General features: G+C 38.4%; 7 protein-coding genes, 1 long non-coding RNA gene and 1 pseudogene across 24 annotated transcripts; 3 read left to right on the forward strand and 6 right to left on the reverse strand.

Annotated features, from left to right (window-relative positions):
* The first annotated feature begins 5,126 nt into the window (after window positions 1-5,126).
* FZD8 (frizzled class receptor 8) lies at window positions 5,127-8,415 on the forward strand. The gene has a single exon (XM_088150227.1). It carries the CDS (start codon window positions 5,712-5,714, stop codon window positions 7,764-7,766), a length of 2,055 nt encoding a protein of 684 aa, XP_088006353.1. The 5' UTR covers window positions 5,127-5,711; the 3' UTR covers window positions 7,767-8,415.
* Window positions 8,416-13,453: 5,038 nt separating this feature from the next.
* On the reverse strand, window positions 13,454-22,934 carry LOC103059236 (gap junction delta-4 protein-like). 2 transcript variants are annotated; one of them, XM_007444613.4, is made up of 3 exons: window positions 22,404-22,934; window positions 21,916-22,035; window positions 13,454-17,801 (listed from the first exon to the last, which is right to left on the reverse strand). In XM_007444613.4, the coding sequence occupies exons 2-3, from the start codon at window positions 21,989-21,991 to the stop codon at window positions 16,978-16,980; spliced, it is 900 nt and encodes a 299-aa protein (XP_007444675.2). In that variant the 5' UTR covers window positions 21,992-22,035; window positions 22,404-22,934; the 3' UTR covers window positions 13,454-16,977. The 2 variants fall into 2 exon arrangements, with proteins under 2 accessions (XP_007444675.2, XP_088006354.1); XM_088150228.1 differs by having other exon boundaries at window positions 22,306-22,934.
* Window positions 22,935-36,926: 13,992 nt separating this feature from the next.
* On the reverse strand, window positions 36,927-42,470 carry LOC103057853 (gap junction delta-4 protein-like). Its single transcript, XM_025174391.2, has 2 exons — window positions 40,783-42,470; window positions 36,927-39,854 (listed from the first exon to the last, which is right to left on the reverse strand). Exons 1-2 carry the CDS (start codon window positions 40,844-40,846, stop codon window positions 38,728-38,730), a joined length of 1,191 nt encoding a protein of 396 aa, XP_025030159.1. The 5' UTR covers window positions 40,847-42,470; the 3' UTR covers window positions 36,927-38,727.
* A 3,032-nt stretch (window positions 42,471-45,502) lies between these two features.
* Window positions 45,503-152,968, reverse strand: CCNY (cyclin Y). Of its 4 annotated transcripts, none has more exons than XM_088150819.1 (10): window positions 152,686-152,968; window positions 79,645-79,719; window positions 70,720-70,754; window positions 65,140-65,240; window positions 61,467-61,502; window positions 58,756-58,813; window positions 58,494-58,613; window positions 50,628-50,794; window positions 49,426-49,588; window positions 45,503-48,251 (listed from the first exon to the last, which is right to left on the reverse strand). In XM_088150819.1, the coding sequence occupies exons 1-10, from the start codon at window positions 152,837-152,839 to the stop codon at window positions 48,135-48,137; spliced, it is 1,026 nt and encodes a 341-aa protein (XP_088006945.1). In that variant the 5' UTR covers window positions 152,840-152,968; the 3' UTR covers window positions 45,503-48,134. The 4 variants fall into 4 exon arrangements, with proteins under 4 accessions (XP_088006945.1, XP_088006948.1, XP_007440280.1 ...); XM_088150822.1 differs by lacking the exon at window positions 152,686-152,968 and adding an exon at window positions 130,398-130,541; XM_007440218.4 differs by lacking the exon at window positions 152,686-152,968 and adding an exon at window positions 105,138-105,320.
* A 16,580-nt stretch (window positions 152,969-169,548) lies between these two features.
* Window positions 169,549-205,765, reverse strand: CREM (cAMP responsive element modulator). 9 transcript variants are annotated; one of them, XM_088150817.1, is made up of 9 exons: window positions 205,387-205,585; window positions 201,457-201,563; window positions 199,741-199,861; window positions 197,086-197,232; window positions 193,969-194,066; window positions 193,708-193,850; window positions 191,885-192,073; window positions 182,890-183,046; window positions 169,549-179,796 (listed from the first exon to the last, which is right to left on the reverse strand). In XM_088150817.1, exons 2-9 carry the CDS (start codon window positions 201,483-201,485, stop codon window positions 179,652-179,654), a joined length of 1,029 nt encoding a protein of 342 aa, XP_088006943.1. In that variant the 5' UTR covers window positions 201,486-201,563; window positions 205,387-205,585; the 3' UTR covers window positions 169,549-179,651. The 9 variants fall into 9 exon arrangements, with proteins under 9 accessions (XP_088006943.1, XP_088006941.1, XP_088006942.1 ...); XM_088150815.1 differs by having other exon boundaries at window positions 201,457-202,363; XM_088150816.1 differs by having other exon boundaries at window positions 205,047-205,585.
* Window positions 205,766-213,910: 8,145 nt separating this feature from the next.
* CUL2 (cullin 2) lies at window positions 213,911-258,039 on the forward strand. 2 transcript variants are annotated; one of them, XM_007428020.4, is made up of 22 exons: window positions 213,911-214,139; window positions 217,233-217,371; window positions 220,535-220,637; window positions 220,929-221,023; window positions 222,492-222,597; window positions 226,165-226,247; window positions 226,749-226,802; window positions 230,745-230,841; window positions 230,937-231,047; window positions 233,591-233,753; window positions 234,570-234,694; window positions 235,851-235,958; window positions 239,113-239,172; window positions 239,588-239,716; window positions 239,821-239,907; window positions 241,046-241,198; window positions 241,957-242,034; window positions 248,545-248,611; window positions 250,518-250,720; window positions 252,840-252,941; window positions 256,725-256,841; window positions 257,428-258,039. In XM_007428020.4, exons 2-22 carry the CDS (start codon window positions 217,253-217,255, stop codon window positions 257,557-257,559), a joined length of 2,292 nt encoding a protein of 763 aa, XP_007428082.1. In that variant the 5' UTR covers window positions 213,911-214,139; window positions 217,233-217,252; the 3' UTR covers window positions 257,560-258,039. The 2 variants fall into 2 exon arrangements, with proteins under 2 accessions (XP_007428082.1, XP_007428083.1); XM_007428021.4 differs by lacking the exon at window positions 226,749-226,802.
* Window positions 258,040-295,110: 37,071 nt separating this feature from the next.
* PARD3 (par-3 family cell polarity regulator) lies at window positions 295,111-869,902 on the forward strand. 4 transcript variants are annotated; one of them, XM_088149995.1, is made up of 25 exons: window positions 295,116-295,779; window positions 368,489-368,590; window positions 489,453-489,633; window positions 521,826-522,004; window positions 543,159-543,293; window positions 583,595-583,683; window positions 590,496-590,579; window positions 606,186-606,311; window positions 607,815-608,191; window positions 616,335-616,474; window positions 620,769-620,897; window positions 629,670-629,708; window positions 645,146-645,334; window positions 648,586-648,756; window positions 659,917-660,067; window positions 667,743-667,932; window positions 670,968-671,116; window positions 673,063-673,107; window positions 688,931-689,158; window positions 696,005-696,221; window positions 731,451-731,552; window positions 740,716-740,964; window positions 843,256-843,370; window positions 860,998-861,125; window positions 867,860-869,902. In XM_088149995.1, exons 1-25 carry the CDS (start codon window positions 295,660-295,662, stop codon window positions 868,284-868,286), a joined length of 4,062 nt encoding a protein of 1,353 aa, XP_088006121.1. In that variant the 5' UTR covers window positions 295,116-295,659; the 3' UTR covers window positions 868,287-869,902. The 4 variants fall into 4 exon arrangements, with proteins under 4 accessions (XP_088006122.1, XP_088006121.1, XP_088006123.1 ...); XM_088149996.1 differs by lacking the exon at window positions 629,670-629,708 and having other exon boundaries at window positions 295,111-295,779; XM_088149997.1 differs by lacking the exon at window positions 673,063-673,107 and having other exon boundaries at window positions 295,246-295,779.
* LOC112542507 (U6 spliceosomal RNA) lies at window positions 822,929-823,023 on the reverse strand (annotated as a pseudogene).
* Window positions 869,903-1,072,320: 202,418 nt separating the features above from the next.
* On the reverse strand, window positions 1,072,321-1,130,499 carry LOC148214567 (uncharacterized). Its single transcript, XR_015797725.1, has 3 exons — window positions 1,130,202-1,130,499; window positions 1,128,539-1,128,626; window positions 1,072,321-1,072,339 (listed from the first exon to the last, which is right to left on the reverse strand). It is a non-coding gene; the product is annotated as an uncharacterized LOC148214567 (long non-coding RNA).
* Between the last annotated feature and the right edge of the window lie 22,934 nt (window positions 1,130,500-1,153,433).

Here is a 1,153,433-nt window from a genome sequence, read left to right on the forward strand (position 1 = left end):
GAGGAACCCTGCTCTAAGCCATTTATAAAGATGTTGAGTAGCACTGAAACAAGGGCAGAAACCTGGAAATCTCTCTTGATATTTCCCTCCAAGACAATGCAGAACCATTTACAAACATCCTTTCAGTGCAGCTGTTTAACCAGATGCAATTCCAGTGGACCACAGTTCCATCTTGTTCTCCAGAGACCTTGCCAGAAGTTTTACCAAATACCAATGTGCCCTACATACACAGCATTCCCTGTGTCTATCAAAGTAGAGAGCCAGCATTGTATAGTGGTTAAAATATTGGATTAAGACCAGAGGAACCCAGATCAAAGAGCATCTTCTGCCATGAAAAGCTACCTAGGTGAATTTGGGCCTCAAAAGATGGTTGCTGTGGGAAAACTAGAGGAGGGAGTGCCATAACCTCAAAAAAAGGCAGGAGATAAATCTAGCAAATAAATGAACAGATTGGTCCCTCTATCATAAAAATAAATAAAATTGGGCTGATGGAACCTGCTTTTGACAAACTGGCTCCTAGTATTAGAAGCATTTTCTTCAGGGTGCCTGCAGACCTGCTCCTTGACATTCTGTCACCTTGCTCAGTAAAACAGTTAAATTAACTTGTCTGTAGTTCCCCAAATCTTCCCCCCCTCTTCCATTTTTTAATTTGGGACTGTGTTTACTTTTCTCCCATCCACGGGCAAGGTACCAGTGCTCTGGGCATTTCCCAAAGATTGCAGTCAAAGATTCCATGATCACTTCAGCCAGCTCCTTCAAAACCCTTCAACATAATTTGTCCAGCTCCGGAAACTTGAATTTTTCTAAGGTAGCAAAGGTGGATTCTTCCTATACCCTTATTAATCCTGAACTACATTTCCCACTTTTCCTCAATCATATTAAGAAAGGCTCTGTCCTTTTTCTCATGTGTTTGCTTTGTCCAATAGCATATGCAATAGCCTTTTAGCCCTGTAATGTTGAATATACACGTGAACCATATGAATAGCACATACCTCTCAGATTTCATCCCCCCACCCCACCATCTGCCCCCACCACCAAAAACAAACAATCTTCCAGACTGGCTAAACTCTCTAATCCACAGTCAGGCTCAAAAGTTGATGTGATCAGTTTTCTTCCTGTGTTGATGAGAAATAGCAACTTTCCTCCTCTGCTGCTGAGCTTAGCATCTTTAACAAATGCATAAGAGGCCGAACTAAAACAAGCAGTGTTTTGTCTGGCACAGATGAGAATGGAGATGTGTTAGCTGTTGAATTTCTTCCTCATATGCAGTTGTTAAAAGGACAATGTTAACTGCCCAGATTCTATCCAAGGTGCCTAGTAGTGAAGTTTATGCTTTCCAAGCGTAAGATGGATGGTTTTACCTCCAGCTGATGTAACAGGAATGGGGCGGGGGGCGGGGGAGAGGCTCCAGAGCTCCACTGATTTGAGAAGGGAACACTGGATCTTGCAAAGAAAAAAATAAATGAAAAGCTTAACTCCCAGGCAGGTAGTGAAGCTCATAGTTCACAAGCAGAAGCAGATCTTTCCTTACCGTGCAGCCCCATTCTTCCATTTCTGCTACTGTGATTAAAATCCTGTTGGAATTAAATGCCATTCATCTCATGAGCAGTTGACTTTGCACAACATCGTGAGTCAAAATGTGGCTTGCTTTTCTGCAGCTTGGTGAGCATGTTGCATGGACACAGCTATTCTGGTGTGTAAACCGGGATATAGTGTGCTGTATAAATAAAGCCAATGTATGCATTGGATAGGACCAGTAGACAGCCATTCTTTTTCATCATTGCATGGAGATGTTATAATTTTTAAGGGTCATTACATTTAGAATTGCATATTTCTTATAAGTAAACATTGTAAAAAGACTTGATCTAAGCTCTTAGTAAGCCCATTAGTTCCAAACACAGTAATCATGTGCTTAACTTTGGTTGGCTACTTTAACCAAACTTGCAGAAAAATGGATGTATTTATTAATAATGCAGTCTTATACACGTAAGTCCCAATGAGTTCACCTGGGTTTATTAAGTGATATAGGACTGCAACAGGAATTTAAAAAAAATATGGCTATAGCCCCCCCCCCCCTTTTTTACCACATAGGCTATTTTCATCCTTGGTCATCTCCTCTCCTCAAAACACACACACACACACACACACACACACTTAAATCAAATTTAATTAGCCACTGATAAATTCAATGTGCATATTTAAGTTTTCATCACCCTTCTTCCTATTAACACTCCATCCAATCTTTGTTTATTTTAGAATCTCAGTATGTGTCTCTGTCACCAAAAGGAGTGAGATTAATATGTTGAATCCAATCATACTCTGAGAATATTTACACATTTCTAAATATCATCAAATCTGAATCCAGCTCTGGATTTCAATTGAAGATTTGTTAATCATTTTTGCTTTTTAACTTTTTTTTTCCCCGATGAAATTTCCCCGTCACAAATCAAACCAGAAACATTGACTCTGGGGTATCAAATGTGGTTGGTAAAGTTATATTTTATAGGCTTTGTGGTGTACATAAAATACATTGAGGATATTTATTGGCTACACAGGAGAGGAATTTATATATACCTCCCACACCCACAAGTTTTCTGACAGGGTGCAACATCCTGATGTGTGCAAATGGAAGAAAACAGCACAACTAAACAAATTGTTCATTGTACAATGCACGCTTAGCACTTTTAAGGTACTGATGTTTGAGCTCTTCTTTCGTTAGAAGACAGTTTGCCTGAGATTTTGGAGAGGTAGGTGGATTAACAGTCTGACCTGTCCTTTAGCCATAGTTGAATTAGCAATTTCAAAATTATTAAAATTGTGGCATCTTCCACAGTGGACAAAAATCTGTGTTTTATCTTTTTGCTTGACTGAACTGAGCCACTTTGAATACTTATATAAGCAGAAAGGTGGCATATAAATTTAATAAAGAGTAAATATAATGAAAATATATTTTCATTATATTTCTATATCCTAGAAAGCAGGAGACTGTGAGTTCTTAGGCATGAAAGCCAGCCGGATGACTCTGGGCCTGTCACTCTCAGCCCAACTCACCTCACAGGGTTGGTGTTATGGGGAAAACAGGAGGAGGAAGGAGTATTAGGCATGTTCGCCGCCTTGAGTTATTTATAAAAATAATAAAGGTGGGATAAAAAAAACTTTAAACAAAATCTGCTACCATAGAGAAGAAGGGGCAGAGAAAGTTGGAATGAATTTCCCAACTTAATGACTTTCAGATGGGAGGAATATTAACCCCTTTTGACCAGGCTGGAGTTAAATGCATTGGGAGGGCACCAAGCTGAAGAACATTACTGAATTGCCCCTGTTCTTTTCCCCTATCTGGGGCTAGGAGCAAAACCTTCGGGGGCAACAGCTGGAGAAAGGAACACCACAGGTCCTGGCCCTGGAGTCAGTGCCAGAGCAGACAGGCAGATCCAGTTACATTCTGACTGGATGAAGCAGCTGTCAGATGCAAAGTTAACTGGGGAGCCAGACTGGAAGCAAGAATATGGAGCTACAGAACTTTCATTTCTCATTACAACTGTTTTGATAAGCCCTTTTCTCAACCGACAAATTCTTGCAAGGAGCAATAAGAGCCACATAGACATCTTTGCATGCTCAAACCCAGCCCAACAGATGGATGGAGAATTGGCAAGCAGACAAATGCAATTTAGACAGGCCTCCTCAGGAGTAGAAGGGGACTTCTAGCTGGATGCATATGGACGTGCTGGACCTCAGCTTCTGTAATCCTCACCAGCATGACCACGGGGGGTGTTGGGACTCAAACCTCATATAGATTTCATGAGTTTGAGGAAGGCTGCTGTATAAATTGTAGTCTTACACCAACTGGAGATAAGTGTCATCAAAATAAATGGGATTTCCTTCTTCTTAATGAGATTATCATGATAGAAATTGAGACTTTTGGTATCATCCTATGACAAGGACATTAAGTCCTGTTTATTCTGATGGAGACTTCCACCAGAGACAACGGGATAGATGAGGATGTAAGCATACTTAGAGTACACTCAACAAAGTCAACAAGATCTGTCATAACTACCTCGAATCCCACTGATTTCAATGACTATATTTCAGATTTGAAGAAGTCTGCTACAAATCCATTGTCTTTCAGTTAAGTTAAATGTCTATCAAAAGAAATGGGACAGACAGACAGACAGATATATATATATATATATAAATAAGTGAAACTATTTAGGACTATGAAGATGGAGAAGCAGCCTTCACTTGCATTCTGAATTCCAATTCTGGATATGGGGAATCCCCATTTGCACTAAAATCATGTTTTGTTTCCAACTTGCTACCTTCCAGATGTTTGGGATTTCCAAAATCACGGACAGGAGTGTGGTGGACTGAAATCCAGGGGAACTCCTGTTAAGAAAGGCTGTTCCCAGAAAATGTTCCCAGAAAAGGTGATCCTGAGCAAATCGAAAGGAAAAGAGGAAATGGCATCATTAAAATAATATGCCAGATCCTGAACATCTTACATCCAAACATAATTGTTTGTTTTGTCAAGGGGTGTGTGTTTATATTTGAACAGTACTTTTACATTCATTCATATCGTAAGGCACTCGGAGTCTTCTTGGAGTCAGGCGGCCTTAAAACTACATTTAATAAATTAATAAAAACAGCTTTCTTAGGTATGTTGATCCAGCCTATCAGAAATCCAAAATATCCAGGAATAAAAAGGGGGGGGAAGGCACTTGGTTTCATGGTACGCCTAGAAATTAAGCTTTACGAAAAGGTCTTCCCACTCAGGAGAGAAAATGGAGAATTAACTGAAGAAGCCTTGGGAGCCATGGCGTCATCTGTTTGTATTTATTAATTTATTTGAGAACTTACCTGCCTAAGTGTTAAGTGAGCCATTTATACCTTGGGAGGGAAAGAAAACACGCGCGCACACGCAGACCACGCCGTGAATCTTAAAGGGCCAGGAGCGCTCGGCTCGTTCTGCTCCTGGGGCCAAGCCCGATCCACCTTAAGCGAGAGGGCTCAGTCGGGGACCCCGATCTCCGCCCGGAGTCCTCGTGATAGGTAGCTGGGACAGGCGAGGCGGGGCCTGGCATCCTCCGATATAAATAGCCCTGAGAGCGCGGCCACCGGGTTGGCGCTGCTGGAGCTGGAGAAAATCAGAAGTTGGGCAAGCGGGAACGGCGGCGGCGCTGCTGCTGCTCCTGCTGCTGCTGCTGACGACGGAGCCTCTCAGGTGGCACCGCTTCTCCGGCGCGCCGCAAGCTGGTCTTCCGCGCCCGTCTCGCAGGGCAGCCGAGCTTCCTCGGGGCGCTTTCGCCGAGCCAGCCTGCTGGAGCGACCGAGTGGCTGCGTCTCCAGAGCGCCCAGCCATCTTGACACGGCGCGGCTGAGGGAAAGTTGAGAAGAGCAAGACGGCGCCCAAGCCGCCGCAGCGCCGAGTCCCGCACCCCAGCCCGGCGGCCAGGAACGCGGCGTGGGAGATGAGCGCGAGAGAGCCGCGAGCGTAGCCGCCCAGCGCGATCGCAGCCGAGGAGCCGCCGCTTCGCTCCGTCTCCCTCCCGGACTGACTTCGGGGGAGGGAGGCCGCGCTCTGGAGCCTGCCGAGAGGCGAGCCGGGGCGGCGAGGGCGCGGAGACCCTGTGGGCCGGGCTGGTGGGCAACGACAAAGGGCGAGCGGGACGGAGGAGCCCGCCGGGACGTGCCGCCGCCGCTGCTCCTCGCCGAGCATGGAGCCTCGGTCTTACCTGTTGACCATCGCTTTCCTGCCGCTCTTCCTGCCCGCCTGGTCGCCGCTGCAGCCGCATCCTAGCTGCGCCGCCGCCGCCTCCGCAGCCGCCGCCGCCGCCTCGTCGTCCTCGTCCGCCAAGGAGCTGTCCTGCCAGGAGATCACGGTGCCGCTGTGCAAAGGCATCGGCTACAATTACACGTACATGCCCAACCAGTTCAACCACGACACGCAGGACGAGGCGGGGCTGGAGGTCCACCAGTTCTGGCCCCTGGTGGAGATCCAGTGCTCGGCGGACCTGCGCTTTTTCCTGTGCAGCATGTACACGCCCATCTGCCTGGAGAACTACAAGAAGCCGCTGCCGCCCTGCCGCAGCGTGTGCGAGCGGGCCAAGGCCGGCTGCGCGCCCCTCATGCGCCAGTACGGCTTCGCCTGGCCGGACCGCATGCGCTGCGACCGCCTGCCCGAGCAAGGCAACCCGGACATGCTGTGCATGGACTACAACCACACGGACCTCGCCACCGCCGCGCCGCCGCCGCCGCAGCCCAAGCCGCCGCACCGCAAGCCCGCGGGAGGCGGGACGGCCAGGGGCTCCGGGGCCGCCGGGCCGCCCCCGCCCGCCGCTGAGCCCCCCCTGCGCAAAGGCCGCCCGCCGGCCCCCTGCGAGCCGGGCTGCCAGTGCCGGGCGCCGATGGTGTCGGTCTCAAGCGAACGCCACCCGCTCTACAACCGCGTCAAGACGGGGCAGATCGCCAACTGCGCCCTGCCGTGCCACAACCCCTACTTCAGCCCGGACGAGCGCGCGTTCACCGCCTTCTGGATCGGCCTGTGGTCCATCCTGTGCTTCCTCTCCACCTTCGCCACCGTCTCCACCTTCCTCATCGACATGGAGCGCTTCAAGTACCCCGAGCGGCCCATCATCTTCCTGGCCGCCTGCTACCTCTTCGTCTCGCTGGGCTACCTGGTGCGCCTGGTCGCCGGCCACGAGAAAGTGGCTTGCAGCGGCGGAGCGGCGGCCGCGGGAGCAGGACCGGCGGGCCCCGCTGGAGGCGCTGCGGGGGCGGCCGCGGCCGCTGTGGGCGGGCGCGGCGCGGCGGGGGGAGCGGCGGAGCTGCAGCCGGACCTGGCCGTGGCCGAGCACGTGCGGTACGAGAGCACGGGCCCGGCCCTGTGCACCATCGTCTTCCTCTTGGTCTACTTCTTCGGCATGGCCAGCTCCATCTGGTGGGTTATCCTGTCCCTCACCTGGTTCCTGGCCGCTGGCATGAAGTGGGGCAATGAGGCCATTGCAGGCTATGCCCAGTACTTCCACCTTGCTGCTTGGTTGCTGCCCAGCATCAAATCCATTGCGGTGTTAGCGCTCAGCTCTGTGGATGGGGACCCCGTGGCTGGCATCTGCTACGTGGGCAACCAGAGCCTTGAGAATCTGCGGGGTTTTGTGCTGGCCCCCTTGCTCATCTACCTGGCCATTGGCTCCATGTTCCTGCTGGCTGGTTTCGTCTCGCTCTTTCGCATCCGGAGTGTCATCAAGCAGCAAGGGGGGCCCACCAAGACACACAAGCTGGAGAAGCTCATGATCCGCCTGGGCCTCTTCACCGTGCTCTACACGGTGCCTGCTGCCAGCGTGGTGGCTTGCCTCTTCTACGAGCAGCACAATCGCCCCCACTGGGAAGCCACTCACAACTGTCCCTGTCTGCGGGACCAGCAGCCCGACCAGGCCCGCCGCCCAGACTATGCAGTCTTTATGCTCAAGTACTTCATGTGCCTGGTGGTGGGCATCACCTCGGGAGTGTGGGTCTGGTCTGGAAAGACTCTGGAGTCCTGGAAAGCACTCTGCACCCGCTGCTGCTGGGCCAGCAAAGGGACTGCAGTTGCAGTGGCTGGGAGCATCGGAGCCAGTGGGGGAGGCGGGGGCATAGGGTCTGCTGCCACTGTGGGAGGACTGGGGGGGGGAGGCGGGTCCATGTACAGTGATGTCAGCACCGGTTTGACCTGGAGGTCTGGCACTGCCAGTTCAGTTTCATACCCCAAACAGATGCCCTTGTCTCAGGTGTAAGAGCCGGAGTTGGGGGAGGAAGGGGTGCAGCCCATCTCTCCTTGAGAAGGAACTTCAGGCCTCCCTAGGACAGGGCTACTGCTAGAGGCTTCCAAGTGCCAGCCCATCGTCCTCAGCCTCTTCCTCTAACTCCTTCTCAGTCAGTCCTTCCCTTATCAAGAAGCTGCATGTTTCTGTGTTGTTGGTACAGGAAGTTTCTCAAGACAAGAATTGCCTTACATGTCTTCAACCAGCACGAGACCTTTTGCCCAGTAGGGCCTCTCTGCTCTTTCTCCGTCCATCAAATCTTGATACAACATCAAGGAACGTCTCTCTAATTGAACTGCAGGGGTGGAGGAGGCTCTAAAGAATTTCCTTTTTTAACCATGCCAACAACAACAAAAACTGGCAGATGCCTTAAAATCATGTGCTCAAATCATGTCTTAATTGTACACCCCAAGTAAATACGGGTTTCTTATGTTAAAGGATGTATTTATATAATTATTTGGTACCTTGTACAAAATGTGTAAAATATGTATATATTCCAAATGCTATACAGTCTGTAAATTTCTTTTGTTTAAAGAAAAAGTTTAGAGGCTTACCACCACTGCTCCCACCTAAGAGCAAAAATTTGAGTATTCTATTTTGTCAATAAAATAATGTTAAATGATTTGTTTGGGAGGGGGATGCCCCCTCTTTGCTGTCCTAGTTATTCCTGCTTCTTGACTTCTGAGGAATACTGAGGCTTGAATGTTCCCTCAGAGCACTGTTCAAATAAAAACAGTGACAGATTTCAGTACAGTCAATAGAGAGGCACTTTCAGAAGTTGATCGTCAGAGTCTCTGAGATTCATGAGCCGGATGACTCCAGCTATCAACATTCTTGGCTTGTTGTCATGTTGGCTTCAAAAGATGGTTGTTGGAAACTAAAAATACAGTGTCAAGAATTCTTGGTCCCCTTCAAATTAACTGGACAGAGTCCAAAAGAAGTTAATAATGCAGTGGCTATTGATCAGATCATGGAGCACAGGTAGGATGTCAAAAAAGCACAGGGCTATATCTCTCAAGGTGTTAATTCTGATTATGTACTACCATATCAGCGTCCACTCCTACTGACCACATAGCAGATTTTCTCCATGATGATCTGTCCCTAACCTGGATGAAATGACCTGTAAGTCTTTCATAGCCTAGGGTGCTCCATATATTTTGGAGATATGCTAGAGTTCCCAGTTAAGCATGTTGGCTGGGAAAGAAGCTTATTCAGAATGAAGGGTTTGAATCACGGCCGCCTTTTTCAGGAACTCTTGCTTTATCATGCAATAATCAAAGCAAAAGCATTTACCTACCACAGGTTTGTTCTGACTTCTGCCAAATGACTGTTAAGCTGGGAATGCAGGAAAAATGGTGTGCAAACCTTTCTGGTTGCCATTGTTTGTTTGAGGGAGTGCTTGCCTCTTCAGTAGGCCAAAGCTGAAATGTTAAAACTGTTTTATGATGGAAAAGTAAGCTGAGAACTGTGGAGGGTTTTATTTATGGGTTCTGCAAATGCACTTAGGGGTGGCATGGTCTTCCATGCAGATGGGCATCTTTGATGAAGATGGTCTTCCCATCAAGGCGAAAATGAATTGATGGAAGTGGGAGGCTGTGGAATTAGCAGAATGCTTTAGAAAAACAGTTGAACTTTTTACCTGTCTACCCCAATGGCTCAAAGCATCTCTGCTTTTAAAGAGAACTAAATGAATAAGGTTAATCTATAGGGATCTTAGCTCCTTTAGAGACGGGCAAACCCCCCCCCCTCACAAAACTTTGATCTCTTCTCTCTAAATGTCTTGTATAGAGGGTTTGGGGTTCTTTTTCTTTAGAAAATTCTTCCCGCTGCCCAGTTTCTCTTGTTGTAGACCAATTTGCCACCATGGAGCCTCAAAAGTTCTTCAATTAAAAGAATGTAAGGCTTTTTTTTTTTTTTTAAGGGAGACTTGTAACAGTTAGTGAATACCAGAGGAAAAGAACAGCCTTTTAACCAGCTTTTCCTAGCTTTGTTAGTCAGACTGCAGGCATGTAGGGCCAAGGTTAGAGTATTATGGGGAGGGGTGGGATGAGAGAGAAATTTCTAAATACTCTACAGGTGGTCTGTGGTCTACTTAGAATTGCTCCTGTTTAAAGCATTTTTGCAGACCAATTATATTCCAAAATTCTTCACTCACTCTAGCTGCTGCTTGAACGACAAAGCTGCTATGAACGAGACCTTTTTTTGTTTTGCTTTGCTTTGCTTAAATAAGCTTTAAGGTTCTGAGATCTTACCGTTCTTCTCTCTTGCTCTCTGTATACATATGCTTTAAATCCCAGTTCTGAAGTGCAGAACGCTTGCATTTTGCATTGTTTTGAATGCCTGGTGGTTGTATTGCAAGTTGCTGTGATAGAAAAAGCAGTTAGGTCAGCAGCTGACAGATAGACAGACCCTTGGTCGCCTGTCAGGAGCTAGGCTGCCCGTTTGCTCAATGGTACAGTTGCAAATTCTGCAAGGGAAATATGGAGTGGTAGAGAACACAGTACTGCCCTGGAGAAGGGAAGAAAAGGGAGCCCGTTGACCTCCAGATGTTGCTGAATTACAGAAGTTCAGAAAGATCTGAACTGTTTGCCAAGAAATGGTTCACTTTCCCCAGAAGTCTTAGCCAGTATGTCCAATGGTGAGGGGTGTTGGCAGTTAAATCTGTAATGTCTGGAAACCCTGATTTCACCATCGTTACTCTAAAATAGGAAATCAGTGAAGGGGGAAGTCTAGCTCTCTTAGAACGTGAACAAAATAGAATACTTTTCCTTTTCCACCTGAGAAAAGGATTTCTTGTCACGAAAACCCCCCTGCAGTACTGAAGGAGAACTCAAATTGGGAAGTAAACTTCCTCCTGTTCTTTCCAAGATGACTTTTTGTGTTTATTTCCTTTTATCTCTTTTGTGATTTCAGCTGTTGGAGCAGGACAAAACCTGCTACAGTAAAATCCATAGAATCAGCAAAAGGCAAGTCAGATGGGGGTGAGGCTGTTTTGACTTGTCAAGACAATACTTAGCCTAGGGGTTGTTTTATAGCAAATTCAAACTACTTTGCCAAAAAATTATTTCCAATATTTCTAGTGCACAGTACAGAATTATGTAAGAGGCCCAGTGGCTGCATAAAGATATTGGAAAATAACATTTTTAGACAAATCCTGAAATGTCCATAAATGTAGTTCCTGGAGTGGCCATTGTGTTTGTGTGTGTGAATTTATCCCCACCCCCACCCCGGGTAGAGAAAGAAGCAATACAAGTGAAACCCTAGGAAGAGTTGTTACGGAGTACCATAAATTCCTGACAGTAACAGAATAGATAAAATTAAGCTCTACACAAAAATGATGTTACTCAAAAGTAATTGGTCTGGATCATTGGGTATGAAAAGTTCAAATAGCATTACAAGAAGCAAATAGCTACTTAAAAATCCAGTGTTTGGAAGTACAACTGTACATAGTAGGAAAAGCACACTTTGAAAAGTTAGGGATGACTGCCACCTATTGGCCAAAGAGTAAATTAACAATTCTAAGCAATCTAGAATTTACTCCCACCCTCCCTTTAATAGTTTAATTGTACTAATTAAAACTATACACACTTTTCTTTGATGGGAACATTGGAGATGTTTGGCTTAGAGTCATTTAGAAATTTGGTGACTGTTGTACTTAGCATCTTGGTATGAAGACAAACATCTGGGCTTTACTTTTGTGCAAAAGAAATTTCCTACATTTATGCCATTTTAGTGTAGGAGACTGTTGGCAGTAGTACGTAATCTCTTCTGATTATTCTGCCTTGGTGTATTTTACAATGCACAGGTGCTAGACCCCGCTATGGAGTCACAAAGTCTGCATTTGCCAACTGTATTGGTGTAAATTTTATAACACAATCTCTGGGGAGGATTTTGCATACCACCATGAAGCAGTTCTGTACTTTATGCATGCGATAGGGTTTATATGTAGGTAACTGCGTAAAGGGTTGTATCTAGAACAATCTTCCCCAGACTTCTTTTGAGTTCAACTCCCATAATGTCAGGCAATATAGGCCAAGGATGTTCTATCAGAAAAGTGTACAAACTGTGGCCCAATACATATAGAGGACAAGAGTTTGGGGAAGGCTGTCTTTAGGAGAGAAGTGAGGATTTCTTGGTGCTCCAGATATTGCAACACTCACAATGTCCCTCACCACTGGCCATGTGGCTAGATCTCCTAAAAGCTGAAGTTCAACATCTGGAGGACTACAGTTTCCGTACTCTTGATTTAAGACTGCAATGTAAACAAAACCAGTTCTACAGTCGTTATAGGAGAATTTTGGCATTGTACTAATTGATAGAGAGCCAACTTGGTGTAATGCTTAAGGTACCAGGCTAGAAACTGGGAGACCATGAGTTCTAGTCCCACCTTAGAACTCCCTCTCTCTCGGCCCTAGGAAGCAAGCAATGGCAAATCACTTCTGGAAAACTTTGAAAACTGCAAGGACTTGTCCAGGTAGTCATAGGAGTTGAAACGCTGACTCAAAGGCACACACACACACACACACACACACACACAAAGTAGCAAATATTGAATAGTTTATCAAACTTTTCAGCTTGCTGGTTTTGTATCTATGCACTTTCTCTAGAGATTAAAGTAGAGCGCCTACCATATTTTCATCTTCAAACTTCAAGGAACACTTCTTGACAAAAGTGTGCTAGAGACAGACAAAATCTGCAGATGTTCTTCCCAGAAGAGCTGCCCCTTACGTTGAATGAAGAATTTGCTTATTGAAATTTTGGCTCAGTTGCCAACATTCACTGGCCTTGGCTATATTCCTTAAATTCCAGTGGGCCTGGGATTTATGAAGAGCCTACTTTTAAGTAGGGACAACTGCAAATAGTAAAGCAATCTATAGACTTGGTGCAACCATGTGTTTTTTTGAACATGGGAAAATTCTTCATATTTATGGATCAAAAATATGCAGTCTCTGCCTTGAACCCATTTGCGGAACATGGCATCTCACGTGCGGATATTCTACTGAATGTTTAAACATTGGGAGGTTGCAATTTAAAATTTAAGAACTCATACCATGTCCATTTAGTAAAGTTTACAGATAGCAGCTTTATGAAGTAACACCTTGATGACCTTTCTTTTTACCCTTCCAACCAATAGCATCCTGATTTCCAGGATGCATGACATTACCTCACTTTCAAACAGTTTGTAATCCAGAAAGTTCTTAATTCTTTGTCAAAGTGTGTGTGTGTGTGTTGGGGCTCAGAATAATGGGACTCGTGGCTTTATGTTTGGAGGGTATCAGGTTGGAGGAGGCTAATCTGCATGAATAGCAAACTTGTCTTTGGTACACCCTCTGCGCATAAGAAGGAAGCATCAACTCTGGATCTGTCCATTTTGCTGCTAACTCTTGCAGGGGTGTGTGTCTCTTTTCACCTTGCTAAATAATCCCCGTTCCCCCCCGCCCCCGCCCAAGAGTTACCAAAGAAAAAGATGGAACTAGAGGTGATGATGGAATAAAAAATTGCTTCCATCTGAGCTGGAGGGCTCCCTTTTCCAACACTGAGGTTCCAAATTAAAAAGGAACGCTGTAGCTCCTCAGAGTCCCAGACATGGCAGTCTGTTTTGCAGCTGATAAGGGACAAAAAATTGTTTGTGGTGCCCTCTGCTGGCAGAAGAAATAAAATGGACTTTTTAGATATTTTGACCATATTTCTTTTTAATATTTATTAAGAGCTTTTTCATGGAATGAAAGACAAATCAAAAGAAAAAAATAGAGAGAAATACAAAAAATGAAAAAGAAAATAAACTAAAGTTAAGGAATATATGAATGACTTCCAACCTTTTCAACAGATAATTACAATCTTATTATCCCTCCTCTCTCTTAGATATTATTCAAGTCCCTTCAGCCCCTCATTTAATCCACATCTTTATTAATATTTTGACCATCTTTCAACCATATTCCAAAGCCATTTAACTTAACATTTTCCTAAATTATTAATTTATCTTCCTGCATATTTTCAAAATAAGGCACAATGGATTAAAAAGATATATAGAACTATTAGAACTAGTAGCAATAATATTGAAAAAAAATGCCTACAGAGCTTAGCATTTGGTGAAGCATATTTATCTTTGCTGTCTTTGCTTTGAAGGCCACAATTACTCCCAAGGATGTTTAAACATGAAACCATGACTTTTTTTGCTAACTCAGATTCAGTCAGCCCACTGTGAAAAGATTACATTGCTAGGTGTGGTCTCAGCTCTTCATCTTGGAATCATTCAAATATTTAATAAAAGTTCACTTAAAGCACACAGGATTACTGCAAGCTTGCGCCAACCCCCATCCCACATAGCAAGTATTCCAAATAAAAAAGTCTTGTCCCAAAAGCTGAAGTTAAGAACAAAGCACAGCACGTCAATGAATGCAGATGGAGTCCCAGAACCAGCATTTTTCCTCATAATACACAGAAATATTTTAACTATATCACTCGGTATGTCTTTCAGTTTCCAGCCCCACCATCGTCAGCCATCGATATGCCAATGGAAGTAGGGCTGGCATAAGTGATGCATTAAATTTGGGTCAGCTTGTAGTAGGTAAAGCACCTGATACAATGAATGTAGTAAGTCCGGTTTTACACTGATGAGTTCACTTAAGCTGAATTGGCAGTGTTTACAGCAGGGGTATGGTCAAAAAAGTCAAGATGGCAGCTACAGTAGTGTGACCAAAACTCCACCCACTTTTTATGTGTATGATGTGGACACCCCAGGGTTTCAGCATGAAAAGTTTCTTTAATTGAATGGGACTGTCCATTTCAATTTCCCACAATGTTCCAAACAACTCAATGAAATATTACTCTGGAACAATACAGGACATTAAAATCAAGAGTTTCACACAGAATATCTGATGGATGGAAGGAAGGAAGGAAGGAAGGAAGGAAGGAAGGAAGGAAGGAAGGAAGGAAGGAAGGAAGGAAGGAAGGAAGGAAGGAAGGAAGGAAGGATTTTGATACCACAGTAGTTGTAAGGGAGACCTACAAGGATTCAACATGGGGATGTCATTCTAGAATATAATGTGCTCTTCCACTTTAACTTTTCCATGCTGTGTTTTTGCTGCTGTTCAGGAGATTTTAATAGATAGGAAAATGCAAACGCAACTTAAGGGCCATGCTTATAAAATATTGTGGTTATTTAATATCCTGCAGCAGATCTGTTGGCAGAGGGTGGTGGTCAAAAGAGTCAAGACGACAGCTGTGACCGCGTAACCAAAGCCCAAATGTACATTGCACATCAAAAAGGACAGAGCTGCCATCACACAAACACCGTCTTGATTTTTTTTATTGTTCCCCACCTCGCAGATGCCTCTGTCCTGAGTATGTCTGTCAATATCTAGTGATATCCAGGGCTTAGTTACAGCTTCCATAGCAATTAAAAGGACAGAAAGCTGAAAACTGAGCCACTATGAAGGTTCTACCCCATATTAAGAAAGCAACCAAGGATGCACTCTATGTTTTAGTTATTGAGAAGATCCTTGCTTTCAGGCTGAGAAATCCTCTGAAACATTGAGAAGGCTGTGGGTTGTTGTGCTGTTGCTTCGGTACATGTCATTATGCAAGCTCATTAGCAAAAAAATTCTGAATTTTAGTCCATTCTGAATTATTTCTCACATTGCAGCCTTACTTGTGTTGTTTTCAACCTGCAAGCTCTTCCAAGTCCTCTAGAGAGCAGTATTTCCTTTTATGGGGTGAGTAACACCATTGTTTCAGTAGCCACACGAAATGGAATTGGAGGATTCGGATTCACTGAATTGAAGCAAAAGTGTCTGAACACTCCCTGGGGAGAAGGAGATTAGAAGGAAAATCGTGCATGGTCTTGACTCTAGTGAGAGAGGAAATTAATGATACCAAGCTGCCAGAAGACAAAGATTTCCAGTCATACTCTGTTTAGAAAGCCATACTAAATAGTATGAAGAGGATTGAACATGGCTGTGTAAATCACTAAGGCATTCACTACTTAAAATTCCAGCCAGAACTGCCCACTTCCAACCACAGTTTTCACAACTTTTATGGACTCCAGCTGAATCTCACATTTATTACCATAGTCTTCCTTAGAGGTACACAGATAGGTCTACCTTCTACAGATTTAAAGTGGAAAAAAGAGGTCATTTTTTTTTTCAGTGTTAAGATATATTTGAAATGAATATTTATATTCCACATTTCATGTGCACATGTTTTAATGATTTAGTGAATGAGGATGAAGGGATATCATATTTCCTTTTTCTAAAAAAGCTATTGACAAGTATAGTTTTACACTGGGAAATCTCTCACTCAAAGCTTACCCATTTATGCACTTACAATTAATTCTTGATAATTAACCTCAACAATATTATGATCACTTTTCAACCAGTGTTGGTAAATCATGATGCCTAGAAACCGTTTTTTACTAACCCAGATATGCGCAAAGCTAGCTTTTCCGAGAATGTTCAGTTCTCCCAAGAAATAGATGTCTGCAATGTCAAAAGGCATAAGTTATCTGTTGTGTCCTTGTTATACTCCCCCTTAATTGCTGACTTCTTTGCAGATAGAATTGGCTGAAGATATCTACACGAAGGCTTTCTGTCTGATTTAGAGGTCTAATCATTTGGAGTCCTAAATCACAGGCTAAGTATGATACTTTCAAACTTGGTTCCCCTCTTCAACCTATCCTTTTCATCACATAACGGAAGACCAGACTTTTGTTATTCACCTTTCCACACTTGTCAGCTTTTCCAAAAACCAGATGCCTCTACTGGATAAGTGAATTTTCTTAAACAAAGCATCTGAAGGGGAAGGATAATGACATGTGTATCCATAAAGATGGCTCCCCTGATCAGTCCTCCCTCTCCAATCATCTAAGACAGTGTTTCTCAACCGTAGCAACTTAAAGATGTGTGGACTTCAACTCCCAGAATTCTCCAGCCAGCATGCTGGCTGGGGAATTCTGGGAATGAAGTCCACACATCTTCAAGTTGCCAAGGTTGAGAAACACTAATCTAAGAGAAGAAAGATCTATGGTCCTCCAGCTCCCCCTCCTTTTTTTCCCCTGTAGAATGAGCCTTTCCAAATATTATATGCAAGTGTTAACTAGTACAAAAAATAATCTATGTGGTTTCATAAGTGGAAGTATAATACATTTATGGTTCTATCCCAGCTAAATACAGATTTAGGGCTGCTTTTACAGGGTGTTATCTTTTGCAGGGTGGCATTCCTTTTGATAGCTTTCCATGGGAACATTGCCACAATCCTCAGAGACATCAGCATTCCCAAGGTTGGACAAAACTCTGCTTGGTTCCCCTTGTTGGTGCATGCTGGTTCTGCATTTTTCCTCCATGCTAATTTCCCCCAGCTTATTTCTATGACTTCTAGCAACCAAAAACAGGTCAACAAAGCCAAGAAGTAAGGAGAAACCACTGACAATCCATAATACGATAATCATGGCAGATTTTTCAGTCGATCTGGGGACAAAGCACTCTACCCGATTCGGACAAGGGTCCACATTACACTTATATAACTTCTCAACAAAGAAGCCAAAGGAATTATATTTCAAATTGCCAATTCGAAAACCACTTTCTATTATCATTCTCAGGAGGAGCTGAACTGTGTATGTCTGTGAAAAATCAGGAATTGCCAATTCATGGGCCCCACAAGTGATTCTGGTCCTTGTTGTGTCATCGGAAGCTATTTCTGTAACTGTGAAGCCAGCAGATACTTTGGCCTGTTTGCAATAAGAACAAGGCAAAGAATAGACCTCCACAACTTGCTTGACCACACTGTGCAAGATGTAGATAGCAAACACAGCAAAAGGGAGGAGCATCAATATCAACTCAAGCAACCAGAACCGAACTTGAGATACTCCAGCAAAAGCATCATAGCACATGCTTGTGCATCCTCGCTGTTGAGTATTACACTCAAAAGCTCCCAATTCATCTTCATAGAGAGGATACGGCCCAAGCAATATCACGGTCAGTCTCATCAGGATCAAGATTAACCAAATCTTTCCTGGAAAAGAAGAAGGGTCGAGACGAGATCAATAAAAAGATCCATCAATCACTAAAACTCCTGGATACTGACTAGCCTGGTTGAGAATCATTTCTAACAATAGCCATACTTTAATCCTATGATTGATGACATTATATATACTTGTCTGTTGCACTGGGAGCTAGAGAGCTGTCAGGTTCAGCCCAAAGAACTCCACGAGACAGTACAGATACAATTCTGTTGCATTTATCAGCTTCCACCTCAAAGACAGAATCTCCCCAGACTGAATCTAAACTTCCCAAGACAGCAGGCCAAAACACCGTGAATTCCTTAGGGTGGTGCCAGTCTCATCTTCTTAACCTTCCCACGCTCCTGCTGGGGGCTAAGGAAATACTTATCTCCCCGAGCCCAGCCTTCATCCAACCATCCAACCACAAGAACAGAATAAATAGTCTCTTCTGGAGAACAGAATAAATGTTCTGGAGAATAGAATAAAAGTAAGCAGAGGGTGCTCATAAAAACGAGTTGCTTTTTCACACTGAATAGCACCACAGTAGAACGTTCACTAGGGTTTTGGCCCACATGGGGGAAAAACATGGCTATAAAATGGAGGCTCCACTCATCGTCACAATAAGTAGCTTGATCTTCAGTGCATATGCCTAAACTCTTTTTCAAACCTTCTGAGCTAAATGACTACCACTCTGAACAGGTTGTAGGGCTCCTCACATGTTAGCTGCTGGATCTAATATGAGAAATGCCTGCCCAGCTGCTTCAAATACCACCAAGAAAATAGACCTCACCCTTCTGAGGCTATTGAATTAACAGCTCATATTGTTAGGGAACTTCTTTTAATGTTTAGCTGAACTCAGATTCATTGCAATTTCCACTCAGTGGTTCTAATCCTGTTCTCCAGAGGAACAGGACACACATTTCTTCCATCCTGCCTGTTAGGTCTTCAGATCTTCAAAGATTGCTATATTATATGTCCACTTACTATTCTGTTCTCTAATTGAACACATGCAATTAGCTTGTGTTCAGCTACTAACTTACAGGATTTGGTTTTCAAACCTTTTATAAACCTGGTTCTCACCTCCTCCATTTATATCTCATACACCAGCATCCTTCTTTACATGTACCACCCAGATTTTGGATACATATTGTACTAGTCAGTTCCATCAGTTTATGCATTGTATGAACAAGCACTCCCTATTCGTCTTTTCTGAATCTTTCATGAATTAACTTCATTGCATGCCCCTGGATTCAAATATTGTATCAAAGGGGGGCAAAAATTATATACTTGGATGACAGTGCCTGACTGATCTTCTGGGCCCAGAAGCTAAGCAGGGTTAGACCGGGTTTGTACTTGGATGAGAGACAACAAGGAAATTCCAAGGTTATAGACTAGACAAATAAATACCAGAAGAAAGCCATAATGAATTGCTTCTGTTTTCCATGAAAAAACCCTCATGGATGTGTCTATAAAGTTGTCAGGAATCGAGCCCAATTCAAAAGAGGTTGCACACTCAGTGTTTACCATGCTCATTTTGCATGTTTCCATATTGCCCCATAGTTTAGGAGGAACATAAAATCCAAGTTTCTCCCTCTTCTTCTTCAACTATCAAATGATATATAGTAAGGACCTTGGGACAGATCTCTCTTTCAGACAGTTACCAATAACTGAACAGGCAAAGGAGGACACGGACAGTTGGAAAGGAGGCCAAATGGGAAAAAAGGAGGATACACTGTTTAACTTTTGTGGCATCCGTGACAAAAATCGCAGAGAAAAATTGCAAAATAAATGTACTTAGGCCTACATGTAAATGAAATTACTTTTTCCAACATCAGAAAGACTGGTTTGACTGGTCAATCCCAATATTTTTCCAACAAATCTTTATTTTCAAGAATAAATGCTAGCAATAATATAGAATCGACATCAACATGCTTTTCAAATTTCACCATAGAAACATAGGACTACTCATGTGATCTACAGACTACAGTGATCATAGATTTTAAGGGGCTGGATTGAAGCCAATTGCTTGAATCAGGAAATAAATTAAATAATGTAAATTTAGGCTGTTGAGTCCGCCAATGGGCAAGGGAAAGAAAAAAGCAGACAATTTACAAGTCACAATACATGAAAGTTTCAGTGACTGCTATTATGAAAGAGTCCAATTTAAAAAAAAAGACACTCAAAAAGCTGAACAATATTTGATTTTAAGGCTATGTCTGCCAGACAGAGGACAAAAAGGGGGATGTGTCCTCCTTTGCCTGATATCTGGTAATCCTACTCTTCCATTGCTCTTGCCAAACACTAAATCTATTAATTAAATATTATAACAGGAAAAAGTTGTTGATCATCAAGTTATCTCAGGAAGCGTCCTGATCATATTCATTTGTAACTAGTTGTGTTCCAATTATTACTTAACACAGTGCTTCCCAAACTTGTGAAAATTACCCAAAATTGGGTAAAAGTGGTTTTTCTTTGGATAACAACATGCAGACCCATTCACAACAGCGATATTTAAATCGACTTAAAGATTGCCACGTGTACTAAAATATATTTGAAAATTTTCCAAAGTATTCCTATTAAGACAAAAATCAATGAAATTATCAATGGTAATTTGTTGAAATGACATAAAGATCATTCAATGACATTGCTTTTATAATACAGGGGGTCCTCAAGTTACGACCATTTGTTCAGCGACCGTTCAAAGTTACGACAGTGCTGAAGGAAGGGATTTATGACCAATCCTCAAAGTTCTGGCCGTTGCAGCGCCCCTGCAGTCACTGAACAAAAGTCAGGCACTTGGCAACCAGCTTGCACTTACAACCAGTTGCAGCGTCCTGTGGTCATATGATCACCATTTGAAACCTTCCCTGGAGGCTTCCCACAAGCAAAGTCAATGGGGAAGCTGGCAGGGGAGATTGTAAGTCACTCAGGTAAGTCTCCCCCATCCACCCCAGCCTTGCACTCACACACACCATGCCCTCCTTCCCCCCTTTGCTTGCATGCATGCACACACCACACCCTCACTTGCACACACCCACCAACACCCCCCTTCCCCCCTTCAATTTTGGGTAATGAAGGAAAAAGTTTGGGAAGCACTGACTTAACAGAATAATATTAGTCTGTCGTATAATGCCGTCATGTATGTACATGTGCTATCGTCCTTGTATGCATTATATAAAAGGCCTGCTCAAAAAGGCAAACACACTTTGCAGCTTCACTTCAACACCAATCATTTATGAGTCCATTTACGAGAAAATGTCTATAAATTCTGACTGGTTTTGTTCCTGGAAATTTCATTTGAGGGAGGTGGGGTATCTGGTTCTTAAGCCAACACCCTCCCCACAACATATTTATTTATTTATTTATTCGGCTTGTATGCCGCCCATCTCCCCCACGGGTGACTCTGGGCGGCTCACAATAAAAAAGAAAAAACACAATTGTCTCCAAGATGGCTAAAAACTATAAATAATTAAAAAACATATTAAAAATGCCCTAAAAAACCTCCTCTAATTTTGGCCCTATAAAAAACCTGTAAGATGCTGGGGGGGGGACAAACCCCTCACCCCCCCAGCCATCTCCATAGGTGCGGGCCCCCCTCCGGCCCCCAGGCCCTCTGGCAAAGCCAGGATTTAACCCCTTTCCTGAAGGCCATGAGGGAGGGGGCACACCGGACCTCGGGAGGCAAGATGTTCCATAGGGCGGGAGCCACAGCAGAAAAGGCCCTCTGCCTAGACCCCACCAATCGAAATTCCCTGACCGGTGGGGTCTGCAACCTGCCCCTTCTGCTGGACCGAGTGGGACGGGCTGAAGTGACCAGGGCGAGGCGGTTCCTCAGATAACCTGGTCCCGTGCCATGAAGGGCTTTAAAGGTGATGACCAACACCTTGAATTGGACCCGGAAACAAACCGGTAACCAATGCAGCTTGTGCAACAGCGGTGTTACATGTGCCCTCCTAGGGGCATTAAGAACTGTCTGTGCCGCTGCATTCTGTACCAGCTGTAGCTTCCGGATACTCTTCAAGGGTAGCCCCATGTAGAGCGCATTACAGTAGTCCATAGAACGCAGTTTCCTGGAACGAAAACAATTAGAACTCAAATCTAAGATGCACATTTCTCAATACTTACCCATAATTGTCACATTATAATTCAGAAGAAGGAACGAGAAGGTAAACAAGTTCCAGTGTTTCATGTCTGAACTCATTCCTTGGAGTTCTTGCTTCTATGAGAAGAATAAAATGCGGCAATCTAAGTGAAAAGAGGGGGAAGAAACATGAAAAAGAAAAGGTTAAAGCTGGCTTTAAAGAGGAATAATGACATAAGGTAAGGAAAATTGACAGAGAAATGAGCCTTCTTTGGGAAATATAATTCTGCCTTACAGGGAGCAGAATTTATTAAAATTAGCGAACAGCGTTGATTTCAAGCACGTTCTTAGAGAAACTTCTGCCAAAAAAAAAAAAAATAGATAAGATTGAAGAACAGAACAAAAGCTAGACATTTAGCAGACATATTACTTACTATGAGAAATTTCTCCACCTAAATGAAGCAAATACAAATATGTAATTGTATAGCCAGTCAACTGGAGTTTTATGTTTGTCTGTCCGCTCAGGTCTTACATTTTAGGATGAGCCTCTTTCTGGTAACTGGAAAGGTCTCTTTCTCTCTCTCTCTCTCTCTCTCTGAGGAAAATACAGCTCAGCAACAAATTGTCCAGGCTAAAAAACAGGGAAAGCAAATTGTTCCTCCCACTGTGGAAAGAAATAGATGACATAGTTAGCTGTTGCACCAGACAGGAAAGAAACACATTCTAATAAACTACAGAGAGTCATTATTTGGGGATGATCCCATTTGAAATAGGGGAGGCACCCTGCCAAGAAAAAGGAATTATTTATTTCTTTGCTGCAAGCCATTTTTTCTGCTCAAGCTTTTTCCAGGAGCTCCATCAAAAGTACCGGCCTTTCCCTATAGCTCAGTAAAAAAACTTTAAGACTGTGCCTTGGCCAAGGGCTTTCCCGTGAACACCATAAGAGCAGCAGGAAGAACAATATAAAATAAATCATCATCATCATATTTATTTCAGTCATTGACCAATAAAAATAAATACAATAAAACAAACAACAATATTACCCCTTTCATCAATAACTATTAGCAACCATTTGCGGGTGAACCTTACACATTATATAGCAAAATTTTGCAACTTTTAAAGAAATAAATTTATCTTGATTATTTAACAAATAATGCAAGTAAAAATTATCGGAATGCCCGCGGAGTTTAATTAAAAGAGGGGTAATCAGCTGAAAGCGAATGTCCCTATAATACTGACAATACAATAGAACATGGACTGTGATTTCAATGGCACCTGTACCACAGGGGCAGTATCGAATATCATAAGGGATTTTCCTGTATCTTCCTTCTAGAACAGCTATGGGAAAGTGTTAAATCGAGCTCAGGATAAAGCTCTCCTGAATTTTGGAACTGTAATGTGGTACAGGTATGAGACTGGTTTGTTCACTAGAATTTGGTTATTTGCAATTATATTATGGGTAAAAACAGCAGTTTCTACTTGGCCTTCTATACCTAAAATCCTTTGCCTTAATAGTGACCTAGCTTGATCAAACTCTAAAGTCAAAATGGCATCGTTGGAAAACCCATAGAGACTCAGTTTCTTTTGGATAGCTGTTTTCCAGGTCACCTCAAAGTTATCTGCCAGTATTAGATGGGTCAGTCCACTGGGGTTATGGTGTAATTTTAGCCAGTAGGTAAATATGTTAATCCATAGATTGGTTTCAAGTGTACTGACTCCTGCTTCCCGTCGGAGTACTGCATTTGGAACACAGCTGGGTACCTGGAAGATGTTTCTTAGAAATTTTGTTCAAACTCTTTCCAAGGTAATCATGTTGTTGTATGGTCCTAATTGGGCCCCATATACAGTGGGGCAAAAAAGTATTTAGTCAGCCACCAATTGTGCAAGTTCTCCCACTTAAAAAGATGAGAGAGGCCTGTAATTTTCATCATAGGTATACCTCAACTATGAGAGACAAAATGGGGAAAAAAATCCAGAAAATCACATTGTCTGATTTTTAAAGAATTTATTTGCAAATCATGGTGGAAAATAAGTATTTGGTCAATATCAAAAGTTCATCTCAATACTTTGTTATATATCCTTTGTTGGCAATGACAGAGGTCAAACGTTTTCTGTAAGTCCTCACAAGGTTTTCACACACTGTTGCTGGTATTTTGGCCCATTCCTCCATGCAGATCTCCTCTAGAGCAGTGATGCTTTGGGGCTGTCGCTGGGGAACACGGACTTTCAACTCCCTCCAAAGGTTTTCCATGGGGTTGAGATCTGGAGACTGGCTAGGCCACTCCAGGACCTTGAAATGCTTCTTACGAAGCCACTCCTTCGTTGCCCAGGCGGTGTGTTTGGGATCATTGTCATGCTGAAAGACCCAGCCACGTTTCATCTTCAATGCCCTTGCTGATGGAAGGAGGTGTTCACTCAAAATCTCACGATACATGGCCCCATTCATTCTTTCCTTTACACGGATCAGTCGTCCTGGTCCCTTTGCAGAAAAACAGCCCCAAAGCATGATGTTTCCACCCCCATGCTTCACAGTAGGTATGGTGTTCTTTGGATGCAACTCAGCATTCTCTTTCCTCCAAACACGATGAGTTGAGTTTAGACCAAAACATTCTACTTTGGTTTCATCTGACCATATGACATTCTCCCAATCCTCTTCTGGATCATCCAAATGCTCTCTAGCAAACTTCAGATGGGCCCGGACATGTACTGGCTTAAGCAGGGGGACACATCTGGCACTGCAGGATTTGAGTCCCTGGCAGCGTAGTGTGTTACTGATGGTAGCCTTTGTTACTTTGGTCCCAGCTCTCTGCAGGTCATTCACTAGGTCCCCCGTGTGGTTCTGGGATTTTTGCTCACTGTTCTTGTGATCATTTTGACCCCACAGGGTGAGATCTTGTGTGGAGCCCCAGATTGAGGGAGATTATCAGTGGTCTTGTATGTCTTCCATTTTCTAATTATTGCTCCCACAGTTGATTTCTTCACACCAAGCTTCTTGCCTATTGCAGATTCAGTCTTCCCAGCCTGGTGCAGGTCTACAATTTTGTTTCTGGTGTCCTTCAACAGCTCTTTGGTCTTGGCCATAGTAGAGTTTGGAGTGTGACTGTTTGAGGTTGTGGACAGGTGCCTTTTATACTGATAACAAGGTCAAACAGGTGCCATTACTACAGGTAACGAGTGGAGGACAGAGGAGCCTCTTAAAGAAGTAGTTACAGGTCTGTGAGAGCCAGACATCTTGCTTGTTTGTAGGTGACCAAATACTTATTTTCCACCATGATTTGCAAATAAATTCTTTAAAAATCAGACAATGTGATTTTCAGAATTTTTTTCCCCATTTTATCTCTCATAGTTGAGGTATACCTATGATGAAAATTACAGGCCTCTCTCATCTTTTTAAGTGGGAGAACTTGCACAATTGGTGGCTGACTAAATACTTTTTTGCCCCACTGTAACAGTTGTGCTAGAGCTTTGGCTGCAAACAACTTAATTGCAGCGGGAATAAACTGCGCTCCTCTGGAAAAGTAATAGGTTTGGATGGCTAAGGCAGACCTCTGTGCGTTACGGGTTACATAGTCCAGATGGGCATTTCTATTTCCTGAGGCTTGAAAAACTATCCCTAGATATTTAAAGATTTTAACCTGCTCAATGGACTGTCCACCTAAATTCCAACTTCTTTGTTTAGGGCGTTTAGAAAAAGTAAGGATCTTAGTCTTGGTGTAATTTATTATTAATTCCTCCTCGATACAGTAATCTATAAGTGAGTTCAAAGCTCTCTTAAGGCCAATAGAGGTTAATGATAGAATTACTGGATCATCAGCATACAATAATAAGTTAATATGTCTTTGGGCTAATTTAAGGGGGTGAAACGTAGAATTACTTAAATAAGACACTAATGAGTTTATGTAATAATTAAATAAAACTGGGGCCAGTACACATCCCTGTCTAACTCCCCTCTTTACAGGTATTTCTTTTGTGCCATGGCCTTGAGTGCTGCACCTAACCTTCAATCTAGTGTTCTTGTGGATTTTAATAAGCAGCAGTAATAGGCGTTTATCTATTGTGGAATTTTTTAATTTAAGCCACAGTTTAGTTCTAGAAACAGTATCAAAAGCTGACCTAAAATCAATAAAAGCTGCGTAAAGAGATTGTCGCGATTTATGAGTGTACTTCTCAACTAAATGTTGCAGGACCAAGGCATGGTCTAATGTTGATCGTCCTGTTCTAAACCCAGCCTGTTCATCCTTTATAATATTTTCAGATTCAAGCCAATCTAGTAATTTCTCCTGTAAATGTTTGGCATACATTTTACTAATCTGGCTTAACAAACTGATTGGGCGATAGTTGGCTGGATCATCCCTTTTGCCCTTCTTATATATTGGTATTATAACGGCCAGACCCCAGTCCTCTGGTATCACAGCCAGATGATCTATTGCTGTGAAAAGTGAAGCTAACACAGGGATCCACCAATCCAGGTTATTTTGTATTACTTCAGTTGTAATGAAATCTACTCCTGGGGCTTTCCCTGGTTTAAACTGTTTGATTATATTTCTGATCTCCGAGTGTGAGACCGGGGGCCAACAGGTGAGAGAAGTCACATCCAACTCTAAATCTGCCAAGGAACTTTCTGCTTGACTATATAGGGTAACACAATATTGTTCCCATATATTGCGGCAAGGAACTATAAGTATTATCAGAAAAAGATGGAGCTACCATTCTCCAAAAGATGGCTGGATTTTTTGCACTGGCAGCCTCTATCAGGCGTTGCCAGGATGTCCATATGGCTTCCATTTTTTTTTTTTTTTTGACAGATTAACTGTTTGTACTGTTTTTTCAGTTTCACTAGCTCAGAGACTGTACGGGAGCCAGAAATCTCTTTATATAGCTTGAAATGATGATTTAAAGAATCCCAGGCTTCACAGCATTCATGGTCAAACCAAGCATGCCATGACCTTAGGTCATGCTTTATTGCAACTGGTTGTGGGGCAGTTAGCAGAGACAAGAGTGATCTAGCTCGACTGTTAAAGTTGGCCAGTAAGGTATTATCTATCTTGCCATCCACTATTGCTGAGTAAAGTGAATTTCCTGGTTCCCCTCTGATGAAGTTAGTGATTTTTACTGCTTGTTGAGAAGTCCATTTAGCACAAATGGGGCAAAGATAATCAGCCACTGCTGTAATGTGACAAGTAGGTAAAAACAACCTATCAAAGACTTTTAAACACAATGTGACAGGAAAATGGTCACTTTCTGGTCGACTAACAATTGCAAACTTAGATATATAGGGAATCAAGCTCTGTGAGATCCCTGCATAATCTAGCAGGGATGGCTTAGTATCTGCCCAGTGGGTATACTCAGCTGGGTAATCATCAGCAGTAGACCCATTTAAAATGACCAAATTCAGTTCCGTAAAGGTTTGTACAAGACAGAGCCCTCTATAGTCACTAAGGGCATCCTTAGACTGGCGACATAGGATGGGGGGAGTTATTACAGCAGGTAAAGGCTGGCAGTGAAATTTAGCAAAAAGTGATTTGTCATTTGCTCCAATCCTGGCATTAAAATCGCCAGCCAATATCAAATGAGCTGTGGGAAATACAGTCCTTAGATCTTCAACATAAATATCTATTTTGTCCCAAACATATTTAATCTCTGATCGTATATGCAGGGGTGGAATATAAACATTAACCCAAAGAAGTTGGCTCCTACTAAATTGAAGCAAAACAGCCATTGCATACCAATCTAATGGTTGTAAGTTAGTTACTTGGGCCTGCAATGAAGTAGATGTTAGAATACCTAATCCCCCACAAAGCCTCCCATCCCTGCACCAGGCACAGCTTCCAGTGCAGATGTCTCAAACCCGTCTACTAGTAAATCACCCACATGCCATGTTTCCTGGAAAAAAACTATGTCATTGCTAGAAATATATGCAATAAATGAAGGATCTCTATTCCTGGATTTCCACCCTGCAATATTCCAGGAAATAACAAACAAGGGAGTAGAATTATTTGAATGTCATTTGGCTTGATCAGACAAGGATGTTGCTGTGAGTTCTACCTGGAACACACTGGGTGGAGTACATCTCACTTCTGCACTGCCAGGTGTTGCACAAGAACAGTCAGATATTTGCATGTCCATTGATGTGGCTGTGATAAAATCCTGTGGGTGGTGAGCTGCAGAATCTGTAGTCTTCGGGGCTAGATTTACCTCTCCTGGTGGTATAATCAAATCTTCTGTGACACAGACTGATTGTTTGTACAATTGACTGTCACCGGGACATGTTGAAGGCAAGCTCTCATTTATACTGCTTTTGCATCCTTCTGCAGGGGACACAGAGATCAAATCAATTAGAGGGGCCGCAGTATCATACACTGTAGTTAAGGTTTGCTTAAAGTTCTCTAATTTCTTCAATAAGTCCTCCTGTTCACTTCCTGGCATGGCTCCAAAGATGTCAATTATTTCTGCCTCTAAAGGATCCGTTGTAATCTGCCCTCTTTCTGCATGTGGTGGCTTATCTGTGTTAGCTTCTCCCAAGGCCAAGGCTGATTTGCTAACTATACAGCTGGCTGCAGTAGCGTCCATTCCTTCTTTCTCGTTTAAAGTGCTAACAGCACCTTGATGTAATGACTCAATAAGTGGGGAAATCTGTGTTTCACGGAATACACGTCTTGGGAATATTAGAAAGGAGGACAGCATGAGTTTCATCTTAAAAAGCATGCTTGGGATTACAAATTGCTTAAATGTCAGCAAGATTCTCTTAAAGCCCATTTTACTAGGAAGCCACTCCACTGAATGTAAGTCAATTGCATAATGATGGCATCGTAATAGCTGACTTTAGGAGTAACATATGGCTTTCTTTGTACCCCACTGTCCGCTATTAAGTCTATTAAGGGCAATTTGCAGGTAAATCTGATTTGTTTGCAGCATCCGTTTGTTATGATTTTGACTTTCGACTCTTCCATGACTCAGCCATTGAGAGGCAGATTTTTGTAGGGTTTGATCTCTTTCCTCAATCAGATCATCTGTGGGGTCTTTATTTTGGGCTACAAAAGATTGAGCCTTTCTGAGTCCAAAACTTTCTGCATCAGTAAACTGAGTTAATTTGTTCTGAAAAGCCCAGGTAAATACATCAAAGGACTCTTTCAAAGAGTCCACTTTCACTTTTACTTCTGCTAGAGAGTCAAAGATTAGAAATACAGTACGCACTATCAGTGAGCTTTGCCTGGACACAAATTCTGTGGTCTCATTTCCATTTTTAGAACCCTCTTCCTGACAGTTTTTTGTTGTAACATTTGTAGTATGTGCTGCAACTGAACATACAGCTGCTTTAGAGGACGAGGCTGTTATGTCTAAGTTTCCCACAGAGTTCAATTCTCCACTAGTGGGGTAGTCCAAATCACTTTCATCTTTTGAATCCCAGTTCAGCACATCGTATCTATTTGTAATACGCCCAGGGTTTGGCTTATCTGCAACACTAATGCTAGTGTTGTCATTACTTACATTCTCATCTTCGGCCACTCTCCTTTTAAGTTCTATAAGACAGTCTATTTTTTGTTGCTTGGATGGTTTTGTCAGTGACTGCGTGCCGGAATTTATTCTTTGTCGTTTCTTCCTCTTCCCCGTGCTATTATCTGCTCTTGGCAGTAAATGATAGACAATTCTCACCCAGTTATGTTTAAAGGGTAGTCGTACACAGCTGTGTGCAAGGTGAGGTACTTAAAAAAGAATTTAGTCAGATAGTATAAAATAAAAATAAAATTTGCCAGAGCACTCCAATAGTTAGCAGCTTTTCACTTCGCCATTTTGCCACGCCCCCTAAAATAAATCAATGGCAATGAAATAAATTACCCTACAGTTATTGCAGATATTTGCAGGAAGACTTAAGTTTTTTTCAATGCACATAGTTTTGGTCCTTCCCCGTCCAAGCCCCATCGCATTCAAATGCTCATCTACACAACTGACATAATATAAAACATGGATTTCCATTCTGTGCTTCTGGCTTTTTACACTCGAGTGAAGTGTACAGTGTTATTCGTGCTCCTAACAGCCCAGTCCCAAAAGGAAAGGCCTTAAGTACAAAGGGCATCCCATGCTTTGTGAGCAGATGTCCATTTTTGCAATGGGCCCCCCAACTAATCACAGATATTTGCTGGAAGACTTTATTTGCAATGTAGATATTTGGGTCCCTCCTCCTCCAAGCTCCAGTTTACATATAGGTCTTATCCAGGGGACCACTACCATGGAGCCTGAGGGGGAAGGTACTGCTACATTCCAGAGGGTATTTCTCTCCCTCTCCATCCATCCCAAAATGTGCCTGTGCCTGTACCTGTACAGAAATTCTTTTATCTTCTTCTGAGTTTGACTGACCCACAGGCTTACTCATACAGCAGCATGCTACAGGCAAAGAAAAGGTCCTGAATAACATCAGACAGATTTGATAGGGCTCATTCCTTGGTCAAGTTGGCATTGCCTATGTTTAGGAAGTGAATAAGGGTTCATCAACAGGGCCTCATCAATGTGCTTTCCTCCCATTGCAGTGGGTCCTAGGCAAGCAAATATTCTTGCCATGCCCAGTGCTAGTCACACCAAATTCTGTTTCTTTAGGATTTGGGCACAGATGGGAATAACAACCTTATGGAAGATCTGCAGCTGATCTTCCATGAGGTTGATACTCCCTTGACTAGAGCACACACATACAACAAACAAGTAACTAGCTGTAGAGGCATGGTGCATAGCAATCAGATGGGAGAAGGCAATCCTGCAGCAAGTCAGTTAGAATCCAGCACGTTGCTAACCCTCTGAAGACTTTTCCTCCAAGTTATATGGAATGGCAGTTTCCTTCTGCTCTTCTGTGAAAAACACAAGCTTTTTCCTGGTTCACCATGATCCAGCTTCTGCCTGTCTCATCAGTAGGCTGGCAAAGTGAAGGAGGCCCCATTATGAAGACATGATCTCAAGAACAAGTCAGGAGGCAGTCTCAGAGCTGGGGCAAGAAGGCTGTGTGGATGAAGCCTAAGAGGACTAAGAAGAGACAGATGCTTAGAAGAGCTGAGCTGCTTTTCACAGTGAACAAGATGCTAACATCCTTGTGTTTTGTTCATTTTTCACCTGAGTGAAATTAGGTGAACTGCATTATGTAGAATTCTTAACATTTGAGCTTATTCTGTAATCAGAATTAGAAGCCTTTGGAGGCAGCTCACTCTATTTATTCAAAGTCTTAACACACTTTAAATGCCCCTGGCTTTTTCCTTCTTCTTCCCCCCCCCCCCACTTCAGACCACAGTATCAAATCCACCTTGTTTAATTCTCTTAGGTTCCCACGTCCTGTTCTGGATTGCATTTAAAATGCATGAACCATCAATGGAAGTTTCAGATCTGCTGATTCCAAAGGAAAAATGAAATGTTAAAAGTAACCATTTCATTTTGCACATAACTAGTCATGATAAATAAAGAGATCTTCAAATGGAACTGAAGACATTATAAAGATGGCACTAGGTAAGCATAGCTCAGAAGACTGCTCCACAGTTGAGATATACTCCTGCAAATTGATTTAAAACATATTTAAATATGAGCAATAACTACAGTTTTCTTGAGAACCTTGGCAATAGTTTCCCTTCAATTTCTTACTCAGTCACTTGCACAATTGAACAGGAAGCCAGAAATTTAGAAAGGACATTCTTTTCACCAACCAAAGGGGTTTTTGAAAGATTCCTAAAATTAACCAAAGATGATCAACATTAGTAATGCATTTAGACCAGTATAAATGTAAGGGTAAATGTAGCTAAACAAGAATAAGCATATAGTAATATTTACCCCAAATGAAAGAAAGGGGTGATCTGTCAAAACTATTTTAACAACAGAGAAATCAAAAATGATCATGATCCTGGATAAACATTTTTTTAAAGAACTAATGATTTGTACTGGCAAATACTTAGCAAGTGGCTTCATAAAATGACCTTTATATATTCATCTGTTCCTTACATTGTTTAAATTATGACTTTAATATAAGTGTTACTCAAGTGGCATAAGGCGTTCACAGCCTTTCATTTTCTATCAGCTTCGTAAGCAGTACATTATTGTGGGAAAAGATAAAAATTCTGTTCCTTCAAATAAACAATAACCATCCTTCAGTATTAATCATATGTTCTTTTATCAGGAAGTGTCACTAAATGAGTGGCGTTATGGAGTCCAACAAAATTCTAGGAAGCTATTCCTAGGATTAAACAAACCTCAACCAAAACCCATCCCAACTTAATTTTCAGAAACCAAGAATAAGAATATATTAAAAAGCAAATGAAAAAGAACATGTGCAAATCCTGACCAGGTAAAGAATATAAAATTAGAGAATCTATAGAAGTAAACCTGTCTTAGGAAATATAAACCTGACTTAGAAGAACTGGGATAGACCTGGAAATTAAACAAACATTTGGGAAGATACTGTTTGCAGGAACTTCCATAAAGTGGAATAAATCTGAATGATATGACCCAGTAACTCAGCACGATATGAAAGAGGTCCCCTTAGTTTTGGAGGTGTTGCACATATCAACTTTCTCCATTAAATTGAACAAATATGACTATTCTGGGGTGGCATCTATAATATGAGGACTGAAAAGTTACGGTGTTCTTCTGTCCAATCAACTTCTACATTCAGAGACAAGCTCAGTCTTTCGTAGCGGTGGTCCAACTGTCTGAATGACAGCAAATCAATCCAGGCTACAGAATAGTAAAGGGAAATTATTTTTTCAGTTAATAGAAATAAATAAATGTCAGATGTATTTGGTGACACAGTCAGAGGAGAACCAAATGTAAGACATAAAGTCATTACAAAAACCATACGGCTGCTTTCGTTTAGTGACAACTGTTTTGAAAGAGGGTGGTGCCAAGCTGAGAGCCACAGTGTAAGAGAAAATACCATAGCTATTTAACACTTTCACCATAAACCACTTTTCCTGCTCATTCTCTCTTCATCCACAGTGATTATATTCTTCTGAAAAGTAGACTTCACCATGGAGAAGAACAAGGGGACTAGTGGCATTTCAAGTCCTTCTCCATTGGAGTGATGCTAGTTAAGCCTAGCTTTCTGGCCTTAGGGTCAGCTCCACTGGCTGGATTTGACAGTAAGCTGAATCCTTTTCCTCACTTCTAGTCTACATGATTGTCCATGTCAAAACAATGACTACCTTTTCTGGATCTATTTCCACTCCTTTAGTGAAACAATGTGTTCCAAATATTGAATTTGCTCACCAAATAATGTCTATTTTGGTGGCTTGACTTTTGAATTAGCCTCCCTCAGGTACTCCAGAGCCACATACAATTTCTAGAATTTTAATGAAACATCAGTCCAATAATGACCATGTGATCTAAATGCCATGTAATTAGAGAAAAGAACATTTCATTCTTAACTCTGAAATTTAGTAGAAGCATTCTAAAAGTCAAAAAGCATGAGACTGAACTCATCTAAGGCTTGCCTGGCAGAAAATGATGTTTTTTCTTATTCTTCAGCATGGATCTCTACCTATCAATACCCACCAGCCATCTCTAATACAAACAACTATGGAACACAGATCAATTATATTGTCAGTAATGGATATACACCTTTGATGGCCATATCATTCAGCTGCTGGGAAGTCACAAGAGAGAGAGGAAGGGGGGAGAGACTGACATTTTTTTTTCTTAAACTACAGACCCTTGGGATGATGTGAAAGTTAAATCAGACATCTGGAAAGCAGCATGAATTCACTCCAACAAAGCAATTCATGCCATAGAGGTAACATGGTTTGCCAAAACAAGGAGGCAACTTGATTCATCTCAACAAAACAATTCAGATGACCTCTAGCCACTGTGGCCACTGCTGCCGGGAAGGCTCATCTCAGCCAAAAATTTAATCTTCTCTTTTGTGTTTATTAATAACTAATCTAGCTTTAGTGATTCAGTTTCTCTGCAATGTACAAGTACAATGTTGTTAACCTGGGGCAGAAACGTATAAATATGTGCATCACAGGAACATGCAGAGGATTTCTAGGAAAAACCTGGTGAATCCTTTATTTAAAACAGGAGAAATAATACCCATCTCTGATACTTCTCGAACAATATGAAGCAGAAAATTAAGTACAACTCTTGTACAGATCATTCTTGCTAGAACACTAATTTATAATTATTAATTTTTTTGTGTGTGTTGTAAGAAATCTGCTTCTGGGAATAGGAGGGGGGAAAAGCATTGACAAGTATAATACTTCCCTGTGATAAAATGTGTTCAATAAAGTTGATTCCTATCGTATTTCAAGGAGGAGGACTCTAGTCTAATCCTGAGGTAGGTATGTATAGGATTTCAGTCAAGGTTTCTGAAATTCAGTGATGAGATGTGGGGAGGAAGCTTCAAGGTCTTCTTCTAAGGTTCTTACACATGTATGCAAGAAATAGCATTGAGGAACCAGAAGCCTATTACTTCTGACTACTAGCTGACAACTGGTGTCAAGGAAATAAATGGACCACTGATCAATTATTAATCATTAATAATTGGAAAGTGAATGTCTGAAAAACTGTACCATATGGCTAAATGTGTGAGAGAAGTGTGTGATCTTTTAAACTGTTGAATTGGATTCAAAAAGAGACAAAATTCTTCCCTTTCCCATAAGAAAGCTGCTATTAATTAGTTAGGCTCTGTGTGAACCAGAGAAAATCCTTCCATCCAGGCATTTTCATCTGCTGTTTTTTATTTAGCTTCGTTTCATTGGTTGCAATTAGGATGACAAAAAGCAAGGAAAGTGGGGTGAGAAATCCTATAAACTAGGCAGTTCATTTGCAGTTTTGCAAGAGGATCATAGTGTAATTCCCTTACCAAACTTTCTTCTAAAGCAGGGTTCCTCAACCTTGGCCACTTGAAGATGTGTGGACTTCAACTTCAACAGCATGGCTAGCTGGGGAATTCTGGGAGTTGAAGTCCACACATCTTCAAGTGGCCAAGGTTGAGGAACCCTGTTCTAAGGGGTCTAGGCCTATGCTAACTTCTCTTCTTCTCCTGGTTTACGATGGGGGCTCATATAGTCCTCCTATGGACCACTAGGCTCCTCTGACCTGGCTAAATGCCCATGGGCGCTGTCAGGTCTACTGTGGGTTTATTTCCACCAGGGCTGCTGCCTTATACCACTCTCTTCCTAAAAGATTCCTCAACCAGTCTTGGCTTTTTTAGCATCTAGCAGCTGCTGTTCATGCTGAAGCTCCTGCTGGACCTCCTGGTAACTCACACACCCTCCACAATAGTGCAGGGTCTTTTTGGTGGTCTTACCTATTGCTCTACTTACAGCTACAGGATTTCTTTCTAGGCTTCACCCACTGAATGCTTCTGGTCTTCCAACGCCAAGTCTCTCACCCCTTCAAGGTAGTCCAGACCAGGAAACCAAAGTTATAAATGCTAATACTGCTTTTCTTATAAGGTTACAGTAACAGAATCTTGCAAGTCTGAAGGCATCTTTCCTCTCCCTGCCTTTATGTTCAGGAGAACTAAGGATGGTCAAGGCTGAGACGCCTTCTCAAATTGCATTCCTGCTTTGGACTCATATTTCTCTTATCTGACCATTGTCTTGATTGCAGCTCTTCTTCCTCAAGGTTATTCTCACAGCTCATTACAAAGTCTGTTGACTAGTCTGTTCAGATGTGCTTTCTGTGCTGGCATTCTTGGCTGCCAGGGTGTAAATTAGGAGCTATAAATCTCCCATTGGCCAGAGATGAGCAAGCTCAGGCTCTATCACAGCCACCTAAGTAAAGCAATCTTTGAAAAAGTCATTTCACAATATAGTAGTTCTCACTTAACAACCACAAGTGGGACCAGCAACTCTGTCACTAAGTGACACAGTTGTTAAGCAAGACATCATGTGACCATGACAGACTTACGCTTTCCCCTGTTCATTAAGTGAATCACCATGGTCATTAAGTGAGACATCACATGACCACAACTTGCAATTTCACTGCTGGCTTCTCCGTCGACTCTGCTTGGCATCAGAAGTGGATCTACAGGCTAAGCAAATGATATGGAAAAGGCTGTCTCACTGGACATACAAAAGAAGCTGGTTGATGTTTTAAAAATCAAAAGGGAAATATAAATAATAAACGAAGAGAGTGACCTGGATAATTTTTTATATTGGATTTACAAAAGAGGCTTGTTAAAGCTTTGAAGAATTTTGCGAGAAGGGACAAAGAAGAAATGAAAAGAAATCAAATTCTATAACATTATTTGAATGGATTAAAGCTTAAGACTATTAGAAGTAAAAGGAAGGAATATAAAGTTGGTGTATTTGATCAAGGTTCAAATAAGTTTACATTTTTATTTCTGGTAACCCTTAATGGACTTTCTGCTGACACTACTGAAAAGATGATGCTTTATGGAAGAAATCATTGGTTGTAAACTAAGAGGTGAAGAGTTATAAAAATTGAAAGCCTTCGACAATACAGTTACAAAAATTGTTTATACTTGTGATGAAGGTTGGAAGTCACTTCTTTATATATTTCTTTTTTTTTTTTTACTATATTCTTACTTTTTTTTCCCTATTTTTTTTCTTCACCTTTGCACCTTCCTTCCTTCCTTTGTAATTAAAATCCTTAATAAAATTATAGATAGATAATAGATGATAGATGATAGATAATAGATAGATAGATAGATAGATAGATAGATAGATAGATAGATAGATAGATAATAGATCTCAGAATAAGTACATTAAAACATAACACTATTATAATTTAGAAATGTCTTTTGGTGTAAAATGGTCCACTGCAAGCCGAATTCCTAGGAACTGTTTTTTTCTGCAAGCTGAGAAAACTGCAAAATCTATGAGATTATTCTGCAAGTATTTTCTTCCTTAGAGTTGATTCCTGACTCACCATCTCAGATGAACTAGAATTGCTGTCAAGATATATTTCAATAAACAAACTATTTCTTGCTATGTATATGGCACTCAGACTTTAATGATTAATGAAAGATGATAAACAGATGTAAGCATAAGCTAAACAGTTCTAAAAAATAAAGATCCCACCATTTATGCAATTTTTCATTCTGTAAATAAAATACCACTGCTAAAGAAATCATCCAAACCGGCATGCTTGCAATGGCTTCTCAACCATTAAGCAAAATCTCACATCGAAAGACTTGCACATTCCATAGGAGGAACCAAGATACATTGGGGATACATTTTCCCAATCTTTCTGTAAACGTGACCAGAGTGGTTTTAAAATCCTGCTTTTGAATAAGGGAATCAAGTCAAGTGGTTAAAAAAAGTAACTCCTTGTCATGACACTAAGCACACTTTGGCTTTACATTGTGTGTTCTGGAAAAGTAGAATTGAATAATACTTTCAATTTTGGAAGTAGGCCATCAGGATTAGGTATTAAATGACACTGTCAAAAAGGTGCAAGTTCTTTTTCTGGTGTATCATCTATCACTTTGTACACTTGTACAAGGGATTCTCATACAGTTATCTAGGAGAATAGCCAAATCAGCTCTGCTTTTGGACGCTATTTTCGTCTCTTACAGATATACCTGGATTGACTTTTTTTTGTATATGGAGGAGGGCATTTCAGGCTTCTTTCTTGGGGATCATAAAATCTATGTGTACTCCAATCCAGATCCTAAGGTAAACGCAAGCACTATGCACATACAAGAGCTTAATAATAAAGGAGGCCTTCCGTTCTCCAAGGGTTGGCTGATGACCATGCTTCTTTCACTGAAACAAATGAGGAAGCCCTATATATGCCACTGGGTAAGCACGAGAACAAATGCTTCATTGCCAGATTGGGTTATGGTACTGCCCAAAGCTCTGTCTCACGAACTGAAAAGGCACCAAGAAAAAATTAGATTGTGTTTTCAATACATTTTACCACATAACTAAGTTTGCACTTATCTGCTTATTTTGCAATCCTTCAAGTCATTTCTGTTATTCCAAGGCCAGAGAGAGGCGATACGGTAAAGCACTGAAGACCTTAAGATGTCTTGCTCAACTTCCTTTGGGATTCCGGTATTTCAGCAGAATAAATTCTGCTGACTTAGTCTGGACTAAGATTTCATGAAAAACATAACATAAACTTCTTAGAATGGTGAATTTGCATCTGAAATCAACACCTGCCAGATGTTTTCTTCTTTTTTAGGTACCAAATGGCTTGAACCAGAAATCTGTTCAGATTCTTGCACCTCACTTAATTATGCAAGATGAAGAACAGCATTCTCTCCAGATTTTCACCCTACTATAAACATAGAGGTTTTCTGGATTCAGAATTGAGACTTTGTATGGAATAAGGCATATTATCCCAATGATTGGCAGCCCCCACACAGCAACTGTAACCATGTGAGAACACACAGAAGAGGACTTTCAATGGGGAATCTTTTGTTTACCAATGGTTGCAGCTTGGCCCTTTTCTTCAGGCAAAAGGCCACAATGAGCAGGGTGGTAACATCATATTGGGTGGGGCCATGATTGCAGTGGGTCGTACCACGATACAAAAGAAATGTCAACATTTTCCCCTTCCATTTAAAAATATTTTTTCTATTATTTCCCATTGTTCTCCTTTAAAACAATGACTTTAAGCAGTTTCTCATTCTAACAGTGAGAAGGAAATGTACTGCTTAAATTCTGTAGCATATGATAAATACATAGCAAACAACAGAATAGCAACCCTGGTGCCACAGAGAATCTCCGAGTGTCTCTGAGTAGTTGTTTTACCCCATTCCAAAAACTCATCTAATATTGAAGTACAGTTACAGTATATTCAGGAAACACACTCTTCCAAGGCTCTCCTTTCAACTAAAGAATTTAATGGTAATGACAGCATGTTTAATTTTGTGATCCTGAGATTTTTTAGCTACTATATTGCTTCCTGGCTTTCTACACCCATTCAGATTTTTTGGATTTCGAATACTCAGAACTACTGCAGACAGATTCCATATCAGACGTCTTTCTCTCCAGGGTAGAATAATGAACTGAGGGTTTGTCGTAACTTGCAGATGAATGAGACCTATGATGGCACATCTCCTGGGATTTAAAAGCCAAGGGTTCTTTGATAAAGCAAGACTGCTGCCCGTGTCTTGATTGCTCATATGGATTCTCCTGCTGTTTGGTTTCATTAAAAAGCAGACCTTGATTGGCAGATTCATTACATAGCTTATTACGGTTACTGTTGAGATGAGAGCCAATTGTCTGCGGAAGGGTCATTGCAGCTGGAAAAGGAGAGTCTTCTGTATCCTCACAAGCAAGCAAGCATTTTCCACCACCATCAGGGATGGCCATGCTTCCATGATGAAGTAAATCTTTGCCTGGACTATCTTCTTTGAACTTCTGCAACAGAAGCTTATTTCTCTGATTTCTTACAGCACTGGTTCGCAAAGCAAAGACTAGGTCAACAAGGCTAAGGAGAAAGGAGAAGCTACTGAGTCCCCAGATGAAAAGCATCATTATGGACTTCTCAGTCGGTCTGGAGATGTAGCAATCAACAAAACTTGTGCAAGGGAAGTGGTCACAAGAAAAATGCTTCGGAACAAAAAATCCAAAGAGATAATAATGACCAGTTCCAAAGCCAGCCTCTATCAATATTCTCAGAATGAGATGAACAACGTAAGCCCTGGAAAAATTCAGGGCAGCCATTTCATTTGTCCTACCACTTTTTCTCTTTCTTGCTGCACTTTTGAAGGACTTCTTTGTAATTTTGTAGCCAGATAAAGTCTTGATTTCTTTGTACTGAGAGTAAGGGGAGGAAGAGGGCTTTACAACCTGCCTGACCACACTGTGCGATACACAGACACCAAAAACAACATAAGGAAGGAGGACAGACACACTCTGAATCAGCCAGAACCGAAAATGCGATACTGGAGCAAAGAGGTCATAACACACATTGGAGCATCCTGGTTGCAATGTGTTGCAGATGAAGCGTTCCTGCTCATCTTGGTAGAGAGGGTAGGCTGCTAAGAATATCACCGTAAGTCTCAGGAGGATCACAAGTGTTAACCAAATCTTTCCTAGAAAGGAAGAACAAGAATGGAAGGATTGTCAATTAAAGGGCAGCAGTTGTACAACAAATAGTTGTAAGAGTTTGGTACAAAAATACTAGCTAAAAATGAACATCCTCAGGAGAAAGTTTGAGGCAGCTCTACAGTTGATAGTTATCAAGCCCAAGGAAGGAGTATTAGAGAGATATTTAAGACATTTTGGTACATGCTCATATCTTAGTCCTCCTTAGTGTCTAATCTGGGAAATTCAATTGTTGGATGGAAGGAGCGGATGAAAATATTTATTGTGAACAAATTTTTAAAAAGTGAACAAAACATGAAGTTTATACATTTGGGAACATTTATCATTCCCACTCAATGGTAAAACAAGTCTGTGATGACCTTAGAAATGTCTTCTTTAAAACACTTCTATATCCCAAACTGAAACATCAATAAGAATGCTCATGGATTCACCATTACTAGTTCCAAAAAGGTGCATTTTCCAGAAGAGGATTAACAACAGTCAAACATTTGGCCTGGCACAAATTCTAATTGAAAAGGAAAAGCATACATTAGCTATCTGTCCCCAAAACAAAACTGGACCTGTTCAGAATGTTTATTGTAAACAGGTTATTTGATTTTTAAGTGCATTTGTTTAAAAAAAAAGATAAGGCATTTTTTAACTGGTAGATCACCAAACCTATAAAGGAACTAATAACTATGGTGGAAAAATACCCACTCATTCATTCAGATAACTCATTATTACAATCTCTACTTTGCACTGTTCATATTATGTTAACACAGGTTTAAACAAGTTATTGTGCATGACTTAATAAGACCCTGTCCTTCAATCAACCTCACCATATCAAGTTAAAGTAATGGCTGAAAAATTAACTAATCCTTCAAATAGCTAAATACACATACTCACCCCACAAATAATCTAGTCTTACGTACTCACCTATAATCGTCACATTGTAGCTTAGAGCAATGATGAGAAAGCTGAATGCGTCCGAGTACTCCATGCTGAAGACTGGCTGCAAGACTCCCCAATGACTGAATCTATAACAGGAATCCCTGCATTTTCAAAAATGACAGAACTCTACATGGAGAGAGCAAAAATGATAAGGAAAAGTACTGAAAAGATGGCCAGAGAGAGGAATGAAACAGAGCTTCACAATTCTGCAGAGAGGAGCCAGCCTGCCTTCCTGTCAAAGCATAGCTTAGGACATTTGTTGCTCTCACCTCTGCCCCAACAACTGCACAAAGACAAAAGGCAACAGGAATTATCTTTGCCATTGTCAGCTTTCCTTACCCTCTTGGGGGCATTCCAGGTTCCTAAAATTGCTGGGATACTTTGGTGATCAAAGAGAAATTGAGAGGAGAAGAAATAATAGAACTAGCTTTGTTCGCCTGGGCGATAGAAGTGAGTATCACAAGGAAAGAGGATATAGGAACACCAGCTGCCAGCGCTCCTGATATTTTCTTTGTATCGGTCAAAGTCCTTGAAACAGATATGAAAGACAATTCCCCAAAGCCAGTTGGATTAAGTGTTGAGACACAGAATTCATGGATGTCTCTGCATGTTTCTTTTTCCATACATAAGAAATGGCTTCTTCTCCTCCCAAAGAAAAGCTCTAAGCTAGATGATACATAACCTGCCCGTCATTAGGAATGTGCAAAACATTCTGGATTTGAAACATTTTGAGCCTGAAACACTCTGCTCCAAATTTGAAACAGCTGTTCTGACTATCCCAGAAGTATTTCAAGCTTGAAAAATCTGTTTTAAATTCAAAACAGATTTTGCGTTGTTTGAAACACAGAACATCTCCAGAATGACCAGAACAGCTTATCTGAATTCAGAACAGAATATTTTAAAATAAAAAAAATGACATCACCTGACCCAACATTTCCAATATTAGATAACCCACATTTTAAGAACAAGGAGGAAGGGTTTTGTCTACATTCTGAGTATTGATGTTTTTTAACTTTGGTGTTGGAGAAGATTCCTGATAATACCATGGACAGCCAAGAAAACAAACAAATGGATCATTGAACAAATCAACCCAGAGTTCTCACTTGAGGCATAAATGGCCAGGCTTAAATTAACTTACTTTGGACACATTATGCAAGACCTAGCTCTAATGCTGAGAAAGGTGGAAGGAAAGAGAAGAAGAGGATGACCAGCAGCAAGACGGATGGATTCACTTACAGTGGCAATGGGTGCACCATTGGAAGATCTGAAAGACCAGGTTAGGGACAGATCATCATGGAGAAACGTTATCTATGCGGTTGCTAAAAGTCGACAGTAATTTGACGGCATATAATCATACAATCAATTCTGAGTGCATTCATTACTTCATCCAGAGTCCTAGTAATAGCCAAGTCTTTTCTCCAGACATCTTTTTTAGTCACACTGACTGGTATATTATTACAACTTGTAATTTGGAACTGGAGCAAAATTAGTTGGTCTGTACCTGCTGGGGTGCTTAGTTGATGGGAAAGGTAATACCTAGGACTGAACAGAAACTGGCAGGCTGAAGCAAGGGGTATTTCTCCTAGGGAAAAATACAGGCATTATATTAAATATGGATTGCATTTAAACATATGGTGTGCTCAATGTTTATTAAAGCAAACCAAAAGATGAAAGTTATTTTATTAGTTCCTTCTATACATCCATAGCAGGCATACAAACTCTTCTGAGGCAATTTAAAGTATTTAAAATACTTTTATCAAAATAAAATAATAACAGATAAGAGGTAGAGGTGATAGATAAAACTACTCTTCGATAAAACCAAAGACTTAATAATACAGATTTTTGGTTTCATACCCAATATTGCTTCGAGTCTCTGTTTTACAGAAGTAAAAGTAGAGTTACTCATCACATTTGTGGAATATCACAAGTCATATACAACTAAAAGCACTGTTTCCGTCTCTTCCAGTTTACCCCACTAAGGACAAAGGTGATTTGCAGTATTTTAGATCTGGGTTTCTGTTACTAATGTTCACAATGAGACATAATTCATTTTTCCATTACAGAGTCACATCTGACATCATGCACATTTGTTTTAGGAAAAGAACCTGTAATTGAGGCAAAATGATCAAACTTTGCTTTTTATTAATGTTAGCAACAAGTCTTAGTGTAGCACATCCTTCTAACTTGTACACAAGTGACTGATTTTCACTTGCTGGAGGACAGAGTTGATCTTAAATAGTAATGCACACTATTTTGTGTGTGAAAATAGGAGCTAATTCATTAATGAGAGAACTTAATATACATCAGCCCTACTTTCTCATTCAATCTCAAAGACTTCAGTCATATAGAAATGAACTAGGAAAGACCATACACTGGCTGAGTTGCTGCTGCACTCACAATCCAGAGAAAACATGGAAGCATGATGTGTTAACCCAATATTTCTAGAAGTACTTCAAGGATGAAGTCAGAGTCTTCTCCAGTGTAGTGTCCTTCAGATGTAGGGGGTCTATAATTCACAGAACATGCAACCAACATGGCCAACCCAACAAAGAATTACATCAGTAAAGATTCTAGTCTAAGAGCACAATCATATTTAGAAGTTAAGTCCTACTGTGTTCAATGGTTATACACAGCAAAAATTTTGGAAATTCAGAAAGAAAAAATGAATGGTGGTAACATAAAAATCTTCAGTCCAGTGCATTTAACAATGAATATACATATCATGATAAACGTGATCACAAGAACACATAAATGAACAACAAAAAACCCCTCACCCTTACAAACATGCACAATTTCCAGTGCGATAAACCATAGAGCTTCTACTGTACTTCAGCTTCATTTTTAATTATTTTTCATGATTCACTAGTCTGTAGGTAGATGAGGCCTCCCAAACATATTGCTGCGCTTGAACATTTACAAATCATCCATTCTTTTGGCAAGGGCTATTTGTTGATACACACATCGAAAGGCAGAACTACAATAAGAATGTTTTATACATTTGGAACCTTCTCCATTGGAATCTGTTAAAAAGACAGAAGTTCAATGCAAACAGTAGTTACTTCGTGAGGAAACTGTTTGGTGTGTTTTTCATCTCCTGTGGTCAAGAGATAGAAGCACTGAATGCTGGCAGTGATAGACACAGGCTCAATTATTGCCAAGAAGCCAAACCCCAAAAGATGAAGGTCAACAAACAGGATGCCCCAAAACAGGTTTGCTTGCCATAAAATTCTATTTTTCCCCAATTGGTCTTTTCTATAGACGGGAACTGTGCCTGTGGATCTTAGCAAAGAAACTCTGCTACTTGCTCAAAGAATTCAAAACAGGGTCCATTACTGCTTTGACTTTTGTTAAAGATTGAAAGATGGAGAATGCAATGTAAGAAGATAAATTTGTTCCAGATGTAAAATCATTGTCTTCCACATTTGCTGGGAGCAAACCTGACTATTTAACCCCTAGTAAATTTGTGTCTTGTAATGATTAGCAAGAATGAAACCTGGCTAGCATTTGTCCTTTCCCAGAAAACAGGTTGCACCTTTTTTCTGAAAATATACAAGGCAGTAGAATTCTACCTTTTTTAAAAGTTTAACAAGCCTTTAAAACAAATATATGAGTGTGTATATGTGTGTGCGCGTGTGTATTTGTGCATTTTCCTCCTCTGTTTCCTGCCCTCATTATTTCTATCACTTTAGTTATTTTCCTTAGGTCTTATTTTCCTTTTTGATGAGGGTATTTTCATTTCTTTAATGAAATAGATACACTCTTAAAATAAGAGGCATGACTGAAGCAGCACTCGGCTCTTCACAAATTAAAGACTTACTGCATAATTTTTTAGAATGGAAAAATTATCTCACAAAGGAAGTACAATTCCTATATATCCTTTGAATCTTATCTTAACTTTTCCTAAGAATTCTCAATTTTAAAATCCACAGAGAAGCTGCCTGGAAGTCTATATACCCTTCTTCCCCCCTCCCGCAGTCTTTCATCCACTCGTGTCTATTCCAGCTTTACTGCTGAGGTAGAAATATCTACGACAGAAACGAAATGGGGAGAATCCTGTGTTTGTCTTGAGCCTCAGATTACACTGTCAATTGTTTTCCCAAACATATTCTAATTTTGCTTGCCATGGAGGTGGCCTCAGAGCCCAACCTGGAATGAACCTGCTTTTTCAACCCTTGGGAATTTTATTCTGCTGTCCAATGATTTCTGACATTTCACCAGAGTGTCCGTGTACATTTTCATGATGTTTTTACAGCCATCAAAGTTATTACTGAGCAATACCTTGTGGCATGATTTTTTTACAAGATCTCTCAATATGCAGAAAGCTCAGCCCAGAGAAGAATTGATCACTGCATTAATATCTGTCCTGCAAAGACCATTTGCAGCAACTTTTTCGAAAAATAGACGGGGGTTCCAGCAATATTTAATTAGGCATATTTACAAATCGAATTCATTAATCACTTAATTGAACATATGAGCTAAGAATGGTTTGATTTGGGAATGAGAGAAATACAATTTTGTACTTACAATATACTAAGCCTTTTCGGAAACCCATGGGAAGAGCAAAAACATGGTCTTTTTCTGCAATTTTTGGCAATGCCAAAAAATAAATGATTTACAGAACTATTCTCATAATAATTCTATTTTTAAAGAATTGTTAAAAGTAATGTAGCTTGCAAGAACGTAATATTAATAAGAAAACCCCACATTTAACAGATTTCCTTTTTTTTTAATTTTTAGTGCAAGAAACATAACCAAGTTAAATCACAGAATCAGTACTAATTGAAGAATGTGGAAAATTCTCCTATACAGAGGTAGAACCCAGTGCACAAAGCTAAAACGAGATCCAACAGTCTAAACAAGACTGAGCAAGGTTTTATGGAATCCACTTGAAATCTTAAGTATCAGACTGTATGTACATACATACAATAAACAGACTATACAATCTTTAAAGTTGTTTAATAAACTTCACAAAATTAGAGTAAATGCATTGAAAACTTTACACAACGCAAACTTTTCTCTCTTTCGATCTTCCCCTTCCTTAAGTCAACCTGCCTAATGATTTTTTGCTGGAAAAAAACTATTCTGCAAAGTATTGATAAAGGGATTTTTTAAAACAATCATAGATCTCGTCTACTTCAATTTAAAAGTGGCAGTTCTTTCTCTGTTTGCTGCTTTCCTGAAATTCAAAGACACTTAAAAAAAAAACCATTAAAGAAAAGGGCAAAGGAGTCCTTTACCTTTAATCTCCTTTGTTGATCCCAGGCCTTTGAGGGCAGGAACATGTTCCTTCTCCCAAAATTGAGCCACGTGAATGTGTTCTTTCATGAACATAGGGGAGTCTTGTCATCTATATGTAAACTATCCATAATCATGGTTTTAAGGCTTAATGGGAACTGAAAAAAGAATCAATATGTTTGTCTCCCTAGAGCTACCACTGAAACTTATGGGAATAATGCTGGAGTTGACTGATAGATGTTTCTCCTGTACAAGCCCCCTATGAAATGTCTGGAAGGTATGAAGCACAAGGGGATCCTGGAACAGCAAGGAGATGCAGGAGAAATTCCTGGTGAAATATGCTTTCTCTGTTTTGCTGAAGCAATACACAAAAAGCAAGATCAACCTCATTGAAAGATCCTTTTTTGCAGTGTGTGTGTGTGTGTGTGTTCGTTGCACAGAGGAACATGATGAGTGAATTCCACAGTCATGAAACTGAAGCTGATTTTGGCTGGTTGGTTGGTTTTATTTATGCTAACATGGCACCTTTCTCCAATGTGCAAATTCAATTATTTGTATAGAGCACAAGTACTTTTATATTTACGGTATTCGACTTGCTTATCCCATTAAAAGATAGGAAGGGTGGGAACCAGTAGTAAAAAAAAAAAAAGTACAAAATAATCAACAAAGCAACCAAATTTTCTTCACAGTTTGCATTTTGTTTAAATTCCTATAAGCACCTACACTGAAAAACTCATTTTAAACAGTTTTTATTCCAAAACCTAACCTGTGACAAAACACTTTGTTTTTATTACACGCACACACACGCCCATACATGTGTGTGTATATGTGTGTGTGTATTATACACACACACATATAATTCTTCCTCTTTTCTTCTTCTTCCATGGACCCTTTTTCCACGAGAACAAAAACTTTTTTTTTTACATTTTTTTTTCTCTTTTATATAAACAGATTGGTTTCCATTTAAAGTAAACATATAAAAAACTTGAGGCTATTGCTTGCAACATTGAATCAGGAAGTGAAGAAAATCAACTATTTGGGCCGTACAAAAGAAGATTCTCACTCTCACTCTTTCTTTACATCTCTCTCCCTTGACTCTACCTAATCTCTAAACGCTAAGAAAATCTTGTAAAAGGACTACTGTATCTAATGCAGATGTCTCCAAGTTGGCCCAACCTTCACTGTCACCTGAATCCTTCCAACAACCATAACTTTTACAGTAAGGAAAAATAAACCCATCTCAAAAAAGGTAGAAAGGCACCTGCAACCAAATACACTACAAAGCACCAGTACTGACAATGCACCTCGTGGGCAGCATCATGGAACCGGTCGCTATAAATTAAAAAAAAAAAAGGGGTGGGGGGTGGGTGGGAATGAATTATGATCAATCACCTGATCTTGTATACTTTGGGTTCAGCACTGTAAATCAATCCGTTTCCCCAAAAATACAGTAAAAGCACACAAGAAACGACGATATGCATAAGAATTAAGGGAAGAAAGCTAATAAAACAGCTTATGAACAAAAGCACATCAAGGTGTGGGACAGAAGAAACAGACTCTCTAATCAGAGGCTCATGTTGTGCTACCACAGGTACGGCCTTCTCCATGGTTGCTACAGAAGAGAAAACAACCTCAATCAAAGAGCAAAAAAGTATGCGAAACCGGGGAAAACCAAGAAGATATTGAAGAGGATGTCAAACACATTCAACTTCTTTCTTGTAACACTTCTTCCGACCTTCTTTCATGATTTTGGTTTTCATGCCACTGAAGGACCTTTTCTTCTTCTTCCTCCTCTTTAATGATGCTCGTATTGGTTTCTGATGTCTCCTTCTCTAAGCACATGTATGTATTTGCCTTCTCCCCACCAAAAAGGAGAGGAGCTGTAATAAACAACAAAACAAATCTTCTTCCAAAGTTCCTTCTCACCAATCCCTATATTTATTCTTGTGTGCTACACAAAAGGGGAGGCACTGTAAAGGCAGATCTAAAAATAAGGAAAAAGAAAAAGAAAAAAAGAAAAAAAAATCACCCAAACCAACCCTCCCACCCAAAGTTGATGATAGAAACAGTACTTCTAGAGTTTTCTATTTCAGACTTCACTGTTAGGAGATAATAGCAGGAGACCACCTAATTACGGTCAGATTGTCCGAACTGACTGACCGTTTCTTTGCAGATTTCCTGAAGTCCTTATACTTGTCTTCACACAAGCGAGAAATGGCCTGTAGGAGAATGGAGAGTGAAGAAGGTCAAACATATGATTTAGTGATAATGATTGCTAGATATTATGCCTGAAACCTCCACATCCAAAGTAGGTACTCTACCATTAGGGCACATCCACTGTATGTCAAGACTGTGGTACCTGAAGCAAAACATACTGTTATAACACAAATTCATGAGAACCAGTGCTGGACTAGGGTTAAGGTATTGGACTATGGTTAAGGTATTGAACTAGGACCTGAGACACCCAGATTCAAATCCATCCCTCAGTCATGACAGCTGATTGGATGACTTTGGGCCACTCAAACTCTTTCAGCCCAACTTATCCCACAGGAAGAAGCAGAGGATGGAATGCTATGGATGCTTCCTTGAGCTCCCATAGGAATGGTGGGATACAAATCTATCAAAGAAATCCATGTTCCCTTTCTCAAGGTCATGAGAAAAAAGCTGAGGATCCCCAACCTCTTTGCAGTCCTGCATTAATGCATCATGGTTACTTGGTTTAAACTCTGTAAAAGTACTTTTAGACAGTCTACTTAATAATCCTGGATATAAATGAATCAGTAAACTGTTGCCAGAAATATTAAGAGAAAGGATGAAAATATGACATGCTTTTTCTCATGTTAAACTTGATTTATATATAGCTACGTTCTTACTTTTTTTTTATTCTGTTCTCCTCAGACACCCTGTCTAACCCAAGTATAACCATGTTATAGCTAAGCAAGTCATTCAAACTTGCCATTTCTGATAACCTGGAGGGTGCAACATGGAATCAGTGAGAAACTCGGCCCTACTTACTGTGCATTCCTGAGAACTTCAGGATGCAGCACAGGGATTTCATCAACTTTTCTGATAGTCAAACATTTTGGAATGTTATATAAATGGCTGATGGGATAAACAGGGCCGAGTAAACATCTGATTATGTTCAGCCAGGTCTTGACTCTTTCTACACAATCCCAGGAGTGCCAAAATCTCTACACAATTTGGGAAATGGGATTGGAGTAGAGAATAATGGATAGTATCTTTGAAAAAACTGCCAAGGTAGCAAATTAGCAAAGATCAACACTTCCTGGTGGTAACAAATGAAATTGTAATTCACTGGATACATTTGGGAATTGTAAAATAAAAGGAGGTCTCATTGTAATGTTCAAAAGGTGAGATGATCAAGAGCCTTACCTCAAGTTTGCATGCCCTTTCTCTGCTGAGGGGCTCTAGAGGAAAGCTCAGATTGTTTGCTTCTGCCAAGGAGCGCAAATCAAAATAATACTTAGCATAAACACTCGAGGGAACATTGATGTTGAACTGCAGCAACTCAAGGAACTGGCGTTCCAACTCATTCCTGAGAAATAAAGAACAGAACAAATACAAAATTATTAATGACCTCGACTCGAAAGAGGCTGAGCTGAGTGAAGGAATAAAATGTAGTAGGCTTGTCATAGCCATCTCTTAGAAACTTGGGACTTTCTTTGTTTTGTGTATCTTCCTTATATGTTTAGATCAGTGTTTCTCAACCTTGGCAGCTTGAAGATGTGTAGACTCTCAGATGTGTAGACTCAACTCTCAGAAGATGTGTGGACTTCTACCCCCAGAATTCCCCAGCCAGCCATACCGGCTGGGGAATTCTGGGAGTTGAAGTTCACACATCTTCAAGTTGCCAAGGTTGAGAAACACTGATCTAAACATATAAGGAAGATACACAAAGCAAAGCAAGTTTGATGGAAAAGATGTCTTTCTTTATCACTAATCATATAATGTTATGGAATATTGCACTCTTTACTAGAGTCATACCTATCCTTTTCTTACTTATGGTTTACTGGAATTGACAAGTTTTTGTTTGTTTACTTATGGAAAGGTTAGACATAGATTAAGTTAGTTAAATTCATCTCATTATGACCTAAATCATAATTCATTTATCCCACAGAATCGAAATTCAGCTTAATTTGTTTGGATCTAACACGGTTTCTATCTTGAATTTTTATTTATAAGCCACTCTTCCAGGAAATTCCTCCAAAAGTAAGGCAACATGCCTAAAATGCCTATCAAAACAATGATCAATCCAATTTGTAGCTCATGATAGCAATAGCAATAGAAAGATTTTGGACTTACAGAATCTATATGATGAGATGCATGTCAAGTCTGGGATAGGAATCTCCAGCCCTCTTTTATTAATTAGTCCATGCAGGGGGAGTCTCCCTGAAAGTTTGAATCTCTTCTTCCCTGGCTATCCTTCTTCCCAGACTAAGCTGCCATTTATTAGATAAGCCACTGCTGTGTATGTCTAGAGATTCTCTTCTTTCTCAGCTTCCTCAGAAACTTTCCCATTGCATCAGTTAACAAACAAGGAAACAAGCAAATAGGGGACTGAACAATAAACTCACATGTCTTCAACTGTGATATCTTTCAGAATCTGACAGTAGTCCACATTCCACACAGCCTGGTCATCCCAAACTTTGGATGCAAGTAGGATTGCACCAAGCACAATTCTTTTCCAGTTTGCTGGACAAATATCTATCTCTGCATATGTTAGCAGTCTTTCAAGATATACCTGAAATGACACATCAAGGTAAGAGTTCATTGCACTTCTCTAGCTGAACAGAAATAAGAGGAGGAGGAAGCTCAATTACACCCTCCTGCCTGAGTGATCTTTAAATGGAAAAAGGGTTGAAAACATTGTTTCTGGTTGTACCACCAGATAAATGATATGTCACAGTTCATTAACAACAGCCACTTATGTTCAACTGTAATCTCTAGCTTTTATTGCAAATTTTTGTTAATATTGCTGACTTGGTGTAATAAACCACTTTTAAAAATAATCAGCATAATGACTATTTTAAAGGCTTTACTCTAGCATGAGTTTATCACAGACCAGGTTCTGAAGTGGATTTGACCACTAGCTGATCTGTTAAACTCCTATATTGAAAATACCTGAAAATCAGCGAAGATGTTAATATAATCAACATTTAGGTGATTAAAGAGTGGTAGGCAGTATTGGGGCGGGGGGTGGGGAAATCTAACAATGCAATTAAGAAAAGCAGCTGAGAAAGTGAATTGCTTGATTTCATCAAAACAATGACAGCAGTGTTGTCATGTACAAAACGGGCAAGGCTTGCGTCATGATGCTGCAGTACTGCTTTCATCATTCTTCTCCCCCTTACCTCTCCATGGGCACCACTGTTTTGCCCATTGGCATTCCCCACAGCTGCATGCTTTCATTCCACCATGCACAAGAAGTAACTATATTGCAAAGCGAACTATAAGGCTACATGCTTAAATAAAAAAATTGTACTGACATTGGATCAGCGCCAACAAAAATGAATGTTGACCTCTGGCCACATGTTGGATCAATACTGCTGTCATCCAGGAAAGAGTATTAAGACTATACACATAGCCTCTATTCCTCATTAGGTTTGGTCAGCCTATCCTAACATTGTGTCATCAGATGATTTAGGTGTACTGCTCCCAGAGTGTCCAGTAAACTTGCCTAAGAATCATGCTAACTTGAATTCACTAGTTGAAAAGATCTGGATAGCATGAAATCTGAAGGAGGCCGGGTCAAGGTTTAGTGAAGGATACAAGAATGATGGGAGGTTCTAAATAAAGAACAGACCAATTTTTGGTAGTGTCTAGAGTTGGGAAAAAATGAATATGGAAGAAAAGAAAATCAGCAAAAAGAATGTGAGTGAAAGTAGAATGACTACCAGAAGAGAATGTACAAGCCCTGTATGGAAAGTATAACAGGAGACAGATTCATCTCCCAATGTAATGAACAGAGAGTGAATATAAGGAAAGAACAATGGCTGGTTTTGTATTTCCAGGACTCTATAAGGAGACAATTTTATTGTACAATAATACAGCTTCAGAAACCACAGGTAAAAGCACAAAACTAATATCTTCATTTTGTTCCACTCCTGATTTTCTTGCAGCACTTGTCTGAAGAAGTGTTCTGGAGACCTCAGATGCTTGCAGATACTTTTGTATTGATTTGATTTGTCCTAATAGTTTTTTATTTTAAATTTATTATCTATGAATTTGACAAAGTTGACTCTTTAGGCCAAGTGGCATGATACCCCAAAGCTGAGAGAGCCTTTTAAATGAAAAGTCTAGTTGTGCAAAATATTTCGAATGTCAATCATTTCAGTCCAAAACTATTGTTTTGCACTTGGAAAGGACTGTTTCGGAAATGTTTCAATCTCAAAACAGTTGTTTTGGATTCAAATCATCCTGTTTCAACCTCGAAACATTTTCAAAATGATCGAAACAGTCTGTTACAAACCCAGAACTTTTTCAAACTTGGAAAGGGCCATTTTGAAACATTTTGCACACTTTTACCAGAACTCCATGGGGCAATTGAAGCAGATGATAGAAGCACATGCGGTCTGGATCCATACCTAAAAATCTTTATACTAGTAACTAAATAGGACATGAGATATTTTGAGGCTCTATACTTGTAGATATTTTCAAATAGCAATTAGGTGCTCACTAGAATAAGACTGAAAGTGATTATTACTCAAACTGAGGCTTATAGCCTGATCTCTGTAAAACATCTGATACAAAATTCTTGTTTTTAAAGGGCGATATGCAGAAAAAGTCTAAGCAATCCATTATTAAATTGAAAGGACTTTGAGTAAACATCAATAGTGCTACACTGTAAAAAAGCATATTCCTGGGCATTCAAGAAATATATCCCAGTTCAATGCTGCTTTTTCACAAGCATGTGTGCGCAGAACTGCAACCTCTCAATTCTTTCGCCAACCTAGACAAATTCAATTTAAACAAGCATTAATAAACAAAAGCCTTAGCTGATCATAAAAGATATATAAGACAATATTGCAATCATTTTTAAAAAATAAGATTCATGATTCAATTATGTTCATTTTAATGCATATGGGACCATAATTTAATCATCTTCCATTCTGATTTTAATTTTAATCTCTTGGCAGCTTTGGATAGCTATAAGAAATTTCCATAGATTGTGTTTAATTATGATTGGCTTTTTTTTTTTTTAGTAGCATTAAAACCAAGTTTTAATTGGAAGAACTTAATGAAAAGCATGGAGGGTAACTCATCACTCCCCTGTACTTTCTCTGAATCTTTCTTTGCTATTATTCCTGAAAAAAATAAATTCACTGACCATTACAGCTGTAACAAATTCTACTGGACTTAACAGAGGCTGCACGGAGACAGTTCTTAATTGCAGAAAGTCCTTCTGAATGCCACTTTAACTTCCTTAGCCAGAGTGGGGTCAACATCTAATTACTTTTTAATAATTAAAATTATAAGCTTCCATCAGTTTCTACTACTTACCATGAACCTAAAGCAAGTCAGAACAATCCACACCAATTGGAATAAACAAGGAAAAATACATGAAGAAATCTGGTGCCCCAGTGTAGAAAACCACCTTATGAAAATACTCTGATTTAATACTGACTTTATAGTAAATAGGGCACTATTTATGTGCACGCTAAACTGTTCTAACTAGCTTACAAACACAGAAACAGATAGCAGGGCTGCATTTAAATATCCAATAGTGGGAGTTTATTCTGAACTGAGAGGGACTAAACCATCTCTAACTGCATGGATTACCTACATACAATCTGATACACCAGTTCCTTTTTCTCCCCAGTTGGGAGAGATAGGATGGAAGGGAACAGCCTGAAGAGGGAATGGAGAACAGCCTTACTTCTGCAAATTCAGTTCTTTCATAAACATTATCACCACAGAGAGCACAAGGAAATGATTCCTCTTCTGTAATGCTCCAAAACTACTTTGCCACCCGTGGAGTATGAGTGAAAGCGGATTGATTGTGAAGAAGAGGATTTAATGTGATTAGGGCAGACCTTGGTATAAATAAACAGTTCTGCCACCATCACATTTATTTTAACTTATATAAATATAAATATGATAAATAAATGAATGAATAAAATAAAAAAAAACTTAAAGGAATAACAAGGAAACAATTTCATGAAAAAGAAGTTTTTTTTAAAAAAAATGTATTGCCTTAATCTTGCTTCTTTTTGCAAAGACTGGAGTCTTTGCAATGTACAATAACACAGTAAGAAAAAGAAGCTGAGAAAGACAGACACCTTGATATAGATGGTATCCAACATTACCAATGTTAAACTTTTTGCTGTGAAAAAAAAGACAGGAAAATACAGCAGGGAAATAATGAGCGACTTCGTTGACTGCATCTGACCTCCTTCCCCCTCCATACATTTATGTGACTAGAACAGTTGCAGGATGAACACTTGGTCTGGAAGCACTATCAAATCACCCAATAAGTTAAGAGAGGTTTGTCTTAGTTCTGTACTTCTGTCACTATATCACCCTTATTAATATTATCCCCTCCTGTTTTGTGTGCTTCTCAAATTATGGATTTATTCTTTTTAATTGTTGTACGCTGCCCAGAGTCACTCTGATGTGAGATGGGCAGCTATACAAGTATGATTGATTGATTGATAGATAGATAGATAGATAGATAGATAGATAGATAGATAGATAGATAGATAATCATGCTAATAGGAAACTGCAAGAAAAGGTAAAGCTCTAATCATCTGTAGTGATTTAATCTAGCCTATTCTCACATACCTGAAGTCAAAGTAGGATAAAAAATTCTGGTTTCAATATAATGGACCTCATCCCAAAATTTCCCATCCATAAAAAAGGGGGAGGAGTATATTCACATTGTTTTTGACATAAATGTAATGAAAGCTGTTTATTCACATAGGATGCAGCCTATGTACTGAGATAAAAATGTGTCAAGGCACATGGCTCATTACTACACATATGCTATCTGGGATGTGGAGCATGGGCTTCTTTCACATCTAATTAGCCATCCTTAGAAACACAGACATAGAGACCATTCTACTAAGAACAAATGGAACCTTAACTGGGTTTCCTAGTCATTGGATTTATCAAGCCACAACCTATAAACATGCAACCTATAAAAACACAGTATCTGACTTAATTCTGTACTTCTGTCACTACATCATACTAGTAGGCATAGTGAATTGTAAGAAAAGGTGAAATTTTAATAATCTGACCACCCTGAATTAGATGGGTTGCAGGAATGGTTAGTCAGTTGACCTTATCAATACAGCAAAATTATATATATTATACACACACACACACACACAGCATAATCAATAAAGGTTGCAGGAATGATATTTCTTAAAAACTTGCACAAAAAGGGGAGAACCTCAACAAAGTCTCTATCCTGGATTCATTTTTTTAAAGCATCATTTCACATCAGACTCCTACATGGGCCAGTTACTCCAGTAGTCCTTCAAGTAAACATCAGTTACTGTTAATGCCCTTGACAGTTGTCCAAGACAGTTTGCTTGAAGCAACACTGATGTATAATCAAGTTCGCAAACGTGAAAACATTTCAGCCTATAACATCCTCCGGACGCCTGCATGCTGACACCCCCATCTGTGTGTAATATTAATCAAACAGCAGGGCAGCCAGTAACAATATCTCTTTGCAAAACCAAGTGATAATCTAAGCTAGGGTATCTTTAAATAGACTGCCTTACTGTCTACAACAATGGTTACAATCTCCGTTTTTTTACAGGCTCTGCTGCACAGGGAGTTCTTAACATTTTAAGGAAAATGTTTCACCACTGAATCATGGTCCTCAGGAAAAATCAAAGTTGGAGGGACAAGAGTAAAGTAAAATGTACGTTGTTTTAATAGTAACATCAGTTGTGTACGAAAGCAGTTCCCTAACACACTAGAAAATAAGTCAATGTTCTTTCTGCCTTTCTCCGCTATGATTCATCCTTGTTTGTTTTATTAAATGTTTATCTTGATGTATGGCCAAGAAGTACAAGATGGCAAAAACAGTACTGTTCCCCCCATTCCCAATGTTATTCTTCAAATAACCTTGTAAGAAGATTAGGGTTAGAATTTTATTTATTTAAGTAATTTCTATATGACACAGTTTGCAGCATGTCCAGCTTAAGCAGGTTACAATATTCGGTACATCACAGTCAATAACATGAATATCATAAAACAATTAAAAACTTCATAAAGCAAGATGAAAATCAAAGTCAACGTCAAACATTATATAAAACATGGCATCAACATAAAATTTAGATAGCTATCTAAAGTAGCTTTTATGGGGAGAAGACTAAGGTTTAAGAACACATAAGTCTAAACATGTACTAAAGAGCACATGGACTACTGTGGTCAGATTAGACTTCCCCAAGAAGGGGCATCATTGACAAATCACAGGGAATATGCTTTGAAAGTCACTCCTCACCACTGCACTGATCTCAGCACTCAGAGACAATGTAGAGTCAGAAAGCACCCACAGAGTATGCACTTGTTCCTTCATGGGAAGAAATGCCCCACTCTGGAGGCAGAATAGCCCCTACTGGTTGACAAAAATCTTCCCAGACCATCAAACCCTCTGACTTCTCAGGATTAAGTTTCACTTGGTCTGCAATTATAATGCTATGTGGGAAAGACCTTGGGAGACTGGGCCAAGAGATACTGCCTACAGAATGGTCAGATAAGAGACAGCATAGCCCACAGCTGGATAGGGGGCAGGACAAGAGGTTCAGAAGAGACCATCCCTAGTTTCTCAGGTTGTATAGGAGACGGGGGGTGGGGAGAATTGTACTTTCAGACTTGCCAGATTCTGTTAATATAGTTTTACAATAAAATAGAATTAGCTCATCTGGTCATGTTTCCTGTCTGGTCTATCTGGTAAGGCTGATATCAACCTTGCAAGTTTCTTCTGAGCCTCTTGCCCTGCCCACTATCCACTATCCAGTTGCAGGCAATGCTGTCTTCTGACCATTCCCTAAGCAGCATCTCTTGGCCCAGTCTCCCAAGGTCTTTCCCACATACTACTACAGCAATCTAGACCAAGCAAGAACCAATTACAAAGCCTGGCACCTTTGATGAAGGTGGAAAAGTGAACAGAGGTGACATCCAGCTCCACACTTTCCAACATTCCTAGTGGCTTCATAAAGATGAATAACATGGGGGACCAAATGGAACTCTTAATGTAGGAGCAGAATTACAGCAAGATAGTGCCCCCAACTTTAATTCTCTAAAGTGGTCCAGGTTGATGTTATCAAAAGTTCCTGGGATATCACCAAGCAGGAACAAGCACATATTGCCCCTATTCAGCCTTCTCAAGAGACTGTCTATCAGAACAACCAATGTGGTCTCCATGGTATGACCCAGCCCCAAACTGGATCGAAACAGATCTAGAAAATCAAGTGCTTGGATTTGTTATTTTAATTAATGGGGGCTCTCTGTAGTTAGCTAATGTTAGCAAATGACCAAAAGAGACATCATGCTTGTCACACAGTTTGAAAGCACAGCTGTTTTTCTTTTTTTAACGAAACAGAAGACATGAAGGTAGAGGCTGTAGGCTAGATTGGAGCCATTGATTTAACCTTTTGTGAACCCAATTATCTCAACAGGAATTGAAGCCCCATCATAAATAGTAACTGCAAGTGTGGGATGGGGATGGAGCAGATCCAGTTTCAGTGATCTAAAGTCCCTTTTTCTCACATGCCATAGTTACAGTCTGCTCCCTTTCTCCTAGCTGTGTTATTTAAAGAAGTGCTATAAGGGTGAAATCTATCTCAAAATGAAAAGCTTACCTATTACTGAGCTTCCCTGTTAGGAAAATATCATTTTGGAAATAACTTGTATAAATCAGGTAACATGCTTACCAAACTTCCTTAAAGATGAAGTTATTATTTAACGTGAGAACCTTCAGAACCAATTACTTTTCCAGATAGCACCATTACCAATTATTCAGGGGAAAGGGAAAGGGAAAGGATCATATAAATGCTACATCTTATGAGGGGGAAAATATGAATTTTGAAAATTGTACTATAATACTATATTGCAAAATATGAAAGGCTGAAAAGATTTTGGAGCGTGAGTCACAAGAAAAAAGATGGCTGAAGACATTTAGTCTAAAGTAGATAGGTGCATATTTAGGAAAAGAAAGAACTGTGGAATCTACCCACCAAATACAAGAGAAAGGGTAAGCAGATGTTAAGTATATTTAAAGTATATGAAAGCTGAATGTGTCTGTAAGCATTTGTGTAATGTGTGTCCGTGTGTATTATTTCACCTGCAACAATTATTCACATATGAAGTCATGGATAGGTGAATCTGATGTGTGAACTTAACTCCAGATGAAAATCTTAAACTGATGATGTAAAACTAGTTGTAGTTTAACTCAGGAGTTCAACCATGATCTTTTGTATACTCACCAGGGTGACAATAGCACATTCGGCAGTTAGTTGAGCAGCACTGAACAATGTTCGCACAAAGCGATAAATCTGTTTCTGTTCTGGATCATGTTTGTCATAATCTGGTGGCACTTCGGATTTCTGGGGAAATAATATTATTAGAAATGAGAATGCATTACACATAATTTGGGGAAAAGCAGCACAAGTAAAGGGTAGAGAAGTGGCAGAATCCACATCATAAACTCCAAATTTTCATTATCATCCTTATGTAAGTGAGCTTTACCGAAAGGGGGTGGAGGTTTTCATCAAAAATATCTAGGAGCATTCTTCCATCTGTGTCCCTAAAAAGAGGGAAAGAAAAGAAGAGAATCAGAACCAATGTTACTGAACAAACAGAAATGGAGAGAAACACTTATAAAAGGCCTACAAAAATAGCTGATCTGGGACATAATCCCATCCTGTAGTGTATAAAAAAGAGCCACATACAATCAATCATCTTGGTAGGGGAGCAATAACTACATGGAAAAGGAACACCTCACTAGACTTTTCAAGTGGTTTCTTCCTACATTTGTCCATGGAAAACTACTGGGGGATACCATCCTGGAAAAGGATGAATCAGTCCCTACTCATTTGCAAAGCTATTTTAGCCTTGGAGGACATTTGCCCCCCCACCAAAAAAAAAGTAGATAAAGCTAAAATCCCCACATGTAACAGCCAGTCAAGCAAAGAAGCACTGTATTTAGTTTAGCTCACTCTACAACAGAATACAAGAAAGAGGGAAATCCTTTTTATTCGAGAAAAATGAAAGTTATTTTGAAATTTGAATATAAAGTTAACAACAGCAATCCTTGATGGAATGAAAGAGAGAGTCTCAAGACCATCTTAATGACTGGCCAGGTATAGGACAGTATAGCTTCTCTTTTCATTCAACTCAATGGTGTTGTTTATAGATACTAGGGGGGAGGCAGACTGATATACACCCTTTTTGGAATCCAAAGCCATTTCCAACCATCCCTAGGATCCTAAACAAGCTTGGATCTAATTACTGAATGCATCATTTTACTTCCCCTGGCAGAATCCAACCTCCATGCAACAGTGGGGGGCAGGAATAGGAATGCACTTTAAAGAGTGATTTATCAAAAGCACAGGAGCTTTTAATCTTTGGGCCATCCATTGTTTCCATTAGATACCAATGTGAATAGTATCCCTAAAATATAATTATGGGGTCAGTTGCCACACAGCAGCAGCGCTCTGTTTCATCACACAAAATATTTGCTTAGCACCAGCGGCTGCCTTCATAGCCTGCTGGTGAGCTTTCAATCGGCACGTAGCTGATTATTCCAGAGAGAAAGAATGTTGGATAAATTAGAGTTTTGGCTTGAACTAGATGGACCTATCTTACATTGTTCCGACCATCTCGGGAATGTTACAGTACTTCTAGGATAACAGCAGAGGGCACATGCACATTGTGCCGGGGCACTGATGATCAGATTCAGAAAGTTTCTGATGGATTTTTTAAAACAAATAGGGAGCAAAAGCTCTTCTTTCCTGACTACTCATATCCAGATTTTCTCCTGGGTCCTCAAAATTAGTGTCACAGCACCCATCCTTTGGGTCTTATTGTGTGTCCTTCATGACAACATAATAAATGGGACAGAAGAACCTTGAAAGGACAAGAAGAGAACAGGAAGCATAATTGTATCCTCTGTCCACACTCCATGAATGCTAGTTCAGTAACATTATGTTTGCAAAGGTGCAAATCTTTGACAAGACTTCCAGTTAGAAAATGGGCTTCAAGTGAACCTAAAAAGGCACTCCTTTGAAATGAGCTCAGTTCCTGGTGACCACCTGGCCAAGTCCATATAATTTAATGGCAGAAGGACAGAAGCAGTTTGTGGAACTAAAGGATTTTAGAGTTCCATTTTTTCCCATGACTGCCACAGTTAAATCTGCAGTGACTATGAGCATCAATGTGTCCACTGTACTGCCCATCAGGCTCCATATCCCTCTTGATTTTTTTAACAAATTAATCCTGCCATGAGGTAAAGCAAATCATCAGCCTCCAACATCATATTTATTTCCATCACATTATGACCTCCAAATAGACTCAAAAAGCAATCTTAGGGGGAAAAAATGAATAGCTGTAATCTAAGGCTTTGATTGAAAATGTGGTCATCTTACCAAGACAAACAACAAAGGAAACTTGATCTGGCAGGAAACATCCCAGTGGACCAGAGGGGATAATCTCAAGCAGTTTGTTTTTCACTCAGTGGCTGCTTCGTGACTGATTCTGCCCACCAAATGTGCATGTTTCTCAATATTCCAGATCTGATCACCAGCATCCAAAGATTAGAGACATCTATGCAGCATAGGCTTACTGTCTGAATGGCAATGTATGAATAACAATGTTGGTTTTCAGTTATATCTATGTAATTTACTGCTTAGGGTTCTGTCTACATCTCCTTTGCACCTCTGTATTCTATCTGCTGATCTTGTCAAGATGCTTTAAAATAAAGTAAAAGCTGCAATCAGAACTATGCAAAGGAAGTACAAAGATCTTTCCTAAGGTTCGTTTTAAAAAAGATTACATTTTTATACCAACTTTGAGTCTTAATATAGTTCAGCTATATTTTAAGGTCTTCATCCATGGTTACCATGGTGCCATTAGAACGGGTTCTCTACAGTTTCTTTCATGTTTGGGATTATGGAACCATATGGGCATTGTCAATTATGCTGGTCCTTCCTCGTCTATCACTGGTCTCCCAGGAGACCACTGTGTGGGAAGGACATGTACCGTTTGAGTTGTGATTACAACATATTCAAGGCAGCATATGAAGTAGCACTGAACATTCATCAGGTATCACTGCTGAAGCACAGTGAGCACAAGCTCGCCGCCTTGCAAGCTTCGCGAGCTATCGTATAAGCTATTGAAATGAAAAAAAAATAGGAAAGAACAATTCATTAGTACTTGAACTATTTCAAATTCAAACATACCTGTTTTTGATATGGTAGTATATTGCAAGAGCTACACTATAAAAGAAAATGTAGAGTTAGTGTCTTAATACATAATTGAACATTTTGTATCTTAGTATTAAGCTCTAGAAGTAAGTTAACCTTCTTGGAGGCTCATTCAACCAACTGCAGGTCAATTTCTTACCAAAGGAGAGAATGAGGATCAATAAAAGCAACATAAAAAGATCATCTATAACAGATTGTACTGAATATATTATCTGTACAGGACTGAGTCAAGACATTTTACTGCCTGAAGACAAGAATAAGAGGATGTTTTCTTCCCTCATTCCATGGATAGAAGATGATTGGACTAATAGTTGCGTCTTATTTCAGTGTTGATTTTAGGGAGCAAAGAACTTAAGTAGCTAACTTTAATCAGCTGTTGTGCTGATAGGACAAACAGGAGGCTGACACTGCTGACCACTAGTATTCATTCCTTAGATAATAATCCCCCTTTGCGGCTGGTCCTGCCCCTACATAATACCATATAAATAGCCTTTTCAGATTATTGTATCTATAAAAGAAGTACAGTTTTACAGAAAGAATTCAAAGGAGAAAAGGACATTGAGACCATCAAAGACGTAAGAGTTTTCAACTTTTTTAGGAGAATCTTTGGCAAAAGAGTTGCCACAATTATCTATAGCTCTGCAACTCAAATGCAGTTGGATAGATTACAAAAATGAACTGAGTAGGTTCAGGGGATGCAAAAAAGACCCAAAGGTGGAAAGAGCAAAGGAAATGAAGTGGACCAATAGCAGACTAAGTTGTAGAAAGCTAAACAATTACAGAAGAGGAACACAGGGAAGTGGGAATGACAAAATGGCGAGTTCTGAAAGTAAGGAAGATGTAGAAAATAAAGGAAACAACAGATGTGACAACAAGAAAAACAAATTCTGAACTGAATGAAAGAGATAAGACAACAAGGATATGAAATAAGGACCTTTTTTTGGATAAAAGTTCATTGCCAGTGAGAACAGGGAATGGCAAGACCTGGAAGAGTCACAGAGATACCAGGCAAGATATTAGTATTTTGAGACAAACTACAGGTTGACATAAATAGCGTGATGGAGATTGACAACTTTAATAAGCAAAGGGATTTTACTGTCTCTATTTGCTGACAACATGTTATCAATTATTCAATGTCCAGGAGCTTTGTTTGGATTTTAACTTCCCACTAATAAATAACCATGAAAGAAGAAGTATCATGAGCCATGGCTGTAGAATTTTCCCTCAGAAAAGCTTTACAAAATAATCATCCATTCTATGATATATAAGTTAAGACAAGACTGACAGCATGTTCCAATAATACTATAATTTGTCTTTCGTGGGATTTCAAAAGCTGTTTGCAGAAAATATTTGTGGCCCTTCTGAAAGTTCAGAAAGCAAAATGCTAAAATTTGTATGCTAGGAGAGCTGTGAGACACAACTGTGCAAAATAAAAACTACAGAGAATATCAATCTGATTTGGAGGTTCTTGGCCTGGAATGTGCTTGTATCCACATAAAGACTGAAACTCTAAGCCAATTATGAAAACATTGACTGCTGTTGGTGGTATCTATGGCACACACAAGCACAACTAAATATGATGGAAACTACTCCTTGGTTGTATAGCTGTATCTATCCAGGCAGACATAGTAACGACCCTCAGAACTGCAGTTAAAAAAAGAAATGATTATCCAAACAACTGGGCAGTTCCAAAAGTATCTCAGTGTTTGAGATTTATTGTGGGTCATTCAAAAACAGAAAAGTCCAAAAATGCATCAGGACAAACTCAGAAACAGAATTTTAGATTTGTCCAGGCACACAAAAGTGTGTTCGTAGAAGCGTATCCACATTTTGCAATTGCTAACTAGAAATGAAAACATTTGCTGCTGTAGTTTTAACAAACAGGAAGGAAGGAAAGAAGAAAACATGTTCTTCCTCGTTTAACAGTCATCCAAATACAGTCTTCCTGAGAGAACTGCCAATTTTAAGTTCACCCTTCAGTTACACATTTTAAAACTTCAACTGCAACCTTGCCCCAACCCCAAGAAGGGGTATATGCATTCCCTAATGAAACTATAAGGATGTGCGCTACAACATATTTAGGGCCCTCTATATCCTTGCTTATGTTTGAAGCTGAAGGAGTAGCGAGGAAGAATGTATTTTATTACTTTTTCTCCCAAATATCAGTCATAATCATCCCATTCATTCTAGTACATGTAATCTGTAGATAGACCCCAGAGAATTTCTGCAACTTTTTACAGGTAGTCCTTGGCTAACAACAGTAATTGGGACCAGAATTTCCTGTCAGGATTTTCTTTCTCATGGGAAAGGATTCATCCCGTTATCTTTACAACAATAACAAATAATATTTTGGCTACAGAGATCATGTGAAAAACACCTGTTATTGTATGTTGTGTATTGTGCTATTTACTGCCACCTATTGGCGTGTGTATGCTAATTACCCAGTGGGGGTGGCATAGACCTATAATACAAGGGGAGGAAAATGTTCAGTCTCTCTGAGTAGTTGTTAATTGTTTTAGTGTTAGCCACTATGTAAGTTTTATGGGCTACGTAGTTGTAACAAAGTACCAAGTAGTGTACCTCTTCTCTAAGAGTTTGTAGCTAGAGATTTTGTTAAGCTTGTGTTGCTAATAAGTCTTGGATGCTACATTAAATGAGAAGATGTGTTTTTCTTTATGATATTTGCATTTTATGGAATTTTGCATTTTTATCAATAAACACCAGTTAGTATATATTTTCTGACTGGATTTCTTTGGGAAACAAGAAATGGACATTGCAATGTATTTGCTTTCATGGCTAATATTTTCCTGGAGTTTTTGCTGCGCTCTGCACAAACAGAAGTGTTTGTGATTATCACTCTGCCCGACATTTCCATCGCTAAGCGATGTGGCCATAAAGCATGATGTCATGTGACTGCATTGTTTAGTGATGGCAATCCCAGCAGTCCCCATTGCCATCATTAATCAAAACCCACCCAAACGTTAGGTGAGGATCCACCCCGATCCAAGCCATTCCTGGCTCTGTCCCTCCCAGCCCCGAACCTCAGTAAGGTAAGAGAATGCCTCCTCTTCAGCTCCCCCCATCCACCTATCTTCCCCCCATCTCTGCCCTTTTGGCCACCCTGCACTTTGTCGGTCCTGCTGCCCTGCATTCTGCTAGCCCTGCTGACCTGTGCTCCACTTGCCCTGTTAGCCCTGCCATGCCTAGCTAACCTTCACCATCATCTTCCTCCTGCTACTGACGAGGTGCCCCAGACCTTCTTCCCGAGGCTGCGTGCACCCTTGTCCAAGGGCAACAGAAAGGTGACGGAGTGTAGGGTGACCAAAATAGCAGCGATGAGGAGGGAGATAGGCAGGTGGAGGGAGTTGAAGCACCCCTGAAGTCATAAGTGTGGGCAGGCTGCCAAGCACCCAAATTTTGATCACATGGCCACAGAGGCCTGTAACGGCCGTAACTTCGGGGACCAGGCATAAGTACCATTCATTCAGCACTGCTATAATTTTAAACAGTCGCTGAACGAATGGTTGTTAAGCAAGGACTACCTGTATTAGGTCCCCCCTCTTCTAGAGTGCTGCTGCTGGAAACAAATATTCAGAAACAATGCAAAGTGCTTTTATTTTTTTGAGCAAAGGAATGCTGTCATACCCACCACTTAATTGTGTACTTGAGGTTGGGCTGACTGACTGTGCTGTCATCCAGGAAAATCGTGGAACAGGAACTATATTTCCTTCTCAACTGACCAGGAGGATGCTAGAAAACAAGCATACAAAAAGAACAGTGGCAGTCACGTAATGCCAACGTCATTTCTTCCTAAGAAAATAGTAATTCAATAAACAGCTTCTCTCTGTCTCTGGCACACGCATGGATACATCCAAGACAACATAATCTGGGCAAAAATCAGAGAGCTTGGGCATTCTGTGAATCACACAGAAGTTACTCTTTCTTTGCTCGCTGCTCAAATGAAAAGATTATTCCCAATATATCAGTTTGTTCTTCAAAGTGCAGTAGCTGGATAGAGCCCCTTGAGAGAGGCAAAATGTACATTCTTACATCTTGGAGGGTTCATAATGGATGATAAATAGAAAATACACCATATACTAGAATTTCATTTTGATGAGGACCTGAAATTAATGTTTTTTAGGTTTAACAGCACAACACATGGCTTCTGCTATCAGATAAAAGAAAGGGAGATATGAAGCCAACATCATTTTTCCCACCAACGTGATGCTAGCTTAACAGTGTTCATCTTTGTATATCCTGTATCCAAAAAGCAAAAAAGACGTCACTGGATAAAAATATTTTGAACAAGATTTTAATCTGGTTTTCTTCTTTGGCCCTCTCACTTAAGCTATAGTGACAAAAGAGAGAAAAAGAAAGGACATTGTGACTAAGTTCACACAACACTAGTGCAATTTGAGGCTTGGCATGTTGTGTGTGAACCTAATCATTGTGGTCCATAAACCATGGCTTAATGTCTTATTATGTTGTGCAATTTGAACCAATTATAGCTTACCCAACAAGACATGATTAAGCCAACTTTACTGTGATATATGACCTTAGCCACTGTATGAACCATGTCCAACTTGGGCCCATTAAATCTGTTAGGGCACAACACTTTATTTTGCTACTCACAGAGTCACAGGTTTGGAAGGTCTTCTACTTCGACCCTGCTTAGGGCAGGAATTCTCAGATCATACCAAACGGTTGTGCAACATTTGCTTGAAAACCTCCAGAGATGGAGCCCCCATGACTCCGGGAGGTAGGGTTAATAGCTGTCACGACCAGGAAATTCCTCCCTATTTCACGTCTGGAACTTTCTCTTTTGGCAACTGCAGCACACTGCTGCCTCATGCTTCATTTGCACAATATAACTGGGGGCCACCAGATTTGAAAAAGATGGCATATATTTGCTCCTCAATTGAATCCATGAGACACGATGACAATGGCATTAACATTCAGCTTGCTTTTTTTTCCTTTTTAATGAATTGCTAAGAGATTAAGAAGTTTGTAGTATTGCTACTTCATCCTCATTACATTTATTCTGGGATTCAAAATATGCCAGGCAAATACACTCCAACAGGATAAAAGATTGGAAAATGAATCATAAGGATATACCTTAACAAAATTACCAATTTAATCCACACTGTGGCAATATTATCCACATTAGCTCAGCCAATAAATATGTAAGTGGTAAACCAGGCCTAAGTGTGGAACACTGTACAATCATAGAATGGTGTGAAAATATTGCAAAGATATCTATTTTCTAATACTAAAGATGGAAACGACTTCTGTTTCTCCATATGTTACTTATGAACATAACTCAGAGCAAAGATAGTCCTCCCCAAAAGAATCTGACCTCAAATTTCATCAAAATAATGGTAACTAATAAAACATATACAAATTGAGATCATACGCAACTGACTTGTATACTTAGTTGAGCCAAACATCTAATCAGATATTCATTGCTCTGAAATTGTAAAGTGCTTTTCTCTTAACTTTGAGACAAGTTAAAACTTGCCTGAAAAATATAGTGCCTACTATGGTATAGAGTACTCAGCACAGTTTAGTTGGACAAGGATTGGAGAAATCCAGATTCTTGTTCATTCTCTTCCATGGAAATTCACTAGGGAGATTTGGGCCAATCATTCTCTTTTGCCCAACCTATCTCACAGAGTTTTGTGGGGATAAATAAAAGGAGATTCTTTAAGCTCCTGGAGAAAAGGTGGGCTACAAATTGAATAAATAATAATAACAATAGCGTAATAGTAATATTGGTCTCCTCTCCTAATACAGCAAGCACTTGAAAGCGTCTGATATGTAAGCAATAACACCCAGTCAATCAATGTCCTTTTAAACCATGGTGTGAACTATAGTGTATTTCTATGAGTTTAACAGAATATTCTTCCTGATAGCTAGGTATAAGATTCCAGGCTAACTCAATCACAGTTCTTGCTACAAATTATGACTAACTTGACAGGGATTTAGTATGGAAATACTAATCCAACAGAAGAGAATATATGTAGCTCAGGGTTGAACTGTGGAATCCTTGGTGTTCTCTGAGCTTGGTTGGAGAACAGCAGCAAGTTGACGCTGACTTGGTGGAACATAATCCATCCACCAATCAGTAAGTAAACACCTAGTTGCAAGCTCTTCTATCAACAGTCAAGAGTCAAAGACCTGACTCTTATTGGATTGCAGAAAGTCTCTTAGAACAGTGTTGTCCAAACTTGGCCACTTTAAAATGAGTGGACTTCAACTCCCAGAATTCCCCAGCCAGCCATCCTGGGTGGGGAATTCTGGGAGTTGAAGTCCACTCATCTTAAAGTGGCCAAGTTTGGACAACACTGTCTTAGAAGAAACAAAAAAAGTCTCTGAAGTAATGAATTAGGGGATAAATTGATTCTAAATGGGAAATAGTTCCGCTGTTAAAATGCTGGTAACCCCTTCCCTTTCATCTCAATAAATCTTGCTAAAGACTCTGTGAGAATATTACTTAAAAAGAGTATGGTGAAGGCAGCTGCCAAACAATGAATCAAAAGTTCCTTGAAGAACGGGAACCAACTCATTGTGGTCTTCAGAGGAAATATTCTATCCCCCTTAGAATAGTATTTTTTCCTCCCAAACTTCATGTCTTCACACAGTTGAAGAAATACTGGTTTAAGGTAACATTAAGACCTGTATAAAAATTTTAAAAAATTAATGACATATCATCTTAACACTTTTTCCCCCTAATACATCCATATGGTGTCAAAATTTGAACACCTGTTATGTTTTTCACATTTTCTTTTAAAAGTGCAAGTTGCATTTGAAAGAACAAGGAAAAGCAGTATAGGAATCATAATAGCAGACCCAAATTGCTTTGTCTGCAATGAGCTGCTGAAAGTAAGGATGCCTCACCTGGAGTTCTTGAGCCACATGTAGCCCTTGACCAAGCAATTACCAAAAATGAGCAGATGCTTTCTTGCTACTTTCAGCTGAAACTATAGAGCTCCATGGTAAACCTTAACACAGGCTTAACATTTTAAAAAAAACAACCCTAAAATCCACATACCTGTGACCCTGTCCCATATACTTTGCATCACTGTCCTGCCTACTGCAGCCCTCCTTGTCCCGGAAGATGGTACTTGGGATTCCTAGCCACTCAAAGGCTGCCAACCTTGACCTCAACTTCGATGAGAAACTATGGATACTAAACCAACTGCAATTGATTTGATTTTTATCCTGCTTTTCTTCTAGCAGGCTAAAGTGTCATACTCAGCACTCCCTCTTCCAGTTTTCCTCAGAACAACAAACCTGTGAAGTAGATTGACTGAAAGAGAGCCACTGACCCCAAATCACCCAGGAAGTTTCCAGGGCTGAAGCTGGACTTGAACCTGGCTCTCCCAATCTTGATCCAAGAACTTAAACACCTCAGATTATTCCTGTTGTCTTTTCTTCTACTTCACTTGTGGCAGCAGCCAAAGACTTAGAGTCATAGGCTGGGAAGAGATCAGATGGAGCAAATGAATCAGTGGCTCTTTCAGAGGATCAAGTGGCATAAACCAGAAACTGAAAAAAAGACTTTGCTTGGCAAACAGGCTAATTCCTTTCCTCCCTTCAAATCACAAAGACACTGCCAGGAACCAAGCCTTTTACATTTATGCCTGAGGCATTCTGTTGCTTTCCTTCACCAGAACATATTTGAAGTTCTGAAGATATACAGATCTTTTGGCTCACAGTCTCACCCCTGCATCTTTTCTGAACTTTCAGACCCCTGTTATCTTGCTCCCCGCTTGCTGTTGTTGTTCTATTTGCTGTCCCTGTTATTCTGGAGTGAGAGGGATGTTTGAACAGCTCTAATATTCAACAAAGGGCTCCGTATCAAAAGCAGAAGAGCCTGGAGCTGAAAATCAGGGAGAAAAGATGAAAAAAAGTACAAGTTCAGAAGCCTTGTAGCAAGTTTAACTTTTTATAAATTCCTCCATGCCTGGGATGTTTTTCCCAGCACTAGCAAAGCTGGAGAAAAGGTGGCCGGGGGGGGGGGGGGGGCGGTTGATTTCTAAGATACTGAAAGGTTAGTAGCAACAGATCTTAATGTCCAAACCCAGCAAGGCTGAGAAAGGATAGGGAAATAATTTAAAGAAGTGAATTGAGCAAGACGTGTTTAAAATGAAATTATTTCACACTCCAAACCTCAGGATTTCATTACCTTGATCAGATGGCACGACCAACTTTGGCCAGCTATTGTGTGCTACTGAAGTTCAGTGGTGTGGGCAGAACGAATTTCCCCATCTGAGCTTCCTGGAATTGTTTTGGGGATAATGCTAGCATCCCGCAAGCTGGTTATTTTGGAAGAGTTCAACATGTAGTTTCCATATTAGGAGAGGATGAGAAATGGCTAGCTGCCATGGCAATGAAGGACTTACCCAGAATCAACTCAAGAAGATCTAGAGACTGTAGAAGGGGGAAGAGCCACCATTTGAGGTGGAAAGATCTTGGGGATTCCTTTGTGACATAATCTGGTTCCCAGGTTGGAATTTTAGTTGACACTTGGAATGTGGAAATGGTCTGGGCCGTGGACACCATAGATCTTGAATATTCTCACACTGGATATGGACCTAAGTTTGTTCATTTGTGGTCTGACAAACCAACAGGCAAAAACAAAACACAAAAATCCCCACCAGCAATAGTGACAGAATACTTATTCAGGTGATAATGAACTCCATCAAATGTACACTGACTTAAATACAGAAATAGAACCAGGACCAAGAAATTTGTGAAAGTACCTAAAACATGATCTGAAATGTATAGACCATTATAACAAAATTATATATATTAGCCCCAAAACGTTGACTATCCTTGGAATACATTAAAGTCTCTTTTTCAGGCTCTAAATCCCAATAAAATTCCATTAGGCTACATTCTTGGCTGATATTCTGGCAAGAGAGGCTTTTAGTTGTAAATCCAAATTTACATAACTGGGCTAATCTATGTAATTGCTCTATATGACATTTGAATAATTATATAAATGATTTATATAACATAAATGATGTAAAAAGCCGATTACATACTGACAGAAATAACATCAAATCTTCAAATCACTTGGGAAGGGACAGATTTTGTCCACTCTTTGGGTGTGAAGTCTTAAGTATAATTTAGCCCATTCATCCAAAGTCTGCTTAATGTAGGTCTGGAGATCAATATGTATATTTTAAACATGCTACTTAGCTAAAACATTTTTTTCACTTACATGGTTTATGTAGAGACTCTTCCGTTTTTCTCTCACTGTGAAAACACAAAATGTATGAAAGTTATCTAATCTGAAGTCCATTAACTTTTGTAGCCTCTATCGTTAAAGAACTGATGATCTTTGTAAAAATGTATAACCAAAAAAGGTTACAAAAGCAATTTCTAAGTTTATATTTATGTTCACCATTACAGAAGTAATACATAAATGGGATGGTTACACTGTGTAAAGCAAGATAGATTAAAATACTGCTTTATAAAGGAAATTTGCCTAATTTTATGATTCATTTATTTGGTTTGATAGAGACATTCAATAACAAGAACATTTTTGATACACTTGAATAGCACTTATTATTGAATCATGTTTCCCATCAGGCTTAACTTAAAATGCTCACAGTATACAGAACTTGATTTTGATTTTAAATAATATTGTCTTATTTCAGGTATAAAATTTCAGTATCAAAACTTTTTAGATGAAAAGCTTTTGATATCAAAATCAGAGCACAAACTCCATCCAGAATTTTAGGCTACTAGCTACAATAATAGTTCACTCCATCATCCTCTTTGCCTTTCAACTGACTCATATAGTTCTGGAATGCTGTCAGGGCATTCAATGGCTCATAGAAGAGGTATCACATTACCCATTTTCTGAGTTTTCCCATATACGTGAGTTTTCTTTGCCCAAAAGTCCTCAGACAAATCTCACTTCTCATTGCTCACACAGTACACACTGACTTTAGAAAACTGACAAACCAACTGTCCTTTCCTGCAAGATATTAGATATCCCTAGAGGTTCTACATGTATCCAGACTATAATGGACTGGATACAGAAGAAGCTTCTGAAGGTGAATTCAAACAAGATGGAGTTAGTTCTGGGAGCTAGACTTCAAGATTTTAAGGTTAGGAAATACTTCTATTCTGAATGTAGTTATACTCCCCCAAAAGTCAGTTTGCAGCTAGAGACCCTCCTATATTTGGCACTGACACTGGATAGCCGTGTAGTATCTGTAGCAATGTTTCAGTATCAGATAAACCAGATGCATTCCTACATAAAGAGAGAGACCTGGTTTCAATGTGTCATAAACTAGTAACCTCAAGGGCAATTCAACTTGCTGTTCATAATGCAGTTCTTGAAGATGATCTGAAAATTTGGCTCACAATGTTGCAGCAAAGATGGTAGAATGCTATCTCCTGGAGATTCTACATTACCCTTGTGTTGAAACATCTTTATTATTTGCTAGTTACTTTCCAAGTCCAATTCAAGTTGCTAACTATGGAGCATAAAACTCTCTGCTCACCTACTAAAGGGGTTTGCAGGAACCATGTCTAGTTGTGTAATATGCATGTTGGTGGGCCTCCAACTAAACAATTCTTAACTTGATTGTTCCAAATGGGTTGTGCACATGTAAATTCATAGATTACATTCAAAGTACTACTGTTCCAGGTAAGTACAGGTAGTCCTCATTTAGTGACCAAAATTGGGACCAGCAGCTCTGTCATTAAGCAAAGTGGTCACTAAGTGGGAAATCACGTGACCACAACTGTGCTTTCCTTTTCCCCACCCTCTGGAATGCTCACCCTGGCACTGGGATAGCCAGGTCAAAGCTGACAACACTAATCAGTTTCACACTTTCAGTTTGTTTCCCTCCTAACCACTCTTGGAATGCTCACCCTGGCAATGGGATAATCAGCAAAAGGGAAATTAATGTTTGTATTTACATTCATTGGAGAGGAAGGGATTACAAGAGAGTAAGTGGCATGCAATGGGGAATATACATAAAAAGGAATGTGGTGGTGCTGACAGCCCCCAGCATGCTTGGAGCTAGGAGCTGTGAGCTCATTACACAAATAGCACACAATAACCATTGTGTGCCTGCTTACTCTCTTGTAATCATTTCCTCTCCAATCTCTCCACTCTGCAAGAGGTGGGGGGAATGGGCCAGCACAGAAGAGATTGCCTATAGAAATTGCTTGTGTTTTTTTTTCTTTCTCCCCGCCCTCCCTTGCTTGTTTAAGCAATCTCTCTGCTCGGGGCTGCCGGCACCACCGCATTCCTTTTTATGTATATTCCCCATTGCGTGCCACTTACTCTCTTGTAATTCCTTCCTCTCCACTCTACAAAGGTGGTGTGGGGGGGGAAGGAAAACAACAGGTCAGACACAGGACAACATGTACTGACTGTAATGGCAATCATGGGACTGAGGAATGCTGTAAAGGTCATAAATGTGGGCACTGGTCATAAAGTTATTTTTTCAATATTGTTGTAATATCGAATGGTTGCTGAACAAGGCAGTCACTAAGCAAGGACTACCTGTAACAAATTATTTCATTCAGATGCTACCACATTTTCTTACTCTCCTTTCCATGTCTTTTAGTGTCAGTGGACTTATTCACATCTCTTTCATTTAGATGATATCTCTTTTCCAGTAGTTCTCCAAGGTATCGAACAAAACTTTTTTTCAGCAATTGTCCCTTAATTCTTCAAATATAAAAATATTGATATGCAATTTACTATATGCAGAGCACATGCTACTTCCCTGTGCGAAGAACTGTAATGAAGATTTTATTTTTAATGTCTTTTAATGTCCTTCATTCCACAACAAACTCTGAAACCAGTCTGCCATATTCCAGTGAAAAGACACAGTTCTTTTTCTATAGGGGACACTGAATGTCTATATCTTCTCCTTAAGGATGATGCTTACTACAGTATACCCAGAATCACAAGTTTCAGGCCAACACTCTAATTCCTGGTTACAGCCCAGTTCCACTTTGCCATAGAAAGCTTTAAAATTATTCTTGGAGCAATGTAGCCTTCTTCTTCTGATCAGCTTCTTCTTTTCTAGGCATAGTTCTTAATTTATAGACCAGATCTATCATTAACACTTTGAACATATTTGCCATTTGCTCTCCACTGGCTTCTACAATGCAAGCAGTCTTCTTTTGGCAACAGAATTTCACAACTTAACAGGCAGGCCCTAAATTTAGACATCTTAAATAGCATTTTATGAGCAAGGAGCTTCATGACAATTAAAATGTTCCAGTTTATGAAGTAATATAGGACACACAATCAAAGAGTTCCATGTACCATAGTCTCCTAATACTCAAAAAATGCTTCAGCAAATATTAGAATACAAGAACAGCACAATAAAGCAAACTGTTAACTGTTAATTACAACATGACATAAAAGAATATGAGACAATAAATTAATATATAATTTTAATAAAGTATCAATTAATTGAGAGCCAGTTTGGTGTGGTGGTTAAGGCATCAGGCTAGAAACCTGGAGACTGTGAGTTCTAGTCTCGCCTTAGGCACAGGAGCTAGCCAAGTAACTTTCTCACTCAGCCAGTTGATCTTTCTCAGCCCAATGAAGAAGGCAATGGCAAGCCACTTCTGAAAAACCTTGCCAAGAAAACTGCAGGGACTAATCCAGGCAGTCATCAGGAATAAGAACTGACTTGAAGACACAGACACACATCAGTGAATTAGCATCATTAATAGAATTCTAGTAGCCATAATAAAAATCAGTACTATTGTTCATTCAAAACCAAACTATCTACCATTCTGTTTGTTTCTGGCCCTGTTTCAACTTCCCAACTCTGCAGCTCTTCCAATATAGGGTATATCAACATATGCTTGCTTGCAGATGTCCAAAGAACTAACAAGAACTAACTCCTTGCGTGTTACCTTAAAGAAAAGTAGAGCATTACTCAAATTAGATGACACTCTCTCTTCTTCTAGTTGATGAAGTATTAAAGTAATGCTTAAATTTCCAAAAACAAAACCCCAAAAATGGAGGAAAAGGCTCTGAATTCTCTCCATAGTAGTGTGCAGTGATTCAATAGAAACCTAAGAGTTAATTTACTACCTAACAATTCACTGTGCATGTTCAACACGGCTATGCTAGAGCGCAATAAGAGTTGAGTTACACAATTCAAAAGTTTTTCAAGTGGTTTCTGTCCAATAGCATAGGAATTTAGTGGACTGCAAGAAACAAGGATCAGGATTGTGATCCACAGTATGATCCATTTCAGTAATAACTGAGAAATTACTTCCCTTAATGACACTGGAAGAAAACATTGGTGAACTAAGGGACTGCTCAAAATGTTTATTTCTAAAGATTTCTTCCAAATCTATTTCTGTTACTGCTACTATTACTATTTCATTCTTCGATCAAACTAAGCTATGAGTTTTTATTCCTTCTCACTACTGTTGATAGCTATAACCTTCTGGTGTTTCATGAACGAGTTAAATATTTTCCTACTTTACAAACTGATCCTGGCTAATCAGGAATCATGCAGAGAACGTAACAATATTATGACACTATAATAATGAGGAGGGCAAGCACAGTCAATGCAATAATTTTTAAACAGGCACTGGAATACTCGGCTACCATAATTTATAAGCTACGCTAATTTATTTGCCTTGGCTGATATCAGTTTTCTTTTGCTCTTCATCTAGAGTTAGGACAGTTTTATAGCCACGGAGCCATATCTGGCCGCATAATGCTAAACAAAGTGGTGATGCTGTATTCCTTTTCTTCAAATACAAATTTATTGACCCAGAATGGAGCAGCTAACTATATAGAACACACCAAAGAAATTCACAATGCACTAATGACCATTCGTGCATCAACACCTGAAATGTTGAGGCAAATACTGGGCCTGTGGATCCCAGCAGACCCACTGGGACAGAGGGTATTATTTTGTATTTGGCCACAGGAGCTGCAGTCACCACTGCCAACTTTAGTTATTGACTGACTTATTGGGCTTCTGCTGCCCAAATCATAAAGACACTGAGCAGCTTATACAGCCAATACAATATTCAGAGTAAAACAACAGACATTTCATATACATTTCAAACATTTCTGTCCCAATGTATGCGGAGGTTCCAAGAGACTTTGGGATGAGAAAGGTGACATAGCTAGCTCAGCAGCTCTGACCCTTTTCTGCTTTGGGCTGAGCATCACTGCTAATCCTCACCATCATCTATCTCCGTATGGAGGGGTTAACGATGATGGGCAGCCCCAGAGATTTGCAGCTTCCTGGAAAAGTCCCAAGAAAAGTATTTGCAGCCAATGCTTCTGTTCTTTTGATTTCCTATGGAGTCCACCTCAATGGTGCTTTTCGATACGGACTTAAGAGAGCAGCTTGCTCTTCGCTTCATAAACAGATATTTAGGAAAGGGAAGAACTACCTTTTTCTGGCCAGAAGATGAACATAATAATTTTCCTGAGAGCCCAGGACACAGCAGGCAATCAGTGCAAAGTAGGCAAGACCAAGATTTTCTCCTTTTCCCTCAAAGATTTTGTTTCAAGGGCGGTGGTTTTGAACATCTATTTCTTATTTAGCTGAGTTAAGTCTGTTTGGGCCTTAATTTTGGAGAGCTTCCTACCTCAGAATGGCACGAAGCCATGCCACCAATTTTCAGCCACTGTCATTGGAATGGAGACTATGGTTGCAAGAAAACAAAGCTTAGCGCCCACATGCTAAACCTCAAGGTACTCACTCCTCTGTTAGAGCATGATAGTCTGGAAGAGATAAAGGCAATTTAACACTAAGACTATCAACATTTCTTACGCATTTTTCAGAGAAAACATGACTGCCATTTGTTATACACAACAGCTTGCAGGAGGAAAAAAGGCTGCCATCTTTGAATAAGCTAACAGTAAATGAATCTCCTTCTCCTGATTACATCAAGTTGCACTCTAAAGCAAACACTATTAATTTCCTGGGAAGGCAAAAGCACAGGCTAATAAATGATTGTGTTCAACTCCACTGATCAATGAACTTGAGAGGATGTCTGTGTTTTTCTTTTAAAGAGCGCAATGCTCAAGAGAAATGATAGCAATCATCGACCTCAGCCTAAATATATTTGGCCAGACTCTCAACAAACCAAATGCAAGGATTAAACTTTCTTGCTGCAACAGTGTTCCAAAATACTTCTGAGTAATTCTTGCCTGTTCTTAGAGTAAACTAGTTGCAACAGGGAAAACCAGACTCTGGTTTTACTTCCTTACTCTCCTGGGGGAATAGGAAGGAGTTTAAACAAAATAGGTACAGTATATTGAATTTAGGAAAAGTTTAACATACCTATCTTTCCTGCTCTTTGTCAAAACAGTAACAAGAAGAACAGCAACCTGAATGTTGTGCTACTGAATTTCGTTGGAACGCTCTTACAGGACTTGGAAGTTAAATGAAGAGAGAGGATGGGAGCGCATGCAACTCATAGACATGAGTTGCCCATTATTAATTCACAACAGTTAACTCAAGGCACAAATGACCAGGCTCAAATGATCCTACTTTGGACACATTGCTCTCTGGAGAAGACTGTAATGCTGGGAAAGGTAGAAGGAAAGAGAAGAGGACAACCAGCCTCAACGTGGATGGACTCAGTTACAATGGTGATGGGTGCACAATTGGAAGACCTAAAAGACCAGGCTAGGGACAGATCAGCATGGAGAAAATCTATCTGTGTGGTCGCTAAGAGTCGACAATGACTTGATGGCGCATAATCGTCATCAGTCCAGAGGAAGGACTGTGCTGCACCTAGTTTTTTTTTTAAGATCCTTGCTTAGTCTTTGTTCTCGTTGTTGTTGCTGCTGCTTTTTGAGCAAAGAACTGTCTTTCAGTCTATGGATGAGAACCTACATTACTGACTTGTAATGAGACAGCTTGAGGGACGAACTATTTATTAAATGAAATGTATGGCTACATTCAACGTTTCTGGATTTTGTTGTTATTGTTTTTAAGTAATAGCTGTGTGGGTCCAAGGTTGAAGCACACCCAAGGGTTTCATTTTTCACAGCATGGTTTTGAAAAAGTTCTGCCTCCTCCATATAGTTGCTGCTTGATGTGGGAGAGAAGCTGATATTGTCATCAACAGCAGCTTTCCTTCCACACCAAAAAGCAATGGGGAAATGGGGAGAAGACTCTACTTGCTGATACTGTTAGGATCACAGCAGGAAAAGATTTCAAAAATAGTCCACCCAGTCCTCTTCCTGGCTTTGTACCCCTTCAGGCATTTAACAAATAAATAAACAAGTTTTTTTTTTAAAAGAAAGATATATAGTTAACACAATGCATAATACAGTTTTGAAAAGTATGTACAAAACATTTTTAAAAAAATAAGTAATAACTTACAGACCAGATACTATTAAGCCAGTGTTGTCCAAACTTGGCCACTTTAAGATGAGTGGACTTCAACTCCCAGAATTCCCCAGCCAGCATGGCTGGCTGGGGAATTCTGGGAGTTGAAGTCCACTCATCTTAAAGTGGCCAAGTTTGGACAACACTGTATTAAGCTCTTAACTGTATACATAGCTTATATGCAATGATTTGTAATTCACTTAGTACAGCAGGCTATCATACTTTTGGTTTTGGTTCTTATAAAATTTACAGACTTGTATTAAGCATGTAACAACACAATATTTTAAGAAATATAATGAGCTCTTATCTCACAGTAGATGGTGATTCTATGTTAATCAGTTTTTGTTCTGTTTTGTTTTTGTGCCTTCGAGTCATTGTGACTCCTGGAGACTGCCTGGCTAACCCCTGCAGTTTTCTTGGCAAGGTTTCGGAAGTGGTTTGCCATTGCCTTCTTCCTGGGGCTGAGAGAGAGGGACTGGCCCAAGGTCACCCAGCTGGCTTTGTGCCTAAGACGGGAGTAGAACACACAGTCTCCTGGTTTCTAGCCAGGTGCCTTAACCCCTGCACCAAACTGGCTCTCCATGTTAATCAGTTACAAAACAGCAATAGGTAAACTGGAAACTTTGCCTATTTAATTACATCAAGCATACTAATTAATAGCCCTTTTTTCCATTCTGATATTGCACTTAAAAATTATGATCAACAGCACACACACACACACACACACAATATTCACTTTCCAATTCTTCTAACAATGAAATGAAAATAATTCATGCAGTCTCCCACCATAATGATGTGTAGGATGTCCAAAATAGTAGACATATTCATCTCTCACAATAAAAATCAAAAAGATGTTGAGTTAATTTAAGGGCTTCTAAATGTTTCACGCCATGAGCTTTTGAGGATTTAGCCCCTACTTCAGCAGATGCATGAAACATTACCTTGAGTTGGAAGCATTCCTACCATCTCAGTCAACAATAAAATTAGAGGGAAATGAAATACTGTTTACAAAACACAGACAGCAATAGCTGTCCTATTGATGAAACACTGATTTGGATAATACCACTGGGAAGCTAACTGAATCAATGTAGTATGACCCTTTCTTTTCTCCAGAGAATTTTATAGCTCAGCTATTTCATAGGGAATATGGGGAAAATTACCTCATTTTTTAAGGGCAACAATGATGTTGAAGTATTTCCCCACTAGGGTTTGAATATTATAATTTCTAATATCTGAATTATGTTGTTTTAGATCTTGTACAATGTCATTGTTGATGCTGGAAACACAACAATATGAGCCAATGGTACCTTGATTTTTAAAAAATTATCATCATCATCATTCATGAGACTTACATGACCAGTAAACTGGAAAAACTAAAAGATCTCAAGTTAGCTTATATTAAAAACTCAATAAAAACAAGCCATCCAAAAGCAAAACGTCCCAAAATTAAATGGCACTGGAATTACCTATAACAGTTTCACCCACCCCTCATCAGTCATCGTGCAGTGGGATTCACAAAACACGTATTCCAAAACCCAGATTTTCAGTGCTTTTCTGAAACAGAACAGGGATGAAACAGAGCAGGAGTTTCAAGTGTTTTCACTAAATAACTGCCCCCCAAAAATACAGAGATGAAATTATTTTTTGTCAAAGAATAGCGGGTATGCTTGTCTCCTAATTTCTACATAATCTTAAAATGGCTCAGAGGAGCAACAACTTTGTAGTTTAATTGTTTCAGTACCAGTCTTTCTTCCAACCATAGTTTAAAGCTGGTTACTTACCATCAGTTTGAGATTTGCTGAGGAATATTGTGCTGGCTCGTGGATGGTCTGAGGGGTTAAATTCCATGTTTAGATCTTGAAAAAAAAGTGGGGAAAGAGAATATTAGGAGTGCCTTGTCAGGAGTAAATTTTGTGTTGCATTGTCCAACTCACACTAATCCATTGTAAAGAGACAAATGCATGCTTCCTAGACCTCAAATTATAGCTTTATAGCCTCAATTCTCACAGTGTACTCCCTTTAAAGCAGGGGTTGTAAACCAACTTGTGCCACGGATCCCTTTCAGAGTCTGGTGAAAACTACGGGCCCCTTCTCAGAAAAAAATGTGTTTAAATGCATAAAATAAAATACATATAGTTTGTATTACAAATGAAACCAATTATAGTATGCTTAAATACAGTTATCAAAATATTAAAAAATAACAACTATGCAATATGGTAATATATGTGGTTCTTTATTAATCCATTAAATGAATAACAAAAAAATTAAATTAAACTGTAAATTTCAGTTGGAGAGTAGGGAAAATCAAATGTATTTTTTTCCCATCCAAGTTCACAGACCTCCTGAAATCCATCTCTGGACCCCCAATGGATCCATGACCCCTAGCTAAGAACCTCTGCTTTACAACAAGACTCTATTTCAGATGTCATTGTTCATTTAAATAATAATCACTGTGCTTTTGCTTATACAGAATTAATCTAATGTGCAAACTACTGATACAAGAACATCACCTCTGCCAGATTATACAGATTTAATTTTAGGAGATGAAACTGATGGTTGGCAAGGTCTGGTACAGGGAGTCAACATAACACAATTAAGAACGCTGGATGAGGGAGCCCTGAATTCAAAACACAAATGAATTACATGGCCCGTTGGGTAACCTTAAAGTTTTTAAAAAAGGGAGGGAGGGAGGGAGGGAGGGATATCCATTATACCAAACCTCTTGAAGAAAAGACAAATATACCATAATAAACTTGCAAATAAGTCTTTCCCTACTTGCTTCTAGTGCATAACAATTGTCTCTAGCAAACAAGTCAAAAACTCTCCAGGAAAGCTTCTTTAAGCCATATATGATAAATGCAGTGAGATTATTATATGCTCAAAAGTGGAAAGGTTCCGTACTACCCACAATGGAGGAATGGTTGAAGATGATGGAATTTGCAGAGATGGCTAAATTGACTTCTTTGATTAGAGAAAATACAACATCTACATTTCTTGTTGATTGGAAACCCCTTATAGACTTTTTGCATGAAACAGAAAAAAATAAACTTTTGATTTGTGGTTTTGATGACTAGAAAATATTAGATAAAAGAAAAAAAGAGAGTTTTTTTGTAACCATGGAGTAAGAGATAATTTTGTAATCATACTTATATTTGCTACAAAAGAAATTGAAAGCTTCATCTATTTCTTTTCATCTTTTCTTTTTGCACCTTTGTCCTTTCCTTTCTTTCTCTTTTTTCCTTTCTTTTCTTCCTTTAACTTGTACAGGTAGTCCTCACTTAAGAACCATTTGTTTAGTGACCGTTCAAAGTTACAATGGTGCTGAACAAAGGGACTTACAACTGATCCTCGCACTTACAACTGTCGCAGCACTCCCATGGTCACATGATCATGATCCGGGTGCTTGACAACCAGCTCGCACTTACGACGGTTGCAACATCCCTTCCCAGATGGCTTTCGGTAAGCAAAATCAATGGGGAACCGTGTGATTCGCTTAACAACTGCATGATTCACTTAACAGCCATGGTGGTTCACTTAATGATTGCTGCAAAAAAGGTCATAAAATTGGGTGTGACTCAATTAACCGCCCCATTTAACAAAAATTTTTCCAGTCCCTATTGTGTTCATTAAGTGAGAACTACCTGTATTAGCTTTTGTTAGTTTTTATCCTCTTTTTAAAAGCTGTAATAACATTTATTAAAAAAAAAGAAAAGCTTCTTTAAGCCATAAATGACTAGTTTTAAAAAATCAAATAAATGGGTACCCAAGTTAGCAAATTTGTGGACTTTATGCAAAACAATTCTATTGCTACTACTAATAAAAGAAGGTCAGGAGAAAAACTGATTCTCCCTCATTTTGCTCTCCCTTTCCATCCTTCACACTCCTATTCCCACCCCCTCCCAAATTCTAGAATTCCAGAAGCTCTTTTGTTTCAGTCAGGAATCAACCTGTGCAATGGGAAGATCTGCCTCAAGGGCGCCACACTCATTTCAGTGGGACTTTGTCTGAAGACAAAGGCTGTGGATATCCTTCTGGATGGAGCCAAGAAGCTGTGATAGTCATCCTTAGAGCTGGCCCATCCTAAGGTTGGATGCGAACAGGAGGTAGAAAATAAGGGGAAAACAAAACAGAGCAAAAAAAATCTTCTATTCTTCTTGTTATCATTTCAGTTTAAAAGGTTCCTTGAGAAAGAGAATTCTGACCCAAAGGTGTCTCTCTCCAATCTAAGTTTTGCTGCCAACTGGCAGAAAGTACATGATGGCATTGCTTACCCCTCTTAATCCCAGCCCTGACTTTCCGAGAAACTGCCTGGGATAACACACTCTGCTGCACAGCTTTCAGTCCCCTTATTTGGGTACAAGGCAGAGGTCTGCTTTCTAGCATAGAAAATTTCCTTAGATGCTGTAGGCATTCACACAGACTTAACCCGTGCATGTGCGCGCGCACACACACACACACACACAGAGCTATACAGAATGCCCAACACAGTCACACATGACAACATAAGAGAGGAGGGGGAGATGATGATGGTGATGATGATGATGATGATTTTCATTGTTACAACAATGCAGTTTATCTTTATTACATTGAAACTGCATTTCTTTGATATTATAATCGCCACTCCTCTTGCTTTGGAGGTCCCATATGCCTTTTCATAAACTGCCGACCATCTTAAGTTCATTTACATCCTCTTTCACCTGATGTGTCTCTTGTAAAAATATTACATCTGCTCTATCTCTGTGCAGTTTATTTATTTATTTAAGTTCTTTATACAGCTGCCCATCCTGCAGCAGTAACTTTGAAAGGCGTTCAGTGTAAACAAGTGTAAGCTGAAGCATATTGGCACCCAACAGGCAGGCAAGCAGGCAGGCAGGCAGGCAGGCAGGCAGGCAGGCAGGCAGGCAGGCAGGCAGACAGACAGAAAAAAATCTAAATTTATGAGCCAGCAGTGACCTGGGAGTCAAAATAGACTGAAAATGTCAACCCAGTATGTGGCTGCTATAAAAAAACAACATAAGGAATCAAGATCATCTAGGGAAACAGAAGGAAATCCTTCTTTATACAATGCATAGTGGAATTTGCGACCAATAATTTGGCAATGGCAGCCCACCTGGATGGTTTTAGACTAATTCTAGACTACTGGCTCCTAATAGTGATGGCTATTCATTACCTCCCAAATCATTGGCAGCATGCCTTAAGTTCTGGTGATGGGAAGTGACAATGGAAGGAGGATGTCCCACTTGTTGGACTGTGAGCACAAATGCATTCAGTAGCCATTGTGTGACACCCAATGCTGAACAAGATAGACCTAGGGCTCTTCTTAGATAGGGCTCTTCTCCATTTTTTGCATAACAAATTCCACAAATGATTTTTTTTTTCCTGGGCAGGCAAAGGTACAAAAAGAATTTTATTTCTGTTACCTGCCTAAAACTAATGGTCAAACACTTTCTAGCTGGAGAGACTTCTCTGGGCGAGAAGAGAATGATGCTCTTGTTAGAACCTGCATCCTGTACTCAGACTTTGGAATTGCACATTATTATTTGCTTTCCACCTGGGTAATGCTGCTAAGGGCAGGAACAACCCCCCCCCCCCCATGCTCAGCACTCAGCAAGAGTTAAAGCACTGTAACTAATTACCAGCTCTGGTGGCGATTAACTGGATGGTTATTATTCAATCAAGTGGCCACAGATGGTGACTCCTTTGGAGTTTAAAGACAAATGAACTTAATATCTCTGGGCAAGAGACCTTTTTCTGATTCAGATCTCAGGAAAGGAAAACAGAGCAGAATATTTCCACTCATATTAACTTTATTTATATGAGGAAGGACAAAGATGTATGTATGTGTATGTATGCTCACACAGAAAGAAGCAATATTATCTGTAATGGCAGTTTTCCAATTAATCAATTAACAGGCAGTCTATGAGGCCTTCAGGCAACTCTGCCTTGTGTGGCCAATTGAAATTGCTTGGAGAAGTCAATGCCTCCTACTGAAAACAACCAAGGAGATATTCTTTGTCTAATTCCTTATACTGTTTCTTCAAGCTGGGGACATTTCTGCAAATGCCTCATGTTCCCTTTCCCTAGGAAATATTAAGTTAAACCTTCCAATTTCCTTTTATTAAGGCATACCATCACCCTGGGAAGCTACCCCGCTGGAGTTAAATTTGCTTCAACAAGGACTAAATGCTACCAACTCTAGTTTTATGGAAACAGAAACCAGCTGTTAGCAAGGCCAACCCAAGACGGCTTGTTGCCCAAAACAAAGGTTCTCTCCTCCCACTTCTCATATAGTTAGTTAGTTCCTGACACTAATGGGGACAGATTGGCTCTTGAAAGTTCCATCTCCACCTCCTAATAGTAGGTTAGTATCTTCCACCAATCCAAGGACAATAGGGTAGCTTAGGCATTGTAGGGCAGGCTGAATGTGCAGAGGATAGAGGGAACGGCCTTGAAGGAGAGGAGGAAGAGCTGCTATAATAGCAGATAAGAGGCAGCTGGGCCTGGGCCAAGAAAGTATCATGGGAAAACGTATCAGACAAGCCCCTCCCTAGTTCACATGAAGACGAAGGAAGGGAGGGAGAAGCATATTCAGATTTGCAAGATTCTGTTACTATAGCTATACTATAGTCCAGAAAGAAAGCCTTCTCTGCCGTGGCCCCTGCCCTATGGAATACTCTCCCCCCAGAGGTGAGGCAGGCCCCAACTCTCTTGTCCTTCCAGAAAGCAGTCAAGATCTGGCTCTGCCAACTGGCATGGGGCGCAAAAAAGGGCAACCAGTCCTGGGGGTGGCTAGCACCTTGAAGATGCTTCCATATGTTAACATCTTACTGACCATCAACATCTTGGAAGATATTATATGTGTATGTGTTTTGTTTTTATTCTATTTTATATTGTTTTATTGTATTTTAATATTTATTGCTGTTTTATTGTGAACCGCCCAGAGTCACTTTTTATGAGATGGGCGGTATCTAAATTTGAAATATAAATAAATAAATAAATAAATATTACAATAAGGTACAGGTAGTCCTCGACCTACGACCGTTCAGTCAGCAACCATTCCAAGTTACAATGGAGCTGAACAAATGGTGATTACAACTGGTCCTCGGAGTTCCAGCCATCCCAGCACCCCTATGGTCATGTGACTGTGATCTGGTTGTTGGCAACCTATTCGCACTTACAACTGGTTGCCAAGGGCCCCATGATCATGTGATCAACATTTGCAATCTTCCCTGCCAGCTTCCCCAGAAAGTCAATGGGGAAGCCGGCAGGGAAGGTTGCAAGTTGCTGGGCTAAGTCTCCCCCATCTGCACACCCTCCCCTAGCCCCTCTGCACTCGTGCTGTGCTGGCCACTCACACTCCCCCACATACCTTCCCCGACACCCACGCACCCTCTCACACCCTCTTGCACCCTCTCCAACCCACGTGGCATCTCTCATGCACCCTCCCTGACCCACACAGTGCCTCTCGTGCACCCCCCTCACCCTTGCACACCCCTTCTCTCCCACCCCCACCCAGCAGCAGCCACTTACCTGCCTGCGGTCCTGGGACTTGCAGCTTCCTGCCAGCTTCCCCACTGAGTTTGGTTGTGGGAAGCTGGCAGGAAGTTGCCTTGCCTAACAACCATGGGATTCAGTTAACGATGGCAACTGGGACTGCAGGGATTGCTATTGCTAAGCAATGTGGTCATACTTTATGACCGCATCGCTTAGTGATGGAAATTCCAGTCCCAATTGCCGTCATAAGTTGAGGACTACCTGTAGTCCTGACCTATATGGCATTTGTTTCTTAGTCTGATCTACCTTTTTGGGCTGACAGAATGGCATGTATAACTTTGTCTCCTGACTTTTATAATCCTGTCCCTCAATAGCTATTACCTTAGCAGCTAGTTCACTCTTTCTACTGTACCTTGAATCCAGCTGGACACAGAACAAGTGACTATTGCTGCATTAAACATTACTCAATAAAATATGCAGAAATAGGACCCTGTACAGTTCTTTTTGACCTGTGACATTTCAGCTGGGGAGAGGATTCTGCATGTCTGAATGCCTTTTTATATAAACAGTTCTGTGTATGGGACGGCAATCTATTATGAAAACAGTTTTTAACTTCATTTTCTAATCAGTATGCTCATCGGGGGAAATTTACTTGTGGTGTTTTATAGCACTTTTAATATTTTTTTACAAAGGTTTATTGTTGATCTCCATGTGTCTTTATTCTGGTTTATATTTCTGATTTGTAAAGCACTGTTTAAAAGATTCCATAGAAGAATGACTGCACTTAAATATAAACAGATAAATGGGAGATGAACGAAAGTGTAATTTCCAGCTTAGTAATTTACTTATAGAAACTCTAAATAGTTAGAGCTCTCCATGCAGCTACAATTTATGGGAGGTCTAAAAATGTAAATGTGGGAATTTGGTGTGTTTTAAATGCAAATATTTACCCTCATTGGAGATAGAATTGGCTGCTATTTCCTAATATCCAACCATTTGATTTACAGAAATCAGCCTTATTATGATGTGAGCAATGGAAAAGTAGTTTCTGATAGCAACCTAGCATACTAAGTAAATCACCAGGTGTTTTCGTAAGTTCATGCCTAGGGTAGAACAAATATATTCCTCTTGCTTAGACAAAGGTGGCATAGATGGCCATTTTATAAATGCACTGCTTTAGCAGCAAGCAGAGCCAGACAACCAAAGCACACAATTGTCAAGCCACAGTCATGCCTAGTACTCCAGGCATATTTATAGCAAAAATATGGTCTCTTTGGTGGCACCCTAATATTTTACATCTATTAGCTGTAGTGATTAGATTGACACTCAGGCTTTGTCGTTCATTGAGCGACTTTGGGCCAGTCACTAACTCTTAGCTCATCCTACCTCACAGATTTGCTGTGGGAATAAAATTAGAGGATGATATGCTAAGTATACTAACTTAAGCTCCTGGAGACAAAACCAATATACAAACCAACACTTCTCTTCCAAAGCATACCTGCAGGATTGGAGGAAACTATTGTGTACCACCTGCTCAAAAGGCCTTCCTTAAATTTAGCTGTTCTTGACAATTGTCACCTAGTCTCCAACCTTCCTTTTTGGGAAGAAGGTTGTTGAGTGAGTGGTAGGAATTCAGCTGCAGAATATCCTATTGCAGTATTTCTCAACTTCCTCCACTTTTAGATATGTGGACATCAATTCCCAGAATTCCCCCAGCCAGCATACTGTCTGAAAGGAAGTAGATTATAAGACCTCTTTCAGTCCCAGTTCTGACCTGGAAATGGGCTGGTGACTCTGGCTGATTACCTTTGTTGGGACCATGGTGGGAGTAGTCCCTCTCTCTTAGCTTCTATTACACCTCTGGGTGGCCTTCAGTGCCATCATCCACAGTATCCATTTGGACTGTTTGCAGGTGTTGGGAATTGGCGGCACTTTTTACAGTGGTTCTAATCCACCTTTAGCAGATGGTTCCTGTCAGAAGGATGGAGACCATGATTCAGTCCTCTCCCCTTTCTCTTTATTATCTACATGAAGGTGTCATGTAGTCAGGTCATATGTCAGTTTGGGGTGAAGTATCATCAATATGCAGATGATGCTGTATTGCTTCCCTGGGCCTGACTAGAAATGCCGTTGAAGTCTTGTCTAAGTGCTCCAAGACTGTTGGGGTTTGAATAGGATGATATAGGATAAAGCTATAGCAGAGCAGGACAGGGTTACATTTTGTTCATCACAGTTCTCTGCCAGCTTCAGTCTTGTTTTTTGAGGGGAAAACACTACCTCTGAGCAAGCGACTTGGAAATCCTCTTGGACTCACGGCTACTGGGGTCTGTGCAAGTGGAGGCTGTGGGCAAAATGGTTTTTGCCAAGCTGTGGCTAGTGGCTAGTTGTGGTCCTACTGAAGTAAGAGGGCCTTGCTAATGTGACTCATGCCCTCATCACCACTCAGTTGGACTCAAGCTAGGGAAGACAGGGAAGGTCCTGCTAACTAATCTACTAGATCTTTGAGGGTCCTCTTGTGGATAAGCAACTGGCTACAAAATAGAAAACAAAGAGTAGGAATAAATGGAGGGATGTAACTAGTGGGGTTCCCAAGAATACTGTCCTAGGACCAGTGCTTTTTAACATATTTATAAATTATCTGGAATCGGGCATGACTATTAGAATAGCTAAATTTGCTGATGACACTAAACCGTTTCCCCCTCAAAAAACGATTTATTTTGTGCCTTCGAGTCAGCATTGACTCCTAGTGACTGCCTGGACAAGTCCCTGCAGTTTTCTTGGCAAGATTTCAGAAGCGGTTTGCCATTGTCTGCTTCCTAGGGCTGAGAGAGTGACTGGCCCAAGGTCAACCAGCTGGCTTTCTGCCTAAGGCAGAACTAGAACTAACAGTCTCCCAGTTTCTAGCCTGATGCCTTAACAACTACACCAAAGGGGCTCTGTTACTAAACCGTTTAGAGTGGTAAAGACAGTACAGGCAGTCCCTGGGTTAAGAATGTCTGAGTTACAGACAACTCATACTTATAAACAGGCTGCCTGTTACTAAAAATGGTGGACAGCTTTCTCCTTCCTGGAGTTGATGAACTACTGAAACTGCACAATGTTTTCATGAACCGCTGAAGCTGCGCATTTTTAATATACAGCCTGTTTTTAGCAGTTTTCAGAGGTTCGTGAAAACATCACACTGCTTCAGCGGTTCGTCAGCTCCAGGAAGTAGAATGCCGTCTGCCATTTTCAGTATCGGGCAGCCCATTTGTAAGTATGAGTTCCGACTTAACATGTAAATTTGAGTTAAAGAGAGGCTTAGGAATGGAACTCATTCTTAAACCAGGGACTGCCTGTAAGGGACTGCAAAGAGCTTCAAAGGGTTCTCTACACATTAGGGGAATGAGCATCAAAGTGGCAGATGTCATTCATTGTGAGCAAGTGTAAAGTAATGCATGTTGGTGCCAAAAATCCTAACTGTTCATACAAACTAATGGTATCAGAGCTAGCAGTGACTGATGAAGAAAGAGATCTTGGAGTAATGGTAACAATGAAGGAGTTGACACTATGTTTATCTGTCATAAAAAAGGCCAACAGCATGGTAGTGATAATAAGAAACAGTACTGAAAATATCATAAGAACTTTATATAAGTCAATGCTACGACTGCATCTGGAATATTGTGTGCAGTTCTGGACAATGCATCTCAAAAAGGATATAGTGGAGCTAGAGAAGGTCCAGAGGAGGGCAAGTAAGATGACCAAGGGGCTGGAGCACTTCCCTATGATGAAAGGTTGAGACATTTGCAACTTTTTAATCTAGAAATGAGGCAAATGAAAAGGAACATGATTCAAGGGTACAAAATTATGCATGCTGTAGACAAAGTGGGCAAGGAGAAGCTATTTTCACCTTCCCAAAATATTAGAACCAGAGGTCACCCAAAGAAATTGAATCCTGGAAGAATCAGGACACACAAAAGGAATTTTTTTTACACAATGCATAATTAAACTTGGAATTCACTGCCACTAGATATGGTGTTGGCTACCCGTGTGGCTGGTTTCAAAAAAAGGCTGGGCCAATTCATGGAAGTTATGGGACTCAATGGCCATTAGCCTTGATGGCAGTATGACTGCCTCTGAAGGCCATCTGCTGGGAGACTAGTATGCAGTTTGTTGGCCCCTGTGAGAACAGAGTGCTGGACTAGACAGGCCAAGGGTCTAATCCAGCAGGGCACTGCTTATGATCTTATGTACTGCAATGCATTCTTCATGGGGCTGCACAGGAAAACTGCAATGCATCACCCAACTGTTTGGCCAACACTCGGCTTCAAGAGCATGATACATCTACTTTGCACGCCTTGCACTGGCTGCAAATAGGTTTACAGGAGCACTTCAACGTGCTAGTTTTATCCTCTGGTGCTAGGGACCTATAGGACTGCCTTCTCCAGTAGAATCAACCTGTCTGAGATGTTCCTCCTAGGAGAAACTGTGATGCCCGATTTTCACGAGATTACAATGTACGGGAAACATTTGGGAATGGCAGAGTTTGCCTCCTGAAGCCAGCGTTTGTTGTTGTCTTCTGGAAGTTAGTTTAAAAGAAAGCTGTTCCTGAGGGCATTTGAGGGTTCTTCCAGGCATAGGGGTCAGGTGGTTAGTTGATGTATTGTTAATTTATTGTTGATGGATTTATCCAGTTGCCATTCTCTGTTTCTCTGTTCTTGCTATGTATGTACAGTATATCTATTTTTTATTTATTGTTATATTGAGCCTTTAACTGTGTTCACCACCCAGAGTCGACTTGGGAACATGGGTGGCAATATAAATTGATAAATAAATAGAATCAACCAATCAAATGGCTTGTCTGCTGTTATGTTGTTTTAATTGTTGCTCTGTGTTTTATGTTTCTACTAGTGGTGTTTTAACGTTTGTACTATATGGTTTTATTGTTGTAAATCACTGGGAGTCTTGGAGGATTTGGCTGCATACAAATGGAACAAATAAATAAAAAACTAAATAAATAAGAAATTCCTTTAGCTCATTAACACACAGGGAAACTCACAAAAACAATGAAGGTCAGGTATCCTAGCAACTAGCTGCTTCTGAGGAATTCTCCAGGCTTTCCTAGCTGTGCAATATGAAGCTAATTATTAGTTTCGTTAAAAAAAAAAACCATGCAAAAATATATGGAAAAAGCTTTGAAAAGTGACAAGAATACATATATTCATTTCTATAGGGGAAAACTTGCATTTGGCTCCTGTAACCAACGCTGCCTTCTAAAAGTGGGGGATAGGAATATGCTTGGTCAAAGGGAAGTTTTTAGTTTGGCTCTTGGGTATAGCTAAACATCAGTTACAAAAACATTCTATATTTTAAGAACATATATTTACACATTTTAAAACATATATTTATTTACATTTTTGAAGTGTGGGGTAATTTTCCTCTGTCTGACCTGAGATCTCGTTTAAACACAATCTTGCTACATCTATCATATTCTGCAGCTCTCGTGCCCTGATTCAACTTCTTTTGTGGCTTCTACACCCTTGATATTATCCATGTCAGCAACTCTGGATTTATGTAGTTGCCCTAACTGGCAATAAGAAAGGGATCTAGCCAGTGTACCACTATGTAATCCTGGGCAAAAGGAGGTATCTGTAAGAAGACAAGAACCTTTTTTGCTGGGAGATTTACAGACCAAAAGTGCAGGTCCGATAATATTCCTGCCAGCTATAAATGTTATATGTCTAGCTTGATGGTTCATCTTATCAATGAAGCAACTGTGTGGCCCTACCCTCAACTCAATATGCATTGCATGAAAAAACAGTACCTGTTATGCTTTACACTAGAAATAATCTATATACCTTTTTTTGGAAGCAATTTTTAAAATTCATTTCAGTACTTTTGTCCAGGCACAATACAGTATCCTGGATTTCTACAGCCTAACCAGAATTAGCTATAAATACATAATCTGCTACTCATCCCCCTTTGTGGCAATCAACAATCTATTCTTAAGCCATATTCCCCAGGAGGAGTAAACAAAGTGCTTCAACAGTCGTAGCCATTAAACCTTCATTATGCATCTTGCTACGGAACATTCCTGGACTAAATAAAGCTGTCTCAGTTCCACTTGGGAGCTCTTTATAAAATGTTCCTTCCCTGAGTTGTCCTTCCTTAATGTCATTGTCACAATAACACATTTGTCTGTCTCTCTGCACCAACACCCATTCCACATGTCTTTGCCCAGAAGGAGAAGACAAGACAAACACTCTTGTTCCCATCACACATTTGAGAAGGGCACATAAACAAGCAGTAACAGTAATTAAGAATGACCAGCTCTGTGACCCTCATGAATACATGAGTCTTGGCAGAAGCAAGATAGTTGTACCCACTCAGAATTTTATAGTCTTTAATATTATAATTCTGATATAAATAGGGGCTTCCTATTAGACCTGATAGAAATTCAGTAGAATAGACTGCCCCATGAAATGTTAAGTTCTGTTTTGCTGAAGGTCTTCAAACAGGCTGGATGGTCTTCTGACAGTCATGATCAGAGTGGATTCTGCGCTCTGCAGGAGTTTGGACTAGATGACTTAGAAGGTCACTTCCAACTCTATGAGTCTAAGTATACAGGAAATGACATCCCAAAAATCCATCCACAGTGGAATTCTGATGGAAGATTTTGAAACGACATCACATAATCCTAAATAGGCCACACATACATGGAACGCTCAAAGAAGTTATGTAAGCATCATGTTCTAATGTCTTTGTGGGAACAGAAAGAGAATAGTGGCTATAAAGACTTCATGAAGTCAATAAACAGCGCTAGGTCTGCGAAATGTTCAAAGGCTCTAAGAACTACTCTATAACACTCAATTGTGTTTAGATTTTCTCCTGCAAAAAAAGAATATAGTAAAATGCAAACAAAGAGGGTGCCATATGCAACATAAGATCCACTTCAGTAAAGATGCACATCTTTAATTATTTTGTTTCTTTCCACAGTTGTTTTGTTAACCTGTGCCTCCCAAACTGCCTTTCTTTCTGAGAGAAGAAGAAGGGAGGGGAAAAATAAAAGTACCACAAGGGGCTTATCAATAGACAAAAGTATAAGAGAATCTAGTTGCTTTCACCAAGCTCCAGAAAAATAATTTCATTGTGCTGCATCTTCATGGAGCAGAACCAGCTTTCCTCCATCCCTTTTGATGGCCTTCCTCCTGGCCTGGACAAGTGCACTGCCTAATCTTGAACTGGCCACTGAATAATTTAATTGGGTAATTACTTAGCTGCTGGCCATCTCTACAGACCATGCTTTCTTGTCCTCTTTTTAATACCTCCCATTAAAGTGTCTACTGTCAGCAAGAAGCAGTTGGTTAGCATCATTCTCCATACCAGAATGACAAGGGCATGTAGACATTTAACAAAGGAAACAATTTGGGTGCTGGTTTTCTTGAAAAATAGGGAAAAGATCCATTAAAAAAAAACACACACATACACTCTTACATACCCTTGGTTGATTGCTTTTCTAACCTTGTGTGCCAACATTTTATTTCTTCCCCAAAGATTTCCTAAAGTTCATCTACAGAACAGACCAAAGTATATTTTGAATAGCATCCTGTTTCCCAGAAGTGTTAACCAGATGCCTCTGGGGGCATTACCAAACATAAGAGAAAGACAATAGATCTTTCTTCTATTATTTCCCAGCAATTCACAGGTATTCTCCCTCTGATCCCTTAGTATGATTCATTTTTATCATTCATTTAAAAATATTATTCCCTGCTATGAACTTTGGAATAAACCACATTTCTTACAAATATACAAAATGTATGGATCTGATGGAAGTGGCCATTGTGGGGCCAACTTTATTTAATTATTTATGCATACATGCATGCATAGATAGATAGATCATTTAAATTATTTACAACAAAAACAATGAAGAAAACAGAGAAAGAAAAACTTCATTTCTAATTTCAGAAATTCTACTGTGAAACTTAGATTTGGCTACTCTTGAACACAACTTTTGATTCCAACAGAAATGCTTAAAATAATTTCTTGGTAAAAGTGATATTCAGTAAAAATAAAAGGTCATGAAAACCATGTGTCATCTCATACTTTTGCTCTAACAGAAGGAGGACAGTTAATTTTCCCAGGGAACTGAGAACATCATAGCCATCTTAAGCCAACATGAAATACCCACTTCTCAAGAATACACTCTACTCCTTAAAACATTCATGTCAAAGAAAAAAAAAACATGAACTATTTCCATGGTAAAATACTAAGCTGGGATTTTACAGCCCCCAATATCCATCCCATAACAAAAAGCTGTGTATTAGGTGACTTTTCAAGATAGGAAAGAACTGGCTTTATGGGTGGTGAACACGCAACAGTCCAAAAATGACAAAATAAAGTGAAAATCGCATCATGTCACTCCTGAAGAACACACAGACTTAATTCGATGACATTGAATTCCTGGGTATAAATCTTGCTGCCCTCAATTATTATCGCCTTCATCATTTCTTCATTTTTTAAGTTAGTGAAAATTAAACAGGCAGACCTATAAAGGAATGCACTAAAAAAAGGAAAAGTCAAGGTTTTTTTTTTTGCTTGAAATAGCAATCAGTATTACACAGTGTCTATGTTTACAATATAAATAAGGAGCTGAAGCTATTGATCCTCCCCACCCACCCCCAAATCCACTAAAATAAGAAACATTTGTGTGTATGATGTTCTGATGCCACAGAACAGCAGAATGTGTTATTTGGAGGAAGAATCCTGCATCAGCTAATCGTTTTAGCTTTAAAAAAGTCAGTCCTAGCTCTGAAAATAGCTAAATTTCTCCCTTCTAATGACAAGCAGAAGCAGGACAAAGAGGCTTTATGAAACATATTGAGAAGTAGCCAGTGTGTCACATGGCCATTTCATTGATTATAAACCAATTAGCCTGGTTCTGTCACAGAGTATACAGTTCACAAAAAGGTGAAGCCAGCCCTAGATTTCTATTATGTAGTCACTCCAGTCTCAAACATTACTTTTCTTAAGCTACAGAAACTTTTATCACTGAAAGTTTAACTCTACTTTTTCTGTAGATTTTTGGGAGAACCAGGCAAGGGAATCTGATCCATGTACTAGCCGCAGTTAAGAATACAAATAAAAAGTGGGCCTTATTCAGATCGTATTGAATCCTTCAAACAGAAAATAATTAGACTTACTCTGAGATTTCAAGTATAAATGTAACTGCTTTGTTAATATGCGGCATAATATTTTACAGTTCTTTCTGGGGAATACAAAACAAGGTGCTTAGTAAATGACTCTTGATAAAGAATAATTCACTCTTATTCCAAAATATTTATTTTGATTTATTTTATTTACTTATTCAATTTATATAGCCGCCTATCTCAGACCAGTGAACATATTCTCATGGCAACAAACAGAACCTTATTAGGCTACCGTATGATTAAAAAGACTTTCCCCAAAACATTACTATCTACTTTCTAGAGCAGCTGAACAATAGCACAGAATTTCTACTTAAGGGAACCCTTCTCTTGATAAACATACCTAAATAATTTATTACATGCATTTTTATGTAAAGTAGATAATACAATAATCTCTAGTAAGAAAGAAGAGAGAGCAAAAGCTTCTTGCTATTCTCCCTGTACACATTTTTAGACAAGATATGTAAGAATTATTCAACAGATTTGGCATGCACATAATCCATTCATACACTCGCTGAAGGCCTTTTCTCACATTTCTTTTGAAGTATACTTCCAAATATGACAAATGTATCTTTATGAGCACTCGGTGCCAATGGGAACATTTATCAAAGAGCCAAAAAGGGCCCTATTTGGATTTTCTATTTGGATAGGTCATGGGACCACTAGCTCACCTTGTCCATTGTACACCTTGTCTCTTGCTTCATTCCCTTCCCAGTACTGGGAAGATGAACATCTGTAGCACAGAAGCTTGTCCACTCATAGACTTCACACAAATATAGAATCCTGCAAGATCAGGAATCTAAACCGTGCAGACTGTAAAGCACTGGTCAAGTTATAGGCTTTCTGAAGGACTGACTCAGTCTCCCAACACGTGAAGGGCATGTGATAAAGAAGTGACACCAGGAGATGGAGCAGGCATGCTCATCTCTATTGTCCCATCTTTCTTTGGGCACGTTAATGTGTAAAGAGAGCTTGTCTTTCATAGACACTAGGACAGTATTTTTCAAACTTGACAAATTGAAGATGTGTGGGCTTTAACTCCCAGAATTCGGAGTTGAAGTCCACACATCTTAAAGTTGCCAAGATTGAAAAACACTGCACTAGGGTTTGCTGTTGTATAATCAACAAGGAACAAATCGTACTCTCCCGCATGTTATTAAATGTTAAAACTGCACACAGGAAGCAAAAGCCAATGTACATATTGCACTAGAATTACAGACCTAGGAAATGCAAAACTAACACAAATCTCACACATGAAGATGAGCTAAAATAAGATCTTAAAACAATAGGCATACTATTCTAAAATAGTGGCTCAGCTAAAATATTTAACTACAGGTAGTCCTCGACTTACGACCATTCATTCAGCAACCATTCGAAGTTATGACAGCACTGAACAAAGGGACTTACTACCCATGCCTGAAGTTATGGCTGTTGCAGCGCCCCTGCAGTCACGTGATCCAAATTCATGGCGCTTGGTAGCCCACCCACACTTACAACCCGCAGGGGCACTTCAACTCTCCCCACCTGCCTATCTACCCCCATCTATGTCTTTTTGCCCCCCTGCGTCCCAGCTGACCCCTGCTGTCTTCTTGTTCCTGCTGCCGATGAGGCACGCCTGGCCCGGCTGCCGGGCTGGGCCAGGGTTGGACTTTGAGCTGTGGAAATTAAAAAAAAGCCAAAAGCCACCCCTTTGCAAAGAGCTCCTGGGCAGGGTGGGGCTTCACGTTCCCCAGCCCTCAAAAAAAGCCAAAAGCATCAAAAGCAAAGGGGCTTTTTGGCATGCCGCGGCTCTGGGACTGCTTTTGCCTTTTTTTTTTATGCAGCGCAAAGCTCAGCCCCAGCCCAGCCCGGCAGCCAGGCCAGGCATGACAGCAGAGGTCAGCTGGGGCAGTGGAGCACAGGGTGGCAGGGGTCTCAGAGTGCGGGGTGGCAAAGGCAAAATGTCTTTCAGCAGCACTGAAAGGCCACACGAATACCATCTCCATAACCTTTGCATGGAGTATCTGCAGAGAATCAGAGATCCCATAAAACAGCACAAGACTGTAGAGTTCTGGTGTTAAGTACTCAGCCCTCTTCCCTGACAGATCGTTAACAGTCTAACACTATCACACACGATCATCCACCCTCCTGCAATTGCTTTTCACTACAGGGCTCATCATCCTGTTTGTCATGGAGCATCAAAGGAGCCAGCCGCTATAGCCACACACTTTGTTTTTCCTTTCTTCTTACTAGCGTATTTATGAGATGAAGAGTTGACAGCATTTTTTTTCTGTGAAGTATCAGGTATATTGACAGCTAAATGTAATGAAAATCACTCATGCTGGGCCAATGGTGATAAGACAAGAAAATAACAAAGAGATAAAGCGGGTAATGTATTCAAAAGAGATCCCTAATATAAGAAAAGTTGCATTCATCCGTGCCCATTTCTATCACTTGGCCTGAATTACTTTTTCCTCAAAAAGATCTGACAACTCAACACTCCTTTCAAAAAGGCAGGAAAAAAACCTACCGTACAAGCACTGGACTGTGATGGTAATGGCAGATTTAGGTCATGTACTTTCTCTCCTGGCATTTAATATCACTTATCCCAAATCTTAATGTTATGCCACACACTTCCACTGTACTTTTTTCAAATAAACCAACTGTCACTGGAAACAGAAAGGTAAAAAGGTGTAACTTAGTAGCATTTTTCAGATTAGTCTCCTGGGATTTTTTATTATTATTATTGCTTCCAAAGTTTAGCTGGTGCTGAATACAATAATCAAATGTCAGCAATCTCACCAGCAATATAATAATCCATTCTTTCTTATTTGTTTCCAGGCACAATTTACAGATTTTTAGTACTTTAAATTAGTACAACAGTTAGAGGGTTTTCAAAGGACTAGCTCTTTCTGTGTGAACTTGCCTGAAATTTACAGTCCATAAATATTCCTTTAAATTTTGGTGTTGGAGAATGCTATGGATAACCAAGAAAACAAAGATCACAGAACAAACCAATCCAGAATTCTCAATCCAGGCATAACTGACCAGGTTCACATTGTTATATTTTGGATGCATTATACAAAGACCTTGCTCTCTGGAAAATTTTATAATGCTGGGAAAGGTGAAAGGAAAGAGAAAAACAGGATAATAGCAGCAAAGTGGATGGCAATGGGTGCACTGCTGGAAGACCTGAAGGGACTGATGGGGGAAAGATCATCCTGGAGAAGGTGTTTCTGTATGGTTGATAAGAGTCGACACCAACTTGAGGGCACATAATTAATCCAGCATTTGGAGATGGAGAAAGCAAAAGAATGGAGTAAAAAGTAAAGCCACTGGAGTCAGCACCTGGTAATTTAAGGGACCCACATGTCCCTGTGTTTTCTTGGTGAAAAGCAAGTGGTTTGCCACTGCCATCTTCCAGGAAATTACTGATTTTCCAGTCTAGTCTACGGCCTTGGTATTCAATAGACACCCAACCTCGGTTTTCTTGCAAGCCCAGACAGGCTCAGCCAGATGCTGCTATTTGCTGAGACAAGGTAGGGGAGTTGTTGTTTTTTTCCAATTGAGACACCACACTATTTCATTATAACAACAACAACTCTTACTACACACCTTTACCAAGGCCTGGGGCAAAACAAACAAAGCCCTGTAAGAATTAAAAATCAATCCAATAAAATTATCCCAAAACCTAGCAAACAAATATTAATACTAAAACAACCAACACAACGATACACTTAAAACAATGCTTTCCCAGTACCTGGCATCATGATTATTAAATGGTAAGATCTGGTTAACACATTATTTGCATAAGCATTTTACAGTGATTTTCATCAACTGTTTTATCCAGGGATTTTCCACTCACTGATTTATTCTGTTTTGGTAGCATGGATGGGGAATCCATAGCCCTCCAAATACTCCTGAAACAGAACTTCCAAATTTCTCAGCTTTACCCTGGCTGGGAGATGTACATACTTAGTTTTCCCACCTCATGGTATTGTGGGTTTTGGAATGGTTTCTGTTTAAAAAGTTGTTACAGAAATTAGAAAACAAAGAATAAATGTTTATATTTGATAGGCTTCCCCAACCAAGGTCTTCCTGGTGTGTGTGTGGTCAGTCCTGGCACACCTGAAAAGAAACTGTTTGGGATAGGATTTATGTATTTATTTGTAAAAATGTATATGGCCATCCATCTCTTCACAGTGATTTTGAACAGCTAACAACAATTAAAATCCTATATACTACATACTATACACATACTATATACTACATACTATACAACACAGCAAAAAATGCATAATCAATGGCTGAGATAAAACCACAAACACCAGATATCCCTGGATAAACATAACCATCTCACAGATCATTCATGTTCCAACCCCCATACTGGTAACATGGCCTTATGAAAGGCCAACAAGATCAAGGCCAATCTGATCTCTGTGGGGAAGGTGCTCCAAAGGTCAGGCGCCAGGGCAGAAAAGGCTCTGTTCCTGGGTCCCACCAGATGGTACTCTCTAATAGACAGGACCCATAGCATGCCCCTCCTGCCAGTTCTGGTGGACAGGAAAATACAATTGGGAAGAGCTGGTCTCGCAAATAACCTGGCCCCAACCCTGCCAGGTTGATGTATAAGGTTTGATGCAAAATGAATCAAGGAACTGTTGCTTTAATGATGCTGTCTTGTAACACAGAACACTGCCTTGAGCTGCTGAAATAAAGTGTGGGGGGGGGAATCATCATAAGAACTCATTTTAGTCCCTGGTTTTTCCTCTGTTATATAACAAATTCACTCCAGCCCTTCTGTCTATACTCTATGTAGACAGAATAGAATTGCTAAATAAAGAACATTAAAAAAATTGCTGCTTCTAAACTACAGCTCAGATGATATATTAGTATTAATATAACCACTGTTTAAAAAATAACATTACCCCCCCAAAAATAAATAAAGGCCACTCAATGAAGGTGTTAGATTATCAAAGCTCCTAATAATTTTGTCACTTCAAACCTGAATTATTCTTTCAGGAAATAAATCCATAAATTATATTCTAGAAACAGGCTGAGATGCTGCAGATCCAAGAATCAGCATGTATTTTTTACATCCAGGCATGAATTATTAATGGTCCACAGAACTGGTGAAATCAGACCTTGAGAGTAGCAATTAACAAGAGCTGCTGCGCTGCTAAGAAATTGTTTGTACCTCTGTTGTAGAACTTTTTTTTAACATTTAAAATTTCCCATCCAAATACGAATAATTGGGTCCAACTCTGCTAACTTTTTCAAATTCAACTGGGGTTAGCTATATCAGCATAAATGCAAATTATGTCATTCTCTCAGCACCGTTACCTATCATCTGCATAAAATGATACATTAATTAACACAACTTCAACCACAAATACATTTTTCTAACCACTATTTAATTATGAATCTCTGTGCAATCTAATAGAACAATTCTGAGAAAGTGAGATCTTCCTATCTTATACCCCCCTGTGAATAGGAATTGCTATTTCCAGAAGTGACTGATTCATACATTTATATCTTGCAGATTAAATGGATTCCACCTGAAGAATCTCATTAATTTACATGGTATTTGGGGGTGACTGAGCAGTCTGAGGCTGTTATGAAATGTATTATTACATTCATTTTCAAGGATCATTACAAAAAGAATGCAAAAATGAAACCACTAATATATAACTTCTTAAAGTAACTGTATAGTACAATTAAACCTAGAATACTATAAATAGTAATAAATACCATACCTAATTAAGGACACTTTGAAATTGAAATAGGTATAAAAAAGCAAGATCCAAGTGATCAAGGGCTGAAGCAAGCCACTTCTGAAGTAAGGTCACAACATTTGGAATTCCTTAGCTTAGAAAAAGGCAGGTAACACATGATACAGCAGATAATTATAAAACAAGCACTGTTTGAGAAAAGTAGCTAGGAAGGTGATTTTTCTCTCTGTCTCAAAATACTAAAATCTGGAATCAAGCAATGAACCTAAATGATGGAGATTCGGGAGAATTAAAATCTTGCAACCCTTTTAGTAATACTTAATGGAATCATGATTTTGTTTGGCATTAATTAAGAAAAGATAAGGTTCTCAGTGGATACTAGCCATGGTAGCTATTTGCATCTCCAATATCAGAAGCAGTATATTTCTCTTAATTCTGGGAAGGTGCTATTATGTTTTTATGTTGTATATGGACTTTCCAGTGGTGTGCTTCTGGCCACTTGGGAACAAAATTCTGGGCTAGACAGACCTTTGGTTCAATTTATTTTGGCTCTTCAATGAGATTATCAGCTCTGTTTATACATTTGGTGGTGACTGATATCATCAACTATGGTATCCTGCTGGACCAACGGTTGGGAGTTAGGAGCACCATTTATATAGTTCCATTCCTATCTAAGTTGATAGTTTCAATTGATAGTCATGGGGGAGCAACACTCAAGTCCTTGGTTGATCCAATGTGAGCTGCTACAGGGTTTGGTGCTCTCTCTTATGTTATTTAACATCTATATGAGGCCACTGAGAGAGGTCATCCATCAGTTCAGGATGAAGTGTCCAATTAAATCCTACAAAGACCAAACTGCTTTTCAACAATAAATACTGTGACAAACTGATAACTCTGATCTGGGGTCCGCCTAGACTCACAGCTCCTGTCTAAACAGCATGATAAAGCAGTAGCCAGGGTGGGTATTGCTCAACTCTAGCCAGTTACTACCCTAACTGGACTAGGGGTTGCTGTGGAGATGACTTATGTCTGGATCATCACACAGTTGAACTACTGCAATGTTCTTTAGGTGGGACAGCTATTGGAGACGACCTTGAAGCTGTGACTGATCCAGAATGCAGCGCCCAGACTGATGGTGGGGCAACCCTGCCATGGCAAGGTAGCACCAATTTTGAGGTTGCTGCACTAATTTCTAAGAGGCTTCTGGGCCCTATTCAGACTGCTGGTTATCACTTGCAAAGTCCTATATAGTGTAGCACTAGCTTACATCAGGCACTGCCTTGTCAAAATTAATTCTAGCCATTCAGCTTGAAAATCTCAGGAAGGAAGGCCTGCTGAGAGTTTCTCCCCACACAAGTGGGAACTGTACTAGACTTGGGTCAGATGGATGCCTTCTCTGTAGTAGTCCCATGCACCGGCATATGCTTTCCCTGGAATATGCACAGGAATACATAAGGTATCCTTTCTCCTTGCATTTTGCAAAACTATGAAAATATCCTTATTTCCCCATGCCTTTGGCCCTGACTGACTATGAGCATTCCATCTTTGTATGTCTATTATTTTTTTATTTCTGTTCTTTTATGCTTTTCTGGCTCTGATGTACATTGCTCAGAGTTTACAGGCAGTCTACAAATGTTGTAAATAAGTAAATATTGAATATGCAGGGCTGTGGTGAATGGGGTCAGTTTACAGAAAGACGCCACATTCACATAGACACACACTATCTAATTAGCTAACACAATTTTTCAAAGGAACTCCTTGCAGACTGGTAATCAGCTGACTGTGGACTAATGTAGTTTGGGTTTTTCAGGCCATCTTAAGAGCCACCAAGGTTCCCATGCAGCCCATGTGTTGTTCTACCATTTTCCTATTATATTTAGGTTGTTAAAACTTACCTGGATACAGTACTAAAGACCAAATCCAAGTTGCTAGCTTAAATCCTATGAAACTGGCCCAAATGTTATATAAGTGCTCTCTCTGATAACCTAATTATGGGAAGATCATAAAAGACATAGGAATTAAATGACTGCAAAGTAGTAATAAATCTCTCCTCAATTCAGAGGTACTCAAGAGACCTGAATTCCTGCTCATGCCAGTCATCCCTTCTGAGTTTTCAGGAGATTTTGTAGTAAACAGTCATTTTAAATCCAGGAACTGCTCCAGGAGAGATATTGGCAAATAATAGTTTAGAACAAAAGAAAAGTAGGCACCAAAACCACAGTCACACTGTTACAATATTTCTAAGGAACAACTATGGCAAAAAAAAAAAAAAAAGAAGTCTACCAATCTACATGATGACACAGATCTTATTAAAGATTAAAAAACAATTTCCCCCAACTCATTTTAATGCATCTCTATTTGCAGCTCTAACTGCCCTATGTACCAACTGCTTCAAGGCCAACTGTGAGTAACTCACACGCAGAAACATATATGCAGTATTATTCACATGCCACATAAGTAATAATTGATTGAAAACGCCAAAAGGCAGGTCAATCTCCAGTTATGGGTGCTGATAATCCAAACAACTTTAGAAATTACACAAGGTATTAGGGCAACAGCCATCTTCTGTTGTTAGACTCCCTAATCTGAAATTCAGGTTAATATTCTACCTCCAAAGATAGATGCATACAGAATGCAAGGAAGCAGCACCCTATATTTAATCACTAAGTAGGGTAGATTTTAGCACAGAACTGGAGACAAGTGTTCCTTTTACCAAGCCAGATTTAATTAGGTCTGGTTGTCATTCTATAAATAAGCAGTAATCTCTATGGCTAGGAGACGTCAGCAAAGCCAATCTTTTCAAATACAAATCAGGCATTAAAATGGAAAAATAAGTGGAAAAAGAAACCCAGAATTCAAACAGGCTTTGACCTGCAAATGACTGTAAAAGTGATCACTACAAGGTTTAATTTCTAAATGCCCCATCTGTCTGATATTTCACCACAGGGCTGATTCAAGGGAGTTGTAGAAAATGCAGCTGCAATGGGCCCCAGAAAAGTGGAAAGGCTTTAAACAGGAATCTTCCCCACACATCCTCTCTCCCTGTGTTTTGCTCATTCCCCCCTGTGCTGCTGCCAATCTCCACTCACTTCAACATCTGTGTGTGCTCCTGCCTCTGTTCTATGCACAATCTAAATGCATAAGCACGGCGGGGAACAAAGGAAGAATGACCACATAGATAGATTTTTTCCATGACGATCTGTCCCTAACCCAGTCCTTCAGCTCTTCCAACAGTGGACACATTGCCACTGCAACTGAGTCCATCCACCTTGCTGCTGGTTGTCCTCTTCCCTTTCCTTCCACTTTTCAGCATCAGAGCTTTCTCCAGAGAGCTAGGTCTTCACATAATGTGTCTGAAGTAGAATAATTTGAGCCTAGTCATTTGCGCCTTGAGTAAGAACTCTGTGTGGATTTGTTTGAGCTGCATTTGTCTTCTTGACTGCCCACAGTATTCTCAGGAGTTTTCTCCAACACCAAACTTCAAAAGCATCAATACTCTTCTTATCTTGCTTCTTCAAAGCCCAACTTTTGCTTCCATGGAGTGTCACAGGGAATATCATTCTTGCACAGTTCTGATCTTTACAGGTTTAGACATGGCATCTGAGTACCTTTTCCGAGACCTTCATGGCTGCTCTGCCACTGCCCTAATTATTCATGTAGTCTGATCCAGGTTCTTGCACACAATTAGACTGTCATTATTATTCCTGGAACATGTTATCTGGAAGCTTAGAAACATCCCTTTGATTATATCAAAAGGGACACAGCAAGATTCATACCGCTTGCCAATTTGTCCTTTTCAGAAAGATATTTAGGCTACTTCATCTACCAGAGAAGGATGGGGCCCATCTGTCCAGTTAGAAAAAAACACAACATACTGTTTACATAATCCAGAGTCATGTGAAAGCTCTGTGGTAAGTAGTCCTTTGTATGTTTTCATGGTAACTCTGCTCTCTCACGATCACATGGAAACAAGAGAATCAATAACTGACTCTGATGAGGCCATAGTCAATCTTCACGGGTGTCTCTGCTGAAAAGCATGCCTCAGTGCCAGATAAGGCACTGCATTTATTTTTCTCCATGGTACTACTGAGCATAAATAAGGGAGACTGGATTATGCTTCTGTCACGCCTAATAAAATAACTCTTTTAGGAAGGAACCTGCTCTCATGTTCTATAGCAACCCTTTTATCTAGTAAAATCAGAAAATCATTGAAGAGCACTTTCTCTTTAATTGCCTTCTTGTAATGCTTTGAACTGTTCTGTTTTCAAGGTTAGGAAACACAAGATTTTAGGCTTAAACTTCAGCATCCTCCCACCCCAGATAGTTTTCAGGAGAATAGCAGGACTGTAACTCAAGTAGAGTTAATAACTCTCCTTGCCTTCAAAGTTTTTTTGCTTTTCTTTTTCTGCTTTAAATAAAAGTTAGCGTTCTCATGATGTTAAATGTACTTGCTGCATGCTGTGTTACAAGACAGAATTCATACAGTTCATCAAGAAAACCTCTCTCCTTCCTCTTGGGAAGGGCAGAAATCTAGCTCGCTGATACTCAGCAGACTGCAGTGCCAGATTCTAGCATAAATTTGGCAGTTTGGGCAAACACAGACAGCGTTCTGCCAAGGCATACTTAATACAGCCTTCAGAAAGACCTTTAAGTGTTCAAGAGCACCACAGATTAAGATACCACTGAGCAAATATAGCAGGGCTGTAAGTATTGATATAACGAGAGCTGTTCCGTTGTTGATAGGCTACAGAACTAAGAATGGCAATCTGCCACTAAGCTAGGGTTTCCAAGAGATCTGTGAAGAAAGGCTCAGAACTGGGGGTTAAAATAAAATTTTAAAAATGCCTTTAGAAAGGGAGGGAGGAAGAAAAGCAAGTATCTACTTACCTAGGGAAAAGACTTTGGTTCAGCCCCTATCTTTCAAACCCAACTTAAGGATAATATGAAGATCTTATATGTGCCTCTTTGTGCACCAGGAGAGAGGACAAGTGGTCCTTGAAACCTTTTTCTTTCTTTTTTCTTTCTTTTTTCTTTTTTTTCAGTCTCAGAGGCATACCATTGAATTTCAGCAAGGCTGTTACCAAAAAATCAGCAGCATGGCTTCCTGTTATTTTTAGCTGAAAAAATGCAGTAAAACTGTTCTGTGAACCCTGTAACAGATTTAACCCGCCCACATCATTTTCCTGCCTGCTGTGTCAGACCTCACACAGGTATGGCTTGATTCATAACTCTTCAGATACTCAATCCCTCACACTCAGTAATTAGCTCACAGTATAACTTTCCAAGACTCACCAGAGTTAGATAAAATGTTTATTGCACACCAGAAGACATATATCAACAGCTACCTAAGCCAGTCACGTATGCATACATACACACAAATACATGTATGTGCCTATATGTGAAGACCCAGGTTTTGTATCCTAGTTCTCTTTCTCCTACTTTTTGCACCTTTTGCTGTTCTTTTCCCAGGCCGGAATGTGAAAGGTACCTATATCATATTTACATAATGATCCTGTCTGCTCTGAAGGTCTTCACTTCCTGCCTTGCTAGCTTCAACCCTTCACAACATAGTCCTCTGCCCTCTCCCCAGAATGAAATGTGCCTTCTAGCCACCAAAAGGATATGTGAACCTATCCTCAAGAGAAGACAGGACCTACTGCGATAAATCAATATTAGTACTTTAAGCAAAGTACTAAAATAGGTAGTTTTTAAGTTCTTTTTTTTTTAAAACACCTTTTTGTAGCTCCATAACTAAATGGTGCACAAAATTTTTTTGCAGGGAACAGATTAAGTGGTCTTCATTACTATTATATACTTTAGTAAATACTATAAAATGGAATTCGCTGAGATGGCTAAATTGACTTCTTTGATCAGAGAAAAGACAGTATCTATATTTATTGGCGACTGGAAACCCTTTATAGATTTTTTGTGTGAAACAGAAAAAAAGGAACATGATTTATGGTTTTGATGATTAGACCGAATAGATTGTAGAATGTGCTTATAACTGTTGTAAAGAAGACTGGAAGCTACTTCTATGTATCTTTTTTCTTTCTTTTCTATTTTTCTTTTTCTTTTTTCTCTTGCATTTCTCTTGCATTTTTAGCTTTCTCTCTGATTTCTTTCTTCTTCTTTCCTTTTTCTCACTTTATATTAGTTTGTATTTGTTTTTAATCTTCTGTTTTAAAAAAAAGTTAATAAAACTATACCAAAAAAAAGAAGTAAATACTATAAAATATTCTTAACAGTTTTCCAGGGCTATTGGCAGGATGCCTTCCATGAGTTACAAGGGTTTGTTTTACAGTCTGACTTTTAATTGATTAATTAATTTTAATTATTTATGTGGTATTACTTTTAATCGTTCGTGGGTTCTTAGTTTTTAATTGTGAGCTGCCCAGAGTCACCCATTGGGGGAGATGGGCGGCATATAAATTTAACAAACAAACAAACAAACAAACGTTATACAAATTAAATAAATAAATAAATAAATACTATTCCCCTTGCCGCTGGTTTTTTTGCCCTCTCCTTCTGGGCTCAATCCATTTTACTGCCCCCACCCCAAAGAAGAGTTTGACACTAGTGCAGAATGCTGCCCCCCTCATCTAATTTTTGTCAGAACATTTGTGCTTAGAAAGGGCAGGTTAATGAAAGCAACCAGGGATGAGGAGTAGTTGGACATCTGTCCCGGACACTTGGCCCAGCTCTTCCTGTAGTTCCTGTCAACTTGTCAAAACCCATGCACCTGGGCAAGGTCAAGGAAGCAAGAACAACACAGATTTCAGCAAGGCATCTTTAACCCTAGTCTGGGGACCAATATGGAATCTTGAAAATTGTAAATGAGATTTCCCAGGTTAATTTATAAAGAGTTAATTAAGGTGGGGTCCTTTTGAAAGATTTGAAACGCTTCTCCCCGGGTTTCTTGCCACTTGGGCTGAGTTGCCATTTTAGAGATAGGCTGTCCAATGACTAATTTGCTATCTCTTGATTGTTTGTCTGTTTCTCAGCCTTCCCACAACCTCTCACACAACTATATGGAAGTAGAAGGCAGTAGAACGGAGTTTCTCAACCATGGCAACTTTTACGATGTGTGGACTTCAACTCCCAGAATTCCCTGGCCAGCATGCTGGCCAGGGAATTCTGGGAGTTGAAGTCCACACATCTTAAAGTTGTCAAGGTTGAAGAATATTGCAGTAGAATACCGATCTCATGACCAAAGCAAAGAACAAGAGTGCAGACTGAAAGGTGAGCGCTACCAATCATGAAGCTTCATCGCCATTCCCTGAGGTGAGTCTGAAAGTAACAGGACAGCTTCAAAATGTGTGATGCGCCTGCTAATGAAAGCCTGCTTCTTTTTAGGCTTCGTTCTGTGGCAATTCCTAATATATCTCTCGTGCCCAGAAAAGCATCGCATTATTGAAAATATCATGTACATCATTTCCATGGGCTCAGAAAACAGAATCTGGCATCTGCTGCAAGTCCTGCTTGTTACCCTCCCACATTTTAAGACTAAAATCAGGTTGCTACATCTATTTAGAAAGGCGTTTTTGTTGTAGGATAATTAAAAAAAACACACACACACAGTTAGGGCACTGCCCTTGCAAGAAGATCACAGTATTGGGCCACTCTGCACAAAAATGGGACCATGAAAAGCTTCCAATGTGTGGAAGCTTTGAGAAATTTCTTGGACCAGGAAGGCAAGATTTATGTTAGTTTCTTCTAGCAATTCAAACAAAAATTATTGTATTAGATGAAATGAATTATTTTATATGGTTAAGAAAAGCAACATCTACATATTTCCTGTGAATAATTTATGGGGGTTTTTTGTGTATGACTTTGGTTGTTGTTTCAGTAACACAAAAAAAGAATTACACAGACCCTTCCATGTCCATCACATACTGTTGGCATGGCTGAATCAGACAGGCCAATGGTCTAACTCTGTATTCAGCAGTTTCCCGTGTCCCCCTCCTTCAAAACAATTACTATTTTTATAAAAACAGCAGAAGAAGTAAGGGTCCAGAATATGGCCTAGGCAGACAGAAAACATCGTGTGTTTCATTAAGAGAAACAGCAAAGAGCACCTGAAAGATGAAGACATTTATTGTCATAGAAGGGATAATGTATTATTGCAAAGCAGCCGACTTCATCAGAAGTATGGGAAGGGATCATTTGATTAGGAAAAATTCCCCCTCCTCTTTCCATGGAGCAAACTGGAAGGAACCCACACACTCAAGCTGCCTCGGTTCAGCAGCCAAGTGAGTGGAAACAGTCGCCAAAGGGAGTCGAAATAGCGTCTTGCCCTATTCTCAACATGAATGTACATGAGTTCCCATACACAAAACTTCACAAAGCCATACGACGTGTTTTTTTCTGTCCTTGATCACCTGATCTGGCTAAAATTCAATTCCATTTATTCTAACAATTAGCCCTGTATTCCCCCTATGCTGCCACTCCTTTTAATTCTTGCTAAGAACTAAATATTCAAGATGTGGCAGAAGAGAACAAACAATGAATGCGCTGTGTCCTAAATGTGAAACATTTTTCACCTGAAATTATTTCTATTCATACGGATGTGCTGTAATTGAATCTCATCCATTGTTCTTCTACTTGATGTAATGCTTTTCATCTTTTCCCCATAAGAGGCACCTAGAGCCTGACTCAACAGACAAAATTATCAAGCAATCCAAAGATGCCATTCCTTAACCTCAGGCGCCTCATCTTTTGGCTAAACTTGAAGAAAAAATATGTATTTCTAAGGTTTAAGCAGGGCTTCACTTAAATCAAATCAGAAATATCAGGGCTCCCCATTATCTAACAAGTGAACACCACCTGTGCCTCCAAAAGGAAATTTCATAAATGTATTCCATAGCTTTATGAGGTAAAAATATAAAAGCAGGCCCACTGCCCTATGTGGACCCACATACCTAAGGCACAACAGAAGGGCAAAATGAATTGATCAGGGTTTTCCATGTGTATAAACATTTATTATTTTAAAAGCCTTTTGATAACATAGTCTGTGGAATATTTTCACAGAATGCTTTTACTAAGACTGTTGTGAAGTGCCTTGGATTTTACATTTTAAGCAAAAATAACAGTATGTCTACACAGCAATTGTTAAGCTTATTTAATGGCCAGCACAAGTTATATCTCCTCTGGAAGTCAACCAGAGTGTTGCTTGTCTAGCCGTTAAATATTTCTATCCAACTCGTACTTCAGTTTGAGTGTAGGCATATGAGGAGAAATTCCTACAGACTGTTGCAATTACATTCTCAATACGTAATGATCCAGAATGAAAAATATACACAGAAGAAATCAATAAATATGGTAATAAGAGAAAAAATTCCTTTGCTGGCAATTTTTGTCAGATGCAAATGCAAAATGAGAAATATTTTCTACAGGGAGTATTTGGGGCAGCTTATTCCACCATCCCCACAATTATTTTACACAAAAATGAAAGGGTATTTCTCAGAGGACAGACTGTTACCGGTAAGTAGAAAGAGAAAGCAAAAAAAATTTAAGTGATCATGGAATTCTGTATACTATACTATTACAGAAAAAAGTAATCAGAAACTGTAATGACCGTATTTATTTATTTATGTGTTTATGTATTTAATAAACCCTGAAGCTCAACACGGCCCCACAGATACCAGCCATGAAAGCCTACACTAGTATACTGTATTTCTGCTTTCTTTTAAAATGGTAGATACTTAAAAGGACATATCTACAGAAAAGTCTGAAAGCAGTATCTAGATTAGAGCACACAAAGCCTGGCCTTATATATTATGGTTTCTTAACTATGGTTTGCTCAATAAAACACAATGGCTAGGTTTACTAATTAAAGCAGCTTTTGCCTTATTACATTTGATGAACTCAATCAGACACTCCCACCAATTTAACCATGGTTAAACAATTTCAAATTAGCTACTGAGCCTCGGGTCTTCTGTTTTGTATCTCAACTATGTCCTATTTCCTTTATGATCCTTCACCGCAGTTTTAAATATTACAATAGCAACATTAACCAAAATCTCAGACCTCTAATAACAGTGCCAATATAACTTAAACTGATGAAAAAAATGGGGAAGGGGAGAGATTTTATCTAATATACAATATAACTCCATGGCTTAACCATAAAGAAGCATTACATGTTCTTCAGCTCATTAATAACTTTAGCAGTTCTTAGATTATCAGCTCTTAATTCCCTTATTATTAAAAGCATATAACTGTAATTCAGAGTGTCAAAATTGCATTTATTATCTTTGTCCTGCTCCCATCCCCTAGAATTGTTCATTATTTTCTTCTAAAGATAATTTTAAAAATCATTTAATGTTTCACAAGCATATATATAAAGCTATGGTATTTTCATTAGCCAAAATCTGCTTTTTTGATCCAATTTTGGGATTGAAACAACTTCAAGAAGATGAAAAGGGAAAGTACAGACTACCCTGTTGGTTCTCTGGGACTCTACCACTAACCAAGTCAGTGGAGAAGCTGGCAGGAAGTTGCAAGTCTCAGGGGGCTTGCAAGCAGGCAGGCAGGTGGCTGCTGCTGGGTGGGCGAGGATGCAAGGGGATGTGTGAGGGTGTGGGGGGAGGATGCGGCACACAGGGCCTGGGAGAGGGTACACAGGTGGGAGAAACATACCCTAACAACTTGCAACCTTCCCTATGAGTTTCCCCATTGACTTTCTGGGGAAGATGGCAGGGGAGGTCACAAATGGCGATCACATAATCGTGGGGCACTGCAATGAGCCGTAAGTGCAAGCTGGTTCTCAAACGTTAGATCACAGGGGGGTGCTGGCATGGCTGGAACTCCAAAGACCGGTCGTAACCATCATTTGTTCAGTGTTGTTGTAACTTCAAACGGTTGCTGAATGAATGGTCATAAGTCAAGGACTACTGTATGCTAAACTGAATGTTCAAAAGTATGGGTAGACATGCAATATGAAACATTTGGTAAATGAACAAAATTAAATATTATTTTGGCACTTATTTTTATAAATTTAAGTTTAAATTAGGTAAACAAAAAACAAATCTCTGTGACTAATGGACACCTTCGCATCTTTTTAGGAAAGAGCTGATGGGTTCAGCTAACTCTTGGAGATCTGGTACTCAAACTGCAACATGTTTCATACAATGTTGTCATGTGCTATTGTGATTTCTTCTGGTCAGAAGTAATTTCATATATTAATCTTGCTCTGGTTTTTATAGATGGTTATGTTTTTTTTAACTATATACACAGTTTGGAAACTAACAGAAGAACAAGTAGAATATTTATCATATGCTTTTATGCCTGTACAAATATTAATATGACAAGGTTGGAAGCAGATTCTTTATCCATTAATTGTACAACGGTCTAAAGAAATCCCTTACTTCTTAAATTTAAAGAACATTTTACTGCTGAGAGTCTTACTTGAAGGACTAGTTAGAAACATGGATTGGATATATTACACTTAATTTCCCATTTTCTATTGTTAAGTAAAATGACTTAACTGTTAATATTTTAACTGTTAATCTAAATATAGATGCAAGATTAGTTTTTATTAATACCTAAGAGTTGTATGCTTTTATGGGTCCTCCCTTTTTTCCTTTGTGCATATAATACTTTAGAAAGGTTAAAAGTAGCTTCAGAAAGAGCAACTGCAGAAGTCTTGGTTTTCAACCAACTGCATGCAACATAATTTTCACTTCTAGAACTTTACGACTGCATCTCTTGCATAGCTCCTGACTTTCTCTAGCATTCTCTACTACCTCATCCGGGGAATTCCTGCAACTTCTGCACGAGGCAAGCAAATCACCAGGAAATCTACGTACTGGTTAGAAGCACATTGTTCTGTGTTTCTAATACCTGGTGCAAGAAGACATGCACAATGACTTCTCTGAAAGCTTCAATCTTCAACCTCTCTGGCTTCAAGACACCTTGGCTTCAAGGAAGCCAACTATTCTAGGTGTAAGAAATGCTAAAACTAAACTCCTAAATGCCTACCTGTCTGTCTGTCTCATACCAAATTGGACGTCACCCTGTAGACAAGGTTTGTTTCCTAACACAGTGCTTCTACGGGTTGTTGTTGAGACATGACATTCTCCCTAGGGCTGCTGCAACTGAGCATCCGAGAATGCATCTAATGGCAGCCTATTTTCTTCTGAGCATGCTGCTTATCAGCAGGTGGCAAGGAGGAAACGTAAGTGGAGAAAATGTCCCTTTTAAAATCCTTTCATGCTGTTGCTGTTTGTCCGCTCCAACAGCCAGTTTGAAAGGAAGGGAAGAAAAACTCTCTTCCAACCTTAACCCAACAATCATTTCACTTGGACAAAATAATAAAGTTTCCAGTTTTAGATAAGAACTATCAGAACTGAATGAACAGGAGGAGAGTTTGAGGGAAATCACCTAACCTTAATTTGATTACAGGGCCAATAAAGCTTCAAATTTTGAGGTGGGGAGGAGGACAAAGAAATAGCTATGGTTTCCTTTAAGGGGGAAAGAGTCAGGTTCAGCCCAAGAATCACACGAGACAGTCCATAAATCAGCTTAACTTCTTTATTAGCTAACACCTAGGAGACAGAATCTCACCAGACTAACCCCAATTCCCCAACGAGAGCAGCTATAACTATTAAGCCCTTAGGGAGGGACCAGTCTCTTCCTTTCACACAGTCCAGTTGGGGGCCGAGGAGATGCTTGGAATGTCACTTCCTCCTCCGTGTAACCTTGAAGGTCCATTCCAGAATCCTCCCCGCTCACGCCTTCCATCACAGAAAGTCACACAACAAATTTCTCAATCAAAAATACATTCCACATGTTTACAGTATTATCAATGGCAGATATATCAGCTCCCAGTGTGCATCTTATAATGACAAAACTGTACACTGGCCAGTTATTAAGGTGCAAAAGTAGTACCTCTTCCTTTGGGTGCATCTTAACTCCTTAACCTGTGATATTCTTTATTCTCCTCCCACAAGGAATTCCAATGTGCAAAAACCATGCAGCTGTCTAATAACTTTCTGAAACTTTTTCTCCTACCTTATAATTTGTATCACACACATATTTTGAACACAATGCTTTCAATAATTTCAAAAGTCCATTTGAAGATGAATTTGCTTTTTTCCCTATCCAACAACCTGAGCTAGTTTCTAGGGACTGATTAGTACTAAAAGTACAACTGTTCTGTCACTGGATGATTTTTGGAAGCCATCTGCTATTCACCCATCGAAAGAAGCAGATCCATGATCAAGCTGAAGTAGCAAGTGATGGAGAGATGAAGCAGGATCCCTGCTAGGAAGGCAATCTGGCACCAAGCCTTCCAGACACAATTATCCTACACAGTCCCCAGGAACTCAATTTTATTGTCTTTCAGTCTCAATCATCTTTCTTCATCTATGCTGAAAGGTCCAGATTCTCTCTTACTTTAAGAAACAAACTTTCCAGATTCAAGAAACACCCCATACACTTTTCCAACAGCAAAAAATCAGTTTTTGCTTCTATCACCACGTTCTCCCTCTTCAATTGCTTACTTATCTGCTGTTTATGTACTCCCTTAAAAGACTGTTCAGGGTTTTATTTTCTTTTTTCCTTTCTAGCCTCCTCAACCTGCATCACCCAACAGATTCTTACAGGCTCCTATGCAGGGGCACCAGGGCAATGCCAACATAGTTAAACATAATTATTGTTAGGTTCTATGCCTATATTCTAAGAATTGCTAGTGCGACACTAAGATCATCACCAAGGAGTCTCCTTCAAATATTAAAATAAATACATAATTCAGTGCCAAAAGAGATAAACACCTCCAGAATGAGATTGCAAAGTATCTCGGTGCACATGGTACTGTTTCTGAGATTCGGTTTTCAAAATATACAACTTGGAATCACTGGACTGCTGTATAGTGGACAAGTGGGGATAGGTGTGACAGCACAGAGGAAGAATAAAAATGAAGTTCCATGTGGTATATTAGCAGGAAAGAAAGAGGATGGACGCTCTGAAATTAGACCAATGACTGAACCTTCTTACCCAAAGTTAGGTAATCCCTTCTTCTCCAATCTCTCCACTCTGCGAGGGGGTTGAGGGGGAGAAAAACAAAAATCTCTTTAGACAATTTCTCCTGTGCCTGACCCATTTCCGACCCCCCTTGCAGAATGGAGAGATTGGAGAGGAAGGGATTACAAGAGAGTAAGCAGGCACACAATGGGGAATACATCGGGTTGTTTGTGTAATGTACTTGCGGCTGCCAGCATATTGCTTTCGATGTGTACTCCCCATTGTGTGCCTGCTTACTCTCCAGTAACCCCTTCCTCTCCAATCTCTCCACTCCGTGGGGGAGAGAGAAAAAAACAAGCAATTTCTGTAGCACTCTCTCCTGTGCCTGACTCATTTCCCCTCTCCCTCTCACAGAGCAGAGAGATTGGAGTGGGAGGGATTACAAGAGAGTAAGCAGGCACACAATGGAGAATACACAGGCTGTTTGTGTAGTGTGCTCATGACTGCCAGCACCAGTGCATTCATTAGATGTGCCTGCTTACTCTCTTGTAATCCCTTACTCTCCAATGAATGTAAATACAAACATTAATTCCCTTCTTGCTAATTAGCCCATGTAGGGGTGAGCATATTCCAAAGGGCAGGGGAGTGGTTAGGGGGCAAGGAAAAGCGGAAGGTGTGAAACTGATTACTGTTGTCAGTTTTGAGCCAGCTATCCCAGTACTGCAGGGTGACCATTCCAAAGGGCAGGGGAGTGGAGGAAAGGAAAGTACAATTGCAGTCATATGATTTCCCACTTAGCGACCGCTTCACTTAGTGATGGAGTTGCCAGTCTCAACTGTGGTCATTAAATGAGGACCACCTGTACACTGCTTGTAATTTGCATTTACCTGTATTATTTTTCCTATCACCTACTTTTGCTCAGGCTCCAATCACCTCTGATACAGTTAGCCACAAGAAAATGCAGCTGTGCCCCCAGCGGCCTCTTGGATTTTTTAGTTGTTTATTTTTCTAATGTTTGGTTTTATAACTCTTAATGGTATTTATGTTTTTTAGTGTGTTGTAAGCCGCCCAGAGTCCCCCATTGTGGGGAGATGGGCGGGGGAAAATTAAATAAATAAATAAAATCTATTATCTTACCTTTACAAATAAACTCTGTAAGATGATCACCATTATTAACCTTGCAATCTAGATAAGTTTGTCATAGAATTTTGCCTCCTACCAAGTTCATCACGGAAGTCAAGCATTAAATAAACTGGCTCTTCCTGCTTCATGGCTCAGAATTAACCACTGAACTACTTAGTACTGAGTATATCTTTGACGCCCACTGAAAACCTCTTAAACTCAAACTATATTATGCAATAGAGTCTCTTGTAAGAAAAGATGACCACAGATAAACATATGTATCAGTTTCAGATTCCCCAATAAAGTTCTCCATTTGTATTCTAAGTAAAAAGCTAATAACATCTCAAACAAATCAGGATCACAGATTTAATAATTAACAGTATACGGAAAATTATTGAATCGTTCTAGGTTATTGTTATAATAGAGTCTCAGAAACTTTATGGGAAATATCTAAAAGAAGCACGCAACTTTTCTAAGCTGCACCTAGCCTTTGAATGGCATGTGAGTTATGTTCTAGAAAATAATAAGTAGGGTGAGAATGAGTACAATTTACTTTCAATTTGTTCACATTTAAATTTAATTAAAATTAAATACAGTTGAAAAAAGACAATGTATGGAAAGCTGCATGGTAGAGGTGTGGAAAAGATGTAATGGGAAATAACAGAAAAAGCATAGCGTTAATCGGCCCATGGTTGTTTTGGAGTTAGCATACAAATATGGTAAAATGAATAAATAAATTCCACTGAATTCTAACTACTGAAGCATCCAATATTTCATCATTCAGCATAAACAAGATACGATCAAGTTCATTTCCATTGTTGCTTCAGCCTTTGTTCATTTTTGTAATAAAGGTTTGGGAGGATAGATGTCTATACAAACAATTTAAAAAATCAGTTCTCAAGATTTAATTATTTCCATCAGTCATATGTCAATAAATTCAATAACCAGCCTTAGAACTGACAGTTAAGATACTGAAGTGGTGGATAGGTTCTGCCTTTTAGGATCAACATCAACAGTAAAGAAACAAGCAGTCAAGAAATATACCATAGACTAGCACTTGATAGAGCAGCCATAAAAGCCTTGGAAAAGATATTTAGATGCCATGATGTGTTGACACCTACAAAGATCAGAACAGTGCAAGCAATGGTATTCCCTGTGACACTATGGAAGTAAAAGTTGGACTCTGAATAAACAGGATAGAAAGAATATTGATGCTTTCAAAGTTTGGTGTTGGAAAAGACTCCTGAGAATACTGTGCACAGCAATGGATCATTGATCAATTCAATCCAAAGTTCCCACTCGAGGCACAAATGACCAGGCCCAAATTATCCTACTTTGGACACATTATGTGAAGACCTTTCCCTTCTGATCCTGGGAAAGGTGGAAGGAGAGAGAAGATCAGAAGCAAAGTGGATGGACTCAATCACAGTTGCAACGGACACACTATTGGAAGAGCTGAAGGACCAGGTTAGGGACAAATCATCATGGAGAAAATCTATCTGTGTGGTCACTGAGAGTCAACATTGACTCAATAGCACACAATCAATCAATCGATTAATCAATCAAAATCAGTCATATGTATAAAACTCATGCTTTATATCATGCAGCTTTGTCTTTTCCCTCCCCCTCCCTTTAATGTATGTCTTTTCTTTGACACAGCTTTAACACTGAAAGGTTTACACATGCTTCAGATCAAACATTTTTAATTTTTTCCCACAGAAGTGGCAAGCTTAATTTTAGCAAGGGAAACATTTCCATGGGTAATTCCTGGGTTACTGGTCCATACAAGGTACTATGAGTTTGAGAGACTGTAGCCTAAGCAAAGGAGAATTTTACATTTAAAACAGTCCTGGTAGCAAGGCTGTAGTGTATGAAGAACGACTGCAAGAAAATGTCAGATCCATGGGAAATCAGTTCATTCCACAAATCTCCATATAAGAATTGCAGATAATCCCACCTAAAATTGCTCCTAAAATACCAGTATAGTTAGTGTTCATTTTTATCTTCTTGTTTAAAAGTTTTAATAAAAAATATATACAAAAATAAAATAAAATAAAACCTAAAGTACTAGTATAGTGTGGGATTGGAGGTTAGGTGAGCCCATCACTGTGAATTTGTCTTTCTTATAGTGTGAGTTGGATTTGTCTTCAACTACCATAACATTTCTTTCTTTTTAATGTTCTGTTTTGTTTGGTTGCAACCCTATGTGAGCCATCCAGAGTTGTAATTGTGAGATGGATGGCTACATAAATTGATATAATAATAATAACAACAACAACAAACAACATCTGCCTATCCCAGATCCTTGGAAAGGACTCAATAGGTGGATAAAAATGCCAAATTCAGTCTAAACTTCTGGCTGACTGTGCAACTAACCATGATGATGATGATGATGATGATGATGATGATGATGATGATGATGATGATAATGATTTTGCAGCAAAATTTCACAAACTGACTACAAGCAGTGTCATGACCGAGTTGCCAAAATTATTCATTGGAAACTTTGCCAGAGGTTTAGATTTGAATGTAGTAAAAACTGCTGGGACCATCAAGTTTAGAAAGTTTTGGAAAATGAGTGAGTTAAGATCTTATGGGACTTGTGAAGATCCAAAACAGACAGGCATCTTGTTCATAACATGCCTGAGATTACAGTTATTGAAAAGAATAAAATCTGCTTCATTGATGTTGCTATACCGGGTGATACTAGGATTGAGGAAAAACAACTGGAAAAAAATATGAAATACTGGGACTTGCAGATCAAAGTTGAACACCTATGGAAAAAGAAATCTGTTGTTATACAAATCATGATTGGAGCACTCAGAGCAACGCCTAAAGGACTCCCTCAATATCTGGAAATATTGAATTTATCGGACCTGAATTCCCTAAGTTTACAAAAAACCACCCTGCTTGGAACTGCCTACATTCTTTGAAGCTACCTTATTAATTCCTAGGTCCTTGGTTAGGACTTGAATTATTAAGTTACCACCAGTCTTAGACTGTGAATTTAACCATAGATTACACAACAACACCAACAGCAACAATAACAACAATATCTTAGGTCCTAGGATTTTATCCTAGGTATGGATAAAAATGCCAAATCCAGTCTAAACATCTGGCTGACTGTGTGACCAACCATAACAACGACGAAATAATGAGAAGAGGATACCTGAAAAGAATGCACCACTTCTGGAAAGAACAACATCCAGAATCAGAAATAACAGAACAGAGGCTAGCAGATGAATGTTGATTTAAAACATGAAATAAAGTATTCACAGAACTAGAATTGGAAGTACTGCAAAGGTCTACCCAGGACAAAGAAATTGAAGCCTTGCCAGAAGTAGCTCAGACAGTAGTGACAATTCAGGGGGAGTCGATAATAGAGGAAGCCAGCTTCGCTATTAAATCATTCTCATTCCCAAACCAGGCACCGTCTCCTCTGCCTTTTCCTCAGAAAGAACAAAGCCCTCTAACTAAAAAACAAGAAGACTTGAAACAAAGAATAACTGAGCACCTAGAACAGCACAAAGACAACAGAATAAGATTGCCTGCACTGAAGCTTGTTACAAAGAAACAGCTAGCACAAGTATTAAAAGATGCCAACACAGTAATATAAAATATAAGCACCAGCTCACTGCAAGAAACAAACCAAGTGATGTACAACACAGCTGCAGTTATAACTGAATACCTTGGATGCAAAATCAACAAACAAGAAAAAAAGCCAAACAGTGCACCACCAAAATGGAAGATCAGGTTAGAAAATAAGATCAGCATGCTAAGGTCAGATGAAAGCAAACTAGAACAAATAAAAGAAAAGAAGCTGAAGAACAAGAAGATCAAAGAATACCTGATCATTTCTTGATATTTCTTATCACCTAGAAGCAAGGAAGATCAAGGAAGCACTGGAAATAATAAAGCAACAAATAATAGCCATAGCCAAGAAGATAAACAGATACAAAACCTGAATTGCACACTACATGCAGAATCTCCAATTTCAGCCAAATCAGAAACTTTTCTACCAATCCATCAATGGAGATACTGTAATGAACCAATCAACCCCTGAGAAAGAAGAAACAGTGCAGTTCTGGGCGCAGCTATGAGACAACTGAAAGAAATACAAGAATGCAGCTTGGATAAAGGAGGTAGATAAGAATAAAAAAGAAGCTGAAATGAAAGAACTTGTAATGACAGCAGAAATGGTGGAAAAAAGGGCAAGGAAGATCAAGAATTGGTCAGCACCAGGTGAAGATGAACTGCATGGTTTTTGGTTGAAACATTTGACTGGTCTGTACCCACTCATTGCCAAGCAGTTTAACAACATACTACAAGGAGGTAAAATTGAAGATTGGTTAACATCTGATAATGAAAGATCCAGCAAAAGAGGCAGCATCAGGCAACTGCCAGGCAATTACCTGCTTGCCAACAACTTTCAAATTGCTAACTGGTATGGTAGCTGATGCAGTCCAACAGCATCTAGTTGACAACAAGCTCTTTCCATCTGAGCAGAAAGGAAACTGCCCAAACAGCAGAGGGGGAAAAGATCAGCTCCTGATTGACAAGATTATTTTGGAAAACTGTAAGAGAAAGAAGACCAACTTGAATGTAGCTTGGATTGATTACAAGAAGGCATTTGACTCCCTGCCACATGACTGGATAATCAAGTGCCTAGAAATAACAGGAGTCAGTAGAAACATCAGAAGCTTTGTGCAAAGATCAATGGCACAGTAGAAGACACGGATGCTGGTCAATGGTGATAGACTGGGAGAAGTTAATATCAAGAGAGGAATCTTTCAAGGAGACTCACTATCACCACTACTGTTTGTCATTGCATTGATTCCTCTGTCAACAATACTGAACTAGTCAGGCCATGGCTATCACATATCAAAAACATCTGCCAGGTTATTCCACCTCCTTTATATGGATGATCTGAAGCTGTATGGAAAAACACCATCTGAAATGGAATTGCTGCTCAACACTGTCCAAATATACAGCCAAGATACTGCAATGGAGTTTGGATTGGACAAATGTGCCACCCTTACCATCAACAGGGGAAAAATCCTGAAAAGTGAAGGAATCAAGATGCCTCATGGAAAAAACACCAAGAGTCTGAGTGAAGAAGATCACTACAAATACCTGGGCATCCTTCAGGCCGACAACATCAAGCACACTGAAGTCAAGAAGAAGGTTAGTAGCGAATACATCAGAGGAGTGAAGAAGATCTTAAAGTCCAAACTCAGTGGCGTAAATACCATCAAGGCAATTAACACCTGGGCAATTCCAATCATTAGATATACAGCTGGAATAGTGGACTGGACTCAAGGTGAACTAAAAGCCCTGAACAGGAAGACCAGAAAAATAATGACAATGAACCATGCCCTTCATCCATGCGGTGACGTTGACAGACTCTACTTACCAAGGATCATAGGTGGGCATGGAATGTTACAAGTACACCAAACAGTTGAAGAAGAAAAAAGGACATTGGAAGAATATCTGAAGGACAGTGAAGAAGATGCACTGCAGCTAGTACACAATGAAGGCTTACCGAATACCAAAGTATTCCAAACTGAATACCAAACTGGCCTATAAGAAAGACCAAATGAAGAATAGAAAAGAGACATGGCAAGGCAAAGGATTAAATGGCCAGTACACAAAAAAACTAGCAGGCAAAGCAGATAACACAAGACCCGGCAATGGCTAAGAACAGGAAAGTTGAAGAAAGAGACAGAGGGGCTAATTCTGGTGGCACAGGACCAAGCCTTAACAACAAATGCATACAAAGCCAGAATTGAGAAGACTGCAACAGACGGCAAATGCTGCCTCTGCAACGAAGTTGAAGAAACAATGGACCACCTAGTCAGCTGCTGCAAGAAGATCACACAGACTAACTACAAACAACAGCATGACAAAGTAGCAACAATGGTGCGTTGAAATATCTGCAAGAGGTACCATTTGCCTGCAAGTGGTGGGACCAGAAACAGACAAATAATAGAAAATGAAGAAGCTAAAGTACTCTGGGACTTTAGAATTCAAACAGACAAGCACCTGCCATACAACACCCCAGACTTAATAACTGTTGATAAGAAAGACAAAGAAGTCTGGATAGTGGACACTGCAATACCTGGAGACAGCAGAATAAAAGAAGAACTGGAGAAAATCACAAAATATAAAGACCTGCAAATAGAAGTAGAATGACTATGGCAAAAGAAAGCAAAGGTAGTACCGATAGTAATAGGCGCCTTAGGTGCAATCTCAAAACAGTTGCAGCACCACTTGAAGACCATCAGCATTGACAAAATCACCATTAGTCAATTGCAAATGGCAGCTTTACTTGGAACAGCTTATATCCTGCAACAATACCTTTAACACCATCAAACAACAACATCTGCCTATCCCAGGTCCTCGGGAAGGACTCAATAGGTGGATAAAATTGCCAAATCCAGTCTGAACTGGCTGACTGTGCGACCAACCATAACAACAACAACAACTTTTAGTCTTCTTCTAATAAAGAAATGATTACTAAAGCATTTATGCTGAATTAAAGGGCCAATCCACACATCCTACCTGTTGTGCATTAACACGTCCTCCTAACTGCATGTAGATCCTCATGATGCCACCTCCAACTCAACTCAAGCCTACTGCTAAGGCAGCCTGAGATCAGCTTTAGGTAAATGATAATAACTTATTAAATTTATATGCCACCCAACTCCCAGAAACTCTGGGAAGTTTACAAATTGTTAAAAATATGTAAAACAATTTAAGTGTGATGGGCATCATCAGTGATATGCTTGGTTCCATTTGGCTCAGCAAGCTTTCTGTGGGACAGCCCTCCCATCTGGTCACTGGGCACTGTGAATCCACAGCCATTTTGGCAATGGCTACAAGAGACAGGATACCTAGTATGCACAGCTTATTTCTTCTTCAGGGTGTGAGGAGCAGGCTGGAATGTTGATCCCATGGAGAAATGCCTGCAAGGTTTCCAGAAGTTTGATATTCCTGCTGATAAACAAAAGAAATCTAAAAAAAACTGTAAAAGAAGAAGGTCCAGATCTGTTTTCTCTCTTACAATTACAATAACTAATCTCTCTTGCCTACAGCTTCTCTATATAACTTCAGAAGGATCTAAACTAAATTTCAAAATATAAATTCCAGAAGGGTCCCTTACCCAATTGTGGAAAGAAGTTCATTTTTATAATTTTCTGATTTGCAGTTCCCTACTAAATTCTATCCTTTTCAGGTACTAAGTACTCACAGTTTTCAAAAACCCCTTTACGAACCCTCTTAAAACATTATTCCTCCACCTAACTCAACTTTTTTTTTACAAAAAAAATCTGAACTCCAGGAAAACAGATTGGCTAACATTACCCTTCACCTTCAACATGGGCATTCTTACAGTATAATTTTCAAGAACGATGGCCATCTACCACAGTCTATCAGGCTGGTGGCATTCTTCAAATATCCTTTCCAGGTTTCGCTTTTGTGTATAAGAAAAACATCCTGTCTCCCCCTAGTATGCCCACATTTTTTCCAAACCATATCCAACACAGTGCTTCCTTTTAGGTTAGGCAACATTTTCAAATGGCAACATACTTCATCATTCTTGGAGTAGAGGAGTGCAATCTATAACCAGAGGTAGAAGAATTCCAACACTGATATGAAATTACAATTTTCAACATTAGAGAAAGGGAAACTATATGATTGGAGAGTAATCATATTAACTGCATTCAGCATTAACATATATTAAAGCAATGCAAAGCAAAATGTCATTTTTGTCATGGGCCCACCCATTACTTTTTGAAGGCAAAATATGGGCTTTGGGCCATAAAAGGCTTCTATCTGCTTGAAAACTTGGCCACTTATATAACTGAATACAAGTAGTCCTCATTTAATGATTGCCTCAGACAGCAACCTTTCGCAGTTACAACGGTTGAAAAAGTAACTTTGCGACCAATGCCTGCATTTACGACCTTCACAGTGTCTCTCTCTCTCTCTCTCTCTCTGTCATATGTTCGCCATTACAGTCAGTTAGTATGCATTGTCCTGTGCCTGACCGGTTCCCCCCACCACAGAGCAGAGAGATTGCCTAAACAAGCTATCTCTTCCTGAGCTGCTTTTCTCCATAGCCTAGCATCCCCCTAACCACAAGCTAACAATCTCAGCTCTGTGACCTTAATTAGTAGACTACAACCCTGGTAGCTACTGCCTGTAACTGACAAGACCCTAATCAGTTTCACACTAAAGGCTTTTGTTTGCCTCCTAATTAGGTAGTGGTTCACAGCGGTGAGCATGCTAGGCAAACAGCTGACATTAGCACATTCCTTTCGATGTATATTCCCCACTGTGTGCTTGTTTGCTTTTTGTAATTCCTTCTTCTCCAATGAATGTATACAAACATCAATTCTGTTCTTGCTAATTATCCCAGCATCAGGATGAGCATTCCAAAAGGTGAGGAGTGGGGGAAAAGAGTCGAGTTTTGGAAAGCTTCCCTGCCATTTGGGCTCACCTGGCTGTTTGGGGTTGTATCCTTCTGATGCTATAAAGGAAAGGAAAGCTGAACTTAAATCATTAGCACAGTTGTGGTCACGTAATTTTTCACTTAGTGACTGTTTTGCTTAACGACCAAGTTGCCAGTCCCAATTGCAGTTTGCTAAACAAAGGACTACCTGTACATCATTGCTGGACTGCTAGTCAGATAATATCAAGATGGATAAAAGTTGAGAGGAAACCATTCAGAAAGGACTATTCTGTAAGTCCAAAAGTATAAATGCTCATACAAATCCATCCTTCTCCAGCCTGGCAAGCAATTCTGGGGGTTACAGCCCCCAAACATCTAGAGATACCAAGACAAGGAAGACCCTGGGATAAGGCAGTATGCAAATTACAGTACCCGTGCTATCTTATAAATAATAATTCAATCAAAGATCTGAATTCTGAAACCCAATATGCCATACTTACTCAATTGAAAAAATATAGAACCAACTGGTGATTTCCTGAACCTTGCCCTAGTGAGTTACTTCATGTTTTGTTATCACTTTTGCAAAGTGGAAGGAAAAACACTCTTCCTGTTATTGATGAAAGACCATTCTCTAGGAGCCAGAGGTTAAGAAATAAAAGGATTTTTTTTTTTAACTGAAAGGAAAAAGAGCACAGAAGACATTAGCTCTGCTGCCGTAATTTTAAAAAGAAGTATTTGTTCTCACTCCCTTGTTTCCTATCGCATAATACATTCCGTACCCATTCAAGATTTCCCACAGAGAGTTCGAAATACTTCATTGTTTTCAGTAGGTTTATAACCCAAAGGTTGGATTGACAGTTATGCCTTCTACAGCAGCCATAACTGCAAAGCAACTAGTGTAAAAGCAACAGGTCTGACTTTTTACCTTAAGATCCATTTTTTACCTATGTTTTTGTAGTAATATGTCTAACTGCTTGATCAGGTTATATTCTCAGAGCTGAACGAAAATCCTTTTTCAGGATTCTAGTACTGTATTTCACGTTTCCGAAAGAAGTTATGAATCTGAATGCTCTCCCAAATAGGCGGGGGGGGGTCACTACTCCATATAGGAAATTAGCAGGACAAGGAAGAGGCAAGCACACTTTTATCCTTGCCAAGGCATTTTTCTAGGATGAGAGAACCTGTTTACAGGGTCGCATTCAAATACAAGCTTTTTTAATCTGCTGCCTGAATTCAAAGAATTCAGGAAAAGCTTCCCTAAATGATCCTGTAAGCTACGCTGTCAGCTCAAAAATGGATGCATTTTGAACAACATACAAAAGCCAGCTCTGAAATTTGTCCTTGGTACTGGAATAAATTCTTTGCAAGTAAAAAGAACAGGTCAGATTTTCTGTCTCTTTAAGAGACAGGAAAGAAGACTAAGATATAGATCGCCACCATTGGAGAACCAACACTATTTTGGGAAAACCATGAGCGGTTCCAATATTTCCTACTAAGAGTTACAAACAAAAAAACAAAACCCCTTTCCATTAAGCTGTCACTACTACTAATGACTTTCATACTGAGTGTTATTAATGTGTAAAGCACTATCATTCTTCAAGGTTACATCTCATTGAAGATTTCATAGATTCTAGAGGTCTCACCCCACTTTCTGCGAAAGGTGTAAAAACCTGTTGATGAGACACTTGTAACATCTGACTATAATTATCTCAACGCATGTGAAGGACTAAAATGCAACAAATAAATAGAAGTACAACATGCTGCCATTAAGTAATTTTATAAATACAGAGGTACCTCGGGTCACGAACCCTTCTGTTCACGACCAATTCGGGTCACGAACAGCACCATTCGCAAAATTTTGCTTCCGTTCGCGAACGCCGGATCGGGTGACGAACAGGATCCACGGCCATTTTCCCTCCCGTGACACGTGGTCATGGCTTCCTGTAGGGAGGGGGACTCTCCCTCCAAGCAATAACCGCCTCCCCACCCGCCTTCCTGTCTTCCACACCAGAAGTCACGTCGAGCAAGGTTAGCTGTCTCTCTCTTCGTGCTGTACTTTGTGTCATATTTTTGCGGTTTAAAAAAAAAATACATATGGTTCAGAACGGATTAACCGTAATTACATTGAACCTTATGGGGAAATTTGATTCGGGTCGCGACCAATTCAGGTCACGACCAGAGTTGCGGAACGAATTAAGTTCGTGAACCGAGGTACCACTGTACAGTTACCATGTCTCTACTTCCAATTTCTCTCAAGTGACGAATTAAAGGCAAGAATGTTACCTGTTTTATTAAACTGAAATTAACTATGTTTGAAAACAGAATTTAATGGCAAACTTTCACGTACAGTATGCAATAAAGCAGTGCAAACTAAGGAAGGGGGACAATGCAACCCCCTTCAGTAGCTAAACAGTCCATCAAAGTGGGCCACCTTCAAGGCTGAACCTAAAGAAGTCAAGTCAGACAGGTCAGCAAGAGATTTCACTAGCTTGCTACAGGAGTAAGAGTTAAAATTAATTTCTGAACACCTAGAGTCCAGTAGCCCTCTTCAGAAATGCTGACACGCCCTGTCAGACGTTGCAGATTTCCCTCTTTTCAAAAGGGCATCAGACTGGTATACTTCCTAAGTGACTTTTACACGCCAGCAATCACATACAAAATTTCCAGTGACGAAAGAAAAACACAAACAGCGCTTGAAGAGATAAAAGAACCTTTGTTATCTTGATTTCCATCTTAAATATTTAAAAATAAACATTCATACATTCTAAGACAGAGGAAAGTGGTTTGGAATTTCAAAAAAGTATGATCTTAGATGATGTAGTATACTTATACCCCATTTTTGCCTAAATTAAAGCAGTACGCATGGTTTTATTTCAATTTACTGTCTCCGTACAATTTGTTATGCTCAAAGTTATGGTCACTCCAAGACAACTAGTGTGACACAAAGCTGAGCAATCCTTTCTTCTAGTCCAACTCCCAGAGTTGATTCATTGTATCTTACTCTTTTTTACCATTTTAGATATTAAATGTTGTTTGCCACAACAGGTGATGACAACAAACCAACTTTGATCTCAGAATGCTAAGAGGGTCAGACCTGGTTAGTACTGAGTAAGATGCTACAAGGAAATCTCAGGATGCAAACTAGGTGAGGAAGTGAAAAAAGAAAAAATGGAAACAAGAAAATTAAGACCCAAATCTAGATTTGTTTTTACTCAATAAAGAAACAGATTAATTTTACAGTAACTATGGTTTGGGATCACCTCCAAATCAGAGCAATGCCTTCTATCATCTTTTAATAAAAATGAATTCTTGATTTCCTGCCCACTTCGAGAGAAAGATGCAATAAAAGATGCTGTTTATACTCATGGATAAGCTGAGAATTTTAGGTGACAAAATACACCCCAAAAATCAGGTTCAGCTTATCTGCAGGTGGGGTTATCTGCTACTCTGTGTGTGTGTGTGTGTGTGTGTGTGTGTGTGTGTGTGTATCTATGTAATACTTTTTTAAAGTACCCATATTTCCAGTATATACTCACGTATAAGCCCATCCGCAGAGCAGCAGACCCTCAAATTTTTAACCAAAATACCATGAAAAATGTGGGTCAGCTTATCCATGGGTGGCACATTTTTCATGGTATTTTGGTTAAAAAATTATATATGGTAATCTTTAAAAAAAAAATTAAAGAATTAGATGGATATGGGCTACATTCTCCTACATTGGTATTTCAATACTTGCATTTGCTGAATAAATTTAAAATGCCCAAAGAACGTATCAAGAAGAAAACTACGTTACATTTCCATGTAGTCACCAGGACTTCAGATTGACTCAAGGGAGTCTTTACTTTTGCTATTACGTATTCAAACAGTAATAAGCTTCTCCCAAGGAACAACAACCTACTACAATGGCTTTACTAAGCCACCAAATATGCTATTCATATTTGATATTTCACTGTAATATTGTCTGCCAATAATAATGTATGTTCCTGCTCCATTTCATCATGTACCATTACATGCCTGAAACACTTAGATGTCTTTACAGATATATTCCTATGAAGCCTTAGGTCTAATCCTATAAATGTGATAAACATCAGTGCAAATACTATATATTTACAGACTTACATTAACTCTAGTTTCAACCCAGGTCTCCCACTCAGCTAACAGAATATTTTAAGCAATAAAAAGAATAATCCTTTTTATTACTTTAGAAACAGAGTACACTCTACAACTAATTCCACTGTTTCTTTAGAGAAGGTAGAGATGATGAAAGGGTGCAACAGGAACAGTTAAAAAAGAAATACACTTACTATACCAAACTTTCAATACAGATTTGAGTTGACTTGTGCTGCTCAGTCATAATGTGTTCTAATTAATTTTAACTCAGTGTGCTGGACAAACCTAGTTACTGTGGTTTGTAAATCATGGCTGTTTGCCATGCTTTAGTGCACTGAATGAACCAGACTACTATCCAAGTACAATTACAATTTTATGTAACAGTTTTATCTGTGATAAACTTCTTTAACCATCTTGCTCACAGCCATTTTTTTCATCTGCACCGCTTAATATATTTCACCCAACCTTTAAATGATGGCTTATATTGTGTTGCTCACAGTCAACCAGTCACCAGAAACAAAATGACATAATTTCCTTCCCTCTTTTTCAGGCAAAATTTTATTCTTCAGTGGTGGAACAGTTGAACCAACATTCATAATATATTCATTTATACACAATTGAAAGTATGCAAGTGAGAATAAGGTTCCTGTTTTAGATCTGTATCAGACCTGAAAATTGTGCATTCCCTCTGATAGGAAATACCTTCAAACTCTACAAATTCTCAGCACAGATGCCAGGAAGTCCCTAAAAGGTGTTCCTCTTTAGTAAAGAGAAGTTTTTAAAATAAGAATAACATCGACAGTAACAAATTGCTACTTGAACACCAAGAGATTCTATAAAGACCACCCCATATGCAGAGTTCAGGATGAAAGAGTAAAGCAGTTCCATCCTGCAGAAGGATAAACTGTTATCTATTTTTATCAATAACATCATCAGTAGATGATGATGAAGATGAATAAATGGGTGGGAAAAAAGGCTTAATATAAACTCAGGGATTAAACACAATAGAGCCTTTTAGAAAGTTGTACGCCTCTACCCACATGAAACAAGTCACACCATTTGTTGCAATTGTCCATAAAAAATAGAAAGTTCGAAATTCTGAAAACAGGAATATAATAGATATATTAGGTTAAACAGCTTTATTATGCAAATACTTATATTAAACTAAACATGGTAACAGATCCAGATAAGCAAACTCTGATCCAGAAAGCTTTGTTCATACTACTAACAATTTTAGATTATGCACCCTCCTGAAACTGAGCAAAGAGAATAAAATTCTAAATACTTTGCAGGTTTGTAAATATTCAACTGACAGTCTTTCTAAACTGAAATCAACGAAACTGAAAAACCTTTAAAATGATACGTGATTAGCAGACAAGTGATCACCTAGCTTCAGTTTACTGAAGAAAGGCAAGAAGACATTAAAACAATTTTAAGCCTAAGTAAGCATGGAAGTTCTGAAAATAATTTATTTTTTGTGAAGTTGTGGTATAGTAAGGAGCTCATCTTTACATCTGTGGGCAGAAGGGCAAATAATTTTTGTAATTATATAATCAAGGCTCATTTTAATAGCATCAAACAAGCTGAAAAATGTTAAAGACAATACTGTGGGGAAAGAATTCTTGCAATGTTCTAGGTTCCTATGTATTTATCTAATTTCTAATTTACAGCCCAGATTCATACATTACCCTAAGCCCCAATTTGTTTTAGCCATGATTTATAGAACAAGACATAATTATCTGATTTACAGCTGAAAACCAAATACGGGATCATAAGGCTTAGCACAGGCATGGGCAAACTTTTGACGGTTGGGGCCACATTTTACTTTCTGAAGGAGAAGAAGAGCCATGTGACCAGCTGACAATTTTGTGATTTAAAAAAAAAAATTTAGAGAGACTAGACCTTCTCCTTTTTTAAAAAAAATATGTTAAGCCTCTTTTAGAGCAGTTCGAGTCCAGCAGCATCCACAGTCAACCACCATGACACCTCTAAATGACACACTTGCCATGACATCATCATGCAGATACATGAAGTCTGACCCAAGTACGTAAGTCACAGCATTTGTATAATGCCATCACCATGCCTGTGTCATAATTTGCTCCCCCTTATTTCCACTGTGGATGCCCAAGCTCTGATCAGAGGAAGCTTGGGGGGTAGTGCAGCCCTGCGGGGGCCTCATGTTGTTTATACTTGGCTTAGTATTATGAATGAAACCAGCCACTGTCTTCCCATTCTTCCACAGCTTGGCATACTTACAATCCAATCTTCTGCATATTTATTCAGACTCGGGTCCAACTAATTTAACCTTATTTTAGATTAAATGTACACAGATGAATAGACGTCGTCAACTAATATATTTTAAACGACCTGCAGGGTAGATATAGGCTGCAAATATAAATATATATATATATATATATATATATATCTCCAGCTGCAAATTATCAAACTTTCCCAGCATTTATCATTTGCCCCCTCTTGCCCCTGCAGATGCCCATGATACTTACATAGCCCCGAAGGATGAGGATAAATCTTCCCAATCAGTAAGTGCAACTCCCATAATTCCCTAGCTAGCATGGTCACTGCTAAGCATTCTGCGAGTTGAAGAATCTGCAAGGCGCTCAGATTGGAGCATGTTAGCCATACTTACGATGCCTCTGACAGCTATCAAAGGAATGGCAAACTCCAATCCATGGCATTCACCTTTGCAAAAGAGTAAGTTATGCAATCTACTTCGCAAGAGCAGCTCAGATTTAAAAAAAAAAATAGATCCAAACGCTCTCCCACAAGGCAGAGAAAAATACTCTCTCTTTAGATAAGGAGGGTATAACTTTACACAAATTACTGAAGAAAGAGACCCAACCCGACCTTTCATGCCAAATGTGCTACGCTTCCAAGAATCTCCTACAGTAGATGAGAAACTGCAATCTAACTTCCCTTTTATTTTCAATCTAAATATTATTTACTCTTTTGCTTTGCCTTCCTCCAACTATCAGTCAAACTCTGGCACATTTATCTTTATCAGTGACCTTAATGCTCATGATATTTTTTTTAATGTACGCTTTCATCCACTGACAGATTTATATGCCAAAGGAGGTGATTCATAATGACATTCACTGAACATTTTCATCCACAAGAAGTTCCCAGCCTTGAAAAGGTCTTGCAGGCCAATATCCTCTATGTTAGATTTATACTGTGTCCTTCATTCAGGAACTCAAGGTGGTGGAATATATGAACCTGCAACATTTGTCAGGTTTTTTGCACAGAAATATTGTAAACCACTTCCTTAGGAACACAGTCCTGGTCTCAGGGGGAGGGGTGTGTGTAAAAGAAATCTAAATTGTGACTGCAACCATGTAAAGTCCTGCCCTGTTTTTATGTGTGTAGTTGTTATGGGGCAAAATTCAGTGAGGTAGTGGTAGATACACCATCCTGAGCTCCTAGAACAGTGTTTCTCAACCGTGGCCACTTGAAGATGTGTGGACTTCAACTCCCAGAATTGCCCTGCAGCATGGCTGGCTGGGGAATTCTGGGAGTTGAAGCCCACACATCTTCAAGTGGCCAAGGCTGAGGAACACTGTCTTAGAGGAAAAGCAGGGTGTTAAATCTAAACCAACAGTGGCTCTTCATAATGGCCTCATTTTCTTCTAAGGGCTTGCAGACATGCTCCTTGATGATTGTTTTAGTACCTTGCCCAGCACCGAATTTAACTAACAAATAGATAAAATACTCTTAAATAGTGCTGTTTTCTGTGGGATGGAATAGCGATTACAGGCAAAAGAGATCAATAACTACAGTAATGAAATCACACTCTCTCACAGGCCAGATCTGTAAAGGTTTTCTCAAATTAAATATTATTTTGTTCAAGGCAATCTACACACTTCAAAGTGTGTACAGAACAGATTGCAAACTGAACGACTTTATGTCCTTCCGATTTATCTTCCTCAGCTGCTTTGCTTAGGTAAAAGCATTGCAAATTCTGCTTCTAGAATGCACATGACACAAAGTTGGCTCGCACTTTCTTTCCTTTTTTTATTCAATGTGATTTTATTTGCAGCAGGCCCATTTTTCCTCATTCTTTGCAAGCAAAAGCAAGTTATTCAGCTAGCTATCCCATAATATCTTTTAACAGGTATTCCAACCTAATAAATACACTAAGTTCCAATGGAGGCAAGATTAGCCCAGCATGATATAGACAGGCCAAAGTGTTGGTCAGAATCACTGCTAGCAAAAAACATTCCTAACAGTGGGCCCTGGAAGCTACAAAGTTAATTTGGGTAATTTTCCGGAAGAGTCTTATTTTGACAATCCCATGGAATTTCCTATCTTTGATATGAGGTGGGGGGAAAAAAGTAAGAGGAATGGAGAGACAAAACACCTGTCATTCTCTCCCTGCTACACAACATTTCTTTCTCTTCAGCTAAAATATGCCTAAATCTCAAAAGCATTTGAACCATCAGCAGCAAACCATGGCACGGAAAACTGCCTTCTGTTTACCATTAGATGTCCAGAATATTTGGTTATCCTTAGTAGCTAAATCAACATTCTCCTGTCTCTCTATCTTTTGCTTGATGTGGGGGCTTTGGCAGAAGAGCAAAACAGCAGTCAAATTCCTCCCAACCTTGAAGCTGGAACAGGGCAGGAATCATGATACGTAGTTAGGAAGGGCAGTAGAACCTGACATACCTATCAGGGTGTAGTGACACATTTACTGTACCAGACTAAAATGTAAAAGCTTATCATGGCTGATGCTACAGAGAAACACTAGGTTCTACAGCAGGCATTCTCCTGATCAGGAAGTATGACGCTGCATCTTCAGAGCTGCTAACCAAACAACAGTACAGTTTCCACGGTTTCCACCACAGCCCAGAGATCATCTGGGGAGCATAATCAGTGACACTGACAAGCTGATCCTGTGCCACTGAATGCTATAGAGTTCACATATTTGCAGCGATCCCTCAATCTGGGCAATGAGCTCTTCCTTCCCTTTTTTAGTGAATTCTTGTTTTTTACCTATCCAAATGTACATATCTGTATGTTCTTGGTGTCAGGACTCAGTGGCTGGAAGATTCTAGCTTAATATGGTGGACTTACCTGATGGCAGATAGCAGGAATGCAGAGTATGTAAACAGGCATCCATCATCAATGGACAGTGGAGATAAGAAGAAATTCAAGTTTCCTGATCTGAGAAGGTGATCATGCAGGAGATTGTGAAGGGTTTGAGATCTAACCTGGTATAAATTAACTTAGAAACTGTCAAATATCTGTTATGGCTACTGTTTTCTGGAATACAATGAAGATAGAACTTCCAGCCATGTTCATTCTTGTCTCTGTGGGAATCTGACACTTGGGGTGGAACATGTGAAAACTACACATTTGCTTGTCAAAAGGCAGGCCCTCTTTATCAATGTGGGAAATGTATGAAATAATTATGAAATATAGCTCAACGCAGACCTATCCCCATGTGACATAACTCTGTCAATTTCAACTGTGTTTGCAAAGGAAATGACCTTGTGGATTCCACTACAATTATATTCAAATATCTTGAATGCAAAATCAAAGCAACTACAAAGATAAAATGTGTACCTAATTAAATCTCATTATCACAATTTAAAATCTAAGAGTAGCACATTGCCTATAGATGTAAACTTTGTATAGACAAGTATAATGAAACATGGGACTCATTTATACAAAATACAGTAGGTTAAAAAAAGATCATTACATAAATGTATTGGAAATATATATCCATCTGAATAATATTTGCATTAGATAAATATAGCCCCCTTCATGGATCACTGCCTTGTCGTGGCGAAGGGGCTTGCGTAACTCAGTGAAGCCATGAGCTATACCGTGCAGGGCCACCCAAGACGGACAGGTCATGACAGAGAGTTCTGACAAAATGTGGTCCACTGGAGAAGGAAATGGCAACCCACTCCAGTATCCTTGCCAAGAAAACCCCATGGACAATGTTGAAAGGCTAAAAGATATGATGCTGGAAGATGAGCCCCTCAGGTCGGAAGGTGTCTAATATGCTACTGGGGAAGAGCGGAGGGCAATTCCAAGTAGCTCCAGAAAGAGTGAAGCGGCTGGGCCAAAGCCAAAAGGACGTTCAGCTGTGGATGTATCTGGAAGCAAAAAGAAGGTCCGATGCTGTAAAGAACAATATTGTATAGGTACCTGGAATGTAAGATCTATGAACCAAGGCAAGCTGGATGTGGTCAAACATGAGATGACAAGATTGAACATCGACATCTTGGGAATCAGCGAACTGAAATGGACGGGAATGGGTGAATTTAATTCGGGTGACCATTATATCTACTACTGTGGGCAAGAAACCCTTAGAAGAAATGGAGTTGCACTCATAGTCAATAAGAGAGTGGGAAAGGCAGTAATGGGGTACAACCTCAAAAACGACAGAATGATCTCAGTGCGTATCCAAGGCAAACCATTCAATATCACAGTCATCCAAGTCTATGCCCCAACCACTGATGCTGAAGAAGCTGAAGTTGACCGCTTCTATGAAGACCTACAACACCTTCTAGAACTAGCACCAAAAAAAGATGTCCTTTTCATCATAGGGGATTGGAATGCTAAAGTAGGAAGTCAAGGAGTAATCGGAATAACAGGCAAGTTTGGCCTTGGAGTACAAAATGAAGCAGGGCAAAGGCTAATAGAGTTCTGTCAAGAGAACAAGCTAGTCATAGCAAACACTCTTTTCCAACAACACAAGAGACGACTCTACACATGGACATCACCAGATGGTCAATACCGAAACCAGATTGATTATATACTTTGCAGCCAAAGATGGAGAAGCTCTATACAGACAGCAAAAACAAGACCAGGAGCTGACTGTGGCTCAGATCATGAGCTTCTTACTGCAAAATTTAAGCTTAAATTGAAGAATGTAGGGAAAACCACTAGACCACTCAGGTATGACTTAGATCATATTCCTTGTGAGTACACAGTGAAGGTGATGAATAGATTTAGAGGATTAGATTTGGTAGACAGAGTGCCTGAAGAACTATGGACGGAGGTCCGTAACATTGTACAGGAGGCAGCAACTAAAACCATCCCAAAGAAAAAGAAATGCAAGAAAGCAAAATGGCTGTCTGATGAGGCTTTACAAATAGCTGTGGAAAGAAGGAATGCGAAAAGCAAGGGTGAAAGGGAAAGATATAAGCAACTGAATGCAGATTTCCAGAGAATAGCAAGGAGAGATAAGAAGGCCTTCTTAAATGAACAATGCAAAGAAATTGAGGAAAACAATAGAATGGGGAAGACTAGAGATCTCTACAAGAAAATTGGAAATATGAAAGGAACGTTTAGTGCAAAGATGGGCATGATAAAGGACAAAAAAGGCAGGGACCTAACAGAAGCAGAAGAGATTAAGAAGAGGTGGCAAGAATACACAGAAGAACTATACAAGAAAGATCTTAATGTCCCTGATGTCCACGCTGGTGTGATCGCTGACCTTGAGCCAGACATCCTAGAGAGTGAAGTCAAGTGGGCCTTAGGAAGCATTGCTAACAACAAAGCTAGTGGAGATGACAGTATTCCAGCTGAGTTATTTAAAATACTAAAAGATGATGGTGTTAAAGTGCTGCACTCAATATGCCAGCAAGTTTGGAAAACGCAACAGTGGCCACGGGATTGGAAAAGGTCAGTTTATGTTCCAATTCCAAAGAAGGGCAACGCCAAAGAATGCTCAAACTATCGCACAATTGCACTCATTTCACATGCTAGCAAGGTTATGCTCAAAATCCTACAAGCTAGGCTTCAGCAATACATGAACCGAGAACTACCGGATGTACAAGCTGGGTTTCGAAGAGGCAGAGGAACTAGAGATCAAATCACCAACATTCGCTGGATCATGGAGAAAGCACGAGAGTTCCAGAAAAATATCTACTTCTGCTTCATTGACTATGCAAAAGCCTTTGATTGTGTGGATCACAACAAACTGTAGCAAATTCTTAAAGAGATGGGAGTACCAGACCACCTTACCTGTCTCCTGAGAAATCTGTATGCGGGCCAAGAAGCAACAGTTAGAACCGGTCACGGAACAACCGATTGGTTCAAAATAGGGAAAGGTGCACGACAAGGCTGTATACTGTCACCCTGCTTATTTAACCTATATGCAGAGTACATCATGAGAAATGCCAGGCTGGAAGAATCACAAGCCGGAATTAAGATTGCAGGGAGAATCATCAACAACCTCAGATATGCGGACGATACCACCCTAATGGCAGAAAGTGAAGAAGAACTAAAGAGCCTCTTGATGAGGGTGAAAGAGGAGAGTGCAAAAGCTGGCTTGAAACTCAACATTAAAAAAACTAAGATCATGGCATCTGGACCCATCAATTCCTGGCAAATAGAAGGGGTAGAAATGGAAGCAGTAACAGACTTCATTTATTTGGGCTCCAAGATCACCGCAGACGGAGACTGCAGCCATGAAATTAAAAGACGCTTGCTCCTTGGGAGGAAAGCTATGGCAAGCCTAGATAGCACATTAAAAAGCAGAGACGTCACCTTGCCGACAAAGATCCGCATAGTCAAAGCTATGGTTTTTCCAGTAGTAATGTATGGCTGTGAGAGCTGGACCATAAAAAGGCCGAGCGCCGAAGAATTGATGCCTTTGAACTGTGGTGCTGGAGAAGACTCTTGAGAGTCCCCTGGACTGCTAGGAGGTCAAACCAGTCAATCTTAAAGGAAATCAACCCTGATTGCTCATTGGAAGGATCGATAATGAAGCTCAAGCTCAGATACTTTGGTCACCTAATGCGAAGAGAGATCTCTTTGGAGAAGACCCTGATGCTGGGAAAGATTGAAGGCAAAAGGAGAAGAGGACGGCAGAGGATGAGATGGTTAGATAGCATCACTGAAGCAATGAGCATGAAACTGAGCAAACTCAGGGAGGCTAGTGAAGGACAGGAAGGCTTGGCGCAATATGGTTCATGGGGTCACGAAGAGTTGGACACGACTTAACGACTAAACAACAACAACAAATATAGCCAGATTTGTAACTATTTACTGTTATAATGGTATACTATGCTAAGTTTTTATTTCTTTTGTTGCATTTTTGTCACGTTTTTGTAATAGCACTTTTTAATGTTTTTTCTTCTTCTTGATAGTGTATTATTTTCGTTTTGTTTTTCTTTTTTCTTTTTTGTTATTAATTAAAAAGCAATAAACATTTATAAAAAAATTAAAATCTAAGAGAAAAGGAGGTTGATGTTTTTTACTCTCAAGATAGCACACTTGACTATTAAACCAATGTCCTTACTATCAGTTACTTTCTGTTTAGTAAAAATCACATACTCAAAACCCCAGTCAAATATGTTTAATAAAAGCCTTACCACTACAGTTCAAATAGTTCTAACAAAAAATTAAAGACTTGATTCATTAATTGTAGATGAGAGAGAAGGTCAACAATCACCTGCTGCTAGGTTTAGAAGTTGTGCTGCCGTACTGAAATTAAAGATACAACTCCTCACACAAGTTTAATTGAAATGAATGTGCATTTGAAACTAATGGATTGTTCATACGCAATTCTCATTTGTTATGATGCGAGTATCAAACCATTTTCAAAATGCACAGCCAAACAACACCCAATCCTGCGCAAGGCAGCTTGGCTTCTAAAAAGCACTAGTTATCTTTCCAAGTGCTCTACTGTGTGTTATTACAAAACTAAGGAGATGAAATAACGAGAATGAAAAACCCTGGGTTGTTCTCTCTTGAACAGAAGAGAAAAATAAAAATCAATGGATATGAATGTCTGGGAAATCTAAAATACCCAGTTCCTTGAATGGAGCCAGAGACAGTGAACCTATTCTTTCTTTCTTTCTTTCTTTCTTTCTTTCTTTCTTTCTTTCTTTCTTTCTTTCTTTCTTTCTTTCTTTCTTTCTTTCTTTCTTTCTTTCTTTCTTTCTTTCTTTCTTTCTTTCTTTCTTTCTTTCTTTCTTTCTTTCTTTCTTTCATATATATATATATATATATATATATATATATATATATATATAAATAAATAAATAAATTACTAGAAAGGAGGTGGGCACTGAAGCTGTAGTAGAATAGAATGGGGATCTATGTATAGTAAATAGCAGCTATGGAGAGTGAGACTGAATGGAATCAGGGATTTAGTAGACCCACTCAATATTTTGATTCAGGTTCAGTGCTAAACATATGGTAGAATAAAGCAAATGTATTTATTCCTCATTCTCTGTCTCACCAAAATCCAAATCTCATTTTCTTAACATGCTAAAAATGTGTCTGTTCTTTGACCAAGTATTCATAAAATCTCAAGTTCACTGCCCCATTGGTTGAAGTTAGGAAATTCCAGGTCTGAGGTCCAGACCAAAAGGGACACAATTCCAGGTTTAGGGTATGGCATGGTAGAGGTAGGAAAAAGTGAAAGCAACCAAAAGGAGCATGATGAAAGCATGGCATGCATTTAATCAAAACTAATTGATTAACTAGAACTAATAAAAAGTGGCTCTTATATTGCCTTCATACTGAGAATGTGCAACGCCTTCACTGTTTAGCCCAGAGTTTCTCAACCTTAGCAACTTTAAGATATGTGGACTTCAACTCCCAGAATTCCCCAGCTAGCTTGAAGTCCACATATCTTAAAGTTGTTAAGGTTGAGAAACAGTTGTTTAGCCTTTGGAAAGATCAGCAAAATATAGCAAGCAAAAGCTGGAAAGCCAAGTTCCAGTATTCGCCAGCTAATTCGTCGTCTTTATTGTGTAATCCTGGGAAGATGAAAGAACAATTTCTTGGGCTGGTGCCACCATACCATATTCATCACCCACTTTTAACCCCAGCAGGAGTTGTTCACATTCACAAACTGAAAGGGCATTCTAAAAATCAGTATAAACTACAGATATCCTTTGTGACATGGTATACATATCTTACTGTGAATGTATTTATTTATAATTTTTATATTGCTTCTCTCTGCATGGTAGTTTACTAATCCAATCACAATTAGAAAAAAATAACACTAAGTTATAACCAAAATCTTTAGCCCACTTTTTCATACTTTCTTTCACTTGTTCTTCTGTTTCAAATTTCAATAAAAGTTTATATATTTTAGCAATCACACGTTCATTTGTACCCAATTCTATTTCAAAATCAGGCTTAACGTTGTTCAATACCATAAGCTCTTTTGCCTACTTTAAATCTTTCTGATAATTATAAATAAGAAAACTAGTGGCAACTATATCATTTTGCCACCAATTGTTCTCTTGTATTTTGTATTCCCCTTGGCAAAATTCTAGTATCTCACGATAAGTTAGCCATTTGTGTCTGCCTGTTATTTCTCATCTATGAAATGCTTCTTGTGCTTACAGCCACAAAGGTGTTTTCGGACACAACCTGGATTTGTATCTATTCCATGTTCTCAATAAGGCACGTCTAACATAATGATTTTTAAAATCTACATTTACCTTGACTTTATTGTACCACAAATATACATGCCACCCAAATCTCAGGTCATGTCCTTCTAACTCCAAAAACCATCTATTTCTCAGCAGCACCCACTCTTTCATCCAAACCAAACAGCAAGCTGCAAAATACAGTTTCAAATCAGGTAAATCCAATCTTCCTCTTTCCTTTGCATCTTGTAACACCTTATATTTAACTCATTTTTTTCCCTTGTCACACAAATTTAGATTTATCTTTTTGCCACTGTTTGCCAATGATACATCAGTTGTCAAACCAAGTATTGTCTGAAACAAAAAATCATTCTAGGCAAGACATTTATTACTATCACAGAAATTCTCCCCAGCAATGACAGTTGTAGTTTCTCCCATCTTAACATATCTTTTTTAACTTCATTCCATGTCTTAACATAATTATTTTGAAATAACATACAATTCATCTTTGTCATAGTGATACCCAGATATTTTACTCTCTTCTCAATTTTAAAACCTGTTTTATTCATCAATTCTGTTTGATCCTCTGTTTTCATGTTTTTTGTTAACATCTTCATCTTCTGTTTGCTAATCTTAAAACCTGCTGGTGTCCCAAATTCATTTAGTTTCCCATCAATATTTCAATTCCCTTTAAAGGATCTTCCAAAATCAACACCAAGTCATCTGACAAAGTCCTTAGCTTATAAGTTTCTTTTTTAGTTTTTACTCCCACAATCCTCTCATCTTATCTTATATCTCTATTCAATATTTCAAGGAGAACAGCGGAGAAAGTGGCATTCCTGTTTTGTTCCTTTTTATATTTCACAAGACTTTGTTAGATCTCCATTAACTACTATTTGTGCTTTCTGTGAAGTATAAATCTATCTTAATAATTTTATAAAGTTCTCTCCAAAGTTCATATTTTCCAAAACTTTGAACACTTTCTGTATCTAAGAAAATCAATGCAGCTTGTTTTTCATTATGTTGCTCCACATATTCCAAAATATCCAATACATTTCTAATATTGTCCTTTAACTGTCTTTTAGGTAAAAACCCACATTGATTCTCATGAATAAATTCTTGCAAAATTATTTTCAACCTATCAGCCACAATCATTGTAAACAACTTGTAGTCATTATTCAATAATGGTATCAGCCTACAGTTTCTTGTTAAAGTCAAATCTTGTCCCTCTTTAGATATTAATGCTACACTGGCCTCTTTCCAACTCTCTGGCATCTTTCCTCCCTGTAAAATAGAATTCCTCGTATTTTGTAAAGGTTGTAAAAGTTCATCCTCAAAACATGTATAATAAGAACCTGGTAATCCATCTGGTCCAGGCACCTTTCCTGTTTTAATCTTTTATAGTTTCACAAACTTCTCTTATTGTTATAGGTCCATTCATAATCCTCCACTAAATTTTGTTTCTTTAAGTATTCATTTATTTTCTCCAGAGAGATGTCACTTGCTTTATACAAGTTAGAATAATATTGATGAAATGCTTTTTTTGCATGGCCACGCTATTTATTAATACAGTATCTTCCTCTTGTAGTTTCAAAACCATTTTTTTTCTTTTTCTTTTCGTAATTTATATGCCAACCATTTCCCTGGTTTGTTTGCAAACTCAAAGTTTTTTTGCTTTACATAGTTCATTTTTATTTCCATTTCTCTTACTAGATAGCTGTTAGATAGCTGTTGTTGTAAAAGCTTAATTTGTTGAGAAATACTTATCTTCTCTGGAAATTTCTTTAATTCTTTTCTTTTTATCTCATCCAAAATAGCTTGTGTTTTCTCTTGCCTCTTCTTTTTGAGTTCACTATTGTGTTATATGAAATAACCTCTGATAAAAGCTTTGCTTGAGTCCCAAATCATTCTTAAATCAGTTCCTTTATCTAAATTATTTTCAAAGAATTCTTTTAATTTCTTTTTACAATCCTCCACTATTGCTTCTTTCTGTAGCAACATTTCATTTAGTCTCCATCTAAAAGAACTAGATTTCCTTTTATAAACCAAACTCACAGGATTATTTTCCAAAAATATTACCTTTGTTTATATCTCTACTTTATAAACCTTGGTAGCAAAATTCTTCAAAATCCAAATCATTTCTATTCTTGAAAGGATCTGTGCCTTTCAGAAAAATATGTATACTCTCTTGAATTGCCATATATCAACAAGCCCTAAATTTTCCATCAACTCAAAAAAAAGACAAAAACCTTTGGTAATTTGTCTTGTGTAATTTTAATGTTTTTCTCAGAACTTCTGTCTAGTTGTGGGGAGATCATTCCATTCCAATCCCCATTGAACACCAATTTTCATAACAAAAGCCCATTAGTTTCTCCCTAAGTCCTTTGCTTTGTCCACAGGAAAGGTGCCATTGAGGAGAAAGTTCTCCTGCATGTCGTCACCAAGTGAGAGATTGTGTTGAAGTTGAGAAGGAAGGAGAATCTCTAGAAACCAACAATCACCAGATGAGAGAGGTCATTACAGTCTTACCAAAGAAATAGATTCTTAGCCCATCAGCCTGGGAAAAATAAATTCAAAGCCTGCTTTATTGAATTCACTAATAAAAAAGGGCTGGAGAATTCCTCTCTCAATTTCCAAGATTCTGTATCCTAACCCTAGTTCTTGGCATTAGTTCATACATCACACTGAGCTGTATTCTAGTTGCCTTGATTCTGCTTAGCACACTGGGTGATGATGAACAAACCCAGTCAACGGTGGCTAATTCAACCAGCTATAATTAAAGAACCATGGCTCAGTATATGAACCAGCCTAAGTACAGATAGCACTGACCTCAAGGAGCAACACGTTTCACTCAGTACAAAGGAGTCTCATATATTAGAGGTGCCAAGAAAACACAGACTTCCATGGATTCTGGCCATCCAAATCACAAGGACCGTAGAAGTAACAATGACGCAGCTCCCTTGTGGCTGATACCAGACTGCTGTTCTGCTCTGTTCAGTCATGTTCTACATAAAATATACCATCCATGAATTGTTCTGTACCGCCCAGCAAAGAATAAAATGCTGAATCAACCTAATAAAAAGCTCTGTATAGAAGATGAAAGCAGAGACTGTCTCATATCAGCCTTAGCAATTGAATTAAGCATAATACTTTTTCTCTAAATGCAACTTTAACTGGATCTGAAAAGACATCCTAATAATAGACCTATTTAATGAAATCAATACAATTTTAACCAATTCATTTAGGGAGCTTAATTTAGCAGGAAACTTTTACAGAACTTGGACATATTTAGCAGGGAAATGACAGGCAAGCAAAAAAAAAAAATTAGACTTTTTGGATGTCATAAATTCACAGAAGCTAAACAGACAGGAGCTGGGGAGAATGGGGAAAGACAGGAAATGGATAGGAAGTAAATTTCAGCATTAGAACTATCAAGATAAAATCCAGTAGATAATCTTGCAATTTGCCAACAGAAGAGGGAAGAGAATAAAGATAATAACTGGAGTTCCCAATATCATTCCTACCTTTAAAAAGAAATTCTTACCACATGATGGAAAAAAGAAATGATGTATTAACTTATTTTCAACATTTACACTCTACTAATTTTACCCAAAGCAAAAGCAAAGTCCATACAGGTGCCTGCCAATTCCCACACTAACATATTTTACCAACACTACTGAGAAATAGTTGGAAATATTAATGGAAAAATTAAAAGAATGTGGGACATTCGCAGGTTGCAAGATTAACAAACAGAAGACAAAGATGCTAACAAAGATATGAAAATACAAGAGCAAACTGAATTGATGAATAAAACAGGTTTAAAGATTGAGAAGAAGGTAAAATACTTGGGCATCACTATGACAAATATGAATTGTATGTTATTTCAAAACAATTATGTTAAGACATGGAATGAAGTTTAAAAATATATATTAAAGTGGGAGAAAATGCAACTGTCGTTGTTGGAGAGAATTTCTGTGATTAAGATGAATGTTTTGCCTAGAATGTTATTTTTGCTTCAGACAATACCTGTTTTGACAACTGATATACCAATTAAACAATGACAGAAAGATATATCTAAATTTGTGCGGTAAGAGAAAAAACCACAAGTTAAACATAAGGCGCTACAAGATGTAAAAAGAAAGAGAAGGATTGTGTTTACGTGATTTAAAATTACTGTATACTTTGCAGCTTATTGTTCAGTTTGGATGAAAGAGTAGATACTGCTGAGAAATAGGCTTTTGGAATTAAAAGGACATGACTTGAGATTTGGGTGGCATAGATATTTATGGTATGAAAAAGCTAAGGTTAATGTAGTTTTTAAAAATCATTATGTTAGACGTGCCATATTGAGAACATGGAATAGATACAAATCCAGGTTGTGTCCGAAAACACCTTTGTGGCTGTAAGCATAAGAAGCATTTTATAGATGAGAAATAACAGGCAGACACAAATGGCTAACTCATTGTGAGATACTAGAATTTTGCCAAGGGGGATTCATCATTTTGTTAGAGGTGCCATACTGAGAATATGGAATAGATACAAACCCAGGTTGTAACCAAAAATACCTTTGTGGCTCTCACACAAGAAGCATACTATAGAAAAGAAATGATAAGTAAACATAAATGGCTAACTTATCATGACATATTAGAATTTTATCAAGGAGAATGTAAAATAAAATCAAAAGAAGATCTGGTGGCAGAAGGATACACTTGTCAACGGTTCTCTTCTGTACAATTATTAGAAAGATTTAAAGTAGACAAAAGAACTTTTGATTTTGAGCAGTGTAAGACGGAGTTTGAAACAGAACTGTGTAGAAATGATGAGTGTGTTATTGCTAAAATGGAGAAACTTCTAATTAAATTTGAAATGGAAGAACAACAAGTGAAAGAATGTATGATAAAGTGTGCTAAGAATTTTGGTTATAATATACAAATGGAACAGTGGGAAAACATGTGGTTGAAAGGACTGAAATTTACATTATGTTTTAAACTCAAAGAGAATTTTTATAAAATGATATATCATTAGTATACTGTATGTCACTGGAGAAACTATCTAGATTATATAAAGATACTTCAAATTTAAGTTGGAAATGTGAACAAGAGAGGACATTTTATTACACATGGTGGATGTGCAAAAAAGCTAGGAAATTTTGAACGAAATACATATACTAATTTAGAAGATTTTAAAGACTAACATACAATTGAAACCAGAGGCTTTTCTTTTGGGACTGATTGACAAACAGTTGGAAAAAAGTCATGGAACTTTGTTTTTATAGATGATAACTGCAGTGAGATTATTATATGCACAAAAGTGGAAAGATTCAACATTACCCACAATGGAGGAATGGATGGTGAAGATGATGGAACTTGCTGAGATAGCCAAACTGACATCTTTGGTCAGAGAAAAGATTTTATCTGAGTTTATTGCTGACTGGAAACCCCTTATGGACCTTTTTCATGAAACAGAAAAAAATGAACTGATAATATATGGTTTTGATGATTAGAAAAAAAATAGATTACAGAAAAAAAATGAAAGTCATGCTGTAACCATAGAGTAAGAGGTAAATACCTATAACTGCTGTAAAGAAAATCGGCAGCTACTTCTTTATATTTTCTTTCTAACTTTTTTCCTGCACTTTTGGCTTTTTTTTCTTTTTTTCTTTCTTTTCTTTATTCTAAATATTAGTTTGTTAGTTTTTATCTTTATTAAAATCTTAATAAAATTATATTTTAAAAAAGAGAAATAAGTTGCAAATGTCAGTGCTTGATCATTTACTATAAAATAAATGTAGCAAGAAATGGAATTGCAGATAGATTCCAAATTTAATTTGGCTTTTCAGACCGCCAAACCCATTATTTCAGATTAGCAACAAAGTTTAACACAAAACAGGAGAATTGTGTCTACATCTATGTTTGCAATAAACTTTTCCAAGGCTCACCCAAAAGGGACAAAGGGAGACAAGGCACATTCTTGTACTGATTATCTGGAAATTGTGGAGAGGTCTCATGAATGCAAGAAGAATGTCATAACAGACAAGAGGCCCATAAACTGTTGAATCAGTCATGCACATGGGAAACTCCACAGGAGAAGTAAACAAACGTTGGCCTGGTAATGATTTGCTACCCCATTCTCCCTGCAACTTCCCTGTTCTCTTCATACGGACACACCAAAACCTGACAGATATAACTATGCAGCATCATATATCACATTTTTATGCCAGCTACTTCACAGAAAACAAAACCACACTACCATGTGCTAAATAATCATTTTGCTATAGCTGCCCATTTCTTTGGATACACGGTACACAGATTCATGCACGGTACACAGCTTCTGTCACGGTTTGCTTTGTTGCTGCTCCCTATATAAATGACAGTTGATATTTAAGTTACGGAAGCAACTCAACTCTTAGAACAATTGTGTGACAACTGGTCTTTGTATGTATATGTGCAAATTCTGTTGGAAATTGCAGTGGCTGACATTTCAATGGCAATGCATGCTAATAATGTTTCAAATTATAAACATTTTCTTTCTGCACAGCAATATGTCACATCTATTGAACAAACAGCATGCATAATTAAATTGTAATAGGAATATTAGTATTTCCTACAGTTTATCAGGAAATAAGACCACTGCGAAATTCTGTGCCTTGTTGTCTAAACCAACAACAAATTCTGTACACAAGAACTCCAATACCTTTATTCCTTGTTTGCGTATAGCTGGCTCAGAATTCTGAGTAAAATTATGTTCAAATTTATTTATTATTCTGATTGGAATTCATTCATTCGTTAACATTGAGAAAAGGCTCACATTTTAATGAGGAAGTCATATGTATAACCACTCTGGCATTTTTTCCCACTCTGTATAAGCTAAAATTATAAAGGCTATAAAATGATTTAGTAACTGAAAATATATTCTCTCCCAACTTATACATTTAATATTTCACTCAATTTACACACCGAATGGGTCCCAACACACTTTAACTGAATGACTGCATTAGTAATATATTTTTAAGCAAGCCATACAGTATTTTAAACAAACCACTAAAAAACAGTATTTTTAAAATGAATGTTTTATGGCTATTTTGAGATATTCAGTCTTTTGCATGTTGTTGGCATACCTAAAAGTTCTTGAGCAATTCTGTCCTGGATCGAAGCAGTTCACACATTCAAGGTTAAAGAAAATAAACTTCCCTGTCTGGCAAATAAATCACTTTGAAAACAATCCCTTGAAAAGAGTTTATCAACCATGTAGAACAATACATACCATAAACATACCATAAAAAGGAAGGTTGAATGGGTTTTATTAGGGGCAGACTTACACAGGATTCCATTTTCTGATCTGGATTTGACAGTGAAAAATGTGAATTGAACAGCAGAATTGCTTTATTACAAGAATGAAAGAAACCAGAGCTACGAATGATTTCCATAAAGCCCATAAGTGCAACAATTCCCTTGATTGGCTTGTGACATTAAGGCAACCCTACATATGGAATAAGAGTAGCAGTGAAATTATTGCCTCTGATCTTAACATGGCAATTTCTCAATGCTGTTGTTAAGGAATGAAGCTGGCAAAGATCCTTCTTTCCACACAGAGCAAGTTTGAGCAGTTCTCCAACGTCTTCATGACTACAGCTTCTACACTAAGGTAGAGAAATGCTCATTTGATCTACTTGTATTAAACTATTTGTTTCCTTAAAAGGAATTCAGATGGTTTCAACTAAGGTGAAATCCACTCTGTCTCCAGAGCCCACTTTGCCAATTTTTACCATAAATGCCTTAATTTCCTATACTGATCACTCATGACTCATCTTACCAAGAAAGGAGTTGTCTTTAAATGAAATTTCAACTTTCAGCAGGCCCTTTTTCAGCTCAGTCGTTCCTTTCTCAGGCCATCATCCATCATGCAGATTCCAGCTGCGCCTACATTGTACATGCCTATGCTTATAATTTCATCTTGGGAGCCACACTTTTACAATTCTTTCTCGAGTTCCAGGTCAAGCTCCTCCCCTGCGCTTTCCTTTCCAAGTAACTCCTTCCAGCCAAAAGGAACTATTGTTTTTGATCACTAAGGAAGCTTTTCAGCTTTCGATTCATCTTCTCAAAGGTATGGAAGATCCAACTGAAGCTCACGTTCAAAACTGATGTCACCCCAAGCCAGGCAATAGACTCCACAAGAAATATGGGATTTCAATTTCACTGCTATAGGCTATAGTAACAGAATTCAAAATTTAATTCAATTCAATTTAATTTAATTTAAAAGCCTGCTAGTGGTTCCCTTCCCTCCCTCTTATACCAAGGAGAGTCAGGGCGTGGCAACTTTACATTTCTCTCACATGCTGACTTGTTTTCCTGGACAGAGCTCATGTTTTGCTAATGGTCTCTGCATATGTTCTCCAAAATCATCTCTGTGTACCTCTACAGATGCCATTCTAGCGGTAGATTATCTCTTTTTTAAGATTGCTCAAATCACTCTGTTGTATGCTGTGATCTCCCCTCAGCCCTTAAGATGATTAATCTGTTCAATTAACATGTTTTCCAGGACTAATGTTTCCCTGATTGTCTTATTTTTGACAAAGTTCTCCAATTCACGGTACTTTCCCCCAAAAAAGCTCTATTTCAACCATTGGATAGAAAACTTTATATGTTCTCTGCCCATCATCCAGAGTTGGATGGGAAATGAAAAGAATGAAAGGTACCTTAGAACAACACCTTCATTGCCATGTAAACTACCATTAATAAAACTGGCCTGGTCTTTACTTGCAACTGAGTTTGCTTAGTTCATGCCTCCACTAAGATGTCACTATTTCAGGTCACATATGGTTCCACTCACACCTGCTGCAAACACTTCCTGGTCTTCTCCTGTTCCAAAGGAACTTCAAACCACTTGCTCCTCTATAAACCAACCATCACAGGAGAAGGCTCCTCCATCACAATCGGAGATTATACTTGGCTTTCTGCTAAGTATCTCCCCTCTATGCAACCAAGAGCCTAATCTTGCTGATTTGTATCTATGAGCCTTCTGTTGAGTAAGCTATTTCTTGAATGTGAGGTTAAATGTCTGGATAGCCAATATTTAGAGCTACGCTTATGGAAAACCCTCCAGCTGTAACCAACTAAACGTATATATTTATCCATCATGCTGTTCTCTTTCAGGATAAGCAACATTATGCAAAGTGCAGGAAAGAAACAGGAAGATAAAGAAATTAAAAGGCATGAGATTTTAAAAAAGGAAAAATAGCTAAATCTAGTTTATACAACAGCGTTCACTATACCTTTTATGCCTTTCTATCCTTCCAAACTATCCTTGTTTTCTACTACATTCATACACTGCTTCATGTGTTGCCTTTTGTTCTTTAAACTTCTTGCTTCTTTCTAGCCAGGAGTTTCTCGGTCTTCTTCTTCTCAGCCCATTCAGTCTTCCTTCATGTTTGCTTTGCTGTTTGACCCTAATTCATTATGTATGTATGATCAACCACCTCAGCGTACTTCTTTTATACTGTACACACGTCTGCATTCAATCCAAATTCATTCATTATCTATTCCATCTCTTATTTTACCATTCACACTTCTTAAGCCCTCCAACTCTACTGCCTTCAACTTAGCTTTACATTTCTCTTGACATACCCAAATCTCACTTCCTTGTAGCAAAGTGGGCAGAAACATGTTTTTATAGAAAGACATTTTTGCTTCTTTTGACAAACATTAATCTCCTACAACAATCCATATCAGAGGTGTCCACAGCTAGCCATAAAGATTCCCAAATGACAAAATGGGCATCGTGACACCAGCATGAAACAGGGGGAGACAGAATTTATGTCTCAACATCCTGACACACATTTCATCACCTGCCCCCCTATCCACCTTGAGGATGCTCATGGACAAGAAAACCTCTCTACCAGCATTTACACATCTTAAAATTTCTAAATCCACTTTCCTGTCTTTACTAAACTTTCTATCAGGTAACACAAATTAAGAAGCAGAAGACATTTCTTAGCAACATTAAACCTTAATTAATGGAGTTCATACAATAGTTGCAGTTTGCAAAAACCTGAGATTCAGTTAGCATAACTAGTTAGTACAGTCACCATAACAGTTCTTAATGTTGGGAAACATCACACATATATAGGAAAAAAATGCCATAAATTAGCCATGGATTTCCATGTCAATTGTTCCTAGGAATTATCCTATTAAATGTTGTACCAAGGCTTTAATCTCTGACTAAGAGATCTTTACTGCTCTGACTACTATACACCACTGTGCCCCTCTGAGAAACAAAAGTGCCCTTTAGTTAATTTGGTAAACACCAAACCCCAAATTTCCATCAAAAATAAGCCTATCAGGATCAGCAACAGACAGAAAATGCATTCAGGGTCAGTGACATCTTAAAAAGTCTTCTTACATATCGCAGGACATTTTTTAATATTACTGTGCTATTTCAAGTGAAATAATAGTAATAATAATACTAATCCTTCCCATCTACTTAGATGCCTTTTCTTTCTTTTTTTAAAGCAACACTTGTCTACTAATAATTTTACATATAAACCAACTCCAAGAGTTCTTGAGCTGGATAGAAAGGCCAGGCCAGACCATACATCTCCTCCTGATGTAGCTTCTACCAAGATGACAAACCCATAAAAACTTGGAATATTTTGCACACAGACACACAAACATTTTCATAATAGTCACTTTACTTCAAAAAGGTACAAAATACTATACAGCGCTGAGCATATTTTAAGAAAGGCAGCAATCCCTTTTTCTATATTAATAATCATGGCAAAGTTAAGAATCTGAGATTAATCACTGAGATTAATTCACGGCATCTTCAGGTTACAATCTTAAACACACACATATAGGAATAAACACTACTAAATACTGTGGGACACTGGAGGAGACATGGGTAAGACTGTACTTGAATCAATTTCCACACATTATTTAAGGGAAAATGTATGCCATTATTTCCAATTGATGCCTTTGAACTGTGGTGCTGGAGAAGACTCTTGAGAGTCCCCTGGACTGCTAGGAGGTCAAACCAGTCAGTCTTAAAGGAAATCAACCCTGATTGCTCATTGGAAGGATCGATAATGAAGCTCAAGCTCAGATACTTTGGTCACCTAATGCGAAGAGAGATCTCTTTGGAGAAGACCCTGATGCTGGGAAAGATTGAAGGCAAAAGGAGAAGAGGACGGCAGAGGATGAGGTGGTTAGATAGCATCACTGAAGCAATGAGCATGAAACTGAGCAAACTCAGGGAGGCTAGTGAAGGACAGGAAGGCCTGGCGCAATATGGTTCATGGGGTCACGAAGAGTCGGACACGACTTAACAACTAAACAACAACAAATGCCATTATTTCCAATTAAGCTATACTCTATTAAAAATCTGATTATGATATGGTACAGCAAGCAATGTTTATATAAATGCAGACATAAAAAACAGGTTGAGAAGAATTAACTGGATTTCAGTTAACCAACGCCATATATTTGACATGACAGGTAAATTAGATTTCTCTTAGTTTTCAAATAACATGCAAGGATAAGGGTTCTTGCTCTATATATCGATACCATATTAACTAGTACCGAAAGTGGCATCAGGTAGACCCCAATTTGTCTCTAAAATCAATGAGCAGATTCTTAAAACTACAAATTAAACAGGATGAGGAGAAGCATCAGCATGGGCGGAAGGGGACAAATAAGTCAAGATGGCCATCAGAACTAAAACCATGCCCCTTTTGACACGCATCTCACGTGACATGTGTACAAAGGGATACATTTGCAGCCACCATCTTGACTTTTTTTACCCTCCCTCCCTTGCAGGCACCCCCGTACAGAAGAAAGCCCTATTATAAGTACACAGTGCCAAAGGGTGGCATTCTTATGTGTTACAAGACCAAATGCCCAGACAGTAAAAGGGAAAGAGAAGAAATCACTTTTTCTTCTGTTGAAGATCACCTGGGAAGATGCTACTTTATATTGATCTTTGATTGGCTGGTTTCTAAGGCTGGAAAGCAATAGCAAAGGCCTTTTCTCTCTCTCTCTCACAACCCCAAATTGTCATCTCCAGAAAGCAAATTGCCCTATGGTGCTCCACAGAGAAGTGGAGTATCTCTGGTGGGAGATACTTTTCACATGCAGAAGAAATATAGTTTGATGGGGACGAAGAGGGATGTTATGCTCCAAATCCTTTGCTCCCTATTAACACAGTGAAGAACCACTTCTGGCTGTGATGTAACTACAGCAACCCTCTTCCCACATGCCTCTAGCAGAAGAGAAATTGAGATGCAACTAAAGGAACATGTGTCCACATGTATGGATTATTTAGTGTACACTGTAAGATTATTGTCAGGGCCTCCCTTTTAAAGGCTGAGAGGCCCAGGGGCAGAAACTTCATTTCAGCCCCCCACCCTACCCCCATATCCTTCTCAGGGCATCTTTCCATCCAACTCTTCTCTAAAGTTTCCTGTCCACTGATGTCAATGGCTCAGTAAAAAGAGTTGGGGTAGGGACCCAAATACTAAATAACCCTTGGGATTCAACTGCTTTGAACGACAAGTACCGCTCAGATCATTTCAAATCCTCAGCCTTCCTACAGATGGGTCCCTCCCTATCTAAATGTGGGGCCCTGAACCAATGCCACTCTTTGCTCCTACCCCACCAATGCCCCACAGTCATTTGTGGACTGAGAGGGGAGGGGAAAAATGATGTGTCTGCTTCCTCCCTATGCTTTTTCCAACTTTCTTTGGGCCGGACTAACAGACATAATCATAAATCTGAATGTCCACCAAGCTGTGTGCCTTGCTGGATGGAAATTGCTTCAAAAAATCTTGGGGCACATCCAACGGCCCCATGGTTCCAGATTTTTTTGTGAAGAAAAGGCTCTTCTGTGAATAGATGGTGGACTTCTATGGACCATCCAGGAGAAAGGAGGAGGCCTTCATTGGTAAGCTATGGCTGAGGCAACCAGAAATATGGGAAAGGCCTTCAACTCCAGCTATGGGATTAGGCTTTGGGAAGATCCCATGTTCCTTCAAACCAAGTTTGCCCACCCATGCATCCACCTTTGAGGTGCCTGAGACTGGGGCCGGAAGGGGACCCCACTACTGTCCAAATGCAGACCATTCATGCCACTCATTATCTGCTGCCCAGGAGTGCAATCCCCAGACCTGGCTCTCTGAGACCAGCCTTCCCACACTGCAAGTGCAGACTGCACATGCCCAGAGGTACCGTCTCCCTGCTACCACCCCAAGAATCCCAAAGCTGATGTTTAGTTTTCAGTGGTGGGGGGGAGGAAGCATCACCAGCACGGGAGGGTCAAATCGGGGCTCCTGCACCCTTTCACCCTGTTCCTTTATTTCTAGGCTTGCGTAAGGAGACCGGTAGTCCTCTCCCACCCGCGCCGGCGTGTTCCTACGTTCTCCTGACTCGCCTCTTACCGTCGATGTTCTCCCGGTCGCTGATGTGCTGCAGGTTGCAACCCGTGTCGTCCCGGCTCAGCTCGGTGTCGGGCCGGTAAGACTCCAGCCGCGAATGGGCATTCCTCCGCAGTTTGGGGCTGGACGACACGCAGCAGGAGGTCGCGTTCCCCATCTTCCCTGCCGCCGGGACCGGCCGGCCAGCCGAGGGAGGCTGGAGCCAGGCGGGGAAGAGGAGCGGGAGCAGGGGCGGAGGAGGCGGGGCGGGGAGGGGAGATCCAGAAGGGAAGGAAGGCGGCGGCGGCGAGAGTCACCAGCGGCGGCGGGAAGCCATACGCGGCGTGGAAAGCCGCCGCCTCCGCTGGGGGACGAGGAGGGGGCGGCGGCGGCGGGGACGGCGGCTCTGGCTCCGGCTCCGACTCCGACCCGCCGCGCTGCCCGGCTGCTGCTCTGCCCAGAGGCTCATGCAACCCGCTTGCGCCGGCAGTGGCATGCAGTGCTGCAAAGCCGGGCTACGCCGGCCGTCGCGCAAGCTGCTGCGGAGGCGGAGGAGGAGGAGGAGGAGGCGGGTGCAGCCTCAGCGCCATGGCCGGCCGGCCGCCTGCCTTGCCCTGCTCGGCTGGCCGGGGCCGGCGGCTCCCCTCGGCTCCCAGCCAGCGGCCTGCAGGATCGGGGGAAGAGGAGGAGCAGCGCCGGAGAGCCTCTTCCTCCGGCAGCAGCCGCAGCAGCAAACCCCCAGGCTGCCTTCTGCAAGAACGGTTCCGGTTCAAGGGGGTGGGAAGGTCGGTCCCTCGCTCGCTCGCTCGCTGGCTGCCAGGCAGGCCGGGCGAGGCCGGGCGAGGCGAGCCCAGGCGGGGAAGCCCGGCTGCCCAGGGCCGCGGGGGTGGAGGGCGCTGGGAACCCCCGCGAGGCGTCCCCGGCAGGGCAGGGCAGGGCGAGCGCGGCGCCCCCGCCTGCGCCTCTGCTGCGCTCCGAAGGGAAGCCGGGCGGCCGCCGCGGGGAAAGAGCAGGACCGCCCGGCCCGGCCCGGCCGCCTCTCTCCGTCCCCCGCTCCTTCCTCTTCGGCGGCTCGGGCGCGCCGGCTTTGCCGAGGCCGCCTCATGGGTGCCCTGGGGGTCGTTGCTCCGGGGCACAATTAAAGATGGATGGATGGATGGATGGATGGATGGATGGATGGATGGATGGATGGTTTGCAGGTACGGGATGAGCGTGTTGCGTCCGGATTCGGAGGAAGCTCCCGAGAACTGAACTGGGTGACCCTTTGGCCCCCTCCCACCACTGAACTCTTTGGGCTGGATTAGGGGTTGGGTGCGTTTTGTTTCAGCGGTGGTGGGAGACCCAGCCATTCCCTTGGCACGCTCGGCGGTCCAAACCAGTGTTTCTCAACCTTGGCAACTTTCAAGATGTGTGGACTTCAACTCCCAGAATCCCCCAGCCAGCTGTGCTGGCTGGGGGATTCTGGGAGTTGAAGTCCACACATCTTGAAAGTTGCCATGGTTGAGAAACACTGATCCAAGCCATCTCATGTCAAAATATAGTTTACCGGTTGGAACATAGCATGTTCCTGAGCGCAGCAACTGGCTTTTGTTAACCCTAGTCAGGAGTTTCCCATGTTGTGTAAACCCATCCTTTAAGAGTGGTGGGAGTAATTGATTGGGATGAAATCGTTCTTATTAAATTGGTATCGCCTTTCGTTCTCCATGAGCTTGTCAGCATACCAAGCACGGCTGTTTCCAGCTTTTCCCAAAATAAAATCCCTGTGCGATAGATTGGGCTGAGAGCGACTGGCCCTGAACCATTCAGCATATTTCCATGATCAAAACTGGACTCAAATATACATTTTTTTGGTCCTCGCGACTGTCTCAGGTAACCAGCCCCCCACAATTGTTCCTTTATTTTTGCAAACAAGAAAACAAAATGTAGAAAAATCCCCATAATGGATGCAGCCCCGACTTGACCAAAAATGAAACTAAGAGGGTTTTCAAAGAAAAAAAAAAGATGGCTGGATATCTATGAATAAATATGTAATCTTTGAGAAGAGATACACATATTTTAAATACCCGTATTAAATATTTTGGTCCATAAATGAAGGCAAACTATTAGATAAAATGCAGTTAACATAACTAATAAATAGCAGCCCAGTTAGACTGAATTTGTTCTTCATCGTAGAATTAATTCCTTGGTCAAAGTAATTTCCTCCACTTTTAAACTGATCCCATGAAAGAGGTACTTTCTTTCAGTGGTTAAATATTAGCATTTAATCTCATGGAATTCACTCACAAAAGTGTATTTTAAATAGGACTACAGGTAGTCTTTGGTTAATGATAACTGGGACCAGAATTTTCATCACTAAGTGATGCGGTCGTAAAGCATGACATCACGCGGCCGCATCACTTAGCAACAGCAACCCCGGCACTCCCCGTTGCCGTCATTAAGCGAGCATTGTGGGTCGTTAAGTGAGTCCCAGGCAGCTCGCAAGCAGGCCAGCAGGCAGGTAAGGCATGGTGTGAGCGCAGCAGGGCTGGGGATGTCTGATGCCAGGCAGGGGAGGGTGCGAGCGATTTACTGGAGCAACTTGCAACCTTTCCTGCTGGCTTCTCCATTGACTTTGCTTGTGGGAAGCTGGCAGAGAAGGTCACAAATGGCGATCACGTGACCATGGGGGTGCTGGGAAGGCCAGAGCTTCGAGGACCAGTCGTAAGTACCACTCATTCAGCTCCATCTGATTTTGAGGACTACCTGTAGTGATATTCATCGAGGTGAGATCTATGAAAAGGTTTTAATTGATTTTAAAAAGTAGTAGATCTCTGAACAAGTTATGTGGTGACAAGTCGGTATCCTCATGCTCTGCTAATTGTCTTCCCCTAAGCACCTCCTGCCTGAACATTTTTGCATTTATCCTCCTCCTCTCAAAATACTTTTTCTCCAAACATTTTACTTACCCAATAATCCTGTATTGTCTACCTTTCCCTTGGGGTTTTCTGTTCATACTCATACATGTGTATAAACAGTTCTCTCTCATAAAGACATAAATGTACAGAGTGCCTGTGTCTGTAACTATTGTATAGAATAGGGAGTACTTGCAATGCAGATTTCCTCATAGCTTCCCTAGTGAGAACTATCTGTAGTCCATGCTCATGAATTTTCAGCATTCACTTCTACCAAAATACAAGAGGTTGGTGATAACCTGCTTCCTTGGATCCAATTCCTGAAAAAATGCATCATTTCTTACTAATCTGCTGACTGAAGTTTCTTTTCCTCCAGGGAGGTTTTACCCAAGTGTTCATTTTTGTTTAAAAGTTATGTTAGCTGGGGGTTTGTTTGTTTGCCTTGGTGTGTTATTAATTGAATATATAATGTTTATAAGGTGCTCTGGTTTTGAAATTGTTGTGAGCACTTCTGAATGGCTCTTCTGTGATATAAGAGTGGAATTGGGTTATTTATTTTTAAATAAGGTCAAATGTTTCCTGTTACTAATCAAACTGGTTGCAATACATGCCAATCCTTGATCTGATTGAATTTGAATCCAGAAGATACTATAGTGAAGGCGATCTTCCAGAATGGCCCAGTCAGGGAAGCTGGAAGGTATAATTTACCAACATCTGCCGGACTATAGACATCTTGTCCTCATGTTGTTACCCATATACTCTCCTGCTGTTATTCTCTGGGAAGTGGGATATAACCATAAAGACTGGTAGATAATATTGTTTTTCTTTGCGTATGTGTCAGAACCCTTTGAAGGCACCATCATGTTTTGTGAAAAATAATACTATAATTTAACTATCCCGCTGGCTGAGGATAGTAGCCCAATACATCTAGAGGACCAATATGTCCTGGTCAGGGGGTGGCTATAATGGTGTGTTGGAATGATCTTGGGAGACAGGAGGAAGAGCCACAGACTAGACAACTGTCATGCAAAAAAAAAACAGAGGGGATGTGGGAAGCATTTCAGAAGGGACCCTCCCTAGTTTTCTGGACATTAAAAGGAGAGGAGGGGAGAAATACTTTCAGACTTGCAAGATTCTGTTAATGTAACCTTACAGTAAAGATAGAGTTAGCATTTATAGTTTGTGCTTCTTGTCTGGGCTACCTCAAAGGGCTAACAGTGGCCTAGATTATCTCCAAAGACCAATACTTCCTTACATTCTTTAATTCTGGGATGGTGACACCAGATCTAGGTACATAGGCAAAGATCTTTTACATCATCTGGTACCTGACTGATGGTATTGGATAGAGCAGAAATTAATCCTGAGAATTTATGTGTGTGTGCTCTTTTTCCAGTATTTTGAGCTACAGTAAAAATTATACATACATCCCAATAATAAGAAGTCCTACGTCCCCATAATAAAAAGGTGCTTTCTGGAGCATACAAGGGACCCAGAGACATGTAAAGATGTGATTTCATGACAATTAGAAATTTAATTTCTCTCTGTCTGTCTGCTTTACAAAGTGCTTTGCTCAGCTGGGACCTGGCATGTTTCATTTGTACTTAATCATGTCCCATTGCAAAGAGTTAAGTAACTGATATGAACATCTTTGAAGAGGTGAACCCCACTGAGGTTTGTAGGATTATCTGTCAGATAGTTCCAAGGAGACATTTCTAGTTATCACTTTACAGCTAAATACACACACAGGGAAATACAAACATCAGAGAGTTGTATTTAAAGGCTATTGTCATATGAGTGATATGTGAAAATATATGTGACAACCTACATTTAAAAGCTTGAAATATGTGAAACAATAATATGAGTTCAGTCTACAGTGATAAATTAAAAGCTTGGGGAAGATCTGCTACTAAATCAATGGAATTATTCATTTCCCTCTCTAGGCTTAAAACAGAGGCCATTGTACAGATCTATGACAATGGTTTAATAGGAGACAGTCTGGTGATTTAGCAAGGCCATGACATGGACAGAGCAGCTAAGCTAGCTGATGAGATTAATCCATCAAGGCGGTGGTGGTGAGCAGGGATGGGAGCAGTTTCCAAATACACAATCCAGTCACCCACCTCCAGAAAATTGAGTTAAATTCCTGTCCTATACCCATCCTGCTGAATTATGTAGACTGGTACATTGTAGTGACGTGATACAGCTTGATTTTATACAAAGGACACAGCTTGATTAAGACTGAAATAAATACATAAATGAATCGTGTCTCTTTTTCTCAATCACTTTAGTGCAAATGTTCTAACACAGGATTGTGGGAAAATAGGAGGCGGGAACATAATGTACACCATTATAAGTTTCTCTAAATAAATCAATAAATAATGATTATCATGGTAGTGGATTTGAAGCAAAATGTTTAATGGGACATTAAGGACAAAAAGCTTTACCGTGATAGAAATTTCTATGGCGGCTTTTCACGATCTGATGCCTTTCATGTATGTTGCTCTTCAGTTCCCAGATAGCATGACCATATTTCACACACTTCTGGAGGAAACCAGGTAGCTTTGGACTAGTGACCGTGTGACACACCCCAAGTTTTGATATGGCATTGCAGTGCCCCTCAAAACACTTGATACTGTAGACTAAAATCATGCTGAGACACCTGGATAGATTAAATTCAACTTGTTCCCCCCCCCCAAAAGCTGCTTCCATATACAGTAATCCTGTTTGTATAGAGACAAAACTGATGGAAAGTTTTTGTAGTTACACTTTCATAATTTAATCAAGAGTCTTTAAGAAGGGGGGGTTTGGCTCTTAGATAATTTCTGATTTGCTGGTGAGATCCAAGACTTCATAGAGCTTTGGCCTTGACTGTGAAAAGCAGCAGTCTCCCCAAAGAGGTTGACTTATGCTTACCCCACTTGTTTGTAAAACTGAGGATAAATGCACGGGACAGAGGAAAAGAGAAGGAAAAGAAAAGAAACCAGATGGACATGCCTACAAACATCCAAGTGGGAGGCCAAGATGATCTTTCTCCACCAATCCAAGAGTTTATTCCAGGAGGTAAGCAACTAGTTTAGCCAGGCAGACGATACTCAGTCTTGCATGCATGACTGTTGCCTTCCTTATCTTTCCCTTTTCCCAATAATTCCTCTGTATAGTGGTTTTTCCATCAGCTGGCAAGGTGGTTGTCTCTCCCATTACCTTGAGTTTTTATCTTTCTTATTTTTCTGTTTTACTTAGTGCTTTATGATGTGTATTGTACGCCACCCAGAGTCATGCTTTGTGAGATGGGCGGCTATATACATTTGTTAAATAAATTTCATTAATTTTTCTAGAAAGGATTCTCTCATAACTATCCCCGTGTGCAAGACTGCACAGTTACATAGGTACTGCTTGTATTTCAGGATTGGCACAAGATTTGTTCCCTATTTTGGGGTTTGAACAGGAAGATCCATAGCAGTTCCTATTTTACCTAGGGCTGGGCTGAAAAGCCCTGGGTCAAAAGTCCAAGCTGGATGGATTAGGGGATGTTAGGAGGTCCTAACAGGCGTATGATAGACGCCTATCATAATTATCTTGCTGGGGAACCCTTGGAAGGAGGGATCTGTCAGGAAGATTCTGTTATCCCCCTCCTGGGTTGTAACAGTCCAGCCATCAGATGCAAAGTAGACTCATGGAACTTGATGGGATGAAGAAACTTGCACATATATGCTCATAGACACACCACCTAAAACAGCATCTGACAAGCAACAATAGATCAATAGAAGAATACAAATTCAAAGACCAGGTTCTGGCCACCACCGTCCCTTATGTGTCTGCTATGACAGTCCCAACCTGGATGCACTCCAGACGTTAGACTTCAAGAATTCTCAGCAAAGGCAATGCTGGATGGAGAATTCTGGAAGTTGAAGTCTACATGCCTGGAGGGCACACTGGTGGTTGGAAGGCTATGCTGATATTCACATATCAAGGCTTTGTTTACCTAGCCATTTTCCAGTGTAATACACATCATTGTTAGCAACATTTTATGCAGGAGAGCCTCTGACTAAACATTTAGAACTGAAAATAGCACATTCAGAATGCAATGGGGATTCTGTCACTGGCTGTAGCATTGTTATTCTTATGCACAGAAACTGCAGAGGGAGATCAGGATGAGAAACTGCTGAGTAACAATTTGTCAAGACTTTTTTTTCCCCCATGATCTTTTTAAATGACACCGCATGCATGTTTAAGTGGCTTGGATGTTTTGGTTAATTATGACAATTATGCTTTTATAAAGGGCCAGTCTGAATAACACTACCTGTATTTCATTTTCTTTCTCAGAGGAAAATATGTACATAATTTCCCCAAATAGGTACATAATGCATTGTGTGCATGTGTGCATGTTTCACACTGTAATGCAAGATAATACATTACATATCTGATGATTTGGAATGTAGTTCATGAAGTCTTGCATAGTGGACTGTGGACACAACTGTTTAATCATGAGGACTCAGGTATGACTCGATGGAGTCTTTCCTTTTCTAATGTGTCACAAAACTGTACTTCAACAGGAAACAACACTTTAAAAGTATTACAGGGTAGTGAGAATTGTTGTTATATCAGACATTTCTTCAGTTAGGTCCCTGAATTTAAATTCCAATCATTAACACTCCTAAAGTTTATTGCATATTTTTATAAAATGCCTTCAAATATCCTTCCCGTGCTGCTTTTCTTTTTTAATAACAATAAATCCACAAAAAATTCATGATGGACAGAATAAGGGGCTTTAAAGTATTTCTACGTTGCCTTTCAGAATAGTTTACAATAACTCATGAAACTATAAGTAAGCTTTTCAAGCAACATAATATTAATGTGATGATAACTTTTGAAACATCTGGTGGTGGTGGCCACTAACTTGGAGAGCTTTGAGGAATGATTAAAGGTGGTTATGGATTTGTCAGCAGTTATTAGGCACTGCAGATAAATGGATTTCCCCTCGTTCAGAAGAATGTAACTGAGCACCAGATTCTGAGAATAAAAGAAGCAAAGGAAGGCCATTAATGTGCTCAACTTTTAAAGCTTTCCAAAGATACTTGGACAGAATTGAGAAGGTTTTGAATCCTGAAGGATTCCTTATGTCATTACAGTTCATTCCTTGGGCTTTCTCAGTGCTATTTCTTCTCCCATGCTAGGATCCTTAAGATTAAACAATGGAAGAATCTTTTGCTACAGTGGAGGTTTTGATCCTGATCCTGATTAGCCAACATGACCCATCCAGAGGGAGCTGAGGTTGTAGAATCAGTTCACATATATACTGTAAATTCATACTGGGAGAGGTGGTGGTGCACCCCTCTTCAAGAAGCCATTGCTGGACCCAACAGTTCTGGACAATTTTCATCCAGTCCTATACCCTTCCCTTTTTAGGGCAGATTGTTGAAAAGTAGTCTGATTATAACTCTATAGAATCCTGGAGGAAATGGATTATGTGGACCCATCGCAGTTGGATTTCCAGCCAGGGCACAATATGGAGATAGCACTGATCAAGTTTATATACATATACATAAAATCCCCTCTCACTCCTATGGGTGGTATGCGTCTTCCTCACTCTTGGGACCTCTACCAGAGGCCTGGGAGTTTGAGGGTTCTGCGCAGTGTCTTAGCTGTTCCTAGCACTGCACTCTTCTGGACAGAGAGCTCGGATGTTGTTCCTGGGATCAGTTGGAACCACTCTCCCAGCATAGGAGTCACAGCCCCACGTGCTCCTACCACCACAGGGACCACCTTGCCCTTCACTTTCCATAGTAAAATGGATAGATAGTGTAGGGGTTAGAGTGCCACCCTTTGACACAGGAGACTGAGCTCAAATCCTGGCTGGTACCTACTTTACCAGTAGAGGTCCTTGGGCAAAGACCCCCCAATGCTTCACCTGCCTACCTCAAATATGAGGACAACACAAAGTAAGAGAGTCATGGCAGCTCAGACACTGTCTAGATGAACAAGGTCCAAACCAGATGTTGGGGAACCAGGACAATCTGGGCGATAAGTGGGCTACTGGAACAAACCATACATGGACAAGACAAGGGATGTACATACTTTTATTAAAGAAGTTTTTCCACAGTAAAAACAATACAAATTTAGGTTAAAGAGAAATAGAGAAAAAGAGAAAAGAAGGAAAAAGGGGGGGGAAAGGAGAAAGTATAATAAGTGGCTTCCGATCTTAACAGCAGTTATAAGTACATTTATATTTTACCCTCTCTCTCTAAGTTACATCAAAGTTTTCTTATTTCTACCCTTTCTAATCATCAAATCCATAAATCAGCGGTTCATTTTTTTTTCTTTTTTCAGCAAAAAATCCATAAGGGGTTTCCAGTCACTAATAAATGTAGTAATTGATTTTTCTCTAAGCAAAGAAGTTAATTTTGCCATCTCTGCTAGTTCCATCATCTTCACCAAGCATTCCTAGCACTGAGTGAGGTCATCTGGTGACATGGAGTGTCTGATGATAATCAGCTTTACATCTTAACTCTTGGTCAACCTAATGATGCTGTCAAGGTCCTATTTCAGAGTTTAGGGGCTGTTTGGATCTGGATGGGAAGGAACAGGCTCAAACTTGACCCTGACAGGGATAATTGGCTATGGATACATAGTTCTTCTGGTCCTGGTGATTTTCCAATCTTGATTCTGAAAAGGATTGCCCTTTCTCATTCAGAATTGATGTGCAATTTGAGGGTTCTCCTGGTCTCACAGTTCCGGCTGGAAGAGCAGATAGCAGATGTGGCTGGGAAAGCCTTAGCACAGATTCATCTGGTATACCTTTCCTGAACTAGGAGTATGCCCTCATGGTACTATGCCTTGGTGACTTTGTATGTAGATTGCAGCAACTTACTCTACATATGGCTGCCTGGGAAGACCACTCAGACCACAAGTAATCCAGAACACACTTCTTGGTATGCCCATATAAGAGCTCCTCTATGTGAACTGTACGAGTTATCAGTGAGCTTCCAGGTGCAATTCAAGGTTCTGGTTGCCACTATGAAGCTCTTCATGGCATAAGGCCTAACGATCTCTCTCCCATTATTTTTGCCTACTCCATAAGATCTGACAGAGTTGATATGCTTCATGCCCCATCTGTTAAATGTGTCATCTGATGGGATGTGGTGGCAGTACACCACCACATCCCATCAGAGTAGTATTGTCCCAGAGATTTGGACCACCCTGACCTACAAGCCTTTAGACATTTTTTTAAAGCGTGGCTTTCCCCCCAAACTCTGTAATAGGTTGGTGGTGTGCCCATTTGATGTGCTTGGTTGGTTTGGGTTGTGATATGTATTTCCCCCTACTTACACGATGTTCTTTTGTTTTGCTTTTCTTTTTAGGTATTACACTGATTTGGATTCTAAAGTATGCAAGGGTGAACGTATCTCTGTATGTACAGTATGTGTAAGTCTTTTTTTTTTGTTGACATCAATATTGTCCTTTTTACTCCATCCCAATGACTTGAGTAATTCCAGGTTTTAGTGTTATTGCTTTTTAATGGTGGGAACTACTTTCCCCTTTTACCCTGCATAAAAACCCTAAAAACACATCGAAAGGGGAAAATACAACAGGCCAAAGGAAAGAAATGAGCTATGTTCTCATTAAACTGTTCCCCATCTGCTGAAGCTGCACTTCCAAATTCTGTGCCGAATGAAGTACATGATGCTGAGATGCTGAAGTTATGTGCAAAATGCTGCCTTATTGTGCTGATGTACTGGGAATAGATGACATACACCAAAGGTAGCCAAAACCCATAATAGCAATCCCTTACAGAGGAGTTCACAATACTTTCTATGACATCTACTTTATTTAATTATTGTGTTTATACTCTACCCGTTCTCCAGATGTTGAAGACAGTAGTAAATCCCTTCCCACCTCCAGCTTTCAAATGTGTCATCTGGTGGACCCTTGGAAGCATGCCTTCTCTGTTATAGCACCTGCCCAAATAGCCTTCCTACCTGAAACATGGACAGTACCAACTCTACTGGCCTTTCACAAGGCCATGGACACCTAGCTTTTCACCGAAGCATTAAGGTCTAGGTGTTAGCATGGGAGCTCTGTCAATGGTTGTGTGCGTCTACTGCCATGGTTCCCAAGCTGGGCACCACAGCAAGCTCACAAAGGCACCATGGAATGCAGTTTTGGTTGTTGTTGTTATTGTTTTTGTCGTTTTTGCTTGAATGAAATTCTGTTTTTATTTTGTTCTCCACCCAGAGTTTCTTGGATAGTTGGGCAGCCATATAAATTGGATGGATGGATGGACAGACAGACAGACAGAAAGCTCTCTAGACTGGCCAGTCATTACTTCACATCCTAATCTATTTCATATTGTGGACAGAAAAAGGAAAAAAACAAGGTTGTGTATGCTGCCTTGAGCTAATCAATATCAGCAATTCTTTGAATCATAGTAATGTATGCATACACATCAGATGAGAGAACAGCGCATATTTGTGTGTGGTCCCCAAGTCAACCTGCTGTTGAAAGTTAAAAGCATATTATTGAGGAATAAAAATCAGGAGGATTTATTCCCATATCTATGAAGTGTGTACAGGATGGCAGCCTTAGATCGTTTACTCCTTTATATAATATCCTTCCTCATTCAAATATGCAGCACTTTACTGTTATCCTACAGTGGGACAATCCCAAGCAGGTTACAGTGCACACTTCTTCTGAAAGCATAGATTAGGTGTAGCTTTTCTTTCTCTCTGATATATAGAATGTTTTAATGAAAAGACATATACAAGGATCCCAAGATCACCTTAATTCAGGAACTTCATCATCTAAGTATGCGAGAAGAATCAGTCAAGAGGAAACAGATATCCCAAGGTGAGCAAAACCATCGGGCCATTGTTTAAAGACATGAGACAAGACTTGCCATCTTTTTGCTATAAATAGACCTGGGATAAATCACCAAGTTTATAAATGGGGGGTTGAGAAGAATTAGTCACTGACCTAAAAACGCTTCTTACTAGATCTTAATGGCTACTTCCCTTAGAGTGTTTAAAAAAAAGCCCACACCATAATAAAAAGAACAAAAGTAGATCATATCAGAAGTAGATATCATAAAATTGAAAAACAAAATTAAACACCAGACTGTGGCAGCAGAAACAGAAGTAAAATTGTAGGAAATGTAACTCTGGCACATAAAGTTATCATATATGTTTCAGAAATTACTTTGAGAAAGATCAGTGAAATTGGTAACTATGATCCCCATGAAGCAAGCTGAATCTTTAACAGAAGGAAAAAGTAAAACAGTACTTAATTTAGCAAGGTATAAATAGATAAAAATTCTAAGTAACTCACATAAAAATCAATAATTGTCAAGACCTGCAGCTTCACAGAAGGGTCAGCAACATGGTGCACGATAACCCTCACTTTCTCAAATATGCCCATTAGATTATTTTTAAAAAATGCTTTAAAATGAACCAAATCTGAAGAATCTGCCAAGTCACACAAGATCTTTTGTGATGACACCAGAATCCTACATAAGGTCTCTCAAGGGTTTGCCATTCTTGCATGAGATCTCATGAGATTTTGTGGTGAGATCATGGAAATCTTGCAAGATTTGGCTATTTCAATGGATTCCAGATGATTTGGGGAGATAGGCATTCAGGCTGTCACATGAAACCACACAGGGTCTGAAGGCCCCGATTCCTGGGCTAAAGTAGTAATGCACTGAAAGAATAGAATGCAGGCCATTTCTGTGATTTCTACCATACCCTGGGACATGCTTCCCTAGATACGCTCAGCCACTTTGCATTTGGTGTTCAGGCACTGAAAACCTTTCTTTTTCTACAAGCACTCTTTTTTTCAAGCACTCAACACCTACCTAGTTGGTGATTCTTGAGCAACTATTTCTAGCTTTTTTTTGATATGCTTTAATCCTGCCTTTATGGGTGAGGTAGTTCATTGTAGGATGCCTCTTTTACGTTTAAGCTTTATTGTGTACCACATAGAATTTGTTGAGTGGGGGGTATTAAAAAGTGTAAATAAATAATAATGCTGAGGAACATCAAGTAATTCCACATGCCAGATTTGAAGAACTGCACCTGTCTTTTGTTCTCCTCTAGCACATCACTGCCTCCTTTGGTTCTTAATTTTCTCTTCGTGTATTATAATTTTAGATTTGTATAAAATTTGGGGCAACGATGGCAATAAACGTGAACTGAATTTCAACAGAGGCACATTTAAAATTTTGAGAGGAACTCAGAGAACACCGGGTTCCAAAACGCTTTGGAAAGATTAGATGATTCAGAATTTTGATGGACTTTCTAACTGTGCATATCTCAAACATGGTTTCAGCTTTCCTTTCATATATGGACAAAGCTGAGAGGAGTTGTGAAATGGGCACTTTGATATTCACATGAACCAATTCATTTTTTCCCTTCCTGAAACCATACCAATCTTAGCATTTGTAGGAATTCTGCTCTGATGTTTGTAGGATTGGTTTAAGCATGTTCACTTGAGGAGAAACCTAAATATATTAATTGTGTGAGCGGGTCTGAGATATAGCTTCCTTTTAGCTTGCTGCATACAAAGGAGACTGTTTCTTTATATAATGGAGTATTTTTATGTTGCAGTAGATCACTGTCTCTATTGGTTGGACCATTTGGAGGCGGCTGTGCCGTCCTTTCCTTTACAACAGCTATAGGGAAATATTTCACCAACCTATTGTAGTGAAATGCTTGAAGCTATCTGGCTGAAACTTCTTAAGACTAATGTCCTCTAAAGAGTCTACATTCCTGCTGTTTTCATCCCTTTCTGCCAAACAGTGAAGCAAATACAGGCATTTTGAAGCTTCCCCATCATAAACTAGATTGAATCTTTTATAATCTCAAATCAATTTGAATTTAATCTTGTCACCTTTAAATCTCAGATATCCAGTTTGAATCAGATACAGGGTAATTTAGATACTCTCTAAAGGGGACTCTAATATGAGGAAGGGCTTGCCTTTAAAAAAAATGGCTACTAAGACAGACACAATTAGTCCCAAATCATCCATTTATCACAAGGCCACTGGCCTTTGCTATCACACCCATCAAATGATTCCCCCCACCCCAATTTATATTTGGCCTTTTTTTTCCTGGCAAATGGGCATGTTCCCAAAAGCAGCTCTGACTTTATAGACACTTTCCATTTTTAATTATCTAAAAATGCCTACGCCACCAGTGTAGGGCCCAATATATTCTTTGAAATAAAGACATTAGAGGCTGGGATTTTCCTACAAAACATGGCACCCTCTCATTCCATGTATTTTAATTTAAAAAATCCAAATATTTTTAAACAAAAGTCAGATAGAACAGGGAGTTTGGTGAGCATCTAGAGAGATATTCAAAGAAAGATTGGCACCAACCAGTTCCACACTGGGAACTCTACAGTTAAAACAATAATTTTGTTAACGTCAATGACTGATTGACATTAAAGTACTTTTTACATGTCTAATATTAAAGCTAAAACTGCCTTTTGATTTCCTACATTCAAGTTCTGATATTTTTCAAAACTTTGGTATTATACTGTCATACCTGACCAAGGATCATACCCAGAAAAGTGTGGAATGTCTTATAAAAGGGTAAAGTAGCTTGAGAGAGCCAGTTTGGTGCAGTGGTCAAGGTGCTGGGCTAGAAACTGGGAGCTATGAGTTCTAGTCCTGCCTTGGGCATGAAGCCAAGCACACCCCCTTAGCTCTAGGAAGGAAGCAATGGCAAACTACTTCTGAAATCTTACCAAGAAAACTGCAGGGACTAGTCCAGGCAGTTGCCAGGACTCAGCAATGACTTGAAGGCACAACACAAAACAAAAAAAAGCTTGACCATAGGATTCAGTAATTTGAAGCAATGGTGGCTATTATTATTACAGTGGAACCTCGGTTTACGAACTTAATTCATTCCGTGACTCTGGTCGCTACCCGAATTGGTCACAACCCGAAGCAAATTTTCCCATAAGGTTCAATGTAATTACCGTTAATCGTTCTGGCGTGGAGGACAGGGAGGCGGCTATTGCTTGGAGGGATAGTCCCCCTCCCTACGACCACGTCAGGGGTGGAAAATGGCCGCGGACCACGTGTCAGGGGCGGAAAAATGGCCGCGGACCACGTGTCAGGGGCGGAAAAATGGCCGCCGACCACGTGTCAGGGGTGGAAAAATGGCCGCGGACGTGTCAGAGGCGGAAAATGGCCGCGGACCATGTCTCAGGGGCGGAAAATGGCCGCGGACCGTGTCACGGGAGGGAAAATGGCCGCGTATCCTGTTCATACGCCGAGGCGGAGTTCGCAAATCGAAACAAAATTTTGCGGCCAGAGCTGGTCGTAACCCGAAAAGTTCGTTAACAGAAGCGTTCGTAACCCAAGGTTCCACTGTATTCTTATTTCTGAGTCTGTAATAATAATGAGAATACTTTATTAGATATTATGCCTTCTTTTGGAAATACAGGAGCAGAGTAAGAAATCATATTGACTGTTGTGGCTGTTAGTGTATGAGCATGTAGAGTAGATGAGGGTGGGACCACAGTCTCGGAGAAATAGCCTGAATAAACACTCAGCACTCAAGTTAAGGATGCTGATAGCCAAGGTGATGTGGGCACTGGATGGGGGAAGGCATGTGCAGAATTCAAGTCTTCTTCTGAAAAAGGCCAAGGAAATGGCAGAGGATGCCTGGGAAGAAGACTTAAGACAGGGCCTGCTGAACAGTAGAAATGGATGAGACTGGGAGACCAATGCCCAGAAAACCAGTTTGGCATCATGGAAAGTTCCCAGAAGCTTACTCAAGCTTCCAGAGGATTACACAGATGTGCAGTTCTGGAAAATATCTAAGTTATCAAGGTTGTAAACAATTCTGAGAAATCCCTGAAAGATTCATGTGTGCTGGCTGTGTGAGCTTGGGCTAATGGGTCACCTGAAGAAGACACTGTGAACAATATAAAAAGGAACTGATGCCTATGTTTGGGAGGAAACCTTACTTAGAAGATTGATTGGGGCTAGCATGCACGCCCAGTTTCCTGCCCACTGTCAGCCAGACCTGCACAAACATCACTGCCTGTTCAAGCCTGAGCAGCTTGAAAGATCAGCCAGGTATGCAGTATGTCTAAATCTAAACTGTTGTTGGCATAATAGATGTTAGTTTAAAGAACTTGGATATGGGCACGGTGGTGTTTTCTTCTATTCTTGTTCATTCTGTACTGGCTTATCAGAGCAGCTGTTATTTGGATTTCAACCTGAAACTAATCCAAGCATGTACTAGTGTATATATATGCTTCCTCTGCTTGTGTGATAAAATGTGTTGAGCTTCAACATCAACCCTGTCTTAAGAGTCCAGAGATCTGGATTCAGTATTGAACCACAGAAAAGCACTTCCTGGCTTTGTCTAGACCCCCACGGCAACCTTCTGCTAGTTAGGGGATGATGTTTTTAGTCTCCTATTAATCAGCTGGACACTGAGCAGATTGTCGCAAGGGGTTCCTCTTATGTTTTTCTGCATCTGAGCCTGCCAGAAGTGAAGATGACTATGGATTAGTTTCAAACTACTTCAAGTCGGATTGTGCGGTAGAAATGCTGGTGGTGTTATTCTGTGTGTGACTAAGGCTCACAACAACCTCTTGTCATGTACTGGAGAACTGAATTGTATAGGAGCATGTTGCTACAAGCTAACGATGTAGTACATCCAGTAACTCTACTAAACACAAAAGACAGAACGATGAAAGGACCAGAAATGTTTGTGGTATGAATCAAGTATTTTATTGCCACACAATAAATCAAAATAATTGAACAAAATAATCACATCTTTTCAGGTCAAAGTTGCTAAAATGTGTATTTTTGAAGAAAAAATAATCATAAATAAAAGGGGACAAATATGGAAGACCTTGAAGCAGCATTTATGATGATTTTACTGGCTTTACTTGAATACTTCACAAATAATCCCTTGAAAATTATATAGAACATATACATTCTAAATGAGCTGGAAGATACTATGAAGTTATTTCCTAATTAAATCTTTAGCTCTTCTGACCTTAATTCACATTTGAAATAGGTTTTATATTTAGGTAAGTTGCTTTCAAAATGACAGGTAGGAAACCATTTGTCTAAAAACAATCTGTCAGAAAGTAGATACGTTTACCAACAGGGACACCCTTCTCATCATTTAATCATTAGGGAATTTCATCTTCTGTTATGAGCTATCTACATTTCTTAAAGTTTTAGTTAAATATTGATATGCCCTTCATCACTTCAGAGTAGAGCCATTTCCCAGATTTTTTAAAAAATGGTTCCCTCTGGTGGCTTGGGCCTGAAATATCTTTTTAGGTTAAATTTCCAACCACAAAGCCATGTGTATATTTTGCTTTTCCTTTTCAGTAAGCTGTAAGGATTTTGCACATATGTAAAATTCATGGGTTTTTTTGCTTAAACCAATATTCTAACTGCAGTGCTTTGTAAATTTGTCTGCAGTTACCCCCAGCAAATGTAACAAGCCATAAGCAAAGTTGCCTTTGCAGACAGTTCAGAATCATCAGAGCAAAATGCAGCTTGCCTGAAAGAAGACAGGGACCACGAGCTCCTAACAGACATCTAGCCATTTTGCATCAATGGCACAAGTTTCCACCTCCAAGCCAGTGAATTTTAAGGTGGAAAACATGTGGCACTGCTGATGCTCTGAACTATCATGCTAACAATAATAATATTCCTATCTCTATTGCAACACATTCACATCACTTAATATTGCAGTTATGACTTTCATAGTTTTATTTTAGATATCACTTAAAGGGACATATGAGAATTATAAAATTATACTCTGAAGCTTAGACTTTTTTTACTTCCTAATCTTAACTCATTAATACTCAGAGTTACCAATATTTTGATTTTCTATGTCCACAAGATGGCATTGCTCAACTATTACAGAAAAGATCCTGTCAGGCTCCTAGGACCAGGGCTTGATAATAAATCTTGGTCTCCTGACTTTACATAGCTGAACTTGGCTACTGGTCTTAAACTTAACTGAAGTCTTTTTGAGATACAATATGGCACGGCTAGGCAAGAATCTTCATTGTAGACTAGACTGTAGGCACATTAAACAGTTGATTGCCCTCTGTCAGTATGAGAGTACAATTTCACTCATACCCATAGAAGTGTGAGCTAAGTAACTGTTGGCTGCTGACATAACTGACATTTCTGCCCTGAGAAAGACTGGCTGTCGGCTTATCTCTCACCTTTCTCAAGTTATGAGAGAACTGTGATTACACAAGAGAAATCAAATTATTTTCCACCAAACCATTTATGAAGAGATAAAAGATGCATCAGAGCAGCACCTTAAAAACTTGACCTCAGCTTAATGCAATCTTTAAGCATAAATATGCCCTTAAGATGGCAACAATTGTATTCTAAAAGCTTGACGGTTTGAGTGAATCACACCTCTTTGCAAATGATGTTGGCTCACACATCAACATGTTTAACCTCTGTATTGTTTGAATGTACACTTCCGTTGTGGTTACTCCATTGTTCTTTGTTATTCTTTTTCCACATGGAGAAATTGTAGCACTTGTGTATCTCCCTGCACAGAGGGTTAAATGAAAATATGGTTTTTGAAAAAAAGACACTTTACTGTTTCCGAAAGGAAAATATATATAGTCAACTTCTATTCCAGAGCTAGCAGTACTTTGCCTGGGAATACCCTTCTAGAGGAAAGAACTGAAGTAACAACTGCTAGAATTTCAGTCAGCAGTTAAACCAAAACCAAAAACCAGCAGAATCCAATTATATGATTCCATCACAGAAACAATTTCCAGTGATGGAACAAAAGACCATTAGATCCCCTTCTCATGCATATGATCCCAAAATCTGATCCCAAAAAACTAGAAGAGATGCTCAGGTCATTCAAGGCCTATAAGGGGGAGGAGAAGAGAAGAGAAACATATGTTCTGCAAATAGACTTTTGTTTGTACATTAGATTCCAATGCAGTTTACTAAATTTTCAGGAGGGGAACCCCAACATTTAGAGATCCAGTTTTTTGTAATATATGATTGGGGATTGGGGAGAAAGTTGCTTACTTCACAAACTTAACTCATTTTACAATTTTGAATCAATATCTGAAGCTTGTCATTTGAAATGTTTATTTATTTAAATTTTGCAATGTGTCACCAAATTTTTTAAAGCATACTAGAGAAAATCTGTACAAAAATGACATTTTATGAAAATAATGTGCAAAAGGTATATTAGGAAATACTCTTTAATGTTTCCAAAAAGTGCTTATTAGGCAACACTGAAAAAAATCTGTAAGCTTGGAGAAATGTGCACAAAATTATATCAACATTTTAGGCATGCTTTTTAAAAGTCAAGTTTGACAAACTGCACTTGACAAACTTTCAAAACAAGAAAAAAAACTTGATAGACTCACAAAATTGAGAAAATGAAATTTCCATACTCACCCACCCCATATATTTGTTGGAATACCTTTATTGCAAAGCTTTTTAAATGTAGAAGAAAATTGTCTGAAAAAAACTTGAGAGGTTCACAAAAAGTGTGTATCCAAATGATCATTAGATAGCAACAAAGAGTTAAGTGGTTTTTATATCTCTTTACTGCCATCAATTGACTCCCTTGATTTTTGCATCCTAGATCTAGTAGTTCTACTAAACAGATCAACTGGAAAAAATTTAGTATAGGGTTAAAAGTGACCTGAAAAAATACTTGCTAAGAACAGAAAAGGAAGCAATAGTTGTATTTTGCTGCCTTCAAAGGCATGTATCTGAGAACTGTGGACAAGGCTCCTTACTAGACTGACTTTAATCTGGTAGAGGCTTTACTGTGCTCCTATGTACAGGTGAAACTCAAAAAATTAGAATATCGTGCAAATGTTCATTTATGTCAGTATGGCAACTCAAAAGGTGAAACCAATATACGAGATAGACGCATTACATGCAAAGCGAGATATGTCAAGCCTTACTTTGGTATAATTGTGATGATTATGGCGTACAGCTTATGAAAACCCCAAATTCACAATCTCAGAAAATTAGAATAGTGTGAAAAGGTTCAATATTCTAGGCTCAAAGTGTCCCACTTTAATCAGCTAATGAATCCATAACACCTGCAAAGGGTTCCTGAGCCTTTAAATGGTCTCTCAGGCTGGTTCAGTAGGAATCACAAGCATGGGAAAGACTGCTGACCTGACAGTTGTACAGAAAACCATCATTGACACCCTCCATAAGGAGGGAAAGCCCCAAAAGGTAATTGCAAAAGAAGTTGGATGTTCCCAAAGTGCTGTATCAAAGCACATCAATAGAAGGTTATGTGGAAGGTAAAAGTGTGGTAGAAAAAGGTGCACAAGCAGCAGGGATGACCGTAGCCTGGAGAGGATTGTCAGGAAAAGGCCATTCAAAAGTGTTGGGGACTTTCACAAGGAGTGGACTGAGGCTGGAGTTAGTGCATCAAGACCCACCACACACAGACGGATCCTGGACATGGGTTTCAAATGTCATATTCCTCTTGTCAAGCCGCTCCTGAACAACAAACAACGTCAGAAGCGTCTTACCTGGGCTACAGAAAAAAAGAACTGGTCTGTTGCCCAGTGGTCCAAAGTCCTCTTTTCTGAGGAGAGCAACTTTTGCATCTCATTTGGGAACCAAGAACCCAGAGTCTGGAGGAAGAATGGAGAGGCACACAATGCACGATGCTTGAAGTCCAGTGTGAAGTTTCCACAGTCTGTGTTGATTTGGGGAGCCATGTCATCTGCTGGTGTTGGTCCACTGTGCTTCATTAAGTCCAGGGTCAACGCAGCCATCTACCAGGATGTTTTGGAGCACTTCATGCTTCCTTCCGCAGACAAGCTTTATGGGGATGCTGACTTCATTTTCCAGCAGAACTTGGCACCTGCCCACACTGCCAAAAGTACCAAAACCTGATTCAATGACCATGGGATTACTGTGCTTGATTGGCTAGCAAACTCACCTGACCTGAACTCCATAGAGAATCTATGGGACATTGCCAAGAGAAAGATGAGGGACATGCGACCGAACAATGCAGCGGAGCTGAAGGCCGCTATTGAAGCATCCTGGTCTTCCATAACACCTCAGCAGTGCCACAGGCTGATAGCATCCATGCCATGCCGCATTGTGGCAGTCATTGCTGCAAAAGGGGCCCAAACCAAGTACTGAGTACATATGCATGCTTATACTTTGCAGAGGTCCGATATTGTTCTATTTCCAATCCTTGTGTTATTGATGTCATGTAATATTCTACTTTTCTGACATTGTGAATTTGGGGTTTTCATAAGCTGTACGCCATAATCATCACAATTATACCAAAGTAAGGCTTGACATATCTCGCTTTGCATGTAATGCGTCTATCTCATATATTGGTTTCACCTTTTGAGTTGCCATACTGACATAAATGAACATTTGCACAATATTCTAATTTTTCGAGTTTCACCTGTATATCATATTGATCAGCAGCCACTATGCAAACTGGTCCTTCTGTAATAATCAAAAACATACTGCCTTGTTTTATTTTACTGGGATCATTTTATCCCAGGCATATATTTTCCTTGCAGCATAACAAAGCTGTCTTGCTGTAAGACTCCATTGTATTTTATGGATTCAGTTTCATTTTGGTTCTAAAAAGTTACAAGGATAAAGGTTGTGAGGTATTCTGAAGGAGCATTGACTCAAAATAATAGTACTGATTTCTTAAATGAATAGAATCTCCCTCCCATTTTGCACATAGTTCATCCTTCAGAAGGTTATCAGAACAAACAGAAATATATTCAGACAAGCTTTTTTCTCTGGCATGAGCCTAATGCTACAAAGCCAGACCTCACAAAACATGCCACCACAGCTCTTTAGAGTCTAAAGAGTTTAGACCTTTTTTTTTTTTGTATCATAGAGGAACTGCCCTCGAAACTCAATAAACCACACAGTGAACAACAATTTGGTTGAAAACAAGAGGCAGAAGTGACATCAGTATCCTAACCTTTTTTTTCAGGTTAACCACATCAAACATCGTTAGCAGAGTCATTACAAGGGCAGGAAAAACCCCAGCAGGTAACACCACTTCCTTTCTTGCATTTTGCTATTTCATTTTAAAGAGACTTCAACAGGCAGTTCAGCATGATTTAATTCCCCCTCCTTCCCACCTCATTAATCTGCATGATTCATCCTTCCTGATGACAGCATGTGAGTGAATCGTTTGTGACCTGAAAAGTATGATGAGCAATGGTGAATACATGTTGACAGCCAGGTTCAAAGGGCTATTCACCAGAATGGTCTTCCCCAACTTGGTACCTCCTCCCCACCATTACAGTCCACTGAGTTGGTTGGCTATAATACATTTAAATAATAAATAAATAAATGCACGTTGAGAATTTTGGAAGAACTGGTTGGTTAGTTTGGGCAAGACTGTACCAGAAGCAACATTAGTGCTGATGAAGACAAATGCCAAGCAACTACAGAATCAGGTGGCATCCAACACTGTAAAGATAAGACAGTCTAAGGACATCTAATCCCTTTCATTAAAGAAATCAGATGAAATGCAATACGGTATTTAGAAAGCTGGGACAGGGGGCTTTATATCGGTTACTGTCTTCCAACTTGGGGGACACTTCTTGGGAAATCCAACAACAACAAATAGCAAGCCTCAGAGGAAGACTGCAGGGGTTACAAATACAGCATCTGGATATAAGCAATTCTATAACAACTTAATGGAAATGCGGTTTCATAATTCTTTTACTAAAATGTGAAAAATGCAGAGTTTGGTGACTTCTTGGCATGTTCTTTGTAAAAGTACAAATAAAGGTTAGCAACAACATGAACACAAACCCAATATGTTATTACTGGTTATAAATATTTGAGCCACTGATGTAAGCTTGTGAAATCTATAGTTCTTTACTAGAGAATTTCTTTTAAGCAAGTTTGGTTTTTTCCTATAACAGTAGAATATTGTTAATGCATTGTAGCTTAATTACCATTTTCCTGCCTGTTAATTTGTCTAGCTATATACCTGAAATTTTAGTTTTCTTTCTAAGTAGCCAGGTATGGGGGATGCGGTGGCGCAGCGGCTTAATGACGCTGAAAGTTGCTGGCCAGAAATGGTCTACGCTTCAGCGGTTCGAGTCCAGCCTTTGCATTAGCAGGGTGAGCTCCTGTTTCCTCCCCAGTTCCTGTCAACCCAACAGTTCAAAAACTCACATGAGTAGATAAATGGGTACTCTCACTCCAGTGGGAGGAAAAATGCTGGCGGCGCCTTGCAAAAAGGAGTCGGGAGCAGTTGCTGGTAAGCGCGAAAAACCGTGCGTGCCCGGAAAGGGCACGAAGCAACGGAAACCCCGCCTCCTGCGCACGCCAGCTGGGCTCTGCTCTAGGAAGGAGGCTCTGGCAAACCACTTCCGAAACACTTGCCTTGAAAACTGCAAGGACTCGTCCAAGCAGTCACTGCAGAGTCGGTAACGACTGAGCGCAGATTAAAAAAAAAAAAAAAGCCAGGTATATGTACCAACCAGAGATAGTGTGTCCAACTGAATAACATGCTTGAGATGGATATGAGTCCAATTCCTTTTTCTAAGTTCTTATGAGTCAGTTTCTAAGAATGTAGTTTCTCAGTTTGAAATTTCTCAATATTAACAGCTGTTCACATAAAGAGAGTAATATTGTTATTCATATATGTATATCATTCTCTCTCTCTCACACACACACACATAAAAAAAAAATCCCCTCTCAACCCTATGGGTGGTATGTGTCTTCCTCAATCTTGGGTCCTCTAGCACCGTTCTGGACAGAGAGCTCAGAGTTTGTTCCTGGGATCTGTTGGAGCCACGCTCCGAGCTTAGGAGTCACAGCCCCGAGTGCTGCTACCACCACTGGGACCACTTTGGCCTTTATTTTCCACATCCTGTCTAGTTGCTCCTTCAGCCCCTGGTACTTCTCCAGCTTCTCATACTCCTTCTTCCTGATGTTGCTGTCACTTGGCACCACTATATCACCGCCACTATCTTCTGGTCCTTATCTACTACCACGATGTCTGGTTGATTGGCCAGTACCTGCCTGTCCATCTGGATCTGGAAGTCCCACAGGATCTTAGCCCTGTTATTCACCATGACCTTCTGTGGAATCTCCCACTTGGACTTGGGAGGGTTTAGCCCATACACTCTGCAGATGTTCCTGTAAACAATGTCAGCTACTTGGTTGTGCTGTTCAATGTATGCTGTTCCTGCCTGCATCTTACACCCTGCCACTATGCGTTGGACTGTCTCTGAGGCCTCCCTGCACAGTCTGCACCTTGGGTCTTGTCTAGTGTGGTAGACTGCTGCTTCTATGGATCTGGTGTTTGGTGCCTGTTCTTGCACTGCTATGATCAGTGCCTCAGTGCTGTCTTTTAGTCCAGCCCTTTCCAGCCACCGATAGGATTTCCCAATGTCAGCCACCTCAGCTATCTGTCAATGGTACATCCCATGCAGGGTCTTGTCTTGCCATGGCACTTCCTTTGCTTGAACTTCCTCCCATGTCTGCTGCTGCCTCAGGCATTCTCTCAGCAGCTCATCTTTGGGTGCCATTCTTACTGATGTACTCCTGGATGCTCCGGGTTTCATCCAGGACAGTGGCTTTGACACTCACCAGACCCTGCCTGCCCTCTTTCGAGCTGGCATACAGTCTCTGGGTGTTGGACTTGGGGTGGAAACCTCTGTAGATTGTGAGGAGCTTCCGGGTCTTCACATCAGCAGCCTCTGTGTCCTCCTTTGGCCAGCTCACCATACTGGCAGGGTATCTGATGACTGGCAGGGCATACATGTTGATGGCATGGATCTTGTTCTTCCCATTGAGCTAGCTCTTTAGGACCTGCCTTATATATTCATAAACACATTATTCTCTCTCTCTCTCTCTCTCTCTCTCTCTCACATACACACACACACATTCTATTTACCACTGAAAAGAAAACAGAGACTGCCTAGAGCCACAGAAACATTTCTTCTGTCATGATGTCACATATAAATGAAGGGTCAGCATTTGTTATTTACTGTACTATTAAAGAAAGAATGAATTTCAATATAGTTTGTCATTTTAGAATAGGCCTGTTATCTGTTCGAGTATTCCCAATGAAGATCCATCAGGTAGATTTGTTGGCAGATTTACTGTAGTTGCTCTGACTACAAGGGTTAAGCACTACCCAATGATGACATCATGGTAAAAGGAAGTATTACTGCATCACCAAACAGGATATCCTTCCTTATAATCATTCATAACAACCATGCTTAATGTCAGCACAGATTCTGTACCATTGCTCCACATCAAGAAAACTTTTTGGTCAAATATATATTGCATTAAATGATAGTGTGAAGCTATGCTTACTTTCTAAAACAAAAAATAAGCATCAGAAGTCCTGTTTTCATCAGGATTTTGACATAAAGAGAATGCTTAGCCACTTCTTTTCCCAGCCACAGCCCCAAAGATGCCCTTCACACATACAGACAGTGCAATGGTTTCTGGAGAAAAGAAGCTCCTGTTGGGTATGGGAATCATGCATATTAGACACTGCAGCCTATGAGAAAAAGAAAAAATAAAAGGCCAAGAAAGATATAAGTCAAACTGTACTGCTGGAACTTTTTCAGCTCAACTGCTAAAAAAAAAAAAAAAAAAAGGAGGGGGAGTACATGTGACAAAATAAAATTTCACAAGATTAACACACATCATGGAATTTGAATGATTTCCTCATGATTTCATGCAATCTCACATGAAGATATCAATATTTGCATATTCTCACTTCACATGAAAACACAAAAATCTTTGAGATTTGAGGGTTATCAGATTTCAGTCCTTTTAATTTTCAATTATTATCTGAATTTTAATTATTCTGCAGATAAGGTTCTGAGTGATTGTAACTACTCATGAGAGTGTTCAGTAAAAATCCTAGAACAAATACCATCAAGTAGTGCTTGTTGACAGTGCTTGTAGAAGCTGTGTGAAAAATCTGAAATGTGTATTTTTAAGATCAGTGTTAGCTACAATTCTGGAGTATATTTGTGAAATATAAAAGACAGTAAGTGTGTCTAATAAAATATTTCACAGCATATGCCATTAGTTTTATTTTTAAAAAAGATGGGATGTTTAAATAAATACCAAACACTACAAAGTTTAACCAACATGGTTCTATTTAAAAACTAGTTTCAACCATGGCACTCAGTGACAGCAATACAATACTTTCTTCACAAAGCGATGAATATAAAAATATGCCATAAATTCATTTGTAAACTAGTATTCTAATACACGTACGTCATAGCAACGCACATCTTTATATAACTTTTTCCTGAGATACTTTGGGTGGTTTTCATTTTATTGTGTTAGATGCATTATCTTTGATCACTTTAAAATAGTGGTGCAAGTGGGATGCTAATATAATGAAAATAATGCAAATACTGCGTAGAGGAGCAGCTCTTACACATGCTTCCTTTGAAAACATGGAACACACATTGTGTTCTTAAACATTTGACTCTTTCTGGTTGAGAAAAAGACAGCTGAAGTTTCATTTAAGAATCTACAAAATGCAGCAAAGTGTTTCAGGAATGTTAGAGGCTGGAGTAGAAGACAAATGATATAAAGGAAAAGTCATAATTCTTGTTGACTAGACATTGCCTGCAGAAGCATTTGTACATGCTGTAGCCAGTTCACAGTTTCAGTATTGACACTAGTCTGTCTTGGAAGAGCAAATGTCTTTTAAAGTTTCTAGCTCTTCTATAAGTTTCTTGTTTTGAACTTCTAACATTGCAACACGACTCTCCAGACATTTCACGTATTCTTTCTTCCTTCGTCGACATTCTTTTGCAGCTTCCCTAAAAAAAGAAGTAAAAAGGGCAAACAGAAATGCTTTTGTGACATGCTACTGAGATAAGGTAGGATGGGGGTGATGCAGTGACGAAGATCAATAGAGTATGGAGACGGTGATGCTTTCCAAAGATTGGAAATCACACATCTTTTTAAAAAAGACCTAAGAAAAGCCAAGATCACAAAGACCATACACTGCCCCTTTCTCAAGGGTCACTTGGCAATCTGTAGAATTGCTTCATCTCATGCCTTGATTACTGTTCATAGTAAAAAGTTCCATGGCCAAATGCCAGTTACTCTGCTTTATGGCAATAAAGGTCTTTGAGGGCCTTGAGTTCCTCAATGAGAGTCTTGTTTTGGTTTTCAAGCACAGCCACACGATTTTCAAGACATTTGACATACTCCTTCTTCTTCCTGCGACACTCACGAGCAGCTTCCCTGGAACCAACACAAGGCAAATGACTACTCGATCAGCTACAATGCAACGAAAACCCAGGTACGTACGATAACCTCTGACACCAGAAAAGCTGAAATAACTCAATAAATGCCAAATCAAGTAAATCATACAATAGTCACACCATAAATTCAGGCCACAAATGCTCTGGAGACAATGCAGAACAAGCAGAAGACACAGCGTAGCACAAAAGTATGAGGAAGTTGTAAAATCGATTATGAGATTGTGCTTTAACAAAGCAATTCAAGCTATCGCAAAACATGCATCAAAGTAACAGCTCAGTGTTTACAACCCCCGCATCATCTGTTCGCATAATATCGCAGATTTACATGCTTAAACAGGTAACTCAATCATCTCAGCGTATGTCTGCAAAATGTTAGGAAATTAACTGCTGGCAAACAAAACATGCTACCTTCTCTCTTCAGCTTGGAATCTAGATGCTAGTCTGAAATGTTCTGTCAATTCTCCCCATTTTCTTGTCAAAACCAATAATAAATTCTTTAAAGTGAGTACGAATTATTATTTACAGTTTAAACCTTGAACTTTAAAATAATAATGAAAGATGAAGGAGAAATTAGAGTGAACCACTGTTTCGCCTTCTCTGCTTCCTGCTGCTGTTTCACTGAGCTCGTTCCAGACCCTTCTAGCTCTCTAAAGTCCACTAGCCTATGAGTGGGAGATGAAGAACTTAACCATCATCACTGGCTACCTCTTTAAATCATATAACATTTTATTTACATATTACTGTTTTTAAGGCCTTTGCAAAGGCCACCATAAGGAACTTCTTGTTAGAGCATTGAACAAAAATGTTTAAAATCAATAACACCATAACTAATATGGAACACTGCTATGCTATCACCACATCTGAACTTATTCATCTCAAAACTATGGATTTTATTTTGGAGTCCTCCCTGCTTTAATTTTCAGAAGGACAAAACATTTTTCCTTGTACATAGTTATGGGTTAGATCATTTTCCAGAATGCCTTTCCTGGAATATTGATCCAAAAGAACCCCCAAGATCTTTGACAGGACATTTTAGGGAACACAGTCTGAAAGGAAAGCTCAAAAGCTTGCATGAATGAGAACAGTATCTACACATGCCAGGCAAAAATCTTAGCTATTTGGTACTACGTATTTATATCAGAAGTACCAAGATAAACTGGCACATGTTACATAATTGCCACTAACAGTGGACACTAGACTGAACCTGAAGAGAGAAGAACAAGAGACTGAAACTACGACATGGATTCTGGATGAGCAATTTAAAATTAAAAGGCATGAGAAAAAGCAATACCATGAGTACAGTGAACAATAGCGGGGTTAGTTTCCAAGAGCTCAGCTTCTTCAAGTAAAGCACATGCCAACAATATCCACAACTACTGGCAGTGGACACTGAGTACAGCATTAATACCAGAAAGACACGCAGGAAGTAAACAAACAAAAGGTTAACATATCCTGGACAATATACAAAATTTACTAAATAAAGTGAAAAAAGCATCCTAAAAGTCTCACCCAAACTCCTAAAAACGAATCTACTACAAAAAAGATATTCCACAGCGAATTTATTATTTGCTGCAATAAGATACTAAATCTGCAAAATACCTTTACCCTTCTTCTATTTTCTAAAGTTTACAAAATCATGTGCTTCAGTAATATTACCGACTCAGAATTTCCTATTTAAATAAATGACACTCACATGAATGTGTCTAATCTGTGCCTATAAATAATAGGGGCATAAAGCATTCTTTAAATTACAGGTAGTCCTCGTTTAATGTCCATTTGTTCAGCAACCATTCAAAGTTATGATGCGCTGAACGAAGGGTACTTATGCTGGGTCCTCATAGTTGTGGCCGTCGCAGCATCCCATGGTCACATAATAGCCATTTGCGACCTTCACTGCTGGCTTCCAACAAGCAAAGTCAATGGGGAAGCTGGTAGGAGATCACAAATTGCAATCACATGACTATGGGATGCTGCGACCGTATGGGATTCGCCTAACAGCAGCAACTGGAACTGCCAGAACTGCTGTTAAAAGTTGGCACAGTCACGTGATATTGCACCTTACAACCGTGTCCCTTAGCGATGGAGTTCCTGGTCACAATTACCATCGGTAAGTGAGGACTATCTGTATTATGAGATGTAACTTATATTGAATGTATAATACTATAATCAGCATCTGTTTCTGTGTGAGTGAGAATCTTTTATTCTTATTAATGCAATGGACTTTCTAAATGGAAAACTTGCATAGTGTGGTGTAATAGTTAAAGTACTGCACTAATATTGAAATTATTGGGGAGATGCAGGTTCAAGTCCAATTTCCTGCCATGGGAGCTCACTGGATGATTTTGGACCTGTCACATTCTCTCAGACTATCCTAGTCCTGAGAGCTGCAGTGGAGGAAAAAAAATGGAGGAAGGGTGCTATGTATGCTTGTTTGAAGCCCTAGAGAAAAGGCAGGATATATAGTACATCTATCAGATAATAAATATGTAACATTCAAGATCTATAATTCAAAGCCATCAGTAGTTTTCTATGCAAAATATAAAACTAATGTTACCAAAACTTGTAGTGATTTTGTAAGTTATGCTACAATGTGTAGAGCCATCTGTAATTCTCTAGCAACTGAAGGAATTACAAGTCTTTATTTATACTGGCACAATCCTTAGGCTGGCACTGGGGATTTGCATCATATTAATAAGTACTGGTAAACTGCACAGATATTTTCAAACTGTTCCAAACTGCCATCACTTTCATACTGCAGAAAAAACTAATAGCCAGGTTCAAACCAGCTACCAGAGACAGTTGGGAGTTGGATCATTTAGACTTCTGGGAGGAATTGCTTAAGAGAATAACTGTTAGTAGCCAACAATACTTTCGGAGTCACGGTTAAGGTGATGCCGAGGGAAGGCATTGCTCTCTTCCCCAGCAATTACATGAAAAGCTGCAAGGCCCCATATGTGAGAACCAGCTGAGCAATTTACCTCTGAAACCGTCTTTTTAGCACCACTATTTAATTTTCCCTTCCACTGATTCTTGGAAATAAACTCTAATTGTTACTTTAAATTCTAATCGGTACCTATTTTTCATAAGCCTTAGCTCTCTTTTACGTGTTGCTTCTTCTGCTAGCTGCTGCGGGCTGTGCAATGTTCCTGGGGAAGCTGCCATGACGACTCCTTGAGGTAAGGCTGTGGTTGGAGTTCGGATCTGGTAAGTTGGCATGTCACCTGTAGCAGCTGCAATTTCAAAAGAGAAGAGGGAAGAAATTATATTATAATACAGCAGAAAATGACATGGTTGATCATCAAAAACAAAAAAATAATAAATGTTCTAGCATGGCATCTGCGATCAAGATTTGTACAAGTTTTTTTTCTCTTTAATTTGGGTAGTTTTAACAAAACAGCCCTAAGAAAATCACAATGGAAACAATACTTTTGTCAAAGGCTTCAAAATTTGGGGAAGGGGGGAATTAAATAGCCTGTTTGTGCTTCTATTGAATGAATTCTATTCAGGAAAAGCAAGTTCTCTCCTTCCCTCTAGCCCAGGCCTGCACAACATATGGCCCGTCTGCCGGCTTTTAATAAAAACTCAATAAATCCACTACTGTACCAGCAAACATTGCCGCTGCTAGGAAGCGCCCACTGCCGCTGCCCTGAAATACATGCTGCTGGGTGCCTTCAACGCCTCCAGACCCCACCGACCCCACCAGCTCCATCACTAATGCCACTTCCCTAACTGCAGAACAGCTGATCAGCACACCAGATATTCCTTGTAGCCTGAGATTATTTTTAATTGATCAGTGTGGCCCTTTCCTCTCTACATGTTGTGCAGGCCTGCTCTAGCCTCTTCAGGAAGCAATATTTCCCTATGCACTCAGGTCATCAGTTCCTTAGCAAAACCAGATCACAAGTCTGACCACAGGGCCAAATATTTTGGGCCTATAGACCGGGATTTTTTTTAAAAAAAACTTATGAATATTAACTAAAGGGATTTTTTTGGACAAAATTACAATAGCAACAATAGTAACAGAAAGCACATTTAATCTAATAATATTACCTAAGGAATGAGAACATGGAATAGACCTCCACAACACACTAAGCAATGAAGGCCTGACAAGACCCAGACAGCACTTAATTTTCCTAATCCCAGAAAAGCAGCAAAATCAGGCTTCCAAAGCCTCTGATGGTCACAATGCTGGTTTCCTCAACATAGTGTCCACAAATCCTGGAGCAGTTGGGGAATCACATTTGGTGCCCAGGAGGCTAAGTCCACTTGCTATTTTTAGTCTTTCAGAAATATAATTATCTATTTATTCCTTCATGAAAATGAATAGGCAGATGGTAAAACAAAGCAATAGCTCCAGTTTCTGTCATCTTCATTTCCCATAATGCATCTTAGGCCCCATGCAGCCCTCAGACTTTTTAAAGAAAAATTCACTGATGGCTACATTCTCAATGCATAGCCCTGAAACATGTCCAACCACTTGCAAAAAATGCTTTCAAAAAAAGAAAGAAAAAGTTATTTCATCAGCACTGTTACTTGATAAATTCCAGAGTTTGAGAAAAAAACAGACAGTAACCAAAGCTAAGGAAGAGAGTGAATTATTGATAAATGAGATATCAGCTTATATTCTTGTGAACAGATGAATGGAAACTTTGGGATACATGTAGGAAAAGAAAGGACTGTGATAGGTAAAGATCCACAGAGAGAACAAATGTGTGGGCACATGACAAACTAATAGCAAACTTTCTTCCAAGTTAAATTGAAAGTGGGAATTTGTTCAGTTCAAAGAAACTTATAAAATCCTTTAGATATCTACCTTCTTGAAATGAATTAAAAGCAGAATTAAATATGGTTGTTTCTCACAGGTAAAGATATTCAGTAACATTTTTCTTGCCCAGCCAATCCTATCTTGCTCTGAAGCTTCTGTGCTACTCAGTATTAAAATACAATAAGGTAGTCCTTGTCTTATGACCATTTGTTTAATGACCATTCAAAGTTACAACAGTGCTGAAAAAAATGACTTACAACCAATCCTTGCACTTATGACCATCTCAGCATCCCCGTGGTTACATGATCAAAATTCAGAGGCTTGGCAACCAGCATGTATTTACAACGGGTCCCAGGGTCATGTGATCGCCATTTGCGACCTTCCCAGGGGGCTTCTGACAAGCAAAGTCAATGGGAAAGTCGGATTGCTTAACGACCATGGTGATTCGCTTAATGGCCATGGCAAAAAGGTCATAAAATCTGGCGTGACTCAACGACTGCACTGCTTAGCGATGGAAGTTCTGGTCCCAATTGTGGTTGTAAGTCAAGGACTACCTGTGTAATGCTTTAATCCTTGTACGCTAAAAGCTGCTTCTCAAATAGATACAAAAAGGCAGAAAGGTAGAAGAAAGTAAACAGATGAAATTCCAGATATATTTACATTGTGCAATCTTAGTTGAGATTCAGTCCAACTTAAAGATAGCACAAACAAGGTGGAGTAATAGCCATAATTGTTCTAGTGTTTTTATTGCAACCTGAAATTATTTTTCCAATGACAATGCTGGCTGGGGAGACGATGGAATTTACAGTCCCATGAACTTTACATTAACTAATTAAATATGTACATAGTATGTCCTGTTTTCCATCTTATTTTTTTAATTTTTGCATCTTATTTTAAGTGAAAAAAAAAGAAACGAAAATGAAGAAAACTCTTAAAAATACCTCTTGTATCCTAATCAACACTAGTTTTACACACACACATTATATATATGTGTGTGTGTGTGATGTTACCCAAATTATTCACATTTAACTCAGTTTATTTATTATTAGGAAAAAAGATGGAATTAAAAATATCAACTATTATGAGCAGTCCAATGTTTTAAAACTGTCCTTCAGTCAACAGGCCTGCTGATCAAATGCTTATTTAAATACAGAAAGAGTATAAGTTCTTAAGGTCATTGTATCACTGATTAAAATTAGGTGACTTCCCATTTTTAAAAAAACTCAGTTTTTTACATTTGTATTTGTTGCTTTCTTTATCATAAACATGGGCATCTACAAACACCAATAATGTCTTCAAAAAAGTTACTGTGTGAAACAATCACTGTCCAAAAGGGAACCACAACAGTATACAACCACTTCATATGGACCAATGTTGCATATCTTTAACAATTAGATGAACTTAACAATTTCTTCCTTAAAAAGATTCACAGGTTTCCAGTAGTCATGAAATAGTATTTTCGTTGAACTAATCACAATTCCACATCTGTCAACTACAGATACCAAAATGATCTTCTGTCGTCATTCATATACTGGATAGTCCAATCCTTTGTATCATACTTCCCAATCCTCTTGAAGATCTAATTTAGTATAATCTAACATTTGTTTATAAATATGTATGATTGATTTACCATTTTGTAAAGAACATATTTAGGTGTGAAATGTGATATTTATTTATTTATTTATTTATTTATTTATTTATATTTATATACCAAATTTGTCACCACCCATCTCATTAAAAAACAACTCTAGGCAGTTTACAGAAAAGATAAATATTAATTAAAAATACAATATAACAATTTAACAATTTATCCTAAATAATAGTAAGTATCTTCCAAGATAATTGATGGTAACTAAAAATTATTATGTTGTAATTCCTCAGATAAAAACTTATAATTAATCCTAGGAATTATTTTACATATTTCAATAATCCTGGGAATTTGATCTAAGGTACTATCATTCCACCAGTTTCAAGTATGAATTTCTCCATAATGTTTATTTAGGATGCTCATCAGGATCAAACTGAAAGTGGCATTCTATTAACTTCTGAACATGTTACAAATGTAATATGGATGGGCTTTTTATTCATGTCCTGTTTCCTCTTACTGTCTCCTATTCCTTTACTATCGTTTTGGTTGGCATAAAGAATTCTACTTTTGCACCCTTTAGGTGGGTCTACTTTACCCCAATAAAGGTATTATTTATTATGTTTTTTTTCCTCTGACATGCCTATCAAATTACAAAGTTTATGGCAGGTTTTTATTTTTGCAACATAAATGTCATCAGAAAAAAATATGAATTATTATTTAGATACCGCATGACATTTAAATTTATCAAGTAATGGAAAATATTAATACAGTAAAGACTCTATTCTACAAAAAGTGAAACTTCTGTATGAAAAAAGAAACAAGGAGTCTTGATTCACTTTAAAGCTCTCAAATTCATTAGGACATATCGTAGGCTATAGCCTACTTTATTAATATAGTTGAATTCATCCGTGGACTTTAGAGGAAAAAAGTCTATGCCATAATAAACACACTGCTTGTTTGTGCTACAAGACCAAGACACACACACACACACACACACACACAAAGAGAGCATATTGAAAGTTACCAAGCTTTGCATCATAGATGGGTTCTAAAAATCTGCCTGCAGAGCAGAACTAGACTGACTACATAATAGGAAGAAGAGTCCTGCTACATCCTTTTCCTTCTCCTCCCTAAGGCAGTACCTTACCAGAAGGATTATAAACTTTTCCCAAAAGTCTGCTGCACAGCTCCTAGTGCTTTGCTCATCCAAGCCCAAGATCTTTAAAAATAGCTGAGAGTGGTGGGATAAATAATATACAAAACACGCAAACCAGATTTACTTAGCTCAAGAGATCAGGAGTGCAGGCTACAGAATAACACTACAAAATGTGCCAGCAGTTCTAGCTGAAGCAGAAAGGAACTGACTAAATCACAGCATGACTTGCAGCTGACGTCAATGTAGATGTTGTTTGTGGAGTTTAAGTTTTCCAGCTCCGCCACTGAAACACGATTCCAGGAAATCTAGTGACGTCAGCCTTGTGAACTTGATTAGCTGTGGAATAGACCACTTTCAAATAGAGGGGGCATAAGATAACAAATGATCAGCCAAATATTTGCTAGAATCATCCACAAGTCCCTATTACTGCTCTTGCTGTCTGAAATGAATGCTAAAGGAGCAGCTGCAGGGCTGAACAAAGCACACGCTACCACTAGATTTCTAACAGAAGCTTAAAAAGTTATCTTTCATTCACTCCAAAGTTAAACAGAAAGCATTAAAAGAGATAGGTTGCTTGTTTTCATTGCTAAAGAAAAATATTTTATTCCACACTCAGCTCGCAAGAAAAAACAAAAATGCGTGACTTTTAAACAAACACCAATCAGTCCACCCTAAAATATGTCGCCCCCTAAAGAAACACTACAACAGTTTATCATGCACTATAAAAATACGAAGTAGCAAACAAGTGTTGCCAATCAGTAATGTTCTCACTCAGCTTTTTAACAAAAAGAGGAGGGCTGCGATGAACCTACTTGCACCTAGGCTGTCAAAAATCCCATCACAGCACACAGGATCGCAGCAGCCCAGCCTGAGTCCTGTCTTTTGGAAAGAAGCATACAGAATCACCTACCAGCTTCATCTCTGGTTACAGCCATGACCAGCAGCCTGTGCTCAAAGGCTTCACGTCTGCCACCAACTGAATACAAAATTTTCCAAACAAGCAAACATGTGCGGGATTACAAGCTTCAGGACTGACATCAGAATGACCTCACTAGCCTAACCCGTCATTAATGTGCTTTCTCACTGGAACAGCCCTTTGAAACAGGAACTGGGGGGAGGGGAGACTAATTTGCAAACAATTGCTTCGGCAGTTTCAGCTTTGCTCTCCCTTTCAATATATTAAAACTCCCACAAACCAAAAGAGTCAACTATAAATCAAGCATGGCAGATTTATTTGTAGCAAGGAGGGGAAACTGTGCAAACATTTTTCAAAACAAGTTAGTCTGGGAGCTGCACTTTAAACAATACTGGAATCCAACCCCAAAACACTTCAGGAACCCAGGATGAAAAAGCTTTGTGCCATACCTTAATTTTGTGACAGTGACGACAACAGTTACTACTTATTATTATCATTATCATCATCATCATCCACACTTTTCTTTAACATTGTATGGTAGCATATCCCAGGGTCTCCCTTAATTTCATTCCCATAATAACCCTATGAAGTACAGGTAGCCCTCAACTTACGACCATTCATTTAACAACCATTCAAAGTTACAACGGTGCTGGAAAAAGCAACTTACAACTGGTCCTCGCACTAACGATTGCCACAGCATCCCCATGGTCACGTGATCAAGATTTGGGTGCTTGGCAACCAGCATGTATTTATGACAGTTGCAGTGTCCCAGGTTCACATGATTGCCATTTGCAACCTTCCCAGGGGCTTCTGACAAGCAAAGTCAATGGGGGAAGCTGAATTCACTTAACAACCACAGTGATTCACTTAACAACCACAGCAAAAAAGGTCTTAACTCACTTAACAACTGGATCACTTAGCAACAGAAGTTCCAGTCCCAACTGCGGTCATAAGTTGAGGACTACCTGTAGTCTGGACTGAAAAAAAATCATCCAATAAGCTCTATGATTAATTAAAGGATTTCAACCAAGGTCTCCTGCACTATATAAGAACAGCAAAAAGAGCTTTCTGAAATCAGAACAAATGCAAGTCTAATCCAGCATCCTCAAGCAGATTCTTCTACAATATGAACACACTTATTTCTAAGAAACTGATATTCAGAGACATTCTTTTTTGGATCATGGAGTCATATGCATCTTGACTATTTGTCAATGATATCATATAAATTTAATAATAAAATAAATTGGAATGGAATGGAATGGAATGGAATGGAATGGAATGGAATGGAATGGAATGGAATAGAATAGAATAGAATAGAATAGAATAGAATAGAATAGAATAGAATAGAATAGAATAGAATAGAATAGAATAGAATAGAATAGAACCTTTCTAGCTAACTAACTTAAACACGTTGCAAAGAAAATTGCATCCACAGGGGAAAAATACCTCCAGACCTCCATAAAATAATTTCTGTATTACTAGATTTAAAAAAAAAATAGTTTAGTTTGCTCAAGGGTACTCATTCATCCCTGTAGAGAAAGGGCAGGCAAGATCCCCCTCTTCCCCCCTCCCCACTATCCCATATTCACTGACAGTCACATCTGAGTTTCAATTCTCATTCATTCATCTCAGACATGGAATCTATATTTGCACTAGGGACAGTTGCATGCCAGGGGTCAAATACAAAGTCAACTCCTCTCCCTTTTTGCCTGAGATTTTAAAAAATTGCCTTTTTTTTTTTAAAGTGAGAACTTAGAACCGGGACTAAAAGGACAAACAGCACTTTTCATCTTCCCAGCAGCCTCATACTTAACTAACTAGAATCCTCAGGAAGGAAATCAAGGAAGAACTGAGAGGGAAATCTGGTTCATAAAAAGCAGCTGTCTTTGAAAGGATAATAAAAACTGTTTAGATAGAGGTATTGTGTTAAGGTTACTGACTGTGGGTATTTAAGGCTAATTTATTGTCTTTGGAATCTAGCGCTTCTATACAAGCTCAGTCCTGTGTATTTTTGTGCAACTCAGAAATTCTTTATCTCAGAGTTGTTTCTAACTAGGAGAAACCAGCCTATCTTCTTGTCTGCCAGAACTTTATATTTTCCTTTCTACTGAAGTCTAAGAAGTTCTCTCATTTTTGCAGCTCTGTATTTTTATCTCCTCCACTATTGAACGTTTGCACACAACTACTTAAAGTTAAAAAGAAATTTTGGTATTTTTTCTTTTTCTTCAATAAAGTTTTTTCCTATTCATACCCTGTGAGATGAATCTATCTCCCAAAAGTAAGAGGACTGATTTTCCTAGTCCCACTCCTTACAGCCAGTAAAGTGCACAGACTGTGGAAAGCCTCTCTCTCTCTCCCATGCTGGGATTGGGACAGGTGGTAGCAGTAACTATCATGTCAGGAGGCATGACGGGGATATACAGATGCAGAGAGTTTCTAGGAGAGACTGGAAACCTTCAGCCTTTCACTCTATAGCAATGTTTCTCAACCTTGGCAACTTTAAGCTGGGTGGACCTCAATCCCCAGAATTCCCCAGCCAGCCTGGCTTCGGAATTCTGGGAATTGAAGTCCACCCAGCTTAAAGTTGCCAAGGTTGAGAAACAGTGCCCTATGGCTCAGCCCTGCTGTTAAACCAACCCGGCTATGCATCTAGTTTAATTCACTATTACATAAGCAAAAGATCCCAGCACTTCTACACAGATATACAGATAGAATTGTCTGAATCATAACAATAATTGTTCAATTTGTTTAGATTGTTCAATTTAAAAAAGAGGCCATTCCAGAATGGTTAAGAAATATAAACCCATTTACTGGGCTTGTGTGTAACAATTCACATAGAAACCTTATCCACCATTCACATAAGGTTTCTGTAACAATAATTAACTTTATCCTCCAAAGTATTCACACTAGCACTCAATCACAACTTTAGTGCTGTAACTAATAATGGATACTCTCCTAATGCTAAGCAGTTCACAAAAGATCTAAAGATCAATTATAGTAAAACGTTCAAGATTAGAAGTAGCCCATAAAATGTATGAAAGTGTTATACACTGATAACATATACCAGCAGGTATAATCAAGGTTGTTAGAAAACTTTATAAAAAATTAAGTGCTGGAGCACACATCTGCCTCATTTGTGTGCAATGTGTGAACTATTCTTAAAACACTGATGAACTTGAATTTCAAGTTACTATTTTTTCAATTTAACAAAAATCTGAAACATATCGCAAAAAGCCATGGGTTCATACAATACACTAAGCCAAAAATCAGTATATTTCATTATGAATGAAAAATGTGTGAAGTGCGTCATTATGAACATCAAGTCTCCTGCATTTAAACACTTTAAACTAGATCTTCTTCCCTTTAACGTGAAGGGCAGTAACCTGGACTGGAAGGGGAAAATGTGATTCAGAGGACATGTGGGTACATGCAGCCCTGTCAGAAAGAGAATAGATTTGAATCTAGGTTTTCCCGCTTCTAGACCAACTCTTTCATCACTACACCACCCTGGCATTCTTACCATTTGCAGGAGATTGTTTGCTGTAACCCATTTAAGAACTTCTTTAAACAGAGAAGCAAGTTATAGATCTTGAAAACAAATAGAATTATCTGTTTAAAAATAAATAAAAAATGAACAATTTACCTTGGACAACAACTTGACTCCCAGGTACAAAGAACTGTTGCGTGCCATCAGGTGTTTGAGCTGCATATTGCACAATTGTAGCACCAGGTTGAGGAGCTCCTGAATTTGTCATAGTTAATGTTTGTAATCCTTGAACACCATCAGATGCTGGATTAGAGATCTGGATTGCTCCACCTTGGGCTATAGCAACTTAAGCAAAAATAAACAGTATGTAAGACAGCAGCAGTGAAAGTGAAAACACCTTAATTCAGTTACTCCCAAAGAGTGTTTAACAGCAGTGTGATATGAATTACCAATGTGCTATAAGAAACTGGGTATAAAAGCACACAATTGGTCTCCAAAACTGTCTCAGAATGCCTATTATTTGGGGCAACAAAGCCCTGGCTGTTTCACCACTTTTTGCAATTACAGTTTATTTTAAATAAATTGAGTAGTGAATTTTCTTGTAAAAGGTATAACAGACACCAATTTAAATAGAAATTTTGAAAACCAGTAGTAAGAACTAGAGAAAGTTGTTCTTCCATATACACAGCAGCAGTACTCACTGGCAGGAAGGCAGAAGAGAGACTTATTTAGAGCCATCTTCCATACTGTTATATAAGATCCTCCTGACATTTAAAACAAATATTCTGGGGGAGGATAATTTCTCCCTTCTACCATACACATTTTCTGGTTTCAAGTCACAATTTCTTTTATTAATGTATGCTGTTTAAAAATATGTAGCAACTAGTAATTTTTCCTATGCAAAGTTGTATCATGATGTTATAATAGAAAATGCTGCATACCTGATTATAGGGGGACACTCTATATGTCATGCTATTAAACTGGAGTTCCTAGAATTCACAGCAGGAATTCACAGCCAGAAACATGCCAGTGGTATCTGGCTTGTTCCTTTCTGTGTACTGATATGAACAAGATGCAAGGTAAATTATAAGGTATGCTATATATTCTGTTAACAAACATAAATTATTGACCATACAGTGGCTGCAACATTGTTTATTGCCTCATCAGAAATCTTTCAACTATGTTCATATTTTGATGTAAAAGAAAGCTTTCAGCAATAGTCATGTAGAACTTTACAATGACTTTTAAATGTGTTTTCCAGTCAGTAACAAATTGGAGGACTGCTTATCCCAAAATTTAACAGTAAAAACTAGATTACTAGTTTTTCCATACATAAGCCCCAAAACAAAATCTACTGGGACCTATGTCTGTAGAAGACCCTGTATAATTTAAATGAAGGATACGCTTCATTTCAATAGGACTGGATGCAGAATTCAGCTGCAGTTTTTACAGCTTAGAGTAGATTATTATAGCCTACAGCAGTGCTTTTCAAACTTGGCAACTTTAAGATGTGTGGACTTCAACTCCCAGAATTCCCCAGCCAGCATGAATGAATTCTGGGAGTTGAAGTCCACACATCTTAAAGTTGCCAAGTTTGAAAAACACTGGCCTACTAATAAGTTACTGTAAAAGGCTGTCACAAAATATGTATTTATGGGAGACAATTATACAGACATCTTTATGTTCCTTAACCTCCAATCAATGGTTCTGAAACTAAGCGTATGAAGGAACATCAATAAAAGGTGAAGAAAACCATAGGAATAAATCAAGCAACATTTCTAGTTGGTTTATGAGATTATTAAAATAAATGATAACAAAGAAAGCTGCATCTTGGTTTCATGGCTTTAAAAGGCCAGTTTTCCTTGAATCTTCTTTCCTGCTATCACCTGTAGCTAATTTTACTGCTTTTGCAATTTGTTTTTTTCCTTTTAAGAACAACAGATCATTAAATAGGCAGTCTGATATTACAGAAGACATACTGTACTGCCCGGTGCTAGTCTGATAAAGGCTGGTTGGCACAGCCATGGCAGGGATTCCAGAGGGTGCTCCTTCTTCCTCTGGCTTTCCTTCTTCAATCTTAGCCACACCAGGTGCATCAGAAGAAAGCTCATTCAGAATTTTTCTGAGACAAATAAATAAATATTTAAAGAAATATATTTAGAGATGCTGACCGATGCCATGAAAAAGTGAATAATTTTAAATAAAAAGAAAAACTGATTTTACACTAAGATAGAGCTTACCGATATGAAGGTCTCCTTGAAAGTATCTCCCTCCGCTTCTGAGAATCTATTACCACCTCTGATTCTGTAGATTCATCTGTACTCGTAGCTGACACTACCTACGATTTTTAAAAAGGATCATCTTAGATATTAATCTTATGGCTCTTTATATGCAAACAAGAATTTAATAAGCTGCAATTCTAGAACGTTTTCTGCCTAAAACACTGTGTGATAGTCATTCTCACGGTATGGAATCCTGATTTCTATCATAAGATCTAATGTTAATAATCTATTTCATGGAATTTTATTTACTTATTTGATTTCTATCCCATTGCAATCCAAACAGTTTTTGATTACTGTAACAATACTTTGCAAGTTTAACAGGGCCTTAAAAAGTACCAGCAGAAGCAGCAGTTGTTACGAACATATGCAAAAATTGAATGTATGCTTGGCTTGTTTCAAATCTAATTTGCAGTTCTGTCCAAGCTGCTACTTCTCCACTCTTGCTGTGAGAGCAAGGAACCATTCCATCTATCCCATGTACTATATCAATTTTCCTTCACAAAAAAAAAATCAGGCTTCACTATGCAGTACTACTTGCTATGTGTGTTGTAGGAAACACATAAATAGTATGTACATTTCTTGCACAGGTGGAAATGAGGAAGATTAGGAGAGGCAACTAATCAGAAAAGAGTGCCCTGAAGGACAGAAATGGCAGTGGCAACCAAATATAATATAATGAGGGGGAGAAAGGAACAAAAGGGAACCAGTAGCAGAACAGTTTGCACAGAATGGAACTGGAAAGCAAAGCAAGAGAAAGGGAGACAAACACAGTCTGTAATGGCAGAAAGTTTTAGAAGTTAAAACTTGAAGTAGGTGAGTAACAGGCCTGGTTAATGCATAATACAAACACACACAAGAGTTTGGTTTTGGCTTAGGGTGGAAAACAAACCAATCCCAAGAAAGAAACCATTGTTATCAAACAACAATGGTACAATTCACAGTAACAAAGCCAATGAACAACCCACATTTTGACTATGTCAAAACCTGACTGTGGACTTCTAACCAGGACAGCAGAGTTATTAGTAGCTAGGCATGAAAGGACTACAGAAGTTACAAATTCAGAATTACATTAATTCCAGGATCCAGTGACAACTGCATAGAGAGTTTTAAAGAGGAGAAATTAAAAGAACCAACACAGAAGATAACAAATTCTGAAGATGTTACCTAGCCGGGTAATGAACCGTTTGCAAGAAAAGAACCAAGCTCAGAGAACCCCAAGGACACCACAGATAAAATTGTTCTTGTCCTATAATTTGTTAATTAAAACATTACTTTTCCTTATCATTCTCCTCTCTCTATAGATTCCTATCCATCCTTCCTGTCCTTCAAGTATTTCCCTTTCATTTTTGCAACTCTCATCCTGTTATATTCTATGTATACCCTAGCTTCTAAAGTCAGCACTCATAATTTAATTGGGATTTAACATTAGCAACAGTAGGTCTCGCTGGCTACATTCAAGAACGCGTATGAGATTTGGGGAAATGTTAGCACACCTGGTTCAAATGGCCTGTGGCATCAACATTCCATCAAGAAGGGGCCGAAGAACTATTTCATTGGCTTTACAGAGTTCAGTTCCAAATACCTCCTAACAACGATGCAACTTCTCCATTCACTCTGCTGAGAGACTAGCATTAAAGAATGCCTGTTTTCTCTGACCTGTTCCCTTTCAAGCTGGTGAATTATAAGAACTTTAGAGCTTTAAAAATGGTGCCTGGTTTATTTGTTTGCTTGGGGTTTTTGGCCCACTTCCCTCACTCTCCTTTTTAGCTTTCTAGTGTCATGTGCTTTAGATTGCAAGCCTTTGGACAAATATTGTCTTATTACAGTTCTCATGTAAGCTACTCTGAGAACTATTCAGAAAAAGAACTGGAGGAAATAAATAATACCACATCATTCAATAGGTTAATTAGTCCATCCAATAAATGCAGAAAACAAATTTGCAAACTATTGTTGTTGTTCAGTCGTTAAGTCGTGTCCGACTCTTCGTGACCCCATGAACCATATTGCGCCAGGCCTTCCTGTCCTTCACTGCCTCCCTGAGTTTGCTCAGTTTCATGCACATTGCTTCAGTGATGCTATCTAACCATCTCATCCTCTGCCGTCCTCTTCTCCTTTTGCCTTCAATCTTTCCCAGCATCAGGGTCTTCTCCAAAGAGATCTCTCTTCGCATGCAAACTATAGTGTATTTCTTTTTTCTTATGTCATGTTTAAATCCAGTCCATTAAGACAGTTCATACACATGAAGATATATTACTATGACATCATAAGTATATACTGAAAAATCCCATGAGAACTATACTACTCCATCAAATCAAACAAACTGAAAAATTACAGAAGCTTTGAAACATATGTCAGTAGACAAGTGGGTGAAGGACACTATGAAGTGGTAACATGTTGACTCCAAAAGTACTTACTACTATGTTTACTAACTATCCTTCAGATGCTGAGCACTTTTCCAGAACCACAAGAACTAGACATGTGTTTTATAAAGGAAGAAAATTTCTGAGAATCTGATCAATATCAATATGGAGAACACAATATTTTCTGTAGCTTGTACAATCACATATGGATTATCTTAAATATTAATAAAAGCTTGCCCATATGGAAAATTAGGAAAAAAAGATGGACGACATGAAATCTGGATATACACATTGACTTTAAATAAGGGAAATGCCTAATGCTCTGTTCTGATTTGAAGCAATCATATTTTTAAAAAGCAACCTGAAACTTATATCAATTAGGAGCATGCAAAATGCTTTGAGTAACACCATTCTAAGTTCAAAACAGTTGTTTTGATCATGCTAAAAATGTTTTGAAATAGATGTTTGAACCCTGAAATGGGGATGTTTTGAGCACAAAGCACTTCTTTGACTTAGAAACAGAAAGTTTTAAAGTCGAAGCATTTCAAATTAAAAATAAAAATTTGCACCCCCCGGTATTATGCTGGCAACAAGAGAAATAAGGACACTTGTCCCTTGGCATTAAATAGAAGATCTTCTGTTCACTGTTGTGTTGACACAAAAAATAAGCAGTCCATGAAACCAAGAGAAAGCTAATAAAGGAGGCACAACTAACCTGGACAGACTGCAACTGTGGTGACTGAATAACTGAAGGTTGGGTGGCTTGAATCACTCCCTGTACATGGACAGTTTGACCAGAAGGGAACTGCACTACAGTTACAGAGGGAGATCCTCTTCCAGTTGTTGATCCCGCTACAGAAACCTATTAAGATGAATGAATCATACCATGAAGACAGCATAAATATCTAGCTCTCAGTGTTTGTTATCCGACAAAGAAATCCCTAGGTGTCTCTTAAGCTCCACCTTTGATATAGGATGTTTTATAATATGAAAATATATTTAGGCTTATATTGGCAATTAAGGTGTCAAAGAGCAGGTGAAGTATCATTTGGGTGGTACTTCTGCTTTCCTATTCTGAGTGTTACTCATTAAACACTAACTCATAGATGTTGTTATAGTTTAAAAAGCAGCATGTTTCCTTCAATCAAAAGAAAATGCAGTCTTACATAAAATGTGATCAGGATATAATTTTGCCCAAGATGTGTTTTTGTAACACAGCTATACTGTATCCTTCTACAAATTAATGGTAGTGTTATTTGTTATTTTTCTGAGCTGAAACATTGCAAGATCCTATACCAATTTTAAGGAACAGAAGGTTGAGAACTAACAACTTGCCAAACAACAGTCACCAGCTCCTCAGTTTAATCTAGTCTGAAACAGGGATTCCCTATTCTAATATTCCCTTCAAGAAAATATGGGAATTATGATGATTGTTCCAAGCAATTCTTTATATTGGAATTGCATGACAATAATTATATCTGAAAAATGTTGTCACAGCATATGAAATGAAACAGTTCATCCTTGACTGCTCAATTCGTGGACTGCAGCAGCCCTTATTCATTTTTAACATCAGGCAAATATACCAGTACCTAAGAATGCCCCTTCCTTGTAATTTAATACACCATCATATTTAAAAGTTTAGAACACATCTCCAAGATGTGTACTTTTCTTTTATTTCCCTTTTTTTCTTCCATTTAGACTTAAAACATGTATTTTGAAGCTGCTCGAACTAAAATAAAAACAGTATCCAAAGGATACTGGTTGCCAATTATTTTCTGATTATTTAATGTTTAAAGTCCAAAATAACGTTGGGTCTGACTCTGTGGCTGCTTCAGAAGCTGTGCCCAGCTATGTGTTCATTGTCACTTCACTGCTGGGAAAAATGAAAAATCTGTTTTAACAATTGAAAAAGAAGCATGTGTGCAGGAGCTGACCTTTAAACATAGTAGGGGTACTTAACTGTGTGAGCTGATCAGGGAGAAGAAAATATATCCCTATGGGGGATTTCTCCAAGCAGGGTGCTATAACTGAGAAGACCCCTGCCTTTGTAATCACCTGCTTTACTGCAGAAAGCCTCCAAGGGTGGCCTAATGTCAGAGACATTGCTTCAGAAAACCTAACCCAGGCCTGTACAACATGCAGCTCACCAAGCAGCTTTGGGTGGCCCACTGGTGTTTTTTAAAGTCAATAAATTTTCTGCTGCCCTGAAAGACATGATGCCAAGCATGTCTAACATCTCCAGGCCTCAACATTGCTGCCAGCTCCAGCACTGCTGCCACTCCGCTAGACACCTAACAGCTGATTGGTGCAAATTATGCAGGCCTGCTCTAGCCCCAAGCTGATTAGGGCTTGATAAGATTCATTTCGTTGATAAGAATTTCAGCTTATAAAAATGACTAGTACCATTGGATTCAGTAAATATCCATTTGCACACTGGGCAAAATTGACTACCGGCAGTCCTTGACTTACGATAACAATTGGGACTGGAATTTCCGTAATCCCTGCTGTTGTTAACTGAATCCCAAAGTCATTAAGCAAGGCAACTTCCTGCCAGCTTCCCACAACTACAGTCAGTGGGGAAACCGGCAGGAAGTTGCAAGTCCCATGCCAGTAGGCAGGTAAGTGGCTGCTGCTGGATGGGAGAAGGAGTGAGGGGGTGCACAGCAGTGCGCAAGGAGCACCATGCAGGTTGGGGATGGTGCACGGCAGTGCACAAGAGGCTCTGCGCAGGTCAGGGATGATGTGTTGGGGTGTGCAGGAGTGCACGAGAGGCACCATACTGGTTGGGGAGAGAATGTGAGGGTGTGTGGTGGGCTGGGGAGGGTATGCGAGGTGCAACGTGGGTCAGGGAGGATGTGTGGGGGTGCAGTGTGGGCCGGGGAGGGTGCATGAGTAGCTGGCGTGGCACGAGCGCAGAGAGGCTGGGGAGGGTGCACAGGTGGGGGAGACTTATCCCAGTGACTTGCAACCTTCCCTGCCTGCTTCCCCATTGACTTTCTGGGGAAGCCGGTAGGGAAGGTTGAAAATGAGGATCATGTGATTGCAGGGGGGCTTGGCAACCAGTCGTAAGTGCAAATGGGTTGCCAGGTGCCCAGACTGAGATCACATGACATTGGTGGTGCTGGGATGGCTGTAACTCTGAGGACCAGTCATAACTACCATCCGTTCAGCACTGTCATAACTTTGACCAGTTGCTGAATGAATGGTTGTAAATTGAGAACTACCTGTATCAACGTGTAACTCAAAACCCAGAGCAACAATTCCAAGAGAAGTTTTTAGCAATACCAACCCAGGAATAATTTCATATTAATCTTCATAATATTATCAATGCATGATAGTCTTGAAAAATAAACAGAACAGTTCATATTACTTGAGCTATAGTGGAGATCTGATTTTGGCCAAGTGGAGACTGTATATTAGCAGAATCACTCTCTGCAACAGAATCTGTTGCATTGCCATCTTGTGATTCACCTGTTTCCATGGTCATCTGTCTAAAGGCAAGAAAGAGAGAGAGAGAGAGAAAGAGAGAGAGAGAATAGGTAAGATAGGAAACAGTCCCATAACCCTTTTACTTCTGCTCATTTCTGCTTTTTATTTCAAATTCTGTTACATTAAACATATCACAACATTATAAATGTGCAAGAGCATTGTGGTGCATTTCCCAGCAGATGAAAATGCAAGAGTCAATTATTTCCATGGGTGTGTCCACTCCATTATAGCTAACTTGCCTCAACATGTTAAATTGAACTATAACAACCATAAATTTCAATTAGCACTGTTGATCATGACAGCTGTGGATTATGGGAGTCTCGATCAAGCATTTAGACAGAGACGTATGGGAGTTGCATCTATCACATCTGGAGGTTAAAGAAAGCTGGCTCAAACTTTGCAGAAAACTGAGGCTTTATTTTTTCCCCCAGAAGAAACATTTTCCAGTTGCAACGTTATAACTGAGACAGAGATACTATTCTTAGAGATGCAGTGCAATTTCAGCACATTTTATTGTTGCTCATTGAAGCATCTTCCATTTTAGTTTATGAAATAATTGGTTTGTTTTTTGCTGAGCTATTAAATCCCCTCTTTTGCTAAGTATTAAAAATTTCTTGCAGATTTTATACTACACATTTTTAAAGGTTTTTCACACCCAAGCATTCAACAAGACAGGCATTTTTTTAAAAGTTGGTATAATTGCAGAATTGCTCTTAAATATTGCACATGTAAATCAGTTGCATTTAGAATATTGTTGCCTGTGAGATCCTGTTATTGCTTTTTACTGTATTCATTGTATTAATGAACTATTTATGTTATGTTAGAAACAAATACAGAACTTTGGTGGCAAACATTTATTTCTGCAAGGATACAGATTACACAGGGAGCATGAGCCAATACAGAAGGTTTGGCTGAGAAATGAGAGTGTTTTTTTTATATATATACATATACATATATAAACTATAAAATATTTTCAACCAAAGAGATATGGAACCAAAAATAAAAGTGTCATTATTTCTTGGAATCAGGTAGAACCAACTGTGCACTAGAAAGTTTTGGCTCTTGCATAACCATATCCATTATATATTCTTATTTCTGTTTACATCCTATACTTGGCTTATACTCTTGCAATGTTTTATATTCCTTTCAAAGGTGGTTATACTTTTACATTTCCTAAAATTATAGAAAAATCACATTTTCAGTCCAATTTTAGAAAATAGCTAAGGTCCTATAATGGCAAAAATCACTGCAGAATGCTATAGTTAGCCACCAGCTAAAGGATATTTGGGTAGTTAATACTTTCAACCAGATAGAGATAAATTTCATCCACAAAAAATTAAGTGTTATCACATGTTATGATTCTGGGAACAGTATACATGCACAAGCCACCCAAGTGATAGGTATTCACTTAAGCTTTTGCAACAACAGAAGATGGTGGAATGTTGTTGTAAGCCATATTGTAAATCATTCCTCTTCTTTCTCAGGGTGGTCTTGATTCCAGTTCCTCTCACATATTAGGATTTCACTTGTGCTACATTTTTGTTAACAGCTGTTTGTAATATTTCACCCCACCCTTTTTAATATGGTTGAAGCTTACCTCCACATGTTACAAGTCAAATGTAGCATCTAACGCAGCCAAACTCCAGATGTGCTGGTCTTTTGACTCCCATAATTCCCAGTCAGCATAGTCAATTACTAAATTGGCTGTGGAGTTGTAGGAATTAACAACTTAGACATAAGGTTGTCTATAGTTTTACTGCTGTTTATATTCATGTGTCAATTTTGCATTCCTATTTTTCAAAATCTCAAGCATTCCCCATTGTTTTCAATCTATAAAAACTTTTTATTTGCATAAATTGCTTAATGCAATGCATGAGGCTCAATTGTATATCTGAAAAAATGCTCGGTATATTGCAGAAGCCATTTAATTCTTACATTCTACTAAAGAAACAGGCATGTCTGTTTGTGTAAGGCCTATACACTGAGATGCATTCCATTAGAGTGGTAACTTTTATGGCTTCTTTGTACCTGCAGAGCTAGATAGATTATGTAAATCTGTGCTGATGTAGTTTATTCAGCATTTCCCAGAAAATGATCCCAACTCTCAAGTAAAAGATTAAAAATTACTGTTTAAGTCCAAACATAATTTATTGCTGAAGCTGAGCCAAATTTAAAACAATGAACTTGATTTGACACATACACACGCATTCACACATACTTCTCTAAATAATGAGGTAGGTATCAAATGCTTGGCTGCATTCCCTTTATCGGAACTATTACTGTAACATAGGACACATGCCTGCCATGCAGAAGCATCTTCTAATGATAGCTGAAAGTATAACGGCTACCTTATGTTAATTCTGGCATGCTGTTTTTTGCTACATTTGCTCATGATTGAATTTTTTTAAAAAAGGACTTCTTCCTTCTCCAGACCACGCTCTTCTAGTGAATCTTGCAGTGAAGTTATGTTCCGTTTGTGATGTCATAACTATTGCTATGCCAACCTACATTTACAGTATTACAAACACAGTACTTAGGGTTCACCAGAGAATGGAAAAGAAGGATAGGAGTAAAGGAGAACATTGTTTTTACTGCTGTGCAAGAGATTTGATAAGTGTTATGGAACAGAACCACTCGAAATGAGGAGAAAAGAAAAAATTAAAGAACCCTAGCTATAGTTATGAATGCATCGTTTGAAGCACCTTTTGGGACATACATGCAATGCAACAAAGGTCATGTGACTCAAGGCATCAGTATAGATTACTTGAAATCCCTGTTTTAACAGTGGTTTGCAAGCTGTCTTCACCAAACCTTTTGGTATATCTGGTAAATAATGCATGCTCATCTGGCACAGGTGAGAAGGCACATGCACAGTTGATACAAACACATCGACAGGTCTGTTGGACTTCAGTGAAACCTGATGCTGATCTTAAATTCCAACATGTCCCTGAACAAATTTAGAAGTATTTTAACATGAAGAGGACCCTTAAACTTGGAAATGAACTATTATTGTGAAAAAATACACATTCCCCAATTGGGTAGAAAAAAACTTGCCAATAGAAATCTACATACAACTTTATCCTTTATAGAAATTATTGTCATACCAGAAAATAGAATGGGATTACATTAATTTATGATTCAATGAAACTGCTAAATTAAACATGGACAGTATTGCTAGTAAATAAAATATACTTTTACAATTAAATTTTATTCCAAAATATAGGTTTATTATTAGTTTTATTACTTTTCAGTGGCACAAGTTCTTTGGAATAGCCTTCCAATAGACATCCAGTTGGCTCCCACACTAACTGCCTTCTGGAAGCTGCTCAAAACACTACCTTGATTTGGTAGTTTGGTTTGGTTAATTTAGCTTTATTCTGTATTTTCATTAATCTGTGGACCTTTTATCTGCATGTTTTTGTATATTGTTCCTTACATCTCTTATCTGTAAACCACCTGTTAATAATAGTTACTAAATAGTTATGTTAGTTGCAACCATATATCCTGCAGCACAGGACTTTCATCTGCCTGTTGCAGGCAAAGAAAACTCTCTCTAATTTTCATCTTAGCTAAAAAATACTCTTCCATCAAGAGCTTCTGGATTTATAGATCCTGCATTTCAAAGAACCATGCTTCAGATCTTGATATTACAGGCATCCTTTCTTCTTCAGGTGACAGAGCTGTATCTTGGGCTAAGAAGCATAAAGATCTTCATAAACTACACAATCAAGGTATTTTTTCCAGTATACTGAGCTGCTTCATTTTGCATTCAAAAAATCCAATTAAAAAAACAGACTTACAAGATACTTCTCTCATTTTGTGTTTTCATTTTAACAGCTTAATTTTAGTGGACAAGGTATTTTATCATTTGCTAAATGCTCTAAGGTGCAGGAGATGAAAGCAGACCATGCCTTTGAATCTTACAGATATTTTGCCCCATATAAAAGCAAATACTGAAACACTGTTCTGGAAGAAGACACTTTTAATCACCTTGACTGAAACTCAAAATTATTACAAACGAGTTTCTAAATGAACAAAAGCCTTCCAAATCGTTTGCAATGAGGTTAGGTGGATCAATTATTGCATGTGGTATCTACAATTCATTTTTAGTCTTTGTTGGACTATCACACTTTTTTTTAACAGGGAAACCCTTCTAAATTATTTCAAGATCTGTACCCAAGCTAGTTACTCTTTTCACAACTTACTTCCTCCAGCCTTACTTCTCCATATTCTCCTGCATTCTTTGATAGTTGCTTCAGCTTATATGTGAAGCATTCATAGACCAATCCTAGGCAATCTGTTTTAGTTCAATGGAGCTTACTGCCAGAATTGGGTTCAGAATTTCAGAGAGTAGTTGGCAAGAAGTTAAATACATCAATCCAAACTATATCTGCAGCATTAACAAGAAGGGAACTGCATTGGGTTGTATTGCATCATTTCTTGAAAATAAAAACAAAACTTGCACAAAAAAGCACTAAGATATTAACCAACATGTTAATAAATGCTTTATTCTTCAGTTCAGTCCACTGCAGTACTCTCAACTGCAGGAATAGAGCATTTTTATGTCTTTCTTTTTTAAAGTAGTTTTAGGATTTCATCCTGAAAGCTACTGAGGCCATAGTGATAGTATTGTTTAAATCATGTTCTCTCCAATCCAAATCAAGTAATAGACATGCTGAGCGGAATATAGTGAGAACTACTGTCTAACACAACTGAAGGGTAGCAAGCTGAAACTAATTTGGGGCATCACACGGCATCTGGATTCTCACAACCCACTAGATTTGTGGCTTGCTGTATTGTGCAAGTCTAGCAACTGTGGTTAGTTTATGGTTCATCATGTATCGTGCAACTCAACAAACTGGGTATGTTAACAAAATACTGATACAATGAGTTAGTGTTTTGTGCATACACAGCCAACGCCTACTATCCCCAACTGGTGTTCTCCAAATGTGCTGGACCAGCTGGCTAGCAATTATTTCTTGGGATTTACTTCTCATCTTTTCCCATGGAATTCAAGGCAATATACATAGCACACCCTCTGCCAATTTATCACTGTAACAATCGCCCTGTGAGATAGGAGGGCTGGGAAAATAACTGGCCCAAATGCTCTCAATGAGCTTCCTTGGCAGGTACGGGCAGGGACCTGGGCCTCCCCACCATGGGCATGACACCCCCCAAGCAGCATACCAGCGGCAAAGAGCAAGAGCTTTGTCAGGACGGTGAGCATTCATTAGAGGATGCTAGGAATTGTTGACCACATGCTTGGAGGCCACTAGGCTAAGAACAAAGCCAAGTTTGCGCTGCTAAACCTATCCCGTGTTCACTGAATCCGCCTCACTGAACCCCCAAACAAATACCATATGAAAGTGCACTGTACTTTTTTAATACCCTGCCTGGAAAACTCACAGCCTCTAAGTGTGGGAATTGCCGCTGCAAATGGGCAGCGAACTCTACAAAGCTAAACTCAAGAGCGACGAAGAACCCCTCTGCACATGCGCAAATGCCCTCTCGCCTCGGCGAAGTTTACCCCCGCGAAGAGCGCCGCCGGTCGGATTAAGGCCCGGTACTAAGGCCCATCCCGACCACTGTTTCACCAGCCTCGCCTCTCCGCCCGCCCCTCCCTCGAGTCCTCGGCACCCCGGCCCCTCTCCGGCCCGAGAGCCACCCCTTCGCCGCTGCCTCCAAAGGCCAGGCCGCCTTGCGCACTCCCGACGTGTCTCCGCCCCCTCCTCGACTCACCCGAGTACGTGGCGCCCCCGTCACAGGGGAAAGCAGGCGGGGAAGAGGGATTGGGCCGGGCGAGGCCGCACGTCGCCTCACGTCAGTGCTGATGCCGATGCGCCGTCACCGCAGGGGGCGCTGAGGGAAATGGCGGCCGGCGCCGCGGCTGCACGGCTTCCCTGGGCCTGCGAGGGAGGAGGCAGGGTGGGGCTTGGGCCGGCCTCGCTTCGCCCCCCCCGTCCGCCGCTCCAGGCCACCGCTCATTGGTCACCCGCGGGACTCAACGGCTGGAACTCGCCTCAACCGTCTTTTAAGCCCCCTCCCATTGGCTAACCATGAGGGGCGGGCGCGAGGCTCATAGCGCGGGTTCGTTGCCTTCCAGGCTCACACCAAACGCGGTCCTGAGGAAACAAGAGCTGCTGCTGTGGGACTACAACTCCCACAATTCCAAGTGGCAACTGGGAATTACCTTCGGGCTGCCATATCCGGCCTCAAAACTTGGTACGGTCCCTGAAGGGCTGTGGGAGTCGCGGTTTCTGCATCTCTTGGCTGCCATCTAGTGGTCGCCGGATTTTTGGAGCCCAATTATACTAGTCCTAAAGGAAGAAAGTGGTCCACCGTCTCTGGAAGGCAACGTGCTCGACGACCTGATTTTATGTTACGCGTCTGCGTACTCAGGTTTTGGAAACATGGCTCTGTTCCCACGATATGCTTACCCGTACTTATCCTAATCACGGTTTACTCAAATCAACCATGGGGATTGATGCAATACACTAAATCATTAACCACTTAGGCTGTGTTAGCACAACATGCTAGGCAACATGCAGTTAGTTACTTCCTAATATAGTTTGTCTCCGGCTCTTTGGGAATTTATTTTAAGGTAATTAGTGACTGCACACTAAGTTATAATGTTATTGACTTTGGGGTTTGGGCTTAGTAGGCTGCCTACATGCCAGCTGGATTGCCACAGCATGCAGAACTGGCTAGCCAAGCATGTTGCCCAAACGGTATGGTTACTTGATGGTTCAGTGTATCATGTTGACATGGAAAACTTGGGTTAATTCACAATACACAATATGATTGCAGTAAGTGTGTGTTATGATCACACAGTATAGTGATTATATGATTTTATTATTGCATTTTATGCAAACAACATGTTAGGCTGATTCTATTTTATGCAATAAACCTTGGCCATTTCCAGCTGAGGCTTGTAAAAATTAGAGCCTAATAACTGCATAGCTTTCCTTGAATAACTAGATATGAAAAACAAGGCTGTACAATCACAGAAAATGGAAGAAGTCCATTGGACACCATTCAAACCCAGGAACAGCACCTTCCTCCTAGTCATTAAGCAGATTGACTTTTTTTTCATGCTTCCACGTGAGCCTGGAAAAGGGTTGCAGCTGCTTTAAGCATTGCACTGAGTCACCTCCTTAAGCAGCTGTAACTTTTTTTCAAGGGGGTACAGTCCAGAGATGATATTCTGGAAGCATAGACTCTTTATATGGATGGGCAAAACTCACCAGTTTCTACCAATGCTGAACTTCCTCCAGACCATGCCATTCTGGTTTTACTAGCTGAGCCCATTGAATGACTCCCAGGGCAGCACAGTCCAGAATGGGAAATGCAATCTTTTGTTCCCAAATTAGTGAATTTTACTTGTTCCTAACACTTTTTATCAGCAGCATCCACAGACTCTTGTCAGAAGCACAAAAGCACCTTTGTGGTGCAAGTTCTGCTCCTTTTGGGCATGTGGGCAACATCATGACCCCTACAGAAAAAGGGTGGGGCTTGCATTGTAACATTCTTCTGGCAGTTTGACCCCCCCCCAGCTCTACTGTCTGTGAACACCACTGCTTTCTTTTATCCTACTGACCGCTATAATAATTAGAAGCAGGGATAGCAAAGGCTTCTCCCCGCCTCCCCCCACCATTTATCTGTTCTACTTACCCGTCACTGGAAGACTAATATTTTCCCCTCCAGCCTGATACACCAAGAACAGAACACCTCGTTTCTCCTTCAAACTACCAACAGGACAGAGAGCTCTGGGGGAAATGGGTGGCATATAAATTAAATAAATTTAAAAAGATGTGTGTGATAATAAAGTTTCAAAGCATGCACATCTGCATGAACCACAACTTGCATCATCTCACAACATTAACCATGTTCAGCCATATATAGACAGCTTTAGGTTGTCTTCCCTTGGAAGAGTCTTTCCTCATTTCTCATTAATCACTGAATTTTTGCCCCACCCCAAGGCACTTTCCCAACTGAAAACCAGTTTTTCAAGGTAAATAGTTCCACCATTTATGTAGTTTCAAAACCACTCCATCAATGTTTATGAAAATTGGCCAAAAGAACATGCACCAGTTGTGTGTGTGTGTGATTAAATGTAATGTGGTTAACTGATTGCAAAGGAATTTGGTTTTTGGAAAATTTGGAATTTTGGGGGAAAACATGCCTGGGGAAATAATATCATCAGAAGGATGTTTATCTATAAAACAAAGAATGGTGCTAGGAAAGAAGGCAGGTTAGACAACTGAAATTTCTTTCTTGGCTTTATTTTCTCTCAAAACAGAGGATCCACAGTTTTCTTCCAAGTCTGCCCTTAGACTTCTATTGCTATTACTGCATTTCTGGTCTAATAAAATCATCATCCGTGTGGTGACTGTGGATAGGAAGCTGACCTAATATGAAACCTAGGACATGGAACATGTGAGAATATTTCCAAGTTATGTTCCACTCAGTGCTTGCTTCAAAATAAAAATACAATTTGTGAGGCAGTCAGAAGGCACCATGAAAACTCCTTAATCTCACAATACATGGACAGACTTAACCACAATTTCAACTTGGAAACTGTCAGCATCTTAGACCAAGTTAAATCCAACAATGCAAGGGAATTCTTGGAAACTTGATATTCAGACAAATCAGCCATCATCTGGCACATAGAGATAAACAACATTTACATGCTATTCAAAAGAGACAATGAAAAGAAAAAGACCCAGAGCACCTCCTCGCCAGCAATCAACACTCAGATAAGCAGGGATTAACACCAGGGTTAACACCAGCCAAACAATCAAGCAGTAAACAATATCCTAATCAAGGAACTACCAACTCAGACAAATAAGCAGTAAACAACAGCCTAATCTAGGAACTACCAAGGAAAAAACAGTGCCCCTACCAACACTGACAGGGCAAGCTACTATGTATATAAACAGAGAGCCAACCCGACTCCCTTCTAGCACTGAGGATGTTACCAAGCTCAGAGAACCCCAAGGACTTCACAAGTATTTCTTTACCAAGTGATTATTTGATTAGAAGTCAGGACAACAGATCAACTTTCTTCCAATGCTATCTATATATGTCAGGATTATAACTTCTGTCATCTATAGTCAGTATGGTGGGGATAAGAACTGTAATAAAATGCATCTGAAGACTGAGAAAGGTTGAGTTATGTGGTCCAACCTGCCATAGAAGTCTGGCTTTCTGAGGTATGACTAAGGAGATTACTAAAGCCTAAGGAAATACAGGTAGTCCCAGGTTAAGAATGTCCAGTTTAAGGATGACCATAGTTAAGAACAGTTTATTGTAGCAAAATTTGAGTTAAATACAGTGATTTGAGTTAAATACACAATGGTTTGAGGTAATTACACAATACTACTTATACAGTATTATACAATAATACTGTTCCAGCTTATGTACAAATTCGACTTAAGACAGACCTTGGGAACAGAACCCATTCTTAAACTGGGAACTACTGGTAGTCAGCAGTGTCTTCTAGAAAATAGCATCATGCCTTTTTCCCTCCATTCACATTTTGGCTATGAGGTCATGTTTGTGAAGTAGCTAACTGCTGCTGGAAACAGACAGAGGGCTAAATTTGAAGCCTGAAACTCCATTTTGTAATGCTGACATGTCTCTCTAGACCAGTGTCTTCAGACCACTTGAAGACATGTGGACTTCAACTCTCAGAATTCCTGAGCCAGCCACATGTTTTCAAGTGGCCAAGGTGGAGAAACAGTGCTCTAGACAACCATTATAGGAGCAGTAATCTTTAGGACAACTATGAACCACCACTAAATGCCTTTGTATTTATAAATAATGCAAGTATTACCAAACCCAATAAATCCCCAGTAACCTCTTTGAAAAAGTATCTGAACTTGCTGTGAGCACTGTACTCATTACATTTCTGAGTGCTCAGAAGCAAGATATACATATAAAACAATATGATTGAGTTCAATAAAAAAAAGAAACATTTTGGAAGATCACAGTACTCCTTTTTTGAAAGTTTGGCTTCAGAATTAGCATGTCAAGAGAATTTGGTAAGATATTCAGAGATATGCCAGATGTGAAATTGAAATTGTATTTAGTTACGACAGTGACCAGCAACTAGTTACAATTAAAAAAAACAGAACACAAAAAACAGACTTAAATACAGTAAGGGCAATAAAAGCACCCTACAGAACTGCTGGTTAAAATTTACAAGAAGAAAACAAAACACAACACAACAAAACAAGTCAAAACAAAATAGAAAAAATAAACAAAATTAAAAGGATAAAAGGACATCCTAGTGACATCATTCCAAGATTAAGACCCCTCAAGCCTTCTTATGGCAATAGCTGATAAAAATTTGGCAACTGTTTGTAATAATGGTTCCATCTGAGCGTACAAAAAATAAACCATGACTTGATCTGTACTAGGGGGTGGTACAGGTCTACTAACTCATAAATTCTCATCAAAGAGTCAGTGAAGAAATATATGCACTAAGGTCTTGGGTTCATTCTGACTACAGGGACAATTTGTCTCATTAAATGGGATTTTATGAAACCTCCCATCCAATACTGCTGAGAGTAGGGCATTAAAGCAGGCCAAAAAGAAGACTCAGCAGCATGCTGAGCAAACCAGATTGAGCAGATAGTTTGCAGGTCTAAAAGGTTTGCAGGAATGAACCCACCCTTATAGATTGCCTGTAGCGTTCAAGTCTGTTTGGTGAATGTTAGCTTTCACTTTTTTTAGGCCTAAAGGTAACAAAGAGTGGAGAGGCCACAGTGCCACAGTCAGCTGAGATTTTTTCTTTTCATCTTGATGCAAAATAATCAAAAAGAATTAGTGGAGCCAAAGGGCTATCAGAAAATAGAGGTATGAGCCAATAACAGAATCGCCAAACATGGACTCTCACCTCTGGTGGGATCATTTCCATGCAAATTAGAACATTTGAGATGCAACATGGGACTTGGAAGAATGCTTGCAAAAACTTTGAACAGCATCCAGGGGCTTTAAATCATTGTAGGTAGATATTTGTGGGGCCGTACAGCGAGATATAGATTTAGATTTAAACAGCTTAATGGCAGTAGGTATGCCTGTACTACCCTTAAAGTAAAAGAAGCCCAGGATTGCCTTGGCACTATTATTAGCTTTGGCAGAAACTACTCTAGATTGCTCCTGCCAACTTCCAGAGGCTTAAAAAAATACTCCAAGATATTTTAAAGTGGAACTTGCTCTATTTTGTTAATTTCTATTTGCCACTGATGTTTATGGCAGCTAGATCTTCCCAAGAAAACCAGAATTTTAGTTTTGGAGTAATTAATTATAAGCCTTTCCTCCCTGCAGAATTCTGCTAAGGCCCACAAGCTTCTCCTAAGGGCCACCTGTGTAAGCAAGAGAATTGCTGCATTGTCAGGGTACACCAGCATTGCCCAATGTCTATCCCTGAGCTTAGGGGGTAAATTTCTTCTTTTGGTAAGCACAGCATCCAGTAAGTTTATATAAATATTAAACTGTAAGGGAGCAAAAAGGCATCCCTGTTTCACTCCTTGGCAAATTGGAATGTCTGCAGTAAAGTAAGATAGCCAGCTTTACTGTATCTTTTAAAAAAAAATTTTTTTAATTAAAAGTTTTACAAAGCATGTAAAAACTGACAGACTAATGAGTAGAAACAATAAAAAAGGAAAGAGAAAAAGTAAAAGTGCAGGAAAAAGAGTAAAAAATAGAAAGCTTCCAATTTTCTTTGCAGCAAATAAGTACAATTGAATAAATAAAATAAAATAAATTGCAAAATTATCCTACTCTATGATTACAAAAATTTGATTTTTTTCTATTATCCATTTTTTTCTAATAATCAAAACCACAAATAAGTGCATTTTTCCCCATTTCATGCAAAACATCTGTAAGAGGTTTCCAGTCAACCATAAATGTAGATAGTTTTTTTTCTGATCAAAGAAGTTAATTTAGCCATCTCCATAAGTTCCATCATCTTCACCAACAAATCCTCCATTTTAGATAGTGCTGAACCTTTCCACTTTTGAGCATACTTGTCTGTCTTGCTGCAGTTGTCTTGCTGCAGTTTTCATATATAAAACAAAGTTCCATGACTTTTTTCTAATTGCTTGTTCTTTAGTCCCAAAAGAAAAGTCTCTGGTTCCAGTTGTACTTTAACTTTTAAAATCTTCTGAATTAATGCATATATTTGTATCCAAATTTTTTTTGGCTTTTTTCATGTCCACCAAACATGATAAAATGTCCTTTCATGTGTTCACATTTCCAGTAAAGATTCGAAGTACCTTTATACATTCTAGACAACTTCTAGATTTATTATATCTAACCTTGGTCATCAAGCATCTGATGAAATGAGCTGCATCTCACAACAGCTTATGCCTTTTAATAAATTTTATTAGTTGGAAAAAGTGCTATCAACTTGTCCAGATTTTTTGCACCATAGAATAACAGAGTTCTCCTCCTACAGAGAATACAAATGTGTGTGCCTATACATGCAGCAGGGGGCTGTACACAGCTTGCCTGATTTCAAAATAGCCAGCCGGGTTAAACTTAGTACTGTACCTGCATGGAAGAGACAACTGGGAAATAGCAGGGCTGTAGGGTGGAAAAGAATCAAACAGAAAAAACTGTTGCTAAGCAAATTACAGGGATTATGTCTATACAGTCACAAAGACTAAAGTATTATTCAAACTACTGTATTCCTTTTCTTTACAGAAATAGATGAACAAATCAATGATGGTAATATCTCATGATCTACTTCACAGGCAAACAATATGGCCAGGAAATACCAAGGTTTCTAAATTAGTTTAGACAGATTAATTCTCACTAAAGAAATTACATGGATTAATTTATCCTTCATACTCTCTCCAGCAACGGTTCACTTGAGGACTAGTAACAGAGAATTAGAATAGCCCTCCAGAGCAATTCTGTGAGAGGGGCAGCCATATAAACTGAAGAAAGCAATAGTTATAGATCAGATTGCTCACTGTTGGAACCAGGGAAGATCAGGGTCTAGATTAAAGGTGAATTTTAAAAGCTAGCATTCATTTGTTTCCAAATGTCTTCCTATTCCTGCTTTTGTTGAAAGCAATAAAATCCGGGGATTACTTACAAACTACATAGGATTTTGATTTACAGGAATCACCACTGTTAGTTTGGACTGCAGGAAAGTTTTCATCTAAGTTTCAAAATGTCCGTTGTCATCTCTGCCCAGGCCTGTTACAAAGCAGACTCTCCAACACAATATTTTATTCTGCAGGACAGTATCTTATCAAACGTTTAATATTTGGAGGATAAATCTCAGCAGGGACCGTTTGGAGAAAGAGGCCCACGAAGAGCTTAAGTCCAGGGAACCAACCATGAATCGGAGCCGGATCCGTTGCAACGGAGCAGCCACCCCACCAGCTCTCCGAGTCCGGCAGTTTCCGGTACGGCATAATCCGTGGCCCATAAACAGACCCGGGTTAAGTCCCCCTAAGCCACGGGAGCTCACTGGGTGACCTGATGTCCTCGTCCTCTCTCAGCCCACCTCACAGGGCTGTTGTCGGAGAAACGCGAAGGGGTGTGTTGAGCTCCTGACGGAAAGGCGAGGTAGAAACCGAGGGACGGCAGCAGCGTTAACCGGGCTATGGATTTCCTCCGCAGATGTAGCGCTTTTTCTTACCAATTCTGAAAAGGCTTCTCTCAGAAAAAAGAAAAAGAGCAGGAGCCGAGTAACACGCTGCAGCCCGAAAGCAGCGCGCTTCCACCGCCGGGATCCACCCGGGAAACTGAGGTCCCGCGCGCAGGTTAAAATCCGACTGCGCCTGCGCAATCCAACCCCTGCGCTACGCCGGAGGAAGCCGCATTTATTCATTTATCTGAAGGAACGGCAGCGGTGTGCTTGCTTGGTCCTTCTGGCGTCCCATACATCGGGCGAAACCAACTCTCTCCGCACGCTGGGAGGGGAGGGGAACAAAAAGGAGTAATGAAGGTTCAGACTATTGTTCTCAGCCCGTGGCGTGCTGCCTGACAGGGAGACTTGCCACGCCGAGAAACGTGGGAAGAAACGGCTGCCCTTCGGCCTCGGGGGCGTCAGGAAAGAGTAGCGAAATGGTCGCGTCCCCTCTTCCCCCGTCCGCGCCGAGCCGCTGGGAACCCAGTGGGCGGGGTTCAACGGGCAGCCGTGGCGGCTGGGTAATGGCAGCCCTGTGAGGATCCGGGAGAGCAGCCTGCGCGCCAGACACTCACGGTGCGGCGAGGGGGTGGGGACGCGACGCTGACCCAGGCCTCCCCTGTTGCCAGGTAACAGCGAAAGGGCGGAGGCTACGGGGGGGACGCTCTTCCTGCGCCGCTCTTCCCTCCCCCTCCCCCGCGAGGTCTCCTTCCATCGCCCCCGGAGGGTCCGGTGCCTCCCTGCCTCTCGATTCCCCCTCCTCGGCTCCCTCTGGCTTCCTTCTGTTGGGGACGGAACCCATGCATTTACCCTCGGCTGGTCAGGCGAGCAGGCTCCCCGCCCGCCATCCTTAGCCGAGCACCGCCTGCTTCTCTCCTCTCCCGCTGTAGGTATTGAACGTGGGTATGCGTGCACGCGTGCGTGTGTCTGGAGCCGGAGATGGTGGAACCCGTGTTTGAAAGCGGGTCGGCTGGCATCCCGGCCGGGTTCGTCACGCCTCAGCCCGCCTGAAATCGGCGGGACGTGAAGCTGCTCGGTCTGGATGCTGGAGTAGGCACCACGCAGGCCCTGCCCCTGCCCCCGGCATCACCCAGATACGCCTGTCAGTGGATGAGTGAGAAAATTCAGACAGAATCGTCCTGCCCACTCCAGTGTTTTCGTTTCTGTCCTCATCAGGACGGTGGCTGGGGTGAAAGAGGATTTGCATGATCCTGAAAGCAAACTGCTGAGCTTCTTGTGTGCGAAATTCCTATTTCCTTTAATCTCGGTGAGACAACGTTGTGCCTTCAAACTCCGGAATCTCCCAACTTCTGCCAGTTTTTGTTCTGCGATCCAGAATAAGGGATGCAAAATGTCAAATGCAGGCTGGATGTTAAAGTTGTGTCTGCCTGAGACAACTAAGAGTATTTGAAATTCACACCCAAAGACCTTTTTCTGTAGCGTTTTCTCCATGAGGATGGCCTCATGTCATATCTACCAGACCTTTATTTTCTTTACTTTCGCAACACTGAAAAAAAGATAAAAAATGGACATTGTGCTCTAGTTTTGATTCTGTGATACAGAAGGGCACCCAGCTTATAGCACATGGGAAAAGCAATTTGCTGACCACACCATGGTGAATACAAATATTAGATCACTTATACTTATTCTAGGAGTGTAATGTTACAAAATAAAAGTGCCCAAGCTGTAGCTATGGACCATTATTCCCAATCACAGGTCAGCACTCATGACAAAAATGCTTCACCAATTTGTCTTTTTTGTCTTGTTTTAATTGGCCACAAGCAATATTTTTAATAGAAAAACCATTCCCAGAAAATTAAGCAGAAACAATAATAATTTGAATAAATTGAACATCATAGTCTTTGTGCCCCTTAATGTGGATTGTAACACTGATTTTTGTCTTTTCACACAAATCTTTAAAATCTTTTTAAAAAAATAAGACCCTGTTGATCAAATGTTACTTCTCTACAACTCCTCCTGCCTTAACATGATTATCTTGTCTCTCCGTTATTGGTGAAATCTGTGCCATTTTTTACAGAAAAAACTGAACCATGATTCATTGCAGATTTCTCCTTGGCTAGTGCCATATATTTTTATGTATATTAGAAATTGCGCATGCATGTATATGCGAGTGTATATATGTAGGCTTTTTTTAGTTACCCATTTTCTTTCAAAGCTGCAAATATGCATAGTTCTTTTCACAGTGGCAGATTTGTATATGTTCACCTGCAGTAAATCTCATACTGTATACGTATACGTGGATGCAGGATAATATCTAATACTGTGAAGCAGAAGAGACAAAACTGTGATGTCCAAGTTTTTGTTTTATTTCAATAATTTGGTCAGGCAGTAAAGGCAAATAGTTATTGGAGATGACCCGGATGCTTGAAGAAATTGAAAGCAATGGAAAAAGAGGCTGATAGAAGACAAGGTAGCTGGGCCCTGTCGTTGATGACACAAGCAGGAGTTCACAAGAAGTCAAAGAAGCAGCCCTGGTAAAATGATGTCTTTTGGGTCATAAAGAGTCAGAAGATTGAGCAACAACAGAAGCAAAAAGATCAGAAGTGCCAAATTCTAGAAGTCTAGAATTGATTAGCAGTTACATTTTTAAAGATACAGAAGTTTGTCTGTTTGGTGAAGGCCTAATTGTATGCATAGGTCACTATAAATAGGTGTAGAAATACATGCCACAGTCCATGCAAATATAATCTTTCCATGTTCTCAGAACTGTACATTTTGTGTCCCTATAATTTCTCCATGCACTTCATAAATCTTCACCAGTAGTTCTTATGACTATAATGTATAAACTCAAAATGAGTTTACCTAAGCAAAAAGTTCTATAATTATAGTTTGTATACTTTTTAATACCATGTGCAAATGAAGGATATTGCTATCATTAGGTTGTGCTTGTGAGTCACTGAGGAGCATCTAACTAACTGCTGTTAGAAACACAATTTTGGACTCCATAAAACTGATTGATACGCCATATATTCTTATTGTCCATTCCTTATCATTTTCTGTCATTCAGTAGCGTTTTCTGCTAAGTTGCATGACTGAAGATTAAGCAACTACTATACCTCATTGCAAGTGTAGAACATGTGTCTTCTAGATGTTATTACTAACCATGCTCACAAAGGTTGGGGTCCAGTATAATTTGGAGAGCTACCGGTTCTTCACCCCTGTGATTAATGTTGGGGTTACCTATCCCAGAATTCTTAGGAAAGTTAACTTAAGGGCATCTTCAGTAGCCTAGCTATTTGCTTCAATTAAACTCTTATAATATCCAGCCTGCTTCTCAGATTTCATTTTCTATTGCAAAAAGATAAGTAGAAACAAATAAGCTATTCTTTCTTGATATTATGTTATTTTATATACTTTCTTTTACCTAAATACTTTAGTTTCAAATTGATCAGATCTGTTCAAGTTTCACCCAATATATTTTCCCCTCACTCATCATTTGTAATTCACCCAGCAGTAGTGATGATCATATGATTTAAAGACCAATCTCTAAACAGGTGATTGCAACTTTTCAGTAGTAGTAAATAGTAAAGTTCAGTAATAAAGTTCACAGGAAGTACCTGAACAAAATCAGCCTTTCTAATAATGCAGGATGTTTATGACATAGATATTTTAACAAAAAATAAGACTGATCATCGAAAAATAATAATATAGTCATATTTTGCAGCAAATATAATTAATAATTTGGATTTTTTGTTTTGCAGATTCACATTAACTCCCCACAATGTCCTTGAAACCACGAGTAGTTGATTTTGATGAAACATGGAACAAGCTTCTAACAACTATTAAAGCTGTTGTTATGTTGGATTATGTTGAAAGAGCAACATGGAATGATCGCTTCTCGTATCCTTTTATTAGAAGGCAAATACTGGTTACACAGGATTAAATGATGTACAGAAATTGATTTCTTTACAGAAACTAGAGCTGCAATAAAACACATTCAGCCTTAGCCCCTAGCATTAACAGGTTTTGTAACAAGACTTCTGTTAAGAGCCAGATATGGTGTATACAGTAGATTTTGTTTTTTTAATCCATTCAGTTGTGTCTGAATTCTTGGAGACTACCTGGACAAGTCTCTGCGGTTTTCTTGGCAAGGTTTTTCAAAAGTGGTTTGCCATTGTCTCCTTCCTAGGGCTGAGAGAAAGCGACTGGCCCAACATCACCCAGCTGGCTTTGTGCCTAGGTGGGACTAGAACTCACTGTCTCCTGGTTTCTAGCCTGATGCCTTCACCCCTACATCAAATTGGTTCTCATACTGTAGGATAAGCAAAGTCTAATAATTTGCTAAGAATGGTAACTATGTCTAAACTATAAAGAGTGTTTCTGTATACCAAGTTCAGTATATGATTCCATGCTGTCTGTTTTGAATACAAACTGCAGTTTCTCATTAGCTGTGAGGAAAGAACAATTGGTTCTAAGCAAACCCACCAGTTGTTCTGTCCTTGCTAACCTCATCTGAATTACTGTTCAGCTTCATTCTGGTTCCACCAGAAAACACAAAACAGGTTTCCATTTCAAATGATTCTGAAGAAAGCTAGGCTATCTAGAACTGGAGGTTTGTGTGCTTTGGAGGAAATGGTAGATGTTTGTCTTCCATCTCATTAGTATTTTTGGATCTTGTGAACCTCTTTTTCAAGAGCAATAGATTAGTAAATGACCTCTTATTTGTGTAGAGTTTGCTACATTGGATATAATCTACAGCTTTTCATAGATGTAAATGATAAACTTTATTATTATATGACAGTGTCCATGACAGGGAGATTCAAGTTGTTGGTGGGACAGAAAAAAATACAGCTAGGTAGTGAAAGTCAGTTCAAGGGAATCTTTCAGGGACGCATCACTTGATCTATGTAGCCGTAGATCAAGTGAGACCATTGAGCTATTGGTGGAGTTCACACACTACCTTAACCCCTAATGTGGTTTCTTTTTTTTTGGATGTAGGATGTCATGCGATTCCAGCCATTCCAGTTTGTAAACCATGGATTGTGGCTTAGCGTACTGTGCGTACCAGGTTGCGGTGTTTTGTTGACTTAAAGTAGCATGGCTAAATATAATGTGAGAAGCTAGCCACTGTCTACGTTAGTACCAACTTTTTAAGAGTGTTTCCAAATGGCATGTATGAATTTTGACTTTAAAGCAGGTCTTGCACTACTGAGCTTCAGCTTTTTCTCTAGGTTAGTATTAACCTAATTCACTAATGTCTTTTAATTATGCTTTGAGAAAGCAATAAAGAAGATTCTCAAAGTTTTTGATAGATATATATTATCTTTGTATGAAATATAGGGAGAAAAAATGTTCAAATATCCAATCATCCTTAGTAGATGTGGCATATATATCTAGAAAAAAAACCCTTGTCTCCTACTTAAAAATATAGATTATTTCAGTCTCTTTGTTTAAATGGAAGCAATGTTTACTTATAGCATAGATTTTAATTCCTCTTTTAACTAAGAAATACTCCTTGTGAAACTGAAAGCCAGATAAGGGTCCCAGTATAGTTTCCAATCTTTTGGAAAACAGCAATGGAAGACTACATGGCACTTTTATTTAAAGCATTAAGTCACTTTCTCTTACCTTTTGACCTTCACAGCTCCTCTGTCTGAACCTCTGCAGAAGTGAGATATTTCTGGCCCTGCTATGTTTGTGCCACCCTCCCAGCAGATGTATGACAACTTAAGTCTGTTTCTAGAAATAACTGAATGTTTTATGACTTCATTTTATAAAATTAGATAACTGGTTTTTCCATGCATTAATTGGGGTCTGAGTTACCCCAAACCTGTTGATTTGTTCATACTGAGAGGACCTTTTAAAACTTACTTACTTATTTATTGCCAAATAAATAAGACCACTTCTTTTTTGCACGTGCTTTTGTGAATCGCCCCCCCCCCCCCGGCTTCACTGAATCACAAAATCTTGCTATTTAATTACCACAATAGAGGTGATGGAACCATAGAGTTGAAAGAGACTACTCAGACAGGTAAGTCCTCCCCCTGGATAAGGGTCTAGCCTCCATTTGAACATAGCAATGAAAGGAACCCATCATCAGTCTTGGTAATTGGTTCTATTGTCAAACTGCTCTGTTAGGAAGTTTTTCCTGTCTTTCAGTTGGGATTTCTTCCTGTAGTTTAAAGCTATTATTTTGTGCCCTGCACTCTGGAACAAGAAAGAATATTTCTTGACTTTCTCTATGTGATATCTTTTCAGGTGTCTAAAAAGTGCTATCTTATCCTTCCTCAGTCATCTTTTTTTCAAGGCTGTTCCAAATTCTTTGAAGAAATTGGGTGTTGCTTTTAGGAACTAAGACTATAGTAATCTATAAACTGCCAAATGAATATGGTTTTCAACGTAACACAGAAGCAAAAACAATTTCTGAAGGAATCTGCTTTCCTTCTATATATCTATTTTCACAGCAGCGCTACCTAGACAGGCTACAAACCACAAAAATGCTAAATGAGCCAAAAAAATGTTGACACGGGATAAGCAAAATTTGAGCAATAGGATCAGGCTTTCTAGCCCCAAGTAAGGCAGTATTCCAACAGACTTTATTTGTTGAAATTCTGTTGCTGGGTTCGATGGGTTAGTGAGGAACAGGTTTGTACTCTAGACTTGAACAAACTATCTGGTCTTTAGAAAACAGTGATTTGAAAGATAGTTTCCTTACCACAGATTCACTATACAATCCAAAGGGTGGTACACAATATGCCATGAATATATGGATGCTTTGCACTTAATCTCTTCTGGTGTTGTCTTTTGGAGAATGCCCTCCTTCCCACCCAGATGTGTTCTCCACACTGAGAAGTGGGAATTCCAGGATTTTTTTTTTCTGCAGCCTGAAAAAGTTTAAAAACTCTTGTTCTTCAGCAGAGTGAACTGCAGCTGGAATGACAAATGAGTCAAACTCTTTGGAACCCAGCAAGATACTGGTTTTCTTTTTCCTTTCTGTCAAGGTCTCATTAGAACTTGAGTTATGAAAACTTAAAACGTATTTTAGCCTTGACTTGACACCCAGGGACATATATGCTTTGTGTGTGGCCTATCCTGAGCCTCTTGGGGAGAGACTTTATATGGAAACTAAAATTTTTTTGGAAAATCATGTACGCCATTTGCACAAGGTAACTATGGAATGGATAAAAAGTGAATGTTAATGCTGCATGTCACAATTATGTATGGTGTGAGCTATTTTATAGTCTGCTGGAAGAATACAGTTATTTGTTTTTATTTATAAAATGTTTTCTGAAATATGATATAGGAGTGTTAAAAAAAAATACTCATGGTATTTCCCAATTACTTGAAATAGTTTATACAGTTGAATCTATTATGTAGTAAGTTGCTCTTTAGCATTTCAAATACAATAGAGCATGAGTAGTAAAGTTAATCTTTTTTCCTCTGTATTTTTTCCATAGATAGTCTTGGACTCTGAAGAAAAAGTACTGGTAATGTATCATAGAAACTGGGATGAATACAGTAAAGGGGCAGATTATATGGACTGTTTATACAGGTAAATGCATTTTGAACTTATTCTAGAATTTGAAAACATGATTAATCTTATTGGTTTAGTTTTTTGGTCCAGTGAGCACATTTGCAGTTTCAAAGTTTGCTGTTAACATGCTCACCAAATTTTCATGGGGAGAGTCTTGTACATGTACAATGTGAGAGTTGTTTGGGGCGTGGCTAGTCACACAGTATCCAAAAGACAATATATTGTATTCAGGCAACATTTCTCCTACTTCCACTGCTGTATTAGAAAAACAAACTGGGACCATAAATCCGTGTTTGAAGTTGTTTTGTTTCCCCAAATCTGGTGTGTGTGTTGGAAGGTGGAAACTGGGACAGGAATTTTACATACACATATGCACAGTTCTCTAAAATTACAGTGATGTTTGTTTGTTACAGTGCTTTTAGAAGAATAGTTTGTGCTTATTTCTAATATATAGAGTGACCTTAGGTTAACAAACTATACTTTTCAATAGAAGAGAATACATGTAGCTGATATGTAACTCCACAAACTATACTTTTTCTTAATGTTTCTTAATTGTCTCTTTTCCTCCCTCCCTTATTCACAGAAGTATTTCTTATCACAGGTTTGATATGCTCTCTCCAGTCAACACCTTCAGTACTTTCACTTCTCAGACTTGTTTTAGTGTAGAGAGGAGAACAGAAAGAGGAAAAGATAGTGCTTTCCTGAACTGTTTGGAATTCCAGCATCTTTGTCGAGCTATCTTTTGTCGAGCTATCAAGTCATAGTTACCTTGTATATCCTTGTCAAGCTGATGTCTGGTCTATCCTTTCTAAATGCTGGAGTCTTTTCTACCAGCCAGTCCACTCCACAGATCTCTTCCAGATCCTATTGGATCCTCACCTGCATATTCCTCCTCCTGCAGTGCCTGGATTTACACAGCACACATGCAACACCAGCAATGTCTGACAACTGCCAACAGTCTCCTCCAATGCCTAACACTTCTGCTCTTTTATTTATTTTCATCAAAAGGCAGATGTGCCTGCTCTTGAGTGTCTTAATTAGGCAGGAAGCTTCTAGGTCTCTACATGACAGTTTGCCTTGGGGTGGCAAGAAGAAGAAAAAATTTTTAAACTTGAGAACATTTTACATCATCTCATGTTCACCAGGGCAGTTCCCTTGCCACAGAGTGTTAACTACAGAGGTTGGTTTACTTGTGGGAAACCTTACTTGGGAATAGTGCCGCAGTGATTGGATTAAAAGCCCAAGGTTGTCAGAGATTGTAAGTTTGTATAGTGCTATTATGCTCTCTCTGCCAACTGATTTCTCCAGTTACTCAGCCAAAATTGAGGACCAACCAAACCTGGGACATGTTAGAGGTTCATTATCTTAAATGCATATGCATTCCCTGTCTCTAAAAATAGAAAAAACGCTGTGCGTTTCCTGACTTTTTCTCTTTCATAGAACGGTTTTAGAAAATATCTGATAAGAAATGTTTTTTTTTTCATAGATACCTCAATACGCAGTTTATTAAGAAGAACAAATTGACTGAAGCTGATCTTCAATATGGTTATGGAGGTGTAGATATGAGTGAGCCATTGATGGAGATTGGAGAGGTAGGTAGTATGGAAAGGAACTTTGGAGAAGTAATTGTAAACTATGTATTTGTGACTGTCTAATTGGCCATTAAGATGATTTCTGTCTTTTCAAAATCATGTAGTCTGTTTTGTTGGATCAATAAAACAAAGCTTGCTTTTATTATTTTCCTGAATGTTTACCGTAAAACACTTGCAGTGATTACTGACTTTTAAATAGCTTTTGATTTACCTGTTGAGAGGAATTGAAATTGCTGTAGTTAGATAGGAGGGGTGAACCCTAAAGGAGAAGATATGGGCTGCAAGGCTCTGATAACAGAAATACCAAATATAACTAATGGTTGGAATGTATTCATTGCTTATTTGTTTAAGGTAGCCTCTTTAATCAGAAGAATAGAGCTAGTTGACACCTTTTCAGAACCCAGTGTGGGAAAGTTAATACTTTAGAGGTAGGTGTACTTAAGCCCTGCCCTATATTTTTGCTTATTTTCATCAAGGAAACAGTAAGATCTGTTTACCTATCTATATCACATTTCTACCAGCAAATTGTGAATGGTTACTTTTTTTTCCTATGAAATAAAAGTCAAGTAGAATTAGTTGAAGATAGAGTCAGGAATAATTCATGGGTAAAACATAATAGATAGGATTCCATTGCAGTCAATGGGATTTAAGTCAAGACTAAGTGATATTGATTTCAGAGGGCCCAAAATCAGCCAAAGATGTAGTACTTGTCAATACATGTTTATAGTGAGAGGTATGTCAGATAGATATGTAGAATAAATAGACTGTAAGGAATGTAAATCTGGCCTTGGAAATGGGGAAGGAATTATCAAATTGTTAAGAGGAGACTCTCAGAAAAGATTCATCAGTCTTGAGAAAGAGGGAAGCATGAGATAGAAACTCAAAAATAACTCTGCCTTGATTTTGTTTGGTGTAAGATGGGGCAGAGAGAAACTCTTTCAAGATTCTGTTATTCTGCTACAATAAAGAGCATTTCTAGAGTTCCTGCCATGCCTGTTTATTGATCTTGCATACCTCAAAGGGCTAATATAGATACAGTGGGGCAAAAAAGTATTTAGTCAGCCACCAATTGTGCAAGTTCTCCCACTTAAAAAGATGAGAGAGGCCTGTAATTTTCATCATAGGTATACCTCAACTATGAGAGACAAAATGGGGGAAAAAATCCAGAAAATCACATTGTCTGATTTTTAAAGAATTTATTTGCAAATCATGGTGGAAAATAAGTATTTGGTCACCTACAAACAAGCAAGATGTCTGGCTCTCACAGACCTGTAACTACTTCTTTAAGAGGCTCCTCTGTCCTCCACTTGTTACCTGTAGTAATGGCACCTGTTTGACCTGTTATCAGTATAAAAGACACCTGTCCACAACCTCAAACAGTCACACTCCAAACTCTACTATGGCCAAGACCAAAGAGCTGTCGAAGGACCCAGAAACAAAATTGTAGACCTGCACCAGGCTGGGAAGACTGAATCTGCAATAGGCAAGCAGCTTGATGTGAAGAAATCAACTGTGGGAGCAATAATTAGAAAATGGAAGACATATAAGACCACTGATAATCTCCCTCGATCTGGGGCTCCACGCAAGATCTCACCGTGTGGGGTCAAAATGATCACAAGAACAGTGAGCAAAAATCCCAGAACCACATGGGGGGACCTAGTGAATGACCTGCAGAGAGCTGGGACCAAAGTAACAACGGCTACCATCAGTAACACACTATGCCGCCAGGGACTCAAATCCTGCAGTGCCAGACGTGTCCCCCTGCTTAAGCCAGTACAGGTCCGGGCCCGTCTGAAGCTTGCTAGAGAGCATTTGGATGATCCAGAAGAGGATTGGGAGAATGTCATATGGTCAGATGAAACCAAAGTAGAATGTTTTGGTCTAAACTCGTCGTGTTTGGAGGAGAGAGAATGCTGAGTTGCATCCAAAGAACACCATACCTACTGTGAAGCATGGGAGTGGAAACATCATGCTTTGGGGCTGTTTTTCTGCAAAGGGACCAGGACGACTGATCCGTGTAAAGGAAAGAATGAATGGGGCCATGTATTGTGACATTTTGAGTGAACACCTCCTTCCATCAGCAAGGGCATTGAAGATGAAACGTGGCTGGGTCTTTCAGCATGACAATGATCCCAAACACACCGCCTGGGCAACGAAGGAGTGGCTTCGTAAGAAGCATTTCAAGGTCCTGGAGTGGCCTCGCCAGTCTCCAGATCTCAACCCCATGGAAAACCTTTGGAGGGAGTTGAAAGTCCGTGTTGCCCAGCGACAGCCCCAAAACATCACTGCTCTAGAGGAGATCTGCATGGAGGAATGGGCCAAAATACCAGCAACAGTGTGTGAAAACCTTGTGAGGACTTACAGAAAACGTTTGACCTCTGTCATTGCCAACAAAGGATATATAACAAAGTATTGAGATGAACTTTTGATATTGACCAAATACTTATTTTCCACCATGATTTGCAAATAAATTCTTTAAAAATCAGACAATGTGATTTTCTGGATTTTTTTCCCCATTTTGTCTCTCATAGTTGAGGTATACCTATGATGAAAATTACAGGCCTCTCTCATCTTTTTAAGTGGGAGAACTTGCACAATTGGTGGCTGACTAAATACTTTTTTGCCCCACTGTAGATGTGAGGAATAGTATTTCCCCAAATAAGTAGCCTTTAATTGCTACTGTTTAAGATTTTTGAATAAGTGTTTAATTTTGTTTTTAATTTTTTTAAAGTAAAAATGAACCAAGGGCTGCTTAATTATTTCTTCTACAATGTTAATAGTCCTTTCATTAAACTCTTACTTAAAGCATGTATTTTAAATAAAACATTTACTGCATGCAGTCCTTAATTAATTTCCCAGCATTTGGGGGCACTCCAAAAGTTATATTTTCAGTGTGCTTAAAAGTTACTTGTATATCCCCCCCCCAAAAAAGTGTGAATGGGACCAAAATACTCTTTCAAAACCATGTATGTTTACTTTTATCAAGGAATTGGAACTGCTGGTGGTTATACATTTAGCTCTTTTGCATGATGTCTATTTCCATAACTTATACCAGTATTATAAGTATATATCCACACAGTTCTGGATAATTAATAAGGTACTAGAATTCAGTATCTGCTAAATTTTACTTAATTTGTTTAGGCATAGGATTTTTTCACGTCAAGTTTTCCAAGAGCAGAGAAATAATTCTTCAATTCCAAAGTGCTTCTTATTCCTGGATATTAGATGCAATCTGGGTCAGCCCTGGAATTGGCATAATTTCTTCTCACTGGTTTCAAAGGGGAGTAATTTGTTGGAAAAAGAAAAACTAGCAGGGACAGATGAAAACACAAGGAAACATTCCTCTTTCATTTCTTTTCAAGTGACAAGAAGCCAGTAAGGTTTTAGATTTGGTAGAAACTGAGTTGCTAGAGATCTCTGTAAGAAGAAGAATTGTTATGCTTATTGGCTATTTAGTACTCATTCAGTTTATTTCTCTGTTTTTGGAGCCTTTAGCATCTTTTTAAAAATAAGAATGAATGTAATTACAGTTCTGTGATTGACATGTTTTCTATTGTGCATGTACAGCTAGCACTTGATATGTGGAGGAGATTAATGATTGAGCCCTTACAGGCCGTCCTCATTCGAATGTTGCTCCGCGAAATTAAAAAGTGAGTGCTTTCTTTTTCTTTTTTCTTTTAAATGTGTATTACAAAGAATAGCTTGTTTGAATGCATATGCATTTACTGTACTCCTATGAGAATTGTATTTGTTTGTTTTAAGCAGAAATTGTATGTGAGATGTGAGGCTGTTTGTCTATTTCAGTTGCAATAATTACAGCCACCTTTTAACTGCAAATTATTTACCAGTATGCCCAAATAAAGCAAGTGTTTTCAGCTATTAAATCAAGAAATGTATTCTTGTAGTGAATGAAAGATATTGGAGTGTTGGAACCCATTATCACTCTGCTAGTTATGGTGGAACCTTGAGCTCCATCTTTCAGTGTTATTTCATAACTCTAGCATAGAACATTTAAGTAATTCTATTGCTAAATAGCTCTTGTGATTTTAAAATTATTTTAAATTGGGCATTATGGAGTATTGTATAAATGTTTTTAAAAAAGGACTGACCCCAGATCTAGATTTTTTTCTGAAATTCTGAATGTGTTACAGAATTGATCAGCAGTACAAGCTTCAGCTACTTCTGTCAGTCAGCCTTGTTCCAGGGTAAGGCTTTGATTGCCAGCAATGTAAAACCTTGCATATTCTATAGCTTATTAGCAAATGTATAGAAAAGTCAAGTCTAGGCCAAATGATTATTGATTTATTGTGATTATATACCAAGGGATTCAACAAAAATGACTCCTGATGGTTTACAACATGCTATGTTTGACTGTATGCTGACATTAATTTGCAATACCTCTTGTGGGATATAGAATTTACCTACTACACACAATTAATTTTCTTGAGTTTTATTGTTTTTGTAGTATGTCAGCATGTTTATTTGTGGCCTGGGTTATATCCAGTATTATTTCTAAAATAAATACCTAAGGGTAACAGGCCCAGTATCCTCAGTATCAAATTTCAGGCAGATGTTAATTTTTTGTAATGCCCACTTATTGAAATATGGATATGTACTTTTTGTGGAAAATAATTATTTTTGGCATTTTGAAGAAAGAGAGGCATGTATGTATGTGTATACATACACACGCACACACACTTATACACACACATATATTCAAAGTGATGCTCCTACTATTTTTCACTCTTATACTTTTTCTCATATAAAACTGTTCTTTGTTTCTTCTTACAATAATCGTTTATAGTAGCTTATAAGAAAGGGTGTTTACAACAGCCTTGGTGTCTGGTCCTTTCTGATCTCTTGTATTTGAGTTTTTTGTTGTTAGTTAAACTGCTGTCTTATTCAGTGGCTGGGTGGTTTTGATCTATCTTGTTAAATGTAGGTTGTTGGTGGAAATAAAAAATTAAGTTTATAAGATTATAGTAGAACTTTGCATGCTGAGCGACTGACACTGTGCTTCGTGCTCTTTCACTCACAATATCTGAGAAAATAAAAATATTCTGATGTAATCTCCTTGGGTATGCTGAGCACATCTTTTTAGCTATAAGTTGACAGCAAGAAAAAAAGAACCTAGATGTAAAGGAGACTCTCAACCACAGCTGCTTCTTAATCTCCAAAGGTGTTGATTTGTGGGAAACTTCAAACTTGCAAGGAGTTCAGAACTTAGTGCTATAAATTGTCAGAATTAAGATCAATAACTTGGCAACTTGGATGAGTTTGAATTATGATTTCCAGTAGAAAAGTGTACTAATATTTGGGGCCAAATATTCAGCAGCACATTCTTCAGCTTCAGCTTCATTTAACATTGCCATCATTGAATCTGAGAAGACCGAAAGGAGGTAGGAAGGCAGTAATTGGCTATGTTCCCACAGCCTTAAACTTCACTGGGTTGAGCATGATCAATTCATGACCAGTTAGAGAATTATTTGCATACAAGTCAGTATGTGAAAAGCTTGTATTCAGTCAGTGCTATGATAGTTAGATACTAGAACAAGTGAGATAAGGAATAATTGCAGTAAAGAGTCAACATGTTGAGTAAGAAAAGAACTCATATGAGAGTATGATTTTTAAATTGACCTTTGTCAAGTCACAGCTGGAATAGTTTTGAAGCTAATCTGCTTGCATATTTGGTGTGGGAGCACAAACGAAGTTCATGTCTAGATTATAAATCCCTTACAAATTTGCCTTAACTTTTTTTTTTTTTTTGCCCTTTGAGAATCATCTGCTTTTTTCCCCCTCTAGATCTGAGAAGAAGTAAATGTGCTGTCTGTCTGCTGTTTGTTACTTGCCAACTGTGGGCTCAATTTCATGTCTTATTTTCACTCAGTTATATCTAGAAGGTGTCTGCTGCAGTAGCAACATTGGTTACAGATACTAATCTGCTTGGTGTAAAGAATAGTATAAGTGTAGTATGAGTTGCAGTTATTAAATAGCAAAGTTATCTTTTCCTTCCTACCTGTGCTTAACAGGGGAATGAAATTGCTTTTCTCTTGGCTCTTTATCTGCTGGCATGCCCTCCTGGTTTGCCTCAGATAATGGTGGTTGTAGCTATTTTAATTTCAGTCTGCAGCCTACACTACACCTTTTCACCAAGGAGAAATTTGAAAAGTGTTGATTGATCTTTCTCTTCTTTCTTAGTATATTTTTCTTCTTTTCTTTCTTTCCCTCCCCCCAAAAAAAATTTCAAAAGGGGAAAATTCAGGATTTAACCCAATAATGGATCATTGCCAAACATCTTCATTCCAATTGTTTATTTAATAAGAGAAGTAAATTATTCCTTATCCTTTCATAAGGAGGACTCTCAGAGGCTTTAGCTAGGCTGTTATTGAACCATGATGAATTAAAAAACAACAGTTTTCCATTCTTTCCTTCCTTGGCCAAGTCCTAGGTACAAGTGAAACAAGATTTCATCTGTCCTTCAATTCCATCATAGTTTCTAACACTTTAAATAATTGGTCTAAAAAGAAATGCAAATTCAGTGGTACCTTGGGTCACGAACGCTTCTGTTCACGACCAATTCGGGTCATGAACAGCACCGTTCGCAAAATTTTGCTTCTGTTCGCGAATGCTGGATCAGGTGACGAACAGGATCCGTGGCCATTTTCCCTCCCGTGACATGTGGTCGTGGCTTCCTGTAGGGAGGGGGACTCTCCCTCCAAGCAATAACCACCTCCCCACCCGCCTTCCTGTCCTCCACGCCAGAAGTCACGTCAAGCAAGGTTAGCGTTCTCTCTCTTCGTACTGTACTTTGTTTCATATTTTTGTGGTTTAAAAAAAATATATATGGTTCAGAATGGATTAACCGTAATTACATTGAACCTTATGGGAAAATTTGATTCGGGTCGCAACCAAAATTGGTTGGCGACCAAATTCGGAGGGGTCAGGATGGATTAACCGTATTTACATTGAACCTTATGGGAAAATTTGATTTGGGCCGCGATCAGTTCGGGTCGCAATCAGAGTCGCGGAACGAATTAAGTTCGTGAACCGAGGTACCACTGTATTTGGACTTCTGTTCATCAGCACTCTGCTATGCTTCAATTCAGTCTGGAAGGCATAGGAGCAGAAATGCTGTATCTACCTGCAATTCATTAAAGTAGCTATATCTGTTTCCAGGATTATGAAGTGGAAGCTTCCCCACAGCAGTTACAGGATTCTGGAAAATAATGTAGTTGTTTTTATAAGTCATAGACAGGTTCACATTTACTTGTTCTGAAAGACCTCTTCTAAACTGAATCTGAATCATAGCACAGACTTACTGACCACATAGCTGCTCAGTGAAAAAACTAATTATGATTCCATCTTCCTTGTTTCCATCCAAAGATAACTGCAATTTTAATGGCCAAAAATTAAAAAGCATTTCTAAATAATAAAACTGAATTGAAGAAAATGCTCTGATCTTGGAAGGAGAAATCTGAAGGTAGAAACACCATCCTGGCCCTGTAGGAGTTTCTAGGCTTATTATTATTATTATTATTACTCCAATTTTGGAGAGGACTAAGATGGTGAGCTGGGATGAGCTGTGGATCTGCTGGACTCAAATTCCTCCTGTCCCCAGACTTACCCCTGGTATGGTGAAGACTTTAAGGTAGAATAAAGAATGTATCTCTCCCCCCTAGCATGGCTTTAGATTTATCAGAGACTCTAAAGATTGCCTTGCCTGATCACTTTTAACATAAATATTCTGTATCTTTAAACATTTGCTACTTAGCACTATTTTATAACTACTGTAATATGTGGAGAAAAATTTGGGATGAGATCCTCCATCCTCAGAATAAGTGCCAATTTTCTCAGAGTCTTTTATATAAACATATGCATTTTTCTGAAAATTATATTACATGGTGTGTAATTGAAAGGAAATTGTTATTTCTATGAATAGCAGTTTTATAATTGGATAGTTGGTTTTAAAGTTTAGACCAGTGTTTCTCAACCTCGGCAACTTTGAGATGTGTGAACTTCGACTCCCAGAATTCCCCAGCCAACATGCTGTTAGCCATACATCTCAAAGTTGCTGAGGTTGAAAAACACTGGTTTAGACAGTGCATAAATAGCGTGAATTCTGAGAGTGTTATTTTTCCATCTTTCAGTGATCGCTGTGGAGAAGATCCAAATCAGAAAGTAATCCATGGGGTTATTAACTCCTTTGTTCATGTTGAACAGTATAAGAAAAAATTCCCTCTGAAGGTAAAAAGAAATTTTATTTCTTTCTTGGGAAATGGTGATAAATAATTGTTCCACGCCTTGCCTTCTTTGTGCTTGATCAAACTTTCTCAATCTAGTTTTATCAGGAAATTTTTGAGTGTCCTTTTCTGAATGAAACAGGGGAGTATTATAAACAAGAAGCTTCAAATTTAATGCAAGAGTCAAACTGTTCACAGTATATGGAAAAGGTAAGACGATCCTCTTTATCTGTTCTGTGTATTTTGGAACAAGCTGCTTTTGAAGAGTTTCAAGACAGTTTGTGAGGTGGATGTCGTTGGTCTCATGAGGATTGATGGTTCAGGGAAAAAAAGTTAAAATTCCACTTAGCTAACGTAAGACCTCATGATAAAGAGCATTTTCAAGTGATTCATATACATATGCTTACCTATTGCGGTCAGTAAGTGGAGACTATGAATCACTTGAATATGGATATGCATTCATATTGAAGTGATTCATAGTCCTCACTTACCAGTCACATTACTCCATCACTAAGCGGCATGGTCGTTAAATGCGATGTTGCATGACCATGCTGATTCACGACATCAGTTCCAGCTATAGTCGTTAAGCAAATCACTGTGGGTCTAAGTGCAGTGTTACGTGACTGCGACTTACAACTTCTTGCCAGCTTCCCCATTAACTTTGCTTGTCAGAAGCTGGCTGTGAAGGTTGCAAATGGTTGATCATGTGACCATGGGATGCTGTGACTGTCCTAAATGTGCACTGATTGCCAAGCGCCTGAATCACAACCACAAGACCGTGGGGATGCTGCAACGGCTGCAACGGCTGCAACTTCAAGGACCAGTCCTAAGTCTTATTTTTCAGCACCGTTGTAACTTCAAACAGTTGCTGAATGAGTGGTTGGTAGGCAAGGATTACCTGTATATCCAAAATCACGTGCAGGCAAGATCAGAGGAAGCATTTACTCTTATTTCCAAAGGTATTATAATCTTTTTTATTTTTTCAGCTGTAGTCAGGTTGCATAATTATTTGCAATGTGATCTGTAAGTTATACTCTGCATGTTAAATCAACACTCTAAATTAGATGGAATTGAAGGGCATAAGATGCTTAGAGAAATAAAAGGCATCCAGTTGCAAATACCATGTATTTCATTCAGATCAATATTTGTTCCCTGATTCTGAATCATTCTATTGTCTTTTCAATATGAACAATAGGCTTTTCTTCCCTTTTTCCTGGAAAGCTTGCCTGTTGCACCCTTAAATTTATATGGTTTTAGGTAGCCTCTTGGTAATAGTTGATCTGACTTGACTTTCTGTTGTTGTGACAAACATTTTATGATTGTCTACTTTTTAGGCACTGGTACTGACTTACATATTTGCTTTATTTATTTGTTTGTTAAATTTATATTGCCTCCCATCTCACTGCTGTGACTCCAGGCTGCTTACAAAATCAGAAATCCAAAAACAATTTCAAAAACAACAAAATAACCACAAAAAACAATAAAAACTATTTAAACCATAAAAAAACATAATCTGCAGGAGAACACTATTCATTTTCCTAACAGTATAACCACTTAGCAGGCTCTCCACCAATGTCATTGGATCCCCAGGCCAGATGGCAAAGCCATGTCTTCAGGCTCTTCCGGAAGGTCAACAGGGTTGGGGCCAATCTCACCTCAGGGGGATGATGCTCCAGTGGACAGGCGCTGCGGCAGAAAAGTCTTTCCTCCAGGGTCCCATCAAATGACATTCCTTCACAGACAGGACCTGCAGTATGCCCTTTCTGCTGGATCTGATGGGACGGGTAGATGTAATTGGGGAGAGGCGGTCCCTCAAGTACCCTGGCCCAATGCCATGCAGGGCTTTCTAGGTCATCACCAACACCTTGAATTGAACCCAGAAGTAAACTGGTAGCCAGTGCAACTCGCAGAGCAGAGGTGTGTCACGCGCTGATCTAGGTGCACACATAACTGCCCATGCCACCACATTTTGCACCAGCTGAAGCTTCCAGATACTCTTAAAAGGCTGCCCCATACAGAGTGCATTACAGTAATCCACGCAGGAGGTGACCAAGGTGTGCTCTATGCTGCTTGTTATTATTCTGATGCATATTTACTTACTGATAGTTTGTCACTTATCTTAACCACTTTGTGTGTATTTTCAAAAAAACAAAAAGCAAGGTATAAATGTTTAGAATGATGCCATAGGGGTGAAGATGGGTTAAGGCATTAATCAAATGTAGTACAGAATTATAGTTTACACTAGCCAGGATAACCAATATTAGTATGGGAATTTGGAGTATCCTACATTATTTCCTTGCTTCTTAAACCATGCTCCAGTAAGCCACAACCATCAAACATCTGAAAGGACCCTAGTAGGAGACAGTCCTGATAAATGTTTTGAAATTGAAATCTTAAGGATATTTATTTGCGAAAACTTCCATTACAGCATTACAATCTTATTAACGTTGTTTGTTCTTTCTTAAATTCCATTTAAGAATTTTTAAATTAATTCTCAGAAGTCCCTTACTTAATCACAAAGGTCACCCTAATCCAGTTTTTTCCACTTTTTTTTCCTAGAATCTTTTTCCTTTGTTATTGCGTAATAACGCCACCAATAATGGAATTAGGCTTTTTAGAATGTATAGTTTGAAAAATGCACTCTACATTTGCCTCAGCCTTCAATTGGGCCTGATAACTTGAAAATATATATTCCTTTTACTTCTAGTCATTTAGTATTTGATTGTGTTCTTAATGTGGAAAATTACTTTTAGGTTTTATGTAGGCTAAAAGATGAAGAAATGAGATGTCGAAAATATCTACACCCCAGTTCCTACGGCAAAGTAATTAATGAATGCCAGCAGCGAATGGTAGCAGACCACTTACAGTTTCTTCATGCAGAATGTCATAACATCATCAGACAAGAGAAGAGAAACGGTAAAGGTGTCCTGTGGGATAAAAGTTTGAATGCACACATATTCAAAGTAAACATACTTTCCCTTCTTGCCAAAGTGAATCGCCATTGGTCATGAGAGGGATGGCCACTAGTCTCTGGGGCTACTTAGCACACAGATTAAATATGGATTGGGGCCAAGAGTTTCATAGAAGCTGTATGGATACCTTTTTTTTCCCTTTTATTAGACCTGGTTTAAAGCTAATTTATGATTCTGGGTGTTTGGAACCCAATCAGCCATCTGCCACATGCAGTGCTAAGCAGTATCCATACCTGGTGTGTTTACCCAATGACACGGGCCCACAACTGCCTGTATGTGCACTGGAATTTTATAAAGCAGGTTTCTTGGCTTAAACTGTCAACATGGGATCTCACTCTCTTTTTAGTGTCTTAGGAAATAACCCCCCAAAGTGAGGTTAGCTGCATCCCTGTTAATGTTCCAGAAGTCCCTCAACACCTGGCTGTGTCATCAGGCCTGCGGGTCGCAGAGGACCAGTGAAATTTTATGATGGCTCCATTACTGTGGTTAACATTCACTGTCTCTTGTGCCTTGTGGCTTTTTTTTTTAATAATGACTTTTATATTTTAATAATGACTTTTTATATATTTATTGTTTTAATTAATTGTTGTACTCTGCCCAGAGTCACTTTTTGTGAGATGGGCAGCCATATAAATTTGATATATAAAATAAAAAAGAATGATGGCTTCCAAAGCCATCATGCTATTTATATATTAGTATTTGAGAGTAGTGATTTTTGAAAAAGTATATATCTTGAAAATAAAGTTATTTCTTTATGCAGACATGGCAAACATGTACACACTGCTTCATGCTGTGCCAAGTGGCTTACCTCATATGATTCAGGAACTACAAAACCATATCCAAGATGAGGGCCTTAGAGCAACCAGCAATCTTTCTCAGGAAAATGTAAGTTTTTTTCTTCAGCAGAAGAAAATGATTTGATACATCAAAATATAAAGATGTCACTAGTAATTGTAAGTTTGCTTGGTGTTTGTTTTGCCTTATGTTTTTGCAGTTTGGTAACCTGGTAGACCACTATTGCTAATTTCATTACAGAAAAAAAAAATGAGCGATTTAGCAAGTAGTTGGGCTTGAGCGATTTACCGTAGATTTGAGTAAGTAGTTCAGCTTATCAATCCAGCCTTGGCTGACATCAAAAATCTAAGCAAACGTGGACTTAGTACTTGGTTGGATCCCAGGGCTGTAGATGAGACTGAGTAGTTGAAGGAACATCTCAGAAGAAGGCCACAGTAAAGCATTTCTCTATTGTGGTCAAGAAAACAGCATGGGCATTTGCATTTAAAACACTCACCAAGCTCAGCCAAAAGGAATCTTTAACCCTGCGTCTTTAATAAAGCCCTTCCCAGACTGCTAAGTTTGAGATGCATTACAATTCCCATCTTCAGTCCCCCTGCCCTAAATCTATAGCCGATCGCATGTGGAAGGCTGCTTTAATATATAAAGATGCAATCACTGTAAACAAAAGTACCAAGCATGGATAAATATGCTCATGGCCTTGCCCAAGATGATGTCCCTCTCGACCATCTTAGCTGAACATGAATCCTGGGAATTGGCAAGATTCTTACATGGCCTTTAGGGTCCATATATCTGCCAACATCAGAAGATACAGGTTCTGAACCGTACTGTCAGCTTATGCTTTTTTTTTTTTCTTGAAGCACTAGCAAAGATCAACACATTTATCAAACTCAGGCAGTATTTGTTAGCATTAATAACCATCATCCTTCCCTTCAGATGTATTGAATTTGAACCTGGAAGGTTCTGTGAACTGGGAATTGAGGGAGCTGACTTCCAACACATCTGGAGGGCACTATGTAGGAGATGGTAGATATAAAATAATACAGTTCAGGAATCCAGTTTAACAGCCTTGTAAAATGATGATAGCAAACATATTCTGAGAATTATTTTATTCTTTTATAGATTCATACTTTAACAGCGTATAAATTTAAGCAATGTTTTTAATTTTTCTTTCTAGCAAAATTATTTTGCTAAAAATTGTTACAGAACTGCCTGTTCTTATTATTCCATCTGATTTTGTCTTCAGATGCCCACTCAATTTGTAGAATCAGTGTTGGAAGTACACAGTAAATTTGTTCAGCTCATTAATACTGTTTTGAATGGTGACCAGCGATTTATGAGTGCCCTTGACAAGGTGAGCCTAATGAAAATACTACATATACCAAGTAGTGAAGAACGTAGGGCTGGAACCAGAGGTGAACAAATTTAGAGCAAACCCATGGAAATTAATGTTACTTGGAAGCTAAGCAGGATTGTGTGGACTTGAACTTCCGGAATTCCCCAGATTCATTATCTACATATCTTAAAGTTGCCAAGTTTGAAAAACACTGCTCTACTACCTCTTAAAATTTCTCCGTCCATTTCCCCATTTTTAGTGTACGTAAGAAGGAACGGTGGGCTAAGAAATTTGTTCTGTAAAAGCAGGCACTCCAATTGTGTGATTTTTTTTAAAAAAGCCACTGGATATATTGCTGTGTTTTTAGCATTTGCTTTCAAGAAAAAAGAATAAGGCTTAGAAACAGCTGAACACTTAAAATAAGAATGCATTTGCTTTGGGCTATTTTTATCCCCAATTAATCACACAGTGAGCCAGTTGGTGTAGTGGTTAAGGCACCAGGCTAGAAACCGGGAGACCATGAGTTCTAGTCCCACTTAGGTACAAAGCCAGCTGGGTGACCTTGGACCAGTCACTTACTTTCAATCCTAGGATGGAGGCAATGGCAAACCACTTCTGAAAAACCTTGCCAAGAAAACTGCAGGGACTTGTCCAGGCAATCTCTGAGAATCGGACACAATTGGATTGATTAAAAAAAAATCACACACTACACGAGAAGATAAAACCTACCCCAAGCATATGAACGGCTTTGCTACCTGGTTAAAGTCACTAAGAACCTCTGAATATGGGTTGCCAGATTTTAGCAATGTTGGAAGCTGTACTACCATATAGGAAACAATAAATGTTAAGCTTTCCAGCCCATAAGGGAGCAATTGGGCAATAACTGGCCACAGGATGAAAATGAAGTCACTTATTTATGGATATCACTCTGGTTAACAGATGAGCCCTAACTAACAAACCAGATGTAAAGCTCCACGAAATAAGAATTCCAAACAACCATCAGCCAACCAAAGTGTGGCCTATAGAAGAAACATACCATTCTAGACCTCTGATTTCTTCAGCTTCTTTTAATTTGCTAATGCTCAGATGCGCTATGCAGACTTAGCTGTATCTCTCAAGAAGCAGGAAGAACAGGCTACCGCTGAGTTCCAGTTTAGGCATAATATTAGGAAAAGGAAAAATATTTCTCTCCCTTTCCCTCCCCCAGTTGTAATGATGTCTTTGCTAAGTGGGGTTTAGAAGACATCTACAAGTACAGTGGAATTTCAGTCAAGACGCTTCTTTGCATTAGCCTATTAGCAGTCCAGCTTCTCTGCAGAAAAGGGCACTTAAATTAAGAGAGATTAACATATGTCTTTGTTAAACAATTGCTGGGAGGGGAGTCTTTGTTGGTGGTGTGTTTTTCTGTCTACAAATCGTGCTTTAAATTTAAATCCTTGGATTTTCTTTAGGGCTAAAGTTATAATTAGTTAACATGTCATTTACAATTTAATAAGCTGTTATTCATGCTTCAAAGTTTTATTCAACAAATACAAATCAACAAAATTATATATCTATATACTGCTAAAACTCTCGTGTTTATAACCTTCAACTGGGTGAAACAGTGCATCATAGGGCAACAATTTTTGAACCAAGGTACCTCAAATGGGCTAACTTACAGAATGTGTCCAAAATCTGGGACCCATTACTCCTGTGGGATTGAAATTTGGGGAATTTGTGGCCGCTTCAGCACTGGTGCACTGCCGCACTGCTGTAGTCAGCCCAGGTCATGTGATTGTCATGGGCATATCCCTGACCTCTTTCCCACCTCCCTCTGCCCCCTGCACCCAGTTGGCTGGTGGCAAGCCCTGATGGGCGAGCAGCGATTGGCTGCTTTGAAAATGAGGCAGAAATTTGAACTTTCTTAACGGCAGTGGGCACTGAGGGAAGGATGAGGGAGTGACTTCGTTGCATGCTGGTGAGGTAGGGCTGGCTGGGGGGCACTGGTGGTAGATGTGTGAGCCCTCTTCCTCCCTTGAGGGAAGGGATCCTTGGGGACATGCCGGAATGGGGAGTGAGGGTGCAGTTTTCCTCACAGTCCACAGTTCCCTTTGTTCCACCTCCCCCAGCAAAGTGGCAGGTAGTTCTGCAGGTCAGCCAAGCAGGAGGAGACGGCTTCTCTGGGGGTCTCCTGAGGGTTGTGAGGGCAAATGGCACATGCCTATATTATATGTGGGAAGGGAGAGAGGGAGGGGAGGGAGGAAGGATTTCTGCCACTCCTTGCCAGCTTCCCACAAGCAAAGTCAATGGGGAAGCTGGCAGCAAGTCGTAAGTCACTCCCACACCCACTGCTTTTTTGCTCTTGGTCATTCTGTTTCTCTGTTTATATAAGGAATATCTCTGAAATGATGACCCAACAGGTCATGGGTTGTCTAGTACATACATATATTTCTCCATATATTTCCCTATATTTAGTCAACATCCTCTCAAGGTTCACAAATTCATCCACTTTAGCTTTTCCTCGTTTATATATAACTTGCAGTCATTTACTCCAATTTGCCCTTCTTATGTTAATTTTCAGATCCATGCTCTTTACTGTATCATGCAATCTGTCTAACAATTGCTGCAAATCATTTGGCTTCACAGCCAGTAGCACAGCATATATTCATATACCAAACCCATGCACCTCTACTGGAACTGCATTTATTCTTAAGTACATTAAACAATCAAGGGGACATCATATATCCTTGTCCTATTCTGTGCACTGGTGTAATTAAAGCCAGTAACCTAGTCCACTGTTCGTTTATCTTACAGAAATTTATTGTAAATAATGCAGGGCTTGATATTTTCAAGTCAGTTTTAGAAACCACGTTGCAGTGTTAAAATTCAATTTTAATTAATACATTGGTGTCTATGCCATCATTGTAGACTACACTACAGAGGTAGGAGAGAGAGAGTGGACTGAGAGATAGTGATTGACTCAGTCATCGAGTGAAATTCCATAATTGGGTGTCAGCTTGAGTGTGGATCTCTCTAGTCCTAGTCCAATATCCTAATCACAGCATTACCCCAGTTCTCCCATGTCAGGAAGCATTTTGGAATTTATTCTCAGAGGTATTGCTTATATATGTGTGGTCAGCGCTATGACATTAGCACACCTTGTAAAAGTTATTTTTCTTGCGCTCCTAAATAGGCTTTAACATCAGTAGTGAACTATAGGGAACCAAAGTCTATCTGCAAAGCTCCTGAGCTGGTAAGTGTCAAATACTAGTTTTATGAGCTAAAGTGTAAATGTAGAGTGCCAGATAATATTTTGTAGGGACCACAAAGACAGGACTTTCTACTGATGTCTCCTGTCTGTGGAAGAGCATCCCTCTGGGGATCAGGTCAACACCAGTCCTGCTGGGAGTTAGTAAAGCCATTAAAACCTGGCTTTTCCAGGAAGTATCATGGTCTGATTATGATTCCTTAGAGTCTGTTTGCAAGTGAAGTGGCATGTAAACCTGAACAACAAATATATAAATCAGTGGTATTTCCTTTAACTTAAATAATCTCCTTATTATGCTACAACTGTTTGTTTCACTGAAGTTGCTTATCTGTTAGTTGCCATTATAATTATGCTTTATTGCTATTTGCCTTAATAACTATTATTTTTTTCTTAACTTGAGCTGGCCAAATATTGTGACAATTTGCTAAAAAAATCAGCAAAAGGCATGACAGAAAATGAAGTAGAAGACAAACTTACAAGCTTCATTACAGTATTCAAGTACATTGATGATAAAGATGTTTTTCAAAAGGTAAATAATCATATAGAAGATTAATTTGCTTTTGTTTTTCCCCTTGAAGAATATTTTTGAAATGCAAGGAAATCTGAACTTCTGCTTTTTTTTTTAAACTGTAGTTCTATGCCAGAATGTTGGCAAAACGGCTTATACATGGTTTATCTATGTCCATGGACTCTGAAGAAGCTATGATTAACAAATTGAAGGTAAGTACTAGTTTATCAGTACAATAAACTCAGCTATTCTTGGTACTTAAATTTACTCATATTGTAAGCTGTTACTAACTTGACTGCAAAACATCTTTTAAAAATATGTTTAGGCTTTCACCTAAACTGGGTGAACTTTTATTCAGGCTGCTAATGAAGTTATATCCAATGGTGATCCAGTGAGATGATGCTAATAAATTGTAATTGTCTTCCAGTTAGAAAATTGCTCTAGAATTAGCTAGCTGAAAATTGCCATATTAAGAAAAGAACCTGCAGGTGGTGCTAAGATTATGCAGGTTAGAAAAATAGCAGTTTGTGATATAAAGCTGTGTGTGGAGAATTTTTCAGTAACTGGGAGATGATCTTCACAGATCTCATCACAGTCTACTGTAAATTGGTTCTACTTATTTCATAATACATGAAAGTTTCAAAGGGAATCTAAAACTCTGGGCTGGGATGAAGGGCTGTGTTGTTCCAAAGCTTTTATTTTCCCTTTGTAATGTACTACCTAATGAGAGTTCACTTATCTACATTACTTATAGGAAGATAAAAAAGGTTTGAAACTGCTCCAGGCATGAGGACAAAGAAGCATGCTGTTCAGTTCCTCTGGGGGATATCATAGACACTATCCAACTAGTATCCCTGATGGCAACAGTTGGTATTTACTTGGCTTTCATGAATACTGGGTGGATAGTACTTTTCACTTAATTTATTTAGCATCAGTATGATATAGAGCAGTGTTTCTTAAACTTCTTGCTCTCAGGATCCCTTCTCACTTTTAAAAATAATGGAGGACCCCAAAAGAGCTTTTGTTTGCATGGGTTATATTTATCAATATTTACTGTATTAAAAAATAAAATTGATGCATTCTTAGTATATTTATTTATCGAGTCACTTTTGACTCCACACCCTTTTTTCTAAGGTCCTCATTCTCCATAACATGGAAGCAGCTTCTCTCTTTCAGAAGCATCTGTCTTTTACAATACTTAACTTTTGGGGAAATACATCTAGCAAATATATTAGTTACATTGTTCCTTTAAAAATGTTACAGGCTATTCGTTTGCTTAATGCTTACAGCCTTTATCAGTGTCAAACTACAAATCTGGTATGTGTGTGTTCTTTTTTCTTTTTTTTCCAGCAAGCCTGTGGTTATGAGTTCACCAGCAAACTCCATCGAATGTACACAGACATGAGCGTTAGTACAGATCTTAACAACAAATTCAACAACTTCATAAAAAATCAAGACACTATCGTAGATTTGGGAATTAGTTTTCAGATATATGTTCTTCAGGTACTGATAAGGAATTGTATCCATTTGTGTTTTGATTTGTGTGTGTGCACACTGAATGTGTAATGTTAATAGTACAAGAACAAGTATAAGAGTGTGGGGTAGTCCTGTACCATCTGCCCTTCAGATATTATAGTCAGTGTAGAGAATGGCCTTGAAGGACAGAGGGGAGATCCACTGCCAAGGCAACAATGAATAAACAAGGATTGAGCCCAGGCAGCCACCCCCCAATTAATTCTCATGAAGATAAAAAAGGGAGGAGGGGAAGCACATTCATACTTGCAAGATTCTGCTATTATACTGTTCTAATAAAAGTAGTTTTAGGTCTGCATGATGTCTGTTTCTTAGTCTGGTCTACCTTTTAGGACTGCCTGCTTTCAGAATATTCTCTTCTTTGGCAACCAGCCTCCAACTTTTTGTGACCACTGAGCAGAGTAAATCTTCATAGGGCTGTTTTTCCCCCCTCTGCTTTATTGCCAGGATCACTTACATGGACATATTCATGAATTCATCAGGAGCCAGGGTCGACCCAAAGGAGACTTTCCTTTATTTAGCTTTCCATGGATTTCTACCCATGGTTTATAATTTCAAATAAGGTTGTTCACAGCTCTGGTCCTCTGATTGTACTTGGAACTTGGTTTGTTTGTTTTGTTTTGTTTTTTAAGGATGATAGCTGCTTTATATGCCTTTTTAGAATGATATAATTCCTTTTGGAGAAAGAGTGGTATAAAAAATAAAACATCAATATGGTTATTTTTCAGGCTGGAGCATGGCCATTGACCCAGGCGCCTTCATCTACTTTTGCAATTCCTCAGGAACTGGAAAAAAGTGTACAGATGGTAGGTTAGTAGGAGATTTATTGCAGATTTAACAATTAAACAGAAATGAAGGTTGAATTGTGAATCAGCCTTAGAGTAAACACCTTTGCAGTTCTGACTGTCGTGAAGATTTAAATGTGAGTTAGCCTTTGGTTTGATCACAACAACCTTCTCCAGTTTGAATGTCCTCTTTATGTGTGGACTACCATTCCCCAACCATTGTGGCTTTTGCTGAGAATTGTCAGAATTGGTACATACATCTGGAGGGTATCTGCATTGGGGAAAGTTCTTCACAAAGTAGTTCCTAATGCCCCGGTGTCTTCTTTAAGATGTAGGTTGTAGGTAATGCAAGCATATCCTTCTTCTTCTAATACTACAGTCCAAATCAATATCCTTACATATTCTATAGATCTCCTTGTGCTAGATGAAAGGGTGGAAGTGTGAACATTGTCTAGCATTATAGAATGAATCATAAGCAAACCTTCCTCAGTTTTCAAATCCTACTGAGTGAAAATGGGGATTTAAAACTGAGGAAGGTTTGCTTATGATTCATTCTGTAATGCTAGACAACGCAAGTGTGTTGACCTCTGAGTTAAGGTTTAATCAGTTTCCTGGTTAAAAGATAACTTTCAAGAATTCAGAATATTTTTATTTAGGACATACTGCCTTCAACAAGAGGATTCATAAATATCTTACTATTGCATGCCTTTTGCTGGGTATTTTCTTACCTACTATGGTTCACATGGTATTTGTACTGTTAATAAATATATCCTATTCTTATGGTTTGGCTGTTGGAATACTGAAGGAGTCTTTACACTCTTGTATTAATTACATTGCCATTTCTTTTCTGTATTAGCACTGTTTAGAAAGATTTTTGTTTTCTTGGTTTCTGGGCATACAAGATGAATACAGGCAGGCCCCAGGTTAAGAACATCCGACTTACAGACAACTCATACTTACAAACAGGCTGCCTGTTACTAAAAATGGCAGATAGTGTTATCCTTCCTGGAGCCGACAAACCACTAAAGCAATGCAATGTTTTCATGAACTGCTGAAGCTGTGTGTTTTTAATATGCAGCCCATTTTCAGTAGTTCATGAAAACATTGCACAGCTTCAGCGGTTTGTCAGCTCCAGGAAGGAGAACGCTGTCCGCCATTTTTAGTAACAGGCAGCCTGTTCATAAATACGAGTTCTGACTTACATACAAATTAAAGTTATAGAAAGACTTAGGAACAGATCTCATTCTTAACCTGGGGACTGCCTGTATGCCTTTTCTTGATTGACTTCGTCCACCTTTAAGCATTCAGATATTTTTCCATTGTCTTTGCTTTCTTCAATCCCCTCTTTACTCTACCTAAACAAGCTGTTGCTTAACAGTTGTTTAATCAGAGGAAAATCTCCCAGATTTATCAGCAAAGGTTTAACCATTGTTAGTGGTGAAGAAATAATAATAATTAAAAGCATACAATGAGCCTGGGTTGATAATATGATCTACATGTTTAATACGCAAGTCCTTTTTGTAAATATTCCCATAAGATCATGGGATTTCAGAGCAGATCTTCTTCAGCTCATCCACTTTTGTCCATAGCATTAATTCATTACTCTGGCAAAATGTATTTTCTCTGTTCTTTATAAGCTGCAAGACCTGGTAACCTCTGCTGTTTCTGTAAATTACAAGGAGGGTGCTTATGGTCTGCTCTGGCCTATGAATTCAGGATCCTTTTATCATATTTCTTTCCTGAATAAATTAAATTCTAAAAAATATCAAATTGCATAGAGGGAAACTATATACATCCCTTTTTAAGGAGTATAGGAAGTCCCCAGGTTAAGAACACCCGGTTTAAGGATGACCCATAGTTAAGAACGGAGCCTGTTGTAGCAAAATTCAAATTAAGTGCACAATGATTCCAGTTAAATACACAATGGTTCAAGTTAATTACACAATACTACTTATACAGTATTGTACAATAATACTGTTCCAGCTTACATACAAGGACAGACCTTAGGAACAGAAATCCTTCTTAAACTGGGGACTACCTATATGTGTGTATGTCTGTGTTTACTATAGGCAAGGACATTTTTGTGTGTGTGATAGTCTTTCTCCTGAAATGTTCTTGGTGATCTTTGTTATTATCAGTACAGGTGTGGTGCAGTTTCTTTTCCCTCTCACAAAACAGCCTCACTGGAAGGTGTTATTTCATATCTATTTTACCATTAGCACAATTCAGATTTCATATATCCAGCTCTTTTTACCCTGCGCATTTGGCTAATATCTAGTTATTAGTATGTGTGTTCCTTATTGGGGAGTGGTTTTTCTAACTATATTTTATATCTGTAGCTAGGGACGTGTGGAACACTCATCCAGATTTCTTGTTGCTTTGTGATTTTCCCCAACATCGCTGTTCAACCTAAAATAAATAGTTGATTAATTGTCTGCCCTCTATTTTCTGCCTTGTATTCTCCATTTTTCATAAACTTGTCACCAAACTACTTGAAAAAGCTCTTATATTTCTTCAGTCAACTTTCAGCTTAAATTAATATTTTATTCCCAACCTGTGAGCACCAAGAAAGAAGCCATTTGGTCTTTAAGTGACAATTTAAATGAAGCCCGTATATCTGTGTATCTTGTCCCAGCCTTCTTTCAGATTTCTGAGAAAATATATTCTCCTTCCTGTGCCTTAAAGTTACTTCCATTCCGGTTAATTAGTCAGATAACAGGAACATAAAACTTTTCTATGACAGATCTGTTTCTTTGACAAAGAACCTGTCAGAATCAGTTAGCTTTTCTTTTTAGCAAGGAAGCCTCTCATCATTCATGCTTTCTCTTTTTTTTTTGTCTCTTCCTCCCTACTCCCTTTAACAGCTTCATTTTTCCCAGCAATATCAAGACTGGTAAATTAGGCAGAGATGAAAGGTGGGAAGGATCTGTGCTTTGCCACGGAGATCTGTTTTCTAACAGAGCCATCCACCAATCCTTAATGTTCCTGTTGTTTGTTGCTAGGCAGTTACTGTTCAGTGTGGCTGCTTTTAGAGTTTGGAAAAATCTGCTTGGAGTATGAAGTGCTCTCTGCCTTTATAGGCTAGGACCTGAATTCCAAGAGCGTTCTAAATAGCTTCCTCAGTTGCAATAGCCATGGCCCAGGGCTTCTCAGCAGTGCCTGGATCGGCAGATTGAGTATATATGAGGAGACCAGTTGACAGGTGAGGAGTAAAACTGTCCCATAATAGCGATGCTTAAAAATCATTTCCACTCCCGATGGTCAATTCTAGAGGCATGTTCTTTTCGCCTCCTTGTTGTCATTGGTTATAACCTGTTAGTGGCTTTATATTGGGGACTGAAAACTTCAAAACTGCAAATCATACATCCAAGTCCCAAGAAATGTAGGAATATAGTGACAAATAATAATAATGAGGAGGAGGAGGAGGAGGAGGAGTAAAATTGAAGGGAAAGAGAACATCATTGTAAACTTTGTGTCCCAAATTTTTCATAAAAGAAGCATGTCTTGCAAAATAATATAGATAACTAAATGCTGTGAAGGTTTTGATAGGGACAATTTTGTCATCTGTTTTTGGAAATGCCAAGCACATAGATGTTGCCTTAAGCCTGCAACTCCACTGGATACGCAAAAAATATAGATATCAAAATTGCAGGTCCTAATAGATAGGGGATCATCTGGCATTACCCTGTACTGTCTCTAGCTAAAGAAAGAAAAGCAGTAGGCAGGAAAAGAGTAAAACTAATATTATATTGGCATCTGTTTCAAGCTTATTTATCTATGTTCCTATGACACACCATTCTCAAATGTAACATTTTTACTTCTCAAGGTAGCTCCTTTCCCAGCTCCTTTTATAACTGCCTTCTTGATTCCAACATTTGTAAAAAAACCTTAAGTTTCTAGTAATTACTGTAGCGATGTCCCACAGAATCTGGAATGGGAAATACTAGGTCTTCATTTAAAATGAGCTGAATATTTTCTGAATTTCCTGGTTTGCAGTGAGAGATTAATGTAGGGAATTATGGAAAATTTTGTGGTCCAAGTTAAAAGGTGATACAAATGAATCAAGAGTAATCGTGCTTTTGAGGCTGTTAACCAAAACCTGAAAACCAGAACAGAATATTCTGCACTCTTGCAAAAGGAAAGCAACTTTATCTGAAATATGTTATATGGAACCTTGTAAAATATATTTTTTCCAGGAATAGCCTATTCATCTGATCTATACATATAAGCCAATAGCTGGATCACATGCATAATTACTCTAAAAAGCTTACTTTGTTCAATGGAGCTTACTCCCGGTAAATGGCTTCTACAACCTGATGCATCCCTAGGAATTGTACCTCCAACACATCTGGGTGATACCTGATTACAGAAAGTTGCAATATAGCTTAATACGGAAATAATTGTCTCAAACCTTGAAGAGGCTGCCAAGTTCAAAGGAATCTTGCCCAAAATCTCTCTTGTCTCCATTAAATTCCTTACTAAACCAATCTGAGATCCAAATGTGGCTTACATGATGTCAGTGTGCATTCATTCAGGACAGCTGTGGGTGATTTAAAGGAATGTTTTGCTTTTTTGTGTACTTCCTTGGAGCTAGATAAAGCCGTGTATTAAGCACATTCTTAATTAATACCAAACCTCCTTGCACATTTTTCATCATGGAAAGCTAGCTTGATCACCAATAAGAACCTTGTGTTTAAAGCATCATTTTATTCAGTTACGTGTTTGCTTTCTGATTCATTTGATGAGAGGCAATTAACTAATATTCTTTGAATTTAACTAGAATTTGTTTTTTGTTTTGTTTTTTTAGTTCATTTCAGCTGGGCCCTGAAGGGGAAAAAAGGCTATGAAATGGAAAGCCTGCTAAGCTTTTCTTCTTTTAAATCTCATGATACCAGTATGAGATGCCCCCCCCCATACTAAGTTTTGAGGCTTGGGAATTAAGTTTAAATCAGTTAAATTAAGTTAAATGATGTTGTTGTACTAATCTCCACTCTAGGCATTAATTTCATTTAGTCCTGGACCATTAATGTAAGTAATAAGTGATAAATGTACCTTAATACAAAATATATTAAAACGCCAGTTAAGGTGTTTGCATTTGACTTATTGTGATTAAATATACATTCATGTAATAAACATTTTTAATATTTCATAATTAGCAAGTCATTAATGTGAGGTTTATCTTTTTGCAATCAGTGTAGCAAGAGATTCAAAATACTCTTAAGAGTTATTTGAGAATCTATAGAAAACCTCTTCCAGTTTTCTTTCATCAAAAGACAAAATGTTCTAAGTACTATTTAAAGTTTCTCAGAAAACAGATTTCCCTGAAAAAAAAAAGGCAAAGGAATGGAGGTAATATTGTTCCTGTTCCTGTTCTGTATTTTTGTTATGATAATGGACTACTTTGCAGCCTTCTCAGGCATGGCTTGCTTACTGTTCTTTGAGAATTAATTTGCAACTTCTAAAGCCCTCTCTTAGAGAGCTGAGGTTCCTGAACTTTTTTTTAATAGTCATCTAAGAAATTGCTAGCTAGAACATTTTCCACATTCTTCATGTATGCCTTTAGGAGTTTGAGATACCCAATAAATAAAAAAGGAAGATTGCCCATTTCTCCCACCTATGGACTATGTGGATTTTTTTAAAGTGGTTCCCAATTTCCCTTCAGTCTTTATTTTCAAATGGGATTGATTTGGACACATTGTTGCCATGTTATATAAAAATGTACAAATCCATGTAAAAGCAGTTCTGAGTATAATAAATACGATGTGAGTATAACATTAAGAAAAGATGAATACTGTGTTTCTCAACCTTGGCAACTTTACGATGTGGGGACTTTGATTCCCAGAATTCCCCAGCCAGGCATGGGAGTCGAAGTCCACGTATCTTAAAGTTGCCAAGTTGAGAAACACTAGTCTAGATCTACAATAGCAAATTGTAATGGTGCGTGGGAATGGACAACCGGCATAGAGCCACAGACTGGACAACTGGCATGTAAAAGATATCTCGGCCCACAGAAGAAGGTAGGGCGTGGGAAGCGCTCCAGAAGGGACCCTTCCTAGTTTTCTGGAAAGTAAGAGGAGAGGAGGGGAGAAATACTTTCCATATTGCAAGATTCTGTTAATGTATCCTTACAATAAAGATAGAGCTAATACTCCTGGTTGTGCTTCTTGCCTGAACTACCTCACAGGGCTAACACAAATAAATTAGATTTGGATTTTCAGGTTTGGGAGGAAGAGTTAGAATTTTAGGCATCTTGGGTAGCTTTGGATAAATCAGTGTTTCTCACCTGTGTGAAAATGAATGAGTCTGTACTCATGAGTATTTTTACTATATGTAATTCAGTTAACCCACCTTTGGCCTTAGATGGGCGAACTAAAATGATTAAGAAATTTATTTTTAATTAACCTGGGTCATGGTGTTTCAGGTATGGTCATTATTTCTAATATTTTTAAACATAATGTTCTTTTTTTGGTTTTGCATATTATGTTTAAAGCTCTTGAAGTATTTGACCAAAAGAACTATTTTGTTTTTCAGTTTGAATTATTTTACAGTCAACATTTCAGTGGAAGGAAACTTACCTGGTTACATTATCTTTGCACAGGTAAAATAAATCTGCATGAATTTTAGCTTTTGAAAGCATAACTCTCTCTATATATATTGCTTAACTGAAACATGTACATCTTTTGAAGTTTTGCAAATAGTAATAATACATCTGCCTATCCCAGGTCCTTGGGAAGGACTCGATAGGTGGATAAAAATGCCCAAACCAGTCTAAACATTTGGCTGACTGTGCAACCAACCATAATAATAATAAGTATACCTTAAATTTAGGTTATTTTCCCTGGCTTAACTGATCTGGTTGTTCTAATATATCTCAGTTGCATATTTTTATTTCATTTCTTATGATTCTTATCTGTGAGATGAATTGTTTGAAATTTTATATTTTACATTCTCGATTGACCGTTTTCGAGAAAAAAAGTTAAAAATCAATTTCATGAGTATAGGTTGAAGAGAAGTAAAATGTTACAATAAAAAGTGGATTTAAGCATACAGATAGTTCTCAGTTAACAACCACTTGTTCAGCGATCATTCGATATTATGACAGCACTGAAGAAGTGGTACTTAGAACCGGTGCTTGAAGTTCTGGCTGTCCCAGCACCTCCACAGTCACATGATCGCAACCCGGGCTCTTGGCAACCAGCTCGCACTTACAGTGGTTGCAGCATCCCAGTCATGTGATCACCATTTGTGAACCTTCCCTACCAGCTTCCAACAAGTCAATGGGGAAGCTGGCAGGGAAGGTTGCAAGACACTCCTGTAAGATGCTTGCACTGCCGGGGCTTTTTTTCCCCAAGGAGCCAGGTATGGAATACGAGATCCCAGGACTCCTTGGGGAAAAAAAGCCCCGGGATCTCGTACTCTGTAGCACGCATACACCTGTAGCACCCTGCTGCCTGCGGCTCCTGCACACCCTCCCCCACCCAGCAGCAGCCAGCCTTGCTGTGCTTGCTGTGCAGCGGCCACCTCCTGCACACTCTCCCTCACCTGGCAGCAGCCTGCCCCGCCACACTCGTGCCACACTTCAGCAGCCACTTGCAACCCACTTCCCCATTGACTTTGCTTGTGGGAAGCCGGCAGGAAGTTGCAGGAGGGGTCTTGCTTAACGACTCATGATCCTTGCTTAATGACGGCAACAGGGACTGCCAGGATTGCCATCACTAAGCGATGTAGTCACGTGATGTTGCGCTTTACGATTATATCGCTCAGTGATGGAAATTCCCGTCCCAATTACTGGCGTTAAGCGAGTCTACCTGTACAGGCAATTCTGAACTTGAATCGAAATTTGACCATGTTTGCTGGAAGGACAAAACTGAGAGCATCATGGAAAAAAAGCATAAGCAGGTGGCAGCATGTAGCTGATTTTGGCTGATTGGAGCAAAAAAACTAAGCAGGGTTTGACAGGATTAGTATTTGGATGAGAGATCACCAAGGAACCCCAAGACTCTAGGCTAAACAGGGAAATTGAAAAAACACACTGAAAGAAGATTAGGGCAGACTGCTACTTTGTCACCCAAAGAATATGTGAACCACCAGGACTGGAGCTTCACTCAGTGGAGTCTTTATCTTTTATTCAACAGAGCAAATTTGGGGGGCACTGAGTATACAGTAAATGTTATGGCAATCAAGGTCTTTACAGTGCCTACGCATGAAGTTGTTCTTGCATTGTTACAATATTTTAAATCAGCTGAATAAAGCATTCTAACTTAAATTTTAAAAAAAACAAACTTCTACAGCCCCCGTTAGTTTTCAAAGCAGTATCCTTTTTAAAAATCTAATTTCTCTTCAGGACAGTCTTGCAAATGCAGTTCTTGTTTCTGAATTGCCCTACCCTAGGATCGAATGTGGCTTCATTCTTGCCCCCAAGGTGAAGGAATGATATGATGCTTTATTAATAATGTGTGATGTTTTTATTAAATTAATTTGTCAGCTTTATACTTAATTTGCAGGTGAGGTCAAAATGAATTATTTGTGCAAGCCGTATGTAGCTATGGTTACCACCTACCAAATGGCAGTGCTGCTGGCTTTTAACAACAGTGAAACCGTCAGTTACAAAGAGCTCCAAGATAGCACGCAGATGAATGAGAAGGAACTGACAAAAACTATCAAATCATTACTTGATGTCAAAATGATCAACCATGACTCAGATAAGGTAAGTCACATCAAGACCCAGTCTTTTTTGGGGGGGGGGGGGGGGTTTTATTGTTAGATATTTTGAAAAAATAGAAGCAGTAGATGGCACAGATAAGAAAAACAGATACAGGTAAAGAAATACAGACTGATAAGCAACACATCTGAACAATCATGAAGCAAATATACTTTAATACATCATTAGACGCTTATAATATTGGAGGGTGCAATATGGAAAGAAGGGAGCCACGCTATTACTATAGAGAGAGAGAATAAAATATAAATGTATTTATAACTGCTGTAAAGAAGATTGGAAGCCACTTGTTTATATCTTTTTTCTTTTCTTTTTCTTTTATGTCTTTTTTCTTTCTTATTCACTTATTACTTTACTTTTCTTTCTTTAAATTTGTATTGTTTTTACTCTGTGAAAAATCTCTTTAATGAGAATTAATTTAAAAAGGCTTATAATATTGTAAGATATTTCATATTCATTTTATAATCAAAATCTACATGTCCCTATTGAGCTTTAAGTTAAAAAATGCTCAGTTAACCCAATTCAGATCATTAAACAAAGACTATAGGTAGTAAGTAATTCATTAAATAAATACTATAAATTATACATCAGATTAAAATTCAAATTTTGGATATGGCATGATTCTATGGATAAGATTGTAGTCCAAGAATGGTTTTTAATTAAAATTAAATGCTATATTGGATTTACTCTTTAAATACAAAGTTCTTCTAGACATCAAGGCACACTCCCACAGATTAGTTAGCCATTTTTCCAAAAGCAGTTGTCTTCTCAAGATGTCTTTGTGTATAAGTGTGCTTTTTGATGGGGCTGAATTGTGGCTTTCTCTCACTGTTGCCTCCAGCCTGTACTGTACATAGAAATATGTTCAGTAGATTCAAAACACTTGTTTGTACACAGCTGCTTAAAAAGTTGTTATTGATGTGTTTAGTGTTTTCCATACTTCATTTCCATAAACCACCCAAATGGTTTATGCTTCTGGAACATCACTCCTGATGTACTTGGTGAAGCACTTGAAATTCAGAGGTCTTTGAAAATCTGTTTTAAATATGGCTTGCTGTCCAGAAAAGAAAAAGAAAGTGGGGGGGGGGAACCCTAAGGGTCCTACTGGCCATCCTTCAGATTTGCAGTTCTCTGTGTATCAACGCATGGACATTTCTTTTTGAAAGGGGCTCCAGAAATCACCACACATATACACATCCTTACAGCATTTGTTCACTCTCTCTAGCACAGAGAACCTCAAGGCAACCACAGGATTCCAAGAGTAAATTAGTGTTGTGTCATTCATAGGTGGACCAGGTATACTAAACTGTTTGCTATTGGCTTAACATGCTGTATATCTCCTGCCACAGGGCACGTAAATTAGCATGACATATCATATGAGTTCAGCTAGTTGTAGCTTACTCTACAAACCATGTGCAATAAGGTCATAGAGCCAGTGGTAGTATTGAACTGTGCCCTTTCTCACTATAATTTAAATCTACCCTTAATGTTCTTTCTATCCAATAGAGTAAAAGGAGTTTACCTCAAAAGCAGTGCTTCTCAACCTTGGCGACTTGAAGATGTGTGGACTTCAACTCCCAGAATTCCCCAGCCAGCATGGCGGGCTGGGGAATTCTGGGAGTTGAAGTCCACACATCTTCAAGTCACCAAGGTTGAGAAGCACTGCTCTAAAGTGATGTATTTTTCCCCCCAGGGCCTCTTCCACCTTAACTCTAAAATATACTATCCTTTATTCTGTTGCCACAAGATATTTTTTTTCCAAAAAGATTACATTTACTATATGTTAATCCTATTAACATGAGTGTTTCTGTGTTCATTTTATTGAAGCCATTATATTGGGTTTAGTTTTGAAACAATTCTATATGTAATATATACCACCTTCACTATCTTGGGCATCCAAGCTGCTCTGTAGAGAATTGAAGTAGTTCAAACGTGCCAAATTGAATAAATAGCAATATGTTTACATTTCAGCAGTGGAGATATAATCCATATGCAAGTACAGATTTTTGAAGCAAGATGTTCTTGCTTAAACTGACAAGTTGTTGATATGTTTGGCATCATTTACATGTGTGTGAAAGGGAGAAATAACACTTTTTTTTTCTTGCAGGAGGATGTAGAGGCAGAATCCACTTTTTCATTAAATATGAATTTCAGCAGTAAACGAACAAAATTTAAAATCACTACTTCAATGCAAAAAGACACCCCACAGGCAAGTATTATTAATGTCATTAACAAGATTTAGCTGTATTCCATGAGGGGTATAACACTCAGTAACACCTCTTTTGAGTCGCACTCACCTCCTGAACATTTCTGTGCAGTTTTCTTGGCATTCTTTTCTTCCAAAATATTTTATGGGCTTCCCAGGCTAGTCTATATAGCCCTTCCTTGTCCCAGTACTAACCAGTCCTGACATTGATTAGCAGGTGAGCCCAGATGACATAGGCTTGGTGTTGCCGCCTACTGAAGCATCAGACTAAAACTTGAAAACAGTTGGAGACTTTGTGAGATTAACAATCTGCAAGCATACTTTGATATGGGAAGCAGGACATTTTGACGTTGCCCTGTCTGGTTGCATTGTCTCAACAATGGGTTGGATCTCCAGTTCATGATACTTAGAACAGGCCCATTGAAAAGATGAATAACAAGCTCCATGGCTTTCAGCAGGTCTCCTTTAAAACTAGATCAAACATTTACTAATAATACCAGAAATAAATAATAAAAAAGCAGCTTGTTTAACACTTCTGCCTAACTAGCTTTTCTGATTTTTAAATTTCATATTCCCAAAGGCTTGGGGTAATTAAAGAAGAATTCAGGCATTTTTATTTTTTTTTTGGTGATTAGACAATCCAACGCAATTAAATATTAAGACTCAAAATAAATTTAGACGGGAGAATCAGAAATATTTCTAAATGTGTGTCTTTTCAAAATTAACAGCCGTAAAAAACAAACATGGAAAAAAGCCTATTCTGTTTTCTGATTTATTGCTGCTTGGTTCTTTTTCATTTCATCTGGTGAAAACTACCTATTCTCTACTCTTTGACATAACTTGGAATCTTTTTTGGAAATGCAACCCTATGCATTTTTAGTCCAAGGTAAGATCCATTTACCACTTCCAGACATCCCAGGGAACCAGAATTGTGGATTGCTTATGAGTGAGCAACATGGTGATTTCTGCTACCTGTGGATGTGGCTAGTAAACTTAGATAGCTAGTAAATTTAGACAGCTATATCTGTTTATCTTGTATTTATTTCATTCTTTACAATTCTAACCTATATGAACAGTGATCAGTATTCATATCTTTAATGGGATTTATCCCCCAATAAGATTATGATATCAGTCCTTAATTTGCATTGCGTTTATTTTCTCTACTGTCTTGTATTTTGTTCAGAGCATCTCAGATTGCTTCCACATATTTTAAATTCTCTTTATCATTTTTCTTTAACTTACAAAGGTTATATGGGCCCCCCACCCAGACATTTATTTTGTATTTTTTTTATTTATTTGTATACTTATGATTTGGGCATATTCTAAACTAGTAACACTGTTCAAGATCTGACCAGATTACGAACATTAATATGTTAATGTAATACTAATTACATTGTCAACATTATTACGTTAATGAATACAGTCATTCACACCAGATATTTATAATATAGCATTACCAATAATTATTTCACAGCCACCATCTAAAATTAATTTCACTAGCCAATACCTTCTTTTTTGGAAATGCTAGCCAAAATGGCATTGCCCACTATATTACATATTAATCTTCAAATAATTTTATTTTCTGTTCAAGGAATGTTATGGTCCTATTGGAAATACTTTCTAATTTGAGCTTTCACCTTTTTTTTAATCAATTCCAAATTTAGTCATTGCACTACTTGTATAATAATACTCCTTTCTGGGAAGCCATTATTAACTGAGGTTGGCCGAGAATTCCCACTTCACAGGATCACTTGAAGTCTCATTGGTCCTGTATAGCTAACAGTCTTGGCTATTTCAGCTTGTTTGTAATGATTACAGCTTCAAAAATATGAGCTTGGAATGTCATTCCTTTCAGCCATACGTCTTAGGAAATATCTAGAGCAGCTAAGAATTAATGTGTCTTGAACCTCAATTTCATAATAAGTATCACATTGTACTTATTACCCCACTGATCCGATAAGAGTCTTTGGCAAAGCAATGCTAAATGTACTTATTAGGTAGTAAGCTTTTCTAAGTTGATTGAAAATTACTCATTGTTTTTAAGGTGTCTGACCATGTTTCTCAAAAGTATCTTTTGCTTTCCAATGTACATGGGAAAAACAATTTTTAGATTGTTCCTTAAAATACAGCAGTTGTATAGAACTATACTTCACACGCTAAAAAAGTATCTTGTTGACTTCATTTCAGATCTTACAATTTAAGAACACAAAAATAAGTATTGAATTTCCTTACATTTGTTTAAGTTCTTAAAACTATCAATTCTTTTTGGTCTTCCATGGTGGTTCCATAAAATTCAATTTTTATTGTGTCTGGAGGCTTTCCTCTGTAAGTTGTTCTGATTAAAATAAATCACACTCCAATTCCGGGTCCAATTCAAGGTGTTGGTTATCACCTTTAAAGCCCTACATGGCATGGGACCAGATTACCTGAGGGACCGCCTCTTCCCCACAACTTCAACCCGTCCCATCCAATCACACAGAGAAGGCATGCTCCGGACCCTCTTGGCAAAAGAATTCCGACTAGCGGGGTCCAGAAGGCGGGCCTTCTCTGCTGTAGTCCCCGCCCTTTGGAATATCTTGCCCCCGGAGGTGAGGTTGGCCCCCTCACTCCTGGTCTTTTGGAGGGATCTGAAGACCTGGCTCTGCCATCTGGCCTGGCGTGGGGAGGGAAGCCATCAGGTGTGGGTTTGCCTAGCCCCTTAGAAGCCTGGCGTTCCTGCCCTGAACCACTGGCCTCCTGGACTTTTTCCTTCATCTTTTGTAACTGTGTATATAGGGTTTTAACTGTATACTTATTTATTATTTTTAATGAGTTGTGAGCTGCCCAGAGTCCCCTATTGGGGGGAGATGGGTGGGGACAAACAAGCAAACAAACAAATAATTAAATAAATGAAGATGAGCTGAATTGAATCTGGCTAGTGGTTCATTTACTTCAGCTTTCTCTTTTCCATCCTGCCCTAATAATCCCAGGAAACCCAGAAGGTACTACTACAAAGTAGTAACTCTCTCCTGTAGTTGCATCCAGCATACTGGTATTCAGTGGGTTATATCCTTTGGGCCTGGGGTTTATACAGAGCTGCTGTGACAATAATCGAATACATTTTCAATGGAGACTTTGTTTACCACAAAGGGGAAAGAAGAATTCTTATTGCTCTGCCCCTACATACTACATTATTTGGATCTCTACCACAGGATTTAGGAATATTCAGTGAATCCAGCATTTGTATTAGAACATAGACGTAGTTTGTGTGATGCTCTTAACTTGAATAATAGGTCAGAGATTTATTCAAGGTCTGCATCACGTTGCCTGGATTTGGGCAACATGGTAAACCAAATCACAATATAACTGGTGTGTTGTCCCAATGAAATTACTGTGGAAGAGTTGCCTTACAGGATCAAACCAAGTGTTGCTACTCAAATCTGTTTTTAGCCATCAGCCTCTTTGTTTAAATCAGTGTATTTCAAACTTGGCAATTTTAAGATATGTGGACTTGCCCATGCTGGCTGGGGAATTCTGGGAGATAAAGTCCACACATCTTAAAGTTGCCAAGTTTGAAAAACACTCGTTTAAACTCTGCAAAGCAGCTTAAGGAAAGGATTCCCATGGTCCCCCTTTCATGTTTCCTTTAGCTTCTAAGAGTGCCAGAGGATTAGCTTCTTCCATATTGTTTACTAAGATAAGAATAGCTCTCATCTGGAGCATGAAAGGATATGCAGTTTGAATAGGCATGGTTCTGCACATGATCATAGCTACTAACCCACTGAATTATATTGTCTTATGTTGCAGGAAATGGAGCAAACAAGAAGTGCTGTAGATGAAGATAGGAAAATGTACCTTCAGGCCGCAATCGTCCGCATCATGAAAGCACGAAAGTTGTTGCGGCACAATGCTCTCATTCAGGAGGTAAGATTATGTGCTACTTGGCAAGTAGAAATCTAGGAGATCTTGTTAAATGGAGTAATTAGTTGTGCCAATTGAGATAAGATGGTTGTCCTGTGTCATGTTACATGCTTGAACCCTGGTTTTAGAATAGTGAGTTACAGATACACACTTTATGATATGTAGTGTGATGCTTAGTATTCTTTAACTGCCACCAACTGACCAATTTAAAATATATTGTCCTGCATCAGAAAGATTTTTGATGACCCTTGAATGTAAATGGTTTTGTCTTAGAGATTCTGTTTACATGCAATTTTGAGCCTATTCAGGGAGATACCAGTGTGAATCGAGTGGTAGCATTTTTCATTTTCACAAAAGTGCTCTTCCAGAAGTTGTGATCCTAGACATTGTTGCCTCTGCATGGATTATGAACTTGGCTCCAAACTCTTCACTTACTCCAAAAATACACAAAGTGGCCTGCAATTTTGAGAAAATTTATTTATTTATTTTTTTGAAGTACAGTTGGCTTGGTTTTGAAGGGTTTTTTTCCAACTCCTTTAAGTAGGCAGCATTCACATCAAGTTATGTCTTTCTTCTCTCCTTTGCACAGGTAATTAGCCAATCAAGAGCTAGGTTTAACCCAAGTATCAGCATGATTAAGAAGTGTATTGAAGTTCTGATAGACAAACAGTACATTGAACGGAGCCAGGCCTCGGCAGATGAGTACAGCTATGTAGCATGAGTTGAATATCCTGCAGATATGGCTGTATGGAGATCATTTCTGTCTCTGCTTGGTGTGTTCTGTGGGGAAAAAAGCAGGTCTGTGGTGACTCCATAACTGGTCTCTTGGCGGCCCCTGTTTTTTCTGCTGTTTACAACATCACCAGTGCCACGTCATGAGCGTCAGTGAAGAAAAAAGCCTATAGATATCCCGAGCTCATGTCATTATGACATTTCTTAAAACTTTACTAGAAGAGAATGAGTGAAGTCTTGCTGAAATGTGGAAATTTTGGTTGGATACCATGCTTCCCCCTTCCCCCTCTCCATCCTCCACGTTTGCAGTTGATGTTTTTTTAATGTATCTTAAAAGACAACCTTAAAACAGACTAAATATTGTAATATGGCAGGTAACATAATAATTGTATCTACACTGAAATGTAAAAAAGAAGAACACGATACTGCTGCTTATCAAATAAATAAAAAAATGGAATATGTTGTGCAACTTGGTTTTAATTCATAAATGGAACAACTGTTTTCAGTGTTAAGCATCCTTGTAGCTCATTGCTCTGTATTTTACTGTTTGATCAGCAGGATTTATCTCATATATGTAGGCATGTAAAAACAAATGATTGCATTTCCAAGTTACTCTGTTCAGAAGTCAGCTTGGAAAAGGGATAGTTCTGACTGGCTGGGTGCTCTTTTGCTGATTTTAATCCATGAAAGAATGGAACATGTGGATGTTAGCTCACTGTGGTCAGATTTGCCTTAGAAGGGAAGAACAAGAGCTTTAAAAACAGCCCATTGTCCCTTATGCTCTTCCTTTCCATGTAGGGTGTCTGGGTGCCAACATAGGAAGAGAAGAACTAAAGGCTACTTTACAGTGTCAGTTTTCATTTATATGATTGCATTTTTGACAAATTGCGAAGAAACGTTACTGTGAACCAGGCTGTCTAAACTCACAGTGGGAGATGGTTGAGCTTTGTGAATTTACACTAAGATTTCAAGTACTTGAATTTTTAACAAAGTGTCACTAAACATATGCTTGCTTTTGCTGCATTAGAATAATGTTGGATAATGTTCTGGCCCGTAAGAATTAGAAGAGTCCCTGCCAATTCCAAAACCCAGCCTCCTTCTTTTCATTTCCCTTACTCAGCTCCTTTAGACAAAGTCTCTGTATAACAGTTCGGTCAATGAATACCCTCTGATCTTTACAACTCCTTCCCCGTCCGTGAAGAAAGAATAGATTAAAATTCAAAGATTTATTTATTTATTTATTTATTTACTCAATTTATATAGCCGTCCATCTCACTTTTAGGTGACCCTAGGCAGCTTACAATCAAACAAATAAAAACACAAAGCAGATAATATAAAACAAATATAAAAACACAGCAGCCAGGCAGGATCTAATGCAGCATTTTTCAACCTCGGCCCCTTTAAGATGTGTGGACTTCAGAGCCTGTCTGCCTTTGAGGTTGTGACTCTGATCCTAATCGGATAACCTAAAAATTGGGTGTATCGTCAGTTAACCGGTTACCAAAGAGGCAGACAGGCAGTTGGCCAAAATGGCAGATAACATGATTATGATTTGCCATGTTGCCTGAAATTGGACTGATGAATTAGCGATTTATCCACGGTTAGTGCCAGACTTGATTTACATGTTGTATATCTAGGAAAAGATGCATTCAGACCACCCCAAAGGCTATTTAAGAATCAGCGTGCTGCTTTCTTTTTTCTTTCTTTTCTTTTTTACTCCTTCCTGTATTCTTGGAAAAGTTAGTGAAGCACGGAATAGGCTTGATATCATTATCATGTTTGAATCCATTTAAATATGACATTATTTAATTTGTTAGTTTTCTTCTAGATCAATGTTTCTCAGCCTAGGCAACTTTAACAGAGACAGTATTCCTCTACTCCAATTAAGTCTTTGACTTTGGGGGAAAAAGGCATATTGAATAATAACAGCAAGCTAAATTGTTTCTCCTTCATAGGGTACAAAGAAACATCAATTTATCTAATTCAGTGGCATTTATTTATAGGCTGTGGTACACCAATATATCTGTGGTACTTTTATAACTTGAATTCTCCAGTGTTTCTCTGGCCTAAAACAAGGTTTTTCCCACCCACCCCATTTCATTAGGCTGGTTAGGAAACAGCAATATACTGCTGGCTGCTGGTTCTTGACTGCCTTTATTTGATTACTCTTCCACATTTACGTCTATCTCTGCAGCTCCGCTTTTTCTCAAACGCGTTGCAACTGTATGAGTATCAGTTTCCTGGGAAGCTGCCAGGGAATTAAATCACATTTGTTTTGTTCTAGCAGCCACGAATGTCAACTTTTCATTTTAGGAGGTGCCACAGTTGGCTGATGCTTGAAGCTTATATGTGCAGCAGCGTGCAGGCAATTCCACTTCCCATTAAAAGTTTTTATTATAAACAAGTGGATGAGATGCAAAATAAAAAGCTGCATTTTTTCCTGAACCAAAGATTGGGGAACAGAAGTTCTACAGCAGTGTTTTTTGACCTTGGCAACTTTAAGAGGTGTGGACTTCATGTCCCAGAATTCCCCAGCCAGCTATGCTGGCTGGGGAATTCTGGGACATGAAGTCCACACCTCTTAAAGTTGCCAAGGTCGAAAAACACTGACCTGTATGAATTACAATTCTTCCATGCCTTTTAATTTTATTAGCAACATTTTATTAGCAGCATTTGTACAACATACGGGACTAGGTTAGTTTGTAATTCAGTGTATTATTTTAACGTCTGCAAACCAGGCCATTCTATCAAAGCATAATATGGATTATTTGGGCATAGTATGTTACACGGCCATAATAAATGTGTTTCGTCACCCTGGAATTAGGTTTCACATGTTATGTGAACCCAGCCAATGAGGGAGGATGCTTTGGCTATTTGTATGCTGGCAGAATCTCTTCAATCTTACTACATAGTTACTACATTTTCACATCAGTGGTTGCTACCATCAATGGAGGAGGAAAAGGAAGCGATTAAGAGTAACTTGACTGATAACCTGGAGTAAAATCTTCACCAAATTGGTCCCTCACTTGAGTTAGAAGCTTGCTGTCTATAGTACACTCCCTTTCTTTTCGAACTTCCCACCATTCGTGACACACTTGTCACGTACATTTGATACAGACTACACGGTTATGTTCCCCATTAAAGATGCCTGTAAATTACTGTTGGATTTGTAGTGAAAAGAAAAAGAAAAAAAAACTCCCACATCCTGCCCTTTCTATTCTGGCTGACGTGAGACGTAGCTATTAATTTCCCTGTGATAAATAATGTGGATTTATTGTTAGTTCTAGGAGGATTAAGCCAAGCAGCCAGCTAATGCCTGCTCGTCTTCTGAATCCAGCCTCTGGATAGAAGCAGAAAATGGTCTGTCGTGAGAAGTAAATACGAAGATGTAATTATGCCATCAGGAATTCTGTGCTGACCAGCTAGCATTATCAATCTTTCTTTCCAGCCAGTTCTTTGCTTTGTAAAACGAGACAAGGAATCTGTGACAAAGAGTGGTAGGATGGGGTGACGTGAGATGCACTGTTAATTTCCCAGTGATAAAAATTTGTTATGGGAGGTGCGTTTGAAACCGAACAAATTATCTCCGGATACTTTCTGTCCAAGTTGCTTATAAATTCAGCTCGTGATGGATTGAGAGAACATCTCAGCACAAACATCACATTCTGTACCACTAAAAGTACTAGTGGACAAATTTAGATTTTCACCGAGCTGATTTCAAACATTTCCTATTTCAAGAGTGCTACATTTTTTAAAATATTTTTGTATCTAAGTCATCCTAGGCACAATAAATCCTGTCTGTAGGGCTCTGTCATGATCATGTTCAATATTTTAGTATTTTTCAGCTGCCCAAGGCAAAAAGGGCACCAACTCAAGCCTCCTGCTTTGTGGACAGAAAAGTTCTAAGGTTTACTTCTGTTTTATGTTTGTGCCGTGTGTGTGTGTGTGTGTGTGTGTGTGTGTGTGTGTTGGGAAATGAAATGAGCATTAATGATCTTTGTGTTTCTCCCTGAGCAATTCCAAACTCGGATCATTTATTGGGGGACTGCCTTCACACCTCAACCCTCATGGCTTAAACATCTAACCTAATTTCTGGGATTCCTTGCCTCTTTCCTGTCTCCTGTTTTCTGTAACATCTTGCTTGACAAAAAGTTTAGAGAACTCTAAAGCCTGCCCATTATTTTAGTTGTTCCCAATAAAGGCAACACTCAGTTTGGGGACTGGCGTGTTTTTTCCCCTCAAGGAACAACATAGCAATGTCCTTTTTATTTTCCACCTTGCTGTGTTTTTATTTTTTAATTTTCCAACTCGCTGCAATAAATCAAAGATCTGTTGAGCCCTATTTCCACCGTAACCCACTCCACATGCTCTCTAGCGACTGGTATCTGGTGGCAAACCATCTCCGGACCTGAAGGAAAACTGAAGTGTAAGTGTTCCCTGGTGTTTCTAACAGGCTGTCAATTCATTATTTACTATTAAAATTATGCCCTGCTTTTCCATTAAAATGGGTACTTTGGGGTCAGGAAGGAGAGGCAAAAGCACTGAGAGCTTTTCCAGAGAGAAAATAAAACATCTAAGTAAAAAATATAACTCATGTATGTTCTCTTCTGCCCTACAGTTTTTCCTTTGGTTCTCTAGTGCTACATTTCAGTTAATGGAAAACTGGAGAAGGGGAGGGAGAGAATACCCCATGAGTAATTGCTTCTTACAAGAGGTGTGAATGCATAAAAATACAATGTTAAGAGGGCTGCAACTGAGATAATCCTTTTTTTCAGCATGCTTGGTGGATGAGAAATACTATAATTATTGGTACAACAATTATGTTATTTTCTCCAATATGCATAAAACGGCATTCTTTGCAGCTGTGAAGGAAACACCAGTGTGTACACACACACACCCTGCAATGCTTGCCTGCAAATTGCTTTGGCACCAGTTCTCCATGCTTTGTTTTCAGCTCTGTGCTCAATGCAGATCTTACTGCCTTTTATTTATGGCATTGTAGGAAAAACTTGTCATTCATTACTGCTAGACCAAAGTCACGGTCTTCTCTAACGTTCAACAAAATACAGCTGGCAGATGAACAGACATATGATAGAACAGGTTAAGATGTATAAATATTTGGGTGTTGTTTTCCAGGCCTCAGGTTCTTGAGGGTTCAGATTGCATATGTTACAGAGTCTGCTCAGAAGTGTGGCTACAATTCCCTTTTTCATTTCTTTTTTCTCAAATGGGAGTTCACATATTACCTCTGCAATTAGGGTCTTCCAGGACAAGGTGGTTGCTCAACTGTTATGTGATGCACAGGTTTGTATCTATAAGGACTTCTGTTCCGTGAAGGTCACTCAGTCCATGTTTTTGAGGGCTATCTTTGAGGGCCCTTGTATCCCCAATGCTGCCCTTCGCTTGGTGGCAGAATCTATTTTAGCTGAAGCGTGAAACTGGATAAACAGGATCACTTATTGGCTTAAACCAACTTCCTGACTAAAACTTAGTCTCCTTGATTCCACTAGAGAACTTGGAGGAAGACTTCAAGGATGAAACTACAGAGCTGTAGTTCTGCGTAATTAGCCTTAAAATCCTGGAATTTTCCTAACGCTAAAGAGGTGCTAAGATGGCAAACAATGGATAGTGATTTGCAGACAAGCAATGCAAAGATCTTTTGCTTTGAGAAGAGAAACCAGCAATGTCTTTGACCCAGCCAAATACCACAGCGCTTTCACCTTAGCTCATTTCAATGCTCTGCCTTCAGCCTTGCAGAAAGGAAGATGGCAACATATTCCCTTAGCAGAGAAGATCATTGCCCATCATTGCCCATCATTCACCACGTGTGGATCAAGTGCTATTGTACTGTTGATTTTATGATGCTATCTGTCATTGTTCTGTTGCTCCAATTCTAAGTACATTTTCTGTAGATAAAAGACATTTTATAACTCAATTCCCCTCCCAAGATCTATTGGGGAAGCTCTTTCTCAAATTGTCAAATTCTGTGCTCCCATGAAACAAATGATGAAACCTAGCTATCTTATGCTTTCCATGATTGTTTGTTCGTGAGAGCTGTTGATTTTTATCATAAGATTGTATAAATGTTTATGTTAACTGACAAATTGAAAGTGGATTGGGATGAGGTATATTTTGATTACCTTTGTCACGGACGGTAATAAAATAAACATCTTCCAGCTTTTTGCAGTAATTCTTATACAAAGCTTGAAGGGTTATCCTTAGCTTGTTCTTGAGTACCGTCCATGGTGAATTGCAAAGCCCCAAGCGAAAAGGCTTTCGCCTCCTTTGTTCTGAGTCATAAGTGTGCTTCAGTCCAATGCAGTGAAGACAGCCGCCATCTTGACTTTTTAAAATCATACCAAGGTCATCCCCCCAAGGATAGCTGCAACACTGATGTGGCTTGAAGGCCAAAGTTGGTTAGAAGGTGGGGAAGATGATCCCCCTTTTAAGAGCAGCGGGATTAGGTCAGGAAATGAAATGTTTGGGGTGTGCTGAGCACGAATCATCTCTGTTTAGTCATTCTCGCATCTGGAAAGCACTGGTTCTCCAGACTTGCCAAGGCAGTGCGCCCACTCCTTCCCTTGTTTGCACTGTTCCTGGGTGTGAGGGAGGGGATAATGTGTCCCAACCTGTCTTGCTTTTTTGACAGCTCTGCAAGGAGAATTCATGTGGGAACATTTCTAACACATTGCATGATCCATTATCTTGATCACAGGGTATGCTTCTCTCCTTTTTAAAAGGCAATAAAAAAAAAAAATCAGAATTGGTAGAACTTGGACTGCCTGTAAAAGTAGCCTGGACTGAAGCTGAAAGTTCAGTATGCCATTGGGCAGAAACCTTCTTTGCGAGATAAGGTCCTCTTAAAGAAATGTACAAAGTGGTTCTCTTCTTTTTTAAATGAGCACCAAGATGACCTACATATCTAGTGTTGTTGTTTTTTTTAAGTTTGAAATCAGGATGGGAAAATAAAGGTAAAATGGAATGTGAAGCAACAACTATCTGTATCATTAAGTCTGCAATCTTGGTCTTCATGTTTTTAGTTGCTGCATTTTAGCAAGCAGTTGCAGTACTTACTTCTCCAAAAATGCTAGTTAGCCTTTGAGAAGGATGTTGCTCCTGCAGGCTCCTGAAAGCATGAGGTTAGCCTTAGAAACATAAGTGTATCTAGTAAATATAATTCAGAAATGGACCCTCCCCCCATCATTTTTCTCCCTAAGGCAAAAGATGTGCTGTCTTTGTACATGAAACCTGTTAGCCAAGAGCACATGATCTTGAGAGCATGTTGCAGGCATTGTCACAAAATGGCTGCCAGGAAGAGACATGACTAATCCCAAAACTCTGATTACCAGAATGCTACCTGCTACTCCAGAAAATCCCCTGCTCCCTATTCTCCCTATCTTTCTCCTTCTCCATGCAGATGAGAACACTTCAAGAAAGTGACTGCAATACCCACCATTTAAATTTGCTAAGAAGGATTATGAGGGTGAAGAATAATTTTTAGATGTGGTGCCAGAGGTTAACACTTCTGTATTCAACAAGCCGGTTTCCCTTTTCATTTGCTTTTATTTTTTGAGGGAGCAAGGGAGTTATCCTTAAGTATTTTGTCACTCTCTAATGCCAATTCAGGACCCCAGAGATTCACGGTTGTATAGTAACAATGGGTCTAGCCCCTCAATTGTGCCTGAGAACCACAGCTTAAGGTGCACAGGGTAGATTGGACAAAAAGCTTTGATTTCCAACAATAAGAAGTTACCGGGGGGGGGGGGGGGAGGCAGATGGAGAACAACTTCAGAAGAAATAACCAAGGATGAGCTGCAGCCACCTTGGGAGCTGAACAAATTCTTTCTCTGTGCCTATACCGAAACAGAGGGTTTAAACAGGGGACAGTAAGCGTGAACTGAGGTTTCCAGACCGATCTGCAGCTTATCCATGTATGAAAATACATAACACCTTGAATTAGCAACATAAATGTACTTAGGTAGTAATATCATAGTAGTATTTGTTCCAGGATTTGATTGATTGGTATAAATAGTGAATTTCAACCACAGCAGAAGTATGACCTAGCCTGGATGTCACAATTGCAATCTCTTCTCTCAAAATACAGTTCCATGGCCAAAATAAGAGGATTTCTCTGGTGCCAGTTTTTCAGCTGTAGGGGAAGCTGTTTTGCACAGAGAAGCCGACCCTTGAATCATTATTAAAGGAGCCTTCTCACCTATGGGGGCTGCTGGTGAGGATTCAATAATTATGAGAGGCTTCCCACTCCCATCTGTGTAGACAGCCAGACTTGTGCTGTGTTTAAATCAATGCAAATGAGTTTCCCGACACCTCTGTGTGCCTTTGTCTCCCGGGCTTATTCAGCTCATGGTGCTTCCCAGCTAATTGCCATGCCGTGTTGGGCTTCTCCAGCACGCTGACCTGCTTGGCTGATGCTCCTGCCTCCTGCAAACAGCCACCACGAAGGAATATTCCCTTTCTAAGCAAACCTGCTTCAATTAAGAAGCCATACAGTTGGATTTTTCTTTATTAGCTTGGCCCCCTCCCTGCCACTTTTTAAATTAAAAAAGGAGAGCAGTCAATTTATTGGCCATTGTGGCGATGTCCTTCATGGGCAGTAGAAAAGTCAGAGCACATTAAAGGAGGGGGGACAACCTGCAACCCCCAGACCATTTATTTCACTCCCCAGCTTTGGCCCAGTCCCCCCAGAGCTCATTCAAAAGTTACCACCCAATTGAAGATGTTAATGAATCACAAGGGAATAAAGATAATGGGAAACAATCATATCAACTGTACTTTACTTTTAACTATTTTTACATTTAAATTAGATCAAACTTTTAAAATCCTACCTACTTTTTTTTTAGTCCAAACCCTGATACACCATTCAAAGGATGATCCTTGACCCTGAAAAGCTTGTGTACCCAATGAACAAAAGCATATATTCTTGTCTACTGGTCATAGCAGGTGGCAGAACCTAACCAATCTTGGCTAATACCCAAAACAGCTAAACAATACCTGAATGGGAGACCATCAGGAAATCTTAGGTTTATAGGCTAGACTGGGAACCTGAAAAAGCATTCTGGAAAAAGGCAGTGGAATCCACCTCTTCTGTATTATTGCCAAAAAGGCATATGGTTGAGTCCATAGAGTCGAGGTCAACTTGAGAGAATCCTTACCTTCCTCTTTATCTATTTGGAACAGTGGTGGGCACCCAGGAGACTACATACAAGCTCCTCCACCCAGACTCCAGGTTTTGGTCTTCAGGACACTCCAAAACTGTGCTTTCAAAATTTGGAGGAAATTGCTAAATTAAGATGGGTGGATTTGTTTTGGTTCTTTGCTAAATCAAAATGAGTGGATAGGTTCTGGTCCAAATCAGTTCTGGAAACTGAGCTAAATAGACTCCATTTTCCAAATCAATTTTGAAAAAAAAACAAAACAGCATTTGTATATGCATAAAAGCTGTTCCAAGTTGGAGTTTGGAGGCATCTGATTTGATGCTGCAATCTGAATTGTCAACCCGAGGCAGAAAAATTGAATAAAAACACTTTCAAAGTAAATCTCTGAATGAAACCCTCATGCTAAAGCTCTGTGAAGTAAAACACACCCACTTTCATCTTTAAAGTGTCCCTCAACATAAAACATTCAGCTCTGCATCCGTATCACTAGACACAGAACACTTCCAATTTGTTAACATGGGACTTTCCACTCATGGCACAAGGTGAGGTCAAGAAAAGTGCTTCTTTGGGGATCTGAAAAACAAAGGATGTTTCATAATGTAATTTGCAATAAATCAGAACAATACACAAACATATTTAATGTAACCACATTTAATTCAGAAGCCCTTTGTTTCAAGAGCCAGTGAATATGGCCCAAATCATCTTCCTTCACTTCCAGCTCTGGAGTTACAAGCTATCAAAATTGAAATGCTGTCTTGTTTCTGGCAGGGAGAAGTGTGTAGCTGCTTTTTGGATTACTTATGGTGGGGCCCAGTCCCCTGTCCTCCTATGCTGCTGTCCCTGGGAGGCAGAGGCTGCACATTCCCAAGCCAATGGCCACGGCATGAGTGTGCTTCCTTTCACCTCTGCGGCCCCACAGCAACTCATCTTTCAGTTGCAATGGAAAGGTTGCTCCCAGCAAAAAAGGAACAAGCTAGATGTTTTAAGTAAAATGATCAATAGTCCCTAGTTGCTATCAAGGGGGAGAGATCAATTGCAATATTAGGAGGCAAGACTTGCTCCATGCCAACTTTCTTCCTTCCCTGACACCATAAAACTTTTAGTAGAAATTGACTTCCATCCTGGGAGCCCCAGCAGAAGTAAAACTGGGGGAAAGCAATTTTGAGAAGAAAAAGAAGAACAGTGTGGTGAAAGTAGCCCCTTGCTTTAAAGAGTACATAAATCCTATAGGGTGATTATTGTACTAATAGATGTTTCTCACCATAACTTAGTATCATTGGGTTGTTGGTTTCTCTTTTCTTGTCTCAGAACCAAAGCAGATGCTACAGCAGAGCCTTCCCTAACTCATACTGGTCAAAGACTACAGTAAAGTTTACCTACCTACCTAAACTTGGTGCTCTCCAGATGTGTTGTAGTGCAACATATTTGGGAGGAAATGAGGGAAAGTTATCATAGTAGGTACTGTAAATAAATCCTACAAAATGTTGAGGGGGGCATGTAAGGCACAGTTGAGATGGACACAATGGGGACTTGAACCTCACCTCACCAACACACTTCTCTAGATTGTTTCTATAATAGTTTCTCTGCCGCAACTATTTTTTTTAAAAGCAATGCTATTGCCTCCCTTCCTACCTACTGTGATGGTGGAAAAACACCTCTTGTTTATTGGGGCATCTTCATATCCTGGAATTTTCAAATAATTGCCATTAATAAAGAGTTCAAGGTTGAACTTACATTTGAATTTGAGCAACTGTATTGTAACTATTGCACGCTTGTTCCTTTTACCTCCCCTTTTGAAAATTTAGTCTTAACTTTAGATAGTTCTCTGCTTCTGTTATAATGTCATGACTTTTACACCAATGGAAGCATTTGGGATTTACAGGCTGTACTCCTATTTATTAAGCAAAGAGGAACCCTAGAGGGAGTGTTTTAAATTATTTAAAGAGAAGCAGTTGTGAAGTTCATTATGGAAAAGAGAAGATGAAATCTATGCTTTTCAGCACAAGCTCTTTATATTTCTAGTCCTCTGGGAATTTTGGTGTATCATTTAGAAGCTCTTTGACCAAATGCAAAGCAAGTAGATTTTCTGCCCTTGAGATGAATATTTTTAATACATTAAAAAAATAAAGAAGTAAATGTTCTCTTTAGGGAAGGAAACACAATCTTAGACTGCAAGTGCTGTGCACATTTGTAGCCAGCTTAGGTAACCAAGACTTTTTGTATATTTTATTTGATTGTAATAAAATATGTTTTGAAGTTGTATTTTGCACACTTGGGAGAAGATTAAAATATTTATTGTACAGGAGGCTTCTAAATTACAGAGCAAGATAGAGTAATATTTTAAGAGCCAGACCAAATTCCAAAGGGACAAACTTTTGCCTCATTGTAGTAGTTATGAGAACATACATTAGCATTTGGCCAGATCCTAAAACAAAGTCTTAGATGTAACCTGATCCAGCCAGGTTCTCCCAATCTTCTCCCTCTCCAGATTTCTTGGTCTTTATTACCATCAGCCCCCCTATGGCTTTTGGCTATGCTGCCCGGGGATGATAGGAGTTGTATTCCAACACATCTGGAGACCACAAGGTTGAGCAAAAGCACAGGTGAGAGTCCGTGGTGGATTGAGTTCAAGGGATGCCAGTAGCAAACAGAAAATTTGGCACAGCAAGTAAAGCAGTGAGGAGGACTGTATTCATGACTCCAGAAATGAGAGATATCAGTGTTCCTTTGTACATAATTAGTGGTGCAAATCAGCTAGGTAGTCTACATTGTCATCGTCATCGTCATCATCATCATCATCACTTTTCTGTTGTGACACCTGCCCTCTGCAATGAAGTTCCTGCTGACCTCTGGGTAACTCTTCAAAGGGTCTTAAACACCTGGCTGTTCTCCCAGATGTTAGGCTAGGGTGGCTGGTGCCCCTCACCATATGTTCTGGTGGTGTTGGTAGGATTTGCCATCTTATTCTTCTCTTCTTTTTTCTTTTCTAGTTGTTGAGTTCCACTGCCCTGCTGAATGCCAGGCGAGCTTTCTCTAGCTTGTACAGCTTTACAAAGCAATGGCCCATGCCCAGCCAAACCTCAGCTGGGCAGCCAGGATTAGTTCGCACCTTTTTTATAATAGGCAAGGGCACCTTGGTAATCCTTCTTGTTGAATGAAATGCATGCTTTACCAAGAAGGGCTGGAATATTATTGGGAGACTGACTGAGTACAAAATGAAACTGCATCTGCTTGATCCATCTTATTACCCTCCAGAAGGCAGAAACAGGCTCTTCCCAATGAGTGATTCTGATCATACATGATAATTTTATCAGCCATAGCGTACAACAGCATAGCTTGGGTAATAAGCTCTTTCTTGTCATCTTTGTTCTTTTCTTTCCGAGCCTGTTGTACCTAGTAGGCTGCTAAGATATCTAAGCAAGTCATCTGATCCTTTTCATGGTCTCTATAATCCAGGCTTCCATCTATGCGAGCAGCCTCTAATTGTTTCACAAAGTCTTCTGTTTTGCCTTGTCTGTAATATTCCAGCACTAGGACAATCCATATGTGCAGCTGAGTATGCTCCTGTTTCAAAACGCTTATAACTTCATCCCCCTCTGGTAACTGAGCAAAGTGAAGCTCAATGACCTTGTCGGTATCCCAGAGGGGGTTCTCAACTGAGCCCTGAGACACGATGGTGATGGTGGTGCCGCCGTTCCTGCTACGGGGATAGCTTCCATCCCCAACACTTCACGCCGCCAGCCTCTCGCTTTAGCTGCCGCCTGACCAACAGCTCTACCGCCGTCCCTTTTCTAGTTTGTTTTTTGTTCGGCGTTATCTTATTCTTATTTCTTTATTTTAAAAAATTCTCTTTGTTGTATTGTGAGCCCCCTAGAGTTGTTTTGGAGTTGAGGGGTACCAAAGTAAGTAAAGGAAATAAATAAGGATGTACAGCAAAAACAGCATTTGGACAACTTAATGTTTAGATATCCATTTTTTCATTTTAATTACCGGCAGACACTGAATTATATTGGTTGTGTTTAGATATACGGGTAGTCCCCAGTTTAAGAACGAGTTCTGTTCCCAAGGTCTGTCCTTAAGTTGAATTTGTATGTAAGCCAGAACAGTATTATTCTATAATACTGTATAAATAGTACTGTGTAATGAACTCGAACCATTGTGTATTTAACTTGAATCATTGTGTATTTAACTCGAATTTTGCTACAATAGGCTCCATTCTTAACTATGGGTTGTCTGTAAACTGGGAGTTCTTAACCCAGGGACTACCTGTAATTAAGTATTTATAAGAACTTAAGAACAACCCCGCTGAATGGGGCAAAGGGGCTACCCAGTCCAATGATCCGTGTCATACACTGGTCAGCCAGAGGCTTTGGCAAGCTCTGAAAAAGACAGGAGAATGATAGTTTGTTTGGGAGGACTCACTCTTGCACTATCATTGCCTTACAGCCTGCGCTGAAGACATACTGCTTGGTTTCAAGATGTTTATATATCCATTACAATCTGATCCTCTATGAGTTCGTTTAGTTCTCTTTTTCAGCCATCTAAACTGGGGGTCATCATCACATCTGATGGCAGCAAATGCCACCGGAGAGATTTGCCCCCAGAAACCTGAGGTTACATCCAATTGCATGACCAGATTGCTGCAGCAGAATTTCGCTGTTAGTATTTTGTCGCTATTGCAACTTGAATTGGCACGGTGCGTCACAGAGTAATAAAAATCAGAGAGGCCCCTGCCTGTAAACATTTACAATTTATGTAAAATGCAACACAGAGAAGGAGAAGTGAAGAGAGATCACAGAAATATTTGGGTTGTTTTTTTTTTGCAAGGACTTAAAGCTTAATAACAAAAGGAGGTGAGTCAAAGACTTTGCAGAAAAAGTTGGCATTGAGGAAGAATAGGAAGGAAGAGACAAATGCCTAGGCAATATGACTCACTTTTAAAAAAGCTAATACTATGGGGGATGCAGCACTGAAATGGTGCAGGTTCAGAACTACAACAGAAGTTCACTTATACTGAAGCAAAAAAAAATACAAAAAACAAAGACACCCCCCTTAACTGTGTCAGGTGCTTAGTTTATGCAAATGTGCATAACCTATTTTGCATAGGGCATTGTTTCCATGCTGTACATGTGGGAGGACAGTGAGCCGTGTGGAAGATAAAAATCCTGTCTTTGTTAGAAACTTGGTCCAACCGTACTTCTGCCTTTAGAGATCTCACCAATACTACGCATTGTTTTCAACAAGGAACTGAAGTTGCTTTCTTAAGAAGCTGGAATTCCCAAGAAGACTAGTTCGGCATCTAATGCCAAACCATGTATTGAATAAACCACCACTGGCTAGGTTTCAACACCAAGATAGGCTATGAACTAAGATTAAAAAATACAGTGGCTGAGTTGACCTGATATGCAGCTACAAATGGTGGCTTCCTCCGGGGGTGGTTCCAGTCAGTGTTGGAAGAGGGGAGAAGTCTAGCTCTAGATCAATGTTTCTCAACCTTGGCAACTTCAAGAAGTGTGGACTTCAACTCCCAGAATTCCCCAGCCAGCCATGCTGGCTGAGGAATTCTGGGAGTTGAAGTCCACACATCTTAAAGTTGCCAAGGTTGAGAAACAATGCTCTAGACTCTTGCTTTGCAGGGTTCTTCAGGACTGCATACTCTCCCCACTCTTATTTAACATCTACCTGAAGGCACTGGAGAGGTTATCTCTCATCATGAGGTTAAGTGTCATCAGTACACTGATGATACTCAATTGTACATCTCTACTCCAGGCGGTCCAGAAGGATACTATGATTGACAGTGTCAAAAGCTGCTAAGAGATCAGAGAAGGACAGGATGGACAGGCCATTCCTCCTTCTGTATATAGGATGTAAGTCTGACTTCACTAAAACTGCTAAAAATTTGGGACTGAATTATGTGAAGTCAGGATCTCATCCGACTCAATAGGACTACCACCCAGTCTAATGAGAAACATACATTCAAATTTTGTTTTGAACTACACAGATTGATACTGGAATGGATTGACTGTACATGTTTCTCAGATCTCACTTAATAGAACATGTGTTGTTTCCCCCCCCCCCGATGGGGCCAATAAAATAGTGGCTGTTTAATTCCAGAGATCTGGTGTCATAATTGTATGTTCCCCATTGCATTGGCTTAGCACCTTAATATTAACTGTAGCATCCCACAGAGCAATCCAATTATCCAAGAAAACCCTGTTATCCCTGCAAAAAACTAGTTATATATAACACTGCTTATGGCTAACAATAATCTGGACCCATCACTGATTGCAGCTTCCGGATTTTTATATCAGTACAAGACTACCTGCTTTCCAGAAGAACTTACATGAATATTCTAATCATGGAAAGATATTTGTATTTCTTGATTAATATATGTTTATATTTATACTGTAATATCTATTTATACTGTGAGCTGCTTGTAATTAGAAGCAACATAAAAACATCAGTAATAAAAAAGATTAAGATACAACAGAATCAAAATTAAATTGCTTTTTAAAATTGTATTAATTTCTCTTTTCCTTTTGCTTTTCCCTTTCCTTTCCAGTTTTTATCTACTGTATAAATGCACAAAGTTGACTTCTTTTCTAGATATCGAATTACATATATTCTAGATCATTTCCATCATGACTAAAATGTAATTTTCCCATAAAATATAAAACTGTTGTGTGAAAACTGTTTTGTATTTTTTAAAAAATATATTTCCAGTCACCGATCCCATTTTAAAGTATACAGTATTCTTTGCCAAATTTTCTCCCTCTGACTCTTAAGGGAACAACTATAACACAGTTTAACTAAACAGCTTCCTAAACAGGATATTTGCTTTCTCATTTGGTATTATAGCAACAAAGCAAGCCAGAAGTAGTTTACAGGCTGCCTACCGTGTCACAGCAAATTATTAATTTAAAATTTGCCTCTATCAAGAAAAAAAAATAGCCTTTAGCAATTGCCAGTTGACACATCGATGGTAAATCCCCAGGCTGCAGGAGCGTGCTGAACCAGAGACTTTGGCTAAATCACTACACCCCACTGGCAAACCCTGGCCATCTGCAGGAACTTCTGTCCTGCTTCTTTGAGAAAGCCAAGTGGAAATTAAAATGTTTTTTCTCTCTCTGCACCAAACAAGAGCATCTTCTTGCTTAACTGATTCATAAAGAATGATGCTGTGGTGGTGCTTAATGGAGGGAGGGGCATCACTCTATTAAACCCCATCACATGATGTCATCCACTTCCCCCATGAGGGGGTCTGGGTTTGAGCCCTCATCTGAAGTCCCCACCCTTCAACAAAAGCAATCCGTCCCATCCTGGTTTATAAGCTCCACAGATCCCATCCATATTGGTTGGGAATTCCAGAAAATGAAGTTCAAAAACATCTGGAGGGAACTAGCCTGAGGCTAAATCTACTTACCTGGAAATAAATCTCATTGAACTTAATGATTTTTATGAGTTGATAAATATACAATTATGCTTTTGATTAATCCACCATTTAAACTCATTCACTCTTTGAGGACATTTTTAATTAAGAAAAAGAGATTGATTTCAGATGTTTGGTCATTGATCCTTTATAGATAGCTATATAGAGATATAGATATACAGTATCTATCTATCTATCTATCTATCTATCTATCTATCTATCTATCTATCTATCTATCTCAACCAGTTCTAATGGGGTCTGTCTGCCATTTTCTTCTAATATCAATACATACCACAGTATGACTATTGCAACTTTTAAAGAATTGACCATGAGACAACAGCTATGCTGCTTGCTACCACTCTTAAATAAATGCTCATATTATGAGAGAAGTCTCTATTTCTTTAAAGGAGATTTCATCAACTTGGCAACCTACAAATCAATGGAACTGCAACTTCCACAGCACTTCACCTGGACCAATCTCAAGGCAATAAAGGAAGCAAAAGATGGGGATGGAAGGGAAGCTAAATCTGGATTTCAGAAGTGATTTTTCCTAACTGTCCCCTACCACTCCCCAACTCACATTATCAGGCTATTTTTGCCTACTCACAATGGGTGCCAAAAATAACAAGAAATGTAGACCGATGAGCAGTGTCATACCCAGATTAAACTTCAAAGCAAAGAAGGATTGTAGGAACTAGAGGTGAAAATTCCAAATCATCTCTATGAGGTGGTGTTGGAATGTGTCTCTGGAAAAGCTGAGAGCATTGACAAGGTCCGTTTTGGCCAGAAGCAGCACCTGCTTCCCAAGGCTGAGAAACCACTTTAGCTTAAGTTGTTAAACAGCACATGGTTCAAGTGGGTTGGTCCTGTACCCCTGCTTGTGCATTGCACAGATGTAAATACACTTCCCTCTTGGGATGCTTTGCACACCTTTTTTCACCAGAATGCACACCCAAATAGAATTGGGAACTCCTAGAAGAGCCATTCTATAGTACATTTTTACATGCTGTCTGGTTATCCAATCACTATGCTGTGGAAGAAGATTCCACATATTAGGTTTGTTTGGGAGGACTCACTGTTTTTTGGTAAATACATATGTTCTTTTGAATTATATACCAGTGGTCTGGAAACTAACAGGAGGCCCACAAAAAGGAATGCTGTATATTTCATCAAAACAAACAAACAAACAATCTTGATACTACAAAGGTAGAAGAATACTCATACCCCATCAGTTGCAGAACAGTCTGAAGAATGTTCTATATTTGAACAGGCATTTTATTGCCTGGAGCTGTGACTGGAAAACGATAACATTTGACTGGATAGAAGGGGAAAAGTTGATTTGCACGGTGCACAGTGTGTTTATCAGAAATTCTTTACAGAAGTTGTGTATTGGTCAAGTGTAGTGTATGAAGATAGCCACTAAGTCTTTGGGGAGCTAGGTCATGAGGCTACAGTTGTGATGCTCTACACCAGTGTTTTTCAACCTTGGCAACTTGAAGATGTGTGGACTTCAACTCCCAGAATTCCCCAGCCAGCATGTTCCCCTTCAAGTTGCTAAGGTTGAGAAACACTGCTCTACACATTTATCAGAGAGGAAACTCCATGGAATACAGTGAGGAAAGAGACATATAATTGTATGGTGTGTCAAGTGGCTAGCACTAACTCTCGTTCTTGAGAACTAGGTGCATCCTATGGTGAAAACAGAAATTTCAGGTGCTTTTGTGTGCAATATGAAGCCTGTGATGATTCACATGGTAGTTCCACCTAAGCATCAGCAGCTGGGCGCTGTGGGAATTGCTCTAAATGTTGGCAACAAATTAGCCTGCAATATCTCAGATGAAAGAGGAAATAAAAATTAAGCTTTCCTCCATGCCAGATGATTAAAAGCTGTCATAAACAAGCCAGTAAAGCTTTCCCTAGATTCCTGTACTAATCTTCACAAAGATGCAAGATGTATGTCCCTGTCATTTGTATAAATAGGCAGCTACTATTTCTGGCTCACTGGCTCAAGACTTACTGTTCTACATGGGTGCTGTGTCAATTACCTTTGTGAAACTCATCTCCAAATGATTTTCATTCCCAATATTCCCAAACCTTATTTTTAAACGCTTCGTTCCTTGCAATTGTACTGCCTGGTGTATGTTGCCCCCTTTTCTTTCTTCCATCATTTATTTTAATGTTTGTAAAGTCTCTGACATCACTGAGAAAGTTTGTCTATCTGATGGTGTCCTTGATGGTTGTCCTCACCTGGCTATTTGTAAAGGGTAGCCTTCACAAACACCTAGAAGAGGTGTCTGGTTAAAAGAAATGTCTGGATGAAGAGCAACAGAGGTAATAGTGACTGCCTACAGCCACTTGTTGGAAATCTAAAACAATGATAGGTGACAGCTGCCTGCAGTGATACAAGCAAGCAATAAATTTTTACCCACCAGTAATTCTTCTCATGATATTTCCCCAAGCTTTGTATTCCTCAATTCAACTGTTTCAGTAAAAGGAACATTATCTCTATTTGGTTACCGTTTCCTTTATGTTGATCTTTGCTTCATGATAATCTGATCCAGCCTTGGTTCGTGAAGAAGGAACTTGTGGTGGAAGAAATCCAACCATTCCTCTGAAATCTTAGATCTTACATAACCAAATGTGTTTCTGAAGGTAAATACGCCAGCAGGGAAATCTTTCATGTGATTGCGTGAACTTTCTCCTTTAAGCAAAGAGCATTCTTAGGTTGTGTAGTTTAGTCAGTGAGGTTTACTACAGCACAAACCTAGTATGTAGTCTGAATGCCAGAACTCAGCCTTGGACAATGTTTAGTAATAGTAATGGAGAGTCCTCTAAAAATAATTTAAAAATCCACTTTCCTTGATGGTGAGAAACCAATTAGCTATTTTCCTCCTATATGGGACTAGCCTAACCAGATGTTAGGTTAGTTCCTAGACATTGTAGCAAGGCAGATAAGCCTAGTCTGTCCATAAAATGTATCTAAATCCAATGTTAAACTTTTATATATATTAGAATTATCACATACAGGGAAAACCAAAGGATAGTTTATATCAGATCCTCAATCCTATTTTGTCGGGAACTTGGTGACTGTAAAAAAATTGTAGCAGAGCATCCTGCCAGGTCTTTTGCCACAACTCTCCTTGACAAGGAAAATAAATGTTGTCAGGTTGTAGAACTGTGAAAGTAGTGCAAAGTTAAATGTAACATTTTTCTTTAAGAATACTATATGTAATGTCCGAACTATGCTGTATGTGATTTATTGTTGGGACACCCTCATTAAAAATAGACAGCAGCTTTATCTTGACATAAGTTTTGTGCTTGTATTCCCTGATAGTACAAATTAAGAGAAAAAACAATGCATACTCAACTCGTCTAGTGTTTATACTAGACAGAGAAAGAGCCCAGTTAATTACTGAGAAAGTTGGGTGGTATAAATTATACAAAATGGACGATAATCAGAAATGTTGTATTTTACTGGAGCATGGTTAGAAGGTTGAACAGCTTATATCTAAGACATAAGTAGAAGCCCCTAATATTATATCAATGTGTTTTTTTTTAAGCTGGAATTCCTTGTTGTACTGGTTGAGTGAGTTTGTACATAGCTATCTTTTCCAAGATTTTATCAATCACTGCTTTTTACAAGTTTGCATGAGAGGTTTCAAGATACATGCCACACAACTTCTATACTGGGCTTCTCTTCCATCTGGCAAAATCATCATCTTCAAAAGTCCAAACCAGCTACCCTCCAGAATTTCCAGTCAGCATAGATGATGGCATCCAGAAGTTGTAATTGGACCATAGTATAAATAGCTTATTTTAACCTTTTGGCTGATTCTGTGAGGATTTCAGCAAAAAAACTGAGTAGCTGAGTAGCTGTACGTAATGCAAGACCAGCAAAAAAAGTGACATTTCTGCAGGTATTGCTACAAAGGTAGTGAAATTGGTTCAGACTTGTAAGACAATGGTCCCTTTTAAATCAATCTCTTTCTCTGTATGTATTTGTTTTCCTCTTATTATGCAATCTCATTCTCTATATTTGCCCTGGAGAACAGAGCTGATACGGGCGATAAAGAGGCGGGCCCACCAATTACATGGAAAGGGGCTAAACTCTTCATTATGTCTCAGAAAGGCTGAGCTAAACTGTTTACCAAAATTAGTTCTTCCTTTAATCTTGTGACTTGGTCATTTTGGTGACTTAGACCTGAGTTTACATATCCGAATGAACGTTAAGGGTTTCTGCAACAAGGCTTGATGTTATCTTATAATATGTACGATAGATTGAGTTGGGTGGATCACAATCACCATCCTATACTTTTCCAAAAAGGACACCATCATTTTGGTATGGTTGGTATACTGCAGCTGGAAGAAAGCAACAAAAATTGCCACCCCGTCCCATCCTCTAATGCCAGCACAACACAAATCTGGATCTAAATCAATCTGTTAACGTGGGATGTAGATTGCGGAAATATTTTCCTTGCACAATAATAAGCATTTAGATCTGGGATGCACAGCCTGAGGCCACAGGGCCAACTGCAGTCCCTCAAATCTTAGCCATGTCCCTTAAAAGTCCTCCAGAAGTTGCCACCAAACTGTAGTGTTGAATGCGAAGAAAGGAAAAACTATTAAATACATGGAGAATGATTATATTAACTGTATTTAATTAAGTCAAATAAAATCTAATTTTTGTTTCTTTCCACTTTGTCCTGATCCCACCTGAATTTCAGAGTGTGGCCCACAGCATGCCAAGGAAAATCATGTGCCACTTATTTAGAATGATATTCGTGTGGATCTTCCTACCTTATCAATAAGTATAATTACTGCTATTTGTGACTTCCCTGACAGCTCTAGAGTAATGCTGAGAAATAATGTCCAATTCCAGTAGAACTCAAAACAGGATTTGCTGTTTAACTTCCCATACACTCTATGCCAACACCTGAGGCCCTGACCCATCCATTTCTTTCTTAAGGATGGCTTAAAACAGGTTGAGACAGATCTGGGGAAAGAAACTCTGTCTTTTGTTGGAGACACTGCTTTTAGCCTTCCCAGGTCCACACCTGTTTCACTGTCATTCTGTATTACTAATATTTGATGGATATGAAGTGGCTCTGATTTCTTCTTGTGACACTGGAGGTGATTTATTCAAATAAGACTAACTATATTTCCTAAACTGTTGGGCTTAGGATGCAATGTACTAAGCTTCATAGCTATTTTTCGCTTCTTCCTATAGTTGCCTATTATAGAACCTTGTTCAGGCTTGTTATAACTTGGCAAAGGTACACACGGTATTTTTTCCCCCCTAATTTGGTTGCACAGCTCCATAGAACAGAAGGTCTTCATTCTAGTTTTCCTTCCCCTGCTTAGGTTCCAGTTCAGTTTCCAAGAAGTTGGGGGGTTTCTCTAGAGTCACTATTCCAGCTCCACCCATGGGTGTTCCAAAACCACCACCTTTCAGCCCGCCATGATAAGCCAGGTCAAGAAAGAGAGACCTGAGGAGTGTTATTTTATTGCCGCAGAGGATAATAACTGCATCTTGAAAGCCTGTCCAGGTTTCTTTCTGTCCCGGCTTATACTAAACAAAATCAAGACAGGCTTATTCTGAGTTTCTTTCTCATGCTTCTATCTCTGAACTATATAATCTCCTGTCCGAGTCCCTCCTTAACAACTTGCTCATACTTTCCCCAAGGTCAGAACTAAATTTCTTTAACTTACCCTTTTGCTGTTTATGTTAAAAAAATTGTAAGGGACAGATTTTTCAAAGAGAAAGAAAGAGAGAGTCCAGATTTCCTTAAACCATCGCCTATTAGATAACAGCTGCTATGGCCATGCTGGACAAGAATGACAGAAGACAGAATCCAAAACATCTTGTGTACCAGGTGCAAAAAGACTGGAATAAAACAGCAATTCCTCCATGCCTCTGTGATTAATATGTTTATTGTGGTTACTTAGGTGTCTTTGAGTTGGGTTTGACCCCTAGTAACTACATGGATAAATGCTAACCATCTCAATCTACTAATAACTTCTGCAAGGTCATTCCAGTAATCTCTTTGGTCCCATCCATCCAACCACCTTATCATCTTCCCCTTCTACTTCTCTCCATCGTGAGCAAAGTGAGCTTCTGCTTGCTGATCAATGGTGTAGTTAGTGTTTGTTTGGTCCAAGATTGACCAATTGGTTCTTCTTGCTGTCCATGGTATTCTTAGCAATTGTCTTAAAATCTCTGTGTAGATGTGTACATGTGTATGACTCCATGCAGAATCACATATTAGCTAGATTCACATATAATGCTTGACCATAACATGGTTTGTTTGGCATTGCTGAGCATGATGTGTGAACCCTATTATCTTTTGTTATACTGGTTTATGGTTTAGCACTGTGTGTGAAACTAGCCAATGGGGAGTTAATAAACCATAGTTAAGCAAACCATGACATAGTGCAACGTCTGAATCTGGGTGATAACCAAGTAGGAATGAGCAGTAGACTTTTCATTACTGATCCAATATTTGGCACCAAGGTTTAGGGGTGCAGCAGAAATATTGGTATGCATCTTACACATGTTGGTCCTAAACTTACATATTGCTGGTACACTTTTCCCTTAGTATCCACATACTGGTCTTATTTGCTTGAATATTAGAACTATCCATTTCACTGATGAGATGTCATGGGTTGGCTCTCTCAACCCGTGGGCTAACTGTACCCAAAGAAAGTGTTTATTTCATCCTTTAACCTTCTAAGCAACCCCAGAGCTTGGAGTCAGGCACTCCCAAAGAGGTGATTCATTCCTTAGCCCTGAGCAAGCCTCATCGCTTGCTGCTTTGTGCTTCAGATCCCCACTTTTATCTTTCCGGGTGATATGGCCATCCCCTTCTCCTCCGCTCGTTGTCTGGGATTGGAAAACAGATCCTCTTGTTCTTGATTTATAAGCTTGGAGAGCTCCAGTCTGATCCTTTATTCAGCTCTCTCTTGTTTGCCTCAAAGAAGCCTGAAAAGGATTTGAAAGATACCGTGCATGGTAACGGTCATACCAACCGTATAGTTAACAGGAGTCAACGGTGCAGGTAGGTGATTTTTAACCCTGCATGTAAGGGTCTTACGCAGCAGTTGAAATAGGAGCTTTGGATGATCATTATTTAAACAAACAGAAATTGTCTTGCCATGTGGAGTTTCACAATTTACAATAGTTTAAGTCACACCAACATCACGGCTGCAAGAACAGAGTTTTCTTCTGCTGTCCCAGTGCTAAGCACATTGCCGTAAGAATAAGCATCCTGATTTTAAAATTGGGGGGGTGGGAATAACATAAACTTGTGCTTCTCAAACCAAGAAGGAACATCTACCTTACATGAGTTGTGAAGTTTGGGATCCCCAGCTGAAAGCCTCAGGAGGCTTTCCCCCCACTCTATCATTCTGGCTTTGTTAAGAAGTAGTGCCCTACAGTTGAAGAGAATTCCCCACCCTCTTTTCTCCAGCCCCTAAAATACCTCTCTGATGTGTTGCCACATTTGGAGAGTTCATATGCTGAAAATGGGTGGCATGCCTTAAAGCAGGCTTGATAATGAAAGAAAAACAAAATGGTTCTCCTCCCCATTTCATAGGCAAGGTGGCTGAATTGAGAGTTGAACCTTTCTTCACCTTTCCAGCCATCGGAAGCTAGCTGAAGGGGCCAGGGGTGTCTGCAGGATATGGTTAAAAAAAAAAAAAAAAGGAAAACAGTATGGCAGCTGCAATGGTGCAATCAAAGCTCTGCCCATTTTTTTTAATAAGCATCACACTTTTTTCACCACACTCTACAGACAACCCTGAGGAGCACAGAACAAGCCACCCATGGTAATCACCGCACTCTCTACCTCAGTGTTTTTCAAAGTTGGCAACTTTAAGATGTGTGGACTTCAACTCCCAGAATTCCCCAGGCAGCAGAGTTGAAGTCCACATATCTTAAAGTTGCCAACTTTGAAAAACACTGCTGTAACTGTTGCCATGACCTGACTTTTGATGCCTGAGGCAACATCCTCACTATTCCTACTGGGAAAGCCAGCCCTGAAATGGGAAAAACTGGAAAATCCTGTTCCTCCCATTGCATGTGGCAGGGCCCCATTTACTTTCCGTTCTTGCCCCACCCGCTGCAGCCTGGGCCCCGCACAAAACATTAACTGCGGCTCTTAATCACCCAAAGCTTGCTGTGCAACTGTTAAGTACATTGTTCAGTTTGGACCACAGTAGACACAGATATCTGATGACACGGCGAGAGCCACTGTCCTGCCTCTGTCCAAGTAAAAACCACTATAAAAATTCAGATTTCAGCAGCGTAATTGATTTCTCCAAACTAAGGGGGGCATCTTCTCATTGTCCATTCAGCTGGATTCACTGCTGGACCCGATGAAATGGCTTTATGTAATTGGGACATGACATATATTATAAAATGGCCTTTGTGCAAAGTGTGGGAGTTACACTAGAAAGTGCAGAGAGAGCCCTCAAATTAAAATGGCCTCCATTCTTGCAGATGAGAAGGCTGCAGCCTTCAATTATTCTCCCTGGAGCTGAACTTTCATAACCTTGTGGTTAGTAAATTATAGGATAGAAAGAAACAGGGGAAATGTCTAGGGATGAAATACAATTTTGGCATGGAGGGATTTAGTTGTGAAAAAGAAAGCAATCTATATGTTAAACCATAAGTAATTCTAAATTTGTTGCATATGGTAGCTTTTTGGGGAATGGTTAAAAATATACACAGGTTATTAACTGCTTTGATGGGTTTCATATAAAATACAGTAATAAGTTTTATTACTTTTTTTAAAGTCACCCTTCCTTTTGCATGCACCAACGTGTCCAACCTGTTATATATCTGCAGCTGCTAACAATTTGGTCCGGTATTGGTGTGTCTATATGAACAGAGAGTTCTTTTACAGGTTTCCCAGAGCCCATATGTGCTAACACAAACCATGAAATAATGTTAAGTGTAGCAAAAGGAGGTCTTTAGATATCTAAGTAGCATCCTGAAATTACATGGCCAAAATGAAAGCCAAGAGTTCGCAATAATTACTGACTACCTCAGCACGCCTATCCTTAAAACGCTTAAATCACGTCTTCTGAACACTCTTGAGGATTGAGAATTCAGAAGATCAATGAAATTGTTAGCTATTTAAACTGCCTCAATGAGAAACCTTTTCTTCTTGTATTTCTCAAGTTTGTTTGAAACCTGTGGGTGGACACAGTAATCCAGTTGCAAAAAACTGCCAAGCCATCAATCTGCTGGAATTATCCTGGTGGAAATTCAGTGCATTCCACCCTACCTTAAAAGGAAGGCCAAAGGAGGAAACAGTCCTACCTGATGTCACTGGGCACGTAAGAGTTATTACAGTCCTTCTTGTTTATTGCAAGATACCCTTGAAAAATATCTAGAAGCTGCAACTGGTGCAAAATGAAGCAGCTAGGCTGCTAACTGCGCAAGATAAGAGGCCTTATGCCCTTTCTGGGCACAATTTAAGGTGTTGTTAATTACTCTCCTGTTATGAATCTATTCCGCTGCAACAATGTGTAAGAAAAGTCCTTCTAAAGATGCCCATCAGATGCCCATTTGGTGGGACACACCACCATTCCTCTGTCTTTCTGTAAAGATTCTGTAAAGACACATCCTTCTAGCTAGGTCTTTAAAGATGAGTTGTTTATTTATCCATCTTTTAATTTTACTTGTTATATTTTATATAGGACATTTTCAGGGGTGTCCATGTGGTGTGGTCAAAGAAGTCAAGAGGATGGCTATGATGGTGTAACTGAAGTACTGGACACCATCCTTGGTCACTTTGATTGTCCATTTTTATCATAAAGAAAATGACTCCACATAGACCAAGTGAATGGCAAACAAATTACATTCTGGCTAACCACAGAGCTGGGACAAATATGAGACTGTTCTGGCTTCCTTTTTTGTACCCTTCCAAGGTACATGTTGTTGGCATTCGTTTGCAAAATTTTCAGTGTTTAATACATTAATATTCTTGGGTTCCACCTCCAACCCACCACCTACAACATGTTCTAGCAGTCTGATAGCTGTTCCATCTTAAGGTGACCAATTGTCCAGGTTTAGATGAACTACAGCCAGCACAGTTTAACCAGAAAAGAAACATGGTTGCTGATTGCTGTTAATGACCTAATACAAATACAATACAAACACAATACAAATACAAAAATGTTATTTTAATGTTAATGTTAATGATCTAATGACAGAGGGACCATCCACTTCTATGACCAGACAACAAAGGGCAAACCAGAATTAAATGCAGCATTTCCTTTGAATACACCTATTGATTCAAATTGTTGCATTCAGACATAGTTACTCTGGCTATCAAAGGCTCCACTAGGAGAAGGAAATTACATCAGACATTTTTAATTAATTTTTTTTTTTTTTTTGGTCAGGATTCAATTACTCTTTCATTTCAGGGAAATTTGACTTTTGCTCCCTGTCCCCCCCAACAATTCCTCCAGGGTTAGAGTTTTATCTTGTTAATAAAACTTGTATTAAAACTTATTGTGGCAGCTTTGCTGGGAGGGATCTGAGACTACACTTTCACAATTCCCGGCTTCCTTGGCATGTGAGTTAACTGTAGCACCCCATGTTCCAGGATATTATGATGAATCATGATTCACTCAGATGGGAAAAAGATAATCTCCCTTTGGGTTTGCACATTCTCATGGTCCTTGTCTGTAGTACAGCTGCAAAAAAGAGATTGTGAGCTTTTCCTCCATTTTAAACAAACAGGGCTTATTTGATTTCTTCAGTGTACTTCTGTACCTCTCTCTAACAGGAGTTCAGCAAGCCTGCTCAGGTTCTCACAATCTGACACACTTAGCTATTGTTCTTGTGAAACAAGCTCCCTAACCAGAGCTTTGCAGACTGGTTTATTTCATCTAGTCACAGTTAAATATGACCACAGTTCGAAGTTTATAGCATTCAGATAATTTCCATCCTGTATACTCCAAAAATCTGAAAGACGCTAGATTGGAACCTGGCACGTGAAAGAACTGTTATTCTAACACTGAAGCAGACATTGCCAGTCTTATTGTGGTTGTTTTGGGCCAGGAAGGGTGATGGGGAGCATACAGAGTTTCAGTATTATTCCTCACAATGAACTCTAGTTTATTCAGATGTCCATATGCTGCCATTATATGCTACAGTCCCATTAGCAAAACAGTAAAAAAAAAAAAAAAAAAGTTGTAAACTTGATGGGAGCATATTTTAAAGTGTAGAGCTGGCAAGGTTTAAAAGCTGAGCCATACAACATAAATATTGTATTTCAGAAATCTTATCTTGCTCTGTTTATGGTCAGATGTCTTCCTTCTGCTCAGCAAAATGCAAATGTACATTCAGGGCATGACATATTGTCATATACATTTTAGTTCAGCAGAAAGAGATCTCCAATTTCACTGGATTTACTTAGTATATTTCAAGAGCTACTAACAGGGAGGAGGGGGAGGAGGAGGAGCAGGAGCTGATGAAGAAATTTAAAAAGATGTAACATATAGATAACCAGAGATGTTACATATGACCAAAAGAAAAAAAGATCAGAGTGTTCAAAGGCAATATTATCAGGATTCAAATATCACTCTAAGCCATGATTTACAAGTTGGCAGCTTCATACAATACAGTGAACCACATAATGCATGCACATCACATTAAGTCATGGTTTGCTTATTCATGGTTACTGATGCACTAATATAGATTTTGGATGATAAATGGTAAACCATGATTTACAGGTAGTCCTTGACTTACAACCACAATTGGGACTGGAATTTCCACCGCTAAGCAATGTGGTTGTAAAGCAAGATGTCACGTGACCACATTGCTTACTGACAGCAATCCCGGCAGTCCAGGATGCCATCGTTAACAGAGAATTGTGGGTCGTTAAGTGAGTACCCACCCCAATCCAAGTGATTTTGGGCTTGGTCCCTCCCAGCCCTGAGCCTCAGTAAGATAAAGAACTGCTTCCAACTCCTCCCACCTGCCTATCTCCCCCCACCATCTATGCCCTTTTGGCCCCCTGCCTCTGTGCACTCCAGCTGATCTTCACCGACTTCTTGCTCCTGCTACTGATGAGGTATGGGTTGTAAGTCTCTTTGTTCAGCGCCGCCATAACTTTGAATGGTCACTGAATGAATGGTCATAAGTTGAGGACTACCTATATATGTAATTCTGGCTGACTACAGACAACATATCCCACATTTTAACTACATGTGTTGTGTGAAGCCATCAAGGACTTATAATGTGTACTTACAAATCTCTCCTTTCGGATTTCTTCTATTTTGCATTGCTTCCTATTGGCCTTGTTTTCTCTGGGCCTAGAACTGCTAATGAGAAGGTGGCGGTCTACATAAATGTGAAAATTAGATTTGATTTTCAGTAATGCCACTCTTCCCCCACCAATCTTTGCTAAGCAAAACTGAACTCCTGGGGGTCTCATTTTTCCCCGTAAGACTCACTTCTGAACTATAAGCAACAAAATAACTCTGATTCTCAAGAAAGGCAAAGACTGTGCCATAAATAACAACAAATTTACTGGGGACAAATCTATTTGCATGATAGCCAAGCAAAACCTTTTAGGAAAAGAGTCAATACATTTCTGCACACCAGTTTGACCTTGCTACTGAGTTAGCAAGATAATGCATTTTTATATTCTTCCCATTAACAATGTGGTCCAGGCTAGACAAGTTTAATCCCACAGCTAGAAATTTGGGGAAGAGTGGGGTCTAGTGAAGCACGGATTATAACAGAATAGTCAGTATCCTAGCATGTTTGAAGTTAATGTGGTGTTATGGCTAAAATGCTATTACTAGGACTGGGGAAAGAAACTCACCAGGTGATTTTGGTGGAAAGTCACAAGCAGAAATTAAACTCATAGGGAATGGATGCTGCCGTACTAAAAATAACACTTGGTTGCTGCCAGTTATCATTAGCCATGAATGATGTCACAGACACTAGCCCAGTGCGTCTCAACCTTAGCAACTTTAAGATGTGTGGACTTCAACTCCCAGGCTAGGGAATTCACACATCTTAAAGTTGCCGAGACTGAGAAACACCACACTAGCCAATGGGTGCACCCATTGGGATTCAGTTGTAATGTTAAGTGCAATGGGTCACGGGGCACTTAAGATTACAACTGAAATGCAAGATTAAAAAGGAAAGAAACTACATTTCTCAAGTGGCTAAACTCTGCCTCCTGAATGCTAGGAAAACGAGCTTTTACTACAAACTGTGGAACAGTTTTGGAGAAATCTTATCTACCAGATCTAAAGCAATGGCTGCATAGAGATTGTCCTAAATTCTCAATCTGGAACAACCCTACTTACATCCAGAGTTATGCCTCTGGGAATGATTTTACTCCATGTTATTTCAAGTTGGCCTGCCCACATTGGCATTTGTTTACAACTCAAAACAATAAGTTAATTCTGTGGGCAGAAGAAAATCTTACCCTGGAGCCGATATTTACACAGGAAATGTGAGGTTAGAATTTTGGTGACCTCAAGAAAGCATCTCAGAAAGCTTTAGAAACACATGTTTGTGCATAACACCATGAAATTTTCTTTAAAAAATTCCTACCCTATTTGGACTATATTAACACACCATGCACATTTAGGTTCCAGAAAATCAATGAACTCTGTAGATATATGAGTTTGGGAAGACTTCCACAGAAAACCAAAATACATCTAGGCTTTCTTCCTATAACTTTTTATTCTGGGACTCCATCCCTGAACATTGGCATGCAACTTATCTTACATTCCTGGTATCTCACTCTGAAATTCCATTAAGGCTTTGTCATAAATAACTCTTAGCTTCCTCACACCCTTACATTCACGTAAGAAATCATAACAAAACATAAAAAGAAAGATTGAGGCAGATGTAGGGGAAAAGGTGTTCTACCAGTAATAATTTTATTGATTAATCAATTGACAGTATCAAGAACCAATCGGCATCAATCACAATAAAACAGAATAAGATAAAATAAAATAAAATAAAAAGATAAAATAGGGTGAGATAAAATGCAATACAAAAAGAAAAAATAAGAGGGGTGCTAAAATACAGAACAGTGTGTATTCAGATAAATGCATCGCCTTTCCATGCTGCCCCAATATGTTCTATAAAATGTGTTCTCAGTTGATCGGCCCTAACTATGAACTTAGCAGTTCTCCTGACTAAATATGAGTTTGAACCTTGAAGGAAACAGGAGAGTTATTAGTGAGATCCCAATGGGCAGTTCTGTTGAGTAATGTCTGTAAATACTCCATACATTACTAAAATGACTGGGTTTATGGAACACATAGAACCAAAACTAAAGAAATCACATTATTTATAAAAATATGAAACACTTCAAATATGAAATATGACCATCTGGAAGCTGCAACTGGTCCAGAATGCAGCGGCATGTGCAGTCTTGGGTGCTCCATGGTTCACTTGAGTTATACCACTGCTGTGTGAGCAGCATTGGCTCTCTGTTGCTTTCCAGGTGAAATTCAAGGTGCTGGTTATCACCTTTAAAGCCCTACACAGCACAGGGCCAGGTTATTTGTGGGACCACCTCTCTCTGAGGGTATTTGCCCGTCCTACTAGGTTAGATAAGGTGGGTGCACTCCAGGTCCCCTCCCTTAAGTGTTGACATCTGATAGGACCTCTGAGGCACATCTTCTCGGGGGCCACCCATCGTCTGGAATAGCCACTCCCCTGAGATCCAAAGAATCCCTACCCTTTTAGCCTTCCAGGGGGTCGTGAAGACATGGCTCTTCCACCAAGCACTGGGCTAGGGTGGGGGTTATGCTGGGAGGCTATTTGGTCTGACCCCTGGGGGGAGAAGTACTTCTGTTTTTTATGGAAATGTTGAGAGCTGTCTAGAATCCTTATGTGAGATAGGCAGCCATATAAGTCCTGCAAATAAATAAAATGTGGAGACTACCACCATTCCCATCAACCCACATGTGAGCAGAAGTCAAAATTAACCGAGAGAGAAAAGAAACTGTTGCCCAAAAGTACTAGTTTTGTGGACTGAGATCTAAAAATAACCACCTGACCATGCAAACCTCAGCAAAAACCTCTGAACACCTGGAACGGCTAATCAGAAGGAACATCCGACATGTTACAGCTATTTATTTCATAAGCCAGAATGCTGCTATTGTCATCTAAGCCATTCCTTGTGATTTTTTGAGATGTTCAGCTCGTAACGGAAGGACAAAGCTCTAGTTACGCTTTAAACGCAGTGTGCCACCTAAGATCCTTCTGGCTATGTTTATTGGAACTGACAAGCAATTAATCACTTAACTTTGAAGTTGCAATGTCTGTATTAGCATTAATAGGTACTTATATCAATGCATACTTCACCTGTATCTCATTTATATGGTGCCAAAGCAATATGAACTATTGTCTATTTAGTCTGCTAGAGAAATGCCCACCTCCCACATCACACACTCTACTACTACTTAGGGCAAATTCCTATTCACTTTGGAAGAGTCTGCTGACAAAATCAAATATCAAAATCTATTGTTTCCCCACTTCCTTGTGGTACAAAATTGGTCCTCAAACAATGCTTTATATAAAAAAGTAAGCTTTTGGCACTCTCCTTGATTTTGTCATCACACCAATTGCCTTAGAACAGAAATCATCCAATAACACTCTGATTAATATGGGATTTGTCATATCTTGAAAAGTTATTAGCCTTGACAACCAAAAATCAGCATCTGAAAAAGGTGTGTGTGTCTGTGTGTATATTTACCACCCATGATGAAACAGGGTGTTGCTCCATTACATGCATGGGAAACATTTTAAATTTGTATAGAATACACTTAATCCTTTCCAATTTTATTCCTGATCACTATAATCTGTCATGTTATTTCATTTTTTACATCCTTTCTCAGTCCTCTCAGAAGCTGGCTTACTTTTAGCTAAGTCCTTTTAAAAACATGTTGTCTGGGTGATCCCTGTTTGAAAATGAAAACCATGAAGTATTGAAAAACAGACATTTGTTCTTTCTTCAAAGGCCTTTCTGGGGTTAAGATTTGGCAGTAATATAATTCCACAGCTGCCTGATTTTGAAAAACCTTATTCACATGACCAGGAAGCTATTGTGATTGCTTATGTAAGTGTAAGCTGCAGTTTGCAGTACAGAAATGTTGTTTATATGAAAATGAAAGTTTATACAAAAGTTGAAGATATGTAATATGTTGAGAGTACTGGGGAAAACACATGTAACCCACTGAAAGGGGTAGCTCTGATCCAGCTGAAGTTAGTTCATGACAAAAGCTGGAATGAGAAAGCAGACTTTCATCATATTGCCTATCTCACTGAAAATTATTTAATAAATTAATTATGCCCAACTTCAAATCTCTTTGCTTTAAATCAGTGTTGTCCAAATTTGGCCACTTTAAGATGAGTGGACTTCAACTCCCAGAATTCCCCAGCCAGCATGGCTGGCTGGGGAATTCTGGGAATTGAAGTCCACTCATCTTAAAGTGGCCAAATTTGGACAACACTGATTTAAATGAATAAAATCACATGTTGTGATGAACATATTGCTACCACTAAAAATGGTAGTTACCTACATAGTTGAACCTCAGCAGCTGACCTTGGCTAATTTAAAAGCTAAATAAAATTAGATCTGATTAATGTTTGGATATCCCAACTCAAAAATATCCCCAAAGCAGCCAGGCCAAACCACTTTCATTCTGCTGCCAAAGAAAACTGCATGGACCTTCCCATCAAGTCACCAGAAGTCAAGCTTGCAATCACCTGGCCATGTTTCCATTTGATGTGTCAGACTAAGATTGTGTTAAATGCTGATTTTATAAAGCTTTTTGAAAGGTAACTGTCTTGAGTGCTTGGGATTTTTTACATTCACCTTGTTCAAGGAAACAATCTGTACTGGATGTTGTTTTCTTTGAACTATAACTTTGAACATTGAATGGTTCACCCCATATCCAATGGCAAAAACTAACAGACTGCATTGCACTTAGAGTAATGTGTGAATACAGTAATGTGGATATAACTAGGATTCTGAAGTCAAGTTACACAACAATGACAGTCCCTCTACCTACATAACCAGTAAAATTAAAGGAGCTTGATCTCTTTTGAACCTGGCTAATTTGATGGCATCTAAATCTGCATACTGTAAATTTTCCTTAAAAAGTGGGGGAAAAAACTACTTAATGTTCAGACTTTTGTTAGGATATCTCATTCTACCTAACGCTTTGAATCTTCCTCAGAAATACAGTGATTTATCCATTCCTTTCTGCTAGGCAGAAGGCAATTTCAGTGATCACTGGGAAATAAAATAGCAACTAGTCAACAGAAAATGGTTTATGATCTTCAATAATGAATTTGATAAACTACCAGTGCTATAAACAAGGAATGCATTTGTCAGCTCAAGATGCATCAGTTGAAAACAATTTATGCCAGTGGTGGTTTTACAAGGCATTAACACAACAGGAAAATTATAGACAATTGTGCATGTGAGAACATATTCCAGATGAATACCCAGATCTTCATTTACCAGGACCCTGAATTAATTGTATTGGATTTTGATCAGCTAAGACTCCAATCTGATGCTTATTTACTACAGGTTAGCCCCACTGGACTCACTGGAATTTACTTTCATGCCAGGATCACCTTGTAAGGGGAAATCATATCCACATTTATTTAGTTATAAATTCCACTGAACACAGTGCACAGACTCAGGAGACTCAAACATAAATTCTATCTGTGCTTTTATTTGATATAATCTGTTATAATTCATCTACCTGCACAGCAGAGAATTCTGTCAACAATTCTGCTGGGTTCTGTCTGTCCCAATTGGCCACTGTGCACTGATTGTGTTGAAACGCCCATCTGATCTAAAGTAAAAAGAGAGGCTGTCCCTTGTCACCTTCCTTCCATTTTTCCTCTAAATCAGAACAATAGCAACAGCAACAACTACATTAAATCAGGATGAGCTATTACTGTGGACACACTGGAAAACTCTGCATGGTTGTAGAATGTGTGAAGACTCAGACCAACAAGAACACCCTCTTTGTTGAAGGACCTTTCTAGGATTTTGCTTTGTTTGTGGATAAAGCAAGGATTATTTAATTCCACAATCAAATAGGATAGAACAGCTGTTTGTAGGATTAATTCATCCATGCCTCCTGGCTAAGCAGGAAGAATTAGTTTAATCCTATGCTAGTTTGGTTCTGTTTAGGTTTAATTTAATTTCTGAGGGCTGGCTGATTTGGCCAGTTAGCTACTTTTTAAGTTAAGCATGAATACTCCTTCCTGGCTCAGTTCAGTGGGGTTTACAGGAAAGGGTTGTTCATCTTAGCAAACCCAAAATGCAAGGGGAATAGCTATTGAGGCATTACACAACAGCTGGATTCACACACTGCATTGAGCCATATTGTGCACTGTTTGGTTTAGTGGTGTGCGGTTTGTATAGCATCCTTATGTACGAACCTGGCCAATTCTGCCTTATTCAACAAGCCATGGTTAAGCTACCAAGCCTTAGTGTGATCTTTGAATCAGGTTAAGAATGGAATATTAATTTTGAATTAGGCCAAAGTTTTATCTAGTCCGGCAATGGGCTTCTCACATGAAGCAACCACGGATAAGGCTCATGACGGGGTTCACACATCAGCCTACACCATGGTTTGTAGCCACAATGGCTGAATTCATACATAACACTAAGCCATAAACCACTGTTTATAAATTATCATGCTGTGTGAATTTATTTATCAAATGTATATGCCACTGCCATCACAAGACTCTTGGTAGCTAACAAGATATAACAGACATTAAGTCAAAACCAAACAAACCACATTACTCCTTAGCTTAATATATGAATTCAGCCAGTGAAAGTTACTAAACCAAGATATTATCAGATTCAAACTTATGTGTAGCTCAGGGTTGAACTGTGGAGTCCTTGGGGTTCTCTGAGCTTGGTCCTTTTCTTGCAAACGTTTCATTACCCGGCTAGGTAACATCTTCAGCACTGAAGATGTTACCTAGCCGGGTAATGTAACGTTTGCAAGAAAAGGACCAAGCTCAGAGAACCCCAAGGACTCCACAGATTCAAACTTCCTTAGAAATGTATTTCTTGAGCCCCCCAACCTTCTTACTCCATTATCTTTGGAATCAATCGATTATTCACAAATAGAAAGGCATTCATCTTAACTGGTAAGTGAGGAGACTAAGAAAACAAATCCTTAGGTAAGATGGAGTTACAGCCTTGTATCCAGATGCAAAACAGACAGCATGCCTGCATCTTTAGTAGTTTTGTACTAAATTTCAGCCGTATAGCTTGTCCTGCACCTGTTGAAATGTGTCTATGCAACTAAAGATACATCCCGTCCCTTCCTTTCCTCCTCTCCTCAATTACAGGGCTTTTATCAAGACCTCATTTGAGATACCCCTTATTATGTATCTGTAAAAAACAGAGCAATGATATTATTTAAGCTAAAAACCAACCAGAAATCAGTTCACTGTAGCCTTCCATTTCAGCCTTGGTAAATATTCTCTCTACTCCCCAGCATGGCACTGGGGATGCCAATGTGCCCAGACACACCTCCCTTGGAGATTGCCAAGATCCCTCCTTACTTGAATTAGATTTTTTAAAAAATCAGATTGAAAAACAGCAGACTGGCATGTTGCCAAGTAAAGCAAAGCTCCGATTTTCTGCATCATCTGCTTCCAAAAATGCCCCATGGTTCCTATGAGATGGATAAGCTTTCCTATAAGGTACACATGTTGCTTTTATGGTAGAGCTAGGAGTATCTGCAGGAGGGTCAAAAAAGTCAAGATGGCAGTCACAACCATGCAACTGAACCCCTCCCCTTTTTTTACATGCGTTGCAACACACACAAAAAGGAAAAGAGCAGAGTTTTGACCACACGGTTGTGGCCGCTATCCTGACTTTTTTGACCCCCTCCCTGTGGACACCCCTGTTGCAGGGAAGTGTTTTCTGAGGAAATGCACTTACCTATTGAGAAAAAGAAATAGAAAGGTAAACAGAGATAGTTAAGAACATTTTGCTAAAGGGGTAACGTTCTGGTGCGCATCAGGGGATTGTAACCGGTTCTGCCAGACAACACCCACAACCCAAAGCGAATTCCACATGTGCCCCACCAGCTAAAAAGGTGGGTATCCCCCCCAAAAAAGGTTCAAGACTTCTGCTTTCAATTTTGCAGAGAAATTAAGCCCATGCATTGGGCGCTCTATCTGCAACCTTTTTAGCATAACTTGCTTTGTTACCTCTCCTGCAGGGGTTGCTGTTCACGCTTATCCCAAAGACTAGACTGACTTAGCTAGTCAAGAGAATACTACAGTCTTAAATTCCCTTATTAGGGAGTAGGGAGTAAGACCCCAAGGGTCACATCAGGGGCTTCTCTGACATAAAAAGGGGCGAGGTTGCCCCATTTCAACTTGTTCAAGTTGCAGCCTTGCATCTTTACTAATACCACAAAGTTAGATGTACTTACCTCAAAGTAAACATCAATATCCTGGGCTGGGCCCCTGTTGTGGGTTTTTGAGGTTCAATCAATATTTACTAAGTCAAGTGGCTGTGGTCGGATGGCAGGTTTGTCCAGGATTAATCCTGGCCAGTTCATTTACCCCAATTTTGCAAGATACATTAGCCACATACGCTGGGTTTGCCAAATACACTAGGCTGAAACCTGCTTGGAGGGTTAGTCTGTAAATCAGTGTGCCCTGAAAGCATAGCCTGACCTGGGTGAATCTTCACATGTAAGTAACCAGACGGGGAATTATCGCGGCCTTCAGAGCAACAAAACTGCTTGGAAGACTAAGTTTCCGGGGGAGGGGGCAAACTTCGCAGCAAGGCAAGCAATCCCCCCCCCCCCAACAACGAGATTAACTTTAGAGGTGTTGGGAAAAGAATTACGCCGAAGCTGGGTGAAAACTAGTGCCGCCCCCCGCCAGCCCCGTTAATCGATCTGTAGCAAGAGAGGCCACGGAGGGGCTGCCTTAACCGGGCTCCCAGGTATTGGGGGGGGGCAAGGGATTGTGAAAGGCATTACGCTGCACAGCCTTGGCGGGGAGACAGTCCGGCCCTTCCCCGCCACAGGAGCGGAGCGGAGCGAAGCGAAGGGAGCGACAGCCGCCGCCTGGCTGCGCTCAGGAGAGACGCCGAACAGGTGGCCAGAGGCAGCGGCGGGCGCGCCAGGAAGGGAGCGGAGGAGAGCGAGCAGGCGTGCGTAGCGCTGGCGGCGCCCTCCCCCTCCCGGCCCGCAGCATGTGAACCGACGCCCGATCCTCCCCCAGCGCAGCGGCGGGACTCTGCCGACTTGGTCGCCGCAGGCTGAGCCGCCCGCCCTCGGGCCGGGCTCCCGCTTGGCGCTGGTGGCCGGGGGCAGCGCGAGGGGCGCCCCGAAGCGAACGCGGCTCCCCTCGCCGGGCTGCCGAACCGATCGCGAGCGCGGAGAGCCGCCCGGCCGCTTCTCTCGGCGGACCGTGCCCGGAGGAGGGAAGATGAAAGTCACCGTGTGCTTCGGCCGGACGCGGGTGGTCGTGCCCTGCGGGGACGGGCACATGAAAGTTTTGAGCCTGATCGAGCAAGCCGTCACCAGGTACAGGAAGGCGATCGCCAAGGTGAGTGGGGACGCTCTCCGGGGCCGCGGCGAGGGACCCGGTGTCGGAGGACGGGGGCCGAGCACTTGGGCGAGGAGAGATGGGTTAGATGGAGGCGAAGAAGGCGCAGCCGGAGGAGGAGGAGGGAGTGAACGAGGGCGCCTGGGATCAATATGGCGCTTCCTGGAAAGGGGAGGGAGACAGGCAGGAGAAAAAGTGAGGCTGAGGGGACCGAGGCTGCTGCTCGGCGGGCGCGAGGGGACAGCCGGGCGGCGGACCCTCTCTCCCTCGCCCCGCCGAGGTTTCGGCGCATTGTGGGACGCGCGCAGCCAGAGGCGCAAAGCTCCCGGGGGCAGCGTGGAAGAGAGTTGGGGAGCCGCAGCCACTTCCTTCCTTCCTTCCTTCCTTCCTTCCTTCCTTCCTTCCTTCCCCCTGCCGGTAAACTTTCCAGCGCCGCCGCCGAGCTCCTGTAGCTTTCAGCCGGCTGGGAAGCCAGCCGAGAGCGCGGGAGGGGAAGTCCGCAGCTCCTCGCCAGGGGCTTGGCGTGGCCGGGGGCGCCGCTCCATCCGCTTTGTGTCGCCTCGCCGGAGCGAGCTGAGATTTATTTCCGAGTCCGGGCGGCGAGATACAGAGTTGCGAAGGGTCGCGCGTGACGTCTGGGGCCTCAACTCTTTGTTATGTGCGGGGGAAACCCGCAAGTGCCCGCCCGCCCGGCCGGCCGGTGGCTCCCCTCCTCCTTGCTCCCGCAGACTTGCCTCTCCACTCGTCCCCCAAATGTGCGCTCTTCCCGCCTTGGGGAGCCTTCTCGGCCAGTTCGCGGGTGGGACGAGGCTCTGGGGTGTCGCTTCTAACGGGACTAGAAGACGCGTCGGTCTCCTCACAGTGGTCGTTAGGACTTGTACGTTGCTTGGCTGCATCGGGACCAGAGGCTGTCGCTTTGCCTAACACGCGACGGTGGTTACCACACGCACACGCGTACCCCGTTTTTCCCCCCAACTCGTAGTGCAAGTTTCTTCCCCGGTTGTAGTTCCTGCACGGATTTCAAATCCAGCCCCAGGCTTTCTAGCAAGTCCAGGCCCAAGTGGGGGGAGGAGGGAGGGGGAAAACAAACATTAAACAAGAAATCATAGACTCCACATGCCTGTTGGAAGGAATTGTGTTTGCGGGAGGTTTCTTTGTGTTTGAAGAAATGCCGTGCTGCCGCCTCATTTCAGTTAAACATAAACACAAGTAACGCACGAGTTAGACAACTCTTTCTAAAGGAGGTTGATTTTATGGGAGGGGGAAGAAAAACACTTTTGCTTTGGTTATCATAGTGTAGGCCGTGTTTTCGCAAAGGAATGGTGTTTGTAGAAGAGCTGTCTCTTTTGAAAGGGGAAGAGCAAATGGTGGGGTTAGGCCCTCCGGAGATGGGGTTCTCTCATTTGCATGGTTATCTCCTGGAAACTAGCAACTAGTGAATGGGCTGTTCCATTAAGTGTTAAAAGTGTAGGCGCAGTTTGTCTAGGACAGTTGCTCTTAATCATAAGATCTAACGTGCCTTTCTGGCTTGTAGAAGCTTGTTTGGGTGTTTATTAATTTTTTGCAAGAACCCTGCAGTTCTGATACCAAGGATGTGTTGAAAAAGAAAGAAAGAGCAACATTGATGAAATCCTGTAACTTTCCTGGGGCTGATGATATGCCTGCAAGTTTTCATCCTGGAGATGTTTACTTCTGGTACTTCCCATGTTGTAGCAGAAATGGGGGATGGTTTTAAGGTAGCTGTGGAAAATGAGTGTTGGGCGTGCGATATTCTTGCAGATATTTTGATGTTAATTTGCCCTCTTTCCACTTCTGTGTTGACAGTTCTGTACTGAAAGTAAAAAAAATACAGATGTGCTTCTATTTTGTTTCTTGCCATGCTCCTTGTCCAAACTCGTGCAGCTTAGTACAGTGATAGTGAAGCAGAATAAGAGTTTGTGGGCAAATTTAGAAGGCTAGGAAAATGGCAACTGAGGAAAATGAAATTTGGCCCTTGAACTGGGAAAATAAAGTGTATATAGTTGCTAGAGGTATGTGCTAACACCTTGAACCATCACACAGAGTACAATAATCATCATAATCTTCCTTGGTGTGAAGAGGAGAGTTGACCTCCAGCAAAAGACAGGCCTGGGGGAGCTGCTGGTAGAAATGGCAGGCTGTTTGCGAAGCACAGGAAGGAACTCCGCTGTTGACTGTACATAATCATGACAAGCAGAGTACCTTTTCCTCCAGATGAGAGATGCACAAATGACTTCCTATTCTGAAAGAGGTAAATTCAGCCCTCTCCAACCTGGTGCTGTCAGAAATGGATCAAAATTACAGTTCCAGAATTCTCCGCTGGCATGATGAGGAACTCTGAGAGTTGTAGTCCCACCACATTTGGAGAAGACCAGATTGGGAAACATGAAGTTAAATGACAGATGATGTTCACTGACCTGATTTTTTCATTGCATTGAATCATGCTTTAACCATGGTTTATTATGTAAACCACAGTTGACTGGGTTTGTACAACACCTAAGCCATGAAACATGGATTATAAATTGTAGCAGCTGAGTTCATACAGGTTGCTAGGCAGTAGTCCAGCAAACCACATTTAGGGTTAGTGCAGTCCAGCCAGTGAGTCTGGAGAAGTTGCATATGTGTTTTGCATATTACTAACATGTTCCTTAAGGTCTTCCAGTGGTGCACTGAGTCTATCTGCCTTGCTACTGTTCATCCTCTTCTTCTCTTTCCTTCCCTCTTTCCCAGCATTACAGGCTTCTCCACAGAGTTAAATCTTTGCATAATGTGTCCAAAGTACGAAATTTGAGCCTGGTCATTTGTTGTTCAAGTGCAGTGTTTTTCAAACTTGGCAACTTTAAGACGTGAGGACTTCCCTATGCTGGCTGGGGAGTTCTGGGATTTGAAGTCCACACGTCTTAAAGTTGCCAAGTTTGAAAAACACTGCACTAGTGAGGTTAGCACACATTAAAAACAGGTACAGCCTTTACTGTTGCAGCCTCATACCAGAAGTTAAACTAGAGAAAGGTTATTGGGTTATCCTATTGACTTGATTGTTTTGGATCAGACAGAAGTACCTGAAATCTAAGCCTTTGCGTTTGGGATTTCTGCACACGTCAAAGGAATTTAATGTGTGGGTATTCTCAAATAATCAATCTCTAGATATAGTCTAGACCTGCCACAGGGTTATGACTGTCACTTTTTACATATTCAAACTGGGCTGTTCTGGGGGGAGTTGATTGTGCAATATCTGTGAATATTAATATTTTCCTTGACTGGAAAGTCTGTGCATCATACCTCCATCAATCTCCTAACACAAGAAGCGTCAAATTGTTGAGTTTTAAAACATTTTCTCAAATGCTTAGTTTGGCTTCTTCTAAAATATTTTATAAGTAGTGCTGCCATTTTTAGGAAATGTTACTCACTTTTATTAGCCTCTCCACCCCTCATCTCTTCTACTAAAACCTCCATGGTGTGTTTAAAAATAATATGAAAGAAATACACTGTTCCAAGCAGGAGAATAGGGAAACTGTTCACAGTGCATTTAACCATTCAGAAAGAGCAATGGTTTGTTTCTCTGGCTGGTAAAATTTGTCTTATACTATACTTGTACTTGAACAGTAAACTTTTAAACCCTTCCTGGTGTTCTGTTTATAACCTTTTGCAGGTCTATGGCCATCTAGAGGAAGCTTATTCAAAACTTTTGGATTAATTTTGAATTGCATCATAAAGAATAACCTACAGTAATAAGTTTGCATTGTAAGTAATGTGTAAGAGCCTAATGTGATGCATAGATTTTGGCTTAATTACTAAAATGGTAGCGTAGCAGAATACGTGAATCCAAACTCTGAGTCAGATCGGGGGTTCATCAAGCCTAGTTTTCTACATTATGGCTATAATATCCCAGTATTTCAGGCAGCTTTTCCAACTTTGTCTGATATGCTGGGAGTTTAATTTGGGATCTCCCATAAACAGAGAATTGCTCCTCCATGACCTTTTTCTTTAGGTTGGTCTGTAAAAAGTGTTGAATGCTGAAGTTTAAAAATAATTATCTATTTCAGTCATGTGCATGCTTATTTATAAATACATGCCCTTATATGTATTTATACATTTATAAATACATAAATATACATTTGGATATTTAAAAATATCATGTAACAAATAGGTGTGTCTAAGATTTCAGCTGTTGAACCTCAAAACACTGGTCCAAAAGTGACTATCGGCTATTGTAGATAAACTATTTGCATCATACCTGCTGTAATGCATTTATCATAAGCAATTTTAATCTAATATCCATTGTTTGTATTGGGATTTACTTCCAGTTAGAAATCTTTATGACTACAAGTGTTTGCAATCTGAGATTTACAAATTTACTTGGGAAGAAAACCTTGTGGTCCACAGCAACTTATTTAAGGAATTTATTTATATGTAAAAAACAACAACACAGGACTAGTATAACACGCATCTCAATTGCAGGATTAGCTTTGCGATAGAAATATATTGAATTGTCTGTCCTATTATTCCAACATAACTATGTAAAGGTAGGCTGTCAGAGGCATATTTTTGCAAATTAAGAAGCAGAGCTGTATTCTCAAGAGCTGATAATGCTTTTGTAGGAAGCAGTGCTCCAAATTAAACCAAGTATAATGCAAATGACATCTTTTGTTATTTTTGGAAGGGACCTTTTATGCTAGGAAAATGAAAGTTAATTACATGGCAAGAGACAGAACTTGCTATAAACAAGAAGAGTTACAAAAACAGGTATGATTAAATACACTTTTTTGCTTTGTTTTATAATCATGGATGGATGGATTGAATCATCTTTCATCTCTCATCTCTGCATTTCTAATTGTGGACCCAGACCCATGCCAATAAAAAAAAAATCTCTCTTCCCTTTGAATGTAGGATGGATTGTAAGGCTAAGTCTTGAGGTGGGAGCAAGTCTTAAGACATTGATAGAACGTCAGGCTACAAACCTAAATAGAGCTTATATCCAAGCAACTCTGTCACTGAGGCTTAGAAGTAAATGCCTTTTAGGATCATAGGTATTTTGGAAGTGTAAATGTATGATCAAGCATTGGGGATGACAGGCATGCTTCAAAAATAGTTACAAGCTCCATATTTTGTACTTGGCTACAAATCTATGAACACCAAATACAGATGCCTGGTGTCACTTGAGAATATTGCAAAATCAGATGTATGCTAGTGTGTATGCCTTTGAGTCAGTATTGATTCCTGATGACTGCCTGGACAAGTCCCTGCAGTTTTCTTGGCAAGATTTTGGAAGTGGTTGGCCATTGTCTCCTTCCTGGGGATGAGAGAGAGGGACTGGCCCAAGGTCACACAGATGGCTTTGTGCCTAAGGTGGGACTAGCTGGAAAATCCAACCAGTGTTCTAGGAACTTCAAGCAGATGGCTGGATTTCACCACCAATAATCAAACTAGAATTAGCATGACGTATTATTTTGAAATCTGAGTTTGGCATGCCTTCTTTTTTTATCAATGTAATAGTTGCCATGTGGCGCTTTCAAGGTCTACAAAGAGCAACTTCAGAGGCAAATCTTATCTTTTTGGAGAAGGTGAGAAAACAACAAGGGGATGACTAAAATTCCCTCCTTCAATGCTTTAATCCTCACCTCTCTTTTCTTCACTCAGTGCTTCTATTGCAGTGTTTTTCTTTCCCATATCATCACTTTAGCTGCTTTTTCATATTTCATATAAATTATTTTTATTTGGATGAGCACAAAATGAACTACTTCTTCCTGTGTAGCTCTTGATAATACTAGAGCTGTTCTTTGTATTGTATGAATTATAATGAGTACTAATTTTTTAGATTCTGCTTTGAAAGTGTTACCTTTTGGTAAGAGTTAACATAAACAAAAGCAAATTAAAACCACCTTTATTTTCAAACAGCTGCTCAGTGAAGTTTCTTATTACATCACCTCCAGTTGCCTTTGTTTGGGAAGGTAGAATTTTGGCTTGGGCCAAGATATACAGGCTTCTACAACATCTGCCAGCGGTTTTGTATATTGTCCTTCACAGCATAAAAGCATGTAAATTCCATCCTCGTTGATTCACAGCCCAGCTCAGTTTCTTGTATAACTGGTTTTTGGTTCTGTGGGAATTATACCTGTTTAAATTATTTTGAACAGCATTAATTTAACAACATAAAGGGTAGAATTGTTCAGTTGTCAGTATTTGGGCCCTGGATAAGTCTGATAGTTACACATTCAACATCTTACTAAAATGATTCTTTGGTGATAAAGAATCTAAAACTGCTTCTTATGATAGAAATAAAAGATTTCTATAGTACAGATAGTCCTTGGATTATGACCGCTTGTTCAGCAACCGTTCAAAGTTACAATGGGGCTGAATAAGGGGGACTTATGACCAGTCCTTGGAGTTCTGGCCATCGCAGCGTCCACACGGTCACATGATCGCCATCTGGATGCTGGGGTGTCCAGCTCATGATTACGACATCTCAGTGAGCTGCAGTCATGTGATTGCCATTTGCGACCTTCCCTGTTGGCTTCCCCATTGATTTTGTTTGTGGAAAGCCAGCAGGGGAAGTTACCAAGTTGCTTCTGTAAGTTGCTTCCACTGCTTTTTCTCCCGAGTAGCCCCACTACTAGCACCCCCCTGCCCACCCATGCTCTGTAGCAGCCCCTGTGCACTTGCTCCCTGTAATGTCCATCCACACTCCGTAGCACCCACCCATGGCACTCACCCACCCACGGTTCTTGCCTATTGGTCTGCTTGTTAGGACTTTAGTAACACGAGGTCCTCTCTTAATGACCCGCACGGTCTCTGGATTACGATGGGAACTGGGACTGATGGGATTGTGTCGCTAAGTGATGTGATCATGTGGCATTGCGCTTTACGATCACATTGCTTGATGACAAATTCTGGTCCCAATTGCTATCGTAACCTGAGGACTCCCTGTAGTCCTTTCAACACTACTTAGGACCACTTAGGATCTGAAAACAGATCCCTTTTGGGAAAAGACCAAAGCAAATTGGAACTGAGATCTGCTCTGTCCCTGGGCCCAAATCTTTATGATTTAGTTGAAGTCTGCCATTGCATTCCTCCCTAGAATTAATCTCTTAACTTTTGTTCATCTTTATCTACTCTTGAGCCCAAGAGAACAAAGCTATCAATACCTTAACTTCTTCACGATTAACTTGAATGTTTACTAAACATGTTAATTGAAATTACCGTTTTCTTACTATGTAATGTTACCCCAGATTTTTCACTTTCCATTTTTAATCTCGTAGTGGGCTCTTCTAAGCCATTGCTTTTGCCTAAGAAGGTAGAGTCATCTGCATATCTCAGTTTGTTAGTATTTTGGCCTCCTATTTTGATTTCAGCTGTCATCTCTTCCAGTTTTTTTTTTTTAATTATTATTATTATTTTAGTGCCTTTGAGTCAGTTTTGACTCCTGGCAACTGCCTGGAACTAGTCCCAGCAGTTGATTTGGAAGTGGATGGCCATTACCTCCTTCCTAGGGTTGAGAGAGAGTGATTGGCCCAAGGTCACCCAGCTGGCTTTGTGCTTAAGGCAAGACTAGAACTCCCAGTCTCTGGTTTCTAGTTTGATGCCTTAACCACTACACCAAAGTGACTCTCAATTCCAGTTCTACTGTTCTTAAAATATAATGGCTGTATAAATTAAACAGATATGGGGACAGTATGCATCCTTGTCTCACTTCATTTTCTATTATGAGCTACTCTGTTTCTCTAAATTCAGTTACTATAGTAGCTTTTTATTCAGTTTAGAGGTTCCTCAGAAGAATAATCAACTGTCCTTGCACGTGTTAGCCTTAATATATTCCACATTCTGGCACAGTTTAGCCAAAGGCTTCGCTATAGTCAGTGAAGTAAAGGTAAATCTCCTCTTGATATTCTCTTGCTCTCTCCATTATTCAACTTACATTAGCTATCTGATCTCATGTCCCTCTGCCTTCTCTAAAATCTGCCTGTTCATTTGACATCTCGCTCTCTCTGTTCTCACTTATAAGTTCTTAAATAAAACCTTGCTTTTGTTGAAATTATTTCAGTATTTGGTTTGTATATTCTCTTGGGTCTCCTTTCTTTGATTTAAATGTATACACCAATCTTTTCCAATCTGTAGGCCACAAGGCTTGTTTCGTATTTGTTGATATAAAGCTGTTAACATTTTAACTCCTCTTGCCCTGCATCTTTAGACAGTTCAGCGGATGTTTCATCTGCTCCTGAACTCTTCTTATTGATCTCTGGTCTACTGCCTGTTGTACCACAGTGTCTAGCAGAATTGATTCCTGAAAATATTATCTTGCTGCAAATGTTTATGATTCGCTAATCCAGTTTGTAAAGCATAGGAGAGTATTTCTATCTTCAAGTTTATTTGTCTCTTTTAGAGCTCTTCTGTGATTATTCCTGAGTCTCTTTCTTTCTTACCTATCTGCATTTTGTTTGTTGCTATTTGTCTGTTTGTTGCTATTCTTAATAGAGATGACTTTCTTTGGCCATTCTTGCTAGATGTTGGAAGTCCATATTGAGTCATCCTTTGCCATTCTTTCATCTTCTGTCTTTGTTTGGCTCTTATAATAGCTTGTCCAAAGACACTTTCCTCTTTTAAGTTTTGTAATTCTTTTTTTTTTCTGCTTTGGCTTGCTCTTCTTTCTTCTCATATCTGCTCAGGTTCACTTTCATATAAATTAAGTATACTGAATACTTAAGTATTGACACCAATACTTCATAGTCTGCTTTACAACTTGCACCTGGAAGCAACCTGCACTACACTTCTGCATCTTCATTACATTTTTTCATCCAATTACATAGTTGATTTGATTCCAGTGTGTCCATCTGGTAATGTTCAGGTATAGAGTCTGCATTTATTTATTTGAAGGAGATCTTGGTAATATAGTCCAGCATTCTCTTTGCAAAACCTGATTACCTATTTTTTGCATTGTTGTGTTTGCCCATTGCAAATCTTCATGTTTCTCCATTTTCCAACTTTGATTACCCATTACTAATATAATAGACTTCCTTGATGTTACATTCAACACCTCTTGCTATTCCCATAGAATTCTTCAATGTCTTCCACTATTGTGTTTGTAATAGGTTTACAAGTTATATAATACTGATAATTACTGGATATCCACAAATTCTAATGCATACATAATCCTGTCATTTATTAAGCAATACTTAGCAATCAGGGTTTTTTTCAGTATCATTGTTACATATTATTTAATATCCTGACTATCATATAATCATCTGATTTAAAGTGTAACCCATTAGAGTCCACTTAAATTCCACTCTTCTTTCAATACTGGCAATGTTTAGATCTATGACAAGATTTAAAGATCTATGAATGAATATTTGATGTTCTTCACCAGTAACTAAATGGGTGCCTTCCAACTTCAGCATCTCATATGTGGTTCATGCAACATACTACCCAAATTACAAATAAAGTTGTTGATAGTTACTTGTATCTGTTTGTGTGGGTGATGGTGGCATGGGGGCCAGTTTTGATACTGGCATTCTAGTTCTCTTATAGAGCAAACATTTCACTATCCTTTATCAAAAAATAACACTTCATTACAGTCCTAAGCAGCAGCATTGGAGAATAAGCCCCATTGAACACAGAGGACTTCACTATTAATTTTCTAACATTACAAATTTATATTTTCTGGTGGGTGACTGAAGAGATGGGGTGGATAAGTTTATTGCTGAGCAAGCAGATTAGCTCTCAATATCCATTTGGTTTCTTTCACAAATCTTAATTTTATTTGGCAAAATATTTTTAGCCGCTTTGGATTTATGGAGTAGTAGCTCCATTTGTTGTTTTTCCAATAATATGTTCCAGATGTATTGTGAGATAAAAGGAGATGTTTTAATGAAATCTTTGTAATTTGTACTCTTCTCTAAATAGCCCTTTGTTTACCCAAAAGGCTATAATTTTTCTTATTTTAAAAAGTGGCGTATTGCTTGGAATGAAATAGAGCTATCCACAGCAAATGTACTTGCTTTCACTCATATGAGTAGCAACCAAATGTAGCCCTTGTCCCCTACTAAATGTACACATTCTAGGTAAAAGGTGTGCAATGGCTAAGCCAAAGTTTGCTTACCTTTGGTTTGTTGAATAAGCCACAATTGGCAGGGTTCACAGATGATGCTAAGCCATAACTTGCCTGGGGAATGTGTTTTATTGCGGCCTCGATTGTGGCTGCAGGGGGCATGTCAGATGATGCACGATGAAGTGGGAGTGCGGTTTTGGTTTAGATGTTGTGTTTGTGTTTTATGAGGGTGCTTGGATTTTTAAAGAGACATGGTAGGCCTAATGCATTCATTTGCTCTGTACTGAAAAACCACTGCTGAGTTGCAGCAGTGCAGCATGGAGGTTCCCTGCGAGATGCAAAATTGAGCTTAGGGAATCCTTCCATTAACCATGGTTTACAAATCTGTTTGTTACCTGATAACGTTGAAAAATCTGCAGGACGACTGAGTGGAGAAGTGAAACAAATTAAAGTCAAGATGGAAATTTTAGAAAATAAAATAGAAATAATAAACAGAGAGGAAATGCAAATATTAAATCAAGAGATGAAAAATGATGCACATAATGGATTACTACTGGATTTACAAGAGAAAGAATCCTGTTTGAGATCAAGAGTACTGATAGAATTATTTGGTGCAAATAGTAAGGAGAGGGCTGTTGAAGCCTTAAAAAATTTTTTTTAGGATGGGAGGAAGAAGATATGGATGGTGATCAGGTTCTACAACAACATCTTAATGTCAAGTCAAGGATTAATAATGCCAGAATATTATGTAAGAGAAAGGAATACAACATTGACTTGTTTGATCAGGAATAAGACAATAAGTATTTTTACAAAATACTGTAAACCCTTTATTGACTTTTTGCTGAAAATAGATAGAACTGAGTTAATGATTTTTGGATTTACCAATTGAAAAGGGTTAGATATGGGAAGAAGTGATTTATGTAATGTAATTTCAAAGGGGGAGGAATGATATTAAGTCTGTAACTGCTGTAAAGAAGATCAGAAGTCACTTCCTTAAATATCTTTTTCTTTTCTTTTCTTTTACCTTTTCTACTTTTTACTTATTTTTTCTTTTTTGTTTTCTGCACTTTCTATTTTTCTTTTTTTCTTCTCTTTATTTTTCTTTTTTCTCTTAATCTTATTTTGTATTATCTTTTATTATTGTTAAAATCTTTAATAAAATTTATTTAAAGAAAACGTGGTTTACAAATCAGTTTGTTAAGTCAAAACCAAACAAGTCACAGTAAGTGTGATCTCGGTATGTGTGAAGCCAATTTTGCATTTCTGAGTAAATGAAGTCTTCATTGCTTTTAAGGTGTAATATACATAACCAGAAGCCTTCTGTTTTTAATCTTCAACAAGACCTTTTGAAAAATGGGCCAGATGTTCTCAAGGTAATGTACAAAGAAACGTAAGCCAGGACCTTGAGGTCTAAATAAAAGCATGGTGCCAATTCATGTTTCTGAAAGGGGTAAAAGTCAACACAATCCTTTACATGTCTGCTTAGCAGCAAATGCACTGAATTCATTTACTTACATATATAGGACTAGAGAGTCTTAAAATATTACAAAAACTGTTTAGTAGCATTAGCAGAATATAATAACTGAAAGCACTTAAGAGGAATCAAACAGATCTTTGTAATATAAAGCCCCAGTCCCTTTCTGAGCATTCTATGTGTTTTTAACGGATTATGGTAAAGCTTTCTTTGGATGTGGTCCCAATTCTTAAACTGATAAAGGGGTAGATGTGCCAGAGCATCTAGCCTGAAGGCTAGCATAATTGTGACTATATTTTCTTTAAATCTGGAAAGATACACCCGTGAGAATTCCAGAAAAATGGAACACACTCTGGGTTCAAAGTACATAAGGGATGCACGCAGATACATTATGAAAATGGACAACACCATTATTTCTTCAGCTCAGCAATCCAAAGGAGAGATTTTGGTGCAAGTTGAAACAACTGACATTCCTGGTGGAACTTAACTTGAATGTCTTTAGTCTCCTCCCACATTAACATTCATATTCATATTAACATTATGAATAAATGCAAACTCAGTGCCTTCAGAAATGCAAACTTTTCCCCACACTTCACCTGCTTGGGGGTTTTTGTCTATTATCTTGCCTGAGGGAAAGTCCTGCTAAACTTGAAAGCTCGCACACAAATTCTTGCCCTATTGAATTTGGAACCTTTTCACCAAGGTTTATCTTCTCCAGCAGTAATAAGGTATAAAATGCTTAAAATATGTTTCATTTGATTGCCCTGATGATGGGTGGGAAAGAGAAAGGAAGGTGGTTTTGAAGCAACATTGGTGTGATAACAAATACATTTTGATAAAGGGGAAGTATTTATTATACTATTAGAAATCTGCATTCTTCCCCTAGTTTTTTTTCCCCTCTCTTTGTCATCTTCTTGGATCAGTAAGATAAGAGATAAACAATAAGTCCATAAACACTGTTGGTGGGAGAAAGATTGAATAGGAGACAATAGATGATGTAGCTATTCAAACAGAAGGTAATAGTAGTGATTGTGAGAGAACTGGTTAACTTTTTACAAAACAAATGGAAAGAAAAGAAAAAGAATGTGACGTATAAATTTGGAAAGTAAGGATTATTTTTGAAAAAAATATAAACATTATTTAAGTTACAATTGTATACATGCTCAGCTGGGATTGGCCCTGTTAAACTTGGTAGGATTAACATCCAGGTAGAGTAGAGTTCTTGAATGAAAATTATCATATTTCCTCACAAATCTTTTTTCTTAGAAAGCAAAAGGTTGATGCTACTTAAGGTATGAGAATCTGTGGGGATAATAGTATGTGTTTATATGTAAAATATTATGTGTATATGTGTGTATTATTTTGTCCCTCAGCTGGCAGCATTTAGCTGACCTTGGCTGATTTTGGAAAAACTAAGCAGGGTCTGACCTCCAGGGAATCCTTGTCCCAGGGCTATAGGCTAGACTGTGAGGCTGAAAAAAAGAATCCTGGAAAATAGTGGAAAAACAGCTTTTCATATTATTTGCAAGAAACCTACATGTTCATCTTGAGAGATTTTTTTGGTTAGATAATTTTAAAAAAATGACATAAAGTGCAATTTCTTTGAAAAATGGTAAATTTCTACAAAGCTTTCTTGTTTATTTGTGAACAATTTGTGTTAGAATCTAGTCATTATGTTTTATTGTCCTTTGAAATTGTTTCTATTGAAAAACACAGAATGTTAAAAGAGAGAATTTATTCTTGTGATGTAAGTTATGACAAACTCTTCCTTCTCCCAAGTATCCCGTGCGAGCTCTCTCTCTCTTTCTCTCTAACATTTTAATGTAATATAAATAAATACGTGTACATTTGAGATACTTCATGTAGTCAAATGTTTTACTTAAAATGAGAAGAATATGTAGATTAAGCAGTTTTTTCCCCCTAATGGCTTCATCAATTTCTAACTGTAGACACAAACATCATTTGTAAATGACACAGCATTTTCTTTACTTTTGGATGGAAAAAATTCACTACTATGTCTGGTCTGTGGTTAGTATATTGGTATGAGTCAAAATTTTCTGTGGTTTTTTGCCATTTTGAGATTACATGGAAAGTAATAAAAATAGCTGGCGTGATTGCAACATATTTCTTGATCTCTCCAGATAAATGGCATGGTGGGCCCAACTATTACATTATCTTTTCCTTTGCTACATATGTAGAGGAATAAGCTTGCAATGTAGGTTTCTGTATTGAAGTATTCTTGATTTGTTTCATATGCAATCCAAACGCTCTACTTTGCTGGGAGGGTACGTCTACTTGTTAGTTTTATGCAGCCTTTCTCAAGGCTAATGTTCTCCAGATGTGTTGACTACACTAACTGAGAATTCAGAAAGTCATTATTAGGATTAACCAAGTTGAGAGTTTCAAGATAATATTAAACTATGGTCAGTTGACAACAGAAGTGAAACTACAATCTTCTTTTCAGAGCTGTACCAACTCTTTCATGTAAAATAAAACGTTGATTGTGTCAAATAGAGTATTATATCTGTGTTGGTATCCAGCTCATTAGCATATAGTCATTTAGGATAACAGAGGAGTGATAATACCCTTGTTATATTGTTGTAGCAAACAATTTTTGAGAGTTTGAAATTAATAGAAGCAGTTAATCAAACATGAAGGAGAATGTGCCATTAGGCTATCTCTTTAGACTTACAGTTATACTAATGCAGGCTAAGTTATAAAGTGAAGCAACTTTTCCTATTAAGATTTCTTTACAGAACCCACACAAGCAGATGTCATGACATATATAAGCATTACCATCTGCGATGAAGGAACTGGATTTGACATAGAGTTGCTATTTTGGGGAACATCATTGTATCTTCCATAACATGTACTTCTGCCCTTAGTTTTTAAAGTTCAAGCTGTACACGTCAAGTAGAGAAAGAAAAATGCATTCCTGGAAACTACCAAGAGAGAAAGAAGCATTTTAAATGGTATTTCCCTTCTGTTACCTAGTTTTGGAAAGGGTGAGTGTTGGGAAAGCATAAATCGTTCATGAAAAGAAAAAAAGATGAAGCTCTGCAGAACTTGTTCAATTAAAAATGGGTTGCTTCTTCAAGTACATAATTTCCTTTCTGGATCAGATCAAAAGTCCATCTAATCCAGCTTTCTGTATCTAACAGTGTTCTCCTAGGTGGTTTTCAGAAACAGATCATGCAGGTATTGGTTTTACCCTATTGATTTTATCCAGTGTTTGTTACTTAAAGCTGTGTTATCTTTAGACACAAGAGTCCATTTAACTATCAATGCTGTATCGGTTGCAGCCATTCATTGTATCGGTAGATCGTATTTAAATGAAACCTGATACAACTAGACAGACAAATAGTAGCGTGCAAGAATTGATTGTAGTGAGAGTGCTGCTAATCTTGCATAGTCTCTGTACTATACCTCTTCATATGATGCCTGCATTACAAATTATGAAAAGCTGTAACAAATTGTGGTATTGTTGTTATTAATGAGTAAGTGTGATAATTATGTTTTGATCCAAGCCAAGGACTCAACTCACTTTTTCATATATTACATTAAGGCATAGTGTATGTAGTTATTTTTGATTTGGACTCAACATGATGTCTCGACTAATTTATTTTAGTTTGAATACAATGGTTTGTAACTTGGAATGATGGTGAATGAAGGCCAGCTGTGACTTATTCAACATACCGTTATCAAACAAACCCTGTCATAGCATGATGTGTAATGTTGTCAGCATCACATACTGAAGATCTGCATCAAGCTTTCCCCAATCTGCTGCTCTTCTGATGTGTTGAGATTAAAACTCCCAGAATTCCTAAGAAACATGGTCAGGATACTTGGAGAGTACTGTGCTGAGGAAGACCAATTTTTGTATTTTGTTGTGATATGATTATCTCTCTGATGCAACAGGTGACATACTTTTTCTCCACTCTGTTCTGCATTATTCTTAAGCAAGAACCATAATTTCATCAAATTGCCTTTGTTTTGACATTCTCTCTTTCACAGCCATGTTGGCTGTTGGCTCCATATCTTTGTCATCCTTATTTAGTAGGGCTGTGCAATCTTTCCTACTTGAAGAAAAACTTGTCTCAGAGCATGAATACATCACCTCTAGGATTTTCTTTAAACCAGAGGTGCCTTTCTTGGGATTGTGCTGCATCTTTGAAAGGCAGCCATGCAGTTGTGGAAAAAGATACAACTGCTCTAAGGAGTTGCCAGCAGGTACAGGTAGTCCTCACATAATGACTGATTGTTTAGCGACTGTTTGAAGTTATGATGGCACTGAAAAAAGCTACTTACAACCTGTCCTCGCACTTAGGACCGGCACAGCACCCCCACGGTCATGTGATTGCAATCCAGGCACTTGGCAACCACCTTGCAGTTACAACGGTTGCAGTGTCTCAGGATCATGTGATCACCATTTGCCACCTTCCCAGCATGCTTCCGGCAAGCAAAATCAATGGGGAACCGTGTGATTTGTTTAGTGACTGCATGATTCAGTTAATGACCACTGAAAAAAAAAGTCATAAAATCGGGAGCGGTCACATGATGCCTTGCTTAATGACCACCCTGCTTAATGATGAATATTCTGGTCCCTATTGTCATTAAGCGAGGACTACCTGTATTATATGAACACCACTGTTGCTCTGTCTTTCTCCTTGGAATCCAAAGCACTGCATAAGCCCATATCTAACACTGTTCTCTCTACAGCCAGCATTGTACTGAGCAGGGGCCCATCCTACTAAGTTTACTTTTTGGTTCTCAGTTGTTGACTTTGGTTCTCAAATGCATGGCTGTTTCCAGGATCAAGGGTAGGAAGCTTGATAATAGCAAGTAGCAGAGAGGAAATTTTGGAGGAAAGGAGAGAATTGGGCTGCTTTGAAACTGGAAGAAAGCATGAGACTTCTGCTTCTCTCTTTCCTCTACTGATTATACTAGAGAAATTGATGGGCTTGAAAACTAGCTTCTCTGTAAAAATGCAAAGGCAAAGAGGTTTAAAGAACAGAAAATGTGAAGTGATGGAGTACACCAGGCCAGAAAGAAAAGTCCAAATGAAAAAATAAGGGACAGGAAGAGGAATGGAAACTGAAACAGAAAGTGGACATATTTGCAGTCCTAAGGATCTGAAGAATAAGATGGAATTTTCTCATCTGGCAGGATGCCTTCTATTGACTGAAACATAATTATGGTGGCAAGCTTTCTAAAAAAGGTTCTTGAGAACATTGGAAAGAGGCCCTCGTCCTTGGGGGTAAGACAGGCAAATAACTAAATGTGGGTTGGAGGCAAAGAAATGCAAGGGCTCATTCTCTGAATGACATAACCTTATGAGAGCAACCACTGCTTTAAAAATTTGAAGTGAGCATGTCTGATCATGCAGGATTTTTAGGTTGCAAAATGCTCTTATGTTGCCGTACTGCTTCTTTTTTTTTCCCTTTAAGGACAGTGGGTCTTCTGTAGCCATAGTATTTTCTTCCCAGATTACTACAAAACTAAACTAAACTAAACTAAACTAAACTAAACTAAACTAAACTAAACTAAACTAAACTCTACTACTGACTTCACAAAATATACAGTAATTGTTTAAATATTCCGGCAATTGAATATGGGGAAGCAAACTGGGGAGAAATTTCTGAAATGATTTCATTCTTAAAATCTTTAAGGACAGTCTGAAAAAAATGGATGAATTATTTTGTGCTGTATGTTGTTTAAAACTGAAATTACTTTTTAGAGTACTGGAGAATGTTCAGGTTACATTAAACAAGAATGCAGTTTTACTAGAACTGTTTATAGAATCTTCCTTATTAGAAGATAAATAAATTGTGACAAATATTAAGCTGAGTCCTCTTGACCAGTTATTTAAATCAGTTTGCTTTAAATCAAACCCACCTGCAAGATGATAAAAGAACTAAAGCATGGGTAATGTTTTAGCTCTAACAAATGTTCCAAAAATCCACTTATTAGTACACAATGTCTATTAGGTCAATCAGAAGATTACAAAAGAACATGGAAACCTCTTCTATTGCTATTAAGCAAAGCGGTAACCAAAGGGGGAAAATGGGAGAGGTGTGGTTTTGATACAGAAGCCATGAAGTCTGCAATTAGCAACAGTCTAAATGTAGGGACATAAAGATATTGATCACTAACCTCAGCAGGTAAAATGGATCCAGAACTCGTTCACCGAAATATTAGCTAAATTTAGATCCCATATACTGAACATATTAAATTATATGCAGCAGCCGGAGAAAGACACAAAACTATGGAAAGGCTTGGGGTTTTAGAGACCAGTGGAGGAATATGAGATTGAGAATATATGCATATACACAAAGTAGGCAGTTCAGTCTGCACTGGTTTTCTAGCTACATTGACTCATCTAGCTAGGATAGATCAAGATTCAAGATAAAAAGTCATTGCCTTCTTTTAAAGGGTCTTACAGTCCATCAAAATGATAAGGTGTGTTCCTTTTTTCATTTTTTGGATGACATTTTTGTATTTCTATTAAAGTGTTGTAGAAATCATCAATGGGTGATGCTAGTTCATAGTGCTTGCTATCTGTATGATAATATAAATGATGTCTTAATGAGTGAATGAGTTTGGATCAATGAATTTGCCTGGAACGTTATGTTGCATTGTGCGCGATCTTCTGAAGTTGTGATCTTTGAGCAAGAATTGGCCCCTACCAAAGCACAAGCCCTTTCAGATGAATTTAAAATGTTGAGATACAGAACTCTTAAGTAGAAACCTTGCAGACCAGACCTTGATTCCTAATATCATGCAAAATGAAGTATAGATCACACCAGGATAGTTTGGACATGATTATGATAGTCCAGAATCCAACTGGGTTCATACAAGAAGCCATTGTAGTGCCAGTGGCCAGTGTAATATTTGACATATTACAATATTACAATACAGTTGCCTAGATTGTATTGTTTTCTCACCAGGACTATACAGTCTTACAGTTCCCATAACTCCAAGTCAACACAGCCAATGGTTAGAGATGATGGGAGTACTTCAAAACAGCTGAAAAGCATCAAGTTTTCTAACAATCAGTAGTGGATCTCTTGGGGATGAGGCAGAACTTGTTTCTTCACTTGTTATTTTAACTGGATATACCTGGTTTTGCACTTTTAACCAAACATCCTTGAGATCAGCTCAACTCCTTGTGATTACATGTCCATGTCCATTTTGTTTTCTGGACAGCAGTGTGAAAGTGGGTTGTTACTGGCTCCTCCTGGGTTGTTTGACCTCCCTGACCGGCTCACAGCCCTGAGATTCCTTGGTGATTTCCTATTAGGTTGGATCTTGCTTAGCCTTTACAAGAACAGCCAAATACTATATGCTGTGGAATTATGTTTGAGATGCCTGCAAAGCACACATTGTGGTCCCTTTGCTGATTTTAAGAGGACCAAGTCCTCATACAGAACCATGACATAAGGTAGCCCACCTCTTTCCAGTGCTACCCTGCTATGTAGAACCTCATCTAGAATGGCTAGCCAACATACTAATTGGACATGGTAGAAGTTGGAAACCAGTACATGTGGAAGGCACCATGTTTCAGAAAGTTACTCTAAAACAGAAATAAACAACCTGTAGCCTTAGTCCTGTATGCACACTCCTCAAAGTCTTGTGTTCAGCTTTAGTTGCTACCCATGACAGAAGTAGAAAATTAGTCATTCATGGTGTGTGTGTGTGTTTAATGTTAAGTGTATATAAAGTAATTAAATTTAGGACTGGTTCCCCTCTTTACAACTGGCCTTGCAAAGTTTATAGTATACCATCTAATATGTTACTCAAAGCCAGATGTTGCTCTTGGTCTGAAAAAGGTTGTATGTGGCTTTTCACAAAAGCTGCTAGAGTGCAACAAACCTGCATTTACCGTGGGCTACCTGCTCAGTGAGTGAACCCATTTTCTCCGTTTACAGACTACATTGAGCCATTGAGGAACTGAACAGCCTACGTTCACACATCAGTTGAAGCCATAGAAAAAACTAGCCAAGCATAATACTAACCAGGCTTAGCACATCATGGTTACACCTGCTAGGTCTTTAATTAACTGGGTACTCATGTGGCAGAAATATTGTGCCAGGCCAAATGTAGCTCCGTGGCCAAATAATCCATCTACTGTGCCCTGCCATTCCTTCAGGAAGAAGTCATCATATATGGCTGATACCATAAATTTCCTGTATGGAGGCATGGTATGGAAATGACTTGAAGAGCCTCCTTACCTTCAAGTCAGCAGATGGCTTTTGGCTGAAACTACCAAAGCAATCTGTGAACCGCCCCCAATTAAAACATACACTTGAAACACAATGGAAAGAAATCAAATGAAGCCATAGAACAAAGGGAGAACTTGGAAGTGATTAACTTCCAATCAGATAACCTTGTTTTACTTCTGTTACTTAGAGGTTGTTTTACTTAGAAGTTGAAACTGGGTAGAGCAAAGCAAAGTAAAATAAAGTGATAAGAAACAAAACATCCCTATAAAGTGAGAAGCTAATTAAACAAAAGACGCTTAATCAATCAATAGGTGAGAGCTAGGGAAGAGAAACAGCCCAGTTTAGAAGAAAGCTTGTCACTTTTAGTTCAAAAAGGGGATTGTAAACCAGCAGAAACAATGTGGAACAAGGCAGGAAAAGTATTTCTCAACATGGAGAGCATAGGACACCAGGAGGAGAAGATACAGATAGAAAGCACAGCTTTTATTCATAATGCTATGAAGTATTTAAATGTAGAAAACTTTGTTTTATCTGATATAGTTCTATGTATTTCTACAAGTATCAGATTTTGTCAGCTTCACTAGGTAGACCAGACTAGGAAATCAACTCAACAGAAAGGCTAAAACTACTGTTACTGAGATTGGCTATAATTATAGAGTCTTGCAAGCCTGATTGTGCTGTACCTCCTTCCCCCGCTTCTGAATGATATCTGTTCTAACCCCTTTGGTTAGATAACAGTTCTTGCATATTTCCATCAAGGTCATCTTCCTTACTCTCTATAGATCTCCCGGTATTCAGTTGGAGGCTTTCCCCATTACCTAGAACTGAACCTGGAATTTCTGCATGTACTACTAAGCTATGGCCTGCTCCCTCAAAGTCAAATATTGTTATTCTTGAAAGAGCCAAGTGGTTGCATGTCCCTGGCATCCTCCAGAGAACTGCAGAGTACTTTGGAGTTATAACATATGCCAACAAAAACATGAGCTCAAATGATCCATGAGTCCATCAGGAAGTTTGAAAAAAAAAAAGCTTGCACGGGGAAAGTTCAGAATGTGAGCACAGCCTGAGCATCTTCATGTAAGTCTTCCTCCAACTGTTCGTAGCAGAAGTAAAGTATTTGAACAATGGATAAATAACTGAGACTCTATTGTGGCAGAGGGAAAAGAGGACATTTAGGAAAAAAAGAGAAAAGTTAATACAATTTGTCTATATAGAATTTAGTAACCAAGTGATAGGAGCCTTAGTAAGTTTGGAAGAGAGGTGCTATTCCATTAAAATTAAACTAGGAACGGGAAAGGTCAGTGTTCTTCAGCATGGTATCCTCCAAATGTGTTGAGACTTCAACTTCCAAAGTTCCTAATCAGCTGCCGTACTGGCTCAGAATTCTGGATTTGTTGTTCTAACTCATCTCTGACAACAACAGAATAGGGAAAGCTGAAAAAGAGGAACAGCTGGGAGAGAAGATACTAAAATCATATTGGATGATCTGTGTAGATTATGGTCTGCTTTTCTGTTTGTATGCCCATCATTTTGACCAGTGCAATAAAGCTAAGGGATACATTGCAAGCGTGGTGTGGATTATTAACCCATCAGATCAAACACCTTAGACAAAACCTGTCTGACCTCAGTACCAGTAAAGCAGTAATGTGGCTGATTCTAATTAGCATTCTCAAAAGGACAAGTGGAAAACGAAATGACAAGTATTTGGGTAATGATTTGAAATTTTTCATTTCTAAAAGCAGGTTCAGAAGTTCATCTCAACCAGGATATGACTGGTTCCAAAGAATGTTGACTTTGTAACTTTAAAGCTCAGCTCAAAAATCATGGCCAATAGTGGAGGTTGGTTTCCTCCACTTCTGAGCCTTCCTTCTGAGCCTAATTTCAGGATCTATGTAGCATAGCTGCCGACTTCACTGCTTGGAAATTTTAGTTGGTGTAATCTTTGTTTTTTTAGTTTCACAATTAAAAATAAGAATTAAAAGAAAGTTTCACTGCTTGGAAAAAGCTAGACAGGTGAGCTTTGAAAGCAGAGGAATATTTCTTAGTAATATGATAGTCATTGTCTACCCTCTCTATTTTTCCTAGCAAAATCTTTCTACCCCTTCTTTTTACAGTCAGTTTATATTCAGTTGACTCTCTGTGCTTCAACAAACGCTCACTGGAATACAGAGGTGGATATGAAATGAATAAATGAACTAGTGTAACAACTTTGTGCAGCACATCAAAGAAGGATACACAGTTTTAAGCAGGGGGATAGAAATCGAAAGATGTTAATTCTCAATGCTATTAGAATAGTTTACAGTAGTAATCATGTAACACTCCATATGTCAACATTCTTGCAAATACTTATACCAAAATGGGATGCCTCTTCTAAATTAGCAAACTGACCTAATGTAAAAGTATTATGTTTCAGATTATTGAGTTTCGTTTGTTTGATTGAGTCATACTGATGGCATTTATATCATACATTTTCTTCAAAGAGGTGAATCTGATCTATTCTTCTCACTGCAACATCAAAACAATTTGATGAGAGCTCCCTAATGGCCAAGGATCATCCACTGAGTTTTATGGTTGAATGAGGATTGGAACATGGATTTCTCTAATCCTAGATTGATGTCCTTAACTACTGATGCATCTGTTAACACCATCACAACCTTGAACTTCTGTCAGTTGGATGTTTCATCCTGGGATCAGTACTGAGATAGCTTTTCTTGCAGGATTACCCATAACTCCCTTCTCTGTCCCCTCCTGGCCAATTTCACCCTCTAGCAGCAGGATGACATGACTGGAACTGCATGAGTCAGTGATTGACTTTTTGAGTTCAACTAGTATTTATTAAGTTTCAGGACAGGCTTTGTAAAGAAGACCGATAGTTTTGACTAGAGCACTGTTTCCCAACCTTGGCAATTTTAAGATATGTAGACTTCAACTCCCAGAATTCCCCAGCCAACATGGCTGACTGGGGAACTCTGGGAGTTGAAGTCCCCATATCTTAAAAGTTGCTGAAGTTGAGAACACTGGACTAAAGCTTCCATCATCTCTGGCCAATATACCGGCTGCTATGAAAGCTGATGTAATCTAATGCATTTAGAGGTAACCAAGTTGGAGAAGACTATAGTATATACTAGGGCAGTGGTTCTTAAACTGTTTGACCCAATTACCCCTTTTCCTGATCTCAATATCATTACCCCCATGAAAACCCCACAGTCTGTTGTTTTACAAAAGCCTCTCAGCAGCGGCAGTCTCAGATTGGATGCTCGACTCACAAACAAGTGATTACAAATTGCTCCATTACCCAAGGATGTGCCCAAAATATCCCCTTGGGGGTACCCTCAGTTTAAAAACCACTGTACTATAGGGAAAGCACTGCATTAGCCTCTTTTTCTGCTATTTGCATGCTGATGAAACTTATTTATAGTATACCATTGACTTACATTTCTTCCCATCCAGAATGCATGTCTAGCTTCACACATGAGCACATACCTACATCCTCTCTGATCTCTGCAAACCAACCTCTAAGTAAGATTAAAAACACAGGATGGTTTTGATCTAAATCAAATACGTTTAAAGCATGATTTGAATCAGTCAAGAAAACTCTGTTTTATTGTTTTAATCATCCTTTATACTTTAGGCAGGAAGAGTCTGTAATTATTATATGTACTGAAAGCGCATTCTTGTTGTTTAATATAACCCAAACATATATTCCTCAGTGCTCAAAAAGTGGTTTTATTTTTAAAAGAAACAGTCCATATAAGCAATTACTAATCTGAATTTTTTCAGATTGTTATCAACAATTTCAGGAATAAAAAAAAAATAGAAATATCAAGTCTGTCTGAATGCATTAAGCTACCACAGGTTTATGACTATATTTTTCTGTTCAAATGTGAGGATTGTAGTAGCTTTTTTTATTGTTTGATTCTTCCCAAGATGTTCTCTGTTGCCTCACATTCTCTGTTTATTAACTTTGCCTTTGCACCTCTACAGAGAAGGCAGTTTTCAGGTCTGTTAATGTCTTTCTCATATGCAGGCTGGCAAATAGAATATATAGTAATTAGATGTTATATTCATGATTATATTTTTGAAGAATATGAATATATATATTCATAATTAAAAATAATTAAAAATGGATTTCAAAATCATATATATATATATATATATATATATATATATATATATGATTTTGAAATCCATTTTTAATTATTTTTATTTACTCTGACATTCAGGCTATTTGTATATTTCAGCTGTTCAGAGCCATAGAAGTAAGATTTGCATATATCAGATGTCATTTTGCAGTGTCTCTGACATCTTATTATTTAGAAAGAGTTATTGTTTTAATAACTCTTGGAAAGCAAAGACTGTTTCTTTGGCTTTTTCAACCATTGGCAATTGTATTGGCTAGTGCATTTGTATCCCATTCCTCAGTTGCTGATACAAATTCGCGTCACATTAAGGCTGCAAACCTGAATAAAGTCTCATTTAATTCAGAATTATTTATGTCTGCATGTTTAGTACTTTTTAAACATAACCATAAAAGTCTTGTTGTTCTGCTTCATATTTAAGAGATGCTGAACTTTATTGGGTAATGATTTATGCAAAAGGCCTACTATGATTAGATTTTTCTAAACTGTGCCTAAATGATTTGTTGAAAATTTAAAGCTTTTGCATTTTACTCTGCTAATTTAATACAGTAAGAATTTTATTATAGGCTGCTATCAAACAGTAGGAGAGTCTTGCCAAGATAGAGCCCTTGTGAGTAAAAGAAACTTTGCATCCCAGTCTGTGCCACGAATAAGCTATTGAAGCAACTAAAATTTTGTTATTAAACTGTGCCTGTGTTCTCAGGACACATTGACCTAATCAACCAATTAATCTCGTACCATATGGTTCGTTTAGGTTGCATTGTGTGGTGTGGATTGAGTGAATCTGGGTTGGATTAACTATGGTTTAAGCGTGTTGTGCAAGCTGAGCCAGTGGGTTAGACTCTTTCTGTTCTGTATTATCCACAAGTATTTCCAAAAACACATTTGTGTATTCTTATCTCTTCCACATCAGTGGCAATTAAAGAGAGGAAGATACCTACTCCTTTCTGTGCTTCCTTCCATTTCTGTATCCCTTCCAACAACAGCAGGACATCCATTCCCCTTCTGGTTGGCCAGTCACGTTATTGGCATAATTCTCAGGAGCCCTGTTAGCAGCACTTTGGGACATGGACTCTGCCTAAAGATTCTGCCCTCATCTTAAAACCTGGACATGTGGGACACGTCGCTCTTGTGATTTTTACATAAATGCTATATGGTTTTACGTAGTACCATAATGTGTAAGAGTTAGGCAGCTGATAAATTCAGATGGATGGATGGCATGTTGGCCTTAGTACTACATGAATTGAAAAGAGAGGCAGTTTGGTGTAGTGGTTAAGGTACCAGGCTGGGAGTTCTAGTCCTGCCTTAGGCACAAAGCCAGCTGGATGACCTTGGGCCAGTCCCTCTGTCTCAGCCCTAGAAAGTTGGCAAGGGCACTTCTGAAAAGCCTTAGCAAGAAAACTTCAGGGAGTTGTCTAGGCAGTCACCAGGAGTCAACACGGACTCAAAGACACAAGAGGGAGGGAGAGAGAATAGAAAAGCTTATGCCGGTTGAAGGCAGTGGCATTGTACCTTTTTTAGATGATTAACTTCTGTTAATGATCATAAAGTTTAATTTCATCCTTTTTTCCCCCTTTTTCTAAACCGATCTAATTTTTTTGCTGAATGAACTCTTTAGACAAATTAGGAAAGATCCAGTGTGGTGTAGTGGTTAAGGTGTTGAAGTAAAATTGGGGAGATCCACTTTCAAGTACATCTTCAGCCAGTTTGAGGGTGACTTTGGGCCAGTCATTCTCAGAGATATTGTGGGGGAAAAGAGGAAGAGAGGATTCAGCATACATTGTCTGGAAGCTCCTGGAGAAAAGGCAGAATATAAATCTAATAAATAATACTGGGTTGCAGCTCCAAAACATCTAGAAGTGTGAGTGACTGGTTTGTGTAAAGTGTAATGAGTTTTCAGGTTGATAATAAAATTAGTATGAAGAAACTGTGTGATGTATTGGCAGTTTAATAGAGGGTAGATATGGCTATTTATGATACTTCACAATTTAGGAAATTGCATTACCCACTTCCTGTTCAAATCACTGTGGTTGTCTGGTTGTTCCAAATAACTTCAAATAATCTAGTACTTGATAATGTATTGAGTGAGGACTCCATACGTCTCCTTTTGTAGCAAAGCCTAGAAGGTGGATTTCTTTGGTGTCACATCCTTCTCTGAAGAAAAACCAACTAGGGGCATAGAAGAGCCACTTCTTGTCTGAAATGTATAATTTTTGGTCTCAACCAAAGTCCACATACTTGAGGAAAACCATTCCTTGTTAGTTTTTTGGCTCTAAAAACAGCATTTCATAGAACCCTTTGAGATATTCATAGCTGTAAATCTGTAGTAGCACTCTCTGTCTCCTTGAGAGGTCTCACCACTGTCTGTGCCATCTTGACCCTTCTTCCTGTGTTTTGCTTCTCGAGCATTGACAGTTGATTTCAGTTATGGAAAAAGAGAGGAGAAAGAGAAGAATCAAGATGGATTTACACTGGATATATATTAGTTGAAGTTCAGGTCTTTATGAACTGTCTGAGAACAAGAGTGCACAGCTTTAAGGCCCCAGAGCCTCTCTAAAAATAATAATAATAAATATTATTGTGACAGAAAGCAAATGATTAAATATATGGGAAGTCATCATATTAACTGTATATGAGGTAAATTAAATATGGACTTCATTAACATTAGTTAAATAAAATAGGTTTGGCTTTATCATCTTTTGGAATATGACTCCTGATGTGCCATGTGAAGGTTCATTGTGTCTTCAGCCTCCCAAACCTGTTGCTTCTCTGTTTCAGGAAGACAGAGAGAGACAAAAGGCAACTTAAAAGCTGTGTCTGGGAAGGTTTTTGTTTGTTTGTTTGTTTGTAACTTTATTGATGCTTTGATTGGAAACAACTGAGATTTACTGTGTGGAGACGATCAAATCAGAGAAAAAGGCTGACTTAGGCCCTGGAAAAGCAGGCCTACGTGAGAAGGGTAGGTGGAGTGAATTGATAAATCCTCTGCTGCTTTAAAAAAAGAATTCCAAGTTCATTTTTATTTTAGCCCTCTCTCATTAGTTCTGTTGAAAGGAAATGCAGGTGTGCCAGGCCCAAGTTGAGGTAAAAGAGAACCTAGTCTTGGCACTTTCCAAGCTAACAAAGGGGCTTCATATCAGAGAGTTCTTCATCCCAGCCCTAAAAAGTCCCATTTCAAGATGTCAAGCCTGCTGACTAACAGTGTTACTTTTAAGCAAAATTACACTTTAAGCTTGTGAAGATGTCCAAAAATATACTGGAATTCTCCAAGGTAAATAGACCCCAAGCCCATATCTGTGGAGGGTATGTCTGAATCATTGTTTATTATTTTTGGAAAATTATCAGGCAAGGTTAGGATTATTTACAGTAACACCAAACTACTGTAGTTGATTTTGCTCAGCTGGGACTGTAACTGTACATCTGGTATTGAGCAAGAGAGATTTAGAAAGACTGTTTCCACTGTCACTCATAAACCTGTAGCAACCTGTAAAAATGTGGTGTGGCGTCTGTAGCCGGTTTTACAGCCTTTTGAGAGAGATTACCTTTGTTCCCATAAGAAAAGGACATGAACTAAATGATATGTCCAAATTATGAAATGATTCCTTATCGTTATTTAGACTTGACACTGAATATTCCAGATTGCATTATCCATAAACTGTAAACACTTGCTGGGGTTTTGTTCAAAATTAAATGTCTTCAACAGTGCAATGGCTGGCATTGATGATATTAATATGCAGTTAAAAATCCAGATGTGATTTAGAGCTGGCAGTCCCCTTAGCAATGATAGCTTTTTATTAAGTTATATCTCCTTTCTTAGTCCTTCTTTCTCCCAAGCGAGAAAGTGGAGGTTACCAGTGTCTATCTATGTGCTTAGTAGATAGGCTAGATTTAAATCACTTTTATAAGGGGTCACCTGTTTTCAGAGTGCCTGGTGGAAGTTTCTAGAATTTGTTCAATTACATCTGGATTTTTTTTTAATCAAACACCACTAGAATAAGCAATTCTTAAACTAAATGTGCCCTTTGGAACATCTTCCCCTGGAAATCAGATTGGCCCTGGCCCTGATGGCCTTTTGCAAAGCCCCGAAAGCATGGTTTTGCCAACAGGTATGGGGACCCAGGGTATAACACAGCCTGTACAGTGTCCATATTGATTGTTATTGATGGATGTTAACTACCTTGGCTGTTAATTTTGTTGTATTTTTTTATATGGTTGTTTTTAAATTATGTTTTTTTAATAATGTTTTCTACTTGTCTCTGAGCCCCCCAGAGTCTTATATTGAGATGGGTTGCTATATAAATCTGAATAATAAATAAATAAGTAACCTGATCCATTCTTATCCTCATCCTCATCCTGATCCAAAAACAAAGTACAGTTTTAGATAAGATGAAAGAAGAGTATAACTAAGTATATACCTTCTTAAGTATAAGAAGGTTGCAAATAGGATTTAACATTCCATATATTGCACACATGCAGGGCCTGTCAGTGTCAAAACTGGAAGGAGAGAGGATAGCAGTGGACCTCAGTAATGACCCCACCATATCTAGAAAACTTTAATCCTGCACAAATAACTTCCTCCCCTGTGATACATACAGGGTTATAATTCAGTACAGAAAGTCCTTGTTTAATGACCGTTTGTTTAGTGACTGTTTGAAGTTACAACAGTGCTAAAAGATTTATGACTGATGCCCGAAGTTATGACTGTTGCAGTGCTCCCACAATCACATGATTGCAATCTGGGGACTTGGCAATCAGCTTGCACTTACAGTGGTTGCAGCGTCCCAGGGTCACGTGATCACCATTTGCAACCTTCCCAGCCAGCTTCCAGCAAGCAAAATCAATGGGGAAACCACATGATTCACTTAATGACTGTGATTTGCTTAATGACCATATGATTCATTTAGCGACTGCTGCAAGAAAGGTTGTAAAATCGGGTCCAGTCACATGATGATTTGCTTAACAACCTCATTGCTTAGTGACTTACATTCCGGTCCCAATTGTGGTTATTAAGCAAGGATTACCTGTAGCCTTATTTTCAACCCCAAATGTAAACACATTCAGCATCTCTGTTTAGTTATGCCTTTGTCCCAACTTCTCTTGGGCAGGGGGCAGACACTGAAGTACTGTAAATTTGACACATGCTCTTTACATGAGGTGTCACTGAGATGCAGCTCTCTTGTGTTTGGGATTATGTTTTCATTGGTTATCCATGTGGGGAAAGTTAAGTCTGAATCACCTAGAATATTAGAATGTATGTTGAGTGATTTATTAGGAGTTGTTTTTATTGGAAAAAAAATATATTATTGCATTGTGTATCCTGATCCTTGCACATGGTTTTATTCAGAGTGACTCATTATTTCAAGTTTATTTTACCAGTGTTTACTGGATTAGCACACATTTGCATAATGATGAACTGACATCTTGCAAAGCATTTGGAATGTTAAGCTTTAAACATACATCTGTGATCTGATTTGTTACTGCCTGAAGCCTTACACCACCATAATGTGGAGGACAACTTGATTGATGTGATTACTGCTACAGTAGCAACGATAAATAAAACATTTCCAATTTATTTTGTGTACCACCCACAGTGTTGTTGTTACAATATGGATGGCCATATTAGTCTTTTAAAATAAATAAAATAACATTAGTACTATGTCAACATTTCATATACAGTGGAACCTTGGTTTATGAACTTAATTCGTTCCGTGACTCTGGTCGCACCCTGAATTGGTCGCACCCCGAAGCAAATTTCCCCATAAGGTTCAATGTAATTACCATTAATCCATTCTGGCGTGGAGGACAGGGAGGTGGCTATTGCTTGGAGGGAGAGTCCCCCTCCCTACGACCACGTGTCGGGTGGAAAATGGCTGCAGACCACGTGTCAGGGGTGGAAAAATGGCCGCGGACCATGTGTCAGGGGCGGAAAAATGGCCGCGGACCACGTGTCAGGGGCGGAAAAATGGCCGCGGACCACGTGTCAGGGGCGGAAAATGGCCACGGACCACATGTCAGGGGTGGAAAATGGCCGTGGACCACATGTCGGGCGGAAAAATGGCCGCGGACCACGTGTCACGGGAGGGAAAATGGCCGCATATCCTGTTCGTACCCTGAGGTGGAGTTCGCAAACCGAGGTAAATTTTTGCGGCCAGAGCTGGTCGTAACCCGAAAAGTTCGTTAGCAGAGGCGTTCGTAACCCGAGGTACCACTGTATCATTTTCCCTATAAATCATGCAAGGATTAGGATGTTGTATTGCAGATGAGAGGTGGTTTGATGTGGTTTGAGGAAGGAGACAGCCCTTGAAGTTCAGATTTAGGTTAGCTGCTATCTAAGGATGTTGAGATACAGACATGTAGAATTGCCTATGAAGATATATAACAGAAGGAGTCTGATAATACCTTTTCAGATTAACAAATTTTATGAGCTACAGCCCATAAAAACTTATGCCTTTTAGTAAAATTTGTTAGTCTGGTACTACCAGACTCCTCCTGAGTTTTGGCTACCATTGAACAACACCGTCTCCTTTTACAATGTCTGTTAAGGTGTATGGAACTGCTTAGAATCATTTGGATAGAGTGTTATATAGGTACCATAAACGTAAGTAAATAAATAAAGTGAGTGCAGAAGCAGTATTTAATGGTTCAAATGTGTACATTTGTTTTTAAAGTGTGGCCTAGTTGTACTACATTTAAATTAGGAAACATTAGAAAACTTTCCTCTCGAGCACACTGGTAACAAGTTTGAGACTTTTTGATTTAAAGCAATTTATCTCCAGTTGAATACAGACAAATACTTTGAACTCTAGCTCCAATCAGTTCTAGCTGGAATAGCCAAAATTTGGAGATAGTGGGAATTTGTGGCATAGACTGAAAGAGCTAGATGACCCCCAGGCTGTCAGCATTTGTAAAACGTACTAGAAGGGAGCACAGAGGAGAGTGGAGATTTAATTAGTCCATCTCATATGGCCATAGAATTTTGTGGGTTTTGTTAGTAGAGTATTTTAGTCTGTGTTGCCTGTTGATTTACTATTTCTTGCTGTTTTTATGTTTTTTTAGTTTTGTATGCCACCCAGAGTCCAGCAGAGTTGGGCAGCCAATAAATTTCAATAAATAAATAAATAAAATAAATACAGGTAGTTCTTGCTTGATCAGCAACCATTCAAAGTTGTGACAGGGCTGAAAAAGATGATTTACAATGGGAGCTTGAACATGTGGCCGTTACAGCATCCTTGTTGTCATGTGATTGCGATTCAGGTGCTTAGCAAGTGGTGCACATTTATGACAGTCACAGTGTCCTGCAGTCATGTGATTGCCATTTGTGACTTTCACAGCCAACTTCCAACAAGCAAAGTCAACGGGGAAGCTGACAGAAAGTCACAAGTTGTGGTTACATGACATTGCGCTTAACCGTGGGTGATTCGCTTCATGACTACAGCTGTAACTGATGTTGTAAGTTGGGCGCAGTCACGTAATGTTTCACTTTATGACCAAGTCGCTTAGTGATGGAGTCACCAGTCCCAGTTGTGGTTGGTAAGTGAGGACTACCTGTAATGATGTGTTTTCAAATTAGTTATATGGATAAAGATTATTCTTTTAGTCATACATTGTAATGGTATGTGGGAATGACCTTGGGAGGCAGGGCAACAAGATGTAACCAAGGGAACAGTCAGATAAAAGGCAGCTTATCCCACAGCAGGAATGTGGGTGGGTCAAGAGGCTTAGAAGAGACCCTCCCTAGTTTTTGGGCTGTAAAGAGGATGAGGGGAGAGAAGTATTTTCAGTCTTGCAAGATTCTGTTAATGTAACCTTGCAATAAAGTAGAATTAGCCCATCTGATCATGTTTCCTGTCTGGTCTACCTTGTAAGGCTGACATACATATTTAAAATTCAGTTAAGACCACATTTTGTTGGGCCAAGACACCAGAAAGATAATCTGTCTCCATGTCACTGTCTTTGCTTTGAGATTTTCATCAGAAGCGTTCTCCATGTTCCCATACCAAGTGCAGTTATGTGTAACTTGTTGTTGACGGAGACTGATTTCCTCAGGAGGCTATAAAAAGACTACAGGTAAATAGTAGTTGGACTAAACGATGGTAGTTGGAGCATCCTTTTGGTTTCTCTCATCCCATTTGTTTTTCATTCTGACACTGTCTTGTCTCCTTTCTTTATCAGCAGGTCAGGACAAGGCGCTCTTGCCATAGGTTTGAACTGAATGCTGGCAGGGGGCTTTTGAAATGTGGCACCCAAGAGCTGTGACTTACTGATTCTGGTGCAGTGGATCTGGGATAACTGTCAGTGGTCCACCAACTCTGATCCTACAAGTTGTCTATTTGTGGTGAAAATTTATTATTCATCTAGGTTCTTCAGCTTTTAATTTTTGTGGATTTACTTGGATGGTGCTATACAGAATGTTAGTCTTTGGCTTGTTTTAATGTCTTGATTATTTTATGAATCACCCAGATAACTTCATGGGAGGGATGGCTACCTGTAATTCAAAGATACAGAAGTATGCAACAAAAGCTTGATCTCATTTTCATATTGAGCCATAGTTTATTCTCCTGATGAGTTTGGAATTTTGTTTGATGATTTTAAGGAAGCAGTTTGAAGTTGTATAAACATAGAATTTGGATTCAGTTTCCAAAGAGATGGCTGGGTTAAGTTGCTATAAAAAAACCAACCAACCAAACAAACAAACAAAAAACCCCCAAACCATGGTACCAGTCTCCGGCTGCTGTAGGAGGACAACAAGTCAGAATTTTAGTTTGCATGTTGTGTCAAATTACAGCAGGAGCTCCTAGAGTTTGTCTAGCTGGCAGGAGAAACTAAGCAGGAAAGGTTGAGTTGTGTGTATCAGGATGCTGTTCATTCATGATTGTCTGAGCCCTTGATTCTTTTTCACTATGACACATGAACATGGTAGTATTGGCACACTGATAGGTAACCCACAGTGGAAACACTCCCCCTTTTGAATTTCCCACCAAAGCCAACTCTGTAAGAGACTTGTCTACCGCTTTTGATAGAAGCAATCAAAACAGCTTAACCTTGCAGATGACTTCATCCATCCTACAAACTGACATGCTCCTGCTGATGTCAGGTTTTTCTGTTTTATTTACTTAACCATATCTCTATGCCATCGAACCTGCCAGGCATCTCTGGGCACCATAGAACATTGTAAGGCATTTTATGCACTTTAAATTCAATAAGGCCTATATAAGAATGAAAGGTATTACGCAGCTTTAAAATGCTTTACATTTTACCAAAAGACGAAGCTAGATGGATTGGATGCTGGGGTGCGGTGGGGCTATTCCTTGTATTTTGAGAAGCGAAAAAGCGCTTGAAATCAGCATGAGGTGTAAATGGTCTATAGTGCGGTTGCCTTTAAGATTAGTCTGAATATTTATTTACTTATTAAATTTATATCGCATCTTTAGTATAGGAGCTCAAGGTGGCATCCATAATGCCCACTCCTGTTTTTCCACATGACACCAACTCTGTGAGATTGTCAGCCACGTGAAGTAGGCTAGACCAGGAAACTTAGTCCACAAATTTGACTGGAATATACTGATTGATAGTAACAGAGTATTTAAGACTGACTACATTTTCCCTCCACCCCTACCCCCATCCCAATACCCCAGAGAATTAGGGCAAAGCCAGAATTAGGACAGGTTTCTTTCTTTCTCCTTTATTCTCACATCCAGTTGCTTCTTTTCATTTCATCTCCATCCAGTTTCGTTCCCTTCTTTCTATTTCTTTCCATTTCTGGGGGAACTTTGTTTAGATTTTCCTCTTACCTTATCCAGTTTACCCCCTTCTTTTTTGCTGAAAGAAGTGGACATTTGTGTGTGTGTACTTGTACATTTCTGGATAGAAGGGTGATTTGTGTGAGAGAGTGAGAATGCTTTGTGCAAATGGGAATCATCTGGTTTTGTTTCATATAAGGGGTACCTTATTTTACCATTTTAATTAGTAGTCATTAATATACTCTGATTTGGAGCATACTTCTGGCTGCACATATATGCACATATAAGCACATGTTTACAGATGTATCACATATTGCACATCTTTACTGAGCAGTGGGGAGGAAATTTCTGGAGTTGGCAACCTGTGGTTGACAAGGTAGGAACACTTGGCATTACAGGGGATTTTATTTATATATTTTATTGATTGATTGATTTGATTTGATTTGATTTATGATAGAAATACAGTGGAGGCTCTGGAATAAAATCTGCAGTAAACTTCATTTTTGTAGCAGTCTTCCTTTCTGCTTCTGTGCTACACCACAAATGAGAAGAGATTCCTAAGAAGTATCAGCAGAAATGGAATGTCTGTCTACTATATGTGGCACGCTCTGCTACCAGCTATCTAGTATTACTATGGCCTGATATTTTTCCTATTGTATCGCTAAGTCAGGGAGAACCCAGAGATGCTTTTGCATAGAAATACAACAATTGCACTATGAAGATTGTGTTTCTCTGTTGGAGTAAGTAGAGCTGGTATCTTAAGCTTCATTTAGATCATACAGATATCCTGAGAAGTTGCCTGCAGGGTTCATGTCTTAACATGTTGGAGAACTTTGTGTTACAGCATGGTTGGTCTTGCTATCTGGCATAAAGGAATTAGTACCAGGATGGGAATTGTCACTTTCTACTTTTACCCTTTTTTGTCTTTGATTCACCTTTTACCTTTGGATGGGTTGTTTCACTTCCTCCTTCCTCATTATACAACGGGGAGGCACTCCATTAAACTCCTATAAGAATTAATGTCCTTGCTTCCTGTTTCTGCAAACAGTCAAGTCTTAGCAGTGCCATACTACTGAATGTACCTGGGGAATGTGCGTAGGCAACAGCACCAGTTCATTGTGCACAGAGAAAGAATCCTTGAATCAAAGTGGTCAGAAATAATATACTTAGAAGACTATTTGAATTCCTGGTCTTTATGGCAGGCAGGAATTTAGTTAATAATAAGATAGAAACAGTGGCTTCTTGAACCACCCTATAGCCTTTTATTCTTCCCTTCTTGGGCAGATGGCAAACATTGATCTTTCTATAACTTACAGAATTGCTTCTGATGGCAATAGAAATTGGAGCACATTTATTAGTTCTTACTGGATTAAATGGGCTTCTTATAATTAAATCTGTGCTTTACTTTAATTTACTTCAGTATTTCTTAGAGGATCACGTTGATTGTTCTTGACATTCTGCCTGGGCCCCTTATTCAAATGAGATGAACTTCCTCCATTGTTGCTGTCTTCTGGGATATGTCCTTGGTTAATAATTAGCTTAATCTAATAATTCTTGTTACATTTTAAGAACATATATATGATATATGTAACTTTAACCTGGAGCTTTTATCCATATGACAAATGATGGATTTTAAACAGCACAACAGAGGTTATAACACAGCCTGAGTTTTTGAGTTGCATTTTCAGTGTGCAGGGTTTGTTGGACCTCATCATTTATTTTGATAATTGAACATTGTTGCAAATATTTATTCAAGTAATTTCAAAATACAGAACAATGATGTGAGGGGAAAATAACCACTTATCTAGTGCTGGTATCTGCAAGCAGACCTATGCAAAATGTTTAAGATGTGAGTTATCTACAGTTATACTTATTCCAACTGTATGGCATTCTGAGTATTTGGGAAAAGGATATCTATCTGATTTGGGAAGTTGCCTCACATTCAGTTTTTTGAGATGGAGGACAGAAATGAAGATAATTTCACTTTTATAAATTGTTAACCCCCAAAAGATGTAGTTATGGTTGGTAGTATTTCATATATCCTGCTAGAAATATATATGCTTTTATTGTTGATCTATAGTAGGTAGAGATGGATTTTAGATATGTAGAAACCCATCTACAAATTGCAGAAAAGCTCAGTGTGGGGCAAGCTAATTGTGTGTTTAGCAACTACACTCGACAGGGTGAGGGTGAAGGTAAAAATATGACTGATGAAAATTACTTTGAGCTAGGTAGATTGTGTGTGTGTGCGCACGCACATGTCTTTTCCAGGGCTGAGCTTGCAGCTTGGCCCTTTGACTAACTGAAGGTCCACAAGGTATATCACCAGCAGGATGTTGACATCATGGGAATGGAGGGAAGTATTTTTGACCTTTTTTAGGGTTTTTGGAGAGATTGGAATGGGAAGTGGATCCCACTTCTACTCTAAAAAACCCTCCAACCCTCCCTGCTCCAGCTCCAAATCCTGCTGCTGAAATTCAGTGGCAAAATGTCCACATTTTGGAGACATAATTTGGAGTTCTTCTGTGGGGTAGGAATGGAGGAGAATTAAAGTGGTTTGTGTCTCAGAGCCTTCCTACTTCCATTTCTATCTTTATTAACTATTTATCTTTTCATGGTTGAGGACTAGGGCATTGAGGGTTCAAAAGGTATGCTAGGAATGTAGAAAACCTACCATTCCATTTCTCCTCCAGAATCACAATAGGCTTTGTTTTGTACCTACTTGGGAAATAATTCTTTCCCAAGCATGAATTTCAGAATTCTCTTTAGCAAGATGTATTAAGATGCAGGAATAGTGGTACAAGCATTCCAGCAAATGAACTAATTTTTAATTTAAAACAGTGAATTCAGTGCACATTGGATGGAGACTTCCTAAGTCTTTTTCTCAAAGTCTTGCACCAGCTCTTTTCACTGATAACAGGAAAACTGCAGCTGGTTGCTTACATAACAGTCACTGGAATCTTTATCAGTCTGAGAATCAATCCATATACTTCCCTAGTCAGTTCCAACATCTTAAATAGTACCTGGTTAGGAACTTAGCAAATGGTGAGTCACAAAGAACTAAATGTTTAGTTAGATCTTCTTGAAACAGAAATGCCAAGAATATGTTTGGATTTAGGACAAGAAATGTATTCTGTGCTGATGAATTCCTTTTGAACACAATATAGTGGCATAATGAAATCAGCAAGAAGGGAAGAATTTAATGGAAAATAATTTTACAAGCATTTCTAATGGATATTTTAATTTTGTCAAATTTCAAGTTGTGGGTGATAAAAAAATAAAACCATTGATCTTCATTGCACAAAACGCTGTTTTCTACTATAGATTTGAAAAACTCAGCATGATTTTTAAACTGAAAAAGGAATAACATGGTTAATTTAGTAACATCTGTATAGAAGTGTGCTTCTGTGGACCTGGCACTCATTGTTTCTTCAGTGTGAGATCAAATGCAGGAAATGTGTGACTGGATGGAGAGCCATCTGTTTAGTGCATAACTCATTGCTAGGTAATACGTTCACTTTCTGTGAAGAAAGAGTAAAGGCCATAGTTTTGGGAAGAAAAAAAAGAGACTGCCATATTTAGCATCCTATTCTTGTTGTTTGTGAGTGGCCGGAGTATGCTGAAGCAAAGAGCTGGAAGTAGCTAGAAAAGTTACAGGAGTTTGCTTTCCGAAAGTAAACATTTTGCAATGCTAACCTACACGCACATGTACACACACACACACACACACACAAATACTTGAACATTTGCTGACCTTGCGAGGATAGCACGAGTCCTCAACTGTGTGTGTTCCACCTTCTGTTTTGGATTTCTGGGACAGTAGAATGATGTTGCAACAGTTGATGCTTTGACATAATATTTAACTAGAAACACAGGCTTTTCCACTGATGGAAGTTCTCTTTTTTTGAAAAAAAAATTCTACCACCAATATGGTAAATATAACTCTGAAAGAAATAATCCCAAACCACTAAGGCAATTTTTAGAGCAAACGTGATGAAACAACTGGTTGTACCGCTGTTGGAGTGATTTATTTTTGCTGACTACTGTTTGTTAAGAAGAAGTTCACACCTCTCATCCAACTCACTTTTGATAACAAAAATGTGATCCAGACATTTTGGGGCTTTCTCCACACCAACTTGAATTTTATTCTACTCTTTTGATGTCCTGGGAAGCACCGAGGCAGTATAAGCATTGAGGCATTTGTTACAAGGACATATACAGGGAGTCCCCGGGTTAAGAATGCCTGGTTTAAGGACTACCCATAGTTAAGAAAGGAGCCTATTGTAGTAAAATTTAAGTTAAATACACAATGATTTGAGTTAAATACACAATGGTTTGAGTTCATCACACAATACTACTTATACAGTATTATACAATAATACTGTTCTGGCTTATGTACAAATTCAACTTAAGGATAGACCTCGGAAATAGAACTTGTTCTTAAACTGGGGACTACCTGTATTCTATATTCATGAACACTTATACTATACTTTCAGGCTGACTCTTGTGTATAGTAGAGGAAGCATTGTCATCATAAAAAGTTCCTAACGCTTTCCCAACATGGTGCCATCCATGCAGGTTGGGAATGATGGGTTTGCAATCTAAACACCTAGAAGACCTTAGGTGGAGAAAGAGATACACTAGTACTAGTTTGGCTATTCTGCTTCTTTATTTTAAAATGTTTCAAGTGTCCGTGTCATACAGAAACACATCAATACAGGAATAAGCAACTTGTGGGTAGAATTATAGCTGCCAAACTCTTACGAAGGCAGAAGAACAGAAGATGACTTTGTGATATTTGTCTACAGTCTCAGGATTCCTAGTAGGCTTATTTCTGCTGGCTCTTTTATTGTTTCAGATTGTAGTGTAACCGAGGTGACAGGACAGCCCGAAGAAGGTACTGATTCAGATAATTATTTTGTGGAATGGATTATTACAAAATGCAGTGATGGTCATTAAATCAGATGGCTTTGAGGAAGAAAAAATGAATGCATTTTTTCAGTTGAAGCTAGAGAAAAATTATGCTTTACCCTTACAGATTTACAAAATTGAGCAAATAATTCCAAGAGAAACATTTCGCTGAATTTTTGTCCACTTAACTTGTACACTTTTCAAAGTGTTTCTTTGGCCAGAAGAGGAAAAGAAGAGTGAAAAAGGGGAAAGCTGCTATTTTGGCCTCATGGTTAAAGGCACAGTGGATTCAGAAACCCTGAATTCTAGAAATCCTGAATTCCAGAAATCCAGTACAGCTGTTTACGTCTGAAGACCAAATTTGCAATGATCTCCAAAGTTATTCAGGCTGTGAAACATGTAAATGCAAGAAGCCCAATACAGTCATCTTCTCCTTGAAGCCCAATACAGTCATCTTCCTGCTGCGATCCATTGGCAGTGTGGCCAGATCTGTCTGGGGCCTTTCCTCAAGAACTGCTGCTTTGTTCTCACACTGCTTGCACTTTATAGGGCAAAAAAGACCCCACTGAAAGCAATGGAGTTTCTTATTTTAATGCTCCTATTCCCAGGTCAACTCCACCTCTTCGGTTTGCATCAGGGTACCCATGTTTGAATGCAATCTGTCTCTGAATTCCAAACCTGCATAATAGGGTGAGGTTACTATCTTTTATATCTTGATCGTACCGTACATACTTTATGAAAACATCTAATCGGATGCTTTTGAGAAATTATATTTGAATTAAACAGATCCTTGATTTGGTCCAGAGGATTCTTGCTGTACCTCCAAAAGGCTTCGTTGATACTCCATTCATTTTTATTATATTTTATGAGCTTGCATTTTTACTTTATTTTGCCTTTTGCATAGGTGGATTATAATTGAGACACACTTTTTTTTACAATAAATAGAGTTTGTTTATTTTTATAATTTAAATGCATAAGGCTGCCCAAGTCAATACTGATTCTGGACAATGTAGAAATTGAAATACAGGGACAATTCTTAAAAGCAAGCAAAAGAGAATAAAAATAACATGCATTGTACTTTCCAGAGTATATATCCTGGGTTATCCCAGAGCTGGGGAGGGAGGGGGAACAGATTTTTCAAGGATAATTTAAAGGACTGCAGGGTAGCTGAACCTCGGGGATGCTGTTCCAAAGGACTGGCACTGCAACAAAGAAGGCGCACTTTCTTGGTCCCAGCAGAAGATATTGGTTAATAGATGGGATGTAAAGTGCACCCATTCTGCTGGATCTTACAGTATGGACAGACATGATGGGAGAGAGGTGGTCCTTCAGATAACCAGTCCGTAAGTCATGGAAGGCTTCATCGGTGTTAATCAGCACCTTGAATTGCATCTGGAAGCTCACTGATAACCAGTGCAGCTTGCATAGCAGAGGTGTTAGGTGAGCATACCAAGGTGTGTCCATAAGTGATCATGCTGCTTTGTTCTGGACCAGCTATAGCTTATGAGAGGCCTTTAAGAACAGCCTCATGTAGGGTGCATCACAGTAGTCCACATGTGAAGTGACTAAGGCATAAGTGATTGTGCGGGGGGATTCCCAGTCCAGGTAAAGGTAAAATTGGCACACCAGATGAATCTGTGCTGAGGCATTCCAGCAAGAGATGTGAGTCCAGGAGAAGCATCAACTTGCATACCAATTCTGAATGGGGAAGTGTAATCCTGTTCAGAACCAAGAAAGGAGAATCAACAAGACGAACTATGCACCTATAGCCAGTCTTGTTGAGATTGTCAGTTTAGATTGAGCCTTTTCCTCCCCACCCAAACCTGAACAGCTTTCAGACAGTGAAACGACCTCAGCAGCCTCATTAAGTTGTCCAAGTGTCAAGATCTAAAGCTGACTACCATCGGCATACTGATAACTGACCCCATTTCACCAGATGACCTCACCAGTGATTTCATGTAGATGTTAAACAGGAGGGGTGAGAGTGTTGAGCCCATCATGGTAATGGCCATCTTAATAATATCATATCGGATATGTATCACACAAGTTTGAGTGGTTCTGTAGGTGTTCTTCAGCTTCAGAGCATTATGAATTAAGTAAACCATAAAATTGTTCATATGTTGTTCCCCCCCGAACATACTTAAACAAATAATGATATGAAGAGAATGAAAACCATTTAATGCACTGAATTGTTCTGAAGTCTTATTGCCTTTTATGTTTTGAGGAAAAGTCATGTCATGATGCTATGTGGCCTGTAAAATGTTTGTGCTGCCAAAGGGCCACCTGTTCTGGCTCCACTTGGCTATCCCATGCTCAGAACTGGTTTTGGATTTAGATATATCTAAGCCTGGGGGGAAAATTCCAAGTTACAGTAGCAAAATCAATGTGGAATGAACTAGGGTCAAATTACACAGGACATAAAACCGTATTGGATTTCTGTGTTGGTGGGACTGGGGCCTCGTGCAAATGTTTTCCCAGACCTTTTCAAATAATTTCCACATAAATATTTCAGTATGTAAAGAACTGTATTTGTGATTTTAAAAGGCATTTAAAGACCATTCGGCAGAACGGACAAAATAAGGCAAGTCTTTTCTTGCTTTATTCTTTCTCTCAAAAATGCTGCGGTGCCATGAGCACATAATAACAAATGGGAAGTAATGTGTAAACTCTTAATCCTAGTTCGATCTTGATAAGCCATCTTTTTTCTGTGATACTCATTTCTCCCCCCACCCCAACAGGTGTAGTTACCTTGTTTGGTGGCATCTGGCCCATCAGCTTTCATATATGTGTTTTTATGAATAGCAAATCTATGGTTTCCACTCTCTGACCTTTCAGCCACAAGAGATCCTGACAGCTTACCTCCTATATGCTTGGCTACTTCCAAGAGATCCTGACAGCATAACTTTTTTTTTAAACAGTAATTTTATTAAAAATTACACTTACAGTGAAAAAAATGAATAAAAACTAAGAAAACTAAAAATATATATAAAAGAATAAAAAGAAAAAATAGAAGGTGCAGAAGAAGAAAAAAATAGAAAAGAAAGAAAAAAGGATATAGTAAAGAAAAATATACTGTTCTTTTTCTTTATTATATTCTTATTTTTTCTGACAGCATAGCTTCTTGAACAACAGTTCGCTACTGTGTTTGGGGTATTCTGCAGCTGTGCATTTTCAGTTTCTGCTGATCAATAAAACTGGAGCTTTTTAGTCATTATGACAAGGTACAAACATTTTCTGTATTTTTATTCTTCTTCTTGGGTGTGTGTGAGAGAAATACACGCTTATATCCGCAGAAATCGGCAGTGGCACCTCATGCTTTTATATATCTTACAGAGTTGATTGTAAGATTTGTGGGAAGCACGGAGAAGGAGCTCCTGGGGAAGATTGCATGACTAATGTGAACCAGCTTACTGTGGGATATAATTTCACAGCTGTCGTTCTAACATGTGACTTTTGGTAGATGGTTATGATACGGCTGCCATTTTGCCCTGGGTGCTTGGAATGAATGGTGAGATATTTCCAAGGGTGCTAATGTGCTTTTCCCTCTGGCCAAATGTTCTTTTCAGATGTCTATTCTCCGCTGCGTAGTGAAAAAAAAAACACCAAAGAATCATTTTTTTAAAAAAAGTATGGAGCAAAGTCTCACAATGTTTAATCTATATTTGTATAGTATGCTGTTGAAGTTGTTGTGAGTTAAATAACTAGAGATAGTGGCAGATCTATCCGTTATCAAAGTTGTGGGTCATTTTTAAATTGGCTCAGACATCCCCTGTTCAAAACAGGAAGAGACATTTGCTTGTTTTTTCTTCCCATCCTTCAGGAAGGCCATCTGTAGAGCTACTTAACACTACTCTGTACTTTTTAAGATTCAGTTTTCATGTTTGGACCTTTTTCACCATTTCGTCTAATTGATGAAACCTGACTTCACAATTAAGAGTATCTCCTTTTTTTCCCAAACCATCTTGCTCTGTATACAGTACTTGAAACCTGAAAATGTACAACTGTTTGGTAAGCCCTTGTTCGCCTGTTTTCAAAATGGGCGAGTCATCTTAAAAAAGAATGGCTATGAAGGCAATCTAAACTTCCATGGGTGAGTGGAATCATGTTAAATCTTAGACCATTATTTTGGGAGGTAAATTTTAATGTTTTTGTAGTTCAAAGCTTCCTGCAAAATCATATAATGGTCCCTACTACCTTTAACAAACAAAGTGAACTTCAGTGAAATTATCACCCAGCAGTAGTCAACATTTGTTTGGGTGTCCAGAGTTTATTGGATTCTTGATTTGACCAGATACCTGACCAGGAGATGCCCACTTGAAGTTGGGAGTTTCACACTGAAGAATTCATGAGAATTTCCTTGTTTTGAAAGGCAGTTCTTGAGGGAAAGAGAAATATACCAAAGAGATCAGATATCTGGTTCTAGAAAGAGTCTGGAAAAATTGGAAAGGGGGTTTTACCAACTGTGGTGCCCAATAGGTCCTCCTTCTCCTTTTTCAAATTGCAAGTATCTTAGCTGTGTTCTATAACACACAGCCTGTCCTTTGCAGGAACACTTGGCCAACAAGTAACCATCTTGAAAAAGTTCTCAGATTTTTTTTCTCTAATCCTTTGCTTTCCATGCAAAATTTTTTACATTCTGTGCTCTCCGTGTTTTGAGTCTGAATGGAGAAACCACTGGATTAATGGAGGATGATGAGTCTGTTGGTTTGTTGTTGTCTTAACTTCTGCCAGTTCTCTTGTAATAAAATTTTATGACGGGATGGAGGCCAAGTGAGATGTCAGCAACTGGTTTGATGTCAGCTGTGAGCACCAGTTTAAAAGGATGCTTAGGCAGATGCTGAGTGTTGGAGTCAAAAATGTTCCTGTGTTGCAAACTCACTTCAAATTAAAAAAGAAAGCAGGGGTCTCTGGAGTTCCCAGTTTTACCAGCAAAATGGTCCTAGCCAGTTCAGATAGAAGGCATATCTTTTTGGGGAATACAAAAGTATTGTTAGCGGAGCAACTGTCTGACTCTACAATATGAAAGGCAACCTGCTTATTGGCTAGGAAGGAAGTCCAGGCAAACATCTATACGGTATAATTCCAGGTTGTCTAGATGTGGTTGGGAATAAGCAAGCAGAAACACCTACAAACTTTCTTAGTTTTAAAAAAAATCTCACCATAAATGTGAGGAATTATGGAAGCAGAAAGTGGCAAGACTATAGTTTAGTTGAAGAGGATCCAGTCTTTCACTTTGCTTCCCCAGAGAGGAATTGCAAGGTTTTTTTTCTCAGAGAGTGGGATCATTCATAGAGTTTCTCACTGAAGTCTAGAGCAGCCTTCTGTAATACAGCAACCTCCAAGGGTGTTGGATTACAACTCTCAAAATTTTCAACCATCTGGCTCTTTGTGGGGAGAGACTTATAGTTCATCATCATATGGATGGAACTAAATTAGGAAAAGCTGACTTGGAGGCTTCCCCCCCCCCTTTTGCTCTGAGTGAAGAGCAGTTAGAATTGAACTAGAACGAATCATTAATTAAATAGTTATTTTCACCCGTTAATCTCCAGCTGATTTGTGGGTGGCTGCTACTGGGAAAAATTAGGAATAAATATACTCTAAGTTTCAGTTTAGAACCTTCATGTTTTGAAAGGAATGAAATGAATGAGCAGTATGTATTTTTTATTCATTTTGCAACAAATATTTTATTCACTGTGCAACAAAGTCCACTTGATGTTGCTTCCTATTTCAGTTTTGCAGTCCTGGAAAAATGCAATCACAAGTTAGACTTCCCTAACCTTAGTTAGCACAGCATTTCACTGTAGGAATTTTGGAAAGCTTGTAACCATGTTAAATGGTGCACCTGACCCCATTGTGCCAAAGGTATTCGTGGTCTTGATTTCTCACAGGAATTTTGTATTCTTTATATCTTAGGCTCTTATTCTTGCTTTCTCATGAGGTGCCTTGGTATCTCAATTGTCATATTGCAAGCTCTGTAGCTAACTGGCAACATTAGCCCTAGTTTTCCCGCTGTGATCTGCTGGTTTCCATTGCCCAGGTGCCTTAAGAAACATGTGATCACATGTTTTCAGATCTGGACCAGCTGTTCTCCCTTCATTCAAAACAAGAGGCTGTGCTGTCTCTTAATCACATTTTCTCCCTTCAGGCTAACTTTTAGTTGTTCATAGATTACTGGTGTTTTCTCTGGCTAGGACTTACACATTCAGAGTGTTTAAACAAAAGGAAGTGATTGTGCTTTTGGTTCTTATTTCCCCAAGATATATTTGCCCTCCTTTTCGCAAATTCTCCCCAACTTTCTTTTGTCATGTTCAAGAATAGAGATGTATGTGGGAGAAACAGGGTCTCTATTCCACCCCCAAACTAGTTGGGAGTGTGTGTGAGAAAAAAGTGAACCACAACTAGACAGCCAATGATAGTCCAGTGTTGCATTTAAACCCAGTTATGTGATTAATTTATAGTTCATTTATTAATTACATAAATTTATATAGCTACCCAGTCAACATATGACTCATGCCAAAAAACTGCATAAAATAGCAGCAGTGTATTATATTAAAGCATATTACGGTAGAGGCAACTTCATCTAAACCAAACCAGTCAAGACCCAGCACCTAGGGATAAACCTGGGTCTTAAGAACCTTCCAAAAGGCGGGTAGAGTTGGGGCCATCTGAATCTTGGGGGGAATGCTGCTTCATAGGGCAAGCATGGTGACAGAGAAGACACATCTCTTGGGTCCCACCAGAAAACACTGCTTAAGTACCAAGACCTGGAGCTAGCCTACCCTGTCAGTTCTTATCAGATGGGCAGCAGGAATTAGAAACAGGTGGTCCTGCAAATAAGAACCTGTGCCATGAAGGGTTTTATTAGGTCACAGCCAGCACCTTGAACTGTGCAGAGAAGCTCACTGTCAACCAGTACAGCTCCTGAAGCTGCAGTGGTACATGGATGTATTGAACTATGCACACAACTATCAACATTGCTGCATTATGGACCAGCTGTGGCTTCCAAGGGCAGCCCCTCGAAGAGTGCATTGGAATAATTCAGAGGAGAGATAAGAATCCCTAGGTGAAAACTGGCCCATTTTCTAACTCAGTATTTCTATAGCTAGCTTCTCCCCTCATGCCCAATTTGAACCTGTTCTTTTTTTTTTTTTACGTACCAATTTGTATATAATTTTTATTAAATAGATCTTAAAAGAATAAAAGCAATACAGTTTTTTAAAGAGAAAAGTAAGGAAAGTAAGGAAAAGTAACAAGTAAATAAAAAAGGAAATAGAGAAGAGAAAGAAAGAAAGGAAAGGGAAAGAAAAAAGTTATAAAGAAGCAGCTTTCAGTCTCCCTCTCCTTTTTTAAAATATAATTTTTATTAAGAATTTAGGTTTAGTCTGTGTTAGTTTTTGCTACTGTAATTAAGAGAAAGAGAAGAGAATGAAAAAAAGAACAAAAAGTGCAGGGAAAAAGAAAAGAGAATATAATAAAAGAAATATGTGAAGAAGCGACTTCCAACCTTCATCACAACAAGTATAAACAAATTTAATAACTGTTCACCTCCTAGAAGATTACAAACTCTTCATCTCATATCCCATCCCTTATGTATAAGCAAATCCAGAAAACACCAACTTTTCAATCCTGGTGTCAGCAAAAAGTCCATAAAGGATTACCAAAACTTTGCAAAAAAAAAAAAAAAAGTCTTATTTTAACCTTGGACCCTACCTTGCACACCCACACAAATCCAAATATTTCAGTGGAATACCCATTAATCTAACTTGTGGTTCAGAATGGCAATGTCTATCTAATTATATGCTTTATTCTGAGATGGAGCTTCATAGAGTTTTTTTTGGGGGGGTGGAATTTGTTAGAATTTGGGTGTTTGGGCAAGCAACAGTAGCTTGGGCAGAAAAAAGGCTTTATTAGGCAGACATGGGTTGTATGTGAGTGTGGAATATAAACCCAAAGAATCACAAACAGGAAAATCAGGTTATCAGTGTTGAATGGTGGTATAATATTCTTTGCTACAACATGCAGAAAGAAAGCTTGCATGACAGTTGCCCACATATCAGAGGGGGGCCCTGTTCATTAAAAGATTGATGGGTACAAAAGAGTGGTTCCACTTTAGTCCATATGTTTCTGCTGAGAAAGATATCTTTGTTAAGTGTGCATGGGGTATGCAAGTGCTGGATTTGTGTACCTTTGCCTTATGCAGTAAAGCATTGATGAGCATATAGCAGCTTCTTTGCTAAAAACATCTGCAAGCCTTTGATGAATCATTCTTAAGCTGTTGGATCTTCCTGGACAGGAGAAGTATCTGAGAGCTTATTGTTGAACTGAATTAGTCATTTTGGCATCCTGGTTTGCCATTCAGCCCTGACTGCTGACTAATAGGGCATGCAATGCTTTGGATTCAATTCCAAGAAGGTGTATGTAGCATCTTGTTTGTTAAAGCCACAAGATCCGGAGAAAAGATGCAGCTGCTTTAAAGGATTTAAGATGAACACTATATTCACAGTCCCATGTACTTCAAAGCCCCTTTTCCAAACTGCTTCTTAAGAACTGCACAGTCTGACTGATGAGTTTTGCTACTTGATCCAGGCAAACGTTAGGCATGCTGAAGACTTCTATTTTGGGTTTCTAGATCTTAAACTTTCCAGTTGGCTTAATGTACTAAACTGTGGTTTGTTTTAGCCATGGTTTGTTGAATAGACTCTAGTGGCCTTTTATGGTAAAATAATTAGGGTTTTTGATGTGTGAACCAGACCTGAGGCATAGTTGGGATATTAGTGCCAGAATATTGCTTCTTCTGCAAGACAGTAAGAGTTGAAAGTGTTGGGTTGTTCCCAATCATTCTGTGTTTGCAGGGAGATCTTTTGTTCCCATGATCTGCCAAAGTAGGCAGCAGCTAGAGAAACAGACCTCTCCATTTAAGAATTTCCATTTCAGAAAAGATTACCTGTTTTAAATGTTACTAGCCAAGCAATTAAATTTCTGTTTTCTAGGGTTTTGATGCATTTGTTTTTTTAGTTGTGCCATTTTTATTACACATTATTTTGACTTTTTGGAAACTATTTTGGGAGAATAGCTGAAGCATAGCTGAGAAATCCTTTAAAGTGATAAGCAAATACAATATAATCAGGACTCTGGGGGAATAATTATTCAATTACATTTAATCAAGCATTTTAAAAGAGTGGTATTTAGACAGTGATCCTCAGAACGAACATAAACAGGAGGTCCAAAATACATTATTGTGATGCTGGGACTAAGATATGGAATAATTGCTTAATAACCAGAGTGTGAATGCAGAAAGACAATATCTAACCTGACATTCACATTCTGGCCAGCTAGCATTCTCAAGGACAGACCGGCATAAACATATTATGAAGTAATAATTTCATTCTACTCTGCCCTGGTGAGACCCCACTTGGAATAGTGTGTCCAGTTTGAGCATCACAGTTCAAAACAGGACGATGAGCCGCTGGAATGAGATCAGAGGAGGGTTACAAAGATGATGTGGAGTCTGGAAACTAAACCCTATGAGGAATTATTAAATGATTTTGATGTGCTCAGGCTACAAAAGAAATAACATAAGAGAGACATAGCAGTCTTCAAATATCTGAATGTGGTCACACAGAAGAAGTGAGCTTATTTACTGTTACCCCAAAATGCTGGAGCAGACCCAATGGATTAGACCTACATGGAAGTACAGGTAGTCCTCACTTACTGACCATGTGTTCAGTGACTGAAGTTGCAGCAGCACTGAACGAGTGGTTCTTATGACCAGTCCTTGAAGTTCTGGCTGTCACAGCATCCCCATGGTCACATGATTGCAATTTGAGTGCTTGGCAACTGGCTTGCACTTATGATGGTTGCAGTGTCCCATGGTCTCATGATCACCATTTGCGTCCTTCCCTGCCAGCTTTCCACATGCAAAGTCAATGGAGAAGCTGGCAGAGAAGGTTGCAAGTCATTCTGGTAAGTCCCCCCAACTTCCCTGCACTTGTGCCCTGCTACGCTGTCCACCCCTCAGCCTTCCTGCCCTTGTGCCATGGCAGCCACTCCCTGGTATTCCTGTGCTTGTGCCTTGCTGTGTCATCCACCCCCAGCCTTCCAGCAGGCACACTATGCCACGCTGTCCATCCCCCAGCCTTCCTGTGTTCCACCCTGGCCTCCCCCAACTCATGAACAGCCTGCTCTGAGCCTCCCAAGCATTCTGCCAGCCTCCCCTAACTCATGCATGGCCTGTGCTGGCCCTCCCAGGACCTCCCCCAACCCCTGTGGCACCCTCGTGCTCCTTACTTGGGACTCCTGCTGCTTCCCACTTAACGATCCATGCTGCTTGGGGTTATGATGGCATCTGGGACTGCTGGTATTGTTGCTAAGTGATGCAGTCATGTGACATCACGCTTTACAACTGCATCGCTTAGCAACAGCAGTCACAGTCCTAATTGCCATCATAACCTAAGGACTACCTGTAGGTTCATGGTAGATATCAAAAAGAATTTCCTGACTGTATAACTTCTCTTTTGCTGGAAGTTTTCAAATAAAAGGTTGGATGGTCATCTGTTAGGGATGCTGTCCTGGATCCTGCATTGAGTGGGGGTTGGACCAGATGACCTCTCTTCCAGCTCTGTGATTCCACAGAAAACCAGCTTTGGCTCAGTGCTTGAGGATACTTTCACAAGAGGACTCCAGCTTTCAAGATGGAGCTGCCCTGTTCCTTCACAGACCAGTTTTGAGTCAATAAAGATTCAGAGAGAAGCTGAGAAGAGAAAGTAAGCAATAACATGGGAAATGAATTTTTTCCCTTGTTGCTTTGCCTCAACAATTTGAGTTATGCAATATGTGTGAACTGTTTGGGACTGGGCAGTAGAATTAGTGTAGAAATCCCAAGGTTTTTAGGTGCTGGGCTATTACAATAACTTTGAAATACCTCCGGGGTATCCAGAAGTGTTCAGTTAATACACAACATTAGCCTGTGACCTTATATTTGGCAATGAACCAGATTCCTTTGCTAATGGGGCCTGGCTGTATCATCTCTGCTAGGAGAAAGACTGGTTATAAGTGATTATTGAAGCATGGGGGTGTGAAATGAAGGAGATAACATTCTTGTTGAAGTTGGCCTTCTTTCTTAAAAATGAGCCATAGCTCTTGTTGGTTAAATTGTTCCACTCATGTACTTCACTGTCTTTAAAGAAATCATGAGGTTGACCTAATTCACGGGTGCTTTGAAACATCTATCGGTTGCCTGGTTGAAGTTCAATAAATAAAGTCCAAATCCTCCTGTTGGAAATTGTCCCATTTGATATATTAAACAACATTTTAACAGGAAAGTTAAAAAAGCAGAAATGCAACAGGCTTCAATGGTTTGGATTTCTCTTGACTTGGAAGAATATCGTTAGAGTAACCTGGCAACTGTTTTGCTTAGCTGTATTTATTGAACAAGCCAGTTTGCTGGTTTCAGACACGTAAAGCCAAAACTAAACAAACCACATTATGGCTTAGTGTGTTTTGTTAAACAGTGTTAGAATTAGAAAAATGAGTTTCTGGAGGTGGTGCCTAGGCATATAAAGTGTTCTTTTGAACTTTAATTTCATTTTTGTAATGTGGAGAGGATACTTGACTGCCTCTCAGGAATTTTTGGATGAATTCCTTAGATAATGTAATAATGTAATATTTTGAAATGTTTTGGACTATAGCCAAAGGCAGTGCTATTTAGGAATGAAGGGAGGAGGTGATCTAAGACAATGTTGATGCAACAAATTGTGGAAGGCAGATGCGGGATTATGGCAAACACCTTAATTACTCATTAAATAATACCAATTCAAAAAATGTGGCAAACTATTTTATATCTCTCTGTGAATTGCTCTTCTCAGATTTCTCTGGAGTGGTCCCACTGATTATTTTAGAAATAAGTGACTGGTTGATAGATAGATCTAAATTTTCTTCCTCTTGTGTTGATGTGTGTCTGTACTACAAATGCAGATTTTAGTCCCCACTCCAAATTGTTTTAAAAAAATATAGGAGCTATTTGCTCCCAAAGAAGTACCTCTGTCAATGAATAACCAGGAAATTAAGAGATTTCCAGCATTCATTGTTACTGAAATGGCTCAAAACTCATTTACCCCAGAATGCATGGCAAAAAAGGAATAGGAACCGACGTAAATACATTCTGTTGTTCCCAGAAGAATTAGAACTTTTTAAAGCTGAGGGTAATATAAAACTGTAGTTTATGTCTTAGTGTTATGTAAACTCAGATAATAGGAATTTATTCATAAACTGTGATTGATCTAAACTATGGCTTAGCATTATGAGGGAACCTGCTTAATGGCTTGTGGCATTGCATGAACTGAGCTACTAATAAAAGACAGAACAGTGTCTGCTTTAATTCAGGAATTTTACATATTCATCATTGGAATTGCCTACCTGACTATAATACACCAGGTAGTTCTTTCTCTTCTGTCTTGTTGACCAAAGATAATACTCCATAGATTCCACATCATTGTGTTTTTCCTAAGAAATTTAGAAAGCTACACACATACTCTCAGCCTTTGAAGTAGAAGGATAATCAAGAAATTATTTCTATGTTTATTCTTTGAGGTCTAATGAAATAAATGCATTGCACAGCTTCATTGGCAGTTGTTTGGAAATGACTTTCTACCATTTAGCTGTCCCTTTTCCTTTTATAAGAAGAAAAGGAGAATTTCTGCACTGAGAAAGCTGGAGGCTGAATTTTCAATCCTCTGCTTCTTGCATGAATTAAAAGGCCCAGTTCAGGAAGCTATTCATTTTAAAACATGTTGGTGTGACACATAATTGCTATTTCTTAAGTTATCTTCCTTTCACCATTCCCCCCCTCCCTTTTTTTTCCTCCTGGTCCCCAGCAACAGCTGTGGGTATATGATATCCCTTTCACAGAACTGTATTCTAAGCATCTGTTGAGGTAGACGGTGATCTGTGAAAGCTTGTGTGATAATCTTTAAGGAGCCGCAAAAGTCTTTGTGGTTTTGCTGTGCAGAGTTCATGCTTGAACAGATCTAAGGTTTCTTCTGCTTCTGAGATCAAATGCAGCATCGTTGTTCTTATAAAATGGAGAAACCTCAGTGTGCCTCATCTAGCTGACCTGGGTTGATCTCAGAAGGTAGGTAGAGCTGGCCCTGGTTAGAACATAGATGGGACATTCCAGTGGCAGTCATCAGAAGCTGAGCTCAACTCGAGTGCATTTTTGCCTTTTTAAAATGCAAAAAGACTCATATAACTAATTTCTTGCACAAACATAGGAAGATCCAAAATACTGTAGTTCAGTACTTTTATTTTTGATTTGTTTTTTTCCCTTCAAAACCGAGTTTTAAAAAGTAGGAATTAGTAATATACCTTCACTCCATTCATAATACTTTGAATTTGTAGGTGCAGGAATATGCTGTGCTTCTCTTATACGTGCTCATGGTAATTCTGAAGACAATACTGTAAACTGGATTAGTGCTATTAACGTTGCAAATGACAGTGGACCAGGAAGAACAAGGGAAGAGGAGACTGAACATAAAACATAAATGATGATTCGTATCATCATTGGTTGGCATATTGTCCAAACCCAACCACTGTGGTTTGTACGTAAACTGTGGTATGAACTCAGCCAATCGTGATTTATTCAATGAATCATGCCTAGGAAAAGCATAATTTAGTGGAGTGTATGGCAAAAGTTAGTAGGAGAAGGTGCTAAGAGTTACTGTGTTAGCCAGGCTATTTACCCATTCTTGACCTCAACTAGGGTTTTGATAGTATACTTTCTCAAGGTAATAGAATTATCTCTAACTGCCCAGAGGCCATTTGAGTATATCCATCTCTTAATTGTTCTTTCATTCCTCCAGAGGTTCTGGTAGGTGTAAATGTCTTCATATAATCATACTTCGATGACAATCCAAATATAGAAGGTTTTTCTAATCCAAGCTCACTGTCCTGTCATCAAACAACTAGCAAGGTGCATTGCTGAATAAATGGGACCATCCTTGTTAGCTTTTTAAACTAAAATTGCCTTTAAGTAAAGTCAACTTTGGTGACTTCTTGGACGCAGCCATGTGATTTTATTTGCAAAAAGATAGAAGGGATTTGACATTGCCTTCTTCTATGATTTTTTTTGTTTTTGACTTCTCAGTCTAGTCCTGGGACCTCCTGGTGTCTCCCTCCAAGCTCTTACCAGTTCTTGCTTAAGTTTTGGAAAATAACCAACATTGGTTGGGTGATTGCTTGTTTAGAAAATAAGGTTAACAGAGAGGGGAGTGGTAGCATGCCAGCAGGATCCCTGTTTCCTCTTGAGCATGTGCTTTAGAAGCACCCCTACCCCTACAGTCTTGCCTCTTGCTGCACAGAGAACCTACGTGGGAAAAAGTGTGAGTAATGCGTCCCCTGCCTGCGGTCTGTTTAATAAAACCTCTGTGATGCAAGTTCAGTCAGGAGGCTCTACAAGTATCAAGGCTTGGTAGCGTCTTCCCCGTTCACCAGCTTGGCATTCAGCGGCAATACTTTCAGCCTAAGGGGGATGTCACATGGGCCACACAGGAGGAAAAGCTAAGCAGTAAATACAATACAGTTTACTAAAAGGAAGAGACACCCTCCAGTCAGACTTGATTCTTGGCAGCTACCTGGATATAACCATGCATTTTTCTTGGCAACAGTGCAAAAGTGATTTGTCTTTGCTGCCTCTTGGGGTTGCTTTCTCTACCACCCAGTCTAGTCTATAGGTCTGGAATCCCCTCGCGGTCTTCCATCCAAGAAGTAACCCTGCCTGGCCTACCTTAGCTTCTGAACCCAGACCATGTCAGCCAGGTGCTGTTTTCTGCTAAGACAGTATTTACTGATCAGGTTCTTTTTTTCAGGCTGATGTGAAGGCTGGGCCTTACGTTTAATTAATGCCCGCAAAGAGTTGAAGACAGGCTCAAGTCAGATTTTCATGTACGTCTGTATGTAGGCTATGAATTTAAAAGAGGAGAAAACTTGAAATGGACCAAATGATGAATTCCCTTGTTTATTTCCCTTTATACAAATTAGGGAATTTCAATTTTTTCCTCTTTCCATTATATGCAACCTACTGCATTAAAAAAAAAATTTTTTTTTGCCATGAGCTAGGAAGACTACTGATAGTAACCTGTTTGAACTGCTAATGAAATGAATCCTTTATAAAAACCGGTTAGTCTACAGGGGTGCAGTTAGTCTCTCTGATTCTCTCTCTCTCTCTCTCCCTGTTTTAAGTAGAGGCTTCCAGACAAGCTTAAGGTTAACTGAGTTAAGAACAATGTGAAATTTGATTGAGGCAAGGCACAAAATGGGTCATTGTGTTTCTTTTCACAGGACTTATTTAATCAGACGGCTCTGTACACGATACACTATATTTATGTGTTGCTTCAGCACTTTTCTGTCTTCTTCCCCCAGAAGTTTTTCCAAAATCCTTCATATAAAATCTGTTGTGGGAAAAGATCCTCTCCAGCAGGATGACTCATGCAAATACTTAAGCTGCTTATTTATTCTCATTAAGGCACCCTTCATGGTTTTATTATAGTTTAAAAAGAATTAACCCTACTTAGAAAGGGTTCCTTTTGTTTTAACCTGCATTTGCAGGTGTTTTTCTATGATTCTTCTTGTAGGATCATATCAGTGTTTCATATTTCATTGAAGAGGTTCCACTGAATTTCAGGACTAGTTCCTCTGTAGACTTCATCAGATCAGCCCTTGGTGTTCAGGGATTCTGCAGAGTATTTACTAAACAGCTGTTTTCCAGGCTTCTCTCTCTGATACAGGTAGGTTGCGATTGGCGTGAGTTTGAATTATGCGATACTAAATTTACTGCGAATTGTAAATGGATACCAGGTTGCACTTAATGTGACACAAAATTCAGTTAATGTGAGGCTAGCGTGTGTGCAGCTGGGGTTTTAGACGCTGCTAATCTTTGTATGTGCAAAATGGAGAAAGGGAAGATTCCTTTAGAGGAAAACAGTACACGTTTTAAAAAGAAGAGTGGCTACTACATTAGAGCAAAAATTTGATGTAATTGACACACATGCGGTTGTAGCAATGCTAAAGTAGGACAAGATGTTGCAATGACTGAATCTGTTAGATTTTTTTAAAATTTTGCTTTCTGTAACTACTCTGTGCCTTTTTTAATCATAAATTTAAATAATAAGTATATTCTATCCTTTAGTGTAATATTTCATTAATATATATTATTATATTAATGTATAATTACAAATTTTACGTTTAAATTTTTCATTTCCTATTTCTGTCAAGCTGGAACCAATTACCATATTTTCCATGGAAATATCACTTCGAATAGTGGAAATTTGAATAATGCAACTATTTCATGGGATTCATTAACCTCACTAATTGAGACCCATCTGTAACAGTTTAACCCACCCCCATTAAATTGCATAGGCCAGTCACCATATACTGTAGATCCTCCTTTTCTCAGAACTCTCCCCAGAAGTAACATTTCTACCTGATTCTTATGGAAGATTCATTGTTGAATCTACTTAGGTTCTTCACCATCCCTTAACCTCTCTGGTATCCTGTTTCTTGAACTGCTATTTTCACCTGCCCGCTAAAGTGTGTTGTAAATGAGGTTGTATATAGGTGTACCAAATGAACTTGTGCAAGGCTTTTGGTGGGAGAGGGAGAAAAGTATACATGATCAAGTACTAGTATTATTACTAATGCCAATTATTTATCTATTTTATACTGTATTTGAATTGCTGTGATCAAGCATACCACTGCAAATGGCGGTGGAGATGCGAACTCTTGCAAGAAGCATCGTTATCATTGTCATCATATTCACTGGTCACAGAACTCTTTGAAGGATTTCAACAGGTGGCTGTTGCTTAAAAGTAGAAGAAAGCTGCTGATCTGCATAGAGGGTCATGCTCTGGAATCAATAGGGGGCTACAGTTAGGCTTAGCCCAGGTTGTAATTTGAACCTCCACATGAGTTCTGCTTGTACAATTGATAAATGGGACATTTCTAAATGGAAGACTTTTTAAAAATAACCACATAGTCCAGTCTTCCTCCAAGTGTGTTGGTCTGCTAGTTCATAGTACAAAGCACAATCTACTTAAATTAGAGGTGTGGGACTTCTGTTTGTTCAAAAGTGATGCTACCCTTTGAGCAGAACATTGGCGTGTCAAATGCGGACAACCATATCAGCATATAAAAAGTTTTTAAAAAGCATGAGAAATGTATATTGCTACTAAGTGTTAATTTTAAAACACATACACACATTCTTGCAGTCAACAACTTCTTATCACATCTCAGTTCATTCCCATAATTAAATTAAAGACAGAAAAACCAAACCAATTTAGATATGCTCTCATGCACTTGGGAGATAAACACAATCTCATATGTGGAGAAGAGGTAGCAGGGCAAGACATAGAAAGCTGGTGGACAGAACTTCTTGCTGGTAGATGAAAGAATCTGGGAACTAGGAGGCTACACTTCAACCCATCTGGATCAGGGTTACTGCTTTTAGCCCCAACCCTCCAGGCAAGGAACACTAACTCCCAAAAGAGGTGTGGAAAATTCTTCCTCAATAGGCTTACAAAGAGATGCTGAGGTTGGTGCCAGCTGGACCTCCAGCAGGAGATGGTTCACCAGGTTGGAGCCATTATGAAGAATCCTGTAAGGGAGTGGGCCCCTGCTTTCATCACTTCTTGGAACCTTCAGTGTCTGCTACCTGAATGAGTGTATTGGATTTGCTGGTTTTACCTGGATAAGGGTGTTCTGAAGGTATCTGGAGCCAAGCCATGTGTGAAGCTTTAAAGATCAAAACCTGCACTTTGAACAGTGCCCAGGAATCTCTTGGAAGCCAACGTGCTATCTGCAGTAAAGATCTCATGTGGCTGAATTGCTTGGCGTAGTTTGCACCAACTGTGGTTCTGAATAGTCTTCAAAGGCAGCCCCGAGTACAGCATGTTGCAGTAGTCTCTTAATTATTTTCTAAGCATTCTAGAGCAGTTTCTGAAGCCAGTTGAACAGAAACAGGCATATACATGAGTAGAAACAACTATTTTTTTTTTCTTCAGACAGTAAGCTGAGGGAAGAGAGATGTTTTTACAAGTACCTGCTTGTTCTTTACAGCTCCACAAGCTTGACCTAGGCTAAATGACATCTAAAAATAATCCCTTTCACTTTGTTCAGGTCACAGTTCTAGGTCACCATGAAAAGAAGTGAAATGGCATTGCCCCACTTTGAGCACTGATGAAAAATCATAGACCTGATTTATGCATAATGTTATGCCATGGATTTTTAGGCATGTTTTATTGAATAAGCATGCCAGCTGATAGTGTGATACAACACACTAATGCATAAATGGTGTTTTAGAAATCCGTGGTTGCATTGACTCACTAGACTAAATCAAAACCAAAGAAATCACAGTTGAGTTAACACAATCTCTTAACTTAGCCATAGCTTGACATTATGTCTGAACCGTAGTAAAGCATCAGTTCTTTCGAGAAGCAGCTGTGCCAGAAATATCAAAAACACTGGAAAGAATGACTATAGAAATAGATTGCTGCTTGGTTACTAATTTGTGAGCGTTAATGGCCTTTGCCAGTTAAATGAAATGAAGCAACTGGAATTGTGGCTTCTTGCTATTAAAAAGATGTTCAAGAATGCCTTTCAGTCTTGTTAATTGACCAAGAATGCCATTTCAGTTGAATGGATTGGGGACTGTATCTTAGCCTGTTTGTGCTTAACTGGGCTAATGCTTGGTTCGTGTTGTTCAGTAGTAGAAAATGTATCGGCACTCATTTCTTCGGGAGCTCTGACTTCTAGCCTAATGCAATTTGTGAGAGATTAAAAAATAAATTGATAATTCTGGAAAGTGTTCCATGGAGGATTACCATAATGGCTTGTTAGATAAATTCCTATTTGTATTCATTATCTACTTTTCTTTCTTTTCTTCTGTAATTCATGAGAGCACTACATTTTTTGTGCAGATATCGTTTATTGTACGGCAAAGAAGCCTTAATGATGGAGAAATTTGGGTTGATAGGAAACAAGATTTTTTCAGAACTAGATATTAGTATGAGCTTTAGTTATAACTGTAGACTGTGCAAAGGTTCAGTGGTAGAATAGGTCATCAGTTTCACTACTTATCAAGTATATGACTAAGATATTAATCATTGATGCATTTTTGAAAATAGGACGTTTTAAATTAATTTTTAACTAATGGAAATGAGTTCATTGAAATGGTTATAGCTACTCCCTAGTAAAGATTGCAACATAGCTGTCTAATCTAGTTGTTAGATTATCATGAGTGTAACCAGCAGACTTGGCTCAAATTGCTCAGGAAGTGCAGGAACCTTTTGACTGTCAGTCTTTCTATGCTCTTTTGAATCAGAACTGTTGCAGGCCTCTGTTATTTTCCCTGATATCATTTTTTTTATAGTTAACAAATGTTTGGCTCTTAGAAGGAGCCTTTGACAACAATGTGGAAATGGTGTTCCATTTGCCATTTTCCAGAATATTTTCTTTTTATCTTTCTGTCTAGTGCAGTGTTGTCCAAACTTGGCCACTTTAAGATGAATGGACTTAAACACCCAGAATTACCCAGCCAGCCATGCTGGCTGGGGAATTCTGGGAGTTGAAGTCCACTCATCTTAAAGTGGCCAAGTTTGGACAACACTGGTCTAGTGTATAGCCTTTGCATTTTCTGGAGGTCTCCCATCCAAATGCAATCATGTACTTGAGATGGGCGACCATATAAATCTAAATAAATAAATAAATAGACAAACAAGCAAACAGGCAAAACTCTGCTTCGTCTCTTTAAGATCAGCCAAAGCCAGCTACACGCTTTCACCTGCTCAGGGGTGTCCCACAGGTGGAACTTCAGTTGCACCATTGTGGCTTCCATCTTGACTTTTTTGACCGTGCCCTGCAGATGCCGCTTTGTCTGCTGTGGCCTCTCAGCTCCCACTGGATTGCAAGCTTTCCGCTCCCCATTCTCACTTCGGAGAAAGATTAGAGCTGTGAGGACATGCCTTGCATGTGGAAAGTTCCAATCTGCCCTTGACATTTTCACTTAAAATGATCAAACAGTAGATTAAAGAAAGAGAAACATTTTTGAGATGCTGCAGAACGGAGAGAGGCCAGGAGAGTATGTTTTCTGTTCAGTCACTTTCTGAGTGCACATTCTTGGTCTATTAGAAGCAACTGTCAAAATGCATTTTCCCCTACTCAGGGTATTGTAATAATTGCTCACTAAATAATCACCAATTAGTGAATGATCTTTGCTGGCTCCCCTTTGTTTCAGAATACTTACTAAGCACTTGCTTTTTCAACACTGAATTCTCTTTTTCAAGCCTTAAGACTAGCCTTGTGTGATCTGGAGATCTCCTTATATTTCCCTCTGGGAAATCACCTGATTGAGAAAAACTACCCTAAAATATTTGGACTTTGGATAGTTAAAGCGCTTTTCTTACGATTTTATCCCACTGCATCAAAAATGGAGCTGGTGGATTCACAAGAAAGGACTTTCTAAAGGGCTAGATTGGATGAGATACCATGTACTTAACAATTGCATGAATGGCTTCTTTAAAAAAATGCAGCATATCCTCCAGTTTAGTTTCCAGTGCTCCAGGTCTAACGGAATAATATGCAGGAAGAAGAGGTCTTTTAAATGCCTTAGCACTATTCATGCAGGGCAGATCTCTGAGATTTTAAAAATACACCAGAGTACCAGCAGAAAATAAATCAATAGAGGAAGAGGAAGAGGAAGAGGAAGAGGAAGAGGAAGAAGAAGAAGAAGAAGAAGAAGAAGAAGAAGAAGAAGAAGAAGAAGAAGAAGAAGAAGAAGAAGAAGAAGACTCCACATCACAAATTGATTTCAGCTTTTAGATTTGGAAGTTCCTTACCATGGTGTCAGTGATGCCATGGCAGAGTTTAAATGTGGGAGAAATCTCATAGCCAGGGTGCAAAACAACAGCATTGTGCTTGTACACACGTGCACGTATTTATTTCTTAACTCCGCATATGTATATGCTGCCCCAATTATAGACTCTATATTTGTACCTAACGCACTCATAGAAATATTAACTAGGCAAACTCTTTGACTTCCTCTAGCTGTCATACAGTTATAACACTTGAAAGCCTTATTGTCCCCTCATGTCTTTGCTAGAATAAGCCAGTTACCTTGAAACTCCAGCAGGTGACACCATTGCTTCAGCTCTGAAAAATGGTGATGCGCTGTTTAATGACATCCTGATATTTAACGAAGACTGCCCTGGTTAGATCTGAATTACTTGCTCATCTCATTATCGATCTGCACATTAGCTCTGCGATGCCACTTTGCTTTTTGCCACTGATGGTGCTCAGATTTGGGTAAACAGGTCTTGTAATGAATATATTGTTTTGTCTACAACCAATTTGCTGAATGGCAAGGCAGGTTATACACGTTTTAATAAAATACACCTTCTTAAGAGGTTATGCTGAATTTTTCTATGTGAGAGTTTTTTTTTTAACCTACAGAAGCCTTTTTTTAAAAAAAAATCAGGATACAGTGAAAAAAAGGCAGTTTCTCTGCCTGCAATCCAAAGTTATATGTGTATTCTCAATCTGCAATGCATTATATTATTTTAAATAATGCATAAAAGATCCAGTAGTTATCCAAATAGTTATCCAATACTGAAGTTCCTGATTGGTTACACTGACACCACAAATGCTTTAAATGAAACCCAGTAAAAAAGGAAAGAAAAGAAAGGGGAAAAAAAGCAATTAACAAAGATTAAGAGTTGACAGTGTTGGAAGCAACAGATACAAGAATTAAATTTCTCAGTTCCTGCTGTTCACAGTTGCAGTTCCCAAAGAATAACTTATTGTTTTAGCCCTATTCAAGCAGTGTTCTCTATGAGCTCCTCTGAAGAGGTTTTTTTGGGGAGCGGGCAGAAGACATATTAATTTTACACAAATATATCGTGCAATCCTTCGTTTCTCATACTTGTCATAATAAGGTATTAATATTTGATAATATTTTTAAAAATCTGGAGTAGGAAAATTAGTGGTTTTCTGGTTATTCATCTATAGTCCAGTGCTGCCTTTCCTATATTTTTTAAAGTTTAAAACATATAATAATAAAATATAAAAACATAGAGTAAAATATATTGTTATTTATAAATATAAAATATATGCATCATTACTGTATATAATAATAAAAATCAAAAATATATAATCAAAATATAAGGGGAGAATTGAGAAGAGCCCTAGTTAAAGTCAACACAGATAGGCAGAAGATTATGGTCTTGGTGGAGCAGCCAGGAAATGGGAAGGTAGGTTGACAAATCATAGTAGCTGTTCCCCACGACCCACAAAGCAAAACTCATTCTGACTTCACTTGCTCTTTGAACCAGGGACAGCAATAGTTCAGCTTTATACCATATTGATATAGGCTTATTTCACAAACCAGGGATGAGAAACTTCCTTTGGCTCTCTTGAAGATAACAACCTCTGTCATATTCGATCCCTGTTATCTCTGATTTAGGTGGCTTTCAAGTTCACCTCTCTGTCTTTCTCTCTTCTGCTGTTGGAATAGAAATGATGGAGATAAAGGTAGATAGAAACATCCAGATATTTAAGGCCCAAATCTTTAAAATATCTTGGCAGAGGTATCTGCAGAGCTGGTCAACAGGGCAGGAGAAGGAATGATAAAAGGGGCCTCACACCACTGAGAAGGAAGCCCGACCGATTTGTGTGTTGTGGTGTCACAACCCCTTTGTCTTGGTAGAGGGATCACAATGTTACATGGGCTAATCCGTGAGCTTTATGGTCTTCAGAGTTGCATGCCATCTCCAGAAAGTAAGATAGCATGCACTAAATTACAAATACAAAGGAACAACCTTGGAGGATGAATCTCTCTCATATCCATACTTGTGGTGCAACATGGATCTTCATTTGTTCTCCACTACAGCTTAGATAGAATCAGTAATTGCAGCAAGTTGAAAATGGCAGGAAAAGCTTCCAGTCACCCCCCCAGGGTAATATTGAAGGCAAAATGAGTAAGCAGTGATTGTATCCTGTGAAAATAGCACTAAACTAAGATATGCATTAAAACATGCAGTGAATCTCGCTGAACTAAGCACTGTTTGGGCATCAGAAAGAGGTGCCGTAAATGTTCTTAGTTGTGTAATTCCAACTTGTGAAGACACTTTCAGAATGTCGTCAAAGGGAAAATGTAACTGGGTGTAGGCAGGAAATAAGATTTGACTTGTCTTATTTCCTAAGCGATTGTACCGGGCTGTTTATCCAGTTTTCTGGTGAGCTGGCCAGTCCAGAAATGTAGAGCAGCCAATACAGATCTTGTAATGATAGTTTCTAAATTTATGATTGTCTCAGCAGGTGGCAGCACCTGGCTAGTGCCTGGGTGAGCTCAGGGTTCCAGACAAGATTCTCACAGGCTTTTGTTGACCAAATGTTCTGAGCTAAGAAGGATGGGGCTACAAGAGTTTCAGTAGCTAAAATTTTCTCATACAAAACTAATTTATCCCATGAAACACCTCTGGGTGGGGACATAGTTCATTTCTTTTTAGTGACTTTCTAGTGAAGTAGTGCACGTCTCTGTAGAGAATGGAGAAGCTTACAACTCATTCTTTAGCAAGCGGTCTCTTGGCTGTTTATCTGCCTCAGCACACCATTATACCAGGGCTGTAGCCTAGATTGAGAAATTGCGGGGGGGGGGGGGAATCCAGAAAAGGGTAGTGGCAATCCACTTCCATACTGTTAGTAATGAAATAGTCATTAGGAGTTGAGCTTGATTTGAAGGACATCTTATTACATAATATATAGGGCTAAATTGGGCATGCTTTTTAACAATTCATTCTACTAACACCCTTATCCAGAGTACAGAAAACACTGAGATTGAGGGCAGAAATTAATGAAATTCAACACACTTCCATGTACATGTTACATTTACTTATTGAAACCAGAAGAATGAATTTGGAAACCCAGTCTGAATCGTACACATTTTACACCCACAGGCTCAGTTGGGATTTTGAGTGCAGGGGGAGGTATGTACGTAAAATGGTTGGCACTGGGAAGGCTTGTCTATTTACAAAATGGTTGTGTTGACGGGTGTGCCCAGTCACCCATTTACCAGAAGGCATGTTGATAAAGCTGCTTCCCACCAGCTTACCTTAACCGTCTAGGACAGTGTTTTTCAAACTTACCAAGTTTAAGATGAGTGGACTTCGACTCCCAGAATTCCCCAACTAACATGCTGGCTGGGGAATTCTGGGAGTTGAAGTCCACGCATCTTAAAGTTGCCAAGGTTGAAAAACACTGATCTATGATATTCCCTTCTATTCCTCAGTTTATTTTGGCAGCTCAGTGGATTCCAAAACAGAGTTTCTGGTTACATCCTTCTCCTTGTGGTCCATAGGGGACCTCCAAAGGGTTCTCTATGGACCACCTTCTTTTGTGGTCCCTAGGGAACCCAATCAATGTAACTCTACTTGTGGGCACATCACCTTGAAGCATATTGACTTCCTGCTTTTTTAACATCTGAAAGAACCTTATTTGGGACAAGCCATCTTTCAGTATCAAAGATGGTCATCTGCCTCTTAGACTCTATCAGTACCATGCTGGCTCCCCTGATAAACCAGATACCTCCTTCTCAATCATTTCCCAATTTTTAGAAGGAAATAATTATATCTTATTTGGTTGTGTGATAGAAAGCCAGCAAAATGTTGCTCAGGATCAGCAACACAGTAATAAATTTATTGTTTCGAAAAAGGCTATGAGAACTTTTTTTTTTTTGAAAGCAGAATCCCAGTAAAAGGCTGACATATAATATTTTCTTACATACTTAAGAGAGACTACCTGTAACATAAGCTACTGTCAGACTAGTTTGAGGCGTTTCCAACCTTGTCTCGTCTTGCTGACCTACTCTTTTGTGCCTTGTCGAACAGGAACAATGGTGAAATATTTGCCTACAACGTCTGCGACGTGTCATGCAGGGACTTCAAGGATGTAAAATAAAAACTAAAAGGAGAACAGCTTAAACTTGAGCAAGAAACTGTATGTCTTAAAATGTTGTAAAATAATAGGGAGTGGTGCCATTTTTATAAAAGCGAATGCATTTGTTAGCTTTCTTCTTCACATTAAGTTTAAGGTGATCTGTACAGAGTAATTCACAGCGGGGATTTAGGAGCCCTTAACATACCTGATGGGGGCTGGTCTTAAAACAAGTTAAACAGAGCTGGACCTAGTTTGTACATGGATGGGAGGCTTCTGAGAAATCTGTTTGCCTGGGAACTTGAAAAATCATGCTGGAAGAAGACAGTGTAAGATGGTTTTCCTGTTGTTGGCATGTAGACTACATGGACCAAGAGGAAGGCTCAATTCAAGGAAGTGTCTACCTTTACCTACACTAATCTTTCAATGTCTCTTAATACATACAGTGGTACCTCTAGTTACGAACTTAATCCGTTCCGTGACTCTGGTTGCAACTTGAGTTGGTCTCAAGTCGAGGTAAATTTTCCCATAAGGTTCAATGTAAATCCGGTTAATCCGTTCCGCCTTCCGAATTTGGTCGCACCACGAGGCAAATTTCCCCATAAGGTTCAATTTAAATATGGCTAATCTGCCCTCCGAATTTGGTCGCACCCCGAGGTAAATTTCCCCCATAAGGTTCAATGTAAATACGGCTAAACAGTTCTGAAACATGCATTTTATTTTTAAACCTCAAAAACCTTCCAAACGCCACAAAAACCTTCCAAATGCCACAAAACACACCACAAGCCTCACCGAACATCTCCTTGCTACCGCGATCTCGCCCACAGGAAGTCGCGACCGCGTGGCAGCAGGGAAAATGGCCGCGTATCCTGTTCGTAAGTAGAGGTGAGTTTGTAAGTAGAGGTAAATTTTTGGGGCCGGAGCTGGTCGTATCTCGAAAAATTCGTAAGGAGGGGCGTTCGTAAGTAGAGGTACCACTGTACTTTTATGTGTTTTTAACGTAGATCACTCTATCTGCCTTGTGCGTGTGAAACAAGCTAAAAATTGTTGTTTTCATAAAATGGCCTCGTGAGTTCATGGATATAGTGAAATGCAAAACTGAAACAACCAATTTCAGTATAGTATTAACTATCAACTCTAAGCTATCTTTTGATAACAAAGATGGTTTAGTTGAAAGAGAAAAGTTTTAGTTTGGATCCCTGATTTTTACTATCTTAAAAATAGTCATTTCAGTAGTATGGTCTAAAAAGAGCATTCTTTGCATAGAAACAACTGTTCAAGAAGTGGTATCTTGTTATGGTCAGTATATAATTATACTGTAAAAAGTTTGCAGTCTGTAATTCTGCTGATTCTAAGAAATCTTTGTAAACATGGATTTGTTTCTTAGAAGAAAGAAACAAACTCTAAAGTGCAAGCAAGGGGCTGAGTTTAACAATGTTATTGAAACCTTGATGCCATTAAAAAAATATCCAAGGACGGATATGGCTAATTCTCCTTGATTAAACTTAAAGGTAACAAATTGAAGCCTGGAAATGAAAGATTGTAGAAGAATAGATTCCTATCTGGAGCGTATGCCATATTTTCCATAGAGTTATTTTTCATCCAGCTGAGAACTTTGAAGCCTGCACACAAAGCTGACATATATTGGTTTTTGATTCAGGAAAAAAAAATACCGTCTGAATGATTTTTGCCATTTGAACCACACACATTTTAGTTAGTCTGTTAGAAATATTGCTTATGCTGCAAAAGTAACATTCAGTAGAAGAAAAAAATCCAGTGGATTTGGAAGAACCCCAATGTTCCTCAAGGAGGAACCTCAATGACTACAACAAATCTTTAGGAGGAAGAAATATCCTAAGGAGGGAAAAACTCCCAGAACAGCTAAACCAGTCAGTATTAACTGGGGAGCAGAAGGAACAGAGAGACTGGAAACTTAACAGGTTGTTTGCCTGTATTATAACCTTTTGTTTCAGATTCCCAGTTCTGAAGAATGAAGATGGAATTCATGTTGGAGCTGCTTTCACACTGGGCAAAAATTCTTTGGGATCACATGACCACAGTACTTTGCTGTGATTAACTATAGCAGCCATGCCTTTTTTCAGGTTTCTGTGTGAACCTGAAAAAAGATGTGGCTGCTTTAATAAGTTGACTCATTAAAGGGACTGTTAGGCAAAGTGTCTTTTTTCTTTCTCCCTCTGTGGATATGTGTGTGTGAGAGAGGCAGACAGAGAGCATGGTTTGTATATGTACATGCAGATAGAGGATTTGTGGAGGATCAGTTAGTTTTACAAAGGGACTATGTTATTTTTCAGGCAGATAATTTTCCTTTTACATAAATACAGCATGCATTTTAGTGGAGGCAGTACTTTTGATGGGAATGAATTTACAATTCTTACAGTTTTTTATTTTTCCATCCTGTTTCTAGATTGGATCATAACATATTTTAAAAGCACAAATCTTTCCTAATGATCAATTTGGTAGGCAATTTCTGTCTTTGTGCCCCGGTTTCCCTTCAACATTCTTGTATGCATTTTTTTTTTTAAATTTTCAGGTAGCATCACAAAATTTAGAAAAGTACTGACTATCATGAATAATTGTTTTCCAATCCATTTGCACGTTCAGGAAGCATGAATTGGGAATATATGGATTAAATGAATCTCTGCTCCACTGTATTTCCAGCCTTTTCCTCCTACAATTGAACTCTAATAGATGAAAACTTATGCCTCAATAAATCTTCTTACTTTTAATATCTAATTTTAAAGATGTCTTAAGCATGCTTTTAATACACTTGGCTAAAGTGAACAGGTTGTTGGCTCTGTGTTTGGCACAGGGAATCAAAGACAAAGCACATAGAACAGCCTGTTCATCTCAACCCCTCAAGAGCGCCTTACCTATATACTCACGAATAAGCCAAGAATTTTAGATGCCAAAATGCACCCAAAATATTGGGTTTGGCTTATCCACAGATGGGCTTATCCAGGCGTATATACGGTTGTACTTTTTAAAATGACCTGTATATCCTGTATGTGTTCGCGGATACGCCCATTCATGGATAAGCTGACCCTCAAATTTTTAATCAAAACACCATGAAAAAGGGCTAATTTGTGGATTACCCATGGATAAGCCAATTGTGAAAATTAAAATATACAGACATTTTGAGGGTTGGCTTATCCATGGGTAGCACATTTTTCACAGTATTTTGGTTAAAAAATTGAGGGTTACCTTATCTGTGGATGGGCTTAGACACGAGTATATGCAGTATGCTGTATGCCATATGTAAAGTGAAAATGAGTTGAGAAATCTCGGGTTTTAACTGTGGGAACTGTAGTCCAAAACAATGGGGCAATAGATGTCTGTCTGCAATATATACAAGATCTGTGTATGCTTCAAAACTGATTCAGAAGAAGTGCTTAAATGCTTTTGCAAGCACTGCAGCCTCTTGGTTGTGACTTAAGGCAGCCACGTTCTTCTTCAAATTTCTCTGGGAGACTCTGGCTGCTTTAAGGAGTTAACTTTTTAAAGCATGAAAGATCTGAAGCTCTTCTTCCAGATCATGTTCAACACCTGCACAGGCCTAATATGAATGGAGCTGGATATTTATGTGGGCATGTGTTGACTAACGTATTATTCTGCTTTCTCAAACTCTGCTTTCCAATGTTTTTTTTAATCCCCTAGGTTAATTTCGTAAGGTTTCTATAAATGTAAATTTTTGCCCAATCCAAGAACTGTGAAGAAACAGCAACGGTGTTCCAGCTAATAAGATTGAAGAATGATAACTTTGTTTTATAATCTGTTTTCTTTATGAGCATAAAAGCTTTTTTTCTTCTTTTTCTTGTTTTCTCTTTGGCTCCCCTGCCAACAGTGAAGTGATAGGGAGGGGGGAAATATGTACCTAGTACCACCTAGATTGCACAGTACATTAAATATCTCATGTATGCACACACACCAACACACGCAGATTGCAAAAAGAAGGAGTGTTTAAAAAAGGCAGTTTCCATAACAAGTAAATCTTGGGTGAACATAGAAAAGAAAGGAACTGGAGAATATGTGTAAAAGTTAGTGACTTAGAGGAAAAAAGTGTTTTCCCCTGGCATTTTGGGGATATGTTTTAGTACCTGAATGATTCTTAGTTTATAATACTCAGATGGAAGAAATAGAAGATGGGAATAAGTTGCAATTTATTTCCATGAATCCCAACATACTCCCCCACATCATTTCTGTCAGTGAAAACAACAAATACTCTGTTTTAAAAATAAATCCTCTGTGCGGTTGCACTTTGGATTGTCATTGTGTGTGCACTTTATTATATATTTTAATAATAATGACATTAATAAAACAACCTGCAGCACCAGAGGAGGAAAAATACTGTGTTTATATGGTGAAGAACTAAAGCCTGAATATATTATACTGATTAAAATATAATAAACATGACTCCCTGAAAAGCATTTTTACAGACCTATTGGCACTTATATTATTGGAGGTCTATAATCAATCATTTAATATTTCTGTATTTACTTTATTGTTTTATGAGGATTATATTACAGTAATATTAAAGCCTGAGAAGGATCCCATAAGATGTGCAAGTTAAAGACTAATATATTTGCTTGATGTGGACACTAGAATATTAATTGCAACACTAGCCAGAAGGCTACAGAAAGTTATACCATCAATAATTCATCCATATCAATCTGGATTTATAAAATATAAACAAGTATCTGACAATATCTGTGTGATGATTGATAGCATGGATATTACGGCAAATAAGTTGGAATCGGCTGTTCTAATTTAGTTGCATGGTGAAAAGGCCTTTGATACAGTTCAAATTAAATGTATAGTGTGCTCTAAGAAGATTGGGGTTTCCACTGTCTTCTGTCCATTGTATCAATTTGGTATCTCCACCTAGTGGCTGAAGTTATTACAAATTGATTTGTTTCTCAACCTATCAAGTTCTATCATGGCACCCAACAAGGATACCTCTTGTCTCTCTTAATCTTCAAGTTGGTTCTCAAACCATTAGCTTTTGCCATTAGATAGTCTCAAAATACTGTGTGGCACTCAGCATTGAATATAAATCGTTCTGATGTATGCTGATAAAGTTATGGCTAATGTCATTACCAAGCTTATTGAACTCATACAGCAATATGGTTTATACTCTGGTTTTACCATTAGCTGGAACAAGTCTAATTTGTTGTTTTTGGGATCTACTCTATCTGTAGATTACTGTACAAGACTAGGATAGGCAATTTGCATAGACTTTTTTAAATACTTGGGTTTATACCTTTCTCAAAGTGTACCACCCTTTTTTTTTCTTCCTAGTGTTTTCCTGCAGGTGCAGGAATTTTTTTTTCTCAAATGTTGATCCATTGGTTGTGGCAAGGATTAACCAACTGGCTTGTCACCCAAGTCTGATGTCGTGGGCTGAGAGAGAGGGACTGGCCCAAAGTCACCTAGCAAGTTTTCATGCCTAAGGTGGGACTAGAATGTAGTTTCCTGGTTTCTAGCCTGGAGCCTTAACCACTAGACCAAACTGGCTCTCTTCAAAATATATCACTATATGTTGAATTAAATAAGTCTGAATGTATAGATGCAATTTCATTAGATATAGCTTAATGTTAAAGTCTTTGGGGAAGGTTTAATGTTATGATTATAGACCTTTATATTAATATCTATATATTTTTGGAATGAGACTTTTTATGACTTTGGGTCAGTTTGGAATGTAAGTATGTAATAACTCTGAAATTGTGCCAAGCTTTAGGGTCCAGGTCTATTAAACAGGGTTCTTCGTTTCCAGCCTTGAAAAGTGCCAGGCATATTTGCTTACTAATAGGTGAACAGTTATATTTTGGTCTCAAATTACATAAATTGATGTGCAATGACACAAATTAGAAAATAGCAGGGAAAACTTTTTGTTGGAATGTTTAGGCCAAAGAAAAGACCAAAATATTTAGATCAGTTGATTTCAAATGGTTCTAAAAACGTTTGAGAGATTGTATGTTGAATATGACTCACTTCCAATATTTGTTTAGTGATATATACAGTTGAACCTTGTATTAATGAAACAATATGGTCCAGATGTTCTAGCAGCCTCTGAGGTACTTGTAATTTTACAGTCCTTAAGAGATGCAGTGCTTGAACAAAAATCAACAATTCAATTTTATGGGAAATTAGAAAATGAAATGAAAGGTTTTATTAGTTATACCTCAATTATGGAGTGAAGAACTGGAATTTCCAATTTTAGAAAATCAGTGGTCCAAATGTAAAGAAATGTGAAATATATTTCTTACGATTTAAAAATGTAGTTAATTCATCAAAATATTATTGTCTGTTGGATCCCTCAAAAAATGTTATTTATTTATTATCAAATGTGCCACTGCCCATCTCGTGAAATGACTCTGGGCGGTTTACAACAAGATAAAAATTCATTAAAATACAAAATAAAAACAAACCTAAAATGTTTAAAAAGGGATGGACTTTAGATTTTTTTATGTTGGTATTGTAAGAAATTTGAATGTTCTTTAGCTCATATGATCTGGTCTTGTCCAGCTGTAGCTTTGCTTTACTTTGAAATCACTGCATATATCAATACAATTTTGGGAATATTACAGTTGGGGATTTTAATGCGATGTTGAACTATATTCCTAAATACAGTATTTGTCATATCATGAAGAGCTTTGGCCTACCAATCCCGTAGTTGGAAAGAAATCTACAATGTTGATTTTAAGGAATGGATGCAGTATATGAGTTGGCTACCTAGTTTTTAAGTCTTTTTGTTCTAAAAATGAGAAAATGACCCAGTATGTCTCTGCATGGTCTATATTTAATGATACATACAAGAGTTTAATTAATTTCATATTGGTATATGTAGTCATTATAGGGATTTTGTTTCTATTAGTTTTTCCTTCTTTCTATTTTTGCTGCTGTGTGCCCGAAACCAGTGGCTAAACTGTGTTATCTAAAAAGGGAATTTACATGTTTGATGAATTTTAATACATTGTCATCTTCATGCTTAAGTTTTGTGTTCAAAACAGCGTTTCACAAGAATAATAAAAGGCAGCATTGTTGTTACTCATTCTTTATAAGTAATTTGTCTTTAAATAGTATTTATTTTCAGGTTAACCTACTGCTATCATGCAAGTCATAGTAGCTTATCATGGTTATACTGCAGTTTCCAAACAGGAGGACAAATGTGGTAAACTCTGTTACCAAGAAATTGTGGCTTTAGTTGTTTCTTTTTAAACTGCTGTATGAACATTCCTGAATTCATGTACTCGAAGATTAGGTCTCCTCAACCTTAGTTAACCTAACAACTTCAAAAGCTTCACTTGTATTTTTTTGTAAAAGCAGCTATTATATCCAACCAAATATTTGTCAAACATGCTCTGATATTGGCTCCAAGCTTAACCGGTTTGTGATTAACTGTTGAAGAATGTGTTAGTTGCTTATTTGCTCTAATCTATGAATGCCCTTGGCTTCATACCACCTGCTCTATCTATGTCAAAGTTTACAATTTGATTCATTTGGTTAGAGCAGTGTTTCCCAACCTTGAGAAGTTTAAGATGTGTGGGCTTCAACATGCTGGCTGGGGAATTCTGGGAGTTGAAGTCCACACATCTTAAAGTTCCCAAGGTTGAGAAACACTGGGTTAGAGGAAGCAAAACAATTTCAGCAATACTGAAATGTAAGTCATAGGGAAGACTATTTTCTCTCTTATGCTTTGATTCTTTTGATTCTTCTTGCCTAGATAGACTATTGCAACCTTTATTTCTCCAATCATGCCCTTAGCTATTTTTGCACTGGCATTCCTAACTAAACCCATCCTTTTGATGCTGCCCAGTTACTAAGGCCTTGTTGCTCCTCGGTTTCAGTCATTCATACTGGTTCCTGTCAGTCTCTATCCTCTTCAGACTTCTGATCCCTGACTGCAGCCCAGGGAGCTGTGACTGCAAGTACAGCCAAATTTTCTTTCATAGCTGCTTATACCAACAGGATGGCAAACTCCTGCTGAGTTACCCAGATATTCCACTCACCTGATGAGGGGATGAGAATCTTTTTCACACACAAAGTTCCATTACATGCAGGCACACTTGTTTGCTTAGATGTCTCTACCTCTAGGATTGCCATATCTGGGTTTCTCAAAATTTTAGTAGATCTTAATATGTCTTACTCAACAAAAAATAACATTTCAGTCTTGTTGGAACCCATTGCATTATAGACAAGGTTGGGTAAATCGTCATGAGATTAATGCTTTATTTAAACATATTTTTGTACAGGGTCCTCTAATGCGTTCCCTTTTGGGAGGATGTTTTTGCATGTATTGAATCAACTTTGAGACAAGGTTTAATATTTTGAGATGTTGATTTTTTTAAACTATAATCTTACATGGAAATTGACGTCTGAACAAAGTGGGTTCTCCGAGCCCTACTTAATAGATTAAAAAAAAAGAAAAAACTTGTTCTGCTACATTGGAATGATAAAAATTAGCCCCAGCTACTCAGTGGTCTGCAGAACTTTTATTATTTGCAACATGAACAAATTGCTTATTGACACATGGATTATAATGAAATGTGGCTAAGATTCATTGAAATAGTTATGTAGAAGTTTTGTAACCTTGAATATATGCGCTGCAATTTTCTGTTTACTTTTTTACTTTTTTTAAAAAAAATATTCCTTATAATTTTAATATCTGATTGGTTTGTTTTTTCTTTTTCTTTGTTTTTTTAACGTTAGAGATAATTCTGTATTATCTGCCCTCTTCTGGTTGTTCAGATCTTTGCAGCCAAATATGGCAATCCTACCCCTGATTTATACGCTTGGTTCCTGAAAGAGATGCTGTTTAGGAATATGAAAGGAAACATTTTCCCCTGGTTCCAGATTGCATGTGTTCACTTTTAAAGGATCACTGTGGTAGGATCAAGTACTTCCACACATCTCCCAATTCAATCTCTGATTCTTTCAATTAAAGGAATCTTGATAATTGGAAACTTTGAAGACCCACTGCCAGTAGTGTAGATGGTGCTGACATAGATGGATCAATGCAGTTGATTTATAGAAGGCAACCTGATACTTGATTTTACTCGCAAAGCATGAAAACTCACTGTCTGGAGCACCTTCAGATAGGCTGTAGTTGTTGACTCATAAGTCATAGATAACTCTTCACTTAGTGATAACTAATGGTTTTCTTTTTGTGTGTGCAGGATCCAAGCTACTGGATACAGGTACATCGTCTAGAACATGGCGATGGGGGAATCCTAGACCGTGATGACATTCTTTGTGATGTAGCTGATGATAAAGACAGAGTGAGTATCGATACTTGAAGGAAGACTGTTTCTTTGTACTGTATATGAATACCAATAAATTATTGATATTCGTATTGCATGAAGAACTGGAATACATTATATTTATTTGAAAAGAAGGTGACATTGAATTTAAGACAATCCAACTAAGTAGAAAACTGCATTTGACTAGTTTACTGTATTTTCAGCACATCTATTATGTCTCTCTCATTTTACAGATTACTTGAGGAATGACTTTTCTTTCAGGTGAATACAGAAATGTGAAAGAAGGGAAAAGCCATTTGAAACAAATAACCTAGAGTTGGCAAAGAAATCAATTGCTAAGTAATAATTTTTATGGTGATGCCAATTCTAATTAAAATTACAAATAATCTGAATGAACAAAATGAATTAACAATATGAGGCAAACAGGGGAAACATTAGAAGTTTTACCTAAATTCTCAGAGAGAGAACTATGAAAAAGTTTTTTTTAGAAATGTATACTTTGCTAAATCTGTAGGATGCCTCTAAAACTATTTCATTTCATTGCATTGTATGATAAATATTTCTACAGCATCATTAAATATTCAGCTTCAAATATCCATTATCTAGAATTGAAAGTTTTGGCAAAACATTTTTCATTCTATTTCACATGTATTTTGATCTATCAGATTTAATTTGAACATTTTATTTATTTCCATGATCTTATTGTCTGAATGGATAAAAGGAGAAATGTTTATACTGGCAATTGAACAGTGGTTATACTGCACCTTGAACCATTCTGTCTAAAAAAAGTGACTGTTGTCATGTAGAAGATTATTCAAGAAATTAATGTATTAAGTTACACAAATGTATAGAATTTGTCATGAGAAGAGATAGTGATATTAGAGGTTTTAAAATGACATTAAGCAATTTTATGTAGGATAAATCTTTTAAGATTTCTTTACAAAATAGTAGCCTAAAGAGCTTTTCTTTGTCTTGATGCCTTTCAGAAACATTGAATTTCATGCCAGTTGAGAATTCTGATAGTTGATGTTCTGGAATCTGGAAACATCAGATTAGGGAAGACTGATATAAGGCTTCTCTGGAATCTTTTCTCCTTTAAATCCAATGTGATCCTGCCCAGCCAGTAGTTTTCCTGGGTTGCTTCTTTTAAGGAATGGTGGAAATTCTGTCCTCTAAGGAAGACTGAGAATAAGTCTGGTTGTGAAAAGCCATCATGCTCCCCTCAGCCCTCACTTTCCCCTGATGTAGCAGTTGGGGAAACAGAAGCTGAGGATTCCTGTGGCCAGCCGTTAATGCAGTGAGATGGAGTTAATTTATTTGGGTCCAAGAAGTATATCTTCAAGGACAGTTCAAGGTTGTTAGAGGAGCAATCTTTTGATAGATTATCAGGAAAGGAAGTTAACTGCATTGCTCTGCTCCTGTCACTGCTCATCTTAATTGCTTCTGAAGACCTGAAACTTTGGAAGCACAGTCTTCAAGGGGACGTTTGACTACTGAAACTATTTGTGGGCATTTTATGTCAGTGGCTTATTGCTCACAGTTCTTGAGTGCCTCAGCTTAAAATAGCAGCATTTGTGTTAGTGGCCCAGGAACCTGTCAGACAATTGAAGGTCACTTCTTGCTCCTGCTCCTAAGCTTTGCTTCCTTTCTTCTGAAGGCAAAGCTCTGTCACAGAATCTTGAGTTGTTAGTCAGGTGTGGAAGGCACACAGTTAACATTCATAGTGATTGTCATCAGGTAGCAGTGAACTAGAAATTCAGGCTGGCTTCTCATTTCCTCAGAAGGCCTCTGACTGTCACGTCTGCCAACTGCATACCTTTCTACGCCCACTTACTTCTAATATTTTGGTCATTCCCTTGTCATGAATGCTTTGAATTGTACTTTGTTAAACTTTTAGTATCTTCAGTCAGCTTGGGCTGGTGTACTCTGGCTTGGCTATCTCTCAAGCAAGGCATTTAATAGCATGTGCTTTTTACAGGTTGACTAAAGTAGCCTTCTAGATACGTTGGCTATAACTTTTGAGAGTTGTAGTTAACTCATTTGGTTGCAGGAGGCCACTGTAAAGCTTATTGCATAAACATGTTGTAATTCCATGCATTCAAGGGCTCTTTCTTTTCTTCCCCAAATGAAATTCCACCTGAATTTTCAGATCAGGGTAGTTTTGCCATAGTCTTCCTGCTCAGAGAACCATGAGGAAGGTGCAGAGCTTTTGAATCACAGCTCTTGAAGTCTAATCTGTTGCAATTGTTCTTGGTATAGGGAAGGAGAATGGATAATAACAGCTTGTGTAGAAATATGAGAAAACAGAGTGGAATGGAGACATACCTGCTAGAGTAAACTTGAAACTTCCTTTGGGAAAAGATGGGGTTTGAAGCACTTGTTTGAAAAAGGAATTAGAGAAGTAATTCATGACAACTCCCCATCTGGTTTTGGATGAAAGTAATCAGATTTTCATTTCTTTGTAAGTGAGATTGTAGGCTGGTTTTAGAGTTCAGGAATGAGATAATGGATTTTATCCCACACAAAACTTATAACCGTTCCATGGTTAGTGGAAAGTATCATGGCCATGTCTCCTAAATGTATTTTCATTTTTTGAAGTTTTGTTCATACCAGCTTGAACTTTTGAGGAAAGTCAGGCTGTTGGACTGCCATACGCACCAAATTCAGGTATGCTCCCATTGCCACTTTTGAGAAAACACATTTCTAGAAGACTTTTGTACAATATTCCTAATAATAATATGTTGTTGAATTCTTGGTTATTAAAAACATCCTTTAAAAAGGCAGATAATGCTTTCACTTTTACATTTACAAGTTAGAGGTTCCCTTTGCACATTCATGTTTAAAGAAGCAGGAATAAACTACCAGTAGGGTCACAAGGGGCCATATTAAATGTTTATGGGGAGGTTGGGGCTATAGTGGTGGAGTAATGACTCAGAATGAGCAGGGCTTAGGAGAGCCTGTCTTTTGAGATTTTGGGGAGAGTGTGGGGAATGCTTTGTGTTTTTTAAAATTAAATTAATTCTATATTATAGCTTATAGTACCATTTATTATGCTTCCTCCCCAGAACTTATATGATGTTGGGAGCATAGAAACCAACCAGCCAATATTTAAAAAGGAACTCCTGCTATAGATTCTCAGCAATTGTGCTTAGAAGGTGCTCTGTTGACCTGGTGCCATTCAGAGGCCTCAGGTTGTCCTTCTCATGTCGCCAACCCCTGTCCTAAACAGTGGCACAGTTCATCTATTCTGAGACCTCAGACCATGATAAGCTGATCATGAGTTACAGATAGTGGAGAGCTTCTATTTAGAAATTGGAAGAAGAACTGAAGGTCATGTTTATTCTAGTGCAGAGGTCATATTTGGTTTCGGTAGCCAAGGGCCATAGCAGGCAGGCCAATGCCATGGTGACATTACCCAAGTAATGGTGAGAGATTCCAGGGGAGGTTGTGCTTTTATTTCTTCGTGTGATTGTTTCTGAAGTTTTCCACCCCAATTTTCTTCCTCTTCAGCTGTTTCTGCGTTCTGGCTGAAAGGCCTGAAGGGGCTTCTGAGTACTTTCAACTGAATGAGCTTAGAAACCTTTCAGTATTCAGGGACCCTGAATGGTTTTCAGTACTGCATATCTAGATGAATACCTGAATAGGACTTAAGATTTTTTAAACTGAATGACAATAATAGTTCTTAAACTAACAATGGTGCATTATTTTTTTCCCCATGCCTTGTATCTCTGGAGTGTACTGGCTGACTTGATTTGTAGCCACATATTAAATAAAATATTTGGTAGTGTCTTGTTGGCACCAGTTTATATATCCTTGTTTCATAAGAGTTATTAGTAAGAAGGCAGGCAGATCAGTCTCATTCTCCTCTGTCTTAAAATCTATCACACCTTAGCTTGCTGGCTGGGGAATTCTGGGAATTGAAGTCCATACTTCATCTCAAGTTGCTGAGACTGAGAAACCCTGCCCTACAGGAATGGTTATAACTGCTTTTCACATGTTATGGTCGGTAGCTGAAAAGCTTATGTTTTCCATTGGCCTTACCATTCCTTAATAGTCAGCCAGCATTTTTCTCAATGCATAACATGTCATCTCTTGTTTATGCTCTCTAGGATGCCAAGATGGCACCCAAGGCAATACAGTGCAGAGTGGTAGCAATGTCTACATCAGATTTCTGTGCAAGTGGGTCAGTGCTGTTGCCCTTGATTTGCCCTGTTCAGGTCATCTTGGCTCGCCTATTGTAGAGCAGACTAGGGGCATGTCATCTTACTAGCTTTTGTGTCTGACCTTGTAAATAGAGAGATGGCTGAATTTAGTTGCGTTTTGAGGATGTGGTGGCGAAAACAAAAGGTTCATTTTAGTAGTGACTGCTAAATTGTTGCTCATGAAACATTCATAGAGTAGAGCTGTGTTAAGTGATCAAATTGCTATCTGAAATTTCCAGTGAGATAACAAATTGCTTTATGTGCAAAATCCATTTTAAAGCTCTGCAAGAGATCCTTACCCTTTAATTAACAACTGCCTGTTCTCTCCCTGGCTGTAGAAAATGTAGGGTTTAAGTAGCCCAGGTTTAGATGGTGGAAGGGAGAATTGATTGAAGATGGTTCTGTAAAGTGGCCAGAGATGACCTGGAGCATTTTATGTATCTGTAGCTTGATTTTTTTTTTTTTAATCCTTGCCTCTCAGCTGAATTGCTGAATTCAATCAGGGACCAGTGATTGAGGTGAGGAAAGGATAGTTGACCCCTCTATTTTCCTATGATTCATATTGATACCACATATGGTATGCATTTATTTCACAAGATTTCCAGTTTAAGCGTGAAGTTGCTTTTAAAGAGCAGCTGGGCTATATCTCAGTCAGGGGAACAACTGTATTCATGGCCAGATGTGTGTTGCCATGGCCACTTTTCATCAGCTTCTCCCACCTGTGAAGCTGATGAAATTTTGTACTTGGCCAAATGCAAACAGCTTTATTGTTGGACTAAATTCCCCAAGCCAAAAAACCAAACTGGATCATGTCACCCAAGCTGATAAGTCCTGCTGGAAATCTGCCGCGAGTTTTTTTCTTTGAACCCCTATTATTTAGAATGCATAGTCAAAGCAGCAGCAACAACAAGAATACATCTTTACTTGGAACAGCTTATATTCTGCGACAATACCTTTAACACCATCAAACAACATCTGCCTATCCCAGGGGAGGACTCGATAGGTGGATAAAAATGCCAAACCCAGTGTAAACATCTGGCTGACTGTGCGACCAACCATAATAATACATTTTTCATTTGCTATTTACTTGATTTATAAGATACTCTTTCAAGTAAACCTTCTCAAGTTGGCAGTGCAATATTATTTAAACATGCATAGTGAAACAATGATAAAAACAGGATCACCATGAACTGTTAAAAACACTATATTCATAATGGCTTCAGATAATCAGAATTAATAGTTAAAAACCGCAGATAAATGGCTTCTTTTGATCATATATTATCTTTCCACTTGTGAAGTTGTAAATACTTTGGTGTAGAGACTTTTTTTAGCTTTCTGCAAAATATAGAATACTCAAGTATATCATGGGTTTGTCTCATCAGTTTAATGCAAATGCTTCTTGCTCCAAATTACAGCAGAGGATTAAATTTGTTTTCCAGCGAGACAAAACGTTGTATTACTGCAAGGATTTGTATACCCCATTTTGATTCTTCTAAAAGTAGGTTCTGTGAGTCCCTACAACATAGGGACTCTTTGGAACATCCTGCCCCCGGAGGTGTGATTGGCCCCCTCACTCCTGGCCTTCCATAGGGCTTTGAAGACCTGGTTCTGCTGCTTGGCCTGGGGTGGGGAGGGAATATCTCAAGCATGGGGATGACTAGCCCCATAGAGGCCTGCTGTCTTCAGCCCCAGATTTTTCATCTTCTTGGACTCTCCTTTCCCTTTTTTAGAAATGTGTTTAAATTGATGTTTATGTATTTATATATATTTATGGTTTTAATGTTCTGTGTGAGTCGCCCAGAGTTCCCCCATTGGGGGGAGATGGGCGGGGGAGAAATTTACTAAATAAATAAATATAAATAAATAAATATCCTTTTTGTTGGCTGCAAGCAGCTTCAACAGATGCATAGTGCTGGTACTTTCCTGTCCTGCTTCATGCATCTGACCCGTTGCTCCCTTTGGTATTTTATTTTTTTTTAAGTTGCCCATGAGGTACACACCTCTGCTCTTGAACACGGGGCAAATATCTCACTGTGTACAGATAAAGATTTGAATGTCTCTGAGCTGACTATACTGTCTGCATAGTAGCAGGTATCTGGAAAAGTCAACAGGCATGCTTGCCGTGTTGCACACCTTAGGACATTGTCTGTCTGTCTGTCTGCCTGCCTGCCTGCCTGCCTGCCTGCCTGCCTGCCTGCCTGCCTGCCTGCCTGCCTGCCTGCCTGCCTGCCTGCCTGCCTATCTATCTATCTATCTATCTATCTATCTATCTATCTATCTATCTATCTATCTATCTATCTATCTATCTAATTTATACAGCCGCCCATCACAGGCATTACTCTGGGTGATGTACAATAAAACAAATAGTTGAAACAAGTCTAAAACAACCACGAAAAACAATTAAACATAAATATAAAACTCTGGAAGAATGGACCAAAATTCTGCACACAATATAACCATCTTGCGGGCTCCATCTTTCCATGAGATCCCCAAGCCTGCTGGAAAAAACATGTTTTAAGAGATTTCCAGAAGGCCAATAGGGTCGGGGCTAATCTGACTTCGGGGGGAATGATGTTTCAGAGGACAGGTGCTGTGGCAGAAAAAGCCCTCCTTGTGGGTCCTGTCACATGGAAATCTTTAGCGGACAGGTCCTATAATGTGTCTCTCCTGTTGGACTTGATGGGGAAGGTAGATGTAACCAGGGAGAGGCAGTCCCTTAAATAACGCGGTCCCACGCCATGTAGGGCTTTAAAGGTCAAAACCTGCACCTTGAATTGAAGTCTGAAGCAAAGCAACCAGTGCAGCTGGTGGAGCAGAGGGGTAATGTGTGCTGTTCTGGGGCAAACATAACTGCCTCCACTGCTCATTTTGCACCAGTTGAAGCAGGGGCATTGCCTTAGAATCTCATGGTAACTGGGGCATGCTCCCTCAATTCCAGATCCGTGCATGGCTCTGTGCTGTGGTTGCCTTCATACAGAGTTCCGTTGAGCTAAAATTCAGCCGTTGTGCTATTTGATGCTTTTAGTTGAATGACCAGTGATGGTTCCTACATTGTTACCAACTTTTTGGAATACCTATGGTTTGGCTTTTCATCCCTTAATCCAGGCAGCAACCCAAGAAGCAAAAGTTGCAGTTTGTAGTAGACATTCTTTGCAAATGATGCAGAAGAAGCGTTTCAGACTTCATGTGATGTTGGCCTCATCAGGTAGACCAGACCAATAATCAACTCCACAGGAAGGCTGAGACTACTTGTATTGTAGGAGCAGAATCTAGCAACTCCGATCATGCTGTGCATCCTCCCCTTCTTATATCCATATGAATTAGAGAGGAATCTGTCTGAGCCGCTTATGCATATTTTCTGCTTGTTTTGGACTTAAGCTGTGTTTTGATCCTCATCATTTTGGTAATGGATCTGGCCTATCTCTGTCAAGGTCATCTTCCTTACTCTCTACATGTGAGCACAGCACCCTCTGTTATTCACTGCAACAACGAGACTTTTTTAGGTCTTTCCCAGGATCCGGGGTGTGGGGGGGGAGAATCTCCTGCTTTGGATTGAGTTGGATTAATTTGATGAGTGGACTCCTTAAAGCAGCATCTGTTTTTTCCAGGTTCTTGGTAATGAATAGCAGGTAGGTGCTCTTATTTGTGCAATGTCTGAAGAAAATCTTGCAGAGCACGTTTAAAGGGTGCTGAGCCCTAATTCCTAGTGCTAAAGCAAGCATTAGCTTTAAAGAAACCCATACTTTAAAGTCATGCTTGTGCAATGCTTTTGATGAACATCAGTAGTTTTATATTTTGCAAATATTTATGTACTAGCCATATGTGGATTGGAAAAGAGATGTGAGGCATACAGTTATAAAATAGCTGTTTTCATTTAAAATGGTATTCGAAGTTGTTTTGTTTGTAGCTTTAAAATGACCTTGCTTTAGTGCAGAATTAGCTGTGCTTTCTGAGGTATATTAACAATGTCAGAGGCTGAACTAAATCATAGTTGCAACTGGATCTAGTTCACAGTTATGATGGAGCTCAGGAAAATTTGAGCTGGTACATAATTTCTTGTCTGTTGAGACTAACAGGAGAAGAGTTCAGAAACTGTGACTTACTTGCAGTAGGTCCCAAAATTAGTATGAATCTGAAAAAAATTGAAGATATTCTTAAGTAGAACCTAATCAGTTGTCATCACTTCTGTTTTAGTTGACTGAGCTTCTTCCTGTCAGTCAGGTAGTGGTAACTATAAAAGACTGGGACCAGAAAATAAATTTGCAAGATTGGTTCACTAATAATAATCAGGTCCTTCAGTATCATTGTTACACTGATGATGCTCAGGTCTCTTGGTCTTTTATGGCCCTTGATGATGATACATGGACAACTGCAATGGAATGTCTTGTTAAGAGTTTCCTCTCAGATGCCCTCCCTTTGCCTTAAGGCTGAATTTGGATTATTAAGATTATTGTGCTTTGACCTGATCATCCTTCCTGACTTCTACTTATCTTCTTCCTATTTGTCTCCAGGGCTCCTGGATCTTTCCAGTTTCCTCTGCTTGCAGCCTTGATTGATGATCAGTTGACTTTATGCCTGTTAATTGATTTTACAATGAGGATTATGTAGTTTCATTTGATGAACATTCATAGGATCTTGGGGTTTCTGAAGGGGGACCCTGAAACTTTATTGGTTCATGGATTGGCTGTTTTGCATCTAGATCAGTGTTTCTTGACCTTGTCAACTTTAAGATGTATGGACTTCAACTCCCAGAATTCCCCAGCCAGCACATCTTAAAGTTGACAAGGCTGAGAAAGACTGATCTAGATTACTGCAATCCTTTTCTGGCTGATGTTCCTGATTCCTGTCTCCATTCCCTGATCTTAGTCAAGAACATGCCATTCCTGGACTTCCATACTATACTCAGGCCTGATTATATGGCAGGCTCTTTCCTGACCTCCTATTGAAACCAGAGCCCAGTTTAAAGTGTTAGTGCTTGTGTTTAGCTCCCCCCAGTCAACCCCCCTCCCCGCCTTCTTTCTATCTTATTTCGCCCTGCAAAGCTGTTCACTCTTTATGTTGTTCTGAACAGGACTTTAAGTTCCAGGCTCTGTGAAAGTTTGATGGCCTTTAAAAGGGGTTTAAAACCCTTTTTATTTGACTGGTGGGTTAGTGTAGGATAATACACTGATAATCTCATCTGACTGTCATTAAAATTGACAGTTCCTACATTAATACCTCTTTTATTTTAATTATGGGTATATACACGCTTGGTCCAATTGTGGGACACTGTTTTAAATATTTGTGGTGGTTATATTTGGTTGTTTAAAGGCTTGTTTGTTAAATTGTGTACTCATAGTTTTGGATGGAGTGTTGTAATTGCTGGGTTTTTCTGATTTGTTAGCTGCAGTGTAAATGTAAAACAACTTAAATACAAATACAATTAAATACATTAAGTTGTCCAAATGAAATGCAGCCCTCCAAAACCTGTTGTTGTTGTTATTATTATATGTAAAATTAGTTATGCAAAGTAAGATGGAAACAAAACAGAAGAACTCAGAGGATTGCTAATGTTCAGGCATAGGGTAGGTAAGTAAATGTAATCTGCAGAGACATCTGTTGCTCTTTTTATCTTTATATTTTCTTGCTTCATGAAGAGCTTTGGAGACCCTGAAAGACCAGGTGCTACTTTATAATATTTTGTTCACCTAATAAACATGTTGTTCGAAGTAAATAACTCCTTGCTATCCAATGCTGAAATTTGAGCAGGAAATAAAATTCCTTTTTCAGTGCTATAGATTGCTAAAGTCTCCTTTTGTTCCCCTGGTAGCCAGAAACTTTTCTAATTTCTACTTCTTTCTTGTTTCATAAGAAAATAGGTTTTGTGTTGCTGATAACAGTTGGAAAGTAGAAACTTGCAAAGACAGTTTTTCATTGTTCTAAGACGCTGTCAGATTTCATGGTCTTTCTTGGGATGCCTCAGTGTGTTTGTTTAATTTGTGTACCACTGGCTTCAACCACCTCATTGTGGAGTCCATGAAGACCATGAAAAGTGACTCAGGATCTTCTTCCTGCTGTCTTAGTCCTGTTTTCAAGTTTATTCACATTTTCATGTCTATCACATTCTACACACTTTTGATTTTCTCAGCTGGTTTTAGTGGAGAAATAAGAACACTTCCTTGCATTGTCAAACCAGTGAATATTAATTAGGTCTATGTCTTTAGCAGGATTTCACAACATATTGAAATATAACTTCTACCAGATTCTCATTTGGGGAATGTAGATTTCAGATTACTTTCCCCCTTGCCCCTTGTAATGCAACATTATATGTAGAAATGAAAGTTGTGAGATTAAGGGTGATGTAGGAATTAAGTTTGCAGGAAAGACTTAGCTTGTTTGAAATATTTTTGTGGCATATGTGCCATAAGCCCAATACAGTAATTGTGAATATAAGACTAACAATACACAAACAAATACTGGTATTTGTCTGTGAAATTTTTATTTTACTTTTTAAAATGTTTTCATTTTTCTCTTTTTAAATTACACCGTGCAAGTTGTTGAGATCAGCTGATACGAAGCCAATAAAGAAGGAAAGCAGATGTAACATGCAGACTGCCAAAATTTTGACAACAGCTTTTCTGATTTATCAGATGCTCACACATGTACACTCATTTTGTGTTGATTTTTGTATTGGACATGCTTACTTGGGGACTTAATAGTTTTGTTTTTTTAAAAAAAATATGGTCAGGATTGTAGAGGATGGGGACATGGTGATTTCCTTAGATGTGAGTTTTTCAGAAAATTTGGAATCATAATTTTTCTTGTGCAAATGAATACAATGCCAATTCTCAGTACTGAAGGGCTATATTACTTGATGTGAGGAAAAATATAGCTTATTTTATGAGGTTTGAAGACTGCGCTCAGAGAAATCAAGACTTTGATGCGTGGAAAAAAATCATTAATGGAGCATTGAAAACAATGTTGAGCGGAAGCACATAAAATGTTGTATAACTTCAAAACTCTCAAACTTGCCTTTTTGTGGAAGCTTCATTAGAAGAGTGGAACATAAATTTGGGGGTAAAGGTAAATAAGTGAAATAATCCTAGAGGAGATATAATGGGTCAATTTTAGCTTTAACATTTTAAGAGAATAGAAATTGCACTACTGAATATCGTAACTGCTGTCAAATTTAACAATATTTCACAAGTAGCAAAGATCAGTCTGTGAGGCTGCACATGGCTCTTGAGTTGCCCACACCTAATGTAAATCTTCTGAGGTGGGAATGTCAGAAATGAATTATTAAGCATTGAACGTTTAAGTAACTTGTGCCCTGGTGTAACAATATAGGTATTGCTTCAATATGCACTTACATATATCTGTGTTATTATTAATGGCTACAATTGAATTTTCCACTTGTAGAATTAAGATTCTGTGGTGTTTGGATATGCGACCTTCTGTATTCCTTCATGGCATTTCATAACTGTGCCATAAACATTCCGTTTCTAAATCTAGGGCATGTTAATTTCAGTAAACTCTTCTGTCCTGTTCATCCATCAGTGGTATCATTAACTCTTACACTATAAAAAGAAAATGGTGCATATCCTTTAAACTGGAGGGAAACACATAATTTCTTCATTCTTTGACATTTGGAGGTTTTTACTGGCTTAAAACATTGAGAAGCAGGAGTTAATTTTGATTAAAGTAATGGCTGGAGTCCCCTCAGATAGTTCACATCTCTCTTATCTGGAGCTGCTAACTTGCTTGCTCAGTTGAGTGTTTTAAATCAAAGCCAATTACATTTTGTTTGAAGCAAGCCTGGCTTCTCTTTAAAATGTCTTACATGCTCTCATGTACAATCTTTGGGCTTTGTGGTTCACAGATGCGAAGTCATTATGAGGGTCAGTTGACTTTAGCTTGGAACATATTATGAATCTAGCCACTGTGGTTTGTAGATCAAACTTAGCATCATGAGTAAATCCAGCCATTTGTGGCTTATTCCACAAACCCTGGTTATAACAATCCTGATTTAATAGGATATCTGAACCCAGCCATTGTACTCCTGAGTAAAATTTGCCTTCAACCAAGGAGTTGGCTATAAAGCAGGACAGATGGGCAATTGCTTGGGATATGTTATAAAGAAGCAAAACTGGGATTGCTACTACACATACCACTAACAGAAAGCTACAGCAGGAGGCAATTATAGTGGTACCTCGGGTCACGAACACTTCTGTTCACAAACAATTCGGGTCACAAACAGCATCGTTCGCAAAATTTTGCTTCCGTTCGCGAACTCCGCATCGGGTGACGAACAGGATCTGCGGCCATTTTCCCTGCTGGGACACGTGGTCGTGGCTTCCTGTAGGAAGGGGGACTCTCCCTCCAAACAATAACCGCCTCCCCACCCGCCTTCCTGTCCTCCATGCCAGAAGTCGCCTCAAGCAAGGTTAGCGTTCTCTTTCTTCATAGTGTACTGTACTGTACTTTGTGTCATATTTTTGTGGTTTAAAAAAAAATACATATGGTTCAGAACGGATTAACCGTATTTACATTGAACCTTATGGGAAAATTTGATTCGGGTCGCGACCAGAGTTGCGGAACGAATTAAGTTCATGACCCGAGCTACCACTGTACTTTAAAAAAAAAAAAATTGCTTCATTGATACCTCATTTTTACTCTAAAAACTCAAGGCAATGTACAGGGAGATCTGAGGCCTTAGAGATAGTGGCAGTCTGCCACAGAGCCTGGGGCTTCCCAGTCTAACTTCAGCTCCTGTATGTTATTTTTGTCTTAATTATAGCGTTGATACATACAGATATGTTACTTATTTGCAGAATACTAATACTGATAATTTTGCATCTTTGATACAGGTTTTTAATCTTTTCAGTATATACTCAAAATGCTTTGTGTGAATATGTCACCTAAACAGTTTAGTCTCTTAACTTTATTAATCCCAGCTTTAGGATAATGCAGGTCGTTCAGTAGAGATGCTGTTTGTTGTAGAGGTGCTATGAAAGATCTATGAAAGCAGATATGATAATGTGTGTGTGCAGTGTGGGACATAGTTTCAATGATTTGATTCAGGCGCTGCAAGCTAGTTTTAAGAACTCACCTTTTAATGAAGGTGAGCATTCTCTGGTTGAATTCGAGGCCATCAGGTTCTTTGAATCTAATAGTTCCATTTTATATATTTTTCTTAAAGCAGCCTGCTATTAACACATTGACAGTGTTGCTGATTATTGCTTAGAATGGTCTGGAGTAACTGTTTCTTTGAGGTACTAAGGTGATACAGTTTAATTCGTTGGCAATCAAAACAAGGAACCAAAATAGCTGTCATCTTCATGTAACTGGTACATTTATGTGAGCTGTATGGAATCCAGTTTCAAGGAAAATGCAGATGGTTTGCTTGTGTGTGAAAACCCTGGCTTGTTGATTGTTTCAGCATCGTTTATGTAATTAGTCTCTGCAAAGGAGGAGTTAAAAGATGGCTTTGAACCCCAGTTGGTCTGCTTCGCCTCCACCCTGTAAGACTTCCTTCTGACAGCCCTTCCACTCCCTTTTGGCTAGCATTAACCTTGCTTTTCTTTCACCTTTAGTGAGCTATGTAAAAGTGCTACTATTTTGTATCAGTTAGCCAGCTCTGGAGAATGTATGCTGGCTTTCCAGTGACAACGACTTTCAGAAGAAATGGCGTCATCTTTTGGACACATGACAAATTCTTAAGTGGCACCTGTTGTGCTAGTTTCCTTGCCTGGCTGTAAGAGTGAAGAAACTCCATCGAATCAGAAAGTGGAAGCTTTTGGAATTGGTCTTTCTTGGTGCATCTTGGATTATCAACAGCTTGGAGCTGGCACTGGTTTGGGGTAGAGTAAAATGGCAGACAAGCCAACCATGAAGATGAGAAAGAAGTCTAAATCGTTTTCTTATGATCGCCGGAGAGATTCAGTGAAAGTTAAGAGGCAGACTAAATCTCTCCGTTTCAAGTCTGCTACCTTGGAAACCTGTAAAATACAAGTGAACGAGAGACAGGTTGGTACAAGTTAATTTGGCACAGCTCCTAATTGCACGACAGTAATTCTGATTTGAATTTACCAAGACATGTTTAATACCATTGATTTCACTCCCTGCTACTTTAATTGGTTATCCTACTTGCCTTTTCCAGTGTATGTGGGGAGAGTTGGTGCGTATATTTTTTTAGTCTAAACAAAATAAGCCTTTATTGTTCTCAGTGTATTTCAGCAGTAAAATATCTGAGGTTTTATGTACTTTTTAAGCATGGTTCCAGATGTATTATGTTGTTATATTATTGTTGCTTATGGTGTTGTCTCATTTCAGTGGATCAGGAAATACAATTATACTAAGTCATTACCAGTAGCTCAGAAACAACATAACTGAAAGTCCTGTTTTTAGTATTTTTGGGGGGAGGGGATGTCTAAAATTACTTCTAGAATGATCTGGCTTTATTCCGTTTATATTATCTGTCAGATTTACTCCTGTCACGTGTTTGAAATATTTTCAAAGCTTCATGTTTGGTACAGAATGTTTTGAGTGGAGTAGTGCCTGTTTTTTAGGTGATCATTCTATCTTTGTAGTACAAAAATGTTCTGAAGTATCAGAGAAGAGCTCTGGAAGTTCAAACCTGCTTAATTTTTGGTTGAATCTTGTTATTTTATCTCCTCTTCCAATGCACATGTTTAATTTTGGACTTGTAAGCTCCTTTGGATGCAGTTCTCTAGAGGACTAATGTTTTGGTGAACAGCAAATTAATAAATAAGTGGTTGTGGTGCTGCTCACCTGTTCTGGAGCGGTCAGTTTTTGATCAAGTTGTGAGAGACTCCCTTAGGCATCATATTGGGAAGAATACTAAGTAACTAAACCAGAAAAAAAAAAAGCAACAAAATGCTAAAAACAACCTACAAAAACCTGCTGTACCTTCAATCATTTGCTCTTGGAAGAAGCATAACAAGTAGAAAAGCTGCCATTGTAAGATGTGAAATTAGCTCCAGCCGCACTGTCATCTAAAAACCTCACAGAGCGGGATTGTTGGGTATAGAAACCAAATAATCAGCATAATCAAAAAGCTATTTAAAAATCATGGTGATTTGATTGACTTTAGCAGGAGGGAGGACTGGAAACCAATATGTGATTCTGTAAATGTTCATCCTATATATTCTTCTTAGTATGTCATGCATTTTGGAGTGAATGCTTATACCAAAATAAAGGCTAATTTTTGTCTCTCCACTTCTGTTTCTGCTTTGGAGATCTTTGTCAGGTCCTTCTATTCTATTATAGACTGAGACAGTGAGGCTATGTTCTAATGATGCATATTATAATTTACAAAGCAACAGTATACATTTTGGTCAGTAGTTAAAACATGCATAGTAGAACAACTGCTTCTAGCCTGGTTTCCTCTGAACGTTTTGGGATTCTATTTCTCATGCTTGCTGGGGATTCTGGGACTTGTAGTGTCAATGCAGCCTGCGGGACCAGATAGAAGGCTGCGCTAAGCGAATCTTCTAAGTGAGATAAATTGATTTGGAATATTAGATATGTCTTCCAACAGCAGATCATTGTTTACTTTAGCTAAGTGTTCTTTCCAAAATATACATCCCAGCAATCTACAGGTACAGATGACTTCATCTTCTAAAAAAGCTAACAATGAAGAAAACAGCTGCAAGACAGAATAAGAGGGAAGGAAAAAAAATTAGTGTTTCAAGAACATGAAAACGAAATATGCATTGTCCTCCAGAATTAGGACTAGAGTATTGGCTTATTAATGAGAACTAAATGAGAATCACCATTTACATATTTATGTGCCTTTTTATAATGCAACAAATAATTTGGATAGAGGCCACAGATTGTGTATGACCTCTAGTGGTCAGCTGGAAATATTGGTGGAAATGGATCTCCTGATGATGTGGAAAATGAAATTCAATCTTTGCCTTTCTTTCATTAAACTATTCTTGGCTGCTAAAATTATTATTACACCCCACTTGATAAATAATGAAGGAGGCACTTGTATTTGCTACCATATTTTTACCCTTCTTGCCATTGTGAAATCTGAATGAAAAAAAGGTGTTATTCTTTGTGGATCTACTTACGTTTCCTCTCTTAAAGACCCTAGCAGAGTTTTCTTCCTTCCCTGTTTTGTAAAGGAAGTCATCAGTGATTTTCCTCTTTAGTATTTATGTTCTTTGGATCATAGATTGATCACAAAGGTAATGAAACAAGGGCAAATCCAACAGGAATCACTTGATTTCATTTATGCTACACTTCGTGGGCTTTTTCTCCTTTGATTTGTAGACTGCAATTTTCAGTGACAGTCTTAGTGGCTTTTAAAAGAAGAAACTGCAACCTGTGACATCCATTCTACCAGATGCTACTTCATCTGACGGCTGTCTAATGACAGCCACATCTGGCAGAATTGAGGTTGCAGTTAATCCTAATGGTAGTTCATCCATTATTGAAAATCAAGGGAGGGAAATAGTTGTGGCAGCCTGGCTGCGTCTTGCATTGACATGCAGACTTATGCCTTAGCTGGGAGGTGTTCATTCTTATGGCGCTATTCATTAGAGAGCGTTTTGCCTTGTTTTATGGGACACTGAATAGATGAACAATATATTGTGATGTGCAACTTTTCAGACAGCTGGCTGCATGACATTCATTATCTCCCAAATCATAGTTAAGCAGATTGAAGCATGGATTAGAATGGAGAGGGAGCACACAACCCTGAGGCTTCCCTGTGTAAAATGATGCTAAATTATTGTTTTAGTCCCCCAAACAATTATGAGGGTGTGCCCCTCATAAGCCCTCCAAACATGTGGCTCGAAGGTACAATTTCTGATGTGAAAAAGATTAAATATATGGGGGGGGGGGATCATGTTAACTGCATGTATTTTAATTAAATGCAAGTGTAACTTAATCACCTTCAATTTGGAGGTTAGCCCCTGGCATGCCACTAAAGGCCAAGCATGGCTCTTGGCAAGAACTTGGATGTCATGATTTAACCAGCATTAGATTGCTTCAAGCTAGAAGTAATTATTTGTTTCAGCCTAAGAGTGACATTTGCACGATGAATGCACACAATGTTCACTGTGTCTCTCTTTCTGCAAGTGTGCCCTGCATTCAGTTTATAATAGCTTGGTATGGCAGATTGATGCAGAAAACCTGACTGGACTCACTCATTATATGTTTCCAATATTTAAGTCATAATTTGACAATTGGAGTTAATGCTTTTGAATGAAGCTATAATCTGCTTCCAGGAGTGATTTCTCCCAATTACCATTTATATGCATTCTTACAGTAAGTTGCTTTTAAAATGGATGTCTTGTTTGTTTTACCAGTAATATTTTTCTCCAGGCATTAGGTCCAGCATGTTAGTGGGGCCCAATATGTGTGTTCTTCTATTGTGAGTTACTTATGTAATGCCTTGGTTATTGTATTATGATTATTTTTTAATTGTATTGGGTATCTATCATATATTTCTCTTGCATGGTGGTTCTTAGCCACCTAGCATATTTATTTAAGCTGGGCAGCCACATACATTTTAAAAATCAGTCAATCATTCAATCAATCAATCTTGACTCATTAAATTATACTACTATTAATTATGAAGAGCAACTACAGATGTGTTTGTTCAAATATCTCTTTTTGGCCTAACTTAGCAGCAAGAGGAACATTGTTCCATAAATGTATGTATTGCTTTTTAGAGTTGAGTCTTGGAATCTAATTCTGTTTAAAAACGTATCACTCGGTGCTTTTGAAAAACATGCCACAAGGTATTCCCTTTTCCTTTCTCAGTCTGATGTTAGGCTTATTACGATGTAAACACTCTGTTCTTTTTATTAAGTCCCATCACTGCTGATTGGTATATTTCTATAGCATTAACCCCAAGTACAAATGCTTTCGGATTGCCTTTCTCATAAAATTGCTTGAAGGTAGGATTGTAATTGTTGCTCTGCCCAATTCTCCAAAGAGTCTTCCTTATTTTGAGTCAGTTGCCTCTAACCATCATGTGCAGAAGTCCAAGCTTCCTATCAGAAAACAGAGCATATATGTCTTGGTGCTGAAACCGTGGGATAATACATGATGTATAGCTCTGGGACTTGAGGCCACGTTTTCCAAATAATGATAGGCTGACTTCATTAGGTCTTAGTCATTAAAGTAAAATGTAAATTGGCAGACTCAACTCTCTTCCCTCCTAGAACCCCTTGCATACTCTGAAACGTTGTGCTGCAGTGTTGATTGACATTCTGAAGCAGGCTTTGAGGTTAATTGGTGAGGGATGTTTAATTTCAAGGTAGATTGCAGTTATAGTCTGTTTAAGTGAAACAACCTTGTAGAAGCTTGTAAACTTAAACAAAAAACCAGCCATGGCATAAAAGTTGGATGGGGAGCCTGGGTATGTCTCATGTTGCTGAACTTCCATCAGCCACAGCCAGCATTGTGAGAAATAGACTCCTGAAAGCTGTGTTAGATCAATTTGTATTTAGATAGCTAAATCCATAGCCTGAGTTCCTAACAGGAAGCTTTCTATATTCCTAATAATCTTAGTACTGTACAAATCTATACCTACAGTACCTGGAGTGACACACACTTAAGCGCAGCGATATAAACATGCTTATATTGGGCATCATTCATAACTACAGAGCAGCCGTTATGCTAAGATAAGCACGGCTATAAAACATCTGCCAAAATCTAGTATTCAAAGCAGATTTTAACAGTGACATTAGAAATGCCAGTAACTGCCTCTGAATAAAAACCTTTTCCTTTCCATGCTAAAGTGAATCTGAATACATAGAAGAAGTCTTGGGACCAAAACAGTGGGTTCTCAGTTTCATTTGTGAATATTACCTATTTTAGTGGTCATGATTAAATAGACATATTTGGGGCTTTTCAAGGTTGAAATGCACATTTCTTTGTAATAGTCCATGTAGTTTTTTTTGTAGTAGTCCCTCTAGGGAGCAGTGATAATGACATATGACGTGAAGACATGCAGGCCTTTGTGCCTCACTGCAGCTGGATCCCACTGGTTGATTGTTGACCCATTTCAGAATTGTTCATAGTCCTGGCTACTCTCTGTAGGAATTCTCTTTCAACAAGGACTTGTGTTTATGGGGGACTTCCTGTGAGTGCCATGCTTAGCTGATGTCCTGATAGTTAGCAGGACAGCATTTGCAAGGAGAATCACTGCTGGATGCTGGATCTGAACTGGCAAAATCTCTCCGGAAGAAGGAGAGATCATTGAGATTATCCATGTGACTCTGGACAGCTGCTCCTTGTGAGTAGACCATGGAAACTGCCTTTTTGCAGTCAGCTTATGAGTGGAGTGGTTGGGAGTTGGGATTTTATCAAGCTCACGCTCGCCAAGCAGCCTTTTATGGACATTAAGCTCGACTGAGCCTCATATCTTAATCATTTTTTTTGGATTTGTTGTTGTTGCTGTATACTGGAGAGATTTAAGACCCTTTAGACCAGCAAGATTTTACTGTATTCATCCGGTGAGTCTCCTCCTTAGAGGAAGATGGTGTTAATTTGATTTTAAAAGTTTTGAAATTATATGATTTTTTTTGGACTATGCAGCAAAAGGGTGCTTAGTATATAGATGTTAGAAAGTTAACAATGGACTAAGGGGACAAAGGGATTTGGAGTTATAGCTTTGAATTAATTAGAAGATATTTTCTCATGCGAAAAGGGCAATTGTTGTGGCTTTTTCACAATAAGGAGACCTTGAAGGTTGGACACTAGAGGGAGCTAGAGGATAAAGAATATGGAATAGATATCTATATTGGAAGTTTTTGAATATCTCTCTATCAAGCTTCTTGATAGAGTGGATCAGTTGCTTGACAAGATGGACAGAGCGTGTTGTAATGAAGTTATATAACAAATTGCAATGGATGTCTATTAAATTACTTTGAAGGGGTACTTAAATGTAACACAAATTGATCTGATGGATGACTTACTCCCTAAAGGAGATGTACAGATATCAAACTAGGAAACTGATTTGGATATTTTTTCTTACTGGATATACAGTACTGTGCAAAAGTTTTAGGCAGGTGTGAAAAAATGCTATAAAGTAAGAATGCTTTCAAAAATATATATTGTAATTGATTATGTTTATCAATTTACAAAATGCAAAGTGAGTGAACAGAAGAGAAATCAAATCAACATTTGGTGTGACTACCCTTTGGCTTCAAACCACCATCAATTCTTACACTTGCACACTTGGTACACTTGCACAAAGTCAGAGATCTTGTAGGATTAGAGTCAGGTGTATGATTAACCAATTATACCAAGCAGGTGCTAATGATCATCAATTTCATATGTAGGTTGAAACACAGTCATTAACTGAAACAGAAACAGCTGTGTAGGAGGCTTTAAACTGGGTGAGGAACAGCCAAAGTCTGCTACTAAGGTGAGGTTGTGAAAGGCAGTTTCATGTCACAGGTCATACACCATGGCAAGACTGAGCACAGCAACAAGACACAAGATAGTTATACTGTATCAGCAAGGTCTCTCCCAGGCAAACTTTTCAAAGCAGATGGGTTTCAAGATGTGCCGTTCAAGCTCTTTTGAAGAAGCACAAAGAAATGGGCAACGTTGAGGACTGTAGACACAGCGGTCGGCCAAGGAAACTTAATGCAGCAGATGAAAGACACATCATGCTTACTTCCCTTTGACATCGGAAGATGTCCAGCAGTGCCATCAGCATAGAACTGGCGGAAACCAGTGGGACCCAGGTACAGCCATCTACTGTCCAGAGACGTCTGGCCAGAAGTGATCTTTGTGGAAGAATTGCAGCCAAAAAGCTATACCTCCAATGTGGAAACAAAGCTAAGTGACTCAACTATGCACGAAAACATAGGAACTGGGGTGCAGAAAAATGGCAGCAAGTGCTCTGGACTGATGAGTCAAAATTTGAAATATTTGGCTGTAGCAGGAGGCAGTTTGTTCGCCAAACGGCTGGAGAGTGGTACAATACTGAGTGTCTGCAGGCAACAGTGAAGCATGGTGGAGGTTCCTTGCAAGTTTGGGGCTGCATTTCTGCAAATGGAGTTGGAGATTTGGTCAGGATCAGTGGTGTCCTCAATGCTGAGAAATGCAGGCAGATACTTATCCATCATGCCATACCATCAGGGAGGCGTGTGATTGGCCCCAAATTTATTCTGCAGCAGGACAACAACCCCAAACATACAGCCAATGTCATTAAGAACTATCTTCAGAATACAGAAGAACAAGGAGTCCTGGAAGTGATGGTTTGGCCCCCACAAAGCCCTGATCTCAACATCATTGAGTCTGTCTGGGATTACATGAAAAGACAGAAGAATTTGAGGGAGCCTACATCCACAGGAGATCTGTGGTTAGTTCTCCAAGATGTTTGGAACAACCTACCTGCCGAGTTCCTTCAAAAACTGTGTGCAGTTGTACCTAGAAGAATTGATGCTGTTTGAAGGCAAAGGGTGGTCACACCAAATATTGATTTGATTTGGATTTCTCTTCTGTTTGCTCACTTTGCATTTTGTAAATTGATAAACATAAACAATTGCAATATATATTTTTGAAAGCATTCTTACTTTACAGCATTTTTTCACACCTGCCTAAAACTTTTGCATAGTACTATACAAAAGAGCTCTGTTAAGGTTTTGAAGGACTATTACAAGTGACAAGCAAAAGAATAAACTCTATTTATTGGATAGACAAAAGAAATTTGTTAAAGTTCAGAACGATTTTTGTCTTGAAACACAGATGACCAGCAAATTATCTCTGGGAGTCTCTTTGAAGGGGTTAAAGAATATTTTTAAAAACTCAGGGAAGGAATATAAGGTTGATTTGTTCAATCAGGGCTAAAAGAGGGAAATAATTATATCTGGTTGCCCTTACTGGACTTTTGCTGACAAAGAATGATTGATAAAGCATTTGGATTTTGTTTTTTTTACTTTAGAGATGAGCTATAGGAAGAAGGGAGATTTAGAGATGGTGATAAGCTATTAAAATTGTCTTTACTTGCTGGGATGAAGGGGGAAGTTATATCTTTTTACTTTTACTTTTTCTCTTTTTCTTCCTTTTTTCTTTTCCACATCCCCTTTTTTTCTTTTATATTTTTCTGTTTGTATTTTTTGTACTTTGTATTGGCTTTTATTCTTTTCATTTATAATTCTTAATAAAATTATTTGGGGGAAAAAAAGCAAGGACTTGTGCTTATATAAGTGTAACTATTTGATAGAGGTGAATGTACCAAAAAGGAACTTTCTGGGAAAGAAAAATTGTACTGTTGTCAGTAATTTTATGGTCAGTGAATCTCTCTACAGAATAGGAACACACTCAAGTTGATGTGGAAAGAATATTGTGGTGCCAGGCAGACATTCATTGAGGAGCAAAAGTATTTGGCTACTTACAAGAAAAGCTTCTCATGTTGTATCCTGTGTAGCAGTCTAAGAGAGAGAAAGAATGGGAATTACTTTCTTTAGGACTTTTTAACATGTGTTAAAAATAGAGTTAAATGCTTTATGGAATGGGGAGGGAGCATTCTTATTGTTGTTTTTGTACTTTGCTGAAGCTTCAAATCCCTTCCACTTTAGCTTTTGATGTTGATTTTAGTTATTTCTGTTTTAGACAGAAGCAATAAACAATATGGTCTTAATTATACCTATCTCTTTGAGTTTTGTAATTCTGTTACACTGTATGAAGAAGAAAGGATGGATTTTTCTCAACTCGTCTTTTTGTGATGTAATCAGGTTCCAAAAATCTTCCCAGCTACATTTGAATATAGTACCTTGCCATTTTCCATTTTATTCTTCTGCACCTATGAGATGTGATAATAAAGGGGATTCTTAAGACTTAAATATTGCTCAAATCTTACAGACATGTTTTTTTTTCCTAGGGCACCCAGAGGAGGAGCCCTCGAAGGTCAGTTATCAGCTGGGCACCAACTGGCTCCCAGGCATTCACCTCCAAGGCCATTTTGGCTGGGGCCACAGGAGAGACTGGACATCTCTTGTGCATGATGTGTTTCATTTTGGAGGGGGTGCTTAAGTGATAAGAAGATTGATCTCATGTAAGACTGAATGCAGATTTTCCAGGAGATTGATGTTCCCATTAGTGAACAGACAAATGTAACTTTATACAGAAGGAGCAGTGGTTTCTTCTGAATGTAATGTAGGAGTCAGAGTTGCCATTTGAGAAGGTGCTCCTTTCTGAATTACCTCCCCATCATTGATTTTCCTAGAACTGCTCATTGTATTAATTTAACCTGAATACATATTAATTTAACTTGAGACCATTCGGCATGCAAGGCAATCAAGTCAGTCGTTGGTGGAACTCTAGGAACAAACTCAACAGAAAATGTCACCAGCTGCTTTAGCAATCTTAAAACAGTCTTTTGGACTTTGTTCATGAGGAGCTTTCTGTAGTTTTTTGGCAGCTGCCATTTTTTAAAAGCCAGAAGCACAACTCCATTAAATGGTTTCCTGCTTCTCTGCTTTCTGAGCAGAAACCAGTCCTCAACAAGGTGGGAAGGAGATGGCCTGCCTATCAGTCCTGCCCAGCTGCCTGTCTTTTGTGTTCAGGGGTGTGATTGGTGGCTATGGACGGTGGGAGGGGAAAGAATGGCCAGGAACCCTCCAATTGCTGCCTTGAAACTACCCCATGCTACACTCTGAGAGCAGCAACATTCATCGTCCTCATTGCTGAAGCTTAGTGAAGGTAGCTTGAAGGCAGCTCCTTTTAAACCAACATTACTTTCCTGATATCTCCAGAGCAGCAGGAGGAAAGCATGTTAATACCACTGATGAGCTCCCTTACTGCGTATGATGATGTTAATTTTTCTTGAACTAGAGCAATTAAAGAGATCTTAAAATGAAAACCTTCATGGAGGTATAGTAGCCCATGATAAAAACTAGGGGCTGATAAAAAGAAATAATAATCTTGTATATATCAGGTGGAGCTTTTTTGGAAAGAGAACGGGCAACTAGAGAAACATTTATCACATTTAAGAGAACGAGCACTTCTTATTTTAATTTTACCACCCAAGTGGTAGCTACAGAGAGAGCCAGTTTAAAGAAGTGATTAAGATGTTTATTAGGACTATGAAAATCCAGGTTCAGGCTCTTCACTGATGCTCATTGGGTGGCTTTGGGTAAGTTGGATGGTTGTGGGGCAGGAGGGGGGAAATTGGGATAAGAATACTGTGGATACTACCTTAAACTCCTGAAGGAAAGACAGGATATAAATGTAATAATAAATGCATTGTTTGGGCTTTTTTATTTTTATTTTTTCAGTTGGCTGGACATATAGACAACAGTGCTGATCACATCATCTTTTTTTCCTCAAATGTTCTCTCAGAATCATTCTGAGGAGAATTCCAAGGAATGGGAGTTTTAAGCTGAGAATGCCAACCAATCTAGGTGTGTTTCCCCAACCTAGTGCCCTCTAGACATTTGAGTCTACAATCCCAGAATTCTCTATGGCCATGCTAGCTAAGAATTCTGGGAATGACAGTTTCAGATGATCTGGAAGTTGCTAAGTTGGAAAAGGTTTATCTAAAGAGTAGGCATTGCAAAAGGAAAAAGAATGAGTGGGAGTGAAAAATAATCTCTGCCTCTATCCTCAGCATTTTGAACTTGAATATTTATATGTCAGCGTATTATTGATTATATATCAATTGGATGGCATTTTAAGACGAGCATGTGTTACGGATTTGTCTCTTAATGAATGAATACGTTTATGAATTTAAGACTCATGAGTGAATTCAGGGTACAAATCATAATTGGGCAATTATTTGATATTTTAAAGCTTATGATCCTAGCAGCAATGGTTACTCTTCTTTGCTTTTATATATTACTGTTTATTATTTCCTCAACATACTAATGGTACCACATTCCTGTACAGAACACATTAAATCAGATGTGGCGAGGAAAAAAATATTACAATAAAACCTGCACACGATGCATATATAAAAGCAAGGAAAAGAAGAAAAAGAATGGAGACATTTGTTCAAGAAAGGTCCTAGGTGAAGTGATGTGTATTTAGCATTTTCCTAAAAGTTATTATAGCTGCTTTTTAGGATAAATCTACACTTACCTATATTCTGTCCTCTACTGTCAGATTTGCATACCTATTTGATGCCTTCATCTCTTAGTGTATGGTTCTTATAATCAGAAATAATTTGTAATTATTTGGACATTTAATTTATCCCGGAGAAGCATCTCAGGTGGTAGTGTTCCAGTTTGTGCTGTACCAATGTATGGGGTGGGATTTAGCCAGTAGCCCTCATCCAGACAACTCCACACTTTATATGAACTTCCCAGGGTGTTTTAAAACATGCACCGACAGCTGAGTAACAGGCTTGTAATCCCCGCTTCAAGTTTTGACTTGCCCTTTCTGATTGATTCATAAAGCAGAAACTCATGGAGACATGAGACAGACCATGTGAAGTAATAGTCTTAATTTCATAGCATAAATTTAAGGATCTGCTCTGAAATGTTGTGTGTGGATCTTTGAAGTGTTTTTTTTTGCTGCCAAAATGGAAATAAGAAAAATAGTTCTTTTATGACTTCATTTCAACCAATACATCTTCAGCCTAGATGTGAAAAAGGCAGCATTTTTTTATCCAAAGGCTGCTTAAGGAAATCATAGTCTAAAGATATAAACCAGAAACAAAGATAAGTCAGAAAGGTTTAGCAGGATGAACAACTGAAGCTGAGAGTATCAAAACAGTGAAATCGCTCATCTAGGTGGTATTTGTATATATTTCAGGCATATAGCCAGATTAAATAACCATTTGAGAACCAGTTTGGTGTAGTAGTTAAGGCACCAGTCTAGAAACTGGGAGATGGTGAGTTTTAGTGCCGCCTTAGGCACGAGAGCTGGCTGGGTGACTTTGGATCAGTCACTTTCTCTCAACCCTAGGAAGGAGGCAATGGCAAGCCTCTTCTGAAAAACCTTGCCAAGAAAACTGCAGGGACTTGTCCAGACAGTTGCCAGGAGTCGACATTGACTCAAAGGCACCAAAAACCCAAAAATAAAAAAAACACGTACACGATGGCAAGAAGGGAATTTAGAGGCAAAATAATGCTGACAAAATATCAGTGGTGAAGGATTCTGTCAGTGGCAATATATATAATGTCAGGCATTTGCAGGAGACAGGAAGTCTTCAGACTAACATTCTGTTAGCTTGCATGGGTAGACAGGAATCTCCCTTCTAGAGCCCAAGCCCACCCAAAATAAGCAGAGAGAAGAAATTAAATCTACAAAATGGTTAAATGAATGTTCAAAGCAGAGATTAATAAACCTTCTTCTCCTTCTCAAAAACAAAACAAAACCAGCTAATATTTCTAGAATTTTAATGGATAGGATGATATAAGAAAGAGAAGTAAGGAATTATTGCCAGTCCTTTAACATGCTATTTCAGTTCTGACGTAACAGCGTCAGTGTGAGCTCTGTTTCCATATATTATCAGTAAAGTCAATCCTCAGTCCTTATATAGCTGAAACAGTTTCATCCAGGCACAGAGTGGCAGGCTTGGTGGTTACTAAAAGTTGGAAGCAGTTTTCTTAGAGTTGTCTTAGCTATAACCCCCTCTTGATGTTTTGTAACTATAACTCCCACAGCACTCCAAGTAGTAGCACTTATTATGGCTGAACTCCAAAAATCTAAGTAGAGTCAGACTTGCTTAAGTATTTGGATGGGAGATCACTAGGAAACACCATGGCTGTAGGCTAGATTAGAAAGTGGAAAAACTTCCTGGATGTGCAAACCACTTTGGTATTGCTACCAAGAAAACTACAAGGACAAGTCACCAGAAGTTGAGCTTGGCTCAAGGGAGTCTTCACCTTACAGAAATTCTGGAAGGCAGAAAGTAGTGAAAGGCAGTTTTACAGCACCTTTCCAACCAGACACTTAAAACACAGAAATGCATCATTTTACAACTGTTATGTGGCATCTGTTTTCCAAACTGCAGACATCACAAGGCCTTAAAAATAGCAGGCCAACAGTTTTTTTGTTTTATTTTTTATGGGAGGGTATTTCATGCATGCTTCTACAGATAGGTTATTGTTCATAATGTGTACATAATTAATGGAAGAAACTAACCAAGAATGAAATGCAGACAAGAATAGGTCATTTTTACCAGATGGTTAATCATTACAGCTAAGAAAAGCATTTGGAAATACCTGGTGTGCCCTTTTGAAAAGCATAACAAAACTTGAATTGGCTTGATTTTGATGGATAGCTTCTATTGTGTTAAATGATTATTAAAATGATTACTCACGCAGAGGCAAAACATTGATTAATCATCATGAGGTCTTTATTAGACAGGCAATAATTATGCTATGCTGGCTAGGTTCTTTATATCCACATGCCATCAGGTGTTGGTTGACTTTGCAGCAGGTCCAAACTTTAATTAAAATATTTCAAAAATTGGGAAATGTCTCTGCCTGTAATTATAACTTCAGTACAATGTTTCATGTGGAAATTATGAAACCAATCTCCTAACATTAGAGATGGTGATTTGTTTTACAAGGAACAGTATCAAATTACTTCATGTGAGATTGGCAGCTATATAAATTTGCCAAATAAATAAGATAAATTTTAAAGAAACGTCTTTCTCATGTTAGCAGTTGAGATATCAGTTAAGTACATCCTGTTGTGTAATTGGAGAATATTATAACCTGGTGCTGTCCAGATAATTTGGACTATGCTTCTCATAAATCACAACCAGCAAAGCCTGGCATTTATGGGAGTGGGTTATGGAAGGAAAAACTTACTCTTGTAAAAAGTTTGCTGTGTTTAAATTGTTCTGGATGCATAGTTTCTTGAACTGGGAAGCTTAACATATTTCTGATAGTTTGTCATTTAATTATTCTCCTCTGAGAGAATGTTACTTCTGCCTTGGATGAATTATATCCTTCCCCCCTCTCAGTCTCCACCCTGTCCACTTTTATTCTAAAGTTTCTATTTCTTTCCAAAGTTCTTGTCTTCTGTTTTATGCGCTCTGCTGGAATATGGTACCAATAGCTACCTCTGGTGTCCATTCTGCTAAATTGCAATCTAAAATGCTTTGTGGAAAATAAATACTGTATAGTAAGTCAAAATTAGTAGTTCCAGTACTGATTTTTTTCTTCAAATAATGAACCGGACTTTAGCCTTTATTACTTCCTCTGAGTAGGGTATGATTCCTATATGTTTGTTTTTACTTTTAAGTAGTTTTGCAGCCAGTTTGGAATTTGAAAACAGAAGATTTGGAACAGAAGGAATGTCAGTTCTTCTTAATTGATCCACTTGTACAAGCCATCAAGGAATCTGTGAATGAAGATGGGAGGACTTAAGACAGTTTTCCAAGGGAGGGTGAGCTATTTGCCGACAGAACCATTTGTAAGCATAAAATACATTAAAAATCCAAGTGGAATGTTTATACGCCTACTTCCTACCTAGCATTGCAATACAGAACCAAACTTTAGTTTATTAGCATATCAGTGACAGATCCTTGCTTGTCAGTAATAATGTCAGTGGTTGATCAAATCAGTACCAAATACCTACACTTATGGATTCTAAATGTATGAAAGTGAAATGCTGCTGATAACAACAACACAGTCATGCCATCTTGTATAGTCTGTTATTATGTGGCCAACTGGTACCAAAGTGTACAGTTTCCTCTCCTTGTCTTCCTGCTGAAATGTTTTCTTGAATGAAGCTAGCTAGGATGGTATAGAAACAGCATTCCATAGTGGGAACAGTAGGAGGAGGCTTCACTAGTTGGTACCGGTCTGTGTTTCAGAGTTGGTTTATAGTTGCCATAATTTTCCTTTCCTTTCCCCTTTCTCTCACCCACCCCATGAATCTGGAGCAAGCGTTGCCAGTTCTGGCAGATTCTTATCTACCTTGTCTACTCTTCATAATCGACAAAACCTGAACTCAAAGCTTCAGTTGTATTTCTGTGATAGAGATGTTGTCAAAGAGTATCATTCTGATTAACTAACATGTTAAGACTTCTGTCTTAAATAATGTTAGAATGATTCATAGTATGTGTACTTTGGGTTTAGGTCAAGATTTTTCAGTGGGTGTATGGGCAAGTAAGTGGTAGTGTTGCATGTTACAATGTTGTGGCATTACCATTAGATGCTTCTGGAGGGTCCAATTCAAAAGTATCCTGATGGCTTGATGTTGGACTGAAATGGCCTTGATTCCAGGTAGTCTTTTAGGAGCATCTTATGGGATTAAATATAGGCGTTTCTTGATTTGTTTATTCCTTGGTAAAACTGGAGAATGTTGGCTTGATCAACAAATGTTATGAAGCCAACAGTAAAATAAAACCCCAAGACCATTTTATTCAATTCAACACTACTTTATTGCATTAAAGTTCCATTTAGTTTGAATAATGGAATATATCCATTCAATAATAATTTTGTTGTTTTCTATGAAATGCTTATTTTCTACCATTCTGGAGTAAATGGAAAAGTTTGAGTTATGGATCCTTCTCAGAATTGGTGTTTAAAGTAGAGTCATTCTTTGTACATGAACAAGGCATCTAGTTTTCCACTGAGTGCTTCATCTCATCACCTCTTGCATCTGGTGTCAAGAAAATAATCTTCCAAAGCCCACATATTTAAGTCTAGCTTTGTTAACATGGTAACTACAAAGCCCAGCTGCTCTTCTTCTCCTGAGTGTGGTCTTATTTCTAACACAATGGATTTCTGGTACGCTACTTCATGTGGCTTTGCATTAAAAGGGCGACAAATGCTCATGTGTTCTTGGTTGCTGCATTGACTGGCTTGTGATTCACACACTCCCTGATTCCTCTATTGTATATCATTTGATGGGTTTTGAATCAAGCTATGGCACAAATTTCCCCATGAGAATTGTGTGCAAACTTTTATGGATGGCAGCTCATCTTTTTCTTTTTGATGACCCATTCAAAGTGCTTTGGAAATACCAAGTGCAAATAAGAGACATACATTCAAAGTTCAGGCTCATAAAGAACCATGTGAAATATCTGACTACTGATTGCCTATTTCTCAGTGGAATCAACACTCCAACAAAGATAACTTGAAATTAAGAAATGCCTTTGCATGTGACAGGCCTTCTTGTTACAGAAGCACAAAGGAATCTGTAATTCCTTCCTTCCTTGGTTCGTAGAAAAGAAGACTAAAATTTTCTTAAGTCAGGTTTAATGCAAATATGCTCACCACTCACTGTATGCATCTAATTGTCTGAAAAGTTGCTTTATTTCTTTCAGATGTAGAAAGCAAGTGTTTCTGCTGTAATTATAAAGGTATTCATATAAAGACTCTTGTTGATGTACATTGGCAAAAGAGAAGAAAGTCGACATTTCTGGTGAGGAATTTCTTGACATGAAAATCTTAAAAACAGATTCAGTATCAGAAAGCATGCCTTAACAATAACAGACACTGTTTCAGATTGCAAGGATGGGGAAATATATGGGCAGTGTCTATTTGTTTTTGTTTTTCTAATGATCTTAACTTGCAAGCTGTTGTAACTTGCAGGCTCATCTCACAAGAAGATTTTGGAAAGCCAGGTTGCCACATGAAAATTATGATAGTGCGGGAATAAAAGGCAAAAAGTGGTTGCTAAATTTCCAGGACCTTTAGTTCTGGGGTAAAAGGGGAAAACTTCTTTTGAAGCATATATTGGGGGAAAGCAATCTCCTGATTGTCAGCAGAAGAGATAAAACATACATGAAATTCTGCTGCTCCCTCTTTATTTAAATAATGAAAGCAGGTCATTTGCAGATTATCTTTCATGATGTTTGAAGAAGAATTTAGAAGTTTCCTGTGTGTTTTCTTAATACACAACTTGTTAGTCTATTGTATTAGGAAAGCGCTGCTCCTTAAGTCCTGCATGATAAATAGGGAAAAATAATGGCTTACTGAGGTGAACAGCACAACCAAGATCAATTGTGAAACTCCCTAGCAACTAAACAAAGTTTAGAGAAGGTTTTTTTGAGTAATGGAAATGAGTTTTATATGTTTATATTAAGGCCGTTCTTGTGAAATCAGGGGGATGTCGATCACAGATTGGGCTGGTGGAATTATTTACAGTTTTGAATACATGACATGGTACTCTGTTCTGAGAGAGAAGCTAGCCAAAATGGCCAGCACACCTATTCATTAGGAGCCAACCCCCAAGCCTTTTCCAGACTCCTGGTATTTTATGCCACTGCACTTTTTTCTGGTACTTCCTTGGTCCTGAAAGATGACAATGATTGATAGAAGGGACCTGGAGGGTACCCACTCTGTCGAAACATACTGGGCAGGCAGAAACAGTTGGAGATAGGTGGTTCCTCAGGTATCCAGTCCCTATGCCATAAAAGGCTTGACCAGTACCTTGAATTGTACCTGGAAGCTGACTGGCAACCAATACAGCTTGCATAGCAGTGGTGACGCAGCATTTTGTACCAGCTGTAGTTTCTGCATGGTCTTCAAAGGTAGTCCCGTGTAGAGCACTTTGCAATAATCCATTTGTGAGGTGACCAGGGCTTAAGAAGATCTCATGATTCATTAAAGTTGTTGTCAGTACACAGGTGAATAAAGCATAACTAATAGTTTCCTAGGCCACTCAAAAATTACTCATCTCCAGTTGTTAGGAAACCATTGTGCAAGTGGTGATGAATGGCTTAGGGTAACAAATTGAATGAATTCAGTTTAAGGGTCTGCAAATGTTGCCTATTTCTAATCAAGTAAATCATCCAGCAGGAGAAATTGGACATTCCAACTTGGTTCTAGGCCTTGAAAACGGATTCATTTCTCTCAGTGTAGTGAGTGTTACACTTCTGGATGGTCCTTTCCTTGGATAGTTTAAAAAATAATGAACAGTGAATATATATTGACCTGGTTTATGCCTCTTGCTAACCCATCTTGTTTAACTGTGTTTTATTAAATGAATCAAAATCGGCTGAGTTGATGTAACGTGCTATGTCATAAACTACAATTTACAAACTAAATTAGGTGGACTTGGAGATCATGTTAAACCAAAAATGATTTGTATGGAGTTTTTGGCATAGTGCATTAACTCATACTAACCCTGGTTGAAAGCATATTGCTTCTTTTATATTGTTTTTAAAATAATTGACTTTTTATCTGATATTTTGAGGTTGGTGAAGCTGAAAGTATTATTTTGAACTCTCTATTTAGAAATAAGTCTGCTTAACCAACTAACAAACAAAAAAGCCCTTAGAGTCTAACATGTTTTGTTGAACCCAGGGTAGCAATTAATTTCATGATATGAACCATGAAACATGCTTAATAAGAGATCAGGTATGCATCTATTTTGGTATTTATTTGTTATTCCTTTAATATAAACCAAGCTACTGAATTATCTTTAGCTTGTTAACGTAAATAATTAAAATAATCATCTCAAAAGGATCTAAAAATAGCATTGCTTCATAAGTCCCTCCCTTTCTCCATCCCTATTGAATCTAAAAACATTATGGATAATTTAAAAGGAGAAAAAAATTAATTACGTTCAGAGCCAGAAATTACCAAATGAGATATGAAAGATGTGTAAAATGTTCTTATCTAAATAATGGCCAGAACATGCTTGTCACCAGTGATGCTACATTGCTCCAATTAAAAGTTTAAGATTAAACCACTTTCATGTTAATGGAGTGATGATGATGATGATGATATGTTCTACCTCAAATTGCTGTAGTATTCTCTGATGTACAAAGTTATATTAACAGTCATTTTTAATAAGTAACATTCTACAGCATGGGTATCATTTTAATATATTAAAATATCTTCTAATGCACAGCTAAAGCCTTTGGGCACAGAGATGAAAATGAAATAGTTTAATTTTAAAATGCAATGGGGAAATATATTTGTATCTAATAAAAAAAAGAAGTAAAACTTAGTATAAATTATTTCCGCTGATGATGGAGGTACTTTTAAATTACCAGGACATAATTGCAGTTTTCATGTGACTTCTTCCTTTTGAAGAAAATGGCCCATAGTTTATTTTATGCCTGATGAATGACATTGCTTCATACAAGCAGCAAAAAGTAGGTTGAAGAGAAATATTCTGAGTATTATACTAAATAATGTGGAAAGCTGATAGATCAAAGCAGATCTTCATTTAATTTTGTGAATTTAGTCATCAAGCTTTGTAAGTCATAATTTTTGGCTTGGTGCTGTGTTTGAAACTAGGCAATAGAGTTCATATAAAAAGTCATAAAAATTTTTAAAAAAAGCCTTGCTTTAGCAAAATGTGTAAGCTGATCTTGTGTGACACACAAATCACATAAACAGTGGATTCCCCTTTTACTATCCCAGCAAAATGAATTCTATTGAAGTCTAAGAAGACTGGATCGGACCAAAAGTCTATTTAGATAAAAAGTTTGTTCTGGCATAGTCAACAAGCTGCCATAGGAATTCCTCAAAATGGTCTTCACAGGAAGAGCCTGTATCATAAAAAGTGTAGAAGGTAACTTTCTTCACCGGATTAAATTTTGCATCCTTCTGGTAGGAAAAGCTGCATCACCAGATGAAATTCCTGGAATGTCCCACAAGGACTGAAATACTTCCTTAAACTCCACTTTTTTTATTTGGGTTCTCTCACGTGAATGTTCAGTGTGCTGTAATCAGACTGAAAAGACTTGTCAGTGTGGGTGTTCCTCTGTTTTCGAAATCTTTCATAATATCATATACTCAAAGTGCTCAGCAGAGGTCACTGTAAGTTTGCGGTTGAAATTGTTTGCTTGTCCTCATCATGATTCCATCCTTTTAATAAGTATTACACCCACTGTAGGAGAGTTTCAGTGAAAATACACCCTGTGTTGTCCTTGTTCCCAACCCCACCTTTGTCCCTTTGTTTTTCATTTTGGTTGCAGATACAAGGATTCTGAGGAAAGTTCAAAACCTTGAACAGAAATGTAGGAGTGCAAATGCAGAAATTATTTCTTGTGAACCGTAGAGTGGTGTTGTCTGTTACAGAGAATATATTTCAGGATGGCTGTTCAGGGAAAATGATTTAAGCCTTTGTATCCAGTGTTGCTATTAGCATCAACTTGCTGTTAACCATCTCTATGTATAAAATAGATACATTAACCTAAAGCCTAGCTGTGTGCTCATCCTCCCTTCTCCACAAGGAGGTTTGCATAAAACTTTGGAATACAGTTGAATGATTCATATGCTTTCCAAATTTTAATTAGTCTCTGAAGGCAATTGAATCTTTATGTCTTTGCATCTCCCTCCCCTTCCCTGTGCTTATTGTTCTGGAGAAAAGCAATTAAAGAAATTGTCCTGTTTTGAAATTTTGCTGTTGAAATGTTGCAATAATTTCATGCACGCTACCACATGAAAATTAAACAGAAAACAAGTTGATCCATAATTAGAAATTGCTTTTGTGTCTAATGAGGACCACTTGATGTTTCTGAGTTAGAATGAGACATTTCTTTCCATTCTGTGCTATCTGTGCTATTGGCTACACTGCTAGCTTGAAAAGTTTCTACAGCAAGCCAGGGAATTGTTTCCATACAGACTTGGCTGCCAAGTGAGCCCAGTATCCTAATCTTCAGATTTTCTATCTGTTCCAGTGCTGGAGTTAGATGACAAACTCACTTGTCAAAAGCAGTGCAGTCATTTTTGGCTACTTTGAGGGAGAGTGGTGGGAGGAGCCTTGTTTGCTTCTTATAATAGTCTCCTTCCTCTCCAAAAGCCTTTTAAAGTAACACCTGATCACAGTCAAAGTGTAATGTGAGAGTTGGAGGTGCAAGTTGAGAAAATGATGAAAAGAATTGGAAGAAAAGCTAGTTATACAGGTAGTCCTTGTTTAGCAACTGCCTCGTTTAGCAACCATTCACAGTTATAACGGTGATGAAAAAGTAACTTTACGACCAGTCCTCACATTTATGACCTTCGCAGGTCTGTAAAGCAAAGGAGAGCTGAGGTAAGATCATGAGCACAGTCATGGTTTCACTTAGCGACTGCTTTGCTTAACAACTGAGTTGCCCGTCCCAATTGTGGTCGCCAAATGAGGACTATCTGTATACAGTTGCACATCCAGAAAGAGAAAAGGAGAGATACTTTTCATCACTCTTTACAGGGGTCTCCAAGTTCAGGCTGAGCAAGCCATTTATTCATTTGTTCATTCATTCATTTATTAGTTCATTCACACTCTAATATGGATGCACCGCTCAGAGCAGTCAACAGTAAAACAAATACAGGATTTTTAAAGACTAACAGATAAAATGATAAAAATAATTACAAAAAGGTTTGCATGTTTTGTTTTTTTTTCCCCCCAAGAGAAAAAATGACCTAAGGTCAGAATATGGTAGACCTCTTCTAGTTTTTCACCCATCAGTTGAAGATCAGTGTTCTAATCTGCATATTTAAGTGGGTGCTTGCCAAACTCTTGGGTTTCTTTCTGGTTTCAGCTTTAGGATGAAGTCCAGAGTGGTGGGCAAGCTGTCATGGGAAACATATTGCTATTAACTGGCATATCACTGGGATTGTGTTATAATGCATACCATTAATAAAGCAATCCCCCCTCATCTCTCATTAAATTAGAATGAGGTGAAGACAAACATCCTACTTTCTTATTCTAATATACTGGGTTTTGTTTTTAATCCTGTAGTTGGTGTACTAAATCCCAACTGAATTGTACTTATTGAAATGGATCTTTCCTCTTTTCCAGTCCCAGCTTGAATAGCTGGAAGATGATATTAACTTAACCTTTGCATGCTTTGGTGTCAAGAGAGAGTTGTGGTAGGAAGGTAATTATAACAACCCCTTTAAAAATCTTAAGGAAATGCTTACTCTGCAAGAGAACAGGAGTGGTGGATCCCCTTGCTGCTTGTTAAAAGAAAACAAAAATAGGTACTGTAGATATGATACAAAGCATGGTCTTTCAGATAGCATCATCATGAGAACTTCTTAAACATTCCCCTAGGCACAGAACAAAAATGAAAGAAAAATGGGAAATATTTTTTTCATTTCTTTGGGCTTTCTGCATAATTTGGGTCTGAGGAGGTCTTTATATGAGCATTTATTTTATCTTGTGAATATTTCCTCAAAGAAAGCCTTCCCCAGCTGTCTTCAAGGTATGTAGATAGCCAGATAGGTGGATGTCAGTTTTCAGGCTCCCCAGCCAGAATGGCATTGCTGAGAATTTGGAAGTTGGGGATAGATGCTCTAAGAAGTTTAGAAATATATGAGCAGAGACCTATTGTTAGCTTACATTAGATTGGAATCTAGCATCTTACCCGGATTAACATGTGAGTTTCTTGGCTCAACAAGAATTCACAATTCTTGTTGTTAAACAGCAAGTGGCCTATAGCTATTTTAATAAATAAATAGAGAATAAGTAAGCAAGCAAATACATAAATAAAGGTGTCCTCTGCAGTTCAGGTGCTGGACTTCTATCAGCTCCAACCAGAATCTAGGACAACACTGGGATATCAACACTGGGATATTCAAGTTATTGGGACAACACTGGGCTGGAAGGAGCTGTACTTTAGTACTATATCATTCATAATGATAGTTGACAACTTTAAATGAAGTACATCATGCTGGAATTATGACATGTCGTTCATACGGAAAGGCTGTGCATACTTTGAGAAAGTTTTGGGGGAGCTTCAGACTTTACACAAGTGCAGCATCTCTCTGCTACTTGTTCAAGTAGCCCCGTTTTTTTTCAGTCTTCCAGATGAGCCTTAAAAAAATAGATTCATTGCTGTAAGGAATTGCTTATTGAAATTAAGGTGAATGCAGCAGCTTTTTTCTCATGCTCAGGCAGAATGATGAAAAAAAGTCAGGCTTCTTCAATGAATAGTGTAGAGGTGCTGTGTTCAGATGAGGTCCACAGCACTTCTATTATATTCTGAGCTTTCGATGCTTCATTTTGTTCATGGCTAGATCATGGGTGGGGAACGTGTCCTACAGCTACATGCAGATCATGAAGCACTAGCGCACCCTCTCTCTCGCAGCCATTGAAGACCTTTCCAACTGTACATGGCACAATTTTAGTTGCCATGGAAAATATGATCATTGTAGTATAAGTCTAAATAGGCTTAACTTCACCCTCTGGAAGAGGGGGAAAAAGAATGCATGAATATTGAAATGCCCCTCTCCCTAAATTAATCAAACATATTAAGTTTGGCCCCTGATCACTATCTCTGGACTAAATCAAGAAATCAATAAATAAGATTTGTTTTATTATTTTTTAAAACCAAGATTGCTTTAAAATGTAGTATGTAATGGTTGTTGGCTAAGTAGTTGTGGGAATTGTCAAATTTTACTTTACTATTGGATGTCCAGTTGGCCTTTTTTGCTACACTTGCATTAGCATAAATGAAAAATCATTTACATATGTGGACATTGGGGATAGAAAAAATTCTTTCCTAGGATCTCTTAGCAGACAGAATGAGATGTCAAGTGATGGACTCTACAACTGTTGTACAGGGTTGCATGCAAATCTGTAAACCACACATTTGAGTTTCTTTCCTCAGGGACTGGGCAAAAGAAAAAATGGTTTTAACGACAGACTCTTCAGCAAGATTTTCTCAGCTGCTGTAATTTTTCTCCACAAAAATATTTTCTCAAACGGCCAAACTTCCCCTGAGAATAGTCACTTTATTTTTGGTGCCTTCAAATTTCAAAAGATTTTCAGCACAAAGCACTCAGAATATTTCTGAGAATTTTCAGTTGGAAATTAAAAAAAAAAACCCTGACACTAAGTTTTCTTGCTTATGTATCTTTAAAGTTATGGACAGAGTTGGGAAGCTCAGATAGTGACTAGTAGAAATTCATTCTTACCACTAAACAAATAATACACTGACATTTATGCAAAAGATCATCTAAACTCATAAAAGACTCTGCATCTTTGTTGTTGTTTTATACAGTTGGGCATCCAGAAGTGGTTATTTTGATATTTTATCCTGAGCTGATGAAAAACTAGATAGGCAAATCATTCCTGCAAACTGGTCAAGTTTTCTTGCAGACTGCCACTATGCTCCCCAAATTGATGTCTTCCAGATACATTGAACCCAGTTCCCAGCCAGCTTAGTCGTGATATACTCCAGATGGCTAGGAATTCTGGGAGCTGAAGTCCAACACATTTAGAAGGCGTCTTATTAAGATAGATCGTTCTGGAAAGAGGAGTCATCAATTCTCCACATGGTTGTATTTCTCTAGGACACACCACAAGTAAGTCAAGAGAAGAACGTTAGGGTCCAAGTCGTCTCCTTGAATGCTCAAGTGAATTTAAGAAATGAATTAGGCCAGGTTGCCATTGTTTGAGCTTAGAAATCTTAGCTGTGTAACAGTTGTGTAGGGCTTTGTTTCACAACACAGTCCCCCCCCCCAACACATAAACATATTGTCTTCCCAGGTTAGAAATCATTGTAGAAATTCCATGTTTTAGCCTGTTGGTTCAAGCCTCATGAGCCGGCCCTGTTGCATGGCAGAAGTTGAAGTGAGGCAGATGGTATCCTTGGATTATGGAATGTGTTCCCCAGCTGGGATCTCCTGGCACCTATCTTGGTTTCTCAGTGCCTGGCAGATACATCACTTTTAACATTCCAAGGCTTAGACAGCCTATACTCTTCTGTTTTACACTGTTCTTTGCTGCTGGTTTGCAGTTTTATTTTTATTGTATGCCACCTTTGGTACATTGATACTGAAGAGCACTTTACAAATTCTAAAGTCTCTACCAAAACCCCTGATCACCCCATGATTGGGCCAACCCTCTTATGCTGTTCACTTACGTTGTACAAAGGCCAGATTGTGCAGAAATGGAAGAATGTTACTATGGCAACCCATGAACAGGGTCTTTCCGAAGTAACGAGAGGGGTGTGTTTGCATAACATTTCACAACTTTGTCCTTTAAAAGAATAGCATTTTCATAGTTGCTGTCTGTCCCAGTTTTCTGTAACTCCGCTCTGTCTTTTTCTCTGTGTGTATCTGAGGGAAAGAGAGAGGGAGAAAGTCTGATTTAGACTTCTGTCTAGAGAAAGTTTTTTTTTTTTTAATGATGAAATAACAAATTCTATCCGTGGGGAATTTTTTAGGATTTCTTTTAAGAATTTATGAGGAAAACAACCAGTTTTGCCTTGAGGACTGCAAGGTGAGTATTGATGTGGTTGAGCGGCCTCATTCATTAATGTTTGGAAGCACATGGGCACAGAAGGAGGTTGATTTTTTGCCAGCAAACTCCAGAAAATGCTTTATTGACTTGAATCGTCCATACAGTCAGATAGCATAGACAACTGAAAAAAAGTGCACATTTTTTCAACGTTTCTGGGTTTTTTAAACAGTATATTACCAGTATATATTTGCAGTGGGGTATTCTTCTGAAGAGGCGTGCCTGTGTGGCTCTAAAAATTAATCAGAAAATAGTTTTATTTCTGCACTGAGCACTCTGGATAAAGTGATAAAATGTATTTTAAAGAGATCAGACGTAAGAAACAGCTCTCTACCTTTTGGCTTATTGTAACAGCTATTTATCCTACTAATGAATGGAATAACAGAACGACCAATGAAGCAAAGCAAAACGAGGAACGGATGAATGCCTTGCCTTCTCAAAAGGAGACCTCCTTACTTCTATATCAAAAAAAGAGGGGGAAAACGGACAAGAGCTTTGCCACCATCGATGGCCTATGTATAGGAGGGTCATTCAAAAATAGAGATTTCTTGATCTGTGGAGTTACATTACTTAATGTAGTGTATAGACTTAATGTAGTCTAAATTCCACATTAATTACTACAGATAGGGGCTTTGATTGTTGCCTTGCCTACTGCTGGAATAAAGACACTTAAGTTTCAAATACGGCTGGTCTTGTTAATCTTTTCTTAACAAGAACTACACAGAGTTACAGCAAGTAAAGCCTGTTGATTTGTGCTTATAGCAGAAAGCTCAGGAGACATATTAAAACTATATTAAGTAAAATGAAAAAAGATGAGTTTATACGTTAGGCTAATCCAGAAGACTGTTTGTATGCTTCTGGTTTACCACAGTGTGTGAACCCACCCGTTATGGTTTAGTGTTATGTTCAAACTAAACCACAATGACTTCTTGAAAAAAATCCAAAAGTTGAAACATTTCTGGCCTAGCCTGATGTTAGACTTACCATATCTAGGCTGCAAAAATCTGAATGGCTTCTAGATGGCAGTGGTGGGCTAGAGTATAAAAACTGTTTCTCAGTGATTCCTGAACAACTCACAGCTGCAGACCTCCCATATCTGGGGAAAAAAATCATCTTCCTGGCTGCTGCACTATAAGGCCGTGAGAAGAAGAATCAGAGAGTCCCTGCCCTAATATACGGAGATCTGTTTTAATTCCAAGGGAAAATAGTTCACCTGCAGGAATCCTTGTAACAATCATGAAGCTTGTTGGGAACTCTGGGAGATTTACTTTTGGTTCAGACAGCTACCAGCAACCTGATATAGAGCTCTGTATATATTTCCTGCCATACAGTAGTTGCTGTGATTTTTGCAGCCCAGGTATGTCACTCCTAATGAAGTGAAAGTGCAGCCCTCTATCTTATAAGTGAACAGAGGTAAATGACTGGAATTCTTGTTCATGGGAGATTTCTTCATAGATGTACGAAAGCGTTCCCAACATGGTGCCCTCTAGATGCGTTGTACTATAATGTAACAATTGGTCATGATGGCTTGGACTATTAGGAATTATCTAACATTTCTGAGATTACTAGCTGGGAAGGCTGATATGTTAACCCAAAATTAGCAGAGTTCAACTTCTAGTCTTACTTTCTTTTGTAATTTAAGCTCGGTACATTACTTATTGTTATCTTGGTTAATCAAGCTTTTTAATCAGTTCATTTACTTAAAAAAAAATCTCTTTTACTACTTAGGGACTATATGTTGCTTTTTCCTTGCAAACTCATACATGATATGATTGCAAGGCTTTGCTTTGTTTTAATATAGTGTAACGGTGAGGAAGAACACAGATCTGTAGTGATGGATTAAATTCCTCACCTGATTTTTCAACTTCTGTCAAAGTGTCTCTGTGCTTCTCCCTTCAGTTTTTTCTAGGTTGAATTGTTAAAATTCCATTTTTTTTTATCCCTCTGTCTTCCCCCCTCTGCTTTCATGATCTTAATCAGACAGTGAAGAGAACTGTCATGCCGTCTCTGGCAATGTCACATAGTAGAGCAGTAATTTTTACACTGGCTTCTAGCTTATTGATTGGATAGCCCATGCTGGTGCGCTGCTGGGAGATTAGTGAGAAGGGTGGCCAGAGTTGAGAAAAGGGAGCTTGGATAACAGATAAGAAAGGGTGATATATTTAGTTTTATTTTAAAGGTTACACAGTTCAGTGGTGTTTGGGGGGGGGGGGCTCCGTGTAGTCCTGCAACGTGTGTAGCATGTTTTCTCCACATCTTAAAGAAAAATATGGCTGCATCTGAATTTTCTTGGGTAGAGGTTCTGACATAACTGATCATGGCTTTCCTCTTTAGTGCTCAGCTGATTATTTTAAAGTGATTGCTAAAGTGTATCTTTTCACATGGAAGAAGGCTCTTGTGCCCTGGAACGATGAGAGGCTTTTGTCCATAAGAAAATCCACTTGCCAGCTTTAGAAAGGTCTCAGGAAAAGAACCGAGAAAGAAGAAAAGTACAGATTCCTACATGGATGCAAGCCATAGGTTTTTCTGATATTCTGCATCAAGTGTGTTAAAAAAAAGCCATATAAATGTGATTTCATACCTACCTACCTACCTATCTACCTACCTACCTACATAAAAAATCTCTGTCATAAGAAAAAGCTGTTCAAAATCTGGGTGCATTTGCCTCACCTTGGTTGCAAAACCTCAAGTTATTTATTCTAAGTGTCTGCCTCATTCTAAACAGAAGGTTACACACAACATTTTCACAAGAAAGCATAAAAATAAGGCATGGACTTTTCAGACATGCCACTCAGCGGAGTTACTGGATGCGTTTGAGACTAAAACACTGGCAGTAGCAATCATATAATGTGAATGTTTCTGGTATGGATTAATTTGTTTGAATGGCTTAGCTACCTACAGAATACTTCATATGAACGAAAACCAAATGTGTGCTTTTTGTCACCTTTGAGGAAGCCAAAACACACCATTTAGTTGTGCTCCTAATGAAGGTATATGGTGACAGAGCAGCAGTTTGTGAGTATCTGTCATTAACCATGGTCTGTAATCACATAGGTTTCCAAGATATAAGAAGAACCCTCCCTGATTGGGTCAGCAGCCCATCTAGTCTAACTACAGGTAGCCCTTGCTTAACAACCATTTGTTCAGTGACTCTTAGAAGTTATGGCAGCACTGAACGGATGGTACTTATGCCCGGTCCTTGAAGTTATGGCTCTTGTAGTGCCCCCACAGTCACATGCTAAAAATTGGGTGATTGGCAGCCTGCCCACACTTACGACCACAGGGTGCTTCAACTCCCCCCATCCCCTATCTCCCCCCCCCATCTCTGCCCTTTTGGCTGCCCTGCACAGCAGCACTCCTCAGTGGTGGCAATGCTGGGGCTGAGGTAGAGGCCCGGGGTCTTCAGCAGTATCAGATGGCTGCTACCACCACTGGGCCTCATGCTGCTGATGAAGCGTGCTGGCCTGGTCCTATGTGAGGCAGCTGCTGGCCATGCCAGGCCTTCTTCCCGAGGCCACTTGCACCGATCTCCAAATAGCATGCGCTGTTCTCATGATGCTTCAGAAAGCCTTCATAAAGCTTCTAAAGCATCATGAGAAGGCCACACCTGCCATTCTCCAAATTGCACATGCTGTTCTCATGATGCTTCGGAAGACCTCAGAAGCTTCTGAAGGCTTTCCGAAGCATCATGAGAATGGCATGCACTATTTGGAGAACGGCACACACTATTTGGAGAATGGTGTGAATGGCTTGAGGAAGAAGGCCTAGTGCAGCTGCTTCTCATAGAGCCAGGCCAGGCATGCCTGATCAGCAGTGGGAGGAAGATGGCAGGTCCTGTGGAGCACAGGGTGGCGGCTTTGTGCTGTGGCGCTGTGGTGGCTGGCTGTGGCATAGGATTTGAGGTGGCACTCATAGGTGGTGCAGTGGCACTGGGGGTGAGATAGGTGGGCGGGGGGAGTTGAAGAGAAGGATAGGAAGCAGTCCCTTACCTTGCTGAGGCTCAGGGCTGGGAGGGACCAAGCTGGGAATGGCTTGGATTGGGGTGGGTCTTTGCCTAATGATTGGTGGGATTCAGTTAATGATGGCAACTGGGACTGCCAGGATTGCCGTCGCTAAGTGATGCGGTCACGTGACATTGCTCTTTATGACCATATCGCTTAGCAATGGAAATTCTGAGCCCAATTACCATTTTAACTCTAGGACTACCCGTACCTCATTTACTAACTTTGCTTAGCTAACCCAGCACAGATTGTCTGGACAGCTCCCAGAACGGATACAACTATTAAAATGTACCCTGGAAATCAGCACAGTGACTGATAAAATTCACATGCTAGCAAAATAATGCTTAGGATCATTCAATGCAAATTAGAGCCCTACATGGAAAAGGAGATGCCAGATGTTCAAGCTGGTTTTAGAAGAGACCAAAAAACAATCACCAATTTTGCTGATGCAAGCTGAATAATTGAGGAAACCAAATAATATCAAAAAGAAGTAAATATGTGCTTCTGTCAGCCTTTTGAGGTAGGTCAGGTCAGGAAGCAGGCACCAAAAGTATTGCTGCAATTGTACTGTTGTAGAATATAATAGAATCTTGAAAACCTGGCAGAGTTTCCCTCTGCCCTCTCTTATACTAAAGAGAATCAAGGCAAATTTTTCTTCAGTTTCTCATTGCCTCTTCTTTCCCAGGACCAAGCTGATTGTTTATTTAGCAACGTTTATTCTGCATTCCTTCCTTGAGTTTGTCTCCTTACTCCTCTATACCTTCATTGATTAAAGAAAAGCCTTCAGTTGTGTTGGCAATATCGGCCTATGGAATGTCCTTAGGAAAATGGGAGCCCTGGACAACTCTTTGCCCTCATGAGAAACTGATGCACAGAGCAGGAAACCACAGTCTGGACAGAATGGGGTGAAATAAATTGGGTCTAGGTTGGCAAAGGTGTGAGACAAGGTTGCATACTCTCTCCTTATGTATTCAATCAATATGCTGAATATTTATTGAAGAAGGCTGGATTGGAAGAAGATGAGCATGATTTTACAATTGGAGGAAAGAGCATCAAACAACTATGCTATGCTGTTGACACCACTATAATAGCTGAAAATGCAAATGGTTTGCAAGCTCTAGTAATAAAAGTCAAGGAACACAGTGAAAAAATGGACTAAGAATAAATACGAAGAAGAGGAAACTAGTGACTATGGGTACTGCAGTCAGTCTTCAAATTGACAATGAAGACATTGAAGTGGTGGATAACATCTGCCTTTTAGGATCAACTATCAACTGTAAAACAGCCTCAGTCAAGAAATATGTGCAGACTGGCACTTGGTAGCACTCATGATGTTACCTAGTTGGGTAATGAAGTGTCTGCAAGCAAACAACCAAGCTCAGAGAGCACCAAGGACTCCACATTTCAACCCTGAGCTACAGATATTCTCTTCTATTAGAACTTGGTAGGATAACAATGAAGGTCTTGAAAAAGATGGTCAGATACTATGATGTGTTTATACCTACAAAGAATGACGCAGTCCGTGGTTTTCATTTCCTGAAATGAGTAGTATCCCAGTAGATATCACATAATCCGATTCCAAGCCAGTTACAGTTGGATTTTGAAGAAGCAGGATAGAAGGAGTGTTATCACTTTTGAATGTTGGTGTTGGAGAAGACTGCTGAGAATACAGTGGATACCAAGAAACCAAACAAATGGATCACAGAACAAATTAATGAAGAATTCTCACTTGAGGCAGAAATCATCTGGCTCAAATTATCATACTTTGGATTTATTATATGAAGGCCCAGCTCCCTTGAGAAGTCCATAAGGCTAGGAAAAGTGGAAGGAAAGAGATGATGATAATGATCAGCAGCAAGGTGGATGGACTCAGTTAAAGCGACAATGGGTGCACTATTGGAATACCTGAATGGCCAGGTTGGGGACAAATCATCCTGAAGGTCTCTGTATATGGTTTTTAGGAATCAACACTGACTTGATGGCACATAATCAAAATTCATAAAAGTAGTTAGATTTAAAATGGATATATTAACCATTTGGATGCAGATTTTTACCTGGCACTAAAGTCCCTAACATGATACACAGAAATTGTATCTTGTGAGGCTTTTCCAGTGTCACAGTGTTTTCATTTAAAAGGGTCTTTTCCCAGTAGATATCACATAATCTGATTCTAAGCCAATTACAGCTTTTAATGCCTTTAATCATTTTAGGGTATACTTTAAATTTTCCACAATGGCTGACCAGATGCCCTTCCTGAATTGTTTTGGCTGTCCATCTAACAAGTTCTTCTTGAATATACCACTTGCATCTGACGTCTTCAGCATCTTAAAAAAAAAAAAAATCAGACCGAGATAGGTCTCTTTCCTGAGTCATCAATATATTACTTTCTTTCTCCCTCCCTTCAGCCACTTAGCCTTTTCTCTCCACTTTGTATTGGGATTTTAATACATTTACTAGACCAAATCAAAGCAGGTCAGATATGTTCCGCTGAGTCGCATCCTATAGTAATAAAAAAAATTGCAAACTAGTGTATCTTTAGTTACAGCAGCTGCATAGCTTGGGGACAGTCTTAAGTTTTTGCTTGAACAATGTGTATGTGCAATATTGTTCATCCTTTTAGTTGGTGGGTCATTAGTCTCTAGGAGGAAAAAAAATCTTAATTTATTGCATCAAACCCTTAAGGAAACAAAGTTTCTGAAAATAAATTAAAGAAATCTGATGAAATATTAGAAGGCCATTATAAAGAAGCATTTAACATCTGTTGTAATGATGAGCATTGACACTACTGTGGTAATTTTCTAAGGAGCCTGGTGTTACCAGCACAGTTAGACAGTGGAGGCTAATCATACTGCTGGGAGTTTAATTCTAGGTTTATTGAACATCTGTGGGGTAATTGTTTTCCTACATTCCATAAATGTGTGTCTCTGTCTCTGACTGTATGTGTGTATATATTTACACACACACTCATACAGACACACATATATCCTTCAATTATTTTTTGTTTCTCCAACACAAAGCGTTTATTAGCACTGTATTGGATACTGGGCTTATATATTTATAAAGTTATTGGAATTTTTCACTCAATGCAAGATTCTCATAATGGCAGCTATTGATTAATCAGAATGCATAGCCAACCAGGATTTCCTTTCTACTTTAGGGCTGGGAAATAACACCACTGAGGCTGAAAGCAGAGAATTCCTCTCACTAACTTCTTGTCTCATATCCAAAAGAACGCCTGCTCCAGAGCGTCTAAGGGCTGGATATATTAATTAGCTATTATCATTCTAGATCAGTCTTCCCCAGTCTGGTGCTGTCTAGGTCCTGGGATAACAACATCCAAAATTCCCAACCTGGATTTAGATCTGCTTCCTCAAAATTGAATGTGTACTGATTCATTATTATTAAGAAGAATACAGCATCAGCCTTCACCTAGATGTTATTCAAAGTTGACAGATAGAAGGCAGAAAATCAAGTACACAAATCTTTGATAAACGTCTTTGTTATCAGGAAACCAGAAAGGCCATAACAGAACGGAGACTCAGCAATTGCCATATAGAAGCTTTCTCCTCCTTTGGTCTCTAATGGAATTGGGGCAGGTTATTTCTGTCCTGGAGTGGTTGCATTTTGTTATAATGGATCTATTTGGTCTCAGGTTGTTTGTATCTCATTTTTTGGCCCTTATTTATTGGCTATGGCTATGTGCACGTGCTTCAGTGTAGACAAGTTTTATCCTGCAAACGTAAAGGGGAACAAATTGAAATCCATCCAATGGATCATTTTACTGAATATTATTTCTGTAGCTGAAATGATTCTTGGTGGGTTTGTGCACTAAATTTCCCTTAAGCTCCAAAGATAAATGCAAACTCTTTCTAGACAGATACTACTATCTTTGTCTCAAAGCTGGGGTGGACAACTTTTTGGCACCCAGATACAGTGGTACCTCTAGTTACGAACTTAATCCATTCTGTGACTCTGGTTGCAACTCGAGTTGGTCGCAACTTGAGGTAAATTTTCCCATAAGGTTCAATGTAAATACGGCTAATCCGCCCTCCGAATTTGGTCGCACCATGAGGCAAATTTCCCCCATAAGGTTCAATGTAAATACATACGGTTAAACAGTTCTGAAACATATGCATTTTATTTTTAAACCACAAAAACATGAAAATAGTCGAGATGGTCAACTTCGCCATCTTGTACTTCAAGGCCAGATCAGTCACACAAATACCACGATCGTGCTTTTCTATAATGTCCTTCTTAAGTTCGATCGTTACTTTTTTCTTCAAAGCCTTATTCTTGCCAAGCTTGCTCTGCATTTTCTTTGGAGCCATGCTGACAAGCACACCAAACTCCTTCCAAATGCCACAAAACACACCACAAGCCTCACCGAACGTCTCCTTGCTACCGCGATCTCGCCCACAGGAAGCCGCGACCGCGTGGCAGCAGGGAAAATGGCCGCGGATCCGGTTCGTAACTCGAGGCAGAGTTCGCAAGTCGAGGTAAATTTTTGGGGCCGGAGCTGGTCGTATCTCGAAAAATTCGTAAGGAGGGGCGTTCGTAACTCGAGGTACCACTGTATCATAGTTATTAAACAACAGCAACAACAGAAATGGAGGGCAGAGTAGTAATATGTCATCAGTGGAATTTTCAGCTTCTTTCTTCAGTTTCTAGATGTGACAACCTTATCTGAGATTTTGCAGATGAGTTGGGTCTTTTCCCCACCGATGATTAGTAAGAAATTGTGCCATATTATCCAGTGGTTTGCCGCCAAATTTGACTGTATAATCTTAGGGATTCTAGCCCCAATGCAAAAGAGTTTTGGAATAAGGGTGCCTATTCTTGATATAAATTCTAACTACTATTGATCATATGTGATGAACCTATAGTCCCCAGCATTATCTGAGGGTAGCAAAATATTCATAGTTAATAAGGTAATCTGTGAAGGTACACTTGAGATGGGGGAGTGATAGACAAGTTTGTATTGTGCAAGGTTTAGGAGGAGATAATGCAAGATACATTGGCATGCTTGGAGAGAGCATGTATGTGAATCTGGTTCCTCAGAGTCCAAATATGTGCTGCTTGAAGTCTTTGGAAATAGAGTGGCGTACTGTTCATTCCTGAAAGGCTGGCAAACTCAGGAAACAAGAACTACTTGGAAATCTTTATTGCTAGTAGAATTTCAAAAGCCTGCTGAAGCAGTTGTCCTTCTTGACTTATACCTAGCATAATTAAAGCAGAGTTACTCTTTTTCTCATTCTTCCCCCCCGCCTCCCCTGGAGTGAGATGTCTCTTTTGCCTTGATAGGCATTCCATCACGTGTATAAACTGAAGCAGTTAGTGTCTGTCTGTCTGTCTCTGTCTCTGTCTCTTTCTTTCTTTCTTTCCTTTCTCTCTGTCTCTTTCTTTCTTTCTTTCTTTCTTTCTTTCTTTCTTTCTTTCTTTCTTTCTTTCTTTCCTTCCTTCCTTCCTTCCTTCCTTCCTTCCTTCCTTCCTTCCTTCCTTCCTTCCTTCCTTCCTTCCTTCCTTCCTTCCTTCCTTCCTTCCTTCCTTCCTTCCTTCCTTCTTTCATCTTTGAGTCAGATTTTGACTCCTGGCGACTGCCTGAATAAGTCCCTGCAGTTTTCTTGGAAAGGTTTTTTTCAGAAGTGGTTTGTCACTGCCTGCCTCCTAGGACACAGAGAAAATGACTGGCCCAAGGTCACCCAGCTGGCTTTGTGCCTAAGGCAGGACTAGAACTCTCAGTCTCCCGGTTTCTAGCCTGGTGCCTTAACCACTACACCAAACTGGCTCTCGAAGTTAGTCTAGTTAGTAAATAAATAAATATTTGAGACCAGATAGGTTCTTATTCCTTTTAGTTACCTTAGCTTTACTTTATCCTTTGAAATAAGTTTAAAAACCTTTTTCACCTTTGCAGTTTATATTATCAGCACATTTCCTACTAAAACAACTGGATCTCTTTGTTTTTGCTATCGAGGTACAAGTACAACAGCACCAGTGGGTTTGGGAATCAATCTAATTGAGTTATCTGTGCTTAATTTTGTTGAAACTGGGGAATGGGAGACTTAGTTGCTAGCTCCATATTTTAAAAAATATGTAGTTTGACCCTGAGGGTCAATTATTGTAGTTGGAAGAATCTAGAATCTTCTTATATGATTACATTAGCGCGATGAACCTGTAGCATATGGCTTTTGATGATTTCCCCCCCCCTTCTCTTCAAGTGGAAAATGTGGGAATATATAAAGTTTCAGTCTTAATGCAGTTTTGTAGCAGAAATAGCATTTGTCAAAGGCAGTTGTGTGAGTCAGTAGGGAGGGGTTTACACACCCCTCCATTGTTTCCCTTTCTGGCTTCCAAATTGATGGGGATCTGATATCTCAAGTGGAGATAAACCAGGACCATAAAGCTTCTCTCTTGTGTAATTGTTTTGATTACCCTGTTCTGTCTTGTGTGGTAGGTATTGTTAATCATGATTAACTGTGAGACAGGCTCCATGAGTGGCCATGTAGAGTGGGCAGTAATCAAATAAACATAATCATTTTAACATAATGCCACTAATATGTACTTAATGGCAGATAGTCCCTTTCAAGAGACAGCCCTTCTCTTTGTAATCGTGTGTGTGTGTGCATGTATGTATATATATACACACGCACACATAGATGCATGCATGCAAGGATTGTTAAAAGCTCATATTTCAGATAATAAAAAGCTTATTTCATTCTTAGGTAGCACTGTGGTTTAAATAAGCTTTGGGCATCTGCTTGGTCAAGCATTAATGCTCCTTTTAAATTCAAAAAGAAAAAAGGAAATCGGTGTGGAAAAGAGATACTTAGAGTAGCCAAGTAAATGAGAAAGTAGTAGGTATTATTGATTAACATATTTGTAACTATGTATTTAGTTATTATTGACAGCTTTTTTGGTCTCAGTTGTACTTCAAAGGAAGTTGCATTTATCTATATGTATTTTAATTATCCAGGAAATGAAATATCTTACTTCTGGCTCATTTTTTTTTTTATATGCCAAAGAATTGTAGATTTGTACATGTGATCAGAGGTGTGTTATCTCAGATAAACATACCTATTAGATATGCATACAATATTCAGAATAGAGCAGAGAAAAGAGAGAGAAACAGGAATGACCAATTCTGACCAAGCTTTTATGGCCATTCGACTGGGCTAACAGGACTTTTAAATCTGAGCTGATTATTATAAGAACTGTAACTTTAGAACAGATATCTGAACACATTTCCCCATCCTTTCCTGTCTTTATGTGTCTTGATACTAAATCTTGAAGATAGGGATTGTCTTACTTCTGTATGTGTAAGCTGATCTGGGAGCCTTTTGTGGGAAGGAGTGGGATAAAAGTATTTTCAGTAAATTAGCCAATAATTCTATTGCAGATTCCCAGCAGAGTCAACGTGCCTTTCTATTGTATATGAACAGAGAAGAACACACATCATAGTCTTTCCTTAAAAACATGGATATACAAGCACACACATAGCCACATAAACAGCTACACACAGTGCATACGAAATTAAAACATACAAATCCAGCATTAATAACAACCTCCCATTCAAAACACAACTGCAGAATAAATCAATCAGGTCTTGGGAAAAGAGGGTCCAAAATTTAGAGCCATAAACATCTTTTGGTAAAGGACTTTAAGTAGTAAACGTGGAAGGCACTGCAGTTGCTAAAGAAGCATTGACAAAAGCTGTAATGTGACAAACTTCCTCTTTATGCAGCCATATTTGACAGGTTTCCACCTTTGTATGTACAAAGAAAGATCTTTAATGTATTTTATCCACGTACCTTAAAAGCTTTCATGGATCCTGCAGAGAGCAGTGTGCTTCTGAAGACCACTTTTGAGACATGAAGGTCCCCAAGGGGGTGACTAAATGATTCCTCCCATCCACAGTCATTCCTACAATGTCATTGTGACCTCCTTCTTGCAGTTCCTTAGGGCAAGAGAAAGGCAGATCAGAACATTTTGGATTATACATAACAGTTGAGGTAATTCACTTAAAATCTCAACATCATGGTGATCAACCCCTATCTCCTTTCAAAATGTCCCTAACCAACCAAGTGCTCATCTACAGAGAGAGGGCATCTCTCTATATCTCTTAAACAACTGCCAAGGGCTAAATATGTCTGAAACTTGTCACCGTCCTTGCACTAGATAGCAAGATTGGTCAGTTTTTTCCCCAGCAGAATATAACTTCTTGTGGCCTGTGTGTGTGCCTTCAAGTCAGTGTTGACTCCTGGCAACTACCTGGACTAGTACCTGCAGTTTTCTTGGCAAGATTTCAGAAGAGGTTTGCCATTGCCTCCTTCTTAGGGCTGAGAGAGAGGGAATGGCCCAAGGGCACCCAGCTGGCTTAGTGACTCAGGCAGGACTAGAACTTGCTGCCTCCCTGTTTCTAGCCTGATGCCTTCACCACTACACCAAACTGGGTCTCTTTTTCTGGTCTAGATGCCTCAATTTCTCCCTGAATTGTACCATTCAGAATATTTATTACTTCTACAGGGATTTACTTGCATGCAACTCGAGCCTGTCACTTACAGCCTACAAAGTCTGTGGCTGGGGAGTTCTTATTCTCTCAAGAAGTCACCTTGTTGGCAGATCTGTCCCTATACTTTTGCTTTCTCTCTGAAGAGAAAACTGCAGCTTGTTCTCTGACAGGAGTCTAAGCTTTTCTCAGTAAACAAAGGAATTATATTTCTTCTTTTGCTTGGAGAGAGCCTGTTCCCCTGTCTTTCTTCAAAGCTCACCTTTTCTTTATATCTTTAATCTTGCTAAGAGAAGACTGACAGCCAAAGTCTTTCACTGGTTGATATTCATCTTCCCCTCATGCTGGGTGAATGAAGGCTACCAGAAAGTATTGCTCAGATATAGTACTAGAAGCAGGTCTGGAGGAACAACTGCATTTAATTCCAGGTTAAAACAGTAAGGTCCACAGCAATTAAAGTACTATTAGTAGCATTATGCAAATAATAACTGGCTACAGTTACAGCATTTTTATTTTCTTTTTGGATCTTTTATTTTAATGTAATGGGAATGTGACCGTCTAGAACCCTTGATCATGTTGGATCTCCTATCCAACATGCACTGTTCATTGTGTATAGAGGTTTTCAGATTTCATTTCTGAAGTCATCAGCTTTTAAAAGAAAGATTTTGGTTTGGAGGCATTGGTGAAATGCTGTTAACTAAGAATGAAGAGAGCTAGTTTGGTGTAGTAGTTAAGGTGTTGGCCTAGAAACCAGGAGACTGTGAGTTCTAGTCCCACCTTAGGCATGAAAACCCGGCTGGGTGATTTTGGGCCAGTCCCTCTCTCTCAGCCCTCACAAGGTTGCTGTTGTGGGGAAAATAGGAGGGGGAAGGAAGATGTGTTTGCTGCCTTGAGTTGTATATGAAAAAGGCAGGATAAGCATCTTAAAAAAATAAACAAAAGGGAATTTTGTATATTCCTTCAGATTTGTGACCTAATCAGTTCAGAGGCAAATGGGACGAGGAGCACAAGCAAAAGAACTAAGGAAAAGCTGAGGTTCATGATGATTCTAGAAAGGACAAATATACTTCAATAAGAGCAGAGTCTAACAAATTGGAAATGGAAGTGATTTGGGGGTCTCTTTTTGCCACAGTGTATATCACGTTTATTTCAAAAATCGCAGCAAGCTAGCTATTTTTGTGTAGGACTGTCCTAGGCTGTCATACTTAATGGCAACACTTTATCACCCTTGGTTAACCTCAGAAAGCTAAAGGAGGATAAGACTTGGTTATTACTTGGATGGGAGATCATTAGAACATCCTGGGGTTGTAGCCTAGTTTTTTTTTTTTTTTTTAATATATTTCGGAGAAACCATGTGTGTACTGTTGCAAAGAAGACAATGTGGATAGCTCTGTGTATTCACTAGAAAGTGATCTCAATTCATGTGAGAATTAACTATTTCACATTTTATATTACTCATGAATAGTGTGTTTGAGGAGCAGAAAAACCCCGTTTAAGTCAAGTGTGAAATTATTGTTTTAGGGGGCCAGGAGCTGTTGTTTTTGGATGCTATGTTTTTATTGTCATTATGAGCTGCCAGAATTATGGTGCATAAGCTTGGTGGCCATATAAGTAAATTAAAATAAAATAATATAAAATATATAAAATATAAAATAAAATATTGGAGATAAGAGCAAGAAGGACCTTCAGGGAATTAAGATGGGCTGACTAATAACAAGAGGGCATACTGTGTATCTGGGTAAATCTTTTTGGTGGGGCTTCACTATACTTTCTTTCATGATTTGCAATTAGATGGTTATATAAAGAGGATTCCTGAGCCCATTCGATGGTGTTAACAAATACAGGATGTGAATGCCTAGAAAAATTCTCCTGGCTCATTTATAAATGCACTGAAAATGCTCACTTATTAAAGCCAGTAAGGCCTTTCACGTTTTATTAAAGTTGACCTCTTTTGGCTACCTTTTCTGTAACAGAATAGACAACCTGTGGTCTTCCAGATGTTGCAAAGCTGCAACTCCTAGGATCCACCACGATTGGCCAGGTAGTTCTGCCACATCTGGAAAATGAGAGGTTACCTGCCCTGTTTCTACACCATTAAATACTCCTCAAATTATTTCTGTTGTAGTTGGGAAGACATCTATTTTGATGCGTGTCTGTCCAAGAGAGAGAGAGCAAGAGTGAGAACGTGCAGTATGTTTAGATTCATTGCAAAAAGATTGATTTGGGGAAAAAAATGAGAAGCAGCTGTTTCCAGCTGTGATTTTTTTTCTTCTTCATCCCTGTTGCTGAAATGCTGGAAGCAGCAGGGATGCTTAGAATTTATTGTACACTTAAACATAGTGCTTTAAAATATGGCTCTTCTGTATGATACAGTTCTTAGTGCTTATTCAGACACGAAAATTGATTGAAGCTATCCTTGTAGTCAGTTAAGTAGTTAAGCTATTTAACAGGACTAGCATTGCCTCCATTAAGGACTGCTGGGGGTCACAAAACTTGCTTGGTCTCCCATCCACAGGCCAGTGTTAAGAATTGCTGAGTTTCATTCTTTTATTTCATTGTAAAATGCTATTCAGGGAGCTATTCCTTTGAATATTCCTGTTCCAGTAAGGTTGCTTTCTGCGTAAGTTTTATTGCAATCATTATAATTCAAATGTAAGCTAATATTCACGTTTAATTAGATTTCAGCATTAGTAGATTAGCTTTAAATAATCTTTCCATGTTTCAACATGTCTTCAATATGGTAAGTACATTGTATTTAGATTCGGTGAATTAAGTGTGTACTATCTGCTTACATACGGTTCAGACTTTCCCTCCCTGTCTTTGGGATAAGATTTGGCAAAACTATGCTGCAAACCTGCTTTTAGACCTTTATGAGGAATGTCAAGATCGTTGTTATTTTGTTACCAATATCTACGGACCGAATGAGTATAGGTAGTCATCATTTAGCAACTGACTTATTTCGTGACTGTTTGCAATTATGAAGTTGATGAAAAAGTAACTCTACGACCAGTCCTCACATTTATTACCTTTGCAAGTGTATAAAGCATAGATCATAAGCAGAGTTGCAGTTTCACTTAGCAACTGCTTCACTTAACAACTGAATTGCCCGTCCCAATTGGGGTTGCTAAATGAGGGCTCCCTGTATTCAGGGTTCTATGGCCCGGGAATCAAAAAATATTGCCCACAGATGACAAAGCACCAGTAGATACTACTAGATCAGGGGTTCCTAAACTTTTTGCCATCACACCTCCCTTTAGTGTAACCTTAATGTACACACCTCCCCTAAAAATCCAAACACCAAAATGAACAATGAAAACAGTACAATGAAACTTTGGGAAAGGCAGATTTGTTGTAACAATGTACAACTAAAAGGTTCTTCATACCTCTCCTGGACTTTGTCTGCACCTGCATCAAGGGAAATATACCTAAAAATGGGAAACCCTGCCCTAGATGGTGCCTCAGAATTATTTATGCACATATGTATGTGTGCCTAGATACAGGCACAGATACAAATACATATTTTATCTGTGTGCTTCTGTTACATTAAAACAAAAATGGTTGAAATCTTCCAAAACTACCACATCTCACAATTTTTCAATACCTTCAAATGAGACCTCATAGGATTTCAGGTGAGAATTCACAATTCCCATGAGGGTTTTTTTGTTTTGTTTGCCAATTTAAATTTTAGCTGTGCTATCATATGAGATTGTGTGATCACCTGCTGTAGGGTTTACATTTCTATGCTTTCTTTTACAAAACTACTAATCTATACTATGGCATAAAGTGTCTAGTTAGGTTGTGAGGTATTACGCAGACTTCAGGTTGTTAGCAAATAAAATATGGGCCAAGCAAGGATCATTTCAAATATGATGGGATTTGAGGATCAGTATTTGTATATAACAGTCTGCTCTAAACAAGTTGTTTTCAGTATTTCTAACGTATTAGTGGCAAATGTCTAGAAAATATTTGCACTTAAAATGAGGTAGGAATCTGATCTTCAAGTGCTCCTTGGAGATAGAAGGTGGAACTTGATATGTTCTAAAAAAAGATAATGGTGGAAAATTGCCTTTTGAACTATACTTAGGGGATGTCACACACCTGTCTGGTTTCATCCCTTTAGTGGCACCCTTTTATTTGTCCTTCGTAGTGGATTTGGGTGTTTATATCCCTCTGCATGACAGATGTGATGGTGGAGCAGCAAATGCTCCTCTGCAAGGATAGTGAGATTCTTTTGTTCTCTGTTTCCAAGGTAGATATGCTGCTACTACTTGGGTGATTTGCACTAAGCTTCAACCTAAGCCTATGAAAATCCAGGCCTAAAGTGTTGCACCTCCAGAGAAGCAAGCAAGCAAGCATGTAGAGTCAGCAGTTCAGCACATAAGTAAATTGACTTCCAGGTTAGGCAAAGAGACTAAATCAACTGCAGTCCCCAAGCAAGATATTTACAGAAGTATCTAACAGAGAGATGTTATAAATACCCAGTAACAGTTTAAAATAGAAACAGTGTGCAAACAAAAATTTATGAGACTTAGCTAATTAGAAGCTAATCATCTTATAGTATTGGAGGATACTGATGAGGCAGTTCTTGGGACTGTCAAGGTCTGACCTTTACTCTCTACCAGCATCCTGAAGACAAAACAAGTCCTATCAAGCTCCTTTGGAAGGTTTTGGCAGTGGACTTGACCCAACTTTGCATGGCATGGATTGACTAAGCTCTAGGCCAGCATTTCTCAACCTCAGCAACTTTAAGATGTGTGACTTCAACTCCCAGAATTGGGAGCTGTGCTGGCTGGGGAATTCTGGGAGTTGAAGTCACACATCTTAAAGTTGCTGAAGTTGAGAAACATTGTTTTGGGCTCATACTCAGCTTAAGACTCTCAAACACATAATACAACACAATTAGATAAGAATATTTATAGCATACTAGGAAGAAGCCACTAAAACAATTGATTGTTCACTGCCAGCAAGACACAGAGTAGGCAGCACACCAATGTTTATGGTGTAACACCTGGATTCTTGTTGACCTGCCTCCTCCAGCCTGTATTAGACCAACCTGCTGAAGCGTTAAGAGAGCAGCTTCTTGTGGTCCCCTGCTTCTGACAGGTGAGAGGAGCCAAGACTAGAAGGACTACTTCTTAAGTGGGAGTGCTGGTTTTGTGGATCGGTCTCCCCATAGAGCTCAAACTAAGTTTGCAAGAATTACAGTGTATGCAGGCAGCCCCAAGTAATTAAATAACAATACAAGACCACAAGGGTAACACAGGTTATTGTTATCAATCAGCAGTAACAATAACCCAGTACATTGCAGATAAGTCTTTAGGAATGCTGAAAACCAACTAGCTGTGGTGCCAAACTGCATATGAACAAGAAAAGATTTCTGTAATTGGGAGACCGGTATAGAAAATCCCCTAATTGGACACTGCCTTCAATCTGATATGGACCTCTGCATGTGAAATGTCATTTGGTTTATTGCAATGCTCTTACTTTTTCAGACTCGCAGCTTTTTCTGGGAAGCTCTCATTTGCTGCATTTTGCCTGATTTTATAGCGCTGGCTTGATTTGGTAAATGGCATCTCTTTTGCTGATTATTTCTCATGTTGTCTGCTTTGTAAAAGCCAGTTGCCTTAATTCCTCTTGTCCTGGGGTATGGCTTTCACTTCCTAAAAGAGACATAGGCTTTTGAATCAAGGTGGGTTCCGGGTGCTTGGATAGGCACCTTTGTGAAATTTTCTTGGTGGCAGAATGGAAGTGGTTTGCAGTTACCTTTTGAGGTGTGTAGCCTACCATCCTGATATACCAGGAGTGTACCTTAAAATAAAAGGCAGTTGAGAGCCACAGGAACATCCCATAATGCACTTTTTCTTTCTTCTAGAGCAGTGTTTCTCAACCATGCCCACCTTAAGATGTGTGGACTTCAACTCCCAGAATTCTAAAGTAAACTAAAGTAAAACAACTCCCACACATCTTAAGGCGGCCAAGGTTGAGAAACATTGCTCTAGAAGAAAGATAGAAAACTATGCTGTTGTTATTCAGTAAATTGCTGTTGAATTTTCACAGTACAATGGGGGGGGGCGGGTGTCTGGAGATTTAAAAAACAAAAAAACAAAAGCTAGTGGTTCATGGGTTGCCTACCACACACATACACATAGGTGTACATACACACACATGCATACATATATAAGCTAAATGAAGTATACAGATTCCAGAAAGTCTTAAGGATTTCTTGATTGATTTATGGTATTTAAGGTACTTTGCTTTTAATAATTTATTTCTCTTTACTGTGAGATGCTGTATCACTTGAATAGGGTCTTCCCTGCACTGTAGGAATGGAACAGCAAGGGTCACGTTTTCAGCATGTTATCTTAGCTTCCACACATTGAACTGATTAGTGGAATTAGTTGCAAATGAGCGCTTAACTTTTGTCAAAGTTCAGCTCAGTAATGGTGTTGGAGCCTGTGACAACTCTATCAGGTTTTTCCTTGGTTCATGAAATGTAACACAAGCACTACATCCTAATTGGCAACGTTTTTTGCCCCCCCCCCCCAGCTCCCAAATCAGTCTGCACTCTCTGATAAAGCATTAATCATTGCAAGGTTCCATCCAATTCCCATTGACAGAAATTGTAAATGTAATTCAGCCTTGGGAGTAGAACTAATGTTTTCTAATAGCTCTAAGCAATTCAGTGGTTTATCAGTTTCCATGCTTGAGGGTTTTTTATAATCTGAGTTGGCGATGACAAAGGATATGTAGCAGTACATATTCTAAACAGGAAGTATGTATCTAGTGGAGACTAAAATGAGTGCTTTCATTTTATGTGGGTGGCCCAAATTAAGAAATCTTACCATAGCTACTTATTACTCTTTCCTCTTCTTTATTTTGGGATGCTATCTAGTGTTTTATTGTCCTGATTTATTTTCTCTGGAGCAAGGATTGGCAACTCTTGGGGGAGGGAGTTGTCAAAAACTGTATTTACTCTTTGACTGGATTTCAGGAATGCTGTACCTCCTAAATTAAGCGGGGGAGGATTATGAATTTAATTTAAAAGTACATTAAATACAATTAATATATGTAAAGTTATTCTAACACATAGAAAATTACAGTCTAGCCAACATTTTGGAAGGATTTTATGGAGTTGAAGACTATGCACACCAGCTGTATTTACTACTCATCAGAGTTAGATATTAAATATTATTTATTAAAATAAGATGTGCTTATTTTATTTGTACCTGGGTCCAGCACCCTAACCATTGTACCATGCTGGCTGTATGTTTATGTTATGATTTACTGCATTATTAGTTCCTCTACCAAGCATTCTGTGGCTTTGACATTGAAGAAGCTTTGGCCCTAAGAGAAAAATGTGCATATGTAACTGTGGGCAGAATGTGGGTTATCTGCAGTTCTTCACTTGATGTTTTTAGGCATCAAGAGGTAATCTTACTGCTCCTCCTTATCCTAGAAATGTAGGTTAGATAACCTTCATTAAGATCTGGTTTATCAGCCCTGCTATTATATAGAAATCATATGACACCACCATGTGCTTCCCATGTATTTCCAAGTGGTTACATTGATCACTTAATAATCCATAATAGCATGAGACTTCAGTATTTGAGCATGAGGATGAGAATTGTGCAGCATCCTGAATGAATGTGATCTGGCGAAAAAGTTGCTCTGGATGGGAGGGAAAGAGCTGAGAGAGTACAGAAAAAGCGATTAGACCTTTGGGAGACCCAAGAATGAATGAGTGTCTGTCTACAAAAAGCCTTTTGTTTCAAATACATGGTTTAAGTTAATTGTTATGTATATGTGGAAAAAGAATAAATTGGAAAAGTATGATTTATTTGATTGTTGATGAAGAAATAGTGAAAGAATTAGTGGAAGATACAAGGGTGATGAGAGAATCTGAATGGGAGACCATTATTTGGCAATGCCAAGGATGGATCTTGGGTAGGAAAAGAAGGAATCTGGAGTGAATGTAGAACAATTGCAGGAAGAAAAAGTGTGATTCCTGTTTGAAAAATGGTTAAAATGCACATTCATTTCCGAACAGAATGAACAGCAAGGAAAGAGGTTGTGGAAGCTGATTAGAACAGGGTAAAAAGAATTATGTTACAAAGAGGCACAGATGGGGAGCATGCAAAGAAAGACTTGGTGGAATGATAAAGAAAGAATTGGGATGAGGGAAAAAATACTTATAAGAGGATGGTTAATACAAAAAATGAGGAGAAAGGTCTTTCTATAACCTATACAGAAAGAAAAGATGATTGCAAAGAGAGGAAGAAATAGTAAAGGAAGCAAAAAAAAAATGCAGTATGACTGTGCTGAAAATAAAATTGTTTTGGAAATGGGAGAAAAAGGCTAAACAAGGAGCCATCCATAAAGAATTTAGTTAAAAATTAAACAGATTAAATGATGTGAGATGAAACTGAAGTGAGGATATGCTGGAAGACTTGGTTTCCCTTGTGGGTTGGTATTGCTGTATTTGTTGACTCAGTTCTTGGCTCAGACTAACTTTTGATAGGGATTGTTTAATTGCTGAGATTCATTTGATAATTTCAAGTCAACCTGGAAGATCCAGCTCCAGAAGAATATTTGTCACTGTGGCTTTTGTTTGCACTGGGATTTAACAGGATCCCTGCTGATTTTTTTTTTAAAAGCTGTTCTGGGTACAGACCTTCCCCAAAATTAGGAAGTACATGTCTAACTTTGTGGGTTGGAGATAATAGAAAACTAGCCAACAAAGTACCCATATGATTTTATGTGCTTAAACCACCATAGACCTTTACTCCTTGCTTGGTTCAATATTTTACCCTGGGCAATACTAGAGGAAAAGTATAATAATATTCTATTCTTGGAGTGAATTTGCCCAAGTGAACATAAAGAAGTAGCGTTTGTAGACCGCATAGTTCTTCTTTGCTGTTTGATAAGATTCTGAATTCTGACTTTATAAATCTCATTATATCTAACAGACCTGGAAGAACAGAGGCTTTTCTCTACCTCTTACTATTGGACTAGAGCCCTTAGATCATTAGCAGAGTCACAAAATCCCCATTCATTGTTACTGTATTGCACCAAAAAATATTAAATCAAGTCCAGTTGTATATAATGCCCCCCCTTTCTCTTGTTATATATTTAATTTTCTTCCTTTTTTTAAAAAAAATGATTTTTATACAATCTGACTTTTGATTGAAATAAATAAATTGATTGATATGAAGAAAGAGTGAACAAGCTGAGTAAAAAAGGAAGACCGATTGTGTTAAGTTAATGAGTTCCTCAAAAAGAAAGGTGTGAGAAGTTTAGAAAACAAAAGGCAGTATATGAATGTGTATGGACTTGGTGGAAGCAAGGATGGTTTGCAACGATAGAAAGTAATAGAAAATATAGCAATTGGTATTGGTGTAAACCAGATTTAGCTATATTTCTTTTTCTTATCTAATGCCTTTGATTTCTTTGGCTTACTAGTTCTTATTTTGCTATGTACTTTTTATAACTTTGTTTCCCGCTGAAGGGAGGCACGATGGACATGTTTGTATGAGGACAGGATAAAAAAAAAAATCAGTTGAAAGTCATCTAGCAAGATTCTTAGACAAATGGTGATTCCTCAAGTTCAAATATTTGGAGAGAGCCCAGTTGGGGAAGGCCACTTCGGAGTTTCTTCTGTTAGCTGGACTTAGTGAGATACCTTGTTCTTACCTGCTGAAACAGTTTCTTCTTCTCTGTTGACATGTCTGGTAACAGTTACACACAAAGGTTGCATCTTAGTTTACATTTTACTATGAGATCAAACCATATGATCACAGATAATAGAGAAGCCCTGTACTGCATTTAACTTGCATTTCATTGATTTATAATTTTTGTGAATACATGGATAAAACATTACAATGGCTTACTAATAATGTTAGATGTGTGGTGAATCTTTCTGTCATAAATACTTCAAAGTCTAGCATGGTACCACTTCTGCTTTGGACTGTGGGAACTAAATTTGTAGAAAAACAAAACAGCTGATCCTTCTTTAGCAAAATATGCTCAGTTAATTACTGAAGAATTGCTTGGAGCACAAGATTTGATTTTCTTAGAGGATAATCGCTTTTCATTTGTTAAGTCTTGGGATCATTTTGCTAGTGGTAAGACCCTTTTTCCCTGTCTTTTTGTGTAGCAGTTCTAAATCAGATTTGTATGAAGCAGTGGTTACTGATTAGGTCCTAATTGGAACATAGGCATGAGCCTCCCTGGCTCATTTTATCCTGATTTCGATCTGTAGTGACTGTTAAAGAAAAATTTGAGCTAGGACTTTAATAAACACAGTTCGTTCAAGATCAGTTTTCATAGGAGTGTAATTGTGCGAGAAGCTTTTGAGAGATGCAGGGAATTGGAGAAGAAAGGAAATGACTTTAAGTTGAAAGCTACTTCCTGTCTTTGCTGGAGCAAAATAAACTAAGAGCCTGAAGCCAAAGGGTTGGTTGATTCACACAAAAATGTGGCCATTTCTTGACCCATGTTTGTCATGCAGGAGTCCTCATTTTGCCTCTTGGGCTTTCTACAGCTTAAATTTCCTAATTCTTCAGAGGATTTTATTTCCACTGAAAGCTTTGCATATCCCGACTTAAAGTGATTGCTGTTTTGTTAACTTTGTCCCATGAGCAGTGTTGTCAAAGGTTGAACATATGTCAGCATTTCATACTGCCACATCAGTGCCAGCCAAACATTGGAGATGGTCGGCATATAAATTTAATAAAATAAATACATAAATATCAGAAGGTTCTTCGCTGCTGCAAGGCGTCCGTACAGTAGACTGACTTCTGTATAGATAGACTAACTTCTCTTCAATCTTCCTTAAATTTGATGATGATTTTGCAAATACGGATTTGTTACTTTTGGTGGTTGATGCTTTATTTTTATTTAAGTTGTTGATATAAAATGCCTGTATGTATATGTCTGTCAATCTTTCTGTATACCGGTCTGTCTACTGATATCTGTCCACTTTAAAGAAGACATAGTTCTTTATATCTGTTCTGCTTATGAGCATTCAACGAAGCAAGCAACATATCTCGAATTGGATGGATGATTTATAGCTCGATTACCAAACACTGTCCCTAGAGACAAATTCATTAGGTGCCTGATGAGCTTGGCTTGAGGGAATAAAAAATGTTTGAGCATTCTGCTTACTTAGGACTTCTTGACAGTTTGGTTACAGAAAATAAACCATTCCCCATGGCGGTTTTAAAACATCACTCTGTGTTTGGATTTCTTTTCAATTCAGTCAAATGTCTTTTACTTATATAAAGTTTTTTTGTAATGTTCAGTTGAAATCTGCCTTCTGGTGTCCTATAGTGGAGGACATTAGAGAAGAGTGCATGGCTGCTTTTTCTATGACACTCATGTCTCCTCTCAGCCTTCTTGACTTATTTATATCAACCAAATTATTTACTCCTTTGCAGGACCCATTGATATCGACCAGAACCTGTTTCCGCATGTTAGGCCAATCTGTTTAATTCAGTTGCCACCCTGCATCATGAGTTAATTAAAGGCACTGGGCCAAGTATCTACCACCCTTTTTTAAACTTCAGAATGAAAAGACCAAGACAGGCCTGAAAAAAGCAGCAAAAAACTGCTGGGATACTTGGTATTAAAGTGTTTATTCTACATTTAAAGTAAAACAAATCTTTAATCAATTTTTATTCGACCTTTGAGCTTGCAGCTTTAAAAGGAAAAGAAGAGGCAGAAAGAATGGAATTTGGGGACCTGGATTCAGTTGGTGGCAGCTTCTGTTTAAAGAGTTACTGCATCTATTCTAATGTTTTTAATACATATTGAGTATTATGTAATGCATGAATGATATACAGTATAATAATGCATATAATATATAATATATATTATTTGTAGAGTGCTTTCACAAGCTCAGAGGATCTTACTAGTTCCTTATCTAGCTGTAAGCTTTCCAAGCACTTTGGAAATCAATATTCTTGTGCATTATATCACAGTTGTGATTTAAACTGGGAACTTCCTGATTTATAACCACCTGGGTCATGGATGCAATCCTTTCTATACTATGGAAAATTCAAAGGAGAGTTTGTGGAGAGCCCATGGTCGAGAAGGTGAATTTAAAGAAATTCACAAACATACCAGTTTGTACCACAAAATGAAAAATGGATCTGGGTGAAAACAGAATTAAGCAATAATTTAGTTGTATTTACATAAATGTATGGAATTATGGCACATCTTTCATTCAGTTTTTTTTTTTTTTTTTTTGGAAGCAGCCAGTATTCTGTTTTGATTCAGAACTCAGTTACAAAGTACTCTTCTTTTGGTTTTTCATTAGTATTCATAGCTCCATCAGACTGCAGTTCAAACTCTTTCTCTTGTTTTTGTCACAGAAAATGATAGAACAAGGTTGCTTAGAAACACTTAGCCACACTCTCCATGGGAATTATCAATCTGTTCAGTGTATTCACCTCCACATGGAAGAGAGAAAATTGAGTTTAACTGCTGACAGTGTTAATTGATTGCAAGTTGTTTTAGCGGGAGTATTGTGTCTCAGCCCAGATTTTCTTTTATTCTCATTAATTAGATATAGGAACAAACATACAGAAATGCCATTACAAAGAGCGTTTTAGGGGTATGAATCTAATTTCTGTGCCCTTTTGGCAGTGGAGATTATAACCTCTTGGCTTTATAAATGTTTATGATTAACAGCCCATATTTGGCTTTATAATGTGTTGCATTTTTCAGAGACAGATGATTACTTCTGCAGATCTTTATCTGAGAACAGAAGCAGCATCAAAAGAGGAAGGCCCAGTACTTCTGAAATTTATTTGAGGCTGCATAATCTGACTTTTGCTCCCTAATTGACAAAGCTGCTGCAGGGTTAATATGGCAGTTGGCCTCCTTATCGGGAAGATTAGGAAGAAAAGGTGAAACTTTTAGGTTTTTTCTGCTGTGACAGATACGTTTGGCTTCTGTTCATGGTTTGTAACCACATGCCCTTTCATAATAATTTAGCTCATCTTTATTGAAGTTTTGCTCGTCTTTACCTCAGTTTTTGGTCCATGTTTATCTTTCTATCAATTGCTGAAGTACTAAAGCATTGGCATTTTTCTTTGCATATTGCAACTTAAAAAAAAAAAAGATAATACCACCTTCCCACATTAAATGATTTCTGTTTCTCAACAGATAGGTTTACATATTTTAAAAAAATTGGATATGAATGTAATTTTTGCTTCCCATATTCTAAGTCTTCAGATTCCTTCATTAAGTTTGCTCATTGTGTTATTCTAAAACAATCTGATCTAAATTAGGTGGCATAAAATTAATTAGTTCACTGGGCTAATTTCTGTATTCTTGTATAATTCTAAGATCCTGAATTTAAATAACTGAGCAAGACTGGCTCTACTTGTTGAAAGCAGCAATATGCTATAATTGTTTATCAGTTTATGGTTAGTGTGGAGAATTTAATCGCTAAATCACAAGATCTTTTTTGTTTTGTTTTGCAGAGTTTTTCCATACTTGATTACCGTCTCTGATAACAGTTATTACAAACGGAGAATATTACATAATGATAACTTTATTAAATTTTGCTGTGCTTTAAAAAAAATTAGACGCCAATGTTATTTATTAAAGTAAAGCACATGCTGGTAATACATGAGTAATTCCACTCCTAAAATCAGAGCAGAGGGTAACATCAGAACAGGATGGTCTTAGCTGTGCAGAATGCTGCTGACTATGGAGACTGAATGCAAATATGAAAACCCATATTCTTTTAAAATTTTATTTTAGCTACATGCTGCTAACAACACTCATGGTATGCTACTTTTGTACTAAACAACTGTTAAGCTTTAAGAAAGCAGTAGCAGTTTCACTTGGATTCTGGGGCTGTCTTTGAAGATTCAGTTTGCTGTAGGTAAATACTTTAATTATAGACATCTGGAGCTAGTTTAGCAAAACGGCTTCTTTTTTCCACTGTAGCAGTACTGTCCCCATTATTCAGTAGGAGCCATCAGTTTAACCAAGCTTTGGATCTATTCTGGTTGCTGTCCCTTGTCATCCTCCACGCTGGGTTATTGACTGACTTGTGAATCCATTCATGCATCCATTCAAAACATTGATGCCCTGTTCTTCGGTAACAGGAAAGTTACATTCATATTATAAACCTAGAGGAGTCTCGGCTTGTGGATTAGCGATACGAAAAAGCAGGACATAAAAGGAAAAAGGGGGATGGAGATGGGAAAGGGAATAAACAGGGCTCCCATATGTAGCAACCCATTTTGATCACTCTAAAGGAAAATTCAAGGAGCATAAGGCTATCGGTATCTTCTCATAATGTTTTTGAATAAGGTTTCTTGGAGAGATCATTGCCCTCAGCCCTGCTTGTCAGCTTCCTAGATGGATATGATTGCCACGATGGGATCCAAATTCTGGACTAAAACCCCAATCTAGCAGGGCTTTTCCTGTGCCCTTTATCTTTTTTTTTTTTTTTCTCTATGCTGCCCAGCAGAAAACTTAACTTCATCCTGACAATACAATATTTTCTACAGGAAAACAATAGATGCTTTTGTGTAAGAATGGAGCAGTAGGAGAATCTTGTTTCCAAAGTGTTGGACTTAAACACAATTGAATCGGGAAGCAGCATTTGCCACTTAAACTTTTAATTCCCTCCTTCCCCCTTTTTCCTTTTAATTCTGTAAGCTGCTCATATTCATTTGGGAATTGGGTGGCCTTCCAAATCAAATAAATAATCAGTTGATGGGTTATCTCTTTATGAATGAGTGAACGTGGTCAGGATGCTCCAATCACATTTATTTATTTTATTGGCTGGGCTTATAGGATAATCTGATAGTTACCAGTTCTGAGTAATGTGATTTGTTTGTTCCATGAAACAAGCCATTGTAGCGTGTTAACCATGGTTTATGGCTTTGTGTAATGAATGGACTGATCCAATTGTAGATTAATCAAACATGGTTAAGGAAACCATAACTTACTGCACTGTGTGAGCCTAGTCACTGTTTAGCAAGGTAAGAATACTAGCATTGGCATTCTATAGGTGTTTTTGATGAAAGTTGCCAGATTGCCCAACCAGCAAAAATTGGTTTTTGTTTTGGATTAGCATTTTTTTTAAGTTATTTTATTTACTCATATTTATGATAATGCTTTTCTGGAGTCATCCTCAAATTGTTATTCTTAGATAATAGAACTTGAATTTGTACTTTAAACAAAACTTAGTTTGGAGTTATTGTTCTTTGCCATTTCTTTGATAATATTAATGTAATTTTATTTCTTATTTTTTTCTTTTTTATTGCATGCACTAAATGTTTTTGCTTGTGAGTGGCCCAGAATTGTTGGGAGGCATACAAAATAAATAAATAAATGTGGATGCACAATAGGTTGGCTTTGTCACTTTGTCATGCCACTGAAGGAAAAGAGCTCATCTGTTCATCCTGGATATCTTACTCACTTAGGTGACCCTCACAGAATACAGCCACTCACACACCCGCTTAAGGTGGATAGCAAAGCGAGCAGATTGTACCATAGTTCATGTCGAGAATTGAGCTTTCTGAGTCTTTGTATGTTCTCTTGCTTGGCTTTGATGACAAAAAGATAAATAATTTCTAGATTATGGGGCATTGTATTAAATATATTAGAATATATTCATTCTGATGTATTTATCATAATTGACTATTAGATTTTTAAACTACAAATGTAAGAACCTGGCATATTTAAACTTAATCTAGCTTACAGTAAATTGTTAATTTTTCTGACAGGAGTTAAATAGGTATTGTATAAAGACCACAGGATTGAAATTATAGATTAAAAGAATAGGAAACAGGAAAATAACTTTTTCTTAAAAAAAAAAAAAGATTGAGTACATGATGCTTAATTTGATATTAAAGTGCTCACTTAGAGTGGCTGAATAAGATTGATCATAATGTTTCATGTTATAAACAGGTTTAAAAAGACTGCCTTTGGTTTATGAAATGAAATTGACTATAATTGTCTGGGAATTAATGAGTGTTGTAATAATATAGATTAACATACTACCAAAAAAGATCTTGAGAAATTCTATTAAATGGTAACATCATTTTATTTTTCCCTATAGCTGTAAATATAGATTAGTATAAATGCTTCACTACACTTGAAAAATTAGTCATACCAGAAAGCAATAATATATTAAACAGGGTAATAGATATTTATATCTAGACATCTAAAATGCAGATGCATCGAACCAATAAGTTAGGGATGACTTCAGTTAGTACAGAAATTGAATCAATATTTTTTTTAAACCTATCCTTTTTATAAAATTTCAAATTGCTAAAATCTTCTCCCTTCCTTTTCCTTCCAAGTCCGTGGGAGCTCTGAGCCCAGATGTTCCTCTGGGTGTTTGTTAGCCAAGTTCCAGTTGGCCAAGTTCTCTTCTTATATGTATTGTTTCCTTTTTATTTGTAAGCCTCCCAGAGTCATCAAAGAATCAGGAAGCCTTGAAATTGAATTAAATATATACAGTACATACATACATAAATCATTGTGACATGTACTTCCAACAATGAGTATGGAGAAGATTTGAATCTCAGTTCCTTATTCATGCCCAATAAAGAAAGGCACATAGTATCTCTGCATTGCTATGTTACATCTTCCTTCATGGGAATGCTTCACCTCTGCAGGAAATGTATAAGGTGAGAGGGGAGCAGTAGCAAGTTTTATAAAAGCACACCTAATCCTTTTATCTGCTGTTGGTTAAAAGAGGTTACTGAACTTGGTCACAGTTCTTTCTGATTCACTCATTGTATTGTGAAGTCAGGATAAGCACATCAATTTCACAACAGTTGTTAACATTTTTTCCCCCCAGCGTCATAAATTTTAGTTTGAAGTTATGTATGACAATCTATTTTTCTAGTGGCATCTGTACATTGGAATAGCAATGGGGACAAATTGTCATAGGAATTGTATCAAGCAGGCTATGTGTAAGCCACTTCATCTCCCATAACAGCCAACTACTATTGTCAACACATCTGGAGGTAGGTGAATGTTATTTTAGGTAAATCCTAAATGTAGTTTAGAATAAATTTAAATGGGATGAATCAACCAGTTCAGTTTTATTCATCTTACGATATCGTGAGGTAACTTACTATGTTAAAGGATCATTAATATGCCTATTGTATTGTACTGTACTGTATTGTGTTGTATTAACTGGCATCTAATTCTCTCAGTGAAATATGTGAGCTTTTAAGGTATGCTATCTTCACCTTCCCATATCCAATGTCCAGGTTAGATATGAAAAAAACATATGAAAGGCATAGAAATCAGATTTTCATTCTGAAGAACTATATTGTTTTTGTTTAATAATGAAATTCTCGTAGATCTAATTAAATCAAAACTTTGTTTCAGTGTAGAGAAAGCAGGCTGGGTTTCCAGTGGCCCTGGAAATTCTCTGAATCTGTATCTATACGTCTTTTACAAGAGAGAGACATCCTGATGGAAATGCAGTGGAAGAATTCTCAGTTTCTGAAGGGATAAGAGAGATGAGTTGAAATTTCAAACTTAGTAGTAGCTGTGGTATTTCTAATTCTGATCATCTCCCTGCCCAGATAGTTCAGCATAGAGCCTCTTGAGCAAGGAGAGGAAGGGTGTACAGGAATAAAGGAAGGACTGGAGAACAGTGGGCAACCTAGACTTCAAATGTCCACAAGGTCCCATCTGCAAGTGGAAAGGGAAGCAGTGCGTTCTTCTTGTATCTGTAAGAAGTCTCAGTATCAAGTGCTCACCAAGGTGTGGTTGATTAGAAACTGGAAATGTTGCTCTCCCTTCCTGGGGCCCTTGGGCCCTTGGGTCTGTCTTTTCCAGCTCACTTCCTCCACCCTGGTTATTGCTTTGGACTGACCGACTGGGATGCACTGAACCAATTAGGTAACGCCCCTGCTTGAGGGGGTCTACTTCTAACTTGGGTGCATGGTTATCTTTTTGTTTTGCCGTGGATCAGTTATATAAGCAAAGTCTTTATAGCAGTGTTGTCCAAACTTGGCCACTTTAAGATGAGTGGACTTCAACTCCCAGAATTTCCCAGCCAGCATTGCTGGCTGGGGAATTCTGGGAGTTGAAGTCCACTCATCTTAAAGTGGCCAAGTTTGGACAACACTGCTTTATAGAGTCGGCAACTGAGCTGTATTATGATGGATCGTAGGCTGCAGCCTTTATATCACAGAATAACCATTTTCAACTGGTATTGCTCCTCTTGGGCATAACAAATCCAGTTGTCAGGCTGCAATCTACACAGCTTTTGTCCTGTATTTCTTTTGCCTTCATTACTACATTCTTCCATTCAGCATTTCTCTACAACTGACAACTCTTTTTATGAGCTAAAGCTAGTAAAATAATAGTCTTATGGTACTTTTAACACTTAAAAATTTATTGTGTTATAAGGTTCAGAGGTCCGCAGACCACTTATCAGATGCATGACGAAGTTCATAAATACTTACCCATAATGCATCTGTTTCTTTGTAAGGTGCCACAAATCTTACTTTGCCACAACTGAAGTTATCTTACTAGAAGTTAACCAAGGGAGAATCCGTGAACTTGGTATACTGTACTTAAATTCAGTTTCTGAATCTTACTTTTGTTATGAAGCTTGTACAAAGTGAATCTGTTTCTTTTTATTTAAATATGGTAGATCATCTTGGTTTATTATAGCAAACATGAACTAGTGTGACGTGTGAACCCAGCCACAGCTTTTTATCTCTTTTTTTCTTTATTATTTTATATTATTTCAAACAGCACATTGAAGATCCATTTGTTTGCTGAGGTCCCAATTTTCCTATTTCTCTTTTTATCTAATTCAGACAGAGTAAAATCTTGCTTATATTTTAAAGTCAAAACCTTCCTGTCCTTTGTTTTTCCTTGGCCCGTAGCTTCGGGTGACGGGGGGAGAAGCAATATAACTTTCAGATCTAGCTTTCACATAATATACCTAGATGTAACATGTTACTTAATATGGAAAAACCATTCATCTACTTGTAATTATGGGATACGTAAATCCATTTTGTTCATATTGCTGAAAGCACATAGTAGCTACCATTTCCCCTAATTAGGGTAGTTGAGTGCTTTTAAACTTAATTTAATTACAATAGATCATCTTTGTGTTGTTACCCACACATCACTAAAATACACTAAAGGGGATATGGTGGATATGGTTAATTTATATGACTGTTTATTGTGGATAAGTGTACCATGATATAAAAATATCCCATTTCTCCTCTCTGAGCTATTACTGAACTATTTAAAGTGTGTGTGTTTTGTGCATACCAAATTGTCCTTTAATATTTATGTAATTAAATGTGTTTATATTCTTCTTGGGCCAATACCAAATTTAATGTGTCATGATATCATTTTTGCAAATAGCTAGATACCTTTTCCAGAAGTAACTTTAGTGGGGTAGGGAATGGGAAGGAGAGGCAAACACACTGTTGTGTGTGTCTCTGTGTAATTGAATAAACCTTCTGCCTCTTTCGTAAGTCACTGTAAAACTCCAAATTAGATTACATTGTAAGTGAGTGTATGAATAGTGCTATTTAAATCTTTACTTAAACTAATTAATGAGTAGGAGTAAGTACTCCACAGGAGGTCAGCCTTGAGGCCTGTTTTCAGAAAACTTGACGGGAAACTACAGTTTAATTGTGAGAAAAATGTATCTCTATTAAACTACGATATGGAGCACACGTGAGAGAAAACACTCTTTAGAAAGGTAATTGAGAATTAATTGCGCTGTAACAGTCTGAGTAATAACTAAAAATTATTACAAGATCTAAGTTTAGCAAAAATGAGTATGAGAATGGTTTAACTTACTGAATGCATTTGGAATGGTTAACATATTGAACACAAATATATTGCACTTTTAAAAAATATTACTGTATTTTTCAAGTTGTGTTCACCATTGAAAAAGGCAATAACAAATCACTTCTGTATTGTTGCAAATAAAACTTCATGGTCCAGGAATTGCGTTTGCCTTGAAGGAGACTTTACCATCTATATGGAAATATTTGTATAGCTCTGGTTTAGAGAGCAGTTGCACACTGAATCAGATCACATGCCCATCTATCAGAGTATTATTGACACCAACTGGTGGTGTTTAAGGTGTCTAAGATTTGAGGCAGGATTCTGGAACCTGGACCTTTTGCATTTTTAAAAAAATATTCTGCCAATGAATTACAAATGGTCACAGTGACTCTACCAAATATCTTCTTAAACATTTTTACAAACTTTCAGGGGAAACAGGAAGGGTTTTGGTAGGACTGTGAAGGTTGATTGACATTATCAGAAGATTAACCTCCGAGGGGATGTAATTGGAAGTGAAAATCTGGCTTTGAAGGTTCAGAAGTTTTGAAAACAGTGATGATTAAAAAATGAAGCTATGGCTATGCTATGTGCAGGTTTGGTCAACATAAAATATGGTTGGTACCTAGTGGTGAACACTTTTCTCATTAAGAGAACAGTCAATCACATCTTGTGACTGGCTTAGCAAGTTCTCTCAATGCAGCAATATAAATGTCTTACACTGGAAGAAAGTAGACAGTATTGTCATAGTTTTAGATAAGCTTAGGACACCTCTGATGTGAAATAAATTGTGTGCAAAAGGAAATCCGTAAGTGCTTTTACTATTAAGGAACAGCACTAGTTAGTCGTGTCAGTTCAACATGATCACCAAATCAACCACATTCTGATTTTCACTAGCTCTTGTAAGGCTACCCTGCAAAAATCTGGATGGCCACTATACGGCAGCAGCGAGTTTTCTATATCTGCTGTTGTGTGGTCATTATCTAGATTTTTCGACCCTGATTTAGTAACTGTACAGGTAGTCCTCACGTACTGACCACAATTGGGACTGGCAACTCTGTCACTAAGCAACATGGTCATAAAGTGAAACATGTGATGCATCTGACTTATGACATCAGTTCTGGCTGCAGTCGTTAAGCAAATCACCCGTGGTCATTAAGTGCAACATCACATGATTGTGACTTGTGACTTGCTGCCAGCTTCCCCATTGACTTTGCTTGTTGGAAGCCAGCTGTGAAGGTTGCAAATGGCAATCACAGGACACTGCGACTATTATAAATGCATGCTGGTTGCCAAGTGCCCAAATCATGATCATGTGACCGTGGGGTCACTGCAATGGCCAAAGTTCAAGGACCAGTTGTAAGTCTTCTTTTTCAGCACTGTTGTAATTTCGAATGGTCACTGAACGAGGACTACCTGTATGTGTATGCCTCACTTTGTTAAATGTCCTTAGTATGGGTGTTTTATTACTGATTTTTTAGAGGTGTTTAGTATTAATTGATTAATATACAGGGCCAAGGTCTACTGGATCTTTGTTTTGTTTTCCTTTTTCACGCTGGTTTCTGGTGACCACTGAATTTTCTACAGGGTGCTTCTCTTAAGGGTATGTGCAAATATTGTAATGGCCTCTCCCCAATATCTTAGTTCAGAAAGTAATTGCACATAGCATAATGGTGCAAGTATGTAGATAAGTAGTAGTATTGTCCATCTGTGGTTAAGGCCAGCAAACCACCTTCTCAGCTTTTGTTACAACAAGTGCTGATCATATTGAATATGGGAAAAAATCCATGCTGAGCTTTGTAGCTCAAGTTTGAGCTGGATAGGCTTATTTCAACATGAGAGATTATCAGGTAGGGTTAGGTTGCCCTTCAGACCAGGAGTGTAGTACCTTTAAAAGTATATATACATGCTGATGAGTTAATGATATGTAGCCACCACCCCACTTCCCTAAGTTTACCAATTACCATCTCTAAGCGGAGGACTATTTTTTTTCCATTTCCAAATGTGCTATATGGCAATGGATATCTCAGTTAAAGTAACCCTGATGTTTATAGATATGTCCTCTAGAAACAGTTCTTCCTCTTGAAGGAAGAAGTAGTAAGTTCCCATTAGATTGTTGGAATTTATGTCTGCAATGCAAATTTTGAACAGCTGTGACATGCATTTTGGAATTCAGTGCTTCCTCTCATTTGTTTGCTCTTTCCAAAACAGATTGCTGCTCCTTCCCAGCTGTTTATGGAAGACCAAAATAGTACCATGGCTCTAATACGCCACCTTTACCCTGAAATGAGAACATTGTTTTCTATACCAGGAAGTATGTTAATGGCATGGGAAGTGGCCCTTAAAAATAAACTTTGTGTTTTGCACGTCTTTATTTCCATTAAATCTTATAAATACCCTGAATGAATGGCTTAATTAAAAATAGTATGAAACAAAGTACTTCATTTTACAGGGTTCACTATGAAAAGTTTGCTGGTGAATTACAAAGTTATTAAAGGAAATATGCACCAATTAATTGGTGCAAAACATTGAGAGTTTGTTTCTGTCCAGATGAGTGTGCTAAAAACATACAGATTCCATGGCAATGATAATGCCTATATTCTAGAAAAATTAAAATTATGGCAACAGCAGCTTCTTTTGTTTAATAATGTACTTATCTTGTCACTAGAAGATTGCATCTTTCTGAGAATAAGATATTTCTAATCATACTGCTGGGATAAGCATGGCTGTCATACTTAATTCTATTTGGAATAAAGAATAAAAGTTGTCATCTTATGAAACTGAATCTCAATTAAGTAGTATGTATATATGTAAAAATATTTCAGGTAGCTTGTGTAATTTTAGATAGAGTTTTAAAAACCTTGTAAATCTTTATGTTACTGGAAGAGTAATAAAAATTAATATAATGTAAAAGAGTTGTTTGGACTTATGTTTTCTGTGTACTAGGACTTCCTTGAAATTCCAGAATGGTAGGAGCCCCAAATTGTAAAAAGAAAAAAATAGACACGTTAAACCTTAGGCATGCTTGGAAACCATAATTTTTGTTCCTAAAGTTAGATGATAAGTGGTTTGTTTTAACTCAAGAGCTACATATTATGCTAAATAGCGGATTTCAAATTTGAATGGACATTCATACACTGCTTGAACATTCACAATGCCTTCCATGCCCTCCTCCAGATTTTGCTATACATAAGATCCATTGATTGATTTGATTATGTGCCATTAAGTCATTGTCAGCTCTTAGTGTCCACATAGATTTTCTCCATGATGATCTCCCTAACCTGGTCTTTCAGGTCTTCCAATGACACCATTGTAACTGAGTCCATCCACCTTGCTGCTGGCTGTCCTCTTCTCTTTCCTTCCACCTTTCCCAATATTGAAGCCTTCTCCAGAGAGCTAGGTCATTTCATAGTGTATCCAAAGTAGGGTAATTTGAGTCTGGCCATTTGTGCCTCAAGTGAGAACTTGAGGGTTGATTTATTCAATGATCCATTAGTTTGTTTTCTTGGCTGTATACAGTGTTCTCAGGAGTCTTCTTCAACACCAAAGTTCAAAAGCAACAGTAGTCTTCCTATCCTGCTTCTTCAAAGTCCAATTAAGATTTATAGAAAGGGAAAATTAAAGCTCTCTGCCCCTCCCACTTCCCTGCTCCATTCCAACCTAATCAATATGACCAATCACCTTTTTTTGGGTCTTGTCTCTGCCCATTTTTGAATGCTCCTAATTCTGCAGGGCTCTGACTCAGGCATTCCTAACCTAGTGCCCTCTAGTTGCAGAGGACTACAATTCCTACAATTCTAGCCACTCATAGAAATTAGTTATACAGGCGGTAAATTCTAAAAATTGTGTTCTAACATGTCAAATCCCATGTAGCTGGCAAAATCAAGCAGCAAGAACCCCACAGAAAGACATCTGTAATGTTAGTCAAGGATAAAAACAATCTTGAATACAGAATAAACCCTCAGCCAGATGTGCAGCAAGGTAGAGTCTCTTTTGAAAACATTTCTTTCCCACCTTTCTCAGCCTTAACATCTGGGCTGAGATGTTTCTTCTCACATCAGCTGAACTTCCCCCCTGCCCCACAGTCTCTCACACCACCCATCTGAACACACTAAATTAGAGAACACTGTTGAATCTTTGGCACCAAGATAATTCCGCAGTCCCTGAGAATTGCAGGAAGGGACCAGTTGCTTGGAAATTTGCTTTTCCATGCAAATCCCAGAAACCTTAAAGACTGCTAGGAAGAGAAGCCATAGGGTGAGAATTCTGTGATCCCTGGGTCTTACTGGAGGCATGTAAGGTTCTGGAGGATATAGGTAGTAACCCCAGGTGTACAAATTGAATAAAATAAAAATGATTGTGGACATGCACAGGAGTGTCTCTCTGAGGAACCTGCTGTAATGCTTGAACACCGTTAAATTTCTGTTGATTCTCTGGTCATTTGGGATTAGACTTACTTAACATCTCTGCTTGATTCCCTGAATGTGGGGTAAAGATATAAATATAAATATAAGTGTGTGTGTGTATTTAAAAATGTTTATTTTGAACAGAGCAGTGATTGTTCCATTCCCTTGGCCTTAGAGAACAAGTGGGCAGTGGTTCTCCTATTAATGCCCATTACTTAGGCATATCAAGAAGATATGATCACTTCTGAATTTACAGCGAGCTTTTTTCTTAATTATTATACAAATTGTGGGACTTTAAGTATCTGTAGGGCAGGTATGCTTTCCGTCTTTATAAGGTTTACCTGTCCATCCATTTTTGCCAACCTTAATTTCCTCTGCATGGAGCCCTGAAGGCAAATGAAAGAAAGGCCAAACTGGATTAAGAGAGAAACATGGGACGTTAATTTGTGTCAGGCTAGGATCTGCAATTCTTTCCATAATTTGAACTGTAGATGGTCATTAGGATATAACAGTGACTATAATGAAATAGGATATCTTCTAGCTGTACTGTATTATATCATGGCTGAACAGGCTTGAAACCAAGAAATGGTTTGAACTTTTCCTCTGTTGAAGCATACATTTAGTAAAGTGAGATGGTGCAACAGGACATGTTCTCATGATATTTCTGGCATGGATGCAGCACCACCATGAAGGCCATTGATGAACGGTATGAAAGAACCATCTGCTTGAATTGTTGATCTCTGAGAAATTTAGCCAAATGGCTGAACTTTGGATGCCTTACTGAGTTTCCCAGAGTTTCAAGTTTCTGTATGTTATTTAAATAATAATGATAATTAGGCTGCAGGATTTGCATTTAAAATGTTAAAAGTTGAGATCACATTCACAGGGGAAAAAAATAGAAGAAAAGCCCTTTCTTAAGGAGGAGGTAACAGGCTGATCTCCTCTTGCAAACTCTCTCTTCAGAAGTATTTGCTAAAATGTCCTTAGAATGGTTTATCCTTAAACCACAAAGTTATTAAATGCCCATATATGGCCATTATTTGCTGTGGAATCACAGGAAATGGGACACCTTAGAGAGACTTTGCTTCTCTTGGCTGAAAAGCAAGCTAACCCTTTTTCTCAAGCTAGAGTTTCAATTAAGAAATCTGTATTGCCTATGTTCTACTTGTTTTAATCGTTCGTGTCTGAATCAGCCATGTGTTTAGCTTGCCAAAAAAAACTCTGTGTATGCTCAGCAGAACACTATATTTTGTTTGTCTGCATTGGAAGCCAAAGTAGATGTGGTGTTTTGTTGCATAGTTGGATGCTCTGTGACAGCAGCTGAAATTTATCATTATGAAACTAGATAGAGAGAGATCGGGAAGCGAAGCTGATCCAAATGTGATAACAGCAGCGGAAAATATGGTTCCCAATTCCATTTTGTCCTATTTTTAGGAACTTCAGAGCTTTTGAGAGTTCATAGCCTTACATCCTTTATGGTCCAATAGATGGGCCAATTTTTTTTTTAAAAAACCCACTACGTAATGAGATTTAAAAAAAGAAGGGAAAAAATACAAGTAGATGAAGGGAATAACTTTTTCCTTGGGAAATGTGGATGGTACCATGGAATGAAATTGAGTTTAATATCAGCATCTATCATCTTTATGAAATCAGATTGTGTAGGGTTTCTGTTTTGGCATTTATTAATAATATATCTTAATCATTTATCATTTTTATAATTTTGTGGTTAATTAGTAATCTCCTCTAAAGCAATTCTTTGAATAGTATTCTGTGGTGCATTTTTCTAGCAAATGTAACTTAACTTGTGTATATTAAAAAAAAAACCCAGTATTAAAAGAAATGTTTATTAACCAGTTCAATAGAATTACAGCTCTCCTTCAGGAGCTGCAGCAGGTGCTAGGAGGCTTCCAAGCCCAATTCAGGATGGTCCAGACCCTTGTTACCTTTGGGACTGTCTGATCCAGGTAGAATCTGTCCACCCAATGCAATCTAGCTGGGAAGGGGAGCTGTGGATACCCACCTTCTGAGAAACAAAGGGGGCACGGCCCTGTAAGGTGGCCTTTTCAGTAGCATCCTCTTCACTGTAAAATATCCCACCCTGTGAAGTCAGGATGGCCCCTGCCCTCCTGGCATTTAGGAAGGGGATGGAAACAGTTCTTTTCTGTAGGGCCTTTGGAATAGAGAGTTCTCAGTAGCTGACAGTAGTGGACAAAGCTATTGGTGTGATTTTATTATATGTAGTGTATTTTTGATTTTGATACTGTTATTGCAAGCTGCCTAGAATGCAGGGAGTAGACAGCATGCAAATTGTTGTACATACTTAATAGTTGGGTTCTCCAGACTTTGGAGATCAATATTAAGTACCTGCTCTTTGTATGATCAAGGAGAGCCAGAAAGAAGCCTGGCACTCAAAGCAAAGGGCCATCAGCAGATCAGCAGAGCTGTGTATGACCTATCAATCGACCTTGTCAAGCTGGATATGATCTTCCACTCTATCTCGTAAAGCAGACAAGGTGGACCAATAAAAACATGGACCACACCTTTTCCAGCAACCAATTAATTAACACCTCCCAGAAAACCTCCAATCACCAACAGACCCCCCTGAATTCAAATTCAACTCTTGCCTCTGAACCTTAACACTGAAGAAGGGATGCGGGGACAAACATCTGCCAAAAAAAAAAAGAAAAAAAGATTAGTATCTCTGTATTGATTTCCTGAAGTTTGGAAAACCCAACTACATGTTTGTACAGCAATCTGGGTACCTCCATTTAAGTAGCACATGGTTGTACTAAATAAATAAAATGAACAAATATCCATTGTAATTTATTATACTTACATAATTTAATGTTGGCTTTTGAATCCATCATGGTTGGTTGTTTTTCTTGGTTTATGCATGGATTATGGCAAAAGAGAAATGAAAGGTAAATGAAAATGCACAAGTAATAATTGGAAATTTCATTAATATTTCTAAACCATGTAGCTGCATCTTTTGCTGGCAGAACATTTCAGATGGTTCAGTGTTTGCTTATATATTTGCAATTGTGTTATCATAAACATTTGTAAGCAACCATTAGTAAGGACTACAATTAAATGGAATTACACAAGTTATCTTATAGTTTATGCTTGATCCAGTGTGTACGTGTGCACGTGTGTGTGTGTACTAGACACATGCAGTCCCAATTAGTTGCCTAGTTTTTTTTTTTTAGAAAAAAATAAGAGAGTATCAGTCAATTTATCATGCTCTGTGTGTGTCTCTGTGTGTTCACTTCCTCAGCATGCTCATATTGGATTGTAATTTTAAGCTGATTGTCAATAATATTTCCAGGGAATTTCACACACAAAGTAATGGATTAATTGTAAGTCAAATTAAGTTCTGTTAATGTTAGGGAATGGCCATTTTTATGAGTTTGCCTCATGTATTGGAGAGAGTGCAACACAATAATTATCACTTGAATTCTTAACTTCCTTCCAGTTGCTGGGGGAATCAGAGATGGCTGAATGTTTCATTACCCATGAAGGCCAAGGAGTATTATGGTACAAAGTAGGGGAAGGATTATTTAGAGGAAAAAAAATACCAAAAGAAACTGGAGGATTCATTTTCCCATACCAAGTGATCACAGAAATGGGTGAGGGGCAGTCCAATTCATCTTTTAAAAAGTCCTTTTAACAGTGTTCCAAATAGTCAAAAATGTATCTAATTTCTACTTCTTTTAGATGTTCCTATTAATATGCATCTTACTTTGGTATACTTCCTAGGATTGATTCTTATTAACCCTCTATCCCACCCTTCCCAACTTGAATTGTACTTCCAGTTTTAGATTGGCTGGCTTGTTAATAAATATTAGTGCTGATGCCAGGTGTGAATACACAAACCTATTTACTTGGATTTCTCAAGGTGTTGCAATCTAGAGGCCTGAAGTCAATTGGTTATTTTTTCCATCCATTGCTGTGGTTCAACTAGGGCAAAGGATGAATAAGAATTAATCCTGTCATCTCTTCGTGCTTTCTTGTACTGCTGGTTTTTGGATAAAAGTGATCTGAACAAATTAGCCTCCATGTTTTCACCTCTCTCTCTCTGTCTCTCTGAAAGGATTTATAAGGATTGCTTCCAGGCTGATTAAGACACATCAGCCATTTTGTCAATGGAATATATTGATTTTTGTAGATATAAGACAAATTCTTCCTCTATGTCTTGAATATATGCTTTGTAGTATCTCTTTAGGCTTTCATTCTGCAAACAATAAGAATTAAGCATAAAGTAGCTCTCTGCGTCATATGTCTGTGTATTGGGAACCTTTCAACTGAACATTATTCTTTATATTTTCTCCGGGTATAAATACAGCTTTTAAATATTTGTTGTTGTTTAGTCGTTAAGTCGTGTCCGACTCTTCGTGACCCCATGAACCATATTGCGCCAGGCCTTCCTGTCCTTCACTGCCTCCCTGAGTTTGCTCAGTTTCATGCTCATTGCTTCAGTGATGCTATCTAACCATCTCATCCTCTGCCGTCCTCTTCTCCTTTTGCCTTCAATCTTTCCCAGCATCAGGGTCTTCTCCAAAGAGATCTCTCTTCGCATTAGGTGACCAAAGTATCTGAGCTTGAGCTTCATTATCAGTCCTTCCAATGAACAATCAGGGTTAATTTCCTTTAAGATTGACTGGTTTGACCTCCTAGCAGTCCAGGGGACTCTCAAGAGTCTTCTCCAGCACCACAGTTCAAAGGCATCAATTCTTCGGCGCTCGGCCTTTTTTATGGTCCAGCTCTCACAGCCATACATTACTACTGGAAAAACCATAGCTTTGACTATGCGGATCTTTGTTGGCAAGGTGACGTCTCTGCTTTTTAATATGCTGTCTAGGTTTGCCATAGCTTTCCTCCCAAGGAGCAAGCGTCTTTTAATTTCATGGCTGCAGTCTCCGTCTGCGGTGATCTTGGAGCCCAAATAAATGAAGTCTGTTACTGCTTCCATTTCTACCCCTTCTATTTTCCAGGAATTGATGGGTCCAGATGCCATGATCTTAGTTTTTTTAATGTTGAGTTTCAAGCCAGCTTTTGCACTCTCCTCTTTCACCCTCATCAAGAGGCTCTTTAGTTCTTCTTCACTTTCTGCCATTAGGGTGGTATCATCTGCATATCTGAGGTTGTTGATGATTCTCCCTGCAATCTTGATTCCAGCTTGTGATTCTTCCAGCCTGGCATTTCTCATGATGTACTCTGCATATAGGTTAAATAAGCAGGGTGACAGTATACAGCCTTGTCGTACACCTTTCCCTATTTTGAACCAATCGGTTGTTCCATGACCGGTTCTGACTGTTGCTTCTTGGCCCGCATACAGATTTCTCAGGAGACAGGTAAGGTGGTCTGGTACCCCCATCTCTTTAAGAATTTGCCACAGTTTGTTGTGATCCACACAATCAAAGGCTTTTGCATAGTCAATGAAGCAGAAGTAGATGTTTTTCTGGAACTCTCGTGCTTTCTCCATTATCCAGCGAATGTTGGCGATTTGATCTCTAGTTCCTCTGCCTCTTCGAAACCCAGCTTGTACATCCGGTAGTTCTCGGTTCATGTATTGCTGAAGCCTAGCTTGTAGGATTTTGAGCATAACCTTGCTAGCATGTGAAATGAGTGCAATTGTGCGATAGTTTGAGCATTCTTTGGCATTGCCCTTCTTTGGAATTGGAACGTAAACTGACCTTTTCCAATCCCGTGGCCACTGTTGCATTTTCCAAACTTGCTGGCATATTGAGTGCAGCACTTTAACACCATCATCTTTTAGTATTTTAAATAACTCAGCTGGAATACTGTCTTCTCCACTAGCTTTGTTGTTAGCAATGCTTCCTAAGGCCCACTTGACTTCACTCTCTAGGATGTCTGGCTCAAGGTCAGCGATCACACCAGCGTGGACATCAGGGACATTAAGATCTTTCTTGTATAGTTCTTCTGTGTATTCTTGCCACCTCTTCTTAATCTCTTCTGCTTCTGTTAGGTCCCTGCCTTTTTTGTCCTTTATCATGCCCATCTTTGCACTAAACGTTCCTTTCATATCTCCAATTTTCTTGTAGAGATCTCTAGTCTTCCCCATTCTATTGTTTTCCTCAATTTCTTTGCATTGTTCATTTAAGAAGGCCTTCTTATCTCTCCTTGCTATTCTCTGGAAATCTGCATTCAGTTGCTTATATCTTTCCCTTTCACCCTTGCTTTTCGCATTCCTTCTTTCCACAGCTATTTGTAAAGCCTCATCAGACAGCCATTTTGCTTTCTTGCATTTCTTTTTCTTTGGGATGGTTTTAGTTGCTGCCTTCTGTACAATGTTACGGACCTCCGTCCATAGTTCTTCAGGCGCTCTGTCTACCAAATCTAATCCTCTAAATCTATTCATCACCTTCACTGTGTACTCACAAGGAATATGATCTAAGTCATACCTGAGTGGTCTAGTGGTTTTCCCTACATTCTTCAATTTAAGCCTAAATTTTGCAGTAAGAAGCTCATGATCTGAGCCACAGCCAGCTCCTGGTCTTGTTTTTGCTGTCTGTATAGAGCTTCTCCATCTTTGGCTGCAAAGTATATAATCAATCTGGTTTCGGTATTGACCATCTGGTGATGTCCATGTGTAGAGTCGTCTCTTGTGTTGTTGGAAAAGAGTGTTTGCTATGACTAGCTTGTTCTCTTGACAGAACTCTATTAGCCTTTGCCCTGCTTCATTTTGTACTCCAAGGCCAAACTTGCCTGTTATTCCGATTACTCCTTGACTTCCTACTTTAGCATTCCAATCCCCTATGATGAAAAGGACATCTTTTTGGTGCTAGTTCTAGAAGGTGTTGTAGGTCTTCATAGAAGCGGTCAACTTCAGCTTCTTCAGCATCAGTGGTTGGGGCATAGACTTGAATGACTGTGATATTGAATGGTTTGCCTTGGATACGCACTGAGATCATTCTGTCGTTTTTGAGGTTGTACCCCATTACTGCCTTTCCCACTCTCTTATTGACTATGAGTGCAACTCCATTTCTTCTAAGGGTTTCTTGCCCACAGTAGTAGATATAATGGTCACCCGAATTAAATTCACCCATTCCCGTCCATTTCAGTTCGCTGATTCCCAAGATGTCGATGTTCAGTCTTGTCATCTCATGTTTGACCACATCCAGCTTGCCTTGGTTCATAGATCTTACATTCCAGGTACCTATACAATATTGTTCTTTACAGCATCGGACCTTCTTTTCGCTTCCAGATACATCCACAGCTGAACGTCCTTTCGGCTTTGGCCCAGCCGCTTCACTCTTTCTGGAGCTACTTGGAATTGCCCTCCGCTCTTCCCCAGTAGCATATTGGACACCTTCCGACCTGAGGGGCTCATCTTCCGGCGTCATATCTTTTAGCCTTTTAACATTGTCCATGGGGTTTTCTTGGCAAGGATACTGGAGTGGGTTGCCATTTCCTTCTCCAGTGGACCACATTTTGTCAGAACTCTGTCATGACCTGTCCGTCTTGGGTGGCCCTGCACGGTATAGCTCATGGCTTCACTGAGTTACGCAAGCCCCTTCGCCACGACAAGGCAGTGATCCATGAAGGGGTTTTAAATATACCGTTGTCAAATTTCATTTTCTTTTTTTTATAAATAATTTTTATTAAAAGTAAATTTTATACAAAGATTTTAAAAACTACAGACACATAGAAGAAGAAATAGAAAAAAGAAAAAGATTATAAAAGCGTAGAAGAAAAAGTGAAGAATAACAAAAAAGCAAGAAAAAGAAAATATCTTAAAAAGTGACTTCTGATGTTCTTTGCAGCAGTTTCTAACATAGCAATTACCATCTCCATCCACCCATATTGCATATCATAGTTCCCTTCTTCCCATAAACAAGCCTTTTAATCAATAAATTCTGAAATCGGTAGTTCATTTTTATCCATTTTCAGCAAAAAGTCTATAAGGGGTTTCCAGCATTTATAAAAGTAGTCGTAGTTCCCTCCTTAATCAAGCAAATAAATTTAGCCATTTCTGCAAACTCAGCCATCTTCACAATCCATTCTTCCATTATTGGTGTTTCTGTAGTCTTCCATTTTTGTGCATATAATTTCATATTCCATTACTGTTGGACCATCCTTTTGCACCAATGAGAACATCCTGTGAAATAAAATTGTGATTTCAAACCAATCCAATAGTTTTATTGCTTCAGGAGAAAAAAATCTCTAAGATCTATGCTAGGTTATATTGGGACTAACCAACATCAATGTGTAAGCTGTTGGGTTCCTCAGAACTTTTATAAAAACCAGAGTTAGGGAGAAAACATTGTACAAATGTGTTGCCATACTATGTGCGTGTGAATATCATTCCCACAATTAATATAACATGTAGTTTAATCCTGCAACCCACTTTCTTTAGCTTTAGTTAGATGAAGCAATTCCATGTTGCTCTGTTATTGGACAAAGACCTTTTCAGCCTTAGCCAAATAATCTCTATCCATTTTTCACTTGGGTTCTGTTTTGTGATTTAAAAAAAAAGGCAGAAGAGCACACTGCCTTTTATCTGTTATCTGATTGATGCAGAAAAATATTGTCTGTATTGGTCCAACATGAACAATAATCTGTTGGGATTTGCTTGAAAAATATGGTCCCTGGAGTCTTGGCTATTCGTAGACATGTTCTAAGAAACTATTAGCCTCATTAGATAAACACATAGTGATCCGTGGCTTTTGAAGCATTCTGTTCAAGATACAACTTTTTCTCTTCACCAGCTAGCAAAACATGCTTGAATTCAACCTCTGTGGTTAGTTTCTTAAATCTCTCTTTCTCTAATATGGGTTATAAATATACGATGTGTATGTATATTAGTCTTTCTTTGGAATGTTGGCACTCAAGTGTTTGAGGCATTTGCTTTCTGGTCCCTCTCACTATAATTCATAATGTTCCACTAATTTCTTGTTGCGCACTAAATAGCCTGATGTTTATAAAGAACTGGAAAGAGTATAGGATAATTTATTTTTCCAGATGACTTAAATTTTTCATTGTGACAACAGATTTACATTTTTGGCTCTAGTTTCTTATTTGCTTCTGCCCTTTCTCTATGTTGCTGGTTGTTTCCCAACAGAACAATATGTCTGGTTTTTTTTTTTTTAATCTAGTATAAGGTTTGGGCCTTGAAACACTTCACCAAATTAAATTCCTCCCTATACGTACTTAATTTATTTGTAACTCTCAGTTCATACCGCAGAAAAATTAATGGTTCTGGATCTTTTGAGCCTTGGGGCAACTACTGAGATTATATAGTTTCTATTTCCAGCAATAAGTTACTGGAGTTACTTATTACTCAGAGTTATTCAGAAGTGGGCAGTGCTATTTGCCAGGCACAGTAGCTGCATTGGACTTTTGCAAGATAAAGCATGGAATGCATTCACTATTCCAGTTTAAAATAGAAACACAGAAGAGTTTCTAATCGCTGCCTGAACAACTGAGTTTGGCTACTTTTGGATCAGTTATTCAAGGTTTCTCGGGGGTTAATAGTGATCTTTTACAATTGTAGATAGGGAATATAAACCTATGAATAATCTACTTTCTTCCTAATCTAGGGGTCTTCAAATTGGGCACCCTCCAAGTATGTGAATTCCAACTTCCAGAATTCTCAGTGATGGCCGCACTGACAGGAAATTTTAGAAATTAAAGTCTACACATCTGGAGGAAGCCATGAAAGACTGCTGTAATCTTTTGTTATGTTGTCCTGATAATTGTAGTTGGCCAGAACTGAAATCTCTTTACCACATTGGGCTTACTCTGAAGGCCCATTTTTTACAGCAGAGATAGGATGTTTGTAGTTTTTCTTCCTATTTGCTTTGGAGGGAGAATGGATTCTCCTGATGCCAGTTCCTATGGAAGGAGATACTCCCTTTGGTTTCAGAAAGATGAGTCAAAAATAGCTCAAAGAAAGAGTATTTGAGAATGGTAGGAATAAGGAGAGAGATGTGAGAACTGTATACAATGGACTGCAGATATTGGTGGCACCCTAAGATTTTTTTCACCCCTTTACTGATAATGCTTGGGTGGACTAGATGCCCTGTCTTCATCATAGAAAATGGACCTTCACGGTAGAGTTCAGTGTACTGTTCTCATATAACATCTGAAAATGGGACTTACCAGAAGTCTCCCTGAGGGCTGAATCTCATACTGGGGGAGTGTTCATCCTTGATAAGTACTATTTTTTGCCAGATCCTGTTGCCAAGGGACATTTTGGCTGAGGTATAAGTCTTGAGCTTGTAGTGCCCAGTGAAGGAGGACACAGAGGACCATGTAACAGACCTAAAGATGTTTCCCAATAGGGTATTTATGTTGAATGTGGTCAAGGTGGCTGCAGGTCTAGTCTGTGTCTTGATGTGATGCTTAACCAATAGAAGTTTATTATTCCATCCCTTTCACTGCCCAGATTGTCTGACTCTTGGAGGAGCAGTGACAAGCTTGCTGGTGGTTGTGAGTAGTGTATGCCTGGGGGCTTAGCAGCTGCAGTGTTAATCATGTTTTCCTGGGGGTAATATTATAGTGAGATGAGCAGTACGTTGTTGCTCCCTTGGGGTCAAGTCCACTAGCTTGGGTCCATCCATTGGAGAAGTCCTGAGAAGTGTTTGGAAAACAAGATACCTTCTATTGGCTTGCTGTCTATGGAGGTTGCTGCAAGGTTGACCTATAGCAAAAGTAAAAGAGAAATGGAAAAAGAGAAAAAAGAAACTTGTACAATTATAGTTTGGCCTGGCCATGTGGATGATCAAAGGAGCTAACAAGTGTGTGTGCTGTCTGGAGCAGGGCAAGGCTAGAACTGGAAAAGGAGCTGTCTGCCCACAAGAAGTGATGTCAGAAGAATCTAAGCCCTCTCTCTGGAGTGAATGGAAAGGAGATACTTACTTTTGGATACTGCGACTCTACTGTAGGAAAATAGTTATATGGAACATCATATCCTCCCTGTGAACTTAACTATAGTTTCCATATAACCATGCTAGCATCAGTACCATGGAATATAGGCAATCATGTATTAACTTACCCTTATTTGCTAGGTCTCACTGTCACATAATAGCTGAAATATGAAGATATTATTTCTGAATGGTGGAGACTGTTCTGTGCTGAATAGCTGTGGAAGTTGATTATTTGTTTTTGATAAATTATAAAGATTTAGCACAAATCTGCCCTTGTTTGATGTATTTCAGAAAGGTGGCTTGATCCTTCTTAACAGTAAATGTTTGGCATGACTCTTCCCTTGCTTGTTACATTTGGTGAAGATGAATTTGTCTTATTAGATGCCTTTGCCAAATGTATCCTCACCAGGGTGTGCTTGGCTGTTTCTTCTACAGTTTCTTCTTTTGTTGTGGGCTCTCTTTGTCTGCATAACAGGTCTTAATAATTGATGACTTGAGGCCAAGGAGGGATTAGAATCCTTGATCCTAATGCTGATCCAACACTTTGAGCACTACATCTTGTTCTGTGCTGTGAATCTATCACAGTGAATATGCAATTGAATTGAGGGCAGGAAATGATTTGCAATTTTAAGAGGCAAAGCTCTAATAATTTAATGGCTGAATTCACCTAAAGGAGTGAAGAAATGAATGACTGAAGTTGTGGGGCAACCTGAATATACTTTCCTAGTAGAAGGATGCTAAGCAGAATTTCTTCACTTTTTGGAAGAGTCAGGAGCTTTGAAACAAGTATTTTTGATTGTGCAAGACAGGTGACAGACTTGCTTGAAAATTAAAATACTAAAAAGGTCAAACTGTAATCATGTGTAAAGAGGAACAGAACTATCCCTCCTAGTCTATAGTTTCTTTGTTATGTATCTCTGATTTAAATGTTAGTAGCTCTTTGAGTTAGAGAGAATTCTTGAAGAGAAGTCTTAAGGGGAGAAGCTAGATAACAGAAAACTTGGAAGAGCTGTCAAAAGCTAACAGTCCCTTTATTCCAGTCTTGACAGAAATGCATCAGAGGACTAGATTTTGTACAAAGCTATTCCCCTCTCCCCTCTTATTGCTTTGATTGTTCTTGGCAGCATAGAATGGAATCTTGTAACAGAGATCTTAACCTTTTGTTTCTAGGCACGCAGCACTAGTGTTTTCCTATTCAGGAGCTGCTATGTTATGAGAACTTAAGATACACCTTTCCTCCTTTTTGTAATTAAAATTAGAACTTTTAACTTTGGTATAAGGGTTGAATCAAGGTGAGTTAAATACACAACTATCTTCAAAGCTCCAGTTCCCATTTAAAATGTGCTCTGATTTTGAAACGTTAATTTTAAAAAAAAATTGTGGCTTTGAAAAACGATAATCTGCCCCTGAAGTGGAAGGTACAGAATATAGGTGTGAGAGAATCCATGTGGCAGTGGCTGGGCACATGCCTTCTAGGCCAAGGATTCCAGTCTAAAAGTGTGGTCAATGCAAGCAAATTATTTAATTCTGCTTTAGGGTCTCCCACTATGGGATACAAGATTCATCCTTCACTGGACAGGGTTGAGAGATAAAATCCCATCATCCCAGCCCCAAATTGTCCATGATATATGCTGTTGGGGTGTGCAAAATGTTTCAAAATTGAAAAGTTTAAATTCAAAACAGGTTGTTTCACCCATTCAAAATATATTTGAAGGATAGTATTTTGAGTTTGGAGTGGGTTAATAGGTAAAATGTAAGACTAGGCCCAGGGAGGCTTGGGTTCAAATCCACTCTGACCCCCAGAAGTTCACAGGGTGACTTTGGGCCGATCTCTCAGCCTCACAGGGTTGTGGGGAAAAATTGGAGCAGAGAGCGTACACTGCCTTGAACTCGCGAAGGAAAGGCAGAATATAAATGTAACCAAATAAGATCTTCAAAGCATAAATAAAGTGCCCAGCTTCAACCATTTCTGAATTGTAAGAACAACTAGTTTTGGAACTGAAATAACTTTATGACTGATTCTCGCATTTATGACCTTCGCAGCTCTGTAAAACAGAAAAGCTGATGATCATAAGCACAATTGTGGTTTTGCTTAGCGACTGCTTCACTTAATTACTGATTATGGTAGCTAAACGAGGACTTCCTGTATATGGAAGACTGCATAAACATCCCTTATGTTAGACTGCTACTTATCAACCAAGCCAAAAAAGATATCAAGCATATTTATTACATAATTGTTTTTTTAAAACTCTAATTAGTATTTGCATTCCTGATTGTTTCCACTGGAGAGACTAAAATTTCTGCCATCTCATTTAACTGCCTGTGCTTACTTTAGGCGAGTACAGGTAATCCTGGCCTTACAATGGCAATTGGTACAGTAAAACGCGACATCACGTGGCTGTGCTGCCTAGCAGTGACAATTCCAGCAGTCCCAGTTGCCATAGTTAAGTGAGGACCTCACATGACCATGATTTCTAACTTCCTGCCATCTTCCCCATTGACTTTGGTTGTGGGAAGCTGGCCAAGGACATTGATCATGTGACTGTGGGGACACTGTGACAGCTGGAACTCCGAGGACTCATAAGTCCCTCTTGTTCAGTGCTATTGTAACTTTGAATGGTCACTGAACAAATGGACATAAGTTGAGGACTACCTACACAATAACACTGCTGTACTGTGTGTGATGCATATTCAGTGAATCAAGGATGATTTTATCTGGACTATTTTGTATGGGAATGCCATAGAGGTTGAGTATTGTATTAGGACCCAGAGAGGCTCTTGGACAAGCTTGTGCTTTTTCTTTGTGACAGTGAACCAGTTTCTGTTGTCGGCCAGCAACCTGATACACTGGACTTTTAACTGGGTTATGTAAAATTCAGGTTAGGATTTTTGCATGTTGGTATGTTTATATGCATAGCTTGGTGTTTTGAAACCTTCCTAAATCCTGAAAGGCAAATTGTATGCATGGCATTCTTCTTTTTTTGTTCTTTGCACCATCTTGGATGTAATTCTGTCTTTGTTATTTTGTATCAGCACAAAGGTTTTATTTTGTATGGGACTTTACTTATCCCTTGGATAAGTAAAAGGTTGGTATTTAAGAGTTCCATGTTTTCAGTGTTTTAATGCTTGAAGATACTAGGCTTTATATATTTTGCAGGTCTATAATTACTGTTCTTTTTTTCTCAAGTCAAAAATTGTTGATTTAACAGAACATCCTGTTGTAATTACACATAGCATAAAAATAAGCAAAAGACCTGCTTTCTGCTTGTAATGTCTAATTATTTGCCCATCTAAAAGAGGCAAATAAAGTCCAGGAGTATGACTGCTGACCAGCATTGGGCCAGATGGACAAATAATCTCAGCTGGTGCCAACAGGAGAACATTTCAGTAAAGAGAAACAGGGAAGATGATAAGGAGAAGAATAAAGACTAAGGAAAAGAAGGAGTGTGGCCGCAAGTTCATGTTGTATCTTATTTATATACAATTTGGCTAAATGGTAAATTAGATCTGGGTCAAGCAGCCCCACACTGCTTCAACAAGGTGTTTTGTGTCATGGATGTGCTCTGATTGTGTCCTCTGATACACCAGAGGACTTGCCTACAGAGTCTACCTACAGAGAAATGAACAACTCTCTTCATCTTTCCTCCATCCCTGGATTTATATGATCAGTGGAATCAGCTGTGTGCCTATATGTATAGATGAACTAGTAGAGAATATAAAGGTGTATTACACAATATTAGGATCTGTCTTTCTTGACTATATATGGGATACCACAGCAGTCATTAAGTATTCCACAAGTGTGTGTATGGATGGAGTTAGTGTGAGATTTCCCATGTACAAGTCCCAATTTCATCCATACACCTAATGTTATGTAAGTCATTCTTTTCTTTTTCATAAATTTAGCATAAAAACAACATGCGATCTAATGTCATTTAGCATGTGTTTCTGTGTCCGTGTGTATGTGTGTTTGTGTATCTGCCCAAAGGTATCTATCTATAAATCTATCTCAAAAAACAGAAATACCACTTACATAAACCAATTTTCAACATTGTGTGCTAAAAACAGGTATTTTCTCTATTTCATATACTTTATATTTTACCCTCTTTGCAATGGAAGCAAGAAAGACAGACTAGCATTTTTTATAATGTTTTATAATGTTAATGTTTCACCTCAAACCTTTTCCTGTTACTTACTTGGATTATTTCCTTTCATTAAATGTTAACACTTTTGAAATGTATTTACATACAGTCTTAAAGGTGCTAATTGGCTCAAGAATCTTTGATGAGTGGCAAACAGTTTGAAGTCAAGTTAAATATTGTACATCCACATTCACACACACACACAAATATGTAGAGGCCGAATAGAGATGAGCAGAATGTGTTGATTTGGGAATAAAACATAGTGGAGAAATTCAGAATATTGTGTTTTCCTCTGGGCCATGCCAGACCTTCTGGAGGTCATTTGGCATTTTCCTGAAATAAATGTCTAGAACCATGTCTAGAACCTCCCCAGTATTTCTGGTTCATAGAGTTTAGTACTGGGAATCACTGACTTACTTCCCAAAGTTTGAGCGGGTTGCTGTTGTCCAGAGAGAGATGGAATGTTTTGGAGCTGGGCTGTTCCATTCCTGGATCAATTATTTTTGCACATTCATAGGATCTTATGCTTTTTTCTCTTGATCAGCCTAGTATAAACATCCTCGAATCTTTTTGAGCTAATAGCCACACTTGAATTATGAAAACACATTGGGGGTGCTTGCATAAAATGGCTGCCATTAGGGGAAATAACCAGTTACAAAGCACCAGTTTCTGTGAAAGTTGCGTTATCTTTTCCCACAGAACGGCCTCTACAATTCTTCCTTATATCTATTCTTTTTCTGGGTAAACAGACTCGGGGGGGGGACTGGGCTGTAGCTAATCATTTCTTTTCTTAAATAATTTATGGGTCCATTTGGGGCCTAGATGTATTCTTGATATTAAGATGATGCTGGGAAGCTGAGATTTTGCTTTATAACATGACAGCTTGCTGTTTTGTACTATATATATATATTAATGAAAATGTCAGGTGTGATGGGAGCATGGTTAGCATCAAAGGAGGTGTTTACCAACATATTCATACATGCAGGTGCCATGTTGGGGCGAAAGACTAGAAAAGGATATTATACTTGAAATATATTATGAAAATGGCAGATTTGGGAAGATTTGGGGATGGGTGGGGTTGTCTTACCTAAAATATAATGAAAGAGTCACAAAATAATTATTGTGGTGTAATCTAGATACTTTTATTGCTGTATTATCTTTGCTGCTTTATGGCTTGATGGTTGGAAGTTACTTGGCATTGCATGAAATTGTAAAAACATTAATTATGCTCTTAATGTTTCCTTCTGTCTACCTCTGTGTGGATGTAATTCTGCCTGGTCTCTATCAGGTGGGTTTATGTGCTCCTTCTTCGTCTTTGATCCTATCCAAAGTTATGGTGCTAGCCATGGTTAGCATATTGTTCCACTGATTGATTGATTGATTGATTGATTGTTTGCTATTTTTTCTTTGGTCCCATTACTTTTTATGTGATATGGCTGTAATATTTACATTTGAAAAATCATGGGTTAAGCAGTGAGTAAAAATATGACCGATGAAGTTGACACCACACTTCTTAATGGTATGTTTGGAACTTAAGTTTCCCTCTGAAATATATGAAATCACTTCCTGCTTACTATAGGATACTCCTCAATAGCTTTATAACATGCATGCATTCAAATTGGCATGTATAACTCTAACACAGACCTGGTAGTAAGTTATTTAGTTGCTATTTCTAAAAGAAGAAATAAATAACAAGAAATCTATCTGTAGTGAAAACCAGCAACATTAAGATGATGAAGATCTGCAGTGTTTTGTTCCTGTTGCTTTATTTGTAAATTGAGATAGTTAAAAGATTTATAAATCTATATCTATTTGCTACTTTGCAGGCAAAGACTCCACATAATCAATCCTGGATTTTAAATAGCTTAAACAATGTACATCTTCATAGATTTTTGAAGGTCTGGAATGGTGGGTACAAGATTTCTCAAAGGAAAAGTCCCTACAGGCTGCATAGGAATAGTTTATGTCTGATTTCCTGGCTGGAAAACAGAGGTAGTGTGCACAGAAATAATCTGTTGAACCAGTAGATGATTTTTGTATGTTGTCAAGCTTTATGACTTCGCATATTCTCCTGCAGTGTTAGGTGCAGCTGGGATAGAGGGCCCTACACAGTTTCTCCAGAGGCTGTAGCTACAGTTTATCGTAATTGTTGATGTGACAGTAGAGGGAAATTAAATTATTAAATGTATAGAAAGTAGTCATATTAACTAATTTAATTCAGTAAATTTACCTTTAATTAAATTTAATTTTTGGCTGTTTTCACTGTCCTAACCCAGCTCACTTTTTAGAAGTCAGTTCCTGACTGCTAATCAAAGGTTACTTGTGGCCCTTGACACAAAATATGTGAACTCTGGCCATGGAAATTTATGCCGCAAGAAATTGGTTAGTCTTTGAGGTTGTATGAGAAGCTTAAAATAAAGCTTAATATTTGTAAAATATGTTATAAAATACATTTCAAATACTACTAATCATATTACATCTTCATTTTTAATAATTAGGTGATGTGTTAAAAATAGATTAGATAATTTGGGAAGAGTTAGAGTCAATTTAGAATTCCCCCTCTGAGGATGAAGAGATGATTCTCTTGTGAGACCCTCCTTCCAATCATCCAGGACCCTTTTGAGGCTAACCCCCCAAGTCAGTATGTCTCTTTTCTTAGATTTCAACAAAGGAATACTTAACAAAATGATACTTCTGGATACCTTTGGTGATGTAATTCCTCTTTAGAGAGGAAAAGTCATCCTTAGCAAAATTTGTCCAGAGTTGCAAAGGTAGGTGAGTAGTTATTAATTTGCTGAAAACAAAGGTGAAGCCAATTGATGAATTGAAATTTCTGAAAGAATACAAGGAAGAATCAAATGACATATGATGTTACTCATGTCTTCTGGCCTTTTATATATTTTTTTTAAACAAATAACTGGAATGGGAGGTACCATAGGGTAGAGCAGTTTAACACCCTTCAATCCAGTCTGGTGGGAGAAAGGGAGCCTGCGTCTCTTATGTTCAATTGGTATTGAAGAGTTATCCTCAGTTAAAATGACTTTGCAAAGAAAAAATTGATGTAATATGTGCGTGAGCAGGATTACAGCCACTATGATTCTGATCCCCTTGGGCCTCTCCATCCAAGTCAAGTATTTGTTTAAAAATAAACAAGCCCCAAATCTCATGAATATTATCTAGTCAAGTTTGGCTCTTGGTGAATTAATAGTAAATCTCAACCGGTTTTCAATTGCAAAATTTAATGCAGAAATTAACACAAAGGCATTATATTTGCCATTCAGTTTGATAGAGCTGTACTTTAAAATTGTATTCTAAATGCTATTGTTTCAATATAACTTATTTTGAATATATGTGGTTAACCTCAGTATGAAATATTTTTTAACCTGTCACCTCTCAATTTACTAAGCACTGCCTTTCTGCTCTGTACTATTAAGAAGGAAAAACATTTTTTTTCTCTTGGAAAGTTTTGTGCCTTGGAGCTAATAGTGCCTTTAAAACCACTGATGAACCAATGCAGAATTGAACCTAATAAGTGAAAAATTAGCAATTTGCTCATGTACCATTAATGATCCCTCTGGAAAGAGGGAGTCATCCTTATTTGCTGCTTTCACTCGCTCAGCAAAACTGAAAGTGATCTTACTGATAGTGGGTTTAATTGCTTTACAAATGAGTTGGCTAATTAAAATTGTTTATTTTTCCAGAAGTGCCACGGTGACATGGCTGGGCCTGCCTTTGCCAGGTGTCACTGTTGAAATTGTCTTGGGGTTGGAGGCATGGCGGAAACTCACTTTAGGCAACCTTTTCCAGGTGATTTCTCGCTTGCTGATCAGAGGAAAAAGACTGGTTGCGTATAAGGGCATGTTTCTGGACAGATGGTGGAATAAAAGGAATTGCTCTCTGTGAATTGTTATGGCTGCCTCTGATCTGTCAGCTGTGGAAACTGCTTTTCACTTCAGTCTAATTCTATAGTCTGCTGCTCTGACAGCCACAGTGCAGTGACGGAGAGAATCCTGCACACAGGGCCTCCAAGGCCATTGTTAGGAGCCATACCTCAAATGCTTGAACAGCAGCCCCGGATCCCCCTTCTCCTGGAATAATCTCTTCCCTTACTTTTTCCACTTCCATTATTTTTAATTAGCTATAAGGACATGAGAACAATTACAGTGGGGCAAAAAAGTATTTAGTCAGCCACCAATTGTGCAAGTTCTCCCACTTAAAAAGATGAAAGAGGCCTGTAATTTTCATCATAGGTATACCTCAACTATGAGAGACAAAATGAGAAAAAAAATCCAGAAAATCACATTGTCTGATTTTTAAAGAATTTATTTGCAAATCATGGTGGAAAATAAGTATTTGGTCACCTACAAACAAGCAAGATGTCTGGCTCTCACAGACCTGTAACTACTTCTTTAAGAGGCTCCTCTGTCCTCCACTCGTCACCTGTAGTAATGGCACCTGTTTGACCTTGTTATCAGTATAAAAGACACCTGTCCACAACCTCAAACAGTCACACTCCAAACTCCACTATGGCCAAGACCAAAGAGCTGTTGAAGGACACCAGAAACAAAATTGTAGACTTGCACCAGGCTGGGAAGACTGAATCTGGAATAGGCAAGCAGCTTGGTGTGAAGAAATCAACTGTGGGAGCAATAATTAGGAAATGGAAGACATATAAAACCACTGATAATCTCCCTTGATCTGGGGCTCCACACAAGATCTCACCCTGTGGGGTCAAAATGATCACAAGAACGGTGAGCAAAAATCCAAGAACCACATGGGGGGTCCTAGTGAATGACCTGCAGAGAGCTGGGACCAAAGTAACAAAGGCTACCATCAGTAACACACCATGCCGCAGGGACTCAAATCCTGCAGTGCCAGATGTGTGCCCCTGCTTAAGCCAGTACAGGTCCGGGCCCGTCTGAAATTTGCTAGAGAGCATTGGATGATCCAGAAGAGGATTGGGAGAATGTCATATGGTCAGATGAAACCAAAGTAGAACGTTTTGATCTAAACTCAACTTGTCGTGTTTGGAGGAGAGAGAATGCTGAGTTGCATCCAAAGAACACCATACCTAATGTGAAACATGGGGGTGGAAACATCATGCTTTTTTTCTGCATGGGGACCAGGACAACTGATCCGTGTAAAGGAAAGAATGAATGGGGCCATGTATCGTGAGATTTTGAGTAAACACCTCCTTCCATCAGCAAGGGCATTGAAGATGAAACGTGGCTGGGTCTTTCAGCATGACAATGATCCCAAACACACCGCCCGGGCAACAGCATGGGCTGTTTTTCTGCAAAGGGACCAGGACAACTGATCCGTGTAAAGGAAAGAATGAATGGGGCCGTGTATCGTGAGATTTTGAGTAAACACCTCCTTCCATCAGCAAGGGCATTGAAGATGAAATGTGGCTGGGTCTTTCAGCATGACAATGATCCCAAACACACTGCCCGGGCAACAAAGGAGTGGCTTCGTAAGAAGCATTTCAAGGTCCTGGAGTGGCCTCACCAGTCTCCAGATCTCAACCCCATGGAAAACCTTTGGAGGGAGTTGAAAGTCCGTGTTGCCCAGCGACAGCCCCAAAACATCACTGCTCTAGAGGAGATCTGCATGGAGGAATGGGCCAAAATACCAGCAACAGTGTGTGAAAACCTTGTGAAGACTTACAGAAAACGTTTGACCTCTGTCATTGCCAACAAAGGATATATAACAAAGTATTGAGATGAACTTTTGATATTGACCAAATACTTATTTTCCACCATGATTTGCAAATAAACTCTTTAAAAATCAGACAATGTGATTTTCTGGATTTTTTTTCTCATTTTGTCTCTCATAGTTGAGGTATACCTATGATGAAAATTACAGGCCTCTCTCATCTTTTTAAGTGGGAGAACTTGCACAATTGGTGGCTGACTAAATACTTTTTTGCCCCACTGTAGTTCTCCTAAAAGCCGGGCTGTGCATTTTTCCATAAAGAAGGCATTCATTGTTGTTGTACAATAGGAAGAAATGTCTACAATTTTCATTTTCTTTTACATCCTTATGTATACCACGATGTGGCAGGTTTCTCTTGTATTACTGTTGAGGGTGTTGGCCTGCATAATGGAGCCACGCACCTTTTAATCAGTTAAGTGCTGTGTGAAGTTCATTGGATGATCAGCTTCAGAAGGTCAGGAAAGCCGGTAGATCATCCATCAGTTTTTTCTCCTTTGGGATGACATTTACAAGGAAACTGAGGCAGCAGGTCAGCTTTATCCTCTTCTTGTAAGCTAGACAACGCGGTTGCTCAGTGCAGAGAAAATATTTATAGGCAAGTCAACTATAGATGACCTCCAGACAAGAAGTCATTAAATATTGCCTCTTTGTTCCAGGAAGCTGCGTTGTCCTCAGCTGCTATGATAGCGGACGTTTGCCTTGTCTATATAATATATTCCAGCCAAGAAATGCCATGACTTTCTTCTAGTAACTAGAGAGACAGTTCGATGTAGTGGTTAAGGCACCAGGCCAGAAACCAGGAGACTATGGGTTCTAGTCCCATCTTAGGCACAAAGCCAGCTGGGTGGCCTTGGGCCAGTCACTTTCTCTCAGCCCTAGGAAGATGAAGGTAAGGGCAAAGACTTGAAAAATGTTGACAAGAAAACTGCAGGGACCTGTCCAGGTAGTCCCCAGGAATTAACACTGACTCAAAGGTAACCCCACCCCACCCCAAAAAAATCTGTGGTACAGATTGGAGCTGAGGCAGGAGACAAACATAAAGTATTGATAATTACCTGATTCTGGTCCATATTGTTGGGCAAAGTAAAGTAGTTGCTTCTGAACCTCTGTCTTGAATAAATTCACTAGCTAAAGGTGAATGAGGGAGTCATTGGAGCCATCTTGAGCTTTAAGGAAGATTCAGCTTCAGTGGTCTCTAGTGCTAGAGAAAATTATGGGAAGCAGAGTAAATATTATCTATGTTGCCCTCTGAAACACTGGTAGATATATACTGTTTTTTTCTGGTATGGAAATGATTAATGTTCCTTGATTTTTCTAAAGGCTTGGGGAAAGGATAAATTCCTTTGTAGTTTTTAAGGGGTGTGTGTGTGTGTGTGCGTGCGCGCACGTGCACACATACACAGTGACATAGCTGAGAGAGTCTTTGATAATATGAAATATCTGTCTTCCATGAAGATATGCATACACAGATATAAATGATATCAATATACAAAAGGGTAAGATATTTTATAAATTCAAGGTTCTTAAAGAACTTCATGTTCAAAGGCTTCCTTTAATATTTGCATAGATAAATCTGATAATTATTTCTTTTATTATGAAAGTGATTCCTCAGAGAAGACAGGGCGCTGCTTGATGGAATAAAGCTTGTGTTCTGATTATGTGCGATGTGGCTCCAGAGTGCCTTCCATATTTATAGGGATAGAACAGCTTTAATGAACAAATGATTTCCAATGAGGCAGACAATTTAAAAGTGATATTAAACTCCTGAAAATGTGGCTCATCTGGGGAGAAAAATACACAAAAATGCCCTCTTCTGAAACCATTCCATCTGTGTATTTCAGTCTTCCTCACCATTTTTAATTACCAGAGATGTTTTCATTAAAGCAGGATCTTTAAGGTATTATCTACTCCTGCTGTTTATTTCCCATTTTAAATTCTAATCCTTTGTGACAGCATAATAATTTCCACAGCAACCGGTCTTGTGCAATAAGACATTATTTTGTACCCTGACTGTCTCATATGGAGGTTGGATTTTTTGATAATAAGGTTACTGAAGTGCGTGCCTATGTAAATATGCATGTGTATACAGCAGGAATGACAGGAAAACTGAAGTTACAGTCATAGGAGAAAAGAAATGACATAAGAGATAAAAAGAATAGATTGAGAATTGATGAGGCAGAGAAATACAGGCAAATCCTTGGAGATGGCAGGACAGCGGGAGCGGATGGCTCCTGTGTGACTGATAATGAGACATAACTGGAAGTACACAAGGCAATCTTTGCACCGTTGACCAGAAGAATTGTACAAGGAAAAACAAGAATCTTATGGAAGTCTTAAAGCAAAATCCCTGGAGAGTTTTAAATATTTAAATATGTTTTAAATAGGATTAAGATAAGTGGAAAATAAGCAAGAAAAGATACGGTTTCCATGCAAAAAGCATGGAGAGAAATAATGAAGGACAAAGAGGGGAGTGGACTCGTTGAAGAAATCTCTGTTGCCCACTGCATGTTGGCTAGAAGTTAAGGGAATTAATTTCCATGGATGGATATGTGAATGTCACAGCTTCATCCTTACACTTTGGACAACTGTACATTTAGTTTTCAGCATGATTTGAGTTCCTCATACACCAGTATGAGTCTTCAAGCTGCAGATTTGTCACCCACATCCCCCCTCTCACCTAGGCATAAACATGCTTCTCCCCCCAGAATCGCTTTATATGGTAGCTTGTTCTCAAATGTTCATGGTTTAGATTTGATTACTTTTCACTTTTAAAGTCCTGCTATTTTGGAAGGTATATCAGCTGCAAATGAAACATTCCTCTGGTCATTGAAAGTGTGTTGTCTTGACGTGCAGGCCATGAGGGTCAAAATGTAGGCAAAAATTAGGATGGTGAGAGTGCAGGAAGGCGATTGTATGTCAGAGTTTTATTATATATATATTTCAGTGGAACCGTTTCTTCCAATTTGTAAATCCAAGATGACTGCAAGCAATGTGAGTAGTGAACATGGCTAGTGATGGCAGGATTGAGGAAATTTGAAATCAAGTATCTGAAGAGTGCTATATTGGAGAACATTAGCACAAAGTGCTGAAGAGAGTTTCTTGAGACGAGGCAGCCAAGAATTAGGATGGATGAGTCAGAAAAATAGTTCTTGGGTTATAGAGCCTTTATGCTTTCTATTGCATTTGGGGTTCTACTTGTGCATAACTTCCATACTCTCATACCTCCATTCCATATCTGCATAGCTGGTTTATGGGATGCCACTTTCATGTACATCATGCCATTTTCTCCACACTACCATTGCTGGCACCTGGGAAGAGTAGCATTCATACAAGTCTAGAAATGTCAGAAGTATTCCCATTAATTAACTCCCCCCCCCCCCAAGCTCCTTAATGCTAGATTGGAATTACAGATACATATTATAGTATAAAAAGATGTATGGGTAATAATTTTTCTGTAATCCCAGTAAATGGGAAAAAGATCTACTATGATGGGTGACAAGAAAGAAGGCTTAGAAAATTACAAAGCCAAAACTTAAATTGCCGTATTGGGCCCATACATTTCTGTGAGCGCGCTTGAAAAAGATTTTATTGATGGAGAGAAAAGATCATTGAATGCTTAGAGTTAAAACAGCTGTTATCAGTGAGATGTGGGTACCCACAACACTTACCGAGTAAGCCTCTCTCTGCCTCTGTGCAGAACTTAATGAAAAACAGACCTGCTGCTGAATGTATTGTTTTGCCTGTTCAGGAAAAAAGAGTTAAATTCAGAATATTTTTGCATAATAAAGATAAGTGTTGACATTGTAATGATCCATTTGGCACAGAGAGATAAAAATCTTGAATGGCTTTTAATAAAACTAAGCTATCTAGGCATGCTTTGAATTCAGGATGAACCATGAAGTAGGAACTAAAGCCAAAGTCTCTGGGAACTGATGGGGTGTTGAACAATAACCCTGACAGTTGCAGTTGTTTCCTCTCTAGCGGGCGAGCCCAGTTAACATGAGCCCTCTGTGTCAGGATGGGCAAGAGGTCATGCCAGGATCCCATACTTGGACGTTAAGATCCAAAGCCACACCTCACCTGAAAAATGTTTCATAGGTAGTGACTGACCAGACCAGAACATCCCAGTCTTTCTAAGTAATGTCAGTAGTTCTTTCCCACCAGTGGCCTGTGAGATGTATTGATCAGTTCCTTTAAAGACAGAAAAATATGCAGTGATCTCCTAATCTTCTATGACAAGTTAAGGCTTTTGAAATCTCCACGTGGGCTATAAAAATGATTGGAAATGCCAAACATTTTTTGTCTGCGAAATGCTTCTTTGATTATCTTCTCCCCTTCTTCCTAGTGGGAGATGCCCAGTTATCGTGTGGTATCAGTAAGTCATAAAAGCACTGTTACATTTGAGATCTTTGCTATATATTTTAGACTTCTGAAAATAATGGAAGTTGCTGCCAGGGTAGCATGTAGGTTCCTATCAGCTCAGGTGAATTAATGGAAGCAGACCAGAATCTCCACTGGATTAGTCCCAAGGTGAAAGGAAGAAGTATGAGTTAGTAATAATATATTTTCACACCTAGTAAAGTTTTATTCAAAGGAAGGAGGGCACATCATGAGTTCAGATGCTTGAGAGACTCATGAAAAAGTCACAGCCATCTGAGTCTTGACTATAGCTAAAAAAATTCATCTGGGCCATTTAGTTTATACAGAATGTGGAGCTGCGATTGCCAGTTTTGAAATCAGCAAGGATCCAAACAAATTTCAGACCACAGATGAAGATTTTTGCCCCCAAATTAGCAATGAAATTTTCCAGTATCCAAAATAGGAAACTTACCACAAACGGGCTGTGTCTACAGTCAGAAGATTTATGTAGATTTCACTTAAATGAGCAGTATATGGCAGGGGTCTCATTTAGCAGAGGTTTCTTTTTAATTTCTTAAGTTCTTAGTTTTCAGGCATAATCTAACAGTTGAAGCACAGTTTAGTCAGCTGGACTGATTTTTTCCCCCCTCTTTTCAGAAACTGAAATAGTAATATCATTTTCTTGTATTTACCTTTTGGATCAACCTTGGCATGTTGATTACATCGCTTACCAAAGCTAATTTAGGCTAATGTTAAGGAAAGAATTACTTCCTTTTTTATTATAGCTTGGTGTTGAAATAATGAGCGGAACAAAAGGGAATAAAAAAATGTTTGAAGTTTCTTGTCTCTGTCTAGAGGAAAAATTTTAATCGCGTTTTCTTTGCTTTTCATGCAAATTAAACTAAATACGCTGTGTTTTACGTAGCATCCGCTATAAAATTAGTCGTTTTATTTTTAAAATTCTGTTTCAGTGAATGCTTAAGTGTGCTGCAACTATTGGTTGTGTATATTACTTTGATACTTCTGCATCCTTGTATTAAATGACACTCTTACAGTTTAAACCAATGGTGTATATGTCTGATCCTTTTTTTCCTTTTTTTTCCTTTTTAATCTTATAAAGTTGAGCTTCTGATGGTGTTTGCATTAGAGAAGCCTGCAGTGGCTGTTATTTTCCTGGCATTTAAAGCCTCCAGCTCCTGGTGACAAATGAGACAATGGATAGACTTAATACACCTGTATTTGAACAATATATCTTGCAATGTGACACTAGACTCTGTAATAACACTGATGTCTGGATTCCTTGCCATGTAACATTAGTGCTTTAACTGGCAACCCTGGTGTCAGAAGTAAAAAGTGGAGATTTCTATATGACCTGCATTTAGTGGGTCAGACACTCTTTTTTCTTTTTTCTTTTCTTCTTTTTTTGAGTTGAAAAGCCATTGACCTGCACAGTGGCTTCAGACTCACAGTGTTAACTGGAAAGAGGGGAGCAGAGGACAGTCAGGGCGATGCTTTAGAACAGGGTTTTTCAACTATTATATCAACCATTCAACTATGCTGGCTGGGGAATTCCGGGAGTTGAAGTCCACATATCTTAAAGTTGCCACGTTTGAAAAGTGCTGCTTTAGAAATATGCCCTTTGTAAAGGATTTTATAGTGCTTTTTGATTCCCTGTAATGGAACAGCTTTGTGTCTGGCTTCTCTAATACATACTCATCTGTGGTGAGGAAACAAGGATGTTCTCTCTTTTCTGTCGGGTGTCCTACTTCTCAATACCAATTTGTTTAGTTTGATCAGTTTTTATTTCCTAAATGAAACATGACATACATAGTTGACATAGATGTCTTTTTTTAAATGTGTCTATTCAGAACTTCACTCCAGGATATTCCTTTGTGTAAAGTCTCTGCTTTGCTGCAAATTCTGAGATATTATTTGGAAATAATTAAGTAACAAGGGCAGTTGTTAATGTTTTGCATTTCATATTTGGGATTCATTTTAGAAAATGAAGACTACAGGTAGTCCTCATTTAGTGACCACAGTTGGGACTGACAATTTGCTCATTAAACGAAGCAGTTGCTAAGCGAAAACGCAGCTATGCTTATGATCTTATTTCAGCTTTTCTTTGCTTTACAGAGATGCAAAAATCGTAAATGTGAGGATTGGTGGTAAAGTTACTTTTTCATCACTGTTGTAAATATAAATGGTCACTAAACAAGGCAGTAGCTAAACAAGGACTACCTGTAGTCTTCTCTTACTATCACTTAGTTTTTAATCCATCAGCTCAGTTGACTTTCACAATAGAAGTCTGTCTTCATTCAAAATTCTCATTCATGGGCTCTGATCTATCACTTCTAACCAAGAAAATATTATCCATAATTTCTAAGAAAATGATGAAAGAATTAATATGTTTTTAATTTTTTTCCCCTTCTTGTGTTTGTCTTTCTTCTAGTAGGAACATATCCAAGGCATATGGGTAGAGCTCCAAAGTAGTACTTATTAATTCTTTGTATCCAGAGATATTGGAATTAAACTTCTTAGACATGTATATTCACATGTATATTAAACATGTGCTTAAGGATGGCATCTCCATTTGAAGCAGGCAGAATTAAAGTGTCCTCTCTTATATTCATTATATGATATATATAATTCTGATTGTAGTTTTGTTTCTGTTTGGACATATCTAGAGGCTGTGAGGGTCTGGATGGGGAACAACAGGCTTCAACTGAACCCTGGCAAAACTGAGTGGCTTTTGGTTTTGGGGCCTTCTGGTGCTAGAGCTATGCCATCTTTGGTACTGAATGGGGTTGCACAGCCCAGACAGACCCTGTGCACAATCTGGGGATCTTCCTGGACTCACAACTCCTGCTCGAAGAGCAGGTGGCAGTCGTGGCTAGGAAGGCCTTTGCACAGCTTTGTGTTGTGTGCCAGTTGTACCCATTCCTAGATCAGAGGGACCTAATCACTGTCACTCATGCCCTAGTCGTTTGGATTTTGTAATGCGCTCTACATGGGGCTGCTGAGTATCCAGCAGTTATGTGTGCCCCTAGGGTAGTACACGTTATACCTCTGCTTTGTGAGCTGCACTGGTTGCCAGTTTGCTTCCAGGTCCAATTCAAGGTGCTGTTTTTGACCTTTTGAAGCCCTTCATGGCAGGAGGCCAGGTTACCTGAGAGACCACCTTTCCCTGATTACATCTGCCTATCCCATCAGGTCTGCCAGAGAAGACATGCTGCGGGTCCCGTCTGCCAGAGAATTACATTTGGCGGGTCCCAGGAGGCATGCCTTCTCTGCTGTGGTGCCCACCTTGTGGAATCTTCTCCCCCTGGAGGTGAGATTAGCTCCATCCCTCTTAACATTCTGTAAGTCCCTCAAGACCTGGCTATGTGATCAGGCCTGGAGTTCCCAGGGGACCGGGGCGATTTTGTGATGATTCCCTTATTAGTATTATCCCCTCCTATTTTGTTTGTTTTTACAGTTTTTTTATTTGTAATTGTTTTTATGTATTTATTCTTTTTAATTGTTGTATGGTGCCCAGAGTCACTTTGTGTGAGATAGGCGGCTATATAAATATGATAAAATATATATATATAAATAAATATTTCTCCATTGTCCCTCTTTTTGACTAATACGTTTTATGAAGTCTGTGTACCTAAGGCCACATATTGGTCTCACCTATTGCAACCCATTCTGTGTCAGGTGTCACCTTTTTGCTTCTCTTCAGATGTTAATAGGCCAACATGGGAGGTAGGGCTGTCCAAACACTTGAAAGAAATATGCATTAGACTAGGAAGGCATCTCACTGTGGTGGTTCCAGTGTCAAGCAGGTAATTAAAACTGGCCCTAGGTCAGTTGGTTTCTAGGTTTTGGTTGAAAGTAGAATTTTTTTTGCAGCTGGATCAAACAAGCAAATAAACACACAAATAAAAGCATTCCTTTTTCAGAATAATAACCTATCTTTCCCTAAACAAAATAAACATTGCCCTGAACCATTTTGGGCAGACGAAACCATTTTAAAATCCATTTTCAGTGACACAGAATACGTTTTGCCCCCCACTTAGATGTCTGATGGATAGTTGTTTTGAAAGATCATTGTAAAGAAAAAGATGGATTTGTATGAAATGTTGACGGTGAGGAACTAGAAGTAGAATAGCTAATTGTTTATTAAATGTACTAAGTGCACATTAGTTGCAGGGACATTATAAAATGAAGCCACATTTTTTAAAAAATCACTTCTTATTATCCGCACATTTTTATTCTTGTTACAGCTGCATGCATGCACTTATTTAGGATTTCTCTTAGGTGCTGTTTGCTTTTTAAATTTGTATTTGTAGAAAATAAAGGTGTACGAAATACAATGCGTTTGTTTGTGTTATATTTCCTTTTGCATGCCCTTTGGAATGGTAGTTACCTTGAAATGGATTTTTAATAAGCCATGTAAGAAAGGAAAGCTCAGGGAATGATTAAATATTTGGGGCTGTCTCTGTGCTGTTAAAAGTCAGTTCATTCATCAGAAAGCTTACAAATTGATTTTATAGTTACTTCCTCCTTCTCCAAACAGTAATTGGTTACCGCCTGATTATATGTAGTTCTGCATTTCATATTATTTCTTTACATGATTCTGCATTTGTCATTCACAGCAATGGTAGATTATCTCCAAATTGTAATTATGAAACTTGGTGTTTTATGAAAGCCAAATGGGATTGCTGCTTTGATCGTGATTTTGATCCGCTGGAAATAATTCATTCTGCCATCTGCAACATAATCCTTAGGATTTTGGAGATATGGATAGAGACAACCCTTTGGATATCATATTATTTTTGAAACACATAGATGGAATTTAATTATGTGTTGATTTAAGAGAGAAAAAGATGGATCTTTGTATATTGCTAGCACAAACAAGTATTAAAATTTCTACCCAAACAAAACTATATGTATATATTTTAGCATCCTAACAAAAGTACAATTCCAGAGATGTTTTGGTGTCTTTCTTCCCTTTATTTTCATGTAGAATAAATAAAGATAATGTGACAGTAAGCTTTTCTGTCTGGTTGCTAGTTGGTTACTTTTTTTTTTTTTTAATTTAAACTTGGCTGAACCAGAAGAGCTAAAAAACTTAACTGTTATATGATGTAGCAGGTCATGTTTAGCAAAGCTGAATAATTCATTGGCAGGTTGCCTGGAATAGAAGTCCTGCTTCACTTCTGATGTACAGAAGTGTCTGATGTATGAAATCTTCTCAATTTATTGCATGTAGAACAGAATATCAACCTTTTAGGTTTTTTCTAGGCATTTTGCAAGAACTGGTGGAAAGAAAGAAGTTGAATTTTCATAGTCATTCAGAAGAGATAAAGATCCCCAAAGTTGCGCTTTAAAAAAAAAATTGGTTTACGATCCCAGCCTTCCAAAATGTGCTTTTATTTACAAATAATGTTAATAATATTCACAAATATTATTGATTTCCCCTTGCACTCAATTTCTGTACCAGACCCAGACCAAGAAGATTGATAGGATAGATATTTTGATATGATAGATATTTGCTCATCTGGTTTGTCATCATCTTTATTATGGTCACGGACCAGAATTACAAATAAAAATACATTGAAATACATTAAAAATACATTAAATGAAATGAACAGCACATGTTAACATATTTACAGATTGGTGGGGTCATCTGTGGGCAGTCAAAATCTGCCTAATTTTGCAGACAGTATAACAAAATTTAGCTACGTTCAGGGAAACCAAATTATTCTGATCAGATAGCAACAACTGGACATAACAAATATCAGAATTTCCTGGATATTTTATCAGATGAGGAGTTATTAGATGGGTTTGTGAGTCCTTATAAAAAATACAGTATAACAGGACGTGTGCTATAGTTTCAATAGCCCCTTTTCCACAGGGGCACAATCTCAGCTCCTATGGGACTTTTTTGTATCAGCCCTCCAAAACTGCTGTAGGAAGAGCATTACAGCGTGCTAGAGTTAGTGCCCTCTGAAATTTGGAGACAGTTATGTAATTTAGGTATCTTGCTGGCTTGTAAGAAAAGGCTTGACTGCTCCAGAAAACATTCTTAGGCAAAGCGGACTGGTCCTGCTGGATTTCCAGGTCTTTGATAATGCTGTTTGAATTCACTGAGTACATGCTCGTAGCCCATCATTAGGAATGCCTCACTAGAGAAGCTGAGATGTTGAAGTTTTTGTAAGATAGACCTGAACCAAACTGATTTATAATTATCCTTGATAAGGAAAGAACCCAAACCTGTGGGGAAAAACAGTAGTTTCAGCCAATGTGCTATAATACAAGTCCATGCACCTGTTTCGACTTTGGACAACCCTGCTTCCCTCCTTAGTGCTACATTTGGGATACAAGGGGCTACCTGAAATATGGCCCTTAAGAATTTGGATTGAACCCTTTCCAGAGGTGTAAAAGAAGGATAGGTTCCTAGCTGGGCACTGAAGAGTAATTGTGTGCGAGCCTTAGCTGAGTATAACTTCAGCACTGCTGGGATATGCTGTGCTCCCCTGGTAAAATAAAAGGATTGGATTGCAACCACTGTTTTTTGAGCATTTTGTGTAATGTAGCTTTGGTGCGCACTGCGTTTAGTGGAGCTATGAAAAACCATGCCCAAATATTTAAAGCATTTAACTTGTTCAATATTCTGGCCGTTTATCCTCCAAATGTGCAGTTTAGGTCTCTTGGCAAAGACCAAAATTTTAGTCTTGCTATAATTGATTTCAAAAGCTTCTTCAGAGCAATAACTGGCCAGATCACTCATGGCTCGTTTGAGTCCAATTTGTGTTTGTGATAGGAGTACTATGTCATCTGCATACAACAAAGTTGCAATGTTCCTGTTTGCCAGTTTTGGAGGGTGATATTCTAATTGATTTATTTTGGCCACAGGTGGGTTTATATACAAATTAAACAGCAGAGGAGCTAAAATACAACCCTGCCTCACTCCTCTGTGAGTTGGAATCTCACTTGTGTGGTGGCCTTGCGTCCTGCATCAAACTTTGATTCTAGAGTTGTTATAGAGATTATGCATGAGCAACAGTAGCTTCTATCAATGGTGGTGTGGAGGAGCTTGGACCAGAGCCTTGCTCTGGGAGGTTTGTCCTCTGCTATTCATTTAATGGGGCTGCTTCCTCATATATAATCAAGGCGAATGAAGAAATTTGTAGGTGTATATTTCCTGATCTCTCAGAACAAAGAATCCTAGAATCTTGATTCATTTATCTCAGCTGGAGGAAGGTGATTTAATGAAGAGTGCAGGATGAACATTTTGAATAAGGTTTTATATTGCATATTTTCTTGGGAAGAGAAACTAAGCTGGGCTAAGGGGGCAAGAGGAGAAGATATTTGCTTTCCACTTAATCTGTCATTTACATGAAAAGAAGCTTCTGGTTGGTTGGTCTGTCTGTCTGTCTGTCTATCTATTGGATGCAGTCTTTGAAAAAATATACCTAATGCCAATTTCTACTAGGAGAGGCAGTTTGGTGTCTAGAACTGGACACCAGGCTAGAAACCGGGAGGCCATGAGTTCTTAGGGACGAAGCCAGCTGGGTGACCTTGGGCCAGTCCCTCTCTCTCAGCCCTAGGAAGCAGGCAGTGACAAACCACGTTTGAAATCTTGCTAAGAAAACTGCAGGGACTATTCCAGGCAGTTGCCAGGAGTCAGCAATGACTCAAAGGCATTATATAAACTTATAAATAAATACTGAATGAAATAACCAAAGAATTGTTACCTTAATTAAGGATAGCAAAGGTTTAATCATCTCATTTTTTTTTCTACAGATGCTATATCAGAAGTATGTAGCTTTGTCCATTTATAGTCACTTACCTGCATATTCCAGGTACCTTAGTCTGGTGATCTCCTTCTCCTCTACCTCCTTTCCAAAATGGAAAAGCATCCCCAGTGTTACAAACCCTTGTGCACAACTAGATGCATAGATCCATATATTGAGTCTCTCTGTTTATGTGTGTGCCTGTTATTTGAAGTACAGACTTTGAATAGGTAAAATGCCTTACTTCTGTCTGTCTGTCTGTCTGTCTGTCTGTCTGTCTGTGTATCTATCTGAAATAAAGGGGTATTGGGTTAGATATGGCACTACAGAATTTTGACTGCCAAAGTGTGAAAAAGCCCTTCTGGTCTAGTTTTGTTTGCCACAGAGCTGTCCCACCTCCAAAATTTGCCTGTTGCTGTAGTTACACACATCATCTGGAGCTTAAGCCTGTCAGACACCACTTAATTAAATTAGACTTGGAAATATTCCATGATGGTTAGGCTCTGAATTCTGTCTCAACTGTTCCTAGCAGTGAGCTGGTGATCTGAATGCCACCAGCCAAGTGCTTTACCAGTTTCAAGGGACTAAAATAAGCCAATGGGGTTCATGGGTACTGTTGGATTTCTGCCTGGTTAATTTTGTTGAGACTTGCTTGCTTGGTTATTTATACTGTTCAGCTATAATTGTAAAACAGGGGATAATAATGATCTATCCAAGATGGTTATGCTAAGGAAAAATTAAGCTACTGGCAAGCCTATGTTTGAACAAAGATGGGCTGTATAATCCTGTATCTTTTGGGGCATGAAATTGGCTTGTTTCTTTTGACTGAAGTAGAAGATGCTGAATTTTTGTCCTTTATATTTGCATTGGTTGAACAGTTATTTGATGTTGCTTGTCTGTTCCCAGAAGAATAAAGTGTATTTTTATTCCTGTGTCCACACACAAAACAGTCCCACGGAATTCACTTTAACCTATTTACAGGCAGGGGTTTATAAGGTTCCTTCACTAATTTTTATTCTTCGTATACATACTGTAGGTAGGATCATCCCGTATTTGCATAAGTTCTAATCACTGTCATCAAAACTCCCATTCGAGCTGATGTGACTTCAGGAGTTGATACTAAAAGGACCTATTTTTTTTCCATTTTATTTTTACATCATGGTCATTTCTTCCTTAATTTAAATCTTAGTGCACACTCTTTCCCCCTTTCCCCCCTCTAAAAAGTAATGGGTGGGGTCAGAATGAAAGCTAAATCTGATTTGATTTCAGTTAAAATAAATACAACCAAATTCAGAAAATGTTATTTCTCTTCAGGCATGCATCTGATAATTCTCCCTCTTCCCCCCACATTTAAAGTTATAATCTGGTGATCCTTTATGGTTGGGCACTCCCAGTCTATCACGATAGGGTTAAGAATTTGAGGAGTTACAATTTCATATGCAACTGGAGGGTGCAAGGTTAGGGAAAATCTCTTTCAGTAAGATGTTATATCTGTTTCTGTTTATTGTCAGTATCCTGTGATATTCTCCCACTTCTTGGATTATTTTCTGAAATTAGTTAGTGCCTTATAGCATTGCTAACCTACTTTTACACTGAGTAACTCGAACGTGCCAAAACATTATTGTAAAATCAGAACATTCACTTGTTTGCCTTATAACCTAAATAAAGCTCTTTTTTCATTCCCTTTCCAGAGGGTATACAAAAATATGACTTCTCAAGGTGCTTTTCAATGAAATTGATTTTTTTAATAAGGAAAGTTTGTGCTGTTGGCACTGGTAAATAACAACTGTGATGTAGAAGATCAAAGAGGACTTGAAATAAGAAATGTTAATTTCCTAGGAATGCACCGCTAGTGAATCATACTTCAGGTTATAAGCTAGTGAGTTGGAATATAAAGAGAAAACCAGAGGCAATTTACAGACATGGTTATATTACAGATCAAGGAAAGTTTGCCTGCTAATCTTTATGGAAAGTGTTGAGTTAGTAGGGCAGATTTTAAATGCTTAGTATCAGTGTAAGAAGAAAACCAGATTTGATGCATCCCCTTCAGATCCATGCAATGCGTATGTATTGAAAAAGAAAAAAAACTTGGCTTGGTAGGTTTTTGGGGGAGGTATGGCGAACTGAAGACAGCTCTGCAAAAGCAGAGCTGACAACTATGGCAAAGACCAAGGAACTGGTGAGTAGACCTCTCTGGATAAGGAGAGGGCGGGATATCACCCATATGTGCTCTGGATGGCTGCTCCCTGCAAAGAGACCACAGGACAGAGGTTTTCCACAGGTTTGAGTGCTGGGAAATGATGGGATTAGCCATCTTGCTTGCAACCACAGCAGAGGCTGCACCGTCTTACAGGTCTGCAAGATGATACAAACCTTGTGACAGTCAAAATATTGAGGGAGACTTTTGAAGAATGGAGTCAGAAAATAGTAACCACAATATCAACAATGTCAGTAATGATGTCTGCTTCTGTGGATAGACTACATGATATTGAAAAAATGTCAGATGTGGAACCAATTTTAGCTGACAAAATAGAGATGTATTGAAAGTGGATTTACAACTGACAGGTCAAGAGAATAACTTAGAAAAGGATGTTTCACTGGATCTACAAAAGAAACTGGCTGAGGTTTTAAAATTGAAAAGGGAAATGCAAATGACAAACCAAAGAGAGTGACCTGGATAATATTTTCCTATTGGATTTACAAAAGAGGCTTGTTAAAGTCTTGAAGAATGTGCGATGGGACAATGAAGAAATGAAGAGAAATCAAATCCTATGACAACATTTGGATAAACTAAAGATTAAGACTGTTAGAAGTAAAAGGAAGGAATATAAAGTTTATTTGATCAAAGTTAAAATAAGATATATTGTTACTTCTGGCTACCCTTTGTGGACTTTCTGCTGACACCAGGACTGAAAAGATGATGCTTTATGGAGTTGTTTATAGATAAGAGATGTGATATCGGATGAAGAGATAAATTTTTGTAACTTTAGAGAGGGTGAAGAGTTATTAAATTTGTTTATATTTGTTGTGATGAAGGTTGGAAGTCACTTCTTGATATATTTATTTTCTCTTTATTCTTACTTTTCTCTTTCTTCTCTGTTTCTTTTCTTTTTTCTTTCTTTTTTCTTGCATTTTTTACTCCTATCTATTCTCTTTTCTTTCTTTAAGTTTAGTTTGTATTAGATTTTACTATTATAATAATTTTTATTATAAAGAGATAAAATGCCATTTGAGAGAGAGAGAGAGAGAGGAAGCTTAGCTTGGCATGGTGTGGCGTGGCTTTCTCTGCATGGTTTTTTAATGTTGGGTTGAAAATTAGCATTTGCCAATAAAGCTGAATTGAAGAGATAAAGAAACAGGAAACAAATGATGACAGGATAATTAAGCAAACATTCAGGAGATTCAGCATTTTGGGTGTGAAATATATTGAATTTTCCCCAAGCCTCTTGTGTTTCGATCAGATGATTTTACAGCTCTCAGAATTCGTATCACATCTATGTTGGATATGTAGTCCCACCATATCTGGGAAGATTGATGTCAGGTTTAGCCCAAAGAACTCCAAGAGACAGTGCAAAATCAGTTCAGCTATGTTTATTAGCTACAACCTCTACCAAGAATCTTCCCAGACTGAAACCCCAGCTCCCAAGCCAGGCAGCCACAACACCATGAATTCCTCAGGGAGGTGCCAGTCTCATCCTCTTGTAGTTCCCACGCTCTTTCGGTGAGCTAAGAAAATGCTTATCTCCCCGAGCCTGGCCTTCATAATTCCATTCCATCAGAGTTAAATATGAAACTTCATTCCACATGCCATGTTCCAAACCAGCTCCCCATGCCTCTTGACAAATATTTTGTTTTTGATGGGCATGAGGCCTGAACAACATTATGTCTCTTTTAGCCTTCAAGGATGCCAGCTGTGGGCTAATATGTAGGGTGAGATTATGAAAGAATAAATTTATAAATGGATAAGCTGTACAATTTTATAAAGTCCGTATCTTTTTATTGTGGTTAAATATGTGGAAGTGAAGACACGTACGTTGTTAAGGCAGGACACCAAGGAAAACCGTGATAGAGAATCCTTATTGCTAGGAAGTTGTGACATATTTGGGAAAGACTGATAGTGGGTCTGTTAATCAATCAGGTCATAGACTTAACAAAGGTGGCTCTGTCTTATCTGAAACAGAATTGTTCACTCTGCTCTTCTTACCATTCTTTTTCTTCTAGATTCTAGCTAATACTTTCTGTTGTCTAAAAACAAGCACAAGATAATTCTACATACATTCTCTTTTGTATATTTGCTTTGTCTAAATCAGCTCCTAAGTTAAGTACATTTAAGTGATACCGATTTTAGTTCTAAATGCTTCTATTAGGTTGTTAGTTTTGAATCCTGTTTTCCCTTTTAAGAGGTTCGGGGTTGCAGATCAGTACTTAAATATAATAACAAAGCCATTGCTTTACTGATTACTTATTTCTAGATATTAACTCATAGTAAGTGTTCCTTGGAGAACCCTGTGATTATGAAGTTGGCTTGGCTATGTTACTGGTCTGGACCACAAGGTACAATTTTTTTTCTGGAGAACCTGTGCCAAATATTTTGTTGCTGTAGAGTTAATTAATCTTAAGCATCTCTTTAGTTTTCCACTCCTATATTTGACATTCTCAGATGGTGAGCTTGAGACCTACCAGTGAGTTATGGAAAGTTCCTGGCTGCCAGAAAAGGAATAGATATTATAAGACTGATGTTTGTGGAAGAAATTTCATCTGTTCAGTTGACCTCACCAGGCGAGTGATATAGATCAGATATCACCTACACTAGGTCAGAACCCAAAGCAGAACATTATCTGTTTTTAAACTATATGTTCATATAAATGTGAACTTTCCCACCTTTAATAATTTCTTCAATGTTTGTTTATTGCACTGACACTTTTGCCTGTCTCACAGCTATTCCAGGCAGAGAAACCTATCTATGTGAGAATAGGGAGTTCAACCTTCTCAAAACAGATATCCTCCCAGAGTCTTATGACTACAAATACCAGATTTCTCAGCAAGCATGATGCTAGAAGCTTGCATATAAATTTGCACTGAGGTGTTTGATCTGAAAAGTATAAAACCGTATGGTAGTAGAGGTGGTGGTTGGCTTTGCACAGAAAGCTGTGAACCTAAATCCATAACAAAAGTGCTACCAAATATATATACCGACAGACCCCTACTTGCAAACTTTCATGTTGCAAACTTTCACTGATACGAACAAGGAGGACCCAGAAGTTGGAACCGGAAGTCAGGAGAAGGTGGGAAAGAGTAACTTTTTCATGAGATGGGTGGTATCTAAATTATGAATGAATGAATGAATGAATGAATGAATGAATGAATGAATGAATGAATGGTTAGTTTGCAGAGAAGTTTGTTTTTCCCACATTCTGTTTGCATTGGAGGTTTGTGTTATAGTTGGAATTCCCAGAAGGGGTTAGTTTACATGGTGCACTCCGTTCCTGGGTGAGGCAGGAGAGGGGGTGGTGGCAGAGGAAAGGGGAAAGGGGACAGAGGTCTTCTACCTTGCCTGGCAACGGAGTGCACTGCAACCCACTGGCTTGTCCTTTGCCCAAGGAGCCACCGCCGCCTCTCCTGCCTCGCCTGGCAACGGAGCACGCCGTGCCCCACCAGCTCATCCTTTGCTCCCCTCTCCTGCACTACTACCCCCTCTCCTGCCTCACTTGGCGATGCATTGGCAGCAGAAGATAGGGCTCCTCTGCCAACACTGCTGCCCTGCCTCTTGCCTCCTCTTTTTAAACATTTTTACGTTTTACTTGGTTGGACTTATGAGCAACGCGGACTTACAAACAGCCTCTTGGAACATAACCTGTTTGTAAGTAGAGGACTGTCTGTAACAGTATTTTTGACCTTATGTCACCAACAAAAATGATGTAGAATTGTAGTTTAAATGATCTGTTTCCTTGAGGAAAAGCTTATTGGATAACTTTTTTGTAATGTTTTCTTGTCCTCAAGATAATTTCATTAGACCAGATTGGCTGATCATGGGATTCTATTTGTTTGTCTCTCTTCCCCACCCCCTTTCATTTTTTCCCCCATAATATTTTAGATAGTTAAAATCCTTAAGATCTCTCATTCACTAGGGATAATCATGGGTACCATCTTGGTTGCTTTTCCAAGCTACTGGTAGTTTGGGCTCTAGTTTCCCTAATCTATATTAATTTGAGGTGGAGAATGAAGTTGAATTTTAGGATTGGAGATGATGAGATTTGTCATCCAACACATAGAAAGCACATAGTTGGAGAAGCTACCTTAGTATCTCTTAAATTTCCTCTGTTCTTTCCACTCAACACATTAATAGTGCCAAGGGATGGTCAAATGTTGAATTGGCATGGAAGTGGTTCTGTGACATTTGACCTTTTTTCAAACATAATGCTAATCAGCACGTCCTGTCTCCTGGCATTTATATATTCATCACAAACGTCTGTAACAAGGATGGCTTTGTGCAGATGGCTGAAATATAAAAGTTCTCTTGGTTTGCAGAAATGTGTTTTGAATATTTGGACATTAGGTCACAGGGTATATCTGTGGCCATAATGTCAGATGCACAGCTTGCCAGCAAAGTCCCACCTATGATCAGTTAATGTAAGACCATGAGTAAAGGAGGATTAATATGTTGCTCAGTCACTATCTGTAATTCTATATGTAGTGTCTTATATTATTACAGCAGTCATAAGGAGTTAAACCCAATTCTAATAATTCATCACAGATTTTAGGAATTCTCAGCGATATAGCATTTGCAACATTTTCCTGTTTTATATTGTGTGATAGCAAGAACACATTTAAAGGGCTAACATCATGATACAATTAAGCTGCAGTTACAGGAATCTATCATCATTTGTTTGTTTATTTACTTACTTCTTTTTGCTTTGCTTTGCTCATATGCTACTTATTCCCAGAGCCTCTGGGTGGCTAACAGTGTCAATGTAGAATAAAATAACCCCCAATTAAGCTGTAGTTATAGGAATCTATGTTGTTACTGGTGCTGTTCCTTATGCTTTTTTGTATAAAGTCTGATCTCATACAAAGGCAAGAATATCTCTCTTGGGAATTGGTTAATGAGTTGATATTTTCAGGCTGTATTAAAATACTGTTATAGATATTTGATAGCACTTTTGTTGTGAATTAGGTTCACAGCTTTCTGTGCAAAGCCAACCACCACCTCTACTACCATCTGGTTTTACACTTTTCAGATGAAACACCTCAGTGCAAATTTATATGCAAGCTTCTAGCACCGTGCTTGCTGAGAAATCTGGTATTTGTAGTCCTAAGATTTGGGGAGGATATCTGTTTTGAGAAGGCTGAACTAGAATATGTAGAAATTCCCTATTCTCACATAGATCGGTTTCTCTGCCTGGAGTAGCTGTGAGACTGAGTTGTGACATAGACATATAGACACTTTGTGATTATAATCCTTGATACTGCAATCACTTCTGCTCTATGAGAAGCAATTGGAGAAGCATGTGCCAGCAGGGCTGCTTGTTATAATAAGCTAACATTCTCAGTCAGCTTGCTGTTTGGCACAAATGTAGCCAATGGCTCAGATTATGCTTTACTTGTGTTAGCATTTTCAAGATTGCAGTTACTAAATGAAGTGCATATAATTCAGGTTAATTTGGGATAAGGTACTTAAATATTTAGTGATTTATAGAGGTAGTCCTCTGTTGATGACGATAATTGGGACTGGAAACTCCTTTGCTAAGTGACGTGGTTGTAAAGCGTGACATCACATCACTGCACCAACTTACAACAGTAGTTCTGGCAGTTGCAGTTGTGGGCGTTAAGCGAATCCTGCACAGTCATTAAGTGCAATGTCATGTGATCGCCAGTTGCAGCCTCCTGCTGGCTTTCCCATTTATTTTGCTTGTTGGAAGCCAGCAGTGAAGGTCACAAATGGCAATCATGTGACCACAAGGTGTTGTGACTGTTGTAATTGCGAGCTGGTTGCCTGAATCGCAGTTGCATGACCATGGGGACACTGCAATGGCTGCAACTTCGAGGACTGATCATAAGTCTCCTTGTTCAGCGCCGTCTTAACTTCGAACGGTTACTGAATAAATGGTTGTTAACCAAGGACCACCTGTACGTACATTACATTACATGGTTTGTAAGCCATATCTCCTAACCTTCTAGAATCATAGGGTTGGAGGGGAAGTTGGAGGTCTTCTGGACCAACCCCCTGTTTAGGGCAGGAATCCTCATGCTATCACAGATAAATGGCTGTCCAAGATTTGCTTGAAAACCTCTAGTGATGGAACCCTCCCAATTTCAGGAGGCAGGTTGTTCCTGCTCTTGTGAGAAGGAAATTCCTCATCCTTTTGAGTTTGGATCTCCCTCTACAAAGCTTCTAGGAGTCTTACATCAAACTAAAGCTATTTGTTGTTGTTCAGTCATTAAGTGGTGTCCGACTCTTTGTGACCCCATGAACCATATCGCGCCAGGCCTTCCTGTCCTAACTAAAGCTATGTACAACAGTAAAACATTAAAACGTCACAATCTTGTGTACCTTTATTCAGAAGTCACCCTTTGATCACTTTTCAGCTCTCAGCTTGAACAAGTCCATTCCTGAAAACATTTATTATTTATTTATTCCTGTATGCATGTATGTACAATTACAGGAGATAGTTGCATTAACAGGAACTGATAATGAGCCCCTGGCCAATGTCAGGGGTGGAGGATGGGGAGAAGGGAAGGTAGAATTAATGAAGCTGTATATCTTTGGGTAGAGTGGCTGAAAATTCAAGGATTTTTTTTCCTGGAAATACTGAACCACAAAGACCTACCTTTGGTCATAGCAGGCAATGCAGATTTCTGTATGCCATTAAAGAATTGAGTATGTAAGTCAATATCCATGTTTATTGCTGAGGGAATACCTGCCTTCTCTAATACCTGCCTGGCCAATTTGATCCTGCAGGTTGTGCACTCTGGTTTCCTTTGATTAAGCACTGTTATCTCTCAGGAACCTCAAAGCATGCCTTCTCTGTAGCAGTGCCTGCCCTCTGGCATGAGGTTCTACCCAGATCCAGATGGCTCCCATTTTACTGTTGTTTAGAAGAATCGTGAAGACCTGGCTACCCAGGCCTTCAGTGAGGGAGAGTGAAACCCCTCACTTCATTGTGCTTGCCATCTTTTTTTCTTTATTTTTTATGTTTTATTGTAATTTCTTTGTTTGATTCTTGTGAGTTGTCCAGAGTCATTGAGGGTCAGGTGGCATACGAGTTTAAATAACAGCAACAACAACAACAGCTGAAGGAATCAAGATGCCCTATGGAAATAACACCAAGAGTCTGAGTGAAGAAGATCACTACAAATATCCGGGCGTCCTTCAAGCTGACAACATCAAACACACTGAAGTCAAGAAGGTTAGGAGTGAATACATAAGAAAAGTGGAGAAGATCTTAAAGTCCAAACTCAGTGATGGAAACACAATCAAGGCAATTAACACCTTGGCAATTCCAAGCATTAGATACACAGCTGGAATAGTGGACTGGACTCAAGCAGTACTAGCAGTCCTGGATAGGAAGACCAGAAAAATAATGACAATGAATCATGCCCTTCATCCACGCAGCAATGTTGACAGAATCTTCTTACCAAAGAGCATAGGTGGGTGTAGAATGTTGCAAGTACACCAGACAGTTGAAGAACAAAAAGGCATTGGAAGAATATCTGAAGGACAGTGAAGAAGATGCAATGCAGGTAGTACACCATGAAGGCTTACTGAATACCAAAGAGACCAAACTGGCCTATAAGAAAGACCAAATGAAGAATAGAAAAGAGACATGGCAAGGCAAAGGATTACATGGCCAGTACACAAAAATACTAGCAGGCAAAGCAGATAGCACAAGACCTGGCAATGGCTAAGAACAGGAAAGTTGAAGAAAGAGACAGAGGGGCTAATTTTGGCTGCACAAGACCAAGCCTTAACAACAAATGCATACAAAGCCAGAATTGAGAAGACAGCAACAGACAGAAAATGCTGCCTCTGCAAAGAAGCTGAAGAAACAATGGACCACCTAGTCAGCTGCTGCAGGAAGATCGCACAGACTGACTACAAACAACGTCATGACAAAGTAGCAACAATGGTGCATTGGAATATCTGCAAGAAATACCATTTCCTGCAAGCAAAAACTTGTGGGACCACAAAACAGACCAAGTAATAGTAAATGAAGAAGCTAAAGTGCTCTGGAAGTTTAGAATTCAAACAGACAAGCACCTGCCACACAATACCCCAGACTTAACAACTGTTGATAAGAAAGACAAAAAAGTTTGGACAGTGGACATTGCAATACTTGGAGACAGCAGAACAGAAGAGAAAGAACTGGAGAAAATCACAAAATGCAAAGGCCTGCAAATAGAAATAGAACAACTATGGCAAAAGGAAGCAAAGATAGTACCAATAATAATAGGTGCCTTGGGTGCAATCCCAAAACATCTGGAGCACCACTTGAACACCATCAGCACTGACGAATTGCAAAAAGCAGCTTTACTTGGAACAGCTTACATCCTGTGATGATACCTTTAATATTGTTAAGCAATAACATCTGCCTATCTCAAGCCCTTGGGAAGGACTCGATAGGTGAACAAAAATGCCAAATCCAGTCTAAACCTCTAGCTGATTGTGCAACCAACCATAGTAACAATGTGGTGCTAATTTTTAAGTGCTATTCTCTGCTGAAATAGAAGAATTATTTCCATTTCTACATGGTAATGTTAAGATATGGCTATTTCTTACCTCACCCCCCCTTTTTTTTTTTTTTAGTTTTCCTAAAGATTCAGGAGTAATTTGGAATTATATCCAGCGTCCTAGTGCATCTACTGAAATACTTTCTCTCCTCTGAAGTATAGGGAGCTTAGTTACCAGTCATGGTTTCTAATCCCAGATAATGGACATTTCTTTGCATTTGCACTTTCTTTTCCTCTCCCTTCTCACATATTGAAATATTGAAAAATATTTCAAATTTTCAAAAGAATCCATATGTACATTGGTACCTCAAAGTTTTGCTGTTTCATATTTATTAACGACTATATTTGTAATCATTGTAATTAATAATTGAGTATAAATAGGGCATTTATACTTCTACATTCCATTATTACACTGCTTAATTTGATTACATATGCTGAATTTATGCATAACACATTTCGTGTTTAAAAATTAGCATAGTTACGCTTCAGTTCCATATACATTTTCCTGCAAATTAGTCCCAGTGATTTCAGTGGGATTTATTATTAAATAGGGAAATGTAGAATCGCACCGCAGGTTTTCCATCTAGTACTAAATTGTATTTCTTGTATTTCAACTTTGTCAAAGTGATTTCTCCTCTTCAGAAAATGAGGGTGACAGAAACTGTTTTTAAAAGTGTCTATAACATTTCCATCTTTTCTTATATGCTTAGCTATTTCAGCTATCATATATATCATCTGGCAGTGGTAAGAATGTGACCAAATATTTGACTTGAAAAGACCTCCTGTTTCAAATCTGGCAAGACATTTTAAACTCTTTGTGTCTATTTTGTAGTTGAATAATTTTATTTTCTCACCTACGGAGCAGCAATATAATACATTCAATAACATACATAATATTTGTAAAAATAGTAGAATAATCTAAATATCAGCATTCCTTATTTAGTTAATGATGGGTCTTATTTAAAAAATAGAAACTGGGTTTTATTTTTCAATTTTTAATATGTGCCATATATTAGTTGGGATGTGTGGGGGGAGGGATCTGTGCTCAGGGTTGTCCTATGAACTTCAGATTATTCAATTTACACAGTCATCCAGAATTTTAATGTAGAAGAAACTTGACTCAATATGAGCGTTCCAGCATGATTCTGTAGTGCATATTCTTATGCTGTTTATCAGTCCTGTTAATAAAATATCCTTCATTGTTTGATGGAGCTGATAATGATGATGGAGTTGTAGTATCACTCCCCTTCTAATTATAAATCAATTTATTGTTTGCAGCTTGTGGCTGTATTTGACGAGCAAGACCCACACCATGGAGGAGATGGCACCAGTGCCAGCTCTACAGGCACTCAGAGTCCTGAGATCTTTGGTAGTGAACTGGGCACAAATGCTGGATCCGCATTCCAGCCGTACCAAGCAACAAGTGAAATTGAAGTTACACCTTCAGTCCTTCGCACAAGTGAGTAAAATGTCTTCACGTCTTTGCACATTTTAACTTTATTTACTCGGATGCTAACTTCTGTTACTTTCCTGTGCTTCTGGGGATACGATTCATTATGTGTCTTTATCAAAAGTTAATTAAAATGCTGAAATAGAGTAAATGTTGGAAGTAGCTTGATCCATTTTTTTTCTTTTCACAGTGCGGCTGTATTCTCCTTTAACAAAAATAAACTTGGTTGGACGGGTGAAAGAGAATGAAAATCCAGTTCTCAATTCCTTTAAAGGAGTACATTGAGAACAGTTCCTCTGGTTTTGAACTTCAAAGAATTTTATAGGGCTGTCTCCAGAATTGCAAACAAAAATGTGTGTATTTGAGAAAAGGACATGGATGGATGGTTACATATTCAGGAAAAATATCCTGGATTGCATATTAAGGAAAACAGTTTACAAACATGCTTATACAGCTGGTGCTCGCTTAGCAACCACTTGTTCAATGACCATTCAAACTTACGATGATGCTAAACAAGTGGTACTTACAATTGGTCCTCAAAGTTATGGCCATCGCAGCATCCTTTGGTCATGTGATCACCACTTGAGACATCCTTTGCTGTTTCTTACAACAAAGTCAATGGGGAAGCCGGCAGGAGGTCACAAATGGTGACCATGTGATGTCCTCGCTTAATGACCTACAGTGATTCACTTAACAACAGCCACTGGATTTTCCATCATTAAGTGGTGCAGTCACATGATGTCATGCTTTATCACTGGGTTGCTTAGCGATAGAAATTCTGATCCCAATTGCCGTTGTTAATTGAAGACTACCTGTAATTAGCCACTTGTATATAAAAATGAATATATTACTAAAATGCAGGAAAAAATACAGGTTTTCTAGTATACTTCTTTTTTGGACAAATTGATATGGAAGGGACTTAAGATAGGAAGAGTGAGAAATTGGGCAAAAACAGTACTGACAAATTCATCCATCGTTATTTTGTCCTTTGTATCTCCAGTTCCGAAATAACAAAGCAAGAAACATTTGCAACGTAATTTTCCTTGTTTGTAATTCTGGAATTGCACTTTTGGCCTGAAAAATAAAAATAAAAAAGATGAAAATACTGGCTTTAGAATAATAAGTGCGTTGTGCTGCATCATCGGTGTGAATGCCACAGTGTCTTTTCTCTTCCTCCTTCCCTTTCTTTTTCTCCATCTCTTCTTTATTATCTTCTAGTTGCACATCACCTGCTGATGTACAGAGTTCATATAACTTTCCCAGTCAGCTGCTTTTTCAGAAGAGCAGGACCTCTCTACTTCCCCAGCTGTACTCTTCATATCTGAACATGCCATAGCCAGGGGGGATGCAAGAGCACATTACTGTAAGCATTATTATAACCAGAGTTGTCACTGAAAATGGCAGGCCTGCCCTATTAGTCCATTCATATTCCTCTTGCTACATTCCATGTGCAGGGTATTTCCTTGTTCTGACGTCATATTAGGAGTTGGCAAAAGGCAAAACAAACAATGACCTGAAGTGCCATTGTGGATGTCATCCAATATTTCTGGATCTCTGTTACCCTTTCCTGCCTAACTTTTCCCTCATTTCCTCTGCACTGTTTATGAAGTAGAGTAATACAGCCTTGGGTTATGGGGTTTCACTCTTGAACGCTCATTTTTCTTGTGGGTTTCTGAAACCTAGCGGGTAACATTCTGTTACTGAGTAACTTTGTCAGTTCAGAAGTCTTCACAGCTTATCATGTGGGAGCAAGTTGAGTTGATAATTCCCCATGAGCCAGTGAGGTGAGAAATGAAATTGATCCCCATTACCCTTCAGAAATCCCACAGGATGAGTGACTGAGAAAGGAGGGAGCGAATCTGTGTCCTGCTTTCAATGTTGCAAAGGATTTCAAAAAATGTAACTTCCTTTTCTACTACTAAGCACGGACACATACACACATGTACCTTCCATTAGCTTCTCCAAGTGTTCTTGGAGGAGGGTTAAGTTAAATATAAGAAGGATCTTGTGTGCCTTTTAAGGCCTGCATGTTGTCTCCAAGGACAGATAGGCGGAGCTAAGACAAAAATCAAATTTGCTTTAGTATGATTGGCACTTCAGTTTAACAAAAGTTTAATATGATTGCTCTTCTTCTGCCATAGTAAATATGTACTGTTTGAAGGCAACTTTTGAATGGACTTTGGGAGCTCTACAGTGCCCTGAGGTTTTGCATCTCTGACATGAACTGAGAAAAAGCCACCCATTACTCTGTGTACAGCACTGAATGAATTGATGCATTTGTTTTTCAAGAATTGGAATGTGTTTGATTCTGATTGTAGCAGAGACTTGAACATTTGTTGTGGTACCACTAACCTTCCTTAGCCTGGATACTCTCCCGAGTTTGGACTTCAACTCCCAGAATTCCCCAACCAGTGTGGCCATTGCTAAGAATTATTTATTCATTCATTTATTCAGTCAGTTTATATAGCCGGCCATCTCAGACCAGCGACTCTGAGCAGCTAACACAATAAAACAATCAACATTAAAAACAGTACAAAAATTTAATATAAATGCAGCCAAGAGATCTTAAAAAAACGTCAGTATCAACACAACCATGAAATGGGGCCCTTCACACACTTGGGGCCCCAGGCCCAGGCATAAAGCCAAGTCTTCAAGGCCTTCCAAAAAGCCAAAAGGGTCTGGGCCATCCTAATCTCAGGAGGGAGGATGTTCCAGAGGGCAGGCGCCACAGCAGAAAAGGTGCATCTCCTGGTCCCCACCAGGCAACATTCCTTGGCTGACAGGACCTGGAGCATGTTCACCCTGCTGGACCAGATTGGATGGGTAGAAACAACTGGGAAAAGACAGTCCCTAAGGTAACCCGCTCCCAAGCCATGAAGGGCTTTGTAGGTGACAACAGCACCTTGAATTGCACCCGGAAACACACCGGCAACCAGTGCAGCTCCCAAAGCAGTGGTGTAACATGTGCCGAGTAGCCGACACTATTTACAACCTGGGCAGTTGCATTCTGTATCAGCTGAAGCTTCTGAATGCTCTTCAAGGGCAGCCCCATGTGGAGCGCATTGCAATAGTCCAAACAGGAGGTCACAAGGGCATGAGTGACAGTGAGTAGAGCCTCCCAGTCCAGGAATGGGCACAACTGATGCACAGCTCGAAGGTGTGCAAAGGCCCTCTTAGCCACAGCTGCTACCTGCTCTTCCAGTAGGAGCCCCAGATTGCGCACTGGGTCTGTCTGGGGCAGAACCACCCCATCCAGAACCAAAGATAGAAGAACCTTGGTACTGGGAGGCCCAAACACCCAAAGCCACTTAGTCTTGCTTGGGTTGAGCCGAAGCCCATTGCGCCCCATCCAGGCCCCTACAGCCTTCAGGCACTGAGATAGGACACCCACGGCATCACTCAGACAGCCTGGGGAGGAGATATAAAGCTGGGCATCATCAGCATACTGATGATACCTCACCCCGAACTGTCGGATCACCTCACCCAGCGGCCTCATGTAGATGTTAAATAAGAGGGGTTAACTAAGATTAACACTAAGGAGGTTAGCGGATAGAGAAGGTTTTTCTAAATTATTACCTTAAAATCTCACTGGCTTACGTCTTCACCTTCTTCAGCTATTTTCCAAATTGGCCTGCCTGCCTAAAATCCTATGTTGGAAAAATGCAACATATGCATCTTATATTTTTAGGTGGTGCATTTGCATGACATCAATGCCTAGAGGAAAAGTGTGTGAAATATTTTGGCAGAGATACCCTAGAAATTCAAAGGCAATGTTTTATGTACCACTTAAAAGAATTCCTTTCTTTGTGGACAAGCTTTTGTTCTTCAGGATGCTCTACCATATGGATAATTGAAACCATACTAGCAGTGTTGCAGCCAACTGATTTGAAATACCTGATTTAAATCTACTTTTAAAATGGAAATAATATCCCTACTGAGCTTCCTTTTTAACTTAGGAAGCATGGCATACAAGTGGTATTCTCAGTATTTCAAATAATCACCTTCTTACTGTCCCATATCTATTCAGCTCATAAAACGCATCTAGTATCATGATAGTTTCAGATTCTGATTATTACATGTTGACAGGATCATATATCTATTAATTAGATTGGAGATGGGATGCAAAATTGCTGTAATTATTGTAATTTTCCAGCTAATTGTAGGGTTGGTGGTGAATATTTTCCTTCCACAAAGTGAAAAACAGTATTCCATTTGAAATTGTTTGGTTGTTGTAGTAGATATTTCTCTTTTTCCTTTGGTGCTTTGTAATTTTATTTTATTTTTTTCCTTGAACGTGCCTTTCCCAAATATCAAATGGGTTACATTATTGGCCAAAGGAGCTCAGGTGGTAAAACCTACATTTTATCCTGCTGTTCTCACACATTGGAAAGGTAACAGCGTAAGCTCTGTTCTGCTGCACTGTCTAAGCATATTAGGCTAAGGTTGAATGATTCGCTGAGATTTTCATCTTCTTTTGTTCAGGTTGCCATGTTCCTTTCCTTTCCTTTCCTTTCCTTTCCTTTCCTTTCCTTTCCTTTCCTTTCCTTTCCTTTCCTTTCCTTTCCTTTCCTTTCCTTTCCTTTCCTTTCCTTTCCTTTCCTTTCCTTTCCTTTCCTTTCCTTCCCTTCCCTTCCCTTCCCTTCCCTTCCCTTCCCTTCCCTTCCCTTCCCTTCCCTTCCCTCCCCTTCCCTCCCCTCCCCTCCCCTCCCCTCCCCTCCCCTCCCCCTCCCCTTCCCCTCCCCTTCCCCTTCCCCTTCCCCTTCCCCTTCCCCTTTTATTTGTGTATAAATTAAACCACCTTCCCTAGAAAGAGAAGGTTAGCTAGATTAGCCCCAGCCAAGAAAGGAACATTTATCTGGAGCCCTGTTCCCCCCTTGCGCAAAACATACACATTCTCTGCCGTGTTCATAGATTAGATCTTTGCAATGAAACAAGATTAATACTGGGCAGTCAGATCTTCGTGATCTTCTGTATTGAGACCACACAAACCATGTTGTATGTTGTTTATTGTATGTCTGTGTACAGAACATAGCCATCTTCCTTCCTACCTGTTTCTGCTGAAGCCTCTATTTGGTGGTGGTGATTTTTATCATTTCCTCTGCTGAACTTCTTGCTGCAGCATTTTGTTTTGGAAGAACTAGAGTCCCCGCCCCATGCACACAAACGGTGTGCTACATCTGCTTTTTTGGAATAAATGGATTTCTGTATGCTTTGGAGAAGAACTGGGCAGCATGCTGCAGAAGATGGGCTGAGGAAACTGAGGTTTATTCCCTGCTGAAATAGATCATCTGGAGGCGCAGGTGAAAATTGCCAAAACTAATGAGCAATTTGGCAGACAAGATGGCTTGTCGCTCTGTGACAGTGGGGCCACAGTTGCGCCGTCTGTGAACCAATTTGTTTGTTGCTGAGGATGGCTGTTAAATACAGTGAATATGATTCTGGTTCCCTTGCCATCACAAAGCCACTGGCTATTATATAATTATGTAGGCTAACTTTTAAAATGTATAGAATAGTTAAAGAATATACACTCTGCCTTATCTATTAATTATGGGCGGGAGACGACAATTCTGAAAAAGGTTTCCTACTTAGAGTTGAATTCATTGGGGATTAACTAGGATGAATACAAATCCAGACCCATATTTATAGCAAACTTAGATGTTGCCTATCTCAAAGCCAGCAAATGGATGAAATGATGAATGGATTTTCTTAAATAATAAATAATCCAGTCAACCTCATGTAATTTGAGAATGAAAGCATTAGGGCAATGTTCTTTCTCTTCTTCAAGGAAATCTTAAATTATTACAGGAGAATGTTCATCATTTGATTTTTAAAGGTCCAGAGCAATAGCATTTCATTAAAATGCCACCTTTTTCCCAAGAACAGAAGACTGCCTTCACAATACTCCCACTCATTATGTCCGCAGAACCATGAATGAAACAGGTTAAGTTGAAACGTTGCAAACTGCTGAGTGGGGAGTTGAACCTGGTTCTCCAAAGGATAGTTGGACTCTAACCACTACTTCATCCTGTCTCTCTTTTAATGGTCAGTCATTCTATGAACCTGCCTTGACTGACTTCCTAACTTACCCTGGTCCAATTCTAATAATATGAAGTTATTTTTATTTTTTTTAAGAAAACAACAATTTGGGACTAAAATGATGATGATGATAAGAAATGTATTGCATGTATATCTCCCTTCAGATGACAGACAAGCAAAACTCAGAGATGGGGAGTGGCCTGAATCAATCCAGTGAACTTGATGGCTAGATGGACATTTGATCTCATGTGGCTCACTAAATTAGTCTTGTTTAAAACTACTAGATCTGGGTTGCAATAATCCAGATTACCACTACATAGCAGCAAATGGATACAGAAAACTGTAAGCCTTTGCTGACCTCTAATGGTCATCTGGAGGTTTGCAGCTCAGACCTGGAAGCTTTAGTCATGTTATTGCAGCCATTATATCAGGGATGAGTAACATGCATCACCAGATCTGCCTTTTGAGGTCTGGGGTGCTTCCTCCAACCTCAACTAGCAATATAGGTTCTCAGCATTTTATAATGGGAAACTCTCAAAAACTGAATACAGATAAGGTTGAAAAACAAAGAGAAATCCAAAGCCCCTTGCCAAACCCAGGGTTAAAACAAAAACAAAATATTGGCTTGTTTATCTGTGTGACAGGACCCAGCCCAATTTGCATCACTGCGGCTGGGCCTACTGCCAATATTAAGCAGCCCCAGCCATTCACATTGAGTCCACCTCAGAAAGTTTGATCTCCTGCAGCCTACTTTTTAGAATTTCGGGGTTGTAGAAAGTCTGATCTTGCAAGGCTTGTGGCTAGTTGCAAAAGCCTGCTGCAAATCAAATCAAATCAAATCAAATCAAATCAAATCAAATCAAATCTTTATTATGGTCATAGACCAGCATAAGGAAAGTGCGGTATAGTCATTAAAACAGCATAAAGGATACATCAGGAGTAAAAATAATTTTAAAAAACTAAAAAAACATGAAAAAGATATATGATTTAAAAACTAAAAGTACATATAAAAAGTGAGAATCTAAAAGAAGGGGTAGGGGCATTAGATGGGTGTAGGAGAGACCTGCTGCAAAGAGTGATCTGGGTAGAGAAGAAAAAGGGGAAGGAGGTCATCTTCACTGACTTTCAGCTCCTCTCACCATCTGTAATAGCATGTGGGAATGACCTTGGGAGATGGGGGAGGGGAGAAGAGATGCTGCCTAGGGAATGATCAGATAAGAGGGGGCATAGCCTGCGGCTGCATAAAGGACAGAAAGAAACTCAGAAAGGAGCCTCCCTAACTATCAGGCTATAAAAAGAGGCAGCAGGAGATTCGTACTTTCTGACTTGCAGGATTCTGTTCATGCAGCCTTACAATAAAGTAGATTTAGCTCATCTGGTCATGGTTCCTCTCTGGTCTATCTGGGAAGGCTGACACCATCTGACAGATTGCTGTATGGAAACTCTACCTTGACAGAAAAGGATAAGGAAGCTCAGATTACACAAGGTACGTGCCCCATAGAGCTGGTGGGGGCCATCAAGTCCAATAAAGGCATCCAAATTAAAGCATCCCTGACAAAAGTCTACCTGCTTGAATAAATGCCGGGAAGGGGACCTTTGACCCTTCTCTAGCTAATTGTTTGCACTGTTTAACTGATCTTACTCTCACGAAGTTTCTCCTGATCTTCAACTTGATCCTTCCTTCCTGTAACTTAAACTCATTATTGTATGGCCTGGACTCAGTAGAGAACAGATTGTGGCCTTCCTCTGGGTAAGAAGACCCTTCCCCTTGGTTGTCTGTTCTTCAAAGCTAAACAGATTCAGATCCCTCAGACTCTGTAAGCCACTTTCTGGGTTTGCAGATGAATGACCTCTTTAAAGTTCCATTGGACTTCTGTTAGCCTTGAGATATCGTGACCAGTCGCTAGCAGGATGGGATTACTGCAAACCGTTCTCTATTTTGCCATTAGCAATTGCATGCAGACACATAATTCCAGTTTCTGTGACTTGGATGGTCATATGAATCTGCAGTGAGACATTTGCCTGAGGTGTTGATCAAGCCAGTTGAGGGAGGGGGGAGTGAGGGGAGGAGATAGACCACCCACAACAAGCTGCTCTTGTTGTTTTCCTCCAATGCGCAGATGTCACTCCCTTGAGACTAGGAGCATGGAGTAGGTGGGGCAGGGAAAGATCTCATCTGTGGTTCCACCCTGTGGTGCTGTCTAATCAAGGGAGAGTTGAAGCAGATAACAAACCAAGACTGGAGCACAGCTGTTTCTTTTCCCTGAGCTATCTGGGGAGCCTTCAGTGCAAACCTTCCATTCAAAATGACATCTACCTTCCCAAAAGTAAGAGGGGAGGGGGAAAAAGTTGCATTCACATATACAAATAATTTGTTGTGAAAGGTTCCCGGAAATTCAGCCTCCTCCTCCTTGCCCCCATAAATCCAATTTTTTTTATAAAATGCAATCAGGCTTTTTTTTTTTTGGTTCCTCTGTTGTGTTAGCCAGCAGTGTGGATTTCTACTTGGCTGTATTGTGAATGATTTTGTCAGCACCAAAGCGTGGCAGATAAAACTTCTTCCTTCCCTTGCAGCTCTCGATAAGGATCTCTTTGTTTATCTGTCCAGACTGTATTTACTTTTCATTTCCCTTTAATGTGAGAAATTGCTTTGCAGTCTCAGTTTGAATTTTCTTTCTCGCAGCTGGAGAAATGCTTTGTAAATTCAGAGTTCCCAGCCTTCCCCTACTGTTGGAGTACAAAACCCAGTATCCACAGTTGATGGGAATGCTGGAAGCAGAAGTTCTGTACTTCTGGATTGGAGAAGGCTGCTCCTGATGATAATATATTATTCATTTTGTAAGAGGAAATAGAAGCACAAATATATATACCAACCCATTTAGAGTAAATATAACGGCTAAATCAGTCAAGGCAAGAATCAGAGAGACTGAGAGCAAACTGACTCATTACCATAAGAGTAGACAGGTGTCAACCATTCTTCCCACCCAAACAGGGATGTCTGGGTGAGGGTGTCAAAAAAAGCCAAGTTGGAAGTCAGACAGTACAATTGAAGCTGAACCCCTTTGTACACATGCGCAATGTTGACACATGTAAAAAATGGGCGGGGCTTCAGTTGTGCAGTCATGACTGCTAACTTGATTTTTTTTTTTTTTTACCTCTTCCATGGACACTGCTCTGTCCAAATTCAGAAGCTCTTAATCCACTATGCAACCAGAGGGAGAGGAGACTTTTTAAAAATTTTAATTTGAACTTTGGTTCTGCTGTACAGTTACATACGGTTTGCATCTTACACTCTGCAGTTGCTGGGTTTCTCCCCTGATAGTTGTTCTAGTTCTCACAATAAAATTGGCTTACCAGTGGTTGTGCTCTAGAATCACTGTTTGAATGGCTTCTCCTTTGAGTACTGCTTGGGGAAAAGTCTGACAATAAGTATGTTGGCTCAAGGATTTTGAGGGGAACAGGGCTAATTTATCAGAACAAAGACTTCTCCCTGAGGTATATCCAAGTAGTTGTTATTGGAACTAGTATTTAACTTTTAAGACTGATACTTGAACTTCCTTCCTTTTCTCTTCCCACCTCTTTTTCCTTCTGTGTCACATCCTTTGGATAGCAAGCAGGGATTGAGCTTTTCTCTCTACTACCATGACTATATGAAAGCCATTTTCTGGCTGATGAATGGAACAAAAATGCTATATGCATAATAATAAATAAATTGATATGCATCAGCTTGAGTTTCATGTGGGAGAATAGTAGAATATGAAAACATTAATAGTCTTTATAACAATAATTCTCATGTGTATGTCTGTAAATTGAAAGCATGATCCTTGTGATATAACAATGCAGTCTGTAATTAATCCTGTTTGAGGAAAGCTTTCTCAATATTGTACAGTAGGTACAAAGATACAGAGAAATGTCCATTAACATCCTAATGTGTGATCTAAATGTTCAGTTTCATTTTCTCCTTTATGGTTAATGGTTTGTAGGATGAGAAGTCAAATGTCTGATCTCAGATCCTCCATGGTCAGGGCCCTGGCACTGATCTCCTAGTAGGTCCAGCAAATTTAGAATCTAAATAGACAAGGGAGGAGGAACGAAAGGTCTGCAATTGTGGAATAAAATTGAGCCTAAAAGGGAGTTCATTCGTTTGCAATTTTGATGAGTGCAGGCAGAGCTTGCATTTTTTTTTAAAATGTGAGTCAGATTTACTATTACACTGTTCACCATTGAGCTTGATATATGAAATGCATTAAACAATTTTAACTGTCAGCGTGCATGATTTAGCTTTCTATATGTGAAAATATATGATTTATTGTCTTGTAGGGATATCAGTAGTACTGCAATATTCTGGATCCACAATTTTACCTACCTGAAAATTAGCTTGTTCCCTTCCTTTAACGTTTTGCAGGATTATTACTTTTTTAATATGCATTTTATATAGCTAGACTAGATGTGTAGCTTGGATAGAGAGGCTTATTTGCTATGTGGAATTAAATGTCAGTTTGCATAACATAATATCAGCACTGAAGTGAGATGAAGGAATTGAAATCTAGATGTATGAAAGGAAAAAATTGCATAGCATTCTAGAATAGCACCAATTTCATCGTTTCACTTACGTTGTCTTTTAGTGATACAAATTGTATTTTAAATAGAAATATTCTTTAAACATTACACTTGTTTGTAAAATAACTGCAAGAGTTGAGATAATATAGTTATTTCAGCTTATCATTGAAAAGGTGCAACTGAAACGTTTTAATAATTACGTGAACAACACTTGTATATCAGTGCATTAATTGACTGCAGTGCTTCAATTTATGCTTGACTGGCCTAGATTTTTCTTCCCTATAAGAACATGACATTCTAACTTTAGAATTTGCTGAAGTTCTTTTTGCACATTTATTCTTCCAAGCATTAATTCTGGAATTTAACAACTCCATCAAACTAACATTGGTGATATGTTAGTCCACATTTTTAATGTAGTAGTAGTACTTTTTCAGTAGTTCCTTGAGATGTGCTTTTACATAACCTGAAAAGTCTTAGTGGTTCTGAAACTTGATTCAAATTAGAAAATGATGGAGAAATCAGTAGTTTAATCCTGAACATTTAAAGGAAACCAGTGTGGGGAGAGGTTTTCGCTACTAGGTTTTTAAACCCTGTTTAACAAAAGCTGTTCTATGAATGACAAATACACAACCAAAAACAACCATTAAGAATGTTGTTGTGATGTTCTGACCAGCTAATCTCAGAGAAAAGAATTCTTTGAACTGGGCTATTTTTCTACCATTTTTTAGTCATATCTGGTAGACTAGCTGGTTCACTCAGTCAAGTAGGCATTTGCTGTGTTGGCATTTCTCCAGGAGTAACTCCCATTAATTTAATCCCTGAAGGAAGCATGCACCTTTTTGTAAATAAACCAGTGCCAGAGAGAATAAGCCTACTTAACTTTTGGCCCTCTGTAGTTCCTAAGAACATTATTCTCATTCATAGTCCTTTCAAGTTCTCTACCTTTGCTGATTTCCACAGAACAAAATGGATTTTTACTGAATGATATCATGCTATGTAATACAGAGAGAAAAATACAAGACATGGCTACAAATTAATGGAAAGCATGTCTTGAGTTCTGCAGTACCATCATAAATAATGCTTTCTAAAATGTGTTTAAAATGAGAATATCTTCATATTTGTTGGCAATATTTTGAGGATGGGATGAGTTTGTATCACATAATCCATGGCTACATTATAACTGGACTATTGCCCCAGCATGGACCAAACCTTGAAGCATGTCTGGTGCCTTAGCTGGTGCAGAATATGGCAGCTATGCTGCTAGCTGGTGCAAGACATTGTATTTATATATCACATTTATACCCTGGCACAATTGTAGTTTCTTGGTAATATATTATGACTAATTGGAAATCTTATGTAGTTTGATTGCTACTTATTTTCTGGGCACAATTCAGAATGTTGGTTTTAGCATTTAAAGTCCTAAACAGTGCTTGATTGATGGATACAGAGCTGATTCAACCATCTTACCCAATGAGTATACATCAGTGGCTCCAAATCAGTGTGGAAGGAAGTGTCAAGTGGAACACCGACGAGCACCATTCTAAGCCTTTTGCTGCTCAACATAGTTATATGTTACTTGAAAGAGGGATTAGAAAATAAGATTATCAAATTTGTGGGCAAGAAAAGATGGCAAACACAATAGTATCAAGATTTATGAGGATCTTGACAAGCTAGAACAATGGCCAGAAACTGACAAGAATTTCAACCAGGGCAAATGCAAAGTTCTGCATTTAGGTAAAAAAAATCAAAGGCAATGAGTATAGAATGGGGATGAGTGGGACTATTATCGGGCAGCGGTATATACAAAAAAATGCCTGTCTGTGTTGGTGGATCATAAGCTTACCACGAACAAAAGAGTTGCCCCCCAAAAAGCAGTCCTAGATTTCATCAGTGGAAATATAGTGTCAAAATGAAGAGATGTCATCATTCTTTTCTATACTATGTTGGTCAGACTGCACCTAGATTATTGAGTCCATTTCTGGGTACCCCATTTTAGGAAAGGAATTGGAGTAAGTACAGATGACAGCAACCAAGCTGAGAAGGGATGAGAAAGGAAAAAGTGGACAAGTTGGAGGCACTGGGTACATTTAGCCTGGATAAGAAGACTGTGTGCAGGAGTACTAGCTGTCATGTATCTGAAGAGCTGTCATGTAGAAAGTGGAGTAGACTTGTTCAGTGTTGTTTTAGAAGACATGATATAAACAATGAACTTAAATTACAAAGAGGTACATTTTGATTGGAAATCAGTTATAATTTCATAATGGTAAGAGCTGTTTAACAAGGACACAACATTGTTCCACTGTTCCACAATACGGGTTAGCGGTAGACTCCTTCACTATAAACAGAGGTTATAACCTCCTATAAACAGAGGTTTGGAAGGGCAAATGATGCTGTTGTAGTGGATATCTGCACTGTGCAGGGGGTTGGATTATATGTCCCTGAAGTCCTTTCCAATCTTTACTTTCCATGATTCCATAAGAATCTGAAGTAGTATTATTTTTATTATAAACCTCTCCAGGTGTTGTCAGGAGATGCCTTCTTAAGATGGCCATTCTTTCAGAAGCTCATTTATCTGGCACACAGAAAGGGGTAAATTATGTGGCCTTCTTCTCTATCACTCCAAAGCTATGAGACTGTCAGGCCTAGACCAAGGAACTCCAAGAGACAATGCAAATTCAGTCCAGTTATGTTTATTAGCTACAACCTCTAGCAAGAATCTTCCCAGACTGAAACCCCAGCTCCCAAAGTCAGCCAGCAAAACAGTGTGAATTCCTCAGGGAGGTGCCGGTCTCATCCTCTTGTTCCTCCCACGCTCTTTTGGGGAGCTAAGAAAATGTTTATCTGCCTGGCCTTCATAATTCCATTCCATCACAGAGACAGGAATTGTTGTGGCTTTCCATTTTCAGAAAAAAAGTTGATCCAGGTCCTTTAAAGGTGCCATTATTTTTTGTTAGCCATCTGGAAAATTATAAGGGGACAAAAACAGAATCCTCACTATCATCACTGGATTAACATCTTTGATTAAATACTTTTCAGAGCACTCTTAGTTCCTGATATGATCATTCAAAAACCAAGAATATTTAAAAGACTTTTATCAAATTAGCTGATATGAAATTAATTTGACCTTGAAGGAATGCTCCTTAGTTTTGATCTTGGAAGATTGGTGGATATTCAATTCAAACACAAATTGAAATTTGTGGAACATAGGAAGCAGAATTGCCAAACTTTAGTGTTGTCTCATTTGCAAGCCAGATGGACTGGAATGGTCTTAACTTTTTCTCCATTAAGTAGGATAGTAGAAAATGTGATAGTTGGTTACAAAATGCATTGGTGAGAAGATTCTCAGCCCAAGTGGAAAACTGATGGTAACAGAGGGAGATGGTAAACTTAACAATTTTACCACATTTCTATGCCGCCTGTGCTTTTATAACCAGTTACGTGAAATGCACCATCAAATGAGTAAATCTGTTGCTTTTACAAAAGAGATCTTTAAGATAAAATAACTCACAACTCTTCCTAATTCAATGTTGAAAATGTCTAAAATGCGCTTTAAATATCTATTTCCTTAAATGCAAATCCTTTATCTTCTCTCTTCCATAAGTGGGGGAAAATTGCCTACATTGTTTTCTACATACTTAATTTCATGTAAGCACTTTAGCATTACTTGGAATGAATTAGTATGTAAGAAACATGTGAGTTGAAAGTAAGAAAAGTATTCAGTGCAAATGGATAATTTACCTGAAAACACACATAGTTGAACTAGAAATCTGTTTTTATGAGTCGTAGTTAGCCACTCGAAAAATGGTTGAATTAAAAGAAGAAAAAAAGCATAGTGTTTCCAATCAGTGTAAATCACTGCCCATTTTTATACTGAATGCTTGTTCTACTTTCTCATTAAATTGTCTCAAAGCCATTATTATTTTTAGTAGTCAAACAAGCAACTGGTCTTCAGTGCATCAGGCTTGGAAGTTCCCAATTTGCTTACAGACAAGCCACAAATGCCATGAAAGGCCAAACTTGTCACATGCAGTTTTCTGTGAATTATCCACTTGAGTTCTAATTGGGAGTGTCTGCCTTTGTGACATGAAGAATTGTTTGTCAGCAACAGTCAAGAAGAAAGCAAGGGAGGGTGCCTGGGGAAGAGGAAAACACATCCTTGTTATGAGTACATGTCATCCCCTAATAAATAATAATTGCTCTGCTGCAGTTCTTGAATATAAAAACAATATGTGGCTGGGGAAACTATTAGCTATTTAAAAAGCAATGTACTGTAATAGCCTTTTCAGAACCATTGGTTGGGTTGACACCATATGCTGGCTTAAAAAGGTGTTAGGTAGTTTGTGACTCAGTGTTTTGGGAACCTAGCTATTAACATGTAATGTGAAGTAGACCAATGTTTCTCAATCTCATCAACTTTAAGATGTGTAGACTTCAATTCCCGAAATTCCCCAGCCAGTCAGGCTGGCTAGGAAGTTCTGGGAATTGAAGTCCACACATCTTAAAGTTGATGAAGTTGAGAAACACTGAACTAGACTATCACATTCAGCTATAATATGGTTTATTTATTTGGGCTTAGCATGTGTCAAGCCACATAGTACAAGGAAACAAGAATCACTCCGACCTCAATAAGGAACTTTAGTGCAAAAATGAGAGGTAAAGTACACAATCTTGGAAACTGCAGTAGGAACCTTCACTCCTCTTTTATTAGTGAGTTCATTTAGGAGGAGCCCCTTTAAATGTTTTGAATCTCTTCTTCTTGAGCTTTTAGCAGCCAGGACTGAGCTACTGTTTATGAGGTAGCCAGCTAACAAACTCTTGTTCTATCTGTTGGTTGTGTATGTCTAGAGATTCCCCTGGTTTCTTTCCCAGTCTTCTCAAAATCTCTTAAAGCATGTTATATGAACACAGATGGGTTTTGTGAACCCAGAGGTAGGACTCAGCATGTTGTGTGAGCTCAGCTAGAATTTGAGTCACCCTTTGTTGATGTTGACTCTCCAATGTCTCAGTAGAATTCTCTCTCATGTTATATCAAGCCATGCTTTCATTCCATGCAAATGTTTTTTTAAGGACCTATTTGCTTGTGATCTTTCTCAACAACCTAGTTAAAGAGCACCAAGAATTTCAGAAGGATGTGAAGGGTAAGAGCTATTATCTGAACTTCCCTGGAAGGCTGTTTGACACACTTCTCTGGAGTTGTGGTGTCAAAGGTGCAGCCTACCAACGTCTCTTTTGTGGCCCCTAGAGCTTTTGTAGAGTGGGCGGAGCCAATTATTTATTTATTTATTTATCACATTTATATAGCACAAATCCATTTATATTTATATTGCACAAATTTATATTGCACAGATCCAGCCAATTGTGGTTATTGAACAATTCAGAGTTAACCAGATTGTGGTTTAGCATGATGTGTGAACCTATTCAGTCTAATTGGATGAGGTGCTGGTGCATTAGGTGGCCATATATGGTATAATTGTTCTGTAATAAAGATTCAGGAGACAGGTTTGTCAATAACCAGCTGTAAGTTCCAATGTTTCACTGTGTTTCAGGGAACAGACCCACCACTTAATCACTTCATATATTGGAATATGGAATCCACTGAATTTTAGATGGGATATAGTTCAATTGCTGAAATTCTTATAAACCCATCCCTTTCTTCTTAATAAATCTTGCTAAAGCGATTCTGTGAGAATCATGCTTTGGAGAATTCTTTGTGGTTCAGGTAGACAGCAAAGAATCTAACTTATGTTATTAGTAGACCAGGAAGTTGGCTATGCTATCTGCTAGAAATAATCTCTGATTTCTTTACCATTCTGAAAAATAAATGTCAATAATATATTTAGTTTGTTTATCGTATGAAAATTAGAATGTATAACCTTAGTAGGAAGGGAAATAATGACAACAATAATAATGTGTTACTTGGAAGCTGTTTCTAGATAGGATTGCCTTAGGCTGGCAGTTAACATTTTTCAGTTTATACTGTAAGAGATCAAAACTACTTATGCAGTATTCATTTAGGCCAAAAAACAAATTGGCATTTTGGAAGGATTCAATTTACATCATAATTGTCTCCATTTGCTTGGTCCATTATCAGTAATTTCAGGCAATTAGACATTCTCGTCTTAAAAGTTTTTAGTTAGCTCTTTGAAACTCAAATTGCCAAATAGCTATATACCTGCATTTTCTCACACTTCAAATTATATCACTCTTTGGGATGTCTAGGTTTATTCCTTTTCAGACGTATGTTGTTTAATTTTTCTAACCCAATAACAATGTTCATTCATCCAGTTTGGTGATTCTGACTTTGATTCCTTTAGGATAGCAGTCTGTGCAATATTATGGAGGACAGTCTGTTTGAAGAGGTCCCATATTTAAAGAGCTGTCCAATCCGAGTCTTTTTTAATCCTGAAGAATCTTAACAAGGGGGAACAGCAGGTGCTGAAAATGCTCATCAACAGTTAGCACTTGGATGGTGCACTGAAAAGTCCCACAGATCATAGAATCAGAGAGTTGGATAAAGGTTATCTGTCACTGTTCAATTCAGGGTCCACTAGATCATTTACTCACACTCTTCCCTACAATGGCTGGATATATTTTGCTGTATTATATTAACATTTAAGTGCTAGGCAATATTTCCTAACCTACAAATTAGCTTATGGAAATTGCATACAAATTCTGGCCTCTTGTGTAATCCATTTCCTCTTTTGGGGGGATTGGGTTCAGAATCAGGCAGTTTCCCTCTTCATATGAGGTTCTGGAATGAATAGTGTAGGAAGCAGGTAGCTCGAACCTGATTTGTATTGGGAATTGAGTTATGTTAAGTTCATTTTTCTAAGGGTGGAAGGACCCAGATAAGGTTTCCTCTAGCTGCCCAATTCAAGAGTGCAAATACTGGCCTCTGTCTCCATCCTTGTTTTTCTGTGTTTGTTTTCATGGTAGAGAGAAGGTAAACCATGGTTGGGGAGAGCTGTGCCAGCCTTCCAAGTAGACCAGGCAGAAGCACAACAAGATGAACTAATTTATTCTGAGGCTACGTTAACAGAATCTTGCAAGTCTGAAAGTATAAATCTCCCATCGTCTCTTTTTACCACCTGAAAGTTAGGATGGATCCTTTCTAAGTTTCTCTGCCTGCCTGTTACTCAATTGCAGGCTCCTCCCCCTTTTGTCTGGTTGTTCCCGAGGCAGTGTCTCTTTCCCCTGTCCCCCAAGGGCATTCTCACATTCCATTACAAGCTGCAAGGTATAAGGACATTACGGCACTATGGTATATAATCAGATCCAGGCTGGGGGAAGAGCCAGAGAGTGAGGAGGCTGCATGTGACAGAAGTTTCTACCAGTGGGAAATCCCCTTTGCTTAGGCTCTATAGAGCTCCAGTACTGTCAGTTCCAAAATGGAAGCTTGGTCATTGCTCTTGAACTTCACCTGAGCTGGTTGAAAATCAGCTCACTGCTGAACTGTGATCATGGTGTGAGATTAGTGCCAAAATGCCATGTGAATTATTATCCACCTCCATAAACATGGGAATAGGGCTATTGTTGGAAATGCAATGTTTCCCTGGTATTTGAGGGGGCAAGGTAGAATTCTTGGAAGGCAATAAAGGTAGTTGTTGCTTAACAACCATTCGTCTGGCAAAAAAAAGTGACTTACGCCCGAAGTTATGACTGTTGCAGTGTCCCTGCGGTCACCTGATCATGATCCAGGTGCTTGACAATCAGCTTGCACTTACAACGGCTGCAGCATCCCGGGGTCACGTGATCACTATTTGCGACCTTCCCAGCCAGCTTCCAGCATGCAAAATCAATGGGGAATCATGTGATTTGCCTAACAACCACATGATTTGCTTAATGACCATGTGCTTCATTTAACAACCGTGGTGATTTGCTTAATGACCACTGCAAAAACGGTCATAAAATCAGGTCTGGTGCCATGATGATTTGCTTAATGACTTAGCAACCTAAATTCCAGTCCCAATTGTGGTCATTAAGCAAGGACTACCTGTATTATTTTGTTCTTTTCCACAGTATGTATGGGTTTGGAATAGTCTTAGAGTACTTTAATAGAGTTGCACGATGCTATGGATTCATTTTGGAAGTATGTGGGAATGTGAAGATGGCACCTGCCTGAGACTCATTAAAACAGGCACACTTATTTCCAGGGCCATGCAGCTTCAACAGAAGACTCCCCGCAGCACTGTCCTTTTGAATGAACTCCAAAGCATGACCCAGCTCTTATTACTTTGTAGAAAATGCCTTTCATCCTCTTTTTAACCTGAATTCTACAAAGTTCTTGAGGGAGAAATATATTTGCCACTCATCTTCTGGCATGCTCCACCCTCTTGCTTTTCGGTATCTTAAGCTCAGGCGCCCTGGCCTTGTGCCTCATTTGCAGCAACTTACTTCTTTATAAGGGAAGCCCAAAGGAAAACTACGAGTGTTCACTTTGATTTTTCAGTTGCTTACTTCATAACAGCCTTGTAACTGGAATATTGGATATATTTTTAAAAAGTAATTTTGTTTTCAATATAGACATTTCAACAGCAATGACAAAAACAATAAGAAAATTAAAAATAGCAGCATGACTTTCAAGGTGGGAGGGGGGTGAAATGTGCAATTTCTACCACTTTCCAAGCATTCTATTGTAAACAAAGAGTTTTATGACACGTTAAAGTCTAACACATTCATTTGGCGTATATTTTCAAGGATTATGGTACATTTTATCAACTGTGCAAAGCTAGCCCTTTGGTAGCTGTAATGTATTTACATGAATTATGTTTGAATCTGGCTTACAAGTCAAAACATTGGTCCATTAAGCCCTCTATTCCTAAAAAGAAAACAGCTTTCCAAAATGTTGCCAGCCCTGCTATTTTATAAAACATTCCTGTTAAACAGGATATTTCAGGGATTTATCTGAATCCATTTTATGAAAGTGAACCCAGATTTTCAGTACTAAAAGTTCAATCAATAGGGAAGATTAAGTCAGAGTACTATGATTCTCTCTCGTAAGTATGAGTATATACTTACAAAACTGTAAGTGATTGTGAACAACTGTAGATTTTGCACTTACGGTAGTGTGAGGGGTCACAGCAGGTGGTAGCAATTAATCAACTTCTGGGTGATCTTGAAAAAAACAAAGTAGGAACAGACCTCGTTAGAATTTGGATGGGAAAGTAGCAAGAAGTTGCAGGGATTTGGCTAGAATGGGAAGTTGAAGAAATATTCTTGAAGAAAGCATTGGCAAAATGTACTGCCAGGAAATCAACATGGATGTGACCAGGTAGACATCAGGATTCAAGCTCTACCCAAGGGAGACATTACCTTTTAATTGTGCATTAGGAGCCATTTCTTCAATGGCTTCTTGTGCCTGAAACTGTGATGATCATCATAAACATTAAGAATGTCTTCATAATCTACTTCCTCCATCCCCTTCTACCCCCAAACTGGAGATGTGCATTGCTCTTATCCCCTCATTGTTTGCCAAAATCTTTTCAATCCAAGCATAAGGATAGCTCTTCTTTTGAAATTGGGGATCACACGTGATAGAAAGAGAGATATTACTTGAGTCACTATTTCTGGAGCTACATTGTTTATCTTCAGAGAGAACTTTAGCATAAATTAGTCTAAAGCTGATAATTGCTGATAATTAACCATAAAGTAATTAAAACTGGGAGCACTAGTGAACTATGGAACTGAGATGCAATATAAAATAATTGTTTCAAAGGATTGATATTGTCACCTTCAGTTATTAGAAAATGAAATACAACATGCTAAGAAAAGTATAAAGTAGATAAAAATGTGCACTTAAATTATGAATGCATATAGTCTGTAGTAACCATATACTCTAGTGTCTTGGTATAACTGAACCGTGAGCCTATGGCTTTATGTGCTACAGGCAGGGTAGAATTGAACCAAATGCTATGAATTATTTATTATTTTATTAATCATATTTATATAGCCGTCCATCTCACACAAAATGACTCTAGGCGGCAAATAACAATTAAAAAGAATAAACATCTAAAAACAATTACAAATAAAAAACTGTAAAAACACACAAAATAGGAGGGGATAAAATTAATAAGGAAGCCATCACAAAATCTCCTCGGTCCCCTGGGAGCCCCAGGCCTGATCACACAGCCAGGTCTTGAGGGACTTGCAGAATGTTAAGAGGGATGGAGCTAATCTCACAACTGGGGGGAGAAGATTCCAGAAGGTGGACGCCATGTCAGGGAAAGCCTGCCTCCTGGGATCCGCCAAATGTAATTCTCTGGCAGATGGGACCTGCAGCATGCCTTCTCTGGCAGACCTGATGGGACAGGCAGATGTAATTGAGGAGAGGCGGGCCCTCAGGTAACCTGGCCCCATGCCACAAAGGACTTTAAAGGCCAAAGCCAGCACCTTGAATTGGACCTGGAAGCAAACTGGCAACCAGCGCAGCTCGCGGAGCAGAGGTGTAACATGTACCGCCTTAAGGGCACAACATAACTGCCTGCGCCGCTGCATTTTGCACCAGCTGAAGCTTCCAGATACTCTTCAAGGGCAGCCCCATGTAGAGCACATTACAGAAATCCAAATGAGAGGTGGCTAGGGCATGAGTGACAGTGATTAGGTCCCTCTGATCTAGGAATGGGTGCAACTGGCGCACAACACAAAACTCTGCAAAGGCCCTCCTAGCCATGACTGCCATCTGCTCTTCGAGCAGGAGTCGTGAATCCAGGAGGAGCCCCAGATTGTGCACAGGGTCTGTCTGGGGCAGTGCAATCCCATTCAGTACCAAAGATAGCATATCTCTAGCACCAGAAGGCCCTAAAACCCAAAGCCACTCAGTTTTGCCAGGGTTAAGTTGAAGCCTATTGTTCCCCATCCAGACCCTCACAGCCTCTAGGCACTGGGTTAAGACATTTACAGCATCACTTAATTCACCAGGGGCAGAGATGTATAACTGGGTATCATCAGCATACTGATGATGCTTCACCCCGTGGTGATTGATGAACTTGCCCAGTGGCTTCATGTAGATGTTAAATAGGAAGGGGGAGAGCATCGAACCCTGTGGCACCCGACATAACAGGGGCTGAGGGCAGAATCTCTCCTCCCCAACCACTACCGACTGGAATTGGCTCTGGGGGAAGGAGGTGAACCAGCACAACACAGTGCCTCCGACCCCCAATCCTCTGAGCCGATCCAGAAGGATATCATGGTCGATGGTATCAAAAGCTGCAGAGAGGTCAAGTAGGGCACGGATGGATGCACAACCCCCATCCTGCCCTCGCCAGAGATCATCCAAAAATGTGACCAATGCTGTTTCCATCCCATACCCAGGCCTGAATCCCAACTGAAAGGGATTCAGGTAATCCGCTTCATTCAAGGTCCTCTGAAGCTGTTGCACAACCACCTTCTCAGTCACCTTCCCCCAAAATGGGAGGAATGGATGAAAATTGGATACTGGATGAAAATTGTCCAGTATAGTGGGGTCTAGCGATGGCCTCTTGAGGAGGGGGCGAACCAAGGCCTCCTTAAGAGGTGAGGGAACAACCCCCTCATTCAAAGATTCATTAACCATCGCCAGAACCCACTCACACGACACCTCCCGGGCTGCTTTCACAAGCCAGAAGGGGGATGGATCTAAAGAGCAGGGGGCTGAGCTCACAGCCCCAAAGAACCTGTCCACTTCCTCAGGTCCAACAGGATCAAACTGTTTCCAGATAACAGGGCAAGACTCCTCCCTAGGCACCTCCACTGGACCTGCAGTAAAGCCAACATCCAACTGAGAAATGATAAATGATAGTGCCTAGGGAAAAAAATGGTTAAAAAGATAATCATAAATGTGAGCATGTAAAAAAAAACAAAACTGTAAGGCTACAGGTGTACAGTAGATTGTGGAATAGGAGAGATGTTAAAATATGGATGAGGTTTGCCTATGGAGTGGGTGTATGACTTGTTTCACAAGTACATGAAGGCTGTGTCTCTGCCTAATTTTGGGGAGAGTACTGTTACTCTATGCAAAGGGAAAAGTAATGATGAAAAGTCTGCTGAAGGATTGATTTGTGCTTGGCATATGTTTGCTGGAAAGGTATCTGATGGAAAGAGTATCATAGGTATCAAGTGACAGTGATTAAAATTTGGCAAGTGCAGTGTGATCAGATTTTTGCTCTTCACCAGGTCACTGACAAATGTATGATTATGTGAGATAAAGCTCATTGGCATTTGCCGATTTAAATAAAATATATAGGCTTAAATTATGGAATATTTGTGGAAGTATAGAGTTGCAGATTGGTTGCTGAATATCAGAGCCGTATATGGTAAAAGTAAAGCAGGATGATAAATTCAATGCTTAGTGAATAGTATATTGAGCAGCGAGTAAGGTAAGGAGTTGTTTAATATATTTATGGAAAGTGTATAAAGTGTGTGTGTGTGTAATTATACATAGTATAAAGTATGCCTGTACTGACATTGAAGGGCTGTTGGTTAAGGATATGAATGTTGCTTTGGATGCAGAAAATGTGTTGCTCACTGAAAAACCAAAGGATTTACAGCAAATGTTGGACAGATTGTGTGATATGACACAGAGCATGGATTTGAAAATTAATGTATCAAAGTTCAAGTTCTATGAGAGGGAAAAATGAGGCAAACAATTGCAAATTATACATGAATAATGAAAAGCTACAGCAAGTAGATTCATTTATGTACCTTGATAGAATGTTTACTAGAGATGAGAAAATGGATGGAGACATTTTATTATGTGCAGAACTCAGTACAAAGGTAGTGGGTACTTTGTGATCTGTTGCAAGGAATGAATGCTTGTCAAAAGAAATAAAAATGGATGTGTATAAGAGAATGTTTCTGCCTGCTTTGTTCTATGAAATAAGAGTTGGGTGTGCCAGGAGAAACATTACAATAAATGGAATTCAGGGGAAACTGGCAAAATGAAGAGACAAGGTGAAGAATGAATGGATGCTGAATGAATATAAATTGAATATATAAGTGAGTGATCAATAAAAAATAAGGACTTTGTGGTGGTATGGTCCTAGGAGGACCAAATTGCAAAACCAGTAAAAGAATGAAGAGGAGGATCATGAATGATGAGGGTTGAGAGGAAGGAGAATGCCAAGAAAGCTGTGATTAAACAGAGCCGCTCAGATCCTCAACGTGTGAGACGTGAAAGGTTAAAAGAACAAAAGGGAGCGATGAGGTGGCATGTGGTGGAGACAAGGATGGTTTGCAAGGATAAAAAAAATATAAAGAAATATAGTGAATGGTTATCAGGGGATTTAGCTGTGCTTCCTTTTCTTCTTACTGTGTGTCTCTTATTTTTTTGGTTCACTCTTTGTTATTTCTTTTGTGGAGTTTGCATAGTCTTATTTACTAGGAAAACAAATAGTACCTTGGATGGGTAAGTATACAGGTAAGCTTAGTGAAGCCGTTTAAATCCAGTCCGGTTCAGAGTTATCCGTTTCTGCCTATTTTTATGTACTGTCATCATGTTTTTGTGAACTGAAAAAACACCCAATAAAATCCATATATTGCTATTACATCTAGTTCCCCTAATATATGGCTGTTTTCAGTTTCCTGTAATGTGTGCATTGCAAGGGCAACTATCCCTACATTAAGCTTTTTTTTTTTTGGTTCATAATATTCCCAAGGGCACACTCTTTTTTGGGTATATCTTTCTCAACTATGCATTTTTTGTGTGCACATTTTTAAGCAGAGCATGACTGATGCTCTCAGACTTCATTCATTGCTTGCTTGTTTATGTCCTTGCAGAATCAGTTTGTTGGATTACACCAATTCATTCCCATTGATAGCTGTGGTGAATTTCTTTTCCATTCAGAGTTCAAACTAAGATTAAGTGTCTACAATTACTGTGTGCAAAAATAAACCTTTCAGTTTAGAATTGTAGGCAGTTTTGGCATTTTGACTTTGCTGGTATCTTGGGATACAAACTGTTATGACGATTTTCTCTATACATTCTTCCTCTTACTATTGGCCATTCTTAAGGCTCTTAAGGCTTTCTTTTCATCACCAAGTAGAATCTTCATCTGGATACGTAGATTGTAAAATGCAGAGCTTTGAGTATAACAGCCGTAACATTGAAAAGCTTTCTGAATTCTAATATAAAATAAGAAAAAAAATCCTGGGTTTCAGAATTGTCCTGAAAAATCCATTGCTCTCTAAGGAAGCTACAGTAACGTTGGTCAGGACAAGACTTTCTATAAAATTCTCTTGTTGTTTAGGATTATTGTCTCCCCCCCCTTAATATGTACATTGTCTTAAACATATGCTTCAGACAAATTGAGTCATTTAGGTTATGGATGGTGACTACGGGCTAAAGCTCTAACAAAGAACAGAATTACATTCTCCTAAGTAGTCCTCTCCTCCTCATGAATAACAATTCATAAAAATATTATTCTTAACTGAAATAGTCAGATGTGGGAAAACCATTATACTGTGATAGTAACTTTAAGTGGGTAGTGCTTGCATGAGAAAAGCTTGAATGCTACTGTAATTATTTTTAATGTAGCATTGAGTAATTTGACCTTCATGACTTCAGGATATTCAAGTAAGTGTGGCTAGAATCTGTACGTGATCTCATGAGAGAAGACTTGAGAGACACATTGATAATTTTATGTTTAAAGGTGGAAAAGATTATGGATGTTGCCTAGCTACCTAATGGTGCAATAGAGGACAGGTATTTTCATGTGTTAAAAATAAGAAGCTTCCATGGCTTGAATCCATAGGACATGCTTCCAGAAAGGTACACACGAACATAAATACTTGGAATGGAAGCCCTTTAGAACTCTATTTGGAATGCAAGTTATAGAAAATAGTTATGGACAGAAATGTTAGAAACAGTTCAGATAAATATGCCCCAGAAATCTGAGTCTGAACATGGGTGTATTTTTTTTCTTTTTTGGATAATTTGAATTTAAGCAGCCTATAGTTTCAGGAACGTGCAATGGTTTTTGGGCTGAGGCTGTGTTTGACTTTTTTATAGTAAGCTAGGAGCTACACTCTCCAACCTCGAATGTGCTGAAAGTTACACACTAAGCATTATCTTTTTTGGGGGGGTGGGGGTGGGGTATCACATTAAATATGACAGTACATCAATGGTTGGAGGGGCTCTGGAAACTTTACCCAAAGTTTCAGGACTTCCACGGCACTAGGTTGAGAAGACGGATAAAAAGAAAGAGGAAAAACTAATTATTTGTGTATATAAGTTGGATATTACAAAAACTTGAGAGGTGACGGAATCACATCCAACCAGTTTTTAAGTAACAAAGCTTCTGTCTGTAGGCGATTAAGATTATTTTGAAGTTTAACTGTTAGGGAGATCAGTGCTTGTATATGACAGACTGGAATGTCCTATTTTGTATACTATCCAGGAAGCACCAACATCTTGCACTTATATGTTATGGAAATGTTTTCAAAGGGTTGCATAAATCTAAAGCCTGTCTTGAATAGGTTCCCATTTAGCAGACTTTAGATAGAGGAAGCAAAATTTCTGTTTTGATATCATCCCAAAATAATGGACAAAATCCATAGCAGTCTAGTTTTGTGTCAGTTTATGTCATTTATGTTATTAAGTCATCGACATTTCATATCACTTGCATCAGTTATGTAATTATGCTAATGATGGGCATGGTGAACAATTTGAATTACATAATTAAGCAAATGGTGTAAATTGATGCAAATAATACACATTCAAATTGAATGGACATTTGTGTATAACTGACACCTTCTCCCCCCAAAGTGGTCCTTTAAAATGAGTTTTTACTGTACATGTTTTCTACCCAGCTCGAATGCTGCAAGTTTTCAGTATATTTGCTTTGCACAGTTGGTTTCTGTACTTAGTTACCTAGGAAACAGTTGTGAGGAATTTGATTTGCTTGGTTGTCAGAGGTATGGCTGAAATTTGAACCGGAGAGAGATACCCATAGAAGAATATTTGCACAAGCCAAATGCTGACTAGTTCAGCTTATGAATTTTTGGCATCTCAGACAAAATAGTATTTATTAAGTAGGTCATAATAAGAAGACCGTGTATGCTTGGCGGTATATAGCTCAAGCTGGATATGGATACACTGGAAAATGTAGGATTAAGTTCAATTTGATTTTTTTTCAACTTCAGTTAAAAATTAACTGTCAGTAAAGTAAGGTGAAGAATCTGAAAGTTCATATCAAATGAAATGAAGTGATTTAGTTGGGTATCTGCCCACCTATCCATATTTTGAAGGTTTTAAATATTGAGTTTACAAGTTGATCCTTGACCAGGTTTGGGACATTAACTCCGCTGAAGTCACACAGATGATTTAACTTGGCACAAATGGCTGTTTTTGAGGGTTCAGTTGAATGGTATAAACTGTTTGTGAATTTTCAGCTTAGCAATAAGATGCATGGAAAAATTACCCTATAACTTGTTGGCTGAACAGTTGAGCTGGGAATTTTACTCCCAGAATTTCAAGTTATCAAAGTATTAGTTCCTAAGACATTTAGAGGGCATCAGTTGAGGAAAAATCTCCTCCTGTGGTGGTGATTTGGGCCTTGTTTTTATTTGTAAAGGACCAGTAAGATGTAACATAGTTGCTCTTCTTTTAAAACTCTTTGTACATCAAAGTACTGAAAAATAATCATAATTAACTGTTATTGGGAAATTATTTCTATCTGGTATCTCCTTCTGTTATCTTGCAAATCTATTTATTGTAATTTGAAGCAGAGGTAACAGCTTACTTAACAATGAAATCTACTCTTTGGCATGTCCATACAAACTTTCTGTACGTATTTCATTATCCATCTACTCTTGACTTAATAACACTGAGATCGTTTTCAAAAGTACTTAAGCTCCCAGTACATCTTCATTTCATTTCATTTTCTCCTCTGTTTCTTTGGCTTAAAAAAAAAACACCTCCTACAATGTGTGATTAGATTTCCCATTTCCAGTGCTTATTTAAAATGCACCTTGGCTCCAGAAGGAAATCAATATTTACAGTGCATTAGTGCCACTGAGAATTTGAAGCCTTGTGATTAGAGATCATTGCTGTTTTATCCAGTCTTCAAAGGAACCTTAGACATCAAATACAATCACAGATCATCCGGGACTTTGTGACACTCCATCGGGTCTACCCAAATCCTAATGTGGTGTTTTAATTATGTTAAACCTTTTAATTTTTTTAAAAAGGAGTATAATTCTGAAATATATAACCAGAAATTATATCCATTAAAGAATGTTTATTATTCATGTTCTTATTGTTGTGTAGTATCTACATAATGCATCTACAGTGAGAGCCAGTTTGGTATAATGGCTATGGCCTGAGGCTAGAAATCGGGAGTCTGTGAGTTCTAATTCCCCCTCAGGCAGAAAGCCAGCTGGGTGACCTTGGGCCAGTCCCTCTCTCTCAGCCCTAGGAAGCAGGCAATGGCAAACCACTTCCAAAATCATGCCAAGAAAACTGCAGGGACTTGTCCAGGCAGTCACCAGGAGCAAATACTGATTTGAAGGAACCAAAAAATAAATAAAATAAAATAAAATAAAAAATCAACATCATAATTCCTGTTTAGGAGGAATTACAGGAGTGATTGGGTAAGGGGAAAAAGGAAGAATGATTTATTAATGATCTGTAACTAAAATTCAATAATATAATCCAGTTCTGGTAGAGAAGGGTTATTGAGTCATTTTGGCTGATAACTGGATATTTGAAAACGTGCTATGTAGGCTCTGTTACAAAAGGATTCTCATGAGCGGGGTTCCCTATTTCCCAAATGATTCCTAGAGATTCCCAGGATGATTCTTGCAAGCAACTGGCACTTCACCTTCTCACCATCCCCTGTAGTCCCACAAGACACTCCCTCCTATCTTCAATATAACTTTTAGGGGGAAGTCCTGTAGTTCCAAACACAGCATTGGCTGTAGCCACCTGCCGTGTGCATTTTCCAAGAATTCCTATTGTGTTCTTCAGTTCCCAGAAGTGCTCTTGAAAAAATGATACTGGAAATTGATTCTTTCTTTCACAACATGTCAGTTCCCTATTCAATTATTAAATGAAAATATTAATTATTTTGATTAAAAATAGGTGGGGTAGCATCAGTGATAAAGAGCGGGTGAGAGAGTATTTTTTATTTGTTGGTCTCTCTGTGTGTATATCTTCTCCCACATTTACTGTAATTCTGGCTTTAAACAAATGTCCTATTATTAATAGTCCCTTTTTAAAAGTGCTGCAGTACATTTCACGAATTAGGCATTCTAATTGATTTTTGTCACAAAACTGTAGATGCCACTTACATTTTAATATAGATTCAGCTTCAGGAAGGAATATAAGCTGGCAGCCGACACACTTTGTGCCATACCTTCTTATTACCCATGTGTGTAAATCTTTTGGGAGAGGGGAGGGACGCTTGAAAAGAAGCAGAAAAGCAGTATTTGTTTCATTATACTTACATCTGTTCTTGAGGAATTTCAAATGAGATTTTGGGAATCATTAGCTAATCAGTGAATGTATTATTACAGGCTTCATTACTTTTGATTTCTTTTTACATGTTATAATTTGGGGTTCCTTTTTTAGGCAGCTAGACTTCCAACAAAAATGTGCCAAGTTACATATTCAAATGTGGGTAGGGATTTGGATTTTTGATCATTTTTATTGCTCTGTTTTTGATGTTCAGAGGTAATTGAACTGGGAAATAGGATGGAGAATTCTGATCAAGAAGTTTCTATAATGTAACAGCTTAGATATTCCACTTCTAAGATTCTAAATCTTACATAATTCTACACATAAAACGACTTGCATATACACAGGAGTCATTTTTTGATGATTATCTGAAGAAAAAAATGGAGTTGGGGTGAATAACAAAAGAAATGCCAACTCAGTATACAATTACGGAGGAGTGTCAGTGGAGCAAAAACAGATTGGAAGTTGGAAATAAAACAGCCAGTATTATTACATTTTAATACAAGCTATGGTGTGGTCACATTTATGATATTCTGTATATTTCTGATTATGTCAAAAAGGATGTTATAGAGCCAAAAAGCCACCCCACCCCAAAAACAACAGTTCAGCTATCCAAGATTTTACAGCATACATCCCCTGCTTTTATCTAAAATGCTTCGGGTTTTTTAATAATTAAAAATAATGACTTTTAAGAGGGAAATAATATTGGTTAAATGCTGGTTATCCAGTGAAATAATTGATAGCACATTAAGCATTCACAAAAATAGACATTCCTTCACACAGCGCATAACAATATTTGCACAGCTTGCGTAGCTTTATGAAAGGATTAGAAAATGCGTCTCTGAGCACATTCCCACATTTGGGGCAATTAATGGTCTGCAAGCCTCATATGGCCCATTAACACTTTTTTATGGACCTTGAATACTAAAGTAATAATAATATAAAAATTACAGTGACCTCCCAGTTTCAGAAGGTTTCAGAGATTGCCTGTATCCAAAGTGTTCAGTTCCATCAGTTGATGGAATCATGCGTTGAAGAACACAGACTTATGGTCTTGGTTTGGTCATGATAATAGTAAAGCTGATTAAAGTGTTTAGAAATCTCATAGAAGCACATAATGCTGTTAGGTAAGAGATTATTTTTATTTATATATATATATATATATATATATATATATATATATATATATACACACACACACACACACATACACACACACACACACACACATATATACACACACATCCATACATACACACACACACATCCATGCACACACATGCACACATCCATAATTATTTTTGTTCCATTTTTATATTACATTCTCCCTCATTACTAGAAACATCTCTTTTATAAATGTATTTCCTTTGCTGAACATCTTGAAGTGCAATAAAAATGTATGGTGTTTAAACAGGGAAGCTAGACAGCCTAATAAAAATAAATTTTATTTTTCATTTCACTTACTTTTCCTCTTTCCAAATAAAATACTTGAGAACTTGTTGCTTTTGAGTTCTCTTGGGTGCTGTTTGTTGCCAAAGAAGTTTAAAAGACCCAGTACCACACTGCCAAACGAATACTCAGCATAGCAATAATCTTTGATTATATAAACCCTTAAGGTTGGAACCATGGTGTCCTGCTAACTCTGTGCCAACTACGGTTGGATTTTCATGATCAAGGCATGAACAGTACTATGTAAAAAGACCTTGAAAACGATTATGATTACTGTACATGATGGTTCCGTATTAAAAGTGCAGGTCTCTCTTAGCCTGATTAATATATATTATATAAATGCCCACAGCAGTATAGCATCAAATGTTTCTTTCTCCCAAAACTAGATAAGAAAGCAGAATGTCAGATCAAATCAAATGTAATTCTTAGGTGGTTTAAACAAACGTTGGAGAGAGATCACAACTCTCTTGAATTTATGTGCATTATGTAAAATTGTGCTTTGTGTTAATGCATGTTAGCCGTAGCCCCATTTTTGCAACTTACATAACTTTTTAAAAACATGATGCCAAAATTTGGTGACTAACTGCCCAGTAATGTTGATGAAATGTCCTAATTTTTCCAGAACATTGGTATATTAAGCCCCTAAATTACTTCTAAAATGTGATCCATCACAAACACTGCAAAAGGAGAAACATAGATAAACAGATCCTGTTTTTGGTTTTCTGCATATGTATGGAGGGTGAATGTGCAACCCAGAAGTTGCTGAACTACAATTCCCAGCAACTCTGTGATGAGTGGCTAAAAGTGAAGGATGCTGGTGGTGCAGTTCAACAATATTTGGAGTACCCACATTGCTTTACCATTGCTTGCCCATGGTAAACAACTGTGTTTTTGTAAATAGTATTGATAATACTCTCCTCTTGGGGACAAGAATCTTAAGGAAGACTCCTAATATCTAAGGCCAAGTTTATTATACTGTCATTTAGGGGCACTATAGTAATGAGTAGTATGATAGAAGTGTGCTCTCAGCTATGTACATATCCTTCAGTGTGAATAAGGACTGAGCCAAATTGCTTGGAAACTCAAATGGTGTGATTTCCCTCCTGATTTGTTTCAAAAGAAGGGAAAATATTATGAATGATCCAAGTGCTTGAGATACTGTACATTATGCCAGCAACTGCCATTTTTACAAAAGGTCAGTATGATTGCTTTTGGTTAAAGCATCTTCCTTTGACAAACTATTGCATTTTATAAATGAATGGTTCAGAACTTCATATGGTTTGTTCAAGAATGTTGGGTGCTTTAAAAAGAGGTGTACAGCCCATCCCAGAGCTGTATGTTGCCCGTGAAAGTTTTAAGTCCATGCCCCAGGGCTGCTCCAAAAGTTATAATCAGACTATAAATTGATGTGACAGAAGGGGAAGATGATTAAATACCCAAAGTAGTATATTAACTGAATTTAACTAATTAAATTTAATTTTTATTCTGCCATCACCCATTGTTTGCAGTGCAATCCTGTCCTATAAGAGTAGCTCCTTTCTAGCCTTCAAGCAATTTATTCTTCCATTGGTTATGTTAGATAACTAATTGGAGACTCTTTTTTTCTTTTTCTTATCCTGCAGGTTGGCTATTGTAACCATTTGGCTTCAAAATAAGAACAGTATGAGTGTCCCACTTTGTAGGAAAGGTCTTACATCACAGTTTCTTTTCCTTTGTGTCCCCTCAGATATGCCCCTTCATGTACGGCGCAGCAGTGACCCAGCATTAGTTGGCCTCTCCACATCAGTCAGTGATAACAATTTTGCTTCAGAAGAGCCTTCACGAAAAAACCCCACAAGATGGTCCACAACAGCAGGTTTTCTCAAGCAGAATACTTCTGGTGGCACAAGAAGTCATGAACGAAAGGTATTACATTTTCTCTTCTGCTGGAAAGGTGGCACGGTGGAATGTTTCAGCATCGTTGCTTCATTGGGGAAACTCATGCTTTAACCTCTGACTGAACTGTCAATTTTAAATTGGCTTGCTTATCTTCTCACACTGCTCTAATCGCCAAACTGCTAATCTTTTTACAGTGCTCTAATCGCCAAATTGCATCACTGAGAAACTCAGGGATTGGGTTATTTGGGGCTTGATTCTACAGCTGACAGACAAGCTCTCATCAACTCTTGATTTGCTTCATGGTGTAGTAGGTTGAAAACAGACCATTAGAGAATCTCCTTCCTGGTTAACATAACTCTTTATAAATTGCACCGAAATGTCACAGTCCTTTAGACGTGACAGTGATTGATGAGAGTTTCTGTTCAATTACACTGGCACACAGATTCTGTATGTATAGGCCATCTCAGAAAATTTTATAAAGATTTACCTGTCTGGTGAAAAATTCCTTTGAAAGAAAGTACCTCAGTACCAATTGGTGGGTGGGGGGAGTGTGGCTATCCTATCATGTCGCCCCGAGTCTGCCATTAAGTGGAATTCCTTTGAAAGAAATTTTCAGTGCCAATTGGTGGATGGGGGAGAGTGTGGCTATTCTATCATGTTGCTCCAAATCCCCCATTAAGTGGGTACCTTTGCCGTGTGAACCTTAACGTTGACTACTTGAGGGCCCTGATAATGAATTTTTAAAAAATGTTCCCTTATTTATTATGGTGAATAAGTTATATTAATTGAGAGAAGAGAGCTGAATGTTTTGTATTTCGCCTTGTGTAATTCTAGGTCATGGTTATATTCATCATAGTTTTTGTACAAGTATGTATTTTCACTGGTGAGAGTTCTTATTTTTATCCACCTCTATTCTATTTTTATCCTTCCCTCTATTCTATTACACATAGGCACTGGACTTTCTTTTACGAGAAAAGTGAAGTCCACGTTTGGTGCCTTCCAGATGCATTGTGGCGATGTCCTCCACAATTCCCCAACAGGATGGCTTGTTATTTATAAACACCAGAATGAATGCTACAGTCTTGCAGAGCTATAAATATAGCTTCCTTCTTGGGTTGCTTGACTAGAAAATATGGGCCCTAAAATGTTATTACTTTCACAGTGATTCTGGATTTCTCTTATTCTAACAAGGTCTTCGTGATTTATCATTTAACTGTAGCAGTCCTTTTCTACCTTTTGGTAGAGAACAATGAACAGATGTGCAAAATAAGGCTACTAACTTAATAGCATCATTTAAACTTCCAAGAAATACTGACACCCAGTGGGTGGCATTATTCCCACCCACCCACCATAATTTTTATGGGTTCAGTATCTCCACATGAACAATAATACTGATGACTAAAGAAATCAGCATGAAACATGTTTTCCTGTGTACCTTTATTCTCAAACAGGAGACATCAAAGACATTTTTTTCATTTTTGTTTAGTCCCTCTGCTCTTTCTTCCTTGACCTAATTCTGTCTGTAAAAGTGCTTTTCTTTAAAAACATGACATTTTTTTCAATTTCACAGCACAGTTACAGACACCCAGGCAAAACACAGACTGCACTATTGCTTGGCTAATTAATGAAATTTTGTACATATGCTGATACTGCATCTAAACATAATAAAAGAAAGAAAGAGAGTAAATACACACATGCCCACATAACCCTAAGTAGCTATAGGTTCAATGTGACATATAGCAATATATCTTATTTAGGTTGGCAATTGGGTGTATGGGTTATTGAACAAAGGAGAGCATTTTCTTAGTTTAAAATTCTTATTTTTCTCTTTTATTCTCTGTCTACCCGTATCATTTCTCTTCTAATACATACTTTTGTTCTTTGGGTTATTTTCTGTGTCTTTTTAGTCCACAAAGGGCTTTAATACTCCCACCTTTTCTTTGTAAGCCGGTGATAAGAGAGAGCACCAAGAGTTAAATCGTTTACCATGAAGGATCCTAGGAAACTTTACTAGCTATTAGTGGGAAAAAATACAGTTGTGCATTGGGAGTTGGTGGGTGATAAGGAAGGAGAAAAAGGATCAGGTTGAGATATTTTTAGCAAAGAATTCCCAGTGAAATAAAGGACAACAAGAGTAGTTACTCCACAATAATGTCTGAATTTCATTAGTTGTGTTGGATTACATTTTAGTTAAGTGCCTATATCTGAGTTCCCTGTTTGTCTCTATAAATAATTTTGGGTACTAAAACAATATTTTGATCTCTTCAGTTTGTCCTTTGTGCCCTGTGCAAAAGCTTGTCATCATGTTTCCTGCCTTAATCTCAAACCCCGAAGTAAAACTGTAAAGAGATTTCTTGTTATGTTCAGTGTAAAATAAAAATCTCTCTGTAGCTAATGGCAACTTATTTTTTAAGAACAAAACTGCTGTACTAGGAAGGCCTCTCTAGAGAATTCTTGATTGGCACTTTGCCTGGGAAATTTTCCCTGCTACATGTGTATCCCCCTAATACAGGTAGTCCCCAGTTTAAGAACAAGTTCCGTTCCCAAGGTCTTTCCTTAGTCAAATTTGTACGTAAATCGAAACTGTATTATTGTATAATACTGTATAAGTACTGTTGTGTAATGAACTCAAACCATTATTAATTCAAAACATTGTGTATTTAACTCAAATTTTGCTACAATAAGGCTTTGTTCTTAACTATGGGTCATCCATAAACCAGGCATTCTTAACCTGGGGACTACCTGTATCCCATATGCCCAACATGTTGTACACTTTTGTGAATTGGACAGTATAGTTGCAGACTCTCCTACCACTTGCTAGATTATTCCCATAAGTGACGGCATGCCTGGACCAAAACTTACCTTGATACCTAGACTGATTTTCATATCACTTTGACTTACAATAAATAGAGATTGTAGGAATCATCTGGAACATGCTTGATTGGGTCATTTAGGGCAATGATTGGTCAATTTGAGCTTCTATCTTTGGAAGCTAGTCCAACCTCTAGAAAAGCTCCTATTGAGTGAATCTACTTTATCATAAAGGGGCTAGTGAATACCCTAATGTAGAGTCTCAGGGAATAATCCTTATGTATAATTAAAGATTAAGATTAAGGCTTCATTAGTATTTGGATGAGAGATGATCAGGAAAACCAAGGGCTTTATGATAGACTGGGAAGTCAAAAAAATATCCCAGCGGAAAGCAACATGAAGCTGCTTTCATATTATTGACAAGAAAATTCTGTGGATGTATCTGTGAAATCATCAGGATTAAGCTCAACTCAGTGGAGACTTTCCTTTTGTGGTTTGCCTAGCTGTAGTTTTACCCAGGGGCCAGACTTGTGGAGTGTGTGTGCTTGGTTTTCAAAGAGAGATAAGGAAAGGTATGGAGAAGAGCCCTCTCCTTTAGACATGCAACCTTTAGGACTGGAGTTTTGTGTGTTCGGGTTAAGTTTTAGTAATTGTTGTAAATCACATGACTGCATAAAGCCCAGAAATTTATAAGAAAGGGGCCCTTTGCTGTATATTGCAGGATGGAAATAAAGACATTCCCCTGTTCTTTGATTGTCACAGACACAAAATTCTACAAGACTTCATGAGTATTTTCCGATTAACCCACTTATGAACTGGGAAGTCTTAGAAGGAATAGAGTTCTGTGTTTTGAGTGCAAAGTGATTATTGTTGGTTGTGAGATGCAATTTAATTGTTCACACACTTATCATGTATTGGTTTATATCTCATATGGGTAACATTTATGTCACCTGAGCACTTGTATGAAACTACATAAGGAACTCTTGCACCTACATTACAGTTGGACCATCAGTGCAAATTTGAAGTGTCATCTGGATCAAGTATATGCATTTAAAATTGTGATATAGAAGCTTTGGTCTCTTACAGATCCTCTTCAGGGGCATGAAAAAAAAGAGTAGTAGGGACAAATAATCCATTCAGGTATTCCATACTGATAAGCATAGTCTCTAGGAAGGTGTAATCATATAGTGATAAGCTACCAGGAGGGCCTAAATCTGGATTCTCCTGTCATTTAAGGCTGTAGCTGCCTTCATCTAAATGTGGTTGTATAGTACCTCTCTAAAGACCTTCTCATCAAATGTGATGAAGAGGTGGATTACAATATGTATCCTTGGCACCCTCAAGTTTATTTTTTTCTGAATGCTTATAGAAACTTTTAAATGTGAGAGCCTGCATTTTAGCATAAAGCAGCCATATATATAAAAATGGTAGGAAATTAATGCCACCCAACTATGTTTACATCTCCTTGCATCATTAGCAGCTGAGCTTTTACTTCCTCTTTGTCTTCCAAGATATTTTCCTGAACTTCACCGAAGCATGACATCTGTAGAAATGAGCAGAATGACCAGATGAAAAAGAATCTGATTGCTCTAGCATAGTAACAGGGAATTTGGACACAGGGGAACATTAAATCAGGAAGATGGGAGAAATAATGGAGTGTGGTGCAACAGATATTGATGTCATTTTTTAAGCTTTTCATGATGGTAATAACTGTAAATAGAAGATCATTGTGCATTTAAGAAATAACTTAAGGAATGTCTTAAATATACAATGATCTGCTTATTAATTGCAGTAAGTGAATGTTTGAAAAGTGGGGAGGCAAGATGGGTCCATCCTCTTTTCCAAACTAGGGAAAGCTCCCTCTGTGTCTATTGGAGAAAATTACACAACTATAATAAATGTGGACACATAATTGGTATAATGTTTTCTTTGGAGTCCAGAATGCTGCTTTTAAAGTATACCTGATAGCTTGGATGTGCTTAGAAAGATTTTTAACTTTTCAGCTGCAGATCGGTCATACTATATTAGCTTCAACAGAGGTCCAGAATATGGCTAGGGTTTCCTTGAGTGTGCAGAAGTATTTGAGGATGTATATGATTCCATTTTGGGTATTTCTCCATGACTATGAAATTAGCAGGACAATTAACCTTTCATTTAATCCTAACAGGACCCAGTGTCAAATGCATATCATATAATGTGTGTTAATACATATGAATTGGTTTAGTCTTTCATGTGTCAACAGATTTCTTTATAAATTATGACCAACAGGACTAAACTTTCGTATCAAAAGATGTATATCATGTATAGAAAACATTTGAAATTGTATTTTAAATCTCAGTATGAAGAAATGTATGTAGAAAATAAGAATACATAATCAAATCAACTTTTTAATTTATTGGGTTGGCAAGCTTTTCATTTGTTTACAAAAGATGGTTATCATGTCAGATTGGAAAATGTACTTTGCAAAGCATGCAAACTTATTTCAAAATTGTTACAGTGGGGCAAAAAAGTATTTAGTCAGCCACCAATTGTGCAAGTTCTCCCACTTAAAAAGATGAGAGAGGCCTGTAATTTTCATCATAGGTATACCTCAACTATGAGAGACAAAATGAGAAAAAAAATCCAGAAAATCACATTGTCTGATTTTTAAAGAGTTTATTTGCAAATCATGGTGGAAAATAAGTATTTGGTCAATATCAAAAGTTCATCTCAATACTTTGTTATATATCCTTTCTTGGCAATGACAGAGGTCAAACGTTTTCTGTAAGTCTTCACAAGGTTTTCACACACTGTTGCTGGTATTTTGGGCCATTCCTCCATGCAGCTCTCCTCTAGAGCAGTGATGTTTTGGGGCTGTCACTGGGCAACACGGACTTTCAACTCCCTCCAAAAGTTTTCCATGGGGTTGAGATCTGGAGACTGGCTAGGCCACTCCAGGACCTTGAAATGCTTCTTACGAAGCCACTCCTTCGTTGCCCGGGTGGTATGTTTGGGATCATTGTCATGCTGAAAGACCCAGCCACGTTTCATCTTCAATGCCCTTGCTGATGGAAGGAGGTGTTCACTCAAAATCTCACGATACATGGCCCCATTCATTCTTTCCTTTACACAGATCAGTCGTCCTGGTCCCTTTGCAGAAAAACAGCCCCAAAGCATGATGTTTCCACCCCCATGCTTCACAGTAGGTATGGTGTTCTTTGGATGCAACTCAGCATTCTCTCTCCTCCAAACACAACAAGTTGAGTTTAGACCAAAACATTCTACTTTGGTTTCATCTGACCATATGACATTCTCCCAATCCTCTTCTGGATCATCCAAATGCTCTCTAGCAAACTTCAGATGGGGCCAGACATGTACTGGCTTAAGCAGGGGGACACATCTGGCACTGCAGGATTTGAGTCCCTGGCAGCGTAGTGTGTTACTGATGGTAGCCTTTGTTACTTTGGTCCCAGCTCTCTGCAGGTCATTCACTAGGTCCCCCCGTGTGGTTCTGGGATTTTTGCTCACCATTCTTGTGATCATTTTGACCCCACAGGGTGAGATCTTGCATGGAGCCCCAGATCAAGGGAGATTATCAGTGGTCTTGTATGTCTTCCATTTTCTAATTATTGCTCCCACAATTGATTTCTTCACACCAAGCTGCTTGCCTATTGCAGATTCAGTCTTCCCAGTCTGGTGCAGGTCTACAATTTTATTTCTGGTGTCCTTCGACAGCTCTTTGGTCTTGGCCATAGTGGAATTTGGAGTGTGACTGTTTGAGGTTGTGGACAGGTGTCTTTTATACTGATAACAAGGTCAAACAGGTGCCATTACTACAGGTAACAAGTGGAGGACAGAGGAGCCTCTTAAAGAAGTAGTTACAGGTCTGTGAGAGCCAGACATCTTGCTTGTTTGTAGGTGACCAAATACTTATTTTCCACCATGATTTGCAAATAAATTCTTTAAAAATCAGACAATGTGATTTTCTGGATTTTTCCCCCCCATTTTGTCTCTCATAGTTGAGGTATACCTATGATGAAAATTACAGGCCTCTCTCATCTTTTTAAGTGGGAGAACTTGCACAATTGGTGGCTGACTAAATACTTTTTTGCCCCACTGTACATTTATACAATTATTTTAATAAAGCTAGTGATTGTTAGAGAATAATATATTTATCTATATTAGGTATAAGCATATTTCTTTTAAAAATCCATAGAATTCTGTATATAAATGCCTTGGTTGAGATCCAATAATATGCTACTGGCTTTTCACATGGGGATAATAAACACTAAGCAAATGTATCAAAACAAGTATAAAATTAAAATTAAGAAGGAGGGAAGCAGAGTATGTGTGCAAGAACATTTACTATCTTCTTTTTGGTGCATTGTGATTTATAACTTTTATGCCAAGGCAGCTAGTGTTTTTTCAGGTGGTTATAGAGCAATAAAGGTAAAACCAAATAAAGCTCAGGAACAACTGGGTTTACTTCTGCTCTTGCCATTCTTCAGTGATGATTAGAAAATGTTGTAACCTTCCCACTGTGTTTATATTGACTAGAAACACAAAGGAAAGGGAAGTGGAATAGATGATAATGATAATGGTGGTGGTGATGATATTGATGTAGATGAAATGTGGTATAGTTTCATGATATACTTTAGATTAAGTATAGTGACTGTGTCTGAACAAGGTCTGTGTGAAGTTCATAATGCATAGGCCTTTTTAAAAAACACTATGTTATGCTTCTATTATCTCCATGTTTGTTCCTATCCATTTCTTCGCTCTGGAGCATTTTGTTCCTCTTTACATTAAATTTTTTTTTTTTTTATTAGATTCAAGAATTCCTGGCACTCAGTGGGTCAAGGTGAACGGCTAGAATCATTTATGTCTGGGCAGCCCCAGAAGCATGCTGTGTTCCTCATCTGAGTGTGATAGCATACTTGGAGAATATCTTTAAACCTCAAATGGTTGAATAACCAACAAAGAAAAGACCTGCTACTTTTTTCAAATTGGACTTCAGTGAAAAAAGAGATTGTACTCTTGATTGATTGGTTATATATTACAGTAAGCTTCCCTTACTGCATTCAAGGGGCTGCATCACCATGTGAATAGTAGTGTCTAAAGGCTTTCTGAAATAGCTAAGTCATCAAAGCTTTGGGAAGATAATGACGGGAGGGTCTGCTCTTACCATCTACAAAGATTCTCTCCGTGTTCTCTCCCAGTGGCTATCCTTCTGTATACATTGGGCAGGTAGGTGCTACCTAGGATAGGCTTCTTGAAGATACCTACATTGTAAGGCACCTGGGGCTTTTGTAGGTGAAAAGTAGCACCTTGAACTGCATCCAGAAGCAGGTAGCTGGTGCACCTTCTGCAGCAGCGGTATAAAATGGCAGTAGCAGAGTTGGTCTGATCTTACACAGGCACCCACATTCGGCACCCGCTGAATTTTCTGCCTAATCTTCAAGAATAGCCCCTAGTGAAGTGATTTATATAGTCTTACCTGACCCAAGGAACATGGATTGATGGAGGTATCTTTTGTAAGCAACATGCAGCTTGTGGTCTGTGTCATTCCCAGCCTCCCACCCACCCACAATGATCTTGTCTGACAAAAGGAAAGTAGAACATGAGAATAGAAGATGATGACCAAGTTGGGTGACAGCAGATGAGGGTTTTGACAATTAGAAGATGGGAAAGGCGGGGGGGGGGACATTATTAGAGAAAGAGAGCTGTAAAATTAGAAACCCTGATTGTTGCTACAGTGTGTTAGGGAGCAAAAGGATTTAAAGTCACATCATAAAGTAATCATGGTATAAGAATAAAAAAAAAGGAGTATAAAGCAAAATTGAATATAGTCATAATTTAATTTTCATCTTGATGCGTGTGGATGATTCTGCACCGTTTATATAAGTTAACTATATTTGTTATAAGAGTTCTTCTTAAAAATGGACCTGAGGAAATCAGCATATGTATTGTCGAAGGCTTTCACGGCCGGCATACGATGGCTGGTGTGGGTCTTCCGGGCTGTGTGGCCGTGGTCTTGAAGTCTTGTTTCCTAACGTTTCGCCAGCGCCTGTTTTCAAATCCTATTTGAAAACACAGAGATACTGGACAACACCAACAGCCACTATACCAGGCTATACCGGGAAGCCATTGAGATTCACAAACACCAACACAGTTTCAATAAAAAAGAGGAGAGTCTAAAAATCAACAAAACCTGGCTACCAATCCTGAAGAAAAATACAGCCTGCAAAAGGTCAAGGAACTCAGCTCAACCACCAGGACATGTGAACAGTTCACACAATGAACTTGCTAATCACCCCCAGCAGCCCCTCGTTAACAATTCAGTAGAAGAAAAAACCCTGCCTAATCCCCAGGAAAATACACACAGATGCTGACTCCAAAACAAGCAGCCACTCAGTAACCCAACCCCCCCCCCCAGATCTCTATAAATACCCACAGAAGGGTCACTTCACCCTGGGCACAGAGAGAACTGCTCCTGTCTGTGCTCCTGCACTCTGAAGATGCTGGTCACAGGTGCTGGCGAAACGTTAGGAAACAAGACTTCAAGACCACGGCCACACAGCCTGGAAGACCCACACCAGAAATCAGCATAGCTTTCCTTCCTTTAGGGTTTTTCTTTTCTTTTTGTCTTCTTAGAACTACCCCCATGACAAAAGCTCAGCTTCTGTGCTGTAATTATATTACATCAATCACCATATGCTATTTTGTTTGTTTTGCATTATCTTTATTGAAATTTTACTGTGAGATTAATGAATGGAGAGTGAGTGAGTGGCAATGGGGAAAAATCCACCAGAGTTCCTGGGTCTTGGGAATGAACATGATCTGCGCTTGAGAATTCTTAGTTTAGCCTGTTTGTACATAGAGCACTGCCCCCCCCGTTCCAATAGTTGCCTTGTAAATGAGGGAAATTAACTGTGGCATTTTGTTTTTGGATTACACTTTAATCTCCAGTTGGATTCAGATGTTTCAGGGCCACTGTCAAAATCAAATGTTTGTGGCTAAGAGGAGAAACATTTTCCACCACTTACCTTAGTCATTCCTCCTCCTCCTCCCTCCCACCCCTCCATTTTGGCTTGGGTCAGATATAGCAGATCTTTTACAACTAAAAGTAAAGCATATTTAACTTTGCCTGGTTGCACTTCCTGAACTTAAAGCCATTTAAATTTAACACAGTCCTTTTTTAAAAAGTCTTTCCTACCTTCTCCTGGCATTGCTAAGGTTTTTTTTTTTTTTGTATGCATGACAGATTGGTTCTTCCAGTTGCCAGAGAACAGGCATTTTTAAAAGGCTTTTGAAAACAGGATGAGTAAGAAGCAGTTATTTTTTTCAAATTCTTTTTACAAAAAGCAGAATGCAAATAGTCTGTCCCTTGTGAGAATTGGAACTAAACTCTTGCTCCTGCCTCCTTGTTTTCCCAATTAAAGAACACCATTATTTTTAGCTGCTTCATTCTCCCTCTACTGAAGAAGACTCTTTCTCTATTGGAATAATTTTGCAGTACACACTTTCTCTCTGTGTTCTGATTAATAGGCCCCTGGTATTGTGCTGTTAGACCTGGCCACTTTGTTAAGCATGGCTTATGGACTGCACCTGTCTCATCTGCTTTGGTTTACAAGGTCATGGTTCCAAAATCATCAGGAAATAGGCAGAGTGTTCAATTGCATTGTGGAATGATAAAATAAACTGAACCTACCCAGAGGGGAATAGAGACTGCCAAGCAGTGGTGTCCGTCTCATTTAATATATACAAACATTTGTAACAAGTCACTTGCTGACGGACACAATTAGCCTCTATGTCCCTATTATAGAGCCCTGAAGTCCTGAAACATGTGCCTGACATCCCTGTAAACAGAATATTCCCAAAATGGTCTTTGTCTCCAAGAATCTGGGTAAAAATTGCCATCCTATCTTTCTACCTACCTCTCCACATACATACTAGTCCTTCAACTATTCTCACCTTCATGGTAAATGATATTCTGCAATAATATATGTTTTCATTCACAAAAATCTTTCTGCCCGGTAGCACTTACTTGAGCAAGATACATGCTTTCTGGCTCAGCATCTAGAAAACAGGTGATGAACTTGTCAGAAACTTCCAGAGAGTTCCAAGTAGCATCTCCAACCTTGTTTAGAGCTGCTGAGAATTGGCTAGGGAGCCAAGAACTCCTTGCCTTGGCCTTAGATTATATTTTACTAAATAATATATACAATCCAGTATTATATAGTCAGAAAGATTATCCCCCAGCTACCTGTTTTGCTTGATCAATTGATTAATTGATTATCTTAGGGCAAAATCCATTTCTGCATAGACATTGGTATTCCTGTCTAGCCCTTTCCAGGTGTTGAGTTGAACATGTGAAGGATTTCACAGTGGATCAAGGGCAGGGCTGCAGCCATGCAACTTGCTCTCTTTTTCATGCATCTGTTCCATATGCATAGAAAGAGGAGTGATACTTCGCTTGAAAGTGAGAACTCCTTTCTGGGTTCTCTAGGGCCCTAATAAATTAGAGTCCCAGACTCTTTGGGGAGAAGAATTTATACTCAAAACCACAAATATAGCTCTCCCTCCCCTCCCCCAGTTGAACATGAAAGATATTGTGCATCCCATTTGAACTTTTCATATATTCCAAAATAAATAAAGAAACCTTTGTTGCTCAAATATCAGTTCAGAATATGAATGAATTTTTGTTCACATAGAGCTCTTTCATTCCTTCATTCCAGAGACCATGATTAAATGCCACCCTCTTATAATAGTGAGTACTGTTGAACAAGGAAATATTGACTATTAGCTTTGGATAAGCCATGATATTAAACCAACTTCTTACTGTAGTTTAATATCCTACCTTGTTTTTTAGGAGGTTGCCATTGTTTTTGAGTTCAGACTAAATATGAGGTTAATTACAGACTTCCTGGACAGTTTGTTCATGTCACAAAAACACTTTCTTTGCATATGTCATTGAAAACTGACAGAATTGAAAGATCTAGAAAGATGGAAGAATCTAACATTTCTTGGCTAGGACTCATTGTGACAATAAAAGTGAATATATTATTTAAGATGAATTTTCTATTTCAAATGGAACATATTCCAATTTCAGACAAAACGTTGCAGGATTGGCAAAGAACAGTAATTGGATATAAATGGAGTGGGGAAAAATAAACAAGGTTAAGATTCAAAGTTTTGCAAGATGCAAAAGAAAGGTGGATTTACAATTCCTAATTTGAATTATATATTATGCAAGTTGTTTCTTGTTGATAACAGAATGGATCAAATCCACAAATAGTAGAATATCAGTCATAGAAGGCTTAGCTGATGTATTAAATAGAGATATAAGGCAAGATGAGAGAATCATGGGTGTAAAGATTAAAAAAGAGTCATACAAGTTAAGAGCTTTTGCGGATGACTTGGTTTTGATTTTGGCAGACCCTTTAAAGGGAATTGAACTTTTAATGAGTAAATTAAAAGAATTTGGGGCATTAGCAGGCTTTAAGATTAATAAACAGAAGACAAAGATGTTAACAAAAAATATGAAGTTACCAGACCTAAGAGAACTGATGAATAAAACAGGTTCCAAGATTGACAAGGTGAAATATTTGGGTATAACTATGACAAATATGAACTGTATGTTATTTCAAAATAATTATGTTAAGACATGGAATGAAGTTTAAAAAGATATGTCAAGATGGGACAAAGTACAACTGTCACTGTTTGGGAAAATTTCTGTGATTAAGATGAATGTTTTGCCCAGAATGTTATTTTTGTTTCAGACAATACCTGTTTTGACAACTGATGTACCATTTAAACAATGGCAGAAGGATATATCTAAATTTGTATTGCAAGGGGGAAAAAACCCATGAGTTAAATATAAGGTACTACAAGATGTGAAAGAAAGAGGAGGATTGGGTTTACCAGATTTGAAACTATATTTTGCTGCTTGCTGTTTAGTTTGGATGAAAGAGTGGGTGTTGTTAAAAAATATAAGGTTTTATGGGTTTAGAAGGTCATGATTTGAGATTTGGATGGCATAGATATCTGTGGTATGATAAAGCTAAGGTAATGTAGACTTTAAAAATAATTATGTTAGACAGGCTATTCTTAGATTATGGAGCAAATATAAACTCAGGTTTTGCCCAAAAATATCTTTATGGCTTTCAGCGCAAGGAACATTTTATAGACAAGAAATAAGAAGTAAACTTAAATGGTTAACCTATCGAGAAGTACTACAATTTTCTCAAGGAAATTGTAAGATGAAATCAAGAGAAGATTTGATAACAGAAAGATATTCTTGTCAATGGTTTTCATATGTACAATTAGTGGAAAGGTTTAAAGTGGATAAAAGATTTTATGGTTTTGAATTAAGTATGACTGAGTTTGAAATAGAATTATGTAGTCATGATGAACATGTTATTGCTAAAATGTATAAACTTTTGCTGAAATATGAGACAGAAGAAGAAGCAAAAGAACATATGATAAAATGGGCTAAAAATGTTGGCTATAATATACAAGTGGACCAATCGGAAATTATGTGGTTGAAAGGCCTGAAATTTACATTATGTTCTAGCCTTAAAGAGAATTTTTATAAAATGATACATCATTGGTATCTGTCACCAGAGAAATTGTCTAGAATGTATAAAGATACTTTGAATCTTTGCTGGAAATGTGAACAACATGAAGGGACATTTTATCAAGTTTGGTGGACATGTAAAAAAGCAGAGCCGCCAAAAGTCACTCCACAGTGAGATGGGTGGTGACAAATTTGAAATATAAATAAATAAAATAAATCTTAAAAAATTGATACAAATACATGCATTAATTCAGAGGATTTTAAAGGTTAAAGTACAACTGAAATCAGAGACTTTTCTTTTGGGTCTAATGGACAGGCAATTAGAAAAAAAGTCATGGAACTTTGTTTTTATATATGAAAACTGCAGCAAGACTATTATATGCTCAAAAGTGGAAAGGTTCAACTACCTACAACAGGGGATTGGTTGATGAAGATGATGGAACTTGCAGAGATGGCTAAATTAACCTCTTTGATCAGAAAAAAAAAAACCTATCTACATTTGTGGTTGACTGGAAACCTCTTCTAGACTTTTTGCATGAAATGGAATAAAAGCAGTTATGATTTGTGGTTTTGATGATTAGAAAAAAAATGGATAATAGAAAAAAGTGAGCCTTTTTTGTAATCATAGAGTAAGAGGTAATTTTGCAATTGTACTTATATTTGCTGCAAAGGAAATCGGAAGCTGCTTCTTTCTAATTTTATTTTTTTTCTGCACTTTTGCTTTTTCTCTCTCTCCATTCTTCTTTACTGTTTCTACTCTTTATTAGTTTTTACAAATACAAAGCTTTTACATGCTTTGTAAAACTTCTAATAAAAAAAATATTAAAAAATAGCTTTTACGCCAGAGACAACTTTAGTAAGGAAGATTTAATCACATATGCCAATTTGGTGTATCCGAACTCAGAAAAGAGATTAAAGACACAGCAAGAATTGTTCAGTAAAGGTAGGAATTTCTGGAAGAATAAAAAGTGACCTCAAGAAAGAGTGACCTTGAGAAAGATGACAAAACCAAGGTAATCAACTAGGATATATGACATAGAGAAATTAAAAACTGAATGATAAAGTAGATGCAAAACTTCAAAGACATAATCGCAGTAGGACAATGGGAAGAGTTTACCCCAAGCTATAACTTGAGGGAAAATTGGTATTAAATGATTTACAGATGTTATATAACTCCATCAATATTTACCAAAATAGATAAATCATACAATAACAAATGTTGGAAATGTCATAATAAAGAGAGAACATTTTATCACATGTGGAGGTTATATAAAAAAACTCAAAAGTACTGGGAAGAAATACATCAAAATATCAAGAAAATTGTAAAGATAAAACTTGAACTGAAACCATAGATATTTTTATTAGTTATAATTAGATATAATTCCAGAAAATGTAAAGCTGTATGTTGACAGCTGCAAGAACAAATCTGGCACTACGTTGGAAAAGAGGAACTATGCTGATGATATCAGACTCGGAGACTAAATTTGGAGAATAGGCAGCAATGATAAAATTGACAGGATAGATCCATAATAGGAGCTTAACCAAATTGAAATGGGAATGGTTCCCTTGCATGTGATACATTGCATAGCAAGACAAATTTAAACATTTGGTTCCTAAAAATAAGCTATGAGACCAATTAAAAATAACAGATGAAAATACTTAAACAAAAACTAGCAACAATTTTTAATGTCAAAAATAAATATGTAAATTGTGGTTAGCAGAAAAGAAGGGGAGAATGTGTCATTAAAAAGTTTTCCCATCATGCTTTTTATTTATATGTAGTAGTTGTTTCTTTTTGTTCTATTTTTTTTGTTTTGTATTTCATTATCTTAACAATAAAAATAGATTTTGAAAAAGTAAAATTTTCATGCATTTTAGACTTTCCTTTCAGCTTCAGTATTACAAGCTGAAATGTTTGTTTTTAAGCTGTCGTTCTTCCGAATAATCACTCCTTTATCTAAACCATGTGCATTACTTTTTTTCCAGAAATCCATTTCAATTATAATCCAGTACAGTGGTACCTCGGGATATGAACTTAATCCGTTCCGTGACTCTGGACGTATCCCGAGTTGGTCGTAACCTGAAGCAAATGGTCCCATAGGGTTCAGTGTAAATACGGTTAATCCGTTCCGCCCTCTGCCCGAATTTGGTCGCAACCCGAGGCAATTTCCCCATAAGGTTCAATGTAAAGTACAATCCGTTCTGAAACATATGCATTTTATTTTTATACCACAAAAACATGAAAAACAGTGCAACTGGCACAGCATGAAGAGGGAGAATGGGGTGGGGAGGCAGTTATTGGTTGGAGGGAGAGTCCCCTTCAGGGGTTTCCTCTCTTCTTTGTCTCTTAGCTGCAGGCTCAGTTCTGGGGAAAAACCTGTCTATAGTCTGTTGTTTTTTCCTGCGCTGTATAACCCTCCGGAAATGAGAGAACACGTTATCGTTCATAAGATTCAGCACTCTGCTTGTCACAGTTCTGTTGGGGTGGTGCTTCTCAATGAAATCCTGGCACTCATTCCATTTCTCCATGATGGACTTTATCGCATCACAGCTCACCTCCTCCCCCTCCTCCTCTTCCTCAGTGGAATGCTCCTCGCCCAGCACCTTCTGTTGCTCACTCTGGAGCTCAGCAAGTTCTTCTGTGGTCAGCTCCTCCTTATGGTCCTCAACAAGCTCCTCTATGTCCGCATCATCCACAACCAGACCCATGCTCTTGCCCATGGACACAATCTCCTCCACTACCTCTGCATCAGACCCTTCACACTCATGTCCAGCAACACATTCTGGCCACAGTTTCCTCCAGGGTAAGTTTAAGGTCCGGCAGGTGACATCTTCCCAGGCTTTGTCAATGAGGCTGATGCAGTGGAGGACATTGAAATGTTTTTTCCAAAACTCTTTGAGAGTCAAGGATGTTTCTTCAGTGACATTGAAATACCTGGTGAAGAGCGCCTTTGTGTACAACTTCTTGAAGTTGCAGATCACTTGCTGGTCCATGGGCTGCAGAAGAGGTGTCGTGTTGGGGGTGAGGAACCTGACCTTTATGACGTCGTACTCGGCGTCCATGTCATCCACCAAGGCTGGAGGGTGTGCCGGGGCATTGTCCATCAGGAGAAGGCACCTTTCAGGCAGCTGGTTCTCAGACAGGTATTTTTTAACGCTGGGTGCGAACACCTCATGCAGCCATTCCATGAACAACTGCCTTGTGACCCACGCTCTCGCATTGGCCCTCCACATGACAGGCAGTCTGGCCTTGTTCACATTGTGCTCCCTGAATGCACCAGGAGTCTGGGAATGGTACACGAGTAGCAGCTTAATCTTCAGGTCGCCGCTTGCGTTCGCACACAGCAAAAGGGTCAATCTGTCCTTCATGGGCTTGTGCCCTGGCAGTGCCTTTTCCTCCTGCGTGATATAGGTTCTCTTTGGCATCTTCTTCCAGAAGAGCCCTGTCTCGTCACAGTTGAACACTTGCTCAGCGATGTACCCTTCCGCCTTCATGAAGTCCTCAAATTCTTTCTTGTAGGCTTCTGCAGCAGCCTTGTCAGAACTGGAAGCCTCACCATGTCTTGCCACACTGTGGATGCCACTTCTCTTTCGGAATTTCTCAAACCAGCCTCTGCTGGCTTTAAATTCCTCACTTGCTACGCTGGTAGAGGGGTTTGTCTGCAGCAAATCACTGTGCAGCTTCCTGGCTTTCTCGCAGATCATAGCCTCACTCACGCTATCACCTGCCAGCTGTTTCTCATTCAGCCACACCAACACAGCTTTTCCACCTCTTCCAGCACTGGTGTCCTCTGCCTTGTTAAGATCGACACTCCTTTGGCCACATCAGCTCCTCTGATGGCATCTTTATTCTTGAGAATAGTCGAAATGGTCGACTTCGCCATCTTGTACTCCAAGGCCAGATCAGTCACACGAATGCCACGATCATGCTTTTCTATAATTTCCTTCTTCAGCTCGATCGTCACTTTTCAGAGCCTTACTCCCGCCAAGCCTGCTCTACATTTTCTTTGGAGCCATGCTAACACGCACACCAAAAATCTTCGCAAAACACTGCAAAACACACCACAAGCCTCACCGAACGTCTCCTTGCTACCGCGGCCTCGCCCACAGGAAGCTGCGACCGCGTGGCAGCAGGGAAAATGGCCGCGGATCCGGTTCGTAAGTCAAGGCGAGTTTGTAACCCAAGGTAAAATTTTCCTGCCGAAGCTGGTCATAACCTGAAATGTTTGTTGTTAGAGGCGTTCATATCCCGAGGTACCACTGTATTTTGTGCCATTATTACTTTGGTAAATATCAACAATGCTTCCCTGTTCTTTTAATTATCCTGAGCAGCATATCAGATCCAGCAACTTCAGCATTTGTTTCTGAACACTCAAGATAGAAAATCAGAATTTCAAGAGCATAATGGGATTTTCAAGACAATTAACTGATTGCCTTAAGCGCAGGAGTGTGAATGAACATGCTAATGCAGCTCTTAGGAGAAGGGAGAAGTTGTATAGCTTACTGACCATGATACTCAAACCAGAAATTCCCTTGTTTGGTTTCTTGTATTTATCTGGCAACATTCTGCAAACATATTGAGGCCCTGGAAAGTTTTTGATGGTGGTGGGGGAACAACATCATGGAAGAAGGCAGTGTCAATCCACTTGCATATTGCCTCCAAGAAATCTGCAGGGACATATCCATTAAGTCACCAGGTGTATAATTTGACTCAATGGAAACCTTAGTTCATCTTTGACTTTTAAGAGACATCTTAACATGCAAAAAGATAGCACAAGAATATTGGATTTTTACTGTAAAAAGAGATAAATCTCACAGGTAGAAACATTTTCCTCTCACTCAGCCTACTGAACTCTGTTGTTGAAATATTGAAAGTGGCTTTAGTCTTGACGTAAGAATGAAGTCCATGCAAGCAGATAGTGAATTTAACATAGGTTACTTATGGAACCAAAACCATGAATGAAGTTCTCATATCTAAGTATATCTAGTTATATAACTCATAGTTCTAACACTATCTTGATAACCAGGGATTATGGGATAGCACAGACATATATTGTTGCTTCAGAGCAAACTATATATGTCCGTGCTATCCCATAATCCCTGGTTATCAAGATAGTGCTGGTGCTATGATAGAAAATCTAACAAAAACATTGTCAGCTGATGTGTTGAAAAACTAGATTAGAAGCAAACAAACTTTAAGCTGTCAGCTTTTCCTTTCATTTTTAAGAAGGAGAAGCAAGTTTAGTTTATAGGGATTACTTTAATCCAGTGCTTCTCAAACTGTATGGTTCATTACACCTGAGATGAGGCTGGCTCCAATCCTTCTGGCCTTCCGGAAGGCCCTTAAAACATGGTTTTGTCAGCTGGCCTGGGGATCCCATGATAGAGTGGAGCCTGCTAGATGGTTATATGATGGTTGATTGGAATCCACTCTCTTGTATGTTTTTTGGGTATTTTGTTTTTAATCTTTTTAATTTATTTTGGTAGTATTTTAATGGTTTATTATGTATTTGCATTATTTTATTATTTATGCTGCCCAGAATCACTATGTGAGATGGGTAGCTTTATAAATGTGATAGATAGACAGACAGATCTGTGATCCATGTGAACCCCAATGAACAAAACCAGTTATTACACTGATGCTAGAGCAAGAAATGAAGACACCATCCACCCTACATTCATTCCCGAGTAGATCTGTTAACTCAATAGTCTTAGATGGGTAGAGACTCCAAATATAGAGATGTTAAAGCCCTGCTTTGGCCACACACCATACTGAGACAGCGCTGATGTTAGTAGCTTTTTATAGTTAAGAGCTTTGTGGTATTAAGTATACCTCTTTGAATTCCTGAACTGTTCCTACTGACTGAAGTTATTAATCAGATAACTGGCTTATCTGATTCTGAGCCCTGGACAGATTTCAGCTCTTAACGGAGGGCTATTATGATAATTGACCTCTTTGCTACTTTAATTTACCTCTCTGCTTCCAGGTTTAACTATGCTTGAGAAGAAATACTGATTCCTAAGCCCTAATTTTAATATTTTTATGTCTGCATGATTCCTGTAAGCTAACTACGATATTTTCTCTATAAAACACGTTTGTATGAAGACCATTTGTTGTAATCCGTACTTTTGAGAAAATTGGTATAACAAAATGTATGTTTTATTTACATTTAAAGTTATATGTTTTTCTCTACCTCACAGAGTCCTTGACTTTGGACTGAAATATATAAGTTAGGTGTGGGCTTAAATGGCTAGATGGTCCTCCTTTTTCTATCCAAATAAGTATTTGTGTAGGAGCAAGATTTCCATTTCTGTGAGAATCAGACTTATTTTAAGTTTGCAATCCATAATGGTTCTGTAGTGAACCAGGGGTAAGACAAGGTTATGCATTTGAAATAGACATACAGATAGTCCTTGACTTACAACCACAATAAGGACCAGAACATTTGTTATTAAGCAGTGTGATCATTAAGCTAAGCATCATGTGTGGCAGTTGTTAAGCGAATTATTGCTGCTGTTAAGTGAATCACATGGTTCCCCATTAATTTTGCTTGTTGGAAACCGGTTGGGAAGGTCGCAGATGGTGATCACATGACCCCGGGACACTGCAACTGTTGTAAATACATGCCGGTTGCCAAGTGCCTAGATTTTGATCACGTGATGCAGGGAAGCTGTGCGGTCTTAAGTGTGAGGACTGGTCATAAGCCATTTTTTCAGTGCCATTATAACTTCAAATGGTCACTAAAGAAATGGTTGTAAGTTGAGGACTATCTGTACAGTATAAGCTCTGAGGATCCTAGTGTTGCTTTACAAACATAAATATACATCTTCTGAGAGAGGTAATTCAATGAAAACTGAAAAATTATCCAGGATTATTCAGGTGGTCCTATTTCAAAAGTACGCACAGGAAATTATAATTACCAGTCAATATAGAAGTGAGGGTTAACTCTTCATTATCTTTCTGACTTCTTTGCAAGAATGCTTATCAACTCACTTAGAGTTTTCATCTAGAAAGGTCATGTCAGTAAATTAAGGTTTTGGAGTGATTTTCATTCATATCAGTTCATATTTCTTGTCTTGACTGTGATTTTGCCTTACCTTTGCACCATTTCAATTAATTTAAATAATTGTTTCTGGCTTTTAATAATTGCAAATACATTTCTGACACAAAGAGGAAAGGTAATGAGAAACATTTTTCTGTATCTGACCTGCTGCTTTTTCTCAAGGCTTTTGGATGTATATGTTTGTAGCATAAAGAGAAATTTCTGGGGCCTGCTTCAGTGCCTGTTGTACCCCCTACTGTACGTTTTAATAAAAGTTTAATCCCATTCTATTTTGATAGACAGATGCCTGCCCACAGACACATCTTGAGTTTATAATGGCAGACAGAAACACACAGGTATTAGGCAGAGTATAAAAACTGCTTCCTTAATGTATTCCTGTAGATTTTGATTCCAAAGACAAGCACATTTATAATGCTATACCTAAGATATTCTGCTGGTATAATTATTGCAATTTTGACTAGATTAGATTTGTCCCTATCCTAGCCAAATCCTGCTTGACTGCTTAATTTGCTAGGTTCATCTTTGGTTCGTCATGGTGAAGTTTGCAAGTATTCTTAATGTAGTTGTCTCTTGAAGTTCTACAGCAGATTTGCAGTGCAAGTATTCCAGACAAACCCATTTTGTTGATTGACCAATTGGTCTTAGTGTGCTATCCTTTTAAAACCTTGTTGTAAGGTTATTGTCCTTAGGCAGTGTTTTTTGCTTTGACTTAATATCATAGGAGTTTCCTCCCTTTGTTTTGAAACAGAAAGACGAAAATTACAGAAGCCTACCACGGGACACCAGTAGCTGGTCTGCTAACCAGTTTCAGAGGGATAATGCTCGTTCTTCACTAAGCGCCACTCATCCCATGGTAGATAAATGGCTGGAGAGACAAGAACAGGTAACATATATCTGTTGCAGATAACCCAGTATGTAATATAACTTTTATATACTTGCACAAGCCCAGAGGCACACAGATTACCAAGACGTAGGGACCGCGGTGGACCTCTAGATATTTTGAATTTTGGTTTCCATTAGTGCCCTGTAACTATGGCCAGTGTGAAAGGATTGTAGTGTTGGAGACCAAAACACTGAGCGGGTAAAAAGTTGCCTATTCTTGCCCACAATATTTTAAATCATACTGGCTTCTGAACTGATGATAATGATCATCAGATATAGAGGGGTCTCTTAAGAACAAATAACTACTACAGTTATAACTTCAGTTTATAGAAGGGAGTGTGTGCAAAGTCTCAACAATGGCACTTCTATCATCTTCATTTGACGTTAGAACCGCAGACCTCTACAGTTCCAGTGTATTTCAGTAAAGGTGGATGAAAATATATTGGAAAACAACGGGCCAGTTCTGGAGCTGTAACTCTTGATCATGTTTCAGATGGTTTGTATCTGTTACTACTGGTCTGTACTATTTCAGATTGCAGATGAAGAATCAAATATATGATGCAGCTTTGAGGGGAAAAAAATAATCTGCAGATATCCACCTCCTTGTAAAAGTGCAAAAAGATACATGAATTCTCCATCTACAGACTTCAATTGTATCATCTAGCAGTAGATGTGTTCATCCTGTCCCAGCCTGCAGTCCCAGTATCAGATTAGGGAGAGCTGAGAGCTAAACTGGATTTTTCATCTGTAATACAAAGAACTTCAGTTCAGCAATAGATGCATCATGTAAGGTCTCCTAGGCATGTAGTATGGAATCTAAGCTAAGGATGTCTGCTGCTATCAAGCTCCTCTTTAAAGAGACATTCACATAGCTGCTAGTTTGCCCTTTAATGAGGTTAGGGCACATGAAATGGAAGATCACAAATCGTGCTTCGTCCTGAATCTTGGCGAAATATAATTTATATGGCAGACTAAAGCAGTGAGCATTGGTAATGTGGGCTATTATTTGGAATGTAGTATGTTCACTTGTTTGCTGATTTTGTAGTGACCTTTGCAGGAGGCAAGCACACCGTTCATTTGGCAAGCTGGCAAAAGCATTTAATGTGAGAGTTGAATGGGGGCTGTTAACCTTATAATCTTGTCTTGATACTGTGGAACTTCTCAGCCACACCCAACTTCAGTATTCCAAGATAATAAAGCCTGGCAGTAAATACACCACATCCTGGCACTGATATCTAATTCATACCACATCCCTGTTCAAGTTTCTCTCTTCTTCATTGAAAAGCCATCAAACATGCAAAATCCTTTTAACATTTTTCTGTGGTTTTGTTGACACTGGATGGAGGTGAAACCCATATAGTATTTCTGCAGCCTCATGTCAGTTGCTTAAACTGAAGAGTCTAAAAGCTATTGTTATGGTTGTTATTTTCTTTTTATTGTCACTAAATTACACGTTCATATTTGAAAGCAAGTTGAATCAGGAGTCTTACTAGTGACCTTCTAGGAAATGTCTTCCATTTGCATATTTGAATAAATTTAACATACAGCTATGTACTGTAGCATTCTAACCCAAAGTTTTAAATAAGACATTGATTTTCAAGAAAGTAAAGTTACTACTAAGTTAGACAGTGATAAAACAGGTTAGAATTTCATTAGATAACTGAGTGCTTTTTTTTCCTTAAGTATTTTTTTGGTGGATTTTTTTTTTTTTTAGATCTATTACATTTGATGTTAATGAGTTTGCATGTACCTAGAAAGAAAGAATACTTTGGTGATTTCATATCAGCGGGTTAATTAATTAAACTGAAATTGTGTAACGGGGCATGAACAGTGGAAACAAATCCTTAATGAGAGCAGAATGGAACAAAGTACTGGAGAGGGTGATGAGGTTTGCACATGAGAAACTTAACTGCGCTTAAAAATCCTGATCCTGAAGACCCTCTTTCTCCATTTAAAGCAGGAACTACCGGTATTCATACATTTAATCAAGCTTGTTTGCCTTGCTTTGATTAAGAGGACTTTGGATTATTTAGCTAAGTACTTTTTACTTTCTTCCATAGTAAAATGATTTGGAGTAATACTTCCCCTCTGACACTCCACCCTCCGTTGCTGAATTTTAAGTTCCGCCAGCCCAGCTGAAGGATTCTGGGTACTATATTTAAACCACATATGGACCCCTCCAGTTGCCCATCCCACTTACAAATGACAATTCTTTGTTGATATATAACTACAATCTCCTTGAGTTGAATTTATTTCCTTTCCCAGCCACGTGAAAGGAGGTGTGGGTTGCTGAAATCCAGCATGTGCAAAATCACTTTTCATTTTGTCTGTGTTACGTTATCTGAGGACTAGTCAACTTTAGGGTAGGAACCACATTGGAAAATGTGAAAACATATCATGTAACTCTGAGAAACATGGGAGAGTGGGGAGGCTGCATATTTTAAAAATTTACAAAATGTCCATTTGCCAGAAAAGAAACAGGTAAACTTGCTTTCCTTCTAGTTCCTCTCGCCTCCTTTGGTCTCCTTACTACCTAGATTATTTTTGCCTGTGGTGGAGTGGGGGTGTTGGGACGCACGCAAACAGCACATAAAGACATCCACCCTTTCAGGAACTCTGATGGAGATTTCTGGGACCCAGAGCCCTTCTATTAAATAACAGTGATGCTATATAACCTTCATTTCTTGTTGCTGTTTGTAATTAAAAGCCTCTCTTAAAAAGTCAGGTGAGGTAGGGACCATAGTGGATGCATCTGTTGTGCACTTGGACATCACATCATCTGCCCTTACACTAAAATCTGTCCTAATGTCACATGAAATAAATACCAGAGTAATCTGAAGTGAGATACTCAAGCATTTATACACTAGCAAAGGAATGATTTATTTATTCATGCAAATTTGTTATAGCTGCCCAACTCCAGCAAAACTCTGAACTTTTAAATAAAGTTTTTGCAGATAACATTTAACCTTATGGATCTGTTACTGATCAATTTCTCTGCACTGACATTTAGCTTGCCATGTTTGTCAACAATTGAATAAAATCGTAATTTGTGTGTGATTTTACCTCTTCATTAAGCAATATAATTTTATATACCAATCCAATTCAAATTATTTTACCAGACCCCTTTCATTCTTTAGTGCTTTTTGTTTGTTTGTTTTGTTTTTTTGGGGGGATGAATACTAATTCAAGAAACTGATTTAGAAAACAAAAGCAACACTTTTTGACTCAAGACATGGATTTAAATCAGCGTCTTTCTATGATGCCTCTTCTCTTCAAGTGTGGTTATTTGAAGAGCATCTCAGTGTCTGTTATGACTATATTGTAAATAGTAAAGTCATTTTTCTTCCCCTCTTAAAGGTTTCTCAATGCTTACATTAATCTCTACAGAATATTCTAAAAAAATGAGTATTTGTGGAGTCCTTGGGGTTCTCTGAGCTTGGTGGTTTTCTTACAAACGTTTGTTACCTAGCCGGGTAACAAAACATTTGCAAGAAGACAACCAAGCTCAGAAAGCACCAAGGACTCCACAGTTCAATCCTGAGCGATATATATTCTCTTCTATTGGTAACTGATTATTTGTTGGATACATCTATATTTTAATGGATCCACCGCACGTCAGCATTTCCCTTAAACGTTGAACATTTTTTTTCATGAATGTGTAAATGTTCATTTATATATAGAAATATATTTGGCCGCCCATATTAACAAATAATTCTGGGCAGCTCACAACCCGAAACAATAAAAAAGCAGCCTAAATACCAATGCAAACCAATATAATAAACATAGCGTGCAAAATACAAAAGCCGAGGCCCGTTATACATAATCCTCAATCAACACATTCACCACTGTCTGACTCCACTAACAGCCTGGCCCTCATGCCTGTGGAAAAGGCTAGCTTTTTCTGAAAAGCCGACATTGCATATTGTATGGCTAAGTGATCATAATTATTATCAAATATACTTTAAAACATATTTAATATACTGTGTTTTTATCTACCCATTCTTACTCATTTTTGATGAAAGAACATTTGCTTTACAAATGGTTTCAAAGGAGAAAGGAATCTTGAAAAAAATGTTTATGTATGAATTGTAGTAGATTTAATCAGTAATGAGGTGGCCAAAGTGTGTCCTTTCTTTCTTTCTTTCAGTGTACAATCCTATCTCAGGTGATCTGTAGCTTCCTGGGCTTTCCATGCTTGCATTAAATCTTGAAAGGAGGAGGAACTCCTGAGGAAATTAATTCCATAATGCTTTTCCATTATCACTGCTAATGTCACTACTAGAAAAAATGACATTGCCTTGAATTTCTCCTTTCTTTGTAGAAATTAGGAAGAAACAAATGTTCTGCCCACAACCTTGGTGGAGAATTTCAAAAGGTTGTTAAAAATCAATTTATTAATCAAGAACAAGGAATAACCCATATTCTTCTGATATCTTCAGTGACCCTGAATTTGCATGATATGTATATAGAGGTGTTTGCATTTGTATTATATTTATTACCAAAATTTAAGCACAGCCCTATCACCACCTAAGCAGTTTGATGACTTTATTTTTTAAACTGCACTATGAATATATGATTCGGTATTATAATTGGTGTAATTGAACTAGATTTTTCTCTGATCCTTGCGAACTCAGAGCTCCCTAATATGTATTCTTCCCAACTCAACAGAAACTATGGAAAAGGGGCATCGGGTTCCAGTCATTGGTCTGTTTGTCCATTAGCAACACAACTTTCCAAAAACTGAAGGAAACTCAGCCATATATGGCTGGGGGGTGAGGGGGTGGTGAGAATCCAGAAAAAGAAATATCTCATTAAAAATGAGCTGGAGCTGTTCAGGGGCTTGGAGAAAAAGATTCTAGGGAAAAAATCCCACAATCCATTCTGGGGGGAGGAGCAATTGGGCAGCAGTTCAGAATGTTGCCCACTCCTCCATTCCATGTCCCTTCCGTCCTCCTCCACAGTCATGTGACCCAGACCAGAGCTACTATTAAGGAGATGGAAAGAATTCCAGAATTCAGGCTTTACAGCCCTTCCCTTCTTTCCCCTCCCTCCTCTCCCCAATTTTAAGTTCAGCAGTTAATTCTCATTTGAGTTTTGTTACGTTTATAACCTAGTATGTCATTATTTTTATCGTCTGACTATTGCATTAGTATTAACAACCAACCAAATGTTTAAAGGCACTAACAGCACAATCTTATTCATATATATTGGAAGTGAGTCCTATCAAGTTCATAGGATCTAGTGCAGATTGAAGCCTAAAAGATAAGTATTCAGCATGTTTTAAAATTTATCTCCCAAGCTTATGAAATTATTTTATTTTTTAAAATTTATTTGTGTGTGTGTGTGTGTGTGTATCTATATATCTATATATCTATATATCAAGCAGAGTTAAATTCCCAGTGGGATAACAGTGAAAATTTGGCCTTAGTGAAGAGTGAGTGAATGTTGTTGAACATTGCCCTTAATTACTATAGTGCCCAGCTAATGCGTAAGTGAAATACATTAGTAGAATTAAAATTTTGTCTTTTATTCCCTTGATAGGTAATACAGTTAATGAATATAGATCTGACCAAATGAAGATTATTTATTTTAATGCTTTACATCATTGTAAAACTTTTAGCATAGCATGGGCCTTTCATACAAACTTTAAATAGAAGCAATCCTTGTAGCCACTTCAAAGATTGTGAAGATTAAAAGTTTTAAGTGCATTAAAGCAATTCACTTAATTGTGTCTGTAGAGGATATTATTTCTTCTGCAATGGATTTCTTTGTTTACAGTTCAAAGTATTAGCTAGAAACCCTTTTTGAACTTGGTATTTAGGGATGTTTTCACCACTGATTTGTTCTATAAATAGTTCAAAATAGTAGCTCATAATCTGGGCTCCAGAAGGGGCTACGGCCTATCAGAGACATTTTCCATCCTCATTTTTTAATTTTTTTGGTGAGACAGCTTTAATTTAACAATGAACTGATGAAATTCACTGACAGAGGATGTAGGGTTTGTCCTGGGATTTGATGACTTTTACATGGGGTTAGAGAAGTTTGGGTGAGAGAGGTATATCAATTATGAATTGGTTATGATAATTAGAATTTGCTGATTATGGTGAGGAGGAGGAGGAGGCCAGCAGAACTACTATCTTGTGTTTTTCTCAGAAGCATCTGTTTAGCCAATGTTGGGAATGACTTATTGAATAAGATGACTTTATACTCAGCTATCATTCGGTGAAGAAGTAATCACCCCCTTTTGGATTTTCTGGATGTTTGCAGATCTTCACTGCTGCATGTTATAAGAGCTCTATGTGAGTCCTTTAAGGTGAATCTTCGCATGAGATGTATAAAGTGAGTCCTATAAAGAAGATTTACAAGATAATAATCTAATGCTTGCTCCATCCACACTGTCTTATAGCAGTGCTAAGAAAATTATATTCAGGAGAAGTTTGAATATTAAGTATGTTAAATGGAAAATACAGTTTGTCCAGAGTCCCTCTAGAGCTATAGAAAAAGGAAAGTTCTGTTGTCACATCTAGAACAAAATATTGGAAAGCTTAGATATTTACTTTAATGCTTGACACCTTCCCCTTCCCAACAACAGTGTAGACTGATTTGATGCTCCATGTTTCCTTTGTTTAAGAGAGAGAAACCTGGACAGAAATTCATCATAAATGCTGTCCAGAATGTCTGTTAGCATGCATCCTTTTCAGCATCTACACTCTGATCTGCAATCAGTTTGAAACTTGATATTTTGCCGGCCAGTCTTGAAGTCCTTGGTTATTACTGCAGAAAGCATAAGACTGATAGTCAAAGCAAGGGGAGAGGGGGTTGCCTCTTCCTCCTGTTGGGTATTTCATGTTTCCTTGTTAATCTAGACTTTGACAAGGAGGTTGCCAAAGAGGCACGGACAGAAATTTCAATGCAAGCCTGAGAAATATTGAACTAAATCCAAGAGGCACACAGGTTGTCAGACCTTTTTCAACTGGAGTCCCTAAAGGTAGTATCTCCTGAACCAATTTGGGAAGGACTGACTACGGTTAGACCAGAAGTAGTCATGGTGCACATTAACTGGGCATCAGTGAAGTCCTAAATCAAATGACTGGTTTTTGTTAGATGTTCAAGAATGAAAAAAGACGCGGAAACGTTTCCTTATATGTTAGGAACTTTTTGTAAATTTTCAAGATTGTGCAGCTTTGGCCTAACCTGATTGGTTATTTGTCGAAGATGTTTCCAGACTAGCTTGTTTGCTTCTAGAATTTATATTGTCGCCCACCTCAAACTTAATGACTCTGAGTGGTGTATGGTAAACAAAAAACAAAGCAAAACAAATACAATTAAAATCCAAAACATTAATACTTGATCAGGAAATCACCTTCAAATCCATCTGCTGGGTGGAAAGATGGGAAGCTCCGCTCATCCTGGCCCTCATGCCTGAGGCAAAGCTAAGTTTTTACTGCATTTCTAAAGGCCAGCGATAATTTCCCTGAAAAAGAAAATTGTTAGCAGAGGATGAGCTTTGAGGTGACATGTATGCAGAGCTTTCTCCTTGGCACAACTGCCACCTAAAGCGAATGCTTTTTACATCCAACTATATAATATTCTTTTTTATCAGTTGACAGGTTAGTAATCAAAATATGTAAGAACTCGCCTGACAGCGGCTTGCTGGTAGACCTCTCTCCTTAGAGATTCTGTGGTATTCAGATAGAAAGTACTGTAATGATATAAACACAGAATATGTTTGTTTTCCAAAATGACAAAGTGGGCTCTAGTCCATGAACGTTTTTTCCATATGACATTTGTTCATCTGAAAAGGGCTGTAAGCCTTCACATTGTGTTGGCACTCATAATAGCATGCAACTGTTCTTCTGGAATATTTCTTCCAGAAAGGGTGGGGGGGGAAGAATTACATCTCTTTTGGAGCAAAATGGAACCATTGGAACAAATCATAGCATGCACAGCAGCGTGGCAGCTATTTGGAGTGTAGGAAGTTTGAAAGTTAGTAAATATAAAGGAACAATAATCTGTAAGTGGAACATTCTGTTTATTTCATTGCTTTTAGTTGTTAGATGTATAATGTCAGGTTTCTCTTGTCAAACATTAGAACTAGAAGCAATGCCAAGAGCATTCAAGGCTGTAGACCTCTGATAAGCATGCTTATTGCATATACACCCCGCAAGCTGTTATGAAAAGATTCCAGTGACTGCTGTGTATCAAATTCAAGCCCTGTTTATAGTGAATTCAATGTTCAGATTTGTATCCCTTTTTTTCCTGACCACATGGTGCAACAGGCTTGAAACTTCTCACTTTTGGGCAATTGTTGTTATGATAATGGACTAGACTGGTTCCAGGCTGTTTCCTTCTAACCTTGCCAGAATTAGTGCTCACATATATTTTTTCCCTTCCCATCAGGAATTCAAGGCAGCGTACGTAACATACTCTTCTTCATTTTTTTCCCACAGCGATCCAGTGGGATAGGTTCAACTGACAGTGACTAGACCAAAAGCTTCCATGGCTGAGGATAGACTTAAACCTAGACATCTCTTATCATACAGTAGTCTAACACCTTAACCATTACACCACATTCCAGCTTTCACATTTAATGACACAGTCTCTTTTTTTAATGCCACGATCGTATTCAAGCCTTTATACCCCCACTTCAACAGAAAACCATAGCACTAGAAGACCATCCTTGATTTCAAGCTTGCCATCTATAAAGATGCAGCATTGTGAAGGTTGGGATGGGGCCTGGGAGGAAATGGGAAACAACACATTAAAAAAAAGAGTCAGGCAAAAACAGTCTTTTTTGCAGAAGCCATTTTGTTTTCAGTTTCAGTACAGCTACTGAAATGGCTGTAGAATTGCAGGTTGATACCTTTGTAAGAATGTCTGCACTTTGGAAAATGCCTAACTTCTACTCTAAAGTGACCAGTTTCTTTTCCCTTACCAGGTATTGTCCCCTTACCATTATTTTGAGTGTGACTTCTCAGACAGAATAAGCAGAGTGATCTGCTTTTCCCACTTACATTTTGTTGACAAAAGCATACAGGCAAGCCTGAGTCACTGGGAGCAACTTGCTTTTGAGGATCTGTGATTCCCTACGGACTACAATAATTCTTCAGTCTGGGTCCTCCATGGAACTAATTTAAAGGTCTCGGTAGTAACACCCAAAATTTGAACAGCAGCTAGGAGAGAGAATCTCTGACTTTGATTTGCACTTCATCACATTTTTTGCAGATATTTACATCCGGCTAAATAAGCAAGCAAAGCTGTGAAATTATACATTCAACACATTCAAAAATCTCACGTGCCCTTGTAAAAATATCTCTTTCTGGGTAACTGGGCCCACAGCCAGTCCGTTCCCCTACACAGGAATTTCACTTTAGCCTACACATTTTCCCCATTTTGAAAGTAGACTTTTGTAATGCTTTGAAGTTTAAAACAATAATATTGTTCTAAGCCAGAGTAAATAGAGTGTCTTGAAATCACCATGGTTTTTCCAACCATATTAGTTGAAATGAACTTTTAAGAATAATAAAGGGAAAATGCTGATTTTTCAGTTTTCATTCAATATGTCTATTTTAAAAACTTTTTCAAAAAAAGAAAAAAAAGTGTCATAAAAGAAAAAATCTTGGAGTGAGACAAGAATTGTATATGGATATAAAGATATAGCCAAAAACAGATCTACCATATCTTTTGCTCAGATATCACTGTTTCTTATCTCTAGCTGTAGAAAGTGAAGATAATGATGATGATGATGTCTGACAATATTACCCTGGAGGTTGTCAAGGACACCCATATTTTGGAAACGTTGAATGTCATTCCATAACCATGTTTTTAATTGTTGTTTATCTAGAGCTAGAGATAGTGGCCAGAATTATAAGTATCTGTTTTATGTATACTAAAAGTCTTAAACAGAGCCATTGCTGTGTGTAGTCTTTTTTCTTTTAGAACACAACAGATCCACATGCCTTATCAAAAAGCCTTTCAGAAAAGCACCCTTTCATTTAAAGCATGCTTTTGCCATATGGCAACAAAGACTAATGTAAGAATGGAATAAGTTCAAAACTCTTTTGGATGAGCTGAACTACATACATTGTTCCTTGGATTCAGGCCAGTGTTTTTGAGAATCACACAGCCTTGACATGAAATTGGAGGAAGACATACTGTTTGACTATATGCAGAAATTGATTAATTTGCCTACATACATTTTATTTCCAGCCTTGAATGATCCTGGGTTAACCTCCATAATGTATTTTGTCTAGAATAGAATGGCCAAATACATTGTGTTGAAGAATCTGTGGCAAAATTATGTATAATGAATTTAATGACTCCATTCTAAACATGTGTTCTATTCTTATCGATTATGATTCCTGTTTGGGAATATTAAGTTACTCTTGGCTTCTGTATATAGCCCTGAGTTTTGGAAAATGTTACATTGGTAATTTGTTTCTACATGCATGCATTCGTCGGATACTTCCAAAGATAAACTTGCTAGTACCAGTTGAATGCCTATTTACTGTCAATGTTAGGTTTTCTTGTCATCTTGCTATTTTTCCAGCAAAATGAATAAGAATATCCAGGATTTTGCAGTCTGAACTATTTGGATTTTATTTTGGATTGAGGAAGGCCCTTGAACTGAGTGATTGTAACTTTGCTTTCTAGGTTTTGTAGGGCTGTGGAATGTTTTTGTTGTGGTTGATTGTCAGTGATGTGCATATTGATTTCCAACAATACACTTATATGTTGGTACTCAATAAATACACTAGCAACAAAATTCTTAGGTAGGTTATTTAAATGAGTTTTTTGAATGCTTTTACTTTTGATTGATTGATTGATTATGTGCCATCAAGTTATTGCTGACTCGTAGCAACCACATAGATAGATTTTCTCCATGACAATCTGTCCCTAACCTGGTCTTTCAGTCCTTCTAACGGTGTACTTATCGCCGCTGTAACTGAGTCTATCACCTTGCTGCTGGTCATCTTCTTCCTTTCCTTTCATCTTACCCAGCATTAGAGGCTTCTCCAGAGAGCTAGGTCATTGCATAATATATCTGAAATAGGATAATTTGAGCCAGGTCATTTGTGCTTTCAGTGAGAACTCTGGGTTGATTTGTTTGATGATCTGTTTGTTTTTTCTTGGCTGTCCATGGTATTCTCAGGAGTCTTCTCCAACACCAAGATTCAAAAGCATCAATACTCTTCCTATCTTGTTTCTTCAAATTCCAGCTTTTGCTTCCATAGAATGTCACAGGGAATATCATTCTTGCATAGTTGTGACCTTTGTAAGTGTAGAGAAATCACAGCATTCGAATATCTTTTCCAAGGCCTTCATGGCAATGGTTTAATTTGCTATTTTCTACAAGAATCACTTCCTTCTGGGCCATCAACAGATGTCCGTGTAGTACATTAAAATGTATAATTAACCCCATGATCCAGATGGTTTCTGATCCTGCCCATTCAATGAGGCATACCAGTGATCTTTTGTTTATTTGGGTGTAGCTATAATTCTCTCACTGCCTATTGTATGTTGGGGATGCTGGTCCCCTGGGCACATGTAGGAAATGAGAATGGTTTAGGATGGCCCATATGAGGAAAACAATGGATTCAGTTGATTTCCTTATGAATTCTTAATGTTTTCTCTTTAATCCCTGTTTATGTTTCTTGATTTGCATTATATACTGTTAGAACCCAGCTTTGTCGGAAATGTGCAATTTATAAATACGATAAATGTACCTCTAAAAGGGAGATAAGGTTTAGCAGATTGTTATTTATTATTTATTATTCAAATGTATATGGCCACCCATCTTAATTAAAAAAAAAACTTGGGGGAGGGGCTGACGAGCATAAAAACAGGCACCTTTATATAAAAACAATAGGAAAAAAAAAGATGTCAGGTAAAAAATAAAGACCTCAATCAGCACTGGGCAAAAACAGAGACAAGGCTTCACTGATGCTCTGGATGTAAATTTTGAGGACAGTTCCTGAACACCCTTTTCCACTTCATAGAATCATACAAGTTCCTTGACTTTCTGAGAAGCTTAGAATAAGTGGTTCAAGCAATAGAGGATTATTGGCAGAAGTCTTTGGGAATATTTGACATCATAACGCCCATCTAGAATTTTCTGTGGAATGTCTTGGTGGTTAACAATCCATTGCTTCTATTACAGTAGAAAAAGATGATGATCTGTGCCACACACAGAAAATTATATCCAGAAGTCTTACAGATGTACATTTAAGTGCTTATCTTGTACAGCTACATGTATTTTATGGGCATAAGCTACATGGGAGAGCTCATTTTTCATCTTATTAATAACTGCAGAATGATGCTGATTCACAGCCTGAACACTTATTAATAGCATATGAGGATCAATCTGGTGAGACTATCTGTGGGTAGGAATAGAATTCAGAATTTTTAGATAAATTAGGCTAAAGTAGACAGCAGTAGCAGCCGTAATAATGAATGGGGGTGATGTTACAGAAATATCACAGTGGCATACTTCTATGTAAATCATGGCATCTGTGAGATAGTGTCATCATGCATGTGTTGTCAACCTCTGCCCCCCCCCCCCTTTGTTTCTCATGGTAAACCACTGTTTTTTTCTAGTAGTTTTGAAACTATAACTGCCTTAGTCACTCAGCATTGGCCATATTGGTTGGGGTGAAATACATAAAATGGATGATAAAGTTACTTGTCCCTGAGTTAGCCCATAGATAAGGTGAATTCAGAAACAGATCTAGAAAGCACAGGATAATTTGGAAAGGTGAAACAACCATTCTAAGTAAATGATTATAAAGTAAATGAAAGAGTTAGTATGAAGTTTGGATGGTTATTCTTAAATTTCATGCTGCTCATAATATAAGAAATCTATTTAGGAGAGAAATCCCTATTAACTAAGTCCCTTGAGACCTTTTTTAGCATATCCATTCCATCCATCCATCCATCCATCCATCCATCCATCCATCCATCCATATCTGTCTGTCTGTCTGTCTGTCTGTCTGTCTGTCTGTCTGTCTATCTATCTATCTATCTATCTATCTATCTATCTATCTATCTATCTATCTATCTATCTATCATATTTGTATAGCTGCCCATCTCACAAAAAAGTGACTCTGGGCAGCATACGACACTCAATTAAAAAGAAAACCAATAAATACAGATAAAACAGTCATTATTAAAACTATAACAACTATAAAAAAGCACACAGAACAAGAGACTACGTACCACAGTAAGGGAGCCATCGCAAAATCCCCCCGGTCCTCTGGGACCCCCAGGCCTGATCACATAACCAGGTCTTGAGGGACTTGTGGAATGTTATGTCATTATTATTCAGAAAATACAAGTGGTTGGAAATGTTCAGAGGAAAGAAGAAAATAAGATTAATTTTTGTTAAAAAGTGTGTGTTTTTTCTTAGAAAAGTTTTTTTAAGAAAAGTATCTGGCACACATTTTACCTTGCACTATAGATTAATATTTTCCTATTTTTGTAATAATACATTCTGAAGCACAGATGTGAGGAACTGAGAATGCTGATCATTGGCGGGGGGAGAGAAGGGAAGACTTAGACTTCTTGCTCTAACCTGGCAACTTGTAGATATATTGGAGCTGTTACTTTCAACATTTTGAGCCAGTCTGTGGAAAAACTTACTAGGAATTCTGGAACTTGAAATTCATCAGGAGGATGCCAGATTAAGAGGGCTCCTTCAAAAGTTTTTGGAGTGTATCCTTAAGATTTGTAGACAAGTATCTGAAGCTGCTTGTGATCATTAGCACTAGGCCTGCAGATAAACATTTTTCCTCTCTTAATTGTGAAAGCACTTGTTGGCAGTATGTTTCCATTTTCAGCAATTACACTAGAATTTATTCTAAGATAGTGATTGAAATCACAAACTTTCAAAGAGATTAAAGGACCAACAGAGTTATTAAAGTAGGTGGGTGAGGAATCCCACAAAATAAAACTTTGGAAAGCTCGCTTTGCTTCCATCACATAAAGCGTGGAAATGTATCCAAGAGAAAATAAGTGAAAATGCTCATAAATAGCCAAATCTCGATCAGGCCTGTCATATTAAAACCTGCAAATGGATTTTATGTGTCACCTTTTATCTCACTTCTTTTTCTTCCTCTTCTTTTTTTAAAAGCAGAAATACTTTCTTTGATCGGAGATATTAAATTTCACAGTGTAGAGTGGTTTAATTTTCTTCCATTTTGGAATGATTGTCAGTGGCAGTATTACAAAACACATTTTAAGCTATTCTCTCTGCAAAAGGAAACCAGAACTCTTCCACAACCTGGATATTAGATATTTCTACTCTAGGACTGGATTGTGAAAGCTGGAAACTTCCGGATTATACATATTTGCCTCTTATAATTTATTTGGAAGATCACATCCTTCCATACAAGTCTGCTTGGTTTTAAGATTGTAGAAAAAGCTTTCCTTTCAGTAACAGCATTGTTAGAGGTATGTTTTGATGGAAAGATGAAAGAAGGCCTTCTGGATACCAGAGGTTTTTGTTCAGACATAATTGTGAAACTAACCAGTTTGAGATTGTTTTTAACTAATTAGGAACCTTCTATTTCTTTTTCATGTATGTGTTTTTAGTTGTGTGCTTAACTGACTCATTTGCACAGTATTTTTTTTTTTAGCTACTTTGTATGCCGTTTTTGGTGGAAAAGCAGGATATAAAATTAACATTTAAAAATCAGATGCTTCTAAATGTCATAAATATTTCCTGGTTAAATATAAAGATGTGAATGTTAATGGGTGAATAATTCATAATTTCTAGAATATAAGCTTTTAAAAAAGAGTTTCAAGCTCTTTCTGCAGCCAAACATCTCTTTGAAAGTAAGTTATACAGTTTTTATTTTATATTTAAATAAACATCAAATGAAGCAAATCCCATAAGTTTCTTGATATTTGATAAGTGTTTAGGCTATTCTTTCCAGTGTAGTACCCTCCAGATACATTGGAACACATTTGGAAGATGCACAGACTGTTTTAGGTTGTCATCCTGTTCAATTTTGTGTCTTTAAATTACACAAAAGTACATGAATTTAATCTAGGAATGTGCAGAACATTTTGAATTTGAACCAACTTGAATTTGAAATCCTACTTTGAGCCAGGGCTGTGGAGTCAGCACATAAAACCTTCAACTCCGACTCCTTTATTCATGGTACCTCCAATTCCGACTCCTTTAATTATATATCAATATAGGAAATAAATTATAACTATACAAATTATATATTTCCTATATCGACTGCAAGAACACAACATACAAGGCATTTCATCACTGCCAACGTGAATCAGCAGGCAACCTTTTAGAACCCTAACCTGTTAAAGCTTGGGTTTAAAGGCTGTGGCTAAGACATTATGTTTTTTTTTAAATTTTATTTATTAAAGAAATTACAAACATTCAGTAACCTTATAGTTTAAACAAAGGATAAAAGCTAAAAAATAAAAACAATCAAAGTATATATTTTGAAATTTGCAGAGAACTTGAAGTTAAAATATATTCTGAAAAAAATAGGTTAATCAAATTATTATCTATGAAATAGGAAATTTTACCATATATTTTTTATATTTATGTACAATTTAAATTTATTAGGAGTCGGAGTTGGTACATTTTTACCGACTCCGACTCCAGTAACCCAAGAATTGTTTCCAGCTCCACGACTCTAACTCCACAGCTCTGCTTTGAGCATTAAATAACTATTCTGAGTGTGAAATGGGCTCCTGTTAACATTGTGGAGCTGTTTCGAATGAAGCTCACTAAAATGATTGAAACAGCCTGTTTCATACTTGAAAACTTAAGAGTTCACATTTCAAATGTTTTTGCAAGTGCCCAATTTCACCTATTAATTGTTCCAATTGAATCACAGTATTTATATTTATGTATGATCCATTTTAAGTTATATATTACATTAAAAAGAAATACCTATCTTGATATAGAAGCTTAAAAAGGGATCACAGTGAAGAATTTTAGCAGTAAATACTATTTTGATCACATGAAGCACATTCTAGCCTTTCTAACTTATTTAGTATTTAACGCTCCAGAGGGACCAATTTTCATGAGAAATTTGTTTTGGTAATCACAAACAGACATAATTCTGTAATTTTCTCATGAAGCATGGGCTAAAGTTTTGGCATTAATGACCTGAAACTTTCCTGAAGTGGAATACAGTTTTGTATAAAGTCCAAGAAAAATAATGTTGAAGTTAGGAGGGGAAAAGAGAGAAAAGTTATTGCTTAGTGTTTTAAAGCTATTTTCAATAAAATGGTTGTATAAACTAGAACTTTGCAAAAATGTGATGAGAATTCAAGTCTGTTCTAATATTTCATTAATATTTTTTGGAGGCTGTCTTATTTTTATCAGTTGTTCTTAGTGATATTCTAGCAGAAGATTGCATTATGGAAATAGTGGGGTCATATACAAATAGATTGCATTATGGAAATAATGGGGCTTCATATACAAGTTTCATCAGGTCTCTTGCATGCCTGAGCATAAATTCTAATATTATTCCAACAACCTTTCTTTCACACCCAACTTCAGATATGACTCATTCATTGTAGTCAACACTTTAAATGTTTCATTTGATCAGATTTATATATAGCCTCTTTTTGCCAATGTCTGTAAAAGCTATTCTCTCACTGCTGTTATGCCTGGTTACTATGAGTTTTAAAAAATGAAAATATACTCACATGCCTACTTGTAACATTATTTATATATGGCACTTTTTAAGCATGCAAATTTTGCATAGTGATTAGTGACTGTTATAGACGTTCATCAAGACATAGTAAAAGCAACATAGCATAGGCTTTGCATGTAGAAGATACTGTTTTGAGTCCTTCCCATATTCAGGTAAGGCTAGATGATACATGGAGAATGTCCATGCTGGCTGGGAATTCATGGAGTTGCAGAACTTTGAACACGATGCAGCTATTTTCCTAGTGGCTTTATTAATGTGTGACCTATCCTTCAATTGTTTTGTCTGCCACTTTTATAAAACAGTAAAACTAGAAGAGAGTTCACTTCCAGATTTTCTATATTTTATTTTGTCATCTTCTATGCAGCAGAGATGGAAGGCTGAGAGACAGACAGGTTTTGAAGAGATGATATGATTGTGAAATACGGTTGGGTAGTTATTCCTTGTAATAGTTTGGATGTGCTTGCAGTTTTTAATAACTGTTTTTCCCTCTCTAAGTACATGCTATTTTCTTTGAAAAAAAAATAAGCTGGGAACAAATGCCAGAAATCGTTGCTTCTGTTTCAGGTATTATTTTTGAATGTTAAAACCCCGCACCATATTCTCTTTTTAAAAGAACGTGGGTGTTTGAAGAGAGGATGAAGGACACTGTTTGATGTCAAGCAGTATTGTGAAACCTCCTCGCAGCCTCTATCATATGCCAGTAAATGCACAAATATAGCCATTTTGATTGTTAGAACTTCTTAACACCCTCTAGAGACCTTCAGAGTTTTACTTCACCTTACTTTAGTAGTTCTCTTTTCTACTCTTCAAGAATTTAACTTCACAGTCTTAAAGGACAGGTTGCCTTTTATTGATTCTGTCTGTTATGCAAATAATCCAAAGCAATAAGAATAAACTTGTGCTGATTGTATTTCTATCCTGTACAAATTGCCACAAACAATCTTTAGCTATGGCTGGTGTGGGTCTTCCAGGCTGTGTGGCCGGGTTCTGGAAGTTTTGTTTCCTAACGTTTCGCCAGCATCTGTGACCGGCATCTTCAGAGAGCAGGAACACAGACAGGAGCAGTTCTCTCTGTGCCCAGGGTGATGTGACCCTTTTGTGGGTATTTATAGAAATCTCTCTAAATTTATAGAGACTTCCAGAACACGGCCACACAGCCCAGAAGACCCACACCAGCCATCGTATTCCAACCATGAAAGCCTTCGACAATACATCAATCTTTAGCTAATCTGGGTTAAGCAGTCTGAGCCCCCTAAAACTTTTTTTAAATTTTCTCTAAAATCTTCACCCCAAAAACTTTAAATGCCACTGACTACCTTATCTGCTTCTGTCCTCAAGATAGCACTTGCCTGAGGTAAACAGTTTTCTGTTAAATACCTATCAAACTCAATATAATTTTGTTAGTTGAGTTTAAGTTCAACTTATCAGTAGTAATAACATTTTATATTTCTAATATTGGCAAGAATTGATGAGTATTTTGGGGGGAGCTGCAAGTAAGATAATAATGGCTCGTGCCTTGTATTATGCACACTGGAAATCTAGGGGCTGATTACCCTCATAACAATGTTGTAAATTATAGAACTACTAAGTTGCTTGTGATAATAGCATTATGTAGTTATTTAAACTCCAATTATACAGGTAGGCTATCTGGTCAGCATATTTTACACTGCCATCTCCAGTCTTTGGGGTAGGTGTGAGAAGAGGAGGGGGGAAGAAAACTTTCATAAAACAGAATTGCTGCTCCAGGTGACATATTACTCCAGTTTGTGGCCCTCTTGGGAACTCTCAAAGATGTATCTGAAAATGTTCTGTAAACTTTTTTTTTAATTTCGTACTCCTGCTTATGAAAATAATAGGCCAGAAGAATAATAACTCAAAATTAACTTCTACTCTCTCTCTTATGCTGTAGGAATATGCCCTCTTAGAATGTTTTGAGTCCGAGCCAGAGATGTTGATGGTTATATGAAAAGGTGCTTCTTTTCGGAAGCAGATAGATACCTTTAACTGCTTGGATTTCAGCATTAATATGTACAGGAAGAGCCAGTTTTGCTCTAGGAATTTTATTTATTTATTTATTTATTTATTTTGTCAGTTCATATAGCTGCCCTCTGAAGAACAACTGAGGGTGGCACACAATTAAAAAAGCAAAACACTAAAAATAAAGAACAATAAAATACAGTAGAAAACAAAACAAATTCCACTGAAGTCAATTCAACAGTCAGAACAGTCATGCCAGCCAGGATTGCAGATCCTCCTGACCCAATGCCTGGGGGGGGGATATAGGTCTTCAGAGTCTTACAGACGTCAGACAGGGGTGGGGTCATCCAGATCTCAGGGGGAATGCTATTCCATAGAGCAGATGCAACAACAGAAAAGGCACGTCTGGGTCCTATAGGATGACATTGTATAACAGGTGGGACCCTGTCAGATCTTACTGGATGGACAGAGGTAATTGGAGACAGGAGTCCAACAAATAACCAGGCCCTGTGCCATGATAGCCATCATCTTGAATTGTACCTGTAAGATGAATTTCTATTCTGCTTCTTGATCACCTACCTTTTCAATGTGACCAATTTAGCACAGTTTAACCGTTGGAACTCTGGAATCTTCAATGCAAAATATGTTCATAAAGCCTCTTTGCTACTAGTACCTAGCCCTGCATTTTGACTTTTTTTTTTTTTTGGTCTCAGTTTACCCTACCTGAGGAGTCTTACCCTTATAATTGTTTTAAGGTGTCCTTTTGCTACTTTTTACATTTTGCTCTAGTTGGTTTAAATGTGTGTGGTTCCCCCATGTTTTAAAAAATAAATTTATATTCTCTCCCCCCACCCATGCATTAGAATTAATTGAATACTATTTTAAAGTAAATTTGGACAGTCAAGAAGACTGTATCATTTTATTTATTATTTTCATTTTACTGGCCTTTAGTAAAAGAAGAGATGCCTTTGGTGATACTGAATATTATTTGACTTTATTAGCAAAATTATGGAATAAGATTAACAATAATCTTTCATAAGCTTTCCTTGCATTATACTTCCAGTTTTAAAAAGGCATACTTGTCTGTCACACAGCCCTCCACATTAAAGCAACTGCAAACGGCAAAGTAGGGGTTGCAGGTTTTCCAGGAATCCAAGTTAATGTATCTTTTTAAAAAGTTTGCATTAATTTTATCAATTTGTTCTTTTGATGTGACACTGTAATTTTAAGAGAACAATTTGAACTTCGCTAGCATTACCAGTTTCATTCTGGACTGCGTCTGTATATGGTGTATTATATGAGCACCCTTTTCCCTGAGTCATGTTACATTCTGTCTCCCTGGGGAGGAGAATCCATATTTATAAAATACAGTATATAAAATAGGATTCCACTATATAAAACAGAATTCTGACTGCTACAGAGCATTACATGCAGTCTGCTTTGTATTGGTGTAACCTTAGACAATGTTGTTAATGTTAAATTTCATAGGCAAACAATATGAATAAAGACAAATGGCATCTAAGTGAAGCACAACAGAAATTAAGAGAATATGAATCTGCAAAGCACAGTCATTTTCCAAATCAGTTTTAGTCAAATTTAGTACTGAAATACTTAGCAGAATTCGTATTTGTTCAATGTACAATGCCACAAATGCTATATTTTATAAGTTTTAATTTCTTTTCGTAAAGCCCTCTGAATTTCTTTCTCCCCTGAGATTTTTTAATGTTCGAAACCTCTGTCTGATTATAGAAAGTTTAGATTCCATTTTCCCAGTATGTCATTACATCTCACTTAAGTTTCTTCAGTCACCAGGATTCCCAGTCCACTGATTTGATTAAGTCCTTCTGGAGTTTATCATAAAGACTCAGAAGATGGTTGCATGGTTACAAAAGGGGGGGACGGACCCTCAACAATATACACTCCATAAATTTATGTCATTTTATTGTTATTATTTATTTATTATTATTATTCATTTTAATATTTCCATTTCCTTACGTAGGTCATTAATAGTCAGAGACCCAGTTTTAGGCTGTGCAAAAATTAATAATTATTATTAATTTCTCCTGATTCTGACAAGGCTATTTATTTATTTTGTCTGAATTGGTTAGAGGTAAGCTTACTTTCATTATTGCGTAGATAAATGAGGAAAAAGATGAGACACTACTTCAGATTGTCATCAACATCCCTTTGGATGTCTCAGAGTGTATTAGAAGATGTACTGAATGTGATGCTCAAAAGTGCTTCTTTAGGGGAAGGCCAGACACTAAGATATTAAGGGCCCTTCCAAGGAGACAACACTAATTTGTCATCATCCTCTGAGGATAAACTATGACAGCTCTTTCCAGGCTGAAGAGCTTGAATATACTGTCTTCATAAGGTTTTAAATGGCTGCTGAGACAGCACCCTCCTATTGCTTTATTAGGAGAGAACTAGCAAAGCTCATTTAGAGGTATTGAAGTTTCTGATTCAGAGGCCTTCTACCAGACCTGGTGTGCATAGTCTAAGGTGTGACTGGATTCTACTTAATTGATTGAACTCACCTAAGTAGACGTGACTGTTCTTCTGGCTCAACAGCACTGGTTTCCTAGTAAACCTCATGTGATTGCAGAACAGAATGCTCACCCCATCCCTTGGCATTCTGTTGGTTGATCATGTCAGCAGTATGTTGAAAGCATTTAAGTTTGGGGTGCACATAGCACCTGGCTGGAACTCCTTAAACCAAATGTGTTTTCTCCTGGAATCACACTGTAGTTGTCGAGGGCAGCTGTGTGTGCTGGGAAAGGAAGCAGATGATTTAAGGAGTTGCAAATGTATGTGCTGTGGGAGCTATATGAGCATCTGTGTGAGGTCTCTGAAGCACTTTTTAGCCGTTGAGTCTGAAGTGCTGCACAGCCCCAAACAGTTTGTTCTAAATGGGGTCCCAGAGACAGGTGTCAGTAATGGATCCTGTAAAGTTTTGTGACTTTTTTGCAAAGGAATCCTTGGGGAAGAAAGGAATGAGTTGTTAAGAAGGGAGAAGAGATTATACAGGCCAGGGACTGAAGCAAGCATGAGAAAGAAACCCCAAATAACCCCACCTTGACTTTGGTTAGTATCAGATAGGGCAGGGAGAAAGTTGGACAGGTTTTTAAAATTCTGTTATTCTGCCCTGCAACAATAAAGTAGCATTTCTGAAATTCCTGTTGTGTCTTTTTCTTGACCTAGCCTACCTTGAAGGGCTGACAGTTTCTCAGGTAGCCCAGTATACCAGATGTAGGGTTGGCTTAATGCTCAGGCATTCATTGCTAATATCTTGCTTAAATTGCAGTGCTGTTCACACTGTGCCAGAAACTGCTCCCAGTTGGAAATAAGCTTTAATGTACATTAAAAAACTGTCTGCACTGTGCTTTGGATCTCACTCATTATAATACAGTATTGGTCAATGGAGAATATATTATATTGTAAATGTGTGTTCTAACTCAGTGGGAACAAACTAAGATTCTGTCACCACTAGATATAAGTTAGATCACAGGAGGTAGGAGGGATAGAGTGTATATTGAAGTCTTGGTTGATTATTTCAATGGGTAAGATTTATGAGTTTGACCTTGAAAATCCTCAGATTCATATTGTGGTGTGGCATTGGGCTTGGATGGCTGCAACCAGGATTACAGGGTTTTATGTTTTGGAATATTTGGTTCTTGCTTTAAAGTCTGGAGACATTTGAAGCCTTCAGATGCAAAGATGTATTAACAACAATTTGGGTATCAAGAAGTAGTAATATACAAAATGTTTTTTCTCTCTTCACTGTACAGACTGAGATGTGATTAACTTAGCAAAACAGATGGAAATGAAAAGTCAGATTTTAAAAATTATTTCAGTTTTAATAACAATAGTGTTGGTGATATAGGAAAGAAAAATGGTTTTAAAACTTTTGAGTGTTAATATTTATATTGCCATTTTGCTTCTTTTTTTTTAAATCAGAATTGGAAGCAACAGAGAAGTGTATCAAACATCCCAGCTTTTGAATTAGTCGGAAGTTATAATCGTGATATTATTAGAACCTGTATCATTTGGATTGTTTGATTGATTTGTTACTGGAATTTATATACCCAACCCATCTGATGATGGGCAGCATACAATAAGTGCAGTGTAATATAAACAGCCACTGAAATCTCAGATGCCTGGCAAAATAAAAATATTTTGACTGCCGCTATAAAAATATTTAGGGGAAGGGCCAATCTGCCCTCCTGGGACAAGCTATTCCACAGTAGCAAGACTACAACAGGAAAAGACTACCATCAGGAACCAATCCACCCCCAGTCTCACATTGGGTGGGGACTCAAAGTAGCCCCTTCCTGAAAGACAGAATGGGATGGGTAGGTGCTACATGAAGATGTGCAAATCACATGACCATGGGCCTGAATGTTGATCACGGGATCATGGGGATGCTGTGGAGGACTAGTCATAAAGTTACTTTTCAGCACCATTGTAACTTTGAACGGTCACTGAACAGTGCAGTCGTTAAGCAAGGTCTACCTGTAAAGTTGAGAGGGTCAGTTGTGGCAATAGGGAGGAAAGGAGAGAGCACATTGGTAGTTTCGTACCTCCCAGTCCACACAATACAAAACTTCCAAGGTCATACACTTCTCCCTTCACACCTACATCGTTCCAGATTACAAAAAGGTTCATTGCTTGAAGTCACACTGGCTTCTCTTACCTACACAGGTGGTTGGGGGTAAACTGTTCTGCAGGTGTATTTTCTCTCATTCCGTGTGATATGAGAACAGGTATTAAAATTGGCGCAGATTCTTTAATATGTACTACATGCAGTGATAGAAAGGAAAAATGGCACATGGGCACATTGGTAAATAATTATTTTCAAACATAGATGACTTCCTGCCGGTATCGGCCCCTAATTCAGCAAGGAAATCTTATGCTGCATGGTTTATAACAGTGTTTCTTAACCTTGGCCACTTTAAGATGTGTGGACTTCAATTCCCAGAATTCCCCAGCCAGCATGGCTGGCTGGGGAATTCTGGGAGTTGAAGTCTACACATCTTAAAGTGGCTAAGGTTGAGAAACACTAGTTTATAACTAGTGACGCTAGCAGTAGTCAGCCTATTATGGCTTGAAAGCTCCCTGACATCCATCCCAGAGAAGAAATAAAGATTAAGAAGGTTTTGGATTCAGCTCTAATTCAGATTCTGGCTCAGAAACAAGAAAAGGATGAGATTTCCTTTCCCCTTCACCCGCAGGGCTACAGCAGCCATGGCTGGTGTAGTGGGGAGCAGTTGTCCCTTTCAGTCACAAGCCTGCCTTCTGTTCCCCGAGGGAGTCACCTGACCCCAGAGAGCCAATCAAGGAAAAGAAAAGGGCCCTGTCAGCTTTTGGGCGGGAAGAGTTTTGGCGGCTTTTGTGGGGGAGTTGCCTGGAGGAAGCCGTTGCCTCAGGCAAGGCTGGAAATGGTGTTCTTCACCTGTAGTTACCACTGTGTTAAGGGTTTGTTTGTTTGTATTTATCTCTTTTTAACTGTGTGTGGTGTGTGTGGAAACTTATCTTCTTTTATATCACCTTTCATGAAGCTGATTTTTGTTTAAATCCTGGAATTGACCATCAGCCTTCTAGCCACACACACACACCCAGCTTGCTTATTCTCCCTTTCTATAGTTATCCAGGCCCACTGTGGGGCGGGGATTTCCCCTTCAATCCTCTCCTGGCTCTCTAGAGGGACCCAGAGAAACCTGTTTATAACCCAGGGGGGTGATGGCAAAGGGCCCTAATTTTCCATTCACTGCTCACCCCCAGGTGTGGGTTACCTCAGAACAGAAATATCTCAGAGGGAGGGGATGACTGGACTCTGAGGGTGCCTTTCCCTAATTGCAGCTGGTTAAATATTTTTAAGGCTGCGCTGGAAATAAGCTGTGGAAGTGACTGCAATTTCAGAGGCAGTTTTTTCCTCCATTTCCATTTTTTTTTGTTTGTTTTCACTGGGAAGTGGAGGAGAAATGTCTTTATTTTCACAGCTAATCTGATACTAGCTGTTAAATGCTTTCTGTTAGAAAATTAAAGGCATTAATAAGCTTGAAATGATACCAGAGAGTTACTCATTGGAATTTATATTCTTTAATGATTGAAAAATATTTAAATAATTTCATTTGTGCATTATAAGATGAATGGTGAATGTAATATAAATCATCTCAAGGATAGAAGAAAAAGCTGGGTTCTTGGTGTTCTTGAGCTTGTGTCTTTTCCTTGTAGATATTTCATTACCAGGCTAGGTAACATCATCAGTGCATCATCAGTGCAGGGGGAAGTGAAGTTTGCTTCACTATTTATATATGGTAGCTTGTCCTGGAAGCCTTGATTGGGGCATTGTTTCTTGCTAGATGGGTGGCTATATCGATTGGTTTGGATTGGATTGGATTGGATTGGACTGGACTGGACTGGACGAGATGAATGAATGAATTAATTAATTAATTAATTTTAAAAAATCAAGGCTGGTAGAACAAGCTACCATATATCAATAGCCAGCAAATTTAACTTCCCTGTGCACTCATGATGTTATGTAGGTTGGTAATGAAATGTCTGCAAGAAAAAAAGAAAGCTCAGAGAACACTAAGAACCTAACAACTCAATCCTGAGTTACATATATTCTCTACTAGAAGAAAAAGCCATTTGTCTTCTTTATTCAGGAAAGACAGAAATCAGAACACTTCTGGAGTCTTTAATGCTGCAACCAATCCAGTTGATTCTAAATGAATGATAAATTACTCTGCAAGTAGATTTCCCACACCAAGATATTTGCTAAGATATAGTTGACCTTTTTTCCCCATAATAATAACAAAACATAATTTATTGATTCTCCAGTAATTATTTTGCATGTTCTAATGTAACTAATTTCCAAGTGCTGGTATACATCCCTAGGTCAGTGTTGAAAGGTTTCATTTTTCTTTTAGACTGGTTATGTTTATGTAATGGACAAAATGATTTTCTTTGAAAGAAAAAATATCAAAATAAATGGCATGCAATAGTATTTTCAGTTTCTAATTATATCAATAGAAGCAGTGCACTATTTTTTTTCAAATATTTACTTAGATTGCAGTTTTTAACACACACAAACACACACACTCTTCCATAGACACTGGGCGGCATATAACAGAATAAAACGAAAGAATACATCCAAAATGAAATACATAAAATTAAGAGAAATCCTGGTTAAGAGTACATTGTAATAATGTTGCTTGAACAGCTTTATGAAATGGCAGGAGGGGTGGGAGATAAGTAGTTCCAGAGTGAAACAAAGTATTGTTGTGATAGCACAAAATATGTGGATGAAATATTGAAAAGGTATCAATGTGTGTTGATCTAATTATTATAAAGGATTTTGAATGTAGTGATATGGAGTCATAAGGCTTACATTGCTAAATAGATCAAGGGATAGTTAGCTTCTTTTAGATATTATCTTTCTCCTCTTACTAGTATGGGTTACATATGGGACTTTGAAATCTATTTTGTTGATAAGGCGTGTAAACCTAAGCTTTTATATGATGGTTTTGAAGATGTGAATTGAAAAGTAACTGAGCTGTAATTAGAGTTGCTGTATTGGACTGAAGAAAATTGGGAACCACAATATGATAGAAAAAAGTTAGCAGTTTCTGTGTCTATTTATTGCCATCTAGTGTTCATCTGGATTTTTACAATTCAGAGATGGCATCCCTTCTTGTAATGAATATTATTTTTCATAGTTTTTCTTAGCGGAATAGCAAGCAGTGTCTATAATCCAATAATAGATATTTTTTCCTTTCCTTTTCTTCTTTGCAAATCAGAACTGTTATCAAACGTCTAGAAAATAATTAGATATTTGTTTTAAGAATGAAGCATATATTTTGACATATAGTACTGTAATCTCTTGGCATGCCAAATATGAACATTTGACTTCAATTTAATACTTCGTGTATCTCAAATATTTAAAAGGAATAGGCAGGAGTTTGGGTTTAGATTCCCAGCAAATCAGTAGCAGTTTGAGAAATCTTCAAGAACTCTTGATCTTCAGTCTCTCTTAATGACTGCAGAAATTTTCAAAAATTAAGGTGTAGGGAAAGGGAATTTTCTCATAAACATGGTGCTGAGAACTTTCTTTGCTTCTCTACATCCTCTGCTTCTTTATCTTGCTGAGAATTTTATTTATTTTATGTATTTTTATTTATTTATATATCAAATTTGTCACCACCCATCTTGTTAAAAAACGACTCTGGGCAGTATACAGAAAAGATAAACATTAATTAAAAATACAATATAACAATTTAACAATTTATCCTAAATAAATATTCAGTATCTTTCAAGATAATTGATGATAACTAAAAATTATTAGGCTCGGGGAATGTCATCAGGGTGCCAGCCACTCCCAGGGTTGGTTAAAACTCTTCTTGCCCCACACAAGCTGGCAGAACCAGGTCTTCAGTTCTTTCTGGAAAGCCGGGAGGGAAGGGGCCAGATGCACTTCTGAGGGGAGAGTATTCCAGAGGGTGGGGGCAATGGCAGAGAAGGCTGTCTTCCTGGGCCCCACCTCTCACTGACGGGGTCTGTAACATGCCCTCTCTGTCTGAGCAGGTGGGACGGGTCAATGTGATGAGGCGAGACGATCCCTTAGGTAGCCTGGACCCATGCCATATAGGGCTTTAAAGATGATAACTTTAAGTCACTGAAACTTGAGTTTGACCACTGATGCATCTACAGTGGTACCTCGGGTCACGAACTTAATTCGTTCCGCGACTCTGTTTGCGACCCGAATTGATCGCAACCCGAATCAAATTTTCCCATAAGGTTCAGTGTAAATACGGTTAATCTGTCCTGAACCATATGTATTTTTTTTTAAGCCACAAAAATATGAAACAAAGTACAGTACAGTACAGTACGAAGAGAGAGAACACTAACCTTGCTCGAGGTGACTTCTGGCGTGGAGGACAGGAAGGCGGGTGGGGAGGCGGTTATTGTTTGGAGGGAGAGTCCCCTCCCTACAGGAAGCCACGACCACATGTCACAGCAGGGAAAATGGCCACGGATCCTGTTCGTCACCCGATGCAGAGTTCGCGAACGGAAGCAAAATTTTGCGAACGGTGCTGTTCGTGACCCAAATTGTTTGTGAACAGAAGCGTTCGTGACCCGAGGTACCACTGTACCACAATATTTTGTACGCTGGTGTCAGTGATTCAGATGGGCATCTTTCCCAAACCTGCCTAAAGAGGCTGGAATTGAATCCAGAGCCTTGTCACTGCAAAACAGAAGTTCAGCCATTGAGCTCTGAATATATTATACTGTAACCTCAAATTGTGAACTGATACCATTCAGCCTGCATACAGTGTGTATGAGATTAAGACTTAAGATGATCACTGAGCTCAGGTAACCATAGAAGAAATTGGAAGATGGCATCTGAACATAGGTTGAGAATCATCCTTAGCACTGGACAACCATCAGACACACCATCTATTTCAGCCCCAATGGCGTTATTAAGTGATTTTATACCTAAACAATCATTTAGATACCTAATAATATTACTAATATTGGTATGTATCTTAAAGGTACAAAGCCTGATCTCTAAAATAGAAATTGCTTTGTCTTTTTTATTTTTTAAAAAAGTTATAACTGTGGTAATTCAAACCAAGCTGTATTAACCAGAACTCATTTTCTTAAGTAAGCTTTTTTGGGCAATTGTTTGTAAAAGGAATAGTTCATTTATTCTGATAAAACAGAAGCAATACAGCTTAATAACATTTTAAAGATTTTTTTTTTAAATGTCATAAATTTTCTTGTACTCTAGCCCACATCAGATACATGGAATGTTATCCTGAGCAAGGGGTATATCTAGATCCGTGTTGGAGAAGGGATAGTAATTAGTGACATCATGAAGAAGTCATGAAGACAGTGATAATGACTAATTGATAGTGGCCATTCACAAAACAATGCCTGTGTTTCACAAGCATTTTCACATTGTTGAATTGATTAACTTGAATTGTGATAAGCAACTGTGTCCCTGTTTAATTTTGAACTACTTGATGAATTCTAGCTCATCTTTTTTGTGGTGATGAAATTGATCTTGTACGCAATAAGGCCCACCTTGAGATCAGTCATGGGGAATCATGGAATATTTTTGGATTGTCTTATGGTATAATGTTTCTCAGTAATGGTCCCTATATTATGGAACTGCCTATTCCAAGAGTATTGCTCACAACTTTTTTGGCCTTCCAGAAGCAAGTTAAAAATGAACCTCTTTTGGAGAGCTTTTAAAATTTAATTTCTTGAGGGAACACCATACATATGTTCATATAGTTCTGTGTTACTGTTTTAAATCTTGTAATTATATTATTGTACAGTGAATATTTTATGTTTATACATTTCATAATAAGTTGTTTAATTGCAGTGTTTTAGAAATTTAGTAAGTAAAAAGCTAGGTTTTATATATTTATTTATTGATATATATTTATTTAGCATTATATATGCCTGTTCTGACTCCTCCTTTGTACTTCTCTTCATTTTTAAAATATGAAATAATTCCATATATAAGTTCTTAATTTATATACCTTGAAAATTTTTTTTTCTGGATATGACTTCTTTGGACATAGCTCTTTTTGAGCAGAATAATTATATTTTCTTCAGACACTTTTTTTTTTTTTTTGGTAGCCAGAATTGTTGACTGTGGATGGCTTGAAGATAAATTTGTTTTTCAGATTCTGAAAGGCTGATCTTGGAGTTTATTACATAAATTTGCTATGTAAGAGCACTTGGGTAAAAATATTGTAGATAATTAATATTCATTGTACTTCTGCAAAGTCTGATGCCAAGCCAAAAAGCCAGCTACCTCTTATTACTTGGAATATTCCCAAGTCTTCACATGTGATAACAGATCTTGTATTTCCAATGGTTTCCCTTGTTTGTTTGTTTTAATTATTCCTTCTTATATTTTGTTTAGGGATTTGAGTTGTTCTGCAGTTTGCTTATATAAAAAATAAAAGAGAAAGGAAAACTTTGTGATATCATTATGTATACTCTAGTGTATGGGTTCATCACAAAATATAGATGCTGCCATTGTCTATGAACCTGCCACCTAATTGTAATTTTAATGCATTACTCATATATTGGGTACATGCCCATTATAACTAAATTACTTATTGTGAATTCCTTGTCTCCTCCAGTTTTTGCATGTGATTCTTCATAAGAAATGCAGTAGGTTGAGGATAACATTTAATAGGGCTGAGTTGTGTGCCATATGAAGCTTAACTGGTTGCTCCTGCAGTTACATATTTATGTAAGTAAGATGGAAAACAGACTCTGAGGCTGCAAAGAGCAGCAGCAACCATGCTTACACATAAACAAAAATACAGAAGTTGTAAAATACAGAGTAAGACATACAGTATTGTTAATATTTTGTATTCTCTATTGCTCTAAAAACTGAAATTGCCTAGATTTTTTTAAAAGAACTGTGTTATTACATAAAATTGGCATGCATCTAACATTTAAAATAACAAGATATTTAAATAGCAAATTTGAAATATTTGAAAAATATTTAATATTTGAAATATTAAAAAAGAACAAATCAGTAATTAGTATTATGTGGACAGTATCAGTGGTTTGTGCTTTTTTAGTCTCTCCAAACCCAGCAAAGGCGGTGAGGGTGGGAAACTAGCTCTTTATTAAGCCAACTTTTCTGTGTGGCATGGGTCAGAATTGTGTTCATGATTACTTTTGACATGGGCATTTCAAAAAATAGATATTGTAGCTATATTTTTAAGATATTATTAAAGCTAACTGCAGTTTGTTTTTGACAATCTGCTGTCATTAGAAATGGAATCAGAGTTTGGAAATCCTTCTCAGAACCTTATAAGACAGGTTGGTTTAGTGTGTGACCCTCCTGATTATTGTTGGGATAACTCCCAACATATCTCACAATTGGCCATGCTACCCAGAGCTAATAGGACTTAGAGTTTAATAACATATGCAATGCCACCATTTCATCATCCCTGACCTGAAGGGAAACTGTAACTATGCAGTTTATTCCTCCTTGTGTACTTCATATTAAATGAGGTTTTTGTATGATGTGCAAAAATAGCCATTGTAGAGTGAAAAAAAGGTTCACCCTGTATTACTGCATTGCTTTTTGAGTTGTTGCAAATATGATGGGTTCTTTGTATTCACCAAACCATAGCTTTGTCATTAGGACCTTGCGTTGAGTTTTCATATTCTGTCCTTCTATTGTGTGTTCCAGTGTTCTCTATTACTGATGACATCTTAATAAAAGCAGAACTAGAAACCATGGATTCATCTGCTATCCATCTCAAATCTGGATAGAAGAAACAGATGGTTTACTTAAACTAGGAAGATAAGGAGGAAATTGGTAGGCATGAGAAAACCAGGAAACACATGAGGCTTGAAAAAGAGCATAGCTCATGGACATTTCATGGGGAGAAAGCCCTCCTCATATTTAAAGACTGGAAAACTTAGCTGGCTGAAGAGTATCCTGACACAGGAATAGAAAGGCTGCATCCAGGGATAGCTTTTTTCTGGAATTGTGTTTAAGTTCTTTCCAGGACAGAGAGGGTCAGTTTGTTGTGTTACTGTATATATTTTCTATATATTTGAAGATTGCTCCTAAAGTGAAGATTACAGGAAATCCATTGAAGTATATTCAGATAAACAGATAAGGCATAGTCCAAATGTGATTGTGTAGAGAAACGATGTTCATGAGGTACATACTCTTAAAGATTTAGAAAATGGAGTTCCAAAGAGCTTTAATCCATAGGGAACAGTACTTTATCTATAGTAATTAATTATTAAATATGTTTTTATTTATGTGCAGTGGCATGGATATTTTTCAGTTTTCCCCAGTCTGGTGCTCTACTTCCAAATACATCAACAGTACAACCTTTAATAATAATTTAAAAAATAAATTTTGATGCTTCTGATAATATATGACATTACTAATACAGATTATCTTAATAATAATAGGTTGTGTAAAGTGATATAAAATGTTTCATAAAAGTTACTGCTATACAAAATGTTTTGCATAAATTTGCCAAATAGTTCATTCTGAAACTTTCTCCAGACTCTAAATAAAATATAGCATTTTCTAATTTACCTCTGTAACAGGTGGGCTTTTTAATTTAAGAAGAAACCCAAGGCAATAATTGCTTGATGCAGATACTTTCAAAGCTAGTTACTTTTTTTAGCAAATGAGAATTCTAAGTTACTTCCCTGTGCAGGTGTCCAAATTAATCTATGTTTGGTTCCATGTAAATGAAAATCTGTGTTATATGGGAAAGAAAAGAGTTGCTGATTATGGCACTATTAAAGTGTTGTTTTTTTTAAAGGGATGCATCTGTTGATTATGGTATCATGGTACCAGTACTCTAGTGAAGTTTAGAAGCTTATCTTACTCTAAGTATCATAATTGAGAGACATAATTTTTAGACTTAGAAGATTACCAGATGAAATTGAAACCATGTACTGTTCCCCTAGAGCTAGAAATAAATTAGAAAAAAGGGATTCAACACATGCACATATGCAAGCATACAAATGTATTATTGCTTTCTGGGAAACAGGTTTATTTCAAAATGTCTAAACTTATTTTAGACATAAATTTATACACATAAACTCTTCATGCTATTCTATTTTGGAGTAAGCAACATTATGCAGAGCCCAGAAAAGGAGTAAGAAATATTAAGCCAAGGAAATCAACTCCCTGAGGTAAGAAAAACAAATACAGCTAAAATTAGTTCACCAGTATTCTGTATATCATGCCATGTGATTTTATCGTTACAAACCATCCTTGCTCCCACCACCTGTATACATGAATTCATTGCTGTACATTGCTTTGTGTTCTTTAAAGGTATCATCTCTCTCTTTTTTTTGAGAATCTCATCAGCTCCATCCAAGCACAACTTTCTCAGTCACCCCCTTCCCCTTGACACATTCACTCTTCCTTCGAATATTTGTTTTTCAATTTGATTCTCATTCCTTGTCTCTATATGGCATGCTTCTTTTGCATGCCTCTTTTGTACTGGTCAGTTGTCTTTGTATTTAATCCACAGATATTCAGGACCGATTTATTCTTGACCCTACCTGTTCTTGTTTTACCATGCATAGTTCTTCAGTACCCCAATTCCCCCTGCATTCAACTTACTTTTATGTTTCTCTTAAAAAGGGCCAATTCTCAGTTACATATAACAAGTTGGAGAGAAGCACACTCATATACACAGCCATTTTTGTTTCTTTCAACAAACATTCTTTCTTCACAACAGACTAAGTATTACCTACTGCTTTTCTACCAATACAGTGGTACCTCGGGTCACGAACGCTTCTGTTCACGGCCAATTCGGGTCATGAACAGCACTGTTCGCAAAATTTTGCTTCCGTTCGCGAACTCCGCATCAGGTGATGAACAGGATCCGCGGCCATTTTCCCTGCTGTGACGTATGGTTGTGGCTTCCTGTAGGGAGGGGGACTCTCCCTCCAAACAATAACTGCCTCCCCACCTGCCTTCCTGTCCTCCAAGCCTCAAGCAAGGTTAGCGTTCTCTTCATAGTGTACTGTACTGTACTTTGTGTCATATTTTTGTGGTTTAAAAAAAAAATACATATGGTTCAGAATGGATTAACCATATTTACATTGAACCTTATGGGAAAATTTGATTCAGGTCGTGACCAAAATCGGTTGGCGACCAAATTCGTAGGGGTCAGAACGGATTAACCATATTTACATTGAACCTTATGGGAAAATTTGATTCAGGTCGCGGAACGAATTAAGTTTGTGACCCGTGGTACCACTGTATTTAACATCTTAAGATTTCTACATCCATTTCCCCATCTTTTCTAAACAAATGTACGATGAAAGTACACAAATTCATCTACTTGTTCTAGCTTTTTGCCATTTATGTATAACTTGTAATTGTTCAGTGCGTTTTCCCTGTCAAGCAAAGCTACCTTGGTCTTTGGTAAATTAATTTTCAGTTCCATACTTCTCATTGCAGTCTACAGTTTATCTAACATTTACTGGAAATAATTCAGGTACTCAGACAACAATGCAGTATTACCTGCATAAAGAAATGCATGCTTGATGCATAAATGTACATGTACATTTCTATCCCCAACCAACAAACCTCTGTCACAAAAATCATTCCTTACATATGTGTCCATAAATATATTGAACAGCATGAAATATCCATGGAACATGAAATATCCATGTCTTATTCATTGCTCAGTGTTGAACCATTTGTTAAGCATTCAGTTTATTGAATGTATGCTTTATTTCCATGGTATACTGCTTTTGCAACATACAGCTACTCTATATTTGTGCAAAAATCTCATAATTCAAGCCTATTTATTTATTTTATTTATTATTTATTAAATGTGTATGCTGCCCATCTCCCCCAGAGGGTGACTATTCACTTTATAATATGCTTTTCTAAATCAACAAATGTGCAATTAACTTTCTGCAATATGTTTCTCTAATTAATGTTGTGAATTTCCACAACAGAAACAAATTGCTAAAGATTAAAAATTTGGGCTGTATATTTCCTGTCTGGCAGAAAGTTGCACCACATCTCCAAAATTTTGCTCATTGTCACCTCTTGTAGAATTCTCAGAATATTGTCAAGCACCTTCCCAGGCTCACTTAACAACTAATTATTAAGAGTTTTTATATTCACTCTTGCAAAACAATAATCAGGCACACCTACAGTATTTATAAACAGATTGCCTAGCCATTCCATTAAAAAAATACCCATATCTTAATATTTTTCTTGGATACTAACATTTATAGCACTCATTTCAGTTCTATCCCAAATAATTTCATCACTTCCATTTTTCATTCCTTGTTTGGTTCTCTTTACTGCCCCTTCCATTTTCCCTGCTCTTAATCATTTCTTGTGGTTTAACTTTCTTTTCTTCCTTCATATGTAACATCTTTCTCTCATTGTCAGATTTTTCAGCATTCATTTACATGTACTTTTTCTTATCCACAGCCTCTTTCACATCATTCCACAAAGCATCCTTTTTTATATTTGTCTTTAATGTAACTCCTCAAATGTCTGTGGCCCTCTGTAACATTCTTTTCATTCTGTTGTAAGCAGCTTATACACCCTCTTCCCCCATGTCTGCTTTTAATTCAGACTGTTGAGAGACTAATCTATCATCTAATACTGTTTTATTCAGAATTCCCACTTTCTCTTTCTGCAGTTTTACTTTCATTCTTGTCTCTTTCATGTCCAAAAGTCAGTCATAGCATTACAAGAAGTGGTCTGTTATACATTCAGCGTTTTTCTTCACTCTTGTATCCATCCTAAATTAATATTTATTCCTTTGGCATGCATATATATGAATAGACTGATGCTGAAACCTTGTATTTGAAGCAAAAATATGTTTTTTCTAAGCAGATATTCAGTAATCACCAATCTTATTCATTCCTGAATCTCCAAATGACCCAGTCACTTTTTCTGTATCGTCTGTATCATTTCTATTAATGTAACCTAGAATAATATTTTTCCCCTGAATTGCATTAATTTAGGAAGTGGCACAACTTCCCCTCAAACTTATCTATGGTTCTTCCATTATCAGTGAACTGTTACCAGTCTGAGGATACTGTACTTACTTTCATACATACCCAGACATAGCATAGATGATATCAATTCATACTTTCAGAGATAACATTTTAGTCCTTTCATTCATAACTAAGCTTAAACATTCCATAAAAATGTCTTAACTACTTCTGTACTTGGCTAACTGAGTACTAATTGAGTACTTGGTAGATCTACTCTAAGAGCAGATATTATTAAAAATACTTACAGAATGCCTTTTTGCTTCTTGGTTTCTTTGAAACTTTTGTGGATCATTGCACATTATGTGACATTTTTACACTGTGCTTTGCTCTATTCTGAAGGTGATGAACTGGTACCTCTCAGGTCCTGCTAAACTCTAACTCCCAACATTTCTTCATGCTGGTTGGAGCTGCTGGGAATGTTATTTGAGCAGTATCGTAGGAGGTCCTATACCTGTTCTTGACAGCTCCATGAAATTGTTTTAGCTAGTCAACTAAAATACAGAAGTGGGAAGAAAGCAGAGATGGAACAACAGGAATGCTCATAATGTATAATTAAATCCTATGGTTGCAATTTGGTGCTCACTTATTGAAGAGTAAACCTTATGGAACACAGTGGGGCTTTACAGTTGAGTGAACATGTTTCAGATGTCACTGTTCAGTAAAATATATTCCTAGCTCAAGCCTTCTCTTTGACTCCCAGGAGAACTTCACATATATTTTATAGCCCCATAGTCTTATTTTATTATGATAACTCAGTCTTTTCAGCCTTCCATCAGTATTTTTGAAAGTTGTCCCTGAAGATCAGGATATGATCCAGAATCATGTGTCAGAAGATGTGGTGGGCTACTGATGGAAAAAGAATATGGGCAATGAGTACTGCATGAATGGCCTTTCTACTTCTCATCCACTGTCTTTGTAACTAAAAGGAATGCAGCTGTACCAGTGATGCTTTTTCTTCATTTTTTTCAGTTGTGCACCATGCATCACATTTTAATGCAATTGAACATTTTAAAGTTATTATAATTTTCCCTATTTTGAGAGTATTTTGAACAATTAATATGGCGATGTATTTGTATAAGGATGAACAGAGGAAGTAATATAAATTTATATAGAGTAAAATAAATATAAATAATATATATTTGTGTATATACACACACACACACATATAAAATCCTTTATTATTTATATGTAAATAAAAGAGTAAAATAAATAAAATAAAAATAAAGTATCTGCACATAGGTACACATAGTAAAACAGCATAGTTGAATTAACTTATAAATGCTAAATTTTGCTTGGAGACTCATTTTTTCCTCCTTTAAATCCTTTACAAATAAACCCAATAGCTAGTTTTGAGTCTGTGTTTATATTTCTCATATAGTTCTAGGGAAGGGCAAGATACTGGTTAACCTTTGAAATATATTGTTTGTTTGGGGGTTAAAAAGGGTAGATGAGTAGTCATGCATATTAGAGCATCTCAAAACACAAACCCTTCCATTTTTGGTTCACACAGGAATCTGCCATTCAGCAGTTTGGTCTGCAGTACAGTTTGTAGTAAGAACTTGGAACATCTAGCTTCTAGTTTTTGCAGAGGAAATATCAGTTGGACATTACGAACTGCCTCTGCCTTGCTTTAATATCTCATTAATAATTCATATTATTGATTCTCTCTTGCTGAACTCATAACCCATCATCCAACACTTACCATTTTGCTGACTGATGCCTCAGCAAATCTGACTTTAAAATTGCTGATTATAGGACAGTAGACATATATAAGTATTCATAGAAATGAGCATTTAAAGATATTCACATTTCTTTGAAATTGCAGTTGGTTCAACTCTGAAATTGCACAGTTGGTCCTCCTTTCCTACTTTGTCTGGGATTGGAAACTAGGCAGGGTCAGGACTGGTTAATACTTGGATATGGGCCTATCAGGGAATCCCAGGGCTGTAGTCTAAACCATGTTGACAAACATCCTGAAAGAAGGACATAGCAACTCACTTTTGTGCATTTTGCAAAAACCCCTGGATGGATGTATCTGTGAAGTTACCAGGAGTCAAGCTCAACTTGAAGGAGGCTACTTTCCTTAAAGGGAAGTGATAGAAATGGAGTACAGGAAAATCTAAGCTTACCTATTCAAACTAGCCTCCCACAATTGCCACGGGTCAGGTGGTAAAGACAATCATTTTCAATAATTGTCATGGAAATGGCTTAAATGTGTGTTTTTAAAAATATGAGTGTGCATTTTAAGCCTTCTTTATGCATCAGAGTAAGTGAGGTTATAAACACAGAAACTGGAATTGAGTTGTACCAATTCTGCCTCTTTAACATTACATACATTATGCTTCCTTTGATACAGCTATTAGAGTTCTTTCTTGCATAAAAACCTGGGCACATACACCACCTCAAGAATCTTTCTCTGACAGTCATTAGCATTGTACTTGTGGATACTGGGAGAGGAAACTCTATCCCCATTCAGGTGTTGAGATATACACTTACTGTAATTCATGAAGAAGGCTTTTCGATGTTCATCAAATCAGGTGCTTACTATCCAGTTGCACCTGCTCTTGTAAATGTCAGATCTGGCACATACCTTATTTGCATTCTGTTTAGATGTTTGAATGTCGTCTGTTTAAGGCAACCTTTGAAAAGTAGTTGGGGATTTCAGCCTGCCAAAATTCTACAATCTGGACTGGATATTGGGAGTATGTAAGTCTTTTGTGCCAACAACATCAGAGGCTCCCTGGCTATTTAAGTGCTAGCTATGATCTGTATAACCCAGCACTGAAAGATACCTGTCTTGCTGGTCCTTTAACCTCATCTTAAAATGGAATTTGAGAGAAACCTACTTGATAACTGTTTCTAGGGCTTAATATGTTCTTGATAGCAGCTCTCAGATTCTGGAACTCCCTGTGAAGAGAAGGCAGGCTAATTTTGTCTTTGTTGATCATTCACGGCAGGGAAAGATTTAATTTCAGTATACTTTATTCAGTATAATTTATGCAAGCAGTTTTCTGCTCCTTAAATTGGTTTACTTCCTAAGAGTGTTTTCATTTGGTATATTCAGGGCTTTTTTTTCCAATCAATGTGCTGTTACTAATTTGTTTTAAATATAATATATAATATATTATTGTGGTTCTCTATGTTGAGCCCTAGGCAACTGGAAGGAGGGATATAGGTTAATAAGCATATAAAATGATGATAGGATGCAGTTAATTGTCAGTGAAAGAAATATAATAACAATGGTAAACTTTGACTGCAATGTCTTTTAGCCGTTGCAGTATAAAGATCAGCGTTTCTGCAGACAAAAGGCAGACCTCATGGAAAGGTTGAATAATGTAGTTGTCAGGGGTGCAGGAGACTTGTTCCAGGAGATTACCACCGCTACCTCCCTGCTCTGGGAAGCGATTTGGGCTGATCTTGGAGGATCAGGAGGGAGGCCTGTCTTGTTACTCGCTTCTGTGTTGTCAAATTCTTTGGGGGTGAAGGGGATCCTGAAGCTGTAGATCTATTGCTGTCTCTGCGGTGGGGAGATAGGAGTCGACTCTCATCTGTTTCTCTGCTCTGTTGGATTTATGGGCCCCAGTATAGTTACTGGGGTTGGTCCGGGTTCTTTCCCTGACTCTGGATGGCATTTTTGGGCCGTAGGGCTGAGCCAGGAGGAGTGAGGCTAGTCATAAGCCGGGAGCTTATTTCAGGAGCTGCTAGTTTGTTGCCATCTTGGCTTCTCCCCCAGCAATGGTAAATGTTTGAGGTACAGTTTAAAAGAACCCTTAAACAATGTGATTAATGATCAAATTAATGGAATTATACTTACTGTTATACCCAATCACCAAATTCCATAATCTGTCACTGCATGTTTTGCATAATTATAATAATGGACTGGAGTAAGAGAAAAATATATTGAAAATATCCTATATGTCTTTCTAAATTATATCTAGGGTATTTTCAATATATTTTTCTCTTACTCCAGTCCATTATTATAATTGTGCAAAACATTTTCAGATTCAGAATTTGAATTTGAAATGCTCTATTTTGATTTCAAAGCAGTTGTTTTGAGTGGTTAAAAGACATGGAAGACTTTATAGATTAATTGCAACACTTTTAATTAGGACTGAAAGCAAATTGATAGCCAATGAAGAATATACTTAAACTGGTGCAATAAGTTTATAAAGCTCAGTGCTTGTTCTAAGTGGAGTTTCTGGATTATCTTCAAGAGCAGTCTCATATAATGTGATGTGTAATTCATTAACATCACCTGTATCTCTTGTTCTTATTATTGTTCTCTCCTACTTCAATTTTGTTTTTGCAATTTGGATTGTATGTTGTTTTAATTCTATTGTTGTTTCTACTGTGACACTGACACCAAGGAGTCGCAAAATTGCAGTGGGAAATTTCCTCTTTTAAGAGTAGTTTTATGGTGGCTTCTGCAAAGTTGTGGCCATTTCAGTTCCCTGCAGTTACATGGTCGTGATTTGGCACTTGGCAACTGGCTCACAATTATGACGGTTGCAGTGTCCTGAGATCACATGATTGCCATTTGTAACCTTCGCTGCTGGCTTCCCACAAGCAAAGTCAATGGGGAAGCTGACAGAAGTTTGCAAGTCGCTCCCGCTTTCACTGCTTTTTCGCCTGTCTGTGCACCTGCCTGCACTCCGTAGTGCCTGCCCGCAGCACCCACCCACCCTCCTGTGCTCCACAGTGCCTACCTGCGGCACCTGCCCACCCATCTGTAGCTCTTGCCTGCAGCTCTCACCTGCTGACCTGCTTGCCTGGGACTCCTCCTCTTCCCATCTGATGGTCATGTGAGGTCCTTGGTTAACGACCCACACAATCCTGGGTTTACGATAGCAACTGGGACTGCTGAGATTGCTGTCACTAAGTGATGTGGTCATATGATGTTGCATTTTACAATTGCATCACTTAGCAATGGAAATTCTGGTCCCAAGGACTATCTGTTTGTCATTTAAGATGCAAAATATTTTAATAATTAAGCACATCAAAGTTGTGTGAGTATCCTTACACATCACCTGTGCTTAAATATGATTATCTCTTTTACTATTACTAGGATGAAGATGGGACAGAAGAAGAAGGGAGCAGAGTAGAACCAGTGGGTCATGCAGATACAGGTTTGGAGAACATCAACTATTCTTTAGAGTAAGTTTATTTTTTGTAAAAAATATTTAATATTTAAAATATTAAAGCTTACATTCAGAAAGAAACTTGATGCTTTGAATTTTAGTGCTGAAGAAGACTCCTGAAATTACCATGGACACTCAAGAAAACAAACCAATAGATTAAAAAAAATCAACCCGGAGTTCTCACTTTAGGCACAAATGACCAGGCTCAAATTATCCTATTTAGGACACATTATGCTAAGACCTAGCTCTCTAAAGAAGGCTTTAAATCTGGGAAAGGCATCAGGTTTCTCTTGGCTAACAAGATAAAATACTGCAAGAATATACAGGTGAAACTCGAAAAATTAGAATATTGTGCAAATTTTCATTTATGTCAGTAAGGCAACTCAAAAGGTGAAACCAATATATGAGATAGACGCATTACATGCAAAGCGAGATATGTCAAGCCTTACTTTGGTATAATTGTGATGATTATGGCATACAGCTTATGAAAACCCCAAATTCACAATCTCAGAAAATTAGAATATTACATGACATCAATAACACAAGGATTGGAAATAGAACAATATCGGACCTCTGCAAAGTATAAGCATGCATATGTACTCAGTACTTGGTTTGGGCCCCTTTTGCAGCAATGACTGCCACAATGCGGCGTGGCATGGATGCTATCAGCTTGTGGCACTGCTGAGGTGTTATGGAAGACCAGGATGCTTCAATAGCGGCCTTCAGCTCCGCTGCATTGTTCGGTCTCATGTCCCTCATCTTTCTCTTGGCAGTGCCCCATAGATTCTCTATGGGGTTCAGGTCAGGCGAGTTTGCTGGCCAATCAAGCACAGTAATCCCACGGTCATTGAACCAGGTTTTGGTACTTTTGGCAGTGTGGGCAGGTACCAAGTCCTGCTGGAAAATGAAGTCAGCATCCCCATAAAGCTCGTCTGTGGAAGGAAGCATGAAGTACTGCAGAATCTCCTGGTAGATGGCTGCGTTGACCCTGGACTTAATGAAGCACAGTGGACATGGCTCCCCAAATCAACACAGACTGTGGAAACTTCACACTGGACTTCAAGCATCGTGCATTGTGTGCCTCTCCATTCTTCCTCCAGACTCTGGGTCCTTGGTTCCCAAATGAGATGCAAAAGTTGCTCTCATCAGAAAAGAGGACTTTGGACCACTGGGCAACAGACCAATTCTTTTTTTCTGTAGCCCAGGTAAGACGCTTCTGATGTTGTTTGTTGTTCAGGAGCGGCTTGACAAGAGGAATACGATATTTGAAGCCCATGTCCAGGATCCGTCTGTGTGTGGTGGCTCTTGATGCACTAACTCCAGCCTCAGTCCACTCCTTGTAAAAGTCCCCAACACTTTTGAATGGCCTTTTCCTGACAATCCTCTCCAGGCTGCGGTCATCCCTGCTGCTTGTGCACCTTTTTCTACCACACTTTTCCCTTCCACATAACCTTCTATTGATGTGCTTTGATACAGCACTTTGGGAACATCCAACTTCTTTTGCAATTACCTTTTGGGGCTTTCCCTCCTTATGGAGGGTGTCAATGATGGTTTTCTGCACAACTGTCAGGTCAGCAGTCTTTCCCATGATTGTGATTCCTACTGAACCAGCCTGAGAGACCATTTAAAGGCTCAGGAACCCTTTGCAGGTGTTATGGATTCATTAGCTGATTAGAGTGGGACACTTTGAGCCTGGAATATTGAACCTTTTCACACTATTCTAATTTTCTGAGATTGTGAATTTGGGGTTTTCATAAGCTGTACGCCATAATCATCACAATTATACCAAAGTAAGGCTTGACATATCTCGCTTTGCATGTAATGCGTCTATCTCATATATTGGTTTCACCTTTTGAGTTGCCATACTGACATAAATGAACATTTGCACGATATTCTAATTTTTCGAGTTTCACCTGTATTTTCTAAGACATGAAGGCTCAGACAAGTATAAAACCGTTACAAATATTTCCAGCAACTGCTGTGTATCAGGCACAGGCTCTGTTTATAACAATCTGTGTTCAGATTTCTTCAGGCTTTTTCTCCCACTCACTCTAGGTAAAGGGCTAGAAGCAGATGTCCTTTGGACAAGACATACAGTTTCCATCTGTTCCTTGTTTTCATAAAAGCCTTGGGTTGTTTACTTTTGACCATGTGAAAACTAATTTTCACAACATATTGGGTTGACACTGCTTGACACACCTCAGGTATCTTTTTTCTGATTATGTGATTGATTGTGCATCATAAGGTCAGTGTCAGCTCTTAGCAACCATATAGATTTTCTTCATGATGATATGCCCTGATATAATCTGTTTTTCAGGTCTTCCAATGGTATACTCATTGCTGCTGTAACTCAGTCCATTCATCTTGCTGCTGGTTGTCTTCTCCCTCTCTTTTCTTCTACCTTTCCCAGCATTAGAGCCTTGTCCAGAGAGCTAGGTCTTTGCATTATGTGTCTGAAGATATCTCTTTAATTTTAGTGAATAAAGTCCTGAATAAAAGAGATTGTCAGTAAATTTTTACAGAATCATTCCTCAAAATCTGGAATGCTTGGGGAGATTTTGGACATTTATAATGACATCTGTTATTTTTTAATGAATGGAGGGACACATTTATGCCAAAATATAAAGTCAACCTGTGAAACTGGTATCTTTTCCTAACCATTATGTGTAACGTTGATAGTTACAGTTCGTATTTGAAAATACATCTGGAAAGAATCCACTATAACACATAAACGATTATTATTGGACTTGCTCATTTTTAGCACAATAAGTAGAAATTGGATAATTCAAGCAGTGCAAAGAGGAAGAGAAAATCATTGAACAAATAATGAGAAATCAATTTGATCATTTTGTAGACTCTTCCCTCTTTTGTGGCTTCCATTTACAGTGACTGCAATATAACTGTAAGACTACATTGTAAAGTGTGCTGGCTGGAAAGGATTAGAATGAGGCACAAATCAGTTTATCTGGATAAGCTCTCCTTTGGAGAAATAGCCAGGCAGGAGAACTAAGCAAACAGCACAAAGAAAGGGTGGGACAGGGTGAGGAAAGAGGTGATGAACTACATTCAAATTGCAACAAAACCAGGAGAATGCCTAAAAGTTCCTTGCAGAAGGAAGCTGAAAAGCTGTTGTAGAATTTAAGAGGTAGAAAAGGTAATACTTTCCTCCCTGTGACATCTGACAAGCTGCTTTTGGAATATTTCTCATGTTTAAAAATTAGTTTTCCATTAAATGTTGCACTGGGGGTAAGACCTGCCATTCAAAGGTAACAAGTTTGAAGCACTCTTCAGCTCACTGAATACTCCAAGTGATGTGATGTAGAACATAGTTACATTCCTGATCTTAAAAGAGAAGCTGCTCTTACCTTCTTAGAACGGTTCAATGAAAAAATATCAATTACAAAATTGCAATAATTAATAAGATATAAATAAAATTTCTATATTAATTATGTTTCATTCATTAACTGTTTTCATTATTTGAATAACCCTCAATTTGCTTATTGCAATAAGGTGAAAAGGCACCCTCTTCTAAGAAATTGGCTTCATCCTGACCATGCCTCCCATAACCAAGCTTACATCAGTGAGGTTTTATATAATTATACATACCATGTATGATTGCATATAAGTATTGAGCAATTAATATGGGATCCAGATTTCTCTGTATTTCAAAAAATTGAAGCTAATATGTACATTCAGCCAAGGAGAGCCTAGGCCGTACACAGAATAACATTATTTCATCATCCCCATTACAGAATTGGGCAATAGAAACATCTGATGGAAACAAGCTATTTCAAAGTAGCTTTGAAAATAATGTGTTAAAATGAGTAGTTATACAGGAAATGAAAGCAAATGAATTTATATTTATTTTGATGTACACTGCATAAGGAATTGCAAAATAACAAATAGTATGAAATTGTACAGTGAATTCAGAAAGTATTCAGACCCCCTTCACTTTTTTCAATTTTGTTATGTTGCAGTCTGATACTACAATCGTTCAAATTAATTTTTTTTCTCATTAATCTACACTCAGTACCCCATAATGACAAAGTGAAAACAGAATTTTAGAAATGTCTGTAAATTTATTAAAAAGAAAAAACTGAAATATCACATGTACTTAAGTATTCAGACCCTTTACTCAGTACTTTGTTGAAGCACTTTTGGCAGTAATTACAGCCTCGAGTCTTTTTCGGTATGATGCGACAAGCTTTGCACACCTGGATTGGGGGATTTTCTGCCATTCTTCTTTGCAAATCCTCTCAAGCTCAATCAGGTTGGATGGGGACTGTCGGTGGACAGCCATTTTCAGGTCTCTCCAGAGAAGTTCAATAGCGTTCAAGTCAGGGCTCTGGCTGGACCACTCTAGGACATTCACAGAGTTGTCCCTAAGCCATTCCTGTGTTGTCTTGGCTGTGTGCTTAGGATTGTCGTCATGTTGGAAGGTGAACCTTTGGCCCAGTCTGAGGTCCTGAGCACTGTGGAACAGGTTTTCATTGAGGATATCTCTGTACTTTGCTCCATTCAGCTTTCCCTCAACCTTGACCAGTCTCCCAGTCCCTGCTGCTGAAAAACACCCCCACAGCATGATGCTGCCACCCACATGCTCAGACTGGGCCAGTCTGTTCACCTTCCAACATGACAACAATCCTAAGCACACAGCCAAGACAACACAGGAATGACTTAGGGACAACTCTGTGAATGTCCTAGAGTGGCCCAGCCAGAGCCCTGACTTGAACCCTATTGAACATCTCTGGAGAGACCTGAAAATGGCTGTCCACCGACGGTCCCCATCCAACCTGATTAGGCAGGTGATGAGCGGTGCCTGGTTTCCTCCAGAGATAATGTTTAGAATTGAGGCCAAACAGTTCAATCTTTGTTTCATCAGACCAGAGAATCTTGTTCCTCACAGTCTGAGAGTCCTTCAGGTGCTTTTTTGCAAACTCCAAGCGGGCTTTCATGTGTTTTGCACTGAGGAGAGGCTTCCGTCTAGCCACTGTGCCATAAAGGCCAGATCAGTGGAGTGCTGCAGTGATGGTTGTCCTTCTGGAACTTTGTCCCATCTCCTCACAGGATCTCTGGAGCTCAGTCAGAGTGACCATCGGATTCTTGGTCACCACTTTCTCCCCTGATTGCTCAGTTTGGCTGGGTGACCAGCTCTTGGAAGAGTCCAGGTTGTGCCAAACTTCTTCCATTTGAGAATTAGGGAGGCCACTTTGCTCTTGGAAACCTTCAGTGCAGCGGACATTTTTTTGTAGCCTTTCCCAGATCTGTGCCTTGCAATAATCCTGTCTCTGAGTTCTGCAGGCAGCTCCTTTGACCTCATGGCTTTTGCTCTGATACAGTATGCATTGTCAGCTGTGAGGCCTTCTATAGAGAGGTGTGTGCCTTTCCAAATCATGTCTAATCAATTGAATTTACCACAGGTGGACTCCAAGATGTAGAAACAGCTCAGCAACAATCAAGAGAAATGGGAGGCACCTGAGCTAAATTTCAAGGGTTGTTGCAAACGGTCTGAATATTTATGCCAATGTGATATTTCAGTTTTGTCTTTTTAATAAATTTACACACATTTCTAAAATTCTATTTTCACTTTGTCATTATGGGGTACTGAGTGTAGATCAATGAGAAAAAAAAATGAATTTGAACGATTGTAGTCTCAGGCTGCAACATAACAAAATTGAAAAAAGTGAAGGGGGTCTGAATACTTTCCGAATGCATTGTAGTTGAATGGAATATTTTGTTTACAAACCTAGATCCATTCACAAATTATGATTGTTTAGGGTTTGATAAGTCTGAGATAAATGTGGTTTAGAGCAGTGTCAGAATTCATAGGCAGTTGGTAAACAATTAGAGATATTGCTATGTTGGTGATGGGTGAGAACTTTTGACAGTGAATGTTGAGCATCCTGAGGCAAAAATAGTTTTGAGCTCTGGTTTGCACACTCTGTTTCTGCAAGTATAATTATTGATGTGATTCTTAATAGGGCTACTAAATTCAAAGGTGATTATGTGTAATCACTGAATTGAATTTGGTTTCCAAATGTATGTGATATTCGATTAGAATTTATGAATCTAATTGGACACCTTCAAATCAATTTGTTTCAGGCTAATTTGAATGCCTTTTATGCAAGCACAGTTGTGTTTTTAGCATCCCAAATTGACAATTCGGTTCAGATTGATCTGGACTATTACATTGGATTAGTTTTTTTTTTTATTCAAATGAGTGGTTTGAAGCAGATCAACTCATCCTGATTCACAGAGGCTTAATATTTAATATTAATTAAGAAAGAATGCCTGTGTTAGAGTCAAAGGACTGACAGATTTATATCATCATCTCTCAGTTCAAATTATTAATTTATAAATTTTGGAAATAATTGCAGTGGTAATTATGCCAAGACTATATATATCTAGTTAGGCTCTTCAACTGAAAAATGTTTCAGTTCATATTTATATCATTTTTCAAGTTATTCCTGGAAACATATTGGAAAGCAAAAAAAAATGGAACTTTCTTTTTTTTTTATTTTAGGACAATTTGAGTTAGTCACAATAGTTTTAACACCTGATTCCTAGAAAAGCCAGTCTCAACTTCTTTCATTGTTGGACATTACAGTTTGTATAGTGGCTTAAGGTTACACACAATGCATTTCATTTGATTGATTAATGGATTTTTTTATTTTGGATTTCCTTTTATGCCATCAGATTGTTATTGAGGTATGTAGGACTCAATGTTGTTTTTATCTTCACTAGTTTTGAATTTATATTTTTGTGCAAGTGTGTTTGTGGTCTTTTTTGGTCCATGTTCACATTCCCTCATTCATCTTTGTCTCACAGTGATATGGTAAAGCTCGTTGAAGTTTCCAATGATGGTGGACCTTTGGGGATCCACGTAGTTCCTTTCAGTGCTCGAGGCGGAAGGTAATGTACTGTGTAGGTTTTTAACTGATTCATTGCCTTAGATATGTTAGTTTCTGCTTTTATCTGATTTATTGATTGACCGACTCCTCAATTCCAGAACAACTCTTTATAAGAATAGTGTGTCTATTTGAAATAGAAACATGATTCTTTCAGCAGAAAATCTTACTGACTCTAATCCATAAGGAACCTTTTCTGAATGTAACTCAGCTGGTCAAGATGAGAATGACAAAACCTAGTTCTAATTTATTAAAAAAAGTTATATTCTGTCCTAATACGAAGCTGAATTGCAAAAACATAAATTATTTCTGTCATAGCCACATAAAAAGTTTCTTCTGTTTTACCTTGATCCGATATTAGAAATGGATTTCATGCAGCATTTCTCCCTAGTTGCAAGTCTATAATTTACAAACTAGTAGCATCTGAATTCACGACACCATTCTGTGTGTAGTTTTTCACTCAAACGTGAAAGAAAATTTACAGTCAAGGTAGTGTTAAATAAAGTTAGTTATATGAAATATAGCACAGCTTTTTGATTTGTTGCTGAACATGAGGGTATTATATTGCACTACACACAAAAAAGCAGGGAAAGAACCAGGTGATGGGGTAAAATGAATATACTACCAATAATGGCCATATGCCATATTCTATCAGGGAACTGAATTAAAATATCAACGCTTACTTTATTGAGATAGAACTCTGGTTTTAGGTTCTGTGATTAAATGTACTTGGAAAATTAAATGAGCTATGACACGAGTATGATTCTGTGCCAAGATTTAAAATTTGGTGGTATAAAACCAAGTCTGGCACTTCCTCAGAAACTTAAGTAGGACTTGAGGGGAAGTAGAAGAGAAATAGATTACCTTTAGCAGAGAAGAAAATTCCATTTACATTTTACATCATCCTGGTGGGAAACGTCCAAATATGCATTTATAAATAGAATCTTGGATTATAAGCTGATGTGATGCTATGTTTTGACTAATTCACATTACCGTCAAGAATTTCATTTTAAGTTAAAAGCCAGTGTCACTGAACAGCAAATATATTTTATCTGCTTTTTAAAATTTTTGATAAATAGGAGGGTTTTCCTTCCATAGAATGATTTGATTGTGATATAAAAATAGTCCATTCTGGATATTCATTTAAACATAGTACTCGAGTAGATACAATGACATGAAATCCTCTGAACAAAGTTGATAATTTTCTTAAAGTAGCTTTCTGTGAAGAACTGGGAGGGAACATCTAATGCAGCTGTACTTTTGAATGGTTTTTCTTCAGATCGGTATTCCATGTACAAGTTATAGTTTCCATAATGTTGAAATACTATGATCATTTTAGGGCTTGGCTAAAATGCTGAATTTTCTCATTTACTTGTGAGTAATTCAGAAACAGAAAGGGACAGCTGCATTTTATGTCTTTAGATTAACATGAAGTTTAGCAATAAAAAGATCCAGTATATCCTATATCCAATTTTTCCTAAGATTGGGATAGTTTATTTCTATGATTGAAATATGCACATTTTCTAAAATGACCTTTTTACAACAAATTTAAGATACTATTTGGTCACATATCTTTCTTTCAGTCATGGATCCTGGGTATATTATCCTGTGATAGAATATGAGTTTTAAGGTTTGTTACACAGCTCAGCTTGATTCTTATAGTGAATAGCCTATACAGTCTCTGCAATGTTTGCTGTGTTATCATCAATGGAGCTCTATGTTTTGATCATCATGCTACTATAAAGGCTACATAAATCAGGTTGTGATATTGTAGAAAGGGAAAAAACTGATCTTCTCTGGAAAGGACTTATAATTTCCTTATAGAGCAGACATCCTGATTCAGTTAAACATACATCAGGACACTTTATTGACATTAGCATTGAAATAAAAAAGTATTTTGCAAGATTTTTTTTAACCCCATTCAAAATATGCTACAGTAACAGTAAAGCTTTGTAGGGTGGGAGGTTAGGAATGAGAGAGAAGCTTTGTGTGTTATCCTTGCTCTGTACATTTATTATTGGGACTATCCCAATTCTCTGTTGTCACAGTCAGACCAGTGTTAAAGGATAATGTACTTTATTCATTGTTCATATCTTTGTCTTAGATATTAGGAAATGAAAAAAGGATACTAAATGCATAGTTTTTTGGGAATAATCAATATTGCCTTATCAGTAGATGTCATTTTGAATATTACAGTGCTAATCTGGGATGTTCCATGACTTTTTGGAAGTGAAATTCTACTTATCGTTCTTACTATTCTACTGGGTTTGTTAAATATGGATAATGGGATCAGTAAACGAGCAATCAGTTTTAGCAGATACAGTACTGGCTGCCCTTGTCTGAGCTTGCAGGCTAAGTAGGGTTGGGCCTGGTTAGTACTTAGATGAAACACATTCTGGGAATATCAGGGTTTAGGTTAGATTGGGAAGTTTTGCAAATCGCTTCTATATTGTTACCAAGAAAACATCATGGATTTGTCTGTATAGTCATTGGAGGCTGAGTTCAACATGAGAGAAGCTTTACATTTAGGATGTATTTCTTTGGAATATTGCTCCTTCTTGGCTCTCTTGCTATAATCTTATATCTGTTTATTCTTTCTACTAGTTATATTACAAAGTACCTGATCTTATTTTATACTCTCGTTGGCCAATATCATGCTTTTTTTTCCAAGCTGCCATGACATAAGCATATACTTGTCACCTTAGTTGGAAATAATGGACATTTATCTACATAAAAGGGAAATAGCAACTCAGTAACTTGTACCACGATTTGGCCATTGGGCCATCAAAAATTGAATAGCAGAAAAATGTCAACTGCAAAATAACAAAAAGGAGATGGAGAACCTTAAGTGAAAAGTTGGCTTCATGGATTCCTCAACTTAAAATCATTCCAATTAGAAAAAAAATGTAGATAGAAAAACATGTACACTTAGACAAAATTTGTATGCCATGTCCAGCTTGTCAATCTTGGGTGGCCAGGTCCAGCTGAAATCAATCCTGAAGATTCCACTCACTCCTAAAAATATTTTCATGTGATACATTTGTATGAATTTATGTGTGTGTGTGTGTGTGTTTCTTTATACTTGCTAGAAACCACAGTCCCAAAAAACTAGAGCCAGGACACACACACACACACACACACACACACACAAAATAATAAAGTACTACTATTTAAAATTAATTGTCTGTAAAATAAGGTACCCCATTTATAATATTGATTCACCTGTATATACCCACCATTCTATCTCACACATAGAAACCACTTTTTCACCATACAAAGCAAACAACAACAGCAACAGCAAAGAAGGAGGATGGAGATGGGTTAAAAAAAAATGAGAAAAGGTAGGTAGATTGAGAAGAAAGAGAAAAAGGTAGCATAACAGTACAGAGGGGGTTAAACTGACCAGACCAGAAAATGTTCATCTTCAGACTAATCTTCAAAGTCATCTTCCAGTTTTGCAGCCCTTTGCACCTCCACCCTTTTGCTTGCTTTCCAATGTAAGGACTTTCCCCCCATTCATAGCTTCTTATTTTGGGAGAGGTAAGTTGTTTTTTCCCCTTTTGGTTAATATAGTAATATTAGTAACCAGCATATTGGCTATACATGAAGGTTGATTTCATAGAAGGTGATTTCATTGGCTCCTCTGAATGATTCATATTCTTTCTTCAAGTAGGCAGCTGCTAATCCTAAACTTTTAAACCAAGACATACTGGTTGTTGCTACTTGTCATAATCTGATGTTCACAGAATAAAGGAACATTTTTTAAATCTTTCATTTGTCCCTCCCAAAACACTACCTTAACATTTCTATCTTCTCAAGTCATGCTTTGCTTTGTCTCCTCCCTTTGTTTTTAGCTTATTGATGTGGGTAGCCTCTTTGAAGAGGGATACCACAGATAAGGGGAAATGTTTTGCTCTATCGCTCCCTGTCAGTTTGTTAGATACTAAAACAGGTGGAAAATAGGGAAGCTTGGAAAAAAAATCTTAAAGGTCCATTAATAAATTCAGTGGCACACAGTCTATTTGGGGTTTTCATGACTGAACAGGGAAAACAGCACACAAGTGAACCAATTCAAAATGTTCTTTATTTGTAACACTTGCAACGATAGAAAAACTTCAGTTTTTCTGAGAGTTTGACTTTAATAGTTCTGTAAATGGCACACAGCTAATGCAGATTAAACAAACAGATCTTCCCCCTCCCTTATGGCAACTTGCCATAAAAAGTCTGGAATACAGTAAAAGCAGTGCTGTAAATCTCTTTATGACTCTCTGCCATTCAGAGATTAATTAATTCTCTGTCTATAAAGTGATGCTTTTGCTGAAGTCAATGTGTCTAAACTATTTTTCTTTGCATGTTGTTGTTATTGTCCATTGAGACAACCCGTACTCCTGGTGACAGGGACAGGTTCCTTCAGTTTTCTTGCCAACATGTTTGGAAATGGCTTTGCCGGTACCTTTGTCTTAGATTTGACAGACAGCAATTGGCTCAAAGTCACTTAACTGGCTTTTGTGCCTAAGGCAGGACTATAATTCCCAGCTTCCCAGCTTCACTTCAAAGTGCTGCACAATCCTACTGTTTAGATTTGTATGTGCAGGACAATTCAACTATTAACAGCCCTATCTGGGGATACTGTAAACTTGTATATAGAGGCAGGCCCTCAGAAATGAAATATTTCTAAACTGTCACAACCAAACACAACACTGTATTGGTCAATTCAGTGGAATAAAAGTGGCCAAAGGAACAGGCTGAAATTGCATGCAAATCTTTTTTTAATGGCTTCCAAAGCAATGAGCTTGTGTAACATTTAGAGCAAATTGTATTGTAGATTTGTGGATATAAGCTTAAGTTTTAGAAGATATTAAAGATAAATGAAAATCTTGTGGTAGTTAAGGCAGTGACATATGGAAAAAGTAGCTGCAAATACCGAGTTTATACATCCTGTACAGTCAGATATTCACAAGCAATTTGTGTTGCATGAGAATGTGGAAGAAGATAAGTTGCATGTCCAGGTTCATAATAATTGGAAGAATATTAGAAGTTCACAACACTGCTGTTGAGCATTGTTAGTACTGTATGAAATCCATGCTTAGCATAACAGTTTAATTCTTACTTTTTTTAAGAACCCTGAGTTAAAAATTAGTTAAACGCTTGAAAATAACTAGAAGCAGATTGATAGAAGTGAATGCATATGGTTTATAGTGACGTGGTGGTGATGGCCAATCTTACAGTTGCTGGCTGCATGCCAGGCTTCAAGAAGTTCAGATCTCTATTGTTTAGAAAGAAGGAAACGTTCTATGCATATACAAACATACATTTATTGAGGAATCATACTTTTCTTCCTCTGTGAACACAGAATTTCCACATTCACATTTGTGTGCATTATTGTATAATTGTTTCTTAATCATGGTTTGTATTACAGTGCTGAAATGTTTTATAAATCACCAGCTTTCATAATACTATAAAATTTGATGAAAGACCTGAACAGAGAATAGAACCTAGATTTATCTTAAAACAGCTGTGGATAGGGAGGAGTTCTAAGAGGCAATGTATTCTTAGGAAAGTTTCACTGAGTTATTAATTATCCTGGCATATTAGAAACAGTGTTTTGTCTGGCTGACATGCCATAGGCTTATGGGTGGATTGTTAAGGGATTTTAGCTAGAATAGGAGCTTCAAACTTGGTCATGAGTGCCACATGAGGACTAGCTCGTTAGCTGGATGGCTGCTACACTGAAGCTTTTCATACATTAATACAAAGTCTCTTATGAGCAAAAAAAAGAAAAGAAAAGAAAAAAAGAAAAAGAAATGAAGAGTACTACTTGATGCTGTTAAGTATAAATGTATTGGAATAAAATAATCATCATCATCACCATCGCCACTATGCAACAAAGCTGCAAAACAGAGCCGTTTTACTATAGCCACCTAGTTGGCATTATTCTCATTATCCAGAACACTAGTACTTAGTTCTATTCCTGTGATGATGTTAATTCCCCCAAGATCATATCCAGGATGATACAGTCAGAGTTGCCCAAATCCTCTTCTTATAATTCTCTCTTCTGAATCCGCAAAGATCCTTCCTTCCTTCCTTCCTTCCTCCCTCCCTCCCTCCACCAGATAGATTTTGATTGCTTGCTATCTGTCTTCCTTGCTTGGCAAACAGATCTTTGTAATACAGTCAGGCCTACCTGATGTCCCCCTTGGCAGCCACCTGCTCCCCTCCCTCAGCCTCCCAGCCCAGTTTCCTGATCCATCCTTATCTTCCCTACTGCCCTTACTTGGAGAACTCAGCACCATCCCAGAAACAGCATCTGCCATGAACTGTGAAAGCAGGCATGGTTTCTTAGAATGTGCACTGGTTGCAGTGTCAACTGTGTGGCTTGGTCGACCAGGCTGTAATGTAGCAATGTGTCAGCTGTCTGACACTTCTCTTCCTGGAGCCAGCCTGTGGCATTTAGTGCCCTGATCTTGCTGCATAGCATCCTCAACACTTACCAAATATTGTTGTGAGCAACAGAAAATGACTTGGAAGGCCACAGCTCATGGGCCATGAGTTTGAAACTCCTAGAACAGAGCATGATCAAGTGACTGTTTTGGATTCTAAAATGGCACAGAAGAGTTATCTGTCTTTAAAAAATCATAAATTGATATTGGTAGGGCCTGGGTGTCTTGACTCATGCAAATAGACTTAAGAAGCATAATCAGACCACTTCTTTCTAAAAAATAAAGTTGCAGCGTAGGCCCAACTAGATGTGTGGCTGCAACCTTAATATTATTTTAAGTGGCTTTAGCACATAAATAATTGTTTACAATTAAGAATGGAAAAACAATGCTAGGCTTACCCTTCCTAATTGAAAACCATTTTGGATTTTACTTTTCTGGCTTGGTGCCATACCTGTTATGTGGTTTAATTTTTTGTATCTAGTATGTATGAGAAGAGTTTTGAAATTCTAAACTTATCAGTATAACTCTTAGAGAAATTCCTCTTTCATTGTTATCTCAGTGTGACTCTTGTTTCCTCCCATTGCATAGCAAACTGCTTTTCTTTTCTTGGAGCTGTATCAGCTGTGAAAATAGCCTGATAAACAGCTTAAAGGTATTCAGCATTTAATGCAACTTGAGCTATTTTATGGAGAAATAATATTAAAATAAAAAGTGCTTTTATGTTTGTTTTGCATTAAACATAAAAAGAGCATAATTTTAAAAGATGCTAGGTAGAAAATTTCGTGATCTAACTGTAGGGCTAATAATATATTTATTCACTTTTCTCGTTTCTGTTCTTCATCCTTGGCTCAACAGGAATCCAGAAGCATCAGTTATGACTAGTTGTCTTACTTAGTATATATTTAAAACAAGTATAGGTAGTCCCCAGTTTAAGAATGAGTTCCATTCCCAAAGTCTGTCCTTAAATTGAATTTGTATGTAAGCTGAAACAGTATTATTGTATAATACTGCATAAGTACTCTAGTATTGTGTAATTAACTCAAACCATTGTGTATTTGACTTGAATTTTGGTACAGTAGGCTGTTCTTAACTATGGGTTGTCTGTAAACTGGGCGTTGTTAACCGGGGAATACCTGTACATTCCATTCCTGTCAACTCAAACTAGTGCAATGTAAATATACTATTTAGAATTCAGAATACAATGCCTTCCTAATATACTTAATGATTACTGTTGTCATGCAGATGAGAAGTTTCTAGTCTAGTTGTGGAGGGAGGGAGAAAATACTCATAATTAAGAATTATAGGAAATGGAAATTTAAATCTAAAATACATGTCAAATTAAAAAGCATGTAATGTAGCTATATCCTGCATGAGCCCCAGTCCATTTTGTTTTTAATAGTCATAGTTAAATACTCTCAATATCTTTCCTAATTTGATGAATTGCAGAGAAATGTTTGGCTGTAGAATGTAAGGTAATATTGTCTTTGAAAATAATTGATCAAGATCTCAGAATTTGAATTTACATATTAAACAGTTCAAAATTCAATTCTGTGTTTGCATTTTGATTAAATCAATATGTAACCCATAAAATTCTCTAGATGGGACAAGTTTAATAAAATATGAATTAAATTTCTGAAATACAACTCATTCTCTTCTTTTTGGCTTTTCAGTATTTAATAGGTGAAAATTAAAACAATACTGATAACAGTTTTGTTGGTGGAGAATTAATGTAAAAGAATTGATTTCAGCATTTATTATGAATGCATCTATGCTGCTTCAATCATACCCTAAGCAGCTTACAGTATAATGTAATATACATATAATAAATTGTAGTAAATCAGCCTTCATCAAAATTATATAATATGCAATAGAAAGTAATATGTAACTGCATTTTGCAATTTAAGTAAAAAGCCTGAAAAAGGACCACATGTAATAGTGTTTCCCAACAATGTCTGCAATGATTTCTGTAATGAAAAAAACGGAGAGAAAATGTCCCTTAAATTTCTATAATAGTCTATGTTGAACATACAACATGATTGGTTAAGAGATATATCTAGTTCCTTGGGTCAACTTTGCCTGATCTTAGTCAACACTGCATTATAATCAGGGAACTGTAGTACACTGAATGTTAAATCTTTTAGTATATATGCTACCCTTATTCTATTAAATTCTCATGAGTTAAATATAAACCTAAGAGGTTCTCAGCCTCTTAGCAAAAAAAGAGATGTCCAAGCTCTTGAACAAAGCTTTGCACAATCTTTTTACAGTACACTTTATTCATGACTAAGCTTATATGCTACAAATTGAATCTTTCTGACACGTTTTTTATAAGAAATGTGCAACTCTCAATACCTTATGATGCTGCATTGTGAGAAATCATGGGCTCATGCTTGTGCAAAAGTTAACATCATTATAGTACTAATGCATTGTCTTCCCACACTCTCCTTGGTGGTTTGAGTCCAATTTGTTTCATTTATAAAACTCAACATGATATTTAATAAAATAGACAAATTATTATATTACAACACTTTATATCAGCCTATACTGGAATAATTTGTAATGATTGGGAAGGTTCAATATATTGTAATAAGTGAAGGAAAGCCAAGGGGTTTGACTTTAAGCTTTCAGGAAGCCCTTTTCACAGGAATCTATCTACTGTATCTCACACATATTGCTATGGAAACTCCATACTTTAGCGTGTTAGGGATATGAAGAACACTGACCGTGCCGTTGACCCTTTCCATAAAGAATGTATGAATCCAGTTGGATCAAACAAAATGCCTGTTTCAATTTTCATTCACTCTTCTATTGTGAGCAACCCATTTTTCTTTTGGAAGCTCACTTTCTAGATGTGTGAATAATATGTCATTATTGCTCTCATTCAAGTAATATTCATAGCCATAATATGGCTGCACCTTACAGGGAAAGATCAGTAATAATTTGTTTTCAGAGAAACTTGTCTGCCACTTCTTATTTTCTCACTAAGTATCCCCCAAGGTTCCCAAGACGTTCTGAAAACCACTGAAGAAGCAAAACCTTTTAGGGCTGACCCTGTCATTATGCAGAGCAAGGCAGCTACCACAGGCAGTTGACTTGCACTGTCATGGAAGGGAAGCAGATGTGTAGGTATGTTATTGTAAAGAAAGCATGTTGAACTTTTTTTGCCTTAGATGCCGAAAGAGCTTGATTTCAGGTATAATGCTCTTTAACAGGGGAAGAAGTGCTGTAAGGTGTTCCAGTTTAGGCAAAAAAACTTCTTGGGGGTAATTCCAAAACCTTACTATATTAAACAAGGGTATTATTGATCCTTAAAGAAGCTAATTTTCATGAATTAATCCAGGTGAAGGCAACCTGTGACAGGATATACTGTATTCCTGAACTATATCTCCCAGCACCTCTCACCATTGGCCATGTTTCTAGGGATGATGGGAGTTGTAGTTTAGTCTCATTTCAAAAGTTGCAGGTTGCCTACTCATAATCTACTACTAATGCAATGAATTAAGCAGAGGCTTTGTTAATTTCTAAAACTAGGTGGAAAATTAAGCATTATCTTTAATTAGGAAAAATGTAATAGTTTAACAAATAGAGAAATATTTTGCTTTTTTCATTAATGAAGCAGTTTCAGAAACTTAGTGATTTCATAAATAGGTTTTCTTTCTGAGGTAAGAATTTAGGTGTCCTAAATTCTTAATTCAAAAAGGATTTATATTCTTAATGCTTGTAATGGACCTATGGTTATAAAAATTGTATTTGTGATAGGATGTTAATATTTCATCTTTTCCCAGATAAGCAGAGATTACCACCAGGCACACAATCAAGCAGTAAACAATACCCTAATCAAGGAACTACCAGAGGAACAAAACAAACTTCCACCCCCACCAACACTGGCAGGGCATGCCACAGTATATAAACAGAGAGCAAATCCCATCCCATTCTAGCACTGAAGATGTTACCTAGCTGGGTAATGAAACGTTTGCAAGAAAAGAACCAAGCTCAGAGAACTCCAAGGACTCCATACCTTGGTACTGAATAATTAGTATGTAAATTTTATATAATATAATAAGTCATATTTCCAGTTTAAAGCAATTTTTATACTGAAACCTCTTATAATTAGAGGATATCTTCTTACTTATGCAACACACCTCAGATCTTATTTATATTTATATGACTGCCCCTCTTGCCACAGCAACTCTGGGCAGTGAACAGGTGGCATTCTTAAATTAATAGGATCCAAAGTATGCCCCTCCTGCCAGATCTAATAGAGTGGGTAGAGACAATTGGAGAGAAGTGGTCCTTCAAATGTCCTGGCCCCTGGATCTCGATCATGAAGGGTTCTTTTGCACAAAAAATAGTGCAGAAAAAAAAGAAAAAGAGAAAAAATAGAAAGGAAAATAGAAAAGAAAGAAAAAATAAGAATATAGTAAAGAAAAAAAATATATAAAGGAGTGACTTCTCCCTTTATCACAATAAATATAAGCAATTTTAGTAACTTATTACCTTCTCTTAAAATACAACAGATGATCCCTTCTTCCATATCCCATGTCTTATCTATAAACAAATCCATAAAGCCTCGTCATTTCAGTCCTGATGTCAGCAAATGTCCATTAAGGGTTACCAGAGATAACAACATATCTATTTTAACCTTGATCAAATAATCCAACTTTATATTCCTTCCTTTTACTTTGATCAATCTTGATCTTTAGTCCCTTCAAATAATGTCCTAGAACTTGATTTCTTTTCATTTTTTCTTTGTCCCTTCTCACAAAATTCTTCAAAGCTTTAGCAAGCCTCTTTTGTAAATCTAATATAGGAAAATTATCTAGGTCACTCTCATGGCTTGTTATTTGTATATCCCTTTTAATTATTTAAGACATCAGCCAGTTTCTTTTGTATGTCCAGTGTAATATCTTTTTCCATGTCATTCTTGTAGCCTGTCATTTTTAAATCCACTTTCAAATCAGTCTCAATCTTGTCAGGCAAAACTTGTTCTTCTTCCATTTTTTAAACAAAGTCTATCTATAGAGGCAGAAAATTAACTTCTGGATCCATTATTCAAAAATATCCTTCAATATCTCCAGCATTAAGATATTTTGCTTCATTCTGTATTAGTAAGTCAAATTTAAGTGTTCTCTTTTAATTGGAATTTTTAGTTCCTTCTAGTTCTCTCTAGTGTCCAATTTTTAGTCTTATCTTATTATGATAAGGATTTTCCCATGGGAAGGATTCTTTATAATTAATTCCAAAATTTTATTTCAAAACCACCTGGACCCTTAGTCCATTTGTAAGTTTCTAAAATCAAAGTTCTAATCACCCTTTTACTGTTTATTCCAGAAAAAAAAAAAGTCCTTAAACTTGTATTTAAAACTTCTTTCACTAAGGATTGAAGGAAATTCACCCAGTGCTGTTAAACTTGTCGATCCAAAGGTTCCTTTTAGCTGAAAAGCAGTAAACAAGCAATTTCCGAAAGTGATTAGAAAAGGAAGTATGCGAACCCATACTTTTTTTAAAGGGGCTGACTGTGGCTTGAGCAAGATGGCTACTTCCTTTAGAGCTCTAAACCCTCTGGAAACCACTGTCTTTTTGTTGGCTCTTCATTCTGCCACAATCATCAGCTCAGCTTTTGGCAGAGCCGTCTTCAGTTCTCCATTTCTTTCCCGGAAGTCAGTCATGAAGGTGATGACAACCAGCACCTTGCATTGTACCTGGAAGCCTACTGGGAGCCAATACAGCTAGTATAGCAAATGTGTAACATGGTCAAATCAGGAAATACCCATAATATCCTATGCTGCTGCATTCTGAATCAATTGCAGTTTCTGGATGCTTTTCAAGGGCAGCCCCCTGTAGAGTGTGTTGCAGCAGTCCATTTGGAAAATGACCACAGTTTGAGTGACCATACACAGTGCCTTTCAGTCCAGGAAAGGGTACAATTGGTACACAGCACACCTCTCCTGGCCACTGCTGCCACCTGCTCTTCAGACAAGTCATGAGTTCAGGAGAATTCCCAAGTTGCACCCTGGTTCTGTCTGGGGTAGTACAACACCATCCAGAAGTAAAGATAGAACATCACTGGAACTGGGGGGCCCTAAAACCCAAAGCCACTCACTCTTGCTACAGTTGAATATAATCCTGTTCTTGTCCATCCAGACCCTACAGCCTCCAGACCCTAGGCAGGACCTTCATGGAATCACTTGGGTGACTCAAGGCAGAGATTACAACTGAGTATCATCTGTATACTGATGATACCTTGCTCCATGCCATTGAATACCCTCATTGAGTGGTTTCATGTAGATATTAAAAAGAATCTTATCAACACAAGCTCTTAAACAAGCTGTAGTCTTTATCATTCCTGTCATTTGATTACAGTGTATAATTAAAGAATTTTGTGCTGTAATTAAACAACATTTATAAGTTAATATAGGGAAGTTCAGTTGAATGTAGTTCAGTTATTGTCTTAGCTCTTGATCCTTGTGGCTGAAGTTAATCTGGTTTTGAATGTTTCCAAGTTCAATATTTTGTCTTTGGTGTAACTGTTTTGATATTTGAACATATTTTTCTCTACTTTAATGCATGTGCCCAGTATATACATTTCACAGCTTTTTGGGAGGAAGATGAAAACTTTATAAAATAGGTTTTCTCTACAGAAAGAGAGGTGTGTGTTTGTATTTATTGAAAACTTTTAAGTCATAAGTGTACAATATAAACCACAGCAATGAAAAAATGAAAAACCATGAATTACAATGTCACAATGCAAATCCCAGTCTTTTATACTAGCATCCTGATATTGAAAACTAGTACATAAATTACATGGTTTACATAGTGATGTCACAATGCATGTGTCAACATTTGCTCTGCACCCTCCACTCCAACAAATGCCTAGATTCTAAGTAGGTAAATGGAGTTTCTTGTACATTTGTCATAACTTTTTGGAGATGGATGACTAAGAGTCATTCATGGCTTTAACACCTTGAAAATTTGACAGGAAGGAAGCTAACTTGCAAGTATGTAAAGAAAACACAACAGTTTTAAAATACTCTAAATTTATGGTTATGTGTATTATTCATGTGCATCTGAAAAGTTCAGAGATTAATTCTCCCATCAATGCATTTTCACTAGCTTTATTAGTTTAATTATATAAATAAAATAAACTCTGGCACATATGCTAACATTTCTCTTCTATATTTAAATTGTAATCAGTGATAAAACTGGAAATAATCAGCTAATGTATTATTGATGTCTCAAATTGCTTGCATTAATATGCATCTTTGCTTTGAAGATATGAATGACCCCAACTGCCACCCAGCTGTATGAAGAAAGTAGTGTATCCTAATAGAAACAGACAGTGTTAATGCCTCAATCTATCAGGAAGATTATCCTAAATATATCAAAGTGTAGTTCGGCCTCTTTACTTTACCATGCATGTGCTGAAACAGTTGTCTCTCTGACTAAAATTGAACATAATTGAAGTAATGTAGCTATAATAACACAGTTCACTTTAAAGTTAATTAAATATACTTATGAAATTTATTTTAAAATAATTTCCGTTTCCCCTTGAAATAAAGTTTTTCATGCAGAGAAGGGTAATTTTTTTAACAGAGCAACAAAAACTTTAAATCAATTCAGATTCTCTGTGCCTTATATCCTGTGTTCTCTCTCCTCTCTGCCTCATGTGTTCATCTTTCCCCTTGCAATTAGGGTTACTAATGCAGCTTACTTGTAAAACCCAACTGAATTTATATTTTAGTAAGTTAGTAAGTACTAACTAAACAATACCTGACCCCAATGCACCAAGAATAAAATTTGTTGAGTCATTTGCTATGTTCATATAACATAACTAACCAGTTAAACATCTAGCAACTCAATGTGAACAACATGCTGCTTTTAATTTTGCTTTTATTCATTTAGTGGCTTTGTGGTTTGATTTGTTCATGATTCAGGGCACTGTGCAAACCCTGAAAAGTGGGTTAATTCAGCAACCAAGTCAGATTTTTTCCCCCTGAGTATATTAGCATAGGACTTCATTGCATGTTAGCTACAATTTGGCCATATTGAAACCAGTGTGAAATTAAACATTTCTTAGAAATTTAATTAATTTTAATTGGAACTAAGAGAATTTAATTTTGTCTAGTTCCAATCTAATGTTTTTTAATGAATAAGTCTGTATTTGGTAAATGTGGTGTAAGGTCTCTAAAATTATTAAATAACGGAGTTGGGAGGGTACAGAAATCTAAGCAATTTAAGAGTAGGAAAAGTTAATATACTGTGTAATGTTGCTTGGCAGGGTCAAGGACAACTTTTTCCATTCTGGTATCCTGGGTACTTTCTGCACTGCAACTCCTAAAATTGCTGGGGAGTCTGGGAGTTATAGGCACAACATATCTGGAAGACGTTAGGTTCAGGAGATCTGGTTTCTCTGGCAAAGGCATTTCCCCATCTTTCTGCATTAGTTTTTTTGAAGTTTGTTTAAAAGAGAGAAATTTATCTGAAATATAAATAATAGAATTGGAAGGGACCACTTGAATCTGACTCAGTGGATCTGTTAATTAAAGCATCTCTATCTGTTGGGTGTCTGCCCTTTGCTTGAACACTTCCAGTGAATGGGCATTCTCCATCTCTCTCAGTAATTGATTCTGTTGTTAAACCACTTCCATTTTTGTTTGTTTATTTATTTAGACAACTTGTATGGCCACCTAACTCACAGATCTTGACTCTGCTCTATAATCTTTCCAGGTATTGTAGTCAAACTGACTGGTCTATAGTTCTCTGGATTCTCCCTTTTCCTCTTGCTGAAAATAGGATAACTGGTACATCCTCCATTCTTCAGGAGTTCTCAATAATCTAGGCATTTCTTCTGATATGACTAGGAAGAGTTTGTAACCTATAATTTAATGCATAGAAGCCATAGAAATGATTAGTGATAGTATGCATTCTTTCACACATACTCCAAATTATTTCAGTGGGCTTTGTGCTGACAAACTTTCTTGCACTCATAATGTAAAATGTCTACTGTACAGTTAATTAATGGTAATCACTTTGAACTTTGATCTGAGACTGCTGATTTTAAGGGACAATGGGAGCATTTCAGCATTAGGATGGGGTTTATGCTTCTTGGTGAAATCTAAATGCACTTTGGAAACAGTGTCTATGTAATAATAATTTAAATTATGTTCCAGAACTTTAGGACTATTAGTAAAGAGACTGGAGAAAGGTGGTAAAGCAGAACAGGAGAACCTCTTTCATGAAAATGACTGTATTGTCAGAATTAATGATGGAGACCTTCGAAATAGAAGATTTGAGCAGTAAGTGCATTATGTACATTTGGTGTGTGTGTGTGTGTTTCTTGATCTTGAACTCCAAGGTGGAAGCAGTTTATAAAAGCCATAACAATTTTAAACAACTTAATTGCCTAAATAATTTCTGTAAAAACAAAGGTGTTTGAAGATCATTACAGTGATTTTTAAAATTTCTTTGTCTACTAAGCTACAAGGTAATGACTTCCATCTATCTGTCTGTCTCTATCTCTCTCTTTATAATTTTCTCTGATCTTTCCCCCACTATGGTTGTTATCCTCAGTGAATCAACTTGTTTATAGGAGAAGGAAAGCATTGTGTTGGTTATGGAAATCATTATGTTTACTTGTTAAAGAAAATATGCAATTTTGTATTCAAAATATACTTGTGCATACAAGTGCCATAATCAGTAAGATTATAGATATTTGCATAGAAGAGCATTGGGGCTTGACAGGAGCAAACATTTCCCTGGTTACCCTGGTGAAATAAGTTATAGTTTGCATGAATATTTTAATGAAGATAAATGTAAAAGGAAGAAAAAATGCATAGTTTATATCACCTGATCATTTAATAATTCATACATACTTTTAGAAGAAGAAACAAAGTTATAGCTGTTTTTGTGTGATCATATTATATTGAAAAGACAATCTAAATAATTATTTTTTTTATACTAGGCAGACATAAAAGTTGCCCCCACCCCAACAGCTTTTCTGTGTTCTAGAATTTCTCCTAATATAGGGCATATGTTTTATAAAATGGAGAAGTCTGGCTTGCATCCAAAATCTCTCATGAGGGCTGCCTTGTGAATAGTTGTGCAAACTAGTGAAATTTGTTGCATATCAGGGGATTGTGCTTGAGAGGATCTTGGGGTCACTGTTCCACATAGTACTTTTCAATTAAATCAGAACCACAGTGTTCCGGAAGAAAAAAATATTATTATCTGAACTGGATGTAAGAGGCTTATTCAAATAAATTCTAGTCAGCATTGTACCTGAAACAGGTCACTAAAAGACAACTGATTCAAAAAGAAACATTTAGATAATAGAAAATCATCTTCTTATATAGATTTTGATTGTAAGTAAACTGAATACAATTTGATACATTATTATGAAACATGCTTTCATGTTTCAAGGGACATCATACAGGGTAATTCCATATGTACAGTATTTAACAGTATTTTGTATTAAATATCTTGGTGAGAAGAATTGTCAAAATTGCAGTTTTATGATATTTTAAACATTAAAATCAGGACCTCAAGAATTATTATACAGTTATTTTACTTGCAGAAACAGGAAAACATAAAAAAAAAATTGCCCTAAGAAAAATATAGTTGAGAAACAAAGGCATTTGTGAACACATCATTTCAAGAAAATATCCTTTTCAGTTTACAGTTCAGTTAGAACAATATGTCTGTCATTTCATAATGCTTAATTAACATCAGTAATTATGCTTGTAATATCTTCTAGTCTGCCAGTCTTAATGTGTTAATTTTCCATTCATTTTAAAACCTAGAGCACAGCATATGTTCCGTCAAGCCATGCGTACACCCATTATTTGGTTCCATGTGGTTCCTGCTGCAAAAAAAGAACAGTATGAGCAGTTATCACAAAGTGAGAAGAATGCTTACTATTCCAGTCGCTTTAGCCCTGATTCCCAGTATCATGACAGTAAGAGTATCAACCACTCTGGACTTCACACTTTGCAGAGAATACCCCGAGTGAGCAATCAAGCTGATCAGTTGGACTCTTACTCACAACTACCTCATAATGTGAATTCAGGAAAACCACCTTTGGGTCTGGCATCAACGCCACAGAAAGTTCATACTACTTCGAACTCTGGCTATAATACCAAAAGGATAGGGAAACGTCTTAATATACAGTTAAGGAAAGGTAAGTTTATTGTTTCTGTATTTACATTTGTGGGACAAATACAGGTATACATTGATGGAGATAACATTAGGAGCTAGAATCTTCCAATATAGGAAAGTTGAAAATGTCAGTAACCAACTGCTCTCTTGCCCTAACCAAGAGAATCTCAAAGCAAGAGTTCCTTTCAACTTGGGAAGGGCAGAAGAAATAGGCACTGAGTTTAAGTTAAGAGGATATAAGAAGAGATTGCCATTTCCTCTCTCTTAGGGTAATGAACTGTTTGGAGTGATTTCTGCCTTGGCATATTAATAATGATTTCTTACTAGCTGTACTGTGTTGAATGTCTGGAACATTTCAGCCAAGTTCAAGTGCCATTTCTTACATTAACAAAACTTTTTTGCATGGATCATGTCAAGAGGGGCTCTTATTATGCTTTAATTATGATCTAAGTTATTTTCTTTCTTTTATTCTGCTCTGTTTTCTGTGAACTGCAGGTGAACAACCAGATTGCTTTTTTCTAGTTACTGAATGTTAAGCTCAACAAAACCTGAATGACATAAGGTGGTCAATATTTTTTTCGGCTGTTGATGTGTCTACAAAAATATTTAAGGCCATCAGTTTAAGGTTATATGCTTGTGCGTGGGGACACACTATTCCTAACTGAATGATAATCCTGTGGTTACAATTATAAGTTCAGTCACTGCAGAGATTTACTAGTTTTCCAACGGTAATGGAATGGATAAGGAGAAAGTCAATTAAAACACTGCAGGGACATTGTGCAGGCTTCTGATTTTCAATAATTGAAATCCCAATCTTCCAATTTATGTAATTGCAACAGAAATTTAAACTTAGTAATGGACTAAACACATTTTACATCTCTTGAGAATACATGACTGGAGTGCAAATAGCTGTGGACCCGGGTAGGACTTCCATTATTGTACTATATTAAATGAGGCCAGTCTTTGAAGACGTTTTGGAAGTGATGGTCAGTTCAGAATCAGCTACTAAACTATTCTAACTAGGGCCAGTCCTGGTAAAAACGTGCCAGGTTTGAAGCAGGCGCATTGGTGATGACCCATTTCTGAATATTTTTCTGATAGCTGATGCATATATTTAAGTATCTTTCATGATCTGGAATCCATACATGATTTGATATGTTAACACATATGTCTACTATGTGTTATGATTCCAATGGAGTCGTTTCCAATGAAGGACTTTTTTCTGGTGCTTGTTTTCTGAAGTTAGATGTGTGGCAACCATGGAAAAAGGTTTGCAACTAAACATCATCTTGAGAGATGCTGAGTACCTGCCTTTTTAACTTTTTAAATCCAGTCATTTATATTTATTTCTTTTATTTATTACATTTTCACTAAAGTTTTCTTACAAGAGCCTGAAAATATGATTCATGGTCAATTCTGATTTCAGTCAACTTAATTTTACTAAACTTTAATTGGCAACAGTCTAATACAGAATCAACTACACGTAGCCTCATACTTCATACTTTAAATTCAAGAGCTGTAATGTCAATTTATATATTCCATTTAGCTCTGCTGAAGATTCATATAATGGGAGTCCCTTCAAATTCTGTATCTGGTACTATGTCTGAAGGAACTGTTCATTTGTCCATTCATTTTTTCATTCAGTTTGTACACTGCCTGACTCCCAGTGATTCTGGGCGGTTGCAACTATTTAAAACAGGCCTGCACAACATATGACCTGTGGGCTGCATGCAGCCCACCAAGCAGCCTTATGTGTCCTGCTGGCATTTTTTAAAAAGTCAATACATTCACCATCGCTGAGTCAAAGATATGCTGCTGACCACCTCCAGCTGATGCTGCTTGCTAGCAACTAAACAGTTGATTGGCGTGCCAGGTATTCCTTTGTGGCCCACAGGGATTTTTAATTTATCAGTTGTGGCCATTTCCCTTCTACAAGTCATGCAGGCCTGATTTAGGGCATAGTTGCAGTGTTATATATTATACAATATGGTAATCAGAATGTGTGATGCAAACAAATATTTTCGCTCTTTATAGCAATCGGTCCCCTTCCAACAGAGTTAAAGTTCACCATGGATAGAAATATGCCTCGTGCCATAGTTCTCATTTGATTATGTAGAAAAATATGCATGTGGTACAACAAATGAAGCAGAGTGCTTAAGTATACCCCCAAATACTTTATTATAAATATGAGCAGAATGGAGATGTTGATTGTCTTTGATTGTTTTTAATGAAGGATATTATAATATGACAGGCTTTAAGGAAACCTAACAAACATGCTTTTTTTCCCCCCAGCTAACAGGCAGCAGTTATTTTGCCAGTTGCCATCATTAGATTAAAATTTCCTTGTTTGTATGTGTGTGTGTAATGTTTTATACACAAACACGCACACACACAATTGTCATCATCATGAAATTCTTTCCATATTTATCCACTCCATTTGGAATAGTGATTTAGAATGTACAAATTGTCCTTCCTAAGGTATAAATGGAGGAGACTAAGAGAAGAACTGTCCTCATTAAAGCTGTATGAACTGTATTGTCTAAAATGACAAAATGGGATACTCTTACAGTAATTGTACTTGCTTCCATTATAATTTCTTAATATTTACTGCCATTTTGGCATTTTCAAATAACCTGGTCTTTCATAGGAATTAGTTGTTTAATAAAGTCAGAAGAGAAGGTCAGTAATATGCTTCTGTCAATGGAGAATGTTTGTTGGCTTTTTCTAAATGAAAATTGATATCTATTTATCTTTTGTTAAAGGTCGTGGCTTGAACGTCTAGCATACAGATTTAGCAATTATTGGTGATGTTCTAATATGACTGGGATTTTGCAGTTTGCCAATCTTTTTAGCTATATAAACTGAGGTTAAATTCTTGCAGACACTTCCATGAGTGCAATGCCTTCTTAGTATACTACAGTTTGGAACACATAGATCTAAAACATCACATATGTAATAGATTGAGACTGATCTTAAAATGGTTTTGCATCAATCATTTTGAGTGGCATTGTAAACATTGATTGTAATATTAAGCACAGAATGGAAGAGAGCAAACACTGATGGGGGAGATGGAGAATCTTGCATATGGGAGCAAAAAAGTATGTGTTTGGCCACATTTGGTTCTTCAAAATTGCTAGAAGTTTTGGAAACATATTTATATATTATTTATTATTATTTAATTCATTCATTAAATTTATTATTGCTGCTCACTCCAGCAGATTCGGTACTTGTGTCCCTCACTAATCATCTGCCTGCTGTTTGCATATTTAAAACTTAGTATACAAGAGAACTTTGAGAATTAGTTTCACATCTCAGTCCCATAAGGGATTATTTTTATTACTCTTACCCCTCTTCCTATAAAGCACATGACATCTTTAAAAATGGCAGTGCTGGGATTAGTGGCGAAAATAAGTAACTATAATGCTGTAGTATTTAAGCAGGGTCAAAATAGTCCATCTTTCCAGTTGAAGGGCCACTTCTGATTGCATACCTAAAGGGCATGTCCTTTGATAGACATTGTACAGAATGGCCCATATTCTTTCAATAATTTCAGCAAATACTTGGCGTAATTATTTTGATTGCACATGCAGCTGGAGAACTTTCATTTTCAGATGACCAGTTCAAGCTTCTAACTGGTCATTTCCAGACACAATTATTGTGATTGCCTACATGCAATTCTAGAATGTGGATCTCCAGTATAAAAGGATTTGAAAAGCACAGCATCTTAGTAGTTTTGCAAAGGGTGTAATTAAGCAAAACATTAACTTAGCCTTGATCCATGTGATATTGCAAAACTTCCTTGAATAATAGTTTGCAGATAATGGACTTCTAATGAAACACAGTAAACAATGTCATTTGTGTTTGATGAACAATTCACTAAAATCAGAGTGGGATTGCACCTTATTGGGAAAAACAGCAAGGATACAAGTAGGCCTGTAATCAGCTTGCCATCATTGCTCTATTTTTGTATGGCATTCCTCTTTTCTTTTTGCCTCAAACATTATGGAGCTTTTATTTCACAGTTGAAAAACTGCAAGCTTGCGGATTAGAATAGAGAAATTGGATCCTTAATTTTTCTGCAGGTTCCCCATTATAACAGAAAACACAATCGGAGCCATCAAAACCTTGGAATACAGACCATAGAGACCCCTAAAAGTTGTTCCAAATTGTAATTTTAAATGTGACAGAAAGGGGAAATTATTAAATACATGACTGAAGAGCATTGTATTACTATATTTAATTTCCATGATATGTCAATGAAATAAAATAGAATTTAATTTTAATATCCTGGCTCTATCCACTACTTTGTGGAAGGCAGTTCCAATTGCAGGTCTTGAACATATGTTGCATGCTCAAACACTATAGGCTGACAATTAGAAGCTTGGGTCATTGTGACCAATCTTCCCTTATACACACAAACAATCCCCAGTTTTATTTGTGCTGCCTGCAGATCCTATTAGAATTTGAGAAAAACTTCTAATATGCTAGCTCTCTGTGTGGTTTGGCTTAAGCAGTATTCCAAAATCTTGACTCAGAATAATATTTTCTTCAAGAAAAGGAATAGAAGGTAATGATCTCAATTGCTATTATTACACTGATTAAATTACACGATGATGATGATGATGATAGGTAGTCCTTGTTTAGTGACCACAATTGGGACTGGCAACTCAGTCATGAGGTGAAGCAGTTGCTAAGTGAAACCATGACTGTGCTTATGATCTTACTTCAGCTTTCCTTTGCTTTACAGATTGGCAAAGGTCATAAGTGCAAGGATTGGTCACAGAGTTACTTTTTCATCACCATCGCAAACAGTTGCTAAACAAGGCAGTCACTAAATGAGGACTACCCGTATTATTATTATTTTAAGCAAACTGGATTGTAAGAATGATCGATTTGAAAATTGATCCTAATACCAAATAAGTTGCCAATTTCCGAGCCTAGTACTGCTTTTTAAAAAAAAAAAAATTATTGAAACTTTTAATAACAATAATAAAAGAGAATACAAACTAAGTTCAGAGAGTTTACTGAAAGTGACCAGAATTTAATTCATTTCACACTGAAGGCTTTTGTTGTCAGGCACACAAAATTTGGTTGTAAATGCATGCATTGGTCGGAAAATGAATTTTTTGTTACCATTGTATTCGTGAATAGTTGCTAACTAAATTAATCGCTAAATGAGAGGTTTTTACCAATTTTCTTTCATTCACACTCTTCTTCCATGTAGATTTCTACTCCCGTGGTGCTTGGCTAAACATAATTTTCCCCTGGAGGGGTATGCCCTTGAATTATTATACCACAGAATGGGTTGGGCAAGCCTCCACTGATACTCAAACAGAGGTCTTCTGGCATCAAGCACATATTCTTCCAATCCAACTCTGTTTGCCCTGTCCAATTTCTGTTTGGATCCTAATATTCAGAACTTATGCATATCTTTGGCTCTTTTGTCTTTATTTGCACTGTAGTTCATAGCAGAGTCTGTAATGTGCAAGTGTACAAAGAGGGGATGGCCAGTCGCACACTTTACTTGTTGAAATGTAAGCTGATGGAAAGATGTTAGGAGGTGAAGTACTTAATTGGCGAGAAAACTTAATGAAGAGCCGAACTAATTATTCCCCTTTTCTCTCTTCTTATAGCAAAGCAGTATGTTGGATACTGACCACAATTTTCAATTAGCCCAAATACTCCTTTTTTAACTTCTGAGTGCAGCAGTGTTATATTTAGGTACTGGTCTTCCACAGTACTGTCATACGTCAAATTTAGCAATTTGGCTGTTGATCATTGAGTCTCATTTCTCATGGCTTCCAGCCATTCTGTGTCCATCTTTGACACAGTAGTGCTGGTCTGTAATGGAATGTCCTCCTACTCATTCTGGCATAACTTCTTTCGTTAGCCAGGTTTGCAAATGAACAGATCATTGTGGGATGCAGTGAGTATGTTCACACAGATTACTTTTGCTCAAACATGGATGTACAAATAATGTTAAGTGTGGAGGTTCTTAGTTATCCTCTGTGTGTTCTTCCATATTTTGTCTTATTCCAACAATATATATATATTTTTAATGATAGCGCAGGGTACTACATTACTGTTGTAATCTAATGTGAATAGGCTTTTGTATCCAAGCCAGCTTAAAAATACTTTAAACAAGCAAATAAATGTTATAAATAAATAAATTAGAATAAAAATAATCACTTGAATTTCTCTCTGCCCAAAGGCAGGTGATTTCTCTGACAATTATCTGTTGCTAAAGAACAAATGGTTTAAACTTTGAAATGTTTCAGTTTGGTTTTAGATGTTAAAACAATTGAGATCTCTGTAACTAGTTCTTTCAAGCTCTTAACCTACTCAAATTTTTTTGAGACTTAACCCACTGAGTCATGCTTTGAGAGTTTTCACTTTGGGAATGCCTCTGAATATGTATATTTATTAATCAAACCTTTAAAGTAGGGAACCTAATTAAAGTTTCATGATTTCGATCCAGGATGATTTCTGTCCATAGCAAACCATAATGTTTGATTTAGATACCAAGAGGAAAAAAATGTGAGAATTGAAAGATGTTAAGGAATCAATTCATGATGTAGGTGAGACCTCTGGGAGGTCTCAGCACACATTGTAAGAATAAAATTAATTAAACCGACAGCTGCAAAGAACATTCATTGCAGAAAAGTGTCACTTTTTATTGTTCACAAGCACTTAAGTCAAAAGAAGATGAAAACTTTGGAGGGACTCCAGCTTGCTCCACATGGAGACTCAAGGAGATAATAGTCTCTTAATGACTGAATGCTGTACAAAGTTCCTTTCTGCCTCAACTCAAGCGATTATTCAAGTGAAGAGAAAGGGAACCTTTTAAGTGAACATTCTATTTTTCAAAATATCCACTTGGCATGTGGCCAGCATAGCAGTTAAATACTAGACATGAATACACACACACACACACACAGCCCACATTTGGAAATACCATATAGTACAGCCTTTCCTTGTGCTCTGATTAGACAGCTGTTGGTGTCTTCTATGTGCTCTGTGTGTGTGAAACTGCAAGGTTATATTCTGTTGAGACACTGAGCAGGCTTCAAGCCATATTATAAAGCTTGTTTTTAAAAAATTAAATCAGGTATGTTAGCTAAAACTAGACTTCTGTTTTCAAACATTTAAATTGGAACAAAGTTCATGGTCAGTAGGCTTGTGTAGGCAAAACTGGGGAACAAGGCTTCAGAGATCTTTCAGAAGTCACTCCTCCTTGCAGCTTGCACAGGCCAAGGAAGAACAGATGTCGACAGATAGCCGAGCCTATGCTCCCCTGGGCAAAGGAGGAGCGTGAGTTTAGCCATTTAAACTCATTACCCCTTTGTGGCTCTGTGCAGCCCTTCTTTCTGGGACTTTGGGAGAACTTGGCTGGGATACTCAAACTGGAATGCAAAACCAGGCATTCCATAGTCAAACTGGCATATATGAATACACAAACTTATAGCTACTTCAAGATTTTACACAACTTATCTGGTATAGGATGATGCCACCTCTATTTCCAAGCATGAAGCTAAAATTGCAATTTATAAAATTCTGCACAGAATAAGTCCCACTATTCTCAGAGGGTTAGTGATTATACAGAGCTGATAATTTAAATTCATTTCCATCTGGTTTTAGGTCTTGATACAGAATTGAAACAGCTTTTGTTACCCTGATTAATTATCTTTACTGGGAGATTGCTACTGTGTTGATTCTCCTGGATTTCTTAGCAGCCTTTGACGTTATGGACCATGAAATATTACTGGAATGGCTTCATACAGTGGTGCTTAGAAGTTTGTGAACCCTTTAGAATTTTCAATATTTCTGCATAAATATGATCTAAAACATGATCTGTTTTCCACACAAGTCCTAAAACTAGGTCAATAGAACCCAATTAAACAAATTAGAAACATTATATTTGTTCATTTATTTATTGAGGAAAACTAAAACATATTGAGTACTATTGATGAAACCTTCTGATATGGTTACCAGGGCTTTAGGTACACTGTGATTATGAAAAAACTTACTGAAGTCTATGTTTTTATTAAATATGATGGAGTAGAAAAAGACAATATGGATGCTTGGGTGGCTTGATGTAAATCCAAAGTTTCTGATAATGCAGAGGCACAAAATAAGCTTACAATACTTTAAAATCATTTCTATAGGTACTGAAGGCCTAGGATTTAGCATCACTTCAAGAGATGTTCCTATTGGTGGCTCAGCTCCAATTTATGTGAAAAATATCCTTCCAAGAGGCGCAGCTATTCAAGATGGAAGATTAAAGGCTGGAGACCGACTCATTGAGGTGATGAAATGTCACAATGCTATTAGGAATAAGTCCTTTTGGCAAGCATCTTAGATTTGTATGAGTTATATAGCAATTCAATTAATTTTTTTCCTGATCTACTGTGCCAGGTTTCTAGAGCACTGTCTTCTGATTTTCATATTTTCAGAATAACAACATTAATAAACAGGAATAACTTAGCTTGCTTTACAAAGAGCAGCTATATCATTTAGAAAGGAGAGATTTTTTAAAACATATTTTGGGATGGTGCACAGGTTTGATTCATAGAAAATAATTGGAGGTAGCAACCATTTTTTGGTAAGATATTACTGTATTTTTAATAGAATGACAAGGAATAGTGCAGTGTGACAATTTATTTGGGATAAGACGTAAGGCTTTGTATTTCACGTTAATTCCTGTAACGAATTATTTCTTGTATAAGGTGTAACAAAAGCTGGGAGATATTGAATAATTTTTTTAAAAAATAGAAACTTTCATTCGAACAGTTTTGGAAAAAAATCATTATTAGTAGCATAGAACAGCAGGAATTTGCCTGGTCTTAGTATTTGTATAATATCTGATAAGCATCTTTATTATGACATAAATTGAATTGTATGTCCTTCAGCCTGGATAAAAATCTCTAAGGCTGTAGTTTTGGACAGATATCCTGGAGAGTTGGAATGATTTGACCTTTACAGTTCGTTGGAAGCAAAGGTAAACATTAGTGTAAAAAGGGACAAATACTGAATTATGGTGAATTTGGGAACAGATTTTGGATATGAAACTTTATGTATCTGTGGTCAGAAACTTAAGAGTTATTATTTTAAAAACGTGAATATAGGTAATTATTATAGTTTGTCAAAAGACAGAAATACAGACAGTTCTTGATTGATTTAGCAAAGTTGTATGGGGGGAAATCTAATACTGCATCCTTATTATTATGTTTATGATAAGATATTGCTATAAAGGAGAAAGGGTTTCTTTTTTCTTAAGGTTGCATATTTATATATTATACAAGTTTGAATTTATCTGAAGGTTTGAATTTAATGAATTTTGCAATTGTTGATTTAAAGTATGTTCAGCATTCCTTTTTATTTAACGAATTATTCTTTGTTCAGTCTTCTTGCATACTTTTCGTTTGGGGCTGTTTTGATGCAGTTAGAATAAAGGAAATGGATATGGACAAGCATATTGGAATGTGAAGATCAGAATCACAACTGAGAAATGAACTGACTCACAGGGCCAACAGTGAGAAGGCAGGGGAATAGGAAGAGGTGCTCATAGATTAATATATAAAAATCTGATTTGTAGAAGACCATTTCCTCAGATATTGGGTGATTATATCATAACTGTTGTTTGATTCGCAGCTAGTTACTATTTTTTTTTAGTATGGCAACCACTTTTATTGCAATTTCTAATGGACAAGTGCATTAGGGTGCAAATCTCATGGATTATTTCATTTCTTAAGTCTCACACAGCTATGCACACAGAAAAGAAAGAGGGGAAAAATAATAGAAATGTTTAGTCTAGTTCTTTATGTAATAGTTGCCATTTCCACGGGCATGAACCATTTTAGAGAACTGTGTTTTAAAGTGTTAAGAGATCAGGGGAGGTCTATAGCAAATTCTCCCCAGGAATAAATTGTATCCCACATTGGTCCCATCATTACTATTTATGGTTAAACTCTAAAGTATTTCTTTAAATAAAATTTGAAACTAGACAGCATTACTCCAGGCCTCTGTTTCCTTAATAAGAAAACAACATTTACAGTTATGCTGTAACAATAGGAAGAGTTCTGTATTAGAATGAAGCAGAGTCCATATAGCTCCTCCATGCCCACAGAATTTTATGGTCTAATTCCTTCTTTCCCTTTTGAAAAAGATCATTCCGAAGCACTATTAAAATTCTCTAGTAGAAAGATTGCATATAGCAAGACACGTAACAAGGCAATGGTCAGGCAGACCTCTCTGGGTAGAGCATTCCACAGTCTGGAAGCTTGTGTCTCATATTATCATAGTTCAGATACATTAATATTGAAGGTATTGATGTACAGGTAGGTTGATAGGAAGCAGATGATAGTTCATGGATTAAAGGTTTTTAAAGTTGTGCGTTTGTGTTGTTTTCAAAAATGGATCTTGATCCAATTCTACTTTTTAAGTACTGGCGTGGTAAGATCCTGATACCAGCTACAGTAGCTAGCTTAATTAATTAATTAATTAATTAATTGATTGACCTATATGCCTACCCATCTTGTAAAACACAACTCTGGGCTGCTCATAATGATAAAACAAAAGAAACAAAAAGCAAGAAAAACAGGTTCCTGACCCACCATCTTGAATCCATCAATCCATACAATCCTTGGGCTCCAGTGTTACCCTATCCCAGCATCCGGGGGCAAAGCGTCCCCTTTACGGTTTTCCAGAAGGATAAAAGGATGCGGGCCTGCTGGATCCTGGGGGAAGGGTGTTCCACAGGGCAGAGGCTACTATGAAAAAGGCACATATGTTAAACTAACTGAACTTTTTATACCCCTTCCCACCAAGTCTCCTAAATCATACTAGTGAAAAATGAAGAATTCTGGGAGCTCAAAGGCTCCAGGTTCAGGAAGGCTACATTAGCATATATCAGTTTAAATTGTGCCTTTTCTGCTATTCTAAGCTCTGCATGTTCATTGCCTGTGAAATCAGTCCCCGTGCACTGGAACTAACTAAATCTGTCAAGCTCCACACAATCCTCTGAAAGCAAACAAAAAACAGATTTGCATCTGGTAGTTTTGGAGATTCTGTTTGTGGTGTTGTTTTCCAAGTGAAGGTTGACCACAATTTACAATTGCATCTAGATTGTTCTTTGGGCACGCTGGTTTTGGAATAGTGCAAGCATTTTTTAATGGTTGATAAAGGAGCAAAGTTCCAATTTATAGTAAAAACTGACAACGTCTTTGCTCATGCATTTAATTTCACTAAAATATACTTTAGCAAGGTTTAAGTTATCAGGCAGTTTAGCAGTATTGCCACATGTGAGTATATTACCTATTCTAATGGCATTCCCCATTCTAAGATAGAAGTGCAATGGTATGTTAGCATTGTCCCTAGTTTCTATAAGGTGGGTTATAATGGTAACTGTAACAATTGATTCAATGCATTGTCTTTTCTATGGAGCTGAACTCATATTTCTTACTAAACCTTGATTCAACTTATTTGGCTTTAGATAGTATGTTGTCTGGATTTAGTCAATTGGTGAATTTTCAATAATAGCAAACATATCATGGTTCTGTGTGGCATGAACAAGGCCTGTAGGTAGGGTTACCAGAACCAGACATGTTCTCCTTTTTGTCCTCCATCCAGGACACTCCATCCAGCCTTAAAATCAAATATTGTCTGGCTTTATGGGTATCTTGGAGTTTTTGTTCTTTTTTGGTGGTGGTGGGGGACTGTTTTCACAACAGTAGTCATTCAAACTTTCGTGTATTGTGACCTTGTAAATTGTCTGCTTCTTTCTTTCCCTCGTCCATTGACAGACTTGACAGTCTAGATTTATGTCATTATGACAGTAGATTTAATTTTTTACTTGATTCCAGCAATTGGCTTCAATCTAGCCCCTTCACATCTATGATCACTGTGGTCTGTAGATCACATGACTCATTATATGTTTCTATGGTGAAATTTGAAAAGTGTGTTGTTGTAGATTCTATTTTATCACTAGCTTATGTTGTTGAAAATAAAGATTTGTTGGAAAAATATTGCTGTTGAAAAAGCAGTCTTTCTGTTGCTGGAAAAAGTAATTTCATATCCATGTAGGCCTAAGCACATTTTTTTGCAGTCATAACTTCTGTGTTCTTAAGGATTGTACACATGTCTAGCAACTTTTAGTGATTTATTTATCACAGTAATGAATGAACAGCTAATAACCAACCTACATAAAGATAAGAAAAATCAGCTCAAGGAGCAAACATAGGTTGTACTTGAAAGATCAGAAGAGAGTAAAAGCAATTACCTTTTTAATTAGCATTTTCTCTATGTAGTTGAATGCTGAGCAGTCATAACCAAATGATGACATCTACAGTTTGCTGGGTCAGCTGTGGAGCTTAAATATCTGAGTAATTGAATTGAGGTGTAGCCTGATCCATTTTTAAAAAAAATTAAATAAAAGTGTTTTGAATTGGACTTACTCCCATGTAAGTCATGTTCAGGATTTCAAAGTTAAACCATGGTAAAGGATCCTTGCTCTGTTGAAAGTTAATTGCAAGTACTATTTGATCTATCATAAAGTCTTTCTTTGCTGTGGTTAATTAAAGATCCCCCCCCCTTTCTTTTAGGTAAATGGAGTGGATTTAACAGGAAAAACCCAAGAAGAAGTTGTTTCTCTTCTGAGGAGCACTAAGATGGGTGGGTCAGTTAGTCTACTCATTTTCCGTCAAGAAGAAGCATTCCATCCTAGAGAATTGGTGTGTATTTTACTTTTTTCATTTCATTTTAAACTGGCTGTGGTATTTTTAAAAATGAATATTAGAAAATAATCTGATAGCTTGCTGTTACACATGTGTGAGCAGAAATGGAACACACAAAAAACCCTTCTATTATGTTTCCCATGGACATTTCCTTTTAGTGTTGTTTCTGAATTGGTTTTCCATATTAATATGTGAACCAATATTTTCAAATCATGGGTGACAGGAAATGCAAATTATAAAGTGTTGCATGGCCCTTGCTTCTATGCCTACAGACAATGGGATTATTCTGTCTTTTGTACTCGCTTCTCTGTTGGAAATTTGTTGTTTGTCATACTGAATGAGCTTGCTTTTTTTTTTTTTATTGCTCTCAGAGCATTAAAATTAATCCAGAATGGTGTGTAAGAATGCTGCGGTTTGGAAAAGAGAAACTTCTGTAGGGACAAAAATGTTCTTTTTATTAAAATAATGATCCCCATGTGGTGAAGACTCCCCACAGTTCTTAATTTAGCAAAATGATTCAGATAATGCTTTTTGTATAATAAAACAATTCTATTTAGGCTACTGTTCCACAAATTAGGCACAAATGTTTCTCCAATAAGTGTGCAAGGTAACTTTTTTGTATCTGGATAGAGCAGATATTCAATATATGAAACTGCTTTATAGTGGATCACACATTAAGCAGTCACATTTCTAAAATTTATATTAACTTACCAGAAATTCAAGGTTGTCCATATCAAACAAAACTTTTTCCCAGACTTCTCTGTAATATAAGAATGAAAAACAGCTGCATTAATCTCTTCTTATTGCTTTAAATCCTATAATATCAGCAGTATAAGTTCTAGGAATTCTGGGAAATGTAACTTTTCATAGTACCTGTTACTCATTCTAAGATTTAGATGTCTAGGGAAATTCAGTTTCCTGGAGCTTCTGATATGTGATGCTCTGCTATTGCAGTGCTCAAAGCATCAGGAAAGGGGAAAATAGTAAATCCCTGCCCTAAACTTTGAAGAACTGCAGCCAGGTCAGTATTGAAAATACTAAGTTAAAAGGACCAAAGGTGTGAGTAGAAAGGAACTTCCTAGGTTTCAGAATGCACATGTTACTCTGTTTGAGCTTCTTCTAAATAATAAACCTCTAGTATGCAAAATGTTTGCTTTGTTGGCTCTGCTCTGTAAGTGATCTGTTGTGATTTGAACTAAAGAGCAAGTTATTCCTAAGTAAAAGGGGGAAAAAAGTTCCCTTTTCATAAATGGAAAAGGACTTTCACTGTTTGTATTGATGTTTATAGAGTTAGCTTTTGAGACTAGTACCCAAGATAATGGTTGTTAAGATGGATGAGTATTTTATATAAGAGTCACAAATGTGAGATGGGCAGCTGCACAAATTGAATGAATGAACGAATGAATGAGTTATAATGTAGAACCAACTACCAAGAATAGTATAAATTTATGCAACATAAAATAGTGTATCTAGTATCCTCAATGGATATTCCCAGATGGAGAAACTCACCCCAGACGTGCAGCTGGCTACCAGCTTGGCTGGCTTCAAAAAAATGGCTGGACCAATTCATGGAAGTCCTGGGGATCAACAGCTATTAGCCTTGATGGCAGTATGACTATTTCTGAAGACAATCTGCAGAGAGACTAATGGATTTCCTTGTGCAATTAGATGGCCACTGCGAAAACAGACTGCTGACTAGATGGGCCAGGGATCTGATCCAGCAAGACACTACTTGTGTTCTTATGTTTAAGAACTTACTGTGCTCTTCAGGAGATCAGCACATTGAAAAGATTAAACTTGCCTAACAAACTGGAGCAAACCTTCCATGCCTAAGTAATTAAAGCTATTTCTGTTATGGAAGGAGCATTTTCTCCCTTTTTTTAGGGTTAGGGTCTAATATGCATTTCATAATTTAAAAACAAATATAAATTGTGGAATGATTTATAGATGGAATTTAAAATTGAGAGTTTTCAGATTTATGTCAGTAGAGGATGTATAGCTTATGCATAGTTTGGAATATAGATTACTTAGTTTGTAACATGATTGCACCCATAAATAGTAGGTTAACCTGATTGACAAGCTCACATAGGCAGATTAAAATTTATTACTAGTTGTGATGTGTTATAACATAAAAAAGAGGAAGATTTCGTATAAATATATGTAGTTAATGTAATATAAGAGCAAAGCAATTGTATGCACAGCTTAGAAGAATTTTTATCTTTCAGAAAAAATGCTCATTGTTTCTGCTGGTAGGGATGAATCGATAAAATAACAATTCCTTTCCTTATCCAAATTATCTCATCAGTCATTCATAGAAAACATGTTATGGACACTTATATCAAATAAAATAAATTTCTGTAATATTTGTATTCAACTTAAGTATTGAACTCGGAATGAAAATGTCAATTTCTTTTAAAATAAATTCCTCTCTTTCTCTTTCTCTAATAATTTCATATTGAGTCAGAAAAGTTATATGTATCAAACTGATCAAATAGATCATTTGTATCAAAAACCTTGAAAAAAAGCCGTCAATTTCAGATTGATTTGTTTTAAAATGTTGTCTTGCCTTTCAGATAAACATTTGAGATGAAGTTCAGCCGGAATTATGCACACATACACACATGCACACATACTTATCACACTCTTATGTAATAATAATTACACGCTAGATGTATATAAAACATTTAAAATTCAGAACATGTTGAGTTTGAAGGGTTTTTTTTTTTTTGAGCTGAAATAATTCCAAATGTAAAACATTTTTTAAAATACACCTTTAGTTGTTTTTTTTTTAAAGCCTCCTGCATTCCAGTTATATTCAAGTGCAAGCACAACAGCAAGGCCCATTTCACACACAAGTGCTGTAGTAATCTGAGAATCATTTTGCCCCCTGTGTTCCCGCAATTTTATGGGTCTGTGAAGTTCTTGGGGTTCTCTGAGCTTGGTTGTGTTCTTGCAAACATTTCATTACCCAGCCAGGTAACATCTTCAGTGCTAGAATGGAGTGGAGTTTGCTCTCTGTTTATATACAGTGGCTTGCCCTGCCAGTGTTGGTGGTGGGTCCCCCCCGCAATAGTTTCTTGATTAGGGTATTGTTTACTTCTTGATTGTATGTCTGGTGATAATCTTGGTGTTTATCTCTGCTTATCCTGAAACTATGCTTATGTCTGTCCATGTTTGTGAGATTAAGGAGTTTTCATCGTGTCTTCTGATTCCTAGTTGGTGTTCATGGATGCTCTCTGCTAGTCTTCTGCCTGTCTGTCCTACATAGTTGTTGTTACAGTCCTTACACTGTATGTTGTAGATGACTCCTGTTTTTTCTTCTTGGGCTACTGGGTCCTTTGGTTTGCTTAAGATGTTTGGAGGGCTTTAGTTGGTTTGTGTGCTACAGAGATGCCATCTGCTTGTAATAGTCTGTTGGTAGTTTCTAAGATGTTTCTGATGTATGGCAGTCTTATCCTTTTCATAGCTTGTGCTGGTTGTGTTGTAGTAGGTTGAGTGGTCAGGCACTTTTTAATGAAGTTGCGTGGATATCCATTTTGTTAGAAGATGTTGTAGAGGTGGCCTGTTTCCACATGAAAAGGAAGACACAATAAAAACTCCTTAATCTCACAACACATGGACAGACATAACCAGTTTCAGCTGGGAAACTGTCAATATCTTAGACCAAGCTAAATCCAAAAATGCAAGAGAATTCCTGAAAGGTTGGTATTCAGACAAGGTAGCCATCAATAGGCACATAGAGATAAACTACATCTACACACTATTCAAAAGAGACAATAAAAAGGAAAACAAAAGACCAGAACATCTCCTCACCAGCAGTCTTCACCCAGATAAGCAGAGATTAACACTATTATCACCAGTCATACAATCAAAAAGTAAACAATACCCTAATCAAGGAACTGGGGTGGGGGGAACACCACCAACACTGGCAGGGCAAGCCACTGTATATAAACAGACAGCAAACTCCATTCTAGCACTGAAGATGTTCCCTAGCTGGGTAACAAAACATTTGCAAGAAAACAACCAAGCTCAGAGAACCCCAAGGACTCCATAGTTCAACCCTGAGCCACACATATTCTCTTCTGTTGGAACTTTATGGGTCTTCTAGAAACTCAGGTAGCTGAACCAATTAATTTGTGTTTGGCTTCTGGTTCAGAAGTAACACTTACAAAGACTGTTTGCAGAATTTCCTCTAGAGCTGGGGGTGTGGATGGTTTCCAACTGATGGAATTTCCCCTTCCTACCTGATGGCAAGATGCTCTCTTGCTTTCCCACCATCCCTATATACAGTCACACCATTGCCCCAACAGAGTAACTGGATACAATTTTCTTTTCTTTTTCAAAATGTCTTGTTATAAAAAGAACCTGTGACAAAGAAAGAATGAGGGTAGAATAGGCAACATGTAACTCTACTAGTAAGGGAGCTGCATTGGCTTCCAGGTATGATTTAAAGTGCTGGTTGCCCTATATAACTCAGGGCCTGAGACTGCCTTCCCTAGATTAAATCTATCTGACTGGAAAACTCTGGGGGACAATGCTTTATAAGGATCCCTCCACTTTGGGAATGCCATCTTCAGGGATCCCCTACTCAAAGCTTTTCAGTTATAGTCTTCTTTCTATGGAATAGGTTGCCCCCAAGTATCTGGACCTCTCCCTCCACTTTGGGTTTCTCAAAGCTGTGAAGACATGGTTCTTTAGAAAAGCATTTAGAGACAATGAGGATTAACTTATCCTGGTGGATGATGCAACTAATGGAAGTTGGCTGCTATATTTGGATTATTCTTGTTTTTAATCTTTGTTATTGCTGGATGTAAGTTCCTTAGAGCCTTTGGGAATTGAATGCCATAGAAACCAGAATAAGTAAATGAATAAATTACTGAGAAACTATTGTTTTTGTGGCTTCCTGTTGACCAGCTGGATGGAGTTTTGCAATGAGCAGCAGTAGGGACACTCACTGATAACTTGAAGTTGCTGCAGAAAGTAAAAAGGGTGAGGCTGGTGATGGTGTGGAAGTTCCTAAATCTTGGCCATTCTTGTAAAGCAGCATAATCTGATGCCTTTCAGTTGTATTACATTTGAACTCCCCCAATTTGGGTGCTGTAGGAATTGAAGTCCAGCATCTGGGGAAAACCAGGTTGGGATAGGCTTTCAAATACAAACATAGTTCTAAGCACCAGCACTTAATTGAAGTGCAATATGGATCAGGGTAAATGCAGAGGAGGGCTTAATGTGATACCCTCTTGAATGCCAAACACTCATAACTGCTGTATGGCAACATGGATTTTTGTCTTGAGCTTGTGTAGTTCAGCCTTCTTGTAAGATTGACAGAATAAACAGAAGATATGGATATTCAAGTTCTATTCTTCTCAAAACTGATGGACTCAAGTGGTGGATATGTTTTGAAGATAATACAGTTTGAGTTAGGCACAGCCATAGGCCCAAGACCAAGGCTTTACTTTCTGCAGTTGATTCAAGTCTTCTTCAACATGCTCATTTTACCAGTCTGCAGCACCATTGATTTGGGCTCCAGGGACCAGTATTTTGGAAGTCATTGAAAATAGCACAGAATGGATTAACATTTAAGATGGGAAAGAGTTCGTTACTTTTACTGTATGATGTGCTGCTGCTGATAATGATGCTGATGGTGAATAAGGACTTCTTGTCCCAGTTTTTTGTCATTGTCAGCTTCAGAGATTTTGAAAGGTTACTCCCCTTTGGCAGGCTTTGGCTGCTTTTGATTGTAAGCAAAAATTAATTAAAAATTCCCACTTCATAATAGAACTGATAAGTTTAGTTGTAGGTATGAAGCTTGACTGAGAGGAACTTCAAAATACGTCATATTATAAATGCATAGATAGGTATGAATGTAGAATATGAAAGAGAACCAGATTGGTGCAGTGGTTAACGCACCAGGTTAGAAACTTGGAGACCATGAGTTCTAGCCCTGCCTTAGTCATGAAGCCAGCTGGGTGACTTGGGCCAATCATTCTCTTTCAGGCCTAAGAAGGAGTCAAGGGCAAACCACTTCTCAAAATGTTGCCGAGAAAACTGCATGGGCTTGTCCAGGTGATCTCCAGGAACCAAGACTGAGTGATAGGCAGGCAGGGATAAAAAAAGTATTCTTTCCATGTTGTTAATTCTGTTATCCAGTGTGCACACATTGTATGTGTGAAGTTTCCTGAAATGTTCTTTACTTAGAACTACTGTCCATTAGGACTGCATCATGTATGGTAGGCAAACACAAGGCTAACTATTATGGGGTGGTAAGCTGGGGGAAAGCATGGCAGGAGCACAGCAAGTAAAAGGATAAGAGGGAAACAAAGAGACACCTTAATAATAGTTTGGCCTTAATAGAGATGGGTGAATTCCTCCAGAAACAGTTTAGACTGGTACCAACAAAAGTGGAAAGCATTTCAGGAAAATAACTTTTCTCCTAGAATTTTAAATTAGCTGTTGAATTAGGATTAAATGAACCCTCCAGCACCCTTTTCATAAATTGTAATGCCACCAAATTTGAGGGATACCTGTAAAAGTATTGCACACTATCACCCCTGCACCTTTGCTCCATCTCAGTTACACATGCTGTTGCCTTCCACATTAAAAAAAAGAAGGAAAATAGAGAGAAGGGAGGGGAGGGGAGGGGAGGGGAGGAACCATTCATATCAGTGGGGTAGAAGAGAATAAACTGATCTTCTTTAACAAGAACTTTTTCAACATTTTGAAAACTTCTTACAGAGGCCGTTAATAAAAGGTTGTGCAAAGCATTCAGATGAGGTGCTTCATTATGTATGGGAGTGCAAACAAAACTTTCTATGTTTCATTAAAAGAGTTGCATCTTTTGCAAGGCACATCCATTTCACTTCAGCCAAGAGCAATTTCCAAAGCTGCCACATGAGCCCTGCAAAATATATGGCTGCTTTAATAATTTGAAAATTGGGGGGCAGGGGAATATTGTGTTCACTGTGTTGTGCAACACCTTACTCACATATTTTGTTTCTTCCACCCTTCTCCCATTTCCTTCCTCCCACCAGATTTTTAACCCTCCCTCCCTTGCTTTCTTTTTTCCAACACACGTGCTGAGATTCCAGAGTCACTCTATTAAAGATACATACATATAGGAAAATAAGCTATTGCAGTGATTGTTGCTGACATTTGGAAATATTTTACAGGATACCCAAACTTTCAGTCAGTGTATTAGCTCTTCAACTGTTGCATTCTTTCCTCATTCATTGCTTCTGGATTAACCCTTCCTTTCTTTCTTCTTTCTTATTTATTTGTGTATCTTATTTTTGACCAAGGTTTGTTAGAATGTATAATCTGGAAAACTGATGTTTACCATTTCTGATGTGTCTAATGCACAAAGTTTGCACATGTGGGCTTTGGCTGAATTCTTCTGTTGCTTGGAGTAGAATTTCGAACCACAGAAGCATTTGGGGACCATAATGCTTCTGTATATTGAAAGTAAGCCTTAATGATTGCCAATGCTTATATTCTAAATGAAGGTATTCTATCTTGGGCTGCAATATTATTCTGTTCTCAGGGCTCAGATTAATATTTGTGCTGAAAGGTGCCTTGCAGTTTCTCAGAAGGTTCTTTCCCCAGCAAAAGAGGCCTCTGTTTTCTTATCTTATTCTTGGTGGTTGTGAATTTCTTTTGGTGGATTTCTTTTGAGCTGACTTCAAAGTTGGAAATAACAGAAAATACTACTCTTGGTATTGCTGTATTTTATGCATCTTTCCAATATGCTAAAGCCTTCCCAGTTCCCCATGCTTCCCAGTGTGAAAAAGCACTATTGGAGGAAAAGGAGGGATTTTCTTGGGAACAAATGGAAGCCATGGAGGTTGTAGATTGCTGGAAAGATGATTATTCAGTGAAAAATTGGACATTGCTCAGCATTTTGTAATTCAAAAAGAACAACATATAATTGCATGAGAACTGCTAGGGAAAAATGCACAGCACTACTTCAGCCTAAAAACCCAGGCCACAACCTGAGGCTAAATGCCATGAAACTCCATCTTACTTCTTCATTTATCTCATTGCAAGTTGATGTACCTCTTTTTGTGTTTATGAAAATTGTAAGCTCTAAGCCAAGTGATTCTTACTTTGTGTAATGTGCTATAAGAGTGTTGGCCTTCTAATTTTGTTTAAGAAAAGTACAGGGAAGTTGTTACGCTAGCCTAAAATAGGGTTGGGGAGTTTGTGTGTCATCATGTTGGGTGAACAGGCCAATTATTATACTTTGTTAATCCAGGGTTTAGAATGAGTATGTTATATGAATCCAGCCAAAATATAGCTTGAAAAGGAATACAGTTCAGCAGTTCCCATTTGGAGAACACTGATACTGAAGTTGTTGGGTCTGGCTCTCAGATTTGCTTGGTTAAACTGTATTACATAAAGGTTCTCTCTTAAGTCTATCTGCATCCATTGAAGTAGCTAAAGTTACACATTAGGAAAGTATAGAGTGTTTTAACTGTTGTCCCTTATACAGTCTAAGATAAGGGGGGAAAAGAATGCTAGAATGTTCTTATTTCTGTCTTTTAAAAATAGCATCCTCTGCTGGGCCCACATGGCTATTTAATCTGTAGTTTTGGAATTTTTAGAGTAGCTTTGATATAGAATTGATTAGTATCACTGGTGAAAGGTTTCTCATTAGTAATAACAGCTATGAATCATTTTGGTTATCAGATTGCTTGCTTGTCCTCCTTTGAAGCATTAGCAAATGCCTTTTCTAGCCTTGTTCTTATTTCAATTTTTTCCCACTTCTTTTAGAATACTGAACAAAGCCAGTCACAAATTCCAAAGGAAACGGTAAGAGTTTTGTCTTTGACATGTCAAGGAGGGTTGCAATGATTTTTGAATTAATAATGTTGGCATACACTATCAAAGGAAGTTTTGAAGATAGCTTTGTTCACAATGTATACTGCAGGTGGCTCTCTCCAGCCTTAAATTTAATTTCATGTTTCTTACATTTACTGTAGCTCACACATATTCTACAATATTTTAGGAATTAGAACTTGTGGCCTTGATTGGAATGTACATATCCATATCTACATGCATTATTTAGATAAAATTAATGTTTTTAGCTCCTAGAGATAATTTCTAGATAAACGTTCAATTAAAAAAAGAAACTGGGCCCTCAAGCTGAACTACAACTTCTGTCATCCCCACTTGTTGGTTTTTAGGTCCCAGCGTACCTGTTCTTAAAACAGTCCAACAATTTAAGAAATAATATTACATTTATTTTGAAACTGTGTGCAGACTTCATTAGCATACAACTAGTTGTTAAAAAATTATGTAAGTGATTCAAAGCAGAGGAGTTTAATTATTATTTCAGTTTTGCTTTTTGAAAATATTTTTAATAAGAATTACAATGTTCATAGTGGCCAAACAACCTGTAATAAATACCAATTATATTAATTTGAATTTTAAAAGCAGTCCCACTCATTTCCTCTCTCAAAATCCCATGTTATTGCCCATGTTAACTGGGATTCATAGCATCGCATCTGGAGGGTTTCAAGTTGACACAGAAAGAGTGGAGACTTTTTCCTGAAGCATTTAAGAATTGAAAATAAATATCCAAAGGCTCAGCTCACCAACCGACATAAATATCAAATGCTTTTATATCCTGCACCAAGATGGCCACCACTCAATTACAGAGAGAAGATACCTTGAAATCAAGCATTAATTTCTTATTCTCTGGGTTATGGGAAACTTAGCACAGAAGAAGGAAATTTTGAGACCCATGGACTTGAATCTGGACTTGAGACTCAATTAATTAGAGTCAGTCACATACCAGTCTTGAATACGACTGGTTACCTTAAATCAGAATATAACTGAGAAGTTATTAGTCCATGGATGGACCACCTTACCATAGTCAAGGGATTCAAGTTAAATAGGGTACAGTATATGTGTGTGTGATGAGATTTGGGGGAAACTGAGTTTTTGCTTTTGTTTTTTAAATGAGAAATGCTTATTTAGGCTTACACTGTAGTTCTCACGCATGTCCCATCTTAGGAAAGGGAGGAAACTGCTGTCAGTTTTCAGCAGAGTTGGAGAGGGCTCAGAGTGCTACAAAAAGGGGACTTGGAAGTCATACGCAAGCCAGGGATGCAGATTGTTCAACCTTGCACTGGTTGACTCTGCACTTACATAAAAAGATAATGGATCCTTTGAGTCAAACTTGACATCTGGTAATTTCATAATCATGGTTGTCTCCCATTCAGTATTCACCAGACCTAGCCCTGTTTAGTTTTTCTTGAGAATTCAGGTCTGATCAGTGATGCCACCTGCTGTGGCCTGGATTCAAGAAGGCTATAAGAATCTGATCTTTCAACATGCACTAGTAATCTGACAATAGAAAATTCTCCATATTTCCTTACTTAAAATACCAGTAAAATATAGTAAGTTTTTTTTTAAATCATATTTAAATGAATAAATGAGTAAATTTACTATGGAGTACTAGTCCAGCTGAGATTATATTGCCTATTAAAATATTCTAGAGAAATGTAGCCAGCCAGCATACTTTCTGCTTTGCTACCAACTTGGCTTTGTGGACTTCCCATATGGTAGTTCAGAATCTCTGTTTTGAAGAATTCAATCCAAAATGGAGCAGATGAACCTTCTGCTAAAACATGGTGATTATTTTAATATGAAAGAGATCAACTGCAGTATGAAAAAAAACAGGAATTTGTCATTGCACTTCTGTTTTGGGATAATTATCTTAATCTTGTTGCAATGCATATAAATAAATTGTTAATTATGATATGAGAAATATATGCCAATTAACCTTTGTCCTGTTTTTCAAAAGTCAATAAAGTATTGTGCATTTTGAGTTGTATTTTTCTCTGTTTGTTTTTCCCATCCTGTGACCTGTATGTTAGTTTCACCTGCAGGGGTTTGGAAATACTTTTGCCAACAGTTGTTGGCTTCCTTGATTGAGTCTTAGTGGTCCCTTGGGAACCCAGGAGAAATGCAAAGAAAAGATACTTTTAATGTGATTTTTCACAACGAGATGAATTTCTGGAAGGGGCATTATAGGAGATTGTAAGAGATTGCTGTGTACTAATTTATACAAACAATATTGTTTATCCATTGCATATACTAAAAGTTGAATGTAATGTATTGCTATTTACCACTTACTAAGACTCATAATATTCAGAGAATGTATACCATACAGGTAGTCCTTGGGTTATGACCACTTGTTCAGTGACTGTTCAAAGTTATGATATGTTCAAAGATATGGATCCTTTGAGTCAAACTTGACATCTGGTAATTTCATAATCATGGTTGTCTCCCATTCAGTATTCATCAGACCTAGCCCTGTTTAGTTTTATAACCAGTCCTTAAATTTCTGGCTGTTGCAGCACCCCTGCGGTGATGTGATTGCAATTTGGGTGCTTGGCAACCAGGTTGCACTGATGATGGTTGTGGCGTCCTGCAGTCATGTGATTGCCATTTGCAACTTTTCCTGCTGGCTTCTCATAAGCAAAGTCAATGGGGAAGCTGGTAGGGAAGGTTGCTAGTTGCTCCTGTAAGTTGCTCCTGCTGCTTTTTTCTCCCAAGGAGCCTGCTACACAGTATGATATTCCAGGGATCTCATACTCCATAGCACCCCCCTGCCCGCTCACACTCTGTAGCATGCATGTGTGCCTGCAGCAGCTGTTTGTTGACCTGCCTGTGCTCTGTAGCATCTGTCCGTGGTCCCTGCTGACCCACCTGCCTCTGTAGCACCAACCTGCCCCCACTCCATAATGCCCACCCACAGTCCCTGCTGACCCACCCACGCTTCATAGCGCTTGCCTGTGGCAGCCCCCCACCACACACATACACCCTCCATGTCACTTGCGCACACTCCCACTCCTTGTCTGGAACTTCTCCTTAATGACCTGCATGGTCCTGGGGCTACGATAGCAACTGGGACTGCCAAGATTACCGTCACTAAGCAATGCAGTCACATGACATTGCGCTTTACGACCACATCGCTTAGTGATGTAAATCCCGGTCCTAATTGTTGCTATAACCCAAAGACTACCTGTAGTATTAGGGGTTATGTCACTCAGAACTAAGAAATCTTTTCTGAAATGTTAAGATTCAAAATAGCTTTTACTTTTGACATACATCAAATACTTTCTGAGGTGAATAATATGACAAAACATATCTAGATTAACCAAAAGTGAAACTTAGATTAGGCATTGGTGACATTACTACTTAGGTAAGGTGGAGGATAATGCTTATCCATGATAATATATTTAATGCACAGTCAGCCAGGTAATGAAGAATAATGGGCAGAGTGATCCATGGTTTTATATCCAAGCATGAGTTACTTGAAAATCTGTGTCATAAGCTATATAAAGCAGGGAACCCAACATTGGAATAGATTGCTCAATTCCTGAAACTTCCTAGGAGGCTATGAGGGAATTTTTGGGAGCAGTAAAGGTCACCCATATTGATAGGATTATGTTTAGATCAAATCTACACAAAATTTAATGCAAATATCAAACTTTGCTTGAAGAAAAATTCTAAGCATCATTTGTTTGCCTCACTATCTTTAAGTGTGAGTCTCTAGTTTATACTATAAAGCAAAATTCATATTAGCATAAATTGGGGTTCTCCTATTTCATACAGAAGGTAGATGGATCTACAGAAACTGTAGGAAAGTATCCTGACAGTCAAAATGAGATATTTCTCTTCCTAAATTCCTCTTACACAGTTTATAGATACTCAGAAGTGACCAAAGAGAACCTGCCATCTAGGTAGGAGGAAGTGGATCAGTGTTTCCTCTACTGTACTCTTCCCTCCTCAGCTAGTCCCTTCCCTGGAATTAGCATCACCACCATTTACATTCCGACTGGCTACTAAACCAACTGGGGTCCTTGGAGTGAAGTCCTGTGAGATGGCCACAGTGGCTGCCTGGGCCAACTTCTCTTGTGTCATTCACATCTTAGATGGGAGCTACTCATTTCAGGCAGAATGAAGCAGTGCAGCAACTTAGGGCTTTCCTCAAGTTGCTGTCCATCCAGATTTACCCCTTGAAAGTGGCTGTCTTCATTTCACCTATTAATAAGGCCAAACTTTTACAAAGGGAGAGAAAGAGTATGCATGTGTGAAAGAAAGAAATAATATATTTGTGTTTGTAAGACAGATTAATTTGACACCCTGACACTTGTGTTCCATTTTGGTGTTTTGGTTGCAGATTGTTTCTTTTTTATGATCCTGTTGGTTATCCTGTTGATAAGTTCTGGAGGAACAGAACCTTCCTATACTGTTCTGGAGGAACAGTAGGTATTTTAGTTAAGTCTCTCCCCCCTAATTTTTTACTAGGTATCCACCTGATTTGTTGAAGTTCTGCTCCCATAATTCTTAACCAGCCTAACTGAAGGTCATATGGAACCCACTTCTGCAATAAGTGAGTCTCAGTCTAGATGCCTTGACTGAGACTGATTGATATTCTCCTCTGCAAATTTGTGTAATTCCGTTTTAAAGCTCTACACCCCAATCTTGTCTAGAAGTCACAAATTTAGGTTACAGGGGTTGCTATGGGATATGTCACATGGGCAGTGGTGCACCTGATCATGTCATATAAGCATGACCCACAATCCTTTGCAATTTTTGTTGCGATTAAACAGTAATAAATGATGGATAATAGAAAGGTTGAAACCATTGACTTTAATCCAAACCAATGTTCTAAGGCAACAATGTGTTTGAACCATTTAGCTCTTAGCACTGATATTTTAAACTGCACTGAGATTTATATTGCTTGGCTTACACAGACTTTGGTAAAGGTAACCACCTGGTTTATTTCAAAACCTGAATATAGCATATGACAAATGCTTCTTCTACCATATCATATCTTTTGGAGGTTAATTGCTGATGAGGCTGGCAGAAGCATTTTCTGTGTTGATTTGGAACATTGTGACTTTTGGAGAGATAAAGGAAATACAGTCTTTTGTCTTTGAATAATGAGAAAGTGGTCATGTTAAAAAGGAGGCACATCCATTTGGGTGGGGTTGAATGGTTTCAGGTTTTTAAAGATGAAATCTTTTTTAAAAATAGCTTTTAGAAGATGAGAGAGGGGTTCATTCTCCAAAATGTGTTTAGTTTCTTTCTATAGCGGTTTATGCAAAGGTTATTTGGAACAATAATGCCTAGAACTAATGCAATTACCCCTCAGGAATAGTTTTATCTAACATGCATTATCTGTTTGCTGCTTAATTTGAATCTCAGAATTAATCAGTAGAGTGTTGGTGAACAATCCTTTATTTGTGCTTAATTTGAGAGCAACTGTTAGCTCTATAGTGCATCTCTGAATGCACTGCAAAGTGTTCCATCTATTTAATCACATACACTTGTTTCCTTGTGGATAAATAATACAGTACATGTTAGAGCTAGAAATCAAGTTAATTTGATGGCATAGTTCTGGAAGTACATTTATTTTTAATATTAAGTTAAAATTTGCATTCATATTATTGCAGAATGTAAGGGGCTTTGGAGATGGAAAGTGCAGAGAATCCCTGAGAGTTGACCATCTAGCCTCTGTTTAAGCACCTCCAGTGAAGTAGAATCCAGCATTTCCCAAGGCAGTCTGTTCCACTGCTGAACAACTTTTACCTTTAGAAATTAATCCTAATGTCATTCCTTCAAGGTAGTACCGCAAGAAATACTCGAATTCTACTTTATTGATATAGGCTATAAAAACAGAATCTTGAAAGCCTGACATTGTTTCTCTTTCCTCCCTCCTGTGCCAAAGAGAGTCAAGGCAAGGCCATCTTTCTCATGCTTTCTTGTTTTCCTGGGCTGAGTTCATGTTTTACTAATAGTTGTTGCATAACTTCTCTGCAATATTTTTGTTGTATTCTGTGCAAAACAGAATAGAGAGGAACAGTGATTTCTTTTGATCTTGACTCTATACTTCTGTTGATAGAGCCTAGGACTGCATATACTTTTTCTGCAGCTGCCTCACACTGTTAGCTCAATGTGTGGATCATAGTGTTCAGCTTGTGATCCACCAGGACACTCAGATTCTTTTCACAAATATTGCTGCCCAATATGGTCTCCCCCTGAGGCGCATACCATAGATGTCTTCTTCCCCAAATGTAGGACTTGCCATTTTTTTCCTGTTGATATTCTTCTCACTCTCTCCCCCATTCTCCTCTCCACCTTACCCAATTTAAATCCGACATCAGTCTGAGTACTCTGTGCATGAAGTAAGCTGCAGCTCACAAAAGCCTTTTAATAAAATGTGTTAGAAAAAGTGCTACCTGATTTTTTGCTACCATAGACTAACATGGCTCCCCTCCTACTGAATCTTAATAGTGTCCTCAAAGATGTTTGATAATCTCACAAGTCATTTATAAACATATTCAACCATGGAGCCTTGCCTTATGCCATTCAGCACTTCCTTCTACCTTGATGTGGAACCACTGATGTACTTTTTTTTAGTACGATGGTTCAACCAGTGCTGCATCTATCTAACCATAATATGGTCTGGCCCTTACCATTTTCTTTACTAAAATCTCCTAGGAGACTTTGTGAAATGCTTTGTTGAAATCAACATTCACTATGTCCACTGCATTCATGTGGTTAACTAAACTAGTCAGGCTATCAGAAAAGATCAGGTTGCTTTGGACATTATCCTTGATAAAGCCATGTATCTTCCTGCCAAATGATGCATTCTTTTCAAAAAGCTGGGACAGCTTAATAATATGAGAGTTTTGCCTGATACCAACATGAAACATGTATGCAAAATTGATTTAGAGTGTGATCCTCTGCATGTCTATTAGAAATAAATCTTACTGAGCTGCTATCCTAAGTAATTCCAGAAGGAGTTCTTCAAAAATTATCATTGTACTCTTAGGAAGTCTTTTCTCTAAAAAAAAGTTTAATTAGCAACAAAAGTCACTATTGTACTTTTAATAACACTATAAAAGTAGGAATTTCAGCAGGTGTAATTTTTCTCATATTACTGGTATGTCATATTCTGAGTAACTATTATGAATATAATAGTTTTGTATTTGACAATTAACTTGGTCTGTTTTCTCTATTCCAAATTATTGTTGCACAAATAGGTTTTTCAGATCATATTTATTACTATTTAAGAAGTGTTCTACCAAGGAATTCCTTTGTAAGCATATGTGAAATTTATATTAATCTCAGTCCCATTGTCAGAAGACATTGGGGGTCATTGTTCTGACCCCTATCTGCTTTGGGCAGAGATAGTAGAAAACTGCCTGTTGGCATATCAGTTGGCAATCTGTTCATCCTGAATCACCACCAGATGTGAACAGTTGATTCTGCTAGATGAAGGAAAAGCTGGATGCCTCCTGGTATTTGAGGGGGATTTGAAACCAGAATATATTCTGGAGGGGGTTGGATGAGGAAAGGTTTAGGAGAATAGCTTGAGCCTTGTGTGCTTGGAAGATCCAGTGTTTCATATGTTCCAGTTACTGTTGATATCCTTACTTCTCCACTTTCTTTTCTTGCACATCTTCTGTTCATTTTGCTTTGTTTTGCTTGCTGTCTTGTTCCTTTTTGTATCTCACAAGGCTTTGTTAGATCTCCATTACATATTATTTGTGCTTTCTGTGAAGTATAAATTGATCTTACCCATCTTATAAAGTTCTTTCCAAAGTTCGTCTCTTCAAAACTTTGAACAAGAAAGCCCAGTTCAAATTGTCTAAGGCCTTCTCTGTGTCTAAGAAAATCAATGCTGCTTGTTTTTCATTATGTTGCTCCACATATTCCAAAATATCCAGCATGTTTCTAATATTGTCCTTTAACTGTCTTTTAAGTAAAAACCCATATTGATCCTCATGAATAAATTCTTGCAAAATTATTTTCAACCTATCATCCAAAATCATTGTAAACAACTTGTAGTCATTATTCAATAATGATATCGACGTATAGTTTCTTGTTAATGTCAACTCTTGTCCCTCTTTAGGTATTAATGCTACACTGGCCTCTTTCCAGATCTCTGGCATCTTTCCTTCCTGTAAAATAGAATTCATCGTATTTTGTAAAGGCTGTAAAAGTGCATCCTCAAAACATGTATAATTGTCAGGTTCAGCCTAAGAAACTCCATGGGACGGTTTTGGAATTGCTGTTACTTTATTAGCTTACACCTGCTAGACAGAATCTCACCAGACTAACCCTAACCCCCAAAGTCTGCAACTAAACACTACAAATTCCTTAGGGTTGTGCTAGTCTCATCCTCTTTGCTTTCACATGCTCAGGCTGTGGGGTGAGGAGATGCTTGAGATTCTTCTCCCCATGACCTTGAACCTCCTCATCCAAGTCCTCCATCACAATAATAAGAACCTGGTAATCCATCTAGTCCAGGCACCTTTCCTGTTTTAATCTTTTTTATAGCTTCACAAACTTCCCTTATTGTTACAGGTCCATCCATAATCTCTTTCTGTTCCCCTGTAATCCTTGGTAAATTTTCTTTCTTTAAGTATTCATCTAATACTTTCAGATGAAGTATTAGTTCATCTGAAGTATTCATTCCAGAGAAATGTCTTGTCCTTTATATAAATTGGAATAATATTGATGAAATGCTTTTTGCATAGCCACATTATCCATTAATACAGTGTCTTTCTCTTGTAGTTTCAAAATCATTTTCCTTTCTTTTTGTAATTTATATGCCAACCATTTCCCTGGTTTGTTTGCAAACTCAACGTTTTTTTGCTTTACATTTTTATTTCCATTTCTCTTACTGTTAATTTAGATAGCTGTCATTGTAAAAGCTTAATTTGTTGAGAAATACTTATCTTCTCTGGAAATTTCTTTAATTCTTCTTCTTTTTATCTCACCCAAAATAGCTTTCGTCTTCTCTTGGCTCTTCTTTTTGAGTTCACTATTGTGTTATATGAAATAACCTTTGATAAAAGCTTTGTTTGTGTCCCAAACCGTTCTTAAATCAGTACATTTATCTAAATTATTTTCAAAAAATTCTTTTAATTTCTTTTTACAATTCTCCACTATTGTTTCTTTCTATAGCAACATTTCATTTAGTCTCCATCTAAAAGAACTAGATTTCATTTTATAAACCAAGCTCATGGGATTATGATTGGAAAAAGTCTTTGGTAATATCTCTACTTTATGAACTTTGATAGCCAAATTCTTCAAAATCTAAATCATATCTATTCTTAAATTTAATTTAATTCCAATTTGTTCAAAAGCACTTTCACTAAGAATCAATCTTTCAAAATTACTGTCACCTTTATCCATTTTAAACTTTTTTACATCTAATCCTTGTTAAGCTTTTTGCTAAAAGTTTAAATCCTTTGAAGCCCCCCCCCCCCGCTTTTCCTTTTTTAATCCATAAAGAATGTTGACTCACCAAGTGGATTTCTCTTATCCTGCCACTCAGAAAATCTCTTTTTAGCTGTGAATTGATTACATCCAAAAGTGGTTATGAAATTGAGGGTTTTGTGAACGTTGTGTCCGTGTAGACTGCATTACAGCTGTGAGCTTGGTTGAAATCCCTTGACCCCCAGCCGCTTGACTCATGAGTTGACTGCAAAAACCTCAGTTCCTGCAGTATCCTCACAAGGAGCAGCTGTCTGGGGTGCAAGTGGGTAATTTCATGCTCTCTCCTTGTCCAGAGAGACTGCACTGGCCAGAATTCACCATCTGGCTACCAGTCTCCGCTGCAGTGCTGTCCCTGCTTCTTCAGTGATGTCTAGTCCACCATAGATCCTCACCCAGAAGCCCCAATTATGCTTAAGTTTGGACTGAAGGGAAGCCTTTGCTAAATATGACATATTAGCTAATAAGAATAATGAGCTTCAGTCTATAAATGCAAATTATGATCAAGACTTACCTTGATGCAACAGAAATTAAAATAGTTTGGGAAGGAAAAACAGGGCATTTTTTCTTTAGTCAAGAATCACCTGGGGATTAATTTATTGTTAAGATGTGACCATTCATGGAACAGCAATAAAGTAAAAGCTGTGATCACATTTTGCCTACTAGACACTTTAGATGGATGTATTCATCAAATAAAGGCAAACAAACAGAATCCATGAGAAATTCTGCATCACATTAGTAGCTCAGTTCTCAGGTGTGAATGAATATTTTCCCCCGCTCTGTATTTATCTATAACAGAGACCTACCAGTGAAACAGAACTACTTTCTGTAGTTCAGAAAGAGTCCAAACATGAAATGGAAAAGGAATGTAGTTGGCTGCCCATGAGTTTTCTGTAGCAGAAATGCTGTGATTCTGAAGCAGGAGTAACTTGGATATAAATGTGTGTTCAGTTGATCAAGTAATTAGTTGATCTAGTTGGATATAGATAGCAATACAGGTGATAGGTAATACGTTGTAGAGGCATCATTGTAGAAGCAGAAGCACTTCTCTTAAGTAGATACCATTTTGCACTGCTTAGGGTATGCACTGTTAACACATACATTCAAAACTGCTTCATATTTTAATTATCACCAGGTATTTGCTTAAATAGCAACTCCTGTTTTGAACAAAACCATTCCTTTAACCATTTATAACATTAAACTAACCTTTTTCAGCCTAGTGCTTTCCAAATACGTTGGGACTATAATCCTCCAAATTCCCAGCCAGAATGATTTTAGTCACAGAAAGTCGTACTATGCAATGGTAACAAGAGGAGGTCTTCGCAAGCCTTTGCTCACACCCTCCCTCCTCTCATTTGTACCTGTTTCAGGTACCCTGTATGACTTGTTGGATTTTACTTAGAATTCATGGGGTCACTATAAGTCCTTGCTAGAAGAGAAGGATAATTATTAACTTAAATCTTAATGCAGCACACTCTGGGATGCAGTTTTGAGGTGGAAAAAGCTTACTTATACGTTTTCTGCCCAGGGAATACTCTGAGCAAACCAGAACTGTTCCCCTCTATAGCTTTGAGCACCGCTTGAGGAGAATTCTGCCAGAACAAATCAAATTCAGTATACCTTGAGTGTAAAGTCACAAAAGTCTAGCTAGGAAAAAAGGTAGAAATCTCATGTGCTTTGGCTGTCAAACAAAGGGTTTGGGGTATAGATATCACAGGAGAATTACAAGCCTGGATTTGCCCAGACTATCCCCTAAAAATCCAATTATCACATTTGTATACCCTTCTCCACAGGACAGATATACTTGAGGCTGTCATTTCACCCTCTCAACAGACCTATGAGGTAAATTAGGCTCAGATGTAGTTGTTAGTGAAGTAGGTTAGGCTGAGAGAATAGCTCTCCAGAGAAAGGCAGATCATACACTGATAATAATTGCATTTCAATTCATATATTGGATTTATGTTGTTCCAACTCTGTCCTGTCCTCTACAGCCTGCCCTCTCAAATTCTGCTCCAGAGGGCGCAAAGGCCTTGAATTGTGTTCAGTGCAACTTAGTTTTGGCTCTGAATAGCTTGTGCAAGAAATCAAGATTTTTAAAAATCAATGTCACTATATTAAACTAGGTTTTTTTAGAATGATTTGCCAGCTCAGTCAAATCAAATCTTTATTATGGTCATAGACCAGCATAGCAGCTCAGTCGTCATTCTCTCCTCAAAAAGGCTTATTAAGGGATTCATTCAATTTATTAAGCAGTGCTTCGTTAATATCCAGTTTTCAATGATGGCCAGATTCAGTGTGCTGAAGATCTATTCCTTCCCCATAAGTCTCACTTTAAAAGTACTAATGCATCTGTATGTAATATATGGCCATTTGGAAGCATGCTTGAAGCTTTCTGCTTTGAGAGGAAAATAGAAAAGCATTTCTATAATAATCACGGTGAATTGCCATATAGCAAGCTAGTGAGTAAAGAGTTTAGCTTTTTGAGTTACAAAATGGATTGTCGGCCTGGTGTCCACTGCTTCAGCTGCTTTCCTCAAAATGACAAAAGTAGCATGTACAAAATGGGTGGGGCTTCAATTACAGTGCCACATCCACCATCTTGCTTTTTTCACCCTTTCCCCTGACACTGCTGTCAATACATATTTCAGCTGCTGGGAAGGCTACAAAGCACAGGTGGAGAAAAGAGAGATAAGAATAATACAACAGGGCACAGGAGGCAAAAGTAACATGGGGTGAATGTGGAAGTGTGCTTGGGCTTTATTTGGGGAGATGAGAGAGTTGCAGAATCCACCCCTGCACTCCAGCGCTGCGTGTATCAATGGTAGATTTGAATTTGAGGCCAAGAAGTCACCTATGCAGTTTATCATTCACCAAATTTCATTGCAAATTTGAGCAGCTTCATTCAGCTGAAGTCATTTCAAATAACCTTTCTTTAGAACAGCAGTTCTGAACAGAGTATTGTGAAGTTGCTAATTATTTTGGATGTGGTATGCTAGTATTCTTGAGGGAGTGGAGTCTTGTTGTTCAGTCATTGTACTATATAAATTGATGGGGCTGTTTTTACTTTATTTCTGTTGGTAGTATATGATGCAATAAATTTCAGAAATCAAATCACCAAAATAGTATCAACCTATTTTGATTGACATATTGAAGTTGTTTATTTAGAACATATCAAAATCAAATGGAAGTCATTGCAAATTAGTCAGTTATTGTGTTATCTTTTTTCACTTTTGGTTTTCAAATGCCACATTTCACAATTTTGGTGGTGCTTATTTTTTAAAAAAGCTTAAATATGAGAAAGTAATGCCTGACCCCATATTTTTTTTATTCCCTTTAAATAGGACTTCTTATTCCCTTCCCTTCCTTCTAATTCAGTCCAAATGTAATTTGTAACTGGAATTTATTGAAGTTTTAGACCAACCCATTCTAAAAGGCATCAGATTGGAGAAAGTTGCTATAATAAGGCTCTGAGATTCATCTCCAAAAAGTGTTTCAGAGCAGCAGGATGCAAATACAGCCCCTGCTGATAGTGGCGTAAAGCAGACAATATTTTAAAATAATTTTAAATGTAACTTTCTTTGTTCTCCGCCTCAAGTTCCCCTTCAAGAAAATTAAATAAATTATACTGTAAATATTTAAAGTAAGTAAATAAAATATTGAAATGAATTACCAATTCATTTATCAACTTTGACAACAGATCTCAAGTATGTTGACTTTAGAGTCAAATTGATTATGGCAGGATACAAATTTACTAAATAAATTTTTAATTTTAACTTTTGGTACTTTTTGCTTTAAATAAACAACTAAATGCATTTTTGTAACTGGCCATTGTAATTACTGATTTGATGCAATTGTGCGCTATTCACTATGGTTAAGATCTTAGGTAAGGGATCTCGTATGCAGTGCTTTAGCTTTTTTCCCATATCTGTGTTACCTATAGTATAGAATTGTATCAGCGCTATTAAAAGGTTAGCTTTTAATTGATATTTTAAACTATCTTGAAATCCCTGCCTACAGCTACACATTGTCAGTGCTAATGTTAATATACTGTAGGTATTATACCTACTCTTTGTTCCAGGAAAGGAAAACAGAGAATTTTACTATGAGGAAGACAGGCTTTCAGGCCTGATTCCCAAATAGTACTGATACTATTAAATTGTTCTTGACTTTAACTGATAAATAAATAAACCCATCCATTACAGCTTAATGCTATTATGAATTAATTGTTATGGTTTGTTCAACAAACTCTGATTTAAGGATTCTAGCATTGTGTTATATTCAAATCCTGCTGCAGTCTTCTCTTAATATTTTGGAAATGTTAGGTCTGCTCACCTCAGAATCCCTCCCCTCCAAACCATTGTGCAATTATTGTTATTTCTAGATTGTATAGCATTAGTAACTAAATTGTATTCCTGTTTTTTTTTTGAATAAGTTTTCTAAGATCCTGGATTTGGGGGATTGTTTTCTTCCTTAAAAAATATCATACCTTCAGCTCATAGTGATCATATCATGGGTTTAGGAAGATAATTTATTTAACAATTCATGCACAACTTGGGGCAGGATGCAGGAGATCCCTTTTCAAGGAAAATAAAAAAGTTTTGGTGATCAGGTTTACTACTTCACACCAAAAAGCAATCACTTTCTCTCTGCATCTATGCATTCCTATGATAAAGCAGATGGCAATATAGAGGCAATATGGTGGAATGTATTGATCCTTGACAGGAGTAATGGGTTGCTCTAATGGGAAAATCATCCTTTTTCTTCAGATTTCTTTTTACAAGCAGAGAGTGGGGAAGGGAACTCTCTAGTTCTAATCTGAAATGCTGATCTAGTATTGAATTGAGTCATCTGGAATTTGCTCATCACATTCTGTTTTATTGTTAACAAAGAAAGCATATTAAACCCAATGGCAAATTTCTCCTCTCCAACAAGACATACATAAGTTTTCTAAATAAATAAGTGCATTGATATGAACTAGAGACACTTTGATGGCTGCATCTACACAGTTTCCTTGTTAAGGCAGATGAGGAACCTTACAGCAAATCATTTCTCACCAGACGTACCACATTCAAACACAAGTTGAGTGTGGTAAGATGACACTATGTAGACACTACAAGATGACAATATGTAGAGAGTGCGTGCCTTCAGTGTTTACAATAGCAAAAAGTCCTACATCTTACATCACTATATGTTTGAAGCATCTGTCTGTTTACAGTGTTCAGGAGGGTGGACATCTCTACTATTTATTTGGATCTAAGCAGCATACTGAAAGGAACAAAGGTAGAGTATGTGAAAAGAGAACAGATGTGAAAGAATAGAAGACAAAGGAAAATGATGCAAGCAGCTGTGTTGCATATGATTTCTCCTGTACTCAGAGCAGAGAACTTGCTGTTACCTGATTGTATTTGAGATGTTTTTTTCTGTCACGTCTTTGAATATTATTAATAGTCCTAACTGAAAAAGAAAAACAAGACAAATGACTAATGGGTATTTGTCCATTTGCTTGCTGTTTGTATCTTTCTTACTGCTCAGAAAACATAGATATTCAAATGCCACTATTTCAAAGGGCAAATGAACTTGCAGAGAATTAGATTTAATACATCCAATAATAGCTTCCTGTTTGGAAACTAAGCAATCATATTTTGTAATAATCCAGAAAGTGCCACACTTAAATGCATGTGTATATATTCTCTTTCTGACATACACACATGCATTTTTTCTTTTTTTACACACACACACTGGCCACATCTGGTTTTAGAAATTATTTAACGGTGGCAGCAGATGTACCATTATCACAGATTTCCCTACAGAATGTTAATAGGAATTACAGTAGTATTGTACTTCAACCATTTTACAAAATATTAAGTAGCTGTACTTAAGAGATAATTGCAAACAATAAAAGTTTTTAAATAATATCATGTTGAATCTTTTTCTGACAGAAAGCAGAAGAAGAGGACCTTGTTCTTACCCCTGATGGCACCAGAGAATTCCTCACTTTTGAAGTTCCTCTTAATGATTCTGGGTCAGCTGGACTTGGCGTCAGTGTGAAAGGTAACCGGTCAAAAGAGAATCATGCAGACCTCGGCATCTTTGTGAAGTCCATTATTAATGGTGGAGCAGCTTCTAAGGCAAGTGTATTTCAAACAAGTCAGATAACATTCCATAATCCAGCATCTCTTAGACAGTCCACTATTGATTTCCTGTTATACATCGTTCCTTCCTCTATTTCCCAGTTTTCCATTTGAATAATTAGTATGATGGTGATGATGCAGCAAATGCTATCTGCACTTTGGATGTTGTAAATATAATAATATATAGTTTATGTTTGCAATATGTCCAACATTATGATGGTATGCTTCAGCAAAACTCTGAGAGCTTTGATTTGAGGGGTTGGAAGTCTTTTGTCTCCCAGAATTGAATCAGCAACATAAACTATCTGAGCTGGATCCACACATTGTAGTAAACAATATAGTAGTTTATTTGGTTGATTTTGACTTAACCTGTTGGGAGAAAGTAACCATTTTGGTTTGTAAGCCGTGGCTTATGATTTAGTGTGAATCCAGCTGTTGTGACCTATTCTACATGGTTTAATGCAATGTGTGATCCCAGTCTCAATGGCTCTAACCAGCATAGCAACCTAATTACAGTTGTGAAATTTATTTATTTGTAAAATTTATAGGCTGGTCTAACCAATCACAAGTCTGAGTGGCTTACAAAAAATAAAAAATACAAAGGAACAAAAAAGAGCCCAGAGGGGCAACCCCAGATAAAAACTGAAAAACCACATAGGGATCTGTCACCCATTCTGACCCCAAAGCCTGGGAGAACAGTGAGGTCTTGAGGACTTGTTTAATTAAGGTCAGTGCGGGGGCCATATGAATCTCAGGGGGAATGTTGTTTCAAAGATTAGGTGCCATGATAGAGAAGGACTTCTTCCTGGACCCACCATGGGACCCAGTGCATGTCAACTCTGTCAGAATATATGGGACAGGCAGAAACTACTGGGCATAGGTAGTCCCTCAAATAACTAGATGTTATGCTGTGACAGGATTTATAGGTGATTACTGGCAGCTTGAATTGCACCTGGAAGTCTGCTCGTAACTAGCACAACTCACGAAGCAAAGGTGTCACATAGGCCTACCAAGGTATGCCCATAACTGTCTGTGCTGCTGCATTGTGACCCAGCTGTAGTTTCCAAGTGGTCTTCAAGGGCAGCTCCATGTAGAGTCCACTGCAACTGTTCAGATGACAGGTGACCAAAGTATGGGTGATAATGTGGGTAGGATTTTAGAATACCAGGCAGTGCTGTCATCTCTAGCCTTTATCTCAAGGCTAGAGGAGCCAAGAAAAGAAAGAAACCTGCTGAACTGACTTCATTACATATGTCAAAGTTATATTTATAATCCTTGAAACCACAATTAAGTATTCTTTGCATATCTTTTTTCCTTTAGAGGAAATTATTTGCAACTAGGCCCTCTTCTCTCTTGTATTCTTTAAGATTCATTTATATAGGAGAAAAAAGGAGACTCCAAAGCTTAGTGGAACAATACTAACAAAAGCAGGATTAAAATAGCATTTCCATTTATCATGGAACAGATTATGATATTTATGTGAAATTCAGGTGTAAATGACTGGAAAGTTATATCTATGAATACTTATTCAAAAGCTTTTTTAGCTGTATTCACTTAAAGTTTGAGAATTAAGGGTTCTCAACTGAACCCAGAACTGAAGATGCCCAAAATATATTTAATTCTTTACTAAATTTCATTAGATCTCAGATTACATTTGATACAACAAAAAATAATAATCCTGATTTCTTGGACTCCATTGCATTTGTACAGATATTAGGAGATCATCAAGTTGTTGTAGATGCAACCTGAACAATGCTTCATTAAAACATGTTTCTGCAATGTTCCAAAGTTGTTACGTTCTGGGAAAAAGTAATTACCTATATTAATTTGATTTTGAGGCAAAGTTTAATATTCTTATTAATATTTAAATATTCATATAATATTTTTGAACACATGCGTTATTTTGAACTACATGTCTACTACATGGAAATTAATAGATATACAATGGAAGTAGATTCTCTGTGCCTTTACTATTGCCAAGAGATTAATTCTTCAACATTGGGAAGACAAATTTATGGTCCCAATTACCCAGTAGATTGAATACCTGATATTATTCATAAATTGATAGTCATATTTTATCAGAATCATTGAGATACAATCCATGTCTATAGGCAACTCATTCATAAATTGATAGTGAGTTGCCTATAGACATGGATTGTATCTCGATGATTCTGATAAAATATGGTCAGCTTTTATTCAACCTGTTATGTAAAATTTCATATATATACATTTACATCTATATATGCATGATAAACCTCTATCTATCTATCTATCTATCTATCTATCTATCTATCTATCTATCTATCTATCTATCTATCTATCTACATACCTACATACCTACATACCTACATACCTACATACCTACGCATGTACATATACATACACACACTACTAAAACTCTTGTGTCTGTAACCTCCAACTGGGTGAAACAGTGCGACATAGGGCAACAATTTTTGAACCAATGTACCTCAAATGGGCTAACTTACAGAATGCGTCCAAAATCCAGGACCCGTTACTCCCATGGGATTGACATTTGGGAAATTTGTGGCTGCTTCAGCACTAACATGATGCTGTGCTGCCATGGTCAGTCCAGGTCACATGATTGTCATGGGTGTATCCCCAACTTCTTTCCCACCTCCCTCTGTCCCCTGCACCCAATTGGCTGGTGGTAAGGCCTGACAGGCGAGTGGTGATTGATTGCTTTGGAAACGAGGCAGAAATCTGAAATCTCTTAATAGCTGTGGGTGTTGAGGGAAGGATGAGGGAGCAACTTGGATGCCTGCTGGTAAGGTAGGGCTTGGCTGGGGGGCACCGGTGGTCGACAGGTGAGCCCTTTTTCTCCCACACAGGAGGGGGCCCTTGGGGACACACCAGAATGGGGAGCACGGGTACAGTTTTCCTCACACTGTGGCTCCCTTTATGTGAGGCCCAGCCCAAGAACAACAGAGAAACAATCCAACCAAATTCAGCTCTATAAAAGCAATAAATGCTTATACCTTATAGAAAAAACTTGCCAGACTAAATCTGCACTATGCTAATGTAATAGATATATCCTGGGAGATTTTAGTGAGTGGCTATCATACACAGACACACACACACACACACACACACACACAATGTTGTTATTACTGTATTTTTTTGTTGTTCTTTTATATATATTTTATTTGTTTTCTCTATGTTCTGCTTTGTTAAATAAATAAAGCCCCCTCCCCCAAAAAAACTTTACTAAGTCTCTTTTTTCTTGTTAGGATGGAAGACTCCGAGTGAATGACCAACTAATAGCAGTAAATGGAGAATCATTACTGGGAAAGACAAACCAAGACGCCATGGAAACTTTGCGTAGGTCCATGTCCACAGAGGGAAATAAACGTGGAATGATTCAACTGATTGTGGCAAGACGAATAAGCAGATGCAATGAGGTAAGGAACAGTTTGACTCTAGCAAAATATTGGAGGGAGAAGATTATTCTCCAATAACAGGAAATAAACAGTGTTTTAGCCATGACAGACAATGAATGCATTATTATTGTAGGTCACACAGTGAGCCAGATGTTAAGACTGGGTTTGGCATTTTTATTCACCTATCGAGTCCTTCCCAAGGACCTGGGATAGGCAGATGTTGTTGTTTAATGGTGTTAAAGGTATTGTTACAGGATGTAAGTTGTTCCAAGTAATGATTGATGGTTATCTTGTCAATGCCGATGGTCTTCAAGTGGTACTCCAGATGTTTTGGGATTACATTCAAGGTGCCTATTCTATTGGTACTATCTTTGCTTTCTTTTGCCACAGTCATTCTATTTCTATTTGGAGGTCTTTATATTTTGTGATTTTCTCCAGTTCTTTCTCTTCTATTCTGCTGTCTCTGGGTATTGCAGTGTCCACTATCCAGACTGTTTTGTCTTTCTTAGCAACAGTTGTTAAGTCTGGGGTGTTATGTGGCAGGTGCCTGTCTGTTTGAATTCTAAACTTCCAGAGTACTTTAGCTTCTTCATTTTCTATTGCTTTGACCCCACCAGTTTTTGCTTGCAGGCAAATGGTATTTCTTGCAGATCTTCCAATGCACCATTGTTGCTACTTTGTTATGCCGTTGTTTGTAGTCAGTCTGTGCAATCTTCTTGCAGCAGCTGACTAGGTGGTCCACTGTTTCTTCAGCTTCTTTGCAGAGGTAGCATTTGCTGTCTTCTCAATTCTGGCTTTGTATACATTTGTTCTTAAGGCTTGGTCTTGTGCAGCCAGAATTAGTCCCTCTGTCTCTTTCTTCAACTTTCCTGCTCTTAGCCATTGCCAGGTCTTGTTGTTATCTGCTTTGCCTGCTATATCTTTTGTATACTGGCCATGTAATACTTTGCCTTGCCGTGTCTCTTTTCTATTCCTCATTTGGTCTTTGTTGTAGGCCAGTTTGGTCTCTTTCGTATTCAGTAAGCCTTCATGGTGTACTAGCTTCAGTGCATCTTCTTCATTCTCCTTCAGATATTCTTCCAATGCCCTTTTTCCTTCTTCAACTGTCTGGTATATTTGCAACATTCCATGCCCACCTATGCTCCATGGTAAGTAGAGTCTGTCAATGTTGCTTTGTGGATGAAGGGCAAGATTCATTGTCATTATTTTTCCAGGGCTTCTAGTTCAGCTTGAGTCCAGTCCACTATTCCAGCTTTGTATCTAATGACTGGAATTCCCAGGTTAATTGCCTTGATGGTATTTCCACCACTGAGTTTGGACTTTAAGATCTTCCTCACTTTCATGATGTATTCACTCCTAACCTTCTTCTTCACTTCAATGTGCTTGACGTTGTCAGCTTGAAGGATGCCCAGGTATTTGTAGTAATCTTCTTCATCCAGACAGTTGATGTTATTTCCACTGGGCATCTTGATTCCTTCAGTTTTCACTGTTTTTCCCCTGTTGATGGTAAGGGTGTCACATTTATCCAGTCCAAACTCCATTGCAATATCTTGGCTGTATATTCAGACTGTGTTTAGCAGTGATTCTATTTCAAATGGTGTTTTTTTCGGTATAGCTTCAGATCATCCATGTAAAGGAAGTGGGATAGCCTGGCAAATGTTTTTGATGTTTGATAGCCATGGCCTGGCTTGTTCAGTATTGTTGACAGAGGAATCAATGCCAAGGACAAAGAGTAGTGGTGATAGTGAGTCTCTTTGAAAGATTCCTCTCTTGATGTTAACTTCTCCAAGTCTATCACCATCGACCAGCAACTGTGTCTTCCATTGTGCCATTGATCTTTGCACAAAGCTTCTGATCTTTTTACTGACTCCCATTATTTCTAGGCACTTGGTTATCCAGTCATCTGGCAGGGAGTTGAATGCCTTCTTGTAATCAATCCAAGCTACATTCAAGTTGGTCTTCCTTTTCTTGCAGTTTTCCAAAATCATCTTGTCAATTAGGAGCTGATCTTTTGTTCCTCTGCTGTTTGGGCAGTTTCCTTTCTGCTCAGATGGAAAGAGCTTGTTTTCAACTACATGTTGATGTTATTATTGTTGTTATTATTATTGTTATCTTCAAAAGGAAATTAATATAACTTCACTTTATAACTGCATTTTCATGGGCTATTCTCAGAAATATGCAATCTGGGGGGAAAAGTCTGAATATTAATGATGGATTCAAGAACACAGAGCATTTTATGAGTTTATTTTATGTTTATGAGAATATTTAGAGGCTTTAAGAATAGCCAGGTCTTGAATAATAGAACAGAAGAGAGGGGCTTGCATCCTTAGCCAAAGATTTAGAAGACTATAGCAGAGGATGGTTTATCTAAAATAGGATGGGACTAGAGGATGAAAACTATAAATTTCAATAGCTCTGCTCTGCTGTTTTCTCCTCATAATTCAAGTACTCCAGAAATACTCTGTTTGATGCCCCCCCCCCACCCCTTGAAAGGGTTTGGATTCATCTTCTGTAAAAATGAGATTGATTTCATCCATGCGTAGTTCTGCATGGGTGTGAAATCTAGTGTTCCTTTGATGTTTTAGGGTTCAGTTTCCATCACCCCCAGCAAACATGGACAGAGTCGAGGGATTATGATATTTGTCATCTAAAACTACAGATATTTGCCTATGGAGGTCCTGCAATTGGAGAGATTGTGTATTTGTGCATGTGTGTGTGTATGAGAGACAGACGGGGGGGGGGGAATTGCATGAAATGTTTATCAGTGGGGATTTGGTGATTGAAATAGCAGCTTAAGTCATTTTCCATGTCATATTCATATATGGAAGCCGGCGGGCAGGGAGCTGGACTGACTGAAGCATAGATATTTTTTTCCTATACAAAATATAGAAAACTGAAAGTCACCAGAATAGGTGAGCAAAGTAACTTAGCAAATATTACTTGCATCATAATTAAACTTACCAGTTTGATAAAAGAAAGTCCTGCTGGCTAAAGAGCAGAATTGGGGATATTATTGTTAATCTACATTTTGGGTTTTTTATAAGAGTTTTACAACTATTACACAACAGAAATTTTAACCTTTTAGTGTAACTTAAATAGTTGATTAAGTATTGTGTAAAAATAGGGCATATAAATATATATGCCTAGAATGATTTATTAGTACTTCGTTGTGAAATCTTTCTACTATATACATTATGTGTAAGTTCTAGGCAAGACCCAAAATCTCCAAAAGGCTTATTGTTATCTTAGTAGTCAATATAACAAAGATGACATATGCACATTATAGTGCAGGGATGTCTAATTTCACTTTATACTATCACAATAATAAACATTTATACTATTGTGTTCTGTGTGCCAATAAAGATAATGTCAAATACTCTAAGAAATATATAATTGGCAAGCCCTGAATTAGTCTGTATACAGACAGTCCCCTACTTGCGAACTTTCGTGTTGCAAACTTTCACTAATATGAACAAGATGGACCCAGAAGTCAGAACCAGAAGTCAGGTTGAAAGTCAGAATCAGAAGTCAGGAGAAGGTGGGAAAGGGTTAGTTTGCAGCGTGCTCCCTTTCCTGCCTTCTCCTGCCTTTTGTTTGCATTGGAATTGAAGTTCCCAGAAAGGGTTAGTTTATGCTGTGTGCTCCGTTGCCAGGTGAGGCAGGAGAGGGGGTGGTGGTAGAGGACAGGGGAGAGGGGGCAGAGGTCTCCTGCCTCACCTGGTAGCAAAGCATGCCGCGCTTCACTGGCTCATCCTTCACCCAAGGAGCCACCGCCGCCTCTCCTGTCTCACCTGGCAACAGAGCACGTCGCATAAACTAACCCTTTCTGGGAGCGCCAACTCTAATGCAAACCTCCAACCTCCTGGAAGGCATGAAAAGGCAGGAAAGGGTTGGTTTGCGGTGTGCCTCCTCCCCCTCTCCCCTCTTCTCTGCTACCACCCCCTCCCTTGCCTCATCTGACAATGCATTGGCAGCAGAAGATAGGACTCCTCTTCCCATGCTGCTGCCCTGCCTCCTGCCTCCTCCTCTTTTTTTTTTTTACTTTTTACTTTTTACTTGGTTGGACTTATGAACAAAATGGACTTACGAACAGCCTTTTGGAACATAACCTGTTTGTAAGAAGGGGACTGTCTGTATGTTCCAATGCATTGTCTCAAGGCCAGTTCAAGATATTTTATTACTTGTAGAGAATCAGTAAGTGGCAAAGAAACTATCAAGATTTGGCAGAAGATCTCACAAGCATCTCTTCTTGGGAATAACGGCAACTTTGATTATGATGGTGATTTAAATAACTAAAAGTTTTCTGCCTTTTCACAGAACCAAAAATCTGTTGTTTATGCTATCTACCTTGTTTATCTAGGGCCCGGCCTTACACAGTCTCAAAAAGAGGGTTTTCAGTGAGGAACTTGAATTTTGTGCCAAATAAACTAGCTAGACTCTATCTAATTTAGGGCCTATGAATAAAATATTTGAGATCTGAATTGTAGCAATGGAAAAGCTGCTTTTTAGTTAGTCTGCATTATTAAGAGAGAAACAGTGTCTTTTCTTCAAGGCATCAAAGCACATTTTTGCTCTGAAAAATCCTACAGATTGTTGTTGAAATTGTCATTTCTGCTGTTCGGTTTGTCACTAGCTTGGGTTAATGTTGGAAAATAATGAGTCTTATCAAGGTACTATAACCATAATGAAATATGAAAGATTATGTTAAACTTGCTCACACTCTCTTTCACACACACTTTCTGAATTCAGAGTGCTGTAATTTTGTAAGCCTGGACTTGAATCATGAAGAAAATTTGCAGTCATGCTGCTACAGGTGGAATTTTGTTAGGAGAAACCAGCATAGCTGTTGATAAACTCTATAAGATGTTTAAAAAGTTCTTTCAAATTATGAAGAGAGTGCCAAGGAAAGTTTATTTGCCCTAAGTAAATGAATGAATGAATGTTGATAGTGTTTTGAGCAAAAGAGCTGTACTTACCTGCTTGTCAGTGTTTATAGCTTTCATTCCGCTAGCCATCAGACAAATGATAATTAGAGCAAAGCTGACAGGAAATCTTAATTTTTCCACTAACTGCTTTTCCAGGCACACATTTTCTCATATTTTATTAATAGAGGCTCCTGGCAGGGATATTGTTGAAGTGTCTGTGACTGTTTAACTATCTCTTTATCATTTGTTCAGATAAAAACTAAACCAGTTTCAGGCAGAACAGGCATTATTTATCAACTACCCTGCATTTTTAAGCAGGTTTTTCTTATCTGAATGATAAAAGATCATGCAGTGAAGTCCTGTTTCCCTTTTTAAAGCATTGTCTGCATAAGGACTAAAGAAAAGTGCTCTGTTGTGGACAGCATACTTGTAGCAGTCTGAATTGTATAATTAAGATTTAGTGGCATACAAGTGGCTAAGAATGTAGCTGTGACTGAGGCTGCATTTCTTGCTAGCTCTCATGGCTTTGAAAAGTACAGAAGACAACAGCACTTGAAGTAGACACATAGATGACTTCAACAAAATAATGATGAATGTAGTAAGGCTTGTAAGTAAGAAATGCATGTTTAAAATGTCAAGACATTTAGAATGTTGTAAAAATGAAACTCTATGTCCTAAGATTGGGGTGGTTAACAAATCTAGTAAATAAATAATAATAGCTCTACTCTGGGACACCTGACCAAGAAGGCTGAGGAAGGCAGCTTAGAATGAAACAGTTGTCAGCAATCCAAGGAGCTGTCCAGCTGCAACTCCCAGAGGGATGCATTGGGGGAACTTTTCTGGATTTTTTTCCTCCATGGCCACTGACCAAATCTGACCCTTTTCTGAACTCCATTTTACCTGTGACAGTTTCTTTTTTACAGCAGATTTTGTCCTGTTCTTTTCAGACAGTTATCATGCTAATAGACAAACAAACAGTCCAAAGCCCTTTCCATAATTTCTTTATAACAGTCAGTTGGGCTGGAAAGAATAGTAATTGCTAAGTGATATGTCACATTCTTATTACCAGCTTTTCTTTTAAACCTGAAAGGGCTCCACATATATTTCTCAGTAGTACTTACAGTGGTATAAATTACCGAAGTATGAGAAACATGCTAAAGAGACATAATTATAGGACTCCTGATGTCAAGGGGACTGTGGCAGCTCCAGATAGCATCTACAGAACCCCAAATTAAGTATTTTAAAAATTAAAAATATTCTACAATTAAAAATATTTTTAAAGTCTTGGCATACACCAAATTTTGTAAGATTTTGGCATTGTTACAAGTTTGTGTAGATCTTAGGGATGTGAAGTACCCAAAATCTTGTAAAATTGGGCAATCTCTTAAAATATTGACTATTCTACTTTTCAAGATTATTATTTTTTGCAGTCTGTGTTTATTGCACAAGATTATTTGTTGGCATTCAGTACTTGAAAACATTGCTAACCTCTGCTGTGCTATGTCTATCCTGATCTGGGTTACAAAAATCTGGATGACCTCTGGACAGAGAGAGTTTAATGTATTACTTTGTATCAAGTCCTACACAGCTGGAAAGATCAAAGAAACAAGAATGTGAGAGGGTTCCAGTTAAGCTATGGTACAAACCACAGACCAAGAGGCTGAACACTTTCCTTTGATATTTACACAATGTTGGATTATTATACAAACTTACAGGTTGATTTACTATATAAACTTACAGGTTTCCCTTTTTCCCTATGTTTTTAACTGCCCATTTTTCCAACAATAAGGGCAGCATTACCATTGTCTTTTCCTAGCCCTGTAATTGCTTTTTTATCATACCACTGTTTTTGAGATTCTTGAGCTGACTTTAAATTTTCCTGAAACCATTTGGTCAAATTTGTTAATTTTTCTTTCTCTGCTATTAGAACAGCTTTGAGTCTTTCCTTCCACAAAGGAAACTACACAGATTTCAGTAAGATATCTTTAATGTTAATATGCAGTAAATTCAGAATCCTGGAAATTTTCCAGCCTCATTTATAGTGAGTTAATTAAAGCGGAGTTTATTTGAATGGTTTGAAATGGCTCTTCCCAGTTCCCTCCCCCCCCCCAACCTGGGCTAAGTTGATGTTTTTGAGATAGAGGGCAAGTCAGTTGAGACCTTATCTCTTGATTGTTTATGTCGGCTTCTGCTCCCTTTTCCTTTCCTTTCCCAGTCTCCTTACCATCACTTACACCTTGTTAGTGATTTTCCAGATTTTGCAGTTTGTAGTCTCAGCTAGCCTTAGGTAATACTTTGGTTTTTGGCATGCTGAGTTGTGAACTCATTGCCAATACCCACTGTGACAACACCACCTACAAGGAAAGGTCTCACACAGAAGGATCAATTACATAGCCAAAATAGATAAAGTTACAGAGTGAGGTCAATTCATTCTCTCTCCCTCTCTCCCTCTCTCTCTCCCTCCCTCCCTCTCTCCCCAGTTCTATTTCTTTCAGCAGAATTTGCCATCACTTTATATAAACTTTACTTAGAAAAGGAGCAATAAAAGTATTTCTTAAAAGAGTTCTATATAGTTTTCTCCTTCCTTTCCAAAATGTTTTTTGTTAGTTTATAAAAGCATTATATCTTCAGTTAAATATTTGTGTGGCTGACAGTTGATGTCTTGCTTTAAATCTGGTTTTTTATAAGCTAATTACTGTAGATATTGAATAGTGTCTTTTCCCATGAAAGAGGTACCACATTCCAGTACTCATTTGTAAGCGGAGTCATCTAAACAATCATGTTTTTGTTTATCTTGTTTATACTGTATGGATACTGAAGCTTACCAGTGAATATTTGGGACTCTCTCGCATGCAAAGCTGCTTCTTTCTTGGTGTTTTTTGGGGGAAATATTTTAAACACAAGCCCAGTTTTTAGGTCTGTGTTATTCTCATTCTGAACGGCTATGTCATGTCATTCAAAAAAGAGCTAGATTTTTGTTATATAAACTTGAAGTTACATTCTGTCTCCCTAAGAAAATAATTCATGTTTCGGTTAATGTTCACTCTTTGAAGAAAGTTAAACTTAAATTGTATTCATCAGTGCAATAGATTTGGCATGCATCTTCAGTTCCTGGTGACCATCTCCCTTTTTCTCTTTACAAACAGCATTTCACAACTGTAATATTTTAATTTGTTTAAAATTTGCCTTTGAGTCTTTTACATCAGAGGTGTTGAATATTGTTTAATTTACTTTTCAGCAGAGCTGTCAGTTGTAATATATAATTTAGGGCAGAAAAAATGGATAAAACAAATCCTCATTTCACAATGTAAACTTTATTGAGTCTAACTCACTTGCATGGCAAGTTTATTATTCTCCTGCAATCTGATGTGCCTCCAGCTGTAATTATGTTGAGCCTTCATTGCAGTAAATTTCGTCAGGTCTGATCAAACTGGGAAAGATAAGGCATTTGGAACTTCATTAAATTTCTCATTTATATTGAGTAGATGATAGCTTTGTACAAAAAGAATACTTTCTACAGTGTCCTCTAATTGTTCTAACCCAGACCTGCACCAGACACCACAATGTGAGCCAAATATGAAGCCACTCCCCCATTACTACAGCCCTGCTTCAATCCCCTGCTTCTACTTTTGAATAGGAAGCAAAGGCAGAAATGCTACATAACATATTTTTAGAGTAATACTTTGTTTGGCAAATCATTTGAAAGACATGCTTCAGAAAGTGCAGAAGCACATGCAAAACATCTCCAAATCATTAAAGCAGCCATGTCTTTCTCCAGGTTTGTGTCACTGTTTTGGAAGCTGCACCCAGTAGTCTTCTTGTGTGTGTTCCCTCTGCCTCAGTGGGAAAAATATGGTGTGGAGGGGCTGCACATGCACATATGCAGGAATAATTGGAGACAGCTGAAGTAGTTGCACACATCTAGAAATGTTATGGAGGAAAAGGACTCTTTGTATGAGTCCTTGCATGTTCTGTAGCACCTTTTAAAGCACAGAAATGAGAAATTGCACAGCCCTAAAATATAATTTTGACCCTAACTTGACAAGAGAAGTTAGAGCAGGACTTTTGGCAGGTCAGAGTAAAGCATATTTTATATGTCAGCTTCAGTCCACAACAGCAGAAGAAAAAAATTCAAATCTGATAAATCTGCAAGTGTTTGCAAATACAGTGGTACCTCTACTTACGAACGCCCCTACTTACGAATTTTTTGAGATACGACCAGCTCCGGCCCCAAAAATTTACCTCTAGTTGCGAACTCGCCTTGACTTACGAACCGGATCCGTGGCCATTTTCCGCCCATTCCACGTGGTCCGCGGCCATTTTTCTGCCCGTGCCACATGGTCCGCGGCCATTTTCCGCCCATTCCACGTGGTCTGCGGCCATTTTTCCGCCCGTGCCATGTGGTCCGCGGCCGTTTTTTCGCCCTGCTGCATGGTCCACGGCCATTTTCCGCCTATTCCACGTGGTCCGCGGCCATTTTCTGCCCGTTCCACATGGTCCGCGGCCATTTTTCCGCCCCTGACACATGGTCCACGGCCATTTTTCCGCCCTGCTGCGTGGTCAGCGGCCGTTTTTCCACCCCTGATGCGTGTCCGCGGACGCTGGAACGGATTAACGGTAATTACATTGAACCTTATGGGAAAATTTACTTCGACTTGCGACCAACTCGACTTGCAATCAGAGTCACGGAATGGATTAAGTTCGTAAGTAGAGGTACCACTGTACTGGTAACACAAATAACTCTAGCTAAATCCATTGATAAGGTAAATGTATGATTTATTTTGTATTATTGAAAAGTATATGAATCATATGAGCTAGGTGATATAGACGTATTTTAATATAAATAATTAAGGGAAAAGCACATAGAAATCTTACAGCTTTTTTACTTACTATAATAGATAGGTTTGGTAGCTACACCATCCCATGTTCATTTAGTCCAAAACTGGAAACAAATCTTCTCTCCTTGGATTCAGTTGCCAGTGTCATACATTTTGTGTTTTGATTGAATTTGTGTGGATCTGGCCCTTTGTCTTGACCTGATTGCACAAACAGTTGATCTTACAAAGAACTGCCATGGTTTCTTTGATGATAGCTTATTAAAATACATGGCATAAACATTACAGTAGTTGGCTTCTAATTGGTTAGGCTTCTAACTATGAAGAATTATTTAGATTTTAAGTGAAGCTCAACCTTGTTTAATAGTATGAGCTGGTAAAGGCCAGCCATAATTAGGGTTAGTGCTGATCCAAACCTTAACCATATTTACGCTTTTCAAATGGTAAAGCCTGTGAGGTATGTGACCCTGTGGCCCACACTGTCATGCATTTAAAATCATGACTGAAATATTAGCATGTGGTATATAGGCAATTAGAAAGGCAAAACAGTGAAAGAAGCCATTTTATTATAATCTCTTCCACTGTTTTTATTGCTGTGTATTTCTCTTTTCCCTATCTTTACAGCATGCAGACTTGTAGCTCCCTGCTAAGCAAGGGCCTTTGAAAGTTGCCTGCAGGAGGTTGGAAAAAGAGAGACAACATTCATTTGGGGGCATGTAACAGAAGTGGTAGATATGCTGGCCAAATTCTGAAAAGGATCAGAAATACTGAGGATTCCTACACATCCACTATGCTATTGCCAAACCCAAATGACTGAGTTTACTCTAATTGTGTAAAAACCATAGTAATTTGAAATAATGGTAGAGTTTGAAATGTTATAGTTATTTATATGTCCATGTTGATACTTGTGATCTTGTGCAATGATTGCATATGAAGCTATATTGCTTCACTAGAAAAATACTCTGAAATCAGATTTCTGATTATGCTCAGGGAGATTATTCTATTATTTGGGGGGGGGGTCTCTCTTTTTTCTCTTTTGTCCCCACCACTGTTTTGTAGGTTCCTACCCTGACAAGCTGTCAGTTTATGAAAAAGAAAAAAAACAGGCCATCAGCCACAAATAATTTTGAAACATACGAGAGTGCTATCTTGCGGTGCAGCTGTAAATTAAAACACAGCACTTTGTTTTTCCATGTTTCTCTTTGAAGAAAGATGGAGTCCGATAAAACTGTGAGAGATGCTGTGCAAAGTGTCCTGGAAGGTTGGTCAATAAGCAGCACTGTCATTGCAAATTATTGAAAGCCCAGGTTGAAAATTCCTAGCTCATTTGATGTCCAGCCATTTCCAAGCATAAGGTGCATTGTTAGGTTTCACTTTGCTGTTAAATGGAACTTCAGCACTCTTTTCCCCTTTTTCTGCAGTTGGAATCACCTGGGAGTCCTCTGGGGCCGGAGCTGCCTATTGAGACAATAGTGGATGACCGGGAGCGTAGGATTTCCCATTCACTGTACAGTGGAGTCGAAGGCCTCAGTGAATCACCCACCAGGAATGCTGCCCTGAGTAGATTAATGGGTAAGTCAGACAGACTTGGCTAACCATGTCCTATGTTATCAGCTCGTTCATAAGGATTTGCAAATGGATTATCAGTGCTCTGTGTGTGTAGGCAACATGTTTCAGGGCAATTGGAGCCAGTAATTTAAAGGGTTACTTTCCCTGCTCCCCCAGTTTTCTTGATGGGAGTCAATAAATTGATTAAATAAGTGTCTGGCCACAGTACAGATGATAACCATGAGAACATCTTAAAATTGTAGATTATTATATGCTCAAAAGTGGAAAAGTTCAGCACTACCCACAGTGGAGGAATGGTTGGTGAAGATGATGGAACTTGCAGAGATGGCTAAATTGACTTCTCTGATTAGAGAAAAGACAACATCTACATTTATTACTGACTGGAAACCCCTTATAGACTTTTTGCATGAAACAGAAAAAAATGAACTTTTGATTTGTGGTTTTGATGATTAGAAATATTAGATAATAGAAAAAAGAGAGCTTCTTTTTTTGTTACCATAGAGTAAGAGATAATTTTATAATTGAACTGGGATTTGCTACAAAGGAAATTGGAAGTTTCTTTCTGTTTCATTTTATCTTTTCTTTTTGCACTTTTGTCCTTTCCTTTTTTTCCCTCTTTTTCCCTTTCTTTTCTTTCTTTACTTTGTATTAGTTTTTTATCCTCTTTTTAAAACTTTTAATAGCATTTATTAAAAAAAGAACATTTTAAAATTATTTTAGTGAGGTTGGAGACTGTTTTTACACTAGTTTGTGAGAGTCTGCCCAATCTAGCTTCATTACCTGTAAGTTCAATGAATGTTATGATGATCAAGGATGGACCATTTAAGTTTAAGCTTCGACTTTATTTCTCCACAACTATATACACTAATGTGAGCTTTATCCAGTTTGGACTTTGGATGATGTCTGTTTAAGAACATACTATAAAAGCCATGCAGGATTTTAAAATTGTGTGGCTAATTTTGTGTATCCTTTGTTTAAATCATGAACTCTGCTCTTTGCACAGTCCCCAGTGGAAATATTTTAATGCTTTCTTTGTAGCAGTTCATCAGTATTGCATTTAGAAGGTGTTGTTTTTTGGGGTTTTTTTGGTATTTACTTAGGGGTCCAGTTCATTAAAAAAATGCTCTGTTACAGAAATATCTAGATTTATAAAGTAATTCTGAAGGGGATTTACTTCATATAGAACATTAAAATGAATATTAAAATATTGGAAGAATTTGGATTGATTGATAATAATAACAATTTATTAAACTTGCATTCCACCTACGACTCTAATTCATCTTCTGTATCCTGTATCTGCATATCTTCTGCTTATTTTCCCCTTTCCTGTGGACAGAAGGCAGCAGAAATGTGGGTAGGTAGGGTTGTACAGTGCTTTGGATTCAAAAGGAGAAAATGGGATTTGACATACACAAGGGCATAACACCTGTTAGAAATTCTTTAAAACAGCTATGACTTTTCCTATGCTTGTTCAGCTACTCTCTGCATCTGCTGTGCAATTCCAACAAATAACATACTAGGTTTAGGGGGTTTCTGGCAGATGCATGCTTACGTATGTTCTGACCCGTTCTGAATCCAAAGCACTGCATAGCCCTAGTCTAGTGTTTCTCAACCTTCTCATTCCTTAGCATGGCTGGCTGGGGAATTCTGGGAGAAGTCTACACATCTTAAAGTTCCCAAGGTTGAGAAACACTGCCCTAGTCTATTTCCCCTCATTCCACAGTGCCCTAGTCTATTTCCCCTCATTTCACATTTTCAAATACAGTTTCAGTAACTCCTAATTAATTACCATGCTTGCTGGTTTTATGAGAATTGGGCTCTGCTAAGATTCTATATCAGTGATGGCGAACCTATGACACGCGTGTCAAAGGTGACACACCATGATGCTTTGGGTGACATGCCAATCTTCACCAACACCCAACAACTATTTTCCCTGTTTGAGTTACTAAAGAAATTGAATTTGTTTTACTCATATTTCATTTTTGTAATTATTTGATGATTCTTTATATAATACATAGCACCACACATGATTGGACTGTATTTTTAAAAAATAAATTAATAAGTAAAGAATTGTTTCTCTTTTGTTAGGGGTGAGGTGGCACGCCAGCAGAGTCAAGTCAGGCATTTTCTGAATTTTTGACACACTGAGCCCAAAAGGTTCGCCATCACTGTTCTATGTAATAGCCATAGCACTGTGTGATTTTAGTGGATGAACTCCACACTAATAAATCTCTTCACCATTACATTACTTTAAAAGAAATAGCCACACTGAAATATGGGGTGATTATTATTTAAAGGTGGTATATGCAGGGCATGTTAATTATATGAAGTTTTCTAAGGTAAAAGTTCAAGTCTTAGAAAAAAATTGGAAAGATTACTCTTAATCTCCACTTTAGCCACAGTTACATTGTCTGAGTTCCAAGACAGGTAAGTTTTAGCTTACTGCATTGTATCTTCCTTCCTTTGAAAATAATTCAGTGCAGCAAGGGGATCATTGTAGACACTGACCCAGATTCTTGCTTATCTTGCTTAAGCTGTCTGGTTTTATCCGTGTGTGTGTGTGTGTGTGTATGTGTGTATATATATATATATATATATGTTATTAAAGATTTTTAAAAAGGAAGATAAAAACTAATGCAAACTAATATAAAGTAAGAAAAAGAAAAGAAAAAATCAAAAAGACAGCTAAAAGTGCAAGAAAGGAAAAAAAAGAAGAAAAATAGAAAAGAAAAAAGATACAAAGAAGTAGCTTCTGGTCTTCTTTACAACAGTTATAAGTACATTTATAAATTTACCTCTTACTCTATGATTACAACATAACTCTCTTTTTTCTATAATCTATCCTGCCTAACCATCAAAACCATAAATCATAACTTCATTTTTTTCTGTTTTACGCAAAAAGTCCATAAGGGGTTTCCAGTCAGCAATAAACCTAGTTATTGTGTTTTATTTGATCAAAGAAGTCAGTTTACTGTCTCAGCAAGTTCCATCATCTTCACCAACCATTCCTCCATTGTGGGTAGTGCCAAATCTTTCCATCTTTGGGGATATAATAATTTCACTGCAGTTATCATGTACAAAAACAAAATTCCATAACTTTTTTCCAACTGTTTGTCCATCAATCCCAAAAGAAATTGTATATTAATCTTTAAAATCCTATGAATTAGTATGTGTATTTGAATCCAAAATTTTGTAGTTTTTTTACATGTCCAGCAAACATGATAAAATGTCCCTTCTTCTTGTTCACATTTCCAACATAATTTGAAATGCCTTTATACATTCTAAACAATTTCTCTGGTGACATATACCAACGGTACATCATTTTATAAACATTCTCTTTAGGATTATAACATAGAGAAAATTTCAATCCTTTCAACCACATATTTTCCCATTGTTCCATCAGTATATTATAGCCAATTTTTTAGCCCACTTTATCATACATTCTTTCACTTGTTCTTCTTCTGTTTCAAATTTCAATAAAAGTTATACATTTTAGCAATTACATGTTCATAATTTGTACACAATTCTGTTTCAAACTCAGTCTTACAATGTTGAAAACCATAATCTCTTTTTTCTACTTTAAATCTTTCTAATAACTGTAAATAAGTGAACCATTGACAGCTATATTCCTCTGCCACCAGTTCTTTTGATTTGATTTTACATTCCTCTTGACAGAATTCTAGTATCTCACAATATGTTAGCCATTTGTGTTTGCCTGTTATTTCTCATCTATGAAATGCTTCTTGTGCTTACAGCCACAAAGGTTTTTTCGGACACAACCTGGATTTGTATCTATTCCATATTCTCAATATGGCACGTCTAACATAATGATTTTTAAAATCCACATTAACCTTGACTTTGCCACCCAAATCTCAGGTCATGTTCTTCTAACTCCAACAGCCTTCTATTTCTCACCAGCACCCACTCTTTCATCCAAACTAAGCAGCAAGCTGCAAAATACAGTTTCAAATCAGGTAGGCCCAATCCTCCTCTTTTCTTTGCATCTTGTAACACATTATATTTAACTCTTGTTTTTTCCCCTGCCACACAAATCTAGATATATCCTTCTGCCACTATTTAAATGGTACATCAGTTGTCAAAACAGGTATTGTCTGAAACAAAAACGTCGTTCTAGGCAAGACATTCATTTTTATCACAGAAATTCTCCCCAGCAATGACAGTTGTAGTTTCTCCCATCTTAACATGTCTTTTTTAACTCCATTCCATGTCTTAACATAATTATTTTGAAATAACATACAGTTCATATTTGTCATAATAATACCCAGATATTTTTCCTTCTTCTCAATCTTAAAATCTGTTTTATTCATCAATTCTGTTTGATCTTCTGTTTTCATATTTTTGTTAACATCTTCGTCTTCTATTTACTAATCTTGAAAGCTGCTAATGCACTAAATTCTTTTAATTTGTCCATTAATATTTATAATATAATATCAGTGGAAGAAATGTATCTCCAAAGCTCAGTGCAGCATTATGGGCTTAATTATTTCTTTATTACAACAACCTTGTGAAGGCAGGCAATGCCAAAAAAAAAGAAAAAAAAAAGCAGCTACCCAGAGAAATCCCTTCACAATAGGGAAGGGATTTAAATTTCATGTACATCCAGTTCAATTCCAGCACAGGCCAGCATATTCACTCTGTGACTTTGAAACATCAGAACATTCTTCGAATAGCCTTCTGGCTTATCCATTAAGTCTTTCACAAACTGTAGATGGGCAGCAATGTTCTTTTTGGAGAGTAGTGCCTTTCTTCTTGCAACCCTCCTAAGTACACCACTGTTGTTCAGGGTTCTCCTGATGGCAGTCTCATGAACGTTGACATTCACCACTGCAAGAGAGGACTTCAAGTCAAATCAAATCAAATATCTTTATTACGGTCTTTGATCAGCCTTGCAAGAGAGGCCTTTCGTTCCTTAGATGTTACCCTGGGGTTCTTTGAAGCCTCCCGTAGTATTACACACCTTGCTCTTAGTGTGATCTTGGTTGGTCAGCCATTCCTGGGGAGGGTAACAATGGTGTTGAATTATTTCCCTTTGTACACAATCTGTCTGACAGTGGAATGGTAGAGTCCAAACTCTTTGGAAAAAGTTTTGTAACTTTTTCCAACCTGTTGAGTATCAACAACTGTTTTTCTGAGGTCCTCAGAAATCTCCTTTGTTCAAACCATGACACATTTCTACATACCTGTGTTGTGAAGATCAGACTTTGATAGTGAATACCTAGAATTCTGTTCTTTAAATAAGACAGAATCTCCCATACTCACACCTGATTATCATCCCATTGATTGAAACACCTGACTAATTTCCCCTTCAAATGAACTGATAATCCTCGAGGTTCACATACTTTTGCAGGATACAAAGATGTAGCTTTGGATCATTTTCCTCAATAAATCAATGAACAAGTATAATGTTTTTGACTCATTTGTTTAACTGGGTTCTCTTGATCTAGTTTTAGGACTTGTGTGGTGAACAGACCATGTTTTAGGTCATATTTATGCAGAAATATTGAAAATTCACAAGGCTTCACAAGCTTTTAAGCACCACTATATGTTATACTTCCGTGGATTTTTCCTCCTCCTGTTTGCCTTCATAGGAAGGCTCAGTAAAAATCTATTCAATGTAAGCTTTATTTTCAATATTTCATACAAAAGTAAAGATGCAATCAAGTCCAAGTTGACTCCTGGTGGGTTACACCCTACAGTGTTCTTGGTAGCATTATGGAAGTTAAAGAAGAACTACCTTCAGGTCAATCCTAGATAGAAAGTACCAATGAAGAGGAATCATTAGAAGTCCACCATAGGCAATGTAAGATGGTTCTGTTTGTCTTAACCAGCTTAAGTCCACTGGTGCCAACTTGATAAAGATACAATGAGCTCATGTTTTGATGCAGTTGGCCCCTATTCCATCTCTAGCAATTTCATCCTGGTACCTCAGAGAACATAGCTGGATAAGACTACAAATTTTAAAAATGCTATTTATCTAGCCTGGATGAAAATATGACAATGCAAGGAGGAAAAAAAAATAAAAATCATACAGATGAATTGACAACTGAGAATAGCAAAATGTTTGGTTTCACATTCTTCTTTTTAATGATTTGTGCAAAATACCTAAGACTATTATTTAGCAGAGGAGACTGATTTTATGGTGGGGCTCTAGTGATTCCTCTTCATTGGTACTTTCTATCTAGGATTGACCTGAAGGTGGTTCTTCTTTAACTCCCTGTTTTAATCTGCTATAAAAGAAATGCATTTTCTTTCACATTTTAGTCTACCTGCTAAAACGTCATCATTTATTCTTGTTGAAATATTAAGAAGTGCACAGAAAAGCTAGATGTGCCTTTGAATTACTTCTGTTTCTCAACCTTAGAATCTTGATCTGTAAAATGGCATAAGGTTATACTGTTTCACATTCAATTCTGTGGAGATGTTATTAGCCACAGAGTTAACAATCTTGTAGGCATTGTGTTTGAAAAGGAGTGCATTTCTAGGCTCAACATTAACCTGCTCATCAAAAAAAGCTTTTGCTGGGAAAAGAATTAGCTGCTATGCAGACTTGAACATATTCATTTCAGCTTGACAGTGGTGGATCTACATGCAATAGAATACTTTTTCTTTTTAACATTTTCCCCTAAACTTTACTGGATAACCACACTTCTTTCTGATTCTTTTAAGTTGCCCCAGCTTCTTCTTGGCTGAAATTTAACAGGATTAGCAAAAGTAAGAAAGTTTAATATCACCCCCAAACTAGTGATTGTTGTTGTTGTTGTTGTTGTTGTTTACACCAGTGGAATGTTTTAAACCAAAATTCTTCACAAGTATATCAGACTTGAACTGTCAGCCTGCTCTGAAGAATATGAGTTCTATGTCTGAGAGGTTCTTCCCACTCTGTTTAGCTAACCTTTGAACTCACATTGATTGCTCTGTAGACCTTAGCTAAGAGGCTGACTTACAGATGAGAAAGCCTTTAGGATTAATTCCATCACCATAAACTCACTGGCCAGCCTTAAGTAAGTCAGTCTTTCAGTTTCAGGTTTATCTTCAATATTTGATATTAACAATGACATAAACTTAATGTATGTTAAACCTTGTGCACACTTGAAAATTCCACGCAGATGGTAATGGTGGTTGTTCCAAGATGGGAAAGAGAAACAGATGGAGAGATAGGAGACATACTGATAATTCATTGTACATAAAGGCCTAATACAGTGCTCTTGCATTTCGCCAAAGGGGAAGATAGATCTTTTTTCAGTGTAGTTGGAAATTCTTCTAAAAATACAGTGGCAGCACTTCATTTTTATAAGATGGAATTTATTATGATTGCTATAACATGTCAGTAGCCATTTAGAACTTTGAAATCTATGCCTAGAAATGCTATTTCCTATGAAGACTTGTATCAAAATAAATGGTACTGGAATTACATAATTTCTTGGTAGTGTATTTTTAAATGTTGACCCTGATTCAAGTCAGCCTTGGCCATGGAAGTTCAATGAATGACTTCAGGTTAATTGTTCTCTCTCAGTCCAATTTAACCCACAAAGTTGCTGTTGTACAAAATAAATTTGAGGAGGGAATGTTGTGTATGGTGCCTTGAGCTCCTGAAGGAAATAAAGAAACAAATTTGTTAGAAATCTAACATAATAAATTCTCTATCCATTTTGTGCAGGTAAATACCAGCTTTCTCCAACAGTCAATATGCCCCAGGATGATATGGTAATTATAGAAGATGATAGACTGCCTATATTACCTCCACATCTTTCAGACCAATCATCTTCCAGTTCTCATGATGATGTAGGCTTTGCAACAGTGGATGCTGGAGCTTGGACTAAACCAATAGCGAATGAGTCCTCAGAATGGTAAATGTTATGTCTACTTGAATAGTTACTTCTGTTTACTAAATACTTAATGGGCTTTCATCACTGAAATAGAAGCAGAACTATTCTTCTAAACAATATTCCTATCTCATGTCCCTCTCAAGATATCTAAGAACTTGACTGGTGACAGCAAACTTCACATTATCACAGCATAGGATCTCGGTATCAGCATTTTGGAGTGGGGACAGCAATGATTGCTTGGGCTTTGTTATCTTACACAGGAAAAATACTCCTGATTTTTTAAGTCTTTTTGTTTTTGTTTTTTACACAATCTTTACTAATCCCAGAGAACAACAATAATTTGTATGTCTGGTAATTATGTTCAGCAATAAGCAAAATAAGAGACCTTTCTGTGGAACCCCCTGCTAAGCTCATGGTGATAATTAACACAAGCCGGTTGAAGTATGAGTGTTTTCCAAGTCTCATATCCTCCTGAGTTTGATATAACTGTGTCAGCAATATCTTAATAACTATTACCCACAGCAAGAATCTCTGTTTGGATTTGCACAAGTCAGCTATTCCTTACACACACATATATGTAGCAGTGTGTACTGGTATTCAGCCATATTACTTTTACTGTTACTCTATCTTTTAAAAAGCTTTCAGTTGTTACATTTAAAGCCACTTCTTTCTCCATTACATTGCTTTTCTCTATCACATTGAACAGCTGCTACTTTGACTCCTAGACTCCCACCATCGTCTTCCTAGAGCAAAATACCCTGAAAACTCACTAACTGAAATTTTGGAAATGTGTCTATGCATTCAACAGCACTCCAAACTCCATGCTGATGTAAATTTTTCAAGTTGAAAGCAGTTCTTGTACCATCTCCATTTGTTGATGTTTTTATATGCATAACTATAGAATTTTATTTTACTTCTGTAGAAGTAAAATAAAATTCTATAGCTCTATATCTCTATAGTTCTATATCTCTTTTCTATAAAGAGAAAAAGAAAAAGAGAGAATGAAAGGTTTTAAAGGCTCACTTTTTTCCTACCACTGCCTTTATGTCTGCCTTTTCAAAGAGAGTAATGTAATTACAAACAGGACAGATCTGTTTGGACCCTTATTTCTGTTGACTGCATTCTATTTGTTAAAAGTGAAGCTAGTAAAATAAAATAAACAGCAGCCAAGGGTGGATTTTTGTATTAATTTCCTGCTGGTAATGGACAAAGGAAGGATTGTAAAATGAAGGTGTTTCCTGCAAGTTTGCTTCAAGGCACCAAAGGGTTGATGTAAAGAAAATGGAAGAAGGGTTATCCAAACAAGAATGGCAGCTGTTCTGAATCATGGCTGAAAATATATGCTTTTTCCAGCCTGACAGTATCTCCCTAATCCTTGATGAAAATGTTATGAAAACAAAGGACAATGAGGCAGGATTAATATGTGGAATTTTAATAACACTGAGGGTCATAACACGGTTACATTCTTTAAAGAGTCAACTATCATTGTAGGAGCCTTCTTTGTTATAGTATATTTTGCTGCCTATTGGTTTTACAAATTACAATAATAATAGATAGAAAGTAACATTAACATCAATCTGAAATATTAAGAACCATTAATGTGAGATGCTGTTCAGCTTTACTGAGTTATTTCTTTTCATTCTTTTTGAGTTTTACGACAGGTTGTTAACATTTTGGAAATGTCTTAATAAAATGCAACATAGTGCATTTTGTACACTTTCAGTAAATCCTGAGAATGACATTTAACAAATATTCAGTCCACCTCTATATGATTATTTTTTCTAGGGAAGCCAGCCTGGCAGGAGCAGAGTATTTTTTGAAAATAGGCAGAACGGTTCTTTAAGAAAATCTGTTTTCTTTGTCCTTATTACACTCCAGTTAGAAAATTAGTGTACTGGGTGCACTAGCAAAAGCTAGTAAGATGATTGATTGATTGATTGATTGATTCATTTATTGAATGAAATGATTTATACCCCGATAATCTATCTTGATGGTTTAATCCTTTTTTAGTGAGTTATCCTCTTTAACATAAGGTTATATGTTTATTTTGTTATTTCTTTTTTTTCCTTTATGATGGTTTTAACTATAGTATGTAAGCTGCCTAGAGTTATGTTGTTGATTGAAGTTGTAAACAAACAAATAAATAAATGGCATTACTAGCCATTACTACTGCTTGAGAATCCCCTCTATCTTCAGTGGGATGTAGCTCAATTCCAAACAAGATTGAACAACTACTCTCTGATCATCTGATTGACAATGCTCAACAGAGTTTGATTTGAATTAAATTTAAACTGTTACGGAGTTTGATGCAACTTAAGCTAAAATGTGAAATTTGCTTCTTTAAAAAGCTGGATATATCTTGTTAGAATTAGAACAGGTATTAGGTTCCCATAAAATATTCAGCATTATATCAATTCCTCCTAAACATTGCTAAGTGACAAACTCCATCATGGCTACCCATTGGCTATACTAGCTAAAGCTGATAGGAATTGCAGTTCAACAATGTCTGGAAGGCTATATGTGATCTGTCCCTGCTACAAAGGGCAAAACACATCTTACACTGATATCTGCTTCCCAGTTCGGGAACAAAGCACCATCCAATGAATCAGCTCAGATTGAGAGCTTATATATTTCTGGCAGACCTTAATCTACATAGGAGAATCATTCTTTTCCTGTATGGACACCTGATCTGAAGTTTTTATGTAGTTTGTTGGCTCTTTTGTTCTTGTGGCCCTGGAAGTGATAAGGACATCTAAGAACCAGGCATACCACATGGACGTTTCCAGATGTATAGGTCAATGTGAGAGTTTCAGACTGAAGAGACTGAATTTTGAATTTCTATTCCATTATTCACATGTATTATCTTTAGTCTGCCTTTCAGCATAAAAATATTAAAATTTTCCAAGGCAGTTTAGGGATATAAATTAATCTTTCAGAACAAAAAAAGCCCCAACCCTCATGATTTCCAACTTTTCTTAATTGTATTGGTAAGCTAATGGTATAACATAAATATATGCTTTAGTGAACTTTTCTTTATATTTCTTTATTTCTTACAGCATACTAAGTCCAGATATGGATCCAGGGCTGGCCTTCCAACGGGAAGGATTTGGACGCCAGAGTATGTCAGAAAAGCGCACTAAGCAGTTTTCAGATGCCAGCCAATTAGATATTGTTAAAACACGGAAATCTAAAAGCATGGATTTAGGTATTGCTCGTAGGCCTTCTTTTCTTTTCTCTTCTTTTTTCACTGTTGTGTTTCAACATTATATTGAAATTATTTTGCTTGTTGTTTCCTGTTGCCATTTAAATTATTTGTAATGCTATGCAGTTGATTATCCCATGCATATGGATTCAATATGTGCATGAAGAATTTTAAATACGATCAGAGCCAAGTGCATTATGTGTGCTTCTACAAGTTTAATGTTTCTCTGTTTAAAATGTTATGGTTGCACAGATTCAGGTGTTGCAGGATTGTTCAGTATATAGCTACAAACAACCCTTTGAATAGGTAGTTTTCAGGACATGGAAAACTCAAATAATTCAAATTTGTTTTTTAAAATAATTCTGCAACAACACACTTCTCATTGTTTCTGGTATTGCTGAAACCTTTTCTCTAATGAACGATTCTAACATAATTCTACGAAGCTTTAGTTTAATCTGAAATCATTTAACAGCTGGGATCTTTAGTCCCATTACTTTTAATGACATCTGTTGCTAAAGGCGGTAGGGATTGACACAGGCACTTCAGGGATAGTGGACTTGGTTGAAAGAGTAACCTGCAATGACAAGTGCACATGCAAGTGGGAAATCTAACTATGGGACATCTCTCTTTCAACTTTGCAAGTGATAGAAAGCCTTCCAATTTGCATGGCTGATGTAAAAGGTCGGAATGTGGTCAGTGGGGCAGAATCATCTGCTTGTGACATTGCTCATTGGTCTAGCCATTCTTCAGTTTAGTCTCAGGTGTAGTTCCAGCAAAAGACAGAGGTAGCTTTGAATTATATTGAGGTAGTGTGAAGAAGGGAGGCATGGCAGAATTCTGTCTATTGATTTACAGTCTCAATCTGGCTTAGACACTTCCTTCTAAAGAATTATAAGAAAGAGAATCTATTATATCTGAAAGAGTGAAAAGGCTACAGATCCCTACAAACCAAAACATTTACTGTGGCCAAGGTTTTCATTGAAATGTATCCTGCTTTATCAGAAAAGGCTAATGAGAAAAGTTCAGAAATTACAAGTGTCAGCTATCAGTAGATCAGATTACTGTGTAGAACATACATGTAAGAACCTTTTCCATGTCTGTCTATAGTGTGCTGTGACCATTTTAAAGTGTCACAGGATCTTAATGGAAAAATCTGGCCTACAGTGTCTCTTATTTTAAAGAAGTTGTTCAGATTAGTGCATCTCCTTTTTCTGAAATAGAATACTATTTAGTCAGCAACATAATTGACAAGTTTTCACTTAATAGTTAGCAGTTAGTTATACATGATGGGGATGAACTGTTTTTAAGGAAAGGGTCTCCTGGAATCTTAGTGATTGGTATTCACAGAAAATTGCTACACCCATCTTATTAGTATAATATATGAATTCTCAATAAGTTCATTATTCTGAGAGCAGTAACTAACCTTGAAATCCTACAGGTCCATATCTCAGGGATAATGCTGAATGAAAGCAAGCTACAGTAAATCTAGTATCCCATTTAATAATTCAGATTAAGCCTTTCTAACCAAGCCTTTTTACATATCCCTTCGGAAGATTCATGAGCTTCAATATGTTTTTTTAAGTGCAAGAAAATGTAATAAATATGTAGACATTTATTGTTTTTATAACCCCACTGGGACTTTTAAAACTCAAATTGCCACTTTCTGATATGTGGTGGTCTTGCCTCAGCTAATTGAGACATGCTAGCATGTGAATAACACATTATATTTGCCTGTGATCCAGAAATGACTGACACCAACGCATGGATTTTCCTAAATATTTTTCTCTGGGGCTTCATTTTGCCCCTTAAGAGTGTCTGCATAATATGACATCTTTGCATGAGTAGTGATATTGGCAAGGTCCTCTAACTTTGAAGAGCATATAAATAGTGGATGCATGAGGGACGTGGGCACTAACAAGGCTAACCGTTATACATTTACCTTTTAACAGTAGCTGACGAGACTAAGCTCAGTACAATGGATGACCAGAAAACAGGTAAGAATTGACTGTAGGGTGGTTGCCATAGAAATTTTGGTCAGCAGCTTACTACAATTACTGAGCTGCCAATCACAGTGCATGAGAAAATAATATGTCAGTTGCATGACTCTCTTCTTTAATCTCCCAGAATTCAAATATTACAAACATTCTAATTAAATTATGTTTTAGAACAACAACAAGGATAAGACAATTACATATAGCAGTTGAGTCTAGCAACTAAATATACTTCTTAAAAGATAATATTCTGGAGAGCATTTGGGGGTCATATGTCATTGGAGTTCAGACTTGGCTTATGAAAGGCACTCCTCATGTTAAACTTTTGAAATACACTTTTAACCACAAAATCCTATCATTCTTGAAAATTCTTTAATCAAGCTTCCATTTCACCACTGAGTAGGCAGTAATGAGGGTTGCTGTTTTCACTGTTCATCCTGGCATCTCCTTGCCTTGTAAGGAATTAGAACAACCCCCTCCCCCTAATTAAACTGTGTTTCACAAGCTATGCATTGTAGATATTTTGCTTTCTGTGTAATTGTCATGATTCCAGATTAGAAAGCTTGAATTTATTAGCAATTAAAATAATGCACCACTACAGTTATGAACCTTTATAATTTATTAATGCAAGTAAACTTTTGACTTATAGAATGTTGTCTTAATTAGGATAGATCAAGAGGACACAGTAACTTTCCATACCAGAGAAACTATTTTAATTATGGACAAGTCAACTTAGAATCATGAAAACATTACTTATTTCTAACATTAATCATTGAACAGGATATTCCTTGCATACTGGGTTTTTTAATCTCTCTCTCTCTGTGCGTGTGTGTACGCATGTGCGCGTACATGTTGGTAAATAACAGAGAACCTATTTTTACCCATGATGTCATGTGGTAAAGCCTTACTAATCAAATAAAAAAAATTATTTAAAAGAAGTAGTAAAAATTCAAGCCTTTATAAAACACTGCAAAGCAAGGTGAATATGTGAATAAGGGAGATTTTACAGCCTTGTCTGTCTACATTATACAATGATAATTCTACAGTACAGCATTATTAAAGCATTGAAAGTTTAAATGTCCATGATGATATGCTGTTGGCTGAACTCTGCCAATATGACTGTTTTCTGAACTGATAGGCATGAATCCAAGTGATGAACTGCCAGTATAAGAAAAATATTGTTTCCATTTTTTCTTGATTCTGTATATTTCTGCTGTATTTTTGCCTGAAAAGGTATTACCAACTTTTGGTTAATAACCTGAAGTTCTAGTTTTACCACAGTGTGCTTGGTTGTATAATATATCAAATACTTGACGTGGTTACACTTTAAGCTTCTTTTTGTAATTTCTCTTTTATGCCACATATTTGTGATTAGATTTGGGTTTTTTTTTCAAACATCACAAAGCATACTCAAACAGCTGATTTGAATCATTTACTACAGTCCATAACCAGCATAGAAACTGCCATAATAATCATGCATCCCATTCCTTCCTACTAGCCCTTCCTTGCTTCACATTTTTATAGCCTTCCATTTGGATCTGTTTTCCCAAAGCATCCTAAGAACACAGTGATCAAACATTCAATAATTTCCTTTTTAATTCTGTTTACTGTTCTCTTACTTATAGCAATTAGAGTCAAGTGCATTGCCCTTGAGTTCAGGCTATTATTGCTTATTTAATAAGTATTGTAGGGAACTGGCCATTTACTTTTAGAGGGCACAAATTTTATTATTTTATTTCTGAGAATACAAGCATATTGCATTGTTCAAGTCTTTGTTAACATCCATGGAGATACATTTGGGTTAAAGGGCAATGACCCTAAGTCATAAACTACCAGGGCTAAGCAAGATAAATATCTGAATCATCATCATCATCATCCCCCAGTGAGACATTACCTTGACGTGGTTGTGGGATTTGCATGCTATGAGGAGGATGAGAGCTATGCCAGAGGTTCAACCATACTGGACAGGACGAAGAATGTCTCTCCCATAAATAATATGGTGAAATGTAATTTACAGAAACCCATACCAGATCAGTCATTGCCCAGGTCAACAAGGACTGTGCTAGGTGTTCTAGTTCCTGGACATCTGCTGATAAGTGGGCTGCAGGACTCAGGACTGTTGGCTGAGCAACCAGGGCCAGTAGCTGCAGAACTACTGGAATAAAAGTTGTTAACCCATCACAAATACAGTGGGGCAAAAAAGTATTTAGTCAGCCACCAATTGTGCAAGTTCTCCCACTTAAAAAGATGAGAGAGGCCTGTAATTTTCATCATAGGTATACCTCAACTATGAGAGACAAAATGGGGGAAAAAAATCCAGAAAATCACATTGTCTGATTTTTAAAGAATTTATTTGCAAATCATGGTGGAAAATAAGTATTTGGTCAATATCAAAAGTTCATCTCAATACTTTGTTATATATCCTTTCTTGGCAATGACAGAGGTCAAAAGTTTTCTGTAAGTCTTCACAAGGTTTTCACACACTGTTGCTGGTATTTTGGCCCATTCCTCCATGCAGATCTCCTCTAGAGCAGTGATGTTTTGGGGATGTCGCTGGGCAACACGGACTTTCAACTCCCTCCAAAGGTTTTCCATGGGGTTGAGATCTGGAGACTGGCTAGGCCACTCCAGGACCTTGAAATGCTTCTTACGAAGCCACTCCTTCGTTGCCTGGGCGGTGAGTTTGGGATCATTGTCATGCTGAAAGACCCAGCCACATTTCATCTTCAATGCCCTTGCTGATGGAAGGAGGTGTTCACTCAAAATCTCACGATACATGGCCCCATTCACTCTTTCCTTTACACGGATCAGTCATCCTGGTCCCTTTGCAGAAAAACAGCTCCAAAGCATGATGTTTCCACCCCCATGCTTCACAGTAGGTATGGTGTTCTTTGGATACAACTCAGCATTCTCTCTCCTCCAAACATGACAAGTTGAGTTTAGACCAAAACGTTCTACTTTGGTTTCATCTGACCATATGACATTCTCCCAATCCTCTTCTGGATCATCCAAATGCTCTCTAGAAAACTTCAGACGGGCCCAGACATGTACTGGCTTAAGCAGGGGGACACGTCTGGCACTACAGGATTTGAGTCCCTGGCAGCGTAGTGTGTTACTGATGGTAGCCTTTGTTACTTTGGTCCCAGCTCTCTGCAGGTCATTCACTAGGTCCCCCCGTGTGGTTCTGGGATTTTTGCTCACCATTCTTGTGATCATTTTGACCCCACAGGGTGAGATCTTACATGGAGCCCCAAATCGAGGGAGATTATCAGTGGTCTTATACGTCTTCCATTTTCTAATTATTGCTCCCACAGTTGATTTCTTCACACCAAGCTGCTTGCCTATTGCAGATTCAGTCTTCCCAGCCTGGTGCAGGTCTACAATTTTGTTTCTGGTGTCCTTCAACAGCTCTTTGGTCTTGGCCATAGTAGAGTTTGGAGTGTGACTGTTTGAGGTTGTGGACAGGTGTCTTTTATACTGATAACAAGGTCAAACAGGTGCCATTACTACAGGTAACGAGTGGAGGACAGAGGAGCCTCTTAAAGAAGTAGTTACAGGTCTGTGAGAGCCAGACATCTTGCTTGTTTGTAGGTGACCAAATACTTATTTTCCACCATGATTTGCAAATAAATTCTTTAAAAATCAGACAATGTGATTTTCTGGATTTTCCCCCCCATTTTGTCTCTCATAGTTGAGGTATACCTATGCTGAAAATTACAGGCCTCTCTCATCTTTTTAAGTGGGAGAACTTGCACAATTGGTGGCTGACTAAATACTTTTTTGCCCCACTGTATATGAAGACCGAAAACAAAGAAATAATGATCTGCTATTACAAATCAAGTCTAATGAGAAGAGGATATCTGAAAAGAATGCACCAGTTCTGGAAAGAACAGCATCCAGAATCAGAAATAACACAACAGAGGCTAGTAGACCAATGTCGATTTATAACATGAATTAAAGTATTCACAGAAGTAGAATTGGAAGAACTGCAAATGTCTACCCAGGGCAAAGAAATCGAAACCTTGCCAGAAGTAGCTCAGACAGTAGAGCCTTCTCCTCACAACGAACAAAGCCCTCTAACAAAAAAAAACAAGAGAAATTGAAACAAAGAATAACTGAGCATCTAGAACAGCCCAAAAACAACAGAATAAGGTTGTCTGCATTGAAGCTTGTTACAAGAAAGCAGCCAGCACAAGTATTAAATGATGCCAATACTGTAATATCAAATATAAGCACCAGCTCACTGCAAGAAACAAATCAACTGATGTATGGCTGCAGTTACAATTGAATACCTTGGATGCAAAATCAACAAACAAGAAAAAAAGCCAAACAGCGCACCACCAAAATGGAAGATCAGGTTGGAAAATAAGATCAGCCTGCTAAGATCAGATGCAAGCAATCTAGAGCAAATGAAAGGAAAGAAACTGAAGATCAAAAAGACCAAAGAATACCTGATCATTTCTTGATATTTCTTATCACCTAGAAACAAGGAAGATCAAGGAAGCACTGGAAATAATAACGCAACAAATAATAGCCATAGCCAAGAAGATCAGCAGATCTGAAGCTTGAATTGCATACTACAGGCAGACTCTCCAATTTCATTCAGATCAGAAACAATCCCTCAGTGGAGAGACTGCAATGAACCAGTCAACACCTGACAAAGAAGAAAAAGGGAAGTTCTGGGCACAGCTATGGGACAACCCAAAGAAATACAACAAGAATGCAGCTTGGATAAAGGAGGTAGATAAGAATAAAAAAGAAGCTGAAATGAAAGAACTGGTAATGACAGCAGAAATGGTGGAAAAAAAGGCAAGGAAAATGGAGAATTGGTTAGCACCAGGTGAAGATGAACTGCATGGTTTTTGGTTGAAACATCTGACTGGTCTGCACCCATGCATTGCCAGGCAGTTTAACAACATACTACAAGGAGGTGAAATTGAAGATTGGTCAACATCTGGCAAAACCTACTTGATAATGAAATATCTAGCAAAAGAGGCAGCACCAGGCAACTGCAAGCCAATTACCTGCTTACCAACAACTTTCAGATTGCTAACTGGTGTTGTAGCTGATGCAGTCCAACAGCATCTAGTTGAAAGCAAGTTCTTTCCATCTGAGCAGAAAGGAAACTGCCCAAACAGAAAAGAGACAAAAGATCAGCTCCTACCTGACAAGATGATTTTGGAAAACTGTAAGAGAAGGAAGACCAACTTGAATGTAGCTTGGATTAATTACAAGAAGGCATTTGACTCCCTGCCGTATGACTGGATAATCAAGTGCCTAGAAATAACAGGAGTCAGTAGAAACATCAGAAACTTTGTGCAAGGACCAATGGCACAAGGGAAGACAAAATTGCTGGTCAACGGTGATAGACTGGGAGAGGTTGCATTGCATCGATTCCTCTGTCAACAATACTGAACAAGTCAGGCCATGGCTATCAAACATCAAAAACTGTAATGGACTGGAATGGTGGGAGGGGAGTAAAGAATGTGCTCTCATCTCCAGAGGAGCAAGGAAGAGATAAGCGGAGGAGACTGCCACCTCCCTAAGAAAATCCATCGGTGTGAACTGGCTGAGCCTGGGAACTGGTTTCATTCTGGGAACATTCTTGCTAAGGGGTTGTAGCTAATAAACCTTGCTGGATTGATTCTGCATGGTCTCCTGGAGTTCCTTGGGCTAGGCCTGACATCAATGTTCCCAGAATCTAACCAGTTCCCAGGATCAGCCAGTTCACACCGATGGATTTTCTTAGGGAGGTGCCAGTCTCCTCCGCTTATCTCTTCCTCGCTCCTCTGGAGACGAGAGCACATTCTTTACTCCCTTCCCACCATTCCAGTCCATCACAAAAACACATGCCAGGTTATCCCACCTCCTTTACATGGACGATCTGAAGCTGTATGGAAAAACATAATCTGAAATGGAATCGCTGCTCAACACTGTCCAAATATACAGCCAAGATATTGCAGTGGAGTTTGGACTGGACAAATGTGCCACCCTTACCATCAACAGGGGAAAATAGTGAAAACTGAAGGAATCAAGATGCCCTATGGAAAAAACCTCAAGAATCTGGATAAAGATCATTACAGATACCTGGGCATCCTTCAAGCTGACAACATCAAGCACAGAAGTCAAGAAGAAGGTTAGTAGTGAATACATCAGGAGAGTGAAGAAGGTCTTAAAGTCCAAACTCAGTGGCGGAAATACCATCAAGGCAATTAACACCTTGAACATCTGAAGGACAGTGAAAAAGATGCACTGAAGCTAGTATGCCATGAAGCCCTACTGAATACCAAAGAAACCAAAATTGTCTCTAAGAAAGACCAAATGAAGAACAGAAAAGAAACATGGCAAGGGAAAGTATTACATGACCAGTACACACACACACACACACACACACACTAGCAGGCAAACCAGATAAGATCTGGCAATGGCTAAGAGCAGGAAAGTTGAAGAAAGAGACAAAGGGGCTAATTCTGGTTCCAAAGACCAGGTTTTAAGAACAAATGCATATAAAGCCAGAAATTAGAAGACAGTAACAGACAGCAAATGTTGCCTCTGCAAAGAAGCTGAAGAAACAGTGGACCACCTAGTTAGCTGCTGCAAGAAGATCGCACAGACTTACTCCAAACAATGGCATGACAAAGTAGCAATAATGGTGCATTGGAATAACTGCAAGAAATACTGTTTACCTGCAAGCAAGAACTGGTGGGATCACAGAACAAAGTAATAGAAAATGAAGAAGCCAAAGTGTTCTGGGACCTTAGAATTCAAACAGACAAGCACCTGCCACATAACACCCCAGACTTAACAACTGTTGATAAGAAAGACAAAAAAGTCTGGATAGTGGACATTGCAATATCTGCAGACAGCAGAACAGAAGAGAAACAACTGGAATATAAAGACCTGCAAATAGAAGTAAAATGACTATGGCAAAAGAAAGCAAAGATAGAACCAATAGTAATAGATGCCTTGGGTGCAATCCCAAAGCATGTGGAGCACAGCTTGAAGACTATTGGCATTGACAAAATCACCATCAGTCAATTGCAGAAGCCAGCTTTACTTGGAACAGCTTATATCCTGCGGCAATACCTTTAACACCATCAGACAAGAACATTTGCCTATCCCAGATCCTTGGGAAGGATTCAGTAGGTGGATAAAAATGCCAAATCCAGTCTAAACATCTGGCTGACTGTGTGACCAACTGTAGTATTTATTAACCATTATTATTATTATTAGTAGTAGTAGTAGTAGTAGTAGTAGTAGTAGTATTCATATGAACTTTAATCAGTACTTGGGAGACAAGCAACTTTTACACATCTTTACCGTTTTAACAGATCTTAGGTTATTAAAATTATTTGGTATCTGCAATAGAGTAGATAATGTGTACCTTGGCAGAATAAACCTGAACCTGTGTAAAAGCTGCAGTTGAGTTTATTTGTATTAACCCAATGGAAAGTGAGATTCTTGCCAGGATAGAATCTGCGGTAATAGATTTTTAAGATTATTTTCTTTCTTCAATTGACTTGAATTGCTCAATCCTTCTCAGTGCTTATAGTTCATTCCAAAGGTCAGAAGTATATTATTCAGTAGCAATTGAGTAAGGCTCATTTATTCAGTGTTATGCATACAGGAAGTATGATGGGTTATTTCCATATTCATCTTGTCATAATGCCAACAAATAAATCTCTGAGAACAACAGAAATTTATTAAAATAAGATCATGGTTATTTGTCAGTTGAGTTAGGGGAATGAGATAAATGGTTAATGATATTTTCCAGTAATTGCATTGTTTAGGTTTTTATTTTCTCCAAGTTAAAATGCAATTCCTTTATCATGTGTACCAAATTAAATAGAGACACTTATTTATCTTCTCATCAATTCTAGTTATTTAGACTACCTGGAACCATTCAGACTGTAACAGTCTAGTAATGGAAATATCTCTGCCAGTTTTAGGATCTGAAACATTTACTCTAGTATTCTGTGTTCATGCCATTAAGATGAAATGCTCTTGAAATGAACATCATGGCAAGGAAATAGTCAGTGGTTAACATTTCCATGAATGGACTCTCACTTATATGTATATGAAAGCACAATCTTGAACCATAACGGTGTGACATCAATAGTAGAATAAACTTTTAATTAGGGAGATTGCAGTAAATAGACTAATTAAATATAGCAACATTCTGACTACAATTAATATTTAAGACAATACTTATGCTCAGGCAGATTCCTTGCTCAGTTTCCTCTTCTTCATCTACCCCTTTGGTCCCTCTGTCCAAATTACATTTCAGCAATATTGGCCCCAATTAGGATAAATCTAAGAATGTACTTTTCAAGCCCCTAACAACAAGGCACAACCAAGGAAACAAGATTCACATGAAGTTTCATTAATCCCAAGAACTCAAAGGTTGGGATGCAAAGTCTTGAAAATTGAGTAAGTGAAACTTGAGTCCTCATTTATTGGCAAATTCATTAGTTTCTATGAATAACTTGAATCTCTTTTTCCCAGATTGCTTAAGTGAAGGGCTGACAGCTCTTTTACCAGATACTGAAATGACCATCTGCTCTTTGTTAATTTTTAATTTTTTAAATTTAAAAATTAAATTAATTTAACTTCTTTCTCAGCCTGTGGAAGTTCTCTTACGGCACATCAGTTCCATTTTGATATGTAGGCTTAATCACATTTCTGAGACAAACTTTAGAAGTACTTTGTGTGTGTTGAGTGGATATAAAATAGATATCAAATTGGGAATGAGCATGCTATAACTGTATTTAATTTACTATCCTACAAATAGCTTCAGATCAGCCAAATGCACTTATAGGCTCACTGTACACCTCTTCTGTCAATGTGGGAAGTATAGGGTGAATGATACAATGGCAAAGCACATGTGCCCATCTTCCCTCCATTGTCTAGGCCTCATGAACAGGAAGGTAGCAGTAAATCTGTGAGGCTTATCCTGAAGTTATAAATTTCATACATGCAAAATGAGGCTTGCTGGGCAGACTGCTGAAAGAAACAGTGCAAGAGAGAATCCAAAAGCAAATTGAGAAAGATTTTTGCGATAGGGTCTTGGCAGCTAGGAGCTCTAAGATGGGAACTGATAAAGCCTTTGCCAGTTAGTATTGTTCCAGTGACTTTACCAATCCCAGATTGCTACTTAGATATAAACAGCTCTGAATCCTGCCAGAGGACAGAATACCTAGTCCTGCTTGGGTCTGGCTACTTCAGCTGTGTCTCAGCATAGCCAAGCACTCCTGTGCTTCTCTGACTTTTGATGCTTGTTCTTCAAATGTTGCATTCTTGAGGGTTGGGTAGATGAAGCTTCAGGTCTGGGTCAGAGTCTGCAGGGTCCAAGTCAGGAGCAATGGAGCCAGTTGCTGGGACCTAGCAGCGCAGGGTCTACTTCTTAGGATGGCTTCTTGTGACCCGCAAGGATTAAATTGCTTTGCAAATTATCACACAGTTATGTCGTTGCATAAATATTTCACACAATCCCAGTATTTTGCTTTAATCTGCTGATCTATCTTGAGATGAAGATATTTCATGATGTTTCTTTGGAAGGTCTAGTTGGCCAATTTAAAGGTATTTTCTTGGGTTTGGGTGGCTGGCTTAGTGATGTAATCATCAGGAAGAATTTTGCATTTATCCCAAGTTCCAAGCTTTGCATAGAGTAGCAGTACAGCTAGTATAGCAATTTTAAATAAGTCATAGATGAAAAACATTCTGGGAGAAGACAATGACAAACTGCTTTATTAATACAGTTGAGGAAACTGCATGTAGTGGCCAGAGTCAATCTTGACTCAAGGGTATCTTTACCTTAGACAACATTCAGGTCATTTAACTTCAATTACAAAGGTATGCTTAGCTCACTAAAATAATCCCAGAGTAAAATCCATTCAAAGAACAAATAAAACCATATGAAAGTACAACATTCAAAACCATATAAAATCACAAAAATGTAAACCATGTAACAGGAATATGATAACATTTACAGAAACATTCTAAATAACATAGTTCTATTTATTAGTATCAATACTTTTGCTCTTGGCTGTCATAGGCCTCTACCTCCTGTAGGTTTTCCAGGACAAATGTATTAAAGCAAGTTGTTAGGGTGATGGCAATAAAATACCAACATAAATGCATAAAGAACTTAGTAATATTTCTCTTCATCCTTCTTCAGCAGTCTCCTCCCATCTTTCCTGTGAGCTATCCACACATTTTCAGTTATTTCTCTTCTGCATGATAAATGTTTCCTTTTGAGTACTTCCAACCTTAGGAACTCATATTTTGACATCATTAGGAAGTATGCTAGGAGCTACAAAATGCATGGAGACCTTTGAAGTGCAAAAGATTCAAAACTTCCATTTGGCTCTTTCAAGCCACAGTATGCAACTTGCAAACATTCACACATCTGATTGTGTTTGCTGAATGAGCCATAGTGGCCCAATTTGCATACTATGGCTAAGACCCAAGAGGTAAGTTCCTCTATCATATTAAGACAAAAGAAAACTATCTTCATGCGAACTAGGTCTATATCTAAGTTAGGTAAATATAAAAAATGAGAAAACATAGTCATGTTTGTGTTATATTTAAAGAGTTGAAGATTTCATTAAATTTTCTTTAATAATATAGGTGTCAGGCCTAGCCCAAGAACGACAACAAGGCAGTCCAGTCCAGTATAGTTCCTTTATTAGCTTGCACCTAATAGACAGAATCTCGCCAGACTAAACCTATGCTAAAGCAACTAGTGGATGTACCCTGTGAGACTCTAGGGAGGGGCTAGTCTCAGCTTCTTCATCTTCGCACGGTCCTGCTGCGGGCTGAAGAAGCACTTGCCCTGTAACCTCTCCAGGAATGTTCCCCCTCCCTCCTGATAACCTTGATCCTCCATTCCAGTATCTTCCTCGCACATGCCTTCCATTACAATAGGTGCAAATATAGATATTCATGCATGCATGCCCAGAGGACCATGTCATGAAATCACCAATGAATCTTTAAGCCAACTGTGTAGCTTTAATGAAGTATTACCTTAGTTTTTTTAATCAGTAAAGGAATTTTACCATGCTATGGGGATAATTGTAAAAGTAAAGCTGAGGATGCATTATTTCTAAAACAAATTCATAAAGTTTTTTTTTAATCAACATTTATGAAGCTTCTGAGGTTTACTATTCACGGCTTCTAACACATGTTATGTGTTAAAGGGTGTGGGAAATGTGCAAGAAATATGGTTGCCACAAGAATGCATATTGAGACAATGAAACTTTGTTTTAGCCAGAAATGTCTCCATGGAAAATGAGTCAGTGTGGTTCATGCCTGTCCAGTAGCCAGAAGTTGCTTACAAAGCAAAAAATTTCAAATAGAGATCCATAGTAGCTAAATATTTCTAAATAGTTTAGCCACACATTACAGAAAAATACCAGCAATCACCCTAGGCTGTTAGCTATTGTGACTTAGGGATGATTAAAGGCAGTAATAGCCAGAATCCCCAATAAAACCTAGCTACTCTGAATTTCCAAAGAATATTTTGGGTGTAATTCCATGTAATCCAACTGTTCTTGATAGGCTTAGTTTTTCTGAATAACAAAGTGGGAGGAAGTGAGAGAAATAGATGTGGGTGGGGGGACTTATATTTCATGAATCTATTGGAATGAACTCTTCCCTATGAAAACCCAGGCTACAATACATTTTATTATATTGTTAGGGGAAAAAAATTAGCATCTCTGGTCCAGTCCTCATTTAACTTATTGCCACATATACCAAATAGAAGAATACATACTATGCATATTTACAGGTAACCAGTTACTTCAGTAATAATATTGAATGATATTTCAACATTACTTGGATAATTCAAAAACACCTCTTTTATCTATGCAAAGCTTAATTTTGTGCCTAAAGACAATCCTTTTCCAAGAGAACCATTCTGATTAAATCTTAAGGGTGTTAGCATTTCAATGGTTCTTATGACTAAAAAATAGTAACTGAAAGTTGCATTTTGCTGTAATATATTAAGAAAAACAGTGAACGTATATGTTGTAAATTTTGAATGGAATTTGATAAAGGAATTTTTCTGACATTAATTTATCAAGCTATATTGGGTCAAGCTGTATTGGGTCATCAAAGATTTGTCAAACAATCTAGTGGATTGTTGATGCTTTCTCAGGCCTTATTAATTTCCTAGTGTCTCTTTCTAGGAACCTCATTCAGGTTATCATTGGCTGTAGTCTATGTGCAGGGAACTCAGTTGGACTTGTATTGAGTAATAATATGTTGAAACGTGTGTTGGGCTAGGACTGGGGAGACCATGCTTTATCCTCAGCCAGAGCAGCTCACTAATGACTTTGGATCAGTCATTACCTCTCAGCCCAGTCTATCACAGGATTGACATGTTGATGATTAAATTGGGATACATAGGTCTCAAGATCCTGAAGGAACATGAGGTATAATTTTAAGGAATAAATCATACATGATATTCATAGAATTGCATTTGAAAAAAAAATCAGGTCCTAAACACAAGAAAGCCATATTTAAAACCTATTGAAACCATTCCTTTAACATAGCCAAATCTGCACAGGGGTCTTCAGCCAAACCCTGAATTCTGACAATTACATCCTGGCTAATATCCAGTGAAATAATGAGCTGTTTACATAAAAGTGTTTTTTAATCATCATAGTACATATTCTGCTTATGTAGGATTATTTCTTTTTTTCTTTGTCTGCAGCCTGTCCACATCTATTTTGATGGCCACCCAAGTTCAATAAATACTCTAACCATTTCTGCAATCCATTATTAGTTTTACAGTACTCTGGGAACATTAGGTCATATCCCATCTCACTTTTCCTTTGGGATTCCCCATCTTACATAAATATTTTTCTCACAATGATCCATACTGGGTAGCAGGAAATAGTTTCTTCTACAGTTCCCTTGCGAACATGAATAGGCACCTAATGTAGCTACTGTCTATAAAAGGAACCATTCAGTAATTTTAAAAAGATTGTTGTGCATTATAGATATTCAGATGCAGAAACTGAGGAAGCTTAGCATTCATTCCAGGAGCAAATCCAGTCTCCTTCCCTTCCCTTCCCTTCCCTTCCCTTCCCTTCCCTTCCCTTCCCTTCCCTTCCCTTCCCTTCTTTCCGCTATTGCTCAGATTGGATTTGAACAACAAAGAGAACTTAGAAAATAATACAATAAGTGATTATACTAAAATAAGTTTAATGAAATCCTTATTGAGGGTCAAATGTATATGGCGTCAAATGTAAAATGCAGATAGTTTTCTACACCCACCAACAATATGTACTTCCTCAGGGCAATTTTTTTTTTTTTTTAAGAATGCTATACTCACAACAGACTTAACTATAAATAGTTTGCAAGCTTAACCTAAAGGTTATTTACACAGCTGGAAATCACTGAACCTTCCTTTTCCTTTCTTCCTCATTCCACACTTGGCCCTGCCTCTACTTATCTCCAGGCCTTTCTGCTTCTTAAAATATTGCAGATCTGTGAAGTAGGGGATAGTTCATGGAAGTATAAATTCGGTGACTTCATATTGATATATGACTTTACAGACTCTTTCTTCAGCTGTTTCCAAATTTTGCCTTTCTGTTCAGCCTAATTCTTAAGGCTGAACCCTATTAAAAGTAAAATATAATGATTTGAAATATAACATTAATATTAAAGTTAATTAACTGTTAAAAGCCTAGAGAAAGAAATGACCGTTACAGATTTTCTAAATGCTGTGAAAGTGAAACACAAATTCTGAAACAGTGCATTCCACATTGTGGAAGCTATGCAGGAAAAGACCCTTTCCTGTGGGACAGATACATGAGTTTTTGTCCACAGGGACATCTTCAAAAGAATATGCAGATTCCTACAAATTTGAACAGCAACATAGATTCAAAGTGGGAAAGGCGATCCCTTGGGTAACCAGGCCTGAAGCCCTTTTGGACTTTAAAAGGCAATAGCAGTACCATAAATTGTCCTTGATAAGCAGGTTACAACCAGTGCAGATCTTCCAAAATAGTCAGCATGTGATCCCTGTATCTTCTAATGGTTAGCAGCCCAGATGACACATTTTGCACTTGTTTCAGTTTCTACACAGTTCTCAAGAATAGTCCCACATAAACTGTGGGGTAATAATTAGGATGAGATGCAACCAAGGCATGGATAACTGTCACCAAATCAGATCAACTCAGAGTTGGAGCTGATTCTAGCCATAATAGTGCAAAAGTGTTCCTCACCCCAGCTACCATCTTCAAATCCAGAGATAGGTAAGGATCAAGGAATGCTCCCAAACTGTAGACCTACTCTTTTTGGGGAGTATAAACTGAATCTTAGTCCCCAGGTTTAGCTTTCTAATTACCAACACCTCCATTTTGTCTGGATTTCATTTCAATTTGTTCTCCCTCATCTACTTCATTATTGAACTTAAACACTATGTAAAGATATTAATTACTTATCTGAACTTGAATGACAAGGAGTAGTAGAGCTGAGTGTCAGCAGCATACTGATGGAGCCCCACTCCAAAGCTCTGAATAACCTCCCTCAACAGGAAAGCTCTGTTCTGGTCTATATTTTAGACTTAATTTCCATGTTGCTTTTTAAAAAAAAAAATCAACAGGATTGTTTAGACACCAATTAGACTGTTACTAACTTTTGGGAGTGTGATTCTTAGAGCCTCTTTTGTATTCAAACATTGTATCATATTTTAAACTACTTTCTGATAGTTAAATCAGGATCCTAATAGCTTATCTTTTCTGAACTGCTTGTGAATGGGGGTCAGTCAGCAGCAATCAGCCCATGTGATGCCTGTATTAACAGAACCTCAGCTAGGTAGAAACGTCTTAACTTCAGTTTCAAAGAGGAACATCTTAGCTTGATTACTAAATGTATTCATAGTGAATATGAATCTCAAGAAGCCCTCAATAACAATAGGATATAACAGTTATGTTTTATAAGACCCATTCCTGATCTTTTTGGTGTAATATAGTGTTGATTGCATATACTATGGTTACTCATAGGCATGCCATTTAAAAATCTATATTTGTCATTTTAATTAATAGGATTTTTTGTTTATTAGTGTTATTTATTAGCTTATATTCCCTGTGTGTTTATTTGTGATTATTAGAGTTTTTATCATGCTGTAGTAGTCTCTGTTAATAATCAAGGTAAGGAAATTTACATTAGTTCCATTTAGTCCATAATAACTGTCAACATGAGTTTTTATGTATAATAACTATACTGATACAGGTTAATTAATTCTAGGGGAAAAATCTATGTAGACTAGCCCTTGGGAAAACTGTAATATTTAAGCGCAGGTTATTAAAATTCACTTCATGAAAGTAGCTAGTAAGGCAGAATTTTCCCTAGATGTTATTCTAAGAATGCAGGCTAATTTTAGGTCAATACAATCTCTGTAATGATCGTCATTTCCAGTAGTTACATAGGATTGTTTTGTGGAGTTAAAAAAAAAAAAGAAATTAACTGACTATGCCACTCAAATTATAATGCTGACATCTTTAATATTTGAGTTCTAATCTCCCCCTTTTTTTTAACAGCTTGGTAATTATTTTGTTCTCATTAAATTGGTTGAAACCATAGTGATGACTTTGCCTTCCCATCAATTTGAAAAGTGGGATGTTGCTAACCTTATCAAATAATAGAGTATGACTTGACACTCGTTGCTTAAACCTGTAGAACTGCCTAGAATTCCCCAGAGATTATAGAGATAATGTGAATAACACTGAAAGTATTCCCAGTGAACTATTGTGGATGTGAATAAATGACCTCCTTGCAAATTCTAATTAACTTTTTTAAAAACAAAACTATTAAGGTTCTCCAACCAGAGATGTGGGCCCTTCGTTAGGCCTGAAGAAATCCAGCTCTTTAGAAAGTTTGCAGACAGCAGTTGCTGAGGTGACATTGAATGGTGATATCCCTTTCCATCGTCCACGACCACGAATAATCCGAGGGCGAGGATGCAATGAAAGTTTCAGGGCAGCAATAGATAAATCATATGATAAACCTGTTGCAGATGAGGATGATGAAGGCATGGAAACCTGTAAGTAAATTCATCATGTAAATTCCTTTCTTTAAATTCCCTTTCAGTCTTCTAATTCAAAATGAATAAATAATTTGGGATTAAATTCTGTTGGAAATCTCAATGGATATTTTAGGTTGCATCAATAGAATTATAGTTTCCAAATCACAGGGAGTAACTGTTCCACTCTCTTCTGCCTTGGTGAGATGCACATAAAATACTGTGTTCAATTCTGGGTAGTGCAATTCAAGAATAATTCAATTCTTGGGACAGGTGCCAAGAAGGCAACAAGGATGATCAGGAGACTAGAAATGACTGGAAACACCTTATGGACTTTCTGCTGAAAGAAAAAGAAAAAAATGAACTTGTGATTTATGGGTTTGATGATTAGAAAGGGTAAACTGCGGAAAAAAGGAAATTATGTTGTAATCTTAGAAAGGGTAAAATATAAATGTACTTGCAACTGCTGTTTAGAAGATCAGAAGCTGTTTCTTTATAACTCCCTTCCCTTCTCTCTGTCTTTCTTTGTACTTTTTTAACTTACTTATTGCTTACCTATTGCTTTCCTTTCCTTTCCTTTCCTTCCTTTCCTTTCCTTACATTTTTCTTTCAAAATGTGTATTGTTTTTTATTCTATAAATATATACATACATACATACATACATACATATATATATATATATATTATTCTTTTATACATATATTTATTGTCCGTATATATGTGGAGACTAGAAATGAAAAGGAGAGATTGTAAGAAATAGGTGGGCTAAGCTGACAGAAAAAAAAAGTCTGAAAGGGGATATGATAGCATTTTTAAATACCTGAAGAAGTGTCACACAGAAGGTCAAGAACTGTTCTCTCATTCCAGAATGCAAGACATGAAATAATGCTTTTATATTACAAGATATCAATGTTCAGTTAAATTTTAGGGAAAATGTAAAAGTAAGGACAGTTTGATGGGGCAGTTACCTAGGGAGGTGGTGCACTGTTCTTTGCTGGATGTGTTCAGGCAGAGACTGGACAGCCATTTGTCTCTATTTTGAATTTTTGTGCTGAGTAGTACACTGGACTTAATGGTCTAAATGGCTTCTTCCAGTTCTGTGATTCTATTCTGTGATACTTTTGAATAGACATTATTTGATTGCACTGTTTGTTGTTTACCCCACCGTGGTGATAATTTTACAGTTTCTTTTCCATTCAATCCAGGATAAAGCCATATATCTCCACTGTTCTTTTGTTCATGTCAGATGTCTGTACATCTGAAGTACAGATGTATTAGGGATGAGGAGAGTTGAAGTCCAACATGTCTGGAGGGCAGTACAGCAGCTTTTCCTTTTGTTCTTGTTCACAATAGACACCCTTTTTCTGCTGTGACTTTTGTCTACTTTCAGCCTGAGAGAATAACATTTATAGTGAATAAAGTCATTAGAGGCTACTATGCTTACATATAAGCTCAAGTATAGAACATAATTTCCAATATCTGTTTTTGAAGAATGTGAACAGGAGGAGACTAATAGTCTCTATCTCCTGTTTGTGGGCTTCTCAGAAATCTCAGGAATAATCCAGTAGAGCATTTCTCTTTTTATAAATGTTGGCTGGGAACTATACATTTCAAAAACAAAAACAAAAAACAGTTTCTGAAAGTTCAGAAGGTGGACTGATGTCATCAAAAAAGTCAGGCAAAATTTTTAGCCTCATTATTATTTTTTAATTTTTGTTTAATAAAATAAAGTGCATTAATTCTGTGAAAAGCCAAAATATCTATTTTTCTTCTTACAAGTGGAAAATTTCAGTGCTGCTGCTTGCAGTTTGCTGATGAACGTAGGTGCTGCAATATTGGGGGATCTTCTCCCCCGTTCCCAAATGGAGCTGGTGGACAGCTATATCTGATGCTTGGGTGCAGAATTCTATATATGGAGAGCAGTGAAAGGGCTGAAGTGAAGAAAAGTAATATTTCTTTAATTAAAATGTGTAAGCTTGGCAGATTCCATAAAGGATAAAGTTAGCAATCGACTATTACATATTCTAATGGGATTCACTTGCATTTTTACTTTTTTCACCCTAAAAGTGATTCCAACATGCAGAGAATATGTTTGGGAGTATATTTGGGCAGAAGGACCTTACCTACTGGTAGTAATAATTTTTATTAATCGTATTTAAGGTTTTATTTGTTATGGATTATTTTTATGGAAATTTTATAGACATGTTTAGCTTCATATATTTTAAGCAACCTAGAAAGGCCGTCTGCAAGGGGAGGAGTCAAAAGAGGCAAGATGGTGGCCACAACCATGTACTTGAAGCCCTTCCTCTTTGTTACATGCATTGCATGTTGACGCATATAAAAAAATATGGAGCTTCAATCATGTCATCTTGACTTTTTTAAACTCTCCCTCTTCCTGCAGATACCCCTGCAACCTAGAGTTGCAAGAAGTAATGGAATACTAATTATGCAAATAAATAAACAATATACTATAATATGAAGGATTCTCTTCAGACTTAACCTTAGCATTCTTGAATTGTGCACTAGTGGGTATGTTGAAATGGGACATTAACTCAAATGGGACAGAATGTATGAAAATTGAATGTATGTAAATTAAACAAATATATCTAGGTATTTTCAGTGCCAATTAATAGAATATATTTTTCATGTCACCTTATATTTATCTATTTGTTTATGAATAAAAAAAGTTGGAAAAAGAGAAGTAATCAGTTTTTAGTTTGATACAAGGAATTTGAAAAAAGGATTGATGTGCTTATATTTTAAGAAACTCTTGCAATAAGGAGTGAGCTACCTCCCATAAGTTCTTTGTTCTGTTTTGTTTAAATCCCTCTTCCTAAAAACACTCATAATATTATTGAATATGAGAAAATTTTAAATATTATTTTCTCTTCTATAATAACAGCAGAAATTATTTCACTTCGTTCCTTTCCTGAAGCAGCTACATCTTATCTTGCTGTTTCTTTTCATTAACTCAAATGGGACAGAATGTATGAAAAGTTAGGCAGCGACCCAGAAGGGCTTAAATCTGAAGTCCTTGGATTGTGATTTCTTCTCCCACTGGCGAGTACATGCTACCACCCTGGAGGGTCTCCTAGGTCTTTATATGTATAAGAATATAACACAATCCTATAGGTCCAAGTCAGAATGTGACATGGTGGCCACATTGAAGTGCACTTGGCAATATTCATTATGGGCTGGGCATTGGGGAGTTAAAGGATTGAGATGTCACTAGGTAAATTATGTTCAAGCATTTTTTATTCTTCAGTGTATGTGCTTTGTATGTGTGTATGTGTTTAAAGTAATAATAATAATAATTGAGAATTTAGAAATCTTCCTTCTCTCATTGTGAAACCAATGCAACATATTACTGGAAAATTGCTGGTTTTAGAAGCCTCTTTGCCAGCTAACTGACGTTTTTTTGTTTTGAAGAAAGAGTTACAATGAATTGTTTATAAAGAAATCTTTATGAAGTCCTGTTGGGAGTTCTAAAATTATAGCATACACCGTGTGATAGAGGAGCACACTGACTCTGCAAACATAATATAATTGCTCCCCTCAGAAGAATAAGCTATTCATACTCTTAAACAATGTATGAAAGATAAGTTTGGCGGAAGGTATGTATAGATTTTTAAGAGCTATAATCAGAAAGTCAGAGATGACTGCTTGGGATATTTGGATCATATGAATCATAGTGCTTGTTTTCAAACTCCTGAAAAGGATGACAAGAAACAGAGCCCATTTTTTAGTGTGTAGTCTGAGAGCAAGCCATTTGAAACTGAATAAATTGGCAAAGCTTTCTTATCTCTCTTAATTGCTGGAGCTTCGGCTGGTATTAAGTAATACAATAAGCAGTCTAGACACTCAACTATGGAACAGTTTCATGTTCAGTAATTATGTTTTCTCATATGCATTTTGCTTGCTTTATGAAGTAATTAGGAGAATAGCTTCAGAAAATTTGGCCTATTGGTCCTGTTCAATAGAGGTTATGTGCACTCTTGCATCATATTCAAAAGGGCAATCTGATTTAATCTTCTGTCTGCAGTTATATGTGAGTCCACCAAACAGGGCTATTTTTATCCTTTCATTTTTATTTAAAATAAAATAAATATTTGAAACAAAGGTGTATCCTCAAAAAAGATACTATCTATGAATGAAGAGATAATTACTGAAGTTACACAATTAATGCTCAATATAACATTAGTAAAAGATACCAAATATGAATGACTTGTTTTCATGATATAAAAAGATTTATAAATTGTTGAGCTTAGTGCCAAAATTTCCACTATATTAATATTTATATATGTTAAAAAAGAAGAAAAAACAAAAGATCACCCCCTGATTAGGATCACATTTATTGGACATAGGAAATTGGCTTAAACTAACTCATACCATTGCCCCATATGGCTTTGTCTTGTGTATAATGGCATGTAGCACCTTTTCATTTATTCATTTATCTGCTTCTCATTATGTATAAGAATTGGGTATTGGGTATAATTATTAATTATAATTATATAATTATTGGGTATAATCTTCAAGGCTTCATTTTAATGTCTTTCTCTTATATCTCTTACAGCTCTTATATTTCTTATGTAGAAATATTGAACGTTCAAAAGGTTTCGCAAACTTTTAAGCAGTACTGTATCTTTCCCTTCACACCTTCTGAAAACACCCAAAAAGCTCATCAAGGGAGATACAGTGGTACCTTGGTTCACAAACTTAATTCGTTCCGTGACTCTGGTCGCGACCTGAATTGGTCGCGACCCGAATCAGATTTTCCCATAAGGTTCAATGTAAATACGGTTAATCTGTTCTGACCCCTACGAATTTGGTCGCCAACTGATTTTGGTTGCAACCCGAATCAAATTTTCCCATAAGGTTCAATGTAATTATGGTTAATCCGTTCTGAACCATATGTATTTTTTTTTAAAACCACAAAAATATGACACAAAGTACAGTACAAAGAGAGAGAACGCTAACCTTGCTCGACGCAACTTCTGGCGTGGAAGACAGGAGGGCAGGTGGGGAGGCGGTTATTGCTTGGAGGGAGAGTTCTCCTCCCTACAGGAAGCCACGACCACGTGTCACGGCAGGGAAAATGGCCGCGGATCCTGTTCGTCACCCGATGCGGAGTTCGCGAACGGAAGCAAAATTTTGCGAACGGTGCTGTTCGTGACCCAAACTGGTCATGAACAGAAGCGTTCGTGACCCAAGGTACCACTGTACCATATCACAGTAAAATATATATATTGTGCAAGTAGTAAATATGCATAATCTCATTATCCTTCTGGATCTCTCTGAAGCTTTTAATACCATTAACCATGCTGTCCTTTTGGACTATTGCAAGGATTTGCAGATCAGAGGCAGTGGTTCTACTCCTTCCTAAGTAGGCAGTTCCAATCAGTGTTCATGCGGGAACACTCAGCAGTTTGGACCTGGTGCCTTTTGAATGACTGGATGTGATAGGGCAGGTTCAGGTTGAATCCCAGCAAGACATAAATACTGTCTGGTTGGAGGGTAGTTTCAACTTCAGCTCTGGTTGGAGTTGCATTACTCCTGAAGGATACAGTCTGGACATCCTTCTGGACTCACCTGCTAGAGCCACAGGTGAAAGCTGTGGCCAGGAAGGCATTTGGCCAGCTTTGGCTGGTTTCCAGTTGTGAGCTTTCCTGGATCAGAAGGTGCTGACTGGAATGGGTTGTCCCCTTTCATTTAAACTACTACAGTTAATTCTACATGGAACTGCCCTTGAATATGACTTGAAAGCTATACCTGGCACAGAATGCCTCTGCCTCCCTGCTGACTGAGTCTAACTAATGAGATCTATATTGCAGGGATTCCACTAGTTGCCAGTTTAATTCCAGGTCCAATTCAAGGTGCTGGTTATTACTTACAAAGCACTTTATGGCTTGGATTCTTGCTTTCTTTGGAATCATCTGCTGCAAGTGGAATCTGCCCACCCAGTATGTGCAGGCTGAAAGGGCATGCAGTTGGTCCCAACCTCCTGGAAATAAAAGGGAAGCAGCTGAGAGGATGATCTTGGTCATGGCCTCTGGTTTTGGAAAAGTTGTCCCTTGGCAAATAGAATGGCTTTACCCTGCTATCATTTAGAAGCAATTTAAGACCAAAGACTTTCACAGAGCTTTTAGAGTGAAGCACTTAGTGGGGGTCTGTGGGCATTGCCAGCATGAGTTGGTGTTACTGTGGTGTTTAACTGATTAACTGATGCTATCTTGTTTTAAAACTGTGAGCCATTTAGAATGCATTGAGTAAGCAGAATACACATATTGTAAATAAAGAAATAATGTTGTGTAACCTGTTTCACATGTTGCTAGCCTATGTGAAATCAAGTATAGGATCAAGCTGCAGATTGAGAGCAAGCTTTTAAAACTGCATGGGATCTGATGTCTTTGAATATGGAAGGGTCACTTTATGTCTTTTTCATCTTTCTTATGAAACTGGGTGTGGGATTATATAGTACATGAGCTTTTAAATTTAGAATTATATGGAAATTGATATATTATATGCATTCTAATAACTCATTAGCCAATGGAAAAAATAGATATGTTAATACATCTTGATAAACTATGGTTTATTTTGATAAGAATGAACTTTGCTCCACACCTCTAGGCTTAAATCTCCTGCTTGCCTTGTCTGCTTTGAAAAGAGTAGGGAAAGTGGTAAGGTTTTATTAAAATTTTTCAATTAATGGGTAGTTTGTCTGTTGTCTGAATCTAACAAAACTGCAGTTTACAAACATATGTGGAGTTGGTAGGTTCTTGTGTTTGAAACTGATATCATTTAAAAAAAAAAAAAACCCTTTTTGTTCTTTCCTTCCATCCCATGCTAAAATTTCTTTACTCTTTTAGTGGAAGAAGACACAGAAGAAAGTTCACGATCAGGTAGAGAATCTGTGTCCACATCTAGTGATCAACCATCCCATTCTCTAGAAAGACAGATGAATGGCAGTCAGGACAAAGGGGACCGGAAAAAAATTGGGAAGGACAAGAAAAAAGATCGAGATAAAGAGAAGGATAAAATCAAAGCCAAGAAAGGAATGCTCAAAGGTCTTGGGGACATGTTCAGGTAGGAATTGCAGAAAAACTTAATTTTTTTGTCTCATTGTTTGTGTTTTGCTGTTCATCAAATGCCACATTTGGGAAGTGGGACCACCTGTTTTCCTCATAACGTTATTTATAGTTCACTACCCATTTCCCAAATACTAATACTTTGAATATAATTAAAATGTGTTATTGAATGTTTTGTCAATCATTCACCCTCTACAGTCTGAGAAACATTACTCTATCAGAGTAAATTCTATTTTCCTGAGATTGACACATCTGGATAAGGGTCAATATTTTCATAAAGCAAAGGAATACTAACATGGGCATCTTCAGATGGGACAGGGGTGGGCAAATGATGACTTGTGGCATTAATACTAAGCTATGTCCTTTGCCCAATGAGATAATGATGCCTGTTTCATCATGCTGGCATCATCATGGCTTATAACAGATATCATTGAATGATAACCCTAGATGTTTTCTACAATTATGATAATTTATTGTTGAAATGCTATCATGGCCCAGTTTATATCTTCACAAACTGCTTGAAATATTAGCATGAAAAAATATGCTTCATGTGGTATACTGAGATTCCTTGTGAAGTTTGGGCAATTTATGCCAGTACTTCCTTTCTGGTTTTGTATTTGGAACGGAGAACATTTCCTAACTGCCAAACAGGAATTAGGTTGTTGTTTGCAAATGATTGGGGATTTAGCAAAATAGACTCAGCTGTAATTATTTAATCATTGTAAAAACTTGAAAGACATTTTTAAGGAAGATGATGGTTAAAATAAAATTCTTCTAGTATAATACTGAGAAAGCCAATAGGAAATTACTAGGCAGCCACAGTGAAGTGGCTGATGAATGATAAACTGGTTATTTGGAATGTAAGCATATCCGCTGATCAAGTTTTCTTGAAGACGGCACCTGCCTCAGGTACACCTCAGTTTTCTAAAACTCTTGGTCTGTGTTCCTCCCTGATTTAGTATTGCACTTTCCATGGATAGCAATAAATCATAACCTATGGGCAGCACAAATCAGCCAAATAAATATTGTAAACTGTAAATTAATATTAGAGTATGCAGGTTACCTACAATCCAATCCTTGCAGAGGTGTCTTATGAAGCCCTTATTAATATGTATATGTAATCACTTTTTAGTTTTTAAACAATGTACAGTCATATTTTAGTGTGGAATCATGATTTTGTATCCTTCATTACAAAAGCAGCCAATGCCATCTTTTATTATATTTATAGCATCTGGCTACTGTGATGTTTATTTGGATGGATTTGCTCATAAAGAAGTATCTTTGAGTTCATCCTGGGCTGCCTCCATGAAGTCTCATTTGTACGTTTCTAGTCAACTGAATGCTGTCACAGTATCCCTAGGCATAGAGCAATAACAACAATATCACTTTCTGAGCAGGATGATGCCTTGCTTTGTAAATATCAGGTTTCCTTCCAAAAGAATAATGTATGTAAGCAGCAAAATTTGCCTGAACCAAATCAATGTTGTTGTTGTTTTAGCTCCAGTCACTTATTGTGTAGCAAACACGGTAATCCTTCATTCTTAGTTGCTGTTGTAACATGTCGTATAAAATATTGTAAAAAAAATGTTTCTCTGATGTGATATTCAAAACTGCTCTTTTTCTCTTTTGTTTACATTGATGTGAGTCCTCCCCACCTTTCCCCATTTTATTTCTCAGTTGCAGACCTCTAAAAGACTGAATTTCTTGGTAATTTTTGAAACACTGCTTGCCTGCATAGTGTTTTCTAGCATTGGTACAGTACATGAGGAGCATAAGCCTGTTAATGATAATCAGAGGAGTGATGAGTAGGATTCAATACTCCCCCTGACCCCCATTACACATACACCCTCATACTGTCTTTTCTCTGTTGTAGCTTATATCTGTCAATAGCGGCATAAATTATGTCCTTTCTGAGAGAGAGCACAACTCCATCCAGGCTTTCCCTCAATCACTACCTTGTCCAGACTGTCAGCTTGTTTTTCCTCCTCCAGCCTATTACTGACGTTAGACCACATTTAATGTATTCATTGCTTCCTTGGAGTTAGATGGTAGGTTGAATTAGACCTGGGTGTCATCAACTCTAAATGACCTGCCTCAGCAGTTTCATGTAGATGTTAAACAGCATATGAGACCAGATAGAACCCTGTGGGACATCATAAATCAGTGACCCAGGTTTCAGACAATAGTCCCCAACATCTCTTGGCCACAACCCAACAAGAAGGACTGGAACCACTGTTGAACAATGCCTCAAGTTCCAGCCAAACCAGACAGCCCAGAAACACAGCATGGTCAGTGTACTGAAAGCCACTGAAAGGTCTAAGAGAACTAGCACAGTAGCATTGATCATCTAGTTTCTGGTAAAGGTCCCCTACAAAAGTGGCCAAAGCATCCTCTTAGATCCTAAATGAAGCCTAGTTGAAATCTGCAAGCCAGGTTTTTGGGGGTTTTTTGCATTTTTTGGTCTGCATGAATTAGTGTCATAAACATATTTAAATCAAATGTTATATTATTAAGAGGTTTTGCGAAAATCAAATTACATATACAGAGAAATGAATACTGAACATATTAAAATAAATCACTAGATTATTTTTCCTTTTTAAGTAATATTTAAATAGCTTTACTGTACCTTGTTGACTGTGATTAACATTTTATCCAGGGAGTTTAGACAGGTGCTTAACATGGATACTTATGAATTTCTAAATTTCTTCTTGAATCTTGGGGCTCACCAAATTACATATTCAATTGCAAAATGTTCACTGATGTGTTAACCATCTTTTGCATTATTTGATTGCATCATTGAAGGGGTTGTACTGGTAAAAAATTTTAAGGAACAGAAGATGAGGAATATTATTGGTCAGAGGCCTGCAGCTCATTTCTTGGGGGTAGATAAGAGAATGCCATAGAACCTTCTCATTTTATTTGGGGAAATCTGAAGCCCTGAGGTCTATACATGGCAGAGATGGTATTATGACAAGAAATTCCAGTCCAGAGTCCATGGGAAAAGTTGCTTGTCTCTGCTATAAGGTATTCCATTTCAGACCATTTTTTAAGAAGCCTGATAAGGGTAATACTATTCTTGTAAGCTGCACACTAGGCTTTATATTTACGAAATCTTGCATGGGCAGAACAGGGAACTTCAGTTAAATTCGAAACACCAGCCTTTTAGGAACTAATCAATCTTTCTGCAGGACAGTATATATCAGAGGACAAGGTGCTGCCTGAAAACCATGTATGACCTGTAAATACCCCCCCCACACACACACACACACTTTCCACTTTCCTTTTGTCTCTTAGAGCCTCTCAGAGCCAAAACATTTCAATCCTTTCTTTACAATTTGGGGATGTGGGAGCTCTTTAAAAGACAAAATAGGCAGTCTCCAAACTAGTTTTTTTCCCCCATTTTGGGGGACATTATGTACTTATTTTTCCCTAATCTCCCCAAGACCCCAAATTGTGAAAAAAGGGTCTTATCCCCCCCCCCAGTGCTTTCTGTCTTATAGCGTACTGTATGTATTCTTCCATCTGTTAGAAAAAAAGAAAAGGCTGCACTATTATCAGCCTTTATGATTATCAATAAACAGACCTAAGGCACTGAAAACCAGTACAATTTCATTTTGCCCTCTAATGATAAAAAAAAAAAGAACTGCAGTGTATATTGGGGGAAAATTAACTATTACTAAACCAAACACAAAAATGAAATAATAATTAAATAATAATTAAGGGGAGGGGAAATGTGACCCTGATTACTTTCATACACTCTCAGCATGTCAAGTAAATCCCAGTTCTCCTTATCTTCTTTAATTTAGTATTGGAACCTTTGTCACATTTAAAAATACAATCTGGGGGTATTCAGAGTATTTGGGAGCAGGAATCAAATCTAAGTTATTGTTCTATGTTCATGATATCTTGAAACTTTTTAATTTATCAAAGACTTTTCCTAGATTGTAGAATTGATACAGTAATATAATAAAAACTCTAGATACACAATAAATTGGAGCAATCAGAATCTAATATTTTGCCAAGTGATAAAGGTATAATTAGATGTATGCAAAAATAGTTCAGATCATATTAAATACCAGAGGATAATTATTCAGAGAAAAGTATCTTTATTAATAGATATGAATATTTATATAGCCCTGATAAATGGGACATTAATAGGTGGATGAAAATAGCTACAAGTCTGTGGATAAGAATAAATGTAGTGAAAATGAATATGGCATCATTGATAACAATGAATGACTTGATTCCACTCAGATACTTTAATTTGATATATCAGTGGTTGATTTTCTGGGGAATGGTCAAACAGCAAAGATGCTTTAGCAGTCTCTGAAAAACTGGTAGCACTGAAGATATTTTTTGTAGAAGCTAAACGAACAATTCAGTATTATCAACGGTTACATTTTAAAATAAAAATAAATGCAGATAATATAGAAGGAATGGAATATAGAATTGGGATATCTTATACTATCAAACCAATGGTTCTAGGTTTTAAGAAATGTTAAGAATAGTTGTTATGGTTTAAAAACTAGGTTAATCAAACCAAAAAAAAAGTTTTGGGGTCTATTAAGTTCCTCAACTGTTATTTAAAAAACGTTGGATTCATCCTTCCTATGTTGGCGATCTAATGAATGTGAAGTTACATTAGTTCATATTGCTTTGGTCCATGCCCAGTGTTACTTCCTTTTAATTTAGATGTTATTACTGAGGGTAGCCAGGCTCTTGGGAGGAAGGTAAGGTTTAAGGATGTTGTTAGATTTTGATTGATTATGTATATTAAGTCATTTTTGATTCCTAGCAACCACATAGATAGATTTTCCCATGACGATCTATCCCTATCCTGGACATTCAGGTCTTCCAACAGGGCACTCATCACCACTGTAACTAAGTCCATCCACCTTGCTGCTGGTTGTCCTTGCCTTCTCTTTCCTTCCACCTTTCCCATCATTAGAGGCTTTTCCATAGAGCTAGGTCTTCACATAATGTGGGCAAAATAGGATAATTTGAGCCTGGTCATTTGTGCCTAGGGTGAGAACTCTGAGTTGATTTGTTCAGTGATCCATTTGTTTGTTTTCTTGGCTGTCACGGTATTCTTAGGAATCTTCTCCAACACCAAAGTTCAAAAGCATCAATATTCTTTCTCTCCTGCTTCTTCAAAGTCTAACTCTCACTTCCATAGTGTGTCACAGGGAATACCATGTCTTGTACAGTTCAGATCTTTGTAGGTATAGAGACATCGCAGCTTTTGAGTATCTTTTTCAAGGCCTTCATGGATGCTCTAGCAAGTGCTAGTCTGCACCGTATTTCTTGACGTCTTGCTCCTTTACTATTGATGCTTGATCCTAAAAAGCAGAAGCTATCCACCACTTCCATATCTTCATTGCCAATTCATTGTTAAATTATATCACCCAAATTTGGAATTTCTTCATTCATGAAGAATGTTGGCTATATCGTGCTTGGACTGTAGCAAGAAAGGATCTTATTCAGTTGGAAGGATGAGCGCATACAGAATTCTGAATGTTGGCTTAATGAAATTTGACAACTGTCAGCTTTTTATTATTTATTTATTTATTTGATTTATCCCCACCTCAATCTAGAGAGAATCTAGATGATTTACAGGTATATTTATATCAACAAAAAGGAAAGGTTAGACAATATAATTGTGTGTGGTGAAAGTTTATTTTGTTGCTTTGTAAATTTGCTTAATTTGCCTTAAGATGTAACAAGTATTTTGGGAAAATCATATCTGCCTAAGCTGTGTTTCGGAGTCTTCAAAAGGACACTGGGTTTGCATACTTCCTTTATTAATCACTTTTGAATATTGCAAGTTTCATTACACCAGGTGAGTTTCGTTCTATCCTTGATGAAAGAAATTTCATGCAAGTTTAAGGACTTTAAAAAAAAATCTTACTTTTGAATAAACAGCAAAAGGGTGATTAGAACTTTGATTTTGGAAAGTTATGAACAGATTAAGGAGCCAGAGGGACTTGAAATAAGGTTTTGAAATTAATTACAAGAATCCTTCCTGTGGGTTGTTTAAAATTTTATTAAATAAATAAACAGATTTTGAAACTAACTGTAAGAAACCTTCCCATGGAAAGTGTTGTTGATTGGGAAAAAAACATAAGAGGGACTTTGAAGGTTGGACACTAGAGGGAACCAGAAAGAACTAAAGATTATAATTAAAGGAGAAGGGGCCCAGTAATACAGAATGGAGCAAAAATATCTGACTTTGGAAGAATGCAAGGTTATTTGGGAACAATACACTCAGAGATTAAGATTGTCTGCTATTATAAAAATGGATTCAAAATTGGTTATAGAAGAGGAACAGATTTTACTGGATAAAACTGGAACTGAGGCTGATTTGAATGTGGATCTGAAAGTGGATTTAAAAATGTCAGGCAACAAGAATGATACAGAAAAAGATGTTACATTGGATTTACAAATGAAATTGGCTGATGTCTTAATAATTAAAGAGGACATACAAATAATAAACTGGAAGAGTGATTTGGATAACTTTCTTACCTTGGATTTACAAAAGAGATGTGAAACTTATGAAGGAGTTTCTGAGAAGAAACAAAGAGAAAATGATAAGAAATCAACTTTTGGACACTTTAAAGGGATTAAAGCTCAAGATTCTTAAAAGTAAATGGAAGGAATACAACGTTGGTTTATTTGATCAAGGTTAAAATATATATGTTGTTGTTTCCAGTAGCTCTTAATGGACTTTTCTTGACTAGGACTGAATGTTGAGGCTTTAAAGATTTGTTTATAGATAAGAGATAAGATATGGGAAGAAGAGATCTTTTGCTATATTTTTAGAGAAATTGATAAGTTACTGTGTTAAAAGTAAAGTAAAGGAATATAAAACTGGTTTATCTGATTAAGGTTAAAATATATATGTTGTTATCTCTGGTAACTTTTAATGGACTTTTGCTGATTAGGGCTGAATAATGAAGCTTTATAATTTGTTTATAGATAAGAGATGAGATATGGGAAGAAAAGATCTTTTGTTGAAATATCAGAAGGTGATAAGTTACTGGAATTATTTATACTTATTTTGATAAAGGGGGAAGTAATTTCTGTATATATTTAGTTTGTATTAGTTTTTTGTCTTTGTATCTATAAACTTCAATAAAAAGGGGGGTTGCACTGATTCCAGTGCATTCTTCTCCACATAAATTCCCACTTGTGCACTGTAAAGGATTTGGCCAATGATTTGCAAGGATCAATTGTCCTCCGCTTGTGTAAAAGAAGTGTTTAATAGTACTTTAAGATCTAAGGAATAGCTGCACTGCACAATTCTGGTGCACCCCTAGGTATTTAAATGTAGTAACCTTCTCTGTTTTATGCCCTTCTACTGTCCAGAACTGTTGGGTGGCTCTCTTAGCAAATACCAGAATTTTAGATTTGTCAAAATTAAGAACCAGTTGATTTGGGTTTGTGAAATTATGGCAGCAGCATCTGTGTAGAGAGTGTAGTGTATTTTGCTATTATATCTACAGTTTTATACATTGGACTTTGGCATACTCTATGTTCCTAAAACAAACTAGGATCAAATGAACAGATTAAAGTTTCAGAACTTGTAAAAAAATATTTTAAGTTATTCATGTATAATTTTCCAGGCCCCTCAGATGTGTAAATCATGTGTAAAACAAAACAAAACAATGAGTGATAATCATTATCCAAGGTGGCCACTTGACATTGCCAATTTCAATAAATACCTGTATATTTAGCCTAGAAACAACTTTTGCCATTAAAAAGTCAGCTGATCAATTCTTCGGAATAACTTCTTCCTTTCTCATATGTGAAAGTAAGATTATGAATCTAAGAAAAATAATGCATATCTCATTGAATTCAAAATTAACAGGTTGCAGATATAAGAAATTAAGTATAGTCTCTTAATAAATGAATCCAATACATTTTGTATTTTAAAGGACATTATTTTTATAATGCCTGTACCTTTATATGATCTATTATCTAGGAAATGTATATTATTGGATAGTCTGACCACTTACCTGCTTAAAGAAAGTAACAATAGTTTTTGCAAAAGTTTTGCAGTGTATATATTACACATATTTAGAGATGTGTCTTCTGATACTTGAAATACAGACTGCCTTGCTTTCATTTTTGGGTCTGCTGTACGGCTGAGTACAGATGGCAAGCCAACCTATTGGAAACCAATGCAAATTAAATATTCCCAGATTACCGTTAAATTGAATTCTTCAATTGCATTTAGAATGATTACTGAGAGTCTTGCTGTGCTGTTTCATCCAGTCCTGCAAAAGGAAATAGATAATTTAGTTTAAAAACCCTATTTAGCTGAAATCAGATATACTGTTGTCTCTTCTTACGCAGCCACTCTGAAAGTGCACAGAACATGTCCAGATTCATAAACATATTATTTGGAGCTTTGAATTGTGTGTTCCTCCCACATTAGCCACCTGAGACCTCTGACTAGACATTTGGGAAAACAACAAGCGCAGATTGTTCTGCCTATATTGTAGTTCAGAGTTTTTTATTGTCTGCTCAATGTTTTTTAATTTACTGTGCCTTTTTATGTCTGAGGATAATTCAGAGTCTACAGTACTGAAAAGCAGGTGGCTCTTTCATTTTATGTATATATAGAGAGAGGGGGGGGAGGGGAGAAGGAAAAGTTAATAATTTCCACTGTTTTAGATATTAATTCATAACTTTTGCAACTGTATTTCAGATGTTTCACTAACTATACTAACTGTAATTTTTCTTGATTGTAAACTTGATTCATATTCCCTAATCGGAATAGTTGCTCAACACTAAAATAAAAGAAATAGCTAAAGGATTGGTGCTTTTAATCATTCTCTCAATTCATGTGATGGCTGTATCTGTGTAACTTTGTTTTCCTGCTAATAATTTTTATACTCTGCTCTTTTTTTTTCTTGTTTTCTTAGGTAACTAAGAAAGGAACATTACAACATCTTAGCTATTGTGTGGGAACTCTGAAATGCTCTCACAATAAAAGCTAACCAAAATCTGTACTAGCATGAAAGAAAATTACAGCTTCTCTGAGCCCCTAACACAAAAAGCTATAGACAGTACAGTAGTGAATAGGGCTGTTGAGAAGCAAGTATTCCTTATGGAATTGTCTGATATACCTGGGCGCATAAATAATTGATTCAGCTATTTCATGATAATTCCAGGCTATCCACAGTCTTTTCAGCATGACAGAAACCCATTGTCACATGATCAAATTGCCATTTCTGTATCATTCCAAGGGGGTAGATTGCTATCTAATCATGTCCCCGTTCCATAGCTTCTTTTATTGATTGTTAAGCTATTAAGACCTGATACCAAATTTTTCTCCTCTTCTAGGGGCTTGCTATTCTACAGCCATAGCCATATGGTTGTAGCAAGACATATTTTGCCTTCCTTTCAGTTATTAGTAACTTCTATATAGCTTAAGGCAATAATTCTATGTATTTGTCTTGAACATGTGAGAATTTAGACAGAAATATGTTGCAGAATGGAACATAAATTTCCTTGTGTTACTTTGAATATTAAGAGTTGATGAACACAGTCAGGAAAGACATGTTACCATCTTCCTATCATGCAGTAGTAACACTTAAAAGTATAGGAGTCAGATCACACATATTACAAATTGATAGGAAACAAGTATGTTATAGAGAAGGCTAAGCGTAAGATTTCCACACAAGGTTTGACAATGAGACACTGCAGGAAAATTAATTCTTTTCCAGGTATGTTCAGATGGTAGAGGACTCATTGTGAAGTGTACTGGATACTCCCCAATATCTTACACTGAAGCTTGGCTGTTTGTCTTATCCACATGTGTCATAGAAAATCAGTAACATCTGGGGGTTAGATGAAGCGGTTCCTTGTCTTGACACTTATTCAATATACTGAATGGGACTTAAAGTTTTGTATGATTTTTATTTAAACTTTTAAGAAAGAAGATAAAAAGTAATACAAACTACTATAAAGTAAAGAAGAAAAAAGAGAAAGCAAAGAGAAAGCAAAAAGTACAAGGAAAGAAAAAAAAGTTGAAGAAAAATAGAAAAGAAAAAAGTTACAAAGAAGTGGCATCTGATATTATTCACAGCAGTTATGTACAATTATATTTTAACCTCTCTCTCTAAAGTTGCATCATAATTTTCTTTCTATAATCTACCCTGTCTAATTATCAAAGCCATAAATTACAAATTCATTCTTTTCATTTTTACACAAAAAGTCCATAGGGGTTTCTAGTCATCAATAAATGTAGATACTGTGTTTTTTCTAATGAAAGAAGTTAATTTATCTATCTCAGCAAGATCTGTCAATTTCACCAACCATTCCTCCATAGTGGGTAGTGTCTTTCCATCTAATCTTTCCATCTCTGTGCATATAATAATCTCACTGCAGTAATCCTATATTGAAATAATCTTCCATGGCTTTTTTCTGTTTATTCCACTTCCATTTGTATTTCCTCTAGTTCTTCTGTAAATTTTTCCAAAAAATCTCTTGCTTTGTGCACAGAGTTCAATCTGAATCTCTGTTCTTTAAAAGTAAAAATCACCCCTTTCAACTTATCCCATCTAAATTGAATTTTCTTCTGTTTGTGTGTCAGAAAAAAATACTCTTTTCTCTTGTGTAGTAGTCTAATTGGAATTTCCTTAAGTACAATTGCATCTGTATTATCAATCTTCAATCTACTATTAAAATGCTGCTGTAAAACTTGGTCTCTTGTCTTCTTCCTGACAAAGTACACAAGAAAATCCCTTGGAACATTTCTTAATTTTGTAAAGCATATTAATGCTATAGACTTTATCAATCTCAGTCTCAGTGTCATCTTCCTCCCAATCCAGAAAATTAGAGGGAGACTTAACAATCTTTTCTCCAATATCTTCTCCACATTGTTCTGGAATTGCTCTAAATCTTAAGCAAAATTCTTTTTCTCTCAGTTCCAGTAATGCTAAATTGTCCAAATCTTTCTCCATCTCTCTCTTTATAACTTCTTATTTTCCAAAACTTCCACTTTGTCAGTAATTTGTTTTAAGTCTGTAGCCTTCTTCAGCCTTCTTAACTTCTTCTTTCACATCTTTTTCTGTCCCTGCAAATCCTTCTTCCATTTCCTTTTTAACCATTGCCATCATCTTTTTGCCAAATTCTTCAAACATTTTCTGCAATAAATCTGGTGAAATGCCCTTACTGTAAATTGTTCTAGTGAACTCCTGCATCCTTCTAATTTAGCAGCATTTCTTGTAATTGCCATTGTGAGAAAGTGAAGGCATGTCAATTACTTTGGTGAAAGTGCAAGACAAACTTCTCTTTTTTTCTTCTGTTTTGCTTTCCCCGCTCTTTAGTAATTTAGTCCCAATTACCTCTTCATAGTTACAGTCTCACAGTTTAGCTCATATATCCTTATCTTCTTGTTTTGTAAAATCCACCAATTATCTACTGTCTTTAAAAATAAACAATCAGCATTCCACAAAGCTCTAGTTTGTTAGTCTAATTAATTTTGCTATTTTCAAAGGCAAATTTTTCTTCTTTTTTTTTTAAACCAATGACCCCTTTATCCATTTAAAACTTTCTTGGATCATGATCTTATTAAGCTTTTCGCTTTTAAATTAAAATCCTTTAAAATAGCATGTCCCCCCCGCCTTCTTAATTTCAAAAAGAAGGCGCTCACCAAGAATCTTTGATCTTCCCTGACGGTCAGAATATGTCTCTTAGGTTGTGAAGTAATTAAGTACAAAGGTATTTAAGAAAGGGAGGCTTTTGCCAGTCAAATGTCTAGATGAGGATTGATGGCAAATTAGATGTCCCTGCAAGAATTGCTGGCTAGGAGCCACTTTCTGGCTGACGAAAATTTCTCCTGAGATGAGAGATCTTTGGGATCACCCACTTGCGCTCTGGAAGAGCTGTTCTTTGCGAGGAGACCACAGGAATTGAGTTTCTTGTGGTCAATTGCGAGTTGAGCAGCTTGGGAGCCAAGGGATTTACAACACGTCCTTAACTGCTGTATTTATTTATTGAGGACAAGTATTGAATGAAGTAGATGACCTTGAAATGGAATAAACGTATTTCTTAAAATTTTTACTGTTTGCCTTCTTTTACTTAACCTATTTTTAATATATTAATAATATCAGCTAATAATTATGATAAGTTAGTAAATTCTCAAATCAAACTTAAATATACTTCTCTGGTGTTCTGGAATATCTTACCCCTGAAATTCAATGTTGTCAGAAATTTAAACCAGTTTTGTAAGAGGATTTTTGATTTATAAATGCCTCCATGTATTCTTTATATGTGTTTGTGGTTCATATGATTTTACTTAAGTGATTTTAATTTTTTGCTTATTCTAAATTTATAACTTTACTAGGAATTTTTCATTAAAATTATAATTATAATCACCCAGAACATTGATTATAGCAGGGGAAAAAAATCAAATAAATAAATCTTGGTGACTACATGGATATGTCCTTTCAGTTTTCTTGGCAAAAGTACAAATGTGGTTTGCCATTGTCTTTCTGTAATGACTTTTGATTTCCCAGTCTAACCTACAGATCTGGAATACCATTGTGGAAGAAACTGTTGTTGGGTAATTATGAATTATAGTTTTTAAATGAAACATTATGTTAAACATTTGTGAATTTCCCATTTGTCATCAAGAAACAGCATGATAAGTAACCTCTTCCAGCTGGGTTTTCTCTAGAATAAATCTTAGACTTTGATATCCACTGGAGTATAAGGTATGATTTTTAATCTGAAACAAGATCATAGTTTTGTTTTTTTTTATGCACCAAATAAGTGTCAGACTGACCTACTACTGAAGACAAGTATCAGTGGCTCCTGATAACATATTCTCTCAGTGTTCTTCTTTGCTTGTCAGTGAGTTAAAGTAAAAAAACTCTGACATCAACAGCACAATATCTGCCAAGCAAGCCCAGAGAGGCTTCCACTATGACAGCTGAGCTGTCTAAGACCCTTCATGATGTTTTATAACGTTTCTCTTCCAGGCCCGCCATCTGAATATAAAATGCAAGTGTCAGGAATGACACCTACTTTATAATCTCTGTAAAGCAAACCTTTTCATAAGAGAATGTGTTGACAGTTCAGAGTTTCAAAGTCAATTTCAATTCAAGCCTGTATTCAAGATGGGTTTTTCCCCTTCTCATCTGCAGCTCACGTGAAAATTGAAGGCTGGTGATTATTCAGCCTATAGCAAAGTATGGTAAATAAATATCATCTTTTAAGTGTGGAGGAATCTGTTAGATGAAAGAATATGTTAATGACATTCTTTTCAGTATGTGTTGAAAACATTTCTTTTGAGATTTAATTTGTTATACTGGTATAGGTTGAATATCCACAATAGTTAGCATAATCGTTTGGAGCAGTTTTGTAAGGTTTTGTTTTACTTTATTAACTATTAAACACTCTGGAAATATATTTTCTGAGGTTAATATTTGCAGAGTCATATATATATATATATATATATATATATATATATATATATATATGATTTATAGGAGGAGAGATTTGTCTTTGTGTGAACTTACATATTGCTCCCACCATAAATAAATTAAGCTTGAGTTTATTAAATGGCATATGCTTGAATGATAGGCTTTTTCTATATGTGAGATGCAGTTTTAAACAAATATTTTCATTTCAGTCCATAAAAGTAATTATTTATAGTATATTGGAATATAATGCATGTGGAAAGAAGGTTGATTAGAATTCCAACTTTTTTTTCCATAGGAAACAGCTATGTGTGTTCCTTGCTGGTCCTAACTATGATTCCTGTAAATCAATAGGGCAAAGCTTAAAAACCTCACTGATCTAAAATGCTGTTCACAGTCTAGAACCTTGGGAATTCAGATGATATCTCCATGAATGAAAAATACCACATTATAGCACAAGTTAATAGTTATTTTTTATGTTATTGAAATGGTTTACATCTTGCCTTCCATTTTGCTAAAATTTTCAGGACAACTTACAAACTCAGGTAAAATTGACCATTATAGAAGCAGCAAGGCATTAGCACATAAAGTAAAATTATTAATATTAGAAGGCAACTTAAAACTAGCATAAAATATAAAGAACTGTTATAAAATGTAAAAGTGAAGAGAATCTCCAATTTTGTCCATGACTGAAATGCTACTGATTTCCCAGTTACTGTATGGATCAATTTTGGATCCCAGCTTGAATCTGAGTCTGGGCTGCAATATGGACCTAAGCTGGCAAGGCACTCAAGGGAGGAGAGGTAGTAGAGTTGCAAAATGAATTTCCTGTTCTTGCAGTGATAGAACAGAATACAGTCTTTAAAAGCTAGACAATAAGTGCTTTTCTTTAGATAGCAAACACTAGAAGTAACAATGAAGAGATCAGCACTCAACATTCAACAGCAGCACCTTAACTTCATGTTCCATCAAAATGCACTTAGCTCTTGGTGCTGGAAAAGCAAGTGCTTGCCATTTCAACTGTCTCTAATATTAACTCATAAATCTTCCAAGGACATTCCAGTAATCTCGTTGATCCCATCCATCCTCTTATCCGTTGTGTTTCCATTTTTCTGCTGCCCTCCATCTTGCCAAACAGTCATTTTTCAATAAAAAAGAATATATGAAGCTCAGGGTTGAACTATGGAGTCCTTGGTGCTCTCTGTTGTTGGTTGTTCAGGGCACTGATGATGTTACCTAGTTGGGTAATGAAATGTCTGCAAACAAACAATGAAGCTCAGAGAGCACCAAGGACTCCCACTGTCTGTTTTTCAAGTCTGTTTTCCAGTTGCATCACTCCAGAGTGATAACTATTAATTTTACTAGCTTTAACTATTCTAAATTTTGTGGTCATTTAAATGTTCTTATCCTTTGCTTATAGACATACAAAAAGATATATCTAAGAATGAGTATGTCAGTTTTCCCTGGGTTTTGTCTACTGGCATATTTCCTGTAAAGGCACTTGAGGTCCTTATCTTCAAAAAGAGGTTCCAGAATCAGGGCAGTGTTAGAGAAAAGGCTTGCTCCTTTGTACTTCACCAACTATGGTACTCAGGTAATATCCTCATCTGGATACTTTAATGCATAAACAATGTATTATGGGAGATAAGCTGCTGTCCTGAACTGGGATAAGAAGCAAATAGCAACTAACATAGATCTTTCAAAATTACTGCATTAGAATTTCATCTTGCTAAACCAGTTAGAATTCTAGTCACCAATTTTTGAACTAATTGAAGCTTCTGGGGAATCTTCAAGGGCAGCCCCATATATAATACATTACAGTAGGCCAATTGGGATCTGCCAGTGATGATTAGTAATAGACCAAAAAGGAATATTTGGCATGATCAAACACATTAGCAGTGCAGTAGCTGTACACTTGGGCATTGCTAGTTAATCCACCTTGTAGCTCTGCAGAGGCAATTTACCAAATTCTGCTTCCTTCAAAAACTATGTACTGTTGCTGCATATAAAATCTTTTTGAAGGCTTCCTAAAAGCAAGCTCTAGGAACAAGGGGAATACACTGCAACATATTTGTCATCAGATACCACTGTTGTCATTTTGATAGGTCTCAGGTAAGGTTTTTTAATGTTAATTTATATTTTTGAGAAAGCAACATTAAAACTTTGCTATGCTTATGATGAGCGTTTTGTCTCAATTAATTTATAACTTACTTTCCCTAAATTGGAGTATAGGGGAATGCTGCTGTTCATAAAATAAATGAATAAAATAAAATATGCAAAAAAAAAAAAAATGAGACGTCTCACACCAGAAGTAATAGTGGTTGGTGTTTATTTATAATATTGCTATAAGAGAAAGAGTGCTACAAAAATAAAAAATAAAAATAAGATCTGGTGCTATTGATATCTAAGAACTTGAAAATCTGGCTTATTTTTAATGCAAAGCCCAGGCCCTGATTTCCTCTCAGAAGGAATCAGAAGAACACACTAAACAAAAGCATAAGTTACCTGATCGTTTATATGAAATTCTGGATTTTCAACTCAGTAAAGTAGATTAGCTTGGCTTAGTTTAAGACTAGTTCTTTTGCACATGTAGGTTTTCCCATGTTTCATTCATTGAACAGTGAATATATTATCTAACCGATTTATCCTTGTTTCTTCCCTAACCTCTACTTGCTATTGTCAAAGACACTTCACAAGTTGTGGATTGATATACATTAATGAGATTCCCAATACCATATGATAAATAAATATCCTTGTAATAAATTTATAAAATTTTACCAGGCTGGGAAATATAACCCTGTAAGATAGGAATAGGAGAGCCAGTCTGGTGTATTGGTTAAGGCACCAGGCTAGAAACCAGGAGTTCTGTGAGTTCTAGCCCCGCCTTAGGCACAAAGCCAGCTGGGTGATCTTGGGCCAGTCACTCTCTCTCAGCCCTAGGAAGGAGGCAATGGCAAACCACTTCTGAAATCTTGCCAAGAAAACTGCAGGGACTTCTCCTGGCAGTCACCAGGAGACAACACTGACTCAAAGGCACAAAACAAAACAAAACAAAAAAGATAGGAGTAGGCAAATTGATGCACTCTATATGTTTTAGTCATAACTCCACAAATCTATTGTGTTATTGGTCATATCAAGAATTTCTGGTTCCTACCCCTAACTTAAGATATGGAACAACAGTCTGACATAGTATAATATAGTTTCACATGTACTATATGCAGTTCCTTCATTTCCTCTCAGTCTGCTTCACATATTTTCAAATAGCATGAATCCATGCTAAATTAACTTGCTCATGGTTCGGCATGAACCTGAAATTAGCTGTCTGTTATCAGTGAGCACTTTTTGTTGATGAATATGGAACAGCTGTTCAGTATACTTGAGCAATTGCTCTGGATAAGTCTGAAGCAATAGGTTTTGGTTGATGGGTGCAGATTAATCAAGTGCAAATTAATCAAGAAGTGCTTCATTTAGACCTTCCTCTAGGCCATTCAGCTCAATGTAACATTTGCTACTGTAGTTCCTGTTCCATATTTGTAAAGTAAATGTAACTTACATACCTATTAAAACAAGATATGGCTGTTATGATTCTGAAAATGTATATTTTACTATCTGTTTACTTCCTGGTAGTGTTAGACTTTAAAAAGGCCAGAGAACTTTTTCAGTATAATTTTTGTGTTCTCTCTGGAATAGGTTCCTAACACCAAAATTAAATGGACAAATAAGTTTTCAAGGTAATATCATACATTGCTTAATTTGTTCAGCAAAGGTATTTCCTAGAAAATTTATATCACTAAAGATTTTCTGTTAATTGACAAGAAAAAATGCTGACGTATTAAGGCTTTACAGATAATGAGATCTGTTGGGAATTTTTAATATTTGGGAGGTTCCAGGTGAACTGTCAGGAGTTTGATTACCTTTTATATGCTTATGTAAACTTTCACTATACACTTTTCTAGAGTTTCCTATGAAGCCCAGTCTCAAATAAGTAAAACTTATTTACATTAGATTACATCCAGATTTAGTAATAATTAGAACATATCTATTTAAGTCTATTCTAAGACTGGGCAACTATCATGAGGTTCATTTATTTTTGAGCAAACCAAGCCATTGTGATGTATTTAATAAAACATGTTTTGTGTGAACTTAGTCTACTACCAATAGGTCTGGTTTCAGCCAATTAAATCACCATGAGTCATACAACATTAATAAATAACAGTTATAGATTGTAATTTTGTGAATGGGGTTCAGTGTGCATTTTTTTCTTTAAAAAATTCTTATTTGAGAATTAGATTGGCATCTATTTTTTCTGCCGTTGTTTTTCTTCCTGTTTTCTAGAAAAGAAATCCCTGACATACAGATAGTCAGTGAGGATCTCCATCATATTTTGGTTGAGCTGTAAGGAGGCAGAATACTTTTTACTAAAGCTTTTTGTCAACTGAGAAATTCTACTAAATATTTATTATGGAGTTCTGAGGATGGAGAGTTTCCCTCCCAAGTAGTTTGGGGTGCTGTTTCAACAACTCAGACTTATCCATTGAAGTGTCTGCAGGTTCTCTGTTTGACGAGCTTCAAGTCAGGATATTTTCATGCCAAAATTGAATCCAATAGATCTCTATTTCAGTCACTGCTTTGTGTGCCTTTGCTCTTGCAACAAAACTGTCTGCTTCATCCATGGCTGTCAAAGGCATGATATCATTCTTTGGCTTTCTGCTTTTATTTTATTGCACTTAAAGCTAAACAAGTGTTGAGTTAGTAGACCCTTTGGCAAGAGCAAAATAACATAAAGCTGTCGTAATAAAGCCAGCATTTCAAGTACAGCAAGTTCCTTTTGGGAGAACAGCAGAGAAGATGCACATGAATATCATCCAGCTATGACTGAATTCACAAGTCAGATGGTAACTTGGTTTGTTTGGTTTAGCAGATCATATTGTGTGAAACTATCTATTGTGAATCGTGATTATGCCCTAGCATGCCCCAGTAGTTATGCTTTAATTCTGTGAAGCAAGGCATAGCGTGATATGAAATTAAATGAATCCAGCCAGTGCAAAACAAGCAGCAGTATGCAATAGCTGTAGTAATATTTGGACACATCAAATGCTTTTGAATTTTTTTCTATGCTTAGATAAATGCCAAGCTTTTTCTGACTAGAAGTGGGGAGAGGGAAATGGTGATCATTTTCTATAGCAGGCCCTTTGGAACAGCTTGCCTACTGAAGCGTGTATGGCCCCCACCCTCATGGTCTTTTGGAAGCTGATGAAAACTTGGCTGTTCTGCTCTTTGGAGATTGACATACCATGATGCCATTTCTTAATTTTCTAATGTTGTATTTTAATCCTAGATTAATTTTTGAGTTATATCTTCTTTTTAACAATTTTTGTAAGCCACCTAGAGTCTGGCTTGTTTCAGGAAGTTAGATAAATTTTACATAAATATAAGCATACATATATTACAGATATATATATCCGATCGATCGATCGATAGATAGATAATACACACATATACGTATACATATACATATACATACACAGATAAGTTATTGCAACCATTGCCATAAATACTATTTCCAAACCTCTCTTTTCCTACTATTTTAAACTCCACTATTTGGTTAAAATGTTTTATTTCTATTCTTCTTTTTACTCTGAGTTGTGGTAGTGATGAAGATTATCTGTCTATCAGATGTTTATAGTAATTCTCATCTATTATCTCATTAATCTTTATGAAAGCAAAAGCTAGGGCAGTATTGTTATCTTCATAAAGTATAATAAAATCCACTAGCGAACTTTTGTTAGAAGTGACATTTGTATAAGGGACACTTGGAGAAGGACTATATATTTTGAGGTATCGTTGACAAAAGTTCTTGCTCCCAATATCTTCAGGTTTTCTTTTCTGAACATATTAAGAACTGTTGTCAGACAGAGAAAACCATACTGGGGGAAATGGAACAATGATGTGACATAGTACACAATAACTTGATATACTCCTGTAATGACCTTGACTCATACCTCTTGCTGTTATTTTGGCCACCCCTTGGTATTTGTGGCTTCTTCCCTTCCCCCAACTATGGTTATGATGTATTATAAACAAGATGCTACTGGGTTCTTATTATTTGAATGTTTTTCTGACTTTTGAAAGAGTCTTTCCTTATGAAAAGTCTTTCCTTTTTCGGAAGAAAAATCTCTCACTGTTTTGTTTTTTGTTTCAGTATCCAAATTACTTGAAAACTTAGGTGCTGTGCCTTTTTAAAAAGCCCCCCCCCTTTTGAAAAGTACCTATAGTTTAAATTGTAAGAAAACCATGGTAACCAACTGCAGTAAGTTTTGTTGGTTCTGGTATGTCAAAGTGTTGTATCTAACAAAAGAAGCTAATGGCAGCCTTCAGACGGACCCTTCTCATGCAACTGCTGGCAGCTCAATCAATCTCTTATTATTATTATCAGAGTTATTCAAGCAGAGGCAATAGTGCTAGTATTTCTCATAATCAGCTCTTGAGCCAGATATAATTTGCAATTTGTAGTATTGTATTTTGAAACAATAATGCATTTAAATGTACAGTGCATGGAATTAGAAGCAGAGTAGTCAAAAGATACATTGGAGAACAGCTACTGCCTGAATGTCCTCTCCCAAATGATCTTAAGTGGGCACTGCCAATTTTAAAAGGGTCATAATACAATTTTATTAGCACCTAATTTAATTCAGACTTGTTACTATCAAGTCTATTTAATTTCACAGGCTGGATAGTAGAAATTGACTGACTTTCCACATAGTTTTTACATGCCAGCCGTTCTGTTAACAGGTTCTGTGATGTTTGTATAACATTAACCATTGAAGCTATTGATGCTAAGGCCAGCAAAATGTCCATCTATTCTCTTTTCCATTATTTATTGAAAGCTGGTTTCAAGACTCAAAGCATTCTATTTTTTAAACTTTCTTACTCCAAAATCCTGGTAAGCTTTTTGCATTTAATTCTTTTTAAATCTTTGTAACTAGTTCCTTTCTTTATTTAATCTTTCCCAGATGAAAGGTACACTCACCCAGGTGGCATTAGGTACTCTGCTGCTTTGAGGTCTCTTTACACATTAAATTTGCTCCATTTAAACGTGTTTAAAAAGTGGATCAAGCAGACCCAATGTCCTTTAAATAGGCTTCATGCGAGGCTATAAGCATGATGTCTTCTCCCATGACTCCTGGCGCTCTACTCGCAGGTCACCCACAAGGTCCCTGGAACTGCCCCCTCCCCCAAGCTCATGTCCAGAGAAGCTCTGTTAGTTTGGGCATATCACCTGACTGTTGGTCTTTGCCTCTACATCATCCCCACTGTTTCACGGAGATCTGTTAGTCTGCCATGTTTCCACCTGGAAGTTGACATGATATGTAATAAAGCATATTTGAATATTGCTGGCTAAACGCTGCATGAAAACGGCTTATATTTTATTGATAGCATAATAGCTATCTTAAAGTCCTTCAACTTGGACCTCTGTGAAGCTCCTAAATATTTACTTAGCTAACCAAATGACACAAACCTGATTGGATAATACTGACTTGGAAAGAGAACATTTCTAAAATGCATTAAGTGACAGTGATGTAAGGATATATTGTCTATTATGAGTGCATTACCTATTAAAAGCAGTTTAAACTATCCAGATTACCAAGCTTTGGTTCCCCCCTCTTCCCCAGGGGTAAAAAATCCATAGTTGAGATTCTTGCAGAATTCAAACCCAAATAACTGATCTGATACCACCAAGACTACTGAATGTGCATATATATTAAAATTAGTATTTCTTGTTTAGCTATTCCTAATCAATCCTAAAAATGTGTTCGATTTTGCAACATCTCCATTAAACTTCCGTGCTCTTTTTTCTGTGGTTGCTCTCATCACTGCTGATTACCAAGACTCTTATCTCTTAATAGAAGCTTTTCTCTTCCTAATCCTGCATCCTTGATTGAGTCATTGAAGCAGCAACCTTCTATTTAACCCATTACAGTTTGCTCCTTTCATGTAATTTATGGAAACTTCACTGACATCAAAATGAAAGCATGATGGTATGAAGTGGTACAGTTCCTACGGCCTAGAGATCTGTATGTTAAATAGTAACTGTTAAGGAGATAATAGCCTATCCCAAAGTTCCATTATAGCCATAAAACTTAAAGCCATTGTCATATATGCAACTTTTCACTTTTCAAATATGCTTCAGGTTTGTTTATGTATTTATTTCTAAAACATATCAGTTACTCTACATCATCCCTTTGCAGGGAGACATGCAATAAAAACAGTTAAAAATGCATATCAAATATGATGAAACCATATATTGTAGTAATCAACTGTCAGCTGCTACACAGCAGAAATGAAGACAACAAGATAAAGTTGTTTAATTAATCACATTGCAGCACTAAGATTAAAATCAAAAGTTAAAAGACAGGAGAATAAAAAGGCAATTTCCTAACAGTAAAAAGGACAATATAGTAGATGCCAGGCATTACTTTCTGGAGGGGACATTGCAAAATTAGGGGCTGGCACTGAGAAGATCTTTCTTTGAATAGCCACCTGCCCATTTTAGCCTGTAGGGAGACTAAAGCAGGGCCTCCAAAGAAGAAATAAATACAAATATATGGAAAACAGCTTTCTTGTGAATTCTTGGTCCCATCCTCCCAGAGGCCCATAGACTTAATATCAGTCATTGAATTGTCAGAAAAAGACTATGAACATTATGTAAAGTTTGTGCAATAATATTTCAAGAAATGTTTGAACCCTTTTTAAGGACAGCACTATATACCACACATTTCAGTAAATTTAGTGAGGAGCAACCAAGTCAAGGATTATTATAGCTCATTTCAGAACAAGGTAAGTACCCTTGATCTGGACATACAGTCGTGGCCTCCTCAGGATGCTTTTAAGAATGAACATAATTCTCAGAGCCACCTACTGCCCAGAATCCACAGCCAACATGGAAGAACTGACTCCCGTTTTTATGGGCCTCGAAGCCCTAGATTTTGACTAGGAAGTCTTCACATCACCTTTTTACTCCATAAGAGTGATGGTGCTGCTGGATGGACAGTCAGAAGACTAGAGGTACCTACAAATAAAAATTCCTTGGGAAAAACTTATTCATTCATTCATTCATTCATTCATTCATTCATTCATTCATTCATTCAAATTTATATAGCTCCTATCTCATATATATAACTCTGGGCAGCTTACAAACAATTAAAAGAAATATAAAATATTTAAAATAAAATATAAAATATAAAAACAAAAAAGATCAGTATGATTTAAAAACAAGAAAAAACAATATAAAATCGTCATAAAATACATAAAACTCACAGTCAAGGTAATCACATTCATCAGAACAATCAGGATAGCCAGTGTACTGGCTCTACCACGCTCCCAGGTCCCCGTGCCCATTGGCAAAACCATATCTTCAGAGCCTTGTGAAAAGCTAGCAGGATCAGGGCCAATCGGATCTCTGGGAGAAATGATGTTTCACAGGGTGGATATTATGGCAGTAAAGGCTGCCTTCCTTGGTTCCATCAGATGACACTCTCTGGCTGATGGGATCCACAAAACATGCTCATTCTGCCAGACCCAATGGAATGGGTAGAAGAGACAGTCCTGCAGGTAACCCAATCCCATGCCATGTAGGGCTTTATAGGTTATTACCAGCACCTTGAATTGAACCCAGGAGCAAACTGGCAACCAGTGCAGCTCACAGAGCAGAGGTGTAATGTGTGCAAATCATGGAATACACATAACTGCATGGCCACATTTTGAACCAGTTGAAGCTTCTGAACACTCTTCAAGGGCATCCCCATATAGAGCATGTTGCAGTAATCCATATGTGAGGTGAGTGGCCATGAGCAGGGCTTCCCGATATAGAAACAGGCACAAGTGACCCACAATGTATAGTTGTGCAAGGGCCCTCCTAGCCATGGGCACCACCCATTCTTTGAACAGGAGCCTGGAGTCCTGAAGGACCCCCAGATTGCACATAGGTCCTGTTTGGGGTAGTACAACCCCATCTAGAACAAGAGAAGGAACGTCCCTAGAACCAGGGGTCCCAATACTCAAAGCCACTCAGTATTGCTTGAGTTGAGTTGAAGCCTGTTGTTCCCCATCCAAACCCCCACAGCCTCCAGGCACTGAGATAGGATCTCCACAGCATCACTTAGTTGGCCTGGGGTGGAGATATAAAGCTGGATGTCATCAGCATACTGCTTTGGATAACCTCACTCAACAGCTTCACGTACATGTTAAACAGGAGAGGAGAAAGTACCATAAAGCAGGGCCCAAGGGCAGGATCTCTCCCCCCAATCAACACCAACTGAAACTGGCCCCTAAGGAAGGAAGAGAACCAACACAATACAATGCTGCCCACACCCATCCCCCAAGGACAATCCAGAAAGATACCACTGAAAACCACTGAGAGGTCAAGAAGACCAAGGATAGATTCACTGCTCCCATCCCACTCCTGCCAGAGGTCCAACAGCATGACCAATGCTATTTCAGTCCCATACCAGGCCTGAATCCAGACTGAAAGGCGTCCAGATAATGTACTTCATCTAGGATCCTGTGAAGCTGCTGCATGACCACCTTTTTAACAATCTTCCCTAAAGAGGAAGGTTGGAGACTGGATAAAAATTGTCCAGAACAGTTGGGTCTAGTGATGGCTTCTTGAGAAGGGGGAGAACCACCACCTCTTTAAGAGGAGGAACAACCCTGTCACTCAAAGAAGAATTCACCACCGACAGTACCCAACCACATGTCACATCTTGGGTGGGCATGGATCTAATATACAGGTGGCCAAGCTCACATTCATGAGGACCCTGCCCGCTTCCTCAAATCCAACAGAATAAACTCCTCCCACATAACTGAGCAAGACTGTGCCGCAATCATCTCCACAGGACCTGCTCCAAGGCCACGTCTAAACTGGGAGTGGATCTGAGCAATTTTGTCTGACAGTTGCCCAGCATATTTCTCTGAACAGCCTTGCAGGTAGACTTCTGAGCCCACTCTACCCAAGATACTTGGGTCACCATAAACAAGGCCCTTGGGCAGCTATCCATGGATGCAATAATGCTGGAGAAATATTGACATTTCACTGTCTTTATACTATAAGATAGGCCTTGATAGTGGCTCTAACTCATGTTTGGTTGGATTTGCTCCTCGTCACCCTCCAGTGGTTCTCTAGGCATCTCTTCATCTGTTTCATCTCCCTCAGCTCCTTGGTGAACCAAGGAGAATAATGGTAGGAGAGAGGCCACATGGTGCAATCTGATCCAAAGTCCCCACTGCCCTCTCATTCCAGGCAGCAGCCAGAACCCCAGTTGGACCAGGCAGCAGGAAGAACCACAAGCACCCTCTGGAACCCAACCAGGTTCACTAGTCACCTGGGGAAGACTGATTGAATAGGTCCAGCCTCCCTGCAATGGGTTGGCACCAGAGAACTCCATGGTTACCAGGGAGTGATCTGGCCATAATAGGGGAGCAACTGAAATCTCCCCCAAATCCAGATCACACTGCCACTGCTCCAACAGAAAAACAAGATCAGGTGTGTGACCATTGTCATGTGTCCAGGCCTGGATTACCTGGGACAGACCCATGGTTGTCATGGTGGCCATGAACTCCTGAGCTACCTCCAGCTCCAACCCAAGAGAAGGCAGATTGAAGTCTCCCAGGATCATAAGCCTGGGAAACTCCTCTGCCAGCCCAGTTATGGAATCAAGGAGCTCAAGCTGGGAGGTTGTTATGCAGCAACAAGGCTGGTACAAAACCAACAATCCCAACTGATCCCTAGAGCCCAACCTAAAGAAAAGGGTCTCTTATCCAGTAATCTCTGGGCAGCACCCCTGAAAGCCATCAGAGACTCTTTGATGACAATCACCACACCCCGACCCCTGCTGTCTCAGCTGATGCCACACCCAAAACCCAGCTGGACAAAGCTCTGAGAGGGGCACCCCTCCTCTGAGCCTAGCCAGGTCTCAGTAATAGATACAGATTGTAAACCGCCCAGAGTCACTTCCTTGTGAGATGGGCAGTGACCAAATTTGAAATATAAATAAAATACACGCCAGGTCAGCCCTGTCAACTGTGATCAAGTTACAGATGAAGACAGCCTTATTACAGACTGATCTAGTGTTAAGCAGAAGCAGTCAAAAGCCCGGGCCGCTGAAGGTTTGCTAACTAGGTCATGGGGTAGAGCCCAGGAGGTCAGAACGTGGCACCAAAATAAGACACCAGGGCCACATTCCCCAAGAGCAGCCCACACCCTGTCTCCCACCATACCTCCCCCTACCTGTCACCACCAAGATGTTCTGACCCACCCTTAAGCCCCCCAGAAATTGTTTTTTCCCCAATTAATGCTGGCTGACCCCCAAGGTAGAGGACCCCCCACTCCACTCCAATTCCCAACACACCCCTGGGAGTGTATCTTGAGACTTGGGGTGGTTCAGCTCATGCTCTTAGCACCACCAGTGTCTCGGATAACACCCCCCAGCCCAACCAACATTACACACCAACCAGGCAACCCCCAACCAGACCCCTCTCACTGGCCTGGCAGGGCTACCCCACTTCACTTTCAAACAAGGGTTATCCAACTGCTATCACACCTGGCTCTCACCTGCCCCCCAATAGGGGAAGGATCACCCTGCCAAACAAGAAAACCAGTCCATCCATCATAGTCTGTCATGTCCAAAGATGAAAAAAACACCTGAGCAGTAATAAATCCAGCCACTGAAATGGCTGCCATGCTGTCTTTTCCAGAGCTTAAGCAGATGGGATAGACAAAATGGCTACTGGAAACATGCAGGGGTATACATGGCAACTGCAGGCATAAACTCACTTCAGTACACATTCTCTTACTATTTTGGGTGAGTCCTAGAGTGTTCTTAAAGAATTTAGATTAACTTCAAAGCTGGTAACATTAGATACAGACATCTTTAGAATTGCTCATTTAACAATCTGATGGAAAAATGTGTCACATATGTTACCTTTTTTTTTTTTTTCTGTATCTATTTAAATTCTGTACCAAAAAGTCAGTACATTTCCAAACGATGCATGACATTTGGTAAATCTCTAGAGGAAAGCAGTTTCAATAGTTTTGGTGTAATTGCCAATAATGTCTTCTCTGTAAACATTTTATGATGTTTGTTATCTATTTTAATAGGACATTCTTGTTTCCTTCTATGGGTTATCCAGACCTTACTTCCCCAACATGCTGTCCGCCAAATGTTTTGGAATGTATTTCCAGTCATCCCTTATTATTGGCTGTGCTAGCTGAAGACAATGAGAGTTGCAGTCCAAAACATATGGAAATGGAGAAGCTCACCTAATTAATATGTGCAATGCATAGCTTTCTTGAATTATTGACAGTCTTGTGGAAGATCTCTCTGCCAGATTAGACAATTGCCAGATTTTATGTAGGACATCAGTCATGGTATTCTGGCATTATATTTATTGAGTTTTATTTAAACATACCCTACTTAACTATTATGTCCTTTCTGGAATATCAATTAGGATAAGCATGATCACAGTTAGAAAGGATAGAGCAGAGATACGAACCCTCCAGATGTCAATGATGTTCAGCTCTGACCAGCATTAGAAAAGATGACCAATTGTGAGGGACATGGGGAATTCAGCAATATATAGAGTGCCCCAGATTTCCTACTATTGGGATAAAGAATGGCTTCATTCTATGAGAGAGATAAAGGGTCACCTTCAAGCAAACCAAAATAATCTCTTAACTTATGAGAACAAACTAGAATAGAACAAACTAAAATAAGTGCTTAAGTGATGAGCCCTTCATGTATTAAATCACAATCTCCATTTTCCCCAGTGAGCATGACCATTAGCTGGCTGGGGATATTTCCAGGTTTGAGTAAATCACTGGGAGTCAGGCAGCATAGAAACTTAATAGATGATGATGATGATGATGATGATGATGATGATGATGATGATGATGATACCAATATAACTATATACAAGTTTAACTGACATTTGTTTGATCTGGGCTTCTTGTTGCTATTTTTCATTTTCAGATGAAGAATGATTTCTTCTGATTTAGTTCGCAGGATAATTGTTTTCTCAGTTTGTGAAGCATCTGGCACACAAGCACGTACATTTACAAGTGAATGTAAACCTGTGTTCCCCTCCTGTCATTTTTGTGAAGAAAATGTATACTGTGGTTTTTTAGGTCTTGAACCCCTAGCAAGTAACCATAGCAACCAACTCCCAATTTGAGACAAAAGCCTAGTGGGTCCGTTGTTTGGGGAGATACATTTGTAGAAGATGGTGACTAGAAGCAAGGAAAAGAAAGTGAGAAATAAAATAGCAAAGATCAAGAAGAAAAGAATGAAGGGCAAGACTTTTCATTAGGCTGTCGTGTAAACTAGGAAATATTTTGAATTATGGTGTTTAGTATGTAGCAAAAAGCTCTGTGTAGAAGATCCAGTGAACACATCATTAATAAATTTATATATCACCACCCCCCATGCTCACAGCAACTAGAATAAAACTGAAATGTCATTCATTAAACACTAATCAGATAAAAACACATCAGTAACAGATAAATAACAGTACTCACCTGATTAAAATCTAATTTTGTATCAAATCAAGCTTAAATGCCAAAAATAAAAATGCTGGCAGAAGGATCTTGGTCTTCTACAGCTATTATATCTGGCCTGCAGAAATCTAGAGGACCCCTGAGTTCCAATGGCAGCCATCTTCAATAACATTCATCTTCTGAGGAAGCATTCATTACTTTTACTCATCTGTTCTTCCCCTTCCCAAGTAATCTTTTTAACCAAGGAAAAGCAAGATCAAATGCCTTTCCAACGGTTTTGTCTTCATTCTTCAATAATAGAAATTGAACTTTGTTGAAAGCTAACATTAGATCAGTGGGTTCTGTTTCACTTATGGCAATCAAGTCAGCCCAGATAAAAATGCATTTATTATTTGAAAATAAAGTGGCATGAACATTTAACTGCTGAGTGACCTACATTTTATTCTCATGAATAAGAATTTCATAAGCCTTTGGCCATCCAAAAATCCTCCACTGGATTAATCTGTTTGGAATTATTTGCAGCAGTTGCAAAAAAGAACAATTGTGTCACAACTAAAGAGTAGGTAAATGATTCTCGACTATGTCAGATTTCTATCAACATCATTTTAGCTACTCCTCCACTAATTTCATCACCTCCAGATTCTTTAAAAACCAGTGATGGATGGTACTCAGGACCAATTGTGTCAGCCAGATTTTCAGTTGCCTACTAGAGTGATAGGAAAATCCCTTGCAGGGAATTTGGATCAGTTAATCACCTGGAACAGACCTTCTTAATTGGTTGCCTACATCTGTAGAGGTTGTATATTGCAGTAAACCAAAAGTCTTCTATAAGTCTACATTAGTACTATGTATCTGGAGAAGACACCTTATTCTGGTGTCCTTCTATATGTGTATGGGTTCACATGTATGAATAGATGATACACAGTAATTGGATCCTCCATGTCCTTCAGCTCAGCTATTGGCGTTTTCTGAGACTTCAGATTTACTTAGAAAAAATACTTCCTTTCTTATTTTTTAATGGTGGGTAAGGAGAACTAAGATAATTTCCCAGGAGAATTTTGGGAAGCACACTCACCTCTAGAAAAGAATTGCTATTGCAGTGGGAACTAAATTCTAACTGTAGCCTAACAAAGAACTTAATTATGTTAAGGAATTAAGGAAACAAAATTCATACCAGTTTGCAGGAGTGCAGAAACAGGTGTGTTTATTTTCTTAATTATACATTTTAAAAAATACTTCCATGTTCTTTCTTATATTTAAAGTAATGAAATTCCTAATTGAGCATCTGTTTCTTTTTTGGGACCCAGTTGTGTGCAATAATAATCATATCAGGAATTCTCTATTAGATGCTGTTGGTACAATTCTGAAACCCTTAGATAGGGCTCAACTACCCAACAATTTCTTATTCCAATTCCACACAGTTGCTGGAATTGGAATAATAAATTGCAGTGGAGAATTATGATGATCAAGATCATGATGATGATGATGATGTGGCTTATTCCCAGGTGGCTTGCAAAAAACTAAAATTGCCATCTAAAACATTAAAAAAACAAACTTTAAAATATAAGGAATTATATAAGACAGTGATGTTAGGATGATGGCTTTGTGCACTCCAGTTTCTGCAATTACTAGCTAGTATAATCATTAGCCATATTGGTTAGGAATTATGGGAATTGTAATTTATTATTTGCTATACTTGAAAATATGATAAGCAAATGCTACTGCATTGAGGGCTCTATTACTCATTCTGCCAAGGGACTCTCCACTTATACCTGTCAGAACCTGCATCACCCAACTGTTGTTGTTTTCCATTGTATTGCATTCGTTGGGAGTTGGATTGATTTGTTTCTGCCACTTGTAAATAAGGAGGGGGGGGTGGCTGTTAATGGTTGTAAGGGGAGTTGAGAAGCAGCTTAACCATATATGGGCAATTTAGACTGGCTTGATTGCTGACCAGGCAGCTGGGGCCCAAAGAACCAGGAAGAAGCTCGGGGAGGAAGGAGAGAGGTCAACAACAGGTGAAGAGGAGTCACGACGCCAGGCAATAAGGGGAGGGGGGATAAATAGAGGAAGGTTTACCCAAGGCGTTCGTTTTAGCAATGTTCTGTTTACAAGCTACATGTACCTCTTAACAAAGAAGTATTTATCTGACCCAAGCCTGGTTGTGTGAGAATGCTTCAGAACTGAGAGTTGGACATCGTGGACTTGACAATACCATAAATGCCTGTCCTGATTGTTGAAAGAGTAGCATAATGACATTTTACAAAATTTAAATTCAAAAACATTTGAAATCTTTCAGAACATTTTAATTAGCATTTCATTTCAATTTTTTTTTTTGCCTTTTTACTGCCTTACTTTCTTCTGTGATTATGTGTGGATATTACTTTACTTATATCTACAATGTGTTAAATATGTATAGCATAAACTGCCATCTGGTTTGATTATAGAGTGAAAAAGGTTACAGTAAGAGTTCAGTGCTTTGACAGCAGCCTTGAATGGTGGAATTCAGTCTTTAAAGTGAACCAATATTGCTTATCATAAGGAAATAGCATGTGTTTGAGTAAGGGGCCACACTTTGGCATTCCAGAAAAATGTTACTGAATTATCTAAATCAATCGTTTGCACATTTTTCCATTAATCATTCAGTGAATCTTCCTCCCAAAGTATTTTATTTTAATGAAATCTGTCAACAATTTGTCAGACAGTAGTGATCTTATCTCTAATATGTCAGAATGTGGTCTATTTAGCAGATTACTTATTTTTACTATGATTTTTTTTTCAAAATGATGTTTCCATTACAAATGTACCAATTTACATTTTTAACTAGGAGATTGCTAAATTTTTAATGCATGTTTCCTTTTATGTGAAGCAAAATGAAGACTCAATATTGACTCTTAGGAACCATGTAGATATGTCTAAATGATTATCTGTCGCTAATCTGGTCCTTCTGGTCTTCCAGTGTCGCACCCATTGCCATTGTAATGGAGTCCATCCACCTTGCTGCTAATTGTCCTGTTCTTCTCTTTCCTTCCACCCTTTCCATTATTAGAGTCTTCTCCAGAGAGCTAGATCTTCATATCATGGGTCCAAAATATGATAATTTGAGCCTGGTCATTTGGGCCTCAAGTGAGAATTCTGGGTTGATGTATTTGATTATCCATTTGTTTGTTTTCTTGGCTGTCCTTAGTAGTCAGTCAGTCCTTAGTATTCTCAGTAGTCTTCTCCAACACCAAGTTTAAAAGGGTTAATACTCTTGCTATTCTTTTTCTTCAAAGTCATTCCAACCTTGTATATTATTGTTATTTGAGTCAGTTCAGGAGATGCTTAGATCTTGGCATAAAAACACTCAGTTTACAACTGTAAAGTGTTGTGAGCTCTGTGCTTTGACTTTTGGAGCTTTCTTGCCCTGAAGAAGAGAGTGATTTACACAATTTATATCTTGCTTGATTGCTTTGAGGATCTTTTCAAATCATTATTTGATATTGTTTGCATAAACTCTTTTACTTGAAAAATCAGATCTGTTTTGTTTCTTTACTCCTGGATTCCTGAATTACTTAACACATTAGTTTCTTGTAATTGTTGCTACCTTTAAGCTGTAATACTGGATACATGATTTCGTCTACTGGGATTCATCTCCTGAACTGTCAATATTCAGGAATACTCTCCTCTGATTCAACTTTATTTGCTGTGCTCTTACTTCAGCATAAATGAATTGAATAAATGGGTAGAATGTACCTTTTTATATGAATGCATAGCTCTGTACTTCTTACCACCTGGGTGCTTTGTCACTTGGGATGAATTGCATTGTCAGCTGAGGCTCCTCTTTGTCCTTTAGAGTTCATTTGCAGTATTGTTTGAAAAAAAGAACTATTTTGTTTCCTTTTTTAAAAAAAGGAAGTATCAGAAATTTCTCATCTCTTCTGAATCATCTAAAGAGCTATCTGCAGATCTTGAACTACCTGTTACCTATCTAGGAACTTCATAAAGAAATGATACATTATTGTTTTTGAACATTAAATAATCATTACGTAGTTGTCACAAATGGGCTGAGCTGAGGATTAAAATAGCAGCAGGTTTTGGAAAGTTCACAGGTAACTCTTCGTATAGCTTAGCAATTAGTGAACAAGATTTCAGCAATCCTCTTATCCTTTTATAGCACTTTGGGAAAGGCAGGATATTTTAATTTGCAACCTTTATTTCAATCTGTCATAAAAACAATTCCCTAAAAGAAATTGCTTTTGTTCCAATTATTCAACAGTTGTAAGCTGTATTATCTTTTGTGTGTGTGTGCCTTCAAGTCAATGTTGTCTCTTGGTGACTGCCTGGACAAGTCCCTGAAGTTTTTTTGGTAAGATTTTGGAAGTGATTTACCATTGCCTGCTTCCTAGGACTGAGAGAGAGTGACTGGCCCAGGATCACCCAGCTGGCTTTGTGCCTAAGGCGGAGCTAGAACTCATGGACTTCCAGTTTCAAGCCTGATGCCTTAACCACTACACCAAACTGGCTTTCTTGTATTATCCTTTAACTATGAATAAATGCTAAGCCTGCATCAAAAAAGAAAAGAAATCTGAATATAATAGTTGATTTGTTGGTATTTAATGGTATGACATTCACTAGCACTGAAAATTACATGAACCAGCACAGAAATGGATATTTTCAAATACTTGTGGGGAAGATTTGGGTTTAAATTGTATCTTGTATATGTTTTCCTTGCTGTGAATCAGGTTTGTTGTTTTTTTCTCTCTGATGTGGGAGCTGTTATTTGAGAAGTAACTATGTTGGTGTTGTAAAGTTTAGATGTAAAATGTTTTCTTTATAATACCACCATAATATAATTTATAATATACGTTATCTGACCTTTTCTTATGTTGTGTTTGTTTGGATGCTAACATGAAATTAATATTCTGTAATTTCCACAGTTCTGCTTCAGTCATTGGTATAAAAACATAAGAAGAGCCCAGGATCCCTGTGTCACACAGTGCCCAACCACATACATTTAGGAATTGTATTAAACATTACAATTAAAAAGATAAAAACTAATGCAAACTAAAAAAAATGAAAGAATAAAATGAAAAAACAAAAAGTTCAGAAAAAAATAGAAAAATAGAAAAGAAAGAAAAAATAGAAAAGAAAGAAAAAGAAAATAAATATACTTGTATAAAGAAATGACTTCCCCCTTCATCACAAGTATAAACAATTTTAGTAACTTACCACCTTCTCTTAAAATATAACAAATGATCTCTTCTTCCCATCTCATCTCTAATCTGTATCCCAGGGATCTCATACTCTGAGGCACCCCCTACCACCTACACTCTGTAGTTTGGACCTGCAGCACTCCCACAACCTCCGCTGGTCCTCCTGTGCCCCCTGCTGGTCCGCCCAAAGCCTCCACCAGCCCTTCTGTGGCCTTTGTCAACTCACCCAAGTCTCCCATGCTCCCTAGTGCTCACCTGTGCAAACCCCTACCTGCTCAGTGGCACCCATGTAACCCCCCCCCATGCTTCTTACCTGGGATTCCTGCCTCTTCCTGCTTAATGACCCGTGCATCCTGGGATTACAGCAGCAACCAGGATTGCCATCACTAAGCATTGCACTTTACGACCACACCACTTAGTGATGGCAATCCCATTCCCAATTACCGTAGTAACCCAGAACTACCTGTATATCCAAGGACTGACTTGGATGCCTTTTGTTAGTAAAATGTGTTACTTCATTTATTATGTTATTTTCTTGCTGCAATACAAGATCTGATCCTCCTCTTACATGATGTGATCCATTCTTGTCCATTTCAGTTTACTGACCCAGAATGTCAGTGTTCGTATTCCTACTCTTACAAGTTTGCCTTGGTTTATGATTCTGTCATTTCATATACCAGTAGTATACATATTTTTGCAGTGTCACACTTTCGTTTTGCCTCTGGGCACATGACCAGCTGGTCATCCTTTGAACTTTAATCCAGCCACATCATAAGCCCATTATTACTTGTCCTTGCCCTTCTCCAGTAGCCAGATGGATACCTTTCAACTTCGGGGCATATCTTCTGGTATCATATTGACATTAGGAATGCTGGGAATATATAAACCTGTAAAACAAAAATTCTGACTCTATCTAGTACAGTTGCTTATCTTAGTTGTTTAGCTCTTAGCATCTCTGATACATGTGGCAGCTTCTGTACAGTCAGAGTAGAATCAAATCTAGTTATAGTCAAGTTAGGCAATATGCATCCAGGAACTATGGGATAAAAATATGAATTCTAAGCATTTCAGTGTACAGAATACTCAGTGTGGGAGTATTATTAAACAATGTACACTTTTCCAGAAATAACTTCTAATTAACTGAATCTAGATTGTTTCTATTACCCACGTTGTTTATTTGATTTATATAGCCGCCCATCTCACTTTTACATGACTCTAGGCGGTTTACAATAAAACTATTATATTGTTTTGGGGACATTGGTATTGTGAATATGCCACGAATCATGCAGTGGCCTGTCAATTTTTTTATTTTCCAGCAAAGGAGACAGAAAGTAAATTTTCAATTTGTTGTTGCTTTTGTTCATTATATTCAGTTCCAGGCTTTGGGCTGGGGGGAGTTGAATTGTACCAGGAAGGTGCCATGCTATATTTATTTGGCCAGAATTCTTCTATAAGTGAAGCTCATGAGTTAAATAGACCCCGTTCTATTTTAAAATGCATTTATATTGCCTACGTCCATACTTTCTGCAAAAGTTCACAGTAGCTTGTCCTGCGTTCTCAAATCTCCCTTAACAACAGTTTATAGTGGAAGAGGCCTTTTTATCTCTGGAAATAGACTGGCATTGTGTATTTTCAGGACATACTTTGGTGAAACAAAGTTAGTGCTGATGGGAACTGAATAAAGTATCTGTATTTCATACATGTATAAGAATGGTGTATTCCTCAGATGTTCAGAGAGAGAGATTTAACCCCTGTGCATTTTGCTTAATTATAACTGCCTGTTGCATTCATTTGTAAATAAGTATGGTAACGAAATACTTGGTTGCAATTGCAAATTTAATAAAAGAAGTCTCACAGGAGTGTCAATAAAAATATAAGTATTTTAAACTATTGAAACTGATATTTGCTTGATAACTGGCATGATACTTCACATCCCATTATGTGAGTGCCATCTTGTACTGAGGACACAATTTCCTATGCCAAGAATAGAAAGCTACACAATTATTGTTCATTTTGACAAGTTAGAACTTTTATTTTGTTATTAACAGGTTTGGCAAACATCGAAAAGATGACAAGATTGAGAAAATAAAAGTGCAGGAAGCTGTTACTTCAGAAGAGGAGAGAATACGTATGAAGCAAGAACAGGAGAGGTAGACTTGAGTCTTTTGCTTAAAACTTGGTAGCAAATCTTTTTACACATGGTATTTTTAGCTACAGAATTTTCATTTCCTTGGAGTTCATTTTGGGTCAAATGACTCAGATACGAGTATGTTTTCTAGAGCTCATGTAACTAATGGGAGGAAGCAGAATTTATATTGGATATAACAAATAATATGACTATATTCAGAGGCTGTTATGATAACAAGGTATCTTTTTTTTTCTTTTCTTTTTTTTCTTTAAGGAGGCAAGTGGAAGTGTGCCTGTACCAGAATTGATTATGTAGACAGTTTTGAAAACATTAATATTTATATGAAATTGAAATATATTTTGTATCTTTTTTCCCCAAATATCTTTGCATATCTACGTTTGTTGCAAGTTGATTTTATACTGTGTCATAATTTGGATTTTAAAATTGATCACTGGAAATAAATATTGTCACTGGAGATCAATCTTTTCCTGTTGTCCATGTAGTGTTGTATAGATTAAACACTTGGCTATAAAATAACAAGTGATTCTTGCTGCAGTGTTTTCCTCCAGGTTTTTGATTTTGATCTTCTTGTCAGATTATTGTTAATCCAGTCCCAGGTAACTTTCTGCTTAGTTTTTCCAGCCATCAATAGCTTGACTTACTGATTTACAAATATTTCAGTGTGCACACAGAACAACCTTTTAACATGTTTCCACATTCACTATACTTTAGGTGGGCTATATGTGTGGGCATACTGCAGAGGCTAGAGAAGCTTAAATAGCTAAGAGCTCTGCGAATCTATTGGTGTTCTTATGGACAGGCACATAAGGTTGCAACAGTAACATTCATTTAATACTCATAATACATGTGTTTGAACATAGGACTTGCAACACCACTCTGTTACTACAAGTGTAGTATCAAATCACATTGAATTAATTTACCTTGATTATCTTTGTAAGCAGGTAACAGTTATAAAGTCCTTCTATTATAAGCACAATATTTTGGATTTTTTACATTGAAGCAAATCCCTAAGGGTGATGGCTATTTATATTTTTGAAAAAAAAAATGATTGAACCTATTAAAATCAGGACTGTACACTCATTAGACTTTGAAACTGATAAAAAAAACAACAACTCACAGATCATCCGTTTAGATGCAGGGCAGCAATTTCAGTTGAAAGCGGTTTCTTAAACTAGTTTACAAATGCACACAGAGGCTTCCTTAGGATGTACTTCAGTATTTGCACACAATATGCATATGGTAACTTCTTAAAAAGAGTTTTGTTTTGGTTTCTCCTTTGTTTTTAATGGCATAGGTCACTTAATCTCTTTACTTGCTCTTTAGATCGCTATGCCTTTAACAGTGAAATACACTAGGGAACCAGGTTGGGTGTAATGAATTTACTGTGTATAGCAAAAATGCAACACAAATCCACAGGGTCAGAGAGCAAGTGAATACTCCATTAAAAAATCAATCAAGGCCACAATTATATAAAATTATTCTACCCTGACTCTATCATTTTAATAGTATTTTGCTCGCATTGTATTTTGCTCTAAGTCTTGAAAGTATTTTGTTCCCATTGATTAGAAGACATGCAAATTAATGTAGCTTAATTTTCTATTGAATGAATTGAATTGAATAGAGATTGCTGTTTTATACAGTACCAGTGCCTTACTACCGATACCATCTTATGTAAAGCAAGAAATTCCTCAGTTGTTCCTGATGTGTTATTGCAAACCAATGGAATTTTACAGAAAGAAAAATTAATTTCTCAAATGTGCGTATAGTATATATTTACTCAGATAAACAAGTTTATCAGAGTAAATATCATATACAATTACCCTATAAACATACTTTACTAATATAATCTTTTTCATGCATAAGCATGAATATATACACACACACACTTATATAATGTAAATATACTTTTAAATCAGCACAATACATTTTAAATCATTTTTTAAATATTGATATTTCTATTAAGAATCTATCAAGACCACTTGTTTTTATTATCAAGACCACTTGTTACTACAGTTGTACTACTACAACTGTAACTTCTTATAGGCCAATCACTATTAAATCGATGGGTGGGGTGGGGGAATGTGACCCATTATCCATTATTATTTTGGAGGAAAAGTCTAGAATCTCAAGCTTAAACCTGAATATTCATTTTGGGGAGAAGGGCTGTGCAGCAACTATGCTCCCAGGCATATAAATTTCACTTTCTATAAGAATCCATTTCTAATTGTTTTAGTGTTAGAACTGTAACACAATGAAAATGTAGTGGAGACATAATGTTACTTTTTTTTTTTCTGTCCTCAGTGATGTTAGTCATATGCAAAGGATGCCTCTGATACTCATGAAACCTATTCAAGATTGACACCTAAGCAATAATATTTTGTGGTTTAAATGTTAAAGAACTGTGGTATTATCAAAATATAATTGCTTCCTTAAGTGCAATAACTTACATTCTAAACTATTGTAACCTTCATTTTACATAGATAATTCCCTTGGCTGTATGTATCAGTTAAATAACTTAAAACAAAATATGTGTATACTGTGTGTGTGTTTCCTTATTTACTATTTATATCTATGTAGATTTCTATTTTATTTTAGAATACATAGCATTTGGTTGGCAGTAGATAGCTCCAATAGAATATATAAGCTAGAATGGCAGAAAGAGTATGGATGAATTTTGAGGCTTCTGCATCAGTCTCCAGAAGCTAAATGTGTGTGTATGCACAAAATGTCAATATATTTTGGCATTTATTATTTTAAAACACCATTGCATTTTACATCCTATACAATAGATTTCATTGTGATCCTATTTATATTTTTCTTTGCTGTTCACAATTCCCAAACCAGAAGGGGGAGCTCCCCACACTAGTTTTGCAGATCTTACATTCCTACCACAATGATGGAAGTAGTAGCAGAAATATTCCAAATTCAGTGTCTGTCCTAATTCATAGGATTGAAAGGAATGACTGAAATAAATACTTACATTTTCTTTACTAAATAAGAACCCTTCATTTCATAACTTGAAAACTCAATTTTATGTTTGAAAAGACCTTGAAACCTATTAAGAAAATAGTAGTGTTTTACTAATCCATTTATGATGTGGTACTTCAAAAATAATCAAACTCCTAACAGAAAAGTGATGTACAAAAAGGTTCCCCTTTGATAGGAGTTATAGTGCTGAGTAAAATTTTAAAAATTATTTAGTACAGAGCCTCTCTGAAAGTCACATTACTGACAAGTTATTTAGCCTTAGATATGGCCCTTACATGTTTAGCCGCCATAATTGGCCTAAAAGTGAAGATGGTGCATTTAGCAAAAAGAAAGAGGAATTATCAAGAAAATATGCATTGCAAAGATTTCCAGTGAGGTCATGGCAAACTAGATGTTCCTGAAGAAGCAGGGATGGCATTATGGTGGAGATTGGCAGCCAGATGGTGAATCCTGGCCAGTGAAATCTCTCCAGAGAAAGGATAGATTGTGAGATCTCCTTCATGTACTCCGGACAGCTTCTCCTCATGAGTAGACTGCAGGAATTGAGATTATTGCAGTCAGCTTGCGAGTCAAGCAGCTGGGAGTCAAGGGATTCTGACGAAACTCAGTCGTAATGTAGCCTATATGGACATAAAGTTCGGCAGAGCCTCATTTCTTAATCACTTTTGGAATTTTTTTTTTTTTTACTGCTTTTCAAATATTAAGAACCTTTGGAATGGCAAGTTTTATGGCATTCACTAGGTGAGTTTCTTTCAATCCTTAGCAAAAGAAGTTTTAAGTACAAGTTTAAGGACTTAGAAAAAAAATTTTTTTTGGAATAAACAGCAAAAGAGTGATTAGAGTGTTGATTTTGGAAAGTTATAAACAGACTAATGGTCCAGATAGATTTGAAATAAGATTTTGAAACTAAGTATAAGAATCCTTCCTGTGGGAAACTGCTGTTGTTTTGAATTATATATTAAAAACAAACAAACATGAGGACTTTGAAAGTTGGGCACTAGAGGGAACCAGAATGGAGCAAAAACTTTAACTTTGGACATATTGAAGGCTATTTGTGAACAATGGACTCAGAAGTTAATTTTAAGAATGTCTGCCATTATAGATAGAATCTGTGTAAATGATGTTATGGAAGAGGAACAAGTTCTGCTGGACAAGACTGAAATTGATTTGAATGTAGATTTAAAAATGACAGGCTATAAGAATGATATGGAAAAAGATTATATATTGGATATACAAATGAAACCAGTTTATGTCTTAGTAAGTAAAAGGACATACAACAAGCAGAAGAGTGACTTGGATAACTTTCCTATATTGGATTTACAAAAGAGACTTGTTAAAGTTTTGAAGGATTTTGTGGGAAGGGACAAAGAGATAATGAAAAGAAGTCAAGTTCTAGTACATTATTCAAAGGGATTAAAGATCAAGATTGTTAAAAGTAAAGGGAAGGAATATGAAGTTGGTTTATTTGATCAAGGCTAAAATAGATATATTGCTATCTCTGGTAATCCTTCATAGATAAGAAATGAGATATGGGAAGAAGAGATCATTTGTTGTATTTTAGGAGAAGGTGATAAGTTACTTAAATTGTTTATACTTGTTGTGATGAAGCAGAAAATCATTTCTTTATATATTGCTTTTTTATTTTTTATTTTTTATTTTCTATTTTTCTTTCTATTCTTTTTTCTTTTCTGCACTTTCTATTTTTTATTTCTGTTTTATTCTTTTTAGTTTGTATTAGCTTTTATCTTTTTAATCATGTTTAATATAATTATGATAAAAAAGAAAATACATTACAATTGAGAAAGAAATAAAGATTCTTATATAGATAAGTGTATATTGATTGTGTGTGTGTATATATGTATGTGTGTATATATATGTATATATACATACAATGTGTGTATGTTTGTGTGTATATATATATATAAATGTATATTGTGTGTATATATATATAAAGATTCTTGCACAGATAAGTGTATACTGATTGTGTGTGTGTGTGTGTGTGTGTGTGTATGTATATACATACTCTGTGTGTGTGTGTGTGTGTATATATATATATATATAGTATAAGCATAAATTGAGCTTAGGTTTTTGCACTGTTTAGACCAGGCTTTCTCAACTGGGGTTCTGTGGAACCCTAGGGTTTCATGAGAGATCACTAGGGATTCAACAAGAGATAATCACTGGGAAAAAAAAACATTTTCTTTTTAACTTCATGCACTACACAATGCTAGCTAATTTATAATTTTTATGCAGGAGTTCTCTGAGACCTGAAAATTACTTAAAGGGTTCATCCAAGGTAAAAAGATTGAGAAAGGCTGGTTTAGGCTAAGTCAATATATTATGAGTATAAATGTGTACATATACAGTATGTCTGCGTGTGTACAGACATATATGTACACATTTACACTTATAATATTACTGCCTAAGTGGCAGCAGTAATAGCCAGCCATGGCTAATTGCAAAAAGCTAAATAGGCTTAGAAATACATTGCCTATAGGCTAGATTGAGAAGTGAAAAATGTCCTAGAAGAAGGCAATTGCTGCTAAGAAAGCTAACAGGAATCATACTCAAGACTTGGGAAACTTAATGATAGATGGACAGATACAAACATATAGATAATTGGTTCTGAAGATCTGGTCATTTCATAATGCTAATTTTCTGTACTGTCTGTTCTCCCATGATTAGAAGATCTACATTTCTTAGCGATAATACAATTGTTCTTCATATATCTGTAGCTCCATTAAAATTTCAATCTTTTTTTTCTAGCAAAGTATATTAATGAATAGAAATGTTACAACAAGAATAGAAGTCTTGTGTTTTCTCTTCATCATGCATCATCCATTTTAATTAGAGGAAAGGGTAGTGAGTATAGTGACAAGAATGTGGAATTAAAATCATTAATTGATGTCAAGCTGAAGAGAGGCTGCTAACATGAATTTAGTGACAGCAGGAAGGAAATTAACCTTATTACTTTATTTAGAGCATCCGTTTATTTAATATTTTTGTCTATGCAAATCCAAAGTGCTTTATTTATGACAATGGCAAAGGACAAATAATTCATTAAACTGTGAATATTCATTATTTCAGAGCAATGAATCTTAGAAATCATACATTTTGAAAACATCCATTAAAGCTGGGAGACACATAACTTAATGTGCTTAGATTTTTATTTTCTAAATGAATAGGGGTTAATACTAGCACAGTTTGCTTTAGTTGCTCTGTATGTAAAAGAAACCATCTGATGCAAATGATCCTTCCACTCATTATTAACATGGATAGTAACAAATACCGAGCTAACACCTTTCTTCCAGTTTTATGTATAGAGGCAAAAGAGATGACTGATTATGTTCACTTTGTCAGTGAAAGTTTGCTCAAACAGGAACAAATAAATAATGGAAGGGATACTTATTCTTAAAAAGACAATAGCACCACTTTTTAGATAGTTGCTGACCCAAGAGGTCATGATAAAAGAATAGAGTATTGTTGTCCAACAAAGGGCATCTGGACCTATTAAAGTATCAAATGGAGTCAGGGCATCAGCAGCAAGATGCTCTGTGCATTTCTAGAATTCCCAAGGAGCCTATATTTTTGCTGTGAAATCTGCATTTAATTTCTGTGAAGCACAATATTTTCATAGCTCTTATAGTCTAGATGAGATTTGATGGTAGAAGGAACTCTGCTGTTGATGTTAAACTTCTCAATTTTAGAGGACACAGTAAGTATACTGAACTCAACTCAACACACATTAATTAAAAATTGTTAGCCAAAGTATAAGCAAACATACATTGACCAGAATTGAAGCTCAATTAGAGTGATTATCTAGAACTTCAGATCTCATAAGACTTGAGGCATAAGAGAGATACATATTTTTTTTCAGATAACTATGTTGATTTAATATTATTTTGTTAATGCTACATTTTAAAAACCTGCTAGCAGCTTTATTCAATAGTTATGAAAATTAAAAACATAACATGGACTCAATGTTTGAAAGCCATAAATAAGTAATGTTAATCACTGTCAGGTCTCCTAGGCTGTCAACCCAGCCCTTGATTTATGGAGAGAGCAGTGTGGCCTAGTAGCTGGCCAAGGAATCTTTCATGTTTTTGTTGGGCCACAGATCTGGTACTGAGAGAGTGCTTTGTAGATGGATGTGCAAAGCTGGAATGGAGTCAAAAAGAAGGGGTAAAGGGGTTAAGGAAAAGTGCCACAGCATCAGAGATTATGAAATCAACTTAACTTGTTCTTAAACTGGGGACTACCTGTAATTTAAATGCATGATTGCACTAATCGTTGTAGATTAATATTTTGGAAAGAGTTAAAACAGAGGTGTTTTGATCTCCCAAACTATTTGGAGAACTTTTAGGCACATTACACTATAAAAAGCCATTTTGCACAATTTAGATAGGCAAGTGTGTACATTTTATAATTTTCATGTTCAGTTAAAGTTACAACACACAACCCATTCTACAAATTTTTATATTAGTATGATACCATAGTGAAGCAATCTTAACTTGGCGTGCAGTGATTCCGTGAGCAGACTTGGAGCCACTCAACATTGGTTCTTGCATGACTTTGCTTGTTGTATTTTTCTCACTTCTCTTTGGGCAGTAAGCTTCTTTACAATAATGAAGTAGAATAGATTTCTTGAACCTTAATCTTTTATCAGAAATGATGACTTTGTGTCCTACCTGACTGCTTCTCATTTAAGATATAAAAGGCTGGTTAATTTTGCCCTGTTTGTATGGATAATGCCCTTATACATATAAAGCTAAACTGTAGCTATTGTGTCAGTGGAGAAACATAGCCAAGATTGGATTATAAGATTACTTGCATGATAAGAATGCAATGTTTATAATTTTTTATGATATCCAGTGCATAAATTTTATGTGTATGTGCATGCATGCATATTCACACAGATACCAAATATACTCAAATGTATTTTTACAATAACGTTTTCCACATACCTGGGAGCATACCTGAGGTTACCCTTGAATAATAGGACTACAGATTAGTAGAATCTTAGAATTCTTAGAATGCCTTACATGGAGAAGGTACTACTGCTGGAATCTGTAGTCTCTAGTTAAGAAGAACATGTATGAGTTAGTTAAAAATACCTCTATTTGAAAATTTGCCAATATTGTATTGGCTGATAAATGTCTGATAAAAATAAGAATACTTTTCTGTATTCTCATATATATAGCTTCCTGGGTTCCTATGTTCTTATCCCTTAATTATACGCCTATATGATATACACTGTTGGAAATATCTTCTGATATCCATACTTTAAACATGCAGCTTTATGCATAGGTAACTTGACTGTCCATCCTAAAACAGATTGTTACTATACTGAAAGGGAATTTCCAGTGTTTCTAGCCACAATACTATCATCTTTATTACCCATTAAATCATATTTATATAACTGCAATACACAATCCCCACAATCCATTATTTCATTGTAGATAATATTTAACAACATATTTATATGATCAGTGAATGAGATACACTGTTTTCAGTGATTTAGTTGAAAGTGTTCCATTTAAATCAGATCAACATAATCCTTCTGAGTTCTTGATAAAAACCATAAAACAGAGCAGCTGAAAGACTTAAAACAGTCCAAATGGATAAAGAGCAGCATTAGGGCAAATACAAGATAAAGCCACAAGCATATCCTTTTAATACTAAAAGGTTGTGGCAACCATTGAGATACAGTGCAATATCATTATAGTGTGGAATACATAATCATGCAAATAGAAATGATTAATAATTGCCACGTGAAATGGTCTCAAAGCACTCATAACATTATGATTCATGTCCACATACTAAGGAAGAAATATTCAGGGGTTCTTGTGCTAAAGTAATAATTTAGTAAAAAAAAAATCTTGTGTTGGATAATCCAATGGCCTGTTCAGTGCAGAATGTCCAACTAGGCCCTCAGTAATATAAGCATAGCTATATGCAAATCTTGCAGAATGTAACTGACAAAGCACCTCCTATATCTGTTATGTTAATTGGTCATTATTTTTAAAGAGTAAGGAATTGCATTACTCCATGTATTTCAGTACTTCAGTCTAATATTTCGTCTACTACTTTTTAAAAATTGAATTTCACTTCCCATTAATTGCAAATATTTTTCCACTGTTTTCAAACCTATTTCTAGCCTTATTTCTCATTTCCAGAATACAAGCCAAGACCCGAGAGTTTCGTGAGAGACAAGCCCGGGAACGAGATTATGCTGAGATCCAAGTTTTAAACAGGACGTTTGGATGTGATGGTGACTCAATGTATGCTGGAATTCCTTCATATTCCCCCATTAATAGCAGCACAATTAACAATAGATCACAGAGCCCAAGGGAAGCATCAACAGTTGAAGCATTATATGCCCAAGTAAAGAAAGGACGCAATTCAAAGTCTTCACCTGCAGACAGGTAGGCACCAAACCAGACTTTGGTCAATATTCTGCTTCCAATGTCTGGTTTGTAAATTTTCATTATTATTCTTGGCTATGGGAGGTGACTGTTTGTCAGCTGTAAAGCCAGAACTACATTTTATTAATGGATTTTTAAAAGCCTTTATAGAGAAAGATATTGAATTTACACAAATCAAGTCATAATGGAATGAGCAGTATGATCTTTTCAGTTGATTTTAACACAGTTCATTATCTTCTAGAAATGCTTTTAGATTCAAATTGCACTATTTAGCATAATTCAGGTTAAAGTCACATTTGGCTCAGCCTCTGATGCTTCAGTTATCAGACATCCTAGAAATACATTGGGTGTTTATGGACATTTTTGTCATTGATTTTCTGGAAGGTGCTGGAATATATGGTGGTTGCAGAACTGATTAGGCTGTTCTTTGGTCATCGCAAACTGGGAGTCAACAGGCACCAAACTAAGAGTCCTTGTCAGCCCTTTGGCTGCTTCACCCCATTTTAAAGTTAAAGGTTTGGAGGTTGAGCCAAGCATTATTCCAAGGCCATACCATGCCCAGCTTAATATGCTGGTCTTTTTAACTCTAATAGTCTACTACTGACTGGCAGTCTCCTCTGATTTAATTTGATGTATGTTTTTAGATTGCTTACCATGATAACAGAACACAAAATTCTGGAGATAAATTTTCTGTGATGGCTGGTGATACATTGAACTGAAATGTTAAGATGACAAATCCTTAAATGCTTTGTCTTTACCACTATCTGTTGTCATAATAGCCTTTTATTGTTTCTAGTATCCGAGGCATTGTGCCTATACCAGTTGTTATTGCATTCATCTTCTGCTTGTAAGATTCCCATCTGACTGGTCACATTTGGTCACAACTGAGCATTTGGTTTGATCCAGCATTGTTTTTATTATACTGGGTCTTAAAAATAATGTCATATGATTGTGATATATCTAAGAAATGAAGAATATAGAACATGGTGTCTTCTAGATAGTAAACTTTCTCAGAATTTTCAGTGTTGGAATTGAAGCTTATGAATCTGGAGGGCACCTAAGTGGGGAAAGGATAATCTAGGATAAAATGCAAATAATAATAATAATAATATGATGATGATGATGATGATGATGATGATGATGATGATGCAGAAAAGTAGTGGAAAAAGTGTGAAAAATTAAGAAGTTATAGCAGGAAGCAGAGAAGCTGGTAGATCCCATTGCAACTTTGAAGGAAATTGAAAGTCTGTTATCATATGGAATGCTGCAGGTTGTCCACCTGTGTAGTTGAGAAGCAAAATCCATGCTTTACATGCCCAAAGTTCTAAATTTAGTCCTAGATTTCCAATAAAAGATTAATAGTGGTAGGAAAATGCCTGACACTTTGAATAACTGCTTTTATTGTTAGAGTTATATGACTCAGTGGCCTGGTGGCATAAAATGGATTTATATTTGTTACAAGGTTATGACAAGCTGCTTGCTTTGCTCAGTATCTGGTTTTAGGAGAGGAACTGGCTTTATTTCTTGATAATAAGTATTAGAATATCATTCCAAAAATTCTGTAGATCAAATCAGTTGGCAATAATATTGTTCTAAAACTAAGCTTGTTTTCATCCTTTCATGACCAACATTGTTCTGCTTTCTTTACCTATTATTCTCAATGTAAAAAGAAATCACCACTCTCCAAGAATTTTTAATGCATAGCACAGTGTGTTAGAGATACATATAATGTTGTATGAGTGATGGCATTTGGACCATAGATTGTTTTCAAGGTTTTCATCTCAACAAAACAAAAGAAAATCCTATGCAGAATAAGACCACTACTGACAAAATCTATGTCACACCTTTCCAGATTTTCAGCTGTTGTACCTATGTGAGTGACAACAGGTATTTGGTTTATTTTTTTTATATTTTTTTATTTATTTATTTGTGTGTGTGTGTGTGTGTGTGTGTATATGCACACTACCTCATTTCAGCAGTGGTTCTAGCAGTTCTAAAAACTCACAAGGCCTCTTAAAATGCATCTGGGAGGCTTCCCCTAATATCACATGAGTATGTGAGTGGGCTGCTTTTGTTTTCTTTTTTAGGGTACAGGTGAATGATACTATCTTGCTATCTTTTCTTTCTTAATGGTCATCCATGTCTCAAATCTGTGTGTGTGTGTGTGTGTGTGTGTGTGTGTTTTTACAAGGCAAGTTTAATGAAAATTCATATATTTTGATCCAAACTAAATTAGTCACACTTAAGGCCCATGGAAATCAAAATGAAAGTTAATCATATAATGGTGAAAACTTTATTGGACCATTTGTTGAAATTGCTTAGATTTATTGGTTGACTCCAGCTATTTCCTGTAAAATGTACCAAAACATCACTAGATACCATTTTGGAGAAATTAACAATAATTATATTCTATAGCCTCAAAATAAAAAGTATGGAGGGTGTCTTTTTTCCAAATTCCTGTCATATAGGATTCTCTGCCATTGTTTCCAAAGTATTAATCAAAAGATTAGCTTCAAGGTTCATCACTGGTTGGCTAGCTCCATATAGAACCCCATATAGAAAGTGGTTTGGGGATACATAGCTTGTTTTTCTCTGATAGTTACTTGCATCTTCCTCTCAGGTGTTTCAGAGAGAAGGGAATGGGGGGGGGGGTGGAGAGGGAGAGAGAGAAAGCTGGATGGAGTTTTTAATTGGTTTATTTTCTTCTGCCATACAAAACAATGTCTGGGGAATTACATTCCTGTAGCAAAGGCTTTTAGCCAAGCTAAGAAATCTGTTGCTGGTATGTTTTACAACATGTGGAAGAAAATGCAAACCATTGATCAGTAATGGCTATGTGGTTCTGGTTTTGTTTTTTCTTTTAGATGGCAGTGTTATCACAAAAACATGTGATATACATATACCAGCACATGTAAGTGTGTGTGTATAATCTACCATATAGAGAGAAAATTCCATCAAAAGACAGCTGCTAATGGACATTTACAGGCTGTTGCTATGACATCACTTCCCACCAAGAGTGCATTGTCTTCAAAAGTAATTGAAAGGAAAGGGGCATTGTGCTGCTTAAAACCTAAATAGCTTCAAAATAGTAGGCTAGAATCCCACAACTTGCTCTGGACAGTATAATGGAAGAGTAAATACCATAATCATATGCTTTTTGCATTCACTGTGCCATTAAAAAATACCCATCAGGGAAAAAACATCTTTGTGAAATGGTTCCTCTTCCATTAAAAGTAGAATCAAGTTGTATCTCACAAAACTCAACTGAAGAATTTTTGGTCAAGAAGGATGGAGAGGGGAGAAAATCTATCTTATTTATTTTCAATGCACATATGATATTGATGGGCTGACATTAAAAAGTGACTGGTTAATTTTATATTAACTTTTATTTACAGCTTAACATAACTTCTGAGAGAAATATGATTTTGTATAATTTAGAAACATGCTAGGAAAGAAGTATGGGATTTGTTTTCTGAAATCTTTTTATGAAAAGGAATTTCTATAATATAAAATAATAATTTATGAGAACCGAATGTATTATATAGCAATTTTCTTAAAAACTGAAAATGAACATATGATTATACTATTTGAAGTTTCATTCATATCAATTACTTTTATACCTAAGAATAATTCATTGTATATATTCTAAGCTTTTTTCCAAATATACCTTAGGCTGAAAGATATAAGGTAATACTCAAGATAACACTTTCTGTAGGTGCTAAAAAAGAAATTAATTTCTTCTTGAAACAGAGAGGTTGACATTTAGAAGCATAGAGTTAGAAGGAATCATTTAGACCACTGAGTCCACCCTAGCTCAATTCAGAAATCCAAAGTAAATCGTAAAGTTGTGGATTTATTAAATTATATTCTGTACTGTGGTAATTCATAGATTCCCAAATGGGCAAGATTCCTTAAATTGAGCTGGATTTTGTTCTGTAAGTTCCTACAGAGAAGAGTGTTAATGGGACTGGTAGAGCTTGTTTTCTCTCAGCATAACTAAAATGAAAGTTATATCAGTTAATTGTATGTTATTTGTGCTTCAGAGCCTTGGTAGTAGATCACAAATACAGTTCAAGGACAACCGGTCTCCCAACTATCTTCTAAACCAAGTCTAGACAAGCTCTCTGAAGCATTCTTCCTTTAACAAATAATAGTATTTTATTTTAAGATGCTCTGTAATAAGGCAGATGTCTAACTTAATATAGTATTTTAGGGCTGAAGTATATCTAGCATTAAAAATATATATGTATTATATGTATTTGAATGTATATTTAGCATAAACAAAAATAATTTATGACCCGTATTTTTCAAATGAACTTAATTATTCCAGTCAGTATTGAAATATGAAACCTTGTATCCCATAAATTAGGGTCTGCCAGATATGGTTTGCTTAGTTTCCCTCAGAAATTTCAGCCACAAGAAGGAAGAAACAGACTTTTTTTTTTTTTAACGTATGTCTTAAGTCATGAGCCTTTTCTTCCTTTATAAGCCCTTCCTTTCCTCTTTCAGCATTAAGGTGCCAATTTACTTATTATTTAGCACACATACAAGCAAGTTCTCATTTGAATATAACTTACATACTTATTTTGAATTTCCCTTAGAAAATATGCACTTTATCTCAAAATCTGCAGTGCATATTTAAACTTATTTATCTCAAAAATGCAGGCCCTTTAGAACTAACTTTAACCTTTGGCCCGCTTTACAGAAAATTTTCTTGACTCCTGCTTAAATTGTTCAATGTTGTTATTGTTATGCTTTAGAAGCCACCCAGCCTTCACTTGAACCCATCCATCAAATGGGAGCTTTCCACTTTCCAACATGGAGGATGAAGTGCTCTTACTGAGCAATTTTGCTCATGTTCAGCTGGAAATTACTTTCTTCTAGCTTATGACCATTGTTTCACTTACTATAGTCTATGGTAAAAGAAACCAGATCCTGGCCTTCTTCTGTGTGATGGTGCTTTCATGAACCTGAATACTGCTATCATCTCCTCAGAGATCTTCATGGAGACAGCACTGAAGTGCTGTTATCCAGTATAACCAGCAGATAAGTATGGAGGTTTAAAGCCTTGGTCATGGTCATTCATGCCTTGGTCACTTCCCAGTGGACTACAGCAACATGCTGTACATGGAGCTGCCCTTGAAGTCCACCCAAAAGTTACAACTGCTCCACAATGCAGAGGCACGGACAGTGTTGGGCACCCCTAGGTTCACTTATGTTACATCTCTATTGCATGAGCTGCACTGGCTCCCAGTTTTTTTCCAGGTAGAATTTGAGGTGCGGGTTATCATTTTTAAACCCCTACATGGCACAGACCAGGTTATTTGCAGGACTGCCTCTCCCTAAGGGTATCTGCCCTTTCTACCAGGTAAGATAGAATAGGTGCACTCCAGGTCCCATCCTCAAATGTTGCCTAGTGGAACCTAGGAAGCGTGTTTTTTCCATAACAGCCTCTGCCCTTTGGAACACCTTCCCCCTGAGATCTGGGAAGAGAGAGGGATCCCTGAGAGGGATCCCACCCTCTTAGCCTTCTGGAAGGCCCTAAAGGGCTGGCCCTTCCCCCAAGTGCTGGGATAGGGTGAGGTTGGAGCTTGAAGATGGTAGTGTTAACTGCATTGGAGAAGAATGGCTGGGGAGCCAGGTTTTTGCTTTTTGGTTTTATTAGTTTTGTTTTGTTTTCATTGCCATTGTGAGCTGCCCAGAGTTGTGTTTTTTAAGATGTTAAGATCTTAAGCCTTTTTGAATGAATGCATGCATGCATGCATGCATGCAGCCAAATAAGTAAAGTAATGCTGACCAGATCTCTAACCCATATTCTGCCTTAGCCACAGGGCTGCTGCTTGTCTACCTCACTATTTCTCTCATGTCTGCCTCTCCTGCCATTTGTTGTGAGAACCAGCAACAAAAGAGCCATTTTCACAATTTTTTCACCATTTTCTTGCCACCCATGAGATGAGAGAGAAGTGGAGCAGAGAGGTCTTTTGGGTGTGGGTCTTTTGGGTGTCGGTTCCTCCAGCACCTTCCCAAAATGGCTCTTCAGCAAGCAGTATAACTGCTTGCCTCCTCATCATGACTTAGAAAGGTGCGAGTTATTTTATACACATGTCTCACATGTCCAGGTGGATTTTTTAGGTGCTGGGACAATTGGCACCCACTACGTACTACTGCCACCCACATGGCTTGGTGAGAGAAGTGGGAGTGATGAGGTTTTAACACAGTGGGAGAACCTTGAACTCTCCTCTTTCCAAAAGGCAAATGGCCTTGAAAATCGGAGGCCAGGAATCAGAGGGGGACATGCCCACTGCTGCCTCAGATGGCAATTGGAACAGGGTACACTGCCTCATTATGAGACACTTCAGACAGACGTGGAGCAGACTTTTGTCAGAGCAAGCTGGAAAACACCAATTTAAATCTGGAGCAAGAAAATATGACTTAAGGCTATCCACTCACAGATCAGGGTTGACATCATTCATGATCTCTAAATCCATTTGCTGAAGGACAGACAGTCTGTGATTAGCAGGTCACCTGGAAGAGCCCTCAGAATTTCCAGGCTTGAGCAAATGCAGTTCCCTAAGTCTTTCCTCAGAGGACTTTATCTTCTTTAATATCATTCTGGTTTCTCGAAATCCTTCTTAAGATATGATACCCAGAACTGAACACAGTACTTGATGTAAGATCTGACAGCAGCAGAATATAGAATTATTCCAAACTCCTGTGTTTGGAAATAAAGCTTCTAATGATGCAGTCTAAAACTGTATTTGACTTTTGATGACTTGTCATGCAACTAAATTATTTCAGCTTGATCATGTACAATTCAAACTTCCTTTTCATAAGTACTTTTGCCAAGACAGGGATAGCCCATCTGGACCTGTTCATTTGGTTTATTTTTCCTAAATAAGAAGTGTGCATTTATTCTGTTAAATTTAATTATGTTTTCATTCAGCCCATGGAAGCCCTTGGGTCCCACAAAAACTTGATGAGGTTCCATGAGACTAGGGGGAAATAAAAGTTCACTCAAACCCAGCCAGTTTTGCCTCTTGATCAGAGATTTTTTTTAACTAACAGGTTCCACAGTCTGAAAAAGTTTGAAAAATCCTGTTCAAGAATATTAGTTATCAGATTTAATTTGTGGGACCAAATCCTGTAATGCTCCATTTGATACTGCCTTCCAGTTTGCTTCCATTTTTCCCCAACACTGTCTGGAAGAATAATAGGGATTGATGGAATTTTGAAAAGAAGTGAAGAAATTGACCATTAAAAAGAAACAAATCAATAAGTAAATTAAGTTAGCAGTTCATCACCACTAACTGTTTCAAAATTACCTCCTGCTAAAAAATAGGGAAAATTGTCCTCTTCATTTCTCTGTGCCTGAGTTGGATAGTGAGACAAGGATAGTTTTGGACCAGGCTTAACATGTATAAATATAGCATCCACAAAATACGTATAACTGCCTGTGTATAATCCTGTATAATTTCACAGCAGTTTTGTAGTTGTTCCAAAAAGTTTGTCATTTTCACCACTTGAACTTTAAATATTGGATGCCAGGAAAAGCCCTTCTACCTGGATTCAGTGGTAATAAGTAAAAAATGCAACTTTTTCTAGTCTTGAGGGACCTCTTCAACAGAAGCAAGAATACATAGTCGTTGATAGAATAGAGCTATTGCAAATACAGCTGGTTAGATGCATCAGCCTTCCATTTCCTTGGAGAAATTAGAATTCTCAACTGATTTAAAACTTACTTTATATGCAGTTTAGGGCTTTTATATATAGTATTTTTCCGGCTGTCTGCATCATGCACCAATAACCCCTTCATCTGTTCCCAGTACAGATTGATAAGACCTGTTTGCTGTTCTGTAGACTCACTGTAAGGGGAACAATTGGTACTTCTAACTTTAATGGTCTTAGGTTACTACCTACCCTTCTGCCAATATGGATGCAATAAAAATCCACTTTTAATATAAATTCATGAGGATTTATGCAGAGCCCCTAGTGTGAGGTATATTTGCTTTGACCCTATTCAGTGTTTGGGTTATGATTTTTGAGGTGCTGGGAGAAGAAATCATAAAAAGTTTTATTTAAATGTTTTTGAGTCTCCATAGCAGGACTAAGAGCTGATATGACAGCAAGATCTGCTATAATTGGATTTTCAACTGTGGGTTTTTGTTTTTTGTTTTTTTTGCTTTCTTTTATGCTTTAACAGGGTTTGTTCTATAATCAAAGAACAGACAACTGTTGGTTTGTTTTTATTTTTTTAAGCCTAGTTCTTTAAGACATACTGTAAATGGGAAAATGTATGAAGAGATAACAGAGGAATGGTCTTCCAAGAGCAGGTTTTCAATACAGGAAGAAAATGGGGGGGGGGGGCACACCTAAAGGGTAGCCTACAGATGGAATAACAGAAAGTCATTTAACAATCACTGTTGCAAGCTAGCAGTCACTCAGTTCAGTTTACAAATATTTTATTTAAGTGCAGCAGCTATCCGGAGTAAGCCAAGGGAATTCTGTAAAGTACAATTTGTTTTTAGAAATGAGTCAGAATTTGCCATCCTTAATGGGTGCAATGCTGTGATTGGTATGCAGAAAAGGAAAAGCCAGGATGTAGAAGAAAGCAGCATTTGTTCTTCTCAGGTTAGGAATGAAGTACGTTAATATAGAAAATAATTTGATCTAAAACACAAAATCTGGGGTGCAAAGGGGTAGGTTTTTGCTATCTGAATTTTTTGGGGTATGTATTAAAAAGTCTATCAACCATTGAACTGGAGAAAGGCACAGTTCTCCTGAAAAAAATATATGCATGTGCAATTTGCGAATGTTGTTTAGTTCATGAAAACTGGGGATTGATGGAAACTGTCAACATCTGATTGTATCTTCTAGGAAGCCAGATTCTGTAGAAGTTTCACTGATCATCCCTGTAGGTCTCCACTAACTCATGTTGGAGAGCACTACATAGTTTCTGTGCTTAGATTTCAGTTTTAGGCCATTTTGACCAATGGTGCTAAGGTCTCTCCAATTTAAAATAAACAACAATTCACCTTTCAATCATGTTATCAGAGTTATAGATGTTAGGTGTTATGAGTTTACTTGCCTGCCATATTTGTAGACCAGTTTTCTTTTATTAAATCAAATATATACATTAATTTTCTGAGTCATGCAATGAAACATAATACAGTGTGCTGGGCTGTTGCATAATAAAACACTTTGTTTCTGAAAAGATAAACAAAGAGCAAAAAAGTTTCTTTTTCATTGATTTTACAAGTCATTGTCACAGATGAAACTTATGCTAACATACATATCTATAGATCTTTTTTCTAATTCTGTCTCTGTGATTGCCCTTTTATAGTTGCAGTTTTTGTAAAAGCCACATGCATTGTCATCTTGGCAAACAGAAGGAATATATTTCAGGATTATTCCACTTCCTCCCAAAAGGGTCTGTTTTCTGGCATATTTACGCACCATGCAAGTAGCACCTAACCCTTGAGACCCTGCCATTTAAGTGAGTCCCGGACATGAACCTGAGCTATTCCAACAGACGTATTTACACACCCACCATCCACTACATAAGTGCCTGCAGGTGTAATGGGAGGTCACCCAGAAAAGTTCATGTGAAAGGAGTTTAAAAACATAAACATATGCCACCATTCTTGAAACAGATGAATACTTGTCAAAAATGGGATCAGTGCATTTAAGTTGTGTTAATTGGGGAGACGTGATTTAAATCAGAAAGGCTTATTCCTGTTTCATCAATAATCATTCTCAATATTTCATCAAAACGGGCTGATTTGCAGACCACCTTCTAGTCTTTGATTCATTATAACTGCAGACATAATTTAATCTCCCCCGCTCCTTCCTTTGCTCATTCAAAGATATTCTTTCATCTCCATGACACTGTTAAAATGTTTCTAACTTTCAGAAATTGCTAATTGATCTAAAGTATTAAAAGCTGTATTTAAGGCTCCGAAGTCTTTTTTACTCAGGCATTTGTTCTTAGAATTTTGTTTGACAACAAATTTTAGTGCCATTCTAAGAACAGATACTGTGTAATTTTTTCCCCTATGTATGTGCTTAAAAATAACTGGTATTTTGATGTTTACTTGTTGGTACATTTCCCATATAGAAACAATTGTTTATAGACTCAAGGTGACATAAGAACAGAGGTTCAAAAATCTATTTCATGCGTGAAAGTTGTTTTCACTTGTTATTCATGGTGCTTTCAGATGCCAAACATAAAGGTGTAACTAAATTCCCCACAGAGTTCACAGTTTCAAATTAGATAGCTTCTCAGGGATATGGGAATGCAACAATATTGGAGAACAAGCAAGAGTAAGAAGAATGGAAAGGATGGAGTTCTACATTTCTTTCAGATCTGCAAAACAACTAACACAAAGTAATCAACAAAAAAATTCTCCATTTATTTTTCTCCATAAAAATAAATGGCAGGAGAGGTTGGTGAAACAAGATTCTAGATATTAGGAAAATAGTTAGGAGGGTATGCTGATGTAGCATTAAAAGCAATCTTCATTTGCAATTTTGGGTTTCTATGTTTTCACATGTATGGTTCAATAATAAAGATTATTATACAATTTCAACTAGCTTTTATGAGGCAAATAAGAAAAATTTTGGAAGGAAAAAGAATATCTTGTACATAGGAGAATAAAATGTGATTAAATCTTAAGTATCTGCAAATCAGTGAAAATTCTGCTTCACAATCTGAGTCACTTGTTTTGAGACACATTAAGTAATTTCCAGTATAGAAATTATGCCCTTTGTCTATGACAATATCTGCCGTAGCTGGAATTGGGGACTTACCCATCTGTATACTGCATGTCCCTTAGGGCTATAAAGCATTTTGTGACCTGCAAAAGGGTTCTATAATGACTTGATGTAAGCAGTCCACTCATGACACTAAAGTTGTTATTTCAACCATGGTTTATATAGCAAGCTATTACGGCTTTGCTTAAACATGACATTAAATTATAAGCCATGTTTTACAAACCACAACATTTGATTTCATACATTTCACAAGCCAAAACTCAGACAAACCATCTTAGTGTGATGTGGAAACCCAAAATGCCTAGTGACACCTCAAAACTTAAACAAGCTGTTGAAACTGAAGCTTTGTCTGGTCTGAAACAAAATTAATTTGTATGATTCTTGGGTCAGAATCGCTGTGTTCTGATTGTTCTACAGGTGACATATCTACTTCCCTGTAGAATATCTTCTCATATAACAAAATGGAAAGTGATCAAAATACATGTTATGTTTGTATCTGCAACATATTTGATTCAACAACTGATGTCTAGAACTTCTGCTGAGTATATGGTCAGGCATTTGGGAATTTTTTCCTTTGATTTGACAATAGGTAAAACGTAGTGATGGATATTTTGCTTCACTGGACCCTAAATATCTGCCTTTCAAAATTCTTAGCAGAGCTTCTGTTACCTTCATCTTCTAAATAATGGCTTTACTTTGTTGGTGAATATACAAAGTGTCATTCAGAGGAACTATGCTTGGATGTGAATTTTTAGACTTGGTTTAGTGACATAAACATGAATATTAATTGCATTAATTTGTATCTGCAACAGATACTACTCTGCAAAATATTATATAACAGGAATTATTGAGCTGAACTTTTTATAGCCATGATAAGATATATAAGATATATGTTATTTCATTTAATTGCCCTCACTATACACACTCCTGTAAAAATATGGATATTTTTACTGATATGTGAGGATACAAACCTTTGCTTCCATACATGTTAAAGTTATTTTCACATGTGTATGTATTGCCAAAGGAAAGGTGATCTGTACATGATTCTCAGCAAATGATGTAGCACTCTGAAGTTTGATAATTCTGGAAAGAGGGAAAGAGAAAAAGAAATAAGAATTTTCAGCTGACTTTTCTAAGCCCTGCTGTGATGAAGGATGAGGAAGAAGGAAGTTAGTCATTTATTTCCTTTCTCCCTCTTCCAAACCTCATAGTCTGCCATGCATGAATGGTATGGAGGGCAGGTATTTTGGGTAATGAACCATAAGGTATCTGTGGACTCTTTCATCTATATTGCATGACACCTTTGACCTCTTAAGGATAGAATGTAAACCAAGATAAAAACTAAGTAGATTTCCCTTAACCCAACACTGAACTAACCCTTTGATGGCTATATTGTGTTTGTGACTGTATGTATGTTTTAACCCAAGGAGATTGTAAATAGCCATACAATTATCAATTGTCAGTTAAATAGTTCCTGGTTAGGCTAATGCTGAATGCTTTGAAAATTGTTAACTCTAGGAAAAGCATTGGGAAAACAGTCAGAGAAAGAGATGGAGGAAATTATAATTACTGATATTTATCAAAGCAAAACATAGCAAAAAGGCAGTGCTGATAATCATTTTGCTGTATAACTACTCTTTTAATATCATTACTTTCTTGTTAAAAAGAAGCTATATATTTTAGCTCTTATCTTAGAGGAATCTCTTATTGTATATATAGGGAATTGTTTCATATTGGAATGCAAAAGATACCCCTACCTCTGATATTTTCTTTGAATGCTATAATAAAGTAACTTAAGAAAGTTCACCAAAGAAAAGTTTCCTGATCCTTCTCACTCCAACAGCCCCTCTGTACTCCAGAAAAAGAACTAGTGGACCCAGGGTCCTTCTGACTAACTTAAGGCAAACCTCCCAAGAAATGTGGAATTGCTCCAAATTAGCTTGTCTTGATTCTCAAATAGTATAAGCCATCTCATACTTACAGTGACCCTCTGGCCCTCCAGAGAAGCTACCTGAGAGAGTCAGTTATGAGAAATTTTCCTGTATGCTCAGTGCATTAATTGATTCATAGTAACAGCAATTTGCTATACATTCAAATTTTGTTTGATATGAAAGAACTGCATTATCTTTTTATATGGCTGCTTGAGTAAGATCTAAATCCAAAATGTTCTAGTTCTATTTCCTGAAAAGCTTACAGGGTGTTAAATGTTGAAAGGTTGTATTAAAAATATGGAATATTACTCTTCCAACTCTTTGAGCAAATTACAAGCTGAACAATTTCCACCAGTAAATAATGCTCCTTCCATGGCATTGTTACAGAAGGTTGTTTCTTTGTGACAATGAATGAGCATTCTTTACTTCCTTGCATGTGTGAGTGTGTGTGTGTTTAGAGGAAGCTGATTTGGCAATTTTTTTTTAATTTTTTAATTTTTTTGGTTCTTCCAGTGTTTCTGTAAAATGCACAAGAGAACTTTTGGAGAAATTGTAAGGGCATTTCATATCTCTATTAGACTCCATGCGGAGTCTGACCAAGCACAGTTTAAATACAGGTTAAAGTTCATTATGGAATTTAATACATTTTAACTCCCGTTGATAGCAATGACAGATTTCTGCCACTATCACACTACAATGTCACCCACTGGAGAGAGTGGGAATCTCTAAGGAATCAGAGACTTCTGCATTCTGATCTAGCAGTTAAATTAAAGTGAGCACACTCTACCAAACTTGGAAAACACTTTGAAAATAAAGTTGCTCACACCTACCATGACTTGGATTGCATGATTAATATGGTTGCTTCGATTTGGAGTTCAGGAAACCATTGATCCAGTTTTGTCCTGTGATTCTCAGCTGTAGAATGCCAAGGAAGTAGACCAGTTATATAGAGTTGAGAACCATGTAAGCTGTTTTGAAGAGGAAAATCAAGGTATAAATGTAATAAGCACAATTTTTCATGCATACTGATTGTTCACTAGTGTCATCAACAACATTTAGCTTTGTGACTTTGTTTTTCATCAGATTTTTATTCCCCCAGGAGTTAGTTAGCCAAAGCACTAAAGACAAACAGCTATCTACTGTTTCTCCTTCCACTCTAATTCAGCCTTTGTTCCTTTCCATTAGAGCAATTAAAACAAAGATGACACAGCAGGACAAGCAATATATGTTATTTAGATTCTTGCAGTTTGGTCACATTTGTTGCGCTGTGTCTATGAGAGTGTTGCAAAAGTTGATTAAGAAAATTAATGACAAGAAACAAGAGGGAAGAGAGCAAAGCAGAATGAGGAAAAGTTAAGTCTCTGGGAGGCATTAATTGTCTAAAAACTACAGAAATGACTTCTAGAGCTGAAGTTTATTTTTTTCAAAAATAAAATCTAAAAACAAATGTTACCTCTGGTGCTATGAAGCACTGGGGTTTCTCACCCACCCACCTGCTTTAAAAAAATACATTTACACTATTTTGTTTTCAAGATCCCAGAAGCAAAAAGTGAACATTATAAAGGTCAGCTTTGGGGCACTTCCAGGGAGGATAGTAAGAAATTGCCTGTGTGCTAAAAGATTTCTTGATAGCATCCATTTTCCCATTTTGAGGGCTATGGTCTGCCACTGCCTACATTTAAAGCACTTGGAATCTTGAAAAAAGTGTGAGGAAACTTTTTTTTTTAGGTAGAAGTGTGAGATAGGAAACTTTGGGGAAAATAAAGTTTTAAGAATCAGAAAGGAAAATATTCCAGAGCTATTGTCCCACTGAGCCTTTTAGCTTCAGTCATAGGTCATGGAAGGGTCATTGTGATGCTGTATTTTTAACCCTTATTAAAGTACTAAAGGGAAGCTGAGCCCTCTTTGAACTCCTTTGTCTTCTAACAGGCCTTCCTCTTGTTTGGTAGGATTTTCAAATGGCTTTTTATTTTTAGTCTAGTTTGTCTGTTTCTGTAGTATCCTGCTTGACTACTCTTTCTGATACACCCTTCTAGAATTACACACACAGCACCTTACCAATAGTCTCCCTGACTGGACAGCACTGTACTTCTTTATCCTTTTTCTATGTGGTGATATGGCAGGAAGAAATATTGGGATGCTCTCCAGATGTTTTTGACCATCTATAAGCCCCAACTAATCCCAGTTGTGGGCCTTTTAGTCCAATATGTTTGGAAAGTAGTAGATTGTTTACAGTATGCAATACACCACTTCTCGCTTAGTGACCATGTTCCATTCCAGTTCATTCATTAAGCAAAATGGTTGCTAAGTGAACACATGACTGAGAGAGAGAGAGAGATGCGAAGATCACTGGTTGCTTCTGTCTCATTCAGATAAAGTTCTCTCATACAGCTATGCCAGCGGTACTCTCATAACAATGTGTTTTGTTGTCAGGTGCAAAAATATGGTTGTAAATGCACGTATTGGTAGGAAAATGAATTTTATATTACCATTTATTACCGTCGCATTTGCAAATGGTCGCTATCTGAGGTAGATGCTAAACGAGGAGTGGCTGTATAATAAAATATGTATTGTGAGAATAGGCTGATCCCATGCAGTATTGCATGCTGCTGCTTTTGATTAATTTCAGCTCACTAAACATTGCTCCATGCCGCAAGCTGGATTCAGCACACTATTTTGTAAGTGGTTTTTTATTATATTGTCAGAAGGCTTCTTCATAAACTAATTAGTAAACTACCTACTTTCTTAGCTGCTCCTAACCCTAACCTGCAGAAAACATTAGTTTGTGGTTTGAACTTGCAGGTTCTTAGAACTTAAGTAGTCTTCTGAGGTTTGAACTCTTGGAAAATGACAAAAAATTGAAACCTCAAGATTTGAGCCTGGAACCATGTATGCTGGCATCAAGGATATAAGATAACAGATGTTCTGGACCACAGTTTCTACCTCTTTTGGTATCAGCACTGCAGATTTGCTGATAGGAGGGCACCAAGTTGTCAATCCTGATATGAAGGAAAGCACAGTCCAGTAGAGTGGGTATTTTGCTTCAGTAAAGGTTCAAGCAAAGCACACCCTCAAAACTGGTTTGTGAAGTCAAGGTACAAAAGGAAACAGCTTTGTTGCTTTGCTTTATCTGCCTTACCTGGCATTTACAATAGCTGGAAGAGCTTTTTGAACATGTCAAGTTGCTGCAAGTGCTGGAGAAAGCTGGGAGGTAACATAAAGCTTCTTACCAAGACCCATTATCTCCTCTTCACCTTGAAGAGACATGTCATGTTGTCTTTGCAGTGTGCAGCACTTTGTTGAGGCAAATGAAGGATGCCTTGCACAGGCCTGCAAAACATGTTATCTTTTCTCATTCATCTTCTACAGCTTCTCACTTTACCCTTTGGTTATGGTGATGCAGGCCCAGGTTCAAATCGCAGCTCATATATGAAGTTCACTGTGTGAATTTGGGCCGATTCTACACATTCTAACTTATTTCATATGGTTGTAAGTTAAAATATGGTTGTGTGGAAGACAGGGAAAGCTACAGTACATATCTGTATTCATTGCTTGGAGATCCATAGTGGAAAGATGGAATTTATATAGTAAATAATCAAGAGAACTAATCTGGAGAACGTAGCTTCCATGTCTAGAATTGCTGTATTCAATTCTAGATGGAAAGTTTTGTAGCCTGAATGTTAGAAAAAAAGTTCAAAGGGAGCAGAAAATTTCAGTGTAATTGTCAGCATTAAAGCATAATAATATAAAATGTTTTCACATTTTTGATCTTAATGTGAATTAGAAATCTAGTATTAATAAATGCAAACATAAATATGTATATAAAATACGACGTCTACTCCTTTTCCAGTAGATTTATTGGAGAGGGGGATAGCCCAAGGAAGAACATGATTTAGAGTAGGGTTTTGATGGCACAGGTGATGGCCATCTGGATATTAGTTGGCTTCCTGAGAGGTAATGTACCAGATGTAGTTTAATGCAAATGTTCTATGAAATGGACAAAGTTTGATCAAAACAATATCAGAAAAAGCAACCACTTCCACCAGAAATTATGAATCTTGCTCAGGCAGAATCATTACATCTATAATTCAGTTATATTTAAAAGTAGAAGTAGAGATCCACCTAGAATAACTAAAATTTGCTCAGTGATGAATGAACACTGAAGTGATTCAGGTACTCAAATCCTCTTCTGAACAAATACTTGATACATTTTGATTGATGTATAATGGTACACATTCATCTTGGTAGTGCTTTGATTATTAATACAGTATATAAGAATGGTAAAGAGGGTGGAAAGAGGAAATTCCAGATCATGCCTAATAATAATTCATGAAGAAACTTTAATTGTGAGAATAATTATTTAGTAATCTTTAAAATTCAGAACTTAATGCTATGCACAGGTTAAACTGTAGAACAGGGGTTGGCAATATGGTACTTACAGATTAGGGTACCCCAAGACATCTTCCCTGATGCTCATCAAGCTTCCTGTCCTACCTGTGATTTTTTAAAAGAGCCTTATTTATGGAATATTAAATTGGAAATGGTCATTAAGCAAGGACTACCTGTAATAAGCTTTTATTATTTTTAAAGTATGAATGGAGAAAACTGCCTTAAAGCAAGTCAGAACTTTTGTCCACAAGAATTAATAGTATTAAACTCAGCAGTTCTCCAGGAATACTGGAAGGAGTTTTTCCAGCTTTACCTAGAAATATCTGGGTTTGAACCCTGAAATCTTCTGTGCACAAATACTGGTTTTGTCCAAGTTATTTTAATTGAATAAAGTACTGAGATCTGTACTTTAGCAAGAGTTGAAAGGACATATATTCCCCATTACTGCTTTAAGCCATGAGATAATTACCAGAAAATTAAATTACATGTCTGCCCCTCCATACCTACTCATGTAAAGTGGCCATCACCTATTTTGGAGGGCTCCTGATCACTTCAGGAAATGGAAACTTGTTTTCTGTCAAATTAATTATCTGATTAATCAGCCCATTATCTCAATTTGCCACCATTGTACTTGCAGAAGTCTGTTTAGGTATTGGCATAGATTTTCTTCTTCCTTATCTCTGCATTTGATTTGTAGACACATTTTTATGGTAACAATTAAGTTGTTGGGATGTTTAAGATGGGAACATAATTGTGTCACTTCAGACTGCTGTTTTTCATTACTGCTGACATGTTTTCAGGAAGTGGGAGGTGTGTATTTTTTTTAAAAAAAATACAGTTGTGATGGTTTATTTTGGGAATCCATGGCACTTCTTGGTTGGATTTCAACATAAATCTTTGCATAAGCATTTGCTCACTGATGCCACATTTAGTTAACTCTTAACAACTTCTGTGAAATTTCTTTCCATTTTAAAGCCATCTTAAGTCCTCTGAATTAACTTTAACTGAAAAACACAATATTTAGGAGTGCGCATTTTATTACACATTTCATAAATTGATTGATGACTTTATAGAAAAGTTAATGATATTTGATGAGAGAAAGTTAAAAGGCCGGAAATCTGTAACTAAATTTGGGAACCCTGCTCTAGTGTTTCCCATGAGTAATCGGGAAAAAGAGATCCACATGGCAATGCCAGCTGCACTAGTTAAATTATTATTTATTTGTTATTACTTTGATTTATAACTCACTCCTCTAGAAGCTCAAGATGGTATACAGATCAGTGCCTCTTCACATTGTATTATCTTTGCTAAAAAAATAGCAGAATCACCTTTAAACATGAGGTTTTTTGAATACATTTCTATTATTCTACAATACAAAAATTTACTTCTTCTGTATCAGCTCTTCTGATGAGTTTTGTCTAGCCAGCTCCTGATGAATTTATTTTGTATTCAACCAGTCATTTTCTAGTTTATACTTTTCTGAATTGATATTTTTTCATATAATGTTGTTTTCTTGTAATCCATCCTTTTCATTTTTAAAAACAAAACCTTAAAATAATACAGACTAGCAGATTTTGGATTTTGTCATGTCATTTTTTTCTTTGTATGCCAAATGTTAAATCAATCATAAGTCAGTTGCAAGCAAAATACTCTTCTGTACGTGGTCAACTGTGTGTGTGAGAGAAACAGCATGAGACAAAAGTTTACATTTGTTTTTGTCATACAGCTTGGTGTATACTTTCTAGAGCATGCTGATTGCATAGACTTTGACATTTTTTTATTAAGTATACTGTATTAAGAGCACTGACCAGATTATAAAGTCCATCAATCGTTTTGCTATATCTGGAGATGCTAAGATTGTAAAATGTGCCATGAATTCCAAGGTAAAGTGAACACATTTTTTGTTTAATTACTCATTGGGGAAGCTACAATCTGTTGCCAAGGCTGGTTATCATCAGCTTTGATTAGAAATCTTGAAAGACAGCTGCTGACACAGTGAGTTGGAAAGATTGTATTGAATTAAAAGGAGTTCCTTATAATTTAAAATAATAGAATGACCTAGATAGGGAACCTGTGAATAATCTTTCATTTTAACATGCAGAATGGAAGACCATATCACAATGCAACTTCTGTATGATTACCATATAAAAATCATACAGGAGCCTTTGCATGTGAGGCGTCCATCTTCAAATCCTGTCATCCTGTTTAACTTAATTTCATTCATACAATTATGCCCATATATGCAGGTTGACCTGCTTGAGCTTTCCTTTAAAAATATCCTTTGGAACTGGCTTCTTCCCTTCCCTTGTTTGCTTGTATCTCATAAAGAAACAATGTTGGTTTCAATTTGTTGTTCATAAATTTTGTTATAGAAATGTTATAGTCAGTAGTGAAATGGAGATGTATTTTTCTTTTTACTGAACTCTGCTCTTTAGTGGGCTATGCAGTATGTACAAGACTTGTGTTAAATTAATTTTTTTAATTGCCTATAAAACTAATTTAGCTATATAATCCTATAAACTGAGTTTAACTCCTAGTGACTATATGGATATGTTATTGTAGTTTTTTTTGCAACAGTGCAGAAGGATGTTGCCACTGCCTTTCGTCAGTGTGTGTAAGAGAGAGAGAGAGAGAGAAAAAAGAGAGATTCCAATGTACAAAATAAACTTAATTTACAGGCAATCACACTGGGCATAAAGCTGGCAAATATAGAAAGAAATGATGGCTGATGAATGTTTGGAATATCCAGGATTGGGACAAAGTAAAAGTACCTTTTCCTCCTATTCTTCTTTCTCCTTGATTTGAAATGTGAAGTTTTATGTCTTTTAAATTATTTCTGATATTTGTAGGTCTGGAATGAAGTAATATATTTATATATTTGCATGCTCCTAACTTAAAAGAGGCAATATATTAAATTGGGTAATTCAATAAGTTATAATTATATTTAAACTAGTAATTGCTGCACTACAAACAATTCACAGAGCTGATGGTTTTGCCATAAGGTATATGTATTCACATACACATACATGCATATAACATACATATGAAAATGCCATGTAGGACATTTGCTACTTTGTAAGTCCTAATATAAACTAAAGAATTTACACAAAAGCTTTCTATGTACAAAACTTTTGAAAAGACCATGGTAATGCATATGAGTTTAAATTAGCTTTTTAAAATGGATGTGTTTTTGTCTCTTACCTACCTGAGATACCTATTTTTAAAATATATCATATGTCACATAATAAATTATAAACTAAGGTTTGGTATCTATATCTGTTTATCCAAATTTTAGTAAAGTTAACAGTCCTTTCTTTTACTTCTCTATTTTTCAACTGCTGCTGATTTTCTAGTAAGGTCTGGTGACACAGAATATTCTCAGGGTAAAAACCAAGTTGTCAGTCATTTTCACTTCTGAATGAAAGACTTCTATGGTCAGTGGGTCTTGCAGAAAGATAATTCTTGAAAAATCCTGTTCCTTGCATGATGCAGTGACCACAGAACCTGCTTAATATAGAACCAGATTTTTGGCCATTTTAGCTTATGCTCTAAGAGGCCCCTGTGGTTGCTAAGCTTAGCAGAAGCAATCTTTTCTAAAACTTTCCTTGGCAGCAGCTGTGCCATAGAAAATAAGAAGAAAACAAGTAGGAAGACATCGGAAGGATTGGTATCAGACTTAGTTGGAGCTTGTCTGAAGTGATGCTTAAAACATTTATATTTCCAGTATAGTCAGCTTGGAGTTTCTCTAGTTTGCAGCTGCATATTGAATCTGTGCAAGTTTCAAATATGCCATCCTTTCTATAGTGCTGGCAAAAACAGACCCAAGCTATATCAGCTGTTTTTGAGACACTTCCACTAACAATAGGCACACATTATTTCCAGATATGAAGAGCTACTATTGATACATCTTGAAGGCCACAGTAAATTTTAAACTGTTTAATTAATTTAAACAAAAGCAGTTGCGGGAAGTGTTCAGTTGTTATATATCTTGATAGCTGCTTGCAAATTGTCCATTTACAAATCTCATCATAAATGAGCTACTCCCCAGTGACCTTTGGTTCAGCAAATGCTAGAACCTGGCTCAAGGCGTTGTTTTGTGCTAAAATGGTCAAGAGCAAACTCCCTTTTCAGCAGGTTTCATTTCCTCTTGCCAGGCATACCTTCAAGAAGGAAACATTTTTAAAAATTAACAGGTTGCTTTCAGGGTCAACTTTGTTTTTTCAATAGTAATAATGCACTTCATAATGGCAAAAGTGTACAAGTATGACAAAAAAGAAAAAAGATTAGACCCATGAGAATTATTATACTTTAATATTATACCGTAGTCACTAGCTAGCAGGTTTCCAGTTCAACTGTGGTATGTGCATGAGATGGCGTTACTCCAGTCACTTTTTCTCTCAGATTCAGAGCTTCCTACTTCCCACTCAGCAGTATTCCAAACAAGCCTTTTGAATAAGCACAGTTTATTCGCTTTCCTTTTTATGATGCTGCATTTCACACAGCGAACAAGATAAAATGGGCTGTGATAGAGAAACCCTTGATGCAGTTTGTACCCAAAATCCACAGGTAGGCAATAACTTTATTAGAGGCCATCTAAATGGCATTAAAAATGTATAAACTTTGTGAGACTAGATAGTACAAAAAGCTCTTTTTAAGCTACCTCTTGATTAAAAAACTAACCCCAGGGTTACTATGAGAACACACTGGATTAGCCATATTTCATGATACAATAAATGTGCCCAGGAGCAGGATATTATATATAAATTCCAGTCTAAGAAACCATTCATTATACTAAATTAACTCAAGGGTGTCTTGACTTTAGTTTACTTTATATTACTCATCTGGTGGAGTCAGATACTACCTATATGATAGAAATCTTAAGTCTCTGGACCATTTGGGAATATAACCTTCTATATACAATCAACTTGTATGCTCAGTGGCTAAAAGACAGTGCACCCATGCACTCACATCTTATTCTCAATATCCTTAGATGCCTCCAAAGACATTTAGATCCTGAATGCCAAGATCTTTAGGAGGTTTAATATATCAGGATTGGAAGACTGAAGGACCATCTAAAATAGTTTGATTTGATCTGTGTTTCTGAGAAAAAAGTGACATGAATGGTGATGTGTGGTTTTTAATATAAAGAATCAACCCAGCTGTCTCTCTGGACTGCTGACTTAAGAGCATAAACCACTACAGTAGAACATAGAAGTCTGAATATTTGCATTTAGAACTTGGCAGCCTGATCTGAATATTAGTGGATTGTTAGGTAAAACTGTAATATTTTAGTGAAGATGCAGCTTGGGGCAAATTCCATTGTAAGTTATTATTCACATTAGTACTAAACCAAATAGAGACATACAATAAGTACTAAATTTCTGGCCATATTATTAGCTTCTGTAATTATAGATTTGGAGGGGAAAAACTTCTTTGCTCTAAATTATAGCACTCAACACTGTGTTGCTTAAATAAAACTAAGATAACATTCTCTGACTGAACAATGAATATTTCCTGCAAAATGGTTTCTTCATCCTCATTTTTCACCATCTGTTCTGAAAAGAAACCCAAAATCCCCTGGGAATCTTGACTGTGATCTGTGGTTATTAGCTGTTAAACCCACTGATATTTTCACAAATGTATACCAAGTGTATATTCTTGAAGTATACCAAAAGCCACATTAGAGTTCTTAATAATTGCAAAAACTGGGTGATTAGATCTCAGCATCTGGCTTATGTGTGCCTAATATATACAATTTATTTATTTATTCTTTTTGTACAAACATTTTTTTGATTTTCATAGTATTTCAATTGGGACTTAGTTATTTCTTTGATTTTTTTTTAAATTCAGATGTTAACAATACTTAAACCTGCTGTTTTGTTTTTTTATTTTTGTCAATTTAGAAGTGCTTACGTATCCACCATTAAACATTCTGAGGAGAAAGTTCCTGATTTAAATGGCATTCTTTTTACCAAACACCACACATTTTCACATTATAATATGTTTTGTGGCTCAGTAAAGTGCTGATTAAAATAAACTGCAAAACCCAAGCATCATAATTACCTGGTAGGACGTGTAGATGGGTCTGCAGCTAATTGGTAAAGTATATGTTTGGAAGAGAGAGAGAGAGAGTGTGTGTTTTGGTAAGCTGTTCCTGGTCCATTTCAACAGTACTTGTCTGGACTAATGTTTCTCAACCTTGGTAACTTTAAGATGTGTTCTTTAATGTTGTCAATTTAGAAATGCTTTCTTATCCACCATTAAAAATTCTGAGGAAAAAGTTCCTCAGCTGGCTGGGGAATTGTGGGAATTCAGTCCACACATCTTAAAGTTGCCAAGGTTGAGAAACAATGGTCAAGATGAGTCAGTGGTCTGGCTTAACTCTGCATTCTCTTCTGGGGAAAGGTATTCTGTGTTCTGGAAACAGTGTGATCCTGATGATTGTTGTCAACTTCTTGCGGTCTGATGGAGCAGGCTCAGTTTAATGCATAATGCAGTCCTTAGGATGTAATTTATGATGTAGATTGCAATCCTAGCACATCTTGTGGGCACCAAGTTTTGTATAGATTAGGTAAGTACTTAGCTTAGAAATGTGCATTACCCTCTAAAAAAGAAATGCATATTTTCTTGATGATCTTCTAGGATAGCTGACCAATAAGCTCTCTTTTTGCAACTACAAGAAAACAGAATTGATGTTGTTTATTTTCATTTTATTTTCCTCTTAGTCCAGTCAGGTCTCAAGTACTGGATAGAGCTTTTTGGCCAATAATGTGATTCTGGAATTCTCTATGCCTATTGACTGTACAACTACCAGATCTCAGCTGCAAAAATCAACCATCATTTGCAAAGGCTTCATAAGAGAATTCCAGAGTTATTCTTAAAAATAATATCCCCAACAATATATTAGCACAGACTATAAGGGTCAATGCTGAATTCAGCAACGACTGGCAAATATATTCAACAAAGTGACTTTAGTGTTCAAGGCATAACTTTCATGTCTGTCTTGAGGCATAAAGGTTAGGAATCAGTGGTTTAGACAATTTAAATATAATTCAGGCGAAAACCACCAATCTGAAATGGCAGTCTCTTAAATACTTCCAGAATAATTCCAAGCAACTAAACACTGGGTGTAAAAAATGGCTTAAGGAGGACTTATTTATCAAATTAGAAAAAAAAACTTGGTTTTCTTATGAAAGGAATTTGCCCCATTTCAGAAAATACTAAGGCCATTTATTGCTTGATTTGGTTTACCCCTTGATTCAATTTTCATTTATTTTAAGCTGACAATGTGGAAAGCTATGAACTGCCTGACTTTTCTTATGCCATTTCTCTAATTCATTGCTTACATTTCTGTGATAGTGGCAAAAAATGCATTTTGGAAGCTTAATGTTGATGCTATCATTTTATTTTTCCAGAATGTCCTGAAGACCATTTTACTTTATGTCATTCTGGGACAGATAGTGGTCACTGCCATTATTTCATCCCAAATGCTCTGTTGCAGTGTTGAGGAGACCAGCCAAGCTTTTTAAGGATCTTGGCACCTACAATAACTCACTATCAACCTATCAAGTCTTGTTGAAAATGTTTAATAGTTAGCTAAGGGTTTTAAATAAAAATTGTTTTGCAAGACAAAAAAAAAAATCTAATGAAAACCAAGATATAATTTATTAAAGAATGTCAAAGAGACTGAATAATAGATAAATAGGGGAGGTTTATCATGAATTTATATGGGTTAGCTGCTGTTTTCATTCTTGAATAGGAACTTTGCCCACTTTTAGAGTGCATACAACTCTGTACATTAAAGGATACTTGTTCATAGATTATCTTCAGATGGTTTGGGAAAAGTTGGCAGATATGTAGGAAGCCAAGAAACAATTAGCAGTATGTCTGTCTCTGAATAACCAATGTCAATACAAAACAGGACTTAATGGACTTCAGTCTGACTGATTTTAGCTGACCAAGGATAACAAATGGGAGCTAAGACACTTAAACTTTAAAAAATTGCAAAGTTGCTACTTTTTTTCAGGGGAAGAGTTGGACCAAGACAGTATCAACTGAATGTCTGATAATTTAAGACTCACCCTTCATAGGTTGATATTTACTTAGATATCAGTCATCCTGGCTAAGTAGGAAAAGATGTTCTTTGCCAGGCGCATCTTGTCTTGTCTTATTTCTGAAAACCCCAACTATTATTCTCTAAGTTTTTAGCTGAACAGGGATCCGTATCAGTTACATTCACTTGTCAAAAGAAACATAATTCCCAATCATTGTTTATGTATGTTAATATGCACATACAAATGCAGTTGCAAAATTGTTTGTTTACCAAGGAAACAAAAATAAATTTCAAAGAATAAAAAAAGAAAGAGAAACAAAGATATAAACGTAAGGAGGAAGTAAGGAAGTAATATATATTAGTAAGGAATATCATATATATTAATTCATGGAGATACCACTACATATGATTGATGATAGAGCAGGAATGGATTTAATTTCTATTCTTTAAAGATATTTTATCATAGACTGTTCCATTTATCAGGCTAAATGTTACTAAATTATCTCATTGTTCCTATAGAAAGCAACTTAATCTTGCATCTTATCCAACATACCTCTGTGTTATAGAACACAGGGAGGAATGATATGCCAAATGCAATAGGGCACTAACTGAAAACTTAAAAAGTAGTTTAGAAAATTGTACAGGGACAATTTAAAGAAAATAATTTTCTTCCTTATTATGACACAACATGGAAGCTACCCAATGCTTACTCCATTCACTTCCCTACCCCCAAATGAGAAAGATGTCAGAATTTTCAAGTGTACAAGTGCAACATATTTTCTCTTCATATTTGAGGTTCCCCTATAGATAAAACCTTTAATCAGATGTTTTGGTAATCACAAAGATTTTTCACTTGATTTATAACTTGTAGAAGGGAGTTGCAGCAAGTAATCAGGGAAAATGCCATGAGGACAAAAGGTAAAATTCAGTGTTCATAATTTAGTTTAAATAACCTTAAAAGGTTTGCCAGTTGTTTTTAACCCAGGATTTTTTTTAATAAAAAAACTTCAGTTACTAAAATGAATCATAGAAAGGTTTTATTTAATCTGAAAACCATTCATTTCAGTACAGCTACAAACTAAAGGATCTGGTGAGAGGGAAAAAAAAACTGCAAAAGAAAGCCATTTATTCAGTTTGAGTGCTGGCACATTAAATCACTCTTACATATCTATCGTGTGAATGTAGACAAGGGGATGTTGAGTTACTGGGAGACTTGCTTCCATCCTGTGTATATGGGTTATATACATTCAAAGGGGGAAAGCACAGGATGGTGAAGTTCTGGAGAGCCATCTTGGGAAGAAAATGGAAGGACTATCTGTTGGCTCATTGATTAGAAAGACAGCAGCACCAATAGGTGCACAAAAGATTGTCTCTGTATATGTGCTTCTAGTAAAGAATCTCATTTAATATTCATGTTCATATCCCATTCAAAGTTAATCCATTAAAATAGCCTCTGAAATGGAGGCTAAAACAAAACCACCACCACCCGATCCTTAGTCCAGTAGACAGGTTTGATTTTATTCAGTTATTAGTATTAGTATTTGTCTGAAATCAAACAATGCAAGCCTCCTATTCAGCCTTCTCCAACCTGTTGGACTATTGCTCTCAGGAGTCCCAGTGAGCCTAGTCAATTCTTGGAGTTGTAATTAAACATACCTTGAATGCCTTAGGTTGAAAAAACATGACCTAATCACATTATAGTTCAACTAATTTCCAGGGTATTCCTTAATGCCAAGCCAAATTTAAGCAATACATTTCTCATACCCAAAATGTTGGTCTATAAACCAACCAACATCTAGGTGTCCTGCTTCAGATCAGTTGATTTAATTTGCATATGGCAGGCTTATTAGGAATTAGTGAATCTGATGGTAATTTGTAATTTGTTTAATTTGTAAACTGCCTAGTGTCACTTATACAGTGAGATGGGTGGCGTATAAATTTGATAAATAAATAAATAAATCCACTGGTTCTAACTGACCCATGTTATATTCTTGGCCAGCTAGCGATGATCAGCTTCTGATAGTATTTCTTTTTGCTGACCCAAAATACCTCATAATTCATCTGGCATGAGTTTCAGAAATAGAATATCTGAGACTGTAATGGCATTGCATGGAACACCTTCAGTTACTAGCTCTTTTCCCTCCTCCAGCACCTTCTTCAGACATTATCTGGAGTAGATGAATCCTCAGTCAGTAGGGGCTCATATTAAAATAACCAAAAGTTTCAGTTTTCTACAAAACAAAACAAAGCTGCCTTGTAACAAATACTTTCTAAATAAGGCTGGTTACCTGGTTTACTTTATATGTAGGTAGACCAAATGAAATTATTCCATTTAATGACAAAGAACCAGTGTCATGTAGTGGTTAAGGTGTTCAACTAGAAATGTGGAAACCCAGATTCTAGTCCAGCTGTGGAAGGTCATTAGTGACTTTGGTCCAGTCATTATCTTTCAGCCCAACCTATCTCACCTGTTTATTGTGGGGAAAATAGGAGAAGGGTACACCATGTATGCCACTTTGAGCTCCTGTACAAAAGGTGGGATATAATTCTAATAAATAAATAATAATTAAATGAAAAAATAATTTGCATTTATGCATGCATCCTTCTAGACTGAGATGTAGAGGCAACCTTGCTTTAGCAATATGAGAAGAGAATTCATTATAAACAACACTATCTTTCCTCCCCTCCACAAATGTGTATTATAAATAGCTGTTAAAATGCAGTGCATTAAAGAAAGATGGGAAAAGAAGGATAAAATCTTTCCATTAACTGTACAATCCCATACAAAACATGTAAGTTGACCTGTATTGGTTTCAAACTGCTTCAGTAAATGAATACCATGCATGCTTTACTCATAACAGGATCTTGAATATATCTCTTAAAGTCTACTGCACTTTGTCTGCATTTAAGCTTAGCTGAATGAATGAAATGCATGCAATGAAATAGGGTTAGGGTTAGTTGTGTAATTGGAAATAAAAATCATGATGCCATCAGTATACATTGTAAGTTATTTAAATAACACTTCCTTTTTTATTGGGTGTTTGATACATTGTCTTTTTAAAGTTGTCAGCATATGCTTTTGGGTTGAATCCTGTATCAGCTGTCCAGAGTCACAACTGTGAGTTGGACAGCCATATAAATTGATAAGAAAGAAAGATTTGATAAGACTTAATTCATAGTTGTCAGGAATAGCTGAATCTGTGTGCAGCTATACCAGTGGTGAACCATTGAACTACAGGCTGCAACTTCTTGAAGATTTGTCCAGATTGAGTTTTCACACTCAATTATTGGATTCTTCTGGGCAGGAAGGAGGATAAAACATTCTAGCTGAATGTTGCTTGAACAATATATTTCTGAATACTAGTGTATTTCTGCATTTGGTTAGGGTTACCGGTTGTCTGGCAAAAGGAGTACATGCCCTCCTTTTTTGTCCTCATGTCCTCTGTCTGTCAGGCACAGCCTTAAAATAAAATATTGTCTGGCTTTTTGAGTACAGGTAGTCCTCACCTTATGACAGCAGTTGGGACTGGAATTGCTGGTGCTACGCGATGCAGTCATAAAGTGCAATGTCATGTGACCGCACCGCTTAGCAATGGCAATTCCTGCAGTCCTGGTTGCTGTCATTAAGCAAGGACCACACACATCACAACTGTGAGTTGGGCAGCTATATAAATTGAAAAGAAAAGAAAAGAGGGAGGGAGGGAGGGAACATGAGATGCAAAGATGTTACCATGCATATTCATCTTGTAATAAAGAGGTTTTGTTCCTCTTTCCTCCCATCTTAACTGGCAACACAACTGCTTACTTCCTAGTAAATAAGAACAGTTGACTGTTCTTCAGATCTTCACTTTACTGAAAGACTTCCTTGTTTACGGATTCAGAAAACCAAGGCATGCAGTGGTCTCCTATTATAATCCAAGAGTCTTTTGCCACAACTTTCTTTTGCTGTGATGTGCCAGTTTAGTTCTGAGAAACCATGATGTCGTGTGCTTGAAAATCCAAGTTTTTACAACTTCTGAAAGAGAAATATCTTGGAAATAAAGAGTGGGTGGGAGTGTGTATAGGTCTGAGAATGAAGTTTCTACTTTACATGGTGTACAGCAGGGGAGCCATACATGGCCTATAGGCTCACCTTTTTTTCTTCTGCAGCTTCCAGGAGCCTTCTAAATCACATAAATGTAATTCATCAGCAAACTAATGAATACCAGCAGAATATTTCCTGCAATTTTCATGTGAAATTGTAGGCAATATAAAGGGCGTCCAAAAAAAAAGGGAGCAGTCTAGCTTTTCTATCCCAACTGTGAAATCCTGCATGGATTTCCTGATGATGTCTACTTTAAGGCTACCAGGCTTGAGCTGCAAAGATCCAAATTACCATTAGAATTAGAGTTGGAGGAATCTCTTTGCTGCCCTTTGGATTTTTGCAGCCCAGATGTGGAAGTCAGCCCCTATATAGTTATTAGGTGAATTATTAAATATAGGACTACTCCGATTTGCTTGTTTATTTATAGTATACTTATCCCATTGCTCTGACCTTTCTTTCACTCATAAAGCAACTCAGTTAAAAGAGACTCTGCTCTCAGGCACACAATCTGAAAGATCCCCATAAAGTGGAGAAAGGAGATCAGTTCTGAAGGCTAGGAAGAAGCAAGGAGCAATATGTGGTACTGATGTGCAGTTCAGACTTAGGCTCTCTCTCCTTTTCTCAAATAGCAATTTGTGAGCCTTGTCTCTCTGGTTGATGGACAAAGCTAGAATGGCTTTGTCTGTTGAACAGAACCAAAGTGGGCTGCTTTTCATTTCTCTAACCAGAGGGTAAGTTGTATAATGACATGTAGACCCTTAATATTTCCTTGCTCCTATAAGAAAGATTTTGACTATCCTCCCCACCACCACCACCAAATTAATTTTTCTGTAGTCATTTGGCATAGAAAACAAATATTAGATAGGAAGAGAAAACAATTTTTCCTCATGTTAGGTTTGTTTGGCAACATATCTATGTAGGACACACAAACATAAAAATCATACAAACATGCCCTTCTCCGGACTTCAGGATATTAATAATAACTTCTGAACCCAGCTTACATACATAAAACTGTTCAGAAAGCATTAGGCAGTATTACTTTTATAGTATTTATTCAAATGCTGGGCCTGTGTTGGTATTTGTATTCAAAGCCAATACCAGTTAAATATAAGTAGCCCAAAAAAGTATTTAACAAGGAGAAATGATACATTAGAACAAAGAGAAAGGGAGGGTATAAACTGTTACATTTTTTACAATTTATTTTAGCTAGGTACATCTGTACAAATGCAATTTACTCTGAAGCACAACTGCTTGATAGTTTTAAAACTCCCAGTTCCACTGCCAAGCCAATTGCCCTTGATGGCTTTTATATTTAGAGATACTTGCAATTGCCTTGTTTACATTAGTGCCATTCATAAAACATTTAGAATGGCCGTTCTGCTGAATAAACAGTTGAAAGGCTGGAGGATAAGTCTATCACCATCAACTGAAGAGTAAACTTTCCAAACCATTTCCTGCCAGTGGGGACCTCTTCAGTAAAATTGCAAACTCCGTGCTTTGAGATGAGATAGGAAGAATTAGATTAAGCAGGTTACTGCTGACGTGTCTATTGATCAGGGTTCAGGACTGTTTCCTATTTCTACTGGCTGTAAGATTGCTGTATACAATAACATAGTGATCTGGTTTACATGAAAATGGGGTCTCCAAACATCAATTACTGCAAGAAGGTAATAGTACTTGGAGATACAGTTAAACTGAAACTTCACAGCTCCCCATTTGATTTTTAAAATTAAAATAATATCTTAAAAGACATAAAGTCAGCAGGAGCAGAGACGGAGGCAGATAACAAGGGATGGGTACATAGATATGTTGGTGACATGGGCATTAAATTTTCTAACTAATCAATTCATTAAAGTAACCACAGAATTAATGTGATGCTTAAAGTAGCAGTGTGGAAACCTGAAAAAGGATGAGGTTGCTTTAATGAGTAGCAGAGAGATGTTGTGCTGATACAAGTTCCAAACCTCTTCTTCTCAATCATTTTCAAGAGCTTTAGAGTCCTGGATATAACATTTGATAGAATGTGTGGAAGAAGCATGAGAAAGAAAAGTGGCTATTTTTGACTTGTTGGTAACTGCAACCATGTTTCTGATAAATTGATTGAGATGTTATAATTCTTTTCTATTTTTTTCACAATGAATGTTATCACTTCATAAAATAAGTTAGAATATTGTTTATTAACAGAAGAGCCCACAGTGTGCTTTTGCATAGTGATCACAGAACTTAATATGAGGACCACATACATTTTTTTCTAGGAGTCAATATTTTTATTACTTTGCATGTGGCTTTCAGCATTGCGTTGCTCATGTATTTGCAGCTCAGCTGTTGTCTTTTTAACATTAGTATTTTGAAGGAGATTGGTCTCATAAAAATAACTGATGACCTGTGCTTCTAACCCCAGTCAAAGGAACTACTTTAATAACAAAATACACGTTTGCGCATTACAAACATTTAAATGTTTCATACAGCAACTAAAAGACATTGCACTCTATATGTTTTCCCTGTACATAATCATGATAGAAAGAAGAGCAATTATTTCATTTTGTTCATAGTCACATAGGAAAATCTAGGTATGCCATTTTAACTAGGGTGCTTTTAAGAAGAAAGTTTACACTTTTACAACAATTTATTTATTTATTTATTTTTATCCGCACTCAATTGTTACCGATTCTGCGGCGACTGCCTGGACGAGTCCCTGCAGTTTTCAAGGCAAGGTGTTTCGGAAGTGGTTTGCCATTGCCTCCTTCCTAGAGCAGAGCTCAGCTGGCGAGCGCAGGAGGTGGGGTTTCCATTGCTTCGTGCCTTTTTCAGGCGTGCGCAGCTTCCACGTTACCGGCAACTGCTCCCGTCTCCTGTGCAAGCGCCACCAGGATTTTTCCTCCCGCCGGGGTGAGAGTACCCATTTATCTACTCACGTAAGTTTTCGAGCTGCTGGGTTGGCAGGAGCTGGGGAGGAAGCAGAAGCTTGCTCTGCTGCACGGAGCTGGGCTCGAACCGCTGAAGTGTCGACCATTTCTGGCCAGCAACTTTCAGCATCATTAAGCTGCTGCGCCACCGTGTCCCCCTACAACAATTTATACTGAGGGGCTAACCTCTGAGAAAAAATACAGCAGAATATGCTGTACAAAATAATTTGGAATTACAATAGATAAATGCATAAATAATCTGATAGGAACCAGGTTGACAGTTGTAAGCTGATAAATAAACCATTTTAAACATCGCTCCTTCCATGTGATTTTCATCATACAATGAGTCTTCATATAATCACAATGGGCAAACTTCCATAGATATATTAATTCCATCAACAAGTGCATATATTCTGATCAGAGCATTGCTACTTTCTGAAGGGCAGAGTTGGCTTCAGATAATAAGAGGTAGAGTGTCATTTGATAAGACTTAATTCATAGTTGTCAGGAATAACTGAATCTGTGTGAACCATTGAACTACAGGCTGCCAGTGGTGAACCATTGAACTACAGGCTGCAGCTTCTTGAAGATTTGCCCAGATTAATTTTTCATACTCAATTATTGGATACTTCTGGGCAGGAAGGAGTATAAAACACTCCAGCTGAACGTTGCTTGAACAATATATTTCTGAATAGTAGTGTATTTCTGCATCTGGTTAGGGTTACCAGATGTCCGGCAAAAAGAGGACATGCCCTCCTTTTTGTTCTCATGTCCTCCGTATGTCAGGCATAGCCTTAAAATAAAACATTGTCTGGCTTTTTGAGTACAGGTCGTCCTTGGCTTACAATGGCAATTGGGACTGGAATTGCCGTCACTAAGCGATGCAATCATAAAGCACAACATCACATGACTGCACCGCTTAGCAACAGCAATTCCCACAGTCTCAGTTGTCATTGTTAAGCAAGGACCGTGCAGGTTGTAAAGCAAGGACCTCATATGACAATGACTTCTGAGTTCCTGCTGGCTTCCCCATTGACTTTGCTTATGGGAAGCTAGCAGCAAAGATCAGAAATCATGATCACGTAACCACAGGGACATTGCAATGGCCAAAACTCTGAGGAACAGTTGTAAGTACCACTCGTTCAGCACCATCATAACTTTGAACAGTCAGTGAGTAAATGGTCATAAGCCAAAGACTACCTCTATCTAACAAGCTATCTCTTCCTGAGCAGCTTTTCTCCACTGCACAGCACTGCCCTAGTAAGTGCTAACTTCAAGTTAACAAGCTCCACTCTGACCTTAATTCTTGATTAGTACCCTCCAGTAGCTTGCACTGCTGTGTGAAATTGACAAGACCTTAATCAGTTACACAGTGAAAGCTTTTGCCTCCTAACCAGCTCACATGTGGACCACACTAGGCAAACAACTGGTACTAGCACACCCTTCTCAATGTGTATTCATTGTGTACCTGTTTACTCACTTGGAATCCCTTCCTTCAAATGAATGTAAATACAAATATTAAACAGTTAAGGTGCCCTCCTTTTCCCCCATTTGTCCTCCTTTTCAATTGTTTGTGTCCTCCTTTGCCTCTTCAGATATCTGATATCCCTGCATCTGGTGATTGTTTTTTCACCAGCTGTCTTTTTGTTCTGACCAGTCCTTAGTACTGTCTAATGATTTGTCCCATGCCTTTTGGTGACCAACACATCTCCATCTATTGCTTGCAAGCTTTCTCTGTCTGACTGTGCATCCAGATAAGCTTACCTGGAAATTGTAGGAGTTGTATATCAGGCAGGACCAAGCAGTAGGGTCTAGCCACCATTTTAATCTCACACAGGGTCCCACATGCATTTTGCTGAGGAACACTGGAAAATTTAAGTGGTGCTGGTGTTCACCTTAGGTAGGGGTTCCTTTTGGTACTGCACTGATCCTACAAAAGCCAGGTCCAAACAGCAGGAAAAAGTTAAATGTTTTTGAGTTGCTCTGAGGCTCAGTGCAACAAGCTTATCTCTGATTATCCAGACACAGACCTTGAAGCCAGTGGTAGGAGATGGTTAAGCCCTTGAAGTTGAGTAGCTATCAGCAGTGCCCTTTTTCCAGCTAGGAGCAATAAGGGGGAATATAATACATTTTGGCTTCCTATAAACTACTATCTAAATATTGCCACAGGCAGAATTTTGCCAAAAAGATAGGTACAAGCATAGAAAAAAGAAGGATTAAGTAATGTGTTTGTATGTGTGTGCAAGAGCAGAGAAAATCTAAAATATTTTTCTTATATTTCATATGAAAAAGAAATCACTATCCATTAATACATCTGCCTCTTTAGCTTAGATAAATATAACATTTATGTTACAGGGGTTAAAATGATCTGAGATGATTAACTTAATTGAGCAACTAATAATGTTCTCCTAGTGAATAGCAAAAGTTCAAGGCTAGCTCTGGATAATTTTGAAACTTATGAGAAAATGTTAGAATAATGTCCTTTCACATAGGCTTTTGATTCCTATTGTTATTACAAGTGGAAATAACCAGAATGCAGAACATGAAAATAAGCATCTGCCTGACAAATGAGACAATTATTGATAGACTAGGATCCTTGATTCATTTTTTGTAAATACAGGAATAATAGAAAGGGTGGTGGGTTATGATAATGATTGGGAAATGAAAAGAAATTGAAATAATTAAATGACACTAGTCTGAAATAAAGCCTTCCTTGATTGTTTGTACCTTTCCTCCATACCATAGCATAGAACTGGATAACAGGTGGTCTTCTAGATGTTCAACTCAATAACCATTCTCCTCTAGCCAGAAAGTCTAATGGTGAGCAATGATGGAAGCTACCATCAAACATCTGGCTACCATATGCTGCCCACCCAATCTAATAAGTATAGAATTCTCTAGTTTGATTAGAAAAGATTTAAAATGGTCAAAAGTCTATTTCTTCCACTGTTGTCTTAGTTTTATTGTAGATTATTTTAATTCTTGTGCTGTTTTAGCAGTGCTTTTATATCATTATAAAATACCTTAGTTTCCTCAGGATGTGTTGAACTTTATCTGCCATAATCCTTAGCCAGCAGAACCATCTGACTATGGAAGTTAAAGTGGAATGTCTCTTACAGCATTTTCTGTAATAAATGCTTGAAGTATACATTTGAAGTGCTGTCATTTTGAATGTTACATTTTTCTTTTCTTAGTGAAGACACCTTTAGTTGTAAAGTTCAGCTGAGCTGAGAAATTCTTCTCAATAACATAAGTATTCTCAAAGTTTTGGGTCTTTGTGCTATAGATATGGTAGTCCTTCGGATTTGAAGAAGACACACTGTTTTGCAGTTCATCTATGGACATGGAGATGGCTGTGCAGTCCCAGTCTGGAAGTGCAGAGTCTAGCATAATGGGGGCACTGGAAGTCCATTGTTGTATATATCATCTATAAGTTACATCTCTTTCATATTCTGTTGTTTCTCCAAAATGCAATATATTTCAGAGAAATGAGAAACATGACCTGAGGTTATAGTCAATGCACTCAGAATTTTGGTTGTGATATTTTTGTTACCCAAAGAAATAGGTTATTAGAAACTTGACTGGTGTGATAAAAGAAGCATTCTATAAATTGGTACTCAAAAAATGTGGCTTTCATCATTCCAACTGTCAAGCTTAATAGCTATACTGGCTGAGGCTGATGGAATCTGAAGTCCAATACACCCATAGATCACCGGGCTGGGGAGGGCTTATGTGTGGAAAATTAAAAGAAGTAAAGGATAGCACCAGACATATGTAGAAATAAATTAAATGGAAGGTAGTAATATAGATAAAATCATGGTATAAATATAAGCAATGGGATTCAAGAATTGTAGAGCTAGTCTGATCTGTGCCTCCTGGAGTTAAAGATGGTGTTGATTAATGTAATTTATAAAAAAAATACTCTTAACTGTAATTACCTTCTTGCCATATTCAAAACAAACAAGGTTTGACCTGTTGAGAGACTGATTAGCTGACAAGAGCTTAAGCTGTATGTTTTAAAAATACAATTTGACATTTTATTAATACAGCTTTTGAGGGGGGAGTTATCTTTTAATGAGAAGCTAATTGGTTTTATTGCTTTTTTGTGTATAGAATGTCTAAATTGGAGGGATTTAATAATGTTAACTGTCAGCTAAAATTTCTCTTTCTACCTTTGGTTTAACCTTGTGTTGCAGGATTTTTGTCCCTTGCATTATTGACATAAATGTGCCATGCTGGGATCATAGTGTTTAATGATTTCATATAGTAATGTTTTTAATAGCTTAAATAAGCTTCTGAAAATACCACCTCCTTATCTTTCCACATACTGCCTCTGAAGGTGTCTCTTGGAGAGTGGTAGTCAAATCTTAAGGGGTTTCCTGACATCTTTCTGCCCTTATTTTCCATATGCAGTTAATCAAGGAATCCAATCAGGATGGAAAGGGATTAACACCAGGTGGAATTAATCTCATCTGCTTTGCCATTAATCACATCTACTGATGTTGTAGAAAGTAAGGAGCTCTCGATTCTTCTTTAGCAGTCAGGCTGAGCTACTAAAACAAGAGGCATTTTCCCTGTAATAAAAATAGGATAGAATAATTTCTTGCTTCTCAAAATACAGAATAATAACCATTTGTAAATGTGAAGTGTATTTTCAGTGCCTGTTTCCTTGTACTAGGCAGGAGTTTGATAGGGGAAAACTCTGGGAGTCAGGTAAGAAGCAGCAACATAGAGGCCAAGGACATTTGCGCAGTTAGCAAATACAACTGCATTTTGGTTTATTCTGCATCTGTCTTAAAAATGTACATGGATGGATGGATGGTCAGTCCAGTGAAGTTCCAATATAAAGCAGGCATTAAAGATCATTCCTAAATCCTGTTATATGCTACTCAACTATTCATGAGGAATATTAGTTAGCTTTGCATTTAAATAGTAATGTAATTCAAGTTTGTGGTATGCACTAATCATAAGCTACAGTGTATATGAATAATAGGCACTATAATGTTAGCAACAATTTGCTCAATTGCTATTCTAAATTTAACCTTTGTAGCTTCTAAACTTTAGGTATATATTCACACAATATTATGAAGTAATATACTTGTATTTCATTTTATTGTGAGTGAAGAATAAAAGTAACATAGTAAACAACATACAATTGCCATAGAAATGGTTAGATGCAATATAATTAAGTGTTTCAACAACAAAAGAGAAAGAGAAGAAAACCATTTTCCTTTCTGAGAATCAATGAGGTGAAGAGAACCCCCTTCAGTCAACATCTCCTAACCTTATCTTTTAACACTATTTATTAAATGTATATGCCTTCCTTTCAGTAGATATTCTCTGGTTGGCTTACAGAACACAAAATAATCACATTAGAATACAATCACTGTAAACAAAAACAATAATAATAGAGCTGTGCAAGCCATAGGGCTAGTAGGAGTTAGAAATTCAACCACAGCAAGAGGGTCATGTATTGTACATTTTTGATTTATAGGATGAGAACAGTGCTAATTTTCCTGGACAGATACTAATTCAACCCTGTCACCTAAGAAGGAAACAAATAAAAGCCTTCCTTTAAAAAAAAAATCATGAACTACCCCTAAACTTACAAATGTTAAAGTAATATTTAATGAAAATTTCATGTAATTTAAGGCTATAGCTTCTCATCCAGTTCTGATCTCCTTGTTTATAATTACAGTATTTTTTTTGTACTCCTTTCCTTTTCTGTATGCTAAATGTATATAGTTTCTTTAACCTTTATGTGGTTTGCTTTATATATAATATGAAGGTATTTTATAAACTGAGTTAAAGATCCACAATATAAAAGTGAAACACAAAAAGTTTTATAATTGAATTCTAGTATTTTCTTACTCCTTGGCCTCATCCTTATAAAGTTTCAAAACTTTTTAGGTGAAATTCAGATGTAATCATACTTAAAGCAATAATTGTTAAAATCAATAGAATTGAAGATAATCATGACTTTTGTAAGTCTAATTATAATTCAGTCTGAATTTAGTTATCTGAAATTGAGCCAATGCTTATTATTACTACTACTGTATTAATAATACCTTATTGTTAGTTGAGCAAGTGGACTTGACATGTAGAGAAGGCTTGGGAATTCATAAACTCCATGACAACTGTCCCAGATAATCTCTGGTGTGATGCACACAGGTGGACATATGCTTCAGTTTCAGAATATACTAGAGGACACTGATTATCAGGAGCCCATTTAGTCAGAGTTCAAACCTAGGCATAGGATTGAAATGGCATTTGTCACTGGTTGACTTTTCTTGCAATCGGGGGGGCTGCAGTTCTCTTAGTCCAGTTTGACCTCTAAAGAATAATTAAAGTAAGTAAAATACTACATTTCAGTCATTGATCAGTTTTAAATAACATAAAACATAGAAATAAAATATTAGATAAGATAAATATGGCAAAATGGAATAGAGAGAGATAAACTGAACTTGGCCAGCACAGGTAAAACTTTCTTTGTTCAGGTAAACTACTTTGAACACTGAGACTATTATCACTAAGACTTAAGTGAAGAGACCATCATCAATCATAGCAGAAACAGATAAACAGTAGAGTGACTTCTCAACAGAGTTCAATACCATCAACCATGGTATTTTTCTTGACTGCCTGAAAGTGGTAGGAGTATGGAACACTATTGTATTGTTCTCATTCTACCAAGAATGAAATGCCATTTATTCAGAAACCATCAGATTCTCTGCTCTGGTCATAGTCCTGGATGGAATATCATGCCAGTTGAAGGAGCAAGTCCATGACTTCAGAGTCTTCCTGGACTCATGGTTCTTGAAGGATTTACAGATTGAAATTTGTGGCAGGGCAAGCTTTACCCATCTTTGACTGGTGCACTACTTGTGGCTGTATCTGGTGTGGGAAGCCCTGGCAACAGTAACTCATGCCTTCATCACCACTATATTAGATTAGTACAATGCATTTTATATGAGACTGCCTTCAATGATTGCTCAGAAACCACAATTGGTGCAAAATGCATTAGCCCATGTGCTAGTGGGTAAGAATCACTGTGGCCATATAATGCAAATATTGTAGGCACTACATTGGGTTCCAGTAAGTTTCTGGGTATAATTGAAAGTACAGGTAGCCCTTGCTTAATGACCATTCATTTAGCGACCATTTGAATTTACAACGGTGCTGAACAAAGAGGCTTATGACCTGTGCCCAAAGTTACGGCTGATGCAGTGCCCCCGTGGTCAAGTGATTGCAATCTGGGCCCTGGGCAATTGATTCGCACTTCAGACCAGTTGCTAAGTGCCCCACAATCATATGATAGCCATTTGCATTCTTCCCTGCTGCCTTCCCCAGAAAGTCAGCGGGGAAGCTGGCAGGGAAGGTCGCAAGCCCCTGCCGCCTGCTGAGAGGACTCCCTCTTGTCTCTGGGGGCTGGCTGAAAACACCGCATGCCAAAATCCTGCTTGGATTTTGGCACAGAGCTTTTTCAGCCAGCCCCCAGAGATGAGAGCTTCCCACTTGATTGTGGGAAGCCAACAGGAAGTTGCCTTGCCTAACAACCCTCGATTCTCACAACAGCAGCAGCTGGGAGTGCCAGGATTGTGGTTGCTAAGTGAAGCTGTCACATGACATCTCACTTAGCAACCTAAATTCTGATCCCAATTGGGGTCGTTAAGTGAGGACTACCTGTACTGATTTTAGGGCTACTTTCTTTAGGTAGAACCAGTTTATCCTGTATGCTTGTCCCACATGGGGATGTTAAGAGTACTACACATATGTTGGCTGGGTTGGCTTTTGCTTTGTGTAACAGCCTACCTTGGCATCATTGCATAAGGCCATCAAATGGAACTTTTCCAAAGGATCTTTCAGGTGATAATTATTGCTGCTTACATATGTTAGGGGTGGTGCCTATGGCTATTTTGCTGTTTGTTTATGTTTGTAATTTATTGCATTTTGGTTTAATCTTCTTATGAACTACTATGAGTCAGTTTGACTCAGCTGCATGCAAATATAATAAATAATTACAGAATGTAGTACAACACTTTGGGGCAATTTAGCACATTGGTGACATGAAAATTATGAACATGAACATTTTAAATTAATTTGATTTTCATTTATTTGATTTAAGCACCACTTGACTCCAAAAGATTCTGGGTGGCTCACAGTGTAACACTACATTGTTACATTTCTCTTCATACATAGTTTATACTATATGTTTTATATTTAATATGTAATAACAGAAAATGCATACATTTCTCCCCTTCCTAAAGCATAATGCATATTAAACTTTTGTCAAGATAATTTAATCCATATTTTTCCTGGATCAGGTCATAGCATCTCACCTAAAAGGCAGTATGAAGTCCCTTCTTCCCATATGTGCCACAAATATATACAGGCTACGTATTTCACCTCAGCAACACAGGGTTGTTCTCATTCACATAGTCAAATGAACATGGCCTCCATCTGAGAAGATTATGTGGAGCTGAAAGACAGAAGGTGGTTCTTTAAGGAGGAAGACATATCAAAAGCGGCATCTGCTTCTGCCAACATCTGAAGCAGGTTTTCTTTTTATCCTCCTATCCATCTCTTTTTTGCTTACCTCTTTATCTCTTCCTCTCTTGCCATTGCCTTCACTGTTATTGAATTGTTCAGTATAAATAAGCTAACCTCTTTTAATTTATAGCTCTTTACCATCTTGTTTACAAATCTTAGCAGCTCTTTTCTGTTGAATAAATTAGAGTGTACAGGAGTAGGAATTCACATAGCACCTTAATTTGAGATTTTTCCAAGAACACTTTTTCAAATAGCACTGTATTAGATGTTTGCAAAAGAATTGGCTTTGTCCATGATTCAACATATTATTTTAAAGATGTTGCATCATAAACATGCAACATTAAGTAATGATAATACTTAAAATATTAAAGGTTTGCATAGCAAGGTCCTATTTTTTAATGTTGCAATATTTGATATGTTATTCATTACAAATATGTAAAAATATTTAGAATTTAAGAAATAACTGCAGCTAGAAATTCCTCATAAATCTGTTGACATAAATTTCTAAGCAGTGATAATTTGGTAGGTAGACTGTGATGGTTGTTGAGAGGTTAGGCCAGCATTTCTCAGCTGGAGTTCCATGAGAGATCATGACTGAAAAAAAAAACTTTTTTTTAAAAAACTTTGCATACCTCACAGTGCTAGTACTTGCAGTGGAGGGAATTTTTACATGTCTTGACTCAGCTGCTGGCCTGCTGCTTTGCTGTTGTTATAAACATTGAAAAAAGTGGATTGTATAGGTTAGAATTGAATTGTATTGGGAAGTGTTTTTTCTCGGGGGCAGGGGTTGAATTTTTATGCAGAGTTTTCCTGAGACCTGAACTTACTTCAAGCGTTTCTGCAGGATGAAAAGGCATTTGGGGTTCAGAACTGGGTCCATCAAATATACTTCTGTGCCTGTTGACCTTAATGAGGATATAACTGAAAGAGAAAAACACAGTTGATGAAATAATCAGAAGAAAATATGTGCTGTGCTGAAACCTGCCTTATAATTTGTCAAAAGCTTTCTTCTCAGAACAAGCTTCTATTTCTTGATCTTACTCTCAGAACGCTTGAGAATTTCTTTTTAATCTCTCTTGCAGGTGTTCTGTGCTAACTTATTACGGAAGATGATGGAAAGGGCTGTTACTACTGGGTTTGTTTTCTGTTCTTAATCTTTTCATAACTGTGAAACCTCCCTTGCCCCCCTCACTTCCCAGTTGGCGGGGGGGGAACCACAGGGGTTCCCTCATTACATCCTCCCTTAGGATTTAAATGAAACTTTAAAAAATCAGGAAGTTGCAGAACTGGAGAGTTGAAAAATAGATAATTCACATGTACTCCTTGGATACTAAATAAATAACCAAATAACTGCAACTATCCATGAGAATTTCTGCCAAATTCTCTTCTCCTTTGAAATTTGGAAACATTGGAAAGAAAATTAACTTATCAAATTGAAAATTAACTTATCAAATTGAATTGAAGTATTAGGAAAAATGCAGGAGAGAGTCAGACAGACAGACAGACATATTCATATTCATAAGGATAATCTTCCCTACCTCTTCTCCTGGCGAGACATAGTTTATTTTTGTTTTCAGTTGCTATTACAATGGTATTTTGATTCGAGCCAGAGCAGTTTTTGTTTTTGTTTTTAACTACTGTGAAGTAAATGGGAGATAATTCTCCTAAGGATAAAATTAGGAAACAGTTCTTACAATTCCATGTAGATCTCTACCTCACAACTATTTAGTGGCTCTTGATAATTTGGGATTTTCATAAATGCACATAGCTATATTTGTAAGATTTCTTTTATTTCAGTGGTGCAAAATATGATATAAATAACCAAAGCACTCCCAAAAATTTATGGGGAACATATTAGAGGAACATTTGGATATAGTAATTAAGTGTCTTTATTTTGCCTCTACTCCTTCATATACATATATTATGTTCTAAAATATATTTTCTGCACTCCAAACAGAAGTTAGACTTATTTTAGCAAGTTGCTTCCTACTTAATAATTTAGGAATGTTATAAACTTTGTTACAGCAGAAATACGTGATCATATATTGAATGAGCATACCTATCTTGTCAGATTTGTCCATTCAGAAACAGAAGATTGTTATATAACAATCCATTCAGATGTAATGGGTAAGCCATTGTTTCCCAATATCTGAACAAGCTTTTGCGAACCTCAAATTCATATGTTCCTCTTAATGCTTCTTGTTCACACTCCCAAGATTGGAGTTTCTATTTTAAACTTTCTATTTTAAACTAAACACAGTTCTTCAAGTTTGGATATCCCAGGAAACTGATTTCTTTGTAACAGGAAACTTTTAAACTTTCAAAGGGGAAGAGAGAGAAAATATGTACAGTATATGAAAGCAAGTCTCATTTTGGCTTATTTGCTTAACAACAACAACAGAGCTTCATATTTTCTGTTATATCTGAGCTGGATTCTGTCTTTGCAGAAGTATTTTTCACTAGGTTCTTCTCACCACTCCTAGTACAAATACATAATAATAATGCAGTCAAAAGACTGTAGGATATATTTATCAGGATAAAAAAGCTCACATAAGTAGATTTACTATTGTGTACTATGAAGACATTACAAAAGGATTCCAAGGACTGATGTATATCAAATTCAAGCTCTGTTTACAGCAGTTGGTGTTCAGATTTCCTGCATTGCTTTCTCTTGCCCACTCTATGCAACGGGCTAGAAGCAAATCTATTTTAGCCAGGAGATAGGACTTGCATCTTTTCTTTGTTTTGATAATGTCCTGACCTAGTATCACATCGTTTACTTTTGATCATGAGAAAACTAATTTTCACAGAATATATAGATGATGGCATGGTGTCTATAGATTTGCTAGTTGGAAAATATTATTCTGAACTGCTTTTGCTCATGCTGGTTGAAATGGCATCCAAAGACCCCCATGGCATCCTTCCAAAAGTGAAAAGTAATAGGCCTTGAATACTAAAAGTAATATTTCACTTGAATACTAAGATTAATAATAGTAATTGCATCTTAATGCTAAGCATAAGTATTTAAGTGCATGTAAATGTTCTCCATAGACTATGCTGTGCCAAGCATACTATTGGTACTCCACATGCAACAATAAATGTTTGAGCTGCATTTAAAGTTTCATGACAATTCTTTACAAATGGCAATAGAAGCTTTCAAAAATCAATAACACTTGTGAAGTGGAAGTACCTTGTTTGTTAATGTGTGTAAATTATATATTTAATTACTACATTCTCAGAAGCCATTTAATTTCCTGTTCAGTTACACCTGCTCATTTTGTATTATGGGATACTGAGGAGCCTAAACAATTAATGACTATATCTTGATTGGATGTTTAATATAAATTGTTTCCTTGACTTTAGAAATGGGCATTCTGTTACAGAAATCTATTTACATTTTTAAGTGTGTTCTTCACATATGGAGGAAACCATCTTTAAAATAAAATATGCTCAAACTTGTAAAGTAGCTGGGAACAGTTGTGAATACTCCCCTAGAAAATATTCTGGTGACAAGCAAGAGACCCTAACCCAGAACATCTGCACATAATATCTGGAACCTCAGAGTGCAACAATTTGAGACTATGTGTTATGGTTGAAGTCATGTCCCACTTGGATATTTTGTGATCAAGGAATTAGGTGTGATGAAGGAGACAGATTTCAAGCAAGGAATTGAGTGTGTGGGAAATGTCAAATGCTTTCACTGTCTCATCAGGCACACTCCTCGTGCACATGGTATTGCATACACACAAGCAAGGCAAGGTTATATGTTCAAAAGATGCAGATTTCCTCCACCTGTTACTATCTGATGCATAAACATGGTGTTGTTGTTGTTTAGTCGTTAAGTCGTGTCCGACTCTTCGTGACCCCATGAACCATATTGCGCCAGGCCTTCCAGTCCTTCACTGCCTCCCTGAGTTCGCTCAGTTTCATGGTCATTGCTTCAGTGATGCTATCTAACCATCTCATCCTCTGCCGTCCTCTTCTCCTTTTGCCTTCAATCTTTCCAAGCATCAGGGTCTTCTCCAAAGACTCCTCTCTTCGCATTAGGTGACCAAAGTATCTGAGCTTGAGCTTCATTATCGATCCTTCCAATGAGCAATCAGGGTTGATTTCCTTTAAGATTGACTGGTTTGACCTCCTAGCAGTCCAGGGGACTCTCAAGAGTCTTCTCCAGCACCACAGTTCAAAGGCATCAATTCTTCGGCGCTCCGCCTTCTTTATGGTCCAGCTCTCACAGCCATACATTACTACTGGAAAAACCATAGCTTTGACTATGCGGATCTTTGTCGGCAAGGTGACGTCTCTGTTTTTTAATATGCTATCTAGGCTTGCCATGGCTTTCCTCCCAAGGAGCAAGCGTCTTTTAATTTCATGGCTGCAGTCTCCGTCTGCGGTGATCTTGGAGCCCAAATAAATGAAGTCTGTTACTGCTTCCATTTCTACCCCTTCTATTTGCCAGGAATTGATGGGTCCAGATGCCATGATCTTAGTTTTTTTAATGTTGAGTTTCAAGCCAGCTTTCGCACTCTCCTCTTTCACCCTCATCAAGAGGCTCCTTAGTTCTTCTTCACTTTCTGCCATTAGGGTGGTATCGTCTGCATATCTGAGGTTCTTGATGATTCTCCCTGCAATCTTAATTCCAGCTTGTGATTCTTCCAGCCTGGCATTTCTCATGATGTACTCTGCATATAGGTTAAATAAGCAGGGTGACAGTATACAGCCTTGTCGTACACCTTTCCCTATTTTGAACCAATCAGTTGTTCCGTGACCGGTTCTAACTGTTGCTTCTTGGCCCGCATACAGATTTCTCAGGAGACAGGTAAGGTGGTCTGGTACTCCCATCTCTTTAAGAATTTGCCACAGTTTGTTGTGATCCACACAATCAAAGGCTTTTGCATAGTCAATGAAGCAGAAGTAGATATTTTTCTGGAACTCTCGTGCTTTCTCCATGATCCAGCGAATGTTGGCGATTTGATCTCTAGTTCCTCTGCCTCTTCGAAACCCAGCTTGTACATCCGGTAGTTCTCGGTTCATGTATTGCTGAAGCCTAGCTTGTAGGATTTTGAGCATAACCTTGCTAGCATGTGAAATGAGTGCAATTGTGCGATAGTTTGAGCATTCTTTGGCATTGCCCTTCTTTGGAATTGGAACGTAAACTGACCTTTTCCAATCCCGTGGCCACTGTTGTGTTTTCCAAACTTGCTGGCATATTGAGTGCAGCACTTTAACACCATCGTCTTTTAGTATTTTAAATAACTCAGCTGGAATACTGTCATCTCCACTAGCTTTGTTGTTAGCAATGCTTCCTAAGGCCCACTTGACTTCACTCTCTAGGATATCTGGCTCAAGGTCAGCGATCACACCAGCATGGACATCAGGGACATTAAGATCTTTCTTGTATAGTTCTTCTGTGTATTCTTGCCACCTCTTCTTAATCTCTTCTGCTTCTGTTAGGTCCCTGCCTTTTTTGTCCTTTATCATGCCCATCTTTGCACTAAACGTTCCTTTCATATCTCCAATTTTCTTGAAGAGATCTCTAGTCTTCCCCATTCTATTGTTTTCCTCGATTTCTTTGCATTGTTCATTTAAGAAGGCCTTCTTATCTCTCCTTGCTATTCTCTGGAAATCTGCATTCAGTTGCTTATATCTTTCCCTTTCACCCTTGCTTTTCGCATTCCTTCTTTCCACAGCTATTTGTAAAGCCTCATCAGACAGCCATTTTGCTTTCTTGCTTTTCTTTTTCTTTGGGATGGTTTTAGTTGCTGCCTCCTGTACAATGTTACGGACCTCCGTCCATAGTTCTTCAGGCACTCTGTCTACCAAATCTAATCCTCTAAATCTATTCATCACCTTCACTGTGTACTCACAAGGAATATGATCTAAGTCATACCTGAGTGGTCTAGTGGTTTTCCCTACATTCTTCAATTTAAGCCTAAATTTTGCAGGAAGAAGCTCATGATCTGAGCCACAGTCAGCTCCTGGTCTTGTTTTTGCTGTCTGTATAGAGCTTCTCCATCTTTGGCTGCAAAGTATATAATCAATCTGGTTTCGGTATTGACCATCTGGTGATGTCCATGTGTAGAGTCGTCTCTTGTGTTGTTGGAAAAGAGTGTTTGCTATGACTAGCTTGTTCTCTTGACAGAACTCTATTAGCCTTTGCCCTGCTTCATTTTGTACTCCAAGGCCAAACTTGCCTGTTATTCCAATTACTTCTTGACTTCCTACTTTAGCATTCCAATCCCCTATGATGAAAAGGACATCTTTTTTTGGTGCTAGTTCTAGAAGATGTTGTAGGTCTTCATAGAAGCGGTCAACCTCAACTTCTTCAGCATCAGTGGTTGGGGCATAGACTTGGATGACTGTGATATTGAATGGTTTGCCTTGGATACGCACTGAGATCATTCTGTCGTTTTTGATGTTGTACCCCATTACTGCCTTTCCAACTCTCTTATTGACTATGAGTGCAACTCCATTTCTTCTAAGGGTTTCTTGCCCACAGTAGTAGATATAATGGTCACCCGAATTAAATTCACCCATTCCCGTCCATTTCAGTTCACTGATTCCCAAGATGTCAATGTTCAGTCTTGTCATCTCATGTTTGACCACATCCAGCTTGCCTTGGTTCATAGATCTTACATTCCAGGTACTTATACAATATTGTTCTTTACAGCATCGGACCTTCTTTTCGCTTCCAGATACATCCACAGCTGAACGTCCTTTCGGCTTTGGCCCAGCCGCTTCACTCTTTCTGGAGCTACTTGGAATTGCCCTCCGCTCTTCCCCAGTAGCATATTGGACACCTTCCGACCTGAGGGGCTCATCTTCCGACGTCATATCTTTTAGCCTTTTAACATTGTCCATGGGATTTTCTTGGCAAGGATACTGGAGTGGGTTGCCATTTCCTTCTCCAGTGGACCACATTTTGTCAGAACTCTCTGTCATGACCTGTCCGTCTTGGGTGGCCCTGCACGGTATAGCTCATGGCTTCACTGAGTTACGCAAGCCCCTTCGCCACAACAAGGCAGTGATCCATGAAGGGGAAACATGGTGTACATTATTAAAATACCTTCATGGGAGTCTGACCTATCCTGGAACTCATGCAAATGAAACACCATTTATACATGAAATATATAAAACTTTCTCCAGGAACAGTGTTCTAAAAAAAGAGGGGGGGTAATCAATTGCTGACCAACTCAACACTCAAGGGAAATAGGGATTTACATCCATCTGATATTTAGCCTTATATTCAGTTCAATTCTACTATCTCATGTGAGTTCTCAAAATGTGATAAATATATATTATTTATTTTGGAAGCTGCAGCTGTAAACTGCCATGCCACTGCTCAGGTGAAGCAAAATGTTTTCCTCCCATTGGTAGGCTAGCAGGAAATATCCTTCTCCAATTCCAGGTGCATTTTATGTAAGATTAGACAAGTTATTTTTATACCAGAGGAAAATTCCAAAAGGGCATCCCTCTGCCCCAGCAATCAAAAAACCAAACAAACTTTAAAATAGTTTACACATCAATGTATGCCTTCTCATCATGCCTCCAAATCAACTACCTGATATGACTGCTTCATTCTCTCCAGTAGTGGGGCTGGTACTGTACCACAATTACCTATGGCTGCCTCTCTCATACTTCCAGAGTATTGGAAGGGTGCCATTTTTTGGCTTCCAGTGGGAATATGGTGGCTTAAACATCTCTCTGTGACAGGGGAGACAACACCACAGCTGGATTGGTGGCTGGCAGCAAGCGTCGGCCGCCCAACTTGCTCCAGATTAAGGAGGAAGCAAGGAAATTGACCCATATGGTCTCCAGACAGCTGTTCCTCCAAAGCTAATCATGGAGATAGAAGCTTCTGCAAACAGCTTTGGAGTCAAGTGGCTGGGAGGCGGGGATCCATCTTTGTTCGATGCTGTGGTACAGCCTTTAATGGGCACTAGAGCCTACCGATTCTCATTTCTTAATCACTTTGGATTATAACTTCTTCAGTTTAAGAGAGACCTTCCTTCACAACAGATAAGTAAATCTCTTGGGGCTTATCCTTATTTTTGGGACTATATTTTTAAATGAAGACACAGAACTTTAAATCCAGCTGATTAATTTGCAAAAAGCTGGAGGAAAAGTACAATTTAAAAGAGACTTAAAACTTACTTACAGTGAAAAAAAAGATTTATTTGTTAAAAGTTTATTTTTTATGAAACTCCATTTGCAGCAATGAGGTTTGCCTTTTCTATGAAAAAGTTCTTGTTTTGTTCAATTCTGTCTGCTGATTGGTGGGGCTTTTAAAACAGAAGTAGATTGTAACTTGATTCCTGTGTGCTCCCTTTAAAGCAAGCATGTGCACCTGCAATTCCAGATTGAAAGACACTAGAGGGTGTGAACAGCTGGTGGCAAGTCCCAATGGGTAAGCAGTGATTGGCTGCTTTGGAAAGGAGGCAGAAATTTGAAATCTCTTAATGGCTGTGGGCATTGAGGAAAGGATGAGGGAGTGAGTTGGATGCCTGCTGGTGAGGTAGGGCTGGCTGGGGGTGTGCTGGTGGTCAATGGATGAGCCCTCTTCCTCCCTTGAGGGAGGGGGCTCTTGGGGATATGCCAGAATGGGGAGTGGGGGTGCAGTTTTCTTCATAGTCTATGACTCCTTTTGTTCCACCACCCCCTAGCAAAGTGGCAGGCAGTTCCACAGATCAGCTGAGAAGGAGGAGGAGGAGGAGGCGGCGGCGGCAGCGGCTTCACTGGGACTCTCCTGAGGGTCGTGAGGGGAGAGAAAATGCCGCAAGCCTATATTATATGTGGAAAGGAGAGGGGAGGGAGGAATAAAGATTTCTGATGCTCCCTGCCAGCTTCCACAAGCAAAGTCAGTGGGGAAGTTGGCAGCAAGTCACAAGTCACTCACGCTCCCACTGCTTTTTTGCCCTTGGTCATTCTGTTTCTCTGTTTAGGTAAGGAATATCTCTGAAATGATGACCCAACAGACATGGGTTGTCTAATTAATTATATCTGGCTATACATTTCATTTGTCTAAATGAAAAAAAAGAAATGGCTAAAAGAGGTCCTTTGGAGCAGCCTTTAGACGATAAAATAACTCCCTTAAGTTTACTCCAGTCAATATTTGATGAACTAGGAGCTAAATTTAATTCCCTTGAAAAAAAGATACAGGAAAGAGTCAATAAGATGATTAACTGTGAAAAAGAGGTGGAGACTGAATCGAATGTGTAATTGGAGTTCAAAAAAATGTTGGACTATGAAGGTGGTATGAATAAAGAAATTGTGGATTTAAAATGGACTTAAGATGGCCAAAGGATGATATGGAAAAAGATGCCAGAATGGAACTACAAATGGAATCAACTGATGTCACAATGTTCAAAGGGGCCGTACAAATAATGGAGAAGAGTGATTTGGAAAGATTTTTTTATCTTGGATTTGCAAAAAGAATGTATTGCATCAGTGAGGCTGTTCTTGGGAAGAGACAAAGAGAAACTACTGGAGATGTTTCTGGGAGAAGACGAGATGATAGGGAATCAATTTATGGGACATTATATGAAAAGATTAAAGATTAAGCTTTTTAAAAGTAAAGAGAAGTTTAAAAAAATGAATTTATTGGACTATGGTTACATATACTGTATGCTGAGGTTCTTGGTAGTTATTAATAGAATTTGTTTTTGTGACCAGGACTGAATGACATTGTTTTAAGGATCTTGGTATAAAGTTAACTAAGATTAAATATGTATTTATTTTTAAATTTATAGAATTCCTGTTCTTATATATGACAATCATAGTAAGGATTTTATATGCATAAAGATGGAAGGATATGACATTATAATTTAATTTGTATATATGATAACAGCAACAAGGTTTTTAAATGCAGAGATGTGGAAAGATAAGACATTATAATAGAAGAATGGACTGTGAGGTCAATGGAGTTGGCTGAGATGGCGAAATTGATGGTTTTGACTTGATAAGATATTGTGTAATTTTAGTGTTAATTGGATTTTTTTTTTTTGGACTTATTGTGGAACATAGAAAAATGAAATTATGAATAGAGGTGAATATGTGTAGTTCAGGGTTGAACTGTGGAGTCCTTTGGGTTCTCTGTGTTTGGTTCTTTTCCTGCAAACGGTTCATTACCCGGCTAGGTAACATCTTCAGTGCTATCAGGTAACATCTTCAGTGCTATTAGCAAATGAAATGAAATGAAATTATGTTGTGTTGGTCTGATTATTAGGAATAATATGGTTTAATAAAAATAATGGAAGTTATGTTGTAAATTTAGAGCAAGAATTTGATGTATATTGTTACTTATGTCTGTTGCAGGGTGGGTCGGAAGTCAGTTCTTTTTTTTTGTTGTTTTCTCTTTTTCTTTTCTGCACCTTTGCTTTTTAATATTTTCTTTTTTTCCAATTACTTCTTTTTTTCTTATTTTCTTTCTTAATATTAGTTTTTACTGTTCTTTTAAGAAAAATAAAGATATTTTAAAAAAGGAAGGGTGCCATTTTTCTCTGAGAAATAATAAATTGTTTAAAAGAAACACCCATAAACACAATAGATCAGTATGTACTGGAAGTTTATATTATATGTTCAGTTAAGTGATTATTTTTGGTTTTTGACTGCTGTTGACAAAGTATGCTTTGTTGCTAATGTGTTGAATGGCATTATGCTCTTCCTTTCTTACTGGTCCTTCCTAAACTCAAATTACCCTTGGCATTTGTTAGAATGATACAGGTTCAATAATTTTGCTTAATTAGTAAGCAACTTTTCCCTTGAGTCACTGAAAAGTTTTATTGCCACCCTTTAGTATGATTATGAAAATTAATGGCCTTACACTATCTTTTAATGCATAGGAGTAAGAGGAAATAAACTCTGCATTATTCCTATTCAGTGCCAGCAAATTGAAAATATATTGGAGATGCAGGAAGACCCTGAATTTATTACTTGCTTTTACCACTTCATTCAGCTCCTTGAAAGATCCATACATATCCTGCATTAGGAAACTTCAGAAACATGTACTTTGATGTCCATGATTTCACTCTCAAAATGCTTAAGTCAGGTTCCAGTTCATACTGCATTATAAAGGTCATTGCTTGGCCTGCATAAAGTCATAGTTGCTCACGATATAGAACTGAAAAGACCTGGATAAAAATCCCTGTTTAAGCTATGAAAGTCATCAGCTGATCTTAGATCAGTCATTATTTCTCATCCTAATCTGTCTCACATGACTTACGTACACTGAATTAATTGGGAAAAGGACAAGACAAAATCTGATAAAAATTAGTTTTGAGGATAGTGTGATCTTAATGTTAGCTACTCTAAAGTTCTTGGAGGAGGTTAAGATACAAAAGATTATGATATAATGGTACTACCATATAATACCATCCCTATGTTTCATTTTAGTAATTTTCACAACAATTTTGAGAAGGATAGTGTTGGTGTTTCTTAGGAGAGCAGAAAACATAAGCTAGCTACCAGATTTGGGGACCTCCTGTTTCAAGGTTAAAGTTTCAGCACTTATTCATATATTTAAAATGTTTAATATATTTTAAAAGAGAAATTGTCCACGTATTAGCATTTTGGCTATGCATAGAAATCAACTTTCTAAGGCAATTAAGGAACTCTTTAAAATGGCAAACTACTGTAGCTGCTCTCTGCAAGGAGCTCTTGCATATGATTAAACTACCTGTGATTATTAAATCCATACCGAGTTAAATCCTCATATTTCAAGCAATTTTTTGCAGGTGGAATATAATGGAGTGGAAAGAACAGTCTCTTGGTTTGTTCGTTTGTTTTTTAATGTAATTGTGGCCAAGTAGAGGAAACGTCTGCTTCAGCAAAAAATATATCTGTAGCTGTTGTGGTTCAAAATTAGGAACTGCACCTCTAATGTACCATCTGTTTTGACTTCCCAGTTTTGCTTTAAGTAGTAATGGAAGCCTTTATTGTGAGTTGTCCCTGTTTGACTTGATCTGTTACTGTCTAGGCAATGCACCTTCTTCTGGGATCTGTGGCTGCACTATGATAGATTAAAATCTGCAATCTTATCTCAGTGAAGTAAGCCTTGTGAAAAAGAGACAATAAAGGGGAACGTGGGTAAATGAAGCAAATGCTCTGTGGAAAATCAGGAATCAGAGAAGATAAAGCAATGAACAATAATACAGTGTTTATTCCTATGGAAAATAAAAATAAGTCCTGAATTCTACTCATGGATGCTCCTACTAGCAGAACTGTCATTGTGGAGGTGACTTTCTTTCATTCCCACTGTGTCTCACCTACTCATAAGGCAAAAACATTTGCTCCAAAGAGATAGGGTCCCCTTATGGAACAGTATAGAGTGCAGTACAGAGGGGGCAGAACAAGCCAAAAGTGCTTTCTTCTCCCCTTTCAATTAATGGAATCTTCTGCTGGACTCGGTCCGCAAATGGAAGGTCTCCATCTCTCATGGGCAATTAATTAGGCTCCAAGCCAGTTTAGTAGGAGAAAATAAAAGTCTCAGCTGAGATAGCAAACTGTTAGAAAAATCAGCCAACGAAAAGGAGAGCTGACAATAATAGATTCAGATGGTCCCTGAGATCACAGTGATCTCAGTCTGGGTTAAAAACTTGTCATAAGGAATGTGCTGATGCCTGAAATACCAAGGCTTTTTTTAACATAATTATAAATACAGTGTGTGAAAAAGGTTGCTTTGAACATTTAGAAGGCCATACTTTAAGAATACTTAAGAATACTATTTTTAAAAGGGCAATATTTAAATTGTTCCTTATGAGTTAAGGGTAGCCATTTATTTTACACATACAGATTCATTCACTTTGAATACAGAAGTGTTTGGGCTTCTTGTTTTTTTGATACTTCCCATTCAAAAGTATTACAAAAAATGTTATATAGGAGAAGCTCATTAGCACTCTTAGGAATGGAAAGATATAGCTGCTTCATCTATAACATTTACTCCTGTTGGATGTGATGTTGGCTGCTTATTGAGATGGTCTTAAAAGAAACTAGACCAATTCACGGAGGACTGGACTATCAAAGACTGTATGTCATCTTCTGAATCCATTTAGGCACCACGGCTAAAATACCAGATTCTGAGGAGTGACAGAGGAAGAGAGCAATTGCACTCCTGTCCAGATTTATGAGCTTTTCAATTGCTTCTGGTTAACCATTGTGTAACACAGAATTCTGAACTAAATAGGCCCTTGGTCTGATCCAGCAAGGCTTTTGTTGTGTTCTTAATGGTTATGAAAATAACACATTTAATTTCTAACTAATGCTGTTCCTCAACAGAACTATAGCTAAGATTTAGTACTTTGACTTCTTTCTCATCATTCTTAGATAAATTGCAAGAGTTCTATGTCATTTTGGTATGCTGGGGGATCCTTGAATGCTACAGAGAACATAAGGAACATATAAGCAATAGTTTAGTTTAAATAAGTTTTGTGAACTTTGATGTACACTGATATCAAGGAACATGGTGGATCTCCTCTCTGAGTTACATGCTTGGTGACATTCATGCATATGGTTGGCTTCCATGATGACAAAAAACTGATATAGGAGAAAATCATGCAGTCATATTGATTTAGGAATATTGCATTCAAGTAGTCACTAATTAATAGTTCCCATACTTCAACATCTTTACATCACAGTGCCCTCTAAGAAAACATGTAAATCAGTTTTACTTTCTTCATTAAAAGGAAAATTAGTTATCTCTCCTCAGCTGATAATCAAGCACTTGCTTTTTCTTTATATGGTACTGTGTTAAAAAAAATAAACCATTTTGGAGTTCTCTGGATGTTTCTCCTATATAAATATTTCCAGTAGACTTGTAACTACAGCATATAAGCAAAACTGTGATGAATTGCATAGAAATTACGTATCTATTTAAGGTTTGCGGGTAGAACTGGATGAATAATTTTGCTTTCTGAGCTTTTTTCAACATTTCCTGCAAATGGTGTTCAGATAAAGTGCAGATAAGCAGTCTTTGCCAGCAGGATGCTTAGAAGTGTAAAAAATATGCAAAAGATTAAAACAGTGTGAGAGGAATGTGCTTCTAATTAAGGTAACCATGTAAAGAAATGTAAGGACTTAAATGAGATGCCTGGCTTGAAAGAATTAGTGGCTGGGTTTATGGATAAGTGTTTGCCTCCATGCCATAAACAATTCATTTCTTTATTGATAGTTATGGAGGCTAGAGAGTACCACCCCCCCCCCCGCGCAATCATTTCTCTCAGATCATCCTTATTGTTAGGTAAATGGAAGTGTCCAGCCTCATATACCAGCAGCAGCATCTTCAGCAAACCATGGTCATGCCAGAATGATACTATACATGTGGTGATATCCTCTTGCACCTACTACCTTTAGGTAGTTGGGTCCAAACATGTAATGCAAGTACATAAGTCTTGGCATTTGTGTGATGATGATGTAACAGAGATCTGCTCCCTCCCACAGATATCTATGTGTGCCAATTTTGATAAACTTCTATCTTTAGAAATTGACAGATTGCTCAGCTGATGGTCAGATCTTCATTATCATGAGACTTTCATTTTTCTGTCCAAGAAGCAAAATAGTTTTATAGCGTTATTAATAATAACAAGAGAATATATTGGAAGTGAAACTTCTAACTAAAGGTTAGAACATTTTAATTTCTCCCATCATAGCTATTTAAGGCCAGACACAAGAAAATCAAGCTGATACTGGTATACTGGATTGTAGCGGTTGGAACAACGTACTGAAAATGTTGTATTGAACATTCCATGCATATATGCAAAATGCCATTTACATCATAGGCTCAAGTGAAGTGCATTAGTTTATCACACATTTGCTGCAGCTTTTTCATATGTATCTGTGTACATTATATAGAGACAATTGTGTCTCCTATTAAAATATGTTCAATATAGAAATGGTTAACTTAGTCTATATATTGTGCCCATTACACTCACATTGCTATGAAATCTGTAGCTTTGCACTGAATTACATCTATGCTATTTTAGGACTTCATAAATCTTGAACAATATGATGGAGGGGGGAAGAGGGAGAAAATAGGGTCAGAGAACATATTGCAATCAACCAAAAGAGCAAATAGCTCACACCTTTCAGTTATAACATATGCTAGTAGAAGAAGGGAGGGGGGAATAACACACTGATTTTTGTGATGTGCTTATGTCTGATGGTGCTGACTCATCCAAGGCTGGGGGGAAAAAAAATTCCAAATCACACATTTAGCTTCACCAAGGGAGTATGTACTTGAAAAAAATTTACTAGGCACCATAATCAGTTTTCTAGAACCACACACAAGCAAATGCCTGGATTTCTGATTCATAATAACCATGATAATTATCATAAGAAGAGTTCCAAAATGTCAAGATTTTTTTTTTCTGTTCATAAATTGAAATGGAGCAGAGGAGTGTTAATGTATTTCTCTACTGATGTTAAGTATTGAGATATTCTCTAGGGATTATATGCTTTTGACCTGCATTCAGTGGACATTCAATGCTTATCTGAAAAGAAGCAATTATTTGCCCTGATATCTTAAGCACCTTCCCACAAGATTTCCACAAGGGGGGAGAGAGCTGCTGTGCAAATTGATGGCATTGGCCATGCATTTCTGTATTCTCCTCCTTTTCCTAAGGTTCCCCCTGTTGTCCTTGTGAATGAAGTGATGTTTCATTAGCCATTTCAGTTTCATTTTTGAAAAGTGTAGTTTGTATCAGTCTTTTGTACTTAATTGAAAAACAATGGGCATAGAATTTAGTAGTACTAGTATTATTTGTTATGCACTTATATCTAAGTGTAATACAACACATGGTGTCCCCCAACCACTTATAAGGTAGGTTGGGCTGAGAGGCAATGAATGGCCCAAAGTCAACCAGTGAGCTTTTATGGCTAAAGGCAGACTAGAACCTGGATGTTCCTACTCCTGGACCAAGATCTTAACCACTACACCACATTGGCTATCATCTATGCACTGAAAATCCTTCAGCAGAAGACTCTGCAAAGCTAAACTTCTGACATCAGAATCAGAAACTTAAATTGCCTTTAAGGCCCCAAATATAAATGGCTGTCACTTTGAGTTGTAGATCTGAAATCCCAAAAGAAATGCAGTGAAACTTTTAACTCTGATTCCATTGTGATTGATCTTGCAGATTTTTAGAGTAATTGATGGCATTGCCTTAGTTGAGTCTGTTAGTGCAAATAATTATTAATCAATATGCACTCAGCTCTTACTTCGGAAGATAATTTTAACACATGATTTATTCTGAACATTTCAATTGAGCTACCTTTACAAGAAGAAAATCAATTGGCTAGTGGTCTAAAGCACTTTAATTATCTCAAGAGCTGTGTCCTTTTTTTACTAGGCTTTTTTTTTTCTTCCCTAGTAACTTATTGTCCCATACAGAATAAAGCTCTTTATTACTTGGCACAATTGGCAGGATATTTTTCATAGCTTCTTTAAAGAAGAAAGTGTTGCCTTTTATTGACCTTTTAAAAATTGTTTAGTCAGATACTATAAAAATTTATTTAAGACAGTGGCAGAAAATATGAGTAGGGAAGATTGTAATCCATATATTACTTGGAGGTGGGGGGGCATATGAAGAATGAGGTGCATTTCAAACACAGTTGCTTTAGTTTCTTGATCCAATTTCTTGGTAATTGTTTTTTCCTGCATGTTTTGTTTGCCAGGTAGAGAATTTGGGTTACTTTAATGGGTAAATCTTTACCCAAATCCAGGAATGGAGGTGGAGAGCTTTATTTAGGTGTGGTTTGGGTCTTTCTTTTCTACCACAGTTCTGTTGCACACTGATAATGGCTTCATAATAACATCACCTGACAAGCCCAGTACGAGCTACCATTCATGACTAGAATATCATAGGTGCAGTCTCATGGGCTGGTTCCATCAGTAACCACCTGGAACATTCTAATTCTCTTCCTGCTCATACTTGCAGCCAATTCACCTCTCTTTTCTCAGTTTGTGAAAACTGATCAGAGCAATGAAAAAGAACAGCAACTTTCCCATTTCTTGCCTTCATACGTACTGATGTGGGGCAGATCAGGGCTATAACAGGAACAGGTTACCTTATACATCTATCCATACATTCAGGTTACATCAGTACACATAAAATCAGGCTACATCAGTACACTGAAGGCCTCTTCATTGAAGGTTATGGACATTATCTACCACGCTGGTCCAGTATAGGTTGGTAGACAGATTTTTTTTTTCACTTCCCAGTCTAGGGCTTGAGAAAGAATGATTGGCCCAAGGTCACCCAGTTGGTTTACATGCCTAAGGGAGGATTAGAATCTAAGTCTTCAGCTCCTAATCCACTACTTAATCACTAGATTACATAGGCTCTCATTCTCTCATATATATATAAAAATTGTGCATGTTTGTGTTCGTAATTCAAGGGCCCCAGAGTAATGTAACTGATGTAATGGCATCACCATGAGGACAGAGCCAAAATAATTGACAATTTGGGGAGAATTTGGGGAGATTTATGGGTGAAGAGATTTATTTCTGTCTTCCAAAAAAAAAACAAACCCTGCAGCTCATTCAAAATCACCCATTTTGCATCCAAATCTCATGATGCTCAGGGCCACAAACTGAGGTCTGAGAGGCAGCATGTGGTCTACAAGCTGTCCAGTCCTGATAAACTATTATATTTATCATGAAGGACGAATTCTATTAACGGACAGCAGGATCATATGGTTTACCAGAGGTTTCTTTGAATGGAAAGAGAAGAAGCAGTATAGATATGCTCAGTCTTTGGAGAGTCTTACAACCCGTGTTCTGTACAGTGGTGAAAAGCATAGGAAGCTGCAAAAGCAAACAGACGTTAGCAGAATTGGATCAGTGAAACCTTCTATGAGCGGAATAAAAGTGAATACTGTCCATGATGTCTGTTCTTTGCCATGGCAAGAAGCATCTTGAACCCTTTGGGATAAAAAAGATGCACAATTAACAATGCACAATATGGCTGGTGTGGGTCTTCCGGGCTGTGTGGCCGTGGTCTTGAAGTCTTGTTTCCTAACGTTTCGCCAGCACCTGTGACCGGCATCTTCAGAGTGCAGGAGCACAGACAGGAGCAGTTCTCTGTGAACTGCTCCTGTCTGTGCTCCTGCACTCTGAAGATGCCGGTCACAGGTGCTGGCGAAACGTTAGGAAACAAGACTTCAAGACCACGGCCACACAGCCCGGAAGACCCACACCAGCCATCGTATGCCGGCCGTGAAAGCCTTCGACAATACAATGCACAATATCTTCTCACTCCTAGCTAGGTATCCTTCCTTCCCTCCTTCCTCCTTGCAGCTAGCACTTGAGGTACTGGCAGTCAGGGTGAGATCAGGATTATGTATCTGATACTTAAGGGGATTTTTAACCTGCTTTACCAGAGGGCCCTGAGGCAAATTACAGCATTTGCAAGAGAACACCACCTCTTCTCCAAATTCTTACTGCTGTGATATATAAGAAGAATCCCTTAACATTCCAGTAAGAGAAAAATCACACCGTTTTAAAAAACAATGTTTCCTGCAATTAATCACCCTTTTATTCACCAAATATGGATCCAACCGCCATTTCATACATATATCTGCTTTATGGAACTGGCTGTTCGTAATTGAAAGCTTTGAAACAATTCTCTCTACTCCCAAAAAGAAAGTATCCTTATAGCGAAAAAGGGGAAACAATTTTTGATTCCAAACTACTTAATTTTTTTAACAGGAGTCGTGGGGCTGTTATAACGCTAGCAGAACATCTCAGCAATCTGGTGATGATCACTGATGACAGTGTGAAAGAATTTTATGTGAACAGGAAACACTCTTTAGTATGTGTGAAAGATCAAACAGGTTAATTCTGGGCCTGTTCCCAGGAAGCTTCTCCCTTCCCATCAGAGGTTGCTAATGTCACAGTGTAAGTGTACCAAGGTTTTGGAGATTTAAAACATCTGGTTTTGTCATCTATTTTGTGCTCCAGAAACAGAGCTTGGAAGAGTTAGAAGCTCCATCGCTAGCACTTGCCTGACACATTGTACTTAGTACTGGTATTGTCAACCAGAAATCTAAAAAAGATTGGGTGGGACTGTAACCTAACACATCCACTGCCCAGCATTAAAAACGTGTTACAGTTTGATCAAAGACTGCATAAATTTTTATCCTGCTTGGTGACTAATGGTTGTATTTTGAAGGCTTCATATACCGGGACACCTCTTTAAATATGCCTCTGTGGAATGAATCTATTCTTTTCTATTGGTTTTTGAAGTTGTTAGAGACTTGGTTGACCAGTCCTTTTATTTGAACCCTGAGCCTTGAAAGTGGGAATTTGGTTAAAATATTTGTTCAGATATATAAACATTTTGCCTGCCCTAATTTTAAATGTGCATAGGCAGAAATGGTCAGTTGTGTGATCAAATGCTTTATATGATGTTTTGAACATGATTGTTATTGTTTTATGTTTATGTTTTGAAGATGACTGTCATTGTTTCAGCGGTAGCCAGTAAGAAAAAGTGAAGGCAAGAACAAGGGATATCTAAGTAGATACATACATAACCATAAGTCTTTTTTCAGTTAGACTGACACTTCTGTTTTTTTGAGGACAATCCCTAACTGGAGTTCTTCACCCAGAGTTCTGTTTAACAATGAACCCTAAGAAAAGAGAAGAAGGTTTGAAGTTCCTCATTACAGTTAGAACCAGAGTAACAGCTGGAGCAGACAACACAGGTCAGATAACAATAGATAAATCACCCTTCCTTGCGATTTAGATGAAATTGTAAACTAGAACTAGTAAAAAATGGAAGTGAATATTCCTTCCTTTGGTCACACAAATCTCATCAATGTTCTTTCCCATATCAATAAATAATACCACAGCATTGCACCTGAACACAGCTGTCCTCCCTTTATACTGTTGCCTGTGGAAGTTTTCTGCATTTGGCTTGAAATGATCATCCGGAGTACTCATAAGCCTTTTTAGTTCTTTGATATATTAAAAAGGGTATACACACAAAGATAAGATGAATTCATGTTTTTAGATTAACCAAGCCAAATATGATTTTAATGCTTTTATTACTTGATATAAACTTCAGCTTTCAGGTTAGAATTCCCATAAAGCTGTCTTAATTTATTAGCTTTGTCATGTTAGTATTGGATAACTAGCTCAGAGATAAATCTGTGCGTAGTACAAATGTGTCTGAGTTGATGATGTTCATGGTAATTTATATAGAAAATCTGGTTTGGTTATGAGGAGAAGTGCAATTTTATGTGACAGCTTTAGGTGGTGTAATGCTTATTGATCTTGGTCTGTTGAATATATTTGGAAGCCTATTTTCAATCATGTTTAGAATCTGATGAGATCTCCCCACCCACCCCCATCTCACTGAGTAAAATACCAATTTCTTATAATGATGGATATTATCTCACTCCTCCTCCAATTGCTTTTAATATATTTGCACCATTTTCCTCATGATTTCTGCAGGGAGAGGAAATCTGTAGGGTTTTGAGATAAGTTTCTAATATATGTTAATATTGAACTTTCCCCCTAAACCTAATTGTGCTCTATGATAGTAGACTCTTCTCTATAGAGAGGCAATATAATTCACATGATTACTTCACTTGTTGTCTAGGACTGTTTTTTTTTCCCCCTTGAATCCCACCATCCGTATACTCCTACTTTAAAAAAAAAATGGCATTGAAAATCAGCAGCAAAATAGCCAAACTTCAGAGTATGATTTGAGGCTGTTTTGGGGGGAGGGGTATTTAAGGATGGAAGTAAAAATGACTTGTCTTCTAGAGACCCTTTAATTCCCATTCCCACCTTAATGTCCCCAATGAAAAAAAATGAATCTAGAAAGCCATAGCATAATCAGGAATATCAGGAGGCCAAGTTGTGATCCCCACCCACTGGCAAAGGTAATAAAGATGGTTGCTATTTGGGGAAAGAATTCTACTTGGTATTCCAACTGAAAAGACTGTTTCTAATCAATGACTGCATTGTTTCAAAAACTATTTCCTAGTATATTCAGACAATTAAAGATCAGAAGCTAGAAGTTGCAGAACCAAAGTTAGGTAGTACCAGGCAGTATCCTGGCTGCTACCTTGAAAGCAAGATGGATGGATGTGGAAAGGAGAAGTGGTGGTATGTGTTTATGAGATTTTTACTGTATTTTTAGATGATACTTTTTTCTAAAATCCTTGTGCTAAAAATTGAAGGGCGTCTTATACAAGGAAGTAAGCCGAGGAGAGAACCACGCAGTTGCAGCTGCCCATACTTTGTCTCTGCAAACAGGCTTCCTCCTATTTCTAGCCTCCAATCACGAGTGAAATAGCTTGACTCTGCAAACAGGCTTCCTCCAATCACAAGCCTCCAATCATGAGTGAAACTGCCCATACTGTCTCTGCAAACAGGCTTCCTCCAATCACGAGCCTCCAATCACGAGTGAAACTGCCCATACTGTCTCTGCAAACAGGCTTCCTCCAACCACGAGCCTTATGTAACTGATGTCAGCTGATGCTGAACAAACCAATTGGAGGAAGTCTGTTTGCAGAGACAAGCTATCTCGGCAGTTTCACTCGTGACTGAATGTAATCAGTTATGCAAAAGAGCATGGAAATAGAGCTGCAGAGAGACAGTTTGGACCTCCTCCCACCGAGTGTATCAGGTAAATGTTACCTAATTACTAAATAAAAGTGTGTTCTGCACTATCTTTAAAATATTGATTTCTTAATTTTGGGTTGGAAAAGTGGGGGTCATCTTGTACATGGGGGCATCTTATTGACAGAAAAATACGGTAATAGGATGTAGGAAAAGCCCTATTCTACCTACTCCAATATTCTTTATGTAAAAGGACTGTTTACCAGGAGAATAACTAGACAAATAGTTTCAGAAAGTAGGCTTATTTGGTGAACATGGAAAATTAGGATATGTTAACTGTGACAATTTTGGATAAGAACTGTTGAGGATATGAAGCTAATTTTAATCCAGATTTTGTTAAATGTATTCTCTTAATTAAACTTACATATCCCAAACCAATAAAATTTGTAACTACTGTATCTCATTAATTTTGTCCAGTGGAGCCTCTTTAATGCAAGCTTTTCCAAAGAGAGCTGGCACCCGTATAAAGATTGAGACCAACTTGTTGGATAGAGGCTGATCATCTTTTCCATTCAGATTAAAGTGCAGCAAATGATCAATTAAAGTATATGAAGAAACAGAAGGGAACCTTTTCCAAAGGGAACATGTACCTTTTTATGTACGGCTTTGTTCTTAGAAAGTAATATTTTTGTAGTTTGACATCATGCCAACCATGTAACCCATTTGCAACCTAAATTGAATGTTTATTGAAACTGACACTGCTGAATAAATCTGATGTTCCCAGGAGCCCTTTCACTGAACATTGGCTCTGGGTACAACCCAAAATAGGTTGCATTTTAAAGACTGCTACATCCAAATGAAAGATACCATCTGTCTCATTTTGTTCTGGGCAACAAAAGAATCAAGCTGATGTGACATTAACCATGACTTTGAAAACCTTGCCTGAATCCTTCTCTTTTTAAAATAGCAGTCCTACCCCAAAACTCCACTCATCTTTTTATTAAGAATGTCAGAAAGTATGAGGATGGGGTAGTTTGGGAATTTTAGTATGAGCTTCAAACTAAACTCCCACCCTAATCATAGGCCTCACTAAACAGAGAAGATATAAATGATCAGTTATCACAATGTAGAAAGAGATATAGTGGTATCCCCACCAGAATCAGTAATGTAATTGGTGCACCCATTCAGAGCATCAATTAAAAGGTAGAAAATAATATGCAAGCTGCAGGTCATCAGTATAATTACTGAGGCCAAATTGCCTAGTGATTCCCCCCTGGGCTTCATGTAGAAGCTAAATATCATGGAGGACAAAATAGAATCCTGCAATATTCTTCAGAACAAAAGCCATACTGTAATGTAAAGCAGATGTTCTCTAGTGCTACCTTTCAGAACCAATTTGCCACATAGAATCAGAGCCCATGTAACACCATGTTCCCTAATAGCAACCTAATGGGATGTTCTTAAAAGATACTTTGGTTGACAGCGTCAAAACGCACTGAGAGATTCAAGAGAACTAACATTTATTGGAATATTTTTTTGCTTAAAATCCATTGCTGAATTTAGAATAAGTTTAGCTGTCTGAATCCCAGATTTTTTGAAACCTTGTGTTCCAGATATCCTTGTGTTTGGAGCTTCCTTAAAGTTTAATCTTTTCTGAGCAGCCATCTTTTCATCATTGAGTGAAAAGAGTTTCACGGTTCACCAGGTTAGTGCTCATTGCTTAGTTTAAACTAAGCCGTTAAAATTGAATTTCTTTATAATGTAAACAATATGTTTTACCTAGGGTTATTTTTTAAAATCTGTAGCAGAGCTTCTTAATATCTTGGAATTTATCACCAGTACTGGGTCATTTTGGTGTCCTTTTCAGTTTATTAGAAATTGATGGTACAGAATGTTTTCTTATTGTATTTGTCTAAAAATAAATAAATAAAAGGAATACATTCATTCCTCCCTGCCCATGTCCTATGCTACCTTCCAGCTGCCTATTTAACTATTTATGTACTCACTCTAAACTGCTATCTTCTATTGACCTGCAGTTAAGAACTAATGCATTTGTAAATTGCAAATTAAAGTTGCTAAGTGTGAAAATGCTTGAAATGCACAAATTATCTGGCCAGGAATATAACCCTAATTAAGGGAAATGAGGAACTGTTGCTAATTGTTTTAGATCATTATAGATTACTGGAAATGTATAACATGTCTACAGGACATTTAAGAAGTATTGACTTTTTTTTCCCCAAGAATTACTCACAGCAATTTGGTACAGTGGCTAAGATGGCAGCCAGCTTATAGTGTTTAGGATGCTGTAGTTCCTGAAGAACAATAGTGCCATTGAGGGAAAAAGGGGAAGGAATAATAAAAGTATCAGAAGTGCCACAATTTTGGGGTAGACCAGAATGGAGGAAGGCTGGTTCATTGGAAAAATCAAAGCAGTAGAACAAAAGAATTCCCAGTTTGAATCCCACTTCTGAAAGTTGCACATGTAACCTCCATAATACTTCTTTTCAGAGATACAATCATTATTCAGAGTAAATTCCATATAGCTACAAAAACAAACATAAAAAATGCATGGTTAAAGTCCTCTTGGTCTCTAGCCCATGATTCCAGCTCCTAACAACTCCTTTCTGACATTTAAATAAGCACTAGGCCAGGAAGGAACCACTCACACACATAGAATAACATAGTTTGCAGTAGCTGGTTGTAGAAAAAAATGAATCCATGAATTGGCTCAAGCTGGGAAGTAGCTTGTCTTTTCCCTAGTATTTAGATCTTTAAGGAAGCTATCGTAAGAACTCTTGGTGCATTGGGAATAACCTTCAGTTTACTCCTTATGAACAGACTGCTTTCACAAAGTCACATTTAGCCATACTTTGCTGAAACAACTTTATTTCAATTGTCTGTGGCTAGATGTTGCAGGATTTAAGAAAAGTTTCTGTGTCATAATTCCTTATGTTTAATATTCCTGGCATATTCCAAGCTGTGCCAAATTTTGGCTTGTTTTTCTAAACCCCTGCCTATTAGATGCTTTCAAATGAATACAGGTAGTTCTCACTTAACAACCATTTGTTCAGTGACTGTTCGAAATTATGACGGCACTGAAAAAATGGACTCACGACCTGTGCCCAAAATTACAACTGTTGCAGCGCCCCCGCAATCACATGATCAAAATTTGGGCGCTTGGCTGCACCCACCTATCTCCCCCCATCTCTGCCCTTTTGACCCCCTGCTGCCCTGTGCTCCGTTACCCCTGCTGACCTTCACCGCAGTCTTCTTGCTCCCACTGCTGCTGAGGCATGTCTGGCCTAGCTGCTGGTCCCTATGGGGCAGGCTTCGCACCGCAAAGAAGGGGGAAAGAGCTGAAAGCAGCCTTTTACTTCCCTTCTTTGCAGCACTCCCTCTTGTCCCTGGGGGCTGGCTGAAAAAACTCTAAGGAGGATTTGGCATGGAGCTTTTTCAGCCAGCCTCCAGAATCGGGAGGGAATTCTCTCGTTAGGCAGCCATGGCTTGCAACCTTCCCTGCCAGCTTCCCCATTGACTTTCTGGGGAAGCCGGCTGGGAAGACTAGAAACAGCAATCACATGATCGCAGGGCAGTTGGCAATTTAAAGCCACTGCCGCCTACTGAGAGAACTCCCTCTCGCCTCTGGGGGCTGGCTGAAAAAGCTCCATACTGAAATCCAAGCAGGATTTTCAGCCCTGGAGTGGAGAGGCTTCAGAAGCATCTTGACTCTGGGGCTCAAAATCAAAGTGGTTCTGAGGCCCTTGCATACCTAACCTGCACCCCCCCCCCATGCAGCTCACCGACCCTCCCACACACACCCTCCCTCCCTCCCCCACCTGGCACACCTGGGGCTTGCAGCTTCCCCACTGACTTAATTGTGGAAGCCAGCAGGAAGTTGCCTCATCTAATGACCAAGGCATTTGCTTAATGATGCCAACCGGGACTGCTGGGATTGTGGTCACTCAGAGGAGTGGTCATGTGATTATTCACTTAATGACTGCATCGCTTAGCAACCTAAATTCCGGTCCCAATTGTGGTCATTAAGCAAGGACTACCTTTAACTTGTATCAAGCAAGCAGACAAAGTTGCCCTACCCATAGCAACAGCCAGATTTATTAAATCAATTCCTTAAGAAGGAGGAGGAAACCATGACCATTGTGCAATGATTATAATTGTGTGTAATTATAATTCCTTTGAGGGGTAAGTGAGAAGAAATTCTGGATCTATAAGCTTGAAAATACTACTCTTAAGTGCAGAAGTACTGCTAATTATTTTCTGTTGACTGCAGAGAAAGTTGTGCATTTAATTGTTGGAAGCAGCTTTCCCCCTTTCTGTTACACGTGCATTACACTTTTTACAATAGTGTTCAATACTCTTAATCAGAGAGACTCTTTGAGCCAGGTTACAGTTTTCTGTTTCTCAATCCAAGTCATAAGTCTAAGTCTTGTAGGTGTTGGGCATTTTGTATTTCTTTAAAAATTCTCTTTTGCTCAGCCTCCTGAGAAGCTTTTCCTGTTAGTACAGGTAGTCTATCACAAAGTCTATTCTATAGTCATTGCTGACATTGCTTGGTTTTTTTGGCAAGAGTAAGATACAAAAACAAAAAAAGCTGAGCCCAAGAGACAACGTTGTCTACTTTTCTTTTGCATCTATTATGTTGGTTGGAAATGCATAACATGACCTTTCCCATAAGCAGCAGCTATAAACGAATTATATCAATTCCAGCATCAGCAGCTTTAAATGCTAATCATGCCTTTTTGTGGATAAACAGGTGGACTATCCTCTTAACCTGCTTATAATTCATTATTTTTAATCTCCAATTCTGTGCATATTTTCCCTGTGTTGCAGTTACCTGTTGCATTTACACAATTTCTTCACTTAGCAAAATGGATAGTCAGTCCTTTTCCAACAAGGTTCTACCAGACTTTTTTTTGTTGTTCTCAAATACCAGTACAGTCCATTTTCCAAGAGTTGAATAATACTTTCGGTCCAGCTTGATCTTCTTTAAGTAGAGATCTCTGTAATGTCCTAAATTCAAACAAGTCACAGACTGAACAGCTTTTCTTGAACTGTTATGGGTCTTCTACTTTTTTTATGACATATTTTCTTCAAATTCTATAAGGCTGGGAGATTTACTGTTTTATTAGAGGGCTAAAATTAAAGCAGTTTACAGTAGTTGGCGGCACCTAGCTAGTCTTGATTGATTTCAAAAAAAGCTATGCAAGTTGAACTTAGTTATACCTGAATAGGAGACTACCAAGAAATCCAGAGCTTTAGGCTAGATTAGGAAGTAAAAAAATCCTGGAAAAAGGAAGTGGCAAACCATTTTCATATTATTACCAAGAAAAAACTTGGAAATATGCATGAGCTTGATTTGAGTGTCTTTGTTAGAATTAATAAAGGCATAGAGGCAGCAATATCTACTTTTATTGAAATGATTTATTAGGACTATGCAGCATTTCAGAATAAGAAGCAAAAATACACTAAAGTGGATGTGAGGCCTGCAACCCCTTAAAAGAGCTGCATCTTTGTCTTGGATCATACAACTGCTCTCAAACACAGACACATTTGTTTTAATGAGTTGCAGATGGTTCTACAGGCATACCTGCATGCTCTCCATACTAGGATATTGGGTGGGAGGGAGCATGTCAAAAAAATCAAGATATTGGCCATAATGATGCTATTGAGTCCTCACCCCTTTTTACTCACATGTATGCTGCACATAAAAATGTGCAGGGCTATCATTGTGCTGTCGCAGCTGTCATTTTGACTTTTGTTTTTTACATCCCCCTGCAGGTGCCCTGATTCCAACATACCTTTTTGCCCTCAAATCTGAAGTACTGCACAGCCATATTATTTATGATTGGGTTGACATTATCCAAAATCATTGTTTCAAACAACTATTAACACATGTTTGGCAAAGGGCAATCTTTGTTGCTAAGCAAACTAAGATTGTACTGATAACTGCATTCAGTGAGATAAAAATGTCATTTTATTTATTTTTATTTTATTAACCAAATTTATATGGCTGCCCATCTCACAAAAAGCAAGTCTGGGCAGTGTACAACAATCCAATAAAACAATAAATATATAAACAGTACATATAACCATTATATAATAATTATTAAAAACATTAAAAACTACAGTGGGGCAAAAAAGTATTTAGTCAGCCACCAATTGTGCAAGTTCTCCCACTTAAAAAGATGAGAGAGGCCTGTAATTTTCATCATAGGTATACCTCAACTATGAGAGACAAAATGGGGAAAAAAATCCAGAAAATCACATTGTCTGATTTTTAAAGAATTTATTTGCAAATCATGGTGGAAAATAAGTATTTGGTCAATATCAAAAGTTCATCTCAATACTTTGTTATATATCCTTTGTTGGCAATGACAGAGGTCAAACGTTTTCTGTAAGTCTTCACAAGGTTTTCACACACGGTTGCTGGTATTTTGGCCCATTCCTCCATGCAGATCTCCTCTAGAGCAGTGATGTTTTGGGGCTGTCGCTGGGCAACACGGACTTTCAACTCCCTCCAAAGGTTTTCCATGGGGTTGAGATCTGGAGACTGGCTAGGCCACTCCAGGACCTTGAAATGCTTCTTACGAAGCCACTCCTTCGTTGCCCGGGCAGTGTGTTTGGGATCATTGTCATGCTGAAAGACCCAGCCACGTTTCATCTTCAATGCCCTTGCTGATGGAAGGAGGTATTCACTCAAAATCTCACGATACATGGCCCCATTCATTCTTTCCTTTACATGGATCAGTCGTCCTGGTCCCTTTGCAGAAAAACAGCCCAAAGCATGATGCTTCCACCCCCATGCTTCACAGTACGTATGGTGTTCTTTGGATGCAACTCAGCATTCTCTCTCCTCCAAACACGACGAGTTGAGTTTAGACCAAAACGCTCTACTTTGGTTTCATCTGACCATATGACATTCTCCCAATCCTCTTCTGGATCATCCAAATGCTCTCTAGCAAACTTCAGACGGGCCCGGACATGTACTGGCTTAAGCAGGGGGACATGTCTGGCACTGCAGGATTTGAGTCCCTGGTGGCGTAGTGTGTTACTGATGGTAACCTTTGTTACTTTGGTCCCAGCTCTCTGTAGGTCATTCACTAGGTCCCCCCGTGTGGTTCTTGGATTTTTGCTCACTGTTCTTGTGATCATTTTGACCCCACGGGGTGAGATCTTGCGTGGAACCCCAGATCAAGGGAGATTATCAGTGGTCTTACATGTCTTCCATTTTCTAATTATTGCTCCCACAGTTGATTTCTTCACACCAAGCTGCTTGCCTATTGCAGATTCAGTCTTCCCAGCCTGGTGCAGGTCTACAATTTTGTTTCTGGTGTCCTTCAACAGCTCTTTGGTCTTGGCCATAGTGGAATTTGGAGTGTGACTGTTTGAGGTTGTGGACAGGTGTCTTTTATACTGATAACAAGGTCAAACAGGTGCCATTACTACAGGTAACAAGTGGAGGACAGAGGAGCCTCTTAAAGAAGTAGTTACAGGTCTGTGAGAGCCAGACATCTTGCTTGTTTGTAGATGACCAAATACTTATTTTCCACCATGATTTGCAAATAAATTCTTTAAAAATCAGACAATGTGATTTTCTGGATTTTTTCCCCATTTTGTCTCTCGTAGTTGAGGTATACCTACGATGAAAATTACAGGCCTCTCTCATCTTTTTAAGTGGGAGAACTTGCACAATTGGTGGCTGACTAAATACTTTTTTGCCCCACTGTATAAAAACAGAAAAAAAACAGAAAAAAAAAATAGGCGAAGGGATGTTAATAATAGAGCTACCTCACTAATTCATCTGTTCCCTGGGGTCCCCAGGCCTGCTGACATAACTAGATCTTGAGGGTCCTTCGAAAACTCAGGAGTGATGAGGCCAATCTCATCTCTGGGGGGAGAAGTTTCTACAATGCAGGCGCCACAGCAGAAAAGGTCCTCCACCTGGGGCCCACCAAACGTAGCTTTCTAGACAATGGAACCCATAACAAACCCACTCTGCTAGATCTAGTGGGATGGGCAGATGAAATTGGGGAGAGGCAGTCCCTCAAATAACCTGGTCCCATGCCATGAACGGCTTTAAAGGTCAACACCAGCACCTTGAATTGGACCCGAAAACAGACTGGTAACTAATGCAGCTCGCAAAGCAGAGGTGTCACATGTGTTCTAGAAATACACATAACTGCCCATGCTGCTACATTCTGCACCAGCTAAAGTTTCCAGATACTCTTCAAGGGCAGCCCACATGTAAAGCACATTGCAGTAGTCCAGTCGGGAGGTGACCAGAGCATGAGTGACCATGAGTAAGACCCCTCAGTCCAGAAACAGGCGCAGCTGCTGCACGATACAAAGTTGTGCAAAGGCCCTTCTAGCCACGACTGCCAGCTGCTCATTGGGCAGGAGTGAGGAGTCCAGGAGGACCCCCAGGTTGTGCACAGGGCCTGTCTGGGGCAGTGTAACTCCATCCAGTACCAGCAGTGGTATAATCCCAGAACTGGAGGGCTTCAAAACCCCAATCCACTCAGTCTTGCCAGGGTTCGGTTGAAGCCTGTTGTTCCCCATCCAGACCCTCACAGCCTCCAGACACTGGGCTAAGACATACACAGCATCACTTAAATCGCAAGGAGCAGAGATGTACAACTGAGTGTCATCAGCATACTGATGATACCTCACTCCATGGTGACAGATGAGCTCAGCCAGCGGTCTCATGTAGATGCTGAATAGGAGAGGAGAGAGCACCGACCCCTATGAGACCCCACACAATAGGAGCTGAGAGCGGGATCTCTCCTCCCCAATCACCATTGACCAGGAATGTCCCTGGAAAAAGGAGGTGAACCAGCACAGCACTGTGCCGCCCACCCCCAATCATTAAGTTGTCATTAATCTGACAACTGAAGTAAAAAGATTCATGCTTTCTTTTGATAAAGAATTTTTGAAGAATTGCTCAGAATAATATTCTGTCTTAAAAAATAATAATTTTTCCTTAAAGTTTTATTTTTTGTTGTCCATTCTCTATAAACTTAAAAAAAGAGTACACATTTTTTTCAGGCTGAAGACTTTTTTTTTTTTTTTGAGTAGTATGACAAGGACAGGCCTCCAAATAAGCTAACAAAAACCTAAATTTGATTTAATTTCATGTTAAATTTTAAATTAAATTCATACAGCAAATATGATTATTCCTCCTGTATCTGTAATTATTTTAATTATAATGTGGATCTTTGAGAGCTCTGGAGGTCATGCCCAAACCTTTTAGGGTCTACATGCAATCATTAACGTCTTCACTCCAGATTCAGATAGAAAAATAGCAGACAAAAGAAGCAGACAACCTCGTGCAATCCATATTGTAATCCAGTAAATATAAATAACACTATGCAAACAGTTTGCCCCACTGCTGGGAAACCCAGCGTAATCTTGGAGATGATTGGATCATTTTCCTTATTCTTTCTCACCATTGATTTTGCTGCTAATTGATAAAGTAATTGAACTACATGTCTTTTAGTTTGTTTTCTGCTGTCATGATTATACTGTGCCCTTTTGACATGATTGGCTCCCTGGGGTCAACATATAGTGTTACATGAGAGCATAGTATTTCATGACAGAATAGTAATTTGAGTTTAAAGGAAAAACACCACCACAAAGCATATGCTAACAAAAAGAAACTGCCAGTGATTAATTATATGTATCTCATGCCTTCACTAATACAATTCTGGACATGGTTTTAAATATTTCATAAAGGAAGCTTCTGCAGCAGACATGTTAATAATTTATAGGCTTTGTAGTACATATGTTCCTAGACATGGTGATAATTTTGTGGCTTGCATGACGGTCTAAAAAAACAGGCGCTTTTGTTATGCACTTTGTAATGTTTACTTTTTCCTCCCTGACTCCCTGTTTCATGTGATAGTCAAGTAAAGCAAAGCATGTCTTAATGAATTTTTTCATTTAGACCTAAACTTGTGGACTGCATCTAGAAAGGATTAACACATCCATCCCTTATTCTACTTGTAACCTCACTTTCTAATGGCCAGTTCTTGTATAATCAAAAGGTGGGTAACACAAATCTTGTTCAGAGAGGAAATATCAGGAGACTGAGGAGCTAAAAACTGTATAAGAATATAATCTGAATAGAAGCTAGAGTAGTTTGAGAAATTATGTGTTGAGAGAGCTGCACGTAGGCTCTATTTAAAGTTTGTATCAGTATAAATTTCTTTTTCCCATCTCATGTCAATTTCTTTGACTTCCTATTTGTAGAATCAAAATGCAGGACTCAAATGCAAAATAATCAAGACTTCACTGCAGTATTTATTAGACAGTGCGCACTGGAGGGGACCGACCAAGAGTTAGTGGGAGACACTTCCCTGCAGGAAAAATGGATACCCTGATATTTATACACTTCTACAAGAAGGAGAAGGGAAAAAGAATGCATACACATACATATTCGTATGATGATGCAGGCATACATATTAAATAAACATTACTTCTCAAGTTACTTTCTGACCCTCTTCTACCTACTATCTTCAAGGAAAATAATAGTGTCACAAAGAAGAAGAAACAAATTAGTTCATGGTGCCAAATGCCAGGAAGAATGCATCCTCCTTCAAGACAGATGCCTTGGGATATGGGGTTGTTTGTGATAAGGCTTTTTACAACTAGCCTAATTCCCACCAGCTTCGAGGGTGCTACACATTCCTTTATATTTCAGTTTTATTAAGGCGATCCCATTCATCTGAGGCCTCTAAAAACTTGCTTCTTTCACCCAAAGATGTATTTTCCTCATACATTTTCTGTACAATGCATGAAATTGCTTACCTCAAAAAAAGGAATAGCACAATTACTATGGATATATCAATGAATTGAATAACATTATTTATTATTGTGTATCAATTGGAAATGCATAGCATTTAGATAGAAATGAAAATGTTTAAGGAGAGAGAAATGTCCCAGAGAAAACTAAGCGTGCCAAAAATCCCAGAAGGCTGAGTAATTGTGGCAGAAAAACAATGGAAAAAGAATGGAATGCAACAATGGTAAGCATTCCGTAAGTCTCCAGATATTGTAGAGGGGCCAGTGGTGAAATATGCTGGAATTGTAGTTCAACAACAGCTGGAAAGCCACAGATTGTCTGTCCTTGGAATGGAGTATCCTAAACCACAAGCAATATTTTGTTCTAGGCTCCACTTGTTTTCCCCCAAATAGCTTAAATATGTCTTCAATATGCTGCCACTTTACTGTGCTCATTAAGTGTGCTCACTAAAGCTAAAGTAGGATCTTCAGACAAAAATCTGTTGGTGCCTTTCCAAATGTCTATGTTCTTAGTGGTCTGCTGTCTGTTCCTTACGGAGTGATTTGCAGTGATAGTCATACTTAAAAAGGCCATTACAAAAAGCCTATGCTGAGATGTAACAGTAAAATATAAAAGATATCCTACAAATTGGAACTTGAAAAATATACCAAAACGAAAAACAACAATCATCTATGTCCATGTTTCAGATCTAAATATATTTTCTTATTTCACCATAATGTATCTTCAACATATAATCGGTTCCAAGGCATAAGACTTCCTGTTTCACTTCATTAATCTTTTGCAGCATAATCTTATACCTGTCTGCTCTGAAGACCTATAAGCAATTGTGCTATGTGTTTTGTTGTTTTTATAATAATTTAACAAATTGTATATGTATGTTTCCCTACATCTGAAAAATTATGAGTCATCTCCATAATTGAAATTTGGAAGCCCTGACGAGGGGAGACAAAATGGCTTTTTAGGTCAAATTGATTCCATGGTTACCACTTTTAGCCTACCAAATTACTTTGCTCTGAGTATGTGTATGCAAGTGTTTCTGTGAGAGAGAGAGAAAGAATGCATACAGGGGGGAAAAATGACAATAAAGAGCAATTAGAATGAGCAGGCATGTCCCAACATGTCACTACAGTTTTGCCATTTCATACATATGAAAGATGGAGTAAGTGCCATGGTTTATTAAAATATGCAATTAAAACCTTCTCAATGGACATGTGTTGACAAGGTTAGCATGGCAGCTGAGTCACTGTCTCCCCTCTTGGCCAGTAATAAAGAGCTGCTCTTATTTGGATTTGCTAATAAATGCAGGCATTCATATTTTAGTAACTGATATGGATGTGAGAGACAAGATATAGATTTTTATTCTGAATTAGAAAGCTCTTTGAACTGAAGGTTGATTAATAATCATTCTAGATTAAAGTGCTTTCATGAACTAACATACTGCTGAAAATTGCCTCACTTAAAAAGAAAAAAGAAAAGAATGAACACTTTCAAAGCAATCATTTTCATAACTTGATAGATCAATTATCGGGGTGGGGGAGATTATTTGTTCCCCTTTGCTAGTTCTAAAATCTTCTGAAATAAAGAACATTCAGCTAATGTATTGTATAGTAACACCAGTTAAATTGATCTATTTAAATGTTTCTGGAGGGCCTATTGGTCAAATCTCCGATCATTGTATTGACATATTTTGTGACACACAAGGACTGTACAGTGATGAGAAATAGTTGAACAGCTGAATGCAGTTAATAACACTATCCAAAATATGGTTGCTAGTCCACATTTGCCCATTTGTTTTATGGCAGCAAACTTTGTCAGGACATACACCGGATCTTTCATCAGACCAAATTATGGTCAGGATGCAGGGAACTTTCACTGATGTGATAGTCCACTAATGTTAAATGTGTTCTGGGAATGAATCTTGGAACTAGCTGATATATTAGTACAGTCACAAAGCAACCAGCTTAGCATATTTTTTTTTTCCTCTTCAGATTTGTGAATTCCCATTAAATGTGACTGCATAGGCAAACCTTTGGCAACATATACAAGTAATTTCAATGCTCCTGTTTGTATTTTTTTGCTTTTGTTCTCCCCCCTCCTCCACCCCAGGCTTTGTCATAAAAGGGCATGTGAGGGTGCATTTTTCTAACACTGATATTTGAAAATAAAGCAATAGATCCTGTTATTTCTCCCTGGAACTTTGGGCCAAAGAAAGATTTCTCCAAGAAAAAAGAGAAACAGCAAACACTTCCTACACTGAGACTACTCTAGTAAATTCACTAGGAAAAACATTTTAAATGGTTAAAATCAATTGACTTTTATGATTAATCAATCAAATGATTAATTGATTATGCTCTGTGATCACATGGAAATTGTATTAACAGAGCATTCATTACACTCTTGTCATTGTCATTCTTCTTAGTTAATACAACAATGTTATTAAATCAGAACAGATTTCTTTAAACACAGATAGATATGCACTCCCACACTAATAGGTTTTTATATAATATTACTTAAGTGTTAACAATAGTCCTCCTGAGTTAAGCTACAGATCTCACTTTTGCTTTAAATGTAGCCCCAATTCAGAACAGGATAGTAGTATAGGTATGAAGGCAGAGTGAGGAAGATTAAATCACTTTTATCTGTTGTTAGCCGTGCAAGGTAGTCCAGACAAGAAGCACAACTGGGAGTACTAGTTCTATCTTTATTATAAGGTTACATTAACAGAATCTTGGAAGACTGAAAGTATTTCTCCCCTTCTTAATCTCTGGAAAATTAGAAAGAGTCCCTTCTGAAATATTTCCCATGCCATCCCCCCTTCTGTGGGCTGAGACATCTTTTACATACTGGTTGTCCAGTCTGCAGCATTCCCTCTTGACCCCCAAGGTCATTTCCACATACCATTACGTCTGTGTTCTAAATCATTCCTATTAACCATTGAGAGGCAAATTCTTAATTTCATCAATCCATACGGCTACTAACGACCCGCCCCCCCACATACATTTTAATATATTGTATAGCTCATAGCATGGAAAATCAATGAGTTACACCTGATTATTTTTTGTCTTAAAAGATAGCAACATAGATAATGCTATGACTCATCTAATTTTCAGTAGTGTTGCTTGTCTCACTGTGGTTCAGAAGGCATCTCCAGTAAACATGGTGGAGAATCACAGTAGTTGAAAACGTTGCCTACTAAAATTCAGAGAGCCAAATCTAAACAACAATACAGCTTTGACTGGGATGTCTAGGGGCACAGAATAATCTTACGTATGGAAGCCTTTTTACTACTAGGATTGATTGACAGCAAAACCCAATCATCAGTCCTAAATCTAACTTTTCTAGGTGAATTCCAACCATTCTGTCAATCACAAACCAGTGTTGTTTATTGATACTGGCTCCTGGTAAAACACTAAGCTTTATTTTTTGCTTTGCAGAATACCTTGTTAAAACAATATATTTCAAGAATTGTGTCTGGATTAAATCGGTTCCTAAAATCTAGATATGCAGTTTATGAAGTGGTGTTGGTAGCAGTAAATCTTGTCTGCAATAAATATTAATGGAAGCACATTTCCAGAGGAAAACATCCAGCATTAGTGCAGTATAATTTCCCATCTCTGTTTTTAGTTTCCTACATGCCACTCACAGTTGTTCTGCTGGATCCTTAAACTTTGTGGAACAAATTTGGTGGTGGGGAGGAGATGGAAAGAGGAGAATGTATTTGATTTGCAAGTGGTGTCTGTTGTGCTCATGGAAGGACACTGTTGGATATAACCAATAAGCACAAAGAAGTTTTGCAGCACATGACTTGTGCACTGAAATTGAGGTAAATCTTGAACTGTTAGCGTATGGTAAGATAATTATGGTGTATTGAACTAGAAGGCTAAGTGCTGTCTCAGTTTTTAAATCAGTGGAGGAAGAGATGGCCTATTGCAGAGTGAATGATTGCAGCAAATCATGGGACGGCTAAAGCTTTCAGCAATGTGTAATTTGGGGGAGGGAGAGAGAGAGGAATCTTTGATTTGTAAAAATCAAGATGCTCCAAGGAGACTTCTATTTTTATCCAACATGTGCTGGTGGGCATAGACGAGAAAGCCAAATTTTGGAGCATGTTGAATGTGGCCTTAATCGGTCAGGATCTTAGGGATGTCCTTGTAGAATTGCTTCTTAGTTGCTGGAAAAGGAGAAAGGCCAAGAATGCTTTATTCATGTTTCTCAGCCTTTTATTTCTATTTCAGATATAATACTCTCACTTTGAAAGGGCAGAAAGGCCAAAAGTAATATCTCCACCATAACAATCCTGTTGTACTCATTCAGACAGGTTATCTTTCAAATCAGAATGCCAGAAAACAGTCCTAGTAGTCTTGCTGAAAGGCTACTAAAGATAATCAATGTGATGCCCTTTTACCAACTTGGTCATGTAACTATGTGATGTAGAAGGTCAGAGTTTACAAACTGTTGGACTCTGCAATCTTTGAAGGCTGCTGTTCTCTGGCTTACATTTTCCATTGAAAAGTAATTGCTTTGAACACCAAAAATGATTATAGAAGATTATACCTTTTAAAGGCAATTGCAGAATTTTGTGCATTGGAGGAACACAGCACGTTAGATGTAGCATGACTTGTGCAGCAATTACCTTGTTGTAGCTAATCTCAAAAGCTCAAATTGGCCATTATTTCAGCACAGTCTTTCTGTGCACCCAACAGAATGGAGAAAATGGCTGCCTTTGCCATAAGACTTGAAAGATGATGTGGGTGCTGCTAGGTGTCTGCCATAAATGGGACTAGAGCTGAACTGAAATCAAATAAGCCATTTGAAAAGATCAGGAATGCTATGCCCAAAATACTCACTATTAACACAGCAGGTCCCAGAGCATTGTACATGCCATAGGCTTTCATACAAGCCTCAACCTTTTACATTCAGAGACCTCCAAGAGCAAACCCTATCATCTGCCTTCAACAAGGAACAGGAATGAATGTCTAGCACAATCTTCATTTTCACCTCTTACTTCATCTCTGACCCAGCTGATAAGCAGAGTTGTTGAAATTGTATTGTCAGAGCGCTGAACGCTGCCTTCTTGTTCACACTTTTGCTCTGGGTGGACCTGACTGTTTGAGATATTATGAGGAGACAGCAGACAATGAAAGCAGATGTTTTCAAGCACACCAGGTAAGATTGGTACTGCAGAACATTTAAGCTCTTCCAAGAGTCCTAAGAGAATGATGATTCACCAGTTCTCAAACAAATGAATATTACCCTATTATAGTTCATTCACTAATTTAAGACCATACAGAAGACTTTTCTGTCCAATAATCTTGCTCAGTTTTCATTACAGCTATACATACATACACACACACGCACACACATATTACAGACTTTGGATTTCCTTAAGGCTAGAGTTATGTCCCCCATAGCCTCAATGATGCCAAAGTGACAAAAAATGCATCTTGACAATCCAAGTTCTGCCTTTTCTCACTTGCTTTGCAACATCATATACAAATACATAAGGGGCAGAGTTTGTATCCTGATGCCCTTTTCACCATCCTCTGCCCAGCAGATAACTATGCAACCCCATGTCGTTGGATGGAGCTCTTTTGGCTACAGAGAGACTGAAACTTACACAATGATTTTGCTAATCATATATAATAGTTAATATGTGTTTAGGGTAGTCTTAATAATTAGTAGGACACATGGTACTCATTTTTCCACAACAAAGCCAGGCTTAGTACAATCCAAACTTCTTATTTCTTTGAGAGATTCAATATTTAGTTGAAATTGCTAGAAAAAATTAAGAGGAAATCTTCTTCATCTCAAGGCTTACTCCTCTGACAAGTCCAGTACAAGATCTCACAGAACTACCATGCTCTCCCTTTCAATAAAATGAAATGTTTTCTATTTTCTAAAAAAATTAAATGATCCAAAATGTAAAACTAGCTTCTTGGCATATGCAGCTTGAATGTCTTATCATAGATACTGTTGATGAAATATAAAGTTAATAATATACAGTACTTTTAAAAAACAAAAAGTGAAGTGATCCTTAACAATTGTGCCTTAGCTATCATCCCTGCAGTTGTGCAAACACAACCTCCTTTCCTTGCAAATAGAATACAGTACAATTTAGGTAGAGGTTTCTTATTCAGTCGATCCTTACTAATAGATGTATTTCTTCTTAGAAAAGTGAAGCAGTTAAGAATTTAACCTGCTGTTGTCTCTCAGCTGAATCCTTGGACCTGAAAAAGCCCCTACTGAAATCTAAGGGGCTTTGATTTGAACCAGCAGAGAGGCAGACTTAAGGCCTTGAACAATCACAATGGAGGTCTTTTTTACAAACCTTTCTCTACACCTAAAGCCATTTAAACATCTTATTTGCTCCTCAGATAAGAGCTGTATCCATATGAAGTTTAATGTCTTAGCCTCTAGAATGTTGGAGGGAAGATATAGCAATATTTCATTTTTGGAGTGTTTATGTCTGAGTAAGCATGAATAGGCTTGCACTATTAATGTGCTCCCAAGTTCTCTAACTAGAAAACTTTTTATATGGAAAGCTAAACATACTTGTAACTATTTGCTATACTTCACTCTCTCTTGTCTGGAACACGGAAGCTTGGGTTGTTTTGCTGCATAAAACAGTCCAATAAACAATATTAATTCTTTTGATGGATATGCTTATTCTCCAGAACAGTTTCCCCAAATACAAGCTCTCAAGCAATTTTAAATGTAGCCCAAGTGCATTTGAAGAAGATCAGGATGGGAAAGATTGTTCTAGAATCGACAGAGTAATTTTAATCTGTAGGAAGACTTGATAAGAAGCATGCTCTTTTTTTGGAAGTAGTCTGTAATGAGCAGGGTTCATTGAGAGATTTATTCCTGTGTAAAACCATTTATAGTGAAACTTGCTTTCATGTAAACAGATAGTATCAGTCTATAAAGCAAATAATAATGGTCTACATTGATTATACAGAGACACAATTTAAAAAATGGTGTATGTCTATGTGTGGGTAGATAACATTTAAATATTGTTGAATCACAAATACCTTCATTACATGTTTCAATGAAGAATACAGGTTTTCTATTCTTTCATGTAGTTGGGAAAGCTAAAAAAGGTTGAGTGGCTTGCTCAGAATCTCAGAGAGAATATGGTTTAGATCTCAAGAATACTTGATTCTATCTCTGTCTGTGATACCTCTCCAGACCAGATAAGGAGACGTTAAGAAATTGCTCACTGCATTGGCACAAGAATATCATGGGGTTTTCATGATCTAATAACGAGTAAACAATCATAACTTGATTTGCCATATCTCTCTATACCAGTTCAAAGATGGCCATTCTACTTTTTTACACATCACAAACAAGAAATGAAAAACCACACTTGCTTTGGATAGGATTGTTTATTTGAACTATTTGTTGCTTTTCATTCAAGCTGAAGGGAATGCAACAAAGAAATTCTATCAGAGATTTCTCATGAATCCTAAAAGTTATCTCTTGGTCATTTACAGGGAGCCCTGTTGGGATTCTAATTCATAGTGTTAGTCTGATGAGATATTTTGCTTCTGCCAATTCCTTTGAGTTCCTAATTAGAGTCCAGACACAGAGTAAGAATAGTTAAGAAGCCTAGTTCATTGAAAAAAAGAAAAAAGAAATGATATGGCAAAACTAGAGTTGAATATTCCATCATTTAGAAAGAAAGAAAGGCAAATGCCATCACATGCGAACTATTTTATCTGTCTTAGGCTCTAGTGTGTGTGTGTGTGTGTCTAAGGAGTTTTTATTCATTGGATTATGCAGTCACACAGTCTTGCTCTTGCCAGAGGGAGAGATCCAGCAACTGATTTGCATCCATGAAATATGTAAGTTATATCAGTGTAAATGTAAGTACATTTAAATTTCTTCAGATCAGGCAGAGATCAATATATGTACAGTGATTGTACTCTGCCTGGATTTAAAGGGGGGCCAAAGTCAGCTATAGCCCCCAGACAATTAACAGGAGACAGCGATGACAGATGATGGAGGTGGCAGGAAACTGGCAGTGTTAGCTCTGCATGAAGAACTGCACACCAGGGCTGATGTCTGTCACGATTTTTTTTTTTTTACTTTGTTAATAATTAGTTGAGCAAGCACACTTTGCAGAGAGGGACCAGCTTTACCTGCCATGGAACGCTTCAGGGAAGACAAATGTGATGGATGTTACTGAGAGTGGGACAGCACGTATTCACTGCATAGTGTGTCTGCCCAAATCAATCTTAAAAGAGAAAGAAAAGGATCTGCTTCCTGACCCCAAGTAAAATGTGGGAATGGGGGACAGAGGGAGGGGGGGTAGGCTATCCGAAGTCCACAGCCCTATCATGTTCAGTAGAGCCACTACGCTTACACTGTCTATTTACTCTTGATCACATTTGCCTTTATATGCATCTTGGGATATAAGTCAATTACAATTGGGATTCTTCATTTTATTTTATTTTTTTAATTAAGCTTATGTTTACAGAATTTCCTTCATCTTCAAGTAAATGCTCAAACTGACTTTGCGTAGAGAGTACTGTCAAACCTTTGAACCACCACCACCACCACCATCATAATAAACACTTTATGCCTTGTCCGTAATGGTGGATTCCTGCCCTGGTAAGGGAATTTGACTAGATCTCAGTGCAGAGATCCACTACTAATACTGTAAGGCATAAGGGGTTTTATTTGGTGGCAATAGTTCAAAGCTTTTCCAAATTTCAAAAGTGGCAATACTGCCACAGATGCAACCCTTATGTTCTCTGATTCTGTGAAATGTCCGGTAGCTTGAGTTCCTATGGCCTGGACAAGGGATTTCTCATAATTATTACAAAATAAACAAAGTGAATTCCCTCTTTTAAGGGAATTATTTATACAAAGGAACAAAGTGTTGCTATCCAACTGGAAGAATAAATAAGAAATATTTTGCTCTCTCCCTTGCATGGGGCCATGCTAATGTTCTCTATATCATTCCGATTTTAGTGTATGTGCTGCCAACTAGCTCACTCTCCATCTTTAGATCTCACCATCTGCTAGATCCCTAAGTCAAATTACGATCCCTAAATATAGGAGGGCATTTCTTTGGCTCAGCTTGATGCGTTGCCTACTGCAGTCTTAGAAGAAAGATAAAAAGGCCTCCGATTTGGATTAAGATTTTGCCCATGTTGCAAAGGGGCTAATGAAACTGTTAATCACATTTTATTCCCTGTTTTATGTTGGCATGTGGTCAGAGTTGATAACCCCACATATAAGTACATTTCCTGGTCATTCTGATCAATTTTACTTAAAATTTTTATTCTCAGATATTTATGACTCCTTTACCCTAACTGCAGCTAAATTCCACTAAGTCATATGCAAAACACACAACCAACTGATTGATTAGTTAATTTTACAATTTGTGTGTGTTTTTTGCTATTGAGTTCTATTATGTACTGGTCTTTGACCACAATAAAGGTACTTACTTGCTTTCAGGTTAAAAAATGGTTGATTATGATTCCTAATATAATGGAACCTGCCTGGGTGTCTTTAGGCCAATCACTCTCTCTCACCCCAACCCATTTTACAGGGTTGTTGTGGGGCAAAAAATTCTTATACTCCACTTAGGTATAAAGACATACCATACAGTATAAAAATGCTACTAGCAAATGTACTAACTATTTTACTTTGAAAGATAGCAACTCAGGGACAACTAATTGAAATATAGCAACATTTATATCTTGCCTTTTGGATACATAATAGACCCCTCTCCCCCCACCCCCATCCCAAGCAGCTAACTATGGTAATCAAAGAAATTATGAAATAATTCACAAACATCAAAATACCTTACATACCTTTGAATATTGACATTCATTTAGTTCTATGAGCCCAAATTTCCAATGGAATGGCATGCAAATGTTGTGCTATCTTTCAGCAAGATATCTCAGTGCTCATAACCTATATCAAGGGTCCCGCAAAGTCACCCAGGGCACAAATGTAATTTTAAAAAATGGGAAGTAAGCATGCTGTGAAGCAAACTGCCAGCTTCCAGTATCATCTTTATTTCAAAGAATGCCTCTGGGATCTTCTCCAAGTGTGATTAACTGCTCAGTGCTCAACTGTCTACCCAGAAGTAAGTTTTGTTGAGTTTATTTGAGTGTATAGGATTGCAGCTAAAATCAAAACCTAATTCATAAACTCCCATAGAATATAACCATCTGTAATACAAAAGATTTGGTAACTCCAAATAAATAAGGAGGGTTTACATGTTTCTTCCTACAAAACTGTAAAAAAAATGGATATATACTGTTAAATTTTTGCATCTTCACTATTTCCATATAAAAGAAACTATATTAATCTTATATACATTCCTGCATATGGTTTTGTGTGACCGTTTTGTGTTACCCATTACATTTAGCAAGTTTCGTTGTCAGAAATTCTAATTGCTTTATCCATGAAAACATTAAGCTGCAGTAAATTTCTATACACAGCTGTTCCATTACTACAGAACAAGTTTTATCTCCTAATAAATTGATGTTTCTTTTTAGTGTCAACTCTGACCAAAATTTACATGTTAGTAGTGAACCTTAACATTGTGTAATTAGTTTGCTGCCAGGACTAGTAGTAAGAGGGCACATCCTTTCAATGTATCAACCAAAAAAAGTTTGAACTTTGCTGATTGTTTCCTAAAAGCTTAATTGTGATTAAAAGCAGCTATAATTGAAAAAGAAAAAAGAAAGAAAATACATTATGACCTTTAAAATACATATTGCAAATAACATGTCTGGTTTTGATATGAGTCCCACATAAAAAGGTTCTTTTAAATCCAAAGAACAAAATTTCAGTAGTGGCTGTAAGTAGTAAGTTTATGTTAATCAAATAGGAGCTTACACAGGTCTGGTGTCTGATTAATATTTAATTAATTTTTAGTAGAAGGCTGTGATTTTGAATTAAATAGGCTACTAATAAAAAAGCTAATTTGCCACAGAGTTCACATAAATCTGATCTGCTGTTATGGGGATTTAAATTAAAATGGAATATCTTTTGTTTTTGCCCTTTTTTAAAATGATTGCTGCTTGTCAACCACAAGTAATTGGCCTAAAGCAATTGGGTTAGTGAAATGTGACCAGAACTGAACAAGAATTGAAGCACTATGAAAACATGCTATGTACATAGCATCGAGGAGAGACTTGCATTAGTGACATAGTACATACTTCCGATTCACAATTGTTGCTAATGAATGTTTGTTTGCTTATTTATTTATCCACAAGATTTATATGCTATCTGATGTCATGCGTTCTCTAACATACGGCTGCACAGTCATGAGGGTGTCAGATGTAGTTCCCAGAGCTCTTCCAAGAGCAGTTGCCAAATTACATTTTTTAATATGATAAAAAGGGAAATATACAAGAAGAGTAGTCATATTAGTGGTATGTTGTTAATTTAATTTTAATTGAATTCAAATCAAATTTAGTTAATCCCATCTATTTCTTTGCCTTCATCCTGCCTGTAATGATTGGTTCCCAGACAGATAAAGATTCAGGAAACTATAACGAGCCAGCTGTAAGCTTCTCTGTTACCAGTATAATGTTCTACCTCCTTGCCAAATCAAAGGAAGGCTGTTTGGGCGGGATCAAAATAAATCCACGCTAATGTCCCTGGGGAAAAATTGGTTCTAAATGGGAAATAGTACAGTTGCTGGAATTCTTGTAATCACATCCCATGCTACTGAATACATTTTACTAAAGAACACTCTGAGACTCACACTTGTAAAGAATAGACAGCTGCCAAAGAGCCTGATACTGCCTACACTTTGGAGTGCATTCCATGCCCCCCCCCTTAAAGTACAACACTCATATGGGGAATAAGGCAAAAACAGCTTTGTTTCAAATCTAGTTACTGTCATGAATTCACAAAAAGATAACAGATGAACCAAGTGCTCATAATCCTTTCCTCTATTGGAATAATTGCAATATAATTATAGTAGTTTTCCAAAAGATTATTCAGATGATATTAATCCAATGCAGTTAGAAAATATTTACACTAACCACAGAAATTCATAAGTTGCAAATTAAAATATTAAAAGTTCCCAAGAAATAGATTGAGAAAAATCCATAATGTAAGGAGAAAAAATTATTTTTCTTCAGCTGAAACAACATGTACAGATCTAAGAAGACATCTGAAAACAGCAAACTAAGCTATACCCCCTTATCTTTATAGTGGTTAGAAGATACTATGGATATAATATCCATAACATTGGATATTATGTGAAAAGCTAGGATAGGGTTTGCTTTCCCTGTGTTTATCATGGTTATCCAACAGTAAACTGAGTTTACTAAGTATGAGAAAGGCTTTGAACACTGTTAAGATGCATCATCATCATCATCAGTAGTAGTAGTAACAGCAGTAAAGAAAGTTGGGGCATTGATAGCTCTCTATTCATGCTTCTGGGACAATGGGTGAAAACAAATTACTTTGGGTTTACTACATTCATAGTAATAATTAGGACCCTGATTTCTTTTGCCAAGGTTAGCCTGCATAAGACTTGTTATTGTCTTTCAAAATTATATTTCAGAGTGAAATTGATGGCATACAAATTTGGTATATAAATATATGTACTTAGGGGAGCATGTTTATATTTCAAGAATACCTATGATATTAGATGTCATTTTTAAATATATCTCTGTAAAGCCAGGAAGAATGAGGCAGGATGAACTGTATATAAATACCAGTAGGAATATAATGTGTTTGATCTTCTTATATAGATGTTTGCTTAACTGTAAGAATCCAATGTATAGAATACCATGGGGTATTAAGTATCACCATTTTATTCATGAAGAGGGACCAAGGGATTGTTTCAAATAAACCTTACTAGACTTTCTAAAATACAATAACTGTGGCAATTTCTGTTGAGCATGATGACTCTGGTCTGATTGTAATGGGACAGGAATTGGGCTGGCACTTATCAAATCTGAACACAAGGAGAGTCTTGTCTGACCATTTTGAAACATTAGAGATTGTTAAACTGTTGAATAGCATGCAGAATGAATATATTTCAATTAAATGCAGGGGATTTCAGAAGGTCCAGTTAAATTTCCCATAAAATAAAGATCTATTTCAGAAGGTAATTGCATATAAAAACACTTTGATAAGATATTCTTGCCTACTTCAAGTAGATCAATGATTTTAATCACCCTTATTCCAGAATTTCATTGTGATCTTCACTTCAAAACCAAAATGTTGTGTAGTAAATATAGATGTATCAATATCCACATCCATTATGTGCCTTCGAGCCATTGTTGCCTCCTGGTGACTGTCTGGACTAGACCGTGCAGTTTTCTTGGCAAGATTTTGGAATTGGATTGCCACTGCCTTCTTCCTACGGCTGAGAGAGATTCAGCGGCCCAAGGTCACTCCTCTGGCTTTATGCTAAGGCAGGACTAGAACTCATGGGCTCCCCGTATCTAGCCCAGTGCCTTAACCACTACACCAAACTAATGTTGGAACAGGAACTCTGGGAATTCCTAACCAGCATAACCAAACAACTCAGGATTGTGAAGAACAAAGACATCCGTATCTTCCTTCTGGGAAGAAAAAAAAAATCAAGAACATTCCTTGTAACGTGACTGAATTAAATCTAGTTAATAGTTTCTGATTAAAGCTGAATGATAATTAGAGTTATATTAAAAATCTGGAGGACATGTCACAAATCAGGTGCTAAAGAACTAGCTCAATGTATTGTCGAAGGCTTTCACGGCCGGCATACGATGGCTGGTGTGGGTCTTCCGGGCTGTGTGGCCGTGTTCTTGAAGTTTTGTTTCCGAACGTTTCGCCAGCACCTGTGACGGGCATCTTCAGAGTGCAGGAGCATAGACAGGAGCAGTTCTCTCTGTGCCCAGGGTGATGTGACCCTTTTGTGGGTATTTATAGAGATCTGAGGGGGGGGAGGGGGGGTTGGGTGTGTGTGGGGGGGGTTGAGTTATTGAGTGGCTGCTTGTTTTGGTGTCAGAATATGTGTGTATCTTCCTGGGGATTAGGCAGGGTTTTTTCTTCTATTGAATTGTTAATGAGGGGCTGCTGGGGGTGATTAGCAAGTTCATTGTGTGAATTGTTCACATGTCCTGGTGGTTGAGCTGAGTTCGTTGACCTTTTGCAGGCTGTATTTTTCTTCAGGATTGGTAGCCAGGTTTTGTTGATTTTTAGACTCTCCTCTTTTTTATTGAAACTGTGTTGGTGTTTGTGAATCTCAATGGCTTCCCGGTATAGCCTGGTATAGTGGCTGTTGGTGTTGTCCAGTATCTCTGTGTTTTCAAATAGGATTTTGTGTCCAGTGTGCTTGAGAGCATGTTCAGCTACTGCAGATTTTTCTGGTTGCTGTAGTCTGCAGTGCCTTTCGTGTTCTTTTATCCTGGTATGGATGCTGCGTTTTGTGGTCCCGATGTATACTTGCCCGCAACTGCATGGTATGCGGTATACTCCTGCGGCGGTGAGGGGATCCCTTTTGTCTTTTGCTGATTTTAGCACTTCTTGTACTTTTCTGGTGGGTCACAGGTGCTGGCGAAACGTTAGGAAAGAAAACTTCAAGAACACGGCCACACAGCCCGGAAGACCCACACCAGCCATCGAACTAGCTCAAGTTTCCAAAAAAGGAATAAAGGATTAGCCACTAAAAAGGATTGGCCAGTTTAAACTATTGGCCAATAGAAGGCATCCTTATGAGTAACAACCTGGCAGAGACGGTGATGGATAGTCAGTTAGGAATTCACATGTACCTGGAATTCCATGAAACAAGAGTTAAATTAAACAGGCTTAATTTAATCGGTAGAACAAGTTTAATTTAATCAGTAGAATGTATACAAAAGGTAAAATAATCACCCCTATTTCCAATATTTAGTTTTCTCATTCCTATCAGCTTTCAAACTTTCTGTTCTTTTTCTCAGAAAGAAAGGGCAGGTTGACACCAAGCAATTATATAAAACATAAAATACACCTTAGTTGTTGTATTAGCTTTTGACCAAAAGGAGGCACTACACAACCACTTTCATTCTTATTGGGACACTTCAGGTGTAGGTATCCTCCATAGTAGATGCTCTGTGTTGTACAGCTAAATGCACTGTATAGTTTTCAAGTGCAAGGCACGTAAGTTCAAATCCCATTAAAGTGTTGAACATAGAAGAACTAATATGGGTGATACCTACACCTGAAGAGGCCGAATAAGGATGAAACCAGTTGTGTATTGCCTCAGACTTGTCAGTAGCTATACAACATCTAAGCCCCCTTTAAGGCTTTCAGGGGAGGCAGGCTTGAGCCTCTAATATGAGGCCATATCAGTAAAAATCACAAAACTCTCTAGTACAAGAGCATATTTTTAAAAAGGAAGGCATTCTTGCGTAGCATCTATAAAGAAACCTATATAGAAAATCCCCTGAAATATCTTTGTGATAGAGCCATTTTAGGGATAGTACTTAGAGCTGTACAGTAGGACAAAAGTGTGATGGAATGTATCTATGAAGAGGAGGGTGATGTGGGGGATTGCAACAGAGAGCAAGAGCACCAGGAAGGGAAAGGAGACAAAAGACCACGCAGTCCTCAGGGGGAGTGTGGGAAGCATAAGTCGTTTGGGATAGTCACTCCCTAGAATTTCCCAGGGTATATCCACTAGTTGCAGTAGTATAGATTTAATCTGGCAAGATTCTGTCCATATGGTATAAGCAAATGAACTTAACTCAACTGGACAGTTTCAGCATTGTTTCTAGGGCTGGGTCTGACAAAAGTAAACATCTAATTTTTATTTTATTTTATTTTGCCTGCAGGTCTAATAAAAGTGCTATTTAATTTTTCACAGAGTGAGGAAACTTCTTGCCCTTCCCCAAAACCTCCCTTATCCTTCTTCTGGTTTCATTGTCTGTATAGTAAACTTGTAGAGTTAACTTAATAATTGAAATTGCATGGCTATTGTATCACATAAATCCTTTTTCCCCTACCCAATTCTTTTATATCTTATTATAGTTATTATATATTTTCCAGGGTAGCCAACTTGTTTCCCAGATCTCCACTCTACTGTCAGTTTGCGTATTTGACATCTCTCATTTTTACCAATATGTTGTTCTAACTGTGCCAATTTCACATCAATCTAGCTAGCTGGCTGTCTTCCAAAATAACTATGCATACAGCATACTTACCGTTGGCTATTTCTTTTGAATTATACCTTTAACCTAATAGAGTAGTTGCCTTTTCCTGACATTGTTTATTGTTTTTGAGATAGGTTAATCAAAAGTACATTTGTATAAGAATATTACCATACTCAAAGTACTCTTTTCATGGAATTCCTTAGCATGAAATTCGTTTGGTTGTGTTTTTTTTAATAACCGCTGCATTCTATTTTCATTTTGATGGAGTTATGTACCATGACCTTAACATCTCTCTACTAATTAATTTTCTGTTCTTCAAATAATGAATGAACTGTTGACCCGTGTTAGTTCATCTGGTGTTAGAACTTTTTAGCAAAGTATTCCTCATCTTACAGGCTTACCTTGAATCACATTTCTCCCTGTCCCCAATTTGGAAAGAGATTTTTGGGAGATTTTTGTAGTCTTCTCTTCTTTTCTCCTTCTGAATTTTTCAGGCACACAAAATAAATTGCAGAATTAGATACTTTGTTGCTCTTGCAAATTAATAAATTACTGAACCAAATTAATGTGTCATTTCAAATCTTGCTGACCATCCCAACCAATATGGTCAATAATAATGAATGCTGAGAATCGCCATTCAGTAACATCTGGAATGCTACAAATTCCTTATCCTCAATCTAGGGATAAACCCATGTATTCCACCTGCTCTCTTTCTAATTGCTACCTGCAGCTTATGACTTTTAGCTTGTATCTAAAGCAAGCTTTTGAGTAATATATTAGAAAGAAGGAAGAAATAGGAATTTTAAAATATGGCTAAACACAAAGTCTAGCCTTGGAACAGAAATATAGGAATTCTTCTTATTGTTCCTTATTCCTGTTATTGCTTACATACAAGGTTATATGATGTTAATGACATAATCCTGCTGGCACCATAGAAAATGTCTTAGTAGAAACATAGAGACTGTTTAGATAATAACACAGATAACATCCTGCTAGGAATATAGGAAGGGTCTGTAAATGCAGAAGTATCTTATTTACACAGTAGGAAATAAAATTGTCCAATATCAGATGCATTGTTTCAAACACTCATAATAATTATTCAGTAATCCAATCATAGCGGAAAGGTCAGTCTCCATAACTACCAGATAGAAATAAAATACAGTTTTTAGTTTAAGATCTTCTCAGGACAATTGTTCTTTGTGTCAGCGGATCTGATAAATAATTAGTGTCCCATGTAATAAGAAAAAAAAATCAGAATTTCTCCATTCTGAGAACAAGCCTCGTGTTTGTCCAGCACATGCAGAGAAAGAAATTAGATTTTGGCTTCCATTGTATTTAGTCTCAATTTAGTGCATAATCTGAACCCTAAATTGAAATTAAGTTAGTTTGTTTTTTCTACCCATTCGAATTATGGTTTGAAGTTGATTTGTTTTCTCTACCCATATTTAAGAATAATCTCAATTTATCCAAGTCCAGACAAAAAGGCAAGCTGATTTAAAATGAAACCAAGAGCTTCCACATTCCCTCTCATGTTTATATGGCATGCAGAGTGTGTTAGACCAGAAGTCATGGTGGTCTGAAATCACATTTGATTTGTTATCTGCTAAGAGAGTTATTTAAATTGAGATATATTGATCTACAATTGCATTATTTAGCTATCATGACACTTGCAAATTTGTGATAAGGGTTGAAGCAAAATACATTTAAGTATTTGGTCTTCTGTACAATCTGCACGTACATTCTATGTCACTTTGGAAAATGTATCTTGTATTTTACCTGTGCTCTCAGGTAATTTGGAAACTTCTGTATGTATACATTTTCTTGTAATATTTAGCAGGAAGCTGAAATTGTAATATTTTGATCCTACTGGTAATTTTAAAATCTTGTCTATTTATTATTTCTCTATCATGCATTATTTCTCTATCATGCATCTTCATCCTTCATGTATGTTGTTGTTGTTGTTGTTGTTCAGTCATTAAGTCGTGTCCGACTCTTCGTGACCCCATGAACCATATTGCGCCAGGCCTTCCTATCCTTCACTGCCTCCCTGAGTTTGCTCAGTTTCATGCTCATTGCTTCAGTGATGCTATCTAACCATCTCATCCTCTGCCATCCTCTTCTCCTTTTGCCTTCAATCTTTCCCAGCATCAGGGTCTTTTCCAAAGAGTCCTCTCTTCGCATTAGGTGACCAAAGTATCTGAGCTTGAGCTTCATTATCAATCCTTCCAATGAGCAATCAGGGTTGATTTCCTTTAGGATTGACTGGTTTGACCTCCTAGCAGTCCAGGGGACTCTTAAGAGTCTTCTCCAGCACCATGTTACTTACTATCAAGTTTCTGTCTGTGACCAAGCAGAAGTAAGCTTATTTTGTAGTAAAGAACTGAAGCGGTTCAGAAATACATGTTTTCATAACATGCATTTTTGAATATGTATTTCTTCTGATAAGAATATATTTATTGTGCTGCCCTTCCTGATCAACAAGGACAGCTTTTCTGGGAGCAGATAGTATGAAACAAAAGTTTCCCACGTTTTCAGAATGGTCTGAAATCCATTTAATAATAGAAGTGTTTTTAAAACGCTTTACAGTTTGGCCATCTGACTGCAGTTTCTGCAATAAAATAAGAGCTGGATTTGGGGAAGAGTAACTCTTAAAAAACGTATTTTAGAATTTCATTTACAGTTACTATGCAACAAAAACTCCATTATGGGTTTGACATATCTATAAAGTGCAGTTCTCCACAATTAAAGGAACTACTAAGTTCTGGTGGTTCATAATTTTTCCTGGAATTTATTCTGTTTCATCAACATCTTGAAAACCACCCAATTAAAACAGATTCTCACAAACAAGAAACAACAGAATAATCATGATATAATATAGGAATCAGACTCTGCATCAACCTAGATGTCTACTTTGCTCCTACATTTGCAACTTCACCCACAAAATTAGAGGCACCTGTACATGTTCTTCTCTAATGTGAAATATGTCATCATCTCCTAGCCCCTCTGGATTCTATGTAGGACAAATGGAACAGACTTTGCACAATAGAATTAATGGATGCAAGTTTGATATCAGGACTCAAAATAAGGACAAAGTAATATCAGGGCATTTTAACCTCCAGGATGCACCATTACAGGTTTCAGTATAGCAGTGTGGATATATTTGAACACAATGTCAAAACAATATGCCATCTAAAATCCACGAAGATGCAGTTTTGATGTCAAATGAAAAATAGTCAACACAAGTCAATGGAGATGCTTCTCTGAATGAATGACTAAGTGATATCAATTAAAACCTATAGCATTATAATGTTGCCAATTCCCCCCAAAAGACATTTGACGTGTTAAATGGAATTTCTTTCTCTTTTTTTCATTTCTTTTTATTTGCTACTAAAAACACTAATTATACTATTTAGAACAATTGGAAGTTTAATGGCATCTACTAGAATAGTTATTAAAGCTGAAATCCAAACAAACCTTAGCCAATAGCTCCTATGTTGCTTTATTAAGGAGATTTGTTTTTGTTTCAGTTGTTATTTGTTCATTCATTAAGAACATAAGACTTGCTCTACTACAAAGCTGGAGACCTATTTTCTTGATGAGGTCCACACGACCTCTATTGAAACCTGTCAACATCTGCATTCTAGCACAAGCCAAGACTAAAGCCAAAAGTGGGCGATGCAAAAGCTATTACTCTTTTATTTATTAAACAACAGTGAGAGACGTCTTCTTTCTTCCCAAGGCTTTTTCCTCTTGTTTATTGGTTGAATACTTTTTATGCCTCCCATATTGTAATTTTGTGCTATTATAGTGCATATGTTTTTCAAAACAAATGCATGCCACCCTGGGAACTCTTGTAGCTGAAGGGCAGTTTAGTTATTTTAAAAAATAAATAATATGTTGTTCAATGGAAGTTTTTTTTTTTTTTAACTTCCCCAGCATGATCTTTCCCAAAACCCACTAAGATATAAATGGAGAACCACAAAAAGGATATGGAACTCTTGGATACTATTCTTCGATAGTGTGCCCAGGCCTTAGCAACTAATTCTGCTTTTTTATTGATGATCTCCCATACTGGATGTGCTGAACAGATAGGAGCAAAGAAAGGAGAGTAGCATTTCAGTTTTTATCTTTCCTTTGTCTCAAATAATTATTATTGTTTGAATAATTCATTGAAATCACTCAGAGGAAATGCCGCTTTAGCAGTGTAATAGGTTAGAACAAAAGCACGCCTGAGAGCACTGAAAAACTTTGGACCCTGTAAACCAGTGTTTCCTAGTATACCCTGGTCTGCCCAGCAGTCTGTATCCCTTTTTATCAACCCTGGACCAGCTGGAGTTCTCGTGGAGGCTGGGAGTATCCAAGGTCAGGCCTTAATCTAGCCAGTATTTCTTAGTGACCATAAAAGTGTTGATGTTTTGTTTGTTAAGGCCTTTAAAAAGAGAGGTTACATATTTTTTTAAAAAGTATTATTTTTATGTTCCAGTTTTCCTCTAAGAGCTTGACACAGTGGAATGGTGGTTCTCTCCCTCATCCCATCCCAGCTTATCTGTAACCCCATAGGTACATTAGGCTGAAAGACAGAGATTGCCCCAATGTCATTTAGCAAACTGATGGCTAACAGGAGATCTGTGATTGGAGTCCTGATCCAACTCTGTAACCCTACAGAATATCATTGTTTCTGAACAATAAATAATAAAATTGCAAGTGTTTTACAATTGCCCTATTTGTAGGTTTGGATTCAGAATCCCCTGGTCCAGATCTAATTATCTAATACCACTATGCTGTTCTCCACTTTTTGAACTTTCATTGTTTTCAAGGAAATATGGAAGATGTTTTCTGCCTTTCTGCTTTATAGTCCATTTGGAGCTCTTTTGTAACTGGAAGTATCAAAAATGTAATTAATTAATTAGGAGTTGCACTAATAAATTTTGTTATCCCAGTAATATCTCAGATATTAACATCTATTCTAAATTGTTTAGCATCTATACCAGAAGAGAGTATTGTTGTTCACAACACATTATTTTAAGTCAATCTGTTATAAAAGGAAGATCTAAGTTTAACCACTACCACATTTGAGAAAAAGGTACTGGTTTTTTTAAGCAACACAAATATGATCCCCATAGTTGAATATTTTTATTCAACTAATATTTTTATTATTCCATGTTTATTGTAGGATCCTAAAATAATTGCTCATTTCTCACCCTTTGTCAAAAAGAAAAGAATTCCCCTGAAGAGGGTTCCCAGTGTGAACTCTGACAAGCTAATAAGGAAGAATGATGGAAGCAATAAAAGGGAAACTGGGGTGCATTCCTCTGATTTACTGTTGTAAAATGATGGCCCTGTTACAAAATGAACGTGTGTTCTTGAACATTTGGAATATGGGCCAGGCTAACCTCTGTCTTAACTGTAAACAATCCAAACACCTCCAAGCAATCATGTTGAAAACTAATGACATCTTAACAGCATCTTTTAAATCTGGAGAAGAGAATGGTGTGTTTTTAATTTAGGATGATTTACTACATTAAAATTGGTGTGAAATGTGCAACAAATTGTGGTCTCCAAAGAGGGAAGTGAATGTTATCAGCTGGAAGGAAAAGCAAGCTCTAGAGAATTAGCATAAGTTTTCTTTTGCGTTTACATTCCAAAAGGACAGGTGAATCTGCTCTGAAAGTAAAGTCTAAGCAAGTGAAAACTTCCCAAAGCAGCTGAGTTTATGCTTTCAGAAAGCTGATGTGTTTTCTAGGTTTTAAAACTACCCTTTGGATAGAAATTTGCCCATTGTATGCATTTCAGTGATTTATGTATAATGTGAAAAGATCTTCCCTGTCATATTAAGTTGATCCATGAATTTAGCTATAGGAAGAAAGTTAAAGGATTAAAGGATATATATTTTAAGTAGTCATCTTGGAATATGTGAGCTAATAAACAGGGATTTTTATGTATTCTTGTATAGTGAAAGTAAATATATATTGGGGAATAACATGCAAAATAGAATTTAGATTTGCAAGTGTAACGCTCAGCATTCAAGAAGCTGCCCTTGTTAGAGAAACTAACTTTGCATGCATAATCAGTTTGAGCTCAAACATTTAGTTTCTGCATAATTTAATTCAAATGCTTATTCAACATATGACATTTTTACTGTGAATCTGCAGTCCTGGATTGGCCTTAAAACTCTACACTGCTAGCTGATCAAATTAAAGATAGCATAAGTAAATTCAGTAAAGACATTGCTCTTATCTGCACATTAGTAATTTATTCGTTGTTTTGTTGTGAATGTGGCAGTCTTTCACACGTTTCAAATTCTTTGTTCCAAGGAAAACATGAGTTGTAAAATTCTAGAATAGTCTGGAAAAATTCATTTTAAATAGAAGTGAATATCTGAAAATATAGTGCTTAGCTAGAGGGACTAAACAACATTTAGAAAAAGCCCAATTAAGTCTCAGCATCAGATCTTATCTGTCAATGTATGTACTTTTCTATGCCTAACTCAGACAAGTCCAGTGATAAGACAGCATTTAAACATTTTATTTGGCAGGAACATAATCCAAAACAATAAAATATAACTGATCAATACAATCTAGTTTTATATATCCTAAAAACCATATAGCTTATATAGTTGTAAAGGCATGAGGAGGAGGAGGAGGAGGAGGAGGAGGAGGAGGAGGAGGAATGGAGAGACACCATGCTGCAAGGAAAAGTGCTTGCCTTTACTATCACCTTTATTGCAATTGTTTTCTGTTTCTGTCAAGGTCCCTTAGGCATTTTGAGATAATTAAAATAGTGAGCAATTGCAACACTGAGGCCTGTAACTTACTACTGTTCTCCATAAGAGGACAAAAGTAAACTGCAGTGCTAGAAAGGAACTTGTGTAGCTTAAGGGTATATCGAAGAGGTATCTCACCAGTTATATACAAACTGTATATAGCCGGAGACCAATTTTTTCCAGTAATATTTTAGCAGCCTATTTTGTTTGTTTGTTGGATACACAAAATGGTGGACAGGCTTTTATTCATCTCTGATATAAGTCTTCTAAGGGAGAAGTCACCCTATCACCAGTGCTTTGGTTGAAGATCCCAGAGGAAAGTTCTCCCCCCCCCCCCGCCCCCAACCTTTTCCTCAGGCCAGAAGGCTAGCAGGATTGTGGCTGCAGCACTCTGGTTGAAGGGAAAAGAGAAAAATTATGTATGTATTTTCTAAGACTCCCTCCCTCCCTCCCTCCCCCAACAAGGACTGGAACTGGGCCACAGGCCCCTCCTTGAAATTAACTGCTCAATGGGATCATGTAGGTCTTTTTACCTTTTCATGATTTTTCCATGGCTTCCACTGCTGTGTGTATGCATTTCAACTAGAACTGCAATAAACATTATCTGGATGGATGAAAAGGTCTCCCATTACATGAAGGAAAGCGGTGGGTTAACCCTGCTCTACATTTTCTTTACCTATTTTATGGTGCTAAGCAATGACAAGAGTAGTCCAAATTAACATAACACATAGGTTACTCTGAACTTTGGCAAGCATGCATTCTGTCGGCTGGATGCATTGCCAGCAGAGTGGGGGTGCCATTAATAGTCAACGAGGCAACCTTTTTAAAATTCACTGGAACTACCTTTGTTTCTCTTTCATTTCTACCTGTGGATACAGGGTCCATCATAACTTTTTTTCTTTGCACATTGCATAAATTAAACTCTTCAAATCAGTACAGGGTATATACTTAACCCAAGTTGAGATGGTTTGTTCACTAGCTGTAGGGCTCAAGAACCCAATTAATACATCCACATTTTAGAGTTATTGTCTATAGACTTATGTGTTGCTGGAGAGATTATGTGGAGGTTCATACTCCCCCTCTTCCTCCTCTTGCTATGCATCACTCTCAGTTTTGTGTAGACAATTTGCACAGAAAAAAATTATTTGTTTGCTGAGCTTTGTATTGTAGCTGTAATATTATTGCTTGCTTGGCTTTATTTGGAGGATTCTTTTTTTTTTTTCCTTCTTCTCAATCCAATAATTTTTTTCTTCCCAAAGCTTTAGTCATTCCCTCTCAGTAACTTGTCAGTATCCACTTTATCAACCTGACAATCTCTCTGTTCTGCAAGGATTACAACTCTGTACTTCAGTGCATGACATCATAGTGAGATACTGCTTAATGATCTGAGTCTCTAAACGCCCATTCCTCTGAATTCTAGTTACAGAAAATATGTGACAGCTCTGGCCTAGTTGAGCTTTGCTTACGCTGCTCTTTTCTGGACCAGGCAGGGGTTTTCACGTGTTGTCAGTTGCACTCATGAAACTGCTGAAGCTGCATTTTAGTAATGTGCATTTGGCAGACAGCAGATGAGAAGGTGAACCTGGTTCAAGTTGTCCCATCACTAAGGCAGTGAATCTGGCCTCAACTCACAAAAGGATTGAGTTTAGCTATTAAAGCGTTTGATTTTACTGAACAACGTCAAGTAATTTTTTTTTCAAAGGTGGGTGGGGAGAGATAGAGGAGGAAAATATAATTGTCCCAGAATTAAACATGGATTCAGGTATGTGGTTATACTAGACATATCTGTCCAAGCAAAGAAACACTTAATCAGATTAAAGACCAGCAGTGGACATTGAAGAGATGAACTTATGGTTCTGGCACTTTCCTTTACAGACTAAGATGGCTTTGGACTTGAATACATGAAATAATGTTTCTTCCCTTAAAGCTTGCCTGCAATAAGATCTTCCATTGAAGCTTTAGTCCAGTGGTGGAACATCTTCTGCTTCCAATAGGCACATTTGGAATTTTGAGAGCAGTTTGTTGACGCTTTTACAAAATGATTGCCATTCCATGTCTTCCATATTCACAAAATAGCTACCATGATGGTTATAGTTAATCTAATCACCAAACACCTCCTTACCAGAAGGCAGGTATGAGACTATCCCTTCCATGGCCTCTCAGCCTTTACCACTCTAGCTTTTCTTTGAGTTCTGCCTTTTCTGAGCAGAGCACTGCAATGATGTGCCATTTTATTTTCTTTTTTTTAACAGTAATTTTATTAAAGTTTATAATTATAACAGTAAAAACAAATACAAGCTAAAAAAAAAATATAAGAATACAAAGAAAGAGTAGAAGGTGCAGAAAAGAAAGAAAGAAAGAAAAGGAAAAAATAGAAAAATAGAAAAGTAAGAAAAGAATATAGTAAAAGGAAAAAGAAAAGAAATATATAAAGAAGTGACTTCCTACCGTCATCACAACAGGTATAAGCAATTTTAGTAACTTCTCATCTCCTCTTAAAATACAACAAATGATCTCTTCTTCCAATATCCCATCTCTTATCTATAAACAAATCCATAAAGCATCGTGATTTCAGTGCTTGTGTCAGCAAACGTCCATTAAGAGTTACCAGAAATAACAACATATCTATTTTAAACTTGATCAAGTAAACCAACCTTGTGTTTCTTCCTTTTACTTCTAACAATCTTAATTTTTAGTCCCTTCAAATAATAGAACTTGATTTCTTTTCATTTTTTCTTTGTCCCTTCTCACAGATTCTTCAAAACTTTAACAAGCCTCATTTGTAAATCTAAAATAGGAAAATTATCCAGGTCACTCTCTTGGCTTATTATTTGTATATCCCTTTTAATTATTAAAACATCAGCCAGTTTCTTTTGTATGTCCACTGTAACATCTTTTTCCATGTCATCCTTGTGGCCTATCATTTGTAAATCCACTTTCAACTCAGTCTTGATGTTGTCAAGTAAATCTTGTTCCTTTTCTATAACATCTTTTGCACACAGTCTCTCCATAGAGGCAGATATCTCTGTTGACACTATTAGTAATAACTTCTGAGTCCGTTTTTCAAAAATATCCTTCAGTATTTCCCAAATTAGTTTGCTTCATTCTGCAATTGTAAGTCGAGTTTATGTGTTCTTCTCCTTTAATTGTAATCTTTATTTCCTTCTAGTGTCCAATTTTTAAAATCCTATCTTACTATGTTTTTTAAAAAAAATTCAAACAAAAGCATTTTCCCACGGGAAGAATTCTTTATAATTAACTTCAAAATATTATTTCAAATTTATCTGGACCCTTAGTCCATTTGTAACTTTCTAAACTCAAAGTTTTAACTACCCTTTTGCTATTTATTCTAAAAAATATTTTTTTAAGTTCTTAAACTTATAGTTAAAACTTTCTTTTGCTAAGGATTGAAGGAAACTCACCTGGTGCTGTCTAACTTGTTGATTCAAAGGTTTCTAATAGCTGAAAAGCAGTTAACAAGCAATATCTGAAAGTGATTAGAAAAGGAAGTATGCGAACTTAGTGTCCTTTCAAAGAGGCCAACTGCTTTTTGAGCAACATGGCTATTCCCTTGTCTCCCAGAGCTCTAAACCCACCGGAGTCTGCTATCTTGTGGTCTCCTCATGAGGAGCAGCTGTCTGGAGTACTTGTGGGCAATCTCAAGTCCTCTCCTTGTCTGGAGAAGTTGTGAAGAGCCAATCTACTCTCCAGCTCTTCATTCTTCTGCAGTTGTCGCTCCGCCGTTTCTTCTTCTGGAAATCACGCCATTTTATTTTCAAGGACTATATGTGAACATGTATGCAATATTCTCATTTAATTTTTTTTTAAAAAAAATTCAATTATTAAATAAAATTAGTCTTTTAAAAATCTATTCAAGTAGGGTAGGAAACCTGGTAGGCCTCTATAAAGATGTTTTTAGTTGTATTGGATTGCATTCCCCTGCTCTTCTCTAATTTTCTTCCTTATTTAAATTGTTCTATGTAATTAGAATGGAGACAGTTGCTTTGTAGTGGTGTCTTGCCTCTGGAATGCTTTCCCTAAAGAGGATATGTCTCACATCTAATATTTTTGGTGCCAGGTAAATATGTATCTTTTAATTTAGGCTTTTAAAATTCCATGCGTTTTAAGATTGTCCTTGAAGTTAAAATCCAACTAGGTGGCAGCACCTAACCACTGATTTTGAAAAGCCCAGCAGGGTTGGACCTAGTTATACTTGGTGGTTACCATTGGAAGTACTAAAGCTTTAAGTTCAACTGGTAAGTGAAAAAAAATCCCAAAAGAAGGCATTAGTAAACCACTTCCATATTGTCAGCATGAAAACTACATAGATTTGTCCATGAGGTTATAAGGAGTTGAGATTGTCTAAATGGAAACTTGACTTTTGACTTGAAGTTTTAAACTGTAGGTTGTTGTGGTTGTTGTAGTTATATACCATCCTGGAATGGATCTGCAGAGACTTGCAATTAGCAGCCAAAAACAGGAACCTGGAGACGAGTCCTTCAGCAATAGTCTAGTTGAGTCTGAAAGTTTTTTCTTTTTTTCTTTCTTCCCCATCTTTCTACTCTAGTGCCCTGTGTTAGGGAAGCAGTCCTCTTATCCGTCTTTGAGCTAAAAATTGATCCAGGTTCATGTTGCATCCCTATAATTTGGCCAGGTTCTGTGCTATTTCTGTGTGGCTCTGGAGTGATGGAGGACCATCCGTGATTCCTCCAAGTAATAAAAGTAAGGATAGCTTTTCATACGGCTAGAATGTTGAGATTCTCTAACTGAGAGGTTAAGGAGTGCAATGACTCCCTTAAACATCAACTGCCCCAATACTTTCAAAAAGGAAAAATTGGGTCTGGGGTCTCCAAATGAGACACTTGAGCCCACGCTTTCCCTCAACTTTTTAAGTGTTTCCTCTGTTTGAGAGGAACATACAGTAAATCTTTAAGTCACACAATTGTTCCTTGATGCTCTAAGCTACCCTGCTTCCTCAGGTGTAATGAAGGGTTCCCAGTGTGGAAGCAAAATTCATTTGCCTGTTTAGCTGATATAGAATGGGAAGGAACACTGTTGTGTCCATTGCTTTGAGCAGGAAAAAGTCTTGGGTTTGCCTTGGCTGTTTTTCTTTTTCTTTTACAAGCTGAAGAGACAGATTTAGGAGGCCCTTACAGTAATCTATTTCTTGGGGATTCTCAAAAAACTTGTGTCTTATTTGTCATTAATATTACAGAAAGCTTAATATTTTGCCTATTGTTAGGATGTGCAAAATCATTTTAGTTGATCCAAAAATAATGCCGCAGACCTGATGCTTGTTAATTGAAAAATAATTCCACTGACTGATGGATTCTACTTCCAAAATAAGTGTGCAGAGAACTGGGCCCTTAAATCAAATCTTTATTACGGCCTTTGGGCCAGAAAGGGCCCTCGTATCTATTCTTGTGAGCACAATATGATCCCTGATAAATGTTGTGGGAGCTTCACATGTTGAAATGTATCACATGCCTATTAACCTTTTGATGCTATCAAGCTGATAAGTTCAAACTACTTGTCAGAAGCAGATCTAAGTAGGACGTTCTTGACAAGGAAACATACTTTAATAGTGCCATCTGCAAATCACATTGAGGAAACCCATTGAGATGAAATTCAGACATCAGCAGAGTACCTGAAATGAGTAACAATTAACTGTCACAGGGATTCAACATTATGATATCTCATTAAAATATTTTTTTGCTTTTCTTCTAAAAATCTTTAATGCAGAGTCTTCACATTCCTGTATACCTTAAATGCATATAGTAACAGAAGAATAAATGCCCCAGTTTTGGGGGGGCAATCTTATTCGGGATTAATCAATTGGTAACACTTTCTATGTTGAAAGTATAATTTCTGTCCATGCCTGTGAGCCTCCTGAGTGCCACCTGGAGAGTGTCACAGAGAATGCTGGCCCAGATGGGTTTTTGACCTGATACAAGGGTTCTTGTTACATTCTTATGGATTAGATGAACTGAAGAAGGCTTAGAGAATGTGTATTTGTGTTAAGTTGTGTTTACATTAAGGAGGATTTCTTTCAGTGGAGTCTAAATATTCATGGTAGAATAACAAGGCATATACTTTAGGCATAGTCCTGATAGTTTTCCAGTAAGCCACTAAGATCCATCCACAATGTATTCTTTATTACAGTAGTAACATAGCAACATCTGTATTCATTATTCAACGTTTTGTTTAAGATTGTGCCTGATATTACATGCATATTTTAATTTGTTGTAAGACATAGAATTAGCTCTAAAATTTTTATTATACGTAATAATTTCTAGCAGAAAAAGGAAATTTCAGGTTTTGAGGAAACTACTAATCACTTTTGTTCTCCTGTCTCATTTTGTAACAGATCAGCTCCCAGCAATCATGACCGGATACAACGATTAAGGCAAGAATTTCAACAAGCCAAGCAAGATGAGGATGTGGAAGATAGGAGGCGTACTTACAGTTTTGAACAACCGTGGGTATGTGTTCAATTATTACACTATCTATATAGCACTCAGCAAAGTCCTTAGGGAAAAAAAGCTGCCTTAGATTAAGTCAAATCATTGTGCAGACAGCTATTTTGTCTACCAATAGTAGTTATGTAGGGTTTCAGTCAGAGTCCTTTTTGTTCCTACCTGGAAATGCCAGAAAATAGACCTTGTAATTTTTGCATACAACAAAATTGTTCCTCCATAGTTTTACAGTCCATTCTTTGCTTGGGTTTAGGTGTTATCCTCAATTCCTACTGGAAACTGATTCCGTGTCTTGAATGACCTTTTAACCCCTGACTCTTTGCCTTTCCATCTGTGGTGCAACATTCCTAATTTTGTTTTGGATTGTGCTCTGCCATCTGTCCCTTCTGTAAAAGGATATTGTTTGGCTTGTTGGAAGCCATTCCTGGGTCACAATTGATGCTGACCAACTTAGCTGCCCTTTAAAGAATGTCTCTAGGGGATTTCTGCAGGCGATGTTGACAAGAACATGATTCTTTGCTTGTATAAACCATACAGATCTAAATAAAACATGGTAGCATTCAAGACACCTATACTGGTCTTTACTTGAATGCATTTTAAACAATCCATTACAAGCATGCGTGTGTGTGTGTGTACTCATACATACTGTGTGTGTGTGTGTGTAAAAAATCTATGTCAAAACTCACAGCTTGGTTCTTGTCAACCAGCCAGAAAGTGATGTCTGAAAAGGCTTTGTTCTCCAAATCAACTTTGACTCAAGGCTGAAACATCTATTTATATATTTTACTTTATTTATAAGATTCTGCTTTTTGGTCCAAAAAGACACCTTGCATTTTAAAAAATAGTTTTCAATCAGTGCAGATGTGAAAGAATCAAGTTTTGAATCTCTGTGATTAAAACTGAAATTTGCAATTAAATAAAACTATCAACAGAGAGGACACTACTGTTGTAGCCACCCAAAATCATCTTGGAGTTGGGCAGCATCTAAATGTATGTACATATGAGTGTATGTAAATAATTAAATAAATAAGCATTGACAATAACAAAACCACCCCTTTAACGTAGTTTTGAAATAAGAATATTTTTATCAGCCTGTTCAAAATTGGAAGACAGGAAAACTTATCCATAAATAGATTTATGCAAAACAGGCTCTACTTCTTGCAGCTTCAAGCTTTATTCTCTGTGGCCTCAGCAGTGAAAGTCAGTTGAAGAAAGATGCTGTTTGGTAACCTAAAGATTCATTCCTATGGCAGCTGACATTGCTTAGGGAGCCTAAATGCATTTATAGATTGAGAGAGAGAGAGAGAGCATGAGCAGGCAGGAAAAGGGAATGAGCCTAATTGCACTGGGGTGATGCTGTCAATTTGCTAACCTAAGGTATATGAGTTTGCAGAAAGACCTATTTGCATGTAATTCTGTAGAAGCTTATTCTAAACAGGAAAGCTGTGCCATAAATACGTACCTCCTATGTGTGTATCTCATATAAAGTCTGAAAAATATTTCAGATTTTCATTTCAGTTTTCCTCTGGACTTTTGTCTCCACCTGTGTTGATTTCAAATTTAGCATTAAAAATGTGGGGAACAAACACGCTCTTACACCAGCCTGCTTAAATCAGTTCCTTAAATCAAACTTCTGTAAAAGAGATACAGGGTTCTTTTTAATGTTCTGTTATAAAACATCCTAGGATCTCCATGAATTAATGTAATAAAATGTCCATGGGTATGTTACTTTAATGGATAAGCTATTTTGTTGTTGTTGTTGTTAACTTTCCAAAAAATATTTTCATCAATGGAGTTTCTGGAAAAAAAAAAAAAGAGCTTCTGCATTACAGGACGAGGAACTGGAGATCTGCTGAATGAGCTCCGAATGTGACAGTTAGGGATCTTGGGAAAGCTATCTGAGAAAAATTCACACTCTAGAGGACTTGAAAACTTAACTACTGTAGGTCATAGGCCAAATGTTGTCTATCCAAACACCATAGCAACTTTAGACAGCCAATCTTGGCATGCTTTATAAGTCTCCAGCAATGACTGAGTGGAGAATTATTTAGATGACAGGCTGATTACCTCAGGAATGGAATAATTTCCTAAATTGTAGGTCAGAAGACTGACCTTTCTTTTTTCTTTTTTTTCTTTTTTCCACACAAACAATGGGGAGCTATCCCCCACTGGAGTAATAATGCAAATGAGCTTAAAGTATCTGAAATTGTGCTTAATATATTAATTTTAATCCTGAGCTTTGGTGATTCTTGGCTGTAGGCTACACATGTACCGTTATATACAGACACATTCATTTAGCAGAGGCCCTGTGTATTTTAGGATTAATTTTCTCCCTCTTGTGTATTCTAATCTAGGTAAGATCACAATGCTTGGAAGGGATAGAACAATGATCTCATCCCTTTTGAGAGCACACAATGTAGCTTCAGCCCTGAGGAACTAAAAACCCATCTCTTAAGCAGCACATGTGACTTCAACCTATTAGTTTAAAATTATAAAGATACTGTCTTCAAAATGCATGCAGATGTAGCAAATGCCAAATAAAATTAAAACACAGAAAGTGGGTGGAATGTCTACATGCATGGAATTGGATATTTTAACTATAATCTTAAATAATTTCTATCTTGGTTTACAATCTGGCTATTGGAAAAAAAAATCATCTGCACAAGGTCTGCTGTTAAGGCTGGTATATAACCTGATGGAACTAGGGGGTGGCACAGGTGCCATTTGCACTGAGAGAAGGTATAAAAGGCTTATATGGACATAAAGCTATAAATACAGAAAAATCCCTCAGATCCTTGATAGGAAAGTAAAGAAAACCAGTTTCCTTTCACAGAATAGCAAACCCACCCACCCCACCCCAATTCCTCCACAATTTTAAGATGGAGATTGAAAGTTAAATTCTAACAGCAGAACAATTTCTGCTGCCTCAGCCATATTTCCCAGTCTCTGTTGGCTGGTTTTAATGGTCCTATTCAGATCATAGTGAGCAAGTGTCCATTTTAACTATGTTTCAGCAGGATATCCTTGGCAGAATCTTTACCAATGACTGAGGGAGAGTGGCACTTCTACCCAAAATATCTGCTGATCCAGTAATTTGTGAGTCCCTGTCTTGAAGGCAGTCGCTCCAGCAACTTTAATGAACACAGACATTCTTATTAAAATCTTTAAAATGACAGTTTGTTGAGACAGATAGACAGAATAGTTGTGGTTGAAATCTCAGGGCACATGTGTCTAGGGCATCATTCTTGTTAAAATTATGATGTATCTTTTTAGGTTCTTAATCATAAGACCTTTTTAAGGGTTCAACACACTCCTGATTCTCTAATACAGTGTGTTGTGTATTAGTGGAAATAGCTCCATTGTGCCAGAGAAGAGAGACCTACAGTCGTGTGAAAAAGAAAGTACACCCTCTTTGAGTTCTATGGTTTTATGTATCAAGACATAATAAAAATCATCTGGTCCTTAGCAGTTCTCAAATGTAGGTAAATACAACCTCAGATGAACAACAACGCATGACATATTACACCATGTCATCATTTATTTTACAAAAAGAAAGCCAAAATGGAGAAGCCATGTGTGAAAAACTAAGTACACCCTTACTGCTTCCATAGGTATGAAGAGGCTGTCGGGTCTACGATGTTCAAATCCCAACAAAGAAAGATCTCTTGAAACCCAGGTTAGGTTCAAAAAGAAATTCATTTATTGAGATGTACATGCAGCCTCAAAGCATTGCTGAAACTAAAAAGCCCACGCATTCCACTCTACTTTTACCCCCTTGTTCACCCCTCCTTCTCCTCGGTCAGTGCTGCGTTCTCATGTTGCTGAGACCTTGCACATTCCTCGCCCTAGGTAACAGTCCACCTGTGTGAACATTCTCACCTTCCTTACTCCCCCCTCCCTCTTACTAAACAAATGACAGAAACAAAGCAAGCAACTACAAAGCTGATAGATTGATTACTGGAGGTTCTGACAGAGGCTAAGTAGCAGCCAGGTGCTGCTGTCAGAAAACGACAGACACGGGTTCGGTTGTCCAGTAGACAGAAGTTTTTATTGGGCACGTTTGCAAAGGTGGGTCCCTCCCGCAGCAATGGAGGAACCCCGAAGCAAGGTCTGACAGGTTTTTATACCCCCTATCTGTCCTCCCCCTCCTACGAGGGCTTGGCTCACAATCTCACCTTTTTTTACTGCCCTGGAGCGCCGCTAATTAACCGCAAAACCGCAGACATTCCACTTTCCGAATCCAATCAGCGCAATACACATTCCAATCCCCACTTGACCCGACAGCCGCCCCCTGCCGTTTCTCTTCACTCTGGTGCGAACGTGCCTCTTTCCTGCAGTCTTTCCTCCCTCCTGCCGTCCCTCTCCACTCTGGTGAGAGTGTGCCTTCTGCCCATCCTCCCTCCTGCCACCCCCCCAAGGCTGCCCCATGGTGCACAGCGCTCTCCCCTAGCAAACATGGTTCGTTTGAGGCCCTCACTTCTCCCTGCCTTCTCACAATCCCCCCTTTTTCTTTTCACGCCTCTGTTGGGCCTCAAACCTGGCTAACAGGATTTCTCCCTCGTCCCGGACCCGGGGCTTCACACACTGGGACAGGTAATTCCCACAAGCAGGGAGGCATTGCATTAAGCAACATACTAGGACCAGTAAGGCAATGAAGCCAATAGTTAGTACAGAAAGTTGTTTTAACCAAGCAAAGTTAGGTAACCAACTAGTGAGCCACGACCAATTCCATCCCTCTGGATATGCGAGAGGCTAAGGTCTTCAACTTGGCTAGTTTTGCTTCAATATAATTCTCATTGTTGGTTAGGTTAAAGCAACAAAGACCTTGAAAAGATTCACAGCCTTGTCCTGCCCTTAATAGGAGATAGTCTATAGCTATCCGATTTTGAATGACCGCCCTCCTGATCTCAGTGACTTCTTCAGTGAGGGCTGCAATGAGAGAGGATGTAAGGTTGACACTTTTAGCCAGGAGGCAGGCCACCTTCCTTAGGTCCAGATAAGTTCTTCCACTTAGTGCAGGAACCCCTACTAAGGAGAGGGCCAGAGCCATGGCTTCTGTTTCAGACAAGAGTGTCACATCACTCTCACAATCAGATGGCAGCTCCCTTTTTCTTTTTTTCTTTTGATGGGTGCGCTTGCATTGGAGGCAGGGCATATAGAGAGGTCAGGCGCCCTATGGCACAAGGGCCCCCTGAACTATAGGCTGGAACATAGGTGTAAGCTTCATGTCCACATAACAAAAAGAAACCTTTAGGTAGGTATAGAGGGGTTGAGGCGTAAGGGATATTATAGATCCCTCCACAAGTGAAAGCAGGACCTTTTGAGGGCAGTGGGTGGGTACGGTTCTGGGTATTGTTGAAATATACACATTGAGTTGCATTGGTTATCCCCAAGAGATTTAGAGCCATTTGCCTTTGATTAGTCCAGGGTCTTGGTGTGGGAGAAGACCCAAAATGATAGAACATCCCCCCCCACGGGGGATCATCCCCAGTGATATCAATATTCGCTATCTGAGTAACATTCTTCAATGCTTCCAAGCTGATGGGCATTCCAAAGAAACAGGTGGAGGTGACACCATTCACAGTCAAGAGTTGCCCCACACAAAAAGTTGTGCTGTTCAAAGCTGTCTGTGCCAATTCTACGCCTTTATGTTGGTCATCTCCTCCCCTGCCTTAGTTCAGTTCCTTTTAAGTTTTACTTTGAGTCCGTCTCCCGGTTGGGCAGTCCATGGTCGGGGGTCGGGAGCTCACTTAACCCGATGGTAGTGGGTCCAACCCCCCTGTCGGGTCCGAACCGCTGATTCAGTTGTCAGGAGAACTTGGTATGGTCCCTCCCAAGACGGCTTCAGCTTCTCATCCTTCCACGTCTTTATCAGGACCCAATCCCCTGGCTTGTGGGGGTGTTGGTCTTCCAGCAAGGGGGGCCGCTGAGCGAGGAGTCCCTGTTTTCTTAGAGACAAGAGAGATTGTGACAGTACCAAGAGATACTTTCTTAGGAAGGCATCCTTTAGCTCGGGGATAGGCTCTCCCACTGGAGCCAGGAAAGGTCTTCCCATCATCAACTCGAACGGGGAGACCCCCACATCCTTGCGAGGGGCTGTCCGCATTCGAAGCAGGGCAACCGGAAGTGTCTTTGTCCAAGGTAGCCCTGTTTCCAATCCCAGTTTGGTGAGATGTTGCTTCAATACCCCGTTGGCCCTTTCCACTTTCCCACTGGAGTCAGGATGCCAAGGGGTGTGGAGTTCCCATCGAACCCCCAGGCTCCAGTACCACGGCTTTACAGTGTCTACCAAAGCCTGCACCCCCCAGTGAGACCCTTCGTGCAGTTTCTCCACCATCCCCCTCATGTCAGCACGGCTCACTACTGGGTCCCCTCAATTGTAACCCAATGACCTGCTTCCTCCCTGCAACCTTCCCTTTCCAGCAGCTGTGAGTAAACCCCGTTCCAGCCAAATTTTCCTGAAAGTGTGCACTACTCCCCAGGCGTATCGCGAGTCTGTGTAGACGGTGAGGGACACTCCCTTTCCCAACTCTAGTGCCCGTTTCAAAGCGTGCACTTCACACAGCTGAGCCGACCAGTCCGCTGGTAGTGCCCCCTTCTCTATTGTCTCTCCCTCCGCCGTCACTATCGCATATCCTGACTTCCTTTGTCCCTGCTCTACTCGGCTAGACCCATCCACAAACCAGACCTCACCCTCCTCCAGCGGGACCTCCTGCAGGTCCTCCCGGGTCTTTGTTTGCAGCTGCAACAGGGTGGAGCACTCGTGCTCAGCCGGCTCCCATTCTTTCCGCTCCCCCGCAAGAAACTCCGCTGGGTTCAAATTCCTGTCTGTTCCTACCACCACATCAGGACTTATCCGGAGAACTGTCTCATATTTCAACATCCTCCCTTCTGTCATCCAAGCAGCCGCCTGCTGACTAAGCACACTTAAGATCTGATGGGGTGAATGGACAATCACGGGGCTCCCAAAAGTGAGTTTTTTCCCTTCTGTCACTAGCACAGCAGCGGCAGCCACTGCCTGCACACAAGTCGGCCATCCCCTCACCACCGGTTCTAGGGCTTTGCTCAGGAAGGCCACTGGTTGATATTTCCCAGCCCGTCTCTGAGTCAGCACTCCAATGGCGGTTCCCCCATGGGCTGTAACGTATAGGTGAAAGGGGAGGGCCAAGTTCGGTAGAGCCAGAGCCGGGGCCGTCACCAGGCTCCTTCGTAATTCCCCCCACTTCTCTGTGTCCCTGTCTGTCCATTCTACCCTGTCAGATGATCCTTTCAACTTCGCATACAGAAACTGAGCCTTGCTCATGTACTCATCTATCCATAGCCGGCAATATCCTACTAGACCCAGAAACCGCCGCACCTCCGTTTTAGTATGAGGGGGCTTCAACTGCATTATCCCCTGTATCCGAGAAGGATCAATCAACTTCTCGCCCTTCCGGAGTACATGTCCTAAATACTTGACCTCCCTTTCCACAAATTGGACCTTCCCTTTTGACACCTTCAATCCTTCCTCAGCCAACCAGTTCAATAAAGCCACTGAGTCTTCTCTCACCTTTACTTCCTTCTCTCCAGACACCAACAAATCATCCACATACTGCAGCACCTGAGAACCCCCCGGGGCCCGGAACCCCTGGAGTTTCTCTTCCAATGCCTGTCCAAACAAGAGGGGGCTCTCGGTGTACCCCTGGGGCAGCACCGTCCATCTCAGTTGTTGCTTCAGCCCACGCCTCCCATCCCGGGACAGCGGGTATTGGGCTTGCCGCAAACCCGTCACCCCTGGTTTCAAGGGGATGCTAATTGGGGCGATGCGGAACCGACCCGCCCCCCCTTCTCCTGCCCATACCTCAGGGTTCACAACCTCCACGTCCGCCTCCCGCAACAAACACATCCTTTCTGCCTGTTCCACATTCCACAACTCCATTCCTAGACTACCCATTAGATCCCTTTCCAGCAGGTTCACTCTTGCCTGTGGGATCAGTAACACATCTGCAGTTACCTCCTTCCCATTCCACTCCAGTCTCACTTCCTCCAGTACGTTTGCCTTGACCGGAGAGCCTCCCACCCCCATCACCGATACCGACGTGCCCCGGGATTTCGCAATCCCTGGGATCGGTTGGCACAGCGATGTTCGAGAGGCTCCGGTGTCCACGAGGAACTGCTGTTCCTCGCCAGTGGGACCCACCGTGATGTTTACCAAGGGTTCCCCGTGGGTCCCGGTTGGGGAACCATGACCCCCCTAGTCGTACAGGGGGAAACTCCTCTCATGTCCTCCCGATGTTCAGCATTATTGGGATCCCAATTTGGGTCTGCCAGAGGGAATTTAGTATCTGCGGCCGGGGCATTTGGGACATTTGCATTCCTTCGCTCCCAAGCCCCGAGCGCAGCTCGCCGAATCTGGCCCCTCTCTTCTGGCGTATAGAGGTGGGCTAAAATGTAATTCAGTTCCCCCAGGAGTATTCCACCGGGCCGAGAAAAAGTTCCAATTGTTCGGCGGCGGTATGGGCGTTCTCTTGCATACGAGGGAGGGTCTCTTTTTTTTTTTTTTTTTTCCACAACTCACTGGGTTTGATGGGAACCGTTAAGTAACTGGTGACAGCCACCTCCTGTGCGTTCGTTCCGTTCGGGACCTCCAGGACGGGGAAGGCACTGGCCGAACTTAGAATAAAGGGCAAGTTCTGAATGTCTTGGTTCAGCTGGTCCAGCTCTTTCCGCAGCCCGGGATAGGGTGGGGGCGCCGGAGGGGGAGCGGTAGGAAGAGGAGGAGGAGGTGGCGGCCCCCATTGAGGTCCAGTCAGCCAGAGGTCCTCCTCATCCTCCTGTTCTTTTTGGACAAAAATTTTGGCTAACTTGGGTCGAGGCCCCTCCCAATGAACATGGAACCAGACTTCTACATAGAGTTCCTGTGTTAACATTTTATGCTCCACAATGTAGTTTTTTAGTTGGGTCACCCAGTAATTCCTGGGGATTCCAAGAGTATCCCAATGGTAGGGGAATTCGGGGTCCACCAGTGGATATTTTGGCCATTCTTTAGTGCACAAAGTTATCATGGTCGGTTTTTCCAGACCCCTGGTGAATGGACACAACCAGGGTGTCTCCCATTGTTGCAACAATTGTCCTAATGGAGAATCCGTGGGGATTCCCCCTACTGCGTTTTTCCCACTGGCCCCTGGCCTTACACTCTTACTCTGCGCCTTACCCATCCTTCCTGACTACGTTTCCCACCTTACAGAAGGTCCCGGACTCTTCTGTCCCCTTGCGGCGTCCAACGCCTCGTAACCACGCTAATCTCCCCGAGATTATGGGTAGGCTGTACTCACCAGACCTCCCGGAGGTCTCCTCGTCGGCCGACTTCCTCTTTACTTCTGTCTGACTGGCGATTGGAGTCCCGTCCCGGACCCGACTCCGGGGAAAACGGGAGACACCTCAACGGGGTGTTACGGCCGATTACTCACCGGTTCCCCACAGTCCGGTCCACGTCGAGGACTCCTGGCTGGCTCGCCAATTTTGTCAGAAAACGACAGACACGGGTTCGGTTGTCCAGTAGACAGAAGTTTTTATTGGGCACGTTTGCAAAGGTGGGTCCCTCCCGCAGCAATGGAGGAACCCCGAAGCAAGGTCTGACAGGTTTTTATACCCCCTATCTGTCCTCCCCCTCCTACGAGGGCTTGGCTCACAATCTCACCTTTTTTTACTGCCCTGGAGCGCCGCTAATTAACCGCAAAACCGCAGACATTCCACTTTCCGAATCCAATCAGCGCAATACACATTCCAATCCCCACTTGACCCGACAGCCGCCCCCTGCCGTTTCTCTTCACTCTGGTGCGAACGTGCCTCTTTCCTGCAGTCTTTCCTCCCTCCTGCCGTCCCTCTCCACTCTGGTGAGAGTGTGCCTTCTGCCCATCCTCCCTCCTGCCACCCCCCCAAGGCTGCCCCATGGTGCACAGCGCTCTCCCCTAGCAAACATGGTTCGTTTGAGGCCCTCACTTCTCCCTGCCTTCTCACACTGCTAATCAAATGCCCTTGATCAATTGATCATCAGCAAGTATGACTACCTCTATAAAAGCCAAAGTTTTAGGAGTTTGCTGGTCTCGAGCATTGAGGTGTGTGTTAACACAATGCCAAAGAGTAAAGACATCACCAGTGTTCTTAGAGAAGCAATTGTTGCTGCCCATCAATCTGGGAAGGGTTATAAGGCCATTTCCAAACCATTTAAAGTCCATCATTCTACAGTGAGGAAGATTATTCACAAGTGGAAAACATTCAAGACAGTTGCCAATCTTCCCAGGAGTGGATGTCCCAGCAAATTCATCTTAAGATCAGACTGTGCAATGCTCAAAGAAATTGCAAAAAATCCAAGAGTTACATCTCAGACTCTACATACCTCAGCTAGCATGTTAAATGTTCAAGTTCATGACAGTACAATTATAAAAAGACTGAACAAGTATGGTTTGTTTGGTAGGGTTGCCAGGAGAAAGCCTCTTCTCTCTAAAAAGAACATGGCAGCACGGCATAGGTTTGCAAAGTTGCATCTGAACAAATCACAAAACTTCTGGAACACTGTCCTTTGGACAGATGAGACCAAAGTGGAGATGTTTGGCCATAATGCACAGCTCCATGTTTGGCAAAAACCAAACATAGCATATCAGCACAAACATCTCATACCAACCATCAAGCACAGTGGTGGACGGGTGATGATTTGGGCTTCTTTTGCAGCCACAGGACCTGGGCACCTTGCAGTCATTGAGTTGACCATGAACTCCTCTGTAAACCAAAGTATTCTAGAGTCAAATGTGAGGCCATCTGTCCAACAGTTAAAGCTTGGCTGACATTGGGTTATGCGACAGGACAATGATCCCAAGCACACCAGCAAATCTACAACAGAATGGCTGAAAAAGAAAAGAATCAAGGTGTTGCAATGGCCCAGTCAAAGTCCTCAACCCGATTGAAAGGCTGTGACAGGACCTCAAGAGAGCTGGGCATAAACAAATGCCCACAAACCTCAATGAACTGAAGCAATGTTGTAAAGAAGAGTGGGCCAAAATTCCTCCACAACAATGTGAGAGACTGATAAAGTCATACAGAAAACAATGACTTCAAGTTATTGCTGATAAAGGTGGTTCTACAAGTTATTGAATCATAAGGTGTACTTAGTTTTTCACACATGGCTTCTCCATTTTGGCTTTCTTTTTATAAGAAAGTTGTATTTACCTACTTTTGAGAACTGCTAAGGACCAGATGATTTTTATTATGTCCTGATACGTAAAACCATAGAACTCAAAGAGGGTGTACTTTCTTTTTCACAAGAACGTATGTTCTTCCAGATATTGCTAAATGACAATTCCTGTTAATTTTCTCCATTGGCCATGGCAAATGAGGATGCTAGGAGTTATCATTTAAGTATTAAGGACTCTGGTTTATTTATCCACCATTGGTTTATACTGCAGTATATCTCCAATAACACAGATGAAGGAGGAAGTCTTGTGTGTGTGTGTGTGTGTTAATTTTTCTGTGACTTTGAGTCAGTGTTGATTCCTGGTGACTGCCTGGACAAGCCCCTGCAGTTTTCCTGGCAACATTTCAGAGATAGTTTGCCATTGCCTTCTTCCTAGGGCTGAGAGAGAGTGACTGGCCCAAGGTCATCCAGCTGGTTTTGTGCCTGAGGGGGAATTAGAACTCACGGTCTCCTGGTTTCTAGCCTGGTACCTTAACCGCTGCACCAAACTGGCTCTCTCTCTGTGTGCATTAGTTCCATTAAATTGCTTCACTTTCAAGATTAGTCCTAATATTTCCTAATATACAAATACTCAGCAGTTGTTTTCTCTGTCTGTCAGTCCTTCGAGATAGGCCAGGAGATTCAAGGAATACTGTGTTATTATTGTAGGGCATCGAATTTTTAAAGCTTGTCCAAGTTTCTTCCTGTTCTATTTTATAGTAAACAAAATAATGTCAGGGTTATTTTGAATTTCTTTCTCACACTTGCTCCAATTTTTGGACTGTGTAATCTCTTCTTCAAGTCCCTCTAGCAGTTCATTCCTTTCTCCCCCACTTGAGCTCTTTCATACTTTCCCAAAGGTCACCTCAAAATTCCTTTACTTATTCACTCACTTTATCACCTATCATCTCTCTCTCTCTCTCTCTCTCTCTCTCTCTCTCTCAAATGTTGAAGTCTTCAGAATTTCTGTCAATTGTCAATTGATAATACTGACATAAAGGTATATTAAATCATACACTAAATTCAAAACATTAAATAGTTTTGATAATCAAGTGTAGGCAATGCATTATAATGTACTAGATGACCTGCCTCACTGTCCCAAAATCCCCCATGCAAATATTCATTTGTGCTCTAGAAGTGAAATTCAAAATTCAACCCAACATTAGCTTATATTTTCTTCTCGACTATCCTTTCTAAAACTGGGAGGGGAAGAACATTATCTGAGGCAACTTTCTGCCAGCCAGTCATTCACTTCAACTTCTGTGTCATACTGAGATACTGATTCATATTGATCCTGTATAATGTCAAATAACCTTCCACAACCTAGACACTTGCCAGAATTGTGTGAATTCTAGAATTTTCAGCAGTGATCATGTTAAGGAGTTCTGGGTGTTGAAGTCTACACATTAGAAGGATACCCAGGTTGGGAAAAGTTGACCCTGTTTCCACTAAAGCTGAGGTGAGGAACCTGTTCTGATGCTTCTATCAACTAGCCATATGTGAATGTAGAATGTCCACACTCTTGAATGCACACTCTGTTGGTCCTGCTGAAGAACTACAAGAAGTCAGCCATGTCAAAGGGTTTATCTGAGTATATTCCATTTGGACTAGTGCTATTCAGTGACCTATAAAGCTTTCTGAAAGCACAACAAGCCCTCCTTTTTGTTGCTAGCCACTGTACAACAACAGCCACTGTTGGGAGTCTTCTTGCCATAGAGTATCCTGAGGGCCAGCAAGATTGTGTTCCAAATTATATGGAATATTCTATGATACATAATTATTACGGTTGATAACTCATCAATAAAACAAAACAAAATGTACTATTTCAGTGATAACACTGCCAAAGATATATTTTAGAGAAACTATCTGTTCCAAAAATTGATTCCTGTGCTCGTAAGAAATCCTAATTTTGTTAATGCCTTTTTGTCACTGATAGAATTTCTCCATATGCATGGGTGGCACCTTAAAGACTAATAGAGCCACTGTGACATCAGCTTTCATAGACTGCAGACCTTTTCATAAAATACAATCTGGATTCCATTGACAGCATTGTCTATCTCTAATAAATACACAGATTGGACACAGTTCCTTGATATTTCTTCTGATATAATAAAGGGGTATATCTCTATTTCAACAATATCCTTCTGAAAATTTTGAATGCTTTTGCCATTTTAAACTTAGATGCAGCCTGCATAATGCAAGTACTGATTATATTTTCTTGTAATTCTCAGATATTGCAGAAAATATTAGCCTAACGGTGAGATCTTAAAAACAAATCCCTTAAATTATTCACAAATTAAAAGTTTGGGGTATCAGCATTCCTACCAAGCATTTTCTGTTGTGTTTTCATCAAGAAATGTTCAAATGGTAGATTCACTTAAGTTTCATTATGAAAGATATAAACTTATATGTATTTGGATAATACATATTTATAACAGCTTTGACTATCATTTGATTTAAAAGGTCAGCAGTTATCATACATCTCCACACAGACAAGGGCGAAGTCCTCTGCAATTTACATGGTTAAGACAGAGCCAGCTTTGTTTGATAGCTTTAAAGAATTATGATAATTATACTTCTCCTTGTACTGCCATTTGTACAGGTGTTAAGTTGTTTGGGAGTTATATTCTGAGCACACAGTTTGTACATGGAACTGTATTTTCCTATCTAATGAAAAGGCTAATTTTGATATTGCTGATTCGTGATCAATATTGCTGCCAGGCTTAAACATTGTGTGTAGATATGATATGAAATAAATATGAATAGTTTTCCTAAAATGTATTGAAAATGCATTTACAAAATCACAGGTTTGGGTATATTTGTTCGTTTTGTATGAAGATTTCCATGTCAGCTAAGAAACCAATTTTCAAACCCATTGGGAGTTAAATGCAGATAAGATTGTGATCTTCATGTTATTTTTCTTGCCTAGAATTTACTTTCTTATTTGCTACTTTGTACCATAAAAGCCCTGTCAAGGTTGCTTACAAATTGTTGTTCATGATCTTATTTTTATTTCTTCATCAAGGAATAACACAATACAAACAACAAACAAAAAGAATCACACCTTTGATTAATGTTCTGTGGGAATTCAAGTTCCAGCCAGGAACTTAAGAATTATGCAAGTAACAATGTAAGATACAACATGTGCCCAACAAAGTGTTTGTTTGTTTTTTTTTGGTAAATTCACAGTTGATATAGCCAAAATATTTAGTTCTTGTAATTTTTTTTTTTTAAATGGTTATTTCACCTAATGTGCTGATAACCATAGGGGATAACTTTGCAAGTTCTTCTCCATAATCTACCCATTATAGTCATTAAATCTCTCCCTCTCTCCCTCCCTCCCTTTGTGTGTGTGTGTTGTGTGTGTGTGTTGTGTGTATATGTACGTATATCTCCAATTCTTTTCCCTAGATTCTACTGTTCCTGGGTATTGTCACATCTACAAAAATTACATTTTTGTTTTCAATTATTGTTCCAGCTGGTGTGTTGTGTTCTAGATGGTGATTAATTTGTATGCAAAATTCCCATAAAATTTTACAATCATAATTTTCAACAACTTTTAAAATTCTGATATTATATTATATTTAGGAAACTCAGTAATTCTATATTTTTCACCAATGCCAATGGATCATAGTGGCTACTTTGCCATGACATTGTTTATAATCAGTCTGAGCAATTTTTCTGCATCCACTAATTATGTGATTCATGATTTTATCTTTTTCTTTACAAAATCTGCATTGACTGTTTGATACATGTTGAATCCCTGATTCCATCATATTTGTTCGTAGAACTTGTTCTTGAGCTGCAAAAATTAATCCTGCACTGTCCTTCTTGATGGTGCCAGCTTGTAACCATTGCTAATTCCTGATCTTGTCCACTTTATTTTCAGTTTCTTTTAAATATTGGACATGTAATTTTCTAAACAGTTTTCCAATAATTCACTTTTATATTCTTTGTTTCCTTAACTTTCAGGATTGATTGATTGAGTGAGTGATTAATTGATTGATTGCAAACTGTGATGAGCATTTTCTCTCTGCTTGCCTTGATGTAATCATTTAATCCACATTTTTCATCTTCACCTGGTTTTATGGTGGTAACTGCTGCTTCTGCTTCCTCCTCCTCCTCGATCTTCCTTGAAAGCCATGGTAAAACTTGAATAAACTTATGAATAAACAAACATGAAAAATAAATGTAGAAGCTTAAAAATGCAAAAAAAAAATCAGCAACAATTATAGGAAAAAAGGATAAATTGCATGATAAAGTAGAGCATGATAAAGTAGAATAAACATATCCTGAGTGTATGCAAGTACGCCTGCATTTACATCAGAGTTGATAGAATGCTGGTAAGCATATTAGTTTGCATGGTAGTGTCTAGATTAGAGATCCTAGGTTGGATAGAAAAACCTGAACATGCTTGGGATAAGACTGGGCTTTGGTTGCACTTTTATGGTATACTGACCAAAATGTGCCAAAATAGATTGGTACTCTCTTACTATTAGCAGGAAATCTTGGCTGTGACTCAGATTCAAGTAAGGCTAGTGACTTAGCCTAATACCTTTTTTTATATTACTAAAATTTGGTCAAAGTTATGATAGGCAGTGGAGATCAATATCTGGGATCCATTTGGTGACAAAAATATTTGAAGATTGTGATTTGGAATGTGAAAGTAGTAAAGAATATGAATTAACAAATAATCTGAAAGAAAGGAAAATAGATACATTGTGTGTCCATGAAGCTTAGAGAAAGGGGAAGGTAATAGATGTAAAAGAAGATGGTCTAATCTTGTGGGGTAGTTGATGAATGTAGGGAAGTAAACATGTAGGCTTTATTTTGAATGAAAGTATGAATGGGTATCATCTAGATTATTGTGAGTACAGTATGTATGGAAGTATGATTCTATAGGTTGGTGATAGTTGCACGTTATGCAGCAGCAAATGGGTATAATAGAAGAACCAGAAATTAGTTTGGGGAAAATTGTGTTACATTCTGAATGAATATGATTCAGAATTTTTTAAAAAATATTGATCAAGGATTTAAGAAATATTCTTTGAGAGAAGCTGGTTGATGGTTCTTAGACTTCAGGACTCCACACATGCTAATCAGTAAGAGAGTATCAAGATTAAAAATGGAAGCATGTCAATTTTAATCTCCCTGAGTCGTGAAGCTTCTTCTAATGCACTAAAGTAACTGTTTAAACAGAGCTGATTGTTTGTTTTAATATGCTTAAATCCAGTATTTCTCCCATTGTGGAATATAAAAGCAGTTCTATCATCTCAATATTGACCAGACCCCAAATCTGCTAGGGTGTGTTCTCAGATCACAAAGTTGTTCCCTGTCAAAGGTACCAGCTATTTATTTTGAGTGATACTGACCAGCATTGACATTAAGCCATTGCAACCAAGTTGGTGGCTTACCCTGTCCAGAGTCAATGGAATTCCATTATTATAGACATTTATACATCAGTCTCTTCCTAACATAGATAAAATTCTTATATTCATCTGAAAACATTGCCAAATCCAACAAAAATATTCAGGTATTCATATTTTAATAAGAGGAAAATATCTTTTAAACAAATTTTCAGTGCTGAACCTTTTTTGTCATGACTGTCTCTCAGATTTTTTAAAACAACAGTTAAGGTTATGTTAATCTATAATAAGTGAATCTACTTCATAAATTTGAACTTAAGGTTTTATAGTTCTGATCAGTATCTGGCTTTGAAACATTTTGTTGTATGGTCTCATTTTAATTGTTCAGTTTTTTTCCCTAGTGTCATAATTATCAACGGAACCAAAATATGGATAAGCAAAGAAAACAATGACTTATTTTAAGTGGTTATTGGATGAGGCAGAGAGGGAGGTTTAATATCATTAACCTTTCCCAACTTGATGCTGAGCAACATTGAAATATATCACCCTTTTCCAACTTGGCACTCTGGGAAATCTCAGAACTACAAATAAACTAGCCTAATTTCTTTCTTTTTGCAAGGAAATGGGTCCATTTCCTCTTCCTCATCTTTTACACTTTCTCTTGCTTTTCCCCTCATCTCCAACCAGACGCGTCTGCAGAATCCAACAGCAAGAGGATCAGGAATGTACATCATTGTGAAAGTTTGCATGCCCAAGGGGTTCAGTTTGATAAAGCTGAATGTGTTCCCCAGTTGGCCGAAGCTTCTCTATTGCTTTAGAGAAACTTCAGAGAAGACCAGGAAAAAAATGCAGATAGCAGTAATTATTTTAGCATTTTACTATTTCATTTATAGAAGGATATATTTAAATGTATCCTTGAAAAAGAGACAAGGTCATCTATTAAGCTGGATGTAAATTTGAATCTTTTATAGATAATCAAAGAAATATTTCTTAATTGTGCCTATACAAAAAGGACCTTATTATTATACTATTAACAATATTTGTTTTTCATTTCCTAGCCAAATTCAAAGACCTATTCACAGAGCGGCAGACATTCTGTATCAGTAGAAGTTCAGATGCAGAAGCAACGGCAAGAAGAAAGAGAGAGTTTCCAGCAAGCTCAAAGGCAATACAGTTCATTACCCAGGTATGGCAGGTGCCAAAAATTCTTTAGCCAATGTATACCTGGCAGCAGTTTCTTCAGAAGCAAATAAACCACTTTAGTGATATGCCTTCTTTGTTCAGAAGAACCTCTAGTGGGGTTAAATTTGATCTGTGGTAAAATGAAGTCATGGGGGTAGAGCAAGAGTGCAGCGCAGTTCGACCAGAAATAGCCCATCTTTTGATGCTAGCAGCTGTATTTAGAATTCTGAGACCAGGCTGTGCTATGGGAGAGGCCATTTTGTTTATTCACAAAATGGCTTGTCTGATGAACAATACATAAGTCGCCCCTTTATTGTTTGGCCAACTGTTGATATTGCTCTCTGTGATTCACCAGAATGCTCTCTGCTCCAGCTTACCTTTGTCTTTTCCCTCAGTAGGAACAAAGAAACAAAACATTAGGTTGCAGTTATCATTAGTATTTTGTAAAAATCCTCAGGGGTCTTGAGATGATGCAAGGATGGATAATTTACTTTGCAGCATGACGGATTCATATTTATCTTTTTTAAACCAAAGGAATTTTTAAAAATTACTTCAAATGAGACAGGAAACCTGGTTGGTGGCCAAGAGGAGGAACTATGGCCATATTGGTATGGGTGGACATCACATAGCCTATCCCTACATTAGACTTTAGATAGATATTTGGCTCCTGTATCTATTCTATTTTGAATAAGTGTGTTAAAAATGGTTTTAAAGACTGGGAAGTAGATTGTGGGAAATCAATTTTTGGAAATGATACCTTGATTTCTTTTCAGCCAACCTCTTTTACCTTCTACAGGGCCCTTCTACAGATATTCTAATGAACATACATATATCTCAGGAGAAGAACTTGAAGCCACTCTATACACTTCTATGCACATTCACCTCATTTTATAAAACCTCCCTGCCCATTAATTTTATTGCAGGTGAACCTCTGAAACAAATTAAGGTTGGTTTTATAATAAGGGATTCAGGCCACTCAGATATACAATATGCAATTGAGATTAAACTCATTGCATGCAGTATTTCTGAACCAATCTTGCAAAATTTGCTGAAAATATATCAGGAGACAAAGCTTATTTTCTTGCAGCTTCGTTCCACCCAGCCTGGTATCCTACTGAACTACAATTCCCATTGTGTGAAATTAGCATGACTTGGTCTGTGAGGTAAAAGAAAGTTGTAGTATAACACATCTGAGGGTACTTGGTTGAGGAAAAAGCTATAGCTCATAGAAAAGGCTATCACTCACAGAAAGTTCTGAAACTCCAAACTTATTCGGCCTTGTATAATTTCAAGTAATTAAGAGAAAGAAAGTATTCACTTGGTAATACCAGTAGTGGTAATAACCACTTTCTTGTGTTGCTGATATAATTTCGGATGATGGCATAGATGTATGTCATGAAAGAGAGAACTGAACAAATACAGAGATTACCATGGAAAGTTATTTTATTTTAATTAATTTATTAAATTTGTCCCCCGCCCATCTCCCCCCAATGGGGGACTCTTGTTATACCCAACATGTGTCATTGGTTGCAATATTTAAGTGTTGTCTGTAGATAAGTTTTAATTGAAATTGAAGATTTATATATAGTTCAAAGAGCCAGTTTGGTGTAGTGGTTAAGGCACCAGGCTAGAAACCGAGACACTATGAGTTCTGCCAGCTGGGGTGACTTTGGGCCATTCATTCCCTCTCATACCTAGGAAGAAGGCAGTGGCAAACCACTTCCAAAAATCATGCCAAGAAAACTGCAGGGATTTATCCAGGCAGTCTCCAGGAGTCCAGTTTGACTCAAAGGCACCAAAAAACAAACCAAAAAACCCAAAACAAAACATGTAGTTCACAGTTCAGAACAGAGATTAATTCCAAAGGAAAGGGATTTTGCTTGTGACTACTGTATCTTGGGGCTAAACTTAAAGCCTTAAACATATTTGGTGAACTATTTGAACTAGCCAAGAATTTAGATGGGTTGAGTCATGTTTAAGAGTCAGCCTTCAAAAACAATGCAATTTGGGGTGGGGGGGTGTCAACAGGCTATAGTAAAAAAAAGTCAAGATGGTGACCACCATGATGCCATAAAAAACAGGTGAAACTTTGATGTACCATCACGGTTGCCATCCTGACTTTTTTGGCCATACCCTCTGGATACCCCTGACAGTTTGTAAGTAGAATGGAGAATTGAGTTACACATGAATTGTAGTTCCTTAGAAAAAGAGAATTATATGTGGGAAAGCTTTTCATTTAAACGTGGTATGATGAAGATTGCCTTTATAAGAATCAGAAGAGATGTGTCCACAGGGTAGAATCTGACCACTCTTTGTGATTTTTTTTCCGCTCAATCAAATGTTCGCTTGGAAAAATGATTCAGAAGAGTGAGATATTCAGAAAGCCTGAATGGGCATTTACATCTGCTTAAGCTATCTTTCAAGCCATTTACTAACTTTTCCCTAGTTAGATACAGCAATAGTAGCCCTGCAGATGAATACTTGACTGCAGTTCCCTTTGTTACTTGACTTTGTACTGATTGTGAGGGATGGGAACGTCAGTTCAACAAGATTTGCAAGGCCGCTGGATCCCTACCTCTCTTTTATAGGACCGAAGGACTGCATGCAGAATGCTCATGAATGGCTCTAGTTTGGAGGGAAGTGGAGTGCCATGGGGCTTTGTCTGGGCTTTTTACTGTTCAGCATTTTTGTTAATTACTTGGATGAGGGGACTTACCGGGTTAGCAGTTGACCCCAACTGAGAGTTTAGATGAAAGAGAGAAGGCTTGAGCAGAAGGCTAGAATGAACAGGGTGGAATTTAACATGGAGGGATGTAAAGTTCTGCACCTGGGTAGGTCAACATTGTGAGGCACAAGTATAGGATGGGTGAGACCTGGCTTAGCAACAGTATACATAAAGGAATCTGGGTGTCCTTGTCAATCACAAGTTCAACATGAGCCAACAGCACAATGCAGTTGCTAAAAAGGCAAGTAATATCCCAGGGTGCATGGATAGAGTCCAGATTACAGGAAGTGTTTGTTTCATTCTATTCTGTCCTGGTAAGACCCCAACTGGAGTGTTTTGTCCAATTTTGTGGACAGTGACACATTGAAGCAAATTCAGAGGATGGCTACTAAGGTGGTGAAGGGTCTGAAAAACAAACCACATTTTCAGAGTTCCTGAAAATAGGTATGTGTGATGTGTGTTTTAACCTATAAAACACAGTGCTTTGTTTCATCTATCAATTTCAAGGCATTACCAAATAACCTTTGTAGAGATTTGGAAGATATGTTCAGTTCAGGGGAAACCATTTATTTCAGGTCTGTGTTACAAACCATCTATACACAAACAAATTCTTAAGTACTTCACTTTGTTTTCTTGCTTTGCAGATAACCTACATTCAGGCAGTTATAAATATAATTAGTATCCATAATTCATAAGTTATCCTTGTATCCACTGATAAAATTGCTATAAATAGACTAGCCAATGTTGAACTCCTTTTAAACAAGAAAAAGATGTCTGAAGTTTACCCAATTAATGTTTGTCATTTTAAGTCCAAAACTGCTTAAAGTCACATTCAACTCCAAGCTATAAGATGTTATTGAGAAACTATTTTTTAAATATATCTTAGAATCTTTGGCAGCATTATATACTCAAAGGACTCATTCAGTTTACTGTAAGTCATTTCACAAAGAGATTCGGAAGCACAGCTATTCTACAAGGCTTATCTAAACCTAAACAAAAAGACTAAAAATGTAAGAATGAAATTCACATTAGATATAAAAGACAAGCACTTCACAATCTCATTGTGTTATATGCAGGTGCAAATACGTTATTACATTAACTTACATGGATAGAAAGACAAGGCCACCACAATGATAATAGATCACTTGAAGTATTTTGCATGGAAAGAAAACCTCATACATTACCTACAATACTCCTTCACATTATCAAAGGACTCAAACTTACCTGATATCAGAGCATTTGGCAACAAAATCTCTCTTTCTTGCCCACCTTTCATTTCTCCCTCTCATTTTAAGAAAAAAAAGTTGCAAGAGCATTATCTAGGTAGAAACAGCACTGGAAAATGCAGCTCTCTTGAGCACCCGAGTCTGGTGGATTTGGGAACCCAGGAAAAAATGCCTTTGCAAAGGTGCTTGGCCTCTGGGATTCAGGGATGACCACCTAATGGTCTCAGAAGATAAATCTCACTGTTCTGTTCATGGAACATCTACATGAACTGTTAGGCTGTTATTTCAGAGAGCATTGAGATAAATGATAATAGAGTGTTGAAATACTCACTTTTGCTTCTGGGCAGAGGTGTCCACAAGGTATGGTCCAAAGTCAAGATGGCCACCACAACAAAGTGATTGAAGCTCTGCCTGTTTTTATGTGTGAATGCCGTCATTTGTGGCCACCATTTTGACTTTTTTTTTACCCTACGCTGAGGACACTTCTGCTTTGGGATTGTTTCATGCGCTATATTGTTCCTACTATTTAGCTGCTATTTTTTTAAACGTGTTCTCTCCATTGCTGATTCAGTTTGCAAATGCTTAAACAGTTCACATAAAAATGCGCATGCATTTTTGTGCACATGCTTCTAATATATACATTTTGTAGCTTCTTTTCATAATCTCCACCTTTTTGCAAGCAGTTTGGCAGAATGTAATATGCTTCTGGATGCACATTCTCTTAGTCTAGTTATTGTTGCATGTACTTTTCTTTCATATACACGATTTTGAATGTATTTTTGAGTTGCATTACTTAATGGGTTCAGGGCACACAAATTGGGTTAAGTACTTATTAAAATGCAAATTAAATGAATTTCTCCCCTGTCACTTTCTTGGATGCCATAAATGGCCTCACTCTTGCAAAACATAGAGTCTTTCGACTATAGTAAGACATCACCACAGTAAAGGTGATATGGTATACATAAATAGTGTTTTTGGTTGCGGTCACTCATTTGGTTAATGCTTCAGATAGTGAATATATTCTAAACCATTTTTATCAACAGTAGGTTGAATTTGCAGGCCAAGAAAAAAGGCAGGCCTTTGGCTGTCAGGGTCATTGATCCTATGCATACTAATGTCCCAGTTTGTGGGCTATTTTAATGTGTTTGAAGGTTCTAATTATTCTTAAGGTACTGGTTGTCAATCTAGTGAATATGGTGTAGTGCCTCAAAGAACACCTTTACACTGAAGAATAGCTAGTTGTTTTAAACAAGCCAAATCAGGCAGACACATTAGGTGGCAGAAGAGAGAATAAAAGTCATCATTACACAAGAGTCTAACATGATAGTATTATGTCAGTGTTCTTCTAAAATGCACTCATTTCATCCAATGATTGTCATATGGATGGGAGAGCATATTCCAGTTTAGATTTTCCAGATTTGTCTAGCAAGTGGGAAAATGTTTCACAGAGTGTATGTGATTATATCAACATATGGACACTGATTAGTAAGTATGAAACCACAATCCAAAAGTCTGGCTATTTATACGAAACATGGAATATAAGAGCATATGAATAAGCCTGCTGCATCATGACAAAGCCCATTTTAGTCCAGCACTTCGCTTCTTATGCTGGCTCACCAGATGCTGGGACAGCAATCTCCTCTCCTTGCTGCTGTTCCCCTGCAACTGATATTTGAAGGCATGTTGACCTCAGCTCTAATACTATCTTCAGGACTTTGATAATCCTGTCTGCCATAAATTTATCCAATCCCACTTTAAAGCATCCAAGTTAGTAGCCATCACTAGGTGTTATGGTGATTAACTCTGCAAGGTAATATTTTTATGTTTCCTATGCACAGCCAGACTTTTAGATCCTTCTAGATATGGATACTGTGATAAATAGAAAAGAAAGGAAAGGAAAGGTTCAAGTAGATAGGTATCCACACAGTATGAAACGGTATATAAATTTAATAAAGGAAAGAAATACATATTTGGGAAAAAAGCATAGGCAATTTATATTTTATATCCTGCTTTTTGTCAGTTATGTCCAAAGCACCTGAATTGTATAGAAGAGCCATCATTAAATATGTTAGGTATACCTCTATAATACCTCTAACTAATCCACAATCATATCCTGTGTAAATGATAAGGTTACAGTCCAAAAGCAAGTCTCATATGTTTAAGTCTTAACAATCTCAAGTATTAGCAAGTATTAGTATGTGGTCAGAGTCAAGAAATATACAGGGTATAAATAGTTAAATGCTTGGCATTATTTTTGTAAACAGAGAAAACGAACTGCTCCCCTACTGATCATCATTTTATGTCATACTGCTTTGGTACAATCTTCTTGTTCCACTACACTGAACTCAATTTTGGATGGCCTTCTTGGCAATAGTGCTTAAAAAGTGGAGCTCATTCCAGAGGAAGGTTCACTTTGTAGTTTGGATTGTAGAAAGCAAAGTAAGAGCCTCTTGTTGGAGAACCATAGAAGGGGTCCTGCAGGGCTAAACATTAAAACTAGAATATTTCCACAGTAGCAAATAGATACTCCTGAGATCCACCAGTCAAACAAGGTGATACTCTCCCATGTTGTCTCCACTTAGCCATTGGAACTAAACATTTATTTATGGTTCATTTATGTTATTACTGGTATTGTTTGAGATCATATAGGATCATTTATGAGCTGACTTCAAGGCCTCATTCAAGACTGAAGGTGTAAAACTTAAGCTAAAAAGGAATTTTTTTAGGGTATAATACACGTTTTAAATACAAATAACCATTTTTACACAATTTTTTTTTTATTTGTAGACAAAGTCGGAAAAATGCAAGCTCTGTATCTCAAGATTCTTGGGAACAGAACTATCCTCCTGGTGAAGGTTTCCAAAGTGCCAAAGACAACCCTCGGTACTCCAGTTACCAAGGCTCTAGGAACGGCTACCTGGGGAGCCATGGCTTCAATGCTCGAGTCTTGCTTGAAACACAAGAGCTCCTCCGTCAGGAACAGAGGCGGAAAGAGCAACAGCTGAAAAAAAAGGCATCTTCCGAAGGACCCAGCAACTATGACTCTTATAAGAAAGTTCAGGACCCTAATTATGCCACTCCCAAAGGTCCTTTCAGGCAAGATGTACCACCTTCACCATCTCAGGTTGCTAGGCTAAACAGATTACAAACACCAGAAAAGGGAAAACCATTTTATTCTTTAGTTGAAGAAAAAGGTCAGCGGCCCATGCAATAAAAGAACTTTTTCATACGGAGAGACCTGCATTATGGAAAGAAGAAAAAGAAAAGGAACTTCATGTTTCAAATGGAGGGACTCTGGAATTCTTGTCTGTTTCAGTGCCTTTAGCAAGATGGACAAAGAATTGGAAGGCCTTACATTTTTGCCATTACGTCTCAAGTGTTATATCCACAAAAGGATTATCCATCATTTGACAATCATATTTAGGCAAGCGATGAGTCTTAGCTATCAAGTGTCCTAGCCAGTCTTTGTTATCAATGACTGCTCACCAGGTTACACTGTTAAGTGTTGTTCAACTCTTCAAGGAGAGACTGTTCTAGCATATAGCATTGATTGTTTTCTAATTTAAAATCCCATTGCCATATCTTTTATTGTTTCCCTTAGGCTGAGGGAAGCAGGTACCTATCAGTTATAAGCAGTGAGCCAGAAATCTACAGGTCTCTAGTCCTTGTTGCTTTATTTCTGATAATTATTTAAATGTCTGCTAAAATACTGTTTTTCTGTGGCTGCATATGGTCATTCTTGAGTTCTATACAAAGCTTTATCCTCATTCATTTATCCCAGATATCTTGTTGCATTTCTCTCATACCTTAACAATATATACCTTTTATTATCATGAGAACATTGTATTTATAATTAACATCAGCTAATGGTGGGGGAAGTGTATTGTTTGTGTGTAGAATGGTGGGGAGAAAAAGAATTCTCCAGATTGCTTTAGCAAGTATGTTTTTTATCAAATGTTCCTCATTATGTACAAATTGAGCCCCCCCATGAATTATAGATGAACAATTGCTCAGTTATTCCATATTTTCTGATAATTTAATTTGTCATTATTTTGTTGGAAGGAAGAAATGCAGGACAAAATAAAATGAAAATCTATTTTTTGAATTAAAACTAGCTTTTTTAAACCTGTCTTTTTGACAGTTTGTAAAAATTTGTGGACAATTTGTGCTGTGCTTCCATGTTACTGCATTTTGCATCTTGGAACAACATTTGAAATCAATCAATAAAATATAAAATGAGAGATAAATGGGAGAAAATTGGTATGCATCATCATGAAAACACATTGGTGTTCAAAAACATTTGAAACAAAGAGCTATGAGAGATATATTTTTAATGTGCATTTTGGGTATACAAAATTTTCCTTTGCAACAGCTAGTTTTGTGTTTGAGGGTCTGATCATTCATGTATTGTGTTATAAGTGCCTGTAAATCCTGAGGTGAAAAAGGCTTGAGATTTAAAACTCAGCATATCATATTTAAATGAACAAAAAAGAAAAACCATGTATTATTGTATGTGATTGGTAATTTGCCTTTAAAAAAAGGAAGAAACCTGGTCCATGTTACTTTTGCTACAAAGAATACTTTACTTTTGTTGTTTCAAGAATATGTGAATATTCAGTATATTCCAGCTGTGTCTTCTATGCCTGTTGGTTAATTTTGTTTGTTTGTTAATATACTCAAGTGTTAAAAATTTGTTACTAATGTAAGCACAGTGACATCTGACAAAAATGGCTCTTTTACACAGATACTCACAGCCCTGTGTAAAATGGCGCTTTCTGTAAATACAGAAATTTAGAATAAAAGGACTGTTTTTGTCTTGGTTTCAACATTCTTTTGAAGTTTTCAAAAACTCTACCCATCATTACTTGATTTTTTAAAATACTTTACAGATGTTCTTTTATCATGTTTCTAGGGCCTTAAACCTCCCTTTCTTTAACCAATTATAAACATAACTTTTAAGAATGGAAGGAAAAGAATGCCTTGTATGTGTATTCAAGCCTTTCCAAGTAGAGGAGGAGGAGGAAGAGGAGAATATGAATACAGATGTTGATCAAATCAGAAATAAGAATATTCCATGAATTGTTTAGTTTACACCAACCACAGTTGTGTGGAGGCATCTGTTGTAGGGACTGATGCTTTTGCAAAAGGATGGTGCTGCCTGGTGGATACCATTTTCTCCACAGAAAAAGTGGCTTCCTTTCAAAATTGCTATAATCTTAAAAGTCATAGTAGCCATCTTTCCACCAACAGATCTCCAACCTGGATATAGTAAGAAATTAATACATCCAAGGTAGGTGGTAAGTCAGCCAATGGCTGCAAGCAAATCGTGAGGTGATTTTGTGGGAACCATCAGCTAATTTTATGGACAGTGCTGTCTGAGGAGTAAAGGAGGAATAGAAAGAATAACAAAGGATAGAAAACTTTGGAAACAGTTGACATAAAAGGGTATAAAAGCAAGAGGTGATAGGGAAAGAACCTTTGCTTAAAAGTATTATACAATATCAATAATCTCTTTTCCAGCATTACCAACATCCAAGCTATTTTTCTTCCTTTTTGCATTTCCTGTTCACCCAGCAGCTCCTTGTGAACAGTCCTGCAGTGAAAATTGGTGCTAATCCTTTATTTGCGTGACATCACAGCCAGTTGCCATGGCGATCATGCTAGTATATGTGTTCCAACTCTCCAGGTTCATAGGAAGGGACGGAGCAGAGAAGAGTTGACAAGGTGAATTTCTTATTCATAATCTGGAGCTTGATGTAGCAAATAGGCCCTATTTTAGATGCAAATACAAGAATGAAGTGATCCCACAATTTTGCCCCCTGTGCATCCATGACCCAGCACCAATCAGACTGCAGTAAGTATGTGTGTGCATAAATAAATAAAAACAGGTAAAATGATGATGGCAAAATTTGCACTTTTAAGTATGTGTAGATTGGACTCAGGTGCTTTCTTGAATCAAGTCACATATGCAGTTCAGTACCGAAAGAAAAAGGCATGGTGAAGTAGAAAATCCATATTGAAGGATGCTGTACTATAAGTATAGGAGACATTTGCACTGCTCCATCAAAGTCTTTTAAGGATTTGCCATAGTTATGATTACCACATAAAAACCAGCTGTTCCTTTGAGTCAGTAACTATTTTGCTAAGGGAGAATGCAGCATTTTCCCCCAACTTCCTTCTCCAATTCCTGCGCTCTTGTCATAGACCACATTTCTCATACTAATGAGGTTCAATCTCTAGGGAGCATATAGTAATGAGAGTGCGCCACTTTTCATATAAAATTGCCTTTTGTTCTGATTAACAGGTTTGCATACAAAAGCTAATGGTAATTGCAACAGAGAAAAAAGATCTGGGGTCATGATAAAGAGGAAATACGGCCACAGCCTTGACAGATTTAAGTTTCTCAGCTTCATACAGTTGCTTTTATTGGTTGCTGTGAGCCACCTAGGATCACTGTGTGAGATAGGCAATATAGGTCAATAAAACTGTCTGTCTGTCTGACTATCATCTAAATAAAATGCTAAAGAGATTAGTATGGGCATCCATTCAACTTCTTTTCCTGGAGCTATGTTCCTGGATTTCCTAAAAACCATCTTCCTCCTTGTTTTTCCCACAACTATTAACCTCTCTGCACATTGACAGTCTTTGACAACTCTTATTATCCAAGTCATCTTCACCACCTAATGTAAGTAATAAACCCTTCAAACATAGTATGTGCCTCTCCTGTGTTGTTGGAAATCTCCACTAGAATATTCTAATGCCTGCAACTACCTCAATGTGGATTATATATATCAGTGCACAGTGGATAAAATAAGATGGATATCAGTAATCCCTCTACCTCATAAAGCATATATTGCATAAATTGATATTTATGCAGTACATAAACTAATATGTGCTGTATATGTTGCATTATAAATAGAAATAAAATCTGACCTGGATTGCATGCCTTCCCACACCTTTTCTTGTGGACAAGAAGATAGGAGAGGTTTAAAGCCATCCTGTCTCAAATACAGAGATAGCATTGGAACATTTTCCTAATGGGGGGAACTAGTGCAAATGCCAACTCATGAAGAATTTGGTATGATGGTTAAACCTGAAATTCAGACTTGCAAAGGTCAATATATTTTTTGCATAACATGACAGCTATTGAGATTCAGTTTTCAACTCTCAGTGGGACTGCCTATTGTTAAGAAAAATACAGATTTAGCAAATCATAAGGTAAGTTCCCATGATCCAAATTTCCAGATGATTTCCTACTGCAACCTTGTCAGATGGAGATCAAACAATGTAGAAGTAACAATTCCTCATATGGTTTATGTGAAAATCTTAAACATTTTGGTCCATTTGAGGCCAGGATGGAGATACATCTGCAGGAAATGAATTCTTAATGAGATTTGTGTGTTATTTAGCACAATAAGTTGGAGCTAATGTGGAGTTAGAGTATTTCAGGACTGAAGACATTACTGATGGATTATCAAATGCCTCTGCTGGCTCTGAAATTAACCACAATTTTCTCTGTCCTGAATATGAGTGTACAGATCAGTTAATATCACACATATTCTATCATTAATCTGTTTCATCAAAATTCTACCCATTCCACAATTTTTTTTAACCAAACAAGAAAATCCTCATTTACCTTCATGTTCAACCTGATCAAAATATTTGTTAGTACAGTGAGCACATTTTTTACCCCTATGGTATGCATTGTTGTATGCAACTTTTTGAAATGTTGGCATTTTTGCATACAATTTTTGAACCAAAACTTGTTTGAGATGGACACTATTGAACTCTGAGAATCATGTGCCCATTTCTGCCACAGTGGATCCCAGTTTGATGGATCCCATTATTCATCCTGAAAAGAAATCTGTGATTAAATTTTCTGCAGTTCAAACTCCAGAATTAGCCTAAAATTTCCTGCATTATACAGGTAGTCCCTGGGTTAAGAACGCCCAGTTTAAGGACAACCCAGAGTTAAGAATGGAGCCTATTGTAGCAAAATCCGAGTTAAATACACAATGGTTTGAGTTAATTACACAGTAACTACTTATACAATATTACACAATAATGCTGTGTAATATTTACATAGAAATTTGACTTAAGGACAGACCTTGGAAATGGAACTCATTCTTAAACTGGGGACTACCTGTACTGTAACCTTTTATCAAAACAATGTCTTAATACTATACATTTCATGGAAGGGAAGAAGATTATTAACAATTGGCTGACTTGTCTTTCCATTAAAATATGTTCTCCCAATTGCTGAGACACTGAAACAAATTGTGGTTCCAATATTTTACTAGAAGTCTTGGAGGACTCTGCCACAATAAACAGTTAAAATGGCTGGTTGCCCAAAATTAGACAAACTCAAAGTGCTATTGCCATTTACTATTGGCAAGTGTAGCAGTACAATACAAAGCATATGACGTAGCACAAATATATGTTTCTGGACTAATTTATGATATTGATTATATGATTAGGAAGACCATGTTCTCTATTGTTTGGCTGCCATTCCTTTTGTGTGCAGTGGCATCAGTGGCATATTATTAGTCTTACTACTAAAGTTAGGATGACTTAAGGGAACAAAAGTAAAAATTTATCAGCCAGACAAGAGAAAGTTTAGAAATATTGGTTAAGTAATTCAAGACATTCAGACTTTTGAACTTGTCTTCCAGAGAAATCAAAGCAAATTCAGTGTTTAGAAAGCCTGGTTTCCAACATCTTGTTTTCAAAACTCTCCTTAATTGTATTTGCTCTGCTCTGATAACTCATTTCATCCTCAGAAGTCTGGCTTACTGGAAGAATGCCCAGTATAAAATCTATATACAATAAGTATATGTTCACAACAGAGGATTTTAGATGATTCTGTTCATCTAAGAGTAATCATTTCCAGGTGAAGAACATACGCCTCTGAATAACATGTTTCAATTATTCTTGGAACTTCTCAAATGGATTATGCTCTCCTTATCTTCTAACCTTTTAGATTTGGTGAGTACCTTTATGGCTTATGAACTTTCTGCCTGCTCCATCCTGCATAACTGCAACTGGTATATCTAGTTTCTACCAGAAATACACTCTGAGCAGCTGGGCATAAGAGTGGTGACTCTTCTGACTGTTGCTGGCACCTCTGGCATCTGATTACTGAGGGAGTGAGCTAAAGTAGTCTTGGAAAAACTAAGATGGTCCATCTCAAAGTCAATGTACCAATTTTTTTAAAGAGTATGGCTGTGTACACTAAGTCATGGTTTGCTTAACTGTGGTATCCTGAATAAACTACAGTTAGTTGGGTTTGCACTGTTAAGCCATAACTCATGTCTAACCACCATAATGCCTAGATTCACAAAGCATACTAAGCCAAAACCTAAAAAATTACATTTTAGTTTTATACAATGTGTAAGCCCAATTAATTATTGTTGTATGGCAAAATCTGTCTATACACATGTTTTTCCTCCATGGAAACACAACTGTACATTGAGAACAGCTTTTCTCTGTTTTAGCATATTCTAAAAGGAGGTTAGTGTCACTTCACAAGAGAAGAGATATAACTACTGAATTCTTCAACTCATTGGAGGCTAGCTGAAGAATTATGGAATAGTAACCATACAGTATATAGAAACCATTAAATAAAAATGCTCAATAGAAAATAACAGAGTATACTTATTTCTAGTTAAAGCACTTTGTTAATCGCATCACTCATAATTTTATTTATAATAAAAGTGGAACCACAGCAGGCTTGAAACCTAAAGAGTATCATCAATGGTTTCTCACTAAACTCAGGTGAGGTGTCAAATGGTTGCCAAAGTATTCACAGTGTCACTCTTTAATATCTTCATTAATGACCTGGATGAAAAGATGGAGAAAATGCTTATCACATTTGCAGATGCCATAGAACTGGATGGGATGGCTAATACTCCAGAAATCAAACAAAATTCAAAATAGGCTAGAGAAATTAGCTGAAAAACAACAGTATGAAATTTAATAAAGATAAATCACAGTTCTTCACTTAGAAAACACAAATCCAAAGCACAGATATAGGATAATAATAGTATATGTGGGGAAAACTGTAATTGTAATTGATCACAAGCTGAATATGATTTAGTCTGCAACAATAGAAATGTAGTTTTTAAATCAAAGGATGTAATAGCTCCCCCATATTCTGCATTAGACCCCATTTGAGCAATCTTCCAGATTTGGGCATCATCATTTAAGAAGGCTTTAGCAAAACTGGGACAGTCCAAAAAAAGACAATGAGAATAATCTGGAGAATGGAACCAAACACACATGAGTAGAGACCAAGGACTGGTCTTAAGGAGAGAAGACTGAAGAGAGATAGGACAGCATTTTTTAAGTATTTGAAGGATGTCAAACAGAAGAAGGTCAATATATCTTCTTCCTTGTTCCAGTATGCAGAACATGGAATAATAGATTGATTTTTCAAAACGGCAGATTCTGTTTAAATGTTAGAAACAAGTCTTAACATTAAGAGAAGTTGGACAGTGAAACAAATTAACCAGAGAAATTAGTGTGCTCCACTAGATCAAACAGCAGAAGCAAGTTGGCCAACTGTTAGGAATATTTTTAATTGAATTCCTGTGCTGAATATGGGGTTGGGCTTGATGGTCCTTCTGACTCTCAGATTTTAGGACTCTAGGATTGTTAGCAGTTAATTCATCTCTTCAGTATTAGGAGACTTCAGGTACAGTCTTCAACCCTGGTTGTATTTTACATGTAGATTATTAGTTTGGAGAATAAGAAATACATAATATTTCCCTTTTAACTTGTTAACGGCTAGATTATATAAGGTTTGTCTTCTTTTATATTACCTACTGTGGGGTGTTTTTCCCCTCTATGAATTTTGTTATATCCTAGAAAGATGCATTATTATTTTAGACATGCACTGCTTGATACCTACAGAATTTTTCTTTTAAATGTACGGAATGTTACTGGAGCAAATCACATCTGTACGAGAGGAATCATTTTTTTAATGCCTCATTCTGTCTCTGATACTATATTTAGTAACATGTTAGTACTGTGGAAAATACTTAGGAGCTTGACAATTTGAACATCTGGTTAAGCACTGCTTACAGGGACAGGTTATTAATTATACTGGGAACAGCACACTTGTGTAACTATAAATGAGTCAGCCTAATATCTTCTATTATGTTGTCCTGAGTCAATGGGCTTAGGATAAAAGGAGCATGTTCTATGATATACCCCTCTGTCTTCAGATATAACTGGCCACCCACCAAATGTTTATCTGATGAACTTCCAGCTTCAAGAATGGAGACCAAAAAATTAACAAGATGTGCAATCTCATAATGGACTTTTTGTACCTCTACCTCCCCACATTTAGGTCTAAATCTAAGTTCATCTCTACATCATCTCTACATGTTGCTACATCATTTGTAAGGTATTCAGGTTCTACCTGCTATTCAGCCTCAAAGGTCAGGAAGTGAGTGGGATGCCTCTGAAATCCTCTCCTAAATCCAGACTAAGTTTAATACAGATAACATGTTTGAGGATACTATTTTCCATCTGCCATTCCCAAGCATCCGCTTTCATGCTCCCAAACAAACTGCATTAAATTTCACTTCCTCTCTGAAGGGTGATTTTAATTAAACAAAGGACAATTTAGCATGCATTCCACTGTTCTTCTTTCCCCCCAAATGATAAGTCTTTATCATGGTTGTCATCATTATACTAAAAGGTCAGAGTCTTGAGTTGCATATTTTGGGTCCAAGTCCAGTGGATGTTGATCAGACCCTTCTTGGATCTTTCTTCATTTTTTTTTTTCATTTCACCTTCTTTATGCATCAAAACATAGCAGCCACAAGGCATCAGACAATTAGACTTATTTGAGCCCATTGGTTTGGATCCAGATTTAAAATAATGTTGCTAAAATCAATGAGACATAACTAGATATGATTATCTCAAGTCCAACTGATTTAAATAGATCTATTCTATAAATTATTTTTCCTTGATTTGATTTCAGATATATCTGTGTTGGAATGCAGCCTTGGTAATTTCCTACTGAACCATAATTTTAGCTGTTTTTAACTTACTAGCAGTCCATTATTTTTAATTGGATACTCCCTTCCACCTGGGTTGGAACCAGGAATTTTTGCCTCTGCATTGGCAAACTCGGACTTGTTATCTGGCTGATATTAGCTGATATATGTGTTCATCCATTACAGAAGTTAGCAGAAAGCAGGGATGGTAAGTACTAGAGGATCCCTGGCAAGTCAGTTGCTGAATGAAGGTAGGCCTGGTGACACATATTAAAGACTGTGCGTGGTCTTTGGTCAAGAAAGAGATTCCCACCAAAACCTGAGCCACACTACCACAGATGGGAGGAAGGTGCAATGATGAAAGAAATCATTTGGTTTTGCTTAGTTAAGTTGGGAAGAAAACGATCCTACAACTGAAAAATTGAAAAAGCTTTTTTTTTTTTTAATACGCCAGGATGATATTTCTCCTTAAACAATGGTATTGCTCAGATTAGTCACACAATGATGTGTCTTCTAATGAACCTGTGATCTGAGCATAGATCATTGTGTAAAAATGCCATTGACTGGTGGAATGGGCACATGTAACCCTACTTGCTGTTGTTTTCATTTGTAATTGCAAATTGTCTCACCACATCCAGGACAAAAACGATATACTTTTCTTGGACAGTCTTGAACAAACTTATTCAGCTTCTTGTAGCTAATTATAGAACCATAGGAAATACTATTCTAGCTTCTGTATAGACACTGTTGTCTAAGCATCTTGCTGGTTGCTTGGATTTTCATTTAGCACCTGTTTTGTTTTTCTTTTGTTTTTGTTTTTGTTTTTCCTGTTTAAGCAAAAGAAGATTGCAAAGGGAAGGACCCCAAAGTAATTTGCATTCAATAACTCTATTCTATAGGCTTTTTTAAAAAAAATGGAAAGAGGTTGGGGAATAAGAAAGAATAAAATGCAATGCTTTTGTGAGTAGCCATGTACCAGAATTTTGCAACTGCTCATTGATGGCTTTCAAAGTCACTTTGCATGCATAATTTTCTTATCTTTATGCAGAATTTCCCCATATTTGTTGACTAAAATATTACTCATCTAATTTCCTATTTTAAAACTCATTTCCAGCACTGCTGAATTGAAAGGTGCTACCAAGCATTTAGCCTTCAATTTGCATACAGCAAATCCTGTAATCTGATGGGGGTTTTCACACAAGGATGGCTGCAAGCAATTACAGGGGCAAAGAAATATTTTCGGCAGAGGTTCTGCCCTGCATTCATTTCATCTGCTGAGCCCCTGTTGAGATTCCTTCTATTGTACAATTGCTTATTGTTGCAGATTTAGTAGAGGGGGAGGGGGGATAAAATTTGCACCAAGCTGGAATTCTGAGATTTTAAATTCAAGTTTGCCCCTCTCTCATTCTCTCCCTTTCTAACTTTTAAAACTAATTTTGAAAAATTAGGTTCAGCAGGAAAAGGCAAAGTTATTGGGTCAGAACAATTGATTTAACACCCACAGACAGAATAACATTCTCCATTCTCCATATGAAGCATCTGTTATGAAATAAGAGGACGATCTAAGCATTACAACTCCAGTGAATTAGTTTCACAGTGGCATCTATTCCATCAAACTGTACAGAGTATTAACACACTTGCCTAATGAATTGGATCATCCTCCCTTTCTCCCCTTTCCTCAATACTTTAGATATTATCATTATAGCACAGCTACATTTCTTTTTACACCAGCTATAAGATTGTATACAGCTAGAAATTATATAGTGGGAAATCACTGGAACTAGATATACATCAACATATTTTGCAAAATGTTGCAAGCAGTTGCCATAGATCAAATTACTTTAAAATATTATATCCTACCTGTTAACCAAGAAAATAAAAATGAGAAACAATGTATTCCAGTGGAGGAACCCTCCAGATGTCTTAGACTTCCATATTTTCAGCCAGCCACTGGGAGAAGACTATTTCTAGTTTTTTATTATTTTTAGAAGATAGGTTAGGCCATCAGAAAAACATGGCTTTTGAAGGATTTTCAACTAAACATAGACAAGATTCTTTAGAACTACAACACAGTAAATTCATCTGAATTGCTTCAAATGCTCTGAGAACCTATTTGGGGATATAGAGAGACCCTCATGTTGCATTATCCTCTTCTTTAATCTGCTTTTTTTCATCTTCATCAGATGTGACAGGTGGGCTCCCCTTTGCCAGATGTCTATTGGACAGACATTTGTTGTGAGTGCTTCAGTTTGGATTCCTGCACTTGGACAAGTGATTGGTTTCAATAGCTTAAAAGGCCCCTTCCAAATGTAGCCTTCTACAACAATTCCAATAGATTCTGCATTGTTCATGTGATACCTGGAATATTACATCCAGTTCTGAGTGTCCCATTTAAGGATCACCTATCCATAAGGAAGTACCTGGAGTGGCAATCAATCTCAAATTATCTGGATAGCATACAAAGAAAATGAATGTTACACTGAAATGGAGCAGACCTGTATGCCATTGCAACAAAGCTGTAGAATTTGGGCAGGGGGAGATTATCAAGGATGAAGAGCTTGAATAAGCCATCAGTGAACTACCCTAAAAGTAAAAGCTGTTTGCAGGAGGACACATCTCTTCTTCACAGAAAAGGTTTAAACAGATGTTGGTTGATCATTTCTTAGGAATCCTTTACTGAGTGAGGGAACTGGGTGGTGCTGCCTGACTGACCTCTTCAATCTCTTATTTCAACCAAGAGGTGAACATTAAACTGGGCTTCTGCATGATGCAGCATGTTGGCGCTAGCAAGCACCATGTGAATTTTGTACAATCAAAATGCAACATGGGTTTGCAGCACTCTGTGACATAATTAATCTAACTGTGAGTAGCAGAGCTCACTTCACACCAGGGTGACTCTAAATGTATTGAGAGTGCTTGAACGAACTGATACCAAAAACAAGCACTCTGTATTGACTTACTACTTTCTCCAATTTCTGATCCTTCTGTTTGTCACCAGATGTGGAAGATAATGTAGAACAGAGAAGGAGCCTCTCTGTCACCTGACATCTGTTAGGGGATCTTTGTTGAGAAAAGCTTGGAAAATCCGAAATAAGGAAAAAAATGTACAAGTCAGAGTTGGCGTCTAACTTAATTGAATGCTGAGTGTTACTTGTTTGTATCATTCCAGAAAGAGACTTCCCCCATTCCAACATTCCACGTTAGTCTTTGTGAAATATGATCAGACTTTTCTCAAGACAGCTGTGCAACATCTATTCTTCAAAGTCCCTTTTTCGCTGGTGTTCTCTATTCTGCAAAGCAATCCAGACTTTAATCTAATTCAGAGTACATGCCATTTCTTTTGTTAAACATCTTGTCCTCCCCCTCCCAATAACTTTTCCTTCCTGTTTCAGTGGTTCCAATTCAGTTTTATCCTACAGTTCCGAATCGTTCCTAGATTATCAAGGAAAAAATGGATGGGGGAGGGAGCCTTAGTAATCATGCAGACGGTAACCAAAAATCTGAGTTATAATTTTTAAAATGTATTTTACCTTTTGATACTCTTACATTCTTTTACATTTTAAATTTATTTTACATTTTATTTAATTCCGTGCTCCAGCCAGCCCCCTGCTTCTATTATCAAAAGAATGGATTTGGCATCTGTGTATTACATGTTACAATTCAGTAATATGACAGCGGGAGCAGTAATCACTGGCAGTTAACCTTTTCCAATAGGCTTCAGTTCAGAGCTGCTTTTAACCCAATTTTTCTCCTTTACTGGAATTTTTTTTAAGTGCCAAACTGTTGAGATAATGTGAGTAAAATAGTAATACCTGTGGTGAACTTGGTGTATTTATAATCACCTCTCGCTAACAAAATTGAGCAACGTACATTTTTCCAGGTGACAAAAAATGGGGTTATATTTTTAGCTCCTAACAAATGAGAAGTACGACCCAGCAACTGTAGAAGCAACAAAAATGAGAACTGACACACTTGGCAGTGATGGGCTGGTTGCAGAACTATATTTCCTGCTGACAAAATATTAGCCTAATGCAATATTCCTGCAAGAACAATGCTCCCTTGTGGGAAATCTGCTTTGTTCTCTTCCAAACAATTGCATATTGCAAATTTACAGTGCAAAAAAAAAAAAGAAGTGAAAGAACAGATTTTAATTAATTCAGTATTTAAACTAGGAAAAATTCACCTCTTTTGACCAACATGTTTCCTGAATTTTTCTGGTGCAGCCTTGGACAGTTAACAATTAAAATTATTTATGTATATTTCTCCATGGAAAAAGGTTCCCAGAATATGAAGAGGTTTCTGTAAGAGGTTGTGGGTTGTATCCAACATACTACAACAACAAATCAGAAGAGGGGAGTGTCAAATTATTTCTGTATTGTTGCCTTGAAAACTACATGGACTGTGTTCATGAAATCACCAGAAGTTGAGCTTGAGTTGAAGGAGATTACATCATAGAGTGTAAGGGGTAGAAGGAACCTTTGAGATCTTCTAGTCCAGTGTTTCTCAACCTTCTCAACTTTAAGATGGGTGAACTTGAACTCCCACCATGCTGACTGAGGAATTTTGGGAGTTGAAGTCCATCCATCTTAAAGCTGAGGAGGTTGAGAAACACTATTCTATTCCAATCTTCTGCTCAGTCCAGGAATCTACCATAGAATCACAGAATGTAAGGGGTGGAATTCTCGGGAATCAGCTCTCTATTCTGTATTAAAAAAATGCATTTGCATGTATTTTCTTTCAGTTTACATTCCTTGGCTTAATAACTAATATTCCTGACTAATATTGTAAAAGTGAAGGCGGGAGAATTGTACTTTCAGACTTGCAAGATTGATGTCAGCGTTACCAGGTAGACCAGACAGGAAACATGACTAGATAAATGAATTCTATTTTATTGTAAAGCAACATTAACAGAATCTTGCAAGTCTGAAAGTACAATTTTCCTGCCTTCACCTTTAAACCCTGACAACTTAGGGAGGGTCCCTTTTGAGCCTCTTGCTCCATCCACTATACAGCTGCAGGCTATGTTGTCTCTTATCTGACTATTCCCTAGGCAGCATCTCTTCTCCCTGTCTCCCAAGGTCTTTCCCACATACCATTACATAGCATAGCCACCAGCTGGATAATGGGCAGAGCAAGAGGCTCAGAAGAGACCCTCCCTAGTTTCTTGGGCTGTAAAGGTGAAGGCAGGAAAATTGTACTTTCAGACTTGCAAGATTTTGTCAATGCAGCTTTACAATAAAGTAGAATTAGCTGATCACGTCATGTTACCTATCTGGTCTGCCCCTCAAGGCCGACATCAATCTTGCAAGTCTGAAAGTGTATTTCTCCCCTCATCTCCTTTACAGCCCGAGAAACTAGAAAGGTTTTCTTCTGAGCCTCTTGCCCTGCCCATTATCCAGCTGCTGGCTATATTATCTCTTATCTGACCATTCTCTTGGCAGCATCTCTTTGCTCAGTCTCCCAAGGTCATTCCCACATACCATTGCAGTATCACATGTTGGATCTGGTTTTTGACTCAGGGCTTCGGTGAAATGGTCTAGATTTGTGGGATGTTACTATTTGTCCTTTGTCACAGACATGGCATTCTTTGATTGCTTTGTTTTCCATTCCCACCCCCTATTGCAGGGAGGTAGGACCCATTTGAATGGACTGTCCATGCACCTGATGGACCCCATTGGGCTTCACAGGATGCTTGGGGAAGTTCCTGAGGATCTGGTACATGGTTCAACTGAGCCCTTACCTCTAGAAATGGCAGGGTGATGACAGCCTTGAATTGGATTATGACAGCATGGCCTTTCTCTACACATGGGTCCTGGAGGAATTTGGGAAAATGCAACAACAGAAGAGATGCCTGGATCATGGCGGGAGAAAGACAAAGAATGAATTTGAGCAAACACAGGTAAGAACCCTTATTAAAAGGGGCAAAACATGCTATTCTGCTTTACTGCATTTGCAGGTTGCCATCTAGAACCCTATTTAAGATTACCTAGTCTTTCTTAGGAGGGATGGATCAGAAGCTTATCTGAAGGGCCACTGTGAAGACTAGTTGATGCATCTGTTGGATAAAATTGCTCAGATTGCTCTGAGGTACACTCCATCTGTGCAGGTCCTGTTAAGTTGGCTGAAATATGGTCTGGCATGGTTATCTAGAAAGAGTTTTAGCCTGTTGGTTCTGAGGAAGTAGATCAGAGCTGTGAGGGTAGTCACCTGTTCATTAGATCCACGTCCCTGCTGGTTGGTTAAGCCTTTTAAGAAGTAGACCCACTTGGCTGAGTGAAAGTGGTGGTGAATTCATCCTTGAGTGAGGGGGTAGTATCACCTGTGCTTAAGAAGGTGGTGGTCCATCCTATCCTCAAAAAATTATCACTGGAAAATTTCCAACACATCTCCAAACTTCCCTTTCTGGGGAAGGTTGTTGAGAAAGTTGTTGGGCTACAGCTTCAGAGGATCCTGAAGGAAACCAATTATCTGGATCCCTTCTGGTCAGATTTCAGACTGGGATACAGTATTGATATGGCACAGATACTGCTTATGGATTAGCTATGTTGTGGCCAGGCCATCCATCCATCCATCCATCCATCCTGTCCATCTCTGATCTTTTGGCAGTCTTCAATGCATTGATCATGGTATGCTTCTGGACTGGCTTAGCAAGTGAAGAGTCGGAGGCTTGGTGTGGCAGTGCTTCTCCTTCATCTAGGACTAGTTCCAGTTGACATTGATAAGTCCTGCCCCTGTTCAATAGAGTTGGGTTCCCTCATTGCATTGATATCTGGTTTTCATTTAACATGTTATAAGAACAGAGGTTTGCTAAGCATGTCACTGAAGACTTGGAAAGTAGTGCAGCAAGATTCATAGCAACCAGCTTTATTACAGACATTAACCAGCTATCATAAAAGGTTCAGCTTTACACTTAAATTAGCTATTTTGTGTACAACAGATTATGATTCAAATTAGGATTGCAAAACAAGTGCCCACTGGCAGCCTTTTGCAGCCCTCAGAACCCTCCCCTGATTGGTCAGATCCCAAATTTTGAGGGTTGGGGGTGGGCAGTTTAATGGGGATCAATAGGTTCTCCCCTTAAAAAATGTTGTCTGGTGCAACATTGTCAATGGCACAGCACAAAAGCCAATTGCATCTGATTAGCTGTGCCAATTTTTCCCCTCCAGTCCATGTAAAAAGAAAAAAAAACAGCTTTGTTTTACAAAGTAATATTTTGCAGTCTATTAATCAGTGATATGAGCTATGGTCCTAAAGATCTGATAATTCTTAATGCTACATTAATTTAGTATATGATAATGAAATACTGTCACCTTGAATGTGCTATCTCTCCATTATGAGCTTTATCTCATAATCTCCATTTAATAGAGGCATTCACTGATACTTTTGTATTAGAGGACTGATTGAAGATTGCCTCAAAGAAAGGGTTTTCTCATAGGTTAAAGTTAAAATTAAAATGCAGCCCTCAGAGCCACCCCTAGCCCACTCCACGGACATGCACACGTCCTTCCAAGTGTAAAAAGATTCAGCCAGGAGGTCTGAAGAAAAGAAGAACAACTACTACAACAAAGTGATTAAATCAGGAAGGAAATCAAACTTCTACTTTTTGACCTCCAGAATCTACTGAGTCATACATGTCACTTGATTGGGCTAAGTCATGCCTTTCACATTGTTCAATGACTCATTGCTTTATGACTTGCCCTAAAGTGTGAATGTCCTCAGTAGAAATATATGTTGTGTGAACTACAATTAGATGCATTTAAGGGATGATTCATATGTATTCAGATCAGAGAGAGAATGAGACAGAGATGTCCTTAACTCAGAAAGATTATTTTTGAGCAAGACATCCACAGTCTTGGTAAAGTTCTTTCTAACACATCCATGGCTTTCATTTCAGAAATAAAATCTTTTCTATGAGCTCTCCTGCTGACAACGGTCAGATGAAAATTACTTACTTTAAGTTGGATCATGCCCTGCGTCTGAAGGGCCATATCAGTTATCTTAATGCAGAATGTATGGCAAGCGTTGCATTACAAACATATGAAAAGATTTAACATAGCTTGTTATAGTGTTCAACTCATCTAAAAATATTGTACTCCAGATTTTGCCTCATGCCTATGTAGCTAAGTAATTTGTTCTAAATTGCAGCTATTTCTGTGTTCTCTTTGTAGATCTAGCCCAATCAATCTTCAGAGACATCAGTCCTGGCCACCACTTCTCCTCACACCCCTCTCCCAAACTTCTGTATTATTTCCTCTTGCTCCTTCTGAGCTGATATGTAGCCTGTCTGGCACCCTTGGTCTATAGCCCACAGTAGTAATGAAGAAAATTCAACCAGCATTTTTTTGTACATGGAAGGAGTGCAAACTTGTCCTCTCAGGCAACAAAATGTCTTGGGCCAGCCCTGCCTGAAGATCTATTCCTCAAAGACTGAGAGGCATTTTAAGCTGTTATAAATATGGGCACAGCAGAGAGAAATATTATCCTCTGGGAAAGATTCTTCTCTCTCTCTCTCTTGCTTGTTACAATCCATAGTATTTCTGGACATAGCAGACCTGCCCAAAGTGGCTTACATTTGCCCAGTGAAGAGCTATGTGCTGTGGAGGAAACACCATTCTGTTGGTCAAGGGAAGGAGAAGATGTGATTCATCTCACTTTACCACCTGCCCCTTGTCTCTTGTCTCTTGCCTCTTTCTCATATTCTTTTCTATCATTTGCAAAAGTTAGAATGGCTTCTGTGCAAGTGTTGCACACACAGGTAGTCCTCACTTAATGACCACAAGTGGAACCAGTAACTCCATCGCTAAGTGATGTGGTTGTTAAGAGAGACACCACGTGACCACAACAGACTTATGACCTCACTTCCACTGTGGTTGTTAAGTGAATCACCTGTGGTCATTAAATGAGACATCATGTGACCATGACTTGCGATTTTACTGCTGGCTTCTCCACTGACTGCTTGTTGAAAGCTGGCTGTGAAGCACACAAATGGTGATCAAGTGACTGCGGGATGCTGCAATGATCGTTAATACCCGCTGGTTGCAAAGTACCAGAATTTTGATCACATGACTCCAGGGACTCTGTGACAGTTGTAAGTGTGAGGACCAGTAGTAAAGTTACTTTTTCAGTGCTGTTGTAACTTTGAATGGTTGCTAAACAGGGCAGTTGTTAAGTGAGGACTACCTGTACCTATAAATATTTCTCAATATCTGTTCAGAAGGCTGTTCTAGGTCCTGCAGGTGCTGGAGGAGGCTGTGAAAGAGGTAACTATGCAGAGAGAAGTGGAGCAAAATAGCTATTTCTCTTTGCTTCTAGAAGTGAAGGAGACTAGTGGCCATATTGCTTCATAAAACATCTTCATGGAGCTGCTTCGCCTGTACCTTCACTGAAGTGAAGATTCACCTATCTCTAAAATTTGGAGTTGGAATAGTGGGTTCTAGATGAAATTTAGCATACTGTTTTTTAGCTAGCACAGTCCTCTACAGTTTTAGCTGCTAAAACTAAGTTCCTTTTGTGGCCTTTATCGCTGCTTATGTATGTTCAAAAGAACTTTCTTTTAAAATATTCTATGTTTTGTTGGAAGTACAAATCCAGTGGTACTGACTCTTCAGCATTGCATGACCAACTGACCACAAGGGGGCGGTGGGGTGTAGATGAAAAATTAAGAATTTCCTCTGCGTGCCCTCTTTGTCTATTAATCTGCCTGCTGTTTGTCTAAAAGATTGCTAATCTGAGATCATTTCTTTTTGCCTTTCTTCCACACAGGCACTCAGGACATGCCCTCAGACTCTGGTCCTGGGGGGATGTAGCTTGCTAGACGGTAGGCTTTGCCCATCCCTATATTTATTTGCTGTCCTAATTATAATACCTGCTTCACTAATCCTTGCACAGATGTGTGTTCTCCAGAGCACTGTCACACAAAAAGAACGGGTCAACCACCGACACCGTTATGGTTTGATTTCTATTTTATTTTAATAAAAATTGAGGAGGAAAACCCTACAGCCAAGCGGGTTCATTGCAAGCACAAAACAGGGGAGAACGCTGGACAAAGTAGGAAGTTATCAATTGTCTTGAAAACAAGGCGAGTGAAACTTTTCAAACTGCTTGAATCCCACGAGGAACTGCTTCCTCCCACCCCCACCCTCCCTCACTGAACTGGTATTATGGAAGGGATTCTTCTATGTCAAAACAGCTTTATTAAAAGAGCCCTGAGCATTTGTCTTCTAGCTACTGTAGGCAGGAAATCTGATGCTTAGTGGTTGAAATATGTCCTCGACTCATCCCGTCATGCCCTGTGGATAGAGAACTATTTGCATCTCATAAAAAAAATTGCATGCCAATAGAAATCTCATCACTTCGCAATCCCAAATAAGACTTGAAATACAAGCTACAGATGCTCAAGCAACACCCCCCACCCTGACCTTCTATTGGGAGGAAAACTTCAGGAGACGGGAGTTTATTGATTCCGGTTGGTGTTATAGATCGAACCCTGTCAAACACGAAAGCAGGAAATTATCTGGACTTCACACCAGTTCTGCCATTTTAATGTTCACTTGAAAAATAATAAATCAAAGCTAACTCTGTATGATTCTAATACTAAAGTATTCTGTATTATTGTAATCCAACCTCATCCATGAGAATTGACTTGTCTGGATTGTTTGCCAGCTCCAATATATCCTGCAGTAATTCCAGCCTAAGGTTTTTTAGGGATTTTTTTTTTTTTTGCAAGGCAGGGCCACTTGAGGAATGAAAGCCTCTTTCAGGAATTAATTTTAATTGGGGTTTTAATCCAGAGAGCCGTCAGAGAGCAAAACCTTGCATCTGTCACAGATACATCAGTCAGTTGTTTTGCTCTTGCTGTTGTTAGCTCTACTCTGCTTACATTCTTGTTCACTATTATGCAAGTGCAAAACTTAAACGAAGGCAGGCAGTAATTTTTTCAGCCAGAAATTACATTAAAAAATAAAAATAATCAACCCCTGAGAGCTGCAGGCTATGCAGTGGTGAATCACGGAGGGTGTGAAACTGATCTTTCTGGCCTGTTTTGAGGAGTCCTAAAAAAAGGTGAAAAATTGTCCTGCTGAATTACCATGTTGACCTGCTCAGTTTCAGCAACATGATTGACAGGGGGAGGAGATGCTTGGTTAAATGATTTATGACTATTAATTATTACATGATTAATAATGAATTAATGTTGATTATTAATTATTGTAAGATAATTAACTTGTTTGATTATGCAGTACTTAATTGTCTATTAAAAGATGGACCACAGAACACTACTAATTATCATATGACTTACATATCCTCTGTTTGAAAGCAAAGATGTATAATGCATTTTATACCCCCCATCCTATAAGGAACTAGGACAATATTCAGAGGACATATTTTAGAAAAAGACACCCAGCATTTTAAGGAAGGGGTCTTGCATGAAACCCTGGATATAACTCTGAAATCCATGATCTGACTCAGTATCTTCACTACCAACCTGTAAAATAAGTGCTCAGACCTTTTAACCTTTCTATACTTTTCATTGCCCACAGAAGATGGTAGCACTCAGTTGACCTTGCCTGTTCCCAAAACTTCTAGGCAGAATCAGACCTAATTAGTATTTGAATGGGAGATTGAAAACCTGAAACTGAGCAGAGACTTAACACATCTGCTTTATTTTTTAAAAAAATCCTCAGAGTCTGAACATTTCTGAAGTATGGCTCCCCTAGACAGATAAAAGATGGCCTCCCTTTGCATTAAACTGTGCGACATCTGCAGCCTATTATCTTCATTCAGGACCTAGTTGCAGATGAAAAAAGTACATTTGCCTGTTTCCAGTCCATATCACTTGCATGTCCGTTCACCTAAACACCCTTTGCAAGATATCTACTGTTAAACACATAGGTAATGTAACCGTTTTAATGCACATTTAAATGTGTGTTTAATATGTTACTAAATGCATGTTTTAACGCTGGTCTTTTTTCTCAAAATATGTATGAAGCATGTAGTTTTAGATGGGAGATGTGCAACCACTTTTGTAACAAATAGGAAATCTGGTGAAGCACGACTGGATTCAACTGTTCCAGACAGTACTCTGCAAAGACTGAAGTCTTAAGAAATTCCTAGGCTGCATTTCTGCATGCACAGCAACATAAGAAGACTGACAATTCCCTGCATATGTAAGGTAAATATTCTTTTTAAAAATAAACCTTTTTATAGGATACTTTAATTTATGCCAGGTTTATCACACACAGCCAACACATCCTGAAAACATACATTGAACCACAAAACATAGTTAGTTTGGTATAATGGTTTAAGGCAGCTGGGTCACTTTGGGCCAAACACTCTCTCTCAGCCCAGCCCAGCTTATAGGGTTGCTGTTGTGGGAAAAATAGGAGGCAGGGGCATTATCTTCACCAACTTGAGTTACACAAAATAAAGGCAGGATAGAAATCTATAATATAGAAAAGGGATCAAAACTGGATTATAATTTAGCAATAAGCAAAGCCCCATTTTCACAGCGGTATCCACAGCATGGTTTCAACTAGCATCTTGAGTTTTTTACCCATCATGACGACCCTGTTTATGGCGCCTCCGAATCCACTATGGATCTGCCCAATTTTATGACATCAGCTATTACTAGGAATTAACTGACTTGTTTATGGCAAGCTGCAGCAACAATTACAGTTAATATGCTTTATTGAAATAATGGGCTAAACTGAATTCTTTGTAGAGTTGAGAATTGGGCCCTATCCATCAAAATGCTGTTTGATGGCAAGACATATAGGGTTCTTCAGTTAGGAAAGAAAAAAGGAGATGCAGAGACACAAGATAGGCAGTACCGGCTTGGCAGTAGTACTGGTGAGAAAGGTCGGGGTGTCCTGGTAGACCACAGGTTCACCAAAACAGCTAATGCAGTCTTGGGCTGCATCAACAGTGGTATAGTGCCAAGATCATGGGAAATGAGAGTTCCTCTCTATGCAGCACTGATCAGACTGCCCCTGGAATAGTGTGTCCAGTTCTGGTTGCCACAATACAAGGAGGAGGCTGAGGAACTGGAAGGAGTATAGAGAAAAGTAATGAAGATGGTGAGGAGCTTGAAGAACAGTTTTAAAAATTGAGTATTTTAATTTAAAAAAGAGAAGGCAGAGGGGAGACATGATAGCGGTCTTCAATTACTCAAAAGGTTGTCCCAGGTAAGAAGATGTGAATTTGTTCTTGTGAGGGCAAGGCAGGAACCAAGCATTGGAAGCTTAATAGAGGATGTTCGATCCCTGAAATAAGGAGGAATTTCCAAACTGTGAGAGCTATTAAGCACTGCCTCCTGGAGTCATGGGTGTGCTCCTTCACTAGAGGTTTTCAGACAAAGGTTGAACAGCTATGTTTCTAGGCTGGCATGAGGATTCCTGCACTGGGCAAAGGGTTGGACTAGAAGATTTTCAAGGTCCCTTCTAACCCTATAATTCTATGTTTCTATGTATAAAAATTAGAGATTTATTTTAATTGTAAAGCAAGTGGAATTCATGCTTCAACATACATTGATTTATCAGCAATCTGTTGTTCAGGTTGCAACCTACAGCTAAGAATATATGGTCTAGTGTGTGTGTGTGTGTGTGGGTGTGTGTGTACTTAAAATGCTGTTCTTCATTGCAAGCAACAGCTGAAAAATAAGCACTCTCTGGAATAAAGATTGATGCCCATTTAAACAAACAAAGGAGGGGGAACAGCACTCAACCAGAAAACAAAGGCTAACAACACCCTTGCTGTGTCAGCTCTTTCAAATGTGCCGATAATTAGAAAATACAGAAGCATTGCAATAACATCATATATTGCTTTGCCAACACTGTGTACTCCAGGTAGTAATTCTCAACCATATGCTAAGTAAAGAGGCCAGCTGGTTCGTACCACTACCGCTTAATTACAGATGATGCCATATGAGGTATTACACAAGAAGTAATGGTTTTGTTTTCACTCAAATAATCCCAAGATAATAAAAATCTCTGTGGATACTATCTATGGAATAGACACAGGAGAGTACAGTAGATCCAATAATTTGTTGACTGTGTGTTGTCTTTAGGCACAGTAAATTAACTATCCTTGGTCTTCTTAAGTACAACACAGCCTCTAGGCTTGTATTATAAATCCCGACATCTCAGGGTGATTACATTCCTATTCTAAGCTTCTTCAGAGTCCTGATCCAACATAATATTGCTGTCTGTCTGAATTGGCTAGATTTGATTTCAGGGATATATTCCATGACCAAACGTATTATCAGGATAACGTAAGCATTTTTTTTTAATGGCACTAGACCCCTGCTAATCAGGATGGCCAACATGCATGAGGAAAGCAAGGGGATTGCGGGAGCTTTTACTCTTCCTCAAAAGAGGGTTGATCCATTGAGAGTCCAGATACAGAAGACTGAAGTACAGGAAAACGGTCTTCTCTCTAACATAGGTGCCTTCATGTGGGGAAACTTGCTCATAGTAAATCCCTTTTAAATTCATTTCTCAGCTGTAAAATGGGAATAGTAGTCTTTTTAGGGAGTTGCTTTGAGGAGAAACAATATACAATTGTATATTTTATTGTTTATATATTAACAGAAGAGTCATTGAGAGGGCTGCTGGAGGGAAATGAAGAATGAACCAGATCAAACATGGGTAAAAGCAGTTGGTTAAGGATTATCTTGTGGCGATAAGAGTGACAAAGCCTAATTATTTTTCTGCTCTTATCACATCCACAGATAGCCAGCCAGCAGTCCTATGAAGGTGACCCTGGGTAGGGAGGGGCTGGAGAAATATTGAGGGCTGCTATGAGGACTATGTGAGGCAACTGTGGGATAACATCATGTGGATCTGCTCTGAGTTTATATGATTTATTTTATTAACTTATTTTACATTATTATTTCAATTTCGAGCTGCCAGCTCCACAGTGACTCTAGGCAGCTTACAATTAAAACAGAAAAAGCAATGATATCCACCAAAGAAAAAGAATACAGCTGACCAGAAGACAAAATAAAAAACCGATGGGGCTCAACAACCCTCATAACCCAAGGTCAGAAGAACCAGCAGGGCTTTAACAATTTGCAGGACATCAAAAGAGCGGGAGCTGTATGGCCCTCTGGGGAAATGTCATCCCACAGGGCAGGACCCATTACTGAGAAGACATACTTCCTGGGTCCTGCAAGGTGACACTGCTTAATTAACAGGACCCAGAGCATGACTTAACTGGATCGGCAGAAACCTATAAAAACTGGTGGTCACTCAAGTAGCTAGGCCCCATGCCATGAAGAGCATTATAGGTGATAACCAGCGCCCTGAATTGCACCCAAAAGTCAACTGAGTGCCAGTGCAGCTCATAAAGCAGTGGGGACCTGTGCACATACTGTGACCTGCCAATCACCGCCTGTATTGATGCATTCTGGACTAGTTGTGGCTTCTGATTGGTCTTCAGCCCTATGTAGAGTGGATTGCAGTAGGTGACCTTTGGGATGAGGGTGGTGCAACCATCCTGACCATCCTTGATCTCTCAGTGTCCTTCAATACAATCAATATAGTATCCTTCTGGACTGGTTTCATGGATTAGGAGTTGGGGGACACAGTGTTGCAGTGCTTTCCTTCTTCTGGGGCTGGTTCTGGTTGATCTTGGTGCAGAGAAGAGGTATAGCTCTAAACCTCTGCTTTGTGGGCTTCCTCTGGGTTCTTAACATCTACATGAAGCCATGGTGAGGTAGTCTATCAGCATGGGGTTAAGTGTACTGATGATAATGAAATATCTCTCCCCATGTGGACCAAATGATGCAAATACCCCCCGCCCCCGGAGGCTGTGAGGGGTCTGGATGGAGAAGAACAGGCTTTGAATGGCTGAGTGGCTGTGGGGTTTTGGACCCTCTGGATCTGGGAACTTGCCAGCTTTAATTCTGGATAAGGTTGTGCTATCCCAGACAGAACTCCTATGCATTTTGGGAGTCCTCCTAGATTTACAGCTCCTACTTGAAGAGCAGCTGGCAGCCGTGGCCAAAAACGCTTCTGCACAAATCTATCATGTGTGCCAATTACATCTATTCCTTGATTGGGAAGCCCTGCTCAGGGTCACTCATGCCTTGGTCGTTGTTGTTGTTTAGTCGTTAAGTCGTGTCCGACTCTTCGTGACCCCATGAAGCATATTGCGCCAGGCCTTCCTGTCCTTCACTGCCTCCCTGAGTTTGCTCAGTTTCATGCTCATTGCTTCAGTGATGCTATCTAACCATCTCATCCTCTGCCGTCCTATTCTCCTTTTGCCTTCAATCTTTCCCAGCATCAGGGTCTTCTCCAAAGAGATCTCTCTTCGCATTAGGTGACCAAAGTATCTGAGCTTGAGCTTCATTATCGATCCTTCCAATGAGCAATCAGGGTTGATTTCCTTTAAGATTGACTGGTTTGACCTCCTAGCAGTCCAGGGGACTCTCAAGAGTCTTCTCCAGCACCACAGTTCAAAGGCATCAATTCTTCGGCGCTCAGCCTTCTTTATGGTCCAGCTCTCACAGCCATACATTACTACTGGAAAAACCATAGCTTTGACTATGCGGATCTTTGTCGGCAAGGTGACGTCTCTGCTTTTTAATGTGCTATCTAGGCTTGCCATAGCTTTCCTCCCAAGGAGCAAGCGTCTTTTAATTTCATGACTGCAGTCTCCGTCTGCGGTGATCTTGGAGCCCAAATAAATGAAGTCTGTTACTGCTTCCATTTCTACCCCTTCTATTTGCCAGGAATTGATGGGTCCAGATTCCATGATCTTAGTTTTTTTAATGTTGAGTTTCAAGCCAGCTTTTGCACTCTCCTCTTTCACCCTCATCAAGAGGCTCTTTAGTTCTTCTTCACTTTCTGCCATTAGGGTGGTATCGTCCGCATATCTGAGGTTGTTGATGATTCTCCCTGCAATCTTAATTCCGGCTTGTGATTCTTCCAGCCTGGCATTTCTCATGATGTACTCTGCATATAGGTTAAATAAGCAGGGTGACAGTATACAGCCTTGTCGTACACCTTTCCCTATTTTGAACCAATCGGTTGTTCCATGACCGGTTCTAACTGTTGGTCACTTTCCACTTGAACTATTACAGTCTGTTCTATGTGGGGCTGCCCATGAAGACCATCTGAAGCTACAAAAAAAGGTCCAGAATGTAGTAACACATAGTTATGTAGTGTACCATGGTACACCATGTAACACTGCTACTTTGTAAGCTTCACTGGTTCTCTATAGGCTTCCAGGTGCAATTCAAGGTGCTGGGTATAAAGCCCTTCATGACCCAGAGCTGGGTTATTCCTGGAACCACCCATGTTTGATTGTTTCTACCCATCCCATGAGATCTGACAGTGGGAGATCTGAAACAATGCCACCCAGTGGGGCCCAGGAATTTCTGTTGTGGTGCCTGCTCTTTGGAACAGCATATTCCCTGAGATTCCGATGGCCCCCAACTCTGTTTTTCCATAACGTCTTCAAATACAACCAATTGAAAATCTGTTTTCCCCAAACATTGCTCCAGGAGATTGGATGAACCCATCTTGAAACAGTGTTGAGAATGTGAACATAATTGTGGCCTTGTATATATTGTATTGTGTTTTTATCTGTGGTTATTTTTGCTTTGTGCATTTAACCCTAAGTTAGCCACCCAGAGTCACTTTGCAAGTTGGGTGGTCATATGAATCCCATAAACAAACCATATTTGACCAGCAACTTTTCCTGAATGCAGTTTGCTGGAAGAAAAAGTAATAGACTGTTCTGGAAAAAGCTACCATGTGGTGCCTGGAAGGTAGTCCTGCTGGATATCCATTCTCTGGAGTGAATATACTACTGCAATTCCTCTATTTAAGTATGGGTAGCTTTGTGACACCACTAACATTGTACCCCAGCCTTCTTTGTCACCACTTTGCATGCTGCAAGTAAAAGACTAAACTTACATGCCTCTCTGAAGGACAAAGGTCAAGAATGGATGGCTGCCTATAGAAGTGAGAAGCAATTAACATAGCTATCTCTTCAAAGTTTCTAGACCTACAAAGACTGAACTTTGTTCTATGCTGGAAATGATAGTGGTATCAGCAGCAGCAAAAATTAACGTATTAATTGACTTGTGAAGCCTGTATTGTAATGAATGGCCATCCAACTGAGTATAGGTTAGAAATATTACCATAGGCCTGAGACTTTGCTGAATCCAACTTGAAGACCATAACCTTACCTTTCAGTTGAATTTCTGAAGTGTCTCAGGGTTTTTTCTCTTCCCATTTAATTCAATAGGAAATATGTAACCTTTTTTCCTTCTCATGTGAGTTCTGCAAATCTCTTTGTGTTGTTTCAGTACAACCTGCTCAGATAAATTCCCTTATAGATTTCAGACTAATGATTCTATATTTCTTACTGGTGTAATATGAAAACAGACAGCTTTCCTTCAGAGGTGGCCATAATTGCATCCAGCCCAGATAAGACATACTAAGCCTAGGTCTTCACTGACCTGATAGAGTATCTGTCATTTCAAGTCCCCCATTTCTCTGTCAGTGATACGCCAAATGTCGTACTTTAGAGCTCAGTAAGGTTTATGTATTAGGTAATAATCCTACCCTTTTATGTCTGGAGAGCTAGTTAATACTGCTAATAATGGGAACTACTGGTATGATATTTTACTTTTCCTAACATCATAATCCTCAGTGGCCCAAGATTTTCTATGAGCCTTGGTACAGTTAAAGCTCAATGGGCTAAGCTCTTCCATCTGCAGGCTTTTGTCTGTCTTGGGAGATTTACAGAACTAAGTATCCTTTATATTGTCGCCTTTAGTACCTCCAGTGTTGTTTCCTTTTAAAATGTTCTTTAAATGACTTTTTGAGTGCATATGTCTATATGCCACGTGCACATTAGCTATTTCATGCATGTTTCTGAGGGTTATATAGACTCTTTGTTTGGCTGGTTGAAGGCCAGGTTATCTTAGATGAAGTATCTGGCAAGGTTTTAAAGGAGAGTGTGGAACAGATGTGTGGCGCATAAGGGCTTGAAAAAGCAAAACGCTGTTGCTGGAAATAAAACATGGGCTTCTCCTTTTGCCATCGGTCAAACCTCTTTGCATTGAAAAATGAAAATGTCCAGGTATCACGTGCAACTGCGTGAATACAATTCACTGGTTTTTGCTGTATAAAGAGCACATTTGGAAAACCCAAGCAGCCTCTTTCATAGTCATGGGCTGGACTAGACTTTTCCAGCTTGGTACCTCCAGTTGTGGTGGTACTACAGTTGTGTTGGGAAATTTTACATTCCAATAGAAGAGAATATCTGCACCTCAGGGATGAACTGTGGAGTCCTTGGTGCTTTCTGAGCTTGGCTGTTTCCTTGTGGACTTTTCATTACCTGACTAGGTAATACCATCAGTGCGAGGGAGTATGGAGTTTGCTCTCTATTTATATACATTTTTATATACATTTATATTTTATATACATCATTTTATGTATACCTATATATAATTTATATACATTTTATATACATTTATATACATATTTTACATTGTTTTTTCTTTTTTCTTTGTTCTATGCCATCCAGAGTGGTTGGACTGGGGCATGTTACAAAAATGGTAAATCAATAAAATAAATTAAAATATTCTCTGGACAGAATCCTCAGTCAGTCTGGCTATTATACATACCAGCGGGGAATCCTAAGAATTGTAGCTCCGATCAAGTCACAGGTGCCAAATTAGGAAAGGGTTATTATGCTCCTATTCTAAGCTAGAAGGAATATACCTCTCTTCTATTACTGTTGATAGTTTTCAAAAAAATCCTATGGGTGCCAGTAGAGGCTTGCAATGTAAATAGCAGCTCAGATTCATAGCAGAAGAGAAGCCATCACTAGTTATTTAAGGCACCAAGCTAGAAACTGGGAGACCGTGAGTTCTAGCCCCACCTTAGGCACAAACCCAGCTGGGTGACCTTGGGCCGGTCACTCTCTCTCAGCCCTAGGAAGCAGGCAATGGCAAACCACTTCTGAAATCTTGCCAGGAAAACTGCAGGGAGTAATCCAGGCAGTCACCAGGAATCAACAATGACTTCAAGACACACACACCCCACCCCCGCAAAAAAAGAATAAGTAAAAATGTGCATTGAAGTCCATGGAAGCACCTGAAAAAAGATTCAGATAGCCACTTCACTGGTGATGCCAGAATATTTCACCCAATGGGTTGTAAAAGGTCTTAACTTGATGGCGCTTAACCTATCAGTCAATCATTTGGAAGTTACATTCAGACAGAACAAGGCTGGGTCTAAGCATGATTGTTGATGGATTCAATTGGAAATAGATGTACCTTGATCAGGAGTTGGAACTTAGTTCGGGTCATGCTCATTCCCAGGAGAACAGTTTCCTCTGTGTATTTTAATCAGTTCCCACATCGAGAGCTGAAGCAGGTCTTTGCCTATATTCCCTGAACTCCTGCCATTGATTCCCCATTCCATCTTCAACCCCATACTCGTAGCAGAGAGAGGAAGGTGGATGATAGGCTCAGGGGACAAATGAGGAGGAAAAGCTTGGGTTATTTCTGCTCCTGATAAGAATAAAAATGCATAAAAAATTGAGGCTGGTCTTGTTGAGTTACAATATATGTAGTTATGCAGTACATGCTGAAAAGCTATAGCAGCCAATGAATGTAGAAAGAACTTCAGAGCATTTCAGAGAGTTAACAATATGCGTGTCCTTCAAATTGATTTTGTTTAATACAACTCTAACTGATATAATGTCTGATACATGGGAACAGAAATTCAGTGAGCTCCTAAAATTATTTGTTAAAGGAATTAAATGCCAGGTTTACTAATTTATTTGGTAATATAAATATGCCTTTTGACTTTAGCTCCTTGCATCCAAAAGAAATAACTCTTCAAGACTGTCCTGAAACACTTTCAGAGGAGGAAATCGGAAGGGGAAATATATCAATTTTGTCTTTTATTTTTTTATACTGGTCATTCTGCAAGAACAAATGAAAAAAGCATTACAATAGAATGCCATCAAATATGAAAGTTGTAACTCTGATTTATCCAGAAAGGAACTTAAATTTTGTTCTTGTATTGACTTGGAGTCTAAAATAGAAACAAGAGACGCATTTGCATAATCATATCCTGATGGGATAAGTTTTTCAATTATTATAAAATCTCCACCACCCCCCATCCTATTCTTTTGTAATCACATACATTCCTAGAAGAAGCTATGGATTCTTTTTACAAAAGGGAATTAGAGGATAATTCAGGCAAGATTTTCTATAGACATAGAATAAAAATGAACATTCCATATTTCTTTAATGTACCATTTCCCCAAGATATAAAGTTATGACACAATGAATGCAAGAGATTTAAAAGAAAAATGTAAAATGTTATTATAGAGAATGAGAATTTGTCAGCTCTAAGAATTTTATATTCTTTATCAAAGGACTTAGATCCATTCACAGAAAAGGAGAAATAGGATATTAAGTAGAATCATGTACCCCTGGAATAGAAGTCAACAAAGACAATTTTGCTTTTACAGAAAAGTTGTAGGTGGCTATATTATTTCTGTAAGTAACCAACATTTGTCCAGTCTGGACCATCAACTGTTTTGTAAACTTCTTTTTATTTGTACACTCAAAATGTTATTATCCAACTCCATCATGAGAAATAGGGCCACCTATAGAAGAATGGGTTGAAAATTAGATGAAAATGAAGATTGCGATACAGAGCATCGTGGGGATATATACTTATATTCTATCTAACTATAACATGGATTCACATATGCCAAATCATAAGGTAGTTTGCTCAGTTGCTGCTTAATGTGTTATATAAACCCAGCCATTATGATTTATAAATATGGTTTAATGTCTTACTGCTGAGAAGGCTCCATCTTTGGGATCCATCACTCTGATTTCTGGTGAGGACATTGACCTGTGGAGCTTCCAAAGCAGATCTGAAGACTCGTAGACATGCTCAAGAGTGCTCATGGCACCAGGTCTTAGGCCAACATGGAATGCCTGCGGGTGATTCTTGGTGGAAGTTAATTTTGAACCATGTCCTTTATTGACCCAATCTTCAGTTTTATGGCAGCTCTTAGGAAAATAGAAAATATATTGCATGAGATATCATATCCTTTCTGACTACGTCTTCATTCTATATTAGCTTTCCATGGAGCATTCTGGATTTGTGTAGGTTGGAGTATCAGTGTCTGCTTTCCCATTGCATGATATCTACAAAAAGACAGAAAAAGAAAGAAAAAAAAAAAACCCCTTTTTGTTCTAGGCAAGAAAGGAAAAAACCCCAGCCTTTTTAATTCTAACAGGGAGCCTCACAGCTGTCCAGAGTGGATTAATGTTGAAGCAAGTGGCCTCTTTCATGTAGTTCCACTAATTAATTTGGCAAGCACTTGAATAAAAACTACCAAATTATTGTCCCAGTGCCTTAAACCTCTAACATGAAAGCCAGACAATTTGATTGTCAGCGAGTTTTATTTGTCACCCCTCGGAGAGGAGAACTCCTTAAGGAGAGAGGGGGAAAAAGCCCTGAGATTTTAATTATTGACTTCGAGGCAGACATGATTAACGAGGATTTCACATCTTCAGCGATCAACTCCCAAGTACTCTTTCTTTCTTTCATTCCTTCCCTTTTTCTTTTTTAAACAATATTCCCATGAGGCACATTGCACTCCTTAAAATAGCCTTATTAAGTCAGCTAAACGATAAGCTGCTGGAAGATTAGAACTTGTTGGAGGGTGGGGAATATAGATGCAACTCTTGATTACTTTTTCTTAGACTGATGGCAGAAATTGATTCCTCAAACCCACCTTCTCTCTCCAACAAGCTCTAATCTACAGCAAGTTTCCCTTGCAAGGTATCCTGGATCCTGGGGAGGCAAGCAACGCGTTTAGCCTGATTGGGGCCGAGGAATGTAGCTGCTTTGAGGAACTTGTTAATGCCTGAGGACACGTCAACTGGGAAATTGCTCATGAGCCACAATGGTTCCTCCAGTCTCAAGTATATGTGGCAATCATTCCTTTGTGTGTGTGTCTGTGTGCAAAATCAGGCTATGTTCATAAAAATATGGATGGAAAAAATCATGTTAGGCAAATTTATGCTGAACAAATAACTCTCTTTTGTTCTGGGTGAATAAGAGCACCACAGCTCTTCTTAATAATACCTTATCCACTAATTGAAGTATGAGAAGGCAATCAGTTAGAATGAATACACACACACACACACACACACACACACAAATTGATTGCCTTCTCTTTGCACCAATCAGGGACATCTGCAGGGGGAATCAAAGAATTCAAGATGGCGGTTGCGACTTTGTGACTGAAACACCATCCTTTTTTATGTTCTAAAAAAGGGGCAGGGCTGATGGAGGTACCATCTTGACTTTTTTGACTAAGCCTGTAGACTTTCCTACTGCCAGTCACCACCAGAGTTGTCCCAAGATAGGGTGTTTTTCTTTGCTTGTTTGGTCCAAGGTTCTTTTCTTCCCCATTCCAGACGGCCTTTAGCTCTATTTCTATACTGTGTGCTTTTAGCTTTGAGAAGATGTTATCTAATGACAATTAGATTTCTGGTCTAAAATTATATTTGTGAAATGTTATTGATATTCTGCTCTAATGTTTTAGAGCTCAGTAGAGCTATCTTAAGCACTTTGTACAGAAACGCACTTAAATAACTATGATTTATTCATAAAGACTACACTGTTCGTACTCAGAGATTGTTAAATCTTTATACACACACACATTCTTCACTATGTGATACCTGAGGCAAAGGATAGAAGCTGTTGGGCTTAGTTTCTGCACATCTGGCCATAACAGGATTGCTTTTTGAAAACTGAATGCACTTTATTCTGCACTTAAGCCAAAAAGGCAGTCAGAGACCTCTACAGATCTCAGTACAAGGGAGACTTCTGACTCATAGTTAAAAAAAAGAAAGAAAAGAAATATGAGGGGGAAAACTAGTGTGAAGAGAGGGGAAACAATCAAATAACAAGGGCAGTCATCTGCGTTTAACTTTTTTTTTTTTTAAGCATGACTAGTTGATATATAAAGTTCAGATTATAGAATAGCTGCTCACTAGCTAATCGTTGTCACAAAAGGAGGCAACTCCTAGCTCACCTTGACTCATCTTAAAAAGCAAAGCAGAATTGGACGTCATTAGTACTTACATGGGAACCAGCAGGAGATCCCAGTAAGACTGGGAAGTTGGGGGAAAAAAATCCTGGAAGAGGGCATTGGCAAACCACTTCTGTTTTTTTGCCAAGGAAACCATGAGGGAGATGTCCATGTGTCACCGGAAGACAAGAAGAAGATGAACTTTTGACTTTATACAGTGGTCAGGAAACTTGCCCTGTTTTATTTGTGAAGCTTTCTGAGATATGAATTATAAAGTATGTGGTGCAATAAGGTTCTGTTTCTAAGGCTGAGATGGAGGTAGTTGTAGGTCCAGTGACATACAAGAATGAAAGTGTCAGTCAGGACCAAACAACCAGCTGAGAAAAAATGCAGAACCATATACTTGAGCCAGGAATTTTTTAAACAGGAAGCATTTTTTTAGAAAAAGTTTTTCCTACTGAAGACGGTCCAATAATAACAGGAACAGATAACTCATATTTCACTGATCATTACTAGTAAAGCCGTATTGTGGAGTCTCTCTATACGTTCATTTAAAAGATCCTGGGGGAAAATGTGCATCTGTTTCATTTTCCCTAACAAGTTGCTGGTTCTGCAACTTCCAATAATGTATGTAGTTATTAATGTAATTTCCCTAGAAAAACCTGCATTTTTTAACAGAAATTTCCCAGTGGTATTCTTTCTCACATATATTTCTGATTCCTGATTGGCAAGTTGTGCCTTGAACTGCAAATTTTTCACAGTAGAAGGTTTCAAAGGGACGAGATCTGAAGGAAATCAAACGAGGCATGAATCTTCAGAACAATCTCAGTCTGGAAATGTTTGGACTGAAGTTTTCTCCACTTCGGAGGCTTGGAACTCTGTGGAGTTCAAGAAGTCAATATTGTATATTTACTCCAGGAGCCTGATTCAACTGCTATATCCAGTGATTGCCAAGCATTTGGTTCCTTCCATAAAGGTCTTTTTCTGAAATTTCAACTCATGCCCTCTTGCAAGGGCTCCTTGTTTTTTTATCTCACACCTTGGGCTGAACAGCAGCTTTGTCCCACTAATCTCTGAGCACATTCTTGTTTTGCCACTGTAGAAATATTCTTACGCTTCCTGGAACACATGGTTGATAAGATGCCTAGAGAATGTGATAAAAATGAAGGAAAGAAAAGAAAAGAAAAGATAAAGATGTTAAAAAAAAATGCCTAAAAAGGCTTTTGCTGGACATTATTGAGTGGAAATCCTTCATGGTGTATGTTTGATTGTGGTCTTTGAAAGGCTTAGGGCTCTTATGCTGTCTTTCAAAGAAAAACCTCTTTGAAGGCCATGTCTGAATTCAAAGCTATACTTACTGTCTACATTTTCCATGCCACCTACATTAGCATTTCATTTCTGACTTAGAAATTCAGCAATTCCTGAAAGTAACATTTTCTAATGTTCTTTCTTATAATTTGTTCTTATATTCAATTCTCTACTTGTTAGTGTATCAGTGTATGAGCAAGTGTATCAGCAAGTGCTGATGAAGCAGAAAAAGTTACCTAATGTTATAGAGGAAGGAGGAGGAGGAGGAGGAGGAGGAGGAGGAGGAGGAGGAGGAGAGAAAGATTTTAGCCTAGGTAACTTGAAAAAAATCACTGTCACAGGATTCTAGTCCTATGCTCCAAGATTGCCTAACTCAATATATGTGATCTCTCTCATCATCACTTTGAAGCAGCAGAGCAGCCAAAAAGGTCAAGATGGCATCCACAGTTGTGCAATTGAAGCCTCACTCCTTTTTATATGTGTCACGTTTTCAGTCATATGGTGGTGGACACTCAGTTGTCTTTTTTGACTGCTCCCCTGAGGACACCCTGAGTAATAGACACAGAGATTATGTGAGATCTTATTAGTATGCAAAGAAAAAAAAATGAGGTAGAATGGAAGTGAGGGAACCACCACCTTTTAATATATATTCCATGGAGAGGGATATCATTTGGGTAAAAAGGGCTGCAGTTCCTTGTTGCTATTTTAAAGAAAGCTATTAATATCTCTTCACTGGTATTAGGCAGAACTGTTACATGAAACTGTTGCCTACAATGATGCTTAAAGGTTGAGGCACCTGGTACAAGCTGTGCGTGTTATGACATCACCGCACAAATGATGAGTAATTTCCATCATTTGTGCAATGATGTCATGGTGCACATGATGTTACCCAGAGCCATTGGGAGTTAGGAGGCATACAAATTTAATAAACGATGATGATGATGATGATGATGATGATGATGATACTTGCTCCTCCCCTTGCCCACCTTCAATACCCATACTTAGGAGGAGGAAGAAAATAAATAGGTATGAAACAGCATATTAAATTATCTGTGGAAGTCTATCCAGTCTTGTTCTATTGACCCCTTCGATTCTGCATTAGCAAGGTAAGACAAATGTGCAGCTGCATTGTGATCAATCATGATGCAAATGCAAATCAATATGGCACAAAACAAATTCTCCACCCCTTGGGGATGTCTGTACTTTTCAGGTACCACCTGTATTTTCTGCAAAATCCACTATACTGATGAATCAATAACATGGTAAGTGCCTTTATCTGCAAGAAATTTGTTCACATTTAATTAATTTCATAATAGACTTTTGAGACAGCATTCTTCCTTCTTACGAGGGAAAGTATAAATTCAATCTCAGTATAACACATTTTAATAATAATAATAAAAAAATAAAACATGCAAATGGACTTTGCAAGATTGTGCTGGGTCATTCAGCTATCCATCTAAATATTTTTGGGTTTAAAATATTATACATCTATACTATGAACAATAATTTATTTTTGCTCCATAATATGCTATCTATCTACTTTCTGGAAGGAGCATCACACCTTAGGTTAATTTATTCCTTTAACCGCAGATTACTGGAATATACATACACACACACACACACATATATATATATAATCTGTGCAGGTAGTTTTCCCAAATGTCAGAAACAAATGAACAAACAAGTAGGGGGGAAAGCCCACTGTTAAGATGGAGAGGAACAGAACCAGTTAAGTTAAAAGTAGGCAACTTTCATGGCCAGAGAATGTAATGAGTTATTGAAAGATGAGTTAAATGACTGGAAGTCCTGGGAAGGCGATTTTGAGCATCTAGAACAGGGTTTCTCAACCTTATCAACTTTAAGATATGTGGACTTCAACTCCCAGAATTCCCCAGCCAGCATGCTGGCTGGGGAATTCTGGAGGTCCACACTTCTTAAAGTTGCTGAGGCTGAGAAACCCTGATCTAGAAGAAGGCTTGGCTATCTTGTTGGATCCCTGAAGCAGACAATTTCATACTGGAAGATTCTGTAGCTGGTCCAACTTGTACTTATGAAAAATGAAGCTTATGTTGTGTTTAGCTTTTCAATATTCACCAAGCAGTGTTGTATCTCTCTTCCTTTTGGGACAGGGTGAGAAATTCTGCTTTGTTCCTTAAGTGTGAGCTTAAATGCAAAGAAGGAGCATTGATTTCACCATTTCCTTACCTCTAGAGAACAATTCATAAAGGACGGAAGTTTTAACTGGTCAATCAATAGTTGCTACTCTAAATCAGAAGCAATGTAGTCTGCCAGAGTTATTAAAAGTGTTCCTTTTGAAGATGCTGCTCAATGAAAACAGAGGAACTGATTCAATCTCTGCTTAGACTTCAGACTCAAGTGCTGGAGGAAGCTGTGTTACTAACTACATTCAAGGCTTTTCCTGTTTGGTTCATGCCCAAGAAGAAATGAGGGAAATCCATCTCCTTAAAATGTCATTCAGCTGTTTCTAGTGTTTCATGGGAAAAGGGACAAAGAAACCGGTTGACTATCTCCTCCTCCCCACCCCTGTCTTGATGTCTGCAAGAATTAAATCAGAAGTCAGCATTACAGGATGACTGTTGGCTGGTCTCTTCCTGAAATATAATTATAGAACGATGAGATGGATCCTGCCGCAATTTGTTCTGAAGGATTGTGGTACTTCATAGGAAACGGATGTTGTTCTTGTGAGTTCCTGGGAAATGTAAAGAAGAAAATCTGCCCTTTTCTGAGTGTCCACCAATCTGGAACTTCAAGCTTCCTTGGTTCACTTTGCTTAGCATTTGTATATTTCTAAATTCCTTTGGCATAGACCGATAGTTTTACATCATTTCCAAGAAGAAAAAAAGCAAGAAAGAGGCTGGGTTCATACAGCATGCTATGGTTTTGCTTAACAATAGTTTACTGAAACAAACCACAATTGGCTTAGTGCACAATATGCAAAACTATAAGCCATGGCTTACAAATCACTCTGCTCTGGTTTGTACAACAACATAAAACCACAGATAAGTAAAGCACATTTTGACCTAATGCAGATTCCCCACCCCTGTGCCATTCTGATAGTACCAGCAGGACCTCTGCTAAGAATTTTGGAAATTGAAATCTATATCTGGAAATTGCCTAAGTTTGAGAAGTTGTTATAGCATATTGCGTGAACCCAGATAATTCTTTCAGTCTTTCATCATATATAATCAAATCAATTATCCTATAGATTTATATTCACTCTCATGGTATGTATGAATAGTCTTATGCTTGAACCACTGATTTGAAACAAACAAATCTTTTTCTAAGCAAATACTCCTCAATCAGTCCCCATTCTCTTTCCTTCTTAACTTTCTGATTGGCCCAATCAATTTTTATGCACTGTCTTATCTGTTCCCCACCTTTCAGTTCATGTCAACTAACAGAATAATTGCATTCTAGATTGCATTCATTCAGAATGCTGATTTTTCCCCCCTAAAACTCAGCTCCATGATCACCATTCACAGAGTGGTAATTCACTGGCATTTTCCCCTCTTTCTCTTGTCTCTCTCTCTCTCTCTCTCTCTCTCACACACACACACACACACACAGATATATATATATATAGATATATATATATCCACACACACACACATATATATATACACACACACTCATAAATATATGAGAGAGACCAATATTATTTTTATTATTTATTAAAGTTATATGTTGCCAATTCCACTCAGATGTATGGTGGCTTACAAGCAAGGATTTAAAATATCCACAACACAAAAATACAAACTATAGAAGATTCACAGTTGAATAATTGATTGTATTTTCTTATTTATTCATATTACTCATTCATATCCAATCACATTGGACTCTGTCCCTAACTTCTGGAATTTGTATTCATGTTATTACATTTGTGTTTGATTCTTTCTGGCTGCCCTCCCCAGCTGCCCCCCATCTTTTCATTTTTTAAATTTCAGCATCATTTGGCTCTGGATGTGGTGACTGAAGAACCAGCTTTGGTGGCTGTTGCCAGAAGCTTGCTATTTCTTTTCCAGCATGTATCATTCAGTCTAGGACAATAGTAGGGGTGTGTGTGTGTGTATGCACCTTCAAGTCACCTTTTGACTCCTGGCAACTGCCTGGCCTAGTCCCTGCAGTTTTCTTGGCAAGGTTTTTCAGAAGTGGTTGGCCATTGCCTCCTTCCTAGGGCTGAGAGTGAGTGACTGGCCCAAGTTCACCCAGCTGGCTTCATACCTAAGGTGGGACTAGAACTGCTGGTCTCTCAGGTTCTAGCCAGATGCCTTAACCACTACACCAAATTGGCTCTCTTCAGTAGTAGGGGGGGGGTAAGGAATTGGTGACTGCCACAAAAAATATTTAGAATACCCCAGAATTATGAAGTATCCAGGACAGATCCTGGAAACTGAATGCTTATTCCAGTACTCCTGAGCTTTTGTAACAGGTCTGGGTGTGAGAGGGAAAGAGAGAGAGAGAGTATAAAGGAGTGTCATGTTTAAATCAAATAAAACCTCTTTAAAGCAGGTACTTTGAAATACAAGAACTGCAAGTTTTAATGCATCCTAACCTTGACAGTGTCCCTTTAATTAGCCAGTAAAAAATGAGACAGATTTCAATACATTTGCTTGCTGAAAATGTCTGGAGGCTATTTGATATACAATGAGTGCCAGCATTTGTCACTAAGAAGATCTTGGTAAGAGACTCCAGTGTGACTCCAGAAGGTCGAAGTGGACCATTAATCATATGAACAGAGAACCAAGATACTCTGGGGAGACATTCGTGCATACTGCGGGTGGCCAGTTGAAATGCTAAGTACAATCAGGTGATCAAAACCCTGCCCCTTTTAATATGCACCACAAATATTCCACATTAAAAGCAGCGGGGCTTTTATTGTCTGATCATGCCCACCACATTGAAACCAGGGACTGTCCTTGTGCATGACAATGTTCCATTGTAAGCCACTAGATCTTTGTCAGACAGTTCAGTACTTCACAACAGATACACACAATTTGACTTTTCCTTAGGCAAGTGAATATGAAAAGATTTCAATTCAGAGCATTGCCCTAGGCAAAGTGATAGTCCTAGATACTCATGGGCCCATTAGAAGTGAATTTGTACATAGAAACATAGAGTGGGGAGAAAGCTACTTCAACTTCCTGCAAAAGCAAGCCAGTAAGTGCCTTCCCATTGCCTAGATGTGCCCGTCCAATGGGGGAAGCCCTACTGTGAGCAGTCCTGAGATAAGTAATGCTCTGAGATGAGTATGCTGTCTACTGTAGCCCATCTTCAGATGGGAAATGCTGTGATCAAATAGACTAGAATGGTTTTGACTGTACTAGCTGGGAGAGAAGGCTCATTTTCCTTGCTATAGTAGAATAAAAAGAAATGGGCCCTCTCCAAAATGTGCTGGACATCTTGCATAGCGTAAGATTAAAACCAGAGCTGGACCCAAAGGCTTACTCTAGTAGTAGCACTACTACTGCAAAAGCCTGATGGGAAGAATTCCCTCTTAAGGTCCTCCTTGGAATTTAGTAGAAGTGTGGAAAAGCAAGGAGGCTGAAGACCACTGACCTGATTATTGTATAGTGAAAGGTAGGAAATTCATATCTAGCCACTGGTTGCTTTGAAATTCAGTAAATATAAAAATACCACACTGACATTGAGAAATGAGTCAAAATTTCCTCCTCCTTGGAAATTCTAAAGCAAATTCTGTAATTCTCCAATCAGGCAGTTGCAGGCAATTAGTTTATTGATATATTTGATTTATATCCCATCTTTCATTCAGAAGCACAAGATCGCATACATAAGATCTCCGTCCCCTTATTTTTCCACATAACCACCACTGAGCTCCCATTGTTGAAGGTAGACAAAAAAAAATGTCAAAGAATTTCACTGCTTACACTTTAATATAAAATGCTGTAAAGGTTTAAGCACCATCAATGAAAATTGATGACATATTAGGGTTAACAACAAGTAAAGACTTGAACTGCAAAACAGATAATTTGGGGGGTGAGCAGTTTTCCTTCAATATGTTTAGAGACAGGTTTATGTTCTGAAGATGCTAGGAATGGAAGATTAAAATATTTCTCTCTTCTTTTGTATTATTCATGCTCAGGATATGAAGACCTTTTAGGAAAGGAGACCAAGCTGAAGACAGACCTTCACAAGTCAAATACCTGAATTTGCATTAAAATGTGTCTTAAAATCTACCATCTAAAACAAGGTTTTATTACTGTGCTACATATGAGAGCCTTTAAAGTTTTAAAGATATAGTCTGTGCATGTGTATTAAAAAGCTGATTTGATTGTTTATGAAAGAGTTATGTGACTATACCAAGAATGCACTTTCTGTAAACCCAGTTGGAATTTCAAACTGAAACAAATCAATAAAGAGAAAAATGAAAATGTGGTCCACATGTTAACTGTGGGCGAAGAGCGTTAACTGAGCATTCGTTTGACAAAAATGACACGTCTGCTCCATTGAGACAGGCTGGTGGGAAGGAAGAGCTTCAGCATTTGTTCATTTAAAGATAAGGAGAACTCCCTGCGCAGAGCACCACAAGCAGAATTCAATGAGTATTCTGTCAAAAAAAAAAAAAAAGCCATCCAAGTCATTTGAAGGCACTTCTTCTGAATTCATTATGAGAAAGTTTGCTCATTCTCATTCTAAAACCCCACAAGCCATTGTAACAATGATGGCTCTTCTGTAGACTTGGGTCCTGCAGAAACAGACAATTTGATCAGCACCAAGAACCATATTGGGACGGCGTGAAAGCCTCCTGGTTGAGACAGCATTCTCAAGGCCTTAGGTGGCTGCTCTTTGAAGTAAATATGGAAGATTGACTTAATCTGGACGGAACTAGAACTTTTTAATTTAACTGCGGTACAATTGATCATGCAACAAGAGGATGATCAACTGTAATGCTGAGAAAATGGTTTTAGGGTGGTGGTGGGGCGGTGATTTCAAGGTGCTGATGTTTCTTTGAGAACTAAATCTGCCGGTTTATAATTCCAGAATGCGTTTTCAGTCTGTTTAATAAGAAAAATGACCCCAAAAAGCAAGATGATATGGAAATACGTTTAGATGACACATTGTTCCATGTGTGATATTTGCAGAGGAGTCTGAGGCACATTGTGATACAGTTCATTATACTACTTTGGCAAAGTCTGTCCTCTATTTTTACAAAAGTTTTATTCTCCTGCAAAAGAATGCTCTGTTTTTCTATCGCATTACTGAGGTGCCTGAGAATTTCTTGTGAATTTCTCAGTAGTGTTTTCGAATTTACTTTATTGTTAGATGTGGCAGAGGGTTACTGCTTGTGTTGTTTTCTTCAGCACATTCTTCCATCATTCTGAAACCTCTCTGGCTGCCCACCCTTTCTAATCTGAAAAAAGTCCAGCAGATGAAGTTCCTTCATGATGTCTTCTCCTGAGAATGAGTTGAAGTATGAGAAGCCAGGGGGGCCACTGGAATGATAAAGTCAGGTCACTCATCTGTTCATCTGTTCATCTGTTCATCTGTTCTCCTTCTTTCTCATGTGCTTCTAGAACACACTTCCCCTGGCAGATGCAGCCCTGCCTATCACCAGCCATCTGCTCTTTAAACATCTTTCTGAGGGCCACATTCTGAGGTGGCCAAGAATAACCTTCCAAAAAGGAAATGCCACAGCTATTTCACAGTGTTGTATTCTGAGGAGCCCCTCAGATAGATTCCTGCAGAAGGTTCAGGTGGAACAGCAGGCTATTCTGGACAGCTGCATAACTTTGGTGCAGTACAAGAACTGTTCCAGAGAGCAAGTCAAGAGGGCAGTGAATAGAGGCTATCAGGATCTTGATCCACTGCCCAGCATGGTGGCTTCCTTCTGCTTAATGCTCAGACTGGCCCTGAAATCCCCATCTTACATCCACAAGGTTTTTACCAATATTTTCTTCTCTTAAAATCAGGAAAGTGCGAATAATTTCTTTTCTGTCAAATTGAAAATGAACCTCAGAAGTGGGTTGATGTGGCCAGAGACTAGAAGCCCTCATCGACAATCTCAAGTATTCAGCCACACTGCTTTCTATTTTATACTTTTCTTCACAACTAATCAATGCCATTATAAACATTTCCTTTAAACCAAGAGCTAACATTTTCAAGTTCCTGATAGCAGCATACAGCACTTCAGTATTATATGGATGTAGACTGCAAGAGAGTCCATTCTGTGATTCAGCTATTGTAGTGTTTCTCAACCCTGGCAACTCTAAGATGTGTGGACTTCACCTCCTAGAATTCTGGGAGTTGAAGTCCACACGTCTTAGAGTCCACATGTCTTAGAGCTGCTAAATTTGAGAAACACTGAGCTATTGTTCGGGGGAGGGGTAATTAAAAAAATGTAGATGGTGGACAATTGAAGCCCCACCCCTTTTTATGTCCATCAAGTGATACATATAAAAAAGGAACATGACTTCACTTGGTTACAGATACCATCTTGACTCTTTTGACCTTCCGTATGGCTGGCCTGCATTGTTGGACTTTGAGTCTGCAAAAGAGAGATAGAATAGAGACCATTTTTGTCACCTTGAATCTCAAATACAAAATAATTCCTGCTCCAATTTCTTTGTTCCCCAATCATTCATTTGTTCATCTCTATGTTTAAATACAAATTCTGATGCTGAAACCTGTATGTTTTCAAAAAGCCCCGGTAATAACGAATGACTTTTATCCATCTTTCGCTATTTTTATTCCAGAACTGGTTAATATTGATACTCACCTATTACTGCAATAATTTTCATGAGATGGAGAAACAGGGGAGAGAAGTGGAATCAGCTCAGGGAAGACTCTGAGGAACCAGAGTGGAATATATTATTAGTTGCCTTCAGCTCTGAAGGTTTAGATAGTCCCATTATCCTGAATTAAATTGGCTTAGTTTAATATATACAGATGGCAATACCTTGTGTAAGCTACAGCTGTCATATTTTTGTCCTCAAAGGCAACGCAGGGGGAAAAAAGTGTCAGCTCTCTGTATGCAACAAACAGCAAGCTTTCGTAACAGAAAGGTGACAGAAGTGGGGGGGGGGGGTGTCTGACTTTTGCAGAAGCTCATCTTGGAATTGGACTTGCTGTGGTATTTTTGAAATGTTTCAGATGCAGATCACTTCCTGCAACTTCTTTTAGAGGGTTGCCTGTCTAGGAAGCAATCTCTTTGCAATAAAAGATGGAAGTTGAGAAGTTGATGTATTTTCCTGGAATAATTTACACCGCTGTAGGAATACATAAGCTTTGGAGTGACACAGCATTCGTGTGGAGTTCTCCAGAAAGGGCACCAGCCCATCTGTAGGCTTGGCAATCCCTACATACCTGTAATGCACACAATAGGATTGGAATCTAATTCCATGATATGATTAAAGTGCAGCAGGACAAATGTGGCAGGGTGGGGCAGGGCACAGCGATTGCTCCAAATGTCCCTTGAAAAGGTGGGCTTTTCTTTTCCAGTAGCCGTTTCCCCAGGAACTCATTTTTTAAAGCAAAGCAGACGGGAAATAATTAAATGGCTTTAACCTTCTTTTTTGAGCATAAACAAAAGACTCTGACACTTGCAACTATTCGAAGCAAAGACACCGAAAAACACCTGATTGTTTCCCATGCAAATAGGGGGTGTTGGCTCCTTTTTAATTTCAGCTTCATTAATTCCAGTAAGACTTTTTGTACTGGATCTATTGTGCAAGCACCCTTTCCCCATAAGGGCCCTGGTTTTTTTTTTTTTTTTCCTGTTTTCAAGTCGTTTGCAAAGATGTCATATCGTGAGCGTTTGAGCCTCAGTGGGGACTACGCTGTTGATTCCTGATGTACAGGGCATCCAAGGGAATAAGCAAGGAATGGGGCTGCCAGTGATGCTGAATCAAAACAATCTCTTCTGCTATTTTATCTAAAATAGTGGGTTTCTCTGTAGGGAACATTTCTCAGTATTTTGAGAGAAGCATTATCGAGTGCTAATATCTTGAAACTGGGGTGTGGATGAAGACTGGAGAAAGGGAGAATTAGTCAGAATGACTAATAATTAAAATAAAAACCTGTATTTCTGACTGTTATAAGGCCAGCTGACTTATACTTAAATTTGGCGATGCTCAATTGCCCTTAATCCATTAAAATTTCACTTAGGCAGGTTGTGGTCTGTTTACTTTACAACCAAAGCTTAAATGGGAGAGAACTTCACCTTTACGGTACCTGCTCTAAGGATGTTGTGTGATGTCTAGCTGTAAAGGTGCCACAATGCGAGAGAAAAAAAGAATCTTCTAAATCCTCATCATCTCTTGATATTGGCGGACAGAAATGGGATAGGAAGACGTTGTAAATTGCTTTGGAGAACTGGCGGAAAATTGGATTTGGCTGTTTTTCTGTGAATCTTTCCCAAAGCAGATCCCTAAAGCATGCTTTGTTGTGGCTTTGGAGAAAAATCTTGTCCAACGACCAAATGCTATGACAAGAAATACAGCTGGTGTTGTGCAAATGTCATGGAAAGTAAACACAGTGATAGATCTACTTAAAAAAGGTTATCTAATTTAGGTTTTTTTCAAAACTGAAAATCCCATCTGTGCTCGGTGCTGTTTTGCTGAGACAAACAGATAAAGAGGAGAATTGGACTGACAGCTGAGAAAGAGAAAAATATGCCAGTAAATCAGAAAGAAAGGCATTTTCCCACTCATCGTTATCCCTGGGGATATTATTAAATAATAATATTTATTATATGAGGTATAATAGATGGAGTTCTGCACTGAGAAGCCTTGAATTTGAATCTTGCCTCAGCGTTGCAGTTCAACAAGTGATTTAAGCTAGCCGCTGTGTTTCTGATGGATTTACTCATAGGCCTGGTTGTAAAAAGTGGGATTAGAAAGGCATTTTCCTCCATAATATCTGGAACTCAAAGGAAGCCTTTGAGCAGGCGATAATTAATTTATGGCTCTCCTCCCTCCCTTCCTCCCAAATGTGATGAAGTTTGCTTAAAAGTAGGTTAAATTGTTTCATGCAAAGTACATTTATTACTGGTATATTTAGCAGCAGATCACTTGGCTATGGGATGCCAATTGCTAGGGCTCTTAAAATACTCATGCTGACTTGTGGGCTTCCAAAATTTTTTTATTGGCTACTGGGAGTGGGGGGGGGGACTTTGATCTGAATTTTGGGCATAACATTAGTCTATTCAAATTTATACCTGTAAAATCTTTAGATTTCATCTCAATATAGTGGGGAAAACTACAGCCAGGCAAATCTTGGGATGCTGTTTTCAAAGGGGGATGCTGTTCTATCAAGGGAGAAGGATGAGTAGATGATGCTGAGAGTAGGTGCTAATAATTATGAGATTTCTGGAATATCTCAATATCAGTTGTAAAATACGTACAAGAAAGAAATTATAATCCAAGCAGAAATTATAATCCATGCAGATGCAGAATAAGCAGCATTTCACTTTTATTTATTTTGCATCTCATCCATCTACTGGTAAAGGCATTCTCTACATTCCTTAGTCCATCAAGCAGCCACTTTTGTCTTCTTCTCCCAGCAAGTTCTCTTCACTGAACTTCACTCTTGGAGCATGGAAGCCTTGATCTGCTGATAGGTGCAGCAGTTGCAGCAATAGCATCTCCTCTGGTGTTGTTCCATTTTAATTTGCCTTCCTGAAAACAAAAAAGGGGTCCCAAAGACCCAGCTCTCTGGAAAAGGCTCTAATGCTGGGAAAGATGAAAGGAAAGAGAAGATGATGACCAGCAGCAAGGTGGATGGACTCAGTTACAGTGGCAATGAGTGCACCATTGGGAGTCTTGAAAGAACAGATTAGAGATAGATTGTAATGGAGAAAATCTATCTATGTGGTTGCTAGGTGCCAAAAACAACTTGATGGCATGTAATTAATCGATCAATCAAAAGTCCTGCAAACTCTGTTGGATGTTTAGAAGAGTTTCAAGTGATTATGAGGATTCTTTCAGAGATTATTCTGCCATCTTTGCCTCAGGAAGCCCTAGTCTGGCTCTTGCCCTTCTATGTGGAATAAATCTGAACATGGTCAAAACAGCCCAGATCAATATTGGCTAGTTTTCAAAATGGATTCAGAAGGGTTGGGAGATGAAAAATGTCCTAGGGTCTTCTCAGTCCATGTGCTCGCTTGTAACACTGAGAACTGGGTGTTCTTAACCTGGGGACTGCCTGTACATGTTTCATCATGGACACACCTTTTATCATAGATCCCTATGTTGAGGTGGAATGATTTGAAAGACTGTTAGTGCCTAGCTCTGTACCGTGTATATATATTTTCCCTTTCAAGCAATAAAACTGGAATGATCAATTAAATAATATGCATTCCTCTTCCTATCTTAAACGCACTTTCTAAAGCAACTTTTCCCACTGTTAAAAGTCCATCTTGCCATTGTGCAGAAGGTGATGTTGGGGGTATGGCTGAAGGGGCACAGCCAGGAGGCTCTTTATGAAGGAAGAAAGGGGAAGAAATTGCCCAATAAGAGATTTCCCAGTCATATTTAATGGAGATCAGCTATGGGATAGTTGAGTTGAGACTCTCAAATTTAGGATGGAAACTTGAAACAGAGATGAAGAAAAGCGCATGAAGAAAATGTGTTCACAGTTAATTTTGGTTAAGAAGGTGGGAAAAAATTCTGTCTAGCATGTCACTGGGACATACCATGTAGCTTCTGTCAGAAAATATGTCTGCCATTAGCAGTCACCTCTTATTTGTCCCATTTAATTTTCTTCTTGGAATTGTTCTGTGTGCTTGGCAGTTGCTAGGTCTAAAAACATTTGTTCATTGTCTGAGAAGCAGAACATTTGAAGTGATGCAGCAAGCATGGCCTAGTTATTGGACCACATTTCATTTTATTGTTTATGGATGGTTACATTTCATGTTCACTGTCTATGGGAGGGAAAAAATAAGCAGTCATAAAGATTGGAATAAGGAAACTTCTTCATCCATCTATCCTAAGTACATGCAAGTTCTTGAGCAACAAATCCTCAAAGCAAATTGATTTTCTAAATATTGTGGTATTTTTAATTCATTTTAAAAACTCATTAATATAACACTAGTATTATTAGAACTGATGGAATCAAGCAAGATATAAATTATGTAAATAAGTCTGGGAGGGGTCCACTCAGAACCTTTGCTAGGACTGGACTTCTGGGGAAGAAATTACAAACTTAAGACAGCGCCACTAAAAGCAGAGCTGACAAACACGGCAGAATGAAAAGTCAATGAGTAGACTGGCTCTTCATAATTCCTCTCCAGACAAGGAGAGGACTTGAGATGGCCCACAAATGCTCCATACAGTTGCTCCTTGTGAAGAGACTGGAAGACAGCAGTCTCTGGTGGGGTTAGAGCACTGGGAGATGAAGGAATAGCCATCTTTCTCAAACCACAGTCGGCACCTTTAAGGTTCACATACTTCCTTTTCTAATCACTTTCAGAAATGGCCTGTTAGCTGCTTTTTAGCTGTTAGGAACCTTTGAATCCACAAGTTTGAAAACACCTGGTGAGTGTCCTTCAATCCTTAGTGAAAGAAGTTTTAAGTATAAGTTTAAGGACTTAAACATTTTGGGGGGGGGGTATAAACAACAAAAGGGTGATTAGAACTTTGATTTTGGAAAGTTACAAATGGACTAAGGGTCCAGGTGGATTTGGAATAAGATTTTGGAATTAATTATAAGAATCCTTCCCATGGGAAAATGCTTTTGTTTTGAATTTTTTTTAAGAAAAATCATGATAGGATGAGACTTTGAAAATTGGACACTAGAGGGAACTAGAAGGAACTAAAATTACAATTAAAGGAGAAGAACACTTAAATTTGACTTACTAATACAGAATGAAGCAAAATATTTTAACATTGGACATATTGAAGGATATTTTTGAGCAATGGACCCAGAAGTAAATTTTAAGAGCGTCTGCCTCTAGACTGTGTTTAAAAGATGTTATGTAAGAGGAACAAGTTTTACCTGAGAAAATTGAGACTGATCTGAAAGTGGATTTAAAAATGACAGACTACAAGAATGAAATGAAAAAAGATACTACACTGACATAGAAAAGAAACTGGCTGATGTCTTAATAATTAAAAGGGATATACAAATAACAAACCAAGAGAGTGACCTAGATAATTTTCCTATATTGGATTTACAAAAGAGGCTTGTTAAAGTTCTGAAGAATTTTGTGAGAAAGGACAAAGAAAAAATGAAAAGAAATCAGGTTCTAGGAAAATATTTGAAGGGACTAAAGATCAAACTAAACTGTTCAAACTAAAAGGAAGGAATATAAAATTGGTTTATTTGATCAAGATTAAAATATTTGTTTATTCAATTTATATAGCCGGCCATCTCAGACCAGTGACTCTGGGCAGCTAACAACAATAAAAGCAGACAACACTTAAAACAGTACAAAAAAATTAAATATAAATATTTAAATAAATATGCTTTTACCTCCATTAACCATTAATGAACTTTTGCTGATCAGGACTGAAACAACAAGGCTTTAAGGATTTGTTTATAGATAAGAAATGGGATATGGGAAGAAGAGATCATTCGTTGTATTTTAAGAGAAGGTGATAAGTAACTAAAATTGTTTATACTTGTGATGAAGGGGGAAGTCATTTCTTTATATATTGCTTTCCTTTTTCTTTACTATATTGCTATTTTCTATTTTCTATTTTTCTTCCCTTTTCTGCACCTTCTATTTTTTCTTTTTACTCTTTTTTTTTAGTTTGAATTAGTTTTTACCTTTTTAATTGTAATTCTTAATAAAATTACCATTTTAAAAAAAGAACCTTTGCTAGGGCGTTCAGCATCATGGACCTACAGGTCCTGTAGGCTTCCTGGAGATCTCCACCCCAATCAGCACTGAATGCGAAACAAAAATGATCCAGAATAGACAATAATGGGCTAAACAGACAAATTGTTTGATTCTATATAAGACTCTTGTTAGAGCTTGAGAACAATGCACTCTGAAATTACCCCAGAAAGTCACAAATGGATGCATGGCTGGAAATATCAGAATTTCCTCCCCGAAGGTATCCTTATCTTGGGAACAAGAAGTCTACAGTTAGAATTGATGCTTCATCTGATCTCATTGCCCTGCTTGGCCTCCCTTTCCCAAATTCTACCAGCAGCCTGAGGAAAGACGGAGCAATTTTGCCCAGCATTATTTCCATTATAGCAGCAGGATCAGGCAAATGGAAAGTTCCTTTGCTTTTTCAATTCGGTGTTTCCAGGTATTCCTAGCCTGCAAGCTGTCTTGTAAATAGCAGCTACATGTGTTTTGAAACAGCCTTCAATTTAAAGCGGCAGGAGGCAGTAATTAAATTTAATAGAAACCATGTCAGTGAGGTTTAGGGTCAAAAAATCTTTCAACCCATCTACTCCTCTGTTTCCTCCCCTCCCCTCCCCCCCCCCCATTTAGCTGATGGAGCAGCACAGAGTGCTAGTCAAATAAGTGCTTGCATTAGATCTCTGTGCAGGTTTGAGATTTGTGAGATTATCCTATTTGTCCTTTTATTGCATCCGCTGATTGAGTGATTCTCTGACTTTCTGATATGTGCCCACTAATCTTCCTGGGCACCCACAGTTTCTTAGATTCCTAGATTAATTGGAAGGAGTACACCTACCTTAACCGTTGCCAGTTAAAGGTAATTTCATATCATGTTTTCAGCTGGGAAATGTCTCAGAGCAGATAAAATGAATGTGCTTGGGGGATTAAAGGGGAGAAAGAAATAAGCCTGAACACTTTGATCTTAGGCAGGACCATGCATTTTTACTAATACATCAAGACGATATGAACTTTAATAGTACTTGCCAAGAGCAATGAAGAGGGAAGGCAGGAAGGTGGCCATATTGGAGTCTCCAGGCAGGGGTTCTCTCCTGTCCGCTCCTCGTCTGACACCTTTATTTAACTGGGCTATGTAGGCAGGGCTCAGGAGGAGCTATACCAGATGAACGGTGTAGAAGGAAGGAAGGAGTGAATGAGGGAGGAAATGTTGCTCTAGCTATGGCTGGAAACGCAGTGAGGAGGGGCCAGACCAAGTGGTAGAAGCCATTGGTTTTCCTGATCTTTGTTGTGGCCACTAATTTCCTCTTTTCCAGAGCCCCTTGTGGGATTCAGGCTTGTACCTGAATCAGAGAAATAGCCATGGGACCCTTCTCCTTCCTTTCTCTCAACAGCTACAGCTTGGGGCAGGAGAGGGCTTTGTCCCTGAATGTTCCATTGGGGGTGTCTATTGCCTACGGACCCACACCAATATTGATATCTACCTGCCCATGCTGTTGTTTCCCACAGGATGAATTTCCCCATTCTTATATTGGGGCACACAATTATGTCACTATTCCACAGTTCAATGCATCTGAAGAAATTATGAGGAATCTGTCTTCTCTTTCACTCCCATCATGGATCCTAAGTGTTCTTTCTTTGAGATTAATCAGTGAAGTACATGTTTCTCTCTTCAGTTCTCTAGGTCTGTGTGAAAATAAAGTTTTCAGAATCATGTGTCCCACCTCTGTGTTTTGTAATACTGGGTGGTAATCTACAGGGCTTGGAAACCTCTGCTGGATGGTGAGCAATTTACATATAGAATTCACCAGAAGAAAAGTAGGGCAAATGGCCATGTCAGGAATCATGGCAGTTGTAGTCCAACATTTGTACTTGATGCAGAAGACAGTATCACATACTTCAAGTGCTTTTAAAAATGTCAGTTGAATCCTAGATAAATCAGTTATTAGCCACACTAGTGGCTAGTGGAAATTGGCCTTGAGTCAGAGCAGGAATATTCTAGAATAGAACTCTATTCTATTCTAGACCCTAGAAGAGGCTTCTAACAAATGGCACAGCTGTATAATGTGTTGACACTCTGGACTTTTTGATGCTTAAGAGAGAACAGTATGAAAAGAGATTGCCACTCTGTCACCAGGACCAGCCCTACCATAAGGCAAAATGAAGCAGATGCTGTGAAATAACAGGACAGCAAAAAGAGATTCCTTGAGAGCAATTCCAAAGACACCCCCCACTCCCAGCTATTCCTGTCCTTCAGAAGCAAGGTCTCCAATGTTTGCTTGCCTCTGGCCTGGGATATTGATTTGTCTCATCCTGTTGCTTTCTTGCAATATGTTATAATCAGAACCACGGGGAGAGGTTCTTGACCAAATGCAGGAATGAAGCTAGGCCAAACTGTGCCCTCTAGCAGGCAGTGCAAGGGTTGTTCTGCTTACACGATGCACACTGGTGTTGATAGTGCTACACAGCAATACTTGTCAGAATGGAAAATAAGCAGATACTAAGTGAATTGTGAACAAATGAAGGACAATGCTGAAGGACAGAGCTCTGTGTTTAGATTCAAATGCAAGTCCAGTCAGCTTCTCTGTGTGGACTACAGAAAAGCCTTTCTTTTTTAACCTCAAGCAGAGATAGTACAAGTGGTTTGGGTGCCTGTGGCAAAAAAGCTGTTGCCTACTTTTAAAGATATCCCAGATCTGTAATGTGAGTATAAATGCATCACTTTGCAAAGAGGTTGGGCTGGATCTTGTTTCACAAAATGTTTTGTGGAAGCCACCACATAGCAAAGATGATCTCTTTCTGGAGTCCTGCATTCAGTTTATTTTTGCCTTCAAATTCTGAATGTGATGTGCTAAATTCATCACTACCATAATCCATAACTGTGAGCATTAGAGACAGATAATATTTTCCTCTTTAGCTGCTGCTGAGACTTCCAACTGGTAAATTCCAATTTGTTTATGTTTCTTTCCAATTTAACATATAAAACCACCCTAGACTACTAGTCTATCTCTATTTCTGGATCAGACTGGTTCTCCAAAATCCATTAAACTAGAGATTCTAGGAATTGCTCCTGGATTCTTTTACACCCATAGTTCCTGAGCTTCCAAAAAGGAACCATGTTTAGTGGAGGAACATTGTTCTTAACCCAGATGTCACATGACTTCAATAATACTTTGTCAATTACATTCCTTCCCCACAGGGCCAACTTTCTTTCCATGATTCATCAATGTGATTGGTCAATCTCTCTAGAACCCTTCTTCAAAAAACAAAGAAACTGGCTAACCGCAACCCAGGTTCATCCTTCTTCCTGGCTTTTTTTCCATTTATTTTAATATCCTGACCATGCAGTTCTGGTGTCTCAGTATGAAGCCATACAAAGTATGATGATGACATCTAAAGGGGCAATGCACACGCACACACAAACAACTCCCCCTCGAAAACCAACCAACAAAAAACTGAGTCTGGTGATGTGAAAGTAATGAGGTCAATGCAAACTCCTTTTAAGGTGAGCCACTCTTGCTAATACAGCACACCCTCTCAATTAGCCTCTCTTCAGATCAGCAAGTAGTTGGGGAGCATTGTGGTGAAACATACATTAAAACAGACTCAGTAACTCAGAAAACATCATTGTTTATAGTCAGCTACAATCAACCTGCATGAAAAGATCACTGTATATCAGAATACATTAGAGAAGCAGTTCATTGTACTTATAATGTATGCTTTTAAAAAAAAAAGTCTCTAGGGCATTTATTAGTGAAACAGAAGATATTTCACTCTGTTTGGGTTAAGTGGCACTAATAATAATAATAATAATAATAATGCTTCCCTATCCCACTGCTAAGTCCATACCAGATTATTAGTAAGGAATATAACTTGCAGAGAACTCAATTTCCCATTATTGGCTCTCCATGGTAATTATCATTCCCATCAGAAAGGTTTAAGATTCTGCCTTTCTGGCCAAGCATAACCAAGACCATTTCATAGTAAGTGCTGCAGAGTAGAATTTCAATGAAAATGGATGAATGAATGGAGCAATCCTTCTAATAGGAGTTCTGTTAAAGACTATCAAAGAAAAAAGAAAAGAAAATATCCAATTCCTTGGAGAATTAGGGAATCTGAAGTTTTAAAATACAGCAAGAAGAAAGGAAAAGGTGACTGTTTAATACAGCTTCTCAGTATAGGATGTTTGGTACCTGGATGAAGAACATGTTGGGAAAGCTATTAAAGGAGGTTTTGGGAGACCCACCAGCTAATAGCCTACTCCCTATCAGTTGATATGTCTGTGTAAATTTTTAGGAGAGTTATAGAAAGTGTTCATCAGGAATTAAGACCACCCTGGATATTGAACTGGTGACCTGAATTTTATCTGAAGGGTTTTCATCTTGCATACTACTTCCCATCCTTTCCCAAAGCAGGGAACTGTAAGGAAACCAGCTGTGTCTTTGTAGGAAATCATCCTGTTTGAATAGGCCAGAACAAGTCAGGAGATGCCTAGGGAGCTGGCCTTACCATTAAACACAGTTCAGTGGCAATATAGCGCTCACTTGCAAATCACATGAATGGTCGGAAATGAAAGCTGTAATTTAATTATGCTAATTTAGGGAGTTTATGGCTTAACCTAGTTACTGAATTAATCAATTTTCTGGGCTTGCACAATACATTGAGCCAAAACTAACCAAAAGGAATGGTTTTGCACAATATGCTGAGAACCCCCGCACCTTCCCCCCATCCCATATTGGCTAACCCTAACCAAGATTAGCATGTTGTGCAAGGACATCTGCTAGGTCAATAACCAACCTAGTTAAATGTTTTATATGAACATTCTCTCTCTTTCTCTCTCTCCCTCTGCAATTTAGGGAACAGTTACTATCAATGTAATGGAGATATAATGAAATATATTATTGCATGGTATGAATGGGGGTAATTATGTTTGCTGAATCAAAAGTACAAGTTCCAATTTCAATGTCCCTGTTACTCTTCTTCTGGACAGAGACCTAGGATGTTCCCATGAACCAAAGGTATATTTTTGGCTTTCGGCATAGCCAACTAGTGGATTTCAGGTTTTGGCTTTAGGTTTTGGTTTGGTCATCCCTTTGGAAGTCAGTTTCCTTCTTTGTCATACCTGGGCCTGGCAGCTGGAAGAAGATTCTGCACTTAATAACGTGCCTTGTGTGCTCAAGGTGCTGGACAGGATCATCGGCATCCAGGTTGAAGCCCTCCCTTGGCATTAGTTCTCACTGAGTGGATTCAGAGCAGTGGGTCTCTTTCTCAGCCCAATCGAGCTCTCGGGGTTGTTGGGAAGATCAAATGAAGAGACTCCTGTATGTGCCATCTGGAGTTTGCTGAGGAAAGGTAGGAGAGAAGAATAATAAATATGCAAATAGAAAGTGAAGGACAGGCAGGTACCTGGGTCAGAGGATAGGTGGAAGAACAGAAGGCAGGTTTTTTAGTAATGTTGCCCAAGAGTCCCTCAACCCAAACCATTCTCATTCCACAGGAATTGCTTTGCGGTGGGGGAATCACATTGAAAAAAGGAACTTTTTCTGGATGAGGTCAAATTATTATGGGATGGGAATGCCTTGATTTTCAATATATTGTTTGATCGTTGAGGAAGGGAGTTGGCCTTGTCTTTTTCTTTTAAATGATTGTAATTTTCTACTGGGTTGGTTATTAGTTGCTCTGATTAGGGCATATGTGCTAGAAAGGTGGGACATACCTTTTAACAAAAAATAAAATGAAATAACCATCTCTTAAGGGGTATGCAAGCTTTGGAGGTGTCATGAGTCAACTGAGGCTCCTGGGCTTGTTTCAAACCAAGAGATGTGGATCCCTGAGGGAGGCTGCATGACCATAGAGAGGTCTGATTACAGCAGAAACCCAGAGAGTCAGAAAAAAAAGGGGGGAGCACACCCTTGACTATTCCCTAATGGTAATTAATTAATTAAGGTAATCCTAATGGTAAAGGACATTCAAAAATGCCATCAAAAGAAATTCTAAAGTACCCTTAGAACAAGACAGAGGATAGAAAGTAGTCTGTTGTGTGGGAGAAGAAAATTTGGGGGAAGTTGAAAGGAGGAAAAATGCTATTCACAAAATACTACTCACTAGGCCAGAGTTTCTCAACCTTGGCCACTTCAAGATGTGTGGACTTCAACTCCCAGAATTCCCCAGACAGCATGGCTGGCTGTGGAATTCTGGGAGTTGCAGTCCACACATCTTAAGGTGGTCAAGGTTGAGAAACACTGCACTAGGCATTTGAAAAACAGGAGACCCAGAGAAGGAAAGGCTGCAGCTTCTGATTAGGTTATGTGATAGAAAGGATGGAGAACCTTAAACAAAGTGGGTGTAGATACACATGAGGAGGCCTTTGGCTCACTGGCAGAGCAGGGAGTTCATGGTTCAGCCTTTGGTATCTCTAATGAATAGGTGATGTATTCTGCTGACTTATCTAATGCACTGCACCCTGAGGAGAATTTACTTAGTGACTACTTTTTATATACTTCAGTCTTGCCTTTTATCTGAGAGCTTAAGACAGCTTACATGGAACTCTCTTCTCGTGTTATCTGCATAGGAATCCTATGAGGTTGGCTAGGCTGAAAGTTAAAGTTATTGACACAAAGTCATTCAATGAACTCCACCATTCAGTAGGAATTGGAACGTGGCTTTCCCTTGTCAATCCAATCCAATGCATTCACACATACACACTTCTAGGAACATACAAAATCCAAGCATATATGCATAACCACACAGAGGTATTCCTCAAGGCTTTCCTACTCAACCATGACCCTTTTGCTCTCTAGCCTGTGGGTTAATAACCACAGGAGAGGAAGGCTGAATCTTGGAGTGAGAGGTAGGGTTGGTGATGGGGAGAGTAGAAGGAAAGTGATGGGCAGATAGCCAAGGAGACAAGAGTGATGGATGAGTGCAGGCAGATGGACTAAAGGGGTGGAGAGAGAAAGCAAAGAAGAGTGAAGGCATGGGGGAACCTTGAAAGAAATGGGGTGAGGACCCAGAAGGAGGAAGAAAATTGGAATATATGAAGTGGAAGCACAGCTGCTCCAAGGCTGCTCCAGCCTTCTTAAAAACCAGCAATCCTAGATCTTGGAGCTCTTTTTAGATACTTGGCAGGACTGAATGTCCACTGTCTAAAAAAGAACTGGTAGGAGAGAGCAGGCATATGCTCACCCTATTCCACTTGAAAGCCCAAAGAGACTTGCCAGTCAGAAGAGGCTATTTTGAGGCTGACACATGTTGAAACAGCAGCAGCTGGGGCTCCTACTGAGCCTGCAAGCTAAGGGTTAAATCATTCAGTGCAAAGTCTCCCTTAGCAACCAAGGTGGGAAGTCAAATATCTGTATGTCTAGTTTTAGTTAACTGTCCAAGCTTCTCTTGCTAGGAAGTTACTCTGCACCTTCTGTATGTAAGCCTGCTTGCCTTTTTAAAAACATAAAACAGATCTCTCTGCTTAATGCCAGTTTCTTTCTGTAAAGACCATTAGACTTAATTAGCTGGAGCTGCAGTTTATTATTCTACTCAGTCATTTCTGCTAACAAGATGTGTGCAGGGTTGGCTCAAGACCCACTGCAGTTGGGTTAAAAATCTCCTTTAAGGTGAGCTCAAATCCTGAGTATTTCATAAACACATCCACACAGCTCACTTGGCAGCAATATCTTCTGAGATGCTTTCTTTGACAAAAGCTGAACTTCCCCACCGCTGCAATTTCACTTAAAGTAATGCACCAGCTTGGTAACAATTATATCATCACTGGAATAATATAGCCTTAAAGGCTACCTTAGGGGCAAAGGGGAAGTAGAGGCATCTGTAAGAGGGTTAAAAAAAGTCAGGATGGCAGCCAGGTCAAGTGAAATGATGGAGGCAGTACAGGTAGTCCTCATTTAGTAACTGCCTTGTTTAGTGAACATTCACAGGTACAACGATGATGAAAAAGTGACTTTGCAACCAATCCTTGCATTTATGACCTTTGCAGATGTGTAAAGAAAGGAAAGCTGAAGTAAGGTCATAAGCACAGTTGCAATTTCACTTAGTGATTTCTTTGCTTAATGACCAAGTTGCCTATCCCAGTTGTGGTTGCTAAACAAGGACTACCTGTAGTTATATACCCCAGCACTTCCTGCTTCAAGAGGCTGCCTTGCTCCTAACAGTTAAGGGTGGTCCTGGAAAAAGAGGCCAGGTAAAAATGCAGCCCTCTAGGAATTTTTCTTTCAAATGGTGGTATCGGATTTGCCTGTAATATGACCTAAATAGGCAGGCCAGGGGAATTTATGCATCCCAGAATTCCTTTGACCAACCAGCAGCTCTGATTATGCAGAGACTGGAGACAAAACACCTATTAATGTGAGGAATCATATGGAGAGCTTACTTCTTGAAGTAGGATGGCTGAGACATTTTCAGCTCTGCCTCCAGCAGTGACTTATTGTCATTCTATATCCAACTCTTGACCGTAGGCTGTTTGTTATTCTAACATTTGGGCACTTCATGCTGAAGCCAAGATAACATCATGTGCATTATGATACCATCACACAAATGATGCAAATCCCATTATTTGCTTGATACAGCTGATGCAAATCATGGAATTCATGCCACCTGCATATGACACTTGGCTGAATGACCCTGGCCTGACTATTTAGGTCATGTTACAGGCAAATCTGACACCTGAATGACACCTCGGCAACAAGGGAGCCCAATCAGAGGGAGCTCCTACTGCTCACATTTTAGAATTCCTTATGAATAACTGTGCTTGCTTTTCAAAAGTACACATTGGAAAGGTGAATGGGTAGAATAAGGCTAATAAAACCTGTTTCCCCTTTTATGTCAACATAAGGGGCTAGGCTTGTACAACTGATTGGTCAGATTTAGAGGCTACCTATTCCTGAAGATTCAGGGGGTTTACAATGTTGAAAGAAAAGAACCAGTAAAACCATAAAACCATATGGATCTAGAGAAGACAATCCCTGTTAGAATCTACAGAGGCTCAACAACCATCCTAACCCAAGGTCAGGGGGTGGAAGCCATATGAATTCTGCTGTTCCAGGAGTCTGATGAATTGGTTGGGTTCACAGATTGGGGTAAGCCATAATGTTGATTCTTTCATTTCGTCTTAGCCTGGTGGGTTTGCATGTTATGTTATGCACAGTCTTTGTGGTTTAGAAAACATGGTTTATGCCCAAGCATTATGTATAAATCAGGCCACTATGACTTCTTCGATAATCATGATTAAAATAAACCACAGCTTAATGCAACTGTGAACCTGGTCATTCCATCTCATAGCCCAACTGATAGGCAGCATTTTTCTCTTGGTTTAGTTTTTTCATGCCAAAATGTAAGGAAGTTGCCCCTTTGGAAGACTTCTTAGTAGACCTGTGCGATCTTTCAGAATGAATCTAAGAAGTGTGAGCGAGACACTTCTCTGCTGTTCATTAAAGCAGTCTGACATTTTAGACTTCCATGTCAGTCCCCCCCCCCAAAAAAGTGGCTGAATTAAGGGCCTGGAAAAGCTTGAGGGATGGTCCTTCTGAATGGCAGAGAGGTCCAATACACTTCTAAATAATTTCTGAGCATGCGAAACCATGCTCTGTGTATCTTAAATTTGACCCCTTTTCTTCTGGCTGGTTCTGTTGCAATTTTACAGTCTCGGTCTTGTCTGCCCTTGATTTAAACCCATGTAAGGATTGGAACATGGACATGCTTTGTTTTTGGTTCTTAAAGATGTTGCTTTCAACCTGCTCTCACTGGCTTATTCATAGAATGTCAAGAGGAGATAGCATTGTCTTCCCCTTATAACCCTTCTGTGTTTTCCCACCTTTTCTTCTAACTTTGATTTCCACAAAACCAAAAGACCCAAACACATAGCAGAAAAGACAGAATGGCAATGCATTTTTTTAAAAAAATGTAAGTCTTAGGATCATCTGTCTTTTGGGGGAAGAAAATCCATCGGAGCTACTGGGACCTGGTCCCTGGATCAATGTTCTGGTTGCAAATTGCTTCAGCTCCGAAGTGAGAATCTGATGAATTTTCAAGCTTTGTGTAGTCAGCACGCCAGACAGTTCTGCTTCTAATATATACAGACATCTCTGCAGCCTGGAATTAGGAAAAGTCATCCTTTGGCTCAAAAGAAAGCACATATGCCTGGAAAAAAAATCTTGCCTCTTTGAGTTTTCTCTGAAAGTTAATTTATTAGTTGGCATTTATACTGGGTATTGGGCCCAAACCTTCTCTCATCGAAGGGGATGGGAATCGTGCCACTGATTTTGACGGAAGCAGGTGTGAGCCCTTAATGAGGCGTGTGGCAGAGAAAGTGTGTATACACAGTGAGCCTGGAAATTGTCAGTGTTAGAAACCTCAGGCAAAGCAATTTATATGAATCTTGAAATGCACTGAATAGTACATGCTGGCTGGCATTTAAAACTTGACAAGGAGAGTGAGGGATATCGAGCAGAAGAACAAAATTTAAACAAGGAGATACTGTCATGCTGGAACAGCTCACCCCTCACTTGGCAAAGTTAGAAAAACCTTGAAAAGAGTGGCAGGATGGTGGTAATAAATGAGCAACGGCTAAGCTAGATGGGGAGATCAGAGTAGAGTTTTGCTTGTGCCCCTGACCTACTTTGTACCTGCCTTTCTTTAAAAGCACATCCTTACAACATTTGGAAGTCAACCTCAGCTGACTCCTCTCCTTTCTGTTGAACAAAAGTGAAGGTCGGTAGTGCCAAATCAAAGCACAAGCTTTGTATGTATGGTGTCAAAGATTGAGACCTTGACAACTCAAGTTAAAAATGTTGGGTTGTTGGAAGCAGCCAGGGACATGCTCAGAGAGGTTGAAAAAGTCTAAATGCTGGCCATGACAGTCAAAGCCCTCCCTTATTTTGCATGCTTCGCACATGCAATACACATTAAAAAGGGACAGGGTTTTGATTGCATGGTTATGGCTGCCATTTTGACTTTTTTGACATGTTACTCCCATTTCTGTCCTTGGTAGCAGCTTTGGTAAGGCTGGCCTATTAGGCACAGTGAGACAGCCATCTCAAGCAGCAGAACTGGAGGGTTGGGGGGGTAAAGTAACAGCAAATTATTATTTAACATGCTGTGTCTTCAGGGATGCTACTGAATTGAAGATGATCCCTACAAACAAAAAGGTAGATTTGACAGAAAACAAGATTTAAAAAACAAGGCTGTGCATGCCACATGCTTTGAGCATGACTCAGAAAAAACGTTCAGGATTTTGTGCAACTGTGACCACAGCACTTCTTTGTCGCTCATTAAAGCATCCACATCTTTTTCTGTCTTCTGTGGAATCTGAAAAAAGACACAGCTGCTTTAATGAGTACCAAAGAGATGCTACCATGAAGTGTTTCTTCAAAATCATTTTCAAAACACACGTGGACCTGTTATGGACACTCCCAACATTCTTTCCAGCCTTAGTATCATGTCTGCTAGAGCTGCTAGTTCTGAAGCCAACTCTGGATATATTTTCCCACCAATCTATGCACTGAAATGAAATCCTTCTGACTACATGGCCGTACACATACATATTTATGCACACGAGTTAGTGGCCAGGTCAAAAAGTTCAATTAATATTAAACAAATGAATAACAACAAATTTAAATCAATTGCCTAAAGGCACTCCTATTTCTAAAAATATTTGATTCCCCCATCTCCATAGACATAAGAAAATCATTTTCTGAGGCAAACTACTTTTGCACATACACATACAGTAGACACAAAATGTATATACTCCAATAGACATATACACATAGGAAAAGGGCAAAATGTGGAAATCTGGGCTCAGCCATGCATGATTTGAATGGCTTTCATTCTACTGCTATATTTAGGGTGGACCTGTTTATCCCCCTTTCTTCTAATGTAAGCTGGCTAGAAAGCGGGCAAGAGATCTTTGGAGCATTAAGATGTTTCCTTTGTCTATTTGCCACAGAAGCCTTTCTGTTAATTAACAAGCAGAGTCAAATCTAACCATACTGAAAGGAGAGACTCCTTTCAACCAAGTCAGCTTCTGGACACAACCACATATATGGACACAACCACATACTTTTCTTGGCAACTGTATGGAAGTAGTTTATCACTGGCTTCTTATGGGATGATTTTTTAACTTCCTCATCTAGCCTATAAACCTATGATTTCCTGTGGTCTCCCATCCAAGTGCAAACTAGGTCAACCCTGATTAGCTTCTTGAGATCAGCCAAGATCACCTGGGTGCTGCCATCTAAGCAGGCCTCTGTGCAGCACTATAGATGTCTTTTTTTAGAGATGACTTTTGGATTCTTTGGCCTTGGACTCTCAGATAATTTGCCTGGTGTGGGGTACTATTCACTTTGATTTAGAGAAGTTGCAGCTGTAGCTCTGCGTTGGCCAGGGCTACCAATTCTGGGCTCAGGTTCTTGCTGCCAACTAGTAGTCAGCTGGAGTTTTACAGCTCAGATTGGTAGCCCTAGAATTTGCCTGGTGCTCAAAACTGGCCTTTCCTTAAGAAAATGTGAAGGCTGTGTGTGAGTGTGTGCACTGCATCTTCTCTTTCTGTTTTCCTGGTTCTTATGAATCACTGTTTTGGAATGTATTTATCTTAGCCTTTTCATCATTTTGATGTTGTTGATTGCTTATTGTACTTGATAGCCTTCTATAAACTATTGAAAAATAGTTTAGTTAAAATTGGATATAACTAGGGATCTGCTCTGAATTATAGTAGATGATAGAAGGTTAGAAGCACCAATACTCAAGAAGGGGAAGAGGTGAGTGATAGAGGATAGCCTTTTGGGCAGAAGGCCCTGGATTCTGGACTGGTAGCTTCAAAAGGGGCTTGAAAAAAATTTACTCTGAAACCTTGAAAAGCTGTTTCCGGTAGTTGTAACAGGTTGAGTCTGTTGATTCAACAGTTGCTTAGTTCAAGCATTGCCAATCCACAGCAACTGCCCCCCAATCCATTTTTATGGAATCTAAAGCCTTACCCTACAAGGTCACATTGCTGAACAGCACAATTTCTGTTGTCTCTTCCCCTAAAATAATGTTGGAAATATTGCTTTTAAGCCTCTACTAGATTCTTAAATTGTCTTTGGAAAGTTGCTGCTCATGTTTTAAATTCCAGTGAGGTGCGGGCTGGAGATTTATCAAAGAACTTCCATAGTTGATAGGACCAGGCAGGCTGTCTGCTGTCTGATAGGACCTGAATTTGGGGGTCTGGCTTTTGCTTGGATGGGATTTTTATTTTATTTTATTTATATTTCAAATTTAGACACTGCCCATCTCACGAGGAAGTGACTCTGGGCAGTTTACAGTAAAAACAATAAATATCAGAATTAAAATAGTATAAAAGTACAATAAAACCAAATACATACATAAATAATAATATCTTCCAAGATGCTAGTGATCGAAAGGATATTAACATATGGGAGCATCTTCAAGGTGCTAGCCACCCCCAGGGTTGGTTGCCCCTTTTCTCACCCCATGCAAGTTGGCAGAGCCAGGTCTTGACTGCTTTCTGGAAGGTCAAGAGAGTAGGGGCCTGCTTCATCTCTGGGGGAAGGGTATTCCATAGGCGGGGGCCACAGCAGAGAAGGCTCTCCTTCTGGATCCCACCAGTCAACATTCTTTCATTGATGGGGTCTGCAGCACACCCTCTCTGCTTGACTGGGTGGGATGGGTCAATATAATGGGGATGAGACGGTCCCTCAGGTAACCTGGTCCCATGCCATGTAGGGCTTTAAAGATGATAACCAACACCTTGAATTGGACCCGGAAGTAAACTGGGACCCAATGCAGCTTGCGCAGCAAAGGTGTGACATGTGCCAAAACTGCCTGCATGGCTGCATTTTGAACCAGCTATAGCTTCCAGATACTTTTCAAGGGTGGTCCCATGTACAGCACATTGCAATAGTCTATATGGTCTTTTGTGGTCTTGATTCCATAAAGAGCAACCAGTTGGATTTAAGAATAAAGGGACATGAAAGGAGAGAAGAATCATTCCATGAATTTGTCCCCTGTGAAGGCTCTTTTGGAACATGCTGACAAACAAAAATTGTATGCCAAAGTAGCAGTAGATATGTGCATCTGTTTGTTTGTCAGGTATAAAGTGAAAACCTGGATCTTGCTTCCCCCACCCTCAAGCCCCCAGTTTCTTTTATTGAGCTGGAATTGGGAGATTTTATGGGTGGTTTGGTGATGTTGGAAACTGTTGTTTTATTTCTTTTGGCTTGCCCCTTTGAATACTTTAAGTAGAGGGCTTCCGGGGAAGAAATGGCGGACCGAAGACAGCTCCAAGAAAAGCAGAGCCAACAACTGCAGGGGAATGAAGAGCTGGCAAGTAGACCGGCTCTTTGGAATTCCTCTCTGCACAAAGAAAGAAGTTAAGATTGCCCACAAGGGCTCCAGACAGTTGCTCCTCATGAGGACACTGCAAGCCAGCAGTCTCCAGCAGGGTTAAAGCTCTGGGAGGCAAGGGAATGGCCATCTTGCTCAAACCGCACTTGGCGCCTTTAAGGACACTGGGTTCCCATGTTTCCTTTTCTAATCACTTTTGGAAATTGCTTGTTAACTGCTTTTCAGCTATTAGGAACCTTTGGATTGACAGGTTTTACAGCACAGGGTGAGTTTCCTTCAGTCCTTAGCGAAAGAAGTTTTAAATACAAGTTTAAGGACTTATTTTTTTTTTCTGGAATAAACAGCAAGAGGGTGATTAAAACTTTGATTTCAGAAAGTTACAAATGGACTAAGGGTCCAGATAAATTTGAAATAAGATTTTGGAATTAATTATAAGGATCCTATGCATGGGAAAATGCTTTTATTTTGAATTCTTTTTTTTTTTTAAATAAAACTTTAAAAATTGAACACCAGAGGGAACTAGAAGGAACTAAAGATTACAATTAAAGGAGAAGAACACTCAAACTCAACTTATGAATACAGAATGAAGCAAAATATTCTAATATTGGACATTGAAGGATATTTTTGAAAAAATGGACTCAGAAGTTATTATTAATAGTGTCTACAGACTGTATCTAAAAGACAGGCTACAAGAATGACATGGAAAAAGATGTTTCACTGGACATACAAAAGAAACTGGCTGATGTTTTTAATAATTAAAAGGGATATACAAATAAAAAGCCAAGACAGTGACCTGGATAATTTACCTATATTAGATTTACAAAACAGGCTTGTTAAAGTTTTGAAGAATCTGTGAGAAGGGACAAAGAAAAAATGAAAAGAAATAAAATTCTAGGACATTATTTGAAAGGACTAAAGATCAAGATTGTTAGAAGTAAAAGGAAGGAATATAAATTTGGTTTACTTGATCAAGGTTACAATAGATATGTTGCTATCTCTGGTAACCCTTAATGGACTTTTGCAGATCAGGACTGAAATGAGGAGGTTTTAAGGATTTGTTTATAGATAAGAGATGGGATATAGGAAGAACGGTCATTTGTTGTATTTTAAGAGAAGGTGATAAGTTACTAAAAGTGCTTATTGTGATGAAAGGGGAAGTCATTTCTTTATATACAGTGGTACCTCGGGTCACGAATGCTTCTGTTCACTACCAATTTGGGTCACGAACAGCTCCGTTCGCAAAATTTTGCCTCCGTTCGCGAACGCTGGATCGGGTGACGAACAGGATCCACGGCCATTTTCTCTCCCGTGACACATGGTCGTGGCTTCCTGTAGGGAGGGGGACTCTCCCTCCAAGCAATAACCGCCTCCCCACCCGCCTTCCTGTCCTCCACGCCAGAAGTCGCGTCGAGCAAGGTTAGCGTTCTCTCTCTTCGTACTGTACTTTGTGTCATATTTTTGTGGTTTTAAAAAAAAATACATATGGTTCAGAACGGATTAACCGTAATTACATTGAACCTTATGGGGAAATTTGATTCAGGACGTGACCAAAATCGGTTGGCGACCAAATTCTGAGGGGTCAGAACGGATTAACCATATTTACATTGAACCTTATGGGGAAATTTGATTTGGGTCGCGACCAATTCGGGTCGCAACCAGAGTCATGGAACGAATTAAGTTCGTGAACCGAGGTACCACTGTATTTCTTTTCTTTTTCTTTACTATATTCTTATTTTTTTCTTTCTCTTTTCCTTTCTCTTTTTTCTTCTCTGCACCTTCTATTTTTTCTTTTTATTTCTTTATTCTTAAGTTTGTATTAGCTTTTACTGTTGCAACTGTAATTTTTAATAAAATTATTATTAAACAAATGAATACTTTGAGTAGAAAGGTAAGAAGCATATGCAATGAGTAAGGCAAGAGAAGGTGCTAGTTTTGCCTCGGCCTTGAAGGGCTCCAGGTTTTTTCTAAACACACAGAGAGAACACACAGAACAAGCATCTGCTGGCGTGGATTGATGAGGGACAGGATCTCTCTGAGTTCTCTTCCTTCCCAACTCCCCAGCTTTGCTCACTGCACCACCTTTTCCTCTTTGTCCTAAAATACAATCCTGGTTCTTTCTGACAGTGACTGAAAAGGCTGGTGTGTTGAGAACCACAGGCAGCATGGAAATAAACATATGGATCCTTCACTCAGATTCAAACATTTGCACTGGCCAAGGCAATTTCAAGGAATAAAAGAAACCACGGCCATAGCTGGATATTTTAAAACACCTCCCTCCCAAGTTAACCATTTCCCATTGCAATAACCAGCAGGGCTTTGACACACTTTATAGTGGCTGGAGCAGCAATTAAATGATGAATTATCTCAACAGACTCCGTGTGAACCTCACAGTGCCCCAGTTAGAACCTCTCCAGGAAACCAAAACATGGAATTCCCAGAGGTATTTCTGTTTTTATATCAAGGATCTTGTCATTTCTCACTATCACCAAGTTATGGCTGAACCCCAGAGTATATGACATGTTCCACTTAAAAGTGAGATATTTCTTTCAATGGAATAATTTGTAATTTCCCCCCTAACTTTATCCTATGTTACTATGCAAACTTTTCTGGGTAATATCTGTGTTTTGTAATTTCTTTGTATTTTTTTCTTTCTCTTCTTTTCCCTTTAACATAAGAGAAAGAAAAGGAAGGAAGGAAGGAAGGAAGGAAGGAAGGAAGGAAGGAAGGAAGGAAGGAAGGAAGGAAGGAAGGGAAAGAAAGAAAGAAAGAAAGAAAGAAAGAAAGAAAGAAAGAAAGAAAGAAAGAAAGAAAGAAAGAAAGAAAGATTAATTGTATTTGACTGACCCATTCCCTAGCAGACAAACAGGAGAGTTCATTCCCCGCCCTAACTAATCTTTATTCTGGGCAGAGGGACACACCACTAATTCACTATTCCCTTCCCACCCCCAAGAATGCCTATGAAGCTTGTGTGGGAGGAATCTGGGAAAATTAAAATAACCCTTGTGTGATCATCAGCCTAAACGTGTATACTTTCTGAAAAGTACATTTCCAATAAGCAATTCTTGAAACTGTATTTCTCACAAACTTTGAGATTTTCTTGCTGGTTTATCTGGATCTCATTTTGTCAGAGGCCCCAGTATTTTTTTAAAATGTGCTTTTTGCAGCTTAAATGGGAAATAAATAAATGGATGGATGGATAGATACTGTGCTACACTAGTACAATCTACAGTGCTTCTTGTTTTAGTGAGCATCAATGATTTGCTAAATGCTTACAGATCCAAGGAGTCTGCCATCTAAAATAGAGATGAAGACATGCACAGATACATGAAAAATATGGTTATTTCAATAAACTATACTGTGGCTAGTTATAATACAGTTTCAGACAGGAATGAATTGTTGGAGAAAGTAAAGTACTGTAGTGAGGACAGGTAAAGCTGCAGAGTGAGTCACAAATACACAGGAGGAACCAAGATTTCTGTTCCTGGTTTGGGATGGCTTTTTTTTTTTAATTATGTTAGATCTAACTTTTTTTTAGAAGTTAGACATAAGGTTCTGTGTATTCCCTACATCAATATGGCGGGAAATTGCCTCCAGTTTTCAGCAGCTACACTGGAGAGAAGTAGCACACTGAAGGGCCCACCGGTTTCTCACTCTACTTTAAGTTACATGTTCAGGGATATCTGCTGAGGGGTGGGGGAGGGCGGGTAAAACAAATCAAAGTGGTGGCCAGGACTAGCTCATCAAAGCCCCTACCCCTTTTTTACACACACTGGATACACATAAAGATGGGATGGGCTTTGCACAGTTTTGGCCACCACCTTGACTTTTTTGACTCTTTTGGGAACACCCCTGTAAATATATTTGAGGTTTCAGTGGAGGAAAGTGGCTGGATCAGAATTTCTCTTACTATTAAATGAATAATGACTTATACTTTCACTGCTGTGGTTGGGGAGAGATGTTTTTGTAATTTTCTGTCTTGTGTACCAAAATAACTTGGCTTTCTTTCTCTACTGCAGAGGTGGGTGAACCTTTGCTGGCAGTGTGAGGGTTTTCATGGGTATTCTTTGTAGGATCTTAACTCCTTTGAGATCCCAGAAATATTGTTTTATATAAATATGCTAGTGGTTTCCATGATACGTTTGATTATCATTGGGGCAAATGGCCCCAAGTCTCTTCAGAGAGAGTAAGAAAAAATATGTAGGTGATAACTCTAGCATTATGAGTAAGTAAAGCCATGTGTATAACACCTTTTACAAACATGAAAATCTTTCTTTTGCCTTAGGAAAAAAAAACGTACCAAATTTCGACATACAGCCTGGACCTCACTATATCAATATGTGTCACGTGCGATATGTGTAACAAAATCAGACCATGGAGATTCTAGCTTGGCAAGGTACTTTATGGTAAAAAATAAGATTCAGGCCAACTGCCTCAAGCGGTAGGTTTTTGTATGCTCTCGCTCTGCCAACGCACTGCAAATCTTTATACGGTTGGGAGTTTATGTTGTCAGAAATCCCATTCTCTTGTGTCCGTTTTCTAGAGAATTTGTTGTAAAGGAAAGCATGCAAAGTGAGGGTCAGAACCTCACTGATTTACTGCTTGATTCTTTCTGTGGCACTGGATGTGCCAAGCATTGCAAAGCAATAATGGTGTACTCAACCTTGGGGTTCAGCCATAATGCAAATGCAGGAGCAGGAAAACATTTGTAGGGGAAATTTGTGGTTTTTTCCCCCCCTCCCCACCAGAATGGGAGACACAAGTCTATGTAATGGCTTGTAAAGCTCTGTACAGGTATTTATTTTATTTATTTATTTATTTTTGGTCCCTTCAGTTAAGTCTTGGCTCCTGGAAACTGTTTAGACAAGTCCTTACAGTTTTCTTGGCAACATTTTCCCAAGGGCTGAGAGAGCGAGGGACAGATCCAAGGTCACCCAACTGCCTTTGTGCCTAAGGCAAGACTAGAACTCACAGTCTCTTGGTTTCTAGCCTGATGCCTTCACCACTATACCAACTTAGCTTTCATCCATCTCGTACTGCAATCTACTAGATATTTTAATCAGTTCCAAAGAGGCTCAGAATGGCTTATAAATAATAGAAAAACAAAATCAAAAGACTAACAAGGAAAATGTAAATATCCCCAACTCAAAAATAACAGTAAATCTTCCCGTCTGTTAACATATTGAGGAAAAACAGTCATGATAACAATAATTACCTAATGCAGCAGGAAGGACATGCCATACTATCAAACCCAAGAGGTTTTCCAGCACAGCCAGATTTTAGTGGCATTCCTCGAACTTCACTAACCTGACCTGAGGTAGAGTATTATTCCAAAGAAGAAGGGGAGCAACAGAAAAGACACCCCCTTTTGGTACCTGATTATGACACTCCCTGAAGGATGGGATATTGTATAACTAAGATATGAAACATGCTAAGTATGGGCACCATCTTTACCCAATAGCAAGCTTTTCCTTGTTTTCTTTAGGGAAATTCCATCTGGGCTCTAAACCTCAACCAACCAGCTATTTGATCTAACCCTTCATAGCCTGCCTGCCTGCCTGCCTGCCATAGAGGCAGGCAGAGGGGTCCTCAGCTCTTCCAGGCCACCCCACAGTCAATGATGCATAGCCCAGAGGAATCTGGGTCCAAGAAGTAGATCATCTGCCTCTTCATTCCTGGTGCTTCATGGTGCTTGACAAGTTAGTCCAGAATCTCCCACAGTGCCTACAACTAGTCAGTATGTTATAGGCAAAGGACAAGCTATAGATCAACATAATTCCACAATATTCTTCATGCTATGAAATAATAATAAAAAAGGGGACCAAAGCCAGTCAAGTTATGGCAAAGCTTTCCAACTCAACTTCTAAAAGTGGCAATGAGTTGGTCCCATACTGCATAAAGTCTTTCAAGATACAGATGAGCAGGCTTAAATTATCATTCTTCAGACACATTATGTGAAAACCTAGCTTTCTGGAGAAATTGATGGGAAAAGTGGAAGGAAAGAGAAGAAGCTAGGTGGACAGACTCAGTTACTGTAATGGTATGTGGGAATGACCTTGGGAGACAGGGCAACAAGACACAGCCAAGGGAATGGTCAGATAAAGGCAGCTTAGCCTGCAGCAGGAATGTGGATGGGGCAAGAGGCTCAGAAGAGACCCTCCGTACTTTTTGGGCTGTAAAGGGGATAAGGGGGAAAAGCACTTTCAGACTTGCAAGATTCTGTTAATGTAACATTACAATAAAATAGAATTAGCTCATCTGGTCATGTTTCCTGTCTGGTCTACCTAGTAAGGCTGACAATTATAGTCGCGATTGGACACCTTTGGAAGATTTGAAGGACCGGGTTGGAGACAGGTCCTCCTGAAGTAAATCTATTTAGGTGGTTGCTAAAACATGACACTAACTTGATGGCACATAATCAATCAATCAATCAATCAATCAATCCTGTACAAAGGAAGACTATGTAGGAAACTTGCAGCAGTATAGAGGCTCTGTTTCCTGGTGGCAGGAGGCCAGGACTGTAATTCTTTTGTGGTCTTCTCCCCCAAAATGGAGGATATGCAATTTCACTTGCATTTAAGTCCCCCCCCTCCCCGGCACCTCATCTTGAAAGAAGGTACCGTATTTTTCCGACTATAAGACGATACTTTTTTCTAAAATCCTTACGCTAAAAATTGAAGGGCGTCTTATTCAAGGAAGTCAGCCGAGGATAGAACTGCGCGGTTGCAAAACTGCCCAAACTTTGTCTCTGCAAACAGGCTTCCTCCTATTTCTAGCCTCCAATCACAAGTGAAATAGCTTGACTCTGCAAACAGGCTTCCTCCAATCACGAGCCTCCAATCACAAGTGAAACTGCCCATACTGTCCCTGCAAACAGACTTCCTCCAATCACGAGCCTTATGTAACTGATGTCAGCCGATGCTGAACAAACCAATTAGAGGAAGTCTGTTTGCAGAGACAAGCTATCTGCAGTTTCACTCGTGATTGAATGTAATCAGTTATGCAAAAGAGCATGGAAATAGAGCTGCAGAGAGACGGTTTGGACCTCCTCCCACCGAGTGTATCAGGTAAATGTTAGCTAATTACTAAATAAAAATGTGTTCTGCACTATCTTTAAAATATTGATTTCTTAATTTTGGGTTGGAAAAGTGGGGGTCGTCTTGTACATGGGGGCATCTTATTGACGGAAAAATACGGTACTTTATATAAAAAATGTCCTTGATGAAATCAACAAGGAATGGCGTAGATATATTTTTCTGCATATTACTTATGCCTTTTTTTCCATTCATGTTAAATGAGCAAAGAGGTTCATTTTATTCCAAACTTCATGGCAGCAACTAGTAGAGAAACAGGGGTCTTCTAATCTCCCCTAATCCCACCATTGCTTCCCTGGTCAAAAAAAAGCCTTTTTCATTTTTTCACATTTTTCAAGCATTGGAAATGTCATTATTCTAATTATATATTTAATGTCATCTGTCCAGCCCCACCTTCCCTACTCTGGGCAGGGTTTTAAAATCTTAAGCACCCACCTCACTCAGAATTTAAAAATTGCCAGATTATTTAGGGAGCGGTGGATATTTGAAAAAAGCTAGCAAATGATCTAAGGGCAATAAAAGTCATGTTAAAGGAGAGAGCCAATACTATTTATTACACTAGGTGTGTAGTTAATGATTCCCAGGAGAGTATTCCATCTCCATTGTTCACAACTTATTTATTTTATTTAATTTATCAAATTTGTACACCATTGTAATGTTTATGGATTCCTGTCAAATTACAAGAATGACATAACTATAAATAGTAATACAAAAATTAAAATGACTGCAGTAAAAAACAAAAACAACCATAACCTATTAAAAGAACAGCTCAGCTAAAATGGAGTAAACAATAACAACAGCAAATTAATCCCTTCAAAATCCTTCAGGAGAGCTCTATCTTTACCACCTCCAGAAGGCTATCAAAGAGAGGGCTAATCTAACTTCTAGAGCAGTGTTTCTCAACCTTGGCAACTTTAAGATGCATGGGTTTCAACTCCCAGAATTCTGAGAGAGCTAGGGAATTCTGGGAGTTGAAGGCCATGCATCCTTAAGTTGCCAAGGTTGAAAAAACTCTTCCTGAGGGAGACTGTTGCGCAGGATGGAAGCCATTATTGAAAAACAGTGTCTAAATTTCCTTCATGAAAGTGAGGAACCATTGCTTTATCATTGGGGGTTGAAGTAGAAAATGTTGCTCATGGAATATACATTTATCTTTTTTCCCCCCTTTGCATCTGGAAAAAGTAGTCTTGAGAAAGAAACTCAAAATAACCCCACCTGGATTCAGGTGGCATAAGAGGGGCCACAGAAAAACTCTGGTAGGCTTTCAAAATGGATGTTAGCCCTTTGAAGAAGGCCAGGTCAGGAAACAGATACCGTAAGGATTACAGGACTGCTACTTTAATGTTGTGGGGTATAATAATATTACCTTGAAAACTTGCTGGAGTTTCTGTCTGTCCCCTTTTACATCAAACATAATCAAGGCAGGTTTTCTTCCACTTTCACAGGCCTGAGTTGTTGTTTTTCCCTTAATGGCTCATTCATTCCTTCATCAAGGTTGTCTCCACATTCCTTTACACCCATCCCCAAAGTCCACCTGCCAAACCCAAACACCAGAAGAGGAAGCCTCGAGGCCATTGAAGTTATAGGGACGGGGCCTGCTGAGCCAGCAGAGATGACTAACTCCCCTTCCTGGCCATCACGTAGCATCTGGTCCCATGATTGAATCCTGAAGATAACCTCTGTGGCAGGTAACCATAAAGAAACAAACAAAGTCTTCTGGTCCTATAACAGTGTTGCTTAATCTCATTCCTCATAGCACTGCATTGAGCCTGACCTGGAAAGTTTGATCTCTGCTTCTATACTGAAGCTAATAAAAATGCCTGGAGCATATTTGCAACCCTCTGCTGTGGCTCACTATGGCATGGCGGTTACAGGGTGAGGAGAATTGCAATGATACTCCATTGTGCTGAGGAATTGCATCTGGATGAAGCATGTAGAATTATGATCGTGATGTTTGAGCTCAAATTTGACTCTCAGTGCCACTAATAGTGACTTGTAGCCTTCCAGACATTGTGAACTTCAATTCCCAAGAGCCTCTGAGAGTATGGCCAGGGATGAAAACTGCTGGGAGTTCCAGTTCAACCTCTGGAAAGCTATGGATTCCCAGTCCCTACATATGCAAAAAATCTGATTCCCATGATTGAACAAGCAATCTTATAACCGTTCCACCTTAAGTCTAGCAAGTTCTTCAACTGCTGATACTTACACATCATTGTTTGAAACTCAGTAAATGTCATAACAAAAAAAAAAAAAATCAAAGACAGCAAGGAAGAAGGATGAATGATGTTTTCATTTTGGTTGTAGCCAGAACAGTTCAAGACAGAGAATATCTCAGAATCTTTAATCAACCCTTTTCTGAAGTGTGTATTTATTTTTCTTTTGCTTGCCAATTTATCTTTTATTTTCAGAGAAGCTGGAACAAAGGTTTTTCTTTCTTTCTCACAAAAGCAGAGGGAGGGAAGTTGACATCTTGTCCTCCCAGGTTTTCTCTAATAGCCATTACCCTGCTGCCAAAATGAAGACTTATTGCTTGTCAATACTGCACATATAGATTATAGTCTCCAAAACCTGACCTTCGCATGTGTATTTAAACAGAATATGCTGTGAATTCTAAAACTGAATTAATTACCTTGGCCCCAATCCAGAGATTTGGATCATGTGTAGGTATTGTCTGCCAGAAACATAATTAGCTTTTATGAAAATCTGTACCTAAGGGAAGACAGATATGCTGGAATTTGTGTCTTCCCTTCCCAACAGGTGATCGGTCCTATCAAAGCTGATACTGCAGACCAGTAAGATCTTCACAGCTCACTGCAACGCTCTATAAATATTTGGATACCGCTGAGAACAACAACCAATTTCTGGAAGTATAACTTCATGTAAACTTTCTGGGGAAAGCAACTGCCTTTAAAGAATAAATAACTACCCCCAGTCAATGATATCCTAGGAATAATACATATCAAAGAGAGAGTAATGCCTATAGTCCTAAATGCCTTTCCAGGATAAACCAGTTAGAACTGAATGGAGTTTACTATAAAGCTGATATGGATTGGATTGGACAACACTGTAACATCCAAATAAGCTTATGAACTTTATGAATTTTCTCTGTGTCCTGCAAACATTGTGAATGATCGAATTCATGTTGAAATGATGACAAAAGGAACCCAACACGCTGCAGTCAGTCTGAAGAAGTGTCTTTAAATTACATCACAAGAAGAGGATCCAGAATATTTCCGACTAGAAGCACGCTACAATACTATTTGCCATGGAAAAGTATTTATATAATGTATGCAGGCCCTAAATTTGGGTTATCCTTGCTATTTTTTCCAGGTATTATTAAACTGTCGAAACATGACTGTTAGAAAGAGCATCTATCTTCCAGCAAAGAGTATTTGAGCCTGGGGAAGGTCTTCCTGTCTTGGACTGCTTGATTGACATCTGAAACATTAGGATCGAATTGCGGGCAAAGACAAAATGCTCAAATTAATCCCCTTGCTCCAGATCAATAGATATATAAATCTCTCATGATTCCACAGCTGGGAGGGAAAAGTTTTGTGGGGCTACTTATTTAACGCAGCTGCAATTTTGGTTAAGTTGTTGCATATTGGACTCTGAACTTTCAAATGATGTAGAAACTTCCGAAAACTGGGTCAATTACTTTATCTGAGACTTAGAGACTGCAAGTTAAGCAGTCAGATTACTGTTGTTTGCTTGCTGCTCTGTTAATAGAATCATTTGTAGTGTACAGGTCATTATCACTGAGCAACCACAATTGGGACCGGCAACTCCATCACTAAGCCCCATGGTCACTAAGCAGAAAATCATGTGCCTGTGACTTGATTTTATTTCCGCTTTCTCTATTAACTCTGCTTGTTGCAGGCCAGTTCTGAAGTGCCCAGATGGCAATCAGGTGACTATGGGATGCTGTAATGGTTGTAAATGTGAAGATTGGTCACAAAACTCTTTTTTACACTGTCGTAACTTCAGATGGTTGTTAAATGAGGAAGTTCGTAAGCAAGGACAACCTGTACTTACCTGTAGTTTAGAGCTGTGCCTGATTCAGAGGCTTGTTGGGAGTGTCATCTGTGAGTGGGGAGGGGAGGGGGTGTAAAAATTAAGATGTAAGCCATGACCATGTGACCAAAGCCTCATGTGTTTTTTTGCACATAAAGAGGTGAGGCTTTGAATGCACAGTTGTGGCTGCCATCTTGACCTTTTTGACTCCCACCTGCAGATGCCCCACTTGAAAGCCAAGATTTCAACACAAAATCATAACAAGTTGTATAAGAGAAAATATGACTGTAGCACAAGTTCCAAAGGGATTCAAAATGGTATCTCTATGGTGCACCATGACTAGATGTTTAAATTATATTTGAACTGAATTTTTCTCCATGATGTCCAGAGCTAAAAGCTGTTTTTAAACTTATGTTTACTGGTTAAATTTTAATGAGTTTGAGGTTGACCTCTGCTGTATTGAATAATTAAAAATGGAGGAAAATTATATTTTGGAGACAGCTCTTTTAATTAAAAATTTTCAAACATTTTCTGCCCTGATTACAAACATAGATGAAAATGTTCAGAACAAAACAGTTGTGGGTCTCATTATCTTGGGTTTTGAGTGAGCAAGATTTGTTTCAGAACTGAAAAAAGTAGACTGGACTGAACCATTATTTTACTTCTGTTTTATCTGACTATTTTAAAATAGCAGATGTAGTCTTTGGCTTTGATTTATTAAATATTTCTTAATCATTTTTGACAACTTTTGAGCAGCTAGAGGGTGCATTTTATTAATTGTTAATAAAATTGCACTGTTGCAGGCATACAAAAGGGGTGGGATTTCAATCATGACACCACACACACACCATCTTGTAGAGTTTGATGCACACCTCTGCAGATACCCATATAGAGCATCATTGTTACTGGGTGTAACTAGGATTTTTGTGTGACAGTTTTGTGTGTGAGCATTTGTGTGTTTCTGTTTTTTACCTTTAAAATGGTGTAGTAAGCCTACCTGGATTGCTTAAACATCCTTCTCCTTTGTTTGTACTTTGAATTGGCCTAATTTCAGGTGTTGTTCCCCTTTTTCTTGTATTATATGCATTCACTTTAATAGTTCTTGAATTGTACCATTTCAGCTTCAGTATTCCACTCCACTTTGCAGTTGTAAGGAATCAGTTGAAACAAAGGTGAATATATTTGTTATCTGAAGAGTATTCTCAACAGGACCTACAAGTTTTGAATTTTGCATTTACTTGCAAAGATTTTCATTTGTTGAGATATTTCAAGGAGCCTTTGAACTTCCCACCACTAAAAGACTGCAGCTATAGAATGTAAGTTCTACTTGACAAATTCTTCAGGTTGAAAACTTGATTAGTCACTCTACAAACCAGGATGGTAGGCAAGGAAAAAATAAACAAACCTCAATTTAGACAGCAAAATCCCAAGGTCAGAAATATCTAAATAGAGATGCCTAACTAGATGCCTAATGTTTCAAAGATAAAAATAGTGCAGACACTTGTAACATCCATCTTCCTATAACAGAAACATCTGTCTGTATCCCCTAATTACATTCCACTCAAAGGTCAACCCTGCCTGCTTAACAGCTTATCCGTTGCTGATTTAAGAGTGTTAGTTCTGTAAGATAAGGTTTACAAGGAACAGAGTAACTTCCACCAGTGACCCAGTCTGAATGTAATGCGAAACCTTTGTTTGGACTTACGAGTTAGGATTTAATGTTATGGGAAAGAGCAGGAGGAAGTGTTTCCCTCCCATTACTCCCCCCAAAACATGGTCACTAAGAAGAAACAGATAGTTCTACTCCCTGAAGAATTCATGTTATGTCCAACCTGAGAACTCTGATTTGGTTTACGATAAACCACAGATTGATCCTGGCTTGTTTAAATTAACCATTTCCTACATCTTGGCTTAAATTAATTTAAAGAAATAGCAATAGACGATTATTCATGAAGAAGAGAATGTGAATGCCCCCAATGTTTTCCTTGAATCCTTGTATATGCTGAAGGAAGAGGAAATGGTGAACCTGTTGCTCGTCCACATAGTATGAAACATTACTTTTTCATTACAGATGAACTGCTTCAATATGTCATCAACAGCTAAAAGCAAACCTCACCAACTGTGAGGTTTATTGTGGCATATGAAATAGCAGGTTGGACACAACAGGCAGCCTTGGTGCTCACGTATGTACAAAATACATCTGTGCTCCCCTTCTGGTAGAAGCAGTTGGAGCTGTTTACCAGAAATAGTGCTTTTATTATCACACTGTTGTACATTTTTTCACTGTAACAAAAGGAGTCAGTAGGAGAGGCTAAGTGTTATTTAATAAATTTGCAACATGCTTTGAAAGCACTTTGCTGACAAATCCTCATTTGCTCTTTGTTGTTTTGTGGCCCATTCAAGGGGAGGGGTGTCCTGTGCATGTTTTCTAAGAAATAAATCACAGCTGGCTCAACATGCTTACTGTCAGATAAGGTTGCATGAACTCCTAGCAAACATGCATGACAACAAGTACCTTTTCAATGTAAAAAGTACAGGTAATGTCTCTTGGTCAGTTTCAACTCCTGGAGACTTCATGGGCACACAGTAAACATGCAAGTTTACTTATCAAAATTACAGAAGTCGTTTGCCCTTCCCTTCTTCTGGATGTTTTTTGACTTCCCAGCCTGGGAGCCACAGGAAGTCTCCCATCCAAATATTAATCTCTCCCAACCCAGCTTAGCTTCTGAGTCCAGTTGGAGGAGCTTATTTCTAAGCAAGCATATCTAGAATTACATGCTTGTGTTTATATATGAGGCAACAGAGTGCTGAAGCAAAGCAGTCCTTCCTTTTCCTGTTGTTGCCCTTTGTCTTCTGACAGTTTCTCCAAATGTCTGGTGTTCCATTAACTTATCAACTGTTTAGCACTAAACAGCTGATTCAGTTGTAGCCTGCTATTATTACAAAAATAATTTCTGTAATCTTTTTTTTACAGTCTGCAGAAATGACAGGATAAACAAACTTATGCTATTATGTTCCCATAGGCAAATGAACATGGTGCTATGGATAGATAAGATAACATTATTGACAAATGAATGATCAAACACAACTCCTAAGACAAGGGAACCTTCATACTTAACTTTGTGGAGAGATTTAAGGAAGGAGAACAATTGGTAGTTCTCCAGTTTAAACTTTTAACTTGAAAGTAGAATGAAACAACAACAACAACAACCAAAACAATACTGTACAACTGAATATACAGTATAATACAGCTTTTTATTCTGTACACGCATGATGAGGAACTGTTATTCACAATGATGCTATAGAGTATTTAGGCATTTTTCCTATCAGAAGTTTGCAGAACTGTCATTACTGCAAGAGATCAGAAGAGAGGAAGAATTATTCCTCCCACCCTTTTTCGTAATAACACACCGCTCTGGTTCTTGCTCCTTGCTCAAAAAAGGGAACAAGGGAATTTGATATACTTATACAACTTAATGTGGCAAGAACTTTTGCAGCTATGGCATATGTGGAATTTCCTTTGCTGCTAATATCTGTCTGCACCTGAAATCTGATAAAGCTACTGTTTCAATAGAGATTCAGAAAGATTCCATATGGACATTCAGTGGCACCAGATACCTAATTTTCACTAATTTATGGACTTTCCAGGTGTAGTTCTGAGCACTGAGATTGGAATTCCCTAGGGATGGCTCAGAATTTTTTTCAGAATAAGGTTCTGCAAAATGATAGCACTCTCTTGATGTTTTCTCTTCTTAGAGATGTGGCAAAACCCTTGCATTTCATCTAAAATTGTGTAAAAAATTACCAAAAAAGAAAACCTTCATACTTAACTGGTACTGTGAGTTTGAAAAGCAAGGTTTTTCTCTCTCTCTCTGGGTACCTTTGAGTCAGTCTTGAGTCTTGGCGACTGCTGGGACAAATCATGCAGTTCTGTTGGCAACATTTTTGTCATTGCTATCTTCCTAGGGCTGAGAAAAAATGACTGGCCCAAGGTCACCCAGCAGGCTTCATGCATGAGGCAGAACTAGAACTTACGGTATCTTATTTTTAGTGCCTTTAACTATAATATCAAACTGGCTCTCAAAAAAAGCTAGTTGGGGACTGGAAATAGTTATTCTCTACCTCATAGAAAATGAAAACATGACAGAATTCAATCAGCATCCTAAGAGGTTTGGAAATTTCTACAGTGTTCTTACTTGGTCTAAACGAGATTTCTCATCCTTGGGGTAGGAGAAAGAGGAGTTAGTAGAGTCAGATCCTTTCTGAATGCCATGGATTCTTTGAAAGCATTCAAAACTGATCCTGTCAGAGAAGTCACATTTTTATGATTATTCACCTGAAGAACTCACCAAAAGTTGATCTCCATTGGATGTAAGCAGCAGGATGTTGTGAACTCTTCTATCAACATTTAAAATTACTTCTGTAGTAAAATGCATCTATCCCAGGGGAGAATTTGCCATATGGAGTGGCACAGTTGTGATTGAAACACAGCCATCAAAAGGAATTGCTTCAGAGTACTATGAATTCATAGCACCAAGCACACTGTCAAGACTATAAGAAAATTCTGCTGATCGGACCAAGAGATTGTCTGGTTCAAGAACAGCAATATGTCCTTGTGGCACTAATGTGCCTATAGAACTTCCCTTCATGTGTGTCAAACCTCTTGACCTGACCACCCAAAAACCCACAAAAAACAAAAAAACCCAAACAAACAAACAGACAAACAGACAAACCACCAGCTCCTAGTATCAACTTTATTTCCAAGAACAAATTTGGAAAAAAGCCACAAAAAAGAGCCAGTGAGGTCCAGTGATTAATGTGTTGGATAAGTGCAGAAAAACCCAGGTTTATGATTATTCTCAGCCATGCAATCTCATTTGCTGACTTCAGGTCACTCATAATCTCTGTCAGAGCTCTCTAACAGTAATCAGGGTTGGAAATAAAAATTCAAGGAACAAGTCTGAGTTCTGATGAACAAGATTTATTAAGAAACTGGTTAAAGTGATTCCAGTGAGTATTTTTGCTTTCAAATGTTAACCTTAAATAGAGTATATTTATATTTTATAAATTTTAGGTTCTTATGGGGGGGATAGTGGGCCAGCCTGTACCAGGATATCATTTATATAATGGTTACTAGACTCATTCTCAATGTGAGAATCTGCTGTCACAATCTTTTACTTAACCTATCTCAGTACCATTGTTGTGGAGAAAATTGGAAAAGGGAGCCTTACATAGGCTATTTTGCTCTTATAGAAGAAAAATGGGATATAAATCAAAGAAATGAATGTGCAAATTCCACAAGCATTATAAGAAAATAAAAATGGTGAATAACTAAAGCAGTGTTTTTTAACCTTGGCAACTTTAAGATGTGTGGACTTCCACTCCCAGAATGCTGGCTTGCTGGCTGGGGAATTCTGGGAGTTGAAGTCCGCATATCTTAAAGTTGTCAAAGCTGAAAAACACTGAAGTAAAGTGTAGTGCTTTGGAAATGTCACCACCAGCCAAGAAGAAACTAGAATGGAATGGGAGAACACTAGAATAGCAGGAAGCAGTCTTACCCATTTGCTCTCAGTTAAAGGGCATTTAGTAACTGGCTATACCCACCATGAAACCCATTTAGTAATCAGTAAAGTTCCTCATGGCAGCCATTTTGGGGCCCAGTTTGCCCCACATGCTTGACTAAGTCGAAGGTGTGAGTATGTCTGTGAATTGCCCATGGCTATTAAAAGAAAAACTAAATCCATATGATTAGGTGTGTCATCTATATAGGGAGAAGGGGGTCAATGTATGATTAACCTTCTTGAATGGTTCCAACACAGAGACAAGCTCCTAGAACAGTCTCACGAATATGAGATCCAGGAACTCTTTCTCTCTGTTCATGTTACCCTTTACCCCCTTCCTCAGGAGGGGAATTAAACATGGGGTAAAAGGGATGGTTGGGTAACCCCCCCCAAACTCTGTTCACAGTGGTACTTACCCCAATAGTCCAACTGCACCGTTCTTCTCCTTTAAATGAATAAATAAAGCGATATTAAGTGACACTGTCCTAATGTCTTTTTTTAACAACTAGCTAGCCCTTGTTTGGCTGGAGCATTTGAAGCACATAGTTTTTTATTTTTTTATCCTGGAGGAACAGTGGACTGGGTTGGTAGCGTTGTGCAAAGGTAACCTAAGAGAAGGCACACTACACACTCATACATTCCAAACTTACCTGTTACCAAATTTACTTAGCCTCTGAATTTGTTCAACATACTGTTTTCAGGAATGGTCCAGAATGATGCCAGAGGCAGAAAATGAAACAATTTTTTTTAAAAAAAAAACATTGATTTCAGCAACTGTTAGACAGAGGTCTTCTGTCTCATATCCATAGAAGAAAATGTTCCTTTCATGAAAAAAGAAATCTAGGTCAAGAATGGGAATGCTTTTGCAATGCATAATCTTAGGAAGAGCTATATTATATAAACATTAGTTATTTTCTTCCTCTGTTACCTTTGACTCAGTGTGATACAACCAAGAATAAAAATAAAAACAAAAGTATTGTTGATTTTTTGAATTAGAATCATTATATAATTTACCTCAGGCATCCTTAATAATAGAGATAAGGTGACATTTTTGCAACTGTTTCAGCTGAGAAGCTAGTAATTTACCTGATCTTTCACCTCACTCCCAATGTCTTTGCTTTATATCATTCCATGAATAATCTCTTTCAATAGATGGAATTACATTCCTGGTTAGCATCCATAACAGCTTTATTTTATTGTATGCTATTTTACGTTATTGATTTATACTTCGCCTTCATGTTTTACAGTTCAAGGCAATCTGCATAATGCTTCCTCCACCTATTTTCTCTACAACAACCCTCTAGTATAGGTCTTGCATTTGTGCTCAGACGGTTTTTAACATTTCCAGCCCATTTTTTCTTGTCAACTTTTTTATTTTTCTTTCTCCATATGCAATGATATGACCATGTATATATGCCTTAAGGGTATCCCTAACAACCAATAATTTTGCAGAATGTATTCATAAGAAGAAAAAAAAACGCTGTTGCATTTCTCTTATAAAAAGTGGGCCCTTTAATAATAATATATTTAAATATCATTTAGAAAAAAATGGGATGACCTTTTCTTGCAGTAATTGATAGTTGCAATGGTATGACCACATGCAGCATAAAGCCTATATTACATTATTTAATCTATTCAAATAAGGATTGAGACACTGTACAAGAAAACAATCTAATTGAGAACAATTCCAACGTGCAATTAAAAAAATATCTTGTTGCAAAATATTTAAATGCCACCATATATCCACCAAATGAAACTCCAACATATGAACTTGCAATACTTCCTATGTATGAGAATTACATGTAGCTGGGGTAATATTTGAACCTGATAAAGGTTGTAGAGCTTGATTAAAATTCCCAGCCATAATTATCTGCTCCGTAGACAAAGTAAAAAGATTTTTAAACATTAGTGTAATGTATCTGGAAAATCTTAGTAGGAACATATTAATTAATAAATGCAATGCATTTATTAAAAAACAATCACTAATATTAAAAAATGCTTCTGAATCATTTATTTCTTTTTCCTGCACAAATGGTGAGTACTTGTTAATCAAAATTACTTCATCTCAAGCAGATTTTGAATTTCCACTTATATATACTTGGCAACCTTGTACCCTTGGTAAGAGATTGTTGCAAATAAAGTAACTAGGTTTTAAGTGGCCCTTTCAGAGGGACAGTTAAGGCCCTTTATGTTCCATGAAACTAATAGAGACACTATGTTGGGTTAACATTCATATAGGAATATGAATATATAGAGATATACATATCTATATACACATCTATAATTTTGGTTGACATAAATGTAAAAAACCCCGTGAAAAATAACTTTAAAAGTAAAAAAAACAAAACAAAACTAGACAAAAAACCAAAAAGGAAATATAAAGAAAAAACTAAAAGAAAGTCCTGTGACTTCCAGATGGCCACATTTAGTAACCATTATATCCACATCTCCCAATGATCCCCCATGGTAGAGGATAACAACATATCCTTTGACTCGGAAAGGAAGAAGGAAAAAGCCTAGAATTTGAATCCTGAAATATAGACTTGTATATAGGCTTTGTCTGCTGTAAACTGAAGTCAAAGACTGGTCTTCCATTGTACATGGCTTTATTCTTGACTGAAATAAAGAGACAATCTACCCAGTTGTGTTTATGACCCTTCCTCTGAGTAGCTAATTCTTGAATAAGTACTTAAGAATTAGAAGAGCCTAGATTAGAGCTATACCAGAAGCAACGTTTCTGCAGATGCTGTAGTATGCCTGAAGGTCCAAATCCAGCAACTGGAGAGCTTTTGGATCCCAATCTCTGTTCTACAAACAAAGCAAATAAAAATTCAAACAGCAACATGAAGGCTGAATGCGAAGTTTCCCATGCCCCAGTTCTGTATTTGAAATGTTCCATAATCATTGATAGAACTACATTCTGATGTAGCGTATGAAACGTGTGTTCTGCTTTCTCTTGCTAATCATTTTAGAATAATCACGAATAATTTATACTTTGGAAGTGGTTGATTTAAGGACCCCTGGGTCTAATTGGATCTGCTGATTTTGACTAAATCCCATTCTGTCAACAGCTCAGCAGTAGGTACCATACTGAAACTCTAATTAATGTAGCAATAATGTGAATTTGCCAGTCCAATTTTTTTTTTAAAAAAAAAGCAATACATTTCTCAGCAAAGTTATACTTTTCAGCAATCTTGGATTTAACAAGGATGTAGGCCAAAAGTCTGCATTTACACTGAATGACTTCCTTATATATGTTTCATGAGGCTGGAGTTACTGACAATCCAGGATGACCAGGTTGTTAGACTGTTTATGATGTTGGACCTGTTGTTAGAAAAACAAAGAGTTGGTTTGATTTGCTTGTATTATTATTCTTAGCTGAACTCTTAGGTCAACAGGATTGCTTTTCCTGGCCTCTGACTTCATAATCTTTCAGAAGCTTCTGGGTCTCTTCCAGACTCACCAAACATCTATGGTCCCCCACTGGGTGATCAACCTTCTTGATCTGCCTCAAGACCACACCCTGGAGCTAGAATTCTTATTAAAAGTGGTAACTGCATGGGGGACATTAGAAACTGAATATGCTACTACCAATATAGTAATAATCCAAAGACATTATTAATAATCTTTTTCTCAGTTTGGAATTTTTTCTTCCATTATCCAACAGTCCTTTATTTGTGTAATTGTTCTGCTAAAGGTGAGTGCTTCAGAGAAAAAAAATTGCATCTGCAGATGACAGCATTTAGATTATGAGGAAAGAGGATAAGCAGGCAGATGGATGATGTATTATAGGATCTGTATGCTGACAATCAGTAAGTTAATGGATAGAAAGATTCTCCAGTGTGTGCAGAACCAGCGGGACTGTTCAGAATACTGAAGCAGTTATGTAAGACAACTGTTTTTGGGTGACACCAAAGGGCAACAAATGTTGGGTTATTTTCCACTGTGTTATTTCACTTCCAGAAAGGAGGAAATCACATTTTTGGTCCAGCATAAATATTCAGTAACAAGTAGGAGGTTCTGTTCTCAACTGCAACCAGATATGTGCTCAGGAAATTCACAAGCAGGATATGACAGCCACAGTTCCCCCTGGTGCTTGGTCCCAGCATACAAATTATCTAGCATTTATCTGAGCTCATGTGAATTAGTTTATATTATCACATCAGTCAAATCCTAGAAAATGAAATATTTCTGCAAATAAGGGGAGAGAAAGGATTGGAGAGAAATTCTGAGAAGAGAAACAAGGTGAAAATTCATTAACAAGATTTAGCTGGTAACTATATTATAAGTGTTCCATTAAGCAGCAAAAACTCTAGGGGTTAAAAGAGTCAACTGACAAACATACCAAATCTCCACTCAAGTTTAAACGTATTTATAGGAGGACAAGAAATGAATGCATGTACAGCTGAAATGATTGATTGAAAAGCTAGAGGTATCTGTACCCTTGAGACTCTTTTTCCCAGTCTAAATTTTTTGCTAATGATGTACACGGAACCTATGAAGAAGAGATGTTGCTTAATTAGTTAATGTTTGTAATGTAAATGTTGATAAATTAGTTAATAGGCTAGACTCTCTCCCAGCAGAGAGATGTTGAAGTGGAAATCCTCAGGGATTTGGGAGTGGAACAAGCTGATGATTGCAAAGGGAAAGGAGTATTTGCTGAGGGTTTTTGGATGGGCTGTTGGATGTGAACACCATTTTGGCCTCATCTGAATGGCCACAGATTCTAGAGATTAGAAAGTGGGGAGGATGAATTACATTTCAAGTATTTTAGTGGCTTACCTTGTGATGGATATGCCATTTTCTCTGACAGTCAAACACAAGATTGCTAAACATTCAAATGATTTTAATAGCAATTTACAAGCTAATGTATAATGTTTCCTATAGCTCCACACTGTAAGATGTTCCTGGAAGCACTGGTACGTTTTTCTCACAGAAGGGATACAGCAGTTTTAAAATCATAGATACATGCACAACACACAATTCTAAAATGTGATGGGCTAGTCTGTGGCTTAGGATGTTGTGGGAACAATGTAGTGTGTGCTTCCATGCATTGTGTATACATATCTGATTAGATTACTTCAGTAAGCCATGGCAAATAAACACAGCTATCAAACTGGAAGGCTTGATTTAGCCAATGAATCTAATCTCTTTTGTATTCATATTGTGTGATACCTATTTGTTTAAAAATACATAATCTCAGCAAGATGGAACAGGCATGTTCCCCAGCAATACAAGTAATTTCAAAATGGCACCCACTCCACCCTTCACCTAGCACTCTAAGCAAAGAGGATAGTTTTCTTCTATTGAACACACAAATACACACACACACACACCCTGAAACCCTCCAGCCAAGTTTGGAGTTTCCCAGCCCCTTCTGCATTCCCCTCCCTCCCAAAGGTACAGTGTCCAGTTTATCTGGCCACTGTCAAAAAACCTATCAAGGTGGAAATCACACCCCTACCAACACTGGCAGGGCAAGCTACTGCATATAAACAGGCAGCAGATTCTACACTCCCTTGCGCTGATGATGTTACCTAGTTGGGTAATGAAATGTCTGCAAACAAACAACCAAGGTCAGAGAGCACTATCAAAAAAACATTACAGAAACATATTTCAGGCAGTAAGGAAGCATCTTTGATAATTAAACTAAAAATCAAGGAAAGGGTATTATTTGACAACCATAACATTTTATTATATTTATTATATTTTTAATGTATTTATTGACTGTTTTTAGCTTTTTTGTATGCTGCCCAGAGTCACCTGTGGTGAGTTGGGCGGCTATATAAACTGGTTTAATAAATAAATAATAATTTGACATTCCTCTGTGTTTAGTCTCATAACAGGAAATAGATTAGGATAACAAACTGAGCAAATTCACTCAAGTAAACTTTGCAGCAGAATAGAAATTTGAATGCTGGTCCTATATCTTCCCTGGTGGTCTACCACCCCAGTAGTAATCAGGCTGACCCCACTTTGCTTTCGAGCCTCAACAAGAGGCTGTTATTAGACTTGGAAAATAAAAAAACTAATTGGGAGAAGAAAATTGCAAATAATTCCTATGGGGCATCCTCCTCCTCCTCCTCCTCCTCCTCCTCCTCCTCCTCCTCCTCCTCCTCCTCCTCCTCCTCCTCTTCTTCTTCTTCTTCTTCTTCTTCTTCTTCTTCTTCTTCTTCTTCTTCTTCTTCTTCTTCTTCTTCTTCTTCTTCTTCTTCTTCTTCTTCTTCTTCTTCTTCTTCTTCTTCTTCTTCTTCTTCCAAATCCAACATTCAATCCACTGCAACTTGCTGATGAGATTCCTGCAAGGAACACAAAGGATTACATGCATGACTGCCTCGTTTAAAAATTTGTGAATGGACTAATGAAATGACATAATACATTAAAAAAAAAAAGCCATAATGAATGCTAGTTTTCCTGCAACAGGCTAACATGCAATTCCTTCTGAAATTGTTTCCCTTCAGTCATACTTGACTCATCTTTTAAATGAAACTGACAATCCAAATTGGAGAAGATAAAGAACTAAACAAGCACTTGAACCACTGTCTCCATCAGCTGTGTTTGTGACTGTGGGGAGAAGAGAGTCCCTGAATTTATGGAAAGTTCTTAGTTTGCGTGCAGACTGAATTTGCTACTTTGAAAACATATTGATCGAGCTCATCCATTAGGTAAACCACGGTTTGTGTATCTATGTTCCTTGAATAAACTTAGTTGGTTTCAGCCAACATTGTAAGCCATAAACTACCTTTAAAAACTAAAATTGCTAGGTCCATATATTAAACTCAAATCAAACAAATTGTATGGCTTAATGTATTATATGATGCAGGCCATTGAAATGTGGCCTGAAGATTTGTGCATTGAATACAGTAAAATTGCTAGGTGATTGCCACAGTGGTCTGTGATAGAAACACTGATCAGCTTTGTGAAATATCTATAGTAGGAAAATAGGTGTCTTTGTTGTGTTTGAAAAATATTTTTCTTTGTAACTTGCTTTTCCTCCAGGGACTTCAAGACAGTATTGTATTATATCCTTCACCTTGTAAAGTCTTGCAGTCACAGAGTGGCCACCTTCACATAATGTACTTATCTTGGTTATTGCATTAACCCATTTTTCTGGGTCTGAAAAATGCACTGAATTGTAAACTAACCAAGGGGGTTGGTCTGCAAATTGGACTAAGCCACAAAAGAAGAGGAAAACAAAAACAAATAAAATTAAGATCAATATCAAGCTTGCTTTTAAATCTTAGCAGGTTGTAAGAATGTTGTGTGAACTGCCCTGGTGGACAAGATATAGCCTGACTTTGGACTCCGAACTTTTCTTAGGAATAACCAACACAAGTTACTTTGTGAAATAATTTAGGCTCAGAACAGTGTTTGTCCCTGAATGCCCAGTGAATTTCATGCTGAAAGAAGATCTGAAGCACAGAACTTGGCAGTAAGCAACATGTTGTTGTAGAAAGAATGTATTTTAATAAGAAAAAATAAAACGAGCAAGTATAATTATGCAGGAGGAGGAGTATAATAACAGCAACCACAGGAACAATGCTGCCATGAATAGCTTCACCCCAAAGCTATTCTGCCATTAGGTCAGTGTTTCTCAACCTTGGCAACTTTAAGATGCATGGACTTCAAGATATGTGACTGGGGAATTCTGGGAGTTGAAGTCCATGTATCTTAAAGTTGCCAAGGTTGAAACCCTGCATTAGGTAAACTGAAGTAGTCATCTCAGCTACATGTGGGGTACCATGAAAAGGCAGCAAATTGTTATTTATTCAGTTCCAAATCTACCCTAGGCTGGGAACTAGTGACTGGCCCAAACTCCTCTACTGAATTTTCATTGCTGTGGGTGTACTGAGATTTGGGTCCCTGAAGTCCTAGTCCAATGCTTGACCATTGACTTTCTGCACTGTCTGAGATTTTTTGCTTCCTTGGCTGGCTTTGGATACTAGGGCTTTGACATTTGGTAAGATATTACATTCAGTAATTTCCTCTCTTAATCAGTTTTTTTCCTGGAGGCCTAGCATTTGAGACATGGTGGTTTTAGAGCTACATTCTTAGCCTATGTAGAATTAGGGATACCATTTCACAGCAGAAAGAGATAACAGGGGCTCTCATTAAACGCTTATGACTGTAACATCCAGTTCCACCCTTCCTATCTTTACAAAAAACACAAGACCAAATACGTGCTTCTGGCTCTAACGAGGAAGTATTCCCCTCACCCATTCACTCCTTGTAAAAGTAAGGAAGCAAATAAATAGCAGAAGCGTGTGTTTGAGAGGGACAGGGGGAATTGTATCTCTTGGCAAGTCTGGGCTGCAAGAGCTCTGTAGTCTTTGGCTGCACCATAATCTAGAAGAGTTGCCATGGAAACTACTGAAAAAAACCCTAAGATTAAATTATATCAAGGGGCCTTGATTGTGAGAAATGGGTGGAAATAAGGGAATTCAATTATTATGGAAATAGTGTTTTTGTTTTGTTTCCCAAAATCACGGTAGGAACCTTTAAATGAGCAAACATCTAATTAAGAGGAAAAGTTGTAGGGAATGCCTTTGAAGCCCATTCAGAGGAGCATGATTGCCATGCAACTGAAGCAAAATAAATAGTGTTTTATGTTTTCAAAATGGAAATTAAGTGGTTTAAGTTCTTTGTCTTTTACACACACCCTTCATACATTCCTCTGTGTTTTTGTTGGTTGGAGGTAGCCTGGCTACATTGACTTTCCAGAGAATCTTATAGTTTGGTTGATTCTAAACATAAGGCACCCAAATGTATTCCTCAGCTAACTTACTGTTGCAGGCAAACTCTGAGCAGGAAGAAATGCTAATCTGAGCAGGGTACTTTCCACCTCAGTTCTTTCTGATGTGGAAAGTCATCAGTAAAGCTGAATGCTGCAACGAAAAGGCCCATTGAGTCTTTCAAACCTAGGGAGGTGGGCATCTGTACAATTACGGTGTCAGGTGAGGCAGAAGGCTAAAGCTCCAGTGGAATACATATAAAAGTAAGGAATATCTCCTTCAGGTCAAGCTGGTGATTTCACAGACACAAGCGTGCATTTTTTTCTATTATAGATCAAACATTATTCAATTGAATAACTGAATAATTTAAATTATTTGATTGTATTTAAATATAGTGATTAAACTAAATCAGAAGTCATTTGCCTCTTCCACCTTCTGTTGCTTCAACTTCCCCGTCTAGCCTACAGTCCTGATATTCCCTGAAGATTTCCCATTCCCTGTTTAGCTTCCAAGCCTAGAGAAGCTCTGAGGCAGAATGAACAGGTGAGGTCACCAAACATCATTTGACTTACTTTCTAATGGAGGAAATATAAGTTTATTATTGCAGAGTCTGAAATTACCTAACTGTATTACTGTGTTTCTATTCTTTAACCATTTCATTAGGCACACATATGTATATAAATCTTTTCATAAATAATAAATCTTAATAAATCTTCCTTATCCTCAAGACCCACCGTGACACAGTTCTTCCCATATGTGAAAGTTCAAAACAATCACTATTGATGGTTTCTATAGTGATCTAGCTGGGTTATTGGGGCTTAAGGAAAAGGAAAAGGCTTAACCGCTTACCAAGGTTGTGCCTGGACCTCTTCAGAGGTAATAGACAATAGAATATCTTTTTGATGTAGATACAATGGTTAATCCTCTTTGATGTCATGTGTGATGTCCTTCCTGAAGGGCTTCCTAGCTTTATCCAATATCATTACTGAGAAAGAAGACTATGTTCTACAGTGGTTCAGCAAATCCTGACTGTATGATTCAGATCAATTTAATACATTCCCATCCAGGGCAATTGACAAGAAATAGTAAGTGACTATAAATAACGTAATAAGAAGCACCACAGACAGATTTTGCTTGCTTCTGGCCTGGTTTTCAAATATCTTTTCATGGTTACACACTTGGGTTTTTTTGATACTCTTAACCCCCATTCTGGAAAAGAAATAAAATGCATTGAATTTATAAAATAATGCTTTTTTTACTTTCTGATTTAGAAAGTTAAGAGAAGCATATGGAAATGAGAGGAAAATACTTCAAGGGCTTGCAATAATTCAAGGTCATATTTCAGTGTGAATCTACACAACAAATACCCACTGTTGGAAGTTTTGGTTTCCATAGCATTTTTCCCTCCTGTGCTGTTGTACTGCTCACTTTATTACAGCTGTCACAGTTTGTTTTGCATCCAATATGATTTAGATCCCCAAAGAATTTAACCCCCCAAAACAAATTTCCTGTAAAAGGGATCTTCAGGATCTCTGTTTCATATATAGCACATTACCTGCTAATTATAAATTGTTCCATTTTCAGAAAGATCGTGACATGAAAACTAAGTAGTTTGCCTAATATTTGCTCTCAATGCTTGCAAATTTCAGACCACGTGAAGCCCATGATGGTGGATTCATTCTGAATAGCCACCCACCATTTATTCATCTTGTAATCAATACATACTAAATAATAAGTAACAATAAACAATATCAGACTGGACAAATAGCAAAAGGTCATTGCCTGTAATTCATTATTCACCTGTCAGCAACTTTCCTGGGCTCAGTTTAATCAACTATTGTTCTAATGGTTTAACTCTTGATTGGATCTTACTCAAACAATCACGTTTTATTTATTTATTTTTTGGTCTATCATCTCTCTGATTTTAATAGGTTGGTTGATTAATTAATTAATTAAAATAAATAAGACTGATTATCAACAGAGACAATCATTTGATATTTCTACTTGATTACACCATCTATTAATTGAGAGCTTTTTATCTTAATTACATAACAGAGGGAAACAATTTAGCATTTTAGGAAATGAAAATGAGTAGAATCCAAACTTAGACATAGTTAAGTGCCATTGATTTCATGAATTAATTATGACTACTTTAAGTCCTAGTTATGTACTGACCCAATGGATATTACATGTCTTTTCAGCCCAGTTGTCCTATTGAAAGATTTCCTGTGTACGTGGAAGATTGTCATCCTTGATCAGAATCAAGCACAGAATGTTTATGTGCTATAGGGATTGGCAATGTGATGCCCACTCACAGTGTTCACAAGCACCCCAAGCTGTACTTATAACACTCCCAAAAGAATTAAAAATAAATAGAATTTTAAAAATTGCCGTAAATCTCACAAGACAATAAAACCTTGGGAATTGTTGGGAATCCTTTCTGAAATGTGGTAAAATGTTGCATGGAAACTGCGGTGCTGGTACATAACTTCCCATGAGATGTTGGTATTCCCATGCAAGGTTCTGTGTGAATTAGAGGTAAGATTGCCTTGATCAAGTAATATTTGCAAATCATGAAAGATTTCATATTACTGGGAGCATCATAGGATATTTGTGATGGAACCCAGAGAGGTGGGGGGAAAGTTTGGTGACCCTCTAACTCAGTGTTCCTCAACAATTCTGGGAGTTGAAGTCCACATATCTTAAAGTTGCCAAGGTTGAGGTACACTGCTCTAACTGAATTCGGATAATACATTATCTCGTCTACTCCTGGGGGTCACCTCTGGAAATTCTGGAGTTAGGAGCTCTGAAGCTGCAGCAATCACTGCAGCCATTTCCCCTTCCCTATTTTTGATCTGACATTCGTGATGAGCCCAGTATGATAACAGGCAGGGAAAGTGGCTTGACCTCTTTTAGCTACTCAGCAGCAGAGGAAATACTAATTAGAAGACTCAGAAGTAAGGCCACTTGGAGGCCAATTTGGAGATGATAACCCTAATGGCAAAATGCTCATGCTGATTTTCATGTACTATATTACTTGATTTCAAGTAAAAAGATTAAAAGAATCAAGATAAGGGCAGGAGAGTGCAGGCATAGGGTTGTGTGAGAAGACAGCTGGGGGGGAAGGAGAGACGAAAGCCATTTTCTGCCTCTCATAGCTCTTTGTGGGTCTTCATATCGTATTTCCACCTTAACCAACGCTGAAACATTAACTGAACATAAGCACATGCTAGGAGACACAAAAGACTCCTAAATAACATCTCCCTTGAAAAGGAAAAAAAAAAAAAAACGACTTCAGGAAAGCAATTCAAGTTACCACAGAAAAATGTACGAAGGCTTTAGGAAGAAAAGAGTCTATTAACGAGATGCTCTTAATGTGAAGCATATTATTATAAAGAATCTCAAATGACTTTTTTTTTCCATTTAGAGAGTTTAATCATGTTCTAGGATCTCAGCCAACCAAACAAAGTATTAGCCTTTGAGTATCTAGTTTCCCAGTTCTTACCTGTCTTTCTGTAATAGTTTGTCCACAATTGAGATGAAACAGAAGAGACCTTTTAACCATTTTAAATTAGCCTACAACTCCTAGCATCTGACAAAATGAGGGAAGAGAGGAAAAGCAAGTATTTTTCACTAAAATTTGGTTTGAGGTGTTTCTTTCAGGTTCTCTTCTATCCATTATTTAGATTGTCATGGCTTAAAATATAAATTAAAAATGAACTTCAAAGGATTTGTATTTAGATTGACAATACATTGCCCAGAGGCACAATCCTGGCTGCAGCAGCCCTAAAAGTTACACATGAATTTTCAAATTTAAATGTCATTTAACTTTGTAATGTTTATTTCTTTAAAAATTATGATAGCAGCAGTATTTTGTCAGTGCGCATATACATCTCTCCTTCTCTATGTGTCATCTCAGCAGCTGATAGCTGACCTTGTGAGCTATGAAGCTAAGCATGGTCAGACTTGGCTAGTACTTGGATGGGAGACCAGCAATCCACATCAGCACTGAAAATTAGACTTTTAAGTTAAAAAAAAAAAATTCAAGAGGCAGCAATAGCAAAACACTTCCTACTGTTGCAAAAAGAACTACATCAATATGCCTATTCAGTTACCACTTAAATTTCATTTGAAGGCATCTTTACTTTTTTACAAGAGTGTCTGAAAGTTATGGTAGAAAAAAGTTAATATGGTAGCTGCAGCTGAAAGCAATTGAAGCTCTATGTATGTGATATACATAAAAAAACAGATGGACCTTTGATCATACCATCGTAGCCACCATCTTGACTTTTTTTGACCATATCCTATGGATACCCATGCCTTTTTTATCATCTGTCACTCTATTGCTTCCCTGCCTAGAAGCAGCTTTCAGCTTCTTTGACAATCCTTATTTTAAGGATAATTTTGGCATTAAGACACATACATCTCACAGGATGGTCAGACAAAGAAAAAATCATCAGCTTCCAGTGATTATACACAACTTAGAAATCTGAGTCTGGATATCAGCATATGGTGGTCATGTGAATTGCTTAGGAAAACTTCTAAAAGGGAAAATTATGAGGCATAAAGTTTGATCACTGCGGTAATGTTGCTATGACAGCCTCAAGGGAGTTGGTTGCTCATTTTCATCAAGCAAGGAAGAAAATATATGAAAAAAAGGTACAGCGCACAATCCTGTGATCTATACATTAAATCTGAACTGTGCTGACAAAATCAGATGCGGTGATTTATCTGAGAGAAAATAATTGAGTAATAGACATAACAGTCAACCTCATTAAGTTGTAGATGCCTACAATGTCCTTGAGGTAGGCAAATAAGGAATTTAAAATGGATTTAGTGGAATGAGAGCCAAGCCATGTATGAAGAAAGCTAAAAGAAGCTATTGAAAAACACTTTGTTGGAGAAAAGTTGCTCAGTATCATGAGCCTTGAGGATGAGGAATATTAAAGCGTTTCCTAATATTAGCATCCCCCAAGGGCTTGAGGGCATTCACTGAGACGCTATGGAGGGCATTCATATCACAGAGGTTGGTGGGGAGTTTTGAAGCAGGATCAGACAAGCTAGGCTTTTTGATAGGGTGACATAGGAAAATGAAAGACTGGGATGGAATATTTTTATAAACAAGGTAGGTCTTGAATCTCAATTGCTATTATTTTTTATGAGGCCTCTTAAAAGTTTGTAAATGTCGCAGTTTGGGTAGACTGTTCTACCCTCTAGGATGGGGATTTTTTAAAAATGAAGGGTTTAACGTAATCTGGACTGTTGTAAGAGATCCCTTTCCAGTATAATCAGTGTGGTTAATTTCTAAACAGATTGAGTGGGGCAGGCCATTCCATGCTGTGTGAAGGCACTTCCTTAATATCCATTTTGGATTTTTACCTTTCTATTATTACTTGCAGTGTTATATTTATCAGTGCCTTGGACTTTTGGTCCACTTGCATTTGTTTGGATTGCTATTCTTGACAGTGGCTTTCAAGGGTCTCAGATGCATTGGTGTGGTTTTCAGTGAATGCCAAGGACTGAACCTGTAGCTGCTTGGATGCAAAGTATGCATTGCACCACTGAACTACAGAGCTTGATATATATGCACTTGGTACTTTTGCAGTGTGTTAATATCTGCGCTTTGTAGTGAATTGTAAATGAATGGTTTAGAATAACTGTGTTCATTGGTTTCATGAACCAAGAAAACACCAGTTTGGGGATCAGATTTAATTTCCTATGTGAGAAAGGTGCTAAACTGGAGGGCCACAATAGAGGTGTACACCAGATGATACCACAGATGGAGGACAGAATACTGGGATCTGTTAAACTGCAGCTGAGTCCCCAGCTCTTCTCAAACCAAATTAGATTTGGTCTCTCATTGCTACCAATAGCAAACATTGCCTGAAAAAAATACTCTCATTGTTCCTCCTTTTACACATGTGACTTCAAGAGTTTGCAATCATGATCACTTATGGAGAGGGCCAAGGCTCACTTTTGCCCCTGGAAGAAGAAATACAAGTCTGAGCTGTTTTTAATGTACTTGCTTTCATTGGTGAGGGGATGGCAACCTCTGTGCCAGTCTCAAAGCATCTTGTCAGGATTTGCCAACAGAAAAACATGAAGACTGGAAAATTCTTACCAATAAAACCTGATCCAGTAAACAATGGGATGAAAGTAAAATATGTAGAGCTTAAGAGTTGGAAGGAACAGCAAATATATTGACATAATCTGATTATTATGGAAGTAACATATGCAGATACAAATAAGGGATGAACTACAGCTGTTACTATCCCATTACTGTGCATTTTTTCATGTCTCTCTGACTTGGCTTCAGTAATAACAATAATAATAAATAGTGGACCACTTAGTTAGTTGCACAGACTGGCTACAAACAACGACATGACAAAGTAGCAATAATGGTGCGTTGGAATATCTGCAAGAAATACCTGCAAGCAAGAACTGGTGGGATCACAAAACAGGCAAAGTAACAGAAAATGAAGAAGCTAAAACGCTCTGGGACTTTAGAATTCAAACAGACAAGCACCTCTCACATAACACCCCAGACTTAACAATTGTTGATAAGAAAGACAAAAAAGTCTGGATAGTGGACATTGCATATTCTTGGAGAAAGCAGAATAGAAGAGAAAGAACTGGAGAAAATCACAAAATATAAAGACCTGCAAATAGAAGTAGAATGACTATGGCAAAAGAAAGCAAAGGTGGTACCACTAGTTATAGGTGCCTTAGGTGCAATCCCAAAACATCTGGAGCACCACTTGAACACCATCGGCATTGACAAAATGACCATCAGTCAATTGCAAAAGTCAGCTTTACTTGGAACAGCTTATATCCTGCGATAATACCTTTAACATCATTAAACCATCAAACAGCATCTGCCTATCCCAGGCCCTTGGGAAGGACTCAACAGGTGGATAAAAATGCCAAATCCAGTCTAAAGAACTGGCTGACTGTGCAACCAACCATAGTAATAATAATGTCATCATGTTGGCTCGTTGTGTGTATGTCCAAGCCAACTAATAACATTATTGCTATTAGACTAGGCCTGAGTCTTTCTGCATTCAGTTGGTTTTTGGTATTGACTCTAGAAAGTGGAACAAAATGGGAAGACTCAATTACCCCCACATAGCCATCATGTTTTCTTTAAATTCTACATTACACATTGTGGAGTCATATATAATAAATGTAGTGTGAATTACAAATGTGAATATCTCCACATAAATCTCTTCATTTTTGTCTGTCTCCCTGGAGGCTGATCTATTCCGCTCCATATATTCAGTACCTTCTACAGAGAGTTTTTCATGGAAATAAATCATTAACTAATGTTTTTAGCTAAGGGTGCAGCTAACCACCCTGGGTATCAGTCTGCTTGGTAAAACAGCACAAAGCAACTTGGTTCTGCTCCATCTTGGAATGATACACTGGTGGAAGAGTAAACATTTATATACGTACAAGCAGAAAAACATTGCACTGGTAATACTGACTCGGATTTGTTACTGCACCCAGCATAGCCAATTAAACCATAGAATTCTTTCTTTTTTTCAAAAAAGGAAAAAAAAATGAGTGGAGAGAAAGTGAACAAATATCCGTTCACTTTCAGTTGTGTGTCTGTCCGTCCTTCCTTCTGCTCCATTGACCATTGGCATGCTGTCTTCAATACACAGTGTATGGAAAAATGTTGACCCTCTTTGGACTAGGCCAGTCTTCCACAATCTGGTGGCCTCCTTTGTTGGGGACTCCTACTTCTGGAGTATTTGTCAGCATGTCCAATGCAACTGGACAAACTTGGGTGGGAAAAAAGGTAGCTTAGAACCATCATTTGCTTCAGCTTAGATTCCTGACTCTCAGCCAGGCAAGAGTGTGCTTGTATTGGAAAAAGCAGATCAAAGCTAGCTGAGCAATTTCTCAACAGATGCACACAAGTTGCTTTGGTCCCTTCTGTGCCTTTCAAATGGGGATAGCAGAGCTGCTGTTGCCATGGAGAAGGGGAATAAGATCAGGTAAGAGCAATGTGCTGTGCAGTATGTGCCAAAAGAAGCATAATATATACACTTTTTGTCTTCTCGTGCTCAGCTATGCACAATGAAGGAGCCAAATACATCAGCCCCCACCACATTCAGCATCCAGTTCATTACAAAGAGTGTGCACACTGGTTTTTACTTTTCCTGCTCTAGGCAGAGCCTCTGTGATGTGAAGGAAGTTATTGGCTTAAATCCCCACCTCTCCACTACAATCGCTGGGAACGTGAGCTTTAGTCACAAGTTCTGAGGCTTCATCACAAGATTGAGGTGAACCTTAAAAGAAGAATGAGGGCTACCATGAGCTGTTTTCAAACCAGGAAGGGGTGGCGGGGAGACTATCTGTACCTCTACATGCCAGTAACACAATGAGACCTGAAGGTCTTTTGCTCCATTTCATATCATAGAAAATAAGGGGATGAAAGAAAATTTTGTGGAAGGAGTTGTATGTGCTTTTTCAGCAGCCACAAAGACTGAACCAGTTTGGCTATGATGGGTCAGAGAATGGGAAAAGCAGGAACTCAAGGAAGAAGAATCTTATATACTTATTATAACCTATTAGCCAGATCTTTGGTTCAAAATGGCTTGTACTGCATTTATATGAAAGGAGGAGTATAATTTATCCATTAAATAATTTACCTTTAAAAAAGGGAAGAACAATTGATATTCTCACATGTTACAGCAAAGGAAGAAAGTACGTTTTTTTTCTTACTTTTGGGGGTTACTTTTTTCAGGGTTTTTCTGTCATGTAAATTGGGTATGTGAATCACCCAAGGTCCAATTCAAGTCATCAATTCAATTCAACAAAGTTAATTCAGTTCATATCTTTGAATCAATTGAACAAGTCACATCTGAGTGGATTAAAAAGGGTGTGAGAATATGTAGGAGGCACTGCATAGATCTGAGGGCACCCAGTTAGATTCAGAGCACCAAATCAAGGCAGCAATTTGATTCCAAGGGGTGAATTGATCAAAACACAGGCCAAGTAAATGCAGTCTTTACCTCAGCTGGAATTTTAGTGTAAGAAACACACTAAATCATAATAACTTCATGCAGCACGTTTGCTCTATCTATGATTTGCATCTTTGGGGATAAAATGGGATGGTGTCTCAGTCTCGGAAACTTTGATCAGGGCAAGGGAATGTGGCAGTAGACAGTATCTTTTCCTATTGGGGCTTGTAATTCATTTCCTGGATCTCCAGTGGGAATCTGACCCTAGGTAGGTACTTTTCAATAATAAAATTACTCTGCAAAGCCCTTGGAGGACATATTTCTAGAAAGAAATGTTGCCTAATGAACTTGTTTGCCACTCAGAATTCTGGGATTTATAGCCCTAGTTTAAAACTGGAGGGAGCACTCCATTCTGTCATCTCCACAGTTTCCTTTTTAGCTCCAAGATGAGCTTCTGGACCTGGAGCAGATGAAGAGGGCAAAAGCATTTCACAAGCTACCACAATCGTTTCATAGGTTTATGATTGTCTTTGTCCTGCTCACAATCATTCACCTGAAAGGTTCATCACAGTTCATCTTGCTTGTGAGTTTCAGTAGAACTCCCAAGCAAGAGTTTTGGCTGCCTGATTTAGAAAGAGAACTCCAGACAGGCATTTGGAAGTTAGCCTGATCCAACTCGAACTAGACAAGCTGCAGGAGGTTAACTTTTTTTTAGCGGAGACATGCTATTTATCGCAATTGAAATACCTGAAGTAACATTTCCCTCTATTCCAAATAGTCTGTGCATTAAAACCGTGGGTGGGCAACTAGCATGCTGCCAACAGCCCCTCAGCCCATTTTTTAATGAGCTCTGGAAACTACCAATATCTTACTGCTGCAATTTGACAGGAACCTATCTTTTTGTGTGTATAGTAGGCTGTAGTTCTTTATTATGGTCACTGACCAAAATTCTGCAGTTATTTGTGTGTATATGAGTGTGTATGATTAAGTTTTGTGATCAATAAATAACTTCTGCCCGCCTCTCCCCCCCCCCCCCCCCCATGCACAACCTTTCTTCCGGTGATGTCCCTGCATCACAAACATGCTGCTATGGCTCTAGCAGGCTCCAAAACAGATTTCAGAAAGTGCAGGCCATAGCAACAGAAAGGTGATATTTTGATTAGAACCACTACATGAGATCTTTCTCCAAATGCTCTCAGTAAGAGATATTGGGATGTCGGGAGTGTAAATTCTGTGTGATTGAAACTGTGCCTCTTTTTCCTTGCCTGGTGACTTTGATTCATGGATGTAGCTGCCATCTTGACTGTTTTGATGATCACACACTCTCATGAACAGATAGTATTGTCTTGGGAGATAATGTTGTCTTTGGAACATCTCCCTGAGGAATTTGACTGGCACTGACGTGAAAGTCTCGTGAAACGTGAAAAACGTTAAAAAACGTGAAAAGTTTTTTAAACTTTAAAAAAAAATTATTCAGAAATTTATCTGATGTTGGTTACATTATATAGTCATCAGTTGCCTTTCCAGTTTTACTGGTTCAATACCTAGCTGTTTTGTTTCTATTAAATATTTGCAGTTTTTTCATTTGTTAATCCTTTCTGAATAAAAACGTTACAGTTTTCTAAGAAATAGACAAACACATATATGAGATACATTTCTTTCTTTTCCCTTCTGTCCAGTTAAATCCCACAATGGCTAATAATAATAGACTTAACAATTGTTAATAAGAAAGACAAAAAAGTCTGGATAGTGGACATTGCAATACCTGGAGACAGCAGAACAGAAGAGAAAGAACTGGAGAAAAATCCCAAAATGCAAAGACCTGCAAGCAGAAGTAGAGCGACTGTGGCAAAAGAAAGCAAAGATAGTACCAATAGTTATAGGCGCCTTAGGTGCAATCCCAAAACATCTGGAGCACCATTTGAAGACCATCGGCATTGACAAAATGACCATCAGTCCATTGCAAAAGGCAGCTTTACTTGGAACAGCTTATATCCTGTGATGATACCTTTAACACCATCAAACAACATCTGCCTATCCCAGGTCCTTGGAAAGGACTTGATAGGTGGATAAAAATGCCAAATCCAGTCTAAACATCTGGCTGAGTGTGTAACCAACCATAATAATAGTCCAAGATCTAAAACAGTGTTTTTCAAACTTGGCAACTTTAAATCGTGTGGACTTCAACTCCCAGAATTCCCTAGCCAGCCATTCTGGAAATGGCTTGGAGTTGAGGTCCACACATCTTAAAGTTGCCAAGTTTGAGAAACACAGTTCAAAAGCAAAGTTATTTCAAAACGTAGACATTCTATGCTCAGTCATGTCTCCTATAAACAATACAGTTGAAAGGTCTTTTTGTTCAAAGTTAACTGCAGAAGGTGTTTTGCTGTTCTACTGCATCAAATAATTTATTTTAGAAACTCATGCACCAATTGATCCAGAATTGGTTTAAATGTCCAAGATAATGTTGTTTCATTAAACAAAGGTATCCTGTGACAAAGGGAGACCTTCTCAACTTACTCAGAGGCACAGCAAGAGGTAACAGGAATAGAAAAATCAAGTGAAACAATTAACATACAATCATTTCTTTTTTGTTAGAAATATGGAAGCCAAGAAACTTTGGCCAAGTTGCAACATTTTCTATTGTATGGTATTCGGCTGACAAAATGCACTTGTATTGTTTTATATGTGGTATTGTATTTTACAAACCTGTGTAATATTGTCTCTTGGCAGGGAGGAAGTTGTTAAACAATCATACTTTTACATCTGTCAGCTCAAGGCTATTCAGGCTGGTTCCAGTGGAAAATGAACATTTCAACTATTTCCTTCCTTTCTTTAATCCTATTCCTCCCTTTACAAGATCAGCCATTTCCAGAAAAGGTAGGAACACGAATGTATTGTTGTGGTTCCTTGGGAATTCAGAGTATCCCTTACCAACATAAACAAACATCTTCTGGCAGGGAACATTTCTCACATATTTTCCTGTGTTTCACTACTTTCAGAGGTGATTCTCAAATTACCTTTGGGCAGATTTTGCTCACAAACAGCTATTTCCATATCTTCTTTCATGAAAATTATGCAAAACATGAACTGATGGCTCGCTTATGTCAGCCACAGTATCATCTGTGATTTCTCACAATCCCTGAAGTACCTCAGATAATAGAAGTTCCCAGAGGAAGATCTATGAGCTATCCCAAATCAGAATCAGTATATCCACTAAAGCAAAATTTGCCCCAGTACAATGTGAATTTTGGCTTCATGCCACAGGACAGAATATATTTGCTTGGCTAGAGTGAATATCTAAACAAGTACTTCTTTCTCCTGTAAAGCAAATGCAAGAAAAGTAATTTCATTTTCTGAGTGCCTCTTCCTAGCAAAGGACTCACACAGTTCTCTCAGTTGATGAGTCTGAAGACATGGACCAGTTTTGGCAGCATTTTATATATATTGCTCTGTGTGTGTGTGTGTGTGAGAGAGAGAGAGAGAGAAATGTGTATATTCAACACATGCACTGTGTTCAATCTTTAAACATACACAGAAGTCATCTCCTATATCTTCTATTTGAGAAATCTCTGTATACAATAGACAGTTTTCTATCACCAAGATTTACAGGCGAAATTCAAGAAATAATGTATGGGACAGAGTAGAGAGGAGTAGAAGACAAGGGAAGCAAGAATACAATGGAGCGTTTCCTTACTATCTTAACTGCACCTTCTGCAGCAAGCAATGTATATTAATAAGGAGTGTACATATGTTTCTTTTCCCCCATGTGGAAAAAATTAGGCCTATGTAGCTTTTCTGTTGTAATCCGCAGGCTATTGTAGCTCAGGTTGCACGTATCCTATTCAAATCAACGGGACTTGTTCACCCTTAACTTTGCATTAGCTGCGGAAACTCGGATAATTATCCTATTTTAGTGTGATCTCTCCATTCAGTGGATGCATTAACATTTCCAAAAGTCAATAACATGGACACCTGAAGTATAGAAATGTTGATCTGTTGTTGTTGCTGCTGCTGCTGTTGAGAAAACGAATGGACATGCCGCTAATCTGATAAAAGACAGCAAGACAAGGTCAGAAAGAAAATAGGAGAAACTCAGCCAGAAAAATCCATATCATCAATATCTAAAGCAATATTAGTGGCGATCATTTCAGCCTCCTATATATTAATACTAAATAGCAGTATCTAATTTGTTCAGCTCAGGCCTGGGAAATCTCCAGCTCACAGGCCAAATATTGCCTACAGAGATTTCCTGTCCAGTTCATCATTTTTCTCTGGAGCTGTTCACTTTCCCAAGTTTCAAGCCTTGCCTCCAGACCCTTTAGGCCAGTGTTGTGCAAACTTGGCCACTTTAAGATGAGTGGACTTCAACTCCCGGAATTCCCCAGCCAGCATGGGAGTTGAAGTCCACTCATCTTAAAGTGGCCAAGTTTGGACAACACTGCTTTAGGCACATTCAGAAGGGCTCATGGAGAGATAGCTGTCTTTGTCCCTCAGAACAGAGGAAAAAATGGGATAATTTCTAATATTCCAAGTTACCATGCAATAGAATAAACGTGCATGATCACCTTTGTATATCAGTATAATAGTTCTGTGTGAAGGTTCCTGTACTCAGTACTGTTGACTGCTTAGTCAAAGATTTTTGAGCAAATCCCCATGCTTTCATCAAAAGCTAGTCCTGAAATGTGAACTCCGGTGTTATATTTAATAGAGACCAAAGATTGTATTCATCTCTTCCACATCTGCAGGCAGAGAATTATTTTCCTACCCAGCTTGTCTAGACTGTTGCAGCTTTTCTTTCCTGGCCTATGGACATGTCACATCCACACTCCTCAGGTCCAGTCAAAAGGCTTCTGGCACAAGATGCAAGGTATACACGTGCTTCGCTTGTGGATCTTCCTTGTTTTTCAAATCCAACCATCTGCAGTGTCATGTAAACATATCTGCACAGATGGACTTGTTCTGCTCCTTTTGACAGCAAAAAAAAAAAAAAGTTTATGTTCGTAAAGGGAGCTGAGGAGATGGGGCAAGAAGAGAAGGAAGGAAGTAGTATAGGGGAGTGTGGGTGGGACATGCATCAACCTCCCTGATAGATACTTTGATTTTTAAATAATTCATGGCTGTGGCAACAACATAGAATTACTAGAGTTTTGTAATTCATAAAGTGTGAAAATAATAATGATAGGAGAGGCCTGAGACCTGAATTTAATTGATTTTTGTGGATTTGAGCAACCCTGCTGACCATAGCTCTGAACTTCATTCATCCCAAATGTCTGGGTCAGAAACAGATGGCCATACTAGATTGATGCGTTAGATGAAATGGGGCATTAACTCTGCTTCACACTGGTGATATAGATTGTGAAGTCATTGACTCTGAGGTGCCTAGAAGCAAAGTTACTGTCTTTAATCCCCCCTGCAACCAATTAAAATCCTCTTTGAATGATTTGGGGACCTTCTTGCATCCTGTGGGATAGATGTGTGGGACTACAGAGGAAAGGACAAGATGCAAAATGTTCTGCAAACTTGCTCAAGTTATGGCTGGTGTGGGTCTTCCGGGCTGTGTGGCCGTGTTCTGGAAGTTTTGTTTCCTAACGTTTCGCCAGCACCTGTGACCGGCATCTTCAGAGTGCAGGAGCACAGACAGGAGCAGTTCTCTCTGTGCCCAGGGTGATGTGACCCTTTTTGTGGGTATTTATAGAGATCTGAGGGGGGAAAGGGGGGATTGGGGGGTGGGGGGTTACTGAGTGGCTGCTTGTTTTGGTGTCAGAATCTGTGTGTATCTTCCTGGGGATTAGGCAGGGTTTTTCTTCTATTATCTAATCCCCAGGAAGATACACACAGATTCTGACACCAAAACAAGCAGCCACTCAGTAACCCAACCCCCCACCCCCACCCCCAATCCCCCTTCCCCCCTCAGATCTCTATAAATACCCACAAAAGGGTCACATCATTCCTGGGCACAGAGAGAACTGCTCCTGTCTGTGCTCCTGCCCTCTGAAGATGCCGGTCACAGGTGCTGGCGAAACGTTAGGAAACAAAACTTCCAGAACATGGCCACACAGCCCGGAAGACCCACACCAGCCATCGTATGCCGGCTGTGAAAGCCTTCGACAATACATTGCTCAAGTTAAGTTATGATAAAATGTAAGCTCACTGATTACTTGACTAAACCTATCCATCCCCATTCAAGAAATTTATATCCATCTTTCTACTCAGAAAAGTAGTGGAGTGGGGGGGGGGGTTGTTTCAAAACAAGGATTAAAATGAATTTATTGAAAATGTAGCAAAACAGATGTATCCTGATTGCTCTCTAAAAGCAGAGAGAGGATGAGAGGAAGAGAGAGAAAGAGACAGTGAGCGCCAAACAAAACTCCTGAGGGAGTACATTCTACAAGGCCTGGGAATAGTTCAAGAGGAGACCCTATCTTATGTGCTGGATGGCCCATGGCAGCATCTTCAGAAGGACCTCTCCTGCAGATCTTCAAGGCCAAGCAGGCATTGTGATGGAAGTAGTCCCTCAAATAACCAGGCCCTAAGACATTAAACTATGCCCTGTGAGCAATTAATAACCAGAGCAGATCTTTCAGTATTAACATCATAGGATCCTGCAACCATCTGCAACCTTGAGACACTTTAAAAGAGTAAGTCTATATAGATGATGCTACAAGAGTCCAGATGAGAGGGGATTCTGATCCTTCCACTCCCCCATCTTGTTCAGTGGAGACCAGTGAGTTCTGTCTATTATCCATCCATCCATCCATCCATCCATCCATCCATCCATCCATCCATCCATCCATTCTATCAGTACAACTGGGAGATGCATATGGCTGCAAGGGAGGAAGAACAACAACATTTCTTTTCATAAATGTCCTTTACATTAATTTATTTTAAGATCCAAGCTAACGTAAACAGGCTTTGTAAGTCAAAATTCCAAGGCTAAAGTTCTTGTAGTTATATCACATATTCTGTAGAATGCTTGAGAAATTATTTACATTGAAATGTATATTTAGCATTTTAAGGATTGAGGATAAGTTGAAATAAGGCTTATACAATTACAATAAAAATGTGGTGGGAGGGAAGCCAGGCTAATAAAATGTATAAAAACATGGAGTTATTATCTAATCCTGTTTTGAAGTGCTGGAATATGCTAGGTAATGAGAGAAAGCAGGATTGATAAATATTGATCAGACTATGTCAGGGCTTGTTTCATTAAGCATAAACAGGTATTTTTATTGGTACTTCAGGCCAGGGCTTCAAAAATTAAAAAGCAGAATAATTCATTGTTTTGTGCTTTTCCTGTTAGAAAGAAATTTGCCTTTGTACCCATACTTCTTAAAATACTCTTGTGTTTCCCAGGATGAAATTACTTAGAATTAATGAGCTGTGTCCATTAAGGAACTTCAATTCTGTTTTCTAGGTCATAAACTTAAGACCATACAAAGTTTTAGTGTATTTTTGTTTGCTTTTAATGGATACCCCTCCTTCCTCTTTCAGCATTTCAACTGGCACTTTCTTCACCATCACCTCTCATAAAATAGGATCCCTGAGCAAAGTCAGCCTATAGGATTAGATCAGCCTCTACTAAAGCCGCATTTAATATTGCTGTGTTCACACCTCATTCCCTTGGGTGAGATGTATGTGCGCATAACTAGAACCATTAGTTCACCCCAGATTTCAGTTCTGAATGCAGGCAGAGAAACTGGCAGGGGAGATGGTTCTGAATCATTATTCACAACCTTTAGATAACATTGCATTTGCAAAAGAAATGGGATTTTCCCTCTCTGTTTTTGCAAGTTCAACCTGGCTGCTGATTCAGTTTTAGTGGGAGGCAAGATATCTTTAAAATATGTGATTTGATTGCCCAATGTTTTAAAATCTGTCCATGAATTCTCCTCCTTCCTACTTACTTACTTATGTATCAGAATGATTTATGGATTCTTATCTCTTCAAGCCCCCCCCAAGCCTCCCCCCCCCCCCCCCGCTGCTTCCTTGTTAGCAAGCAGCATTCCTTTTAGAAATGTAGGCTGCAAAAACAAGTATGTTTTTTCTGATAATCTAACCATTCATCTCTTGTCCATAATTTTCTGGGGGTTCATTGTGATCCTTACTTTGTTCTAAGTCTTTTGTGATATGGGTTATTGACTGTAGACCTGTTTTTAAAATGCTTTTGAAGGAATATGTGCATCTAGGGATTACTGTAGTGGAAAAGTCCCTTTTATTTAGCAGCCCGCTTTAAGGGACAGTTTTTCAATAAGCCAATTTCAAGTCCATTTTTTAAAAAAATTAAAAATGAAAACAGAAGTTCACTGGATTAGAGTCAGGGACAGATAGAGGTTGTACTTTATAAGCTTTATAGGAAGGTTGAGCACTGCCTTCTTCTGTAGTTTTTTTTTTTTAATTTTTTAATTTTAAAAAGCTTCTAGACTTATAGCAGCATCTGGTACTTTCTGGATGCACTGTGTCATCATGAAGCCCCTCCAGAAAAGGTTTTAGTTAGGTCTGTTCTGTCTCATCTGAGATCTACTGGCATTTAAATTTGTACCCATCAGGATTCTGTGCAGAATTTGTTTTAATCCTTAGTGTATCTACATAATCTGAGATTTAGAAGAAGAGGCAAATGATTACTCTTTGAAGATTATACAATTTCGCCATGTACTAATTTTTTTAGTTGCTTTGTGAGAGCAAATGTTATACTATTAAGTTTGTGAGAGCAAATGTTATACTATTAAGTATAGTAATTAAGTTATACTATTAAGAAGTATATCTGACCTGCATGTACTGCTCCATGAGGTAGAAGAATATTAACAGTACCCTTTTAAAACTGAGGTGGACAATGTCATCTTCAGATAAAATAAAACCCCAAAATAAAAAGATGCCACATATATTCACGTATAAGCCCATCCTTGGATAAGCCAACACTTGACATTTTAATTAAAATACTGTGAAAAATGCACTACCCACAGATAAGCCGACTCTGAAAATGTTCGCATGTTTTAATTTTCACAATTGGCTTATCCATGGGTAAACTAACATTCTCAGCTTATTCGCTAGTATATATGGTAACACAGCAAGAGAAAGAAAGTTCAGCCCATTTGCTACTGTTGGGTTACATTTATGGACCAGAACATTAAAAACGGGATTTGCTTTCTCAAATGGTACCAATACTCACTTCTGTCTACTCAGTATGGATAGACTAATGTCCATGTTTCACACTTTTCAATGGGTTATTTATTTATCTATTGAAATTCATATGTCCCTACTGATCCAGTTCTAGGTGACTTAGGACAGATGAGATAATAAAATCAATCCATAAAAACAATAAATAATAACTGAAACTACAATGAATAAACTCATAACTGTCATCAAATGAGTCTGAAGGCTCTCTTAAAGAAGATTGCTATTGTCATCTTCTGGAACATCATCAACGTAAGGGCACAGTTGACCTTGGGAGGGGGGACTGCTCCATAGCGAGGGGGCTGTTATGAGAAAGTCAGTCTTGGGTCCCTAGCTCCTCTGGTATCTTTAAGGGTGGGTACAGGAAGATCCTCCTTCTATTAGATCATGTAAATCTGGAACAGTTGAGGCTACATCAGCTTAACAGCTCCTGAAACTCTTGGCTGAATATTTGACTCCATGTGAGTTTTAAAAAAAAATGGTAAAAGCAATGAGTAAGATTCTGAACTACCATCTAGAAACCATTGCATGAATATCCATACACCATTGCACACTTACAGATCTGAGGTTTTGCCCAATATGCTTCGTATGCACATGTGAGAGATGTTATACATGAATGACGACATGTATACAGATTAAGAGCTTATGTATGCATATACACCAGATCATTCAGTTAAATATGTGGTGGGAACACATTCTGAAATGTTTGCATTTCTAGCCTCATTGCAAGAAATCCATCATATTTCCCTTCTCTCTCAAATCTAAAAGCAGGCTGATTTGACTTGCATGACATTTTTTTCTTTTTAAGAAAGGTTTTTATATACTTTGTCGATGCTGTAGGGGAAGCAGATACAGACGGAAAGCTCCGTTAGTGTATTTATTCCCCTTTGTTCAGGATTGCTCCCTATAGTACAGCATTGTCTTCTAAACCTTTGTCTAGCCTAAACTCTAAATAATAACACATCAGTACGAATGATTTGGTCTCTTCAGTGCTGTGCAACTGAAAAGCACACTTAGGGTTATACCAGGATGTTTATTGGAAAAAAAAAGGAGAAGAGGTGGAATAGATATGATTGTATCTCTGGCCTTTTCCTTCTTTTTATGGCACAAAGAAGAAGGCAAACGAAGCATTGGAGGTGCGATGCAGGGAGGAAATAATTGTTTATTTAGCCTTAAGTATACAATCACAGTGAATGCCAAAATGTTCTGGGTTATATCTCTTTATCTCGCATTATCCAGGCTATGTTTGCTTCAAAGATGCTGGGATATTTACATCCCCAGATTTATTCATTCCAGCTTGGACTAAAAGGTGCTTTTCCTTTTTAATAGTTATTAGGTTTTTCTCTCCAGCTCGACACGCAGTCCAGAGTGAACACTTTTCATTAGTGCTGGCAAGCTAGAAACAGTCACGTGGGGCTCCTAGTGTGTAAAAAGGTGTAAGCTAGATGAGACTCCTCTTTGCCTCCCTCCCAAATTTGATGCTTCTGCATTCAGGAAAAAAATTCAGCAGAACAAAGGCTGAGAACAAAAAGATTTCTCACAGCTTTCGGTGTATCTACAAGCATCTGAAGGACCAGAGTGTATCATTCACTCATGCAGGCTCAGGGGTCAAAAGAATCAAGATGGTGGATGATGATCGAAGCCCTGCTGCTTTTTCATGTGCATCCCCCTGTAGATCCCCACCCCCCTGAGCCTAAGGGCCTTTTCGTACTGTTGTGTTGAATGCTATCTACCCATCCTTGTGTCAACAGAAAACACTATCATGACCGCATTGCCAGTCCCTTTCCTACCTCTATTGTATCTCTTCTGAGTCACAGCCAAACAATGCCGCCCTGGCTGAGTCCTCCACATTTGCTGCCCTCCCTCTTCAGCAGGTCGCCAACTGGTGAGGAAAACATCTACCAAGCAAGGCACAGCAGCAGGAATGGGGCTGGTCTAACTGCTCTCTAGAAATAATGGGCTCTCTCCATTATTTCTAAGTAAACCATCACCTCCTTCACCACCACCTTGTTCTGTTGCAAGAGGAAGAAAGTAAAAAATGGTCCCAGGCCAGAGTCCCAAAGGGAACTCAAGCATAATTTTTTCTTAGGATATTGCTTCCTTTTCTCAGTTGCTTTTATACAGGCCACAGATGCTGCCTTTCACCATATTTGTTTATTTTTCTTTATTTATACAATTTATCTACCATCTCAAGCCTCATGGACTCTAGGCAGATAGCAATAAGGATGAAAATACATTTTAATACTTCAGTAACAATAGCAGAGCAAGTAGTATCAAATAGGAAAAATATATATACATACATACAATATGCATATTTACATACAGGTAGTCCTCGACTTACGACCATTTGTTTAACGAATGTTTGAAGTTACCACACCACTAAAAAAAGTGACTTACAACTGGTCCTCTCACTTATGACCATTGCAGCATCCCCATGGTCATGTGATCAAAATTCAGGCACTTGGCAACCAGCATGTATTTACAATGGTTGCAGTGTTCCAGGGACATGTGATTGCCATTTGTGACCTTCCCAGGGGACTTCCAATAAGCAAAGTCAATGGGGGAAGCTGGATTTGCTTAATGACTGCATGATTTGTTTAATGACTGTGGCAAAAAAGGATGTAAAATCAGGTGTGACTCACTTAACAACTGCATTGCTTAGCAATGAAAGCCGGTCCCAGTTGTGGTCGTAAGTCGAGGACTAGCTGTACACATATGGACATTCCTACATACTGTATATATAAAGCGTCTGCAGGGGATCAAAAAAGTCAAAATGGCAGCCACAACCATGTGATTCAAGTTCCACCCTTTTTTATATGCATTACGACACACATAGGGGCAGGGCTTTGATTGTGACTGCCATCTTGACTACTTTGACCCCCTCACTGCAGATATCCCTGTGTATATACGTACACACACACATACACACATATATACCTGTGGCCTCCCAGAAAAGGAATGATTTTACTAGTTTCCAGAAAGGCATGGAAGTGGGAACCATCCTCACTTTGGGCGGAAGCTGCTGCATCAGAGGGAAGCCGCTACTGAGAACACCAGCTGTTGGCCCCCCTCCTGTGGCACTTCCTGATAGGTACAGATCCTTAATAGGCACTTCCTGGCAATCCAGGTCAGGCAGATGGAAAATATATGGGAAAGGTAGTTTCTGTGATACTGTTCTATTCAGAAGACTGTGTGAAAGGGTGGGATTGGTCCCATCACTTCAATGCTATCGGAAGTACCTGAGAATCAGTAAAGAATCGGCAGCTGAGATAAAAATGGCAATAACAAAAAATGACCGTCAACACAAATACAATACAAAAATGTCAATAAAGTAATTCACAATAAAACTAAGTCACATACAGACTGACTCCCAAGGTTCTCCTGGTCATGGCTGCTACCTCTGCCTCAAACAGGAGCCGTGAGTCAAGAAGGACATTCAACTTGTGCACTGGTTCTTTCTGGGACAGTACAACTCTATCCAGAACAAGAGATGGAGAATCCCCAGAACCAGCAGTCCCTAGAACCCAAAGCCACTCAGTTTGGCCAGATTGAATTGAAACCCCCACAGCCTCTAGAGGTCAAGACAGAATTTCCATGGCATCACTCGGCACTTGGGTGCCCTGGCTGAAGATATAAAGCTAGATATCATTGGCATATTGATGATACTTCATCCTGTGCCAATGGATGATCTCACCCAGCAAATTCATGTTAAACACCATGGATTAGAGACAATAGGAAGGCTATTGGGTCATGTGATTGCTATTTGAGACCTTCCCAGGGGACTTCCAACAAGCAAAGTGGGAATTAGAAAGATGTTGCCATGGCATGCTTGTATCATGATTAGATGCAAGTGGGAAAGGCCCTAAACCAGCTCTAAATTATGTCCCATAATGTTACAGGCATCCCTAATCTACCATAGAGACACTGAAGAACATCTGTCATGTCTCAGAGGAAAAAGTGCTTTTGAGATGAAGAAAACAATCACTATATTGTTCAGCAAAGTTGAGGCATGTACTTCTGACTTCATTTCTACAAAGTATCAATCAAGTCCCCAAGCAATTAAACATCTCAGATCAGCAGATTTTCAACTATGTGCTCGTATTAGTGAAGAGAAAAAGATGACATTTAAGAAATACCTATTTCTTCTTGGTCTTGTTTAGTATCTGTAATAAGATGTGGAACAGGAGTTGAAATGTTGCTTTTTAAAAAATCCTGCTGTATTTTATTATGCCATCAGTATCACTGAGTGTTTAAATATCTACTCTTTGAAACAAATTGAACACACTCTTTTCAAGACTTCACCTATATACACTCAGGTGGTAACTGTAGGATCCTAGAGCTAAACATGCTGGCCTCAACCCCATGTCCTCCATGTGTCCTGCCCAATCCTTGTCCTATAGGGATTCCTTTGCTGCCTGGACCCTTTAAAACCAAAAGGGAGTCTAAAAGAAATTCAGATTAGAACCTCTAGCTCTGGTCAAGCAGGGGATATGCAGATGGAGAGCCACTTGACTTTTGCTGGACAATTTTACATCCTTGCTCTTACTTCCTAAGGCAGTATTTCTCAACCTTGGCAACTTTAAGATGTGTAGACTTCAACTCCCAGAATTCCCCAACCAGCATGGCTGGCTGGGGGATTCTGGGAGTTGAAGTCCACACATTTTAAAGTTGCCAAGGTTGAGAAACACTGTCCTAAGGTGTTGTATCTTGAAAATGTTAAAATGAAGAAGGTTTTCAGATGTGGTCAGGTGGAGAATTGTCCTCTGTAAAAGGAAGAATGATATATACCCATAGCAGACCAGAAAAAAAAAAATCTTTCAAGGATTATATGCTCTGAAAGCCAGTGTTACTCTCCTTTGAGTTACAGTAAACTTAAACCTGGTAAAGAAGTCTCAAATGGCAATTGAAGACTTGTTCTTCTCCTTCTGTTCCACACTGATTTTCCATCACTTAAGCTGAGGTTTTCCTCATCCCAATTGTGTGGAATCTTTAACTGTTGACAGTGGAACCTAAGATATTATACAAAAAAAAAAAAAAAAAGGATTACATTCCTTCCTTCATGTGGAAATGGATAACCAAAGTCCTTTTGGCAACAGAATGCTTTTTTTCATCTATAGGAAAGATTCCTGCTTTTCATTCCTACCCTCAGATCTTTTTATTGGAAGTATCTATGCTATAAACTATAAAGGCAATGAGGTATCTTCTGGGATTCTTTGCTGAATATTCCGTAAGACAATTCATGTTGGAATCATATGTAGCAAATTAACTGTTTTGTTTTGCCTGTTAAAAACTGGGGACTTTTTCCAGTGGTTCAGTGTTACAGTAATATAAAAATTTGATTCAAACTGGCACATTTTCTGCACGATATGCTTTCAAACATAGTATAGTGGAAAATGTATATCCAAATCTTCTACATGTAGGTATGCATCTGCATAATGTATAATCTATATAAAACTTGTTATTGTTTAGAAGTTTCCTGAACATTCAAGGGAATCTGGCAAATCTTGACTGGCAGCATGTTGCCATTCTATGTTTCTGCCAATTTTCTACATACAGTTCCAAAAAACATATCAAAATGTCATGCTAATGGAAATTAAGTCAGCACCATTCACACAGTCCAAACCAGGAAGAATATATCTAAATGACTACAATCTTCTTTGCACTACGATATCGTTGCAAATGATGGTGTCTCTGTGCTTTATATTGATGGAAAAATGTCATGGAACTACACAACACAAATTGGAATTAACCAGATGACTGCATGGTTTAACATGATTTGAAGCAAGTTCGTTTGGTTTCATGGTTTTTGCAATTTTTCAATAACAGCCTAATTCTTTAAACTGCTGTGCAAAGAATAAGTTTAGGATGTAATAAAATGAAATGCAACCTTAAAAGCACCAATGTGCTGATAAAACCCATGGACCAAATTACTGAAATTGAGATTTTTATTTTAGTTTTTAGTTGGAATGGAAATGTTGGTTTCAAATGAGCATGGGTGGATTGCTCACACAAGAAGGTCCAAGATCTTTTGCCAGCTGATAAGATACTCTCTATTTCATGCTTAAAAGCCAGTGGAAATGCCAACTGTTCTTCAACTTTGGCAATGGGATTTTCCATCACTTCTGACAGCAGTAGGACAATGTAGGAGATATAAGACAATCGGTGTGGAACAGGGGTTCATATGGAATGGCTGAGGAGCTTTAAGTACTGTAGTTCTTCTCCGCATTAACCATCTGAGGTACTTGTGCTGCCAATGGGTAGGGTCAGCCTGAGTGACAATTGAGTTAAATCATTAGAATCCATGTACTGGCATGTTCAACCTTGAGGACATGTCACAAACAACAATGTGGTGATCCAAATGCAAAGCTAATGATTTAAATGCTATGTTGTGGTATAGTTGCTCTTGCTTGTGGTCAGATCCCGCATGGATATTCCATATCAATTGAAATCACTGATAGGACATGGTTAATTTTCTGCGCCATTATGCAGGTGAAATTCTGAAAAGTTTCCTATGCTGAAACGTTAAGGGGTACATGAAGACCATGGAGTCTGAACAATCACCAGCCACCCTATTTTTCTCACATTAAGATTTTCAGACCATGAGTTTCTGAAAGATTCCTTGGACACAAGACAGTAGAGAGAAAGTCTTCTTGGAAGAGGTGCCTCCGTTTCAGAGATGACTGGTTTTAGACAATTTTTAGAATGCAGTTTCCAAAAAATAATATATCAGAAGTGTCATATCTAATGTAAATTAAGCCTGCACAGTTCAATCAATTAGTAATAATATTTCTAAAGTGATATAATTCTGTTTGAATTGCTGTAGCATTATAAAAGATAGTCCCTCTGTGCTTAATTTTGAAGGAATATAATATCTTGGAACTATGCAGCCTAAACTGGAATTAAGTAGTTGTATTAGCTAGAGATGTTTATTCTCTGCCTATCATGGTGTCCTTTAGGCACCAGTCAAAGATTTTTATATTCCTTTTCAGCACTTAATTTTACCCAATTGTTTGTTTTTTAAATGATTCTTAAAATCTGCTTGCCTTTTCATTCTCTTTTATGATGGTTTATTAGTTATTCATTTCATTTGCTTTTAACTGTTTTCCTATTTTTAATTTAAGTGATCTGCCCTTGGAGTTTCTACCAAAAATCTGAACTAAATAAATCAGAACTAATGTATGAATCTGGGCATTGACAATGGGTGTGTCATGTGTGTTTGAAGGAAATAACTGGGAAATAACTAAATGAGCTATTTTAACAGCAGCTTAAAAGCATTTCCACCACTAATATAAACTTCTTAATTAGGAGGACCTTATATAACCTATATAACAGGATTTCTCATGTTAAATAGCATAGCAATACATATTTGCCCCGCATACTTCCCATCAGACTGAGATTTATATTACAGTAGCGCACAATATTATGTAGTAGCATAGATTGTAGAATGGACAATCCATTTCTTTAGCGATAGTGTTAGGCTGGCTCTGAATAGGGATGGATAAATTTAACCCGTTTCCAGTCTACATCAGTTTTGCATGTATTCAGTCCTAAGTCTGTTCTATCCCATTTCCATCTCAGCCTGCATTATATTTTAAAAAGTAGAAAGATGGATTTTTGAACATAATTTATTTTATGTACAGTCTCCCTTAACATATAGTGTCTGTGTGTGTGTGTGTGTGTGTGTGTGTGTGTGTGTGTGTTTTGGGACATAAATTTAAGCCAGGTATTCACCACAAAATGTGGATAAAATCAAGTGAGAGGGCTTACAAATTCTGCCTCATTCTTAGCCATAAGATTTATCAACTGATTGATTACAGTCATATTGCATATCCAGAGTTTCAGATCTGTATATCTGTAACTTTCCCTGTTCTGTCTGCACCGAGTATCTACATTTCCATTGCAAATGTTATCACTATCCAAAGTCTTTGGCAAATGACTGTGGTATGTAAGATCTAATTACTTGTTAGATATTAATGCATCTTTTTTTTTCTTTTTCTTTCAGGAAAAGCTGTTCTTCTGGGAAGGGCACTTTGAAGGGAGGGATGATGGTGGATTTTTAACTGCTTCATCTCTAGTATCTTTGCCCTTCCTTGGCTGGAGAAAAAAGGCTAGGGGGGAGATTTGGAGTAGAGCAAGGATAGAGCTGCCTCAGCACACTGATTAAGTGAGAAAATCAGCTTTAAATTTTTAAATTCATATTTCTTTCTGGAAGGTCAAATAAAGGCAGTTCATATCCTTATGAAGAAATGAAAGGAAAGAGAAATATGGTCCACTCAAATTTTAGATCTCAGTCGGAATAAATACAAGTGATAATTTTATTTATTTATTAGATCTATCAGATGCTTTTCCTCCAAAAGTTCAAGGCAGTGTTCTCTCTTCCATTCTTTTCCTCCACAACAGTTTCCCCACCCTGCAAGATAAGTTGGGCCGAGAGGGAGTGACTGGTTTAGTGAGTCCACCTTCCATGACTGGCAGTGGACTGAGCCTCCATAGTCCTAGCCTGACACCTTAATGGACACCTTAACAGACACTACTCTGACTCATAATTTTGCTGCCTATTCACTTACCACAGCTTGCAAGAAATCAAGAGCTAGTGGCCATGATAATTGTTATTAACATGTTAGATCTGTAAGTCCAACACTGAAGTAAACCAGGCTAAAAGGCTGAAAGAGAGCATTGCATTCTAAAGTAGCTTATGTTTGAAAACATGTCCTTATTTTTGGTAACATTTGTGAGAAATGGCAGCAATAGTATGGGCCAAATGTGATAAATGTTACAGAAAATGCAAAAGTGGAGAGCCTGTTTGGTGTAGTGGTTAAGGCTCCAGGCTAGAAACCAGGAGAATGTGAGTTCTAGTCCTGCCTGAGGCATGAAGGCTGGCTGGGTGACCTTGGGCCAGCCACTCTCTCTCGGCCCAACTCACCTTACAGGGTTGTTGTTGTGAGGAAAATAGGAGGAGGAAGGAGTAGTAGGTATGTTTGCCACCTTGAGTTATTTATAAAAATAATAAAAGTGGGATAAAAAAAAATCTAAGAGTTCAACTGAATTGAAAGAAGTTACATTGATTTAAATATAATTAGTCTAGTATACATGGAGTGCAGTTCTTGGCTTGGTTTTGACCTCACAAGCTTTTAGCCTGGTTATTCTCCAGATGTATAGGGACTAGAACAACCAGCATCCAAACGAAGGGCCAAAGTATATGGTTCCAAGATGAGTACCAGGTTGGGTCATGTGGTTATGTTGAATGTTCTTGAAAACTGTTGTTTTCTGTGACAGAATGGTCTGCATTTGTAGTTTTTAGGGAACCCGAATAATAAAAGTAGTGTAAAATCTGTATATATTGGAAATGTAGATATGTCTTGCTTTGGCAGCTTTTCATGATGCAGGACACCTTAAATCTACATCCATACATGACTTTGAGAAAATACCCCCAGAATCCTAGAATTGGCTATTCATGAATCTCAGAAAAGACATCACCATTACAACAGTAGAGATACTCACATTACAACTGAATTTTTTTTTTCAGTCTTCTCATGCCTTTTTCATATTTCTTACTTGACAGGTTTGCATGGTTGCAGTATCTTTGGATGTGTCCCCCACACAGAATATGTACAGAAGAGATGTCATGCAGCATAGAAAGGATGACTACAAACCACTCTGCAAGGTCAAAGATGACATAAAAGTTGGGTTATGTGGTTGATTCTTTGGATAGACATGATCATATCTATTAAAGGGAGCCTGGGAACAATAAGGCAATAGCAATACACACCCTCCTATCTTCTAATTTTCCATATTCATTGGCATAGTCTACCATGGACTTCTCTACAATATTTCAAAAATGAACGGAACTTATCAGCATACACTTTGTGATGTGAGCATTTCAAACCTACCCATCTATAATTCCCTTAGCTCAGAAGGGTGAAAGCAGAGCACTGTACAGGCACGGTGATGAGCTGGGGTTGACAAGTGTAATGATACAGAAGTGCTTTTCAGAAATTTAATTTCCTACAGAATAGTTCTTCTCCCAAGACACTAACTTTTCTTTGTCTAATAGATATTCTGACAGGAAACACTGAAAGTACACTAATAATTGCCTGTTCCTGTTACGGTTCATGAATCCAGATCTAAAAAAAAATAAAAAATAAAAATAAAATAAAATGTAAATCCATTTGCTAAGGAGCTCTTTTAGCAACAAAAGGTATGCCTATAATTTAATTGTCCTATAATGATGAGAGTATCAAAATAATCTCAATTCCTCCACCAAGCAAATCAAGCAAATAAATCACATTTATGTAAGGTGGTTTTCCATAATATTGTTCAGCATCTCCTTTCCTTTCAAATCTGGAATATTTTTTAGAACCTGAAATGTCTTTGAATGAGATTAGCAATATGACACCAATAAGCAATATATGTATTTACATCCTTCCTCCCATCCTTGTAATCAAGGAAGCTGTGTGAGATTGAAAGTTTCAATTCCCTTTTTGACTGAGTACATTTTTTCATTACAGCCAAACCTAAAATAAGAGACGATCCAGCTTCCTATACAATTATTTGAAGTTACCTTGTTTCATTAAGACAGGATTTAGACCAGTGTTGTGCAAACTTGGCCACTTTAAGTTGAGTGGACTTCAACTCCCAGAATTCCCCAGCCACTCATCTTAAAGTGGCCAAGTTTGGACAACACTGATTTAGACTAACTGGGCACGGATGAAGCAAAGCTTCTGATCTCTTGATCTGGAGAAAGAAAAGCTATTGCAATCCTGTTGGCCTTTAGGAGAGCCATTAAGACCTAGATGTTCCAGAAAGCTTTTGGGCATTGATGGTGTGGTGGATCTGCTCCTTACAGTTGCTGAGTCATGAGATTATGATTGTTTTTCCTTGGTGTGATGACAAATAAGAAGGTTTTGTGATTATTACAGATAGATTTTTTTGTTGTAATTCCTTCAGCTATTGTTTTTATTTTTTCCTTTTCTACTATTTGTAAGCTACTTAGAGCCTTTCACTGGGATTGAGTGGCAGATAAATTGCAGTAATAAATAATGAAAAAGGGGGTATTACACAAATGACATGCATTCTTTATTTGTTTACTTTTATATTACTCAATAACAGGAATTCTCTGGTTTAATTAACTGTGAATGAGGCCACTATCATTGTCATATACATAATTTCTGGCACTATAATTGTCAGTTATGTGCTTAGTTATTACTAAAGGGTCATTGCCAGGTTAAAAAAAATGTTCCTTTTTTTATGAATTACTTTTCCCAGTGGAGTCTTCTCAGGCAGATAGGTTTCTTTTCTAACACGTTCGTTCTACCAGGCTTTGACTTACATAAACTGTCTCCAGATATGTATCTCCAAGGCACCATTGACCTTTGAAAAACTAAATGCCACAACCTTATCATCTTAGATTAGATATCAATTTGGCATCACACTGGCCTGACTTAAACACTGTTAAGTAGAAGCCAAGCCCATACATTCCAATTCCTTCATCTTCATAATCTCTTCAGAAGTCAGGGGATAAGCTTATAACAAGTTAACTTTTCAAGTTGTGTAAGTACTTAAATGCCAAAATGTAATATACAAACATTCATGTAAAATGTAATATTGATTTACATTTCCAGGTAATATATATTATGGTGATCTCATTAACTAATTCATTTTATTTATATCTAGGGCTACCAAAACTGGGCATCAAAAATCCTGATGACCATCTAATGGTCACAGATATGTGACATAACTTCCCCGTGATCCAACCAAGTGTGATAATGCTTTTGAAATGTAACTGTGCTAAGTCAATACTCACCTCCATTCTCTGTTGATCAGCTGTTATGTTTCATTGTAATATCTGTAATGCAGTGCCCCACTGTTACTTAGTCAGACATTGCTTGACTACATCAGCTGCCAGTGTAGTTAAACCAAAACTCCCCTCTGGTTCAAAAACCTTGCTCTTTTTCTATTGCTTACTCAGAAAAACATCTCATTTGTAAGGGGGCAAGTACTGGTGACAGCAAGCTTTAGTGAGGGTTTCAAAGTCCATACTAAAGCTGGCTAGCGTATGGCCAACTCTGTTCTTTATGATATGTGACAACGTAGTTATATGTTTCATCATTTTATGCTGGAAGCAATCAGATTTAAAATTGTCCCCTACCCCAATGTATTATCTAGAGACAAATGAAGTAATAAAGTAGACACTTTAATCACTTTTGTGGATATCCACAGCATGCTCTCACTGAGGTTGTCTCATCAAGTGATATAACTTAAATTAAAAATTATTTAAGTGAAATTCTTGGAAGCAAACCGGAATACTGTATGTCTGAACATTGAAGAAACATTCTAAGGCTTCGCTGCTCTGGGAAAAACTGCATTTAAAAGGAGGGGACAATTATGCCAGGACAAACTGACACATTATTAAGTGTTGTACTTCTTGGAAGTATCTTACCATTTGTTTGTCCTGAAGGAATTCTTCATAGTGAGGTATTGTGGAGTTCCTGAATTTGGTAACTGCAAAGTTTTTTTGTCTAAATATTATTTGTTTGAAATTTGTAGAGTCATACTGTATGGATAGTTACACAGGGTTACCCGTTAACTAGTTACTGTATGTCATTGGCCTAATTCAGATATATATTGAATTGACAGAAGCAACCTTCCTCAAAGTAGAATCTCCAGATTTAAAAAGACTACAATTCTCTAAATCCTATCACGGCATAGTTGCTGTCTACACTGGAAAAGTATTTGGGGTGGTGTAATTCCAACACATCTGGATGGAAGTAGGTTGGAGAAGACTGGGTTAGAAGGTTGTTTCCCTTCCATGGTGGGTGGGTGGGGAATAAATCAGGCACACCATATAACATCTGGAAGATTGAACCATGTGAATTAGGGACTTGCACGGTAGGGCATTTTCATGAAATGTTTGTTTGCAATACTTATGCCTACTTGCCAAATGCTTGGTAAGAGATTCTCATTGTTAGAAATAGCAAAGATTTCTTGTTTATTTCCTCCCACTGGTATTAGGCTCTTCTGCCTAGCCTGAGGACACTTTTCTAGGCCTGTTGCTACTTTAAACTTGCAATTTAAACTTGCATTATTAAAAATGTTCTTTGCCAAGAAGCAATTCTCATGCCTTCTCACCAAGAATGATGGGTCTCCCACATGATGGGATATTCTTCCCTATTGTCACAGTTAGAAATCATTGCCCCAGAGAAAAGTAAAAGTATCTGTGGTGACACTGCACCCCCAAGCCAACACATGGTCCTAAAATAGGTAGAGGATATATGTAAAAAAAAAACAAAAAAAACTGCCCCCATTTTGATAAATGGCAGCCCAAACAAAAACTATAATAACTGGTGAAGCAAAGTAAATGGTGTGAAAGGGACAACATTAAACCAAAAAGCAAAATGAGCAAAAATGTGCATCTTAATACACAGAGCAGCATAATGGGTGTTTTGATAGAAAACAATGTAATTATGCAGAAACATGGCAGGATTTAAATGTCAGAGCTAGGAGATGCTTAATGCAGTTAATAACAAAAGCAGTTTTGGATGTGAAAAAAATAATTCAAGGTATTAGAGAAGAATAAAGCAGCATGCTTAGCCTGACAAATGCTAGTTTCAGAATGTTTTAAATCCTCAAATGCTGACCAAAAAAAAATTAACTAATTTTTGAGGCTCTATATAGAACACACTTGCTCATTTCAGAACTTCAGGAAGGGTAGCAAAATGACAGTCATGCAGGTTATGAAATAGTCCAGGAATCACACAGACCTTGAGTAGTCGCCCAATTAAATTATTCAGACTGTAAATGCAATTCATTAAAATGCCTGAGTAAATGAATAGATTTTAACTGGGAAAATTCTAGAGCAGATCATAAAGCAATTGATCTGTAAACCCTTTGAAAACAATGCAGCTATTACTGTATATTTGCAGGGATCTGTCATACTTTCAAAGTATTTTCAGGATTTCATTTTTTATTGCGTAACTTCCTGAGTCGATTGTAGGAATGCTTTGGATATAATATATCTTGGTTTCAGCAACGGCTTTGACAAAGCGCCCTATAATATTCAGTTCAGCAAGGATAAAGCATGGATGAAATGATATGTCTACTTGGCAATGGTTCCTCATCAAACAAGGACAAATGTACCATTTGAAGGAATGGAATCTCAATTATAATTTGGATGAAGAGTTAGAAGGAATTGTCGAAGGCTTTCACGGCCGGCACCACACAGCCCGGAAGACCCACACCAGCCAACAGTTAGAAGGAATGCTTATCAAATTTGCAGATGTATGAAATTAATATAGCTACTACTCTGAAGTGAGATAGCTAGTACTCTAAAAACAGAAACAAAATTCAAAATTATATCAATAGTTTACAGAGGTGGGCTAAAAATAATGGAATGAAGTATAATAGAAATAAATGCAGGTCAAATTCCTTCAGTATAGGAAAATAACAGTACATAAGAAAATAATTTTGGAATTGCAGATGTTCATGCTGCAGATGCAGATGTTCACAAGCTGAATTTGTCAGCAATGTGGCAAGGCTACAGAGGGCAAATGCAATTTTAGCTTGCATCAATACAGTTTCCAAATTATGTGAAATAACAGTTCTACTATATTTCTTATTTTTCAGATGCCACCTTAACCTCTGTATTTAGTTCTGAGATGCAAATTTTATGGATTCAGAGAAACTGGAACAGGGGTGGGTTGTGTGTGTGTCTGTGTGTGTCTGTGTGCGCCTTTGAGTGAGTGTTGACTCCTGTCAATTGCCTGGACAAATTCATGCCATTTTCTTGGCATATTTTCAGAAGTGGTTTGCCATTGCCTCCTTCCCAGGAAGGGCTAAGAGAGAGGGGCTGGCCCAAGATCACCCAGCTGGCTTTGTGGTGGGATTAGAACTCATGGCCTCCCAGTTTCTAGCCTGATGCCTTAACCACTACACCAAACTGGCTCTCTTGAACAGGGGTGTAGAAGACCAGAAAAAGGATAAATCAGATGACAGGAAGCAAAGTGTTATAAGGAGAGACAGGGGCAATTGATTTTCTTTTATGTTCAGGGTTTCAGAGTTGATTTCAAAAAGGTGCTTTGGAACATATAGGCGTGCTCATGTACTGGCTATCTGCAGTACCTTGAAACAGCTGCATCTTTTTCTAAGACTACAACTATGGAGCTAATATATTTAGCCTTGAGAAAAAACAAGGGGGATTATAATACTGTAGCACTTTTCCACTATTTGAAGTGGTGTTGCAAAGAAAAGGTTAAAGTCAGATTGCAGGATATGAAATAATAGCCTTTCATTACTATTGGCCTAACCAGTAGTCGATGATCCTTCATATATGGGTAAAATAAAACAGCAGAAAAATTACATTGGGGACAAATAACTGCATTGTGAACTAAGAAAAAAGCATTTGCTGTTTTGTATAGATAAGAGGTTTTTTTTTTTATGGTTTTGCAGTTAAATTGTTTTTAATAACTGGGATCAAGTTAAAAAAAAAACATTTGGGATCCCATGCAAAAACCAGACTGGGGAAAAAAGCATGTGCTTGATATTGTTCAGGGTAAAAGAAGACTTGTGGATACCCATTTTCCTTTTCGTAACATAATGATGACCATAGGAAGCAGAAAAGGACAATATGAGCAGCACTGAGTTCTTCAAGCACACGAAGAAGCTGATTGGGAAAATAGATGGGCAATGACAGGGAATCTTTGGCATGTGAATTTAATGGGGCTTCAATGAGATGGTTGCTGAATTCCTTGAATGCTATTACAATGTCTGGCTGTGGAATGAACATAGCTAGATCAACAGAAAATGCTGACATTATGAGAGAGGCAACAGTGTCCATGCAATTAAAATTGTAAACTAGAACCTCACCCTTTCTAGATAAAATATGTGACAAGCACAGAGTATTATTGACTAATCCTGTAGGATCTGCAGTTAGATTCCATAGGAACATAGACTATTTGTTTATTTGTTTTGTGTGTGTGCGCGTGCCTTCAAGTCAGTGTTGACTCCTGGTGACTGCCTGGACAAGTCCCTGCAGTTTTCTTGGCAAGATCTTGGAAGATTTTGCCATTGCCTCCTTCCTAGGGCTGAGAGAAAATGACTGGCCCAAGGTCACCCAGCTCACTTTTTACCTAAGGCAGGACTAGAATTCATAGTCTCCTGGTTTCTAGCCTGGTCCCTTAACCACTACACCAAACCAGCTCTCTTCTTTGTTTTATTTAATTCAATTTAGGTGCCTTTTGGGTACAGATATAGAACTGGAGGGTAAACAACCACATGTAGACCCCCAGAGTCTTGAGTGTGGCCCTTGAGTGCTCCAAGAGTTGCCACTGAATTATAATTAACATATGGGATAGAAGGAAAAATGGCTAAATATATGGAGAGTAACCATATCAATCACACCTATTAATTTAATTTAAATTACATTAAAACTCAGATGAAATATAATCCGCCTTACTTTTTGTGTGGCCTTGTCTATAATGTGATGTGATCCCTGACACACTGTTCAAGGGTTAAGTGGTCCTCAACTCAAATAAAGTTGAGATCCCTGTTCTTGGAAGAAGTAGCACCTGTCTATAACAAAGTAGCATTTCAGGTATAATGATATATCTGAAGAAGAAGGAACTAGAAATGCAATAATAGATCAAAGAATAAATGTCAGCTGAGCTGGCATTTGCACAGCAGTGGAGGGGGATTGGGAGGGATGTGTAAATATGGCACAATATGGCTATCATAATTCTACAGTATATGAAAGCATTGAATGTGGGAACAGGAATAAGCTGCAAGTTGGTAATTTACTGTAAAGTTCCATGAGATAATGAGAACTTTGGATTCAAGAACAAGCCTTCAATTTCAGCTAAATTGGTTGAAGACTCCTGTTCTTACATATTCTTCATATTTCTACATGTATCATATGTTAACTGATCTCCAAAAATCAAACCAGAGCAACTGATCTGGGGATCATCATTACCTCGAAGTCTACAGTAGCCTCTTGTTTTTGGACAGATGAATGGAAATCTTTTGCTCAAAAATCAAATTCAAAACCCTAACCCTAACCACCCTGCCCAATTCTCAGTTTATATAAGATTTAATTTCACTTCCTGATAGAAGTGCTGTGAGTTTGGTTTTGATCTTCTAGGGACAAACCTCCCAGACTGGTCTGCATCCCTGAAGTAGAGCAAAGCAAAATATCCATAATCTCCAGCACTAAATAATAAGGCAAAATAAAAGCATGCTGTCTGGATCCTTTGAGGTCTGGAGCTCTGTTTCTTTTGTTCTGGTGGTTTGATATGGGATAAAAAAACTACTTCAAAGTTTAAGGTGTACAACCTACACAATCCAAGGGTCACCCAAGGCTTTTTGTGCAATTTGCAACCTTCTATTTTGGTGCCACCATTCTGAGTAAATATGTTAGTTCAGTGTAAGAAAACTGCAGGTACTCGTCCAGGCAGTCATCAGGAGTCAAAAACTGTCTCGAAGTCACCCCCCCAAATAATAATAATAATAATAATAATAATAATAATGATGATGCATGGTTTTAAGACAAGCAAAGTGGTACAGAGTAGATGGGGATAGGAAATTGATTTCTGAAAAAAGCTGATGAAAAATCATGTTTTCTCTTAATGTAGGCATGCTGTTGTTCTGCTTTAAACTTGCCCCAATCTAGCCCATGACACATTCCCCAAAGGTTGTCTACCCAAGCTTTAGTCTGTTATTTTTAGGTGATCTGCCTCTAATTGCTGCATTATTGGCAAAAATAGAGGATCCTCCTGAGACATGTGAACTGAGTCAACTCAGCTAAAACCATGAACATGTTACCAACAGAGCTATGGTAGCACCTACATAAAAGTAAACATAACAAATAGCTGCTTTTGTAAGATGGTGGTCCCAAAGCCATTTGTGATAGATCATAATTGATTTGCTCTTGGTCTCAGTGAGTATTTATTGAAAATAGCATCATGAGTGCTGGGGGTTGAAAAATGGGAATGACTATAATTGTCACCTTTGTGCAACTCTACACATGTTTTCTCAGAAGCAGGTCAGGATAAGCTTAATGGGATTTACTCCTTGGAAACTGACCCTGAATTGCAGTTTAATCATACTTTGGATGATTCTTGCTTGAAGGATCAATGAAGGGTGGGGAGGTTGCCTTTAAATGAAAATGGTACAAACTGTCAAAAGGCCAAGAGAAATTCTCTCCATGCCGAAGCACAGTTATATATGTCTTTCAGGTATGAATGTTTGATTTGCAAGCCACAATGTTGCATGTAGTTCAGTGCAGGATATGCTAAAAGAGAAAGGTTTAGAATTACTATTATTATCCAGAATCTTATCCATAATCCAGACGTTGGTATGGATGTTCCTACTTATGGCCCCATTGCTTTGGGGGCAGAGTTCTGAATAGAATTATGTTCTATAGGGATTTGGAATATGTTCCTAAAATTCTATACATCTTAAATATAAAAAGGTATGCTTGGAGTCACTGTACTACCACTGTAGTAAAAAGCAGGAAAAACACTTACATTTAGGGAATATTTCCCAACTTGGTGCCCTCCAAATGTATTGGAATTACAACACCCAGAATTTCAAGAAATGATGGCCCAGAAATGGAGGAAATGGAGGAAAACTGATGGAGGAAATCTGAGCTACACATTTTATTTATCAGATAGGATGGGATAGCATGGATTAATCCTGCTTCTAATATTATGAAGAGGCTGGTAGAAAAAATCTACTAGTGAAAATATTTTTCTGCAGTGCAGGTCTGCCTCAGTGTGACCTGCAACAGTACATATTAGGGTAAAGTCAAACTTTGATATCTAGCAGTCATCCCAAATTTTGGAGCCCAGATCTGGAGCCTTATCCTGGATTATACCAACCAGTTCCATGTCAAATCCACCCTGTCTTACTGTGGTTTGAACTACAGTATGGAGAAATAAAAGTATATTAATAAGTGTAAAGGACTTGTTAATGTAGTGTCCAGAATAGCCCCAGTTTGCCACAAAAAGTTGGGAGCTCCATTTCTCTCATCCCATGCATAGCAACTGCCTGGACAGCCAATTGAATCTTCTCAGGGCTAGTGATGAGCCATCATTATTCCACACCTGAGGACAGAAGGTTTGGGATACCCTGTTGGTTCTCCAGCTGAGAGGATCAGCTAAGTGGCATTGTCTGAAGGATCAGCTGGAGGCCTTCGCCACTGATATTCCAGAATAAGGAATTGCAAAAAAATTATCTATGTGCCTGGGACCTATTCCCCTTTAAAAATCCTCTGGTGAAAATCTTTTCAGATTGGAGATTATCCCTGATAAATCTGATTGGAAGAACATGGATGAAATACCTTATGGTGTGTTTTTCTCTCTCCCATGGGATTTAAAACATCTTGGTATATATTTTGAAACTGGGCAGATTCCATAAAGCCAAATCATTATTTAGTAAAGTTCTGAGAAAATGGAGTCATCACACTCAATGTACATCAGTTTATTATTCCAGAGACAATGGAAGATGCAGTCTGAATGTAGGGACGTTGCCAGCCTGCATGTATCTATCCTGCAAACTGTGCCAAAATTTTAATGTTGCATTGTGGGCTAGTGAAGCCTATTAGATATTACAATGAGGCTGTGAGTCATTTCTACTGAGTAGCAGCTATAAGGACATATTGTCCTGTAATCAGTGTTTTGTTTTGTTTTAAATCACAAGCCATCTTAGAAATAACAATATCGTCGAGATTTGAAAAATTACTGCATCTTACATCTACTATGACAAGATTATAGTTAATGCATTTTGTGTGAAATCTGTAAAATTTGGAAATTTTTTTGCTTCATCAGCTCCAAGGACATGTGGAGAAACACTGATTTATCTGAAAGAAAAAGAAAAAAAGAAGAAGAAGAAGGGCTGTAGATTATATGACCATTCTATTTACTTATGGGTGCTTCTTAAACTGAGAATAAAACCCATCATTTCAATTAAAAAACATTTTAACATCTGGGAGCCATTTGTTACAATGTAATCAGCATTGTGTGTGTTTTTAAATAGTAACTTCTGTTGTGGTTTAACCCATGCCTGACTGTATAATTTGCCAATTTAACCCTGACCAGCCTGTGAAATTTGTCATTTTTTGGCTGGTGACTTACATAAAGACCTTTAAACAGGATGATTTATTTATACTAATTTTGCCTTGAAAACAATAGTGCCCCTGTCCAAAGCAGGATGTTGTAATTCATTCCTTTGCCCTCTTCATCAAGACAGTCTCAGAAAGTGAAGAGTCTTAAACTGCATGGAAAGGTCTGTGGGAACAGAGCAGGCAGGGTGGAAACACTCATAAAGAATCTGATCCTGAAAATATTAACAAGGATGACTTCTTAGTTCTGTTTAGTATTCTCCTAAGAGGTCAAAGCTTTGATACCTTCTTAATGGTCAACCATGGTGGAAACAAGTAATCGGACAAAGAATGAAAGTGAAGGGAATGGAAACCATCAATGGAGCTGATGGGGAGATTCACAGGCTTTTCTGGGCCAAGGGCTGCCTTTAGCGTGCCAGGAGCTATGCGCACACTGAACAGAGAAAATTGCATGACAAGAATGGCATCTCATTTAATTTAGATCAGTTACACTTAATTAGAATTAAGTTTGGCTAATATGATCACTCATCAATCCCGTTTAATATTTTTCTCCATCGTGTTAAAAATGACAATTTGAAAATATCAGATGGGGTGGTTCTAAGGCTTTGGTGGACTTCATGGGACCAGGTGTTTTTAGGTGATACACTTCAGATATAAGATAAATGTATGTCTTTTTTTAAAGCTAGGAGCACGCAATCTTGGTGTCGTCTAACATCTGTTTCAAGGAATGTTTTTGGTGATGATGACTCTGCTGAGATATTCCTGGTCATTTGCCAATTAATCCTGTGCACTGAACAAGATTATAGGATGTGTTTTGTAAATCACAGCCAACTGGAAATTCTATCCCAAAACATACGCATGCCTTTCTAGCAGTTGAGGACTACAGGGAAAGGTCCTTGGTGATTATAACTAAATTTTTAATGGTCCATCGTTAATAATCCTCTTATAGAAGTAACTCTGAATAGGAATCTTAGGCTACCTTCAAAAAAACAATTTTACAGGCTTGATCTCTAGTGTTGACCTCAGAATTAAGGCTACCATAACTGGGATGCATTCATCTTCATGAGCATTAAATGGCAAGAAATATTTAGAGTTTTGGCATCTCTTTGCTGTCATCTAGTGGTTATTCTGATTTCTACAGTCCATTTTTAAAGGAATTATTAACACTGTGTCAGTTTAGTGGTTTATTTTGCTCAGAATAGTCAACAATTTGCCACATAGGCCTGATGATTTGCATGCAGAAGGTCCCGTGATCAATCCGTGGCATCTTTAGGTAGAGAAAGCTGCTGAGTGACATGGACCAATGGAAGATGCCAGCCTGCTTCATCACTACATATATACATCATCATGCTTAAGCAATCATATGGAGTGTGCAAAAAGGACTAAGAAATGGTCATAAACTATACTGTTTTATTCTGTTCCATCTGTTCTTAATTGTCGCATTCTGGTCAGTGAGCAAAATAAAGAACTGAACTGAATTCACTAAGAAATAGTGAGCCAAATAAATTAAAGTGTGAGATAAGGAAAAGAAAAGGAAAGATAGCCAAGAATTAGTTTACAGCAAAACCATTCATTGTATCTTTTTGTATGTTTCTCTCCTTCCAGTTCTTTTCTGCTTTCATCATGTCCTTTGTTCTTTACTCCTGCATTGCTGATCTTTTCCACTGACTTCTGGCTATTCAGCATCTCTTCTGCTCTGCCCCAGGCTTTTAGGGGGCTTCTCTTTCCTCCTGTACTTACCTGCTGTGCAACTAAGAGAGTAGGTGGGAACATAATTCAGTCAGAACAAGGATCAGCTGTAAGAGCCAAAAATTCTAACTAACAGAGGGCCTTTTTAAGATATTGAGACCTTTCCAACTGTACAAGGAGGCAACTTCTCATATATCAACTGTTTTTTTCGTTATAATACAACACTTCCCACTGAATTTTTTCCCACTGAATAATTTCATTGTGATTGTGGCTGTACTCAAGTGTAATATTACTACACAGGCAAGCTTGATTAAATGAAAATTTCAACCGGCCCTATCTTACAGATCTGGTAGCACACTGCAAATTATGCAATTCCTTTTTACTCCCACCTATTTGCTTCCTGTTCAAACCTAACCTTGAGCCTACACTGAAAGATATGGGGGAACAGATTCAATTTATTTATTTATTTAATGTTGGGGGTAGGTAAAGTAGAGCATGTTCCTATTGAAGCATGTGGGATAGAGAGATTCCATAAGAGTTCCTATCAAACTCAAAGGAGTCAGACTGAGGCCTCATCTCACTCCAAAAAGGCATGGAGAAGTGTAGAGGAATATAGTAGAGTTTTCTGCACCCTTGTGTGAAACCCACTAGTTGCACAGAGAAGTGTTGAGTGATCAGGTCTAGGGTACTTAAGGAAGGGATAAGAAGAGGAAACCCATCTGATGATGTCATAGAGGTCCTGGAATGTGTTCCATCAGGCTCTGGAACTCTTGTGCCATACCCTGAGCCAGTGTTTCTCAACTTTGGGAACTTTAAGATGTGTGGACTTCAACTCCCAGAATTCCCCAGCTTGCTGGCTGGGGAATTCTGGGAGTTGAAGTCCACACATCTTAAAGTTCCCAAGGTTGAGAAACACTGCTCTGAGCACACCAGTTTGTGCTATTGTTATTACCATAAATTGATAGAATTGGAAGTGATTTCAGAGGTCATCTAGTCCAACTTGTTTCTCAGTGTAGGATCTGCTAAATGGTCTGCTATATGATCTGAGACCTTTTTCCTAATTGACAGGAGAACTTATTGTGAAGCAACTCCAGGCATGTTAAACTCAGAGGCCCTTTAACTGCGCTCCTTTTCCAAACAGTAAGCGACATGGGACAGAATGTGAGAAAGGGCAATAGATCTGTCTTACACGAAGTTTAACAAAGGTGAAACAATAATGAGGTAAGAAAAAGAAACAAAGGAAGAAAGAGAATGGGCCAGATGAAGAGAGACTTAAAGCAGAGCTGAAGTCAAATTAGGGAATAAATCAGGCCATGGAGTCCAGATGGAATGAATGTTAACAATCCTGAATGTGTTTGGAGAGGCAGGTTGTCAACAGAGGCACAGTGGATCAGTTTTACTAACAGGAAATCTAAAGAAGTCTGGAACATATATTTCACAGGAAGAAAAGCCAAGGAGAAATTTATCTACTCCAGTGTGGGTAACGCTTGATTTGGAAGATTCATTCAGCAGCCACCAAGGTTGAATACGTTTGGGAGAAACATTTTCACTGATTTTCTGAATTATGCTGGTTGCTTAGTATTTTGGTGCTCTGGGTATGGTTTTGAAAGGAGAAATAATACAGAATTAAAAAATAAGAAACAGTTTGGTTCCATTTCAGTGCACAGGATATTGTACTGGGGCCCTGGACATCAGTGATATGTGTTAGATCAGTGTCGTCCAAACTTGGCCACTTTAAGATGAGTGGACTTCAACTCCCAGAATTCCTCAGCCAGCATGGGTGGCTGGGGAATTCTGGGAGTTGAAGTCCACTCATCTTAAAGTGGCCAAGTTTGGACAACACTGTGTTAGATGGAGATAAGGAGCAGGAGCAGGTCAAAAGAGTCAAAATGGTGGCCATGATGGCAAATTGAAGCCCTGTTTCTTTTTTTATATGCATTGTGCACACAAAACACCTAAAAAAGGGGCAGGACTTCAACTGCACAGTCATGGCCATCTTGATTCTTTTGACCCCACCCCACATGAATGCTTCTGCCAGTAGACTCTCTGACGCAAAACAGAACTCCCTCAAAAAGAATCATAACTGAACTAGAACCTTCCCAATGTTTTTCTAGCAATTCAACACTTCAAAGGACGCAAGAAAGGCAGAGCCTTGGTCTGCAAAAAAATGACTTTTGAATGTCAGTTTTCCATATATGGGAAATTCCACAGCAGGGAGTAGGATGATATGAGTGACTAACATATCTATGATCAGTAGCAGGGACAGGCCATCTGATGCCCTTCAGTTGTTTCAGATTTTGACTCCCATATTCCTTAACCCTTAGTTGGAATCAAGGTAAGTGGTGGTACAAAGCACTTAGAGAGCTACAGATGCTCTACTTGTATTCTATGATTGATCAGGACTTTTCAGTCACAATGATTTGAGGGATCCAATAGAAGAGAATATATGTAGCTCAGGGTTGAACTGTGGAGTCCTTGGTGCTCTCTGAGCTTGGTTGTTTGCACTAAGGACTCCACGATTTGAGGGGTAGATGCTGTCTCTTTTAATACCTTGCTCATGTTTGTGTTGTGTTCTTTCCATTTCTGTCTCAAAACATACAATCTTGGATCCTTATTAGGGCCCTTAGGACTTTCCTGTAGACCCTTTCCCTAGAACTTTCTGAGTGACCTTCAAAGCCGCAAGCCAGGTGTCCTTCAGGAGAAAAGGAGATGATTCTGTAACTGCTACTCCATCAACCTTTTCACCACTCTAATTCTCTTCCCTATTAAAAGCTGGCTGTCATCTATTTCGTCAAGTATAAGGGAGTGGAGTGTGATACAGCAGAATGCATTCCCTGTGGAAGTAGCAGTGTTTTGGTGGGGGGAAAAGGATTATCATGTATCTTGGACACATGAGAATGATCTGAATTTGACATCCCGAATTTATAAGATGAGGGAGGTACCCAAAAGGCAGTTTACCATTCAGGATTGTGCTTTTATGAACAGTGTAAGTAAAAGCCCTTTGGGGTTTCTAAAGTGGACATCACTCTTGACTCCAGGGTTGCAAATTAATTTTCTCCTCTTTTTTAAACCCACTGGATTCTGACAGTGTGAAGAAGATGTTGGTGTGTTTGCCACGGGGTTGTGTCTGTTATCACAGGAGAAAAATTTTTAGAGTAACAATATCCAAGGACATCTGCAGGGGTCAAAAAAGTCAAGATGGCAGCTGGAACTGTGCAATTAAACTGCCCTTTTTCAGTGTGTGGAGTCCCCAAAATGGACAGGACTTGGACTGCGGTATTTCAGCTGCCATTTTGACTTTTTAAATCCCCCTCCTGTCCTTGGGCAGCTGTATGCTTCCTTTCTCTTAAACCTCTGATTTTTATTTGTGGTGAATTATAGCAGGAGAATTAAATAAACCAATGGAATGTATTTGAAACATGAAAATGTTTTATATTGTTTCCAACTGCCTGTTCAGCACCCTAAACCATAGAAACACCCCAAACCATGTTTCTTCCAGAAGATATTTTTGTTTTTGGTTTATTATATTTAGTGCTAAGACAATTTTAAAGCAGAAATTTAAAACAGGGAGGAGAGAAATAGGGGTCAAAGGCTAAATTCCTAATTCCGTCTCAACAAGAATTCTTTATTGTGACAAGCATAAGATGAGAGGGACACCTGTAACTATCTTATGAAATCTTAAGAATATGAATCTAAATAATAATAATTATAATAAGCAGCAGCAGCATACACTCATCCAGATCAGGTTTTGTTTCTTGAATTAGCACCTTTTTTCTTACCAAGTTTTTCTGAACAAAAATGACAGTATTCACTGGGACCCTATAAGACACCTAATTGAAGCACCATTCAAAGAAGCTGTGATGAATAATTTGCGCAGGCAGGTTTGCAAAGCTTTTTATTTTTCAGAAAATATCTCCCAGTGTTCTGTTGCAATCATGTGGCCATTTCTGTGCTTGATGCTATTCATTTGATCTTGCTTTTGTATTTAATATGTATTATCTGGGTATAGTGGTTCACTTTGAAAAAAGCAGAAACAGGCAGATTTCTGGGGTGAGTAGTAAATGTAGAAAGGGTTTTGTAGGTGCTTTAACAAAATTGGTCTAGTGGTGAAGGCTCCAGGCTAGAAAGCAGGAGGCTGTGAGTTCTAGTGCTGCCTGAGGCATGAAAGCTGGCTGAGTGGCCTTGGGCCAGTTACTCTCACAGCCCAACCCACCTCACAGGGTTGTTGCTTTGGGCAAAATAGGAGGAGGAAGGCACATTAGGTACATTTGCCACATTGAGTTACTGATAAAAATAAGAAAGGATAAAAAAATCTAAAAAACAAAAAAAAATTAGCCAGTTTGATCTAGTGGTTAAGGCACCAGGCTAGAAAGCAGGAGACTGTGAGTTCTAGCCCCACCTTAGGCATGAAAGCTGGCTTTGGGCCAGTCACTCTCTCACAGCCCAACCCACCTCACAGGGTTATTGTTGTGGGGAAAATAGGAAGAAGGAGTATTAGGTATGTTTGCTGCCTTGAGTTATTTATAAAAATAAAGGCAAGATAAAACATCTAAAAGAGAGAGAGAGAGATTGCTAGGAGAGAATCTGGCTATCCACAAAAGATTGCCAAGGTGGATACGGCCAGTCAGAAAAGATCCATGCAATATCATTGGGATGTTTTTCCAGATGTTTTACAACCACCCTCATAAAATGGCTGTTACTGGCAGGAAAAGACATGATTTCCCTGTATAGTGGAAGGTGAGTTGTATATAGGGGGGGGTTCTACTTCATTTCCCAATGCATCCTGTGGTTTCTCACTCCAAGTCAGTTTTCTAGTCAGGTTGTAGATTTGTGGAATTGATTAAGTTAGAACCTGGGCATCCTGTGGGCAGGTGAAATCAATGCTAATTATAGCTTGATTCCTAAACATGAGAGCTCACATAGAAGCTTAACTACAGTCCCCCGCCCTCTGTGGCAGGCACTCATTTTAAAAGCAAATTTTCTTTTTTTTTTTTTTAAAAAAAAGGAACCCTCATTTTTCAAAAATTGCAGAATTGATATAGGCATGCAGATAAAACCATGGAGCAACAATAATACTTAGAAGCCCCCATTTCAAAAGGTGAAAAGAATATCTGTAAATAATGCAGTGGGGAAGAGACAATATTGGTTTCACAACTATGTCCTATGTTGATGCAACTGAGTGTAAGCTGCACACAATCTTTCCCACTCTACCCCACTGTACAGGAAGGAAGGAAGGAAGGAAGGAAGGAAGGAAGGAAGGAGGAAAGGAAAGGAAAGGAAAGGAAAGGAAAGGAAAGGAAAGGAAAGGAAAGGAAAGGAAAGGAAAGGAAAGAGGGAGGGAAGGGGGGAGAGAGAGAGAGAGAGAGAGAGAGAGAAAGAAAGAAAGAAAGAAAGAAAGAAAGAAAGAAAGAAAGAAAGAAAGAAAGAAAGAAAGAAAAGTGCTCATTTCCTGAATTGCAGGCTGCCAGTTCCTATGAATGTTGCAAATTCAATTCCTAGCAATTCCAGATATAAAGATATGTAGCTTCTTATACTGAACAGGGACTTCATAACCTAACTGCCCCTCCAATTCTTCTAATTCTCTAAGTGGTAGGATTTAAAAGCTCTCTAAGTCATTCTCCCCGCTCCCCACTGACATATTCCAGACTTGTATGTTTTGGGAATATAAACCAACACACATTCAGATTTACAGCCACCTTGTTATGGAAGCAGTTCATACTTAACTCTAAAATTTGATTGCCTTGTTGCTGAAATATTACTGCCATAAAGAAACATTCTGTTTCCTTTTTGTGAGTGATTCTGCTCAGAATGGTTGGTATGACTAAAATCTCTGCATATCCTCCCCCAAACAGTTTGCTCCTGCTGTCAATCGTGAATTGAAAAAGAGAAAGAAAAAAAGCCACAACTCTTTTAGTATGGGAAAAGAAAGATAGGTTGGATTATTATGGTTGATAGCAAGAAAAATCCACACTGATGCTTTTTTGGTGGGTGAGAGGAGGATAAGGAACTGAATGTGTTTGGTGCATTATTATACGCCGTGCAGCCAAATCTGAGGCATCTTTGACTCAAAAATAATCCCCATTGACAAGAAGTTTGTTCAGAACTGCAGCCTTAGTTCTTCAAAACTGATAAAAGGATTAGAATTACTAGACCATATTAGACGTATGTCTCTTTGTTAAATCCAAATATTTTTAATATGCCTTAATTGCAACTAAACTTTATCTGGAATAGATCCAGCATTCATACGACATTCCATCTCTCATCCTTCAACAACTTTCTTTCTGGGAAGTTAATAGCTTAATGCCTTAATGCTCTTTTCCCAACAACAGTTCTCAGGGTGGAAATTCACTGAGTGATTGATACCCATTGCCCTGAAAAGTGCTGTGTACACTGAGGCTGCTACACCAGCGAAACTGTGTTTCAGAGGGTACAAATCAGAGGCTCAGAGACCACAAGGCATTTCTTCAGAATGCAGTTGATTAAAATGAAAAACAGCCTTGGGGAAATTACTTTCTGAATGGAGGGCTGGGAATGTGGGAAAGAATAAATTTTAAATGCAGAATCCTCATACAGCTACTTTTCAAGCTGGGTTGTTCCAGGCATACATGCACATGTACGGAATCAGTTATCGTGGAAAGCGATTTGGAAGGGAAAATAAGTGAGTGACAAAAAGTTATGTTTTTTCTGTCCACCTCAAGTCGCTCCAAAGCTGCTTTCCACTGGGGCTTCATTATAGGCATATGTGTGTTATTTGTCTTTCAGCAAACTTTAAAACCCTTTTGGTAAATGTGGTCAAAATTATTATCACAGTGTTTCAGGTTAGCTAATAGCTTGCCTAAAGCCACCTTGGAAAGTTATGGCTGAGGTGAGAATTCCACTGCTAGATGACTTTTTGGGGAGGGAGGGATATAATTGTCTGTTTCTACAAGGGCTGAGAGAGAGAGAGAGAGTGAGTTCATGGCCCATCCTGTAGGACCTCATAGTGTACTGAAGTGCAGAAGATCCCATGTTCAAGCTCCAGCTCCTCTAGCTAAAAGATCTTGAACAGCATTGCTTGCAAAGACCTCCAGAAAATGTGCTGTGGATCATGAACACCAACACTGGGCTCAATGGATCGATAATGTGAATCAGTACAATATATGACAGCCCAGGCACTCTTGAGTCTTTGGTGGGTCCCCGTTTCTATTTATTTCCACTGGACCTGTGAAGTACATCCCCTTGTGGAATGAAAGGGGGAGATGAAAGTAGCAGTAGTATTTCAGACAGTGTCTACCTGCTGTTTTGCAGATATCCACAGTGACTGGCGTAGAAGATTATTTTAGAGCATCGTGGTCAATTCTAGTAGTAGCTACCCACTGGTTATTGAACAAAAGAGGTTTAGGTCAATAACATCAGGAGTGACAGCTCCTTCACAGCTGCCTCAAAGTATTACTGCCTAATGACACTGACATGGTTACTTGACTATTAGGTGCTTTGTATACATTTCCTATAGTGGAAAATAAGATCTGAAGCAGCACAGTGAAGCATCAGCCTGGAATAGATGGTTTGAATACAATGCTATACTACTTTATGGATGAATCTTGCTTTGTCCTGCTGTTTGCAACCAAAGGTGTCTCTATGGTTAGATCACTTTGTGCAAATCTGGGACTAGCATCATGGTGTATGTTTGGGGGAATGTCACCCATATTCTAGAATGACTATATGAGCATGTATGCATAATTGCATGTCCACTTCAGGAAGCCCTAAAGGAGAATCTAGAGGATGGAAAAGGTGCCCTGAATATTTTGTAAGGGCAACCTGTATCAGCTTCCACCATTGCCTGAGAAGGATGAATGCTGGCAAGACTTTGCACCTAGCAGGATCCATAAAGGAATTCCTTGGATATGCTGGATTATCTACTGTAATCTCCAGATAGCGTGATTACTGAAGTGATTATTAACTCAAATATACCTGGAAGGCACCAGTTTAGGGAAGGGTAGTCTGAAGGGTTTTGTATCTGATAGCTCTGTACCAGACTGGTTTTTGAATTTCAGTTTTTTGGATCTACGTCCAAGATATCAACCATTAGAGCTCCTTGCTTTCAGCATTGCTAGATCTTTTGGCATCATAAAGATTTCTGTTTGAAAACTGAGCATCTTTTCAGTGGGTGAAAACAGTCTCCTTGTAAATGTGATCTTTCAAATAGGATGCCAAGTTTTCCAACCGGTCAAAGATTATCTGACAGCAGCAGGATGGAAAGGTTTTATTAATGACCGTGTTTTGCAAAAGGCAGCTGATAGTAGAATGCATTTTGCTGGTCACGTTCACAGAATTATCTATATACCTCCCAGTCTGAAGAACAAATAATAAACCTAAAGCCAGCTCTTTGAAGACAGTGGGGGGGAAATAAATACTGGAGCATCTGCAACTAATCCCTTTTAGCTGCAAGAAAAACACAGAGATTAATACAGATGATAATAAAAAATCACTGTGGTACAAACACTTGTTGGCAATAGGAATAATCTGGAATATATTTTGATACATTAAATGTTATATAAGAAAGGAAAAGGACATAGCACACTGATCTGTGGCAGGTAGCAAAGAATTTTGAGAGAAAACAGCCCCTTTTTCCGCACAATGCAAATAACTAATACCAGTGATACTCTTTGTGTATTTCTTTATTAAAAATAAGAATATTTAGATACTGTATTTAAATCCTGATGATAATTCAGGAGTTTTAGTCACTGCTAATAGATCTAAACCAAGCAATGAAATCAAGAGATGTTTTAACTGAATAGCTTTAACTTTGCAAACTTTTGTACTTATCCCTGGGATTTCATTTTAACTTTGGTTACTGGTTAGAACAAGGAATTCATCTCTTCCTTGGAGTCAACTTAAATGTTATTATTTGACTCCGCTGAAATACTGAGAAAAAGTGGGATCTTTGTTCAGAAATCATTTTCAGTACTTCCACTTAATGCTGCAGGATACAAATGGAAAATATTGGGACATAGAATTATGATAATTTTACCCATGAAAATGTCATATTAGGGGATAACCACAATGTAAAAATAGCTGGTAAGTCAGATTGGTGTTAACTGGTCTCTCACTTTGGACCAACTCTGCTAAAGCAATTTTAAAAAATTTTGTAGAATTTAAAACCAAGGCTTTAAAAAAATCTCAGTGTGTTTCTTGGTAGTTAATTATTTATTATTTAGATTATTTCATTTTAATTCTATTCCTATTCCACATCTATTAGAGTTTTTAGAGAAATGAATTGAGACTCCAAAATTAGTTATCCTTTTTAAAAGAAATTGAAGGAATTCGCTGAAATGGATATCCTGTTTTGGTAATTCAGTGGAAGTATGCTTTAAAATATGTGAAATTAGACTCCTTTGATTTTAAAATCAGGGTAATAACTCAGAAACAGAAAATGCTGTATTGCTAATAACCTTATTATTGAATAAGGTTCGGCTACAACCGTTTGCTGTTTGAGAAACTACCTCATATTGTCTGGGCCCATCCTATATACCACATTAGTGACAGAAACATGCTGTATTGTTAGTAAAAGTTTAGACCATGTTGTATGATACGGGTGCAATTTTGGTTATATACACAGTCTTTGGAATCTAAAAAAGCATCAGAAATTGTCAAATTTTGCACTCAGGAGTAAACAAAAGAATACATACAACATGGAAGGATAAGTCTACATCCAAATAGGGGATTTAGAAGAAATGATTGCATTTCTCTCTGAAACCAGGTTGGAACTTGTGATCAATTCATTTTACTGTTAAATTTCAAGTCATATCTGAAAAGTGTCTCTTTTTCAAGAACGTACATGGATCCAGCAGTGAAAAACAGAGATGACATATATTTTTCTTGAAAGACACTTCTACTCTCCTGTTTGTCTCATTTACTGATATCCCCTATGATCTCCGGCCAAAGGAAACATGGCCAAGTATACAAGCAAATGCCTACGTTATCTGCTGCCATTTCTGAACTTCCTCATGGGAATAAGCTAAGTTTTATACAAATTTTCTATCTAACTGCCTGCTAATAGTTTGCATGAATGAGCTGATTTTCTATCCCTTTCATTTGGCTCCCTCACCCCACCTCTAGCCTAGCCGTTGGGATTTTATGCTGGGTCGAAATAGTCCACAGTAATAAAATAAAATGTTCTTCTCCATTCATTATGTCTAATTTATGGCCTTGGTTATTGTTCATAGAGTGAGTGCCAATTTCAATCAGACAATTTCTGTGCAATCCAGAAGTGATGCTAATAGGCCTCTAGGAACAGAAACTTGGAGTTTAATTTTGCACTCTGGTTAGTGGCAATAATCCTCTTTATTTCACTTTGTCATTTTATCCTGCCTTATGACCTAATGCTAAATAGATGTGAGCAGCACACTGTCATTTACTTTGATTAAACTCTATCTTACTGTATCACACCATGCTGTAGCACATTACCTAGAATAGAAAGTTTTTACAGATATTGGGCTTTTCACATGTGTTGGATATCAATGTTTATAATTTCCAGATCTAATCCTACCTGGGGGGAAATTGCAGAAGTTGTCCACTGAGAGTTCTGGATTAGGTAAGAAAATTTTAGGCTGGAAACTACTGAACGTGGCATTGTGCTCATCATTGTCCTGCTAAACCTGCTCATAGAGAATAAGCAACAGTGTTTAAACCGTGTGGTAGATCAGACGTAGAGATGGATTATAAAAAATACTCAGCCTAGGATCCTGTAGGTGATAACCAGAATTTTGAAGTGATAATATGCTGATCATTGCCTTGGAAAGAGCTGAGAACATTCACAATGAGTCAGTTGTTTTGAGGCTCATCTTCAGGGTCACTTTTCATAACCAATTGGGACAGAAGCAAATGGCATGTTAATTGCAGACACGGGTCAAAATAAGGTACAGGATACTAACAATGATTATTAAAATTGGGGATCTAGCCTAGCATAGATGTTATTTAAGGCTGATCGGTAGCCTTATCAAGTCACCTAATGCTCAAGACTGACCTGCCATGAAGAGGGTAATATGGTAAAGCAAGTCAGTCATTCCTGGATCTGCAGTCTGTCCTGTTGGTACTGTGTGAAACCCCTTGCCCTGCTCCCAGATTCCAGAGCCAGGTTAATTGACGCCATGCATCTATTGATTCAAGGTTAAAGATTCAGCTCCATTCAACCCAGAGTTCTTCTCAAGTCAAATGGCTTTACTCGCCAGTGTAGGCTCTGTCATGACACAGCAAACTTTAGTACATACAGCCTGCTAGCACTCGTTAGTTCAAAAATTTTGTACCAAGCCCTATATACCTGAGAATTACGTAAACAAAAAAGTGTCCATTTGAGAAAGCTGCCTTTGAAATGTAAAACGTTTATGCTGTGAAATGTGACTCAAAACATATTTACTAGCATTTTAAAAAATAATTTGCAATGCAACCAGTTTTACTCTGATTCACGTATCATAGCTCAACTTCTTTCAGAAAGGAGACAAGATTCTTTTTGCTAATGCTGGAAAAGACTAAGCCAGTGTCCTTTGAACGTTACAATTGGAGAACACGTTGGGCCTAAATAAAGTGCTTTTAGGGCATCTTTAAATTTCTCCTTTGCACGTGTGCTGGCATCTCCTATTTGCATCCTTGATGTGTAGTCCTGCATCTCCAGAAGCTTCTGAACTACAGGATTTAAGGAGGCTAAATAAACTGTTCCAGGAACCTATCCTCAATATTGCAGTAGTTATTAAATGATGCCACTGAATTTTCTGCTCAGTCAATATCTGGACTAGAACACAAGCACTTTTCTTCTTCACAGGCCACAGAAACGTAAAACTCTATCCTCAACAAAGGGTAGTCATTCAGTTTTGTCATTCCCTGAGTAACTGTGGGGGGTGGGGGGCAGGTATGGGCTTTCCTCACCAAATGGAGTTGTATTTACAGCTTCTGACCACTGTCACAACTCTGTTTAAATATATGATTCATAGAAGACATTTATTCATGCAGACTCGTCGCCATGTAGGAATTTGCCTGTTTTGAGGAACACTCTAATTGAGCATGGTTTGGTCTGTTCCTTGGCACATAGCCCAACTGAGCTGAAGCACAACAGACGCTACAAAAAGCAGATTTTGCCGGACTTCCTCTCTTCTTCCTTTCATCAGTTTCAAATGTACTTGGCTCTTGCAGAGCTTCATTTAGGAATCTGCCTTGGTTGGAGCAGCAGGATTTGGAAATGACAAACGTTATCCGTGGACCAGGTTGAATAGATATGGCTTTCACAATCTGTGAATCACATCTAATATGGGCCCTACAACAAGGATTTGAATTGGTAGTCTTGCATTTAGAATACAGATTAGGGTGGATAATTTGAATAATTCACCATGCAACTTTTTTGCTCATTTGCATTTTACTAATTTACAATTTGTTAATTTGCTGCAGTTAATGGAAAATGTCCATTGACTTGAATGATTCAGGTCAAGCTTTTGGGTTGCTCATTAAGGGAACTTCTGGAATATTCCTCTCCTGACAATTTTATAAAACCTGTTTATAACTGGAAAAGCTTAGAAAACTGACCTCTACGTTCACAAGGGACTTTCACACCATGTGGTCTAACTCGTCACACTAAACAGCATTCTCCACATCCAAAGTTATTTTTGGAATTTTTTTTCTCTTCATTTACCAAATTAGTCGTTCAGAGAGAGAGAGAGAGAGAGAGGGGGGGGGGGATACCATTCTCAAAAGAACCCATGGTTTATGGCTTTGGGTATTGTATGAATGAACCAAGTGTAGTTAATTTAGAGAGGTTAAAGTGAGGTTAAGCAAAGGATAGTAGAGTGACATGTATGAAAGAGTGGTCTGAAAGTTCAGCAAGCTAATTTAATTGTTTCCATGAGGGTTGAAGTAAGGGGGGAAATGTTACTTTTATTCAGGTAAGCTAGTGACATCTTAAGGCTGAGCTGGGGGAGAGGTAAGGATGAAGTCATGAGGACGAGGGGCACCAGGCATGTATGCTCCCTTCAGTTGACATACATACATACATACATACATACATACATACATACATACATACATACAGGATTGAAATGAAATGAAATGTGAATTGCCATGGTATGACTGCAATATGGCTAAATAGAAGTTGGGGGCAGGGACTTAATTCAATCTTTGGATGGCTGCAAGAAAAAAAAAGGAACGGAAAGGTTACAGCATCTTGGAGACTAAAAAGAACTATGGGGAGCACCCGTGGAAGTCTTCCCACAGTTAAATCAGTATCTGAATGGGCTGCGGTCATCATGGCAGCTGTTTTGGGGATATATAAGGCCCCCTCCCCATGGGAACTATTTTGTAAGAGTATTTACAGCACCCACTGAAAATTCCAAATATGCTTACCAGCCAATGTTTGCTCTAAGCCATGTGTATGTGCAGCCATGCAGAGGCTGTTGTACACCTGTGCACAAGACTACTCTCCTGCTCACTGTCAGAGATACACGAATGAAGTATGTTTTGGCAAGGGTAAGCAAAGGAAGGACAGAGAGAGAAAAAAATGGGGGGAAGACATAGAAGGAAAGGAGAGGATTCCCACCTGGGAGCTAGATGGGAGGCCAAGGACCTTCTGCAGACTGAAGGAAGAACTGAGAGGCAGCAGGAAAGAAAATGCAAAGCAAAGGAAAGAGAGCGATGGAGAGAGAAAGAGGGGAGCCCAGTCATCTTCTGGCCAGGCGAAAGAAGCAACAGAGCTTCTTTGGCCTGGAAAGAAAAAACAAAAGAAGAGGTAAGCTAAGGAGAGAGAAAGGGGTGGGACCTTCACGTTCAGGAGCTAGGACAAAGCCAAAGCTGCAACAGGTGTAGCAGAGTAGCATGCAGTTTTTAAAAGTTTTCAGTTTCAAAATAATGAATTGGGAACAACGTTTATTAAAAAAACCCATTATATTCAGGCATTTCTTTTTAAGTTACTTTTTACCATTGTTTTGATCTGTGTGTGTGTATGTTTGTGTGTATATATATATTTCCAGCTGAATAAAAATATGAAACTTCTTAATTTTTTGTTACAATTTGGGGAGCTGATAGATGTTCCGTATGATATGCTTTAAAAAAAAAAAAAAATCCCTGCTCCTCCATCCCAGCATCACCCAGACCGACCCACCTGGAGCTCAGAAGACATCATTACTTCCTCATCCGCTTTCCTGGTTTAGGGGGAATGTTGTTACCAATCCCAAACTATTATTGTTTTCCATGGAGCCATATTATTTTTCTCTTTGAATTCCCATAGATAATTTTGGCAGAATCTCCAGCTTGAGGTCATATCCACATCTGATGTTCTGGTATAGCTTTTGGTGATGATGTCATAAAACTGAACACTCAACCAGAAGATTCTCTGCATGCATTGGGTGCCCTAGCAAAAAAAAAGAAAAAGAAAAAAACCAACCTCAAGGAAACCTGTGACTTCTGGAAACTTCCTAGATTCTGTTTCGGTATGCCTGCTAATTCTATGTGTCAGGTTCAGCCCAAAGAACTCCACGAGACAGTACAGATACATTTCTGTTGGTTTATCAGCTTCCACCTCAAAGACAGAATCTCCCCAGACTGAATCTATACTTCCCAAGCCAGCAGGCCAAAACACCGTGAATTCCTTAGGGTGGTGCCAGTCTTGTTGTCTTAACCTTCCCACGCTCCTGCTGGAGGCTAAGGAAATGCTTATCTCCCCGAGCGCGGCCTTCATCAAACCATTCCATCACACTATGGGACAAATGTATCATAGCCAGAACCAGGACTCATACATTCCTACTGGGCATAGGAATTAGGAATAGAACGGCATTCCTAATTTGATTTCAGTGTGCTGTGGAACTTCAACCACAGAGAAAGATGTTCTTTCAGGAGAAATACTGTTCAAGGCAAGATACCAGCCATCTTTGTTCTCAAATTATCAGATGGCGCTCAAAGATCATATCATAATCACATGGAGGATGAAAAATGTCTCATCTCCTTTGGTTCCTTCCAAGTTATTTTGGGAAAGGATTAAAATTTTTCATGTTTGGCTGTCGTGTGTACTTGTATCAGGCTGTTATACTTTTTTAAAAAAAGAAAATGTCTCATTCCTAATTAAGCATTTGTTTGTTGCATCTGTATGTCCTTGGCTACATGGAAAGATTATGAATTGTACTTTTTCTGCAGCTGTTCTTTTCCTTCCCCTCTTTATCCTTCCTTAAAAAAAAGGGCTTTTTTAAAGATTCATGTATTTCATTAGGCTAATCAACAGAATGGTCTTCTCATTTCCCCCACCGCAGAGTGGGTGTAATATTAACAATATTAACCACTGTTATTACCTTATTAATCTATGTCGGAGGTATCAGACACATCTGATGTTTTGTTAGTCCATCCCAATGTGAAGATACTTTCCTTTTTTCTAGACTTGTGGTTTTATTCTGTTATAATTTTCAGGCTTTCTCTTTTCTTTGGATCTTTTATTAGTAATGTTGATATTTATGAATATTTTTTAAAAATATACTTTGTTAGAATAATGCACTGAAGTTAATGGAGGGACTGTAGTTCACTTGAAGCTTGCAAGATTACCAAGCGTACCCAGGCTCTCTTTAGATTGTGTGTGTGTGTGTGCTTTCTTTGTGTGTTTTATTCTTGTTTTGCTTCATTCCAAGGTAATTCAGCAATGCATGTTTTGAAATGTAGGCCAACATGTGCACCAAGCTTTGAGGATGAGATTGGCTGCAGTTTAAAACCAACCAATCTCTTTGATTTACAGATTTAAAGAGTACTCCCAGCATCTGTTCTAAGCTGTTGTATTACAAGAATTGGACTCCATTTTGTGAACAAGATATTCTATGTGGCATGTTTGGCTTGTCACCATCTGTAGAAGCAAAGCTATGTCTTATCCAAGTATGCAGAAATTATTCTTTCTGGGAACCAGTAGAAACTTACGATATGCCTGCCCATTAGCTTGTTTTATTTCACTAGGTTTAAAGGTTAAGCCACATATGGCTTTAATAACATTATTGTGCCCTTAATTGCAAAGTTATTTTTTCCTCTCAGAAAAAGCCACCATACTGGTGGTTTCCAGGGTAGTTTGGAGGAAGTCCCATTTTGCCCTATAATGCTTCTCCCTCACAAGCAAGTAGGCCCTGATCCAGTAAAAGGACTTGTTAATGGTTACACGTTTTCATGAAATCAAAAATATGGTCTTTCATGGTTTTTTAATGGTCTTTTTCTTTTCATTTGAACTGCATTGAAATTAACACCTGCACTTTGGCTCTAATCACATTTCTTTTGAATTAATAATGCAAATTAAAATATAGATATCAGGCTCCCGATCTAGACAAGGGGGCAAGGGCACTCTTGGGAAGAGAGAAAATCTTCATTGAAGGCCATGAGTGCTTAATTAATGTTTCATGCGGTTTGGCCCTAGAGTTTCTTCTAGATATTTCTGGCTAGCTGATTTATATTTTTAGCCAACCATGACAGCTTAGCATGTATGGATATTAAGTATATATTAGTAAACTCCATTGACTCCTAGCTCTGTTTTTGGAATCAAGTGTCAGTTCTTCTGTCCTGGAAACCCAAGGCCTAACTCACGTATATTATAAATATAGGAAGATGTTTTCTATGAGTCAGAGCATTGATCCATCTAGACCAGCAAAATCTAATTGCCAGTGACACTGCAGGATTTCAAGCAGAGGTTTCTCCAGTCCTAACTGGAGATACAAGGGACTGAACCCATGAACCTATCTAGCATCATGTGAGCTACCAGCCTATTAATAGATTCTGCAGTTTATTAGCACTTTTTATTTTCCTAATCCTAGGGATTGGCAACCCACAACTCTGGGTGAAGTCCTCCTTCATCCTGAGATTGCAAACTTAAATTTGGTAGCAAAGTAGCTGAAGGTCTTCTATGCAAGTTTTGAGGTGATTTAAGGAATGTGTAGTAGAGCAGGAGGCCTTCCTGAGGCAAGGCATTCCAACCCCCATCCCACCCCATCCTTAAAGTTTCCCACAAAGACCACAAAAAAGGCAAAAATATCTGGTCATGCTCCTTCAAGAGATGTCACAAGATTGCCACTGTAACCTCAGACCCCTGAAATACTCCCTACCTCTACACTGTCCTCACACACTTTCATCCTACACCAACATCTGCCACATCCTACACCTACCATTGTAATTTGCCATAGATCCTCCTCCTACCTTTCTGCAGGACTAAAGAACTCCAGGATTTGCAAAGCTTTTTTTTTATAAGGCACATCATATATGGAAGCATATAACTCTTTGGCTCCCAGACTACAGAAGCCAAAATCCTTTGTTCAGTCTTCCTCCGCCTTTCTCGGCCATCAGCTCACTAAGCGTATTATAGCTTGCCCTGCTCATATAGTACTTCTGATGGTTGTACAAAGCTTATTAGTGTTGGACACCGTCTATAAATGCATGGTTAGATACAGGGATTAATTTATGACATAGCATAAACATCCACAAGGAATTTAATCTAATTTCTTTCATCATAATGGCCCTATTAACCTGGTAGTTGTGAGTTATGCTTGTGACACCTACTCCACGCGTGTGCCTCACTTGTAGGCAACGTCCTGAAGTCATGTAGAAACAACAGCAAGCTAATCAGATCACATGTACTTTTTTTTTAATTACTTGTATCACAATTCTTTATGGGCTATCATCTTGTTATTCAATCTATATTAGTTCTAAACTCTAGGATTTACTGGATAAAATCCAAATAGGTTTCATTTTTTAAAAAAGAGCATTTTATTTAAATGATGATCATCCAGAGGTAATAAAACAAATCATGATAAGGAATGACAAGATAAAAAGAGATAAAAACTACACAGGAGCATTTTTGGATAATAAAAATTAAAGCATAGGTTGGGATTATATATATGTATATTAAGTTTTTGTAACCTTAAGAAACAAAAATAAATATCCATAATTATTAATGCTGTACATTTTATTCCAAATCTAAGAAGCAAACTTATTTGTTGCCTGAATCAATCTTATTGAATTTAATTCCACAGCCTCCAAACCTCCTTCATTGGCAGTTTGAGTATTTATCTATGCAAAACATTCTAACAGCCTTCGATGGATTTTGACTGATTCTTTGGGAATTCCTTCTGTGGGTTGACCACACTATGTTCATGCATCACAGTTCATTGCCTTTAAACAATTCACAGTTTTGACATTATCTCACTTCTGGTTATAAGCATAACTCTCCGATTTCTTTACCTTCAATGAAGATTTGTACTACATTCTGTAAGTAATGAAAAGCTGGGCTCCATGGATGCGATATGCTTAAAGAAATAAGCTCTACAATTCACTGAAGGCTTATCTCTTGAGAGCCACAGCATTTGCTTACATTTATCATTTGCATCATTGTACATCTCCCCATTTGACTGTAAAGCCCTGTCTGGTTGTCTCCACATTTCTTTTCCCCCGTGCTACTTTGCCGTCTACCTGCAAACAATGAGAAAAACATTTCAGTAGAAATGTATATACATGTTTACAGATTTTTGTTTTGTTTTCAGCATAAGTGGCAAGAACCAAAACTGATAATTTAATTCCCATTGCTGAATTATGATTCTGTATGCATCATTAGCTCAGTCAAGAAGCAGTCACAATAGGAGCCAACAGTGTTTACAGCACAAGGCAGGCGAGGCTGCTCAATGAAGCAGTCAAGAGTATTTAATGTTACATTTGTTCTTCACTTGGAAAACAAACAAGCATGAACCTGATGTATAGCAATCGGAATATTTTAGCCAGATCGGGCAACAAGGTTGGAAATTAAGCAACCTCTACAGCAGTGTTTTTCAACCTTGGTAACTTTAAGATGTCTGGACTTCAACTCTCAGAATTCTGGGAGTTGAAGTCCAGACATCTCAAAGTTACCAAGGTTGAGAAGCACTGCTCTATAGGTTGGAAAGATTTGGAAAGAGCCATTTATGGTTGTGGCTCTGAAACTAAGTCTTGATTGGGCTGGGTCTAAAATGGCAAGTTGTATATCAGACACTGACACCACACAAGCACTGATAGATTGGACTTATAGCATGCCAGAACAAAGCTTTCTACATAGCTACTGCTCATATTTGTGTATATCCCATAATTCTAGCCCCCTTCTGTTGTCAGTCTCAAAACGTAGATGGGAAAAGAGTATTGCATGTACTGATTCTATTGTTGATCTCTGCTGGTTCATGTGAAGATCATTAAGGAGCTTATGAAGGCACGTAAATGTATGCAGGATCTTCTGCATGCTGCTGAGATTTCTTATCATATGGAAAAATTCCTTCATTTTATATCCATGTGGCCCAATTCTCTCCTTCCCCCATTTTCTGTTCAATATGCAATATATATAAGGCTTAGATGACTTGAAACTTGATAAATGGTGGCCTAATATGTCAATGGATTGACTGTTGAAAAGCATTCCATGGGGAAGGAGATCCAAGCAGCTTTTCTCAGCCTGTATTCCTAAATATTTGCAGTTTTAATTTTCACTGCTTGTGTTACTTCATATATTGGCTTGTTTGTTGGAGGCACTCAGCAGGGATGGATATTTTCTGAGCTCTCAGACAACCTCTGAGAGCTTGTTTTAGTGGTGTTGTTACATCAAGTGCTATAGCCCTTCAAACCCACTAATATTATCCCCCCTTAACAATATACATAGCAATAGCCTTCAGCTTTTCACAGGAATTGTGTCTAAATCATGCCAGGGAGAATTTGCCTAGTTCTGTTCCTGTACACTCCTTTCTGTGCAGTGATGGATGAAATAACATCCTATGTATTCTTGTTTCTACATTTCACAGACATACCTTAAAAAAAATCTTTCTTGACTCCTTCCCTTTTTATCCCAGCCAACCCTATTTCACTGTGAAATATAATTAGCAAAATCTTTCCAGTGATCAGATCCAGATAACCTCAAGTTCAGTCTTGTATAATTCTAGGAAGAAGTGGGAAAGACTTCAATCTGAAATCGTGGAGAACTTATACCAGACAATTTTCAAAATAGTAATCTAGACAAAGCAACTGATTCGATAGGAATGGGCAAAAACTTCCCACGTATGGTGTGTGAGAGAGTCTGTGTGAGAGACAGTTCTCCTGATTTGATTTCACTGGTAAACAAAAATGATAAAAGTTTGAGCTATACCTCATTTATTGCAAATGGATTGCATGAAGGAGAAAAGTAATATTTGCTTGTACTGAATTTTGATGCCACATTCAATTTTTTACACTTACTTATGAGTGGTTGGCTGGGTAGCAAGAACCAAAACATCACCTCAGATGGCTGTAGCCCAACTTATGCTTGTTGTCCATTTTGTAGATATCCACATTCAGTGTTTTCCTTGGAAAGAATAAACTGATCTTTCCAAGGAACATGGTCCAGAATTACTGCTGTGGTATATTTGGCACTATTTATATGCTTTTCTTTCTGCAGCCAAACATTTCCCAAAATGTTCTTGTTATTAGCATCTTAAAGAATGCCTACCAGATGGGATAGATGTTTTTAAATCTGACTTCCCTAGTTTAGTCATTAAAGTAACAATATTACCTAAACCAATGATGAATTATTATATAGGGATGGCTGGAAACTTTGGTTTCTTCGTCTGATAAGAACTCAGAGATGTGGCAGAATTATTCATAAATAAGAGAGGACAAATTTAGGATTTAAAACAATTTGAAATATGGGAAAAGTAGAATTGACAGATTTATCCATCCAGAGATATTTGAGCACTTAGCTCTTAAAAATTTAGAAGCTTTCAACCATATTTGGGGTACCAAATCAGGGTTACAGCTTTTTCTTCTTCTGACAGGCCCCTTTTTAACTGCTTACATGGTTGTCCCCATCCTTGGAAATAGCTCTGGAACCTTTGGCTAATGCAGCAAAGTGAGAATTTTGTGTTTTTATTTTATATATGTATATTTATATATTTTCCATATGTATTTGTATGGTGTCAACATGATCTTTCAACATGATAGAAAGAATTCAAACATGGGAGAAAGCAAAACTGAAAGATTCTTCTATCTCTAGCCATAGCTATTGATTGTCACCGGTGTGAAGCTGGCAGCCTAACTCTAGAAAAGTAAAGACTTCCTCAAGTTAAGCTTGATTCCTGGTGCCTATATCTGTGTAGTTCAGTGTCACTCTTAATCTTGACAGCTTTAAGATGTGTGGACTTCAACTCCCAGAATTCCCCAGCTAGCATGCTGGCTGGGGAGTTCTGGGAGTTGAAGTCCAGACATCTTAAAGTTGCCAAGATTGAGAAACACTAGCATAGTTGGACAGCTTGTGGAATAGTTTCAACTGGAGCAACATTTTTGGAATTCCCAAGTAGTCTCCCATCCAAGTATCATCCAAGGTCAACCTTACTTAGCTTCCAAGATCAGCCAAAGTAAGGCATTCTATAAAACCAATAACAAATAGCCATTGCTGAAGGCTTACTAAAGGCAAGGAAAAGTCTAGGTCAGTGTTGTCCAAACTTGGCCACTTTAAGATGAGTGGACTTCAACTCCCAAAATTCCCCAGCCAGCATGGCTGGCTGGGGAATTCTGGGAGTTGAGGTCCACTCATCTTAAAGTGGCCAAGTTTGGACAACACTGGTCTAGGTCCTTACTGAAAGTTTTATGAGATACTGCTGAAAGAGAAAGGACAACAAACTCAGCTATGCTTCTAGTAAAAACATGAAGCTCTTTCAGTGTCAGAGACACTGTAATTAATGGCGGCATCCGTTTGCTATTGCTACTCCACTGCTGCAGGCCCTCCACATCACCACTGGGTGGTTGAAGGAATGGAGTAGTCTGAAGCAGAGTATCTCTGAATCCCCAGCAAAAGATTTTCGGAATGCTTCTGTTTAGCTTCTGCTTAGCCCTAACCACACTATTTTGTGGTATGAGTCAAAAGCATTAGTTTACCTCACTGTGGTGTGTGTACTGGGGGTAGACCTCAAAAACATTTGTCTGCCAAGAGGCAGTCTTGGTCCTAGAGAGATTCCTGATTCTCTCACTTTCTCAGAAGTGTTTTATTGGCAGGTATTTAGACTGCAAACTGCCATTAAACTGAAAAGGCCATAAATTGATGGTATATATTCTTTCAGGTTTGAATCATTAGATTTCCTTCAAAAGGCAATTCAAACGTCTATGCAACTATAAATACCACAGCTTTGCTCCTTATCTCCTAGTCCAAATGGCAGTTTCTTAACCTCAGTACATTGACTGCTGTTGTATGTAATCTTTCACCTCTATCTGGCACCCAGGCACTGTTTTCTTAAGTTTCTCAACAGAACACACACAAAAAAACTAGATAGACTCCTGGAAAAAAAACAAAGTTGTGGTTACTGATCAGAAGTCTGTTTGTTTAGCCATTAGCCTGAGTAACTGCACACCAAGCTCTCATTGATTTTGTTTGTTAAGATTATATACAACATGCAAAACTGGAACAGATTTTTTATTATTGTTCAGAGTTGCTCATTTTTAGACCCAGATATATATGTATATATTTTTTGCATATTGGGTGAAATTCTCCCTTTTATGCCACTTTTTCATCTGAGAGCTCCTTTATTTAGATAAGCATACAGTTGTAATCAGATTTATTCCCAAGTTAAATATGCCAAGGAATGCTGCTTTCAAGGCATAGGAGGAAACTGTAAATTAGCTGGCTTGTAAAGCAGTTTATAGGAATCACTTGGCTGTTTACAGAAGTTTTGAGGTCCACAACTTGAGTCAGGTTCAGAAGAGAAGCTTGGGCAAGCGAGACTATGTTTTTCCAAAAATCTGAGAAGTATCAGAACAAAATGTTGCACAAAAATCTCCTGATTTTCTCCCATCCATTATTTTTCTAATTTATTATGTATTGTATATATATTGTCTCTTTTCCCTGAGAGCTCATAGTATCTTAAATAACACCTGTGTGATAGCTTGGCCCCAGAAAGAGTGTCTGACCCAAATCTGCCTAGCAAGTTCTGTGGTCAAGTAGGAAGTTGAACCTGAATTTCCTAGTCCAAGTATAACCCTGTATGTGTACTGCAGAAGTAGCTCTCAGCAATATCTGCATAGGGAGGCAAGGGGGTTAATGTGATGAAGGCAGCATTGTGGCATCACCATACATGTCCTACCTTCTTCCTACATGCATCACCTTTATGTTTTCCAAATCAGTCCAGCTCAAGTTCCCACACCATGAAATCTCTCTCATATTATAGAGTTGTGCACCCTATCCCTGAGCTGCTGTTGATCCCCACAGGGCAAAACATACAGCTGTCTGTATAAGATTTCATAATTTTGCATATTTTGCTTAGGGTGCCACTTAGGCCTTTTCAAAAGAGAAGGAAATCTATCACCAGCCAGGATGGTGAAAAAAGGGCATACATTTGCATAGCATTTGCATAGCATTTGCACGCACCAATGTATATGTCTAGATAAAATTTTAGAAAGAGTAATTGTCATTTAAATACAAATGTAGTGCATCTCACCATAGTGAGGAAGACAACTTGCATTCTTGCAATTCACTCCAATACTAACTATAGGAGGCAATTTCAAGAGCCCACCACTTTCTGTTCTTTCAGTCTTAAACCAGATCTTAACTCAGCATAAGGAGTTAAGGAGTTGTACATAAGGATTACAACAGAAGAAAATATATGTAGCTCAGGGTTGAACTGTGGAGTTCTTGATGCTTTCTGAACTTGGCTGTTTGCTTGCAGACGTTTCATAACCCACTAGGTAACATCATCAGTCTAGTGAGTGTGAGGCTTGCCCCCTGTTTATATAAACTAGTCTATCCTGCCAGTGTTGGTGGGGGAGTGGTTTTCTCCTTGGTAGTTCCTTGTTTAGGGTATTGTATACCAAAGTAACAACCCAATCTCCCACAACAGGAGTTGTGTAAGAACATTATTCAGATGAGTACAAACACACTGCAGCAACCCAGAACACCAGAAAAAGGAAACAGACTGCCTATACAACATCTTGCAACAAAATGGATACCCATGCAACTTTATCAAGAAGTACCTGACCACTCAACCCACGACAGCACAACCAACACAAGCTATGAAAAGGGTAACACTACCATACATCAAAAACATCTCAGAAACAACCAACAGACTATTACAACCACACCGCATCATCACAGCACACAAACCAACTAAAGCCCTCCAAAACTTCCTAAGTGAACCAAGAGACCCATTAGCCCAAGAAGAAAAAACAGGAGTCATCTACAACATACAGTTTAAGGACTGTAACAGCCACTATGTAGGACAGTCAGGTAGAAGTCTAGCAGACCGCATCCATGAACACCAACTAGCAGACAAAAGACACACTGAAAACTCCTTAATCTCACAACACATGGACAGACTTAACCATAGTATAAACTGGGAAACTGTGAACATCCTAGACCAAACGAAATCCAAAAATGCTAGGGAATTCCTGGAAGCCTGCCATTCAGACAAATTAGTGATCAATAGACCCGTAGAGATAAACCATATTTACACACCATTCAAAAGAGACAATAAAAAAGCTAAGAAAGAAACAAAAAAACCAGAATACATCCTCTCCAGTAGCCTACACCCAGATAAGCAGGGTTTAATACCAGACAAACAATCAAGCAGGAAGCTTTACCCCAATCAAGGAACCACCAAGGAGAAAATCACACTTCCACCAACACTGGCAGGGCAAGCTACTATATATAAACAGGGAGCAAACCCCACACTCACTGGCACTGATGATGTTACCTAGTTGGATAATAAAATGTCTGCAAGCGAACAATCATACTCAGAGAGCATCAAGGACTCCACATAAGGGTTATCTTATAAGGTACCTCCCTTTTACCCTACAGAGTAAACAGGAGTTGAGGATGGGTGTGCATGGCAATTTCAACCAGAACATGAAATGGAGGAAGAGAATTAAACCCCTTTATCCTTAACACTAAAAAAAAAAAAAAAAAAGGCAGGACAGATGGCAGCACAGATCTGATCAGATCCACCAATCTTGTTTTATCATTTAGGTCAGTGTTTCTCAACCTTGGCAACTTTAAGATGTATGGACTTCAACTCCCAGAATTCCCCATCCTGGCTGGGAAGTTCTGGGAGCTGAAGTCCACACATCTTAAAGTTGCCAAGGTTGAGAAATACAGTTTAGATAATGTAGGAAGAGAGCCATGCTAATTTATGATGACAAATATCAGGAGCGCTACCAGACGCCTTCTGATTTTTCCTATCATTTGCTGTTTTTAATGTCTGCAGTAAAGTTCAGGGACTAGACCAGCATCTGCCAATCTCTACTGGGTCTACAGCAAGTGCTCACAGCAAATGTATCCCTTCTATATGCACCCAAGCTTTGTGTGAGGCTCCCACAGCAACTCCAAAAAAATGCTGCTGTGAATTGCAGTGTTGTTTAGTACAATAGAAAACAAAACCTACTGCCAACTAATTCAATTGAAATAGAATCACCAGGCAGCAGCAGGAGACCGCCAAGGGACTGAATCCCAGGACCACAGGATAAGTCTGGGAAGCTGAAATAATATCACCCCAAAATGGCAAGCCAGTTTCGGTAGTGTTACAAGAAAACTATGGGAGTTTGTCCATGAGGTCACTAGAAGCTGACTTAAAGCTGACACCCTTTTATCTTTTAAAAAATGTCCATTAATATTTCATTTTCAATTAATAAAATCCAGCCCTTTCACTTTTAAGAGTGTGATCCCCGGCATTCCGGTTTATGATCAAGCATGGTTCTTGTCCTGATTGAAGGGAACAATGTGCTTTAACAAGCCACTCAGCTTTACCCAAGCCCCTTCCCCCCCTTCTCTTTTCTTTCAAAAGAAATCTGTTTCTGCTGGCTATAGAACGAAAGATTTTCTCCCCAAGACAGAAGGCAAACCTCCCGTTCCATGTAGAATGTCAGTCAAGAAATGGCTTGGATGTTGTCAATGGCAGCTAATGGCAGCTAAATTGGTCTTGAAGAGAGCAGTGCTCTTGGCTACAAGCCATTAGTAAGTGACCTCTTGGAAGCTGAAGGGAAAACCTCCTACATGCATACAACCTGTCATAACTGTGTGATTGGAATCATATGCTCAGCCTTCCTGGGGGGAAAGTGGTAGATTGGTGAAGAACAAAATCATTCTGCTTAACATTTTCCAGAATTGACACTGGTTCTCATTAGCTGGTGCATTGCATGTCTAACATTCGGCTGAAGACATTTGATTTGCATCAAGCGCTGAATGCTGAAAACTCTTCAGTAATATAAGATTTTTGATATTTCAAGAATAAGAAAGACAGTGTTCAGGGTTGCCCTCCTTTTTCTGTCACCCCATTTTAAGGCATTTTGTTGATGGCAGACATAGCACGACAGCCCATGAACAGGGTACATGGAGTACATCATGGCCTTAAAGTGAAATTGGGCACCTTTCGTTAGCCCATTTTTCAATGCTTGTCTGAACTTTTCATTTGCTAGATGTCATGCTTCTCTCAGGACATAGCCACAGATGATTTTACTGGAATCTAGGCATGGGCCAGAAGCAGCTGGAAAGAAGAGCTTGAACAGCAGCGTTAACTTTTTATATTTCTGTCCTACCTTCCTTGAGGGACATATACAGGATTCTGTACACCTAATTTATTCCCACAACAGACTAATGAGATAAGTGATGCTCAAATGTTGTGATGGAAGTTCATCTGGTCAGCTTCATGGCTGAGTGGTCATTTAGACTTGCACCCTATTAGCACCCTTCCTATCCATGATGACAAGAAAATGATGGAAGATGTTATGATGCAAACTCCACCATTTCATACTTGCATTACAACATTATGTGTAGTTATGTAAGGGAAGGAATTTGCACCTTGAGATTGTGATGTGTTGCGTCCCTGTCCCCCTGTCCCCCACAGATGTTTGTGCCTAGATCCCTCCAGTCCCAGTCCAGCATTCACATTGTTCAGGAACATCACCTCCAAGCTATTGGACTATCAAGGCTTAGAGAGCTATTTTTATAAAGTGATCAAGATCAAAAGCATTTTCAATACAGGAGGAAATAAAAACAACAGATTCAACCATCTAGTCCATGGACTTTGAATGGTTAATAGTTTGAGTTTGATAGCCTGGGATTTCAGCCATAACTGTAGTTTAGACAAATAGATTCTCTACAGCTATCTTGATTTTGTTTGATAAATGCTTATTATAATTCACAAATATTTCTATGTTAGAAAAGAAAGATTCTGAGGATTTTCTAACTGAATGCAGGAAAAAGCAACATCAGGCACAGCATCTGGACACACTGATGGATCCAGCTAATGCTTCTTCAGTTCTTTTTCATGAGCTGTGTACCAATAAAGCAACAGTTTTCATCTATCCTGAATGAAGTGTATATCTGATGTGAGAAGAGCAGGCTTGACTCACTAACTTCTGTGTCTTAAACAGCTTTTATATGCAAAAATCAAGTTCACTATGGGGCAGTCTTTTGGTTTCTATCTTCTGATTAAATGGTTAAATCTAAGATTCAGTGATGCGTATCTGCCATGTCCCTAAATGCATAGAGAGTGGGCTGGGAACGGAGCTTGTGAGTCAGGCCAATGGCTCATTGCACGTGTTAATATCATGTGGGAGTAAAAATAAGGCAATTTTCCCAGGAACAGCGAGTTTCCACATGTAGCTGTATAATACAGGAGATCCTCTTTCTCTGAGTTAATTACACTGTTCTTTGGCTCACTTTGCTTTTCTCAGATGGGAAATTCCTTTCTCTGGGAATTTGAGTTGGCCTTCTCTCTTCTGGACCTCATAAACTGATCATGCAGTTTTTGTTCCAGGAGACCTTTGGATTGTCAGGCTGAACAGTTTTAATAGGCCAGTTCCGTATTTCCAAGGTTTTGTCCACATATAAGGTTGAAGGAGGAGGGGAATGGAGCTTTTAATTAATTTTAAATTCTTTTTCAAAAATTAATATATTTCTGGGAGATGGAAATTCTGACTTTGTAAACCCTGGGCTGGGAACTCTGAGTATAACGGAAGAAACTTTTACCCCAAAGACTCCTAATTTTCAAAATAAATTCATGAGCAAATCTAATCTTTTGATATATTTTCTTTGACAGGCATGACTCAAAAGGCAATACTTATGGCATTGCTTGTGTTGGCTATGAATTCTGGGAATTGTAGTCACAACAACATTGGAAATCTGTTTCATACAAATTCACTCAAGGTTACCAGGAAAAGAACAGAATAACTCTTAAAGTTATTTAAAACATGAAGGATATACATTGGCATAATGTCCTATATATAAAGGACACAAAACATATAAGAATCTTAGACATAATGTCCAAATATCATTGGAAAAAACCATTGGTGTCCTTCATCTGGGATTTGGACTAGTCCTGAACTGAATGCAACAACTCTTCTTGCCAGTTTTATGCAGAAATTATATTTCCCCCAACTTTAGGAAGGCTGGAGGAAAAGTTGCTAGAGGAATTATGAATCTCAGTATGAACTTATCTTTTGGAAGAATATGCATGTGATATTGTTATTGTTTTCTGCAGTTTTCAAATGTTCAAATACAGTTAGCATCTGAGAGAAGGAAGAAACCCAAATGTATTGAAAAATGTTGTGATGCTTTTATTTCATTTTTTGAGGATTATGGAAAGCCATGACAGACTTATAGAGAATAATATGCAGAAGTGTCATGGACTGGCAACAGATTAATTCATCCATTTGGGGGGTATACGAACACCAGCTTCCCCTAACTGGAGTCTAATATAGTTAGGAAAACCAAAGAAAACGCTGCACGATATCAGGAACTGACCAGCTTATGATCTCTTTGAACAACAGTTCTGCCCTGTCAGGTTTTGAGTATTCTTCTAATAAAGCTTATATCTCCAGCATTACATTTTAAAAATATTTCTTTAAAATAATAATAATAATAAATGGACAGTTATCCGTGAAGCAATAAACCGGCCTCAGGCATAATCAGTTTTTGAAGGATGCCTCTGGACCTCACCTAAATATGAGAAACAACCTGAGGAAATAGAAGACCAGGCCACTGGTTTCTTTGGAGTAGCCCACATACTCTACTCTCCCAAAAAGATAAAATGAAATTGAGGTGGCCAAGAAGCAGAGGTGGTTATTAGAGATGTGGCAGGAAGCAATTTCACTGGCTACTTTGTAATAAATGAATGTTTTGCAATTGGCCATGCTACCAAGTCAGCCATTTTGTGAGAGCACTCATAATGTGGTGCCAGCATCCCAACTGTTCTCCCTGGCCTCAAATGAAGCAGGGGCTCCTTTGATACTGCCTCCTTTCTATTGTAGTTTTACTTGTGAAAGGTTGTTCAGTGAGCATTTCCTTCATCTACCAGATTAGGCACTGAAAATTAGACCAGACATTTCCTTGGGTCAAGCCATATTCCTGACATCTGTATTCTTCTAACTTTCTGTATACTTGAACTATACATTGAATAAGCTCTCAGCTTGATTCTTTCTTCTTGGTCCTCGTATCTCTTTTCTTCTTGTCAATTAGCTGGACAGAAAGGACCTTTTCTTTAAAAAGAGAGAGAAGGTGGAAAATGGCTACAACCAGGTCTTAGGCAGGGGGTCCTTTAATTGGGGTAGATCAAATGCCTGGCTGCAGATCTGCATTAATAGAAAGTGTTGTAATTGCTCAGTGAAAAGTGACTTGTCAGCTTCAGCATTCTCAGGGCAAGATAAATAAATACAGTAGACGTCATTCCCCCATCACTGTTGAAGGTTCTTCTTGTGGGAGACGAGGAGAAAGGGCTTTAATTGTAATAACCAGGTATGATTTGAATCAAGACCGTTATCTGCATAAGGATTTTGTTTATGTAAGCAAATCCACAAATTCAGCCAATCTCTGGCTTGTCTGAACACCAGTTATTCTGATCCTTGGACAACTTAAGCCCTTTGCAGATGATGTCGCTGATGTACGGAGATGCATGTGTGCAAGGATTCAGGTCTGCACCTGGCGTTTCCCTCTCCCTTCTGTTCACATTTAGTCCACTCCTCTCCCCAGCATCACGCTTTTACTCTGATTCAGGATCTCCAACAGAAAAAGCAGGAAAGAAAAAAGCATGCTTGCACAGACTCTTTAAATGGCCTTTCTATTTATCTGAACATTTATAGGTCTTGCTCTGGCTTTGTTACACACATCAAAAAAATGGACACAAATATATATAATGGTAATTCCAGCAGCTCTAATTCAAAATATTGCTCTCTTTTTCCTTTCTGTTGTTGTTGTATATTAATTTTTCATGCAGATGAGATCCATGAAAGCAAGGACTAAGAGTGAAAGTCTTCGAGATGGGAAAGGATTGACCAGGAACTTAATTTTCGGGCTGAGCCCTGAGAACACGCGTGCAGGTGTGAACTTGAGAGAAAGCAGCCAACTTTCTCCCACCTACATCAACTCTTTCTTTGCTTTCTTCCTCCCCAAACAATGGGGCAAACAGTGAGGGAAATTATGTAGAAGGTGTCATTTCAGCTGCCTTTTCTCCTATTTTGTTTTATGCTATACTTGAAATATTAAAGGGACATGTATGTTGTCTTTTGTAATATTTATTTGTACTGCTTTTCAAAGTTTCAGAACAAGGTACCCTCTACTGTATATGGGCATGTCCCTCTATAGGTAAACTGCTTATGGACTTTTGGTACTTTCTTATAAGCCACTTACAGAAGTTGGGGTAAGCAGTATAATAAGGTTAATAAAAAGCAAGCAAGCAAACTATAAGCATAAGCCCACATAATGGGGCAAACTGATTTCTCTGTGCTGTCCACCACGTGCAATCAGAATTGAGGAAACAGCTACTAGGTATTTTGGTTGCACCAGCAAAACACTCATCTTGGTAGTCAGAAGCTTTGTTGGTGATTATGTAAAAAAACTATCTCCATGGCATTTCACATATCTGCCTCTGCCTATATCTATGGCTTGTTATAGAGGTCAAGCTTGTTAGAAGTCATGAATGTGGTCAAATGGGAGTGACAAAGAATATATCTTGCTCCCTCCCTCAGCGAGTCCATATGATGTCCCCATTCTGAGGTGCTTCTAGTAGATTCTGGGAGAAAGGAATTCCAAGACTGGAAAGAAATCAGTGGATTTGCTGCGTGTTTTGACAGCACTGTCAAGGAGACTCATCTCTTTATTATAGTAGATAGAAGGGGTTGGGTATTTTTTTTTTCATTTGGTCAGAATGATTAGACAAAAATAACACCTAATATTGTTTCTGGAGGATAGCAGCAAGGTGGGTTATAAAATTATGGCAGTAAAAAATCACAGACAGTTTCTTCCTACTAGTATGTGTGTGAGTGTAGCCATGCAGTTTGGTAAAGCTGTTTTACAGAATAGTCTAACCAAGGAGCAAAATAGCTTCAAATGAATAGCTGAGATTCTCATGCTGTATTTTCCACCATTTTGAAATTAGGAACTTGTATGGAAACAGCAGGAAAAATCCTAGCCTGGCCCAATTTCTATCCCCAGCAATCATGAGTTTTTATTGCTGTGGGAAGTCCTGCTGCTCCCATTTCAGAGGAACCCAGCAAGAAACAAGATTGCATGAAATGTGGGTGGTTAAGGAACTTGCATTCAGTTGAGGTGGTGAACAATTCTTCTAGGAAGAAGGCTGCCCCAATAGAAAGCACAGAACAATCATTTTCAAAAGGCAAAATAATGAGAAACTAAGAAAGGCTCTCTGAATGATTTCCCATTCTTAGATTCCTTTTCCAAAATGTGAAATGGTTTATAATTATCAACAAACAGGCCAGAGCTGTAATGGTGTGAAATCAAAGAATCACATCTATTTATGTATGAGCTTTGATTTTTGAAAATAAAGGGAATTCCAGTTTAACTGGGGGAATGAGGGTAGGGGTAATACTGAGATCCTTTAAAAAGCAGTGCCTTCTTCATATTTATTAGTGTTATTTTTACAAATCCCACTGTTACTAATCACAATTCTGCATATTAAGCAATACTACTGCCTTCACACTGAAATTAGAAGGGAATATTAAGGTCAAATAGTTGTTCTATTGAGGCTGTTCCCCAGCTGAAATAGGTTTACACTTACCATTTCCTCATGACTTAATCACCAACTGGTTAAGTGTAATTCCTGAAAGATTTGAGTCAAAATAGACAATTGAGCAACAAAATGGAGGTATTACATTCAGTTTCCCTGGATGAACTTTGAGCACAAGACTTTATGTATATATAAACATACATATAAAAGGAAACAAAATAACAGAGAACATCCCAGTGAAGAGATTACTGAGCATCAGTTGAAAAGAGAAACCTGGAGAAAATGGGCTTGGATCCATGGCAATATCCCAGAGAAATACATCATGCCCTAATATATTAGGGGTGACAAAGCTGTGAATTATTCTGCTTCTGGACCTACTTATCAATCTGCAGACATGTCCTAACACCCTCTTCATGGCAGAGCTATGGAATTTTCTTGGAGCCACAGTCAGACTTGGCCATTGAATGTTATCCTGGGGCAACACTTCAAAGGACATTAGACCAGGACAGACAAGTGGACGGGGCCAAGACAAAATTTAATTTAATTTAATTTACATCTATGTTTAATTTAAACTATTTTTTTTTCAGATTGCAATTTTTTATCTCCATTTATTCAGGGATGTCTTGGGGATCACACCACTGAAGCTGCCATCTTTACTTTTTTAACCCCACCACCACCAACAACACCCCTGCATTTATTTAATAGTTTCCCTCCTGAGTTACATGAAAATGATAATCAGGTGGCAATTTCTGAGGAGAATTTGGAGACCACAAGTAAGAGTTTCAAAGGTCATATATGGCCCTACAAGCTCAGTTCATATACCCCAAATTTGCTGCATCCCATTAGCTTTTCCACCACCTGCCTAACCATGGGCATGATTTATTCCCTATAAGGGCAACTGCATGCTTGAGAGAAGACTGATCTTGGGTTCTGTTTCATTTCTCTCTCTCCTATTTCTCTCAACTATTCCTCATCAACCATTCTTTTCAGCACAGGATCATAGATATTATATCACTGTCAGATGGAGCTCATAAAATTGGTCTTTATAACATCTGCAGTGCGACTTGTTGCTCTTATTTATCCAGAGGCTCAGGAAACAGGTAAGAACTAATGCAGGTTTATCGTTCATTTTGTGAACCAAAGTAACACTCATTCACACACATACACACTGATACGCTGCTACCCAACTCAAAGTCTATGGGCCAACTTGAGTTTGAGTTCTAGAAAAATCAAGGCATAATGTCCACCATAGAGAGGATCTTGTTCCAATGTTATAATTTCCATCCATTTTTATAATTTCCACCAAGCCTTGATTAGTTGCATCTTAGGACTCTTTTCATGAGTCCTTGTACTTTTCCCTTGAGTGTCATTGCCTCATCCAGATCATGTAAGAATCATCTCTTTTTTAAGAACCACTTTGAGAATCACCTTTTACTGTCTCTTCTTATAAGTCCTCCTACTGATATTTTTCCATATGCTAGTTAAGATAGATAGATACCAAATAGTTACAAATCATTATATGATAACTACTTAGTAACACAGGTAACAAAATGGTGACCCCTTCCTTCTCAAGCATAGAGTCCTAGGCCCCATGTTACTTATGTAAATAAACTGGTGCTGATCATGTAAAAAAACTATGCCAACTTCAGAATTTTGTCTACAATAGTAGGACAAAGGAAGAAGGAATGAAACAGTCAATCTATTGTCATGAGAAAAAGACTAGAGATGCCACGTGTGACATATGGAGTTGGCATCAGACAATTATAAAATAGATTGCCCGAATTAGTTGTGCTATCCTCAGAGGTGTTTGTGAGAATAACTCAGCAAAGTGTTGATATGTAATATATGTCACTAGGACCACACGGACTGTAGTGAATCATTAATAACTGATGGGTGGGATAAATTAGGATAAGGGTGAGGTTACATTGTCACCCTGGGAATGAAATATGTATAGTTCCAGATATCACAAGTTTATAACTGTGCTTCCACATGGAGAAGCTCGGATATATCTAGTAAAAATCAAATTAATTTGACCTGTTGCACTTTTGCAAGTATTTGGGAAAACTGCAGTTAAATATGCCACCTTCCTAGCAGTTAAATACGAATTGTGTATTCTCCAAAAATAGTAAAATTTGAGAATATATATTTGAGCAGCAGCATAAGATTCGGGATGTATGGTAGCCAGTGAATGACTAAGTCCCAGTAAGGTACATTTGTGTAGGAGTGCACAATAGGTTAATTCATACTGGAATTTCTTAAAACATTTTCCCCGCAAAGCATTGCAAGTACAACCGTAGTTTTTCTCCTGCAGAAAAACTAACAGTCCCTTATGGCTGCATCCATCAGCTCCAACCATAATCCTCATGGGTTCCCTATCCTTACTCCCAAACAGGTTGAAAATTTCTGCCCACCCACTCCAATAGCATCATGGTGTCATTAGACCCGCAGCCACCTGATGCAAATAAATGAATAAGAATACAGTCCCGAAAACAAAAATGTTTACTGATACAATCTATCATTTCTTATTGCATTATCATGTGACAAAGCAATACCGTGTGTGGGTAATGTTAAACTTTTTTTTTTCATCCTAGCATTTTTCTCACAGGTGCAGGGTCCGCTTTTTTCAGATCAACCAAATGCTAATCGATTGGTTGTGACAGGAATTGACCAACTGGCTTGTCGCCCAAGCCTGATGTTGGGGGCTGAGAGAGAGTGGCTGGCCCAAAGGCACCCAGCCGGCTTTCATGCCTAAGCTGGGACTAAAACTCACAGTCTCCTGCTTTCTAGCCTGGTGCCTTAAGCACTAGACCAAACTGGCTCTTTCCTGTAACTCTCTTGATAGTTTTAATATTAGTCCCATTGTCTATATTGTAACAAACACTAAATTGAGCATATGGAAGGGGCAGAATGGAGTAGGAGAAAAGAAATCTGTAGGTCACATGTAGAAAGGCAGAGAATAGATTCTCATCCCTAAACCATTTCATGCATCACAGATCACACAGTCATTCATTGGCTTTATGTATTTATTTTGGCCTGTTGAGCAAAAGGAATATTACTGACAGGGAATTTCTTTTTGTATCTGTTTTTGCAAAGCAACAGTTTTTCACACTTCCCTTCATCTTGGGCCTGCAAAAAGTGAGGGACAAGAAAGCCCTTAGTTGGGATCCGCATTATGATCAGTGAAACGATGAGCGCAAAAAGGGGGAGCCACAAACAGGAATTTGTACTTGAGAAGCAAAATGACAGCTACTTTCTTCATATGCTCATCATTCAGCTGTATCATACTGCTGTGTGCCTTGAAAAAAAAACATAATGCATTCTGGGGGAAAATTAATGCAATTGGACAGTCTGGATTACAGAAAAAGTATGGGGGAAGGATTAAAAAAAAACCACCCACCGAGAAAGCCAATAATACTTCTGAAAAGACACAAGAGGGTTAAGCTTCAGAACAAAGAGATGTCAGTTCTTCTTTTTAGAGCAGGGCATATTTGTGAATGGAGCCCCATAATGGTTGTGAGTCAGCATTGTTGAGGACAACCGTGCTATATATAGACAGCCAATTCTCCTGTCTAAGCAAAAAAGGATACATCTGTTCCTTCCTCTGGTGGAAGGGAGGGGTGAGGTTTCTTCTTACAGAATAGGATGCTGATACTTAGGTAGTATAAATAACCTTTATACCTCATATTTCCTACCCTGAGTTCAAGGAGATGGGCACCCTTCTCTTCTGATCCTCACCCATCACGTTTGAGGTGTAGAACCTTTCAAAACCACAGCCTACTGGAGATAACCACCACCACAATATTCATTTATAGCATGCCTTTCACAAAGTGTGTAACAAACACCCATTCAAAATTCAGTTAAAATATCACTATGTTAGAGACAACCAGTTGTTACAAATCTTCATGCAATAAAATTACAAAACCCTAACCAATTTGCAGGAACTAAAACTCATGTATTTTTTTACCTCATTTTGTTGATGTACACTCAGAATCCTTCAAGGTTGGGTATGTTTTAAGAATTATTCAATCAATCAATCAATCAGCCAAAGTAACTAGATATGCTATCACATATTCTACAAAAACTGCCAGTAAGGGAATCCAAATGTAAACCTAGACTAGAGTCCTCTGGTTCTCCAGTAACTGTATAACACTAGAATAATCCTTTTTTATATATTTAAAATATTTATCTGCCACTTCTTATTTTAAAGATCTAAAGAATCTCTTATTTTCTTACATCTGAGACCACATTTCCTGTTACCCAATAGAGTCATCAAGCCCAAACAGACTGCTCAGATCTGCTCCTAAACCCTGGACTGGATATAAAAGTTGGTTGAGAAAAAGGGGATTTATTTTCATAAAAGGTCACAAACTGCTGATTTTTTTCAGCTTATTACAGTTGTACTTTTATAATTGGGAAGTAGGAGAGATATTTGTGAGATTTTCTGTCTGAGGTGTCAGAATCGTAGGAAGAAAAATGTCATTTACTTCTCTACCATAGGCAACAGAGTGTACCCCTAAAACAGCACTGAATCTTGATATGAATAACCCTTTTTCTCCCTTTTCCCACATCCTCTGTGCTTCTTATCCCTTATTTATCCCTGTAGTATACCTAGCAAACAGTATGGACATAAAATAAAATTTCCATAGATTCTGTTGGGAGGCAATTTAGGCATTCTATCCCAAATAGAAGTCAGTCTGTCTGTCTGTCTTTCTTTCTTTCTTTCTTTCTTTCTTTCTTTCTTTCTTTCTTTCTTTCTTTCTTTCTTTCTTTCTTTCTTTCTATTTGTTCATTCATTCATTCATAGAATTTATATTGCTGCCCAACTCCTAGAAGTACTCTAGGTGGCTATGTTTCAGGGATAGGAATGTTAGAATTAGACAGGGTCCACCAGCATGCAACTTTCTCAATTAAAAAAAAAAATCCACAAAAATATATCTGAAAAGTAATAAAAGTTGCATCCAAGTAACAGTAAAATAAGATTATAAAAATCTGCATTTTTATTGAGACATGTGCATCTCAAAGCACAAAGCAGGATATTTACTTTTTTAAAAGATCTTCTAATGAGGTGGCTTGCACATGCCCACACAGGATGTGATGGACTGGGCCCTCTAGCTTTCATAATGGGAGTTTTTGGACCTTTCACCCTGAGCCCACCTGCACCTTCCTCCTACAACCTACTCCATAAATGCTGCCACCGTTCCTTTTATTCCAGAGAAAGTCCCTTTTCCTTGTCTCTCATCTGGATTCCAGTGGCTACCACCAGCAGTGCTCCATTCAGGTTTGGCCATAGATAACTCATGTAATGCTCTCTAGGAATGTTATAACTTCTATGTCTACTCAACATTAGCCAAGTAGACTTCCACTTCCTCCTTGAACTTGAGGGATTAATACTTTAGGACTGAGTATCTTCTCCATCCATTCAATGTGTGCCAGTCTTTTCTCTTCCAGGGACAGCTTTAATTTAGCCTCACAACACTTTACTCCTCTGCTTCTTAAGCAACATGCCTTCTCCTCTTTTTGTTTTTAATTCTACCTTTCCAATTTTCATCTCTGCCTTCCAGTACATTGGATCTTGCCTGCTGACCTCCATGTCATTGGATGATTGCTGTAGGACCTTGTTGGCACTCTCCCCTGAAGTAGATGTGCTGAATTCTGGGTCCTGTTCTGAAAGGCTGGTATTCAGTGTAACTTTGAGAGCATGCACTTCCTTTACTGCCTTAGCTGCATCCTGCAGCTGGCTGGGGAATTCTGGGAGTTGAAGTCCACACATCTGCAAGTCGCCAAGGTTGAGGAACCCTGTGTAAGAGGCCAAAGCAGGGGATACTGTGATGGATGGCATGAGCAGGGAAGCTTCTGGAATGGAGCTTCAAGGTTGTCAGGAGGGGGGAGAGATATTCCAGGGCAAGTGCCTCCTCAGCCCGCAACAAGAGTGTGGGAAGACAAAGAGGATGAGGCTGGCCCCTCCTTAGAGTCTCACGGGGTATATCCACTGGTAGCTTTAGATAGGTTTAGTCTGGTGAGATTCTGTCTGTTAGGTGTGAGCTAATAAAGGAACTGAACTGTACTGGATTGCCTCGTTGTTGTTCTTGGGCTGAACCCGACAGATTCACATTTATTGTATTATAGCAGTGTTGTCCAAACTTGGCCACTTTAAGATGAGTGGACTTCAACTCCCAGAATTCTGGGAGTTGAAGTCCACAAATCTTAAAGTTGCTAAGGTTGAGGAACACTGGGCTAGGCACAGATATGGAATCCCTGTTGACCGCAGAATTAAACAATGAGTTAAATGACATGAATAAAGGGTGGCTGGGGAATTCTGGGAGTTGAAGTCCACTCATCTTAAAGTGGCCAAGTTTGGACAACACTGTATTATAGTATTCAAAAACAGATGGAAAGTTTCTGTGTTTGAAAGGCCACTGAATGGAATGCATATATGTATGTGTGTGTGTGTGTGTGTGTGTGTGTGTATATATATATATATATATATATGCAGTGTGTGTGTGTGTGTATATTCTCTCTCTCTCTCTCTCTTTCTCTCTCTCTCTCTCTATATATATATGTATACGTGTGTGTGTGTGTGTGTGTGTGTGTATATATATATATATATATATATATGTATATGTATATATATATATATATATACATGCAACAATTCCTGTTGCAACCAACAGATTCAGTTGAACTGAAAAAAGCAGACCCTGCACATGCGGGAAAAATATCTATATCTATATCTGTATCTGTATCTGTATTATTTATATCTATATTCCAAAATCTGTCTTCTAATTTTCTTAAGGGTTTCTTCTACAAAAGAGGTTTCGGGTTTTTTTCTCATTCCTATTTTTTCTTTTTTCAAAAAAGCTTGAGCTTCCTTTATGATTGCAAGGAGGAAGAAGGGGGGTGAAATTCTGTAACACATCTTGCCATACAGCTTCCCGGTTCTGAAAAAGCTCCACAATGTCGTCCCTTGGTGTTTAATGAACCGTGGGATGTCCAGAAATGCTGCAGATTATTGAAGAGATGATGGAACACTTACAAACACTAACACACTTGACCAACATTTTACTGGGATTTTCTTTTTCACTGGGAAAAAATAAAATAAAATAAAATAAAATAAAATAAAATAAAATAAAAGCCCTTTAATTCCTATTGGACTGTAACAGAGTGATAAAACACATTAATGGAAGCACATTGAGTGCTGAATGGCCTTTCCTTCCTTAAGGAGATAAATATATTCACGTTTTAGCATTAAATGTATAACTAAGAATAGCGTATTGGGTTTAGATGTTTCTACAGCAGAAATTAATGCTAAATAAGAGGACATTTCAATCCAGTTCCCCTGTGAGACAAAGCTAGCATATTTCTGTTGTGATTTATCTTCCTTGAAATCTACTTCACTGGGAAGTCTGTCTATCATTATCATTCTGCCTAGTCTATCATATTAGGCAAATTATTCTGTTCTGTCATCAGCTGCAAAATAAACCTTGCTTCCTTCAGGGCTATAAATTGTGTGTGTGTGTGTATGTGTGAGTGTGTAATCCCAATAAAGCTGTTTTGCACAAGGTATTTTTTTCTCTTTCCATTTCATCTCTCTGCAGCTGAATAAAGTGACCATTAAGAGGAATTAGCTGTGTGTAATTATCCCTGATAATAAAGAAAAGAACCTATATTTCCAAAGGACCAGCACCTTTGTAGCTCATTTAAATTTTCCTTTCCTATTACCTGCTTCTTTGTGTCTATAACAAGCAGCAAAGCCCATTTCAGGCCCTCGAGTAGATAATTTGTACTCTTCTATCTCTTGGCTTCAAGCTCTCTTAGGTCACCTTTTCTTCAGCAGTGCCTGCTCTGAAGCCAGTGAAGAAGCAGGAGGGTTTAGGCAAGAATATGAAACCATACCCCCATTAAGGAGCTTCTTCCCAGATGTAAAAAGCTCCCCTATCCTGAGAACACTTTCCACAACCTTCACAAATGCATGAGGGGTAGCAGACACATCCACCCTGCAGGAACCTCTTTGTGAGAGATTAATATTCATTTACCATCCCCGTCATTTCACAGGGTGGGCTAAGAAAAAGAAAGGTGGAGGAAACCCCAAACCCCACAGACAATAAGAAAGGGAAATACATTATAACCTAGGAAACAGCCTTGTGTGTGTGTGTGTGTGCACGCCTTCAAGTCAGTTTTTGACTCCTGGTGACTGCCTGGACTAGTCCCTGCATTTTTCTTGGCAAGGTTTTTCAGAAGTGGTTGGCCATTGCCTCCTTCCTAGGGCTGAGAGAGAACGACTGGCCCAAGTTCACCCAGCTAGCTTCGTGCCTAAGGTGGGACTAAAACTCATAGTCTCCTGGCTTCTAAGAGAGCCAGTTTGGTGTAGTGGTTAAGGCATCAGTCTAGAAACCAGGAGACTGTGAGTTTTAGTCCCACCTTAGGCATGAAGCCAGACCTTGGGCCAGTCACTCTCTCTCAGACCCAGGAAGGAGGCAAGGGTGTCTACCTTGTGGTAGATGCGCAAGGAATAATATTTAAAGGATGAGTTAACAGGGAGAATTAAGCTGCACATAATAATTGCTTCTACAATAGTTACTATTCTGTAACTTGCAGGAAAAAAGACAAGTGCAACTTTCTGTGAGGATCTTTGTCGTTTTTTCATATCCTACTGAGGTACAAATGCTGTTTCAAGGACTGTAGTTAAAATTTATCCTACCACTTTGTCTTCCTTTTAAAAGGCTGAAAGATGGGATCCCTCCCAGTGCTTAAACTGCCCCCCATCCCATAACAGCAGCACTGAACAGGCTTCTATTAAAAAAAACCCAAAAACCTCTTGCATGTACAACAAAGGAGCTGCAGAGCATTTCCAAATGGGGTATGAAACAATTGAGTTCTGTTATTCTTTGCATGATAGGGTATCAAACATAGTCTGGATTGGAAGGCTCAATCCAGCTTGTTTTAGATTGAAGGGCATCCTGTCCTTTGACTCAGCAGGAAAGCAGTCTGGAGGTCGCTTTGAAAACATTTCAGTAATAAAGTGGCGGTGATACTCGCCCTGCTTGAGAAAATGATGTTCCTTACCATTTGTTGAGGTCTTGTCAAGAGCAACAGAATCCTCTATTTCAGGGATCTGTAGGTGTGTGTGACTCTGCACAGAGTGTGGGAAGAGAACTATTATCATGGTATCAGGTGGACTGTTCTAATATTATGGTATAATTGGTCTTCCAATTTCCCCAGCATTTTTGTTTTAACCTTATGAAACAGATTCCCATTTTTCCGCCACATTCCCAGAATGCTCTAGAACAGTGTTGTCCAAACTTGGCCACTTTAAGATGAGTGGACTTCAACTCCCAGAATTCCCTGGCTGGCTGGGGAATTCTGGGAGTTGAAGTCCACTCATCTTAAAGTGGCCAAGTTTGGACAACACTGCTCTGGAATGTCTGTTGTTCTTGCAAAGTTTATTTTTAAAACAGCCCATCTTTCCATCATGGGAGAAGTTTATGATATTTTCCCTTGGAATTTAACTGAAACATGGGAAGCTATGGAGGGTTTTGAGCACTGTAGAGAGACATGGGGAGCAGTTTTCAAAGGTAAGATATAGTACTTGTACATTAGCTCAGCCAGTATGGAATTACGTGTGCAAAAACCTTTAAACGAACAAAAGTACAAAGCCTTTTGATTCATAGCCTGTGTTTATACGGTACAGCTCAATGCTTCTGCCTTCCCCTACCCAACAAGAACTCTATACAGGTAGTCCCTGTTTAATGATGTTCATTCAGTGACGGTTCAGAATTACAACGGCGCTGAAAAAGCAGACTTACAATCCGTGCCCAAAGATACAGCCGTTGCAGCGCCCCCACAGTCACGTGATCAGAATTTGGGCTCTTGGTAGCTCACCCACATTTATGACCATACGGGTGCTGCAACTCCCCCCACCTGCCTGTCTCCCCTCCATCTAAGCCCTTTTGGCTACCCTGCAGAGCGGCACTTGTCAATGGCAGCACTGGAGCTGGGGCTAAAGCAGAGGCCTCTTGTTCCTTCCCGAAAGCTGTCGTCCCATCAACTCATTCCTTCCCCAGGCCGTGCCTCTTGTTCCTTCCCTAAAGGCTTGCAGAAGATATGGGATGCACAGCTTGGGGAAACAACAGGACACCGGCTTTGGGGAAGGAATGAGAGGCATGGCTTGGGGAACAGAGTGAGGCAGTGAAGGACAGCAGTGTGGGTCTTGTGGTGGCACTTTTCAGTGACAGCGGTGGCAGCGGGGCTAAAGTTAAGGCCTGGAGGAGGTGGCAGCTGGCTGAACTGCTGAAGGCCTCAGGCTTCTACTTCAGCCCCAGCCTCTACACTGCCGCTGATGAGTGCCACTTTGCAGGGTGACCAAAAGGGCATAGATTGGAGGGAGATAGGCGGGTAGGGGTAGTTGCAGTGCCCCTGCAGTCGTAACTGCTGCTGAGCCAGGCTGGAGTGTATGAGGCTTCCAGGGGTGGCTCTGCCTTTGTGCCAAACTGCAGCACCCCCCAACTCACATGTGACCTGTGTCGGGCCTCCCCCACCCCCCGAGCAGGGTAGCGCTCCTTACCTGGGACTCATCCGCTTAATGACCCACAATTCTTGCTTAACGACAGCAGCCGGGAGTGCCAGGATTGCAGTCACTAAGTGAAGTGGTCACGTGATAATTTGCTTAATGACTGCATAGCTTAGTGACCAAATTCTGGTCCCAATGTGGTTGTTAAGTGAGGACTACCTGTAATGTGGATTGGACTGAGAAAGAGAGACTAACCCAAAGTCAGCCAGCCAGCTTTCATACCTAAGGGGAAATTAGAACTCATGGTCTCCCAATTTCTAGTCCAGCACCTTAACTACTCCACCAAACCATATGCATAATCCATAAGAATTTCACAGAATTTTCTTCTGCAATTAAAAAAAAAAATCAAAAGCATTTTCCTCCCATTTAATGGTTAAAAATGTAATAGTGGTCTGTATCTCCATCTACTACAGACCAAAGACTGTTTACATAGATTGATGTCCTTATGGACAGTTAGCTCCCGACTACACCTGTTGTTTTCCTACCTCTTTCTTTATAGAGGAAAGCATGTGACCAAACATACAAGTTTGTATGAACCTTATGTGTATACATGTGTGTATAAAACACACATACACATAGTGACACACAAATGCACACACCAAAGATTTGTACTCAAAAGTGAAATATCAGAACTGCATCCCTTCATGTGAAAATATTATATTTATGCTTTCAAGTCAGTTTTTGACTCCTGGTGACTGCCTGGACTAGTCTGTGCAGTTTTCTTGACAAAGTTTTTTGGAAGTGGCTTGCTGTTGCCTCCTTCCTGGGGGTGAGAGAGAGTGACTGGCCCAAGGTGACTGGCCCAACTAGTTCCTGTGCCTAAGACAGCACTAGAACTTGGGTTTCCGTTTGCTAGTCAAGCACTTTAACCACTAGACCAAACTGGTTCTCCTAATGAAAATATTGTGGAAAAAAAAAACTTAGAAGTAAAAATAAAAGGAGATCCAATCAACTGTTTTCCTTAATAACTTCAATTATCAAACTGAAGTATTACAATAAATCAACTAGAAAACGCTTTGTCTGCTGAAATTGAGAATGAACAAAAGTTGTTGTTGTTGTTTAACCAAGCAAAAAAAAATACATCACCAGGAATCTGGCAGAAAGATCATTACCATCTACGACACAAATTTTGTACATCCCTGGAAACCCAAGAGGATGGTATTTGCTTCAGAGCCATTACTGTAGTGTCTGCTAAGATATTCTCATTCTGCTAATTAGGACTTTGATGTAGCTTCATCCAGGTTATATACGTAACTGTACTCATTCAAAAGCTCTGACGGATGACAATAATAGTTATTCTCATATTTTCCTTTCATCTCAGCAGACTAACGTCGAGTCTTAGAATATTTAGAATATTTCTAGAATATTTCTAAATATTTTAGAATATTTCTAAAATGTCATCTTTGTCTTTATATCTGCTCATTGGTGGGTATATTATAGAAACTGCCTTTGGAGGGATTAAAATAATTACGAATATCGTAACAGCAACAATAGTAGGAAATCTTCCTATATTTAGTCAATCTGGGCTTAAAATCCATGTAAAGATTGCAGTCCAGCAAAATTACAATGCACACATTTGGAGCAGGGTCACAACACTTGCCAAATACTACAGTATTATAAATTCATCACACATTAATCTTCCATTTCCATAATGGAGTTTGCATTTCCACTTTTTATATGCGGCAGCAGAGAGAGGGAGAGAGGGAGAGAGAGATTTGCAAGTCCCAAATTATTCCATTTCTTTTATGGTTATAAATAATCAAATACAATTTGTGATTCTGCGGTCTGTAATGCATTTAGATTGACTTGGAACATGATAGAAGGGAGAAAATTTGGTCTGTACTTGAGCTCACTAAGGACTACAATTCCCAGGACGTTCCTCCCTCCCTCCTTATATAGCACACTGTGGAGGGTTCAACAGTCTCTCTCCAGACTCAAGCAAAAGCAAGTCTGTCATTAGGCATGTCCCATTGAGCACTGCTGATAGGAACTGGTTTTGCAGGGCAGATTGGCAGACTGTGATGAGGAAAAGCAAGGTTTTTCAAACACTGGGACTGGCCAGCTACTAGTGGCTACAGGGGTTGAGCTGAAAGCCCTTGATACAATGGAAAATGCATGGTGGTAATGCACAGTCAGGGTGAATCTGCTGTGACAGAAATATGGACAATAGCATGTTTTTCACAGTTCGGCAAACATTTATTTCAAGGATGAGAGGAGCATGTCATGGAAATCTCAGTCCCATTTTGGTGTTTTGAGGTAAAAAAATGCATATCAGCCTAAGTTTGTGCCTCCTTTCCATCCATCCATCCATCCATCCATCCATCCATCCATCCATCCATCCATCCCTCTGTCTCTCAGAACTTTCATCCCCAAATTTTCTGATTTCTGTTTAGCAAGGTTTCCTTTTTACAGTAGTCCATTAAAAGTGGCTCAGAGGTAAAGCATTTGCCACTATATTTTGACCTGGATGGAAAAGTGACTTAAAAGAAGTTGATAACTGAGAGTTTGTTATTTGTTTTTATTTATTATTAAATTTATACGCCACCCATCCCCCCCCCCAGGGTATAATCTTCCACTCGCTTAGAGGTGCTTATTTCTGAATAGAGAAGCGTCTGATTTCTGTGATGCTGAGTCAAGGCTCTGGCTCTGAAAGGTTGAGAGCGAGAGTGCTAAAGATCATATCCATCCAAGTGTTGTGTCTTACATGCTCTAGTTATCATTCAGGAAATTATGTCAGCTCCACTGGCCCTTGAAACAAAGGGGTAACCAAGTTCAAGGGCAGTCACTGCCAACCTGTTCTCGACATCTTTTCTGAATCTTCTGCACAATCTCATGCCTTTGGCTATGTCGGCTTACGGTGTTGGGAATTGAAGCCAAACACATCAAAAGATGTAGATAGGAAAAAAATGATCTAGAGCAGCGGTCTCCAGCCTGTTTCAATCACACACCCTTATCTGTACATTTTGAGGATGCATCCCCCCCACACACATGCACACAAAACAGTACTAATATATTGTGTGTTATAAAACGTACTCCCCAAAATAGAAAATTTTAAAGGATGAGATGAGTAAAATATTTCTCATATTTTTTCCCACACCCCAATAGATCATTGGGGGTACTTCCAGGACTATGTGCACCCCATTTTGGAGACTGCTAGTCTAAAAGCCCTTTCTTCATGACATGCTTGACCCCTGATATTATATTGTTTTAGGTGCTATGGCTGCTGGGTTACAAAAACTTCCCTATTAATTAGAGGTATTTTTATTTAGCATTGTTTGCTGTATTTTAGACACGATTGTTGATGCTGTTTATTCTGTCTAAAAAAAAATGCTGTATGAGTTAGGGCTTGAACATTATATATTTCAAATAGTCCTGTCATTTTCTTTTTGTTTATATTCCACATTTTGTTTCTTTTGTGAAAATAAGGCAGGATATATATTTTTAAAAGAAATAATATGAGAGCTGATGGATATAGTCAGATTCTGCATGTAGCTGAGTATAAGGCTGGAACTTTGAAGCATTTGAGCTCACCTCCATGTATAAAAAGTAATATAAGACTTGAACATACTTGCATTTGCTGAAATTTTATGTTACTCCCTAGCAAAAGATCTCCTGAAGTTTGGCACCATGTCCCACCATTAACATTTTCTAATTCTAACTAGCAATTCAAGGGGTATATCTTTAATAAATTCAAAAGGGAAAGAAAGGTGAGGGTGGGCATCTTGATAGTTGTGCACCCAATGTTGCACATGCTAATTAGTCTTTCCCCACCCTACATCCCCCTTCCATCAGCACAGGGTTCCGGATCACACGGAAGCCTTCAGACTCACACAGCTATATGCGCCTCCTTCACAAAGGTTGACATGTGAACACAGACAGTAGAGACAGATCTACTTGGCATGAATGATGCTGGAACCAGAATTACTTAATTGAGTTTCCTTCCCTCTCATGTACTGGATTAAAATACACCCATTGTCTAAGTTAGTTCTCAGTAGCATTATCCTAAGATCTCCTTATGCCAGGGGTAGATACTGTTTTCGGTGGGGACATATTTGAGCTGTTGAGAGCGTGTGATCAACAAAGCCACAAAATGCTCTACCAAAGGAAATTTGCCTGGTAGGCATGCCACTCACAAAACATCTGTTTACATGAGAGGACCTAGCCTTCTAGCATACTGTTTACTGCACCAATGGAACCATGATGGAGTCCGGAAGTATTGGTGCATATTTAGCAAATATATATTTCTAGAAGCTGGTGCTTGGATTTCCAGCATGCTATCTTCCCAATTATTTTAATTGTTGTTTTTTTTAAGTCAGGTGGCACAGGAAGATTGATAAGGACCAGAATACAGGGATGTGATGGTGACCATGGGTACCACGGTGCCTGCTAATGCTTTACTGAAAAGAATTTTAGCTGGTTACTGAGCAAATTGTTTACCTTCTTAAGTAATTCATAAGGTATACATGCAAGCAATTCATAATGATATTTTCACCAAAATAGGGACAGGATCTGGATTTTAATTATGCAGAAAGCTGTCACTCCTAAATGTAGCCTCATTTAACACCAGTTAAGACTGATGAGGAAAACATTTTCTTGGTCCTAATGGACCATTGTCATGATCCTACGAAGCAGGAGATATTCTGGATCTATTTCTCTACCCTCTCTGGCAAGGTTAACAGCTGCACCTGCAGTTAGTGATGGGGAAGAGGCCCTTTTGAGAAAGAGCATGTCACTGCCTTTCAAAGCAGCTTACATCTGCTGAGGTTACTACTGCTGCCCTGGGTTAAGTTTTCTCTGCTTAACTGCAGTATCAAAAAGCCTCCAACAGCATTCCTTTGTTACCTGGCCCTTAGTTAGAAGTTCACAGCTCTGCGCCCTCTCATTTGTAGCTAACTCAGGCTGCCTTGCAGAAGAGATCTCCGTTTGCTTCCTGGAGTGTGACTGCATTCCCCAAGGCAGCCTATCCTTTCTATTTCATCCCTTGTTTTGACCACCGGTTTTGTCCAAAATCGATCTCTCTCCTGTTCATTCTCACAACCTGACCAAAGTCCAGCTTCTCTAGACAAAGTTCCATACAGTAGCAGCATTTAGGTGGATGTAAACAAGAAACATTGTCTTCCTCCCAGTTGACATCTGCTGGTCTGTTACTGTGGAATGAATGTATTTCTCCCTCATGTACTAATTTGACTGCTCCATTCAGATCTCTTGCTAATGGAACTGCAGCCTGATCCACCACTAATCTTAGATCCATTGTAGCTTAATGTTTCATAATATATTACTATTCAGTGTATGTTCCATTTTTTCTTTGCTAGTTTTTTTCTCGTAGCCAGACTCATTACCTTACATTATGTACTTTGAATTTCATAAGCTACTTATCTTACTCCTCTGTTCTGAATTTGGTTGCCCTTCCTCTTTGTTTTGACGGCCCTGCCACTTTCTGTCGGCGGTGAGTATAATCCACTTATCACTTCTTCTTGCTTGATATATAAAGTGAACAAAATTGATCCTAATACTAATCCTTGTGACTCTCTTCTAGTCACAGCCCGACATGTTGAACTCACAGTTGCTATTTCTTTCTGATGTGCAAGCAAGCTCTTTCCTCCTCTGAAGTCAATTATCATTTCCAAAATTCCAGGCAGATTTGGATGCTAGACAGCAACTGGACCGCACACATGAACCCCACACACTCAAGAAGACAGGTTATAACCTATAGCCTCCAAATATGCCTGTTTAAATGGTACAGTAGAGGTTTTCTCATTGGCCTTAATCCAGAGATACTTTCGCACATTGCTGGAAGTACTTTTGCATATGTGCTGTTGGCTGATTCGTAAGCTCATCTTTAGAAACTCATCTCAAGAAGCCATTGCCGCCTACACTGGTGTTAAAATAGAGGCCAGAGGTCCTTTTTGTACTCCTCCTCAATCTGTGGAATGTTTTCCTGAAACAATCTATTTAGTGTCCTCACTATAGACCATGAATCCTGAATTTTTTTGAGCTGGTGAGATTTGGAATTTTGAGAGCATGACATGGAATTCTCACAAAATTTTAATTGTTTTATTTATGTAATTCTTTCATTTGTCACACAGTTCTCACAAGGTGCCTCACATAATGTGACTGCATGCTGTCCAGAGAGCTCCTGCTGGTGGGTAGTATAAAAGAAAACATAAATAATAGAAGAAGATTATTTAATAAGTAAGTATTAAAACATTTTAAGTGGCAACCTTTTTAAATAACATCAGACAATTCAAAAGCAGCAGCTTCTAACTAGTAGAAAGTAAATCTGTATGTAAAAATACTATCTGTAACATTTTGCAAGGAACATTGACTAATATTTCCAAGCTAATCTTGCTAGATTAAATCCAACATTCTGTACAAATGAATTTACCACAGGCTAGAGTTATCTTGCAAAGTACCTTCCTTTGTTCGAGCTTGCTTGCTAATCCTGCAAAATATTGCTTTAAAAGTGTTAGTAACTTTTTAACATTAATCCTTTAAATCCTTAAATGTTGGTTTAATTAAGCAGCCTTTCTCAGCTGGATGCTCTCCAGAAGTGTTGGCCTGGCAACTCACCAGGATGGCCTCTGAAAATTGTAGGCTCTACAATTCTTCTACAGGGTCCCAGGTTGGAAAACTTTAGCGCCCTAGATGACATTGCTGGAAAGTTTTGTTATGATCTGATTTTATTTTGCTGCTGTTTTGTGCTTGTGATCAATCAATCTATTCCATAGCTATAGTTAAAAAGTGTTAGTAACTTTTTAACATTAATCCTTTAAATCCTTAAATGTTGGTTTAATTAAGGCTTGTAAGCACTGTAACTATAAACCATTCAGAGACTCTGAATACTGGATGGCATATACAGTGGTACTTCGGTTCACGAACTTAATTCATTCCGCGACTCTGGTCGCAACCTGAATTGGTCATGACCCGAATCAAATTTCCCCATAAGGTTCAATGTAAATATGGTTAATCCGTTCTGACCCCTATGAATTTGGTCACCAACCGATTTTGGTCGCGTCCCGAATCAAATTTCCCCATAAGGTTCAATGTAATTACGGTTAATCCATTCTGAACCATATGTTTTTTTTTTTTTAAACCACAAAAATATGACACAAAGTACAGTACGAAGAGAGAGAACGCTAACCTTGCTCGACGTGACTTCTGGCGTGGAGGACAGGAAGGCGGGTGGGGAGGCGGTTATTGCTTGGAGGGAGAGTCCCCCTCCTTACAGGAAGCCACAACCACGTGTCATGGGAGGGAAAATGGCCGCGGATCCTGTTCGCCACCCGATCCGGCGTTCGCGAACGGAGGCAAAATTTTGCGAACGGAGCTGTTCGTGACCCAAATTGGTCGTGAACAGAAGCATTTGTGACCCGAGGTACCACTGAACCTGTGTATTGCAAACATCATTGTATTATGACCCTCTTTCTAGTCATTCAGCACAACTAATAGCAGTATGTGAAACAGTAGTATGATTAACATTAATTTATAACTATTGCTAATTTTTAATAATAATACTCTTTCATTGTTGAGAGCATTGCTTGTTGGCAAAATTTGGCATCTTCTTCCTGAGATGCCCAGTACTGCCCAGAAGGAAGCTCTCCCTGCATTTCCCTAACCTTACTTTTACAAAAACAGGTTACTTTTCATCCTTGTACCAAGCTCAGAAGAGATGATTAGGGAGGGTAGAATGAGCCTCTTTGCATGGGTCTGCATAAAAATCCAGGTAAATTGGAAGTCTCTCTTCCTCTGTCAGCAGTTTTTATTGCAGCTCCGGAAATCCCATTATCGTTTGTTAAGCACGAATTCCCTTTTGTGAATCCATGCTGACTTTTCCTAATTAAATTGTTATTCCCTTTATTCTCTCCCTGACTAGCACTTGGAGTTCTTTCTATGTGACTGCCTGTCAGGCGTATGAAATATACAAGCCCTTTGTTTTGTGAGATTACCTCTCTGTTTCTGAACTACACAAAGATGTATTTTGTGTAGAAAGATGGAGAGAACCGCAGTCTGTGGCCCAGAGAATCTGGTTCAGCTCACATGCCTGCTGAAGGCTTCCTCTGTGAGTACATGTTTAATGGGACATGTAGATTGGCTCCTTCTCAAACTTAGAATAAGAGTGTTAATCTCCCTTGTAAGGGTCAACCATTGACTTGAAAATGGTTTTCTGGCCTACAGCATCCCGGCTTTCTGACTTATTGAAGTGATGTAGTAAGTACACCGAAAGGAGAAGAAAAAATAAAGCACAAAACACAATCAAAAACTAAAACAGAAGCAAAACAAAAGAGACCTCCAGAGTGACAAATGGAATGAGAGTTACACATGGGCTGCTAAAGACAAAGAAAGTGGAGGATTTCCCATGGTAGTTGAATTAGATAGTGTGTCTGAGGAGTGGCAGGAGGTGCAATCGATATTCTTGTTAACATGGAGCAGAATTCACATATGTAATCCATTTTGGAATGGAAGTCCAGTAGCAAAATTGTTTGGAAGTGTGGATTTTGTATTTATTTAATTAATTAATTAATTAATTGGATGCCAGATAAATGAAAGGACCATCTCAAATGCCATAAACTAATCTAAATGAGCATCTAGTTTGTCATACTAGAGTGCTCTGTAATTTGATATAGTCTCCAGATACTAACCTTTATGCCCCCCTTCACTCATCCAGTGCTCCTACCCCTCCTCTTAGATTCTTTTAGATTCTTGTTTTTTATATATACAGTGGTACCTCGGGTTATGAACGCCTCTACTAACGAACATTTCGGGTTACGACCAGCTTTGGCAGGAAAAATTTACCTCGGGTTACAAACTCGCCTCGACTTACGAACCGGATCCGCGGCCATTTTCCCTGCTGCCACGTGGTCGCGGCTTCCTGTGGGTGAGGTCACGGTAGCAAGGAGACGTTCGGTGAGGCTTGTGGTGTGTTTTGTGGTGTTTTGCGAAGGTTTTTGGTGTGTGTGTTAGCATGGCTCCAAAGAAAATGCAGAGCAGGCTTGGCAGGAGTAAGGCTCTGAAGAGAAAATTGCCTCGGGTTGCGACCAAACTCGGGCAGAGGGTGGAACGGATTAACCGGATTTACATTGAACCCTATGGGGAAATTTGCCTCGGGTTGCGACCAAATTCGGAGGGCGGAACGGATTAACCGGATTTACATTGAACCTTATGGGAAACTTTACCTCGACTTGAGACCAACTCGAGTTGCAACCAGAGTCACGGAACGGATTAAGTTCGTATCCCGAGGTACCACTGTACTTTCTGTTTTAATATTTTTATATCTTCTAACTTTTCATAATTTTTCCTTTAGATCCCTTTTAGATATATACTTTCTATTTTATATCCTTTAGCTTTTTATTATTATTTTTCTGATGTATTTTCTATGCTTTTTAAATTGACTGTATCCCACCCTCCTTATGCTGCACTTTGGCCATAATAAAGATTTGATTTGATTTGATCATCTCAATACAGAATATCAATCAATGTCATGCTGTCAGGGATATAACAACTTGGTCCAACTATAAGTATTTTTAAACAGTTCCTTATTATATAACACTTTGTGTCAAGGATAAACAGTGACAAAATTTATTAGCCTGCTAGGAAATATTGTAATCCAGCATGAACTACAGGAGAGATAGTGCTGCTTCTCCCTTTCTGAATGGTCATTTTCTGGTATTGCAAAGGGGAGACCCGAGACATTGAGGAAGGCATGGATAAAGCTTTTATGAAGTTGCCAAAGGCTTGTTCCTTGGCAGAAAAACAACCAGCTTGCCCATTGTTGTACAAACTATAGACATTTTGTCGTTGTTGTTCAGTCGTTAAGTCGTGTCCGACTCTTCGTGACCCCATGAACCATATTGCGCCAGGCCTTCCTGTCCTTCACTGCCTCCCTGAGTTTGCTCAGTCTCATGCTCATTGCTTCAGTGATGCTATCTAACCATCTCATCCTCTGCCATCCCCTTCTCCTTTTGCCTTCAATCTTTCCCAGCATCAGGGTCTTTTCCAAGGAGTCCTCTCTTCGCATTAGGTGACCAAAGAATCTGAGCTTGAGCTTCATTATCAATCCTTCCAATGAGCAGTCAGGGTTGATTTCCTTTAAGATTGACTGGTTTGACCTCCTAGCAGTCCAGGGGACTCTTAAGCGTCTTCTCCAGCATCACAGTTCAAAGGCATCAATTCTTTGGTGCTCAGCCTTCTTTATGGTCCAGCTCTCACAGCCATACATTGCTACTGGAATTTTATTAATTAATTAATTAATTAATTAATTACTGGAATAGACATTTTGGCTATATTCTAATTAGCTTTCAATATACCTTTTTCATCTATTTCACATGGTGGAATTTTTTTTGGGGGGTTGAATGTTACTTTGAGTAATTGGCTTGATTTTAATTATTTAGCTATTATATGGTAGGTATTTTACACATTACTTGACCACCAGGTACAAAACCCCCCAAAATATAGGAATATATACTGAAATGATCCTCCCTCTGGGGTGGTGAAGTCTAGCATAAGAGTATGACCTAAAGATAACATCTCTGTCTGAGAGCTCAGATAAGGAAGGTGTATGCCACTCATAGATTGGCAATATGGTAGGTAATACAGTACCAAGGTTGGTCATGGATTTTGTGGCAGTAATCTCAAAGAATTGAGGAACCAATACTGCTTGGAACAAGATGACAGAGGAATAAATAGGGAGATCCCTGGGACACACAACATTACACAGCAGATAAAACAAAAACTAGAAAACGTCTTCATGGTGCACAGGAGATGTAAAGCTTAGATTGGTAGGTTTGTTGGTCTAAAGCTTATTGTCAACATTTCTGACCTTTTGTTTCTTTGGGTTTTATTTTGTTCTTTACATGTTGAGGTAGGGTATGGGAATGGCCACTTAACCTCCCCCTGAATATAAAAAATCACCCTGATTTGGCTGGGTTTAAAGGTGTGGAGTACACTTAGAGCTTCTGCAAGTCTGACAGCACATGTTTTGCTTCTGGATTTTCCCATAAAAATGTGGAGAAATAAAGGCTACCCTCCATGTACATACACACTCAACATTTCAAGGACTCTAGGAGCTTCTGTGCCTATAAGCGACACGATGGGCAGATGCAACTTTTCAAGGACCAACTACTATTCCTGTTGAAACCAAGTTCAAAGATGCCCATGGCAACCATGATATTCTGTCCATTACAGATCCTGGATATGATTAATAGGGTTGTGAGGCTTCACTCAATCACATATTGAATGCTGGAAGGGAGAGGGGGAATGTATGTCCTACAGCAAAACTCCAGGAGGAACTCCAAAGCTCTCTTTAACAACTCAGACACACTAAAGCAGCTTTTGTGTTTCCTGAAGGTCACAGATGCTGGAATAATGCTGGGAATAAAACCCTGGAGTAATGACTTGCTAACCTCTGGTCTAATCACCAGCAAATATCTCCAGTACTGTCTTCTCTATTTTTAAATATGAAGAATGAAATCTTCATAGGCTTAAATGAAATCTATGAGGCTTAGTCAAGATGCAGAGCACATTCCAGTAAACGTATAATGCATTTAGCTTTTGTACAGTGACATTTCCAGAAAATAAAATTTGTGATGAATCACAGATTTGAAAAGCAGGGGACAGAGTTAAACAACAACAAAAAGAATATTGCAGCTAGAGTTAACCTTCTACTGGTTAAAGATGAAATGTCTATACTAACCTTTTTTCAGATGGCATAAGAACTCCTAGCCAGCATAGAAGTCTAGAAGTTTTAGACTTAACACATATGAACATTGCCAATTTGGGATTAGCGTAATATGACCTTTTCATGCAGCTAGCTTTCATACCAACTAGCATCTAAAGAATGACCATCTAGCTCTGTACTGAGTGAAATTGTGATGATAAGTCTGAGAACAATAAGGTTTACTCCTTTAAACCAGGAAATAAAGTCTTTCAAAAAATTGGAAAATAGGCTGGTTGCAACGTTTAGGCTGCTTATAATAACAATTGCTAGTGGCTTATGTATAGGTTGAAAGAACACACAAGAAAAAGCAAAGCAATTATTACTTTTATCAACAACCACAGTAACATTAAGGAAAGGGAAAGCAATATATTATACAATATTCAGTACTCCCCAAGTACAGAATCTACGGGTGCTGTTTTTTGCCAATGCAAATGAGTCCTCTCCCAATCTGGCACCATCTGGATTGCTATTTCCATAGTTCCTGGTTCCAGGGATTTTTAAGCATAATAGTCAGGATTCCTGGGAATTGCAATCCCAAAACATTGGGAGGTGCCACAGTAGGGAAGGCTGGTCTAGATCTGTAGGATGCTCAGGTGGAATTCCCCTCCCTGTCAGGGATGGCTTAGTGAATCTCTGCAGTCATCAGAAAATTGGACTGGATGACCTTCATGCCTCCCCTAATCATATATTCTACAAGTCTCTGATTTATTCTCTTTCTCTCTCCCTCCCTCCCTCCCTCCCTCTCTCCTTCTCTTCTACACTCTCTGACACGCACGTAGTTCCCCTGCTGGGATGAAAGCATTTCTATTTTTCAGACATTTCAGTTTCTTGATTATGTGTTAGGTCATGACCTTCATCCTCTTTTATTTCCTTCCACCCCCAACCCCCAAATATATTTCTTCCTCACTAGGGAAATTTCTTTGTATTTCTGACAAGTTTATGACTTGTCATTCCTCTACTATCCTTTTGTGCTATCCAAGTTAAATTCACTTGTTTATTGCAGTAATATGGTTTCTGTTTAAGAACAAAGTAGGTCTTCTTTTTGGATAGGTGGAATCCACCTGAGTGAACTTATAGTTCCAACAGTATCAGTATAAAGGTTTCTGCATTCTTAATCAAATGGCCCTTCAAAGTCAGGGTTCACATCATGGTTGTTGAAAATATCTTTGGTATGTTTGCCTAATGGATAGACAACTTTCTGATGGAGTGCATGACTTCCTGCTGGTGATGAATGTCTGCAGCTACTCAGAAATCTGTAGTGATCTAGACAGAAAACACTCTAGTATTTAAGCTGGAGGTACCTTGGGTTCAAAGCAGCTTCATTCTGTATTCTTCTCTTCCATTCTGGTAGTTGTGAACTCAGATTTTGAACTGATATGACACAATAGTTTCCCATGATTTAAGATGTATGCTTGGGATCCCCACCATAAAACTTGTGGATGCCAATATCCATGTGGATCCCTCCCTTGGCATTTACCAGATGACACATCCTTTCTATGCTAAAAAATTCTTAATAGCAGCTATCCTGAAAGACTAAAAAGGGTGGCAGGGAGCACCCCATTACTAAAAAAAATGGATATTTTTTTTCTGGCCATGGCTACTATTGCAGCCATTTTGTTAATGAGCAAACTTCAGAGGAAATAGCTATGTAGAACATGTTCTCAAAAATGTCAGTGGCTGAAAAAGTTTGGGTACCTTGCCCTATGTTCCTCTCAAAACCCATCTAGGCATTAAGATCCTTGGAAGAGGTTCTTTTATTCCTGACACCATGAGAAGACAAAATTAGATCTATTCTAACCATGTTTCCAGACTCGGTTCCAAGGAGTTCAGGTTAATTATTCACACTGGGTTACTTTGTGTTTTTGATAATCATGATATCCCAAAAAGAAGAGTGCTGAAACTTCTCTCTTAGAGAGCTTTTCCTCAGAACTAAATAACAGCTTCTAGATTTTCTTGAATATCTTCTGAAACGGTTTGCATTTGGTTTCCTAGGTAGCTCTTTTAAGTGGAACCTTCATTTAATCATGAATTGAATGCTGAAGAGGGTTAGCTCATGGTCTAAAAGTAGCTATTGTGACAGGACCTGTCATTGAATGAAAGACAAATGGAAGAAGATAACTTTAAAGAATCTCTAATGTCATTTATTTTCTGAGCTACACTATTGCTCCAGTGTTTTGTTCTCAGTATTTAACTTTTTTTTTATTTTTGCTGTAGCCATACATTTTATATTAAAATAATTTTGAATACCAATATGATTAAAGATTCTATGAGCAAAAGATACATGTCATTTGCACAAGTAATTAACACTTTAGCTACAGATTAAGTCTACACTGGTCACTGCTCATACAGGAAATTTTAAGAGTTATTTTAATTTTTCACGAAAGAATATTTTTTCTTCATTGGATTAAAACCTACTTTGAACCTACTTACAGGTCCAAACTGTTTCTCCATATCAGTGAGAAGTGTTCTGGATAGATCAGGGCAGCAGACCTCATAATCTACAATAATACCGTGCAAGAAGTCTTCTTATGCACATTAAAATGCTCTTTTAGGATGGGAAATTCTAACTTTCTCCCCAGCCTGATGTTCTAGGCATCTAGGGAATACACTCTTGTGCCACTAGATTATATGTAGGCCAGATAGGAAAGTGAAAAACTTCCTGGACAAAAACCATGGCAAACCGCTTTTATAGAGCTGCCAAGAAAACTGCTTGGATGGGTTTATGAAGCCATCCAGATTCCACTTCAACTTGAAGATGTTCCCTTTTTACAAGCATTGAGAAATAAATAAGAAATAACAGGAAGGAAAAGAAGAAGGGGATTTACATAAATAACAGAGTTTTGAGTGCACATACTCTGCATTTTTAAAAAAATCACAATTTTATTTGGAGGTACAGTTTGCAACCTTCTCCAACCTGGTTCCTTCTAGATGGGCTCAGCATTGCCAAGATGTGTGAATTCTTGCAATTTTAGGATCTGAAGAACAACAGGCTGGGGAAGACGGAAATACATTATCAAAATGTTCTTCTGAATGAAGCCATACTGATGAATACCTAGATATGGTACCTCTTCCGGCATTTTAAGTGGTCTCCATTGAGTTCTGGGAAGGATTTCTATGTGCCCAGCTCAATAATCAATTTAAGATCTTCCATATCACTTATTTTCAAGGGGAATGGTAGGTGGGTGGGGGATTCCACATGCCAATCTCATTCCTTTGGCACAGCTGACTTTGCTCCAAGAAAAAGGCAGAACGCACTCAATTATTCCTCATTTCCTTCTTACTAAAGGATAACAATAAAAAGCAACAGAGAAGTGATAAAGAGTTTTTGCAGACTTTAATTGATATGCATTAAATGGAGGATAAATTCCCAAGTATCGGGAGCCTCTTTTGGGCTGGAGCCTGCAGTCATGAAATGTGCAGAGAATGCAGCTTCAGTTATCTCATTATGTTACAATCCCACGCACCGTCCTGACATATTATGTTGAATAAAGTGAGCCAGACTTCGGCATCTCAGCATAATTTATGCGGACCCCAACCAGTAATTAAAATGCCTAATTAGCCACTGGTATCAGATTCTCTAATAATCTGGAAAGTGAGATAACAGACACAAAGCACGAAAGTCCTCAGTGCAGCCCATAATAAAGAGTTTGGTCTGCACAACCTGGCAGTGATCATTAATTTGGCTCTGTTCTGATGTAGTGTTTGCATTAATATATTCCAGCATGTTTGAAGATATGAAGTTAACACCTGGCATGCAAACTGCTTTAGCAACAGAGCCGTGGGGGACGTTGGTGTTCTTAGTCCTGGAGCAGTCTCATAAAGGGACTCGTGGGAAGCCGTGCCGTCTGGGTTTGACACAACCAAAGGAACGCTTACCACAATGGCTGAGTTAAGACAGCATCCCTAGGTGATTCCAGAGGGATGTTCAGAAGATAAAGGCTGGGGAACAGTTGATCCTTGCCACACGGTTCTGCGTTAAGTTTTATTTTTTTAAGAAGAGCTTCCTCCTCAGCCCAATACCCTGCTAGAACCACCAGGTTTTGTTTTTATATATGTTCATAAAAGAAAAAAAGAGTATACACATCATTAGCAGGAATAACTTTTGTGTGTGTGCGTGCCTTTGAGTCAGTGTTGACTCCTGGTGACTGCCTGGACTAGTCCCTGGAGTTTTCTTGGCAAGGTTTTTTTTTTTCCTGGAGTGGTTTGCCCTTGTCTCCTTCTTTCGAGGGTTGAGAGAGAGGGACTGGCCCAAGGACACCCAGCTGGCTTTGTGCTGAAGGCGGGACTAGAACTCATGGCCTCCCAGTTTCTAGCCTGGTGCCTTCACCACTACACCACGCTGGCTCTCAGAGATAACAATGGCCACTCCCTCTCCCCCCCCCCCGCAAATAAATAACAGGAATATTATACAATCAGTGAACATAAAGATAGAAATCAAATTCAACCTCCTACTACCCTACCAGCCTTAGAAAGGCTGGGACACTCAAGTGGAGGTGTGTTATATTCAGCACGGCATACTCTGGGAGCTGAGAAACTTGTGTTTGTAATGGGAGGTAAAGAAGGTGCAAAGAAAGTAATGAAGTGATGAGCATCTCTCTCCTTCCTTTCTTTTTCTCTACAAAACCTTGTTTCCCATTGATTTACAAACCAGAAGGTTTGTAAACTTATTTATGGAAAAATAACTGTCTATAAATATATTGCAGTACTTGTTATGCCTAAAATAAAAGGCACAATCTTATTCTCTTTGTTCTTGCTGATTTTATATTGCTCCAGCCCTGTATTGTTGATCTACCACAGGTTATTATCATGCAGCAATATATAACCGCGCAAGCCTTCTCGGGAAGGAAAAAGGAAGGATAACAAAAAACGAAGCCTTATGTATTTAATTTTGTCCTCATCATCCCCCAATCCATCAGAGGTGTGTACTATTTTACACATTTTCTTCTGTTGCAATACCCGATGAGCAGAACAATAAACCACTATTGCTTATTTTAGCTGTACCTTAAAAATGAAATATTGGGAATGAATAAAATGTACACTGAAGTTTATTCTCCAAACACGCAGCATTACACAGATCACTCTTACTAAATTAAGATCCTTGATTTGTTGCTGACAAATTCTGCATTTAATTCTGGAAGCTAATATCTGTTTAGGGATGAGCAAAAGTGACCTATAGTTCTGCATTTCCTGGAAAATTAACTGAATGTTTTCTTCAAGCGCCGCAACATAGCTTCTCTTTCTTTATTCCTCCTGCTTATAAAGTTGTAGCATTGGTTATTGGTCCATCCTATGTAGGAAGGCACTCTGGTAAAAAAATTGGCAACAATAAGAAAACATAGTAGTCTATTTGGAAAATAGCCTTTGAGGAGTTAGGAGCAAATAATTAATTTAAACACCTTTCAGTATCAGTGTGATGTAGAGGTCAAAGTGTTGAAGAAGAGCCAGTAAGACCCAGACTGAAGTCCACCTTCAGCCACAGAAGCTCGGTGGGTGATGTCCAGCCAGCCCATCATACTCTACAAGGTTACTACTAAAAAAGAAAAAAAAATACTGAAGGAGAAAGTGACATGTATGAAGCCTTGAGCTCCTGGAGGAAAGTTAGATGTTTATCTAACAAATCTAACAAACAATACAATATATAAATAGCCAAGAACAAATAGCAATGAGATGCCACCATCCCACAGTTTGCTTGTGACCTTCTAAACTAATCATACCCAATCTGGTGCCGTACTGACAGGGGAATTATGAAAATGCTAGTTTGGCAGGTTGGGGAAATCTGCGGTTGTACTTAATACATTTAAATGTCTGAGTGTTGTAGCAGGCAGGAGTAATTGCACAATGTAGGTAAAATTAAGAATTTTCTGGGTTTTTTTCCAATAGGAGTTGGATATTTTTCTTTTAAAATTTGCATTGCACCTATTTTAGTTAACGTTATCGTTTTTGTGAATCAAAAGATCACTGATTAAGAATGCCAATTGAACTGAACTGAAATTCAGTGGTTCAGTTGCAGAGCGCTCAAATAAAAAAAATACAAAAAAGAGATGGGAGCTGCAAGACCCTTGCACCAGCAGGTTCATACAGTAGCTCTATTCTTGAAGGGTATGAACAGTTGCTGCTGAAAAGAATGGCTTGATCCAGCAAGGCATCCGTATCTACTTTTTAAACTTTTTTCTCTTTCTCTTCTCTCTGACCAGTTCTCCCTAATCACACAAACCCACTGATCAAGATACAGAAACTTTTTGGACAGCCTTATTCCCAGAAGCCTGAAGTTCATGATATGCAGCACATGTCCATGCCTTTCATTCATGAAATAAACATCTCTTTCTGGAGGAAATATGTGGGACTTCAGCAGGAGTCCACCAATGTACAAGGTGTCTGCTGAGCTAGAAGGCTGTCTAATTAATACACGGCTGCATGTCCTTTGGAGCTGAGTGGGAAAGGAATATAAACAATAAATGAGCTCCACATGCTTGAACAGATCTTCTGAGGCCAGTGGGAAAACAAAAAGAAAGGGAAATGAGCTCCCAAGTCCATGTTTTGGTTTGAAGTGGGAGTAGCTCAGAATTTCTGTTGGCCAATCTCTTGTATGCTGTGCTTCAGAACAGAACTTGATATGCAGTGGGATTTTTCTACAACAACCAAGGATGAGATGAAAGATACCACAAAGGTCTGCTAAAGGAACCCCCATTTAGTTTTTGTAGAAGAATCCAAACGGAATGGCATATTACCAGACCCACACATGATAATTAACCTTGATAGAAGACACGCTACGCACTCACATTTTTCATTTTCTTACTGTTCCACACATATTCTTTTTGGAAAAATCAGGATAATATATATATTCCAGTGTCCTCTGTGCAAGGGTGGATTGGGAAGGAATTGGAATGCCAAGAATAGGATTCATATGAGGAACTGATATTGCCTAATTTAATTGTGGACAAAAGTAACAAGGCAGAATCATAGACAACTGTCACATTACAGAGTTGAACCACCAATTCCGGGTTAGGGAAATGTACAGGAACATACTTGGGGCAAACAAGGTCCCAGATCAAACAGGAAATCTCACAGGTTAGTTTCCTTCTGAGAACAACCTATGACCAACAAGGAGGAAGAAGGCAGTCTAGAGCCTAATAATATTTCATGGTTGGTAAGAAAGTCTAAAAGCTCACTGTTTAAAGCAGACTCACAAGAAAGAGAGATTCCCGCTCAGCTCTTGATACGATTCTCAGGGTAGCATATTTCAAGGACCTCATGGCTAGGTGTGCCATATTTAGCAGTGTCATGGGTAATGTTCGGTGGGCATTCACAGCACTTCACAGCCACATCTTAGGCCAAATTATAAGGGCTCTGCTGGCCACTGTAAGATTCACATTGTGCCAGTGAGAACATATCTCAAAAGAAGAGGATATATTTGTAGCTCAGGTTTGAACTGTTGGGTTCTTGGTGCTCTCTGAACTTGATTGTTTTCTTGCAGATATTTCATTACCATGATAGGTAAAATCATCAACTGATGTTGTCTAGCTTGGTAATGAAATGTCTGCAAGAAAACAACCAGGCTCAAGAAGCACCAAGAACCCAACAATGAGAACATATTTTAGTTAGAATGCTCTAATGTCTTGAAATAGAAGGACTTCCTCAAAGAAAGATGAATCGATACATCTAATGAGCAACAATTGTCAATATGATGCTTATTAACTGATTACTGGAAAGCCTCAAGTGGATTCCTTGGTTGCTTCTTCCAGCTCCAAACAAACCTTTGCTACAATTCTCATTGGAGCTGTGAACCATTCCTCATTTTTCTTCTGCTTTGCTGACAAGGAGATAAGCTGTTAAGTGTGCAGCTGGTGGCTGGGCAAAGCAAACAGTTGCAAATTCACAAATCTGCATTCCTTCATGGTGGAGCTGCTGGAAGCCGCACATGTGTCTCATTTCATTGTACACAGAGCCTCCAGGGGAAAGCCAGCCCCTGACAGCTGGCCAAGGAAGGGTCCTGATGTCACTGGCAGGAACAGCCGATCGTTTACAAATCCAAGCTGCAAAAATTGCTTTTAATAGTACTCTCAGAGGATAAAACAATCAGTAGGATAGAAATGTACCGAACTGGAAGAGGGTCTTCGATAATAAGATTTCTGATGACAAAGAAAGAAAGTATTCTAACGATACACTGGAATACGTTACTTCTGTGATATTTCAGATCTGCAGTGCAGTCACCTGTTTTTTCACTACCTCTCTTTCATATGCTTTGTGTTCTCTCTTTCTAAAAATATACAAGCACATTTTGAAAAAAAGAAAGCAGTTATTTATTTATTTAAATGTATTGGCTGCCCAATAAAATTCTACTAAATTCCTTTCTCCTACCCAATTTTAACGAGCACAGGTTGCCAAGGTCAGAGTATCATATTCTGTGCACTGATAGCCATTTGACATTGTTGCTGGCTTTTCTTTTCCAGAAAATTTAAAACTTACCCCAATGTGTTTAGGCTTGAAATCCCAAGATTAGCTGAAAAGGATAATAAATCACAAAAATAAAGCCTGTGTGTCCACATAGTGTATCCTATCTGCATATTAAAGATCAGTAAATGAAATGAAAAGACAAACCTATTTTTTTTATCTTGCTCATAATATATTATAAAGATATAAAAGTACATAAAAATAGAGTATATTAAATGGATCGTGCAAGCATTGAAATGCATAAAAAGCATACATTGCAAAGCCTAAGCCTTTTTATCTTAAGAGGATTGATCAGAGAGCTAATTTAACCATCTAAAATCTAACATTTGCTTTTCTTGTTAAATGGAACTTCCTATCACCCTATGCATTTCTAATTATTCCCTGCTAAGTCAAAAAGGCATCAGCACATACAAGAGTTCTTAGTACCACACAAAAGAAAATTACAGCAATACATTTTTGCTCTCTATTCCACTATAAGCTGGGGGGGAAAACACACTTTTGGTTCTTAGAGACATTTCCTGTGGTTCTTGTCTCTTGACTCAAAGCTCTCATTACGTTTGCTTCTCTAATCTCGAGTGGTTGAAACCACAAAATACTGACGGCATTCTTTTCATGACACCAGTCTGGAGACTGATTGACACATTTCCTGAGATTGGGAGTCTTGAAGGGCAAGAATGTCTTGCCCCCTAAGAAAGAAGGGGATCCTATTTCTTATCACAACATACTATGCAGAGGTAAATCCACATTTGCCACCAACGTGTACAGAACACTCAGCTGCATCTGATCGCCTTTCCTTCACTGGTGCTGCACACTTGCATGATAAACAGGGGTGCAAACATGGTCTTTTTAGAGACAAAGATTTACAAAGTGTATATGGAATGAAATTCAGGTGAAATCTGAGGGTGGCTTTAACATGGGATGAGAATCTCAGAATGAAAAAAGAAACCATTTTTAAAAAATCATTATTTTTCTCCCAAAGATTGACTGATCCACCCAATAAAACTATATATTATTCTTAAGGAAGATACATACATATGTATCCATTATATTATTTCTTTCGGAGTACATTATGCATAACACAGAAAAGGAGTAAGAACCAGTAACCTGGAAAAATTAATACCCATAAAGATAGGGGGAAAAAGAGATACAGCTAAAACCAGCTTATGTCAACACTACTCATTGTACCTGCCATATCTCTCTACTCCTCAAAACCATCCTTGCTCACTCTCCATCCATTCATCTCTTCATACACTGCTTCTTGTTCTTTAAACTTTTCTTTAAAAAGTCCTTTAAACTTTTCTTTAAAGAAGATCATAAGGTTTATATAGGAAAAACAAAAAGGTAACAGCAGAACATTGCATATAAAGAAAAGGAAACCTGCCTTCTGATTAAGTGCCTTTGCAGCTAGAAATGACAGGATACAAATCTCATTATATGTTTAGTCCAGTTCAAGAGATCCTCGTATCACCGCATGGATTTATAACCAATTTCACCAAGTAACAAAGAACAGAAGGAAAAAAAGGACCTAGAACATCATGAAACGCAAGCAGAAGACTCTGGTGAGGAACCAGATTCCTTGGTTGCTATACATGATTGCAAATATTTTAGAGGTACAGTTTCTGTATCTGATCTTTTCTGGAAACCAATTCTTTACTTCCATCTTCTTCTGAGAGCGAGTTAAATCTTGATTATTTTAACCAGACCAGGCTCTGACAAACTAAACAGAGAGATTTCCAGCCAACTATTTGGCTGACATATGGGATCAAGGAAGACAGGAGAACTTGAGTCATTGAGGAAGGTAACCAGCAGACAGTTTGGTGTAGTGGTTAAGGTACCAGGCTAGAAACCAGGAGACCATGAGTTCTAGTCCCGCCTTCAGCACAAAGCCAACTGGGTGACTGCTTCTGAAAAACCTTGTCAGGAAAGCTGCAGGGACTAGTCCACACAGCCACCAGGAGTCAACCCTGACTCGAAGACACACATGCAGACACAATGCATACCCACTTTTAAAAGTTGCTTCCTCATCTGCTACATTTTTATGACTTGCTCCAAAGAGTTATAATACTGTATAGGAAGAGTGGAAAACTAGCTGTCCTAGGGCTAATTTCACCAACCTTGACCCAATTTCAAAGCCTTCTGTCAAGCATAATATTTTCTAGCCTGCTACCTGGAAAGAGAGATGTATTGTATTACCTGGAAAGAGAAACGTGGATTTCAGAAAGAGGAAAAGAGAAGGAAAAGGTGTCAAAAACAGGAAAACATCTCATTTTGGATCTACCCTCCGACTTGGATCCAGCCTTTCCTGCCTCTGTTTTCTTATACCCCTCCCACCATTGACATGGATCCCCCTATAGTATCATCCCAAGGAAAGCTGCCTTCAACAAAAACAACACAATAACAACAAAGGTTGTCCAAACACATCATCTTCAGTAATCAAGTAGTCTTTCCTGAATTCCAGACCTGTTTATCACAGCAGATCCTGGGAAATGTCTCAGAAAGCAGTGATTTGAGTGGAATAATTAAATCTGAGTTTATGCTCCAAAATGGTTTCAGGGCTTAATTTTCTCAAATGCCAATTAAGCTGTTTCTTGCATGTAATGCAAGCATGGTTTGATAGCTGCATCTCTCCCTCCAGTCTCAATTGTTCAAGGACGAACCTATAGTTATTCAATCTTTCAGCCTCTCCTTTATGTACAGATGCAGCTGTAATAATAATTCATAGCAGCAATAAACACGGCCTGCTTTTTTCTCTCAATATAACCCTGTGTTTTATATAATACAAGAAGTGCTTAAACAATGTATGAAGTGGTTTGCAAAGCATCCCCCTCTTGCATATTGAGTGGTTATCTTTATTTCTTGGGATATACGCTAGAGGTATAAAAAGTTGGGTTGATTTGTTATAGATTTTTGTTATCCCACTTGATGCATCAGGGTATGTCTCAGTTTATTAACCTTCCCTACCTAAAACTGAGATTTAAGCAAAATTGTTCAGTAGGCAAAAATGGTAGCAAAGCATAGATATGAGATGCTAACAAGCATTTAATACCACGTGCTAAGCCACAATATGGTTGGTTGGTTTTGGCTTACTGTGCTCTGAATCTAGTCATTGATTCATGATACATTGCTTGGTGTATTTTGCAGATCCAGCCAACTGTGGTTTATTCAGTAAAGTCTGGTTTATTGAAGTAAACCATGACTTAGCATGGAACTGATCCTCTTTGTCTGCCTGTTGCTGTTGTTCCTGCTTCCCTGTTTTATAATTTTCAATGATGTAAATTCTTTACATTTCTTTTGGATCTGCTGCTTTAGGACTTTTTTTTACTAAAAAACAGCATACTTAATTAAAAATAATAATAAATATCTATCCCTGCATGTTCAATTGATGGTAAAATAACTTGAATGAGAAGGATTATTAATAAATGATGCCTGTTTCCATGATCTAGTTTCTTTTGGGAAAGGTGGCTGAGTTCAAGAACAATGTAATAAGCTTTCAGTATTTATAACCAATTAAGCACTTTCTTTTGCAGAGAGCAATAGTGATATAGAAAGTAATATAAGGTGTTATGTTATTATCCATATGAATGATCTGTTTTTGCTTACTTGTTTGGAGCTAGTATTATCTGGAAGAGAATATAGTTCAACCTTCCCTAACCTCCCTTCTCCAGATGTGTTGGGACTGCAACTCCTGAAATCCCCAAGAGCAACCCGGATGAAGGGTATCCCTTGGGGGAAGGCTGATGAAGTCTAATGATAAAATATTGATCTGCAGTTACGTCTGAACACTCCTTTTGTCTGCAGATATTAGGCCTATCTGCCATTAACATCAATACTATTTTTAAATCAAATGACGTTCATCCGCAGTATTCACATAAGAAAGAAAGAAAAAGACTTATAATGTTTTAGACTCTTTTTCATGAAGAAAATCCAATCTCATCAAGATATGTAAATATTTAAATGTTGTATAAATTGAAAACATGGCCCGGTGTGCTGACTGTAGTTCACGTGGAAACCCATAGGCACACGTGATTAAATCCTGCGTTTCACAAAATAAATCAATATGTACTATATTTCACAAGGAAAGGAAAAAAAGCCATCCAGCTGAAGAAATTAATTAAAATAATATCTGAAGGTTGTTAGAGAAATGTAAGGAGAAGGGTGAAACTTGGGAGATGTTTTAACTGAAGATGTGAAGAAAAAAGGAATTTCTGCAAATTCTTCCTTCCCTCTATAGGATTATTCTCTTCAGGCAACACCAGAGCAGATTTCCAAGGCAGAGGGAAGAAGAAGGAATCTCACTCCCTTTCCTTTGAGCTAGAAGCGTATTCTATGAGCAGATACTCTGCACAAAGTATTTCTGGATTCCACCAGGAGCTATCTGCCAAATTAATTTGACAGTTGGATTCTGTTGTCGGTATGCCTTCCAGGCTGACACACTGGTGCGTCACTTGAGACTTCTCAGCTTTGCTCATATCCTTACCATTTCAGCATGGACAGATATATGTAAGGATCACAACAGGTAGCTGGCTAGTGATACTAGAGAAAACAATTCTATTGTTCTCTTTAACACTTGCCTAGTAGAAGGAATGTCAGGATGTCATCTTGCAGTAGTTCTGTGTGACATGTTGGGCTTGTTGACATTCCCTCTTCACCACCATTAAGAATTCAGATCGCTCCAATCTTTGGAGCCATCTTCACCTGGTATGTCGCCTCCTACATTAAGAGCAGCAAAGGACTTTTTTTTAAAAAGCATAATATCTGCAGATTACTGTCCTGTGGTTCTATTTGCCACAATTCATAACAGCTAATTGTTTTAAGGTACAGTCAGTAACGTAACCATCAATATTGCAGCAGCAAATGCATTTGTTTAGTGAGGAATAGAAAGCTCCCTGTGAAAATACATTTTGGAATTAATTTAGCACAAAGGACAGATATTTTCCATGTAGACATCCATATTTTCCATATATATCAGTAAATAAGGATGTAGACTCTAGTTAATAGGTGGTCTTTCCATGTATTCAGTCATGTTATTTCTGTCAAATTTCCAAATCATTCTGTGAATTGGGAAAAATGGAAATCCACATTTATTTTTGTTTGTTACCTTCCCTAATATATACATTTTAAGCTGAAAACTGTAACAAAGTCCAAAGGAATATAACTGCATTCTAATCCACACAGTAATCCAGGTGATATGAATTATATTTAATTAATTATCCAGCCACATATCTCTATCATGAATCACCAAAGAAAGAATTTCTTGACATTATACTAGAAACAGGAGAGAAAATTTGAATTGAACTCCCACAATAAATCATCCTGTACACTCCAAGCTAGGTTCAAATTTGACAGACTTACTTTGTAAGCACAGGACACTGGGTGGTCCTTTTAAGCGTGGGGAGAATGATTCAAATGTGAACCCCTCACCCAACTACAAAATCTGACATATTGCATTATGAATGATTTTATTTACTTAAGATGAGGGGTGGATAAACTCCAAGCTAGGGCTGCAACAGAGAACTATAAGACGGCAAGAATATACACTGATGATCCAAGAAGAAATCTTTCTCCAGAACTAATTCACTAGTGGCTTTAAATTTTTGTTCGGTTTTGCCTGAAAGTTGTGGATGATTTGCTCAGTGCTCCTGGTGGGATTTTCTCCTGCAAGTATCTCCTCGCAGAACCCTTTCCCTTTGTTCAAACCAATGATGCATAGACAACACCCCAGGACCACACAGAACCCTGAACCTCTGATCTCTACTAAACATCACTAGCACAAGTACATCTTATTTATTTCTTTATTTGTTACATTTATATTTTGGCTTTCTTCTGATAAGTCAAAAAAGCTAACTTGGGGAGAGGGAACTCCCTAAATTTTATTCCCACAAGGACAACTCATTGAAGTAGGTGAGCTGAGATAGAACAGCTGGACCAGTTACCCGGTAACCTCTCACATAAGTGGGGTCTCCTGCCAGAATCCCTGACCCCACAAAATGAGACAAAATTCTGGCTCATCTATGGGCAAAATCCAGTCCCCCCCCCAAGACATTGGGGTCAAACTGTTAGTTTGGGAGCTTTGGGGTGGATATATGTCATAGACGTTTTGTATTTTTAATGAGAGGGCCTGCGGTTTTGTTTTTTTATTGCTAAAGTTTTATATGTTCACCATTCAGAGTTTCAGCGAATAGATGGGCAGCCTTACAAATTTGATAAATAAATAAACAAATAAATAAATAGTCACCCCTCTCATGGTATGCCATATCTCCCCCTGCCCCCACAAAAAAAAATTTAAATATAGCTCCAGCACTCCTTGGCTTAAACTAATCCAATACCTCTGGCGAATCTGTTGGTCTGCTTGATTGGATGGCTGACCAAGGAAACTTTGATTCCTTCGAAGGCTGAATTTATAATGCCATAGGACCACCTTAGGATGGAATGGTTCAGCAGAATGAACACTGTGGTCATATTACAGCAACCAGATAAAGAAGGAATAAGGCTGTTCATAGAATAAATAAATCATAGAACCAAAAGGGGATATTTAGGCCATCCAGTCCAGTGTACACACAGAGAGATACATACACATACTCTCTCTCTTGCTCAGTGCAGGAATCCAAATTAAAGCGTCTATGACAGATAGCTGTCTTGCTTCTACTTGAACACATCCAATGAAGGGGAACCCATCACTTCTTTGATTAATTAGTTCCACTGTCCAACTGCTCTTTCTGTCAGGAAGTTTTGTTTAACATTCAATCAGAATCTCCCTTTTTATACCTTTAATTCATTATTTCATGTCCTACGGTTTGGAACAATAAAGAACAGCTGACATCCTTTCTAGGATTTGAAATGTGCTACCAAATTCCCCCTTTCCTTCTCATAGCTAAATATTTCCAGGTCATTCAAGTTCTCTTCTTAATCCTGTGATTATTCTCATTGTCCTCTACCAGTTTGTCTGGTTCATAGAACTGAACTTCAGGTGGAATCTGACAAGCTGAGACAAGAGTGGACTTGTTATGTCCCATGATTTGAAAACGATGCTCCTGATGACGCAGTCTAAAACTGCATTTGCCTTTTTTGCAGCCCATCACTCTGTTGAGTCACATTCAGTCTGCAATCAATCACATTTCCAAGATCCTTTTCTTACCAGCTATCCCCAGTGCAGATATATCCCATCTGATTTCTGTTTGATTCCTGTTTCTTAAGTACAGAACCTTGCATTTCCCTCTGTTAGGCTTCATTCTGTTATTTTCAACCCTTTAATCTATCAAGTTCACTTTGAATTTCATTTCTGTCTCCTACAGCGTCAGCTCTCCTAGCCAATTTTGTGTCATCTACGCATTTGGTAGGCATCTCCACCTTTTGTAGGGGTGAACATCAAAAATCTGTTCCTATCCTCTGTGGAGTTTCAGAAGAGACTGAAGCCAACGATTTGTGCAGGCTGTGCACATTACTAGAGTTTCTTCCTACAGTTGCTGGTTAATGATGCTCCCCGTACTTGCTTTTCACCCTTGAATAGAAGCTATCGGGGACAATCGTTATTTCAAATCCCTTGGCTTTAACATTAACAGTGGCAAATGGATTAGACTTCACTAATGGCTACGTTTGCATTGGCTGCCTTTCAGCATGTAATGCTCCATGCACACGTTGTATAGCCAATGGTTCGTGCAAAGCGTATCCCAGAATGTTATGCAGAGTCAGTTCGTATATTCCAAACTTACAATTGATTTAGCTACAACAGTGAAAATAAATTGGTTACAGAGAGGATACATATTTGTTAAGAGTGTGTCTGAAAATAAATATGGCTGAGTTCATGCAACACAGTTAAGGAACCAGTACCTTGTGTAAACTCTGGGATCCAGGCAGTACTGAGTCACAAAAGGCATGTTCTCCAGGACATCTTGAAAGCACAGTCTCCTGGATGCTTCTCAATCATCCTCTTCTTCTGATAACCTCTATGTGTGAGGAAGCACCAGACCTATAAAATTCCACACAGGAGGCTGACCAGGATCCACAAACTATGGATGGTTTTTTTCCCAACCGATATGATATGTAAGCTGGTGCACTTGATCTTTACTTTGGAGTCAATTCACAGATGCAAGTCATCGACTGAGAAATATGTGAGCCAGCTCTTAAAACGGATCTTTTCTGTCAGCTGACATTGGTATGATTTGTGAGTTATAAAGCAAACCAACAAACGTTCTGCGCATGGGGGCTGACCTGTGGTACTTCAAACAGTTCATCTGCAAAAGACAGTATTTGACAGCACTTTTGATGAGCCACTCAGTTCTTTCCAAAACTGTGATTTTACAAAGCAATATGGTATAGTATAAATTGAAGATCATATGCTTGTCAAAGCCATATTTAAACAGAATTTTCTTTTTTCCGCTATATACTAAATGTACTTAATACCAGCATACTGTTAGACCCTCAGTCTTGATCTTGTGCTATAGAGACAGCCATGCATTTTTCTTTACCAAGAAGAGTCCTTTCACCTCAGAGGTGATCAAGTCCAAATCTCTGCTTAATGCAGAATCTGCTAAAGCATGTTGGACAGATGAATGTCCAGTCCCTGTTTGAAGACCTCCAGTGAAGGGAAGCATACCATTCCCTGAGACAAACCCATTCCACTGGTTAGCAACTCTTACCATGAGGAAATTCCTCCTAATATATAGCCTGAATCTACTTCCCTGTATTTTCAACCGTTTGGTTCCGATGCTGTCCTCTGAGACAATAGATAACAAGTCTTCTCCTTCCTCTATATGACAACATTTTAGACCATGCTGGCTAGGAATTCTGGGAGTTGAAGTCCGCTCACCTTAAAGTTGCCAAGGTTGAGAAACATTGCTTTAGATATATAAAAATTGTTCTCATTTTCTCCGCTCAGGTTAAGCATACCCAGTTCATATAATTTTTCCTCATAGGACTTGGTTTCCTGTTCCCTCACCATCTTGATAGGCTTCCTGTGAACTCACTCCAGTTTGTTGACATTCTTTTTAGATAGGGAAACCCAGAATTGGACATAGTATTACAAGTGGGCCTGATCAAGGCAAAGCAGAGTAGGATGATTACTTTGCCTGAGCTGGGCTGTGTGTTCCTCTTTATACATCCCCAAATAGCATCTGCCTTTTTAGCAGCTGCATCACATTGTTGGCTCAAGTTCAACTTGTGATCTCTAGAACACCTAGATCCTTTTCACATGCATTGCTGCCAAGCCAGATCTCCATGTTTTATTGAAATACAGTCCATATAGTTTAAAGATAAAGAAGGGATGGACAGCATGCCCATTCAGAAAAGGAATAATAATATGATGAGTATTATGGGAACAATCTTTTGCATTACTAGTACATATGTATGGATGTAGAATGGGGAGAAATCTCATTCTAACAGATTCAGACACTGAAAGGGTTAAAAGAAAATCTAATCCATCAATCCACGTAGAGTCATCTGAAGCCTACCAAAGTCCAGCATGAAGAGGCAAGAAACAGCAGGATGGTTCCACTTTCAGGTGGACAAATAAAAAGAGGAAAGGACAGCTTCATTTTGTCTTTCTCTCTCTCTCTCTCTCTCTTTTTTCCATTGGAGGGATGAGAAATCTCTTCCTGAGCTTGTTCTGAGCTAGGTAAGCAGTGCCCCAACACAGAGACTGGGTTGGAAATCCAGAAAAAGATATAGAAATCTAGGGAAAAGTAGAGAAAGATGTAAATTAGAATTTTGGTTTATGTTACAGTAAAACTGTTTGAGCTCTGGTGCCTATGCTACTCTTGTTATGTCTTTGTTCTGTATGTGTGCATGTTATTAGTTGAAGGAGCAGCAGTTTCATCATCCCAGTTATTATTTACTCCCCCCACCTTTTCTTCTTTCAACTCCCCCTTAATTCTTTTATTCTCGATAAAAACACATCATAAAGACTTGACTCCTAACTGAATCTGTGACCTTATTCTGGAAGGATTTTGATCTTAGAGATTGGAGAGAAGGGCCAAATCTTAGAGTCTCCTGCTTGAGGAAGCCAGAGGAGCCAAATCATCATATTCCTATACTCTGTTACAAAATGAATAATAATAAATGCGCATTTATTTCTGAAGTCAGTGGGTAGAAAGCAGGTAACGAGCCTCACAGAAGCCTGTTTCCCACCAATTGTCCTGTAGGAAAGTTCCTAGAACTTTCTTGTTTTTCAGTAGAATAGTTGTATGTCTCTTTACATCCCCTTTTATCGTTTATAAAATGTTTTGGAGGATGTCATCCTGACCTACAAAGACATAAAGGATTGGAATGCGTAAATAAAATATGCCAATTTTATTTAGCAACCGATTTTCTCTACATTGGCAATTCCTTTCACTCCCCCGCCCCTTAAATGCATAGTCTTTTTCTTTTATATATTTTTTCTCTTTATGCATACTGAAAGTCTACTACTAACAATGAAACACCATTCTGCTTCATTCTTTTCTTTGTGGCCTCTCCCTTGAGTGTCTATGTTTAATTTTTACCACTCATAAAAATCACATGTTTAATAAAGAATAGTTTGGACCTTTACCACAGTGGTCATTCTGAGCCCACCACTGTCTCTCATTGGCCTGGCCCATCTTTCTTCTTCATGTCAGCTTCTTCCCCACCAATCCTCATTTCTCTGCAATAAGACAAAAATGTCCAGAAAATATCCCCCCCCCCTCCCAAAAAAGCTGCATATAGGAAAGAAATGCCTTGAATAATATTTAAATGACTTAATTTTCAACATTTGAAGGAATAACATTCAGATGTTTCCATGCTCATCTCAGTGTGGGTGAATATTTCAAGTTCTTGGAAAATACACCATGCAATTTCCAAAAGATAGAAATTTTAATCTCTTTCATCTGCTACTGACTATATATATTCTTTTCGATGCATACAAGTCAATTGACATTTTTTTTAAAAAAGCCAAGGATCATGCAGTACATCTGTCATTTATTGTAACAAATGATCTTGGATTTTCCCATAAGAAATAAGGAGGCAAACTGATGCATAAATGGGGATGGGATGTGTACTGCAAATCTATTTGCATTGTTTGGAACACAGCCATATGTTTGCAGTTACATATATAGCCTAAAACTGGAGTTTTTACAACTGGAGTCCTCTCTTCAAAGCAATCAGGGATGGCCATTTTAATCAAGCCTCCATTCTAAAATGAGAGCTGCTTTGTATCTGGTTGCAACCATTCATCCGTACTCGCCTGGAGAGAAAGCATGATGGAGAAACACAGGTTTAGCACCCTTCTTTTTATTCACATTTCCCCCTTGTTCTTTATATCCCTGAAAATAAAGCAGAACAGTCTAATGTAAATATATATAGTTCTAACACTGAACTGTTTCCAAATAAAGTAACTCCACAACTTAACTGGAACTGGTAGAGATGTGTATATTTCTCCTCGCATGGTAACTTCAATATTTCAGTTTGTCTTTCTGGTTACTTGGAGATTCGCTGGGAGGAGGAGGAGGAGGAGGAGGAGGAGGAGGATTAAAAATGAGAATGGCAATGATGGATGAGGAGGAGGTGAGCAAAAGTGTGCCGGAGAGTAGTTGAATTGCTTGTAGAATGCAAAGTATTTGCTTGTTCAAGAAAGGAGGCGCTTGGGTTGGATTTATAGTCTTGGGAGATCCAGGCAAATGAATAAGATGCTGTAGCTGATAGACAGGCAACCTGGTGGCATAATTTGGCCCCAGTTGCTCTAAAGAACTTCACCGTAGAGCTTATGTGGGCCAAAAATGCAGGCATCACTAGAGATTCTCCTGCCATCTAGCCCGGCAGGTGATCAAGATTAAGCTTCTCTTGGCTAGACACACTTTTTATCACTGTTAGTTTAGTATGCGCTGTTGCCTCCTTGCAATTCTTCAGAAGGTGAGATTTCGCCAAACATAGCTTCTGGACAGCAGGCAATGCAATAACACAGTGGCATCAATGTAATTGAAGCAACAGTGGGCAATTGCAACATAATGAAGGTAGCGCAAGATAAGGCTACAGCATCTGTGGGAGTGAGATCTACAATCGGAGGAGCAGCCATTAACTTTCCATGTCCTGAGCTTTTCCATTATTTTTGAGAGCTTTATTCCTGACTGGTAGATCATGCTTAGCAGGTAGGGCAGTGGGGGAGGGGGTGAGAGAGGATTTAGTGAGATGCTTTTCACAGAGGGAAATGTGTGACGAATAGCGCACTCAAGGTAACATAATGCTACAAGCGTGTGGTGCTCAGCAGGTTGTGCATGTTTGGCATTATACAGTTTTACTTACCAAGCTGCAATTTTGCCATTTCAAAATTCAGGCACCAGAGTGGCACAATTTAGGAACTTATGCAACATCATAACTACAAGGGAATAAAATATGCTACTTATTAAAATGATAACTGAGACACCACATTACTCATCTGCCTTGTTTTATAGACGGCAGAGCAGAAAGGCTAATATTAATTGACCTACCTGCTTTAGAATTGAAGAATTGAGGCATTTAGTCAGCTTAAGGTCACGTTTGTTCCCTCAGATTCCAGACTGATCTGAGTATGACATCTGACATACAATTCCTTTCTCACTATACTCAGGATCCAGACCTTGCACCAGCCTAGCTTAGTCACAGCATGCCAACATACTCAACACTAGTGGCTACAAGGGGGGGGGAAATGCAAATTTCCACCCAGAAAAGAATTTGCATCAGTGGTTCTTCTCCTTTTCCTTCTTCTTCTTCTTCTTATGGAGTACCTGCAAGGGAGGTCAAAAACGTCAAGATGGCAATTGTGACTGTGAGAACTGCCCCTTTTTACATGTGTTGTCCACGCAGCCACCATCTTTTTTGACCCCTGCCTGTAGACACCAACGCTATTAGCCCTCCTTTTTTGAATTGGGGTAATTTGTTTCCACATACGTAGCTTCTTATGTTGCTGATCAAAAAGAGTCAGATAGTTATTCCTTGATGTAGACGCCATCTTGACTTCTTTGAGCCTCCCCCTCCCCATGGACACCCCTGAGTGGGCCTTAAACTCCTTTCCTGCAGTGCTTGAAGCTTCCTCTAACCATTCCACCATTTCAAGGCATGAAGCTCATGAAAACAGCAATAGTAGTCTAAAATAAGCTTAGAATGGCTAACAACACACACCTATCCCCAACCCTCCGAAACAGACAACTAATTTCATGGACATGCACCCTCTGGTTCATGCCACCATCTGGTTCACTGTATCTCTTCCCCGCCTAAACCATTAACTCTAGCCCCCCATCCACCACTGAACTGGGCATTTTTGCTTGCTGGCTAGGATGATAAGGAAGAATGGAGAAAAACAGGGAACATTTCTTACCAGTTCTTAGATCTAAAGCAGTACAGTATGCTATGCTTTCTGGAAATATCAGTTCTAGATATCTAGGAGCTCTTATTTGTAACCCATTACATAGCAAAAACAATGTAGAAGAGAAGAAAAATCACTTTCTCCTGCTGCGATGACAAGAACATTATCTGTAAGTGGCAAAGCACAGTCCTCTGATTGAATGAGCCAGATAAGTGTAAAGTGCACATCCATTTAATTATTTACCATCATTGGCTCACTAATTACCAAAGTTAAAGAGCTAAGAAGGCAAGGAGCATGAGAAACGTAGCAGCAATTTCGGCACTGAAAGCAAATGAGGATTTTAATTTACACAAGGGCAACTAATAATACAGAAGTTCAGAAATAAGGGTCTGTTCTAGTTCCTTGATTTGTAAATGGTTTTTTATTTGCAAACAAATTAAAAACAAAACAAAACAAACCTCTTCAGGATGTATTAAAACTTTGTGGATTTTGTCTTGATCATTATGTATAACAGCTTTCAGTAATGTGGCCCCTAGTTTTCCATTTACAAAGGATTGTGTGTATCGTATGCTCCAAAACTGATAAAGGACATGAAGTTGAAGCAGCTTGAAAAATGTAAAACAGGTCCAAAAAGACTTGGTCAGCTAGGCAACGTTGAATGTCTGGATGGAGAAATATTTGCTTGAATTTTCATACAGGCCTATTAATCTCCACTTCCCAAATCATTTCAGCAGGCCAAAATACATTCATCCTTTGGCCTTTGCATTTCACAGAATTTTGCTAAAGTCATTCTGTAGTTTAAGGGAAAAAACGGTACAAAAGTTCAGGAGAAGATGGAAAAGATATTTGAAAAAAATATAACAAAAAGCATTACACGAAGAAAAATGGTGTGCAAAACTGGGTACGATGTTGAGGTGCACATAAAAATATGTAAACAGCAACACCACCTGAGAAAAAAATGGCATAGGATTGAATTAGACTGAGAATGGAAAAATGAAAAATAGAAAGCAGAAAATAGAGAATTCTCCATCTGTGTCACAATGAGAGTATGACTATGATCCTGTCTCCTCGTTCCATAAATTAATTTCTGTGTTGTTTAATAATTCCATTGGGCTAGATTATTCTTTGCAGTCGTATCTCCTGCTACATCTTCTTTGATGGATTTCCATTCTGACAATGAAACTGATGATGGAGTCATGGCATGAACATTGTCTTAAGTGTGAATATGTTGCACTCCCACGAGCACACTGTGTTTGTTCTTTCTACTACATGTACAGTATATTAGGAGAGTAAAAAGAGACTTATTTTCAAGCCATTGCGTTTCTGTGATTTTCTGGTTTTATAACTTATATTCATGGTGTACTTTGGATTATTAAATCTTGTGCATTGTGTTCAGATGTTATTACTACTCAGCAACCTAGAACCATAAAAAAGGTCCTACAGGTATCCATGATGGTAAGCAGGAAAAATTGCTCCAAGATACTGCTTCAGTGAAAAGAATTGCCACAAATTATTTGTGATGTGAAATCAAATTAAGAATATCTAGGAGGAAACCAATGATCAACACCTTAGTAGTTGACAAGAGGAGGAAGATTTAATGACAACATCTTTGGGCTTGTATAAATGTGTTTGCAATCATGAATCAATACTCTAATCCCAAAAGACATTTAAAACAATAAACCTTATTAAGCGTGTACAGTAACAGTGGGTTTTCTGATATTGTGGAAACCGGAAGAGGATATAGTATATTACAACAGAAAGGGGAAAAGAATCACTAATCAAGGATCACTAATCAAATAATAAAATATTACATTCAATTAAATAATATTTTAAGAATTATTACCAACCAGGCATGATAATGAAAATAGAAATGCTGTCATGGTTCCCTTTATTTTGTGTTTCAGCCCAGGCAAGAACCTGTGCATTTCCAAGATAAGAAACAGATTTAAGCTGCATATATTTTTCAGAAATTGGAAGCTCAGCTGTTGCTTTGTCCAAAATACTACATGCAAGATGACACCTGCTAAATTTTCCTCTTTCAGTTCGTACTTTCCATCTTGAAGACTGCCTCTATATGGCAGTCCCCATGGCTACAACATCTGGCTTAAGTTTTACATTATCCTGCTTTTTCATTATCACTCCATACCTTCCTTTTTCCTTTTTAACTGTATGACCTCATTTTGAGTGTGGAGGACTAGGAAACTTTGAACATTATTTTGTGGTGTCTTGCTTGGTTCTAATAGATATACTGCTCAATTAGCCATGTTGAATAATCAAACTATTTTTCATACTTTGTTACTGAAGGAGTATTCCACATCCAATAAGACTGATTACATGGGCTCAGACATATCCTACAAAAACAAGTTGTATGTGAAGAGTGAGCATAAACAGTGAACTCAGTATTACATCAACTTATGTACATTGCATTTATTCAATCAGCTGAGATTAGTTTCAACTACTGTTTGATTATTTAGGCCATCATAACTGCCTATGTTGATTTATAGTAGTTCCCTGTGAATGGGAAGGAATAAAAGAGTTTATGGTTTTTATGACAACAGAGATGGTCTTAGTAAGATTTAAATTTATGGAGAATATGGTAGTCAGAAGTCACACCAGGTCACTGATCTAAGAATAAAATAAGTCAGCCAAGAATGAAAAACAGAGCAAGTGCTATGGGCTGACAGTTTGCTTATGGGCAGATCAACCACTGGTGGGAAAAATGAAGAAATAAAAAGTTAGGATGGAGTTTTAGTACATAGCAGAGGCAGGACGTGCCCATATTCCATAAAATATTTCATTTATTAACCATTAACACATGTAATGCATTGCAATTCAAAACATGCAATAACCCATAGATCAAATATTCTGCATTTAAAAACAAATCTCTTTAATTCATTTTTATTGCTGTTTTCAGATCTTCTGTATGTTTAGTTGTCTTCAAAAATGGATCAATTTGGTTTAGTTTTCATATATGTTAGGTCTTCACTCAATCTTTTCAGTTTACATGTGTGCATACAGACACACACAATCTGTTCAGCTGGGATAATATACATCACTGTAAAGATATTAGGAAAATAGTTGAATAATACCCCAAGAGTTCTTATAAAGTGAGGGTGAAATCTTAAGTCAACTGTGACAATATCCCAGAAGCCCTTTCCCCATCACTGATTTCTTTCTGCCAATATTAGCTAATGGTAATACACTTCTTTGGTGAATAGGCCCATCTTCCATTTTCTATATGGGTTCCTGTAAACTCAGTTGAATCCATAATGGTTTCCTAAAGTGTCCACTTGCATCTGTTATGGTTTCCTAAACTGCCCTAATTTTTTCCACTGAAATTATGTGCAATTGTACTTATATTATCTTGCTATTTGAAACTTCCCAAACCTCTTATGCTCCCTTTGACTTAGTACTTCTCTAAGGTTGTTGAAATTGGTTTTTTTTAAATCTACTTCTATGCTCCAGTTTCTCTTTCCATATTATCTTGAACCTGAAGATGATGGGGTGTTTCTTTCCAAAGTTCCCACTGAATTTATTTCTTCGACTAGCTCTTCTCTTTTAGTTAGTATCAGATACAGAGACCTGACCCTCTTGTCTCTCATTTATCCTTCTGGAAAATGAAACAGTTTACAAGACCACTGAGATTTTTTTGTGGCCTTGAAGTCTTGACCAAGTTGGTTTCCAAGCATATGTCCAAGAAGTTGATATCTCCATTATTACTGTATCTTTCCTCCTTGAAAATTCTATAATCTGGTCCAGGAGGGAGTTATCCAGAACTTCTACCTGGCTCTGGCTGTACATACTGATTGTATCTTTGTTTTACTCCCTTTCTTATATTCTTACCCAAATGCTCTTTACTGAACCTTCAGTTTCAAAATCCTAGATCTTAGTATACAGAGAAACTGAAGAAAAAAATTTGAGTCTGTAATCCTCAATATATCCTTTATATATTTCTACAGTTTTCCAAAGCCACATCATCAGCAGAGGAGAGAATCAGGCCAAAGAGAATTGGAAGTTTGGTATTAAATGAATAACATTTAGAGCAGACCAAAAGAAGCTCACAGAACATGTTCACACGCCAGCTGGCCTAATTTCATATATGTAGAGCGGTAAACATTTTTATATTCAAAGGTTCTTAACCATTGGCAAGCCATAGTAAAGAGATTGCCTACTCTGCCTTCTGAGTCCTCTAATATGTTTCTTAAAAGACAAAAATATCTGGTTTTACTTTTAAAAAAAAAATTAATCAAATAAGATGCCAGAACTAATTTTCACATTCCCAGCAACCATATTAATCACAGAACTAAGCTTTCACTCTCTGTGTGTCTCTCTCTCTTGAAATAAGCCAATTCTCTCACATGAAAATGGGGGTGTGAAAGCAATCCCTATAATACTAAAAAAAAAAAAAAAAGTAGAAGCTCCTTCAAGTAAAGCTTGACTCCTTGTGATTTCATATAGATTTCTTGGTTTGCTGTTGTCTTCTTTTGGGATAATTTTTTTGACTTTTCAATCTACCCTACAGCCCAGGAATGTCCCAGTAGTTTCCCATCCAGGTACTCAGTAGATCTGACTCTGCTTAGCTTTTCTAGGTCAGACAAAAGCCTAGTTGATCTCTATATATACAGATCTAAGGTATACAGTCTGCAGTTGAAAAACTCCTTGTATACTAACAAAAGCACTGTGGAATTAAGGAGGAAGGGTAAGAAAGGCACTTGATGTCTCTTCTGTGATTTGACTGTGGTATTTGACCAGGAGTTATGGAAAGATTCAAGTGAAGGAACTTTGTTTGCAATTCCAAGAGCAACTATAATGTCCACATTTCAGAAATAGAGCGTGCAACTAGAGTTTTCTACATGGGCCATCAACAGGGTTAAATGGCAGGTGCAACCAGGTGATCAAACCTCTTCCTTTTCTAACATGTGCTGCACACATCATATGCACATAAAAAGGAGCAGGACTTCAATCACCCAATTGTGCCCACCCAATTTTGACATCTGCACACCCTGTAAATGCCCTTGTGGCTGACACCAAAAATCTAAAATATCAGTGAAGGAGCCTAGTTAAGTCTCACAGTGAGATTCAAGAGCCTAAGCAACCAGAAGAATGTCTGAGTTCCGAGGACTGGACTATGAGGTCTCTCTCAAACTTAGCAGGTTTAGATTAATATCCACAGAGCACATATCTCCTTGGAAGAAGTTACTAAGTATCAAGGAATGCTATTAGCACCCAGGGAGGCTCTCACAGCTGCTTTTTGATCCTCAGTGTGACATCACTCCCTGAAGGGAGGCTGAACAACTGGCTCAGGAACCAAGTCTTGGATTATATGGTCTAAAAAGATGGAAAGGAATAACAGACTGTAGTTTGCAGTTTTGCATTTATGCTGGGCTCTGAAGAGTGGCCTTCTTTCCTACCACCAAAAAGTAGAATACTCTGGCAATACTTTTGGGGCATAATGACCAGACTCAAATTACTCTGCTTTGGACACATTATATGAAGACCTAGCTCTCTGGAAAAGGCTCTGATGCTGAGAAAGATGAGAGGACAACCAGAAGCAAAGTGGATGGGCTTGGTTACAGTGGCAATGGCTGCACCATTGGAAGACCTGAAGGACCAGGTTAGGGATAGATTGTCAGGGAGAAAATCTTTATGTGGTTGCTATGAGTTGACACTGACTTGATGGCACATAATCAATCAAACTGACAATATAGGTAGTCCTTAGTTAATGATGGTAATTGGGACTGAAATTCCCATTGCTAAGTGATACGATTGTAAAGTGCAATGTCATATGACCGTGCTGCTTAGTGATGGCAGTTCCACGGCTTCCAGTTGCCATTGTTAAGCAAACCCCACAATGTTGTTAAGCATGATATCATGTGGTCACCATTTGCGACCTCCTGCCGGCTTCTCCATTGACTTTGCTTGTCAGAAACTGACAGTGAAAGTCACAAATGGTGATCATGTGAATGTGGGGATGCTGCGACCCCTCATAAGTTTGAGGACCAGTTGTAACTACCACCTGTTTGGCACTGTCATAAGTTCAAACAGTCACTGAACGAGTGGTAATTAAGTGAGGATCACCTATACTTAAGTTTATGTTCATAAAAATATTACAAAGGACAGGCACTCTCTGCAGTGCTCTGCAATAAATCATTCCTACTATATAATAAGACCAAACCCATATAATGGTTAGGTGGTTGTCACATCTATGGACAACCCAAAGAGAGAGATTCATAACTACTGAAGCATATAAAAGAAAGGTATTTAACTAAGTAGTACCAACATGTTTAATGCATCTTGGGTATTCTCCAAAATAGAAAGGCAGAGGTATAAATTTAATAAATAAAAAATGATTGACCCTCATTTGGTAAGGCTAAGGTGTTGTGAATCTGAACTGGTCTACAAAATGGCTAGCTGTTCATCCCTGCTTTAATTGTTTTCCTAGGACTATAAAGCCATATTTACCAGGTTCTTCAATAAATCTGTTGGAATCTGCCTCCTGGCTCTGTGAATAGATTATGTCTCTGCCTTCAGGATCATCTCAAAATATGCATTCTCTCTTCCCTATCACAGTAATTATTTTATGATTTCCACATCCAGACAATGTTTCTCCACTGATGTCCATGCCCTTAAAACCCTCAAGCCATACACGAAAGTAACAGTATATAAATAACTCCATTGTAATGAAAACAGCCTCAAGCATGTTTTCTTAGAGTATGTATTAACAGCTTTTCCTTGTTGCCTTTTTATTATTTATTTTTGAAATGAAAATCAGATCTTATTGTGCCATGTTCAATAGCTGGCTGTAAAATATGTATGGCTAGTTGAGTTTTTGCAACTGCCACTTACAAATAACTTGCAGAAGGGAATACAAAGGCATTAGAAGGAGAAATGTTAGTGACATGTGACTCCTAAGTGGCATGATATGACATAAACATATAATTGTGCCTAAATCTTCCTATTAGTATCTTTGGAAAAGGATATGCTCAGGGTGCGCTCTGGCTGTATACAAAGGGACAAGATCACAGATGGGCTATATATGGCATTCCATATATTGGTCAACTCCAATCCACATCACTCAGGTAGCACAGCCAATGTGAGGGATACTGGATTTACATTCTAACAACATCTGGATGTCTCTATGTTGCCCACCATGATCCAGCTCTTTAACACTATAAGAAGGTCAGTGTAATATACCAGTGTGGGTACTAGTGTGTTACAGTATGTAATCAGTTGTGAAAGTGTTACGTGATCATTTTCCAAGATTATTGTGGACTAATTTTCCAGTTTTCAAGAATAAAACTTCTGAAATAGACAGTAGCATTCATGAACATTTTTTGTCTATAAAAGGAAAGGAAAGCTATGTGGACAGGACAGGATTCTTAAGCAAGATACTGACACTGGACCATCATAATCTCCTGTTTACCACTGTTGCCACTGCCCATTCAGTTACTTTTTCCTTAGGATCATGGTCAGGGAAGATTGGAGGAATAATCTAATATATCTGGAAGACACCAGGATGGCCACTTCTCGGATAGACTAATAAGACAAGGAGGGGAAACAGTAGGACAAAAAATCTCTGGTGACAGTCCACAGATCCTTTTCTGAGCAGATACTGATCTGTCTTATCTCAATAGCTATAAATCTCTACTTACAAAGGAAGAGCCATGGCAAAGGGGAGAGAGCCTGTCCACAGCAAAAGCAGACTTACTATCTCTAGGTCTAGCACATCAGGTTCAAGGCACAGAAACAGAGAAATCCAAAAAGCAATCTGGGTCACAACAACCAGACCGAAATATGGCCAGGAATATTTATGATATGGTCAGTGTTAACTGACAGTTGAGATGCTAAAAGACTGCCATATGCAGGGTTAAAATACCATAAAAGTCTAAGTGCCTGGGATCTTGCAGGAGTCTTAATCCTTCAAGATCTCTGTTTTAGGGGTTCACTCTGCCTAATATTCTATAACCTCAAGTGCTAGCTTTTCTTGGAATTGGGGAGAGAAGGGTAGGAAGCATCCAGCAGGTCTTCCCAGTCAATTCTCTCATCTCCAGGACCATTGCTGGTGCTTAGCTTCATTCAGCAACTGTGTCTTGGTTGATTCTTTTGGCCCTGTTCCAGTGGTTGAATTGCTCAAACCCATCTCCAGGAGAATTGCTGGATCCTCAGCTTGATTTGGAAGTTGTGCCTCTGACAGTTCTTCTGGATCCTGATCTAACTCATAGCAGGAGTTAGAGAGATAGGGATTATAATATCTATTGATGACCCCTAAATCTTGGCTCCTGCACTATTTAAACTTACAAACTGACCAGGATGAAAGAGTCAAGAGGATGATTATCAAATTTGCAGATGACATGTAAGTAGGAAGAGTAGCTAACAGTTTAGAAGAGAAATAAAAGGTGGAAAAAGATCTAATGAGGCTGTATAGAGCAGGTCCACATCATTCTTTCCAATTCCCACGCACCATGGACCATAAAAGGCACCTCTTCAATATCTCAAAAGGCGGTATTGATTTTAGGAAATCCTTTCACAACAGAACTATAAAAACATGATGCTCCTTCTCCAGAAAATGCTGCTATACAAGTCAGTCGCTTAATTTTGTGATTACAGTTATTATTGATTTCCCTGCAGAACGGAATGTATCAATATCTTTGGTTTCAGAGGAACATACGGCAACAAGAAAACATACATAAAAAGGACTGACCACAAAATGAGGTGCTTTATTTTAGATTTATGAAGCTGCCTTGCTGAATCTCCTAAGCACACGGTTAGAAACACCACTCCATTGCTTTTACAGAGAGAAGAACATCTCTGTGGTGCTGGTTGATTGACAAGCTTACCCTTTTTAACTTTCAGAAAACACTGTTTAGCAGTTAGAAGAACTAATATTATTATGCTTTTAAGTTGCCAGACAAATTCCTCTAAACGATATCATAAATCAAGTAAGCTGATATTTCCTATGCATCCAGAACAATCATTTATGCTTGCCCCTAAAGACCCCTTTCATCAGGGTTTTATACTTGCATAGAAATATCCTTCCCTTTCTCAAAAGTCTCATAGCCCCTTGGGGTTTAGAATAGATAATAAAACCCAGAGCCTGACTCTTGATCATCACAACTATGACTTCTGTAGCATTGATAAATCCATACCAGTGATACAGATTAGAGTACTAATTTAAAGACAAGAAGTAAACAGTGAAGCACTTCCACTGATATGGAACCCAGATCATACGTTGATGCTTTTGAGTTTTTGAAAAGAAGCAAATACATCAGCTTAACATATGCAAACCACTAAAATCTATAGCTTCACTCATATGTATTGGATTTCCTCAACCTGCTGTGTGCACTGGACATTGATGACAATGACAGTCCATGTCATCTGAAAGACTTATTAATTTGTTATGAGTTCACACGTGTGTGTGTGTGTGTGTGTGTGAGAGAGAGAGAGAGAGAGAGAGAGAGAGAGAGGCTGGCTGGCTGGCTGGCTGGCTGGCTGGCTGGCTGGCTGGCTGGCTGGCTGGCTGGCTGCAAGGATCAGCAACTTTCACAAATGGCAAGGACCAGAGTGCAAACTTCCATGATAGCACAATTAAATGGCTGAAATCTTGCAAAATTGTCAAGGCTGTATTATCTATGGGATATTCTAATGGAACATCTGTCTTTGTTGTAAATGGGATGTTATATTTTTGTGATACTGTTGCTGCATTTTAAATGTGTCTCATCTAGGTGAAGATGCAGAAAAGTTGGTGTTGAGCCATAATAAAGAATAATGTTATTGTGGAGTTCTTTTTGGAAACATCCCTTTATTGTATTAGCACCCATAATACCTTGAAAGACAATTTGATTTTAATAAGACTTAACTGACTTCAAATTCAGGACTGTTATGTACTGGTTCCATTTTCTGAGATTGTATAAGGTCTCTCTTCCTTCTTGGTCCTACTGTGAAATTATACTTCTGCTAGATAGCTTAATATAGTTGTCAAGGTTACAGTCCTACTAATGCTACCACCATCCAATATATTTTTATGCCTGTTTAATAAATCATACAACAATGCTGCCAACACATTAGAGAAATACTATAGATGGGTCTTTAAAAATATGGAAAAAAAAATGCTAATAAACTTTTCTGGCCATCTGATCTGCTATTGGAATAAAGAACCACTAGCTATTATTAGTTACCCTACTTGTTTTTCATCCCAAGATAAGGAATTCTAAACATGAATCCATTCATGTAATATGTGACCTATTTACTTAGAAACAGACCATTTAGGCTTGGACTGAAAATAGGATATACATACTGGTGGTTCCTATCTCTGTTCAGAGAAATGGCAAGATGATTTTTTAAGGAATGTTCTATTCAGCTGTGAATTACTAGGAAACTAAAGATAATGCAATGTTGGGACACAGCTATTCCTGGTATTTGCATTTCTCCAAATTCTGGCATTCATTTTTCAGTTTAACAAAATGAATCAAAATGTGTCCTTTAGCATAAATTGGGGAAAGCAAGCATATTCCATAAAAATGCAAATAGACTGCACTGAAGTAAAAAAAAAAAAAATGAACCATTTTTGGTGTGGGAAGAATATGGAGTGGATGACAAACTGAATACAGGCAAACTTGACATGGAAAAGACAGAGATTCTTTGATCAATCCCTCCAAAACCCAGCAATAAGAATCCCAGGAATAAGAAGGAAGGCTGTTTCTTTTTTTAAAATCCAGAAGAAGGAATTATCATATCTGTATGTGCCAGTGTATCCTGTTTATTAGTCTGCAATGCATTCCCAGACATTTAAAAACAGTAATAGCAGTGTTGAATATGGACAAAACATCCAGAATCACCACTCCACATAGTTAATCCTTATTTAATAATTTATTAAACCTGTATGCCGCCCAAATCTCAATGATGCTGGTCAGCTCACAACAACCAAACAAAGAAATTACAATAAAAGATAAAAGATGGCAAGCGCAACAGACCGGATAGAATGAAGCAACGGATCTCACTCTCCCTCAAGAGAGTGCACCTAAGGCCTGGATGAAGAGCCAGGTCTTCATGGGGCCATCTTGATCTCAGGGGAACCTTTTTCCAGACAGCAGACACTGCTAAAGAAAAGGTGCTCTTCTGGGGTCTGATAGATGATATAGTTTAATCTAAGGAACCCAAAATGTGCCAATTCTGCAAAATCGAATCAGCTGGGGAGGTGCTATGGGAGACAGGCCGTCCTTCATTGAGTGCCAATTTGGTGTGGGGAGTAAAGGCATCAAGCTACAAGTCAGAAGACTGTGAGTTCTAGTCTTGCCTTCAGCGTGAAACCAGCTGGGTGACCTTGGGCCAGTCATTCTCTTTCTCAGCCCTAGGAAGAAGGCAACGCCAAACCATTTCTGAAAATCTCGCCAAGGAAACTGGAGTTGTCCAGGCAGTTGCCAGGAGTCAAGACTGGCTGAAGGCACAAACACAAAAAATCCATTTATTAGGCGAAGTGAACTGTATAATAATTACAAGCTTTCCAATAATCCAGAATTCTTCAGGTGAAATCTTTTTTAAAAGCCAGAAGCCTAGAAGCTCTCTCATTTCCATTTAAAACTGAAACATGGTACAAGCATAGCTTCAACACTAGTCATATTTTTAAGAAATTTCCTTTCCCACTCCCCACTCCATCCTTCAGTGGTTGGAATTAATCAAGAACAGGCACAGTTCCACTAAATTAGAGCACAATTAAAAGATTCCAAATGTATCCCTCATTTTTCAGCTGAGATGGGGAACCCAGTGTCCCAGACTCCAATTTCGCAACTAAGGTTACATGGGAAATTCTGCTTCAACAGCAAGACTCTCCGTGGTGCAAAACGTAGCTGCCTTGTAGGGAATTTAATTTCCCCAGAGCCCTTTCAAAGAGTCATAATGTTTAGAGGATAATTTTGGTGTATGTCCAAAACAAACCCACAAAGGTCCTCCTGAAAAATGAACACTTTTGCACAAACTTGTAATGTAATTCAGAATCTGGCTGATATCTAAAGCCTTCACTAGAGAACATTTGAGGGAAAGCTGAAGGGTTTCTGAAAATCCTGCTAGCTTCTCTTATTGAGGTACATGCAGGCCAGATATCACAGGCACATGCTTTATCACATTTTTCTGTATTTCACTTATACTGGTTGTAATGAGCAGGACTGTGACACAACGGAAGTTAAAACAGGATCATCTTAAGATGTTTCATTTGCACTCATGAGTTAGAAAATCTGACAATTGTATCTCTTTAATCCTGGCTGTAATGACACAGGAACAATAAAAGATGTTGTGCGCCAGTTGCGCCCCTTCATGTTATGCACCAGTTGTGCCCCTTCCTGGATCAGGAGTCTCTCCAATCTCTCACTCGCACCCTGGTCATCTCTTGTTTAGACTATTGCAATGCACTCTACCTGGGGCTACCCTTGAAGAGTATCTGGAAGCTACAGCTGGTTCAAAATGCAGCCACGTGGGTAATCATGGGTGCCCCAAGGAGGGCACATGTAACATCTTTGCTGCAGGACCTGCACGGGGTTCCAGTTTGTTTCTGGGTCCAATTCAAGGTGTTGGTTATCACCTTTTAAGCCCTACATGGCATAGTTCCAGGTTACCTGAGGGACCATCTCACCCCCATTACATTGACCCGTCCCACCTGGTCCGGCATGTTGCAGATCCCGTCAGTGACAGAATGTCGACTGGTGGGTCCTAGGAGAAGACCCTTCTCTGCTGTCGCCCCCGCCCTATGGAACACTCTCCCCCCAGAGGTGAGGCGAACCCCTTCCCTCCCAATTTTTCAGACGGAATTGAAGACTTGGCTCTGCCAACTTGCCTGGGGCGAGGAAGCATACAATCGCCCCTGGGGATGGCTGGCTCCTTGATGATGCACCCTGAGTTTATTAACACCTAATTAACATCTGCCTCTTGGAAGTATTATAAAGGAAGTGTGTTTTTAACATATTTTAATTAATTAATATTTATCTATCTTAATCAATATTTATTCTATTTTTACTGTAAACCACCCAGAGTCACCCCACAGTGAGATGGGCGGTGACAAATTTGGAAAACAAACAAACAAACAAATAAATAAATGTCTTTCTGTTTCATCTGAAATCTGCTGTCAGGCTGGCCCTGAGTGGAAGAAGGCAGAGGACCAAAGAAAAACACCAGCTGCTGGCCCATCTTCTGCTTCATCGGAGGATTAAAATTCGCACTGTTAATCTCCATGTTGTAGCTTGGCAACTCTTGGGGCTAATGTGTATGCTTTTAGGAAAATAGCTTTTTAGATTTGCTTCCTTTATGGATAAGATGACTTTTCCTTCAGCTTTCTCTGTTGGTATCTTTCTCCCTAGTGAAGTAGGGAATATGTGGGAAAGATACAAATTTTCATTCCAACCCATCAGGGCACCTTATTAACATTGCAAGATTGTACCTCTGATCACATTTCTTTTCTGATTGAATTTATGCCTACAGGGAACATTTCAAGGATGCCTATGAACATGTCAGCTTCAACAGAAAGAAAAATCTGAATTCCTAGTCATAGGTGTAGAAAATTCACTTCTATGCTCAAAATCCATGCTCTGACAGTAAAGCACTTTTATGAATTGCGTGCATTTACTGTAAACGGAACGCATTTGTTTTTGCATAAGAACAAGATTAACTACAATACAAAACCCAGGCACTAACTTCCACATGCCTTTGATTTGTTGCTAAGCAAGCAGCACTGATTCTAATAGTATTTTTGATGTTTAAAAAATATGATTCTCTCTCTGTTAAGGCAGCAGATCAGAGCCACTCTCAGAAACAATTTTGCGAGCAGCTGATGACAGAAAAGGGTGTTGGGATCACCCGTCTGTTGCAAGGTCCACTTTTAAGGCAGCTGCTAAGTCTGCAACAGCACAGAGCTCTAGTTATGCTATGGAAAAGCACCAAGCACTGTGGGGCTGAGATAATTGGTACCAGGTGGACCACAGATGCGGATTTCCAGTCTGCTTAGAAGGTGGCCTCTCTGCTTTGTAAGACACTAATTTGTAACCACTATATAACGCAAAGGATGTGAAGTGCATGCATTAACTCCATAAAGGGTTGACACTTTGATGTTCCTTATTCAATTACTCTATAGCAGCAAGAGTCGTGCAAATTCATAGTCACTCTTAATTCTAGATTTGCTGAAGAAACCTTTCTCCAAACCACCCCTTAGGATTTGAACTGAGCTAGAATTCAATCCATCCATAGCTGTGGTCAGGAACCTGCAGCTGGGAGGATGAGGATCAGGTCTGGATTGGGAATGCTGATGGAGTCCCTTAAACAAACAAGCAAAACAATCAAATGAGAAACGGAAAGAATCCAAGAAAAAAATGGTACGTCGTGGTGCTGCTTGGTCAGCTGCCAAAATACAGAGACTTGCAGATTTCTAGGGATGAGAGGCCATGAGAAAGAATGCTTCCAGTTTTCAAGCAAACAAAATATACGAATATATATTGTTCATGCACTCGCCAAAGATACGATAGACCAACAAAACAGCAGCAGTCTAGATCTTAAATCAAGTAATTAAAAGTACAGCTCTAAGAAAACAAGGGCAACTTTTTTTTAACAGAATACGATGATCACAAAACAAGCAGTTAAGGGGGCTTGTTGTAGCAGTTATGAAGATCTGGGTTGTAGCTTCTAAATGAGATGATTAAAAAAAAACTGGTTACAGAAACTTGATTTTTTGTTTCAGAAATGTAGGTAGATGAAAGCATTAATTTGTTACTTTTCTTATATTTTTAGCCTCCTTTTCCTCTTCAGGCAGGCAAAGGCATGCTTCTGCAGATTTCTGATTCAGGTATCAAACCCACTTGGTTAGCCTTTCAGATTATGGACCATTTACTCTTCCTCTTCAAGGGCACCCAAAGGGTATGTGTATCAAACCATCAAGATGGCGACTGAACTGTTGTGATTAAAGCCCCACCATACATACAAAGCACATAAAAAGAGTTTGGGATTTCATTGCACAGGGTTTTTGCCTTTTTGACACTCCCTTCTCCACAGATGTTCTCTGATGTTCTTAGAGAACTTTATCTACTTCCCCCTCACCTCACAACTAAATAAAACATTACCCCAGACAACCTTTGTCTAAACTGCTGAACAAAATTCCCTAGAGGAGGCCAGCTCCAAGCACTGGTTATTTACCAGCTGAGTCTTGAAGACTTTCTGACAGGAAGTAGGAAATAATTCTGAGAGTAAGAGAAATCTGTAGAATCTTACATCTTCTTTTATTTTTGTTTGCTTAATGTCCAATATTATGTTATAATTATCATTATCATATTGAAGGTCAATGGGACGCTAATTCTTTTGGCAGGAAAGGGTGGAATAATTCAGTCAAAATGGATTAAGTCTTATAAAATCCAAAATAAATTAATAAATTCCATATGCATTTCCTGTTAGAAGAGAAGGAATTTATTTTTCTATTTTAAGTCATAGATCATCCATTTCCTTGATGAATAACAATTATCAGCCAAATCCATGTAAACTTTATTTAGAGAAATATGCCAGCAGTCAAAGGAGAGTTTTTTTCATTCATTCCCTGTCTTTCTTGCTTTGCTTGGCATGATTGATAAGTTGACGGAGGAGATGAAAATAAAACTTGCCAATAGGAGTTCACAGATCAGGGGCTTGGCAAGCCATATTGGTGTCCATGTGATCACCAGTAAAAAAAAAAAAAAGGATTGGTTCTTTGTCGCATTTCCAGAAATATTTCAGTGTTCCAGAAAAGTAAAACAAATTAATTTTTTCGGCCTGGGTGGAAACCTGGCAAAATGATGGAGAAGGTCATCATGAGTTCTGATCCAAATAACCATTCTAGTTAAGGGGGAAACACCCACTGGAAATGGAGAATGTTGTAACAAGAGATTCTTTTCCAAGTATTGTTCTCTGAGAAGAAAATTTTGTCAAAAATCTGAAGGCATGGTTCCAGAATTTTGAGGGTACAGTTGCTCAAAATTGCATAGTTGCTCAAAAAACTCACCAAATTTGTGTCTGATCAGTACATACCCATTGCTGTATTGTACATACCTCTATATTGTCTCCAGTCTGACATTTCTGTTTTAAAGAGCAGGAAACAACAATTATCACATTTTTAAAAATTTATTTAAAAAGCTTCCCTTGCTTCTGTTTCAATCCTGAAAAATGATGGCGCTAAAATTTAAAGCTGCTGAAAAGGAACACAAAACATTTAATTTGTTAGGGCACGGCTTAAAATAGATTATACATTGAACACACTGTGTGTTCTGCAGCATAGCATCTCCAGATAAGATTGGAATAGAACCCTACCTCTAGCCTTGCAGAGCTGTGGCAAACCAGCATCGACAATACTGGCTAGATAAATCAATGATCTGAATTGGAGAAGGCAAACAGCTTCCTATGTTCCTAAAGCATTTAACACACTGGATTTTTTTTTCTCTCTAAAAATAAAAACTGTATGTGTTCAGAGTGATCAGGACAAAAGTACAGAGATTTTAATTGTTTTCACCTTTTGCTATAATGCAAATGAAAATGCCCCATCCTCTTACAAAACTGCTATTGGCAATAGGAGTACCTCTCCCCGCACCTTCCAGAAACACACTGTTTAAAGAGAGGCATAGCGTGTCTTCACTTATTCTTCTTAAAGGAAAGAAAAACACGTTAAGTGTTTTCGTGATTCTAACACGGTTCTGAGGAAAGTTCCTAGATTTAAAATCTGAACAGTGGACACATTTAACTTACTAATACTATTGTCCCCTTTTAGGCATGATCAGAAACTTCAAACAATTAAAGTTGAGAATATCATGGAAAATTTCCCCCAGTTGCTATTTCCACTTGCTTTTTTGCTATTCAGATGTTCCATTTAGAATTTCCCTGATAATTCCCAGCTGGAATTCAACTATCTCAACCTCCCATTCTAACCCTATGAAAATTCTAGAACTGGGATCTTACCAATTTCTTAATCTCTAAAGGCTTTCTTCAAGTTGAGCCCTCAGCATTCATTGCTGTGCTTCACCTCAAAAAGAAGTTGTTCTAATAATTTAAAACAATTTCCAAGAGCCAAAAGCAATTAGGAACATTTACAGTTCTCAGAAAGAACCGTGGAATATTTGCATGGATTCCATCTTTTTGGAAAAGTTCAAGTTTTCCAAAGTTGCTGTTACAGAAGTCCGAAAATATGTGCAAAGAGATTTGCAGAAAGAAACTTTAAGTATTCTAAGGGGTAATGCATTGGTTGTCTCAGTCAACTTTTTCTAAATAAGATGTAATCGGTCTTAGCTCAGTTCTTGCGAGCAAAGATAGTGCTAATCATCACCTTTCAGAGCAATCACAACAGAAGATGTTAAAGACAAAACGGGCAAAAAACCTTTTTGCTCCGGCAGCAAGCGCTACATGAAGGATGATGAGTTGCCACTGTTATATTCAATGGGTTGAAAATTCAGGTCTTCAGAGCTGTCGCGATGACACATTTCACCAGTAATGACAGTTATTACTAAAAACATTTCAAAGAATGCAGGACTAGCAAGGTTTGTCCCTTCATCCCAAGGTGACGAAATGGTGTTATAATTTTGCCATACTGTCTTGCAAGTACTGATATGTTAGTATTGAGGAAATTACATTCCATTATTACCTTTTAGTCAAATAGGCCCACCACTAGAAGGTTGCTGGTAAATTTGTAGACTCTGGGGCCCTTACAAAGTCTAATGTGAGCTGAGGTGAGCTGAGCAGATCCATACTTCCAAAACAAGCGTCCTTGAATATAACGCTTTCATTAGAATGTTCACATCTTTCAATGTTGCAAACCAGATCATGGTTGAAAATGGTGAGTGATGTTGAATTTGACGTAAAAATGATCCCACACACACATTAGAGAAAAGTATCAGCACAGCTGGTTGAAATCTAAGATTTTTGGAAGATCAGTTTGGGGAGGAAAAAAGAGGGGGAAGTAATCCATTCAGGAGAGAGCATGCTTGCAGGTTATGGAGTGCTGCAGAATTTAAGTGAGAGGTTGACAAGGCTGACTGGCTGAAGAAAACATGGCTGAAAATTGAAGAGGGTACTCCAAATGGCAACATTGTGTTACAATTCCCACTTGCCTTCAATATTTCTTTGCTCATGCTGAAATTAATACAACAGAGTAGAACCATACAAGGGCCAAATGGCTGGTGGGCTTCATGTGTTCATTGTCATTCCTATGTTCATAGAAAATTAATCAACCTCAGCATTGGTGCATCTTACGTATTTGGAATACCCACACTCATACACATACAGTGGTACCTCTAGTTACGAACGCCCCTCCTTACGAATTTTTCGAGATACGACCAGCTCCGGCCCCAAAAATTTACCTCAACATGCGAACTCCACCTCTACTTATGAACTGGATCCACAGCCATTTTCCCTGCTGCCACGCGGTCGCGGCTTCCTGTGGGCGAGATCGCGGTAGCAAGGAGACGTTCGGTGAGGCTTGTGGTGTGTTTTGTGGCGTTTGGAAGGTTTTTGTGGCGTTTGGAAGGTTTTTGAGGTTTAAAAATAAAATGCATATGTTTCAGAACTGTTTAGCCATATTTACATTGAACCTTATGGGGGAAATTTACCTCTGGGTGCGACCAAATTCGGAGGGCGGATTAGCCGTATTTACATTGAACCTTATGGGGAAATTTGCCTCGTGGTGCGACCAAATTCGGAGGGCGGAACAGATTAACCGTATTTACATTGAACCTTATGGGAAACTTTACCTCGACTTGAGACCAACTTGAGTTGCAACCAGAGTCACAGAACGGATTAAGTTCGTAACTAGAGGTACCACTGTACATTGTTTTTTATTTCTTTTCTTGCTTATCATCATTGGTAATGAATAAAACCAATACTGGGCATGAATTACATTTGATTGGAAGAACAGGTGTAAAATCAAAAACCTCACAAAAAGCTGTCCAGACATTACATTAAGAAGTTCTCTTCAGCTTTTAATAATTCTTTATTATTAATAATGCTTAATGGGAGCTGTTTTCCTACTTACATCTCGGGAACAACTCAGCTTCATTATGCTTTTTAAATGCAAAGAAAAAAAAACCACAGGATCAACTGAGTCTTAAAAAAATAAACAATAAACAATACATTTGCAACGCAACATCGAACAACTGTTCCATTGGCACACCTTCATAATGGATTCTTTATGCAAACTTTATAGCCTTGGTAGCATTTTCTAGCAATCCTGTTTCCAGTACATTTCATTCAATGAATGCTGCAGCAAACCTTGTGAACAGTTTTAAAGACTGGCCCTTGCCCCCAAGCTTTGAGATGTGCATTTACATTGATAATTAGTATAAATGCCCAGTGGCAGCAGAAAAACAAAGCACTCTCCTTAAGCTATATCCCTTGTAAAACAGACATCAATTCCTATCGCTTACAAGATATTCCGATCTTTCTCAAATTTCCTACTGTGAATTTGGGTTAGTTTTTATACAGGTTAAGGCATCAGGGGGATGTATGGGGTGTCCAGGGAGGGGTAGGACCTCTGGTGGAGGGGCCTGCCATGTCCTTTCTAGGGCTGCTTGTTCACCTTTGGTCCCCACCTGGCACTCAGCTCTCACTTGTGGCTCCAAGTAGCTGTAACACATGCAGTAGCCACGCCCTGGTAAACCATCTCAGCAGACAGGCCAAGCCAGTGAGGGTAACCGACAGGTCTTGGACTCTAGGTGAGACAGGGGATTTGTCTATCCCAGAGTGTGAAGTGTGGCTCTGGCAGATTGAGTGGAGGAGACTGTTCAATAGTCCAATGGTCAAGAAGGCAGGTCCAGCAGGCATTGTGGAGCACTAAGAGCACAAGAAGACACTTAGATGCCCTGTTTATCCACTGAAGCAGGAGAGGTCTCCAGCCATAACAGGTCTCCATGCCAATGGATTAAGGTCTCTTATGCCAAGAGAGTGTCCCTGTGCAATGGCTGTTCCACTTAAAACTCCATCATGCACAGGTTTCTGCTGTGCAATTTATCTTCATCTACAACTCATCTGGAAATCATCCCAGTCCAAACCTAATTTGTTGGGCCCTGTGGTGATGGGGGAGTGGTGAAGCAACAGGTAGAGATGACCACTAGCAGTTGTAGTCACACACCTGCATGTGGGTGGCACGTGGATCACTAGCTGTTCATCTCAGTACTCAGGGCAGCATAGATGTCTGGTAGCAACCAGGACAACTGGGCAGCTGTTCTAGGATAGTATTGCCCACCCTTGCATGAGGGAGGGGGTTAGAAAAGGTACCCTAAACATTTCCTTACCCAGCTAGCTAACCATGGATGGCAGATCATCTCCTTAGCAGTCAAGCATCAAGAAAAATGAATCAAAGAAAACTCATTTTCAGAGCCTGAAAGATCCGCACCTTGCTGGATAGGGACAAGGTATCAAGACGAACAGCGCTCATAGCAGCCAAACTTTGCCGTTATAGCATTGATGTTACTGCACTCAGTGAGACCAAGCTGGCAGACAAGGGTTCATTATAGGAAGCAGTGAGTGGATATATGTTCTTTTAGAAAGGGAAATCACAGAGTGACAACAGGACTCACAGAGTAGGTTTTGCAATCAAAACTGCTCTGCTGAAGAACATCTCTACTCTACCCATTGGAATAAATGAGCGAATTATGAAGTTCCATTTTCTTCTCAGCAGGTCCCGGTATATCACCACTGTCAGCACCTATGCACCAACTCTTATGAGTCCAGACAAAAACAAGGAAGGTTTCTATGAGGACCTGGACCAGATTATTTAAACAACCCCCTCCAGCAACAAACTCATCATTCTGGGCGACTTCAGCACTAGGGTGGGGACAGACAGCAACAATTGGGATGGAGTCCTCCAGAGACACGGGGTGGGAAAACTAAATAGCAGAAGCCTGCTGCTTCTGAGCAGATGTGCCGAGCACGACCTGTGCATCACTAACATGATGTTCAGACTTGCAAACAACTACAAAACTAACTGGATGCATCCCAGGTCCAAACACTGGCACCTACTTCACTATGTCATAGTACATCAGGGTGACCTTAAAGATGTCACCATCACCTGAGCCATGTGACATGCTGAGTGCTGGACAAATCACAGGCTGGTCCATTTGGTCCTCAACCTACACATAGCCCCTTTACATCGTAAGCAACCAAGGACTATCAGAAAGTCATTCTACATCGGCAGATTACAAGACCCAGGCCAAGTCCAGTGTTTCCAAGATCTACTTAATGAAAAACTCTCCAGCAATTTACCACTTGTAGGAACCTGTTCTGAAAAGTGGACACAGTTTAAAGATGTCATCATGCAGACTGCAACAATTGTATTTGGACTGAAAACCTGGGCACGTCAAGACTGGTTTGGTGAAAACCACAAGACTATTTCAGCAGCCCTCCAGGCCAGCAACAAGGCCTATGCAGACTGGCAGAACGATCCATCATCTGTCTCAGACAAGTTTAAGCACTTGCAGTCCAAAATACAGACAGAACTGTGAGAAATGCAGGATGAATGGTGGCAGAGAAAGGCTGAGTAGGTGGAACACTATGCAGATATGCATGCCATGGATCACGTGGAGGTCTTGGATCATGTGGAGTCCACCAGCATTGAGTCCCTGATTATCAGAGCCCAGATATGATGGGTGGGGCACATCATCAGAATAGATGACCATCATATGGTTTGCCAGTTGTTCTATAGTGTACTGGAGTCTGGGAAGAGACCTCGAGGTCAACCACACAAGCGCTTCAAAGACACTGTGAAAGAAACCTTATGCCACCATGACATCCAGCAAAGGGAACTAGAAGCTGTGGCTGCTGACAAAACCTGCTGCTGAGCCCTGTGCTGTGAAGCCTCTACCAGTTTTGAAGACTGGTGGTGCCAAAAACTGATAGAAAACTGTGAGCAGCATCACAGAATAACATCCACAGTTACTACAACAATGGACGCCCAGTGCCTCCATTGTGCTAGACTCTGTGCTTCCAGACTGGGACTGCAGAGCCACCTCCATGTCCACAGATGAAATGCACAACAGCATGTCTTCTTTGAACCTGAAGGAGTACCATAGTAAAGCATCAGGCTAGAAACCAGGAGACCGTGGGTTCCAGTCCCACCTTAGGTACAAAGCCAGCTGGGTGACCTTGGGCCAGTCACTCTCTCTCAGCCCTAGGAAGGAGGCAATGGCAAACCACTTCTGAAAAACCATGGCAAGAAAACTGCAGGGACTTGTCCAGGCATTAACCAGGAGTCAACACTGACTCAAAGACACCAAAACAAAAAAAAAGGCAAGTTCAACTGGAAATGCTGCTTGGCATCCAGAAGAACTGTCCAGATCCTTTACCCTGCTCTTGATGTGAAATGAACCTGATCCATTTAAGTGTTCTGATGATTCACAGCAGGGGCCACCATAGTCAAGATGATGGTGGGGATCACCAAGTGATTGCCCCTTTTAATGTGCACTGCACACATTGTATACGCATTTTTAAAAAAAGCCAGGGCTTCACTTGTGTGGGCACAGCCTTCATCATGACTTCTTTTACTGCGTCTCATGGATGTCCCAGATTCATAGGACCCCCCAAGGCTTTGGTTTTATCTAACCCGACAAGTGATACTCATGCTGAGTTGATCAGATCAAAATAAGATAAAGCAACTGTGGAATTTTTAAGATGCCTCTTTCCCCAAAGTGGAAGGCTCTCCTGTCCTTCTTTTCAATGTCTATGGCAAAGATATTAGAAACAAATTTACTTGCAATGTTTTGATTGTGCAGTATTTTACCTTGGGCTAGCTATAATTTCTGTAGGAACAGAATAACAAACCAATTCCTTATTGTCAGCAGGAGAACAACACACATTTGTCCATGTAATGAATAAGAGCTGAGCTCAACCCTGGGAAGTTTTTACTTTTTAACCATAACTGTAAGTTTTGCAGAGCACAGTCTGGCCCAACATAACTCTTTTACATAGATTCCTGGTTGTATTTCTTCAGTGAAATCAGGGAGTCATAAAAGAATCTGAACATGGACTGGTTGATGCCCACTGCTATTTTACCATTTATTTATTTATTAGACATATTTCTGTGCTGCCACAGTCAAAAAGACTCTCAGCAGCTTAGTACAGTACAATTTTAAACACCTACAGTAAAAGTTAAAAAAAAAACACCACTGTGACAATACAACACAGTGAGAAGATTAAAAAAACAAATACTGTGACGTGCATGCAAAGTACAACCATACAAAATAAAATTAAGAATAAAGATGGCTACTTCAAATAACCAACTTTCAGAAATAACTTGGTCTTCAAGAACTTCCAAAAGAGAAGAGTGGGAGCCCATCTGATCTCCAAGGCAACCTGGTCCACAAATTTGGTGCCACTACAGAAAAGTAGTGTCTCCTAGCCTTAGTCCCTTTAAATAAATAGATGGTAAAATAGTAGTGGGCATCAACCAGTCCATGTTCAGATTCTTTTATGTCTCCCTCATTTCACTGCAAGAAATGCCACCAGGAATCTATGTAAAAGAGTTATGTTGGGCCAGACTGTGCTCTGCAAAAACCTTACAGGTATGGTTAAAAAGTAAAGACTTCCCAGGGTTGAGCTCAGCTCTTATTCATTACATGGACAAACCATTATCCTCACCTCTCTTCTCAATCCCCCAAACTGTGGGATTATAATAGGGGGCAAAAATTAAAATTATGCAGAAATGTGATGGAATGGAATGATGAAGGCCAGGCTCAGGGAGAAAAACATTTTCTTTCATCTCCTGAGGAGCGTGGGAAATATAAGAGGATGAGACTGGCACCTCCCTGAGGAATTCACAATGTTGTGGCTGGCATTACTTGGGAGCTGGGGTTTCAGTCTGGGAAGATTCTTGCTAGAGGTTATAACTAATAAATATTGCTGGACTGAATTTACATGGTTCCTTGGAGTTCCTTGGGCTAAGCCTGACAAGAACTGACCACCATCTACTTCCTACCCCATTGTGACCCCCAAAACCACGCACTTATTAAACAGCTGACAAGGAACAAATGAATCCCTTTTTACTTTCTTTTTTCTCCCAACAGAACAGAAATGACCTCTGGTGATCATTCATTCTCTGAACTATTTCCTGCTGGTCAGCCATGATACAAAGTGGACTGAACATCAGGGCCATAGTGCCACAGCCTGGAGGATCTGAAACGACCATCTTGGAAATGGAGCAGATGAACCCTAACCCTGTCATCGACGTCTGGTCTGTCATGGGCACGCTAGAACCTGAGCAACTAGGCATGGCTTGTTGAATCATCCTGTTTAAAAAGTTTACAGTTAGGATGATCAGCTAAGCCAGGGTTTCTCAACTTTGGCAACGTTAAGATGTGTGGACTTCAACTCCCAGAATTCCCCAGCCAGCAATAAGATGAAAGATGCAGAAGAATTGGGCATTTAAAAAAATGTATTGATCTTCAGATGCAGAGTTGTTTTCTTCCTTCTACAAGACTGGGCCCAGTGACCCTGGGAGGTTTCTTTCAACTCACTCCCCTTTCCTGGATGCAGGTGTTTCAGACCAGAGTATGTTTCCTTTTAAAAGGATGACGCTTAACATAGAGTGAATTACCTAGGGTAGACAGAGTAATTTATTCTGTAAAGCCTTGTGTTGTGAGCTGAAATTGCTTTTTCTCCTTCTGGCATGTGGCTATCCAGAATATCCCTGTTGATGCATAGCCCCCAACGACTAATGCAAGAAGCAGCAGCAGCAGCCGTATGTTAAAACCTGATCACATTATTTGTGGCAATGCTTATGAAGTAGGAATGCAGGAAGAATGGAAACCAATCTCCACTTGTCCCTGCAGTGAAAGGTTTTAAAGGAACTTAAGAAGTCTGTTTGATAAATCCTAAATATGTTGAAGACATTTTTTTTTTTAAAAAAAAACTCTCCCATGTAGAATTTTGAATAGGGAGCTCACTACCATCAGAAAGACAAATACAAAATGTTACCAAAGTAGTATAGGAACAACACCAAATGTCCCTACACACAGTAGGCGTTGTCCTGGCTAGCCACAGACTGTGTAAACTAAGGAAATCCCATTCATTCTGTTATATGAATTGCTTTACAGTGCAATCCCTGCTATGTCTTGGGTACACGGCCTAGACTATTTCACAGAAATTTCTGAAATGTGATGCAATTGTGAAAACAGCAATAAAATGGAGGACCAGACAGAGACCAGTGTCTCTCACACATGGGGAAGCCTCCATGTGCTGCTCAGGTAGGTAGGGCCAGGTTTAGGTGAAGCAGAATAACAGTTCAAAGACAGAAGATGAGTCACAGAATCACAGGGTTGGACGGAACTTCAGGACTCTACTAGTCCAACCTCCTGTCCAGGGCAGACCATATCAGACAAGCCTTTGCATGAACACCTTCAAAGATAGGGCACCCACAACTCCAGGAAGCAAGCTGTCCATTGCTTAAAAGCTCTCACCATCAAGAAATCCCATCCCGCCTTATTTTGAGTGTGGGTCTTCCTCCGCCTAGAAAACAATCAGACAAGCAAAACAGGCGTGGCGGCCAGGGAAGCAGTATTCAGAAGTAACTAATCAAGGCTAGGTCTAGACCAGTGTTGTCCAAACTTGGCCACTTTAAGATGAGTAGACTTCAACTTCCAGAATTCCCCAGCCAGCCATGCTGGCTGAGGAATTCTGGGAGTTGAAGTCCACTCATCTTAAAGTGGCCAAGTTTGGACAACACTGGTCTAGACAAAGCTGCCCGTGCTGAGGGACAAGATGACATCATATACAGATATAATGTAATTGTTGGGGGACGTTGCTTGTAATTGTTTGTATAATGTAATTGTTGAAGTCCACTCATCTTAAAGTGGCCAAGTTTGGACAACACTGGTCTAGACAAAGCTGCCCGTGCTGAGGGACAAGATGACATCATATACAGATATAATGTAATTGTTGGGGGACGTTGCTTGTAATTGCTTGTATAATGTAATTGTTGGGGGACGTTTCTGTAAAAACAGAATTTTGTAAGACCATTTCTTAAAATGACAACAATGTGTCTAGAAAGGAATGATTTTCAAACTCCTCAAATTTCTCTTCGAGTATTGGTGTTTGCAAAGATTTGTACTGCCTTTGCATTTTTAAAAGTTGTTATGAGAAATTGGCATACTTGGAATACCCAATGCTAATTCAGCCCGAAACACTCAGGCAGGAAAAGGAACGCCAAGGTAAGAAAAACTCAGAGGAATTTAGGGGAAATGACTCCAAATTCTATGTACAGTAAAGTACTATATATATATTAGAAAATGTGCAGACTGGTTAATAAGTATGGGTATTATTATAACATAAGTTAGAATTTTACTGTTGGTTGTTCTGCCCCCACCTCCAGATTTAACATGTTTCTCAATTGAATAAATGTTCTAAATCTGAGAACTTTCACAGTGAATGTCATATCACCAGGCCTAATTTGATTTTACATATTTCAGTTTAACCAATTTGGTGATCTGCTTAAGTTTCTTAAAATCAAATGGATTATCCCACTTTGGAATTTACAAACTGTATATTGCATTTCTAATGAAACAGTTCTATTTTTGGGGTGTTCTCTGATCTCCTTGCAAGGAAAGCCAGTAGAACAGGACTTCAGCACTAAGGTATTATTATCACCTTTCCTCTGATCTTAGAGTAGAGAAGTCTCCAAGACTATTAGAAGCTAAGTTCCCAGTGGGCAATCCAGCCTTTTCCTAGTAAAACTATGCAAAGATCCCTGAAAGGTGGAAAGAAATTCATACATCACCTCCACCAGTCCAATTCTAAAGATTTATTGAAGACAAAAAATAAAAAGAGGAGAAAGGAGAAAGGTAGTGAGGTACAAATTACAAAAGTAAATAAAATCTTATGCCAGAAAATCGATATACTATAGTACTTCCTCATTCAAAGCATCTTGTGTGGGAATAGAAAGGACGCCAGGAACAAAAACAAAAGGATTTTGCTGGCATGACTTAAGTTGACAATTATCTGACATCTGCCCAAATAGGCAGTAGGACGTACTGGCAAGAGAATGTTATCATTCTGTTTGCAAAGAGAACAGGATGGGGAAAAGCTCAGAGAGAGGGAAGATGTGGAAGACCTTCTCCAGCCAACTTATATTCTGAAAGCATAGCCCTGTTATTTCTCATGTTCTTTCCATACTATGTTCTAATGATAGCACTTGCCAAACCACTTCTTTCTCTTGCTTTGGCTAAACCACACTGTTCTCCTCTGTTGTTCTCAACATTTGTAGCCTTTCTTCCAGCAAGGTTTGAAGGAAGCCCAGACTATGCTCTATACTGCATTAGACTCGTAAGCTAATTTGTGACTCTTCATCCAATTTGTCTAGCTGCAAAGCTATAAACTATATCTTTCTTCTTCAACAGATGTATTCATTCATATATAAAGGAATGCCAGGAACAAAAAACAGAAGGATTTTGCTGGTATGACTTGGGTTGACAGTTGTCTGACATCTGCCCAAATGGGCAAGAGGACATATTGGCAAGAGAAGATGACATTCCGTTTGCAAAGCGATCAGGATGGGGGAAAGCCCATATAGCATATATAGGATTTGCAGCCCAGGGAGAAGAGAAAGCCCAAAGGCAGTCCAGAGCTGAGAATATTGATTTTCCACAGAATGTTGGCTGAGTGTTGGAATGAGTGTTGGAATGAAGAGTGTTGGAATTTCCATCCCTCCTCATCCCAGGGGAAAAATACAGCTAGTTGGTTGCAATCCTAAACAGGAACACTCCACCCTCCAAGACCAACCATGCACAAAGCCCTCCGTTCATCCTAGCCCACCTCATATCTGAGATTACAGGAGTTTAGACATAGTGCTAAGCTGTAGTTTGTTTTAATCATGGTTTGTTGAACAAGCCATAGTGAATTAGTTCACATATAATGCAAAACCACGAGCTACGGGCATGTTCAAGTAAAACCAAACAACTCATGTATACTGTGTGGATTAGGCTATCATGGCTTGGGAAAAGGCCTTCTGCAACAATGCAACTGAGACTCCTTAAGATGCCTTTGCTTGGATCATTTCCAGGGCCAGCAAATAATCTTTTCCCAAGTCAGGTACCTTAGTCAAATTATACTGGTACAGAAAATCATGTAACTTTTCTCCTTCTCTATGGCAATAATGAACATATACCCTGGAACTCTAGAAACTTAGTCTGAGGCTTATTTTCTGTGTGGTGTGGAATAGCCTCTACTTTCAGTTTTTGGGTCAAAACTAGATATTTTGGAGTGATTGACTTTGCTTGTGAAAATGGCTTAGATGGCATCAATAATTTTCCCCCACCCCTGTCGCCTACCATGTTTTATGAGAAAGAACTGCCTTCCCACTGTGTTTTGGAAGCTATAGTCCCAGAGGCCACCAAGTTCAGGCTGTTTGTTGTAGTATTTAAAGCTTAGGAACTTAGGGTGTTGCCAGAATGATACTCAGAGTGCACAGTTACTATTTAGGATTGGAAATCTTAATCATTCTTGTAGAATGTTGGAGTAGCAAACTAATCTTATAATCTCTGAGACATATTGGCTGTTCTGTAGTGCTGCTGTTGTCTTTAATGGGTGGGTTTTTAAAGAATTGTTTTATATTATAATCTTGCTACTTTAGAAGATAAAGTCGAGATGTGGTATAGAAAAGTTGAAATTAATTAAGTATCATGAACCAGACACCTCAAAGTAAATTTAGAGTCTTTGCGAAGAAGCTAGTTCCCCGGTCTTCACTTCTTTAGTCCTATGTTTACACCACTCCGATTCCTTTGAGCCCTATCTGCTTATTATTCTACCGTGGCACTCATTTTCAATTTGGAAAGTTTACCTATAACTCAGCATAGACAGAACAATCTCACATTCTTTACACATCTGTTGATACTGAATGGTCTTTATGCTCCATATCCATAAAATTTAATTGGATTGACTTACTACATCAAATCATCAGCCAGGCTTCCATCATTTCTCTCCTTCCAAAATCCATTCTTCCAGCAAGTTCTTGAGGAAGTTGGGTCTGAATATTTGCAAAACATGGGTACATCACATTTCTAGTCACATAAAAGGAGAAAGGACTCCTTTCTCTTTTTTCTGGACCCTCTCACTGAGTCAATTACTAGAGTATAATTCTGGAATTTATGTTCCAGAAACAGTGATGTTCCTGGAATACTGATGTGGAAAATACAGATTTCTTGTACTTTTTCACTTTGTCTGGTATTACTTATATTATGTGATAATGGGTCAAACCAGACTACAAATATCTAAAATAGTGGCAAATATCCATTTATTTGGTTTATATGATAATGCTTTTTTTAAAAAAACAAGGAGGGTTATTCTCTTCTCTCTCTCTTCACAACTATGTTGAATATATTGTTCTTGTTCATTCCATCCATTTTTTTATTATTCTTTGAAAAAGCTCCTTTTATCTTCTCAGTGCTGTTGAAAACAAATCCCTTTGAAAGCTTTGCTTTATTATCATAAGAACAGTTGCCTGAAGTATATGGATGCATCTCAGAGTTAATGAATTAGAAAATGAGCAAGTAACAATTTGAAATTACCTAATTGTCTTAACTTTAAAAATCTATGTATTAATGAATTCCATTAATTCAGCTGCCATTTATTGCCTTTGACATATCCTTTACTGGATGTCTCTTGTGCTCGTGTTTTAGTGGTTAGTGCATGGAACAAATGAGGGGAAGAGATCCTCAGGTTTGCCAAAGAACGTACTCATAATAATCTGGAGTTTCTCAACTCCATCTTCTTACAGCATCCTCATGTAAATACCCTGAGGACAACTGGAAAAACACAAATTAAAAAAACAAAACAAGAATAGTTCTAAAGCTGAAATTCCCTGGGTGGAATCCTATCCACAGTGAGGTAACATGATACCGAGAGGGGGTTTATACAACATGCTAAGATATGGCTTGTTTTAAACATGGTTTCTTCAGCAATCCTCAGGTTAGTTTCATATAACAAGCCAAGCTGTTACATAATTTGTTGGCTTTGCTTTAATACAAAGTGTGAATCCAGCCATTGTTGGTTGATATTTAATGAATCAAGGGACAGGCAACCTGTTTTGGTTTCCCAGGGCTGCTGTGGGTGTGCAATGTGACCTGATGATGTCACCAGAGTGAGTAGACTAAAATTTTAGCCCAAAGTTTTTTCGCATCAGGGGATTCTTGAATAACAAATGTGCCTTATTTCGTGAGGGGGAGGAAAAACTGTACCACAGAAAATCACCATTTTTGCCACTGCATTTCATCAGCAACACTTGGGAGCACTCTGAGGATTGAAAAATAAGGTTGAGGTCCACCTAAAACTGTTGTGCTGTGAGTTATCCATCCCTGCATGATTAAGAAAACTGTCACCAAGTGTGAATGCAGCCATAGTGATGCAGTGCAAGATACAATGACATCACAGAGTTCATGGCTGCTCCATGCAAATGATGTGACTGATGCACAGAATTCATGCCATTTCTGCAATGATGTCATGATTTGTGTGACCTCACTTGCCTCCCTTTGACAGCCATGAATACATCGATAGGAGCAAGGTTTACATGGAATGCTCAGCTATAAACTATATTTGAGAAACCAGCAATAGTTGTATTTGTACCTTGTGGTCAGCCAAAGCCAAATGACATTGCCTAAGACTGCTAAATACACACGCTCAGATGATATGACTGATTTATTCCTCTGCACCAGCAGTGCATCATCAGGGATCACTTGATGATTTGGGAAGAGACTTTTTTACCCTTTCCAACCACTACAAAAGAGGCTATATTCCCCCCCCCTTTTTTTTTTCTCCTTGCCAGAGCAGGAAAAAAAAAACTTTAAACATTCATAATAACATAATTTAGGTCAGTTCCTTTATGGGGAAAAAAAGGAAGGAAAATAAGGGGACAGAGAAGCAATGCTTAGAGAAAGCTTGTTTTTAGGACTCTCAGAAGCAGGAAGAGAAATTTCATTCCCCAATAAACAGTCTTGATCAGCATAACCTGGCTGAGCAAGAAGTTAATTTAGCATCCAACAACCCCAGAGCTGTCTGGAGCTAGAGTTAGTGATTGGGATGTTCACAGAACGCCTGACACATGACTGATGATATGAGCAACTGGCAGAGCTGATCTATCCATTCAGATGGAGGGCTTGGGTGACTATATCTCTGTGTCCAATTTAGCAAGTTGCTTGAAAACCTCTCCCCACAAACCACTTGGCAAGCCTCTTTTGAACCTGAAGATACTTCCAAAGTAAAGAAAGCAGGAAATTTCCTTACTTTGATTGGCAAATAGAAGCCCTTTGATGCACTTAAAGATTTTGGCCGCGCTTATAGCATATGCCTTGCCCATCTGGTGCTAACGAGACTAACATGATGGTGACTGTAGTGAAGGTTAACACATGCTTGTTGGATTCGTTCATTTGAGAGGCTGAATTGATAAATGCATATTCACAAGCAAAAATATTACTCCAGAACATCTAAAGGAATAGGAACTGTCTCTCATTCTGTATACACACTCACACACATACCCCAATCATACTCAGCAGAGAATTCTACATAAGAGAAAGCTATTTATTTTTTCACTAGTAATATTCTCCTGCCAGAAAGAAGCAGTGCACATTTAAATAATAGTGCCTTATTATTCTGTCTTGAGGGAAGAAGCTAGGAGTGGATGGAAATGCATTTATGAATGCAATATACCTTGGATTAAGTTGCGAGTCTCTTTTATTGAGGATGGCCTTGTTACAGATGTTACAAACACCTGTTGAGGATGAAAGGAATTAAAAGCATGGCTGGTGAGACTCCTGCAATTCTCTCAGCCCTCCCACACACACAAAAAATCTCTTTGACTCAGCAACTTAATACTCAGAGGAAAAAAAGAGGCTTTGGGTTGGAATTCAATAATAATAATAATAAAGGCTTGGATCTCTGTGACTATTAACTTTCTTTCTCTCTCTGATTATTAATTAGCTCTCACAACTTTTTAAAATGATTCATTCTTAAAAGAATTGGCTGGCTCTAAGCACTGGCTTTCTTTTCTTATTCTTATTATTCTTATTTGGTCCTTTTGCCAACAACATCAAAAGGATCTGCAATTATTTCTCAATTGCTCCTAGTCTAATTCATTCCTCTGCTCATGGGAGGATGGGAGAGTCTTATATTGTAGTGGGCAAGATCTTTCATTTCCAATTAATCTGACCCAAATTAAAGAATACTGGGGAAAGAAAAGGTCCTATCCTCCATCTAATTCTAAAATAGATCACCATCACTGTCCCTCATGAGCCTGGAAACTCCTACGAATGGTGGCTACTACTGCAGCCATTGCTACTCCCTTTCTGTTGCTTAGTTGTTTCTCTGCTTTCCTCCTCCTTGGATTTAAACCAAAGGGGTATTCCTGTTAAAGAGAGTAATATACTTCCAATTAAAATGAAGGTGATGTAACTCCACTAACATGCCAATAATGAAACATTCTGAAGACCATCACTCTCATGCACTGTGTAATGCGGAGAAATAGGTTACACGTTAGTTTGCTGATTTGCTACTGCTCTGCTGATTATGGAAAACAGTTAAAATGTAGCTGCCAGGAACAACAAAAGTAACTCAGGTTTTGATGGGAAGGGCAAAGTCAGCCCTTGGGATCATGGGGTAGAGACGAAATTCTGAATAACGGAAGAAGTGTAAGGGTGAGGGCTTGACCAAGAATGGATGAGCATATGGTAGAACATGGTGATGAAGATCATGACAGCAAGATCTGGAGTTTACCATTCTTGTTATCCAGCACTTACCAGTCATGAGTTCTAAATGGGAGGTCTAGAATCAAAGTCATGCTAATTATTCAATGTACAGTAGTAACCCAGATAAGCCTTGAACAATATAGCAACAAGAACCCCACTGCCCTATCCCAATATACAGATGACTTCTGGATTCCACTATTCCCTTGCTTTTAAGGCTGCAACCCAATGCATGCCAACTTGGCAGCATGCCCTGATGGACTTGAATGGAGCTTCTCAGTCAATTCACATAGGATAAGGCTGCAGGCATATATGTAGAACCCGTACTTTACTTAGTTGAGGTGGATTCTCTTGCAAATAACATTTTTGTATTTTCTATTAGTAGACAGATTTTTTTTCCCCTTTGATATCTAAAATCTCTGATGTATATCTAGGGAGAATTATTCTGCCTAAGTCAGAGCTGAAACCACCATTACTTTAACTGATAAAAATCAGGAGTAATTTATATTATTAATTCATTGCATTGAATTAAAATGATTTATTTTAAGTAGCATAAACAGGTGATTAGATACAATTTTTTTCAAACAAGTTTAGATTAGAAAGGAGGATTTCTAAAGCAGACTTAGATCTTCCTAAGTCAGTGGTGCTGTCAGAAGACCATGCAATGGAATTTGGAAATAAATAATCAGAAAACATTCTTGGAATGTGATTATACAAAATATTAAGATTCAATTTTCTAACTACCTACTTCTTACGTAATCTAATTGATGTGACTGATACTACAGTTTGAAAGGGGGAATTGAGTATTATAGGCAGTCTTGGACAATAACCATAATTTATAAACATGAAAATGTCTTAGAAAATGAATTCAGATGAAGGCCTGACCCACATTATTTTAAATACAATGAACTCAATGTGGTTTTTGACAAATTGGTAGAAAAAGCTACAGCTACTATACCTGTGCTGCAAAGCTCTTGATAAGCACTAGATGGCAGCAATCTGCAATCTGTTTGCTGCTATCTGGTGGTCATCCATATTTTAGCAGCTCTTCAAAAAATTTGCATCCATATCTAGTAGCTCTTCAAAAAAGCAGAAGTGCGCTTTCTTAAAAGTGCATAACCAAAAACCTGACACCTATACACCATAGAGGACTTAAATGTTGATTCTGATTCCACAAATCTCTTTTAATATCACTGCACATATACTAGTATTTACCCTAATCCCAAGGATGTGTATGGTGTTCTAGAATCCCTGTCTGTTGGTGACCAGGATTGCAAAGGAGCTTCAAACAACCTTCTCAAACTGTGGCATTCTCCAGATGCCATGGTTCAACCCCTAAAATTTTCAGAAATGGCCTTGGTGGTTGAGGAGATTCTGGGAGCTGAAGATCTGGAGAACGTTGGGGAAGGCTGTTGACGAAGATTAGCATCTCTCCTCTAAGTAACCTTTTGCTTTCTCTGTTAAGATGGAAATTTGGTATTTGATAGCTGTTTAATTTTGCAACTTCTCAAACTTGGGCAAGCACAAAAAGCAGCTTATTTAGGACGATGCCTTATGATTCATTACAATCATGTATCCCAACAATTAATTAATTTGCTTTTGACAATTAGCATTTCCCCCTCCCCTCCCTTAATTATAGTTCTGAAATGTTTCCAGAAAACACAAAAAGACTTTTTTTGATAGAGCTTTGTTTACATCATGAGATTTCATACTAAAAAAAGGGGGATAATAAGTAAATAAGTATAGATGTTAACATGTTCACCAGCTCTTCACCCCACCTCCCCTTGATGGTAAACTTCATGCGTGGTTCTTTGTTACTAATCATTATTTTTCTCAGCTGCTGCTTAAGCACTGTTATTCAGTGACATTAAATAACGTGTTCTTCTTGGGTCTAATGATTCCAGGCCATTAGGGATCATATAACAAGCTTGAATCTGGAACTGTAGCTAATCAGATGCAGCTACCAGGTGATATCAGACGGATATTATGTTGTCTCTTTGGTGTCAAGGGGCAAAAGAGATAACACATTTCTGCTGCCAAAACATTTAGTCCCATTCCACAATTATCCTGTTGTGTTGCAATGTTTTCATTACTTGACTTCACTACCCTTGCCTGTACTCATAGTAAGAGAACGAAGGCATTTCTCATTCCAGTTTTATTTTGTTTTTGCTAAAACCTTTTTACCTTGATAAAGTCTTACTTTTGACCAGCCAAAAGATGTAAATAGAACCTAAAACATTTTTTTAAACCAAACGTCTTTTCTAAGATGATCCAACATGTTTGATTTTGAATGTTTTAAAAAAATAACATATATATATTTTAATCCCACTGATGTATTTATATTAAAATATCCAATTTTAAAATTTTGAGATCTTATGCAATGTTATAGTGTTTGATTTTACAGCAATTCAGTGTGACATCTTACCATTTTTCTCATTTTCCAGAAGGGAGACTGAGGGATAGTGGCCTGACTTGAACTCCAGTTTGATCCCACAAAATTCCAGTAGCACTCAGTGGATTAGTCTGGGGATTGTTAAAGTCACTATTATCAACAATCAACTTTGCTTTTCTGAACAAAGATACCCTTTGGGATTTTAAGTGATTTTGATGCAATTTCCAGTATCAAACTGTCCTTAAAAAATAGAGCTTGAATTCTATTCCCTTTTTCACATGGCCTTCCATGCTAACATTATAGGATGAAACCACTCTCATGAAAGTAATATTTCTTTATAATACCATTATGCTAATGGGTGATACATATGACACTCAAGGGAATTTCACTTTGTCAAAGTGCTGGGAAAACTGATTAAGGAAGCTTTTTTTTTTAAAAAAAAAATCAATATTCAACATTCTAGAAATGAATCAGTTTCTGAGATCTATGTGTCCTGATTTGCAAGGATTAGAAGAGATCAGGTATCTGATCTTTTTCCTAAAATGAATTGAAATAACTTACTGAGGGACTTAAATGCTGTCATTCAACAAGCACCAGTTTCCTAGTTTGTTCATGGGTATATTTGAAATATACCTGACAATCCTCCGGCCTACCGCTATTTCCAGTAGTGTAATATCACTTAATTCGGGCCAGAAAGGTATGAAAAAAGTAACCACTTTATTCACTTGCCCCTCAATAGTAGAACTACATTAGAAGTTTATAAATGATGCATCTCAACATTTAATGTCTCAGTATTATGCAGGGGTATGAAAATTATCTGCTTCTCAGAACCAACCGAAGTAATCTCATCATTTTCCTGTATCAGAAAGGAGTATTTCTAATGGAGGACCTAAGACTCTCTGGATGTCACTGGACTATGCCTAGCGGCAGACCCAGAAGAATGGTCAGAAGGAAGGGTGCCAGAAAACATAGTTCAGCCACATCTGAAGGGTGAACAATTTTCTGTGAAACTTACTGGGTCATTTTGGACAAAGCATTCTCTGTTAACCTAACTTGCCTCTAAAGGTTATTACACTGTAGTTATGCTTTGTATTAAAAAGTTAACTGGAACTGATTTCATGAAGTTGAACAAAATGGGTTATTTTCAAGGTCTGTATCAGAGGCCTACATATATCATTCTTTGAGTTCCGTCATAAAAGAAAAGTAGGTATAATTGTAATAAATAAATGCTATTTGAATTGGTCTTTTATGGCTTAGAATGGAGAGATTGGCATATACAAGAAGAGTATATGTGAGTATACTGTGAATTGACCCTGGATGTGGCTTCTCTAGGAAATTTGCTTCTCCTTTCCTGTTCCCTAACATCATCTGTTGCAATGATGTTAGAAAGGTTTTATCCCATAAAATGAACAAAGTACCAGAAAATGGACCTAAAACTAATTTGAAATAAATGGTTAGATTGCTACTGCATTCTTCTTCCTTTATTTCGTTCTCCATTGTCACTGATATTTGCACACTGAGATTCCAGGAGTAGGGCACAGGGTGTGGAAATGGTTGCCTTCAAATCTAAAAAAAATCATTTTAACTACCTCTTTATATTTTCTAAATGGCTTTTTTTAACTGGCAACTAAGTGGTTTATTGGAAATTTCCTAATTGCTTGTTCTCAATTTCATTTCCCACGTCTCCAGCAATGTAAGTCTTAGGCTTCACTGGAAAGGTGACCCCTGCAAATAACTGCATGTCTCAAGAACCCAGGAGGCTGTGACCTATGTGACAATTTATTATGATCAATTTGCTCTCATGGTGCAACCCATAATGACCACTCTGTGTAATGTACCATTTTGGGGTGAATCTAAGCTCTATAATAAGAAAGAATTGATTTTGCATCTGCCACAGTATTCTGGTGATTGGAAATAATACATTGATTTTTTTTAATTAAAGCCATCTTCACATTCATAATGGAAGGTCCTACCCTCTTTGAAATTTATTGCCAAAGCCCCTGGGTGGATGACTGTTGTACGCTGAGCATGTGGAATAGGAAATGGGCTACTTAGGCAGAATTATCTTTTCTTTTTTTTCTTTTGAAGGTTTAATTTTACTTTGGCTGTTAATAGACTCTACTGACAAAACAGAACCTTCTACATATGTGCAGAGAGAAAAATGGCACAGAAGAGCAATTCAAGGGATACCTGTTCTTTCTCACAGCATTAGTCATGTCAACCATACATTGTCAGTCAACATGAAGAAGTCACACCAAAGCTTTATACAGATCAGTACTGTATAGATCTCCTCGACATCAGTATTGAGTGAACTCACAGACATTTTGGGAGCACCACTACCACACCACAAAATAAGAAACTTGTGTAGATTGCTAAATGTTGCCTGGCTACAGCACTGGTTGAATTCCAGACTCTTTAAATGCGTGCAAAGCTGGACACAGTCCTAAACAAATGTGAGCAAGAGGTTTCTCCACTGTCAGAAGCCGGGGTTGCAATCTGGCAACTCTGGAACATACATTTACTTTTCTTGAAATCTCCAGATTGATTTCCTTTTTTAAAAAATCAGTGGTTGTCATGACTAGGAAATTACCACTAAAATAATCTGACAATCATTTGTGACTTTGGCATATGAGTAATGCTGTAGTGAGTAATTAATTTTTAACAGGAACTTGAGAGATGTTTTTGCTGGCTACTCCTGCTATGCGCTTGAAGTGGGGGGAAAGAATTCCCATCCTTTCTGGGAGCCAATGGGAAGAGGCATCCATACTGGAAACCAATGCAAAGTACTTAGTAACTAAGTGCTTGCATGATACTAACTGTCCAGCCATCCTTCAGATGGTACAACTGTGCTGATGCAACTCCTGTAGCTGATTAGGGCCCATATAAACAGCATCATTATACATAGTATAGAACAACTGACTTTTCTACTAAGAGAAAGAATAAACAGTTATGAGCTCTTATCATTTTGCATATGCTACATTAAATTGGCATAATATACACAAAAGAGGTATCAAAGGAATGATTTTTAAAAAAAAACCCTCTATTATTTATTATATTTGCACTTTTATTCCTATGACCTTCAGCTGCAAGTTGCCAGTTACTGTATTTTTCTATTCTAACTAAAGTTGTTTACAAAAGAATAATAAAGTGTCCAGCATCTGAAGGACAGAAATATATTTGGATTCTCTGACAATAAATCTGAAGTCAAGAACTGTGTATTTTTCCTTGGACAAAGAGACACTCTTAGCTTACACCATCCTGGGTTAAATTTGATCCCTTGCGTCCAATCCCTTTGTCTTGTATTGCTTTGCAGGGCTGTGATTCTAACTCAGGAAAATGGTCTACATTGTCTGCTAGTAGGTCCTCCTAGAGAACTGCTTTGTCAGCTCCTGCAGCCATTCTGACTCATTTTCACATGAATTGAGTCATTGGCCAGCTTCTTTCTCTTAGTGGGAATTACATTGACCTTGGAAGAATGTCATACCACAGTCTCTCCTTCAGGACCTAAAGGCTCTTAGGCAATTCCCCATTGCAGTGAACAGCAACTGATGCCTATGCAGAATTCTCCCTTCAACTAAATGGTTTTACCTGTAAGGGCAAAAGATTTGGGCAAGCATGACTGAGAAGAATAAGGCATACATGAAGTGACATTTCTGAGTGGATGGGCTGGCAGAGGTTTCAGTGGTGAGATTAAAAGGACTCCAAATTGCTCAAATTGGACTCCATTTCCTTACAGATATGTTCAAGTGGCCTTCCTCTCTTTGGGTAACAAAGCATTTTAAAAAAATCAAAGTGTATTTAATTTGTTTCATATGGTTTACTTGTTGCTATGTAGCCTGGTCTTTTCAAATCGACCTACTTTAGTGTTAGAGCAGGTGACATATCAGGGCATGGTAATGTAAGCACTTGCTGATGCTAAGCTAGTTCAGGCCAGATCAGTGGTTTGATGGGCAAAATTTAAGAATTGTTGTGCATATTTGAGTTTCATGATGGAAGAAAGATCCAACATTATCCGTTGCTAGAGCAATACTTTCACTTTTGGAGGTCCCATAAAAGGCCAACAGAAAGCTCTGCCAGTGTAGATTGTGAGAATAATATGAATACTGATAAGAAATCTATCAATTGTTACCAAATTAAAAAATGCAGACTGTCCCACATTCACAGAAGATTCAAGATCAAAGAAAGAATTCAAGACCAAATTGAAGACCAGACTGAAGACCAAATTTTGAATTCAAGATTCAAGACCAAGGAAATTATAGATTGCCTAGTTTCATTTGAAACTAGGGTACCTGCTGAAATTCTTGTGTTGTAACTTTCATTTTTGGTCTAATAAATATACTGACCAGAACTCTGGGAAATATGTTTTGGGGATTAAAGTTTGTTAGGAGGGAAATCTAACACTGATGTCCATAACAGCAGCCCTGCTGGATTAGGACAAGGCCCGTCCTTGTCCAGAAGTTTACTTCTCATACTGGTCAACCAGATGCCTCTGGCATGTTTGCAAGTAGGAAAGTAAGAGATAACTGCTCCTGTCATTGCTTCTCTGCAACTTTTGAGACAGGCTGTTGCTCACAACCTGAAGGTAATGTTGAGACCAACAGCTGTTGATCAATGTGTCCTTCATGAATTTAGCCAATCCCCTTTTAAGATTTTCCAGGTTATCAGCCATCACCCCAACTTGTCATAATGAATTCTACAAGTCAGTTATACACTGTGTGAAGAATTGCTTGTGTGTGTGTTTGAGTCAGTTTTGACTCCTGGTGACTGCCTGGGTAAGTCCCTGCAGTTTTCTTGGAAAGGTTTTTCAGAAGTGGTTTGCCATTGCCTCCTTCCCAGGAAGGGGTGAGAAACAGGGACTGGCCTAAGGACACCCAGCTGGCTTCATGCCGAAGGCTGGATTAGAACTCATGGTCTCCTGGTTTCTAGCCTGATGCCTTAACCACTACACCAAACTGGCTCTCTCCTTCCAATCAGCTTCATTGGATAGCCTCTAGTCCTAATGTTTTGAGAGTGGGAGAGAAAGTAGAGCTTATCCATGTTCTCTGTGCCATACATGTTTTGATACATTTCTCTCATGTCCTGCTCAGTTGCCATTTTTTCAAGGCTTAAATGTCCCCAAAATTCTAGAAATTCTTGTAGAAAAGCTGACCATTTTCTTGTTCTCTTCTGGACCTTTTCAAGCTTAATTATATTCTTTTTCAAGTACAGCAACCAGAGCTGTACACAGGATTCCTGATTTGGACATACCATAGATTTGTTTACAGGCATTGTAATGCCTGGGAAGGTTGCAAATGGCAATCATGTAACCCCAGGACACTGCAACCTTCGTAAATACATGCCAGTTGCCAAGTGCTCGAATTTTGATCATGTGACTGTGGGGATGCTGAGACTGTTGTAAGTGTGAGGACCGGTTGTAAGTCACTTTTTTCAGCACCGTCGTAACTTTGAACCATTAAATGAATGGTTGTAAATCAAGCACTACCTGTAGTGCCTGCCCTACCAGTAGATTGCTTTTACCTCCTTCCCCATAAAATTAGGTTGCTCAAGCAATCTAATTGTTAAAAATATAGGTAATATACTTTTGAACATAGAGGCAAACATAGCTTTCTAAGCCAAAATGGAGTGCAACATTATATGAAACTCAGAAGTTGCTTATAATACACACCAAAAGGTTTTTCTGATATATATCTCTGCATCAGAGAATGAGAGTATTTTGTAACTTGGAACCTTTGTAATATTAAACTGTGTGTCCAAAGAACAAAAAACAGTCATGTGAAAGCCAAAAAATGACAATTGCCAAAAATACATTTGTGTTGCAACCTCCATATTGCAAAGTATATTTTTCCCAACACAAAGTTTAATCTCCATTTCAAGAATAATTGCACTATGAAGAGTGACCCTGGAGCCACTACAGACGAAGTTCTATATCTTTCTGGATGATTCCTTCTTGTTTTACTTACGATTGAATAGTTGTTGCTTCAGATGATATCATGTTGAGAAGTTAAAATAAATGAATAGAAAATATAAAGCAAAATTTGATTTTGTACTTGTGCAAAAGTTGGATAAAAAGTATTCTCTTTTATCTGATCTTGTTTAGAAAACAATGTTCATCCAACTTTTGCACAAGCTCCACAAAATAAAAACTAGGGCTAAAGCTTTATTTTCTCCAAGACATTATTCAACACCTTTAGGACTTGAAACAAGTAGCTTTTCAGAAACTACCTTCAGATACAAAGTGGCCAGAAGTTAGTTAGTCAATTAGAAACTTAACTTCCATTCCCTTCAAAATAAACTATTTTAAATAACAGATTTGCTTCAAGCACCAGAAGGGTCCTTGCAACAGAATGATGTAGAAAACTAATTACATCATGATGTAGTAAAATTCCCAGGGGTGTTATGGGTGGGTAGGTGGGAAGTTGGAGGTGTTTAACTATTAGTTAACCATTCACAACTCTATGAATCCTCTTGCTTTTTAAGGGGCATCTTAATATAGAGTAGTCTTCCTGACTTGGTGAATCAGGAAGAATTACCATTTTTCCTGGGATCTTTTCCATTATTATTATTCCAACTCCCAATGGAATGGCCATCGAGATATTGACCAGGCGATTATTATGGTGTGGTCCAGTGCTTTGTGGGGGAAGAGGCTGAGGAAGACTGATATTGTACATCAGCTATTGGTCATAAATGCACCTATTAAATAAGACATTGTAGTAGAAGGAGACCCATGTTCACCTGTGGTACCAAATGCCTGATTTTATGCTAGGAAATAAGGACTGTCTCAGAATTACAGCATTGTTTATCACTTAAATTCCCCAAATAGAAAATAAAGTCTACCTGGATTTCTGTATAATGAACATTAATGTTTCAATAGCTATATGAGCCAGTTATAAGTGATAAGGGATACTAACTTGGTTAAATATAAAATCCACTTATAAGAAAGGTTGAGCATATATAGTTTGCTTTCATTTCCCCATCTCTCCCTATCCACCTTCAAACACAGACAAGCATCAAGCTTTAATCTCAGCCCTCTGGCTATCCTGTTTGCTCTTCAGTTACACCTCCCTCTTTCTTTTCTTTTCTTTTTTTTTTTTTTGGTAACTTGGCATTAAAAGAAACAAAAATAACCATTTTCCCCACCCTAAAATGAATTAATCTGCTGAGAGGCCTGCCCCTCCCTAATGATCGGAAATTTTAAAAGACCTACTGCTTTGAGGTTTTCTGAATCTGAAGGGGATAAATTTGGGGAGAAAATGTAAGTGGAATATTTCCTCTTCCAAACAAAGCAGCTCTTTGCATATTTTAAATGCATTACAAAACACTCTAGACAAAACATTGAATGCCATTTCCTAGCAGAACTTCTAAAGAGTGAATTCGGCTACAAAAGAAGCTTATTAAAGAGTAATGAAGACTGTCAAAAATTGTACACTTAAAAGCTAGTAAATAACAAAGTGAAGCTTTTAGCCATTCTGGCTGGACAATGTGAGGTCAGAAAGAAACAACACATTCAGCAGCTTTTGCCACTGGACTTTTGAAGTTGCACATTTGTTAAAAAAAAAAAAAAAGGTTATTTAAGTTTCCTACGTGCATTGCCTAATGTCAATACTCTCATAGACACTGGTTTTATTCATGTGGTAGGGTATAAATATCAGAAGCACTGCAATAGCATGTTGGACTTTTATCTCTGTGAAGATAAAAACATTCTTGGAATTATAGAAACAGAGTTGTAAGGAGCCATTTAGATCACTGAATCCAATTCTCTTCTTAGGGAAAATGAAAATATCTTCCATAAATGGCTATCTAGATTTTGCTTGAAAGCATCCAGTGAAACTTATGACATCATCTTCATTGGAATTATCTGAGGTTGTAATGCCAATAGGCTATCTATCTATCTATCTATCTATCTATCTATCTATCTATCTATCTATCTATCTATCTACCTACCTACCTACCTACCTACCTACCTACCTATCTATCTATCTATCATCTATCTATCTAAATTTGTCACCGCCCATCTCATTGAAACAACTCTGGGCGGTTTGCAAAACAGTTACTGTTTTGTAACGGTTACTCTTACTGTTAGGAAGATATTTTCACATTCTACTGCATTCTATCTTTGACATACTTAAGAAATTTCTGCATACTATATTTGCATATATTTATTTTACGGGAATAGAATTAGGAGTCTGGACAAGATCACTTAATGCTTTCTACAGTTGAGAAGGTTTTTAATATGTGGGGCAAGACTACAAAAACATAAGAAAAGTTCAGCTAGGGTCAGGCCCAGGAACTACCTGGTCTAGCATTCTGTCATACAGTAGCCAACAAGATGCATTTGAAGTTCATAAGCAAAACAAGAAGCCCAGCAGTTGATACTTCAAGCAAGTTGCCTGTGGTTCAGAAGACAGCAAGCAGCCCTCAAAATTAATAGCCACTGAAAATTTGATCCCTTATGAATTTGTCCAATCCTCCTTTAAAACCATCTGAATTGGTAGTCAATACCACACCTGATGGCAATAACATCTCAATTGATTTATGTGTTGTATACTTCCTTTGACTGGCCCTGAATCTCACTATATTTAGTTCTAATGGATGACTCCCAAGTTCTAGCTCTGTGGCCAGAAAGGAGGAAGTGCCTACCCTCATTTTCCATGTCATGCATGATGTTACATTCGATGAATGCAACTGCTCTCACTTGGGTCTCATTCATCTTCTCTTCTGGCTCTGGTGGATAAGAATTTTGGATGAGAGAGAACTTGAATCAATTCCAGAAATATTCTTCTTGTGTTCTAAGCTAGCAAGAATATTACTCCTATTAATACAGATTCCAGCAGAACACATGTTCTAATTATCTTTTTTTTAATTTTATTTTTTGGAATTTCTTGAACCCTCTGCTTCCTCCAGTTCATTAGCACAGTTGATCTCCCAATGCTAATCTTCTTTTCTAGAGCAAGGAAGCTAGGAATTAAGAGTTAATTGTGATTATGGTGGCATTGGATTTTTTTTTTTTTCGGGTGATAGCCTATCTGTTAGAGGATTGCTTATTCTTTTGAGAATACTTTCAATTTGATTAGTTAATAGGCTAGATCCGGTGTCATGGTAAACATTTCCCAAGTCTTACTTTTCTCTGCTTTAATAGCTGTGCCATAATTGTACGGAGTGCCTTGAGCAAAACCTAATTCACTTGGACTGATTTACATCTCTATGTACTGATGGGGATAGCTATTTTGAGATGTAACAGTGCAACAAGAACATGTCGCAATAGAGAAATGAATGGTTTGGGTTAAGAAAGAACTTGCATTGCACCAAAATTAAGCTTATTTTTATGGATTTGGCATAAGATTTCTTCAGATTCTACCTTTTTCTATCCATTACAGTGGCAAAGCCTTCTGTTACAGTATCTTATGCAGTTAATCTTGATTATTGTTTGATAAACTTAGGATTGACAATGGAATGTTCATCAACATAGTATGACGTGAGTAGTGCCTAGGAAACTTTTGTTCGTGCACGTGAGCGTGACTTTCAAATGTCATTCAAGCAACAATGAAATCTGAAATCTCAGAACATGCACACACTTTTTCTGAAAACGTACATGGCAAATGGTATGTCCTTTGTTTTGAGCAAATGTCTTTGTAAACTTATGTCTTAAGATAAGCGTGGGTGAATATTGCAGTGCAATCTGATATGATTACTCAAAAGTATATACTACTAAGCTAAAAGCTTTAATGATACCCATTAAAAGGGACTGATACCCATTAGCACGCAGCTCTATAAAGAAATATTGCAATTCCTGATGCTATATTACCAGAAAGAAAAGATGTGTGTGTGTCTATTCTTGTCCTAGACAGCTGGAAACTGGTCTAGAAAAAGAAGTCCCATACTAATAGACATATCCAGTTAATTTAAACAGCTAAAACAGAACATTTAAAAAAACGAAAACACTTTTCTTGATCAGCTTGCTCAGGCCTTCCCATTCCAGTCTAGCATTTGTAATCAGCTCAGTGTATTCACCTCTGCACACAAAACATTCTCCATTAGGTTACAGAATATTTAGGACAAGACAGAAAAATACAGAATAGTCCAATGATGAAACTTATGGAGTCATAGAAAGTATGAGTTTAAGGGGACTAATGTATACATCATTTAATCTAACCTCCCGCTCAAAGCTAAATTATCCCCAGTGGGTCAACTTCCTCTTGAACATGATACCCTTTTAGATATGTAAGACTGCTGTGATATCTTCCCCTCAGCCTTCTCTTTTGTAAGCAAAACATGTCCGGCTCCTTCAACTGTTCCTCACTGAATTTGGTTTCCAGATTGCTTATCATGCTGGTGTCTTTCCTCTGAACCTACTCCAGCTTCTCAATATCCCTTTTAAAGTGCAGTGCACATAATTGGATACAGTACTCTAACTACAGTTTACTCAACTCAGAGTACCATGCAACTATTATCTCCAACGTTTTGGACACAGTGTTTCTGTTAATGCAACTCAAGCATTTTTAACTGCTGTATCCCACTGCTTGCTTACATTCAACTGGTGGTAAACTAATATTTCTAGAGTATTTTCACACATATTGCCACCAACCCAGGTCTCCCCATCCTGTACTTATACTTTTCATACTTCTTACCTGGATATCAGACCTTGCATTTCCATCTTCATTAATGATCATCCCACTGAATCTAGCCCAATGTTCAAGCCTGATGAACCATATTGAATCATGACTTTGATCTCTAAGCTGATAGCCAGTCCCCATACTTTGATGTTATCTGCAAACCTGATTAAGATCCCTTCCACTCCATCCTTTAGGTCATTTAAAAAGAGGTTGAATAGCACTGGGCCAGTAATGGAACCCTAGTGACTCCATTCAATGTATCCTTCCAGGACAAGGCAGAATAATTTATAATCACCCTTTGGGTATGGTTGTCCAACCAGTTGAAATCCAATGGACCACAGTTCCCTCCAAACCACATCTATCCACCTTGTCCATAAAATATATAGTAATATTTTGGCAATTCCTTTAGTGAGATCAGAATATACTACAACTACATTATTCCCTTGCTCTATCAAACCAGTTACTCTATCATAAAAAGAGAAAAGGTTGGTTTGATTCAGTCTGTCTTGACAAACCTATGATGAAGCCGTGTAAGTTCTTGTAAACATCCGTGTGCACTTCTGATTATTTTGCAGTACATTCCAGAATTGTGGGAAAACAGAAAGCAGTCATCAGTTAAATAAGCAATGCTTGAAACCACCCCAGAAAACTGAAGGTTTCTTTATCTAAGGCAGACTTCCATAATGAGGCACGCTCCAGACATGCCGGACTGCAACAAACAGATCTCCCAGCCATCATACAACTTCTGTTTTCCAAAAGACTTTATTTCAAATCCAAACTGAACCAAAGCATTTCTGGAAAAGTTTTGCCGCTACTGCCTTCTATCTATCCCCTTTTGACAGTAAAATGTGTTCTAAGAGACACATCAGGTGCCACCACAGGACAGGCTCACAAAGATGCCCACACACAGACGCACATACATCCATTTCAAAAAAGGCCATTTATTTGTATTTTGGTCCTTAGTCCCCCTGAAACAGCAGGTTGATAGTTAATCATAATTAATTTATTATTATGGACTTTGCCTTATTCTTTATAATTTCTGGAATTCGCAGAGTAATCTAATGTCATATTTATTTAGAAATTAGCTGTATGAAATGGAAAAATAATTACTCCCCCATGCATGTATCCAGGTGCTCAGCCTTAGTTAAGTCCTTGCCCTCTAATTTGCGTGTGAAGACTATAGTGGCAAAGGAGTGGGTGGAAACAACGATGGCAGTGCAATACAGTATCCTCTGAGCAGTAACCCTTGCCTTGGATGTTATTGAAATCACAGTTCATTTTCTTTTATATTGCATTTTCATTTGCTTTGTCATAAATCACCTCCGCAATGCTCAAGGACAATGCTCAGATGAGGAAAGGAAGCATCTTCAGTCTGCCAAACTCAAGCAAGTGACTAATAGTGGTAAAGGAGTATTTCTTTACTGTGGTCGAAGCCCAAACATATAATCAGAGAATAATCAGAGAATTAATAAAGTAGCTACAAACTGACAACGTCAATAAAACATTAAGATATATAACCAATACTGGATAAATTCTACAGAATTTAGAAAAAATTAGAGAGGTTAAGTCATTCTTGTTAATAGTACTTTTGTTGAAAATTACAATTGCAAAGATAAAAACTAACAGAAATTAAAAGAAAAAATAGAAGGTGCAGAAAAGAAACAAAAATAGAAAGAAAAATAGAAAGAAAAAATAATATAGTACAGGTAGTCCCCAGGTTAAGAATGCCCAGTTTACAGACAGCCCATAGTTAAGAATGGAGCCTATTGTAGCAAAATTTGAGTTAAATACACAATGATTCAAGTTAAATACACAATAGTTCAAGTTCATTACACAATACTACTTACACCGTATTATACAATAATACTGTTCTGGCTTACATACAAATTCAACTTAAGGGCTGGGGACTACTTGTAAAGAAAAATAAAAGAAATATATAAAGAAATTATTTCCCCCTTCATCACAACGTTTTAGTAACTTATCACCTTCTCTTAATATACAACAAATGATCTCTTCTTCCCGTATCCTCTTATCTATAAAAAAATCCTTAAAGCCTCATTATTTCTGTCCTGATCAGCAAAAGTCCATTAAAGGTTACCAGAGATAACAACATATCTATTTTAACCTTGATCAAATAAACCAACTTTATATTCCTTCCTTTTAATTTGAACAATCTTGATCTTTAGTCCCTTCAAATAATGTCCTAGAACTTGATTTCTTTACATTTTTTCTTTGTCCCTTCTCACAAAATTCTTCAAAGCTATAACAAGCCTCTTTTGTAAATCCAATATAAGAAAATTATCTAGGTCACTCTCTTGGTTTGTTATTTGTATATCCCTTTTAATTATTAAGACATCAACTGGTTTCTTTTATATGTCCAATGTAACATCTTTTTCCATATCATTCTTGTAGCCTGTCATTTTTAATTCCACTTTCAGATCAGTCTCAATTTTCTCAGATAAGACTTTTTTCTCTTATGTAACATCTTTTAAACACAGTCTAGAGGCAGACACTCTTAAAATTTACTTCTGAGTCCATTGCTCAAAAATATCCTTCAATATGTCCAATGTTAAAATATTTTGCTTCATTCTGTATTAGTAAGTCAAAGTTAAGTGGTGTTCTTCTTTAATTGTAATCTTTAGTTCCTTTTGGTTTCCTCTAGTGTCCAACCTTCAAAGTCTCATCCTATCATTTTTTTTTAATTCAAAACAAAAGAATTTTCCCACAGGAAGGATTCTTATAATTAATTCTAAAACCTTATTTTAAATCTATCAGGACCCTAAGTCTGTTTGTAACTTTCCAGAATCAAAGTTCTAATCACCCTTTTGCTGTTTATTTTTTTTAAAAAAATCCTTAGTCCTTAAACTTGTATTTAAAACTTCTTTCACTAAGGATTGAAGGAAACTCACCTGGTACACTAAAACCTGTCAATCCAAAGGCTCCTAATAGCTGAAAAGTAGTTAACAATCAATTTCTGAAAGTGATTAGAAAAGAAAGTATGTGAACCTAGTGTTCTTAAAGGCGCCAACCGTGATTTGAGCATGATGGCTATCCCCTCATCTCCTCGAGCTCTAGACCCAATGGAGACTACTGTCTTGTGGTCTCCTCACAAGGAGCAACTGTCTGGAGCACTTGTGGGCAATCTCAAGTCCTCTCCTTGTCTGGAGAGGAATTACAAAGAGTTGGTCTACTCGATGGCTCTTCATTCCACTGTGGTGATTGGTTCCACTTTTAGTCCTTTCTAGTTCACAATTTCTTTCCCAGAAGCCCCCAGGTTAAGTCATTCTTAATGTAGAACAAATCTGATGCCCTGGAAAGTTAACTATTAATGGATTATATAACATGTACTGATATTTTTACCAAGGGCATCTGTGGGAGAGAGGGCAAGTGATAAAATGAGTTGCAACATCACAGTGCAAGATCTCCTTTGTTAGACCTGGCATGGCATCACATGGACATATGTGGTGGGCAGTCTTCATCATTTGACAAAACTGTTGGATTCTGTGGATGCGTGTAGAGAATAAGAGAGATGAACTTGAAGGAAATAGGCAAGAACTGTTATATCAGCAAAGAGGGCTGAACCATTCTTTAAGTTCTGGGAAGCAAGATAGTATTCAGAAGCAACTCAGGGAAGCTCCTCCCTGATTCACTGAGGTATAGGAAGGACGGGGAGGTAAAGCACAATCAGGCTTGCAAGATTGTGTCATTATAGCAGTAAGGTAGAAGTCTAACCTTCCAGTGGAGTTGATTTTCTGGTCTGGTCTACCTAGTGGAGCTGACAGTGCCTGTGTGAATGGTATGAACAAAGGAGGAGGAGGACAGGGTTAACCTGGTGTACTTACATGCCCCATGGAGACCAAAGTGAAAGTGTATAACCTCCAGGCCCAAATTAAGGCTTTGGGGTATCCCCTTTCCTTTGCAATTCCACCCAACTGGACTTGGTGCCCTTATTTCCCTACTTGTTCCAACTCCTAATTCAGTATTCTCCATCTTCATTCTGGACAAAGATGGGAAAGAATCTAGTACCAGGTCTGGAAAAGAGTCATAGCATGACGTGGTATTTCTGCATCCCTTTAATGTACCCATCCGTCACTCTGTCACTGACCGTATCTTTTTTCAGTTTTCCTGTTAATCAGCTTTGCCTAAAATGTTTTTGTAACAGGATCAAAAGTGAACTGTTTTTCTTCTCTACAATAGCTCTGGGCAGTTGCTTTTGGCTTGCAGCAGAGGAGCAAGAAGCAAACAAATAAACAAACAGAACTAGGTGTCTGCTGGCAACTGTTTTGTCTGTGTTTGTGTTATCAGGCCAAACACATGCAAACAATGTGAATAAATAACATGCAAATATCCCAGAGTAGGGCAAATGTTACCTTTATCAGATTATTTCCAAGCTAGCTTTCAACCACATTTGATGGCACCAAAACCTTCTGTAGTGCCTGCTTCAGAAAAATCCCTTGCAGAAGTATACAGAGGGGGTTAGATCGTTTTCCTTTTCCTCCCCCATCTCCTTCTACAAGTAGTGCCACTATTAGTGATAGTATTTGTATGTTTTTAGTGCCTACAATGTAAGAGTTCATTAGAATTCACACACACTCAAAATCAGACAGTACATTGATCGCACGCTAATCACGCTTCTCCTTTAGCAGTGGGATTATTCTGCCATCATCTCCTTCTGTGAGCTATTAAATTATCAATTTCATCAAGATCTATAAGCAAAATGTCTTTGTCTTTTGGAAATTGGCACCAACACATTGTTGAAAGATACAGTGATCCTTGAAGAATTAGACCCATTCTACACAATGAGCCAGTGTGGTATAGAGGTTATAGGTAGTCCAGGACAAGGTGATCTAGGTTTAAATACAGCCACAGCCATGGAAACTCACCGCAAATCTTGGATCAATTGCTTTTTTGCTAGTCCAACCTATCTTACAGTGAGCATGACATCAGAGGAGTACTTGAATGCCATGTTATGCTCCTGGAGGAAAAATAGACTAGACAAGACCAATTAAAAAAAAAAAAAACATGTACCAATATTTTTAAACTTCAGAATGGCCTCCCAAATGTGATCCACTGAGATGTGGCTAATTGAAATGCACCACAATGGCTTTTCGTTCCTGTTAAAAATTCTTAAGTTATTCAAAACTTGGCATTTGGCTTCAACCATGTGATTTATATTTTATACTTCCTGGTGTAGTCATGAATAAACAACCACATAATCCAACAAGCTCTCAATAACAGGTTTTCAAAAAGCAGGGTGCCAAAAATCACTTTCAGGATTAGAAGAGCAAATTAGTTTCTCCTACTGCTTCCTGCCAAGATCGTGAGGAATTAAAATTTCAGTTTTTAAACCAATGGAATTAAATAGATGTAAATACATTTTGGATTATCTCCCTTTTCCTTCCATTATTGTAGACATTTCATGCAAGTCCATCATAGCCACTTCTGAATATGCCTCTGCAACATGATTCCACCCTTGATGTAAAACTGCAACAAAATCTCCCAAATCCCAAACATTTGTTTCCAAAAAAGAAAAGGAAGACTTTCCTCTGTGTTTTGCAGAAAATGACGTGAATAAAGCACTAGATGGACCAACAGTCTCATTAATCGTTATATAGTTTTGCACACTCTTATATTCTTAGGTAAGAAAGTGACTAATTTGCACTGGAGCTCAGTGAAACTTATCACAGAATAGACATGTGTTACCAAAGTCATCATCCTGATTGCAGGCTGTTCAACTTGATCTCATTCTGAGACAATGATCTCATTGTTTACAGAGCCCCAGAATTGCCCATCCTGAGGTTGCAGGACTAATGCATCCCCCAAAATTTACCGATAGCCTTCAGAGCCCCTTCAAAGTTGCAGCTGAATTGCACTTTAGAATGTTATTATAGGCATACAACATAATCACATGAATTCTATTTAATTAATACCATATATTTCAATTAAATTAAAATCACATTCAATCACATTTCATTTTTTCTGGACTCTGACCATTTCTGTTGCTACCCCACACCTGCTTTTTGGAAAGTAGCCCCTGGAATCCATCAAAGGCCAGATCTAGGTCCTCGGCCCAAAAAAGGTTGCACACTGCAGCACTGAAGGTATGATGTATGTATGCTTTAACAACTGTGTTAATCTCTAAGGTGCCACAAAAAGCATGATTGGGTCCCCAACTGACTCTTCTCGATAATGTAACAATATCGCATTTATTTATTTATTTATTTATTTATTTATTTATTTATTTATTTATTTATTTATATTTATTGGCCGCCCAACTCCAGTGGACTCTGGGCAGTGTAGAAAATGAAAAGGATATAAAACCAGCTAAAAGGTATTAAATCAACAGGAAGCCCATATTAAAATACTCTAATAACAAAATCCACAAAACGAAACAGGGGCCATTAAAAAGATAACATACGTCAATCCCAGGCCTGGGACAAAAACCAGGCTTTCAAAGCTTTCCAGAACCCCGGGAGAGACAGATATCCCAGATATTGTTATAGGTAGTTTCTAACAGACCTCTAAGTGGCCACTCATGCTGATAAATGCCATCTGACTGTGTCAAAAGCCCCACAGATAATAAATGTCGCTTAATAGTGGTGCAACATGCTGAATTGTGGTAGAGCTATTAATATTTATTATGCATTTTTCAGAAATAATCAGCTTCTTTCTGAATACACTTTCCTCCGAGGCATTTTGTCTCTCCATCCTTTTTTTTTTTTTTTTTTACTCCAGAGCATCTGTCCCTGTGCTGTACCACCTGTAACCTTTATTGCTAAAGTTACAGTGCCAGTAGTCATCTTGGTTCAGCCACCTAATTTCACCACGTTATGCAAAAATTGATAATGAAGCCTATTTGTATGCTTTGATTTGCATTATATATTCTGGCCAGGGAATCTGACATTTCTGCTCTGTGGGACTGGTCATTCTGCAAAATATTATGAGCAGAATAAATTATGCAAATTGCCCAAATCTGTGCAAATTAAATGAACGGTTTATTTTCTTCTAAGGTGAATCTTCATATTTTTGTGGCAAGGACGGGTGTGTTGTGTATGCAGAGTACACATAGTACTCTTATACACCTGCCTGTATCTAGACTCTGCAGCAATGAATTTTATAGTCTCAGACTAAACAAGATGAGTTATGGCTCAAGGGAGACGTAAATAGTGAATACAATATTTGAAGATTTAGCCATTCAATTCTCCTGGTAAATGGTGCTTAATATTTACACACAAATCTCTTTCTTTCTCTGGGTATTAGCTGAATGTTTAATGCCATTTTGTTAAAGTGCTGTGCAGTTTGCTTTCGTTTATATGATACTTAGAGTTGTGGTTCTGTTTGCTTTTGAGAGAAATTGTATATGGAACATCTGGATTCCATCTGACTTGCAGGTAAAGCCTGAAGGTCCAGGAAAGATGTACCAGGATCTCAGTATAAATGACTGCAAAGAGAGCTACATTTCAGAAATTCTGAAGATGAAAGAATAGAGACATCTGCTACAAAGTGAAGACTACTGTACTTTGTTTTTATCTGACTGTCATTTCTGTGTCAGCTAGACTCTACAGGCTTTTGACACTCAAAACCTGCAAACCCTATTTATCAGCACTGTAAATTTCTCTGTTATAGACCTTTGAATGAGTCCTTTGGGTTCGGAAAAGTTATAAATATTATAAATCAAATAACATTTGGCAGAGGGGAAAGCACACATCTCCAGCCAGTGCTATAGTCATGATCTTTGCATTCAAGGTTGTTTTTTGCTTGCCTGTTTTCCACAATCATTGGAGGAAAAGCAACTTATGACTACTATCATCTTTGAACTTCCAGCAACAAAACAAATGAAAGATAAATTGTCATGCAGTGCTCAGCTTCGACCTATCTCAATGGGATTTGTGCTAGATAATTTCACACTGGAACTAGAAACAGCAATGTAAATAAATTCTTTTAAAATCCAACCCAAATATTTGGTTTCATTTATATGAAAGGGAAAGTTTATATTGTAATCTCAAAACTGGAGACTTGAATATAGAGCTTTAAAAAAATTTGGAGATATTCTTTTCAGCAGTTTATAAAATAAAAGCTTCATAACATCCGTAGTCTGCTCTTTTATTTTGCAAAGAGTAAAAAGTAATAATTTCCTCTTATGATAATTAATGTTTTTGTATGTATTTTTTCGGTTCCTTTTTTGTATGTATTTTTTCTGTTTCTGTTGCTGCTTGTGGGGCTAAACAATCTTACCCCTCAGGAAGTTCCAAGGAACAAAATTGCTGAAACTTGCATAAAACTTGTAATTATTTCTGATCTGCTTCCTGCTTTCTTTGTATGTTGAGCTGTTAAAGTTTCAAAGTTATTGAGTCTGATTATTTTCTGATTATTGTCTGATTATTTTCACTGATTCAGTAAAGCAAGAACCTTCCTTCCTTCCTTCCTTCCTTCCTTCCACCCACCCACCCACCTACCTTTGTAGTGTAAATGAAATCTATGTTGCCATATGAAAACATATTAACATGACTGGACAGCTCAAAAGAGCCCTGATAACACAAATGACTGAGATCACATGTTAATCTGTCATGTTCTATCTGTTCATGGCACTGTTACCTCTAAGTGATTTGAACAACATCTCAACTCTTCAGACAAACTCCCATTAACACTTGCATGGAAATTAACAAGCACCTGAACTTGGCTATAGATTTCTATACAACAATGGTGTGTGTTCTACATCGTGTGATTTAAGGAAAAATATTTAATACATGGTAATAATCATAGAGTTGCAAGAGATTATATAGGTTATTTAGTTCAATATTTTGCTTGGTATAAGATCCATTATAGCACCCTTAACAGATGACCATTCAACTTCTGCTCATAGACCTATAATGAACTAAAGTATACTGTAACTATACAAATGTGATTGATCAATCAATCAATCAATCAATCCCTTCTCATGGCAGTGACTGACAGCTCAGACCATGAAGAGGTTCCTCTTGATGTCTAGCTTGAACTTCTCAACAGATTCCTTGCAGTTGTAACCCACTGGTTCTTACCCTACTGTCTGGGGCAATAGAGAATATGTTTATTCCCTCTTCCTTATGAAAACACTTTGGATATTTGAAAACTGCTACATATCTTCTCTCAGTTGTCTTGTCTGTAGGCTAACTTATATCCTTTAACCATTTCTCATAGGCTTGGTTTCTAAACCCTTCACCAGCTTGATAGCCCTCCTCTGAACTTGAACCAATTTGTCACTGTCCTTTTTGAACTGGACACTGTGTTCCAAATAGGTCTGATATTTACTGTTAATTAGATCTAAGGTCTAATTAGTAAATTAGATATGAACTGTATATAACTTAAGTAATTAGCTTTTGTCCTAGCCTTGCCCACTTCTGGAGTGCGATATGCAGCATGCTACTCAAAAGTCAGGTATGACTTGGGGCCCAAATGTTGTGCACCCCAGCTTGCTGTTACTGGTGCAGTGTTAGTCACATTGATCTATGTTAATTGATCCAGAATCACTTTATATGAGATGGGCAGCTATATCAATATGATAAATAAACACCTTTAGAAAATCAGTTTAATCCAGAGTAACCTATTGAATAAAAAGATTGTGCCCTATTAATTAGATTGCAGCTGGCATTTCTGGGAATCAGGCTACAAAAACTGAACAGATGATCTAATCTGATGCTTTACTGTCATTCTAGGAACTAATAAGAGCAAGTTACAGGCACACACAGTAGTTTTTCTTCTGAACAAGTCCAAAAACAGCTCTAGAAGCGTTTACATTTACATACTAATGCTTAAACAATGTATCTTTTTTAAAAAAAGAAAAGTTCCCTTAAATACATTTCAGCATTCTGTTTCCTGCATTAAAGCAAGCAGTGTGGTATGGTGTCTGTGGATCATTATTCTGGCAGTCTCTAAGGTACCTACCCTACCTGATTTTATTTTTTCAAGATTCATGCTGGCTGGGGAATTCTGGGAGTTGAAATCCACACATCTTAAAGTTGCCAAGGTTGAGAAACACTGCAATAGGAAACAGCAGTATAATTTAAGAATATCATTAAACCTTTTTGCACCAGCTCTATGGATAGATAACATTTTTTAAATGATCTGGAAGATGAAATGCTGTTGCACACTCATTAAGAACACGATAAAATAGTGTCTGATTCAATTCGCAGCTCTAGGGGCTAGCAAACAGCTTATAGTAAAAAATACCAAATAATATAACCAATGACTCAATTTTTTTAAAAAAAATAGAATCTATTGCCATATTCAAAAGTAAATCTTGCTATAGAATTCAACAAGTTTTATTGCCAAATAAATTGTAGATAAAACTGCAACCCTCTAAACACCTGACTTGAATGCAAGTTCCACGCTGTGCCAGTAAACTCCTTTGTAGCAAATAAAATCTCTGCCTATTTTAGGTTGGAAAACCTAAGCTGCCTCTTCTCTTTAAAATGTATACTGAAAATTGGACAGTTGTTTTTAAAAAGCAGAACAAATCTGGGAGGATATCTGGCTATCCTGGGTCAGATAGGACACAACAGCTGTTGGAATGTCATGGTCTCACTGCACTTGAACTTAAGAGTTACCATGTTTGCTCATATTAATTATACCAATGCCTGATATTTCAAAGGACCCTGACTCATAGTCTCTGGCTGTGCCAGAATGATGTCCTAGTGAGAGACAAAGTTTAATTTGTTACATGCATGTCAGTTAAAAGAAAAAACCTTGTTTGTTCATTGGTGGCTATGTAGTACAATAAGATACACATGCATTCCTTGTGCCTTCAAAACCACCAGCTTTTCTCCTTCATCCACATTTTCTGCTATTGGCTGAGAAAGTTCAGCTTACAACAGATTAAATCAAAAGTGTAGGCCTCCAGAAATTGCTGAGTTACAATTCCAACATCTCCGCCATTGGTCAGACTAACTGAAGCTACCTGGGAATTGTAGTTCCAAACATACAGAGGGCCACATTTCCCCCATACCTGGCCTAATCCTTAACAACAAATAGAAATCTATTCTCAGTTGTCTCTCTATCCACTTTAGGAATGTGTTTTCCAGAGATCCTTAAATAGGATGCAGGCATATTCTTGGGCTTGAGCTTCTAGGTGTTTTCTTTAGCATGAAGAACAGACCCTATGACTTTTGAACTTCTCATCACAGTCTGCTTGGAGCTGTTAATTTCAATCATCTTGTAAACACTAAACCTAATTTTCTGATCATGCACTTATGAGCATTCCTGGGCAGAACAGCACGTGGGTACCATTATTTACATACATTTTCCTGTATGTTATGTGATTGCAGCAATATTCTGTGAAGTGAAAATAATTACAAGAATGATGCTCAGTGTATACACGCAACAGCATCTCACAGGAGATATTGAGAGGGGACTGAGAGGGTGAGAGGGAGAGAGAAAGGAGATATTTTTCATATAAAGAAAAGGGCAAGTCATTTTTGAAAAGAAGAAGTAAATATTTGTCTGAAATCAATTTCTTTTCCTAATTATTTGACAAGAGTATGCAGCACAGTTCTGAAAGAGGTTCAGTCATCTGTGCACACTGACTTTTAAAATGTAAAATAAACCTTTACTTACCAGAACTCAAAGCTGTAACTTTCTGATATAATGACAGTTTCTGTAATCAGATGCTTACAGCAGCTTCTATGTGGAAAAAATAAAGTTGTGGTGCCAAGTCTTCAGAAAATGACAACATGATTATTAACAATTCAATGAACTCTAGAAAGAGGCAGGAAAAGAAAAAAAACACTCAATACTTTAGTATATTTAGGAGGCATAAACTGTTTAATAACTCAGATTTCTTTAAAAAATAAATCTTTGTTCCTCAGTCAAGCTGTGGAGAGAAGAGGAAGTTTTTGCTTAGGATAAATGTCAAGCTTTCAACTGTGAGAACCATATATTTTAGATTATTTCTAGGTGCCTGAGAAACACTTAAAAAAAAAAAAAAAAAGGATGACCCAGACATTGGACTGTGAAGCAGTCATCTCCCTACATGAAATATATTACTAAATCCAAACATATGTTTTCTTATCTCATTTGGTGGAAGAAGCTTGTCTTTTGAAAACTTGAAACTAAGCACAAACATCCTTTTCCACTGGAAATTCTCCATCAGATTTGTTGCCAGAAAAATCTGGTAAATGAGTTTTCCTAATTTCTCTGGGAAATTCTCAAGTTCCCAAAGGCAGATTTCCGGTCAGAGTGAGAATTGTACTGACTCTAAAAGCCCAATGGGAGAAATTCCATAATTTATGGCTTTCTGCATTAAATGAATGGCATTGAATTGAACTGAAATGTGAGAAACCAAGGAAAATACAGACAGCTAGAGAAATAACTGGACAGTGAAAAACAGGACATTCACAAACTTCCCTTGTCACTAAATACTCTCTAGCCATGACAGGTCTCTTCAAAATTCTCTTGTCCTTTGAAAGAATGTCAAAATGTAGAATGTAATTTTTCTTTCATCTTATTGAATAAGAACTGGTAGGAAAAATGCAGGAGACTGGGGTGCATGAGGCTGAAAAGTAGTCATCTGCCATTTGTGTAGGCTGTAGGACCTACAAAAGGCTTCAGGCCAAATCTTATCAGCAGCCCACAAAGGGGCAGTGAAAATGGCAAGCAATAGACAGGATGTTGCAATCCAAGCTTTGCTGCCTTGAACATGCATGTACAAGGGTTTGGATCATGACACTACATCTATCATCTTCCTCGCACCCCTCCCCACCACACGCATACTGCTAAGTTTTGGTCTTAGGCTGTGATTTATTTTTTATCTGTTGATTCTGACTAAATCAGTACATCATGGAAATCATCATTCATCTGATTTCTTCTACAGCAAACTTCCCTATTTGATATTCTCCAGTGCAGATGGTGTTGGGATTGTAAATCCCAAATTTTCCCAGTGAGCGTGATCTTGTTATGCAACATGGCCTCTGCCTGTCTTGTGAATGGTTTAGCACACACTACTGCCATCAACTTGAGATGATTCAAGTTAGGCTTGCGAGGAAGCATGTTGAGGGCACATTGTCCCTGACTGAAACAATTACTGACATACCATTTCAAGATGTTTGTACAATGCTGCATTATTCTGTAGGACGCAAGTACCTGAGTGCAACTTTTATACAAGTTGGTCACGATAGACTGTAACTCAGAGTGTAATATTTTTAATATGGCTGTAAGAAATCAGAATCTCATTCTACTTACACTTCAAAATAGGTATTTGCTTGGTGGAGTCATTATAAGTATCATCTTGGCATCACTCTTTTCTATTTAAGTTGTTGCAATGATTTCTAAACTGCCATCTTTATTGTAGCATATGGGGATTCTTTTCATATCCATGTATGGATGATATGCTGCTGTTTCATCTCCTTCTCCTTCTCAACTTCTAATTGACCAGAATAATGTGTTCACTGGCAAAAGCAATTGTGGAATACTGTTTTTTTCCTTCCTAGAACAGTAACACAAAGAGTATATCTAAGATAGTTTACTGAGTTCCTACAAACAACCTCTGATTTGACAGAGTCAAGAAGAAAATAGACCAAACATATCCTTGCCAGACTTTGTATTGCCAATTGGCAAAGTGTGGTAGCTGCTAACACCATCCGAGCTGTGAGTCCTGTACACATGGTCACCCAGCTGCTGTGCAAATCCACAATCTGCCCTTATTCCTCATTTTCCACCTGCCTCCACCTAAGCTCCTTCCACAACTTTCCAATTCCTCCCTCTGGACAACAGGTCATTGCCTAGATATCTGGCTTTGAGCCTTGAGCTTTCCCTTCCATCAATAGTCATCCAATTAACTCTCTCTTGACTTGCAGTACAAACACAATTCATGTTCCCGGCAGTTCAATTCCAGTTGTACCTTTGCTGTTCCTTACTCTCCGAATTATTTGATTTTTCCTTAGGACTTAACTCATGATGAAATCAAAATCTCTGTTGAAAGAAAGAAAGGAAAGAAGGAAAGAAGGGAGGGAGGGAGAGAGGGAGGAGCAAAACAATGTACAGAATATAAGCAAGACATCATTCTTGACTCTAGACTACATGTTTATTGACCAATTTGGTGGCTTGCCCTTACTCCTTGTAACAGTTGTAATGGGGACATTGTTTGTCAAAAATTATGGGAGAAACTTGTGGGATTTATAAAAGTCCCCTTGTCTTTTACCACATAATTCTAGTACTGGGACTGACTACTAAGTAAGTTTTTTTGTGGTTCAAGTAGTAAAACAAAGATGGTTTTGCATTGAGTTTTACTCCTGGTGAGCACATCAGTGCAGTATTTATGGCAATGTTATGAAAGTGGTTTCCCATTGCTTTCTTCCAGAATTATTTTTTACTTCCCAGCCCTTGAATTCCAAGGTGGTCCCCCATGTTTGGCCTCATGTTCACTGAATTGTGGTTTCATGTAAAGCAGTTGTCTTGATTGAGGAAAAGGGAGACCTTTCCTCTGTAAAACTTAAGAGCAAATGGGATGTCAGAAATAAAGTACTGGATCATTAAACTCTGAAGACATGGTTCTGAAAGCCATTCTAAATAGTGGAGGGAATGGTGCCTGTAGATTCAATGCTTGATATTTCCAAAGGCTGTTGGCTGAAACCCTGAAGAGATCATGCTTGATGGTATTGCTTTGGTTTTGGATATTGCTTAGCTAGATGGTGTTGCTGGGTATAAGATAAGGACAGGAAACCAATTATAATTGAAATGTTGGACTTCATCTCCCAGCATCCCCAGCCAATAATGCCAATAGTCAGGGATAGTGGAGATAAAAGTTCACCACCACAATTTCTCCGTGCAGATCAAAGGACAGCTTCCTAAGAAGCTTAGAAAATAATTTTAGGGAAATTGCTTTCTTTTAGCCCAACTGACTCAGAAAGTTTGTGTATGTTAAATAGTTACAAAATGTCACTTTGGGCATTAATGTTTACTATTATTTCACAACCAGCCACTGGTTACAGTAAGTGGTGCCACCTAACTGGCATTGGCTGATCTAAAACAAGAAGAATTTTTAGAATTGGACTTGGTTAATATTCAGATGGGAGATCACGAATTCCCAGGGCTATAAACTAGACTGGGAAGTTGAGAATGCATCCCAGAAGAAGACAGTAACAAACCACTTCCATGCAGCTGCCAGGAAAAATAGATGAAGTCACCATAATTGAGCTCAACCTGAAGGAGACTTCACCTTGCTTGCAGCACCCTCAAAAATTATAGCTCTTTGCCCGAGAGCTAAACACAATTACATGGATGACCCTGACCCTCCAAAATGCCTGGTTTACTCTCCACCAGGTGGCTAATCAGGGACAACAAACACTTCCTTCTTGAACCTCCGAGGCAGAAGCCACATTGCCCTTCTGCTGCAGGCTGGCATGACGCCCACAAGCCGCAGGAGTCTCCAGCAAGTGTTCATCCAGCCTGTTTCTGTTCCTCTTTGCACAATGGCTCCTCTTCACCAGCCCTCTGCCAACCCTTTTTCCCAGCCACAGGTGAAGACAAATTCTTTTTCCAGTGACAATGTAGGCTGTGGGAGAAGATCATGTTTGTGACTGGATCCTTTGGCTTCCCACTGAGCCAAGCGCCTTCTGCAGCTCGTGGACATGGCTGGCCTTCAACCAAATGCTGCTCCAAGCATGGCAGAATTTCAAGCCTCTCTTAAATTCTAATTAATTAGGAACAAACATTAACCAAGCAGCTCTGCAGTGCCCTCTCATTCTGGGCACAGCCAACCCCCAGGCTAGTCCAGTTCGATGGTCCTTTGCTCAAATGCCCATTGTGTTATTATAGTAGGGTTTGCTCCATGACACAGTGTTTGGCTGATGACCCTACAGCTCTTTTTGTCAAAAAGCAGCCAGCAGCATAAAATTAACATGCTATTGACAAAAGTGGGGAGGGGCCATGCTGCGAGAGGGGTCTCGCATCTATTGAATGCATTTTTATATTATTTATAAAATGAATCTATTACCTTTGTGACCAAAAAACAAAATGCTGTAGGCAAATAATAAACAAGGTAAAGCTGCGGATCAGAGAAAAAAGACGAAGCTCGCCGAGAGAATAACACCCACAGAACAACCTTGCACACTCAGTAGGACTTCGTACAAACAAACCAGGTGGATTGGTTTTTGTTGTTGTTGTTAATTTGCTGGGGGTAACTAAGTAGAAATGGGGAAGGGGCTCTGCAAAATGGGTACCACAACAAAAAAATCCATATTTTTTAATCTAATCCCAGGGCAGTAAATGGCACAACGATTTTAATGGACTTACTTTCCAATCGCTTTAATGTCTGAAGACGTATACATAAAGAGGCTGCCTCAGAGGATACTTTGTATTATTATTATTATTATTATTATTATTATTATTATTATTATTATTATTTCCTTTGAGTTATGTTATAAATCTCAGTACATTGTGTTGTTTCCATACATTGATGTTTGTATAATATATCTAAAAATTATTAACATTCTCTTATTTAAATGGCTTAGAATATTGAGAACAATATTACAAGCGTAAGATCATTTAGCTTTTTCATCTGAAGTTGAGCATACTCTGGTTTCTCTTCCGATCGTATCAATATTTCACCACAGAGGATATTTAACTGGCAGTGTGCATACCCAATGACAGGCTTCACACTTTATACTCAGCTTGCTCAACCATGGGTTACTAAATAAACCACAGTAGGCTTGCACACAATATGCAAAGACAGGTCATGAAGGGACTCAAAAGAGCCAAGATGGTGGGCATAACCACGTGATCAGAGTCCCACCCTTTCTGATGTGTGTCACACGTATCACACACACACATCACATGTCAAAAAAGACTTTGTGCAGTTGCACTTGCCATCTTACTTATTCTTTTTACATCTACCCCCAGCCCTGGCAGGTGCCCAAACACGATGGTCCCAGAAAACACTAAGATCAAACCAGCCACATTCTGGCTTTTGCAACATGAACATTGCAACATGAACCATTGTAGCCCATGTAACCTTGTCCTGCTGAGACCCAGCCCTTCCTATTGTGAGAAGGTGCTCAAGGCTGGCTGGGGAATTCTGGGAGTTGAAGTCCACAAATCTTCCAAATCTTGCCAAGGTTGAGAAACACTGGGCTAGAGTGAGCCCTTTCCTTTCTAAATGAACTTTGATTGTTATACTACAGCTTGCCCATTGTGTACAAATGGAGTCAGAGGACTTACGTTTTTACAGATTGGTGAGCTCTGGGTCATGAAAGAAACTGGAATGTAAAATGATTTTTTTTAATTGCCTGTTAGATCTGTCCATGCAAGGTGAAACCTGTGATGGATTGAAAAGGACTAGCACCAAAGGCAAAGGCCTCAAGTATCTGTCACCTCGGGTGATATAATAAATCGCTTGCAGGTGTTTTGTGGAACAGTCAGTGTTTTCTTTTCAGACGCTCCATCAGAAGGATTGCATTTTGGAACCTAATCCTTGTTACCAGTGATTTCAAAGGTGCAACAGGATGTGGCTGATGTGATTTCATAGTATTCCTTTGGCAAGCAGGTGTAGGGAGAAAAGAACAAGGGGACAGGCAGGGCTTGGGAACTAAGAGGAGGTGTACTGAGTCTATTAATCACAGCAGGAACGATGAATCACAGTTGTAACTATAACGGTGAGCTCTGATGCAAAGGTACTTTAGTTCACAGACAGCCTCTGCTGAGAGGAAGACTGAATTTGTGCAGCACTGCAAAAGGGAGGGAAGAGCAGGGGTCAACGAGAGCCAAGAGGGAGGAGAAAAACAAAAGCTTCTATTGTTGGGGCCAATGATTTCTAAAGAGGCAATGGGAGGATTGTGGCCTTCCAAAAATTTCTGAACTATGCCTCGCAATCTCAGGCAATATGACTGATGATTCTGATTGCTGTAGTTCAGTCACATGTGGAAAGCCATAAGTCCACCACCTTTGCTCTGAAGCAAGGGTGGTTAACTTATGGTCCCTAGTTCTCTCTTTTTGTGGCCTTCAAAATCCCATCTCTGTCCATGATTGCAAAAAAATTGCCATTTTGAGGTGGGAAAGCTGCAGTATAATCTTAAAAGAAACATATTACAAAGAACATCCAAACCTTCCAAGAAATCCAGCTCTACCAACATAAACATTGCCTACCCCTGATCTAAAAGAGTCCAGTGGCTCAAAAAGGGTGGGATCAATTCTCTCCCCCAAGTGGCTGTGGTCCACGTCTGCACCTGGTTGATCATTCTTGCTAGGGTACGTGTGTTTTTCCTGGCCTCCACCACTGCCTCTCAAGAGAATATGCATATGCATAACCAGAATTGGTTAACAATGGATTTTTAGGATATTTGAGAGGAATATGCTGTTTGTAGGAAGATAACAATAGTTCATATATGTTGTTCCACAATAAACGTTCCACTGATCCTTCCTCAATAGCAATGGTTTCTGCACTGAGAGCTCTCATTTGCATTTTCCACATCATTTTAAAAAATGTATAACTAACATTCACTCAGTCTAGCATATGGGGCTCTCCTGAACCAGTGCAAAACTCATGGTGAGTTTTGAAATCCAAATGACAGCGCAAAAGCAAAAAAGAGATATGGAGTGGTGAAGGGGAGTAAAGAGAAACATTCGTGCTGCCCTTCAAGCCTTCCTCAGTTCAAAATATGGAACCTATTAAAAATTAGCATCTGGCTATGATAGTAAAATAATGGCAGGAATTCACTTCATCCTGTATCTGTTTATGACAGGAACCTTGAGTTAATCATAACTCTATGTTTACTGAACTTGAATCAAAGTAAATAAATAAAGAATCAGAAAAAGAATAAAATTAATATGTGATGTATACATGTAAAATATACATAGAATAATCTATTTTGTGTTTTTTATTGCTTTTATATTACAGTATACTGTTTTTTGATCTGGAGATCCCTCAGATAAGACTTTGAAATTCTGTCCAGACTCATTTATACCCTATTTATGTCTCAGGAGAACTCTGATAAATGGTTTCAACCAAATAGAAGCTAGTCACTGTAGAAATGTCCATTATTTCTGAAACCAGTAATAAATCAAAGTGTAATGACCAGACATGCTGTAAGCTCCCCAAACAATGATCAAACAAACTTTTTTGAAAAGCTGTGGGATTTAACCTACAACATTTTCTATGTTAGGGTGTCTTGGGAGAAGTGTTTAAGCACAGTTTCCAGAATCCAGATGTGTGCACTGTAGCAACCATCATGGGCAATGAAGTCTGCAAACGGTTGTACTTTCTTTCCCTGTTGCGCCTTTGGGTATGCCTCTGGTTTCCAATCTGCTGTTGCAGAATCACTGAAGGCTACCATCCTATGCTCTTAGCACATGGGTGACAACCAATGGCCCAAGGCTAATGTCAAACACCCTCTGTAAGTAATGAATTTAGACCTCTAGGAAGAGTTATCTGTCCATTCTCTGGAAATCTACTGCTTGGGAAAGAGAGAGAAAAGAATGCCAGAAGCAAAAGCAGAAAGTATGGTTGGGAGAAAGGAGGACTTTGTTCCATCCACTTCGGACTTTGGCTGCATCTACTAACAAAATTCCACTGAAAAGTCATTTTCAGGAGCTGTTCTATTTTTAGGTATGAGCTCAAGGGCTAGAGAACCATCTGACTACTTTTCTGATGGCCAGGTCATAATTATGACTTCAGCCTTTTCTATATTGACATGGCAATAAATCTCTTTGAATCCAGTGAGAGTTACGTTTACATATAAAATATTCCACTGAAAGCTGTGATCGCTGAAATTTATAGAATCCATGTACTTAGATGCCATAGTATCACTGACATGGGGAGAGAGTTGAAGAACAAATGTGCTTTTAAAAAAAGTTTTCTGTAGAGCAATTGTCATGCATTGACATACCAGATTGTAAATGACATAGCAATGCAATACAATACAATTGAAATACATATAGGGGTTGAGATTCCGATTCTATGTGCACGAACATGGAAATAAGTCTAGTGATAAGCACGGGACTTAATGCGCTGTCAGTGCAACTGTTCTTTACAAGTGGAAGGGTGATCAAATGTGTTTTACTGCCCCTTGATTTAAAATGGTTAAGGCCACCAAGGGTGAGATAAAGGTGATTTGGTGGCTAGAGTTGGCTGTGTCGGCTGTTATTCACTCTGGGTATTCTGGAGACATGTGTTGAAATCTTTCTTCTGGATTTATAAATAACTTTTTTAGAGACTGTGATGAATCTCTCAGATTCAACCACTCTTTATCTACACGTTTGCTGGATTGTTAAAATATAACTTCTCCATAACCAAGTTCCTCCCAGAGGGACAATTAATGCAGGGAAGCATTTTCAGCCTGGCCTATCTCACAGCGGAGTCCTTTCTTTCTGCCGATGTTAGAGAACTATAAATCTTCACTCGTGACATCATAATATGTTGCTGTGGGAATGCTTGTGGTAGCACAAAGAGAGGATTACAGCCTTAACTTTGGGGTAAACAGAAAGAAGATAGGCTCAGCAAGATAAAATGCCATCATTGCTGAGGGCGTACAGATCCTCCTCCCAAACCGTTCTCTCACATCTTATAAAACTGGTATCAGATTCCTCTTTGCTTTCTCAGAGTATCCACAGAACTTTGTTTTTAAGAGAGAGAGAGAGAGAGAGAGAACAAGAGAGAGAAGCTGAGATTTTAAAGCCTGATTAAAATAAGATGTTTGTCTCTTTTGAAGGAATTGAATGGCAATAACAGTACGTGTCGCTTAGCAATATTAACATTTGGATGGGTCCAAGCCTTTTGCAATCTGGTGTTTGAATTCCATTGTAAATACTCCATTCCCTTCTTTAATAAGCTTCTGCTAATCCAATGGTAACAGCCTAACCAGAGTGTTGCTATGGCCTTACCGAATCATCATAAAATTCTGTGCTGTGCACATTTCCATCTAACCTGGTGTTATATCTCCCCATTATGTATGTGTGTAGTGGGGAAACTGACTTTGGAAAGGGTAGGCCTATTCTGATATTCTACCTGACAGAGCAATCTATATCAAATCTAATACGTACATAAATAACAACAACAATAATGTAAGAAGCAGGGGATGAATGGCAGGTTGCATCTTTCATGAAAATGCAAGGAAACCCCCATCAGTCACCCATCTTAATCATCAAGAACTGAAGGGACAGGAAAATTGTGGGCAACAATGTTGTGCACAGTCCCATACCGATAATATAATGCCTGAACTGCAGTTAAGCCATTTCTTTAAAAAAAAAAAAAAAGTGGGATGAAAGTGGAATCTCAAACTTTCTGCTCTAGGAGCTCTACAGATATGTAGGTTGAGCAGCATGGAAATAAAATCCCAGAATGAAACCTCTTCAAGCCTGAAATAGGAGCCTCTGGATTTCTTAATGCAAGGGCATGCTTTTTTTCAGAGTTACACGGAAGCTTGAAAAAAGTGCTACTTTAATGGATTGCAGAGATTGTTGCATTCCTGTAAGGTCCAAAGTCCTTCTTCTGAATCATTTTTCAAACCATGCCCAGCCTTCCTATAATGTAGCAAGCTACTACGGCTATGTGATTTTGTAGAATACAGTTCCATTCAACTGCATAAGATCTACAAGTGCCCTGGTATAATCTCAGTCCTACCTTGATTGATTTTGAAAAGCTGAGCAGGGTCAGATCTGATTAGTACTTGGATAAGAGATTGCCAAGAAATACTTTCTAGATTGAAAATATAGCCTAAGAAAAGGCAATGTCAAACCCTATCAGTAGCCCTGCCAAGCAAACTTCATGGATATGCTGATTAAGGCACTAGGAGTCAAGCTCAACTTGAAGGTGATTCTTCTTTTATCTGACAATCAAGGAGCGTCATGCCTTTTGAGGAAACTCATCATGGTTAGCAGATTACTCAGGGATTCCAGAGCTGGCCAAAGGGAGAAGCATTATAACTTTCTGTGGTCTCCAGAAGGAGCTAGTATTCTCTGAGAAACCATTTGGCCCTAATAGAGTGGTAAAAAAAATATTTGCAGAGAGCAAACAACCCCCTCTTAGCTAAACTAACAACGTTCTCTCTGCCTCATTGTCCCCTTGCCACTCATTTCCAGATCTCTGGTTGCGCAATGTGTTGTTACCAAGAAAGCTCATGGTAAAAATCATTGGCTTCTCATCCATGCCTTGCAAGTCTTGGTGGGCAGCTGAAAAGTACAGGTAATGTTGCAGTATATTACATTTTGAGAGAGTGTTGAGCTGAAGGGTACTTTGGGAATCTGAAACAGTTGTTGAAAGCTATTTGCTGTCTGGTTTCTAGGAGACAGCATGACTCCCAGCACCTTTCTTCATGTCTACACTTCTCAACCATTCATCAACTAATGTTCTTGATGAAGACGGATAAAATCTGGGGCGGGGGGGGAGGAGGAGGCTATGAAATCATTACTGAAGATAAGGAGTGCTCAACCAAGCCCCAAGGGGATATTGTTTCTGGGAGAGGATTTATATGATGGTATTTGGAATAGAAACATGCAAAATAATTTATGCTTATTCCTATTTCCCTGCCAATATTTTTAGCATCTTTGTGCAATATTTTAAAAAGGAGAAAGAAAACTTCTGTCCCCAAAACTTAATCTAACACATTAATTTTCTTCAAAGTAAGAAGAGATGGGGAGGGAGGGAGGGAGGGAAGGAAGGAAGGAAGGAAGGAAGGAAGATTATTATCCAGAGTTCATATTTTGACATAGAAAATCAATCTCACTGCATTCAGTGGGGCTGATTTTCATGAAAGTATGTATAGGATTGCAGTCATATGACAGTATGTATAGGATTGCGTGTGTCTTAATGCATTGGACTGTATCCATTGTTACAGGACTCTACTGCTACCCAATTTAAAAACCTGATATCCATAAGGCTTCAGGACCGTCTGTTTGCTGGTCTTCCAGTTTAACACAGAATGTTGACGTAGTACTAAACGCTGTTCTGTGACATGGTGCCTAACCGCATCATACCAAAAATATGAACTGAAAGGAAGAGCTGTAAGTATCTTTGGCATCCCATGATAAAATGCTAAGATTCAATTGAATCAGGTAGGGCTGTGCACTCTTAAAAATGATTTGGAAGCAATGGTTTGGAACTGTCATGAGCACAAGCTGCTATGAATTAAAGTAGCCATTTTTTTTTTTTCAGATTCACATTAAGCACCTTCTGAATCATTTTCTAAGCACATCCACTCTAGGATCAAGTAATCCTTGAGATAGGGTAAGTTGTTACTTAAGATGAGCTTTTGTTACTTAATGTAATCTCAAGAGTAGAATCCAATGCATGCGGCCATAATTGGGAAAACAATTGGAGCAGAAATCCAATGAGAATGGGACCTATATGGGTCAACTCTAGAGAAATGCATCTTCTCTCAGGTATGAAATCACTAAGGCTATTGATTCAGCTTTGCTGGACTATTTCATTTTGCACCGATGTAAATTGTTAAGTGCACATCTTTTGATTTAAAACAAAGTTTCATATAGCAATCCTACAGTTCCAGGTGAGGATTACAAAAATAACTGGGCAATGTCTTCATGGTTTGCCATCGGGATACCCTTGCATTTACAGTTGGAAGTCAATTATGTGGACCAAGGGCCTTTTACTTGCGCTGGAAACATCCCCCACAGATCTGAGAGCTCCATGGCTGTTAGCTTTGGCTTAAATAAGACAGAAACAAAATGAGACAAAGGACACATTCAGTATTGGACTGAATGTTACAATATATAAATATGTATTCAGAAGAAAAAGTCCAGCACCGCTGCTCTAAATATCCAATTGTGTCCATTCACCTATGGAAGAAACACTGCTGACCAACTGGATTCCTTCTCTACAAATCTGTTCTGAGGCATCCTCGGAAATCGATTTGGATGTCATGTTAAGGAGGATCAGGTGCAGCTACTACATGGATAGGATGGGAGACCATTAGGAAATCTGGGATCTGTAGTTAGACTAAGTGGAAAAGAAACATTGAAAAGAAGATGGTGGCAGCAAACATTTCCATATTGTTGTCAAGAAAACTGTAGCAGCAGTTTTAAAAATCTTTTTAAGATGCTGAGAAACTGAGCAAACTCAGGGAGGCAGTGAAGGACAGGAAGGCCTGGCGCAATATGGTTCATGGGGTCACGAAGAGTCGGACACGACTTAACGACTAAACAACAACAAGCAATGGTGCATGGGGACAGTTTCTGACTGCAATGGTCAGTAGCTCGGAGCTTGCTCATGAAAGATGCTGATCAACATGCAGATAGGGATAGATTTCTGTGTAGGCTACAAAAGAACAGTAAACAGATATGGTAAAGTATACTGATTCTATCTAATAAAAAGAGAAAGGTATTTAAATGCATTTCAACAACAAGAAGTAACTGTTGTCTTATATGAGACCCATAAAATAAGACCTTCAATCTCAGTGTGAAGAAGATAGTCATAATGTTGACAAAAGACTGGGAAAGAAGAGAGTCACTTGTGATCATAATAGGAAAAAAATCCTTGTTATCTGGAGGAAAACCCTTTTAATGTATTCTTCAGGCTATCAAATAGAACAGTATCACTGAAAATTTCTCAAGGCTTGAACTGAGCTTCATATTTATCCAGCCTGATTATGAATTGAGACCCCAAAGTCCAAAAGTTATTTTCAAATCTGAAAGCGAGATAAGGATTCTGTATAAATGTTGATACTGCTTGGCAGACTAATCTGCTAGTTTGAAAACCTGGTTGAAAGAATTCTTTAAAATTAAACTCCTTACACTCAAGTTCACACTGATTGCCACAAAGCTAAGGCCCTATGCTGACATTTAAAGAAAGCATAGAGTGAGGGCCACTGGGATCACATACCCCAGCCCCACCCCAGCATCTACAGAATTGCTTTTTCTGAAAACCATGTAAAGTCCAAACTCATTCCGTCAACTACATTTAGAAGTGCCTTGCTTTTAAAACCATCCTATGCAGCTCAGGAAAATTGAAGGTGAAACCATTGCGTGTGCAAATTTTGAGGCAGGGCTTAAATACAAGATCTCTTTCCCAGTCTGTGTTTTATGCTTTCACATCTTCTCTAAATGTCTGCATAGGACCTATAAGAGAAGACCATTTTGACTAAGCAGCTTTCTATGTTAGACAGTTTCTCTTCAGGTTACTGTGATTGGATGCATGAGGACACATCTTGTGTCCACATTTAAAACAGTCTCTTATTCTTAGACACAGTAGCAATTAGGTCTTCCAGGCAAAGATAGGATCTTGGTAGGACCATATCAGAAGCAGCAAAGAAGCATCACCTTGTGCTTAAAGGAATGACCTATGCTCTCATTCATGGCTTTCTTCATCTCCCAGCTGTTGTTGTAGCACCATGCTGGCATGGTTAGAAAAAGGAGCCCAAGGCTAGAATTCCCATCATGCCAGTATTAAGAAATGGGAAGGCAATGAAGAATTGCTGCTATGGTAAGTAGGAAGGCTTTGAGAGTTTTTATGCATTTGTTTGTATTCTTTAACAATCCGCCTTCCTTCAGAAAGCTTCCCCTCAATCTTTGTTGCAAAACAAAGAATGTTCACAAACATATGTGCAGAAACACAAGGAAGTGTACTGCCTTTTCTGATTGTGAAGAGGGGAAGTTGTTTGAGTCATGGACTCAACTCACATTCCATTTTTGACCAGCTGGGAAGATTAGCAAACAGGTCCAATGGTTCTCAGTGAACCTCGCAAAGACATAAACATGGTCATGATTATAGTGCCTTAATATGCACATAGCAAATAGTCAAAATATCAGTCTGAAGTATGCTTTAAATTGGAATGAGAAAGACTGGGGGATGGAAGGCTAGAAGAGCTCAACGAGTAGATTTCCAAGTAGCTTTCTGCTGTGGCTGGTGCAGAGAATGACAAGTCTATGACACTAATTCAGTGAGGCCCATGACAACATTAAAAGCTCAGAGAAAACTCTCAACAAACTCAGTTTTCTTAAGGAAACTCAGAAATGCCAAGTCTGTTCTCATTGGAGCAGTGGGATGTTTGCCCATTATTGATCACATTGAACATGGGGTTTTGCAGAAATGTATTTAAGAAAATCACTTTTAAAGGCTAACTTGGAAGCAAGTCCTACTAAAATCAATACAGAGTGTTTTTGTGTAAATCCAGTTAAGGATCAAGTTGTTCCAACCACTAGTGTTAGACCTGCTGCTTTTCTGTGTATTAGATTTGCTGTTGCACTATACTAAAAAAAAGCCATGACTATTTAACCTGAAGTTGTTATTACAGAAGTGTAGCCTTCCCATCTGGATGCCCTTAAATGTGTGGACTTTGGTTCCAGAATTTAGAAGGATTATCATTCTGGAATCCATAAATCTGGAGGAAACTTAGATTGGGGAAGTGTGTTGTAGAGTATCAAAGAAGATGAGAAGTTGTATCCAACTTCTGTACAACAGCTGTGTACTTTAAGCAGAATTGAGAATGTGGTGTACAGGGGAAACAGATGTTGGCTTCAGAAAGTGAGAATATTGACCACAACTTACTGCTTATGGTACATATTACATGTGGCTTTCCTACTGGTTGCACAACTGTTACTGAGCCAGCCAACAAGGGAAACTTCCTAGAGGGCAGACTGTGTGCACTAACCTGGTATAATCCAATTGCAAACCACCTTGGCTTCCAAAGCTGGATAAAATCACCCCTCAATCTCCTCATTAAATGATCTAAATAATAAGTGATATGGGGGGAGGTGGGGTATGTGCCATTATAAATTAAATCCAGCCCAAGTGATGGTTTTGGACCAAGCTTCATGACTGGTGTTCGGTTTAGAACTGAAAGTACTTAAGGTCCTTTTAGAGCATTTTACCTGGAGACACAAAGAGTCGAGAGGTCGATATCATCAAGGTAAATAGGCGTCTGCTACAAGTCCAAGTCCCTCAAGCTGTCTTCTTGCCACATTTCTATAAAAGACATTGTAGGAAAGATCTTCAGAATATCCATGTAATGACATGCCAAATTGGGCAGATTAATCATTGTTCATCACAGATGGGGCTGAGAGGCCACTTATCTTAATGTGCAGAATGCAAGTCTCCACTTAGTATGGCTTGACACAACCTCAGTATTCCCTTTTAGCCTGGCAAAAAGACAGGAAAATGTGCTGATGCCTAAACCCTCCAATGGCTGAATACTTAGGATCCCCTGGTACATTTGATTAAAGCCAATGATCAATATTCAACTTTGAGAAAAACTGGTGTGGGGTATATTACAGATGACGTCCCATGAATAAATAAACTTCGATAATGGCACTTGTCTTACAACAGAGTTCATGTATAATTGAGCACAAATAATGCCCATTAAAAGAACACCTAACATGCTCACTGCCAAAAAAAAAGAGTTAATTGATTTCTGTCTTCTGGGAACTCTCTCATAACAACGCAAGGAATAGGAAAAACAGTTGTCTACTGTATATAATGAACGTAAAGTACCTGTTTGGTGCATTACTTTGGTTGCATCAGGTCTTTCTTTCAATTGCCATTTAATGGCCTCTTTAGGATCCAAGTTCTTTAACTTGCTAAAGGCTTTAGATAGGTCCCATACTTCACATCTGGAGAAAAATGGTCTAGGATCTGATCCAATTGTTGTTGAAATCAAAGGAAGCTCAATTTGGCCTCTGGTCAGTTTCATGGAACAGCCAACCTCTTTCTGCTTGCAAATGTATTTAAGTGAATCAAAATGGATTCAAACGGACACTTGGGGAAGAACAAACTTAGTGCAAATTTCAGACTTGAAAAAAAAATGTGGCTGTCTATTCTTAAAAGACATCTCCGTACACTAACTCGTTTATGCCTCCTTTTTCTGTCTTTACTTCCTCTCCGTATTTGAAAATGGCTAAGTTCAAAGCTGGTAATATTTCCTTTCTTTATCAGGTCAAAAAAACATTCTGTGTTGAACAAAAATTAATAACAGGATTATTGCATGTATATTTAATTGCAGGCTCACAGTGCTGAAATCAGAGTGAAATTTCATATTCTATGAAAATTGCATAGCATCACATTTCAAGTCTACATTTACAAGGTATAATAAGTGACATTTTTTACATTCTCCAAAGTTCTCTGACATGGGCAAAGTTACAGCACTTCTCATATGACAAGCATTTATGCGTGCCTCTTATCAAGCTGAAGTAAGCTTTCAAACAAATTGATCCAAGACAAACAGACACATAGATATAACATAGGTGATTTCCTTCATTCCCAGCAAGAAAGAAAATATTTAAGCATTTCTTTTGTGCAATGTTTTCAGTCTTCTTCTCTAGAACATACGAAGACAGATCCAGATAAGATCTAGAGGAGGGACTCAACCTACTGGAAGTTTGATCTTCATCTCAATAGCTCTTGTGACAGTCTTTCATGCAACTTGGAACCATTTCAGCATCTGACTGGACCTAACTAGCATATCTATTCTTACATGCCATCTTAAGACAGCAATTACAGTAGTCATTTCCTCTTATACCCTCCATGTTTTCTGATCTTGGAAGTTGAGGGTCAATAAAGCTATGGCCCTTACATGAATTTTGTTATTATTAACTTTGTCATTGTGGTTATCAGTGCTTTTTGAATAAATACAGCAAGAAAAAAGCCAGTCCATGATTGGTTCATTCCGCAGAACAAGTTGAAGTAATAGTTATCAGCCATGATCCTAGGTGGATAGATGAAAATGGAACTGTGCAGCCATGCACAATCATTTGATAGATAATGACATGTGAGAACACATTGCACTGGTGAATTGCTGTCATGAAATATTGAGTAAGGAGGCAAAGAAAAGAGAGAAATACAAAGCCATAGAGATACTATGGACACCTGTACTGTACATTAGCCTCCAGTAAGCAGCACAAGAGAAGGCCATGGATTATTAATACTATACAGTCATCCTTGGCAGCCACTATGCAGTCATTGCTTTGTGGCTGGACTCCTGAGGCCAATCTGCTTATCTCTTAGCAAGTGCAACCTACAGAACTCTCTTTCTTTGAACAATACATGACTGGCAAAAGCATTCTTCCAATCCACTATAAGCATGTGGTAACTCAGACTCATCAAGTTGTTTGTGTTACAGTTTCCATCCTGGTTTGTATGTGTGGAAGATGGGCAGAAATACAGGATTCTTGATTGGGTTTGACTAAGGATTGTGGGGTGTTATGCATGGGTATGGATTAGTGCATTCTAACTACGGATAGTTACTGAGCTAATTTCTTTCTTCTGGCTTGCATAAGAAAGAGCACAGTGTCCTGATGAAGGAACACACCAACTGATGAAGGAATCCTCTTTGCTATCAATTGAGTTATATATAGCTTTGAAGTTTCCACTCTGTGCAGAGATGGTATCTGAAAGATAAACAATGAAAGAAAAGAGTATCGGCTTGGAAAGCTCTAGAAAACCCCTAGTGCTTAAAAGCCATCATTCTGCATATCATACTTCTGGTTTCATGGAAGAATGACCTTCGAACCACAAAGCAAGAAATCAGTCCTCTTCCCAGAAAACCTGTCACGGTTGCTTCTTTGAGCAAAACCTCAAGTGTCTCTAGTGTCAACTCTGTCATGTCACAATATCCTGGGGAGGAAGGAAGTACATATATTAGAGAGTGGTATATTGGGAGACAGGGTGGCTCAGGGGGCTGGAAGCAGGATAAAAATGCTTTCGTGAGGTCACTGTTTTCACTTCCAACTCATCTATTGGCTTTGATTGGCGACTGAGATGGTGTTAGTTCAATTCCAAAAGGACATGTGTCAACATTGCAGGAACAAGCATTGCTAATTGGCACTCCAGTTACTAATAAAAGATGTGAGGCCAAAGACTCAGAGAGCACAGAGGTTGAACTTATCCCTCACTCTTCAGTCTGCATGCTGTCCTTAAGATTTGAGAATACTGACAAGGTAGTTGTGAAAATTCACACTGCTACTCTGCACTGGAATATAGGGGAGGCAAATCCCTAAAGATGTCTGTCTGACATCTTTAATGAGGTCCAACCTCTGAAGAGCAAGAAAGGGAAACAGTACTTTGTACCAGCAAAGGAAATTTCCCCAATTAGGGTCTAATATTTCCTACAGAGAGAAATCTCACAGATTCAGCAGACTGTGGAAGAAGAGAAGCAGATCTTTGTAGTGTCCTTATCTCCATTAGTTGGTCCAATACTCCTTTTGTAAGAAAGGCCGATTGATTTATTTCTCTGAAGCATAAAGAGCTACACAGTTCTAAAAACTGCCTGAATGAAGAAAGGATCAGAACTGGCTTCCTTGCCAGATTAGAAGGGGGGGGGGGGGGAAATCACAGTCTGCTTTAATTGTAAAGACTGAATCAGAAAGTACTTTACTGCTCTTTAAGAATAGTCCCAAACTCCATGTAAGTTAGTGACCCCATGGCAAAGTAAAGTGGCAAATGGTAGATCAAAGAGGCAGCAGACTAGGTGGTTCCTGGGCAGGAAATGCTGAATGCAAAAATGGTTGGGACACTGATGTGGAAACAGGGCATTTCTGCAAGCGACATAAATATATGGATTGTCTAACAGCTCTCCACCATCACAGGGATGAGTGAGAAATGTCAGGAGCATTTGTTAGTCAGTAAACTGATTAAGATGATAAACACTGCTAAGGTGGATCACTGGGGACAGGTGTGTGCCCTCACAACTTTTTTTTTAGTGCCTTCTAGTCAGCCTTGACTCCTGGCAACTACCTTGCATTTTATTGCTCTGCCATGCAGAAAGTAATTGATCCCCTCCCTAAAAGTGATGCTTCTTCTGAAGTCAGTGTGACTCAGTTACTTTCTTCTGCATGTTTTTGTTATGGCCCCTCAAGTCAATCCTGTCTCCTGGTGACCACCGGGAAAAGGCCCTGCAGTTTTCTTGGCGACATTTTTCGGAAGTGGTTTGCCCTTGCCTTCTCCGTAGGGCTGAGAGAGAGAAGACCTGACCCAACTCACCCAGCTGGCTTCATGCCTAAGGCAGGACTAGGACTGATGGTCCCTTGATTTCAGACCCAGTGCCTTTAACCACTATACCAATTTGCCTCTCACCCTAGACATCCTTGATGTCTCCATATGCAAATAAATAAAAGTCCTTCAGGTCCTTGGTCCCCATGCCAGCACTTTGAATAGGGCATTTTGAATTACCCACATACATTCAGAGCTGCAAAAACTGTATTACGTTCCTCCTAAGAGGTCTGAATCATGTGGCAGCCCATCTGAGCTGGAAATTGTGTCAAACTATACAGAAATGTTTCGTTATGGAAGAAGCTCCCGATTCATAAGCTTATTCAGAACACAGTTGATGGGATTCTCCAGACAAATTCTGCCCTACTCCAATTTTCATAACCATATTTTTAGATAGTCCTGCATCTAGTGTTTCCCAAGAAATCTTCTACAATCATCATGACCAAGTAACAAAGTTCTCTGTTATGACATATTTTTAAAATTGTAACTAATCTTCTTCATAACCGCCTTACTTTCTGCTTTCTAGTATTCTTCAGCTACTGCTATCTCTCTTCCCTCCTCATCCCATTAAAAATTACAAGAGAGAGATTTCCAGTGACAGTTACGAAAGAGATGGGGGAGACTCTAAAATCACTGAAAATTCAATTCATACAGCCCCACAAATATTCCTTGTAAGAAATGCAGCTAAAAGGAAGGCAACCATCTGTTCCCGATGTGCTATGATATCAGGTGAGAAGTGCAACCACCCTGGGCAACTGACTTGCAGTTTTATAGTTTGGCGATGAAAATTTGCCAGATGTAAGCAAAGAAAGACTCAAAAACACCTGCTACCCCCTGGGGCTTTTGGGAAAATGAGGTGCTACATCTCCTGAGCATAATCTTGGCAAATGTATTTTGTAAACAAAGGCTATGTGCACTTGCATGCACACGCGTGCACACACACGTTTTGTTCTTCCAAGATGAAAAACACTTTATGCATAGGAAACTAGGGAAAGTCTTTAATTAAAGTCAAATCCTCTGGGGAGGGGAAAGGCCTTGCTCTGTTTTTGTTCTGTTCTTTCAAAGTTTGTCTTCTTTCTTTGTCTCATCTCTGGGCTTACTGGCAGCTCAGAAAGCTGGTTCCAAACGGCAATTATATTATCGGCAGCTGTTAAGCTTGTCACGAACCTATTAGGAAAACTACACATTTGGTAAACCTAGAGGAGTGAAAGATCTGTCTAATTATAGCATCCTTAAATTCTCTGATGAAACCTAACATTTTGGCCTCTCTGCTAACCCAGCTTCTTTATCAGGAGAAGAAACATACAGGATTCCTAAAAGAAAATGATAAAAACAATCATTTCCATCCCCCCTCCCCCTCCCCCCGCTTCTTATAGGACTGCATCTGCCTTATTCCTCAGCAGATGGCCTGGTAGTAAGCCACCATCAAGTCCCTAATAAATTGTAAAAAATAGATATAGCATTCCTATCTTAATACCACACGGCCACTAATTGAAGTAGTCCAAAAGCTTATGGTACATCCATATTAAAAGGGATGGTGTCATATTTCTCGCTGCAAACTTTTTAGATCTTCAAAGTATTTTGCAACAGTTCCTCAATTAGGCAAAGGACTGTATGAGGCAAAAGGAATTGGGGACCATTTCATGAAAAAAAAAGCTGCATTTAAAAAAAAAATCCCAAAAGATAGCAGCAGTAAGTTCTTTACATTCATGATAATTCAGAAGAACATAGTATGTGGTAAGTGAGCAGAAGACAGTATGCTTGAGATTCCAGTAGGACAATTTAATTTAATTTAATTTAATTTAATTTATTTAGACATTTAACCTGCCCTGCTTCTGACAGCTCAGAGCAGGTGGCAACATTAAAACCAATTTATAACATAGCATTTAAAACGTTGCGTGATAAAAATTTGCATGATAAGAGAACAGTTTAATTTAATGTACTTAGATGTTTACCTTGCCCTATCTTGGGGGGCTCAGAGCAGGTGGCAACATTTTAGTGCTTATTTGTTATAATTATGTCTTTGATTGTTGTTTATAACTATGTTTATGTTGTCTTGTTACCCACCTTGCCAGCAATTGCTGGCAAACTCTTAATATAAAAAAAAAAAAGCAAATATTAAAAACTCTTTATAACAGCAAAAAACTACTACAGCATTGAAATATATTTGTAATAAACATAGTTTGCTAGCTAACTTTATCAGTTAGCATTTTCTGTTAAAATGATAGTAACTTTAAAAATTGTAATTATTGTTCTTGTATAAGTCAGATATCTTAGGAAGGACTGCAACAGCTATAATAACTAAAAGGCGTTTACCTGCCATGCTCAGCAGGATAGGTTGGCTACAAGGATCAATGAGCTGCTTATCAAATTTGCAGATGGCATAAAATTGGGAGGCCTAAACAATATCCAGCATGACTGGAGCAACCTAATGTGGACTGAGAGGAACAAGATGTCTTTCAACGGGGAAAAATGTTGGTATTACATTTAAGGAAAAGAAATATAAGGTACACAAAGAGGATGAGTTATTCATGGCTTTGAAGCAATGTATTGGAAAAAGACTTGGGTGTGGTCATTGACAACAATTTGAAGATGAGCCAGCTACACTTCTGAGCTACATTAGAAGACATCTGAAGACTTATTCTCCTCTGCTCTCCACTGGTGAGACCATACTAGGAGTACTGTGCATAACTCTGAGCTCTGCAGATTAGAACAGCTCTAGAGCAGGGAACAGAATGATATAGAACCTTGAGGAAATGCCCCAGAAGATCAGGATGAACAAACCTGGGATGTTCAGCCTGATATGGTATCAGTATTCAGGTACATAAAAGGTGCCATATGGAAGATGGTCAAGAACTGTTTTCCACTGCTGTTCAGGCTACCCAGATTTTGCTGAAATATAAGGAAAATCTTTCTGACAGAATGATCTGTACAACAGGGAAACAATCTCCATATATGGGTTCTCCATTTCTGGAAGTTTTTAAGAAAGAGTCTGGACAATCACCTTTCAAGAGTGGTTTAATTAGTTTTCTTGCAGAGAACAGAGGGTTGGACTAGATCAGGGGTCCCAAACTCTTCAGCTCATCAACCCCTTCATGAAGTTTCAGATTGTTTCTCAACCTCCAAACATTTATTTATATGAAAATAATTTAATAAATATTACTTGAACTGGCTGAGGAAGTCTGGGAGTTGAATTCCACCCATCTTAAAACTGCCAAGGTTGAGAAACACAGCTCTAGATTAGGTAACTGGTAATATGCTACCCCACAATTCCTGTAAGCAGCCTTTTCCTCATCACACCAATATTGGTAGCATGATTTAAGATTATTCTAAGGCCTCTAACACTTTTCTTTGTTTATTTTTATGCATTTTCTTGTTTTATTTTCAGGTTCTTAATTTTAATTTTTCTTTCAGAAACCTCACCCACTTTTTGCAGTGACCGTGCCTACTTTTTCTCGTAGCCCCTCCGCTCAATAGCAGAGCATAGTCCTCATCCAGAACATGATTCCTAATCTATGTCCTAAATTCATTCACTTTTTTGCCTGCCTTACCATGTGGAGTACAATTTCTGTTGAATTGCATGTGTTTTGTATTCAGGTAGGCATGAAGGTTTATTTGCCTCTAAGGTCCAAAGACATATAAAGAAAAGTGGAATACACACACTAGTGAAATGTTGTTTTAGGACTACAATTTATATAAATACATTTAAGATGGAACTGAAAGGGTCTATACAAGTAAATGTGCATGTGTATGCATGTGTTTGTGCGAGAGAGACTTGATGTTATATTATTTCAAAGATAAATTGAAAATCAAATCATTCATTTTAATGCAACACTTCCAATAGATTTTTTCATAATTCTATTCTTTAAATCATACCTATGCTTTATGTTTAGCAAACACTTTACCCAATAGTGCTTTGGATTATT

The sequence above is a fragment of the Python bivittatus genome, unplaced genomic scaffold (assembly GCF_059951505.1).
Source record: "Python bivittatus isolate LINGU-HERP-01145 unplaced genomic scaffold, Pbiv_v1 ctg000610_np1212, whole genome shotgun sequence".
Classification (NCBI taxonomy): Eukaryota; Metazoa; Chordata; class Lepidosauria; order Squamata; family Pythonidae; genus Python; species Python bivittatus.

Coding starts and splice junctions, on each gene's coding strand:
- FZD8 (XM_088150227.1), top strand. CDS start 5,712: ATGGAGCCTCGGTCTTACCTGTTGACCATCGCTTTCCTGCCGCTCTTC.
- LOC103059236 (XM_007444613.4), bottom strand. CDS start 21,991: ATGAGTTCAGACATGAAACACTGGAACTTGTTTACCTTCTCGTTCCTT. Junction 17,802..21,915: donor TTATAATGTGACAATTATGG/GTAAGTATTGAG, acceptor CTTCTTTTCCAG/GAAAGATTTGGTTAATCTTG.
- LOC103057853 (XM_025174391.2), bottom strand. CDS start 40,846: ATGGAGTACTCGGACGCATTCAGCTTTCTCATCATTGCTCTAAGCTAC. Junction 39,855..40,782: donor CTACAATGTGACGATTATAG/GTGAGTACGTAA, acceptor CTTCCTTTCTAG/GAAAGATTTGGTTAACACTT.
- CCNY (XM_088150819.1), bottom strand. CDS start 152,839: ATGGGGAACGCGACCTCCTGCTGCGTGTCGTCCAGCCCCAAACTGCGG. Junction 79,720..152,685: donor CGACCGGGAGAACATCGACG/GTAAGAGGCGAG, acceptor TTTTTTTTCAAG/ATCTAAACATGGAATTTAAC. Junction 58,614..58,755: donor AAAACCTCCACCCCCTTTCG/GTAAAGCTCACT, acceptor TTATTTCCCCAG/AAATCCGAAGTGCCACCAGA.
- CREM (XM_088150817.1), bottom strand. CDS start 201,485: ATGCTACATTTGACTTGTAACATGTGGAG. Junction 199,862..201,456: donor TTGACTTGTAACATGTGGAG/GTAAGCTTCAAC, acceptor TCTTGCCTTTAG/ACAGATGACCATGGAAACAG. Junction 193,851..193,968: donor TCAAGGAGACCTTCATATCG/GTAAGCTCTATC, acceptor TATTTGTCTCAG/AAAAATTCTGAATGAGCTTT.
- CUL2 (XM_007428020.4), top strand. CDS start 217,253: ATGTCCTTGAAACCACGAGTAGTTGATTTTGATGAAACATGGAACAAG. Junction 220,638..220,928: donor ATGTACGCCATTTGCACAAG/GTAACTATGGAA, acceptor TTTTTTCCATAG/ATAGTCTTGGACTCTGAAGA. Junction 231,048..233,590: donor GTTCACAGTATATGGAAAAG/GTAAGACGATCC, acceptor AATTACTTTTAG/GTTTTATGTAGGCTAAAAGA.
- PARD3 (XM_088149995.1), top strand. CDS start 295,660: ATGAAAGTCACCGTGTGCTTCGGCCGGACGCGGGTGGTCGTGCCCTGC. Junction 368,591..489,452: donor TAGCTGATGATAAAGACAGA/GTGAGTATCGAT, acceptor TATTGTTTGCAG/CTTGTGGCTGTATTTGACGA. Junction 861,126..867,859: donor CAATACAGTTCATTACCCAG/GTATGGCAGGTG, acceptor TTTTATTTGTAG/ACAAAGTCGGAAAAATGCAA.